This window comes from Gnatocerus cornutus, chromosome 9 (genome assembly GCF_029298725.1).
Source record: "Gnatocerus cornutus isolate USDA-ARS CGAHR chromosome 9, icGnaCorn1.1, whole genome shotgun sequence".
Classification (NCBI taxonomy): Eukaryota; Metazoa; Arthropoda; class Insecta; order Coleoptera; family Tenebrionidae; genus Gnatocerus; species Gnatocerus cornutus.
The window spans coordinates 2,879,205-3,755,656 of NC_142241.1; the positions used below are offsets into that span (position 1 = coordinate 2,879,205).

Here is an 876,452-nt window from a genome sequence, read left to right on the forward strand (position 1 = left end):
ACGCCTCACTTCCCACGTGAAGATGAGCTAAAATTGACACATACAATATCGCCCTCATTGTTAAATGCCCAATGGTAAAACCGAACGCTTTCAAGTAGAAGAACTTCTTGACTGCAAATTGACAGTTAATTTGATTTAACACTTTGACACAATTACACCTTCTAGCTTCCAAAGTTTTGGACCGGTTTTTCTTCGCCAGGAAAGAGAGTCGTTGCGCGGTTTCCCCAAACATTTCTTTTTTAAAAAACATGATGTTTTCTCCAATCAAACCTGCAACATTGGAGGTTGAGCAATTCTGAAATATTTCAAAGCTTACCATGCACTGGTAGTACCACTAAAATTATACATGTAACGACTAAAACTGTGGGCCCAATTCGCAAGTAGAGAAAGTACGAAACTACAGTTAGTTTTACGAATGTTATCCACAACTCGTTCGCAGTTTTCATGAAGTTATCGATGACGATGGCGTTTTTAGCAAAGAGGCTGACAACAGTTCCAAATAACGTGTCTGTGTGGGTCAGATTCGATGTCAATATTTTCGTGTATAGTAAAGAGCACAGTCTTGTGCGCACCTTGAAGCAGAAACCTTCCATGTAAAGAGAGTAATTCTGTGTAAAAACACTGTTTAAGAACTTGAAAAGTGTCATTACCACCAGATAAAACCCCGCAGTAAAGTAATCTCTTTTCAAATAATACAACACTTTTTCTAAAAGATGAGGTTCGCTGATACTGTAAAATCGGTCGTATTAAACGCTCAAAGCGATTTGATTCCTTACATGAAAATTGTATCGGCTAGTAGTTTCATCAGTCCAAGACTAAAAAAACAAAGTCCAAAACATTTTAGAAATGTTTTGCGAAAAGCACTGTTGTCCTCCAAGGAGATTTCGTACATATTTTCTAGTTTTTGTGATCTCAGGTTTTTGGGAACTTCGTATAAATCGTCTTCTGTAAAAGGAGTGTGACACCCTTTTTTCAACAACTTGATGGCGTAGCTAAATTAAATAATTGAAATGTGATGTTGGCAAGTTTAGTGTACTCACATAAAACATATTTGAGATAAAGTGCTGGCGGTGTCTTTGGGATGTTTGATTCTTTGGTGTTTTGGTTTGTGATCCATTGTAACATTGACAGGACTGTAATGATCTGTAACCCAATTCCGCCAAAATTCAAATGAACCGCCAAACTCAAGAACCGCGAAATTTAAAATAAATAAAATGGCCGAAAATCGTGATCGTCTGAAACGGCTAGGACCTACGTTGTGTTGTGAAGGCGGATGTTCGTTGGATACAAAGCAGTGCATCGTCTTTTGGGGAAGAGCGTACCAACACAAAGCAATAAAATACACCAGACCAAATGTGGTTTAACTTGTTTTATTCAGACTTTAAAAGTTTGAATGGTTTTGATTTAAATTTTACAGCTAATTGTTCAAGAATTACAAGCATTTGAACAGACGAACTGATCATGTTACAAAATTCTTAATAATCTTTAATGTCAAAAGAAGTCACTTTACAAAGAAACGTTTCGGTACAAAAATGCAATAAACAAATTAACGGAAAGTGAATTACATCAAAAGAACTACAAAAATCTCCCATTCGCACTGTTGTGAGTGTGATCAAACTACAAAAATTATTGAAAACAATATAACAATGAAAAACAACACACAATTTACCAAGTAAACATATACAAACAATTTATCAATAAACATTAATAATAAAAGTTAATTATTTTCAAAGGCGACACACAGAAACAGGACGGGATTAGGTTTTCGGAAGACCCGAAAATAATCCTTCCTATTCCGCAAGCATAGTACAGGCGGTGCCTTATCGAGAGTACTAACAAATTATGGCCAGATTAAGAGTAACCAACATCTCACCCGCGGAAGACCCGCTAGTTAGGTGAACCCTGACTACCCCGCGAGTCCCACGTAACAAGCTTCCAGCACTGGAGGGTTTTCGAAAGTCAAAATCAAAGTTTAATTTTGAATTGATCACACTCTGAAAAATCTACTAATATTAACGCGAGAGGCTGTTTGTTATGTTGAGTCTTTTGTGACGAAGAAAATCTGGAAAGGAGCATTGGGTTCGGACAAGTACAGAGCAGCTACGAAAACAAGGGACATACATAAAATACATAAACATATAAATTTTCAGTTTCAGTTTCAATAAAATACAATGGAAGAGAAAGTCGTGGACTTTAGGAAAAATGTACTCGTTTTTGCTCACGAATGACATAGAGCGATTCAAAAAGACATTCCCAGTTAATTTGATGTATTTCACAATTTCTTTAAAATCCTATTCTATTTTTAATCCTTCGAACTCAACAGTAAAAATTCCTTGAACAGAATCGAATAAAATTCAAGTTCCCAAAAGTATCGGGTTTCCACGAATCTAAACTGCTTCTGCACGTGTCTTATCGGACGGTGGGCGAACACTGATTGAATCCAGACGCTTACGTCATCGGAAAAACGCGTTACTTTAGAATTGTACAGAAAATAGCTACTTTACATGAATCCGGAGAAACTTCCTTCTTAAGACAACAAATGACAAAAATTATTACATACCAAAAGATGACAACACACAAGCGCTTCTACAAGAAGCCCTAAAAGAGTCACTACACGCCCGTCAAAGCCAATGGGTTTAAAAAAAAATTATTTACAAGATTTTGACAAACTACAAATTAACAAAACACAAAATGAAAAATTAAAACAAAATAGGAATTAAAATTAACACTTGGAAAAATTTGGCGAAACGCACTCGATAACACAGCACCTTGGTAACTACCAAAGTCGTACCAAGAATGAATGCCTCCGGCGTCGCCCGCCTCCTCCGCTGTGGCGGCGGTGAACTACCAAGTCCACCAACTTCTTAACGCAAAAATTCCTGCTGTCGTTGTGGCGCGAAAAGTTTGAAATTTAAATTTGAAGTGGGACACTACAGTACTGACTAGGTAAAGATTTCTGGTTTGGTATTAATTAATCTTTACACAATGACAGGTAATAAAGTACGAGATTGTCCGGACGAAAATATTTTTCTGGTAATTGCTTGATACGTTGTGGCTTATTAGCATCATAGAAAAAAACCGTAAATGAAGATAAACATCACGATAAAGGTACAATTAGGAACGTCGTTGAAGTTAGCGTCATTTTATCGGATTCATTTTCATAAATTAAACGCCGCAGTACTTCGCCTCAAATGACGCATGCATGCCGGTCGCACTTTTCACATGCGAATTTCCACCGATCGTCGTCTTTTTTTCACACAATTTTTGACCAAATGACACCGTAATGACCTTCTGCCCCATCTTCAATCAAAATTCTCCTTCTACATGAGAACAAAGTGGTAAAACTCAACCCTTAACCTAACTAGAAAATTATTATTCATTTCAACCTTCAATAGTAATGTAGCTTCATAAATACGACATCGAAAAATTACAAATAAATCACTTAGTAATTCCCCCATATCGCATATACGCCCACCACCCGTCAGAGGGTGGCAATCTCAACCCCTCAAACACCACCTCCGATTATTTTGAAAAATCCGCAATGTAGCCTTTTGAATTTGACATGGAAAAATTACAAATAAATCACTTAGTAATCTCCCATATCGCTTATACTCCCACCACCCGTCAGAGGGTGGCAATCTCAACCCCTCAAACACCTTTGAAATTTCAATTTTGCATGGACTTTGGATTTTTATTTTAACTAAATTTACTTTTTATTTATAAGGTAAATTGTACAGCTGTCTCGTTGGTATTAATTACGTTTAGGATAAAATGACCTTTGGTGTTTCCGACGATGCAGTTGGGAACGAACAACCCTGCTACTAATTCCTTTTGCACGCATAATTTAGGTTTTTTGACTGAATCGGCGTCGATCGGCACCTGCACTCTGATTTCGGATCTGGCGGGTATTTCACGCTTATTATTTGACATCTGTTTAGGGGAGCTTAGATTGACATTAGTTTTCGGCAAGATTTCCAACTGAAATCCGTGTTCAAAGTTGACCGCATCCTGATTAAAATTTATTACTGCCCCTAGTTTTGCTAATAAATCTCGGCCAAATATACCATCATGGGGTATGGGAAAGTTCGAAGGAACTATATGAAACGGGTGGATTACGACTGTGTCGCCTAATTGAATTTGTGCGTTACAAACACCAAGAGTTTTAACGTTTTCATTGGTAATGCCTTTTAATTTCATCGTCTGTGCGGTATTTACTATAAAGTCTTGATCTGCCACGTTTCGTTTAAAAATACACAGATCAGCACCGGTATCTAGAATTAAATTTGCTGTTTTAGACGCAGCTAAATCTATCGGAACAGTTACAAAATTTGGTTGTGACTTTATTGTGATGTTGAAAACTTTTGAATGAATTTCTGCGGTACCATTTAATGGGCGTTTTCGAGATTGCGCATCCGAGTTCCGTTGCCCGATGAACTCGGAGCAGGCGGATTGTTTTGAGAATTTTGTGAGTTATTCGAATTATTATAACGTGAATTATTATATTCTCTTTTTCGGCATACATCTATGGTATGACCCCTTATTTTTTTTTTACATTTTATCGACAAAAAATGTTATTATTATTTGGATTTTGAAAGAAATTATTTTGTCGATTTGAATTTGTGAAAGGTCTTTGATTCGTGTTATTAGAATTATAATTAGAGTGATTGTTGTGAGACCTTTGATTTGCATTGTTGGAATTGTGATAAGAATTAAAAGAGGATCGATTTAAATTTAAATTATTAGAGTTTTGAGAACCTTGCAGTTTAGCTGATTTTTCTTCCTCAACTGCAGCCTCTATAGCTTCATGCAATTCTTGAAATCGCGACGCTTTGATAATTAGTTTACTTGGCTCATTCAGACCGTCTACAAAGGCCTTTAACGCTGAATGTTTATTTAACTTTTTGACGTACTGAGACGCATCTGCGCCTTGTTCTTTGATGCACGCGTCGTCCAGATCGGATGTCAATTGTATGATTTTATTTGCAAATTCTCGCACCGGATCTTTATTTTGTTTAATACTCAAAAGTGCGACTGGTATCTGCGGAGTCAGGTCAGGTTCTCACATGACATCAAGTTATTCATTGTGTCTTTAAAAAATTCACTAAACTGAAATAGAAATGTTATCTATTATCTATTTTCTATGTTTTTTACTATTCGTAGGGAAGATTGAATGTATCAACTATTACAGAGTTGCCTTTTAAACGATTCCTGACTTAACCCTTCTATTCCTCGTTCTTGCGAAAGGAATAAAATTAAGCCAAATTGCACATGCTTTAAAAAGTAACACACTTGACCAAACTTGAACCGGAATCGGAAGATTGGCGATAAATCCTTGTTAAAATCAAACCTGAGGAGCGAAGTTTTCGTAAATGTTAAGTAACACCCAAGAGAAGTAACATTACCGGCATATAACAGTTAAAAAACTATCCGGCCAACTTTTGTAACGGCGGACGTCAGAAATCTAAAAAAATACACTGCTTCGTGCGATGGTTCACAAAAACAAATATTGTTATCATTATAAAAAGGCTTCTTGAAGGTTTAAATTGCAGGTTTACATGCTCTGCGACACTTGTTAGGTTAGATATTAACTTTTCAAAATACACTTGAAGTTAGCGTTTAACAAAAAGATGTGGCAACAGCGCTTGACGTGTTAGGGAGAACCAAATTACCAACCTCAATGAGATCTCTGAAAAATTACTAACAAAAATATTTATTTGTCGTTTGAGAGCCAAAACGGCATGCATTGTGTTAAGGCAGACTTAAGTCATAGAATAGTGTCGCTCTTTTGGCAAAATTTCGTCCACGGGACCGATAAAACAGAGAAATAAAATGGTCACGTGATGTAAACAAACGAAATGCTCGGTACCGATAATTATCGTTAGAGAACCAAAATCGCACCCTTAGAGTTTTAGTCGAAAACACTCGCTAATTCTTTTTTTTAACGTAACTGTGATAAAAAAGTTTTTGTTTTTATTTTAAATTTTTTGCAAATTGTGGTTTAAATTTGAGATAAAACGCTAGTTTTATATTTATATTATATTTATCATGACGAAACACTTGTAAACTACATTTAGGTATATTCCAAATTTCACAAATCACTTCATTTATTTGTCTGAAGGTATTTGAGATCATAGGGCTTTTGATCCAATCTAAAGTGAACTAAAGGATCGTTTGGTGTATGCGTAGTTCCAATTTTGACAAATTTGATAAAAACGCATTTTTCTTCAAATTTAAAAGCAATTTGAATCATATCTAAAATGACAACTGAGGAGATACAGGGTGATTTTTTTAAAACGGCAGACGTTGTAGAATTTTTATTTATGAACCGATTTTAAAAATTTAAAAAACAAATTAAATGGTTTTTAATTTACTATAAACTGATGATTTTAAAAATTTTCTAAATGTTTTAGTATCTTTTGGGCGATACTCAACTTTCTTATTTTAAATTGGAACTCATATTTTGTTTTTCATAATTTGGAAGATATTAATTCTCTTAATTCAAAAATGTATAATATTTTCTACTTTAACAAAAAAATATTTTTAAAAAAATTATCAAAATTGAAAAAAATAAGCAATAAAAGTTAATAAAATCTAGGTGCATGGTGTCAAATAAAAGAATGCCGTTATTGTAATATCAAAAAGCAGCAAATAACAGAAACCATTGGCATTTTTTTTGAAATTATTAATAACAAAAAACAATAATAATTACAAATCAGAAAAAACAACTACCTAATTTGGGGATAATGACCCTCCAAAATAGAAGGATTTATCAGTCTCTTCACTTTTTCTTTAAGTTAGTAAACGGGTTTTCGGATTGTCCAAATATTTTGGCAGATCTAAAATTTCTAGTACCTGCGTACCATGTAAGATTGAATCGTTTGATAATGGTCAATTACGCTAGAACTGATTACTATGAAAATAGTCCTTTAATTCGAATGTTAAACAATGTTAACGCATGGCATGATAAAATCGAATTTTTTGGTATGTCAAAGGGTAAAATTTAAAAAAACCGCTTCTGTTGTCCTAATCTAGTTTGTACTTGTATTGTATTTGTATTTTCTTGTTGTATTATTTTTAATCTGTTTTTGTGTTACTGTTTGTATTATTTTATTTCATGTATAAGTTCTGCGTTAATAAACATTTATTATTATTTATTAAGTAAAATGCTGTTGAAACGCCATCCCGTTTTTTTCATGACACCTACGAGAAATGCATTGTGCATTGTAAGGTGTAGCCCCATCTTGTTGAAAGAAAACTTGTTCTTTCTGTTATTTGCTGTTTTTTGAAATTACAATAACGATATTGTATTATTTGACACCACGCACCTAGATTTTACTAACATTTATTGCCTAATTTTTTTCATTTTTGATATTTTTTTTAATTTTTTTTTGTAAAAGTAGAACATATTACACATTTCTGAATCAAGAAAATTAATATCTTCCAACTTATGAAAAAAAATATAGGTGCCGATTTAAAATAAGAAAGTTGAGTATCGCCCAAAAGATATTAAGACATTTAGAAAATTTTTAAAATCATCAGTTTATAGTAAATTAAAAACCATTTAATTTGTTTTTTAAATTTTTAAAATCGGTTCATAAATAAAAATTCTACAACGCCTGCCGTTTTAAAAAAATCACCCTGTATGTTTAACACATTTATATATGTATTAAAAAAATCATTTAGCGTTTTGTTCCACTATGCCTTAAAAATGGCTAAAATTTACACATTACAATTTTAAAGCGACGCAACGACAAAATTATTGGTGATAAAAACAAATTTTTGTCTATTTTTTTCAATTTTGATAATTTTTTTTAAATATTTTTTTGTAAAAGTAGAACATATTACACATTTCTGAATCAAGAAAATTAATATTTTCCAAATTATCCAAAAAAATATGGGTGCCAATTTAAAATAAGAAAGTTGAATATCGCCCAAAAGATAATAAGGCATTTAAAAAAATTCTAAAATCATCAGTTTATAGTAAATTATAGTAAAACATTATAGTAAATTAAAAACCATTTAATTTGTTTCTTTAATTTTTGAAATCGTTTCATAAATAAAAATTCTACAAGGTCAGCCGTTTTTAAAAAATCACCCTGTATTAAATAACACTAAAAAGCAAATCAAAATTCGGACTTTTTCTCTTGGGGTTCAATTTGATAAGTACGTTTTGCTCCATAAGTTCCGGATTCAGAGATTATTTTTTTAGGTTCTAGCGCACAAACATTAATTTTTTTGACTTTTTCTTAAAACTTGCAGAGTTATGGGATTGCTCGACAGTGTTTTGGAATGCTAATTTGATTGGTTTTCCAAAGACCTATAAATTTTATTGCTGGGATAAGTATATATTTTCCATGATATTTTTGAGAAACTGATCTTGATGTTCTAAAAAAAGGCAGTTTCTACTGATTTTTATATGCAATTTTGTATATAGAATTATTATATTATATCAGTTCCTTTTTGTAATGCATTATTAAAAAGATTAAGAGCTTGTCTTTTTGGAGCATTGATAAATGTATTGCTATGTCTTATCGTTTAGAAGTTACAGGATAAAACACATCGCGAAGTTGGTTTTTTGACGAGTTCATACAAAAAATGCTATTGGTTAAAAAATCTTAATATCTAGACACATTCTATTAAGTTTTAAAATTACTTAAATGCTAACACAGCGCAGATTAATACGTTTTAGAAAACTTCTTGATGATGAAAAAGTTCTTAGTTAGAAGTGGGAATGTAGAAAATGTGAAGAATCCAGAGGATATCTAGTGAGCTTGGGTAATCTTGAGAATCTAGAGGGAATGTAGAGTCACTACAGAATTGAGAAAATTTAATGGAAATCTGGTCTAAAAAAACTAGAAAGAGTCTAGAAAGTTTACTGGGAGTCTAGAAGTTTTGGAGAATCTAGAGGATGTCTAGCACACCTTGATAAATCTAGAGCACCTAGAAAATGAACTGAGAGTCAAAAATTGCAGAATATAGCGGGTGTCTAACGAAACTGGATATCTAGAGAATCTCGAAATTCTAGTGGAAATCTAGAGTCTAAGAACAGTACAGAAAATCTAGAGAATTCAGGCAATTAAGGAACGACTCCTCACTGAAAGCGACAACGATTGATTTCTTTCTAATTAATAAAAAGCAACAAACATGTAATTGTATTTACTTTAATTCCGATTTAATTCTTATTCTTAACCCGGCCCTGTCCCAAATTCGTTCTTGACCACTTTCGGGTACCTGAAAATGATTTACAATGGGGTTGCTTGCACTTTTAAGAACCCTCATAATCTTTGCGGTAATGAGAACCGTCTGCCATAAAAACGTTAGAAGAATTGGAACAGTATAATAGCAATACACACTCTGTATTGTAGGTTTTGCGGCGCTGATGCCAAAAAATATACAGAGTGTACCCGAATAATGTGTAAAGATTTTAACCGCTGTAAATAATGATTTTGCAAAAAAATCGAAGGCAAAAATTTTTCGGATTATCCGTGGATTCGCGATAAAGACATTTTTTACCACTTTTATATTAACGTTTTTATTCCTAACTTTTCGATAGCCTGGACTGACATTGGTATTGGAACTGGCCTACCTCAACAATTCTGCAAAAAATTAATGTCGAAACGGTGACGGTTTGGAACGCAAATTTTGGCCATTACATCAAACTGCATTGTCTGATATTGGGGTTAAAATCTTTGCATTTTATTTGGGTGCACTCTGTATATGTAACAAGCAGTACTAGAAACATACCTAAAATATTACTTCAATAAAATTATTGCAGATTATGACTACAAAAAGTCGATCTTCTGTCCTTGGTAAAGCCAGTATGACCGGAAGTGACTTTTTGTCTACAGACACTGCAGGAAGTGATTCTACGGAATCGTTTCGAATGGAGGATACAAGAAAGGAGTCTAATAAAATGTTCTTTTCTGACTGAAAAATATGTGAAAATCGTTTTTGCAACTCTTTGTTAAATAAAATTTCTCAATTTTCTTTTCATTTAATTTATCCTAGCCTTGGAATTCTTATGGTCTCTTATCAGATTTTATTGTTTTTCCACACGAAATTTCATTTCAAAACTGACAAATGTCAAATTTAGGGAGGACATTAATGCCAATCTCGTCATCTCAGAATGTCGTCGCGATGCCAACCTTAAATAAAGAAATAACTATCAAAGTGTAAATTCGCGAACTTTATACAACGGTAAAGACGGAAAAGACGAGAAAAGTGGATCAAAAACTAATAATTTTCTTGGCAAACGAGACCGATTTGTCTTTTTGATATAAATCCACAAATATTAAAGCTTTTTCTAATAAATCGTTATCATTTAAATTTTGCAAAGTGGCAGCTTGCAAGACAAATCAGCGAGAAATCGTCGTTTAGCATCGAAATAAGCGGATTTCTCTAAGAATTTTGATGATTTCGTGCAGATTTTTGCTGTTTTCTTGCAATTCAGCCGTTGAATCTTGATAAAAATTCATGGTTTTGTAGATTTCGAGCTCTTCTTTACGAATTCAAGCCAGAAAACTGCAAAAATCAGCGAGAAATTGTCGTTTTGCATCGAAATAAGCGGATTTCTCTAAGAATTTTGATGATTTCGTGCAGATTTCAGCCGTTTTCTCGCGATTTAGCCGTTGAATTTTAATAAAAACTGGTGGTTTGGTGGATTTCGAGCTCTTTTTTACGAATTCAAACCAGAAAACTGCGAAAATCAGCGAGAAATTGTCGTTTTGCATCGAAATAAGCGGATTTCTCTAAGAATTTAGATGATTTCGTGCAGATTTCAGCCGTTTTCTCGCGATTTAGCCATTGAATTTTAATAAAAACTGGAGGTTTTGTAGATTTCGAGCTCTTCTTTGCAAATCCAAGCCAGAAAACAGCCAGAATCATCGAGAAATCGACGTTTAGCATCGAATTAAGTGAATTTCTCTAAGATTTTTGATGATTTTGTGCAGATTTCTGCTGTTTTCTTGCAATTCAACCGTTGAATCCTAATAAAAACTGGTGGTTTTGTAGATTTTGAGCTCTTCTTTGCCAATCCAAGCCAAAAATTGACTGTTCAGCTTTAGGATTGGCCACCGTTTTCTCGTCTTAACTCGATTATTTTTTGACTTAAATAATTTTTGTTTTGATATTTTGGTTCAAAATTGTTGCCTCCTCACGAGTTCTGGGACACTCTGTATATGTATGTACTACTTTATTTTGGCCGCCACTTGAATGAAAATTTTCACATAAACAATATCGTTTCAAATAACGAAATAGTTAACTTATTTTATCCACAACTGTTAATATAATAAATTTTAATTGAGAAGTAAAATGATAAATTATGAAAAATGGTGGAGACGCCGGGATATTTATCTATCTTTTTGATTTCTATGAAATTGTGAGCGAAATACTAAGATTTTAGAAAATTTTGTATTGAAGACTAAGCAAAGGTTGTGATAAAATTCGTAATTTTGATGATTTTTTTGCTATAGCTACGAAATTTTAAGAAATTCTTTTATTCGAATAATTTATTAATTAGATCCAATTGGAAAGAAATATATTCTTTTTTACTTTTTCTATTTTTTGGTAAAATTCGTAATTTTTGAGCCACGGGGAAATTACAATTTTTGAATCGTGTATTAACTCTGTCTAATTGCAAAATTATAGAGCAAAAGACACCAATTTTATTGTTTTTGATTTTTAACACAAATCAAAAATATCATTCACTGAAATTCGTAATTTTGGTAATTTTCATACTACAACTATGAGATTTAGAGAATTGCTATTTTTGAATTGTGTGTATCAACTCAAGCCCATTGCAAAATTGTAGAGCAAAAGACACAAATTTTATGGATTTTTATTTTTAAAACCAATCAAAAATGTTTGGTAATTTTGGTAATTTTTGTGCTGCTGCAATGAAAAAATTTGGGGAAATTGCAAAATTTTAGAGCAAAAGAGATAAATTTAGGAAAAAAAACATTTTATTTTATAGAGCACTGCTGAATACAGGGAGCTACATTTACACAACTTACAGTCACTGTTGAGAGTTCAATTCAGTTGTAAGAGAGGGCGCCACAAACAATATAAGAAAATTTGAAATGGGATAATTTATTTTTATGAGAAACTACCAAAAGTGTGCAACGTTTTTGTTTGCGATTGTAATTTATAGCGCCGCTGAAATTTTCCACCACCCAATCATAAATTAACCCGATGCGTGGTAATTCACTTGAGATTGTACTAAAAGTAGGTGAATTTCATTGAAACTGAGAGGTCTTTTGGCCCGTGGGCGTAATCACTATCCATATTCAATTACTTGCTCAATTAGTTTATAAAAGCTGCTATTACTCATCCATTGTGTCTTGTAATTAAAAAAAAGTCATTTCTCTTCTTTTTGGTGATCATCGTGGGAACGCGACTCCTCTTTTATCCAGAGGTCAAATAAAGTAACGGTTGAGCAGGTTCTATCAAAAATCCAATTTCCAAACGCACTCGTTTAATAAAGACAATAATGTGTTAACGGAAACTTAAAGAATGGGGACCATATAAGGGATACTCGCGACTCGTGACATACTTAACATTACTTAAAGAATCGATTTCTTTATGGTATCAATCACTTTGAGATGGTAAAAACTCGAATGGGAATCTTTAGGTCATGGGTGTGGGGGAAAACGGTTAAATGACGGGAGAAGATTAGAAACTAGTAATCGAAACACCTGTTTAAACTTTTGGAAAAATCAAAGAGACAGTTAGCACTGGCGGTGTTAATTAACACGCGCTTTCATTAAAATCGACTTTTTAGGCGATGGTTTAGAGGCCGTAAAACGAAACGGTTTTGCTTTCAACAACGTATTAACCCACATTTTTCCAATGTTTTAAGCAGAAAAGAAATAAATAGAAGGAAGATAATTAAGTCAAAGCACGATGACGGATGTCACGCTGTTACCGACACTTGGATGAATTCATGCATAAGATGCAAGGTGACAAAGAAGGCTTTTTTCAAAGGATGTCATCGGTCAGTGCACTTGTAAGTTTTAGGGCCGGTTTTTCAATTGCTGATTAATTAGCTGATCACGTAATTGACAATTTTTGATCAACCAAAAGTTAACTTTTGCATATCGAAAATGGCGTTTTTCAATGATTTTTTAATTCTTAATTAGCCGATTCTCAATTAATCAAAAAGTGCGATGGAAAAGCCTGGCAAACGATCCACCAACTACACTGCTAGTTGCATTAGTATACAGGGTCCGGCAACACTTGTGTCCACCCCTAAAATCGTCTTTAATTTTAAAGATAAAATTTTGAAAATTTGCATACGCTTATAGTTGACAAGGCTCTAGAAGCTGACACCAAAATTTGTTTTGATATCACGGTTTTTTTGGCGTCGCGACGCCTAAAAAGTTTAATTTTTAGCGATTTTTGGGTTTTTTGAGGTAATATTAGCGAATTCAATTTTTTTTCAACATAACTGTAATACAAATATTTGAGTTTTTATTTTAAATCTACTTCAAAAGGTGTTTAAAATTTGCGAAAAAAACGCTGTTTTATCAGGTTAGTTTTCAACATTTTGACGGTGCAGTGACAAACTACGTTTACACCAAAATTTCACAAGTCACTTCATTCACTCTTATGAAGGTCAATTTTGATTAACTCGGGCATTTTGCACTTTATGGACACCAGAAATCGTTAATTAACATCGACAAAGCGACAATTTCGCCAAGTAAGACTTTTGTTACCTTCTAAAACGAACCAAAGATTAGATGTCATTTGTGACACAAGATGTTGACAGATGGGTGTAAACGTAGTTCCCAATTTTGACGTAATAAAATTGGAAACTAACTTGATAAAACAGCATTTTTTCGTCAAATTTTGAATACAATTTACATTAAATCTAAAATGTCAACTGAGATATTTTTAACACATTTATATCGAAAAAAAATTAAATTAAAGGTTCATTTCATAAAACTTCACAATTAGCTAAAAAATACACTTTTAAGGCGTCGCGACGCCAAAACTATAAGTGATAAAAAATACATTTTTGCGTCGGCTTCTAGAGCTTTGTCAACTATGAGTGTATGCAAATTTTCAAAATTTTATCTTTAAAATTAAAGACGATTTTGGGGGTGGACACAAGTGTTGCCGGACCCTGTATATACATTATAATGATTATAATTAATTAATTAAACTTAATCGATCAGGTGGAGAACCCAGTACATCAAATGATGACCCATCTTCTGAAACAAACTGGAGTTCATATGCAACAAGAAATTTGAGAGAACCTGTGACCAAAAAACTCCAAAGTAAAAAAGTTACTTCAACACAAATTCTTAAATCTTTAATTAACATGATTACAGGTAGAAAAATTGTTAAAACAAGAGGTACCAAAAAATATATTGGCCCCGAGCATATACTTATAGAAGAACAATTAAATTTTGTGAAGTTACAGCGAGAAAAATTCTTAGAAGAACACGAACTTAGGATGAAAATTTTAGAACAAAAGCTACTAATAACATAAATGAAAAGAAAATTCAGAATCTCTGCAGTTAGTTTGGTTTTCTTTTTATTTGTTTATTAACAGATTTTGTTGTAAAAAAGACTTCATAATATTTAGTAAATTTCTTTGAATTTGGTTTAAATAAATGTTAGAATCAACAATGTAATATTGTTAATTCCTCCTCTTATCTCTTCAGCATTTTGAACGCCAACATTATTTACAATATTAACAGCGGCTTCTTGTTCTTCATTGACCACAAGTTCTGGTTCACCTTCATCACAAGCAATTGCCACTATTACGGCTTGTTTGGTATCCAATTTTAATCTTAAACCTAAGGCAAATGACGGAAATCTTCTCTTCCAAACTCCATATGAACTAATTAAATTAATTAAAGATTCATTAAACAAATTTTCCGCTTGATTTTGAACTTGGAGCAAAGGAGTCATTAAATAGCGCCTTATGGGATAGCCACTGTCCCCTACCAGAAGACTGTCTGCAAAATTTCCCATTTCAAATTTTCCACATAGTGAAGAATTTCTAAAAATATGGGAGTCGTGCGCTGAACCCGGCCATCGAACGACAATATCTTGAATTTTTAATCTTTGTTTACACTCTGTTAACTCTTCTACGTTTTGTAGCATTTTAATATAATTTTCTCTCAGACCTGCTAAAACCATGCTTACACGTCGAATTGTTTTGCAAGCAGTAGATTTGTCCCAGTAGCATAAAACAGCAACTAATTTTCGGGCGATAAACATTTCTCGACCCAAAAACTACTATAAAGATTATTCATTTTCACAATACTGACAAAATTTACCTTCTAGTGGGAAAAGAAATTGCTTCTTCTATCTCTTCTAATAAGTTATGTACCGTCCGTCCACTCTTCAAAATGATCTTACAGTTTTCGGTCTACGAATTCGTCACTGCTGTATGCGTTTATGTCGTAATCCCACATAATGAAGATTAAGATTGATGTTTTCAATATTTTCTTTGACATTAGAAAATTGGAAGTTAATTACTAGATATTTCAATGATTAAGTGAACTGCACGTTAACATAAACTTTTTGATTAATTGACACTTGAAAAACTAACAAATTTCGTTAATTACAAATTATAGGCTAACTAACAATTAATCAGCGATTGAAAAACCGGGCCTTACATGTAAGGGCGAGCACAAATTGCGACGAAAAATTCCGATCAACCTTTTCACATTTCTGTTGCAAAACAAGAAACTTAAGCAATTAAGCACTTGGCCTCCCTTTGGGCACACGTGAGTCGGGTGAAATCCACAAGTGACAGGTAGACAACAAACATTCAGGTCGACCAACTACGTCGTGCCGTTTTAATAATAAAGAATTTTTCTATTAAAACACTCGTTACTTTTCTATGGGTCACTGCTGTGGCAGTATGTTTCGAACATGATACTTAGTGGAAAAGCGCGACTTTCAGTGCTCGACGAGAAGGTTGTTGACACCAAAAATTACTATTGAAATTGTACACCGGAATGAAAGAATAATATGATAAAGGTAATTGTAAACGGAGTGAGTCACAGAAAAGCCGATAAATGTGGAAAGCACGCGAGCGATTTTTCCAAATTTGGGTTGCGGTCCCACGCTTGGACCTTGGTAAACAATGGGGCAGACAGAAAAAACAAAAATTGAGCTCGAGACAATTCTGCGGATTTTCAACTCTTTGTTTCGTTTCATATTTTTCTAATTATTCTTAATTTAACTATATTTCAGAATTATTGACATCTCGGTAGGCCATGTCTGTGTAAAACGCCTCTAACAATGTGAACGACTTTTAGGATTTTGGTTCGAAAACTGTCAATGTAACATTTTGAGGTTATGAAGTAAATTACTTTTTTAAATAATGGATTTATGCATTTTATCATAAAATTACGTTTTTCGAATTTGCCGCTTTAATAGGTCCATTAAAGTACTCAATTTGGAGTCGTTTATAAAAGAACTCAATGTAGGAAATTTTGTTTTTTAAGAATTGGCAGAACTGATTAGTCTGACTGTCACCTGTTTTCTGTCAATTTCACATTACGGATTTTACGATTCGTGTTGTGCATGCGGGTTGTGAGGTTAGGTTAGGTTAGGTGAAACTCAATGTCAAATTTTAAATTGAATTTGAAAATCAAGTGGCAAGTGGTGGTTGCAAAACCATTACCAATCGTGTAACACGAAAACTCTTAGAATTGGAAAATTTATATTTTTTATTAAAAAAAGCGTGCAAATTCGAAAAAATAGTATAAAGAACTTGTTTTATTATGGCATTGGTGCACTCGTCCCATACAAAACTCGCCTACGGCCATTATAACACACGTTCTTTAATATACTATTATATAGTTTGCACGGTGAGAGATTGAATGACAGAAAAGTCACTAAATCTACGCGCGAAATTTAAAATAACAAAATAGGCCCACTTAGTGTCAACCCAGTTTGCGTAGGAATTTAGTGTATTTTGTAGCATAATTTGCTGCCAACCTATATGTCAACTGTCAAAATCTCCCAATCTCTCACCGGATTTACTATAGCAGTCTTTCTCTTTTTGTTTTTTTATTATCCATTTGGAAACAAAGTGTTAATAAGTAGTGTCAAAGTACAACAATTTCCAAAAATTGAGGACAATTCCTGTAACTTTGACAGTCAACTTAAAAACTTTCACTTGTTCGATACATAAAAACAAACATTTTCGTTTTATTTAAAAAAACAAAGTTTCCAAAACTCTACACTAACATTTATAACTTCATTAGCTTTTACATTGTGACACTGAAACTCTTTTTCTTCTTTTTTGTTTTACTTTCAGTACGATAATTAATTACATTACATTACAAACTCAAGGAACAGAAGCTTCATTTTTTGGAAATTCAAAAAGCTTCCAAAATTCTTATTTCTGTAACTGTGATTGTACCTTTGTAATTGTGAAATATGTTAGTATTATTACTTCTAAAACACTTGAGTAAACTGTTTTAGGGCAGAATATTAAAAAATTTAATTTTGGCGAAACAAAAAACCTTGTTACCTGTAGTGTAAATAAAATTTGTAGGTGTTATTTACATCCAATGTGCTAATTGACTGTGATGAACTACAAGTTTTTATACAAGGAACAGAAATTTCTATGTTAACTTTTGAAATTCTGGCACTTTTTACTTGCTGACAATGAAACTTGAAGGTGTTATTTGATTCAACAAACTTAAATTACAAGATTTTCGAACAAGAAATTTTATTTTTAGAAAAAAAAACAAAACTTTCACAATTTTATCCAATTATTTGTTTCTCAGATAGTTTTTACTTTAATAGAGTTTAGTATAGAAACAAAATTTTTGGAAGTCCTTGTTTTTAGAAGACACAAAATATCTAAAAAAATCTACATAAACTCCTACAACTTTAATAAACCATATTTTTTATTTTCAGAAAAAAACAAAACTTTCAAAATTTTGAATTCTGAATTCGTTGGTTATATGTTTTGCAAAAGCCCCACGCTAATTCAATAGGGTTGTATTGACAGTTATAAGGTGGAACTTGTAAAATATTGCAACGAAATAGTCAGTTTTCGAGTCAGTAGCACTGAATTTTCACATTTTAAAGGAGACTTTTCAGTCTCAACCACTTATACTATGTCAGTTTTTAGACAGTATAAAAAATTACAATACTTTAGAAGAAATTACTCAAAACTTGTAAAAAAGTGCAATAAAATTGTCAGTTTTCGAGTCAGTAGCACTGAATTTGCATATTAAAAAAACAGTTCAATTTCAAGCATTACTGTAAGTTTTTAGACAGTATAAATAATTACAATAATTTAGAAAAAAGTACTAAAAACTTGTAAAATACTGGAATAAAATAGTCAGTTTTTGAGGCAGTGCCACAAAATAATAATGTATTATTTAATTGATACGCCAATGGGCTCCAACTTTGCTGTCACTGATCTGTCATCTGTCAAGTCAGGTGTTAGATTTACGGATTGCGGTTGTTACAAAACACAAATAACAAAATAGTTTTTTCTAACTTGAACAAAATCGTATGGTGTAAGAAACCACATGTCCAAAAAAGTCAACAATTGATTAATATTAATAAGTCACTCTGTATAATTGCACTGGGTCTACAAACAGGTGAGCCAAGGATATATAAAACTGGTTCAAACATTAATGACTTGGGTTGCAAGGGTACAAGTCCATCGTGTGGTAGCAAACATTCTTTTAATTTATTCCAACAGCTGCAGGGAATCGTGCGATTATTAAAACAGTCGTTCAAGTGACTCTAGAAAGCAGATACCTACAGTCCAATTAACGATAATTTCGTTGAGTGAACACTAATTGGAGCAGTTATATGACAAAGTTTCCAACCGACTTGATTGATATTGGAATTCTATCCATTAAATTTCCATTTGCAGTAGGCTCGAGAAAAAAAAACATGTCGGAAGATCACAGCTGGAATTTTGACGTGCGAAAGATATTTATATATCAAGTGCGGAAAGTGCCAAGTTTTGTACGAGTGCGCATGTAAATTCACGAGTGCGAGTTAAACACTTTCTGACAAGTTATGTACACTATTTTTCCTACAATCACATTTTCCTATGACCCCATATTGCACATGGTTAAATAGTTTGTGAGTTTGTGTTATTATGTTGCATCTATTTATGAAAGTAACAGTCACATGTGTTAAATAATATACAGTATGTCCCCGGATTGAGTTCACAAGAGAAAAAAAAACAATATTTTTCATTTTACAAAAAAATGACAAAGGGTTAATAATTTTTGCTTAATTTAAAATAAATAAATCTTTAATTAAAACTTTAATATTATCAAGCTGTGTTCTTATAATCGAAAAAAACAAAAAATAATAAAGAACTTTTTTATTTTTAATTTTTCAAAAAATGTCAAAGGAATGAAGTTTGTTCCTTAACTCAAACCAATTTCCACTATTTGATTGACCCATTACCTGTTTTAGCACATAGTTCAATTCTAACTCGCAATTCTTCAAAACAGTTTCGAATTTTCTCAATTATTGTTAAGGATGCAATTGCATTTCTTTTCCAATTTTTTAATATTTACACATTATTGGGTAAATTTTCCTTTAATCTTAACGCACTATTTGATATTGTGAATCCACAGCTTGCTATTATTTAAATTCGATTACAAAATTTAATAAATAAAAATAATGAAAAAATTAATTTTAAGAGTACAAACTACTAGTTTTGAAATTTTAATTGAGATTTATCTGTTTTGAAATAAGCAAAAAATGTTATTTCTTTGTCATTTTTTGTAAAATGGAAAATAAACTGTATAATATATCCGCACAAACCTGTCAAAATTGACTTAAATCTAAATTGGGGTTTTTTTGTCTACCAAAAATTCCACTTACTAATCAATTCACAAAAATGCAAATACTTCTACAAAATTCCACATATTATATCCACAAATAATTCTAATTTTTCCATAAAATTCCATTTTTGACGCCAATTAGAACCAATTTCATTTAAATTCCAAACAAGTATATATGTATATAACTTATTTTTCCTGCAGAGAATTTACGATTACAATTTACGACTTACAAAGCAGGAACTAAAAACTTCCTGGCTTGTTGATAAACATTCAATTTTTTAAATAGACTATAAAGTCTAATCCCAACACATCATGAAAAACAAAGTTATAATAAAATACCTAAAGTGCAGCTCATTGCTATCTAGTTCTCGAAAATTTTTGGGTGTAAATCAGGCTTTCAATTCCTTAGGGAGAAAATTAGGAGAAAATTGAATGTAGCGATTTTTGAGGTTACACGTTGTCAAAGTTGAGCGTATTAATCAATAAGTAATCAAAAATTTGTTGCAAAAGAATGATTTTAATAGAGATTTGGCAATGTTGTGAAAAACGATTAGCTTCTACGCATGCCACAGTTACGTCAAGGTCAAACACATTTGCTGCCAATTGTTACCGATTAAAATCACTAAGGGCTGCTGCCAACTTAACTTTTTAATGAGTGGACCGATAATAATGAGCTCTGGTATACTAATCTACACCGAAAATAATGAAATCAACTTCAAATGTGACAGTTCTTGTTTGAGATGCGACCAATCATTAAGCTGCATTTTATATTTAACGCCTACAAAAGAAACTACAAGAAAAAGTTCACGCAATAATTTTTTAATTACAATACAATAATTAGTTCACTTTCTTAGTCAAGTTTCTAGTGTAAATTTTCAAACTCAAAATTCTACAAAATTTCCCAGTAATTGTATAAAAATTCCAAGAGCACAGCACCATTGATTTTTTAAAAAAGCCTACAAACTATACACTAATCTAATACAGAGCTCTGCTGATTTTTTTGTAAAAATATCAAACGTTTACCAAAGTGTAATTATAAAATTAAATTATATCATAATTAATTAAATAAAAACCACCAACACCGCACTCTCCCACCACTTTACAACCGGCAACGTCGTCAATGGTGACTTTTTGGGGATAAAATCAAATAGGTTAGCTGCCTAATTGACAATTTGATTACACAAAACGGCCTTTTAGGCTGTGCCGAGTCTTTTCACCATTAAATCCTTTGATTTGCAATCCAACAGGCTGTAAAAGAAACGTTTTTAACGGAAACTCTGCCTAATTTTCAGAAATGTCAAAAATTTGACAATTAATTTCTCACCAAAAATCTCCCTAGGCAACGTTGCCGGTTGTAATGCAGGGGAAGATTGCGGTGTTGGTGGTTTAAAAAAAAACGGACTTTAACTTTGATGCACAGCAATTTTCATGTAAAAAATGGCAAATGTCAAATTCTGGGGAGTACATGGTATAGTTCGTACAGTGAGAGTTTGAATGACAGAAAAGTCACTAAATCTAGGCAATAAAAAGTGTACCATACGCGCGAAATTTAAAATAACAAAATAACCCTAGTTACTGGCAACCCTGTCAACCCATTTCGCGTAGGAATTTAGTGTTTTTAGTGAATTTTGTTGCATAATTTGCTGCCAACCTATATGTCAACTGTCGAAATCTCCCAATCTCTCACCGGATATACTATAACAACCATGTTATCTTGAAATTTCGAAAATTAATTAATTAAAATTCTAACTTTAAATAAAAAAATTACTGTCTAAAACGACTATAGTACATGCAATGCACTGTGCCTACAGCGGAAATTTAATTGAGACAAATATTTGGAGAAACTGCGCAATCCGCGGTGTTTCATCTTTGACGCCGCCACTGCATAACCAAAGAATAACGAAATTTAGAAATGGGAGAAGTTATTCGCCTACTGGATGGTTTCTAAATTATTAAAATCCGATCAAGAACGCAGTGAATGTCAGTTATGAATATTACAAAGAAAAACAACCGCCGACCTTATCACTTTCTGGTTTAATAAACTTTCTGTGGCTTTTTTTTTAGAAAAATGGGTCTGATTAATAATTAAAACGTATTTTCACTATTACGACCATAATCGGAATGGTTTCCATTCCATGTCTGTAAAAGTGCAAAAAACGCCAATCATAATTAACGATGAAAACATAATTGCTACAAAGTAAGTCTCTGTAACAACAATCTAGTTTCGAAAAATAATTGGGTCGTTAATGGCCGCCAGAGGGGAAGCAAAAACGTCGTCTCGTCGCAAATGAATCATAATCGATGACAAGCATTGCTTATCACTTGTGTAAACAATCATTACCATAACGTATCACTTTTCCGAAGATAGATAGGCATGATGGCCGCCGGAGGAGCGGCAACAAGAATTTTCATTAAACCATTGTTTTTGCTTTGCAAAATAATGGCCGCCGGAGGGGAAGCACATCTGAAACTGTATGCGCTTTTTTTGAAAGAAATGTGGACCACGTTAAGAGGTCACGCGAATTTAATTGGTATTATTTTAATTGATCGATGGGAAAGATAAATATACGATTACACTTTTGGGTATGTGTTTGATGGTTTTGCTTTCCCAATTAAATCGACTTTCTCCGAAATTCACACGATTGATCTTTCGAGTCGTGTCGAAGGTTTATGGTTATTAATACTGACAGGTGGTTATTAATTCGTATGGGCATGTTTAGCGCAATTAAGGAGGAGCTTCGGGCGAACAAAAGCAAACAAATTGTTATGGGAAGATCGTTCTTTGTTGTAATGATGGTGATTTCCCAGAAGAGGAGCTACGCTACTTGTGGCTTGAAACCTCCAACGCCGCGGAAGAGTTTTGAATTTTGCATTTCAGACTCGGCAAACGAAGCGTTTTTAACATAGCATTTTATTATTTGGACTACAGCTCAGAAAGAGTTATAGAGCGATATAGAAAAAATACCGATAAAAAATAAAAACAAAAAATATAAAAGCAACAATCAACCAATTATTTAATAAAACAAAAAAAAAACAAACATAAAATTAGCCGAAATTATTAAAACAAAGGCATTCCTTTGTCGCAACGCGAATTCACAAGTTTGGGTACCAAATTTGTTCAAGTACAGTTTAACAAACGCTCTAGTGCGGTTATGGCTTTGACTTTTTAAATATTTTTTCCCAGCTGGTCAGTCTTACAAATCAACTCCTTACAAGTCTACATTTCGACGTGATTTTGTCACTCAACTGACCCAAACTTACTCAAATTGATGATAAACGCAATTATATTAATTGGGGATACTAAAAAAAAACGTGTATAGGAACATTTGGAAATTTATGGAGTTTATAAGTCTTGACTGTCTTATTAATAGTACCAATTTAGAAAAAATTGAACCAAAAAGGAGAACTGAAAATGTCAATTTTTTCAACACTGTAATTTCGTTATTTCTAGTGCGACATGAACGAAATTTATGCATGTCGTTTCTTTTGTTTGTTTTAGTAATCACTAATTTGCAAAAATTTAGATCAAAAAGTCGAATTTTTACAAATTTTCGTTTTAAGGCTAAAAAAATGCCACCAATTTTTTTTAATCCTATAATTTCTTTATTTTTTATGCGATTTTAACGAAATTTGTGAAAATTATCACTCTCGACTGGCTTATTAAGAGCGTCGATTTAGAAAAATTTAGACCGAAAAAAAGAATTTTTAGAAATTTTTATTTGGACAACAGTGAAAATCTCAATTTTTTTCAACACTGTAATTTCGTTATTTTTTGTGCGACAGGAACGAAGTTTATGTATGTTGTTTCTTTTGTTTGTTTTAGTAATATCACTGATTTGCAAAAATTTAGATCAAAAAGTCGAATTTTTACAAATTTTCGTTTTAAAACCAAAAAAATGTCACCAATTTTTTTTTAATCCTGTAATTTCTTAGTTTTTTATGTGATTTTAACGAAATTTGTGGAGATTATCACTCTCGACTGTCTTATTAAGAGTGTCGAATTAGAAAAATTTAAACTGAAAAAGAGAATTTTTGGAAAGTTTGATTTCGAGAAGTCAAGAAAAATTTTTGTCTTTTGACCAAAAATTTTTAATGACCTGTAAGTTCTTCATTTTTAATGCCACTATAACCAAATTTGTGGAGTTTATAGGTCTTGACTGTCTTATTAAGAGTACCAATTTAGAAAAATTTAGACCAAAACGGAGAATATTTAGAAATTTTTATTTGGACAACTGTGAAAATGTCAGTTTTCTTCAACACTGTTATTTTGTTATTTTTAGTGCTACAGGAACGAAATTCATGCATGTTGGTTCTTTTGTTTGTTTTAATAATATCACTAATTTGCAAAAATTTAGATCAAAAAGTCGAATTTTTGTGGTAAGACCAAAAAAATTCCACCACTTTTTTTTTTAAATTTTGTAGTTTTTTTATTTTTTATGCGATTTTAACGACTTTTGTGGAAATCATCACTCTCGACTGTCTTATTAAGAATGTCGAATTAGAAAAATTTAGACCGAAAAAGAGAATTTTTAGAAATTTTGATTTCGAGAAGTCAAGAAAAATTTTTGTTTTTTGACCAAAAATTTTTAATGACCTGTAAGTTCTTCATTTTTAATGCCACTATAACCGAATTTGTGGAGTTTATAGGTCTTGACTGTCTTATTAAGAGTACCAATTTAGAAAAATTTAGACCAAAACGGAGAACATTTACAAATTTTTATTTGGACAACTGTGAAAATGTCAATTTTTTCAACACTGTAATTTCGTTATTTCTAGTGCGAGAGGAACGAAATTTTTGCATGTTGTTTATTTTGTTTGTTTTAGTAATCACTAATTTGCAAAATTCAGATCAAAAAATCGAATTTTTACAAATTTTCGTTTTAAGACCAAAAAAATGCCACCAATTTTTTTTTTAATCCTGCAATTTCTTTATTATATGATTTTAACGAAGTTTGTGGAGATTATCACTCTCGAATGCCTTATTAAGTGTGTCGATTTAGAAAAATTTAGACCGAAAAAGAGAATTTTTGGAAATTTTGATTTCGAGGAGCGAAGAAAAATGTTTGTTTTTTAACCAAAAAAAAAATGTGACCAAAAATTAAACGACCTGTAAGTTCTTCATTTTTAATACAACTATAACAAAATTTATGAAGTTTATAAGTCTTAACTGTCTTATTACGAGTTTTAGAAAAATTTAGACCATAAAAGGAGAATATTTAGAAATTTTTATTTGGACAACAGTGAAAATGTCAATTTTTTCAACACTGTAATTTCGTTATTTTTAATGCGACAGGAACGAAATTTATGCATGTTGTTTCTTTTGTTTGTTTTAGTAATCATTAATTTGCAAAAATTTAGATCAAAAAATCAAATTTTTACAAATTTTCGTTTTAAGACCAAAAAAATGCCACCAATTTTTTTTAATTCTGTAATTTCTTTATTTTTTATGCGATTTTAATGAAATTTGTAGAGATTATCACTCTTGACTGTCTTATTTACAGTGCCAATTTACAAAAATTTAGAGCGAAAAGGAGAATTTGTAGAAATTTTTATTTCGAGTAGCTAAAAAAAAATTACAAAAAAAACTTGAACGCGGTTTAATTTCCACATTTTTGGTGTCGCAAGAACGAAATTTGTGGGAGTTATTTTTAAGGTTAAATAGTCCATAAAAGTTGTTGAATTTGGGTTATACAGGGTGATTTTTTTAAAACGACAGGCGTTGTAGAATTTTTATTTATGAACCGATTTCAAAAATTTTAAAAACAAATTAAATGGTTTTTAATTTACTATAAACTGATAATTTTAAAAATTTTCTAAATGTCTTAGTATCTTTTGGGCGATACTCAACTTTCTTATTTTAAATTGGAACCCATATTTTTTTTTCATAATTTGGAAGATATTAATTTTTTTGATTCAGAAATGTGCAATATGTTCTACTTCTACCAAAAATATTTTTTAAAAAATTATCAAAATTGAAAAAAAAATAAGCAATAAAAGTTAATAAAATCTATTGCATGGTGTCAAATAAAAGAATGCCGTTATTGTAATGTCAAAAAGCAGCAAATAACAGAAAGGATCGGCATTTTTTTTTGAAACTATTAATAACAAAAGACAATAATAATTAAAAATCAGAAAAAACAACTACCTAATTTAATTAAAATACTGTTGAAACGCCATCCCGTTTTTTTATTGCACAATTGAAACCTACGAGAAATGCATTGTGCATTGTAAGGTGTAGCCCCATCTTGTTGAAAGAAAACTTGTTCTTTCTGTTATTTGCTGCTTTTTGACATTACAATAACGATATTGTGTTATTTGACACCACGCACCTAGATTTTATTAACTTTTATTGCCTAAATTTTTTCATTTTTGATTTTTTTTTTTTAATATTTTTTGTAAAAGTAGAACATATTACACATTTCTGAATCAAGAAAATTAATATCTTCTAAATTATGAAAAAAAAAAATGGGTGTCAATTTAAAATAAGAAAGTTGAGTATCGCCCAAAAGATACTAAGACATTTAGAAAAATTTTAAAATCATCAGTTTATAGTAAATTAAAAACCATTTAATTTGTTTTTTAAATTTTTGAAATCGGTTCATAAATAAAAATTCTACAACGCCTGCCGTTTTAAAAAAATCACCCTGTATAATATATCTTTTTCTATTTCGCGTTCATAATGAAGATATTTCGATACGCGTTTGAGTGTATTTCGGTATCGTAATGGGCCAATCCCGGCCAATATTTCCAGGACCATATATTTTTCTTAGGTTTGCAGCAGACAAACCGTCAACGTTGGCAATTTAGATTTTGGTTTTGATAACCATTATTTCTTGTTGTACTTGGCTTCATAACTCATCGGAGAAAAACTCTTTGGTTGCAAGAGAACCATCATGATCATGATCAACATCTTCGCTCTCTTGGCTCCCTTGGGCTCCGGTAACCTCAAAACGTCACACCTGTCAAACTGACTGACATTGGATTTGGCTACTTCGAATTTTTTCCCGAACATTTTGCAAATGCCAACTACCCTAAAATTCCCTAGATTTCGAAATCAAGTTTTTTCGTTTAAAATACTAAGGCGAAATAGAAAAAATAGCGTCATAATATACTATTGTTAGCCATTATCTCTAATAACGGTATTATCTTTATTTTTGTAAAACATTGTTAATTTTTTTTGAAAGTTTATATTACTAAGTGGGACTTTGGTCCAGATAATCCAATTTTTCTTAGAAGCATAAGGAACCAAGTGTAAAAATATGCCCAAAAAATATTTTTGGATCAAAAATTACGACTATTCCGCACGATTTGAAATAAATAGTCATCAATAACTCGTAATTCGCTTTTAAATTGCATATTGAGAATATTTATTGCGGTTCATTTCAAGCCAGATGAGACCCAACCACTTGATTATGGGGGTTTAAAAAGTCAAAGCCATAAGCGCACTAGAGCGTTTGATAAACTGTAATGTTCCAAACTACAGTGAAACCTGTATAAAAAGGAATTGCAATCCGATGTTTACGTTTAAGCAGTTTTCCGTTTTATGCAATTTTTTGTGAAAGCATTGTCATGTCTTCCGCAAAAAAATTCCAGATAACAATTTGAAGCTTTCAAATTTTGATGTTCAAAACGTTCGGCGATAAATTTGGTTTGCGATTATAAAAGTAGACCTGATACATATAACTAGTTTAATTACTTCTTCGTTCTTGGTAACACGAATTTTCCGTAATAATTTTTCCTTAGACTGATTTTTATTTTTTTTTATATTTAAATTAAGTTATTAATTGTTTAACACTTAAATTATCACATTCTTGAACTCGGTGTAACTCTATTTGTTCTTTTAAAGTGAACATGTTTTTCGTCGATCCATTCATTGCCCTGAATTATCGATATCTAAATTTTTATTTGGAAGTAAAATTCTTGTTACCTGTAATAAAAAAAAAATATAACCTAAAACCTCAGCTGAAGTACAATACGAGGTAAACAATATAAACAAGACAGTCGGCGTGTGACTTGTTTTTTAAACAATCCCCAATTGTTTCTAAGAAAATTTAAAAGAGTAAACAAAAAATTTCCCTTTTAAATATGCAACAGTTTTTGGCTTCCGTGTTTGCGTAAATTCTGCTGTTTTTTTTAAAGGTTTCAGGTCTTTAAAATAGCCAATTTTGTAAAAATCCAAACAGTTTTACAATAAATATTTAAAATTATAAATAAGTTATAGTAAATACAGACTTAACATAGAAACCGATCTAAGAGCCAAAAATTTGAAAAATTAGATAATGTAATAAGATAATTCTAAATAATATCGCCCATATTTGATAAAAAAAACTTGAAAATAAGAGAAAAGTAATATGTAACGAATACCGGAAAGAAGGTAAAAGAAGAAAAACTAAGTGGAATGTGCGATGTATTTGTCAAGTGCTGTATGCCCTCGTTCTAAAAAATTCATTCTGTAATTAAAAATTTGCTTCTCATCTAACTGGACAGTGAATGAACCGAACATCAAACAAAAAAACTTGATGTTGTCTAAATTCGTAGTAAATCATAAATAAAGCCAAGACAAATCATTTTTGTTGTTTCTGACACTTTGGCCAAAGGTCAACCTTCAGCAAAGACATTTTTACATCAAGTAATCTCTTCAAATTTTGACACATTTAATTTATTCTAATTGTTAAAAGTGTTATAGGTGTATTGTAAATGTGCGCTAGCATTGGCACAATTGAATATGAACAACCAATAAAAATGCAAGCAAAATAACAATCTTCAGCAGATTTTATCATTTTTTAAACCTGCCAACAAAGAGTTTTATAAATAAACTTTTAAAGAATTAGTTATTATTTTTACGATTTTTTAATAAAATTTAATAAAATTATTGATTCATTTGTATAGGTGAATATCTCATTATTTATACAAGGTGTTTATAAATGTTTCTAGCATCAAGGGTGGCTATGAAATGTCAAAGAAATTTGCCGCTCATTACAAATGTGGGTTTCGATTTGTCAACTGACATTTGCAGTTAACCTCAAACATGAAGCTAAGTAAGTTTAGAGAAATAAACTGTTCCAGTTGTGGTTTAAAACCTGAAAATCGAACAGTTGGGCACAAAACTGTAACTAAAACGTCATTGAAGTAAGTAACATTATAAATAATTTTTAAGTTAGTTATATTCACTATGAAAACAAAGCGGCAAAATAGTGTACGACAGGAATTCCATAGCCACGCTTGATGCTAGAAACATTTATAAACACCTTGTAATTAATATCAAGGCGCTTAGAACGATTTTTGAATTTCAACGTCAATAATTTTTTTCTCATTTGTCAAGAAGACAATATTTAAGAACTCTCAATATCAAACTGCATGTTTATTAACAAAGCTTAATAATATAGTTTTTGCAGTCAGGTTAATGTGACAATATCTAGTTTAAATAAATCTCAAAATATGTGACAATGTACGCAATTTATTCACAAATTGGGCGATGCAGCCTTCATGTAAATTAGATCCTACATGATTATACAACAATTAACAGTGGAACGAACATAATATCCTTTTTAGGCGACTTAAACTGAAAATGGAATTTTTAGGTCTTAAAAGCGGCCTAAAAGTGAGTCTTTTCTGGCCGCAAACATTTTCGGCCGATCTATGGTGGCGCCATCTATCCATAGTCTTGCATATTACATCAAGATACCGATATTACCCTCAATTTTATAATTATTTGGGTAAAATCAAATCGAAAAACTGCTGTAAAGTGCAACAAAGACGTGTTGAATTATTGAAAATGAATAACATGTCTAGCAGTGCTGCTGCAACAACATTAAAAAGCACAACAAACCTAATTCATACAAATTGTGAAGCTACACATGCCGAAACTACAAATGTAAATAAAAAAATATGAACTTTTCTGAAGGATTCACTTGTTATAATTGATTAAATCAATAAATCATAAATAAAAATTAATTAACTTGTAAATTTAATGATGTCGCCTAAAAAATCTTGTGTTTAACACGGCCAAAAAGACACACTTTTTGGCCTTGGTAAACAAATAACTATTTTGTTAAAGAATGGTTCTGTGTCGGGACGAAGAGCTTTTTACAAAAAGAATGTTATTTCCTGAGATATTTAGTTCTAAACTTGGCCAAATTTAACGATTTTCAAATTTTTTTTATCATACTGTCATTACTTTTTTTCGAAAAAACTCAACGTCCCGACATTAACTACAGTTTCACAAAATTTGAACTGATTTTTTGAGGTAAATCGCCGCCCTAACCAAAGCTCACGGCTGGAAGCTTCGTTGATGATAGTGAGGTCAAAAACAACAAATTACAAGAACTCGTGACTTTGACTCGAGCTGTGCGGCGGCAATCTCTTCCATGTTTTTATACAGTCTCATGCTTGGCTTGTAATTAGAGTCGCAATAGGGCCGTAAAATAGCTTATTTTATAGATATTAGCTGGGTGCGGCTCAATATAAGCTCATCAAATTTGGGTTTCAAGGTCGAAAATACCACAAAAACGAGCGCAAGGTTTTTATCTAAGAAGAATTGTTTTTTACAATACATTCTGCGCACACTTTAATCTTTTCTTAAGCCGCAAGACAATAAACGATTTTCGTTAGAAAGTTGACTCATATTTAAATTAATCTAGATGGTATATTACAAGATAAACATTTGAATTACGATTTTAATTAACTTTCATTGGGTGATTGCGATCTTGACGGCGCGCTTTTATCCATTGTCAACAAATAGCGGCCTTCGTTGAAGATCACTTCCGCAACGTTGCATTTTGTTTGGTTTCAAGATTTATAGTAGTGATAGGCGATACGTGAGAAGTAATTAGGAAGAAAAGCGACCTACATTACCAATAGTCTTGATAAGAATGGCGGCGAGAGGAGAGGTAATCCGTTATCACGGCCAGGAAAGGAAAAATGACTACGAATGACTACAGCATTACGTCAGGGAGAGTTTGACGTCAACAATGACCACGAGAGGAGAAGTTGTCGAAAGCGGAAGTTCCGTGAAAAGGGATGATCAAAATGGCGGAAAGAGGGGAGGCACGAAATAAATGGGACGGCAAAGTAAAGTATTTTAGTGCTCGGTCTTAAAATATAAAGTTAAATTTATCACCTGCTTGTTGCAACATTTTTCATAAACTAAAATTAAGTAGTTGTGCGGATCAAGTGGCATTGGTCCACCTTGACATTCAATTTGGGTTTGTAAATTAAATGAACAGAGCTGCGATTTGAATAATTGACAGAAAATGACAATAGTCGCCAAAAATGTTTTATTAATTCAAGTTTCCTACTTTAAGGAGGACGTATCGGGTGTTCCGCGCATTGCTGAAGTTCGAAATTCGAATATTATTTTTTTCCCGCTCTCCCGAATTTTAAAATTAATTAAATTTAGTTAATGGCGGATTGTGCTTTAGAGAATTCTTATTCTGACAGTTTTTTTAGAATTCGATGATAATACGGCATTAGTAAAAATGGAATTAAAAAAATTGGAAAATTTCAAATTTCCCGCTCAAAACTTCGAAGGTTTCGATGACTGTGAAATAAAAATCTGTCACGGTGAAACGCCGCTTTGTGTCTAAACTAATCTTTTTACTGCAAATATGCCTTTTCAAAGTAATTTGATGGCCCGTGTTACTTTTAGTACTATTCACGCATAAAACGTAAGGTTAGTTTAGACAATGTATTGACAGTTCTCCAAATTTCAGTAACACCAACTTTGACATTTCCAGTGGGAAAATGATTGTCAATTTTTTGACAGTTCTGAAAATTAGGCAGTGTTTCCGTTAAAAACGTTTCTTTTACAGCGTGTTGGATTGCAAATCAAAGGATTTAATAGTGAAAAGACTCGGCACAGCCTGAAAGGCCGTTTTGTGAAATCAAATTGTCAATTAGGCAACTAACCTATTTGATTTTATCACCAAAAAGTTACCATCGCCGACGTTGCCGGTTGTAAAGTGGTGGAAGAGTGCGGTGTTGGTGGTTTAAAAAAAAAAACGGACTTTACTATTCACGCACAAAAAGTAAGGTTAGTTTAGACAATGTATTGCCAGTTCTCCAAATTTCAGTAACACCAACTTTGACATTTCGAATGGGAAATTTGAAATTAAAGTCCGTTTTTTTTCAAAACCACCAACACCGCACTGCAGGGAAGCATTACAACCGACAACGTTGCCTAGGGAGATTTTTGGTGAGAAAATAATTGTCAAATTTTTGACAGTTCTGAAAATTAGGCAATGTTTCCGTTAAAAACGTTTCTTTTACAGCCTGTTGGATTGCAAATCAAAGGATTTAATAGTGAAAAGACTCGGCACAGCCTGAAAGGCCGTTTTGTGTAATCAAATTGTCAATTAGGCACCTAACCTATTTGATTTTATCACCAAAAAGTTACCATGGACGACGTTGCCGGTTGTAAAGTGGTGGGAGAGTGCGGTGTTGGTGGTTTAAAAAAAACAACAGACTTTACTATTTACGCACAAAAAGTAAGGTTAGTTTAGACAATGTATTGACAGTTCTCTAAATTTCAGTATCACCAACTTTGACATTTCGAATGGGAAATTTGAAATTAAAGTCCGTTTTTTTTCAAAACCACCAACACCGCACTGCAGGGAAGCATTACAACCGACAACGTTGCCTAGGGAGATTTTTGGTGAGAAAATAATTGTCAAATTTTTGACAGTTCTGAAAATTAGGCAATGTTTCCGTTAAAAACGTTTCTTTTACAGCCTGTTGGATTGCAAATCAAAGGATTTAATAGTGAAAAGACTCGGCACAGCCTGAAAGGCCGTTTTGTGTAATCAAATTGTCAATTAGGCACCTAACCTATTTGATTTTATCACCAAAAAGTTACCATGGACGACGTTGCCGGTTGTAAAGTGGTGGGAGAGTGCGGTGTTGGTGGTTTAAAAAAAAAAACAGACTTTACTATTTACGCACAAAAAGTAAGGTTAGTTTAGACAATGTATTGACAGTTCTCTAAATTTCAGTATCACCAACTTTGACATTTCGAATGGGAAATTTGAAATTAAAGTCCGTTTTTTTTTTAAAACCACCAACACCGCAATGCAGGGGAAGCATTACAACCGGCAACGTTGCCTAGGGAGATTTTTGGTGAGAAAATAATTGTCAAATTTTTGACAGTTCTAAAAATTAGGCAATGTTTCCGTTAAAAACGTTTCTTTTACAGCGTGTTGGATTGCAAATCAAAGGATTTAATAGTGAAAAGACTCGGCACAGCCTGAAAGGCCGTTTTGTGAAATCAAATTGTCAATTAGGCAACTAACCTATTTGATTTTATCACCAAAAAGTTACCATCGACGACGTTGCCGGTTGTAAAGTGGTGGAAGAGTGCGGTGTTGGTGGTTTAAAAAAAAACGGACTTTACTATTCACGCACAAAAAGTAAGGTTAGTTTAGACAATGTATTGCCAGTTCTCCAAATTTCAGCAACACCAACTTTGACATTTCGAATGGGAAATTTGAAATTAAAGTCCGTTTTTTTTTTAAAACCACCAACACCGCAATGCAGGGGAAGCATTACAACCGGCAACGTTGCCTAGGGAGATTTTTGGTGAGAAAATAATTGTCAAATTTTTGACAGTTCTGAAAATTAGGCAATGTTTCCGTTAAAAACGTTTCTTTTATAGCCTGTTGGATTGCAAATCAAAGGATTCAATAGTAAAAACACTTGGCACAGCCTGAAAGGCCATTTTGTGTAATCAAATTGTCAATTAGGCAGCTAACCTATTTGATTTTATCACCAAAAAGTTACCATCGACGACGTTGCCGGTTGTAAAGTGGTGGGAGAGTGCAGTGTTGGTGTTTTATTTTTTTTTAAACAGACTTTACACGTTTTTAATATTCGAATTTAATTTGGAGGTTATGGAGAGCAGAAAAAACAAATTTCCCCGTAACACCTGATGCAGGAACTGTCAATATGGGATTTGGAATGAAACCGCGACCGCCTTACCAATAGTGTGTGAAGAATTACAGTCTGCATAAAAATTAGCAACCCAACAATATAGTAATGGCGGAAAGAGGGGAAGTAAATCAGATATGACATTTTCCCCGCGACCTACATTACATCGCTTCCGGAGTGTTGCTAATCTGAAATTTTCCGACAATGTCAACGCATTCAGTGCTCGCTCTTAAAATACACCGTTAAAATTATCACTGGCGTTCGTGGCACTCGCAGAGAAAAATTTAATGGATTTAGTGCACTATCAAGTGACATCGTCTTTCCTTGACATTAAACATTTCCCACACGTTTCGAGAATATTTTACACGATAGTTTGGAAAGCACTACATGGTTTTTGCTTTTCTACGACCAGTATGCACTCAACTGTGTGGCCTAGATCAACCAAACCCGATTAGAAGTATTGTTTATTTGCCTTAATTGACAATGAAACCGTTAAAGCGACGATCAACGCAATTGAACGTGTGAAAATTTCTAGAAAGAAAATAATGCACAGTTATCAACGAACGCCCATGGAGTATGATAAGAAGCAACCTTGATGGAAACTGGAATTATCTTGCCACCTCGAGTTTGTTTGCTGAAATGAAATTTTGCCAAGTAGGACAAGTAAAATTACCTGAGTTTACGTGGAAAAATAACCGCGACACTCGATAAAGTCGTCAAATCAGAATGAAAGCCATTTATTTCAACTACAGCAATATTTCCATCCTGTTCTCAATTCGACGAAGATTGATGACTCGAGTCAAGGGCTGTGTGGTCACGTGGAGACAATCCAACTCCACTTTGGGGTGAAGAACTTTCGTTACGCAACGCGGATATGTTTAGCCACGAAAGGCCGGAGTGATTCTATATTCGGCAAGACAGCCTATTAATAAAGTGGCCACGGGCCAAAATTCAACGGGAAAAAGTACGACCGAAAATTCCTGCCAAATGCTTTTTATCCAGCAATGTTTTGACGCAAATTGTTCATATAGAGAGTTTCCGGAAACGCGTGGTAATTAATATCCTTTATTATAAACTCTCGGCTAAGGTCAACACGTTTTACGAAGATAGTTTCCAACAATCGAACAAATTAGTCACGAAAATTAGTAACGGGCGAGTATGATTAAATTATATTATTTACAGGTGCTTAGTCAGGCGGCGACGAGGTAAAAGCGCGCCCAAATGTGGACAAATGTCGAAATGTTAGAAATTGGAGAATATAAAGTAGAGAAACTACGACGGATGCTGCAAGGAGGCGTTGATTAACGATGTGACGCAACAAGCGCACATGGCCACGCGAGGGGAAGTAACCCCAGAAGGGTATTGATTGGACGCTAACAATGGCCACCGAAGGGGAGGCAATGATGCAATAACGCCATTGGTCCGAGATAACCGCCTGATAACAACTTTGACTTTTTTCTCCTTCACTTCATGAATGGCCGAAATTGTTGCTTGTAGTAAATAACTTCCCACAATATTTGGGTTAAGTCCAGAATTGTCGCGTTCCACTGGTTGTAACAAATCTCCCAAGTAAACTGCGCTTATTGTCTGAAAAAGTTTAATAAAAGATATTTGCGTCAATCTACATATAGTTTGTCATTGACCTTCGCGACAATACCTGAATCATTACCCCAGGATGTGCTAAAATAGCGCCGAGGTGACAAATTAAGTTCTTCTTCCAAAAACATTGTTGCCAACTATGAATCAAATTTATTTCAAACGTTTTTGTTATGTTGGCTGTGTGTGATGCCAAAACACCATCTTCGTGACTTTCACTTGTCAATCATTCGTGATTTATTAAATAAATCTGATCGGTTTAATTATGTCTTCGTGAAGGTAAAAAAGGAAAATCGTAATGGATGATGGCTTTCTGCAAACATGAGATATAAAGTGGAATGCGCCGCCACTGGACCGTATAGCGAACTTTAATTATTTCCTTAAAAATGGAAAATTAATGGAAAGCAGCCTGTAGAATTAGTGGACACGTGTTGAACTAACTGTTCTTTGTGACGAAATGTTGCGATAATTGTACTCTTTGTCTTGGCCGACGAAGAAAATATCGCACGTCGCCGTCCAACGGGATCTTAACGATGGCACTTTTTATGAGCTTGTGACCCATCATGCATGAAATTTACCACTTTCGGCGGATTTCCTAGCAAGGTGTAGGTTTTTATTGGCGGTTTTATGGTTGACATTATGTACTTGTATACATTTTCGGTTTATTGGCGGTTTGAACTCGGTCATAATCGATCTCAGAACATTCTGAAATTTATTTATTATCTGGGACTGTTTATTCAATTTTTTCGAATTTGCCGCTTTTAGAGTACTCAATTTGGAGTCGTTTGTAGGTAAAGTCCGTTTTTTTTTTAAACTACCAACACCGCAATCTTTCCATGCATTACAAAAGGCAACGTTGCCTAGGGAGATTTTTGGTGAGAAAATGGTTGTCAAATTTTTGACATTTCTGAAAATTAGGCAGTGTTTCCGTTAAAAACGTTTCTTTTACAGCCTGTTGGATTCCAAATCAAAGGATTTAATAGTGAAAAGACTCAGCACAGCCTGAAAGGCCGTTTTGTGTAATCAAATTGTCATTTAGGCAGCTAACCTATTTGATTTTATCACCAAAAAGTCACCATCGACGACGTTACTAGCGAATTGTGCTTTAGAGAATTGTTATTCTGACAGCTATTTTTAGAATTCGATGATATTACGGCATTAGTAAAAAATGGAATTAAAAAATGAAAAATTTCAAATTTCCCGCTCAAAACTTCGAAGGTTGTGAAATAAAAATTTGTCACGGTGAAACGCCGCTTTGTGTCTAAACTAATCTTTTTACTGCAAATATGCCTTTTCAAAGTAATTTGATGGCCCGTGTTACTTTTAGTACTATTCACTCATAAAAAGTAAGGTTAGTTTAGACAATGTATTGACAGTTCTCCAAATTTCAGTAACACCAACTTTGACATTTCCAGTGGGAAAATAATTGTCAATTTTTTGACAGTTCTGAAAATTAGGCAGTGTTTCCGTTAAAAATATTTCTTTTACAGCCTGTTGGATTGCAAATCAAAGGATTTAATATAGGCAGCTAACCTATTTGATTTTATCACCAAAAAGTCACCATCGACGACGTTGCCGGTTGTAAAGTGGGGGGAGAGTGCGGTGTTGGTGGTTTTTTCATAAAAAAACGGACTTTAGGTATCTATAGAAGAACTAAAAGTAGGAAATTTTGTTTTTTAAGAATTGGCAGAACTAATTAATCTGGCTGTCACCTGTTTTCTGTCAAGATTTTGGTCAATTTGGATTTTACGATTCGTGTTTAATAAATTGCTGCGTGAATAAAAAATGTATCAATATAATTGAATTGTCCTTTGCGGCCAACAATAATTGTATCTAAATATAATAGATGTGAATACTGGCTGTGAGGTTATGTTACGTTAAGTCAAAATTCAGTGATAGTAAAACTCAATAAAAGTCAATTTTAAATTGAATTTGAAAATCAAGTGGCAAGTCGTGGTTACAAAACTATTACCAATCGTGTAAAACGAAAACTCTTAGAAATTTTTTATTAAAAAAGGGTGCAAATTCGAAAAAATAGTATAAAGGACTTGTTTTATAATGGCATTGGCATTGCCATTGGTCATTATAAAACACGTTCTTTAATATACTATTAATTTCACAGAGGCGACTTGGATCGATAACGGTAAAGACTAAAACTGAAGATGAAAAATATTAATAAACACGAAAAAAAATAACTGATAAATGCGCCCGCCAACTAGATTAGGTCCACTAACTTTTTTTCGATCGTAAAAACGTAATTAGTACCAACTGTTGTTATTGCCAAAAGTTCCCACATATATGACATAATGACAAAGCGACAGTGCATAAAATTGAAAACTTGACACTTGTTGGTATTTCTGCACTTGGAGAATGCGACTTTAGTGGTCTGAACAGGTTAATTCAAAGATTGTTATAATAATTATAAATGTTGCATAATCTGCACTTTTAGATTTAGAATGAATAATAAAGAAAGTATTGACTAAAATTAAATTCAATGTCATTTGCCAACAGGATTCTTGGCTGAGAAAGTAAAAAATAACGCGAGTTTTGACAGCTCTAAACAACATCAATATGGTTCTATTATTGTTGTTTAAATATAGTTGAAGTGATTTAAATATACTTAAGTCGGTTGTGAAAAAACAAAGCAACCTTCACGGAACGACAATGACTGTTATTAAAGACGGTGCAGAAAAAGAGTAATTTTAGTTAACCTGAATCAACTTTTGTTTCGATTTTTGCGTCTCAATCGCAGCTTTATCTTGATATAATAAGATAAGACAGTTTGATCAATCAATAATAATCCCAAGATAAGAAAAAATATCCCCAAAGTATCGAACAGCTGGTAATAGCTCAGACATGCGCGCCTCTGGCCAATTGTTATCTCTCCCTCCTTCTCTCCCACCTCTCTCTCACTGCGTCAAAACCGTCTTTGTCCATAGACATCGCATTCGGTTGGCGTTTGGTAGTCAGTTGTTTAGTCATAGGCGACTGTGTAAACGTACATGTGGTTTTATCTTTAATCAAACTCAGTGTGAGCCAGTGTGATTGTGTGTTTATATTTCGAGTGATGGATGTTAGTGTCAAGCAGGCTGTGATATCCCTGTCGTTTTGTTAAGCAAAAGGATTTTTCCCATTCGTTGGGTAAGTTTGCACCCTGTATATTCCACGGCTCACTTGACGGTTACATTACGCATGACAAATGCATCGTTACGAAATCGAAATTATCACAAAACAATCAATACAGCGCCTACTTTTGAAAATCCCGTAGGCCGTGGTTTATTTCCATTCCAAAAAATCGACCACACGTCCCGTGTACTTGCGTCCGTATTTATTTTAGTCAGTTATTTTCGCACCTATTTTTATAAAAACGATCTCGAACCGTCATAACGGTCATTGATTTTTCCGTCGCGACGACTCGTCCACTTGTGGCCGATTCGCATTGTGGAGACGGTCAAGGACGCGACGAAAGGTCTTTCCGGCAAACGTACGTTTCGTCGATTTAACCACCCCGAGTTCAAGGTCGAAGTTTCATTTGTATAAACAAAAGCTGTTGATTATTGTGGTGACCCTCTTTTGACGTCAAAACAATGCATTCGATGCGTTTTTGTCTCATGGCAAGTGGCCATATCATGTCATCGGAGCAGAGTTATTTTTAATCATGATTGCTCGATTTGTTCGACACGCGAAAAATTCGACGAATCAGAAGATGATACGTTTTTTACATCTGTCAAATTTGACTAATTATACGTTTAGAAGCGACAAAGGACGATGTGGGCGATTTTCCCCCATTGTGAGGAAGAATATATTTTGCATTTAAATGATATTTCAAGGAACAGACGAAACTCCTACGTTGGACGGTTTAATTGTAGTTGGCCTTAATTGATTCTCATCTGTCAAAGACGAGAAATTAAAAACTCATTTGCGAATTTGGTCACCTTCTATGTTTCTTAACTTGCCGAGTTTTTCAGGTTATGGCCTTAGATTTGACAAGAAATGCCACTCGTGGACAAAAAACTTATTTACCTGGAAACTACCGTTCAAATGTTTAGAGTTTATTTTTGGATGTTGACAGTTTTACCACTCTTTTAATTGAAATATTGTTTGTCGTCAAGGCCTACTATTAAATTTTTTTATTAATTTATACTTCTATTGTTTTATAACCAACATGTATAACATAAATTTCCTAATGAACTTATTTGAGTTGGTAACAGTGAGTTTTTACTGCTAAAATCTAGGCAGTGTGACCAATCTCATTAAGTAAACAGTAAAATTTCGGCATTGATGTTTAAATGAAAATTGTCCTTCCATTGATATCGGCATTGCCAAACTTATTTTTATCCCAAGAACTGTTGTTTTTTTGCGAGAATTTATAACTACATTTACGATAACACCAAATTGTATATTTAAGCTAGGTCAGGACAAGCTATTTGTAGCATGTAATCAGTTTAGTTCTTGGTTTAACACTCATTCTTGAGTCTTAACACATTGACCACAAGTGAATTAAATGTGTTGTGTCATCATAAGAGCTTTTCTCGATTTCGAAGCCGACAAATATTTGGATACCAACCCATTCGGTGTAAAATATTTAAGTGGTGCCAAACCCACGTTTTATCCATTTTAGTTCTAACCCTTTCAACATCTGGCCACTCCTTAAATCCCGTTTCTAATCAACTAATTTGTTTACAAGCCGACACGCGATGTCTTCCAGTCATTCAACTTAACAATGCTATCTTCAATCATTTTTCGCTCCGACGCAACCACCAGCTACTGTACACAAATCTTCGTTGGGTTGTTGGGTTCATGCCCTCTTGTAACCTTGGGTTCTTCTTCACCTTCACTTCACGTGTCATTGATGATGACAAAGAACTCGTCTCGCGTTAATCAGTCGATAATAGTGCGGTTTTTCTCTTTTTTGAATACAAATAACACTTTCATCACTATTAACATTAAATACGGTTATTACGACGTTGGCCAATTATATGTCGTTTTGTTGCGATTTTAGTTTCACTTTCAAGAGAATGTGCTTTGTGGAAAAATAGTTGCGTAACGCCAGGAATGTGTGCTAGAGAAGAAATATTCAGAAGAAGATCATTCGGCACGTCCGGTTTGGTAACCATGATTCAAACTGCTAAGAACCAATAAAACGCAACAGTAAACAGTTAAAATTTATCAGTCCAAGAAACAGATCACTTGGTGCAGCGGCGATGATAACATTTCTGAGAACAAAAAAACATGTGTTTTGACATTCTAGATACATAATGCATGTGCCCACTTCCGGTCTTGGTCAACGACCAATGAAGAAATTTTGACTTTTCAAATCTCAAGCAGCAAGATAATGACCTCTGTGTTGATGCTAGTTTGAATTAGACCAATGTTTAGTACATTATGTAAATTTGCGCTGCCTTTGCTATTGAATTCAAATACATCCAACAAAGAATGTAGGTAACTGTATGTTTTTTGTCGTTGTTTACTGATTAAAAATCAAAAATGGTCGTGACTCGTTTTCCCATACTGGGTCGTGTTCGTAATTTTTCAGTTTACTTTTGAAGTGATAACTGTTGGTAGCCCTGCATTTGACGTTTTACAATTATAGAATAATCTTGTTGCATTAGTGCCAACCTAATTTATAGGACGTCAGTTGCATCGCACATGTCAAAATCTCAAATTATCCACACTTTGTGCTTTGTCATTTGTCACGTCCTTACAACATGTCATTAATTTTTCTCAACTCATTTATTGGGAAATGGCAGATGTGTGTTGCGTTTTCTGAAGAATGGGATTTTCTAGAGCGCTCGATACGGTTTTTGAGTTCAGTTTTTTGTTGATTTTGCAGGTGTGCCAACTGTATGTAATTAGACTTTCGTTTTGACAGCTGATGTGGAGAAAACGCGAAATTGCTTACTTGTGGTTCACATATCGGTTTAAACGCTGACAATTTAAAAAGTGTTGCCAACTCATAATAAAACCTTGTAATACTGTCATTGTCAAAACGACCTGACACAATCTACTGCCCAAAACAAAGAAAGTCCGTTTTTTTTACTTTTTTAAGTTTTTAAGTCTTTTTACTATTAAATCCTTTGAGTTGCAATCCAACAGGCTGTAAAAGAAACGTTTTTAACGGAAACACTGCGTAATTTTCAGAACTGTCAAAAATTTGACAATTATTTTCTCACCAAAAATCTCCCTAGGCAACGTTGCCGGTTGTAATGCAGGGGAAGTTTGCGGTGTTGGTGGTTTTTAAAAAAAAACGGACTTTAATTTCAAATTTCCCATTCGAAATGTCAAAGTTGGTGTTACTGAAATTTGGAGAACTGTCAATACATTGTCTAAACTAACCTTACTTTTTGTGCGTGAATAATAAAGTCCGTTTTTTTAAAAAACCACCAACACCGCACTCTCCCACCACTTTACAGCTGGCAACGTCGTTGATGGTAACTTTTTGGTGATAAAATCAAATAGGTTAGTTGCCTAATTGACAATTTGATTACACAAAACGACATTTCAGGCTGTGCCGAGTTTTTTCACAATTAAATCCTTTGATTTGCAATCCAACAGGCTGTAAAAGAAACGTTTTCAACGGAAACACTGCCTAATTTTCAGAACTGTCAAAAATTTGACAATTATTTTCTCACCAAAAATCTCCCTAAGCAACGTTGCCGGTTGTAATGCAGGGGAAGATTGCGGTGTTGGTGGTTTAAAAAAAAAAAGACTAGATTATAGTTCGTACAGTCAGAGTTTAAATGACAGAAATGCCACTAAATCTACGCAATAAAAAGTGTACCATACGCGCGAAATTTAAAATAACAAAATAACCCCAGTTACTGACAACCCTGTCAACCCATTTCGCGTAGGAATTTAGTGTTTTTAGTGTATTTTGTAGCATAATTTGCTGCCAACCTATATGTCAACTGTCGAAATCTCCCAATCTCTCTCCCAATAAACTATAGTAGTTCTAAACGTCAAATTCGACGAACGGGACTTGATGGATAACTTCTTATCCAGATTGACTTCAATAATTCTGGGTGAAGTTAGGTTGGTTACCAATTCAAATGTATTCAACTAAACAAATGTATCTGCCTTCAATTCTTGTTTGTTTCAAGGCCAGACTAAATATATCGACCAAGTATTCTGATTTATCAACAAAAAATAAAATATTACTTTAAAATTAACATCTGCGAGTGCAGCCTTGTTTTTTCACCACCACAAGATCTTGCATCATCGCAGTTTTTACCGGCAGTATTGCCAACTTACTAGTGCAAGTCAGTCATGTCATAAGGCAAAAATAGCACTGTAATCAGTGCATCTGGAGATAAAATATGAATAGTGGTAGCGACTGTCAATCTCGCTAGATGACCCATTGTTAATGAATTCTTTCCACTTGTTGCATAAGACCGGTCTTTGGTTCAGTGGGTGTCTCGTCGTCCTTCATCTTAAGAACCCTGATGGGTCCATCGTCTCGAAATCGAAAGCCCCAAAAGTACCATTCGACCTTGGTGAATGGACCAGTGGCAGCGAGGTCATCGATCGGCGATTTTATTGTCCCATTAAAGCACGAGTAATTAAGAAAATTGCCAATAGAAAGTGTTGATGGGCGTGTTTAAGCAAACAAAGCAAACGAGGACACGTAATATCAACAGTTATCTTCGTTTTAGGATGACTTTGCTTCATTTTCGTCACATTTCGCAAGATATTATTCATTAGGATCCGTTAGTTGATTTTTTGCATTATTCATAATACCTACACGATTAGCGAGCAAATGGCGGCAAGTTTCCAAAAACTACACCTTCGCTCTGACTCAACGATTACGTAGACCACCAATTACCGGATTTTTTCCAGTTTTGATGCACATTTTTCGAAAAGTAGCCTTAAGAGGAGACTTCAGCTAAACCGAGTTTCGAAAGCAATAAAAATTCGGACAGCTGCCAAATTTGCTTGGTCCCTCTGAAGACGTCATAAAACGTCATAAAGTGATAATCACTACAAAGTTGGGACCGAGTATGTGGCCATAAAATTTACTAGATGTATGTCAACTGGGTTTACAATACTACTTTTGACTTGTTAATCAATTGATACAAGTTATAAAATTTTAGAGAAAAAAATCGCTTCAGTGAGCCAAAAATTTTGTAATTTTGGCAATTTTGGTCTCCAGACAGTAAAATCTGGTGGGTTTACTACTTTTGACTTGCGTATCAATTGTGCCAAATTACAAAATTTTAGAAGAAAAACCGCGCTTTTTGAAATTTTTATTTTTAGGTGAACCAAAAATGTCTGCTCTCTTCGATAAAATTTTGTAACTTTGGCAGTTTTGGTATCCAGACAGTAAAATTTGGAGGCTTTACTACTCCTGACGTGTTATTAACCTATGCTAAATTACAAAATTGTAGAGCAAAAAACCGGATTGTTAAAAATTTTTATTTTTAGGTGAACCAAAAATTTTGGCCATTTTGATAAAATTTTGTAACTTTAACAGTTTTAGTCTCCGGAGAGTACAATTACAGGCTTTACTACTTTTGACTTGCTAATCACCTATGCTAAATTACAGAATTTTATAGAAAAAAATCGCGTTTTTAGAAATTTTTGGCCCGTCATGAAAATAAAAATTTCTAAAATCCGTCCCTGTTGTTCAAAAAAACTGTTCTTTAGGATAAACAGTCAACAAGTCAAAACTAGTAATCTTTCCAAATTTCGTTGTCTTAGCATCATAACTACCAAAATCACAAGCCCGAATGAAAAATATTGGAAATGGTAAAGCAGAAATTGACTTCAAATTTATGTGATTTTTCGACGAGTTTTGGGAATTTCATGCACATTTCTGCCGATTTCTTTATAAGTAACCGTTGGATCTTGATAAAAACTTTTTATTTGATGTATTTTGACATCTATGTACTTTACAAATACAGCAAGAATTCAGCCTCATTTCGATTTTGAAATTTTCATTTTTTAAGAAATAAATTTCTAACTCAAACTAGTAAAAAATCTTAATTTTTCGTTTTCTGCCTCTAACTTCGAAAATATTTGACTTGTAGACGTCAGATTTGGCCCATTTATAGATTTTTAGCTGCTCTTTCGATTGATGTATTGTAAACCCAGTTGACATACACCTAGTAAATTTTATGGCCACATTATGAGAGGACCGGGCAGTACTAATCCTTGCGGTTGTGGACCATAAATGAGCACGAAATGAGTCCGGGTCGAAATGAATAGAGTCAACAAGTTCTGATGTGTTTCCAGTTCTACGTTTACAAATTTTTGCAAAATTTGATGTTGTTCATCATCATTAACCATATTAGGGCCCGATTTCATGTTGACTTGCGGCATTCCAAATCAGAGTTGCGCCTTAGCAACCCCAATCAAAGTGATGCTACCTTAGCAACTGCGTCAACGCAATTTTGCGTCACTGACTTGAAATGGAGCTCTTAGTGCACTTCGGTAAAACTGCGATTAGACACGCCAATAGATCTTAAATCTGCTCAAAACCGAATTCTGTTAAAAAGTTACGTTTAAAAAAAAATAACACATTTTGTGGTCTAAATTGTCACTAACAGTTATTTTTATATGATTGTAATATGGCGCAAATTGTGTCAAGACTATAAAAATGATGACAGCAACGACCAAAATTACTTGTATAAAAATTTATGTTGTGCTAGTTGTAAAACTAAATGATTTTACAAATATAAATTCAAAAGTTCCGCAATTAAAATTAAAAGTTGACTTGTTTTGCATTTTTTACAATAGGATTGGTTTTTGTGAAATTACTGATTTAATACACGAAGTAATTTTCCCGGTGTGTAAAAATTTTGACTGTTAGTTGTGACTTCATCACCAATCAAGCTTTTATCAAAATCAAACTGTAGCTAAAAAGCTCTAAATATTCAGACAAGGGAATGGAGGGTTGGTAATAAACACAGGTACAGTTTAACAAAAGCTCTAGTGCGGTTATGGCTTTGACTTTTTAAATCGTTTAAACCAAGGAGTATATTTAGAAATTTTTATTTGGACAACTGAAAATGTAAATTTTTTCAACACTGTAATTTCGTTATTTCTAGTGCGAGAGGAACGAAATTTATGCATGTTGTTTTTTTTGTTTATTTTATTAATATCACTAATTTGCAAAAATTTAGATCAAAAAGTCGAATTTTTAGAAATTTTTGTTTGAAGACCAAAAAAATGCCACCAATTTTTTTTAATCCTATAATTTCTTTATTTTTTATGCGATTTTAACGAAATTTGTGGAGATTATCACTCTCGATCTCGACTGCCTTATTAAGAGCGTCAATTTAGAAAAATTTAGACCGAAAAAGAGAATTTTTAGAAATTTTTATTTGGACAACAGTGAAAATGTAAATTTTATTCAACACTGTAATTTCGTTATTTTTAGTGCGACAGGAACGAAATTCATGCATGTTGGTTCTTTTGTTTGTTTTAGTAATATAACTAATTTGCAAAAATTTAGATCAAAAATTCGAATTTTTACAAATTTTCGTTTTAAGACCAAAAAAAATGCCACCAATTTTCTTTAATCCTATAATTTCTTTATTTTTTTATGTGATTTTAACGAAATTTGAGGACATTATCACTCTCGACTGGCTTATTAAGAGTGTCGATTTAGAGAAATTTTGACCGAAAAAGAGAATTTTTAGAAATTTTGATTTCGAGGGGCCAAGAAATATTTTTGTTTTTTGACCAAAAATTTTTAATGACCTGTAAGTTCTTCATTTTTAATGCCACTATAACCAAATTTGTGGAGTTTATAGGTTTTGACTGTCTTATTAAGAGTACCAATTTAGAAAAATTTAGACCAAAACGGAGAATATTTAGAAATTTTTATTTGGACAACTGTGAAAATGTAAATTTTATTCAACACTGTAATTTCGTTATTTTTAGTGCGACAGGAACGAAATTCATGCATGTTGGTTCTTTTGTTTGTTTTAGTAATATCACTAATTTGCAAAAATTTAGATCAAAAATTCGAATTTTTACAAATTTTCGTTTTAAGACCAAAAAAAATGCCACCAATTTTCTTTAATCCTATAATTTCTTTATTTTTTTATGTGATTTTAACGAAATTTGTGGAGATTATCACTCTCGACTGGCTTATTAAGAGCGTCGATTTAGAAAAATTTAGACCGAAAAAGAGAATTTTTAGAAATTTTGATTTCGAGGGGCCAGAAATATTTTTGTTTTTTGACCAAAAATTTTTAATGACCTATAAGTTCTTCATTTTTAATGCCACTATAACCAAATTTGTGGAGTTTATAGGTTTTGACTGTCGTATTAAGAGTACCAATTTAGAAAAATTTAGACCAAAACGGAGAATATTTAGAAATTTTTATTTGGACAACTGTGAAAATGTCAATTTTCTTCAACACTGTAGTTTCGTTATTTTTAGTACTACAGGAACGAAATTTATGCATGTTGTTTCTTTTGGTTGTTTTAGTAATATATCACTAATTTGCAAAAATTTAGATCAAAAAGTCGAATTTTTCGAAATTTTTGTGGTAAGACCAAAAAAATTCCACCACTTTTTTTTAAGATTTGGTAATTTCTTTATTTTTTGTACGATTTTAACGACATTTGTGGAGATTATGACTCTCGACTGTCTTATTAAGAGTGTCGAATTAGAACAATTTAGACCGAAAAAGAGAATAAGGTTAAATAGTCCATAGAAGTTGCTGAATTTGGCTCAATTTTAATATCCATTATTTCTAATAACGTATTACCTTTTTTTTGTAAAAACATTGTTTTTTAGGTCCAGATAATCTAATTTTTCTTAGAAGCATAACGAACCAAGTGTAAAAATATGCCCAAAAAATATTTTAGATAAAAAATTACGACTATTACGCACGATTCGAAATAAATAGTCATCAATAACTCCCAATTCGCTTTTAAATTGCATATTTGAAAAGAGATTGAGAATATTTATTGCGGTTCATTTCAAGGGTTATTATGATTATGGGGGTTTGCGGTTAGGTGGCTATAAACAGTTTAAAAAGTCAAAGCCATAACCGCACTAGAGCGTTTGATAAACCGTACCTACAAAATGACCCATGGAACTTGTAAATCTTTCGACGGTTTACTGCTTCCATTACTTGCGGTTTAAGGAAATAAATCAATCTTTGCTCACAGAAAAAGACCGAACTTTTAATAATTAAATTAAAGGGAATCATATCTCCTTTATTTATAAAGCAAAATGAACCAATTTTGTAAGATGTTGTTTTGATACATAGTTCTACCCAATGCTTTTTTCAAAATAATAAAATAACGTCAAATATAGTGTGAAATGGAAAACTGTTAAATTGTGCATCAAATAACTTCAATTTCAAGAAAATTCCGAAGTTTTTTTAAAAAACTAAAAAAACAGTCTTTTAGTAATGGAAGTAACAAACCTATACTCGAAAACTGAAGTCGATATCTTTTTTAATAAAGAAGTTATTTACCCGTCAATTTACATAGGATCTCCCATAAGAGAAATGGGTGAAGACTCCTCTTAACCTCGATTGACATTGGAAGATCCACGCTCTTGTTGCATAGTTTATTTGAGGAGTTGTGAGATCATGCAGCGATTTTAGGTCTGTTACATAAAACACTGATAATCTAAACAAAGCCTTAATCGGGCTCTACAACGGGCTAAAAATAAATTATTTTATTCGAATAATTCCCTGGTAAGAGCCTGACCGCAATCATCTCCAGCAAAGTTTTTTTTTAAGACCAGCTCACACGCGATGAGCGCCCCAAACATTGTAAAAATAGACAGAATTCCTACACGGCTCTGTGTTGTGAACCCCAAAAACTCGAAAAATACGATTCCTGCTTCTTGCATCTTGGAAGTTTCCGCAACATCAGCATCCTGCTGCAGGTTATAATGTTACCGCAACTATTAATACTTTCGCTTAGTGGTTTCGCGAATTAAGTTGACGATGCAATAAAACTGATTACTACAAGATAGCAGGAAACGGGAAATTCGTAACTTCACAAGAAATCTTTTAGTCACTCGGCGGCAGGAATCCTTTTATTTCAATTTTCCTGGTCTTTATAGACTGTATCTTGCGGTTGGCATGTAAACTACGTGCATCAGAATTCCTGCGGCGGTGCAAGAGTATAAATTTCGCGAGAGAATGCAACTTCTTGCTGTTTTGAAAATTCATTTGTATTCACTGATTCCTGCAGTAGTGAGTTTAATTCCGTTCGTATTTCGCGTTACTAAGTCAGGAACTGGAAATTCCTGCTGATAAAATTTATCATTTCCAAAGTTCTTGTTTACTGATTAACATTTAAATATGGGGAATTCGAAATGACAGATTTGTATACAGGGTGTTTTTAAAATAACGATATAAAAGAAAACACCTTTAACCACTTGAACTGATGAAAATATCCACTTAAAAGAACAAACCTTGAATTGTTGCTAAGCAATCAAGACTAAATTCTTTAATCCAGTGGTGAACTCGAAATTTTGATTAAATATTTGATTAATTTTATCTCGAAAACGAAAAGACTACTTACAACATATTTTGGCAATTGATTCTACTTGCCTTCACCAATTACTGTGTTTTGTTTGGTAGTGTATTTCAAAAACACCCTGTAGAGTCGATTTGCGTTGGAAATTTTCATCGTGTAATTCAGTCCTATTGAAAATGTTGCAATGGCGGTGTTATTTGAATTGGCTTTTGGGGTACAAAAGACGATCGTGAAAGTTCTGTCAATAAGATTTATTGAAATACAATTTGATTCTTACCGTTTTTAAGCAGCAGTTGCAAATTTTACTTCAATTGGAACATATTTAAGGTCTCCCACTGATTAATTCGGTGACTTTAAAAATTATTCATTCACAAAACATAAAAGTTACTAAGGTTGGCGAAAACAAAACATCCTAAATTTGAAGTTGGTAAAAGTGGTAACTAAATGGGCAGTTGACGTTTCTAATGTCAAAAGTTCAACTTCAAAGTTTCAAATTATCAACTGGATCCTAAACACTTCCCTTAATTAACCAAAAATAACAAAAATGGCTCTGACATAAACAACAAACTTCAATAGTTATTTGTTTCACTAGGCTAGAAAATGATCGTTTGGAAATGCAAGGAAAGTATTGAAATCCGAGCATTTCCAAAACATTTTCTAGCCGTGTTAAACATTTTGTGCGCCGGCAATTTTTACTATCGCGGAATCAAAATTTCGAACATCACTTTTTGACATGACAATGTAAAGCAAGCTTTATTGTCATAGTGACTGACATACAAAGTAAATTTCTGACACTTGCTGTGCCATTTATACATTTTAAGGTTATAAAGACAAAGGACAGTTTACAATTTTAAAAATCAATCAATTTGATGTTCGAAATTTTGATTCCGCGATAGTAATAGTTATTTATTTTGACTTTTGGTTTGAATTTAAAACGTCATTCGCTTAGGGGAATTTCATCAGCTGGGAAATAGGTTGGTAGCACCCTATTCAAATCAAACGATTGCAGATTAAATTAAATTCAAATGTGTTTCAGCAAATTTTTGTGGTAACTTTACTTAATTAATTTACCTTTATTTTCGAAGGTCATTGGTCTTCAAATCGGCACACAAATTGACACAATTGACATTTGTGCAGCGATGCCAACTTGTAAAATAAAACCAACTATTCGAAATGTCACGTTTGTAAATTTCTGACACTTGCTGAGTCTTTTATAAATTTTAAGGTTATAAAGACAAAGCACAGTTTACAATTTTTAAACAACAATGAATTTGATGTTCGAAATTTTGTTTCCGCGATAGTATTTATTCACAAAACATAAAAGTTACTAAGATTGGCGAAAACAAAACATCCAAAATGTTGGTAAAAGTGGTAACTAAATGGGCAGTTGACGTTTCTAATGTCAAAAGTTCAACTTTAATGTTTCATTATCAACTGGAACCTAAACACTTCCCTTAATTAACCTAAAATAACAAAAATGGCTGACATAAACAACAAACTTCAAAGTATAGTTTCAAAGAGAATTCGATTTATGCGGATCGCCAAATACACTCTGATTTACCAAAAATGTAAGGTAACTTTGGTTTAACACCATAGTTCGTACAGTGAGAGATTGAATGACAGAAAAGTCACTAAATCTACGCGCGAAATTTAAAATAACAAAATAAGCCTACTTACTGTCAATTTGTCCACCCAGTTCGTAGGAATTTAGTGTTTTTAGTGTATTTTGTAACAAAAGTTACTGCCAACCTATATGTCAACTGTCAAAATATCCCAATCTCTCACCGCATATACTATAGCATTTGGGCCAATAGAGTTTTAGTTGAAAGTCTGACTCACTTTGCAACATTTTTCTATTTTGTTAATAATATCCATTCACAAAACATAAAATCAAATTACCTTAGATTCGATCGAGCTGCATAAATCGATCTCTCTGTGGGACTGTACTTTAATAGTATATTAAAGAACGTGTTTTATAATGGCCAATTTGGTGCACCAATGCCATTATAAAACAAGTCCTTTATACTATTTTTTCGAATTTGCACCCTTTTTTTAATAAACAATTTAAATTTTCCAATTCTAAGACTTTTTGTTTTACACGATTGGTAATGGTTTTGTAACCACGACTTGCCAGTTGATTTTCAAATTCAATTTAAAATTTGACATTTATTGAGTTTCACTATCACTGAATTTTGACTTAACGTAACCTAACCTCACAGCCAGTATTCACATCTAATATATTTAGGTACAATTATTGTTGGCCGCAAAGGACAATTCAATTATATTGATACATTTTTTATTCACGCAGCAATTCATTAAACACACGAAACAGGTGACAGCCAGATTAATTCGTTCTGCCAATTCTTAAAAAACAAAATTCCCTACTTTGAGTTCTTTTATACAAGGTGTTTATAAATGTTTCTAGCATCAACGGCGGCTCTTTGTTTTCCTAGTGAATATAACTATATTGAAATTTTTTTATAGTGTTGCTTAGGCAATGACGTTTCAGTTACGATTTTGTGTCCAAGTTTTTCATTTTCCTGTTTGAGGTTAACTGCAAATGTCAGTTGACGAATCGAAACCCACATTTGTAATGATCGGCAAATTTCTTTGACATTTCATAGCCACCCTTGATGCTAGAAACATTTATAAACACGTTGTAGATACCTATAAACGACTCCAAATTGAGTACTCTACTCAGATGCATTAATTTTATTATAGGTTACCTAAGGGAAGTGTTTTAAGGATGTATTTGATACCTCTCAATGGAGAAATTATCAATTTCTTTCATTTTTCTCGCTCAAAGTAAAATTCAAGTCGAATTTGAAACTTTGAAATTGAAATTTTGACATTAGAATTAGAAACGCCCACTCTCGCCAACTGTCACGTTTACGAAGTTTCGTATTCGCAACCTTAGTAACTTTTATGTTTTGTGAATAGATATTACATATTTGTCAGAAATCGGGCTATAAACAGAAATCAGAAGACGAAACAGCATTAAAAAGTCACGATTAATTGATCTCTTACAAATTGCAAAGCTTCTTGACATGTGTCGTAGTAGAACTGTCAAATTTATAATGTGTTGTGTAAACGGGGCCTGCCATTCGTTGGTTCGTCAAATTCAAATCGTCTTTTGTTCATGTGGGCAGAGTTAAACTAAAGTTACAGAAATCCGACAATAATTTCATGTCAAAATGGACAAACGTCAAATTCTGGGGGACAATGATGCCAACCTGGTCATATTAAAATTTCCATGAATTCCTGTTTTTGAAATGATGATTTTCTAAAATCTCTGTGCAACGATCATTGCAAATTAAATTTGCATCAATTAGCAGCGATTTTTTTCGCAACGGCGAAGGCGTCCTGTCAAATTTTACTCAATATCCATCTGTGTTGCTCAAGTCATAGCGAGCAATTTGCAATAATTACTTCATCTGAAGGTTGGCACTCTTGCACGCCCATACAGAAAAATAACAGTACCGAAACTGACAACTCATCCTGGCAAAAACGTGGTCATTGTGAGTGCGTTCCCACTTAATTTAGTTATTAATAATCTGGAAAATTTGCGAACGTAACCTTGAATTAATAGGTGCGTCATTTTTGTCTTTAATTAAGAAAAGAAGTGTCGTTGACTTTTGGTACCGCTTTAGGTTGGTCAGAGTGACTGTAATTTCCCGCGAAATGTGGAAACTGCTTGTTATGTCATTTTCTTTGTTACAGGAATCTGTCAAGGCTCAAAAATCGTCCGAAAGAGAAAGCTAGTTATGTTATAATATATCTGGATAAAGTTGCATGTAAATGCAGTGACTCATTAACGTTTTGATTATAATAAACCGCGCGAATTCTTCCACGTCAGTGGCGTTCGTCAGGGTCGCCATGCGTGACAATACTGTTACATAAAAGTAATTAAGCGTTTGAAAATAAGACGTGAAACCTTCGCGAAATAAACAAAGCAATTTAGTTTGATTATGATTACAATCGTCACCGGTGGCGTGGAACGGCGTTATGAAATATCTATTATTACGTTTGCTGAAAAAGCGGCCACTGATTGATTCTGAACGCACCCATTGCAGTGAGCTGTGCCGACAAAATTCGAAATTGAGTAACGTCAGAAAATTTTACATGATGTATTGTTCGGATGATAATCTTATCAGTTGATAACAGCGCTGATATCTTTGTTACAGTAAGGTTCCGTAAAGCTGGGGCATAAAGACGCTAGTGGCACCAATATGGTGGACTACTACAAAGTCCTCGAGGTGTCAAAAAATGCGACGACGGCGGAGATCAAAAAAGCGTAAGTCGTACATTTTTCAACAGTTCTCGAATCATTGGGGTGTTCTAGGTACCGGAAACTCGCCCTCAAGTGGCATCCTGACAAGAACCAAGATAATATAGAAGAAGCCACCAAGAAATTTAAAGAGATCTCAGAAGCGTACGAAGTTTTGTCCGATGGTAAGTTCAATTGATAATGTCTGTTTGTGAACGCAATATTTGTGATTATACGGGTGCGATTTTGGTTCTCCTAACGATAATTATCGGTACCGTTTGGTTACTTTTTCGATTTTCACCAACCGTAAAAATTGAAGCGCTGTTGCCACATAATACGGGGCACTACCGCCTGTAAAGTATGCAACCTCCCACTCTGGAGGATCAACAAACCATTTAAATACCATTGAAATCGTGGTTTAGATGCAATATTTAATAACTTTTTGTATTGTAGTTGGGTTGCAACTTCTTAAAATTTATTGCCTTAATGATAATTTTGATCAGTGAATGGTAAATGTTTAATTCCAGCCAGAATACAAGCTGGTATATCTATTAATTTTTGGCATATTAAGTTAAATGTTAATAAAATCGTAAAGTTATTTTGGAGGGACACTTATATGCAACTTTCAACTTTGCAAAATCCATGACGATACTAAAAACAGCAGATATGAATTCAATATATTACAATTTTTTAAATATAGCTATTTTCTTGTAATTTACTTCGCGTTAGGAATATCTCTAAAAGTTAGGTATTAGTTGCTTAAAATCGAATTTTAAATTCATTTATACCAAATGAGGAGTTTTTAAACGAAAAATTACCAATTTTTATTTTATCACATACATTTTTCTTTGAAGCAGTAATATATTGTATAATAAGAATAGGTGAGCCAAAATGAGCCATGAATTCTTTAGTACATACAATGTTGTCCATGCTCTCCTACACAATTTTGAGCCACTTTCAACTTTAAATTTTGAGTTCTCATTAAGTATAATTTTATACAAACAATTAAAAAATAAACAAAATCAATGGTTTTCAATGGTATTTAAATGGTTCGTTGATCCTCCAGAGTGGGAGGTTGCATACTTTACAGGCGGTAGTGCCCGCACTCCATGTCAGTTAAAAAATCGAAACCCACATTTGTAATGAGCGGCATAGCCACCCTTGATGCTAGAAACATTTATAAACACCTTGTATAAATGAAAATACAGCGTGTTTAATAAAGATTTACGTCTAGTCGCATCTATAATTTTCCGTACAAATTAAAAATTGCCGCTTTACGAAGATAATGATTGAATCGTTGGTTACATAACCTCAAAATAATTTTCTAAAATTATGAAGTAGACACTGATTTAAGACGGCTGGATCGCTGAAGGGATAAAGTTGACTCAACCTCTGCCTAATTTCTCTGTTTGTTGTTTAAATTCTTTCCCTATTGGCGATTTTGACGTTTGACAAGTGACACAATCGACATGAGTTCAAAGTGACAGAGTTATTTCAAACACAGGACAGTGCGAGCGGCACAAAAGGAATTCGATTTTCTCATCGGTCTTTGACGAATGAAGAAGGGGAAAAATAAAATTATAATGATGGAAAAATTTACACCAAACAGGTGTAAATCTGGCTTTTGAAAATTTGTGATATTTGGTGATATTTGGTTGACTTGCAATTCATTTTAGATTTGAATTTTGAACACAACACGTCAAAATAATGTCCGCCTCAATCTAAAATTCTGAGAAAAATCTGAGATTTGAAAACTTGGGAACTGAAATTACAATGTTTGTTAATTCTGAAATAATAACACATAAAAACCTTTTTGTTTTTACAAGATTGAAAACGCATTTTATTCAAAAAATGAACAACTTAACAACTTAAGCTGGCGATATACAAGGTGTTTATAAATGTTTCTAGCATCAAGGATGGCTCTGGAATTCCTGTCGTACACTATTTTGCCGCTTTGTTTTCCTAGTGAATATAACTATCTTGAAAATTATTTTTAATGTTATTTACGTCAGTGACGTTTCAGTTACAGTTTTGTGTCCAAGTTTTTCGTCGTTGTTGGACCACTAATTACGCCAAAAGTGCCCTAAAATAAACAATTACTACTCAAAGGCAGTATAGATAATACATATTAAAAGGTTTCAACCTCACCATAATAAAAACACTCTTTAGTTTTTGCCCAAATTCTCTAATAGTTTTTCTCAAAGATCTTGGGAGTTAAAAAAATCTGGAATATCAGATTTCGTAGGCTCAATATTTACATTTTCTTAATTCTCTTGACATTCATTTGAGTCTAAATTATTTTTTTATTTTTTGTGAGAAATTGTCTCAACTCCGAATTTTTAAGAATTCTTGATTTTCTGTTTTTGGATTGTATCTAAATTTAATGGGTTCTTTAGATGCTCTGTAAATTTTGTCTCCAAATTTTGTCTGAATTTGTTGAATTAAAATTATTAGTATTAGTTATAGTATATCCGGTGAGAGATTGGGAGATTTTGACAGTTGACATATAGGTTGGCAGAAAATTATGCTACAAAATACACTGAAAACACTAAATGTAAATGTAACTAAAGGGGCTTATTTTGTTTTTTTGAATTTCGCGCGTAAATTTAGTGAATAGGTTAGTTGCCTAATTGACAATTTGATTACACAAAACGGGCTTTCAGGCTGTGCCGAGTCTTTTCACTATTAAATCCTTTGATTTGCAATCCAACAGGCTGTAAAAGAAACGTTTTTAACGGAAACACTGCCTAATTTTCAGAAATGTCAAAAATTTGACAACTATTTTCTCACCAAAAATCTCCCTAGGCAACGTTGCCGGTTGTAATGCAGGGGAAGATGGCGGTGTTGGTGGTTTTAGAAAAAAAAAACGGACTTTATTTACCGTTTGAGAGCCAAAACGGCATGCAATGTGTTAAGGCAGACTCAAGTCATAGAATAGTGTCGCTCTTTTGGCAAAATTTCGTCCACGGGACCGGTAAAACAGAGAAATAAAATGGTCACGTGATGTAAACAAACGATAATTATCGTTAGGAGAACCAAAATCGCACCCTACATCTAGCGATATCTTTTTTGTTTTTCTCGAATTAGATTCGAAACGAAAAATTTACGACAACCGCATGAATAGGTCCAGCAGCACCAGATCATCGAGGTCGCACAGGAGTTACTTTGACACTCACACTCCTTTCCATCGTTTCTTCGGTAGATACAAATCCAGTGTGCTAGCGGGTCCCTCCTCCCTTAACCAACCCGCTTGTACTACTAAAATCACTAAACAAAGTTTGCCTTTTCCAACTAAACGGGTGAAAGTCATTTTTAGTTTGATTTTTTTTTTATTTTGTCGACCGACAACGACTCTGAGGACTCATCTGTTCGCTTCTTTCCCCCTCACTCTCACATTTTTCACAACTCTTTTCTTTCCAGATAAAAAGAGACGCATGTACGACCAGTACGGCAAGGAAGGTCTAATCAACGGCGGCAGTCGCAGCCGCAGTAGACACGAAGATGAGTTCGATTTCGGTGGCTTTGGGTTCTTCACTTTCAGAGACCCTGACGACGTGTTTAGGGAATTTTTCGGGGGCTCAACGCTCGCGGATCTGTTTGGAGGTAAGTTCATTCGTCTCCCAGCACCTAAAGTAACAAATACTATTGGGGGCTATTCGCGTGTCAATAGATGGCGCCACTAAACTACAAAATGGCGGTTTTAACGGTGAACAACAGTATCTAACAAGCAACAAAAATTTGCATTTTTGTTTATTTAAAATGCCCTGTGATGCAGATAATTGTCTTAAAAAAACAAGCATTCTGCGTCAGTGGCCTGATTTGTTTAGTTATGTTAACATTTCTTGCCATTTTACTCTTGAACAATGACACATTTGACCATTGAAATACTAAACAAAATGACAAATCACTTTTGTCATACGTAGGAAAGGGCCTAGAAGTATTTCAAACTGTTAATTTGCAAAATTCAACAACGAAAACGGTTCAAAAAAACTTTTCAAAGACAGACCGTTTTTGTTGTTCAGACGAACGGCGATAGATGTCGCACCCTTCGCCAATTTTTCCAATTCGCGAAAAAAATGCCCGATGGTGGGGCTGCGATCGTTGCAATGGTGGGTGAGAAGCATAATCTGTTATTGAAAAGTGTATTTTTGTGGCCGTTTATTAGAAAAAACATAAATTTATCTACAATATTCAGTGTTAATTTACATTGTTGGGTGTAATTGTTGTTATATCTGAACCTACAAACCGATGTGTACCAGATTTGAAGCGTTTTGAGACAAAATTGCAAACTACAAACATTGTATTATAAAACTTTGTTAACTCCTCTTGTTAATTTAGGATGCATTGGTTCCCCGACGCCCAAATAGTTGTCTTAAAGAGTTTGTTAATCATTCTTGAGGTATTTTATAGGTTTTAACTGGTTTTCTTTTAACATTCCTTTCAGGTTACGTTTGCACTTTGTCAATCACTTACTATGGAGTGCGGGCACTACCGCCTGTTAAGTATGCAACCTCCCACTCTGGAGGATCAACAAACTGTGCCGGTCCATTTAAATACGATTGAAATAGTGGTTTAGATGCAGTATTTAATAACTTTTTCTATTGTAGTTGGGTTGCAACTTCTTAAAATGTATTGCCTTAATGATAATTTTGATCAGTGAATGGTAAATGTTTAATTCCAGCCAGAATACAAGCTGGTATCTCTATTAATTTTTGGCATATTAAGTTAAATGTTGATAAAATCGTAAAGTTCTTTTTGAGGTATACTTAAATGCAACTTTGCAAAATCCATGACGATACTAAAAACAGCAGATATGAATTCAATATATTACAATTTTTTAAATATAGCTATTTTCTTGTAATTTACTTCGCGTTTGGAATTACTCTAAAAGCTAGGTATTATTCTAAGAGAAGTTGCTTAGAATCGAATTTTAAATTCATTTATACCAAATGAGGAGTTTTTAAACGAAAAATTACCAGTTTTTATTTTATCACATACATTGTTCTTTGAAGCAATAATATATTGTATAATAAGAATAGGTGAGCCAAAATGAGCCATGAATTCTTTAGGACATACAATGTTGTCCATGCTCTCTTTCATTATCAATAATTAACGATCGAACTTAAAGATTTTATTTAATATTTAAAAACGAAATAGAAAAAGAATTTTAAGTTGATATTTTGTAAGGAATGTATTCTGAGCAACTTTTCTTAAAAATCGAAGATGTCCAACACCAAAAGTTCACTTTATTCAAAAACTCGTGGATAATCTATCATTTCCAAATTCTTTCTTCTAAAATTAAGGAAGATAAAAGCTTATTCATTTAAACTACAAAGCACTGTATTATTTTTTCGTCTAATCTGCAGATATTTTAATTTTATTTTAATATTTATCGTCAAGCGACAAAAGCCTGTAACTTTTTTTGCGATTTATAAAATATCATATGTGGAAAGTTGTCATTCGTTGGCGTTTTTGGACCACTAATTAAAAGTGTCCTAAAATAAACAATTACTACTCAAAGGCAGTATAGATAATACATATTAAAAGGTTTCAATCTCACAATAGTAAAAACACAGTCAACAATAATTAAATACTGCATCTAAACAACGATTTCAATGGTATTTAAATGGTTTGTTGATCCTCCAGAGTGGGAGGTTGCATACTTTACAGGCGGTAGTGCCCGCACTCCATGTCAATTAAAAAATCGAAACCCACATTTGTAATGAGCGGCATAGCCACCCTTGATGCTAGAAACATTTATAAACACCTTGTATAAATAAAAATACAGCGTGTTTGATAAAGATTTACATCTAGTCGCATCTATAATTTTCCGTACAAATTAAAAATTGCCGCTTTACGAAGATAATGATTGAATCGTTGGTTACATAACCTCAAAATTATTTTCTAAAATTATGAAGTAGACAGTGATTTAAGACGGCTGGATCGCTGAAGGGATAAAGTTGACTCAACCTCTGCCTAATTTCTGTTTGTTGTTTAAATTCTTTCCCTATTGGCGATTTTGACGTTTGACAAGTGACATAATCGACATGAGTTCAAAGTGACAGAGTTATTTCAAACACAGAACAGTGCGAGCGGCACAGAAGGAATTCGATTTTCTCATCGGTCTTTGACGAATGAAGAAGGGGAAAAATAAAATTATAATGATAGAAAAATTTACACCAAACAGGTGTAAATCTGGCTTTTGAAAATTTGTAATATTTGGTGATATTTGGTTGACTTGGAATTCATTTTAGATTTGAATTTTGAACACAACACGTCAAAATAATGTCCGCCTCAATCTAAAATTCTGAGAAAAATCTGATATTTGAAAACTTGGGAACTGAAATTACAATATTTGTTAATTCTGAAATAATAACACATAAAAACCTTTTTGTTTTTACAAGATTGAAAACGCATTTTTTTCAAAAAATGAACAACTTAACAACTTAAGCTGACGATATACAAGGTGTTTATAAATGTATAAGGATGGCTCTGGAATTCCTGTCGTACACTATTTTGCCGCTTTGTTTTCATAGTGAATATAACTATCTTGAAAATTATTTATAATGTTATTTACTTCAGTGACGTTTCAGTTACAGTTTTGTGTCCAAGTTTTTCGTCGTTGTTGGACCACTAATTACGCCAAAAGTGCCCTAAAATAAACAATTACTACTCAAAGGCAGTATAGATAATACATATTAAAAGGTTTCAACCTCACCATAGTGAAAACACAGTCAACAATAATTAAATACTGCATCTAAACAACGATTTCAATGGTATTTAAATGTTTGTTGATCCTCCAGAGTGGGAGGTTGCATACTTTACAGGGGGTAGTGCCCGCACTCCATACCTCAAATCACCATGTATCCGTTCGCTATTCCTTGGTTCACTTATCTAAAAGTAGATTTATCAATAAAAACCTTCTGCAAGCACTGTTATTATTGTTTAGTTGATTTGCTGGTTTGGTTTGTAATGCGAGCCATTTCAAGTAATAACGGTAAATCATGCGTTACCAACACATGAATCTATTAAAATACATTAGAAGGAATTAAACTACTGCTTTGAAAATGTTAATACACCTGAGAAAGATGATTTTTTGGGCGACAAATGCATTATTTCTTATGCACGTTCACAACAATTATACTTCTCAACAGTGTTAAAATGCGCCACCAGAGATTTTTCTATTGCTATCTCGCTCTAGTGTTGAGGACGCTACCTCTCTCTCTACAGTGCATCTATACTATATTTCAGAATTATTGACAAATCAGGGTGCCTTGGAAATTCAAATTTATGTTGGCAGAATCTTCTAATATAAGCATATTTAGTGTTTTTAGATTTATATTTATTCCTATGTGTATGTAATGTGTGTCACGTCAACTTAGAGTCTGATTCATAAGATTCTGAAGAGGAACTGGAATCTGCAGCAGAAGAAATTAGCTTAAAAAAGTAATTTACTTCATAACCTCAAAATGTTACATTGACAGTTTTAGAACCAAAATGATAAAAGTCGTTCACATTGTTAGAGGCGTTTTACACAGACATGGCCTACCGAGATGTCAATAATTCTGAAATATAGTATATTTATTTATGACATCATTGAACAGATCTTGAATTTACTCACCATGAAACTTGCAAAAGACAATTTGTACAAGAGAAAAAGCGAAAAACTAGTAATTAGACACTATTTTACCAACAAAACTCAAGGAACAGTGCAAACAGTGGATCTTAAAAGTGGTCAAGAATGACGAATGTCAGTGAATGTCAAATCATTGACAAATTTCTAAAAAAGGCGGGAAAGCGTAGTTGCATACCAACTTAAATCGAGATTAATATCCCCAAAAAGACGGAAAATTCTAGAGTATTCCAAGTTGCCATACAATTCAAATCATCCTATTTACTCGCTGGATTTACTATAGACGCATTTCTTTCAGATTTCCACGATCATGGACATAGAGATCGGCGGAGGAACAGACATTCGCATCCACAGAACGCTCTCAGTTCAACTTTATTCAGTCCGTTTAGTATGACGCTGGGTGGTAATTTTATGGACGATTTTTTCAATGCCGGCCATGGGGGATTCAGCTCGTTCAGTACGATCAACAGTACGTTCACGAATGGAGCTGGAGCCGGTTCTGCCAACATAAAGCGAACATCGACATCGACAAGATTCAGCAACGGCAAGAAAATCACCACGAAAAAGTGAGTATTAGTGGGGAATCTAGGGAGTTTTTATCCTGTCGGTTGCAGAGTTTTTGAAAATGGGCGCGAAACTGTGATGACGTACGAAAACGACACCCTCAAATCCAAGACTGTCAACGGGGTTCCTCAAAGCTTAACCTACAGCTAAATGGCGAAAAGATGTTCTCGCAGCTAGAGGAATCTTATTTGGAAGTTTTCAATTATATACATGTGATCTAATTAATGTTGAGGTTACGGCAAAACTACGGCCAAATTGTCAGTGTGTGTATTAAAGACTTGCAACTGTTGAAATTATTTTTATTGAGTTTTTTTTTTAATGGAAATATTATAATTCTGTTTTCAGAATTTTCGCAGTATCTTAATTTTTCATAAGATCGTACGATGACGTGGAAAATAACTCAACTTTTTGCGTTGTCTTAGTTTTTAGTTTAGGCTAGAAAGAATGTTATTTAGGCTAGAAAATGACGATGCTCTTGTAAGAGAGGTGCTCAGGACGCGTTTATTTTTGTTTTGTTGTTTGTAGTCCTCTCAGTTGAGCATGAATTCCTGTTTGTTTCGTTTTGCAAGACTGCTAATTTTTGTATGGAGCTTTGAGTTGGAATTAACAGTAATTAAATTTTGTAATACGCATTACTTTTAATTTAAGATTAATATTGTATTTTAGTAGGTTTTATTACACCTGCACTCGAGGTATTTACTATTGTTAAGTACACAAGAATTATATATTTATGTGTGCTTAGGATGTACAGTCATAGTCTGTGTTAGACAAAAAAGTATAATAATATGATTAATCTTTTTTATTTCCACCCACAAATACGTTTTTACTACGATTGGTTTAGGTTTCAAATATCCACCGTCGTTACGCCGTCGTGCTTCAAACTGATTTCGCGCTGTAAAATGTAAATTACCACACGCGACTGTAAATAACTATTAATTTACTACGCAAGCTTGATGCACAGCAATTTTCTTGTCAAAATTGACAAATGTCAAATTCGGGGGAGTCAATTATGCCAACTTTGTCATCTTAAAAGTGATTCATCAAGATTGCAACCTTTAATAAAGAAATAACATAAACCGAGTGAACTCGCAGATTCTTCAAATAATTATAATTCGTACCGAGAGAGATTGAATGACAGAAAAGTCACTAAATCTGCGCGATAAAAATTGTACCAGACGCGCGAAATTTAAAATAACAAAATAAGCCCATTTACCGTCAACCCTGTCAACCCAGTTCGCGTAGGAATTTAGTGTTTTTAGTGTTTTTTGTTGCCAACTTATATGTCAACTGTCAAAATTTTCCAATTTCTCGCCGGATATACAAGGTATCTATAAATGTTTCTAACATCAAGGGTGGCTCTGGAATTCCTGTCATGCACTATTTTGCCGCTTTGTTTTCATAGTGAATATAACTATACTATATTTCAGAATTATTGACAACTCGGTAGGCCATGTCTGTGTAAAACGTCTCTAACAATGTGAACGACTTTTAGCATTTTGGTTCTAAAACTGTCAATGTAACATTTTGAGGTTATGAAGTAAATTACTTTTTTAAGCCAATGGATGAATGATGAATCAGATTCTAAGTTGACGTGACACACATTACATACACATATGGATAAATATAAATCTAAAAACACTAAATACGCTTATATTAGAAGATTTTGCCAACATAAATTTGAATTTCCAAGGCACACTGAGATGTCAATAATTCTGAAATATAGTAAGACTAGAAAATTATTGATAATGTCATTTGCGTCAACGACCTCAAAGTTCCGTTTTTGTTGTTCAGTTTATAATTTTCAGGTTTTAAACCACAATTAGAACAGTTTTTTTTCAAAACTTACTTTGCTGCTTGATTGAGGTTAACTACAAATGTCAGTTGAAAAATCTAAACCCGCATTTGTAATAAGCAGCAAATTTCTTTGACATTTCATACCACCCTTGATGCTAGAAACATTTATAAACACCTTGTACTAAAAAGCAATCAAATTTGGAGAAAATTTTACCACTAATTAATCGCACCAAATTACAAAACTATAGACCAATCAAAACTTTTGAAAGGTTTGTTCAATGTCGCCAGATCAAAATCCCTAAATTTTAACCCAAGAAATTTCTACACACCATAAAAATCTGAAAAAAAAAAACGAAGAAAACGTCTGTTTTTATTAATAATGTCCTGTAAAAAGATGTCATTATGTATAGTTCGTACAGTGAGAGTTTGAATGACAGAAAAGTAACTAAATCTACGCAATAAAACGCGCGAAATTTAAAATCACAAAATAAGCCCAGTTACTTGACAACCCTGTCAACCCATTTCGCGTAGGAATTTAGTGTTTTTAGTGTATTTTTTAGCATAATTTGCTGCCAACCTATATGTCAACTGTCGAAATCTCCCAATCGAATATACAAGCTGCATTGACTTTAACTAAATAACCTAGATGGTGCAAAGTACCCGCCATGATGTTCCTACTCACCAGCCATATTGGAAATAGTGTATTCTAATTTTTAGGCAACCCGCAATTATCAAGTGTAATGTTTTACTCTAATTTGAAATAAACCACCGAAAATAGTCTGAAGAAACATGCAAAATTTGATAAATTATGACTAAAGTTGTATACCAAACGACCAATTTAAAAAAAATCTAAAATGGTCAAATAGAACCTAGTTTTTTCTAATTATAGTTTTATACCAAACGACCAAAATAATGAAACAAAAACTTTAATTAGAAAAAACTAGGTTCTATTTGACCATTTTAAAAATTTTCAAAACTCATCACTCCTACATTTTTAATAATTTTTATACATTATAAAAACTACAGATCATTTAGTATTTACACTTATTATCATCATTGGATTGCGATAAATTAGGAACTAGTTTATCAAAAATCACTGAGAATTCTACAGCAGCAAAGAAAAGAAAACAGACTACCATTGACTTGTTAGAAATAAATTTTTATTATAAAACTTATTATTTCAATAAACAACGATGCTTGTCAACTTGTGTTAATGACATCGTTGAAAAAACATCTTAGATAAATTATAATAAAATAAAAAAAATAATAAATAAAAATTATAATAAATTTTAAAATGTAAAACAGATTTTGCAATATAGACAACATGTGATACGCCGGTGTATCAGATTTATATCATTGCATACACAATGTTTTTGAAATAAAACTACATAAAAATTTCAGTAAATTTGCTTGTGCGTCACTGATTTAAAAGTTAACAAAATCGAGTTGATGGTTGCTCAGAAAACAGGTCATTCCAGGTGCGTTTTTTGCCAGAAGTGTAAAAAGTTCTTAGATTAGGGTTAATTTTACCGTGTTAGTTTTTGGTTTAAAAATTGTTTTTTCATACTTTAATGCCACTTGACACGATTACATTTTTTCTCAAATTTTTATGAATTAAATTATTTTTAAACAAATATTCTCGTGGTAAACAGCAAAATTGGAGAGAATATGTTGTCAAAAAATTTTTAAAACGTTCTAAAAATTCATATACAGGCTGTCCGAAAAGTCGCGCTCCACCGTGATACTGATGATAAATTCAAATGTGTTTCAACAAATTTTTGTGGTATTTTTACTTAATTAATTTACCTTTATTATTTTCGAAGGTCATTGGTTTTCAAATCGGCACACAAATTGACATCATTGAATTCCAAATGTCACGTTTGAATGCCTAGACGTTCAAAAGGTGATTTTCTTGCCGCAAATGAGTATCACAAATCTCATGAAGAAAAACGGAGGCACAAAAAATATGATCGTGTCAAAGCGCTTGTACATGCATTTTAAAAACATCCTGTATATAGAGTGTAAGGAAGCAAATTATTCACTACAACAAATCAGTTATTCTCGAGATTGTAGACCATTTTATTAGTGCATTGTGGATTATTTCATATAAAAATATACTTCTATAGTATATACGGTGAGAGATTGGGAGATTTCGACAGTTGACATATAGGTTGGCAGCAAATTATGCTACAAAATACACTAAAAACACTAAATTCCTACGCGAAATGGGTTGACAGGGTTGTCAGTAACTAGGGTTATATTGTTATTTTAAATTTCGTGCGTATGGTATAGTTTATCCGGTGATAGATTGGGAGATTTTGACAGTTGACATATAGGATGGCAGCAAATTATACAACAAAAAAAACACTAAATTCCTACGCGAACTGAGTTGACAGGGTTGACAGTAAGTGGGCTTATTTTGTTATTTTAAATTTTGCGCATAAATTTAGTGATTTTTCGGTCATTCAATCTCTCACTGTACAAACTATACATTCGATTTTTCCCTAATTTTCGCCCCGTGGAATTGAAAGCCTGCTTTACACCCAAAAATTTTCGAAAGTTCACACAGGAGAGTCGACTGAGCAGAATGAGCTGCACTTTATATCCGGTGAGAGATTGGGAGATTTTGACAGTTGACATATAGGTTGGCAGCAAATTATGCTACAAAATACACTAAAAACACTAAATTCCTACGCGAACTAGGTTGACAGGGTCGACAGTAAGTGGGCTTATTTTGTTATTTTAAATTTAAATTTCGCGCGTCTGGTACATTTTTATCGCGTAGATTTAGTGACTTTTCTGTCATTCAGTCTCTCTCTGTACGAACTATAGTGACATATCTATCAACTTAATAAATGACAGTAACTAGAGTCGCTAGCAGATTTATTTTAGACGTCAAATGCTAGTAAGTCAAACTTGAAAATTCTAATTTCCTAAATTGTCAAAATTCCGGTAAAACATAGAGCACACTTAAATTTACAGTTGATGACAAAAACTACAAAAAGTTTGTTAGACAAATGTCAAATTAGGTTGAATTGTATAGTATCCGGTGCGAGATTGAGACATTTTGACAGTTGACATATAGGTTGGCAGCAAATTATGCCACAAAATACACTAAAAACACTAAATTCCTACGCAAACTGGGTTGACAGTCAGTGGGCTTATTTTGTTATTTCAAATTTCGCGCGTAAATTCAGTGACTTTTCTGTCATTCAATCTCTCTCTGTACGAACTATAGTGACATATCTATCAACTTAATAAATGACAGTAACTAGAGTCGCTAGCAGATTTATTTTGGACGTCAAATGCTAATAAGTCAAACTTGAAAATTCTAATTTCCTAAAATGTCAAAATTCCGGTAAAACATAGACCACACTTAAATTTACAGTTGATGGCAAAAACTACAAAAAGTTTGTTAAACAAATGTCAAATTAGGTTGAATTGTATAGTATCCAGTGCGAGATTGAGACATTTTGACAGTTGACATATAGGTTGGCAGCAAATTATGCCACAAAATACACTAAAAACACTAAATTCCTACGCAAACTGGGTTGGCAGTCAGTGGGCTTCTTTTGTTATTTCAAATTTCGCGCGTAAATTCAGTGACTTTTCTGTCATTCAATCTCTCTCTGTACGAACTATAGTGACATATCTATCAACTTAATAAATTACAGTAACTAGAGTCGCTAGCTGATTTATTTTAGACGTCAAATGCTAGTAAGTCAAACTTGAAAATTCTAATTTCCTAAATTGTCAAAATTCCGGTAAAACATAGAGCACACTTAAATTTACAGTTGATGACAAAAACTACAAAAAGTTTGTTAGACAAATGTCAAATAAGGTTGAATTGTATAGTATCCGGTGCGAGATTGAGACATTTTGACAGTTGACATATAGGTTGGCAGCAAATTATGCCACAAAATACACTAAAAACACTAAATTCCTACGCAAACTGGGTTGACAGTCAGTGGGCTTCTTTTGTTATTTCAAATTTCGCGCGTAAATTCAGTGACTTTTCTGTCATTCAATCTCTCTCTGTACGAACTATAGTGACATATCTATCAACTTAATAAATTACAGTAACTAGAGTCGCTAGCTGATTTATTTTAGACGTCAAATGCTAATAAGTCAAACTTGAAAATTCTAATTTCCTAAAATGTCAAAATTCCAGTAAAACATAGAGCACACTTAAATTTACAGTTGATGACAAAAACTACAAAAAGTTTGTTAGACAAATGTCAAATTAGGTTGAATTGTATAGTATCCGGTGCGAGATTGAGACATTTTGACAGTTGACATATTGGTTGGCAGCAAATTATGCCACAAAATACACTAAAAACACTAAATTCCTATGCAAACTGGGTTGACAGTCAGTGGGCTTATTTTGTTATTTCAAATTTCGCGCGTAAATTCAGTGACTTTTCTGTCATTCAATCTCTCTCTGTACGAACTATAGTGACATATCTATCAACTTAATAAATGACAGTAACTAGAGTCGCTAGCAGATTTATTTTGGACCTCAAATGCTAATAAGTCAAACTTGAAAATTCTAATTTCCTAAAATGTCAAAATTCCGGTAAAATATAGGGCACACTTAAATTTACAGTTGATGACAAAAACTACAAAAAGTTTGTTAGACAAATATCAAATTAGGTTGAATTGTATAGTATCCAGTGCGAGATTGAGACATTTTGACAGTTGACATTTAGGTTGGCAGCAAATTATGCCACAAAATACACTAAAAACACTAAATTCCTACGCAAACTGGGTTGACAGTCAGTGGGCTTCTTTTGTTATTTCAAATTTCGCGCGTAAATTCAGTGACTTTTCTGTCATTCAATCTCTCTCTGTACGAACTATAGTGACATATCTATCAACTTAATAAATGACAGTAACTAGAGTCGCTAGCAGATTTATTTTGGATGTCAAATGCTAATAAGTCAAACTTGAAAATTCTAATTTCCTAAAATGTCAAAATTCCGGTAAAACATAGAGCACACTTAAATTTACAGTTGATGACAAAAACTACAAAAAGTTTGTTAGACAAATGTCAAATTAGGTTGAATTGTATAGTATCCGGTGCGAGATTGAGACATTTTGACAGTTGACATATTGGTTGGCAGCAAATTATGCCACAAAATACACTAAAAACACTAAATTCCTATGCAAACTGGGTTGACAGTCAGTGGGCTTATTTTGTTATTTCAAATTTCGCGCGTAAATTCAGTGACTTTTCTGTCATTCAATCTCTCTCTGTACGAACTATAGTGACATATCTATCAACTTAATAAATGACAGTAACTAGAGTCGCTAGCAGATTTATTTTGGACCTCAAATGGTAATAAGTCAAACTTGAAAATTCTAATTTCCTAAAATGTCAAAATTCCGGTTAAATATAGGGCACACTTAAATTTACAGTTGATGACAAAAACTACAAAAAGTTTGTTCGACAAATGTCAAATTAGGTTGAATTGTATAGTATCCAGTGCGAGATTGAGACATTTTGACAGTTGACATTTAGGTTGGCAGCAAATTATGCCACAAAATACACTAAAAACACTAAATTCCTACGCAAACTGGGTTGAGAGTCAGTGGGCTTCTTTTGTTATTTCAAATTTCGCGCGTAAATTCAGTGACTTTTCTGTCATTCAATCTCTCTCTGTACGAACTATAGTGACATATCTATCAACTTAATAAATGACAGTAACTAGAGTCGCTAGCAGATTTATTTTGGATGTCAAATGCTAATAAGTCAAACTTGAAAATTCTAATTTCCTAAAATGTCAAAATTCCGGTAAAACATAGAGCACACTTAAATTTACAGTTGATGACAAAAACTACAACAAGTTTGTTAGACAAATGTCAAATTAGGTTGAATTGTATAGTATCCGGTGCGAGATTGAGACATTTTGACAGTTGACATATAGGCTGGCAGCAAATTATGCCACAAAATACACTAAAAACACTAAATTCCTACGCAAACTGGGTTGACAGTCAGTTGGCTTATTTCGTTATTTCAAATTTCGCGCGTAAATTTAGTGACTTTTCTGTCATTCAATCTCTCACCGTGCGAACTATAGTGACATATCTATCAACTTAATAAATGACAGTAACTAGAGTCGCTAGCAGATTTATTTTAGACGTCAAATGCTAATAAGTCAAACTTGAAAATTCTAATTTCCTAAAATGTCAAAATTCCGGTAAAACATAGAGCACACTTAAATTTACAGTTGATGGCAAAAACTACATAAAGTTTGTTAGACAAATGTCAAATTAGGTTGAATTGTATAGTATCCGGTGCGAGATTGAGACATTTTGACAGTTGACATATTGGTTGGCAGCAAATTATGCCACAAAATACACTAAAAACACTAAATTCCTATGCAAACTGGGTTGACAGTCAGTGGGCTTATTTTGTTATTTCAAATTTCGCGCGTAAATTCAGTGACTTTTCTGTCATTCAATCTCTCTCTGTACGAACTATAGTGACATATCTATCAACTTAATAAATGACAGTAACTAGAGTCGCTAGCAGATTTATTTTGGACCTCAAATGCTAATAAGTCAAACTTGAAAATTCTAATTTCCTAAAATGTCAAAATTCCGGTAAAATATAGGGCACACTTAAATTTACAGTTGATGACAAAAACTACAAAAAGTTTGTTAGACAAATGTCAAATTAGGTTGAATTGTATAGTATCCGGTGCGAGATTGAGACATTTTGACAGTTGACATATAGGTTGGCAGCAAATTATGCCACAAAATACACTAAAAACACTAAATTCCTACGCAAACTGGGTTGACAGGGTCGACAGTAAGTGGGCTTATTTTGTTATTTTAAATTTAAATTTCGCGCGTCTGGTACATTTTTATCGCGTAGATTTAGTGACTTTTCTGTCATTCAATCTCTCACCGTACGAACTATAGTGACATATCTATCAACTTAATAAATGACAGTAACTAGAGTCGCTAGCAGATTTATTTTGGACGTCAAATGCTAATAAGTAAAACTTGAAAATTCTAATTTCCTAGAATGTCAAAATTCCGGTAAAACATAGAGCACACTTAAATTTACAGTTGATGGCAAAAACTACAAAAAGTTTGTTAGACAAATGTCAAATTAGGTTGAATTGTATAGTATCCGGTGCGAGATTGAGACATTTTGACAGTTGACATATAGGTTGGCAGCAAATTATGCCACAAAATACACTAAAAACACTAAATTCCTACGCAAACTGGGTTGACAGTCAGTGGGCTTCTTTTGTTATTTCAAATTTCGCGCGTAAATTCAGTGACTTTTCTGTCATTCAATCTCTCACCGTGCGAACTATAGTGACATATCTACCAACTTAATAAGTGACAGTAACTAGAGTCGCTAGCAGATTTATTTTGGACGTCAAATGCTAATAAGTCAAACTTGAAAATTCTAATTTCCTAAAATGTCAAAATTCCGGTAAAATATAGGGCACACTTAAATTTACAGTTGATGACAAAAACTACAAAAAGTTTGTTGGACAAATGTCAAATTAGGTTGAATTGTATAGTATCCAGTGCGAGATTGAGACATTTTGACAGTTGACATTTAGGTTGGCAGCAAATTATGCCACAAAATACACTAAAAACACTAAATTCCTACGCAAACTGGGTTGACAGGGTCGACAGTAAGTGGGCTTATTTTCTTATTTTAAATTTAAATTTCGCGTGTCTGGTACACTTTTTATCGCGTAGATTTAGTGACTTTTCTGTCATTCAATCTCTCATCGTACGAACTATAGTGATATATCTATCAACTTAATAAATGACAGTAACTAGAGTCGCTAGCAGATTTATTTTAGACGTCAAATGCTAATAAGTCAAACTTGAAAATTCTAATTTCCAAAAAAGTCAAAATTCCGGTAAAATATAGGGCACTCTTAAATTTACAGTTGATGACAAAAACTACAAAAAGTTTGTTAGACAAATGTCAAATTAGGTTGAATTGTATAGTATCCGGTGCGAGATTGAGACATTTTGACAATTGACATATTGGTTGGCAGCAAATTATGCCACAAAATACACTAAAAACACTAAATTCCTACGCAAACTGGGTTGACAGTCAGTGGGCTTATTTTGTTATTTCAAATTTCGCGCGTAAATTCAGTGACTTTTCTGTCATTCAATCTCTCTCTGTACGAACTATAGTGACATATCTATCAACTTAATAAATGACAGTAACTAGAGTCGCTAGCAGATTTATTTTGGACGTCAAATGCTAATAAGTCAAACTTGAAAATTCTAATTTCCTAAAATGTCAAAATTCCGGTAAAACATAGACCACACTTAAATTTACAGTTGATGACAAAAACTACAAAAAGTTTGTTAGACAAATGTTAAATTAGGTTGAATTGTATAGTATCCGGTGCGAGATTGAGACATTTTGACAATTGACATATAGGTTGGCAGCAAATTATGCCACAAAATACACCAAAAACACTAAATTCCTGCAAACTGGGTTGACAGTCAGTGGACTTATTTCGTTATTTCAAATTTCGCGCGTAAATTCAGTGACTTTTCTGTCATTCAATCTCTCTCTGTACGAACTATAAACTTTTTATTGCGCAGATTTAGTGACTTTTCTGTCATTCAAACTCTCACTGTACGAACTATATAGTCGGAATTTTCTAACTTTGGTTTAACTCCGCCCACATGAACAAATGACGATTTAAATTTGACGAATCAAGGAATAGCTAGCCTCCTTTACCCAACATAATAAAAAATTTGACAACTCTAGTGTCATACTTGTCAAGAAGATTCGCAGTTTTGCAGAAATTCAATTAATCGTGAAACTTTCGTCGATTTTGATTGTGTTTCGTCTTCTAATGTGTGGACATTTCTATCCCGGCTTCTGCAAATACCAACGGACTATCAAAATGTTGCAGAGTAAATCAGACTTCCAGCTAAAAGGTAGGCGGAGTTAAACCAAATTTATAAAATTTTGACTATAATTAGGTTGTATTCTTCCGCCCGTATTTATATTGAAATTTCAACTGCCCCACCTTCGAAACGCCATAAATGCTCGAAACCCACTCAATCAAAAACGGATTATTCGTGTTATCACTCTCATCAACAGTTGATTGCCCCACATTTAAAAAAAAAATGAAACTCGCAGGACAAGAAACATTATCGTGATCTTCGTACTCCACATATCCCTTTTGATTATCATGAATAAATTTCTTGGAAATTTTCAGTTTCACTTCAGCCGTATCAAAAATTTCCTTCAAATGAAGAATACTCATAACACGAAAAGTCCCATCGTTCTCTTCGTAAACGGTTGGAATCCTTTTGTGAAATTCTTCGTAAAAGCTCTAAAACAAATAATTTAAAACCAGATTTACACGTGGCGAAAGAGACCTCTGGAATGGAAAAGAGTAAAGTGTTCAAAGTCCCACAGTTCTCGAAGTGCATCGTTTGATTAATTGATTCGGTGGCGTAAATCAGCCATTCTTCGAACTTCCAGCAAATTGCTCCAGGGGTGTTATTTATGTCTTCCAGAACTTTAATTTCGACGGGATAAATGTTAGGCACCAACTTCTTGTACTTTTTGTGGTGAGGTCTGATTTTGTGCGTTTTGGACCTGGGGATTCTGTCGACTTTAAGTTTGGTGGTTTGATCACGTCTCTTTAGATTCCGAGAGAGAAAAGGATCTTGATTCCTTCCAAGTTCGAGATTGATCAAGTGCATGAACTCTTGCGAGAACTTCGCGTCGCTTGCTAGAGCACAAATGCAGGCGTAGTAATGGATGCATTTAGCTGCAACACCTGAAACTAAGGTGTTAAAACAGTAGTGAGAATGCCATGTATGGGTAACTCATGAATTCGGTGCAACTGCAGTAGTATTTATCGTAAATTCCTCTCCCTTTCGTCGATCCAAAACTGAAGTGAAGATACCCCAAGGGGTGCTTAGGCGAGACTTGACATTTCACCACCATGACGGTCCGTGACACTCGCTGCACCAGCGGTCCCTCTTTCTCCGACAAAAGCACCCAAAGCTTTCTTTTCATTTCCTTCGACAACTTCAGCGAGTCCAAAACGTCCCTGTTAAACTCCAAAGGGACCGCCATGTTTTCACTCCTAACCGCTGATTCAATATGCGTGCACAACAACGACGAATTATCCTGGTCCAACTCGTGGCATTTGAGAATCGAATCGTCGAAAAGCCGTTGACACGAATCCACAAAACACAGCGCGTTTTCCGACAAAATACTCTTATCTTGGTTGGACAACAGTGGCAACTGGACGAACCCCCGATGGTCCGGCCCTCGATCTCTCACCTGGAAGCAACACCAAGAAGTAACTTGTTCAGAAAGCGAGGTTTTCTCACTCTGACGGAGTACACCTGGCGAACGATTCCACCAAGTCGCACGGCGTCCAAGTTGACTTTTCTCTTATCCGCGTATCCTTTGAAAACGGCGTCACAAAGTTTGTTCTTGCAGATTAAACCGCGCGTGCCGTTGAAGATTCCGCATTTTGGGCATTTTTTGATGCCGCGTTTCGTCGCTCTGCCTAAGTTGGAGAGGATTTTGGTGGTTTCGGGCGAAGTTGTTGGGAAAAAGGTGTAGATGTAGTGGGACGAGCGGTCGCTCATTTTCGATGGAAGACAGACTGAGTGGCTAAAAATAGGTGGAGCGGGTAGAGGGAATAAGAAGCACGAGGAGTAAAATTGGAACCGGGAAAAACGAAATCTTTTTATTTGTTGTGAAGGTATTAGCACTCATTTTACGCAAATCTATGCTTAGAATTGCCGTACATCAAGAAACAACTTATTTAGAATGGATACAGGTGTCCCAGAACTCAGACCCAGAGAAAAATAGCTTATGGAGACAACAATTTTGAACCAAAATTTCGAAACAAAAATTTGGTAGCTCAAAAGCTTTCAAATAATAGAAACTAACTTGTTCAGTTTTGGAGATTTTCTCCTTTTTTTCAGTATCTTCTTTGCAGTATCTATCTTCTGCAAATAATTTAAAATTACGCCACGAGTATGGAAGTCAGGTAAAATTTAACTATTTAATAGTATAGTCAGAATTTTATAACTTTGGTTTAACTCAGCCCACCTTTTGAGCCAGGAAGTCTGATTTACTCTGCAACATTTTGATAGTTCGTTGATATTTGCTAGAAGCCGGGATAAAAATGTCCACACATTAGACGACGAAACACGATAAAAATCCACGATTAATTGAATTCCCGCAAACCTGCGAATTTTTTTGACAAGTGTGACACTAGAGTTGTCAAATTTTTGATTATGTTGTGTAAAGGAGGCTAACTATTCCTCGATTCGACAAATTCAAGTCGTCATTGTTCATGTGGGCGGAGTTAAACCAAAGTTACAAAATTCCGACTATAGCTACATTTCAATTTCCACTCTATTTGTGTCTGGGAACTGAGCACTTTTGTGTACAGTCAGCCGTAAAAGAAATGAGCTCACGAGTAAACTGTTAACGGGTGGTGTCGATAATTTGCACTACTAGTTTGACGTTTTGATCAGAATTCTAAACAAACTGTTTGAACTAACATTCATTGTCCAAAATAAACTTTGACGATGCTTCTGATGCATAATTCCACACTTCTTTTCTTTTCTTTTCTTACCGACCTTTTCCATTTTCAGGCAGCAGGTCCGCCGTAACCTTAGGTACATTCAAAATCAGACATCACAAGTCAAGATCTGTGAAATGCTAGCCGAATATAATTTACAATTGACACTTATTAGTCACATGTCAGTTGCAGAATCTTGCCTACTTTTTTAATCATGAACTCAAGTCCGTTTTTTTTTTTAAAAACCACCAACACCGCAATCTTCCCCTGCATTACAACCGGCAACGTTGCCTAGGGAGATTTTTGGTGAGAAAATAGTTGTCAAATTTTTGACATTTCTGAAAATTAGGCAGTGTTTCCGTTAAAAACGTTTCTTTTACAGCGTGTTGGATTGCAAATCAAAGGATTTAAAAGTGAAAAGACTCGGCACAGCCTGAAAGGCTGTTTTGTGTAATCAAATTGTCAATTAGGCAGCTAACCTATTTGATTTTATCACCAAAAAGTCACCATCGACGACGTTGCCGGTTGTAAAGTGGTGGGAAAGTGCGGTGTTGGTGGTTTTTTAATAAAAAAACGGACTTTAGGTAGCTACATTTCAATTTCCACTCCATTTGTGTCTGGGAACTGAGCACTTTTGTGTACAGTCGGCCGTAAAAGAAATGAGCTCATGAGTAAACCAATCTGCACCCTCATAAAACACATTTGAAGAGACGAAGAAATACATTGTTATTGAATACCTAACTAGTGATATTTGTAAGGTTTCGTTTTATAAACGTTGTTTTCCATACTTACTTTAATTTGTAAATGCGCACTATGTGCCGTGGATTTATAATCGACGATTTTAGCAATCACAATTAACGATTGGCAAGTTTGTATTGATATTTAACTTAAAGGTAATAATATATATATACTATATTTCAGAATTATTGACATCTCAGTAGGCCATGTCTGTGTAAAACGCGTCTTTTTGGTTCTAAAACTGTCAATGTAACATTTTGAGGTTATGAAGTAAATTACTTTTTTAAGCTAGTGGATTGATATTTTAATCAGATTCTGAATCTACCATCATAATACAGATTTCTTCTGCTTCAAATTCCAGTTCCTCTTCAGAATCTGATGAATCAGATTCTAAGTTGACGCTTATATTAGAAGATTCTGCCAACATAAATTTGAATTTCCAAGGCACACTGAGATGTCAATAATTCTAAAATATAGTAAACAAGGTGATTCTTATTAATATAAATCAAAGGGTGCGTTGACATTTTTTAGACATGTGTTTTCTTACAACATACGATTTTGCTCAAGTTGAACGGTGAACGTTATTTTGTTATTTGTCACCAAGCATAACAATGAGACAAAAAGTGTTCATGTGTCTTGTAACAACCACAATCCGCAAATCTAACACTTACACCTGACTTGACAGATGACAGATCAGTGACAGCGAAGTTGGAGCCCAATTGCGTATCAAGTGGTAACATTTCGCGGTAAAACAAATTCACTTTAAATGTCCAAAACGTGCTGAAAACGAAGAAATTTCGAAGCATTGTTGTTGAAGATCTAACTAGTGATATTTGTAAGGTTTCGTTTTAATGTTATTTTCCATACTGACCTTAATTTGTAAATGCGTAGGGGAAACCGGTGTCAATTGTAACAACGGCATCTTTTTGAAATTTGAAACATTGTTCAGAAATAAAGTTTAGATACATTATCTAGCTTATTACTATGAGGTGTGCACGCATGCTCTGTACATACCATGTGTGTTAGAGCCAAATGTATAAAAAACGAGTAAAAAGTAAATAAACATTGTAACATTAATTTCATTTAACTGGGGAAAATAACCAAGAAGAACATATTGCAAGATAAGGATCATTTTTTGTATTGTCTCTTCTTTGATTTCTTGTTGATTTGTGTTTGGGTTATGGCCAAACACATTAGATAAAACCAATAATGTTTGTTTAAGTTATTCAATGTCAATTGTAACACATGGTCTGGTCTGACAGTAAAAAGTTAAAATTTGTAGAAAGTAAAATAATAATAATTATAGAATTATAGAATTATGGTAAGCTCACCAAACTGCCAAACTGGAATGCAAATCAAACGTCATTGTGATATGAATTGATCAAAGAACCTAGTTATTTGATTTTTTTTAATTAAATTAAATCCGTGTGTTGTTATTGTCAACTGAAAAACTGAAAAGTTATTGGAATTTTAAACTTCAGAATTATGTCTGTTAAGTTTTTCAGTTTTCAACTGCAATAAATTCAAAATTTTAAATAGTTAAATAATCTTATTATAAACAAATATTATATATTTTGTTACAATTGACACCGGTCTCCCTACTATCTTTTTTACACAGCCGTGGATTTATAACCGACGATTTTAGGAATCACAATTAACGATTAACACATTTAACAGATCTGGTGTTTTTTAACTCTACTGCTAAAAGTTAGCAACTATTTAACACTAGTGCTAAAATGTGATACTTTTTTAGTTGCTAAGAATACGACCAAAATGTCTACTTTTACCATAACTCGTACAAATGGCTATTTAATGGTATAAGTGAATAAAAACGAATTTTATCCAACGAAAAAACAGTTTAGCACACGAGGTGAGGTGCATAAAATTTGTTTATTCACATGTATCATACAAGATTTTTTTCAATTTTGGAGAATTTTTCAAAAAAAATATTATTTAGGTAATCCATTTTGATTTTTCTAGCAATAAATTGAATACTGCAACTGCAGCTTCATTCAGAACATCTTGTGGGATGCTTTCGTCCTGTTATTTGGAAAATTCTTCAAAATATAATCTGGTTCTGTATGCCCAATAAAGTACTATTTTCGAATTTGCCGCTTTAATACGTCCATTAGTACAAGGTGTTTATAAATGTTTCTAGCATCAAGCGTGGCTTTGGAATTTCTGTCGTACACTATTTTGACGCTTTATTTTCATGGTGAATATAACTATCTTGAAAATTATTTATAATGTTACTTACTTCAATGACGTTTTAGTTACGGTTTTGTGCCCAAGTTTTCGATTTTCGGGTTTTAAACCACAACTCGAACAGTTTATTTCTCAAAACTTACTTTGCTTCATGTTTGAGGTTAACTGCAAATGTCAGTTGACAAATCGAAACCCACATTTGTAATGAGCGGCACATTTCTTTGACATTTCATAGCCACCCTTGATGCTAGAAACATTTATAAACACGTTGTATAATCAATTTGGAGTCGTTTATAGGTAAAGTCCGTTTTTTTTTTAAACCACCAACACCGCAATCTTTCCCTGCATTACAACCGGCAACGTTGCCTAGGGAGATTTTTGGTGAGAAAATAGTTGTCAAATTTTTGACATTTCTGAAAATTAGGCAGTGTTTCCGTTAAAAACGTTTCTTTTACAGCGTGTTGGATTGCAAATCAAAGGATTTAATAGTGAAAAGACTCGGCACAGCCTGAAAGGCCGTTTTGTGTAATCAAATTGTCAATTAGGCAACTAACCTATTTGATTTTATCACCAAAAAGTCACCATCGACGACGTTGCCGGTTGTAAAGTGGTGGGAGAGTGCGGTGTTGGTGGTTTTTTAATAAAAAAACGGACTTTATCTATAAAAGAACTCAAAGTAGGAAATTTTGTTTTTTAAGAATTGGTGGAACAAATTACCCTGAATGTCATCTGTTTGCTGTCAAGTTCTTGGTTAATTTGGATTTTACGATTCGTGTTTAATAAATTGCTGTGTGAATAAAAAATGTATCAATATAATTGAATTGTCCTTTGCGGCGAACAATAATTGTACCTAAATATATGTGAATACTGGCTGTGAGGTTAGGTTACGTTATGTCAAAATTCAGTGACAGTGAAACTCAATAAATGTCAAATTTTAAATTGAATTTGAAAATCAAGTGGCAAGTCGTGGTTACAAAACCATTACCAATCGTGTAACACGAAAACTCTTAGAATTGGAAAATTTAAATTTTTTATTAAAAGAAGGGTGCAAATTCGAAAAAATAGTATAAAGGACTTGTTTTATAATGGCATACAATGGCAAATTGACCATTATAAAACACGTTTTTAATATACTATTTTATTCCTGTCGCATTTTACTCCCTCATTGTTGCTAAGAAAACACAGGTATGTTCAAACTGCTTGATGAATTTAAATTTGAGCTTTGAAGATATTTTTTCATAAGTAAAGCAACTGACAGATCGCGTGTCGCGCGAAATTTCCATAAAAAATTGCTGTGATTGGTTTATTTGAAAAAATAAATGGTTCTCATTGGTCGAAGCTATGGTGAGTTGAATTCTCATAGGTAATATAACGAGTGAGCTCAAAATTGTCTGACAAGGCTTGGCGCCATAATACCACGGTAGATCTCAAATCTGATTGGATGTTAACTTATCTTATAAGCATGGAATAGTCACGGAAATTTCACTAGTGAGATTTACAGAAAAAATTTGTTGTGATTGGTTGATTTGAAAAAATAAATGTCTCCGATTCGTCGAATGTATAGGAGAAAAATTTTGTATTATTTTCTGGAATAAACATTGAAAGTGCCCTCGCTCCCTGCGGTAGATCAGGAATCACTTACAATCTCGGGATTAGTATGAAGGTTTATTTCCTTAATGAATAAATAGCTATTATTGATTCCGAGAAAAAAAAATAAATTTATTTATATGTGTTATGTAATTCCAAAAGTGCTTAATTTAGATAGAGAACATGTAAAATTAAGTGACTTGAGAATTTTATTAAAAAAAACATTTATTATTCGTTTTCTCAAGTGCCTGGACTTAAACCAAGACAGAGAGTACTGAATAAACTCCTTTTAAAAACTAAAAAATCATGTTGCATTTTATAAAATTATATTCTCACCTTACTTACCGCAAGTGCCATTTTGTAGTTAATTGAATAATTTACCAATATCGTCTCAATTCCTCGTTGTTTAAGAAGATTTTCTGAAAATATTAGAAATATTTGTTTGTTCCGTTTGTTTAAATTGTACCATGCGATGTCAATAAGAATGTCTAATGCTCCTTCTCCCTACAAAATTTTTTATATTATTATTGAGTATCAAAATTAGTGTTGTATCCACACTGTGGAATTTTCCTCCAATGACTGACCAGTCCAAATAGAACCACAAAAAATTAACCAACTTCCAAATCCCATGAAGAATATTCTCGGGTAATTTTCCGGAGTCAGATAAATATTCTATAATCTTTCATCTTTAATTTATTGGCGAGAATTACATTACTTACGTATTCAAGAAAGTAAAAGATAATACCAATTACCATTGGCCAAGTTGTGAAAATAAAACAACTTATTAAATGACGTACTGGCCGTAGCGTTATTGAATAAAGACTGCAAAAAAAGTCATAACAATCCAAAATTTAGAAGAAAGCTAATTTACTTACTTTAAGAACTCGTCAAGTCTTTGAATGCAGAAAATTAACCTTCTGTGGATTTCTTGCTGGCAAATTTCATTATAAAACGTTTCCTTTTCTTCTATGGACTCAACAGGCTTTCCAATGTTTCTTAAGTACTCTTTAAACATCAGAATCTGGTACTTCAAATGTTTAGTGTAATACATGAACTCGAAACATAAAGCAATTACTACATAGCCCAAGATTGGAAAAGTTAATTTGTAAATAATTACGATGAAGTGACTTTTATGTTTCATACCAAAACAAGTAATAAAAAAAAGTTTTTCATCTCCACTGCAACTTACAATAAGAGTACAAGTAGCAATAAATATGGTTATACTGGTAACCACAACGTATCCAGAAAGCGCAAAAACTTCTTTCTTGATTCGCGACTCAACTTTTTTACCAGCATTGTCAATTGTCCAAATCCTAAATTCATTTTTTATATTGTCGATGAATTCACCGTGTACCAGTTTGACCAAAAGTGCTGAAAATGACTACAAATTAAGATACATTTTACAAATTAGTTAGAACTTTTTAAAAAAATTTATACTTGAAATGTGCCAAAGAAAACAGGGCAATATTGCAGAATTTCATCACCGGTTAGTTCATATATCATATAGTAGGTTGTTATAACAGTTGCAGCACTTTGCACCGATAATGTAGCCCATAATAAAATTTTAACTATTTTGTACTTGAATAAGTCCGAAGCTAAGAACTTTAAAATTTTTAAATAATCATCTGAAATGAAATTCAATAAAAAAGTGTTCATATTTCTGGAATTGTGCCTTTCATTAGAGTTTTGTCGTTGTAGTCCATCGTCGAGGAGGTTGGTACAACCGTACGTGGTAGTTCTATTGATTAAAATGGTTTGAAGGTAATCTTGAAGTTTTTTAATCACCAGTGTGCTGATAAATTATTTGTTAATTACATACGCATCTAGAAAAAAGCATCGATAATGGCTTCAATGGCTTAATTATAAAATATGCAACAACTTTCAAATCGGGATTTTTCTATTTCGGTGTCTTACATGTCTCATTAAAACATCCGCTAATACAAGGTGTTTATAATAGTATATTAAAGAACGTGTTTTATAATGGCCAATTTGGTGCACGAGTGCCCGGTGTATGGGACGAGTGCACCAATGCCATTATCAAACAAGTCCTTTATACTATTTTTTCGAATTTGCACCCTTTTTTTTTAATAAAAAATTTAAATTTTCCAATTCTAAGACTTTTCGTGTTACACGATTGATAATGGTTTTGTAACCACGACTTGCCACTTGATTTTCAAATTTAATTTAAACTTTGACATTTATTAACATAATTTATTAACGTAACCTAACTTCACAGCCAGTATTCATATCTATTATATTGAGGTACAATTATTGTTGGCCGCAAAGGACAATTCAATTATATTGATAAAATTTATTAAACACGAATTATCAAATCCGTAATGTGAAATTGACCAAGAACTTGACAGGAAACAGGTGACAGCCAGACTAGTTAGTTCTGCCAATTCTTAAAAAACAAAATTTCCTCCTACTTTGAGTTCTTTTATAGATAGTAATTAGGTAACTTTAAAAATTATTTATTCACAAAACATAAAAGTTACTAAGGTTGGCGAAAAGAAAACATCCTAAATGTTGGTAAAAGTGGTAACTAAATGGGCAGTTGACGTTTCCAATGTCAAAAGTTCAACTTAAATGTTTCATTATCAACTGGAACCTAAACACTTCCCTTAATTAACCTAAAATAACAAAAATGGCTGACATAAACAACAAACTTCAAAGTATAGTTTCAAAGAGAATTCGATTTATGCGGATCGCCAAATACACTCTGATTTACCAAAAATCTAAGATAACTTTGGTTTAACACCACCTAGCATTTGGGCCAATAGAGTTTTAGTTGAAAGTCTGATTCACATTGCAACATTTTTCTATTCTGTTAATAATATCCATTCATAAAACATAAAAATCAAATTACCTTAGATTCGATCAAGCTGCATAAATCGATCTCTCTGTGGGACTGTACTTTAATAGTATATTAAAGAACGTGTTTTATAATGGCCAATTTGGTGCACCAATGCCAGTATAAAACAAGTCCTTTATACTATTTTTTCGAATTTGCACCCTTTTTTTAATAAAAAATTTAAATTTTCCAATTCTAAGACTTTTCGTTTTACACGATTGGTAATAGTTTTGTAAATTTGACATTTATCGAGTTTCACTATCACTAAATTTTGACTTAACGTAACCTAACCTCACAGCCAGTATTCACATCTAATATATTTAGGTACAATTATTGTTGGCCGCAAAGGACAATTCAATTATATTGATACATTTTTTATTCACGCAGCAATTTATTAAACACGAATCGTAGAATCCAAATTGACCAAGATCTTGACAGAAAACAGGTGACAGCCAGATTAATTAGTTCTGCCAATTCTTAAAAAACAAAATTTCCTACTTTTAGTTCTTTTATAGATACCTATAAACGACTCCAAATTAAGTACTCTAATGGACCTATTAAAGCGGCAAATTCGAAAAACGAAATTTACAAATGTAGGTTTAGATTTTTTCACCTGACAAGTTAGTTAAAAAAACTGTTCTAGTTATGATTTGAAGCCAGAAAATTAAAAATTTTGACAAAAACAATTAACTGGAATTTTAAATGTAGTTAAACATAGTTCACTATGAGAACAAAGCGGCAAAATAATACTAGAAACAAAAAAAATGGATCAAGGCCACCTTTGATATGCTTTTGTCAGCGTAGAAGTATGTCGTTGATCTAAACTTTTTGAGAATGACATTAATGATAAGTAATTAATGTGAATTATTGAGAATATTTGAGGATAGAATTGTTGGCCGAAAGACCGTAAATCCTTGGTCTACGAGTTCACTCTTTGCTCTCAACTTTCTCATAAATTGCATGAAAAAAAAACTTCTAGTTGTGGTTCCAAACCTAAAAATCATAAACTTAGACACAAAACCGTAAATGAAATGTCGTTGGCTTAAGTGGCATTATAAATAATTTTCAGGATAGTTATATTCACTATGAAAACAAAGCGGCAAAGCAATGCATGACAGAAATTCCAGAGCCATCTTTGATTTTAGAAAAATTTATAAACAACAATATACAAGATTCTAATAGACATACATTCATTACAAATTTACCTACAGTTTACCCAACGATCTAGTGCGGTTATGGCTTTGACTTTTTAAATCGTTTACAGCCACGATAAAATTGACCGCGACTGTTCAACAATAGAATTGAAGATATTGAATAAAAAAGGAAAATATTTCATTAATTTTTTGAGTCTGTGAATAAAGAGAGGTTAGGATACAATTAGTAGCCGCAAATACCATTTCAAAATAAACCATGCGACATCCGCTACGAAAATTTTCATAGGTGACCTGATGGTCTATACAGAGTCCGGCAACACTCCCAAAATCGTGTTCAATTTTAAAGACAAAATTTTGAAAATTTCTTTTGTTGACAAAACTCTAGAAGCTGATGCAAAAATTTGTTTTTTATCACGGTTTGTTTGGCGTCGCAACGTCTAAGAAGTATAATTTTCAGCTTTTTTGAGTTTTTGCGGAAATATTCGCGAATTCAAATTTTTTTCAACACACCTGTGATGCAAATATTTAAGTTTTTATTTTAAATCTAATGCAAATTGTGTTTAAAATTTGCGCTGTTTTATCAAGTTAGAGCAGTGGCAAAGTACATTTACATCAAAAAGTCACTGCATTCACTCGTATGAAGGTGAATTTTATTTTGGTCTTACTCTTAAAATGGAGAGTGTGGATTTCTTTTTAACATTTTTTTGGTACTCCACCCAATTACCCCCTTTCAAGGTGGTGCGTCACTTCTCGGACACTCTAAAAGGGCAAAACTCGAAAATCTTGAGAAGTATAAGACTAATAAGTGTTTAAATACAAACTAATTTCAGAAAACAAATTTATTGTCCAGTTTTGGAGATATTTTCCTTTTTTATTCAATATCTTCAATTCTATTGTTGAACAGTCGCGGTCAATTTTATCGTGGCTGTAAACGATTTAAAAAGTCAAAGCCATAACCGCACTAGATCGTTGGGTAAACTGTAGGTAAATTTGTAATGAATGTCTATTAGAATATACAAGGTGTTTATAAATTTTTCTAGAATCAAAGATGGCTCTGAAATTTCTGTCATGCATTGCTTTGCCGCTTTGTTTTCATCCTGAAAATTATTTATAATGCCAACCACATTTCATTTACGGCTTTGTGTCCAAGTTTATGATTTTTAGGTTTGAAACCACAACTAGAAGTTTTTTTTTCAAAACTTACTTTCCTCCATGATTGATGATGATGATTGAGGTTAACTACAAATGTCAGTTGTAAAGTTAGACCCACATTTGTAATAAGCGGCAAATTTATTTGACATTTCAAAGCCACCCTTGATGCTAGAAACATTTATAAACACCTTGTATATGACAAAATCCGAAAACTAAGTTGTGTGAAACGATTAACAGAAACGTCGTTTTCGTACCGAACAAACACTTTAAAAATCATCCTCAATGTTATCGGCAAAATCGCAAGATCCCAATTTCCACTTTGTTTTTGAAGCAAACATGATGTGGTCGCTTTTATGAACCTTAGTTAGATAGAAATCTGTTTTTTTTTTTAAGAAAATATTTTCATCTAGTGACCTTATTCGAACCTACCGATTTATCTTAGATTTTTACATTTTTAAAAGACTATTGAAGAGATAAAACTATTGAGGAGGATGAAGGGAGCGAGAAACTAATTATTTGAGTACCACCACATAAAAACACGATTGTCCTTAAATACTTTATTGGAAAATTGTAATGTAACATTACTAACTTGACATATTTTAAAACCTTATTCTAAACCATACAATTTTAGTGTTCTATCCATGGAAGTGGACGCGATATACCTCGCATGCTTGCCAAACCTAACTCCAGTGGCCGTGGCAGTGTGGTCATTAAAAACTTTCAATTCCTGCCATTGCTTGCATAGATACACTCTGTAAAACCCAAATAAACTGACTGCCGTCAAATCTTCCTCCTTACCTAACATCGGTCCCTGCGACCGCCAAATACGTGCCACTTTGATCAAAGCACATATCTTTAATTTGATAGTCTTCATCCAACCTCAGAGTCTTGAAGTTGCTCAGTTTTCTCAAATCCCACAACTTCACGCAAGCGTCTTCGGCAGCCGTCGCCAAATAATAACCATTTTCTGAAAACGCAATCGCCGTTATAGCCCCAGAATGCCCCGTGAAGGTGGCAACGTTCAATTGTTTTTCAAGATCCCAAATTTTTATTTGCGAATTCGCCGTTCCCGTGCCGAAAATCAACCCATCGGGATGCAACTGGGCCGTGGTCAATGGTATGTTGTTTGGATCGGCGACTTTCGTCAACAGTTGACCTGATCTGATGTCGGAAAACGCCCAGTGTTGATCTTCTGACGTCGAAAGAATGTAATCTCCTGTGGGATGAAGAGAAATTCCTGTGACTGGGCCTTCGTGGACGCGTAGCAGGAAAGTTGTTTGAGACGTCGGGACGTTCCAGACGCGAATCGTGGAGTCCGGCGAAGCAGTAATGACGAGATCCTCGTCGGGATGATAGATAACTTTAGTCACTTTCTTCGTATGGCCTTTGAGGATAGCGATGACTTGTTCGGTGTCTTTATTGAAGACAGTGGCGTTGCGGTCGTTGCCGCCGGTCAGGATTTTACTGGTGTCAGAGTTGTGCACGTCGAGAGCCAAAATCCCGGGAACACTGGCAGAATGCAGACCCTAGAAAAAAACTTAAGAACTAGAAAACTCCAGAAATAACTTACAGGATGCGACGCCAGTGTCTTAAAATTCCTCAACTGCTCATAAACAGTCAATTCCTCCGGAACTGTTCTTCCCCTAGCTTTGCGCTCTTGCGTCAAAACTTTGGATTTATCCACCAACTTCTCTATGACTTCCTCAGGTAAGCCAGCGTCCTCAGTTGGTTGATTGGCAACGCCTCCAGCCTCCGCCGCCACTGCAGGCTGTGGAACTGTTGTAATGCCAGCTTGGGGCTTCAAAGTCGCCAGCGCTTCTCTCGCGGCAGTCACCTCCTTATTCAACCGCGCTATAACGCGGCAAGCGGCGTCGTGTTGATACAAAGCGTGACTCAACTCCTGTCTCGCTGTTTGTAACTGTTGTCTTTGCGTAAAACTGTATAACATGACTGCGTCCCATTCATCTTGCAACAGTTTGAGAGTCGCGGGAATGCTAGTAGCACTCGGAGGCTTCGGTTTAACGATCGGCGGAGCTAAAAAGTGAGGTTAGGTTTGAAGAGAAATTACGAGTTAATACTTTTAATTTCGATGAGGCGCTCGACGGTGAGTTCCTCGCCGCTAATTGGGTCTTTCCCGTGTTCTTGGACGTATTTTTCGATTATGCGCTTCTCGAAAATAGCCCCCGAAGATGGGGAGACCACCGGGTGCTCCGGGACTTCGTTTGACACTACAAAAAGTGAAAAGTATAACAATGGACAATTGGTTATTTCATTGGCAAAAAATTTGACCGGTTTTTTATTTTGAGATTGGTTTAATAGAAAAAAAAGTACTTACGGGCACAACACAACGCCATTTTTGTCAAACAAACTGCAAACTAGGGGAAAAGTAGTGCCAACTGAATCAGCAAAAGTCACTAACTCGATTTGAAGCCAATGAAGCCAATTCAAACAAGAAACAGTATTAAACTTTTATTGTGGCAGCGTTATCACTAAGGTAAATAAATGTAAAATGTACAAAAACCACTTTCCAAGTAAATAAACCTAAAAAAAACTTATCCTTTGTAATATTGCTTGCAAAGCCTCATTACAGTAGTCACCAACTTAAGATTTCAATCGGTGATTATCCCCACAGCTCCAAAAAATATGTAAAAAAAAGTACAAGATTACGGTACAAGGTTAAGGCTGCAAACGACGTAAATCAAATAAATTAGTAAAGAACCAACAACTACAAAACTTAGATCTAAAAAAGTCTTAACTAACTAACATTTGCGAATTTTGAAGGCTGGATAATAGAGGTTTTCCTTGCTGGCACGGTCTCTGGAGTGGGAATAGCATCGCCTGTTGCAAAACTGGGAACAGGGCAAGGTGTCTTCAGTGGTGCTTTATTAACCCCAGACTTCTGTTTCGCCATTTGGTAGTCACCAGAATCGAAAAATTTCTGGCCCTTGGCCAAACGTTTTTGTAAAAAAGCAGAATGTCCACCCATGAGCTTGGGCCCCCCTTTTGCATTGCCATACTTGGCTTTGAGTTTAGACTCCTCCAGTTTCTCCACGTCGTGGGGGCTCATTTCTGGCGGCGAGTCACTCTCTTGGTCACTCATCTTGCTGATGCTAGAAATACAAATAGTAAACACACTAATTAAGTAAAAGGATCAAAATTTCATTCAAATGTCAACAAGAAATAATTGAGGTTAAGCAACAGTTCGACTCTCTTTTTGTATTCACATCAAATAAATTCGATAAAACTTGACTCCCGATCGACTTATTACTAGAATGAGTGGAAAATTGAACGAATTTACCTCAAACAAGCGAAAACTCGAACGGATCAAAATGACAGTTTGTGAAAATCAGTTGGGTTTTCAATGGTACCAACCGCGAGATCTTAATTAAAGAGCGATAGAGATATCCTGTGTGGGTGAGTTGAACAAAGATGGAACAGGCGCCATTTTCAAATTTTCGACTTTGAATAATTTAAATCGTAAAAACCAGTTTCGCACATCTATTAATTACTAACGGCTAATTTAATAATAGGAAAATCAATAACGATTGTAAAGATAGAAACGTTATTGATCAACGAATGATCTGACGCTGTCGCGCATGATAAATAATTGAAAATCTCCTTTAAGAAATCAGTTTAAAGCTTGAAATGAGGTCGTCAAGATTGTGTTAAATGTCTTGGAATAGAGATGAAGTTTTTACACCGTATTCTCGCATCCCGCCTATTGGCAGTAAAGCCAGCAACTTTAAGAATTTCAAGACAGAAAGTAGAGCTTGTGAGGTAGGAATGCGACAATCTACGTTGCCTCAACGAAAACGGTATGTTTACAGGGAAGCACCGACGAGGCTGAAGCTTTAGATTCTGATTCTAGGAAGCTCCCTGCGAAAGAAACTGTCAAGACTCCAGACAAATTGATCAGACGGAAAACCTACATTGTTTTAGAGCCGCTAGTTTTGAAGAAAGAAGCGAAATGTGGGAAGAAATCGCTGTAGGATTTATTCAATACACACTTTATATTGTATTTTTATTTCATCACAATCCTTTAAGGCACCAACCTGAAGTTAGCCGCGTTCCAATTTGAAATTCCGCACGAGAATTCAAATCTAGTCGCACGTCATGTCTTGTCAACGTCACTTCATCTTGTTATGGCCATTGGGGTTTTCAAACTGTCCCAAACTCAGCGACAACTTTTGAGCATAATATTCTTAATCTTAAATATGATCCAAGTACTCACGGGTGTGATAATGTTAAGTTTATCTGCCTACGTCTACGTTTCTGTGGCTCCAGTTTTGTATTCGGACCGTGCAGAACTGTGCTACATCTTCGCAGTGGTCGCTTTCTGCGGGTTCAACAACATTTGCTGTTGGTTGTTTGGTCTAAAAATCCGACTGAAATGTCTCAACCAATCATACAAGTAAGTTTCTGGCAGCTCTTCGCCCCGCACTCGTTATTTTTTACAGAAAAAGCACGCGAAGTTTGATCTTTGCATGGACGTGTGTGGGGTTTTACATCATCGCGTATCTTTTCGTCCTCGCGAAACTAACAAGAAAAGTGTACAAACACGTCGTTCGTTCGATGGGTCATTCTTTCTACATCGGAATGAGAAAATATCTTCATGACGAAATCTGGAAGATTACCATCGATAAAATTCAGTACGAATTGGAATGTTGCGGCTCCCATGGGTATAAAGAATGGTACGAAGTCCCCTGGTTGGGGCAATACCAAGTGAACCACAAATCAGAGACGGTTAAACAGTGAATACCCGATCATTTTCAAACGTGATCGTCACGTTCTTCTTTCAGGTTCCACGGAAATGAAACTTGGTTGTTTCCGGCGGTTCCTTGGAGTTGTTGTCGCGTGGGGTTTCCCATGCAGTGTCTTCATGATCCTTTGCAACAGATTCGGTCACATGACGTGTGGGCGGACCAGCACTCGATAGCTGAAGACAGTTTGAACACCGATGGGTGTATCAGTAAACTTAAAGTGCCCATAAGGTGGTCTTTGACGGCGTTCATTTTGTTGGTAGTGATCAACTGTCTTGTCCAGGTGACCATCTAGTTCCGTTTTATGTAAATAACTGACAAGTTGTAGTTGGTCATTTTCGCGGTATTGAGGATATTATACACCTCCTGTCGTAACAATCAAATTTTAAACGACCCGGATGGGATTGCTCCTGGGTGGATTTTCGGACGGGGGGATTGCGGGTACAGCCGTGGGAAGACGCTAGGAGATATAATGGTGAGGGTAGTGGGCCCCCACATGCAATGATGGTTTTGTTTCAGTACCCCACTCCTGTGATTCGGAGAAAAAGCGCCACTCGGATAGAAGAAGAACAAACCGAATTCATTGTTGACTGACTTATATACTATACTGTACATTACTTAAGGTACGTTTTACATAATCTGTCTTAATTTAAGAAAATGTTTATTTTCATACAACTGCAGTATTAATACATAAAAAAAACTGGACAAAACTAAGTTCGAGTCGGAAAGTTCTTACTGATAATCCTATAAATAAATCGCACGAAATGACTACTTACAGTACACAGTAAACAATGTAAGAAGTACAAAAAGGAAAGCAAAAAAATGACAATTTACCGATAAAGTTTTTCATACTATTTTTTCTAAAGACGCTATATTACACATTGTTTTAAATCATAGGAGCACAACAAATATAATAGTACAATCTACGAGAATAATTAGTAATTAATATGTTTATCAGATTCTTTCTTACTCGGCTCTGATGCTCCTCTTCAACCTAGTGCTGCAAGAAAAACAAACATAAAAAGGTTTCATTCTTACACAAACAGCGGCGCAGATGGTGGGGTAATTAAGTACTTACCAGCAATCCCAGCGATGGCCTCCGACGCTGAATATTTCACATCGATGTCCTGGTCGACAGTCAATTTATCCAAAACGGGTTTCACCTGCGGCTGAATAACAGTCTGATCCAAATGTGGCGCTACCTTCTGCAATGTCTTCGCCACGTTGAATCTGACATTCGCAACTTTATCATTCGCCATATTCAAAACAGTTGGTAATAGCAATCTAGTCGTAATATCGCTTCCGCAAGCTTCAGCCAACACGTTAATACAAAACAAACACGTCATTCTATACAAGTAATTCTGATCTCGTGACATCGCCAAAACTTTCGGTATAATCGTAGACTCGGCCCATTCGGCGCCAAATTGATCAACCAATTTTCGTAGGTTCAAAGTGGCCGCTTCTCTTATAGCAAAAACGTGGTCCATCAACCAGGTCATACACAAAGCGTTCAGTTTCTCATCGAAAAACTCTCGACCTAATTGCCCTGCCAACAACGGCATGTATTCGATAATGGCGGAACGAACGCGCCATTTTGAATCCTCGGCCAACTCGACGATCGCAGGTAAAAGAGACTGGGAGAGTTGTTGGATTCCGATGACTTCGTTCACGCAATCGAGGTTGGAAATGATGTTCAATCGGACTTCTGGACATTCGTCTTTGAGTTGGGTTAAGAACAGAGGGAGGAGATGTTCTATGGTATTATGTCGGCCCAGGATCGGGCTCAGACCCATGATTACTGAAGCTAGAGCGGATTTCACGTGTTGGTTGGGGTCGGCAACTAGTTCCTTCACGCAAGGAAGAATGTTGTTCATTATTATGCTTTCTTGGTGGGTTTTGTCGAGATTTTGACAGAAATCTTTCACTTTATTGGCGGCAGCGGCACGGACCTCAGCTTCGGTATCTTTGAGGAGGTTCTGGAAGGCGGGAACCAAGTCAGTTCGAGTGATTTCAGGACCCACGGCCTTTTGCAAGTCGGTGAATTTGTCGGCTACCATGTAACGGACGCGCCATGACGTATCGCCTGAAAAATGATTAGTTTTATGTTCTTATCATAAAAAAACTATGGAAATTGCGTCAAGGTCTTGATATCGGACTCGGGTATCAAAGGGTAAGAAATTTACCTGTGCAGTTCCTAACTGTGGGCATAACAAACATCTCGATGTCTTCTTGTGGGAAAAGCGCCGCAAAATTGACGCACGCTTCTACAGCCAACAGTCTAACAGAATCTTGTTCGTCTTGTGTGAGACTCAAAAACATTGGAATTAAATCAGTTTTGAGATATTCCAACTCAACGACTTGCGCTAACTCGCCTAATTTCGTGGCGGCGGCTCTTCTAACCATTGGGGTGTCATCCTGGCACAGTGCGCGGAAATGCGATCGTAAATCTGCTTTCATTTGAGCAGAGACTCTTGGATAACAAACCTGAAGAATTATATTTAGTGTGTGAATATTAGGTTGATGGTTGATTACCGAAAACAGTCCACATGCTGACGTTCGCGAGGTGAACCAGTCTCCAGCTGAGAGTCTCTGAACCAAAGGTACAAAATGGTTTTCTAGATCTGCAGGGCTGTGTTGTTGTGCGACGGCACGAAGAGATTCTACAGCTTTGTCTCTTACAACAGTCTCTTCGACTGTGGAGAGACTTTCCAACGGTGGTAAAAGACAGTAGGCGTATTCAGGTCCGCCAACTAACGTGATGAAATTACCCAACTGTTCTGCTAGAGCTAACAAGACTTCATCTTCATCGTAAATCGTTTCAGTTAGGAAAGGGATCAACTCCGATCGCGTCCTTTCCACCCCTAAAGCGAGGGCTATCGTCGACAGCTTCTTGATGGAATTCAGCCGCAGCTTTAGACATAAATGACGTCATTTTCGAATGATTAAAAGGCGTGGTTTGGGCTTACCTGAACATCTTCGTTTTTAAGTTCGTCGATTAGAACTGCGATGGGGTACAAAGAGTCGTCGCCTGCTGAATCGCTGGCTGCCATTGTAGACCTGAGTCCGGTTGAGGTTGCCGATACCGTCGTCTTTGTTTTTTTCTAAATACACGCGGCTACACACTTGCTTATTCGAGAAAACGGAGGGCCTAGTCTCAAGGGGGCACTTTTTTACATAGCGTAAAAAACTGGTTTACTTAAACGCGTTGTCAAAAGCCACAAATATTAGCTTTGACGAATGACGAACCAACGTCGTCCACTGCGTACTGAAGAGGGCGCCACGGAGCAAGATGGCCACTTGACATAAGCAGAACCGCCAAATTCAAATAATGAGCAAGACTTTCGAGAAAAACGGAGCGACAAACCAAATTTTTGAGATAACTGGCTTGCGAACAGTTGTTAGACCAGAATAATAAAGTGTTTAATGTTTTTTTACAATGTTCACGTGTTGTTGGTTGCCTATCATCCACATCTTAAATTTTTATTTTTGGTGTATTACTGGTTGTTTGTTCTGTTCTCTTACTGCAGTGACAAAATAGCTATTTGTGTACCAAGGCCAAAAAGTGTTTCTTTTTGGCCGAGCCTTTATTTAAAGAAAACGTTTTAGGCGGCGACATTATTAAATTTACAAGTTAAGTAATTTTTATTTATGATTTATTGATTTAATCAATTATAACAACTGAATAATTGTAAATATTTATGAATCCTTCAGAAAAATTCAATTTTTTTTATTTACATATGTAGTTTCGGCATGTGTAGCTTCACAATTTGTATAAATTAGGTTTGATGTGCTTTTTGATGTTTTTGCAGCAGCACTGCTAGACATGTTCATTTTCAATAATTCAACACGTCTTTGTTGCACTTTACAGCAGTTTGTCCATTTGATTTTACCCAAATAATTATAAAATTGAGGGTAATATCGGTATAATATGTAATATGCAAAACTATGGATAGATGGCGCCACCATAGATCGGCCGAAAATGTTTGCGGCCAGAAAAGACTCACTTCCATTTTCAGTTTAAGTCGCCTAAAAATTAAATTTTCTTTAGGATAATTCGCGTGAATAATAAATAAACTGGCTTAATTTTTCTAAAAAAAAACAATAAAAATATTTGACGTGGAAATACGTTTCGCTTTTTTCCCGAGCATTTAGTTTTTTATTTCGTTACATTTCCATTATTTACGGATCTTGTGAAATTCTCCCAAGGCCCTGTAACTGTTGACTTTTTTCAGTAAACACTCGTCAATCTCAAATCTTTCGTCCGCTCCTCGAAAACACATTTATTTATCTTCTAGTATTTATCCTCGTTATTTGCGTCCATCCGATTAAACAAAACTTTGAAATTTAAGATTGGCAGACCTCAGCAAAAAGCGAATATTTACAAGCTCCCGAGGCTCTGTGTATTTTTGTGTCGTTGCAGGCATCTTGTAGACACAAATCCTCGCTGATGAGCCGCGCCGGGGGTGCAAAATCCGTTTCTAATTCGATGTTTCCAGTTGCTTTCCAGTTTTCCAGCTCGATTCTCCGGGTTCTAGGCCTTTGTTGTGTTCTGATCATAATTGGGTTAGTCTAAATTTGTTCACGCCAACGCTTTTCATTTCTATGAATTTATATTGGGTTGTTTTAAAATAGAAGGCGATCAAAGGGTGGGTTTTTAAAGAAAAAGGCCTATTTTAGAGGAAATCTCGGCTTTTACTCTGCAGTTGAATAGGCCGCTGTGATAGTTTCTTTGTTGGGACGCTTCAGTGAAAATGACAGCGGAGATGTTTGCACAATGCCTTTCATGCAGATGAAGAGACGTTGTCTTCGACACTTGTCGAGGAAGTGGCTGAATCGAACATTTCGGACTTTAATGTGACGTGGGAAGGGATAATTAGGTCCAAATAACTGGGAAAAAATCCCTCGGTTTCCTGCCACCAGTCATCACCTCCATGACCTCCTTCCTTCCCCAAGTCCTCAATAAGCCCATCCAATTTACTCTTCCTCCACTCCTTATGATTTATTCAGGACTTCGCCTCGCGTCGGCACTCTCATAAAAATTTAATAAGCGATGGACACGAAACCACGCTATTATCGTCTGAATCGATCCAACAAATAACCCATTGAGTTATAAATATTCCCAATAATCAAACCATTTCTCCAAGATTCGACAGTTCACCCCTTGGAAAAGCTCCTCCGCCATCGGCTTGTTTTATGCGAGCTTTCACATCTTTCGTCCTTGCTCGTTTTGGACCGTGCTTTGCCGAATGACAGGTGGTTCGCAAGTCCTGAAACGGTCCGAGCCAGTATCAGTGCCAGAATTCACCTGACGCAGTTTGGGTGCTCTTGTCTAATCGATAAGACGTGTGTTTTCGACGAATGTGTCGACGGTGCCCAATGGAAAACGACAACTTTGAGCTTTTCAACGCTTAGGAAGAGTGGAACTCAAAAAGGCATTTTTTCTGAGAACGGAGATTTCAGGACTTGCCGAGTACTTGTTTTCGGGGATCGCAGCAAGCACGTGCGTTGGCTCCACAATATTCATACAGGGTGAGCCACAAAAAGGACTTCCGGGGTCTAGAAATGGTCTGTTCATAGGTAAGAATCAAATCAGTGAAGTTTTCTTGGATCCAAAAATTGCCTTTTTAGCACCTTTTCTAAGCCATCAACCTCATGAATAAATTATCAAATTCGGAGTGCAATGGACCAATCCAAATGAGTGAAGTGTCTGTGATAGACAATAAATCTTGGAAATGCTCCGAGAGCAACAACGGCTACTTAAAACAAAAAAGTGGTCCTGAAGAGTCGCTGCTTGGCTCGACGGCGGTGACAACCGTCGTCCAAGTGTCCGGTTCGGGAGCCAAAACAATGGTTTTACCACAAAACAAACAAGCCAAAGAGAAATGCCTCGTTGCTGCCGTTTTCGCGCTGTGCATCTTCTCGATAGTTTTATTGTTTATCGCAGTTGGTAGCAGGAGTCACCAGTGCGTTGGTAAGCACCCATTTTCGTTTTCTCCAGTTGGTGGTACCGAACTTTTAGTACCAACAAATTAGATATAAATCGTCTTTAACCGTTCCGACCGTTTAATTTAACGAGATAATTGACGTGTCAATCATAATCGCAGCTAGAAACTTGTTGACACCTAATCTCGAAATTCCCCTGGTTCGTCTTGAGCACGTAATGGAGGGCGGTTGTAACGTAATTCTGTTAAACTACACTACACGGGTTTAATGACGATCGATTATTCACGAGGACGCGATCTGTGTTTTATATTAACTGTTGATTTTTTTGTTTACACCACCGCCATGTTCGTATATTTAGATTCCAGCGATCACTTTGATCGTTGTGTTAAACAAAAAAAAATGTGTCAAGTCTCGTGTGTATTCTTTCCGTGGCGTTTTATTGTTCTCTAGTTTCTCCATAACTATAAAAGATCTTTATATAGTATATCCGGTGAGAGATTGGGATTTCGACAGTTGACACATAGGTTGGCAGCAAATTATGCCACAAAATACACTAAAAACACTAAATTCCTACGCGAAATGGGTTGACAGGTTGTCAGTAACTAGGTTATTTTGTTATTTTAAATTTCGCGCGTATGGTACACTTTTTATTGCGTAGATTTAGTGACTTTTCTGTCATTCAAACTCTCACTTTACGAACTATACAGTAAAACCACCAACACCGCAATCTTCCCTTGCATTACAACCGGCAACGTTGCCTAGGGAGATTTTTGGTGAGAAAATAGTTGTCAAATTTTTGACATTTCTGAAAATTAGGCAGTGTTTCCGTTAAAAACAATGATTTAATAGTGAAAAGATTCGGCACAGCCTGAAAGGCCGTTTTGTGCAATCAAATTGTCAATTAGGCAGCTAACCTATAGTTTGTACGGTGAGAGATTGAATGACAGAAAAGTCACTAAATCTACGCGCGAAATTCAAAAAAACAAAATAAGCCCTTTTAGTTACACTTACTTTAGTGTTTTTAGTGTATTTTGTGGCATAATTTTCTGCCAACCTATATGTCAACTGTCAAAATCTCCCAATTTCTCACCGGATATACTATAACTAATACTTATAATTTTAATTCAACAAATTCAGAGAAAATTTGGAAACAAAATTTACAGAGAATCTAAAGAACCCATTAAATTTAGATACAATTCAAAAACAGAAAATCAAGAATTTTTAAAAATTCGGAGTTGAGACAATTTCTCACAAAAAATAAAAAAATTATTTAGACTCAAATGAATGTCAAGAGAATTAAGAAAATATAAATATTGAGCTTAAGAAATCTGATATTCCAGATTTTTTTAACTCCCAAGATCTTTGAGAAAAACTATTAGAGAATTTGGGCAAAAACTAAAGAGCACCTAGAAAATGCATACAAAATATAGAGAGAATTTAGAAAATTCGAAGAGAATCTGGGAGATTCAAACAAACTCGAAAGAATGAATAATGAATTCAATGAGAATTATGATTGAACATATTTAGACAAAATAAAAAAAGCCAAAAAGAATATGGAAGATCAAAAAAGTCGGTATCATTTCTAAAAAAAATATTAGAACGTATTTTAGAAGACTGTAGAATCTAAAAAAAATTGACAAAAGTAAAAAACAAAGAGAAAACAGAAAAATCTCATAAATTTCAATAATAAATATCGGAAATATCTAAACCAAGTTTTGAGAATCAAAGAAGAATCTAGAAAAAACATTAAAAGAAGAATTTATGTCCAGTCTGGCGAAAATGCAGATAATCCATATGGAATGCGCCACTAGAAAAGTTCATGAGTAAAGAATGAACTGAGCCATACTAAACCTTGCACTTGACGTCGCGTTTTTCTGTGCAACTTTGTATTGGCCATTGGCCGATTAGAAGGCAGGGCTAATTACAGGTGTTTTTAAAATACCTACATGTAAAGAAATAGCGGTAATTCTTTGTCACATTCCAGATGCGTTTTTGTGGATTTTCGATTTAAAAATTGTTTTTTCAGATTTCACACTAAATCTGGGACTTTTATATGGATTTTTTATTAATATCGATTTTGCCAAAAAAGCATCGATTTTTAATGCATATATTTTTATTTTCAATGTTTTTTAATCATTAAAAATCGATAATTGGGGTTTCGATGTATGTATTTTATTTTACACTCTTGATTTTGGTGGTATTTATAAAGAAGACTGAAATTTAATTAAGGGGAATTATATTTTAGAATTTTGTTTACTCTTATTGAATTTGTTTTTTTTTATAATTTATTTACTTAATATTTTGTTTATTACTTAAGGTTTTTATTTATTTTTGTTTTTCTCGTATTTGCTTATTATTTTGTTGCTTTATTAAGAATTTTATTTATTTTTGTTTTTCACAATAAACTAAAGTCCGTTTTAAACACCGCAATCTCCCCCTGCATTACAACCGGCAACGTTGCCTAGGGAGATTTTTGGTGAGAAAATAATTGTCAAATTTTTGACAGTTCTGAAAATTAGGCAGTGTTTCCGTTAAAAACGTTTCTTTTACACCCTGTTGGATTGCAAATCAAAGGATTTAATAGTGAAAAGACTCGGCACAGTCTGAAAGGCCGTTTTGTGTAATCAAATTGTCAATTAGGCAGCTAACCTATTTGATTTTATCACCAAAAGTCACCATCGCCGACGTTGCCGGTTGTAAAGTGGTGGGAGAGTGCGGTGTTGGTGGTTTTTTAATAAAAAAACGGACTTTACGATTGGCTTCGGTTTCAAATGTCCATCCAAAGTTACACATTTTAAAATTGTCATTGTTTAATTCGTTCCTGTTACAATGGCGGGGTTATGTGAATTCAGTTTTGTTACTGTTTTAACAGAATTCGCATCAGAGAAAATTTACTTCACTTGGAACATTTTTTTAATTCATTACGCAATCTTGGCACAGCAATTTTCATGTCAAAATTGGCAAATGTCAAATTCTGAGGAGTCAATTATGCCCACTTTGTCATCTTAAAAGTGATTCATCAAGATTGCAACCTTTAATAAAGAAATAACCTAAACCGAGTGAACTCGCAGATTCTTCAAATAATTAAAGTCCGTTTTTTTTTTTTAAACGAACCACCAACATCGCGATTTTCCCCTGCATTACAACCGGCAACGTTGCCTAGGGAGATTTTTGGTGAGAAAATAGTTGTCAAATTTTTGACATTTCTGAAAATTAGGCAGTGTTTCCGTTAAAAACGTTTCTTTTACAGGCTGTTGGATTGCAAATCAAAGAATTTAATAGTGAAAAGACTCGGCACAGTCTGAAAGGCCGTTTTGTGTAATCAAATTGTCAATTAAGCAGCTAACCTATTTGATTTTATCACCAAAAAGTCACCATCGACGACGTTGCCGGTTGTAAAGTGGTGGGAGAGTGCGGTGTTGGTGTTTTTTAATAAAAAAACGGTTTTTACATAAAAGTGCAATGGAATGTTTAGCAAGATTTCGACATTGTGGCCATATGAAACCAGTCGTTTTGCAACAGCTTCAGGGAGATTTTTAAATATTGCCGTGGCCCCAATTATGGCTGTCGTGATTAATTGCTTCACGTTTTTTTGGTTACAGATAGCCGAAGTAGTGTCTGTCTCACTGAGGAATGCGTCAGAACAGGTAAGACCGCACCTAATTCGTAAAAAAATGAAGTTGGTCCCCATTTGTTGGCACCGCCACTGGAAATTTAATCGTCATTACCGAGTTTCCGTAACTCTACACCGCACTAAAATAAATTGTAGTTGCGCTGTGCCTCTACAATTTCTCATTAGCACAAACGCAAATGAGTTCGCCGCAAATGTAATTCTATTATCCGATTTTACGGCGGATAGGAAATTAAATTCTGTCGATTTAAATTAAAACTGCACGAGGGATTTTTTGCGGGAAATTGCCAACGGGGAAGAAATTTCATCCTTCCACCCCTCGACTCCTGAGAAATTTATTTCATTTCGTGCACGACAAACACGCGACGACTGAAAGAAATACCAATCGTTAACAAATAACTAACTTCTGGCGGATCTTCAAGGTGTTATTTTAAGGTCAAGAGCGGAAAAAACAAGTTCCGGACGGTCTCGAGGGTGCAAAGTTGCAGAGGGAGACAATTTTGTCGTATTCTAGGGGGTGGAATAAAGTTCTTGATTAAAGATGAAAATTTGGATAAGGAAAACCAGGAGGGATCGCAATCCTCGGTTATGCAACCAATTTTACCCCAGTTTTGTGTGCCGAGTTAATCAAAAGAAGTCGCAAAAATAGCTCCGTCAAGTTTGACATCGCAAAAAAATTCAAACATGCCATAATTTTGTGCTAATTCTGTGCCAATTTGTACTGCAATTTTTAAATTCTGGGCTCTTTTTGTTTTCGAGTTATTCAAGAAACACAAATGATGCTCAAACTTGATGTCTGGCATCATATGTCATCAAAATGAATCAAACTAGTCTTATATAGTTTATCCGGTGAGAGATTGGGAGATTTCGACAGTTGACATATAGGTTGGTAGCAAATTATACTACAAAATACACTAAAAACACTAAATTCCTACGCGAAATGGGTTAACAGGGTTGTCAGTAACTGGGGTTATTTTGTTATTTTAAATTTCGCGCGTATGGTACACTTTTTATCGCGTAGATTTAGTGACTTTTCCGTCATTCAATCTCTCACCGTACAAACTATAATTTTGTGTTAATTCTGTGCTAATTTGTGGTGTAATTTTTAAATTTTGTGCTCTTTTGGTTTTTGAGTTATTACCAAAACAAAAATGATGCTCAAACTTGACGCCTAGCATCATGAGTCGCAAAAATTGATCAAATTGGTCTTATAATTTTGTGCTAATTCTGTGCCAATTTGTGCTGCAATTTTTAAATTCTGTGCTCTTTTCGTTTTTGAGTTATTCTAATAAACAAATTTGAACAATCGTCAAGTTTGAGCATCATACATCGCAAAACAGATTAATTGATATTCCATAACTTTTTGCCAATTTTGTGCTAGCTAATGGTACAATTTCCAAGTTCTGTGCTGTTTTCGTTTTTGAGTTATTTAAAAAAAATGTACAAAAATAGTAGGCAACCAAAAATACAGTTTTAAACGAATTTTCTTTGAACAATCGTCAAATGATTAGAGCTTTTTGATATTCATATTTAGAATTAAAAAATCTTTGTTTTGATTACCGGACATACAACGTGTTTATAAATGTTTCTAGCATCAAGGGCGGCTATGAAATGTCAAAGAAATTTGCCGATCATTACAAATGTGGGTTTCAGTTTGTCAATTGACATTTGCAGTTAACCTCAAACATGAAACAAAGTAAGTTTTGAGAAATAAGCTGTTCTAGTTGTGGTTTAAAACATAAAAAGTAAAAACTTCAAACTTAAAACGTCATTGAAGCAAGTAACATTATAAATAATTTTCCTGATAGTTATATTCACTATGAAAACAAAGCGGCATAATAGTGTACGACAGGAATTCCAAAGCCACGCTTGATGCTAGAAACATTTATAAACACCTTGTACTAAATGTACATACATAATTTAATTAACGCCCTTTATATTCTTCACAATAAAAAATCTGCTGAGTAAGAACTGTTCTGTCATTTATTTTTCTCTGAATCACGTCGTAAAATGAGTGTTCCAGGAATAGTTTTCCAAGCGCGTTAGAATGATGTCTTTAGAGAATCTTGCTCTAGTCAAACACAAATACAGTCGAATTCTATTATATATTTCAAGGAACGGAGGGATAAATAGATATATAAATATATTAATTAAGCTCTGTTGCGATGTACAGGGTGTTTATAAATGTTTCTAGCATCAAGTGTGGCTATGAAATGTCAAAAAAGTTTGCCGCTTATTAAAAATGTGGGTTTAAATTTTTCAACTGTCATTTGAAGGTAACCTCAATCACAGAGTAAAGTTAATTTTGAAACAAAAACTGTTCTAGTTATGTTTTAAAACCTGAAAAGCAAAGACACAAAACCGTAACTGAAACGTTGACGTGAGTGACGTTTTAAATGTAGTTAATCATAGTCATACTCACTATGAAAACAAAGCGGCAAAATGGTACATGGCAGAAATTCCAGAGCCACCCTTGATGCTAGAAATATTTATAAACACTTTGTAATGATGTTCAAACTTGACGATGGTTCAAGTTTGTTTATTTGAATAACTGAAAAACGAAAAGAGCACAGAATTTAGAAATTGCACGATTAGTTAGCACAAAATTATGGCATATTATTAAGCTGTTTCGTGATGCCTGATGCTCAAACTTGACGCTTCTTGAGAGAAAAATCGTTGAAATCTGTATTTTGGGTTGCCTACTATGTTTTGTACATTTTTTGGAATAACTCAAAAACCAAAAGAGCACAAAATTTAAAAATTACAGCACAAATTAGCACAAAATTATAAGGCTTCATTTTGGTGACATATGACAAGTTTGAGCATCATTTGTGTTTCTTGAATAACTCGAAAACGAAAAGAGCACAGAATTAAAAATGGCAGCTCAAACTTGCCGAACCTTTATTTTGATTCGGCCTTGAACTTGTTGGTGTTTGAACTCCACTTGATTAAAGACTAAGTAAATACACTTTATTTTCGCAATACAATCTGTTCTTTTCATGCGCCCCTAAAAATGTTATTAAACCTCGAATTCCCGCCCAGCGGCGTCGCTTCTGGGGGCAATGGACCACGCGGCCGACCCTTGCGTCGACTTTTTCCAGTATGCCTGCGGGACCTGGAACAAGAAGCACGTGATCCCCGAAGACCGCAGCTCGATTAGCACTTTCGAAGTGATGGCGGACCAACTTCAGGTCATTCTTAAGGGCGTTCTGGAGGAGCCCGTCAACTTGGAGGACAACGAGGCGACAAGAAAAGCGAAGACTTTCTACAACACTTGCATGGACATTCGTAAGTCGCCCGCGGTGGGGTTGGCGAAGTGTCAGTTGTTTTTCAGATCAGATTCGCAAGATTGGCGACGAGCCCATTCGGGAGGTTTTGGTGCAGTTGGGCGGATGGCCGGTGACCAAGCCGGTGTGGGAGCCCCCAGACTTCTCCATCGAGGTTCTTCTTGGTCGCATTCGGGGGATTTACAATGAAGGCGTTCTGATTGAGCAGTGGGTGGGCCCCGACGACAAAAACAGTTCAGTTAACATCATCCAGGTGCGCACAAAGTAAGAAGTAGGTAGGCGGAGCATGGTTTTCAGTTGACTGGTGGTTTGACAGATTTGTGGCTCATTGAGGAGTGTTTTTTGCAGATGGACCAAATGCAACTGGCGCTGCCTAGTCGAGACTACTATCTTAAAGCCAGCAGTGAAGGGGACATGACGGCTTATCACAAGTACATGACTAACATTGCCGTTTTACTAGGAGCGAATAAGACGACAGCTAAAGAAGAACTGCAAGAAGTGGTCGATTTTGAACGGAGATTAGCTAACGTGAGTGATGTTATTACGTTTAGAGGATGTGTTTAGTGATTGTCGTCGAATGGAAATTGGTTTTCCTTGCAGTGGTCGAGCGGCGCGCAACACTCGATTTCCTGTTAATGGAAGCTATTAGTCGAAATTGAAATTCAGAGTCACTTAGAAGTGATTGATTGCTTGGAGAGCAACTCGTCCCACAAATGGGATAATAACAGCTTTTATTCTAATATAGTAAACTTCCAAACTCGGGAACTTTGATCGATAAAAGTTCAGACAACCGGAAGTTAGTCGCACTTAAAAATGGTGGATAATAAGGAGAATGCAAAAAATGTAACCTATATGTTTTTGTACCAAATTTTGTTCAAATAACGCAGTGGTGCAAAAATTTTTGAAAAGTACATGACGGTTTTGCCAAAATTGGCTAAAGAAATTTAAATATTCAGGCGGGAGCTGAAACACTTTTTCATTGGTTTGACGTCACAACTCAGCTACGCGCTCCGCCTACTGATAGAATTCCGTATGCAGAACATTTGTTTAACACCAGCGTTGCAATTTATGGTTGTTTTTGCAAAAAAAATTTTATGAAGAAATCCTAATTTTGGTTAGTAAAATGGTTGGATTTTTATTATCCAAGAGAAATACAATAGGCTACCGGACACCAGAAAAATCGATGCATTTTATTGTGTTTATGAGTTACGAATACGCATGAATCAATTACCAAACAGATTTTTTGTTCTCCAAAGGTCGGAATTATTAGCTAAATATTCGTTTGAAATCCAGCTTCGCGCTGTTAGTTTAAATAAGTCTTCAGTGACTACGTCATAACTCCTTTCTATGCATATGAATTGAGAAAACGCATACGTCAATGGTTTGTTGCATTGGTGAGAGTGAGATAGAGTAATCGTTATAATTCCTAACTGGTTTCCGATTTATAGCACACTTGCGTCCACCAATCAGAAGTTTTGTTTTCATAAGTCAGCTCAGGAGTCATCTGTCCATTTTCGCTTTTCGATTATTGCAGCACTAAAGTAAGAAAGATACAAAAACTATAGTAATTCACATTCTGCACACACATTTTATGCATTCATAACCTCAATTCAAACTCAACTTCATCGTTTTCACCCAAGGTTCCTAAATTAAGCAGGTTTGCTCGTTACTAAGGCTGAAACTCCACCCCCTTTTGGTTGCTAGGTACGTGGGACAATAAATGACGTCACAAGAAAGTTCTGTCAATTTTTCTGCGGTGTAAAAACATTGTCGATCGCCATTGTTTAACAAAGTTGCTATTTTAAATAATATTAGCAATTGAAAAATTGAATCGGAATTTAAAAGAACGATGACGTGTTCGCGCCAGTTTGAGAAGCCTGCTTCTATTGGCTCAAAACTTTGTAGCAAACCTGTTAATTTTAGTAACCTTGGTTTTCACCAATGACCTCGGCATTACCTATAGCCAATAGGCGTCGACTAAGAAGTTGTTACGTCACCAAGGCGCGTGTTTGAAACTATCCATTTTTTAAATAATTTTTTTTTGACACTGATTTTTAATGTTTTCAGAGTGGACAGATTTACTTTTTGAAATAAAAAAATAACAGTCCGGTAGCCTATTATAATTATTATGTTGATGTTTCTTATTCAACCGGTATACTTTCAAACGTTTATTCACATTGCATCATTCTCGGTCGGCGGGCGCATTTATCGCATTTACCGCATTTAACGATAATTTCTACGAATACACAGTCAGATTTATTATTTCTTTCTTTCTCATGACACCTTTGAAGAAAAAATATGGTTTTTACATTTTGATCTATTCTGATTTGAATGAATTTTATTTATGTGCGATATAATAACCATTTATTTTTTTCTATATTCGGAAATGATTCGTGCTCTCCGTATTCGCAAGAAAATTTATAATTCAATAATTTGGTAGAAATTAAATAGGTGGTTTACTATATTGGATTTTTTATAATCAGACCAAATTAATAACAATAACTGATCCAAAGCTTTGGTTGTTTTTTTAATTTTTAATTTCTATACAGTATGTCACCGGATTGAGTTCACAAGAGAGAAAAAAAAAGTTATTCTACATTTTACAAAAAAATGACAACCGAATAACATTTTTGCTTAATTCAAAACAGATAATTCTGCAATTAAAATTTCAAAATTATTAGTTTGTACTCTTAAAATAAATTTTTTCATATTTTTATTTATTCAATTTTCTAATCGTAAGTACTTAATAGTAGACTGTGAATTCAAAATATCAAATAGTGCATTAAAGATTAAAGGAAAATTTACTCAATAATAGGTAAGTATTTAAAACTCGGATAATAAATGCAGTTGCATCCGACAAAATTCGAAACAGTCGAATTACGAGTTAGAATTATTGAACTATGTGCTGAAAGAGGTGAGGGTTAATCAAATATTGGTTTAAATTAAGGAATAAATTTTATTCTTTTGGCATTTGTTGCAAAATTAAAAATAAAAAAGTTCTTTGTTAGTTTTTGTTTTTTACGATTTTAGAAACACATTCTGATAAGTTTTAATTTAAGCAAAAACTATTATTCCGTGATTTATGCGTAAAATTAAAAATATAGTTTTTTTCCCTTTTGCAAACTCAATCCGAGGACATACTATTGACTATATAGAATAAAAGTCGAAACTAAATCGGTAAATTTCTTTGAATAGTTTTTTCGTTAGGCCAAAGGATTTTTTTTATTAAAACGCCCAACTCTTCAAGTCTTTAAGCAAAAAATTCATTGTTTTTAAGTTTGTAAAAAGCACTTTAATAAATAAAGTCAGTGTATGTAGCATGTGGACTAGAGTTAAAGTCAATCAAAAAATTTAATACCTGCATGTATCATGGGTAATAACATAATTAATTACAATAAATTTAAAATATTACACTGTATAGAAACGTCAGACATCGAACATCTCGCGGCCGAAAAGCATTTTTTTTCTTTTTATTGTTTTAAGGAACTGTTATAAATATTTTTTTAGGCGACTTTCACTGAAAATGAAATTTTTAGGCCTTAAAAGCGGCCTAAAAGTGAGTCTTTTCTGGCCGATCTATGGTGGCGCCATCTATCCATAGTTTTGCATATTACGTCAAGATACCGATATTACCCTCAATTTTATAATTATTTGGGTAAAATCAAATCGACAAACTGCTGTAAAGTGCAACAAAGACGTGTTGAATTATTGAAAATGAACATGTCTAGCAGGGCTCCTACAACAACATTAAAAAACACATTAAACCTAATTCATACAAATTGTGAAGCTAGACGTGCTGAAACTGCAAATGTTAATAAGGAAAATATGAACTTTTCTGAAGGATTCATAAATATTTACAATTATTCAGTTGTTACAATCGATTAAATCAATAAATCATAAATAAAAATAATTAACTTGTAAATTTTATGATGTCGCCTAAAAAATCTTGTGTGTAACACGGCCAAAAAGTGCCATTTTGCCCTCGCCTTCTTTCTTTCGGCTAGCGCCTCGGCCATTAAAAAAAGGCTCGGCCAAAAAAGAACCACTTCTTGGCCTTGGTACACAAATAGCTATTTCGGGTGCATTAATACTAGCACTTTTACATCCTGGCACAAAACACCACTGTTTTGACCCCATTTTTAATTATAAAGACGGCAATCGAATTAAACTAAAACAAACGCACGGCTCTGCTAAGAGCGAAGCTGAGATGTGACGTCACAAAGCTAGCCTCGCTGATAGGTATGTTTTCCAATCTCGCTCGAATCGGACTTTTAAAAACGCTTAAAAAATTATAAACATTTTTTTTTTGCAATTTTTCCACTAGCGACATCATATTATACGACATGAAAACTATCGATTTTCGTCAAAATTCAAAAACGTGCAATCTCACTATTTTTATTAAAAAACCACCAACACCGCACTCTCCCACCACTTTACAACGGCAACGTCGTCGATGGTGAATTTTTGGTGATAAAATCAAATAGGTTAGCTGCCTAATTGACAATTTGATTACACAAAACGGCCTTTCAGGCTGTGCCGAGTCTTTTCACTATTAAATCATTTGATTTGCATTCCAACAGGCTGTAAAAGAAACGTTTTTAACGGAAACACTGCGTAATTTTCAGAAATGTCAAAAATTTGACAACTATTTTCTCACCAAAAATCTCCCTAGGCAACGTTGCCGGTTGTAATGCAGGGGAAAATTGCGGTGTTGGTGGTTTAAAAAAAAAACGGACTTTATAACCACTAGCCTTATCTCCGCAATTCCCATTGGTATGAATTTAAAATTTCAGGCGTCGCTTCCTGAAGCGGACCGTCACGATACGAGTGCAATCTACAGGAAATTAACACTGCAGGAATTGCAAACGATCGTTCCTCAAATTAAATGGCTCGAATACTTGCGATCATTCCTAGACGCGGATATCACCGAACAAGAACCCGTTGTGGCTTACGGCCTCTCGTATTTTATTGAAATGGGTAAAATTCTAGCCGAGACCGATCGGAGGTAATTTCATCAAAAATTAAACCCCAAGTGAAAAGTCGCTTTTCTAGAGTCATCCACAATTACGTGCTGTGGCGTTTGATTATGTCGCTGTCACCTCATATGATTGACGATTATCAGAAGGAGCGAGTCGAATTCCGCAAGATTCTCCAAGGAGTGCTCAGCGAGAGACATCGGTGGTCCCAATGCGTCGAATGGACCAATAAGAAGTTGGGGATGGCTGTTGGAGCGCTTTTCATACGCGATAACTTCAACCACGACAGCAAAGTGAGATATAATTTAGTTTTTCGAATTTGCCGCTTTAATAGGTCCATTAAAGTACTCAATTTGGAGTCGTTTATAGGTATCTATAAGAGAACTCAAAGTAGGAAATTTTGTTTTTTAAGAATTGGCAGAACTAATTAGTCTGGCTGTCACCCGTTTCCTGTCAAGTTCTTGGTCAATTTGGATTTTACGATTCGTGTTTAATAAATTGCTGCGTAAACAAAAAATGTATCAATATAATTGAATTGTCCTTTGCGGCCAACAATAATTGTACCTAAATATAATTGATGTGAATACTGGCTGTGAGGTTAGGTTACGTTATGTCAAAATATAGTGACAGTGAAACTCAATAAATGTCAAATTTTAAATTGAATTCGAAAATCAAGTGGCAACCATTACCAATCGTGTAAAACGAAAAGACTTAGAATTGGAATATTTAAATTGTTTATTAAAAAAAGGGTGCAAATTCGAAAAAATAGTATAAAGGACTTGTTTTATAATGGCATTGGTGCACTCGCCCCATACAAAACTCGCCTACGGCTCGTTTTGTACACCGGAAACTCGTGCACCAAATTGGCCATTATAAAACACGTTCTTTAATATACTATTTTCGAATTTGCCGCTTTAATAGGTCCATTAGGGTACTCGATTTGGAGTTGTCTATAAGAGAACTCAAAGTAGGAAATTTTGTTTTTTAAGAATTGGCAGAACTAATTAGTCTGGCTGTCACCCGTTTCCTGTCAAGTTCTTGGTCAATTTGGATTTTACGATTCGTGTTTAATAAATTGCTGCGTAAACAAAAAATGTATCAATATAATTGAATTGTCCTTTGCGGCCAACAATAATTGTACCTAAATATAATTGATGTGAATACTGGCTGTGAGGTTAGGTTACGTTATGTCAAAATATAGTGACAGTGAAACTCAATAAATGTCAAATTTTAAATTGAATTCGAAAATCAAGTGGCAACCATTACCAATCGTGTAAAACGAAAAGACTTAGAATTGGAATATTTAAATTGTTTATTAAAAAAAGGGTGCAAATTCGAAAAAATAGTATAAAGGACTTGTTTTATAATGGCATTGGTGCACTCGCCCCATACAAAACTCGCCTACGGCTCGTTTTGTACACCGGAAACTCGTGCACCAAATTGGCCATTATAAAACACGTTCTTTAATATACTATTTTCGAATTTGCCGCTTTAATAGGTCCATTAGGGTACTCGATTTGGAGTTGTCTATAAGAGAACTCAAAGTAGGAAATTTTGTTTTTTATGAATTGGCAGAACTAATTAGTCTGACTGTCACCTGTTCCCTGTCAATTTGGATTTTACAATTCGTGTTTATAATACATGTGAATACTGGCTGTGAGGTTAGGTTACGTTATGTCAAAATTCAGTGACAGTGAAACTCAATAAATGTCAAATTTAAATTAAATTTGAAAATTAAGTGGTTACAAAACCATTACCAATCGTGTAACACGAAAACTCTTAAAATTGGAAAATTTAAATTTTTTATTAAAAAAATGGTGCAAATTCGAAAAAATGGTATAAAAGACTTGTTTTATAATGGCATGAATTTCTAAATTTTTAATTATGTAAATTAACTTTAAACTACAACTTAACTCAAACTTCATGTGTTAGTCAAATTAAATTGAGAGTTAACTCAAAACTATTAGTTTACGACAATGGAAAAACAACTTTTAGTTAATTTATAGTTACGCAACTAACAGTTAAAAATAGCTAGAAGTTAACTTCTAAGTAAAAATTTAAGTGTTTTTCCACAATATTTCAGCTTAAAGTTAGTAAACTGATAGTTAAACAAAAAAATTGTTATGTTGTCTAATTAGGTTAGTTGCCTAATTGACAATTTGATTACACAAAACGGCCTTTCAGGCTGTGCCGAGTCTTTTCACTATTAAATCATTTCATTTGCAATCCAACAGGCTGTAAAAAAACATTTTCAACGGAAACACTGCCCAATTTTCAGAAATGTCAAAAATTTGACAGTTATTTTCTCACCAAAAATCTCCCTAGGCAACGTTGCCGGTTGTAATGCAGGGGAAGATTGCGGTGTTGATGGTTTTTAAAAAAAAAACGGACTTTAGTTAACAATTAGTTAATGAAAACCGTAAGTTAACTAAAGATGGAAAAACCCAGCCTTAGGGGTCAATTCTAATTCAGTGCCACAAATCGGTTACGCAGCGGCAAAGTTGCCGCACTGTCAAATGCAAAATAAAATGAAGCACAGGGCGCTAAAGCATTGTCGAGCGTCAATATTTTTATGTCTCATCGTTTAATTATTGGCTCCTTATGGCTCGAATTTGCGGTACGTTAGAGGTACAATTACGCCCTTGGGCATTAAGGTGTCATAGCAACCTCACAACAAACAGCGACTGGCTACGAATCGACTTGCTTTCTTTTCCCGCCAGATTCAAATTGCATTTAAACTCAATTATCATCAAACACTCAAATTCAAAAGGTGCCTGAATAAATAAACTGGTTGTAATGTAATGTTTTGAGGCATTCATGCTTTGCAGTTCGCATGCTCCACTGTGTGCGCGTGTTGTTTTGAGGTTATGTCAAATGAGTTATCCATGTTGTGAATTTTTCGTATTCTTTATTGTATAAATCTTTAGATTTTGTTGGCAATAAACTTTCAGTGGCTTTTGCAACGTTTTCAACAATTTTAGATGGAATTTTACCTGCCATCTTGACACGCTTTCAATTGTTTCTCAAAGCGTTCTAAGATTAATTTCATTGACAAGACACTAGATTATTTTAATAACAGTAATAAAAATAATGCTAATAACATAGTTCCTAGTAATTAACGAATTAACTAATGATTAATAAATTATAAATCAACTGCAATAGTAATTTGTGGTTTCAATTATCGTAAATAAACAGTGTAGAAATCAGAAATTGTATATAAAGCCATTAGTTATAAAAATGATTAAATCTTTAAACTAACACAAAACGATATGTGAAGTATTTTTTATAGTCTTTATGTAGATTCAAGAACAGAAATTTGTATTTGTGGAGAAATTATTAATTTTTGAAAAATCAAAATTTATTGGTAAGACATAAAACGTTGTACCACGGCCATAACTTGATGTTTATGTATCTCGGGCAACTTACAAAGTCTCGGGCCGAAGTTGCCCTCGAACATAAACATCCACATTATGCCCTTAATACATAAATAACTATTTCAAGCATGGGGTAGACAAGTAGTTGAGGAAACGACTTGAATCATCTCATGCTTGTAGTGCTAACCAATTAAACAAGATTCAACTCCAAAATTTGGCTAAAATGAAGCCGAATGACAGATGCCGCAATGTCCATGGTAACCACGGTTTGCGTTAACGCAAAATCGAATTAGAATTAGACCGTTAGAATTGGAAAAATTTTTATTGAAAAAAGGGTGCAAATTCGAAAAAATAGTATAAAGGACTTGTTTTATAATGGCATTGGTGCACTCGTCCCACCAAAGTGGCCGTTATAAAACACGTTCTTTAATATACTTGATGGAGAATTCGTTTAGGAAACGGCTTTGACGATGATCCATACAATTCGGGAGGCTTTTAACGAGTTATTGGCCGAGAATGATTGGATGGACGACGAGACTAGGGCCGTTGCGAAGGAAAAAGCTGATGCCATGAACGAGAGAATTGGATATCCCCAGTTGATCACGAATAAGGAAGAGTTGGTGAAGGAGTACGCATCAGTGAGTATCCAGAAATATGACAGCTTAGGGACTAACATAAATTTTGACTTCTAGTTGAACATTACCACCGCGGAATTCATGACAAACGTGTTGAACATTCTAAAGTACGACGCGGAGCAGAATCTGCAAAAGTTACGACAGCCGGTGGACAAAGATAAATGGTCAACTGAACCGGCGGTGGTGAACGCGTTCTACAACCCTAACAAGAACGATATCGGTACAGTTTAACAAACGCTCTAGTGCGGTTATGGCTTTGACTTTTTAAATCGTTTACAGCCACCTTACCGCAAACCCCCATAAACATAATAACGCTCAAATGGTTGGGTCTCATCTAATAAATATTTTTCCCAGCTGGTCAGTCTTACAAAACAACTCCTTACAGGTCTACATTTCGAGGTGATTTTGTTACTCAACTGACCCAAACTTACTCAAGTTGATGATAAACGCAATTATATTAATTGGGGATACTAAAGAAAACAATACGTGTATTGGAACATTTGGAAATTTGTGGTGTTTATAAGTCTTGACTGTCTTATTAATAGTACCAATTTAGAAAAATTTAAACCAAAAAGGAGTATATTTAGAAATTTTTATTTGGACAACTGAAAATGTCAATTTTTTCAACACTGTAATTTCGTTATTTCTAGTGCGAGAGGAACGAAATTTATGCATGTCGTTTCTTTTGTTTGTTTTAGTAATCACTAATTTGCAAAAATTTAGATCAGAAAGTCGAATTTTTACAAATTTTCATTTTAAGACCAAAAAAAATGCCACCAATTTTTTTTAATCCTATAATTTCTTTATTTTTTATGCGATTTTAACGAAATTTGTGGAGATTATCACTCTCGACTGCCTTATTAAGAGCGTCGATTTAGAAAAATTTAGACCGAAAAAGAGAATTTTTAGAAATTTTTATTTGGACAACAGTGAAAATGTAAATTTTATTCAACACTGTAATTTCGTTATTTTTAGTGCGACAGGAACGAAATTTATGTATGTTGTTTCTTTTGTTTTAGTAATATAACTAATTTGCAAAAATTTAGAACAAAAAATCGAATTTTTAGAAATTTTTATTTTAAGACCAAAAAAATGCCACCAATTTTTTTTAATCCTATAATTTATTTATTTTTTATGCGATTTTAACGAAATTTGTGGAGATTATCACTCTCGACTGGCTTATTAAGAGCGTCGATTTAGAAAAATTTAGACCGAAGAAGAGAATTTTTAGAAATTTTCGTTTTAAGACCAAAAAAATGCCACCATTTTTTTTAATCCTGTAATTTCATTATTTTAAATGTGATTTTAACGAAATTTGTGGAGATTATCACTCTCGACTGCCTTATTAAGAGGGTCGATTTAGAAAAATTTAGACCGAAAAAGAGAATTTTTAGAAATTTTTATTTGGACAACAGTGAAAATGTAAATTTTATTCAACACTGTAATTTCGTTATTTTTAGTGCGACAGGAACGAAATTTATGCATGTTGTTTCTTTTGTTTGTTTTAGTAATATAACTAATTTGCAAAAATTTAGATCAAAAAATCGAATTTTTACAAATTTTCGTTTTAAGACCAAAAAAATGCCACCAATTTTTTTTAATTCTATAATTTCTTTATTTTTTATGCGATTTTAACGAAATTTGTGGAGATTATCACTCTCGACTGTCTTATTAAAAGTGTCGAATTAGAAAAATTTAGACCGAAAAAGAGAATTTTTAGAAATTTTGATTTCGAGAAGTCAAGAAAAATTTTTGTTTTTTGACCAAAAATTTTTAATGACCTGTAAGTTCTTCATTTTTAATGCCATTATAACCAAATTTGTGGAGTTTATAGGTCTTGACTGTCTTATTAAGTGTACAGATTTAGCAAAATTTAGACCAAAACGGAGAATATTTAGAAATTTTTATTTGGACAACAGTGAAAATGTCAATTTTCTTCAACACTGTAATTTCATTATTTTTAGTGCGGCAGGAACGAAATTTATGCATGTTGTTTCTTTTGTTTGTTTTAGTAATATAATTAATTTGCAAAAATTTAGATCAAAAAGTCGAATTTTTAGAAATTTTTGTTTTAATACCAAAACAATTTCACCATTTTTTTTTAAGATTATGTAATTTCTTTATTTTTTATACGATTTTAACGACATTTGTGGAGATTATCACTCTCGACTGTCTTATTAAGAGTGTCGAATTAAAAAAATTTAGACCGAAAAAGAGAATTTGTAAAAAATTTTATTTCGAGCAGCTAAAAAAATTACAAAAAAAAAACTTGAACGCGCTTTAATTTGGACATTTTTGGTGTCACAAGAACGAAATTTGTTGGAGTTTTATTTAAGGTTAAATAGTCCATAGAAGTTGTATCTTCGTTAGCCATTATTTCTAATAACGTTTAATCTTTATTTTTGTAAAAACATTGTTAATTTTTTTTTGTAAGTTTCTATTACTAAGTGGGACTTAGGTCCAGATAATCTAATTTTTCTTAGAAGCATAAGGAACCAAGTGTGCGACTTACGACTATTACGCACGATTTGAAATAAATAGTCATCAATAACTCGCAATTCGCTTTTAAATTGCATATTTGAAAAGAGATTGAGAATATTTATTGCGGTTCATTTCAAGCCAGATGAGACCCAACCACTCGAGGGTTATTATGATTATGGGAGTTTGCGGTTAGGTGGCTGTAAACGGTTTAAAAAGTCAAAGCCATAACCGCACTGGAGCGTTTGATAAACTGTAAGTTAACACGCTATAGTCCACTTTTTCCATTTCTTTGTTTAGTGTTTCCTGCGGGCATCCTGCAGCCTCTGTTCTACAGCCAACACTTTCCCAAGTCGCTGAATTACGGAGGGATAGGTGTAGTGATCGGCCACGAAATCACCCACGGTTTCGACGATAAAGGTAAACTCCATTACGACCTCTTCAATTATTAACAGTTTTTTCTCAAAGGCCGACAGTTCGACAAGGATGGAAATATGATGCAATGGTGGAACAACGCGACCATTAGAGCCTTTCGGGAGCGAACGCAGTGCATAATTGACCAGTACTCCAGATACAAAATTGATGAAGTAGGCCTGTACGTGAACGGCCGCATGACTCAAGGCGAGAACATTGCAGATAACGGCGGCTTAAAGCAGTCATTTCGGGTAAAACACCGGCGGAAAATTTCAATTTTTGATCGCGGTTTTCCAGGCTTACAGAAAATGGGTGTCGCAACATGGAGAAGAGCCTGATTTACCAGGACTCAATCTAACACACGACCAACTCTTTTTCCTCAACTACGCTCAGATTTGGTGCGGGTCGATGAGACCTGAAGACGCTCTCACTAAAGTTAGGTCAAGTGTGCACTCTCCAGGTCCCATCAGAGTTTTAGGACCTCTGTCAAATTCACGGGACTTTGCCAAAGCATATGGGTGTCCTCTAGGATCGCCCATGAATCCCACCAACAAATGTAGCGTTTGGTAGGGAGGACGGTTTTTTGTTTGGGGTTGAATGTGATTTTTTCAAGCTAACAGTTTCATTGTCATTGTCGTTGTAATTTTACAGTTAATATCTCACCTCTAGTACTAATTGTTAACATAATCGGCTGCTAGGACCGTTGCAATGTAAATAATAAATCATTGTTTTGTAAAATGTAATGCAAATTTTGATGTTGCGTATTTTAAACACGTTCTGGACTAATTACAAAATATGTATTTTCACATTATTACTTGGTGTACTATTTATTAATAAATATCATTCTTAAGGGCGTCGTATTTTCTTACCCGAAATGGTCACGGACGCCATTTTTGGTCACACGTAGCCCACTTGATTTGGTAACAACATAAACTGGAGCGTTTGTACAAGGTGTTTATAAATGTTTCTAGCATCAAGCGGGGCTTTGGAATTCCTGTCGTACACCATTTTGCCGCTTTGTTTTCATAGTGAATAGACTATCTTGAAAATTATTTATAATGTTATTTACGTCAATGGCGTTTTAGTTACGGTTTTGTGCCCAAGTTTTCGATTTTCAGGTTTTAAACCACAACTAGAACAGTTTATTTCTCAAAACTTACTTTGCTTCATGTTTGAGGTTAACTGCAAATATCAGTTGACAAATCGAAACCCACATTTGTAATGAGCGGCACATTTCTTTGACATTTCATAGTCACCCTTGATGCTAGAAACATTAATAAACACCTTATATTAATATTGTCGGAGGACAGACGGTATAGTAAAGTCGTTTGCCTCCCATTTTTCAAAATGGTTTACTCGTTGTTCTAACAGACGACGTCTTCTCATAGGCAAATAATCAAAATTTGTTAATTCTTAATTCTGTAAATTAAATCAAATTAAATTGTGAGTTAACTCAAAACTATTAGTTTAGGACAATGGAAAAACACTTATATGGTAAAGTCCGTTTTTTTTATTAAAAAACCACCAACACCGCACTCTCCCGCCACTTTACAACCGGCAACGTCGTCGATGGTGACTTTTTGGTGATAAAATCAAATAGGTTAGCTGCCTAATTGACAATTTGATTACACAAAACGGCCTTTCAGGCTGTGCCGAGTCTTTTCGCTATTAAATCATTTGATTTGCAATTCAACACGCTGTAAAAGAAACGTTTTTAACGAAAACACTGCCTAATTTTCAGAAATGTCAAAAATTTGACAACTATTTTCTCACCAAAAATCTCCCTAGGCAACGTTGCCGGTTGTAATGCAAGAGAACATTGCGGTGTTGGTGGTTTTTTTTAAAAAAAAAACGGACTTTATATCCGGTGAGAGATTATTCCTTTGTCATTTTTTTGTAAAATAAAAAATAAGTTTTTTTTTCTCTTGTGAAATCAATCCGGGGACATACTGTATACTTATACAAAAGACAGTTTACAATTTTTAAACATCAATCAATTTGATGTTCGAAATTTTGTTTCCGCGATAGTATGTGATAAGTCAAAAAGCAGTTTAAAAAAAATTAAACATGTTTTTCCCGAAATAAATATTTTGTTACATAGCACATGGTATATATTTTTTTTTGAAATTAAATTATTGTTAGGGAAGTAATCAAACAATCAATCAACATTTTTATTTTATTTACAATAGTTATTCATTTTTAAACAAAACAGTTTTTGTTTTTCTCAAAAAATACCATAATTGCAGCTGCTCCTTCTTCTGTTACAAGCTCTCTAATTCTGAGCTGTTGTAATACCTCTTGCATTGATGAAACAGTCTCTGAGAGTTTTTTATTTTCTTTTTGCAATGTCTTGATCTTTTTTCTTTGCTCTGCAACTGTTTGTTTTGTGAATTCCAAATGTCGTTTCGCTTTTCGTGGTGTTGAAAAATGTTCAGGCTGTAAATCCCCTACGTATCTTGAACAAGGTAGCACTGTAGATTCAAGATCTAAAACAAACAATAATTTGTAGTTGTTTACAGTTTATCCAATGATTGTTAACATACATCCATTTTTATTTTTGATATTTCAATTTTATAACTTACTTTGTGAAGTAGCGGCCGTGGAAAGAAAACTCTGGGGTTCGTGATGGAGTTTACTTTCATTTTCTTGTACAACCAGTCCTTGAATAGATTCAGCACATTGCGGTAATGAAGAAACTAAATTACGAGAAGGAACAGCCTCCTTATGTAATCGGCGCCTACTAAGAACTAATGAGTTGTAGTCGAGTTCTTGAAAATGTTTTGAACATATCACCATCCGGGAAACCAACTGCTCTTCGTTTAAGTTACACGCAGAAAGCCATGCACGACGACGATGTACATTTTTCGGGAAGCTATAACAAAAAATTGTAATCATTTTTTTCTACTCCTGTTATAGTAATCTATGAATTACAAAGATTGTCCTTCTAAGTAAATCCATGATGGTTACACACACTGCAATGTAATGACCAGTGGGTAATATATACAGGGTCCGGCAACACTTGTGTCCACCCCCAAAATCGTCTTTAATTTTAAAGATAAAATTTTGAAAATTTGCATACGCTCACAGTTGACAAAGCTCTAGAAGCTGACGCAAAAATTTGTTTTTTATCACTAATAGTTTTGGCGTCGCGACGCCTTAAAAATGTAATTTTTAGTTAATTGTGAGGGTTTGTAATATCAACCCCTAATTAATTTTTTTTTCATTATAAATGTGTTAAAAATATCTCAGCTGTTATTTTAGATTCAATGCAAATTGTCTTCAAAATTTGAAAAAAAAATGCTGTTTTATCAAGTTAGTTTCTAATTTCATTACGTCAAAATTGGGAACTACGTTTACACCCATCTGTCAACATCTTGTGTTACAAATGACATCTATCCTTTGGCTCGCTTTAGATTGTAACAGAAGTCTTAATTGGTGAAATTGTCGCTTTGTCGATGTTAATTAACAATTTCTGGTGTCTATAAAGTGCAACATGCCCGTGTTAATCAAAATTAACCTTTATAAGAGTGAATGAAGTGACTTGTGAAATTTTGGTGTAGACGTAGTTTGCCCCTGCGCTGTCATAATTTTGAAAACTAACTTGCTAAAACAGCGTTTTTTTCGCAAATTTTCTACACAATTTGCATTACATTCAAAATAAAAACTCAGATATTTGTATCACAGTTATGTTGGAAAAAAAATGAATTCGCGAATATTTCCGCAAAAACTCAAAAATCGTTAAAAATTATATTTTTTAGGCGTCGCGACGCCAACCAAACCGTGAAAAAAAACCAAATTTTTGCGTAAGCTTCTAGAGCTTTGTCAACTATGAGCGTATGCAAATTTTCAAAATTGTAACTTTAAAATTAAAGACGATTTTGGGGGTGGACACAAGTGTTGCCGGACCCTGTATAATTACATAATAGTACAGAGGAATAGCAGTTGCTGTGGATGTCATAAAAATTTGTCAAAATTGACATTTGCAATTTGTGTTTGTATATTTCATCATGATGAGTGACTCCGAGTGTGAATTGCAAGCTACGCCCCCCGAAATTGCAGCACAAGCAGTTAGTGCAACTGATGATCTGATTCCGAAAAAGTCAAAAGAGCGGTACGAGTCGGTGTACAGCAAATTCATCGCCTGGCGTGCGGACAACGGAGTGGCATCTTTCTCCGAGAATATTTTACTCGCGTATTTTGGCAAGTTGAAACAAGATTTCAAACCAAGCATCAAACACGACGTAAATATTGCAAACTACCAGAAATTACGGGCTTTCTTAAAGAGACAATCAGATGGATTCAAGAGTAAAAAATCAAAAATTCTAACGGCTCAAGAAATTAATACTTTTCTGAAGGATGCTCCTGATTTAGAACACCTGTTTACAAAAGCAGTCCTGATTATTGAAATTACTGGGGCTTGCAGGACACAAGAACTGAAAAAAATGAGACTCGCTGATATAGAAGATTCAGAATCAAACCTTATAGTAAAAATACCTGATAGCAAAACTAAAATATCTCGATCGTTTGTGATTTCTGGACAATTTTGTCACATTTGCAAGAAGTATATAAATCTTCGGAAACAAATACAGGATCATAATATTTCTCAATTCTTCTTAAATTATCAAAAAGGAAAAATGACTAGGCAAGTGGTAGGAATAAATAAATTGGCTGATGTCCCGAAGAAAATAGCCCAATACTTAGGTTTGCTAACACCTGAACTCTATACTGGCCACTGCCTTAGAAGAACTTCTGCTACAATTTTGGTTGACGCTGGAGGTGACTTGTTTGCATAGAAAAGACACGGAGGATGGAAATCCTCTGCGGTTGCAGAAGGATACGTCGATGAATCAATGGCAAATAAGACAGCAACTTCCAAAAAAATACTGGAATCCGTAGGACTGGCGCAAGTTCAAGACGGGTTACCTTCTACATCCATGGCTACTTGCACTACATTTGTGAATTTCAGCGAAATAGAAACTGCCACGGATGAAGCAGAAACTTCCACAAATTGTTTGCTAACCAAATCTCTTGCACCATTTATAATCAAAAATTGTTCTAACTTTACTATTAATTTTAACAAATAAAAATTTCTAAGGTTGTTCATAATTTATGAAAATTGTTCTTTGTTTTTTTTTAGTTGATACTTATTATAAATATTTCAATTGCCAATATTTAATAAAAATCATGTAAAATTCGACTTTAGTTGTAATTTATCGAAACAAAAATTAGAAGGTTGCGGCAAAGGGAGTCGTAGAAAAAGTATAGTACGCGACTCGGGGGTAAGGCCAATTACCCTCTCGTGGAATTATTGCGCTCGGCTCCGCCTCGCGCACAATTTGTCCCCTCGTGGGTAATTGGCTTCTTACCCCACACGTTGCGTAATATACTATTACCCATGTGTGTTATTTAAACAAATTATAACCAATTTTAAATACACGTGAAAATAGATTGAGGTTATGTTTACTTACTGATGAAAATTTAGCGTAAAATCGCTCGCTTTAGCTTTACACACTACACACACTAACATAGTTTTTAAAAAATAAAGTCAAATACAACACAAAACAATCAAATATTATGTTAACCACAGAACAAATGAACGCAACCTTTAAACGCAACGGAAAGACGCTGTCCTGTCACATTTCTGGCGTCAACCAGAAATAAGGCACGACTGACGTGCTCCAACGTTATTGGCTGGATCTTATAGAAAAGGAAAGGCTGAACATCGATGAAAATTTCAATGTGAAAGAAAGAGAAGTTTTATAAAAGTACGTTGTACATGTTGGAACTGAACGTATGTTCTATTTACACTGTATGCCCGAATACTCAAAGTAGGAAATTTTGTTCTTTAAGAATTGGCAGAACTGATTAATCTGGCTGTCACCTGTTTCCTGTCAAGTTCTTGGTCAATTTGGATTTTACGATTCGTGTTTAATAAATTGCTGCGTAAACAAAAAATGTATCAATATAATTGAATTGTCCTTTGCGGCCAACAATAATTGTACCTAAATATAATAGATGTGAATACTGGTTGTGAGGTTAGGTTACGTTAAGTCAAAATTCAGTGACAGTGAAACTCAATATTAAATGTCAAATTTTAAATTGAATTTGAAAATCAAGTGGCAAGTCGTGGTTACAAAACCATTACCAATCGTGTAAAATAAAAAGTCTTAGAATTGGAAAATTTAAATTTTTGTTAAAAAAAGGATGCAAATTCGAAAAAATAGTATAAAGGACTTGTTTTATAATGGCATTGGTGCACGAGTTCCCGGTGTACAAAACGAGCCGTTGGCGAGTTTTGTATGGGACGAGTGCACCAAATTGGCCATTATAAAACATGTTTTTTAATATACTAATCTTCTATTTCGCCTTCATAATGAAGATATTTCGATACGCGTTTGAGCGTATTTCGGTATCGTAATGAACCAATCCCGTGCCATATTCGCAGGAACATATATTTTTCTTAGGTTTGTAGCAGACAAACCGTCAACCTGCCGTCAACGTTGACAATTTAGATTTTGGATTTGTAAAACCTTGATAAATCGATCAATACACTATTATTTCTTGTTGTACTTGGCTTAATAATTCATCGGAGAAAAACTCTTTGGTTGCAAGAGAACCATCATGATCATGATCAACATCTTCGCTCTCTTGGCTCCCTTGCGCTCCGGTAACCTCAAAACGTCACACCTGTCAAACTGACTGAACTTGGATTTGGCTACTTCGATTTTTTTTCCCGAACATTTTGCAAATGCCAACTACCCTAAAATTCCCTAGATTTCGAAATCAAGTTTTTTCGTTTAAAATAAGGCGAAATAGAAAAAATAGCGTATGATACTTGTTCATAATGCATTTTACCGCACTTACTGTGTCTTAACAACGTGCGTGCGGCAAAATGTTCATTATGAAACTTGTTTATTAGTGTTTTTATTCCTAACTTTTCGATGGCCTGGACTGAACTTGACATTAGCATTGCAATTCATTGAAGCACCTCGAGTTCTGCAGAAAACTTTAATCATTTTTTTTTTCGGAAACGGTGACGTTTTGCTCAAAAATAAAACAATAAAACTAGATGTTGGCATAACAACTAATTTATTTGCTTGAAATTATGCAAAGACAATCGTGTTGTACAGTGTAATCAAAACCCCAACAATACCACTTCCAAAAAACGATTTTCCCCAAACTCGTCCTCCATTTCTACGCGACCTGTCCAAACAATAATTGATATTTTCATCCCGATGGACCATTTTCGCAATGTTTTCCAGTCCTTCCTCGGTATTATTTATTGCTGTCAATTGCATACGATTGTAAAATAACAAATGGACGAAACAATTATTGCAGAATCCTTTGGGAACTTGTTCGAGACGATTTTCACTCAAATCAATTAATGAAAAATTGTAATTATCGAAAACGTGGTCTGGTAAAACTTTAATTCTGTTACAATGTAAGCGTAGCGCAATCAAACCCCCATTAGTCAAGCCATAGAAGACGTCTTTGTCGACAACGGAAATAACGTTATCACTTACATCTACTCGTATTTCAGGATTCGTAGCTTGAATGAAATTAAAACTGCTTTTAGCCAGCGCGGAAATTTCATTACCATCCAAAATCAAAACATGCAATTTTGGTACTTCAATAAACGCGTGCGAGTTTATTGAAACAATGCGATTGTCACTAAATATCAACCTCAGTAAATTAGGTAACCCAAAGAACGCTCCATCTTCCAGAATCTCGATTAAATTTTCTCTCAATGATATCTCGATCACTTTTAGATTTTTGAATGTGCCAGTTTTGATCACTCTTAAAGGGTTATGTACCATTAATATAGTCTCAGTGACGTTTTGGATCGTGGCAGAGAAACATTCAACTTCTAAAAATTTAATTCCGCAACCATGAAAAGCCAAATTTTTTACTTCGTGGTCCAACTTGAATATTCTACAATGAAGTATTGGCAGATATTGGTAGACTACTCTCACCAGGTTAGATTTAGAACGAACTGAGATGGTGGGTGATGTCAATTGTCGTACTTCTGTGAGGGTGTCAACTCTGTAGTTAATGGATGATAATTGGAAAGAACTGCTAAAGAGAAGATATAGCAGGTATAAATTTAGAAACATTTTGTGGTGTGGACACGACAGTACTAGCGTTTTAAACTTAACTTGCTTAATTTAATTTTGTAATTTGAATTTCTCAACTCAGTGCTAAGAGGTTTTTTATCACAAATTTTCAACGAAAGAATTTTATTTCAAAACCAAGTGCTTTGGTTACTAATATTAATACTCTAATTACCAAATAATAGGGTACTAAAATTTCGAAATTTATCTCCAAATTTCATTGTTGTATTCCTAATATTAGCGAAAATACGGAATTTAATGCAGGATATTGAAAATTTTTGGTTCGTCCTAAAATAAAAATTTCCAAATAACATGTTTTTCGTTCCAAAATTTTGAAATTTGCCAGAATTAATAAGCGAGTTAAAAGTAGTAATGTCTCTAAATTTCATTTATGTGTTCCTAATAGTAGCGAAAATACCGAATTTAATGCAGAATTTTGAAAATTTTTGGATCGTCCTAAAATAAAAATTTCCAAATAACATGTTTTTCGTTCCTAAATTTTGAAATTTGCCAGAATTAATAAGCGAGTTAAAAGTAATAATGTCTCTAAATTTCATTTATGTGTTCCTAATAGTAGCGAAAATACGGAATTTAATACAGAATTTTGAAAATTGTTGGTTCGTCCTAAAATAAAAATTTCCAAATAACATGTTTTTCGTTCCAAAATTTTGAAATTTGCCAGAATTAATAAGCGAGTTAAAAGTAGTAATGTCTCTAAATTTCATTTATGTGTTCCTAATAGTAGCGAAAATACCGAATTTAATGCAGAATTTTGAAAATTTTTGGATCGTCCTAAAATAAAAATTTCCAAATAACATGTTTTTCGTTCCAAAATTTTGAAATTTGCCAGAATTAATAAGCGAGTTAAAAGTAATAATGTCTCTAAATTTCATTTATGTGTTCCTAATAGTAGCGAAAATACCGAATTTAATGCAGAATTTTGAAAATTTTTGGATCGTCCTAAAATAAAAATTTCCAAATAACATGTTTTTCGTTCCTAAATTTTGAAATTTGCCAGAATTAATAAGCGAGTTAAAAGTAATAATGTCTCTAAATTTCATTTATGTGTTCCTAATAGTAGCGAAAATACGGAATTTAATACAGAATTTTGAAAATTGTTGGTTCGTCCTAAAATAAAAATTTCCAAATAACATGTTTTTCGTTCCTAAATTTTGAAATTTGCCAGAATTAATAAGCGAGTTAAAAGTAATAATGTCTCTAAATTTCATTTATGTGTTCCTAATAGTAGCGAAAATACGGAATTTAATACAGAATTTTGAAAATTGTTGGTTCGTCCTAAAATAAAAATTTCCAAATAACATGTTTTTCGTTCCAAAATTTTGAAATTTGCCAGAATTAATAAGCGAGTTAAAAGTAGTAATGTCTCTAAAATTCATTTATGTGTTCCTAATAGTAGCGAAAATACCGAATTTAATGCAGAATTTTGAAAATTTTTGGTTCGTCCTAAAATAAAAATTTCCAAATAACATGTTTTTCGTTCCAAAATTTTGAAATTTGCCAGAATTAATAAGCGCGTTAAAAGTAGTAATGTCTCTAAATTTCATTTATGTGTTCCTAATAGTAGCGAAAATACGGAATTAAATGTAGAATTTTGAAAATGTTTGGTTTGTCCTAAAATAAAAATTTCTAAAAAAACTGTTTCTGGTTCTAAGAAGAACTAGATATTTTTATAGTTTTCGAGTCTTTTCGGTTTTCTCGCCTTAACTAAAAGGTTTTTTGAATAATTCAATTCGTTTAACGGCATTAATTATCTTGTTATCCCGGCTTTTATCTTATTAGTTTGTTTTTTTTTATTGGATTTCTGCCCTATTGAATTTTCTCCATTCAATTAAAATCGCCATATTTTGGCCCATTTGTATTAAATTTGGGAACATCGAGTACAAAAAATCGATGTTGAACTCAATTTCAACAAGAGCACAATTACATTGATTTCTAATACATTGGAGAAAACATCGATTTTGAAAAATAGTAAATAAAAAAACTCAATATAGCATAGTTTATTGTGAAAAACAAAAATAAATAAAATTCTTAATAAAGCAACAAAATAATAAACAAATACGAGAAAAACAAAAATAAATAAAAACCTTAAGTAATAAACAAAATAAGTAAATAAATTATAAAAAAAAACAAATTCATGATTAATAAGAAAAACAAAATTCTAAAATATAACTCCCTTAGCCCTTTAACTGTTGTAAACGTATATATACGTTTTGACATTTTTCCCATAAATTACAAATGATGAAAATTTGAAATTTTGGGAACAAAAATAAGCGAATTAGACAAATCGAGTGACAATATTCACATATTTGTGACACTTCCGGTTAGACCGGAAGTAGTAGTCAACTTGCTTATTTAAAACACCCATATATTATTGCATTTTCAGATTCTACATCCAAATTAAGGGTGACTTTATGTAAAATGTGCTACACTTAAATTGAACCATTTCAGAGATATCTTGATTTTTGTAAAAAAAATTGCACAACAGAAGTGATTTTTTTTTTGAGATAACTACGATATAATAAATTTCAAAATTGCCACGTTATTTAGAAAATAAGCACAATACAAACGTACTATTATAAATTAATGGGCCATGAAGGGATGAGATGTACAATAAAATTTTGCGTTAACTTAATGTATTGGTTTTAATGAATGGTTTTTCATTTCTTTATTCTGTGTCTTCCTTCATTTGCCATTTTACATTGTTTGATTTTTATTCCTTTTATTATCCCAACAGTTCATCTCAAGGTTTGTTTTTTCCTACTCTGTTTCTGCCCCATTTGACTCATACAAGGTGTTTATAAATGTTTCTAGCATCAAGGGTGGCTCTGAAATTCCTGCCGTGCACTATTTTGCCGCTTTGTTTTCATAGTAAATATAACTATCTTGAAAATTATTTATAATGTAACTTACATTCATGACGTTTCAGTTACGGTTTTGTGTCCAAGTTTTTTATTTTCAAGTTTTAAACCACAACTAGAACAGTTTATTTCTCAAAATTTACTTTGCTCTATGTTTGAGGTTAACTCCAAATGTCAGTTGAAAAATCGAAACCCGCATTTATAATGAGCGGCAAATTTTTTTGACATTTCATAGCCACTCTTGATACTAGAAACATTTATAAACACCTTGAATTTCCTGGATTCCATGTCTGCGCGTTTTTTCCGGCTCTCTAGTTTTATGACCTCATGCCCGTTGTTTTTCCACCCTTTTGTCTAATACGATATCTTCAGTTTCTTCTCGAAGTAACTTTTCTTCCTCCGTTTCTATGCCATTTTATATTTTTTCGTCCCTTGTTTTACCCACTTTCAGCCTCATTTCCATAGAAACTTTTCACTCCATAAGGTTTTCATTTTACCATTTATCTCTCTTTAGGTATAGTTCGTACAGAGAGAGATTGAATGACAGAAAAGTCACTAAATTTACGCGCGAAATTTAAAATAACAAAATAAGCCCACTGACTGTCAGCACAGTTTGCATAGAAATTTGGTGTTTTTAGTGTATTTTGTAGCATAATTTGCTGCCAACCTAAATGTCAAAATGTCTCAATCTCGCACGGGATACTATACAATTCAACCTAATTTGACATTTATCTAACAAAATTTTTGTAGTTTTTGTCATCAACTGTAAGTTTAAGTGTGCTCTATGTTTTCCCGGAATTTTGACATTTTAGGAAATTAGAATTTTCAAGTTTGACTTATTAGCATTTGACGTCTAAAATAAATCTGCTAGCGACTCTAGTTACTGTCATTTATTAAGTTGATAGATATGTCACTATAGTTCGTACAGAGAGAGATTAAATGACAGAAAAGTCACTGAATTTACGCGCGAAATTTGAAATAACAAAATAAACCCACTGACTGTCAGCCCAGTTTGCAGAGGAATTTGGTGTTTTTAGTGTATTTTGTAGCATAATTTGCTGCCAACCTAAATGTCAACTGTCAAAATCTCCCAATCTCTCACCGGATATGCTATACTAGATATATTATATATTTTTTCGAATTTGATGCTTTAATAGGTCCATTAAAGTACTCAATTTGGAGTCGTTTATAGGTATACTATATTTCACAATTATTGACATCTCGGTAGGCCATGTCTGTGTAAAACTCCTCTAACAATGTGAACGACTTTTAGCATTTTGGTTCTACAACTGTCAATGTAACATTTTGAGGTTATGAAGTAAATTACTTTTTTAAGCTAATGGATTGATATTTTAATCAGATTGTGAATCTACCATCATAATACAGATTTCTTCTGCTTCAGATTCCAGTTCCTCTTCAGTTCTTCTAAGTTGACGTGACACACATTACATACACATAGGGATAAATATAAATCTAAAAACACTAAATACGCTTATATTAGAAGATTCTGCCAACATAAATTTCAATTTCCAAGGCACACTGAGATGTCAATAACTCTGAAATATAATACAAGGTGTTTATAAATGTTTCTAGCATCAAGGGTGGCTATGAAATGTCAAAGAATTTTGCCGCTCATTACAAATGTGGCTTTAGATTTGTCAACTGACAGTTGTAGGTAACCTCAATCATTGAACAAGGTTAGTTTTGAAAACAAACTGTTCAAGTTGTGGTTTGAAGCCTGAAAATCAAAAATTTTGACAGAAAACCGTAACTGAAAAGTCGTAGACGTAAAGTGACATTTGAAATAATTGTGAACATAGTTATATTCACTATGAAAACAAAGCGGCAAAATAGCGCATGACAGAAATTCCAAAGCCTCCCTTGATGCTACAAACATTTATAAACACCTTGTATAATAGATGTGAAACAGGTTGTGAGGTTAGGTTACGTTAGGTTAAAATTCAATGATAGTGAAACTCAATAAATGTCAAATTTTAAAACGAATTTGAAAATCAAGTGGCAAGTCGGGGTTACAAAACCATTACCAACCGTGTAACACGAAAACTCTTAGAATTGGAAAAATTAAATTTTTTATTAAAAAAAGGGTACAAATTCGAAAAAATAGTATAAAGGACTTGTTTTATAATGGTATTGGTGCAGTCGTCCCATACAAAACTCGCCTACGGCTCGTTTTGTACACCGGGAACTCGTGCACCAAATTGGCCATTATAAAACACGTTCTTTAATAAACTATATATTTGAACCCAAATATCTTATTCTTCAATTCATAGAGCTCTTTCATTTCCCCAATTTTTTTCTCTGATTCTTCCCCAAATTTCACTTTCCTTCCCAATTTTCAGATTCTGTTTTATTTTAGAAAGCCAACCGGTCAATTAAAATGCAGATGTTGTCCAGAATAAAGATAATAAAACAACGGTGTAGTGAATCCGCCCAAAAGCAGAACTAATTCACGTAATTATTGCTATAAAAATTACATCCTAGGATTTTGCAGGAATTTGGTTAAATTGGACCAAGTAAATCATATAAGAAGCTATACCAGCCACCATCTAAAAACAAACAGTTTCAATAAAAACTTTCAAGCCTAAAATCAACTTACTGTGTAGACAAAAGTACAATTTAAAGGGAAAAGCCCACACACGTAAAAAACAGACTTTCGCCTTTTCAACCTCAGATCAAACAGCTCCATGGACTTGTAGGCCAACGCAAATTTCCCTTTTGAACTGTCTGACACTTCCTCCAACAGACCCATTGTAATAATATCCTAAAAAAATTAAATAGTCCAAGGTTCTAAAACAATTTTTGGAAAAACCTGTTCCGAAATATCTTCAAAAAGATAAGCCAAACCAAAATTCGACAACAAAACCGCCCCCAAAAAAAACGCAGTTTCCAAAATATGCCTCAAATACGACACGAGTGAATCAGCTTGCATAAGAAAAAATGTTGCCTGGAACGTTGCGCTAACTGCCATTATAAAATCTTCCAGTATTTTCAACAATATGAGCTTATCAAACGTTTTATGAACGTCTGTGGATACTCGGTTCAATAAACTGTGGATTTCGATGATCCGGCGAAAATCTGTCTCATAAACTTGTGATTTTTTTATTAAAGTCGCACTAAAGTCTTTGATAAAACTGCGGTGGAAACTTCTTAGTACCCATAGATAAAGAAATAGCACAATGGTGAAATTGTAACTGTATAAAACTAGAGTAAAATAGCATGTCATTTCGATGAAGAAATTCGATTCGAATCGTATCGCATATCTACTGACTGCAAATACCTGAAACAGGGTTATTACGTTTTGAGCAACGATGAAAATTAGCACGCTTCTAGTGGCGTTTCCTCCGGGAAATTTTCCATAATTTTTTATCAACGAATTTTCTATGAGCAGTAAGTTGGAAAATATCACTGCGATTTTCTTTTTTTGGAAATGGGTGGTGCAGATTAAGCCGAAATTTAACAAGTAGATTGTGCTAAATTGGGTAAGACTAACGTAACTATTTGTATTGTTTTTAAAGCTTCCATTGTTTACGTAGAAAACAACATTTGCCCCAATCAGAAGTAAAGGAATAATAAATCCTCTTGAGTTTTTATTCACAATGTTTCCTTGGTGAAACACGTAAACAGGTAAGCCACTGAATTTCCACAGGGTGAAAACTAATTTGAAAATTTTAGAAATGTTGGAGGATTTCATTTTTTTAATGTAATGAATCAATAAACGTTCTTTCATACAAACAAACGATTTATGTCAAAAATATTCACGTAACAAACAAGAGTGGATTAGCCACTAATGTTAAATTGCTATTTATTTACAGCAAGAAATTGTTAATCAACTTATATGGTTGTCGGAAAGTTTGATCGATTTAAGAATTGGGAATTGCGGTAGAAATAACACATTTCCAAGAAACGTTTTTTAAAATCTGTTAATTATACATATAAAAAAAGTCAATTTATGACGATTTTATTTTTATCATTAATTAACTGAGGAAATTAGAGTCCGGATTGTCTCTTCTGATGTCCAAATTGAATAAATAAAGTGGTTTTCTGTTGTTATTTCTACCGAAAAAATTCATGTCTTGTTTTATTTGCTTACTTTTGTGCCCAAATTTTCATCCTTTGTAGTTTATGAAAATTTCACTTCACTTGAAACATGTTTAAGAACTCGCATTAATTAATTACGAAACTTTGATGCACAGCGATTATGTCAATATTGACAAATGTCAAATTCTGGGGGAAACAATGTCACTTTAAAATTTCTAAAGTTAATTCATCAAGATTTCAACCTTAATAAAAAATAACTAAACCAGTTATACTCTTCATTTATTTTGAATACCGCATTTCAAGGTCATAATTTGGGAAATTTGTGGAGCTCTATGGCAAATTTGAAAAGATTTATGCATTAGATTGAACATAAACGAATATACTTGAACACCCAAAGACCCGTTTGTGATTCAATTCAATACATAAATCCTCTCAAGTTTGACGTAAAGCTCCACAATTTTCACAAATTATGACCTTGAAATGCGGTATTCAAAATAAATGAAGAGTAAAGTCCAGCTCATTTTTAGGTGTAAATCCGACTGTCAACTCTTTAGGGAGAAAATTAGGTGAAAATTGAACAACGATTTTTGAGGTTAACACGTTGTCAAAGTTTGGTGTATCCAAAAATCCCACATTAGTTAATAATTAATCAAAGGTTAGTTCCTAAAGAGAGATTTAAATAAGGATTTAACAAGTTTTGGCAGGACGATTAGCTTTTACGCATGTTACAATTGCTTCAAGGTCAAACGTTTTTCCTGCCAACTGTTTCCGATAAAAATTGCTAGGGGCTGCTGAAAACTTTACTTTTTACTAAGTGGACCGATAGTAATGAGCTCTATAGTATACAGGGTGTTAGGTAACGTTACGGCCATAGACTAATGGGTAATTAAGGAAGGCAAACTGTCTTGGAATCCGCAATTAATTTTATTTTTTTCGTTTTAGTTAAAAAGCTACAAGGCTTTAAAGTTGACCAATAGAATAGCGTCAAATAATTTTTCAATTTTACAGAAATCCAAGTAGCTTTCGGACCAAACGAATAATTTGTCACTTTCCCGTCACATTTGAAGTTTTAACTCAGTGGCGTCAATAAAAGGGAAAACAATAATGCAATTTTATTCAAAAAACAGACAATAAAGCAACACTACACTAGATGTTCAAAATGGCCACCATCTTGTTGAACACATAATTGTAAACGACGCAACAATGTTTCCTTTATTGTACCCAACACATTTTCGTTTTGACGAACTTGATTTGTGATGTCCACAAAAATCGAACAAGTACGCCACTGATAAAAAATAAGAACTGTCAGTTTGACATCAAACAAAAAATTTCCTTCAGTAACTCTGATTCAAATTTTTGTAACCTTATGCAAATTGTTCCCTGATTGGTCACATTCAAAGCCTTCCAGCTTTTAAACGGTTCAAGAAAACCCGAAAAAAACTTCAAAACATTACTTTGCACGGCTGCCTCCATCACCCCTTTTTCTATGGCCGTAACGTTACCTAACACCCTGTAGAATATTATATTAAAGAACGTGTTTTATAATGGCCAATTTGGTGCACGAGTTCCCGGTGTACAAAACGAGCCGTAGGCGAGTTTTGTATGGGGCGAGTGCACCAATGCCATTATGAAACAAGTCCTTTATACAATTTTTTCGAATTTGCGCCTTTTTTTAATAAAAAATTTTAATTTTCCAATTCTAAGACTTTTCGTTTTACACGATTTGTAATGGTTTTGTAACCACGACCATCGCGGACTCCATCTTATACCACAATATAACCAGTAATGTCACGGGCCCATAATTTGCGATACCAGTCCTTATGCGCGAGGGCCCGCCTCAACGGTTTTTTCTCGGCGCTAAATTTAAAATGGCCCACCTCTCAGCTAGCGTGACACGGCTGCCGGCCTGACGGCCCGCCTCAACCGTTTTATCTCAGCGCTTATATGACGTGTAGTTTAAAATGGCCTGCAATAACATTTCTCATCGACGTAAGCATTAATATAGTTTGGGGACTGAAATACCGTGTTTATGACTTAACTGGGGTACTCACTGCACAAAGAGACGAAACCACCACCGTTGAAGATTCCTTTATCTTGTGGTTTCGCCTCTTTGTGCAGTGAGTACCCCAATTAAGTCATAAACACGGTATTTCAGTCCCCGAACCATACAATGTTATCAGGCGTCTACATTTTATACCTTTTTTTTTAAATTTTGAATTAGATATGCAGTTTCCTTATTATTATCAGAAATACACATGTGTGCTATTAAATTTTAGTATTATATTACATACTCCCTATACTCCAATTGCCTGTAAGTTATTATTGATTTAATTGAAACTATATTTTCCCTTTATAATCAATTTATAAAAGTTCCTTTATGAATAAAAAGCTTTCCTGTAAACACTGCTGTATATAACTTAACAAATTTGTTTACTTTTTTAAAACCTTTAAATTTTGAATTAACAGCTGATTAGCGCGAACATCGTTTTCGATTTACCACTACCACAATTCTTCAAATGTCTCGAAATTTTGTATTGACAGCTTGGCTCGGTCATCGCGACAAATATCACTAACTTTTCCACTAGATTGTGCCAAGCAGTTCCAAGCGTTTGTCAAGGACTAGCCCGCCTTACTCAACGCTATTGGTCAGAATCTGGTACTCAAGGCCGTCTAATGCTTTCTTATGGAAGTTAAAAATCCGTGACATTACTGGTTATATTGTGCTTATACCAAGCTCAATAGCTTTCGAGGTCTGTTCCCGCGAAGAAGGCCATGAGTACGTGAGGAGTGCGTACGCTAGCGCCACTCATAAATCAAACACTTTAGATGAGTAAGTACGGTGTAGTAGGCGGAATGAAAACACTAGCGCCAAAGTGTTTGTGGGGAGAATTAAAATTGAATTACGATTAGTATTACTATTATTTTTATTGTAGTTTCACTTAAGATCAAATAACTCAAAAATCGCTGTTGGAATTTTTATTTCTTAGTAGTACGTACACTGCACTTTAACTGATGTTCTTGAATAGTTTTATGTATGTTGGGAACAGCCAATTTTGCAAACGATTAGTTTTCCCCCGGTGTGATCCATTCACAGATAACATTTTACAGTTTCTTCCTGTTGATTGATTATCGATTTCGTTATTCATTCTTCTTGGCGATTTTTCGCTAGAACTCTGGTCTATCCATCTATGTATAAGTCCACATCTCAAAACTTTACATTGTCCTTTATTTTGAGCGTTCATCCTTCCATTTTGTGCCTGTTCATCTGGACAAGAGAATCTCTTGTTTATTCCTAGATAATTGAATGTGTTAACTCGGTTTAGGGAATCATTATTTTAGTATACCTTTCTTTCCTGGCATATTATCTTCGATATTTTGTTAATGGAGAACTTGTTCATTCCTGATGAAAACAGTTCAGTTTGTTTATTCTTTATAGCTGATGATGGTACCTGGACCTGATGTACGTAATGTAGAAAATTGATGTCCTCTGGCTTCAATTAGTGTTAAATCAATTCTTGGGCTCGGATTTACAACTGATTTGAACGTTTTGGAGAATGATAATGTGACAACACCACACATTTGTCTGCGCAGTTTGTAAGTTTGTAACCAGGGTCCGTCAACTCAAAGTATGAGAACTCGGTGCCAGGAATCTAGTTCAATATCCAAAAATTGGCGGCGCTGCACGTTATCTAAATGTCAAATGTCGGTAATGCAGGTTTTTATTCTGGATAAAATGTCAAAAAATTAAATTAACGTCTGTTAACGACATTTTTATACGTGTGAACGCTCAAACTGCTTCAAACGCTTTAAATTAGCAAATCGGTTTCTTTTTATGTAAATTTGGTGAACTAGGTATGTAGTAAAGATAACAATTTTAAATGCTTCAAATTTAAATGACTGTCCTGCGCAGTAACATAAAACGAGTTTAAAACATTTTACGCAGACGCACTATGGGAGACACATCAATTTCAATTGCAGACATGTCTGTCCTTATTTGAAATTAAAATACCACAGTCTTCTGTAAGAAATACGGAAGTATCCATAACATATTGATAATTTCATATCCTAACCTACAAATTTACTACTCATATCCTACAATGATGTAATAAATTAAATACATTATTAATTAGAAAATTATTAAATCATTGGTATCACAATACAAGTTTCGCTCCTAAATTTTTACCGCCCTTTGTAGATTTTGATCAGATAAGTATTTAACCCATAATATTGCTCGTTCTTAAAAGATTCTTTTTTCAAATATTGTGCTTGTATTTCGCCTCCCTGCTCCATATCGCTGGAAAGTGTCTTGGACTACTTTTTCTGTGACGGAAGATGTTCCACTTCCTTACTGCGACTCTGGAGTTACTCGAACTGCTGGTATGGACTCCTGTCCTGGTAGCTTCTCCGCATTTTTTTCTTTCTTCAAATACGGCGAAGTCAACCATCACCGTACTCACCCTCCCGCACTGGAAGTCAAAGATCCAGCATACCGCCTAGAAGTCAACCATCCAGACCCCTCAATCGTGCACAACACTTATTTTTCACCTTCTCTTCCACCGGTCACTACACATTCTGGCGCATAATTCACTGAGCCAATCTAAGGGCATTTATGACTACCAGTTATGTTATAATTATTACCACATATTACTGATTGATTACTTGATCATATACAATATGTAATAAATATGTATTTGTTTTATGGTTTTTAATAAAGGCATTTTTGTGGACAGAGATGAATTAAGGAACCCAAATTATAGCTTCCATGTGTTTCAGATTCATTTAACCTGACTCACTCCTTTTCCCTGTCCTTTTGTGAATTACTCATAAGTGGAAAATTTTGGAAAAGTGATGGCTGAGGTAATTATAGCTCTTATTTAATAAGAATTTTAAATATAATTTTTCTTAATTTATAGGAACTCTCTACTCACTCGTGTTGTTTCATTGGGTGCGGAAATCGGAAAAAACCTCTATTCCGGTTTCCGAACCCGAAACGGTTTTACGAACGGTTTACAAAATGGGTGGAAAATGTGGCCAGTCCCAAGTACCAAAACCTGACTGCTCAAGAAATTTATGAAAGGGGTTTTGTGTGCTATAAGCATTTCACAAGTGATGATTTTCTTTTCGGTGGAAAACGCTTAGGACCACTAGCAATACCGCGAAATATTTCTGGTAAATTATTAATTAATGATACTTATATTTTTTTATTTGCAAATGTTTGTTTGAATATATCTAGCTCAACAACAGGACATTTCTGTTTATGAAGATGCAGGTGACAGTATTTCCGAAGGTTTTAACTCTGTTGCAACTGAAGGTATGTACCTAAGATTTGGAGTTTAGTTCTCCTGTTTTATATCAGTCATTTTATTATAAAAAGGTAATTAAAATCCTACTGTTTTATTGTCCCATTGACAATAACTGCAAATTAATTTATGATTCTTTATCTTTAGATTCCAAAAATGAGCCAACAAGTCTTCTGGAAGCGAAACGTAATTATTACATGTTGCTTCAAAATCGTGATTAATAAAATTACTTAATTTTCAGGCATTTCTCATACGCTGAAGCCACGTCGCTTATATACGGTAGAAGAAAAGCGCTTATATAAACTAAGCCAAGCGCTTAAAAAAAGAGTTAGTCGTTTAACAAATAAAATGCGATCAGTCAAGGCGGCAACAGCAATGGCTTCAAATAAGCAGTTTAAAAAAGTTATTAAGGGCATGACAAAGATGCAACAACGATTTTTTGAGAGCCAGATAAGGAATATGGGCCGCAAAACTTTTGGGAGAAGATTTACATTCGAGGACAAGGCAGATGCCATTGTCTTGTGGAAGAGCGGTCCTCGAACCTATAATCTTCTCTCAAAAATGTTTGTGTTGCCTTCAGTCAGCACATTGAAAGCAACTTTTAACAAAGTTCCAGTCCAACCAGGCATCTTAAAACCAGTTTTTGAACTTTTGGGGAAAATGGTCCAGAAGAGGGGTAATGGATTCAAATTTTGTACACTCATTTTTGACGAAATGTCCATCAAACCCCATTTGGACTATTTACCTGAAAAGGACATGGTAATCGGTTTTGAGGATGATGGTTGGACTAGAACGGAACATGTTGCTGATCATGTCACTGTTTTTATGCTTCGGGGGGTTCTCAAGAGGTGGAAGCAACCGGTTGCTTTTGCCTTTTGTAAAGCGACAATGAAAGCGGAAAAAATAATTCGTTTTTTTAAGGCAATTATAGCCGAAGCGGCAGAGATTGGTCTAGATGTCATTGCCTCAGTTTGCGATCAAGGAGCCACCAATTGTAAAGCGATTAATTCTCTTCTTGCGGATTCGAAAATTGGAAATAAAACAAACGATAATGTAATTATCATTAATGGTCATCAGATTATTCCAATTTTCGATCCACCGCATCTTTTAAAGAGTTTGAGAAACAATCTCTTAAATAAAGATTTAAAATTTAATTTCAAAAGTAATGCAATGGTGGCAACTTGGGACCATGTTCGGGAGCAATATCGTGTAGACCAACGCAGAAACTTACGGTGCATACCGAAACTGACATTTCATCACGTAGATCCTCGAGATAAAAAAAAAATGAAAGTTTCGTTATGCACCCAAGTTTTTAGCAGGACTGTAGCTTCGACTATGATTGCCGACGCGGGCGGAGAAGGCGGGAGATGTTTATTACCACCTGAAGCACAAGAAACTGCTTGTCTGTTCAACTGTTTGGACCAGATTTTTGATAGCGTCAATGGAGGGTTTGGACATTGTCGTGGAAAACCTCTACGGGAGATGGTTACAATTAAATCTCCTCATTTGCGGCAGTGGATAGAAGGGAAAAAAATGTTTAATGAGATGGAATTTGTGAAATCCAAAGCTGGAGATTTGGTCAGACCTCCAGTTTTAGATGGATGGCGTCGGACTCTGGAAGGCTTTATTTTGATCAAAAAAACTCTCAAAAAACATGGGATCAGCTCGTTTCCAGCACGCGCTTTTAATCAGGATCCCATAGAGAATTTTTTTGGTCAAATAAGGCAATACGGAGTCAGAAACACAAATCCAACTTGCAAAGCGTTTATTCCCTACTTTAAAACGCTGCTAATAAGAAATTTTAATTGTTTTCACTCTCGTGGATTTAATTGCGAGTCAGACGATGACAATCTGGTCCAAACAGTTAGACATTATCTCGAGTCAAACACAAGAAATGATGGTCAGACACGGGCTGCTGTTGATCGATGGTTTCCTCCAGAAGTCGATGATGACGGTGAAGTGAACAACATTCATGTTTTAGGTTACATAGGCGGGTTTCTCATTAATAACATTTCACCTGAAAAGTTTCATTGTGAATTATGTCTATGTAACCTAAAACATTACGGCGATCCCGATCATCTTCATCATAGACTTGTGGAACTAAGGGAATACGACAGTGATAAAAAGCATTTGCAGTACATGAATATTGACGTAATTAAAGTTCTAATAAAAATCTACAATTATGTCAAGATTCTAGTACCATCTGCTATTTACCACTATCATATTTTAGGAAGAGTTATTAGCCACATTCGTTGTTCAATTGATTTTAATTTTCAGAATTGTGAGCACAGTGAAACAATTAAGTCTCAAATTTTTAACACTTTTATAAAGATATATATTTTTCAATATATAAAAGATTTAAACAGAATTTCTTCAGGAAAAACTGCACTTCCTGAAAATTCAAATCAGTTGCAACAAGAAATGCATAATTTGTGGAACCGTTTCCAAAAATAACAAGAAAGAGGCTACACGGGAAACACATTGTATGTAAGAGCATTGAGTATAAAAATAATTTTAATACTCAAGGGTAAGAGTAACAATTACACTGCGTTTTGGTACCCTAAAAACTGTTATGTGCAATAGGTAGATCACATTTTTACGTATGCTTTTAACCCTATCATGTTGCTTTTAAAAGCTACTGGTATGTCTTTTCAATAATACCAATTTTCAAATTGGATTCTTAAATCAAATAGCTATATCTTTGTTAGTAATAAACCTTTTTTTATTTAAAACTAAAGTTTTTACATTGTTTAAATACAATTAATTCAAAATTAAGATAAAAAAGAACAAATTTTTGTGAGTGTAAAAATTCGCATCAAAGTAGACGCCTAAACATGATAAACTGCATATTATTTTTTTTGTTTTTGTCATCCTTGTTTTTCCTGATATATTTTAATATTTATATCCATAAATACGTTAATATCTTTAAATAAACCTGGAAAAGAATTTCTTTTCTATGGTTTTTAACTATTTTTTAAATTGACATAACAAAAAAAATGATACGGAATACAAAGTTTTTGAGGTAAAAATATCGTTTGGCACTTTGTTTAGGTGACAACATAGCAATTTTAAAAAAGGATACTCAAAATTAGTTTGTGCACTGTTATTATTCCAATCTGGTTCTCGTCAAATTTCTTTGTAAAAATTGGTTACTTAATTAACTCTTTGTTCATTTAATTTATCTTAGTTATATTTGCTTATTGACAGTTATTCAGAGAAGATGACCCATTTCGAAACTCTATTCTTTAGATAATAAACATTCTGTTCTAAAACCCCTCAAATAAAAGATTGTAAAAACATTTTTCTGTTTAATCGTTAGTATTTATTGCGACGTTTAAATATTGACACCTGAGCTGGACCTGCCCCTAATTAATTGTGTTAAACATTTATTATATACACATTAACTATTTTATATCTAAAATCTATTTGCACTTGTTCGTTGTTAGTTTTTACATTTAGAGTCGGTTTACAAAATAATTCAATTAAAATTAAGTTAATCCTGCTAATTTGATTATTTTTACATGATTTTAATTTTTACTTTTAACATGATTTTAAGTATAGTTTATTGAAATTTAAGTTTTAAATTTAGTTTTTGTAAACCGGACCTTAGTTTTAAAATTAATAATTTTATTTTAAAGTTTTTAAATAATTGATATTGCTGATTCAAAAACAGTAAAAAAGGCTAATAAAGACATTTCTTCTAAAATTGCTTTTACTCTTCCCGCAAAAATTATTAAGAAACTTGACGATATTTTGATCCACACCTTTTAATTTAACATGGTAAGTTTTCCGTTTTTAGATGTTCAAAACTGATCTATTGTGTTATTGTTATGCTTACCTCTTCCTATTATTGGTTCGTGCAGTATTTAATGTTATTCTACGTTAAGCAATAAAAAAAATCCAAAACGGAGATACCTAATTGATGTTCCATTGTTAAATTGTGCAATATCCAAAAAATATGTGGCGCTGCTAAAAAGGCTCCTTGATATGTTCATATTTATGGAAAAAATTGAAGCATGTTATTTTCCATGAAAATATGACTATTAGGGAGAATCGCTAATGGAGTAAGGAGGGAAGAAAGAGTTACTGAAGACAACAGCAAAAGCGCAGCACAAGTGCATCAAGTTCGAATCCCGGCGAGAGCGTACTTTTGACAGTTTTTTTTCAATTTAGTTCCATATCCAAAAATTGGATGGCGCCACATTCATAGGAGACAACGGTAACTACGAAGCTGACGTTCTATTTTATAAACAAAAACCTTTTCTATGTTTGTAACAACCATAACGACTCAATGCTCCTAGCAACCAGTTCGGCCAATCAGAATCATTAGAATCATTCACGTGGCATTTGCAGCGACCGCAGCGGTATCTCACAATTGTGGGGGAAAGTTTTAGCAAAGTTTCAAACCTTCCAAATTTAATCCCGGCCCTCTTAGGGGAACTTTCTCATCTAAAGTGTTTGATTAATGGCGCCACTCTCGACAATTTCTTGAAACACAAGTTCTGGCATTTTTTGATTTTTAATTATATATTTCTGATTAGTAGCCGTTTCCGCGAAGAGAATGATCTGTTTTCTTTATGGAAGTTCGGAGAAATCGCTTTTCTTGCATTCCAGATGCCGTAATTTTTGATGAATTTACCCGACATACCTAACCTATCATCACTTCAACTTTCAAAGTGACGGAAATGTCACCAAAATGAAAGAATTATCACCAGAATTTGATATTTGATACGTTTTTTCGTCGTTGGGGTCGCTGGCGTATGTACGGCGATGACCTTGAGGGAACTTTTTGCAAAGGGGAGAAATCAAAATTGAACAGGCTTGGTATAAGATGAAGTCGGCAATGCTGTAGCTTTTCAGCTACTTTACCGCCATCTATAAAAATCTGGCTTTAACATAAATTATTGTTTCCGGATTCTGATCTAGGTGGCGCTAGGTATTTTAATTCAATAAGGTCACTAGATCAAATTGTCTTTTTTATAAGGTACCGCTGTTAGTTTTCCAGTGCGCAATTCAAGAGAGACAGACATAGTCCATAAATCAATGGGTTAGAACGAGACGCAAGATTCTAGGGAATTGTCATAAAATTGTTGACGTAAAATTTGTCATTGACAAAATGTAAGGTTATCTTAAATTTATTTGTTTAAAATACACTTAAATAAACCGTGGGTACAAAAGAAAATTGGTTCCAACATTATAACAGACTATGTGAATACGTAAGAGGTGAGCGAACCGACATTAGAACCGATTCCATTTTAGCACGTTAAGGAGGTGCAACACTCAGAAACGGTCTCGGACTTCAAGCACTGTCTTTTCTAATCTCCAACGATTCGACTTGTATGCAGTAACGCCCTAATTAGAATATGCTATTAGCACTTATTATATTGTAGCTTCTCCCGACGATGTAGTAACAATGATGAGATGTTAAAGTAACTGAGAGAAAGCATTGCACAAATGGAAGTAGCAAGTACATGAGCAGAAAATGAAGTACATGAGATATTTTAAAGGGGCTATTAAGAAGAAAGAATTTACAAGTTTGAAGAAGTAGACATGTTTAAGATCTTGAATGAGTTTATGCAAAACAACTGCAACAAAATGAATGAATATCAAGAACAAATATTAAGGTTATGTTAAAATTATTTACTTAAATCACCCTGAAATACAAAATTACATCTATTTTTAACACTACAGGAGACCATTTGAATGCGTTTTAGGACCTTCGTACGCCACATTAAACTATAGAACCAGTTTTGCATATCTTATGTATATTTCATGTCCCATTGCATTTTCAGTTTTCACATTCATTATGAGGAGGTAGCAGTGGCTTCAAACCAACCATCTTCTGCCGCTGATGTTGAAAGCGATGGTGTGTCTTCCTCATGAGACTGTATATCTGCACTGTTCAAGTGATGAGTGCAATGACTGTGTCTTGTCCACCTGCTACTTTATGAGGCCCCGCTGTTACATTAAGGATAGCAGTCAGTTGGTCCTACAACACATTTTGAGAACGTTTACCGTTGAGGCCGATATACTTACACTTTACAATATCATTGCTTGTGTTTTAGGCATTTGAAATAATATTTCTGTCCATAACGCAGGTTTTGTGATGTACCACATGTGAGTGGCCTTCCTTCTTCCATTTTCTTGCCCATAGATTTGATTTTCAACTCATATTAACAATAAGATGAACGAGTTATTCGCCTGAATGCAAGAAGTTCATGTTGGTATTGGGGCTATTGAAACACAAAAGCGATTGAAGACAAATTGGGGGAACATTATTTAAATTTAGTTCACGGAATTCGTAAACTAACAAGTACAAAATTCCATAATCTTATAAGAAGTACTCAAGGGTTCATATGCAAAAACCAACTTTAGTATTCCTCCAATACGTACTGCTTAACCAATGTCACAATGATTGTCGGCTTCGATAGGGCTTCCATCTACCTTCTATTTGGAGTTTTCTGAAATTAGTGGAAAGTCGTCGTACATAAAACGTCAAATAGTATTAACTTACGGCGGAGGAAACAAATACACCATAACGATTCGTGTTGAGAAATCGCACATTCAAACCATTTTATTACAAACGATATTTGACAAGAATTGACAGTTCATAAAGCAATGTGTCCACACAAACAACATTTAAATTTAGTGCGCATGTAGAGATAGACAGAAGATATCGTTGTCTTTCTTTTTGTCACTAACAGCGGTACCTTACAAAACAGACAATTTGATCTAGTGACCTTATAATTCAAGCGTTGACAGATTCTTGGAATTCAAATTTGTGCAGAGTCTGCAAATTTGCACTTGCATTTTGTTTTGCGCTTTCGTTAAAAGTGTTTTCCGAATTTCCTTGTCTATTTTCTTAATTTCGTTTTAGTTTAGTGTCAAATGTAGTGATAAGGTTGTGTAGTGTAAATAATTAGTAGTTTAATTACCCAAGTTAACATTATAATGTTGTTTGTGAAAATGACTACAGGATGAACAGGGTGTTGTGTTCCTGGGTGTGGTGATAATATGTCCAAAAAGTAAGACTGAAAATCATTTTAATACATTACGATCTAATATGAACCAATATTTTCAGAGTACACACTCCATCTGACAGAAATGTTACAAATATTTGGCTTTAGCGGATTAACAATTCCAGGATCGGCGATTCCACCAAAAACTTCAAGTTTGCTTGGGACATTTTGATTTAGTGTTTTTATGGAAGCACACTGAAAAATTTTCCACTGTCTGCTTTAAATTTGCCTGTAAATAATTGTTAACTTGGGTTGATTGTGGTCAATCTTTACGAATGATTTTACACAGATAGTGTATTTGTATACATGTAATTATTGTTTAATTTATATGGAGTACCAGCGTGTACCTCCATTTTTCACATATTCTAGTTTATGCTTTTTTTTAAATGTATACGTTGGGAGATTTAATTGAATTTGATACATTTTTTCAACATACAATTTTTCCTTTAAAACATTAAGTGGATTTTATTATTCAACATTTTCTCTTAGTTGTTGAAAACGTGTTTGTTTAGTAATTAATTGATTAATCATCATATTTTGAGTTTATCATTGTATAGTTTGAACCATATGATCTTGAATTAGGTATTGAAAATTGTGATGTGTTAACACAGTTATCATAACTCTTGTTTCCAGTACTTGTTATTGCGTTTATTACTTTTTAATATACTCTTTTATTTTATATTTTGTTTTGTTTTAATTTCTATCAAATTCATAAAAAGAAAAAATAGCAAAGATAAAAACCTATTCTTAAAATAGCAAAGACAAACACCACATTTGGTGTGGTTGTTGTCTAGACTCTTCAAAATAGTACGGCCAGATTTTTATAGATTGCGCTAGATTCGGTATCAAAATGAGAGTGATAGAGTCGGCTATCTATACTCGAACTAATCTAAGATGTCGACTTAGTTTTTAGTTCCTTAATTTTCCATCCACGCGCGGTTGTCAACATTGTCGCAAAAAATTGTTTTGACATTTTTGACGTACAATAAAAATTTTCGTTGAACAATTCGCTTCCACCACCGATATCATGAATTTACCCGTCTAATTGAACGAAAAATGGAAACCCAAGAACCCCTCGAAAACACCACCGGTACGCACTCTGGCCTTCCAGGCGTCGAACTCAGACAACGAGACTCCCGTAAGTGTTGTTGGGTCTGTTTTGCTACAGAAGACGAAGACTTGGACGCCTTATGGGTGCAACCATGCAAGTGTCGTGGTACTACCAAATGGGTGAGTAACCTCAAAAATTCCCCAAAGTCTTAATTGTGGAGTCGCAGGTGCACCAGTCATGTCTTAAGCGATGGGTGGATGAAAAGGAAAAGTCGGGTCAAGCAGGCAGGGTAGTGTGCCCACAATGTCAAACCGAGTATATTATAGTCTTTCCCAACATGGGGCTGTTTGTTCTGTTATTAGATACAGTTGATGGAATTATTTTCCGAGGCTCCTTATTCCTCGCAGCGGGGATTGCGGCGAGCGCTATTTATTGGACTGGAGTCACATATGGAGCGATTACTGTGATGCAGGTGCAAAAATTGTTCAGACCTCATCAAAAAAAAGTACACATGACGAAAATCACTGTGTTTTGTAGGTGATTGGGCACAAAGAAGGAATAGACCTAATGGAACAAGCAGATCCTTTGGTGCTACTATTAGGCCTTCCCTCCATTCCAGTCGCTCTAATTTTAGGCCGTTTAATCTGTTGGGAGGACGCTTTACTCAACTTTATGCGACGTCATTTTCCAAAGATACCCATAATTCATAGTGTACTACCATTTAGGTATTACAAAATTCTCTGTGTCTTCAAATTGACATGTTATTTCTTTGTTAGAGTTGATGTTTTCCAATCTGAGACGGAATCAATTAACGAGTTGCCTCCAATAAGCAGCCCTGTGTCTGCCACTAGGATATTATGTGGGGCGCTGCTTATGCCAACGATTGCAAATTTATTTGGAAAGTTGTTTTATAATTCAGTGAAGAGTAATTTTCATAGGACCATCTTGGGGGGAGTTACATTCATCACTGTTAAAGGATTTCTGAGAATATATCACAAACAACAACAGTATATACGGCAGTGTCAACGGAAGATTTTAGATTATACAGAAGCTAATATTTCTACATATTTGCACAACAGGAGCAGTGATTGAGTTGTTAATGTTAGGACAAATTGTGTCGTTTTGTTTTTATTATAGTTTTACTAGACGTTGTTAAGTTTCCGTCTGTTTTTCTTTTGACACAAGTTACGTCGAATTTTATGTCAAAATTGACAATTCCCACATTAAACATATCACTGAACAGTTCAAACATTTATTTAATTGGCAAGTTTACAATACACGCGACTAGATAACATAAGAAAATACTCGTGGAATGATAACGTATTAACATAATTTAATTATAAACAAATCTCTAGCTAGGATTGTGTAAGTTCCGGCCCTGTATAAGGAAACGAATCTGTCCAGTACCAACCAGGCGATGCAATTTCCTGTAGTCGGAACACCGAAGGCGCGACTTCCCTTAACACTCTATAATAGCTGCACTTTCTTACTCTTCCTTCTGGCATGACAGAGTCATAAGGCGGCGATAAGATATCAATAAACGCGGCAGGTCCGCCGATACTTTCAATCTCATGGAGGTTTCGACTTTCAGGTTCAACCAAGCAGCACTCGCAATGTTCATCTAAAATACTTTCAGCTGACTTCTCAGCTGTGATGAATTTCATCACTCCAGGATTTTTATTGTCGATTTGTTGAGTTTTCTCCGTGTTTATTGAATAACTGATGACTTTTATCTTGCCTCCGAGGACTTTGATGAGGCCATACATCTTGGGGTGATTATGAAGAGGTAGTTTCATGTTTGGTTTTAAAATGAATATGCCAATAGTGAGGTTATAATCTTCATGAATGTCGACGTAAGTCACTGGGGCCTTGTTGGGGCGTTGCCATAAAGCTTCAGTCATGAATTGAGGGTGCAAATTCACGTCTTCGGCTGATATCTTGTCCAAAAGAGCCTTCAGAATCTCCATATTTTGGTAAAACATTTCTTTGTTGGTAAACGTTGTCACTGCCTGACGCAATAAAGTACCCATTGGACTGCTCAACATGACGAATTCTCTTTTTATGGTGGAAGAAAGTAAACGATCACTGGTAGATTAATCAGATTATTTGTATGGTGAAAAACTGAACTTTTCTACATCTGTAAACGTCATCTAATCGCAGTACGTGATCATCTTAACTGTCAGATATCTGATGGGCAGATTGTGGAGTACGTTCGACAAATCTTGACAGAATTACATGACAATTTCCTTCATTTATGCATATTTAAGTACAAGGTGTTTATGAACGTTTGTAGCATCAAGGGTGGCTATGAAATGTCAAAGAAATTTGCCGCTCGTTACTAATGTGGGTTTAGATTTTTCAACTGACATTTGTAGTTAAGCTCAATCATTGAATAAAGTTAGTTTTAAAAACAAACTGTTCAAGTTGTGGTTTTAAAAGCTGCACTAAATGATCTATGATTGTGCCAAAATTATTTTTTTTTTTCCAAAAATAAATGGAGATATGAGCTTATAGTCAATTAAGAGAAACAACCTGTATAAGTAAAAAACCAGACCTGATAATTTTTTTCTGTTTTCAGTTTTGAATTCTGCTTAAAAACCCTTTTAGATTCAACCCTTCCCCCTTAGACAACATAAAATTGCGGGAAATTTAAAAATGTCCGCCATTTTCTGGCAAAAATAGCCGTATCTCTCTCTAATGCATAGGTAAAGTCCGTTTTTTTTAAACCACCAACAATGCAATTTTTCCCTGCATTACAACCGGCAACGTTGCCTAAGGAGATTTTTGGTGAAAAAATTGTTGTCAAATTTTTGACATTTCAGAAAATTACGCACTGTTTCCCCGTTAAAAACGTTTCTTTTAAACCCTGTTGGTTTGCAAATCAAAGGATTAAGACTCGGCACAGCCTGAAAGGCCGTTTTGTGTAATCAAATTGTCAATTAGACAGCTAACCTATTTGATTTTATCACCAAAAAGTCACCATCGACGACGTTGCCGGTTGTAAAGTGGTGGGAGAGTGTGGTGTTGGTGGTTTTTTAATAAAAAAACGGACTTTAGGTTGCAAGTGTTCACTTTAACAGTTATTTCTTTATTTCAGGTTGGAATCTTGATTTGGAAATGACAAGTTGGCACCATTTTCCCCCAGAATTTGACATTTGTAAAGTGGTGCGAGAGTGCGGTGTTGGTGGTGTTAAAAAAAATGGACTTTACAATGGATAGCAGTCATTATTGCGGTACTTTATGAATCTAGTAACTTTAAAAAGTTAAGTTGGCAGCATCCCCTACCGATTTGATTTTTATCAGTAGCAATTGGCAGCAAAAGCATTTGACCTTGACGCAGCTGTGGTATGCGTGCATCTTGTACAACATTGCTAAAAGTTGTTAAATCTCTATTAAAATCTTTCTTTTACAATACATTTTTAATTGGATATTGATTAATACACTAAACTTTGACAACGTGTTAACCTCAAAAAACGCTACATTCAATTTTCCAACAATGAAAGCTTGATTTACACCCAAAAATTTTCGAAAGTATATACAGGAGAGTAAACATAGCAATGAGCTGCACTTTAGTGTTATAGTATAGTTCAGCCAAGTTCGTCTGAGCCACCATAAAATCATAAAAATTAGACGGCAACCGCAACCGGACAGTTTGCGGTATTTTGTCATTTATGACGAGACATCTGGCCTGTTTAGGGATGCTGTTCTTATCGCAGGGTGCAAACTTGAGGAAATAAACCCTCATTATGTGCACTTGAGAATCTTTTGAAGCTGTCCCGTTGCGGTAGCCCGCAAATTTTTATACTTTTATAGTGGCTCAGACCAACTTGGCTGAAGTATATATCCGGTGAGAGATTGAGAGATTTTGACAGTTGACATATAGGTTGGCAGCAAATTATGCTATAAAATACACTAAAAACACTAAATTCCTACGCAAACTCGGTTGACAGCATTGACTTTAACTAAATAACGTATATTATAACATGTCACTGGTTGACAGTCAGTGGGCTTATTTTATTATTTCAAATTTCGCGCGTAAATTTAGTGAATTTTCTGTCATTCAATCTCTCTCTGTACGAACTATATTACTATCGGAATCAAAATTTCGAACATCACTTTTTGACATGGCAATGTAAATCAAGCTTTATTGTCATTGTGACTGACACAAAGTAAATTTCTGACACTTGCTGAGTCTTTTATAAATTTTAAGGTTATAAAGACAAAGGACAGTTTACAATTTTTAACCATCAATCAATTTGATGTGCGAAATTTTGTTTCCGCGATAGTAATTATCAATTACCCCGCGAACGTATGTCTGGTCTTAATACATACCTATCCACCAACATCTGTCAATTACCTATTGATGTTTTATATTAAACTAAGTCACGTTTACGAGGAGCCAGCCAACTAGATAAAAACTTTACTCAGTGTGATCTCTGTTAGTTTTTGATCAAAGTAAATTTCAAAAATAACAAAATCCCTAAAATTAGATTTCCGCCGTTTCCAACCTTAACCTGTCAACGTCAACTTGACTGACGATAAACATGATAAAACCGACAGTCCCGACGTGCCCCGCTGTTCTAGACCTCAAAGCCTCCATAATTTCCCTCCAATGTCGAATTTGTTACGAAAACGAAAATAACGAAGATTTGATAGCCCCTTGTCTTTGCAAGGTTTCGATTGTGAGGTTCAACCCTTCACCCCCTAAATGTCGATTTTCCAGGGAACCGTGGGCTTTGTCCATCGTTCTTGTCTCGAACGATGGCTGGGTGAATCTAATACTACTTCGTGCGAATTGTGCCAAGTCGAATTTAAAATCGAACGTTTTCCAAGATACACGTCGACTCAAGCAATCTGGCAGTGGGTGAGAAGTCGCAGGACTCCGAGGGGCATCACTGGAGGTGTTCGCAGTGACATTGTTGCCTGTACTGTAATTACACCAGTTGTTATCATTATCACCTACGCTTGTCTGTTTTCTTCCGATTATTACAGTCAACATCATTCAGGAGTGGTGCCAGCAGCCGGATGGACTTCCGTCTCTTTGCTCATCATGATCGGAATGATGTTAATCGGATATTATTTATGGGTGTACTCGGTAATCAGGATGCATTCAAGGATGTGGTTTAGATGGTGGCAAAGAGATTTGGTCGTCAGATATATCCCTCCAAGTCACCAGAACGTCTGCTGCGAAGTTACCATAGAAGTGCCTGCGGAAAATCCAGAAGAGGCAGAAGACGAAGTGGCGCTTCAAACTAAGGAAAGCGAGGATGTAATTATTATAATGCCTGTAACCCAAGAAGCTAGTGAGAGTGGAAGTAAAGAATCTAATGTTGAGACAGTATAAATGTTTATTAGTTCATGTAACATGTTTAAGACGCGCGCCTTTTGATCGATATCTTACCGCGCGCTAAATTCGACAAATAAATCTTGACTTTGTTGCCGTCTGATCGTTTCACCCAAATCTGAAAAAGAAAAACGGTAAGTTTTTCTGAGATTTTGACAGTGATGGGGGGAAAAGTGGGGCAATATCGAGGGTTTAGTGTCAAAAACAGCTAAAATTGAGTCTAAAGATGTCTTCGCAAGTTTGTCTTTTCTTGACTTAACAATATAAAAAACTATTGTAACGATTGCTTGAACATAAGAAAGAAGTTTTCTTTACTACAATTGTCCAAATTGCTTTAAAAAAGTTCGCTGTATTTACAAAAATAGTAGATTTTGTTATACGACAGAAAAGTGGTACTTTTTGTCGAGCAATTAAATTGCAGTAGCGAGGCAAGCTTTTTCTCCAAACGTTAAAATCAGTCCCACGACCGACAATGAGTGAACGCAAATTGAACTAAAAACATGGATGGCTATGCATGTAGCTGTCATTGATGACATTTACTGTGAAAAATATTGATTTTGAAGAGTTTCAAAGTTTAGATCGTGCAAGTGCCATACAAAATGTAAGTCTCAAATAGTAACCGTCACAAAAAGTACTTTTTCTGCCTAGGCAGAGAAAGTGTTTCCTTGTCAACGAGCGTTGTTAATTACTTATAACAAAATTGCCTACTTTACTGTCAAAAAACGACTAAAAAATAGTGACTTTTTGTGACGTTTGGAGAAAAATATAATTTTAATAGTTTTGATATTAACTCGTCTACCTGGCGGGTGTTTAGTGTCAAAAAGTGCTATGTGCAAAACTTAAACGAATAATTGATTATTTTGAAAGAAATTAGATTGACTTCGGGATTACAAAAGGACGAAATATGTAATAATTAGTACTTAAAAAATAAAAAAAAAGTACAATCCATTTTGAAACCATGTAAATCTTTTTATAAAACCAAGAAATAAAAATACAAAATTCTAAATTCTCTTCTTCGACCCGTTATGCAAGGTGTTTATAAATGTTTCTAGCATCAAGGGTGGCTATGAAATGTCAAATAAATTTGCCGCTCGTTACTAATGTGGGTTTAGATTTCCGACTGACATTTGTAGTTAACCTCAACAAAGTTTTGAAAACAAACTGTTCAAGTTGTGGTTTGAAGCCTGAAAATCTAAAATTTTGCCACAAAACCGTAACCGAAAACTTGTAGACGTGACATTTGAAATAATTGTGAACATAGTTATATTCACTATGAAAACAAAGCGGTAAAATAGCGCATGACAGGAATTCCAAAGCCCCCCTTGATGCTAGAAACATTTATAAACACCTTGTACAAAGAAGTATCGAGAGACCAAATAAACTTTCATCCTCAGTTACCTTTGGATTTCCATAGCGTGTCATATTAATAGTCACTTTGACAGCTGCTAATTTTGAGGTTATTAGATGGAAATTGTCCCAAAATGCTTAAACGCTAAAGTACGTGTTGTAATTAATTTTCCATAAGAGAACTTTTATTAAAATTTTAACAAAATGTTCAGTTTGACAACATCAAATTACTTGACAGAAACAAAAGACTGTTTATTCAATCAAAGACATGACAAAAAATATCACCCAAGACTATGTTATAACGTGTGATCCACAATATTTTTATTTAGAGTGGGCGTTGAGAAAATGTAATTATGTCGAGAAAAAATTTGACAGCAGGTACTTTGACATTTAAATTGTGATTTAATTTCAAATGGTTTTCAAAATTGTTGATTCTGAGGTTACACACGAAAATTATCTTATTTGCAGTTTCGTAATGTTATTTTTATTAAAGAATTGAGGTTATATCAAAAACAAAATTTAACTCCGACATGACTTTTATGGTTGTCTCTCTCTTTCATGGCCTACAGTAAATAATAATTTTGTGGTTCACATGCTATGTAATAAATGTCGGAATTTGGTAATTTTGTTTTAACTCCGCCCACATGAACAAAAGACGATTTGTTGTCGAATCAAAGAATGGCAGGCCCCGTTTACTCAACACATCATAAATTTGACGTTTCTATTGTCAAGAAGATTTGCAATTTGCAAGAGTTTATTGTTTATTAATCGTGACATTTTCGTCCATTTTAATGCTGTTTTGTCTTCTAATGTGTGGACCTTTCTAGCCCAATGTCTGACAAATATTAACAAAAAAAAAATGGTGCAATGAGAATCAGACTTTTAAGGAATTAAACCAATGTTAGAAAAGGCCGACTTTGTACGTCATTTTTCCTGCAGAGAATTTATAAGGATAAGTTAGATACCTGTCATGGATACATGTCAATTTTGATTAATAGATGGCTTCCCAAGCAACTGACAAGTAAGGTCACTGGATAGAAAATGTGTCTTTTGTAAAAAAAACAGCAAATTTTCATCTAGTGACTTTACTGACAAGTTTTTTTATTAATCGTAAAACATAATGACGAAAATAGATATTTACATAACAAGTGCGGAAAGTGACCAATTTCGTACGAGTGTAAATGTAGATGCACGAGGCGGCAGCCGAGTGCAGATGTTACACGAGTGCAAGAAAGACACTTTCCGACGAGTTGTGTACACTATTTTTCCTACGACCTTCCATCATCAGGAAGAAACCATAAGCCTTGACAATAGTTCATTTCTTATTTATTCTAAATATAATTTTTTACGACCATGAGGTTTTATATGAATAAAAGTGACGTATTTCACATAGTCACATAGATGGTTGATGTTTTCGTACCTCCATTTCCGAAAGTAAAAGTCACTAGTGTGATATGAATATATCCGCACAGACCTGTCAAAATTGTCTTGTCAGAAACGACATAACCAATTCATTTTTACCATTATGCATGTTGTTTTACAGTGAATCGTCTAGAAATTTAAAACAAATTCAAGAATTACATTTGTTTTTCAAAATAACTGTCAATTTTGACAGGTCTGTGCGGATATATTCATATCACACTACTGACTTTTACTTTCGTAAATGGATGTACGAAAACATCAACTTTCGGAGTCATTTAACCGTGTGGAAAATGCCACTTTCATATGGGGTCGTAGGAAAACAAAATTATAATGAAATTTGTGTGCTAATCTGCACTGAAAATAACAAAAACAAGTTTCTTACTAAATGCTTCCACCATTTGGTGACAAAATGACAGAAGTGACAATTCTTTTTGATTGATATTCTGCAGAAATTGCTGGAGTTTTAAAAAAATAGAATTTGTTCAACGGCAGAAATGTGGTACTTTTTGTCGAGCAATTAAATTGCAGTAGCAAGGCGAAGCGACAGCAAAGCCACTTTTCTGCCAAATAACAAATACAAGGTGTTTATAAATCTTTCTAGCATCAAGGGAGGCTCTGGAATTCCTGTCGTGCTCTACTTTGCCGCTTTGTTTTCATAGTGAATATAACTATCTTGAAAATTATTTATAATGTTACTTGCGTCAACGGCATTTCAGTTACGGTTTTGTGTCAAAATTTTGAATTTTCAGGTTTCATACCACAATTAGAACAGTTTTCTTCTCAAAACTTACTTTGCTCTATGATTGAGGTTAACTACAAATGTCAGTTGAAAGATCTAAACCCACATTTATAATGAGCGGCAAATTTCTTTGACATTTCATGGCCACCTTTGATGCTAGAAATATTTATAAACACCTTGTACAGTCGCGGGCAAAATTATTTGGACGTCATTTTTTTGACATTTCGGAAATTTGAGTGTGGTCTATGCATTACTGTCAATTTGACATGTGAAACTCAAGCAATTTTGTCAAAAGTGACAGTAATAATGAAGTAAATAAAGGGTGCTTTACTCTTTATGACAATCATGACCGCAACTGTACTACTTTTTCTCCAAACGTTAAATTCAGTTTCACGACCGACAATGAGTGAACGCAAATTGCATTATAAACATGGATGGCTATGCATGTAGTTGTCATTCATGACATTTACTGTGAAAAATATTGATTTCAAAGAGTTTCAAAGTTCATATCGTGCAAGTTCCATACAAAATGTAAGTCTCAAATAGTAACCGGCAGAAAAAGTGTTGCCATGTCAACGAGCGCCATTCATTACTTACAACAAAATTGCCTACTTTACTGTCCAAAAACGACTAAAAAATAGTGACTTTTTGTGACGTTTGGAGAAAAACAGCATTGTGTAATGGCTGTGCTGAACGACCAATCACAGAGCCGCATTTTGAATTTAGCGCCCACAAAAATTCTCTGCGGAAAAAATGACTTTTTGTTTACAAAACACGATCCCCTGCAAGTATTGCCAACCCAATAAATTTGTGCGACAGCAAGTCACTAAATTTTGTTTTCTCTTGAAAACTCACCATATCGCTGCCAATGGCAGAGATATTCGCTGGAAACTTCGGCAGGTCTCTTCCTTCAACGAAAACGCTCTGCCCTCTATGAAACCAACGTTTCTCGTATAATAACTTCCCATCTTCAATCCTCGTCTCAATAAAAGGTCCATCATTGAATCCGGACGAAATACTTAAAGGACTGTGTAGATGAGCCTGACTTACTGAGTTATCATCTACAAAAAAAAAATCAAAATAACGCAATTTGAGAGGTATAAGGAAATACAACCAATACTGGGCTTCCGGACTGGCGTCAAGACTTTGCTTCTATTTATAACTTTCAAGTCGTTTTCAATTTCTTTTTCTTCTAAAAGGTACGTAATTTGTGCGGTTGGAGCCTTTCGCCGTTTCTCAGGAACAGGAATGGGGTCATTGGGTCTCCTTCTCAGCTTCCTGGTCATGACAGGCTTCACTTCCATGGAGTCCCCAGTTAATTCCATCGTGTACCGCTCAGCTTCGATTGTCTTCTTTTTGTCTTCCAAATCCGAGATTAAATTCTCCCTCAAATCAATTTTCTTATCCTCAAACTCTTTCACTGCCGCCTTCTTTTCCGCAATATAATCGCGCTCAACACACTCTATCTTGTAGTCTCTATAGAGAATATTAACGCGGATTCTCTCCCTATACTGACTCTCCAACTTCTTCACTTTCTTATTATAATCATAGTGAGTACCATCATTCAACTGTTGCAGCCGTTTCTTAAGACTAGCAAGTTTATCTTGGTACATCTGCTCTTTGATTTCCAGAGGCTCTTCATGGCGACCTGTATCCGTCTCACTCGCGTCTTCAGTATCTAAAGCACACGATAAATTCAAAAGAAGGAATGCCAGATGGTTACCTTCATCGCTTTCATCATGGGGGTCCTCGTTTTCTCTGTCGTCTTCATCGTCGAAATTTTCGTCTTCGTATTCGTAGTCTTGATTGTACGAGTTGGAGTACGGCGACCCCAAATATGACATCTCCGTTAGCTTAATTTTGGAGGTTTGATCGAAACTGGGGTACAAACGAAGCTGTTTACAAACAGTGAAAGTTGGGTTATGTTCAAGAACACAAACCACAGAGCTTGAAAGAAGAGAAGGTGCGGTTTTGATGCCAACATCTAAAACTAAAATGATTTTTACGAGGATTGAAGCTCCAAAAATTTGTTTTCAAGCAAACGCAATGGTTTTATTGATTTTTGTGGCGGATTTACTGGGGGAATTATAAAATAAGAATTTATTGGGGCATGAGACTCTCTATTTCTGTAATTCTATGGTCCCCAGATGGCGCTGGTGTTCCTCATTGTTGTTGTAATGTCACAGTACATCGACTTTTGAGTCGTGACTGCCGTCCATCGCGAATTTGTTTTGTTTGTGTTAATTAATTGTGTCTATATTTCTTCGATAAGTCATAAATACATGTGAAGCTGTCTTTGTGAAAACTTTAGTACCAATTTAAGTGTTTGTCTTGACGGGCCGCCTTATAAAATTGCGTTAACGTCATTAGATGAAGCTTCATTAGAATACAATAAGCATTTCTTGCTCATGCAACAAAACTCAAGTACAATGTGATACGATAAGTGTAGAATCAAAAAGTGATTGTTTTTAAAGATGAGTGATCCGGACGACCATGAACTGGACCCGCGAATACAAGTGGAACTAGAAAAATTGAACACTACCACTGATGAGATCAACAGATTAGAAATAGAATATGATGTAAGAAAGGCGGTGAATCGGTATCCAGGGGATTGTGCATTCAAAAGTCAAGTTGGCCTTGTTCTTTTGCTAGAAGAAAACAAAGGGATAAACACATGTCTGTTATTAATTCATTACATTTGATAGATGACAGATTGGGTTGTTTATGCTTTTTTTATTGAACTCTCGGTACCATTTATACCCGATCACTTAATAAACAAAGGACAGTTTTGTAAATCAAAGACGTATACTATATTTCAGAATTATTGACACCTCAGTGTGCCTTGGAAATTCAAATTTATGTTGGCAGAATCTTCTAAGATCAGCGTATTTAGTGTTTTTAGATTTATATTTATTCCAATGTGTATGTAATGTGTGTCACGTTAAATGTCAAATTTAGACAATACGTTTTTTTACGATTTCTACTGCTTTTGAGTTTTGATTGGTTCTTGTTTAATTCATTGTAATATTGAGAAAAAAACTGTCTTTTTCAAGACACCTTTGCGTTGGAACTGTTTCTAAACGGTAAATATACTGATTCGGGCAAAGCTTCTGCCAGCATTGAACGTGTCAGTTTAGTCTTTCGAGTAAGAAGTTGTATAAGCATTATTATTATATTCACATAATATTCCTTAAAAAATAGGTGTCGCCGTCAACTGTAAAGCGAATACTAACTAAAAAGGCAGCTGGTGAATCATTACAACCTAAAATAAGCAGTGAAAGGAAAACCATTTGTCATGATTATGGATTTAAAGAAGCATTAAATGACCACATTTTTGCTAAAATCAAGAGTAATGAATATATTAACCTTGATTCAATTTTTGAGTATGCCAAAGAAAATTTGGACTTCACACAAAGTAAAACCACCCTTTATAGACTGATCAAAAAAATGGATATAAGTTTAAGAAAGTTCATAGAAGGAGTATCATTATTGACAAACAACAAAATGTTCTAAGCAGAGTTCGTTTTTGCGCCAGATATTTGGAACTGAATCAAAGCAAGATGCAATTTTTGTGTTTTTGGATGAAACCTGGGTGTATGAAAATGGAAGTCAAATTCGTCAATGGGTATTAGAAAGTAATCCAAAAGGCATACCATCAACATTCAAGAGTGAAGGAAGACGCTACACCATTCTTAATGCAGGGACTGAAAACGGATTTCTACCAGGTTGTGATCTAATACTGGATAGCAAAAATAATTACCATAAAGCCATGAACGCTGAACTTTTTAAAAAATGGGCGTCTGATAATTTAATTCCTGCTTTACGGTCATTACAATCAAAATGTGTCATAATGATGAACAATGCCCCTTACCACTCAGCAAAATTAGAGAAAGTACCAACAAATTCTTCATCAAAAGATGGAATAAAGCAGTGGTTGATGAAACATAATATAACTTTTAATGATAAACTCAAGAAAAAGCAGCTTTTGGACTTAGTTCTCCCCTTCAAAGTGAATGCCAACTACACCAAATATGAAATTGATGAACTTTTGAGAGCAGAGGGTCATGAAGTTCTAAGGCTGCCACATTATAACTGCCAATACAACCCTATTGAATTGACTTGGGGCTTTTGCAAAACATATTATAACCAACGAATTCAGGGAAAATTAGGAGCGAAAGGCAGAGTAGTAAATCTTTGACGTGAAGCCCTCCAAAAGTGCACTGGCGAAAAATGGGTAAATTTTATTAAGATGTGAATGCCATTCCACCAATTATTATGAACTTAAAATCTGATTCATCAGATTCTGAAGAGGAAAATTATGCAGTGCAGGAAGGTGAACTGGAATCTGAAGCAGAAGAAATCTGTATTATGATGGTAGATTCAGAATCTGATTAAAATATCTATTATTAAATATTTGCTTTGTACTTAGAATAAAGGGAAGTACAATTAAAGTCTTCAAAGATCACGGAGACTACATTTCAAACATTTCTGATAACTCCGAACAACACTTGAAACTTGCAAAGGTCAATATATTATCCATTAACCTAAAATAATTGGGACAATAAAGAGATTCAAAAACACTACTTTAATTCAATAAACGTAATTTAATGATAAAATGCATCAATCCATTAGCTTAAAAAAGTAATTTACTTCATAACCTCAAAATGTTACATTGACAGTTTTGGAACCAAAATGCTAAAAGTCGTTCACATTGTTAGAGGCGTTTTACACAGACATGGCCTACCGAGATGTCAATAATTCTGAAATATAGATGTTTATGTTTGAAAGTTTTTTGTTTTTGCCAGGAATCCAACACAACATTTCGCATGTTACTAAATGAATCAACCAGAAGATTAAAGATTCTTTCCAAGAAACTGGGAAGTTGTATAGAACGTGCTAGACCGTACTATGAGGCATTGGAGGTGGCAAAGCGAGCTCAGCTAGAGTGCCAAAAGGCCGCAGTGCAATTCCAAAGAGCCAATGGTGACGTTTTTTTTAGTATAAAAACTTTAATAACGTTTTTTTATAGAAATTCATGCGGCAGCTAAAGAAACGGTAGCTCTGGCGGAACAACGATTTTTGAGTAATCAACATGAGTGGCAATTCGATAATGCCTGGCAGGAGATGCTTAATCATGCCACAATTAAGGTAGAGTGGTCTATAGGAGGATATTTACATATCAATTAGTCAAAATTGGTCACAAGATTACGTATTGTAATGATAGTTTTTATGCAAATAGTAGATTTTGTTATACGGCAGAAAAGTGGTACTTTTTGTCGAGCAATTGAATTTCAGTAGCGAGACAGCAAAGCCATTTTTTAATAACAAATACAACTTTTTCTCCAAACGTTAAATTCAGTTTCTCGGCCGACAATAAGGGAACGCAAATTGAACTAAAAACATAGATGGCTATGCATGTTATTGATGACATTTACTGTGAAAAATATTAATTATTAAGTCTCAAATAGTAGCCTCACAAAATTGCCTAGTTTAGTGTCTAAAAACGACTAAAAAATAGTCACTTTTTGTGACGTTTAGAGAAAAAATCTATTATTTGCATTTATTTGTTATCAAAATGAAGTGTTAACAAAATTGACACCATTGCCAAGGTCACTCCCAGCTTCATAAGTGTGAAGATTGCAGAATTAAATTATCGTTTTATCAAGAATCACTAAGATCAATATTATTGTATCATAATTCTGAGGATAAATTTTTCCAGGTGATGGAGGCCGAGAATCAGAAGGCCGAAAGCGGCAGAGAGCACCAACGCCGTGCCAACGTCTTCAAAACAGCCGAAGACTGCGTGAAGCAACTTGAAACTCGCCTCCAAAAGTTCATTATCAAGTCTCGTCCGTATTTCGACGAAAAATCTCTCTGTCAGAGCCAGCTCAACACTCAGAAGGACCGAATTGAGACGATAAAACGAGACATTGTCAGAGCAAAGATCTCGTACTCGCAAACGCTCAAGCAATTAGAGCAGATTTCGAACGAAATCCACATGAAAAGAGGCAGCGTGACTGAAGAACTGTTGCGAGGACCAAGAGAACCTGGAGTCGGAGCGGAACTAGTGCCATCTCACGAGGAATTAACGAAGGACGCGTCTTGGAGTTTTCATTTAGAGTTGGAAAAGTGTGATGTGGCGAGTTGCGGTTCTCCTGGCGGAACGTCTTCAGCTGTCAGCGAGGAAAATCTCTGCGAGGATTTAGACGATCTGAAGGTGAAACTTAGGGAGTTGGCGGTGCGGCCGGTGGATGGAGGGGAAGGGGAGAGCATGGATGGGGTGTGGGAGTCGGAGCTCAATCACGCGGTGCAAAAAATGGACCACATGATGATGATGCAGGAGTGCACGCGGGAATTGGACCAATTCAAATCGGGGAGCAAAGATGGCGCTCAGTGTTCAAGTTCAGATGCAGTTTCTTAAGTTTTGCAATGTTTACTACAACGAAGGATGAACTTGGTACCGTGTGATCATTTTTTTTTACACGACGTATGTTTTCCTCAGGAGATTTGGTTATTGGTTAAAATTGGTCACACGGTATTTCTGGTTACCTTAATAACATTGTGGTTTTATAAGGGTTACTAATTTTTATACTAAACTCTGAGTGATATTTACAAGAGTCTAATTTTTAATATCGTTAGCTGGAGAAATTTTGATATTTAAATGTTATGTGATCATTTTGAATGTTCATTCTTGTTAGTTGGAGGGTAAAGCACAAAAGTTTATGAATGTTTTCAGAGCTAACATAATAAAGAAATTTTTATCAATTGTATGATTTTTTCTACTCCTAATATAAATTATTCATTACGTATTTAACAGCAGATAAGTAATAGCCTATTTAGACTACACGTGTATTCGAAATTAATGGCGACCGAAGAAAAACCGAAAATTTAAATCGACTACGTATCTAAAATTTTAGTTGGTAATTCAGTTTTGTCAGTTCATTAAAGTGTTTCGAAGAGATATTTAAATGGAAAATCGCTTTAAATCAGCTCGATTATCGATTTAAAAAGCCAAAGATGTTTTAGTATATAGTTTATCCGGTGAGAGATTGGGATATTTCGACAGTTGACATATAGGTTGGTAGCAAATTATGCTACAAAAACACTAAATTCCTACGCGAAATAGGTTGACAGGGTTGTCAGTAACTGGGGTTATTTTGTTATTTTAAATTTCGCGCGTTTGGTACACTTTTTATCGCGTAGATTTAGTGACTTTTCTGTCATTCAATCTCTCACCGTACAAACTATAACAGATTTGTGGATGGGGTCTTAACTCTGGGCCAACATCATCGAACAATCTCAGAAAAGCATCATTGGTTTTGTCCCTTTCTAACACATTGAAAACTGACAACTAAATAAGTCTATCTTTTTCTATAGTATCTGAGAATTGATTGGTCAACAGAGTTGGCGCGTGATTTGAATTTAAAAAAAGAGAAACCTTTAAAATAAGAGATTAATGAAAATTTAGTGTGAAATTGCTCGCTTTAGCGTTACACACACTAAGATAGTTTTTAAATAAAGTCAAATCAAATGCAACACAATACAAAACAATCAAATATTAATGTTAACCGGTTTGCAAATGAACCACAGAACAAATGAACGTAACCTTTAAACGCAACGGAAAGACGCTGTCCTGTCACATTTCTGGCGTCAAACAGAAATAAGCCACGACTGATGTGCTCCAACGTTATTGGCTGGATCCACGATCTGCTGTATATCTACGGCCTGTGCATAATCTCATTTCCTCGTATCAAGAATGTTTCCAAGAAAACGTCTTTTTTTGCCGAGGAGGGCGCCACTGCTCGGGCGCTTTTGACATTGTTGACAAATTAAATTTTGGGGTTAGTAAGAGTTTTGACTTTTGAAAGCTACAAAAAACACAAAAGTGTAATAAAGTAACGATCGTAAACAGAGCACACAACGAAAACTTGAAAAAGCAACAAACAACGTGTAATAATTTGAAAATTCAAACTTCAAATTTGAAATGTCAAAAACAATGTTGGTAATAAACCCAATATGATAAAATATTCCCAAAAGTGCCCGAGCAGTGGCGCTTTCCAAAGCATGTGCGGAGAAACAGTTGAACTGCACGAATGCACAGCTCGTAAATATACAGCAGGTCGTGGCTGGATCTTATAGAAAAGGAAAGACTGAACATCGATGAAAATTTCAATGTGAAAGAAAGAGAAGTTTTATAAAAGTACGTTGTACATGTTGGAACTGAACGTATGTTATATTTACACTGTATGCCCGAATCTGTTATAGTTCGTACAGTGAGAGTTTGAATGACAGAAAAGTCACTAAATCTACGCAATAAAAAGTGTTCCATACGCGCGAATTTTAAAATAACAAAATTACCCCAGTTACTGACAACGCTGTCAACCAAGTCACTGCTGTCCTTAGATGAAGGCAGAGAGGTGATAGATTAAAGAGAAGGCATGCCTATCTCTCAACATGTAAATGTTGCGCGCAGGTTGGATTAACAAGGAGCACCGATGTTTTCTATCTCAACAAGTTTTCGTAGACCAAATGCAACCAAAATCGTTCAGAATCTTACTACGCTCCAATCATCAATATGTGCGGGTAATTTAAAAGAAGGAAAACATTTTTCTTTGATTAATACTGACATGATGTCACAATGATTTTTTAGGAGTTGCTTCAAATCCATTATCAACTAAGTGCTGATTTTTCCACCTTTAGTTACTACTGATTAGAAATTAAGTATTGATGTTCTTGTTATAGTCAAGTACTAATCTTTAATAAATACCGGGCTTAAGAGTGTTTTCACATTCTTGAGAAATAAGATGGTAAAAAACAAAGAGGAATCAAATTTTACAATTTATATTTACAAACACATTAACATATATATACAAGATTTACAAGCTTTATTTACATATTGCTTATTTACTACTATTTACATTTATTCATTTAAAAATAATACCAACTTATTAAGTTTTTGACGAATGCGACTTTTTTTCTCTTTAGTATTTGAAATGTGATGTAATCTTACTTCTAAAAAAAATGTATAATACATATAATTAATTAATAAATTTCTGTGATTGTCCACCCTATTTTGAATAAAAATGTGTTCGTTCAACTCAGGGAACAATAACACAATCTTTTAATTCGTTTCTTATTAGAACCGATTGTATGGGACCTTCTTGGGACTTGTCGTAGTTAAAAAGGGAAATCAGTGATGGGCACTCACAGAGACACTCAATGTACTTAATTAAAATGTATATTAGACAAAAATACGTTTACAGGGTAACCGCAACGTACGATGGTAAAAGCGGAATTGAATTATAACAGGGTGGTGGTGGTTTTATATGAGTTCTAACAGATAAAAATGGGTTAAAGACCAAATGTCTAATGGGGGTCGCATCCGGATCAAAGATCAAATACATTATTCTATTAGAAATTCAAATTAAGAATATCTACCCGGATCAAAGAGCAGACGTCTATATTAGGGTAGCATCAGGAGCAAAGGTTAAGCTTAGTTATCAGAGATAAACCTACCACCCACTATACTTTAAGTTATATGAATAAAAATTAATTACAAATACATGAAATCTTATAACAAAATATTGGGGTGGAAAATGTTACTAGCCTGTCTAATACATTTTTCTGCTATTTGACAAATTTTTATAACAGATTTTGAAGGCTTAATTAACCCGCCCTTGTTTTTAGGTTGATCAGCAGGTTGTTTGTAGATGTGGTTTGAAGTGACGTTAAACAAATATCACAAATAATTTTTTTTTTTAATTTTTTTTACAACCCCTGCTATGTATTCCACCACGTTGTCAACATACGTGGTGGAGGAATATACACTATGTACATAGTCATGATCTATAGGTTGGCAAATAACTGGGCCCTCAACTATACCATCAGAAGTACTGGGATTAAGCGTTGGTATGGAAACTGCTGCACTGGTATCCAAAATGGATATACATATTTCCAGTTGGTGAGGCTGAAATTTGGTTTTGTGTCAACAATCTTTTATACGCAGCTTGGAACTGTACGCAGTTGGGGTTATTGTTAAAGCCTCCCCTACTCCTAATACACCCAAAAAACATTTCTAAATGGTCCTGCGAGAGTTTGTAGGTCAAAACATATTTATTTATGTTTTTTTCTGATAAAATTGAAATATTTTAATTGAATTTTGTAACCCTATAATCATTCCTACAAAACCCGTTTGTCGTTGGGAGTTGACAACTTCTTTTCCATCGGGCATTTTTAATTCAGAAATGTACTTGTTAACTTTTTCGGTGCATTTTTTATAATAATCCACTGTCAATTGAGATATTGGTTTTTGATGAATTTGATGATTAAAATTGCTTCTACTATTCAGTATGTCAAAAGCCATATTAAAAACTTCACAAAATTCTGCTGTGGCACTTGCACCTTTAAATCTAAAAAAATTACTGTCACAGTACTTTAAAGCCTTTGCTACACTATCATGTTACGCGTAGAGCGCAAAATTTGAAAAGAAACTAAGTCGTAGCAGCGTCTACGCCAGTGTCTACGAACAGAAAACTTGTTGAGATAGAAAGCATTTCCTCTTTGTCTATTCAAACTGCGTGCAAAGTGGAACTGTGTGCTCTTTATGTGTGTTCTCTTTATCCTATCACCTCTCTGGATGAAGGAGTCTGTTGTCAACCCATTTCGCGTAGGAATTTAGTGTTTTTAGTGTATTTTGTAGCATAATTTGCTGCCAACCTATATGTCAACTGTCGAAATCTCCCAATCTCTCACAATTTGTTTGTGTTTGGTTTGTGGATTGGCATTAGATCTATATTTTATATCAAACCTTAGTGAGGTCCAAAGGTTGATCCTGGCCCGAAATTTGGGACTGTACCCAAAAACTGTGTCGAGGAATGTACTTGATAGGGATATTTTTATACACCAAAAGTTGCCGACATGCATGGCAGCATTTTGACAGGGACGTCAAAATTTGTAAACATTGATGAGACATTTATTATATACTTCATTTCAGACCTTAGCGAGGTCCAAATGTCAAACCTGGCCCGAAATTTGGGACTGTACCAAAAAATTGTGTGGAGAAGTGTACTTTATAGGGACATTTTTATAAACCAAAAGTTGCCGACCTTGTCTGCCATCACTTTGACAGCACCGTCATAATTTGTTGTTTCGTTGATGAATGCAGTTCACTTTTTGAAAACCAGCAATTCTAATTAATAGGTTAATGTAAATAAATCCCTTCGCCAAGTTCGCACCGCTCGCACAAACTGACAGATTTCTGGATTTGACAATGTCATCCCCCTCTACCTCATTACATTCCAGGTGGCACCAACTCTTCCAAAATTTCCTAGCAATGTACAATATGCTGCTCACTCATATATACTCGTTGACACTAAAATGGGGGCCTCGCTATCCATTGAAATAAGGTATACATTTCGCGTTGGAATAACATTAAAAACTATTGGATTCTTCCGAAAATATGAGGTTATTGCATTAAAAATTGGGATGTTTTTAAATAAGTGGTTTCTTTGTTTGTTATTAACAGTGAAGTAATAGAATCTCGCCGACTAGCAGTTTACTATTGTGTTTTTGAAACACGAATGTTTAATCACCTAATTAAAGGATTAAAGAGGACAAGAGAAGTGATGCAAGTGAAACTAGAATGAAATCTTAACCGAAAGCTTGGCCTACTCGTCCACAAAGAAGTAGAAAATTCAAAATTTGATAACTCTAACCTTAACCACTCTAGTTGGAAACTGTCTGATTTTACTTCATGAATGTTTGCAACTGTACTGCATTTGCGTAAATTCAGTACACATTATTAACTTTATGATCAAATGCCCTACTATGTCAAACTCTGAAGGAATCTTCAAACTCTAGCGTTGTTAAATTTTTTGCAATGAATTCTTGTCAAAGGCAAACACCACTTTTCTTGTAGTTTACAAATAATAAGCATAAAGCAAAGATGTCAATTTTATCTCTAAACCCAGCTACAAATCAGTTTTTGCTCCAAAAGTTTCTTCACACACGTTACTCTTACTGCATTGATGTGCAAAATGATATAATGAAATCTTGAAATCATTAATCTGATATAATCTTGCCCCAAAAAGCCTATGGATGAGTTTAGGGCACCTCTTCGTATTAGATGTAACGGATGTAACCTATCATTGCGAAGTCTTCAATGGCAGCTTATGCACCGGTCCAGTTTAAGAAAGGACCGGTATCTCTTTTTTAGTGTTTTGCCAACTACTTTCAATTCACAGTGCAGTTTTTAAGAGCCAGCGAAGTTCATAAATTTAAATTTGTAGGTTAGTGTAAACAAATCCATTTTGACATATTGACGTTTGACACGATATCCCCCTCTTCTTCAAAACACCCCAATTAGTACCAACTTTAATGAATTTTACCAACACAATACAATACACTGGTCATTCATGTATACTAGTTAACACTAAAATGGGGGCCACACTATCAATTGGTATGACATATAGTCACAATCCACGCACCCTTAGACCCGAAACTCCAAGAGTAAAGAGTGGGGAAAAAACACTAGCGCCAAAGTGGTTGTAGGGGAAACTAATCTGGTGAGCGCCAAATTTATTTTTTTTTTAAGTTTTGTTACGTTTATTCATCTTTCTTTTAATTTCTTACAAATTTCATTTTACTACGTTTATTCAATTTTAAAATCATTTGTCACAAATTTTATGCAATTTGCTGCTAGGCTCCGGTGACATCCACAGATTGATTCCTCTTCTCTTTAGTAGACCTACAAAATCAACAATGTTCATTGTTACATTACAGTGTAAAAAAGATACAACAACGGTTTTCCTAGAATTTTGAACCAAATTAGTTGAAATCCGTTTGAAATCCGCACCTACCTATCCATCGAACAGTTTCCGAAAAAATCGAATGCACAAGTGCAATTTGAGAACTGGGAAAATTTAAAAAATAACCGCAAAGACATTTAAAAAAAAGCAGTCGAATTACATTTGTAACATGCATGCATGCGAATTACATGCACACTCAATCTGGACATGATTTTGACCAAAGAAAAAATTTAAGAACGCTTTTTAGTCAATTTAGTCAATTTTAGTCAAATTTCGTCTTCTAAATGGCAACGTCCGCGATCTCAGTAGTGAAAATCCTACTCCTGTATTGTTCCTTTTTTCAGATTATTTTCTCGCGGACAACTTACTGACGGAGTAGTTTATCTCTTGTATTTCTGAAACGACCAACCCTTAAATTACACTTTTTTTGCGCCCCGTGTGACTTTGTAAAAATTGAGAAAGCGGTAGTTGCCACTTAGACGACGATTTGAACTTCAGTGGAGTAGATCGAGTTGAATCATCTACACTCTCTAGAAAATGGAGAAAATAATATGCTATTTACCATTTTTACGCTGGATCCGTTTTAAAAATAAAACGTGGACTTGAGATTTTGAAAACTGAAGTTTTGACGCAGTAACATGTAGGTATGATCTTAATCTTTTCTGAAACATTCGTTCCCTTCAATTTTAATATTCAATGTGACTTCGTAACTAAGCATGCATTTAGTTTAATACTTGATGGTAGACTCAATTGAAGTGTGACAGGAACAACTACAAATAAAATATTACAAATTAAATCCTTTGTCAAACGATAACTAATCTTTACCAAAATGGAGATTCTTCAGATGTAAAGCCTTCTAAAATGCAAGTTTCTAACAGGACCCACTGATTGCTCCAAAGATTTAGAATTTTTTGATAGATAACCGATGCAAGAACACAACGGAACACCACACAATATTTATTGTTTTTACGATCTTCGGTGCACCCATATCAGCCACAATATGCGAAATCACCTAGAAATCATATATTTTTCGTTCTAAAACGAATATTGCATTTATGTTAATTAAACTTACCGGGAATAAAAATAGATAGTTCTAAACAAAGCGGACGCAAAATTCCATGAAACAAATCAAAAAACCAACCGCTGAAATAAGTTTAAAAAATACTATCATAAAATGCACATGACATTTTATTTTTGAATCGATAAAACAGAATGCAAATGTTATCAACATTTTTAAATTTTTGAATTAACGGTCCTCTAACGGCTGTAAGGGAAACTTTTAGTCAGGTTTCAAACCAACAAAACACGATGTCAAGGTCATTATACCTAATCGAGTATAATACGGTGGCCGCATCTCTCTAGCCGAACAGAATGATGACGTCACAATCGCCCTGTAGACAGCGCTTGCATGAACATTTTACGATTATTTCAATTAAATTTCGCAGAAATAATGTTTAAACTTTTATTAACATATCAGAAAATTATACAGCGATTCTTTTCACTTTAGGGAAAAGCATTTTCTAACCATTTCTTAGCTATAATTTAGCAGAAATATTTTCCTAGTTTTTTAACTGTTGTTACAATTTTTGTTTCTGTAACATGTTCTATCTGTTTTTTGAATTAAAAATAACAAAAAAACACGTAATAATAAAAAAGAAAAGTATGTATATAATACTAGTGTTGGTTTTTTTGTTTTTTTAGCATTTTTAGATTTTATGTGTGTTTGTGATTTTCTTTTTGCCCTCGCATATTCTTCTTGACTCGTATTTAATCTTTATACCTTCATATATGTGCGTTAAAAAAATATATTGTCAGCTTATTAAGTCGTTAAGTTGCTAAGTCCATTTCGATTTTTTTTAACCGAGGTCGACATATCTTAATTTTTTTTTTTTGGGGGAACGAAAATAGAATGGTTCTTAATTCTGAAATCATAACACATGAAAGGATCCAATGCTGTACTATTCTGTTATTCTTTTTATAAAATTGAAAACGCATTTTGTTCAAAAATGGACTTAGCAACTTAACAACTTAAACCGACGATATGTGGCAATAATGCTTTACAGCTTACAGCAGTGAATAATTTACGGTGTACAGTACAATATTTTGTTACAAAAAATATTATTAACAATACGTCGTACGAAAATGAGGCCAAAATGCATTTTCTAACTTGATAGTTTTGTAAAATACAATGAGTACGTTTTAAATGACCAACCGTTCTGAACTCTATTGTGTTTATTATTTTATTACGCGTTGATAAAAAATGCAAGGTGGCGTTTGATCAGACACCGACATCAAAAAGTGCCGAGTGTCTTGGCTTGAGACTGCAAATAATTTTGAGAAATATTTTAAATCTTTTCACAGTAAAGCCGTAAACAAAAATAAAAATATTGTTAAATCTATTACTAATGAAATAAAAAAAAATTAAAGAATTTCCAGAGGAAATTATTACTACATATATTCTTCAACGCACATACAGGGTGATTTATAAAAAACGGCAGGCGTTGTAAAATTTTTATTTATGAACCAATTTCAAAAATTTTAAAAAGAAATTAAATAGATTTTAATTTACTATAAACTGCCGATTTTAGAATTTTTCTAAATGTCTTAGTATCTTTTGGGCGATACTCAACTTTCTTATTTTAAATTGGCACGCATATTTTTTTTTTAGATTTTTTAGATTTTATTGACTTTAATTGCCTAATTTTTTTCGTTTTTGATAATTTTTTTTAAAAATATTTTTGTAAAAATAGAACATACTACACATTTCGGAATCATGAAAATTAATATCTTCCAAATTATGAAAAAAAATGACTCCCAATTTAATAATAAATAATAAATTTAATAATTATCTTATCTTGCAAAAGTAAAAAGTTGAATATCGCCCAAAATATACTAAGACATTTAGAAGCATTCTAAAATCATCAGGTTATAGTAAATTAAAAGCCATTTAAATCAATTTTTAAATTTTTGAAATCGGTTCATACATAAAAAAAAATTCTACAACGCCTGCCGTTTTTAAAAAATCACCCTGTATATAAGAGTTGAAAGATTAAATACTAGTCAAGAAGAATCCGCGGGGGCAAAAAGAAAGTCACGTACACACATAAAATCTAAAAATGCTAAAAAAAAATGAAAAAATTATAACCTAATATTTTATCAAAACTTTTTTGTTTTCTTGTCAAAGCTGACATTTTTGGTTTAAATACTAAATAAGCTTTTGTTTGATGAATACATTAATTAACAGAAACATTTTTTATTTAAGGTTTTGGTCCACTTTTTCTCTGAACCCCACAATTATAATGTTTTGTGTATTTCTCTCTGTATTCTAGTTTTAGGTCTTATATTTATATCTTGTATAATCCTTTTAATTCATGGGTACCAACACTAGTATTAGATACATACTTTTCATTTTTATTATTATGTGTTTGTTTGTTATTTTTAATTAAAAAACATATAGAACATGTTACAGAATTAAAAATTATAATAACAGTTAAAAGTAGACTATAAAATGTTACTTCTGGACCACGGCATTTGGCGTCTTAAAAATCACGGCAAAATCCTACAAATTTAACTGTTTGCCTAAAAGCAAACAACCAAAAAAGGGCTAAAACCCTTTAAAAAGCATTAATTTTTATGCACCCCAAAAGTACCCAAATATCTGTAGACCACCAAAAATTGGGCACACGAAAAAACGGGGTAGAATTCTACAAATTTAGTGTTTTTCCAAAAGTAGACAACCAAAAACGTTCCAAAAAACTTAGAAAATGCCTTGTTTTTAAACACCCCAAAATGGCTTTCTATTTCTGGACCAGGGCATTTGGCGTGTTAAAAAACAGGACAGAATCCTACAAATTTAGCTGTTTGCTCAAAAGTCAACAACCAAAAAAGGCATTAATTTTTATCCACTCCAAAAGTACCCAAATATCAGTAGACCACCAAAAATTGGGCACACGAAAAAACCGTTAAAATCTCCCAAAATAATGCAAAATCATCTCAAGAGCACTCTGAAAAACTTTCCAAATCCGTTGTTTTTAGACATTCCAAATGGCTTTGTATTTCTGGACCAGACCAATTGGCGCATGCAAAAAAAGTAAAAACATTACCAAATCAAAGAGGTATATTTGGCGCCCTACAAAACAAGGCAGGATCCTAAAAATTTATGTTTTCCCAAAAGTTAACAACCGAAAAAGACAAAATCCTTCAAAAATCATAGTTTTTAATGTGAGCAAAAAATACTCTAAAGTTTCTTTTCTTGTAAATCAATAGCCCATCAGAAATTGGACATATGAGAAAACTGTTGTAAATCATCCAAAATCAAACCTAATTATGTTAAAAGCACCCAAAAAAAACCTTACCAGAATTCCTTGTTTTGAGTCACCCCAAAATGTATTTACTTCTAGACCAATACATTGGCGCATGCGAAAAATTCACCGGTCGGAATGGCGACTGGTAAAAATATTAGACAAATAAGAGCTCTTGTTTTTAAATACCTCAAAATAGATGAACCAAGTATTACGCTTCCCATCTACGATTATGCACATTGTTAATATTAGTTAATAAAAATCTGCCATCTAGCAGAGAAAAAGAGAATAAAGTCTTCCTGTCTGCGACTCACAGATCGTTAAACCTAGCTTAATTGTCTATGCTGTGACTAAACATAAGGCCCTTTAAAATTTTTTGGAATTTTTTGATTCGTTTTGAAATTCAGGCGAAGCCCTCATGAGCGTCCACACAGTGGACTAGTGCGTAGCATGCGGAGCGAATTTTATTTTACAACTAGAATATATTCTATCGCTATGAAAAAGATTTTGCGCTTTATCAAGATTTGAACACGCAACAAATGAGCGCACATGTTTAAAGTGCGACGCTTAAACTTCTGGGCTAACACGGTTCTGTTTTATCAGCACGCCTATAATGGATTTTATACAAACGGTTTCGGATTGAATGTATTACGTTTATGCTAATTTTCTTGTTAATTAAAAAAATTAAATTTTTTCTGTACTTTGCATTATCACATTATTCAACTTATTTACCTACGTATCGTAAGTTTTGGATATCAGAAGGGGAAGTAAGAAAAATTTTAAAAGAGAATTTAGGTTGTTTTTGTTATATCACAATTAAATTTTGTTACAATATAGGTAGTATAGTATAAAAAGTTAGAGACAAAATTTTAAACCACGGCCATTTAAACATTCACATTTCATGTGCATCAAAAGTTCAGTCTGCTCTGGATTGCCACTTTCCAGCCATTTCAAAATTTCGCTTACACTTTCGGAAAGATTCTTTCAAATCCGCCAAAGTTTTACAGCATTCCTTCACAAACATCTTTATGCTGTCTCAAGATTTCAACAAACATCCACAACTATTTTGAGAATTGATGTGAATTCAAATTGGAGCAATCGAAATAAGAATATTTCTGTATATTTGGCGTGACACTTTTAATTATGTATTATTATAATAAGTGAAATAACTGATAAATAAAATAATTGACTCGTTCTTTGAAATTTGTCAGATTAGTGACATCTGAAAACTCTAACCTTAAAAATGGCATGGTTACACTAGGAAAACAGTGGAACTAAAACGTTGGTTTCACAGTCGAAAAGTTACTAAAGTCACGTGAGTTAGTTTCCTTATAATGAAAATACATATTACATGCATGTTTCATAATGTCATAGTTACTAATCAACAAACGACAGGGTTCTTGCCTAGTTACTTACTACTATGGGAGTAGAAAAAATAAATTATTATTACACCAAAGTAACGACACGAACGAAAAATTAAGTTTGTTTGCTTTATAATTATATAATTTGTTTTTGTAACACAACTACTAACTAAAATTGATTTTCTTATTTTGTGATATTAAAAAGGTACAGATTTTCTTATCTTACTTTGTTGTAATTAAGAGAATTGTTTATATTTAGTTATAATTTTCATTGAACATATAAATAATAATAGTTTGGTTTTTTTTCAACTTATTTTCTTACCATATCAAATATTATGTACCAACTAACATAAAGTCGTAAGTCCCGGTTTAATGAAATATTAAAAAATACTCAAGTAGAAATGTATAATTTAATCAAAGATTAAGGGCAAAAAAATGAGATTATTTTCCATTACAATTTACAGATTCTCAAACTACCTTAAAATCAGCGAAATGCACATAAAATAAAACAGGGTACATAACTAACAGAGAGAATGATTTTAACATTCATAGCTATCCTCTACAATTGTTTCTATGTTTGGTTCATCTTGCAGTGTTTTTTTCTCAAAATTTTCTAAATACCTGATGCTAACTTTACGATCATCAGAGAGATGAAGACCAATTAAAATTTTCTTTAAACCCTTTCTTTCATTTCCTTCAAGTTCAAATGCTTCATAGTATTTTTTCCGTAGACACTGTTTTAGGGCCTTCTTTGCAGAATCTTGTTTATGCCGCTTTAGTTCAATTATAATTACTGCACATTTTGAAATAATAATTAAATCAAGCTCGGGTGAGCAATCCAACTTCCCACAACTAGAAATTAACATCCAAAGGTCACAGTGAAAGTGAAAATGAGCTTTTGGTAATTCTCGGTCGGTATACAAATTTTCCACAGATTTTTTAAACGCAACATATTTCATAGGTTCATGCTTCTCTCCACTTCCTAAAGACTTTAATGCATTCACAAATGACTCTTGTTGTTCTACAGTAAACAGGTTAGTTTTAAATTTTACCAAAGCCTCCTGAAGTTTGTCTGTAAATACTTGTTTCAATTCTAGATTCGGAATTTGTAATGTCCAATTGTCACCATTCTTGTCAACAACGTTAAAGTACCCACATTCTGTGAGGAACTGAAGAGCTAAGTCTACCTGCTCTAGTTCGATACAATTCGAAATTGATTCACATAATGATTTCAGATTACAAATATCGTTCAACCCTATAGTTTTTGTTTCGATGGAAATTTTCTCATTGTCTCTAACGGCAGGAAACACCTTCTCCCGCATTTTTTCGAATTTAAATAGTTGGCAGATATATTTGGTTCCAACCGATTCAATCCAATAACTTTTTCGTACGAGATTCGGTAAATAATTGGTAATAGACACAGGATTAGAAATAGTTGTATCTTTGTCTCCCACTACAGTGTAATTGTTGTACCACATAGCAATTTCATCAAGAGCTTTTTGTCGTTGACTTTCTGTGACACATCTGTTAACTAAAGCGTTTACTTCTTCCCTAGTAAATCCAAAGTATTTATGATAACCATAATCCTTGTCCAAGAATGTTCTACGTTTCACATTGTTAGCTCCTAATGAAATCATACCGCCTAATGCAGTGACAGAAAAAATTATTACTCGTTGAACAAATTGTGCTGATATCTCATCTTTACATAAAAGACGCATTAGTTCTCGTATGAAAAACATAATCTGTCGGTCTGATGAGTTTTCACTAAATAACATATTCATAAAAGGTGCGTCGAACTCGTCAATCAATATAATAATTTTCTTATGGGTTTGTTTTGTTTGATAGTGGACCGACAAAACCTCGATCAAATATTCAAAAGCCACCATTATGTATTGTTGTGCTGTGTTACGATCTACTGCCTCTTTCCAATGATCATCATCATCGGCATATTTCAAATAGCGCAAGAAACGTTCAATATCCAGTTCTCCCATATCGTTACTTGACCAGCTGAATTTTTCACCATCTTTATGAATTAAACATGTTTCATATTTTCTAAACTGCTTCCTTATCATATCTCTAAGACTCTCCAAAAATTCGCTATATGACGTTACTGATAATTGTGCAAAATCAAGAAAAATTACTGGATGCTGTCCGCAATGCTTGCGAAAAAATCTTTTACTTCCACAACCATGATTCTCTATGCATTCTTCAGTGCATTTGTAAATTCTGAGATCCTGGAAAAGTTTATATTTCTCCAACTTTTGTTGTTCACTGCTGACAATTTCAAAAAACTTCTCCAGCATTTTGCAAGCCATAGTCTTGCCAAATCTGGGCGGTGCAGTGAGAAGTATTCTATGTGCATCCTTCATAACGCATTTAATAAACATAGACTTGTCCACAAAAGTCGATGTCCAACGAAGAACTTCAAAAACCAAGTCAGGATCCTGAAAAGACATAACAAATTGTAATTTCCATGAATTCCTATTTGAACATAAAACAAATTGTACATTTGTTCGAAGCAAGTTACTTACGTATTCACTTTCATTTGAGCCTCCGCAAGTGTCCAAAGATGTTACATCATCCATTAAATTTAATCCAAGTAATTCCTATAACAAAAGTGTAATACCATGTTACCGTGTGATACAATAATATGTCTGGTCTTACTTGGTCTGAATAGACAGGTTTACTTTCGACTTTTTTGCGCTTTGATGAGGATGAGGAGCCCTCCATCAGATGTACCTGAAAAAAAATTTATATTTAACGAATTTTTTTATCTGTAATCTGTATGAGTAAAAAAATATTAACAAAGTTCCGTTCAAAATGATTTAAAAAGATTCAAAATAAATTTTTTACAATAAATAAAAAAATGACCAATACTAAAGAGAACAAAATTGTAGCAGAATATTATACACCATTAAAAACAAGACAACCATCTGAACTCCAACAATTTCAATGAAGTAACTCAAATGAGAAATCGTAATTTTGCCATTGAATATCTCAATTCGACTGTAAATAAAAAACTAACAAAGACAGAATTTTGCAAATCTAAAAATATTTCTAGAAATTCCCTAAATATGGGACTAAATTCAGTTGGAATTAAGATTGCATGTAAAACGAGAACAAATGAGAACAAACGGGAACAATCCGGGACAAAAGAGAACAAATCGGAACAATTGGGAACAAAAGAGAGAAAAAATAAAATAAAAAAATATTCGATAATGTAGAACATAAAGCAGGTAGTCGTAAAAATATAAGTTTAGATGAAGAAGCACATAAATTAATTAGTAAATCTTTAGAAACTTTTCAATCATAAATGGACAAACTAGTTTCATACATTCCCAACGATGAGAAAGAAAAATGGAAAAAAGATTTAAAACCTATTATTACTGAAATAGACAGATTAGAAGATGGAGCAAAAATAGTCGGTTTCAAACAAGAAGTAGTAGATAAATATATTGCAAGAGCTAACAGCTAATTTATTCCTTGAACAATTAATTATGACAGACTGTGAACTAGAATCCGCTAATAATAAAATCGATGAATTGGAATATAAATTAGACAACTACAATAATTATGATCCTAAGAAATTAGCAGAATTAAGAAACAAAACAGTAGTAATACCATCAAACATCGATGATGTAAAGAAAAGAACTCTTAAAATATTTGAAAGACATACTAAAAATATGAGAGCAATAAATGAAAAAACTCAAAAATTGTAAATTAAATGGAAAGTACTGTATTCAAGAATTTAAATATATTCAATGAAGAATATCCAAAATTCAGAAAAAAGTCTTATTCAACAAGTTAATAAATTAAAAATTATTATTTTTATTCTTGCGTTTATTATCGTAATTGTTATTATTGTTTTCTTAATTTATTACTTCAACGCTAATAAAAAATAGTTCAACAGTGTCCATGAACGTACCTATGATGATACTAATACGTGTCCATAAGCTAATGTATCTGTAGAATTAGGTAAAAGATATCTTTTATCATCTTTCCAACTTAGAGACTTTTTCTTTACTTCTTCAGTAAAAATATCATGTTTATGACTCCTAATCACTCTCAGTCTATGGAAGTATTCAGTTTGATTGAATAAGCAATTTTTGTAATCTTCAAAACTTATTTCTTTCTTCAATACTGCTTTCTTGATACCTTTTAATTTTTTTGAAACACACGTTTCAGTTCTGTAACTGTACATTTTTGACCTTAAACCTATGTATTCTAATATCTTAATACCATTCAATTCATCTTTGAATTTCCCTATTACTTTCTTATTTTTATCAGAATATAATGGATGGTCCTTTGGATAATCAGATGTATCAAAATAGTCGGGTTTGTTTTTCATAAATTCATAGAAATCAGCCATTTTAATCTCATATATGAAACTGTCGGTATCTCCATAAAGAAGTTTTATTTTTTCATTAAATTCTTTTTTAATTACATTGTAATGGAAGTTATACATTAATAATTTCGATAAATCTAATACGGCTTGCCCAATGTAAATTGGTTTATTAAACAATACTTTGGTTTTATAATTGTGAACTGCTGCCAGGTGTTTGCTAAATATAGTTCTGTGTTTAAAATTAGGTTTGTTTATCGCTTTTTGTAATTTTTCTTCATCACAATATAATTTAATATTTTGTTGGTTTCTAACAGATTGCATAGACTTACCATATGGTGCATTAACCATTAGTTTCCAGAAATCTTTTTCAAAATCATTTTTCGCCTTCTGTCTTTGTTCAGTATTAAATTTTACATTATACCTCTGTGAACCTTTGTTATTCTAATACCTAAACTTTTGTAAAGTTTTAATGTTTTGTAATGAATTATATAATTTTTCTTATCATAGAAATGACAAAGTAGTTTTTCTACTTTTCCGCCCGGGGGAATTCTATTTTCCGGAGCCAAAGGCAAGTCATTGAATTTGTTATGAATAGCCAAGTCTACAGGGAATGCTAAATCAACTTCTAAAACATAACCGGTATCACTATCTGATAACAGTATACCATCAACATTTTTAATTTCATCACAAGTCAACCATTTAAAGTTTTTTTCTGGTAATCTCTGAGATAAAGCCCATCCATATAGATTATTAGCATCTATATAGATAATCTGAGTATTTTCATCTGCCTGCGAATACCTGTTACTACACTGTGAAATACCTCCTCTAATTCCGTTTTCAAAAAACAAATACATTTCATAATCAGTTAATAATTCCAACTTCACTGAAGTATATTTGAGCATACAGTCCCAAGCTAACCCCGGAGTTGTATAATACCAAACAGGATCCAGTCCATAACTCTTTTCTAAACATAAATCTCTAAAATTTTCAAATACATCAGTTAATAGCAAAACATCTAGTTTTAAGTATAAATCATGCCATTCACCCAAGTTTTCAATTTTAAAATATTTCCATACTTTCACTGCATGTTTGAATTCTTCTTGAGAAATTCCTTCTTTTGTGAGCGAAGAATAAAATTTATCTATTGATGGAAGTTTTGTTTCAGAAAATTCCTTTTCTAATTATCTTGCTTTTTTCTTTCCTAAATAACACATCTAATTCATGATTTGAAAAGTATTTAATTATTTCTCTCAACTGACTTGATTCCAGATTAGATGACAAATTGTCTAGGCTACTTGCTAAAAATCTAAATGAATCGATAAATCTCAGTTCGATATATCCATTATCATCCATTCTTAAAATTTTACTGAAAGAAATATATTTCTCTTCGTTATTAGGTATTAATTTCAATTGACTTTTATCTTCTCCTAGATTTTTTATAAACAAATGACAATCGTAAGCGCTTAAATTATGAAACAAAATTGGAATAAACAATGGTTGTCTATATTTCAAATTGCATTTTCTACAAGCAGCTCCTCTATATTTTCCAGTGTAGTGATCATGATCTCTTACTTTTGGGTTTTCTATAGAAAAAAGATAACAAATTTTTGTTTTTTTATATTCTTCTAGTTCGATATCTTTTATGGGTTTATTTTCTTTTAATAACTTGTATATTGTTCTGGCATATTCAGTTATTCTTTTTATAAAACATTTATCACTTTCCTCTCCTCTGTAAATTTCCAATGGGTTACCAATATTATTATAAGCACTCTTAATGTATAATCCATAACCACAGGGAATATGAAATTGTGTTTTATGAGTATATGATGATTCAGGATTTGGTTCGCATGTATGAATAGGTTTCAGAATAGATTCAAAATCAGAATAAATTACATTCTTTGAATATTTTTAAATTTTAATATATTATCTTCAGGCATGTTCGGAACACATGGTTCATTACTAAAGCACACATTTTGATGTTTCTTTAAAGCATCTTCAGTTCTAGCGGAGTAGTTTAAACATCTTCTACAGAAATGTTTTTTGTTTCTATTTACTTCCAACTGATCATTCAACAATCGACTCAAATTCTTATATAAAAAAAAATATATAAAATATAAAAAAAAATAAAAAAAATAATAACAAAAGATATTACATATATAGGTTTCACCAAATAATTTAAAAAAAACAATAAGGATTTTATTGGGTGTTCGTAATTTTAAATCCCTAATTATATAAAAATTATTAAATACAAATACAAAAACAGCTCAAGAAATTAGAGAATACTATAATATTACTTTGGAAGAAATATTTTATTCATATTTGGAATACACTAAAGACTTTTATTTGAATATAGAAAAATCACTCCATAAAGCAAATTGAAACGATAATCTGAAATTAAGAGAGATTGTCATGTTTTTTAGTCCGCATAAATCTAAGTGTGGGAAAGACATGTTTTCATGATAATTTAATCGATGATGACAACGTAAACAGATAACTCATCTTTTGATAACAAAAATTTTTGGACTGCAGATGTAAGGATCATTTTTAATGTATTTTGACACGCTGAATTCAAATCTGTGCTCAGTTTTTCTCCATCAAGTCTAGATTTTGAAATAGCATATGATTGTTGACCCCTCGTGATTGGTCGCGGGTCTCTGTCAAACTGAAAATATATTCAGAAATGGCAAGTAGAAAGTGTATGTTGTGAGTATGTTTTGCGTGGCTGTGATAATTATAACCTAAACCTACCTACCCAGTGTCATTTCTATCCAAACATTCCCTAATGTAAATTCTGAAAATTCTTGGATGTAAGTTGCTGTAGGTACGTTCTTTTTGGGAAAATCTTGTGAGAAATTACTGGATGACAAGTGCGAAGTCAAATAATAAACGTTTTTATAAACTGAATATAGGTAGGTATGCCCCTTTAATTATTCTATTAATTGCTATCATGTTTTGGGCGTGAAAACAACGTTTCTTCTTTTGCGACATTGGAAAACGATACACTATACCACGTGGCTGTTCAGATGTTTCATTTATTTTAATTTTCGACACAACCGTTAAAAATTACCGAAAAGCAGACGACTTATATTTAACTTATAAACTTATAATACTATTAATAAATAACAAGACATTTTATTACTTACCAGCAGCTTTAACAATGAACACCAAACCAACACCAGAGATAACTTCGAGATCGTCAAGTCTTATGGCAGAGTTTATCCCATTTTAAAGCAATCTCGTGTCTCTCTCTGATGCGTATTTTTCCCACTATATCGTACTCTGCCGTTTAGGTGGACTTAATTAATAGATGGCCCTACCATCGTGTTTAGTACCAGCGGATGATATTAGATGGACACCAATCGCTAAACTGTCAAAAGTCAGTCAAACAGGAAACTGTAGTAAAAATTTGCACAAATTTGCAACTAGTTCGCATGCGTATAAAGTTTAAAGAACTAACGGAATTTACAATTAACAACACGTTCTTCAAAATTTTCAAAATGTGGACTTAACGTAAGTTTTCAATTTTAATATCGCTAGTTAGATGTTTGTTTTCCAAGTGATCTTTACGTCTTTATCCTTTTTAAGGATACCATTCTAAAATTAGAAGTCAAATTTAGCTGATTGAGGTGACCCCGTATAAAACGTTCTGATTCAGACAACTCAGATTCATTATTTCAGTTTTTATTGTTCACTTCTTGTCATATTTCTAGTTATCAAGATTTGCAAATCGCATTCTGGTTTTATGGCACTACTACTTGTACAAACGATAATTTCCTAATACTCTCCGAGGGGTTCACCGTCAGGACACAAAGCCCCTAAAAACTCTGCCCATAATTCACAGTGAAAAATGCGAATCCCCTGAGTGTTTTTACTACGTAATGAAAATTCCAACCTGCGTACTATATTATTTATGTATATTAGTCTTAAAAATGTTATTACACAATCATATTGTAGTCTTAAGATCTCTAACTGTGTAATATATGATTTTTTATCAACAAGAAAATAGTCTGTACTTCCTTTGAAATTGAAAATAATTATGTAATAAATTATTTGTTAAACCAAAGAGTTTTATTTACATTAATCTGAATGCGAAGTGGTTAGAATTGCATTAAAATTACAATTTATGTTAATTATTATCATTTAGATAATAAGCAACATAAATTGTGATTTTAATGTAATTCATAAAAATTACTTTGAATAATAAAACCCCAGTTCAGTTTTTAAATCGAGCGCCTTTTGACAAGTAGCGGCATCTACACGAACCAGGCCGCAAAGTCGACCAGACAAGTTCTCAGGAGTAGAAAGTGCCCGTACTTGAGCATCTCTAAGTTATCTCTGCCAACACTGAAACGACTGAAACTGTCAATCATCTGTCAACGCAGAACGCAGCGGAACGGACAAAACTGAATTATCGACCGAAAGAGCGTCGCGCGCCATCCTGGTCTAGATGGCGCTAACCATATATTATCGTTTTTATTATAAAAATGTGTAATCACAAAATAAAAAAACCTCAAATTTAGTAAGTTGTGTAACAAAAACAAATTATACTTATAACGTTCACACCGTTACTACGAAACAATAATGACATTATTGGTTGCCTACCGTTGAATACAACAAACAATTTCTATAACGGGAAAAACGAGTTCTAGGGTATTTTTGAGGGATGTTTATAGACCATACCAACGCTCGAGCATCGGCCGTCTTCTGTTTAATGAAAACGCTCAATTGTTATACAATTGTTATAATTTGTTATAATTAAATTTTGACAAAGACCTCATGAGCGTCCACACAGTGGACTAGTGCGTAGCATGCGAAGCAAATTTATTTTTTTTAATTAATAAGAAAATTAGCATAAACGTAATACATTCAATCCGAAACCGTTTGTATAAAATCCATTATAGGCGTGCTGATAAAACAGAACCGTGTTAGCCCAGAAGTTTAAGCGTCGCACTTTAAACATGTGCGCTCATTTGTTGCGTGTTCAAATCTTGATAAAGCGCAAAATCTTTTTCATAGCGATAGAATATATTCTAGTTGTAAAATAAAATTCGCTCCGCATGCTACGCACTAGTCCACTGTGTGGACGCTCATGAGGGCTTCGCCTGAATTTCAAAACGAATCAAAAAATTCCAAAAAATTTTAAAGGGCCTTATGTTTAGTCACAGCATAGACAATTAAGCTAGGTTTAACGATCTGTGAGTCGCAGACAGGAAGACTTTATTCTCTTTTTCTCTGCTAGATGGCAGATTTTTATTAACTAATATTAACAATGTGCATAATCGTAGATGGGAAGCGTAATACTTGGTTCAGAAAATAAAATCTATTTTGAGGTATTTAAAAACAAGAGCTCTTATTTGTCTAATATTTTTACTACTCCTAAATTATCGAATTTTCAAGTCCTTTAACTTTTAAATTAAATGTTTTTTCCAATGTTTGATACTTAGTTTTAGAAGAACATGTAAATACAAGCAGTTGAGAATAAGAACGAAACTGATACATCAAAAAATAAGCGAAATATTTAGACGATACTTTACATGGGATTCTCCATAAGAAAAATGTCTTGGCACTCGCTTTAACAGAGTTAACTTCGGAATACAGAATCATCAGAATACATTTTGGGTCCTGACCTGACCGGACCTGACCTGTAATTTCAAAAAATGCAACCCATTATACATTTTCAAAGCAACCATCGCTTTTAGTAAATTGAAATATATAAAATCGATCAACGATGCCAGCATGGTTGATGCTTGACATTTAAAAAAATCATCACACTGACATTTATTGTTCAACGATTTATTAAGATAACAAAACTGGAAGCCAAATGTATGTAACAGTAACAAATGTAACAAAAATTGGAAACAAATCATCGTAACAAGTGTTGAAAATGCTGCATTCTGTTCATAAAACATCGCCGCACACGTTCCAAAATTTCTGGTGTTACCGATCTACAAGCTGCCGTAATCTTTGCTTTTAAATCTTCCAGGTTTTAAGGTATAGATTGAAATTTGTTAGCGAAAATAATTCTTGAAACTGACTGGTTTCAACTTGACGTGCCACAAAATTTTGACTGACGTGCGGATTTTCTGTAACATCTTGAAGAACCGCAACTTCATTCTTCATACCTGTGGCTGTTCTAGTTTTAACTCGTTGCTGTTGGGGCCAGTTTTCTCTTAAATCTTTTTTCAATTTTCGGAAAATTTTGTCTATTGGGTGTGCAGCACGGTCAGGATATCTTTGTGCATATGAATCTGCAGCCGCTAAAGCATCATCGTGTCAGTTTTCTCGTCGTTAGAATACATTTTCGTGAAGACAATGATAACTAGGAGTATTAAGTTTAGCTTGTAAAAATTGACAAATCTTATGACACTGTTCGGTACCATCACGGTACTACCCTCGTATTGGTGGGCGTCTGCGCACGCCTCACCCCCACACAGAGGGGTGGACTTTACTTTTCCTGTACATAGTTTTTTGTAAGATAGTTCTGAATAAACCTCTAAAGGAAGAACAAGATTTTTTGGCAACAGGCCCTTTCCACATTTCATTTTTTCACTACGGCGACGCTTGAAAAAGCTCAAGCGTCGATTGAGAACTCCAGTTTCTCAACAGACACCACTGGTTGATATAAAGCATCTTTGATGGTATTTTTGAAATTTTAATTTAGAAAACTCAAGTCGACACTGGAAATATTTTGTTGGTTGCATTTTTTGAAATTTCAGGTCGTACAGTTACGTGAATAGGCCTGTATATGGGTACAATAATCAAATCTAACAAATATAGATAGTGGTGGAATGACTGAAGTCCACGGACAAAGGACGTCCCATTATCTACACTAATGTATGGAATGACTGAAGTCCACGGACAAAGGGCGTCTCATTATCTGCACTAATGTAACGTAACTCGGTAGCGGTTTTTTTTGTCTCGGCACTTATTTAAATCGGTTCGAGCAACGAAGGAAACATTAGCGGAGATTGATTTATTTAATCGAGTTTGACTTATTTTTAATACAGGATCTCTTTGACCATCAAGATGTGTTTTGGGTATGTATGCGTAACTTACACTTAAAAATCAGGAAGCGCGAATTCATTGTTTAATCATAGATCATCATTTGATGGACAAATATTTGTTGATACTCTGTATAAAAAATTTGCATAAATACCAAGTATCTAACAGGCTTTTTTTAAGGATACTTATGCAAAAGTACAACAGATAAATGAAATGGACGCGACGAGTATCGAATTTCATTACAACTTGGTCGATTTTGAATCAATCGTTCGACGGCAATAGATATTAGAGAGACAAAAAATGCAAGTGTGTAAGGCTTAATTGCGGGAACTCATTACACAAAAGCAGTAAAAAATAAGAAAATTTAAGAATCTGCTAATTGACAGATTTAATGCTTTTGTATAGTGAGTACTGTAATTAAGCCATAAAATCACTATTTGGTAAAGTAACCCAGAAGGTATAATAAGGCTATATTGCACTAATAAAAATTTTGACCGTCAATTATTATCTCTTTTGTACCCTTATCGGCAAGCGCGTGTCCCAACAATAAATCATGGTTTGCCTGAACTAACCAGAACCGGCTTAAAATATTTTAGTAATCATAAAATTAGGATTTACCTGCGGTCCTAAATTTACCATTTATTACATTCTTTAAGAAAAACAATAGAAATGTGGATAATCTGCGATTAATAATAATCTCTTTGTCCAAGTTTTATGTAATTCTTGCACATGTTTCCATAATTTTTAAATATTATTAAGCCGGGACTGGTCGAAGTGACCAAAGTAAGCGTTGCGGTACAACCAGATGGTTTACAACTCTGGGATGTTTTCTATTGTAGACAAGTTAACTTTTACACAATGGGATAATTTTACTGCTGCTATATAGCCTTATACCTTCTGGGTTACTTTACCTGCTGTAACTTGACAGCGGAGCTTCAAATATTGTCCGAGTGTATTTATAACCAGTATTTGTTACCTCTTTTCTTGGGATCTGAAGTGGTATCTAAACAAACTGCCCCTTCCGGGTGACGAAGACTTTATTACTTAAAGCATAATCAAAGAAACGAACGTGTAATCAATTTCGACTTTCTATATTTTAATCCATTCCCGACCTACTACAACAATAGCGTATCGAAACAATACGATTTTTCATTAATTTTTCGCATATTGCGATATTTCTCGAAATTTTATTGCAAGCGTGTGATTTTGGTACGGGGAGAAGTTACAAAAAAAAACATATCCACAAATAAATCCTAACTTATTCTGTTCTGATGATGTAAATAAAATATTCTTCATAATTTAATTATTAGTTCTAAATCGACGTCACCCCATTCCCCTTCACACAATTAAAACAACGACCATCACACAGCGATAGTCGCGATAAACAAATATGAATTTGACTAAAACAATAAATTAACAAGAGATTAAGAAATCCTGATAGTCGTTTTATTGTAGTTTAACAAAAAAAGAAAAACGAACCGTTCATCATAAATACCCCAAAACGTAGACAAGTACCATTTACGACTCGGCCAACTTATAATCGTTCTAAAGAAGTATATAAATAATAGATATTAGAGAGACTAAAAATGCAAGTGTGTATGACTTAATTAGGGTAATTATTACACAAAAGGAGTACACCATCATAGCACTTGAGTTAGTTTTGTTATTTATAAGTATTTATGAGTACCGACATCCACTCCACACTCTTTGTCACCAGAAAAAAACCGACCATCAAACAGGGATAGTCGGGTGGCACATTAGGGGCTATTCTGTATCGAGTCGGTTAAATTTAAAGGGTGGTTAAATTTTAAAGGTTCTTTAAAACGAAATTCCTATTCTGTATCAGCCAAGTCCGTTAAAATTTTAACCTAGGTACGTTAAAAAACTGCTTATTTTAAGGGCTAGTCGAAGCCATCCCTTAAATTTAACAGGGTTTCTGTTTGACAGTTCGATGCTTGATATTTTTATAAATATTGCAATTATAACATAATTCTTCCATAAATTTGTTGCAACTCAAAAATGGCATTGGATGGTTTAATACATTTGATAATTATGCATGATGAAGAAGATCGAATACGAAGGTAAAATTACAGGTTAGATTATAAATGTTTATCTAAAACTTAAATTATTTGCAGAAATGAAGTTCGTATAAAACACCGACACTTGAGAGATTCAAGCGATCCATTTACATTGCCGGATAAATTATTTATAAAATTGTTTCGACTAAACAAACCAAGCTTTAGTAAACGATTTAGAACAGTTCATGCAAGACCCTCAAAAAACGAAAAAAATTCCAGTTTCCATAAGAGTTTTAACGGCTTTACATTTTTTTGGACATGGAAATTACCAATTGGGAGTTGTCATGTATATTCATTCGCACTTAGCCAACCTAGCGTGAGTAGATGCATTTCGGAAGTGTCTGTATTTGTAAGGCATATATTGCATAGATGGATTCAATTTCCGAATGATGCTGAAAGCAGAGCAAGACATAAGGAAAATTTTCGACAGTTTGATCAGAGGTTTGAGAATTTAATTGGTATAATTGACTGCACGCAAATAAGAATTGTTGCTCCACCAGAAAATCATCCAATTCACCCAGGAGCCCCATATTTTTGTCGGAAGCATTTTTATTCAATTAATACACAAATTGTATGTGACGCAAATAAGAAAATTATTAATATAAATGCACGATTTCCGGGGTCAGTCCATGATTCTGCCATTTGGATGATGTCCCAGGCGAAACAAACACTGCATGAATTATATGTTCAAACAGGACAATCAAATTATTTGATAGGTGATAGTGGCTATCCATTAGAACCTTGGCTATTGACACCATTTAATCAAGTGGCACCTAATTCCCCAGAAGCAAATTACAACAGAGCTTTATCAAGAATCAGAACAAAAATTGAACATGTTAATGGTTTATTAAAATCAAGATTTAGGTGTATTCATGGACATAGAGCTCTGCACTACGATCCTATTCGAGCAGCAAAAATAATTTACAGTTGTGCTATGTTACATAACATGTGTCGACATTATAACGTCCCCTTACCTGAAGAAGAACAAAACCAACCAGAAATTATTGTAAACAATGAGCAAGTAAATCTAAATGATCACGACTGGTTTAACATTGGTGGTCAAGTAAGACAAGGAATTGTAAATGTACATTTTAATATTAATTAAATACATATATATATATTACATATACAAAATAACTAAAATAACTGGAAAATCATTACATAACTAAAAACTAAGTCTACCTCCTAACTAAAATAAATTTAACATTTTAATTGCAAAGCTGCACTGGGAGAAAAACGCTTTTTTTTGTCGGCTTATTTATTATTGTAGCCAATTTATTTAGGCATTCTTCATGTGCCCTGGCGATATTCTGTACATCCGGATGATTCTTCCGTTTGCGGCCTCTTTCTTGGGTTGAACTTTCCTAAAATTTGAATAAATAAATGAAAAACATTAATTTACAGAAACTTACTATTTTAGTGTTCTCCACAAAAGAATTGTTCAAATCGTCCCACGTTGGTTCTTCTTCATTGTTGGCGATTTCAACAATTGGCTAGAAATTGATCACATTAAATCTTTTTTCTTCTTGATGCCCAACTTCTGGGATCTCCGGAATGCCTGCTATAATTACTGGTGATAATAATGTCAGTAATCTCTCTTCCAATGCCTGCAACGATATTTGTGCACTGGGGCCTCCACCAGTTCTAAGCATGTCTACATTTATAGCACGCGCTTTTTTTTTAACATTTGCCTTCAAATCATTTAAGGTCTAGAAAATTTATTATTATTAACATAATTATTAAAAAAAAACAAATACTTTTTATTTAAATTGTTGTTACTTACCTCTCTCCATTGTTTATTTGTTTTTCGGGCCCCTTCAAGTTGGTTTAATTGTTGAACCAACTCTTCCCATTTGTTTTCAAATCTCTCCAATTCAACAGCATTTCTGGCTCTGCCCTCAATTAAGAAAGGATGTTGCTCCAAATATGCAATTAAACCTTCTTTTTGTTTTTTGGTAATTCTTGGAGCTCTCGACATATTTATTTAAACTTTTAAACAAAGTAAGGTAGAGGATCAACTAGACGCACCAAGCACAACCACAATAATGAACACAAATTCTAGATCAAAATAACTTACCTTCTTGTAATAAAATAAGATGGGAAGAAAATCAGCACGTTTCGATTATAAATATTTTGCATATTATTATCTTTGACCCAAACTTTGCCTGCTCATGGGTTTTTCGAAGTTCATCTTGAAGCCAGAAACAAGAAATTTTCATTTTTTGTAGCGTTTATACGTTTGTAACAACGAAACAAATATATTTATTTTTTTATTTGCTTCGTTTGAATTTAAGTCGATGTCACATAAAGCGCACGCGCACGATCACAACAGCCTACTGTCGGGTCACGGGGGCGTCACTCTATAGACCCTTGTGGTACCTTGTGGAGATTGATCGACGGTGGCGGACTCTGTGTTTAAGTCACATAAGTTTTGCAATTTTGATGATGAAAGAATACAGATTTCTAATTTACCTTAATTGAGGAGGATGCATATAATTCAAAAAGAGAAACAAATACAATGTTTATGTTTTGTTCAACGGAAAGTTTTAACATGTGTTGTGTTGAATTTTAAGTTTTTAGTTTTTTCTCGAGTTTTCTTCAGTTGTAGTGTTGAAGTTTATAAGAACGGTTAAGGTTCCACTGGTCATCTTGTTTTGTTGTTTCAATAGAACTGAATTTATTTAATAATTAGTTCAGGAATGACCATATTTAATACCAAGCCAAGATCGGTGAGTATTATTAATCTAAAATGTATATGCATATTTCAATTATTTATTAATTTGTAGAATTATTTACACTGGAGTCTAATAAAGAGACCAGCTATTTTCATTACCAGAGATGCACCAACTTGCAACACTTCAGAAAAATTATTTGGTAAATTTAACATTGTTAAACTTTAGTTAATATTACAAATAATTGTATTTTAGATACAATAGAAAAGATGCAACAACCAGAATTAAGAGTTCAACACAATTCAAGAAACCTTTATGAAGAGTATGTGGAATATTGAAAATTCAGCTCTTTTTAAGTGAAAACATTCCAACATCTTAAACATCAATGTTTGGGGACACTCTTGTGAAATTTTGCTTCTGCAATCGTTATTGAAACATACATTTTCAACGTCGCGAGTACTACAAAAAAATAGGTATGCTTATGAATCGTTGTAATATGTATTTATATGTTGGGTATTTATTGTTATTTATGTTTCTATGTATAATTGTATAATAAATATGTTACATTGAAATAGCGTTTTCAATTGAAATTAAATTATTACAACCAGTGAAAAAATGCTCACAGTGGTTCGTGTCTTATGTAAGGTAGCTGGTTTGTGTCTTCGGGAATAAGTAAAACTTCTGTGACTTTTTTATAGATGTCGCCTCCGCGCGTCATTTCCGAAAATTTACTATAGAGTGGGCTATCTATTTACTCCTTCATCTAAGTTTCGGGTCAGAAAACCTACCACCATGGCTGGTCAGTGACTTGTTAGATCGCAATAAAAATTCGGACAGCTGTCAAATTTGCTTGGTTCCTCTGAAGATATCATAAAACGTCATAAAGTGATAATCACTGCATTACCCGCAAAGTTGGGACCTTTATAAGTTTATAATTTATAAAGGGCCCCACAAACCTCGTTCTTGCACGACGGTTTCGACGGTTGGAACGAAACACGGTGAATCGAGTATATACGGTGGCCGCATCTCTCTAGCCGAACAGAATGATGACGTCACAATCGCCCTGTAGACAGCGCTTGCATGAATATTTTACGATTATTTCAATTAAATTTCACAGAAATAATGTTTAAACTTTTATTAACATATCAGAAAATTATACAACGATTCTTTTCACTTTAGGGAAAAGCATTTTCTAACCATTTCTTAGCTATAATTTAGCAGAAATATTTTCCTAGTTTTTTAACTGTTGTTACAATTTTTGTTTCTGTAACATTTCTATCTGTTTTTTGAATTAAAAATAACAAAAAACACGTAATAATAAAAAAGAAAAGTATGTATACACGGTGTCTCGCATAAGGTTAGCTTCCTTAAACATAGAGAAAGTTGATGGTTTTAGGATTACAAAACTTTAATGGCAAATTGCGTTTAGAAGACATTTATAAAAAACACTCAAAAAAGTACAACTTTTGGGAACCTCTCTGTAATAATGAAATTCATCCTTGGACATTTACTAATTTTGTTTCTATGGTTATAAGGTATTGTTGGATCTGTCAGCAAAATTTGGGTCGTTTTGTGCTTTTTCAAGCATCCACTCGCAAAATTGAACTCTTTTAGGGTAATCTTCTGGTTCCAAGCTTGCACACGAGAGTAATGAAACGGATGGAGTTGTTGCTCTCGGATAATACGCCATGCAGTTGTTCGCAAAACGTTTGCAATTCGCCTTTTGGTTTCACGAGTGCTGATCACTGCTTCTTCTTCAACAGGTTGAAGTATTGCATCTTCTGCTTCCAAAACTTCAAGCGTATGATGGCTTTCCCGATGGCGCGATGGTATAATCGTACCTGTAGTACGTAGACGATTCAATGCGTATCTCTGTGGGGAGCCACTCTTGCAGGAAAACGCTGATTGTACAGGCGGGCGGTTTTAGCAGCATTACATCTGCATTCTCCATATAACAGAAGCATATCAGAATATTTCGCAGCAAAAAACACTTTTAAATTTGTGACAAAAGTCAAAATTGACAATTTAGTGTTGCTATAGAAAATTAACGGTTTCATTGTAGTTGCTTAATTGTAGATCAATGGTCCCAAAATTTCAATTTACAAAAATGCCTTTTTTTCGCTTATTATTCAGTTTAGGCCCAGATGATATATATATTTTTTGTTCCTTATAAACTCACAAATCTCACATTTTCAGGAAGCTAACCTTATGCGAGACACCCTGTATAATACTAGTGTTGGTTTTTTTATTTTTTTAGCATTTTTAGATTTTATGTGTGTTTGTGATTTTCTTTTTGCCCTCGCATATTCTTCTTGACTCGTATTTAATCTTTATACCTTCATATATGTGCGTTAAAAAAATATATTGTCAGCTTATTAAGTCGTTAAGTTGCTAAGTCCATTTCGATTTTTTTTAACCGAGGTCGACATATCTTAATTTTTTTTTTTTGGGGGAACGAAAATAGAATGGTTCTTAATTCTGAAATCATAACACATGAAAGGATCCAATGCTGTACTATTCTGTTATTCTTTTTATAAAATTGAAAACGCATTTTGTTCAAAAATGGACTTAGCAACTTAACAACTTAAACCGACGATATGTGGCAATAATGCTTTACAGCTTACAGCAGTGAATAATTTACGGTGTACAGTACAATATTTTGTTACAAAAAATATTATTAACAATACGTCGTACGAAAATGAGGCCAAAATGCATTTTCTAACTTGATAGTTTTGTAAAATACAATGAGTACGTTTTAAATGACCAACCGTTCTGAACTCTATTGTGTTTATTATTTTATTACGCGTTGATAAAAAATGCAAGGTGGCGTTTGATCAGACACCGACATCAAAAAGTGCCGAGTGTCTTGGCTTGAGACTGCAAATAATTTTGAGAAATATTTTAAATCTTTTCACAGTAAAGCCGTAAACAAAAATAAAAATATTGTTAAATCTATTACTAATGAAATAAAAAAAAATTAAAGAATTTCCAGAGGAAATTATTACTACATATATTCTTCAACGCACATACAGGGTGATTTATAAAAAACGGCAGGCGTTGTAAAATTTTTATTTATGAACCAATTTCAAAAATTTTAAAAAGAAATTAAATAGATTTTAATTTACTATAAACTGCCGATTTTAGAATTTTTCTAAATGTCTTAGTATCTTTTGGGCGATACTCAACTTTCTTATTTTAAATTGGCACGCATATTTTTTTTTTAGATTTTTTAGATTTTATTGACTTTAATTGCCTAATTTTTTTCGTTTTTGATAATTTTTTTTAAAAATATTTTTGTAAAAATAGAACATACTACACATTTCGGAATCATGAAAATTAATATCTTCCAAATTATGAAAAAAAATGACTCCCAATTTAATAATAAATAATAAATTTAATAATTATCTTATCTTGCAAAAGTAAAAAGTTGAATATCGCCCAAAATATACTAAGACATTTAGAAGCATTCTAAAATCATCAGGTTATAGTAAATTAAAAATTCTACAACGCCTGCCGTTTTTAAAAAATCACCCTGTATATAAGAGTTGAAAGATTAAATACTAGTCAAGAAGAATCCGCGGGGGCAAAAAGAAAGTCACGTACACACATAAAATCTAAAAATGCTAAAAAAAATGAAAAAATTATAACCTAATATTTTATCAAAACTTTTTTGTTTTCTTGTCAAAGCTGACATTTTTGGTTTTAAATACTAAAGAAGCTTTTGTTTGATGAATACATTAATTAACAGAAACATTTTTTATTTAAGGTTTTGGTCCACTTTTTCTCTGAACCCCACAATTATAATGTTTTGTGTATTTCTCTCTGTATTCTAGTTTTAGGTCTTATATTTATATCTTGTATAATCCTTTTAATTCATGGGTACCAACACTAGTATTAGATACATACTTTTCATTTTTATTATTATATGTTTGTTTGTTATTTTTAATTAAAAAACATATAGAACATGTTACAGAATTAAAAATTATAATAACAGTTAAAATAATATTTCTGCTAAATTATAGCTAAGAAATGGTTAGAAAATGCTTTTCCCTAAAGTGAAAAGAATCGTTGTATAATTTTCTGATATGTTAATAAAAGTTTAAACATTATTTCTGCGAAATTTAATTGAAATAATCGTAAAATGTTCATGCAAGCGCTGTCTACAGGGCGATTGTGACGTCATCATTCTGTTCGGCTAGAGAGATGCGGCCACCGTATATACTCGATTCACCGCAGAGAGTTGAGACTATTATTACTAGAGGATGAAAAGGTGGTGGTGGGGATGTTTTAACAAGGGCGCCATGTTGGAAATAGTCTTTCTTGAAATGTATGCAACCAAATTTGATTCAATGTACTGATTAAACAATTTATTTCCATGTTTTTAAAGATACGGCTCAACCACATCAATAGACAATTTAATTTTAAATTGTCTGGGAAAAGTTTTAGACAACAATTAACCAAAATTGATTTATTTAAACACCAGTAATAATAAATTCAATCAATTTGATATCACTTTTATTCTTTCTATTGAGAGCGGTTCAAATTTTATGCAAAGTTTTGGTCTACAGCATGTACAAATTAAACAATAAACAAAAAAATAATTTTTTTTTCGTAATTTAAGAAGATCTGTGTCTCATCATAATTGTTGCGATTCATTTGTTTATGCTACCAATTTTTAAATCTTATGACTTTTTAAGCTTATGACTTTATAAGTATTAAACTTTTTTGTTTTCCAAACAAAATACTCTACACTGCTTAAATCCAATTAACTCAAAACTAATGTAAAAAGAACGAATTTTTGTGAGCGCAAAAGTTTGCATCAAAGTTGGCGGTCAGATAATTTATGATTTATGATCTGCATAATAATTTCTTTTATTTAATTGTTTTAAAATTTTCGTTTTTTTTATATACAGTAGAGCCTCGGTAATCCGGACTCCTGCTAGTTCGGTGATCGCTGTAATCCGGCCGGGCAATGGGCTTTGCGGGGGGACAGGCGAGGGCGGGTGTAGGTGCGGGCTGCCATGAGCCAATGCGTCGTCAGTCTTTTGTTTATGTAAAGTCTAATGTTTTATGTAATTTAACTTACTGTTTTTCTACATGAACATGTACATTTTTGTCTTTATGCTTTCATTTAAAAATTGATTAAAGAAACTAAAGTTAAACATATGTTTTAGTACCGTCAAATATGGCATACTATAATCCGGATGCCTCGATAATCCGGAAAGGGTCTTGTTTTTGCCTCTCCGGATTAACGAGGCCCTACTGTAGTTCAAATATTTATTACAATAAATTTAATACGTCAATATAATAAAACCTGCAAAAACAACCTCTTTTCTATATTTTTTAACTATTTTTTAAATTGACATATTATGATTGTACGTGATACGAAGGTAAAAGATAAAAAAATTGTTTTGTTCTTTGTTTAGATCACATCAACTTTCAAAAAGGGCAGATAAAATTAGTTTAAATTTATCGGGCAGTGTCATAATTAGTATAATATTTTTTTAAGTTTATTTAAGTTAAACAAAATATTGAACTGTTTATCAATTGTTGATAAAAAATAATAATGAATTTAATGACTTATAGACATGTTTTTTTTCATAAAACAACAGAGTTTTATTTACTTATCTTGTATGCACCCCCTTATTAGTAGGCAACCCCCATTTATACTATGCCCAAAACACAGCATTTGGCTATTTCCAATATGGCGCCCTTCCATAAACAGTTTTGGTTACCCCCTCTACCAGATTTTCATCCTCTAGTAATATTATATTATATTATATATTATATATTATATATTATATATTATATATTATATATTGTTATATTGTGATATTAGTTTCAACTCTCTGATTCACCGTGATAATTTGCAAGTGTCAACGATTGCTCGTGTTGCGCAGTTCGTGGCGCAGTTTAATACAATGTCTGACGCCGAAAACGAATTTACGTCTACACCTCCTGAAATTACGGCCCAAGCCAACATGGTTATTAGTAATTTGCTGCCCCCAAAGTCGAAGGAAAAGTATGAATATAATTATGAAAAATTCATGAATTGGAGAAGAATGAAAAACATAACCTCATTTTCTGAAAACGTTATGAAACTTTAGGTAAAACATTGAAACCTTCGTCATTATGGGCGACATATTCTATACTCTCAACATCAAGGAAAATGTTGACATTACCAAATATTTGAAATTACGTGCATACCTGAAACGAACCTCAGATGGATATAAAGCAAAAATCGTCAACGTTTACTTCTGAACAAATTAAACGTTTTATTGAGGAAGCTCTAGACGAAAAGTATTTGTTTTCAAAGGTAATTAATCCATGTAAACGCGACATTTTATTATAATTATCTACAAGGTTTTTATAAATGTTTCTAGCATCAAGGGTGGCTCTGGAATTCCTGTCGTACACTATTTTGCCGCTTTGTTTTCATAGTGAATATAACTATCTTGAAAATTATTTATAATGTTACTTATTTCAATGACGTTTAAGTTTAACTAGAATAGTTTATTTCTCAAAACTTACTTTGCTCCATGTTTGAGGTTAACTGCAAATGTCAGTTGAAAAATCGAAACCCACATTTGTAAAGAGCGGCAAATTTCTTTGACATGTCATAGCCACCCTTGATGTTAAAAACATTTATAAACACCTTGTATTTGTAGGTTGCACTGATTATTGCTGTTTCCGGTGCATGTCGCAAAAAGGAATTAAAAGATATGCAAGTACATCATGTGAAAGACATGGGAAACGAACTTTACATCAAAATCCCTGACAGTAAAAATAAAACAGAAAGATCTTTTATTGTTTCTGGACATTTCTATGATATTTGTAAGAAGTATATGAGCCTCCGACCTGCAAATACTGACATTAATAGTGGCATTAACAAGTTAGGTGATCAACCAAAAATCATTGCCAAATTTTTCAATTTGGAAAATCCAGAGCAATTCACAGGCCATTGCTTCAGGCGTTCTTCAGCGACAATTTTGGTTGATGGAGGAGGCGATTTAATGGCATTGAAACGCCATGGCGTATGGAAAAGTCAGGCCGTGGCTGAAGGTTATGGCAGCTAAAAGAAATACGTCAGATATTCTGTGTAACAGCATTGACAGTGACACACCAAATGTGGCCTATTCTCAATATAATCGAAACGTAGAAATGGGACCATCAACCTCGAAATGTGCGGCACCAATTGCCCTTACTAATTGCAAAAATGTTACAATAAACATCAATAATTATAACACAAATAATAAAAAAAAGCATTTTTTTGAATTTTAGTTGTAATTTTCCATCGCAATCGTAGAAAAAGTATAATACGCAACTCGAGGGTAAGACGACTTACGTACACTCGCGAATTTTGCTCGTGTGTAATACGCTTCTTACCTTACACGTTACGTAATATACTACAAAGTGTTTATAAATGTTTCTAGCATCAAGGGGGCTTCGAAATTCCTGTCATGCGCTATTTTGCCGCTTTGTTTTCATAGTGACTATAGTCATAATTGTGAACATAGTTATGTTCACAATTATTTCAAATGTCATTTACGTCTACTTTTCAGTTACGGTTTTGTGTCAAAATTTTAGATTTTCAGGGTTTAAACCACAACTTGAAGAGTTTGTTTTCAAAACTAACTTTGTTCAATGATTGAGGTTAACTACAAATGTCAGTTGAAAAATCTAAACCCACATTAGTAACGAGCGGCAAATTTATTTGATATTTCATAGTCACCCTTGATGCTAGAAACATTTATAAACACGTTGTATTAATCAAGTTGGCGTTTCTTGGCGGGTAGAAAAAAGCCCAGTTAACATAATCAATAGTTTTATTTACAGTGTCAAATTACAATATACAAATTCGACGTCAACAAACTTTTCCTTGCTTTTCAATTAGTGTCGGTATAAACAGATTTCGTTTATAAATTAATTCTAACATAACAAATAGGATTTTCCACAGCAAAGTACATCGTGGCACTAGTGAATAAGGCACGTTTTAGTATGTATTAATGTAAATTAGTCTGTAAGTCATTTAAAAAAGTTGGCAATCCTGTTGGAAACACATTTAACTACACATTCACACATCTACAATAAGTTAAAAGAAAGTCTTTTGGTTTAGAGGTTCAGCTACCCGGGGAATCACAGAGCTTCGTCGCCGTGGTGATAACCGTTGCTGTTGAGAGGCTGCCGTTCAGGGGCGCTAGAGGGCCGATTTCTCTTGAAGAAATTAAGCTGAAACGAGATTAATAAAAATTGGACTTGTTTAAACCAGCCTTACCTTGTATAAGAGGAAAATAAGGAGCAGGAGGATTATGGTGCCTGCAACCGCCGACAAGACGAAAACCCACAGAGGGACCGTTTCGGATTTGATTTCTTCGGGTATCTTGACTACGGTTTCCACTTCTTGCACCTCAATCTTGCTGTCTTCTATCGACATCAAATGAGGGACTTTGTGGACGCGGGCTAACATCATCGAGGAGAACTTCATGGTGTTGTCAAGGTTGATCTAAAAACGATTGTTACGAAGGATCGTCACACAGCCAAACTCACATTTCGGAGGACTTTGGCGTTGAGTCGCCCCCGAAGAGCGATGGTCAAGGGTTTGCCATGCTCCAAGTTCTCGATGGTGCATCGCATGTACACGCACTCCAGGTTCTTGCAAGGGTACTTCTCTTTGATTTTGGCTATGGAGGGGTCGTTGTCGCCGATGATCTGTCGCTTCCTTCGGCCGTGGTGCCAGTTTTTGGGGGATGGGGAGGAGGTGGGGACGTTATCGCCGATGTTGTTGTAATGTGGAGGAATTTCCCGGGTGTCTGACCAGTGGCTCTCGCGAGTTCCTCCTAAAGTGCCCAAGTCTAGCACCCCTGCGGTAAAACCTGAGTGTCTTCCGTACTGTTGAGGAGACTGCGTCTGGGCGTGCAAGTCGTAATCGTACGTGTTCTCGTAACTCTCTTCATTTCCTTGGGAGAAGTTGGCTCTTCGATCGTAGTAATCGTAGTCGCTTCCATAGCGTCCACGTCCAGATTGTTGGTTGTAAGTGGAGCCCTGGCTGTAGGTATCAGTGAACGAAGCCCCGGCTGGAACGTCGCTGCAATTGATAGTTTGGCGTTGGCCGTTGACAGTCTGGAAGCATTGCTCCACGAAGGTGCTGCTTCCGGTCTGGAATCTCGAATCCGATTTACAGTCCACATCATGCCATTGACCATTAACTAGTTTGAGGCACCGGCGAAGAATTTGTTGCTGCGTCTCGTACCTTCGAATCGCGAGCTGGATTTTTGGTAATCGACTACAATCTGCGCTTCTCCAGTTGCCGTACCCATCGACCTCTAAACAGAAGTACTGGATTTTCCCTTCTCGCTGAATGTTAGCTCTTCGCATCAAAACCAAAATGTTGATCCCAGCAAGGGAAAAATTCGGGCCACAATCAAGTTGTTGGAAATTCTTAAAGCACCGGCAGAGGAACTCTTGGTTATTAACCGTTTCCGATCGGTACGTTCCTGTGATTTCAGATCTCACGTTTTGGCCCCCTTGTAGTACTTGGACCGTGTCAAAGTAGTAAGTCTGAGGAAGAGTGTAAACTCCAGTGTTGTTCCAGTAGTGAGTAGTATTAGACTTCCAAAACGTCCTAATGACTTGGGGTTTAATACGAATTGCCGGAACAGCCCCACAAGACACATATCTTAACCCCCCTCTGCCATCAGGTTCTAGACAAGTGTAGCGAATTCGTTCATCCTGTTGCACCCCGAATTGGGTTAACAAACCCGCGATGTTAAGTCGCGCTAAAGAAAAGTCTTTCCCGCAATCCACTTCTTGTTCTCGTCCGTTAACACCGCGGAAGCACCGGTAAATAAAGTTTCTTCCGTCGAGGTACTGGTGGCGGTAAATCCCCCCTTCTAGCTGCTGCCGAATCTGTTCGTCTCCTTGGAAAACTTGGACTCTATCAAACTTCGCAACATCGTACAACCCACTGTTGTTCCAATAATGAGTATCGTTTTGCCCCCAAGAAGTCTGGTAGATCTCCGTCTTGACTTTAATTTTCGGTAAGTTTCGACACTCCGCTCGATGTGGTTGTCCCTGGGAATCGAGTTCTAAACACGCGTAACGGATGCCTTCCTGCTGTAATCCCGACTTTTCCAAAACCCACGGAAGATCAAGCGAAGAAAACGACAACTTCTTCCCACAGTCGATTTCCTCTTCGCGGCCATGTTGTCTTCGGAAGCAGCGGTAGATGAAGTCACCGCCACGCACGTTCTGGTGTTCGAATTTCCCACCTTCCAGTTTATTCTGCAGCGCTTGGTTCCCATGGAAGACTTGCACTGTTACCTTCTCCTGTTGCGCCGCCACCGGTACTTTCGGTGCTCCCTCGCAGAGGACTTTCCTCCAAACGCCGTTCTCTTGCTGAAGACACCAGTACAGAACGTCACCTTCTTCTTGATATTGTGCGGTGGCGACTTGCAGTAATCCTGGCGTGGTATTTAAGGAAAAGTCTCTTCCGCAGTCAACTTCGCGATCTTGGCCGTTCATTTTTCGGATACAACGATAGATGTAGTCTTTTCCATCGATCTTCAAGTATCTGTAGTTTCCACTGGCGAGAACTTCGGCGTTTGAGGATCCGCTTTCGAATATTTGTACTTTTGTGGATTCTTGCCAAGCTGAAGATTGTACCGTTTTGTTTTGGTGGCGTACATCCATGACTTTCGAACTGTCGCCCGATGTTTGAACTTCTTTGTTTAATTTTTCGTCGCCTTTGACAATTTTACCACCGATGGTGGATCCGATTTTCGATGATTCCACTGAAGTTACCTTCGCGGAACTTATGTCGTTTGAGACGTTGATGTCGTAGAGCTCCCAGATGCTTTTCCGACGGGTTGACAGCTGAAACAATGAATTCTCTTTGTATTCTAAAGTTAATTTTTTTTATTAATAAACCACCAACACCGCAATATTCCCCTACTTCTCAACCGACAACGTCGTCTGGGGAGATTTTCTGGTGAGAAAACAAATGTCAAATTAATGACATTTCTGAAAATTGGACAGTTTTTCTGTTAAAAACGTATTTTTACAAATTGTTGAATTTCAAATAAAAGAGACACGGCACGGGCTGAAAAATCGTTATGTGTAATTAGTCAATTAGACAACTAACCTAAAGTCCAGCTCATTACTATCAGTCCACTTACCTGTATAAATTTCCTAAAATTTTCGGGTGTAAATCCGGCTTTCAATTGTTTAGGGAGAAAATTAGGGGAGAATTGAATAACGATTTTTGAGGTTAACGCGATGTCAAAGTGTGGTGTATCAACATCTCACATTAGTTAAGAATTAATCGAAGGTTAGTTCGAAAAGTGAGGTTTAAATATGAATTTAACAAGTTTTGGCAAACTCAAGGTCAAACGCTTTTTCTGCCAACTGTTTCCGATAAAAATTGCTGCTGCCAACTTTAATTTTAATAAGTGGACCGATAGTAATGAGCTCTATAGTCAGACTTTTATAACTTTGGTTTAACTCCGCGAGTTGTCAAAATTTTGATTATGTTGTGTAAAGGAGGCTAGCCATTCGTTGATTCGACAAATTCAAATCGTCATTTGTCCATGTGGGCGGGGTTAAACCAAAGTTTAAAACAAAATTCCGACTATAGTATAATTCATTTTATCTCCAGAAAATCAAGTTGGCGACATTGCTGGTTGAAAAGTGGGAGGAGACTGCGGTGTTTAAGTTTTTTTTTAACGGATTTTAGAATTTAGAGCTCATAATAAAGTAAAGTTGGCAACAGCCTCTAGCAATTTTAATCGGTAGCAGTTGGTAGCGTTTGGACGTGACACAACTGTGACATGCGTAGAAGATAATCGTCTTGGGTAAGTCAAAGTTTGTTTAATTCTCATATTCCTAACTTTAATCTCCCCAAAGAACGAAAAGCCTGATTTACACTCAAAAAAATTTCGAAAATTTACACAGGAAAGTGGACTGATGGCAAAAAAACTGTAGTTTAGTTCAAATCAATCGAAAGAGCAGCACATTTTTGTTACACTGTTGAAATGAATCATTCTGTATTATAATAAGTTCAATTACAATGCGCGACAAATTCAAATTAATTTAATTTAATTACTTAATTAAAGTTGGTGTTATCTGATCTATACAAAGTGCCAAACAATATCTTCATCTCAAAAACTTTATATACAAGGTGTTTATAAATGTTTCTAGCATCAAGGGTGGCTATGAAATGTCAAAGAAATTTGCCGCTCATTACAAATGTGGGTTTCGATTTTTCAACTGACATTTTCAGTTAACCTCAAACATGAAGCAAAGTTAATTTTGAGAAATAAACTGTTCTAGTTGTGGTTTAAAACCAGAAAATCAAAAACTTGGACAGAAAACTGTAACTGAAACATCATGAATGTAAGTTTCATTATAAATAATTTTCAAGATAGTTATATTCACTATGAAAACAAAGCGGCAAAATAGTGCACGGCAGGAATTCCAGAGCCACCCTTGATGCTAGAAACATTTATAAACACCTTGTAGTTCGTACAGTGAGAGTTTGAATGACAGAAAAGTCACTAAATCTACGCGCGAAATTTAAAATAACAAAGTAACTGGGGTTTCTGTCAACCCATTTCGCGTAGGAATTTAGTGTTTTTAAGCATAATTTGCTGCCAACCTATATGTCAACTGTCGAAATCTCCCAATCTCTCACCGGATATACTATATCACGTACAATTTTTTTGTTATGTCAATTTGAAAAAGAGTTAAAAAAAAACAGAAAAGAGCTTTTTGGGTTTATTTAGGGTGTTAACGTAGTTATGGTCATAAAATTTCAAAATATATCAGAAAAAACAAGAAAAAATATGAAAATCAATGCAAATCATAACTGGTTTGAACCGCCTACTTTGATGCGAATTTTTACAAAAATTCGCGCTTTTTACCCTAGTTTTGAGTGAATTGTACTTGAGCTGTGTAATAACTTTTATTTTGATAACAAAATGGTTTAATACTTGCAATATATTCATAACCTACTTGATTTAAAAATTAAATTTAAAAATTGGTATTCTTGGAAAAACGTCCCCATAACTTCTAAACTCGACGTGATAGAGACTTGCGGTAAACGACATATGTTTTATAAAATTGTGGGCTACTCATTGCACCTAACAGTTTTGAAAGTACCAAAACTCTGTCACGCAGTGTTATTTACCTCGAAATCCCTATAATTGGCAGGAATAGAACCACATTTAAGATTCAGATTTTTGGTGAACGAGAAATGTGGAGGATCGACCAAGTACAGGAAATCTTCACCTGAAACAAAATAAAAGAATGAACAAAACCCAAATGGCCGGACAAAAAACGCCTCCAGAGAAATCCAAGAATCTCAAAAATCGAGTTTCACCGGGAACTCACCTGTTGCCGTCGCCGCGGGCCACACGAAAAATATTTCAGTGGCTTTGATGGTAGTTTTCCCCCCATTTTTCAGTTCATAGACGTGGATAACTTGCGGTCCGATCACATCCTCTGACAAACGATCTTTCGAAGGAGTAAAAGAAGTCTGATTAGAAATATCCTCAGCATACAGTAATGATGCAGGACTGAACAACACCTCGTTTGGAATGGACCACCTAAAAAACACTCTTGAAATCTCTTCTTTTCTATACCAGAGCTCATACTATCGGTCAGAGAATTGAAACTAATATTACTAGAGGATGAAAAGATGGTAGAGGGGGTAACCAAAACTGTTTATGAAAGGGCGCCATATTGGAAATAGCCAAATGCTGTGTTTTGGGCATAGTGTAAATGGGGGTTGCCTACCTATAAGGGGGTGTATACAAGATAAGTAAATAAAACTGTTGTTTTATGAAAAAAACATGTCTATAAATCATTAAATTCATTATTATTTTTTATCAACAATTGATAAACAGTTCAATATTTTGTTTAACTTAAATAAACTTAAAAAAAATATACTAATTATGACACTGCCGGATAAATTCAAACTAATTTTATCTGCCCTTTTTGAATGTGATCTAAACAAAGTACAAAACAATTTTTTTACCTTTTTACCTTCGTATCACGTAAAACCATAATATGTCAATTTGAAAAATAGTTAAAAAATATAGAAAAGAGACTGTTTTTGCAGGTTTTTTTATGATATTAACGTATTAAATTTATTATAATAAATATCAAGAAAAACGAAAATTTTAAAACAATTAAATAAAAGAAATTATTATGCAGATCATAAATCATAAATTATCTGACCGTCAACTTTGATGCAAACTTTTGCGCTCACAAAAATTAGTTCTTTTTACATTAGTTTTGAGTTAATTGGATTTAAGCAGTGTAAAGTATTTCGTTTTGAAAACAAAAAAATTTAATACTTACAAAGTCATAAGCTACTTGATTTAAAAATTGGTAGCAAAACAAATGAACCGCAACAATTATGATGATACACAGGTCTTCTTAAATTACGAAAAAAAATTTTTTTTGTTAATTGTTTAATTTGTACATGCTGTAGACCAAAACTTTGCATAAAATTTGAACCGCTCTCAATAGAAAGAATAAAAGTGATATCAAATTGATTGAATTTATTATTACTGGTGTTTAAATAAATCAGTTTTGGTTCATTTTTGTCTAAAACTTTTCCCAGACAATTTAAAATTAAACTATCTATTGATGTGGTTGAGCCGTATCTTTAAAAACATGGAAATAAATTGTTTAATCAGTACATTGAATCAAATTTGGTTGCATACATTTCAAGAAAGACTATTTCCAACATGGCGCCCTTGTTAAAACATCCCCACCACCACCTTTTCATCCTCTAGTAATATAAGTCTCAACTCTCTGCTATCGGTCCACTCATTAAAAAGTTAAGTTGGCAGCAGCCCCTAGTAATTTTGATCGGTAACAATTGGCAGTAAAAGCGTTTGACCTTGACGCAACTATGGCATGCGTAGAAGCTAATCATCTTGGACAACATTGCCAAGACTTGTTAAATCTCTATTAAAAACTTCCTGTTGCAACAATGTTTAATTGGTTATTGATCAACTTTGACAACGTGATAACCTCAAAAATCGCCACATTCAATTTTCCCCTAATTTTCTCCCCAAAGATTTGAAAGCCTGCTTTACACCCGAAAATTTACACAGCAGAGTGGACTGATAGCAATGAGCTGGACTTTACTTCTTACCCGCGTATCTCCTGTATTACATCATACAGTATTGAAATTTCCACGCGTTGTTTGTTGTTGTACCTCGTAGTCAGAGGTTCTTCGTTGGTACTGTTGACCGAAACATCGAAGAAAAGCGACGATGGTAGTTCTTTGGAATAGTCCGGCTGCCAGAAGAGCTTAAAATGGACGATTTTATTAAACGGGACGGGATTCCCGATATCACATTTGATGGTGTTGTTTTCGCCGGTACTGCACAAGACGTGCGAAACCACTTGAACGTCGGTACTCGTGGCGTAGAAGAAGCCATCGGGGTATTTCACTTCCACGGTGGATTCGTACGCGTCTTCTCCGCTGTTCGAGACTGTGATGTCTAAGAAGAAGTTGCGGCCGGAGTCAAGGTAGTACTTCTGGACGCTCCTGAAGAAAAAACAATGCAAACCTTGAAGAACCTCGGTAATAAAACAACTTACGGCTCGACTCTCAAGTCTAAATTCGGAATGCAGACATTATCATCACCGCAATTCTTCTGAATGCTAATCGAATCCTTCTTAGAAGGCGGTGAATTTAAATCCAGAACCGGAATCAGTGGAGCTCTGGGATTTCTGGGAAGTTGTTGAAGGTATGAAGGTGACAAGTCCACGTCGTTCTTCAACCAGTACTTGGCTTCCACTACTAGAGATGTTAGTTTGTCTCGAATGTCGCTCTAATAAAAAGAAATGTTACTGAAGAGCCCCCTGAAACAAAAGCAACACTTACTCTCACGTACACGTCAATCGGGGCGGCACATTTCACTTGTTCGTCCCGCGACAGCGTGATTGTTGAGTTTTTCTGGTTTTGGCCCTCGTCGTCGACGAATCCCATTCGTGGACTTATTAACTTTTTCGTGTCTAAGATGTACTCAACTCCCAAATCTGAAAGATTCGATTTAAAAATGGAATTTGAAATGGGGGTGATAAGTTACGCAAAGAATTCGGAATTCCTTTGCCGTAGTATTTGCTGCAGAACTGAATCTGCGTCTTGGTGGCGGCGCTGCCGTCACTTCTTAGCACGTGGTTGGTGTTGACGATGTTAACTGTGTTCGTTAAGAACTTCACCGAAGCCTCCACTTTGATAACAGGACGAGATCTGCGAAATTATAGAAGAGTCGAAGGTTGCACAGTGTGCTAATAGAAACAAACCTGAAGAAGAACGCCTTGTTGGACAAATACGCCCCCACTGCCATATCAGGGTACTGATTTCCATCCAAATCCAGCCCTCCAGTGATCGAAAACCCGAAAGTAGTAAGAGCTCCAGTTGGAAGCGGAATGACGTCCTCAGCGAAGATAACTTGCGAAAACTTCTTCCGCACTCCTTTTTCCGATCCGTGGTAGATATAAACAGCCCCGCGGTTTTCTTTACCGTCGTAAGGAGCCCCCACGGCAAAATCGCCAAACCCGTCCTGATTAATGTCCCCTAAAGACGCCAGTGCTTGTCCAAACCGCGACTTTGAAGCGAATCCGTCGAGGATGTCTTCAGCGAAAGTCTGTCCACTCTGATGGTAAACAATGTAAACTCGCCCCACGTCGTATTTATTCTTGTTGTTTTGCACGGTGTACATCGGGGCCCCCACGACCAAATCCAATTTACCGTCTCCATTGACATCTGCACCTACCAAAGCGTAGCCATAGTACGACCCGATTTGGTCACTCGTGAAATGGTGCCAGAAATTCGTCAAATTCCACATGAAAAGCAAAACTTTTCCCTTTAGATCGTTGCCTCTCGGCATCCCCACGGCGATGCCTTCTTCTCCGTTGCCGAGGAAATCGCCTGTGATGGTAGAGTAGCCCATGTAAGAATCGTCGTCTTTTTCGGTGCCTTCGGTGGTTGAAAATACCGCCGGTCGCGTTTCCAGACTCTGCTGATGAACTTGGCCTGGAAAGAAGCTTAAGAGTCAGACGATGGAGACGAGTTTGAAGTGAAAGTGAGTTAATGGTTTATTGGGTGTCGCGTTAATTTTACCTGATGAGTTATCTCAACCACCTCCACCTTAAAGGGGTGGTAAAGTCCGTTTTTTTTTCTTACCAACACCGCACTCTCCCATCACTTTACATCCGGCAACATCGTCGATGGTGACTTTTTGGTGATGAAATCAAATAGGTTAGTTGCCTAATTGACAATTTGATTACACAAAACGGCCTTTTAGGCTGTGCCGAGTCTTTTCACTATTAAATCATTTGATTTGCAATCCAATATATTGTAAAAGAAACGTTTTTAACGGAAACACTGCGTAATTTTCAGAAATGTCAAAAATTTGACAACAATTTTTTCACCAAAAATCTCCCTAGGCAACGTTGCCGGTTGTAATGCAGGGAAAAATTGCGGTGTTGGTGGTTAAAAAAAAACTGATTTTACGCAGATAACGTCACACTAAATTGGCTATTAATAGTGTGAAGGAACGTGGATAGATAAGCCGTGAGTTTTGGTGGTTGTGATGACGAAGTGCAGCAAAAAGAACAGAAATATGTGTAAATTTAACATTTGAAGGAGTTTTAAGCTTTGTGTGCGAATGGTGGGGAAATTTAGCGACATCTGCTAGATGGGGAACTAATAACTCAAACACCCAAAAGCTGCAGGATCCTACAGTTTATTTCGGTTGCAAGTGTTCACTTTAACAGTTATTTCTTTATTTCAGGTTGGAATCTTGATTTGGAAATGACAAGTGGGCACCATTTTCCCCCAGAATTTGATATTTGTCAATTTTGACATGAACATTGTTGGGCATCAAAGTTATGTAATTAATTAGTGCGAGCCAAGTGAAGTGAAAAGTAACAAACATACAAGGTGTTTATAAATGTTTCTAGCATCAAGGGGCGCTTTGGAATTTCTGTCATGCGCTATTTTGCCGCTTTGTTTTCATAGTGAATATAACTATACTATATTTCAGAATTATTGACATCTCGGTAGGCCATGTGTAAAACGCCTCTAACAATGTGAACGACTTTTAGCATTTTGGTTCTAAAACTGTCAATGTAACATTTTGAGGTTATGAAGTAAATTACTTTTTTAAGCTAATGGATTGATATTTTAATCACATTCTGAATCTACCATCATAACACAGATTTCTTCTGCTTCAGATTTCAGTTCCTCTTTAGAATCTGATGAATGAGATTCTAAGTTGACGTGACACACATTACATACACATAGGGATAAGTATAAATCTAAAAACACTAAATACGCTTATATTAGAAGATCCTGCCAACATAAATTTGAATTTCCAAGGCACACTGAGATGTCAATAATTCTGAAATATAGTATATGTTCACAATTATTTCAAATGTCACTTTACGTCTACGACTTTTCAGTTACGGTTTTGTGTTAAAATTTTAGATTTTCAGGCTTCAAACCTCAACCTGAACAGTTTGTTTTCAAAACTAACTTTGTTCAATGATTGAGGTTAACTACAAATGTCACTTGAAAAATCTAAACCCTATTAGTAACGAGCGGCAAATTTATTTGACATTTCATAGCCACCCTTGATGCTAGAAACATTTATAAACACCTTGTATTACATTGACAGAACTTGCACGATCCAGGACCAAATTACACGATGAAAATTTTAAAACTTGTGTGGGCATTTGCAACCTAAATCAACGATACAGGTAATTTAATTAGCTTGGAAGAAAATGTGGAAAAAAAAAGGAGAAGAGAAAGAAGAAATCTTGTAAAAAATTGCATTGTTTTTTACTTAAAAACTGAAGCTTCAAAACAACATTTAGTTTGTTTGAAAAGACAACTTATGTTAACATTATTCAAAAAAATTGAGGAAATATGTCAACAAGAACATCAGAATGCCATCAAAATGGAATAATCGAACCGCAAAATGCAATGAAACGAGAAATGCTAATTGTTTGCTTTAACCATTTTACTTCTAACAGGATTAGATATTTAATCCCATTAAGTAATTGGAATTTTAATAACATTTAATGTTTACCTTCCATTAAAGACATAAAGAGAACGTTAGTGAGCCGATAGAGCATTGAAAGAAAAGCATGAAAACTCAGAAGGCCGCTGAAAATGTGCCACTTTTCGGCGATGCTATTTTAACAGCATTAAAACAAAAAAATGAAGCTATAAAGATCCACGTTCCTCCATAATTCACATTAAGACGTGACTTAGGTCACGAGTGCAATACAAAATTTTGTCCAACTTTCCAGACCGACTCAACTGAGTGAGTTATCCGCAGTATAACTCACGGTGAGGAAGATTGAACAAAATGATTAATATGTTATAAAAGCTGTCTCAGAAGCCCCGTTCCTGGATGTAAGTTTCACCTGAAAACAGAATGAGTTTTTCTCAAGTGACATGATGGTCCCCAAAATGGTAATGAAACAACTCCATAATGTTAATTCATTTGTGCCGGCTGCTTTCGACGATTATTTTCGAATAATCTTCGATTGGTTAACACAGTTACATGAATTAATTGAAATTAATTTGAATTTAGCGTCATTAGTACAGCGACTTCCTTTTCCTGCACCGATCTGCTTCACAATTAATTTTGTTATTTGTTTAAGTGTATGTCGCAGCTTGTATGATTTGTTGATTTGATTTTGTTTTTTTTTTCAGTACCTTCATGGCCGTACGTCGCTGAGAATAACGAAGGTTTAAAGTCAAAGGTGGCACGAGCATCAACGGAATACATTTGTCCTGAAACACACCAACATAACGAAATGTAAAGAGGTTCTTAATTTTTTGCTAATTTGTAACACTTAAAGCTAAAACTGTGGTGCGCTAGTCAACTAGAAGCCTGGAAAAACAATAAAATAGCGAAAACAATATAAAATAAGGCGGGAAAAAAAAAAAGGAAAATTTACCTTGCCAGTACCAACTGCCTGGCGAACCGATGAAGAGACGGTCTCCGACCTGGAAGAGAAGAGAGTGGAGTTAATTGATGTAGAAAGAAATTCTTTGAATTGGGGCAAGCCCCTTTGGAGGAAATCGCGGAAATATGCAGATGGAATTTCGCGTACTTTATCGAGCTGTCCCTAGTAAAGAGCTACATTTCATAATCGTAATACAGAGTGAATCTTTTAAATATTAATCAAAGGTGGCTTGCTTTTTAGTACGTTGGTCTTAGCGAAATCCCACAGTAATTTAGGGGTTGACACATGAGCGTAGAATCAAATGGGGTCAGCGGGCATAATTTCATTATTTATGTGCCGGTATACAGGGTGATTGTGAAATAGAAGCGGAAAAAAGACGTTTTCGGTGATTTTTATTAATTTTAAAGTAAAGGTAAAAATTCCAAAATCCCGACCTTAGTCGGCGCCACTGATATGCATAAAATAATCTTAACAACAACGAAGAGCATTTTGTTCGTTAATAATGCACCTATGCATAGTAACCTTAATAACCTTAGTAATCATTGGCGTAGCATGAAAATTAGAACCAATTTCTTTTATTTTTTTCTTAAAACTGAGAGCAATTTCAAAAACAAAACCTGCCAAATTCCTTCATTTACACTATGCTCCAATGGATTTTTTTTCCGCCTCTATTTCAAAATCACCCTGTATAATAGAAAACACCAAACTGATATTTGCTTTTGCGTCATCAATGAACAAACCAGGCGAGCAGCATAAAATGAAGCCACATTTTGCACAATGAAAACTAATTTGTTTAATGGCGAAATGTTGCTACATGATACGCCAATGCCAATGAGACTAATATTACTAGAGGATGAAAAGGTGGTGGTGGGAATGTTTTAACAAGAGCGCCATGTTGGAAATAGTCTTTCTTGAAATGTATGCAACCAAATTTGATTTGTACTGATTAAACAATTTATTTCCATGTTTTTAAAGATACGGCTCAACCACATCAATAGACAGTTTAATTTTAAATTGTCGGGGGAAAGTTTTAGACAAAAATTAACCAAAATTGATTTATTTAAACACCAGTAATAATAAATTCAATCAATTTGATATCACTTTTATTCTTTCTATTGAGAGCGGTTCAAATTTTATGCAAAGTTTTGGTCTACAGCATGTACAAATTAAACAATAAACAAAAAAAATTTTTTTTTTCGTAATTTAAGAAGACCTGTGTATCATCATAATTGTTGCGGTTCATTTGTTTTGCTACCAATTTTTAAATCAAGTAGCTTATGACTTTGTAAGTATTAAATTTTTTTGTTTTCAAAACGAAATACTTTACACTGCTTAAATCCAATTAACTCCAAACTAATGTAAAAAGAACGAATTTTTGTGAGCGCAAAAGTTTGCATCAAAGTTGGCGCTCAGATAATTTATGATTTATGATCTGCATAATAATTTCTTTTATTTAATCGTTTTAAAATTTTCGTTTTTCTTGATATTTATTATAATAAATTTAATACGTTAATATCATAAAAAAACCTGCAAAAACAATCTCTTTTCTATATTTTTTAACTATTTTTCAAATTGACATATTATGGTTTTACGTGATACGAAGGTAAAAAGGTAAAAAAATTGTTTTGTACTTTGTTTAGATCACATTCAAAAAGGGCAGATAAAATTAGTTTGAATTTATCCGGCAGTGTCATAATTAGTATAATATTTTTTTAAGTTTATTTAAGTTAATCAAAATATTGAACTGTTTATCAATTGTTGATAAAAAATAATAATGAATTTGTTTCTTTTCATAAAACAACAGTTTTATTTACTTATCTTGTATGCACCCCCTTATTAGTAGGCAACCCCCATTTACACTATGCCCAAAACACAGCATTTGGCTATTTCCAATATGGCGCTATTTCATAAACAGTTTTGGTTACCCACTCTACCATCTTTTCATCCTCTAGTAATATTAGTTTCAACTCTCTGCTCCAAGGTAACTGTCATGAATCTGTCATCTGTCAAATTTAATTTTCATTCTTGATTAAACAGATTGCGACTATTAGAAAAAGTTTTAGCCGTATTTGGTAGAATGATCCATTATTATGGGTCAACAAGAACATCTCGATAACTTTTATTCTTGCGAAAAATTTAATTTTTTCCAACTTGTGCAAAATCGTCTATTGTACAAGGTGTTTATAAATGTTTCTAGCATCAAGGGTGGCTCTGGAATTCCTGTCGTGTACTACTTTGCCGCTTTGTTTTTATACTGAACTAACTATTTTGAAAATTATTTATAATGTTATTTACGTTAATGACGTTTCAGTTACGATTTTTTTGTCCAAGTTTTTAATTTTCAAGTTTCAAACCACAACTCGAACAGTTTTCTTCTCAAAACTTACTTTGCTTTGTGATTGAGGTTAACTACAAATGTCAGTTGAAAAAATTAAACGCACATTTATAATAAGCGGCAAATTTCTTTGAGATTTCATAGCCACCCTTGATGCTAGAAACATTTATAAACACCTTGTATGACTAGATATCCAAAGAATTACCCTGTAATAATAAATATATACATAATTGTAAAGTCGTCAAAGTTCTTTGAATCCAGTAGGTCCTTTTTAGAGTCTTCTTTCCAAACCTTTTGCTTCCTTCTAACTCATGTTTTTCTTCTCTAAATGCGTGGAGATAATTTTTCAGTGCTTGATCGCCCCCAAGTTTGCTTGGCCATAAAAATGTTTGTATTGTATATGATAGCATTACCTCCAATAACATTAACTGTTTTGCATAGAATCAAATCTCCATAAGTGAAAGGCGAGAGGACGCATTGTTGGGACTCTAAACTCGACGTATAGCGTAAAGTTAGTTACAAACAATAAATCAACAGAATAAAATGTGAAACTTTTACAGTTTCCCGTAATGAATGTCCAAACCAAGACGTAGCAGCACACCCGATCAAAACCCTTTTATAATCCAATAAAATAACTAAACAGCCGCAATCTGTTCACTTCTCTATTTGTCCATTCAGTTTAAACTTCCAGCTGGAAATACTTCCTGCATTTCATGGTAATTTGCTTTGATTGCCGACACTTTTTTTTCAACGTTTATGATGTCTGCTGACACAGAAAATGTGAGCGGCCTATAAAAACTACTTCGGCGCCTCCATTGTCTTTGACTCTGGACATATAAGAGCAGAATACTAATTCTTGCACGTTCGGAGAAACAGCACAAAAAATAGTGAAACGTCCAAACGGCTTGGAATTGATAGCAGGTAACGTGGGAGGCGTGGATACCTTTTTTGGTTCGATCGCTCATGTGTTGACTAATTCTTTGATGTCGCAACAACGTTACGTGAGTAATTTGGGCGGACTCGAGAAGCGTTTTTACACAGCGGAAAATATGCAACAAATTCAAAAAGGATATTTTTCGAATTTGCCGCTTTAATAGGTCCATTAGAGTTCTCAATTTGGAGTCGTTTATAAAATCCGTTTTTTTTTTAAACAACAACACCGCAATCTTCCCCTGGATTACAACCGGCAACGTTGCCTAGGAAGATTTTTGGTGAGAAAATAGTTGTCAAATTTTTGACATTTCTGAAAATTAGGCAGTGTTTCCGTTAAAAACGTTTCTTTTACAGCCTGTTGGATTGCAAATCAAATGATTTAATAGTGAAAAGACTCGGCACAGCCTGAAAGCCCGTTTTGTGTAATCAAATTGTCAATTAGGCAGCTAACCTATTTGATTTTATCACCAAAAAGTCACCATCGACGACGTTGCCGGTTGTAAAGTGGTGGGAGATTGCGGTGTTGGTGGTTTTTTAATAAAAAACGGACTTTATAATGCATTCACGATCTTTTTAGACCAGAGTAGGCCATGTTTTTTTTCTTTTTGTTGGCTACAATGACTGACAGAGGTGTTTTTTTTTACTGTCACATCAGACATGTGTCTTTCATGCATGCAAGTTTGCCACTTTTCTGATGCCGGAAAAATCGTGTGTTTCCTTTTAATCGTGAAAGTAACAGTTATTTAAAGGCTTTATCTTCAAAATATTGCAATAAAATGCCTAAAGTGATTTCGTTTTCGAACAAAAAATGTGCTACTTGCAGTTTCGAAAAGATCGGCCTGATCTAAGACTGGAACAAATGATCTGAGGTGTTACAAATATATTTTTGGTAAGGTACAAAGTCCCGTAGACGTTTGTTTTGAAAATATTTTTAGGTGCGGCGTGCAACCGTTTCCAAAGTTCTGGACACCAAAGATGAAAACTTTTGGCTGATAAGCGGCAACAATTAGAATTTCATGCCGAGAAAACAACACTTTTCAAAATTATTAAGTCTATGAGTTACAAACACAGAGAAGTGAACGATCACAAGACTTTATGTAAACAAAAACAATTCAAATTCTAAATTGCTGCACTTTTTAGTTAACGAAATTCGCCAAAGTTTGCTTTTAGTGTGAGATTCCATAACATATAACCCTGGGTCAAATGCTAATTCGATAAAAAATTTGTTTTTAAGGTTTTATGACTAGAATCAAGACCTGGCAGAAGTGCTTCTTGAGAATGGTAAACTTTTTGCCATTGGAATATATCAGCAGTAATGTCTTCCATTATTTGTTGCATTTGTTGAAAAATAATTTCAAAATTTTAGATAAAAATTCAATAAAATTATCAAGTTTTGAATGTTCGGTTCAAACTGGCAACAGAGGAAAGGTTTCAGACACAATTCATAACCAAAAAAAGGTGACAACTCCAATCGACAGAACGAATGTCAATCATTTTCAGGAAACTTTAGCTCACAAAGGTTGACTACCAACCAAGTTACCTTGCCGCGGTCTAAAAAGATCGTGAATGCATTATAGGTATAGTTTGTAGGGTGAGAGTATGAAGCCTGGAAACAGAAGAATAATCTAGGTCACGTGATTGGTGGCAAAATGCGTCGCGAGCTGATGGCCGCTGCGCGGTAGCTACTGCGCAGCTTTTAAAACTGCGCGCCACAGCGAGCCAATAAAAACACTCACGGTCGAAAGCCCACCAGGGAATCTGTCGATACTGTCAATGATGACTTTTTGTTTTGTTGGTTATGGTCACATTTTGTTGATGACAGAAAAGTGTTTCTTTACTTTATCTACGTTATATGTGAATATTTGTCTAAATATTCCGATTATTTTATGGTTAATTCCGCCATTAATAAAAAACTATGTTGGTAATTTTTTAAATTAATTATTTTTTGTTGTGTACAGAAGTACGGCTTACACCGAGGCTCACGCGTTTTAGGATGGCAAGAGTTGTTGCAGCCGAATAGTAATGAATTGTGCTTTAGTCACCGTTCGCAACTAAACGTTTCGAATTCAACGTCAATCAAAAAATGTGAGCGCGCTTTTACTGCGCATCTACCGCTCTCGCCATCCCAAAGCGCACGACTTGTACACATAATGTAAGAAATTAAAATGTATCGAATGGCATGTTAAAATGGCTCGAGAATTTCCATCAGCAGAAGCTTTGCTTTTGCAATTTATTAAACAGCAAAGATGAGCACGTCATGAGTTGACCATGTGATGCCCAATAGCCAATAGCAGAGAAGATGCGCAGACGCTACCGCGCAGAGCCCGGCAAGCTCGCGACGATTTCTGACTCGCGTTTTTCGACGCGCGGCATAGAAGATTGACCTTCTGTATACATATCTCCTTGGGTGAGAGATTGAATGACAGAAAAGTCACTAAATCTACGCGATAAAAAGTTTACCATACGCGCGAAATTTAAAAGAACAAAATAACCCCAGTTACTGACAACCCTGTCAACCCATTTCGCGTAGGAATTTAGTGTTTTTAGTGTATTTTGTAGCATAATTTGCTGCCAACCTATATGTCAACTGTCGAAATATCCCAATCTCTCACCGGATATGCTATACTATATTTCAGAATTATTGACATCTCGGTAGGCCATGTCTGTGTAAAACACATCTAACAATGTAAACGACTTTTTGCATTTTGGTTCTAAAACCGTCAATGTAACATTTTGAGGTTATGAAGTAAATTACTTTTTTAAGAGAATGGAAGATGCATTTTATCATTAAATTACGTTTATTGAATTTAGGTAGTATTTTTGAATCTTTTTATTGTCCCAATTATTTCAGGGTAATGGATAATACAGGGTGGGCCAACGAAAACGAAACAGAGGCGTTTTGAAGCACTTACTGGTGGAATTTCCAAAAACACTAAGACAGGTCAATTTTAGTTGTAAAGGGGACTCACAACACAGTATTTACAACTTTTTGCAGTCAACTCCCTTTGAGGGGGTGAAATTAACCCCTTCATTTTTAAAGATAGGTGTAGGACATGGCACTTTTTTTGAAAGGCCCATTGAAGACCTTTACAGTGATAATTTTTTTTTATTTGCCCTTTTTGTTAAAATGTATTTTTCAACTTTGAGGTGATTTCCACCCTGTTGATAGGGTTATTCTAAATAATACAAAATTGCTATTGTTTTTGAAATGAAATGTACGTATTTTAGTGCTATACATACCTGGTTATGTTGATAGATATGTACGTAAATTCATCGCAACTGTTTAGTTCTAATATTTTTTTATAGGGGTTAGATATAAAAAATAATAATTTTATAATTGTAAAGGTCTCCAATGGGCCTTCAAAAAAAGTGCCATGTCCTATACCTATCTTTAAAAATTAAAGGGGTCAATTTCACCCCCATCGGGAGTTGACTGCAAAAAGTTGTCATTACGTGTGTCGTATGTCCCCCTCACATCTAAACTTGACCTGTCTCAGTGTTTTTTGAAATTCCACCAGTAAGTGCCTCAAAACGCCTCTGTTTCGTTTTCGTTGGCCCACCCTGTATATTGACCTTTGCAAGTTTTGGGGGTTGTTCAGAGTTATCAGAAATGTTTGAAATGTAATCTCCGTGATCTTTGAAGACTTTAATTGTACTTCCCTTTATTCTAAGTACAAAGCAAATATTTAATAATAGATATTTTAATCAGATTCTGAATCTACCATCATAATGAATCAGATTCTAAGTTGATAATAATTGGTGGAATGGCATTCACATCCTGAGTACCCATATACAGGGTGTCCCAGAACTCATGCCTAGCCGAAAACCGGGCATATCGGGAAAAGCCGTGAATGTGTAAATTGCTGAAAAAAAAGTTCCAACTCCAACAGACACTGAGAAAAGACATGACAAAGTTGACCAATCACAAGGCCGCGTGGGAATGGTCTGGAAAATACACTCACGTGTTGCTAAGAGACCAGTTTAAATTTTCTCCTTTGAATTTTGTATAAATAATCTGGTCCACTGTAAACTTAATTGATGTTAAAATGACAGACTTCAATAAATCAGTTAACTCTTTGAACTTAGGTGCAGAAACGGCTCAGCGTACTTTAGGGATTGACTAGAGGCTTGAAGACCCCTGGTTGACGAGCGATGAATGACAAATGACAAGGCGGCAGGAGAATTGACACAGTGGAAAGCCAAGTGGAGTGTGTCAACGGCGTTTCTTTCGGTTTCCCTCACTTGCTGGTTTCCTAGTTGGTGTTTGGTATTAACAAATATCTTAACAAGGCTCAAGATGTACTCGGCGACAGAATGCCTTGAAATGTGTATTATTTTTGGAGAGTGCGATAGAAATTCGGTTTTAGTAGCAAGAACGCATCGAGAACGTTTTCCAGGTCCGGACAACAAAACGATTCTTTGTGTTATTTTTTGGGCTAGACAGACTGGTCAGATATTACCAGATTGACGCGCCGTTGGTGAAACACCAAGTCAAGCCAGAACTGCTGAAAATGAAGAAGCCGCTTTGGAAGCAGTTGATGAAGACCCCACGCAAAGAATCCGAACTGTGGAATGCTAGTTAGACATCGGAAGATCTTCTGTACAAAGAATCCTCGCGACTGATCACAGGCACCCGTACCAGAGTTTACATTTACTCCCTTAGGATTATCCGGTCAGAAGAGATTTTTGCGAATGGCTTATCAACAAAAGCCGCTGATTTCTTCGTCTGGGGTCGCTTCAAATATGTTATTTATGTAGCGCCGCTAAATACTGAAGCGGAGCTCAGACAACGCATTCAGGGAGCTGTGGATTGCATCACGCATGAAATGATTGAAAATTCATGTTAAAGTTTGGTTAGAAGAGGTCATCTGTGTGTCCAAAATAATGGTGGTTTGTTCGAGTATTTGATGTAACTGTTACACCATGTGCCTTGTTCTGTTTCTTGTTGTAATAAAAGGTTTTTTTTAGAACTGCCATTGTGTTGTTTTCATTTGTCAAATTGACATTAGACGTCAGTTAAAAAAATGTAGTGGACCAAATCAATTTATCCTGTTTAAGATTAAATTATGAAACCTAGCAACCTTAATATTATGTGTGCTTTCGCTTCTGGGATTGGTCATTTTCGTTAAGCAATTTCCCAATTTTGATGCACATCAGGACAAAACAAATTGCATTTTTGGCTAGGGCGTGAGTTCTGGGACACCCTGTATTTTTCACAATCCCGCATTATTTCGTCATGGGTGTGCTTAGTAAAATTTACCCATTTTTCGCCAGTGCATTTTTGGAGGGCTTCACGCCAAAGATTTACTACTCTGCCTTTTGCTCCAAATTTTCCCTGAATTCGTTGGTTATAATATGTTTTGCAAAAGCCCCAAGTCAATTCAATAGGGTTGTATTGGCAGTTATAAGCTGGCAGCCTTAGAACTTGATGACTCTCTGCTCTCAAAAGTTCATCAATTTCATATTTGGTGTAGTTATCATTCACTTTGAAGGGGAGAACTAAGTCCAAAAGCTGCTTTTTCTTGAGTGCTGCTTTATTCCATCTTTTGATGAAGAATTTGTTGGCACTTTTTCTAATTTTGCTGAGTGGTAAGGGGCATTGTCCATTATTATGACACATTTGGTGTACCGTCTTCCTTCGCTCTTAAATCTTGATAGTATGCCTTTTGGATTATTCTCTAATACCCATTGACGAATTTGACTTTCATTTTCAAACACCCAGGTTTCATCCAAAAACACAAAAATTGCATTTTGCTTTGATTCAGTTCCAAATATCTGGCGCAAAAACGAACTCTGCTTAGAACATTTTGTTGTTTTTCAATAATGATACTCCTTCTATCAACTTTCTTAAACTTATATCCAATTTTTTTGATCAGTCTATAAAGGGTGGTTTTACTTCCAATTCCAATAAGTCCAATTTTTCTTTGGCATACTCAAAAACTGAATCAAGGTTAATATATTCATTACTCTTGATTTTAGCAAAAATGTGGTCATTTAATGCTTCTTTAAATCCATAATCATGACAAATGGCTTTCCGTCCACTGCTTATTTTAGGTTGTAATGATTCACCAGCTGCCTTTTTAGTCAGTATTCGCTTTACAGTTGACGACGACACCTATTTTTTTAAAGAATATTATGTGAAAGTAATAATAATGCTTATACAACTTCTTACTCGAAAGACTAAACTGACACGTTCAATGCTGGCAGAAGCATTGCCCGAATCTTTGAAAAATTCTTCATAACAACGACAAATTACTCCACGTTCTCTTGCAGTTATAGTATATCCGGTGAGAGATTGGGAGATTTCGACAGTTGACATATAGGTTGGTAGCAAATTATGCTGCAAAATACACTAAAAACACTAAATTCCTACGCGAAATGGGTTGGCAGGGTTGTCAGTAACTGGGGTGTGTTCATAAAGTGAGACGTCTGTTGGAGCGCGTGACGTCAGAGTGATGGGATTAACACTGAGATTCGCCAGAGTGTTGTTGCGTTTATGAACGGTTTCTTTGGTTATTTAAATGTTCGACTAATTGGTACATCACCTACATACAAAACGCAATTTTTGCGAAAATTTATGACTAAAACTATGCCAAATTTCCGATATCGATTTCTCGCTTATTTTTTAGAGTAAACTTAAGTTATTTACATCATTGTACGCAGAATTTTACGCAGTAGTAGACAATAGTCGATTTTTCGCGAAAAAAAAATCCGACTCAAAAGATGAAAATTTTTCATTTGTTTTTATTTTTGGCCATAATTCGTAAACTATTTGTCCGATGGATCTCAAATTTCGCCAGTAGATAGATTTCGAGCTCCTCTTTCGACTGATGTATAATTCAAAGCTATTACACGTCATTTTCACAAATAACTGAGTTATGGCCGTTTGAAATTTTGGGTTGTCGCCAGAGAGCCAAATTTTTGAAGGTTCAAAAAAGTTTGTGTTCGATTTCTCGGAAACTATTTCAGATATTGAGATGTGGTTTGTGCCATCGTTTTTTTTGCGATTTTTTACATAAAAAGTTTTTAGATTTTTTTACAGTCGAAATTTGCAAATTTCCGCAAAAATTCACGGCTAAAACTATGCGAAATTTCTGATATAGAAATCTCGCTAATTTTTTAGAGTTAAGTTAATTAATTTTCCGCAGATTTCAAATCTGGGATTTAAATTCAGATCCGACAACAAATAACTGAGGTATGGCCGATCAAAGTTTCGGAAAGTTAATTTTCATTTATCCTCATTTTTTCTAATTTTTAAAAAATGTATTTTTCTTAAACAAAAAATTGAAGCACAATTTTCAACGGGGTGCGGAGACCTGTTTTCAGGTTCTAAGAGGTGTGCCTTACTTGAAAGGTTAAGAAACAATTATTTATGGCAACAAACATTTGACGTGCATTTGAAATGCAAGTCATTGTGCATGCGGAGCGTTTTTTATCGGGTTTCTGAGTCCGGCGATTTTCGAGCACTCTGTGCGTTCTTAGCGTGGTATTTATGAACGCTCAAAGTCGAGTGACAGAAAGCAATGCGTATCTTTATGAACGCTTTTGTGTCACATTTTACACACAGTGATTTTTATGAACGCAGCCCTAAGGCTATTTTGTCATTTTAAATTTCGCGCGTATGGTACACTTTCTATTGCGTAGATATAGTGACTTTTGTGTCATTCAAACTCTCACTGTACGAACTATAGTCGCGCTGAATTTCTCTCAATTTTTTTCACTTTTGTCAGACTAAAATTTTTTTAACATTATTTTAGGTTATACAAACTATCAGTCAGTATATTTACCGTTTAGAAAAACTTGCAACGAAAAGGTGTCTTGACAGTTTTTTTTTTCAATATTACAATGAATTAAACAAGAACCAACAAAATAATCAAAACTCAAAAGCAGTAGAAATCGTAAAAAAACGTATTGTCTAAATTTGACATTTGACGTGACACACATTACATACACATTTTGATAAATATAAATCTAAAAACACTAAATACGCTGATATTAGAAGATTCTGCCAACATAAATTTGAATTTCCAAGGCACACTGAGATGTCAATATTTCTGAAATATATAGTATATTCGGTGAGAGATTGGGAGATTTCGACAGTTGACATATAGGTTGGCAGCAAATTATGCTACAAAATACACTAAAAACACTAAATTCCTACGCAAAATAGGTTGACAGGGTTGTTAGTAACTAGGGTTATTTTGTTATTTTAAATTTCGCGCGTATGGTGCACTTTTTATTGCGTAGATTTAGTGACTTTTCTGTCATTCAAACGAACTATAGTACAAGGTGTTTATAAATGTTTCTAGCATCAAGGGTGGCTATGCAATATCAAAAAATTTTGCCACTCATTACAAATGTGGGTTTCCATTTTTCAACTGACATTTCCAGTTAACCTCAGATATGGAGCAAAGTAAGTTTTGAGAAATAAACTGTTTTAGTTGTGGTTTGAAACCTGAAAATCAAAAACTTGGACACAAAATTGTAACTGAAACGTCATTCACGTAAATAACGTTATAAATAATTTTCTAGATAGTTATATTCACTATGAAAACAAAGCGGCAAAATAGTGTACGACAGGAATTCCAGAGCCACCCTTGATGCTAGAAACATTTATAAACACCTTGTATATATTCACAAAACAAAAGTTACTATGGTTGGCGATAAAAAATAACCCTAAACGGAACAGTTGGTGAGATTGGTAACCAAATGGGCATTTGACAATTATAATGCCAAAATTTCAAAATAAAATCTTTAATTTTGACTCAATCTGCAAGAAACCGTAAGAAATAGATAATTTCTGCATTGGGAAGTTTCAACAAGTCACTAAGAAGTTCTCCAAGGTAAACTAAAATTAAACAAACTGAACTGACGTTGACAACAAACTTCAAACTACAGTCTTATGAAATGATGATTGAAAAGTACACTCTGATTTTACAGAAATCAAAGGTCACTTGATTTTTATGTTTTGTGAATGGATATTATAAGAGAACTCAAAGTAGGAAATTTTGTTTTTTAAGAATTGGCAGAACTAATTAGTCTGGCTGTCACCCGTTTCCTGTCAATTTCACCATTACGGATTATACGATTCGTGTTTAATAAATTGCTGCGTAAATAAAAAATGTATCAATAGAATTGAATTGTCCTTTGCGACCAACAATATATGTACCTAAATGTAATAGATGTGCATGCAGGTTGTGAGGTTACGTTAGGTGAAACTCCATAAATGTCAAATTTTAAATATAATTTGAAAATCAAGTGACAAGTCGTGGTTACAAAACCATTACCAATCGTGTAACACGAAAACTCGTAAAATTGGAAAATTTAAATTTTTTATTAAAAAAGGGTGCAAATTCGAAAAAATAGTATCGCCTACGGCTCGTTTTGTACACCGGGAACTCGTGCACCAAATTGGCCATTATAAAACACGTTCTTTAATATACTATTTTCGAATTGTAGATTTGAGATGATCGCTCTGAAAGAATCTTCTTGTATTTCTTACCGTATTTATGGCAGCACTGAACCCCGCCTGACACGATCCTTGTCGGTGGTAACCCCACTGATCTGAAACAGAAAAAATCTATTTCAACTTATTAATTTCAAGTACCGCGTTAATAATGGCAAGTGGGAACTTTAACTAGATAAGTAGAGAGTCTGGGTCCGACGATGCTTCACTTTATCTGTTTATCTATACTCTGACCGTTGCATCAAACGTCAAGAGGCTCTGGAATTCTATGTAAACATCTTGTTCCCAAGGCGGGGGCGCTCCGATTATGTACTATAAAAAACATCAAAAACATACAAGCGAAATTATTTATGGACACGGTACGGTAGCGATGGGGCGTCCATTGTTCTAGAGATGGACATAAATAACGTAAATTTGAATCGATGCAACGTCGCAATGAATAATTTGATTTTCAAGATGAGCGATTTACGACGTTTTTTGATCAGGTCGGCTGTGGAAAACAGAACGTACGTAAAAAGTTTTCCACGGCAGCCCTTGATCGCACTATTTAAGCCAACAATAATCCTGTCTCGGCGAACTCTTTCAAATTTGTGTTGATTTATTAAATATGACACGCTTCACTTAGCTTAATTAGTTACATGTGGTGTTTGTATACACAAACAAATGTGCTCAATTCCCCTGACAAATGTTGTGACTTCAGGAAGTTGTTAGTATTCGGGGTAGAGCAGAGTTTAGATTGGGGTAGGTTTAGTTGGGTCGTCATGGAATAATACGTGAGTGGCGTTCTAAAACTGACTAAAAAGCCGAGAAAATTTATGAATGAGTTGCAAAACTCTGTTGTAAAACCCAATAGAAATTTTGGTATTTTTACTACTGGACTAAAGTGTCCACTCTCCTGTGTAAATTTTCGAAAATTTTTGGGTGTAAATCAGGCTTTCAATTCCTTAAAGAGAAAATTAGGGGAAAATTGAATGTAGCGATTTTTGAGGTTAACACGTTGTCAAAGTTGAGTGTATTAATCAATAACTAATTAAAAGTTTGTTGCAACAGAATGATTTTAATAAAGATTTAACAAGTTTTGGCAATGTTGTGAAAATCGTCAAGGTCAAATGCTTTTGCTGCCAATTGTTGCCGATAAAAATCACTAAGGGCTGCTGCCAACTTAACTTTTTAATGAGTCGACCGATAGTAATGAGCTATGGTATAAATAAATCATACTACAGTTGGTTTAGGTTGCAAATGTCCACCCAAGGTCATGACCTTGGTGCACAGCAATTATCATATAAAAATTGACAAATGTCAACCTCTGGAGGGACAATGGTGCCAACAGTTGTCATCTTAAAATTTCCCTAATTTATAAAGATTTCAACTCTAAATAAAAGAAATATCTGTCAAACCAGACGTTTGCAACCTAAACTTTGGTTTAACATAAACAAAAGAAAATTTGTATTTGACGGTTCTACTGTTGCACATGTCAAGGAGGTTTGAAACAAAAATAAGCGAATAAAACAAATGAATGACAACATTCACATATTGCTTGCTTATTTAAAACATCCATATATTATTGCATTTTCAGATTCTACATCCAAATTAAGGGTGACTTTATGTGCAATGTGCTATACTTAAATTGAACCATTTTAGAGATATCTTAATTTTTGTAAAAAAAAATAGCACAACAGAAGTGAAAATTTCTTTTCGAGATACCTAAATACCTTATAATCTATAATCGCAACGTTAATTGGAAAATAAACAATAAAACAAATAATAACATACAATACATACTCCTATTAAAAATATGGAAAAAAGAAGTCTTATTACTCTTTTGTTTCCATTTTTTTAAGCATGCTTTGGAATGGTAACAATTCAGTTTTACGTAGATCTTTTATTTATCAAATTGGTAGTCTAATAGAAAATAAAAAATTCTCAAAAATTTTTGTGGAAATATTTTTTTTGTAAAGCCGGTTTGACACTATCATATTTTTTCTCAAATTTTCTTTCAAATTGACGTGAAAGATTTGTCAAAAAATTAATACAGAAAAATGTTTCCTGTTTGCTAACCTGTTTTTTTTTAGAAAATGTTTTTCATTTTTTTTTGCAATATGCAAATTTAATTTATTTTTTTTTAAATTGAGATATTTCAGAAATGATACAATTTAGTATATAGAAAGTAATCTTTAATTTGCTATGCGGAATATAACAAGTTGACTGGCACTTCCGGCATAACCGGAAGTGTCGCGTAAGTGTGAATCTATTCGATTCGTCTTATCCGCTTACTTTTGTCCCTAAAATTCCAAATTCTTATCATTTGCATTTTCTGAGAAAAAGGGCAAAACGTATACAGGTGTCCCAGAACTCCCCGAGAATAAAGGTTGAACCGAAATTTCGAAACAAAAATTTGTTAGCTTAAAATTTTCCATCTGCATCGTTCTATGGGTCATGACTTCTGGGACAGCCTCTATATACGTTTACAATAGTTAAAGGGTTAATTATGAGATTTTAAACCGTTTTAATGTTTAATGATAAATATTAAATGAATAGAAAAATGTTGCCAAGAGCTTCAACTCATTGGTCCAAAAGGTAGAGTTTGTTTAGGTTGCAAATGTCCACCTAAGGTCACAATTTTTAAAATTTACATTGTGTAATTCGTTCCTGTTGCAAATGTTGCAACGCCAGTGTTGTTTTGGGGTACTAAAGACGATCGTCTATACTAGATCTACTAAAGTCCGTTTTTTTATTAAAAAACCACCAACACCGCACTCTCCCACCAGTTTACAACCGGCAACGTCGTCGATGGTGACTTTTTGGTGATAAAATTAAATAGGTTAGCTGCCTAATTGACAATTTGATTAGACAAAACGGCCTTTCAGGCTGTGCCGAGTCTTTTCACTATTAAATCATTTGATTTGCAATCCAACAGGCTGTAAAAGAAACGTTTTTAACGGAAACACTGCCTAATTTTCAGAAATGTCAAAAATTTGACAACTATTTTCTCACCAAAAATCTCCCTAGGCAACGTTGCCGGTTGTAATGCAGAGGAAGATTGCGGTGTTGGTGGTTTTTTAAAAAAAAAACGGATTTTACTATCAGTCCACTCATTAAAAAGTTAAGTTGGCAGCAGCCCCTAGCGATTTTCATTCGTAACAGTTGGCAACAAAAGCGTTTGACCTTGACGCAACTGTGGCATGCGTAGAAGCTAATCGTCTTGCACAACATTGCCAAAACTTGTTAAATCTCTATTAAAAACTTCCTACTGCAACAAATGTTTAATTAGTTATTTATTAATACACTCAACTTTCACGTGTTAACCTCAAAAATCGCTACATTCAATTTTACCCCAATTTTCTCCCTAAAGATTTGAAAGCCTGATTTACACTCAAAAATTTTCGAAAATTTACACAGGAGAGTGGACTGATAACAATGTCATTATAATGCGTCGCAATTAAATTTGTTTTACCGTTTTTAAACAGCATTCGCATCTGAGGAAAAATTGACTTCCCTTGAAACATGTTTAAGGACTCGCACTAATGAATTATGTAACTTTGACGCACTACAACTTTCACAAATGTCAAATTCTGGGAGAGCCAATCATGTCATCTTAAAAATTAAAAAATTAATTCATCAAGATTCCAACCTTAAATAAAAAAAATACTGTCAAAGTGGACACTTTCAACCTAAACCAACTGTAAAGTTCTTTTTTTTTTTTCTAAAAACACCAACACTGCATTTTTCTACTACTTTACAACCGGCGACGTCGTCGATGGTGATTTTCTGGTGATAAAATGAAATAAGTTTGTTATCCAATTGACAATTTGATTACACATTTCGGCCTTTGAGGCTTTTCACTATTAATCCGTTGATTTGCAATCCGACAAACTGTATAAGAGAGACGTTTTTAACTAAAAAAATGCGTAATTATTAGAAATGTCATTAATTTGACATTTGTTTTCTCACCAGACAATCTCCCTAGGCGACGTTGCCGGTTGTAAATAAGAGAAAGATTGCAGTGTTGGTCTTTTTTTAATGAACTATACACCCTCATAGAGAGCTCCATTGTAATTAGTAGAGTTCCTCGTGTTCAAATTATTTATAATCACTGTAAGAACAGATTGATGCTCACCCCATCTGTTTTTCGTCGAACCGTTTTTTATGCTAAATTAGGTGCATTCACACTAAATATCATTCCCTAGTTAATAACCAGAAGCTCATATTTAGACTACGGGAAAATAAACATTGGGGTGCGTAGACGTCTAACTGCCTTAGTGCCATTGCCCTTCGATACATGAATATTTTTAGTTTCAGTTCATGTGGGGTGAAATGGAAACCGCAAAATTTAACTCAAGAATCGCATAATGCTGTTAAACGACTAAAATGACTTCATTTCTGCTCCAAAAGCAAATAAAAATGTTTCCAAAGTTAGGAATTCAGGTGCGCCTAAAATAACTATTGTCGCAGTTATGTCATTTTTACATTAATCATTCCTCGGACACCTCCGCAGTATTTAAGCAAACCGCACTGGTTACTTCATTTCCATGATTCACGTTGATTCACTAAAACGTTTGTCATCACCTACCAAATTTAATGCATGGTAATAAGAAATCCGGAAGTTTTGCTTTTAGTGCTTTCTACAGTCATCTGCTCGCCAGATGCGTCTAAAGGCACGTGCATACCGGATTTTATTTATTAATTAATTCTACGAAAGCGTGAAATGACGAGAAACACGAATTTACGTGAGCACCGGAAATTTTTTCTCTTCATATCTAGGTTTGATAAGTTTGTTTTTGTTTACTTCATTTCGTCATTAATATATCGGGTGATCAATTAAAAAGGGAAAAAGTGAGTTTAGATCGTGCAAAGATACTAATAAATTATTACGCCCCACTACCAGAAATAATAATTTTTTTTTCATAAATTTTACTTATGAGGTTTAGTTTAGATACCTGAGTGATCCTACATAAAAATTTTGAAAAAAAATGTTTGTCTTCTATTTTTTCTAAGCTATCCTATACGGACAGATTAAGGATAAAATTTTGAAAATTTTTGCATACGCTCATAGTTGACAAAGCTCTAGAAGCTGACGCAAAAATTTGTTTTTTATCACTGATGGTTTTGGCGTCGCGACGCTTCAAAAATGTAATTTTTAGTTAATTGTGAGGGTTTGTAATATCAATCCCTAATTTAATTTTTTTTCAATATAAATGTGTTAAAAATATCTCAGTTGTTATTTTAGATTCAAGGCAAATTGTCTTCAAAATTTGAGGAAAAAAATGCTGTTTTATCAAGTTAGTTTCCAATTTCATTACGTCAAAGTTGGGAACTACGTTTACACCCATCTGTCAACATCTTGTGTCACAAATGACATCTATTCTTTGGCTCGCTTTAGATTGTAACAAAAGTCTAAATTGGTGAAATTGTCACTTTGTCGATGTAAATTAACGATTTCTGGTGTCCATAAAGTGCAACATGCCCGTGTTAATCAAAAATAACTTTTATAAGAGTGAGTGAAAGGACTAGTGAAATTTTGGTGTAAACGTAGTTTGCCGATGCGCTGACATAATTTTGAAAACTAACTTGATAAAACAACGTTTTTTTCGCAAATTTTAAACAAATTTGCATTAGATTTAAAATAAAAACTCAAATATTTGTATCACAGTTATATTGAAAAAAAATTGAATTCGCGAATATTTCCGCAAAAACTTAAAAATTGCTAAAAATTATACTTCTTAGGCGTCGCGACGCCAACCAAACCATGATAAAAAACAAATTTTTGCCTCAGCTTCTAGAGCTTTGTCAACTATGAGCGTATGCAAATTTTCAAAATTGTAACTTTAAAATTAAAGACGATTTTGGGGGTGGACACAATTTTTTTTTCATAAATTTTCCCCTCACCCCTTATGTTAGGTGCAACCCTTAGAGTCTGAACTTCATAGTTTCGCAACAATTCTTCGAAAATCAAAAGCGGCAAAAATTTTGTGGAATAGATTATATAAAATTTGTGAATAGATGATTGTTATCATTATTGTGATAACCGCCCTGGCCAACTTTTCATTTTCTAATTTAAATGGATATTTATCTGGTAACCAGTCGTATTGTTCAATCCCTCTCAAAATTGGTAAGAATTTTTTTAATACATGATTTTGAGTGTCCGGCTTTTTTTCCACTACCTCTAGCCTTAAAGGCTTATTTGGAAAAATTTGAGATTGAAAACTTGCTCATTCCATCAAATGGGTGATCATAAGTACCTCTTTGCAACCCTATGGTTCTAAGTGTAATAAATTTTAAACTTTTGCGACCCATAAAGTTTTTTAAAAAATGCTACGAGTTACATTAGACATTTGGAAGTCTTTTTGATCGACCAGTGTAAGCACTAAAGTAAATTCTCACCCCCACATTTGCCCTTTTACTTTAATTTTAAACCGACATAATAAAAGAAACTGGAAACTTGGCGTCTTGGTGAGTTTATATACCTGAGATAATCAGATTATATCATCCATTTTTATCCAATGTCCAAGAAAGTCTCATCCCCTCATTAGCCCTTTCTTTGCAGTTTATGAGGGTCAAAAATCAAATATACCGAAAAAACATTGAAACTTCCGGTAATCCAGAATTCCTACACGTGTTTTGAATGTTGTGTCTTGATTATTGTTATCGGTCAACTCTATTAAGTATAGCAATCAATAAATAGACGTCTAAAATCAGATAGTTTCAAAAATTAATGATAATTTATAATCATTCATCGCTTTATATAAATTAATGTTGATAATGAATTATGATGAAAAAGAATCATTTTAAAAAAAATTTCCTGTATTCATATGATTAAAAATAATTGTAATTGTACCTAAAGTTTCAAATAACTGCTCTATCAGAATGATAAACGCTAGCTACTTTGAGGAATTTCATTGTTTCGATTTGTAAGACTGACCAGCTGGGTAAAAATATTTATTACGGTTCATTTCAAGGCAGATGAGACCCAACCACTTGAGCGTTATTATGTTTATAGGGGTTTGCGGTAAGGTGGCTGTAAACGATTTAACAAGTCAAAGCCATAACCGCACTAGAGCGTTTGGTAAACTGTACCTGCTTTTGTTACCAACGCTCCATTCCCTTGTCTGAATATTTAGAGCTTTTTCGCTACAGTTTGATTTTGATAAAAGCTTGATTGGTGATGAAGTCACAAGTAACAGTCAAAATTTTTACACACCGGGAAAATTACTTCGTGTATTAAATCAGTAATTTCACAAAAACCAATCCTAGTGTAAAAAATGCAAAACAAGTCAACTTTTAATTTTAATTGCGAAACTTTTGAATTTATATTTGTAAAATCATTTAGTTTTACAACTAGCACAACATACATTTTTATACAAGTAATTTTGGTCGTTGGTATGTCATCATTTTTATAGTCTTGACACAATTTGCGCCATATTACAATCATATAAAAATAACTGTTAGTGACAATTTAGACCACAAAATGTGTTATCTTTTTTAAAAAACGTAACTTTTTAACAGAAATCGGTTTTGAGCAGATTCAAGATCTATTGGCGTGTCTAATCAAGTCAGTGACGCAAAATTGCGTTGACGCAGTTGCTAAAGTAGCATCACTTTGATTGGGGTTGCTAAGGCGCAACTGTGATTTGGAATGCCGCAAGTCAACATGAAATCGGGCCCTAATTTGGTTAATGATGTTGAACAACATCAAATTTTGCAAAAATTTGTAAACGTAGAACTGAAAACACATCAGAACTTGTTGACTCTATTCTATTCAAGTCTTTAAATCTAAATGCCAAATCGATAAAGCATGACAAAATATTTGAAAAAATTGCGAATGCAGATTTACAAAAAAAGAAAACTTAATTTCTATACAACCATTTTATTCATAGGCAAAATTATGTGTTTTTTGGGTGCTTCAACAGACGGGCTCGTAGATAAAAACACGATTGTTGAAATAAAATGTCCATTTGCGGCTTACAATTTAAATCTTTCCCCTGAGAAAGGAATAGTACAATTATTTTTTTGTTATTTACTTAAATTATATCGTCTTTTACGGCATTTTTATGTTTGTATTTTCTATGCATGTGCTTTTAAATTGTCACTCACTATCTTTATCTTTTCAATAATAAAATAACTAAGAAAGTACAGAATCTATTTAGAATTCATAGACGCAATCGTATTTTCTCATTTATTTTACTTCGAATGCTTAGTTACCAAAAGTTCATAAGGTTAAGTAAATTTAGGCGATAGTTGTGGTCAAAGCAGAAGAATTGTTACTTGTGTTCGTATAAAAAGAAGAGTAATTAGCATTAAGATAATTGTGTTTAAAATTTGAGAAAAAAACGCTGCTTTATCAAGTTAGTTTTCAAAATTATGACGGCGCAGTGGCAAACTACGTTTACACCAAAATTTCACAAGTCACTTCATTCTCTTTTATAAAGGTTAATTTTGATTAACACGGGCATGTTGCACTTTATGGACACCAGAAATCGTTAATTAACATCGACAAAGCGACAATTTTACCAAGTAAGACTTTTGTTACAATCTAAAGCGAGCCAAAGAATAGATGTCATTTGTGACACAAGATGTTGACAGATGGGTGTAAACGTAGTTCCCAATTTTGACGTAATGAAATTGGAAACTAACTTGATAAAACAGCATTTTTTTCTCAAATTTTGAAGACAATTTGCATTAAATCTAAAATAACAACTGAGATATTTTAAACATATTTGTATGGAAAAAAAATTAAATTAGGGGTTGATATCACAAACCCTCAACAATTACCTAAAAATTACATTTTAAGGCGTCGCGACGCCAAAACTATCAGTGATAAAAAACAAAATTCTGGGTCAGCTTCTAGAGCTTTGTTAACTGTGAGCGTATGCAAATTTTGAAAATTTTATCTTTAAAATTAAAGATGATTTTGGGGGTGAACGGAACCTGTATAGGACCTATTATTATATTTACGACCTATTATTACTATGAAAAAAGCAGAAAATATGTACAAAATATGTGGCTTTGTTAAGAATGAACCTTACATGTAATAATCCATAAGTCAAATTGTATATTCAGTTTTTCATTTTACAGCAAAAAAAATAAATACGGTGAAGTGACAAATGCACTGAAATCCAAGGTTTTTCAATATTTTTTTGCTAAAAACTGAAACAACCATTTGCTTGAAAAAAAAAATGGTTATGGAAAGTCAAAAGGCAGTAGTTTATGGTAAAAATTAAAACATACAGAAAAAACAATTCTAAAGTACTTTAAAAAAAATTGTAAACTGGCTGTCCTATATATAGGACACTGGGCGGTAATGGGTTAATCAATTACAGTTATAACTTACATGTTCTGCAAGGGGAATATTCATTAAAATTAGCGAAGAATCCGTTTGATACGTAGCATGTTCCCACGGGATCTCTGCGGGCGCGACCATTGGGAAACCAGGTGTAGCGTGGGGCACAAGCCTGAAAAAAAGAACGTAATAAGAATCAATAAGAATAGAAGAACGTAATAAGAATCAAGTTACAAAGTGTCAGAACAATTTTTTAATTGTCCCATGACAGTTCATGACAGGCAGTGTCAAAATCTCCAATGTTACCAACCACTAGAGACCACTGCATTTGATTTTTATATTTAGAATTGAATGAATCAAATGTGTAAATGAAAACAGTGGAAAAAGCCGTTTTGTTTTAAGCCTAACGGTGATATAATGTTTGTACCATGTAAGACTTAAATAGTACTAACAGCTTGTCCATACCTGTAAGTTCTTCGCAATCTCGACTAAATTAGAACATACCACAAGCTCAACATTCCTTGCGGTCTTGCATTTAACTCCAAGAACTGTCCCAGCTTCAACCGCATATAATATTAGCAGTGTGAATTTGTTGATTTTAGTTTTAGTTTTAGCAGATGTTGGGTGATTTTCCCTGTCGCGAAAAATTCGCTGTCTGTTTATACAGCGGTACACGTTTAGTCTTTATTGTATGTAAAACACGCCAGAGATTTGTAAACATTGTCAAGACACGTAGAGCCAATACCAATGAAAATCAACAAAATGTCGGATGCCGATGCGAATAAATCTCGAGATCGATTTGGGCATGGTTCAAAAAATCGACAGCGACATGGCTATTCAAAAGCCCTATTTGTAAAACAATGCTATGTTGGCGGCGAATTTCGACGATCCATCTTCGGACGAGTTTCATGGTTTTTTTGAATATTTGAGATCGCGAAATGGGAATTGAGTGTACCAGGTGGCCGGAGAAGATTGAGACCACGGGCAATAGAATACGTTTTATGAAAACTTGTATTTTCCTGCTCTCCGGAAGTTTCAAATTCAATTTGGTTAGGTCATATTTTGACAGCAATTTTTAAATTTCTACAAGGTGTTTATAAATGTTTCTAGCATCAAGGGGGGCTTTGTCATGCGCTTTGTTGTCATAGTGAATATAACTATGTTCACAATTATTTAAATGTCACTTACGTCTACTACTTTTCAGTTACGGTTTTGTGTCAAAATTTTTCGATTTTCAGGCTTCAAACCACAACTTGAACAGTTTGTTTTCAAAACTAACTTTGTTCAATGATTGAGGTTAACTACAAATGTCAGTTGAAAAATCTAAACTCACATTTCTAAAGAGCGGCAAATTTATTTGACATGTCATAGCCACCCTTGATGCTAGTAACATTTATAAACACGTTGTAATGTTATTAGGATATTAGTAAAAAATTGAGCTAAAAAATTAAAATTTCAATTTCCCGCTGAAAATTTTGAAGGTTGTGAAACTGCGAAATAAAAATCTGTCACTGTGTAACGTCCCTTTGTGCCTAAACTAACCTTTTTACTGCAAATACAACACACAATTAGATTTAAAAAGTATTGTTAGTTTATTAGTCCAGTGTTCTCAGATCAACATAAATGATGTCTAGATTAAAACCTAAAAATCCCTAGAAAATTCCTAGGCAGCATGAATTTCATACGTCAAAACATTCTGGAAAATACAGTATGACCCAATAAATTTTTGTTCAGCCCTTTTGTGGAAAACAAAAAAGGCTGAAAACGTATGGCGTAGGGAACTTCGCATAATAAATTTGAGTTGTCATTTGGCTGTCATTAGTGTCATTACTGTCTTAAGTGAAAAGCAGTTCACCGTTGGAAAAGGCTTTTGCTATCGAGTCCTATTTAAGAAATGGTGCCAAAATGTAAATGAAAAAATGGGTGGACACAATGAATCACCCTAAAAACATTGAGTTGTGTTTTTGAGACTGAAAACTCATGTGCGTGTGCAACCACTTTTAACATTTTTGTATTAAATACACTTGTTTTTTGTTCGCTTATTTGTTATTTATTTGTTTAGAGAAGCAATTGCACGTTGCACTACTGGTGTTTTTTATCCATGTTGTTTTTACACTGTTTTTAGTAACATAACCTCAAACTTCGGCCTCAACATGTTAACGGTTTTCACAAGAGCGCAGACGGCCACCAAAAACTCAAATCTCTTCAATACCAGTTTGAATTATTATCAAATACTTTACAACCAATAATCAGGTTGACAGCTGCAGATTGTTTCAACTAGGACCTACGTTTTCCATGTCTTTTGTTTTTCAAAGAAGGGCCGATCAAAAAATTTTTTGGATCATACTGTACAAACGTAGCCCGGTCAAAATAGACATTTCAAATAACAAACATTCCGACAGAGTTGCCATTTTGGTAGAGACCTTGGCTACACCTATAGAAATAAAGTGTCAAAAGTCCCTATAGGTCCCATGTGTGCTAAAAAAGTTATTCAATGTGAAAGGCCAAAATTTTCGGTTTTTTGGCTTTTTCTTGAAAACGGTATGTTTTATCAAAAATTTAGCCCAAATAAAAATTGTAGATCATCACATTATCTACAAAAATGGTCGTTCTGCTTTTTTTCCTAACAATTAGCATTCCTAAGATATCGCCGTTCTAAAAGTTGAAGAATTTACATTCTATCTGGTTTCCATAAAAAGAGCAGTACCTAGGAGCAGTAAGCAGATTTTGATGAAATTTGCAGAAAGGCTTTATTTCAGCATAAAATTGAAATCATGAAAATTTCATCAAGATATTTCAACTGGTTATGTTTTCCTGAGTGCTTCTTGCTTCTTGTACTTTTAACTCTTTAACTGTTGTAAACGTGTTTGCCATTTTTCTCCGAAAAAAATATGCTATACCTAAATTGCATTATTTCTGAATTATATTAATTTTTCAAAAAAAAATTATTTCCACAAACATTTTTGAGAATTTTTTTTTTCTACAAGGCGTTTATAATATAAATGTTTCTAGCATCAAAGGTGGCTCCGGAATTCCTGTCATGCACTATTTTGCCGCTTTGTTTTCATAGTGAATATAACTATCTTAAATTTTTTTTTATAATGCTGCTTACGTCAATGACGTTTCAATTACAATTTCGTGTCCAAGTTTTTCATTTTCAGGTTTTAAACCACAACTAACAGTTTATTTCTCAAAATTTACTTTACTCCATGTTTGAGGTTAACTGCAAATGTCAGTTGAAAAATTGAAGCTCACATTTGTAATGAGCGGCAAATTTTTATAACATTTCATAGCCACCCTTGATGCTAGAAACATTTATAAACACCTTGAATTAGACTAAATTTGTTTATAAAAGATCCACATAAAATTGAATTGGAGTTTTTGTTATTTAATCACTATTTTTATGTATATTTTGACCTTACTAACGAAAAAAATGTCTTTTTTAATCAATAATAGAGCTCTACAAAAAAATTGTTCTTGTCCTAAAATTTACTTTATAATTTTTCTGTCAAACAAGAACTGTCACATTTGTCAAACTGTCACCAATTGCAGAGTATGTTTTTATTATTTTGCTTTTAAACAAGATTGACATGTGCCTCTCTACTACAGAGGTATCTAACTTATTCCTTTAAATTCCTACTGATTTTTAAAATTGCTGTTTTGTAAATCAGAAAATCTTCTACAGGAAAAATATTTTTAATAAAACCAAGGATTATGGAAAGAAATCCAAATATTTTGAGAAATTAATAAATATTTTTTTCCCTTCAAAATAGAAATTATATTTACTTAAACACTAGATTCCCTTAGATTCGTCCAAAAAATGAAAAAAAAACCCTTTTCGTCTCCAATACTTCAAAAATCCCTAGATTCGGGGAAAATTCCTAGAACTGACAACACTGTTTTGACAATATCGTGACAGCTCTCCAGTTTTCAATAACACCTACTCCAAAATTTCGAGTGAGAAATTTAAAATTTCACGGTTTTGATTCGATTTTTTTAATAATGTCGCAATAACAATCGATCCTAAAAATGGCTCTCGAATTAAGAACTCCTTAAATTATAATCCACCATTAACCGAATTTTATTTGAAGGTTCGGGAAAACAGAAAAAAAAATAAAATTCAAATTACTTTTGTTTAGCAATCCGCGAAACCATCCATTCTAACACATAAAAATCAAAAATCCCTAAATTTTTGGTAAATCAGCGTGTATTTGGCGATATGCATCAATAGAATTTTCTTTGGGACTGTACTTTGAAGTTTGTTGGTTATATCAGATCCATTTATTTTATTTTAGGTTATCTAAGAGAAGTATTAAGGATTCAGTTGATTTCTCTCAATGAATTTGAAACTTTGAACTTTTGACAATAGAAACGTCAACTGCCCATTGTTACTACTGTCGCCAGTGTCACGTTTAGTTTAGGATGTTTTGTTTTTGCCAACCTTTTTGTAATTTTTATGTTTTGCGAACGGATATTACAGTTCGTACAGGGAGAGATTGAATGACACAAAAGTCACTAAATTTACGCGCGAAATTTAAAATAACGAAATAAGCCCACTTACTACTGTCAACCCAGTTCGCGTAGGAATTTAGTGTTTTTAGTGCATTTTGTAGTATAATTTGCTGCCAACCCATATGTCAACTGTCAAAATCTTTCAATCTTTCACCGGATATACTATACCTAGATTTAATACAAACGAAAAATCATTATAAAATTCAAATTGCAATTATTATTTTTTATTTAAGATATTTAAGGTATCTTGATAAATAATTTTGGAAATTGGCGTCATTGTCTCCCCAGAATTTGACATTCAAATTTTTTTCAGATGCGACTGCTCTTTAAAAACGGCATTTGCAACAGGAATGCATATAAACGTTTTATTTTCCTTCGAAAATTCTTCCTGCCATATCACTTTCACTGTGAATATCGTCTACAGCTGTACACAATACCTGTCGAAAATTGAATATCATTGACAAAACAACCTTTGGTAATGGGTAATGGGCTTAATTAATGAATTCCCATTGATGATAGATCTTTACAGACCATCAATAACTGACATCCAAAGAAAAAATACGTTTTCAATCAGTAATGGATCCCAAGCAAACGAGTTATTCATATCTGAGTTGAATATTGCATTGTATAATATTAAATCCGAAAAAAGAAATTGATGGGTGGGACCGCGCACCTGATTCACGAAAACTGAGAAGAGCTTACGAATTTTGCTGATTCATTCGGAAAGCTGCATGAAAACAATCCAATGCATTAAACGTTAATACGGTTTTAATTGAACACCCGGTATCTCATATTGTTCAAAACTTGTTTATATTGATTTTAATAATAATAGACCAGTGTCGAAGCCTTCAAAAACAGGTAAAAAGTGCAAAAAAATCGAAGTAGAATGAAACCTATTGGAAAATGTTGAGAATATTACAAAAATGAATGGAAAAATAAATTACGGTCGATTCGAGGTCGGGAAGTGGGAGAGGGTGGGTTTTTAAGGGTTAAAATCGGTTTATGTCGATTTCCGGCAAAACTACAAGTCTTATGGAAAAAAGTTAAATGGCAAAGTTGTTGGTAATAAAAAGATCAACAACTTTTATATTTACCCTTTTTTCTCATAACCTCAAAATTCACATGAAAAACTCAAAAAACCACGTTTTTGGTTTTTTATTTTTATCTTTTACATTTTTTTTTTATGAAATTTGGTGAGAACTTACCTTTGTATATACCAAATACACAAGAATTTTTGGGATTTGAAAAATTCGTTTTTTCTCCTTATGAAATACTTTATGTAATACCGAAAAAGCACCCTAATTTTCAATCGAAAATTCACGCGTCAAAATATCAGTTTTTTTAAAAAAGTTGGTGGGCTTTTTATTCGTTGAAATCTCTACTTTCTGATAGTGTAATAAAAAATATACGTCACTATGGAAAATATTTTCAAAAAATTTAAAAAACGAAAAAAACTCGAATCCGAAAAATTATTTTTCTATCATTATGTTCAATTTTGAGCTATTTATTAATATTAACACTGTAATTACTTATTTAGCGTATGATTCTATGTTACATTGATAAACAAAAAAATTTTCAATCCATCAAACATTAAGATTGCAAAATAAAACATGGGAAAATGGTTGTTAAAAATATTCAAGATAGGATTTAAAGGGAATTTTATCTAAAAATGAGGATGTTATAATTTTTTTTTTTCAGTAAAAAAGCTGGTTTATTACAGTTTTATTATATTTTTGTCATAAAAAAAATCTCATACTATATAAATGTTCTTCGGAATATTTTTAGTTCAATAATTTGTCTCTTTGATGGTATTCCTTCGTCGTTTTCCGATTCTAGCAAATCTTGGGAATCTTCAAGACCATCACCGTCTTCGTTTCCAATATTATGTCCAGTCTGCATTATTTCTTTATCCACAATTTCATCCGAATCATTAAGTTCCTCGTAGGCTTTTTTTTCTACATTAGAGCATTTTTCAGATCCATGACAATTTGAACATAAATTTGTGCATTTTAAACCATGTTTTTCTATTTCGCGTTCATAATGAAGATATTTCGATACGCGTTTGAGCGTATTTCGGTATCGTAATGAACCAATCCCGTGTCAATATTTCCAGGAACTTATATTTTTCTTAGGTTTGCAGCAGACAAACCGTCAACCTGCCGTCAGCGTTGACAATTTAGATTTTGGTCTTGATTAACCTTGATAAATCGATCAATACACTATTATTTCTTGTTGTACTTGGCTTAATAATTCATCGGAGAAAAACTCTTTGGTTGCAAGAGAACCATCATGATCATGATCAACATCTTCGCTCTCTTGGCTCGCTTGGGCTCCGGTAACCTCAAAACGTCACACCTGTCAAACTGTCAAACTGACTGAAATTGGATTTGGCTACTTCGAATTTTTTCCCGAACATTTTGCAAATGCCAACTACCCTAAAATTCCCTAGATTTCGAAATCAAGTTTTTTCGTTTAAAATAACGCGAAATAGAAAAAATAGCGTATGATACTTGTTCATAATGCATTTTGCCGCACTTACTACTTTATGTACGTGCGTGCGGCAAAATGTTCATTATGAAACGCGTTCCATAATATACTAGTTCGGCAACCACATTTTAAACTGTTACATCCAGTTTCACAACTGCAGCAAATAGTTTTGAGCAGCATTTCCGGAATCAATTCCTTTTCTGTGAATTTAGGTATAATACCTCGTTCATGTTGTGTCCAGCCCCAATCTGTAGCTGTCAGTTTATTACCCAGCCAAGTTTGAAGCTGATAATATGCCCTGTAACAATGTTGTTCTGCTGCACCTTCTGTAGGTGGAAGATTCGCCAATATGAAAGATGATTTAATTTTTGCCAATTGATATTTTGTAAATCTTAATCGATTCAGCGTTAGATTATCATTTTTACACTTATAAATAACTATTATTAATTGTAATCCATTTTTTTGGATATCGTGTTTGTTTGCATCTTTTTTATAAAAGATATTGGCCACATTGGGCAAATTTTTAGCGTCTAATAATGCATTTACGATACTTTTTTTCCTTTTCCGGCAAACCCAGATGTATCGCAACCTAAAAAACAATGCAGAAGTGCAATGATATTTTGAAAAGATTCATATTTGAAACTCTTAGACGTGAAAAATTGATCTTTTACTGTTCCAGAACCTGGCTTGAGAAGATAAATGTCATGATTATTTAAATTTAATTGATTCAAAAGGACCAAAAGATCAATATCTTGTCCCACAACAATTACAGTTTTACTTGTATCTCTAGCAACTTCTATCGAGGTCTTAATTATATCAGCATCAGCATCTTCTTCCGCTTGTTTACAAGAAAATCCGTAAGACTGTAATGTTTCCATTAACGATTTGATAATTTTGTCTTTGTTTTTCTCGTTAGATAAAAATTTTTCCTGCAAAAATGATAATGATAGAAAAAGTATTTTTCGATTAGAGTTTTTTTCGTTTTTTAAATTTTTTGAAAATATTTTCCATAGTGACGTATATTTTTTATTACACTATCAGAAAGTAGAGATTTCAACGAATAAAAAGCCCGCCAACTTTTTTAAAAAAGCTGATATTTTGACGCGTGAATTTTCGATTGAAAATTAGGGTGCTTTTTCGGTATTAAATAAAAATAAGGAGAAAAAATGAATTTTTCAAATCCAAAAAATTCTTGTGTATTTGGTATATACAAAGGTAAGTTCTCACCAAATTTCATAAAAAAAAAAATTGTAAAAGATAAAAATAAAAAGAGTTTTTCATGTGAATTTTGAGGTTATGAGAAAAAAGTGTAAATACAAAAGTTGTAGATCTTTTTATTACCTACAACTTTGCCATTTAACTTTTTTCCATAAGACTTGTAGTTTTGCCGGAAATCGAGATAAACCGATTTTAACCCTTAAAAACCCACCCTCTCCCACTTCCCGATCTCGAATCGACAGTAATTTATTTTTCCATTCATTTTTGTAATATTCTCAACATTTTCCAATAGGTTTCATTCTACTACGATTCTTTTTGGTTTCAAGAATTATCGACCCTGGTCTATAACGTGTGATCCACAAAATTTTTATTTAGGGTAGGCTTTGACAAAATTTACCTAAGCCGAGAAAAATTTGACAGTAGTTTGACATTTGTCATTTGATTTAATTTCAATTAGTTTTCAATACATTATTGATTCTAAAGAGACACACGATACATTTTCTCTAATTTGCGCCTCGAAATTATATTTTCATCAAAAAATTGAGGTTAAGTCAAAAACAAAATTTCACTCCGACATGACTTCTATGTTTGTCTCTCTCTTTCATGGCCTACCTTAAACAAAAATTTTGTGGATCACATGATATAATAATAAAATAAACGAATCCACCTGTTAACTTGATATACTTGATGACGTAAAAAATGTCCATGAACCGGATAAAGCTCTGCTTCTTTATAATAAAAAGTAGGAAACATGTGGTATTAACAAATGCACGACAAATGGTAACATGTGTCGTTTTTCTCTAAAACGGACGAGTTTTTTGCTTCTTCTGGTACCGGGTGTTCAGTAGCTGCTGCTGAACCAATCAATATATCAATACTTACTGAAGAACACGCGGAAAATTGCCTTTCAGTGCTCGTGGTTTTAACTTTTCTTGCCGACTTTTAAATTAATATTATGCACTGTGAAAGAGCGCCGCTTCCAAATTGTCGGTTTATTGCTTTTTGACTCTCTGAACCGAAAAAATGGTGGCGGCATCCACAAAGGTTAACGACAGTTTTCAGCTGTCACAACTTGAGTGAATTCACTCATTTTGATGATCACAAACACACCCTAATCTATTTTTAATCTGACGGGAGGACAACGGAAAATGTACACACCTTTCTATTTATTGACCTTGCAAATGTGACGAGGATAAATCGCAATTATTTAAATGACAATTAAGGTGGGCCGCTTCAACCCTTTTCTGAAAAACGCGAGGCGTGCCGAGGGTTGGTGGTATTTTATTTATATTTTATAATCAAAAGATCAGAAACGTGACGATATCTTCTTCTTCACTTGACTAAGCGGTTTTAAGTATAAATTGTTATTTATATTGTGGCTCAACAATACGACCACCTCATGAAGATAAGCAACCTAATGTTGTTCTGGTTGCGTCATAGATTAATTTTCAAGAGATTTTTGAAGTGTTTCGATTGACGTTGAGTGAAAATAATGATTGGTCTAACTCGGTTAAATGAACCTATTTCCATCTCAGGTTTTATACAGAGTGTCCATACAAAAACGAAATCGGATCTCTGGAAATTCGAGTGAATAGTTATTTGTTTTACTACGCTGGAAAATGTTCTTTTGGAAATGAGAAGAAAGTGTTGAAATTTCCAAGCATTTCCAGACGTGTGAAACATCAATAATAAATTAATACAGAGTGATTCTTATTAATATTAATCATAGACGACTTTGCGAATTTTGACGTAGGGCGTAGTGCAATTCGCTACTCGTTGAACGGTTGAACATAAGCGTAGAACTGACGGGGGTTAGGGTGCATGTAATAATTAATTATTTTTCGGCAATATTGAACACGGAACTACTGCTACTTGTTATGAACCATTATTGCGAACTAAAATGATGCAAATCTAGTGTGGTCAAAGCACATTTTGGACCATTAAAATGAATTTCTTTTAGCGCAAAATGTCACCACATGATACGCCATTGGGCTCCAACATCGCTGTCACTGATCTGTCATCTGTCAAGTGAGGTGTAAATGTTAGATTTGCGGATTGTGGTTGGTTCAAGACAGATTAACACTTTTTATTAGATTATCTCTTGTTACGCTCGGTAACAAATGTCAAAATAACGTTCACCAGTGAAAAGCACGCAGTTTTTTCTAACTTGAGCAAAATCGTATGAGGTAAGAAAACACATGTCCAAAAAATGTCAACGCACCCTTTGATTAATATTAATAAGAATCACCCTGTAGTTATCTATTTTGAGTTTTGGTATGAATTTGAAACGCCATTCATACATTTAGGGAAGTTTAGCAGTAGGAAAATAGGTTGGTATTATAGCACCGCATTCAAATCGAACAATTCAAGATTAATTTAAATGCAAATGTGTTTCTGAAATTTTTGTTGTAACTTTATTTAATTAGTTTACCTTTATTATTTTATTTATGCACTGTTGCCAACTAGCAAAATAAAACCAACTATTTTAAATATCACGTTTGACTGCCTAGACTTGAAAATGACGGAGGCGCACAAAAGATTATCTCAGCTTGAGCGTCTATTGCACAGAAATTCGTGCCAATTTGAGGTGCATTTTTCAAAATCTCAGGGTTTTCTAGACCACGCTCTCGTTAATAAATCGTTGTGATGTAACTATAGATTATAATAGACTGTCCATAAAGTCAGACACCGCCTTCGTATCTGCCAAACAATTTCACGTCGTCTTCATTTTAGAGTGGTAATAAAATATGATATTATCTATAGTGACCTTGAAATGTGGAGAAGAAAGACACCATTAGATAAAGGTTATCGTGAAAGTTGACCGTAAATGCAACAAGAATGCCTTTTGGTGCCAATGACTTTTTATTAATTTGTCTTCTTAAGCTTGACAGCGAAAATATTAATCTTGTAGATAGCTAAAGATGCAGTTGCTCATGGGTACATTATAAATCTAATTGAATGGGAAGGTGAAGAAATTTATGTGCGGAGACATGAGAATATAATACCGTATGATCGAAAAAACGAACTAGTCAAAGTGCGGTAAAGTAAAAATTTGCTATTTTTTTTCCAAAAACGAGTTGGCGAATTTTGTGGATTTTCTGCACCCTATTTTACGTACAAGTCCGACAAAGTGCGGTAAAGAAAAAATTTGCTTTTTTTTTTTCCAAAAACGAGTTAACCAGTTTTGTGGATGTCAAGCACATTTGTGCCGATTTGTCAGTAATTAACCGTACGATCTTGATAAAAACTCATCATTTAATGTATTTCGACTTCTATTTTTCGAATATAATCTTCAAAACCTCGTATTTATAGCAAAAATCGTCATTCAGGCCTAAATATAGGTTGTGTTTTATTGACAATTTTTTTGGATTTCATGCACGTTTGTGCTAAAAATAAAAGAACGTCCCGTTCGGTAAAGATCTATTTTAAGTACTAATCTGCCAAGGTCCGGTAAAGTAAAAATTTGCAATTTTTTTTCTAAAAACGAGTTAACCAGTTTTGCGGATTTCACGCACATTTGTGCCGATTTGTCAATAATTAACCGTAGGATCTTGATAAAAATTCATCATTTGATGTATTTTGACTTCTATTTTTCAAATATAGCCTTCAAAACCTCGTATTTATAGCAAAAGTCGTCATTTAGGCCCAAATATAGGTTGTGTTTTATCGACAATTTTTGTGGATTTCATGCACGTTTGTGCTAAAAATAAAAGAACGACCCGTCAGGTAAATATCTATTTTGGGTACTAATCTGCCAAGGCCGGTAAAGTGAAAATTTGCAATTTTTTTTTCAAAAAACGAGTTAACCAGTTTTGTGGATTTCACGCACATTTGTGCCGATTTGTCAATAATTAACAGTAGGATCTTGGTAAAAACTCATCAATTGATGTATTTTGACTTCTATTTTTCGAATATAGCCTTCAAAACCTCGTATTTATAGCAAAAATCGTCATTTAGGCCCAAATATAGGTTGTGTTTTATTGACAATTTTTGTGAATTTCATGCACGTTTGTGCTAAAAATAAAAGAACGACCCGTCCGGTAAAGATCTATTTTGGGTACTAATCTGCCAAGGTCCGGTAAAGTAAAAATTTGCAATTTTTTTTTCAAAAAATGAGTTAACCAGTTTTGTGGATTTCACGCACATTTGTGCCGATTTGTCAATAATTAACAGTAGGATCTTGGTAAAAACTCATCATTTGATGTATTTTGACTTCTATTTTTCGAATATAGCCCTCAAAACCTCGTATTTATAGCAAAAATCGTCATTTAGGCCCAAATATAGGTTGTATTTTATTGACAATTTTTGTGGATTTCATGCACGTTTGTGCTAAAAATAAAAGAACGACCCGTCCGGTAAAGATCTATTTTGGGTACTAATCTGCTAAGGTCCGGTAAAGTAAAAATTTGCAATTTTTTTTTCTAAAAACGAGTTAACCAGGTTTATGGATTTCAAGCACATTTGTGCCGATTTGTCAATAATTAACCGTAGGATCTTGGTAAAAACTCATCATTTGATGTATTTTGACTTCTATTTTTCGAATATAGCCTTCAAAACCTCGTATTTATAGCAAAAATCGTCATTTAGGCCCAAACATAGGTTGTGTTTTATTGACAATTTTTGTGAATTTCATGCACGTTTGTGCTAAAAATAAAAGAACGACCCGTCCGGTAAAGATCTATTTTGGGTACTAATCTGCTAAGGTCCGGTAAAGTAAAAATTTGCAATTTTTTTTCTAAAAACGAGTTAACCAGTTTTGTGGATTTCACGCACATTTGTGCCGATTTGTCAATAATTAACCGTAGGATCTTGATAAAAACTCATCATTTGATATATTTTGACTTCTATTTTTCGAATATAGCCTTCAAAACCTCGTATTTACAGCAAAAATCGTCATTTAGGCCCAAATATAGGTTGTGTTTTATTGACAATTTTTGTGAATTTCATGCACGTTTGTGCTAAAAATAAAAGAACGACCCGTCCGGTAAAGATCTATTTTGGGTACTAATCTGCCAAGGTCCGGTAAAGTAAAAATTTGCAATTTTTTTTCTAAAAACGAGTTAACCAGTTTTGTGGATTTCACGCACATTTGTGCCGATTTGTCAATAATTAACCGTAGGATCTTGATAAAAACTCATCATTTGATGTATTTTGACTTCTATTTTTCGAATATAGCCTTCAAAAGCTCGTATTTATAGCAAAAATCGTCATTTAGGCCCAAATATAGGTTGTGTTTTATTGACAAGTTTTGTGGATTCCATGCACGTTTGTGCTAAAAATAAAAGAACGACCCGTCCGGTAAAGATCTATTTTGGGTACTAATCTGCCAAAGCCGGTAAAGTAGAAATTTGCTATTTTTTTCCAAAAACGTGTTAACCAGTTTTGTGGAATTCTAGCACATTTGTGCCGATTTGACAATAATTAACCGTAGGATCTTGATAAAAACTCATCATTTGATATATTTCGACTTCTATTTTTCGAATATAGTCTTCAAAACCTCCTATTTATAGCAAAAATCGTCATTTAGGCCCAAATATAGGTTGTGTTTTATTGACAATTTTTGTGAATTTCATGCACGTTTGGGCTAAAAATAAAAGAACGACCCGTCCGGTAAAGATCTATTTTCGGTACTAATCTGCCAAGGTCCGGTAAAGTAAAAATTTGCAATTTTTTTTTCAAAAAATGAGTTAACCAGTTTTGTGGATTTCACGCACATTTGTGCCGATTTGTCAATAATTAACCGTAGGATCTTGATAAAAACTCATCATTTGATGTATTTTGACTTCTATTTTTCGAATATAGCCTTCAAAACCTCGTATTTATAGCAAAAATCGTCATTTAGGCCCAAATATAGGTTGTGTTTTATTGACATTTTTTATGGATTTCACGCATGTTTGTGCCCATTTGTCAATAATTAACTGTTGAATCTTCATAAAAACTCACTATTGGATATATTTTGATCTTTATTTTTTGAATATAGCCTTCAAAACCGCGTGTTTATAGCAGAAATCGTGATTTAGCTCCAAATATAGGTGATTTATTAACGAGTTTTAAGGATTTCATGCACGTTATGTTAAACCGATGCAGTATGTTAAAAAAACGATTTGTCCGGTAAAACCATTTTGCGTCCTAGTCTGGTAAAGCGATTTTTTTTCCAAAAATTCCCTCACCGCCCTTTAATTGCATCAGTTTATTTATGACTTTATTCCCTGTCAGCTCCGTTCCATTCTTCCTACGTCATGCGAATCTCCTGTCATCTATTATCTTCCTACATTACGATCAGATTTAGTTGTCAAAAGTTAATGCATTTTTTTGTCCTGCAGACCGTGGCGTAAGAATAGACGTTCCATTATGTATAGTACGCACCTATTCATCATCATTTTCATCAGTGGCTCGTTTCATCATCACCCTCATCGACTTTATACGAGATAATTACGTAATTTTCCTGCTGGCGTCCCGTCAATTTATAAAAGCCATAAACATGGGCGTACCCGGGCGTTTCACCACAAAAAGGTCAACGGAACGAAAGGCCACAAAGGCTTAACGCATTTGTCGTCCTCATATTTTTCCGATTCTCCTTAGGTAGCCACGACAGCGAAAGGTCGGGTAGGTCGAAAATTTCCTCTTTTTGCAACATGTAACGCGCTAGGCGGCGGAAATCTGAAGAAGGCATACAGAACCACCTTACCCTGAATTAATTTCTTACAGCGCACCGGTTGGCACGTGAAGAAGTGGAGCCGCTCTTTAAGTGCTAAAGCCTAATTCACCAACTTGTCGCACATTCATTGCGGTACCACATGGGTCATGTGGACATTCCTGGTATCGAAACGGCTATTTACTGACCGTGATGAATGGGAAAGGAACAAAAATTACCGCAGCAGAACGGATAACACGCGGTATTTACAGTTTAACAAACGCTCTAGTGCGGTTATGGTTTTGACTTTTTAAATCGTTTACAGCCACCTTACCGCAAACCCCTATAAACATAATAACGCTCAAATGGTTGGGTCTCATCTAATAAATATTTCTTCCCAGCTGGTCAGTCTTGCAAACCAACTCCTTACAGGTCTACATTTCGAGGTGATTTTGTTACTCAACTGACCCAAACTCAAATTGATGATAAACGCAATTATATTAATTGGGGATACTAGAGAAAAAAACACGTGTATTGGAACATTTGGAAATTTGTGGAGTTTATAAGTTTTGACTGTCTTATTAATAGTACCAATTTAGAAAAATTTAAACCAAAAAGGAGTATATTTAGAAATTTTTATTTGGACAACTGAAAATGTCAATTTTTTCAACACTGTAATTTCTTATTTCTAGTGCGACAGGAACGAAATTTATGCATTTTTTTTCTTTTGTTTGTTTTAGTAATATCACTAATTTGCAAAAATTTAGATCAAAAAGTCGAATTTTTACAAATTTTCGTTTTAAGACCAAAAAAATGCCACCATTTTTTTTTAATCCTGTAATTTCTTTATTTTTTAGGCGATTTTAACGAAATTTGTGGAGATTGTCAATCTCCACTGCCTTATTAAGAGCGTCAATTTAAAAAAATTTAGACCGAAAAAGAGAATTTTTAGAAATTTTGATTTCGAAGAGCGAAGAAAAATTTTTGTTTTTTAACCAAAAAAAAATGTGACCAAAAATTTTAAACGACCTGTAAGTTCTTCATTTTTAATGCCACTATAACCAAATTTGTGAAAGTTTATAAGTCCTAACTGTCTTATTAAGAGTTTTAGAAAAATTTAGACCAAAAAAGGAGAATATTTAGAAGTTTTTATTTAGACAACAGTGAAAATGTCAATTTTTTCAACACTGTAATTTCGTTATTTTTAGTACGACAGGAACGAAATTTAGGCATGTTGTTTCTTTTGTTTGTTTTAGTAATATCACTAATTTACAAAAATTTTGATTAAAAAGTCGAATTTTTAAAAAATTTCGTTTTAAGACCATAAGAAGGCCACCAATTTTTTTTTGATTCTGTAATTTCTTTATTTTTTATGCGATTTTAACGAAATTTATGCATGTTGTTTCTTTTGTTTGTTTTAGTAATATCACTAATTTGCAAAAATTTAGATCAAAAAGTCCTCAAATGTTCGTTTTAAGACCAAAAAAATGCCACCAATTTTTTTTAATCCTGTAATTTCTTTATTTTTTATGCGATTTTAACGAAATTTGTGGAGATTGTCAATCTCCACTGCCTTATTAAGAGCGTCAATTTAAAAAAATTTAGACCGAAAAAGAGAATTTTTAGAAATTTTGATTTCGAAGAGCGAAGAAAAATTTTTGTTTTTTAACCAAAAAAAAATTGTGACCAAAAATTTTAAACGACCTGTAAGTTCTTCATTTTTAATGCCACTATAACCAAATTTGTGAAAGTTTATAAGTCCTAACTGTCTTATTAAGAGTTTTAGAAAAATTTAGACCAAAAAAGGAGAATATTTAGAAGTTTTTATTTGAACAACAGTGAAAATGTCAATTTTTTCAACACTGTAATTTCGTTATTTTTAGTGCGACAGGAACGAAATTTAGGCATGTTGTTTCTTTTGTTTGTTTTAGTAATATCACTAATTTGCAAAAATTTAGATCAAAAAGTCGTCAAATGTTCGTTTTAAGACAAAAAAAATGCCACCAATTTTTTTTAATCCTGTAATTTCTTTATTTTTTATGCGATTTTAACGAAATTTGTGGAGATTGTCAATCTCCACTGCCTTATTAAGAGCGTCAATTTAAAAAAATTTAGACCGAAAAAGAGAATTTTTAGAAATTTTGATTTCGAAGAGCGAAGAAAAATTTTTGTTTTTTAACCAAAAAAAAATGTGACCAAAAATTTTAAACGACCTGTAAGTTCTTCATTTTTAATGCCACTATAACCAAATTTGTGAAAGTTTATAATTCCTAACTGTCTTATTAAGAGTTTTAGAAAAATTTAGACCAAAAAAGGAGAATATTTAGAAATTTTTATTTGGACAACTGTGAAATTGTCAATTTTCATCAACACTGTAATTTCGTTATTTTTAGTGCGACATGAACGAAATTTAGGCATGTTGTTTCTTTTGTTTGTTTTAGTAATATCACTAATTTGCAAAAATTTAGATCAAAAAGTCGTCAAATGTTCGTTTTAAGACCAAAAAAATGCCACCAATTTTTTTTAATCCTGTAATTTCTTTATTTTTTATGCGATTTTAACGAAATTTGTGGAGATTGTCAATCTCCACTGCCTTATTAAGAGCGTCAATTTAAAAAAATTTAGACCGAAAAAGAGAATTTTTAGAAATTTTGATTTCGAAGAGCGAAGAAAAATTTTTGTTTTTTGACCAAAAAAAATGTGACCAAAAATTTTAAACGACCTGTAAGTTCTTCATTTTTAATGCCACTATAACCAAATTTGTGAAAGTTTATAATTCCTAACTGTCTTATTAAGAGTTTTAGAAAAATTTAGACCAAAAAAGGAGAATATTTAGAAGTTTTTATTTGGACAACAGTGAAAATGTCAATTTTTTCAACACTGTAATTTCGTTATTTTTAGTGCGACATGAACGAAATTTAGGCATGTTGTTTCTTTTGTTTGTTTTAGTAATATCACTAATTTGCAAAAATTTAGATCAAAAAGTCGTCAAATGTTCGTTTTAAGACCAAAAAAATGCCACCAATTTTTTTTAATCCTGTAATTTCTTTATTTTTTATGCGATTTTAACGAAATTTGTGGAGATTGTCAATCTCCACTGCCTTATTAAGAGCGTCAATTTAAAAAAATTTAGACCGAAAAAGAGAATTTTTAGAAATTTTGATTTCGAAGAGCGAAGAAAAATTTTTGTTTTTTAACCAAAAAAAAATTGTGACCAAAAATTTTAAACGACCTGTAAGTTCTTCATTTTTAATGCCACTATAACCAAATTTGTGAAAGTTTATAAGTCCTAACTGTCTTATTAAGAGTTTTAGAAAAATTTAGACCAAAAAAGGAGAATATTTAGAAGTTTTTATTTGAACAACAGTGAAAATGTCAATTTTTTCAACACTGTAATTTCGTTATTTTTAGTGCGACAGGAACGAAATTTAGGCATGTTGTTTCTTTTGTTTGTTTTAGTAATATCACTAATTTGCAAAAATTTAGATCAAAAAGTCGTCAAATGTTCGTTTTAAGACAAAAAAAATGCCACCAATTTTTTTTAATCCTGTAATTTCTTTATTTTTTGTGCGATTTTAACGAAATTTGTGGAGATTGTCAATCTCCACTGCCTTATTAAGAGCGTCAATTTAAAAAAATTTAGACCGAAAAAGAGAATTTTTAGAAATTTTGATTTCGAAGAGCGAAGAAAAATTTTTGTTTTTTAACCAAAAAAAATGTGACCAAAAATTTTAAACGACCTGTAAGTTCTTCATTTTTAATGCCACTATAACCAAATTTGTGAAGTTTATAAGTCCTAACTGTCTTATTAAGAGTTTTAGAAAAATTTAGACCAAAAAAGGAGAATATTTAGAAATTTTTATTTAGAGAACAGTGAAAATGTCAATTTTTTCAACACTGTAATTTCGTTATTTTTAGTGCGACAGGAACAAAATTTCTGCATGTTGTTTCTTTTGTTTGTTTTAGTAATATCACTAATTTGCAAAAATTTAGATCAAAAAGTCGTCAAATGTTCGTTTTAAGACCAAAAAAGTGCCACCAATTTTTTTTAATCCTGTAATTTCTTTGTTTTTTATGCGATTTTAACGAAATTTGTGGAGATTGTCAATCTCCACTGCCTTATTAAGAGCGTCAATTTAAAAAAATTTAGACCGAAAAAGAGAATTTTTAGAAATTTTGATTTCGAGCAGCGAAGAAAAATTTTTGTTTTTTAACCAAAAAAAAATTGTGACCAAAAATTTTAAACGACCTGTAAGTTCATTTTTAATGCCACTATAACCAAATTTGTGAAAGTTTGTATGTCCTAACTGTCTTATTAAGAGTTTTAGAAAAATTTAGACCAAAAAAGGAGAATATTTAGAAATTTTTATTTGGACAACAGTGAAAATGTCAATCTTTTCAACACTGTAATTTCGTTATTTTTAGTGCGACAGGAACGAAATTTAGGCATGTTGTTTCTTTTGTTTGTTTTAGTAATATCACTAATTTGCAAAAATTTAGATCAAAAAGTCGTCAAATCTTCGTTTTAAGACCAAAAAAATGCCACCAATTTTTTTTAATCCTGTAATTTCTATATTTTTTATGCGATTTTAACGAAATTTGTGGAGATTGTCAATCTCCACTGCCTTATTAAGAGCGTCAATTTAAAAAAATTTAGACCAAAAAAGAGAATTTTTAGAAATTTTGATTTCGAAGAGCGAAGAAAAATTTTTGTTTTTTAACCAAAAAAAAATGTGACCAAAAATTTTAAACGACCTGTAAGTTCTTCATTTTTAATACCACTATAACCAAATTTGTGAAAGTTTATAAGTCCTAACTGTCTTATTAAGAGTTTTAGAAAAATTTAGACCAAAAAAGGAGAATATTTAGAAATTTCTATTTAGACAACAGTGAAAATGTCAATTTTTTCAACAATGTAATTTCGTTATTTCTAGTGCGAGAGGAACGAAATTTAGGCATGTTGTTTCTTTTGTTTGTTTTAGTAATATCACTAATTTGCAAAAATTTAGATCAAAAAGTCCTCAAATGTTCGTTTTAAGACCAAAAAAATGCCACCAATTTTTTTTTTAATCCTGTAATTTCTTTATTTTTTGTGCGATTTTAACGAAATTTGTGGAGATTGTCAATCTCCACTGCCTTATTAAGAGCGTCAATTTAAAAAAATTTAGACCGAAAAAGAGAATTTTTAGAAATTTTGATTTCGAAGAGCGAAGAAAAATTTTTGTTTTTTAACCAAAAAAAATGTGACCAAAAATTTTAAACGACCTGTAAGTTCTTCATTTTTAATGCCACTATAACCAAATTTGTGAAAGTTTATAAGTCCTAACTGTCTTATTAAGAGTTTTAGAAAAATTTAGACCAAAAAAGGAGAATATTTAGAAATTTTTATTTAGACAACAGTGAAAATGTCAATTTTTTCAACACTGTAATTTCGTTATTTCTAGTGCGAGAGGAACGAAATTTAGGCATGTTGTTTCTTTTGTTTGTTTTAGTAATATCACTAATTTGCAAAAATTTAGATCAAAAAGTCCTCAAATGTTCGTTTTAAGACCAAAAAAATGCCACCAATTTTTTTTTTAATCCTGTAATTTCTTTATTTTTTGTGCGATTTTAACGAAATTTGTGGAGATTGTCAATCTCCACTGCCTTATTAAGAGCGTCAATTTAAAAAAAATTAGACCGAAAAAGAGAATTTTTAGAAATTTTGATTTCGAAGAGCGAAGAAAAATTTTTGTTTTTTAACCAAAAAAAAATGTGACCAAAAATTTTAAACGACCTGTAAGTTCTTCATTTTTAATGCCACTATAACCAAATTTGTGAAAGTTTATAAGTCCTAACTGTCTTATTAAGAGTTTTAGAAAAATTTAGACCAAAAAAGGAGAATATTTAGAAATTTTTATTTAGACAACAGTGAAAATGTCAATTTTTTCAACACTGTAATTTCGTTATTTCTAGTGCGAGAGGAACGAAATTTAGGCATGTTGTTTCTTTTGTTTGTTTTAGTAATATCACTAATTTGCAAAAATTTAGATCAAAAAGTCGTCAAATGTTCGTTTTAAGACCAAAAAAATGCCACCAATTTTTTTTAATCCTGTAATTTCTATATTTTTTATGCGATTTTAACGAAATTTGTGGAGATTGTCAATCTCCACTGCCTTATTAAGAGCGTCAATTTAGAAAAATTTAGACCGAAAAAGAGAATTTTTAGAAATTTTGATTTCGAAGAGCGAAGAAAAATTTTTGTTTTTTAACCAAAAAAAAATTGTGACCAAAAATTTTAAACGACCTGTAAGTTCTTCATTTTTAATGCCAGTATAACCAAATTTGTGAAAGTTTATAATTCCTAACTGTCTTATTAAGAGTTTTAGAAAAATTTAGACCAAAAAAGGAGAATATTTAGAAATTTTTATTTGGACAACAGTGAAAATGTCAATTTTTTCAACACTGTAATTTCGTTATTTTTAGTGCGACAGGAACGAAATTTAGGCATGTTGTTTCTTTTGTTTGTTTTAGTAATATCACTAATTTACAAAAATTTTGATTAAAAAGTCGAATTTTTAAAAAATTTCGTTTTAAGACCATAAGAAGGCCACCAATTTTTTTTTGATTCTGTAATTTCTTTATTTTTTATGCGATTTTAACGAAATTTATGCATGTTGTTTCTTTTGTTTGTTTTAGTAATATCACTAATTTGCAAAAATTTAGATCAAAAAGTCCTCAAATGTTCGTTTTAAGACCAAAAAAATGCCACCAATTTTTTTTAATCCTGTAATTTCTTTATTTTTTATGCGATTTTAACGAAATTTGTGGAGATTGTCAATCTCCACTGCCTTATTAAGAGCGTCAATTTAAAAAAATTTAGACCGAAAAAGAGAATTTTTAGAAATTTTGATTTCGAAGAGCGAAGAAAAATTTTTGTTTTTTAACCAAAAAAAAATGTGACCAAAAATTTTAAACGACCTGTAAGTTCTTCATTTTTAATGCCACTATAACCAAATTTGTGAAAGTTTATAAGTCCTAACTGTCTTATTAAGAGTTTTAGAAAAATTTAGACCAAAAAAGGAGAATATTTAGAAATTTTTATTTAGACAACAGTGAAAATGTCAATTTTTTCAACACTGTAATTTCGTTATTTCTAGTGCGACAGGAACGAAATTTAGGCATGTTGTTTCTTTTGTTTGTTTTAGTAATATCACTAATTTGCAAAAATTTAGATCAAAAAGTCGTCAAATGTTCGTTTTAAGACCAAAAAAATGCCACCAATTTTTTTTAATCCTGTAATTTCTATATTTTTTATGCGATTTTAACGAAATTTGTGGAGATTGTCAATCTCCACTGCCTTATTAAGAGCGTCAATTTAAAAAAATTTAAACCAAAAAAGAGAATTTTTAGAAATTTTGATTTCGAAGAGCGAAGAAAAATTTTTGTTTTTTAACCAAAAAAAAATTGTGACCAAAAATTTTAAACGACCTGTAAGTTCTTCATTTTTAATGCCACTATAACCAAATTTGTGAAAGTTTATAATTCCTAACTGTCTTATTAAGAGTTTTAGAAAAATTTAGACCAAAAAAGGAGAATATTTAGAAATTTTTATTTAGACAACAGTGAAAATGTCAATTTTTTCAACACTGTAATTTCGTTATTTCTAGTGCGAGAGGAACGAAATTTAGGCATGTTGTTTCTTTTGTTTGTTTTAGTAATATCACTAATTTACAAAAATTTTGAAAAGTCGAATTTTTAAAAAATTTCGTTTTAAGACCATAAAAAGGCCACCAATTTTTTTTAAACCTGTAATTTCTTTATTTGTTAAGTGATTTTAACTAAATTTGTGGAGATTATCACTCTTGACTGTCTTATTTACAGTGCCGATTTACAAAAATTTAGAGCGAAAAGGAGAATTTGTAGAAATTTTTATTTCGAGTAGCTAAAAAAAATTACAAAAAAACTTGAACGCGGTTTATTTCCACATTTTTGGTGTCACAAGAACGAAATTTGTGGGCGTTATTTTGAAGGTTAAATAGTCCATAAAAGTTGTTGAATTTGGGTTAATTTTAATATATCTTTGTTAGCCATTATTTCTAATATCGCATTATCTTTATTTTTGTAAAAACATTGTTAATTTTTTTTGAAAGTTTCTATTACTAAGTGGGACTTAGGTCCAGATAATCTAATTTTTCTTAGAAGCATAAGGAACCTAGTGTAAAAATATGTCCAAAAAAATATTTTTGGATCAAAAATTACGACTATTACGCACGATTTGAAATAAATAGTCATCAATAACTCGCAATGCACATTGCATATTTGAAAAGAGATTGAGAATATTTATTACGGTTCATTATGATTATGGTAAGGTGGCTCTATAAACGGTTTAAAAAGTCAAAGCCATAACCGCACTAGAGCGTTTGATAAACTGTACTCAAGCCCTGGCCATTGCAGGCGGTAAAAGAATAAAGGGACTGGAGGTGAATGAAAGCCCTCATAACTCGCGATACCGGTCCCCAGCAAATTGTTGGTACTCTTAACATTATCTCCTGGAAAAAAAGATCATTCGTGGACGTTGACCGTCGATGTCACCGCGTACGTTTCCTGAATATCGAATGTTCGTTCGATGATAAAAAAGCGCGGTCATCAGCGGCAAATACGGACATATCGCTTCTGTAATGCGGTAGAGCAAGTTTGAAGTCGATCGATCGTCCGTCAATGATGTCAATACGCCACGGCATTAAATTCAGACTTACCACGATAGGGCCTTCCTCTCGGCCTGAAGAACTGACGGTCGCGCCGAACCATTGCTCGGTCTTGTTGTCCATCAGCTGGTCGCGAGTGTCGCGATTGTGACCTGCAACAATTAACAATAAAAGAAATTAACAAATAAAAGAAAAAAAAATTCCCACCATCAGAATTTATGAAACCACCTGTCAACTTTTGACACTGAAAGCATCCAAAAGATTATCCGGAACAAAGTGGGCTCGTTTTAATTAAACCTCCCGCAGCGATACTACAAGATCTGGTTACTTCCAAAGGGCAGTGTTCAACACTTGTCGACTTTAATTCGTGTGATGAATGTATTGAAGCCCATTGAGAGATCGTGGGTTGATAAATAATGCGGCCTACCTGCCATTGCCTAACAAGGCCGCCCGGATTAAGAAGCGTTGTAATAGGCGCCAACACATGCCTTCAATTTATAATAGTTGGATGTAATTCGAGGAATTAATTGGCGGTGACAGTAAACGGGAATGATTGATTCGATGTGGGTGTGATCATGAATTTTTCGTTTTTCTTCGAGTGGTCAAGCGAGATTATCTTAGTTGCTATCGAAACGTTACTACTGATGGTGTAGGCGGACGTGGGTCAGAAAGTGGACTAAAAGTGGAATGGTTTAATTTGCATTCAGGGACAAACGCATTCATGCGATGGAGATAACTTCACCGTTGTTTTATTTTTTTTTCGATGCGTTTTTGAAAATTAGAGAGGCCATGAATCTTATTGAAATGTTGGCAACCCTGTCAAAGTGTCAAAATTGTACCAGGTGTTCCGCGAATTACTGATTATAGGGAAATAACATGGGAATTTGAATTTTATTTTTTTCCTGCTCTTTTGAGCCTCCAAATAAAATTTGGTTAATAGTGGATTGTGCTTTAAGAGGTTCTTAATTCGACAGCCATTTTTAGGATCCAATGTCATTACATTATTCAAAAAAAAACAATCAAAAACGTGAAATTTCAAATTTTCCACTCGAAATTTCGAAGTTGGTATTACTGAAAACTGAAACTAACCTTACTTTTTAAATTTTACTTATTTGCGGGTATTGCAAAGTAAAAAGGTTAGTTTAAACACAAAGCGACGTTATACAGTGACAGGTCTTCAATTCGCAGTTACACAACTTTCGCAACTTTCGAAATTTCGAGCGGTAAATTTGAAATTTTACATTTTTTAGTTCAATTTTTTACTTATTCCGTACTAATATAGAATTCTGAAACAGCTGTTAGAATAAGAATAAGAAGTACAATGCGCTATTAACCAAGTTTAATATGTAGATTTTATGCATATTTAAGTACAAGGTGTTTATAAATGTTTCTAGCATCAAGGGTGGCCATGAAATGACATTTGCAGTTAACCTCAATCATGGAGCAAAGTAACTTTAAGAGAAGAAAACTGTTCTAGTTGTGGTTTAAAACCTGAAAATCAAAAACTTGGTCACAAATTTCTAACTGAAACGTCATTGACGTATATAACATTATAAATAATTTTTAAGATAGTTATATTCACTATGCAAACAAAGCGCCAAAATAGTGTACGACAGGAATTCCAGAGCCACCCTTGATGCTAGAAACATTTATAAACACCTTGTATAAATCGAATTTTCTTTGGGGCTGTACTTTAAAGTTACTTGTTAGTGTCAGATCCATTTATTATTTTTTAGGTTACTTAAGGAAAGTGTTGAAGATCCACTTGATATCCCCCAATGTAGAAATTATCATTTTTTTTCATTCTTCTTGCACTAAATTTTTATTCGAATTTGAAACTTTGCAATTGAACTTTTGACAGGAGAAACGTCAACTGCCCGTTTAGTTATCACTCTCGCCATGTCACCTTTTGGACGTTTGAGTTTTACCAACCTTAGTATCTTTTATGTTTTGTGAATGGATGTTACGGCACCGGGATTGCTGTAATATCCATTTTCAAAACAAAAAAGTTACTAAGGTTGGGGAATACCAAACTTCCTAAACGTGACATTTGGCGAGAGTGGGAACTAAATGGGCGTTTCTAATCTCAAAAGTTCAAAGTTTCAAATTCGAATAAAATTTTACTTTGTGCGAGAAAAATGAAAGAAATTGATAATTTCGATACCAGAGGCCATTACTATCGGTCCACTGTTAAGTTGGCAGCAGCCCCTAGCAATTTTTATTGGTAACAGTTGGCAGTAGAGCGTTTGACCTTGATGCAACTGTGGCATGCGTAGAAGCTAATCGTCTTGCACAACATTGCCAAAACTTGTTAAATCTCTATTAAAAACTTCCCATTGCAACAAATGTTTAATTAATTATTTATTAATACACTCAACTTTGACAACGTGTTAACCTCAAAAATCGCTACATTCAATTTTTTCCCTAAAGATTTGAAAGCCTGATTTACACTCAAAAATTTTCGAAAATTTACACAGGAGAGTGCAATGAGCTGGATTTTACATTGAGAGGTTTCAACTGGATCCTGAACACTTTCCTTAGGTAACCTAAAATAAATGGATTAGACATTAACAACAAATTTCAAAAGACAGAGATTTATGCAGCTCGCTCAAGTACACTCTGATTTACCAAAAATCTAAAATAATTTGATTTTTATGTTTTGTGAAGCTTCAGGTTTTCGAGGTTATTTTTCTATTTAAAATTGGTATCTTGATGAATTAGCTTTGGAAATTTTGAGACGACAAGGTTGGCATCTTTGTTCTGCCAAAATTTGACATTTGCCATTTTTCACATACATTACAAGTGACAGAACTCTCGCGATCGTCTTTTGTACCCCAAAACCTAATTCAAATAACACCACCATTGCAACATTTGCAACAGGAACGAATTACACGATAAAAATTTGAAAATTTGCGACCTTGGGTGGTCATTTGCAACCTAAACCAACTGTATACAGAGTGTCCCAGAACTCGTAACCCACAGAGCAAGGGAGGGTGCCGACAGCAATGCAGATGGTAAATTTCAAAACAAAAATTAATTAGGTTTAATAGTATTCGAGAAAACATAAAAAAATAACAACCAATCCCGAAAGCTTATTTTAGAGGTGGAGTAAAAGGCCATCCCAATTTCCTAGGCAACGAGAGTCTGACCAATGAACGATAGTATGTGCCCATAGTTGCCGATTTTCAAATTCTGTTCAGCTTCCGGATTGGCTACCGTTTTTTTGTCTTAACTCGATTATTTTTTGAGGTAGAAAACTTTTGTTTCGAAATTTTTGTTCAGAAATGTTGTCTTCATCTGTCTTTTGTCTCTGGGTCACGAGTTCTGGGACACCCTGTATAATGAATACACTCATTATCCAAAGTATCGATGAAGTATCAAAACTCGTTATTAAAATATTAATTGGTAAATATTTAAGAGTTGACACTATTAATATTGTCCGTCACGTTCTATTTAACTCAAATTACATGCTGACACAATAACTAAAGTTGATAGAAGCGATGTCAATTGATTTTACTTATTAAGTAATAGTCTATTTCAGCCAAGAATTCATTTATATAATAAGTTTTTTATGAGTGCCCATCCTTGTGAAGCTAGTCGTACAAAATTGTCGTTTCTTGGCGCCGACCTTGACGTTTTACATATCAATCTTAAATCTAAACGCGCATAACGGAATACAAATCCTATTTCTCCCGGTAACAATTTCCATCGCCCAAAAACTCAACCACAACAACGCGTGTCAAGATTTTTCTCACAAGTGAAATTGACCATGTGGTACCAGACCCATCATGGAGCCTAATAACTGCCCTGATTCATTGCGGGTATGAGGCCTTTTTTATCATGTAAAATGGAAGTGAAGCTAAGTGCGATAAAAGATTGACGACTTAATAGCAGAGTGGAGAAGAAGTAATCCCATCATCGCTGACCCTTTCATAATGCGGCTAATTTCGTATGCAAACAGGCCATAAATTGGACGGATGCTTCTCTGTCATGATGGTAATACGTTTTCTATATTGGTTATGGGCAAATGATGGGTTGGGGTCATGCGATGATGATGTTTGCAAACTTGGAGAATTGAAATCGAAAAAGAAGAAAAGTTCTTGGACTTTTACCAAGACTTGGATGGTCTAAAACGGCCTGAAAGCGTGGACAAAGCCCATTGTACTTGGGCGGATGGCCCCATGGCGATCAACCCCATAACAAATCGAGGTTAATAAACTCCACGACCCAAACAGCCTCCTTTGTAAAGATTTTCGCATTAATTTCTGATTGAAAAATCTGACCAATGACACTGTCAAATGTCATAACATAACACACATGCGTTTCTTACATTTTTTTTCGAATTTGCCGCTTTAATAGGTCCATTAGAGTACTCAATTTGGAGTCGTTTATAGGTATCTATAAGAGAACTCAAAGTAGGAAATTTTGTTTTTTAAGAATTGGCAGAACTAATTAGTCTGGCTGTCACCTGTTTCCTGTCAAGTTCTTGGTCAATTTGGTTTTTACGATTTGTGTTTAATAAATTGCTGCGTGAATAAAAATGTATGAATATAATTAAACTGTCCTTTGCGGCCAACAATAATTGTACCAAATATAATAGATATGAATACTGGCTGTGAGGTTAGGTTAAGTTATGTCAAAATTCAGTGACAGTGAAACTCAATAAATGTCAAATTTTAAATTAAATTTGAAAATCAAGTGGCAAGTCGTGGTTACAAAACCATTACCAATCGTGTAACACGAAAACTCTTAGAATTCTAAAATTTAATTTTATTATTAAAAAAGGGGTGCAAATTCGAAAAAATAGTATAAAGGACTTGTTTTATAATGGCATTGGTGCACTCGTCCCATACAAAACTCGCCTACGGCTCGTTTTGTACACCGGGACCTCGTGCACCAAATTGGCCATTATAAAACACGTTCTTTAATATACTATTTGAACACTTGGTATGTAATAAAAAGATAAAATTTCAACCTTTCATAAACATACTGTCCGGTCCAGCAGTTTTACGATATTGCAAAATCGCTTTAATAAAATGCTCGTTTTTATATAGAGCAATCGTGCCGACATCTACAATCTACATACAATGGAACGTCGCAATTTCATGCGCACCGATTTTTTTTCAGATCTATCTGCATTAATCTACGACTTTTATCAGCGTGCATTACCATAAACACCAACAGCACTGCAAGAAATGGAATCATTTTAGGAGCGACAGCAGTAAATTTCGCGCTTTTACCATAAATGAGCGCAGTTTTGAAGACATGATAAACAGAACTGGCATCACAGGCAGAGAAAAATCGTGGGATACAAATTTCTGTTGGCGATTATTATCTTGACAGATACAACATTTCAATGCTTCCTACGGAACCTTTGTGTGATTCGCTATAGACTTGTTTTTGTCAGGGATTTCTTCATTAATTGCAACGTACCTTTGGTGTCGAATGGAATCTCTTCGCACCCTCCATCCCTGCTGGTCGGACACTTGAACACCGCTCCACCATGAATCACGCCCGGTTGATTAGTCTGGGCTTCCGGCGCCCCCACAATTAACCTGCAAAGTGGATGGAAAATTGTAAATTGTGAGCAACTGTTTTTAGTACCATTAGTAAGATCATTATAACCCAGTGAACTAATTTGATGGATTGAGACAGGAAGGGTGCGCCAAACTTAATATCGATTACGAAACCAAGTCTGTAACAGTCTTTGTTGGCTGATACATGGATAGATTGTGGTTTGTGTGCATGGGCAATTTCCTCGATTAATGATCATGTCAAAGGAAATATTTAGGAAACCGGAAATTTTTATCTTTAGGGCTGGCGGTACTGACCTACGCACTCTCAGCAGTATTGAACGACACAAAATTTTCAATTCTAAGAGTTTTCGTTTTACACGATTGGTAATGGTTTTGTAACCACGACTTGCCACTTGATTTTCAAATTTCAGTTAAAATTTGACATTTATTGAGTTTCACTATCACTGAATTTTGACTTACCGTAACCTAACCTCACAGCCAGTATTCACATCTATTATATTTAGGTACAATTATTGTTGGCCGCAAAGGACAATTCAATTATATTGATACATTTTTTATTCACGCAGCAATTTATTAAACACGAATCGTAAAATCCAAATTGACCAAGAACTTGACAGGAAACAGGTGACAGCCAGACTAATTAGTTCTGCCAATTCTTAAAAAACAAAATTTCCTGCTTTGAGTTCTTTTATATTAGCGATTCACGTTCGGTAGAAGTAACTAATGGATACTTTCGTGTCGTTACGTTGGATTTTTGAAATAACTAGAAATTAAACATTGGCATCACTGTCTGTCAAATAAATTTGTCATTCAAATTTGATAATAAAACGAGATGGAATCAACTATATATTACAAGACAACCAGTTTCAAAAGGTCGAAAACAGAATATTTTCGTGCAGAAATCGGAAGGAAGAAAGTCAGAAATTTATGGTTAAAATCAATTTTGCAATGCACGCCAAACAACCGGAAAAACTTTCATTCACACTGCGAAAAATTAATTAGGCAAGACTGGTCAGCACTCATGGGAGACGCAGCTGTAGACAATATTTTTTCAATCATTGTAAAACACTAACAGAGTCAGATTCAGAAGATGAAATCGATGAACTAAAGTCCGTTTTTTTATTAAAAAACCACCAACACCGCACTCTCCCACCACTTTACAACCGGCAACGTCGTCGATGGTGACTTTTTGGTGATAAAATCAAATAGGTTAGCTGCCTAATTGACAATTTGATTACACAAAACGGCCTTTCAGGCTGTGCCAAGTCTTTTCACTATTAAATCATTTGATTTGCAATCCAACAGGCTGTAAAAGAAACGTTTTTAACGGAAACATTGCCTAATTTTCAGAAATGTCAAAAATTTGACAACTATTTTCTCACCAAAAATCTCACTAGGCAACGTTGCCGGTTGTAATGCAGAGGAACATTGCGGTGTTGGTGGTTTTTTAAAAAAAAAACGGACTTTAGTTGAATCTGATTCGAAGCTCTGATGATTTTTTTCTTTTTTGTTTAGAAAATAACTATTTACCTTTAATGACAAACCAAAAACTGTCATTTTGATGACATCTGTTCTACACTAGAAAAGTTATAACCTTAGTTACACAGCTCAAAAATAAAAGTTACTAAATTTAGTTACTTCTACCGAACGTGAATCATTAATAGATATGGTATATCCGGCGAGAGATTGGGAAATTTCGACAGTTGACATATAGGTTGGTAGCAAATTATGCTACAAAATACACTAAAAACACTAAATTCCTACGCGAAATGGGTTGACAGGGTTGTCAATAACTAGGGTGGTAATTTTGTTATTTTAAATTTCGCGCGTATAGTACACTTTTTATTGCGTAGATTCAGTAACTTTTCTGTCATTCAAACTCTCACAGTTTGAACTATACCTATAAACGACTCCAAATTGAGTACTTTAGTGGACCTATTGAAGCGGCAAATTCGAAATAGTACATTATTACACGTGTTTCATAAGGCGAGTGGTCAAATAGAATGAGTGCTACAAGTCGTCTTATAAAATATACTATTTTTTCTACTTTGCATTGTAAATAAATTTAAAAATTGCATTTGAAAGAAATTATTTTCGATTAGGGATTTTTGACAAGTTAGGGTGGTGACAAAAGAGGTAATGACATTTGTCTAACAAAATTTCAATTCAAATAATTACTGACGTTTTCTGTTAAATTCACAATTTCGTGATCATGATGATGATCATCATTGAGGTTATGATTCAACGTTTAAGTGTCGGCATAATAACATAGCCAACATAACCAAAAAAAAATACTGTTTTGCGTGCTATAATAAAAACAATTGTTTCAAACGCGTTTCACAATAAAAGTATTGTTAACGCAAAGTAGAAAAAAATATTTTTTTCTATTTCGCGTTCATAATGAAGATATTTCGATACGCGTTTGAGCGTATTTCGGTATCGTAATGGACCAATCCTGTGCTAATATTTCCAGGAGCATTTATTTTTCTTAGGTTTGCAGCAGACAAACCGTCAACCTGCCGTCAACGTTGACAATTTAAATTTTGGTTTTGATAAACCATGATAAATCGATCAATACACTATTATTTCTTGTTGTACTTGGCTTAATAATTCATCGGAGAAAAACTCTTTGGATGCAAGATAACCATCATGATCATGATCAACATCTTCGCTCTCTTGGCTCCCTTGCGCTCCGATAACCTCAAAACGTCACATCTGTCAAACTGACTGACTTTTTTCCCGAACATTTTGCAAATGCCAACTACCCTAAAATTCCCTAAATTTAAATCAAGTTTTTTCTTTTAAAATAACGCGAAATAGAAAAAATAGCGTATGATACTCGCTGCGCTCGTCGTATCCTAAAAACGTGCGGGCGGCAAAATGTTCATTATGAAACGCGTTCCATAATATACTATTATCATTATGATGAATACCGAAATTTCGTTCAAATCAGAAATAATTTTTGAAAAAAAAATGATGATCACATTGAAACCACTTTTTCCAAAATTCGGATAATTGACATTGTATTCGCAATTTATTCAATTGTTGGCGTTTTAGAATGAAAAACAACTTGAAGCCATAATTTAGCAACTCTGAATAGATACAGGGTGAGAAAAAATTGCATTTTCTAAAAAAAATCGACAAGAATTAGTGATGAATTATATTTAGAACATCTAGAAATGTACACCTGTTATTTCAAAATAAACATATCAGGTTGGCGTTGCTTTTGTGATAAAAAAAATGTAGCAATAAACGCATGTCTGTTATTGTCCCATACTATCGCACCTACCAATTCACAGGTGTCCCGATTTATCACAGACATACTTCAGAAGCAACGCCAACTCGACGACATTTTTAATTGAACACCCGATATTTTTATCGGCAGAACTTAGAAGTTGTTTATTTATAAACGGCCACTTCCGACAAGTCTGTTGTAATAATTATTATCTGCCGAGATAACATTAATCAAAACAGTAATAAACATAATAATTAATTACTCTTACAACGGTGACTGAATTTTCCATTGAAAAATTGTAATCACAAACGGATGTCCAGTTGTGGATTTTTTAAGTTTTCTGGATAATATTAACAAATGTGTCAGCGGCATACGTGAGAATCTATTTTTACGTGCAGATGCGAACGAGGTTGTAAAAACAGTGTTTACTCATGTTTATAATCCTACATTATTTTACAAATATTTGAACAAAGTGCTGTGTTTCAATAATTGAAGATTGATGAAATAAAATCCTGTTGGAAATTAGTGTTTTCGGTGTGTTAATTTGATGACAAACAGTAAAGTTGCACATTTTATAAATAGCAAGGTTTGGCAATCTTTAACAGGTTAGATCAGCGTTTCGCAACGTGAAGGTGTGAAAAAAAAAAAGAAAAAAAACAGCGAGTCATTTATTAATTTAGTTTCAAACCAATTTTTTTTTTTAAATGTCTTCAGGATATTCTGTATAAGATAATATGGGAATCTTCTTTGTAGAATTAGCACAATTTTTGCAATGGTAATTCAAAGTTTTATACAGGGTGACCCAACTATGACTTTCAAGTCATCTTTGTTATTTGTAAACGAATTTTAATGAAATTTGAAACGAAGAATACTGAAAACGTGAAGCTTAATTTAATAATTTAATGTTAATTAAACTACTTCACCGTTAAGACTGCAATTTTAGTACCTTTTTAATGGGTAAATTTATTGCAAATGTTTACTATCACGTCAAGCATCTAAAATAAAATTGATTTACTAAACATTTAGGTATGTAGATCCTTGTTTCCGTTTAAAAGAATTAGAGAATTAGTCGATTTTGCCGTTAGAAACAGTAATTTTTTTAAAACGATTTAGTAATGAGATTTTTGAAATAACAAATGACAGCGTTAATGGTCAAGGCATTTTGTGCCATAAGTTCATAAATCAAATCTCATTAATTAAGGTGAGCCAAATTAAAAAATGACCACAAAAAGTTTCTATCGATGCAATTTTTGAGAAAAATAAAACTTCACATTAATAAAGTTTTTTCTAAATCTAGATACCATAGGAAAGAAATATTTTGCATTAAACTGTCTGTGACACCAATAAAATTACTTTCATTATTACAAAACAGTTCTCAGTTTAAATTCTATGAGTTAGGAATGTCACAAAATAAAATTTTAAATTAGGCAAAATGAAATAAAATCCGGAAATAAAAATGTTAAATTTGATCCATTGGTAGATGCTGCATATCAAATTAGGCTTTAAGAAAAATTTTGTCAAAGCTAACGCACTTAAACTCATTAAAGAATTTTTTTTTAGGCGACTTAAACTAAAAATGGGATTTTTAGGCCCCAAAAGCGGCCTAAAAGTAAGTCTTTTCTGGCCGCAATCATTTTTGGCCGCTCTATGGTGGCGCCATCTATCCATAGTTTTGCTTATTACATCAAGATACCGACATTACCCCCAATTTTTTAATTTTTTGGGTAAAATCAAATCGACAAACTGCTGTAAAGTGCAACAAAGACATGTTGAATTATTGAAAATGAACATGTCTAGCAGTGCTGCTGCAACAACTTCAAAAAGCACATCAAACCTATGCAAATGCAATGCAAATTAACAAGCTACACGTGCCGAAACTGCAAATGAAATAAAGAAAATATTAACTTTACAATTATTCAGTTGTTATAATTGATGAAATCAATAAATCATAAATAAAAATTAATTAACTTGTAAATTTAATGATGTCGCCTAAAAAATCTTGTGTATATCACAAGTCGCCTTCTTCAAAAAGGCTCGGTCAAAACAGAAGCACTTTTTGGCCTTGGTACACAAATAACTATTAATCCAACTTTCTTAAACTTTTAAAAGTACTATTTCTTAACTTTGTAGACATTTTTCCAATGTTGCAACATTGTAAAGCGTCTTAGGTGTTTAGTTACGGAGACTGCTGAATATAAAATTTTATTAGACAGCTTGGCCAAGTTTTCTCTTTGAAAAAATCATAATGTAAAAAAATGGATTTAAATTAATTTTGCTTTGATTTCTGAGATGGTCTAACTGAAAAGGACATGGTACTTCCTCTCATGGGCGCTTTTTTATCACCCTGTATATTGTTGATCTTCCTACTCTGAAGCCTCCTTGGTATTTTTCCATTATTTGTGCTCTACTTTCTAGTATTGGGCATATAAAATACCATTTTGGAATTCCTCTTTCTTTTCAAATTCTAAGTATAAGCTGCTGATTCTTAGAGAAGAGACAGAGAAATTAATGCGATGCGCCCAATATTTCAAGGATTTACCAAGTCAAGTCAAACAAAACCAACAAACGAGAAGAAATGAAAAAGTGGATGCAAATATTGGCAATGAACAAGAAGACACCAAAGAAACAACAGAGCAGAAAATAAGGCAAATAAGTCATCTCTTCATATTTTTTTATTTTTTTTATTGCTCTATGTTGTGTTTCCTCTTCTGTCTACATATTTGCTTTGCTTTTCTTCTATTTTCCTCAGTGTTGTTGATAGTTTTTTCCATGTTTACAACCACAGCTTCCCCATATTTTTCGCCAAACCAAAAGCTGTTTGTTCTGTTATCTCTTGTAATTACCTCTTATAATTACGGTTACATTTGTGTCCATTCTTCATTTTTTTTTTGTATGTATGAAATCTTCCACTTCTAATTTAGAACTTATTTCTGCTTCAAATTGTTGCGCTGCTTTTTCTTCTTTTAGTAACTCTTCTTACTTTTTTTGTGTGTACAGTAGAACCTCGATTATCCGGATAATAGAATATATGGAAAAAACTCAAACAATGATGCAAAACTTGGATCATTATAAAAGTTAAAAAAACACAAATATTATATACTTATTAAGTTTTTATTTTAATATCTTGTAATTGTTGTAATTTTTCCTCTTGATGGCGGCCAAGTTTCGAATTCATTTGAGGGTTATTAAAGAAACGTTCTTTAAAAATACTCCAGCAATACCAGGAAACTCTTTGGCATGCATTTTTTATTAGCGATAACAGAAAACTTTTCGCTACGTATTTTCTTTTCGAGGTTCTACTATACTTGCGTTCTAAAACATGTCAGTATTTACTTTTGGTAACTTTCTGAACAGAAGCGTAAAATTTGAGAAGGAAATTCCCTCCCCAATACTCTCTAATTGTAAGACGGGATTTGTGTAAATTCAACCACCAGCAGAGCGGTGAAAAGGGGTGATTTTCAACGGGCTTCCCAATGACTAAAAGAAGAGTTAAAACCACATTGTTGTTGCCTTTCCGATTAAAAATGTAAGAATTTGGAAGAGTTCACCCCATTTTTAAATCTTAAACACCCAACATTAATTATTCCACGAACGTCCACTCCCCCATTAAATGCATGATTAAACCAAAAACAGATGTTCTCTGTTAGGGTAGTTTCAAGTGAAGTGGGCCACCCAAAATTTTCTAACGAAACTTGAGTACGGTTTTCTGTTTCGGTCGAAATAGAATCTGTTGAAATTGATGATGGGGAAATGAAATAGCTGTAAACGCCCAAATTATAGGTCCTCGCACACCCAATCTGCATCAATATTTCCAATTATCAAGTCTCGTTTCGTAAAGATAACTCTTTTAAGTCTGTTACAAAACAATCCAAGTTTGTTTGAAACATTATGAAACTTCTGGAACCGTTAAAAAGTCATAATGCAAACACCATATAATCCGCATTCTTCTTTCTACTCGGGAAAACCCACAAATCTGCAAGTTTGGTGTTGTCTCTCAACAATGAAGTGTCTTCAGGTAAATTCACACTCATTACGACAGCTCACCAAATTTACCTTCTTAAGAGGAGTCTTCACCCATTTCTCTTATGGGAGATCCCATGTAAATTGACGGGTAAATAACTTCTTTATAAAAAAATATTGACTTCAGTTTTCGAGTATAGGTTTGTTACTTCCATTACTAAAAGACTGTTTTTTTAGTTTTTTTAATAAAACTTCGGAATTTTCTTGAAATTGAAGTTATTTGATGCACAATTTAACAGTTTTCCATTTCACACTATATTTGACGTTATTTTATTATTTTGAAAAAAGCATTACGTAGAACTATGTATCAAAACAAGATCTTACAAAATTGGTTCATTTTGCTTTATAAATAAAGGAGATATGATTCCGTTCAATTTCATTATTAAAAGTTAGGTCTTATTCTGTGAGCAAACATTGATTTATTACCCTAAACCGCAAGTAATGGAAGCAGTAAACCGTCGAAAAATTTACAAGTTCCATGGGTCATTTTGTAGGAACCTGCGTTTGTTACCAACCCTCCATTACCTTGTCTGAATATTTAGAGCTTTTTAGCCACAATTTGATTTTAATAAAAGCTTGATTGGTGATGAAGTCACAAGTAACAGTCAAAATTTTTACACACCGGGAAAATTACTTCGTGTATTAAATCAGTAAGTTCACAAAAACCAATCCTATTGTAAAAAATGCAAAACAAGTCAACTTTTAATTTTAATTGCGGAACTTTTGAATTTATATTTGTAAAATCATTTAGTTTTATACAAGTAACACAACCTAAATTTTTATACAAGTAATTTTGGTCGCTGGTATGTCATCATTTTTATAGTCTTGACACAATTTGCGCCATATTACAATCATATAAAAATAACTGTTAGTGACAATTTAGACCACAAAATGTGTTATTTTAAAAAAAAAACGTAACTTTTTAACAGAATTCGGTTTTGAGCAGATTCAAGATCTATTGGCGTGTCTAATCGCAGTTTTACCGAAGTGCACTAAGGCCCGATTGCAGAAACGCGGATTAAATTTTTAGTTCAAGACTAAAGTTTTAATCTACGATTATATGTCAAATTCGATTGCAGAATAATATTTTTGTTTGGGGTTAAATGTGGTCCGAGACTAAAATTTAGTTCTGAACTACAGCAAGGACTAAACGAAATATGGAACTTAATCTTGGATTAAACGATATAGTCTGAGACTAAATATAATCTCACAGGTTTGATGGATTATAGGACGGACTAAATTGACCGTTCTAAGAAAAATCTTTTAGGTTATGTGGTTTTGCCTTGTGCATGTTGAAATAATGGCAAAACAATCTTAATTAATGAAAAAGCTGACAGGCATTTTCTTGTTGTAGCTCTGGATGTTCAACTAAACATGATTTTTGGATGGTATTATGCGTTTTCAGGAATCAAACGTAGGTGAGTACAAGAGCTAGGCCGCCAAAATCACGTACTCATATGTGGGGTCATATTTTACTTATTTTTTTAAAATAAGCACAAATGTTGTGTGAAAACCACTGACCAAGAGGTTGATCTTTTTGATTTCAAATGAATTTAAGGCGGCGATTTACCTCCAGAAAAATGTATGTTTTCAGGCCTCACAAAATTCGATATTACTCCGTTGTCTGTGAAAAAAATCAGTTCAAATTTTGTAAAACTGCAGTTAAGATAGTAATTAATGTCGGGACGTTGAGTTTTTTTGAAAAAAAGTAATGACAGTATGATAAAAAAAATGTTGAAAATCGTTAAATTTGGCCAAGTTTAGAACTAAATATCTCAGGAAATAACATTTTTTTTGTAAAAAGCTCTTCGTCCCGACCCAGAACCATTCTTTAACAAGAAGAATATCATGTTCGTTCCACTGTTAATTCTTTTATAATCATGTAGGATCTAATTTACATGAAGCCTGCATCGCCCAAATTGTGGATAAATTGCGTACATCTTAGGTTGAAACCAACCCTCTGTGACCATAATGGTGGGGGAAAAAATAACATGTGTTCGAGAAGTGAGCTGAACGAAATTGTACGATAATAAACGACTAACTTTCTTTTTTTTGCCCATTTGGTCTCAAAATCGACTCGATGTCCATTCAAATTTAAAGACTTGACATACCTAAATAACGGGCTCAGCGGCAAGTCACATATTTTGAGAAATTATTTAAACTTGACATTGTCACATTAACCTGACTGCATAAACTATATTATTAAGTTTTGTTAATAAACTTGCAATTTGATATTGAGAGTTCTTAAAAATAATGAGATATTCACCAATACAAATTAGTCAATAATTTTATTAAATTTTATTAAAAAATCGTAAAAATAATAACTAATTTTTTAAAAGTTTATTTATAAAACTCTTTGTTGGCAGGTTTAAAAAATGGTAAAATCTGCTGAAGATTGTTATTTTGCTTGCATTTTTATTGGTTGTTTATATTCAATTGTGCTAATGCTAGCGCACATTTACAATACACCTATAACACTTTTAACAATTAGAATAAATTAAAACAGATGTGATAGGATAACTTTCACGTTGTGTTAAAATTTGAAGAGATTACTTACTAAAAATGTCTTTATTGAAGGTTGACCATTGGCCAAAGTGTCAGGAACAACAAAAATGATTTGTGTATTGGCTTTATTTATGATTTACTACGAATTTAGACAACATCAAGTTTTTCTGTTTGTTGTTCGGTTCATTCACAGTCCAGTTAGATAAGAAGCAAATTTTTATTTACAGATTGGATTCTTTAGAACGAAGGCATTCAGCACTTGACAAATACATCGCACATTCCACTTAGTTTTTGTTCTTTTTCCTTCTTTCCGATATTCGTAACATATTTTTTGCCTTGCAATTTTAATTTATTAAGGGATTGAAAGTTTTTTTTATCAAATATGGACGATATTATTTAGAATTAATTTATTACATTATCTAATTTTTCAAATTTTTGGCTCTTAGATCGGTCTCTATGTTAATTCTGTATTTACTATAACTTAATTTTATAATTTTAAATATTTATTCTAAAACTGTTTGGATTTTTACAAAATTGACTATTTTAAAGACCTGAAACCTTTAAAAAAACAGCAGAATTTACGCAAACACGGAAGCCAAAAAACGGACTATTGCATATTTAAAAGGGAAATTTTTTGTTTACTCTTTTAAATTTTCTTAGAAACAATTGGGAATTGTTTAGAAAACAAGTTACACGCCGACTGTCTTGTTTATATTGTTTACCTCGTATTGTACTTCAGCTGAGGTTTTAGGTTATATAAACATCGTAAACATCGGATTGCAATTCCTTTTTATACAGGTTTCACTGTAGTTTGCATCAAATTTGGTACCCGAGCTTGTGAATTCGCGTTGCGACAAAGGAATGCCTTGGTTTTAATAATTTCGGCTACTTTTATGTTTATTTGTTTTTTGTTTTATTAAATAATTGGTTTGTTGTTGCTTTTATATTTTTTGTTTTTATTTTTATATTATGTATTATCTTTTATCATTATTTTTGCTATATCGCTATCTTCAATGTCTACTCTTTCTGAGCTGTAGTCCAACTAATAAAATGCTATGCTAAAAACGCTTCGTTTGCCGAGTCTGAAATGGTTAGTGTACTGCCGATATGTCCGAAAGCATCACCCTGTCCTTGAATTTCGTCGAAGGGATGGATGTGTGTGTAACACTATAAGATTACAGCAGAGAAACGACACAGCAAACCTAGAATGCTCTGGGTAAATCGCCGCCTTAAGCATTTGGGGGTTGTTTAAAAATCGAAATTTATTAAGTTCCTTATTTTTTAACCGATTTCGTTCGTTTTAATAGCGTTTGAAAGAGGAAAAATCTCTAGACCAATTTTTGATCAAAGTTTTGATAGATAGTGAATGTTTCTATACATAAATCGGCTGTCCCAAGCAAAAACCCAGTATCTGCTTTAAAAAAAATTCAATGGACCTAGAATTCACTTATTTAAAACGCTTTCACAAATTATTTGAACTCTACTTTTGTCGTTTATCTGAAGATTTTTATATAACAAAAATAAATCACAAGTGTAATGTTAAGCAGATACTGTGTTTTTGCGTAGGACAGCCGAAATTGTCTGTATAATAGTCTGGATAATATTTTAGTACGACATGTTAACAATTGCAATTAGAGCTTTGTTTATAATTTTTTCCTTCATTGTAACTTTGTTATTTCTTCAACAATTTCATTAGTTTTTATAGCATTTGATATAGAGAAAAACTCTCTAAAATGGTGGTTTCCATAATAGAAGTAAGAGAGTAGTTTAAATTGATAAACCTAATTGTAAAATAATGTACAGGGTATAATTTTGAGATAGTTAATTATGAATAATTTAAAAAAAAATCCGTGATTTAAAAGTCTTGTTAAGAAATGTTAGAAATTTCCCCAATAATTCAATAATTTAATTTGGTAGTTTTAAGTAGCCCCCATAACCTCTTATTAGTCGTGCTAGAGATCTTCAAGCAAGATAAATCTTCTACTTACAGTAGTGTCACAGTTGGTAGATATCAGTTAAAACGACATTTCAAAACTTGCATTGCAATATTTACATAAGGAATCATTTTAAATTTAGATAAGTTTATAGTTTTCTAACCTGCAGTATCCATTATTTGCAAGTTTTGGATCCATTCGTGAAATACATGTCAAAAATGTGGTTCGGCCACAATCAAAAACGTTTTATCCTGGATTACGCAATCTCATCTGCAAACCACGTTTCTGCAATAGGATCAAAATACAGTTCAGGACTAAATTTAATCCAAGATTTTAGAGGCCGTTGTTTGATCAGCGTTTCTGCAATCGGCCCTAATTTGGTTAATGATGATGAACAACATCAAATTTTGCAAAAATTTGTAAACATAGAACTGGAAACACATCAGAACTTGTTGACTCTATTATACAAGTCTTTAAATTTAAATGCCAAATCGATGAATCATGACAAAATATTTGAAAAAATTGCGAAGGCAGATTTACAAAAAGAGAAAACTTAACCATGTGGTCTATTCATAGGCAAAAATATGTGTTTTTTGGGTGCTTCAACAGACGGGCTCGTAGATAAAAACACGATTGTTGAGATAAAATGTCCATTTGCGGCTTACAATTTAAATCTTTCCCCTAAGAAAGGAATAGTACAATTATTTTTTTGTTATTTTTAAATTGTCACCTACTATCTTTATCTTTTCAATAATAAAATAAGTAAGAAAGTACAGAATCTTTTTAGAATTCATAGACGAAATCGTATTTTTTCTCATTAATTTTACTTCGAATGTTTAGTTCCCAAAAGTTCATAAGGTTAAGTAAATTTAGGCGATAGTTGTGGTCAAAGCAGAAGAATTGTTATTTGTGTTCGTATAAATAGAAGACTAATTACTAATTAGCATTAAGATAATTGAGGCACCTCGATTAAGTTGCGATTAGCCACTCCAGTAGATTTTAATCAACTCCTCAAAAAACATTAAAAAAAATTGTTTGGTTTATTTAGCTTGTGATTCAAGCTCTCGGATAGAAGAATTATTGCTTGTGTTTGAACCAAAACAGTTTGATGATGTCTTCAGAGAGACCAAGCAAATTTGACCGCTGTCCGAATTTTTATTGCTTTCGAAACTTGGTTTAGGTGAAGACTCCTCTTGCTTGGTCTAGCTCAGACCAGACCAGACATCCAAGAATTTGAGAGACGTTTTTATAATTCTTTAGTCCCTTTCTGCGTAGTCAGAGGTGCAATGTTTTAAACACAGAAAGGGGCTGAAGAATTATAAAAACGTTTCTCAAATCTTGGATGTCTGGTCTGGGCTGGAAAAAAAATTATTTTAAAATTGTGAGTTCATAAGTACGTTGTTCAAAAAATAATTTAACTAAAGTCCATTTGAATAAATTTGGCCGCTAGCTCTAACGCAGTACTTTGTGAACTAAAATTGTCACTTTGACAGATTCGAGTGGTTCTAAAAAATTCTCTGCAGTGATCCTGTTTGATGCATTGGAAATTTTTGGATTTTCGGAAATTCGCTTTTCCTCTGCGTAAAATTACTTATTACTTCAACAAATGATAGTTATTTCTAACGCAAAGACAATAAACCAATAATAATGTTTGACAAATACATTTCACCCAGGTCAGCCCAAGTTTAACTACTATTTTTTGCCACTTGAATCTGTCAGTAGTTGAACCGGCCGGCGGCAAAATGAAAGAAATTGTCATCACCTAGTAAAACCCCGGTCAGTTTCTTAGATAAAACCTAATCCAATATTGCAAACATCAGGTAAATTGCATCCGGTCAGGTTGCTCCATAGAGTCTTGCCATTCAAAACAATTTTGTTTCGTTCAACATTTTTCATTCATTGATGAACTTTTAAATTCTAGTGAAATAAGAAAAAAATAAACATAAATAATAAAATATGTAATAAGAAAAATAATAATAAATTACTATTTTATTAAACATCATTTTCTAAATTTTACGTCCAAAAAACGTGAAATAGTCGAGAAATTAATTCGTGTGTCATTGAAAGACTTTAGTTGAAAACATGACTATAAATTGAATGAATGTTCATACAACATAGTTGTTTTTATAATTTCATACATCAAGCATTATGAAACTTCGTTGTGCTTGTACTTATTAGCACTTTTAATAACGCTCTTCTAATTGTAACCATTTTATTATCCTCTGTGCGAAACAGGCAGGTAAAAATTTTAGAAGAAATCCCTTGATTTACAATTTCCAAAGCTGGTCAAGAAACCGCAAATAAGGGCACGCTTATAAATCAGCCTAGTCGTAAATTATCTGCAAAGTTCAGAGCTTCGATTGAAAAATTTTTAGTTTAAGTGTTTTTGGAAGTGTTCTTTACTAATTCTAAGCTTAAAAATTCACAAAAATCGGACATAAACATCTATTCGTAAAACTACCCCTAAATTATCGAATTTTCAAGTCATTTAACTTTTAAATTAAATGTTTTTTCCAATGTTTGATACTTAGTTTTAGAAGAAAATGTGAATACAAGCAGTTGAGAATAAGAACGAAACTTATACATTAAAAAATAAGCGAAATATTTAGACGATACTTTACATGGGATTCTCCATAAGAAAAATGTTTTGGCACTCGCCTTAAGCAATAAAGGCCAACTGTTCAATTATATCAAGTGTTGTGTTGTTCTCGCATTCGCGAATTAGTTTACCATCTGCGCTAATCGAATTAATTAATCAATGGCTCCAATTCGAGCATGTACTGCATATTTATATGCCAACTCTCCTTTTCTAAGACTTTCTCTTTCGTATCACAGTTAAACTTGCTTTACGTCACGTATGTAAATGGTCATTCATTCATGCGATCCTCGCCGAATAAAGTTGCGAAGGAATGACGAAGAGTCAATCAATTTCAAAGAATTTTGTGTTGTTTTAAAGGTAAAGGGTCTGAGGAGCGCTCCGATTTTTTTCGGACGTTCCTATGGGTCGGTTTTGGATTTAGAAATTTTAAAACAAAATCAAAAATTTTGAAACCACTCGGCCGATTTTAGAGTTATACTCGCGCATTTTTGTGGATTCTTTAAAACAATAAAATTATTTAAGCTCCCAAACCAGTCCGCCCCTGCACCTGTCCCGAATCGATGCCCATAAACGACGATTTTCTCATAAACGTTCTCATTTTTATCGTCGGAAAAGTAGGTTAGCGCCGAGCCCGCAGCGCCGTTTTCCTCGTCAAATCGCTCAAACGACACCTAATCGCTATTAAACTTAGTACAGTTCCCGGCTCTAATATTAATTAATCGACCATGTGGCCGTTTCGCTGAAGAATCGGGTCAGCAACGCCAACGAAAGAACTTGCATCAATGTTGACGTCACAACCCATATAAGGAGCGACAAACCTAAAATGCCACAAGCAGTGAATGTCAAATGAAAACAGCGACAAATCGATGCGGCAAAATTCATTAATACAAGATCGCCGCTTTGGTTATGAAGACACGAAAAAAAAATTTACCATGTTGGCTTTTATGGCGAGTCGTGCCGGCGAAGAAGTTTTATAAAATGTTGGTAAGAATGTGAGAGATATTTCAACCACTTTAAATGCATTGTTGTAGTTTGTTGAATTAAATGGTAAAAAAGTATTGTGGCTGTTTAAATTTAGAGGAGTCGGCGTGATTCAGCGGGCTATTTTTGTCAAATGTTGTTATCCCCTTAGCTTGTACGATGATTTTAGACTGTGACTGAGTTCATATGAAAATAGCACTGCATACTAAATGTGGTGGTTTGGAGGCTTTGGAGTTTGAATTGGGTTGGTAACACTGCTCCGTAATTTACTAACGCCACTACCGACGATATCTTAAATCTTGTAGGCACTTGAGTAACGGCAAGTGGATTAGGTTGAATTCATGATGTAAAGATAAGACGTGGAAGAAGCAGCAAACATGTCTTTTTTGACGGCTGGTAATCTACGACAGTTCGTGCGTGGAAAGTACCGTTAGTGCATCCCTTTGGAGGAAGTGAAGAGAGCTATTATGGTAGTTTTATGGCGAAGGGGAAAACGGTGGATGGGTTTGGAAATAAACATTGGCTTACCACATGTTCATCGAGTTAAATTTAAATGGTACTCTCAGTTTTTTGGGTTTTTGGTACCATTAGATTGGCAATTTAGCAAGTCTTTGACTTTTTTTGTTGAAATTAAACAATTATACCATTAATAAGCGAGACTAAAGGTGATAACTGCTCAAGTTTCGGATTTTTTTAAGATACGGTGAAAATTTTTAGTTTGAATGAAATCAAATTTTTTTTAAATTTTCTTTTTTGGTCTAAAATTTTGAAATTTGGCACACTCAACAAGTAAGTATGAAATAGCAACCCCTCCAAATTTCACTGTTTTGGAATTAAAGTTCCCCGAGTTACGGAAGTTTATTAGAACAAGATGAAAATTTTGGGTCTGACTGCAATACAAATTTAAAAAAAAAGTCTTTTTTGCTCTAAGATTTTAAAATTTCCCACAATTAATACGCGGGTCCAAAGAAGTAACTGCTTCAAATTTCACTGATGGGAATTAAAACTATCCAAGTTACTGAACTCTATTAGGATACGGTGTAGTTTTTTTGTTTGATTGTAAATCAAAATTTCTACAAATTTTCTTTTTTGTTCTAAAATTTTGAAATTTAGCACAATTAATAAGCGGATCTAAAGTAGTAATTCCTCTAAATTTCACTGTTTTGTAATTATAACGGCCCAAGTTACGGAAATTTTTACTACACGGTGAAAATTTAGAGTTTCAATGTAAAAAAATTCCTAAAAAATTTCTTTCTTGTTCTAAAATTTTGAAATTTGTCACAAATCTTTGTTACACTAAAGAAATAACTCCTTCAAATTTCACTGTTTTGGAATTATAACGGCCCAAGTTTCAAAATGTTAAATTTTATTAGGGCACAGTGAATGTTTTCAGTCTAAATGTAAATAAAAATTTTGAAAAATCTTCATTTTTGTTCTAAATTTTTGAAATTTGCCACAATTAATAAGCAAATCTAAAGAAGTAGGTCTTCCAAATTTTACTGTTTTGGAATCAAAACTACCCAAGTTACGGTAATTTTTAGGACACGAAAAATATTTTTGGTTTGAATGTAAATAAAAATTTCTAAAAATTCTTTTGAAATTTAGTTTCAATCTAAAAAAATTCTAAAAAATTTCTTTCTTCTTCTAAAATTTTGAAATTTGTCACAAATCTTTGTTACACTAAAGAAATAACTCCTCCAAATATTACTGTTTAGAAAAATTACCAAATTACGAAATTTTAAATTTATTAGGGTATTTTTACAGTCTGAATGTAAAACAGATAAAAATTTCTAAAAATTTTCTTTCTTGTTCTAAAATTTTTAAATTTGCTACAATTAAGAAACGGATCTAAAGTAGTAATTCCTCCAAATTTCACTGTTTTGGAATTCTAGCGACCCAAGTTAGGGAAATTTTTCGAACACGGTGAAAATATTGAAATTGAATGTAAATCAAAATTTCTAAAAAGTTTCTTTCCCGTTCTAAAATTTTGAAATTTAGCATAATTAATCAACGGGTCTAAAGTAGTAATTTCTCCAAATTTCACTGTTTTGAAATTATTATGGCCCAAGTTACGGAACTTTTTAGGACACGATGAAAATTTTGGGGTTGAATAAAAATAAAATTTCTAAAAATTCTCTTTTTTGTTCTAAAGCTTTGAAGTTTAGCCCAATAAATAAGCGGATCTAAAGTAGTGATTTCATCAAATTTACTGTCTTAAAATTATAACGGCCCAAGTTACGGAAATTTTTCAAACACGGTGAAAATATTGAGATTGAATGTAAATTAAAATTTCTAAAAAGTTTCTCTCCCGTTCTAAAATTTTGAAATTTAGCATAATTAATCAACGGGTCTAAAGTAGTAATTCCTTTAAATTTCACTGTTTTGAAATAATTATGGCCCAAATTACGGAACTTTTTAGGACACGGAGAAAATTTTGAGGTGGAATGAAAATAAAATTTGTAAAAATTCTCTTTCTTGTTTTAAAGCTTTGAAATTTATCACAATAAATAAGCGGATCTAAAGTAGTAATTTCTTGAAATTTTACTGTTTTGAAATTATAACGGCCCAAGTTACGGAAATTTTTCAAACACAGTGAAAATATTGAGATTGAATGTAAATCAAAATTTCTAAAAAGTTTCTTTTCCGTTCTAAAATTTTGAAATTTAGCATAATTAATCAATGGGTCTAAAGTAGTAATTTCTCCAAATTTCACTGTTTTGAAATTATTATGGCCCAAGTTACGGAACTTTTTAGGACACGATGAAAATTTTGGGGTTGAATAAAAATAAAATTTCTAAAAATTCTCTTTTTTGTTCTAAAGCTTTGAAGTTTAGCCCAATAAATAAGCGGATCTAAAGTAGTGATTTCATCAAATTTACTGTCTTAAAATTATAACGGCCCAAGTTACGGAAAATTTTCAAACACGGTGAAAATATTGAGATTGAATGTAAATTAAAATTTCTAAAAAGTTTCTCTCCCGTTCTAAAATTTTGAAATTTAGCATAATTAATCAACGGGTCTAAAGTAGTAACTCCTTCAAATTTCACTGTTTTGAAATAATTATGGCCCAAATTACGGAACTTTTTAGGACACGGAGAAAATTTTGAGGTGGAATGAAAATAAAATTTGTAAAAATTCTCTTTCTTGTTTTAAAGCTTTGAAATTTATCACAATAAATAAGCGGATCTAAAGTAGTAATTTCTTGAAATTTTACTGTTTTGAAATTATAACGGCCCAAGTTACGGAAATTTTTCAAACACAGTGAAAATATTGAGATTGAATGTAAATCAAAATTTCTAAAAAGTTTCTTTTCCGTTCTAAAATTTTGAAATTTAGCATAATTAATCAATGGGTCTAAAGTAGTAATTTCTCCAAATTTCACTGTTTTGAAATTATTATGGCCCAAGTTACGGAACTTTTTAGGACACGATGAAAATTTTGGGGTTGAATAAAAATAAAATTTCTAAAAATTCTCTTTTTTGTTCTAAAGCTTTGAAGTTTAGCCCAATAAATAAGCGGATCTAAAGTAGTGATTTCATCAAATTTACTGTCTTAAAATTATAACGGCCCAAGTTAGGGAAAATTTTCAAACACGGTGAAAATATTGAGATTGAATGTAAATTAAAATTTCTAAAAAGTTTCTCTCCGTTCTAAAATTTTGAAATTTAGCATAATTAATCAACGGGTCTAAAGTAGTAATTTCTCTAAATTTCACTGTTTTGAAATTATTATGGCCCAAGTTACGGAACTTTTTAGGACACGGAGAAAATTTCGAGGTGGAATGAAAATAAAATTTGTAAAAATTCTCTTTCTTGTTCTAAAGCTTTGAAATTTATCACAATAAATAAGCGCGTCTAAAGTAGTAATTTCTTTAAATTTTACTGTTTTGAAATTATAACAGCCCAAGTTACGGAAATTTTTAGTACACGGTGAAAATTTTGAGATTCATTGTAAATAAAAATTTCTAAAAAAATCTCTTTCTCGTTCCAAAGTTTTGAAATTTGCCACAATTAATAAACGGGTCTAAAATAGTAATTCCTCCAAATTTAATTGTTTTGATGTTAATATGGTCCAAGTTATGGAAGTTTTTAGGACCCGGAGAAAATTTTGAGGTGGAATGAAAATAAAATTTCTAAAAATTCTTTTTCTCGTTCGAAAATTTTGAAATTTAGCACAATTAATAAGCGGGTCTAAGTAGTAATTTTTCCATATTTCACTGTTTTGAAATTATTATGGCCCAAATTACGGAACTTTTTAGGACACGGGGAAAATTTTGAGATTCATTGTAAATAAAAATTTCTAAAAAAATCTCTTTCTCGTTCTAAAGTTTTGAAATTTGCCACAATTAATAAACGGGTCTAAAATAGTAATTCCTCCAAATTTAATTGTTTTGATGTTAATATGGTCCAAGTTATGGAAGTTTTTAGGGCACGGAGAAAATTTTGGGGTGGAATGAAAATAAAATTTCTAAAAATTCCTTTTCTCGTTCGAAAATTTTGAAATTTAGCACAATTAATATGCGGGTCCAAAGTAGTAATTTCTCCAAATTTCACTGTTTTGAAATTATTATGGCCCAAATTACGGAACTTTTTAGGACACGGGGAAAATTTTGAGGTGGAATGAAAATAAAATTTCTAAAAATTCTCTTTCTTGTTCTAAAGCCTTGAAATTTAGCCCAATAAATAAGCGGATCTAAAGTAGTGATTTCATCAAATTTTACTGTCTTGAAATTATAACGGCCCAAGTTAGGGAAATTTTTCGAACACGGTGAAAATATTGAGATTGAATGTAAAATCAAAATTTCTAAAAAGTTTTTTCCCGTTCTAAAATTTTGAAATTTAGTATAATTAATCAACGGGTCTAAAGTAGTAATTCCTCCAAATTTCACTGTTTTGAAATTATTATGGTCCAAGTTACGGAACTTTTTAGGACACGAGGAAAATTTTGAGGTTGAATGAAAATAAAATTTCTAAAAATTCTCTTTCTTGTTCTAAAGCTTTGAAATTTATCACAATAAATAAGCGCGTCTAAAGTAGTAATTTCTTTAAATTTTACTGTTTTGAAATTATAACGGCCCAAGTTACGGAAATTTTTAGTACACGGTGAAAATTTTGAGATTCATTGTAAATAAAAATTTCTAAAAAAATCTCTTTCTCGTTCCAAAGTTTTGAAATTTGCCACAATTAATAAACGGGTCTAAAATAGTAATTCCTCCAAATTTAATTGTTTTGATGTTAATATGGTCCAAGTTATGGAAGTTTTTAGGACCCGGAGAAAATTTTGAGGTGGAATGAAAATAAAATTTCTAAAAATTCTTTTTCTCGTTCGAAAATTTTGAAATTTAGCACAATTAATAAGCGGGTCTAAAGTAGTAATTTTTCCATATTTCACTGTTTTGAAATTATTATGGCCCAAATTACGGAACTTTTTAGGACACGGGGAAAATTTTGAGATTCATTGTAAATAAAAATTTCTAAAAAAATCTCTTTCTCGTTCTAAAGTTTTGAAATTTGCCACAATTAATAAACGGGTCTAAAATAGTAATTCCTCCAAATTTAATTGTTTTGATGTTAATATGGTCCAAGTTATGGAAGTTTTTAGGGCACGGAGAAAATTTTGGGGTGGAATGAAAATAAAATTTCTAAAAATTCCTTTTCTCGTTCGAAAATTTTGAAATTTAGCACAATTAATATGCGGGTCTAAAGTAGTAATTTCTCCAAATTTCACTGTTTTGAAATTATTATGGCCCAAATTACGGAACTTTTTAGGACACGGGGAAAATTTTGAGGTGGAATGAAAATAAAATTTCTAAAAATTCTCTTTCTTGTTCTAAAGCCTTGAAATTTAGCCCAATAAATAAGCGGATCTAAAGTAGTGATTTCATCAAATTTTACTGTCTTGAAATTATAACGGCCCAAGTTAGGGAAATTTTTCGAACACGGTGAAAATATTGAGATTGAATGTAAAATCAAAATTTCTAAAAAGTTTTTTCCCGTTCTAAAATTTTGAAATTTAGTATAATTAATCAACGGGTCTAAAGTAGTAATTCCTCCAAATTTCACTGTTTTGAAATTATTATGGTCCAAGTTACGGAACTTTTTAGGACACGAGGAAAATTTTGAGGTTGAATGAAAATAAAATTTCTAAAAATTCTCTTTCTTGTTCTAAAGCTTTGAAATTTATCACAATAAATAAGCGCGTCTAAAGTAGTAATTTCTTTAAATTTTACTGTTTTGAAATTATAACGGCCCAAGTTACGGAAATTTTTAGTACACGGTGAAAATTTTGAGATTCATTGTAAATAAAAATTTCTAAAAAAATCTCTTTCTCGTTCCAAAGTTTTGAAATTTGCCACAATTAATAAACGGGTCTAAAATAGTAATTCCTCCAAATTTAATTGTTTTGATGTTAATATGGTCCAAGTTATGGAAGTTTTTAGGACCCGGAGAAAATTTTGAGGTGGAATGAAAATAAAATTTCTAAAAATTCTTTTTCTCGTTCGAAAATTTTGAAATTTAGCACAATTAATAAGCGGGTCTAAAGTAGTAATTTTTCCATATTTCACTGTTTTGAAATTATTATGGCCCAAATTACGGAACTTTTTAGGACACGGGGAAAATTTTGAGATTCATTGTAAATAAAAATTTCTAAAAAAATCTCTTTCTCGTTCTAAAGTTTTGAAATTTGCCACAATTAATAAACGGGTCTAAAATAGTAATTCCTCCAAATTTAATTGTTTTGATGTTAATATGGTCCAAGTTATGGAAGTTTTTAGGGCACGGAGAAAATTTTGGGGTGGAATGAAAATAAAATTTCTAAAAATTCCTTTTCTCGTTCGAAAATTTTGAAATTTAGCACAATTAATATGCGGGTCTAAAGTAGTAATTTCTCCAAATTTCACTGTTTTGAAATTATTATGGCCCAAATTACGGAACTTTTTAGGACACGGGGAAAATTTTGAGGTGGAATGAAAATAAAATTTCTAAAAATTCTCTTTCTTGTTCTAAAGCCTTGAAATTTAGCCCAATAAATAAGCGGATCTAAAGTAGTGATTTCATCAAATTTTACTGTCTTGAAATTATAACGGCCCAAGTTAGGGAAATTTTTCGAACACGGTGAAAATATTGAGATTGAATGTAAAATCAAAATTTCTAAAAAGTTTTTTCCCGTTCTAAAATTTTGAAATTTAGTATAATTAATCAACGGGTCTAAAGTAGTAATTCCTCCAAATTTCACTGTTTTGAAATTATTATGGTCCAAGTTACGGAACTTTTTAGGACATGAAGAAAATTTTGAGGTGGAATGAAAATAAAATTTCTAAAAATTCTCTTTCTTGTTTTAAAGCTTTGAAATTTATCACAATAAATAAGCGCGTCTAAAGTAGTAATTTCTTTAAATTTTACTGTTTTGAAATTATAACGGCCCAAGTTACGGAAATTTTTAGTACACGGTGAAAATTTTGAGATTCATTGTAAATAAAAATTTCTAAAAAAATCTCTTTCTCGTCTAAAGTTTTGAAATTTGCCACAGTTAATAAACGGGTGTAAAATAGTAATTCCTCCAAATTTAATTGTTTTGATGTTAATATGGTCCAAGTTATGGAAGTTTTTAGGACACAGAGAAAATTTTTAATAAATAAAATTTCTAAAAATTCTCTTTCTCGTTTGAAAATTTTGAAATTTAGCATAATTAATAACGGGTCTAAAGTAGTAATTCCTCAAAATTTTACTGTTTTGAAATTATAACACCCCAAGGTACGGAAATTTTTCAAACACGGTGAAAATGTTGAGATTGAATGTAAATCAAAATTTCTAAAGTTTATTTCTCGTTGTAAAATTTTGAAATTTAGCATAATTAAGAAACGGGTCCAAAGTAGTAATTCCTTCATTTTTCACTGTTTTGAAATTATTATGGCCCAAATTACGGAACTTTTTAGGGCACGGGTAAAATTGTGAGGTGAAATAAAACTAAAATTTCAAAAAAGTCTCTTTCTGGTCTAAAAGTTTTCTAATTCTGCACCAAAGTACATCAAATTTTATTTGTTTGACACGAAAACTGTAGGAGTTATGGAATAAAATTCTCCCCAATACAATTTTGAAAATTTTTTACTCATCCTAAAAATGTTGGTTGGTTCTAAAAATGAAAACGACTGTTCATTGTTTACAATGGCAGTTTATATGAAGGTTTCTGCACCTGTTCATTGAACAATTCTTCAAGAATGCTAAATAAAAACATGATGTTATTGCTTTTCTTAGCCAAAAATAATGAGAATAAAAAGTGAAAGTGTGTCCTCCATGAAAACTATTTATTTATCGGAAACTTGAGTGAATTTGATATTGAATCCGCAAACTGATACTTTGTCGGACTAATACGTTATTAGCTACTTTACCGGTCTTAATTATAAAAACAGAACATAAAAAGGAACATTACATGCATTATCTCGATGGAATTCTTAAGAGTGATAATAAAGATGTCATACAACTGCCCCATATGCACCGCCGAAATGCACCATTACATACCAACACACTTTAGTCCCAAACTTATAGAGTTCTGAGAAATTTTCGAAGACCAGATGGCGGTCAGATGTAAAATCTTCTTCCGACCACTTTCAGGTCCCAAAGGAAGTCATCTATTGATTTATTTAGATTGAGATTTCCAATAATAAAAATTCATAATTAAAATCGCATGAGATAACAAACGCTATCTTAACACCTCGTTCCGCCGGAGGCGGCATTGCAACATCTCGTAAATATTGGCAATAGCACAAGGTTACACATAATAAAAGCACACGTAACTTCTGACACATCGGAAAAGAATAAAGTCACTTCCCATTTTCCACCATTAAACATTGCAGCAAGTCGGAAAATTCCTTCCAGCTAAAATTTATCATTTGATTGTTGTATCCAGTCGACTTCCCGTCCTCGCGCTAAAAATACCAGCATTTGGCATGCTGCCACCGTCCCGACGCCGCTTCCGGCGCAAAATCGCCAAACACGTGTTACAGGGTGAACCAATAAATTTCGATTAGCACGTTTTAAAATGAATTAGTACGTTTCAGGTGGATTTTCTCCTTACCATCCGTTGTTTCTTTCGCGGTGAAGAGCTATACTGAATCCAAACATGGGATTGTGGCCATCAGAATATGGAGCTTCGTAAATTGCATAATTAAAACTATCCACATTAAAACTGCTCACTGCGTATACACACAGGCACAGAAAAACACACAAGTTACACTGAGACATTTTTCGTACGTTTAGCTCGGTCGTTTCGCGACGAATTTCATCATAAAGTCGTAAATTGAGTTAAACTAGAGTTGGATCGGGATGGCAGTGAACATATTTCAAATTGTACTTCGCGCTCTTTACATTACACAAGTTGATGCGCGACTGACAAACCATACTGTTTCATGCTTTCTTGGTCGTGTTACCCAACTTGGGCGCCAATCTATTTTGAAATAGATGGGCTCCGTGCTTGCAGGGACATCTGTGGACGGAAAGATAAACTTGGCGGAAACAGAGAGCTGCGAGGTGCAGTTTTCTGTATCAGAACTTATGGAAACAGATGACAGATGGTGCTGCAAATGCTGCAATTTTAAGGTCACTAGATCAAAGTTTCTGTTTTATAAGGTACCGCTATTAGTTTTCAGTGCGCAATTCAAGAGAGACAGACATAGTCCATAAAGCAATGGGTTAGAACGAGACGCAAGATTCTAGGGAATTGTCATAAAATTGTTGACGTAAAATTTGTCATTGACAAAATTTAAGGTTATCTTAAATGTATTTGTTTAAAATACACTTAAATAAACCGTAGGTACAAGAAGAAAATTGGTTATAACAGACTATGTGAATACGTAAGAGGTGAGCTAATCGACATTAGGACCGATTACATTTTGCCACGTTAAGGAAGAGCAACACTCAGTAAAGTTCTTGGACTTCAAGGACTGTCTTTGGCAATCTCCAACAATTCGACCTGTATGCAGTAACGTCCTAATTAGAATATGCTATCAGCACTTTTTATATTGTAGCTTATGCAGACAATGTGGTAATAATGATGTGATGTAAAAAGAACTGAGAGAAAGCATTGCATAAATGGAAGTAGCAAATACATGAGCAGAAAATAAAGTACATGAGATATTTTAAAGGGACTATTAAGAAGAAAGAGTTTACAAGTTTGAAGAAGTAGACATGTTTAAGATCTTGATTGAGTTTATACAGAACAACTGCAATTATCATCAACATCAACAAAACGAATATCAGGAGCAAATATTAAGGTTATGGCAAAATTATTTAACACCCTAAAATACAAAATGAAATCTATTTCTAACACTACAGGAGACCATTTGAATACGTGAGAAGTGAGTGAGCAAACCAACATTACGATCAATTCCATTTAAGTGCGGTCATGTGTTTGAGCCTCTAGCGTTGTCTTTGGCAGTGTTTCAACGATTCCACCTGTATACAGTAAGGGCATAAGTGTTATAAATTCTTTATATGTTGTGAACTGTAGCGAGAAATATAAAAATTATAAGACCTAAAGAAGAACTGAAAAAAGCATTAGGACGGACATACATGGAAAATGCAAGTGACGCGTATAGTGAGGAAATGACTAATAAGAGTATAATAGTTGAATAGTTGAGAAGTTTGAATGTGGAAAAATATTCAAGAACTTGAGGGTGCACAACACTGAAATACAGATTGTTGCAATGAAACCTTGTGATTTTCTTATGAAGTAACAAGAAACCAAATGCAAGTCTGTAAATGGATGAGACTGATATTTATTAGTCATATTTGTGAGTAAAACAATAAGATGATATAGTGTAATTGATAAGTAGGTGGGAAATATATGTATTTACTAAGAACTGAGGCAGCAGTAGTTAAGATACATCAATGATTAATTTGAAATGAATCTTGAAAAGAAGATCTCTTTTGGAGATTTGATCAATTATTCATCTGGGATAAGTATAAATTTTTCTCTCAATTGTGGGTGTTTTATCCCATTCCACAATAGTAAAATTGCATTGCAATTTTAGCCAAATTATCAGGACTCTACACGCAAGTCTTTTTTTTTCAAACTGTTTTTGAGCAGGAATTTTGCAAATTTGTGACATTCACAAGTTAAAGGAAACAAACAAAAAAACTAAACTTTATTGTAAGCAAAAATTAAATAAAACAAATTAAAATAAGGCTTCGAGGTTATTTCGCCCCCTGGCAATCCACCTCTTCACCTATTCAACGTCGTTTCCTAGAAATAAAAAAATGAATATTGAAATGGAAAAGTGAATAAATTAAAACATGTTTATTATTATTAAACTTACCGATAGATTGAACTTTTCCGATATTTTACCCGCCCGCTCGGCAACCGAGAATGAAACCCTTGGTTTCCAATGTCGAGTTGATTTTCCCAAATATTTACCACATAGTTATAGGGGTAGAAGATAATCCGACAGGTTGTGGTCAGTTGAAGTGAAAATACGTGGTATTTGCACCCAAAAACGCAAATTTTTAAACATTTTTTTAAATTTTCATAAATTATGATTTCAAAATCCCAAGAAAATATAACCAAAATACTCTCAAATATAGTTTGCTATGTAAAATTAAGATATAAAGATATCACAACTTCGTGCAGTTTCAGCACTTTTTTTTTTCATTTCATTGCTGAGTTAAATTGGTAGAGAATGCATCGTCAAAGTAGACAATAATAAAACTATAAAGATAAAAAAAGAGTTACTTCACTTGTATTAATTGTTAAGTAGGGGAATTTTATAGTAAGTTAATAGTTTACGGTAAATTTGATAACAAGATAACACTTGGAACTGCATGAGATTAATATGATTGAATATGTTGAGAAAAACTTTTACTACAAAAAATTTACTGTACCGACATGATTTTGAAAACTACCTTCATAAAACAGCGTTTTTTTTCTCAAATTTTAAACATGATTTGCAGGTTTAGAATAAAATCAGAAATTTTTATTCAGTTATGTCATAAGAATTTAAATTACCGAGTGTTTTCTCAAAAACTCCAAAATTGATAAATATTTTAATTCTTAGGTGTCACAACGCCAAACTAACACTGATAAAAAACCAATTTTTGCATCCGATTTTGGAATATGATTAACCGTAAGCGTATGCAAATTTGCAAATTTTTATCTTTTAAATTAAAGACCATTTTGGGGGTGTTTATCAGTGTTGCAAAACCCAGTATAAAAATTTGCCAAACAGCGGCAGTCGGTAACAGTCAAAGTAAAGTCATTAGGTTAGGTTAAACACAGGTAATTAAATTTCCACTAAACGGATCAATGTAATCCTAAGAATTTCAGAATAATTTGCAGCTATTTGGAATTTTTAAAAGGACGTTTGACAAAAAATTTCAAATATACTTATTCGATCTTGATTTTTTACACTTAGAAGATAAAAATTTGCAAATTTGCATAACGTTACGGTTGATCAAGCTCCAGAATCGGATGCAAAAATTTGCTTTTTACTAGTGTTAGTTTTTCGACACCTAAGAATTGGAATATTTATCGATTTTTGAGTTTTTGAGAAAACACTCGCTAATTAAAAATTTTTATGACATCTCTATTTTTATTTTAAACCTTAAATGCAAATAATGTTTAAAATTTGAGAAGAAAAAACGCTGTTTTATCAAAGTAGTTTTCAAAATCATGTCGGTACAGTAAATTTTTTTATACATTTCTGAACATTATCACATTATCGAAAATGCAATTTATTCTCAAACACCAAATTTTGTCAAAAAATGATGGTTAAACTGAGTTAATCGCTTTAATGATGGTAGCATTGCTATCGAAACGCGCGTCAGCATTTTTGACGAGATTTGGTATTTGGGAATAAATTGTATTTTTGATATTTTTTGCCAACACCAAGATTTGATCCAACAATGTTGTTCTCAACATATTCAATCATATTGATCTCATGCAGTTCCAAGCGTTTTCAAATTTACCGTAAATTATTTACTTATCATAAAATTCCTTAATTAATTAAATTAATTAAGTGAAGTATACTGTTTTTTCATCTTTACAGCTCAATTTCAATTTCAAGTCGTTTGTGACGTCGCTAAGGTTACCGTGATATGGTTGGCATTGCTACGTCGCAAACACCTTTAGCGACATCGCTAAATAACTTGAAATTGACTTCAAATTAATTTTACCCAAATTTTGGAGTTAAATCTTGCTTAATTGGTTAGCACTACAAGAATGAAATGCTGCAAGTCGTTTCGTTAACTACTTGTCTTCCCCATTTTTTAAAAAATATTGACGCTCGACCATGCTTTAGCTCCTTGTGCTTAATTTTATTTTACATTTGACAGTGCGTAACCGATTTGACCCCTTAGGGCCCGATTTCAAGTCAGTGGCGAAAATTGCGTTGACGCAGTTGCTGTTTAATTGGGGTTGCTAAGACGCAACTCTGATTTGCAATGCCGCAAGTCAACGTGAAATCGGGCCCTTATTGTCTACTTTGACGGGTTAAATGCATTCTCTGCTAATTTAGCGGCGCAATGAAATGAAAAAAAAGTGCTGAAACTGCACGAAGTTTTACTATCTCTATATCTTAATTTTCATGTAGCAAACTCTATTTGAGAGTATTTTGGTTATGTTTTCTTGGGATTTTGAAATCATAATTTATAAAAATTTAAAAAGTTTAAAAAATTGCGTTTTTGAGGGCAAATACTCACGCATCTCTACTTCAAATGACCACAGATCTGTCGGATTATCTTCCTACCTCTATAGTAACTATGTGGTAAACATTTGAAAAAAATAATTTGGCAATTTTCTCCACGAAACCACGTTTGCCAGAGCAATAAAGAACTCGACGTTGAAAACCAAGGGTTTTATTCTCGGTTGCCGAGCGGGCATATTTTAATTTATTCACTTTTTCCATTTTAATAATCTTTTTTTTTTCTTTCTAGGAAACGACGTTGAAGAGGTGAAGAGGTGGAACCTAAGCCTTATTTTAATTTGTTTTATTTAATTTTTGCTTACAATAAAGATTAATTTTTTTTGTTTTCTTTTACTTAAGTTTTTTTATTCATATTGAAGCCTTTTTTTAATTTGTCTTATTAATTTTTTGTTTACAATAAAGTTAATTTTTTTTGTTTGTCTCCTTTAACTTGTGACTTTTTTATTTACATTGATTCATTAATCATTACATTTAACCTTTTATCCACCTTAGAAAAACAAAACTAAATCGTAAGACTTTAGCAATTAAAACTTGCCGGTCGAAATTGCGAAATTCGTCGTTCATGAATTCACGACTGTGTAAATTAAAACCTCACAAATATCCATGGTCAGTTTTTCAACAACAAAGCTTCGAAATTTCTTCAGCCCCGCAAATTTGATTTATGAGGGTGCAGATTACGGACACCACCCGCTGAGAGTTTACTGCACCTCGTTACGACCCATTCCGCCCATGAGCTCAATACATTTGCTGCTGAGTGTACATACTTACCCGAAAACCAATTTTTTCCTGAAATATGCTTTAGAAAAAAATAATATTGCTTTCTGAAGTTTCCTTTCTAAGTTTAAAATAAACATTGAGTTTAACTAGAGTTTTAAAATTTGTTTCAAGTTATTTCAGTCTGGAACTAGTTCTGGTTTATTAAACAACCATTAAAGATTACGCATTCGAAAAATCTCAACCATATACAACCATATACAGGCGGTTGCACTTAAAATGGATACAAGGTCATATTTATTTCAATTATGTCAATTTTTATTTTTTCAAAATTTTCAATGAAAGTCAACATGAATGATGAAAATACAATTGGAGGGGTATTGAAACGCATAAAAATAAAAAAATTATCAATAACAAAAGTAAACAAATTAATGATCAAACTGCTGATCGAATTTAAAATATTGAAAAGTAAAAAAAATTTGAACTAAAATTTGGTCTTAAATCTAAAATATTATTCTAAGCAACTTTCCTTAATAATATTTTTAGGCGATTTAAACTGAAAATGGAATTTTTAGGCCTCAAAAGCGGCTCTTTTATGGCCGCAAACATTTTTGGCCGATCTTTGGTGGCGCTATCTATCTATAGTTTTGCATATTACATCAAGATACCGACATTACCCTAAATTTTATAATTAATTGGATAAAATAAAAAAGTGTAATAAAGACGTGTTGAATTATTGAAAATGAACACGTCTAGCATTGCTGCTGCAACAAAATCAAAAAGCACATCAAAACTAAATCATACAAATTGTGAAGCTACACATGCCGAAACTGTAAATGTAAACAAAGAAAATATGAACTTTTCTGAAGGATTCATAAATATTTACAATTATTCAGTTGTTATGAATGATTAAGTCAATAAATCATAAATACAAATTAATGAACTTGTAAATTTAATTTAATTTAAATTTCACAAGTCACTTCATTCTCTCTTATAAAGGTTAATTTTGATGAAAATACAATTGGAGGGGTATTGAACCGCATAAAAATAAAAAAATTATCAATAACAAAAGTAGACAAATTATTGATCAAACTGCTGATCGAATTTAAAATATGGAAAAGCAAAAAAAAATTTGAACTAAGCAACTTTCCTCAATAATATTTATTGATATTTTCAATGTGAAGCAAAATATTGGCCCCATTAAAAAATCGCAGTAAAGTGTACTTATAATCTAAAATGTTGCAAGTGTTATTAATAGATTTGCCTCAAAAAGTTTTATGGGGGGGGGGGGGGAATGTGGCAAATTTCAAAATTTATCTCCAAAAATTGAGTAATGATTTTTGTCCAGCTAGATTTGCGATCGGAATCACTGTGCATTCCTGACAAAAAATACGCAGCGAGCGTATAAAAAGGTTTTCAGAAATGCTGCATAAAAGACGATATAAACTGTACTTTTAAACATTTATTAAAATTTTGTATTGTTTTCGTTTTTCGAAAAAATTGCAGTATTTTTTCTTTCTCTTATTGACGCCACTGATTTTAGTGACAAATTATTCATAGACTACTTAAATTTTCACAAAAATCAAAATTGATTGAATTAATCTAATATGGAATATTTTAACTGTCAGGAGTATCTAAACAACATTTTACTTACTAAGATAAAAGAGATTATATCCTAACTACAAAAATATTCACTTTTAATCCAAAGAGCTGAAATTCTCACTTTAATCCTAGGATTAAACGTGTTGACCTAACTTTAAATAGTTGTCTCCCAGCCTTCTTTAAAGAAATTTCAATCGTAGGCTATAGTATCTCCACAGGTACACCTGAATCTTCACTAGAATCTATTTTTAGCGAGTTTTCAACAAATTGCACCACAAATGCACTAACTTAGCAATATGGCGAGTAATATGTTTGACAAAGTGTCAAATTTGTTTTGTTTTGAATAATTTTAAAGCATAAATTTATAGATAAGTCGATTTTGGTTCAAGCAAACATAGGAGCTCTTTTTGTCGTTCATACAGGTTGTATTGCTCGCCTGCAATCCGCTAGATTCATAACAAAAAGTAAGCTTTTTGTTTCTAATAATATAATCTACTATTCTTCAAGACACTATTTATAAACAGAACAATTGATTCTTTAATAGGTACGTTTGGACAATATTTGTTTGGGATTTACAAGTTAATAACGATGCTTTTGCTATTAATAGTGTTTGTTTTCAGAACATTATTGTATGTATTTATTGACTTTTTCGGCACTAATGAATATTTTTCCTAGATTTTACAAGTTTTTTCTGAGGACACTTCAAAAAGTCTATATTTTTTCAGAGCCTTGCTGAATGATTGGGGACATTATGAGTAAATTTTACTTCTTTTTTTTTGTTTTACTGTTTTTTCAGCTTCAATCGGTACATTCTGTTACGTTAAGCCGTTTTTTGTTTGGTAATTTTATACAGGGTCCGACAACACTTGTGTCCACCCTCAAAATCGTCTTTAATTTTAAAGATAAAATTTTGGAAATTTGCTTACGCTTATGGTTGACAAAGCTCTAGAAGCTGACGCAAAATTTGTTTTTTTTTTTATCACGGTTTGTTTGGCGTCGCTACGCCTAAGAAGTATAATTTTTAGCGATTTTTGAGTTTTGGCGGTAATATTCGCGAACTCAAATTTTATTCAACATAACTGTGATACAAATATTTGAGTTTTTATTTTAAATCTAAAGCAAATTGTGTTTAAAATTTGCGAAAAAAACGCTGTTTTATCAAGTTAGTTTTCAAATTTATGACAACGCAGTGGCAAACTACGTTTACACCAAAATTTCACAAGTCACTTCATTCTCTCTTATAAAGGTTAATTTTGATTAACACGGGCATGTTGCACTTTATGGACACCAGAAATCGTTAATTAACATCGACAAAGCGACAATTTCACCAATTAAGACTTTTGTTACAATCTAAAGCGAGCCAAAGGATAGATGTCATTTGTGACACAAGACGTTGACAGATGGGTGTAAACGTAGTTCCCAATTTTGACGTAATGAAATTGGGAACTAACTTGATAAAACAGCATTTTTTTCTCAAATTTTGAATACAATTTGCATTAAATCTAAAATGACAACTGGGATATTTTTAACACATTTATATTGAAAAAAAATTAAATTAGAGGTTGATTTCACAAACCCTCACAATTAGCTAAATTCCATTTTTAAGACGTCGCGACGCCAAAACTATTGGGAATAAAAAGCAAATTTTTGCGTCAGTTTCTAGAGCTTTGTCAACCATGAGCGTATACAAATTTTCAAAAAAAAACATAAAAATGTTTTAAAAATGTAAAATTATGATAACGGAAGAAACAAATTTTGAAAATTGTAATTGTTTAAACCTCATAAAAAGATGAATTTAAAGCACATTTCAGCCGATTTCTCCAGATTGATACGTTGAATCTTGATAAAACTTTATCATTTTATGCATTTCGATCAATCGAGGGTTTAGTGTCAAAAAGAGTTAACTGCAAAATGATTTATAAAATTCTGGGCAACATCTTCGGTGGTTAAATGCATTTAAATTCTAGATACATTAGGCCCAAAATTGTTAATATTGAAAACAGCACACCAAAATTTCATCAGATGTCAGAATACATATTTTGACAACAAATAGCTGTTGCCCTCGAAATAAAGCATCATAAAGCGTTTGTTTATAAAGAAAATTATACTTAGCTTAGCTTCAAATTTAGTTGATTTTTCGACGATTTTTACGGATTTCAAGCACATTTTAGCTGATTTCTCCAGATTTAACCGCTGAAACCTTAATAAAATTTCATGATTTCAAGCATGTCGATCTCTACTTTCCAGATGCAGCTTTAAAACCGTTTTTTATGGAAATGTTCATTTAGCTTCAAATTAAGACGATTTTTCGACAAATTTTGCGGATTTCAAGCACATTTCAGCCGATTTATCCAGATTTAACCGTCGTCGAAAAATCAACTAAATTTGAAGCTAAACGACGATTTTCTTTATAAACAAACGGTTTATGAGGCTTTTATGAAAAAAAAATGGTTTAAAACCAAATTCTTTTAAAAATGGAAATTGTGCTAATATTTTCAATTTTCGCGTGTTTTTGATAACAGATGGGACATCTATGCAATAGAAGCCAAAATACTTACTTTTTGTGACAAATGTTGACGCAACGGATAAAATTAATACACATTTTTATCAAACATCGAACAAAGCAGCACACACTTAAATTTGTCGAAATTTATTCCAAAAACTATTGCAAAAGTGTTTGTTACTTTTTATATACAGGGTGATTTTTTAAAAACGGCAGGCGTTGTAGAATTTAAATTAAATTTAAAAAACAAATTAAATGGTTTTTAATTTACTATAAACTGATGATTTTGAAAAATTTCTAAATGCCTTTTGGGCGATATTCAACTTTCTTATTTTAAATTGGCACCCATTTTTTTTTTTCATAAGTTGAAAGATATTAATTTTCTTGATTCAGAAATGTGTAGTATTATTCTAATTTTACAAAAAATATTTTTAAAAAAATTATCAAAAGAAAAAATTTTAAAAGTTTAGAAGAAATTTAAAAGTTAAAAAATAAAATAAAATCTAGATTTAGGTGCGTGCTGTCAAATAACACAATACCGTTATTGTAATGTCAAAAAGCAGCAAATAACAGGAAGGATTGGCAATCTTTTTTGAAATTATTGATAACAAAAGACAATAATTACAAATTAGAAAAAACATCTACCTAATTTAATTAAAATACTGTTGAAACGCCATCTCGTTTTTTTGATTGCACAATTGACACCATATATTTAGGTTTTATTAACTTTTATTGCCTATTTTTTTCAATTTTAATAATTTTTTTAAAAATATTTGTTTGTAAATGTAATAATAATATTAATAATATTAAAAATTATTGTTAATATTAATAATAATTAATAATAATATTACACATTACTGAATCAAGAAAATTAATATCTTCCAAATTATGCAAAAAAAATATGAGTGCCAATTTAAAATAAGAAAGTTGAATATCGCCCAAAAAATACTAAGACATTTAGAAAAATTCCAAAATTAGCAGTTTATAGTAAATTAAAAACCATTTAATTCATTGTTTTTTTTAATTTTTGAAATCGGTTCATAAACAATAATTCTTTTTTTTTTTTTTTTTTTTTTAAATCACCCTGTATTTTAACGCAATTATTTTACAAAATATTTGATATGAAATACAAATATGTTAAAATATAAACTACACATATTTTTAAAATCATAATGTGAAAATTTTATCACTAAAAGCTGATCTGGAACTTAAAAATTACATGTGTATTTACGTTATGACTAGTTGTCAATAAGAAAATATCCGGTTGTGCCAGTACAGATAAACACACTCATAAATTTAGGTACATGAGCAAGTAAGTACACATTTATAGAACATCTAGGGAAAAATAAGAATGAAAATAACTTATTGTACCTATTTCTATCTTTAATGACGTCATACTGTTTGTTTTGACGGTTTTCTCTAAAGAAATGAAGCCCTAAATAATAAACGATGCCAAAATTCTATGTTTTCTTCGACACATTGCGCACGTGAATAATCTCCGATTTTTATCACGCTTTATCCATCAAACCCAAATTATGCGTAAATGCGTAACTTTAGCTTCAGTTTGCTCCACAAATAAGCCCAATATCGATCGAAATTGAGTTTCATAGAGTGAGCCGGAAAATATTATTTCTCTAATAAATTGATTTTCTTATTTGGGTTATCTTACATGCAAAAACCGCATCTCTTTATCTGTCGTAGTTTTCGGATGATATAAAATTTCAATCGACGATAAATTAGCACAGTTTTGTATTCAGCGTGAAAATCTGTGTTAAATAACTTTTTGGCTTCATGAATTGTAAACGTCAAATTAACATTCAATTGACATCTTCGGATGTCGTTTTTTATACAGCGCCATCTTGTGTACTTTTTGTGCACCAACTACAAAATTGACAGAATTGACAGATGATGAAATTTACAAATGTCAGATGTGACAGTTCTCATGAATTTTGAAAAACCCAATTATTTAAATTAAAATTTTTCGGCCAAAAAGTTTAATACAACTCTTGTGCTTGTGCGTCGTGCTTCAAACTGAGTTCGCGCTGTAAAATGTAAGTTACACGCGACTGTAAATAACTATTTTGGCTTCATGAATTGTAAACGTCAAATTAACATTCAATTGACATCTTCGGAAACACTAGATTTACAAGCGCCTTGGACGTTTACACACGCCGTGCGGTAAAAATTGCCCAAATCGTCTGCTCTTCAGTTGCGTTTATAAATTAAAATCACTTTACCATAATGAAGATTGATCACCAAAGTGGAATCTACCTAATTTCGTACCTAATTTAGACAATATTTCTATTTTTAAAGTAATATTAAAACGTTTTTTATACAGCGCCATCTTGTGGCGCCATCTTGTGTACTTTTTGTGCACCAACTACAAAATTGACAGAATTGACAGATGATGAAATTTACAAATGTCAGATGTGACAGTTCTCATGAATTTTGAAAAACCCAATTATTTAAATTAAAAGTTTTTCGGCCAAAAAGTTTAATACAACTCTTGTGCGTTAACCATTTTACAGCGCTCAATCATTAAAGCACTCCGGCTACGCCGTCGTGCTTCAAACTGAGTTCGCGCTGTAAAATGTAAGTTACCACACGCGACTGTAAATAACTATTTTGGCCTCATGAATTGTAAACGTCAAATTAACATTCAATTGACATCTTCGGAAACACTAGATTTACAAGCGCCTTGGACGTTTACACACGCCGTGCGGTAAAAATTGCCCAAATCGTCTGCTCTTCAGATGCGTTTATAAATTAAAATCACTTTACCATAATGAAGATTGATCACCAAAGTGGAATCTACCTAAATTCGTACCTAATTTAGACAATATTTCTATTTTTAAAGTAATATTAAAACGTTTTTTATACAGCTCCATCTTGTGTACTTTTTGTGCACCAACTACAAAATTGACAGAATTGACAGATGATGAAATTTACAAATGTCAGATGTGACAGTTCTCATGAATTTTGAAAAACCCAATTATTTAAATTAAAAGTTTTCGGCCAAAAAGTTTAATACAACTCTTGTGCGTTAACTATTTTACAGCGCTTAATCATTAAAATTGATTTCGCGCTGTAAAATGTAAGTTACCACACGCGACTGTAAATAACGATTAATTGAATATAACTTATTGTTAGTTACTATCGCGGAAACAAAATTTTGAACATCAAATTGATTGATGTTTAAAAATTGTAAACTGTCCTTTGTCTTTATAACCTTAAAATTTATCAAAGGCTCAGCAAGTGTCAGAAATTTACTTTATATGTCAGTCACAATGACAATAAAGCTTGATTTACATTGCCATGTCAAAAAGTGATGTTTGAAATTTTGATTCCGCGATAGTATTTGTTGTCGTACGTCGATTTAGAGCTCGGATGCGGAATCTACGCGAAATTCTGAGAAAGATGAGTTCCTCATACATACTCAAGTTTTCTTTAAAAATAAGCAAGACATTGACCATGTTGTTTTAGTCATGAAATTTTTCGAATTTCGGAAAATCTGAGCGAATTCTTAGCAAACAAAACGACAACTCGAAATTTCAATCGACCACCTGTTGACGTACGGGAAAAATTGGCACAATTTCGGATCCAGCGTGAAATTCTGCGTAAAATGAGCAGCAACAACTAAAGTTTGCTTGTTTTTCTTGTGCACTATACTGTAAAAAAATCTTAATAAAATTGATCATAATGAAATTATTTGTGTCAACGACGCGAGTTCGAAAATAACGAAGCAAAACACATCAGTTGAGGAAAAATGACAAACACCAGAGCACTAGTCTAGTCGTCGCCAGTGCAAAGGCGCCTCTCTCAGAAATTAATTTCATGGTAGAAATGCAAAAATATCATTTTCGATTCCACCAGTTGCTAACGTTTTTATCGACAAGTGGGTCTGGGAATTTGTAATGAAAGAGAGCTGGCGCCGAGGAAATCGAAAAATTCATACCAAAGCTTTTTTCGTTCAGTTTGTTTTTAGTTTTTTGTGTTCTTTTCCTGTCGAAATTGCCGATGCCTGGAAGGAAGTTCAAATAAACTTGAGTTTATTTTGAATGCAAACCTTGTCACTCTAATTAAAACAACACCGTATCAAAAATTTTATTGTGTCTTATTTGAATTTTTGCAGCTGCATGTCTTGTAATGTGCCAAGAATTTCTACCCTGACCTATCACTAAATTAAATCAGATAACTGAAACAAAAGGAAAATGGCTAAAAATGGTGCTCTGTTTTAAAATGATTAATTTATTTCACTCTGATCAAGGCTATCATAATAATTTGATTGAAATCGCGTGGTTGCTTCTAAAGACGGAAAAAGTCAGTCATCATAATTTACGATGAATAAATATTATTATTGGAATTCGAATTTTATTTATAGAGATCCGGCGTCTTCTTATTTTTTCGTAGATTGAATCTACATGCGTCTATTTATAGATATTTTTAGATATTTGAGCAAGGTTATAAAATTTGGCAGTCTTTTATGTTACAAATTTATTGCAGCTATAGTTTGTAGAGTATAAATACAATGAGTTGTAAGTCTTTTTAGAATGCACATACATATAATATGAGTTGATGAAACCAAAAGAATTTCAAATTCTATTTTAAAAATAACTTCTCCGAAACCTTTTGTACAGTTTAAAAAAAAAATCATTGACTTTTATTACCACACACTGTATAAACTCAGCACGTCGAAAGCGCAGTTTTTACCTAAATATTTGTAAAATCTTTATCTCCTTCCGTCTAGTTGGTAAAATTCCAAGTTTAAGTTCACGTTGTTAATTTACGTAAATATACAAGTTGTTATCACACCATTCCGCAAACGTAACGCAAAATTTGTAAACTTTTTCAGACATATTTGCACACATTATCAAGTATAGGTAATTAAAATGACTTTGTTTTCGCTTTCTATGTTTGTGTTGATGTTTTATGCCAATATTTAATTAGGTGACGAGTTTCTGAGCACGGTAACTAAAAACAAATAATTACATAATCATAATTTTTAATTAAAATACTTAGCATAAAATTGCTAATTGTACAGTCAAATCGAACTAAAAAAGTACTACGCAGTTGAACACGGTGGCAAGAGACCTAACAACGGTAAGTCGTCAATGAATAATTATCCTTTGCCTCTAATTCGACCCTGAACTTTTAGAAGAAGATCCTGTATTGATTTTTGCAGGGGCGCATACGCATGTTGGTACGCTATTTCCTGTAGGAGGACGGAATTAGAATGGGCTGTCTCAAATCATCTTGGTCATCCTCTTAACTTCTTTTTAAAAAATTCTTAGAAGCTCCTAGAGATTCTTGAAGACTTCAGGAAGTACTTAGATATTCACAAAAATTCCTACAATCAAACTGTTTTAAAACTCTTCAGGATTTTCAGAGATGATTAGCTGCTTAGAAATTCTCAAAATTTTACAGCTTTCTAAAAATTTCTAGGATTCGTAATAATTCCAAAGATTACTTATTAGATATTTCCAAAGATTGTTGAAGGTTTCGGAAGACTTGGAAATTAAATTCCCACAAAAAAACACCAAACTGTATTAAAACTGTTTTTCGAATTTGCCGCTTTAATAGGTCCAATTTGGAATCGTTTATAGGTAAAGTCCGTTTTTTTTTAAAAAACCACCAACACCGCAATCTTCCCCTGCATTACAACCGGCAACGTTGCCTAGGGAGATTTTTGGTGAGAAAATAGTTGTCAAATTTTTGACATTTCTGAAAATTAGGCAATGTTTCCGTTAAAAACGTTTCTTTTACAGACTGTTGGATTGCAAATCAAATAATTTAATAGTGAAAAGACTCTGCACAGCCTAAAAGGCCGGTTTTGTGTAATCAAATTGTCAATTAGGCAGCTAACCTATTTGATTTTATCACCAAAAAGTCACCATCGACGACGTTGCCGGTTGTAAAGTGGTGGGAGAGTGCGGTGTTGGTGGTTTTTTAATAAAAAAACGGACTTTATCTATAAAAGAACTCAAAGTAGGAAATTTAGTTTTTTAAGAATTGGCAGAACTAATTAGTCTGACTGTCACCTGTTTCCTGTCAAGTTCTTGAACAATTTGGATTTTACGATTCGTGTTTAATAAATTGCTGCGTGAATAAAAAATGTATCAATATAATTGAATTGTTCTTTGCGGCCAACAATAATTGTACCTAAATATAATATGTAGATGTGAATACTGGCTGTGAGGTTAGGTTACGTTAAGTCAAAATTTAGTGATAGTGAAACTCAATAAATGTCAAATTTTAAATTGAATTTGAAAATCAAGTGGCAAGTCGTGGTTACAAAACCATTACCAATCGTGTAACACGAAAACTCTTAGAATTGGAAAATTTAATTTTTTATTACAAAAGGGGTGCAAATTCGAAAAAATACTATAAAGAACTTGTTTTATAATAGCATTGGTGCACTCGTCACATACAAAACTCGCCTACGGCTCGTTTTGCACACCGGGAACTCGGTGACCAAATTGGCCATTACACCTTATTTATTTTGAATACCACATTTCAAGGTCATTATTCGTCCAAATTTTGGGACTGTACACGAAATTTGACAGAATTTATGTATTGGGTTGTACTGTGAAAGGGTAGTTTTACGACTATATGTTGGCACTGGTGTTGTCATCATCTTGTCATCAGATGACAGACACTTGACAGAAATAATAACAACGATGAAGTTTATCAATTTTCGATGAATTGCATTACAAATAAAGTGGTATTGCTTTTTATTCCATTGTGATTAAAAGTTTAGGACTTTAACCTCACAACAAACTAGGTAGACGAGACATTTATTAAGGATACAAATGTAGTGGTGCTATTGTTTACAACGAACAGTTTGAAATGTGATAATGCCTGTTAATACAAATTAGGAAGTTGTGAATTTTGACAAAAACTTGAATAGTTGCATAGTTTTTTGTTAAACCTAGAAAGTGTAAAGTAGCTCGATATACGAAATGGTTATCATCATCAGCAAGTTCTTCTAGTTCGTTGTTCGTATTAATCGCATGAATCGGATGAAGATAGTACCAGCAGTACTTTGGTCGTAATTTCAAAAAACAGTCCTCGTTTTCGTAAAAGACATTGCCAAAGTCAATAGATGATGTATTCAGTACAACAATAAATGAAAAATAATGCTTTTCTTTAGGCGCACCTGCCTTGACTGTATTTTTTCTACTTGTAGTGAAATTCGGGATGTGGAATGGCTCTACCGTGGGTTGTTTTTGAACCAACTTATCAGAGTGTATACGCGAAGTCTACGTGAAATTACGTAAAATGAAACTTTTCAGGTTATAGTAAACAAATTTATTTTGACATTGCCCCACTCCACCCCACTTTAAACGTATTGCCAACGGCCGCTAATTACCCTAAAGTCTACATACACTGCGCGCTCACATACACCTTCCGCCACTAAAATTTGCACGGAGGTATAGGTTCTTAACAAGGAGTATAAAACACGTTCTTTAATATACTATTTACAGTCAAAGGGGTCGATTTCAAGTGTGACTTGCGTTACTGCAAATCCCATTTGCAACATAGCAACGCCAATCACATTGCTCATACCTTGGCAATGGTTGCAAATTTGCGTTAACGCAGTGACTTGAAATCGACCCGTTAGACCACGTTTTTTCACAAATTGAGCTGTGTAAAACAGGCTTTCAAAGCAGGCATAATAATAATTAGGGTAAAATCGGGTGAGATGGCCAAGCGAGAGAGATGACCAAACAGCCACAATTTAAACAAAATATTGTTCGATGGCGCTATGCATTTTCTCAAGCGAGAAGTATACTTCTTTTCAATTCATAGCGAGGCCCCAATTTTAATGTCAACTAGTATACATGAGTGACCAGTATATTGTACTATGTTAGTAAAATGCATGAAAGTTGGTACTAGTTGGGATGTTTTGAAGAAGAGGGGGATATCGTGTCATACGTCAATTTGTCAAAATAGATTTGTTTACTCTAACCCACAAGCTTAAATTTTTAAACTTTTCTGGCTCTTAAAAAGTGCACTGTAAGTTGAAAGTACGTATTAAAACACTAAAAAGTAAGATACCGGCCATTTCAATAACTCGACCGATGCGTAAACTGTCATTGAAGACTTCGCAATGATAGGTTACGTCCAGTACAAAAAGGTACCCCTAACTTATACAAAGGCAATTTGGGGCAAGATTATATCAAAATATATCAAAATTCTTCAATCCTTTAATTGAGTAAGCATTCTTGTTTCAAAAAAATCTGCGAGATTTTATTACTTCACTGTTAATAACCAACAAAGAAACCACTTATTAAAAACCATCTCAATTTGTAAGACAATAACTTCATATTTTTGGAAGAATTCAACAGTTTTTGATATTATTCCAACGCGAAATGTAAATGTCTCATCAATGTTTTCAATTATGACGTTCCTGTCAAAATGCTGTCATACATGTCGGCAACTTTTGGTGTTTAAAAATGTCCCTAAAAAGTACATTCCTCGACACAGTTTTTGGGTACAGTCCCAAATTTCGAGCCAGGTTCGACCTTTGGACCTCGCTAAGAACTGAAATCTAGTATACTAAGAGTCATTCAATCTAAATAAAGTCCAGCTCATTGCTATCTGTCAACTCTCCTGTGTAAATTTTCGAAAATTCTTGGGTGTAAATCAGGCTTTCAATTCTTTAGGGAGAAAATTAGGGGAAAATTGAAGGTGACGATTTTTGAGGTTAACACGTTGTCAAACTTGAGTGTATTAATCAATAAATAATTAAAAATTTGTTGCAAAAGAAAGGTTTCAGTAGAGATTTAACAAGTTTTGGCAATCTTGCGTATGACGATTAGCTTCTACGCATGCCACAGTTGCGTCAAGGTCAAACGCTTTTGTTGCCAACTGTTTCGAATGAAAACCAACTGTCACGGATAAAAATCGCTAGAAGCTGCTGCCAACTTAACTTTTCAATGAGTAGACCGATAATAATGAGCTCTGGTATATATCAAAATTAATTTAAGTCAAATAAATAAATAAATTTGTTGTAAATTATTGTTGTAAAATACTACTTTGTGTTGTGAATGTATCTCTGAAATTGTACGGCTAGTTTCTAAATATTATTTATGTTTAAGGACTGTTAACCTTTAAAAAAGTTAAAAGTATGCAGGGGCTTTATTGTACAAGGTGTTCATAAATGTTTCTAGCATCAAGGGTGGCTATGAAATGTCAAATAAATTTGCCGCTCGTTACAAATGTGGGTTTAGATTTTTCAACTGACATGGAGTGCGGGCACTACCGCCTGTAAAGTATGCAACCTTGCACTGTGGAGGATCAACAAACCGTGTCGGTCCATTTAAATACTATTAAAAGCGTTGTTTAGATGCAGTATTTAATTATTTTTTGTATTATAGTTGGGTTGCAACTTCTTAAAATGTATTGCCTTAATGATAATTTTGGTCAGTGAATGGTAAATGTTTAATTTCAGCCAGAATACAAGCTGCTATCTCTATTAATTTTTGGCATATTAAGTTGAATTTTGATAAATTCGTAAAGTTCTTTTTTAGGGATATTTATGCAACTTTGCAAAATCCATGGCGATACAAAATACAGCAGATATGGTAAATTCAATCTATTAGGATTTTTTAAATAATGCTATTTTCTTGTAATTTACTTCGCGTTAGGAATATTTCTAAAAGTTAGGTATTTTAAGAGAAGTTGCTTAGAATCGAATTTTAAATTCATTTATACCAAATGAGGAGTTTTTAAACAAAAAATTTATAATGTTTATTTTATCACATACAGTTTTAACCAATTATACATTGTATAATAAGAATTGGCAAACCAAAATGAGCCATGAATTTTTTAGTACATATGAACAATGTTGTCCATGCTCTCTTACACAATTTTGAACCATTTTCAACTTTAAATTTTGAGTTCCCATTAAGTATAATTTTATGCGAACTCAAAAATAAACAAAATCATTTATGTGAATAAACAAAATATTAATATTTCATTATCAATAATTAACGATTAAATTTAAAGATTTTAATATTTAAAAGAAATTGAAATAAGAATTTTAAGTTGAAATTAAGTAAGGAATGACTTGTGAGCAACTTTTCTTAAAAATCGAAGATGTCCAACACCAAGGAAAAGTTCATTTTATTCAAAAACTCGTGGACAATCTATTATTTCCAATTTTTTTCTTTAAAATTAAAAAAGATAAAAGCTTATTCATTTAAAGTACAAAGCACTGTATTATTTTTTTGTCTAATCTCCAGATATTCCAATTTTATTTTAATTTTCATCGTCAAGTGACAAACGTCTGTAACTTTTTTTTGTGATTTTTAAAATATCAAATTTGGAAAGTCGTCATTCGTTGGCGTTTTTGGACCACTAATTACGTCAAAAGTGTTCTAAAATAAACAATTGCTATTCAATGGCAGTATAGATAATACATATTAAAAGATTTCAACCCAACCATAGTAAAAACACAGTCAAAAATAATTAAATACTGCATCTGAACAACGCTTTCAATGGTATTTAAATGGACCGGCACGGTTTGTTGATCCTCCATAGTGCACGGTTGCATACTTTACAGGCGGTAGTGCCCGCACTCCATTTGTAGTTAACCTCAATCATTGAACAAAGTTAGTTTTAAAAACAAACTGTTCAAGTGGTGATTTGAAGGCTGAAAATCTAAAATTTTGACACAAAACCGTAACTGAAAAGTCGTAGACTTAAGTGACATTTGAAATAATTGTGAACATAGTGTTACGAGAAGATTCTGGAAGCTTCGAGCGCCAGCGCTGGAACGTTCCGCTCTGCTCTAGAGCGAGCGATTCGTGGAATAATTCTTATTCATACGCGGAACTCCCGAATATTCTCGCAGCGCTCCAGCATTAGGCTAGTGGTAGGGGAATATCTGTTTATAGGGGAGTAGTGATAGGATTGTAGATAGTCTAGTATTTGGAAATCCTGAAAAGTGTTGTAATTGTGAAGTACGAGAGTGTTCATAGTGCACAATAAAATTGTTATTGTTACAAGCGAGACTTTTGATTTTTCGGCCAACGTGACAACTGGTGTCAGAAGTGGGATCCCGTCCAGCATTGTGATCGAGAAAATTCTGGAATTTTCGATCGGAAAATTCGTGACATTACCGGACTGTGACATTGTTACTTGATTGTGGACAATTTTTATGCCTGTTCAAACCAGACAGCAAGCCGCAGAAATGGAGGCGCTGCAAGAATTGATGGCTTCGATGATGGCGAAAATGGACACACAACAAAAATTGATTACGAATTTAGAAGAAAAAAGACAAAGAGAAAAACTGGAAGAAGAAGAACGAAGACAAAATGAAAAACATGAAACAGAAGAAAGAAGACAAAGAGAGAAACTAGAAGAGGAAGAAAGAAGACAAAGAGAGAAACTAGAAGAGGAAGAAAGAAGACAAAGAGAAAAACTAGAAGAGGAAGAAAGAAGACAAAGAGAGAATGCAGAAATCTTGAACCAGCTTAAAGATATGGAACAAAACATGAACGTAACTATTATGGTTAAAGTCGACGAAATTCAAAAAGAGGTAACAGAGCGGTTAGGAGGCGTTGAGGGAGAACTACAAGGCGTCAAAGAGGAAGTGAAAGATTTGGAGCGATTCAAACAGCAGGTGGAAGACGAGTTACTGCGCTTAAGGCGTCAAGTTCCAAATAGGACCGGCCTGACCACAACGAAAGAAATGAAACCCCCGACTTACGATGGGTCGACTTCACTGGATAATTACAAGCTGCAATTCGAAGTGGCGGCCAAACAAAATGGATGGTCGGAAGAAGAAAAATCCTCATTTCTGATAGTTTCCTTGAGAGGGGCGGCTCTGGACTTGCTAGAGACAATTCCAGGTCGAGACAAAGAGCGGTACGACCAGCTGATGGCAGCGTTAGAGGCCAGATTTGGAAACCAACACCTGCAGCAAGTATACGTCTCAGAGCTCAAGACGCGGCGGCAGAGAACTGGAGAGTCTCTGCAGGAATTTGAGGCAAGCGTCAAGCGCCTTGTTTTGCTCGCCTACCCTTCGGCTCCGGCGAATTTTGTGGAACAACTAGCTGTGGATACGTTCCTGCAAGGGATTCGAGATCCAGAAATACAAAGAACGGTCCGACTGGGCAGCTATCACTCCGCAAAAGAAGCTCTGGTGCGCGCTCTAGAGGTGGAAGCCGTTTTCAAGAGCTCTGTGAACGTCCCCGATTACCGACGAATTCGAGGTGTGGGTATTGACGAAGAAGAGGCAACACCTACCGCTTTCGTCACGAAAGCCGAGCTAAACGACATCCTCAAGGAAAACAGGGAGCTACGGATGGCACTGAAGCAGCGAACTAGCCAGACCTGCTATCGTTGCGGAAAACCAGGCCATTTTAAACGTGACTGTAGGGTTGTTCTTAGGAACGACCAGAACGGTCCCCAGTCACGTCCTCAGCAGTCGGAAAACTAAAGCCCAGCAGTGTCAAGGGGCACACACTGGCTGGGGAGAGCACAAGCCCCAAAGTTATTTCCGTTATGCGTTTGAAGAGGAATTTTGAGAGTTTGATAATTGAAGGAAGTGTGAATGGGAGAAAAGTGAAGATGACGGTCGACACCGGAGCCATGGTTTCCCTTGTGAGAAAGGACATGTTGGACAACAGGACATCTCTGGAAACAACGAGTGCTATTTTAAAAACAGTCACGGGAGATGTCGCCACAGTAAGTGCCGAGGCAGAGGTCACGGTCCAGTTGGGAGGTATGAAGTTTCGGCATCGGGTGCTGGTGGCAGGAATTGAGGATGAGATGATCCTGGGAATGGATGTTATTGGACGACATGGGATTTCCTTTAATCACAACGAGAAGATCCTCAAGATTGGAACCGAAAGCTTTGTGTTATCGACCCCAGAAGTAAAAGAAGATGGAGTGAAAGCGTTCGCCTGTGAAAATACTTGTGTGGATGGGAACAGCGAGAAAGTGATAAGTGTGCGTTTAGGAAGTAACTTTGGGAGCTGCGTTGGAATGATTGAACCAACTAGAGACATGACAAAACCAATTCTTGTTGGAAAGACACTAGTAAAAGTGACGAAAGAAATACCTGTGCGGGTGGCGAATATCAACCCTACTCCAGTCACGATCAAGAAGGGCGAACTAGTTGCTGTGTGTGTTCCGATCTCCAGAATAAGTGACGCACAGCCATCAAAGAAAAACGTGAAGACCGTGAAAAAGTTAAAGCTGGAGGTAGACACGAGTGACCTTTCTGAAGAAGAGGCTCTTAAAGCGCAGGCTTTCATCAAGAAGAATAAGGACGTGTTCGCCGTTGAGAATGAACCATTAGGAAGAACGAACATCGTTCAACACAGAATCAATACGGGCGACCATCAACCCATCAGACAGGCACCGAGAAGGTTACCGTGGGCGAAGCAAGAGCAGGCCGAACAGTTGGTAAAATCCATGCAAGAAGAAGGGATTATTGAAGAATCCAACAGTCCTTGGTCTTCGCCGGTTGTGCTCGTAACCAAGAAAGACGGTAGTACAAGATTCTGTGTGGATTACCGAAAACTCAACGATGTTACCAAGAAAGACAGTTTTCCATTACCCCGGATTGACGACACTCTCACAACTCTGTCAGGGTCGACGTGGTTCTCAACCTTAGACCTGAAGAGTGGATATTGGCAAGTGGGACTTCATCCCGAAGACAAGGAAAAGACAGCGTTCTCCACGGGAAGTGGCCTGTACCACTTTACGGTTATGCCTTTTGGGCTTTGCAACGCACCCGCTACATTCGAAAGACTAATGGAATGTGTGTTGCGAGGATTGACGTGGACAACTTGTCTGGTTTATTTAGACGACGTTATGGTCATGGGTAAAAACTTCGATGAACACCTGAAGAACCTTCAAGAAGTGGTAGACCGGTTTAGGGGTGCCAATTTAAAACTTAATCCGAAAAAGTGCCATCTATTTCGGAAGAAAGTGGAGTTTCTGGGGCATACGGTGTCATCTGAAGGAATCAAGACCTGCGAAGATAAGATTCAGGCGATTAAGGAATGGCCCAGACCCAAGGACAAGCACGATGTGAGAAGTTTTATTGGACTTTGCACGTATTATCGGCGGTTTGTAGAAGGTTTCGCCAACATTGCTGCACCTCTGCACAAACTAACGGAAGCAAAGGCATCATTCAACTGGACATCAGACTGCGAAAGCAGTTTCAAGCGGCTGAAGTTAGCTTTGTGCACTAGCCCGATTTTGAGCTACCCCAGGACTCATGGAAAGTTCGTCTTGGACACAGATGCCAGTAACATCGGCATTGGAGCGGTGTTATCGCAGGTGCAGGATGGAGAAGAGAGAGTGATCGAGTATTACAGCAAAGTGTTGAGCAAGCAAGAGAGAAATTACTGCGCTACAAGAAAGGAATTGCTGGCCGTTGTAAAATCCGTAGAGCATTTCCACAAATACTTGTTTGGCCACGAGTTCTTGATAAGGACTGATCATGCTGCCCTCACGTGGTTACTACAGATGAAAGACGCCGAAGGACAAGTGGCTAGGTGGATTGAGCGGCTGCAGCAATACCACTTCAAAATCAAACATCGACCAGGAAAGCAACACAATAACGCTGACGCTCTCTCTAGAAGACCTTGCAAGGATTGCAAGCAGTGCGCGAAGATTGAAGGGCCATTGCCGATAAACAGGATGGTTATCGGTTGTGATGATGACTGGACTACGGAGAATCTTCGGAAGGATCAACAGGCGGACCAGGAAATTGGGCCACTGCTGGAGTGGAAGGAAGCGGATAATGGAAGGCCGCGTTGGGAAGATGTCTCGGAAAAGAGTCCAGGGTTGAAGGCGATGTGGGCGCAGTGGGACTCACTGCGAGTAGAAAATGGGGTACTGAAAAGGGCTTGGGAAAGCGCAGACGGGAAGAAAGTAACCTCCCAGTTACTAGTGCCCAAGAATAGAGTTCCCCAAGTACTCAAGGAGGTCCATGACGGAACATCAGGCGCTCACTTCGGAGTGAACAAAACCTTAAGTAAGATTAGGCAGCGGTATTACTGGGTTGGCTGCCGGGAAGATGTCGAACGATGGTGTAGGAGATGTTCAGTTTGTGGGGCGAGCAAGGGACCTCGAACGCGAACTAAAGGAGGCATGAAACAATACAACGTGGGAGCCCCGTTCGAGAGAATCGCTCTAGATGTGGCCGGGCCATTTCCAAAAACTGATGACGGCAACAAGTACATCTTGGTTGTGCAGGATTATTTCAGTAAATGGCCGGAAGCGTATGCCCTTCCCAACCAAGAAGCCACTACAGTAGCTCGAGTCCTAGTGGATAATTTCTTCAGCAGGTTTGGAGTTCCACTCGAAATGCATTCCGATCAAGGAAGGAATTTTGAGTCTGGCGTTTTTCAAGAGATGTGTAAGCTGCTGGGAATTAGGAAGACTCGAACCACACCCTTGCACCCGCAATCCGACGGCATGGTCGAGAGATTCAATCAGACGATGGAGGAACATCTGTCCAAGGTAGTGGAAGAGCACCAGAGGGATTGGGATCGTCGACTGCCCTTGTTTATGATGGCCTACAGAGCTGCCATTCATGAAACCACGGGAGAAACACCAGCGAAGATTGTGTTTGGAAGAGAGCTGCGTCTCCCTTGTGATCTTCTGCTTGGTTCGCCTGGGGCGGAGCGAAGGGAAGTACCGGAATTCGTCGACAACCTGAGGGAGACCCTACTGGATACACACCACCTTGTGAGGCAGAGGATCAAAATGGCTAGTGACAGAATGCGGTCCCGATATAATGTGACGGCTAATCATGAAGGATTCAACGAAGGAGACTTGGTGTGGTTATTCAACCCTCGACGAAAGAAGGGCCTATCTCCGAAGTTGACACCTACATGGGAGGGACCGTATAAGGTGATCAAGCGGATCAACGACGTGGTGTATCGGATCCAACGCAGCGCCCGTTCAAAGATGAAAGTGGTTCATCTAAATAGACTTTGTAAATATCACGGAGAATCAGGTGTTTGGTCTGATCGGGACGATCAGAACTAAGAGGGGGGCAGTGTTACGAGAAGATTCTGGAAGCTTCGAGCGCCAGCGCTGGAACGTTCCGCTCTGCTCTAGAGCGAGCGATTCGTGGAATAATTCTTATTCATACGCGGAACTCCCGAATATTCTCGCAGCGCTCCAGCATTAGGCTAGTGGTAGGGGAATATCTGTTTATAGGGGAGTAGTGATAGGATTGTAGATAGTCTAGTATTTGGAAATCCTGAAAAGTGTTGTAATTGTGAAGTACGAGAGTGTTCATAGTGCACAATAAAATTGTTATTGTTACAAGCGAGACTTTTGATTTTTCGGCCAACGTGACAATAGTTATATACACTATGAAAACAAAGCGGCAAAATAGCGCATGACAGGAATTCCAAAGCCCCCCTTGATGCTAGAAACATTTATAAACACCTTGTATATGGTGGCCAGGTATTCCTTTGGTTTTGGGATAAATGGCCACCAATGCGGTATGACCACTAATTTCCACAGTTTCCATTTCCTATAAATAATTGTGAAAACATGCCAGCAGAGTACAAAAGACGGAACACAAATCGTGGAAATAATAAGGAAGAAAGTTTGAGAAGCACTTGCGAAAATTATGGTAAAATTGCATTTAAAAAGATACAAATAAGTAGCTATTGACTGGTCATTAGTTGTTTTCTGAAAAAAATTGTGTTTTTACTTTTTTACTAGTAATAACTATTGTTTTCTCTCCCTTCTTACATTGGCCAACTCACCCAGCTCAACGAAGATAAATGGCCAAATGCAACTTATTTCTCTATGTATTAAATTTTTATTTTGCAAAAGAATTTTCAATGTTATTTTTTGTTTACCTATGAGACAATAGGTGAGCAGATGTTGAAAAATAAAAACACGAGCTTAGGCTTTACCAAAAATTTACAGGCCCTCATTTTACCTTATTGTAGGCTCAACAATGACATTAATAAGACAAAGAAAAAAATGACATTGCGTCGACTTAGATTGTTAAGTTGCTAACGATAAGTACATTTTGAATTGTTTTAACCAAGATCGAGAAATCTTAATTTTTTACATATTTGTCCTCACTCAAATCTAGGATTTGACAATTTAGGGAATGAAAACAGAATGTTTCTTAATTCTGAAATAATAACCCATAAAAGGATCCAACGCTGTAGCATTATGATATCCTTTTTATAAAATTGAAAACGTATTTTGTTCAAAAATGAACTTAACAACTTAACAACGACGATTAATGCATGTTTATACAAGGTGTTTATAAATGTTTCTAGCATCAAGGGTGGCTCTGGAATTCCTGTCGTACACTATTTTGCCGCTTTGTTTCATAGTGAATATAACTATCTTGAAAATTATTTATATTGTTATTTACATCAATGACGTTTCAGTTACAGTTTTGTGTCCAAGTTTTTGATTTTTAGGTTTAAAACCACAACTAGAACAGTTTATTTCTCAAAACTTACTTTGCTCCATGTTTGAGGTTAACTGCAAATGTCAGTTGAAAAATCTAAACCCACATTTGTAATGAGCGGCAAATTTCTTTGACATTTCATAGCCACCCTTGATGCTAGAAACATTTATAAACACCTTGTAGTTGTAGACTACTTGTATTAGGTACAGTGATTTGCTTATTTTCTTTTATTTTTATGCATCCTCATTGAAGCTCATTGCTATCAGCCCACTCATCTCCTGTGTAAATTTTTGAAAATTCTTGGTTGTAAATCAGGTTTTCATTTCTTTAGGGAGAAAATTAGGGAAAAATCGAATATAGCGATTTTTGAGGTTAATCTTCTAGGTATACTTGAACGCTTCTTGTCCCAAGAAGGGCTCATTATAAATCACTTAGGGACCAGTTTGCGGTTCACAAATAATTACTGTCCTAAATCTTAGTAGGAGTTAAACCTATTTTTAAGAATTAGTAAATACATATTTTTCTCGGTACCACATATTTTAATTCACATTCTAATATCATTTTTATGCTTGATAAAAAGAAACATTGAAGGTTGAGTTTGGTACTGTTTTCTCATGATTTTTTGCGTTTATATCACATATGGTTAACACTAGAGAAAAACTGATTACATCAATTTGTAGCGCTCCCTTTCTTCTACACACAGAAAAAAAAATTATAGCTATATGTATAATTAATAGTTTTTAAGAGCATAATGTATAAAGTTCAGCTCATTGCTATCAGGCCACTCTCCTGTGTAAATTTTCTAAAATTCTTGGGTGTAAATCCGGCTTTTAATTCTTTAGAGCGAAAATTAGGGGAAAATTGAATAACGATTTTTGAGGTTAACACGTTGTCAAAGTTTAGTGTATCAACCTCTTACATTAGTGAAGAAATAATCAAAGATAAGTTCTAAAAGAGATTTAAATAAGGAATAAACAAGTTTTGGCAAACTTGCGCAGGACGATTAGCTTCTACGCATGTGACAATTGCTCCAAGGTCAAACGCTTTTTCTGCCAACTGTTTTCGATACAAATTTCTAGGGACTACTGCCAACTTTACTTTTTAATAAGTGGACTGACAGTAATGAGCTCTAGTATAATTATAAACTTTTTTTGTTGAGGTTTCAATTAATAATATTTTATTAGACACGTTTTGCAAATGTCAAAAATTGATATTTTTTCTTATTTTTGACAGGCCTGCATAAGTACCAATAACCCAACAAAATGAAAAAATACACAATAAATTTAACGATAAAATTGACATGGCGAATTTCTGGGGTGGCGCCAATACCAACCTCGCCATATTAAAAATACTAAATCAATCTCAACAGCCTGTGGGCAAATGACCCCTCTTTGTGATCTCAATCTTCCTTGCCATGAATCTTAAAAATACCCGAAAACAGTTGGTACAGGCTGTGCATACAATAAATTTCTTTCATTATACCCGTGGTAATCAAGGAAAATTCCAGCCGTCCGCCACTGCTTCGCCCAAGCCAGACACAAAGACTTTGCGATAATCCTCTGGTCATCAACCAAAGCACCCGTGACAGGTAGAACATCATCTCCGATAACAGCATCGTGAAGTTACAACAGAAACAACCTCCTGACCGACCTTGACGATAACCAAGTAGCAAAAACAAAGTCACCACCGAAACAAAATCGAATAAAAAATCAAAACAAAACACTGCAGTTGTCATTGTCACGTGACAATCAGCTGTGTGGTGTGCTTAATTACTGCGCGTGCTGCGCATGCGCAAGTTGCGCCACGAACATTCAATAAGAAAGCGTTGTGACCTCACATTCGTGTAGTTTCCTTCTTGGTGTGTTCATAGCAAAGCGTTTGTTGAATTTTTACTTGTTATATCGGTTTTTTGTTCGATTTTAACGCTTTAATATACTGTTGCGGAAGCGCTTAATTTGTTGAGTGACAGACGTATGTTAAGCAAGAGTTGCAGTGATATTTGTTACTTTCACCGATGTTTATGATGGCGGGAGTGAACCCCGTTGATATGTGACCATTCTGGTGTATTTGCGTGTTTTTTTGTTTTGTGCAGTGGGCGTGAATCCACCCTTAGAACTGCAGGACGCAGCATAATCGACAATCGATAGTATTTGTCAACGTTGCCACGTTGCACGACCTGCCGTTACCGGAGAACAGACAACGCCGCACAGCTGACCGGAATAATCGTACCTTTGTAAGTAGACAGCTTGTTTTTACGTTCGGAGAAATGGAGTGGAAATCCGAAACGCAGTTGTGGCGTTGTTTGTGCGTGATGCGACACTTTTAACAGCTCAGTTGAGGCGTAAAAGGCAACCAGGCCAAAAATTGCTGATTTGCAGACTGCACGTCATTGCTATTGGTCGACCTTCAACTGTCACAAAGCTACCAACATAACGCCAAATTTCAAAGCCTGCTGAGGAAAACGTACGGTGAGGTTATGTTGGTTGTGTTGTATAAAAAGTAGAACTAGTCTACCGCTAGCTTTTATAAACTACTTTGGCATTCAATTATCATTCATTCATTGTAGTTTCAGCCAGAAATAATTATGGTTTATTGGGCAAATTACTAGACACTACGACGCTCTTTCCTTGTTTTTGCTGTTCATGCACCTTAAAAAACAATCGCTATAGGAATTTTCAAGTTTGCAGTCTAATTAAAGCGGAAATGATTGGAGATTGGGTTGTACGCCACTGACTTTTTTATAAGGTCAAGGAGCAACTTTCGTTTTTATCTAAAAATTCTTGGGTCAAGTCTTCTAGGAACATGTCTGGTTACATTGTAAAAGTTTCGTTTTTGATTTAGTAGTAAAAAATAGTATTTGCTCGGCAATGAAATAAAATGTTTTCGCATGGATTGTCTCCTTGATACAAGTCACCAAGGCTTCACCGTTTTGCGGCTTAAACGGGTTTTGTTCTAGCTACTCCACTTCTAGTGACAGGTGTCATACTTTCCTAGGCTTAATATTATTTTTTTACGTTGGTAATTGCTGAATTTGACATTTCAGGGGTACCAATGCTAACATTTTTTGTCCATTCATAAGCTCAAAAGTAAACCATTTCTTATCAGTTTTAAAGGCTTCACTTTCGAATTCCCGAATATTCATATTATGCACCATACATACATGTAACTAGACCTGCTTGTCATGTAAATATTCAATAGACCTTAAAATGTTTGTCCTCATGAATGCCATGCTAAGGTTGTTTTTGCGAAAGGTCTTCTTGACGGGAAGATTAAATTTCTTCAATTGCCATGAAATTTGCATGCTTTTACTGGAAAAAATTGCCAAAGCAGTGACGGAGAAAAGAGTGGGAAAGGTCTAGGAAGATATTAAATTGGCAGGTATAATGACACTGACATCAATAAAAGAAATGAAAAATCAAATTTCCCAACTCCTTGGCTTCGGTAATTATCATGCATAGATTTTTCAGCGTGTATTACAATGATTAAATCGCCCCATTTTTTTGTCCGTCACTGTACGATGTTGAAAATGCGAGTTCGTCAGTATTGATTACGTGAATGCAGTGGGGAATTCTGCTAATTTATCGCCAGAACTTTTTTGCCGCTTTTCTTGGAATATATTAGCTACATATTTGCAAAATGTCACTTCGCCAATATGTGTTTGGAACATTTTATACACCACTTATCAACATTGAAACACGTGAGTTAAATTACATAACAGTTGATATTTTACAGCGATTTATTCTGAGATTGTTTTATCTGCTTCTTACTTCATTTATTTAATCATTTCTCGCCTGGAAAATTACTTTGAATCATAGTCATGGCGTTACCGAACACCCACCGTTGTCATAAACAGGTTTAAGTGTTCAATTTAAATGACTCACATAATAAGAGTGTAATAGTGGAATTATATTAAATGCTTAATTGTATACAAATCTGTACTATTTTGCTTCAATGACGTCGGTGTAAAAGTAATTTTTGAGTTTTTATTATTCAAACTGTTGGCCCCAAAACAATCAGTTGGCTTCGGAATTTCAAGTCATGTCTTTGATTGAATAAACAGTCTTTTGTTTCTGTCAAGTAATTTGATGATGTGAAACTGAACATGTTAAAATTTTAATAAAAGTTCTCTTATGGAAAATTAATTACAACACGTACTTTAGCGTTTAAGCATTTTAGGGCAATTTCCATCTAATAACCTCAAAATTAGCCGCTGTCAAAGTGACTTAATATGACACGCTATGGAAATCCAAAGGTAACTGAGGATGAAAGTTTATTTGGTCTCTCGATACTTCTTTGTACAAGGTGTTTATAAATGTTTCTAGCATCAAGGGGGCTTTGGAATTCCTGTCATGCGCTATTTTGCCGCTTTGTTTTCATAGTGAATATAACTATGTTCACGATTATGTCAAATGTCTCTTACGTCTACGACTTTTCAGTTATGGTTTTGTGTCAAAATTTTAGATTTTCAGGCTTCAAACCACAACTTGTACAGTTTGTTTTCAAAACTAACTTTGTTCAATGATTGAGGTTAACTACAAATGTCACTTGAAAAATCTAAACCCACATTAGTAACGAACGGCAAATTTATTTGACATTTCGTAGCCATCCTTGATGCTAGAAACATTTATAAACACCTTGTATTAGCACTGTCTTAATACAAGGTGTTTATAAATGTTTCTAGCATCAAGAGTGGCTATGAAATGTTAAAGAAATTTGCCGCTCATTACAAATGTGAGTTTCAATTTTTCAACTGACATTTGCAGTTAACCTCAAACATGAAGTAAAGTAAATTTAGAGAAATAAACTGTTTTACTTGTGATTTAAAACCTGAAAATTAAAAACTTGGACACAAAACCGTAACTGAAACGTCATTGACATAACATTATAAAAAAATTTCAAGATACAGTAGAGCCTCGGTAATCCGGACCCCTGCTAGTTCGGTGATCGCTGTAATCCGGCCGGGCAATGAGCTTTGCGAGGGGACGGGCGGGGGCGGGTGTAGGTCCGGGCTGCCATGAGCCAATGTGTCGTCAGTCTTTTGTTTATGTAAAGTCTAATGTTTTATGTAATTTAACTTACTGTTTTTCTACATGAACATGTACATTTTTGTCTTTATGCTTTCATTTAAAAATTGATTAAAGAAACTAAAGTTAAACATGTGTTTTAGTACCGTCAAATGTGGCATACTATAATCCGGACGCCTCGATAATCCGGAAAGGGTCTTGTTTTTGCCTCTCCGGATTAACGAGGCCCTACTGTAGTTATATTCACTATGAAAACAAAGCGGCAAAATAGTGCACGACAAGAATTCCAGAGTCACCTTTGATGCTAGAAACATTTATAAACATCTTGTATCTCTCCACATTGCCATGAAAACTTTTTGGCGACTCCGTCAGTAGACTAACTAACACCTGTGCATTTTATCATATTTCTCTAGTTTAATCTAGTGTACATATAAAATGGTTACTTTCTGGTGTTGGACCTATTTATAACCTTTTGTTTGCCAAAACATTTAGTGTGAATAATTTGCACAGATTACTGTTTTTAGTCAATACAACTTTATTTAGTTCTAAGTACTTTTCAAATATTAGTTTTTTGGACTAAATGCGCATCGCGTTGGTTTTTGACATAAAAAACGCATGTCTGTTATTATCTCAAACAATCACCTTTGACAGACTGAGGTTAGGTTGTCCAGATTTGTTTACAAAAGCAACGCCAATTTGACGAGAGCGATTTTCTTTGACGTCAACCTTATTCTGTATCAAGTTGATCCGGATTGTATTGTTTTTCGTTGTATTTATCTTTCGATTGTTTCTAAAGTTATAGTTATTTAAAAGTCAATTGTTTAAAGATTGTTATCCTACAATAACATCGTTTGTCGTCTGAAGGCACGTTTGTTGGTTTTGCAATGCATTTTTAGATACGCTACTAATGCTCAGTACTTTTTCAACGTTGGAAAAATGTTAACCTTTTTGTGATGACCAGAGTGTTAAGTCAACGCTACAATATGATAAGATTCTATTATTTTAGGTCATTGAAGTCGTATGGAAACATTTCAGAAATAAAATCACGGCGTGATAAAGCTTTCTTTTATTTACCTCTCGCATTAGGATTTTGGGCACGATTTGTACAAATTTGCTATTTTAATAGGTTCATTCGTATTTTGGCCCAAATCCAGGTTTTTAAATAATGAATGGTTTTATTTTTTCTTATCGTCTAACCTTGGTTGGCAAAGGTAAATCAGACACACGATTTTTAAATTAAGTCTCCGATGAATGGCTCTATTTAATTGGGGACGAAAATAAAACTGAGAATGCCTGGAAGCTCAAAATACTTTTTTTTTAATTTTGCATTAAACATGATCAACTATTTGTTCGCGTAACGTGTTTTGGCTGACTTTCCGATTCGTTTTGGCTCATTATTACTTGTCAATTGCACATTCAAAAACTGTAGTTACATCATCGGAAAAACTCAAAAATATCTCATGTCGGTAATTTTTATTAAACATGTGTTCTTTGACACCTAGCGAATTTTCGCTACTTCAGCGTCCAGAAAGTGGACAAAAAGAAAAACCCTTGGAACTTGCCTGTTTTCTTGTCCATCTGTTAATTGCTATACCTTTTGTCACGCGTTGTCAGTCAACGGTTTGTCATCAGCAGGGAAAACCGTGGGGGTTCCCCTTCCTGTGACAATCGCTCAAACATAAATATGATGTTGACTCGAGTGACATTTCTTCGTTTTTCAGCGGTTCTAAAACGATAAACCTGCATCCAGTTTTATTGTTTAAAGTTCTTTTATTAACCAGTTTCACGTTTGCAGAATTCAACTCGACTTTCATTTGTTTGGTCTCAGCTTTCTAAACTTGCACCGCGACGTGTGCGGGATTGCATTTGCTTTGTTCTTTTTTTTAATGTGCAGACGTCATTTTTCCAGCTCAGAACGCAATTTGGAATTGGCTGATTACGTTCACACCATCACGAACCAGTTCAGACCAGAATTAGTGCGTATTTTTCTGATAAAAGTAATTTCGCTCAACCATAGAATGCAAGTATCAGTCGCGCGACTTTGCCTTATTAAAAAATCAGCAGTTCTAAAACGAATATGTCAGGGGTTAATACTTCTCAAAAATGGAATACACCTAACTTTCCCTGATCTTCTTGTGATTTGGTCTATCTTCCCCTGATATCCTTGTGATTTGGTCTATCTTCCCCTGATATCCTTGTGATTTGGTCTATCTTCCCCTGATATCCTTGTGATTTGGTTTATCTTCCCCTGATATCCTTGTGATTTGATCTATCTTCCCCTGATATCCTTGTGATTTGGCTCAACTTCTCCAAATTTCCAAGTGATATCTTCTGATTTCCCCTATTGATTTCCCAGGTTTCTTGACGATTTCCCCTGGTTTCTTAAGACTGATACACCTAACACGAGGTTAACCCTCGGGAATATGCATAGAATGAGTGGTTTCGGCAACCACTAAAATTTTAGGAATTTGGTCGTTGCATTCGTTTCACAAGTTTTCCAAACTGCAAAATTATTTAAAGATCTAGAGGAAAGTGCTTGATTTTGGGAAGAATGGTGTCGGTTTAGTACATACTTATCGATCTCGGTGTATTTTTAATAGTCCTTGAAACTGATAAGGATATAAAACGGTTTTTTAAGCAACGTGGGCTATCAATATTCTATAATTGGTTTATTCATAGAATTGAGATAAATTCGATTGCGTGTAGATTACAGGAAGTGGCCACTTGTTATTTCATGTTTAGGTCACTTTTGGCACGTATAGTTTAACAAACGCTCTAGTGCGGTTATGGCTTTGACTTTTTAAATCGTTTACAGCCACCTTACCGCAAGCCCCCATAAACATAGTAACGCTCAAATTGTTTTAACACTGTAATTTCGTTATTTCTAGTGCGACAGGAACGAAATTTATGCATGTTGTTTGTTTTATTTGTTTTAGTAATATGACTAATTTGCAAACATTTTGATTAAAAAGTCGATTTTTTACAAATTTTCGTTTTAAGACCAGAAAAATGCTATCCTTTTTTTTTAATCTTGTAATTTCTTTATTTTTTATGCGATTTTAACGAAATTTGTGGAGATTATCACTCTCGACTGCCTTATTAAGAGCGTCGATTTAGAAAAATTTTGATTGAAGAAGAGAGTTTTTAGAAATTTTGATTTCGAGAAGCGAAGAAAAATTTTTGTTTTTTAACCAAAAAAAAAAGTGACCAAAAATTTTAAACAACCTGTAAGTTCTTCATTTTTAATGCCACTATAACCAAATTTGTGAAGTTTATAAGTCTTAACTGTCTTATTAAGAGTTTTAGAAAAATTTAGACCAAAAAAGGAGATTATTTAAAAAAAATTATTTGGACAACAGTGAAAATGTCAATTTTTCAACACTGTAATTTCGTTATTTCTAGTGCGACAGGAACGAAATTTATGCATGTTGTTTCTTTTGTTTGTTTTAGTAATATCATTAATTTGCAAAAATTTTGATTAAAAAGTCGAATTTTTAAAAATTTCCGTTTTAAGACCATAAAAATGCCAATTTTTTTTAAGATTTTGCAATTTTTTTATTTGTTAAGTGATTTTAACTAAATTTGTGGAGATTATCACTCTTGACTGTCTTATTTACAGTGCCGATCTACAAAAATTTAGAGCGAAAAGGAGAATTTGTAGAAATTTTTATTTCGAGTAGCTAAAAAAAATTACAAAAAAAACTTGAACGCGGTTTAATTTCCACATTTTTGGTGTCACAAGAACGAAATTTGTGGGCGTTATTTTGAAGGTTAAATAGTCCATAAAAGTTGTTGAATTTGGGTTAATTTTAAGATATCTTTGTTAGCCATTATTTCTAATAACGTATTATCTTTATTTTTGTAAAACATTGTTGATTTTTTTTGAAAGTTTCTATTACAAAGTGGGACTTAGGTCCAGATAATCTAATTTTTCTTAGAAGCATAAGGAACCTAGTGTAAAAATATGTCCAAAAAAATATTTTTAGATCAAAAATTACGACTATTACGCACGATTTGAAATAAATAGTCATCAATAACTCGCAATGAGCTTTTAAATTGCATATTTGAAAAGAGATTGAGAATATTTATTACGGTTCATTTCAAGCCAGATGAGACCCAACCACTTGAGGGTTATTATGATTTATGGGGGTTTGCGGTAAGGTGGCTATAAACGGTTTAAAAAGTCAAAGCCATAACCGCACTAGAGCGTTTGATAAACTCTACCTGTGGATGTTTGGTCTAAATTTTAACTTTTGAAAAGTCTTCGTTGTTTTTCGTGTGATTTTCATCCTGACTAGATGCCCGTATTTTTACCGAAATGGTAAAAATAGTACCCATAATATTTCCTAATGATTTTATCATGTAGAATTCCGATACAAACGCGATAACAGATGGAATGACGTCTTATCAGCTTAAATCCACTCAAGTTGTTATGGATAAATTGGTCTTTTTGCGATGATGACGACCGTCATTGTAACCTGGAAGGTGAAAACGCGTAATTTATACCTACAGCTTTTTTCCCAACCTTCGCATTAGAGCCTTCAAAATTCGCTTCACCTTTTCCTTTATGGTTTTCTCAACCTTCGGTCCATCGACCTTTTGCAAGACCAAGTCAACCATAAAGGTGTTTAGAATTTTCCTTCAAAAGCCGCGCCAATCACCGACAACACTTTTTGAACTGTGAAGCTCCCGCCTAGAAACCATATTTCAATTTTAATTTTAGCCCACAAGTTGGAACGCACAAGCAAAAGTGCTCAGTGTGTTTCGCGATGAAGAGCCTATCGTCGCAAAGTTTAAGGTGACGGCTTTTGTGGTAACTGCGTCTTTCGTAAAGAGTGAATGTTTGGGAGCTGATGATGATTATTGTCGACGATGGAAGTTTCAAAGTTTACGTAAGTCAAAGAGTTTTTATTTGTGATCTGGCAGAGTTTGTGCATCTCAGGCCCAAACGTTTGGCATGTCGTCGCGTGTTATCAACAGAATTAGTTTTTTGTAGGCACGAAAGGCAGTTGATTTCAACAGTACCAATCCACGTGGTTGGTATCTCAGGCCTTAATTTTAGCACTTTTCCACGTTTTATTCTTTCCTGGGGTCAACTACCGTCAGTTTCCTTCCTCTATAATTAGGACTTTAATTTAAAATGCCAATTGTTTCGGTGCAGGCGAGTTATTTCTACATTTCGACGAATAGCTCGACACTTCTCTGGCATTTGACTTGTTTATCTTCCATCGACAAACGTTCATATTTCTTATAAATATAGCAAAGCGGTGGCTATTTTTTGACCAGGGTCGGCACGAGCTTGTGGATTTTTATTGATTCAGGTTTGAGGAAATTGCAGGCGCATTTCGGTCCAATTCGAACCACTTTCATGCGAGCAATTTGAACAACTCGTTCTAACTAGATTTCAATCATGTGCCTTCATTTGTGGTCAACAACTCTTTAATTTCTTAATTTCCGTAATTTATGAGCGGAAAACATGACGAAAAATGATCATATTTTAATTGTTTCAGTAAAACAAATGTTTCAACTCAGTTTCGCCCATTTCTATCGACGTTTAACTATTTTTTTACTTTTCTTTAATTTTTTTGTTATTTGTTTCTATTCTGTTTAGGATATTCTTTTTTTTTGTGTAGTATAGATTTTATTTATTCCTAAAAATTGATTCCATTAAAGCACTAACTCTTAAATTCTGTTAAATCAAAATGAAATAAAATTCGGAGAATTTTAGAGTAAGGTTGAAGCCTCGGAATTTAGATAATTCGAAGAGCATAAAAATTCGGAGAATCTTGAGATTACCAGTAATCCTTTCAATCGAGATAAATAAAATAATTCAAAATCATAGAATCTAAAATAATACAGGGTGATTTTTAAAAAACGGCAGGCGTCGTAGAATTTTTATTTATGAACCGATTTCAAAAATTTAAAAAACAAATTAAATGGTTTTTAATTTACGATAAACTGATGATTTTAGAATGTTTCTAAATGTCCTTAGTATCTTTTGGGCGATATTCAACTTTCTTATTTTAAATTGGCACCCATATTTTTTATCATAATTTAGAAGATATTAATTTTCTTGATTCAAAAATGTGCAATATGTTCTACTTTTACAAAAATATTTTTAAAAAAATTAACAAAAATGAAAAAATTTATGCAATAAAAGTTAATAAAATTTAGGTGCGTGTTGTTAAATAACACAATACCGTTATTGTAATGTCAAAAATTAGCAAATAACAGAAAGAATTGGCAATCTTTTTTGAAATTATTGATAACAAAAGACCTTTAATTAAATTACCTAATTTAATTAAAATACTGTTGAAACGCCATCCCGTTTTTTTCATTGCACAATTGACACCATGCACCTAGATTTTATTAACTTTTATTGCCTATTTTTTTTTCAATTTTGATAATTTTTTTAAAAATATTTTTTGTAAAAGTAGAAACATATTACACATTTCTGAATCAAGAAAATTAATATCTTCCAAATTATGCAAAAAAAAATATGGGTGCCAATTTAAAATAAGATAAGTTGAATATCGCCCAAAAGACATTTAGAAAAATTCTAAAATCATCAGTTTATAGTAAATTAAAAATCATTAAATTTGTTTTTTTAATTTTTGAAATCGGTTCATAAATAAAAATTCTACAACGCTTGTCGTTTTTTAAAAATCACCCTGTATATAATCTAAAATAAAAATAATCCAAAATCATAGAATCTAAAGAATCTACAGATAGAATTCAACCGATTTCGGTGATTCAGAAAACTCGAGGAATGTCAAGAATCTAAATAATTTATGATCTAGTAAATCTCAGGGATATTAATTTTCTAAAAAAATGATGCTCACATTGAAACCACTTTTTCAAAAATTGGTAAATAAGTACAATTTAAGATTTCTGTCACGTAATATCGACCGATATAAAGATTACTTTACGATTGCCACGTCCATAAACTTGATTGATCATTTTCATTTATAGTCCGATTAATAAATTCTCCAATTGATCTTGGCCGGATTAGTTGCACGGAAAGTCTCCAGAAATGTTTCAAACTCGACGTTTTTGGCCAAAAAACGGCAGGAACTCTCAGCGGAAAAAATATATCGCTTTTCCTTGCCAAAAATTCAGCTGGCACCCAAAAATCTTTCGTTTGATTATCTTCGCCTATGACACAATTTCAGCTACATTCAAGGTAATTCGGTTTTATGTGTCTCATGTTGGATAGGTCAGGGAGTCCACGCTTGGCAACACTCGCTTGCTAAAGACATCATTTCCTTGCGAAATTTTCTCTCTTTTCGAGCAAAGTACTGACCTGGTTTCCTTATTTTTAACAGCAGCCACAATGAAATTGGGTGACTTTTGTAACTGCGGCTCGAAATAGAGAGCAGTTAATTTGAAAATGAGTTTTATTTATTGTTTCCTGCTGGTGCGCAGTCTGATATCGTTTTTGCGATTCGAAGGATTATCTGTCATCGTCATCGTTGCGAAATGTGGACAAACAAAAACAGGTTTTGCAGTCAAGAATCCCGAAGTTTTTTTAGATTCTTTTTCGAAATTTGCGATTACTTTGCATGAAATTCATATAATGTGATGTTGTATTTTGCAAATTAGGCATTTAGGATTGACAAACAACTTGAATTTTGGAATTTTGGATAAACATAATTGTTGATTTATAAGAGATGTCTCGTTTTTTCTAAAAATTGCATCACATTGCATCATCAAGTGTGAACAATATAGACAATCTAAAGAAGCTCGAGAATCATACAGGGTGATTTTTAAAAAACGGCAGGCGTTGTAGAATTTTTATTTATGAACCGATTTCAAAAATTTTAAAAACAAATTAAATGCTTTTTAATTTACTATAAACTGATGATTTTAAATTTTTTCTAAATGTCTTAGGGGTCGATTTCAAGTGTGACTTGCGTTACTGCAAATCCCATTTGCAACATAGCAACGCCAATCACATTGCTCATACCTTGGCAACGGTTGCAAATTTGCGTTAACGCAGTGACTTGAAATCGACCTGTTAGTATCTTTTGAGCGATTCTCAACTTTCTTATTTTAATATTAATTTTCTTGATTCAGAAATGTGTAATATGTTCTATAGGGTGATTCATTAAATTTTCATTCTAGGTAAGCCGTGTATTTTGGACGTGCGTTGACTTCTTGTTCGATAACTACCAAATCTCGCAAATATTAAGTCGAAACTACTGTAATGGTGTTAGTTACGACATTAATTTTTTTCTCAAAGCCAACTGCGAATGGAAATTTAATGAACCACACAATACTTTTACAAAAAATTAAAAAAAAAAGCAATAAAAGTTGATAAAATCTAGGTGCATGGTGTCAAATAAAAGAATGCCGTTATTGTAATGTCAAAAAGCAGCAAAAAACAGAAAGGACTGGCAATTTTTTTTGAAATTATTAATAACAAAAGACAATAATAATTACAAATCAGAAAAAACATCTACCTAATTTAATTAAAATACTGTTGAAACGCCATCCCGTTTTTTTCATTGCACAATTTTCTTAATTTAATTAATTAATTTTTTTAATAATTATTTTGCAGAAATGCATTGTGCATTGTAATGTGTAGCCCCATCTTGTTGAAAGAAAACTTGTTCTTTCCGTTATTTGCTGCTTTTTGACATTACAATAACGATATTGTGTTATTTGACACCACGCACCTAGATTTTATAAACTTTTATTGCCTAATTTTTTTCATTTTTGATATTTTTTTTAAATATTTTTTGTAAAAATAGAACATATTACACATTTCTGAATCAAGAAAATTAATATCTTCCAAATTATGAAAAAAAAAAATATGGGTGCCAATTTAAAATAAGAAAGTTGAGTTTCGCCCAAAAGATACTAAGACATTTAGAAATTTTTTAAAATGATCAGTTTATGGTAAATTAAAAACCATTTAATTTGTTTTTTAAATTTTTGAAATTTTACAACGCCTCCCGTTTTTTTAAAATCACCCTGTATATTTGATGCGCCACTCGGTGTATTAACACCCTGTATACTTTGTGAGTAAACACATGACGATACTCTTTTTTTTTTTAATTATACCTGCATCATAATCCTAAATTAAAACACCCAAAAGCGTGCAAAAAGGGGTCTTTAAAACACTAAAGCTTTTAAGTTGTCTAGGTGACAAGAAATGGTAAAGTGTCAGGACCAATTTTTATTTATAATACAGGGTGATTTTTAAAAAATTGTAGGCGTTGTAGAATTTTTATTTATGAACCGATTTCAAAAATTTAAAGAACAAATTAAATGGTTTTTAATTTACTATAAGCTGATGATTTTAGAATTTTTCTAAATGTTCTGTTATTAACTTTTATTGCCTAAATTTTTTCATTTTTGATTTTTTTTTTAAATATTTTTTGTAAAAGTAGAACATTCTACACATTTCTGAATCAAGAAGATTAATATCTTCAAAATTAAAAAATATGGGTGCCAATTTAAAATAAGAAAATTGAATATCGCCCAAAACATTCTAAGACATTTAGAAATATTCTAAATTCATCAGTTTATAGTAAATTAAAAACCATTTCGGTTCATAAATAAAAATTCTGCAACGCCTGCCGTTTTTTAAAAATCACCCTGTATAAATAAACATGAAAATTACAATTACTATTTTTTGAAATTTCAAAGCTCGCCGCTTTAAGCTGTTGTTTGTAGCTTCTAATTCATAACTAGTACAAGCTTTTTCATTTTCATGCTTCTGTTGGACGTCCATAGCTCTTGATGGAGTTGATTTAGCAACCGATGTGTTCAGAACACCGGCAATGCGTTTGGAAACGACTATTTCGTTTGAAGTTGATTCCTCAATATAGCCACTAGCTACACTCAAAGATTTCTATCCTACCTGACGTTTCAACTCATCGATGCTCATACCACTGTTTGCCATAATAGTATGGAGTTCGTCGGAAAGCATAACCAGTATATTTTTCAGCGCAGTTCTGCATGTTCTGCTAGCCTTTTAATATCTTCACTCATTTTTTGCAATCAATTGTGCTAACCGTTTACGAAAACGATTCACAAAAAACCTTTGATAATTTTATTGTGTAAATTCACAATTTTTCAATGCTCCTAAAGGATTGTATTGTTTATAAACTTGTATTATAATACACTATTTTTAAGAAAACAGTGGGTGTCAGAAACACCACCGCAATAATTGCGCCAAAATATCCTCGGAAAATTTTAGTTTTTTTAAAATTTTCCAACGTCAGTGTCACTCGTTAATTGACAAGTTTTCGTTCAAAATTTTTTGTTTTCTCAATCTAATGACTGCGTGTGTTGTTTCAGATTTGCATCGGATTTTTTTGTAGAAGAAGTAACACTTCAGCAGTGCGTTCGTGCCAACAAGAAGGGGATGGTGTACTTGTTGGATGATTGGGGTATGGGAGATACTGAAACCCGCAACCGGAAATATGCGGAACCATCCCGTGATCTTCTTAGACGTGACCAGCATGTTGATGGCAGTAACGAAGTCGATTTGCACCCTCTCAGCAACCAAGTAAGTTCAATTCGGGGGCGTAGAAAAAGTGTTGTGTGTAACACGTACTATAGCGCTGTTTGGGTTTTCAGGTAGGCGGCCACACGCGTCTCATGGTGCTTAACCCTAGCACTATCTGTAAGCCGTTGAATTACAGAGAGCTTGACTTTTACCAGAACATTCAGGACCAAGATATCAAAATGTTTGTACCGAAATATAAAGGTAAGCCTTGTAGAATAAGAACCAACAATTCGAAATCGGTAAAAATGGTCGGTGGAAAGACTCTTAAGTGAACAAATACTTGATTGACATGTTGTTGATAACTTAAGATTCCGAAGGTTCGGGAACAGTTCGGCTCCGAAGTGTTGATAAAATTGTAAGTATGAACGACAACGGAGCCAACGTTCCTGAATTTGTCTTATATCTGACTGAATAGTTAAGATGTTAGGCTAGTGATTGTATTGTAAATGTACAACAAGATGAGACGAAATAAATCTTTTAAATCTGATAACTATACTGGATTTGTGGTTGCATGCTTATTGTTTGAAACATGATCACCTAACTTCATTCATGTTTTTTTATTTATGCATTAGTGTGATGTACTACGCTTGACATGTTATTTTTAACTTTTTGGAGAAATCGAAATAAACTACTGATGAATTTTTTTTTATTTTTTAATGATCTATATTGATATTTATAACGGGTAATTGTGTGGTATGAATGACGTTCCTCAGCTCTCCTTGTAGATTCTTAGTTTCCCCTCCCTTTGTCAAATGACATTGAGGGTGATTTTTTTCAATTTGTAATATAGATTTAAATACAGTAAGTAATTTGTGATATTGGAGGTAAGTATGTCATTACTCTTAATATCAGTATGAGTTGGACTTTGTCGGAGTTGGCATTGGGTACTTTCAAACATTTCTATGCCCCGTGAAATCGAGCGTCCACCGACAGCGCCGTACGCAGCATTTTGCACTTTTTCCTCGCTTCTAGCTTGGATTTCAGTTTTGGGATTTTAAGTATCAACGACGCAAAACAGAGTTTTAGCGGACTCCATTCGTTTTCATGTCCTAAGTGAGTGCTAAAGCAACGTTTTGCGGTCTCTGCATTTAAAACATTTGAATGACTTACTGTATTTGAAACAACGAAACTTGTCTAGAATCGATGGTGACGTCAGGAGTCGAAGTTGTTTTCGCACTCTTTCATGACGTCACTCTCAGGTGAACCCAAATTAACATTTCCACCATATTGTTGCTTAGAGAGTAAAATTTGGCAATTTCCATTCGTTTTTATAGTCCCCTCCATCCTTAAACTCTAAGGGTGGGTTTTTCCAACTTTTAGTTAACTTATACAAGGTGTTTATAAATGTTTCTAGCATCAAGGGGCGCTTTGAAATTTCTGTCATGCGCTGTTTTGCCGCTTTGTTTTCATAGTGAATATAACTATGTTCACAATTATTTCAAATGTCACTTTACGTCTACGACTTTTCAGTTACGGTTTTGTGTCAAAATTTTAGATTTTCAGCCTTGAAACCTCAACTTGAACAGTTTGTTTTCAAAACTAACTTTGTTCAATGATTGAGGTTAACTACAAATGTCAGTTGAAAAATCTAAACCCTATTAGTAACGAGCGGCAAATTTATTTGACATTTCATAGCCACCCTTGATGCTAGAAACATTTATAAACACCTTGTAGTTACGCAACTAACAGTTAAAAATAGCTAGAAGTTAACTTCTAAGTAAAAATTTTAGTGTTTTTCCACAATATTTCAGCTTAGAGTTAGTAAACTGATAGTTAACCAAAAAATTTGTTTTGTTGTCAAAATTTAAATGACGGTTTCTAGTTATTCTTGGCTAATTTTTGACTTTTTTCCAAACTCCATAAGATCTCTTTACAACATTTTTTGTTTTGATCTGTGATTTGTTGTATATTTCAAGTTTAGCGTAAAGAAGTAGGACTTCATAAGATAACCGCCATTTCCCAAAAGAACACAATTTTTATAATTACCAGCTGCAAACCTACGCATCAGTAAAAAATAAAAAAAATAATATATAAAATAATATTTGTGATAGTTTGCACATTGAATGAGAAATATTGTTTTTGGTTTCTGTATAAATGTATAAATTAAGGTCTAAGAGAAGCCAAGGCCTCAGTACCTTTTTTTATTGTCTTCGACGTAGTGGATTTATAAAGCCGATTTGAATGCGCAAGTATTTTTGCAAAAACTCAAAAATTTCAAAAAGTTATACTTTTTAGGCGTCGCGACGCCACAACTATCGGTGATAAAAAACAAATTTTTGCGTCAGCTTCTAGAACTTTGTCAACTATAAGCGTATGCAGATTTTTAAAATTTGATCCTTAGAATTAAAGACAATTTTAGGGTTTTTTTTATGGTTTTATGTTTTTTTATGGTTTACTCGTTGTTCTAACAGACGACGTCTTCTCATAGGCAAATAATCCTCACCATTTCTATACACATCTATATAATATCAATTATTTATTGTGACACTTGTAGTAGAATTTGTAAATTCTTAATTCTGTAAATTAACGTTAAACTACAAGTTAACTCGAACTTCATGTACTAGTCAAATTAAATTGTTAGTTAACTCAGAACTGTTTGTTAATTAAAACTGTAAGTTAACTAAAAATGGAAAACCCAGCCTAAAACACTTTTAATGGGCGAGATAAGATTGGTGCTAACTAGAAAAAAGTGTCCAGAATTGTCTATAAAACCGCGTTTGTTTTTCTGGATAATTTGCGCATTGTTGGCTTCGGTTTCCATCGCTTTGCGCGCGGCGCTGCTCCTCGGCTTCCAGATCTTACTGCCAGCTCTGTGATCATCCTGGATGAATGCGTGAATGATTGCAGTAAAGTTTATCCCAAAAATCGTTTACTTGTTTTATTGAGGGAATCGCCACCCGGTGGACCGGCTGACACAGACGGCTGCCCGCTGCCTGACCCCGCATCGAATGCCTCCAATCGTCCATTCTGCGAGGGTTTGTATGGACGTTCTTTACGGGTTGGAAGCCCTTTTCTATTATTACAAACAAAGTAGAATTCAGATTAGACCAAATCTGCATTCTATTCCTTCAATCAAGTCACAAAAGTAAACGAAGGCTCGTTTTTTTTTCGTTTCTCATCACATTCAGCACTGAGCTTTGTAGCGTCTCGTACTAATTTTTACTAAAAAATTAAACTTTAAGGAAGAGTAATTTAGGAAGGTTGGAGTGTTTTCGTTTTTAAATCCCATTGCGAATTGTTCCAGGAGTTATGCAAGCGACGCTCTGTAGCGGAGGGAAAATTGAAAAGCGCTATAGCCCCAGTTTTCGTGACGAATCTTCCAGAACCAAGACTGACCGAAAAAGGAAACGAGAAGATGTGATGAAGTAAGTTGAATGTGCGTCACCTCTTACCTGACACCACGTGCTTCCTAGAATTTTTCCAAAGTGTTTTGACGGTTTTATCGTTCTGTGTGTGGCGGGTAAACAAGCGTGTACGTAAAATGAAATTCTTTTTCCTTTCGCAGGATGAGGGTGCACCACACCGGCAACCCCAAAGACGTCCTGAAAAGCATCTCGCAATCAGACAATACTAACAAGCAATACTTCCTAATGTTAGAAAACATTACGTCTCATTACACCCATCCGTGCATTTTGGATCTTAAGATGGGCACGCGGCAACACGGAGACGACGCCTCTGCAGAGAAACGCTCCAAACAAATGGCAAAGTGCGCCGCAAGTACTTCGGCGACTTTGGGTGTACGTTTGTGCGGCATGCAGGTGTACCAAGCCGAATCAGAAATTTATTTTAAAAAGGACAAGTACTGGGGGCGTGAATTAAACGAAGAAGGATTTAAGAACGCTCTTTGTACGTTTTTTGACAATGGATTTGGACTGAGGGTGTCAGTGATTCAACAAGTGATCTCAAAACTGGAACAGTTGCGGAGCGTCATTGAGAAGCAGAGTTGTTACAGATTTTATTCGTGGTGAGTTGACACGACTGATTGTTATTTTTAATTTTATCTCAATTTTTCGCAGTTCGTTACTCGTAGTGTACGAAGGCAACGGCGGCCTCCCCATCCTAAAACCCGAGCCCTGTTTTGACCCCGTCTACAGCGACTGCACCCACGAATCGTCCGAAAGCAGTCGCGAAGTCCCGTGCTGTTACGACGCCGACACCAGTAACTCTTCCACAGACTTCAATCTAAGCCAAGACGAAGTTTCGCAAGATTCTCACCATCGAGGCTTCGGTGAAGCGGCAGCTCGTGGGGCTAAATACAGTAGTTTTTACCCCATTTCGGAAGAGACGGTGTTTATGGAATCACCTCCTTCTTCTATTCCCACTATTACCACCACCAGCCCTTTGCCCTTGGACGGGTGGATGATGTACTCGAACAGTAGCAGTGATGAATATTCGCATCTTAATGGGATTAGTTCGAATGAAGACACGTCGGACTTTGAGTCGTGTTTGCCGGCCAAGACGAGCTTACAGTTTAGACACTTGGACTTGGAGGACGATGAGGACGAGGAGATCACGCCGACAGTGTCGCATAAAGGTTTGACAAAACGGTTGAGAGTTAAGGGGCAGAGGTCGGGGGCGCCGGCTAACGTTGATGTTAGAATGATTGATTTTGCGCATACTTCGTTCGTTACAAGGAGTGACGAGAGTTCGAGTGGAGTTGTCCACCAGGGACCAGATGGGGGCTTTTTGACAGGGTTAGACAGTTTAAAGCGTTTGTTGTCGCAGATTTTAGCCGAAGGTTGACTAAGCTAAGCTGCCATGTAACGAAATGCTCTATTTAACAATAAAATTTCAAGCGTCACTTTTGATGGTTATTTTAGATTTCTGGATGGTGTAAATAGTGATGATAGTATTTGTTATTTTTTAATTTATAACAGTATTCTTGTACAAAAGTGTAGGATAAAATTGGATGGATATTTTCATATTCCTCGGAGTTGTGGAAGTGATTCATTGCTTTTTTTATTTTATTCTGTGATTTTGTTTTGTATTGGAATGGTTGCGTGGATGGGAGACAATTTCTAGACATTCCAGAATTTGTGTATAGTAAAAACTTTATATGCAATAGCTTTTTCAAGAAATCAAGTTGCTATTGTACAAAATATAGTGCGATCAAGTGAACTCTTCAACTAGTTGACTGTTATCACAAGCTAAGACGGACGTTTACAAGACGACAGCCAATTAGATCAACATTTCACTTGATCACTCTGTAGAGTTGTTATTGTTGCTCTTTATAATTCCCAGAGCGGGACCATTGGGTATATGACTGTTTTTGATGTTATGATTTTGCAAATTATGGGACATGTTTAGGAATTTGAGTGAAATGATTGTGATGTTTTGTGTTCAAACTTGTACTATTGTTAATTTAAAATACAAAAACTTTCAAAGAAAGACCAACTTTTATTTACATAACTAACCCTAACTACCTGAACTTCAAGATGATGTACAGAACAAAAAACACAAACAAAGAGAACAAGAATAAATACACTATGTAATAGTTGTGAGAGCCTTTAGATAACCTTAGCACCCGGTTCATTGTGGTCCCCAAAAACCCCCGAGTTCTGTCCATGTCATCGTCCACATCCCTCAGGAGCTTATCCTGGTATCTAACTTCATTTCCAATGTCAATTGACAGCGACTTCAAAACTCCGATCTTGTCCCTGAGCTCATTAGTCATTCGATCATTTTCATCTTCGATCTCGTTCGACGTCTGGGGCACAGGCTCGTACAGGTTACCAGCATGGGCTCTTCGCATTTTGAACGATTCCAGCTTTAAGGTTATGTGGAGACCTTACTGTAACGTTATAAACTGCGGCACATCTATTTTGACACTATTTACTTGCAATTTCACGACTTTCTCTTGACGTGTTGCACTTGAGATGACGTACATAAACATACGTCAAGTGTCAAAGTGACAGATCTAGGGAATTTTAGTTTTATTACATGACTTTTCATTTTTGAAGTTGATTCTCTCTTTTTCAACATTTGAAGCCAGAAACGCTAACTTTACGTTCAGTTACCCCAGCCACCAACTGTTACTTATACAGGGTGTTATTTTAATTAACTAATTAACTTTTTGGGTAGCTTTTAGTTGCGTTTGCGCAAGACTAATGTTTACATATTTTAAGTTGGCAATCATGGCGCCCCGCCATCTATGCAACCAGTAAAACAACGTCTTTCAGTGCAGTTGCTGAAACGTGTCCTGAAACTTGTGCAGAAGAAAAGAATGTAACCACCAATTCAGAATCCTCCAGGTGAGTCAAACCGCTTAATAAACCATCTAGCCTGCCGTTGCCTTGCGAAAATGGCGCTCCCCATTAAACCTCTTCGTCCACGCTCAGCTGTGATTTCAGAGGCCAATCATAATCCTCCAGTCCAAAAACAGCAAGTCTGTAGTTTTAAGAGATAAATATAGCTAATCCGGGGACGAAAAACAGTACTTCCGGTTTCACGTGTAATGTAAATACACCATGAGATTACGAAATGCTGCGCTTGTTTTCATGTGAGGGGGTGGCGCTACTGCGGGGGTGAGTTTTCTGTCTAGGTCGCGAATTATTGATTCACTCAGCTGCTCTTTGCAAACACTACAGTCACAACATTGCAACTAAGACCTGAAAACTCCGTGGATTTTAGTGCTGCAGCTGTGTTTGTACGCTCAGATTTCTTCCGGGAAATTAAACGAATGAGCAAATAATCCTGAGGAGATTGTTGGAGGTTCTTGATGTTTTGTTGTGGCCGTTTGTAAGTATTGCAACGCAAGCGGTTTGATTATTAACTGATTTTCAATAAATTTTTAATACATGAATAAAATAATTAAAACAAAGCGGTAAAACGATTACTCATTTATTAATTATGAATTCTAGTGGAATAACTCTGTGCTCGTTGGTAATTAACTCACGTAGCTATTTGTTGATGTGTTATTTGTTCTAACATTTAAAAATTTTAAAGAATAGTTTTACAGGAAAAAGATCCAACTAAGCTTAGTTAATACTTGCTAGTAAATTTAGTTTTTTTTTGCTTGTTTTTTCTCTCGGAGTGATAGTGATTACGCAACGTGTACTTTTAGTTTCTCCACCTTAAATTCACTTTTCAGTCTCACTGTTATTATATGATATGTAAATCTCGTAATCGTAAATCGTAATGTTTACATTTTCTTCGCGATGTTTGTAAACGCATGCGCCCACACTGTTAACAGCTGACCGAAAGCAGTCGCGCTTTGTGTCCTCTTAACGCGACTTGTTTTTTTTTCGTTCCGTTTTGCAAGAAACGTGCAAAACTCACTCAACTCCCAAAACTGAGAATGGATGCACTCCAATACACAATCCGGTAAGTCCGTCAACTGCCATCTTTCTACGTCTTAACACTCTTGAGCAATCTTTAGACAATCAAGATCACAGACCTTTCTCTGGGTTCACCAACACCGCGAATATCTTGTATTGTGTTGCGAAAACCCGTTTAGCGTCATAACTTTGTACGATTTGCGTTGTAAATTTCGATTTCCTGAATCACTTGATGCGCAATTTGTTTGGATTTTGGTTTTGTTGGATTTGCGCCAAGCGCGATTGTTGCGAGGGGTGCCGTGTTCTTCAGACGATGCGGGGATTTTCAAGGTTAATCTTGTTTGGCGCATTTGTCTGGTGACCACCTGTTGGTCGAGGGAAACAAAGAAGGTCATGAACTCTTGTCATAGCGAAATGCTGGTTTTTTGTTTTCTTTCGGTGTGAGAAAGGAGACGCAACATTGGAGATTATCAGTGGATTAGTGTCCTTGTAGCAATAAGCAATTGCATACTCGAGTCGACAACGTAAACAATAGGAAATAAGTTTATCAAGGCATGATAAATTTAAATGGTTTGTTTTGTACCAACGCAATTGCTGACCGAAACTTAAACTCTATCATTTCTAAAAGGGTGAGTTTTATATTTCAGATTAAAATTGAAGGAAAACGTTATCATCCCAAGAGGTTTCTTTTGATTTATTATTGTTGTTTAGAAACCACAGCCCCCAAGGTTGAAGTGCTGAGTTAGTTTTTATTACAGTTCCGCAATTTTGAAGGATTACAGCTCCCAGATTAGTCAGATTACCATTGAATACAAAGTCGAAATTTCCTCAAAGATAAAGCAGCAAATTTATCCGTTTAAGACATTACGAAATCTCTTATTGATGTGCGTGTTTTACCGGTTACCTCTTTCAATTTGAATATAATGGTCTTTTCATGGTAAATGGGCGTGAAACTAGCAGTGTTGTTTGATGAAGGTTCATTGACACTGTACCTACACTAGGACCTTATTGTACTTTATTGCACTATGATGACGAAACAACCATCAGTAGTAAAAGATCAATTGATTTCCGAGGTTGCGTTCAACTCTTCACGATGTTTCTTATAGGTCGTCACCTTTTTAATTGAATTAATTAATTGGATCGCTTTGATTATGTTATCTTATTAAAATAATCGGCACGTTACACTTTGACGCCAATAAACCGGATTACATGCAAATGTTGAAAAAAAGAAAACTTTACATTTACGTCAAGACGCGAAAAAATTTTACAAATTGAGCTAATCTTATTTACATATGGTAAAGTTGTTTATTTGTTGCAGAACAAGACTTGGGGAGCGGATGATCAGCATGAACTCGACTCTTGTCGAAACAGTCAGCATCAACTATGAAGATTTTAATGAAAGTTTCTTAACATGCGGGACATGCTTATGTAAGTACATATCACGGTTTTTAGTTTTATTAATTAGATAAAAAATCAAGAAATAGCGGAAATAATAACACTGTGTAACAAAAAATTTACAATGGTCGTATTTATCTGATTTTTTTGGTAATATAGTTGCAATTTGGCTTTCTTCTAAAGAATATAAATACCATTTGTGTGAGTTGTCTCCAAGAAAAATTATAATTCATTTGTTTCTCGTTTTGGAAAATGAACAATTATATTCATAAAATTAAACAAAAGTATTTAAAAACCACTAAAGTATGTAAAGAAAATGCGGTTTTACGTTAAAAATTCAAAATACAATTTTTGTTCTTTTTTTGTTAGCAAATGGGAAATAACAGCCACCCAAAATACTAGTTAGTGAAATGATCTTGAAGTTCTCCAGATACTGGGATTTATAAATGTTATTGACTTGAGTCACAGATACCATGTCTTTAGACTAGAAAGGTAATTTCCACAAAAAAAATTTGAACTCTTAACATAGCCGATTTGGAGATTTTAATGCCGAAATAGACTTTTCCTAATTTGTATCTTAAACATTCCCAAGTTGCTATGGAAACAAAGCTATTCTAACATTCCGTATCGAAATGGATATTCTAGCACTGAAAACGAATTGGAAAATAGAGAAAATAGCTCTGTTTCAAGAACAAATTAGGAAAAATAATACAAAAACCTCGTTCATAAGGCCATTTAGGCACTCATCCATTATAAAACTCGCGGCTTTGCCGCTCGTTTTATAAACTTGGATTCGTGCCTAAAAAATTGCCTTATGAAACTCGGTGTTTTAATATACTATTTCCTAATTTGTATTTTAAAGATTCCCAAGTTGCTATGGAAATAAGGCTATTATAGCATTTCGGATCGAAATGGGATATTATAGCACTGAAAACGAATGAGGAAATAGCGAAAATAGCTCTGTTACAAGAACAAATTCGGAGAAATAGTCGGTAATAAGCGGATTTCTCTAAGAATTTTGATGATTTCCTGCAGATTTCTGCTGTTTTCTCGCGATTCAGCGGTTGAATCTTCATAAAAATTGGTGGTTTTGTAGATTTCGAGCTCTTCTTTGCGAATCCAAGCCAGAAAACGGCGAGAATCAGTGAGAAATCGTCGTTTAGCATCGAAATAAGCGGATTTCTCTAAGAATTTTGATGATTTCGTGCAGATTTCACCCGTTTTCTTGCGATTCAGCCGTTGAATCTTTATAAAAATTGGTGGTTTTGTAGATTTCGAGCTCTTCTTTGCAAATTCAAGCTAGAAAACGACGAAAATCATTGAGAAATCGTCGTTTAACATCAAGAGAAGCGGATTTCTCTAAGAATTTTGATGATTTCGTGCAGATTTCTGCTGTTTTCTTGCAATTCAGCCGTTGAATCTTGAAATAAATTGGCGATTTTGTAAGTTTCGAGCTCTTCTTTGCAAATCCAAGCTAGAAAACGGCGAAAATCAGCAAGAAATCGTCGATTTGCATCAAAATAAGCGGATTTCTCTAAGAATTTTGGTGATTTCGTGCAGATTTCACCCGTTTTCTTGCAATTCAACTGTTGAATCTTGATAAAAATTGGTGGTTTTGTAGATTTCGAGCTCTTCTTTGCAAATTCAAGCTAGAAAACGACGAAAATCATTGAGAAATCGTCGTTTAACATCAAGAGAAGCGGATTTCTCTAAGAATTTTGATGATTTCGTGCAGATTTCACCCGTTTTCTTGCGATTCAGCCGTTGAATCTTTATAAAAATTGTTGGTTTTGTAGATTTCGAGCTCTTCTTTGCAAATTCAAGCTAGAAAACGACGAAAATCATTGAGAAATCGTCGTTTAACATCAAGAGAAACGGATTTCTCTAAGAATTTTGGTGATTCGTGCAGATTTCTGCAGTTTTCTTGCAATTTAGCCGTTGAATCTTGATAAAAATTGGTGGTTTTGTAGATTTCGAGCTCTTCTTTGCGAATTCAAGCTAGGAAACGACGAAAATCATTGAGAAATCGTCGTTTAACATCAAGAGAAGCGGATTTCTCTAAGAATTTTGGTGATTCGTGCAGATTTCTGCAGTTTTCTTGCAATTTAGCCGTTGAATCTTGATAAAAATTGGTGGTTTTGTAGATTTCGAGCTCTTCTTTGCGAATTTAAGCTAGGAAACGACGAAAATCATTGAGAAATCGTCGTTTAACATCAAGAGAAGCGGATTTCTCTAAGAATTTTGATGATTTCGTGCAGATTTCACCCGTTTTCTTGCGATTCAGCCGTTGAATCTTTATAAAAATTGGTGATTTTGTAGATTTCAAGGTCTTCTTTGCGAATCCAAGCCAGAAAACGGCGAGAATCAGCGAGAAATCGTCGTTTAGCATCGAAATAAGCGGATTTCTCTAAGAATTTTGATGATTTCGTGCAGATTTCACCCGTTTTCTTGCGATTCAGCCGTTGAATCTTTATAAAAATCGGTGGTTTTGTAGATTTCAAGGTCTTCTTTGCGAATCCAAGCCAGAAAACGGCGAGAATCAGCGAGAAATCGTCGTTTAGCATCGAAATAAGCGGATTTCTCTAAGAATTTTGATGATTTCGTGCAGATTTCACCCGTTTTCTTGCGATTCAGCCGTTGAATCTTTATAAAAATTGGTGGTTTTGTAGATTTCGAGCTCTTCTTTGCAAATTCAAGCTAGAAAACGACGAAAATCATTGAGAAATCGTCGTTTAACATCAAGAGAAGCGGATTTCTCTAAGAATTTTGATGATTTCGTGCAGATTTCTGCTGTTTTCTTGCAATTCAGCCGTTGAATCTTGAAATAAATTGGCGATTTTGTAAGTTTCGAGCTCTTCTTTGCAAATTCAAGCTAGAAAACGGCGAAAATCAGCAAGAAATCGTCGATTTGCATCAAAATAAGCGGATTTCTCTAAGAATTTTGGTGATTTCGTGCAGATTTCACCCGTTTTCTTGCAATTCAACTGTTGAATCTTGATAAAAATTGGTGGTTTTGTAGATTTCGAGCTCTTCTTTGCAAATTCAAGCTAGAAAACGACGAAAATCATTGAGAAATCGTCGTTTAACATCAAGAGAAGCGGATTTCTCTAAGAATTTTGGTGATTCGTGCAGATTTCTGCTGTTTTCTTAATTCAGCCGTTGAATCTTGATAAAAATTGGTGGTTTTGTAGATTTCGAACTCTTCTTTGCAAATCCAAGCTAGAAAACGCCGAAAATCAGCGAGAAATCGTCGTTTTGTATCGAAATAAGCGGATTTCTCCATGAATTTTGATGATTTCGTGCAGATTTGTGCTGTTTTCTCGCGATTCAGCGGTTGAATCTTCATAAAAATTGGTGGTTTTGTAGATTTCGAGGTCTTCTTTGCGAATCCAAGCCAGAAAACGGCGAGAATCGGCGAGAATCAGCGAGAATAATTGTATAAAGTTAAAAGGAATAATACTATAAAAACTTCGTTCATAAGGCTATTAAGGCACTCATCCGTAGATAAACAGATCCGCAAATGATTTACATTGTCATTTTGTGCCCACTTTTTAATTCGCAGTGACGGAAACAGCGAAAACAGAAATTTTGTAAAAAAAATTATCTCTTAAAATAACGACATATCGACAAAACCAATGATGACATGTTAAAAAGTACGTCAGTCTTTAACGATAAATATGAAAAAAATTAAATTATTATTATTGTTACATAGTGTAATTGAAGAAGAGATTTCTACATGTTTGTATGAGCCACTTCACTTGAAATTACTCATATTTAAACATGCTGGGTCAAACTATGCAAATTACGATTTAATTTTATGAAAGGGAAATGAGGTGTCTGGAACTGAAGTGATTTGATAACGCTGCACACAACGTGGTCGATAACATTATTATCACGCAGCGGCACGAAATTGCTGCTTGAAGCCATAAAGTAGGTCTCTGAGTATTAATTTACCATCAAGCTACTTCAAGAGTAACCAGCAAAAATTGTTGTCGTTCTCACCCTTGGAATGGACCACGTATGTCGTAAATTGTGTCGTTTTCGTGTCAGTTGACATTTGACATGATTCGGTTGCTTTTTATCGAGATTATGGGGAACTATTATTAGAGTTTATGTTGGAAAGTGTTTTTGCTCGCTTCCATTCCCATGGGCATCTCTAGTAAAGCAACATTTCCGTTGTTCCAGATGGCTTGTGGACCGGTGGGTTGTATGTCATGCTAAATGAAACAAAATCTTTGAAAAGTCGGCAGACTGAGGCAATTTTTTGGTTGCAGGCATGTACGATGGCAACGAACACACGCCCAAACTTCTTCAGTGCTCACATACAGTCTGCTTGCATTGTCTGACGAAGATCGCTGCTTCCCAAACCAGAGACACAGGATCGTTTCGATGTCCGATTTGCAGAGAATTGATAACCATACCAAGAGGCGGCGTTTCGGCGCTGCCCCCGTCTTTCCTCGTCAATCAGCTGCTGGATCTCATGTCGAGGCAAAGACGGGAAGTCATACCCAAGTGTTCGGTGCACATCAATCAAGAACTGCTTTTTTGCGAGACGTGTGATACAGTTTTTTGCACGCTGTGCACGGAAGGGTCCCATAATGATACGACGAATAGTTGCGAGCATACGATTATTCCGTTTTCGATTGCCATTAAGAGGATGTCGGAGATTTTGTTGTACAAAGCCAACGAGTGTATATCAAAGGTTTTTACCAACTAGTGCTTTAATACAGTTTTTCGAATTTGCCGCTTTAATAGGTCCATTAGAGTACCCATTTTGGAGTCAAAGAACTCAAAGTGGGAAATTTTGTTTTTTAAGAATTGTAGACCAGGGTCGATAATTTTTGAAACCAAAAAAAATCGTAGTAGAATGAAACCTATTGGAAAATGTTGAGAAAATTACAAAAATGAAAGGGAAAATAAATTACGATCGATTCGAGATCGGGAAAGTGGGAGAGGGTGGGTTTTTAAGGGTTAAAATCGGTTTATCTCGATTTCCGGCAAAACTACAAGTCTTATGGAAAAAAGTTAAATGGCAAAGTTGTAGGTAATAAAAAGATCTACAACTTTTGTATTTACACTTTTTTCTCATAACTTCAAAATTCACATGATAAACTCAAAAAATCGCTTTTTTGGTTTTTTATTTTTATCTTTTACAAAAAATTTTTTTTTATGAAATTTGGTGAGAACTTACCTTTGTATATACCAAATACACAAGAATTTTTTGGTTTTGAAAAATTCATTTTTTTTCCTTATTTTTATTTAATACCGAAAAAGCACCCTAATTTTCAATCGAAAATTCACGCGTCAAAATATCAGCTTTTTTAAAAAAGTTGGTGGGCTTTTTATTCGTTGAAATCTCTACTTTGTGATAGTGTAATAAAAAATATACGTCACTATGGAAAATATTTTCAAAAAATTAAAAAACGAAAAAAACTCGAACCGAAAAATTATTTTTCTATCATTATGTACAATTTTGAGCTATTTATTAATATTAACACTGTAATTACTTAATTAGCATATGATTCTATGTTACATTGATAAACAAAAAAAATTTCATTCCATCAAACATTAAGATTGCAAAATAAAACATGGGAAAATGGTTGTTAAAAATATTCAAAATAGGGTTTAAAGGGAATTTTATCTAAAAAATGAGGATGTTATAATTTTTTTTTCAGTAAAAATGCTTGTTTATTACAGTTTTATAATATTTTTGTCATAAAAAAATCTCATACTATATAAATGTTCTTCGGAATATTTTTTACTTCAATAATTTCTGTCTCTTTGATGGTATTCCTTCGTCGTTTTCTGATTCTAGCAATGAAATTTCGGGAGGTTTTTAATCTAGACTTATTTATTAATTGTGCCAAATTACAAAATTATCGATAAAAAGAAACGCATTTCGAAATTTTTTAAATTGATGGAACTAGAAATTTTTGAAAAAATATGTTAATGCTTGTACCTAACAATTTTAATGCCAAAGCAATCAAATTTGGCAAAGTTACTAATTTGGACTTAGTTACTAACCATACGAAACTTTAAAGTTATGCAGCAAAAGATACTGAATTTGAAATTTTTTTATAATTTTTTTGAATGGACCAAAAACTGTAAAAATTATTTATTAGGAGTTTTATCTCGGTCAGTTTTAACGCCAAACAATAAAATTTGAGGAAGTTACTAATTTAGACTTATTTATTAACTGTGCTAAACTGCAAAAATATAAACCAAAAAAGTCAAATTTTGGATTTTTTTATTTTGAAAAAACCAAAAACTTTTGGAAAAAATATATGGGTCTATTTTAATGACAAAACAATGAAATTTAGCAAGGCTATTGTTTCAGATTTAATTACTAAATATGCCAAATTTCAAAATTATACAGCAAAAGGTAGTAATTTTGGAAAATTTAATTTTTTGATTGAACCGAAATCTGAAAGAATTGTCTAATAAGGGCTGCATCTCTAACAATTTTAAAGCCAAAGCAATCAAATTTGGCAAAATTACTACTTTGAACTTAATTACTAAGTCTGCTAAATTTCAAAATTCTACAGCAAAACGTACTAATTTTGGCAAATTTAATTTTTTTTTATTAAACCGTTAACTGTTTAAATTATATATGTATTAAGGGCTGTATTTTTAACAAACGTGAAAATTGAGAAGATTACTAATTTAGACGTACAGTAATTAATATACAATTAACTGCGAAAAAAAATGCTATTACAGATCAAAAATGTCAAATTTTGGATTTTTTTATTTTGGGAATAAACTATAAATTTTTGGAAAAAATATGTTAAAACTGTAACTCTGTTAATTTAAATACCAGAACAATCAAATTGTAGATATTTTATCAAATATACACATTATTAACTTAGTTGTTTGTTAATTATAATTGGTATCTTTTGATTGAAAATTTTTTTGTTAATCAATGTAACTTAGAATCATACGCTAAATGAGTAATTACAGTGTTAATATTAATAAATAGCTCAAAATTGTACATAATGATAGAAAAATAATTTTTCGATTCGAGTTTTTTTCGTTTTTTAAATTTTTTGAAAATATTTTCCATAGTGACGTATATTTTTTATTATACTATCAGAAAGTAGAGATTTCAACGAATAAAAAGCCCACCAACTTTTTTAAAAAAGCTGATATTTTGACGCGTGAATTTTCGATTGAAAATTAGGGTGCTTTTTCGGTATTAAATAAAAATAAGGAGAAAAAATGAATTTTTCAAATTCAAAAAATTCTTGTGTATTTGGTATATACAAAGGTAAGTTCTCACCAAATTTCATAAAAAAAAAATTTTTGTAAAAGAAAAATAAAAAACCAAAAACGTGGTTTTTTGAGATTTTTATGTGAATTTTGAGGTTATGAGAAAAAAGTGTAAATACAAAAGTTGTAGATCTTTTTATTACCTACAACTTTGCCATTTAACTTTTTTCCATAAGATTTGTAGTTTTGCCGGAAATCGAGATAAACTGATTTTAACCCTTAAAAACCAACTTGCCTCTCCCACTTCCCGACCTCGAATCGACCGTAATTTATTTTTCTTTTAATTTTTGTAATATTCTCAACATTTTCCAATAGGTTTCATTCTACTACGATTTTTTTGCACTTTTTAGCTTTTTTGAAGGCTTTGACACTGGTCTATTGGCAGAACTAATTAGTTTGGCTGTCACCTGTTTGCTGTCAAGTTCTTGGTCAATTTGGATTTTACGATTCGTATTTACTAAATTGCTGCGTGAATAAAAAATGTATCAATATAATTGAATTGTCCTTTGCAGCCAACAATAATTGTACCTAAATATAATAGATGTGGATACTGACTGTGAGGTTAGGCTACGTTATGTCAAAATTCAGTGACAGTGAAACTCAATAAATGTCAAATTTTAAATTAAATTTGAAAATCAAGTGGCAAGTCGTAGTTACAAAACCATTACCAATCGTGTAACACGAAAACTCTTAGAATTGGAAAATTAAAATTTTTTATTAAAAAAAGGGTGCAAATTCGAAAAAATTGTATAAAGAACTTGTTTTATAATGGCATTGGCCTACGGTTCGTTTTGTACACCGGGAACTCGTGCACCAAATTGGCCATTATAAAACACGTTCTTTAATATACTATTAGAGATGACTGAATTATTTTTAGTTGACTCAAGCGCAGGACGGAGTCAGTTTGGAGTTACGAAGACTTGACGCTGCCAAAGAGAATTGTCTAGATCAAATTAACACAACATTCCAAAGGGTCCAAGCCTACTTGGATAACAGAAAGCAAGAAATCATCGAAAATTTGAACGCGACGTGTGCAGAAAAGCGGCGAGTTTTGGAAGAGCAACATTCGTTGATTGAATGTGAAAAGAACAAAGTAAGTTTCAAACTTCGCTGATCCTCCACTTCTAATTGTTCTTGCAGGTTGAGCAGGAATGCCAAGGCCTTCAGTACCAAGTGGAAGTCCGCAACATAACCCAACGCATCGAAAGTCTAACAGAGAAACTCGACGCTGCTTCGAATTTGGGCGAACCTCGAGAAAACGCATTCCTGACTTGCGACTTCACTCAGAATAATAGCATGGATGTGATACAAGAACAGTTGAGCGTTTTGGGGCGCATCCGGACTAGTACCACTTTTCCCAGTCTGTGTTCAGCGAAGATAGAAGGGAATGTTGTTGCTGGTATTGAAAGTACTGTGATGCTGAACACGGTGGACTACCATGGCAATCAGAGGAAGACCGGTGGTGATCCTGTCGAAGCAGATTTGGCGCCAGTGGTACCGGAGAGTACCCACGCCACCTCGTTGGAGGTGGTCGACAACGATGATGGTACTTACAAGATAAAATTCAGAGCACTCAAATCTGGACGGTACGGTGTTAAAATTACTATCTTCGACCGGCCTATCAAAGACAGTCCTTTATTCTTCGACGTGTCAGAACATAACAATCCTATACAGGTCTACGGCTCTCATGGTAGTGGCAAAGACGAATTCATACAACCCGTCGCGGTGACTTTCGACGAGACTGATCAAAGCGTCTATGTCTTGGATACTGGAAACTCGAGAATCAAAGTCTTGAATGAAGACTTGGAATTTGTTAAACACATCACGAATGAAGGTCTTTTAGGCAGGAGCTGTACAGGAATTACCTTGTCGAGTAACGGTTTGATTGTTGTCAACTGGCGGAATAAGAGCATCACTGAAATGTCCAAAGATGGAGAGACTATTAAGACGTTTACTTATAACGCTTTTCAGGAGCCAATCGACGTGGCGGTTGATAAGAATTACGGACACATTTTGGTTGCTGACAACGGGATGAACTGTTTGTTTGTCTTTGACTCGGAAGGGAAGATTTTGTTCCAAGTTGGGAAAAAAGGGACTTTTTGTCAGATTTCCTCGGTTACAGTTGGACCAAATAGCGAGATTGTCGTCGCGGACTCCAAGATACAAGTGTTTTCCGGAAAAGGAGACTTCATGGAGGTTATTAGAGATGAAGGCAAAGGTATATAGTGATCTATAGTCGGAATTTTGTAACTTTGGTTTAACTCCGCCCACATGAACAAATGACGATTAAATTTGACGAATCAAGGAATAGCTCGCCTCCTTTACTCAACATAATAAAAAATTTGACAACTCTAGTGTCATAACGAGTGATCCACAAAATTTTTATTCAGGGCAGGCTTTAACACAATTTACGTAAGTTGAGAAAAAATTTGACAATTGTTTGACATTTGCCATTTGATTTAATTTCAATTAGTTCTCAATACATTATTGATTCTGGAAACACACACGATACATTTTCTTTTATTTGCACTTCGTAATGTTATGGGAGTGCGGGCATTACAGCCTGTAAATTTAAGTAGGGGAGAGGGGGGCATAGCGGGGCAACACTGCTGCTGCTCAAATCAAACGCCCTGAAAAAAGTCGAATAGCATGTTTTGATTGGTTGTCAGTTGACAATTGACATGTGTGTTTTATAAAACAAAATGTGAAATTCAGTGTTTTCGTTAAAAAATTCGCGAAGTTAAGGAGCAAGTTTTTTTTTAAATTTAGTCATACGAATGTAGTAACTAAATATGATGAACCTACTCATTTATGTGCAATATGCATTGATGACTAAGTAATTTTAAAATGTTACTTTTTCTAAGTAAGTACACAGTTATTCAAAAATTTGATTGTCCCATAGGGTACCCCACTTTACCCCTATATGCGGGGCAAATCCCATTTTTCAAAATAATGCTCACATGTCGTAAGTTTTTTATTGTAATCAAAAAAAGTACAACAAAAATCATTCGCAATACATTAGTCTATGATATTTAGTAAAAAAATTTTGTTTATTTGTATTATTTTAGGATGCGTGACTAATTGATTGTTAAGTTCCCCACTATGCCCCCCTCTCCCCTACCATTGAAAGCGTTGTTTCGATGCAGTATTTAATTATTTTTGACTGTGTTTTTACTATGGTTGGGTTGAAACCTTTTAATATGTATTATTTATACTTATATTTATTTTAGGACACTTTTGTCGTAATTAGTGGTCCAAAAACGCCAACGAATGACAAATTTGGTATTTTAAAAATCGCAAAAAAAAGTTACAGGCGTTTGTCACTTGACGATGAAAATTATAAAAAAATTAAAATATCTGCAGATTAGACGAATAAATAATACAGTGCTTTGTACTTTAAAAGAATAAGTTTTTATCTTCGTTAATTTTAGAAGACAGAATTTGAAAATGATGGATTGTCGAAGAGTTTTTGAATAAAGTGAACATTTCCTTGGTGTTAGACATCTTAGATTTTCAAGAAAAATTGCTTAGAATACATTCTTTACCAAAATCCAACTTAATATTTCTATTTCGATTTTTTTTATAGTAAAATCTTTAAATTTGATCGTTAATTATTGGTAATAAAATATTATTATTTTGTTCATTTCTGCTAAATAAATGATTTTGTTTATTTTTTACTTCGCATAAAATTATACTTAATGGGAACTCAAAATTTAAAGTTGAAAGTGGTTCAAAATTCTGTAAGAGAGCATGGAGAACATTGTATGTACTAAAGATTCCATAGCTCATTTTGGTTCGCCAATTCTTATTACAAAGTCCATTTTTTTTATTAAAAAACCACCAACTCTCCCACCACTTTACAACCGGCAACGTCGTCGATGGTGACTTTTTGGTGATAAAATGAAATAGGTTAGCTGCCTGATTGACAATTTGATTACACAAGACGGCCTTTCAGGCTGTGCCGAGTCTTTTCACTATTAAATCATTTGATTTGCAATCCAACAGGCTGTAAAAGAAACGTTTTTAACGAAAACACTGCCTAATTTTCAGAAATGTCAAAAATTTGACAACTATTTTCTCACCAAAAATCTCCCTAGGCAACGTTGCCGGTTGTAATGCAGGGGAAAATTGCGGTGTTGGTGGTTTAAAAAAAAAAAACGGACTTTACAATGTATTTATTACTGCTTACAAGAACTAAGTATGTGATATAATAAAAAATTGAAATTTTTCGCTTAAAAACTCATAATTTAGTAGTATAAATGAATTTAAAATTCGATTCTAAGGAACTTTAGAATAATACTTAACTTTTAAAAATTTTCTAACGCGAAGTAAATTACAAGAAAATCGCTTGATTCAAAAAATCCTAATAGTTTGAATTTGCCATATCTGCTGTTTTTAGTATCGTCATGGATTTTGCAAAGTTGCAAGTTGCATGTAAATATCCCTAAAAAAGAACTTTACGATTTTATGAAAATTTAACTTAATATGCCAAAAATTAACAGACATCACTGACACTAATCAAAATTATTATTAAGGCAATACATTTTAAGAAGTTGCAACCCAACTACAATACAAAAAATAATTAAATACTGCATCTAAACAACGCTTTCAATGGTATTTAAATGGACCGGCACGGTTGTTGATCCTCCAGAGTGGGAGGTTGCATACTTTACAGGCGGTAATGCCCGCATGTTTGTCTCTCTCTTTCATGGCCTACCCTAAACAAAAATTTTGTGGCTCACTTGATACTTGTCAAGAAGATTCGCAGTTTTGCAGGAATTCAATTAATCGTGAAACTTCCGTCGATTTTGATTGTGTTTCGTCTTCTTATGTGTGGACATTTCTATCCCGGCTTCTGGCAAATATTAACTGACTATCAAAATGTTGCAGAGTAAATCAGACTTTCAGCTAAAATTCAATTGGTCCAAAAGGTAGGCGGAGTTAAACCAAAGTTAGAAAATTTTGACCAAACTCCATCTTATTACTGTCAGTTCTGTGTAAATTTTCGAAAATTTTTGGGTGTAAATCAGGCTTTCAAATCTTTAGGGGAAAATTGAATGTAACGATTTTTGAGGTTAAACATTTGTTGCAACAGGAAGTTTTTAATAGAGATTTAACAAGTTTTGGATATGTTGTGCAAGCCGATTAGCTTCTACGCATGCCACAATTGCGCCAAGGTCAAACGCTCTTACTGCCAATTGTAACCGATAAAAATTGCTAGGGGCTGTTGCCAACTTAACTTTTTAACGATAGACCGATAGTAATGAGCTCTGGTATAAAATAAAAATTTGCATCCTAAAACCCAATTTACATGCACCAATATGCAATATTACACGATGAAAATTCGAATTTTTCCACCTGTAATTTTTTTTGTAAATGTGCAGGCAAAGGTCGTTACGGCGGCATCGCCATCGACTCTGAGGGCAAAATCGTCGCCAGTCGTTCCGAACAAAAGGGCAAAAACTACATCCAAGTTCTAAGTTTGACGGATACAAATATCAACAACCATATCGATTCCCATGACAACAAATTAAAACGGCCTAGTGGTGTTACTGTCACATCAGACAATCATGTGATTGTCGTAGATTTAGGAAACAATTGCATAAAGAAATATCGATATTGGTGAACGCCGTATTTGGATAATTTCATGACAGAGAGTTCTTTATCTAGTTGGTTATGACTCTTGTATTGACATCTCGCAATTATCCGATGTTTCATGTCAAGGCGGCAGCCAACTAGATAAGGAATAAATTGGTCACCCTGTGGTCAGATGTTTGCAGTTATTGTTGTTTTTGTATTCATTTCAGTGTACCTGCATACGTCCGTATTTGAACTAACTTACATTTAAACACGACATTCATTCTTTGTCTAAAGCCCACAGCGCCCACTGGATAAAGAATTTGACTAATCACCCTACCGTGTTGTATGTAATTTCAGAATTTGCTTCTAAGCTGCCTTTTTTGAATCTTTTGTACAAAGCTTGCTGTGCGAAATTTAGTAATGTAGCACTAAAGATTTATTTATTGTTAATGACACAGAAATGCATACTTTTAAAACGATTTTTCATGAGGAGAAAATCGCGGCTGTACCGTTTGTTAGAAACCATAAGTGCTTAGGTGATTTCCTAAGATTGCTTCTCGTTTTGTACTTAATTTATAGAAAACGGTTTTAACTCTTTGTATGATTTTTGCAGTATGTTTTTTATTATTTTTTTCGAAAGTATACTTTTATTTTCTAGTCATGCATTGCGCATATTTTTATACTAGTACATTTTTTTGTACACAATAAATTTCCTAACAAGTCTTTTATTGCACATTTTTGAAGAAAAACCAGAGGAAACATCAACCAAACCTGTTGTATTTGTTTTAACACACATCTAACTACAATTCTCTTAACTATTTAAACAATTAAGTGTGAGACGTCGCTGGTATAAGCCGGTAGATACCGAGGAACCGGTTGTACTCCTCCGCTGTCTTCAATTCTCCTTTGTCTGATATCCGCGTCTCCAGGCCACGCTCGCTCCGCGCCTCCAATCCTCTGGTACTTGTCAACAGCCAAAGAGATCGTCGCCGGGTCGTTCACGCCATTCGATTTGATCCGCCTCTGTGTGGTCGCAGAAGCTCGCAAAGTTTTTCTCTTCTAAACAACAAATTAACAGTCTAACACATTTATAGAACTCACCTCGACGGCTCCACGCCATTTGTCCGCTGCGTGTCTCGCCAACTCCATGCGTTTTTGTTTCTTAATTTGATGTTTCTTGTACGCCATTTCGATGACGATTAGTCCGATGCCTCCGACAATCCCAGCGGCGACGAGGATGAAAACTCCGGCCATGTTTTTGAGGCCGAGGGTGTTGGGGGTCTTCTCGAACTGCTCGCATTGTTGGACGCTGCTTTGGAGGATCCATTTGTTGTCGAGGTTCTCCATGAAGCCACCTGGGAGAAGTGGCGGTGAATCACGAGAACGAAGATTTTACTTACTTTCGTGGAAGTCGAGGATGGCCAAGGTGATGTCGTCGGCCCATGGAGAGCCTTTCTGTAAACCGATGCCGTAGCCGGAGCGGCCGAAGAGTTCACCAGCGGTCACCAACTCGCAGTCTTGCGCTGCTTCGAACTCCAGGCGCGAACTGTCCCAGATGAACGCCATGAGTTTCCTGGAAAAAGACTCTGAGGACTCTTCTTTTTATTCAGGATGGACTCACCCCATTTTGACGTCTTCGATGGCGTCTTCGGCAGTGTTGTAGTTGTTGGCTTCCATAGTCCTGTACATGTTGGAAAGTTCGACTTGGCGCCGGAAGTACATATCCACGGCGGACCCCTTCACCGTGGCACAAGTCAAGTTCTCCATCGTGTTCCTCAGCTGTAATCTTCATTAGTTTCAAGTCTTTTTCTTCCGCTGCTAACTTACTCTAGCGTCGTTGATTCCTGTTAGTTTGGTCTTGGGGCGCTCCAAAACGAGAAACGCGGCAAGATTAGCAGTGTAGGAGGCGACGATTATCATGGCGAAGCCCGCCCAAACCATCCCTAAGACTCTTGCGGAGAAGCTTCGTGGGGTACCTTCCCCTATACCGCTGTTGAGGAGGACCCCCCATGCGAACCAAATCGCGCTGGAGAGATTCAGAGCGTCTTCTTCAGTTCCATCGGTGTTCGCCAATTTGAATCTTCCGAAGGGGGAAAAACGGTCCAAGAGGTAGAGAACCAACGCGACAACATGTACAGAAACCATCACCAAGATCCACAGCGTGTTACTAAACGGTTGCAAGAAAGACACCAACGTGGACGATCTTGAGGGTTTCTTTTCCAAGATCGTGATTCCTTGGTACTTGAAGGGCTTACTGAACTCGATGAACTCGGCTCTTTCAGGGTTGATGGTCAACGGAGCGACTATCATATCCGCTCTTTCACCAACGAGCTCGCCTATGAGACCAGTCCACTCTTTTTTGCCACTTCCGGAACTGTTTTTGATGACGTAGTTTCCAAACTGACCGTCTGGAGACAGAGCGAGGCTGTAAGTGAAGTTGATTTTGTCCGAAAGCTTCTTGAGGAGGTCCATGCAGTAGCCCTTGCAGCAATAGCTTCCGGTTTCTACAAAGACTTAAGTTAAGCACAGTTGGTTAAGTTGCTACTTATACTCTCGTGCGAGGTGTTAAAATGGGGACACGGAATCTCTTCCTGTGTGCACAAGTCTTGGGGCTCCACAAGCTTGCGCACGTAGACGAAAGGTTTCTCTTCTATCGTCAACACCATCAAGTGTGTCGGGATCATAAAACCTTCAGGTTTGACGTTTTGACGCCCCGGCCACATGATGTCCTTCTCTTCGACACTTAAATGCATGCGGTTGCTCTCCTGAAGACAAACTCGGTTCAATTTTTACCAACTACTCATAGTCACGTACTCTATTAAAAAAGAATTTCCCCACCGTGACCTGTCGTCTCTTTTTCTGAATATTGACGATGTTATACTCCGCATTGATGCGGTCGCCTTGGTCATCAAACGCAACCTTCCCTGTCTCTCCATTGAGCAAAACTTGCTTTTTAATAAAATCAAAGAGGTCGCGTCCAGTCTCCCAGATTTGCCCCGAATCGTCGCAGTCTTTCGGGGCTTCGGTGATCTCTTTCGTTTGATTGAGATCTCGAAGTGCCGATGCTAGAACATAACTAAAAGAGAAGATAATAGGGAGAATGCAAAAAATGTACAGTTTATCAAACGCTCTAGTGCGGTTATGGCTTTGACTTTTTAAAGCGTTCATAGCCACCTTACCACAAACCCCCATAATCATAATAACCCTCAAGTGGTTGGGTCTCATCTAACTTGAAATGAACCGCAATAAATATTCTCAATCTCTTTTCAAATATGCAATTTAAAAGCGCATTGCGAGTTATTGATGACTATTTATTTCAAATCGTGCGTAATAGTCGTAATTTTTACACTAGGTTCCTTATGTTTCTAAGAAAAAATAGATTATCTGGACCTAAGTCCCACTTAGTAATAGAAACTTTCAAAAAAGATTAACATGTTTTTACAAAAATAAAGATAATGCGTTATTAGAAATAATGGCTAACAAAGATATATTAAAATTAACCCAAATTCAACAACTTTTATGGACTATTTAACCTTCAAAATAACGCCCACAAATTTCGTTCTTGTGACACCAAAAATGTGGAAATTAAACCGCGTTCAAGTTTTTTTTTGTAATTTTTTTTAGCTACTCGAAATAAAAATTCCTACAAATTCTCCTTTTCGCTCTAAATTTTTGTGAATCGGCACTGTAAATAAGACAGTCAAGAGTGATAATCTCCACAAATTTAGTTAAAATCACTTAACAAATAAATAAATTGCAGGATCTTAAAAAAATTGGTGGCATTTTTATGGCCTTGAAACGAAAATTTTTAAAAATTCGACTTTTTAATCAAAATTTTTGCAAATTAGTGATATTACTAAAACAAACAAAAGAAACAGCATGCATAAATTTCGTTCCTGTCGCACTAAAAATAACGAAATTACAGTGTTGAAAAAATTGACATTTTCACTGTTGTCTAAATAAAAATTTCTAAATATTCTCCTTTTTTGGTCTAAATTTTTCTAAAACTCTTAATAAGACAGTTAAGACTTATAAACTTCACAAATTTGGTTATAGTGGCATTAAAAATGAAGAACTTACAGGTCGTTTAAAATTTTTGGCCACATTTTTTTGGTTAAAAAACAAAAATTTTTCTTTGCTCCTCGAAATCAAAATTTCTAAAAAAATTTTTTTTTGGTCTAAATTTTTCTAAATTGACGCTCTTAATAAGGCAGTCGAAAGTGATAATCTCCACAAATTTCGTTAAAATAGCATAAAAAATAAAAAAATTACAGGATTAAAAAAAATGGTGGCCTTTTTATGGTCTTAAAACTAAAATTTGTAAAAATTCGACTTTTTGATTTAAATTCTTGCAAATTAGTGATTACTAAAACAAACAAAAGAAACAACATGCATAAATTTCGTTCCTGTCGCACTAAAAATTACGAAATTACAGTGTTGAAAAAATTGACATTTTCAGTTGTCCAAATAAAAATTTCTAAATAAACTCCTTTTTTGGTTTAAATTTTTCTAAATTGGTACTATTAATAAGACAGTCAAGACTTATAAACTCCACAAATTTCCAAATGTTCCAATACACGTATTTTTTTCTTTAGTATCCCCAATTAATATAATTGCGTTTATCATCAATTTGAGTAAGTTTGGGTCAGTTGAGTAACAAAATCACCTCGAAATGTAGACATGTAAGGAGTTGGTTTGTAAGACTGACCAGCTGGGAAAAAATATTTATTAGATGAGACCCAACCATTTGAGCGTTATTATGTTTATGGGAGTTTGCGGTAAGGTGGCTGTAAACGATTTAAAAAGTCAAAGCCATAACCGCACTAGAGCGTTTGTTAAACTGTAGAAATTTGTCGGCTGCAGTTTACAACACCCAGTTTTATTTCTAAGGGTGGTTTGACTTAAGCCATAAAATGTTTACTAGGTATATGTCAACTGGGTTTACAGTACATCTTTCTTTAACTTGATACGTCAGTTTACAATGAATGGTTGGATTTTTATTATCCAAAAATAAAATTATAATTATTATGTTGAAGTTTCTTATTCAACCGGTATACTTTCAGACTGCACGTTTATTCATATTTTTGCTTTGCATCATTCTCGGACGGGGGGCGCATTTATTGCATTTACCGCATTTAACGATAATTTCTACGAATACACAAATCAGATTTATTGTTTCTTTCTCTCTCATAACAATTTTGTAGAAAAAAATTAATTTTATTTATGTACAAGGCGTTTATAAATGTTTCTAGCATCAAGGGTGGCTCTGAAATTCCTGTCGTGCACTACTTTGCCGCTTTGTTTTCATAGTGAATTTAGCTACTTTGAAAATTATTTACAATGTTACTTACGTCAACGACGTTTCAGTTACGGCTTTGTGTCAAAAGTTTAGATTTTCAGGTTTTAAACCACAACTAGAACAGTTTTATTCTCAAAATTTACTTTGGTTTATGATTGAGGTTAACTTCAAATATCAGTTGAAAATTTTAAACTCACATTTATAATGAGCGGCAAATTTCTTTAACATTTCATAGCCACCCTTGATGCTAGAAACATTTATAAACACCTTGTATAATAACCATCTATTTTTTTCTATATTCGGAAATGATTCGTATGAAGAATACGCTCTCCGTGTTCGCAAGAAAATTTATAATTCAATAATTTGGTAGAAATAGGTGGTTTACTGTATTGTATTTTTTATAATCAGACGAAATTAATAACAATAACTGATCCAAAGCCTTTGTTGTTTTTTTAATTTTTAATTTCTATACAATCTACTATACAGCATGTCCCCGGATTGAGTTCACAAGAGAGGAAAAAAAAGTTATTTTATATTTTACAAAAAAATTACAACGGAATAACATTTTTGTTTAATTCAAAAGGGGTAAATCTGCAATTAAAATTTCAAAATTATTAGTTTGTACTCTTAAAATCAATTTTTTCATATTTCTATTTATTGAATTTTCTAATCGTAAGTACATAATAGTAGGCTGTGGATTCAAAATATCAAATAGTGCATTAAAGATTAAAAGAAAATTTTTGCAGTTGCATCCGATAAAATTCGAAACAGTCGAATTACGAGTTAGAATTATTGAACTATGTGCTGATAGAGGTGTGGGTTAATCAAATATTGGTTTAAATTAAGGAATAAATTTTATTCTTTTGGCATTTATTGCAAAATTTAAAATAAAGTTAGTTTTTGTTTTTTACGATTTTAGAAACAGTCTGATAATATTAAAGTTTTAATTTAAGCAAAAACTATTATTCCGTAATTTATTATATTATATTATATTATATTTTCCTTTTGTAAACTCAATCCGAGGACATACTGCTGACTACTCTATAGAAAAAAATTGGTAAATTTCTTCGAATAGTTTTTTCGTTAGGCCAAAAGAATTTTTTTATTAAATCTACTAATAAAATTTATTAAAACTACCGACGCTTCAAGTCTTTGAGAAAATGTACAATTGACAGTTGTTTCGGATATAAAAAAAGTCTTCAGTTTTAGCAAAAAATTCAGTGTTTTTAAGTTTGTATAAATAAATAAGTCAGTGTATGTGTCATGTGAACTAGAGTTAAAGTTAATCAAAAAATGTAATACTTGCATATACCATGGGTAATAATATAATTAATTAGTTAATTATATTTAATTATATTATAATATTGTTAATTAATTAATTAACAATAAATTTAAAATATTACACTTTATAGAAACTTCAGACATCGAACATCTCGCGGCCAAAAAGCAATTTTTGTTCTTCTTATTGTCTTAAGAAACTGTTAAAATAGTTATTTGTGTACCAAAAGTGTTTCTTTTTTGGCCGTGATACATACAAAATTTTTTAGGCGACATCATTAAATTTACTAGTTAATTAATTTATTGATTTAATCATTTATAACAACTGAATAATTGGAAATATTTATGAATCCTTTTGAAAAGTTCATATTTTTTTTATTTACATTTGCAGTTTCGGCATGTGTAGCTTTACAATTTGTATGAATTAGGTTTGATGTGCTTTTTGATTGTTGCAGCAGCACTGCTATCCTTGTTCATTTTCAATAATTCAACACGTCTTTGTTGCACTTTACAGCAGTTTGTCGATTTGATTTTACCCAAATAATTACAAAATTGAGGGTAATATCGGGATCTTGATGTAATATGCAAAACTATGGATAGATGGCGCCACCATAGATCGGCCGAAAATGTTTGCGGCCAGAAAAGACTCACTTTTAGGCCGCTTTTAAGGCCTAAAAATTTCATTTTCAGTTTAAGTCGCCTAAAAATATTTTTTCGGGTGCATTTATACTAGCACTTTTACATCCTGGCACAAAACACCACTGTTTCAACCCCATTTTCAATTATAAAGACGGCAATCGAATTAAAGTAATACAAACGCACGGCTCTGCTAAGAGCGAAAATGTCAATTCTCCCTATTAAAGTGTGAGCTGACGACACTCACATGCTGTCTTTGATGTGGGCCTTCTCGTTCGTGGCGTTTACTAGTCGCAACCCCAGGATACCTTCAGGGACGTTGTTGGCTTCTAAAGCTTGTTCTGTGACAATCCAGGCGTAACCGGCGTCGGTCATGTTCAATTCCGAAGCGTCGCGAAATATGACTTGTGCGTCGGTTTTGCTACAAACTTGTTTGGTCAAAGTTATCAAAAGAAGAGGAAGAGGTACCTGGCGTACATGAGGTAGACTCTAGATTGAGCGTTCTTCATGTCGTGGAGCTGTTCTTTGAAGTTGTCTAGACCGGATTCAAACTCGATGATCGACTCCACTTGGACTTTGATCTCGACGTCATCTTCGAGGCTCTGGGAGGTGGTTTGGAAGCGACCTAGAAGCGCCCGTCCGTCGGTGTCCGAGCTGTGGATGAAGATGACTTTCTTGTAGTTGAAATGTTTGAGCATTTCCACCCAGACGTCCGCTTGGTGAGAAAACGGAGGAACCGTTCTTAGGAACGACACGTGAATGTTCTAGAAAGAGTGTTAATAAGTTAATAAGGGAGAAACGGTTATTACTTTGTCGGAAAACGCCGAATCTCTGCTAGAAATCCCAATCACCGGAATGTGGTAAAACCCGCTGGTGTACGACACCGCCGCCGGGGACAAATCGCCTGTCAAAGGGTGCGACACCACCACTGCATAAACTCGACTCGAAATGAGATATTTGCAGACATTGAGGGCTGTGCGGATGGGGTTTGGGTCCATAAGAATCGCGGTGTCGTAATAAGTGACTCCTTTTGGAACATACTGGGAGTCGAAGTTCAAGTGCTGAAAAAGAACTTGAGGATTTCGGAGATTTGGTTGTTTCGACTTACAGCGATTGTTTCTTTAAAGTAGAACTCGCTGTCGTTGCTGCTCAGGACTCCTCCGATGTTGAACACTGTGGGGTTGTTGGAGGCCCACAAATCTGCATTGATGAGGAGGAGATTTACTAGGAGAATTGCGAGTTTTAGCATTTTAATTGAGAGCGGCGGCTGCAGCGCTGGACCGCACCCGTTGCTTTGGCAACGTTTCAGATGATATCGATTGGGCATGACCCACCTCAAGGGGTTAATGTAGGAAAATGTGTCAAGGAACGGTTTATTGACCTCAAGGGAAGATAAATAAATGTGGACAGAAGAAATTATTTGATCTCGAAGACATTGAAATTGACATTCATTGAAGCGTTACAGATAATTACAATCCAACAACTGTGACCACAGTCGAGATTACCCAAAATCCCACTAATAGCAGCATTTTAGAAATCTTTCTCCACACAAAAACCGATACATTTTATTAAACCATTTGTGGTTGGCTGCTTTTTTCTTTGCTCACACTATAAATACAATTTGCGCCACTCTTCATTCAGTCATTGTCCAGCATTGCCCAAGAAACAACGATGAACCTCCTCATCGTAAGTAATTCTTCGTTTGAACCTTCCCAAGTTCGCAATTCATTGTTTAGGTGACCATCATCCTTCACATCACGTGGACCGCCGCCACCAACCTCACCCAAGAAGCAGCCAACAAAACGAAACGCACAGTCGCTGGCCAGGTTCAGAATTATGGCGAAAATCGCCCGGTTTTGTTGTACCCGGAAAATTCCGGTCAAAATTTCGCCAATCTCTACTCCCCTGCGACATTGAAACCAGTTTTTGATCCAGAGCTCCCAAAACAGGTTGCAGCTCAACAGGTTTTATATGAGTTTCAACAAACACCAACCAACGCCGTGTCTAATGTTCACGTGAACCAGTTCTACCAACCAGTGAATAAAGATAATGCAAACCCCGCCCAGTATGTCAGCGGTTCTGAATCGGTGGCAACGCCGGTGCAACATAGTTCGTTGGTCCGTCATGGGCAGAATTACGCACAAGTGCAGTACCAGCCGTACCCGCAACATGTGCAGACCCATCAGTACATCCCAGGGAGGCTCTTGTATGTTAATGGGAAGATCACGTATCCGCAGAGTGGTTTGAACTTGCAGAACCAACACGGGTTGAATGGGTTGCAAGCACAAAACGTTTTTCAAAGACCGCATTACATGTACCAGCACCCACAAACGATGACCCAGAAGTTGATTCCTCCACCTTTAGTGGTACGACCGGCGGCGTACCGCCGCTTCAGCCCTCCTGAACCTCACCAGATTCAACAAATCACTAAACCTCTCCCAGTGCCTGAAGTCAAAGAAGAACAAAACGAAGAAGAAGAGCAAGAAGACAACACCAACAGAGAGGAAGAAGTTGAAGAGGAAGATGATGAAAAAGAGAGTTACGAGGAGGACGACGAAGGAGATTTCAGTAAATATTTTGATGACGATGAGAGCTACACTGAAGATGACGAAGACAACGAGAGAGGCTCCTCCAAACCGGTACCAAAGAAACACGCGAAAAAAACAACAAAATCGAACAAACACAAGGGCGACAATTACAAATACAGAGAAAGTTACAGTTCGAGCAGTAAATACGAGAAACCGACGAAAAAGGGAAGAAAAATCACGAAAAACCCGAAAATGCACTACACAGTCAAGTCGTATTCCAAAGAGGGCACAAAACCCCGAGGCGAGAAAATCGAAGGAAAACAGTCGCAGAATGTTCCAGTAGTGCACAAACAAAAGGTCTTCGAGAAAAAATGGTATGTCACGAAGAGCATGGATGACTCGATTTTATAATAATTTTTAGTTATTTGTTTCATACTTTTATAATGTGCTATATTATTGTTTTTTATTGTTGTTATCGATACTTTATTTAATAAACACAAAAACGAACTTTCGTTTTCATTTATGCATCAGTTCATCCTGATTGAACGAACGTGACCTCGAACGAAGAAATTTCAATTACCTTTTGTCCACTTTTACTTTCTTAGGGTGCTCTTATTTACCATCAAGAGTGATAGTTGAACCTTTCTACGACGTGACGACCATTTTTAAGAATTTTACTGTCACTCTTAATTGGGTCGTTTTTGTTTAAATGATGATTTGCGTTATTTGGCTGGGAAAGTTGGAGGAAAAACTCCAAGCTGAATTATTAAAAAAATTAAGTTATTTGCCCCCTTACATCAACCGCAGAATTTTCCTTTAGACTCACCCAATAAGAGAAGTTTGAAATTTTACCATTCTACCACACGATCGCCAACATTCCGACCCGCAAAAAAAAGTGGAAATAATCAATCCATCAACCGCAAAATATCAACACCTGAAATATTAAATTATTTTTACTTTCGCCCATATTTGGTGTCATAATTAATACAGCGTCTTAAACTTTAACAATTCGGTTCACCTTTCCGTTTTAGTCGTACTTATAATTCATTCTAAATAACGCGCAATGAAAGTCGTGAATCCAAGACGGAAATAATTTCTGTCATTTAATTACAATCCGATATTTATTTGGACATTTTTACCAAACGAAAATATATATAAGCCCCGCGAAGCTCCGAAGACTCAGAATCAATTCCACAATGATCTACACATCTCTTGTAAGTTAAATCTACTCAAACCGCCACTTAATTTTTAATAATTTTTTTAGTTCGTTGCTTTTCTCGTGGTCGCCGCCGCCGGCGCCAACGTGAAACGTGGAGCTCTGTACGACTCCTACCCCCAGGACTTCTCCGCTTTCAATTCTTACTCGTTTTCCCTGCCCAAACCCCACGTTCCTTCCACCGCTGAAATCGCCTCCGCCATCCAGGCAGCTAAAGAAGCCTCCTCCAACGTCATGGCGGCTCAACACCGAGTCCAAGAGGCAAAAGACGATGTTCTTCACCAACAGCACGTCGCTAACCACAAGCAAACTCAAGCGGCTTTGGCGCTCCAGAAAACGGAAGCTGCGGCTGCTGTCCAACAACAAGAAGCGAAATCTGCAGCAAATGCGTTAATTCAAGCTCAACAGCGTTTGGCTCATGCTAAAGCTGAAGTAGCGGAATTGCAAAAGATTGCATCGGCGAAGGAAGGGCATGCTGCTGCTGTTATTCAGAAGAGCGCGGCAGCTGCCGCTGCGGAAATCCATAGGAGTGGTAAGTGGGGTTGGAGGAGGCTCTTTGGTGGAGGAGTTTTGATTTGGGGTTGTAGATGAGGCGGCGAGAAAACTGGCGGCGTTGCAGAGTTCCAATGCGGCGGTTATTAAGCAGAGTGTGGGGAAGGATGGGAGTTTGACGGCGACATCGGCGGCGGTTGCAGCGGCGGCCGACAGAGCCGGAAATGGACATCAAGTGCAATGGGTGCAAACACCGAAAGTCATTCAATTTAATCCTTGGGGTTGATGGAGGACGGTGGATTTGCAGATTTGTTTTATAAACACCAAGTTGAACCAGTATTTTCTTAAAAAATGTATTCCATAATTTACAATACAAATATAAAAATTAAGCAAATTCAAAAACCATTTAGAGACATCTCAGTCTTTGAATAAAACCCATAAAAATAACAAAATTGTCTGTCCGCCAGTCAGTGTTGGTCAAACTTCCAGGAACTGACTGCCCTAATCTCAAAATTTCTCCATAGACTTGGGGGTGAAAACCCTAACCAGGCTATCCCAGCCACAATCCGCCAATTGGCCCTTTTTGTAGGCATTCCAGTCTAGTCCATAAACAAATTCAGAGTGATGCTGAATAGTTTCTAGGGCTTCGCAGCCTTGTTTAAAATCCCACAGCCTTGTCGTAAAATCGTAACTAACTGAAGCTAAAACTGTAGCATAATGGGGTGAAAATTGCACCCTTCGTACTGCAGATTCACAACCCTTCAACTGGAAAATCGGCTGAGTATGGTTTCTGACGTCCCACCCCCGAATTAAACCATCAGAACCGCTGGTAGCCAAGATGTTTTCGTCGTATTTGCACCAATCACAGGACAAAACTTCAGCGTCGTGGACTCTGAAAGACGCCGTGGGGCTTTGGGGGCTCAAACTGTTCCATAATTTCATCGTTCCATCTCCTGACACTGACGCAAAACAGTTTGGGACGTGCGGAGAGAACATGGCACTATAAACAAGCTGCGAGTGCCCATAAAAAGTACTAATTGAGGAAATTTGGGTTGGGTCCCATAGTTTAATGGTACAGTCCCATGACGCGCTCAATATAAACTGCTCCTGGCGAGTACGTGACCAGTCCACTGAATACACTTCGTTTTTATGCTCCCAGAAAGTAACAGGGGGGTTACTGGGGGTTGTTAAATTCCACAGTTGGAGTCCTCCATCTCCAGCGGCGCTGACGACCAATGATGGGTTGTTTTCGGACCAAACCACATCAAAAAGGCCATCGGACCACTGAAAAGTCTGAGTTTCTTTCAGTTGACCCTCGGGGGTTAAATCCAAGATGAAGAGGGTGCCACCACCGGCAAGGCCGAAAAGTTGACTTGTTGCGACAACCAGACGATCAGGGTTGAAGGGGGAAAATCGGACGCTGTAGCCGTGGCGATTTGGGGTGAGATAAGTGGCCATAATATTGGAATTAAGGCATTTTTAATTTTAGTATTTAAAATTTGACGTTTCGAAGTGACAGCTGACACCTGTCAATACGGATGTGGTTAAAGCAAACAAAATTGCGGCTCCGTATGTCTTAGCCGAGCAGCCTTCGAATTCCACTGGATTTGTTAGGGATTAATTTTTTATTTTCCATGAAAATCCTTTTTGTATCAATTTGGACCCAAGAAGCTAGGATCTGAAATCAGTTTTTAGTTTTGTTTCAGACTTAAATTTCTTGCCACAAATTACAAGAAAATAGAACTTTGGTTACTAATTTGGCTCAAGGAAAATGAATCTGAAAGTCAATTAAAAATTAAGAACTTTTAATTCCTTAAATTGTTTTAGTATGTAGGCAACTAAATATACATTGATTTTTTGCGGTCGTATGTCGTAGCTCAGCAGCTAATGAGAGTCGTGTGGCTAAAAGCACAACTTATCTTGACATTTCGTGCAATTTTGAGGTTATATTCAGGTGTTTTTATTTATTATTTGTTTATAAAAAACACAGAATGTGCTAACATTAAAAACATGCCGTTTCGTCTAACACATTGTCTAAAGCATGCCCAGGGAGTCGAGGTGAGCCAAACATTTGCGAATTCAGTTTCAAGGTTATGTTGCAGTAAATGTCGCGAATGGGAAAAGGACCGCCGAAACCGCTTAAATGAGGCCTTTGCGAGCGTTTATAAGCTACTACCAAACTACGATCCTTCCGTTAACTCCAGCAAATTCGACATTCTGAAAAAGGCCGCTTCTTACATTGAGGAACTCCAAACCAAAATCAAAGACCTTCTTTCAAACAATGCTGAAGCTTCTAAAAATCTTAAAGGTGAGTCTCACTGACAAAACTGACAGGGCTTCAATGTGTTGTTACAGGCGAAGAGTACAAGAAACTGTTGGAGCGCATCAAGAAACTCCTGGGAAAAAACGAGCAACTCTGCGCTTTGTTACGTGATGCCAAAATCGCAATTCCTCAAGGTTGTTGCGTGGCGAAGAAGTTTAAAAGTCCGAAAGTTTGGTCCAATAGAATTTTACCAGAACAGGCGAAAATCCTCCAGAGAAAAGAGGCAGAAAGTGAGTTGTACTCTTGTTTTATGCATGACTCATTGATTTTCCAGAAGAGAATGACGCGGAAAAGGCAACCCGGAAGTTCCCCGAGAAGAAACAAAAAGTAGGACAAAACAGTGCCCCTAAACATAGAAAAGCAATAATAAACAGGTCTGATTCAAAGAAAGTGCGCCCCAAGAAGAAGAAGATGAAACCTTTAACACCTTCCAAGTGTGTGATTGTGTTGTCACAACCAAATATTACTCCACCGTGTTACGTCATCACGAATGCGTCTTCTAATAATGTTCTTGGTGGTACTTCCACTGGTGAGTTGGTACCATTTTCTGGTACAAACTAAGATCGTGTTTTTAGTTATTACCAACTCAGGTTTAGTTTCCAATCCTTTGGTGTCGTCTAAAGCTACGAAGACCGTTTCTTCCATTCCTCCTCTAGGTCCTGGTACTCTAATACTAGCAGATGGTACCATAATGCCGGTACTGCCGCAACAAACCGTCCTTCCCATAGCACCGCAGATCATAACTAGACCTCCTATAATCTTGGTTAAGAACTCTGTTAGTACTGCCAGTATTGTTCCCAAGATTGTCAACACCGGTACTAAAACGACACGAATTAGGCCTAAATACTGTCTGACTAAAACAACGCAAGTTAATAAAGTTCCAATTCCGGCCCTGACGTCGAGGTACTCCAATGTGGCGGTGGTACTGAAAAAATCCGAACCCAAACCGACCACGAAAGACAAGAAAGTACACAAAGAAGTGGAGAAGATTGACGCGGGTGAGAAACGAAAAGCGTCACCGGAGGAGAGTAATGAGGCGAAGAAAGCGAAAACCGTCGAAACCGAGAAAGAAGGAGAAGTACCGGAGGTTCAAGTAGAAACCGCAGAGAAAAACAAGAGTAATGAGGTTAGAGAAGGCCATAAATCAACCGAGGAACAACCCCAGAAGACTGTTGAAACAGAGAAGAAGCAAGAGGAGAATCTTGAATTAAATATCAACCATTCGGAACTCTCCAATGACATTTTCGCATCGCTGCAAGTACCTGCAGGGTGTCAAAATCCGGAGTCCACATCACCCACGGCCGCTTTTCTCCTCGCTTTTCCGTTAGTTTCGTCTTTAACCGGTGTCAAAGTCACGGAGGTGACGGAAGAAGACAACACAGAGAGCCAGAGGGGCACGCCGACACTTCTTCAGATTGGTACCATGGACAGTACCAAACCTACACAGTCGGAAAATTTAACTCCCAGTCTCTTGAATCTAGACAACTTGTCGTTCTTCTCGTCGAAAGATATAGGCGGGTTTTACAACTCTTTTGATGGTAGTATGACCACGAGCAGTACCACGACCACAGTGGTCAGTACCAGTAGTGCGGGGAGCAAAAACTGCACCACCACCACCACCACTGCAGAAAAACCAGTTTTGCAACATCAACAAAATCAACCGATTCAACAGCAGCCGCAGAAACCTCAGCAACAGCAAACGCGACCACACGCTCAACAGACGTTGCAGCAGACGATGCAGCAGCAACAGCCTCAGCAAGCATTGCAGCAGCAGCAAACGCGTCATCCACAACCTCAGCCAAAACTTCAACAACAAGCGATTCAACAGCCGCAGCAATCACTGCAACCTCAGTCTCAACAGGCACTTCCTTCTCAAAGGCATCAAGAAAAGAACCAACTGATACCATGTTTTGACCATTTTGGTACAAACGAGAATAACTCTGCAGGTTACCAGTCGAAACCGACCGAAAACAAGCAGCAAGCAGGTTGTGTTAACACTTACAACCAAAAGCACTTCCCTAGTTTCAGTACCACCTGTTCTTACAACAATAATAAGAGTTACCCGGAACCACTGTACACCAACAGTACTACTTACAGCTACAGCAATACCTCTGACACCAATTTCAACCAGAACTACTATAAAGACATCAAAAGTGACAACAGGAGCTACTACTCGCTGAACTACGAAAACTACGCCGATTACAGAAAGAACGATTCTAACACGTACTTTTCAACATCTAATTACTATTCGAATTCTTCCAAGTTCAATAACACGCAGAAGCCCAAGAATGGTGCTCAAAGTCGACCGCCGATCAACTGGATGACGACTCCTGACAACAGATTGCAGACTCCAACAGACTATGTCTTGCCACAATTCACGAAAGAAGCAGATTTCTACCCATCGAACACGTTCACCAACACCCAAACGACTTACTTCAATACCAATCCGATGTACTCCAACAGTACCGAAGTCACGACCAACAATGAGCGGCGCAAAAGTCTAGACTTATCTTTGGTACCACCTGTGAACACGTACCAACGCAACGAAGTGGAAGATAATCAGTTTTCGTGGTCTCCCACTAAAATCCCCCAGTTCTTGGATCCTCCTCACAACTTCGTGTCTTCAACTTTACCAACTCTAGTCGGGGACTTGGCACTGGGCAACAGTCTCAACTTCGAACAAAAAGGGGAGAAATGCCAGAAGAAAGACACGCGAAGATTGAAGAACTACGAGGGTGGAAACAACCAAAGTTTCTTGTCGGTGAGTCAGTTGGTTGACCACAACAAAGAGGTGGTACCGGCACGCACAACGACGAGGAGAAACAGTGGGAATCGGTCATCAGGGAAGAAAGTACCACCGAAGACGAGCCAACGAAAAGAGAGCAACAAGGTCGAGAATCCAGGGAAAGGGATGAAGCAATTGGGGTACGCGGGTGGTGGTACCGGCGATATTTTCTGTGATACCACCCAAAAGAATCGAAATGTTACTAAAAACAGTTACTCTGCTGAAGCTCTAATTGGACATCAAATGCAGAGCGATCAGAACAAGACGCGACAACAGAACTTTAACAACAAACCAATCTCAGTGTCTTCGTTCCTTCATGATAATATCATTCCGTATTTCCCTACTGTTGATCTCCCCCAAGACAACACTTATATCCAACAGAATCAAAACTACCAAACTTCTTCGTTTAGTCACAATTTTCCCAGTACTTTTCAGAACAACACGTACACTGCTAACACTTTCATTCCGAGTACTACTAGTTACAACTTCATGCACGATGTTCCCACTCATGACTACAGCGACCTGTTTCCACCAATGAACAAAGACAAGAACTGTGGAAAAGGCGTGGCTAGAAATCAACAGTGTCCGCCCACGCCCAAAAAATCAAAACGAAAACATTCAAACGACCTTCCTGGTTTCGTTGATTTTTCTCTTTTTCCCATGCCTGGGACAATCAACTCCCCCATTTTACCCGACGATTTTCATACCCATACCGGCTTTTTACAACCTCCCACTCCTCAGCTTTATCCGTGTAAAAATCCGTTCACTAAACCGAATGATTTGGGGTCGGGGGCGTTGCTACCATTGCCGCCGGTTCCAACGAGGAGTAACATTCAGCATCCTGAGATTTCACCGATTAATAGTGCAGGGACGTCGTTGACGAACTTCAATCTGAGCACGATTTTCCCGGAGATAACCAATAAGGTGAGACGAGGGAGGAGCTACAGGTGTGGCTAACGTGGTTTTTGTAGGATGGGTATACTGATGGGCGGGTCAAGGAGAATCCGCGTTATACGTCTACACAAGTAAGTAAAGGGGTGTGTAAGAAGGCGTGTTCAAAGGAGGTGTTTTAGGTGTCCTTCAATGACAAACCGACATTTAGTTTTAGTTATATCAACGGTACCACGTCACAGTCGTACAATCAATGAGGGGAGTGTGAAGACAAGTACCTGATTAATGTAATTTATTAATAAAATTATGTTAAGCCCTACCCACTTTATTATGCCCCGCCTTTGAGTTTGTTGTGACAACGTACGAGTAACATTCAGCACCCTGAGATTTCACCGATTAATAGTGCAGGGACGTCGTTGCGAACTTCAATCTGAGCACGATTTTCCCGGAGATAACCAATAAGGTGAGACGAGGGAGGAGCTACAGGTGTGGCTAACGTGGTTTTTGCAGGATGGGTATACTGATGGGCGGGTCAAGCAGAATCCGCGTTATACGTCTACACAAGTAAGTAAAGGGGTGTGTAAGAAGGCGTGTTCAAAGGAGGTGTTTCAGGTGTCCTTCAATGACAAACCGACATTTAGTTTTAGTTATATCAACGGTACCACGTCACAGTCGTACAATCAATGAGGGGAGTGTGAAGACAAGTACCTGATTAATGTAATTTATTAATAAAATTATGTTAAGCCCTACCCACTTTATTAAGCCCCGCCTTTGAGTTTGTTGTGACAACGCAGGAGTAACATTCAGCACCCTGAGATTTCACCGATTAATAGTGCAGGGACGTCGTTGCAAACTTCAATCTGAACACGATTTTCCCGGAGATAACCAATAAGGTGAGACGAGGGAGGAGCTACAGGTGTGGCTAACGTGGTTTTTGTAGCATGGGTATACTGATGGGCGGGTCAAAGAGAATCCGCGTTATACGTCTACACAAGTAAGTAAAGGGGTGTGTAAGAAGGCGTGTTCAAAGGAGGTGTTTCAGGTGTCCTTCAATGACAAACCGACATTTAGTTTTAGTTATATCAACGGTACCACGTCACAGTCGTACAATCAATGAGGGGAGTGTGAAGACAAGTACCTGATTAATGTAATTTATTAATAAAATTATGTTAAGCCCTTCCCACTTTATTATGCCCCGCCTTTGAGTTTGTTGTGACAACGCAGGAGTAACATTCAGCACCCTGAGATATCACCGATTAACAGTGCATGGACGTCGTTGCGAACTTCAATCTGAGCACGATTTTCCCGGAGATAACCAATAAGGTGAGACGAGGGAGGAGCTACAGGTGTGGCTAACGTGGTTTTTGCAGGATGGGTATACTGATGGGCGGGTCAAGGAGAATCCGCGTTATACGTCTACACAAGTAAGTAAAGGGGTGTGTAAGAAGGCGTGTTCAAAGGAGGTGTTTCAGGTGTCCTTCAATGACAAACCGACATTTAGTTTTAGTTATATCAACGGTACCACGTCACAGTCGTACAATCAATGAGGGGAGTGTGAAGACAAGTACCTGATTAATGTAATTTATTAATAAAATTATTGTTAAGCCCTACCCACTTTGTTATGCCCCGCCTTTGAGTTTGTTGTGACAACGCAGGAGTAACATTCAGCACCCTGAGATTTCACCGATTAATAGTGCTGGAACGTCGTTGCAAACTTCAATCTGAGCACGATTTTCCCGGAGATAACCAATAAGGTGAGACGAGGGAGGAGCTACAGGTGTGGCTAACGTGGTTTTTGTAGGATGGGTATACTGATGGGCGGGTCAAAGAGAATCCGCGTTATACGTCTACACAAGTAAGTAAAGGGGTCTGTAAGAAGGCGTGTTCAAAGGAGGTGTTTCAGGTGTCCTTCAATGACTACAAACCGACATTTAGTTTTAGTTATATCAACGGTACCACGTCACAGTCGTACAATCAATGAGGGGAGTGTGAAGACAAGTACCTGATTAATGTAATTTATTAATAAAATTATGTTAAGCCCTTCCCACTTTATTATGCCCCGCCTTTGAGTTTGTTGAGACAACGCAGGAATAACATTCAACACCCTGAGATTTCACCGATTAACAGTGCATGGACGTCGTTGCGAACTTCAATCTGAGCACGATTTTCCCGGAGATAACCAATAAGGTGAGACGAGGGAGGAGCTACAGGTGTGGCTAACGTGGTTTTTGCAGGATGGGTATACTGATGGGCGGGTCAAGGAGAATCCGCGTTATACGTCTACACAAGTAAGTAAAGGGGTGTGTAAGAAGGCGTGTTCAAAGGAGGTGTTTCAAGTGTCCTTCAATGACAAACCGACATTTAGTTTTAGTTATATCAACGGTACCACGTCACAGTCGTACAATCAATGAGGGGAGTGTGAAGACAAGTACCTGATTAATGTAATTTATTAATAAAATTATGTTAAGCCCTACCCACTTTATTAAGCCCCGCCTTTGAGATTGTTGTGACAACGTACGAGTAACATTCAGCACCCTGAGATTTCACCGATTAATAGTGCAGGGACGTCGTTGCGAACTTCAATCTGAGCACGATTTTCCCGGAGATAACCAATAAGGTGAGACGAGGGAGGAGCTACGGGTGTGGCTAACGTGGTTTTTGTAGGATGGGTATACTGATGGGCGGGTCAAGGAGAATCCGCGTTATACGTCTACACAAGTAAGTAAAGGGGTGTGTAAGAAGGCGTGTTCAAAGGAGGTGTTTCAGGTGTCCTTCAATGACAAACCGACATTTAGTTTTATAGTCAGAATTTTGTAACTTTGGTTTAACTCCGCCTACCTTTTGGGCCAATTGAATTTTAGCTGAAAGTCTGATTCACTCTGCAAAATTTTGATAGTTCGTCGATATTTGGTAAAAGTCGGGGTAGAAATGTCCACACATTAGAAGATGAAACACCATCAAAATCGACGAAACTCTCACGATTAATTGAATTCTGGCAAAACCGCAAATCTTCATGACATGTACGTGTGACACTTGAGCCGTCACATTTTTGATTATGTTGAGTAAAGGAGGCTAGCCATTTCTTGATTCGACAAATTCAAATCGTCATTTGTTCATGTGGGCGGGGTTAAACCAAAGTTATAAAATTCCGACTATAGTTATATCAACGGTACCACGTCACAGTCGTAGAATCAATGAGGGGAGTGTGAAGACAAGTACCTGATTAATGTAATTTATCAATAAAATTATGTTAAGCCCTACCCACTTTATTATGCCCCGCCTTTGAGTTTGTTGTGACAACGCAGTTCCCATGACGTCACGGTGACGTTCGATCTAACTTCTTTTTCAGGAAAATGAATAAACGAATTCATACACGTTTGAAACATTATTCTTTGGTGGGAGTTCCTCCTCCTCCCTCCAGGTCAGTTCTTTAAGGAGTTTGTGGAGTTGCAAGTGCGGTTTTAGATTCTCTTTGGAGGAATGGCACCTCAACAACCTCCAACGGAACCGGACGTGCTATGATCAGCAAACTCTCGCAGACCGAGTCCTCGACGAAAGCGACAGGGTAAAATTTCTTATCACCACAAAGAAAAAAAATTGTGTTGTAGCTGCGCGAACAAATCGCTGAGATAACTCTTCTGAACCGCCGGGAAGCTGATCACAAACTCGACGAGAAACTCAAAGACATCGAGTTTAACATCACCGAGATCCAGAAGCAAAGAAAAGAAGTGTGTCTAGAAATCGACAACTTGGAGACGTACGGCGAGCGCATTTTAGACGCCATGGAGTCTCTCAAAGAACAAGCAATGAAAATCTGCAAGAAGTGCGTCCTGCTGAGGGAAGGACGAATCGGAATCGATTTGGTAAAACTCCAGCTTCTGTTTTTCTTAACAGTTATCGGTTTTAGTGTCACGACGTCGTCGAAATCGAACTCCTCAAAGAAATCGACGTGATTGAAGGCGCGCAAAAGCTCCTCAAGCGAACTCTTGAACAAGCAAGCGAACAAATCCGAAGATTGAGGTCGACGATCTACTTCATGGATCGGGACCTGGAGGACAAACACAACGTGCTGAAAATCGACGAGCACAATCGCGCCTTGAAGGAAACTAGTCTCAATTTGAGTGTTTACCACGGTTTTGCTCCTTTGGACCCGGCGTAAGTACCACTCTTCTTAACTCTTCTTATTGGTATGGTTGCAGCAACATCACCGCCGAGGAGTGGCAAGAGTTTACAACTCTCAACATCGAACGAGCGGCCAAAGAAATCAACAGCGCCCGGCAATTGCGGTGCTACGTCGACACCTTACTAAAACAGGTGATTGAGGATTTGACGGATCAGTGGCACAAAGTCAACGAGGCGTTCCGACAGAGAATTGAGGAGGTCAAAGAGGCGAAAACGAAGCTCGAGACGCAACACTTCGAGGTTGTTCACAAGCTGTTGTTTCTTCTAAATTTGGTTTTAGATTGTGCGTCAGGCGAACGAGATGACTCGCAACATCACCAGATTGGAAAAGGCCATCGCGGAGAAGGAAGGCTTCATGGGTTTAGCCCACACGCGTCTTGGAAACCGAGCGCAAAGGCCAGGGATTGAACTCTGCAAAGATCTGGTTGAAGTATCCTTAGTTAGCGAGGTGGGGGAATTAAGAGAGAATGTCGCTCAACTCCAACACATGCTGGCTGAAGTAGGTCGCTCCTGAGGTTGTACAATCATCGATTGAGGGTTTCAGGCGCAGGCTTCTTTGCGATACCTTCTGAAGACGCAGATTCAGCTGGAGGAGGACATCAATGTGAAGACCAACACTCTTAAAATCGACGAGGTGGACTGTATGACGTTGCGTCAAGGCATGGATTATCACGCGTACTAATAAAAGACGGACGCTACTTCAAAAATTTGATTAGACATCACTAGACTACTTTAACATGTCACACCATACACAGCCTAATTTAAGTTAATTTTAATTCCTAGCGGAATGGATCCATCGCTTAAGTACTTGGCATTAGTGACTACCTAAAAAATTAAATAAAATGCAAGGAGAGCTAGGCAGAATGGGGTTGATTATCAGTTCTGAAACAAACGAAATTAGAACCTTCTTACACCCTCATCGAGTCCTCAACCTTCCATTTTTATTTTCCTTCTCTGGCTTACTGAGATCATGACTTTGCAGTTTGGTCACTTTGTTCGGTCTTCGCTGACTCAGCAAAGACGGCGTCCAACTGAACCCGTTAGAAGACGATGGCTGCACATTCCCATCGACATTATCACTCAAGGGTGGCGGCGTCGAAGGTTGTAAAAGGGTGGCGTACTTGGGCACTGTCCCCTTCAACCGTTTTTCTTTGGCACACTCTTTCTTCCGGTGCTGGTCGTGCTCTGGGTAACAGTTTATCGATCGCAAGAATGACTCCAAAGGGCCCATCACCGACTCCTTCGTGTTCAAAGGGACTGTTTCTGTCCACGTTGGGTTAGGGGGGATTTCGCCGGTGATGGTGGCGCCCTTGAAGCGTTTCCGAAGCTTCCGTCGGTTGGCAACATCTGGGGAAAGTTCTACCAAAATCAATGGGTAAAAATAAGACAAAAGGGCCTCACCATCGCTTTTGATTGAGAGGTTCTCTAGAAGGGCTAGATCTAGGTTTACAGGGGGTAAATCGGTTTGAGAGCGCGTCGATGCTACAAAAACGAAATAAGTTGTTTTTTTAAAAGAAGCTCACTTACAAGATGGTGTCGCCTGTGGAGAGTTCTCAATTCGATCGAAGAGTTGCAAGAGCATGAGTTTGTCCTCGAAAGACTTTGTTTCAGTGGGGGAGAGCGCCGCCGCCCCCGCGACCGCAGGGCTGGAATCGCGCATCATAAGGCGCTGGGTCATGGAAAATTCTGCATACTCCACGTCGTTTTCGCCTGTAATTACCACATGGAAACACATGAGACACGTAAAGATTTAATGGACGAAATTTACAAAAATGGGGAATTTGGTTCTAAAGAGTTGCCGAAGGTGGTGAATTACCGTCTCTTTCGGCCGCTTCGTTAGTGGGACTGTTAGAATGTGAGTAACGCACATCACCATTACCTAAATTACCAGAATTGTAACAATGTTTTAACAAAGAAGATTGCATCACCTGACATTGTCTCGTCATCCACATCGTTCTCATCGTTGGAATTGTCCCCTGTACTGATGAGGCTGGTTTCGGCCGGTTCGAACTCCTCCATCAAATTCTCAGGCTCGCTCAAATCCTGCACATTTATCTTAAAAAAAAAATCACAGTCTTATGAAACTTACGCTCTCGCTACTGCTCGTGCTACACAACGCGAACGAAGCATTGGAATTCAGAAGATTCGGCGAACTGAGAGACACTCCTAGATTCAAGAGGTGGCGAGGTGACTCCACCGGGGTCTCTCCACTTTGGCGGGTGCTTTCTTTCGACTTTTTGCTCACGACTTGGGTTTGTATCGACGCCGCCGACGAGGAGGTACTTGAATGCGGACAGTCGCCGCTCCCAGTGGTGGTCGCCATTTGCTTACTAAAACAGCGAAGTTATTCAAAGTCTTCGGAGCGCGACGTTTTACTTGGCCAGGATGGTTTTGGCCAACATCGAAATGTCGGTTTTCTCAGGAACGTTCACTTTGGAGGTGGAGGGTTGAGATTCCCCCGTTTCGGGCATGGGTGCTATGTTATACATGCTTTTAACAATCCCAATGGTGGTAATGTCAGGGATTTGAGTGGCTGCCCCCAATGTCGCCGCCACCGCGTTCCGTGAAATCTCAGCTGCCAGCCGCTCCTTGGATTCGTTAATCTGAGATATATACTGGCTTTGGACGGTTTGGAGCTGGTTGATGTACCACTGTTGATCGCGGCAGCGCTGGTAGAACGTGGGCGCGCGGACCTGGAATCTGAATCAAACCCTTAATCAAGCTCTAGAGGAGTTAACACGTACCGAAGAACCAGAGTGTCCAACGCTACATTGAGGTACCCTTCACTCGCCAGGAGGTCCAATCGGAAGAACCTGTTGTACCCCCAGCACTCCCCGACCTCGAAATCCGACGCAAACTCTCTGACGATGTTCTTGGACGAGTCGCGACTAGCCTGGTGGATCATCTCCACGCGGTACTCGTACTTGGAGGTTTCAGGGTACCCAGCGCTCAGCTCTAGGAAAACGGACAAGTAGTTCCCTCGCACGACGCCGTTACCATCAGGGTACACTTTGAGGCGCCAACACAACCCGTTGCAATGCAACGGAGTGGAGTAAACAGGATCAGCTTTGCGCTGCAGCTGCGAGAAGCAATGCATCACGAAAGTACTGCTATCATAGACTGGTACAATCTCGCTGTGGAAGTCCGCCGGCACGGGCGCCGTCACGAAACTAGTCATCGGTTTCTTGCGGATCGCATGGATCATCCTGCTCAACTCGCCGCTCTTGGCGATCATCTCCGAGCGGGTGCAAGTGTGGAGTTGGTGCTCAATCTCATGTAAAAGATGCTCTAGTTGTTCCGTTTCTTGAGTTAGAGAGTCCTTTTGTCCCATGAGGGTTAACAGTTTTGTTTTGAGTTGCGAGTCGAGACGTGCGATCATTAGTTCCACCGCGTTGCGGATCTCGCGGACGCGCTCATCTTTAGCCGAGCGCACGGACTCCACATTGCGCTCCACCTCCTGGACTATACTGATGAGTTCCATTAGACGCCGCCTCAGCTGCGTGACCTCATCCTTGATTTGCGTCACGTGTTGGTCGTAGACTTCGTCGAGCGGTTTGAAAGTGTGGCCTGAGTGAGTGCCGCCCCATAGCGCGCATTGGTGGCAAATGCAGCAGCGACACGTCCAACAATACACAGAGAGCTTCTCCGAGTGTGTTGAGCATCTAAGAACAATAAGAAAAATTACTTTGCCGCCAGTTTGGTCCAATTTACTTGTCCCTATCGTTGTCATCGCCTCTGTTGTTGTTCAAATTAACGGCTTGCAGAGTATCCAATTGTTGCGTCACCTCTTCCACCCATCGACAGTTCACCAGCTCATGAAGATGTAGAGAAGCTCGACAATGGGGGCACTGCGACCTCTGCTCCGTGAGCCACCGTCGAATGCAAACGTAACAACACAACTTGGAACAGTGCGGACACAGGTGGGCGTCTCGCAGTTTTTCCATGCAAATAAAACATCGAAAGACTTCGGCCAGAGTCTGCGGGAAAAGAGTAAACGTTATTAGGTACCGAAAGCTGTCTTACTGATTCAGAGGCGTTGTTAAAACACTCCATCTTTACAGGGACTAGCGATTTTGAAGGGGCTTTGATAGATCGAATTTAGGTTTTTTGACAAAAACCACAAATTCTAGGAGACGACGGGCTTTATTTATTACTAACCTCGACGCTTTGGTCGTCATGTTTACTTCCTGGTTTGCTTCTTGTGGCCATTTTGACTGCGGGACTTGCGAATTTGGGAAATGTCGACGACACGATGTGTTCCTAGTGCGACATTACCATCTTACAATGACGTTCTCATTAACCATTTCTTAATTCAAAATCCACGAACAAAGGAAAATACAGTTATAAAGGTACAGGGGCAATCAACTGGTTTTTGACGGCTGTCAAATGTCAAAACCACAATAACCATAATGTCAAACTTTAGAATTTTAATTTGTTTCATTTGTTAATTGTTAATCCTTCACACATAACTGTGGACGACGTGTTCACGACTTGACGAATGGTGACGAGATTTCAATTTAAAGCGAAACAACTCTAAATGAAATTACTTCAAATTGGGAGAAGAGTTTGATGAGCTTGTCGTTGTTGTTTTTTTTTAATCTATGGAAGCTCTATTTTGCTTATTGTGGCTGCAGACTGAAGTTGTTGAAAGAAGTAGTAATTTGGTGAAGTTTTGTTACCAAAGTCACAATTTGAATTTCCCTCTTGCTCTTACAAAAAATCCTTGCATATGATTGGTTGAATAAAAATGACAAACTTTAAGAAAAGAAAGTCACTAATATGTTTTAATGGTTGCCTACATTTTAAAAATGCATGCGAAATTTTATTGTAAAAAAATTATTTTTGCTGTTTATGAAGACTGTTACTAATGTCAGAAGACTAAAATTGTTTGCCTTTCGAAGCACAAATTCAGCATTGTCGCGTGGACGTGAAAGTGTCGGGGCCTAAACCAATCAGAGCAAGGCCATGTATTGTATGTCTCTGATTGGTTGTTATTTGAAGTTCGCATATCGCTCAAATGTCACACTTGTAAACAATGATTGAGGTTATGTCGTAAAACAACTCAAATCAATATCTTTTCGTGCTTCTATAATATTTGTAAGTAGACTCTTTTAAATGTTCCACGTAATTCAATAATTTCTTCAGATTATTAAAACATGTCGCTTTTGGAATATTCCCATGAAGTCATCCAACTCAATCTCAGGAGACGAAGCGTCCACCGATGTAAAGTTTGCAAATTCTGGACCACATCAATCATCTTCATGGTCAACCACGTCCGACGCCACATAGCGGGGCTCCAATCATTTGACTGCCAAAATCCTGTTGAACCCTATTTTTGCCATTACTGTGAATTTAAAACAGGTCTAAAGATGGTTTTTAAGATGCATATTCGACAAAATCACTTGCGGATTCAAGAACTCAACGTGAAATTTTTTACTTCCAAAAGTCTTCAATTTTCATCTCTAAATTCCAGAAGCACAAGTTTAAACAGCGATCAGAAAAAATTGGAGAAAAAGAACAAATATAAAAAAATACAGTGGTTTCAATGTGTCAAGTGCGATTTTAAAACGAAATATAAATCCGGTCTGCCGCGTCATAATATAAATCGACATTTAAGAGACGACGAAATTAAGTGGTTTTCATGTAACTATTGTAAATATAAAGCAAAGTTACATGATTCGCTAACCCAACATGTAAAGATACATCTAAGAGGCAAAGAACTTTCTTGGATAAGAAGGGCCAAGAGGCTCAGCAAAAGACAAAATAGGTTATGTTATAAATATTTTTTTTAGTACAGTGGCGGCCAAAGTAAAGGACAAGTCTTAAACCACATTGTTTTAAATTGAGCTAAAACAAAAGAAAACATCACATTGATGCATGCTTCCAGTTGTTTGCTTATTTTGTTTTACTTTTAAGTGCATCCGCAATCGACAAAACATATTTACATTGTAGTGTTTATTATTGGTAGTTATGATAACGTCCTATTGATACTATTGTCAACAAAACCGCAAAATTGTCTAGCGTGATTTTCACTTTAAATCATAGGCGTACTTCTGACAGTAGTTAATTAAAATGCCTAGATATTTAGCTGTAATCGAAAAAGCGAAAGCTATTACAAAATTAGAAGAACTCGTCGCTAAGAGCAGTTGCTGCTGATTGGCAAATGTTGTATAGCTAAGATAAAATGTTTAGAGAAAAATAAAAAAAAACGCCACTGCTCAAAACCTGACTTACATTATAGAAATTAAGAAAAATTTTATGATAATGAAAAAATCGGTCACATTTCGGCGTCGTCAATAGTAGTTATGATAACGTCCTATTGGTAGTTATGATAACGTCCTATTGGTAGTTGCGATAACGTCCTATTGGTAGTTATGATAACGTCCTATTGGTAGTTGTGATAACGTCCTATTGGTAGTTATGATAACGTCCTATTGGTAGTTGCGATAACGTCCTATTGGTAGTTGCGATAACGTCCTATTGGTAGTTATGATAACGTCCTATTGGTAGTTATGATAACGTCCTATTGGTAGTTATGATAACGTCCTATTGGTAGTTATGATAACGTCCTATTGGTAGTTATGATAACGTCCTATTGGTAGTTATGATAACGTCCTATTGGTAAAGTCCGTTTTTTTTTAAAAAAAAACACCAACACCGCAATTTTCCCCTGTATTACAAGCGGCAACGTTTCCGTTAAAAACGTTTCTTTTACAGCCTGTTGGATTGCAAATCAAATGATTTAATAGTAAAAAGACAGTTCTTCCATTCTCATTGTAATCTGAAATCCCTAAAAGCACCGAATATTGGATGACTGCCTAATATTGGATACCAAAGCGAGCTATTAACTACACCGCTGCATCATTGGCTGCAATTTGACAAGATTTCTGGTCATAGAGTCCTCGCACGTGTCAGCTTTTCAATATGGCGAAAATAACAACACGAAAGTCTTTTGTGTTAATTTGAATATTTTATTTGAGCGGGTAAAATACGTTTATTCATTACAAGGTGTTTATAAATGTTTCAGCACGACCTGCTGGATATCTACGGCCTGTGCAAAATTTCATTTCCCCGTATCAAGATTGTTTCCGAGAAAACGCTTTTTTTTGTCGAGGAGGGCGCTGCTGCTTGGGCGCTTTTGACATTGTTGACAAATTGAATTTTGGGGTTAATAAGATTTTTGAGTTTTGAAAGCTACAAAAAGCACAAACGTAGAACAAAGTAACAATCGCAAACAGAGCACACAACGAAAACTTGAAAAAGCAACAACGTGTAATAATTTGAAAATTCAAACTTAAAATTTGAAATGTCTAAAACAATGTTGGTAATAAACCCAATATGGTAAAATATTCCCAAAAGTGCCCGAGCAGCAGCGCTTTCCAAAGCATATGCGGAGAAACAGTCGAACTGCACGAATGCACAGGTCGTAAATATACAGCAGGTCGTGGTTTCTAGCATCAAGGATGGCTCTGGAATTCCTGTCGTACCCTATTTTGCCGCTTTGTTTTCATAGTGAATATAACTATCTTGAAAATTATTTATAATGTTATTTACGTCAACGGCGTTTCAGTTACAGTTTTGTGTCCAAGTTTTTGATTTTCAGGTTATAAACCACAACTAATACAGTTTATTTCTCAAAACTTATTTTGCTCCATGTTTGAGGTTAACTGCAAATGTCAGTTAAAAAATCGAAACCCACATTTGTAATAAGCGGCAAATTTATTTGACATTTTATAGCCACCTTGATGCTAGAATCATTTATAAACACCTTGTATAAAAATTGAGTTATTGGGTATGTAAAGTCCGGTTTTTCTTTAAAAAAAAGCACCAACACCGCAATTTTCCTCTGCATTACAACCAACGTTGCCTAGGGAGATTTTTGGTGAAAAAATTATTGTCAAATTTTTGACATTTCTGAAAATTAGGCAGTGTTTCCGTTAAAAACGTTTCTTTTACAGCCTGTCGGATTGCAAATCAAAGGATTTCACAGTGAAAAGACTCGGCACAGCCTGAAAGGCCGTTTTGTGTAATCAAATTGTCCATTAAAAAGTCACCATCGACGACGTTGCCGGTTGTAAAGTGGTGGGAAAGTGCGGTGTTGGTGGTTTTAAAAAAAAAACTGACTTTAATTAATATTTAATGTTTGTTTTATAGTAAAAATCAATAAAAATTAATAATCTGGCATAATGAATACCGATTTTTTCTCTCCGAAACAAAGTATGCTAAATCCCTAATATTGGATACTTCGGTGTCCTCAAATTAGATATCCAATATTAAATAACCATGTAATTAAATGTTATACAAGGTGTTTATAAAAGTTTCTAATATCGAAAGTAGCTATGAAATGACAAAGAAATTTGCCACTCATTATAAATGTGGGTTTAGATTTTTCAACTGACATTTGTAGTTAACCTCAATCATCAATCAATTATTATTTATTACGACTAATTTTCAATTTTTATTTTGGGATCCTATTATTGGATATCTCATATTCGGATCTTTGATACCCATTATTGGATATTCAGTGTTAGGGAACCCTTTTTAGAGCATTAAATTTATGACAAAATACATATTTGCCGATAAAATAAAAATCGTGTATTTAATTAATTATTAATTAATTTATGTAATTTAATTAATGTATTTAACTAATTTTCAATTACTTGTTCATTAAAATACAATTAAACTTTTGAAATAAATAAATAAAAACAATATTTTTATTTTGGGGTCCTATTATTGGATATCCCATATTCGGATCTTTATACTTTTATACCCCTTATTGGATATTCAGTATTAGGGAACCTTTTTTAGAGCATTAAATTTATGACAAAATACATATGTGCCGATAAAAATCGTGTATTTTTTGTAATTGAAACGTATAGAACATAAAGTAAACATTTCAAACTCAAAATGAATAATAATTTAATTGATTCAATTTAGAAGCAAGTATTTTTAATATATTTTTTTAAGCATCCAAAATTCGGTGCTCTTCTCTTATTTAAATGTCAACTTCTGGGACCTTTTAGAATAGAAAAAATGGAAAGGAAAACAAACTTCCATCTGTCACAAGAAGTAGCATAATTTATAATCTCCAAAAGAAAAAAGTCGTTACTTTACCCTTTTAGAAAACGAAAAAACAAAAAAGTTACATAAGGAGCTTATTTATTGCTATTTTTTCTACACATTTGCATCGCTGATTTCACCTCACCCCACTTGTTCGTTAATATTTATGTAATAAATCCAACAATACAAAGGTTCCTTCGTTTTACTATCAACATACATCAGTTTGAACCGAAATCGTCCGCTCCAAAACGGAATATTAAACTGATCTGTCTCAATAATAAAATTCTTGATCGACAAACTCCCCTAAAACAAACTCAAACTAAAAGGATCGACTCTATACCCTATTTTTCCTGCAGAGAATTCACCGATTAACAAAAGAACAAGAAGTAGATAAGTTAGATACCTGTAATGGACAGATATCAATTTTGATTAATAGATGGCGCCACAAGCAACTGACCGAGCGACGAATCACAGAGCCGCATTTTAAATTTGGCGCTTGCAAAAATTCTCTGCAGGAAAAACAGCTTCTTGAAATTTTTACCGCAGGAACTGGGCACCGATCCGGATGTGCAACACCGCCGTTTGCATGCATGCTCACCCAGGAATGTTTAAAATACGTCAACATACTCTTACACATGTTTGGTTGGAACCCTAAAAACGGCATAGTTTTCCATCCCCCATCTCCCCATTTCTCGATTTCCACAGTTCCGCCAACTTTTTCGTCAATAGGGCGGTCGTACGTTACATCAAAACTGAGGGCTTTTTGGGTTCTGTTATATGGGACGTATTTGACGTTTCTGATGGGCATGGCGAGTTTGTCGTTGTTGGGACAAGCTTCTACATTTTCGACGACCACAAGGTAGTTGTTTTTCATCTAAAAACTGACTTTCCACAGAAGAAAGAGTGATTTTTTTTATTTACGAAAGCTGTGGTTTGGGAGATTAGAACGATACAAAAAATGGTACTTTGGAGTCTCATTGTGGAGGAATGGACAGTTAAAATGTAATTTGCACGCTTTTGTATAAATGAGTCTCGTTAAAATGTAATTAGATTGGTATCTATTGTAATTATCCGCTAAACAGGACGTGTAATCTGATGATGAAGTTGGGGATGTAAGTGAAAAAAATCAGAACCCTCCTCGCTTGAGTAGGCAGATTGTTAATAACATGGTCTCATTATAATTTAATATGCGTTCACATCAATAATATTATGTGATAATGGGACGTATCAAAGCTACAATAATTAAAAACACGCTAATAAAAAATCGCTCGTCTGTTTCCATTTCCATTGAACGCCTTCGCATCATTGTTAAGAACTTCTAATTAATCTGAAGCTATATAAGTACCTAAGTATCTAAACATGTAATTTTCATGAAAATGAAGTTGTTAACAGTATTCGCCGTCACTTTTATTGGAGTTTTTCTCTTTGAAAGTACCAATAAGTGGGCTGTTAGATATTTCCAATCTTGTTAAATCTCATTTTAGGTTGTGGTGCATGTCAACATAAAGAAGCGAAACCTAAGGCCAACCTCAAGGCAAATCCTAAGGCAAACCCCACGGCAAATACTAAGGCAAATCCCACGGCAAATCCTAAGGCAAACCCAAGATTCTTTAATGTTATTCCGGGGGTAATCAAAGACGGAGGCGGCGCTGCATTAGGCGTACTGGAAGGACTTGTCCAAGGATTTGTTGGCGCTGTTTCAGGAGGGGCAGAAGGAGGTTCAAAGCTTGTGAAAAGTGCCGCGGACAATCAAATGGCAGCTTTAGGAAAAGGAAAAAGGAGACGAAAAGGGAGGGGGAAGTAGTTTGGTCAATCAAATGCCTCCAGGAGTTACAATGTATTTGAACTTTTAAACATTATCATTACAAAAAATGCATTTTTTAATTTTATTCCCTCTGATACAGAGTGTCCGGAAAGTGGCGCACCACCGTGAAACTGTATCATCGGACAATGCCATAGATCACCGGAAAAATATGAAAAAAATCCATGTCTTCAATTTTTCGAGGTATGATGGATTGAAGAGGCAAAATTTGATGCAAAAATTAACGATTTTTGTGCAATAATTTTACGTTCAAATAATTTTGTTACCTAAAGGACATTTTGTAACCTCAAAACGTCACCCCTGTCAAACTGACTGAAATTGGATTTGGCTACTTCGAATTTTCTTCTCAAACATTTTGCAAATGCCAAATACCCTAAAAAAAATTCCCTAGATTTCGAAATCAAGTTTTTTCGTTTAAAATATGGCGAAATAGAAAAAATCGCCGCGCTCGTCGTGTTATAAAAACGTCCGTGCGGCAAAATGTTCATTATGAAACGCGTTTCATAATATACTATTTTCGAATTTGCCGTTTTAATATCTATAAAAGAACTCAAAGTAGGAAATTTTGTTTTTTAAGAATTGACAGAACTCATTAGTCGGATTTGGATTTTACGATTCGTGTTTAATAAATTGCTGCGTGAATAAAAAATGTATCAATAGAATTGAATTGTCCTTTGCGGCCAACAATAATTGTACCTAAATATAATAGATGTGAATACTGGCTGTGAGGTTAGGTTACGTTATGTCAAAATTCAGTCATAGTGAAACTCAATAAATGTCAAATTTTAAATTGAATTTGAAAATCAAGTGGCAAGTCGTGGTTACAAAACCATTACCAATCGTGTAAAACGAAAAGTCTTAGAATTGGAAAATTTAATTTTTTTATTAAAAAAACGGTGCAAATTCGAAAAAATAGTATAAAGGACTTGTTTTATAATGGCATTGGTGCACTCGCCCCATACAAAACTCGCCTTCGGTGCGTTTTGTACACCGGGAACTCGTCCAATTATAAAACACGTTCTTTAAGATACTATTTTCTATTTCGCGTTCATAATGAAGATATTTCGATCCGCGTTGAAGCGTATTTCGGTATCGTAATGGACCAATCCTGTGCCAATATTTCCAGGAACATATATTTTTCTTATGTTTGCAGCAGACAAACCGTCAACGTTGACAATTTAGATTTTGGTTTTGATAAACCATGATAAATCGATCAATACGCTATTATTTCTTGTTGTACTTGGCTTAATAATTCATTGGAGAAAAACTCTTTGGATGCAAGAGAACCATCATGATCATGATCAACATCTTCGCTCTCTCGGCTCCCTTGCGCTCCGATAACCTCAAAACGTCACACCTGTCAAACTGACTGAAATTGGATTTGGCTACTTCGAATTTTTTTCCCGAACATTTTGCAAATGCCAACTACCCTAAAATTGCCTAGATTTCGAAATCAAGTTTTTTTCGTTTAAAATAAGGCCAAATAGAAAAAATAGCGTAGGATACTTGTTCATAATGCATTTTCCCTCACTTACTACTTTATGACACGACGAGCGCAGCGAGGCAAATGTGCGGCAAAATGTTCATTATGAAACGCGTTTCATAATATACTATTATGGGGGTACAGTTCTGCAATGTTGCCATTTTCCTTATTTTCTTTTGCTTGCTCCTCCTGCGAAAACAAAGAGCCTGGATTTTTTGTTAACATTTTTTTGGTACTCTAGAGGACCACCCAATTACCCCCTTTCAAAGTGGTGCGCCACTTTCCGGACACCTGTATATGAGGTGACACACGCTATTCTACCGTAACTAGTTCAAGGTCGTCTACCAGTTTTTTTAGTGAGCGTGTGAACGACTTTTGCTTTCCTTTGGAATCCAGTCGGCGCGTGGGCTAGCAGATGGTCGAGTAGAACTCGTTGCCACCTGCGTAATTATTATGTCACGAAGACCTCAACTTGTCAATATTTATTTTATTTATATTTATTAATTTATTGTAATTATCTGCTAATGTATAACATAATTTTTATTTTGATGGCAAATCCACCTCGAGCACTTTCTTCAGGTCTGTGTAGAGCAATTGCGTCAAGTTTTCCGCAAATAAGAAATCGACGTGACCAAATTGGTGGCTTTCTTTGTCGTCACCGATTGGAACTTTGAAGATTTCTTTTTTTGGACTTCCCAATTCCGAGTGGATTCGTTGGACTGACTGAAAACAATGAAATTAACTTCAGCGAGGCGATGGAGTTTTATTTTCATAACAAATGTAAAACAATAAAAATGAGGTAAAGATAATGACGTAACTGGGAGTTAATAAATCGGTACCTCAGAAGCATAAGGGTTTATCTCCATAAATTATAGTTTCGAGAAAATTAACAAAACAGGTATTCTAAAAAATCACGGTGGTGTTCTTAATATTTTTTTAAATATGCAATTTAAGAGCGAAATGCGAATTATTGATGACTATTTATTTCAAATCGAGCGTAATAGTCGTAACCTTTGATCCAAAAATAATTTTTTGGGCATATTTTTACACTTGGTTTCTTATGCTTCTAAGAAAAATTAGATAAAACTAGATAAATTAGACGTAAATCCTACTTAGTAGTAGAAACTTTCAAAAAAAATTAATATTATTTTTACAATAAAATAATAATGGCTAACAAAGATATATTAAAATTAACCCAAGCTTCAGCAACTTCTATGAACTATTTAAACTAAAAAAAAACTCCCACAAATTTCGTTCTTGTGACACCAAAAATGTCGAAATTAAAGCTTGTTCAAGTTTTTTTGTATTCTTTTTTAGCTACTAGAAATAAAAATTTCTACAAATTCTTCTTTTCGCTCTAAATTTTTGTAAATCGGCACTGTAAATAAGACAGTCAAGAGTGATAATCTCCACAAATCGTTAAAATCACACACAAAGTAAAGAAATTACAGAATCTTAAAAAAAATTGGTGGCATTTTTTTGGTCTCAATTTTCTAAAAATTCGACTTTTTGGTCTAAATTTTTGCAAATTAGTGATATGACTAAAACAAACAAAAGAAACAACATGCATAAATTTCGTTCCGGTCGCACTAAAAGTAACGAAATTACAGTGTTGAAAAAAATGACATTTTCACAGTTGTCAAATAAAAACTTTTAAATATTTTTCTATATGTCTAATAAGACAGTCAAGACTTATAAACTCTATAATTTTGGTTATAGTGGCATTAAAAATGAAGAACTTACAGGTCGTTGAAAATGTTTGGTCACATTTTTTTTGGTCAAAAAACAAAAATTTTTCTTTATTCCTAGAAATCAAAATTTCAAAAAATTCTTTTTTTCGGTCTAAATTTTTCTAAATCGACACTCTTAACCTTCCAGCAGTCTGTTGGGGTCTGACAGACCCAGAGGTGGAAAAAAAGCGTTGCACTATCTAAACTAATTGACTCAAAATGCCCAAATCTCTTATAGCTGCTTATTTTGACTCATTCTAACTTCCGTCTTTTTTATTCCGGCATTGTCGGTGCAAAAATATAAAATATGTAATAAAATATATTGACCGGGCCTCTCAGACCCCACCAGACTGAAGACGCGATATTATTTCTTCCTGATTTCAAAAGTTGTCTATATTGTTTTCTAACTTAAATGTATTTTTTTTTGAGTCACATGCGTATTTTTAACTCGTGGACTTTTTATAAATTGTAACCATAAAAAAATTGATTTTGGGACTATTTTTTTGAGTTTGAGTGACTCTTCATGGTTGGAGTAAAGGGGTGGAAACTCCTTTCATTACAGAAAAAGGGGTCAACACCAGTATTCCGAGCCGCTATCTAGCAATGAGGTTATTAAGGGAGACTGAGGTAAAATGATTCTTTGAGGTAAAATGATTCCTTTGATTCCCAACCTGCCCTTAGTTCCATCTATCAATGAAATGTTTAAATATGTTGCTGAACCTGCTGATATTGCAGTTCGGTGGATATTCAAAAAAATTACAGCGATATTTGTGGTTTTCCTTGGTTCGATCTAAGGTAAGGCATTTTTTAATCAAGTGTTTTACTTTTCGAATTAAAATTTTAAAATGACGACTGTGGTGTTTTAAAGGATTACCATTAAACTTTCAATTTTTTGTAGGTTTAGTTGCAACTTTGCATGTTGTAAATTTATGGATTATGTTCTTTGTTCTTATGTCTCTTGGGGTAAAAGTATCACTTAGGTACTGGGTAAAACGATCCTGGGATTATTTTACCTCTAATATAAATAATTGTATGACATTTGACAAAAGACAGTGATAAAAAAAACAAAAGCGAGAGAAAGAATCTTTTTATAATGTATTTTTTGTTGAAAAAAATATATTCACTCTTCAAAAGAAGAGCCAAAAATGGGCTCATGATCAATCTGCAAGAGTAGACAAAGAGAAACATATATTCACCTGCAATTTGTGTTTGGCTGAATTAAAAACTTCTTAAATCAGAAAAACTGTTCGTTTTTACAAAAAAATGTAATTCTTTTAATGCATTTTTATGTCTCTATTTTGTTGTTTTACTTCTTGTTATTTAAGTTTATTTTGTATTTACAACGTGTTTATAAATGTTTCTAGCAACGGTGGCTATGAAATGTCAAAGAAATGTGCCGCTTATTACAAATGTGGGTTTCGATTTGTCAACTGACATTTGCTGTTAACCTTAAACATGAAGCAAAGTAAGTTGTGAGAAATAAACTGTTCTAGTTGTGGTTTGCAATCAGAAAATGAAAAACTTGGATACAAAACTGTAACTAAAACGTCACTGAAGTAAGTAACAGTATACATAATTTTCAAAATATGTAGTTATATTCACTATGAAAACAAAGCGGCAAAATAGTGTACGACAGGAATTCCGAAGCCACGCTTGATTCTAGAAACATTTATAAACACCCTGTATTTTAATGCTTAAATACATTCACTGTTACCACTAACTTTTGCTCAACTTATAAAACGTTTTGAACATAACACATCCTTACGATGGAAAGGAATCATTTAACTTTAGTCTATGGGTAAAATGATCCTTCTGCAGTCTTGCACTTAATTGTTATTTTAATGAAAATGGTGCAAAAATTTCGGATGCATTTTTAGGCGGACTTGTAGTACATTAGTTGTCAAAGCTCCTGCCTAAGCGGTATATTTATCAATATAAAAGTTTTGTAGCTATGGTGCTAAAGACCTTAGAGGGATCATTATACCCCAGTCTCCCCTACATTGCAATATAATTCCGTGACTTCCCAATAGGCTAACAAACTGTTTTTTTTTTAATTCAAAAAATAAATCTCTATGTTAGTCTTAAAACATTAAAAATCAGTGTTCTTTTTTTGCGCAATTTATTTTTCCCAAAAAAAAGTTTAAAAAATGGATAGTTTCAAACACGCGCCTTGATGACGTAACAACTTCTTAGTCGCCGGCTATTGGCTATAGGCAATGCCGAGGTCATTGGTGAAAACGATGAAGTTGAGTTTGAATTGAGGTTATGAATGTTCAAAATGTGTGTGCAGAACGTGAATTCTGTAGTTTTTTATCTTTCTTGCTTTAGTGCTCAATAACCGAATATCGAAAAATGGACAAATGACTCCTAAGCTGACTTATGAAAACAAAACTTCTGATTGCTTGATGCAAATGTGCTACAAGGTGGTTATAAATGTTTCTAGCATCAAGCGTGGCTTTGGAATTCCTGTCGTACACTATTTTGCCGCTTTGTTTTCACGGTGAATATAACTAAAATGTTTCTAGCATCAAGGCTTTGGAATTCCTGTCGTACACTATTTTGCCGCTTTGTTTTCACGGTGAATATAACTATCAGGAAAATGATTTATAATGTTACTTACTTCAATGACGTTTAAGTTACGGTTTTATGGCCAAGTTTTCGATTTTCAGGTTTTAAACTACAACTGGAACAGTTTAATTGTCAAAACTTACTTTGCTTCATTTTTGAGGTTAACTGCAAATGTCAGTTGACAAATCGAAACCAACATTTGTAATGAGCAGCACATTTCTTTGACGTATCATAGCCACCCTTAATGCTAGAAACATTTATAAACACGTTGTATAAACCAGAAACCAGTTAGGAATCATAACGATTACTCTATCTCATTCTCACTAATGCAACATTCCGTTGACGTATGCGTTTTCTCAATTCATATGCATAGAAAGGAGTAATGACGTAGTCACTGAAGACTTATTTAAACTAACAGCGCGAAGCTGGACTTCAAACGAATATTTAGCTAATAATTCCGACTTTTGAGGAACAAAAAATTTGTTTGTTATTTGGTAATTGATTCATGCATATACGTTACTTATAGACATTAAAATGCATCGATTTTTCTGGTGTCAGGTAGCCTATTGTGCTAAATCCGGACCTGAGTTGGTAGTTAGAAGTACCCGTTCGAAATTAGTACGACCCTGTTCGTGAGGGTTGATTTCGTAAATTCAGAAATTTGGGTTTCAGCATAAAAATCGAATTACACAAATAAGGTTAAGATGTTAAAATTCTTCTCCTAGATTACCTACTCTAAAACTCTTTCATCATGCTTATACGTACGTTCTCACTGATGTAAACGTCCTTTGGTCCATAGTATATAAAAGTAGGAAGCATCACCTTCCCCAAGTCATAAAATGGCGGCTTTTCTTGTCCATAAACCCGAAAATTAGTGTCTCTTCCATAGTCAAATTTCTTGAATTCTCGAGTTTCGTAAAATTGCCCATGTTGAATTAACTCGTTTACACTGAGAGGCGCTGGAAAATGTGTGAAAAAGTTCAACAAATCGTCCTGCAATTACAGTTAAGAAGACACTCGCACTAATTTTAAGTTTTTACTGGAAGGAGCAGATCTGTTAATCCTACAATTTGGTAAGCAACCACTTGACAAACAAGCGGAAATTTTGGGCACAACACCTTCGTAAGGTTCATTATTGCCTCTGGATACTGAAACAAGGCTTCAATTCCCAGTTGTCTCAAACTTTTCTGAAAAAAAAATCATAAAATCGTGTCGTAAAAAAAGGACTTCTTACTCCAAGAACTTGCGCGATGCTAAAAAGAAGAAGCTCTCCTTGCCGCGGATCTAGATAAACAGTTGGTGCAAAAGCCACGACTCCCCGAAGAAGTGAATTGACTCTTTCAGGATTCTCTGAACAGTACATGAATAGCAACATAATTGCCCTGGAATGCCCCATGTATATTATAGAGCCTTCTTGTTTAGTCACCGCTGCAACTTTCTCCAGAAACGCGGGAATGTCGTTGGCGGCAAGTGTGTCCATGCTACGACAAATGTGCACTTTTCCCTACGGAAATTAAGAGAAAACTCACCTGTAATTCCAAAACTCGTTCTCCGAGTCTTTTAGTGTTGTGTGTCTACGCGAATAACTCGTTCCTCTTTGGTTTCCTATCCACACATCGTAACCATCGGCAGCCAGACTTAGGCCTACAATAACGAAGAAGTGGAAGACTTTTCAGTGTTTGACTTACCGATGGATCTGTCACCGACGAACACCCAAGCCGAGGAGTCAGATAAAAGTCCGTGTAGCAAAAAAACGGGTTGTTTGTTTTTTCGGTGGTCGTTGTCTTTTGGTGGGATTCTAAATAATTCTAAGATGTAGCCATCGGCTGTTGTTACAGGATGGGATTCCACTTTGTATCCACGTCTTTGGATAATTTCAATCTACGTAAAGTTTATCAAAATTACAATTTATTCCCAAACACCAAATTTTGTCAAAAAATTCTGACCAATTCTGACGCGCGTTTCGATGCGCGTTTTTTTAACGTGGTTTCCACAGTAGGCCAAGTCAGTAACGATCCTGTTTAATTGAAACTATTGTAAATAATGGATATTAGCAAAGAAAAGCGATGTTGATAAAAAAAGTTGAGACATTTATTCATCTGAGTCGTAATTTTCGAATTCTTCTTCTCAATTTTCTTCTTGTTCTTCTTCTGCTTCATCCTTTTTTCATATTCTTCATTCAAATCCTGGCCACAAAATAAGCACTGTTCTTTAAAACAAAAAGCTGATTCACTGACACGTGGTCTAGTATGTACGAGGAGGACTTGCTGTGGATGTACTGGCTTCTTGTCCTCCACGTCGTCTCTTTTTAGATGCAGCAATAGAAGACTTTCGAGTATAAGTTTTACGACACTGTTCATGTATTATCACAGATTTCTGATTTTTGAGATATTCCGAAAGTTCATCTGCTCTTTCGATACTTGCATTAATAAATGTCTTTATACCACGTTCAACAGTAACAACTTCACTTTCGGTTAAAAGTTTAGAACAAATAAAACAATATTCTGACATTTTTGTTATAAAATTCAAAACAGCACGATATAGGTTAGGATAAACACGTCTTTTCACTAAACTCACGGTATTTTATTCATTAAATGAAGGGACTGGGTTTCACTTTATACCTGATATTTTATATTTTAAGTGCACGTTACAATGATCGATAGAAAATAGTTATTAACGACATAAGGCCGATGATAAGCATTTAATAGGCAAGGAGATGTTTGTAAAGCCAAGGCGTTAGACGTTTTTCGTAATAGGTGTCCTAAGAAAAACATTTTAAAAGTGAAATTTTTGACAACGTAAATCAGCGTAAATAAATAGTATATTATGAAACGCGTTTCATAATGAACATTTTGCCGCACGCACGTTTTTAAAAAAAACATAAAGTAGTAAGTGCGGCAAAATGCATTATGAACAAGTATCATACGCTATTTTTTCTATTTCGCCTTATTTTAAACGAAAAAACTTGATTTCGAAATCTAGGGAATTTTAGGGTAGTTGGCATTTGCAAAATGTTCGGGAAAAAAATTCGAAGTAGCCAAATCCAATGTCAGTTTGACAGGTGTGACGTTTTGAGGTTACCGGAGCGCAAGGGAGCCAAGAGAGCGAAGATGTTGATTATGATCATGATGGTTCTCTTGCATCCAAAGAGTTTTTCTCCTATGAATTATTAAGGGAAGAACAACAAGAAATAATAGTGTATTGATCGATTTATCATGGTTTATCAAAACTAAAATCTAAATTGTCAACGTTGACGGCAGGTTGACGGTTTGTCTGCTGCAAACCTAAGAAAAATATAAGTTCCTGGAAATATTGGCACGGGATTGGTCTATTACGATACCAATATACGCTCAAACGCGTATCGAAATATCTTCATTATGAACGCGAAATAGAAAAAATTCATTACATCAAGTCATTACGTCCGGACTTCATGGTAACAGAATTTGTTATTTTCAAACAACGTGCCAATTTTCATCAAAAAAGTTTTCTGTGGCATAAAAATGCAAAGAAATTGATCTACGGTAAGCATTCCTGACGAAATTCTTGCACAAGCTTTAACAGCGAGTCAAGCTTTGTTACCAGCGAAGATACCAAAAGGAATATGAAGATTTTGTCTCATGGCGGAAAAGCAAGAAAGTAGAGGGCACAAACGAAGAAGTTGTATTGGCGTATTACTCAAATGTGTCTACAAAATTATCTCCAAACAGTTTGTGGTCAAAATTCTCGATGCTCAAAACTTGTTTGAAAGTAAACGAAAATCTTGATATTTCCGGGTAAGGATCAAAGTGAAAACATACGCATCACTATTTTTAGTGTTTTTGTCTAGGTATGGAAGTTATTTACCTTGCTCAAAAGAAACTCTGAAGACTAAAAACCAAAAAAAGCTGCAGTTTTGGATGCAGAGCAAGTAACTAAATTTCTACTGGAAGCTCCAGACAAAGTGTTTCTATTGGAAAAAGTTAGAATTAGAAATTGTGCAAGAAATAGTTCAATTATTTAAGTTTCTGTGTAATTTAATTTCCAATAAAATTTGATAATTTGGTGTTTTTGACACTATTTAACAGGTCCTTGGCCTGATAAATGAATTTAACGACCGTGGCTGTTAAAGCTAACTTAACAAGATAGAAAACAGTACTGATAAATCGATTTAACATACACCTATTACGAAAATATTTTAACCTATACTATATAATATTACAACTCTAGACATGGATATACGTGGCGTACTCATACATGTTATGACGATTACAACTGTTACAACTTTTTGAATCGCTATATCTCTGAAACGGTGGCTTGTAGGAAAAAAGAGTTCATATATTTTTTATAGATAATTTTATGGTCTACAATTTTAGTTTGAAGTATTTTTATGATAAAACTTACCGTTTTGCTGAAAATCGCGACAAACCGCAAATAACTCATTTTTTTGAACATTGACCTTGAATAAAAAAAATTCCATACACGAGAATGATGGGTAACTTTCAGGGTTTGTTTATAATTGTATTTTGAACAGTTGTACCAATATTCAGCTTGTTGCGAATTTATGTAACTTCACCCTAACTTATTGGTCTAATTTGGTAAATCTGGCAAATCTTATCGTTGGATAACGGTTATTTATTTTTATTAAAAAGTCATCAATATTTGACTTGTTTGTATAAAAAATGGCAAAAATGTCGTCCACGTGCAATGAAAAGAATCATTAAGTTGATGGAAGAGAAACTTACCGTAGTGCTTGCAACGTCCGGATTGTTGTAACAACTCGGAATAAAGTTTATAAATGGATAATCTTCTAGTTTCTTACAAGAATTCTTTTCTGAATTTACATTTATTACCACTAAATTTAACAGTAGTAAAAAAAGCGGCATTGTGTCTTCACTGTTATGACTTGTATAAGTTACCACAAATTTTTACTTAATGATCCACGGGTATGACACAATTAATTAATTACATGTGTTTAAATTACATCATCCTTATCATAATTTGAAGGAAAGTTTCAGAGTAAGGTGAAAGTATGTGATGAAACCAATCTTCGATATTTCAATCTGTGGAATCTGAGAACAGTTGAGAGCAATACATTTTACACAGCAATTGACAGAACTGGATACCCATTTCAAAATCGAATAAAATGTCTAAAATGTTTTCTAGACATTATCCGTGGCAAAAGTGGAAAAAAAAGTTTAATCACACACATATTAATTTTTATTTCTTTTCAGCAACACAAATTTTTCGTACAACTGGAACTATAAAAAAAAACTAAAAATCGACTTCGAATAATGTCTAAAGTCCAGCTCATTGCTATCAGTCCACTCTCCTGTGTAAATTTTCGAAAATTCTTGAGTGTAAATCAGGCTTTCAATTCTTTAGGGACAAAATTAGGGGAAAATTGAAGGTGGCGATTTTTGAGGTTAACACGTTGTCAAAGTTGAGTGTATTAATCAAAAATTTGTTGCAAAAGAAAGGTTTCAATAGAAATTTAACAAGTTTTGGCAATCTTGCGTATGACGATTAGCTTCTACGCACACCACAGTTACGTCAAGGTCAAACGCTTTTGCTGTCAACTGTCACGGATAAAAATCGCTAGGGGCTGCTGCCAACTTAACTTTTTAATGAATGGATCGATAGTAATGAGCTCTAGTATAGTTTATCCGGTGAGAGATTGGGAGATTTCAACAGTTGACATATAGGTTGGTAGCAAATTATGCTACAAAATACACTAAAAACACTAAATTCCTACGCGAAATGGGTTGACAGGGTTGTCAGTAACTGGGGTTATTTTGTTATTTTAAATTTCGCGCGTATGGTACACTTTTTATTGCGTAGATTTAGTGACTTTTCTGTCATTCAAACTCTCACTGTACGAACTATATATGTTTTCGAATTTTCAATTAAGCTAAGGCGATTTGAAAATTCTCGATTTAAATTTTGAGTGTTTTGAATTCTGGTAATTTATGGGCAGCGATTAGATGTAAACTTCACCCACTGTTTATTTATGGCATTTAGGTACTTTTCTCCATTCAAATAATGTAGAATTGAATATGTTTTTCGCCAATCAAATATACAGGGTGTTATGTAAGTAAAGTGCCAATTTCTAACACCTGAGTTATGGAGATGGCAGTAAAAATAGATTTTTTTTTTCTGCAGCGCTTCTTGAAGGCAGTGGAAGAACATAAAAAAGTAATCAATCACGACTCCGATTGGATATTTGAAAAATTTAAGATATCAAGTTATTTTGTGGATTAAAATGTCACACATGTCGCACCTGACATTTTGTAACATAGGCGTAAGTACGTCAGGTATCAGTCAAGTTGTGCTAAACAGTTTCGTAATCGATTTTGAGATAACAGTAAAGTATTTCTCGTTGAGGCGTTTATATCGTTGTCTAGATCGGAAAAAAGAACAACTTGTGTGTTTTTATAATTTCGTATATGTATGATTTATTGCTTGAATAAAAAATTCAGTTACTCTTGCTTTTATATAGATTTTATTCATGCAACAGGCTCTAGTTGGGAGGATGTAATTTGGGGTAGAGGGACCTGTTTTAACCCTTGTGTGACCTTTTTTTTCCAAATAATAGTCATTTGTGTACCAAGGCCAAAAAGTGGCGAGGGTAAAATGGCACTTTTTGGCCGTGATATACACAAGATTTTTCAGGTGACATCATTAAATTTACAAGTTAATTAATTTTTATTTATGATTTATTGATTAAATCATTTATTACAACTGAATAATTGTAAATATTTTTGAATTCTTCAGAAAAGTTTATATTTTCTTTATTTACATTTGCAGTTTCAGCATCTGTAGCTTCACAATTTGTATGAACTAGGTTTGATGTGCTTTTTGATGTTGTTGCAGCAGCACTGCTAGACATGTTCATTTTCAATAATTCAACACGTTTTTGTTGCACTTTACAGCAGTTTCTCGATTTGATTTTACCCAAATAATTATAAAATTGGGGGTAATGTCGGTATCTTTATGTAATATGCAAAATTATGGATAGATGGCGCTACCATAGATCGGTTAAAAATGTTTGCAGCCTGAAAAGACTTACTTTTAGGCCGCTTTTTAAGTCTTTTTAAGTCGCCTAAAAATCTTTTTATTTTAACATTCTAGTTTGAATTGAAAAAAGGCTTTTACTTTGGCAATACTTTTATTTATTGGTGTTATGGTCAGAATAAAAATTCAATAGTAGCTACAGCCATTTTATACAGTGGGTATAGGAATATGGAAGAAATAAGTCTAAAAGATTTTTGCATATCTCATATCATAGCATTCATTCATGAAAATGTTTCATTTTTCGTTTTTTAAATCATTATTACTTTTATTGAAATACAGTGGAACCTCGATTACCATGCCCACTTAATCTCACCTCGACGATGACTGCGACGACGAAATTTTTGACGCTACTAAAAAAAATTTTATCCTAAACAAACTAATTTGTTCAAACCTTATCAATTCCTACAAAATTTTTAGTATTTTAAGTGAGAATAAAATTTCCATTAGAAAGATTGAACTTCAAGATTGTATTAACTAATCGATCCTAGGCGTATCTCATAATCTGAAATTTAAAAATGACCACTCAAATTAAAACATTATTGATTATTTCTTGTATTAAATGCATTACTAGAAAATTTTATTGTAGTTCGTATTATCACATCATGAGATTTCTCATTAATTTCATAAATTTTTCTTGGCGGCATTTTATAGTTACTGAATATCTGTTTATGTTTATATTATGTTGTTTTTAAGTTTTAACAGCGACGATATGTGATATTTTAATTAATCTTATTTATTCAAATAAATGTTTCTTTTCAACATATCCAATTCTACATTGCTTGAATGAAGAAAAAGTACATTAAATTAAATTTGCAGCTTGTGGGTAACTTCTATTAGCTGAGGCTCTTTTGTCTAAATTACCAGAAATCAGAAAAAAATTTCAGCCAAGAATTTTTAATTTACTGTAGCTCATTTATTTATAAATAAATTAGAAGGGTGTTTACCCCTAAAATCGCTGTTAATTTTAAAGATCAAATTTTGAAACTTTGCATACGCTCATAGTTAACAAAGCTGTAGAAGCTGACGCAAAAATTTGTTTTTTATTACGGTTTGGTTGGCGTCGCGACGCCTAAGAAGTATAATTTTTAGCGATTTTTGAGTTTTTGCGAAAATATTCGCGAATTCAATTTTTTTTCAACATAACTGTGGTACAAATATCTGAGTTTTTATTTTAAATCTAATGCAAATTATGTTTAAAATTAGCGAAAAAAAAACGCTGTTCTATCAAGTTAGTTTTCAAAATTATGACAGCGCAGTGGCAAACTACGTTTACACCAAAATTTCACAAGTCATTTCATTCACTCTTATAAAGGTTAATTTTGATTAACACGGGCATGTTGCATTTTATGGACACCAGAAATCGTTAATTTACATCGACAAAGTGACAATTTCACTAAGTAAGACTTTTGTTACAATCTAAAGCGAGCCAAAGAATAGATGTCATTTGTGACACAAGATGTTGACAGATGGGTGTAAACGTAGTTCCCAATTTTGACGTAATGAAATTGGAAACTAACTTGATAAAACAGCATTTTGTTCTCAAATTTTGAAGACAATTTGCATTGAATCTAAAATGACAACTGAGATATTTTTAACACATTTGTATTGAAAAAAAAATTAAATTCGAGGTTGATTTCACAAACCCTCACAATTAACTAAAAATTACACCTTTAAGGCGTCGCGACGCCAAAACTGTCAGTGATAAAAAACAAATTTTTGCGTCAGCTTCTAGAGCTTTGTCAACTGTAAGCGTATGTAAATTTTTAAAATTGTAACTTTGAAATTAAAGACGATTTTGGGGGTGAACACAAAGTGTTGCCGGACCCTGTATAGTAAGTCAAAATTTGCTGATATTCATATTTTTGGTCTGTTGGATGTGGAAAAATTGCTATTATCATTTAGTGAAACAATAGTTTATCAATATAATGGAGATAAAAAAATCACAATATGTTTTTATTGCATTTCTGAAAACAATTGTTTTCGTAGCATGCAAGACTATGGTATCTCAAAAAAGTTGTACTTACAAAATAAAAGTAAACAATGATAAAATTCAATTGACAAAATATCTTTAATTAGTAATATATTAACCCAGCAGAGTTATAATTGTTAAAAAAATATTTCCAATTTAATTCTATTCTAATTAACGAAATTTCATATACTAAATTTTATTTCATAATAGGCTCAACTTGTGATAAGGAATTGCCAAACTTATTTTATATCATGCATTAATAACACCCTGTACATTTAGTAATTTAGTAATAGTAGCTTCTTTATTGTTATCTACATAATAAAGTTAAATTGTAAAAATTTATTAGTTTTTTATTAGTAAATCAAAAAATATTTTCACTTCTACAAGGTGTTTATAAATGTTTCTAGCATCAAGGGGGGCTTTGGAATTCCTGTCATGCGCTATTTTTCCGTTATGTTTTCATAGTGTATTTAACTATGTTCACAATTATTTCAAATGTCACTTACGTCTACGACTTTTCAGTTACGGTTTTGTGTCAAAATTTTAGATTTTCAGGCTTCAAACCACAACTTGAACAGTTTGTTTTCAAAACTAACTTTGTTCAATGATTGAGGTTAACTACAAATGTCAGTTGAAAAATCTGAACCAACATTAGTAACGAGCGGCAAATTTATTTGACATTTCATAGCCACCCTTGATGCTAGAAACATTTATAAACACCTTGTATGAATAAAATAACTTATTTTTGTAGTTTTGTAGCATCTTTTATAATATTTTTATTTATTTATAAATAAACATTTTTATTTCTTTAAAATCTAAACTAATCAAGCTTTTGATCGAGAATTGAGAATTTTGACTTCCGACAGTCGCAAAAGAGTGTCAAAAGAGCTAAATGGGTCGAACACAACGGATACATGTCATTTTTTATTAATAGATGGCTCTACAACTAAATGTCAAGTTTACTAATAATTGCAAAATATAATGATGAAAAACATAAAGTTACAATGAAATACCTGCTAATCTGGACTGAAAATGACAAAAACAAGTTTATTGCAATGCTCCTACAATTTGGTGATAATTCTTGTTTGACATTTCGCAGAAATTGCAGATTTAAAAGAATCAGAATTGTGACCAATCACAGAGCCGCATTTTAATTTTAGCGCCTACAAAAATTAGCTTTTAGTCAATTCATTTTGAGTTTTAAGTGGCGCCCAAGATTTTTCGCTTTTAAATGTAAATTATTTGTCATTGTCTTTTAACTCACAAGTGTCTTGTACCACTTAATTTCGTGGAAATCGATTAGAGGCACTTAATTTTGGAGGATTTTAAAAGTTGGCCATTGCCGGATGTTCTGTTGCCACGTTCCCTGAAGAAAGTTTTGTTTTCCATTGCATCATTACATTGCCATGGCCATAGCAACAAAATATGACATTCCAATTTATAATGGAGAAACGCGGCGATTAATAACAACCAAATAACAACCAAAAAGAGAACTTAATCATGATAATTTAATCAGTACATATGTATAAAAAAGAAATTTTCACTACCGGAAAACTTGCTCCAAATATTGTATTTTAAGTGTTCTCAATTTTACTTATCGACACATCACGATAAGATCGCACTTGCGATATAAAAAATCGAGCCAATTTCCGTCATTTCACAGTACCACCGTCGACTCAAAATGGTTCGTTTATCACCTTTGTGACTCCAATAATTTTTTTTTCTCTAGAGTAATAAATTCCTGAATTCGCTGGCCCGGAAAAAAACTTTGGATTTTGGACAAACTAGTGGACTTGCTCGAGTTTTGTCTTTATTGGATCTTTCGGCTCTTGGTGTTGGTTCGACTCTAGGATTGGGAGTTTACGTGTTGGCTGGATCTGTGGCGAGGAACAATTCCGGACCAGCTGTGTGTATTTCGTTTCTTATTGCTGCTGTTGCTTCAGCTGTTGCAGGTAAACTAAAATAAAAAGAGGTTTTTCCTGTTTGCACTAGAGTCTTTTTTGCTTTTATGTAATGATTGTTTGAAGAGTTTTCTAAGTAGAAGCGATGACATTCAAAGTCCAAAATTTATCTTTAAGTTGAATGTTCTTTTGTTCTTATCCACTTGAATTAGGAATTGCATAAATGGGGCTCAATGATAACAATCAATTGAACAGTTTATTTAGTTGTTTGTTTATCTCAAGTAACTGTGATTTTGTCTTGGATAAGCAAACAAGTCCTAGATAGATAGTAGTATATTAAAGAACGTGTTTTATAATGCCCAATTTGGTGTTGGCCATTATAAAACAAGTCCTTTATAACAATTTTTTCGAATTTGCAACCTTTTTTTAATAAAAATTTTTAATTTTCCAATTCTTAAAGAGTTTTCGTGTTACACGGTTGGTAATGGTTTTGTAACCACGACTTGCCACTTGATTTTCAAATTCAATTTAAAATTTGACATTTATTGAGTTTCTGAATTTTAACCTAACCTCACAACCTGTATTCACATCTATTATTCAAAGTTTATAAATGTTGCTAGCATCAAGGGTGGCTCTGGAATTCCTGTCGTGCTCTACTTTGCCGCTTTGTTGTCATAGTGAATACAACTATTTTGAAAATTATTTTTTGGCCTCATGAATTGTAAACGTCAAATTAACATTCAATTGACATCTTCGGAAACACTAGATTTACAAGCGCTCTGGACGTTTACACACGCCGTGCTGTAAAAATTACCCAAATCGTCTGCTCTTCACATGCGTTTATAAATTAAAATCACTTTACCATAATGAAGATTGATCACCAAAGTGGAATCTACCTAAATTATTATCTCAATTAAGACAATATTTCTATTTTTAAAGTAATATTAAAACGTTTTTTATACAGCGCCATCTTGTGTACTTTTTGTGCACCAACTACAAAATTGACAGAATTGACAGATGATGAAATTTACAAATGTCAGATGTGACAGTTCTCATAAATTTTGAAAAATCCAATTATTTAAATTAAAATTTTTCGGCCAAAAAGTTTAATACAACTCTTGTGCGTTAACCATTTTACAGCGCTCAATCATTAAAGCACTCCGGCTACGCCGTCGTGCTTTAAACTGATTTCGCGCTGTAAAATGTAAGTTACCACACGCGACTGTAAATAACTATTTCCTACGACCCCATATGAAAGTGGCATTTTCCACACGGTTAAATGACTCCGAAAGTTGATGTTTTCGTACATCAATTTACGAAAGTAAAAGTCACTAGTGTGATATGAATATATCCGCACAGACCTGTCAAAATTGACAGTTATTTTGAAATACAAATGTAATTCTTGAATTTTTGTCTTAAATATCTAGACGATTCACTGTAAAACAACATGCATAATGGTAAAATTGAATTGGTTTTTGATAAGACAATTTTGACAGGTCTGTGCAGATATATTCACATCTCACTAGTGACTTTTACTTTCGTAAATTGATGTACGAAAACATCAACCATCTAACTATGTGGAATACGTCACTTTTATTCATATAAAACCTCATGGTCGTAAAAAATGATATTTAGAAAAGATAAAAAATGAACTATTGTCAAGGCTTATGGTTTCTTCCTGATGATGGAAGGTCGTAGGAAAAATAGTGTACACAACTCGTCGGAAAGTGTCTTTCTTGCACTCGTGTAACATCTGCACTCGGCTGGCGCCTCGTGCATTTACATTTACACTCGTGCGAAATTGCTCACTTTCCGCACTTGTTATGTAAATATCTATATAATGTCACTTATGTCAACGATGTTTCTGTTACGGTTTTGTGTCAAAACAGTTTTCTTCTCAAAACTTACTTTGCTCTATGTTTGAGGTTAACTAGAAATGTCAGTTGAAAACTCTAAACTCACATTTCTAATGAGCGCCAAATTTCTTTGACATTTCATAGCCACCCTTGATGCCAGAAACATTTATAAACACCTTGTATTTAGGTACATACAATGGAATTCCTGTCGAGCACTATTTTGCCGCTTTGTTTTCATAGTGAATATAACTATCTTGAAAATTATTTAAAATGTAACTCACATTCATGATGTTTCAGTAACAGTTTTGTGTCCAAGTTTTTGATTTTTTGGTTTTAAACCACAACTAGAACAGTTTATTTCTCAAATTTAACTTTGTTTCATGTTTGAGGTTAACTGAAAATGTCAGTTGAAAAATCGAAACCCACATTTGTAATGAGCGTCAAATTTTTTTGACATTTCATAGCCACCCTTGATGCTAGAAACATTTATAAACACTTTGTATATTGTTGGCCGCAAAGAACAATTCAATTATATTGATACATTTTTTACTCACGCAGCAATTTATTAAACACGAATCGTAAAATCCGTAATGGTGAAATTGACCAAGAACTTGACAGGAAACGGGTGACAGCCAGCCTAATTAGTTCTGTCAATTTTAAAACTACAAAATTTCCTACTTTGAGTTAGATACCTATAAACGACTCCAAATTGAGTACTCTAATGGATCTATTAAAGCGGCAAATTCGAAATTGATTTTAAAGTCAAAATAAATGTTGTATTTCAGGTCTTTGCTATGCAGAATTTGCCTCCAGAGTGCCCAAAGCTGGTTCAGCATACGTTTACAGTTACGTCTCTGTCGGTGAAGTTGTCGCTTTCGTCATAGGGTGGAATCTAATTTTAGAATATGCCATCGGTATGTTGGTATTTTGTCCTTCATGGTACTATTTAGTATGCACTTTAGGCACTGCCAGTGTGGCCAGAGGACTTAGCGGCTACATAGACGCTCTGGCCAACAGTCGAATTAAAGAAGGAATGGAAAATTGGGCCAAAATGGATATCTCATTCATGGCTTCTTACCCGGACTTTCTGGCTTTTGGATTCGTTATGTTACTCACAGGTGAAGAACTCATAATTGAATTAATTTAACCGTTGGTTTCTAGTTCTTTTGTCCATCGGCGTCAAAGAATCCTCTCGTTTCAACAACATCTTCACCGCTCTCAATCTCACCACAGTAACTATCGTCATTATAACAGGCGCCATCAAATGTAACCTCCCTCTCTTCTCTTTCTAAAGCTAACAGTGAACTTTCAGCAAACCCCGCCAACTGGAAAATCGATATCAACACTGTCCCTGAAGACGTTCGCCCCGATGCCGGCGAGGGCGGCTTCATGCCATTCGGCATCTCCGGAGTCATGGCCGGTGCAGCTCAATGCTTCTACGGCTTCGTCGGTTTCGACGCTGTTGCAACAACAGGCGAAGAAGCGAAGAATCCTCAGCGCAACATTCCTCTAGCTATCGTCATCTCTTTAATTATTATTTTCTTCGCGTACTTCGGCATCTCGACGGTGTTAACGATGATGTGGCCTTATTATGACCAAAATGCAGATGCTCCTCTTCCTTACGTCTACGAGAAGTTGGACTGGCCGGCAATCAAATGGATTGTTAACATCGGCGCTATTATTGCTCTTATCGCGAGTTTGTTGGGGGCGATGTTCCCATTACCGAGAGTCATCTACGCCATGGCCAACGACGGTTTGATCTTCAAGTTCTTGGCGAAGATCCATCCTTGGACTCAGACTCCTGTGGTGGCGACAGTGTTGTCTGGACTTTTAGTGGCCGTCATGGCTGTATTATTCAACACCGATCAGTTAATCAATATGATGTCCATCGGCACCCTTCTTGCCTACACCATCGTCGCCATCTGCGTGTTGATCCTCCGGTACCAACCAGTCCACGACACTTATCCAGATCTCAAAGAAAACGCAGAGTTTACCTGTTCCGGAATGTTCAAACAGATGTTCAACTTGAATATGAACAAGAATGCCAGCACCACATCGACGAAGATCACCAACTGGAGTATCATTCTCTTCTCTATTTTTGCACTTTGTTTCGATGCTTTCATCATTTATGCTCTTGATGATCTGGTCAAACCATACATTTTACCATTGTTCATCATAGCGACTATCAGCATGTTGACTTTGGTGGTGGTGATCGCCCGGCAGCCCGCTGATGAAATTAAACTCTCTTTTAAGGTTCCTTGGGTTCCTTTTATTCCTTGTTTGAGCATCATTATCAATTTGTATCTTATGTTAGAATTGGACAAGGATACATGGATCAGATTCGCGGTTTGGCTTTTCATAGGTAAGATTAGTGTAATACTGATAAGTTTTGACGATCTTTTTTAGGTTTTCTTATTTACTTCTTCTATGGGTTGAAACACAGTGAAGAAGGGAAGCTTAACCAGAAGGGTAAAGTGATAACAGAAAAGGACTCGGGTAAAGAAGCAACGAAGTATTAAAAGGTTTTTACAAATGTGATATGATTTGATTGTTGTTTTAAACTTTTAAATATATCTATTTATTGTTGTTAAGTTTAAGATTAAATTAATGAATAAATAACAAATATTTTTAAAATATATCTCTTCTTGCTCGTTTACTTATGTTGAATTAAAATTTTTTGACGAAATTAATATTGTTTGTCAGACAAATGATAAAAATTTCGAATTTTGTTTTTGACCACCGCTTGTAAACTATTTAACCTACCGATCTGTTATTTAGACATTTTATAGATTTTGATCTGCTCATTTGATCGATGCATAATTCAAAGGTCTTAACCGTCATTTTCGCACCGAAAAAGTTTGTTAAAAATGACACGGAAAATCTGTTTTGGTCAATAGCTCATTTATTTCTAAGCAAACCAAAGATATTTATTATACAGAATGTCCCAGAACTCATAACCTAGAGATCAAGGGAAGGTGCCGACAGCAATACCAATGGTAAATTTTAAAACAAAAATTGATTAAGTTTAATAAAATTCGAGAAAGGATAAAAAATTAACTACAAATCCCAATAGCTTATTCTAGAGGTGGAGTAAAAGGCTATCCAAATTTCCTAGGCAACGAGAGTCTGACCAATTGACGATAGTAGTATGTGTCAATAGTTACTGATTTTCAAATTCTGCTTCCTGATTGGCTACCGTTTGCTAGAAAATTTTTGTTTCGGAATTTGGTTCAGAAGTCTTTTTTCTCTGTGTCACGAGTTCTGGAACATCCTGTATAAGTTAACTCTCTTAACACTTTAAAGAAAATTATGCCACATTTCCATGACAACCATGGCTTTCTAAACGCTAAAAATTTATCACTGCTGTCACTTCTGTCAATTCTTTTAATACTTTGAACACATTATTCACTCCAAAAATCTTATTCTATAAATATCTATTATTATACAGGGTCCGGCAACACTTGTGTCCACCCCCAAAATTGTTTTTAATTTTAAAGATAAAATTTTGAAAATTTGCATACGTTCACAGTTGACAAAGCTGACGCAAAAATTTATTTTTTATCACTGATAGTTTTGGCGTCGCGACGCCTTAAAAATGTAATTTTATGTAATCGTGAGGGTTTGTGATATCAACCCCTAATTTAATTTTTTTTCAATATAAAGGTGTTAAAGTATCTTAGTTGTCATTTTAAATTCAATGCAAATTGTCTTCAAAATTTAAGAAAAAAGTGCTGTTTTATCTAGTTAGTTTCCAACTTCATTACGTCAAAATTGGGAACTACGTTTACACCCATCTGTCAACATCTTATGTCACAAATGACATCTATCCTTTGGTTCGCTTTAGATCGTAACAAAAGTCTTACTTTGTAAAATTGTCGCTTTGTCGATGTTAATTAACCATTTCTAGTGTCCATAAAGTGCAACATGCCCGTGTTAATCAAAATTAACCATTATAAGAGTGAATGAAATGACTTGTGAAATTTTGGTGTAAACGTAGTTTGCCAGTGCGCTGTTATAATTTTGAAAACTAACTTGATAAAACAGCGTTTTTTCGCAAATTTTAAACACAATTTGCATTAGATTTAAAATAAAAACTCAGATATTTGTATCACAGTTATGTTGAAAAAAATTGAATTCGCGAATATTTCCGCAAAAACTCAAAAATCTCTAAAAATTATACTTCTTAGGCGCCGCGACGCCAACCAAACCGTGATAAAAAACAAATGTGTGCGTCAGCTTCTAGAGCTTTGTCAACTATAAGCGTTATGCAGATTTCTAAAATTTAGCTTTAAAATTAAAGACGATTTTAGGGGTGGACACAAGTGTTGCCCGACCCTGTATAAAAGTGTAAGAATGCAAATTATTCATGACAAAAATCAGGTATTCTCGAGATCGTAGATCGAGTTAATTTGTCCTTACACTCGAATATAATACTAGATTTTCTTATTGATTTTAAACATCGCTTTAAAAAAATTTTGACAATTTACACCAACTTAACATACTAAATTCAGTTTGATAGAGCACTTATAGGACAATCCAAAAATGCAAATTAAATTTTATTTGTAGCAGCATTCTGCAATCCTTGCAGAACTAACAGTTTCATTAATAACTGATTTAACACAAATGTGGCAAGAAATCGTTAAGTACGAATCAGAAATTTAATTGGACGAAGAATACTGATTGCTATTAGTTATTCGAGGAGGTAAAAACACTGTAAAATTTGAGGTAAAAATCACAGCGAATCTCAATTTTGATTTTGCACTTTCTTAATTTTTTGGAAAAATTTCTATTTTTTCTATTTCTATATTGTCAAAATTGTTTGATTAAAAACTTTTATTAGGGACCTGAATTGTGGCGAAATTTTTTGATAATCACTCCAAAAAGAATTCCTAAAAATCTGTTTCGGTCAATATCTCGTTTTTTTGAGAAGCAAACTCAAATTATTGTGCTCATTTAACGCAGAAGTTCACGAAGAATCAAAAATTGTGCTAATTTTTAACGTACGTACCGGAACTACGATAGATGTGCCATCTTTTTTCTCGATTTTGTTTTTCGGTTCTTTTAATATTCTTGAATTCAAGACGTTTTTTTTCGAAGAGCGGCCAATGCACTTATTTTTTAATGTCGCACTGCTAGAAAAAAAGTCGCATTGTGGGAAAAAACAAACTTTAAATGCAAGCATTAAAACATTATTCATTTGTAACTTGATTAACACATTTTCTTATCTCAGATTTTGACAATTTTTTGTAACTATTTTATCGACCAACTAACTTAATATTTTTACGACTTGTGACAAAGTAAACGTCATTTTGTAAATGAATCTTTTAAAATGGTGCCATTTTGTAATTGAATTTGTAAATAGTTATTTGTGTACCAAGGCCAAAAAGTGTTTCTTTTTTGGTCGAGCCTATTTTTAATAAATGAGTGAAGACCGAGATACACACAAGATTTTTTAGGCGACATCATTAAATTTACAAGTTAATAATTGGAAATATTTATGAATCCTTCAGAAAAGTTCATATTTTCTTTATTTACATGTGCAGTTTCGGCATGTGTAGCTTCACAATTTGTATGAATTAGGTTTGATGTGCTTTTTGATGTCGTTGCAGCAGCACTGCTAGACATGTTCAATTTCAATAATTCAACACGTCTTTGTTGCACTTTACAGCAGTTTGTCGATTTGTTTTTACCCAAATAATCATAAAATTGGGGGTAATGTCGGTATCTTGACGTAATATGCAAAACTATGGATAGATGGCGCCACCATAGATCGGTCAAAAATGTTTGCGGCCTGAAAAGATTTACTTTTAGGCCGCTTTTGAGGTCTCAAAATTCCATTTCAGTTTAAGTCGGCTAAAAAATAAATTATAATTAATTAAATCAACCAGGTTTTGCCTCAGTGAATTAATAATAATCACGTCTAGTGATAAAATGAAGTACTTCTCCATCTAGTTGCAAAAATAAATATACTTTTTTTGGAGTGCGATTTTTTTTATGGCACTGCGACTTAACAAATAAAGTGTGGTTTTTTAGGCTACCGTAAAAAAATGTATTTCGGTCTTAGTTTATTAATTGTGGAACAAAATTAAGTGACAGGGTACTTATTTTCCGCCGAATTTTACGCAGATTTAAAGTCGGTGCTCAAAATTTGTTGCTAAGCAAAAATTTTGAAATTCCGGAATCCTGACTCATTGAAAAATGGGAAAAGGGGGGTAGCACCATTGCTTTTTTCGGATCTTATTTAAAATATAAAAATCAAACAAAACTGCAAATCTGTATACCAATATAATTGATACGGAGCAATAATAAATAATAGACATAAACGTAAGGTAACAATACAAATCAAAACATATTACATATATCACATTCTTGTAAACATGTTAAAACTTTGTAATTTCTTTACCCGAGTCGTTTTCTGTTATCGCTTTAACCTTCTGGCTAAGCTTCCCTTCTTCGCTGTGTTTCAGCCCGTAGAAGAAATAAATAAGAAAACCTGAAACAAAATCGTCAAAACTTATCAGTGTTGCACGAATCTTACCTATCAGAAGCCAAACCGCGAATCTAATCCATGTATCCTTGTCCAACTCTAACATAAGGTATAAATTGATAACAATACTCAAACAAGGAATAAAAGGAACCCAAGGAACCTTAAAAGACAGTTTAATTTCATCGGCGGGCTGCCGGGCGATCACCACCACCAAACTCAACATGATGATAGTCGCTATGATGAACAATGGTAAAACGTATGGTGAAACCAAATCGTCCAGAGCGTAAATTAAGAAAGCATCGAAACAAAGCGCAAAAATGGAAAACAAGATGATGCTCCAGTTGGTGATCTTCGCCGATGAGTTGCTGGCATTCTTGTTCATATTCAAGTTGAACATCTGTTTGAACATTCCGAAAAAGGTAAATTCTGCGTTTTGTTTGAGATCTGGGTAAGTGTCGTGGACTGGTTGGTACCGGAGGATTAACACGCAGATGGCGACGATGGTGTAGGCAAGAAGGGTGCCGATGGACATCATGTTGATTAACTGATCGGTGTTGAATAATACAGCCATGATGGCCACTAAAAGTCCGGATAACACCGTCGCCACCAGAGGAGTCTTAGTCTTAGGATGGATCTTCGCCAAGAACTTGAAGATTAAACCGTCGTTGGCCATGGCGTAGATGACTCTCGGTAATGGGAACATCGCCCCCAACAGACTCGTGCAAAGAGCAATAACAGCGCCGATGGTAACAATCCATTTGATGGCCGGCCAGTCTAACTTCTCGTAGACGTAAGGAAGAGGAGCATCTGGATTTTGGTCATAATAAGGCCACATCATCGTTAACACCGTCGAGATGCCGAAGTACGCAAAGAAAATAATAATTAAAGAGATGACGATAGCTAGAGGAATGTTGCGCTGAGGATTCTTCGCCTCTTCGCCTGTTGTTGCAACAGCGTCGAAACCGACGAAGCCGTAGAAGCATTGAGCTGCGCCGGCCATGACTCCGGTGATGCCGAATGGCATGAAACCGCCCTCGCCGGCTTCGGGGCGAACGTCTTCAGGGACTGTGTTGATATCGATGTTCCAGTTGGCGGGGTTTGCTGAAAGTTCACTGTTAGCTTTAGGGAAAGAAGAGAGGGAGGTTACATTTGATGGCGCCTGAGACAATGACGATGGTCACTGTGGTGAGGTTGAGGGCGGTGAAGATGTTGTTGAGACGGGAGGATTCTTTGACGCCGATGGACAAAAGAACTGAAAATAAAATAATAAACGTAATAAAATTTGTTAAATACAGACATTTCATTTATTCAAGCGGTGCGTGACACACTTATTTGGCGTACATAAGAAGCAGCCTTGACACCACATCCTACATATTTCATCATCATTTCATATTGTAGATAAAGAGAGAAAATTGACATTTGTTCACGAAATTTGCAAGGTGAGAATAACAATCCATAAAAATGTACAAAAAGTGACCTTAATACGTCCGATATTTAGTAAACAACTTTATAAGGAACGATAATTTAAGAAAAAATCCGGTTAATAGGAGCTAAATTAAATTCCTGACACTTTGGCCAATCGTCAACCTTCAACAAAAACATTTTTACATCAAGTAATCTCTTCAAATTTTGACACAACGTGAAAGTTATCCTATCATATCTGTTTTAATTTATTATAATTGTTAAAAGTGTTATAGGTGTATTGTAAATGTGCGCTAACATTGGCACAATTGAATTATGAACAACCAATCAATGTGCAGGCAAAATTGCAAAATCTTCAGCAGATTTTACCATTTTTTAAACCTGCCAACAAAGAGTTTTATAAATAAACTTTTAAAAAATTAGTTATTTTTACGATTTTTTAATAAAATTCATACTGAATGTCTTTGATTGTTAATTATTAAACTAAAAGAAAAGAAATTATTGATTAATTTGTATTGATGAATATCTCATTATTTATAATTAATATCATGGCGCTTAGTACGATTTTGAATTTCAACGTCAATAATTTTTTTCTCATTTGTCAAAAAGACAATATTTAAAAACTCTCAATATCAAACTGCAAGTTTATTAACAAAGCTTAATAATACAATTTTTGCAGTCAGGTTAATGTGACAATGTTTAAATAAATCTCAAAATATGTGACTTGCCGCTGAGCTCGTTATTTAGGTATGTCAAGTCTTTAAGGCCATGTTCAACGTTTTTCTCTTATGGGGAATCCCATGTAAAGTTCTGGGTAGTTTTCAGACTTAGTTGTATAGGTATCAATTCCGTTCAAAAACTCATCTGTTTGTAATACAATTCTGTAACGATTGGCCGAAACAAAAAAATAATAAAAAAAAAATCGGCAAGTTCTAATAGTTTAATAATTTGGAATTTTCAGACCATTCCATAAAATAGAACCTGTTCAAAATATCAAGTTTTTTCTTCGACCAAATTGTAGAGAATAAATTTGTGATGACATTGATAAAAAAAATTCTTAAATTACATAAAAAATGATTTAGTTATCTTCCCAGAACGATTACACGTTTTTGAATCTCGTATCGAAATATGATTTACGACTTACGTCTTAAGGGTAGATTTACGACTGTACCCTCATTACCACAGATTACATTATTTGGGGACCCAACCATCTGACCATAGCACAGACAAACTGTTTGAATCGAGTATAGTAAAGTTTTGCAGATAGAAATTGGTTTTTATGGCAGCGAAATAAAAATTATCTAGTCATTACCACAGCCCTCCGAGAGCTGACCGTACCCACAATAAATCATATTGTTCCGATATTCCACAGGGCCGGGATTGTTTACACGCTGAGAGGACTACCTGCGAGCTAGGTTGTAATAGTAAGGGTGGTGCCATCATTCAACAGATAAAAGTGAAACGGCAAAAATTTGTTAGAATAAATTCTGCTACAGATTAATGACGATAATATTTAATATTTCTAAATGCATTATCAGATCATTAAGAACCAATAGTAAATATAAGTAGGTACTCTAAAGTACCTACATATCACATGTCCAAAGATCAAACTGTATGAATGATCCAAGATTACAAAAAGTTACTTATTTTTTCAAAGTAGGTGAATTTTAAAAATTTGCGTTAATATTACGCTTCACTACACATTACGGACCTGGGCAAGACCAGCAGAATATTATTTATGACAGGGAATACTTGCGGTATTGCTCCATTGTTGGCATACTTAACTGCGGGACCCTACTATAAAAACCAATTTCTATCTGCAAAACTTTAACCTCAGTTGACATATACCTAGTAAACATTTTATGGCTTAAGTCAAACCACCCATAGAAATAAAACTGGGTGTTGTAAACTGCAGCCGGCAAATTTCTAGGTAGAGGGTTGACCGATGGTTGAATAGGCCCGGACTCATTTGGTGCTCATTTATCGCAAGGATTAGTACGGCCCTCTCATAATGTGGCCATAAAATTTACTAGGTATATGTCAACTAGGTTTACTTTACAGAAATTTTATATTTTATAAATACAGGATGCGCAAATTACGGTCACCCCCCTTAACTTGAAAGATAAAAATTTGCAATATTGCATACGACCAAACCGATTTTTTTTAAAGTTAATAGTTTTTGAGAAATCGTGTTTGGAAAATTTCATATTCGAAGCATGTTATCCTTGTCTAGCAGTGACATCTCTTTTCTCTGTACCAGAGAGATCTGTCTGGTAGGTAGAAATGCGGGTACCATAAATCAATTTTGTAGCCGAAGGAATAGTTTACAACTGAAGCTTTTGCATAAACACACAAAATCTTAAATTTGCCTGAAACAAGATTTTTCTCTTTCATTCAAACTGAACGTAGCTTTGAGGACAATCATTTCAAAATTTTGAACTTTATATCTGATGAATTAGGATTTTAAATTGTTTTAGAATAGTTTAGGTGATAAATATTTGCCTTTATCTTTATTTTTTAAGATCTCGAACAAATTTCAATATAAATCAAATTCAATGTATTTTTCCAAACACGATTATTACTCGAAAACTACTTGAGTAAATTGGTTACTGTTTTTTGCATATGAATCTGTTTAACGTGCACTATGTTAAATGCTGTATACAATTTTTGTAAAGTGAATATTTAATAACTTTTTGATTAATTAAATACGAAAACTTGGCTGAAAGCGAAATAATTTTTAGCATTTCACATGCGTAGACTTTTCAAAATTCACACATACGTATTTTGAGAACAACCAGACAGTAGTATAACGTCTTGTTGTCAAAATTATGACTTTGGTGTGGTGAAAAAACTGAAAAATTTCTCGTAATTTAAAGGTTTTAAAGGATATATCAATCACTAAAACAACAGAATATAATTACATATTATTTATAATTTAATTATTTCTAATTATGTTCACTATTTTTTGTTACATTTACAAAAATCTTGGACAAAATTCGAAGATCTCAGTTCATCTATTAATTCTTCAATTTTTGCAATTACACAAATCCCACCTTTTCGGGAAAAATTTAATTTATTTATGAAGATAAACATTAAATAATAATATTGAGATATTGTAATTATTAGGTTTCATGGGTGTAATTTGTAAAGTATCTGACTCTACTGTCAAAGTATTTAAGATTTACTGGCCATGGGTAATAATAATTTGGCCATCAATGCAGTCAAAACTATTAGCTATTGTCCTGACCACAAGATGATGGGAATAATAATCTAAACTACTCGGGCTGGGGTTTTAAGAAGTAGTTTTTATTTATGGTTTTATTACCGTAGTAAGCAGACTCACCATGGGTAACTCACTAAAAGAGTGCCGTCTACAAATAATGAGGGTTGAAGCGAGATGCTACATTTGACGTTTGGATGTTTAAAATGTTTCATATAATTTTTCCTTTACGCAGAATTTTGAAGCAGAATTTACCGTTACAGTTTGTTAGATATCCCCTTAAACTGATGAGGGTAACATTGCTATCGAAACGCGCGTCAGCATTCTTAGATAAACCCTAATCCAATATTGCAAACATTAGGTAAATTGCATCCGGTCAGGTTGCTCCATAGAGTCTTACCATTCAAAACAATTTTGTTTCGTTCAACATTTTTCATTCATTGATGAACTTTTAAATTCTAGTGAAATAAGAAAGAAATAAACATAAATAATAAAATATGTAATAAGAAAAATAATAATAAATTACTATTTTATTAAATTTTATTTTCTAAATTTTACGTCCAAAAAACGTGAAATAGTCGAGAAATTAATTCGTGTGTCATTGAAAGACTTTAGTTAAAAACATGACTATAAATTGAATGAATGTTCATACTACATAGTTGTTTCTATAATTTCATACTTCAAGCATTATGAAACTTTGTTGTGCTTGTACTTATTAGCACTTTTAATAACCCTCTTCTAATTGTGACTATTTTATTATCCTATGTGCGAAACAGGCAGGTACAAATTTTAGAAGAAATCCCTTGATTTACAACTTCCAAAGCTGGTCAAGAAACAGGAAAAGAAGGTACGCTTATAAATCAGCCTAGTCGTAAATTATCTGCAAAGTTCAGAGCTTCGATTGAAATTTTTTTAGTTTATCTCTCTCATAACTAGACCAATTTTATTGATATCGATTTAAACTTAGCGGAAAAGTGTTTTTGAAAGTGTTCTTTACTAATTCTAAGTTTAAAGATTCACAAAAATCGGACATAAACATCTATTCGTAAAACTATCCCTAAATTATCGAATTTTCAAGTCATTTAACTTTTAAATTATATGTTTTTTCCAATGTTTGATACTTAGTTTTAGAAGAAAATGTGAATACAAGCTGTTGAGAATAAGATCGCCTTAAGGCGAGTGCCAAGACATTTTTCTTATGGAGAATCCCATGTAAAGTATCGTCTAAATATTTCGCTTATTTTTTAATGTATAAGTTTCGTTCTTATTCGTCTTCACCCATTTCTCTTATGGGAGATCCCATGTAAATTAACGAGTAAATAACTTCTTTATTAAAAAAGATATCGACTTCAGTTTTCGAGTATAGATTTGTTACTTCCATTACTAAAAGACTGTTTTTTTAGTTTTTTAAAAAAACTTCGAAATTTTCTTGAAATTGAAGTTATTTGATGCACAATTTAACAGTTTTCCATTTCACACTATATTTGACTTTATTTTATTATTTTGAAAAAAGCATTACGTACACCATATTTCAACTGAATCTGTGGTCCAAACTTCAACACATACCCAAATTTTGGGACTGTACACGAAATTGTGTATAGGACTGTATCACCTAGTTACATTTTTACTTTTGTTGGGTTTGCTGTTAATATCTGAAATATTGACAAACACGTCAACCTGACAGAAACCAGAAATAATTTTTTATTTTGCACAAATTTAGAGACTAATGGTCAATGTTGTTCGTTACATGAAGAGCTCTTCCTGTCTTAATATTGTGACTGTAGGTTTAGTGTAATGAAACCCCCAATGTAACAGCAAACGAGTTGTAGTTGAATCTAGTCGTGTCAGTTTTTAACACTTTAAAGCCTGGAATAGATTAGAGAGAATCTTGCGACACTTTTAACGCGAGTTCTTTACACTGTTTGCAATAAATAATGCGAGTTTCTCTCGCGAGAATCTGGTGAGTTCTGGCTTTTGAAGTTTCTCACAGACCCCCTTATTTGAAAGAACAATCAAAAATGCTTGTATACACTGGAGAGAAAATCGCTCGCGCGAGAACTTTTTACTCACCGGGAAAATTACTTCGTGTATAATCAGTAAGTTCACAAAAACCAATCCTATTGTAAAAAATGCAAAACAAGTCAACTTTTAATTTTAATTGTGAAACTTTTGAATTTATATTTGTAAAATCATTTAGTTTTATACAAGTAGCACAACCTAAATTTTTATACAAATAATTTTGGTCGTTGGTATGTTATCATTTTTATAGTCTTGACACAATTTACGCCATATTACAACCATATAAAAATAACTGTTAGTGACAATTTAGACCACAAAATGTGTTATCTTTTTTAAAAAACGTAACTTTTTAACAGAATTCGGTTTTGAGCAGATTTAAGATCTGTTGGCGTGTCTAATCGCAGTTTTACCGAAGTGCACTAAGAGCTCGATTTCAAGTCAGTGACGCAAAATTGCGTTGACGCAGTTGCTAAGGTAGCATCACTTTGATTGGGGTTGCTAAGGCGCAACTCTGATTTAGAATGCCGCAAGTCAACATGAAATCGAGCCCTAATTTGGTTAATGATGATGAACAACATCAAATTTTGCAAAAATTTGTAAACGTAGAACTGGAAACACATCAGAACTTGTTGACTCTATTTTATACAAGTCTTTAAATTTAAATGTCAAATCGATAAACTATGACAAAATATTTGAAAAAATTACGAAGGCAGATTTACAAAAAAAATTGAATTTCTATACAACCATGTGGTCTATTCATAGGCAAAAATATGTGTTTTTTGGGTGCTTCAACAGACGGGCTCGTAGATAAAAACACGATTGTTGAAATAAAATGTCCATTTGCGGCGGACAATTTAAATCTTTTCCCTGAGAAAGGAATAGTACAATCATTTTTTTGCTATTTGCTTAAATTATACCGGCATTTTTACGTTTGTATTTTCTCTGTATGTGCTTTTAAATTGTCACCTACAGTTCACCAAACGATCTAGTGCGGTTATGGCTTTGACTTTTTAAATCGTTTACAGCCATCTTACCGCAAAGCTTCATAAACATAATTATCCTCAAGTGGTTGGGTCTCAACCGCAATAAATATTTTAACCCAGCTGGTCAGTCTTAAAAATCGAAACAATGGAATTCTCCAAAATACGTCTAGCCTAGCGCTTCATTATAATACAGATAAAACCAAACCACTTGAGGATGTTAATGTTTATGGGGGTTTGCGGTAAGGTGGCTGTAAACGATTTAAAAAGTCAAAGCCATAACCGCACTAGATCGTTTGGTGAACTGTACTATCTTTATCTTTTCAATGATAAAATAAGTAAGAAAGTACAGAATATTTTTAGAATTCATAGACGAAATCGTATTTTCTCATTCATTTTATTTCGAATGCTTAGTTACCAAAAGTTCATGCTTCAAGCTCTCGGACTAGAAGAATTGTTGCTTGTATTTGAACCAAAACAGTTATTAGAGATTTTACATAAAAGAGCAGACTTTGGCAAACCTATTGTACTTTAGTGGGCTGCAGAAACCCCTTGTAAATCATATTCGGTCTCAACTTTGCGGGTAATGGAGTGATTATCACTTTAAGACGTTTTATGATGTCTTCAGAGGGACCAAGCAAATTTGACAGCTGTCCGAATTTTTATTGCTTTCGAAACTCGGTTTAGGCGAAGACTCCTCTTTTTTCACCGATCAAATGACTTTGTTGCTAAAATTGGTAGACTAAAAACAAGAGATACTTTACCTGTGAGCAGCATAACAAATCCGAATGCCATAAAGTCAGGATAAGAAGCCATGAAAGAGATGTCCATTTTGGCCCAACTTTCCATTCCTTCTTTGATTCGACTGTCCGTCAACGCGTCTATGTAGCCGCTAAGCCCTCTGGCCACACTGGCAGTACCTAAAGTGCATGGTCGTTAGAACTAAAAGTGTAGGTACATCCAACACGGGCGGTAATTGTGACACTTGGGTCATAATAGTAGTTTTTTCGACCTTGGTGGACAATATACGATTGTTGCTTACCGATGGCGTACTCTAAAATTAGATTCCATCCTATGATGAAGGCAACAATTTCACCAACGGAGACGTAACTGTAGACGTATGCTGAGCCAGCTTTGGGCACTCTGGAGGCGAATTCTGCATAGCAAAGACCTGAAATTTAACATCAGTCAAAGGACCTTAAAAAATCGAAATTAAAAATGCTAAAAAAAATCCAAAAATACTTGAGATAAAAAACGAAATAAACTATTCAACTGAGTACTATTGACCCCATTTATGGAATTCCCAACAAAATAAAATTATGCAATAGGTACTACAGTGACTGCCTCGAGTGGTTAAAAAAAGCACTCAATGGAACCTTCCAGGACTTGAATTTTAATTTACCTGCTACAGCGGAAGCAACAGCAGCAACAAGAAACGAAATACACACAGCTGGTCCAGAATTGTTCCTCGCTACAGATCCAGCCAGCACATAAACTCCCAATCCTAGCGTGGATCCAACACCAAGGGCTGAAAGATCTATCAAAGACAAAACTCGGGCAAGGCCGCTGCTTTCACCGAAATCCAAAGTTTTTTTCCGAGCTAGAGAATTCAGGAATTTGTTACTCATCTGAAAAAAAAGAAAAGAAAAATTGGAGTTACAAAGATTAGAAAGCGAACCATTTTAAAGTCCGCAGGGGTGCTGTAAAATGTTAGTAATTTTGTCGACTTTATGATCTTATCGTAATGCGTTGACAAGTAACATTGCGGACACTCTAAATATAATTTTTCCGGTAATAAAAATTTCATTATGTAGGTACAAAGTATCAATTTTTGACCAAACTTACGAGGAAGTTGTCCAAGCAATTCCAGGCACTTACATTTCAAGGAGAGTCCTCGAGGTTAATGATAGGAACGTAATAATATATGTTATTAAAGAAACCGTACATCGACGTTTGATGCAAATATACAAATGCCACAATGGCCTGTATTAAAAATTTTCAAAAAAATTTTTCTTGCTCTTACATTTTTTTTGGATTTTGAGGATTTACAAAGAAGGAATTTTGAATATCTAACTCAAGAAAGTATGTCACCGAGACAACATGAACTTTTCCAAAAGGTTGCAAGGGTTAGAACCTTGACACGTACGTGGTTAAAATATTCAAAAAATATTTACAAAACGTGATGAAAATATTTGAACAATAATAGGAGTACTTATTTATTGCAACAGTGCTTTAGAAGAAGTTTTCTTGAGCGGATAAAACGCGACTAAAGCACGAATGCAATACAACGTTTTATCCACAGGTACAAACCGACATTAAAAGTACCTTTCGGCGAAAATCAGAGAGCTATGACGTGGCGCGCTGCTTGCTAGTCATTGTTAATAAAATAGAAGTTAGAAATAGAAGTTGCGTTGATTCTAACAGAAACTCTGAAGAAGCAGCTCTATGCAGCGTTTATAACCAGACAAGTCTAAAGAACATTACAAAAAAGAATTTGATGAATTTAATAACTGAAGAGAAAAACGCCAAGTAAGAGCGATCTAAAAGCGTGCAGACATTACAACTATCAAACGGCACAGTGGGTGGCGATCTTCAGTAATAACAGAAAGATTCCATATCAAATCATCATAAATCCTATAGAAAATTCAATAGAAATCTTCGAGTTCCAGGCAAGTACACAAATTCACAAATGCTTCTAAATCTTTGCATGTTATTTCTAAAAATGTCCAGAATAAGATATAAAAATAAAATAACAAAAAGGGATCTCTGATTCAAAAAAACTAAATGATTTGTTTAAATTTGATTTTCCATTTTTGTAACAGTAGAATAAACTGGAGAAAATGTTGGTTTATGATTGCTTATAAATAGTATATTATGGGCCAAGTGGTTGAAATTAAATTTCATAGTCGAGACATTGAAATTTTATTAGCCCCGAGTTGCATATAAAATTTTTTCTACACACATTTAAAATAAACTTTAATAAACGTTGTTTTTTGGTTTTTGTATTATACATATTTTTGTCAATAAGTTAACAAGATCAGGAGTTTTAATTATAAATTTGACTATGTCTTCTTCCGAAAGGGTTTTAAATTTTTAGGGTGATACATCAGATTTCCGTTTTAAACATGCCCGTAACTTTAAATATTTTAAAATATCGACGTCATTTTTGACAAAAAAATAGTCTTCAACATCGAGTACTGAGTACTCGAGTAACTACTTCTTTAAAAAATGATTTGCTTTGCTATTAGTTCTCTAGTATGTACACACATTTTCTAACTAGTGAACTAACTCTTCAATGTGGAAGGAATTAAATTGGAATATTCATCATCAATCTGCTTTTATAGTAAGTAAATCTAAGTAAATAAATATCGATATTGAACTGAATTTCACAATAAGAGCACAATTACATCGGAGAAAACATCGATTTTGAAAAATAGTAAATAAAAAACTCAATATAGCATATTTTATTGTGAAAAACAAAAATAAATAAGATTCTTAATAAAGCAACAAAATAATAAACACATACGAGAAAAACAAAAATAAATAAAAACTTTAAGTAATAAACAAAATAATAAGTAAATAAATTGTAAAAAAATAACAAATTCGAGATTAATAAGAATAAACAAAATTCTAAAATATACGTTGACAACCAACCAAACGAAATATCACCAAAATCAAGAGTGTGAAATAAGATACATACATCGAAACCGCAATTATCAATGTTTAATGATACATCGAACATAAAAATATATGTATTAAAAATCGAAGTTTTTTGGCAAAATCGATATTAATAAAAAATCGATGTAAAAGCCCCAGATTTATTTTATAGGTAATCGTATTTAAATAATAGCAGGCTGTGGATTCGCAATATCAAATAGTGCGATAAAGATTAAAGGCAAATTTACCCAATAATGTGTAAGCATTAAAAAATTGGAAAAGAAATGCAATTGCATTCTTAACAATAATTAAGAAAATTCGAAACAGTCTTAAAAAGTTACGAGTTAGAATTGAACTATGTGCTAAAACAGGTAATGGGTCAATCAAATAGTGGAAATGGGTTAAGGAATAAATTTCATTTCTTTGACATTTTTTGCAAAATTAAAAATAAAAAAGTTCTTTGTTATTTTTTATTTTTTTCGATTTTAAGAACACAGCTTGATAATATTAAAGTTTTAATTAAAGATTTATTTATTTTAAATTAAACAAAAAATATTATTCTTTTGTCATTTTTTTGTAAAATGAAAAATAACGGTTTTTTTTCCTCTTGTGGACTCAATCCGCATACTGTAGAAAAAAATAAACATAAAGTAACATTTCTCCTGTCAATAATTGAATTATAAAATCCCAGTAGTCCGAGCATTTCAATGTCAAGTGCATATCAATCACCGAAATCAACGTCAAAATGACTGATTTCAATGTAATGAGTAGAAAATATGAATTCCACCAGTTTAGAAAAAAGAAAATCATGCGAATTAATTAGAGATTTCGGCACAGATCATTGTCCTTTTATATAGGGTAATTATTTTTAATAATAATAATCAAAGGAAGCGTTGAAATTTCTGGATGTGTCATTTCTTACACCACACGATTTTTCATAAATTGAAAAAATGCATTTTTCGGAAGGATAAAAGTTAGCAAGAAATTTCTCTTGAACGACAACAATCACACTCGCGAAAACGGCTAAAACTTCTTCCGATGGTCGCAATCCATCAAATCTAGCCAAAATTAAATTTGACAAATGTCACATTTATGACCGTTAAAGGCATTGGCGTGTTATGTGGCAACATTTTGCTACTAAACAAATTTGTTTTCGTTGTATTAAATGTGGCTTCGATTTATGTTGATCGTCTATTTTGAGTGGTCATTCATGACGCAAAAGAAAATAGCATTCGTTCGGTGTTTTCTGTTACCCACACATAAATAATAACATCCCTTGACGCTAGTTGATTCTACGCTCATGTGTCAACCCCTCAATCAGTGCGAGAATTGACTAAGACTTACGTGCTAAAATGCTAAGCCACCTTTGATTAATATTAAAAAGAATCTCTTTCTACCAGTCTTACCAAATTAGGAAAAAAAAATAATTTGAGAATTTTATATTAATGACACCTTTCACAGTTTGAAATCTAGAAGTCTATAAAGTCTATAAAGACTTGCATTTATTTATACGTTTTCTTGTACTAAAAAACCACAGCCAACTTGATAATTTTTTAAATTATATAGATGTTAATCACGTGACTGTGGAGTGTGGTAATTTGCAAAAATCATTATTCTGTTCTGTGGTCACGTTTAATAACCATGTAAACTTTAGGTACTACGATAATTATAGGTCATAAAGTACAAAAAAAGTACACATCTTTTGTACCTGATTTTAAACATGTCCGAGCTAATCAAAGATTTGCAAAAAAAATTCAGGGTTCGCTCTAATCTGAAAAATTTTCCTCATCCGTTCCCAGTCACGATTAATTAATTTTACAATAACGACCGGATATTCGTATATGGTTTGATATTTTCCGTACCTGGCAGTCATGACGTTATTTCGCTTGCAAAAAAATCAATCAGAAAAATTTCCAAGATAATGAAATGCTTTAAAAAATTCTGTACAAGCAATAAACTAAACACACGACAATTTTTAGTGTTTTCCGGCTAGTAACATAAAAATTCCCTATTATATTAGGAAATGGAATAACAATAAGCAGTTTCACGGAGATCAAGCACAATTTTTGCCACAATTGTCCTTGGACCATAAACCAATGCAATCGTGAAAAGATAAAAACCAAGATTTCGATATCATCGAAGAAGAATTAAAATCGCCCACCGAAGCCTCAATGGCTTCCGGGGAAAACAAACACGACTTTCGCCAATATTATTCAATGTCTCAAAGAACTCCGGTTACATAGATTAGCGCACATCTCGTGTCGCTTTCATTTTCATTGTAGGTTAACGACACATTTTTACTTGACATTATGGAACGAGTCGCTGATTAATTTTCCTCGGCGCGGAGAGAAATAATTCCACTGGAATTTCCAAATTAGTGTAATTGCTGATTTACGTAGGAAGGTTGATATTCAGTCAACCTCAATTTGCTTTATTTCTCATTTAATATTTATTTTGCAGCGATTATATTTTAATTTGATTACATTATTTTTTAGTATCGGGCGTTCAATTAAAAACGGTTTTGTAAAGTATGTCTGTGATTTATCAGGGGTTCTGATTTCAATACGATTTTTGAGTTCAGTGAATCAGAACACTCGATAATTAGTATAATTATTACTTATCATTTTTTATCATACAGAAAATTTTAAAAACGTTTAGTATGTAACCTTCGCATTTATTATACCTGCCTTCACTTTTTATCAACAATGTAACATTAAACTAAAATATTCTAACAATATACCTACGTGAAAAACTGAGACGTCTATTGTAATATCGCGAACAACTCAAGTAAACAATAATTACAAATGGAATGTATTTCGGTATTGTGCTAATTACCTTTGCAAATTAACTTTTACGTCCCCAAAAAAGACTTTAAATATTCATAATTATATTATACCAGTAGGTTTTATATAAATGGTCAGAGTAGAAAGTTCTTAGTGAGTGCTTGCTTTTTATTAAATAATAGCAATGATAACCTGTTTATTAATGTGCGATATTTCGCATACTTCTGAGTGGAAGTGGGGTTCACATATTATTACCTAAAATTTATCAAATATTTTTAAAATCATTCATCAAATTTTAAATAATTGGGTCTTGATGTAAAGGTAAGGAATCTGACTAAAGCTGTGATTTTTATCAGATTTTTTATTCAATTGATTTTGGATATATGAATTTTTAAAAATCAAGCCTCATGAAGAAGAAATTCGAAAAAATTAAATGTTTGTTTCAAAAAATGTTAGCACTCAGTATAGTAAAATCTAAACTGTTCACCGGTTTCGTTGAAATTGGATCAAAAATTACTCAAAATTGTCGGACTGTGTGTCGCGCTTCAACATCCCCTCAGGAGCAAAAAACCATTTTACTCCCTCGCTGCTTAATATAGCGTCATTTAATGAAAACTACTCACTCTAATTTATTGCAAAAAATCCTCAACAAACAATAAAAAAATCCTGACGTTCGCAAGTACATAAAAACTCCACAAATTAACGAACCGCAATTAAAACCGGACGCACGTTGTAAGTAATATCGACAAGGTGTCCACCTTATAACATCGCAACAGTAACAGGTAGAACTCAATTCAGCAAACTGACTCTATGTAATCATTGTTAATCACATTTTGCGTCCCCCCTTTTGCTAACATTGAAATACAAAGAGAGCAAAAAAATCCTAGGCGAAATGTTGACCAGAAATTTTAATTGTTTTCCATTTAGGAACGCCGACAAAAAACCAAACCGGACGAAACTAGAAAAAACTTTACAAACGTGCGAAATTTAAGCTAATTATTACGAGGGTCAACATTCAATACTGCCGATTCGAATTTCGCGCGCAGAGGTGAACAAATCAGTTGTTCTGGTGATAAAGTAAAAATCCCCAAGTCGGTCTTCTGGTCTGTGTTGTTTTACTGCACGTAAGTCAAACTTGAATAATTTTGCTTTATTTGGGTCATCTGCGGGGTTTTGGGGCGGAAATTCGTTTGATTTGCCCCAAATTGCTCGTTTTTTCTAAATATCCGTGTGATTTTCCAAATTGTGTCTCGTTTTAGTGAAGAAATGCGTACAATATGAAGTGAGGTTATGTCACTTATTGAAATTTTTGTTTTAGAGTGAAAATGGGTAAGATTATGAAACAAGGTAAAGTCGTGTTGGTCCTCGCGGGCCGATACGCAGGACGTAAAGCCATCGTTATCAAAAATAACGATGATGGGACGTCGGACAAACAGTATGGACATGCCGTAGTCGCAGGGATTGACAGGTACCCCAGGAAAGTCAACAAACGCATGGGCAAAGGAAAAACACACAAGAGGTCCAAAATCAAGCCTTTCGTTAAGGTAATTTTGTTTTATTGCCACGTCAATTGATTTTAAATTTAATTTAATTTTTGTTGTAGATTTTGAATTACAACCACCTGATGCCCACCCGTTACTCGGTGGACTTGACGAACGACCTGAAAATCGGTCCCAAGGACTTGAAGGACCCGATGAAGAGGAAGAGGGTTAGGTTCCAGACGCGCGTAAAATTCGAGGAGCGGTACAAGTCCGGGAAGAATAAATGGTTCTTCCAGAAGTTACGTTTCTAATTATAGCTTTTTTGAATAAATTGACATGGAAAACTATCAAGTGGTGTATGTCAGTCTGTTTATTATTAGATATGTTTGTACATACACAAATGCCTTAAATAACAAGAAGGTAACAATTTTAGGTTAGAAAATCCTACATAAAAACAATTTGATCAAATAATTTCTGCCTTAAAAAAGAATCACAGCATTTTAACAGTTCACTTTGTCCAACTGGAATGTAACTGCTGTGAACGAAATTTCAGATCGTCTGAACAAAAACAATCCATCTAAGCAAACTTTTATTTGAGAATTATCACAAATAGCAAATGCAATTTGGCAAAATACTTAAATCCGCCTCCTTCAAAGACACAGCCTTCTTTGAAAATAACCCTACAATTGAAGAGATTCTAACCTGCGTACTTGGAGATTGGACTAACTTAAAAATTGGGGTACACTGTTTAGTAACAATTTAGTCGATCTGAAAATCCCCAAAGTCAAACTAAAATTATGGGTCCTCTTGATCGGGCACTTTTGGTGAATCCTCTTCTTTGTCCGTTTTGTGAAGTGTCTCAAAAGCCGAATGACAACTTGGTTTGAGCGTGAACAGAGTGTTTGGATGCGAGGAAACGACTTCTCGAGGTATTGGTCTTAGGATAGGTACAGATTTTGATAGCACGCGTTCGCAGCCGTCGGGGGGCGCACGGGACGAAAAGCGGTTGATGTGGGGCGAAGACCCAGATATCATTCTGTCTTGATCCGGACTCGAGCCCTGGCTGTCTTCTACAAAGAAAACGACAAATTAACAACGCAAATTACCACACTTCCACGAAATTTCAAATTTCGCGCCTGGAATTTTCGACCAAAGGCGCGAAATTCGAATTGGAGTGGACAATAAGGACTACGCAAGCTTGACTCACCCCTCTAGATGAGCTACTCCGAGTGAAGTGGGCCGTTTTTGAGATCAAGAAAATGGGGCCCACTTCACTGGACTCATACAAATTGCATAAAATAACTTCCACCGACTACCATGCAGTATCAAACACTCATAACCTGTTTCACTGTGCGGTGTATCCAAAAGACTTGGAACAGGTGATACCGAGTCCCTTAATGGCGAATCTTGCACAAAACAACGTCAAATTAGAGCAAATTTCGCTATTTTCAAACAAGAAGATGATACACACCTGAGGAATTCTGATTAGCTGAGTGTAACGTTCTTGAAAATGGTCTTTCTCTGATTAATTCGGCTACTGGTGCTTTTCGCCCCTCTGGCACTGGTTCTTGCAACCTGTCGCACTGAAGAGGTTCAGCTGATGCGTAGAGTTCCAGTTCTTGGTTCAGTCCTTCCTCGGAATTCCGCGACGACTTTGGTGGGGCACTAGCTGAACTCTTGGAGAGAGGAGACGGCGCTGCGGAAAAAAATTATTACAGAACCTTTAAACCAGGGTTTGCTCACAGATTTGAATTTTTGACATCTTCAAATCAAATGTTTCAGTAGTATTTAATGTAGGAAGGGCGCAAAATGGACTCGAACGAGGCGCAAAAAACAGCTAAAACACGCAGTTCGACAGAAAAACAGACGCTCTGATAAAATGTTCAGATATCTGTCATTCGCTAATTGATGTCTCCATGTCAAGTTCAGACACACGTTCCAAGGTGCCAGCCGACTAGACAAAATCGTCGACTTAAGTTGTTAAGTTGCTAATAAGTCCGTTTTTGGGTAAAATGCGTTCTAAATTTTGTAAAAACAAGAACATGAAGGTTTAGCTAAAAACATTGTATTTTTAGTCCTCAAGTATTCAAATCCCAGATTTGACGATAAATACCAAAAAAATAAGGATTTCTCAACCTCCGTTTAAAAAAATCAAAATGGACTTGGCAACTCGAAATGCAACAAAGTGGAAAATATGAGAATAAAACAACTCCAACTTGACATAAGGAAAGGTTGCTGGCTCAATCACAGACCTGACTTGAAATTTTCGGTTTTTTTTGTATGGTATAAACCCGGCTTTCCACTTACGGTTTCGGTTCGGTGCCCCCCCATCTTTCTCTTCCCTGCTGCTGCTTTTCCTCCTGGGCCTGATGCTCAATTTGGCCACCCTTTCTTCAACCCCCTCAGTCGCCCCCAGCACTTGCAGTGAGTCCAAACTGCCTGCTCGTTCAGTCTGTGTCGCTCTGTCCCGATGCCAAAAGACACTCTCTCTGGGAAACAGCCCCCTTAAGTAGATCGCGTCCAGCGACGCCGTCCTGCGCATGGAAGCCCCCTTCGGTATAGCGGGAGCAGCACCTGTAAGCACCTCATTCTTATCCATTTCGCCGACTACAAAGTGTTTTTGTACGAAAAAAAGCGCTTTTTGCATACCTATGAAGTAGGCGCCGGGGCTGCGCAGGCCACTGCCTTGTTTTGTAACGCATGACAGAGGAACGGTGGCCCTCAGCGGCGAAGTCTTGGCGCGAGGGGCGCCGGACATTTTGACGGTTTAGCGAGGAGAATCACGTTGACATCACACCGATGCCGGTCGCTGACGATTCAAATAGTAGTCTCAATGGGTTTTTGATGGATTCTTGTTGTAGTTCATTGTTGAAGAACACGATTTAGAGCTTTTTGTCTGGAGAAGTACGCCTGCGCACTGAATTCACCACTGTTCGGAGAGAAAAACTCGGTTGCGTTGTAGCGACATTTCCTTCTGTTGCGCGGCGGAAATGTCAAACTCAGCTGTTTGCGTAGTGGGGTTCTCTTTGGATGGGGAATACTCACTTCACTATCAAGTACAGTCCACGCGAAATGGACGATTCTGATTGGTGGAAATGAATACTGAATTCATCACAAGCGTGCTGAGAGTACAATCCGGCGTTTAAAGCAGGACCGGCTCTAACAGGACCGGACACTCAAGTGTCAAAGCCCTTCATTTCGTGAATTAATTATCTAGGGGCGAACGTGTGTCTGAACTTGACATACGTTACAGCCAACTAGATAAATAATTCAATCACTCTGTAATTTGCAGGGGAAATGTTAAAAACTGTCAGGAATTGACGGGGATCTGTAGTATTCATATAAAAACTAATCGAATCAAGTTTATTACGACTTGATAAACGTGACAGTTCTTGTCGCAGGCGTACTAATCCCAGAGCTGCGTTTTAAATTTTCATCGCTTCAGGAAAAAATCGGATTTCCCTACTTTCTTCAGTGGCTTCTTTTCTTTTTCCTTCACAAAACCATCAACCATTAATTTCGTATTTAATTTGGTACACAGAATTGACAGGATGCGCGTAATCGTGATCGCTGTAATGCAACACTTGCGTCCGCGAGGTACTGCTGGTTCTTGTAATGAGTAAAACTGTCGGCGTGTCCTTCATTTCTTGCGACTTAAGAGCGGCCGACATTCCTCCAATCAGTTTCTTAAAAGCTCCCATTTCTTCAAAGCTACTTATTCTATCAATAATTTTCTCCATGGTCGTTTTCAGCTCTTCTTTCTCTGCATCGAGTTTTTGTGCTTCTGTTGAAGATGAGTCGTTACTGCAGTCCACCACAAATCCTTCCTCGTCAGGCGTCTTCAGGGCTCTTGCTCGGCGCTGCTCCAAGGTCTGTTTGATATTATGAAGATCCTTTCTTGTGATCCTCTGGATGCGCTCTGATTGAGAGTTCTTCACTTCATATAAAATCTCCGTGAAAGGAACGTTTTCGGAGATTTTCGTCGCAATTATCTCCTTATCCACTGGATTTAGCCACAGGTGGTTTAGATCGTTGTCGTGCCCCACATGAGTCTCTACAAAAGTCACTTGACATGCCCCATTTTTGCTAATCACTTTCATGGCAGCAGGGCAAAACCCATTGATCTTATTACTGCCTTGGTTCTTCAGGTGTCTTAATCCCTTGCTTTTGGAAACGAAAATCCCAGATCTGTGACACCCATAGTGGACTATCTGTTGTGTTTTTATCACGGCAGTCCCTCGAGACTTTATAAAATGCGCTTTAGTCTCATTCTCAACTTCTACCTTCCAAAGTTTAAACTCTTCCAATGTCGGAAAATCTTGAGTGGAGGTTTGAATATCAACCTTATGCTCCTGAGTAAAATGGCACAATAACTGTCTAGTCTGTTGGCCCCAGTAGTCGCAAAGCGGGCACTTCTTGTTCTTCTGAACAGGAGGGGGGTCAACCTCATGCCTCTTTTTATGGTACCTCAGATGACGCTGATGCGTAAAATTTCGGTTGCATTGGTCACACTGAAAGTTGAAAGACTTCTTGGGGGCCAAAACATCCGCTTTATCTTGAAATGAGACAAAATTAGAGGTTGTTTGGGGCGGTTTGGGGCTCACCTGAATGGAATTTTCGGATGTGTTTTCGTAAATTAAAACGTGTGCTGAAGTCTTTCTTACACTCGCTGCATTTTAGAATCTTCATTGTCTTGGTTATGTTTCAAATTTTCGGTTTTGTTCACGTGAAGTGTTTGCATATTGTGGTTTAAATGGTCTTAAATGGTCTTTTTGACTGCCGACTGATAAAAGCAAACCAAAACCAGCCAAAAATGTGATAAATCTTTGATAACAAAACTTCATCTAGTAGTCAAGTTTCAAACCAAAAGTTTAGCCCTCTGGTGAGAGAACGCGTGAACTAACAACTTTTATATTATTTCGCCAGGTGGCTTTTATTCAAAAACTTCTTGAGTGTCATTTGTCAAATTTTTCAGTAAAAATTAAAAGACTTAAAGTGATTTTGTTAGCCAATTCTGTCTATGTGAATTCTCAAGTAAAATTTAAAACGTAAGTATTTATTTATTTACGTTTAAAATTGTGTCTGATGGTAGGCAACTAATTATACACGCGATTTTGGCAGGATTCAAATCTCAAACAAATGTTTTTTTTGTATTGCATTTACTCGTAAAATATTATAGATATCGAAAAATTGTCATTAGAAATGGATTTAGGAGTGATAAATTGTTTTGTAAACAAAGTTTCGTGTCGATCTGATGATTTTTGTGTTTTACCTTGAAAATTAGTTTTGTTCAATTTCGACTAAAATTAAAAACTTTTTAATTTGGGCCTTAATAATAAAAAGTTGCAATTGGTTTTTTGATTGGGCATTTTGTTGATTTTTATACAAGGTTTTATAAATGTTTCTAGCATCAAGGGTGGCTATGAAATGTCAAAGAAATTTGCCGCTTATTACAAATGTGGGTTTAGATTTTTTAACTGACATTTGTAGTTAACCTCAATCATGGAGCAAAGTAAGTTTTGAAGAAAAAAACATTCTATAGGTTATTTTTCCTGCAGGGAACTTTTTATAGGCGCCAAATTTAAAATGCATCGCTATGATTGGTCATTTAGCAGTACGATTTACATTAGGCGAATTCTACTAAAATCCTGCAAGTTGCCAGCTACTTGACATAAAGTTGTCAAAATAATGACAAATTTTTAAAAACAATGTTGTTTGGGGCGCATTTTATTAAATTATGTGCTTTGTATTTTGTACAATGTTACGCAAGGTGCGATTTAATAAAATTAAATAAATCATATAGTTCGCACAGTGAGAGATTGAATGACCGAAAAGTCACTAAATTTACGCGCGAAATTTAAAATAACAAAGTAACCCTAGTTATTGACAACCCTGTTAACTCATTTCGCGTAGTGTTTTGTAGCATAATTTGCTGCCAACCTAAATGTCAACTGTCGAAATTTCCCAATCTCTCACCGGATATACTATAGTTGTGGTTTGAAACCTAAAATTCATAATCTTGAACACAAAACCGTAACTGAAACGTCGTTGGCGTAAGTGACATTATAAATCATTTTCAGGATAGTTATATTCACTATGAAAACAAAGCGGTAAAGTATAGTATATCCGGTGAGAGATTGGGAGATTTTGACAGTTGACATATAGGTTGGCAGCAAATTATGCTACAAAATACACTAAAAACACTAAATTCCTACCCTAACTGGGTTGACAGTAAGTGGGCCTATTTTGTTATTTTAAATTTCGCGCGTAGATTTAGTGACTTTTCTGTCATTCAATCTCTCACCGTACAAACTATAATGCATAATAGGAATTCCAGAGCAATTTTTGATGCTTGAAACTTTTATAAACACCTTGCAGTTTGAAATTCTGTATGAAAATTTGAATTTTTTGGCAAAAATAAAACTTTGCTTATTAATTTAATCTCGTCAAGAACGAATTTGAAATTTGATTTTAGATTTACCAGTTGATTATTATTTTATTAAAAATGAACGTTTTTGCCTGTGGTTATGCAACTAATTATACACCCATTGCTATTGGGTGTGTCGTAACTTACCAGGTAATGACAAACTTTGCTTTAAAGTTATCTAAATTTTTATAGACTTGCGGATTTTTTTTAATTAAATTTGTTTAAAATATTTATTTACAAGTTGTGAATGATTAATTACTTCTTTAAAAATGTTTATATTATTTTAATTCGTTAGGGTTCTCTGCTCTTTTAATTCGTTTTTGTCCAGGTTGTAGTCGTACTTTATATATTATTTGTTGCTTTTGGAAGTGAATAATATGTAAAATTTTTAAATTATCCTAGAATTAATAAAAAAAAATGCAAAAATCTTCCGCGCCATCTCTCGTCCATCGTAGTAACGACACAATTTTGTGTAAAGGAACCTGTTATTTCAAAAAAAATGAAAAAACGGTGGTACTTTTAAAGACTTTATTTATAATAACAACACATGTATGTTAACATAGATATTTGGTGTGAACAAATAATTATTTAATGATGAGAATGGCTATACTCATTCGTTTTATTTACACATTACACAACAATTTGGTAAACAGCACAGTAAAAAACATTTTCCCTTAATTGTTTTTGGAGTGAATAAATAACAAAAATATGACCGAACACGGCGAATGAGTAATCACGAGAGGGAAAAGGTAGTAAAAAACTCGTTTCGAGTTCTTTACTTCGTATTGCACATTATATTATAGTTTTACAAATAACACTAGAGCCTAGATATAAACATAACGATAATCACAGATCCTAAAAAAATGAGTAACGCTACGAATATTAAAGCGATTTATTAAAATATAGATTTCTACTAATGAAGGTTTGTACAATGGTAAGAAATGAGAAGAGTGAGACGAAACGAATGCTCGAATTCTACACTAGAAATGAAAAGACGTTTTTACAATGATAATATCGTATCTGTTTTATAATTATATGTACAGTTGTTGAAAATGTACACCGTATGCAACTAGTACTGGATCATTCTATACAAATGAGCCCTATTTACATTAGATCACAATTTATAATTACGTACAAATGACTTAATAGTGAGGATCTACGCGGCGAAGCTCGAGCCTCTCCGTACACACTTAAATCGGCGTTGGTAAAACTGTAAAGTCCTGTAACGCACATTTGACAGTCTCATACAGGGGTCTGTTCTCGTCACTACAATATCCTTCCGGAGTGCAAAGTGTCTGCAATTTGCTCAAGTACGAATCGAAATTCTCTTGGCCGATTTTTTCCGGCGCCGGCCCGCTTCCGGGCAACCGGACGTGCTCCAGTAATGTGATCACGTTGTTTCTTAAGCTTTCGTAGTATTCGTTCAGGTTGTTGGAGCGCTGGCTGAGCGCTTGAGTTTCCTGGTGGGAAAGGGTTAGTGTAGTCCTATTGCTTTTTTATGATAACGCTGGTGGATATGAAACTATGTGTTAGGTGCGGACGCCAATTGTATTCATAATCCGACTTTTTATGTCATATACACAATAGTTTGACCCCCACTGGCCGAGAAAAAGAGTGGAGAAAAGCCCGACGCTCGCACAGAAAAAGTTTAGCTTTCTTTTAAAAATATTGTGTATATTTGACAACGTTCTTAAAATTCAAAGCTAAAAATGTCTGATCGTTACCTTTTCTCCGTTGTTGAGGTGGTTCTCCATGGCGTTTATATCGGATTTGAGTTTGATCATCTGTGATTCAACTCGAGCATTCTCCCTCTGAAGCTCTGTTATTTCAGCTTCCAGAGTCATCAAATCTTCGCCGTTATTCGATTGTTCCATACCTATAAACATCTGAACGTTTAAGAACGGATCTCCCGTTACCAAGTTTTGCTTTATTTCACTTTGTAAAATTTCTTTAAACACCATTAACATACTAATTTCTCGACTTTCAGTTCCATTCCGGTTTAAACAAACGAAAGAAGAATAAAAGACTTGGACAGGGTTAACTCGCTGTTGCGTCTTCAGTAAGTGTAGCACCATTCTAGGCAAAAAGAAACTTGTTTAATCTTATTCGAATTTTACAAAGTAAAATTTTCATTACGTTTTTCTTCAACACTCTCTGGTCAGTTCTTTTATTTCTCAACAAACGTCTCTACTAATTTCCATAAAAGAACTGGCCACAGCTCATCTGTTCCTTCTGCAACTGACCTGTGTATCCTTTGGTGTAAAAAGGCATTTCTTCAGGGTATTTCGACTTTTTGATGGTTTGACCTGCTACGGGACAGCCGCTCAAGGAACGATGGGTGAGAAACGACCCGTTGATGTGGCCCGTACCGTCGCAGCCGGGGGTGGGACAATTCACTCCTTCGAATTTCATCGCCGTTGCCGCCGCCACCGCTGCTTTGTGCTGTTCCACGGAACCGCCGCTTTCCAGCACTCGCATTTTATTCCGGTTGGCGATCGGGCAACCGGAAGCGCTGCAAAGGCTGCACGTGAGAACATGCCAAACATATTTTACACATGTATCATCTCTGAATGCCGTCGAATTTCTTGAATTTCTTTTTGTTGCAAATTCTGTTTAAGAGGAGTCTTCACCTAAACCGAATAAAAATTCGGACAACTGTCAAATTTGCTTGGTCCCTCTGAAGACATCATAAAACGTCATAAAGTGATAATCACTACATTTACAAGGGGTTTCTGCAGCCCACAAAAGTACAATAGGTTTGCCAAGGTCTGCTCTTTTATGTAAAATCTCTAAAAACTGTTTTGGTTCAAATACAAGCAACAATTCTTCTAGTCCGAGAGCTTGAATCATAAGCTAAATAAACCAAACAATTTTTTTTTTAATGTTTTATGATGAGTTGATTAAAATCTACTGGAGTGGCTAATCGCAACTTAATCGAGGTGCCTCAATTATCTTAATGCTAATTAGTAATTAGTCTTTTTTTTATACAAACACAAGTAACAATTCTTCTGCTTTGACCACAACTATCGCCTAAATTTACTTATTTTTATGAACTTTTGGTAACTAAACATTCGAAGTAAAATTAATGAGAAAATACGATTTCGTCTATGAATTCTAAAAAGATTCTGTACTTTTTTACTTATTTTATTATTGAGATGATAAAGATAGTAGGTGACAATTTAAAAGCACATACAGAGAAAATACAAACGTAAAATGCCGTAAAAGACGGTATAATTTAAGTAAATAACAAAAAAATAATTGTACTATTCCTTTCTCAGGGGAAAGATTTAAATTGTAAGCCGCAAATGGACATTTTATTTAAACAATCGTGTTTTTATCTACGAGCCCATCTGTTGAAGCACCCAAAAAACACATATTTTTGCCTATGAATAGACCACATGGTTGTATAGAAATTAAGTTTTCTTTTTTTGTAAATCTGCCTTCGCAATTTTTTCAAATATTTTGTCATGATTCATCGATTTGGCATTTAAATTTAAAGACTTGTATAGAATAGAGTCACCAAGTTCTGATGTGTTTCCAGTTCTACGTTTACAAATTTTTGCAAAATTTGATGTTGTTCATCATCATTAACCAAATTATTTCATGTTGACTTGCGGCATTCCAAATCAGAGTTGCGCCTTAGCAACCCCAATCAAAGTGATGCTACCTTAGCAACTGCGTCAACGCAATTTTGCGTCACTGACTTGAAATCGAGCTCTTAGTGCACTTCGGTAAAACTGCGATTAGACACGCCAACAGATCTTAAATCTGCTCAAAACCGAATTCTGTTAAAAAGTTACGGTTTTTAAAAAAGATAACACATTTTGTGGTCTAAATTGTCACTAACAGTTATTTTTATATGATTGCAAATGGCGCAAATTGTGTCAAGACTATAAAAATGATGACATATCAACGACCAAAATTACTTGTATAAAAATTTATGTTGTGCTACTTGTAAAACTAAATAATTTTACAAATATAAATTCAAAAGTTCCGCAATTAAAATTAAAAGTTGACTTGTTTTGCAATTTTTACAATAGGATTGGTTTTTGTGAACTTACTGATTTAATACACGAAGTAATTTTCCCGGTGTATCAAAATTTTGACTGTTACTTGTGACTTTATCACCAATCAAGCTTTTATCAAAATCAAACTGTAGCTAAAAAGCTCTAAATATTCAGACAAGGGAATGGAGGGTTGGTAACAAACTCAGGTACCTACAAAATGACCCATGGAACCTGTAAATCTTCCGACGGTTTACTGCTTCCATTACTTGCGGTTTAAAGTAATAAATCAATCTTTGCTCACAGAATAAGACCGAACTTTAAATAATGAAATTGAACGGAATCATATCTCCTTTATTTATAAAGCAAAATGAACCAATTTTGTAAGATGTTGTTTTGATACATAGTTCTACGTAATGCTTTTTTCAAAATAATAAAATAACGTCAAATATAGTGTGAAATGGAAAACTGTTAAATTGTGCATCAAATAACTTCAACTTCAAGAAAATTCCGAGGTTTTTTTTTAAACTAAAAAAATAGTCTTTTAGTAACAAATTTATCTTTTTTAATAAAGAAGTTATTTACCCGTCAATTTACTTGGGATTTCCCATAAGAGAAATGAATGAAGACTCCTCTTAAAAAGAAATTTGACAGGTAAATGGGCAGTAATTCCTTCAGCCCTCGTCGTCGTTTATTTTTTCAAAAAAGTGTTCCAGTCAGACGTGCAATAAATGAAATTAGCCCTAATTTCGGAAATTATAAACATTATGTTATCTATTACCCAATCTCATACGTTAGTCACGAACACGTAAATTACCTTCTGTGCGACAAGAATTTTCCGGTTGCATGTCCAGAGCCGTCGCAACCCGGAATGGGACATCTGACAGCGTGAAATGACGACATCATGTTAACTTAACATCCAAAGTTTGAGCATTCCCCCAACTCACCTCAAGGGTTCGCTGTCCTGTCCATCGCGGGGTTTACTCTTGGGTTTATTTGCCCGCGGACACCCGGAGAGACTCCGGTGGGACGAGTAGTTTCCGGTAACATGACCAGAACCGTCGCAACCTGGAGTTGGACATTTCAATTCCTGAGAATGCGCCTGGATTTGACTACGATCGGCTCTAGGACAACCTGAGAGGCTGGAAACAGTCAGAGATGATCAGAGATTGGCGGGCGAACGATTGAACAGTAAATGGGTTTAGATTTTGTACGGAATTTAAGACAGAGCGCAGGACCTGACTCAGTTTTAGCCAATTGTTCAGACATGGTCACAGACGGCATTTTTGGATTTTGTGGGGGTCAGCGACTACCAAGCGGGAAGGGGCGCGGGCTCTGCTAATATCGAGCGTTTATGAGCATAGCCCGGACAATCCAGGAGCAGGGGGTGCGTTTTTATTTTTGGGGGGGTTTTTAAGCTTTCGCCACGTGCCATAATGATGTTGCAACCCCAAAAATGCAAACCGCCCCCCTTTTTGAAGGGCAAGACTCAAGTCAGGGTTCGACACGTATGTAGCTCTACAATGAATGCTTGCCTTCTGTGGGTGGCGTAGTTGCCAGACACGTGTCCCATGCCATCACAGCTAATGGTCGGGCACTGAATCAGCTCCTTACCGTCCCTGCCCCTAGCGCAGGGTCGTACTCCGCTGTAGATAGGCCGCCGCGAACTGCCATCAAAAACAGACCGAGCCTCCTTCAGCGCAACTCAGACTTAGCTTTAACGACTCACCTGGCGTCCTTATTGGGGGGTTTGTCGTGTTGAGACATCGAATGTTGTGGCGGCGGCATCGAGTAACACGGCCCTGGCGAGTACCCCCCCGGAGGGGCCGGGTACCCCGTCGTGACCGACCCTGGATAAGCCCCGGAGCACGAGTAGCCGCTGGTCGGGTAAGGCGTGTAGGGGTTGCTGGTGTAGTCGTTGGTGACGCTGGTCATACCGTACCCGGGATGGGGGCTCATGGGTCCGTACCCTGCAACCAACCCCCAACTAAAAACTCCCAGTTTTCATCCCCGTCTTACCTGCCGGGTCCCTGTAAGCGTCCATGTAATGCGATCCTCCGCTGTCCGGAGTGGACTCTCGACTGTAGCCCGAGCCAGGAGCCAGTACCGGACCGGCGAATGTCGCAACGGGCCGTACGCCACTGAAATTAACGGGTTCATTTGCAGTTGAAAAATCGACCGGTTCTGTTTGCTCGTCGCGGGGCCCGATGAACCCTGCCGGTACCGGAACACCCTCGCCGTGACCATTCTGGTATTGCGGACTTGTGTCGCTGCTAACAAAAATCGCGACGGTCACGACTTCCAAAAATTTTTTCAATTTCGGTGCGGGGAGGAGCGGGGCGTTGAATAAAATGGCATTTTCAAAGCGCTGTTGGACTCTAGTGAATTACTATCTCGGGCGGCGTTTCTCAACCTTTTGGAAATTGGGCAACACTCACTTTTTCGATTACCAAACATCCCAATAATTTTCCTTCTTTTTTGAGAAACGCCAATTTAAGCCAAAACTGATGCATCATTTCTTTCCTTCACCCCTTCGCTCCTCTCCAACGTCCCGTCCCACAGAACCCATTGGGTCAAGTGGCCCGCCCCGCGATTGCTGATTTTCGTCTAAGTATACCTGTGCGACAACCTGCTGACACTCAGATCCAAAGTTTGACCCTGTGGACTTGGTACTTGAGGACTTGCAGAAAGGTGTGGACTGGCGGCGGCTTGCGGACTGCCGCCCACTCGCTGCCCACCGTAATGCGGCGAACTGTACGCCACCTGTAACCACACGTTTATCATCTGTGAAGGCGAAACGTCTTGAGACGGACCTGTGGGCTGGTGGTGGTGACACTCGACGTCGACAGGTCGATGACGGTACCACCAGGGGATGTGTGGGGGCCGGCGACTTTCATTTGGGCTTGGGCCGTCGTCACGCATTTCACGGATAAGTTGATGGCGGAAAAGCCGAGAGGGAGAGGGGGGCCGCCGGAAGTATCGTATTGGTACATGGGCCTGAGAAAATCCAGTTATAATGCACAAAAAGTCTGAGTTTTAGATTAGTACCGTGGATATAAAGGTCCGGATGACTCTTGTCCTCCTTCAGTCTTTATCAATCCTTGGCCTCCACTGACTCCGATCTGGTGGTGCTGAACCACTGCTTCCTGTTGGTATCTCTGATCCTGATCCTCTATAGAAGCGTATCCATAAATTCCCTGCGGCGGTACTCGTGGAGGTGCCAAACCTTGCTGCATCGTCACACATTGACTCCCATCGTACCGTTCAAAAGCCGTGGCAGTACCAGGGTCGTACGGTCTATGACTCGCTGAGTTTACCATCGAAGAATCGTACGATCTTGACGCGATTTCATTAGAGTACGTCACCACAGGTCTCGGTAAGCCACTCATGGAATCCGTCATATCCGTGTAGGATCGATCCGACCGATGGTACATCTCCTCCGATTGATGGTACGGCGACCGCTGCGGCATTTGGTGGTCTAAAGGATACCCAGATTGCGGGTTCTGGTGCTGCGCCATATGATGAATTTGGTGCTGTGGAGCCCTCGAGTTGATCGTGTCCATACTGGACATGGACGAAGAGTTGGAATCTTGGTTCAAATATGGCTCGTAAGCCGTTCTCATACTGGAGGGTGGCGAACGACAAGTTGTCGTCATCTCTGTTTTTGGTACCAGAAGCTCCGTTTGACCGGAAACGTTGCAACAACTGCTCGGGTTCATTTCCGCTTTGGGAACTTTCATGAGGTCTGGTTTGAGGCTTGGGTTAGCTTTATTGTAGAACTGGTCGTACTGCTTTTCGTCCGGGTGCTGGTAGCCCACTAAGTAACTGGGTTTGACGTCTTCAGACGTTGGGGTGCGAGGGCCAAACTCGTTTTGGCAGGGCAAGCCTAGAAAGGTTGGTACTTGTTAGACAGGGCGATGAATATAAATGGCGTGATGCGAGTAATTCAAAGCGAATTTTATTTTTTTTAATATACTGAGTGTTCACTTGGAATTACTTAAAAAGAAACAAATACAGATTTAGAGGTAGAGACGGTTTTAGTTGATAGCACATACAAACATGATAAGGTAAGGAAAATTACACACTGAAACAAAAAGTACAGCAACCCTCCGCAGGCAAAAAAGTTTCAGTTTTTGTAATAAAAACAATGGCAAAGCTGGTGTACTTTTTGGCGTCCTTTGTCCGGCTTGGGTCTTCGGTGTCCACTCACCGAAAGCAGTCGTGTGCGGCGATCGAATACGATGCAAGGCGTTTTGGTATTTTTGTTCCCGAGCGGCCTGTTTATTCGCCGCTGCGATGGGACACCCGGAAAGACTTCGATGCGAATTCCGGTTGGAGCTAACGTGTCCTCTCCCGTTGCAGCCCGGAGTGGGACACTTGAGGATTGTTTCGTGCATGGCTAGGACTGCACCAGAATAACATTGAGTACGTCCCACAATGTGTGTGTTTACATCAAAGAACCAAAACGAACGTTTAGGGTAGAGAGTTTGAAACGAAAAATTCCGGCCGAACACACACATTTTCAATATTATACTCAATGTCGATCTGGCTGTTGGATGCGGGGGCGGAGGGATGCGCTACCAACTACACATTGCAAGAAAATAAACAAAAGTGATGCTCTCTACCCCGTTAAACAAAAAAATCAACGAGATAATGAAAAAGCAGTGGTGGCAACTTGGCAACGACCAGACTGGCATTAGATTTATCGGTTGCGTTATTTTTGCGGAACGACAAAGAGATGTTGTAAATAATAGGGAGAGGAGGAAATGGCTGTGGATGGTTTGCTCAGTTTGCACAGTCTGGTTGTTTTGTGGACGTCTACATTCATTGAAACTTACTTTCTGGAGTTACTTTATCTTTACGCGGACATCCAGATAGACTATTGATAAAAAGGAAATGTTAGTCGGACGAATGGTGAAAAGAGGAGAAAAAGTACCTGCGGTGGTGCGAGTAGAGTCCAGTCACGTGGCCCTGACCGGTGCAACCAGGCGTGGGACATTTGCTGCCTTCTGCAAAAAAATTCACAAATAATAAAAAGTTAACTTGCGAATACTTTTAAAAATTGTGGAAGAGAAATTGTAACACCCTGTGTATCAAAAACAAAAGCGTTTTGCGCAAAACCCTTGACGTGGAATGGGTAGGAGAGCGAGTAGTTGCGGATGTGAAAGTTTGGTGTAAATGGCATAAAAAGTCGTGTGTCTAATGTCGTTTATCCCGGCGCATCCACCATTTTTCCGCGCGTGTAAATGAACGCATCCGTGTCCGTCCTGCGTCCTCCGGCGCTGGCCATCTCCCGTCGCTCTTAAATTAAACGAGAAGGACGCACTCCTTGTGTACGTCTTGCAGTATAAAACTCCGCCCTGGTGGGTCGATTAGCCTATCCCGGATAACGGGTGGAGACTCGGTGTAAAAATGTTTTTTTCGGAAAAAAGAAACCGCAGCCGTGAATGGAGGGCGCTGCGGGTGCGCGCGGACTCGGTCACCGCACCTGCGAACTGCCGCCGCCAACGCACCACCCCCTGGTTGGCCGGCGGTTCTTCCGCCCGGAATCGATCAAAAACGCTCCTTAAATCAGGTGGCGAGAGAAAAAATCTCGCTTCGGCCATCATTGGCGATGTGTTGGTAATTATTTATGTTTAAAGGGTTGGGGGCGGCGACGAGACCGTTCCGAAGCGAGTCACGTCGCTGTCGCTGACATGCCAGCTTATAACTTGTATCAAGTAAACCCATAATACTATGAGCGTCTTTAGATGGCGCTAGAGAGCCAGGTGACAGCTACGTGCCAAGAGAATTTCCGGGGGTCCCAATTACAACTTTGGCCGACTTGTGGATCATTATGTATCAGGGGGTAATTTATTATTACCAGGTGGAGTCGTAAAACTCCCAAGAAACCAACGCACGAGGATTATCATCTGCCGAATCATTATCGTCACGTTTATGTCTTCACTGTTAACACTAGCGTTTCGGGGTTTCCTTCCTTTTCATGCTAATGTCGATGTCGGTCGACCGCAAGAAACTTCCGATTTTTAAAATACTATTTATGAGTTGAATTTCGCCCAGACTTTCTAATTTAAGACAACTTTCTAACTTCCCAGACGTGTAATCAAAAGTTGGTTAAACTTTCTGTCTTTGAGAATTATAAAAAAATTGCCAAATACTTTTAAGTACTTTGCTCTGGAAACTTTAGTTAGAAAACTAGGTACGTTCGGTGTCAAGGTAAAATCAAATTTTAACATCACATACCTCTTCCTATGCTGTTGGGCGACAAAGTCCCCGTCGGCGTGACCATTTTGGGTTCGTTGGCCACCGCCGCCACACTCGGCACTCCCTCTCTAGCCACCTCCTGGAGCGCATTGGCTGCTCTCGATCCCGCCGCCGCCGGCTGCAAAATCGTGTACTGTTTGCTGACCTCTTCCGGGGACTTTTCCACTTCTTTCACTTTGCTCTTCTCGTCTCCGGTAGCGGGATACCCGACAAAAGTGGCTTCAGCCGGTAAAGGACCTGACCAACACAAAATTTACTTCAGTCATTCCGCATTACCCATTTTCCCTACCTGTTTTATCATCACAGTCCCCTTTTTTCTCTTTTTTATCGTCGTTTTTCTCCGCGGCCGCTTCGGACATGTCAATTTCCAACTCGTTCGACGAGTCATCCACCAACTCGTTAAAATCCGGCGGTTCGTACTGCGACGTTTCATGCTTGATCTTCACGCGTCCTTCATCCTCCTGTTTGATCCTCAACTTCCCACGCATCTCTTCCTCTTCGTGTTGCTCCCTCAACGTGATAACATCTTTCAGCGAACACACGTCATTACTCCCATTACTCGACGACGACGGTGACAACTTCACACTCTTCTTCTCATCAAACAGATTCTCGAACGCCGGCGACTCATCTTGTTTCTTCTGGTACGAAGACCCTCGAGGTCCCGGCCAACTCCCAGAGAGATTTTTCAAAGCCGCTTCCGTTTCTCGAATTAGAGTTTCATCGGCAGCGGTCTCGTCTGATGGGACGTTCGGGAGGAGCTTTTGGCATTTTTTCACCGGACTCGCGGCGGAGGAAGTGGGCAGGACGCGCTTCTTTTGAGGTAGAATTAGTGATTTTGTTGGCTGGTCAAGGTCGTCAGTCTTTTTGCGGCGCTTTTCTTCACTGGGGTCGAGGGATTTCGGGAAGATCTTTGATACGGTGGCCATGGCGGAGGGGTCGTCAAGTTTGCGTTTTTTTAGTTGCGGGAGACCGAACGGGCGATTAGCTCTGGAGGGAAAGGAAAAGAATGATATGAAAGCAATGAACACTTTTAATCAAACAGTTCTGGTTTGAGCTGGCAACAGAATCTGTCAACAAAAAATATCAAGACTGCTCTGATTTTTTAGGGGGTTGGTAGCAGCGACATCAGTAGGCTTACGTAACATTAAAATCATTATAAATACAATTATTTAAGGCTTCCAGGACGGGACTTAAGAATTTTCTGAGAACGAAATTTTTTAAATTTATGAACCCAAAACCAACAATTTGAATAATTTTAAAAAAATCACAATTATTGTGGATAGTTTATAAATTAAAATGACGTCAACTTTATTAAAATTGGTAAGACGGTTTTAAAAATATTTGATTTTTATCGAAAGTCATCATTCGTCTTACGGTTTCAGAAGGGTAGAATTTTGAAAATTTATAAATCCAAAACCAACAATTCGAATATTTTTAAAAAATTCACAGTTAGTGTGGACAGTTTAGTCTTTAAAATGAGGCAACTGCTTAAAAATTAGCAAGTCGGTTTTAAAAATATTTGCCTTTTCTTGAGTCAACATTTTCTTTATACGTTTCGTGAGGATAGAACTTTCAAAATTCATAAAACCAAAACTAACTGCCACAAAATTTATTTATAGTAGAACCTTTTCTCTAAAACTAAGAAAAAATTTTTAAAATCGGTTGACAGGTTTTAAAAATTTTATAATTTTTAGGAAACATATCCTTTTCTGTTTACGTTTTATGCCACTAAAATTTTGAAAATTCATAAATCTAAAACCAACAAAATAATCCTAAAAAATTGGAGTTTTAGTTAGATCCTTTGCCTTTCTTCATATGAATGAATCTTCTTGCAATTCTGGTTCGTTTCCTTTCACTTAGTAGATTTGAAATTTGAACGCTCATAAATTCACAACAAATACAGAAAAACTCTAAAAAAAATAATATTCATAATAGGCTCCTTTTCCTTTAAAACGAGGCTAAATTCTTTAAAATTAGCAGGACGGCTTTAAAAATATTTGACTTTTCTCGAAAGTCATCGTTTCCCTTACCGTTTCGTGAGGATGAAATTTTCGAAATTTATAAAACCAAAACTAACAGAAAAATTTCAAAAAATTTATAACAGAACCTTTTCTCTTTAAAACGGAAAAAAACTTTAAAAACAGTTGACTGGTTTTTAATAAAAAATAATTTTGAGAAAATCCTTCACTTTCGTTTTATGACACTTCAAAATTTGAAAATTCATAATACCAAAACCAACAAAAATAATAAGTTTTAGCTTTTCTTTAAAAATGACAAGTCGGTTTTAGAATGACTTGAATCTTCTTGGTTGTGTTTCACTTTGTGGACTAGAAATTTGAACGCTCATAAATTCACAACAAGCAGAAAAAATCTGAAAAATCCACACTCATAAAACGCTAATTTTCTTTTAAAATTAAGTAAAATTCGTTAAAATCGGCCGACTAGTTTTCAAAATATTGTAATTTTGTTGTAATTTTAAAACTTCATAACTTCATATATAAAATAGTCAGATCTTAAACGATTTTAAATCTACAATTTCTACATTTACGTAGTTCGGAAAATAAGCAAAACATTTTTAATTTATTTTAGCATAAGTTTGAAGTATTTAATGTCAAGTCACATCAATGGGAGATTTTCTTTAAGCTATTAATTAATTGCACCATTTATTAATAATAAAAATTAAAATCCAAGGTGGAATTTCCCGAGAAATAGTGTAATTTTTTACTTACTTTTGGTCGAGGCAACACTTTAGCGCAGTATTTCTGTATTTTCTTGCGCCCGAAAATTGTTTGGTTGGGGCATAAAAAGCGCTCCGCTTAACAAACCCCGAAAATTCGCTGTGAAAACCTCAGAGGAAACCCCGGTAATTTCATAACAATGGTTAACATACGATTATCAGAATTCTCCCTCACCGGAATTCGCTGGCAGTTAATTAGCGCACAGAATCCGGTAAACAGTATAAAACCGGGAAATTTCAACGATGCGTTTTACATTCTCCGGCGTTCCCATAAAAATCGCTCACAATCTTTTCTCACCACCCAAACCGCCACAATTCACTTCGTTTTTCGTCCAAGTGAAATCCCAGCAAATCGAACCCTCGTCCTCTCGAATTAGTGCTTATAACAATGACCGCAAACTATCTCTAGGTGGCTTACGTCAGTCGGATGTAAGTTAGTTGTGAAATCCCTGCGCTTCTGCGAAATACAGATAGCTAAAATAAGGACTATCCAAGCTAAAGTTGGTAATCCTGGCCCGAACATCGCGATTTCTTCAGCGAGGGCTTTAAGGATTAAAGGATCGTCGGGCGGAGATACGCACCTAGCTAGCACCGACTGCATGTTGGCATCATCAAACGGCACTTCTTCGGGACACAACACGCACGCACGCGGTCCAACACGAAACTAACGTGCGTAGGCGACACGCACGCCGGTGCAACTGCAGCGACGGAGACCGTCGGTGGCGGCGGTGGCGGCTGCAGCGCGCGCAAACTGGAAGAATGCAGCCCTTGCCGAGAGGAAACCGTCCCCTAGATGGGGACCCACCGGGACATAACTTGTCGATAAGAGGGGAGGAAGATGAGCGGGAGACATTAAGAGTGAATTAAACGGGGGTGGACGATACCCTTCTTACATGGCACATATCTGGAAACTGTTAAAAAGACTTCAATTTCAGGTCGACGCTTCTTTTTGCCTGGGGGTGGAGGGAAGTTTTTCCTAATTCTGAGTTAGACCTACCTTATCAACTTGACTAACTAGTTCACTTGAGTTAGAAAGAGAAAGTACAAAGAACGTAAGTGTAATTTGTGTCGGCAAAGTTTCGGACTAAGTTAGCGTCAGTTTGAAATTAAAGTGAACTTTTTATGGACTGACATGAATTTTGTCGAATCGATATTGTTTACGTTTGACTTTGGAGCTGGGGGCGGGTCGATAACTGAGAAATCACAATTTTTTTAGCCTGGAATTATCACCACACAAATTGACGTGTCTAGACAGTTTTTACAAAAAAAATACAATCTAAGACTGACGTTTTATGAGGCACCGCCAACCCGAACATCATTTTTTCTTGTACCGATAGAGGGCGCTAGGGGCTGGAGTTTCCAAAGCTCGCTCGATAAATGCCTTCGTACAGATCGTAGTATTTCAAATAGTTTAAGTAAATTAATTTCTTCATGTCGAAAAATTAAGTTTGATTTTTAATTACTTTATCAGGAAACGGCAGGAATTTCTCGTTTGAAGTCGGGAAGACGAAAATTTAAGATAAACTGAGTGTTTATATTTCTCGAGATTTATGAGATTCTAAGGCTGAGTTTTTTCAGATTTTATCGGACATTGGTTATAAATTAAAGAATCTTCTAAATTCTAGTTTAAAAAAAAGCAAGAAAGATTAAAATAGGAGCGAAATTCTTAAAAAATCAAATCAAATCAAATCAGTAAATTTTAAAAGAATTGTTCTTGTTTAAGAGGACAAGAATCTAGCTAAAGCTCTATTTTTTTTTAGACTTTTCCATTTGTAGGTTTTACATTTACAAAACGTTTCAAATTTTAACTTCGTAAAACGAGAGGGGAAACCGTCATATGTATAAACCTCGATATCTCGCTTATTTTCAAAGCAAACTTAATCTATTGGTACTCATTTAACGCAGAATTTCGCGCGGAATCTAAAACTGGGAGATATTTTTACATACGTCAATAAATAACTAAATTAGAAGCGTTTAAATTTGCGGATTGAACATTTTTAGTTTCTATATGTATAACCCTTGATTTCTTGCCTCCAGAAAATTAAAATATTTTTTTACTTTTGTATTTAAAATGTCGTTTTAAGTTGCCATTAAGTGACAATTTAAACACAACTGCCACCCGCTGAAAATAGCGCCATCATTTTAGTCACGAGTTGAAGTTAGCTACTGATAAAATTGACAGTTGGCTGGAAATTATTCTGTGGTTTCGGTGGTTTCGAATTTGAGGTCGTAGAAAAAGTATAGTCTGTAACACGTTTATAAACTACTCTAGACACTCGCTCCGCTTGTGTTTAAATGAACAGTCGAGAGATCAAATAAAAACTCGTCCTCAGTTACCTTTGGAATTCCACAGCGTGTTCTTAATTGCCACTTTGACAACTCCCAATTTTGAGGTTATAGTTGAAAACTGTCTTGAAAAACAAATAATGGAAAGCATGGTTAGTTTTTTATAAGAAAACTTTTTGCAAAATGAATCAAACCTGACAGCGTTGGCAAAATTGTTCATTCAATTTTCACAAAATGTTCAGTTTGACAAAGTCAAATTAGTTGACAGAAACAAAAAACTGTTCCTTCAATCGAAAACATGACTGGAAATTTCAAAGCCCACTGGGGATGAATTTTTAATTGATCTCTCGATTTAAATTCAGTTAGCCGAATTGAGAGAATTTAGCCTCATTTTGAAGGAAAAAGATACCGCTATAATAATGAATTTGTTTAAACTTTTCTGCTGATTGGTTTTGGTTTTCTGAACTTTGAAAATTTTGAGAAAAGTCAAATATTTTTCAAAAATCCTCCGAAATGAGGTGCTTTAAGTGGAATAAAATGCCCTAAATAGATTTAGAAAAGTGAAAAAAGAATTTCTAAGTTTTTGTGCATTTTATAATTCATTTCAAATAAATGTTTGGCAGGTGAAATAGCGTTGTTGAATTGACAATAAGAGCAGTGGAGTTGGTAACTTTAAGCTAAACTAATAGAACATCGTCTCGTTTAATTGACGTTTTAAATAATTTGCGCAAAGTTTTAACAAATAAACGATCGCCGAATGTGCATTTGAGCTGGCAGGTCCGACTCGGTTGGTTGCCACTTCTTGGAGTAAAAAACTCGTCGAAAGCAACTTATTAGCTGTCAATTTGCAAACCGTCGTCGTGGGCCGATGCCGTTTGGCACGTTTAATTGTCATCTGATTTTAAAACGCAATTAGCATCGTCCATTCATACGTTCCTCGTCTATACTTTTAATGAAATTTTAATCAGAAGTTCGAGCTGTCAGTCCGTGAAACGTGTGTAAAAGTGTTCAGTTTTCATTTCCTCGGACGAGGGTCGCTTAAGGGTGCATCCACTCTCACACACAGCCGCACGGAAATTTCATTAAATCAAAACTATTTTTTGAGGGCGCGTTGGCGTTTCCACACAAATCAAACGGCGATGGTGGAGAATGACGCCTCCGTAATTACAAAAGTCTCTGGATTTCGTTCGGTGGCATAAATCTGGTTATATTTACAGACAGGTTCATAGATCGGTCCGAGATATCGCGTATGGTGGATTTCTTAAGGCGCCCGGGCCATATATCACTCGGTATATCACGTCGGGCCGATAAATCAGGCCGAGAGCGGACGGTGTATGCCAGGTCGCAGGCGGCACCGACGTCGCACCCCTGAACCCACCCTAGATGCCGGAGGGTGAACAATATTTTCGATAATTACACGCGCACGTCGAGGACAAAAAAAAAATTACAACGCAAAGTTGAACGCGCGCCATTTCATACCACCTAGAGCACCTCATTTTGGAGGACTGGGTGTGATAAGTAAAAACTGAAACTGTGGAGCGTCTAAATATAGAAGTGACAGTTCCGGATGTGCGATGTGCGCCCGTTGACGCGATATAATCGTAAAACGCGATTCTATTATACCTTTGGACCAATGACTTGTTGATAATAATTCAAACTACGTGGGTATAAACACACCTACAATCTGCTAATCTACTGAAATATTAACTTCATTTGTGTTTCAGCTCATTCATGATTTATCTCTTATCTCCGTTTGCCTGTCACGGTATCAATATTCGAGCGAAATCCCTTAAATAAAATTAAAATATCTGGTTAAAAGGTGCAAAAATTAAACACAATTATAACGGAAACAGCGCACTGAAAAATGACATCCTAAATGGTTCTTAATTAGCAAACTAAACCCTACCCTCTTTAAAAAAGATTAAACCGTGTGTTTGTGAAGCGTCGTAATGCCAGATGACTGACATGAGCCGTTGCGGCTTTCACCCCTTGAACAAGGGAAAAGCCGGAAAAAGTGGACCTATTAACCCGATATACGTTTCAATTTTTACGGAACGCGGCTTTCACGAGGTGTTTTATGACGTAAATCTCAGCGAGGAAATCGTCCGCTAAAACTGTTTGTTTTCTTTGGGGAAAATATTCAAAACGCCTTTTTCACCGAATTATAATTATTTTTTTAATAGTAGATTATTACACGTGTTCCATAAGGCGATTATTGTAGCACGAATGAGTGCTACAAGTCGTCTTATGAAACGGGTTTAATACACTATTTTTTCTACTTTGCATTGTAAATTTTTTAAAAAAATCAACTTTAATATTAACATACCTAGAAATGTTATGGCATTTATTATAGTCGAAGATGGCAGGTTGAAATCCGAGCCGAATGGCTAGGATTTTAAGCCATCTAAGGCTGTAATAAAGCCATAACATTCGTGGTATGTTTAAGACTTAATCGGATTCTACTGGTTTAGCCGAAATTTTAATGAAACTAAATAACTGTCAAATTGACAAATCGGTTTAGTAAGGCGACATTAATGACAAATCGGTATGGTAAAGTGGCTATAACGTTACGATTATTTAGTTGACAATTCAGTACAGTTATGAGTTTTATTTTAGGTTAGCATTTAAAGACAGAATTTGGTTGTAACTTATTATGTAACAAGTGGTATAAACTCCACTTAAGACATGAGTTTTGTAAGACACGAGTGCAGCGAGTGTTTAATAAAATGAATGTCGAGGGAAGTTTATGCACGTGTTACATACTATACTTTTCCTACGACCCCGAATTAAAACCATAATAAATGAAACTGAAAACATTCATTCAACAAGATTATTTAAAATATTTTAAAAATTACACTGGTCAACAGGCATTTTGTGCCATAAATGTTGTATATCAAATCTCACTAATTAAGGTTAGCCAAATACAAAAATGACCATAAAAAGGTTCTATTGGTCGTAGAAAAAGTATATTATGTAACAAGTGGTATAAACTCCACTTAAGACATGAGTGTTGTTAGGCACCAGTGTAGCGAGTGTTTAATAAAACGAATGTCGAAAGAAGTTTATACACGTGTTACATACTATACTTTTTCTACGACCTCGAATTAAAACTATAATAATTGGAACTGAAATATATAAGTACAAGAAATTAATAGAAACATTTATTTAACACGATTAATTGACAATGGTCAATAGGCATGTGCCATAAATGTGGTATATCAAATCTCACTAATTAAGGTTAGCCAAATACAAAGATGACCATTAAAAGTTTCTATTGGTTACAGTTTTTGAGAAAAATAAAACTGAAATTCAAGTTAGCGAAGTTGTTTTAAACAAATATTTTACATTAAACTGTTAATGACACCAGTAAAAATGTTGTAGTTATTATAAAACACAATTTCCAATTTTACTTTATAAATTAGAAGTGTTACAAAACAAAATTTTAGCTTATGCGAAATGCGATAAAACCCGGAAATAAAAATGTTAAGATTGACCCATTGAGATTGAGCAGATTTTTTACTGCAAAAAACGACCAATTGCGTATAAAAATTGTTTTGGTGGCACACATTTATCGCTGATAAATAAAATTTTGTTTTTTTTTATTTCGAAAATTTGGAATTTGGAATTTTTGTTATCATAACTGTATTAAGCAAACTGAGACCAACTATAAATGATGCAATTTACAAACGGCACAAACAAATTATTTTGGATTTGTTGCCCAGTGTTATTGAACAGAGTAGATAGATAAATATTTTAATAAGCCGCATGCCAGCATCACGTTTTAAAAAAGGATTCTATTGCTTTGCTCATTCGCCAATCCATAAAACCATTTTCAGAAGTAAATATCAATTTGACAAGCGGCGATTTCAGATCGTACTTAAAGTGAACGCGCCTAACTTCAGCCCGTACTTAAAGTCCTCCTTTAAGACACGATTCATAACAACTTAACTTACAATTAGCGTTGCTAAGATAACTTAAAATGACATTTTAAAAATGGGAGTAGAAAAATTATATTTTCGATTAGGGATTTTTGACAAGTTCGGTTGGTAACAAATGCAGTAATGACATTTGTATAACAAAATTTGAATTTGAATATTAGGTAGTTTGTCGGACGTTGTAGATTCCAAATTCTTTTCTTTCTCAAAATTAGGTATTACAAAAATTTTTGCTTTCGACTGGTTCATTAGGACATTTGGCTAGTTTTAAATGGACTCAACTTTCCAGGGACCATATAATAAAATTACCAACATAACCAAGAAAAAAGTTACTGTTTTGCGTGCTATAATAAAAATAAATTGAAAATTTACACAGTGAAAATTTAAAATTCATTTTTCTTGTGGAGTTAAAATTTTGACAAGTCATAAATCCAAAACCAAGTAACGGAAAAATCTAAAAAAAATTGTAGGTTTAGTTCCATCTTTTGCCTTTCAAACAAGACTAAGAATCGAAGAAACTAATAAGAAGTAAAGAAGAAACTGAAGAAATCGAAAAAGCAAATATCCCGCCCGCTGTTTCGCAATTAGCAAAGACCATAATGAAACCACCCGCTTAAAACCGTTTCCGCGCTCCCTCCCCCTCTTCACCACTCGGCGGTTTCGTTTTGCTTTTAGCAGTCAGGTACGAGTGTAATAACGTTTATTCGCTATCTGCTTGCTGCCTACGTGACATATTGTCGAGCGCACAATAAAAACGAAACGGAAGTTATAGGCGAATGCATAAATACGGGTGGCCACATTTGCCTGCGACGCGATAAAGAAGGACGAAGGAAAGGAAACCGGCAAAACTGATGACTAATTTGTCGAAAGTCTTGGGGGCGGGGGACGGCGATAAGAAGCGGGCTTGAACGGCGTCATGTGCACACCGACTAACGCCATGTTGGCCTGATTTACGAGAGCTGCGGTGGGATGCTCACCTGACAATTTTCTTGTGCTCTCTTTAACCGAGGGTTGGCAAAAATGAGGGGCGAGGGGCGCGGGATTGCGGTAACTTGGAACCGTGACGTCAAGTGCACGTTTTCAACCACCGACAATATGGACAGTCACACTGAAATATACGCGGCTGTAAGATAAATTTCATGTGGTGCGACTAAATAATTGTTATTCTTTCAATCTCGTCTTTATGTTTAATATTTAAGTTGTCACACCGCTTTGATGTATGACTATCTCCCCGGAAAACTTCCGAATGTTATAATATATCGCGGTTCAGATGTGTCTACGTATGCGGGCTTTAAATCATGCATGGCAGCCTCAATATAAATCGATCGTCTCCCCCTCTGAATTTTTCGCCACATATTTGTCCCACTCACCTGTTTTCGACTCTTCTAATCCCTGGTCTCCGTTCGTCCACCTGGAATCAAAGCAAAACCACATCAAGAGATTGAAATGCTTGACAAACGTTCCGCGCAAAACCGGAAAATTATACATCAAACCCCGAAACCTCCACCAGACGCAATTATCTCACAGCTGATTTCGTCCGATTTAAATTTTGAACGTTACGAGACGCCATCATCGGTAACGGACATAATTCGCGCGGCTGCTGGGAGTGCTTAAGGATGAATTGTGCGATGGGGTTTTAATTTTGGTGATTTCACTCAGCTGAATTTGATGAGTTAGGCGAGAGAGTCGAGTGATGTCGAATCGAAGGCATTTGATCTTTTTGTTGCTTCCTCTTGAAAAAATCGAACGCGGTAATTGGGCCAACATGGCGCTTGCAGTTTCCGTGGGGTCCAGACTCCGGTTCGGTGTCCCATGCGGGTGAGTTGTCTTCATCAGCTTGTCTGCTACATTAGAGACCCGGAGGATTCCGTGTTACTCGACTCCGTGCACGATACATCCCTTCTTCCCTCGCACCTACTCCATCACCATTTCCAGAGACACTCGCGCGGTGGGACAAATCGAACATTACGGGCACGCAAATGTGTACTTACAACCGGAGACATCGTTTCCTCGAAAGACAATTACAGGCTGATTTTCAAGCGATTTTTCAAAGCCCCATCCGTCTTGAGCTCGAGACACCTGGAGCCCACCTATGAAATCAATCTGGAAATTCGTTTTTTCAACGGATAAGGTAAACTCCAGGGGGTGCTTGGTCAATCGCGTTTTTGAAGGGAGGCGGTTTTTGGTAGCTCAGTAAATTTTCCAGACAATTGTCCGGAAAAAGCAAATTCCCTTCGAACGATTACACCATGTCGAACAAGACCCAACAAGATTATGCAGATGTCAGCTTCGGACCGTTTGCTTTTATGTAGGTGTTGAAGGGAAGCCACCCGCATCGATCGCCGCCAAATGACTTATGTAGCGTCAAAGAATGGTCATCCATCAGCCGCGCAATGGTTCGTCCACGTGAACAAGAACTTTATGGTTTACGCTCAAATTATGACCAGCGCCGCCATCTCGAGCGGAAAATATCGTCTTATGGTCCGTTCACACATATAAGATGCACCCGTAATAGGATGATGAGAATCCTTCTTCTTCCCTGAATTTAAATGTGAGAAAAGTTAGCGTGACGCAATGAGTTCCCGCACTTTCAAGAGCTGGCTTTCCGCCAGAACAATGGACTCGTTAATTAAGACTTCTTTTATACCGCTCCACCGACACGAGATTTCGAAATTTCATTAAAGGGAAGTCACATGTTGGATTCAATGGAGACGAGGTTTTATTTACAAGAGTTTTGACGATTCGAGGACACGCGTAACGGCCTTAATGGCGTCATTGTTATTACACGGCTATCGATTTGAGAGCTCAAAAATCTAAATGCTTGACGGCGTCATTACCGCCAACACCTGTAGCACGCGACTCGATCATTATTTCTGAAAGCAGATAGCTATTGACGCTGGAATTAATAGCTTTCGATTATTTCCTGAGTCAACACGTACATTTATGGGATCCTTTTAATTCCTACCGCCGCATTTATTCGCTCTTAAATATTTTAGTCGATCGCGTATGAAAATATCAAGAAAAAACTTGTTTATCTTTAGGTCATTATTTCGATTTAAATGCCGACGAAGACCATTAAAAGTTTCTCCTCTTTGCCTTCATATCATGGAATTGTGCAACTTTTACTCTAACGAGGAATTTCGCAGGACGCAAACAGGTAATCGCCGTAATTAGGGAATTTTACCGCCTGATTGATGGCGGAGGCGCCGGGCAAAATTTTCACGTAGCATATTTAATTTAAGGCTCTAGTAATGTTTTGATTTTTAACTCCACGCGAACAAAGCTTTTTGCGCTCCGCGAAACCCGAAAAGTGAAAAAATAAATTTAGTTACACTCATAAACACATACATATTCAAGCAGCCGGATGTCTACGTCGGTCGTCTTCGTCTTCTCATCTACATATGTTCTCGTCAGCTGCGCTTTGTTTCTGAAAAGGGCTTATTAAGGATGCAAAATTTCCCATTCATATTCAAAATTTTATATCCCAGTTTTACCACTAATTTATTCAGCCTTCCCTCTCGCACCGTCCTTTTCTTTTATTCCGCAGCCTCAAGGAAACGCCTAATTCCTATCCGTACACTTTTTAATAATATCTAATTCTAAATCTCGAGCCGACGCACATTTTAATTTAAATTGCTTATTTTCTTCCCTGATTCCGCATTTTTATTATTGTTTCGAGCGAGCGGTGTGCTGGGCGGGCTTCAGGACGTCGTCCAACAGGTGGCCAACCATCAATCATCGTTTGCAATGAATTATTATAAACTGACCACCTGTCCGGAGGCATTTCGAGGGCTTTGGAGGATTACCGCCCGAGGGGGAAAATTGTTTTTAGTCCGGGAAAAGAAACAAATAAATAAACGGAGAGTGTTGAAGCGGCCATCAAAAGCGCCCATTAAATTAGTTTTGCGGGTTCTGGCTCGTTGCGATTATTTTTCTAGGAGAATTTAAGATTCTCTTCATTGTCGTTAAATGAAATTTCGGTGGTTCTGGAAGCGGTCTTCCGCAGCATCTGGAATCCGATCTTATCGCATTTGAAGCACCTGGTCCTTTCCACAATCATCAGGTGTCGGATCTGCTCTCTATTATAAAAACAGTGCGTTGAATCCGCGGGAGAAGAGAAACACAACGCGTAATCCTCTTTGGTAATTTCGTCGATACACACAATACCGGACAAGATAATTTCCAGTCGAGCGATTCCACCGCAAAGAATTCCGTTGGCTGTTGGGCTCCGACGTTTTAAATACATTATATTCAATGGTTAATTGAAAATCCACTTTAAAGTTGCGAGCAACTCCAGAATTGCAATCAACGATACAATTTCCACATTTTTAAATCTAATTTTAATGTAATGAGAGGATGCGAATACAAGAGAAGGGCGTCTGAAAAAGGAGCACGTAAAATATAGGAAAGAATGCTAATTAATTATTCCGAGGAGTTGAGCCGCCGAGAGTGATTAGCATTCTGGGCTGAGCAGAGGTTTCCGAAACGATATGAACCCCCCTTGTCGCCGCCTCCAGGACCTTGTCGATTTTTAAACGGCGGCGCTGCATCCGATGGGGACGACGTTTTGCTCGTTTTGGCGGTGGCTTGCATTCGAATCGGGTTTCATTTGCGGCCAGATTGATTCTACAAATATTGAAATATGCACCCCCTTATTTATTATTTTTGATTGACGGGTTTGAAAGTGAAGGGGCCACTTTTGTAACGACGCAAATGTCGGAACCACACGTTTCCGGTCTTGGCAAAAATCGAACGTATTTACTTTAATATCGTATAAATAATTCCAGGATTCACGGAGTTTCCAAGTATAATTCGATCGGACTTTTCAACACTCGTAAAATGGCTATAAGTAATAATTGATTTTCAAACTTTAGCCTTTCATCTAATGTGGGCTATCAAGATAATTAATGGTGTTTACCGTTAATGTTACCTCTTCATTTAGATTCTCTTTCCAGTAATGGCCAGAGTGAGCGAATATTTTTTCAACTGCACATAAAAAACTGGATAATTGCATTTATGCATGACCGACGTGTCATTAAGAAGCATGTATCTTATTTGCCTCACTTTGTGTACAGCTATTATATGGTAATCGCAGGCATAAATAATTCTGACGGAAAGCATGATTGCTAATCAATATAAACGACATATTAATATAGGCTTTCCACACCTCCGAAACGAAGAAAACCGGCAATAAACATAATCGTTGATTTCGAAAGATTGCTCGCCACCACGAAATTTTGACAAACTGTCCGTTAAAGTGCCCTTTTATGGACGTTTTGGAAATTCTAAAAACTCCATCGCATCCGATAATCGCACCCCATGTTTTTTTAATCTCTCTTCTACCTGTTCGAAAAGTTGATGTTAATGCGGTTTTGATACTCTCTGCCGATATCTCAGCCTCGTAAATAAGTAATTCCTTTAATGTATTCCATCAAAATTTGTAATCCCACAGTTTTCGTGCTTTTCCACTCGCCACACTTTTAACGGTTGATTTTCCGGCCAATCTACGACTCGAATGACCGTCATTCATCGCAGAATATCCTCGTTATTGAGTCGGTGTTCGTGTCCACCAAACCTCTGGAGTGTCACGTTCTTGACTCGAACAAAACGTGCGGGAAATCGGATATAAAAATCAAATTCTCGAGAGGCTTCAGGGAGCTTCGCCGTGAAGTTAATTCGTCGTAATAACGGACCAACGTCGATTTTTTGTTATTAAAAACGAGGGAGAAAAAACGGAGGTGGGAATACTTGCCTTGCTCATCGCCCTCGAACTGGAGGGCCTCCCTGCGACGGTCAAATCTGGAAAGAAAAAGAGGTGTTTCAAAATAATCTTACCTAGACATATTGGTTGAATATTTTAAAGCACATTTCTTGATAGAATTTTAAATGTGCAATGACGTAAATGACGATAAACATGTAAATTGAAGAGCATTCGTCAAATGAACTCAATTTTTAGAATGTCTTCGGCAATTCTACTCGTAATAATTTATTGTCTTCTAAATGCGATTGTATCAGGCAAAAACTTATCAATAAATAGCTATTTGTTTTACTAGGCTGGCAAATGTTTTTTTGGAAATGCGAGGAAAATGTTAAACTCCGAACATTTCCAAAGCATTTTCCAGACGTGTTAAACACAAAATTTTGTGCACCGATAATAATTAATAGTTATCTATTTTGACTTTTGGTATCAATTTAAAACGTCATTCACTAATTTAGGGAAATATTATTAGTAGGGAAATAGGTTGGTAATATCCATTCACAAAACATAAAAATTACTATGGTTGGCGATAAAAAAATAACCCTAAACGGAACAGTTGGTAACCAAATGGACATTTGACAATTATAATGCCAAAATTTCAAAATGAAATCTTCAATTTCTGCATTTTGAAGTTTCAACAAGACACTAAGAAGTTCTCTAAGATAAACTAAAATTAAACAAACTAAACTGACATTGACAACAAACTTCAAAGTACAGTCCCATAAAATGATGATTGAAAAGTACACTCTGATTTTACAGAAATCAAAGGTAACTTGATTTTTATGTTTTGTGAATGGATATTAGCATCACATTCAAATCCACAAATCGATCAATTGAAGATTAATTAAAAGTCGAAAGTGTGTCAGTAAATTTTTGTGCTAACTTTACTTAATTTGTGAAGGTCATTGGTTTTCTAAACGGCAGACAAATTGAAACAACTGACATTTTTAAAGTTATGCCAACTTGAAAAATATAATCAACAACTCGAAATGTCACGTTTGACTGCCTAAACATTAAAAAAAGTGATTTTCTTGCCGTAAATAAGTATCACAAATGCCATAAAAAATAACGGAGGCTCACAAAAATTATTTTTAGGCCGCCGTCCATTTTTAAGGTTTTTGAAGACATGCAAATGGGCAGAAAAACGGCTCCAAGAGGAAACTAGTTAGTTTTTTGTTTAACGGTTGGTATTATGTTTGATGGACACAGGATTCTGTTGAAGTGTTTTAAAAAAGGTTATAATGTTTTATTTCCAAAATAGTTCTTTGGCAAGTAACCTTGAAGAGTAAAAGTCACTAGATCTGATTTTTTTTGTTTTTTTTTAATTTAGTTGATTTTAAAAATTGTGTAGATCACACGTCAGAAAATGCTTTTGGCAGTCTTTGTGTTGTCAATTTCACTCAAGCTTCCAAAAAAGCATTTTCCAGTCTTTGATCCAAGTTACTATTTTAAGCTGCTGTCCTTTTTAACGTTTTTGGAGGCATGCAAATAGGCCGGAAAACAGCATTTGTCGGTCTAGGGCTCCATAAAAACACTAGTTTTTTTTGTTTAACGGTTGGCAACGCACTGTCATGTCATAATCTGCTGCACGCCGCTGTCATTATTGAAACTTTTAAAGCTCGAAAACAGTCCTATAATTTAAAAAAATCAAGCTCATTTGAGGTATAAAAACAAATAAAAATGTAGTTACATTTCAGCTTTGAATAATAAAATGAAAACAAATTCCACAATTTTTAAACAATTGAAACAAACGTCAAAATTTGACAGAGCTGCCACTCGTACTGTAAAAATGATAATTTCCCTAAAGATTTAATTGTGGCAGCAAAGTGTAGATAATTCTTTTATTTGTAATTTTAATAAATTGGTTAATTAATAACAATTAATATTCAAATGTCTTATATTTTATTACTAGGCGAGCAACTTTGACGAGTGAATGTCACTAGATCAGAAAAAAAGAATTTTTTTGTTTGTTGATCGAAAAAATCGTGTAGATCACACGTTCAAAAAATGCTTTTTTCTCCAAACGTCACAAAAAGTCACTATTTTTTAGTCGTTTTTAGACAGTAAAGTAGGCAGTTTTGTTATCAGTAATGAAAAGCGCTCGTTGACATAGGAACACTTTTGCTGCCTAGGCAGAAAAAGTACTTTTTGTAACGGTTATTATTTGATACTCACATTTTGTATGGCACTTGCACGATCTTAACTTTAAAACTCTTTGAAACCATTATTTCTCACAGTAAATGTCATCAATGAGAACTACATGCATAGCCATCAATGTTTTTTTCAATTTGCGTTCACTCATTGTCGTTTGGAGAAAAAGTGTTATTTGTTATTTGGCCGAAAAGTGGCTTTGCTGTCTTTATTTTAATTGCTCGAAAAAAAGTACCAAGTACTATTTCCTAATTTGTATTTTAAAGATTCCCAAGTTGCTATGGAAACAAAACTATTATAGCATTCCGTATTGAAATGGGATCTTATAGCACTGAAAATAAATGCGGAAATAGCGAAAACGAATTTGGGAAAAAAAGATAAAAACCTCTTTCACAAGACCATTAAGACATTCATCCATTATAATATAATACAAGGTGTTTATAAATGTTTTTAACATCAAGAGTGGCTATGAAATGTTAAAGAAATTTGCCGCTCATTACAAATGTGAGTTTCAATTTTTCAACTGACATTTGTCGTTAACCTCAAACATGAAGTAAAGTAAGTTTAGACAAACAAATTGTTTAGTTGTGATTTAAAACCTGAAAATGAAAAACTTGGACACAAAACCGTAACTGAAACGTCATTGACATTGATAGTTATATTCACTATGAAAACAAAGCGGCAAAATAATGCACGACAAGAATTCCAGAGTCACCTTTGATGCTAGAAACATTTATAAACACCTTGTATAAACTTGGATTCGTGCCTTAAAATCTGCCTTATGAAATTTTTAATATACTATTGGAAGTCTTCGTGTTGCTACGACTCGGCTCCGCTTTGTCTTCGTAACTTCACGCAGATTTACAAAAGAACATTTTGCGGCCAGTTTGGATCACAAGGTCGGGGCCAAAAAAAAAATCTTGAGAAATCCAAAAAAATTCTTATGTAGTGACTTTTACTCTTCAAGGTTGCACGGCTAGTAACTATTTTGGAATAAAACATTCTAACCTCTAAAATACTACGGAAGACTCCGGTCTCCATTGATGTCTCCATTTTGCAATACCAACCGTTAAACTAAAAACTAACTAAATAGCTAAAAATTATTTAAGGCAATATGTGTGAACAATGTGGCCAGAATGAGACATTGAGAGATGAAGAGAAGAGCTGCAGCAATTGCTGCAATTACCAAATCGTTCTTTGTGCCCCCTAGAATGCAACAAAGTGTTATTGCAAAGACGATGAGACGCCAATAAAAAGTCTGTCCCCAGGAAGAAAAGTTCTGTGAAGTTTCCCAAAATGTCAAGTTGAGAAAAATAAATGTTTCGGTGTAAATTCTGCGGCATCACACTCTCCTCTCGTAAATGTAGTGAAAATTAGCAGCATTTTCATGAGAAAGCCTCTCGTTACGGATCAGCCGGTATGTAACTAGAGGGGTCCACCCTCGCCCCGCATTCCTGCATCAACGTGAAAGAATCCCAGGGTTCTAGTTCGTTAGTCTTCCTGCGATCTGACAGTTCCTTATTGAAAAATTGGCTGGCATTCGGGTCGATCGAAAGTAATTAATTATTTTTGGCGTTATCGAACCGGCGGCTGGGTTTCTTTGGCAATTCGCGGCAATAAAGCAGATCTTGCGAGTGGAGACTCGTCGAATTCGCTTCCTTCGCAGCGCGGCGTTAATGACTTCCCGTTAATAAACGAGATAATACACACACATCTACCCCTAATGCGTTTTTAATCAAATCTCTCATTATGGGCGTATCTTAATTTTTAATGAACGCCGGTCCAGCTCGCGTCCATCCAAGACGAAAATTCGCCCGGCTCGGACTATCTCCGTTCTTGTTCCGGGCCCGGAGTCGCGATAGCCGGAGCAGTGCTAATTTTCTCACTAGAAAGTCATGCGCATGCAAACACAGCGAACGCGGTCGCCCAAATAATAACTCGCCGCTCCTTCCTTGTCGATGGGGGCTCCTTGTCGCTCCCGCTCCCGACTTGATCAATATCCCTCCTTGGGCCCCCTACCACCAGTCTTAATTAGGAGTTGGAATCTGTGGCGGACACACATAAGGGACGCTAGACCAATATGCGCCCGACAGACCCTGCAAATTTTTACTAAATTTAATTTGCTTGCTTGCTCATTTTGGGCCTTCGGGCGAAAGAGGAGGAACCGAGACCGACATTCATAAAAATCATGTCAACTTTTTTTTTCTTTTGCTCTTTTTTATTTGCGGACAATGTCGCGTTCACTATTGTTTGCTCGGCGTGTTTGTTAGTCTGCTTTTCAATCGAAAAAACCGAAACAAGTAGGAACATGCATGTTCGTTTTGTTGCAATAAAGAGAGGATTTTACGGGAAATTTTCGAATAATAATGTAATTTCGGGCCAAGCTCAACTATTCCAGTTAGAGAAACCAAAAAAGATCTTAGTTCTGGAGAAGCATAGAAAATTCGGACAAATTTAAAACGTATGAAACTTTCCTAGAAAATCTAGCACACTGTACAGAGGCGGATTTAAAGGCCGTATATAGCAACTCTAAAGGGAAAGAATCTTAAAGAACATGAGACAACCCTCGGAAAACTAATAAACAATTTAAAAAAAAATAAGGAAAATTGAAAGATGTTACAAAGAAAAATTGAACTTAATGGTTCTAAGCAAAATTTGAAAATCTAAAAAGAGCAAAGAAAATTGCGGCTCTAAACAGAACTAAACAGATTCAACAAAAAATATACATATAAAAAAATATGCGCAATCTACAAAATGAAAATAAAATGTAAAAATAATCTAAAAAAATGTATGAATTATGTTTTAATGTATTAATGTATTAATTAATCCACGACGAACTCGATAGACTCTAAAGACAATCTAAGAAAATCTAAAGAAAATATTAAAAAATCTACAAAATCAATATACAAAAATTTTTAGACAATCCAATGAAGAATTTAGAAAATCCAGAAAACATCTGAAACATTTAAATAAATCTAAAGTGTCCCAAAACTGTTAACCACATCTTCTGTCTCGCATTCTGAGAGTAAATATACAAAACAAATTTTAAACTCTAGAGTAATTTTAAGATAACCAATTATAAACGACTTATTAATAAATTTTATCTTAGATCGTTTAAAAAGTTGGCACTTTGTGGACGTATTTTCGTTAAAAAAGTACGTGTTTACTGCACTTGTGCAATAAAAGTTTTATTGCGCGCTTTTTGCAGCAGTTAAATTGTATATGTTTTGACATTTGATGACATATGATTTCAACTTAGCTGTTTTTATAAATTAAGAATGGGAAACAGTCGTAGATAAAATGTTGTAAAATACACGTCTAAAAGGTTATTTCCTGGGATTTGTGACCTTATGCAATAATGATAAACTTTTTCAACTTGCCTCTTAATTGACTATTTTTTAAACATTCATTGTTACTTAGCAGCATAGTTTTTATCGTAAGAATTGCGATTGTGATTGGTGAACTTGAAACTGCTCTAATTTAAAATCTGATTTTATTTATTTATTAATTTGTTTTCACAGATTTCAGTCTCAAATTGCATCCATGTGGGAACAACACAACCAAAGGTACATTTTTTTTATATAATTTTGAATCTTTTGGGTTGGTCCTAATAATATATTTTTTTTAAATCTGCGTCTGTTCCTCTAGAATTTTGAAATTTGCTACAGTTAATAAATGGGGTTAAAGTAGCAATCTTCTCAAATTTAATTTGGCAGTATCGCAACCATAGATTTTTTATAAAATTGTGAATTTTTTGGGTTCTTCTTAAAAATGTTTTCTTTTTAAATCTGTGTCTATGGCTGTAGAATTTTGAAATTTGGTACAGTTAATAAATGTGTTAAGAGTAGCAACCTCCTCAAATTTCATCGTTGTGGCGCCAACACAACAAAAGATACAATTTTTTTTATAAAATTTTTAATCTTTTGGGTTGGTCCTGACGATAATTTTTTTAAAATCAGCGCCTGTTGCTCTAGAATTTTAAAATTTGGTACACTTAATAAATGAGGTAAAAATTGCAATTTCTCCAAATTTCATCGGTGTGGTAGTAACACAACCAAATATGCAATTTTTTTATATAATTTTGATTTTTTTGGGTTCGTCCTAAAAATGAAATTTTTAAATTTTGCGTTTGTTACTCTAGAATTTTGAAATTTTGTACATCTAATAAATGAGGAAAAAGTAGCAATCGCTGTAGCTCCAACACAACAAAAGATACATTTTTTTTTATTAAATTTTGAATCTTTTGGGTTGGTTCTGATAATATATTTTTTTTTAAATCAGCGTCTGTTGCTCTAGAATTTTAAAATTTGGTACCGTTAATAAATGAGGTAAAAATAGCAATCTTTCCAAATTTCATCGCTGTGGTAGTAACACAACCAATATGCAATTTTTTTATATAATTTTGAATTTTTTGGATTCGTCATAAAAATGAAATTTTTAAATTTTGCGTTTGTTACTCGAGAATTTTGAAATTTTGTACATCTAATAAATGAGTAAAGAGTAGCAATTTTTCCAAATTTCATCGCTGTAGCTCCAACACAGAAAAATATACAATTTTTTTACAAATTTTTAAACTTTTGGGTTTGTTCTAAAAATAAAACTCCTTCTAGAACAGCTTAAAATCTAAAAATAATCTAGAGAATCTAAAAGAATTCAAGGATCTTGAAAAATTTAATTTTGGAGAATTAGTGATTTCAGAGAATTTAAGGCTTGGGAATAAATTCAGACGATTTAAAAAATCGAAAGCGAAAGGAGACTATAAGAATCGCAAAAACAGTTCAGAATTTTTTGTCTAAATGAAAGCTTCGTCCAGTTTTGTCTGATTGGATCGCGATTCAAGTTATTTATCCCCGATTGCAAGGGAATTATCTTGGCAAGTTCATTATGTCAGTTGTAGCTATCTTCTCGCAACTATATCAATCTTAATTACACAATGAATTGATGTGATTGGCTGATGCCAGGTCGTGAAGATAATCCAAAGAAAATAAATTAATCTCGATCCTCCGGATTGCGGCAAGCAGCTCTCGAGACCTTTTTATATTCCAATCGTTTCCGGAATTTTTAAAGGGGAAGTGATGCCATGCGAGGAGCAGTTATCAAGAGCACTTAAACTCGCTTTTATTACTCCCTGATAGGTTGTAAAAGGGTTACTACGAGTGATAATTCACTATACTGCACCTCTGTTATAACACCGCAGCCACAATAAAAGCAAATCGGAGTTGATGCAAATATTTTGCGTTTTTTCCGCGATGATTTTAGACGTGTGGGAAAGCGTCGGGGGCGGCGCGACGCCTTATCTGTCAGAATCTCCAGACGTTGGCTTTTTACACCGCCTTAATTAAATCCCTTTCTGACATCTACCGCGCTGTTGTCACCGCTCCAAACGTACAGATTTCTACGTGATGCGGTTTCCAAAGTGCAAATTGCCCTCCAGAATTCCCGTTCCATTTGCGATTATTTATTTCATTTTAACCTACTTGTCTGTAATCCCAAGAATAGCAGGAATTAAATCCGATTGCCCTCAAGGATTTCCCGACCCCACGCAGCCGCCGCGGTTTTTTCAACATTTGCATTTCCACATGCATGCACCGGAGAAAAATTCAATCAGGGGAAATCAAACACGGAAAACAGAGACGGATAATCTAATACCTGTTGATGAGAGAAGGGCAAAATAATAAAAAAGAGCGGTTTCTTTTGAAGACGCATTAGGACGAGCGGTTTGCCTGCAGATCTGTAACACCCTCTCGAACGTCTTATAAAAAGAACCGAGAAAATCTGATTCCAAAGGGTGTCAACTACACAAACACTTGATTCACTCCAATCTTGCCGTCATTTCGTTGGATCATCATTTTAAGTCTACTGTGTTTTGATCTCGGGTTAATTTACTTTTTGAATTAAAAGCGACGCCGCGGGCGCGGAACTTCAATCATCCCGGAAAAATTCATAATTACAGGTGAAGTATCAGTTTGTAATTTCGAGGATTCGCCAAGGGTCTTCGCCCTAATTTCGTCCGGAGTGTCCGTGAAGAGAGTGGGCGGCATGGCATGGCAGAGCACTTGATGAACTAAACCCATCGATCATCCAATTAGCTCACCGATCAATCATCCGCTGCCATTTACCGCCTGCTCCCCTGCTACACGCTCATCTGTTCATCTGCATACCGCACACCCACCCCCATGTCATTCTTTAATTGTTCGATGATCTACGAATCTCCATTTCACCCATTTCTCTTATGGGAAATCCCATGTAAATTAACTTCTTTATTAAAAAAAATTTCGACTTCAGTTTTACTTCCATTACTAAAAGACTGTTTTTTAGTTTTCTAAAAAAACCTCGGAATTTTCTTGAATTGAAGTTTGATGCACAATTTAACAGTTTTCCATTTCCCAGTATATTTGACGTTATTTTATTATTTTGAAAAAAGCATTACGTAGAACTATGTATCAAAACAACATCTTACAAAATTGGTTCATTTTGCTTTATAAATAAAGGAGATATGATTTCGTTCAATTTCATTATTAAAAGTTCGGTCTTATTCTGTGAACAAAGATTGATTTATTACCTTAAACCGCAAGTAATGGAAGCAGTAAACCGTCGAAAGATTTACAAGTTCCATGGGTCATTTTGTAGGTACAGTTTAACAAACGCTCTAGTGCGGTTATGGCTTTGACTTTTTAAATCGTTTACAGCCACTTTACCGCAAATCCCATAAACATAATAACGCTCAAATGGTTGGGTCTCATTTAATAAATATTTTTTCCCAACTGGTCAGTGTTACAAATCAACTCCTTACATTTCGAGGTGATTTTGTTACTCAACTGACCCAAACTTACTCAAATTGATGATAAACGCAATTATATTAATTGGGAATACTAAAGAAAAAAATCCGTGTATTGGAGCATTTGGAAATTTGTGGAGTTTATAAGTCTTGACTGTCTTATTAATAGTACCAATTTAGAAAAATGTAAACCAAAAAGAAGTATTTTTAGAAATTTTTATTTGGACAACTGAAAATGTCAATTTTTTCAACACTGTAATTTCGTTATTTTTAGTGCGACAGGAACGAAATTAATGCATGTTGTTTCTTTTGTTTGTTTTAGTAATCACTAATTTGCAAAAATTTAGATTAAAAAGTCGAATTTTTACAAATTTTCGTTTTAAGATCAAAAAAATGCCAGCAATTTTTTTGTAATCCTGCAATTTCTTTATTTTTTATGCGATTTTAACGAAATTTGTGGAGATTATCACTCTCGACTGGCTTATTAAGGGCGTCAATTTAGAAAAATTTAGACCGAAGAAGAGAATTTTTAGAAATTTTGATTTCGAGGAGCGAAGAAAAATTTTTGTTTTTTAACCAAAAAAATGTGACCAAAAATTTTAAACAACCTGTAAGTTCTTCATTTTTAATGCCACTATAACCAAATTTGTGAAGTTTATAAGTCTTAACTGTCTTATTAAGAGTTTTAGAAAAATTTAGACCAAAAAAGGAGAATATTTAGAAATTTTTGTTTGGACAACTGAAAATGTCAATTTTTTCAACACTGTAATTTCGTTATTTCTAGTGCGACAGGAACGAAATTTATGCATGTTGTTTCTTTTGTTGGTTTTAGTAATATCACTAATTTGCAAACATTTTAATTAAAAAGTCGAATTTTTAAAAATTTTCCTTTTAAGACCATCAAAATGCCTCCAATTTTTTTTAAGATCCTGCAATTTCTTTATTTGTTAAGTGATTTTAACTAAATTTGTGAAGATTATCACTCTTGCCGATTTACAAAAATTTCGAGCGAAAAGGAGAATTTGTAGAAATTTTTATTTCGAGTAGCTAAAAAAAATTTACAAAAAAAACTTGAACGCGGTTTAATTTCCACATTTTTGGTGTCACAAGAACGAAATTTGTGGGCGTTATTTTGAAGGTTAAATAGTCCATAAAAGTTGTTGAATTTGGGTTAATTTTAATATATCTTTGTTAGCCAATATTTCTAATAACGTATTATCTTTTTTTTTGTAAAAATATTGTTAACTTTTTTTGAAAGTTTCTATTACTAAGTGGAACTTAGGTCCAGATAATCTAATTTTTCTTAGAAGCATAAGGAACCTAGTGTAAAAATATGCCCAAAAAAATATTTTTAGATCAAAAATTACGACTATTACGCACGATTTGAAATAAATAGTCATCAATAACTCGCAATGCGCTTTTAAATTGCATATTTGAAAAGAGATTGAGAATATTTATTACGGTTCATTTCAAGCCAGATGAGACCCAACCACTTGAGGGTTATTATGATTATGGGGGTTTGCGGTAAGGTAGCTAAAAACGGTTTAAAAAGTCAAAGCCATAACCGTACTAGAGCGTTTGATAAACTGTACCTGCGTTTGTTACCAACCCTCCATTCCCTTGTCTGAATATTTAGAGCTTTTTAGCTCACAACTAACAGTCACAACTAACAGTCAAAATTTTTATACACGGGAAAATTACTTCGTGTATTAAATCAGTAAGTTCACAAAAACCAATCCTATTGTAAAAAATGCAAAACAAGTCAACTTTTAATTTTAATTGCGGAACTTTTGAATTTATATTTGTAAAATCATTTAGTTTTACAACTAGCACAACATAAATTTTTATACAAGTAATTTTGGTCGTTGGTATGTCATCATTTTTATAGTCTTGACACAATTTGCGCCATATTACAATCATATAAAAATAACTGTTAGTGACAATTTAGACCACAAAATGTGTTATCTTTTTTAAAAAACGTAACTTTTTAACAGAGTTCGGTTTTGAGCAGATTCAAGTTCTATTGGCGTGTCTAATCGCAGTTTTACCGAAGTGCACTAAGAGCTCGATTTCAAGTCAGTGACGCAAAATTGCGTTGACGCAGTTGCTAAGGTTTGATTGGGGTTGCTAAGACGCAACTCTGATTTGGAATACCGCAAGTCAACATGAAATCGGGCCCTAATTTGGTTGATGATGATGAACAACATAAAATTTTGCAAAAATTTGTAAACGTAGAACTGGAAACACATCAGAATTTGTTGACTCTTTTCTATCCAAGTCTTTAAATTTAACTGCCAAATCGATAAACCATGACAAAATATTTAAAAAATTGCGAAGGCAGATTTACAAGAAAAGAAAACTTAATTTCTATACAACTATGTGGTCTATTCATAGGCAAAAATATGTGTTTTTTGAGTGCTTTAACAGACGGGCTCGTAGATAAAAACACAATTGTTGAAATAAAATGTCCATTTGCGGCTTACAATTTAAATCTTTCCCCTGAGAAAGGAATAGTACAATTATTTTTTTGTTAATTGCTTAAATTATACCGGCATTTTTACGTTTGTATTTTCTCTGCATGTGCTTTTAAATTGTCACCTACTATCTTTATCTTTTCAATAATAAAATAAGTAAGAAAGTACAGAATCTTTTTAGAATTCATAGACGAAATCGTATTTTCTCATTTATTTTACTTCGAATGCTTAGTTACCAAAAGTTCATGAGGTTAAGTAAATTTAGGCGATAGTTATGGTCAAAGCAGAAGAATTGTTACTTGTGTTCGTATAAAATTTTACTTAATTACTAATTAGCATTAAGATAATTGAGGCACCTCGATTAAGTTGCAATTAGCCACTCCAGTAGATTTTAATCAACTCATCATCAACATTAAAAAAAAATGTTTGTTTTATTTAGCTCATGATTCAAGCTCTCGGACTAGAAAAGTTGTTGCTTGTGTTTGAACCAAAACAGTTTTTAGAGATTTTACATAAAAGAGCAAGACCAAGCAAATTTGGCAGCTGTCCGAATTTTTATTGCTTTGAAACTCGGTTTAGATGAAAACTCCTCTTAAGGCCCCGCGCAATCAAAATAGCAAAAATGGTGGATGCGCCGGGATTAGCGACAAACTCCCTAAAATATTTACTAAAATAAACGGAAGAAAATTAATTGGATTCGTTTGTTTTTCTTGGTGGCGGAGCGGAAGCAAAGTCCATTAGTATGGGAAATAAAATTAAGTTTGTGCTTGTGTCCGTAATATTATTATTACACGTTGGCGAGAATCGCTGAATCCTTTTCGAGTCAATGAACATCTCCCATCATTTCCTCCTTTTTAATTTTGTCGTTGGTGATGTTTGAGATGCGTCTCAGGTTGTCGGTCCTCTTCATCCGCGCCTGAAAGCCGTAAGAGCATTAAAAGGACTCCCCTACTTTACCGATTCAGCCCTTAAAAGCTCTGCGAGAACGCACTCCATAATTTATAGTAATTTAACAATGCACGGGAGCAAGAACGTCGAGCTCAAGGATTTTTTTAACGGTGTCCGTCGTGAAAGGGGCACCGAATCATTTTTAAAGAGGATTTGCATGATTAAGAGGATTGTTTATTTTAAAAGTGGCCATGTATTTAAACATAATGGTGGATGGTTAATTTCGGAGGTCCGCGCGGATTAGACCTTCACAAAAGGACTTTTTTACATTTTCATTAAATTTATTTAATTAAGTCGGAATAGAGCTGGACCGGCTGTTGATTCGGTCCGAGCTTTATGTGGGACAGTGGACGCTTGACGGATGGAAATTATTCTTGAGGGGACGCTTTAATTGATTTCGAGTTCGGTTCATTGAAATTAATTGCGTTGTGACTTGACGTGTTTTCCCGAGGACAAAGTTAATCATAATAGTTACACAATTTTAAAGAATGTAGATTCAGTTTGTAGGTAAAATTTCTTTTCGGTTTTTTGTTAATTTATGAGCTTTCTAAATTGCTGGTTGAAATAAAAGAGGCGATGAAGTCAAAATGATGAACTTTGAGAAAAAATACAAATTTTTAAAACGATAATGTGCCTTCAAAATTCTAACTTTTAAAGAGACAAGAAACAGAGAAGAGAACCGAAATTCATTAATAAAGTAAGTTTAAAAAGGATTTGTCCATTTTATAGGCAAAGCATAGTCGTTTTAAAAGAATTGAACAACAGAGGTCAATCAATTATAAAAAATCTAGTTTCTTTTTGTAGGTAAAAAATAGCTGATGTTTTTTTAGATTTTCCTAGTAATTGGTTGTATGACGAGCCAAAAATTTACAATTTTTTTATTAAAACTTGAAACTTTGGTAGTTCTAATGCCATTGTATAAAAATTCGGGCAAGTTGTCATTTTTCGCTTCCTTATCAACTCTACCAAAAGAAACGGGTTGTATTTTTTTTAATTTTTCTATCGAATCAAAAGTGTGTGTTGACGTTTGGAACACTTGTCATTTCAGGTTTCCTTGCCAACTGCAGCTTGTAACTTTGGTAGTTCTAATGCTATTGCATATAAATTTCGGCGAGTTGTCACTTTTGATTTTTTTGTCAACTCCACCAAACTACATCTCGTGCGTTCAAGTAAAATCGTAGGCTGGGGAGGCATTGAAAACTTTCAAGTGTTTTACTTTTTTAAAGTGTACATTGACAGATGTCGTGACAACTTGTTGAAAATGTGACAACTTAAACGAAGCGCTACGCTTCGGACTTATGAGACTCAAAATATAAAGCAAATCGACTGGAATGAAAGCAAAAAAATTGGATAAATTGTCGTTAGTTCTCATGTGTTGGCGGAAAATTTAAATTTTACACTGTCACAAACGGTTTACTTTTACCAAAGCCAAGTTAGCCAAGAAATTTACTTGGACGCATGTTATAAATTGATAAAGCAAGAAAGACGATCAATGGAAATTTTCATTTTTACGTTTACTCAAAAGTCAAAATCTTATATTAAAGGCTGCAATTTTAGAAGTTTTAACGCGATCAATTCTACTTTCGTTGGCAAGTCATAAAATTATAGCACAAAAAATCAAAATTTTAGAAATTTTAGTTTCGATGACGAGTCAGAAGTGTTCAATTTTTTATTAGAACTGGTAACTTTGGTAGTTTTAATGTCATTTATTGGAAATTTGAACAATTTTATTTATTATTTTATTTATTAATTATTTTGTCAATTTTAGTTTACTTATCAACTCTACCTAACCATAAATTTATACACCAAAAAAGACGAGTTATAAAAAAATATTCATAAAATTGTACGAGTAAAAATTTGAATTTTCCAAAATTTTAATTTCTATATCGAGCCAGAAGTGTCAAATTTTTATTAAAGTTGGTAACTTTGGTAGTTCAAATGCCACTGCATTAAAATTTTGGCAAGTTGTCATTTTTGGCTTCCTTATCTACTCTACCAAACCATAAATTTAAACACTAAAAGAGACTAATTGTATTTGTCAACTAAAGCAAGATATAAAATTATAGCACAAAAAATAAATTTTTTATAGATTTTAGATTCTATGACGAGCCAGAAGTGTTCATATTTTTTATTAGAACTTGTAACTTTGGTAGTTTTAATGTCATTTAATGAAAATTTGAACAAATTGTCAATTTTAGCTTACTTGTCAACTTTACCTAACCATAAATTTATACACCAAAAGAGACGAGTTATAAAAAATATTCATAAAATTGTACGAGTAAAAATTTGAATTTTTCAAAATTTTAATTTCTATATCGAGCCAGAAGTGTCAAATTTTTATTAAAGTTGGTAACTTTGGTAGTTCAAATGCCACTGCATTGAAATTTGGGCAAGTTGTCATTTTTGGCTTTCTTATCTACTCTACCAAACCGTAAATTTATACACCAAAAGAGACTAATTGTTATTGTCAACTAAAGTAAGATATAAAATTATAGCACAAAAAATAAATTTTTTATAGATTTTAGCTTCTATGACGAGCCAGAAGTGTTCATTTTTTATTAAAACTGGTAATTTTGGTAGTTTTAATGTCATTTAATGAAAATTTGGACAAATTGTCAATTTTAGCTTACTTATCAACTTTACCTAACCATAGATTTCTACACCGAAAGCGACGAGTTATAAAAAAATATTCTTAAAATTGTAGGAGAAAAAATTTGAATTTTACAAAATTTAATTTCTATGACGAGCCAGACGTGTCAAATTTTTCAAGTTTATAACTTTGGTAGTTCAAATGCCACTGCATTGAAATTTGGCAAGGTGTCATTTTTGCCTTTCTTATCGACTCTACCAAACCATAAATTTATACACCAAAAGAGACGAATTGTATTTTTTTGATTTTATGCTTTATAAAAAATGACATTTTATATTAGAGTTTGGAAGTTCTAACATAATCGCGCTGTCTTTTAGAGATCTTGTTATTTTTGGTTTCCTTGTTAATTGTGATGAGGCATAAAAATATAGAACAAAAAATACCAATTTTAGAAATTTTGATTTCTATGACAAGCCAAAAAGCTGCAATTTTTCATAAGAGCTGATAATTTTGACAGTTCTAATGCCATTGCATAGGAATTTAGATAAGTATTGTTATTAAAGCTTGTAACTTTGGTAGTTCTAATCCAACAACATGGATATTGGAAGTATTGTCAATTTGGCTTATCGACCAATTCGGGCATTTCATAAAATTATAGAAATTATGAAATTTTAATTTTTAAGACGAATCAAAATGGTATTTCATTTTATTAAAGTCGCAATTCTGGTACTTAGTTCTAAGTCGATCGAAACAAAAATTTTGGAGTTTGTTATTTTTGGCATTCTTATCAACTCTACCAAATCATAAAATTATAAAGCAAACAAGACAAATTTTGGAAACAATTATTGTATTTTATGACCAAATAAAGTGTAGTTTGTAATTCTGGTAGTTCTAATGGATTCGCACATGTAGAAGTTTGAATGGACATTTTTATCCTCTTTCCTATTCTATCAAATCATAAAATTACAGAGGAAAAAACAAAATCGAAACAAAAAATCAGCTAAATTTAAAAAAATTGACTAAAGTTCTAAAGTTTTTTAGATGTTTATGATCATTCAAAATCTCATGAAACGGAATGAGATTTTTATAAAATTTTGCATTCTTAGGAATTGATATCTCCTGAACTAGATTCATTTTTATGAAAATTGTAAATGATAAAAATTCGACTGCATCTCGATTTTCGAAATATATAATTTTATCAACGAGTTCTGTAGGTTTTAGTTTTGGTCCACTTATAGATTGTGAGCTGTTCTTTCGAATGATGTAGAATACAAACCAAATCTCGTTTATTTGTAGGGTAAATCTAATGCGATTTGGCTTAATTTTCCGCTGAATGTCATTTAGAATCTAAATCTCTTTTTTCGATTGAAAATTGTATTTTATTAAATGGCTATTTTGGGGTAATGCATGCCTGTGGTCGGAACGGGCCAATTTTCTCCCTTTAAGTGGGTGTTAATGAGGCATGTATGCAAACGGTATCAAATGTATCACCTCCCCGCGAACTGAATAAATTCCCGCAAGAATTCGCCGCCCCCAAAATCGAACCGATTCCATAAATTGGCATCATGTTCGAGTGGCATTCGACCCCATGTTAATGATCGCCGCCACATTAACAATTATGCGCCCTAAACGTCGCCAACTCCTCCACTAGTCCTCCATAAACAACTTTATTCCTCTTTGATGTGATTGCGGCGCATAAAGGATAACGTAATGTGATGTTGATATGTGGAATCAGCGAGGGCTTTCCGAGATAAGAAGCTGCCGTCAGCGAGCGCGAAAAATGAAACAAAGAATTTATTTCAGACGGCATTTAACTTGCAAATGTTATGGTTTTATTCAGTATGTGAGTAAAGTGGGAGTCATCACCTTGGAATATTTTTATTGTCGAGGGAGTGTTTTTGGGATTTTATTGTCGAAGAGGAAAAACAGGCGCTGATGGCGGCTAATTTGCACTCTGATGGATTTTGGACTTGGAGCGCTGCTCTCGACGGATAGGAAGGTCAGCTAGACGAGGATTAGCCTCGCAGAATACCGTTGTGTACTCTTAATGGAGTCAGATTAGCGCATACGGATGTGTTTTGCATGTAAGTGGAGAATGATGTTTGGTTTAACGACCAAACGAGTTGAGAGTGTTGTTGTCGAAAAACATTAAAACTACAAGGATGCACACACAAAGATTTTCCTAATTGATTTTCCTTGCTCTTAAAATCCGAGTAAAGAAGATGATTGTACGAAATCACGTACGTGTTTTAGGTTTTCCGGTTTGTCTAACCCTTCCCGGCCATCGGTTTATCCGTTCATCTTGAGCGCGCCATTCCGCCCTAATAAAATTATTCGCCGGGTGCAGGCTCTCTCTCTCACCCTGTCGTTTATTTAATATAATGCGCGATACATAATTACATTCCCCCTTTGATTCTCCGGGCGAGTATTGACGGAGTCCGGCATGTGGTGCATTTTCATTGTAAAGGAAACCGACATATTCAAAGTTTGCAGGTGTTGCTCAATGCTTATTGGAAAGCCACTGCCGTCACCATCGCTCACACAAAGAGACCACTTGCAGGAACCAGACCAAAGGTTTCCTTGTCACTAACTGCTCGCGTCAATGGAACAAATGTCTTGGACCTGGTGAATGCATGTGCATGCCGGGCGCCGCCGACATTCACCATTATGTTTCGAGGCAAACTTGCAAGACGGACTTGGCGATTAAATTGATTTCGGTATTGCCGACGTGGAATGTTGCGAATATTGTTCGCCCAGACCGGAAACTGATTCCTGCTGACGAACATACTTGCATGAAAAACGCATTGCATCTTGCAAGTAGCGCGTATGAACTATACTAAATTATCAAATCGTTTGTGTCTGGTGCAGCCACGAGGTCGTGGATTCTCTATCCCATTAAACAGCTCTGGCTGGAAACAATCAGGCAGTGAATTGATTCGCATTGGGGGTCCATTACTCCGATTCCACCGCCTTGAGACTACTGTTTCCACATCTAATACAGTTAGCTTCAAACATTGCAATTTCTTGCCGAAATTGCAGTTAGCACATTTTAGGTAAACATTGTTTAATTCTCGGGTGCAATCGGAATCGAAAACCCTCTCCCTCATTCTCTGTTATCTTTAATTCCGCGACTCCGCCAGAATGGCTGCGTAAATGACGTAATAAATAAACAGAATATGGCACTCATTTAGGCGGTTTAGCATCAAAGAAACCGCTAATAATGAAGCTGTCTGCCATTGTCTTCGGTTCATAATTTACGAAGAGGAATGCGGCCAAAAATCGGAGATGCCGCAAACTAATTCGATTTTTGACACAAGCTCGCTTTTTATTTGGGGGAAACATTACATTTTTACGTTGCGATTTTTACAATACTATGTGTAATATTGTGCTTAAATGTTTATATTTTAACATATCGTTGGCATAAGGCCATTGTAGTATTAGTCCCCAAATTTTCAAATCTCAGATTTGAAGGCAAACATGTAAAAAATAACGATTTGTCGATCTTCGAAAATGAACTTAGCAGTTTAACAACTTAAGCTGATGATATACATGTCTTGAAATGGGCTAATTGGGTGGTCCCCTAGAGCACCAAAAAATTTAAAAAAAAAATCCACTCTTTCTGTTTTCGCATAGAGCCAAAATAAAATTAGGAAAATGGCAACATTGCTGAACGGTTTCCCCAATAATTTAAATTTCTAGTATTCAAAGCCATGGTAACATTACAATGGTTTCATGTGAACGATGCTTTACAAGATTTTTTCCGATTTTTTTGCATCATGCCTTGACGCAAAATGTCCTTTAAGTAACAAATTTATTCGAACATGAAATTTTTGCACAGAAATCATTAAGTTTGGTTTTAAACTTTTACTCTTCAACTCATCACATCTCGGAAGATTCAAAACATGGATTTTTTTTAACATTTTTTCGGTATGGCAGTGTCCGATGATACAATATCCCGGTGGTGCGCGACTTTCTGGACACCTGTATGTATTTTCACATCAAATATTTTGTATGATAAATGCGTTGAAATATGTAAAAAGTGACACTTTTGCAATAGTTTTTCAAATACATTTATTCAAATTTAAGTGTTTGCTGATTTGTTCAATGTTGACAGTGACAAAACATTGTAATATTATATTTAATTTAATGTTAAGAAGTTTATTAATTCCATCGGTTGGGTTTTTTCAAAACTGGGATTTGAAAATTTAGGGAATGAAAATAGAATGTTTCTTAATTCCGAAATAATTACACATAAAAGGATCCAATGCTGTACCTTTCTGTTATCCATTTTATAAAATTGAAAACGCATTTTATTCAAAAATGGGCTTAGCAACTTAACAACTGAAGCCGACGATATGTCCCAATGCATCTGTTAACAAAAACATGCAAAAGTTAAAAATATTAGCACAGTTTCCACTTTTAAAACATTTTGGAAAAACTTAAAGAAAAAAATGTTTCCTTGTCAAAAAATTCAATTGTTTAAAATAAAACAAATAAAAAGCAGTTCAACGTAAAAGAATGTACCAGTTGAAGGTGAAAAAAACAGCAAAACAAAAACTTATAAATGTCCTCAATCATTGGTCAAAGCTGTGAAAGAAAGTAGACTTTTTGGAAATGTGCTCAAAAACGTGCAAAATCAATAATATTCATTAGTGCCAATTAGTTAATTAGAAAAATTCACCAAAACATCGTTTTTCAACTTGTAAATACCAAACAAATATTGTTCAAACGGATTGTTAAATTTGATATTTGTTTTGTTTTTAAATAGTTTGTTGAAGAAAATAACTTTAATTTTTTGTTCTATTCGTTATGTTCTGTCCGTTATCAACACCAAGAGTTATAAAAAGATCCATCCTCAAAAGCGACCTAAAAGTAAGCCTTTTCTGGCCGATCTATGGTGACGCCATCTATCTATAGTTTTGCATATTACATCAAGGTTTATATTTTTTTGGGTAAAATCAAATCAACAAACTGCTGTAAAGTGCAACAAAGACGTGTTGAATTATTGAAAATGAACATGTCTAGCAATGCTGCTGCAACAAGATCAAAAAGCACATCAAATCTAATTCATACAAATTGTGAAGCTACACATGCCGAAACTGCCAAATGTAAATAAAGAAAAATAAATTTTTCTGAAGGATTCATAAATATTTAAAATTATTCAGTTGTTATAATTGATTAAATCAATAAATCATAAATAAAAATTAATTATCTTGGAAATTTAATGATGTCGCCTAAAAAATCTTGTGTGTATCACGGCCAAAAAGTGTCGCTTTCTTTAAAAAAAGGTTCGGCCAAAAAAGACACACTTTTTGGCCTTGGTACACAAATAACTATTTTTTAGGCGACCTGAGCAAAAAATTGAATTTTTAGTTCTCAAAAACAGACCGAAAATCACCGTTTTTTGGCTGCTTTCATTTTTGTCCGTACTAGGGTGGCGCCATTTATCGATAATTTTTTATCTTATATCAATAATACCGACATTACCCTCAATTTTATAATAATTTGGGTAAAATCAAATCGACAAACTGCTGTAATGTGCAACAAAGACATGTTGAATTATTGCAGATGAACATGTCTAGCAGTGACGAAAGTGCTGCTGCAACATCACAAATAAACATCAAACCTAGTTCATAAAAATTCTGAAGCTACACATGCTAATATTACAAATGTAAATAAAGAAAATATAAACTTTTTCGAAGGATCCATAAATATTTACAATTATTCGGTTGTTATATTAACAAATCATAAATAAAAATTAATAAACTTGGAAATTTAATGATGTCGCTTAAAAAATCTTATGTGTATCTTGACAGCTGTCGCTTCGATCATTAAAATAAGGCTCGGCCAAAAAAGAATTGGTATACAAATAGCTATCATCCGAATTCCTGTCAGTTTAAGAATAATGTAGGTTTTGAGTGCCAAATTGTTCAAGTTTGGATTATTTTGAGTTAGACTTTTATTCTTTGCCAGTGGATTCTTCAAAAGTGTTGTGATAAAAGTTATAAAAAGTGTTTTGTTTACGGATGGAACTTAATTTACTCGTGATGACATTATGGATTGTCCATTTGGTCATTTTTCGCATTAACTTCAAGTAACTTTTTCATTATTTTGTTTCCAATCAAAATTTCAGTTTGCTCCACAAAGCGAAGCGGAAAAAGTCACTTTACAAACCGGTCGAGATAAAGATTGACATTTTTGAGGGCCCCATTTATTTCAAACAAATTATTTTTTCGCAATACATTGTGTTCTATCTTTAAAGCCAGTAATTAAGTAACAGTCAAATTGATCCGATGTGAGTAGGTAAACTTTTTTGTGGTTAAATTCAGTCCCATAAGCGTCGAATAGTTTTGCCCCATTTGAATTTCAATTTTTTTTGCAGAATCATTATCTACAGCAATGTCAGATATTGTAGTTAAAATCTTTGCACTTTATTCGGGTTCACTCTGTATATCATTTTCAATGATAATGCTCACATAATTTAGCAGAAAATTTTGATTAAAATTGTGTCAATTTTCAAAAAGGATTATATTGTGTCCCGTCCACTATCATTTTTAATTTTTTTTATAGTTGATAACAGAAGTATGTGATTCATTTATAGGTCAATTTTAAAAGTTTTGGGTTTACTCAAATTTGTATATTTTGTTGTTTTTGTTATGACATTAATACTCAGAAGAGGTGCAAAATTAACAAATAATTTGTGTCTAAATGTCCTCTTTGTTATGATGGAATAGCCGCATATGTAAAAATGTTTATTCGATTTTAAGGCGCTTCCTGAATCCAGTTTACGACGAGCAAAGTTAGAACCTAACCCTCTAGTCTGACCCTTGATTCCCTGTATGGGTAGTCAACAAACACAGTAGCACAGAGGGGAGAAGGATTAGATTCTTCTGAAGTAAAACTTTTCTCCAAAATGTATACAACCTCTAAAAAATGTATTAAAACTAGAAAGTCTTCTCGTTGCTAGCATAATTAGTGAAACTGCTCGTCCTTTGTATAAAATAATGATAAAAATGCTCATCTTTTCCCGACCACTTAATTAACCCTTTTGAAGCGTCCGCCGATTTAATAACGGCACAGGAAGAAAATAATCGAGCGTTGCGCGTCCGGATGTAAAGTTGACTCTAATAGACACGTTTTTAATTAATGTCTGTAATTAGAATACTCATCGCCAATATTGGCTCTCGAAGAAATTCTCCCGGGCAAAGTCGATATCGAAGCGCACTCGACGCTTATTGTGTCTCGAACATGTCGTTACTAGTTTATGTCGTATAAAAATAACATTACCAGGGCACGGTTCAGTTATTCAGATATGTAATGAGCCGGCAGCATGTTCCTTGCGCCGCGTCTACAACATAACCGTAAAGTAACTAAAGGAAACGCGCCTTCGAAACCCACTCCAGCAATTCTGAAGCTAATAGGATACGTATATCCTTCATGGATAAGAATAACACTCTTTGAATCAAGCGGGCAAAAATTATGTGTCGCCCCAATCGTTTATGTGGCTTTTAGACGTGAAGCGCCTCCCCGAGCTCGTCACCTTCATATCATATTCTCAAGTGTTTACGTGCCAACTCCCGAGCCAACTAAGAAGATGCTACATTTTTATTTTTATCTGCCCTTCTGGCGCATGAATATTTAACAAGGAAGTCGACTTAATCTGTGTCAAGGGAACGGAGAAAGTAGCCAATATGAGTTCCTCCACACTTGTGCTCCCCGCAAGCCGACGTCGACGGCGCTGAATTAAGACGCCAAATGATTTTTGATTTATCCAAACACACGAAAACACGTAAAACATTCGTTTTACTCATACAAAATGGTCTCCTTTTTCAATTTTTTCGATTTCCAAGCCGATTTGTCGTTTTTGACTCGAGAGGGAGGAGTCTTCATCTAAACCGAGTTTCGAAAGCAATAAAAATTCGGACAGCTGTCGAATTTGCTTGGTCCCTCTGAACACATCATAAAACGTCATAAAGCAACAATTCTTTTAGTCCGAGAGCTAAATTAACCAAACATTTTTTTTTAATGATTTATGATGAGTTGATTAAAATCTACTGGAGAGCCTAATCGCAACTTAATCGAAGTGCCTCAATTATCTTAATGCTAATTAGTAATTAATTAGACTTCTTTTTATACGAACACAAGCAACAATTCTTCTGCTTTGACCACAACTATCGCCTAAATTTACTTAACCTTATGAACTTTTGGTAACTAAGCATTCGAAGTAAAATTAATGAGAAAATACGATTTCGTCCATGAATTCTAAAAAGATTCTGTACTTTCTTACTTATTTTATTATTGAAAAGATAAAGATAGTAGGTGACAATTTAAAAGCACATACTGAGAAAATACAAACGTAAAAATGCCGTAAAAGACGGTATAATTTAAGAAAATAACAAAAAAATAATTGTACTATTCCTTTCTCAGGGGAAAGATTTAAATTGTAAGCCGCAAATGGACATTTTATTTAAACAATCGTGTTTTTATCTACGAGCCCGTCTGTTGAAGCACCCAAAAAACACATATTTTTGCCCATGAATAGACCACATGGTTATATAGAAATTAAGTTTTCTTTTTTTGTAAATCAGCCTTTGCAATTTTTTCAAATATTTTGTCATGGTTTATCGATTTGGCATTTAAATTTAAAAACTTGGATAGAATAGAGTCAACAAGTTCTGATGTGTTTCCAGTTCTACGTTTACAAATTTTTGCAAAATTTGATGTTGTTCATCATCATTAACCAAATTAAGGCCCGATTTCATGTTGACTTGCGGCATTCCAAATCAGAGTTGCGCCTTAGCAACCCCAATCAAAGCAACTGCGTCAACGCAATTTTGCGTCACTGGCTTGAAATCGAGCACTTAGGTAAAACTGCGATTAGACACGCCAATAGATCTTGAATCTGCTCAAAACCGAATTCTGTTAAAAAGTTACGTTTTTTAAAAAGATAACACATTTTGTGGTCTAAATTGTCACTAACAGTTATTTTTATATGATTGTAATATGGCGCAAATTGCTCAATTCATTCGAAATTAGTGTAGAAAGCACGAATTTTTGTAAGTGTAAAAAGTCGCATCAAAGTAGGCGTTTCAAACCAATTATGATTTGCATAAATTTTCATCCTTTTTTTCAATTCTCGTTTTTTTTTCTGATATATTTTGCATCTTTATGACCATAATTACGTTAAAATCTTAAATGAACCTAAAAAACAAGCGCTTTTGTATGTTTTTTTAACTATTTATATTAAGTGACAACAAAAAAATGATAAATGATGATGAATTTGTCACGCAGTGTAATTAAAAAAAATGTGTTTTGATTTTGATCGCTTAAGTGCATTTGTATTGCGTTGTGTAAATCTAATTTTGAACTTAGGTTATAATTCCATATCAAATTGGAAAATACAAATAGCCTTAAGAATCGTATAATTTTCAAATTAAAATTCAAGTTAAACATGTATAGAAATATTGAAAAATGATGACCAAAAATCTTTTAAAACTGAAATTAGTTCACATTTTCTTTTAACTAATTTATTTGATTTATGTTCAAAAGTAACAAAATACCTTCTTGTTTGGTTATTCTTGATAAAAAATACAATTTTTTACTGAATTGCCAATTGTATTGGGCAAACGAGCGAGCGGGAATCCAAACGTGGCTCTGTGACATTACCATAATTTTGACTTCTTTTATTCCCAAACTAGACACTTTAGATTAGGTTCGTCGGGGACTTTTTTGCAGAGAATTTTATGGTCTATAAGAATGTCTTAGGTGCTTTTCTGCATTACTAACCATATTTGCTACGCAAGCAATACAAAGAAATCTTGCAACGTTTAGAGTCTCTAGTTAAAAACATGTTTTTCAAAAGAGTTATTAATAAATTTTGGTATTTACATACTAGAATGTAACTTTAATAATAGTAATAATAAGTTTGTTTGGCCCAAAAATCGTCGAAGTTCAGACCCATCCTTTGCCCCACCGCGGTTTATCGAGTCAATCGCGCAGAAGAACAATTAATGGGTCGTGAAATGTTATCGTTATGACAGTCGCTTGAAAAACATAATTTCCCGTTTTTTCTTATTGCAGGCAATTCTATTGTTGTAAATAGATCTTAAGGAGAGAATAAGTAAATTAGAAGACGTGATAACAATCTCCCCTTTTTTTAAGAGGGAATCGAGACATCCGGCGATCCTCTTAAGAAGGTCTATACGCATTACGGGAGCCTTTAAAAGGATCGCGCTGTTTTCTTTCGAGTTTTTAAAGCGAACCCTCGAGATATGAGCCATCCATTGGCACGGAAGAGCTCGATCCATCTCGACGGCAGCAAGTGTTTGGTTGGTTGATTGCTGTTTAATCAGCATGTCTTGCGGAGTAATTTTTATCCTTATTAAGTCTTTATCGAGACCTTCATTCGGCCAGATTAGATTTTTGTGTACGCAGCAGGCTTTTCACCGGAAACCCCATCTCTTGCTCGAATAGTTCTTAATTAAACTTTTTTAAACCGTCGCCGGTGATAAAACACCAGCGTGTGCAATTATCAGAGATTAATTTCCTGATGTGATTTCGGCGTGCGCGTCGTCCTAGAACATCTTATTTGCAGGTCGACCGGTTCGGGCTGCTTCTGGTCACTTTGTTCGCCCTTTGTGGGGACCCTTCTCTGTCAATATATCACGCCAGATCGCTCTATTTGCCATACATGTTCAGCCGCTTTTCACAGACAACCGTTTCCAGGATCATTTTATCAAAATAACTCCCACGATATTCTCTTCACGGCTACAAAAAACGGTTGCAACAGGTCGCAAAAATATGCTAAATTGAGAATTGAATACAACATATTCATATAGCCCGTTTACGAATTCGTAAAAAAATCCAAGAGGATACTAAAGCTTCTGGAAGAAAAAAATCAGAATTACTAATCCAAAGAGTTCTAGGGAATTTCCAAAAAAATCTAATAAATCCAAAGACTTTGTGAATTCTTAGCAAGTCGCAAAGTACTAGAGAAAAACTTTAGAAAACTTCAGGAAATCCAAAGAATCTTAGAAAATTGCAAGAAATCATTCCAAGAGAGGATTCTCATCGAGGGTTTTTCAAAATAGTCCGAAACATTCAAAGATCTTCTACAAGTCCAAGTAATAAATTTAAGATTCTTTAGAATTCTCGATGACTGAATAGGATTTTTTAAAATTTTCTAATTACTCTTTTGATGTGAAGCAAACTGAAGTTATTTGTGCTCATTTAACGCAGAATTTCTCGCAGAATACAAAACAGTATGAATTTTTCAGGTACGCCAATAAATAACCGATTTAAAAGCGGTTGAAGTTTCGTGTTGTCTCCAGAGAGCAAACATTTTGAAACTCCAGAATATTTAGTGTTGGATATGTCAGGAACTAACGATAAAAATTTTTGAATTTTTGTATTTTCACCGCCACTCGTAAACTATTTTACCTACCGATCTCATATTTGGGCAGCTAATAGATCTCAAATTGCTCTTTCGATGGATGTGTAATCCAAAAATAGTAAACGTTATTTTCACACAGAAAAAGTTTGTTAGAATTGATCCAGAATGACCTAAATAAATCGCTCAATATCTTGTTAATTAATGAAGCAAGATAAAATTATTATTGGTCATCAATTAACGCAGAATTTCACGCACAATCCAAAATATGTACTATTTTTAACCTATTCGCTCTCAAATGTTCAAAATTCGATGGCAAATTTTTTTTTGAAAACAAAAATTCCGACAGAAACGATAACATTTTTTGTAGTTTTTATTTTTTGACTGCCATTACAAAATTATTTCGATTGATTTATAACTTCGTTCGTTTTCGCTCAAAGAAGGTTTGTTGAAAAAGACTTCAAAAAGACCCTAAAATGCGGTAAATATGTCGTTTATTTGTGAAGCAAACTATAGCGCATTGGTAGGTACTCATTTAACGCAGAATTTCACGCAGAATCCAAAACTGGTCGAATTTTTAACGTACGTCAACAAATAACCGACTAAGAACTGTTTGCAATTTTGGGTTTTGAGAGCAAAAATTTTGAAGCTTCGGAAAATTTTGGTATTTTTAAGTGCACTCGAAAATTACTTGACCTATCGATCTCAGATTTGGGCAATTGATAGATTTCGAGCTGCTCTTTCAAGTAATGTATAACTCAAAACGATTAAACGTCATTTTCGTGCAGAAAATGTTCGTTGAAAATGATACCCGAAAAAATGCTCGCAAAACCTAATTCGGTCAATATCTCGTTTATGTGTGAAGCAAACTGAAGTTATTGGTACTCATTTAACGCAGAATTTCAGGCAGAATCCAAAACTGGTCGAATTTTTAACGTACGTCAACAAATAACCGATTTAGAACGGTTCGAAATTTTGGGTTATTGCCGGAGAGCAAAAATTTTAAAGCTTCGGAAAATTTTGGTATTTTTGACCGCCACTCGAAAATTACTTGACCTATCGATCTCAAATTTAGGCAGTTGATAGATTTCGAGCTGCTCTTTCAACTAATGTATAACTCAAAATGATTAAACGTCGTTTTTGTGCAGAAAATGATCGTTAAAAATGACACCCAAAAAGACTAATTAAATTTAATTCGGTCAATATCTCATTTATATGTGAAGCAAACTGAAGTTATTGGTACTCATTTAACGCAGAATTTCAGGCAGAATCCAAAACTGCTCGAGTTTTTAACGCACGTCAACAAATAACCGACTTAGAACTGTTTGAAATTTTGGGTTATTGCCGGAGAGCAAAAATTTTAAAGCTTCGGAAAATTTTGGTATTTTTCACCGCCGCTCAATAATTACTTGACCTATCGATCTCAGATTTGGGCAGTTGATAGATTTCGAGCTGCTCTTTTAACTAATGTATAACTCAAAATGATTAAACGTCGTTTTTGTGCAGAAAATGTTCGTTAAAAATGACACCCGAAAAGACTAATTAAATTAAATTGGGTCAATATCTCATTTATATGTGAAGCAAACTGAAGTTATTGGTACTCATTTAACGCAGAATTTCACGTAAAATCGAAAACTGTGCTAATTTTTCAGGAATGTCAACAAATAACTGAATTACAAGCGATTGAAGTTTGTCTCCAGAGAGCAGAAATGTTCGATATTTCCGGAACTAAATGATGAAAAATTTGGAATTTTTTGTTTTTTTTGGCAGCCAGACAATGCGGTCTTTACCATCGAATTTCATGGGCTTTGTTAGCTTAGAATTTGTTGTCAAATGTCCAAAATTCAATGGCAATTTTCTGAAAAAAAAATCCGACTGAAAATATATTCGTAAACTATTGATCTATCAGAGATTTAAGCGCTTGATGGATCTCGAGCTGCTCTTTCTTTAGATGTAAACTTAAAAGGTATTAAACTTTGTTAAAAATGACCAGAAAAAAACCCTAAAAACCGAATTCGGTCAATATTTCGTTCATTTGTGAAGCAAACTCAAGTTATTGAAGGTACTTATTTAACGAAGAATTTTATGCAGAATCCAAAACTGTGCGAATTTTTGACATATGCCAATAAATAACCGAATACGAAGCGATTAAAGTTTCGGGTTGGCGCCAACTACAGTACAATGAAAAATTTTTAATTTTTGTTATTTCTTTGACCTACCGATCTGATATTTAGCCGGTTGATAGATTTCGAGGTGTTCAATTCTTCGGATTATTTGTAAATATTTAAAATTCGCATATTTTGAATTTAGCTCTGTATAGATTGTGAATTCTGAATATTTATTATTTTCTCTAGGATACAATCTAATAAAAATACTCGATTTTCGTGAAGGTATAAAATTAATTTCCCGAAAGAAAATGTGTTTATAAACGGCGGTAGTAACAAAAGGAACAGGTGATTCGTGTGATATACAAAGATTGCCTCAAAGAAGCGCAATAAAAATACAATGAACCGGTGGGGGCTGCGGATTCTTTCGGCTTCTTTGCTTAGTCTGACATAAAGAAACGTTTGAGGGGGATTGCTTAATTAAATTATCAGCTGATATTTAAAATAGCTCTCGGTTTTCGTGCAAACACTTGATCTTCACCATTCAGATCGTTTTCGCCTGATTATATTCATTGTTTTGAAAGTTAATTTCGCCAGATTTTATTAAAATCACCCTCAATAAAAATTATACTTTCCCTCGCGGACAACCGTTAATTAGGGTGCAAGTTGGGAAAATTGAAAATTGAAAAACCAATTTACGATCAAACGAGTTTTGTTAGAAATGGTGGTGCGGGGGTGATTTTTCAAAATTTCTCCGACGTGACGTATTTTTCCATCATTTATTAAAGTTAATTTGATAAGCAGCACAAAGTGTTTGTCACCGTGGGTCTGAAGGGGCTGAAATGCGCATATCACAGATGGAAATACCCTATTTAAATGCAAATTCTATATTTGTCACCTCAAGAAGAAAAAAGTTCGATCTTTTCCTCAAGTTTGCATATTTCCCTGAAGAGAACCGGTCGCTTTAGGTATTTCGGTTCCCAGTCCCAACTTGTATTTCGGAAGACTAATTAGACTCGATTTTTCTCTCCGTGCGTGCGATTATCATCTCTCCCATAGAAGACAACACTTATTTCACCTGTCTGCAATGTCTTGACGCGTGATGGATTAATGGATATTGGAGGCGCATATTTCAAGCGTTTTATCTCCGCCCGGGAGCGAATAATTTCAAGTTTGTAAAGTTTACACATGTCAAGTGGTGTCGATACGATGATGGCGTGAATGCGCGCTTTGATGACAAAGGCGGATCTTAATATCCGTGTACGAGGAGAGTCGTTACGGCAAGGGTGTCGACTTCACAAGGGATCGGCTTTCTTAAGGAGCATAATGGGATCACGTTCATCCCTCTTAGACGGGATCAGGAAGACTTAACTTGCCAGACTTTGCCTTTTTACGCCCAGAAAAACCGCAAGTCCGGAGAGGCAAATACACAAATTTCAGCCACCGAACGTTTCATCGTGTCACACAGTGACCCCGTTGCTAATTTTCGCTGTTTGCTCGCCGACTTTCACCCCTTTCGTCCGATACTCTCCTTCGAATTATTCATCACATTGGAAAATGAACTTTTTTCCGGGCAGAGTCAGTAGCGCGCGTTACTGCTTAAATTAACGTACGCTGTGCTCTCACGCGTTACCATGGCGATGACGAGAGGGGCATTTCTGGCGGGCGGTTTTCGAGATGCTAAAAATGAAACTTGTGAAAAAGCCAAACGTCGTTTGCGACAGAAGCTTAATTAGGAAACGTTTTCAGAACGGCTTTAAATCACGAGCCGGTGAATTACAGAGAAAACGTATCAAAGACCGAATCGGCAAAGGGAGTGCGTGGCGGCGGCGGTGGGATTTTTCGAGACATTGGCTATTTCGAGCGTCTTGTGTTAATTGCTAATTGTCTATTCCTCTAAATCCCCCCGACTGTCGCATTCATCCCAAAAATCGTTAGAATAAGCTCAACTTATCATCCCTTTCGAGTTTCGGGGATACGTAGCTGCGGAGAATGCCGGCGTGCAAGGGTTGATTATGACGTCGTGATCAGATCTGTCATCCGGGACGATGCGCTAGGGGCTGAATCCGGGCAGAAGGATGTTTTATTCGGGCCGATATTACGCGCGAAAAACACCCCGGAAAAAACTAAGAGAAAAAGCGTCTTCCTCCTAATATAACTACATAAAAATCAGGCTCGTTTCGTTAGGCCGCGTGTATCGTAAAAACCAATAAGCGGGTAGGTTAAAACAAAACCGCGAGCAAGGGGAGGAGGACGCTCGAAACGGGAAATAACGCAAGAGGAAATATTCGAATATACGAGGGGAGACAAAATTCGCGTGGAATGAAAAACAGAAGCTCGTCAGGATACGGGTTTGTTGTGCGGGTAAGAATGCTTTATCAATTTCAATTTAGAGACACACACACGCACTATTTGACAACGCGCTGCTGATATGGACCTTAATTAAACGGACGCGACTGAAAGGAGTCTTAAGTTGCGACTTTTTCCCTTGATAATTAATTTTTTAGGGGCGCCGATATTGAGAGATCCACATTTCAAATATTAATTAACATTATTAACACCGGCTTTTCCCTTTCAGTGAAAAAAGTCATTACAGTAAATCATCACTTTCTAATAAAGGCGTCGGTGTTGTATGTAAAGCGCGACGCTGTAAGAAGGAGAAATAGGGTGAGTTTTGAATCAATATTTGATTGCGGGAATTAGTGCTTTATCGGGATTCAGCAGACCTCTCAGACTTGATGAAGGTTCGTTGATTGTTTGACAGTGGCCATGTATACGCGTGAAGAATTAACGAGGACGGAAGTCTCAAAGGTGGACTTCTTGGACAAGGAGCAATCAGCGCCGCTGACGCATTCCGCCGCTAATTGTGCGGTGATAAGACATGTGATAGGCCTCCGCATATTATCCACTCTTCGATTAGATGGGAGCGACAGAGATTGGGGCGGACAGAGACGACTAGCGAAGGGATGTAGTCAGTCAGCTAGCTCAGGCTAATTAGTTGATTTGTAGTGGCTCAAGGGGTCTCATTCCCTCTAATGCAATCTAAATTTTTCATTCCGGCTGCCTCTCTCGGGAAGCCAACGGAAGAATCAACGGCCGATTCCAATTTAAAAACAGCGAAAAGGTGCTCGCCAACCTCTACATATGCAACCGGATGCAACAAGTTCGTGCAATTATTTTTACGCCCCGCTTACTAAAAGGGAGCTGCACAGTTCCAAATTCGTATAAATTCCGCTCGGTCTTCACCTCTGGTGTGGAAATAACCGTAAAAAATTGAAAGTCCGACCCGTGCAGGTCGTGTAATTAGCATAATGGTCTAATTAAACCGCCAGTGGAGCATCTTAGGTGCAGGTCCCGTCACTGGCAGGTGCCTTTCCTGCGGGATAATTACTCGACTTTACTACCCTCATTTCCAGTTAAGTTTTTTACGCCCGCTCGTAATGCAACTCTTGGTCTTTAACGCCTCGCGAATTTTTCGAATCCGTCGGCTGAATCTTGAGTTCATTTGAATCTGGGAACAGGCGAAGCAGGCAGCTTGTATCAAAAGCTGACACTTAATTTCCTCTGTTGCCCCAAATTCTAAATAACCATGTGCTCACTCTTTAAACCTCGATGTTTGATATCGCATCCATTAAACCGAAGCAGCATGCGAAGAGAGGGTCGTAATTAAATGGCGGATTTGAAGGCAAATGTCGCCTCCTTTTCAGAGGAGGGAATTGTCCACTTTTCTTTTTATGGCGGAGAGAACCTGGCCGCAATCTGGCGATGACCAATGTAAATAGAGGAATCGTCGCTCGTAATTCCCATCTGTCCAAAATAAACAAGACGTAACGGCCGAATTGAGCCATTGGGGTCTGGAAAAGGCGATCGATTCCGGAGTTTTTAAAGTTTGAACTTTCCGAGGGACCGAGAGACGAAAACCGAGTGTATTAAAAGGCGAAGGAGCAGGAGCGACTTGCAGATGAGCGCTCGGAGGCCGGCAGAGATTACACGTGAATTATGGCACAAAGATATCTAATTGTAGCTTGGGGCCGCGAGGGGCGCGACTTGACCCCGGTCGGGCGTCTTGCACTCCTCACAGGCCATTTACCGGCTCACTACATTTGCCGAGGCTCATTATTAACGCCGCCGAAGCTAAGTCAACGTTTGCTGAGGTGCGCTGCTTACTAATTTCAATAGATTAACCGCGCACATTTAACCCATTCGCCTAAATCGAGTTATTTGTAATTAACTAGCTTCCAGTCGGAGGGCGCACCCAGGCCCGACCGACACCGCAGATTAATACCGACGCTCGATTATTGGATATTGCACAAAAATTATTGCCGCCTCCATGGGAGACCAACAACGCCAAGGGCCCAAAAACTGTGGGTTTGGATTCATTTAAATTCTTCGAAAAATTTCCGTCCAGTTTGCGATTTACGACGTCCGTGGCGTCGGTTCCGCCCATTTTGTAAATTACATTAAAAATTAAACCGGGATGTGGCGCGCCAACAATACAACCGCGTATGCGTTCCTTTATTAAAAGTGTGTACCCACAGCGCCGCGACAGGATGAAGTTTTAATCACCAGATAAAGGAAATCTCAGGGCGACGGTGAAAAACAAAACCGAGAGCTGTGGGAGCCCCGAGCCATTCTGGAGACGCAGATTTAAATAGAACGCCAAAACTCTCCCTCTTTCTCCCGCATTGCCATATTTTTACTTTCCGCATTAAGATGTGGCGAGCATTATGGCAAAGAAATTTTTTTTTGAAGAAATGGCTTCCCGGTCCAAGGATCTCAACGTATACCATAGGGTAAGTGCTAGAATTAAGTTAATTGGTGCAGATATTAAATTTCTAAAATAGAGAGAGAATAATTTCTCTTGCTAAACGGAAGTGGCTTTCTTCAGAAATTCAATATCTGTACTCCAAAAGAAGTATGCTTGAAATTCAAGCTTACGAACTTTGGAAAAAACTAACATTAGGTTTTAATAATTTAGAATTTCAACACTGGTCTGACTTTCAAAGGAAAATGTTCATTTCAATTGATTGTAAACTAAAAAAGAAGATCTTCTCTCATAAGAAGAAACTTCAAAAACTCAAAACACAAATTTCAAGAAAAAGTTTTCCTATGAAGGCCATTGATATTGTTGAAAATCATTCTTCTCAAGTATTTAATGAAAATGAAATCAATTTCCTGAACAAGAGTTTGAAATTTAGTTTGCCACCTGCTAGATCAAATGTCGAGGAAGTTATTGCCGGAATAGAATCATCTATCCACCGGTTTAATGAACCGACTAAACATTTTGTCAGGGAGGCGTGCAGACAAAAAATTTCTCGTAATTTAACCCAGTCAAAGTGTAGAGTCCAGAATTCAAACCTCCAAATCATCAAATCCTTGAGACAGAAAGATTGTTTTTATGTTAAGGCTGATAAAGGTTGTTATTTTAGACAAAAAGGATTATTATGAAAGGTTGAACAACCTAATCACTAATGGTCCTTACCAGTCACTAAAGAAAAATCCATTGCCCAAAATGATCAGAGAAGTCACTAACACTTTGAAAAAATGTAACAACCTTATCACCCCTCAGCTTAAGTTTAGATTAAACATTTCCAACCCGGTTGCTCCAAAATTGTATTGTTTGCCAAAAATTCATAAACCGGGGAAGTCAGTGCGACCAATTGTTTCGGCCATTAATGCACCGACTTCACAAATTTCATAATGGTTGACAAATAAATTTAATAATTTAACCAAAAAGCCTTGCAGTCAAAAAACGAACAGCTGCAAGAGGGTGAATTATTACTTTCATTCGATGTAAGTTCTCTATTTCCAAGTGTCCCCGTTCCACAAACACTTCTCTGGTTGGAAGAACTCCTAGTTGAAAACAATTTCAACCTGGAGATTGTCAAGGAATATATTCAACTCACAGACCTTTGCATGAAGCAAAACATTTTTCAATTTTCCGGGAATTTTTTTTTCCAGCATGAAGGCACGGCAATGGGTAATTCATTGTCTCCGTTCATTGCTGACCTTTTCATGAGCCGCTTTGAAAAGGAACTTGAAACTGAGCTTGAATATTTTCCAAAAATCTGGGTTAGGTATGTGGACAACATTTTTGCCATTTTTGATACAAACAAGTCAAATATTGATGACTTTTTAATCAAAATAAATAACCGTTATCCAACCATAAAATTTACTTGCGAAATAGAGAAAGACGGAAAACTTCCATTTTTAGACACAATTGTAATTAAAAATAACAACAGATTAGAGTTTGATGTTTATAGGAAGGAAACCAGTACTCTTCGCTACATCACTGCAGACTCCCATCATTGTCCTCAACATAAGATGGCAAGTCTAAATTTTCTTGTTTACAGGCTTTTGAATTTTCCATTACACAAATTCAGATTCACAAAGGAATTAAAATTAATTAAAGATGCTGCCAGGTGTAACGGTTTCGATTCCAACATTGTTGATAAAATTGTTAAAAAATTTAGATTTAAGAAATTGGTCAATGAATGTTCTACTTTTCAGAAAACACCTGAGAAGACTTCTTTTGTCACCATCCCTTACTCACCTTCAGTGACAAAGGGACTGGAAAGAATTTTCCAGGGTTTGGATCTCAAAATAGTTTTTACTTCGGGTCCAAGCCTCCAAAGTCTTCTAGGTAATCCTAAAGACCGAATAGGAACAACAGAAAAATCGGGGATTTATTTATTGTGATCAAAAATATATTGGGCAAACAAGAAGGTTAATTTTAAAAAGGTTCAAAGAGCATCAAGCTCATCTCAAATTTGGAAGGTTTGAAAAATCAAGCGTTGCCCAACATGTTTTTGACAATGATCACCACATTGATGAAGTTGTCTTCGTTTAATTAAAAAAGTAAATAATTGTAAATTTCTAGACATTTATGAAAGGAACAAAAATGTAATAATGAACTCAGACAACGGCCCCATCCCCTCCTCCTCCCTCTACTCGCTTCTACCTGCGCCAAAGGGTGCGCGTCGACAAGCTTTTAGTATATAAGTACGAATTATTTGTTAGTTTTTAGTTTAATCGCCGCTCTGATGATGATAGCATTGCTATCGAAACGCGCGTCAGCATTTTTTGTAAAAATTTGGTGTTTGGGAAAAAATGTAATTTTAATAGAGCATTATGGCAATCACTCGCCCACTCGCCACTAGCAAATAATAGAGATATTCAATCCCACAATGTAATCAGTTGGTTTAAAGTCTGGCGCGGTGGAGCGATGCAATAATATCTTCTCGAGGAGAGATTCTTATATACAAATGGCGCTAATCAAGACACATGATTATGGCTCCGGAGCCGCGACGATGAGGACATGCCCTGCCGCGTACGGAACCATAAAATCTCCTTCATCCGTTTCCGTGCCATCCCAATTGTCGCTAACTACCGCACCACTTGTGTTACTATATTATGTTTTCTGGGGAGTTTTACGTATTCAAAGTGGCAAAAATCCAAAGGGAAACTGCCGGAAAATGCAGACGAGATGATTGCGTTAGGTAAATATTTGCATTGCTTGGCATGGGAAAACATTGGCGGGGGTAAACACCGGAAAATATCTAACAATATTTATGCAGATTATGCAACAAGTGCCAAAAAATACGCATACATTGCAGCATTTTTATTCTTGAGTTGTTTTTCTTTCGACTTTCCAAATTTTATGAAACTTTTAGAAATTGCTTTTGGAGAAACGAAAAATTTGAAATTTCAACTAAAATGTAATTTTACAAGGTGTTTATAAATCTGTCTGTACCTGAAAGCGAAAACAGCTTAACTCCATTTTTGGGTAAAATAAGTTAATATCAGATTATGAATCTTAAAAACGTTTGCACTGATAGGTATGTAAAAAAACCTAAAAAACAATATATCGCAAAAATACCAATTAGAATAAATATTAAATCCATCCTACATTGAGAGCATAAAGTGATTAACTCCATTCTCACTAGTATTAAAGTAGCCGTGCAAAAGGAATGGAAATTCTGAAAACTTTGAAAACACTCATCAGCCTCGCAAAGTATGTCGCTTCTAAAATATATTTCAGAAAAGTATCAAGATGATTTTAAAAACCTTCTTCACAGCGCTGAAGCTGAAGATTTTTGAAGTTTTTTCGGTAATTGGTTCGTTATTATTTGATTTTTCAATGTTTCAAAATTTGCCAAAACTTTTACTTATGTTAGTATCGACCTAACAATTTCAAACATTAACTGTAAGCAAATTCTATTGTGAAATGTTTGATATTCACTTTACATAAAGTTACATAAAAACAATTTTGAAAAAGAGAATGAAGTTAGCTATTAGCATTTTCAAACTAAGCCACAATCGTTTAGGAGAAAAACAAACTAACTCCATTTACGCCATTTATGATATCTCTCTGTTCATTTTTTAAAAGTTTTGTCTGTAATTAAAGCTTTTATTTCGTTATTTATATTTTAAAAAAAGTTAGTTTATTACTTTTTGCATTTAACTGTAGCAGCCAAATATGTTGCAAAAATTACAATTTTTGCCGCTATCTAAAAATACTAATTTTGGAGTTAGTCTCAGGTACAGAAATGTTTGTAGCATCAAGAGTGGCTATGAAATGTAAAAGAAATTTGCCGCTCATTACTAATGTGGTTTAAATTTTTTAACTGACATTTGCAGTTAATCTCAATCATAGAGCAAATTTAATTTTGACAAAAAAACTGTTCTAGTTATGGTTTGAAACCTAAAAATCAAAGACTTGGACACAAAATCGTAACTGAAACGTCGTTAACGTGAGTGTCATTTTAAGTGTAGTTAATCATAGTTATATTCACTATAAAAACAAAGCGGCAAAATAGTGCAAAATCGTAACTGAAACGTCATTGACGTGAGTGTCATTTTAAGTGTAGTTAAACATAGTTATATTCACTATGAAAACAAAGCGGCAAAATAGTGCATGGCAGGAATTCCAGAGCCACTCTTGATGCTAGAAACAATTATAAACACCTTGTAGTTTCATTGCTACAGTAACGAAATTTGACAATGTTATTACTTGTTACTTTGTTTACTACTTGTGTCCAATTACAAACCTCTAGAGCAAAAGGGGCAAATTTTAGAAATTTGTATTCAAAGATCCACCATTTGGATAATATAATATAGATAATATTAAAAGGCAAGAAATCATTTACTTTTATTGGCTCGCAATCTTTTTATTATTGGAAAAGCGACTCGATCGTAACGTTTCATTTATTAGCTATTGGCTAGTCCAAAAGTGTTATTTATTGGTTACAGAATATCAATTTACTGGATGTTGATAGAATAATAAAACACACATAAAACAAAGAAAATCTTTTCCAAAACTGCATTGGTTTTTCACCTAAAAAAACAGTAAAATCAAATATGTAATCCCCGGATTCTAGTCGTTCGTTTTGAATCTTTAAATTTATTTCACGAATTTTTATATGCGAATGTGTAAAACTAGACGGGCTAACAATAGCAATTTATGTGATAAGGACATAATTTACAAGCACAAAGTCTATTTATACACGAATTGCATACAAGACTTTATGTTCGATTGTATTGAAGACATTTTTTTTCAAAACAATTAGATTTGACATCAAAAATGTGACGTATAAAGCAGGTGAAATTGCATTTTGGCCTTAATTTATTTTTAATCATTTAATACTGATAAGCGTCCGTTTTACTTTATCATTACGGACGCCGTCTAAAAAGAGGGACTTTATGGACGTTGAACGATACCGCAAAACTTAGATTATTATACAATCGCAATGTATGTGATAAGTTCATAATTTAGGTCCACAAAGTCTATTAATGTACGAATTGCATACAAGACTTTAAGTTCGATTGAAGTGAAGACATTTTTTTTTCAAAACAATTAGATTTGACATCAAAAATGTGACGTATAAAGCAGGTGAAATTGCATTTTGGCCTTAATTTATTTTTAATCATTTAGTACTGACAAGCGTCCGTTTTACTTTATCATTACGGACGCCGTCTAAAAAGAGGGACTTTATGGACGTTGAACGATACCGCAAAATATAGATTATTATACAATCGCAATGTTTGTGATAAGTACATAATTTAGGTCCACAAAGTCTATTTATGTACGAATTGCATACAAGACTTTATGTTCGATTGTAGTGAAGACATTTTTTTTCAAAACAATTAGATTTGACATCAAAAATGTGACGTATAAAGCAGGTGAAATTGCATTTTGGCCTTAATTTATTTTTAATCATTTAGTACTGACAAGCGTCCGTTTTACTTTATCATTACGGACGCCGTCTAAAAAGAGGGACTTTATGGACGTTGAACGATACCGCAATTATACAATCGCAATATATGTGATAAGTACAAAATTTAGGTCCACAAAGTCTATTTATGTACGAATTGCATACAAGATTTTATGTTCGATTGTAGTGAAGACATTTTTTTTTCAAAACAATTAGATTTGACATAAAAAATGTGACCTGTACAGCAGGTAAAATTGCATTTTGGCCTTAATTTATTTATAATTATTTAGTACTAACAAGCGTCCGTTTTCTTTTATCATTACGGACGCTAAACTGTAGCGTAAAACACAGATTATTATAGAATCGGGCATAAAAGAGTTGATGCATCCCCGAAAAAGCAGCCCCCTCGTTGCTTTCTCGCGTCACCAAAATGAATATTTCGAATTGTTCTTAAAGAGAGTGCTCGATCCGATTGAACCCTCCGCTGATATATTCATCCATATACAAGTGGCGGAGGCGTCGTCGTCGACGCGAATATGTAAGAGGTAGTTGAAATGCATCACATTTGGCCCGATAGTTTGTCTCGAAGTACCTTTTTAGGCCAACTTTATCCGTGGAAAAGTTGAGGTGGCGCAGCTGACGAGTATGCAAATGGCATAAGGTGCGCGCTCTTATAGAAAGCAGAGCCCCTCGACAAAATGGAAATACGATGAGCAGTGCTTGTCTCTCGACCTGATGCGAGGAATTATGAAAACGACTTGCGAAATATGGAATAGATGAATATGTAAGTGAAAGTGTGTGTGGCGGAGGAACGAAAATGCGGCGGGCGAGATTTATTGTTTGTAATTAGTCGATTTTTTTTCGTATTTAGCAACCGCCGAGTGCGACGTCAACGCTCACATCAACGCGATTTGTCTTGCTTTGATGGCGGTTGATGCGGCCTCGTTCACTGGAGCGTCTTCAATCAGGTTCACCGCATCTCAAGCCGCTGAGTTTACCTGTATACCGCTTCCTCCTTGTCACCTGTGTCGACGTGGAATCCCAGGTGCCGCATGTCGAGCACGTCCGCAATTTACTTGTTGCCTAATGGCATCGTTTGACTGCCTATACATCCAGTAATGCCCGATTAGAGGCGGTTATGTGGTGACGATCCACCTGACGACTACAAATTTTCGAATTTCGACTTCTTAATCTCAAATCAACACGACTTTTGACCGCAAACAAAAACATAAATATTTGTTTGGAATTCGGCATATTTGCAATACGAATTAGATAAGTCGAAATAATAACAATTTGACTTTTCAAGTTCAACCATTTAAACCTTCGTATCTATTAAAAGGTAATTAAAAAAAATAGTTATTAATGAAAAATTCCCAATAATTGGACTTTTAAGTCAATTTTTGTTTTTACGTCTTAATTAATTAAATTTTTTATTCTTCCGTGTAGTGGCAATCAGCAGTTTTAAAGGTCGCACTATGAAATAGCTGCCCACTCTCATTCCCAAGGTTGTCATAATTAAGGTCACATGTACCGAGCCTATAATTTATCTATCCAACATCAGCGCACAGTCGCAGACTCCTCTACCTCGCGCAACCTTCAAAATTTTATCGGGCGTGCACTTCTAATATCGTTGATAACGATTAGTCTGTTCTTAATCACCACAGAAAATGTTAACCTTCATCTTGAGCGTCTTCACGGCGCTAACAGTGGTCTTCATCGCCTGGATGAAATGGTCGCACACCTACTGGTCAAGAAAAGGTCTGTTTTCCCCAAAACCGACTTTCTTCTTCGGGAGCTGCAAGAATGTCTTCATGCAAAAACAGTCTTTTGGGGACTTCACCGCAGAACTCTACAACTCGTTTAAACGTGAAAAAAAACGGCATGGAGGGTTCTACTTCCTGTTTATGCCAACGTATGTACCGGTGGACCCTGACATCATCAAGCACATCATGCAGAACGACTTCGAGCATTTCGTGGACCGCGGAGTGTACTATAATGAAGAAGTGGATCCTCTCAGTGCTCACTTATTTTCCTTGGACGGTACAAAGTGGAGGAATCTGCGAGTTAAACTAACTCCAACTTTCACTTCCGGTAAAATGAAAATGATGTTCGATACCCTGGTGCTGTGCAGCGAGCAACTCATCGTCGAAATGGACAAAAGGGTCGGTAAGGCTCCCGTGGATATCAAGGACATTCTGGAGCGGTTCACCACCGACATCATCGGCAACTGCGGGTTTGGCTTGGACTGCAACTCGTTAAAGAACCCCGACAACGAGTACACCAAACACTTGAAGTTGTTCTTCGCGTCGGGTTTCTGGAGGAACATAAATGGCATTATTACATTTGTCACTCCCAACATCGCCTCCAAGCTTTCTCTGAAGGCCATCCACCCGCGACTGACGGAGTTTTTCATGAAAATCATCACGGAAAACGTGAATTACCGCGAGGAAAACAACATCTACAGAAAAGATTTCATGCATTTGTTGCTCCAACTGAAGAATCGGGGCAAGTTGAGTGACGATGCTAATATAGTGAAGAACAAGGAGGATTCAGAAGGACTGACTTTAAACGAACTGGCGGCTCAAGCGTTTGTGTTTTTCGCTGCAGGATTTGAGACTTCGTCGACGGCGATGACGTTCTGTCTCTTCGAGCTCGCGCAGAATCCCGAGATCCAGGAGAAGTTGAGGAAGGAAGTTGAAGCGGTTCTTGCCAAGCACGAAACACTGACGTATGACGCCATCATGGAGATGCATTACATGGAGCAGGTCATCAATGGTATTGAAATTTCCCGAGTTTTCGTTCTCTGAGCGTGCGAAATTCTTTTAGAGACTCTGAGAAAGTATCCTCCACTTCCTGGGTTGAACCGGATTTGTACCAAAGACTACAAAGTTCCAGGATCTGACGTCATTCTCGAAAAAGGAACAAAAGTCTGGATCCCAGTCCTGGGGCTCCAACGCGATCCTGAATTCTATCCAGAGCCCGAAAAGTTCGATCCTGATCGTTTTTCTGAGGAAAATAAGAGGAGTAGGCATCCGTACTCTTTCATCCCGTTTGGAGAGGGGCCTAGAATATGCATAGGTACGGACCATGAACTCGAAGGAGTGTTAGATTTTCTTTATTTTAGGTCTCAGATTCGGGATGATGCAGACAAAAGTTGGACTTACCACTCTGTTAAAGAAGTACAGATTTTCGTTGAACTCAAAGACGGTGGTACCGTTGGAATTGGAGCCTAAAAGTTTTATTATGACCACGAAGGGTGGGATTTGGTTGGATTACACTGAAGTTTAGAGGGTTGAAAGGGACGTTTTTAATGTGATAATAGATAAAAAATATATAATAATGTGATAAAAAATTAAAGAAACAGACTTGAAAACGTCAATTTCCCGTTTCCCTTTCTTCGTATTTTGACATTTTCTTTCTCCCGTCCCGTTCCTAATTAATAATTGTCAGTTTACGAGTTCGGGCAATGCAGCACGTGTTCGTGTTCTCCAACTCCCCTCGTTCATCGGTAGTAAAGCAGCGCCGGAATAAATCTGGCCGCATATAAATCCACCGTTAATAATTCGTGCTCACCTGTACATAAATACAAACTAAATTATCCGGATATAAATCCGTTTTCTAAACGGGAAAACCACGTGTTCACGATAATTTGTGGCCCCAATATTTCAGAAAAATTTCTAGTCGTGTGAGTTATGGACTAACTTTATATTTACGATATTAATTTCCTCGCGTTTCCTTGTTGCAGTCGAGTCATCATCAAGCGTATTCTTTGGAGCCACGTAAAAGATGCGTCTGGAAACGATGGCACGATAGCATTGTGCCGTACCTGGGGGCGGTGGTTCCGTTATTATCTCTACTCTCGCCACTTTAACTCAGCCAAGGACGGAAGTGGAAATACGACGCGTTATCACAACCGGACCACCGACGCCGCGACGCCCGATAATTGCCTCGATAAACCTCCAAGGAGGAGAGTTTTTGGGGGGAGGGACGTCACTCACGAGAGGAAACCAACTTCGATTTTAAATTCCCGAAAATTGCAAGCTGGAAAATTAAGGCGGGGAAAATAGCAACAGTTTTTCCCTTTAGAATTCCTGAAATTTTCCAGATAAATAGGAGTAAAAACTTTGAATGAAAGGTTTGTCAATCATAACAAACTAGAAACAATAAAGCCATGGGGTCAAGTACATGTTTTTATGTAACTCGACTGATAACGCGTCGTTTAAAAGCAAACATAACCGATCTAATGCTAACACCAACAGAATTTGCAGATCCAAAGTCTTAGGAGCTAACTTAACACTTCATCAATTGACCAGTTTGATTTCACCCAATCAATCAATTGTAATCAGTGGACACGTAGCCTTAATCCCGATCCAAATCACGAATTTAACAATTTATATCAAACCTCTTAAGATAAGCCAAATCATTATAAATATTTTGACACGCAAGCACTGTTGCAAAAATGTTTTGGTACGCTCTAGTGGTAGTTCTGTTGGCCATTCTGGCATTTTTCTGCCATGAAGATCTGAGACTGTATTTAGTGGTTGGAAAAGCCAACATGAAACTTCCAGGTCCACCAGCTTACAATACCGTGTGGGGAAACATGTGGTACCTTCTGGACACTCCTGGTGAGTAAGTTTGCGCAATGACTCTTTTAACTTCTTCGTTGAAGAAAATATCTTCAAAGTCCTGCGAAAATGGGGGCGGGAATACCACTCTGTGTATGTTCTCTGGGCGATGCATCTTTCGGTGGTAAATCTGTTAGATCCCCGGGATTTCGAGGTGAGTCCTTCGGGATAATTCTCTATATTCCCAGTTCTGTTTAGATTGTCATGTCAAGTGTTAAGCACAACAAGAAAGGGTATGTTTACGAGATGTTACACAACTGGTTGAACACCGGTCTTCTGACCAGCGAAGGAAACAAGTGGCAAGAACGTCGCAAGATCCTGACTCCAGCGTTCCATTTCAATATCCTTCAGGAGTTCACCAAGATCTTTGCCGAGGAAACCGCCAATCTCGTCGAGGTCTTCAAGAGAGAGTGTCATAATTCCTTCATTCCCGTGACCAACTACATCTCCGATTTCACTTTGAATACCATCAGCGGTGAGTTTTCCATCGTGGTACCACCACGTCTTCATCGAAATTGTAGAGACCGCCATGGGAATGAATTTAAAAGAAGAGTCAGTTACTGGTAAAGAGTACAAGAAGGCCATCCACGAAATCGTCAAAGTCTACTTATACAGGGTGTGTCGCCCATGGTTGTTGTACCCAACAGTGTACGCACTTATGCCCAAATTGAGCTTGAAGGAGCAAAAGCTCGTGGACACGCTTCACAGCTTCACGAACGATGTTATTGTCGACCGCGAGAAGAATTTTAAGTATTCGTTTAGTTACTCTAAGCGGAAACGGTTGGCAATGCTGGATTTATTGCTCAAGGCGAAGATTGAAGATGGTACCATTGACGATCTTGGAATCCGAGAAGAAGTCGACACTTTTATGTTTGAGGGCCATGATACCACTTCCGTCGCCATTTCTTATGCTTTGATGTTAATCGCGTGCCACAAAGATGTCCAGGTTAGTACCAGCTTATCATTCCAGTTTTACAATTAAATGTTAGGAGCGCATTTACGAAGAGATCCAGTTCGTGGTCAAAGACATGACAAACGTAAACTACCAAACCCTCCAGGACCTCAAGTACTTGGACAGATGCATCCGAGAAGTCCTCCGAATCTATCCCAGCGTGCCCTTCATCGCCCGGGTTCTAGGCGAAGACGTGGTCCTCCACAGTGGTGATTCTCTTAAAGCTGCGGCGATGGTTAATTTGCATATTTACGACGTCCATCACAATCCAAATATCTATCCAGAGCCGGAGAAATTTGATCCTGATAGATTTCTTCCTGAAAACTGCCAGACTCGGCATAATTTCGCTTATGTTCCGTTTAGTGCAGGCCCCAGGAATTGCATTGGACAGAAATTTGCGATGTTGGAGTTGAAGACTGTGCTGTGTGGGATCTTGATGGAGTTTGTCTTAGAGCCGGTGGACACTCCGGAGAGTATTGAGCTGATGGCCGATATTGTGTTGAGGACGAAGGAGAGCATCAAGGTTAGATTTGTTCCCAGAAGGAAGTTGTAAATTTACAAATGATTAAATTAAAATTGCTGCACCAACATCTCTTTAGTTTGTCCGCAGAGTTATTTAAGCTCAAACGAATCACTGAAAATAAAGCGAAAGGGTAATGTTTCCACAAGCCCGTTACTTCCACTTCGTCACCTCCAGCCACAACTGAATCCTGCAGTTGCAACTGTCAATTGCCAGCTCCAACACGTCCCTTCCATTCTGTTCGTGCCGCAATTAATCACGCCAAGGTTTCCTTCTTTTCCTATTCTTCAATTTGTCGTCATGTAAAACCTCACCTCTCTCTATCCATCGGCATCGTTTAGTATTCGGGGTCAAAATGATGGTCAGGTGAAGTAAAAAAAATGCGTGCGTTGGCATGAGCAACAACGAGCAGCAGGAGTAAGCCAGTGTTCAATATAATAGCGGGAGATTCCTCGGCGACCACAACCCGCGTGCGCTGGCTGCTTCTCTCCTAGGCTAGCGTCTCGAAACCGCACATTTCAACCCCCGTCCCCTTTAACCCCATCCACCCCCTCACTACACTCTTAACAGCGACGGGGGAGCGTTTTACTGTTTTATTGATTAATTGAGTTGAGCCGAATTTCTCTCGCTTTCGGATTTCGGTTTTATTACGTTTTATAGTTATCTTTATGGGGCGCTTTTTTCCGACCCCCTTCGATCGGATTTGCCGTTTTACGATTGTTTGTAATTGTCATGTCGTCATCATCGCCGACTAATTTCTTCCGATTAATTTTTATGGGACTGTCGCGTTGTTATTTTCTACTTTAATTTATGGATGGCACACATCGCGCAATATGCTGGCGTGATTTAGATAGAAAACGCGACTTTCGGTGCTATTTATATCATCATCTGGCTTGTAGATATGAATAAATACATAGAGAACAGCTACACGCTACAGGCGACGAGGGTTGCAGACGCCCGGAGTTAAAGCTACCCTGCACGTACTTCATCCCCTCATAGTTAATATATTACGATGGCCATTATGGACGGAATTGTTTCTTAAAAATACCAAACAAGCGACGAAAGCGACGGTTTAACGCGGCTAAATCATGTTTTATTGGCGCGGATACTCTTTACGAACGCATATAGGAAACACGGCCACTTGGCTCACCACTAATTCCATTTCCTGGCGCGTTACTCTTGTTAATATTTAAATTTGGACTTGACTTTTGATATCACGAAGGCCAAAAATGGATTGGAGTCGGAAGAAGATTTTCAGAATCAAAGTTTAGAAGAACGAAGAGTCTAATCTAATTTTTATTTCTAGAAATCTCTACAATCCTCTAAAGAACCTCAAAAAATCTGCAAAAATTCTGAGATACCACAAAACAAGTCTAGAACAACAATATCTAGAATTCGAGAAAACTCAAAAATCTAGAAAATTGGAAATTCTATGTATTTGAAGGTTGGAAGCGTCTGAATACGAAAAATTTGATAAATCAAGATAATTTAAACATAAAGTCAGAGATTCTAACAATTTGAATTCAAAGAACTTAGAACTAATCTAAAAGGATCTAAAATAACGAATGTAGGAAATCCAAGAATGGAGATGAGAAAGCCAAATTCAAATAGGGTAAAAAACATGAACCCTTTAACTGTTGTAAACGTATATATAGGTACACTACCGCTCAAAAGTATTTGCCCACTTAAAAACATTATTAATTCTTTTGCGATTTCGCGGTTATTTTTGCTTATTCTGTGGTAAGCGATAATCATTACATGCGTTTCCACACCCAACTTAACTTTCTTCACTATTTCTGTACAAAACTGTCACCAATTTTTAGAGAAAAACCTGAAGAACAATAAACTTCCGCAACCACAAATTAAAGAAGTTTTGTTTTCAAACACCTTCACGATATTAAAAAAACGGTAAACGTCAATTAACACTTTCGTTTTTGCATTTATGGATAGTGAAAATATGTGAAATGATAATTTTTTCAATATTTCTAAAAGTACCTACATTAAAAAATAAAAAAAAAGATCTTTTCTAAAACGTCAAAAAAAGAAGAAATTGCTGTTAGCATCAATGAAGTATATAAACATGAAAAAAAAGGACAAACAAAAGCGGAAGAAAGAAATTATTTTGGAGTTACTTAAAAAAATGTTAGTGGCAAATTCTTTTGAGCGGGAGTGTACCTTTAGGCATTTTTCTCATAAACTGCGAAAGATGAGAATTTGAAATTTTGAGAACAAAAATAAGCGAATAAAACAAATCGAATGACAAAATTCACATATTTGTTACACTTGCTTATGTAGTCAACTTGCTTATTTAAAATGGAACACCCCATATATAAGTGCATTTTCCGATTCTACATCCAAATTAAGGGTCACTTTATGTATAGTTTCAGAGATATCTTGATTTTTGTAAAAAAAATTGCACAACAGAAGTGAAATTTTCTTTCCGAAATAAGTACCCTATAATCTATTTCAAAATCGCCTCGTTAACTGGAGAATAAGCACAATTCAAACGTATAATGAAATTTTGCATTAACTTTATGTATTGGACACTAAAAATACGGAAAAAAGAGTGTTTTTACTTTTTTGTTTCTATTTTTTTAAGCTTGCTTTGGAATGGTAACACATTTGGTGGTCTAATAGAAATAAAATATTTTCAAAAATTTTTGTTGAAATATTTTTTTTTTGGTAATGCAAATTTTTTTTTTTGAAAAATTGAAATATTTCAAAAATGATACAATTTACGCTTGTGTCCCAAAATCGTCTTTCATTTTAAAGATAAAATTTTGAAAACGTGCATATGCTTATAGTTGACAAAGCTCCAAAAACTGACGCAAAAATTTGTGTTATCACCGATAGTTTAGGCGTCGCGACGCCTTAAAAATTTATTTTTTGGCTAATTATGAAGAATTTTTTGAGGAAAACATGCTGATTTATCAAGTTAGTTTAATTTCATTACATCAAAATTGGAATCTACTTTCACATTCATCTGTCAATATCTTGTGTAACAAATGATATCTATTCTTTGGTTCATTTTAGATGGTAACAAAAGTCTTACTTGGTAAAATTGTCGCTTTGTCAATGTTGATTGACAAATTTTGGTGTCCATAAAGTGCAAAATGAATGAAGTGACTTGTGAAATTTTGGTGTAAACGTAGTTTGCCACTGCGCCGTCATTATTTTGAAAACTAACTTGATAAAACAGCGTTTTTTTCGCAAATTTTAAACACAATTTGCATTAGATTTAGAATAAAATCTCAAATATTTTTATCAAAGTTATGTTGAAAAAAAATTGAATATTTCCGCAAAAACTCAAAAATCGCAAAAAATTATACTTCTTAGGCGTCGCGACGCCAAAACTATTTTTTTTCGTCAACTTCTAAAGCTTTGCAAAATTTGAGCGTATGCAAACTTTCAAAATTTTATCATTAAAATTAAAGACGATTTTAGTGTTGCCGGACCCTGTATTGATCTTCAATTTGCATATAGAATTCAAAAATGCAATAAAATATAGGATGTTCTATTTAAAATAAGCAAGTTGGCATAACCGGAAGTGTCACGTGAGTGTGAATCTATTTATTCGATTCGTTTTATCCGCTTACTTTTGTCTCAAAAATTTCAAATTCTTATTATTTGCATTTTCTGAGAAAAATGGCAAAATGTATATACAGTATGTCCCCGGATTGAGTTCACAAGAGAGAAAAAATGTTTATTTTCCATTTTACAAAAAAATGACAAAGAAATAACATTTTTTGCTTATTTCAAAACAGATAAATCTGCTATTAAAATTTCAAAATTATTAGTTTGTACTCTTAAAATTATTTTTTCATTACTTTTATTTATTAAATTTTGTAATCGTATTGAAATAATAGCAGGTTGTGGATTCACAATATCAAATAGTGCGATAAAGATTAAAGGAAAATTTAGCCAAAAACGTGTAAGTATTAAAAAATTGAATAAGAAATGCAATTGCATCTTTAACAATAATTGAGGAAATTCGAAACAGTCTTAAAGAATTAAACCAAATAGTGGAAATTAGTTTGAGTTAAGGAACAAATTTCCTTCATTTAGCAAAATTAAAAATAAAAAGTTCTTCGTTATTTTTTGTTTTTTTTTAATTAAAGATTTATTTATTTTAAATTAAGCAAAACATATTCCTTGGTCATTTTTTTGTAAAATTGTGAACTCAATCCGGGGACATACTGTATACGTTTACAACAGAATCAGCGGAATGTTAGGAGTTTAAAGAATAAATAAAATTCCAATTTCTTTCTAGTGTTTGTGCCCTTCAGAATATTGAAGCAGTTCCTCATCCCTCCGTAATTTAATAGCTCCCAGTACAGAGCCGTGCTCGTTCTGATTGTCTAAAAAGCATGTAGAAGTTGCGTGCTCGTACAGCCACGTTACATTGTTAATTAGCCGTCAGTATCCGTTAACACGAAGACTGCACCGTCGTTATTTATTGGCTAAATCACGTGTATCTCCCGGAAACGTCCGGAACTGACCCGTTACGCTCCCCATTACCAGGTTACGACGCGATAAAAGCCTCCCTTGGTAAAAAAAGAGCAAGAGCTTTTACACACTTCCTTTACAACCGGCGTGTATCGTAATCTTCATCAGCTCTAATCTTCCCCGTCGAAAAAACACCACACGCGGGGGATGCAAATAATTTCATTCATCGCCGGTTTAAACGTTTGTCGGCAAATTTGCGGCCGGGGCGAAATAAAGAATTTAACCGAGCGGTGGTCTATTCGCCCAAAGCACGTTTGCGAGCTGACAAGCATTTTTACAAATGATTCCACTCGCGTTCCCCCCACACACGCACACATCGACATTGAATATTCTATGGAGCAGACACACGGGGTTAGGAGAGCTACAGGTGGCTCAACATTGATAGCATTTTTCAGCGGCTTCTTTCACGAGAGAGCCACCCTCATGATTTCACGCCGACGACACCACAGGTGAGGGAAGAAGTGCCGACGACAAAGGACTGCGGCCCGAATTCATAGTCGTTGCTTAAGCAATTGCTTGATAGTCGATCTTATTTGCGTGCTTAAGGCGGCCAAACAAGTAATTCTTATTTGAAAAAACTTAATGAAGTAAATAATCTTATTTGGAGAGAAACTTATTATGCACATACGATTTCATAGTCACCCATAGGTCGACTTAAGAATTTCTTATTCTTTTTTTAAACAGGATGTATCAAAAATGGCGCTCAACAGTGTACGACCTGATTATGCAGACAACTCTGAATAGCAGAAAAAAATTTAAAAAAATCTTTTCCTTTTATTTTTTGATTTATTGTTCTTCGAAATCGATTAACTTAAAACTTTTCAGTCGATTGTATCGTGTGATTCATTAAATTTCCATTCTAGGTAGGCCGTGTATTTTGGACGTGCGTCGACTTCTTGTTCGATAAATAGCAAATCTGGCAAATATTAAGTCGAAACTACAGTATGGTGTTAGTTACGACATGAATTTTTTTCTCAAAGCCAGCTGCGAATGGAAATTTAATGAATCACACAATATTTATAGTTAGATGAATCGTCCACATTATCGCAAGTTGTATTATATTTCTAAATGCGGACCACAAATTTTGCAGGCACTTACGATTTTGAAATTTCCTGTAAATTTACAACCGCTGCATTAAGAAATACAAGTTATTCTTTTAGTTATAATGTCTTGTAACATGCATCAATCCTTAAGTTTTTAGATCTCTTAATCTAACGCACTTTGAAGCGATAGTACCGTCGACTCTCGATAATTCGAACTAAATACTTGACAATTTTTTCTTGGAAACGAGAAGAATTGATTGATAATAATTCAAACAGAGACTTTTACTTTACAAATCTTTATAAGTAAATCGAATTTTTCCAAACAGTTACAAAAAATTCTTGTTGTGTTTTGCCATGATTATTTGGCAAATCATTTAATTATTGTTTTATGTTTATACCTACTAATTTTGGAAAATTTAATTTTTTGATTGAACCGAAATCTGAAAGAATTGTCTAATAAGGGCTGCATATCTAACAATTTTAATGCCAAAGCTATCAAATTTGCCAAAATTACTACTTTGAACTTAATTACTAAGTCTGCTAAATTTCAAAATTCTACAGCAAAACGTACTAATTTTGGCAAATTTAATTTTTTTTTATTAAACCGTTAACTGTTTAAATTATACAGGGTCCGGCAACACTTGTGTCCACCCCCAAAATCGTCTTTAATTTTAAAGAGAAAATTTTGAAAATTTGCATACGCTCACAGTTGACAAAGCTCTAGAAGCTGACGCAAAAATTTGTTTTTTATCACTGATAGTTTTGGCGTCGCGACGCCTTAAAAATCTAATTTTTAGGTAATTGTGAGGTTTTATGATATCAACCCCTAATTTTTTTTTTTAATATAAATGTGTTAAAAATATCTCAGTTGTTATTTTAGATTTAATGCAAATTGTCTTCAAAATTTGGGAAAAAAATGCTGTTCTATCAAGTTAGTTTCCAATTTTACACCCATCTGTCAACATCTTGTGTCACAAATGACATCTATCCTTTGGCTCGCTTTAGATTGTAACAAAAGTTTTACTTGGTGAAATTGTCGCTTTGGCGATGTTAATTAACGATTTCTGGTGTCCATAAAGTGCAACATGCCAGTGTTAATCAAAATTAACTTTTATAAGAGTGAATCAAGTGACTTCTGAAATTTTGGTGTAAACGTAGTTTGCCGCTGCGCTGTCATGATTTTAAAAACTAACTTGATAAAACAACGTTTTTTGCGCAAATTTTAAACACAATTTGCATTAGGTTTAAAATAAAAACTCAGATATTTGTATCACAGTTATGTTGAAAAAAAATTGAATTTACGAATATTTCCGCAAAAACTCAAAAATCGCTAAAAATTATACTTCTTAGGCGTCGCGACGTCAAAACTGTCGGTGATAAAAAACAAATTTTTGCGTCAGCTTCTAGAGCTTTGTCAACTATGAGCGTATCCAAATTTTCAAAATTGTAACTTTAAAATTAATGACGATTTTGGTGGTGGACACAAGTGTTGCCAGACCCTGTATATGTATTAAGGGCTGTATTTTTAACAAACATGAAAATTGAAGAGATTACTAATTTAGACGTACAGTAATTAATATGCAATTAACTGCGAAAAAAAATGCTATTACACATCAAAAATGTCAAATTTTGGTTTTTTTTTTTTTGGGAATAAACTATAAACTTTTGGAAAAAATATGTTAAAACTGTAACTCTGTTAATTTAAATGCCAGAGCAATCAAATTGTAGATGTTTTATCAAATATACACATTATTAACTTAGTTGTTTGTTAATTATAGTAGTATCTTTTGATTGAAAATTTTTTTGTTAATCAATATAACTTAGAATCATACGCTAAATGAGTAATTAGTGTTAATATTAATAAATAGCTCAAAATTGTGCATAATGATAGAAAAATAATTTTTCGATTCGAGTTTTTTTCGTTTTTTAAATTTTTTGAAAATATTTTCCATAGTGACGTATATTTTTTATTATACTATCAGAAAGTAGAGATTTCAGCGAATAAAAAGCCCACCAACTTTTTTAAAAAAGCTGATATTTTGACGCGTGAATTTTCGATTGAAAATTAGGGTGCTTTTTCGGTATTAAATAAAAATAAGGAGAAAAAATGAATTTTTCAAACCCAAAAAATTCTTGTGTATTTGGTATATACAAAAGTGGGTTCTCACCAAATTTCACAAAAAAAAAAATTTTTGTAAAAGATAAAAATAAAAAACCAAAAACGTGGTTTTTTGAGTTTTTCATGTGGATTTTGAGGTTATGAGAAGAAAGTGTAAATACAAAAGTTGTAGATCTTTTTATTATCTACAACTTTGGCATTTAACTTTTTTCCATAAGACCAATTTTAACCCTTAAAAACCAACCCTCTCCCACTTCCCGACCTCGAACCGACCGTAATTTATTTTTCCTTTCATTTTTGTAATATTCTCAACATTTTCCAATAGGTTCCATTCTACTACGTTTTTTTTGCACTTTTTACCTTTTTTTGAGGCTTCGACACTGGTCTATCGTGCGAGGTTTCACAAAAACAAATATTGTTATCATTATAAAAAGGCTTCTTGAAGGTTTAAACTGCAGGTTTACATGCTCTGCGACACTTGCTAGGTTAGATACTAATTTTTCAAAATACACTTGAAGTTAGCGTTTAACAAAAATATGTGGCACCAGCGCTTGACGTGTTAGGGAGAATCAAATTACCAACCTCAATGAGATCTCTGAAAAATTACTAACAAAAATATTTATTTATCGTTTGAGAGCCAAAACGGCATGCAATGTGTTAAGGCAGACTTAAGTCACAGTCACAGTGACCCAGAAGCTAATTCTGTTTTTTGTTTGCTACCGATTTAAGCGCGGAATAAAATCAATAGCGCCGCAAATCTCCGTGTATCAATTAATTCCGTCATGTTTGAAGAATAAGTTCGTTCCCTCGAGCAAGTTGTACTTCAAACGCTACCCACAGTCATTGATTTTCTTCTTAATTACATTTTAATTATTTGATGATGTCTTGCCGAAAATTATCAAATGGAAAAATGTGCACATTGTCGGATGAAAAATAGACAAGCAGTTTTTGTTCGTCGGTACAAGAGAAAGTTGCAGGCAAAGTTCGTCTTCCTCAAACTTTCGCATAATATTATAATAATGAAATTCTTATATAAGTTAGCTTTTTACAAGAAAACATCAAATAGGTAGAGAAGCAGCGCCGTAAAACAATGGCGGACTGTATCTCTCATCAAGCTGCTTTTTAAATAACGACTCGTCGGCATTCCTCGTATTAAGATTGTTTCCGAAAGTTTTAAAAAGTTCGCAGATGAAATTTTACTGCAAAGGTACATTCTTTCTCGATTCTTCGTAATTCTTTAGTGAGAGAAAACGAGGAACCTAATGCTATTACAGGAGACTTATTGAAAAATCTGGATGTTTACCTTCGAGTTTTGCCGCCTCTGGATGCTCCACGAAGCTCGCTTTGGGACGAAAGTAAGTCTGTAACAAAGCAATGTATTGTTAAAAATTCCACCTTCAGGTGTTGGGGCGGTGAAGTTGTAACCCGAAGGCCTAAGGCGGTGGCGACGAGAGCGGCAGCGCTCCGCTTGCCTGAAGAGACGATAAGATAAGGTACCGCTAGGTTATGGAATGGCACTTTAATTACACTAATGGGAGAACCAAATGTTAATTACAATTCAAAGTCGAAAAGAGAGGAGCTAGATCGCAATTTATAGACACCGGATTTAAGGGGAAGATTGCCGCAGCTGCGGCCGCCGATATTATTAATGAAAGCGACGCTTGCGACGCTGCGTGGATGCTTCAATCTCGGCCACTGACCACGGCGCTGTGTTTTCAATTAAATAATCACGACGACACTAACTTGTGCATTCAAATTCATGGGATCCAATTAACTTTGCGCATACATTTTTAAATGACACGTACATAAAGAATGGAAAAATTACAATTTTGCTACTGAATCGCAGAACAGAAGAGGAATATGTTCGATCGCTCATTCCTCCGGCAATGTTGTAAAGACTGTTAGGAATTTAGATCAACAAATATTATCAAATTAGTTTTTCTTGTAAACTCCTTAATGGCCAATATTGTAAAATTTTTGAGTTTTTTTTGTTCAAAAAGTTCGCAATTCGACACAGTTAATAAACAGATCTAAAGTAGTAACCTCCCCAAATAACCAAAGTTACAGATAGAAATGTTAATAAAAATTTTTTTTTCTGTTTTTTCCTCCAAATAAAAAATTCTCAAATTTGTGTCTACTGCTCTATAATTTTACAATTTGTCACAGTTAATAAGTAAGTCTAAATTTTGAATCTCCACAAATTTCATTGCTGTTGCGTTAAAACTAACAGTTACAGGGTTTAATAACATTTTTTGGAAATTTTCTGTTCATTCTTTGAATAAATAACTCCAAAATTTGTCTTGTTTGGTATATAATTTTGAAATTTCTGACAGTTAGTAACATTCCTAAATTTGACGCCTGTAACGTTTAAATTACCGACTACAGACACAGCTTTCAAGAAAGAAAACTTGTCCATCAAAGAAAATAAACTTGTCCATCAAAGAAAATATTCAAAAATATGTTTTTTTTAGCTCTATAATTTTGTAATTTGCTACAGTTAATAAGTAAATATAAATTAGTAACTTTCACATATTTCACTTATGTGACCTTAAAATTACCAGTTACAGGCCGTAATAAACATTTTTTGAAAATTTTTAATTCATCCCCTGAATAAATTTCCAAAATTTGTTTTGGTTGATATATAATTTTAAAATTAGTCACAGTTAGTAGCAAGCCTCAGTTAGTAACCTTTTTAAATTTGATTGTGGTAACGTTTAAATCACTAAAGTTACAGTTACAGTTTTAACATTTTTTTGTTAATCGTGCAAATAAAAAATCTAAGATTTGTATCTTTTATTCTATAATTTTACAATTTGCCACAGTTAATAAGTAAGCCTCAGTTAGTAATATTCTCAAATTTCATTGCTGAGGCGTAAAAATTAACAGAATTACAGTCCTTAACATATTTTTTCAAAGATTTTTGGTTCATTCTCAAAATTAAAATTTTTAAAATTTGTATCTTTTGTTCTATAAATTGTAAATTTAGCAGAATTAATGAGAAAGCCCAGATTAGTAACTTCTCTAAATTACTCTAAATTATTAAGAGTTTTTGGTTTATTTGCAAAATAAAACATTAAAAAACTTGTTTCTTTTGCTATATAATTTTACATTTTTACAGAGTTTATAAACAAGTCAAAATTAGTAATGTATCTAAATTTGACTGCTGTAACGTTTAAATTACCAAAGTTACAGACACAGCTTTAAAAAAAAATCTGTTCATTCATCAAAGAAAATATTGAAAAATATGTTTTTTTAGCTCTATAATTTTGCAATTTGCCACAGTTAATAAGTAAATATAAATTAGTAACCTTCACATATTTCACTTATGTGGCCTTAAAATTACCAGCTACAGGCATTAATAAACATTTTTTAAATTTTTGGTTTATTCCTTGAATAAAATTTCCAAAATTTGTCTTGGTTGATATATAATTATTTTAAAATTAGTCACAGTTAGTAGCAAGCCTCAGTTAGTAACCTCCCTAAATTTGATTGTGGTAACGTTTAAATTACTAAAGTTGCAGTTACAGTTTTAATAACAACATTTTTTTGTTAATCGTTCAAATAAAAAATTCAAAGATTTGTATCTTTGGCTCTATAATTTTGCGATTTGCCACAGATAATAAGTAAGCGCAAATTAGTAATATTCCCAAATTTCACTGCTGAGGCGTAAAAATTAACAGAATTACAGCCCTTAACATAATTTTTTAAAGATTTTTGGTTCATTCTCAAAATTAAAATTTTTAAAATTTGTATCCTTTGTTTTATAAATTGTTAATTTAGCAGAATTAATGAGAAAGCCCATATTAGTAACCTCTCTAAATTACATTGTTTTGGCGATAAAATTACCAGAGCCACCGCCTAAAATATATTATTTAAAGAGTTTTTGGTTCATTTACAAAATAAAAAATTATAAAATTTGTCTCTTTTGCTCTATAATTTTGCATTTTTACAGAGTTTATAAACAAGTCAAAATTAGTAATTTCCCCAAATTTGATTGCTGTGGCGTTCAAATTACTAGAGTTACAGCCCTTAATATAATTTTTTAAGAGTTTTTGGTTCATCCCCAAAATAAAAAAATCCTAAATTTGTCTCTATCGCTTTATAATTTTATAACTTAACGGAGTTATAAAAAAAGTCAAAATTAATAACTTCCTGAAATTTCATTGTTGTGGCGTTAAAATATCTGAAGTTACACCGCTTAACATATTTTTTTAAAGTTATTGGTTTCATCGCCAAAATACAAAATTCCATTTGTCTCTTTTGTGCCATAATTTTAAAATTTTGTGGAGTTTATCAGCTAGCCTAAGTTAGTAACTCCTCCAAATTAGATTGCTGTAGCGTTACAATTACCAAAGTTACAAGCATAAATAATTAGTTTGTAAATTTTTGGTCTGTTCTCGAAATAAAAAAAAATCTACAGTTTGTCGTTTTTGTTCAATAACTTCGCAATTTTGCAAATTTAATAAGAAAGTCCAGATTAGTAACCTCCCTAAATGTTATTGCTGTGACGTTAAAAACGAGTTACAGGTTTTAATAAACATTGTTTCAAAATTTTCGGTTCACCCCTGAATAAATAATTCCAAAATTTGTATTGTTTGATATATAATTTTGAAATTTGTCAGAGTTAGTAACTGTCTTAATTAGTAACCTCTCAGAATTTGATTGTACTTTACAGTAACGGTTATTAATTTTTTTAATTTTGTTTTTTGTTCATTTTCTAAATAAAAATGTTTAATATTGGTATCTATTCTATAATTTAACAATTTGACACAGTTAATAAGTAAGTTGAAGTTAAAAATATCCATAAATTTTATTAATGTCGCATTAAAATTGCCAGTTACAGACCTTAATAACCCTTTTTTGAAAATTTTCGGTTCATCCCCTGAATATAAAATTCCAAAATTTGTATTAATTGCAATAGTAATAGTAATAGTAATAGTAATCTCTCTAAATTTGATTAATGCACCATTTAAATTACAAAAGTTACTGTGACAGCTTTTAATAATTTTTTTTGTTTATCCTCCCACTAAAAAAGTTCCAAAATTTGTGCCTTTCGCTATATAATTTTGTAATTTTTCACAGTGAATAAGTAAGTCTAAATTCGGAATTACAGATTTTAATAAACAATTTTTGAAAATTTTCAGTTGTATCTCCTGAATAAAAAATTCCCAAACTTGTCTTGTTGTATCCATAATTTTCAAATTTGTCACAGCTAATTACCATTGATTTTGATTGATCTTGTAACGTTTAGATTAACAAAGTGGCTTTTAATAATTTTTTTATCTTCCTCTAAATACAAAATTCCAACATTTGTGTTTTCTCTATAATTGTGTAATTTGCAAGAATTAATTAGCCAGGTTAAGTTAGTAACTTTATTGCTGCGGGGTTAAAGATTTATTGTTTTTTTTTGTAAATTTTCGGTTTCTTTTAACCTAAACCTTTATCTTATTCGATAAATTGGAATGTTTGTAACTTTAAAAAAAATCAAATTAAAATTCCAGTGCTAAGTAAGAATCAGAAATTTTAACTTTCTTCTCAAGGAGTGAACTAGCCCCCACACAAAGCAGACTTGCTCATTTAAGTTCGGGCATATTTCGCTCCAAAAACAGAGCAAAACACCTATTCGGCGTTGTTATGCTATGCTCGAAGGAATAAAATTCCAATCCGACCGGGAATGTTCAGATGGACTTGTTAATGTTGAGCTTTCCAAGTCAAGTCGGCCCTTGGCGATCTGACTCGAGTACTCGAACAGATGCTTACAACTGCATTACTTCAGGTCGGCCGAGCGCGATAACATATTATTGAGTGAAACAACGAACGCTTGCGGATATTTGTATTGTGCGATACCTTGGCCAGATTTCTCAGATCGTCCCTTATCGTTATACACGTATATACGCCTACTTTTGCCCTCTTATCCTTGTATATTCTACTGGGAGAACTGTTGAATATTAATGTTGGAAGTGGCTCCTGTAGGTTTGGTTAGTAAAGAACTACTTTAGATAGAAATTTCGATCTCTCATTTGGGCTTTATCTAGATTTAGCTCCAACATTATTTTTTGTTTGTTGTAAATTTTCCTCGTTGTCTTGACGGGTTTTATAATATGACGGACTGATTTAATGTAATCTCGTTGTCAGAACGCGCTCTCAATGCAAATTTCTTCACATACAAATATTAATTAAATGAATTTCGTTATGATAATTTATAAAAGCACACAAATAAATGTAAATCGAATGAGGGAGTTCACTCACGTGCTTTATTTCTTGTATGAAAGCAGCGAATTAAATATGAAAAGCGTCCATTATCTTGTTTGTGCGGATTTGAGGAGCGTTAATTATGCACCTCTGAAAATTTTTCAAAGCCATTATAAAGTTGTCACCCTTACGGACACACATTTCATTAGAACGAGCAAGCAGCGAACAAACAACTTCCGAGTTAATTACGATAATTGAGGGCCGATTGGAAATAGGAAAGGCGAAGCGGAAAATCGCGCAAAATCTTTCAATTTTAAAATGTGATTGCATCGACTAGTTATAAAGACTCGGGATTGAATAACACATAAAATTAAGTCTTCAGATCGCATTGTTTCCAGGTAAGCGCGTCTCGGAAAAAAGACAATAAAACAAAGCTCGTAAAAAGGACGAATAAGAAGGCGTGCGAGCGGATTTGTTGGCTATTACCAAACGAATTTTACACCTATTTAACTTTAAACGGAAGAAGTAGACGCTATGGCGTGCCTTGCTCGATCATGTTCGAGAAATTATTTCGGATCCATTTAACATGGCGCAGTCACGACAAAAAACTTTCGTCGTTTCGAAGGGAATCGGAGACTTTTTCTATTGAGATCGATTTAGGAGAGGTGGATTTGCCAACGGCGAGGAGAATAAAAACGGAGGCCAAAGAAAAATTACTCGCGGGTTTTTATTAGTGTTGAACCGGTTCTACGAGATTTGGACGCTGTTTGAATCAGACAATTCATTTTTTCTACTCCTGTGTCTAAAACGTCATTTTAAGTTGTCATCTGAGCAACGCTAAGTCAGATTTTTAATACGGACACTTTAATCACGGGCTGAAGTTAGCCGCGTTTACTTTAACAACGATCTGAAGTAGCCGCTTGTCAAATTGTCTTGATTGATATATAATTTTAAAATTAGTCACAGTTAGTAGCAAGCTTCAGTTAGTAACCTCCTTAAAGTTTCAGTTACAGTTTTAATAACATTTTTTTTGTTAATCATGCAAATAAAAAATTCCGAGATTTGTATCTTTGGCTCTATAATTTTGCAATTTGCCACAGTTAATAAGTAAGCCTGAATTAGTAATATTCCCAAATTTTATAGATGTGGCGTAAAAATTAACAGAATTACAGCCTTTAACATATTTTTTCAAAGATTTATGGTCCATTCTCAAAATTAAAAATTTTAAAATTTGTATGGTTTGTTTTATAAATTGTTAATTTAGCAAAATTAATGAGTGCAGATTAGTAACCTCTCTAAATTACATTGTTTTGGCGATAAAATTACCAGAGTCTTAAACGTATTTTTTAAAGAGTTTTTGGTTCATTTACAAAATAAAAAATAATAAAATTTGTTTCTTTTGCTTTATAATTTTGCATTTTTGCAAAGTTTATAAACAAGTCAAAATTAGTAATGTCCCCAAATTTGATTGCTGTGGCGTTAAAATTACTAGAATTACAGCCCTTAATATAACTTTTTAAGAGTTATTTGTTCATCCCCAAAATAAAAAAAAACCTAAATTTGTCTCTTTCGCTTTATAATTTTACAACTTAACGGAGTTATTAAAAAAGTCAAAATTATTAACTTCCTGAAATATCATTGTCGTGGCGTTAAAATATCTAAAGTTATACCGCTTAACATATTTTTTAAAAGTTATTGGTTTCATCGTCAAAATACAAAATTCCACAATTTGTCTCTTTTGTTCTATAATTTTGAAATTTTGTGGAGTTTATCAGCAAGCCTAAATTAGTAACTTCTCCAAATTAGATGGCTGGAGCGTTACAATTATCACAGTTACAAGCATATATAATTTGTTTGGAAATTTTTGGTGTGTTCTCAAAATAAAAAAATCTATAGTTTGTCGTTTTTGTACTATAACTTCGCAATTTTGGAAATTCAAGAAGAAAGATCAGATTAGTAACCTCCCTAAATGTCATTGCTGCAACGTTAAAAACCAGTTACAGGTTTTAATAAATCTTTTTTCGAAATTTGATTGATTCTCTGGTTGATTCTCTGATTAACAAATTCTAAAATTTGTCTTGTTTGATTTATAATTTTAAAATTTGTCACAATTAGTAACCAAGTCTGAGTTAATAATCTCTCTAAATTTGATTGGTGCACCATTTAAATTACAAAAGTTACATTGACAGCTTTCAATATATTTTTGTTGTTTATCCTCCAAATAAAATAGTTCCAAAATTTGTCTTTCGATATATAATTTTGTAATTTTTCGCTGTGAATAAGTAAGTCTAAATTCGGATTTACAGATTTTAATAAACAATTTTTGAAAATTTTCAGTTGTATCTCCTGAATAAAAAATTCCAAAACTTGTCTTGTTGTATCCATAATTTTCAAATTTGTCACTGCTAATAACCAAGCCTCAGTTAATAACCTTTTTAAATTTGATTTTGTAACGTTTAATTTAACAAAGTGACGGTTACAGCTTTTAATATATTTTTTTTATTTTCCTCTAAATATAAAATTTTCTCTATAATTTTGCAATTTGCCAAAGTTAATAAGTAAGGCTGAATTAGTAATATTCCCAAATTTCATTGCTAAGGCGTAAAAATTAACAGAATTACAGCCCTTAATATGTTTTTTTAAAGATTTTTGGTCCATTCTCAAAATTAAAAATTTTAAAATTTGTATTCTTTGTTTTATAAATTGTTAATTTAGCAGAATTAATGAGAAAGTCCAGATTAGTAACCTCTCTAAATTATATTGTTTTGGGGATAAAATTACCAGAGCCACAGCCTTAAACATATAATTTGATGAGTTTTTGGTTCATTTACAAAATAAAAAATTATAAAATTTGTTTCTTTTGCTCCTTAATTTTACATTTTTACAAAGTTTATAAATAAGTCAAAATTAGTAATGTGTAAATTTGATTGCTGTGACGTTTAAATTACTAGAATTACAGCCCTTAATATAACTTTTTAAGAGTTATTTGTTCATCCCCAAAATAAAAAAACCTAAATTTGTCTCTATCGCTTTATAATTTTACAACTTAACGGAGTTATTAAAAAAGTCAATATTATTAACTTCCTAAAATTTCATTGCTCTGGCGTTAAAATATCTAGGGTTACACCGCTTAAAAAGTTATTGGTTTCATCGCCAAAATACAAAATTTCATAATTTCTCTCTTTTGTTCTATAATTTTGAAATTTTGTGGAGTTTATCAGCAAGCCTAAGTTAGTAACAGCTTTTAATAATTTTAATAATTTTTTTTGTTTATCCTCCAAACAGAAAAGTTCCAAAATTTGTGTCTTTTGCTATATAATTTTGTAATTTTTCACATTAAATAAGTAAGTCTAAATTCGGATTTACAGATTTTAATAAACAATTTTTGGAAATTTTCAGTTGTATTTCCTGAATAAAAAATTCCCAAACTTGTCTTGTTGTATCCATAATTTTCAAATTTGTCACTGCTAATAACCAAGCCTCAGTTAATAACCTTTGTAAATTTGATTTTGTAACGTTTAATTTAACAAAGTCACAGTTACAGCATTTAATAATTTTTTTTTTTTGATCTTCCTCTAAATATAAAATTTTCTAATTTTGCAATTTGCCAAAGTTAATAAGTAAGGCTGAATTAGTAATACATATTCCCAAATTTCATTGCTGAGGCGTAAAAATTAACAGAATTACACCCCTCAATATGTTTTTTTCAAAAATTTATTCTTAAAATTTTTTTTTTTTTTTAAATTTGTATCCTTTGTTTTATAAATTGTTAGTTTAGCAGAATTAATGAGAAAGTGTAGATCAGTAACCTCTCTAAATTACATTGTTTTGGCGATAAAAATACCGGAGCCACAGCCTTAAACATATTATTTGAAGAGTTTTTGGTTCATTTACAAAATAAAAAATTATAAAATTTGTCTCTTTTGCTCTATAATTTTGCATTTTTACAAAGCTTATAAACAAGTCAAAATTAGTAATGTCCCCAAATTTGATTGCTGTGGCGTCAAAATTACTAGAGTTACAGCCCTTAATATAAATTTTTAAGAGTTATTTGTTCATACCCAAATAAAAAAAATCCTAAATTTGTCTCTATCGCTTTGTATTTTTATAACCTAACGGCGTTATTAAAAAAGTCAGAATTATTAACTTCTTAAAATTGTCAAATTGAGTTTTATAAAATAAAATCGATGATTGCGGTTTCGATGTATGAATTATATTTTACACTTGATTTTGGTGATATTTCGTTTGGTTGGTTGTCAACGTAGAAAACCAAAGCAAGCCTAGATTTACTTGTGAAGACTGGAATTTATTTTATATATTTTTGAAATTTGTTTATTCTTATTAATCTCGAATTTCTTATTTTTTTTATAATTTATTTACTTATTATTTATTACAACTATGCTATATAGTTTTTTATTTACTATTTTTTTAAATCGATGTTGGAGATCGATGTAATTGTGCCCTTGTTGAAATTGATTTTTTTACTCGATGTTCCTAGATTTGCTCCTTCGGCAAATAAAATGCTGCACTTTATGAAGCTTTCAAGCCGAAGGAATCGAGATGTTGCCTGTCTGCTGAGTAAATTATTAGAGCACAGTGCATTATAATCATAAAATAATAAAGATAGTGTACTCACCACACACAAGAGCTCCTTACAAAAACGCTCGTATCGAGGCTAAAGAGCAAGATAAAGCGTGCGATACATAAAGTAGAAGCCTAAGCGCCTGGGGCTCAGGTTTTTACTGCATTTTAACACTGCGTAAGCTTAGCAAGCCGCTTTATTGGTTGTTTAGAGTGCTGTTACATTAGTGTGGCGTCTGGCCCGCGCTACGTCAACAAAATAGTGTCTGAAACTGAAAACCCAAAACCAAAATAGATAAAAGTTGTTTTAGATATGATAAAACTTAATTCGCGTGTAATCTGACGGTCAGTCCTCCAGCATCCATTAGAGCTTTTCGAGGGCATTCCGACATGACATGATGAGAACGAAGTGTACCTGAGGCGTCCCCAGAGTGACCAGCACGTCCGTTTCGAGCGCCATCTCCAGACTCTAACGAGCTGCCTTTGTACCTCCTAATGGCGATTCGAGAACCCTCCCACAGCCCATCTGCATACGTTTTCCATATCGAATTTCATACGCGCTGCTTTATGTCCGAGAAAACGTTAACTGTTACGGATATGCCTGCAAATTTGCATACTAGCCGGCGTCAGTCTGGTCAACAACGCAAAAAGGAGGAGGAAAGAAGCGCAGATCACAACAACTGTCACCGCCTGAAGAAGCGCCCGCCATACATATGCAAACGCGTACGTGCGCCCTTATGGAAATCGGACGACGGTCACACATACCATAACTTTCAAAGTATTGGAAACGGAACGTGGCTCTATTAGGGGCGACTTTGAATTATTTACAAGGCGCTTCCGACGACCGGAATAGGTGGACGACGCCTTTTATCGTCCGGCCGACGACGATTTTTCACGGAAATGATGCGGATATGTCGACGAAAACACCACATGCAAATTTATCGGGCGGCGCTCGTAAAATCTGCCGCGGAAAAAACAACGCTCCCCCGGCGCATCCACCAAAATTTTACTTTTCCAAAATATGACCAGATTCTGGCAGCTGTCAATCACCATCGATACCCCTTAGGCTTGATTGTAAACGTCCTGATAGAATTTATGGCAGTTTTGGTCAGCGTAAGAATTTGTCCCCAAATATTTACAGCAAAGAGAAATTGTGTTTTTACCCGGCCTGATGGTTTCAGACCTTTCGTTATTGCGAAAGAAAATTTTAAACTCAGTGGATTCTACTTTTAATTTTCTTTAAATTTTGGTTCAAAAATTGATTCTACAGAAGCGAAATAAATGGTGCGCTCTCCCAAAAACGGTACCTTATCGAAAATAAAAAAAAATGTAAAAAACAAAAATTATTTGACCATAATATGGAACGTGTGGCGCTCTTAAAATACAAACTTGCAATAAGAATAAATAAAATTTTAAAATATAAGAAATAAATTCCAGTCTTCTTTATTTAGACGGCAGCACAAGCAAATCCACCAAAATCAAGAGTTTAAAATAAAATTTATACATTGAAACCGCAATCATCGATTTTATTTTATAAAAGTCAATTTGACAATAATTCAACGCTACAACAATGAAATTTCAAGAAGTTAATAATTTTGACTATTTTAATAACTCCGTTAAGTTATAAGAATATAAAGCGATAGAGACAAATTTAGGTTTTTTTTTATTTTGGGGATGAACAAATAACTCTTAAATTATTTTAAGGGCTGTAATTCTAGTAATTTTAACGCCACAGCAATCAAATTTGGGGACATTACTAATTTTGACTTGTTTATAAACTTTGTAAAAATGCAAAATTATAGAGCAAAACAGACAAATTTTATAATTTTTTATTTTCTAAATGAACCAAAAACTCTTCAAATAATATGTTTAAGGCTGTGGCTCCGGTATTTTATCGCCAAAACAATGTAATTTAGAGAGGTTACTGATCTACACTTTCTCATTAATTCTGCTCATTAAAACTGCTAAACAAGTGAGACAAATTATGGAATTTTGTATTTTGCCGATGAAACCAATAACTTTAGAAAAATATGTTAAGCGGTGTAACTTTAGATATAAAATGCAAAATTATAGAGCAAAAGAGAGAAATTTTATGATTTTTTATTTTGTAAATGAACCAAAAACTCCAAATATGTTTAAGGCTGTGGCTCTGGTAATTTTATCGCCAAAGCAATGTAGTTTAGAGAGGTTACTAATCTGGACTTTCTCATTAATTCAGCTAAATTAACAATTTATAAAACAAAGAATACAAATTTTAAAATTTTTTATTTTGAGAATGGACCAAAAATCTTTGAAAAAACATATTAAGGGTTGTAATTCTGTTAATTTTCACGCCTCAGCAATAAAATTTGGGTATATGTATTACTAATTCAGGCTTACTTATTAACTTTGGCAAATTGCAAATAGAGAAAATTTTATATTTAAAGGAAGATCAAAAAAAATATATATTAAAAGCTGTAACTGTCACTTTGCTAAATTAAACGTTACAAAATCAAATTTAGATCGATTATTAACTGAGGCTTGGTTATTAGCAGTGACAAATTTGAAAAATATGGATACAACAAGACAAGTTTGGAAATTTTTTATTCAGGAGATACAACTGAAAATTTCCAAAAATTGTTTATTAAAATCTGTAAATCCGAATTTAGATTTACTTACTTAGGTAACTAATCTGATCTTTCTTCTTGAATTTCCAAATATGCGAAAGTATAGAACAAAAAGGACAAACTGTAGATTTTTTTTATTTCGAGAACAGACCAAAAATTTCCAAACAAATTATTTATGCTTGAAACTGTGGTAATTATAACGCTCTAGCCATCTAATTTGGCGAGGTTACTAACTTAGGCTTGCTGATAAACTCCACAAAATTTCAAAATTATAGAACTAAAGAGACAAATTTTGGAATTTTGTATTTTGGCCTAAAAAATCAAATTTTGTTTGTGTTAAAAAGTTTGAGTGCTTCAACATGTAGATATTTCTGAGAAATTTAAATATAAAATTTGGGAAAAAATATCTTGAATTACACACGTAATTAATTAACAAATTTCACTCCTAAAAAACACCATTTTTTTTGTAAAGAATTAAAGACTATTTTTTAAATTTTTTGTGAAGGGCCAGTGTCAAATACTTGAACATTTGAACATTGCTGAGAACATTTCGACATAGGGTAAGTCAGTTTTTCGATTTTCACCAAATTTTCAATTTGAATTATAGACTTAATTTGGCTTTTTTAAACCGGGTCGATTTGGAATTTTATCAAAATCAATTGATCTGACAAGCTGAAATAGGAGTATTTTTGCGTCAACTTTTAGAGCTTTGTCAACTATTGAGCGTATGCAAATTTTCAAAATTTTATCTATAAAATCAAAGACGATTTTGGGGGTGGACACAAGTGTCGCCGGACCCTCAATCATCCTACATAAGCACTCAAGTAATTTGTTCAAAAGTTTGCTACAAAACCAAACGGATTTTGTATGTAAGTAAAAAAATGTTGACAGAGCGAGGATTTTTTTAGCTATTTTAGCTCACAAAAAGATAAAATTAAAGACACCTTATGATTTTTGAGTAACAAATAAAATAGAAATTAAAATCCGCTGACAGACACTATTTTGTTCAAACTCAGAGTCATGAAAATGTTAGAATCTTAAAATTTTTAATTTGCTTATGTACATTTTCTAAAGGCAATAACATAGGAATTTCCTGAAATTTCAAAATATTTGAAAAATTAGTTTAATTAAATTAGTGTATAAACCGGTCCAAAATTACATAAGTGATATTTTAATTAATTATACATATTCAAATGAATGGTCTTTTTCAACATATTCATCTCTACATTGTATGAATGGAAAAAAGTTCCGTAAACTTGGTTTATTCCGCATATTTAAAAAAAATTGAAGAAAATAAAGAATTTTAAAATTGCCATCGCTCATTTATTTACAAATAAATTAGATCGCTGTTTTTGCATATCAATTCACAATTTGGAAATTACATTATCCACATTATCCGGAGTGGATTTTTAAATTTTCTTTTAGTTACTGTACTGGAAATTTGGGTTGCTGAGAAGAAATAGGTGAATAAATAACATGTCATATCTATATCGTTCATAGTAACGAAGATATAATTTTTTGAAATTAGCATAATAGCAAAACGGGTCGCCTCCTCTAAATTCGTGCTGATATGTGGCCCCTGGCCAGCGTCCGTATTCTCCGAATAAATCGTCGAACCCCCCGACTCCGAGCCAATCGATAGCGCCACTCACCGCCCATTATTAAAAATTGCGACCATCCTCTGGACAATACGAGCGTGTTATTTATTTTATTCGTCCACAATGGTCTCGGCGAAAAACAGCGCTCCGGACAAAAATTTAATTTATATATCTCCGCGGGACACATGTGTCGGAGTGCATTTTTCAATTTTCGCGAGCCGCAAACAAGCCAAAAAACACGAAAACATGCGGCGTCAAGCTGCCAAAAGTTTCCTAACAAACAAGAAGCGGCCATTGTCCGGCCGGTGGTCAGAAGCCTCCTCGTTTTCCCCTTCAACTTGGCATTCAAAGCGCGAAATCCCGATGTTTCAGCTGTCATCTGGAAATTTCATTTTTCTGAGGGGAACACAATATCGGAAGATTTTAATAATACAACGACATGTTTTAAGTGAAGCTGTCGGATCGCAGCTGCGAATTAACGCGGGATCAATTAGCAGAAAGGGAGGAATCGCGGGATTTCAGCCTGGAAGGTCCAGATAATGCGTCGATCTTTCAAAAATTAAGGAGACGGGTGTGTGCTTTGTGCGGCGAGGCGCTCCGTTTCCAGACTATTTAAATCGTTGTGATAAGCGTGCGAGGGTCTTCGACGGACTGAAATGGGTGCTGTCTCGAGGAGGAGGAGGCTGATAAGCCGCGATGACAACTCCACTATTGTCAACATTACCAACGAAACAGGAGCAACTTTTTGGTGACTTATATTTGATAGGTTCTTTACAAGAATCCGAAAAATTCTAATAATCCTTAGAGAAAATTAGAGGAATTTATTTTAACAAATTCTGAGAAATCCCAAAGAAACCCACACGATCCTAAAAATTATAGGAAATTACGCAATTTGCGACAGTTAAAGTTGTGGTGTTAAAATTGCCGCCTACAGCCCATGATAAACATTTTTTTTTTCAAATTTTCGGTTTATACTCTAAGAAAAAATTTCAAAATTTGTCTTGTTTGACATATAATTTTGAAATTTATCGCAGTTAGTAACCAAGTCTGAATTAGTAACCTCCCCAAATTGGATTGGTGTAACCTTTAAATTACCAAAGTTACAGGTTACGATTTTTAATAATTTTTTTTTGTTCTTATTCCAAATAAAAAATTCCAAAATTGGAGTCTTTTGTTTTATAATTTTACAATTTCACACAGTTAATGGGTGAAGTGAAGTTAGTAACCTCTATAAGTTTTGTGGCGCTAAAATTACTCGTTACAAGCCCTAATCATTTTCTTTTAAAAACTTTCGGTTTATCCTCTAAAAAAATAATTTCAAAATTTTGCCTTATTCAATATATAACTTTGAAATTCGTCACAGTTACTAATTACGTCTGAGTTAGTAATTTCCCTAAATTTGATTGTTGTATAGTTTAAATTAGCAAATTTACAGTTACAATTTTTAATAAACAAAATTTTTTATTCATATTCCAAATATTTTTTTTTAAAATTGCTGTATTTTGTTCTATATTGATACAATTCGACACAGTTAATAAGTATGTTTATGTTAGTAAACTCCATAAATTTCATTGGTGTGGCGCTAAAATTACCAGTTACAGGTTTTAATAAACATTTTTTGAAAATTTTCGGTGCACCCCTGAATAAATAATTTCAAAATTTGTCTTGTTTGATACATTATTTTGAAATTTGTCACAGTTAGTAACTAGGTCGTAGTTAATAACTTCCCAAAATTTGATTGTTGTACCATTAAAATTACCAAAGTTACAGTTACAAATTTTGATAAAAAATTTTTTTGGTTCTAATTCTAAATAAAAACACTCCAAAATTAGTATCTTTTATTCTATAATTTTACAATTAGACAAAATTAATAAGTAAGTTTAAAATTTTATTGCTGTGTCGTTAACATTTTTTATAAATTTTTGGTTGACCCTTGAATAAAAAATTCCAAAATTTGTCTTGTTTAACATATAATTTTTAAATGTGTCGCAGTTAGTAACCACGTCTGGGTTAGTAACTTCCGTAAATTTGATTGTTTTGTAACGTTCAAATTACCAAAGTTACAGAAACTGTAATTGTATATAAAAAATTTTCTTTGTTTATATTATAAAATAAAAATTTCCAAATTTGTTGTTTTTTGTCCAATAATTTTACAATTTGACACAATTAATAAGTAAGTTTAAGTTAGTAATTTGGATAAATTTTGTTGATGTGGCGTTAAAATTACTATGTACACGCCTTAATAAACATTTAAAAAAAAATTGGTTTATCCCCTAAATAAAAAATTCAAAATTTGTTTTGATACATTATTTTGAAATTTGTGACAGTCGGTAACTAAGTCTTAGTAACCTGTAATTGCAGTAATTGTTGTACCATTTAAATTACCAAAGTTACAGTAACAACTTTTAATAACAATTTTTTTTGTTCATATTCTAAAAAAAATATTAAAAATTAGTGTTTTTTGTTCTATAATTTTACAATTCTACACAGCTAATAAATATGTTTAAGTTAGTTATCTTCATAAATTTCGTTGGTGTGTCGTTAAAATTACCAGTTACAGGACTTTATAAACATTTTTTGAAAATTTTTGGTTCATCCCCTGAATAAAATTTCCAAAATTTGTCTTGGTTGATAAATAATTTTAAAATTAGTCACAGTTAGTGGCAAGCCTGAGTAAGTAACCTCCCTAAATTTGATTGTGGTAACGTTTGAATTACTAAAGATGCAGTTACAGTTTTAATAACAACATTTTTTTGTTAATCGTTCAAATAAAAAAATTCCAAGACTTGTATGTTTAGCTCTATAATTTTGCAATTTGTCACAGCTAATAAGTAAGCCTAAATTAGTAATATTCCCAAATTTCATTGCTGAGGCGTAAAAATTAACAAAATTACAGCCCTTAACATATTTTTTCAAAAATTTTTAATCCAGTCTCAAAATTAAAAATTTTAAAATGTGTATCCTTTGTTTTATAAATTGTTAATTTAGCAGAATTAATAAGAAAGTCCAGATTAGTAACCTCTCTAAATTACATTGTTTTGGCGATAAAATTACCAGAGCCACAGCCTTAAACATATTTGGAGTTTTTGGTTCATTTACAAAATAAAAAATCATAAAATTTCTCTCTTTTGCTCTATAATTTTGCATTTTATATCTAAAGTTACACCGCTTAACATATTTTTCTAAAGTTATTGGTTTCATCGGCAAAATACAAAATTCCATAATTTGTCTCACTTGTTTTATAATTTTGAAATTTTGGTTCATTTACAAAATAAAAAATCATAAAATTTCTCTCTTTTGCTATATAATTTTGCATTTTTACAGAGTTTATAAACGAGTCAAAATTAGTAATGTCCCCAAATTTGATTGATATGGCGTTAAAATTACTAGAGTTACAGCCCCTAATATAATTTCTTACGAGTTTTTTTTATAATTGTATAACTTTACAGAGTAATTATAACAGTCAAAATTATTAACTTCCTGAAATATCATTGTCGTGGCGTTAAAATATCTAAAGTTACACCGCTTAACATATTTTTTTAAAGTTATTGGTTTCATCGGCAAAATACAAAATTCCATAATTTGTCTCACTTGTTTTATAATTTTGAAATTTTGTGGAGTTTATCAGCAAGCCTAAGTTAGTAACTTCTCCAAATTACATTGCTGTAACGTTACAATTACCAAAGTTACAAGCATAAATAATTTGCTTGGAAATTTTTGGTCTGTTTTCGAAATAAAAAAAATCTACAGTTCGTCGTTTTTGTACTATAACTTCGCAATTTTGCAAATTTAATAGGAAAGTCCAGGTTAGTAAACTCCCTAAATGTTATTGCTTAAATAAATAATTCCAAAATTTGTATTGTTTGATATACAGGATGTCCGGAAAGTGGCGCACCACCTTGAAAGGGGGTAATTGGGTGGTCCTCCAGAGTACCAAAAAAATTAAAAAAAAAATTCCAGACTCTCTGTTTTCACAGGAAGACCAAAAGAATATTAAGAAAATGGCAACATTGCTGAACTTTTCCTCCAATATTTAAAATTCTAGTATTCAAAGCTATAGTAACGTTGCTGTTGTATTGTTGGCGTTAGTCATGTCGGCTCATGAACGAGTAATAGTAAACTATGGTTTCAAGTGAACGATGCCACACTGATGGAGATTGTTGATTCAAAAACTTTGTTAACAGTTTTCAGGCAATTCTTGCAAGATTTTTCCGATTTTCTTTGCACCATGCCTTTGCGCAAAATGTCCTTTAGGTAACAAATTCATTTAAACGTAAAATTATTGCACAGAAATCGTTAATTTTCGTAACAAACTTTGCCTCTTCAATCCATCATACCTCGAAAAATTGAAGACATGGATTTTTTTAACATTTTTCCGGTGATCTATGGCATTGTCCGATGATACAGTTTCACGGTGAAATTTGGCAGAGTTAGTAACTACGTCTTAATTAGTAACCTCTCAAAATTTGATTGTACTAGTTACAGTTACGGTTTTTAATAAAAAAAATTTTGTTTGTTGGTGTCTATTCTATAATTTAACAATTTGACACAGTTAATAAGTAAGTTGAAGTTAAAAATATCCATAAATTTCATTGATGTCGCATTAAAACTGTCTGTTACAGACCTTAATAACCATTTTTTGAAAATTTTTGGTTCATCCCCTGAATATACAGGGTGATTTTTTGAAAACGGCAGGCGTTGTAGAATTTTTATTTATGAACCGATTTCAAAAATTAAAAAACAAATTAAATGGTTTTTAATTCCCTATAAACTGATGATTTTAAAATTTTTCTAAATGTCTTAGTATCTTTTAGGCGATACTCAACTTTCTTATTTTAAATTGACACCCATATTTTTTTTTTCATAATTTAGAAGATATAAATATTTTTGATTCAGAAATGTGCAATATGTTCTACTTTTACAAAAAATATTAAAAAAAAAATATCAAAAATGAAAAAATTTAGGCAATAAAAGTTTATAAAATCTAGGTGCGTGGTGTCAAATAACACAATATCGTTATTGTAATGTCAAAAAGCAGCAAATAACAGAAAGAACAAGTTTTCTGTCAACAAGGGGCTCACCTTACAATGCACAATGCATTTCTCGTAGGTGTCAATTGTGCAATAAAAAAAAAACGGGATGGCGTTTCAACAGTATTTTAATTAAATTAGGTAGTTGTTTTTTCTGATTTGTAATTATTATTGTCTTTTGTTATTAATAATTTCAAAAAAAAAGCCGATCCTTTCTGTTATTTGCTGCTTTTTGACATTACAATAACGGCATTCTTTTATTTGACACCATGCACCTAGATTTTATTAACTTTTATTGCTTTTTTTTTCAATTTTGATAATTTTTGAAAAATATTTTTGGTTAAAAGTAGAACATATTACACATTTCTGAATCAAGAAAATTAATATCTTTCAAATTATGAAAAAAAAAAATATGGGTTCCAATTTAAAATAGGAAAGTTGAGTATCGCCCAAAAGATACTAAGACATTTAGAAAAATTTTAAAATCATCAGTTTATAGTAAATTAAAAACCATTTAATTTGTTTTTTAAATTTTTGAAATCGGTTCATAAATAAAAATTCTACAACGCCTGTCGTTTTAAAAAAATCACCCTGTATAATCCCAAAATTTGTATGGTTTGTTATAAAATTTTCAAATTTGTTACAGTCAGTAACCTCACTAAATTTGAAATTACAGAGAATCTCAAAATCATCGTTCTGAAGAATCACAAATTATTTTTTGTTTCTTGTATTCAGAATATCGAATGCACCGAATCCACCGAAAAGTAAAAATTAATAAAAAACCCCAAAGACTTAGCGAAGTTAAGTAGCAAATGAGCGGAAAAAGTGTCCATCGTTGTCGCATTAGTCGGTTAAGCAGCGCCGTCCGCCGCAGCCTGCGGCGGCGGGCACATATTAATGAAGTAATTTAGTTATATGACAAGGTAAATACAAGAAGATCCGTGCGAGTTGATCCTGTTGTGCTCGGCGGCAGTCTCCCGGGAGCTTCGGCCTAAGAACGCCAGTCGCCTCATTTATCCCCGGATCGAAGCTAGGACACCAGTCTGCCTATGAGGCTCCATCAAAAACAAATTAATTACTCAACGGGTAAAACCTTGTCGAAATCGAGCCGCCTTGTCGACCTCACCGGGGAGTATGATTTGTGTGGCCTGTTATTGCCCTGTTCGACTACAGAGCGCGCTAAAAACTAGACAGCCATCCATTAATCAACAAGAAATTGGCACATCGGACGCCGGTTTAATCAAGAGCCGAAGAGAAAAAATCTTCCGTGGCATTTGCGTATTCCGCCCCTTCGACCCAGTTCGCTCCATCATCGCCTGGGAGGGCATTATTCACCGACACAATAACCGATATCTCTCAATTGAAAGCAACATCAGGTGTGTTGGAGGAACGCGAGGTCCTGCTCCTCCATGTATCTCCTTCTTGGACCATTATGATTTCGCACGGACAGCTAACACATGTCTGCGAATTTGGGTGTCAACTTGAGTTAGTATCGGCATATCTCTCGCGCCCAGCGCACATTATTTTGCGTCGGACTCCTCGAAAAGCTCTTTAATCTCGGCAGCTTAAGTAGCTGCGGATTACTTCATCAAAGTTATGACTGAATTCCGAGGGTGGAATATTCGAAAGCATTGATTTTTGAGGAGCGTTAATTGACTTTTCGGCACAAATATTGGTCTTCATTGTCGGTGTGGGTGACCCGAGGGACGGCTGATGTCGTGTTGAGGATCTCCGGAGACCGCCTGCCTGTCCGCCCCGATGACGTGGGCTAACTCTCCGTGACCTCCGCTGACAAGCTCTTATCGAAATGGAAAACTTCAAAATGACACACGTCTTGAAAATACGCCTTGCCCTTCCCTAATCGCAGCCATATTAAACGGTGGTTCCCCGTTTTGGGGTTTAATTAAGTTTTCAGGTTGCCCACATGTCGTTAGTGTAGGAAATAGCCGCGTGTTTGACGTAGGTTCGCGGTCTGTTTGAGAGGATGGCAATATAGTTGATGATGGCATCAGAGAACAGCAGTCGGGGGACCAATCCCGTTTACAACCGTTCGCAAATGAACCATCTATTCCTTTTGCACATCGTAAACAAGCCGGCGATTTTTTTGCGAAAAGAAATGTCATAAATGCACCGGCCACGGATAAAAGCAACATCCCCTCCAGAAAGTTACAACTTCTCTGAAAGCCCAACTTGATATTTATGTGTGTATTCATATCGCCGGGGGCGGCACATTAGTGAATCAGGATGAAAGGGATTTGCATGTGTGTCCGGTCGGACGAATTCAAGGAACCTTAAAGGCTATGAATGCCCTTGGACTTCTGCGGCTTCTTGATAACTTCGAATCAAGATTTTGGGATTAATCAAGGAGTGGATGCGAAACACCTAAAACGAAGAGCTTTTCAAAATAGTTTGGCCTAGGATGAAATGAATATAACAATCTAAAAATGCTAAATAAACTGTCGTGTAAAATCGCCAGACCATAATATTTTATTAATGAGACCGTAAAATAAAATTAGAATGCCATTTAAAATTTAGATATTACTGGTGGTGTGTCTTTCCAGTGACCAAGTCAGTCGTTACCAAAACGGTGCACTTAATTTTAGTCCATCGATGAAAGCGACATAAATCTTTTAACCACCAAATAAAATCGTAGAATAAAGCTTTAATGAGGATCGATTCTTCCGGCGAAGAGGAAACGGATAAACAAGCGGCACTTGTTTGGTGACCACCATCGATACACTACCCTCCACTCCCTCGAGTCCTTAAATATTTGATGATGAGTTAGCGGACTTTCAGCACTTTTTCTTACTTTCCTTCTTCGGCAGATTCCTCAACTTTCCGATACGTGCTGTATAATTAAAAATCCACAGTAAACAAATCGATACGACTAACATTATAAAGAAGTATCCACAATTAAGGGCGAATTTAATTCATTAGGTGACGTGGAAGACGGAAGACGGAAAGTTGACGCTTTTTCCCCATTACTGGATGCAAATCGAGCCCTAATTTTAATTTTACGTGTATTAAAATCCGGCGCAGCTGACGGACGCGTATCCCTAGATTATTCCACAACAAAAGAAGCAAGTTAATCACACTATAATGCCATACATTTAAACCTGAAATTATGGCTGGCACGCGCGCAAGAAATACTTTTTTGCGGCGGCGAGAGCACGAAAAACAGACCCGCCAAATTCGACCGGAAACTGAATGGATCACCTGTTTTTAGGCACGCAAAAAGGGGCATTTCCGGGGTATTGAAAAGACGCTCGTGTACATTAATAATCGTAATGCAGGACCATGTTACAGAAACACGTCCCCTTAGGGTCTTAAGAATTGGATTAAATGAAAGGGTGCAGGGACTGATTGCTAACTTCAATTACACTAGTCAAGAAATTTTGGAAAAAAGTTGTACTGGAGAAGTGGAAAGTCATTTCTAAAGTGAAATTGATTCCGAATACAAAGTCGGTTTTGCTCCTTCAGGTCCGGACTCAGAGATATTCTTAAAAAACTAATTTTCAATTTATTTTTTCATTTTTTTCTCAGACTTGCAAAGAATTGCTCTACAGTGTTTTGGAAAGCTTCTATCTAAACTTTACAACGACCTATAAATCTAATCGCTAGGGTAATAAAAAAATTTAATTATAATATTTAATATAATATAATATAATATTATAAATCAATTATAATTAATACATAATATTTTTGAAAAACTGATCTCATGTTCGAAAAAAACGTCGTTCTTAGTCACTTTTATACAAGGTGTTTATAATTCTTGCATATAACTCAAGAATTTATTGAAAATATTGAAATTTTGACTTTTTGATGCACTGACAAGTGTATTAATATCTCTTATTGTTTAGAAGTTGTAGACCAAGATGCTTTTAAAAAAACTAAAGCTTTTTTATTTTTTGCCGATTTCATCAATGCTATTGCTTAAAAATTTTACTTTCTAGACACATTATTGAGTTTAAAATAACACCTTTTAAAAACTTCTTAATGATGAAAAAAGTTCTTAGTTAAAAGTAGGAATGTAGAAAATTTGGAAAATCTAGAAAGTGTCTAGTGAGGTTGGGGCATATAGAGAATTAAGAGGGAATGTAGAGACTGTATAGAAACGAGAAAAATTAAAGACAATCTAGATGGTTAAAAGATAATAGAGAGAGTCTAGAAAAATTACTGAATGAAATTTTGTAGAGTCTAGAAGGTGTCTAGCAAATGTAGGTATGTAGAAAATCTAGAGAATCTAGAAAATCTGTTAAGAGTCTACAAAATTTGAAGAATTCTAGAATGATTCTAGAAATTCTAGTAAAAATCAAGAGTTTGAAAAGGTAATCCAAGGAAATTCAAAAATATAGAAGGTATCTAAAGAATCTACAGACTGAATAATATTTAGAGGACATCGAGAAAGTCTTAAAATTCTAGAGAGTGAAAAAAATTTGCTTAGAGCCTAGAAATAGAATCTAGATGATGTCTAGCTAGTTTGGAAAATCTAGAAAGTCTGGGGGAAATTTTGAATCTAGAGAATCCACAGAAAATCTGAAATACATTGACAATTTAAGGAATTCCGAAAATCTAGAAAAAATCTAAAAAGAGTTTAGAAAATGCATTTGGATTTTAAAAGTTTGGAGGATACAAAAGTAGTCTGGCAAGTCTATAGAATTTAGAAAACCTAAGGAATTGCAGAAATCTTAAGAAATCTAGAGAATAGAAAAAATCGAATCTAGTCTAAAGAATCCGAATAAAGTTCAGAAAATCCAGTTAACATTAAGAGAGTGTCTAGCCGAGACTAGATATCTAGAGTCTAGAAAATTTAGTGAAAATATAGACAATTTATCACAAATGTAGAGAATATAGTCAATCTAAACACAATCTAAAGTAAATAAAAGAAAACACAGATACTAAAGAAAAACTATGAAGAATTCAAAGAGAATTTATGCTAAATCTGAACAGAAGCTGAGAAAAATATTAAGACATTAAAAAGAATTTAAAGTTATCTAGGAAATGCAAAAAAGTTTAAAGAGGATCAAATTCTAACTTAAGCAACTTGAGTAGAGCTTATTGAAAAAATGCTAGGAAAATATCTAGAGCAGATTCTTGCCTTTTCTGAATTCTGTCTAGATCTTCCTTGGATTCGCTGAATTAGCTTTGGATTCTATTTGAATTTTGCTCAAGGAATTGTTAAGATTTGTTTGGAAAACACAGATAAATAGTAACTTCACTTGATATTTTTTCCTCATCAATTTTATGAAAATTTCATCTCGGGCAATCCTCATTGATACGAAAACTTCAAATTCGAATTTATTTAAATTATAAAAAAACTTGACTTTTACCAGTTGCTGCATAATTTTTCTATGATCTTCCATTTTGACTAGTGAAATCATTTAGCAACGTGAGATTTCTCGAAAAACTACAATTTTGTGGGTGTCCAAATAAAGTTTTTAAAATATCTTCGAAAGTTTTTAACAAAACGTGATTATTTTTCTAAAAATCGGTCCATATTCTGTGTCATGTAACTTCTAAATGGCAAGAGATAATAACACATTTATTACCGCGTTTGAAAGAAAAAATGTTAACCTTTATAAAGACGTATTATAATAAAAAATCAAAGTACTACTAATTTAGGAGTTTAGGCAAAAAAGGGCCAAGTTTTTGGTAACCAAATTTTTATCAAGTTTTCTCAAACATCTTGACAAAAACTAACTCTCTATGTGACTTCTAGTTCGTTAAGAAGCTTATTTAATTATCTTCACACTTGTGTATTGGAGAGTTTGATGACGAGTTTCATGATTTTGCAAAGCAAAAGTAAACGGGATGTACCAAAAAAAAAAGTCCTGACCTGGTGGAGTAAAACAGGTTTCGGATTTAGGATCAAGTTCTTTTTTAAAAATGACTTTCCACTTCTCCAGTACAAATAAACTATTATTGTAATTAGTATTGTTCACTTGCATACCTATTATACAAAAATTGCAAATTTAACATGATAACATGATATTTTGGCATGTATATTTTCATATTAATTAACATAAAATTTTTCCATAAATTCCTTTCTTGTTTGAGTATTTAGGCAATTACCCGCAGCTCATTTTTGGAGAATCGCCAGCAGCGCAACCGTAAAAGCTTCAAAAGAAGTTGCTAGTGTAAAACACTATCGAAACGCCTGTAAAAAGTGTAATTTGCATGAATTTGGGCCCTCGCTGAACATACACACGTTCAGAGGGATGCTCCATCGCATCAAAGTGTTACTTATAGCCGGAAGAGACGGCGGAAGTACTTAGGAAGAATAAGCCGCACCGTGTTGTTAAACGCTCGCCTTTGAATAAGTTCCGCGGTCGCTTTGAGAAAGTTAGCAATTTGTATCCTCTTGTAAAATATTATTTCTTGTTGTGCTTAAAGAATATACGGGAGTGGAGGCAAAGCCGCATCAACAACGACGACGACGACGGTGTGATTGTCTAATTACTCGACGGAACGAAGAGAAATTGCATGGCGCGACTGGAAAGCAATTAGCGGACATTTCTAATGCAGCCTTTAATCTACAGTAATCTGATTTAAATGGTAATTAAGAGATTTATCCCGTTCTGTGTACATATTTTTGCTCTATATCAGATTATCCGATTTCTTTAGACGTGTAGCATTTCGTTTCCTCCTCTGAGATGAAGTCAGCGACGTGTGACGTCACGGCTCCGGTTCGGCCGCTGTTTCCGCGAAGTCTTCCAACAATGGCAGCGAACAAAGGTCTCTGGCTCAGGCCGACTAATGGGATTAACAATGCTGCGGGCCAGGATGTGTGATAGACAACTGCGAAGAGATTTCCCTTCGTTCGTCACCAGCCCTCTACTCTTATTTCGTGGCATTGATTTCGGGGGTCCGGTGCTAAATCTGTTAGTAAATAAACCGGAGGGTTAATTGGCAGCAGTGCAGCAACGATGAGGCCTTGAATTGGCTATTAGTGCGACCAAACACACACACCGCCAACTAGTCTGACCTCTGCCCTCGTTAGGGCTCTACAAGCGACCACCTTTGCCTTCAGTGACACGCAGATCCCGGGCAAACTTCTCGAGCTCCCTCGCGACTACCTTTCACCTACATGAATAGAGTTCATCAGTTGCTGTGGTCGCTGCTGATTTATTCCTTTGCGAAGAAAGGAGCAATTAATTCAGAGGCGATTGGGACATGGACGACCAAAGACGGACCGCCAAGTCGTCATTATTCAGGGAATTATTTATGAGAAATATACTGTTCCAATTCTTCTAACGTTTTTATGCCACACAGTCCTCATTACCGCAAAGATTATGAGTTCTCAAAAGTGCCAGCAACCCCATTGTAAATTATTTTCAGGTACTCGAAAGTGGTCAAAAACGAATTTGGGACAGGGCCGGGTTTCCAATAATAATAATAATGATAATTAATAAATCGGAATTAAAGTAATAGTTATTTGTGTACAAGGCCAAAAAGTGTTTCTTTTTTGGCCGAGCCTTTTTTTAATGGCCGAGGCGATAGCAGAGGCCAGAAAGAAGGCGGGGGCAAAATGGCACTTTTTGCCCTTGATACACACAAGATTTGTTAGGCGACTTCATTAAATTTACAAGTTAATTAATTTTTGTTTGTGATTTAATCATTTATAACAACTGAATAATTGTAAATAATTTTTAAGAAAAGTTTATATTTTCTTTATTTATATTTTCCGTTTCGGCATGTGTAGCATCACAATTTGTATGAATTAGGTTTGATGTGCTTTTTGATGTTGTTGCAGCAGCACTACTAGACATGTTCAATTTTAATAATTCAACACGTTTTTGTTGCACTTTACACTAGTTTGTCAATTTGATTTTACCCAAATAATTATAAAATTGGGGATAATGCCGGTATCTTGATGTAATATGCAAAACTATGGATAGATGGCGCCACCATAGATCGGCCAAAAATGTTTGCGGTCAGAAAAGACTTACTTTTAGGCCGCTTTTGAGACATAAAAATTCCATTTTCAGTTTAAGTCGCCTAAAATAGTTATTTGTGTACCAAAGCCAAAAAGTGTTTCTTTTTTGGCCGAGTTTTTTTTTAATGGTCGAGGCGAGGGCAAAATGGCACTTTTTAGCCGTGATGCACACAAGATTTTTTAGACGACATCATTAAATTAACAAGTTAATATTTTTATTTATGATTTATTCATTAATCATTTATAACGGAATAATTGTAAATATTTATGAATCCTTCAGAAAAGTTCATATTTTCTTTATTTAAATTTGCAGTTTTGGCATTGGAGGTTCACAATTTGTATAAATTAGGTTTGATGTGCTTTTTGATGTTAGACAAGTTCATTTTCAATAATTCAACACGTCTTTGTTGCACTTTGCAGCAGTTTGTCGATTTGATAATAATTATAAAATTGGGGGTAATGTCGGTATCTTGATGTAATATGCAAAACTATGGATAGATGGCGCCACCATAGTTCGGCCAAAAATGTTTGCGGCTAGAAAAGACTTACTTTTAGACCGCTTTTGAAGCCTAAAAATTCCACTTTCAGTTTAAGCCGCCTAAAAACACAATTACATGTTTGTTCTTTTTTATTAATTAGAATGAAATCAATCGCTGTCGCTTTCAGTGAAATTTTCATCGCTGTCGCTTTCTTCCAAATCAATCACAAATTTGGGAAAATTAGGCGACACATAACTCTCCTCAACTTGTTGATCATGTTTAATACAGTTTTTCCCCAAATCGGGTCCAATTTTGGCGGCTTCTGTTCGAATCAAGTCCACCACGTTCGAGCTTAAATTTGGAAACTTGTTCATCTTCCGAATCGATCTCTTCAGAGAACTCCAAATTAATTTGATGGGGTTTAGAACACAGTAATAAGGAGGCAGTCGAAGCACTATGTGGCTCTGTTTCTTTGCCCATTCGTCATTTTTTTACATTTTTGGAACATCCAAATCTTTAATTTACTACTCAGTAAAAATCAAATGTGTAAATGTAAGTATAAATCAATCATATAGGTACCTATTAAGAGGGCTCGCTACCTAAAATCCTTATGGGTAATACAATGTAAAATTTTCCTATCAAAACTCGAAAACCATTTGACGTAGCGAATTGAAATTTTGAATATATGGTGTCCTTACAATTGTCTACAGATGTTCCATTGGATTTTTTGATATGAGTTCTGTAACATTAATTACACTGCACCAATTTTGGGTGAAAACTATAACTTCGGCTTAGGTTGTTGAATCAAAATTGTATCTGGATTAATTGTAGAATTAATTCTTCTGAATACAATCGTCCAAAGTTTAACAAAATATTCTTATAATTAAGACAGTAATTGTAGAAAAACGATTTAAACTTTAAATCTAGGCTGAAATTTTATAATTTACAACCGGCAAACCACAGAAATTAGGACTTAAAATCGAATAATAAATTAGACATAAATTCTATGGTAGGGTCAGGTTGACGAAACCAAGAGGTCCAGCTGTTTGTGAAATAATAGCTCTTTCTTCGAAATAACGATAGAAAAACGATAGAACTGTATTTTCATCTTTAACTAAGCCATGGACAAAGAAAAAATGTTTAAAAAAAACCTTCTATATTAATAAGGATTTCTGTACTAGGAACAGCTACCTATTTCACGCTCCTATGCATTTGTTATACAGAATCAGAAGCAAAAATTTGTTTTTTATCACCAATAACACTAGCCGACATTTTGAAATTTTTGGTCTCTAACATTAACTGAATAAGCTATGCGCAGTCAAATAATGTTAATAGAGATCAGATATGGCAACCAAATTTTTTCATGACGTACAGTTTTTTTGTTATAGAACTTAATAAAATTGGATATGTATAAATAAAGTAATTTACTGTAATGGTAGAAAATCAGTTAAAAATTAAAAAAAAAGTTATTTTTTTCTAATTACAACAATTATTCAACATAAAAAACAAGATACAAAAAATTTGAACATAGAAAAATTAATGTAGAGACTATTTTTTTTTCTCTTATGAGGACTATTATCTTGTCTCTAGAGGCTCCAACAAAAATCTCCAAGCATTGCAGGATCCTATCTGTCTTGATAGTGCCTCTTCATAGCACCAATGTCTTGGTCTTTGTTCATCGCTAACAGCTTCGAGGTTTTCTGGGAAAAAATCCAGGTGGGAATGGAGAAAGTAAACTTTTAGTGACATACGGCTTCCCAATTTTCTATAATTCTCCAATAAAGTTTCGATTAATGTTCTGTACTCTGGGTGCTTGTTATTCCCAAGAAATCGCGCTATAACGCTTTTTAATGAATTCCAGGCAGCTTGCTCTTTTTGGTTAAGTTTTTGGTCGAAAATTTCATCTTTAATCAGTTTCCTGATTTGCGGCCCAACAAAAATTCCTTCTCGAACTTTTGCGTCGCCGATTTTAGAGAATTAAATCGACAATTGCTTTGACATTACAATAATTGATCACGGCTTACTACGCAAAAAAATAATAATGGTAATAAAAATTTTAAAAATGAAAATAAAGCAAAATAAATGACTATTTGAAAATTTACAAAAAAAAACAAATTTTTAAAATGTGACGTGTTGGAAATATTTTATATTCATATTCGTAATTAGAATGCAATAAATGAATTATACCGCCAGGATTTATTAATGTTAGAAAAATCATGTCGCCTAGTGTAATTTTGTCGTCGCGACGTTGTAAAACTGTAAATTTTAGCCATTTTTAAAGCATAGTGAAACTAAACGCTACTTATTTTTTTGATACATATAAATGTGTTAAACATATCTCCTCAGTTGTCATTTCAGATTTGATTTAAATTAAAAGAAAAATGTGTTTTCATCAAACTAGTCAAAATTGGAAAGTACGCATACACCAAACGATCCTTTAGTTTACTTTAGATTGTAACAAAAGCCGTATGATCTCAAATGCCTTCAGACAAATAAATGAAGTGATTTGTGAAATTTGGAATAAATGTAGTTTGCAAGTGTTTCGTCATGATATTGAAAACTAGCGTTTTTTCTCAAATTTAAACCACAATTTGCATAAAATTTAAAATAAAAACAAAAACGTTTTTATCACAGTGATGTTAAAAAAAAGAGTTAGCGAGTGTTTCCACTAAAACTCTAAATTTCACTTCTTGGGCGTCGCGACGCCAAGCTGACAGTAATAAAGAAAGCGTTATTTTCTAGTACTTAATCAACCATAAGCCGTAAGCATTTGAACCTATTTATTTTCCGACTAATTTTGGATTTTTGATTATTTAAAAAATATAAATTAGGCAGTTTTGTGCTCTCATGTTACTTCAATCAGTTAGTCACAGTTTTGATCACTTTCCATTATTAAATATATAAAATACCTCGAATATATAACGCACCTCCATTTCCGCGATGTAAAAACGAGAAAAAAAATGCATCTTACTTTATAAAAAATTCCGGTATTTTTAAATGCTAAAGAAACAAACAAGAAAGTGCATAGGTTCTACAAATTGCTTTGAAAAATTTGGTAGCGACCGCTCTTAAATTATCATATTGCTCGTAAAATAAATCACAAAAAAATTAACCGGAAAATCAATAATAAATTTTTTGCTGATTATTACTGCTTGGACTGCAACAGAATTGAACAGAATTTGTCGATGCAATATTTTTAGGCTGTTAAAACCTTTCTGGACGGTCGAAACCGCAATTTATGAGGGGTATTGTGTGGGTTATTAGAGTTTCTAAGGGTGGTACTGCTATAAAAATGTTAGAATAATTGGAACAGTATACTAAATATTGGATTTCAGTATGTGGGAAAACCAGCAGAAAGAAGAAAAAAGTCTTTAATTAAGTCTCTTCCCGTACCGCCTTAATCGAGCGGTGTTATACTCCTGGTAAACAGTGCAGCATTAGCGAGTGGATTTTCTAACCAAGCATGGCATCGAGCAGGTTGTAGATGATAATAATTTGAGAGAGAATTAGTAACGTTTCACGTTAATTCAAGCAGACTCGTCTTGTGTTTGCCTTTAATTGGACGAAAACCAAAACAGAGGTCGGAAATCTAGGAGCTTGTATTTGGTTACAAACACAGACGTTTCTCTACCCTACCTGTCGGACGATTTAAGGGTCCGTTTCCTGCAGCAGACCACTATTCACCTGTTATTTATCCAGGACTAGAAATTAATATGAGCGAAACCGATAGTTGAATTTCCAGCTCGCCATGCTCCTTTTTAGTGGATTTGTTGTGTTTCGTTTTGCTTAGACGGTTATTATTTCAATTAGACTCGGTTTCAACCGAACCGACTCGCACATCTAATTGCAGCGCTTCAAAATTAATTATCCCCAGCAATAGTGCGCGAAATAGTGGCAAAAATAAGACGAATTAATTGGATTTCTGGCCTTGGGTAGAAAATCGAATTTTCTTTAAATTAATTAAGAAATTTCTAGCATTGTTATAAAAAAGATTTCCTTGCTCTTTGCATTTTGCGCCCGCCATAACTCACGTTCCCCCAATCACGTCTGCGCCGGCATTTTTCGCCGGTTTCGTGTTAATTTGTCTTGTTGTCTCCGCAATACATCGTGGTGAACATGCGAGAGCACGGATGGAGACATTCTCGGGGTGTCTGGGCAGATTTATGGCATTGTAATGGGGCCAAGTGTTTCACAAGTCGCCGGGCCATCACCATTTTGTCGCCTCGAAAGGACTTCTTGTTGCCGCATCAAATAAATTGGATTCAGCCGTGCAGGATCCTCCTCTATCCTTTCCTTCTTTATTCGAGGCGGCACTAAATGGAAACTGAGCCTGCTTTATGACATTATTACCTGTGATTGTTATGTTAAAAGAGATTTATATCGAGGGGGAAGATGCAACTGTTGTTTTATTTTATCGGTGGCGTATCGACAGGAGGAGGAATTTCCGCAGTTTTATTAGCTATGCGAGCTTCATAATCAGGCTGAAAGGTTTTACTGTAAACAGAGCCACGACGGAATTATGACAATCGTAATAATAACAGGAACAATAATGTATGGAAGTACAGACTTTCTGGCTCAGAAAAAGTTATTTTTATTAGCCGAAAAACTATTCCAAGCCAATAACAGAATTATTTTTTTTTGTATTAGAATCTCGCACACTCCCTAAAAAATGTGGGGAATTATGCCCTGAATATTCGTTAAGTTTAATTTCATTATAACAGGAATTTTAGTTATCTTCGGTAATTGCACCCAATTTTAGGTATTTTTGTTTTTTACAAGTAAAATTCCTTTAGTCAGTGTAATTTCAATCTACAGTTATGTCCCCGGATTGAGTTCACAAAAGGAAAAAAAACGTTATTTTTCATTTTACAAAAAAATTACAAAGAAATAATATTTTGCTTAATTTACAATAAATAAATCTGTAATTAAAACTATAACATTATCAAGCTGTGTTCTTAAAATCGAAAAAAACAAAAAATAACAAAGAACTTTTTTATTTTTACTTTTGCAAAAAATGTCAAAGGAATGAAATTAGTTCCTTAACTCAAACCAAATGTGTTTTAGCACATAGTTCAATTCTAACTCGTAATTCTTTAAGACCGTTTCGAATTTTCTCAATTATTGTTAAGGATGCAATTGCAGTTTTTTTCAATTTTTTAGTACTTACACATTATTGAGTAAATTTTTCTTTAATGTTTAACGCACTATTTGATATTGTGAATCCACAGCCTGCTATTATTTGAATACGATTACAAAATTTAATAAATACAAATAATTAAAAAATTAATTTTAAGAGTGCAAACAAATAATTTTGGTATTTTAATTGCAGATTTATCTGTTTTGGAATAAGCAAAAAATGTTATTCCTTTGTAATTTTTTGTAAAATGGAAAATAAACTTTTTTCCCTCTTGGAGATTTATCTATCTAGAAGATCTAGAAGATCTAGAAGATTTGTCTTGTTTGGAGATCTCCGCAAGACTAAGGGGTTATGGGGGTTACTAACAACTATTGAATTATTGTAAAAATAGCGATATTCTTAACATTTCTCCTAACAAAACTTTCAAATCATAGAAATTAGTTTTTATTTGTAAAATTATTCATTATTTACTGTCTCAAAGTTACAACCCGTACATTATTTTAGAATAAAGTTATTCTCGAGTTTACTATTTTAAAAGGCTCTGAATTGAGATGTTCAAAATACTAAATTGCACTTTCTTACTTCTATTATGAAAATCACCATTTTAGAGAGTTTTTCTATATATCAAACGCTATAAAAACTAATTAAAATGGTGAGGAAATAACAAAGTTACGATAAAAGAAAAAAGTTAGAAACATATTTCTTCGATTGCAATTAGTTATGAATTGTAGCTATTACTGAGAATTTATTATTTCAACAATTTTTATAAAACCGTAGTATGAACATTTCTTCTTATGAAATTATATATTTTATTTTGTATTATTTTAGTGTTATTCGTTACCGTTTCATGGAGATGTTTTCTTATTTCACTGATACCTCGTTTTTTTTACAAGTAAGTTATGTGCTCTTCGTCTACATCTATTAATGCGCTTTGTTTTTGAGATTTGTTACTGTTTCCTGAATTTTCGCGTCTTCATTATTTTTATATGTCCTATGATAAATAAGAAAATAATCTATATTATATAAATAATCTGCATATTTTTAATGTCATTTGTTACAATTTGAATTGTTTGACTACGTTATATTTACGTTATTTAAGTAATAACACTTAACCTGAGCAAATACTGTAATTATATTTTTAGGCGACTTAAACTGAAAATGAAATTTTTAGGCCTTAAAAGCGGCCTAAAAGTGAGTGATTTTTCTGAAGAATTCATAAATATTTACAATTATTTAGTTGTTATAATTGATTAACTCAATAAATCATAAATAAAAATTAATTAACTTGTAAATTTAATGATGTCGCCTAAAAAATCTTGTGTGTATCACGGCCAAAAAGTGCCATTTTGCCCTCGCCTTCTTTCTGGCCTCGGCGAGCGCCTCGGCCATTAAAAAAAGACTCGCCCAAAAAAGAACCACTTTTTGGCCTTGGTACACAAATAGCTATTTCTAGGTTAATGAGTTTTTCAGATTGGGTTGTTTGTGCCTCCATTGAAATGAAGATGGTTGAAAGGTTTTTCAATTATATTTTGTGTTTTGTATTTATATGTAATTAACAAAAAAAATATATTTAAAATATACTTTATTGTATTGTCTTCTTATTTAATTTACTCCTTTCAATAATTCCACCTTTACCTTTACCTTTACCTTTACCTTTAAAGGTAATTTTTATGGTTACTTTTACTTTACGTGAAGTTATTTTTCGCTATAAGAGCAAATTTACAAATTTAAAGAGTAAAAATTCGCCTCTAAGGAAACTTGCCCTTAGAATAGTTTGTAGAAAAGTTGCACCCAATTTTAAGGGTAAAATTCACCGGGATTTTTTTTGAGTGCAGTTTCGCCATTAGCATAACATTTTTATTTGCCTTTGTAACACGACGCTTAGATGTGGGTGCTGTATTTAACGAACACCGCTAATAAATCAAAGGCCCCGACGCCGCATATTTCATATTTTATTTCACGGCGTATAACTTACACCTGCATCGCGTTCGCAAGAAGTATATAAATCTGCCACCCGCTCTTTCTAATCCGACCGAAAAAGCGTCTCTGCGTTTCCTGCTCTCAGTCAATTTTCATCTGTAAATATTGGGTTAATCCATGCTCTTGCGAAACGCGGAACTGGATGAGTGTCAAGCGATTTCCTTCTTCACTCGCAGCACTTATTAAAACAAACCTGCTGCTGATGCTTAACTCATCCCGCATACACGGCAACGCTAATTAAGATGCGATGCAAGGCCCTCAAGGTGATCTGATGTTTTCCACTTTCAGGAAAGTTTTATTAAGTTGAGGGGGAAATAACAGTCGCGAGTAATTTAAACTATCAGGAAAAAGATACTCAAAACTGGAGGCGTGTCCATCCTCTCTGCATGAATGGAAATAATCGCTTGTCCGAGGAGTAATTCCAGGAGGATGGCAAACCGCAAACACCGCGTATTAGACATGAATTTTACAGCAGCATGTCCAGAACAGCCGACTGTTTTCCAAGGTAGCAATTTCGTCTAATTGTAAACTCCACTTGAGCCTTTCGAAGACATAATAGTCGTATGTTTTCCAAGTTTCAGTTAACTTATTGAACGTTGGCAGCATTGGTTATTCATACACGTCGCATACAGATAATAACGGCGGTTGTTGAAAAGTTGAACGCCCATTCTATTATTGCAAAATAATAGAAAAAATTATTCTAATTAATTGTGTTTGATGGCTTGTGATTCCTCGTGAATAATGAATGTCAACGGCGTCGATTATAACAATTACGCCATCTAAATAGCTGTAATGCTTTTTAATTAAGGTAGTTCATTACGGCAGTATCGTTTAATCGCCTGTAATGGAGAACGATATAATTAAGCGTATTTATTTATGTATTTGGAGACGTCGTGCCGTAACGGTCAATGAATTATAAATCTCAAAAGTATATTTGATCAGTCGATCTCGATAACCGCTCATTAAAAGGCATAAAGACCACAGGCAGAGTCCGCTATCTTCGGTACACGCAAGCCGAAATTACCCGCACTCGAAAATTAATTACTGAATATTAATAGAGGAAAATGACTGGTTTAGTCCTTGGCGCACTTTGTAAGGAGGTAAGTAAGTAACCGCTGAAAGGTATCGATTTATAATTAGCCGGAATATTGTCTCTTTGTGTCGTCGCTTCTCGCCATACCGTTTATTATTACAAATTCTTTGCGAATTAACCGCACAACAAATTAACCATGAACGGCTTTTTCCTACAATCGCCCGGCGCATCCACCATTTTTGAAAATCAAACTTTTCGCCAAAGTGCAATAATTCCTCCGGTGAAATTGATTCCGGGCACATTAAACCCCTCCGGATTTCGATGAACAGTTAAAGTAAGCCATTGTACAGAAGCAAGGCTTACTTAGATCACGAAACGGCTTTACCGAATTGTTATACCCAGACACGGACATTCAATTCAACCTCAATTTGCTTTTTCCGACAGATTATTAAATGTTGGAGAGTGGGCGATGTTCGCCGCCCCCAAGACGTTGAAAACTAATTTCGGGATGATGTCAAACCACAAACACCAGGTATTAAGCATGAATTTTCCAGCGGCGGAGGCCGGCTACTTTATCCAATTTTAATCGAAGGAGAGCGTAATGCTTTCTTAATAACGACAAGAAAAGACAACAGATTCGGTGGAGAAAATCGATTCTTATTACCGAGGGGGATTTCCATTTAAACGTGTGGGTGGCAGGTTGGGAAAACTTGAATGATTGCGTCGAAGGGACACAGGTCACTAATGAAGAATAATTTAAGAGGATTCCAGCCAAAAAATGACATTTTTTTATCGAATTAAATTAATGTTTTTTAGATTTTGTAATAAATTGGGCTTCAGGAGACAATTTTATTATAGAAAGGGTAATTTTCCGGAATTTCCGGAGCTTTATATCTCGTACTCGTGTTGCTAAGAATCCGGTTTTTTTTCAGAATTTTCCGGGCCCAATATTTCCGGAACTACGACAGATAGAAAGATACGGATTTCTTCTTTTATTAGGTGTTACTCATCCCAAATTCGAAACTTTAGTATTGTAAGAAAGCTTAATTTATTCACGCAGAATCCAAAATAATTCTAATTTTTGTCATAAAATTGTGTAATTTGGTCCACTCAATACGAGCTTCCAAAGGACCAAATCCACCAAATTTGGTCGCTCTACTAGTAATAAAACTATGAGAAAATTTTGAATAATGAGTCCAACAAACGAAATAAATATTCTACAATTCTGATTTCTTCTTGAGAATGTTTATGATTTGGTATATTTTATAGACTTCTATCGAAAATAATAAACTGACCAAATTTTATTGCGTCTGGGTCTTGATCTTGATCAACAGACTTTCAGAGTTTGTAATTTTTAGATCGTCGAACAAATAAAAAAATTCCACAATTCAAAAATTCTGTCATTTCAAACATAATAAACTCATTTAAACCAATAAGTTCAGCAAATTTTGTTGTTCTACCGTTAAAATCAATGGATTTTCAAAGTTGAACATAAAATTTTAAGTTTTGAGCTCATTTCCCAAATGATGAATTTTAAAATTGTAAATTTTTGACATAGAATTCTCATATTCAAGACAAGCCAAAATTTTTCAATATTTTCCATTTGGACCTGTAATTTTGGTTGTTTTGATGCCAGGGCAATGAAATTTGGAGGGATTATAATTCTTGCCTTGTTTATTATGTGTTCTAAATTGCAACCGTTTTCAGCTACAGAGACGGATTTTATAAATTTTTATTTTTAAGTCGAGCCAAAAACCTACAATATTTTTGACTCGGACCTGTAATTTTGAAAGGCTTGATGTTAAAGCAATAGAATTTTCGGAGATTACAATTTTGAATTTGTTTATTGTCTGTCTCAAATTTCAATATTTTTAAGCTGCATGGACGGGTTTTATAAATTTTCAAGACGAGTCGAAAATTTCCAATTTTTTCTATTCGGACCTCTAATTTTAGTGGTTTTAATTCATCATTAAATTTGCAACAAACTCTAGGGAAACATCATACGAGTTTTCACGCCCAAAGATTTTCATTTTTATTGATTTTCAGTATACTGAAAAGTTTTTCTTATAATTTCGGTTTTCCTGAATGTTTATAAAAATTGCAATTTAATCGTAGAGTTGCAATTTTAGGAAATCTTGAGTCAAGTCGGGTGAAAGGAAAAACGCTTGTTTTTCTCTCTTCGCATAAATCTGCATTTAAATCAGTGTTGATTGTGACGTTCCATGATAATTTTCGTCTGGGAAAATTAGAAAATCAAGACTTCTCCGAGTTCATGCGTCGGGAAAACGACTTGCATATCTTCGTGCGCCGCTTCGCACAAAATAATAGTAATAATGCGACTTTCTTAGAGATAAAGTTGTCGTGCTCTATATTTTCCATCTGGAAATTACACAAATACACGTATAGAAAAGCCATGAATTATGCACGCACGTTCCGCCAGAATTATTATACTTGAGCGTTTACCGTCGAGGTAATGTAGAACTCGATGGAAATTATCGGGAAAAGGTGCTTTTTTCTACGGTTATACGCGCTCGTTTTGGCCTAACAAGGAAATTGGAAGTTGGGAAATTACAATGGAATTGCTGCAGCGACATATGGGGGATTTCTTTAACGGATGTTGCAAAGGTAATGGCTGTGGGGAAATAGTAAACGCGTCAAAAAGCGACTTTTATTTTATTCAGTTGATAGGTGTTGCTGTTTTGAAAATTTTCTCTCAATTCCGCTGCCTAATTGCACGAAAGTTTTCCCTAATGATAACAGTTCCACCAAATCGAATATTCCCGCTCTTCCCCAAATTGCCGCCCATTACGACTGTACTAATTTGGCATAATCATCGTTTAATACCACATAAATCATTCATCTTGAAGACACTCTTATTGACATATTAACTTTGACTTTCTTAATTCATCTATTATTAGGCGAGGCGAGGGGTTAAAACATATCGAGCTTTTGAATATTACAGTGATATCGTAACGCGATGACATGCGATGAGTGTAATGATAGAACTATTAAAGAGGGTTCCTTTAGGATTTTCGGACCGATTTTGTCATTTTACAGGTCGTAAAAGGGGTCATAACTGTCGAACGATCACGGCTGAGTCGAAAAAGTAAACATAATTTACAGACGGGAAAGCGTAAAATAAATTACTGGGGTTATGGAAGTTTCTCGACAGATGGATTAACTCATCTCATTTTTATAGAGTTCACTTGACAGTTTTTAATCGGAATTAGGTGGCAATAATGTTGCCTTTACACAAAACTTTTCTTTTTAAAAACAGGGCAAATTTACGTCGACGTAGCATAAAAGCTATAACAACCCTTAGGGCTAATAAGACCCATATTTTTTGTCGTAGTTTTGGAAATATGGAAATTTACAAATTTCGGAACTGAAAATTTACTACCCAAGAGTTTCATCGCTTCTAATTCAGTTACTTTTAAACCCACGTTTACAAATAACATGTTTTGGATTCCTCGTAAAATTCTGCGTTCAATGAGTATAAATAATTCAAGTTTGATTCGCAAATAAGTGAGATATGGATCTAATTAGATTTGCTTAGGTACACTATTTTTTCGAAAAAATTAAAATCTAAATCCGGATTATGTAGCAGCGGTTTTTATAGGCCCAATGGCGACAAAAACGATAGTGAAACCCGAATTTTTTTTATTAGTTTCGGAGATATTGAACATATTTCGGAGCTTCAAAATTTTTGCTCTCTGGCAACAACCCAAAATTTAAAACGTTTGTAATTTGGTTATTCGTTGATTAAGAGTTTCTCGTTCTTTGTGAAATTCTGCAATAAATGAGCACTAATAACTTGAATTTGCGTCACAAGACAGAATAAGGTTTTCAGGTAGATTTTTTGGGGTAATTTTCAATGACCTTTTTTGGTGCGAAAACAACGTTTAATACATTAATCGAAAGAGCAGCTCTAGATCTATCAACTGCTCAAATCAGAGATCAGTTGGAAAAAATTCACATTTTTTATCATTTCAGTAATTTTTTTATCCCAAAAAAATAGACTATCGAATTTTTGACATGTCATAGCGGATTCTAAGCTGAAAAAAGCGAGAAAAACGATAGTAGAGGCCGCTTCTTATTTCTTGTCGTAGTTTTGGAGATATCCAACATTTAAATGATTCAGAGCCTCAAAATTGTTGTCTTCTGGCGACAACCCAAAATTTCAAACTTTTCTAATTCAGTTATTTGTTGATGTGCATTAAAAAATTACCACATTTTGAAGTCAAGAATTGTAATTTCTCTAAATTTCGTTGCCCTAGCATCAAATCTACCAAAATTACAGGTCCGAACAAAAATCTTAGAAAATTTTGACTCGTTGCAAAAATGAAAATTTCTAAAATCCCTTTTTTAAACGCAACTCCAAACTCCAAATAATAAGCGATGAAGCACAAATTTTACGAAGCAACAAAATTGAAACATTTGATTTTCGAGGGCCCGCAAGTGATTTTGATTTCTTCTTAGGAAGCAAGAAGGCGCCTGGGTCACACCCGGATTTTCAGCGAAAGGCATTTATTTCAACAAAGGTTTATTAGTGTGGCCTGTATTTTGTATAATTGGACTTGAAATTTACCAAAATATTCGCGAATTTTTCAGTTATCCAATTCTTTTTTTGCTAAAAACTTGACTGCCTTTCAACTAGTTGCATAATTGAAGGATGAAATGAATTCAATGAATTCCAGCACGGTGGAAAAGACACAAGCCAAAAAGAGAATTTCTAGTAACACGTCAGTCGAGTGACTCTTACTGACTCAACGATTATAAAATTGAGTTCTAAATGTGCTTTGAAATAAAATCTAAATTGCAAGATTAATTAAATGGGTGATTAATTTTAAGAAAAATGTTTCCGTCTAAATCGATTCTTACTAAGCATAAACACTCTGTATATTACGCTGCTTTAGTTAATAGTAACGAGCCGAAAAATGGACAATCAAACTTTTCTCTGAACCGAAAACTCTCCAAAATGTCTAGGAATGAATATAGGCTGGTACTTTACCTTACAAAATATTTTTTCTGAGCAGCACTCTGTAGCACAAATTTCCGAAACTACCGTTTTTATGAAAAGTTGAAACACAACTGATTGCAATAAAGAGATTAATATGTAATTTCCTAATTGCATATAACTAACTTTTTCTTGAGCAAACAAAAAATAATCAAATAATCCGGAGATATGTAGCATTGAAAATTCAGAAATAAATATCGACCAAAATTCATTTAAATTCTTATTTAAATAATCAAGTTAATACGCGACTAAAAAGTACTCACTTCCTTAAATTTCAGGAAAATTACGAGAGTTATCAATTTTAGTGAAGCATTTGGGTAATTTTTGCTTGGCATTAAAAATACAAATTTCTAAAACTTGTGTCTTTTGATATATAATGTTGCAATTTGGCAGAATTAATAAACGATTAAAAACTAGTAGTTTCCCCAAATTTCAGAGCTGTAGCACTAAAATTACCAAAATAACGAATTTTCAAGAAGGATTTTTTCTATTTCAGCTTCGTCTTGAAAATAAAAATTTCTAAAATTTCTGTCTTTTGATCTACAATTTTGCAATTTGGCAGAGTTAATAAGCGATTAAAAACTAGTAATTTCCCCAAATTTCATAGCTGTAGCACAAAAATTACCAAAATACCGAATTTTCAGGAAGGATTTTTTCCATTTCAGCTTCGTCTTGAAAATAAAATTTCTAAAATTTGTGTCTTTTGATCTACATTTTTGCAATTTGGCAGAGTCATTAAACAATTTAAAACTAGTAATTTCCCTAAATTTCATAGCTGTATCACAAAAATTACCAAAATAACGAATTTTAAGGGAGGATTTCTCATATTTCGAATTTGCCTTGAAAATGAAAATTTCTAAAATTTGTGCCTTTCGATCCACAATTTTGCAAGTTGGCAGAGTTAATAGACGATTAAAAACTAATAATTTACCCGAATTTCATAGCTATAGCACTAAAATATTGGAAATTAAAAAAAATAATAAGGGCCGAACGGAAAATATTGGAAATCTTTAATTAGTTTTGAAAGTAAAAATTTATAAACCCCGTCTCTGTAGCTTAAAAATATTAGCATTTAAGACAGACAATAAACAAATCAAAAATTGTAATCTTTCTTTCCAAATGTCATTGCCCTAGCAGCAAAACAACCAAAATTACAGGTCCATATGCAAAATATTGAAAATTTTTGGTTCGTCTTGGAAATTAAAATTTCTAAAATCCATCTCTGTAGTGACAGACATTAAACAAATCAAAAATTGTAATTTATTTTTTTTGCCGTCAAATCTATCAAAATTACATGTCCGAACAAAAATTATGAAAATTATAGCTCGTCTTGACAATAAAAACTTCTAAAATTCGTCACTTTTCAGTGATCATGACGCGACCGTGCAGCCGAGAACAAATGCTAATGATTGATTTTCGAATTGATTAAGTCTCGCTGACCTCGTTATAGGGTGCACGTAACAGATTTTAATATTTCATTCGGAAGCATGACCGATCGGGGTATTTTACACAGGAGGGTGATCAAATTTCATATTTTATTCATTTTGAGGGTAGATAGATATGACAAATCTATAAATATGCCTCTGAAATTTCGAAAAATATTCGTCTGCCACTGCAGGTCTGTTATTAGTAAAGTTTGAGCAAAAACAACATTTTAGCATGCACGCTGCAACTTCTCCCACACTCATGTAAAATCTGTTATGAATCTCATTATAATCGTGCAGCCAAAACCAGTAATATCCTTAATGAGTCGCGGGATAAAATTGATATTCTGACAGGTTTCTTAACGTGAGCCTAAAGCTATTCTGCCAGTTTAAGTATGGAGGGTAGGCAATGTATTAAATAACATTATTTAAACATGTATGTTTACATCGACTTACAAACTCCAAAATTGTTTTTCGAACGGATCTACCTTGGAACCGGGAAAAGCGGTAAAATGGTTTACACAAACAAATGCGCGTGGGGGAAATTATCTGATGTGAAGACAGACTATGAAATTTGGGTAAATTACTAGTTTTTAATCGGTTATTAACTCTGCCAACTGGCAAAATTGTAGATCGAAAGACACAAATTGTCGAAATTTTTATTTTCAAGGCGAAGCTGAAATATGAGAAATCCTCCCTAAAAATTCGTAACTTTGGTAATTTTAGTGCCATAGCTATGAAATTTGGGGAAATTACTAGTTTTTAATCGTTTATTAACTTTGCCAACTTACAAAATTGTAGATCTGAAGACACAAATTTTAGAAATTCTTATTTTCAAGGCGAAGCTGAAATATGAGAAATCCTCCCTAAAAATTCGTAACTTTGGTAATTTTTGTGCCATAGCTATGAAATTTGGGGAAATTACTAGTTTTTAATCGTTTATTAACTTTGCCAAATTGCAAAATTGTAGATCAAAAAACACAAATTTTAGAAATTTTATTTTCAAGACGAAGCTGAAATAGAAAAAATACTTCTTGAAAATTCGTTATTTTGGTAATTTTAGTGCTACAGCTATGAAATTTGGGGAAATTACTAGTTTTTAATCGTTTATTAACTTTGCCAACTTGCAAAATTGTAGATCTGAAGACACAAATTTTAAAAATTCTTATTTTCAAGGCGAAGCTGAAATATGAGAAATCCTCCCTAAAAATTCGTAACTTTGGTAATTTTTGTGCCATAGCTATGAAATTTGGGGAAATTACTAGTTTTTAATCGTTTATTAACTTTGCCAACTTGCAAAATTGTAGATCGAAAAACACAAATTTTAGAAATTCTTATTTTCAAGGCGAAGCTGAAATATGAGAAATCCTCCCTAAAAATTCATAACTTTGGTAATTTTAGTGCTACAGCTATGAAATTGGGGGAAATTACTAGTTTTTAATCGTTTATTAACTTTGCCAACTTGCAAAATTGTAGATCGAAAAACACAAATTTTAGAAATTCTTATTTTCAAGGCGAAGCTGAAATATGAGAAATCCTCCCTAAAAATTCATAACTTTGGTAATTTTAGTGCTACAGCTATGAAATTTGGGGAAATTACTAGTTTTTAATCGTTTATTAACTTTGCCAACTTGCAAAATTGTAGATCTGAAGACACAAATTTTAGAAATTCTTATTTTCAAGGCGAAGCTGAAATATGAGAAATCCTCCCTAAAATTTCGTAACTTTGGTAATTTTTGTGCCATAGCTATGAAATTTGGGGAAATTACTAGTTTTTAATCGTTTATTAACTTTGCCAACTTGCAAAATTGTAGATCGAAAAACACAAATTTTAGAAATTCTTATTTTCAAGGCGAAGCTGAAATATGAGAAATCCTCCCTAAAAATTCATAACTTTGGTAATTTTAGTGCTACAGCTATGAAATTGGGGGAAATTACTAGTTTTTAATCGTTTATTAACTCTGCCAAATTGCAAAATTGTAGATCAAAAAACACAAATTTTAGAAATTTTATTTTCAAGACGAAGCTGAAATAGAAAAAATACTTCTTGAAAATTCGTTATTTTGGTAATTTTAGTGCTACAGCTATGAAATTTGGGGAAATTACTAGTTTTTAATCGTTTATTAACTTTGCCAACTTGCAAAATTGTAGATCTGAAGACACAAATTTTAGAAATTCTTATTTTCAAGGCGAAGCTGAAATATGAGAAATCCTCCCTAAAAATTCGTAACTTTGGTAATTTTTGTGCCATAGCTATGAAATTTGGGGAAATTACTAGTTTTTAATCGTTTATTAACTTTGCCAACTTGCAAAATTGTAGATCGAAAGACACAAATTTTAGAAATTTTATTTTCAAGACGAAGCTGAAATAGAAAAAATCCTTCTTGAAAATTCGTTATTTTGGTAATTTTAGTGCTACAGCTATGAAATTTGGGGAAATTACTAGTTTTTAATCGTTTATTAACTTTGCCAACTTACAAAATTGTAGATCTGAAGACACAAATTTTAGAAATTCTTATTTTCAAGGCGAAGCTGAAATATGAGAAATCCTCCCTAAAAATTCGTAACTTTGGTAATTTTTGTGCCATAGCTATGAAATTTGGGGAAATTACTAGTTTTTAACCGGTTATTAACTCTGCCAACTTGCAAAATTGTAGATCGAAAGACACAAATTTTAGAAATTTTATTTTCAAAACGAAGCTGAAATAGAAAAAATCCTTCCTGAAAATTCGTTATTTTGGTAATTTTAGTGCTAGTTATGAAATGTGGAGAAATTACTAGTTTTAAATTGTTTATTAACTCTGCCAAATTGCAACTTTGTGAATCGAAAGATACAAATTTTAGAAATTTTTATTTTCAAGGCAAATCCGAAATATGAGAAGTTCTCTTCTAAAATTAGTAACTTTGTAACTTTTAGTGTTACCGCTATGAAATTTGGGAAAATTGCTAGTTTTCAATCGTTTATTAACTTTGCCAAATTGCAAAACATTCTATATCAAATGACACAAGTTTTAGAAATTTGTATTTTTAATGCCAAGCAAAAAATACCCAAATGCTTCACGAAAATTGATAAGCCGTAATTTTAGTGAAATTTGAGGAAGTGAGTACTTTTCTCTTGCGAATTAACTTGATTATTTCAATAAGAATGTAAATGATTTTGCTGAAAATCCGGGTGTGACCCAGGCGCCTTCTTGCTTCCTAACAAGAAATCAAAATCACTTGCGGTCCCTCGAAAATCAAATGTTTCAATTTTGTTGCTTCGTGAAATTTGTGCTTCGTCGCTTATTATTTGGAGTTGCGTTTAAAAAAGGCGTCTGTTAAAAATTCGAAATTTTGGGAATGTTACATCTAAGAAATTTGAGGACATTATTAGTTTTCGATCGTTTATTAACTCTGCAACAATGTAGATCAATAGACACAAATTTTAGAAATTTTTATTTTCAAGGCGAAACCGAAATATGAGAAATCCTTCCCTCTAAAATTCGTAATTTATAAGCTTTTATCATTTATTTTTCAATAATAAATAAAATAAAAGCTTACAAATTACGAAGGTTTATATAGTATATGTACCGGGTGTTCCAGCGATTGCTGAACATAGGGAAATAACATGGGAAAATGAATTTTATTTTTTTCCTGCTCTCTGGAACCCATAAATAAAATTCGGTCAATAGTGGATTATTCTTTGAATGATTCTTAATCAAACCGTAATTTTTTTAATTCGATGCTTTTACAACATTATTAAAAAAAAACAAATTGAAAATGGTTAATTTCAAACTTTCCGCCGAAATGTCGGTACAATTGAAATTTGATATTTGTCATTGTGACAGCAGATCACCGTGACTATAAACTAACCTCACTTTTTAAAGAATTGGAGATTTCTTTTGGAGGACTAACAACGATGTCTAACGTTTCAAAACTCTTGTTCTAAGCCCAAATTGTTGGTTTCCAACATAGGTAACTTCAGTCTGTGCAAAAATGTGGTTAAAATTTAACAAAATGTTGCGAGAACTTTGAACCTTTGAACTCTTAATAAAAACAAAAACACCAATGCTTAGCTGTGTTCTTCTATTCGACATTCCCTGCCATAATTTTTTGTCGTTTCTAAAATGCATCTGGACTCTTGGTGAAGCAAATAATCCGTTAACAGAGCATCTTGACAAATGAGATGCATTTCAGTTGTAGCATGCAATGCTACCGATTTTGTTGTGCAAAACTGCAGTAAAACTGATGTAGCACTTCCGTTGGACTATTAGCTTCTTCATCTAAAGTTAATCCTCCAAAAGAAATCTCCAAATCTTTAAAAAGTGAGGTTAGTTTTGACTTACGGTGATCTGCTGTCACAACGACAAATATCAAATTTCAATTATACCGACATTTCAGCGGGAAGTTTGAAATTAACAGTGTTTAATTTGTTTTTTTTTTTTAATAATGCCGTAAAAGCATCGAAATAAAAAATTACGGTCTGATTGAGAATCATTCAAAGAATAATTCACCATTGACCGAATTTCATTTGGGGGTTCGAGAGAGCAGGAAAAAAATAAAATTCATTTTCCCATGTTATTTCCCTATGTTCAGCAATCGCTGGAACACCCGGTATATATTATTATTATATATATTTATTATTATATTATTATTAATTTTATCTTCCTTTATTAAGCGCTAGAAAAGTTTTGTCGATTGCTTTGAAAATTAGGATAGAATGCAGATGTCGGGCGACTCGTATACAGGGTGTTAGGTAACGTTACGGCCATAGACTAATGGGTAATTAAGTAAGGCAAACTGACTCGGAATCCGCAATTAATTTAATTTTTTTCGTTTTAGTTAAAAAGCTACAAGGCTTTAAAGTTGACCAATAGAATGGCTTCAAATAATTTTTCAATTTTACAGAAATCCAAGTAGCTTTCGGACCAAACGAATAATTTGTCACTTTCCCGTCACATTTGAAGTTTTAAATCAGTGGCGTCAATAAAAGGGAAAAACAATAACGCAATTTTATTCAAAAAACAGACAATAAAGCAACACTACACTAGATGTTCAAAATGGCCACCATCTTGTTGAACACATAATTGTAAACGACGCAACAATGTTTCCTTTATTGTACCGAACACATTTTCGTTTGGACGAACTTGATTTGGGATGTCCACAAAAATGGAACAAGTACGCCACTGATAAAAAATTAGAACTGTCAGTTTGACATTAAACAAAAAATTTCCTTCAGTAACTCTGATTCAAATTTTTGTAACCTTATGCAAATTGTTCTCTGATTGGTCACATTCAAAGCCTTCCAGTTCTTAAACGGTTCAAGAAAACCCGAAAAAAACTTATTATAAAACTTACTATATATTTATATACAGGGTGTCCCAGAACTCATGCCTAGCCGAAAACCGGGCATATCAAGAAAAGCTGTGAATGTGTAAATTGCTGAAAAAAAAGTTCCAACTCCAACAGAAACAGAGAAAAGACATGACAAAGTTGACCAATCACAAGGCCGCGTGGGAATGGTCTGGAGGATACACTCGCGTGTTGCTAAGAGACCAGTTTAAATTTTCTCCTTTGAATTTTAAATAACGTAGAAGTAACGTAAAAATAAACGTGGCTAAATAATGCTTTTTTTTACTTGTGGGCTTTATAGCACTCGCCTTCGGCTCGTGTATATAAATGGCCCACGCGTAAAAAAAAGCACTATTTTAGCCACTTGTTGTATAAAATACTATTTTTTAGAACTACCATTATGTGGTTTTCATTTGTCAAATTAACATTAGACGTCAGTTAAAAAAATGTAGTAGCCCAAATCAATTTATCCTGTTTAAGATTAAATTATGAAACCTAGCAATATTAATATTATGTGTGCTTTCGCTTCTGGGATTGGTCATTTTCGTTAAGCAATTTCTCAATTTTGATGCACATCAGGATAAAACAAATTGCATTTTTGGCATCCTGATTGCTGTCGGCATCCGCCCTTTTTCGGCTAGGCGTGAGTTCTGGGATACCCTGTATATATTATTATTATAATAATATAATATAATATAATATATTATAATATAATATAATATATTATTATTATTATACATATATACAGGGTTCGGCAACACTTGTGTGCACCCTCAAAATCGCCTTTAATTTTAAAATGAAAATTTTGGAAATTTGTATACGCTCATAGTTGACAAAGCTTTAGAAGCTGACGCAAAAATTTGTTTTTTGTCACGGTTTGGTATAATTTTATAGTATAAATAAGTATAATTTTTAGCGAATTTTGAGTTTTTTTTTTTTTTTCCAACATAACTGTGATACAAATATCTGAGTTTTTATTTTAAATCTAATGCAAATTGTGTTTAAAATTTGCCAAAGAAACGTTGTTTTATCAAGTTAGTTTTCAAAATTATGACAGTGCAGCGGGAAACTACGTTTACACCAAAATTTCACAAGTTACTTCATTCACTTTTAAAAAGGTTAATTTTGATTAACACGGACATGTTGCACTTTATGGACACCAGAAATCGTTAATTAACATCGACAAAGCGACAGTTTCACCAAGTAAGACTTTTGTTACCATTTAAAACGAACCAAAGGCTAGATGTCATTTGTGACACAAGATGTTGACAGATGGGTGTAAACGTAGTTCCCAGTTTTGACGTAATGAAATTGGAAACTAACTTGATAAAACAGCATTTTTTTCTCAAATTTTGAAGTCAATTTGCATGGAATCTAAAATAACAGTTGACATATTTTTTACACATTTATATTGAAAAAAAATTAAATTAGAGGTTGCTATCACAAACCCTTTCAATTACCTAAAAATTACATATTTAAGGCGTCGCGACGCCAAAACTATCAGTGATAAAAAACAAATTTTTGCGTCAGCTTCTAGAGCTTTGTCAACTGTGGGGGTATGCAAATTTTCAAAATTTTATTTTTAAAATTAAAGACGATTTTGGGGGTGGACACAAGTGTTGCCGGAGCCTGTATATTTATTATTATATTATTATTAATTTTATCTTCCTTTATTAAGCGCTAGAAAAGTTTTCTCGACTGCTTTGAAAATTAAGCGACTCGTATAAGTAACTGTCGTTTTCACTTCTCTAAAAATTGCAAAAGAATTTATTTCAAGCATATTTTTTATTTATGACATATTTCAAGTATGCAAACATTACTATTCAAAAAGAAAAATTTTAACTCAATTTTGTTTTTGCTCTCTACATTGAGTTCAATCTCATTAAACAACACCAACCGTTACTGAAATTCCTAATTTAAGTTTTCTAACATTCGAAGCAAAATTACGAAGTTGGTCTTCGATTTGTGGGTTTTCTGTAATGCACGGATAATCGAACAAATATCCTTGCACGGATAATCCGCACTCGGATAATCGAGGTTCTACTGTATTGTAGGAAACTAACTATTTATACTAAAGATGCACGAACGGTCCGCCCGAAGCAAAAAATTCCCTCCACATTTCTTCCTGGTGCAACAGATGTCAATTCCCCATGTCAAATCAGTAAAACCTCCGGCTTTTATTCCGTAATTTTTACAGCTTAATAGACATTACGTTTCCCTTTAAACGAGCCACCGACGATGCCAGATTACATCACAAATTCACTCATTAACCGCCCAAATTACACCGTTCCGACTCCGTCCTTTTTCATAATACACTACAATTTAACGAGCCAAGCATATTCCATTAAAACCAAACCCATCATCGGTTATACGAGCGGGAAAAGCAAACTCGGGAATTATTGCAGTGGTACCAACCACACGGGAAGTGTGCAGTTTTTCGGGACGACGGCGTCGCGTGAGAGACGAAGAGGTGTGACGTATAACCGTTCAAAGGTGGATGTGGTAAAGTCGAAGGTATTGCGAGGCATAAGCAATTTCTGGATAATGAATGTAACTGAGCCTTGTAATTACCGGGGGTGCTGTGACAGCTTGTGCTTGCTGGTCACACTGTCACGCATGCCGCTGATGATATACAGAGTGATCAATGAAAAATGTTGGACTCACCAAGTGGCGGGAAGACAGAAAGCTCACCTGCAACAAAAAAGATCTGTCATCTCTAGACGTTCCAAAGTTATACCATTATAAATATTTATCTTTTCTTCAAATTAAACTCTCTGCTCGTAACGAAATCTTTCCGTTGGTAGTCTAATTACAATAATTGGGAAAATCCTCAAAAAAATAAATAAATTAGACGCATCCGTCGCTGGAATAATCAAAGAATCAGCGATTTAATTATGGTCGTAGAAAATGGAGGGACGGGACGCTTCTCTCCCTCATTCTTGGAAGTAGGTAGCTGTGCGTAGCCAAGAACGCGATCTTCCTAGTGAAGTGTGTAATTAATCCGAAAATGCAGGTAATTTATGCCAAGAATGTTTATTGCAGTCGAGGAGCTAATTTACGAGCCGTCACCGCATGGACGGACGTGTAAGGGGGCACAAATTACTGCTAGTTTCTGCACGATGTGTGCGGAATTGTTACTCTTATTGCTTCATTTTTCACTCAAATGTACCAAATTTTATTAAACTATCCACAAGAATACTATATTGTCTAGAGGTTCTTTACATTAACTCTCTATTTTCAGGTTCTCCTTAAAAGTGATATTTAAAACAACAGTAGATTTCAAGATATGAAGATAAAACTTGATTCACGTTTGATAACAAAACTGTGTTTTTTTTCTTATTTTTACCAGAAATGATTTTAATGCATAAATGTAAAGAACAGACTATTTTACTCTTCATAATCAAAATTTCCATATTTTTTAAAGAAACATTCTTTATATTTTTAGTGTAATTTCTATATTCTCGTCATTTTTTGTCTACATGGTTAAGGCGAAAATAGACTTGCGAGAAACTTGCGTGAGTTCTCGCGCGAGTTCTTGCTTACGTGTTTTCACTGTTTGCGAGAAATTCTGCAAGTTTCTCGCGCGAGAATCTGGTGAGTTTTGGCTTTTGCAATTTTTCACAGAATTCTAATTTAGAAAAAATGAGAGAACTCGCGCGAGATTGAAAATGCTTGTACAGTATGTCCCCGGATTGAATTCACAAGAGGAAAAAAAAAAGTTTATTTTCCATTTTACAAAAAAATTACAAACAGATAAATCTGCAATTAAAATTTCAAAATTATTAGTTTGAACTTTTTCATTATTTTTATTTATTAAATTTTGTAATCGTATTTAAATAATAGCAAGCTGTGGATTCACAATATCAAATAGTGCGTTAAAGATTCAAGAAAAATTTACCCAATAATTTGTAAATATTAAAAAATTGGAAAAAAAATGCAATTGCATCCATCAATTGAGAAAATTCGAAGCAGTCTAAAAGAATTACGAGTTACAATTGAACTATGTGCTAAAACAGGTAATGGGTCAATCAAATAGTGGAAATTGGTTTGAGTTAAGGAACAAATTTCATTCCTTTGACATTTTTTGCAAAATTAAAAATAAAAATGTTCTTCGTTATTTTTTGTTTTTTTCGATTTTTAGTTTTAATTAAAAATTTATTTATTTTAAATTAAGCAAAAAATATTATTCTTTTGTCATTTTTTTTTTCCTCTTGTGAACTCAATCCGGGGACATACTGTATATAACTCTTGAATTTTTGTCTCAAATATCTAGACGATTCACTGTAAAACAACATTCATAATGGTAAAAATGAATTGGTTAGATCGTTTCTCACAAGTCAATTTTGACAGGTCTGTGCGAATATATTCATATCACACTAGTGACTTTTACTTTCGTAAATAAATGTACGAAAACATCAACCATCTGACTATGTGAAATACGTCACTTTTATATGCGGTCGTAGAAAAATGACAATTAGAATAGATAAGAAATAAACTATTGTCAAGACTTATGGTTTCTTCCTGATGACAGAAGATAGTAGGAAAAATAGTGTACATAACTCGTCGAAAAGTTTTATTTTTGCACTCGTGTAGTATCAGCACTCGGCTGGCGCCTCGTGCATCTACTTTCACACTCGTGCGAAATTGGTTACTTTTCGGACTTGTTATGTAAATATCTATTTCAAAATTGCGAAACATAAATTCATTTTTCAAAAGTATTGGGATTCTGTTCATCAAGCTGGTGGCTATCTTAAGTATTTTAATTCATTTCGTTTAATAGCGTTCGTCTGTTGTATTTTTTTTAAATATACCATATGATGAAAAAAAATCAAATAATTAAACAACGCGTTTTTTCTTGATTTGACCAAAAATAAATTTTATGCTTAAGGCGGTTTGACACAATCACATTGTTGAACGTCAATTTGAAAGAAAAAATTCGTAAAAATTTGAGAATTTTTCTTTCAAATTGACGTTCAAGATCGGCATCCTTCCTTGCTCTATGGGTCATGAGTTATGGGACATCCTGTATTTATGACTCACGACTCAGAGACCAGGGAATACAGATTGCAAATTTTAATTTAAAAGTGGAACCAATTGCTAATTTAATTTTTGTTTCCAATATAAATACGTTAAAAATCCTCAATTGGGTGAAGTGACTTGTGACAATTTGATGTAAACGTACTCATTTATTTTGAATACCGCATTTCAAGGTCATAACTTGTGACAGTTGTGGAGCTCTACGACAAATTTAAGAGGATTTATGTATTGAAAACAATCACGAACAGGTCTTTGGGTGTTCCAGTACTCGTTTATGTTCAATTCAATGGATAAATCTTCTCAAATTTGAGGGAAGAGCTCCACAATTTTCACAAATTATGACCTTGAAATGCGGTATTCAAAATAAATGAAGAGTAGTTTGCAAACTGGTCATGATTTTCAAAACTTACTTAATAAAACAGCGTTTTTTGTCGCAAATTAAAATAGCTATTTACATTCGAGTCACTGTAACTAGTATTTTACAGCTCGATAGTTTTAGCGAAGGTGCCATTTTGCTAGAGAGCTATAAAATCGTTACAGTACGAGATTTGTATAACGTTTTTTGGCCGAAAAACATTAATTTAATAAAATAATTGCGTTTTTTGAAATTCATGAGAAGTGTCAATCTGACACTGCAATTTTCGTCATCTTCTTATAGATGGGGTTAGTGTCAAAATTGTATTTTAATTTGATTTTAAAGGTAGAAATATCATTTTGATAACTAAAATAACCTGTATAAATAAAATAGTACTTTGGTAGCCAATATTTATTATGGTAAAGGTTGCTTTCATCTCATTACTCCTGAACGGCTAGTGCAATCTGACTATTTTTACCGCATTATGAGTGCAACTGAAAAGTACCATTGCTCTGAATACGACTGAAAAGTCCATTAAAAAGTTCAATAGGCTAAAAAAACAATTTGCATTAGATTTAAAATAAAAACAGATTTTTATCAGAGTAGAAATATGGGCAAACCGAGAGATCGACGCGACGTGCAGCGGAAAAAATCTGAACTGTCCGTTGAAGGATAAACACGTGTTAAAATTTCGCGTTTTCGGCTGTTAAAGTGTGTTTTTTCACGTGAGGAGAGTTCTGTGGTGTTAAAAGCGGGTTTATTTGTTGATTTTTTGTGTTGTAAACGTCCGGAATACAAAATTGCATCCTTCAATGGGCCGACATATTGTTGATTCACAGCGCCACCTCTAGCTAACGGGTGTTCAAAAACGATTATATTTAGGGTTGGGGGTGAAAATTAACTTGTTTACGCCTATTTTACAGTGTCAAAATTGGCAGATGTTGAAAATGACATTTCATTCAGTTGACAGCAAATAATGTTAGGTTAGAAAAACACTTTTATTGCAAATTTGCTTATTAACGCAGATTACTGAATTAAAAAACCTTTTCGTCCAGTGCCGGATTAATCATGCACTTCCAGATTTCTTTCCCACAGAGCCAGTTTCTTCAAAATTACGTAAACAAATGTTCAGAGTTTGTCGAAACTGTGGGTAGTCAAAAGCAAACTCGGGAAATTTTTCTCGAAACTCTTCCACACATAATTCAAATGAATATTGCCAATTTCCATCGACTTTTCTTGCGTTTCGATAATAAGACAAACCATGAATATCTTATGTTCTTCAGATAAACCCATTGTGGTAACACAGTAATGAACATCAAAACGTACAATTTAGTTCTAAAAGAACTGTTTTTTATCACAGGAACAAAGCAAAAGACGAAATTAACAACAAATTGACAAAACCGTTATCAAAATGTCAAGTGTGGCGTCAAATTAGATAAGCAACCAATCGCACACAACTTACGCAGTAATTAAAAAAGTTAAGTGTCAATTCCATAGCCAACCCTAAATATAATCGTTTTTGAACACTCGTTAGTTTGCAAGCCCAATTGAGAAAAATTTAAATTAGCGGGTGTTTCCAAATAAAACTCAAAAATCGTAGTAAATTGTAGTAAACTCAAACACTTAAAACTCGAATCTGAATAACTTTTATATCCCTAACTTGACTTAGCAGATAAAACTTTGTACTCCTGAAATTTCAAAAAGCATCAAGCTACGTTCTTTCTGATTAAGAAAACGAAAGAGCAATGATATAAAGAGTACAATTTAACATAAGGATTTTCTATCCAAAATTTCCGCTTATTTTATAAAAAACAAGAACACTGTTAAAACCCAACTCTACAAGTCACACAATCCTTCCAAGTCGCCGCCTAATCCAAGAAATACAGAACAAGCCTCGAACAAACAGTCGCCGAGGTTCCGGTTGTTTAAACAAATATGTATTCTGCAAAAGAAGGAGTATCATCGCGGTTCTTGTTTTACTTCGTCAAGCGGCAGTTGGTAAGGTTGGCGGTGGAAGGTTTTGGCGTTGTCGGCAAATGACAGACAGGCTGAAGGGCGGGTTATGAAGCTCACCACAGACCACATCACAGCTCCTTCTGTTGTTTGCGAGGAATGAATGCGGCCAGAGCTTGCTTACGGCAAGGTACTATTAAAACAAAGTAGCTCGGCAGTTGCTTTATTGGGCCGTGCGGAATTAAATTACAACGCCGATGTTATATTACCTTTTATTGTTATAACGTTAAATCAAAGTCGAAGGTTTAATAACGCATCGTCCTACACTATAAATAGACCAGGGTCGATAATTTTTGAAACCAAAAAAATCGTAGTGGAATGAAACCTATTGGAAAATGTTGAGAATATTACAGAAATGAAAGGAAAAATAAATTACGGTCGATTCGAGATCGGGAAGTGGGAGAGGGTGGGTTTTTAAGGGTTAAAATAGGTTTATCTCGATTTCCGGCAAAACTACAAGTCTTATGGAAAAAAGTTAAATGGCAAAGTTGTAGGTAATAAAAAGATATACAACTTTTGTATTTACACTTTTTTCTCATAACCTCAAAATTCACATGAAAAACTCAAAAAACCACGTTTTTGGTTTTTTATTTTTATCTTTTACAATTTTTTTTTTTTTATCAAATTTGGTGAGAAGTTACCTTTGTATATACCAAATACACAAGAATTTTTTGGATTTGAAAAATTCATTTTTTCGTTAGTTAAAAGTTAGTGCGCTTTTTATTCGTTGAAATGTCTACTTTCTGATAGTGTAATAAAAAATATACGTCACTACGGAAAATATTTTCAAAAAATTTAAAAAACGAAAAAAACTCGAATCGAAAAATTATTTTTCTATTATTATGTACAATTTTGAGCTATTTATTAATATTAACACTGTAATTACTTATTTAGCGTATGATTCTATGTTACATTGATAAACAAAAAAATTTTCAATCCATCAAACATTAAGATTGCAAAATAAAACATGGGAAAATGGTTGTTAAAAATATTCAAGATAGGATTTAAAGGGAATTTTATCTAAAAAATGAGGATGTTATAATTTTTTTTTCAGTAAAAAAGCTGGTTTTATTATATTTTTGTCATAAAAAAAATCTCATACTATATAAATGTTCTTCCGAATATTTTTTAGTTCAATAATTTCTGTCTCTTTGACGGTATTCCTTCGTCGTTTTCCGATTCTAGCAATAAAATTTTGGGAGGTTTTTAATCTAGACTTATTTATTAATTGTGCCAAATTACAAAATTATCGATCAAAAGAAGCACATTTCGAAATTTTTTAAATTGATGATGGAACTAGAAATTTTTGAAAAAATATGTTAATGCTTGTAGCTCCAACAATTTTAATGCCAAAGCAATCAAATTTGACAAAGTTACTAATTTGGACTTAGTTACTAACCATACGAAACTTTAAAGTTATGCAGCAAAAGATACTGAATTTGAAATTTTTTCATAATTTTTTTGAATGGACCAAAAACTGTAAAAATTATTTATTAGGGTTTTTATCTCGGTCAGTTTTAATGCCAAACAATAAAATTTGAGGAAGTTACTAATTTAGACTTATTTATTAACTGTGCAAATTGCAAATTGCATAAACCAAGAAAGTCAAATTTTGGAATTTTTTATTTTTAAAAAGAACCAAAAACTTTTGAAAAAAATATATGGGTCTATTTTAATGACAAAACAATGAAATTTAGCAAGGCAATTTCAGATTTAATTACTAATTAGTAATTAAGTTCAAAGTAGTAATTTTGCCAAATTTGATTGCTTTGGCATTAAAATTGTTAGAGATGCAGCCCTTATTAGACAATTCTTTCAGATTTCGGTTCAATCAAAAAATTTAATTTTCCAAAATTAGTACCTTTTGCTGTATAATTTTTAAATTTGGCATATTTAGTCTGCTAAATTTCAAAATTCTACAGCAAAACGTACTAATTTTGGCAAATTTAATTTTTTTTATTAAACCGTTAACTGTTTAAATTATATATGTATTAAGGGCTGTATTTTTAACAAACATGAAAATTGAGGAGATTACTAATTTAGACGTACAGTAATTATTATAGAATTAATTATTACAGATCAAAAATGTCAAATTTTGGATTTTTTTATTTTGGGAATAAACTATAAACTTTTGGAAAAAATATGTTAAAACTGTAACTCTGTTAATTTAAATGCCAGAGCAATCAAATAGTTGTTTGTTAATTATGGTAGTACCTTTTGATTGAAAAATTTTTTGTTAATCAATGTAACTTAGAATCATACGCTAAATGAGTAATTACATAAATAGCTCAAAATTGTACATAATGATAGAAAAATAATTTTTCGATTCGAGTTTTTTTCGTTTTTTAAATTTTTTGAAAATATTTTCCATAGTGACCTATATTTTTTATTACACCATCAGAAAGTAGAGATTTCAACGAATTAAAAGCCCACCAACTTTTTTAAAAAATCTGATATTTTGACGCGTGAATTTTCGATTGAAAATTAGGGTGCTTTTTCGGTATTAAATAAAACTAAGGAGAAAAAATGAATTTTTCAAATCCAAAAAATTCTTGTGTATTTGGTATATACAAAGGTAAGTTCTCACCAAATTTCATAAAAAAAAAAAATTGTAAAAGATAAAAATAAAAAACCAAAAACGTGTTTTTTTGAGTTTTTCATGTGAATTTTGAGGTTATGAGAAAAAAGTGTAAATACAAAAGTTGTATATCTTTTTATTACCTACAACTTTGCCATATAACTTTTTTCCATAAGACTTGTAGTTTTGTCGGAAATCGAGATAAACCGATTTTAACCCTTAAAAACCAACCCTATCCCACTTCCCGACCTCGAATCGACCGTAATTTATTTTTCCTTGCATTTTTGTAATATTCTTAACATTTTCTAATAGGTTTCATTCTAGTACGATTTTTTTGCACTTTTTACCTTTTTTGAAGGCTTCGACACTGGTCTAAAAGCGGTTTGTTGGCGGAAAAAAAACCGCGAGCAAAGGCTAGTTTTCGAGCGAAAATGTCTAAAATTTCTACAAATCTCCTTCGTAATTTAAATCGAACTGAACCTTCCTTTAATTAAAGTAGTCATGAATATTTCACACTCACTAATCGATAATTCCCAATCGATTGAACCGGACCTCCCTTAAATTTCGATCGAATTTCAAAAGATTTAATAAACCAACCCCAAACCACCCTAAAAACCACCTATCCGGTCTTCGTTCTGTAAAAATCGTATCAAATAAAAGCCTCTCCATACCGAATAAGACACTGCTTGTCGCGCCATAAACGTTTTATATCTTTTTGATCGAAACAATCCGGATTTTATAAAATAATAAACCGCCATCTGTCGCACGATTGCGCTCATAAAAGTGCAGTGCTCGTCTTATTGGCGAAACATGTAATAAAGAATTTCAATAAGATCGAAAAAATCATCTCGTCCGTTAATGCGGCAAATGGCACAGAAAACACGACGGAAAACAACAAAATCTAATCTGGGGGCGGCGATAAACAATCGTGCGTCATATTAAGAAAGAGTTGATCAAACATATGGAGCGTACATCGCGCACGATTTATTCCATCCGAAGATGTCTTACGGCTTAACGCATCAAAGGACGCCAATACAATTTCCCGTGGGGGCGGAATTCGTAGTCATGTAAACATTGTCCACTTTTTTACAACATTTGGGGACATTAAAGTGCCACTAAAACGTTGAAATATTCAACGATTTCTACTGATTGTCAAAAAGTCGAAACCGGTAATAGTAAAATATTCATCTATTTTTAATGCGGAGGGTGAATTATTGAACACATTGACAGGAACGGTATTTTTGGAGACTTAATTAACACTAGATAAAGACATAATTTTGATGCGTCTGATAGTTAATTGCTTCATTAAACGGTCGTTTAGTGGATACAAAGAAATTGAAATAAAATATGTAATTTCGGCCACGTAGATGTAGTTGTTGATAAATAAATTTAGATATATCTATTCTAAAATTTATAGGTTGTTCGACAGTCGCTTTGATGTAGACAGACTGAAGTTCTTAAGAGGGTTAGGTAAAAATAGATTCCGTGTTAAAATAGTAGGGCGAAATCTACGCAAATAAAAGTTTCTACAACTTTTTGGTGACATATGAGAAAAGTTAATTTCACTAGTCAACAAATTTTGGACGAAACTTGTACTGGAGCACTCATTTCTAATAACGTAGAATAGTTTTCTGATTTTAAAATCGAAGCCCGTTTTGCTCTTTCAGGTCAGGATTAAAAGGTATTTGTAAAATAAGTTTTTCCAGTTTTGCTAAACTACACACACAAAATTTTTTTTTAAATAATTTTTTTCTCAAACTGGTCTCTAATACATGCGTATTAAAAAATGAATTAAATTTCTGACTTCTTACATAGCGATTCTTTGATGCATTTCTGTTAAATCAGTTAGTGAAACCGGATTGTCCTATAAATGCTATATTAAATTAAAGTTCTGCTAAGTTGGTGTAAATCGTCAATATATTTTTTTAAATTAGCATGTCGATTTTGCGTGGCAATATAGTTGCAGAATCATAAAAATCTATAATACATATTTCATTGGAAAGGTAATAAAAAGCTTCCCAGCAAACAATAGAACTCGCCGGATTTTTTTTTTCCAAAATGATGGAAATTGCAAAAAATGAATGATTTTTAAATACGTTTTGATACATTTTTGCATAGAACTCCCAAATTCGCACTTTGATTTGATAATACGTCATTAGAAAGATTGAGATCTCTGCTTTCTAACGCTCTGTCAAACAAATTATTATCTTTTACCATTTGGAAGCTACATAGCAAAGAATATAGAATCATTTTTGGTAAAAAACATGTTTTGGTAACTTTCGAAGATGTAAAAATTTTTAATTTGATATTTGCATCGGTTACTGCCGCCAAGTTGTCCGGAAAAAAAGTAATTCAAAAAACAATACAAAAATGAAATTTTCTGTGATATTCAGCTGCCCAATTTGTGCAAAGTTTAAAACAGATTGGTAAGTAATTGAGGTTTATAGTTACTCATTGTGTTTTTGAAAAAATCTCCTTTCAAAGACTTCTACCCTATAATTTTTTTGGTCCATAATGCTGGGAAAATATAACGAAATTCTTAAGAGAATCTAATAAGAATTTGGACAAAATCTAAAAAGAATCTGCTGATGACATACAGAGGACTTAAAGAGAAGTCGATGAACGTATACAAAATCTTGAAAATCGAGAGACAATTTAAGAAGAAGTTAAAGAAAACCTTATGCTTATTCCTGAATTCAAGAAAGATCTAGAGAGAATTTAGAAAAGGCAAGAATCTACTCTATTTTCTTGGTATTTTTTAAAAAATAATGTCTACTTTTAGGTATTTGAATTTGACAAATCCTCTTAGAAATTTTTGCATTTTCTCGATAACTTAGATTCTTTCTAATTTCTTATTTTTTTTCAGATTCTGTTCACATTTCCTAAATTTTTTCTTGATTTCTTCTAGATTTTGCAAACATTTTCTTGGAATTTTCCTAAATTCTCTTTAGTATCCGCATTTTCTTCAATTTTCTTTAGATTTTTGTTTAAATAAATAAATTCCTTACATTTCATGTAGATTGTCTATATTTCCACTAGATGTTCTAGATTCTCTATCCAGTCTCGCTAGACATCCTCTAGATAGATTTTCACTAGATTTTTTAGAATTTCTAATAAGTTTTTTATATTCTTTAGACCAGATTCTTTTTAAATTTTCTCTATTCTTTAGATTTATTAGATTAGTTAGACTCTCTACACCCCGTGTAAGTTCTCTAGGCTTTCTCTGGATTTCTGCAATTCCTTAGATTTTCTAGATTCCATAGACTTGCCAGGACACTTTTGTATCCTCCAAATTTTTTAGGTCCGAATACATTTTCTAAATTTTCTTTAATTTTATTCTAGATTCTTACAGATTTTCAAGATTTTTTCTAAATTTTCTAAATTTTTTAGATTGCTTATATTTCCTAAATTCCAAATTTCCACCTGATTTTCTAGATTTTCGCTAGTTCGCTAAATACCCTCTAGATTCTCTAAACTTTCTAGACACTTAGTAAATTTTCTAGACACTATAGAATCTTAACATTTGATTCTCTCTAAAAATATTCTTCATTATGTAGATTCTATAAATTCCTACTATATTTTCGAATTTCCTTAATTGCCTGAATTCTCTAGATTTTCTATACTATTCTTAGACTCTTTCCACTAGAATTTCGAGATTCTCTAAATATCCAGTTTCGCTAGACACCCGCTAAATTCTGCAAATTTTTTTGACTCTCAGTTCATTTTCTAGGTTTTCTAGATTTATCTAGGTTTGCTAGACTTCCTCTAGATTCTCCAAAACTTCTAGACTCCCAGTAAATTTTCTAGACTCTTTCTAGTTTTTTTAGACTATCTAGATTTCCATAAAATTTTCTCAATTCTGTAGACTCTCTATATTCCCTCTAGATTTTCAAGATTACCCAAGCTCACTAGATATCCTCTAGATTCTCCACATTTTCTACATTCCCACTTCTAAATAAGACGTTTTTCAGCATCAGGAAGTTTTCTAAAATGTATTAATCTGCGCTGTGTTAGCATTTAAGTCATTTTAAAACTTAATAAGTGTCTAGAAATTAAGATTTTTTTAACCAATAGCATTTTTTGTATGAACTAGTCAAAAAAACAACTTCGCAATGTGTTTTATCCTGTAACTTCTAAACGATAAGAGATAGCAATACATTTATCAATGCCCCAAAAATACAAGATCTTAATCTTTTCAATAATGCATTACAATAAGAAATCGATATAATAATTCTAGATACAAAATTGCATATGAAAATCAGTAGAAACTGCCTTTCTTTTAGAACATGAAGATCAGTTTTTCAAAAATATCATGGAAAATATATACTTATCCTAGCGATAAAATTTATAGGTCTTTGGAAAACTATTTAAATTAGCAAAACACTGTCGAGCAAATCCCATAACTCTGCAAGTTTTAAGAAAAAGTCAAAAAAATTAATGTTTGTGCACTAGAACCTAAAAAAATAATCACTAAATCCGGATCTTATAGAGCAAAACGTTATCAAATTGAACCCCAATAGAAAAAGTCCGAACTTTTATTTGCTTAGACGTGTGTCTTAGGCTGCCAATATTCAAATTCCACTCGACTTGGTAAATTGGTTTCCCATAAGCTTTCAACTTGTGTTTCAGGCAAGCAGACTCCAAAATACATCTTCAAAACGATTCTTGCTCGAAACCGTCCTTTTAATTTCCTCCTAATCTCGCGTAGAAACTCGTGTGTTCCCTATCTAGGTAAGGTGTCTAAATGCAGCGGGTTCAAAGTCTCGCCGGTTGTGTTTAGTACGGCGACAGTAGCGCATAATGTGCACCGTTTGCGGGTTAATTAGAGAGAGGGGCGAATAGCCGGCATGGTACAGGGTATCACCAATATTGGCGCTATGCAGCACGACTTCACGTGTGTTATGCTCGCCCGACTCGCATTAACCAGAAGCGCACTGCTTTAAATGAGGGGGAGAGGAGATCAATTAAGCCCCATCGTCTTACCCCCACAGAGACGGCATTAGGATTAAGGAGCTCGCGAAATGAGAAATCCATATGTAGATTATGGCAGGACTGGTCCGGATAAGCGAGACATCGCCACCGCGGAGTATGCATACTGAAAAATTTAAAATCTCACGCCTCCGTGGCTGAAATTAAAATTTCCAGTCGTAACAGCCAGGCGGAGAATATTAACAGAAAGTTGCCTCCGTTGTGAAAATTTAATGATTTTGGTCTTGTTAAACAATGCATGTTAGTCGAGGGCGCTCGAAAAAATGTTCCCTAATGGCTGAATACTTTATTTTGATTATTAACCAAGTTACATTATTGATTTTTGTTTGCAGAACTTCCGAGGAGAAACTTTCCACGTTCATAAATTTTTACGTCTCTTTTCTTGAAAAAGAAAATAAACGACGAATGAACCAGCGTTTACTGTCCGATTTTTAATAAAGCGATTTCAATGGGGTAGTTTCACTTACACTGCTGAAATCATTAAGACTGCCAGGAAAAAACATCCACTTCAAGGAGGAAACTACCAAGAAGTATAACGTTTCAACGAAAAACTTGGAATATAGTCGAGCTGTCCTTCGCAATTACCAACTTTGCTGCTCCTTCATTTCTTGGGGGTGTAAACGTGTAGCACTCCCTGGGATTGGGGCGGCGAAAGAAGGAACAGGGATGCGTTCATTAAAACAATATTTTTGATATGTTGGATAATGAAGGGATGCGTGTCAGGTTAGACTTCGCGAATTGGGGTGCAATTTTAATTCAGTCAGAGCGCTCAGTTTTAACTGTAGATGAATAATTTTTGCGCTAATTTCTATTTTTTATTACAGAAAAGAAAAATCCAATACTTTTTTTCATAAGTTTATTTATTTGATTTTAATAAGACGAACCAAAAATCTTTGATTTTTTAAAGTTATTTCTTGTAACTCTGACAATTTTTTCGGTATTAGAACGAGATTTGGAGAGATTGCTACCTTTGATGCATTTATTAAGACTAGCAAATAACAGTTTAGGAATAAAATAGAAAAAAAAAAACTATAAATTTTTATTTATAAGATGGACTAAAAATTTCTTTTTATTTTGTCACATCTCGGAAAATTTAAGCGCGATAAAAATGAAATTTGAAAATGTTACGTCCAGTTGATACGTCCAGTTTTACAATTTTAGAACGAGAGAAATTTTAGATTTGTTTTTTCTAGATCAAGGCAAGAATTAACAAGTAAAATAAAATTAGTAACTTCAACAATGTTATTGCAAAAAGATCGAAATTTGCAAGCAATAGAAGCTTTGAGTGGTCTATTAACGCCGCCAAGTTACACAATCGTAGAACAAAAAAGAAAATTTTTAGAGATTTTTTTGCCTTAAACTAAAAATTTCAAAAAAAAAAATAAATAAAATCTTTAACTCCGATAATTTGAATGCTAAAAGAACGGAATTGATGAGTCTAATAACACCACAAAGTTACACAAATGTAGAAAAAGAAAAAAAAATAGATTTTGAGTTTTTTTTTGTCTTAAACTAAAAATAAAAAAAAATAATAATTTAACTCCGACAATTTTATCCCAAAAAGAACAAAATTTGGAAGAAATAAAAGCTTTGATAAGTCTGTTTAGACCACCAAGTATCCCAAATGTAGAACAAGCAAGATGAACATTTTTAGAGATTTTTTTGTCTTAAATAAACTAAAAATTCTTTTAGATCCAAAAACTTTTATCAATTTTTATCATAATCATTCTCAAATTTTATCATAATAGTCGTAATTTAGCAAGTTTTCTACTGTTGATTAAAACCAATAAATCATAGTTTTAAAACAGAGAAATAATTTTTTTTAATTTTAAATGTCCGGCGCTATTAGAAGAAAATTTGGGCGCATGGGTATTTTTGATGTGTTTATAAATTATATTCAAGTCAATAAATTCAGAATAAGAGAGAAAAATTTTAGAAATCTAATTTTGGGCTCAAGAGAAATTGATGTGTCATTTAAATTTGCAAAATAAAAAAATTAATAAATTTGTGACTCCGACAATTTTATGGCTAAAAAAACAAAATTTGGAAGCAATAAAAGCCTTAAAAGTCTGTTAACATCACCAAGTTTCACAATTGTAGAACAAGGAAGAACATTTTTAGAGATTTTTTTGTCTTAAATAAACTAAAAATTCTTTTAGATCAAAAAACTCTGAAAATTTTATCGTAATAGTCGTAATTTACAAACTTTTCTACTGTTGATTAAAACCATTAAATCATAGTTTTAAAACAGAGAAATATTTTTTTAATTTTAAATGTCCGGCGTTATTAGAAGAAAATTTGAGCGCATTGCTATTTTTGATGTGTTTATAAATCCTATTCAAGTCAATAAATTCAGAATAAAAGAGAAAATTTTTAGAAATTTAATTTTGGGCTTAAGAGAAATTAATGTGTAATTTAAATTTACAAATAATACCTAAACAGAAAAACTGACAAAATTTCTATTAATTTTACTATGGCAGAAATAGAATTAGTTAATAAAAAGCAACAAAATTAAACTGAAAATTAAAAGAAACAAATAAAGTAAATTATAAATTAAACTAAAAACTTATTAAAAATGTGTTGAATAATTGTGTTCGAATGTAAAATCAGTTTGCGGCGCGGCGGTTAGTAAAGCCATCAAATGGAAATTTAGAATAAAATGAAATCTACTCCACTTGTTTTTCCTGCATAATTTTTAAATGATTAAATAATAAATTAATGAATTAGAAGAATTTTGTTAATTTAAGTAATTTGTAGTTATTAGTTATTAGTTATTTTTTATTCAGATTCTAAATAGCAGTCGTAATGTGTACCTACTAATTTCTTTTAAAGTGCTCGCATGAATTAGTTAAGCTTAGAAATCAATCAGAAATGTTTCTTTTTTCAGCATTGAAATCTACAAAACGAGTCTTGGAGGCGACGGACACGTAATCGATAGAATCTAAAGTTTGTTTAAAATAGTAGTTTAGTTTATTTTTCCCAAAAGCCATCGATTGCATTCGTAATGAATTGTCGCTTAGTTGTTTATCCGTCCAGCGACCCCCGAATTAACGAAATTAAGCTCTCGCGTCGTCGGCGTCGCAACGTCGAAAAACCCTCAATTGATACAAATGACTTCCGCGTACAAGAACACACTTTACCTCACTCGCACACAAATCGCCACAACACCAAGTTCGACTTACACTTGGAATCTTCGCAAAACAAGAAGAAAATTTTGAAGTTAGTTCTTTAGCGCGGGCACTCGGACCATCCGGAGGACAAGCACTGATTGCGTGTCTTGGGGTTGCGCAGAGGAGGCGTCGCCGAAAAACTTGGTCGGATAGTCAAGGGGAGGGTGCACACGGACACCTAACAGCAATGGCCTACCTGCGTCTCCAGGAGCTGCTGGGTGCCGACAGTAGGCGAGGGGTGGTACTGCACGTCTGGCCGCTGTAGACGCCGAGCGCACTTTGCGGCTCTCCTGAAGAGAACTTGGGGTGGACGCACGAGCGGCCCGCCCGCCGAGCGAGCGACAAGGACCATCGCCATCGACCAGATCGATCCGACGCACACGAGGATAACAGGACAAGACGCCATCTCCACGGCGGAAAAACGGGGTGACACCCGGAGGATGCTGGCGACTCTTAAATCCGCTCAAAAGGGCCTTTTTAACACCGAAAAACAGGCAGAGCGCACAGTTGCGGCCACGCAAGCGGGTGCTTTTTAGATATTCAACTGAATAAAAAAATTAAATAATACAAAAAAAAAAATAAAAAACAAAGAAAAAATTGAGGAAAATTATGGAAATATGTTCCTGAGAGATTATGAAGAATAAAAAATAAGTAGTACAATTTTTTTTAAGAAATCACAAAAATATAAGAATGATAAAGAAACCTTTAGAATAATAGACAATCCTAGAGACCTAGAGAATTCTAGAGAATCGTAGAAAAGAATTGAAAATCTCTCAAAATTACTGAGAGCTACAGAAAATCTTTTAAAATTTGTAAAATCATTGAATTTAAAAAATCGAATGAATTCAAAATTATGGAAATATGTTCCTGAGAGATTATAAAAAATAAAAAATATGTAATACAAAAATTTATTTGTGAAACCTAGAAAATCGTACAAGAATGATAAAGAAACCCATAGAAATCTAGGGAATCCTTGAATCTACTAAGAATCCTGGAGAATTCTAGAGAATCGTAGAAAAGAAATGAAAATCTCTCAAAATTACTGAGAGCTATAGAAAATCTTTTAAAATTTGTAAAATATTGAATTTAAAAATCGAAGGAATTCAAAGAATAGGTTCTCTATTTTTAATCTTCGTCCTTTAAATTTTGATTTTTAGGCATTAAAAATATTAAAGTTAAGCTGAAATTCTCATGTCTCTTGAACTTGAACTCATTAAAGTAAAGAGTTTTAGGAAATAAAGCACTTGAAGAATTCAAAGAATAAAGAGAATATTAAAAAAATAAACAAAATTGCCCGGCGCCTCCACCATTTTTATACACTTTTTTTTTAGGTCAAATAAATTAAAAATTAACGGCATTTGCATAAATATTTTTGGATTTTTCTTTGGATTTATCGTATTAGGTAATAAGAGCGACCGGAAATGGTGGAAAAATTGATTACTGCATATTTAGAAGCTACCAAAATAATTAAACAAAATTGCCCAGCGCTTCCACCATTTTTATACACCTTTTTTTTGGTTAAATAAATTAAAAATTAACGGCATTTGCATTAATTATTTTTGAATCATTTAAAGTAAATTGTAGGAAATTAAAACATTTTGAAATATTCTACAGAAACCTAGAAAATGACAAAAATTGAGGAAAATTATGGAAATATGTTCCTGAGAGATTATAAAGAATAAAAAATAAGTAGTACAATTTTTTTAAAAAACACAAAAATACAAAAATTCGTGAAACCTAGAAAATCTTAGAAGAATGATAAAGAAACCTATAGAATAATAGAGAATCCTAGAATCTACTAGAAGTCCTTGAGAATTCTATAGAATCGTAGAAAGAATTGAAAATCTCTCAAATTTACTGAGAGCTACAGAAAATCTTTTAAAATTTGTAAGATCATAGAATTTAAAAAATCGAATGAATTCAAATAGGTTCTTCATTTTTAATCTTCGTCTATTAAATTTTGATTTTTAGGCACTAAAAATATGAAAGTTAAGCTGAAATTCTCAAATCTTGAACTTGAACTCATTAAAGTAAAAGTTTTAGGAAATAAAGCATTTAAAGAATTCAAAGAATAAAGAAAATATAAAAAATAAACAAAATTGCCCGGCGCCTCCACCATTTTTATAAACTTTTTTTGTCAAATAAATTAAAAATTAACGGCATTTGTATTAAATATTTTTGGATTTTTCTTTGGATTTATCGGATTAAGAAATAAGATCGACCCTAAATGGTGGAAAAATTGATTACTGCATATTTAAAAGCCACCAAAACAAAAATAAACAAAATTTCCCGGCGCCACCATTTTTATACACATTTTTTTGTCAAATAAATTAAAAATTAACGGCATTTGCATTAAATATTTTTGGATTTTATTTTGAATTCATCGGATTAAGTAATAAGATCGACCGGAAATGGTGGAAAAATTGATTACTGCATATTTAAAAGTCACCAAAAAAAATAAACAAAATTTCCCGGCGCCTCTACCATTTTTATACACATTTTTGAGTCAAATAAATTAAAAATTAACGGCATTTGCATTAAATATTTTTGAATTTTATTTTGAATTCATCGGATTAAGTAATAAGATCGACCGGAAATGGTGGAAAAATTGATTACTGCATATTTAAAAGTCACCAAAAAAAAACACCAAAATTTCCCGGCGCCTCTACCATTTTTATACATATTTTTTTTGTCAAATAAATAAAAATTAACGCCATTTGCATTAAAAAAGTTTGGATTTTTCTTTGGATTTATCGGAATAAGTAATAAGATCGACCGGAAATAGTGGAAAAATTGATTACTGCATATTTAGAAAACACCAAAAAAATATAAACAAAATTGCCCGGCGCCTCCACCATTTTTATACATGTACTTTTTTGTAATAAATTAAAAATTAACGACATTTGCATTAAATATTTTTGGATTTTTCTTTGGATTTACCGGATTAAGTAATAATAGTAATAATAATAGTCACCAAACAAATAAACAAAATTTCCCGGCGCTTCTACCATTTTTATACACATTTTTTGGTCAAATAAATTAAAAATTAACGGCATTTGCATTAAATATTTTTGGATTTTTCTTTGGATTCATCGGATTAAGTAATAAGATCGTCTGCACATTTAGAAGTCACCAAAAGGACTTGAATTTCGGGTAATTTCGCGCGATTCATCGAAGCAGGTGTGCAGTTTTTCCCAGGCTTCGCATCATGTCCTCTGACTTATTGGATCTTGTGTTAACACCGCTAAGCTGAAAGGGTTGTGCGGATGCGCCTGGCCAGAATCTATTAAGCGGATTAAGTCCCGATGAAGCCATTCCAGAACGGTCTTCTTCATTATCTGCGGTCTGGCAGCTTTTACTTTGTCTATTAGATTAGAGTCGGGATTATGCATTTTTCGGCGTTGGTTTTTCTCCGTCCGACGCAGAACGCGGCTCCAGAGCGAATGCTCTCCACCGAGTCCACAAGAGAGCAGGGCGCACTCTCAAACCCTTCCACGTTATTCCACGCCCCGGCTACTAGGCTTACTAACTTACTTTTTTCTCCCTTTTTCGGGGCACGAAACTTTTTCGGAGTAATGTATAGATGAACGATTTTCCCTCCTATATTATACTACACATAAATCGAGGTGGAACGGCTCTACGTGAGTAATTATATTTTTCTTGTAATCTATCAAGGCGCAATTATCTTAATTGCGAGCGATTATCGCGCGGGTGGCGTGGTGAGGCGCCGGACGAAATTACGAAAATTGTTTTTCATGGATGCGACTGCTGGACCAACTAGATGGGAATGTTTAAAGTCGGAGGAAGAAGTTGGGTCAAGGACAGAAAGAAAGTTTTTCACAGAGTTTCTTTCAAGTTTCTGGTTTTGTAAAAAAAATAACTTTTGTCCGGCGCATCCACCATTTTTCAGTTTTTCAGTTCCAAATTCTTCTACTCCTGTGATTGATAAAAAATTTAGGATTTTAAGTTTCTCTCTTCTTTTAGATTCGGAACTTGCAGTTTCCCACATTTTCAGTTTATTCGATTTTTAATATAATTTTTAGATTCCCAACTCTCAAAAATAAGATTAGACTTTTCCAAAATTCGTAAAAAATATGGAATTACATACATATTTTCATATAAAATTATAAAAATTTTAAGACAAACTTAAAGAATCCGTGAAATTAATAGAGCATAGAAAATTCTAGGGAATTATAAACATTTGAAAAAATTTGAAAGAGTTTAGTGTTTATTTTTTTATTTTGACTTTTTATTGTTTTTACATTTCTTAGATTAAGTAGATTTCCAGATGTTTGTTTCAGAATCTTTCGGTTTAATCAAATTTCTCAGAATTTTTCTGTTTTTTAGTTAGTTTCTCTTTCAGATCTGTATTTCTACAATTTTTGAAATAATTTATTAAATTTAAAAGGTTAATTTTAGACGAAATTTGTAGTGAAGTAGTAGAAAGTTATTTCTAAACTAAAATTGTCTCCTGATTCTAAACCCAAAGTCCGTTTTGATTAATCAGAGAAATTTATAAAATAAAATTCTTTTATAGTGCTCAGCGTTCATTTTTGCTTTTTTCAAATTTGCTTAACAAGTTGCAAAAAAGTGAAATGCTAATAAAAACATTGGAAATATAAATTTAAGAAGGTTGCCAACGAACAATAGAAGTCCCCTAGAGGTATTTGAGACAAACTTACTAAAATTTCGAAAAACAAACGGTTTATATATTTTTTTTTGATACATTGATCTTTTTTTGTAATACGTCATTATAAAAGTTTAGGTCTCCGTTTTGTAACGCGGTATTAAACAATGTATTATTGTTTGTTATTTTGAAGTTACATGGCAAAGAATATTTTTTTGAAATATTTTTGGTCACTTTCAAAAGTTTTGTAATTTAAATACCCACAAATTGTAGTTTTTCGATTAATTTTGGATTGCTGATGGGATTGTCCCTAAGAAACATGGTCCTTTGAGCCGAATCAAACCCAACATTGGTCCTTCGAGCCGGATGCGGCTATCGTGAGTCAAGTGTATTGCTACAAGTCCAATAATTCATTGGAGGAAAAAATCATCTCTCGCTAATTTGAGAGTCCAAGTTGTTCCATTGGGAACGAAAATCACACATTTTTTACCAAAAAGTAACATGCATGCATTTGTCATCGCGTCAAAAAAGCAAGATCTCAGTCTTTTCAATGATGCATTAAACTGAAAAATCGATGTAATAAACGCCGTTTTTAGGACATGAGACAAAAAATCCGGAAATCGTATCTTTAAAGATCTTTGAAAAATGTTCAGTATTTTTAAAAACAATTTGCCAATCTCTAAGAATTTATACCTCAAAAACTTTTTCTGAAGATTTTTGAAAATCTTCTAATAATTTCAAGGGTGGCTTGAAGAATAGGTCTTTAAGATTAAAAAAATGTTTTTCTGATTTTTATTTTTTAGTTCAATTTGATCTACGAGTTCAATTTTCTTTAGGGACAAAACTGAAATTGCTTACGACGAAAAGAAAATGTAAAAAACTTTTTAGGAAGTCTTAAAAGCGTTGAAAGACTGAAAATGCTCCAAAGTAGTCTTTAAACATATTTGAAAAAAACTTTAAAATCCCTGAGAGTATAATCGACAAAAATCCCGAGAATCTTGAAAAATTCTGCGAATTTCTGAGAAGGATATTTGAAATCCTTGCAAAACGTAGAGATTGCCTGCGAATATTTGAGAATTTCTGAGAATGTAAGAAACTCTTTAAAATATCAAATCAAAATTTAAGTATCTTCAAAACTCTTTAGTATTTTTGATGAGTCTCTTTGAAACTCTGTCAATTTTTCAAAAATCTTAATTCCTTCAATTTATTTATTAATAATTAATAATTTAATTGAGATATTTAGAATTATCAAAAGAAAATTTTAAGACCGGCTGAGCAATAATAGAGGCGGATAATTTTTATAGCTTTAAGAATGAGTCTTGCAGTTTAAAGTTTATTTAATAAGTCTTAGAACAGAACTGAAGTTTAACGTCGAAAAGAAAACGTTTACAACCATTTAGAAACTCTCAGAAACTTTGAAAGGTTTTGAGAATGTGTCAAAAATGTTTCTAAACAGTTTTAATTTAAAATTTGCGAAGCCTAGAGATTGTCTGCGAATGTTTGAGAACTCATTAAAGTGTTAAGCCGATATTTAAGGATCGCCAGAAACTGTCTTTTCAAAGATCTTTGAAAATTTTTGAGTTTTTTTATAAACAATCTACGAACTTTTTCAGAAAAGAGATTTTAAAGAATTTATAGAATAAGAATACACTTCATATATTTACATTCTCTGTTCTACTTGGATTCTTATCTTGACAAGGCCAAGAATGCTAGGATTGCTTAAAAATCTTTAAATACATATGTTTGAGATTCTTTGAATTGTTAAAAATCTTTGAAAATGTTTGCATTTTAATTATTACTTATTATGCTTTCAAATTTCGATAATATTATTGCACTGTGCGAAATAAATCAGTTATCAAAAATATTCCAGCAATGACAAAAATATCATGGGAAGTAATAACCATAGCAACGAGTGTTACAAATTATTAAAAAACTTAAAAAAAATTAAAGAATTAAGTTTTTCTACAGAAGTACCTAAAAAAATCATGGAATTCAAATTCGAAATTTTTATCAAACTCTGTTGAGTAGTGATATTTTCCAGATTTCTTGGGCTATTCTCATTTCAATCTTCCAGATTTTCTCTGAATTCTTTGCATTTTTTCGATTTATTACATTTCCATTGTTTGTATTGCCGCAAGTTCTTACCATTCTTCCAGATAATAAACAAAACGAATCAACACCATTACCAGAATCCCCGATTTATCGCTCATCCAATTAATACTTTAATAAAGAAAGTGGTGAACATAACCGAAAACCTAAGTCTGTGATATAATGGCCAACAAAATAGTTTCTTTCCGTCGAAGAAAAATTCGACAGTCTTACTTGTTACTCCAGCGATTACATTAATAAATCTAACAAAGAGATTGGAGTCAGTGAGCGCTCCGGGTAGAAAAATCCCTGAACTGGGGTTGGCGTTAACCGATCACTTATTCCAGGATTTATGTAGAAAGAATTCAGAATACAAATACAAAAGACAAAGGAGGTCGATCTGCGCCTCAAGGGGACGAACATTGCGTAATTAGCACGCGAAGCAGCGAAATTGCTGCGTCCATCGGTCATTTCTTTCCCCCTCGGCCACTTCCAACTTCCGTCAATTCAATAAGATCGTCGAGGGCGCGCAAAACTGTCTGCATATTTGTTTTGATTTTTACTCGCTTTTCCCTTGAATCTATGATAAATGGAGACGTAGACGAATGGTTTATTGAAATGCCCCGGTGGATAACTTTGCGGCCGGATCTTCGAAATCACAAATAAGATGGGGGAAAAGAAGTAAAGAAATTCCCTTTTTTTTCTAGATTACTTTTCCTGCGGTGATTTAAGAGCGTGCGACAATGAGTAAGAAACACTGAGCTGGCAATTCATTATCTCGGTAGTAAGTGATCATAGTACGGCTGATAACAGGAAGTAGATGATTAGAAGAAGTCGTAGAGATGTCGCTAGAAGCACGCACAAACAACAAACAAGCGGGGACGACTGCCCTGATTTACGACGGCAATTCCTCTTTATTTCTCTCCTGGCTCGTGAATGCTTCCCAATCTACTTATTTATCGAACTCGAATCATCAGCTGTATTGATGGCGATTGCGAATTCGGCGTGTTTATGCACGCCGATGGGGCCGAGGAAGATTTCTTGTAAACAGGCGCAGGTTGGAGCTTTTGTTTGCTTGGACAACAAAATACAAAAATGGTGGATGCGCCGGGAGATTTTTTTTGTTTCTTAATACGTTTTTATTATTTTATTTTTGGATTTGTACCAATTTGTCTATTTTTATATAACACTGTATTTTTTTTACAAAAGTCATATTTATCTCTTTTTTTTGTTAATAAATTATGAGAGTTGCTCCCAAAAAAAATAATAAATTCATTTGTTTCTCGCTTTTGAAAATTAACAATTGTATTCATAAAATAAAACAAAAGTGTGAAAAAAACCAGTAAACTAGGAAAATAAAATGCAATTTTACGTTAAAAATTTAAAATACAATTTTTGTTCTTTTCCTGTTTGTTAGCAAATGGAAAATAACACCAACCCATAATTGCAGAATGATCTTGAAGTTCTCCAGATTCTGGGGTTTGTAAATGTCATTGACTTCAAAGACTCACGGATACCATGCCTTTGAACTCGAGGGGCAATTTCCACAACAAAACAATTGACATAGCCGATTTGGAGATTTTAATGCCGAAATAGGATTTATACGCTTTCCAAAATTTCGCCGTGAAAATTATTTTGAGTTTAATTTATTCAATTGTTATACTGGGTGATTAAAAAAGGCGCCCATGAGTGGAAATATAGTCTGTCCAACGAATTAGTAGATGACAGTTTTCTAACCAAATCTACACGATAAAAACTAGTAGCAACAACCGGCAAATTTAAAGTAAAAATGATTCCTATTATTTGACCCACAATTTTTTACACACTTTGAAGCTGTGCGCCAGATAGGTCCTTCCGCCAGGAAATCGAAAGGAAACTTTGGTCAAGCTGACACAGATCTTGAATCTACTAATCATGAAACTTACAAAAGACAATTTGCACAAGAAAAAAAGCGAAAAACTAATTAGACATTATTATACCAACAAAACACAAAGAACGGTGCAAACAAAGAATGACAATTGTCAGTGAATGTCAAATCATTGACACATTTTTAAAAAAGGCGAGAAGGCGTAGTTACATAACCAACTTAAATCGAGATTAATATCCCCAAAACGACGGAAAATTCTAGAGTATTTGAAGTTGCCATGTTTCATGCCATAAAATTCAAATCATCCTATTTACTCGCTGGATTTACTATACCATATATGGTCTTCTCAAAAATCAAAACAAATTACTTAAAATCAATAACATTGCAACATTGAAAAAATTTCTAAAGAGTAACGATTGCTATCAGTCCACTCTCCTGTGTAAATTTTCTAAAATTCTTTAGGGAGAAAATTAGGGGAAAATTGAATAACGATTTTTGAGGTTAACACTTTGACAAGTTTAGTGTATTAACATTTCACATTAGTTGAGAATTAATCAAAGATAAGTTCCAAAAGAGAGAGATTTAAATAAGGATTAAACAAGCTTTGTCAAACTTGTGCAGGACTAGCAGGATTAGCTTCTACGCATGTGACAATTGCTCCAAGGTCAAACGCTTTTTCTGCCAACTATTTTCGATAAAAATTTCTAGAGAATACTGCCAACTTTACTTTTTAAGAGTGGACCGATAGTAATGGGCTCTAGTATACAAAGCTAAGAAATGGCACTTTGAAGTTGAAGAAACTTGGTTTAAAGCATTTTTTGTCCGTTTTTTGATTCGGAATATCATTAACTGTAAAAAATGTGATGTCAAACAATGTAATTCTTATAAAAAATTTATCCAAACAGAGTTAGATCGTTTATAAAAGAAAGCTCAAATTTCGATTTGGTTTTCAATTTTGGGCTCTGTTAGCTGCAACATGATAGATAGCACGGACGCCTTTTGTTCATCACCCTGTATAACATCACTCTATGTAAATAAATGCAGGATGTCCGGAAAGTCGGGCGCCACTGTGATACTGTATCATCAGGCCACAGATTCCTGGAAAAATGTTAAAAAAAATCGATGTCTTCAATTTTTCGAGATTGTGGATTGAAGAGTAAAAGTTTTATGCCAAAATTAACGATTTCTGTGCAATAATTTCAGGTTCAAATGAATATTTTAAGACATGGTGCTGAAAACTGTTAACTACATTTTTGAATTAACAACGTTATTGTGGCTGGAAAACTGGAAATTTAAATTATTTGGGGAACAGTTTTGCAATGTTTCCATTTTCCTAATTTTGTTTTGGTCCTTTCCAAAAATAGAAAGTGTAAAATTTTTTTAACATTTTTTTGGTATTCTGGAGGACCACCGAATTATCCTATTTCAAGGTGGTACGTCACTTTTCGAACATCCTGTAGATCCGCAAATAATTCACATTGTCATCTTGTGCCCACTTTTAAATTCGCAATGAGGAAAACAGCGAAAATAGAAATTTTTGATTTTTTTTTCTCTTAAAATAACGACATTTCGACCAAATTCATGTTAACATGTCAAAAAGTACGTCTCTAACGATAAATATGAAAAAAGTAGCATAATTATTTTGGTGTAATCTTTTATAAAATCATCTTTTATAAAATGACTAGGTGGCCCTCGGAATTCTGTAGATCTCGCTTCTTTTGTGAACCTCGCTTTTCCGTGGCTTTGGATTATAATTTGGGATTGCTTATTTATTAGATCCACAGAATTCCTAGGACCATCTAGTTAATAGTATTTAGTCATTTAACATTTAGAAAAGGAAATTTTAAGATAACTTTATACATATTTTGTGTTTTTCGATTCTTGAAACTTTGCTAAAAATACTATAAATTTTCCTGATAATTTTAAAATGAAAAAAAGAATAGAAAGTTTAACAGAAAATAAATTAAAGAACCAACGGGCTTCGCTATTAAAAATTTATCAGTACGACGCAGAAAATTCATAACTGTCTGCGCCGTTCGTGGTTTCACAGTCCATTGCAAATTCTATTACAATGAAAGAAGAAAAAATATAAAACACACGGTGTAGTTTCTCATTTGGGCATCACGTCATAGCAAGAAAAAAAGATATAACAGAATCTTGCAAACTTATATAAATTGCTGAATTTTTAGGAATAATTTCGTTAATTCGCCAATAAGCATTGCTTTTCAAAATCCTTGATAATTAGAATTTTTATACACACAGGATGTTTGGGATTTTCTCTGCCAAATTTAAAACATGGCCGAGTCAAAAAACTTTACAACATTTTGAGATTTGAGCAATAATTTATAAATGAGCTACAATAATTTAAATTTTGGGGCCCATTGTTTGAGAACGACCTGCTTGTTTAAGTTTATTTATTTATAAATTGGTATTCACCAGGTGTTAATGCTTCTCAAAAATGACATACATTTGAGTTCACCTGAGTTCCTTGTTGATTGTCTTGTGACTTTGTCAAACTTTCCCTGATTTCCTTGTGATTTCGTCTAACTTCAGCTGATTTTATTTTGAAGTCGTCTAACTCCTGATTTTCAGGTAATATTGTCTGATTTTCTATTGATTCCCCCAGATATCTTAATTTTTCCTTATTGATATTATATTGATTTCTTATTAATGACATAATTTGTCAGAGGTTAATACTTCTCAAAAATGGTATATACTTAACTTCTTTTTACTTCCTCGCTAATTTCCCCTAATTTCCTTGTAATTTTGTCTAATTTTCCCTAACTTTCTATTGATTGCTCCTGATGTTCTAATGATTTTCCAATGATTTCGTCTAACTTTCTTTGATTTTTTTTTATTTCGTGTGATTTCCTAAGGAATTCCTCTGATTCATAGTGATTTCCTAATACTGATACAATGATTTTCCAGGAAAGTTAATCCCAAAGGTTAATATTTTTTTAAAAATAGCATACGCCCTTGAGTTCCTTGTGTTTTCGTCTAACTTCTTCGGATTGTCTTATAATTCGTCCAAATTTTCCAGTGATTTCGTTTTACTTTCTTTGATTTTTTTTATTTCGTCCAAGTTTCCCTGATTTCATAACAAATTTTTCTGATTCATAGCGATTTCCTAAGACTGATACACTGATTTCCCTTGAAGGTTAATCCCAGAAGTTAATATTTCTTTCCTTGTGTTTTCGTCTAACTTTTTTGGATTTTCTTGTAATTTCGTTTAAATTTCCCTGATTTCTTTGTGATTTCGTCTGAATTTTTTTGATTTCCTAGTAATGTCCTCTTATTTCCTATTGATTGACTCCTGATGTTCTAATATTTTTCGCTGATTTTTTAATTGATTTAAAATTAATTTTTTTTTTTTGGTAAATAAGCTAACTAAAAAGTTTTCATCATCAAGAAGTTTTCAAAAATGTGTTATGCTGGACTCAGTTAGCACTAAAATTATTTCTGTACGAAAGTCCTTTGACTTTTTATTGAAATCACCAAAAAGTAACAAAATGTTTGTACTTTTTTTAAAAAATTCTCAATATTTTTGTCCTGTAGCTTCTAAAAGATAAGAGATAGCAATGCATTTGTCATCTCAGATATCAGTTTTTTCAATGATGCATTAAACTGAAAAATCGATGTAATAAACGCCGTTTTTAGGACATGAGACAAAAAATCCGGAAATCATACCTTTAAAGATCCTTGAAAAATGAATTTATTTCTCGAAGACTTTTTGTGAAAATTTTCGACAATCTTCTAATAATGTGGCTTCAAGAATGGGTCTTTAAGATTAAAGTTGTTCTGATTTATTCAGGGTCCGGCAACACTTGTGTCCACCCCCAAAATCGTCTTTAATTTTACATACGCTTACAGTTGACAAAGCTCTAGAAGCTGACGCAAAAATTTGTTTTTTATCACTGATAGTTTTGGCGTCGCGACGCCTTAAATATGTAATTTTTAAGTAATTGAAAGGGTTTGTGATATCAACCTTTAATTTAATTTTTTTTCAATATAAATGTGTTAAAAATATCTCAGTTGTCATTTTAGATTCAGTGCAAATTGTCTTCAAAATTGGAGAACAAAATGCTGTTTTATCAAGTTAGTTTCCAATTTCATTACGTCAAAATTGGGAACTAAGTTTACACCCATCTGTCAATATCTTGTGTCACAAATGACATCTATCCTTTGGCTCGCTTTAGATTGTAACAAAAGTCTTACTTGGTAAAATTGTCGCTTTGTCGATGTTAATTAACAAATTCTGGTGTTCATAAAGTGCAGCATGCCCGTGTTAATCAAAATTAACCTTAATAAGAGTGAATGAAGTGACTTGTGAAATTTTGGTGTAATTGCTAATTTTACTTTTTCATCAAATTCATTAAAAATATTATTTACAACATTATTCCATACAGATGAAAAATTCATTGACGGTTCTGATGGTTTTATTATTGAAATTGAAGACGTAGTTATTGGTACTTCCGCTGACTGTGATAATTGTGTTGGTGGAATAAATAACGAATTTGATAATTTAATCCAATCAGAATCGAAATAAGATCGATTTTGAAAAACAAATCTTAATTTATAAAATATTGTTCGATTTGATGATGTCATCATACTCGTTATTGTTGGTGACATCGTCGTCGTCGTCTCGGTTGCCGATATCGATGAATCGTAATCGAAATTATTTTCTTCATCTTGAAAAATTGAAAGTTGAAAATCTCGCCCCATATTTTTCATCATCATCCAATTATCAGGCCATGTATCGTTAAAATTATCACTAATGGAGATATAACATTCAATTATATCCGAAGTACGTTGTACATGTAGAATGTTGTTAATTAATACAACAAATAATACATATATATTCATCATCTTCTTATTGTGTTTTATGATGTTGTTGTTGATGATGATGATGATGATGATGATGATGATGGTTTCGTTTGATGTCAATACACCTGGGGCAATTTTCTAAAGAGGGTGGTGGTCCGTCAATTACATCGACGTTCTCGTTGTAGTCGTTGTCACAATAGTAATGTTCCAAACAGGGTAAATGATTTTTGATATCGGAATCTTCTTTAAAAATTGCTGGTAACTGGTTGTAAATTTGAAATAAATCAATCGAAGATAAATTAATCAATTGAAATTTAATTTTATCCAGTAGATAAATTTTGGTTTCTTCAAAATACAAAATTTCTTGTAATAACTTTTTCTGTCTAATCACTTCACTACAACGATTACTGCTGCTGCTGCTGCTGCTGCTGCTGCTGCTACCGTTATTGCTACTACTGCTAGTATCACTACTGTTATTGTTCATAGCAACACACACACAAATAATTTGATTTAATTTGATTTATGGAAGATCATTTATATAACATTTCTCCCTCTTTTTTACTATCAGTTTTCATATAAAGATTATTATTTTTACCATTTTTGATGACAATAAATATTATACAATATGTATTTGAATAAAAATTTTGGTACAAAAAAATCTTGATCTTATTTCAAAGGTTGCAACTCTCAAATATATGAGCTGTCACACTATTTTTCATCATAAATTTTGGATCAGTCTCATTACGTATGCGAAAAAGAGATAGAGCATTGTCGAAAGAGGAAACTATATGAAAGATCATATTAAGACAAAAATCAGTCAGTGTTTCTACGTATAGAATGAATAAAGTGTCGAAGAGTGTTTCTGAAAATGGATCAATTTTGTTGTGAAGATGCAATCAAAATTTCAATAAGTAACATTGAGAATGATGCGTATTGTTCGTTTTCCGATTTTCTTCAAAAAATAATGATAACATCATCATCATCAACAACAACAACAACAACAACAACAACAACATCACCATCAACACCAACATCGAGAAAAGTGTCATCTATAAATTTTATATCGATCTTATTCTTACGTGCAACAGATACATCGATAAAAAAATTTCATTTTATAGTGTAATGAGTGAAATAAAAAAAATACATCTTTTGTATAATAAACTAAAAGTGATTATTCCCCCCATCAAATGGAGATTTAAAACCAAATGCAAAAAATGTAAAAAGAAAAAGAAGACCATCAATTTACTGCGACGACTCCCGTAAGAATGATGGTGATTAAATTAGATCTTATTAGGTATGTAGTAGGAATAAATTTAGACCAATCATAATCATTATCAATAGGTACTTTATTTGTCATCTAGAAGAAAAAGAAGTTAGTTGTTAGCTAGCTAGCTAGCTGATAATATTGATGTGTTGGTGATTTCCTCAGCTCTCTACGAAATAATTAATAATGAAGATTATCGTGTGTGACATCCAAGGATTTTGTATTCCTGAATTTATTCCGAAAGAGCTTACACTGTTCGACGGAAAACAGATCAGCCATTACTTTTTCAAGTCTCCAATACCGTACCAATCACTTGATCCAGAATCGCGTCGACAAGTCAACTATTTAGAAAAATCGCATCACATGATACGATACACTTCAGGAATAATTCCATACCAAGAAATCGACAACATTTTAGGATATCATTTCGATTCCGAACATGGTGAGCGGGTCGATGTGATCTACGTTAAAGGAAGAATGAATGTAATTTTCTTAAAAGACTACTTCAAATATCACACCGACACCATTACATGGTCTCCTGAAATTATTAATATAGAAAAAGACGTCAACACCACAATTCAATGCATCGAGAAATTTCCAAAGGCCATTCCGTTCTGCATGTATCATGAATATGCTTCAGGAAATAAAAAACTATGTATTTGTAGCGCCAATAATGCACATTATTTATATAATTGGATATGTAATAATAAAATTTATAAGAAATAAAATTTGTGTTTCGAACACTTTTGTCACCTTCTACAAGCTTAATTAATACAAATTCATAATTAAAATGATAAAATTAGAAATATCAACGTTTGCGGTGAATGCAATATGCTTTCGTATCTGCAGGAAAACCACTTGCGGCTTCAATATCAACCTTAAGAATCGATTCGAAAGTCACTAACTTGGTTGATTGCACTTTAAAAATAATATTTAAATTACTACAACTACTCTGTACCTTGGAATTCAAATCATAGAGCTCCTTTAACCCTCTGGTCCCCTTTTTGTTGTTTCTTAAACAAATTTTAAATTACGTCGTAATTAATCTGACATCTGTTATAGCCAACTGGCATTGTGATTTTGTGAAGATTTTTGTTGGAAAAGCATTCCCGAAGTATCTTTTACCTTTCTGAGGGTAAATTGAGGTCTCTCGAACCCGATTTTTTCATTCGCAGACATGCAATTTTGAATCGTCTGGAAGTGGATGGCAACTTGATTCAATTTTATTTCTAACTCTCTCAATCGACAAATTCGTTAAAATATCAGCAGGATCAAATTCATACATGCCACAGTCGAGGAAGTTGAAGCACAAAAATAGAGGTAATAATATCAATGTCTTGATTTTAACACTAACATCTATATTAACATCATTTACCGCATAAAGATTGATTTAACACAATTTATTCGTTAGATTCGAATTTAAATTCAAATTATGAAATGTAGAAAAATCGTATTCTGAACAGGCTATTTACGACGACTCCTTACCTAAAAACGCCAAACACGCTTTTCATATATGTAATTAGTTAAGTAATTCTTTATTGCTTATATTGCACGCCCTTTATTTTGAATAATAAATAAAACTTTATACTTTTATTTAATTTTATTTGTATATAATATATTTACAAAGCAATAAATTGAAAAGAAGGCTTCCTTTTCCGTGGTCTTCCACGCCTTCGAATTGTCTCAGGATACTGTGAAGATATTCAAAAATAAATTCCTTGAATTGAAAATATATGAAAAAAGGAACTCACCTTATGGTAAATATGTAGGCCCCATGTATTGTTTATACAACCTACACTGCCTAGTTCACACCCTGATATGTTGAGAATTTCAGCATCTTCAGGGAGTTTTTCAAGAGACACCAAGACTAACTGATAAAGATAGGTTAAAATAAAACATAAATATATTATATAAAGATCATAAACTTACAAATTTACGATTGGGCCATCGGTTTCTAATAATTGATTTGACTTCTTCTCTTGTTTGCGTATTCATTTTGAATACTTGTAAATTACGGAAGTTCAATTGGATTTATATTTGCACGCACCACCCACTCACACACCTCTTATCGAATTTAAAATTTGCGCTAAAAATATGACATCTACTAATGTTGATTCCTGATTCCAGATTCCTGCATACATTAGACGACCTGCAGAATTTTTTTTTTTCATTAATTTATTATTATATAGGTACTCGATCGCTATAATAGTGTCATTGCCCATACACTTTTTACATATTTCCAGAAAATTTTTTAATCGATAATACAGATTTCTACCACACCACGATGGATAGATGGCGTGCACTCCACCATTTTTAAATATCCCGCTACAGAAAATCGTACATACGACCCACCAAAAGTCTCATAAAAAATACAAGCAGCGACTGAAAATCTCAAACACCTTGTTTATACCCTGCAAACTATTTTAAATTTTTGTCTTGTTTGAAAACATCTAGTTTGGTCTGTTATCAATGTTTGCGGTTATTCCGAGAAACGCGGAAATCAGACCAAATGACCACACCCAAATAACGAACTATTTTACATGTTTTTTCCGAGAAATTATAATATTTTTTTCCGAGAAATTGCAATTTTTTCCGAGAACCGCACTCAAATTTTTTTGAATTTTTTGCTCTCTCTCTAGCGCCCTCTATGATTGTCACCCAAACCGTCACCGCCATCTTGATCCTCTACCAGCTGTCACAATTAAAGACGCCATCTTGAACGATCAAATGTCAAATTTACAGCCATCTGTCAATTCAAATTTCCCGCCGCCAGCTGTCAAATTTCCACCGCCATCTGTCAAATTTTTAAATTTCCCGTCGTTTAGCCGCGCACGCGCAAATTGAACTGTTTATCGGCTCGCGGCGCCTCCAACCGGCTACACATTTCAATTTCCCGCCACCAGCTGTCAAATTCCCACCGCCATCTGTCAAATTTTTAAATCACCCGCCACCTGATTGGCAGATGACCAGCAATACGCCGGAAGAGCCGCCGACACCATCTGTGCGCCTGATTGGTAGATGACCAGCAATACATCACCGGACGGGCGCTCGAGATTACGACTTCCGGTCTAGAACCGGCTTTGTTACACTACTAACGTAGTTTGCCACTGCGCTGTCATAATTTTGAAAACCAACTTGATAAAACAGCGTTTTTTTCGCAAATTTTAAACACAATTTGCATTAGATTTAAAATAAAAACTCAGATATTTGTATCATAGTTATGTTGAAAAAAAATTGAATTCGCGAATATTTCCGCAAAAACTCAAAAATCGCTAAAAATTATACTTCTTAGGCGTCGCGACGCCAACCAAACCGTGATAAGAAACAAATTTTTGCGTCAGCTTCTAGAGCTATGTCAACTATGAGCGTATGCAAAACTCCGAAATTTTATCTTTAAAATTAAAGACGATTTTAGGGGTAGACACAAGTGTTGCCGGACCCTGTATAATAAGAGTAAGATTTTGCCTACCTACTTTATTTTTTACGTTATCACTTCAATTGCTTACGACGAAAAAAAAAATATGTAAAAAACTCTTTAGGTAGTCTTAATAGCATTGAAAGACTGAAAATGCTCCAAAGTAGTCTTTAAACATATTTGAAAAAACTTTAAGACCCCTGAGAATATAATCGTCAAAAATCCCGAGAATCTTGAAAAATTATGCGAATTTTTGAGAAGGATATTTGAAATCCTTGCGAAACGTAAAGATTGCCTGCGAATATTTGAGAGTTTCTGAAAATGTAAGAAACTCTTTAAAATATCAAATCAAAATTTAAGTATCGTCAAAACTCTTTAGTATTTTTGTTCAGTCTTTTTGAAACTCTGACAATCTTCCAAAAATCTTAATTCCTTCAATTTATTTATTGATAATAACTAATTTTATTGAGATAGTTAGAATTCTCAAAAGAAAACTATAAGACCGACTGTGCAATAATAGAGGCGGATAATTTTTATAGCTTTAAGAATATAAGAGTCAGTTTCATAATCATCGCTTAAAAGCGGCTTTAAATAAAATTCCTTTAAAGTGTTGTTACAACAATCTGCTTCTATGGCAAAAATTTACTTTAAATTTTAAAGGAACTTTTAAATGATTATGAAACTGGCTCTGAGTCTTTCAGTTTAAAGTTTATTTAATAAGAACCACAATAAGTCTTAGAACAGAACTGAAGTTTAACGTCGAAAATAGGAACTGTCAGAAACTTTGAAAGGTTTCTCAAAATTGTTTCTAAACAGTTTTAAGCATCTTTGAAATCCCTTGAGAATTTCCTAGTAATGTCCTCTTATTTCCTATTGATTGACCCCTGATGTTCTAATATTTTTCGCTGATTTTTTAGTTATTTCGTCTAACTTCCCCTGATTTCCTAATTATTTCCTCTGATTTCCTATTGGTTGCCCCTTATGTTTTAATGATTTTAACTGATTTTCAAGTGATTCCCTGTTGATTTCCCTGATTTCCTCGTAATTTTTTAAGACTAATACACCGATTTTCCTCTCGGGTATTAATAAATAAGAAAGAAAAAATAGCATAATTATTTTTGTGTAATCATCTTTTATAAAATGATGTCTTAAGTGTTTATAAAAACTGTAAATTATAAATAAATGTTTGAATTGGCCTACTTTTTTTTTATGTCGCTAAATATCGACCGCAATCGCGTCCATCTCCGCGTCTTCGGCGAGGGCATTGCCGCCTGTCGCCTCCGCCAAAGTTGCCGATATTGTTTAATAAAAGCCCCGTGCCTTGTTGTACACATTTATTGTATTCTCGCGATTGTGTAAATTGTTGTTGGTCAAGTCGTCCGGCTGTTGCCACGCCATCCTGTGCCACTTAACGACACGCTCATTTATCTGGCCGGTTAATGAAATTATAGCTAGTGTTAGGTCATCCCACCGCAATCTTGGCAGTCTCCGAGGAAGTAGGCAGCGAAATTACAGCGATCCGTAGCCGGCGTGCGATGCTTATTTCCCGTCATTACCCAGAGCTCATTTGTTTTGCCCGGGTGTCATTTGTTAAGGAAGTGCAAAATGTGTGGAACGAAAAGCAGGCCGCGTGCAGTAATTAAAGCCCCGGATCCGCATCGATCAAAAACGGAGGCGGAGGGAGGGCGCGGATGATTGGAAATGTGGCCTTTGATAAACACATGAGAAAAAGAAAAAACTCCAAGTTTCCACGTGGATGTAAATTAATCCTCATTATTGTGCTCGCCCCCTCCGATTAGCGCTCACCTTCGACGCTCCGCAATAAATCATCTGCTTGGTTATTCACCTCATGCCTAGTCGCCAATTGTGGAGGTAACTAATTTTCAATTTGAATCTTTTCGTCCCTTATCGCGAGACAGTCTGTCGCTTACCGACCCTACATTATTCATGAAAAGAGCACCATACTCTCCACATTTATATCTCGTAAGTCTGAGGGATAATGCACGGGAAGACGGCCGACTATCAATCATGTGCCGTGTCAATGACGCTTAAACGGAATAATAGTTTCGTTGGAAAGCAATTTGGCGGGTGACTTTCGCTGGATTCGATTCCTCTCGAGATGACCGGACTCGATTGTCCTGATTTGCATCGAATAACGAGACCTGGGCCGCAATCACGAACGTCCTTATCGAGCTGGACGATCCACACATTCCTGGAAATATTCATTCGTGTCGATAACAGATAAAGAATCGAGGGGTGCGTGTCGCCCCAACGTGGGTAATTAGAAGGGAAGTTGGAGCGCGCCAAAAACCTTGTATACAGGGAAATCCAAAAAATTCTAGATTTCGAGCTCTTCTTTGCGGATTCAAGCCAGAAAACGGCGAAAATCAGCGAGAAATCGTCGTTTTGCATCGAAATAAACGGATTTCTTGGAGAAATTTAATGATTTCGAGCAGATTTCTGCTGTTTTCTTGCAATTCAGCCGTTGAATCTTGATAAAAATTGATGGTTTTGTACATTTCGAGCTCATCTTTGCGAATTCGAATCGTCGATTTGCACTACTTTTCTGAAGGATTCATAAATATGTTCAATTTTTCAGTTGTTATAAATGATTATATCAATATCATAAATAAAAATTAATTAACTTGTAAATTTAATGATGTCATTTAATGATTTCATTCTAGCCTCGAGTATCGCCTCGGCCATTAAAAAAAGGCTCGGCCTAAAAAGAAACACTTTTTGGCCTTGGTACACAAATAACTATTATAGTTCTCAAATACAGATGAAAAATAACCGTTTTCTGGACGCTTTTATTTTCGTCCGTTTTGGGGTGGCGCCATCTGTTGACAATTTTTTATCTTACATCATGGTACCGACATTTCCGCCTAATAACTAATAACTAATAACTAATAATAATAACTAATAACTAATAACTAATAACTAATAACTAATAACCATTTCAAGAATATTTCTGAATCCGGACCTTATGAAGCAAACCGACTTAAAATTTGAAATCAAGACGCCATCATGCTTTAGTAATGACTTTCCATCTCTGCAGTACAAGTTTTCATCAAAATTTGTTGAGTAATGAGTTTTGTGCGTCTCCGTCATTTTTCATAGCATTTGTGATACTCATTTGCGGCAAGAAAATCACCTTTTGAATGTCTAGGCAGTCAAAAGTGACATTTCGAATAGTTGGTTTTATTTTGCAGGTTGGCATCGCTGCATAAATGTCAATTGTGTCAATTTGTGTGCCGATTTGGAGGCCAATGACCTTCGAAAATAATAAAGGTAGACTAATTAAGCAAAGATACCACAAAAATTTGCAATCGTTTGATTTGAGTGGGATGCTACCAACCTATTTCCCAGCTGATAAAATTCCCCTAAATGAGAGAATGACGTTTCAAATTCAAATCAAAACTCAAAATAAACTATTAATAATTGCCGGCGCACAAAATTTCGTGTTCTCCGGGCTCGGATTTCAATACTTTCCTCGCATTTCCAAAAGACCATTTTCCAGCCTAGTGAAACAAATAACTATTTTTTTATTCCTGTTTTCTAGATTTATTTTACTGTACTCATTTCAATTGCCTACATCTTTCAGATTTTCTCTGGATTTTTTACATTCTTTAGTTTCTTTAAACACTTCAGATTCTCATACATTTTTCTTATTTTTAAAGCATAAAGAATAAAGAATCAAGGGATGCGTGTCGCTAGACCCCAACGTGGGTAATTAGAAGGGAAGTTGGAGCGCGCCAAAAACCTTGTATACAGGGAAATTCAAAAAATTGTAGATTTAGAGCTCTTCTTTGCGAATTCAAGACAGAAAACGGCGAAAATCAGCGAGAAATCGTCGTTTTGCATCGAAATAAACGGATTTCTTGGAGAAATTTAATGATTTCGAGCAGATTTCTGCTGTTTTCTTGCAATTCAGCCGTTGAATCTTGATAAAAATTGATGGTTTTGTAGATTTCGAGCTCTTCTTTGCGAATTCGGCGAAAATCAACGAGAAATCGTCGTTTTGCACTACTTTTCAGAAGGATTCATAAATATGTTCAATTATTCAGTTGTTATAATTGATTAAATCAATAAATCATAAATAAAAATTAATTAACTTGTAAATTTAATGATGTCATTTAATGATTTCAGTCTAGCCTCGGGTATCGCCTCGGCCATTAAAAACAGGCTCGGCCGAAAAAAAAACACTTTTTGGCCTTGGTACACAAATAACTATTTTAGTTCCCAAATACGGATGAAAAATAACCGTTTTCTGGACGCTTTCATTTTCGTCCGTTCTAAGGTGGCGCCATCTGTTGACAATTTTTTATCTTACATCATGATACCGACATCACCACCAATTTTATAATAATTTGGGTAAAATTAAATCAGCAAACTGCTGTAAAGTGCACAAAAACGTGTCGAATGTCGATGAACATGTTTAGCAGAGACAAAAATGCTAAAATAGAGAAAATACAAACTTTAATAAATAATTATGCAGTTGTTATAAATGATTTAATCAGTAAATCATAAATCAAAATTAATAAACTTGCAAAGTTAAAAAAGTCGCCTAAAAATTTTGTGTGATACTGTTAAAAAGTGCCATTTTGCTCTCGGCTAGCGCGTCGGTCAAAAAAGAAACACTGTTTGGCCTTGGTACGCTAATAACTATTTCAAGAATATTTCTGAATCCGGACCTTATGAAGCAATCCGACTTAAAATTTGAAATCAAGCCGCCATCATGCTTTAGTAATGACTTTCCATTTCTGCAGTACAAGTTTTCATCAAAATTTAATGAGTAGTGACTTTTTCCTGTTTGCCTATATCTTCCAGATTTTCTCTGGATTTTTTACTTTCTTTAGTTTCTTTAAACACTTCAGATTCTCATACATTTTTCTTATTTTTAAAGCATAAAGAATAAAGAATCAAGGGATGCGTGTCGCTAGACCCCAACATGGTTAATTAGAAGGGAAGTTGGAGCGCGCCAAAAACCTTGTATACAGGGAAATTCAAAAAATTGTAGATTTAGAGCTCTTCTTTGCGAATTCAAGCCAGAAAACGGCGAAAATCAGCGAGAAATCGTCATTTTGCATCGAAATAAGCGGATTTCTCTAAGAATTTTGATGATTTTGTGTTGATTTCTGCTGTTTTCTTGCAATGCAGCAGTTGAATCTTGATAAAAATTGATGGTTTTGTAGATTTCGAGCTCTTCTCTGCGAATTCAAGCCAGAAAACAGCGAAAATCAGCGAGAAATTGTCATTTTGCATTGAAATAAGCGGAATTCTCTAAGAATTTTGATAATTTCGTGCAGACTTCTGCTGTTTTCTGCCAATTCAGCCGTCGAATCTTGATAAACATCGATGGTTTTGTAGATTTCGAGTTCTTTTTTGCGAATTCGGCGAAAATCGATTTGTACTACTTTTCTGAAGGATTCATAAATATGTTTAATTATTCAATTGTTATAAATGATTAAATCAATAAATCATAAATAAAAGTTAACTAACTTGTAAATTTAATGGATGTCGCCTAAAAAAGCTTGTGTGTACCACGGCCAAAAAATGCCATTTTGCCCTCGCCTTCATTCTAGCCTCGGGAATCGCCTCGGCCATTAAAAAATGGCTAGGCCTAAAAGAAACACTTTTTGGCCTTGGTACACAAATAATTATTTTAGTTCCCAAATACGGATGAAAAATAACCGTTTTCTGGACGCTTTTACTTTCGTCCGTCGTAGGGTGGCGCCATCTGTTGACAATTTTTTATCTTACATCATGATACCGACATTACCCCCAATTTTATAATAATTTGGGTAAAATTAAATCAGCAAACTGCTGTAAAGTGCACAAAGACGTGTCGAATGCGGACGAACATGTTTAGCAGTGACAAAAATGCTAAAATAGAGAAAATACAAACTTTAATAAATAATTATGCAGTTGTTATAAATGATTTAATCAGTAAATCATAAATCAAAATTAATAAACTTGCAAAGTTAAAAAAGTCGCCTAAAAATTTTGTGTGATTACTGTTAAAAAGTGCCATTTTTTCCTCGGCTAGCGCGTCGGTCAAAAAAGAAACACTGTTTGGCCTTGGTACGCTAATAACTATTTCAAGAATATTTCTGAATCCGGACCTTATGAAACAATTCGACTTAAAATTTGAAATCAAAACGCCATCATGCTTTACTAATGACTTTCCATTTCTGCAGTACAAGTTTTCATCAAAATTTGTTGAGTAGTGACTTTTTTTCCTGTTTGCCTACATCTTCCAGATTTTCTCTGGATTTTTTACGTTCTCTAGTTTCTTTAAACACTTCAGATTCTCATACATTTTTCTTACTTTTCAAGCATAAAGAATAAAGAATCAAGGGGTGCGTGTCGCTAGACCCCAACGTGGGTAATTAGAAGGGAAGTTGGAGCGCGCCAAAAACCTTGTATACAGGGCAATTCAAAAAATTGTAGATTTAGAGCTCTTCTTTGCGAATTCAAGCCAGAAAACGGCGAAAATCAGCGAGAAATCGTCGTTTTGCATCGAAATAAGCGGATTTCTCTAAAAATTTTGATGATTTTGTGTTGATTTCTGCTGTTTTCTTGCAATGCAGCAGTTGAATCTTGATAAAAATTGATGGTTTTGTAGATTTCGAGCTCTTCTCTGCGAATTCAAGCCAGAAAACGGCGAAAATCAGCGAAAAATCGTCGTTTTGCATCGAAATAAGCGGATTTCTCTAAGAATTTATGATTTTGTGTTGATTTCTGCTGTTTTCTTGCAATGCAGCAGTTGAATCTTGACAAAAATTGATGGTTTTGTAGATTTCGAGCTCTTCTCTGCGAATTCAAGCCAGAAAACGGCGAAAATCAGCGAGAAATTGTCGTTTTGCATTGAAATAAGCGGAATTCTCTAAGAATTTTGATGATTTTGTGTTGATTTCTACTGTTTTATTGCAATGCAGCAGTTAAATTTTGATAAAAATTGATTATTTTGTAGATTTCGAGCTCTTTGCGAATTCAAGCCAGAAAACGGCAAAAATCAGCGAGAAATTGTCGTTTTGCATCGAAATAAGCGGAATTCTCTAAGAAATTTGATGATTTCGTGCAAATTTCTACTGTTGTCTTGCAATTCAACTGTTGAATCTTGATAAAAATTGATTGTTTGGTAGATTTCGAGCTCTTCTTTGCGAATTCAAGCTAGAAAACGGCAAAAATCAGCGAGGAATCGTCGTTTTGCATCGAAATAAGTGGATTTCTCTTAGAATTTTGATGATTTCGAGCAGATTTCTGCTGTTTTCTTGCAATTGAGTCTTGAAAAAATTGATGGTTTTGTAGATTTCGAGCTCTTTTCTGCTAATTCAAGCCAGAAAACGGCGAAAATCAGCGAGAAATTGTCGTTTTGCATTGAAATAAGCGGAATTCTCTAAGAATTTTGATGATTTTGTGCTGATTTCTGTTGTTTTCTTGCAATGCAGCCGTTGAATCTTGATAAAAATTGATTGTTTTGTAAATTTCTAGCTCTTCTCTGCGAATTCAAGCCAGAAAACGGCGAAAATCAGCGAGAAATTGTCGTTTTGCATCGAAATAAGCGGATTTCTCTAAGAAATTTGATGATTTCGTGCAAATTTCTGCTGTTGTCTTGCAATTCAGCCGTTGAATCTTGATAAAAATTGATTGTTTGGTAGATTTCGAGCTCTTCTTTGCGAATTCAAGCTAGAAAACGGCAAAAATCAGCGAGGAATCGTCGTTTTGCATCGAAATACGCGGATTTCTCTAAGAATTTTGATGCAGATTTCTGCTGTTTTCTTGCAATTGAGTCTTGAAAAAATTGATGGTTTTGTAGATTTTGAGCACTTCTTGCAAAAAATAGAGCCGCAGATGTAGAAATTTCGAGAAATTCCAAGGCTAAAGAAACGAGCTTGTGCGTGTCGCTTGTAGGTAATTAGAAGGGAAGTAGAAGGAAACAAACACGAAAAGAAAAAATGAATCCATCTCGCGTATACATAGAAAGACAATTAATAATGCGCCTGAAACAGAGTCGAGAGCAAGTTTTCTGTTATTATGTGTGAGGCGGGCGGGATACATTTCATCAGACGTGTTCTTATTTCTTAATCTATTACTTGAGACGTCTGCATGTGGCCCGAAATAATTCGCTAAGAAATTCTATATGCCCAACTTATAAACTTTCACGACTCTCTCAAAGTTTGTCATGTTTGATGTAAAAGGAGTTGACATTAAAATTGAAATCCCTGTGCTAGAAGATTTTAACGCGATCAAAGATCGTTATAATTTAATTTCTCCAGGAATCTAGACTATTTGGCCGATTGGAACACTGCAGACCTTTAAAACTTGCATCGAATTTGTTGTGGCATAATTCCGCCATGAATTCTGCTTCAAAAGGGGATTAGAATGACTCGAATCGGGCTGAAAATAACAAAAAGTTATTTTTTTTTTAACTTTTCAATATTCTTTGTCTTGAAACTTCTAAACGATTTGTCAGTGCGTTAAAATGTCAAGATCTCAATTTTTTCAATAATGCATTACAATAAAAAATCGATATAATAATTGGTGACAGATATAGGGTCCGGCAACACTTGTGTCCACCCCCAAAACCGTCTTTAATTTTAAAGATAAAATTTTGAAAATTTGCATACGCTCACAGTTGACAAAGCTCGAGAAGCTGACGCAAAAATTTGTTTTTTATCACTGATAGTTTTGGCGTCGCGACGCCTTAAAAATCTAATTTTTAGGTAATAAATAAATAAATATATCGTTAGAAAGCTTGTTAAACTGGCTGAGCCGAGTGATTCTATAACTATGAAAATTTTCAAGAAAAACTGAAGAAAATAAAATTTTCAACTGTAGAACCTAAAAAAAATATTTTTCAAAAATATCTCTAATACCGGACCTGATATAACAAAGATAGAACAAAACGGACTTCAGACCCGAAATTCGGCCAATTTATCGTGCGTTCAAGTAAAATCCTAGACTAGGGAGGCGTGGTAAACTTTTAACTGTCTTTCTTTTTAAAAGTGTACATTGACAGATGTAGTGACAACTTGTTAAAAATTTGACAACTAAACTTAAATCTGTGCCAAGACAGCGTATTTAGAAGAATCAAAAAGCAATAAATAAAATCAAAAAGCAATAAATAAAATCAAAAAGCAATAAATAAAATCAAAAAGCAAAAGGATCCAAAAAATTGGATAAAATGTAGACACTTCTCAAGCGTTGGCGGGAAATTTAAATTTTACACTGTCACAAGCGGTTTACCTTTTCCAAAGTCAACCGCGTCAAAGAATTTGCTTGAACGCACGTTATTTTGGCAGTGACTCTCCATTTCCGCAGTACAATTTTTTATCAAAATTTTTATCAAAATTTGTTGAGTAGTAATTTTTTTTAGATTCCCGTGAACGAATTCGGTAAATTTTTCCATATTTTTCAAATTTCTTGGACTGTCCTCATTCCAGTCCCCTAGATATTCCAGATTTTTTCTGAATTTTTTATATTCTTTAGTTTATTTAGCTGCCAGGTTTCTCTCACTTTTTCAATTTCTTACATTTCCATTGTTTGTATTGCTGTAGGTTCCTAAATTCTACAATTCTAAAAAAACGAGTTATAATTTAATTTCTAGAAGAATCTAGATTATTTTGCCGATTGGAACACTGCAGACCTTTAAAACTTGCATCAAACTTGTTGTGGCATAAATCCGCCATAGATTCTGCTTTCAAAAAGTCATTAGAATGATTCGATTCGGGCTGAAAATATCAAAAAGATTTCTTTCGTTTCAAAACATTTCAATATTTTGTATCCTGTAACTTCTAAACGGTAAGTGTTTGTTTCAATTATGCATTAAAATGAAAAATTGATGTAATAATTTGTGAGTTATATACAACATTTTTTTTAGGACATGAGACCAGTTTTCCAAAAATAACATGGGAAGTAATCACTCTAGCAATGAGTTTTACAGATCGTTAAACAGCTTGTTAAATTGACGTTTCAAAACACTGTCGAGCGAATCTATAACTTTGCAAGCTTTTAAAAAAAACTGAAGAAACCAAATTTTGCTACTGTAAAACCTAAAAAAAACATTTTTTATTATACCTGCATCATAATCCTAAATTAAAACACGCAAAAGCGTGCAAAAAGGGGTCTTTAAAACACTAAAGCTTTAAAGTCGTCTAGGTAACAAGAAATAGCGAAATGTCAGGACCAATTTTTATTTATAATATAAACATGAAAATTACAATTACTATTGTTTGAAATTTCAAAGCCCGCCGCTTTAAGCTGGTTACTGTTGTGTGTTGCTTCTAATTCATAACTAGTAGAAGCTTTTTCATTTTCATTCTTCTGTTGAACGTCCACAGCTCTTGATGAAGTTGATTTAGCAACCGATGTGTTCAGAACACCATTAATGCGTTTGGAAACAACTATTTTGTTTAAAGTGGATTCTTCAATATAGCCACTAGCCACACTTGAAGATTTCCATCTCACCTGACGTTTCAACTCATCGATGCCACCACTGTTTGCCATAATCGTATGAAGTTCGTCGGAAAGCATGACCAGCATACTTCTCAGCGTCGGGTTGATTCAGAATTAATCGCAGTTCTGCATGTTCTGCTAGCCATTTTCTGAACGGATTTTTACAAACGTGAAAAAATGTGCTTAACAACGTAAACAAACAATTGCTTGCTAACCGTCTCTACGAAAACGATTCACAAACAACCTTTGATAATTTTATTGGGTAAATTCACAATTTTTCAATGCTCCTTAAGGATTGTAAATGGATAGGTATAATAAAAAATAGCGTATAACACTCGTTTATAAGCGCCTTTAAAACACTTACGACGTTAAAAGCACTCCGCTGACGCGTCGTGCTCTTAATCTCGTCGTGCGTGTTTTAAAGGCTTGCTTATAAACTTGTATTATAATATACTATTTAGGCGACTTTAACAAAAAATTAAATTTTTTTTTCGAACAAAATGCATTTTCAATTTTATAAAATGGATAACAGAATGGTTCAGCGATGAATCCTTTCATGTCTTATTATGTCAGAATTAAGAAACATTTTATTTTAATTTCTCAAATTTTCAAATCCCAGATTTCAAAATGAACTTAGCAACTTAACGACCTAAGCCGACGAAATGCTGCTGCAACAACATCAAAAACCACATCAAACCTAGTTTACACAAACTGTGAAGCTAGACATGTCGAGATTACAAATGTAAATAAAAAAAATACAAACTGAAGGAAAGAATCCAATATTAATTATGCGTTTGTTATGAATGATTCGATCAATAAATCATAAATAAAAAATAATAAACTTGTAAATTTAATGAAGTCACATAAAAAGTGCCATTTTGCCCTCGGCTATCGCGTCGGTCAAAAAACACTGTTTGGCCTTGGTACACAAATAACTATTTCAAGAATATTTCTAAATCCGGACCTTATAGAGCAAAACCGACTTCAAATTCGAAATCAAAACGCCATCATGCTTTGGTAATGACTTTTCACTTCTGCATTTTTATCACAATTTGTTGAGTAGTGATTTTTTTTAATTCCTGAGCACGAATTCGGTCATTTTTTCCATATTTTTTAGATTTGTCATTTCAATGGCCAACATCTTCCAGATTTTCTCTAGATTCTTTTCATACTTTAGTTCTATTAAACACCTCATATTCTCACAAGTTCTTCCCACTTTTTCGATTTCCAAAATTCTTAAAAAGCAGTTATAATTTAATTTGAATTAAATCTAAACTACTTGGCCGATCGGAACAGTGCATGGATCTGCTTCAAAAAGTGATTAGAATGCCTGGGATCGGGCTGAGATTCTTTGAAGGCAAAGCAATTTTCCCGGTCGATTTGACAGTCTCCCAAGCGCACCTCAACGAAATTTGCTTAGTAAAAAGCGCGTGTAAGTTTATAAAGAAGCGTCTGGTGATTAGAGTGAATCTCGTTAAAAACAAACACCCTCTTAGTTCAGTTGTTCTGTAAATCGGTCTTTTCCCCTGCCTTTTTAAGCAGGTTCTTTAGTAGGTGTCGGAGCGTCGCTCATTGCCTCCGCCTCTCATGTCCTCATAATGCAGCAATCAACGCAGACTAGATGTTGTTCGCCTTGATCTCCTTTTGTTTTACACCCCAATCCGCTCTTTTTTTATTCCCTCATCTTCGTTTCGCTAATAACCACCTCGCTAAAACCTGTACGTGTATATAGAAGGGAGGAATTTTAAAAAGCCACTCGCGTTTGTCATTTAAAGTGGCCTCTTGTGCAACCAAGTCGTAAAAATGCAAGGAGGATGTCTAATCAAATTCATTAGGGCGGACAAGAGGTCAGATTTTAATATACTTCTGTCTAATTTCGGGAAACGCGGCAATCTGCCCAACTATTCGGACTAAGAATTTTAACAGCTCGATGGCCGCACACAACGTCGGACATTCCACTGACATCACTCGAGAGTCTTGCCAGATTCATGACCACAACATATTAGTCCTGCAGACGGCCGGGTGCCAGAGGATTTTAGAATAACATGAAACTCCAACTTGCGAAAACTCTTCTCTTGATCTCCAAATGAGAAAAAATCCTTTTTTCGGCACGCGCTGAATTTAATACGTCTTTGAGTAGGGTAATGTAATATGGCAGTTGTTTACTATAGGTCTCCGCTAACATCCCCCACGTCCTCGTTGGTCCACGCAGGGTAGCATGGCGCCGGTAGGACGTGGAGGTGTTCAGTCCAAGGGTTGGAGCAACATGTAAACATTGCGATATATCTGGTAGTGTTTGCAGAGAGAGCCGGGCGATGACAAATTGCAAGTCAAGGTGGCCGGTGATAAACGGTCAGCGTTTAGCGCCGACCAGCGGCTAGCTAATGATACCCCTGTCCGCCCCTTAATGCCCTTATTGCGCCTTTGATCTAGTGCCGACACCTCGCTGCCCCCACAACGAGATAAGACAGATTACAATCGGATCGCCGGCCAGTGGATTTGAATTACTAATCGCTCCCAAATGAGAAAGAGGTCGCAGGAAAAATCATCACCGCAGAGCTGGCGGTTCCCAGAACGTAAATGCGAAATTGAGTGATTCTCTTTGGAATAACATCGAGTGAGCAACGAACCATCTCTGAAATCTTTTTTCTAATATAATTTAATAATTTCCCCTCGGCTCCGCGAACGGCAGCCGCGGTTCCACACCGGAGGGCTTCGACTTTCCGTCTCTGTTCTAAGAGATGTCGCCGAGATCGGCCCAAAAGAGAGACAGAGTAGAAAGATTTATGCTGGCGAAGTACATTATCTTGTAGTCTCAGTCGGCTAATTACAGCCTATGATACCACATTAGCCCGGGGGCGGTGCGCGGATGATAACCGGCCCGGATTGGAGATGTATCGCCTCCAGCGAGGCTGAGCGGTTTGCATCCGATCTACTACAAGACGAAGAACCGCACTTGTGATGCTGTACCGCAGCCACTCATCCGCGGCTCGGATTACCAACACAAAGACATTCGCTGCGAAAGACAAAAAAGAACCAGAAAGTTGACAAAAGTATTCATTTTTTAATTCTCTAAAACATCAAACTTACAAACTTTTGTATTCCGCAACTTTTTTAGATTCTCTTTGAGTTTCTATTCCACTTATTATTGCATTTATTAACTCCAAGAATCTCTAGGAATCTTTAAGAATCTAACACAATTTTACCGCAAAAACCTCCAGAAGCAATCAGAAATATTAAAATGTTTCCAGTAATTCTAAGCAATCTTCAAACAATCTTGGATGAAAGAGTACTCAGAATCTTTATGAAGCTAAATAATTTGTCGAATTTTTAAAAAATTCCAGAAACTTCAGGATTCAATAAAAAACCAAAAAAAAATTCAGACGTCTACAAGATTGTCCGGGAATTTAGAAGAATCGTCTAAGATTATCTAGGAATTTCTAAGAATATTTAAAAGTAGTCTTGTAAGAAACATGTGAGAATAAAGTGTCAGGAGTTTAACCTCAAAAAATCTCCAAAAATTCCTAAATTCGAACGAACTCTAAGAGTTTTACCGCCACAGCAATCAAATTACTAATTTCCACTTACTAATTGTGCAAAAATCTATTTTTTAGATGAGCTAAAAAGTTCGAACAAATTTTTATAAGGGGTGTAACTCTGGTTATTCTGTCGCCAAAGAAACTAATTTTAAAAGAATTATGAATTTAGATTCGTTAATTATGCATAGACCATAACAAAATTTGAAATTTTTTATTTTGAAGATGAGCTAAAAATTTCTAGAAAAATACATAAAAAGCTGTAACTCTGTCAATTTTGACGAAACAGCAACTAAATTTAAGGAACTTAGAAATTTGGAGACGCTTATTAAGTGTACCAAATTGCAAAATTGTAAGTCAAATGAAATAAATTTTGAAAATTTTTATTCTTGGAATAAGCCAGAAAATTTCAAATGTTTTTATTAAAGCCTGTAAGTCTGGTAATTTTAACGCAACAGCAATAAAAGTTGGCAATAATACTAATTGAGACTTGTTTATAAATTGGGGCAAATTGCAAAATTACACATCAAAACAAACAAATTTTGAAATTGAGCATCCAGGAGTTAACACAAGTAAAAATGGCTTATCAAAAATGTTGTCACTCAAAATTTTCACCTGACCTACAGTATCTCCCCGGATGAATTCACAAGAGGAAAAAATTTTGCTTTTCCATTTTACAAAAAAAATGACAAAGGAATAACATTTTTAGCTCAATTCTAAACAGTAAAAAATGCAATTAAAATTTTATATTATTAATTTGTACCTACTCTTAAAATTAATAAATTATTTTTCGGCTAATTCGGGCTAGTTTGAACCAATTCGAGTTCTTCTGGTTCTTTAGGTTTATTACGTTCTCCACGTTCTTCGGGTTGTTTGTGTTAATTCGGGCTAATTCGGGCAATTTCCGCTAAATTCGGGTATAATTCGAACTAATTCGCATTAATTTCCACTAATTCGAGCTAATTCGGAGTAATTCTGGCCAATTCGGGTCAATATGCGCCAATATGAACCAATTAGAGCTAATTTTGGCTAACCCGGAATAATCCAAGCTAATTCTGGCTAATTCGTTTTTTTTTTGGTTCTATGGATTCTCTACATTCTTTGGATTTTTTGGATTCTTTGGAGTCTTTCGATCTACGGATTCTTTGGATTCTTTAGATTCTTTGAATTTTTTGGATTCTTTGGAGTCTTTCGATTCTACGGATTCTTTGGATTCTTTAGATTCTTTAGATTCTATAGATTCTTTGGATTTTTTGGATTCTTTAGATTCTTTAGATTCTTTAGATTCGATTCTTTAGATTCTTTAGATTCTTTAGATTCTTTAGATTCTTTAGATTCTTTAGATTCTTTAGATTCTTTAGATTCTTTAGATTCTTTAGATTCTTTAGATTCTTTAGATTCTTTAGATTCTTTAGATTCTTTAGATTCTTTAGATTCTTTAGATTCTTTAGATTCTTTAGATTCTTTAGATTCTTTAGATTCTTTAGATTCTTTAGATTCTTTAGATTCTTTAGATTCTTTAGATTCTTTAGATTCTTTAGATTCTTTAGATTCTTTAGATTCTTTAGATTCTTTAGATTCTTTAGATTCTTTGGATTCTTTGGATTCTTTGGATTCTTTGGATTCTTTGGAATCTTTGGATTCTTTGGAATCTTTGGATTCTTTTGATTTTTTGGATTCTTTTAAGTCTTTGGAGTTTTTGGAGTCTTTGGAGTCTTTGGTGTCTTTGGAGTCTTTGGAGTCTTTAGAGTCTTTAGTGGCTTGAATGTCTTTGGATTTTTTGGGTTCTTTACGTTCCTTATGTTCTGCAAGTTGTTTGTATTAACCCGGATTAATTCGGGTTAATTTATGCTAATTCGCGCTAATTCGGGCTATTGAAAATAAAAAAAACCTTCGTCACTTTTTCGATTTTAAGAACAAAGCCTGATATTATTAAAGTTTTATTTAAAGATTTAATTATTTTGAATGAAGCAAAAAAATCATTCCTTTGTCCGCCACCCCGTTTTTCCTATAATAGAAATTTTTTTTCTGCTGTGATCCGGAAACATTCTTTATACAAGGTGATGAAAAAAGGTGTTTTTTTCGGATAAACCATCTTAGAAATCAATGCAAAATTAATTTAAACCTATTTCTTTTTACAATATGGATTATTTTCAAAGGAAAAACTTGGCAATCCTGCTTAACCCTTTCTAATAAAATTTTACAATCGGCAGTTTCCGTAACTAAGCAACTAATACTAAGAGCTTTACAATGTTGCAACATCGAAAAATTTTCTACAAAGCCAAGAAATGGTGCTTTTAAAAGTTTAAGAAATTTGATTTTAGCATCACTTTTTGTTCTTTTTTTGAATAAGTGTAAAAAAATATGATGTGTAACAATAAAATTGTTATGAAAAAATTATCCAAGTTTGATCATTTATAAAAAAAACTTCCATCTTAGTTAAAAAAACACAAATTTTGGGCTCAGGATAGAATTAGCTGCAACATGAAAGGTATGAGCATGAGTGCTTTCTTTCTTTCATCACCCTGTATAAAAGAATTTAAAAATCTAAACATCTTGAAAAATCCACGCTTCCATTATACACATTTAAAAAAAATTCGTTGCACATTTCCCGCTTTTTAATGATGGGAACCTCGCGAGTCCTTTGAAGCTATTTAGCTTTTATTGAATCATGCAAGAGCTCCTCAACATTACTTATAATCAGCAAAGTCTGCTTCGTTTACTTCCACGTCTGTATTAAATGCTGCGTGAAAGATATGAAGCAAAGGTGTTTACTCGCATGGATTTCCTTAACTTTCCTATCAAACTTAGATATACTCCATCTCTCATCAGCTTAAACTCGAGACGACGGAATTACAGAGTTGATTTTTGCTCGTATTTTTAATGAAAACGATGCGAAACCAATAACATGTTGTTAGTCATCTCTGAGACTGGCAAAACTTCCTCTCTTCGATTCTTACTTGCGCCAGATATTTGTCAAAATATTTGCCATTAATCAAGATAATCTTGCCGCGTTCACTCAGACTTTGTACAAGAAAACAAATAAAGTTTCAAACTCCTAGGTAACTACTTATAATGATTAAAACATCACACGAGCTGCGTAATTAAATATGGCCGGTGGAATAGAAAAATCATAAAACCGCGTCTTCATTAACGAAATGGAGCAACACTGCGAGGCTTTGGAATTTGTCTTGTGCTGGTAACTCTGCAAACTTATGAGATAATTAAAATAAAAGTATTTATTTGTATTGGTAGCATGTTCGTTTGGGTGCAATCAGTCTAAATTCGACGCAAGTTTCAATAATCACCTTCAAGCAAACAAAAGCCTCCATCGTCGGTCTGGCACACGGAAGCATGGAATCCACGAAACGAATCAAACAATATGGTCGCATTATTGCAGATGGCATAATAGATTCAGCTTTACGCGTTACACGTAATGTGTTGTGAGTGTAACTCGAAGCGAACGGCTGTTTTATTCGTCTCCGACTAATTTCGGCTTTGTTAATAGTTTGAGGATGAAGTTTATGCCTTAATTATTGCTGGGATTTATTAAATTGATCTTCACATAGCGCGGCGGGCGTGAAAAGAACGACGCTTGCCGTCATCAATTATCGTTAGGCCGCAACGTGTTCTTGTCAAATTTTCATAATTAGGTTCCCGACACCGTCGAGTGCCATTGTGTTGGCGTCGGGAGGCTTAACGAAGAGCTGCTAGTTGTTAAAATATATTCGTTTTCAATGTACGAGCGAGAATTACATGGCTGCCCGTGAATCGGCCTGACGGTGCTAATTATTTCGCACCTCGTTCTCTAACTTCGCTATTTAACAATCTGTTGCAGGTATAAAGCCTATTGTCTGCCGATGCCGGATTTATTTGATAACATTTCATACGTATCTATGGGAATTTTCAAACTTGACATTCATGTTAGAATCGACGCTTTTCAAATTACTCCAAAGTACGATTATGAGGGTTCTCAAAAGTGCCAGTTACCCCATTGGAAATCATTTTCAGGTACCCGAAAGTGGTCAAGAACGAATTTGGGACAGGGCCGGGTTTAGAATAAGAATTAAATCGGATTTAAAGTTAACGCAATTTCATGTTTGTTTTTTCTTATTAATTAGAATGAAATCAATCGCTGTCGCTTTCAGTGAAATTCAGTGAAATCAATCACAAATTTGGGAAAATTGGCGACACATAATTGTCCTCAACTTGTTGAACATGTTTAATACAGATTTTCCACAAATCGGGTCCAAATTTGGCGGCTTTTGTTCGAATCATGTCCACCCCGTTCGAGCTCAAATTTGAAAACTTGTTCATCTTCCGAATCGATCTCTTCAGAGAACTCCAAATTAATTAGATGGGGTTCAGAACACAGTAGTAAGGAGGCAGTCGAAGCACTATGTGGCTCTGTTTCTTTGCCCATTCGTCATTTTTTTTAATTTTTGGAACATCCAAATCTTTACTTTACTACTCAGTAAGAATCAAATATGTAAATGTAGGTATAAATCAATCATATAGGTACATGTAGGTACATATAGGTACTTGTAGGTAAAAAATTTTTGGGAATCTCAAAATTCAAGATTTAGTTAGGCTCTAGGAAGATCAGAATTTTAGTTTAAATAAAAATTGATAATCGAAAGGCCAAATGAGTTGTCTGGTAATCCAACTTATAAAATTTGAAAACGAGAAAAAACGATATATTTTTAAAATTTAAATACCTGTAAGATTTGTCGCGTAAACATTACAAAATTTTTATAAAAACCAAACAAACACTGATTTTAAAACTCATTTGAACTACTAACGCTTGTCTGTCAATAAGAATAGTCACCAGAATGAACTAAATAAAAGGAGATTTTACGTTTTATTACAGAAACTAGTAACAATCTCGTTTCTTCTCCATTCAATTGTGTGTTCGGATTAAGAGAAGTCGCTACCTAAAATCCTTATGGGCAACGCAATGGAAAATTGCAAAGTTATACAGCAAAATAAACAAATTTTGAAATTGAGCATCCAGTAGTTAACACAAGCAAAAATTTTGACCTGACCTAGAGTAGGTATGTCCCCGGATTGAGTTCGTTCACAAGAAGAAAAAAAATTTAATTTTCTATTTTACAAAAAAAAATGACAAAGGAATAACATTTTTAGCTTAATTCTAAACAGTAAAAAATGCAATTAAAATTTTATATTATTATTGGTTTGTACCTACTCTTGAAATTAATAAATTATTTTTCGGCTAATTCGGGCTAGTTTGAATCAATTCTTTGTTCAGGTTCTTTAGATTCTTTGGGTTCTTTAGGTTTATTACGTTCTCTACGTTCTTCGGGTTGTTTGTGTTAATTCGGGCTAATTCTGGCAATTTTGGGTATAATTCGAACTAATTCGCACTAATTTCCACTAATTCGAGATAATTCGGAGTAATTCTGGCCAATTCGGGTCAATCTGGGCCAATTGGAGCTAATTTGGGCTAATCCGGGATAATCCAAGCTTATTCTGGCTAATTCGGGTTTTTCATTCTTTGGATTCTTTAGATTCTTTGGATTCTTTGGATTCTTTGGATTTTTTGGATTCTTTGGATTCTTTGAAGTCTTTGGAGTCTTTGAAGTCTTTGGAGTCTTTAGTATCTTGAGTGTCTTTGGATTATTTAAGTTCTTTACGATCTTCATGTTCCGCAAGTTGTTTGGATTAACTCGAGTTAATTTGGGTTAATTTATGCTAATTCGCGCTAATTCGTGCTATTGAAAATAAAAAAGACCTTCGTCACTTTTTCGATTTTAAAAAGAAAGCCAGATATTATTAAAGTGAAATTCAGTGAAATCAATCACAAATTTGGGAAAATTAGGCGACGTCCTCAACTTGTTGAACATGTTTAATACAGTTTTTCCAGTAATCGGGTTCAATTTTGGCGGCTTCTGTTCGAATCATGTCCACCCCGTTCGAGCTCAATTTTGAAAACTTGTTCATCTTCCGAATCGATCTCTTCAGAGAACTCCAAATTAATTAGATGGGGTTCAGAACACAGTAATAAGGAGGCAGTCGAAGCACTATGTGGCTCTGTTTCTTTGCCCATTCGTCATTTTTTTAAATTTATGGAACATCCAAATCTTTAATTTACTACTCAGTAAGAATCAAATGTGTAAATGTAGGTATAAATCAATCCTATAGGTATTAAGAGGGGTCGCTACCTAAAATCCTTATGGGCAATACATTTTCTAAACTTTCTTTAATTTTATTCTAGATTCTTACAGATTTTCAAGATTTTCTCTAAATTTTCTAAATTTTTTGGATTGCTTGTATTTCCTAGGTTCCAAATTTCCACCTGATTTTCTAGATTTTCCAAGTTCGCTAAATACACTTTAGATTCTCCAAACTTTCTAGACTTTTAGTAAATTTTCTAGACACTCTAGGATCTTTACACTTGATTCTCTCTAAAAATATTCTTCATTTTGTAGATTCTATAAATTCTCACTATATTTTCGAATTTCCTTAATTGCCTGAATTCTCTAGATTTTCTGTACTATTCTTAGACTCTAGATTTCCACTAGAATTTCGAGATTCTCTAGATATCCAGTTTCACTAGACACCCGCTATATTCTGCAATTTTTTTTCACTCTCAGTTCATTTTCTAGGTTCTCTAGATTTTTCTCGGTTTGCTAGACACCCTCTAGATTCTCCAAAACTTCTAGGCTACCAGTAAATTTTCTAGACTCTTTCTAGTTTCTTTAGAGCATCTAGATTTCCATTAAATTTTCTCAATTCTGTAAACTCTCTACATTCCCTCTAGATTCTCAAGATTACCCAAGCTCTCTAGATATCCTCTGGATTCTCCACATTTTCTACATTTCCACTTCTAACTAAGAACTTTTTCAGCATCAAGAAGTTTTCCAAAACGTATTAATCTGCGCTGTGTTAGCATTTAAGTCATTTTAAAACTTAATAATATGTGTCTAGATATTATGATTTTTTAACCAATAGCATTTTTTGTATGAACTTGTCAAAAAAACAACTTTGCAATGTGTTTTATCCGGTAACTTCTAAACGATAAGAGATAGCAATACATTGATCAATGCCCCAAAAAGACAAGGTCTTAATCTTTTCAATAATGCATTACGAAAGGAAATTGATATAATAATTCTAGATACAAAATTGCATATGAAAATCAGTAGAAACTGCCTATTTTTTTAAAACATCAAGATCAGTTTTTCAAAAATATCATGGAAAATATATACTTATCCCAGCGATAAAATTTATAGGTCTTTGGAAAACCAATCAAATTAGCATTCCAAAACACTGTCGAGCAATCCCATAACTCTGCAAGTTTTAAGAAAAAGTCAAAAAAATTAATGTTTGTGCACTAGAACCTAAAAAAATAATTTCTGAACCCGGATCATATACAGGGTGATTCACGAAGTTATGTAAATATTTAAACCAGTAATGGTCCCTAAAATGGGGAGGCCTAAAATAATAAAAAAAAAAAATTACTGCCAAAAAGGACCCAAGATATAACGCTTCAAAGTTTTGGCCAAAACCGTTTGAGAACCGCTAGCGAGAGTGAAAGTCTTAATGTAAACAAACCCTTATCTCTTAGCTTCAACAAAAACTGACTTTTTGCGGCTATTACTCAGGTGGGACGATAGTTTTTTTAATTGCTTCAGTGTTAGTTTGACTCTGTGACGGGAATTGTTAAAATGTTTTCCAATAGTGAAATGACCGATATGATCATGATCTACGGAGAATCTCGTGGAAATGCTCTTGCGGCTCGCGAGTTGTACAGTTTGCATTTTCCAAATCGACACGTTCCTGATTCTCGTGTGTTTGTAAGAATCATGGAAAGATTACGAGAACATGGTTCTTTTAAAATGAACACAACAAACATAGGCCCCACCGAAAGTGATCACAGATTAGAAGTTGAAGAGGAAGTGTTAGATGCCGTTGAAGAAACTCCAGGTACCAGCACCAGACGATTAGCCTCACGTTTTGGATTATCCCAGAGCATGACTTGGCGAATTATTCATGACCAAGGTTTGCATCCTTATCATGTGAGAAAAGTGCAAGCCTTAAGGCCAGCCGCAGACGAGCGACTTTTGTGGTCCGACAGTCGTGACGCCCAAAATGAAACGCATTGTTTTAAATGCTATCATGCAGACGAGCGACTTTCTGACGCGGCGACCGTCGACTACCAGCGACCGGTCGCTCTAGATGCAACGTGTTCCATTTTTCCGCGTTCAAATAGTCGCCGAGCGACTATCGCCCAATATCGGACACACGCATTGTAACATGTTTATGCAGACGGGCGCCAAAAAATCGCACGTCGGAAAAGACTACACAGAATTTCACCCTTCTTTATAATCATTGGGCCAACTAAGTTTAGCAAATTATCAAATGAAGTCACTGACATTCAAAAATAATTGAAAAATTTGTCAGGATGTTTACGTAAATCTTCGTATAAAGTGTGAAATTGGCCTTTTAATAGTAGTTGGCTTACAATGGCATGGACCCAATATAGCCTATGCCGTTGATTTTTCTTTCTACGTCGCCCAATAATAAGAGCAATAACTGCTAACTCAGAGAAATCCATTTTGAAACTAGGAAAACGCACCACAAAACTGTGGTTCGTATGCGCAATGCCTCGGCTACTCCTGAGCGACACGATTGTCGATCTACAAAAAAGTCGCTCGTCTGCGGCTGGCCTAAAACCGGAAGACTTTCCTCGAAGAGTGCACTTTTGTGAATGGTTACTTAATCAGCTGAATGACAACAATCTTTTTCTTACCACCGTTTTGTGCACTGATGAGGCCGGATTCACGCGAGATGGTGTTCATAATGCTCATAATACCCACATTTGGAGTGACGAGAACCCCCACGCTATCGTCGAGAAAAATTTTCAAGAAAGATTTTCTGTTAATCTTTGGATTGGAATCGTCAACAACTGTAGGTGCACAGTATTTGGAGTTTCTCGAAAATGATCTAGAAGATTTGTTAGACGACGTTCCTTTAAACATAAGGGCTCAAATGTGGTTTTTACAAGACGGAGCTCCTTCCCATAGTGCGCGCATAGTGTCCGAGTGGTTGAATAATAATTTCCACGAGCGGTGGATAGGAAGAACTGGACCAGTGTTGTGGCCCCCACGTTCTCCAGATTTAAATCCGTGCGACTTTTTCGTGTGGGGTCATATGAAACAACTTGTGTATGCGGAGCCTGTGGATACAGTGGAAGAACTTCAGGTGCGGGTTGCAAATGCGGCAACAACAATTCACGAAATGCCGGGTATTTTTGAACGCATACGTGAATCCTGGATACGTCGAGCTCGAGCCTGCATTGACAACGGAGGGCGGCATTTTGAGCAATTTTTGTGATTTCAAGGTAAGATTTCCATGCGTAAACACCAAGGTTTTGTTGAAATCGCAAAAAACCACATTCGTTTTTTGTTCGGTCGTCGTTCCAGTGACCACCAAAAGTTCTTTCCCGTGCACATTTTTTTCAACTTGATGGGAAACTTGATGCCAAGTAAATGTATTTAACGTATACTATCCCCAGTTTAAATATTTACATAACTTCGTGAATCACCCTGTAGAGAAAAACGTACTTATCAAACTAAACCCCAAGAGAAAAAGTCCAAATTCTGATTTGCTTTTTAGTGTTATTTAATATATTAAATTGTGTCTTAGCCGGCCAATATTCAAATTCCACTCGTCTTGGTAAATTAGTTTCTTATAAGCTTTCAACTTATGTTGCTCCAAAATACATCTTCAAAACGAATCTTGCTCGAAACCGTCCTTTTAAGAGGGGTCGCTACCTAAAATCCTTATGGGCAATGCAATGTAAAATTTTCCTATCATAACTCGAAAACCATTTGACATAAAGAATTTATGGTGTCCTTACAATTGTCTGCAGATTTACCATTGGATTTTTTGATATGAGTTCTGTAACATTAATAAAACTGCACCAATTTTGGGTGAAAACTGTAACTTCGGCTTAGGTGGTTGAATCAAAATTGTATCTGTATTAATTGTAGAATAAATTATTCTGAATACAATCGTCCAAAGTTTAACAAAATATTCTTATAATTAAGGGAGTAATTTTAGAAAAACGATTTAGACTTTAAATCTAAACTGAAATTTTATAATTTACAACCAGCAATTGCCGGCAAGCCACAGAAATTCGGACTAGTTTGATTTGACGAAACCAAGAAGTCCAGCTGTTTGTGAAATAATATCTCTTTCTTGGAAATAACGATAGGAAAATAATAGAACTTCATTTTCATTATTGGACTAAGCCATGGACCACAGGAAAAATGTTTTAAAAAAAGCTCCTATATTAATAAGGATTTCTGTACTAGGAACAGCTACCTATTTCACGTTCCTTGCATTTGTTATCAAAATCGGAAGCAAAAATTTGTTTTTTATCACCAATAATTTTGTCGTGGCGACGCTTTAAAATTGTAATCTGTAAATTTTAGGCATTTTTGAGGCATAGTGGAATCAAACGCTAATTGATTTTTTTAATACATATAAATGTAGATATTAAACATAACTCCTCAGTTGTCATTTCAGATTTGATTCAAATTGTTTTTAAAATTCAAAGAAAAATGCGTTTTTATCAAATTTGTCAAAATTGGAAATTACGCATACACCAAACGATCCTTTAGTTTACTTTAGATTGTAACAAAAGCCCTATAATCTCAAATGCCTGCAGACAAATAAATGAAGTGATTTGTGAAATTTGGAATAAATGTAATTTGCAAGTGTTTCGTCATGATGTTGAAAACTAGCGTTTTTTCTCAAATTTAAACCACAATTTGCAAAAAAAGTTAAAATAAAAACAAGAATCACAGTTTTTATCACAGTTATGTTTGCGAGTGTTTCCACTAAAACTCTAAATTTCACTTCTTGGGCGTCGCGACGCCAAGCTGACACTAATAAAAAAGCGTTATTTTCTAGAACTTAATAAGCCGTAAGCATTTGAACAAAAATCGCATATTTGTTTTCCAACTAATTTTGGAATTTTGATTATTTAAAAAATATAAATTAGGCAATTTTGTGCTCTCATGTTACTTCAATCAGTTAGTCACGATTTTGATCACTTTTTCCATTATTAAATATATAATATACCTCGAATATATGACGAACCTCCATTTCCGCGATGTAAAAACGTGAAAAAAATGCATCTTACTTTATAAAAAATTCCAGTATTTTTAAATGCTAAAGAAACAAATAAGAAAGTGCGTCCCTAGGTTCTACAATTTGCTTTGAAAATTTTGTTCTGTTAAGCTGATTGTTTTATGGCGGTTATTAGACCCAAGCACTGGCCTGGTCATTTTTGTGACAGCTCTTAAATTATCATATTTCTCGTAAAATGAATCACAAAACAAATTAAACGGAAAAGCAATAATAAATTTGTTGCATATTATTACTGCTTGGATTGCAAAAGAATTGAACAGAATTTGTCGATGCAATATTTTTATGCTGTTAAAACCTTTCTGGACGGTCGAAACCGCAATTATTATTTAAGTTATTAGCGTTTCTAAGGGTGGTACTGTTAGAAGAATTGGAACAGTATACTGTAAACCCAGTTGACATATACCTAGTAAACTTTTTATGGCTTAAGTCAAACCACCCTAGAAATAAAACTGGGTGTTGTAAACTGCAGCCGACAAATTTCTAGGTAGAGGGTTGACCGATGGTTGAACAGGCCCGGACTCAATTCGTGCTCATTTATGGTCCCCAACCGCAAGGATTAGTACTACCCGGTCCTCTCATAATGTGGCCATAAAATTTACTAGGTGTATGTCAACTGGGTTTACAATATCTAGTTTAGAGTCTGACGACAATAATAAATATTTTACATTTTTCGGTGTTGGAATAGAAGGGGCTTTTGCGTACATTCAAACAGGAGTCTAAAGGCAGTATCAATTAGGCCTCATCCCCTTCACCCATTCGCCCTGTAGATAATAACAGCGGCGTCTTACTTGTAAATCGCGAATTAGGCAAATGGTCGATTCCTGCTCCAATACCTATCCCAAGAAATAATAGCAATGTGTAGCATTAGTATGTAATGGAGTATGTCTGAGGATCAGCTTTGTCGGACTTGATCCCGGGGCCTACGCACGCCTTGAGTTAATGTGCTGCACCCTAATGACTAGGGATGGACTCCCATCCACCCGCAGACGGCTTACTGGCCGTCTTAACGTGCCCTGCACCACGCGCAATTATCACACGGTTTATTGTTGTTGCTACGGTTTAGCTTCGGGCTAGAATATTTAGCCCTCTTTAGTGGCTTGATTTGACTTTGAAATTACCTTCGACGCTGTTTATGCTTGGCTGAAATGAGTTAATCTTATCCGGGAAAAAGTCCGATCAGAAGTGCCTTTTCCAAAATTTTCCTGCACGCCCTAGGCGTGTACATATTGATCATGTAATGCAATACTTTCGTCTGAGCAGCCCTTGTTCCTCCTCTCGGTTATTTGATGTATTTCTGCTGTTCTTCCATTGTGTCTAGAACGGTAATTAGTAAGTCAGTGCCGATTAACCACGACGGACTCATTCGTCTAATGCTATTATGATTATCCCTGACAGCAAGAAGGAACAGTATAAAGGGGATGGATGCTCTTATTATTAGTTACGTGGCCATTGTACCATCTATCGATCAACCCCAAGACATACAAAAATCTAACGATTTCAATTAGAGCCGTTTTTCCCTCGGCTTCGACACGGTGTCCTCATTAAGACGACTTTGATAATAATTGAAAGAAAGGTTATAGGAGAAAAAATTATCAAGAAATTTCCTTTAGGTATGTTTATTTACTGATCTAGAATAAGTATTCGGTGGGGTTTTATTCTGGCAGAAATTTCATCTAAAATTATTCATTTTCTCTACATTCAGGTGATTCTACTGTACAAAAGTTTGTTTTCTTCAGACTTTCTTGAAATTTAGCAAAGTAGATTGCGTGACAGTATTTTGGAAAGCTAATGTAATAAACTTTCCAAAGATCAATTAAACTTATTTGTAGGGTAAATACTTTCCATGATATTTTTGAAAAACTGGTCTCCAATTCCAAAAAAACACTGTTTTTAGGGATTTTGACATAACTCAAGAATTATTTCTTCGCTTACTTATTGTAATACATTATTTAAAAGATTGAGATTTTGACTTTTTGACTTACTAACAAATGTATTGGTTTTTTTTATCGTTCAGAAGTGACAGGACAAAAAACATTGAAAATGTTTCAAAAAATTAAAGTTTTTTTGATTTTTTGGCGATTTCATAAAAAAATCAATGTCATTGCGTAAAAATCTTAATTTCTAAACACATATTAGGTTTTAAAATGACATTTATCTACAAAAGTGGATACTTTTTATACGTATTTTCGTTCAAAAGTAGGCGTTTAGTGTGCCCTGTGCAATAGAAGTTATATTACATGCATTTTGCATAAATACGACAAATCAGCAGTCAAATTGTATTTATTTTAATAACATTTGATGACAATTTCTAGTTCTTTATCTGTTTTTTTACAAAATACAAATAGAGAAACAATCGTAGATAAAATGTTGTAAAATACACCTTAAAAAAGTTTCTCCTTAGCATTCGTGGCCACTTAGGCAATAAACTCTGACTTTTTCAACTTGTTTCTTAATATTTTTATAACTATAATGCTATCGCAAAGCAGAATAACACATTGTAGAAAAGTATTGATGATAAAACGAGTCCTTAGTTAAAAGCGAGAATGTAGAAAATTTGGAGACTCTAGAAAATCATAGTGAAAATAGACAATCTACAAAATAATGTAAAATACTGTAAAACAGATCTTGATGGTCTTAAGATAGAAAAAATTTACTGCGAGCCTAAAAGGGTGTCTAGCAAACCTAGATAATCTAGAAAATCTAGAAAATTTGTTGAGAGTTTAAAAAGTTTGAAGAAAATAACGGGTGTCTAGCAAAGCTAGATATCTAAAAAGTCTCGAAATTCTAGAGGGAAAATAGTCTAGACGATTCAGGCAATCTACGGAAATTCGAAAATAGTATTCTAAAGAATCTACAAAATTAAGAATATTTAGAGGAAGTCTGGAGGGTCTAAAAATTCTAGAGTCTAGAAAATTTACTAAGAGCCTAGAAAGTTTAGATAATCTAAATTGTCTAACGAGCTTGGAAAATGTAGAAAATCTGGTGGAAATTTAAAATCTAGTGAAGCCACAAGAATTCTAGAAAATATAGACAATCTAAAAAATTACGAAAATCTAGAGGAAATTTTGAGAATCTGTAAGAACCTAGAAAGAACCTCAATACAGCCTAGAAAAAGTATTTGGACCTAGAAAGTTTGGAGGATACAAAAATAGCCTGGCAAGACTATAGAATCTAGAAAATTTAAGGAATCGCAGAAATCCTAAGAAAACGTAAAAACGTGTTAAGAGTCTACATTTATAATCCAATGAATCTAAGAAATAGAGACAATTTAAAAAGAATCTAGTCTAAGGAATCTAAAAAAAAATATTAGTAAGTCTAGAAAATCTAGTGAAAATCTAGAGGGTGTCTAGAGGATATCTGGAACTGTATATCTAGAGACTCTAGAAAATCTAGTGGAAAATGTCAGAATCTAGCCAATCTAAATAGAATGTAAGAAAAATGTAACAAAATACATATACTAAAAAAAAACTAAGAAGAATTCAAAAGGAACTTATTCAAAATCAAAAGAAAATAAAGGAAAAATTTAATTGTAAGAAATTTGAACATAATCTGAAATTAGAAAAAATCTAAAGTTATCTCGATAATGGAAAAAAGATCAAAAAGGATCTACCAAATTTAAATTCTCAAAAGTAGAGATTATTATAAAAACATCTAGAGTAGATTCTTGCCTTTTCTAAATTTTGTCTAAATCTTCTTTAGATTCGCTGAATTAACTTTAGTTTCTCTTTGGCTTTTCCTCAAATTGTCTCCCGATCTTAAAAATCTTGAATAAGTTCATTATCATCGAATTCTCTTTAAGTTTCCAGTATGCCTTCATCAAATTCGTTTTAGATGCCTTCTAAATTTTAATTGGATTCTTTTTAGAGTTTTGTTATATTTTGTTGACATGGACCAAAAAAATTAGACAGTGGAAATATTTTAAAAGAATAGGAAAAATTATTTGAAAAACGCAAAAAGGGGAAGTGGATGTCACTGGTAATGTATTTTTTGTATCTTTACTAGAACTTTTTCCAAAAAATTTGGTGGCATTAATCAATGAAAATCACCAATTTTACTAAAATTTTATCTGGGGCAAAAAAATGATCGAGTTTAATACGAAAACGTTTTCAAATTGATTTAAATTATAAAAAAATTCAACCGGCAGTTGCTGCCTAATTTTTATCTGTGATCTTCTATTCTGACCAGTGAAATCATTTAGGAATGCAAGATTTATCAAAAAACTACAATTTTGTGGGCATTTAAATTAAAACTTTTACAAAATCTTCGAAATTCTTTGTCATGTGAATTTTAAATGGCAAGCGACGTCTAATAACTTGTTTAGAAAGAAGAGATTTTAACCTTTATAATGACGTATTACAATAAAAATTTTGAAATTCTATCCAAAAAAGTGTTCGTTTATCACATTTTTCATCAGTTTTTCTTAAATATCTTGGCAAAAACTAACTCTCCCAGCGACTTCTATAGATCATTGGGAAACTTATTATTTAATTTCCTTTCCAATAATATAATAGAGTTTCATGATTGAAAAAAAACTGAAAAAAAAGTAAACGCGGGATACTCAAAGAAAACTTATTTCACAAATATTTTTGAGTCCGGACCTGGTGGAGCAAAACGGGGTTTGTATTTAGAATCTGAAGGCAATTTCTTCTGCTCCAGTAGAAATTTCGTTGCAGGCCCGGCTGCAGAAAAATGCATCTTTCATCCCGACATTCCTTTGATTTGATTCTTATAAATAACCCCTTTCTGCCAATCTGCAATAATTCCCGCCGTAATAGAGCCCGCTAACCCCCAGATATTATTTCCGGCATCGAGCCCGTCCATTTTTCTCGTCTCATGCAAGGGTTGAACCAAATCCGCTCTCCAAGGTTCATCGTTATTACGTGGCGGTGGCTGGATTTTAATTTTAATTAGCATCGTTCCTTTGTGTATCAGCTACATTTGAGGCAATTTCCTCGGCTCCTTGCGAAATAGGAGCGACTCACGCTTGGCCGCTTCTCGGTCCGAAACAAAGAACACCGTATTGGACACAATGCAGCTCCTCGCGCTTCCGTTGCATTGTGGCGGTGCGTTAAAGGGTGGATAATGTGCAGGATAAAGGGTGTGCTATGTCTTAAGGACGAAGCAACTTAAGAAATTACGCCCGACGACGCCATGTCAAAATGAAATGCAAATTCGCCCGGAGAGAAAAGAGGAGCAGGCGGGAGGGAATTATGAAGGACACGGGAAATGTGCAAGTAAATCAAAGAATTTTTTAGTTTTCCCGATTGCGAAATCACAGCCCTGAGGATGTTTACCTGGGAGCGATATTAAATTGAAATAACAACTTGAACTTAATCGTGGTAACTCGGATTAAAAAGCTTTTTGACTCTGTAAAGTAATAAGTAAAGTTCTGTGAGTTTTAACGATTACCTGATGAGGAATTTGGGAAAGTGGTACAAGTCGCGCGCCCCCAATCTTTCTAGCTTTGTATAGATGGAAGGAAAAGTCCCCTCGATCAGAAATAATTTCTTTCGGGTCCACACAACATCATAAATTTCTATCTCCTCCTATATTAGGGCCATAAAGCAAGATATTTTTAAGCAATCGTCCGTCCATGTGAGCTTTTTGCCTCTCTCAGGAAGGTAATAAATCAGTTATCGGCTGTTTGAAACAATTTCCCCGGGATCAAAACTTATTTTAATATCAGCACGGAAAAGTTGAATAATTGATTCCGGAAGGCGGAATTCGCAAAACAATGGCAGGATGATTTTATCTCTCGTATTATCAATTCGTCCTCCAGGTGTCGATGAAATCCGCAAAGTGGAGTTGACTGGAGGCGAAGGACTCGAGTTGAAGAGTCTCGCTCTCAGTCACGTGTTTGCCCAACTTTTGTCCTGGAGACACATACTTGGGATTCTCGGTTTCTGCGACTTGTTGTTGTAATTGCGGCAGTGTAGTGTCGTTTTTCCCGGGCAAAGCAAATTTCGCCTTGCAATCAGGACATTCTAATTGAACTAGTCGGGCATCAAAGGCCCCGTCGACGAAAATGAAGTTTCAGTGCCGTCAATTTTCCGTAGTGACCGATAACTTTGTGTATCGACTTCCTGTTAGTATACTTCAATAACACGTCATTAACGTAGATCACATTAGAGTGTTTGTTGTTGGAAACTTGGAACGTTGGTCACTCGGGTCCCTCTAATGGGTTGGGATTTTTCCTTCGGACACCTCTCTCCTCCATGCATATTTAACGAGGGACCGAAGACGGGACAAGCGCGCGTACGCAATTTCCCAATTGGGCCAACTTGGCCGAACCTCTTAAGATAATGGCTCTGTTATGACTTGGCCTTGCACCTGCGGCGTCCTGCACACACATTATGATTGCACCAACGTAAAAAACGTCTCGAACGAAGGGAACCGCCACTACGTGCTTTATTATCATCAGTCTGCGCGAATATTAGGTTCACATGCAAAAGTCCGTCCGCCGACCAAACTATCCTTTGTGGAGATAACAAGGCGGCGAATGAAGAACTCAAATCGAATTTCAGTTATTCACAATTCCGGTGCCGCCTCGAGTCGAATCTACATATATTTGCGAAGGTGATAAGGTGGTCGGACGACGTGGACCGAGTGCGTTTTATATTTGATCAAGTTAGAGAAACCGAAATTTTAGGGAGAGATGCATACTTTGTAGCCCAACGTCGCCGATATTTCCCTATAAAATTTATTGTGCACTTAAAAAGACGATTTCCGATTTTACGGCGGCCTTTGCACGTTATTTCTGTAAATAACTCGCATGTCAACAAATTTATGGATGTCATATGAACTTGGGATTTATTCCGATGCACCCATGTTACCAACAGGTAATAAAACAGTTAGTGAATCGAGAAATGTTACGACAACAGGATGACACCCTTCGGAGGATGATAAAAGTCGAAATAATGGCAATATTATGACCTCACAGCAAACATGTTTATTCTGAGGTGCATTGTGGGATTATGGGAGTTTTCAAAAATTTACTTTCGTCCTGGAAAGAGGAGGATTTCGCTCTTTAATCCGGGCGTTGGTTTAGTGCATTTTCTATTAGATATGAAGAATTTACAGGGTGAATAGGAAAGTTGCTCCTTCAGGATAAATAAATTGTGAACACGATTGGGATAAATTATGAACGCCTTCATGGCTAATCAAAAGTTTGTGTCATTCTTTTTTACCACAATGTTTTGGTTTGGAGGATTTCTTAGAAAATTCGTTTTAGAATTTAAATATAAAAATATTATAAAAATAAAAATATATAATTTAAATATCCATATTTAGTGTGAAAATTGAAAAAGTGTATTCTCGACGTTCTGTGAACATTTCGGTACCTCAGAAGCATAAGGGTTCATCTCCATAAATTATAGTTTCGAGAAAAATAACAAAACAGGTGTTCTAAAAAATCACGGTGGTGTTATTAATCTCTTTTCAAATATGCAATTTAAGAGCGAATTAAGAGTTATTGATGACTATTTATTTCAAATCGTGCGTAATAATCGTAACCTTTGATCCAAAAATAATTTTTTGAGCATATTTTTACACTTGGTTCCTTATGCTTCTAAGAAAAATTAGATTATCTACGTAAGACCCACTTAGTAATAGAAACTTAAAAAAAAAAGTGATATGTTATTAGAAATAATTGCTAACAAAGATATATTAAAATTAATCCAAATTCTTCAACTTCTATAGAATATTTAACCTTAAAAAACTCCCACAAATTTTGTTCTTGTGACATCAAAAATGTCGAAAAAAAAGTTTTTTTGTATTTTTTTTAGCTGCTGGAAATAAAAATGTCTACAAATTCTCCTTTTTGCTTTAAATTTTTGTAAATCGGCACTGTAAATAAGACAGTCAAGAGTGATAATCTCCACAAATTTCGTTAAAATCACATAAAAAAAGGAAATTACAGAAACTTAAAAAATATTGGTGGCATTTTTTTGGTCTTAAAACCAAAATTTCTAAAAATTCCACTTTTTGATCTAAATGTTTGCAAATTAGTGTTACTAAAACAAACAAAAGAAACAACATGCATAAATTTCGTTCCTGTCGCACTAAAAATAACGAAATTACAGTGTTGAAAAAAATTGACATTTTCACAGTTGTCCAAATAAATATTTCTAAATATTCGGTAAAAATTTTTCTAAATCGGTACTCTTAATAAGACTTATAAACTCCTCAAATTTGGTTATAGTGGCATTAAAAATGAAGAACTTATAGGTCGTTAAAAAATTTTGGTCACATTTTTTTTGGTCAAAAAACAAAAATTTTTCTTTGCTCCTCGAAATCAAAATTTCTAAAAATCTCTTTTTCGGTGTAAATTGTTCTAAATCGACACTCTTGATAAGGCAGTTAGTTAGCAATTAGTGGCATTTTTTGGTCTTACAACAAAAATTTTAATGGAATGTTCCAATACACGGATTTTTTTCTTTAGTAACCCCAAATAGTATACATTAGGGCCTCGTTAATCCGGAGAGGCAAAAACAAGACCCTTTCCGGATTATCGAGGCGTCCGGATTATAGTATGCCATATTTGACGGTACTAAAACATATGTTTAACTTCAGTTTCTTTAATCAATTTTTAAATGAATTCATGTAGAAAAACAGTAAGTTAAATTACATAAAACATTAGACTTTACATCAACAAAAGACTGACCGCATTGGCACATGGCAACCCGCACCTACACCCGCCCTCGCCCGTCCCCCCGCAAAGCTCATTGCCCCGCCGGATTACAGCGATCACCGAACTAGCAGGAGTCCGGATTACCGAGGCTCTACTGTACTTGCGTTTATCATCAATTTGAACAAGTTTGGATCAGTTGAGTAACAAAATCATCTCGAAATGTAGACCTGCAAGGAGTTAGTTTATGCTTCTAACATGAATTGGTACTTAGTTTCTTATAGAAACCTAAAATCGTTTGTTTTTCATCTAATGGGGATTATTTTTCTATGTCTTACAGAAGATGTAAAGAGTAATAAAAAACATTATTTTTCACAAAAATTGGAGATAGACCCTTATGCTTCTGAGGTACCGATTTAGTGTATTGAATTTTCAATAGTAATACCATGAGTAGGTGAATATTCGTGATAATTTAGACGATTTATTAGCTAAACGAAATTTATGTTGCTATGAAAATACCACGAGTTGCGTAGCAACGAGTGGTATTTTCTAAGAGCAACATAAATTGAATTTGCTAATAAAAGTCTAAATTATCACAGAATATTCATCCTACGAATTGTATTTTGCACGACTATTCCATGCATACAGTAGTAATAATAATAATAATTTCGTCAGCGGAATTATTAGCAAAACGACTCATTTTTAAACGTCAAAAAATTAATTTGCTTATGTAACCATGGTTGACAACACCAGCATCGTGCTAAGGCTTGCCGCGATAATACCATGGTAAATCTCAAATCTGATTGGATGTTAACTTATAAGCATGGAATAGTCAGTATAAAATTATTAGTGTGGTCGATAATAGACTAAATTGCATGTTAATTTATTTAGATTGTCAAAATTTTTGATAAAGTAATGAAATTAGATGAAGAATCTAGACGAAGGTCTTAACTTAGATGTAGCAGTAGCAAATTTACATGAAACCAAAATATATAAAAAATTCCTTAAAAATGTGGGAGATAGAAAAGTCCGTCAAACTTTTCGATTTACTGAAGAGACATTTAATTTCAAGACCATGCAAATCCTACACCAAAAATTGCGGTGGTTTTAATATTATCATGATATTCTTCTTCAGCAACACCACTGATTGGAAAAATACTATTTCTTTAAAATCTAACACATTCTGTTTGACTGGATCATTTCGTTCTGTTGTCTGTTGGTGTTTAATTATGTCTTATTTTAAATTTTGAGCTAAGTTTTGCCACGCCTGATGTATTTTTATGTTTTTTCTTTTCTCCAAAGTTTTTGGGCACTTTTTCTTGTAAAGATACAAGAACCAAAAGTTGTTCAGAAAGTTTAGATGATAGCATAGTTTATTGTGAAAAACAAAAATAAATAAAAACGTTAAGTAATAAATAAAATAATAAGTAAATAAATTATAAAAAAAATAACAAATTCGAGATTAATAAGAATAAACAAAATTCTAAAATATATAAAATAAATTCCAGTCTTCTTTTTTTAAACCGCAGCACAAGTAAATCCCGCCTTGCTTTGACAGCCAACCAAACGAAATAACACCAAAATCAAGAGTGTAAAATAAAATACATACCTGCATCGAAACCGCCATCATCGATTTTGATTTATACATTAAAAATCGATGTATTTTTGGTGAAATCGAAATTAATAAAAAATCAAAGTAAAAGTCTCAGATTTAAATTAAACCTATTTTTTACGCTGCGCTAAAGGTTTGGATCCACGATGAGATATTCTAATGAGATTATGATTTTACGAGTCAAAAATCGTATCAAAAACTAGCAAAAACTATAAAATTTGACTGGAAAAGTTAATTTTTTGAGATTAGTCAACCTGACAAACTGTTTTTGCGATGTTGCCAAGATAATTTTCAGACCGCACTAAAATATTCGTGCACTTTTTAGTTTGATGATGGAGAAAACACTATTCTTGAGTTTCTCGTACTAAAAATTTCGTTAATTTTGCGAATCGCACTCCTGGTCAGAATTTGGACGTGTGGTGTATAGTTTATCCAAAAACGAATCCCCCGGCGATATTGGCGGCAGCGTTTGCATGAATAATAATTCCCATGGATCAGGGCGAGATGTATTTGAGCGTAATTTAAGTTTCGCTAAATATGTCATGTGCCGGAGTTAGTCGAAAGTTTAGATTCCATCAAAAATTTAAGGTGACGCGGGTTGCCCGTCGACTTCATTATACTTTCAACGAAACCGGTCCAAAGTAGTGGGTTGACTCTACCAACGGGCAAAACTACACCGAGAACACATTAGTGCAGTAATTTGTCGTCCGATATACTCTAACATCATTAGGCGCTTAGGCCGAAAGTACTGGCGAAGTGTGGGCCGTGCCGGACAAGACATTAGCGACCCTAATTGCTTTACGCGGGAACCTCAGGTTCCTTCAGGACTCCCTCTTCACGTCGCTGACACGGGTCTGACCACCGACCCCTTTTGTTAATAATAAAATGCATCCAATGTTGGATCGAACAAGAACAACCAACAGACAAATTGCCTCGGGATGTTGGCTGACCATTGTTGCTGAGCTATTATGTGCTTTCGGTTGACATCGTTGGGGTTCTTTGTCAATCATGCGCTTTTTAGGGGGATATTAATAACTGAATGCGTTTTCAATTCCCGGACGTGACCTTAAAATATCGACACCAAGACTTGTGTAAAGAGGAGGCGACCCGTTTTGCTCTTATGGAGATTCAATACTAATTTCAAAAAATGATATCTTTGTTACAATGAAACAAAATATTTTCTAGACCTTATCCGGGGCAAAAATCCCAAAAAGATGCTTATTCACCTATAAATTAATTTGATGTTCCTTCTCAGCAACCCAAATTTCCAGTACAGTTGTAACTAAAAGAAATATTAAAAATCGACTCCGGATAATGTCTAGATTTCCAAATTGTGAATTGATATAAAAACAGCGATCTAATTTATATATAAATAAATGAGCTAAGGCAATTTTAAAATTCTTGATTAAAATTTTGTCTGAATTCTGGTTATTTATGAACAACTATTAGAAGTTAACCACAAGCTGTAAACTTAATCCATTGTTCATTTATAGCGGTCGCCCCTTGCAAGTAGACCGGACCTTTCTTCAATTCTTTTCAAATGTGTACGGCAAATTGTCTATTTATGACAATTAATGACAGTAGTTAGTTAAAATCGGCTAAACGTTGAACCGAAGTCGAAGAAACAAGATGCAAAATTTGAAGATAACCAGTCGTCAAGAGCAGTGGCTGCTGATTAGTAAGGGTTGTATAGCTAATACAAAATGTTTAGAGAAATAGAAAAAAAAAGTCACTGCTCAAACCCTCATTTATATTATGGAAATTAAGAAAAGAATAAAAAAATAAGAAAAAAATACAAATTAAAACTAAGTTTCTTATAGGATAAATCAGAACAAAATACATCGTCCGGCAACACTTATGGACACCCCCAAAATCGCCTTTAATTTCAAAGATAAAAATGTGCAAGTTTACATAAAATCTGACGCAAAAAATTGTTTTTTATCACCGTTAGTTTGGTGTCGCGACGTTTGAGTTGAGTTGAATAATTCAAATTCTTTTCAGCATAACTGCGATAAAAATATTATATCAATTTTTATTTTAAATCTAATACAAATAGTGTGTAAAATTTGAAAAAAACCTATCAAATCAGTTTTGAAAATTGCAAACTACATTTATTGTACATTTATTGTAAGAAGGTCAATTTCTAGTAACGCAGGCGTGTTTAATTTTTCTGAACCCTACAAATTGTTAATTAACATTAAAAAAAAACAATTTAATTTTACGATTTAAAGTGAACTAAAGGGTAGATGACATTTGTCATACAAGATGTTGACATTTGGTATAAAAGTAGTTTCCAATTTTGACTATAAATTTGAAAACTAACTTGATAAAACAGAATTTTTGTTTCTCATTAAACGTTGAAAACAATTTGCATAAATTACAACTAAGATATTGAAAAAAATCAAAGATTGGTTCCACAAACTCTCACAAATCGCTAAAAATTACATTTTTAAAGCGAGCGTCGCAGCCGCCAAAACTATTAGCTAGATTTTTCTGCATCTTGCACAATATTATGAACAAACAGTAGCAACTTTAAGTAAGTTTTTGTCTCTGTCAACACATGCATCTTTGGTCTAAAAATAAACCTCCAGTCGAACATATAATTTTTTCTGCATTTCGTAAGAACAAGCCTTATAGAGTATTTTAATGGGCAATTGTATGAATCACACAGCGTGTTTGATGCAGTTTTTTGCCCGTAAGATAATCTATTCAACAAGGCGACGAAACGCATTCTATTATAAGATGAAAAAAATAATTTGAATTATTTCTAGGCCGTTTGGGGACACCACTTCCTATAGCATAGTTTTTGATCGAAATGTGTCATAGTATCCCAGCATTAATTATTTTTTTCCGACTATTCTGTGCTACAAAGTGTATTTGATTAATCCTAATTTATTGTAAATATATGAGAGAAATATTTAAATAACTTGTATATTGAAAAAAAAACAATTATAGTAGATATTAACGAAAGTTATCAAAAAATACACATATCGTAAAAACTGTAAATTCAAAAATTATAAAAAAATTCCCACATTTTTCTGAGTCTACAAGGCAAATCATGTTAAAATTTAAAGTGAATCTAACCACCAGTTTAAAAGAAAACAGCTAAAAAGTACCTAAAAACTAAGTTTTTTGAAATTATCTTGAAAACCGCAGGACAGATTTTTTTTTTAAATTTTATTTTAACTTCAGGATTTTTTTCAAAATTTTTGAATTTACCGTTTTTGAGATAGGGGGTACACTTAAACCTTAAATATGCGGAAATAACCAAGTTTAGGTAATTTTTTCCATTCAAACAATGTAGAGATGGATATGTTGAAAAAAACCATTCATTTGAATAAGTATAATTAATTAAAATATCACTTATGTAATTATGGACCGGTTTATACAATAATTTAATTAAACTAATTTTTCAAATATTTTGAAGATTTAATTTACCTTTAGGAAATTCCTACGTTATTGCCTTTAGAAAATGTACATAAGCAAATTAAAAATTTTAAGATTCTAACATTTTCAGGATTCTGAGTTTGAACAAAATTTGTTACTCAAAAATCAAAAGAAGTCTTTAATTTTATCTTTTTGCGAGCTAAAATAGCTAAAAAAAATCCTAGCTCTGTCAACATTCTTTTACTTAGAATACGCATACAAAATCCGTTTGGTTTTGTGGTAAACTTTTGAATAAATTACCTGAGTGCTTATGTAGGACGACTGAGATTAGCTTTACAGGATCCGGCAACAGTTGTGTCCACCCCCAAAATCGTCTCTAATTTTATAGATAAAATTTTGAGAATTTGTATACTCTAGTTGACAAAGCTCTAGAAGCTGACGCAAAAATTCTTTTTCTATCACTGATAGTTTTGGCGTCGCGACGCCTTAAAAATGCAATTTTTAGCTAATCGTGAGTGTTTGTGAAATCAACTCGTAATTTATTTATTTTTCAATATAAATGTGGTAAAAATATCTCAGTTGTCATTTCAGATTTAATGTAAATTGTATTCAAAATTTGAGGAAAAAATGCTGTTTTATCAACTTAGTTTTCAATTTCATTAAGTCAAAAATGGGAAGTACGTTTACACCTATCTGTCAACATTTTGTGTCACAAATGACATCTATCCATTGGTTTGCTTTAGATTGTAACAAAAGTTTTACTTGATGAAATTGTCGTTTTGTCGATGTTAATTAACGATTTCTGGTGTCCATAAAGTGTAATAGGCCCGAGTTAATCAAATTTGACATTCATACGAGTGAATAAAGTCACTTGTGAAATTTTGGTGTAAACGTAGCAAACTAACTTGATGAAACAGCGTTTTTTGGCAAATTTTACACACAATTTGCATTAGATTTAAAATAAAAATTCAAAGATTTGTATCACAGTTATGTTGAAAAAATTTGAACTCGCGAATATTTCCGCAAAATCTCAAAAATCGCTAAAAATTATATTTCTTAGGCGGCGCGACGCCAAACAAACTGTGATAAAAAAACAAATTTTTTCGTCAGCTTCTAGAGCTTTGTCAACTATGAGCGTACGCAAATTTTCAAAAATTTATCTTTGAAATTAAAGACGATTTTGGGGGTAGACCTGTATACCTGTAAATCGGATACAAAATGATTCTTTTAAAACCAGGAAAAACCATCTCTTTGTTCGACACTATTGGGATTGAATATTTCTAGAAAATTGCTTATATCTGAGATTATTTAGATCTAAGGAATATTTGCCGACAAATCAAACATGAAAAATTTATATGTATATTGTTAATAAAAAAATACAACTCGTGATGTAAAAATTAAAAAAATATACTCCTATTTTAGCTTGTCAGATCAATTGATTTCGATAAAATTTGGTAAAAATCGAAAAACTATGTCGAAATGTTCTGAGCAATGTTCAAATGTTCAAGCATTCGCAATTGCAAATTTTTATATTGTATCAGCAGACACTGGTCCTTCACAAAAAATTAAAAAAGTAGTTTTTAATTCTAACTCTTTTAATTCAAAAAGGAAAATGGTGTTTTTTTTTAGAAGTGAAATTTGCTAATTAATTACGGATGTGTGTAATTCAAGATATTTTTCCCCAAATTTTATATTCAAATTTCTTAGAAATATCTACATGTTGAAGCACTCCAACTTTTTAACAAAAACAAAATTTGATTTTTTAGGCGATTTGTATCGTTAATATACACCGCTTAACATATTTTTTAAAAGTTATTGGTTTCATCGCCAAAATACAAAATTCCATAATTTGTCTTTTTTGTTCAATAATTTTGAAATTTTGTGGAGTTTATTAGGAAGCCTACGTTAGTAACTTCTCCAAATTAGTTGGCTGGAGCGTTACAATTACCACAGTTACAAGCATAAATAATTTGTTTGGAAATTTTTGGTCTGTTCTCGAAATAAAAAAAATCCACAGTTGGTCGTTTTTGTTCTATACCTTCGCAATTTTGGAAATTCAAGAAGAAAAATCAGATTAGTAACGTTTCTAAATGTTATTGCTGTTTTGCTAAGCTTTAATAAAAATTTTTTCGAAATTTTCGGTTCATTCCCTGATTAACAAATTCTAAAATTTGTCTTGTTTGATTTAAAATTTTTAAATTTTTCACAATTAGTAACCAAGTCTGAGTTAGTAATCTTTCTTAATTTGATTGGTGCACCATTTAAATTACAAAAGTTACAGTGACAGCTTTTAATAATTTTTTTTTCTTTATCCTCCAAATAAAAAAGTTCTAAAATTTGTGCCTTTCGCTACATAATTTTGTAATTTTTCGCAGTGAATAAGTAAGTCTAAATTCGGATTTACAGATTTTAATAAACAATTTTTGGAAATTTTCAGTTGTATCGCCTGAGTAAAAAAATTTCCAAACTTGTCTTGTATCCATAATTTTCAAATTTGTCACTGCTAATAACCAAGCCTCAGTTAATAATCGTTCTAAATCTGATTTAGTAACGTTTAATTTAACAAAGTGACAGTTACAGCATTTAATATAATTTTTTTTTTGATCTTTCTTTAAATATAAAATTTTCTTTATAATTTTGCAATTTGCCAAAGTTAATAAGTAAGGCTGAATTAGTAATATTCCCAAATTTTATTGCTGTGGCGTATAAATTAACAGAATTACAGCCCTTAAATATGTTTTTTCAAAGATTTTTGGTCCATTCTCAAAATTAAAAATTTTAAAATTTGTATCTTTTGTTTTTTTATAAATTGTTAATTTATCAGAATTAATAAGAAAGTCCAGATTCGCAACCTCTCTAAACCACATTGTTTGGGCGATAACGTTACCAGAGCCACAGCCTTAAACGTATTTTTTAAAGAGTTTTTGGTTCATTTACAAAATAAAAAATTATAAAACTTGTTTTTTTTGCTCCATAATTTTACATTTTTGCAGTTTATAAACAAGTCAAAATTAGTAATGTGTAAATTTGATTGCTGTGGCGTTAAAATTACTAGAATTACAGCCCTTTTTTAAGAGTTATTTGTTCATCCTCAACATAAAATAAACCTAAATTTGTGTCTATCGCTTTATATTTTTATAACTTAACGGAGTTATTAAAACAGTCAAAATTATTAACTTCTTGAAATTTCATTGTTGTAGCGTTGAATTATTGTCAAATTGACTTTTATAAAATAAAATCGATGATTGCGGTTTCGATGTATGAATTTTATTTTACCACTCTTGATTTTGGTGATATTTGCTTGTGCTGCGGTCTAAATAAAGAAGACTGGATTTTAAGAGCAATATAAAGGGTGAGTTCTTATGCACCATAGAAACAGTATAACATATTAGTGTTAGAAAATAGTATATTAAAGAACGTGTTTTATAATGGCCAATTTGGTGCACGAGGTCCCGGTGTACAAAACGAGCCGCAGGCGAGTTTTGTATGGGACGAGTGCACCAATGCCATTATAAAACAAGTCCTTTATATTTTTTCGAATTTGCACCCCTTTTTTAATAATAAAATTAAATTTTAGAATTCTAAGAGTTTTCGTGTTACACGATTGGTAATGGTTTTGTAACCACGACTTGCCACTTGATTTTCAAATTTAATTTAAAATTTGACATTTATTGAGTTTCACTGTCACTGAATTTTGACATAACGTAACATAACCTCACAGCCAGTATTCGTATCTATTATATTTAGGTACAATTATTGTTGGCCGCAAAGGACAGTTTAATTATATTCATACATTTTTATTCACGCAGCAATTTATTAAACACAAATCGTAAAAACCAAATTGACCATGAACTTGACAGGAAACAGGTGACAGCCAGACTAATTAGTTCTGCCAATTCTTAAAAAACAAAATTTCCTACTTTGAGTTCTTTTATAGATACCTATAAACGACTCCAAATTGAGTACTCTAATGGACCTATTAAAGCGGCAAATTCGAAAAAGAAAATTAAAAGTTGAATTTTAAATTTGGCGTCGTAATTTTAGCGCAATCCACTGAGTTTAAAATTTTCTTTCGTAATAACTTATCATAACGAAAGGTCTGAAATTATCAAGTCGGGTAAAAATACAATTTCTCTTTGCTGTAAATATTTGGGGACAAATTCTTACGCCGATCAAAACTGCCATAAATTATATCTGGTCGTTTACAATCTAGCCTAAGGGGTATCGATGGTGATATCTGGTGGATTCTGATGAAGATCATATTTTGGGTCGGTCATAGAGACTTAAGGCGCGATTCCACTTGCTTGTTCTACCCCAGACCAGACCAGACATCCAAGATTTGAGAGACGTCTTTATAATTCTTCAGCCCCTTTATGTGTTTAAAACATAAGATAAAACATTAAGATGCAATTGCACCTCTGACTACGCAGAAAGGGACTAAAGAATTGTGAAAACGTCTTTCAAAATCTTGAATCTTGAAGTGGAATCGCGTCTTAACATTCCGCCATCTTTTGCATGCCATTGAATAGAATATTTGATAAAATTCGTCTGTAAGAATGTGTCTTCATACATATTCCAAAGTTTCGAAAGACGTGTACCATCGGGAGGTGTTTGTGTTGTGCTTCTAAGTTGTACAAAAGTCTTCCGAATTCGCGTTCGGTTTAACAATCAGCTCGGACGTGCCGGGGATGTGAAACGCAATTCGCCGTCTCATTGGAAATTCGTTTCTCGCTCAAAGAAACAATAAAATAAATCATCTGTTAAACGTTCCTCCTAATAAAAACACCGAATTGAATAAATTAGAGATATTGGCCATCGCGATTTCACGCCAATGATAATTTCCATCGTTCCCTCCGCTTTTCAAATTATCAATCTACCGCGGCATCATTTGTTTTATATTTTCATTTGTTCTTTCACAGCCCACTTGACGCTCGTAATTATTCTTCGTTTTATAACTGGAAACTTCCCGCCGAGTTTTTATTTTATAAAAGTCTTAATTGAAGGTGCACTACACCATGTTTCACTCCTTCTTCATTGTCTTGATAATTTTTCATTTCCCGAGACTTTTCTCGAGACAATATTTAATGAAAATTAAGGACGGTATCAATTCGCGTAACGTGGTTAACACGATTCACTCGACTGGAAGGCGGTAATTATTTTTACAAGTTGTCGACAACTTTTAAACGAACAATGACGCGCTAAATATAAACAAACAACACGAGGAATTGTTCAACTTTTCATTCAAATTGCGAAACATATTGTTGGGGCCATCAATAAAACGAGATATTAATGATTCTCAGAGACATTTTTCCCCCTTTCAGTTTTAATATATGACAATAAAGACGTCTAAACGAGCGTTTCAAAATGTTAATCGATGTTTTATTGGTTTTCGATAAAGAAATTGGAACATGAATTATGAGCACCGCGTGTTGCTTTCAAAAAATCCTTCTCCATGTAGCTCTTCATATGATAATAATATTTTATTTATTTGATGCAAATTGACCATACTTTACAAAGATTTTCATGTAGAATCCAAATCGATTTTTGCATTTTTCCTGTGACAAGAAATAACTGAATATGAAGCTATTGACGTTTTAAACTTATTGGATCTTCAAATAAAGAGTATAGAATCAAAGTCAGCAATCTCCATTTTTTACAAATGGATATTATTACTTTTAATCTTATGCTCGAGCTACAGCCATTATTGTAGTACTAATAAAAACCAGTTGATTAAAAAAAATAAAAATATGATATTAATATCCATTTTAAAAACATAAAAGTTACTCAGGTTGGCATAAACAAAACATCCTAAACGTGACAGTTGGCAAGAGTGATAACTAAATAGGCAGTTGACGTTTCTATTGTCAGAAGTTCAATTTTAAAGTTTCAAATTCGACTAGAGAAAAATGAAAAAATTGATATTTTATACATAGATAGGTATCAACTGGATCCTCAACACTTCCCTTAGGTAACCTAAAATAAAATAAATAGACGTGTGTTCCAAATGTCTTGAAATGTCCGAACAAATTAAACGTGAGACAAATCAGCAAGTTAAAAACAATTTAATGTCTCAGAAAAGAGTGCATAAATGGCGAACTAAATACTTATCACTCAGAAAAGACAGATAGGACTTCAAGGAATTATGACTCAAATAATAATTAATCCAGACACAGTTTTTGAAAATTTTTGCTTTAGCACTACAACTGTCGGGCCCGTAAAATAAAATGAATATTAAAGAAAATATTAAATTTTGAGTCCATCATTTAAATATAAATTCTAAAATCTTTGTTTCCTGCTTTAAAATTCTTTGATTTAGTACACCTAATAAACACCCCTAAAGTAATAAGTTCACCAAATTTCACTGCTTTAGCACCGCAACTGCCTAAAATATCAAAAAAATCTTTAATTTTGAGTCTATGCGAATAAAAAATTTTGGTTTCCTGGTTTAAAATTCTTTGATTTAATACATCCAGTAAACACTCCTAAAGTCGTAAGTTCACCTATTTAACTGCCTTAATTTAATATCCTTTAATAATCTTTAATTTTGATTTTACCTGTTGTTCAAATAAAAAATTTTTGTTCTTTACTCTGAAATTCTTTAATTTAGTACACCCGATAAACACCCCTAAATTACTAACTACACCGAATTTTATTGCTTTAGCGCCACAACTGTTGGACTCATAAAATATCATAAAAAATCTTGAACTTTGAGTCTATCATTCGAATAAAAATTCCTAAAAACTATGTTTCCTAGTCTAAAATTCTTTAATTTAATACACCTAATAAACACCCCCCCAAAAATAATAAGTTCACCAAATTTCATTGCTTTAATTTAATATGCTTAATTAATCTTTAATTTTGAGTTTACCTGTCGTTCAAATAAAAAATTCTAAAATTTTTGTTCCTTGCTCTAAAATTCTTTAATTTAGTACACCAAATAAACACCCCTAAAGTAATAGTTACACCGAATTTCACTGCTTTAGCGCCACTGTCGGACCCATAAAATGTCATAGAAAATCTTGAATTTTGAATTCATATCATTCGAATAAAAAAAATCTAAAATGTTTGTTTCTTGTTTTAAAATTCTTTAATTTAGTACATCCAGTAAAGTAATAAGTTTACTAAATTTGACTGCTTCAGCGCTACAACTGTCGGGCCCCTAAAATATCATAGAAAATCTTGAATTGAATCATTTGAATAAAAAATTCTAAACATTTTGTTTCTTGTTCTAAAATTCTTTATTTCAGTACACTCAATAAACACTACTAAGGTAATAAGTTCACAGAATTTTATTGCAATAGCACAAAGACTGTTGGGCTCATAAAATATTATAAAAAAAATTTGAATTTTGAATCCATCATTCGAATAAAAAATTCTAAAACTTTTGTTTATAGTTCTAAAATTTATTAATTTAGTACACTCAATAAACACCCCCAATGTTTACCAAATTTCACCGATTTAAAGTTAAAATTGTCAGACTTAATAAATATATTTACTAAAATATTTGAAATTCGACTTCCAACTGCAAAAGAAAAAGTCTTAAAAGGTATATTTTTTGTCAATAGAAATTTTATGTTTTAAGCCATTTCTTTTTATTTATTTTTTTTTAATTTTAAGTTTCATTTTTAAATCAGGCAATGTCCACATAAACATATGTATACACACTAAAATATGAATTTTAATAAAAATATTGAAACACTGAAAGGCGAAATTTTGGCGTACTATTTAAAATGTAATTTATTCAAAATAAGGCAATTGGTAAATTATTATTATTGCTTTGACAAATTTCTAATTTCCAAAATTCTTAAATGTGGAAGATTGTTGACTTTCCTTTAAATTCAAATTATTTCAAGTTGTATAAATTTGATTATCCTTTAGTTTACAAATGATGGGATAATTCGCCGCTATCTCTGCTAATTTGAAACAGTTTTGTTGACAGATAAAACCCCCTTTTAGTAAAAATAAGTCTTTTCCGTCGTCTTCCTTTTTGCTTACGTGTCTCCCACAAATAGAATGATTAATTTTAAAAGTTTTCTTTTCACCGGAGTTTACCAATAGATAAAACCGGAATAGATCTGTTTTTACAAACAGATAGGAAAAAACTAAAAGCAAGTAAATGTTTTTCAACCTTGCGGGCCAAACAACCGTTTTATGCCCACATTTTGAAGATTGATGCCTGCATTTTGGAATTTTTCCCGTGCGGATTAAAGTGCGTAACGGGCAATTTAGAGAGCGATTAGGGACATACCAACAATGAAACAATACGTGCCGTTAATCCTCGATATTGGCAGGTAATATTGCAGTGATTACTTTTAATCGCATATCAGAAATTGTTCTCTTGTGCCATTATGGCGCGGATGATTAGTGCCTTCTAAGCCGTTGAATCGTTGAACAGTCACGCCAAGACCCGTGTCCGTTCGTTCGCCGGCTGAAATCCACTCGTTCGGACTGTGGCGGCACTGTTTGCTTTGGGATTGCTAATTACGAAGTCTTAAGAGCTGGGGTGGTCTTAATATGCAACGGAAAACACGCCAAGCGGAAGCACCAACGGTTCGCTGATTCCTTAAGCGATACGAAGAGTGGATGTTTGTCTTAATTACGGCCTTTTTCGCTTTCAAAAATTATCTATTACCACTGACGGGGGAGTCAAACTAAATTGCAACTTTTCACTATTTCAACACTTTTTCATTCGTGCGATATGGTGGAGGCGCCGGGCAACATTTATGGGTAAGATTCAAATAAAGCAAAGTTAAAACACTATTTAAAACTAGGATCTTTCCAAACTTTCATAGATATAGCACCAAAATTCGTAATTTTCTTAAGTAATTTTGGTTCAAAATTTTTGCTTCGTTTTAAAAACTAAAATTTCTAAAATTTTTGTCTTTTAATCTACAATTTTGCAATTTAGCAAAGTTAGTACACGACTCAAAAATATTAACTTTTCTAAATTTCATAGCTCTAGCACTAAAATTACTTAATAAAATTAGAAATTTTGGTATATTTGGTATAAATGACGGAAATTTTTACTTCGTCTGGACAATAAAAAATTCTAAAATTTTTATCTTTTGCTCTCAAAATTACTTAATAAAATTGCAATTTAGCAATGGTAGTACACGTCTCAAAAATAGTATTCTGTTCAAATTTCACTAAATCTAAAACAACAACTTGATAAAATTACGAATTTTGGTGAAAAATGTCGGAAATTTTGGCTTCGTCTTTACTTTACAATTTTGCAATTTGGCTGATATAATACACGACTAAAAAGTAGTAACTTCCTTAACTTTCATAGTTCTAGCGCTAAAATTACTTAATAAAATTGAGAATATTGGTGTTTAATGTCGGAAAATTTTGCTTCGTCTTAAACGGCCTTTTTCGCTTTCAAAGATTATCTATTACCACTGACGGGGAGTCAAACTAAATTGCAACTTTTCACTATTTCAACACTTTTTCATTCGTGCGAAATGGTGGAGGCGCCGGGCAACAATTATGTGTGAGATTCAAATAGAGCGAAATGTCAATCCAGATGCGTTTTTTCAGTGTTATAACCGCCATAAAACAAATAGCTTAACAGAACAAAATTTTCAAAGCAAATTGTAGAACCAAGAGATGCACTTTCATATTTGTTTCTTTAGCATTTAAAAATACCGGGATTCTTTATAAAGTAAGAAGCATTTTTTTCTCGTTTTTACATCGCGGAAATGGAGGTGCGTTATATAGTCGAGGTATATTATATATTTAATAATGGAAAAATTGATTGAAGTAAAATGAGAGCACAAAATTGCCTAATTTATATTTTTAAATTAAAAAAAAATCAAAATTAGTTGGAAAACAAATATGCGCTTTTTGTTTTAATGCTTACGGGTTATGGTTTATTGAGTTCTAGAAAATAACGCGACACCCAAGAAGTGAAATTTAGAGTTTTAGCGGAAACGCTCGCGAACTCTTTTTTTTAACATGACTGTGATAAAAAAGTTTTTGTTTTCAATATCATGACGAAACACTTGCAAACTACATTTATTTCAAATTTCACAAATTACTACATCTATTTGTCTGAAGGCATTAGAGATCGTACGACTTTTGTTACAATCTAAAGTGAACTAAAGGATCGTTTGGTGTATGCGTAGTTTCCAATTTTGACAAATTTGATAAAAACGCATTTTTCTTTAAATTTTAAAAACAATTTGAATCAAATCTGAAATGACAACTGAGGAGATTTGTTTATCACATTTATATTTATTAAAAAAATCAATTAGCGTTTGGTTCCACTATGCCTCAAAATGGCTAAAGTTTACAGATTACAATTTTAAAGCGTCACGACGACAAAATTATTGGTAATAAAAAACAAATTTTTGGTTCCGATTCTGTATAACAAATTCATAGGAACGTGAAATAGGTAATATAAGAGGTTTTTTTTAAACATTTTACCTGTGGTCCATGGCTTAGTCCAATAATGCTGTGCAAGATGAAAATAAAGTTCTATCGTTTTCCTATCGTTATTTCCAAGAAAAAACAGCTGGACCTCTTGGTTTCGTCAAACTACCTGACCCCACCATAAATTTTATGTCTAATTTATTATTCGATTTTAAGTCCTAATTTCTGTGGTTTGCCAGCAATTGCTGGTTGTAAATTATAAAATTTCAGCTTAGATTTAAAGTCTAAATCGTTTTTCTACAATTACTCCCTTAGTTATAAGAATATTTTGATAAACTTTGGAGGATTATATTCAGAAGAATTTATTCTTCAATTAATCCAGATACAATTTTGATTCAACAACCTAAGCCGAAGTTACAGTTTTCACCCAAAATTGGTACAGTGTAATTAATGTTACAGAACTCATATCAAAAAATCTAATGAAAAATTTGTAGACAATTGTAAGGACACCATATATCCAAATTTCAATTTTTTATGTCAAATGGTTTTCGAGTTATGATAAAAAAAAATTACATTGCATTGCCCATAAGGATTTTAGGTAGCGCCCCCTCTTAAAAGAACGGTTTTGAGCAAGATTCGATTTGAAGATGTATTTTGGAATCTGGTTGCCTGCAACATAAGTTGAAAGCCTATGAGAAACCAATTTACCAAGACGAGTGGAATTTGAATATTGGCAGGCTAAGACACACGTCTAGGCCCTATCTTCAGACGCAATTTTATATATTAAATAACACTAAAAAGCAAATCAAAATTCGGACTTTTTTTCTTGGGGTTCAATTTGATGAGTACGTTTTGCTCCATAAGATCCAGATTCAGAAATTATTTTTTTAGGTTCTAGTACACAAACATTTTTTTTTACTTTTTCTTAAAACTGGCGTTATGGAATTGCTCGACAGTGTTTTGGAATGCTAATTTGATTAGTTTTCCAAAAACCTTTAAATTTTATCGCTTCCATGATATTTTTGAAAAACTGATCTTGATGTTCTAAAAGAAAGGCAGTTTCTACTGATTTTCATATGCAATTTTGTATCTAGAATTATTATATCGATTTCTTATTGTAATGCATTATTGAAAAGATTAAGATCTTGTCTTTTTGGGGCATTGATGAATGTATTGCTAATTCTTATCGTTCAGGAGAAAACACATTGCGAAGTTGGTTTTTTGACGAGTTCATACAAAAACTGCTAGAGGTTAAAAAATCTTAATTTCTAGACACATATTATTAAGTTTTAATTAAAATGACTTAAATGCTAACACAGCGTAGATTAATACGTTTTAGAAAACTCCTTGATGCTGAAAAAGTTCTTAGTTAGAAGTGGGAATGTAGAAAATGTGGAGAATCTACAGGATATCTAGTGAGCTTGGGTAATCTTAAGAATCTTGAGGGAATGTTGAAAGTCTAGAGAATTGAGAAAATTTAATGGAAATCTAAATGGTCTAAAGAAGCTAGAAAGTGCCTAGAAAATTTACTGGGAGCCTAGAAGTTTTGGAGAATTTATAGGTTGTCTAGCAAACCTAGATTAATTTAGAGAACCTAGAAAATGAACTGAGAGTCAAAAAAATGTGCGATTATAGCGGGTGTCTAGCAAAACTGGATATCTAGAGAATCTCTAGTGGAAATCTAGAGTCTAAGAATAGTACAGAAAATCTGTAGAATTCAGGCAACTAAGGAAATTCAAAAATATAGTGGGAATTTATAGAATCTACGGAATGAGAATATTTTTAGAAAGAATCAAGTGTAAAGATTCTAGAGTGTCTAAAAAATTTACTAAGAGTCTAGAAAGTTTGGAGAATCTAGCGAACTTGGAAAATCTAGAAAATCAGGTATAAATTTGGAATCTAAAAAATTTAAGCAATCTAAGAAATTTGAAAAATTTAGAGAAAATCTTGAAAATCTGTAAGAATTTAGAATAAAATTAAAGAAAGTTTAGAAAATGTATTGCTTATAAGAATTTTAGGTAGCGACCTCTCTTAATAGGTGATGATTGATTTATACCTACATTGACACATTTGATTCTTACTGAGAAGTAAATTAAAGATTTAGATGTTCCAAAAATTTTGCAAAATGACGAATGGGCAAAGAAACTGAGCCACATAGTGCTTCGACTGTCTCGTTATTACTGTGATCTAAACCCCATCAAATCAATTTGGAGTTTTCTGAAGAGATCGATTCGGAAGATGAACACGTTTCCAGATTTAAGCTCGTACGTGGTGAACATTGAACCGCCAAAATTGAACCCGATTTGTAGAAAAACTGTATTAAACAAGTTGAGGAGTTTTTTGATTGATTTGGAGGAAAGCGACGGCGATGAAAATTTCAATGAAAGCGACAGCGATTCATTTCATTCTAATTAATAAAAATGAAAAACATGTAATTGTGTTTACTTTAATTCCGATTTAATTCTTATTCACTTTTAGGTACCTGAAAATAATTTACAATGAGGTCATAATGAGGACTGTGTGCCATAAGAACGTTAGAAGAATTGGAAGAATATACCAACCCGAAGCCGCGGAACATGCAGTTTTCTCCCTTCTTCTCCCCAGAAGGTCTTTAGCGCCTTCCACTTTTCGATTCATCCCGACTCAATCTCCTCCAAAATTACCCCTAAACTCGCATCGCCATCTTTCGTTATGATTAATGTAATCCGTCTGATTACAACGGTGATGCAGTCAGCCCATGTTGCGAGTTATTCCAATACCCATAATACTTTCTGGTCACGCTTCGAGCTGTCGCCACAGATTACTCTCCCAGACGTGCTAATGTGCCAAATCTGCTTTCCTTCACTCAGCTTATGAATGTCGCGACTAATCCGTTTGATATTGCAGACATCAAGAAGGTGTCGTTGGTTGTATTTTTTTTCCAGACGAGGGTCTGGACCGGGATCGCAGTTTAACAGTTCCACAAGTGCGGGAACAGCTGGAACGGACAGATTCATTTCGGATTGCGCCATTTCCATTCCGCGCTCCTTGCTTCTGACCGCGAAACTTTCCAGGTGCACCTCCAGTCTAGACTAATCACCTCCGCCACACAAATAAACTGGCAATGCCTGCGGGGCTCGCCTGTCAATTCCCGGAAAAGGACTGAACGGGGGCGGGAAATCATAATTTGATTACGGCTCGCACGGGTTGAAAATTTCGTGAATTACAAGTAAAGACGTGGTGGCCGCGGGGCTTTTGAATCCGCCCCTGATCATAAGAGAAAAAGATGCTATTGATGACGAAAAACAATGTCAGTGGAGCGAAAAAGTCCGCCGGCTCTCCTGCACACAATTAAATCATCTTGATAATAGTAGAACAAACATGTTGGTCGGTGTTTCCCTCCACTTCCGGTCCGACCACTACAATATTTCTATCCAGAATGGGCATTTTGTTTTTGCCGTAATATCTAGCTGTTATCTTTCGCGTTCACAGCAAAACCCACAACTTGTGTCTGATCAGACGGGAGATATTAAATAACGGACTAACCAAACAATAACAGGACGAGTGGTGTTCGAGCACTTATCCTCTAGGACACTCAAATAAAAACTCCGATGTGGGTGGAGGATAATGAAATTTGATGTAATTCGTTGATTTCGACAAGAGGAGATGAGGCCGATACTGCAATGACTTTATCGGATGATTTATTAATAAAGCGAGAATGTTCTTTCAGATGGGTTTAGATGCTTTACTTTAAATTTTGGATTCTTTTGCTTTATTCTTATTTAGTTGTTTCTATTTTTTTGATACCCACTTTTATCTAAGTGGTAAATAGTTAATCGAATAAATTAAATTTATGCGAAAATATGTGGCAGATTTGATCCATTAATACATACAATTTTATTTTTTAAATTTGTTGATGTCAATATTTTATACAGGGTGTTAAAAAAAGGCGCCCATGCTACCTATCATGTTGCAGATAATTCTTTTCTGAGCCCAAAATTGAAAACTAAATCGAAATTTGTGCCTTTTTAACTAAGATAGAAGATTTCTTCTATATACGATCAAACTCTGTTTGGATAAATTTTTAATATAACAATTTCATTGTTAGACATTACATTTTTTACAGCTAATGATATTCAAAAAAAGCACAAAAAGTGGTTTAATCTTTAGACTGCTCTGCCCGGAAAAAACCGCACAAACTTTTTTTTTCATACTACAAAAGATGGAAATTTGAAATTTTGACATTGAATTGTAGTCGAAAAACCAAGAGCTATTGCAAACTTTCAAGAAAACCAGTCACTAAATGCAATGACTGCTGATTAGTAAGAGTTGAATAGCTAAGTTAAAATTTCTGAAATTTCTGTCTTTTGCTCTACAATTTTGCAATTTGGCTAAACTAATAGACGACTCACAAATGCGGAGTTATTTTGACTGACATTGAGTTTGATGTAAAATTGAGATTTTTTTTGGGTAAATCTAACAATGTGTATTTTTATTCAGTGAAAAACCTCTTGCTAAAACATGATGTTACACCCTCTTATGCCAAAATAGTTGAAGTAAATTTGAAAGAAATTGAACAAATTATCGTTTTTTCTAAGCCCTTGTAAAAATTTATGAAATGGATTTATTGAGTTTTGAAAAATAACTTCTCAAAAAGTAAACTCTCAAAATTTTATAACTATAGCACTAAAATTACTTCAAAAAGGAAAAAATTTTGATGAGGAATGTCAGAAATTTTTGCTTCGTCTTTAAAATAAAAATTTATAAAATTTCTGCCTTTTGCTCTACAGTTTTGCAATTTTGCCGAGTGAATACACGACTCACAAATGGTACAAAATTATGAATTTTTTTGAAGAATGTCAGAAATTTTTACAATTTCTGTGTTTTGCTCTAGCCGACTCAAAAATAGAAATTTTCCCAATTTTCATATCTATAGCACTAAAATTACTGATTAAAATTTCGAATTTTGATGAAGGATGTTGAACATTTTTGCTTTGTCTTAGAAATAAAACTAAAATTTTTGTATTTCGCTCTACAATTTCGCAGTTTAGAGAAATTAATACACAACGAAAGAAAACATCGACATATTTCATAGCTGTAGCACTAAAATTACGAATTTTGGTCAAAAATGTGAGAAATGTTTGTTTGGTTCGTCTAAAAGAATAAAAAATTTAAAATTTTCAGTATTTAGCTCTAGAATGTTGCAATTTGACAGAGGTAATACACGACTCAAAACTAAACTTCCCTAACTTTTATGTCTACAGCACCAAAATTACTTAAATAAAAATGTCGGAAACTTTTGCTTAGTCTTAAAAAAAGTTTCTATTTTTCGCTATTCAATTTTTCAATTTGGCAGAGTTAATACACCACTCAAAAACAGTAACTTCCACAAATTTCATAGCTCTAGCACTAAAATAATAAAAAAAATTAATTTTTAATTTTTTTTAATTAAGGAATGTCAAAAACTTTTGCCTCGTCTTGAAAATAAAAATTTCTAAAATTTCTGTCTTTTGGTCTACAATTTTGCAATTTAGCAAAGTTAATACACGAATCAAAAATAATAACTTTTCTACATTTCATAGCTCTAGCACTAAAATTACTTAATAAAATTAGAAATTTTGGTCTAAATGACGGAAATTTTTACTTCGTCTGGTAAATAAAAAATTCAAAAATTAGTATTAATTCACGAGTCAAAAATTGTAGCTTCCCCAAATTTCGTAGATCTAGCCTCAAAATTACTATAAATAAAAATTTCTAAAATTTGTGTCTTTTGCTCTACAATTTTGCAATTTAGCAATGATAATACACGTCTTAAAAATAGTAGTCTAATCAAATTTCATAGCTATGATACAAAAACAACTTGATAAAATATTACGAATTTTGTTAAAAAATGTCGGAAATTTTGGTTTCGTTTTACAAATTAAAATTTCTAAAACTTCTGCCTATTACTTAACAATTTTGCAATTTAGCCGATATAATAATCGACTCAAAAATAGTAACTTCCTCAAATTTCATAGCTCTAGCGCTAAAATTACTTAAAAAAATTGAGAATATTGGTGTACAATGTCGAAAACTTTAGCTTTGTCTTAAAAAAAATCTAAAATTTCTGTTTTTTGGTTTATAATTTTGAAATTTAAACTAGGAACTTTTTAACTTTTATAGATATAGCACCAAAATTCGTATTTTTTTAAGTAATTTTGGTGCAAAATGTCGGACATTTTTGCTTCGTTTTAAAAACAAAAATTTCTAAAATTTTTGTCTGTTCATCTACAATTTTGCAATTTAGTAAAGTTAATACACGACTCAAAAATATTAACTTTTCTACATTTCATGGCTCCAGCATTAAAATTACCTAATACAATTAGAAATTTTGGTGTAGAATGTCGAAAATTTTTGCTTTTCCTTATAAATAAAAATTTCTAAAATTTCTGTCATTTGCTCTACAATTTTGCAATTTAGCAATGATAATACACGTCTCAAAAATAATAACCTGTTCAAATTTCATAGCTAGCTGACACGAAAACAACAACTTGATAAAATTACGAATTTTGGTGAAAAATTTAAAACACTAAAATTACTTGCTAAAATTACGAAGAATGTGGAAAAATTTTGCTTCGTTTCAAAAATAAAAATTTCTAAAATTTCGGACTCTAGAATTTTGCAATTTGGTATAGTTAATACACGAGTCTAAAATACTGCCCCGCAAAATTAACACAAAATCGACTCACTAATTTAAAAAATTCGATTTACAGCAACTTACCAGGACTTTAATTTGAGAGAGCATTTGTAAAACCATCTAAAAATTCAATCTAAGCTTTTACAGTAGCATTCTGCAATCCTTTCAGAACTAACCATCCCATTAACTGATTTAACACAAATAAAGTAAAAAATCGCTAAGTAAGAAGTCAGTGATTTAATTGGTTATATGACAAGAAAAATACTGACTGTTATCAATATTCGAGGAGGTAAAACAACTGTAAAACTCGGGATAAAAATCACAGCGATATCTACTTCTTGTTTCTTGCAATTTTAGAAAAAATTCCATTTTAAATTGTCAAAATTGCTTTGATAAGCAAATATTAAAAACCAGTTTAGGGGAAAAACTAAATTTTCTATAAAAAATTGGATTTTTAAATTTTGTGTCAATTTTTTTTGTGTAACTTCTTTAAATTTTATGGCAGCAACGCACTAAATTTACAAAAATTTGGGAACAACATGAAGAATTCGAAGAAAAAGTAAACCTTAAGAAAACCGGAATAAAAGCAGAGAATCCGCGAGAATCGACAAAACAGAATAAACTTGATAAAATGATAGCTTTTTTGTAAATATTGCGAATTGCTCAAAAGCGCCCCTGTATCCCGAATAATGCAAGTGTCGCGATCCGCGCGAAAAAACTCGTCTCCGCGGTGGCAGAAAGGAAGAAGCAAAAGGGGTGAGGGCTGCTAATGTCTGTGCGCGCAGTGAGATTAAAGACGCGTTATTTAGCCTTTAGCTTAGTGCTCGGCTGCGGATGGAATAATTAGATCAACCGGAGCCGACTCGGGTTAATTCACATACGATGGACCGCCAGAAGAGCAAAGTTAAGGGGTAATTATGTAAAAGAAAAGAACGATTTAATTTGCCACCGGACGTACAGCTACGTCACTTTGGACAGTTAACTCGATTAAGCCGTTTTAACCGACTGAAATCTGAAAACCTCAGCGGACTTGCATAAGTTACGAGGATCAAACGCCAACTAACGAAGTTCGTTCGTATTGGAATTTTTCGCTTCGAGGAACATTAATTTCGCATATGTGTTGCTAATGCACTTCGACTATCGACAAGTTTCGGAGTTGCCAACTTAAAATTGTAATAAGACGGGAAAAAATCCGAGCATAAATCAGCCGAATTGTTCATGCAGCATTATTAAAGTTCTCATTAATTAGCTCGGTACTTGAACGAAATTCGCATTTTAAAAGTAGAGAAGGTGCCTGACGCCGGCTGCTTCTGGGGGGTTAGGACAAGAAACTCCTTCAAGTTTTCAAGTTTAATGAATGACCGCACACTGCAAACTTTAGTGATGCTGATTTAGTAATTAGACGGTGCAGGTAAGTAGCTCGAGGCTGCTGAGATCACTAACTCAAAAATAAACTAGACAAGGAGTTAACTGTTCCAATTCTTCTAACGTTTTTATGGCACACAGTCCTCATTACAGCAAACATTATTAGGGTTCTCAAAAGTGCCAGCAACCCCATTGTAAATCATTTTCAAATACCCGAAAGTGAATAAGAATTAAATCCGGGTTAAAGTAAACACAATTACATGTTTGTTCTTTTTTATTAATTAGAATGAAATGAATCGCTGTCGCTTTCAGTGAAATTTTCATCGCCGTCGCTTTCTTCCAAATCAATCACAAATTTGAGAAAATTAGGCGACACATAACTCTCCTAAACTTGTTTAATACAGTTTTTTCACAAATCGGATCCAATTTTATCGGCTTCTGTTCGAATCATGTCCACCACGATCGAGCTTAAATCTGGAAACTTGTTCATCTTCCAAATCGATCTCTTCAGAGAACTCCAAATTAATTTGATGGGATTTAGAACACAGTAATAAGGAGGCAGTCGAAGCACTATGTGGCTGTTTCTTTGCCCATTCGTCAATTTTTTAAATTTTTGGAACATCTAAATCTTTAATTTACTACTCAGTAAGAATCAAATGTGTAAATGTAGGTATAAATCAATCATATCGGTACCTATTAAGAGAGGTCGCTACCTAAAATTCTTATAAGCAATACATTTTCTAAACTTTTTTTAATTTCATTCTAGATTCTTACAGATTTTCAAGATTTTCTCTAAATTTTTTAAATTTCTTAGATTGCTTAAATTTTTTAGATTCCAAATTTCCACCTGATTTTCTAGATTTTCCAAGTTCGCTACATTCTCCAAACTTTCTAGACTCTTAGAAAATTTTCTAGGCACTCTATAATCTTTACACTTGATTCTCTCCAAAAATATCCTCATTCTGTAGATTCTATAAATTCCCACTATATTTTCGAATTTCCTTAGTTGCCTGAATTCTACAGATTTTCTGTACTATTCTTAGACTCTAGATTTCCACTAGAGATTCTCTAGATATCCAGTTTTGCTAGACACCCGCTATATTCTGCAAATTTTTTTGACTCTCAGTTCATTTTCTAGGTTCTCTAAATTTATCTAGGTTTGCTAGACACTCTAGATTCTCCAAAACTTCTAGGCTCCCAGAAAATTTTCTAGGCACTTTCTAGTTTCTTTAGACCATTTAGATTTCCATTAAATTTTCTCAATTCTCTAGATTTTCAACATTCCCTCAAGATTCTTAAGATTACCCAAGCTCACTAGATATCCTGTAGATTCTCCACATTTTCTATATTTCCACTTCTCACTAAGAACTTTTGCAGTATTAAGAAGTTTTCTAAAACGTATTAATCCGCGCTATGTTAGTATTAAAGTCATTTTAAAACTTAATAATATGTGTCTAGAAATTAAGATTTTTTTAACCAATATCAGTTTGTATAAACTCGTCAAAAAACTAACTTCGCAATGTGTTTTATCCTGTACCTTCTAAACGATAAGAATTAGCAATACATTTATCAATGCCCCAAAAAGACAAAATCTTAACCTTTTCAATAATGCATTACAATAAGAAATCGATATAATAATTCTAGATACAAAATTGCATATGAAAATCAGTAGAAACTGCCTTTCTTTTAGAACATCAAGATCAGTTTTTCAAAAATATCATAGAATATATATATAATTATCCCAGCGATAAAATTTATAGGTCTTTGGAAAACCAATCAAATTAGCATTTCAAAACACTGTCGAGCAATCCCATAACTCTGCAAGTTTTAAGAAAAAATAAATAAAAAATGTTTGTGCACTAGAACCTAAAAAAATAATCTCTGAATCCGGATCTTATGGAGCAAAACGTACTTATCAAAATGAACCCCAAGAAAAAAAAGTCCGAATTCTGATTTGCTTTTTAGTGTTATTTAATATATAAAATTGCGTCTGAAGATAGGGCTTAGACGTGTGTCTTAGCCTGCCAATATTTCAATTTCACTCGTCTTGGAAAATTGGTTTTTTATAAGCTTTCAACTTATGTTTCTCCAAAATACATTTTCGAAACGAATCTTGCTCGAAACCGTCCTTTTAAGAGGGGGCGCTACCTAAAATCCTTATGGGCAATGTAATGTAAAATTTTCCTATCATAACTCGAAAACCATTTGACATAGAGAATTGAAATTTTGAATATATGGTGTCCTTACAATTGTCTACAGATTTACCATTGGATTTTTTGATGAGTTCTGTAACATTAATAAAACTGCACCAATTTTGGGTGAAAACTGTAACTTCGGCTTAGGTGGTTGAATCAAAATTGTATCTGGATTAATTGTAGAATAAATTATTCTGAATACAATCGTCCAAAGTTTAACAAAATATTCTTATAATTAAGGGAGTAATTGTAGAAAAACGATTTAGACTTTAAATCTAAGCTGAAATTTTATAATTTACAACCAGCAATTGCTGGCAATCCACAGAAATTAGGACTTAAAATCGAATAATAAATTAGACATAAAATTTATGGTAGGGTCAGGTAGTTTGACGAAACCAAGAGGTCCAGCTGTTTTTTCTTGGAAATAACGATAGAAAAACGATAGAACTGTATTTTCATCTTTGCACTGCATTATTGGACTAAGCCAAGGACCACAGGAAAAATGTTTAAAAAAAAACTCCTATATTACGTATTTCACGTTCCTATGAATTTGTTATACAGAATCGGAAGCAAAAATATTTTTTTTATCATCAATAGTTTTGTCGCCGTGACGCTTTAAAATTGTAATCAGTAAATTATAGCCATTTTTGAGTCATAGTGGAACCAAACGCTAATTGATTCTTTTAATACATATAAATGTGTTAAACATATCTCCTCAGTTGTCATTTCAGATTTGATTCAAATTGTTTTTAAAATTTAAAGAAAAATGCGTCTATATCAAATTTGTCAAAATGGAAAACTACGCATACGCCAAACGATCCTTTAGTTCGCTTTAGATTGTAACAAAAGCCCTACGATCTCAAATGCCTTCATACAAATAAATGAAGTGATTTGTGAAATTTGGAATAAATGTAGTTTGCAAGGGTTTTGTCATGATATTGAAAACTAGCGTTTTTCTCAAATTTAAACCACAATTTGCATAAAATTTAACATAAAAACATAAACTTTTTTATCACAGTTATGTTAAAAAAAGAGTTAGCGAGTGTTTCCACTAAAACTCTAAATTTCACTTCTTGGGCGTTGCGACGCCAAGCTGACAGTAATAAAAAAAGCGTTATTTTCTAGAACTAAATCAACCATAAGCCGTAAGCATTTGAACAAAACGCGCATATTTGTTTTCCAACTAATTTTGGATTTTTGATTATTTAAAAATATAAATTAGGCAATTTTGTGCTCACATGTTACTTTAATTAGTTAGTCACGATTTTGATCACTTTTTCCATTATTAAATATATAATATACCTTTGCTATATAACGCAACTCCATTTCCGCGATGTAAAAACAAAAAAAAATGCATCTTACATTATAAAAAATCCCGGTATTTTTAAATGCTAAAGAAACAAATAAGAAAGTGTCTCTCTAGGTTCTACAATTTGCTATGAAAAATTTGTTCTGTTAAACTGATTGTTTTATGGCGGTTATTAGACCCAAGCCTGGTCATTTTTGTGACAGCTCACTGCCAAAACCGAAATCTGCAGAGCGGGCTAGGTAGCGACCGCTTTTAAATGATCATATTGCTCGTAAAATGAATCACAAAACAAATTAATCCAAAAATCAATAATAAATTTGTTGCATATTATTACTGCTTGGACTGCAACAGAATTGAACAGAATTTGCCGATGCAATATTTTTATGCATCCGGTCCTGTTAAAACCTTTCTGGACGGTTGAAACCGTAATTTATGAGGGGTATTGTGTGTTCGAAGAATTTGAACAGTATATTTATAATGTAAAGCTTCGCTATCAACTCTTTTTTAACAATTTCTGGTTGCGTCTTCTCCTGGACGGCGGCGTTTAATATGGGCAGTCCTTAAAGGTCCAATATCCCGGATTCGCCGGCTGCCCGGACAATAGGACTGTCCGTGTAGTTGAAATCGTACTTATCGATGCGGAAATGAACAGATTGACAAACGCTGTTCCCGTTTGTCAAGCGAGACATCTATTGTCACATAGTAATGTATTTCGGCGGGCCGCCAAGGGCCAGTTCCTTTTTATTCGATCAAAAGCTTTCACGGACGAATCAACCGGAAAGACAGTTAATAAATATAAAAAGGCCAAGGAAAATATAAAATATCCGGCAGGAAATTTAGAGGCGGATATGAGCTTACAAATTTACAGATTCCCTGGTGGGTTTACTTTTTCGTGTCCCAATTTCAAACCCCTAGAAATTTTATTATTGTTGGATTAAAGTTTCCCTCCTCGTCAAAAATTGCTTCGCCTCATTCGGCAAAAATAATAATTGCCCGGTAATTAATAAACAACGAAACCGAAGTTAATCGACGATAACTTTAATCAAATAGAAAGTAAGTTGAGTGTGGAAGTTATGGTCCGCGTGAAACTTTTAAACTGTTGCTGAAAGTATAACAAGTAGGGTTAAAGTCGTCGGCAACTATGCCGGAATTATTCTTACTTTCTGGCGGTTATTATGGCGGCGGCCTTGGCGGTGACAATCGATAATTGCTATAAATAAAACTTTTTGGCGACCCAATTTAAAAAAGTTCCACGGCAAGTTTTGCCTGCAACGAGTTTTGTTTTGCCCCAGTTTGACGACGAAAATTTTGTTCGACTCTCGCCGAACTAAACGTAGTTTAGTTTGTTGCTTACTAAACAACAAGGATGAGCTAGACTTGACTGCAAACTAGAGTTTCAAGTTCAGGAGAATTGTTTTCAAGTCACTCGCTGGCAAAAGTTGAAACGACTTATTAATGAGTCTATCGAGATTTATCGGAATTGTTCATCACCAAAGAGCGGAAAATAGGCTCTACAATCGCGAAATTCTTCATATCGTCGATTAAAAACTTAATAATTTTATTAAAAATAGGTTTATAAAAGAACTCAAATTACGAAAGGGTTAATACTATTCGGCTACGAATTATACATAGTAATCATTTAAAAATAACTCCCAAATGAATACTTTATAGCACTGTATATTTGGAGGTAACAGGCGAACTTTCTATGATTTTTTTTTTAATTTTGGAGTTAGCAGGTTTTCTGGATATAAAAATGATAAATAAAATTAACTTCAAATATTTACTGAGCAACGTTTTATCGGAAATTTTAATAATAGGAGTAGTAATAATAACAAAATTTAAAATAAATCTCTTGTTGTAATAATTATTATTAACCGTTACAGAAAAAATTGAAAAAATTATTCATGTCACGTCATTAAAAAATCAATATTAAGACATTGAGGTCCTCAACAGTAATAAAACATTTTTGTGATTCTTATTTAGATAAATATTAGAAAAACAAACTGCTATAGCCATCCAAAATTAATTTTTTAGGCGACTTAAACTGAAAATGGAATTTTTAGGCTTCAAAAACGGTCTAAAAGTAAGTCTTTTCTAGCCGCAAACATTTTTGGCCGATCTATGGTGGCGCCATCTATCCATAGTTTTGCATATTACATCAAGATACCGACATTACCCCCAATTTTATAATTATTATCAAATCGACAAACTGCTGTAAAGTGCAACAAAGGCGTGTTGAATTATTGAAAACGAACTTGTCTAGCAGTGCTGCTGTAACCACATCAAACCTAATTTATACAAATTGTGAACCTCCAATGTCAAAACTGCAAATGTAAATAAAGAAAATATGAACTTTTCTGAAGGATTCATAAATATTTACAATTATTCAGATTAAATCAATAAATCATAAATAAAAATATTAGCTTGTAATTTAATGATGTCGCCTAAAAAATCTTGTGTGCATCACGGCTAAAAAGTGCCATTTTGCCCTCGCCTTGACCATTAAAAAAAGACTCGGCCAAAAAAGAAACACTTTTTGGCCTTGGTTCACAAATAACTATTTTAGGCGACTTAAACTAAGAATGGAATTTTTAGTACATCTTTTCTGGCCGCAAACATTTTTGGCCGATCTATGGTGGCGCCATCTAGCCATAGTTTTGCATATTACATCAAGATACCGATATTACCCCCAATTTTATAATTTTTTGGGTAAAATCAAATTGACAAACTCCTGTAAAATGCAACAAAGACGTGTTGAATTACTGAACACATTAAACCTAAATCATACAAATTGTGATGCCACACATGCCGAAATGGCAAATATAAATGAAGAAAATATGAACTTTTCTAAAGAATTCAGAAATATTTACAATTATTCAGTTGTCATAAATGATTAAATCAATAAATCCCAAATAAAAATTAATTAACTTGTAAATTTAATGATGCTATCGTCTCGGCCATTAAAAAAAGGCTCGGCCAAAAAAGAAACACTTTTTGGCCTTGGTCCACAAACCACTATTTCGCATCATTTAAAATTAGAATATATAAAAATTCTTAAAATGACCAGAAGTGGAGTTAGCGTTTCCAAATTTCTTCGGCATGCTCAGTTTTAGCCTGCAAGTGAAAGTCTACGCCTATATTTTCTTCAATTACAAAAATTCGCTTTTCTACGGTCGAATTTCGCCCAGCACGTTTTTGCCCAAACTCTTATCTCGCCTTTTTCACCTCGACCATCCAGTCGATGTTAAAATGGAGAAAAGTGCAGATCGGTGAGTCCATCCTCATACAGACTTCTCTTAGTTTTAATTAATATTCTTAGTAAAACCGACGGAAACGCCAATTACAAGGGTGCCGGTTCATCCCTTGCCAAGAAGAGGTTTCGGTCGCAGCACCCCCAAAGTCCGATCTGTTGTCAAAAATGCGGATCAATCGTTTTTCCATCGATGGACACTTTTAAGCAGGGAGCTTCCGGTTACGTGGATAAAGATATCGACTACTCTTATCAAGTTTTACGTTTTGCTGTGGAGGAAATTCGTGAAGCGAAGAAGGACATCGAGAAAATGTACGAGAAGTTGGCGGTGATCTACAAGAGAAAGTCGTGAAGGTCGTTTTAACTTGTAATTTTATGGTTTTATGAATACAAATTTGGCAGTTTTTTACTTATTTTTTGATGTTTTAGTTTTTGTCATTTTTTGTGTTTCTTCTTCACGTAAAGTTCGCGAAATTGTAAGTAGAGTTCTCGCAAGAGTCTTTTAAAGTTTCATCTGAAAGAGGTCGATGACAGGCTCGGAAGAAACTTTTAAGGTCTCACCTTAATGAATTAAAGTTGTGTCGTAGTTAGCAATAGCTCGCGGCCACTTCTCCTTTTTTCCCCATTACCCAGCTCATACACCAATTTCCCCATATTCCCCGAAATCCCGATCCAATCCCCCGAAAAAATGTCGTGTAAAAATCCCGCCGACGTTTCATTTGGCCAACTTTCCCTACAAATTTCAATGGTGAAAAAGTTTGCGAAACTTTCCGAGGGGTCGATTAACTTCGAGCTAACCAAACAGAAAGTGTTCCAAACTGTTTCTGGCTGGAATTTTCGCCTCGTTCGAAATGAATCTCGTCGAAACCGACGTCCACCGGGTCGGATGTGCACCGGCCACGTAGAAAAATAGTTAAAAACGCGTGTTTAGCAATAGAAGAGGCGTTATCTCGACGAGATTCCACCCACGGTTAGTGTGAAAGTGGCTCGGCGTCCCGGAGGCGGGCCTCGCGACGCCAATGGCGCTCTTCTGGTTCTCAATCTGGGGCGGTTCACGTCGACGCACGCGACGCTTTTCGAAAAAAACACGCGCTGACCCCGATTTCGTACAGGTGGAAACTGCATCGGGGTGTCCAGGAGGCGACGCTCCTCGGAGATGACGTCCAGCGAGTCGGATATTCAAGAAAGTTGAATAAATGCGATAGCGAAACGAAATGAAAACTGAAGCAAACTTTCGATCGATTGGGGGCGAGTTCGGACTTGCTTTGCAAAACTGACGCAATTCGCTTTGTTTAGATGGAAAACACAACTTACCGCATGACAGGAAAGAGAGCAGCTTACCTGAAACAAGAAAAATCTGTTAGATTTGACACAAGAGATTAGACAACTCTAGTTTGCTTTGATTATTCGAACTATTTATCTAGTCGGCTGCCACCGCACCCTGGACGTTTAAACATCAAATAATTGACGTTTAAAAATGACAGCTGTCAAAACATACGTCAACTAGATAAATAGAACTAGTTTACAATAGCTATTTACGTAAGTACATAATTTAGGTATTTGAGTACGAGCCCTAGTTTATGACAAAGCGAACATGCAAGAAAGTCTACAAAGTCTAATTATGTACGAATTACATACCACGCTTTATTTTTGATTGTAGTGACAGCTTAAAAGTGCGCTGCTTTGTTTACATTTAAAGTGGAAAAACTTAAATCGTGCATAAAATTGAAGAAATAGCAGGATTAGCGTCAAAAGATAAACAATATCTTCTTGCCACTAAGTGCAAAAGTGTGTATGAAAAAATTTACAACGTTATTTACAGGAGGTTAAATTGTATTGTGACAATAATTTATTTATAATTATTTGACACTCCCAAGCGTCCGTTTTACATTATCATTACGGACGCTGTCCATAGAAAACCACTTTATGGACGCTAAACGATATCGTAAAGCGTAGATTTATTGTACAATCGGACATAAAAATTATTTGTCATCGACCGCCTAGAAAGTGGTTACCATTGTGATATGCGGAAGTAAAGATTCGCTTTATTTTACTTATACAATAAAAATTATTATCTGCCGCAAATTCAAAATTTTGATGTAAACAGAAAAATGTAAGTTTTATGTTCGAACGAGGTAAAAATTTAACATCTTAAATAAAAGTAGGTGCATTCAGTGCATAATGAAATAATTATCTATACTTATAAGTGTACTTTATACTAATTTCGGTTCGTGCCGATTGTAATTATAGTAATAGAAAATAATAAGTGCAGAATTAAAAGCTCCTTGTAATATCATTCGCTTTTTTATTTTAATTGTAATTAATAACGAAGGAATTTTCGCTGTTGATAAAAGTTTGTATGCACCATGTCAGTAAAGTGTCATTATCGAACTCGCTTTGCTCGCTCGGCTCGTAATCTCAGACTCGTTCCATAAAGATTTACTTTGCTGACATAAATAACTACATATTGGTTTAATTTGGAGATTCGGAATTCATATTCGCTCAAAAATACTAAGTTTTGTGATGTAGTTTTGTGGCATTATAACATTTAGTTTAACAGTTCAATAAAAATTTGAATTTTTTGGAAAATTCTGTATATTATTTGAAACTTGCGGGAAAAAATACAGAGATACGATTTTTCTCAAGACTTAAATTAGAATAAATTACCGAACTTATCTCAATTTCAAAATTTTATTTTTTTAAAAAAAAATTTTCTGACTCAAAAAGCTACAACTGATAATTTTTCGTTTTTTGCTCTAACTTTTCTAAAATACTTCCTTGAAAGAATAGAAATCAAATTTAGTTGGTTATGCACTGTGATGAAAAAATCATGTTGCAGCTAATTCTTTCCTGACCCCAAAATTAAAAACTAAAACAAAATGTGTGCATTTTTTACTAAGATAAAAGCTTTCTTTTATAAACTTTTTATAACAATTTCATTGTTAGACATCACATTTTCACAGTTAATAATATTCTGTATCAAAGAAAGAACAAAAAGTGCTTTAAAAGTTTAAAAAAGCTTCTTAAACTTTTAAAATTACTATTTCTTGGCTTTGTCGAAAATTTTTCAATGTTGCAACATTGTAAAGCTCTTAATATTTGTTGCTTAGTTACGGAGATTGCCGAGTGTAAAATTTCATTAGAAAGTGTTAAGCAGCATTGTCAAGTTTTTACTTTGAAAAAATCCATATTGTGAAATGAATTAGGTTTAAATTCATTTTGCTTTGATTTCTGAGATTTAACCGAAAAAAACACGGTACTTTTACTTGTGGGCGCCTTTTTTCATCACCTTGTATACAGAATGTTCCCGGATCACAGAAGAAAAAAAAAGGTTTTCTATTATAGAAAAAAAAAATTAATAATTAAATCTTTAAATAACACTTTAATAATATCAGGCTTTGTTCTTAAAATCGAAAAAGTGACGAAGGTTGTTTATTTTTAATAACCCGAATTAGCGCAAATTAGCATAAATTAACCCGAATTAACCCGAGTTAATCCAAACAACTTCCAGAACACGAAAAGCGTAAAGAACCTAAAGGCACTCAACACACTAAAGACTCCAAACCCTCCAAAGAAACTAAAAACTCCAAAGACTCCAAAGACTTAAAAGAATCCAAAAAATCAAAGAATCCAAAGAATCCAAAGAATTCAAAGAATCCATAGAATCCAAAGAATCTAAAGAATCCATAGAACCAAAAAAACCCGAATTAGCCAGAATTAGCTTGGATTAACCCGGATTAGACCAAAAGACTCCAAAACCTTAAAAGAATCTAAAGAATCCAAAAAATCCAAAGAATTCAAAGAATCCAAAAAAAATCGAAAAATCCAAAAAATTCAAAGAATCCAAAAAATCCAATGAATCGAAAGACTCCAAAAATCCAACAATTCTAAAGAATCGAAAGAATCCAAAGAACCAAAAAAACCCAAATTATCCAAAATTACCTTGGATTATCCCGGATTAGCCCAAAAAAGAAAAAACTCCAAAGACACCAAAGACTCCAAAAACTTAAAAGAATCCAAAGAATCCAAAAAGTCCAATGAATTCAAAGAATCCAAAAAACAGACGAGGGCATGGTACTTCCACTCATGGGCGCCTTTTTTTCATCACCCTGTACATATGAATGTGGACTTTGAACTGTTTTTTGTTTGATACTGTTTGCCGAGAAAATTACCTCCAATTTTAATTCCTAAAGTTTTTATTAATGCCAAATCTCTGGTTCATTTATGGGGTAATTCTAGGGCACTTTTTTTATTCTCGAATGACAACAAATAATTTAATTAACAGCAATTTTTCTTGCAGAGAATTTTTGCAGGCGCCAGATTTGAGATGCAGCTGTGTGATTGGTTGTTCAGCAAAGCGAATTACATAATGCAGATTATTTAAACTCCTGCGGATTGTCAAACAAGAATTATCACTTTTATCAGATTGTCACCAAATTGTCACAATCAACTTGGTTTTGTTATTTTCAGTACGGTTTGCAGGTACAAGTCTTGACCACATTTTTGCAAAAATTGTGCTAAATAAAACATACTTTCAAAGTAGATATAATGATAATTGTTTTATTAGCAATTCAGTTAAATTTTTGGCCTGGATTACAATGTAGTTCAACAGCTGTACTATTTTCTTTCTACTATCTCTTTCAAAATTCTGCAAAATTCTTTCCTTTGTAAATCGGTAAATTGCAGTGGTAGAACAGTTTTGAACAGTTTAAAACAGAACAATGAAATTTCAGAAAATTTTCTGTTGTACCCGCTACATTTCTGTTAAATTCGCAGTCCTGGGAGTTTTTTACCACCCTCTTTTTCAGACCTTGAAATTAGACAAGCACTTAGTCAAATTGATGAAGTATCATCAAACTGTCGCTAACTCCATGCACGTTCCAACATCGCTTTATTTACCATCTCTCAAAATAAGAGTAACAGAAAAATCGTAAACGAAGCAAACTTATTCAAGAACACACGAGAGCTTATAACGGCAGCAATCGATCCGGCGCTGCCAACTCGAGAAACTTTCGATTGGATAAAATGAACAGGAAACGGCATGAAGTATGTGTTTAATGTAGCGGAAAATAATGACGAATCGACGCTGTCTGTTGCTTATAACAGCTAATATGGAGTCGTTTATTAATTTGGAGAACTCGGAAGTTCCCGCCAGAGTTCATTAATAACCGTCTCACCTTCCTTTCGTATTTCAAAAACAGACCACCGTAAATAACCGGTACTGATGATGCGCTTTTTACGCCGTTCCGGGGGATTTACCGGAAGGACGGCGCGTTCATTTGTCTTAACACATGAGGGACAAAAAGCAACACGTTGGTTAGAAAAATCGGGGAGTTATTGGGAGCGGGTTGGGTTGTTTAGATGGGTCGTATTTACGTAAACATCAACTTTGGCGACATCAGGGGCTATTTAAAGTTAGATGCGGGAAAGTTGGAGACATGTGTGAAGAATTAGGGCGAGTTATGCAGAACAAGGGACGAGCAGGATTAAAACTTTGGATCGAGTAATCGTTATTAGTTAATAGGCTAATTCATGGCTGTAGCGCCGACAACAAAAACGAAATTCTTAGATTCGGTTACAATATTAATCACCACTGTTCCAATTCTTCTAACATTTTTATGGCAGAAACGCTAATAACCCACACAATACCCCTCATAAATTGCGGTTTCGACTGTCCAGAAAGGTTTTAATAGGACCGGACGCATAAAAATACAGGAATTTTTCTCTTGGGGTTTAATTTGATAAGTACGTTTTGCTCCATAAGATTCGGATTCAGAAATTATTTTTTTAGGTTCTAATGCACAAACATTAATTTTTTTGACTTTTTCTTAAAACTTGCAGAGTTATGGGATTGCTCGGCAGTTTTTTGAATTGAAATGCTAATTTGATTGGTTTTCCAAAACCCTATACATTTTATCGCTGGGAAAAGTATATATTGTCCATGATATTTTTGAAAAACTGATCTTGATGTTCTAAAAAAGAGGCAGTTGCTACTGATTTTCATATGCAATTTTGTATCTAGAATTATATCGATTTCTTATTGTAATGCATTATTGAAAAGGTTAAGATCTTGTCTTTTTAGGGCATTAATAAATGTATTCCTATCTCTTATCCTTTAGAAGTTACAGGATAAAACCCATTGCAAAGTTGTTTTTTTGACGAGTTCATACAAAAAATGCTATTAGTTAAAAAAATCTCAATTTCTAGACACATATATTATTAAGTTTTAAATTAAAATGACTTAAATACTAACACAGCGCAGATTAATACGTTTTAGAAAACTTCTTGATGCTGAAAAAGTTCTTAGTTAGAAGTGGAAATGTAAAAAATGTGAAAAATCTAGAGGATATCTAGTGAGCTTGGGTAATCTTGAGAATCTAGAGGGAATGTAGAGAGTCTACAAAATTGAGAAAATTTAATGGAAATCTAGATGGTCTAAAGAAACTTGAAAGAGTATAGAAAATTTACTGGAAGTTTAGAAGTTTTAGAGAATCTAGAGGGTGTCTAGCAAACCTAGATAAATCTAGAGAACCTAGAAAATGAACTGAGAGTCAAAAAAATTTGCAGAATATTGCGGGTGTCTAGCGAAAATGGATATCTAGAGAATCTCGAAGTTCTAGTGGAAATCTAGAGTCTAAGAATAGTACAGAAAATCAAGAGAATTCAGGCAATTAAGGAAATTCGAAAATATAGTGGGAATTTATAGAATCTACAGAATGAAGAATATTTTTAGAGAGAATCAAATGTTAAGATTCTAGAGTGTCTAGAAAGTTTGGAGAATCTAGAGGGTATTTAGCGAACTTGGAAAATCTAGAAAATCAGGTAGAAATTTGGAATTTGGGAAATATAATCAATCTAAGAAATTTAAAAAATTTAGAGAAAATCTTGAAAATCTGTGAGAATCTAGAATAAAATTAAAGAAAGTTTAGAAAATTTATTTGGACCTAGAAAATTTGGAGGATACAAAAGTATCCTGGCAAGTCTATGGAATCTAGAAAATCTAAGGAATTGCAGAAATCTAGAGAAAGCCTAGAGAACTTACACGGGGTGTAGAGAGTCTAAATAATCTAATAAATCTAAAGAATAGAGAAAATTTAAAAAGAATCTGGTCTAAAGAATATAAAAACTTATTAGAAATTCTAAAAAATCTAGTGAAAATCTATCTAGAGAATGTCTAGCGAGACTGGATATCTAGAAAATCTAGAACATCTAGTGGAAATATAGACAATCTACATGAAATGTAGAGAATTTATTAATTTAAACAAAATCTAAGGAAACTGGAAGAAAATACGAATACTAAAGAGAATTTAAGGAAAATTCAAAGAAAATCTAGAGAAAATCAAGAAAAAATTTAGGAAATGTGAACAAAATCTGAAAAAAATTAAAAAATTAGAAAGAATCTAAAGTTATCGAGAAAATGCAAAAATTTCTAAGAGGATTTGTCAACTTCAAATACCTAAAAGTAGACATTATTTTTTAAAAAATAGCAAGAAAATATCTATAGAGTAGATTCTTGTCTTTTCTAAATTCTCTATAGATCTTCCTTGAATTCACTGAATAAACAAAAGGTTTTCTTTAACTTTTTCTTAAATTGTTTCTCGATTTCCAAGATTTTACGTTCATCGACTTCTCTTTAAGTCCTCTGTATGTCATCAGCAGATCCTTTTTATATTTTGTCCAAATTCTTATTAGATTCTCCTAAGAATTTCGTCCTAGCATTATGGACTAAAAAAATTATAGGGTAGAAATCTTTGAAAGGAGATTTTTTAAAAACACAATGAGTAACTATTAACCACAACTACTTACCAATCTGTTTGAAACTCGAATCTCGAAATTCTAGCGAAAATCTAGAGTCTAAGAATAGTACAAAAAATCTAAAGGATTCAGGCAATTAAGGAAATTCGAAAATATAGTGGGAATTTATAGAATCTACCGAATGAAAAATATTTTAGTTAGAATAGCTTTGTTTCCATCTTGGGAATGTTTAAAATACAAATTAGGAAAAATGATTTACAATGGGGTTGCTAGCACTTTTTTATCTTTGCGGTAATGAGGACTGTGTGCCATAAAAACGTTAGAAGAATTCGAGCAGTATATGCAGATGTTCTTAGACAAAGAAAAACAATCCTGTCTGTGTGTGTTCAGCGAGGCGAGTTCGGAGTAGGTGAGCCGAGGACAGCTGAATCTGACCCGCGGGTGCTGTATAGAGCTCCAGTCTGAGATTTATTCCTGCGACCCGTATGTCCACCTCCTCTCTAATGAAATATTGTATTCATAGGGAGAGAGTCCTTAGGGAACACCTGCTGGCGCTCGTATGCGACCGAGTGCACCTGCATGGTAATCAACGGACCAAGATGTTACCGAGTGCCATTGTCAACAGATGACCCCAAAAACAAATAGAACAACCGTTTCAAGACGTATGTATACAGGGTGTTTGCACCGTTCGCGTTTCTGTGAAACATAACCGAAAGATTCGCCCGCGCACGCAATAAATTAAAGTCGTTTTTCATCATTTTATTTCCCAGATAAAAATCTCGTATCGGAAAACATAATTCAGAGCAGTATAAAAATCCGGTTCGTGATTGTCGTCGCCTGAGGGAGTATAACAACCTGCTAAGCTATCAGAATAACCCCACAAGCACTGCTTCGTTTTATAATTACCGGAGACTATTCAATGGCAAAAAAGGGCGACTAAGTGCCTTTTAAACCTCTTGCATTTCCCACGTGACGTTAATTCGATCGTTACAACCTGACCTTGGGATCGCGTGACACTGAGGCGGTTTCCCCTCGTGTTTATTTTTCAGTTTTACCACTTCTGTCAAGTGACATTTTCCTCTACATTTTTCTAATTTCTTTCGATGCTCCCTAGACGTTCCGAGGGGTTTATGCGGACTGGAAGCACGTTCATGCAAATTGGGTTACTGAGGTTTGATATGATGTTTGCTAACCTGTCAAAACATTGAAAAGTTACGATAATAAAAGACTTTGGCGGACGAAAAAGTGGTTTATTCATGTCCACCGACTCCCAATAAATAAGATCTGCTAATTTGAACGAATTTTGTTTTTCCCCCGCCAGTGAAAAATGGCGGAGGCGCCGGGATACCTCAATCGCCCCCATAAAAATTAGTTGCTTTAGTTAAGCTAACGATCAGCAAACTCTATGAAATTTAGCCTAAACCATCTTATAAATAGGCATGAAACAACCCCTCTTGCAACTTTCCATCGTTAAATTAATTTGCTTCTCCATCTATTTATAGACGTTCCGAAGAAATAAATGGGTGAAACTCGATATTAAATTTATAGTTTTATGACTCGAACTCGAGTCGATAGTATTACACTCCATAATAACTTAAAAGTTATTTAATAAGCTAGGAAAAATTCCGCTTTAATCTCAAGAAGGCCTCGCGTAATTGTGCTGCACTTGCAAATGCAAAAAGAGAAAGATAAAAATCCAATATGCCACCAACAATGAAATGCGAAATAAAACGAGGCAAATAATAAAGCCACAGAATCAATCGCAACTTGTGGACACAGCAAACAGATATTAATATTTAAGCGGGGGAGAGAATGGCCAATATCAGGCCCTCCACTTTGGTAAACATTCTGCATTTTACACAACTGTTTTTTTTCAAACAGGAAGAGTACAGAGGTGAAGACCGGACTAGTATTAATCTGAGATTAGGACTGCTTGTGGTTTTAACAACAATTAAACAAACATTCTGTTTATTTAAAGACGTGCTAATTGTAAAGTTTGGATTCGGCGAAATAGCAACACATTGTTTGATTATTAAATATAAATCTGCACGCTTCGAATGGAAAGTTTTCAAATTGTCAGCTGTTTCGAACGGGTTCGCACAACTAATTAATTCGGCTGACCGGGACGTGATGGCTGAGGAAGTTAAACATCAATAGTACAAACTACTACATGACGTCTAATTTATTTTTGATTGGATAAGGGAGAAATTTGGAAGGGGGGCGCTTTTCCTTTTGGAAATGAGTCTTAAATAAAGAGAAACATTACCCATTAAAGTCTCTAAAACTAACAAAATTTATTTTTTTCATTTCTGTGGGATTTTTACGATTGCTCTGTAGGGAGTGTTACAGCACCGATATCATTTACATCTACTAAAATGTAAAATAAATAATGATAAAAGAAATTTATTGGATCAAATCTTGATGTTGACAAAAATTATCAAAAATACAATTTATTCCCAAACACCAAATTTCGTCAAAAATGCTGACGCGCGATGATTTAACTCAATAAAATTTGGTGTTGGAAATAAATTGTATTTTTGATAAATAATGTTAAAAAATCACATAGCTAACAGAAAAAGCATACCATTTACTTGTATCACAAAAAAAAGAATTGCTATAAGAAAGACACACGTCTTAGTATTCAACATTATAAATGACAACTTCGTTCCGATTTTTAAACACACTAAATTTTGTCAAATATGCGAAATTAATTTTAATGTGAAATTTATACCAAAACTTTAAATAATAATTCTTAAACCATAGTTTAAAGAATTTAACATTTAAATTACTTTTATCATTGATGAGAAAAATATAAAATTTTAGTTGTTCAGTCACCGTAACTAAATTATTTGTAAAAAGTGCTGCAACACTGAAAACCGACAGATTCACGCGCCGCTTTTTCAAAATTCTAATTAGTTCAGTAGACGAGTGATTTTATGGCGTCAAATTGTACTATATTATGTATTATCTGCAACTAAACAAGCAACGTCAAAAACTCGAAATGTACCTGAGGAGTTTAGAAAAAATGTTTTTTATGTACTCAATAGAAAAGTGTCGTTTTTATAGAAAAGTGCCACTTTTCTTGTTAGCAATCAGCCGGCATCACTATCTTTTCGTATCATTTGTACATATAAATAAAATCACGTTTTATTTTATAACTTTATTATTTACAGAAAATTAAAAGTACAATTATTGACACTTCAAAGCGAAATTCCAGGAAATAATGACTAAATCCTTAGAGTTGTTCACATTTAGAACTATAATTTAGTAAATTTAGTAAATTTTTGTGTATACTATTAAAATTAAAAAAAAGAGTTAAAACAGTTATTTGTGTACCAAGACCAAAAAGTGTGTCTTTTTTGGCCGAGCCTTTTTTTAATGGCCGAGGCGATAGCTGAGATTTTACTCAAATAATTATAAAATTGGGGGTAATTTCGGTATCGATGTAATATGCAAAACTATGGATAGATGGCGCCATCATAGATCGGCCAGAAAAGACTTACTTTTAAGGCTTTTGAGGCCTAAAAATTTCATTACTACGGGTGGAAAAACGCAAAAACAACTGGCAAATTTGCACGCACTGTCACATTAAATATGGATAAAACTGTCAGTTTTCAAACCTTCGTTAACAAAACTTTACTTCAAAAGAAAAATCAAAATCGGACACTTATTTAGGAACAGAGGGAGTATTTATTAATAATATTATTGTTACTTGAATGAGTAACTATCACATTCATAAAACTACGCCAGCATCACTATTTCATCCGATTCTTCTCAATTTTTTTCTTCTCCAATCAATAAAGTATTTGTAACATTTTTCATACTTTTTTGCAAGTACTAAATTCGCAATTGCTTCTGCAGATTCGTTGAAAGTGCCGGAATCTTCAAAATTATGCATTTTTTGCTATTTATTTTAAGTTGTTTACGTAGTATATATGAACAGACTTGTTATTGTAAAAATTATGCAATTTTATGTAAACATGATTATCAAAAATTAAAATTTGTTTTTGAAATTCTGTTTTAAACATTAAAAACTTAGTACCCGAAAAAATAATGTCTGCTCGTAAAAACAGTGTATTTCCCAGCTTCAGTAGAGTTAATTAATCAAATTAATTCATAAATTAATTAAATCAAACCCCTTTGCACTCACTGAAAAACCAGCATTTATCTTTACTCGTAGAACAGCCTAGTATTATCTGCGACCACTGTCAAAAAAACAATTTTCTGGGCACAAAATTCCTTTCGAAAGTAACAAATTTCGTTACCTCTGACTTTTATTAATGTATTCCGATTGGTTCTTGCCTGTGACTTTGAAATTTTTGTCACACAACCAAGTTTACAATAATTCAAAAAGTTGTTTCAAGATACTAAATAAGGTAAAAAAATTCTAGTCATAAGAAATATAAATCCAGCAATTTGTAACTACATATATATAATTTTTATCTACAAATTTATTGAAAAAAGTAGAAATAGAAGCACTATTGGCATTTGGATATTAATAAATAAACAATGATACAACCTAATATTTAGTATCATGCCCCATCTAGCATGTTGTTGTCAACAAGACATTTTCAGCTACCAAGTCAAATTTCATCATTTCATAAACTTATAATGTTTTAAAATGAAATTAGAAATTGATTCAGACTCCCACCGAATAGGTATAGTACAAGGTGTTTATAAATGATTCTAACATGAAAGAGGGTTTTGGAATTTCTGTCATGTACGTACTATTCTACCTCTTTTTTCTCATAGTAAATATAACTATGTTCAAAATTATTTAAAATTTCACTTACGTCAACGACTTTTCAGTTCCGGTTTCGAGTCAAAGTTTTAGGCTTTCAAGCTTCAAACCCCAACTTAAACAGTTTTTTCTATAATTGAGGTTGACTACAAATGTCAGTTGAAAAATTTAAACTCACATTTGTAATGAGCAGCAAATTTATTTGACATTTTATAGCCACCCATTTATAAATACCTTGTACAAGGAAAAAATTTAACCTCAAATACTTTGTCAACTTTAACATGCAAGTTCCATGGAAACGACTGGCACGCCCTCAGTGGTTAATATTATAAACTGTCAAAATGTGACCGTTCAATTTTAAATTAAATTAATTAAACCAAAATGATTTGAAACATGCCTTTGGGTATTCTACTGTGTAATCGTAGATAAAGTATTGTGTGCAACACGTGTCAAAAGCGTATGCAACAGTGCTGTTTTCCACACTAGTTGCACAATGTAAAGTCGTCCGTTTTTTTCTTTTAAAAACCACCAACACCGCACTCTTCCACCGGTTTACTCTTTGTGACATTTTGGTGATAAAATCAAATAGGTTAGTTGCCTAATTGACAATTTGATTACACAAAACGGTCTTTCAGATTCTGTCAAGTCTTTTCACTATTTTAATCTTTTGATTTGCAATCCAACAGTTGCTGTTAGTGGTTTAAAAAAAAAACGGACTTTATCTACTAAAAAGTGTTTATAAATGTGCCTAGCTTCAAGAGTGACTATGCAATGTCAAATAAATTTGCCGCTTATTACAAATGCGGGTTTAGATTTTTCAATTGACATTTGTAGTTAACCATAGAACAAAGTTAGTTTTGAAAAAACAATTTATGGTTTTAAGCCTGAAAATCTATAACTTAAACAAAAAACCGTAACTAAGAAGTCGTTGACGTGAGTGACAATTTTAATTATTTTGAATGTACGTAGCTGTATTCACTATGAGATCAAAGCGGCAAAATAGTGCATGACAGGAATTTCAAAGCCCCCCTTGATGCTAGAAACAATTATAAACACTTTGTATTATAGCATTAATTAGTAAGGTGAATTGGGGCAAGTTCGAACGTAAGTTAGACTAGTTGAAATTTCTCAGTCTCAGTGAAAATTTTATTTTAAAGCATTTGCTGTATCTACTGTGTTTTTGCTTGAGGCAGCCGAAGTCTGTGGCTGTGGCTGCAACTAGCCTCGTTTAGTCTTACCCCACGTTCGAACTTACCCCAAGTCACCTTACTATATTATGTGTTTTTCGTGAGATTTTTTGTTCAATACGCATTTTTTTTCTCTTGCATGAGCAAAATTCATTTACATTTCGTCTTAGTGAATTTTCAATGACAATATTTACCGTGTAAGATCCACAAATTTTGATTTGGAGCAGGCCGTGACAAGAACGACAGATATTTTTGTGTTTACGTAACCTCAATTATTCTCTGATAAAATAATATTACAAAGACATGAATAAGAAAAAGATATGTTGAAACAAAATCTAGATTTAATAATTTATTGGAAATCAATTGAAAATAAATCAAATGACAAATTTCCATAGTCCTGTCATTTTTTTTTCCAACATACGTGATATTTTTCAAAGCCTACCCTAAATAAAAATTTAGTGAATTTGTGAACCATTTAGCCTGGAAATGCACTTGTTTCTTTAAATATGTTTTGAGTGACATTTTGATTGCAGGTGTCTCAAAAGTTGTAGTCATTTGGCTGATTTATATTATCTAATCTGAGTTTTGGAGATCTTATAGGTTCTATCCTAGAAATTTAGATACTGCAGAGTAAATCTGGGACTTTTACATCGATTTTTTATTAATATCGATTTCGCCAAACAAACATCGATTTTTAATACATATATTTTATTTTCAATGTATCATTAAAAATCGATGATTGCGGTTTCGATGTAGGTATGTATTTTATTTTACACTCTTGATTTTGGTGTTATTTCGTTTGGTTGGCTGTCAAAGCAAGGCGGAATTTACTTATTCTGCGGTCTAAATAAAGAAGACTGGAATTTATTTTAAGGGAGTTATATTATAGAATTGTGTTTATTCTTATTAATCTCGAATTTGTTATTTTTTTTTATAATTTATTTACTTATTATTTTGTTTATTACTTAAGGTTTTTATTTATTTTTTTCTCGTATTTGTTTATTATTTTGTTGCTTTATTAAGAGTTTTATTTATTTTTGTTTTTCAGAATAAACTATGCTATATTGAGTTTTTTATTTACTATTTTTTAAAATCGATGTTTTTTCCGATATATTCGATGTAATTGTGCTCTTGTTGAAATTGAGTTCAACATCGATTTTTTTTACTTCCCAAAACAAATAAAACTGAATAAATTCCCTATAATTTTCATTATAACCGCATGAAACTAAATAAGCTACCTGCATTTGTGGTGCTGTATAAAAATCTTTTCGCTCCATGAAATTTCGTGTTTTTGTTTGAGAAATATTTAAGCCATCCAAACGACCACCCCAATTACGAAAAACGCCACAGCCATTAAATAAATCCACCGAAAACCTTATCGCACTTTATAATCTTAATTCGTAAATAAAGTAAAGGTAATAACACAATTCGTGTTCGAAAGCATCACCTAATTTAACTTTCCGGCTTATAAATTACAGTTTTTTTTGTCGGTTTGCAGAACATGATTCCTCTTTCTATTTTGAGGAAATCCGCGCAGATCGAGTTATGATAATTCGGCTAATCCCGAGAAGGGTGAAAGAAAATAAAACAGCGAAATAAAATTACAGTGGAGGACATAACAACTGTATACATCGGCCATGAATTAAAATAGCTTTGTACATTCTATTAGGCGATGGAATTAAGTGACGAAAGGAAAAAACGGCCTTAACTTGATTAAATCGGAAACAATAAAGGAAAGTTTAACAACTTTCGTCACGCCTAAGCAGACGACGGAAGAAGACATAATCAAAGTTTACATAAAAACATGACTGAGATGCGTGATTGCTGTATATTTGTTCACGACTAAACGGCTTAGTTTTGAGAACTCTATTACTATAATGCACAAAAATCTGAGTGGGTTTAAAAAATAAACACGTTATGGACGCGTTTACTGCATCGTAAAATGTGACAAGAGCTGGGGCAAGCACGCGAAGGCGGCGACGACAAATCTACAATCTTCACGAAATTAGAGCTGGCGCAATGAAACAAATCTGTCAAATTTAAGTCTCTGAAGAGTTTTAAAGCCCTCCAAATTAAAATATGCGAATTTTCAAAATATCTTCAAAAATTAAAACGATTTAAGGGGTGTGATGAACTATTTTGAGTTTTTGGTTTTTTTACCGCCACTTGTAAATTATTTGAACCACGGATATGAGTTTCGGCCACTTGATAAATCTCGAGCTTCCTCAAAGGTTTTTGACCTAAAAATGATCCTTGAAAATCACCCCAATATGACTCAATTTCAACAAGAGCACAATTACATCGATCTCCAATACATCGGAAAAACATCGATTTTAAAAAATAGAAAGTAAAAAATTCAATATCATAGTTTATTGTGAAAAACAAAAATAAATAAAATTCTTAATAAAGCAACAAAATCATAAACAAATACGAAAAAAACAAAAATAAATAAAAACCTAATAATAAACAAAATAATAAGTAAATAAATTATAAAAAAAATAACAAATTCGAGATTAATAATAATAAACAAAATTTAAAAATATAACTCCCTTAAATTAAATTCCAGTCTTCTTTATTTGAACCGCAGCACAAGTAAATCCCGCTTTGCTTTGGTTCTACACGTTGGCAACCAACCAAACAAAATATCACAAAAATCAAGAGTGTAAAATAAAATACTTACATCGAAACCGCGATTATCGATTATTATTAATGATACATTGAAAATAAAAATATATGTATTAAAAATCGATGTTTTTTTGGCGAAATCGATATTAATAAAAAATCGATGTAAAAGTCCCAGATTTTCTAAGATTGAACCTATAAGATCTCCAAAACTAAGGTTAGATAATCTAAATCTGCCAAATGACTACAACTTTTAAGACGCCTGCATATCAAAATGTCACTCAAAACATATTTAAAGAAACAAGTGCATTTCCAGGCTAAATGGTTTACAAATTCACTAAATTTTTATTTAGGGTTGGCTTTGAAAAATATCACGTATGTTGGAAAAAAATGACAGGACTTTGGACATTTGTCATTTGATTTATTTTCAATTGATTTCCAATAAATTATTAAATCTGGAGATTGTTTGAACATATTTTTTTTATTCATGTTTTTGTGATATTATTTTTATCAGAGAATAATTAAGGTTACGTAAAAACAAAAATATCTGTCTTTCTTGTCACGGCCTGCTGCAAATCAAAATTTTGTGGATCTTACGGTAAATATTGTCATTGAAAATTCACTAAGACGAAATGTAAATGAATTTTGCTCATGCAAGAGAAAAAAAAATGCGTATTGAACAAAAAATCTCACGAAAAATACATAATATAGTAAGGTGAGTTGGGGTAAGTTCGAACGTGGGGTAAGACTAAACGAGGCTAGTTGCAGCCACAGCAACAGACTTCGGCTGCCTCAAGCAAAAACACAGTAGATACAGCAGATGCTTTTCAATAAAATTTTCACTGAGACTGAGAAATTTCAACTAGTCTAAATTACGTTCGAATTTGCCCCAATTCACCTTACTAATTAATGCTATAATACAAAGTGTTTATAATTGTTTCTAGCATCAAGGGGGGCTTTGAAATTCCTGTCACGCACTATTTTGCCGCTTTGATCTCATAGTGAATACAGCTACGTATATTCAAAATAATTAAAATTGTCACTCACGTCAACGACTTCTTAGTTACGGTTTTTTGTCTAAGTTATAGATTTTCAGGCTTAAAACCATAAACTGAACAATTTTTTTCAAAACTTACTTTGTTCTATGGTTAACTACAATTGTCAATTGAAAAATCTAAACCCACATTGGTAATAAGCGGCAAATTTATTTGACATTTCATAGTCACCCTTGAAGCTAGGCACATTTATAAACACTTTTTAGTAGATAAAGTCCGTAAAGAATAAACAAAATTCAAAAATACAACTCCCTTAAATTAAATTCCAGTCTTTTTTATTTAGACCGCAGCACAAGTAAATCCCGCCTTGCTTTGGTTCTAGACGTTGATAACCAACCAAACGAAATGTCACCAAAATCAAGATTGCAAAATAAAATACATACATCGAAACCGCAATCATCGATTTTTAATGATACATTGAAAATAAAAATATATGTATTAAAAATCGATGTTTTTTTGGCGAAATCGATATTAATAAAAAATTGATCGAATTGAAGTCCCAGATTTAATATGACTGTAAAAAAACAGTTTTTGGTGAATTTCTCGTTTATTTGTGAAGTAAGCTTAAGTTATTGGTGTTAATTTAACGCAGAATTTCACGAAGAATCCAAAACTGTAAGAATTTTTAACGTACGCTAACTAATAATCGAATTAAAAGCGATTGAAATTTAGGGTTATCGCTAAAGAGCAAACAAGCTTCGTAATAAAGCGTTGTCTACTTTGCTAGATATCTAGTTTATTTGTAAAACAAAGTTAAAATTAAGGTACTCGTTTTACGCAGAATCTCATGCAGAATCCAAAATTAATTTAATATTTAGTGTTTGATATCTCGGAAAACAACGACAAATAGAAAGACGCGGTTTGCATCATCGTTTTTCCCGTATTTTTTTGCTAAGAATTAGAAAATTACGAATAAAAAGACTCTCAATTTTTAAAACTTTATATCTCCGAAACAAAGTATGAAAGATAGAATGGTGCTATTTGGCACTATCGTTTTGGACCGATAAAACTGATAAAAATCAAACGAAACAACGTTTTTTTTTGCACTTTTTTTGCTTAGAATCCGCTCTTAAATGTTTAAAATTCGAGGCACGACTTTTTTGGGAAAAAAAATCCGACTGAAAATGAAAAATGTTGTATGTTTCGTTTTTTAACCGCTACTCGTAAACTATTTGACCTACCGATCTGAGATTTGGTCTGTTGATAGATCTTGAGCTGCCCTTTTAATTGATGTAGATTCAAAAGTATAAAACGTCGTTTTTGCTCCGCAACTATTTTTTTAAAATTACCCTAAAAAATTCTTAGCAAACTCAAGTTATTATTGCTCATTTAACGCAGAATTTCACGCAAAATCCAAAACTGTGCTTATAATTATAATTATAATTATAATAAATAACCGAGTTGTCGCCACAGGGCAACATATCCTGAATTCTAAAGTTCAAATTTTTCTAATAAAAAACCTAAAGTTTGAAAATTAAAAAATGCGTATAGGCTTAAAAACAAGCATTCGAGTACCAACTTGAGGGATAACCGTCAAGAAAAAAGTCACATTTTGACTAAAAAAACAGTATTTTAAAGACAAAAAAAATATTAATTTGACGTCTCATTGGGTTAAATTAAAATAATAAACATAGAAGAGAAGAATAAATAATAAAAAATATAGAAGAGAAGAAAGCATTTTCCAATCAATATCTCAAAAAAATCCTAATAATATTTTTTCAAAAATTCCTTGAAAACATTCCCAGAAGAAAGAAGATGAAACCTCTAAGTAATTCTAAAAACAATTGTCTAAAGCACCAAAAAATCCGACCGTAATCTAAAGCAACTTACGCGTAATTTCAAATCTGTTTTTGAAATTTTTCCAAGACAAAAAATATCTGTATTATAAGCAATTGAAGTTTCAGGGTGCTACCTAATTCTAAAAGTGTGATTTATTTTAAAATCCAACACTTAAGTATATAAAATATAGAAAGAAGTTCGCTCATGTTTATTTTGAAAAATTCATTTAAGAAAAAAATTTGTATCGAGCTGAAAATGACAATTTTTCGTTTATTGCCTATAACTTCTAAAATACATTAGTTATACCTGTTAAATTTAGTCCATTTGTAGATTCTAAGTTGCTCTTTCGATTGATATACAACTCAAAAGAATTAAATTTTGTTTTCCTGTAAATGACACAAAATCAAATTTTGAACATTTATTTGGCTCGATATCCTGCTTATTTGTGAAACAGACTTAAAATGAAGGCAATCGTTTAACGCAGAATTTCATGCAGAATCCAAAACTGTGCAGTTTTTTCCCATTGGTCAGCAAATAACCGAATTAAATGCGTTTGCAATTTTAGGTTGGCGCAAGAAAGCCAAAATTTTGAAGCTCCTGAGTATTTAATGTTCGATATCTCCGGAACTACGACAGATAGGAAAACGCGGTTTTCTTCATCGATTTTCTCGCATTTATTTTGTCAAACATCCAGTCTTACACATTCCGAACTCAAAAATGCGATTTTTTCCAAATAAAAATTTTGAAATTGGAACTATGTAAATTAAAGGTAAATGTAAAGGTTATTGTATGCAGAAAAATGGGCTTAAAAACATGCATGCAAGAAGAAAGTAACCAAACAAACTTTTGTGTAAAAAAAATTCAAAGAGGATCTAAAACCTCATTGTGTCAGATAAAAATGTCAGGTCTTAGGGTACGATATGTTATTATTTTTGGTTTTATTTCAGTCATTTATTTTAATCACTCTTTCAGCATAGCAAAATTAGAAAAACAGACGAGAAGAAAGAAGTTTTCAAGAAATATCTCAAAGAAATCCTGAAATTGCTTGAAAACAGTCCAACTAAGAAAGAAGAATCCTCCAATAAATTCTAAAAACAATCGTTCAAAGCACCAAAAAATCAACAACAAATAACTGAATTAAAAGCAATTAAAGTTTCGAGGTGTGAAAAAAGTGTGAATTTTTAAAAAATCTGGGAATTTTGAGAATTTCCTTTCGTTTGTTTGCCTTTAACTTCTAAAATAGTTTAAGTATAGATATCAAATTTGACCCATTGATAGATTTTGAGTTGCTCTTTCGATTGATATCCAATACAAGCGGATATGGCGAAATTTTCTTGCCGATAAAAACTTTTGAAAATAATCTATAAATGAATGTTTTTTTGACGTGAAAAACCTTGTAAATGAGCCTAAAATTTGGTGCGTCCCAATGATCGTTTCCCTTATTCAATGCCCATTTGGCCGGATCCTCGTGCAGCATAATCACGGCGAAGAGTCTCACTTTCGGAGATTTAGTAGTCGGCCAACCTGGGCAGGAGGTAATTATCATCATAAAGTGGACTTTACGAGCTCTCAGGGCCGTAAAGGAATGCTTCATTTCGCTGCCCCCAGAACAAACATACGCCCTTTGCCGCCCTTTCCTACCCTGGACAAACGCGCCGCACTGCACCCTTAAGAACCGGAGACCCCAAGGACCACTCCGAGCACCTAAAGTAATTATGGATGTGATGAATTCGCGTTCCTTTTTAACTTTAATACAGTTAAAGCCTCTGCTCTTGTTCTCCTGTTAAATGCTTAAAGCAGGCTTTAATTAACATTTACAAATAAAAAAAAATGAGAAAAGGAGCACCGAGCGGCGGCGAGATAATCAAATTACGACAAAATAATTTGAACCACTTAAGAATAAATTCATGTTTCCCTTTATCCTGCTATGAAAGAAGTACTTCATCTGGGAACCTGCGCCGAGATAAAACGCATTATAAAGAAAACCAAAACAAAGAGATGCCATCAGCTTGCGGAAAGAGTGTAAGGATGGGGCGGCCTTGCGCGCTCTCGCCACAGGAAATTTAAGTGGAAAGTTGAGTAAAACGAAAATGCAGGACCTCTACTTAGCTGCAAACTTTAATTGCTTGCAAAAATAGCACAAAGAACATACGATTTATTATATTAAATGTTTACTGCGAGAACAAACGTCTAATTCTAATTCTCCTTGGTCTGAGTTTTTACATTTTCAGATTCCCCCCGTTCTGTCGCAAAGTTGTGACATTTTTGACGCATTCCACCGACGAAGACCTATTGGTGACGGCGCCGCTCCCCGATTATCACAATCCATTACCTCCACTTTTCAGTAATACTTTCAGCAAACTGCCATAATTCTCCCTCATACGTGTCACTGTTGATTCCCTTCGTCTCGGATCGAATCCATCCGATGGGCACCTAAATACCTCACTAACTAGAAACACCTCCATCTCTTCACTTTTACGACAGTTGCCAACACGCATTACACCCAACTTTCGATCTGCATCCGATGAAAACCTCTTCACGCCCTTAATTGCACCAATGTTGCAGGTGGAGGGACAGAGACGCCCTATCATGGACATTGGCGAAGAATTTATTACACGTGTGCGGAAGATTGAAAATGCAATTGTAAAGTTCGTTGCCGAAAGAGTTAAATTTGCATGTTCCCTGAAGACTGGAATGAGTTAATCCAGAGGACAGCATTTTCTTACCTTCGTTTATTTAGCAGTAAACCTCCGCCATTTCGTCTAGATCCGTCTCGGAGGCCCCCAAGGAGAAAACTGCCAGAACTTTTCAAGATAAAATTGAATATGGATAAAACTAGAAGGAGAAATCCTCCAGAGTACGCGCGGTGTGTGCGTTCCGCTGCCAAACGTTACACTTAATAACTATGATAACGGAAATTCCGATATTCCAATACATCACAAGAGTTTGTTGTGTTTTTTTGGGAAAGTTTCTTAGTTGTGATGACGAAGTTGTATTCGTTGATTGGACGAAACAACGAAAAGTGTCTGATATGGCTGACGTCTCAAGGCTCACCCGCATATACAACGCGTGAAGCGATGCGCAAATTCAAACACTGCCAAGTTTCCAAGAAGTTTTGCAACTTGTGCCCATATCAGCAGGGAGCACAGGGTCCGGCTTAACTCCCCGAAGAAGAAACTGCTCACCTTCCGGTCCCTCGGACGGGGGCTGCGCCGCCACACTGCATTTTCAGCGGAATCAACTAAATTTATCATAACATTCTTTATTTAGAGGCCTGCCAGGCTCTTAAAACCGGAAAATCCTCACACTTTCGCTTTTCGGAATTTTTTATGCTTTAGTTCCTTTAAAAAAACTCGATTCTCGAATTAAAAATGTCGACCTTTTAGTCACACGTGAAGTTAGCCACTGATGAAATTGACAGTTGGTTGGAAATTTATTTGTGGTTTCGATAGTTCTTGGCATTTAAAATGTAAGATAACAACTCTTAAAGTATAATCTCACAAAAGTTGTTAGTCTCAGTATTTATTATGATAGAAATTTAAAGTCGAAGAAAAGTATAGTATGTAGCTCGTTTTAAAAAAACTACTTTAGACACTCGTCTAAATGGTTAGGTATATAATGAAGAGGTTACAAAGCAAATTGTTAAATCAAATCTTGGTGTCGACGACAAATTGTTAAATCAAATCTTGGTGTCGACGAAAATATTTAGGAACAAAAATGTAATAATGAACTTTGACAATGACTCCATCCCCTCCTCCCCCCTCTACTCTCTTCTACCTGCTCCAATAGGAAGAGGTGGACACGCTTTTAGTATATAAGGACGAGATATTTGATAGTTTTTAGTTTAATCATCGCTCTGATGCTGGTAGCATTGTTATCGAAACGCGCGTCAACATTTTTGACAAAATTTCGTGTTTGGGAATAAACTGTATTTTTGAAGACATCTCAGTCTCTGCCTAATTTTGCTGTTTGTTAGTTAATTTCTTCCCAATTGACGATTTTGACGTCTGACAAGTGACAAGTAATTAATATGACGTTTCTAAATCGGTTAATAATTAGACTATAATCCTAAAATTTGTGTGTATTGAAAACTTAGCGTTGCTTATTAAGTATGACAAATTTTGAAATTTTTGGAAAAACGGGACAGATTTTAAAAAATTTTAGAGTTTAGAACAAAAAATAAGAAATTTCAACAGATCTTTCTAAATTTGTTATTAATTGAACTATGTCCTTGAAATTTGTGAAAATAGTTAAATTAGTTTTGTTTATTCAGTCATCCAAATTATAAGATTGTTGAAAAAGCGAGACAAATTATAGAATTTTTTATAATTTAAGGCGGTTTAACACGATCACTTTTTCCTCAAATTTTTACGAATAAAAATTCTTTCAAGTTAACGTTCAGGATTTGTCACAAAATTAATGCAGAAAAATGTTTCCTGTTTGCTAACCTCCAAAGTCAGCAGTTTTTTTGCTCTTCACTTGGCACATTGTTACTGCGCAGAATTGTGAAATTATTTGTGAATTTTTAAAATGTTTTAAAATTTTTTGCAAATATTTTTGCAAAAATATTTTCTCCAATTTCGCTGTTTGTCACGAGAATATTTGTTTGAAAATAAATTTTCAAATATTTATTTGTAAAAATTTGAGAAAAAATGTGTTCGTGTCAAACCGACTTTAGAACAAAAAATATTATAAATTTTACACACGCTTCTTAATAGGTTATTAATTGAACTATGATTTTATACATTGTTTACTTTACTCCTTTAGTTTTGATTATTAAATCTTCCAAATTGCAAATTTTTTGGAAACACGAGACAGATTTTAGAAATTTTTATAATTTAGAACAAAAAATGTTTTGAATTTTAAATTTTTGTTTTTAAATTTTCTAATAATAGTTGGACTATGACCTTGAAAGATTTGGATATACTTTAGTTTTAAGTGTTGTTTATTAAGTCATCTAAATAACAAGATTGTTGAAAAAACGACACAAATTTTAAAAATCTTTATAATTTAGAACAAAAAATGTTTTGAATTTTAAACAAACGTTCCTAAATCAGTTATTAATAAGACTATAACCTTGAAAATTGTAGATATTATTACTTTAAACTTGTGCATTAATTCATCAAAATTGCAAAATTTTTGAACACAGGAGCCAGATTTTAGAAATTTGTATGATTTAGAACAAAACAAATTTTGAATTTTAAACAGACGTTCTTAAATCGGTTCTTAATTGAACTATGACCTTGAAAATGGTGGATATTGTTACTTTAGACATGTTTATTATTTCTTCCAAATTGCAAAATTTTTGAAAACACAAAACATATTTTAGAAATTTTTATAATTTAAAACAAAAAATATTTTGAATTTTAAACAAATGTTTTTAAATCGGTTAATAATAATTGAACTATGACCTTGAAAGATTTGGATATACATAGTTAAGTTTTACGTCTTGTTTATGAAGTCATTTAAATTACAAGTTTGTTGAAAAAACAGGACAAATTTTAGAAATTTTTATCAATTAGAACAAAAAACATTTTAAATTTTAAACAAACGTTCCGAAATCAGTTATTAATAAGACTATAACTTTGAAAACTGTGGATATTATTATTTAAAACTTGTGTATTAATTCTTCCAAATTGCAAAATTTTTGAAAACACGAGACAGATTTTAGAAATTTTTATGATTTAGAACAAAAAATATTTTGTACTTTAAACAGACGTTTCTAAATTGGTTACTAATAGGACTACGACCTGGAAATTTGTAGAGTATTTGTTTAATTTTGGTTATTAAATCCTCAAATTTGCAAAATTTTCGCAAAAAAAGGGACACATTTTACAATTTTTTTATAATTAATTAAACTGACATTAATAAAACTTGTTACATAATGTACTATTTTTTATTCCCGTATTTAAAATGCCGTTTTAATTTGCCATTTTCGTGATGTTAAGTGACATTGCGTCACCTGTGACTAAAGTGGCGGGCTGAAAATCGCACAGTTATTTTAACCACTGATCAAATTGACAGTTCGTTGAAAATTTCTAGACTAAATAAACTCGTGGTTAAAACGACCTTTTAACAAACTTACCTAATATTTTATTATCAACAATCAACTTATAATTGGATTTTTAACCACACTTATATTAACCATTATCCACCGTATTATCCACTAGTGGAATAAAGTTAGTTTATTTCACTGATACAAAAAATATGAAAAATTAAAACAAATCATCAAATTTTGTTTTTATAATATTATTTTTCGTAATATTCTTTTGACTTGACTGGTAGGAAACGCAGAATACTAAGCAACCACATTTGATGTGACGTTTAATGTCGATTTAATTTTCCATTCAGTTCGAATAATTTAGGCTTGTTGTGGACGAAATTGTGAAAAAAACGTGGTATTGCATTCATGCCTTAGTCGCGGTCTATAAGATGCTGTCTTACAATAAATAACTATGTATTAGATTCAGACACGGAATCAACAAGATTTTTTCTAAAAATAAAAAAGATCACAAAAAATAGAGAATCTAAGAAATCTAAAGAATTCTTCCAATTTTGACTTTCCACGTTCGCAGTTCATCAAATCCCAGAAAAAGTCACGGGATTCTAGGAAATTGCGTATTTTTAAATATTAGTCAAGACACAAGAGCAGTGGCGGAAAGAAGTGTTGGAAAAGGCCAAGTTTGAAGTTGTATCGTTTCCGGCATTGTGTAAATAGTGTCGGCAGCCTCCGTCTGGTAATTAGCATTCGAGTGTAGTAAAGTGCATTTCTGACGGAAGGGAGAGTTGCCGTAATGAAATCTGGGCGAAAACCATAAAGTGCGCCGGAATCTCGGACATATTTGCGAGAGGCTCGGGTTCGTTTCTCTTAATAATGTTAGCAAATTGCAGAGACTAACCGTAAAGAACAGCAACCCTTCCACTTTTAACTTATTAATTAATTAACAATCATGGCGAGTGAGAAGAAAACGTTGTGCGAAAATGAAAATTAAAACGCCAAGCGACGAGATATACATTGTACGGGTCGAGTTTTTCACTTGCGGATAGTTGGAGGAAAAGTTGGGCAACTTGCTAACGGTGATTTAGAGGGATGCACCTTTGTTGATCCTAGCTGAAGGGGACTTAGTGAAGACTCTCGGAGGTATCATAATCGGGAGAGGTCCACTAATGTATGCAAATGTCCTGTGAGGTGTTCATTACGACAACGCGGATGCAAATAGTTTCGCTGCATTTCGCTAACAAGGAAATTATGCACGAAGACGCTCTCCGTTTTTTCTCTCCTGGCAGGATAGCAGCGTGCGGTCCCGTGGGAAATAGCCTATTAGCCGGCATCGGACACGTCCCAATCGCCCCTTGAACATGGAAAACACGTAAGTGGACATGGGACCGATCTATCGCCTCGCCAGGGGCCTACTACTAAACATCTATCGAATCAAGAGTGCCATGCGATGTCTTTCCGGGAGGCCGCACGCCCTCACCGGACCGAAACTTTCCCGGACTTATCGACTGAAACAGACAGATGACCACGAGAACTGACGAGCATATATGATCAGAGCATTTGTGAATGTCGCAACTCATGCATATGGAAATGTAGGTATACACCGGACACACCTCCACCGGAGTCGTAATCACGGATTTTCTCCGGAGAAATATACAAATTTGATTGGATCGTGGGCTCCCGAGGCGAAACCACTTCGAGAAATGTTGTGATGGAAACTCTCTTCTCGTGGTTTGGATAGCAACGGACATTAAAATCTGATTATTAAAATAAATTAGCCTGCGAGCTACAATACGCGCGGGGTTCAAGTCGGTAATGAAGGGATTCGACCGAGGGTAACGTCAGTTACAGGGCGCACTTCGCCGGCCTGTCAAACTACGCCGGAGGCGAACTCACCTGCACGAACCCCAATATGGACATTCCCATGCAACTAATACAAATACAACATGGAAAATCTACTTCTTTCGCCGCCACTTCAATCTTGCCAGGAAGTTTACTCGTGTAGTTTTCAGGCTGAGACTGACATTCTGATTTGTGCTTTTGATGGCTTCATGCCATTTATTTTTTCATTTTGCTCCTGCTAAGTTTAGGTACCCAAAATCTTGAAAAACATGAGAATTTAAATTTTATTGTTTTCTGCTCCCCTGAATCTCCAAATTTGGTTAATAGTAAATTGTGCTTTAAGACGTTTTTTAATTTTAAGATGCAATTGTAAAATTTCAAATTTCCCACTAAATTTCGAAGTTGGTAGTACTGAAAATTTGAAAACACGCGAAATTACCGAATTTTAGCTGCAGTGGAAGAAATTTTCAGTTTCAAGAAATTTCTGTTTTTTTTAGTTGAATTGCAATCAATTTCTTAAGAAAACTTACAGATTTTGTTCATTTTTGGTTTTAAGGGCATGAAATTTTCAGGATTTGTTACTTTTGATTTCTTTATTAAACGCACTAAATTGCACAATCTTGACTGTAAAGGAAAAAATATAAGAAATTTTTGTTTACAAATGAACGAGAAACTGCAATTTCTACCAAGAAAACCTATTTATCCCTAGAATTGGTCATTTTTTGAGTTATCAACTTAAAATTTTCAGAATTTGTCCCTTTTGGTTTCATTATAGAACACGTGAAATTACAGACTTTTAATTGCAGTGGGAGAATTTTAAGTATTTTCTGTTTTGAGTTGGACAAGAAGTTGCAGTTTTGATGAGGAAAATTAAAAAATTTATCATTTTGACTTGAAATTTTTAGAATTTGTTAAGTACTTTTTGTTCCTTTTTTAAAGACACTAAAAAAGTAATAAAAGGGAAATAAAATGTGTAACTAGCCCTGCCGAACGACCAATCATAGAGCAGCATTTTACATCCGCCGCCAACAAGATTCTTCTCAAGAAAAATAAAGTTTAGAGTCTGTCTACCATCTAAGTGAAGGTTTCCGTGAAAGATCGACAAATTAATTCTTTGAACGAAATCGGTACTAGTCTACATAATCATACCTATTTACAGTAGTCTAGGGATTTTTTAGGGATTTTTTAAGTTAGAATCAAAAGATTATTAAAATTTATTTCTGGGAACACTAATTAGTGTAATTTTTAAAATCAGCAAGCAATTTTGTTTAATAGATGGCTCCACACACAACTGTCAGATTTTTTACCAAACGCAAAATATATATGATAATAAAAAACATAATCCAGGTTAAGGAATCAAATTTACTATTTTTTATTTTTTTTTGTAACGATTAAAAAACCCCTTTTACCACTTGCTTGAACCACCACTGATGAAAATATCAACCTAAAAGAACAAACCTTGGATTATTGCTAAGCAGGCAAGATTACAATATTTAATCCAATGGCAAACTGGAAATTTTGACCAAATATTCGAATACAAAAAAGCTTTTACGTTACAAAAACGTCTTTTCAGACTGTGGCGAGTCTTCATTATTTAATCCTTCGATTTGCAATCTAATAATTAATTTTTTAGTGATGCTCTCATCATTTGGTGACAATTTGACAAATATGACAGTTTTTATTTGACGTTTTGCAGGAATTTCAGGAGTTTTAAAAATCAGCATCGCGGAACTCGCTTTGCTGAACGACCAATCACCGAGCCGCATTTTAAATTTGGCGCCCACCTAAAATCTGCAGAAAAAATAGCCTTTAGTTTAGGCTTAAAGTGACGTTTTTTACTAATGCCTTAATAACATAGGATTCTAAAAATTGCTTTCAGAATAAGAATTTTCTAGAAAACAATCCACCATTAATCAAATTTAATTTGAAGATTCGAAAGAACAGGAATAAAATAAAATTCAAATTTCCCTATATGTATTTTCCTAGGTTTAGCAATCCGAAAAACACCCGGTACATCATAATCTCACTTTCTTTTGCCCTGAATGTTAGGAAATTAACTGTATTGTAGAAGTAAATTCAATTAGTAACAGTTTTTTTAGTAAATTGTCTATCCAATCTGATTCGTAAAGAAATCAGGATACATAAGTAATTCGAAACTTTTTGTGGTCTTCTTTTTAGATTAATTAATATGCCATAATTTTGTGCTAATTCTGTGCTTCAGATTTGTTTATTTGACGCTCGTTCAAATTTGTTTTTTGAAATAACTCAAAAACGAAAAGAGCACAGAATTTGGAAATTGTCCTACCAATTAGCACAGAATTAGCACAAAATTAGGGCATATCGATTATTCTGTTTCGCGATGCTCAAACTTGACGCTTCTTCAAAAAGAATTCGTTGAAATCTGTATTTTGGATTGCCTTCTATTTTCTGTGTGTTTTTTTAAATAACTCAAAATCGAAAAGAGTACAAAATTTGGAAACTGCACCACTAATTAGCACATAATTAGCACAAAATTATGACGTATCGATTAATCTGTTTTTCGTGGCATGATACTCAAACTTGACAATCGTTCTAATTTGTTTATAACAACAACTTAAAAACCAAAAGAGCACAGAATTTAGAAACTGCAGCACTAATTAGCACAGAATTAGCACCAAATTATGGCATATCACTTAAGCTGTTTTGTGTGGTGCATGATGCTCAAACTTGACGCTTCTTCAAAAAGAATTCGTTGAAATCTGTATTTTGGGTTGCCTTCTATTTTCTGTATGTTTTTTAAATAACTCAAAATCAAAAAGAGCACAAAATTTGGAAATTGCACTACTAATTAGCACAAAATTATGGCAGATCAATTAATCTGTTTCGCAATGTATGATGCTCAAACTTGACGCTCACCCATTTTTGTTTTTGAAATAACTTAAAGACGAAAAAAGCACAAAATTTAAGAATTGCAGCACCAATTAGCACAGAATCAGCACAAAATTATGACATATGTTTGATTTTTTTTGGGATTTATGATGCTCAAACTTTACGCACCTAGGTTTATGTAGATTTCACATACAGGGTGTGCAAAGTTCTAGAGTTATGAATTACATATATTTTTTTTCCATGTAAATTTTGTTAAATTTTCTTGGAAATCTAATAATTTGTTTTTCACAATGCATCAACTCTGCACCGAATTTAGACGTTAAATACGTCTACTCCTTCAGGATATTTTTTTTTGATCCGTTACACTTTCCTTGTTAAATTAAGATTTTATCGCTTTCTTTAGTTTTTCCCAGAACCATATTACAAAATATCTTCAAGATAAGCCTTATCAAATGTTGCAGAAAACAATTCTTAGAAACCAAGCTTCAAAACGTAATTGTGATAAGATTTGAAAGATACTGCTATCAAATTTGAATCTTGGTATTTCCCAGATATAGAGCTGCACTTAGATTTCGGTCATTCCCCAGTTAATTTTTCAACAAAATGGTAAATCTTCTAGAACCTTCAGCTCAACAGATCGTTGAGGTACACCAAGAGTTCAAGATTACCTGCAATGAGGAGACTCTGCGAAAAATTTTTCTAAATCCCGAATTCAAAGACAAACAGGTCTGTGTTGTCTCAATTACCGGAATTCTTCGGCAAGGAAAGTCATTTTTTCTCAACTTATTACTTCAATACTTAAAATCAGAGGTAAGTATCGAATATGTTTCAATGATTTATTTCACTGATCCACATTAGTACCAAGCAAAGAAGATACTGCCTCTAAAATGTTTGGAACAAGAAGACCCAACTCCCGGTTTTCCCTGGAAATCTGGACGTGACAGACACACAAATGGAATTGTAGTTTGGCCGGAAATTTTCGTAGCAAAAGTACCATCAGGCGAAGAAGTACCTTACTCAAAACTGTAATCATGCAGGAATTAATGGTTTTCTTCCATAGATAGCAATCGTACTTTGGGACACCCAAGGAATGTCACACTCCAAGAAGACTCCAGAGGACCCGGTACCAGTTTTTACCATAGCAACACTGCTCAGCTCCTTTCAGATCCTCAACGTGGCGGAGAATTTGCATGAATATGATTTAGCTCTTTTTGAAGCTATTTCTACCAAGCCTAGTCTTCAACATCTTTGCTTGTTGATCCGTGACTGGCCATTTCAATTCGAGTACGATTTTGGGCTGCAAGGGGGTAAAGAACTGCTGGAACGCCTCCACCAGTCAAAGAATGTCACCAAGAAACAAGAAATATTGAGAGAGAGAATTTTCAAACTTTTTGAGAATATTTCTTGTTATTTGCTGCCTCCACCCGGAGAACGAGTTAGTCCAAAATTTTTGCAGTACGTGAAAGAGTTTGTTGCAAATTCTCTGACACCTGAGAATTTAGCACCAAAGAAAATAGACGGGAAAGCTATAACGGTTTCTGACTTGTACTATTTGATCCAAACGTTTTGTCAAAATTTCCAAGAAGGGAAAGCTCCGTCCATTGATGAGGCTCTATTGAAGGCCGCCTATTATGAATCGTTGGAAAAGTACACAAATGCTATGACTGCTTTTTCTGAAGACATTGAAAACAAGCTTTTGGAGGAGCATCACTCACTAGAAAAATTAAAGGTGCTTTACATGTTTGACGATCAAACGAAAGAATCAGAACTAAAGAAAACCCTTAAAAAGAAACTAAAAAAAGTAAGTACTTTACTATACGTTCCAGCCATCTAATCTTCTTCTTTTCAGGCAATAGAAGAAACCTTTTTGAAATATCGACAAACGAAAAGAATAATGAAGCAAGAAAAAGAACGAGAGTTTGCGTACCATGAGCAGGAGAAACTCCTCGAGAAGTTTGAGTCTATCCAGACAAAACACGACCATATGGAGCGCGGGTTTGAAAAAAAACTAGCGCATCAAAAAGAACAATACGAGCGGACGATTAACGAAAAATTAAAAATGTTAGAAGATGAGATAAAGAAGGTGGAAAACAAAAATGAAGAATTACGAGTTACGGCCGAGCGTCTTACAGACGAACGAAAGAAAATCGACGAAGAGAACTGCCACAAGGAAGAAAGGCAAAAAAAATACGAAGAGAAACTAGGGCATCAAAAAGAACAATACGAGCGGACGATTAACGAAAAATTAAAAATGTTAGAAGATGAGATAAAGAAGGTGGAAAACAAAAATGAAGAATTACGAGTTACGGCCGAGCGTCTTACAGACGAACGAAAGAAAATCGACGAAGAGAACCGCCACAAGGAAGAAAGGCAAAAAAAATACGAAGAGAAACTAGCGCATCAAAAAGAACAATACGAGCGGACTTTTAACGAAAAATTAAAAATGTTGGAAGATGAGATAAAAAAGATGGAAAACGAAAATGAAAAATTACGGCTTGCAAACAAACACCTTGAAACTGTTCAAAATGAACTAAAGAAGGAAGTTGAGGAGTTGAGTAAGACGATTGAAGAAGCAAACGATGAAGGAGAATCCAATGAAGAAACCGAGCGTTGTATAATTGTATAATATTCTTCTATTTTTTCAAACTTGTCTTACAATTTTGTTTGTTAAAAAATAAATATAATAGAAATGAGAGTAAAACAAATATCGTGCAATAAAAAAAAATCATTCGTAGTTGGTTTTGAAATTTTCAGTCAAGTCTTTGATTGAAGAAATAATCTTTTTTTTGTCAAGCAATTTGACGTCAAACTGAGAATTTTAATGAAACATTTTCATTGTATTGCAAAAAGTTCTCTTATGAAAAAATAATCACAACACGTACTTTTGCTTTCCTTTTGTTTGTATTTCAGGGCAGTTTCCATGTAATGGAAAAATAGGTTCGACCGCAACTATTTTTGTGCCCAGTCAATTCGTCTTCAGGGTAATTTGTCCTCAGTGATTTCGTTTCTTTAAAAATTTGTCATCTCCAAACTGGTCCCTGAAAGCTTTGCTTGTATGCACTGTATACAGGGTGAACCCGAATCAAGTGCAAAGATTCTAACCACAATATCAGACATCACTGTAGATAACGACTTTGTAAAAAAATCTTAAAAGAGTCAATTAAGCCAACATTTTCAAAAGCTACAAAATCATCTCTGGCTAGAAATAGTAGAAATAATAATTTTCATAAAACTTTTTTTGTATATTTCTACAAGTTGAAAATTCAGTTGCAATTGAAAGACATCGAAAATTATTGAAATTTTTAATCATCAAAAATTATTTAGAATCATTCAAATTTAATTTTCTATCAGACCCTTATTAATATGCAATGCGTATTTATCGGATGATAATATTGCAAATTTGTAGATGTCTAAAGATTCTCCATGACTGTTTTTATCTACCAGTGCCAATTTTACATCTTTTAAACTGAAAAAAAAAACAAATTTTATTAATGCATGTATACTCACCTTGTTGCAAATGTCAATTTTATTTAAAAATACAAGGTGATTTTGAAATAAAAACGAAAAAAAACACGGATTTACGGAAAGACGATTTCGGTGGTTTTTATTAATTTTAAGGTAAAAGAGAAAAATTCCAAAATACTGACCTTACTTAGCGCCACTGATAACGTAGAGATACATTTTGTTGATTAATAATGTGGTACCTATGTAACCTTAGTAATTATTGGCCTAGCATGAAAATTGCAATTATTTTTTTTTATTATTTTGTTTAAACTGAGGCTTCGATTTAAAAAACGAAACCTGCCAACTTCCATCATTTACAACAAGCTGTAACGTTTTTTTTCCGCTTCTATTTCCAAATCTACCTGTATATCGGTACCTCAGAAGCATAAGAGTTTATCTCCAATTTTTGTGAAAAATGAGTTACATTTTTTTTATTACTCTTTACATCTTCTTTAAGACAGATAAAAATATTCCCCATTAGATCAAAAACAAACGATTTTAGGTTTCTCTAAGGAACTAAGTACCACATAATGTTAGAAGCATAAAGAACCAACTCCTTATAGGTCTACATTTCAAGGTGATTTTGTTACTCAACTGATCCAAACTTACTCAAATTGATGATAAACGCAAGTATATTATTTGGGGATACTAAAGAAAAAAATCCGTGTATTGGAACATTCCATTAAAATTTTTGTTGTAAGACCAAAAATGCCACCATTTTTTTTTTTAAATCCAGTAACATTTTTATTTTTTTATGCGATTTTAACGACATTTGTAGAGATTATCACTCTTGACAGCCTTATTAAGAGTGTCGATTTAGAAAAATTTAGACCGAAAAGCGAATTTTTAGAAATTTTGATTTCGAGGAGCAAAGAAACATTTTTGTTTTTTAATAAAAAAATTGACTATAAAAATTAGACCTGTAAGTTTTTCATTTTTGATGCCACTACATACAGAGTGTCCGGAAAGTCGCGCACCACCGTGAAACTGTATCATCGGACAATGACATAGATCACCGGAAAAATGTTAAAAAAAAAATCCATGTCTTCAATTTTTCGAGATATGATGGATTGAAGAGACAAAGTTTGATGCAAAAATTCACAATTTCTGAGCAATCCTTTTACGTTCAAATGAATTTGTTACCTAAAGGACATTTTGCGCAAAGGCATGGTGCAAAGAAAATCGGAAAAATCTTGTAAGAAATGCCTAAAAACTGTTAACAAGATTTTTTAATCAACAATCTCGATCAGCATCGTTCACATGAAACCATAGATACAATACTCGTTCAACAGTCCAGCAATGTTGCCATTTTCCAAATTTTTTTTTGGTCCTGCGAAAACAGTCTGGATTTTTTTTTAACATTTTTTTGGTACTCGGGGGGACCACCCAATTACCCTCTATCAAAGTGGTGCGCCACTTTCCGGACACCTGTATAACCAAATTTGTGGCGTTTATAAGTCTTGTCTGTCTTATTAATAGTACCAATTTAGAAAAGTTTAGACCAAAAAGAAAAATATTTAGAACTTTTTATTTGGACAACTGTAAAAATGTCAATTTTTTTCAGCACTGTAATTTCGTTATTTTTAGTGGGACAGGAACGAAATTTATACTTGTTGTTTCTTTTGTTTTTTTTTAGTAAAATCACTAATTTGCAAAAATTTAGATCAAAAAGTCAAATTTTTAGAAATTAGAATAGAATGCCGATTTACAAAATTTTAGAGCGAAAGGGAGAATTTGTAGAAATTTTTATTTTGAGCAGCTAAAAAACTTTACAAAAAAAACTTGAACGCGCTTTAATTTCGACATTTTTGGTGTCACCAGAACAAACTGTGGGAGTTTTTTTTTAAGTTAAAATAGTCCATAGAAGTTGCTGAATTTGGGTTAATTTTAATATATCTTTGTTAGCCATTATTTCTAATAACGTATTACCTTTTTTTTGTAAAAACATTGTTAATTTTTTTTGAAAATTTCTATTACTGACTGTGACTTAAGTCCAGATAATCTAATTTTTCTTAGAAGCATAAGGAACCAAGTATAAAAATATGCCCAAAAAATTATTTTTGGATCAAAGGTAACGACTATTACGCACGATTTGAAATAAATAGTCATCAATAACTCGCAATTTGGTCTTAAATTGCATATTTGAAAAGAGATTAATAACACCATTGTGACTTTTTAGAATACCTGGTTTGTTAATTTTCTCGAAACTCTAATTTATGGAGATAAACCCTTATGCTTCTGAGGTACCAATATTATAATTCACATTCTTTAATTTATTATCACATATCACCGAGACAAATTGAACTGGGGGCAATTTGCTTTGGGGACGAATTGGTGAGGAACGAATTGTCGGACACCAATTCTCACGTGTATCCTTGAAATGCCAGTTGTCAAATGGCAATAAAGGACGCGGCTATGAGATTCCAAATGTTTGTAATTGAGAGTGATTATTGGATTGCTCTGTATTTGATAAATAATCCAAAAGACATAATGTTGACAGGTCCGAGTTTATCGAAAGCCCCGTAAAAAAGATAAATCAGTCGTGCATGGTGTGGTCGCTGTAAAAAGCGGCAATAAAAAACATAAACTGCCTTCAAATAGACGCAGACGACATTATTATGTAGTTATTATAATAATAAATCTCGAGTTGAACAACTAAAAAAAGGATAATACGCTTCACGAAACATTTGACCTTCCCTAGCATGTTATCCACTTTTATATCGAGTTTTATCCAGACTTCCTCCGAGTCGTCCATAAATTTCCCGCTTCCCAGAGCCCTTCTCAGATTTTTAAGTGTACAAGGATATAACTTTACTTTTCACGACATATCATTTCGGGCAGTAAGATTTCCAAGTGATGCTCTATCGGACCGATTTTGAAAGAAATTTATAACAGGAAAAATATACAGTATGTCCCGGGATTGAGTTCACAAGAGAGGAAAAAAAGTTTATTTTTCATTTTACAAAAAAATGATAAAGGAATAACATTTTTTGCTTAATTCAAAACAGATAAATCTGAAATTAAAATTTCAAAATTATTAGTTTGTACTCTTAAAATTAATTTTTTCTTTATTTTTATTTATAAAATTTTGTAATCGTATTTAAATAATAGCAGTCTGTGGATTCGTAGTATCAAATAGTGCGTTAAATATTAAAGAAAAAATTACCCAATAATGTGTAAGTATTACAAAATTGGAAAAGAAATGCAATTGCATCCTTAACAATAATTGAGAAAATTTGTCTTAAACAAACAGAGAAAACAGTCTTAAAACTTTGTGCTAAAACAGGTAATGAGTTAATCAAATAGTGGAAATTGGTTTGAGTTAAAAAACAAATTTCATTCCTTTGACATTTTTTGCAAAATTAAAAATAAAAAAGTCCTTCGTTATTTTTTGTTTTTTTTTCGATTTTAAGAACACAGCTTGATAATATTAAAGTTTTAATTGAAGTTTTATTTATTTTAAATTAAGCAAAAATATTATTCCTTTGTAATATTTTTGTAAAATGAAAAATAACGTTTTTTTTCCTCTTGTGAACTCAATCCGGGGACATACTGGAGGTCCGTCAAGTTTGAGCATCATACATCGCAAAAAAAATCAAACATATGCCATAATTTTGTGCTAATTCTGTCTCAATTTGTGCTGCAATTTTTAAATGCTTTAGTCTTTTCGTTTTCGAGTTATTTAAGAAACAAAAATGATGCTCAAACTTGACGCCTAGCATCACGAGTCACAAAAATTGATCAAATTGGTCTTATAATTTTGTGCTAATTCTGTGCTAATTTGTGCTGCAAGTTTTAAATTCTGTGCTCTTTTCGTTTTTGAGATATTTCAAAAAAACGTACAAAAAATAGTAGGCAACCTAAAATACAGATTTCAACGAATTTTCTTTCAAGAAGCGTCAAGTTTGAGCATTATGCATCACGAAACAGCTCAAATAATATGCCATAATTTTGTACTAATTCTGTGCTGATTAATGGTGCAATTTTCAAATTCTGCGCTCTTTTCGTTTTTGAGTTATTCTGATAAACAAAATCGTCAAGTTTGAGCATCATGCATCGTAAAACAGATTAATTGATAGGTCAAATTTCTTTATTAGATTATCTCAAAAACGAAAAAAATACAGAATTTGAAAATTGCACCATCAATCAGCACAGAATTAGCACAAAATTATCGCATATTACTTAAGGCGAGTGCCAAGACATTTTTCTTATGGAGAATCCCATGTAAAGTATCGTCTAAATATTTATTTATTATAATATTCTCAACTGCTTCTATTCATATTTTCTTCTAAAACTAAGAATCAAACATTGGAAAAAACATTTAATTTAAAAGTTAAAGGACTTGAAAATTCGATAATTTAGGGGTAGTTTTACGAATAGAAGTTTATGTCCGATTTTTGTGAATTTTTAAACTTAGAATTAGTAAAGAATACTTTCAAAATCACTTTCCCGCTAAATTCAAATCGATATCATTAAAATTGGTCTAGTTATGAGAGAGATAAACTAAAAATTTTTCAATCGAAGATCTGAACTTTGCAGATAATTTACGACTAGGTTGATTTATAAGCGTACCCTCATTTGCGGTTTCTTGACCAGCTTTGGAAGTTGTAAATCAAGGGATTTCTTCTAAAATTTTTACCTGCTTGTTTCGCACAGCGGATAATAAAATGGTTACAATTAGAAGAGCGTTATTAAAAGTGCTAATAAGTACAAGCACAAGGAAGTTTCATAATGCTTGATGGATGAAATTATAGAAACAACTATGTAGTATGAACATTCATTCAATTTATAGTCATGTTTTCAACTAAAGTCTTTCAATGACACACGAATTAATTTCTCGACTATTTCACGGTGTTGAACGTAAAATTTAGCAAATGAAATTTAATAAAATAGTAATTTATTATTATTTTTCTTATTACATATTTTATTATTTATGTTTATTTTTTTCTTTTTTCACTAAAATTTAAAAGTTCATCAATGAATGAAAAATGTTGAACGAAACAAAATTGTTTTGAATGGTAAGACTCTATGGAGCAACCTGACCGGATGCAATTTACCTGATGTTTGCAATATTGGATTAGGGGTTATCTAAGAAGCTGACCGGGGTTGACTAGGTAATGCCAATTTCTTTCATTTTGCCGCCGGCCGGTTCAACTTTTACTGAAAAACCCACTAAATCTTGTTCCTTTGAGAACAATATAAATTGCCACACCTGACGATCATTTTGAGGAAAACGGAATTATTGAAATAAAATGCCCGTATAAAGCTTTTAATTCAAACTTTAAAGATGCGGTGGAGAATAAAAAGGTTGACTTCTGGTAACTAGAAAAAAATGCAACTTACATTGTAAATTCAAATCAAAATTGGTATTACCAAATCCAAGGGCAGTTAACAATGACACGAAAAAAAATGTGTATTCTGGGTGTTTGGTTTGGACAAGAAAGTGATATGAAATATGAATATATTTTTGAAGACACAACTTTTTGGAAAAAAAATGGAACCAAAATTGATTAAATTTTATTTTGATCACATGTTGCTGGAATTAATTGACTCTAAGAGACAAAGATTGTCTATTCCGATCCGCCGTCATTGAGTTTGTATTACCTATGTATTAGTTAATTGTCAATATTGTAAACAAGTACCTATTATGTAAATATCACATTTCTTATAAATACTTACTAACATGTACATATTCACATTATTATACTATGTATTTTGTATCTTCATACGAAATACCTGTCTATTTGAAAATAAATAAAATTAAACATAAAACAGATAAGTATAGTTTTTTTTAGAAAATTTCTATTTGGCATTCTAATATTAAATAATACTTTAATCTATTTATTATTTGACTAGTTAAATTATTTTTTGAACTTACAATTTTAAAATAAAATTTTTTGATTCATATTATTTTACCCATTAAAAAGTATTTCTACCAGACAGATGCAAAATAAGCATTTATCATTTTACAATCACTTTACGATAGCACAGTATGGGGTGTTGTAAACAGAGGTACCGCTTGACACCCTTCCCGATGTGACAGCTCAGCTCGAATTCTGACCAGCGACGAGTCGAGATGCATAATGCTCAAACTACACGCTTCTTTAAAGAAAATTTGATAAATTCTGTATTTTGGGTTGCCTACTATTTTTGTACATTTTAAAAAATAACTCAAAAGGGATAAGAGCACAGAATTTGGAAATTGCACCATTAGCTAGCACAGAATTAGCACAAAATGGTGGCATATTATTTAAGCTGTTTCGTGCTCAAACTTGACGCTTCTTGAAAGAAACTTTGTTGAAATCTGCATTTTGGGTGGCCTACTATTTTTTGTGACTCATGATGCTAGGGCAAGGTTGAGCATCACTTTTGTTTTAGTAATAACTCAAAAACCAAAACAGCACAAACTTTAAAAATTACAGCACAAATTAGCACAGAATTTGCACAAAATTATAAGACTAGTTTGATTCATTTTGATGACATATGATGCTAGGCGTCAAGTTTGAGCATCATTTATTTGTGATTCTTGAATAACTCGAAAACGAAAAGAGCACAGAATTTAAAAATTGCAGCACAAATTGGCACAGAACTAGCACAAAATTATGGCATAAGTTTGAATTTTTTTTGCGATGTATGATGCTCAAACTTGAACCTGAAAAATATTTCCGCTCTTTAGAAATGGATATTAGCAGCAGTCCGTGTTACAACCGCCAACCCCTTTCTTATAATTAATGAATGACCCCGCTAGGACATCGCAGGGTTAACACTGACTTACAAAAATTTGCCAAATTCACGAAAGCGCCCTTCACGTTTGATATTTCCGTCCTTTTCGTTCGTCTGTTGGCGGAGGGACGGTGTGGACATTACGTTCCTGGAGAAAACAGAAGCGGCGCGGAACGCGCACCCCTTTGAATTTAGCTATTGCAATGCAGACTATGTTATATAAGAAAGGCACCCTACGGAACCCCTTTATGTGCGGGCGTACAATAGCAAATGGGCTTCTCCTGCGTTACGACGTATAAGGCTAAGTTAAATGGCGATTCCAATAAATACACTCTTCTTGAAGGATGTCCGCAACCCTTCTCTGACTTATTATCCCCAAACATTTGCATTTTAAAGAAACCACTTACCAACTCTATGAATACTAACAGAAAAAACGCACGTCGCTCGCAATTTAATAAGTACCACTTTGCGATTCTAAACTCTTGTCCCGTGAATAAGTCATTCGGCAGTGTTCTTATGAACAAGTTGTTAATGCCTGTTGCGGCCCGAAGGGTTGCGAGAACAGAAGGGGGTCTTTGGCCGCATCGCACATCCCGAATGTATTTATGCAGTATGTCGGGGCACGTCTTGCGCGGCCTCCGCAACCGCCGCAAACCGCCGTCTTAGCGAGTTAAGACGGCGGCCAAAGGAGCTGCGGTTGGAATTGTGATCAGGTAACGTCTTCTACTAAGTAAAACTCTCCCTTTGAACAAGTTGCTTGCCACGCGGTCTTAACCAAGTTTGTGTATTTCGACGGCCCCTGATTTCTTATACGTGGACACCGTCAACGCATGCCGAGAATATGAGACGGCTTGCGGTTAAGCTGATAATATCCAGAGGTGGCGTGAGGAGAATTCCAACGGGGGAGAGGGAATAGTTTTTCGATCTCTAGATTCGATTCAATGGAATCTTATTTGTTTCTTAAGGAAATTAATGCTGGTTGGGGGTGGACGAGGAATCAAAGAGAATAAAAAAGAAGCCAGGAGGAAAACGAATTTATTACATCTTAAATTCATAAATTCCCAAAAATATTTTTTTCAAAAAGTGGCATATTGTCATAAAAAAGTCGAAATGCCAAAAAAACAAACTTTAAATGCAACCAATGACTTTCTTAACCATTCTTAAACAATTTTTGGTGGCCTTCATTCTAACATCAAAAATCGTGCTGAAATGAGGAGTCAAAAAAAAATAAAAAATGAAAATTTCTAAAATTTACACCTGTGTTAATTTTTTTTTGTGCATTTGCAATTAGAGGTTAACATCGATTTCTTCGTTCGTTGAGTTTGTTTACACTTTTTGTTTGTCAACACAACAACTCACGAGGAAACTATGATTTTCACCTCTTGTTGCCAAATATAGTATTTTTTTTTTCTACTGCACAAAAATTTTCTTCACTTTTTCTTGAAAACTGGCAAGGTTATGAAATTGCGACATGAAATTCATCGCTAGTATTAGTACTTCCCATTAAATCTGCGATTTTTACATCGATTTTTTATTAATATCGATTTTGCCAAAAAAACATCGATTTTTAATACATATATTTTTATTTTCGATGTATCATTAAAAATCGATAATTGCGGTTTCGATGTGTGTATTTTATTTTACACTCTTGATTTTGGTGATATTTATAACAAAGACTGGAATTTAATTTAAGGTTATATTTTGGAATTTTGTTTATTCTTATTAATCTTGAATTTGTTATTTTTTTATAATTTAATTTCTTATTATTTTGTTTATTACTTAAGCTTTTTATTTATTTTTGTTCTTCTTGTTTTTTCGTGTTATTTTGTTGCTTTATTAAAAATTGTATTTATTTTTGTTTTTTACAATAAACTATGCTATATTAAGTTTTTTTATTTACTATTTTTCAAAATCGATGTTTTCTCCGATTTATTGGAGATCGATGTAATTGTGCTCTTGTTGAAATTGAGTTCAACATCGATTTTTTTTACTCGATGTTCCCAGATTTACTTCACATAAAGTAAAACTGGTCTTGTCTTAAAAAAAATGTTTTCATATGCAATTTTCTATATAACTCAAGAATTATTATATTGATTTTTCGTTAAAGTAAATCGTTGAAAAAAGTGAAATCATGCCTTTTTGACGCGTCGACAAGTGCATTGCTATCTCTTATCGTTTAGAAGTTAACATAAAATTAAAAAAAATTAAAACTTTCTGTTATATTTTGAGTGTGTTTCTACACTATTTCAGAATGGATCAAGTTGATTTCAGAAAATATCTATTGCAGTTCAGATTAGTCGAGTTAATATCAGAAAATATCAATTGTAATTCAGATTAATAAATTGTATTTCTGAAAAGATCATTTGTAAATTCAGATTTGATCAAATGAATTTCAATTTACTTGAAATTTTTCAATTTTTGAATATGTACCACGTAGGTTAAAATAAAATTTGTTATTCAACATGAAATTTCGGTACTGCGTCTGTACATTTAACAATTAATTTACAAGACAATTGTGCCGTCTGCAGGATTTCAATGACTCTTTTTCCAAAAACCTCAGTATAAAATCTTAAATAATCTTAAAAATTACACGTTTTTCTATAGTGAGATTTCAATGCAATATTTTGTGGTAGACCGGCATCTTTGGCATGAGGTTGAAATTCATTATATCAAATCGGAATTACAAGTGATCTCTTCTGAAATACAATTTATTAATTTGAATTACAATTAATATTATCTGAAATTAACTTGACTAATCTACACTACAATTAACGCTTTCTGAAATTAAACTTACTAATCTGAATTACAATTGACGCTTTCTGAAATACACTTGGAAATTGTGTAGTTTTATTTTATTTTTTCCCCAATTCATCGTGCTTCATGTTTTTAAGCTGTTTTTATTTTTCAATTTTAATTCTTTTTTTATTTACTTATTTTTTTGTCCATTGGTTGTTTTCTTTTTCAGTCTTGTCTTTCTATATTTCTAATGTTTTCATTTTCTGAGGTTTTCCTTAATTAGATCCTCAGTTTTTTTTGTTGTTTCTTCTTTTAAGCTTGACAATTTTCATTTTTTGTTATTATGTTTATTGTTGGTTTTAAACCATACAGAAGTTAAAAACAATGTTTTTAAAACTATAAAATTCATCTAATAATAAACGTCATTTAGTGACAGTTGACACTTGACGGATGTTTTACCAACCGTTCTAGCAAAATATTCCTACATGGCAACTTCAAAAAACTTAAAAAAATGCCTCAACAAAAAAGTTTTGTAATATTCGTAAGTGCTAAAAGGACGAGTGTCTTCTATATTAAATACAATTTGTTTTATTTCCCCCGTTGCTATGGTAACGAATCTATTAACGCATCCGATGTGGAAATGGTCTACTAACGCATTCAAAACAAATGCGAAAATACCTCTATTGCAACAGCAAATTAGAAAAATTAATTTTCTTTACAAAGTTGACATTCTGATTGCCATTTTAAATTGGAAATGACATTCTTCTAAACCCCAATGGACGACTGCAACGAGTAATAAACGTCATTTAATGACAGTTGACACTAAAATGTGGTTTTTCCAACTGTCCTAGGAAAATGTCCCTAAAAAAAATTCAAAATGTTTTTCCACAAAAAAACTTAAAAAAAACGCCTTAACAGAAAAGACTAAGAAAGCTATTAATGTATTCGATGTAAAAATGGTCTATTATCGCATTTAAAACAAATGCGGAAATAGCTTTTGCAACAATCGCAGAGTGATGAAAAAAAAACGCCCATGCTACCATGTTGCAGCAAATCTGTGTTTTTTTAACTAAGATAGAAGCTTTCTTTTATAAACTTTTTATAACAATTTCATTGTTAGACTTCACACTTTTTACAATTAATAATATTCTGTATCAAAGAAAAGACAAAAAGTGCATTTCTTGGCTTTGCAGAAAAATTTTCAATGTTGCAACATTGTAAAACTCTTAGTATTAGTTGCTTAGTTACGGAGACTGCTGAATGTATAAATTTTATTAGAAAGGGTTGAGCAGCAGTGCCAAGTTTTTCCTTTGAAAAAATCCATATTGTGAAAAGGAATGGGTTTCAATTAATTTTGCTTTGATTTCTGAGATGGTTTACCTGAAAAAGACATGGTTTTTTCATCACCCTGTATAAAGTTGATATTTTGATTGTCATCAATAATCACTTGATTGTCATTAATAATCACTATACAAAGTTGACATTTTAATTGTTAAATTAAGTTCGAACTGACATTTTTTTAGACAGTTCATAAAAGCGATAAAAGAGTACTTTGACAGAAATTGAAGTTCTAAATAAGCAATCGTAATAATAATATAAATACACAGATTTCTTAAATTCCTACCGTTGAATCTGCATAAAACTCAGGATTTGAGTAATTGAACCCGCACCCCAAAATAGTGTGGAAATGTTCAAGTAAAGTGTCACTTTTAAAATAATCGTCAGAATTGTCACTTGAAGTATTTAACGTTAAATTTTGAATTTTGATTGCGATTGTAGAAAAAATCTTGTACCTACTCGTGCAAAATGGATGTTAGACGGTATGCAATTCGTAACTTATTGCAAAAATTGATTTGGTGCTTTAAGAGTGTCATTATAACATTGTTTTTCAATTGTCGTAAAAAAGTCCATAAAGCACTGTTTAAGTCTGTCAATTGCTTGTCAATATTATGAGATGCAACAAGTAATAAACGTCATTTGATGACAGTTGTCACTTGAATGATGTTATACCAACATTCTGACAAAATGTCCCTAAATAGAAACTTATAAATTTTCTTAAAAAACGTTAAATCAATGCCTCAATAAAAAATAGCATCACATACTAAAACGCATTCTTCTAAAACGAGTTTTATAATATTCGTATTCAAACACTTGTGCTAATTTTAGGCATATACAGGGTCCGGCAACACTTGTGTCCACCCCTAAAATCGTCTTTAATTTTAAAGATAAAATTTTCAAAATTTACATACGCTTACAGTTGACAAAGCTCTAGAAGCTGGCGCAAAATTTGTTTTTTATAACCGATAGTTTTGGCGTCGCGACGCCTTAAAAACGTAATTTTTAGTTAATTGTGAGGGTTTGTGATATCAAACTCTAATTTAATTTTTTTTCAATATAAATGTGTTAAAAATATCTCAGTTGTTATTTTAGATTCAATGCAAATTGTCTTCAAAATTTGAGAAAAAATGCTGTTTTATCAAGTTAGTTTCCAATTTCATTACGTGAAAATTGGGAACTACGTTTACACCCATCTGTCACGATCTTGTGTCACTAATGACATCTATCCTTTGGCTCGCTTTAGACTGTAACAAAAGTCTTACTTGGTAAAATTGTCGCTTTGTCGATGTTAATTAACGATTTCTGGTGTCCATAAAGTGCAACATGCCCGTGTTAATCAAAATTAACCTTTATAAGAGTGAATGAAGTGACTTGTGAAATTTTGCTGTAAACGTAGTTTGCCGCTGCGCTGTCATAATTTTGAAAACTAACTTGATAAAACAGCGTTTTTTTCGCAAATTTTAGACACAAGTTGCAGTAGATTTAAAATAAAAACTCAGATATTGGGATCACAGTTATGTTGAAACAAAATCGAATTCGCGAATATTTGTGCAAAAACTCAAAAATCGCTAAAAATTATACTTCTTAGGCGTCGCGACGCCAACCAAACTGTGATAAAAAACAAATTTTTGCGTCAATTTCTAGAGCTTCGTCAACTATGAGCGTATGCCAATTTTCAAAATTGTAACTTTAAAATTAAAGACGATTTTGAGGGTAGACACAACTGTTGCCGGACCCTGTATAGTATTTTTTCCTAATTTGGATTTTTTTTTAATTTCCCACGTTGCTGTGGTAAGGAAGCTATTAACGCATTCAATGTCGAAATGGTTTATTAACAAATGCGGAAACAGCTCTGCTGCTACAGCAAATTCGGAAAAATTATGGTTTAAGAGGTGCATTATAGCATTGTTTTTCAATTCTTTAAAAAAATACCTTAAAACACTGTTTTTAAATTAGAACTTCTGCCAGTTGCTTGTCAAAATTATGAGATTTAGGCTGGGTTCTTCCATTTTTAGTTAACTCACAGTTTTAATTAACTAATAGTTCTGAGTTAACTCACAATTAAATTTGACTAGTACATGAAGTTCGGGTTAACTTGTTAACTTACGTTAATTTAGAGAATTAAGAATTTACAAATTTTACTACAAGTGTCACAATAGATAAATGGTATTATATAAATGTGTACAGTAATAGTGAGGATTATTTGCCTATGAGAAGACGTCGTCTGTTAGAACAACGAGTAAACCATTTTGAAAAATTAGAAGCAAACGAATTTTTCAATGCTTTCGCTTGTCGGCTACATAGGGGGTCCGACCCTAAAATTTTAATTCTCTAATTTTAAATCAAGTCTTTAATTTTAAGGATCAAATTTTAAAAATCTGCATACGCTTATAGTTGACAAAGCTTTAGAAACTGACGCAAATTTTTTTTTTACGATTTTTGAGTTTTTGCAAAAATACTTGCGAATTCAAACGGGCTTCATAAATTCACTACGTCGAAGACAATAAAAAAAGGTACTGAGGCCTTGGCTTCCCTTAGACCTTAATTTATACATTTATACAGAAACCAAAAACAATATTTTTCTTTCAATGTGCAAACTATCACAAATATTTTAGATATTGTTGCTCGCTGGCCAGGATCTTATGATGTGCATATTTTTTGTTATTTTTTACTGATGCGTGGGTTTGCAGCTGGTAATTATAAAAATTGTGTTCTTTTGGGAAATGGCGATTATCTTGTGAAGTCCTACTTGTTTACGCTAAACTTGAAATATGGCAGAAAACTTATACAACGAATCAAAGATCAAAACAAAAAATGTTGCAAAGAGATCTTATGGAGTTTGGAAAAAAGTCAAAAATTAGTCAAGAATAACTAGAAACCGTCATTTAAATTTTGACAACATAACAATTTTTTTGGTTAACTATCAGTTTACTAACTCTAAGCTGAAATATTGTGGAAAAACACTTGAATTTTTTCTTATAAGTTAACTTCTAGCTATTTTTAACTGTTGCGTAACTATAAGTTAACTAAAAGTTGGAAAAACCTTAAAGAGTAACAAACGTCGTTTGATGACAATTGGCACGTTTTACCAACTTAACCTCGTCATGTATCTAACTTCAATGACTAGAACTTCCATAAGAACCCACATTGCAGTAAAAATCAGTACCAATTTAGGAGTTCTTTGCAAAAAAGTAAGAAAAAGTTTTAAAAACCGTTCGTTTTTCGAAATTTTCATGTTTTTCTCAAATATACATATTGGCAAAAACTAACTCTTTGATAGTTCGTTCAAAAGCTTAATTATTTAATTACCTTTTTAATGATGTATTATAGAGTTTTGTTAAGCAAAACTAAAAAAAAAAGTGAACGCGAATGACTTTCCAGTGCTCTAGATCACAAGCGTTTGTAGGTTCTCAAGATTGTTGAAAAATCCCAAAGAAATAAAAAATTGCCGAGATTTCTCAAAGAGAGTAAAATGAGTGAAAGTGTGGTTCTTGAGCAGTTGATAATATTTCTGGGAATGATGTTAATTATGTCCCCGCGACTGGGAATTAAGGCAATAATAAGTGGGTCCAACGTCCATTAATCACAAACGGGATCCAAATGGCTTACTTGAAGGTATAAATCTCAAGATGTCCGTAACAGGATGTAAACAATAGAGGTGAAGAACCCAGGCCACCGAGACTATCATAAATATCTTGAATTTGTAATCTGGCACTTTGCTTAGTTCGCCTTCCGCTCGAGCGCCTACATTCCTTCTATTATCATCTCTTGCTCGAAACTTTACACTGATTCAATAACGGTGATCATTGGCATCGAAAGGTATGCACAGACACTGAACCCTTTCCGCCTCGATGGAGATTTCCATTTGGAGATTTTTGGGGGGCAAACACGTATAAATCAAAAGACGGGCAAAAATCTTAATACAATTCGTTACGATTGACTAATGCACCTTCAGTTTTCGAGTTAAGATCCATCGATTCCCGAGCCCCGAAACTTTTAATCTGACGTGCAACTCGCAAACCTCGGCGGCGCGGTTAAACAAAAACAAAAGTAAAGTATGCCGCTTCCTCTGAATATAGATGCCCTACATTATTAAGATATTGATGGCCCCGCGAATATCTATACATAATTAAATATGCGCGCGGAATAAGTAAAGAGTGTGCTTAGAGCGGTAAAAGGAATTTCTGAGCTCCAACCGCAGATTTCTTAATTAGACCACTGGATGCTTATTGAACTTTCCAAGCCGAAAACGGCGATTACGTTGCGCTTGCGGGATTCATCAAAAATTGCTTGAATATTGATAGGGTTGCGTAAGGTGAATCCTAACGCCGGCACTGTCTTTTCATCTTACAAAGGTTGACAATTTTCGTCCAAAAAAAATTATTGCCGGCCATCCAAAAAGTGATTCGCGGAAGTAAACATTCACTTTATTGTACTTTTTTACCTGCCGCAAATTCTAAATTTTTATGTAACAAACTGCAAATCTGTACTGTTCTCATCAATCAAGTTTACTATCTAAACCTACTTTGATCGATTTCCCGTTTATTTTTGAAGCACACCTGCGTTATTGAAGCTCAATTTACGCAGAATTTTATGAAAATTTCAAAATTCAGGCACTGCAACAAATATTTGAAATTTTTATCAAGATTCAACGGTTGAATTGCAAGAAAACAGCAGAAATCTGCACGAAATCATCAAAATTCTTAGAGAAATCCGCTTATTTCGATGCAAAACGACGATTTCTCGCTGATTTTCGATGTTTTATAGCTTTAATTTGCAAAGAAGAGCTCGAAATCTTCAAAACCATCACTTTTCATCAAGATTTAACGTCTGAATTGCAAGAAAACAGCAGAAATCTGCACGAAATCATCAAAATTCTTGAAGAAATCCGCTTATTTCGATGCAAAACGACGATTTCTCGCTGGTTTTCGCCGTTTTATAGTTTGAATTCGCAAAGAAGAGCTCGAAATCTACCAAACCACCAATTTTTATCAAAATTGAACGGCTGAATTGCAAAAAAACAGCAGAAATCTGCACGAAATCATCAAAATTCTTAGATAAATCCGTTTATTTCGATGCAAAACGACGATTTCTCGCTGATTTTCGATGTTTTCTTTCTTGAATTTGCAAAGAAGAGCTCAAAATCTACCGAACCACCAATTTTTATCAAAATTGAACGACTGAATTGCAAGAAAACAGCAGAAATTTTCACGAAATCATCAAAATTCTTAAAGAAATCCGCTTAATTTGATGCAAAACGACGATTTCTCCATGATTTTCGATGTTTTCTGGCTTGAATTCGCAAAGAAGAGCTCGAAATCTACCAAACCACCAATTTTTATCCAAATTCAACGGTTGAATTCCAAGAAAACAGCAGAAATCTGCACGAAATCATCAAAATTCTTAAAGAAATCAGTTCTAAAAATTTTAATGCTCAATATCTTCGAAACTACAACAGGTAACAGTTTTTCTCGCTTATTTCTTTTATAATTTAAAAACAATTATGCAAAATTTCATGGTCGATTTTTTCGCATTTTTTTTAATTATTCTTTTTTTGCCCGCGACTTTTTATTTTCAAATCCCAAAAACAACCTCTGAAAATCTATTTTGCTCAACATACAGGTTATTTGTGGAGCAACCTTAAGATAATCGTTTAACGCAGAATTTCATGTAGAATCCAAAACTGTGCAATTTTTTCCCGTACGTCAACAAATAACCAAATTAGAAGCGTTTGAAATGGAAATTGTCACTGGAGAACCAAAATTTTGAAAGTTCGAAAATATCGTTGTTCCATATCTTGAAAACTAGAACAGGTAGAAGAAGTGGCTTTCGGCATGGATTTTCTCGCATTTTGTTTATTTTGTTAAATTCGTTCTTAAATTTTGCGGTCAAAATTTGACTTTTTCGAAAAAAACTTTAATGATTAAAACTATGTAAACCTTTTTCGGTCGATTTCTCACTTAAGTATTTCGTGCAAATTCCAAATCCGGGCTCAAAATCCAGGTTTGACAACAAAAAACTGAGTTGGAGTCGTTTAAAATTTCGGAAAATAAATTTTTAGTTCCAAAATTTTTAATGCTCAATATTTTTGAGACTACGACAGATAGAAAGAAACGGTTTGCACAATAGATTTTTTCATATTGTTTTCTATTAGAATTCGCTCTTAAATACGTAAAATTTGATGGTCGTTCTTTTTACAAAAAAATTGACTTAATCGATATTTTTTTTGCATTTTTTTGTTTGTTGACCGCCACTACTAAACTATTTGACCCAACAATCTAAGATTTGGCCAGTTGATCAATCTCAACCTGCTCTTTCGATTGGTGTATAACTCAAAGATATTTATCGTCGTTTTTGCCCTGAAACCAATTCTTAAAAATCATTCCAAAAAATCTCATAAAACAGTTTTTAATCAATGCCTAGTTTACTTGATGTTTAACGCAGAATCTCACACTAAATTAACAACTGTCTGACTTTTTTTGTCAACAAATAAGTTTAGTTATAGTTATAGTATAGTTATAGTAGTTATACTATAAACTTAAACTTAAACTATAAACTTAAACTATTATACTAGTTATAGTAGTCGCTAGAGCACCAAATTTTTTAAAAATTCAAAAATATCGATGTTTCATATTTAGGAAACTACAACAGATAAGAGATGTGATTTTTGCCAACAATTTTCTCGCTTATTGTTTGCTAAGAATTCGCTCTTAATTTTTCCAGGAGCTAAAATTTTAATTTTTCCGAAAAAATTTTATGACTAATAAAACTAGACAAAATCCTTCAGTCAATTTATCTCTTTTGCAGCAAACTAATGTTGTTGGGACTCCTTTTACGTAGAATTTCTTGCATATTCCAAATCCAAATCCTCAAAATACAGGTAGGTACAATTATAAACTAAGTTTAGATAGTGAATTTTTTGTTGTAACTTCCTTACTATCAAACTGCATTTAAAAAAGCTTTTGCTTATTTTTTTTATATTTTGAAGTAAAAATTTATTATAACTTCATAAATTGTTGTAATTTTTTTATTTTATATACTGCATCTTTTTGAATTTTTAATGTGATTTCTAATTTTATATTTTTGCTTACAATAAAACTTTGTTTTTTTTTATTTGTCTCCTTTAACTTGTGACTTTTTGTTTATATTGGTTCATCATTACGACTTTACATTCAACATTTTATCCACTCAAGAAAAACAAAAGTGATTTCTAAAATTTACGGCTGTGTTAAAGAACATAGTGCGCATTAACAAATTAAGGTAGATATGTAAAACATCATTAAAACAACAAAGCTTCGAAATTGTTTTATGAGGGTTCAGATTATCCATACATATTTAAGATAATATCAGTACATTATTATTTATAATGTTGAATAATATTTAATTTTTTCACTACTAGCTTAAAAATGTATCATTATCTATGTTGCTTTTGACCAAAGAAGTTGATTTTCTCTCCTACTGGTCACTAATAAATTCATTATCTACTGCTAGTTAATAATGAAAAATGGTATTGTTGGTTGCCTACATGCACCTGTTGGATGTACAAAGAGCAAAAATTCTCAAAGAACGAAAGCGAGCTGAAAGGCAAAACTAAGAAGAACGATTGTTGGGCAGCCATAAGGCAAAGACATCTTTAAAAAAAAACGTTAAATTATTCTCAACTGATAATTTGACAGTTTCTAATGTCAAATGTCAAGTTCAAATTTTGACAGATTCGCAAAGAGCACCACACATTTTAAATTAGAAAACTTGTATTTACCAAGAAATTACAACAACGTTTTAGTAGTGAAAAAAATGCGATATTAACCACGGTGGAGAAAACTATTTCTAATAAAATAGTCCAGTTTGAAAAGTGTCTTCTCTTACCTTGGTTAATAATAACTATTAATATTTAAATATTCGTTATTATAGTTCCCAACATTAATTTTTGTATTGCCATTAATAAAACACTCAATGTAATATCATTTGATTTTTATTGTAATTCTAATTGTTTGCAATTAGAACTGTTGACGGTTGGAGATAAAAGTGTCCGTCTGTCAGTCGTTCAATAAAGAATGACTTTACTGACTTTGTACATAAATAACTATTATTTTGATTCCTCCAACTTTCGCACAAAACTGCTGTAAAGTGTAAAGCAAAATTCTTGTCTCTTGAAGACTTTTTATTTTCACAAGCTCTCGGAGGATCTATTTTCTGCATTGAAAGCCAAGCATCCGCGATCCTCGAAATTCACTTTTAATTTGCGTATTGGCAGTCTGGACAACTGTCGCCCCTTTCCAGCAAGTCGTTTTAATTTCTAAAGATGTCGAGGTGGCATAAAAGAGAAAATGTCTGTTTGGAGCTGATAAATACACAATACCTCGGGTTAAAACGTTTAATTATTGGAAGTAATGGAAGTCGTCTAGCTGCATTGAATCAGTCTGACTTGTTCAGTTATTTCGTCCAATTATTTTTAAACGTTCCATCCGAAGCGTTTCGGGTGCTGGAATCATAAAAAACCTCCACAAATAAATTATCTTCGGCAAATTACGCAAGGGATGATTTACAGCGAAACTTTCTCATAGAGTAGTGTAGGTGGGCGGTAATAAATATTTATGGTGGACCGCGTGGAAAGGATTTTTTGAGGCATTGTTTGGCTGTGTCGGTGAGGGCATAATAAGATGTTTTGATCGTTCGGTAAGCGGATGGCATTGTTTTTGCCCCATTTGTCCTGATGTCTGACTGCGTCTTTATGGACTGATTATTAACGCAATCTTATTCATGACTGAGTCCTAAATGAATTTGCTACCAGCAATACATTATGGCGTTATTTCCATGTCATTTGAATGCGGAATGGGGCGGAGACGTGCTAAAAAACACGTCAAAATGAATTATTGAAATTAGCTAATGAAGAAATTTCGCTTCTCCGAACGAGCTAATGAAGTAAATTTGCAAAGTCTCCAGGTAAACACACATGGCTATTCAGCCGATTGTTATTATGAGTGTTTATTTTGTCGGTCTTTCACGTCCGTTGCGTTATTAAATCCCGTCCGAGTTTGAATTATGACTTTCCATTGAAAGCGTCGGTCTCCTTAGAGATGCACAAAACGCTCCACGTACGGTCGAGGGGTCCTCGAACAGACGGAGGGCCACCCGGAGCCGCATATGCTTTCGTTTGCTTCGCATTTAATCACTCCGGACTCCGGCGAGTGCCCGGAAGTCAAGTAGCCATTGTCGGACCGGCACAAAGCCGCTATTTGTCACCAAAGCCACGGCTGTTCGATGAAGAGGGATGACGGATGAGGTTTCTACACCCTCAACCCTTTTCCAACATTACAACTTTTTCGTTATCATTTAACGGCGATAAAGAGGCAAGTCAGGTGTTTGCGAGCAATTGGAATGTCACCTGCGATGCCATAACTCCAAGCCGATGGACGAAATGGCTCTATATATTACCTTTGTTTCTCCATAAATCCAGAAAATGATCGCATTCTTACCAACTGCAAAGTGAAACTTCCAAGCAATTTGCGGGGATGCTTTCATTCGCAGGCGTCTCTGGGGGGCCAAGAGTACGTGAGATTGCGTCACTTTCGAACGAAAATTATTATTTTCACAATGAAGATCCTTTTTACCAAACTCAGAATGTTCCATATTATCCATCTTTTTATGCCACACAGTCCTCATTACCGCAAAGATTATAAGGGTTCTCAAAGGTGCCAGCAACCCCATTGCAAATCATTTTCAGTGGTCAAGAACGAATTTAGGACAGGGGCGGGTTTAGAATAAGAATTAAATCGGAATAAAAGTAAACACATTTACATGTTTGTTCTTTTTTATTAATTAGAATGAAATCAATCGCTGTCGCTTTCAGTGAAATTTTCATCGCCGTCGCTTTCTTCCAAATCAATCACAAATTTGGGAAAATTAGGCGACACATAACTCTCATCAACTTGTTTAATACAGTTTTTCCACAAATCGGGTCCAATTTTGGCGGCTTCTGTTTGAATCATGTCCACCACGTTCGAGCTTAAATTTGGAAACTTGTTCAAATTAATTAGATGGGGTTCAGAACACAGTAATAAGGAGGCAGTCGAAGCAATATGTGACTCTGTTTCTTTGCCCATTCGTCATTTTTTTAAATTTTTGGAACATCCAAATCTTTAATTTACTACACAGTAAGAATCAAATGTGTAAACATTTTCTAAACTTTCTTTAATTTTATTCTAGATTCTTACAGATTTTCAAGATTTTCTCTAAATTTTCTAAATTTCTTAGATTGCTTAGATTTCCTTGATTTTAAATTTCCACCTGATTTTCTAGATTTTCCAAGTTCACTAAATACCCTTTAGATTCTCCAAACTTTCTAGACTCATAAGGCCCGATTGCAGAAACGCGGATTATATTTTTAGTTCAAGACTAAAGCTTTAATCTACGATTATACGTCAAATTCGATTGCAGAATAATATTTTTTGTTTGGGATTAAATGTAGTCCGTGACTAAAATTTAGTTCTGAACTATAGCAAGGACTAAACGAAATTTGGATTGCACAAACGTCTTAATCCTGGATTAAACGATTTAGTCTGGGACTAAACATAATCCCACAAGTTTGACGGATTATAGGACGAACTAAATTGACACTTCTAAGTAAAATCTTTTAGGTTATGTGTTTTGCGACTTGTGGATGTTAAATAATGGGAAAACAATCTTAATTAATGGAAAAGGTGACAGGCACTTTCTTATTATAGCTTTGGATGTTCAACTAAACATGATTTTTGGATGTGCGCGTATTAGGCATTTTCAGGAATCAGGCATAATAGGTCGACCACAACGCTTATGAGCTAAGTCGCCCAAATCAAGTAGATGTGAGCTTATATTTTATAATTTTTTGAATCTAAGCAAAAATGTAGGGTGAAAACCACTAACCAAAAGAATGTTTTTTTCGATTACAAATCAATTTAAGCATTTTGTTTAAAAACTAAAAATTTATACGTACATACATATACTATATGTAGCCCCATTCATTAACTTAATTCAGTAACTTCGTTATTTTTTAACCGATTTCGTTTGTTTTAATAGCTTTTGAAAGAAAAAAAATCTCTAGACCACTTTTTGACCAAAGTTTTGATAAACGTATTATACAAGACCCTACACTGGAAAACTTATACAAGGTAAAAAATCGAAAAACTAACTAATTACATCAAATTCTAGGCATAAATTCTCTGTAATAGTCTGGATACAATTTTAATACGAAATGTACAATTCATCCTAATTGCAATAAGAGGACGCTTCGAAGAAATATGTTTCTAACTTTTTTCCTTTATCATAACTTTTTCCTCACCGTTTTAATTAGTTTTAAGAGCGTTTGATATAGAGAAAAACTTTCTAAAATGGTGGTTTACATAATAGAAGTAAGAGAGTGCAATTTAGTATTTGAAACATCTCAATTCAGAGCCTTTTAAAATGACAAACTCGAGAATAACCTTATTCTAAAATAATGTACAGGTTGAGATAGTAAATTATGAGTAATTTTACAAATAAAAATTCATTTCTATGATTTGAAAGTCTTGTTATGAGAAATGTTAGAAATATCGCTATTTTTCCAATAATTCGGTAGTTCTTAGTAACCCCCATAACCCCTTAGTCATGCGGAGATCTTCAAGCAATATAAATCTTCTACTTACAGTAGTGTCACAGTTGGTACATGTCCAGTTAAAACGACATTTCAAAACTTGCATTGCAATATTCACGTTAGGAATAATTTTAAATTTAGATCAGTTTTTAGTTTTCTAACTTGCAGTATCCATTATTTGGTTTAATCCGTGAAGTTACATGTCAAAATGTGGTTCGTTCACAATCAAAAACGGTTTATTTTGGATTACGTAATCCCATCTATTAACCACGATTCTGCAATAGGATCAAAATATAGTTCAGGACTAAATTTAATCCAGGATTTTATAGTCCGTTGTTTAATCAGCGTTTCTGCAATCGGACCTTTAGTAAATTTTCTAGACAATCTAGAATCTTTACACTTGATTCTCTCTATAAATATTCTTCATTCTGTAGATTCTATAAATTCCCACTATATTTTCGAATTTCCTTAATTGCCTGAATTCTCTAGATTTTCTGTACTATTCTTAGACTCTAGACTTCCACTAGAATTTCGAGATTCTCTAGATATCCAGTTTCGCTAGACACTCGCTATATTCTACAGATTTGTTTGACTCTCAGTTCATTTTCTAGGTTTTCTAGATTTATCTCGGTTTGCTAGACACCCTCTAGATTCTCCAAAACTTCTAGGCTCCCAGTAAACTTTCTAGACTCTTTCTAGTTTTTTTAGACCATCTAGATTTCCATTAAATTTTCTCAATTCTGTAGACTCTCTACATTCCCTCTAGATTCTCTACATTTTCTACATTCCCACTTCTAACTAAGAACTTTTTCAGCATCAAGAAATTCTCTAGAACGTATTAATCTGCGCTGTCTTAGCATTTAAGTCATTTTAAAACTCAATAATATGTGTCTAGAAATTAAGATGTTTTACCCAATAGCATTTTTTAGTAGTAGTAGAAACTGCCTTTCTTTTAGAACATCAAGATCAGTTTTTCAAAAATATCATGGAAAATATATACTTATCCCGGCGATAAAATTTATAGGTTTTTGGAAAAATAATCAAATTAGCATTCCAAAACACTGTCGAGCAATCACATAACTCTGCAAGTTTTAAGAAAAAGTAAAAAAAAATAATGTTTGTGCACTAGAACCTAAAAAAATAATCTCTGATTCCGGATCTTATGGAGCAAAACGTACTTATCAAATTGAACCCCAAAAGAAAAAGTCCGAATTCTGATTTGCATTTTAGTGTTATTTAATATATAAAATTGCGTCTGAAGATAGGGCTTAGACGTGTGTCTTAGACTGCCAATATTCAAATTCCACTCGTCTTGGTAAATTGGTTTCTCATAAGATTTCAACTTATGTTGCTCCAAAACGAATCTTGCTCGAAACCGTCCATTTAAGAGAGGTCGCTACCTAAAATCCTTATGGGCAATACAATATAAAATTTACCTATCATAACTCGAAAACCATTTGACATAGAGAATTGAAATTTTGAATATATGGTGTCCTTACAATTGTCTACAGATTTTTCATTTTTTTTGATATGAGTTCTGTAACATTAATTACACTGCACCAATTTTGAGTGAAAACTTCGGCTTAGGTTGTTGAATCAAAATTGTATCTGGATTAATTGAAGAATAAATTCTTCTGAATACAATCGTCCTAAGTTCAACAAAATATTCTTATAATTAAGGGAGTAATTGTAGAAAAACGAATTAGACTTTAAATCTAGGCTAAACTTTTATAATTTACAACCAGCAATTGTCCAGTTGTTTGTGAAATAATAGCTCTTTCTTAGAAATAACGATAGGAAAACAATAAAACTGTATTTTCATCTTTGATATGATTGCACTGCATTATTGGACTAAGCCATGGACTACAGGAAAAATGTTTAAAAAAAACCTCCTATATTAATAAAGATTTCTGTACTAGGAGCAGTTACCTTTTTCACGTTCCTATGCATTTGTTATACAGAATCGGAAGCAAAAGTTTTTTTTTATCACCAATAATTTTGTCGTTGCGTCGCTTGAAAATTGTAATCTGTAAATTTTAGCCATTTTTAAGGCATAGTAAAACCTAAATGATTTTTTTTAATACATATAAATGTGTTAAACATATCTCCTCAGTTGTCATTTTAGATTTGATTCAAATTGTTTTTAAGATTTAAAGAAAAATCCGTTTTTATCAAATTTGTCAAAACTGGAAACTACGCATACACCAAACGATCCTTTAGCACACTTTAGATTGTAACAAAAGCCCTACGATCTCAAATGCCTTCAGACAAATAAATGAAGTGATTTGTGAAATTTGGAATAAATGTAATTTGCAAGTGTTTCGTCATGATGTTGAAACTAGCGTTTTTTCTCAAATTTAAACCACAATTTGCATAAAATTTAAAATAAAAACAAAAACTTTTTTATCACAGTTATGTTAAAAAAAAGAGTTAGCGAGTGTTTCCACTAAAACTCTAAATTTCAGTTCTTGGGCGTCGCGACGCCAAGCTGACAGTAATAAAGAAAGCGTTATTTTCTAGAACTTAATCAACTATAAGCCGTAAGCATTTGACCAAAAATATATATAAATATATATAAATTAGACAATTTTGTGCTCTCATGTTACTTCAATCAGTTAGTCACGATTTTGATCATTTTTTCCATTATTAAATATACAGGGTCCGGCAACACTTGCGTCCACCACCAAAATCGTCTTTAATTTTAAAGTTACAATTTTGAAAATTTGCATACGCTTATAGTTGACAAAGCTCTAGAAGCTGACGCAAAAATTTGTTTTTTATCACCGTTTGGTTAGCGTCACGACGTCTAAGAAATATAATTTTTAGCGATTTTCGAGTTTTTGCGGAAATATTCGCGAATTTAATTTTTTTCCAACATAATTGCGATACAAATATCTGAGTTTTTATTTTAAATCTAATGCAAATTGTGTTTAATATTTGCGAAAAAACGCTGTTTTATCAAGTTGGTTTTTAAAATTCTGACAGCGCAGCGGCAAACTACGTTTACACCAAAATTTCACAAGTCACTTCATTCCGTCTTATAAAGATTAATTTTGATTAACACAGGCATGTTGCACTTTATGGACACCAGAAATCGTTAATTAACATCGACAAAGCGACAATTTCACCAATTAAGACTTTTGTTACAATCTAAAGCGAACCAAAGGATAGATGTCATTTGTGACACAAGATGTTGACAGATGGGTGTAAACGTAGTTACCAATTTTGACGTAATGAAATTGGAAACTAACTTGATAAAACAGCTTTTTTTTCTCAAATTTTGAAGACCATTTGCATTGAATCTAAAATAACAGCTGACATATTTTTAACACATTTATATTGAAAAAAAATTAAATTAAATTTGGGGTTGATATCACAAACTCTCACAATTAACTAAAAATTACATTTTTAAGGCGTCGCGACACCAAAACTATCAGTGATACAAAACAAATTTTTGCGTCAGCTTCTAGAGCTTTGCCAACTGTGAGCGTATGCAAATTTTCAAAATTTTATCTTTAAAATTAAAGACGATTTTGGGGGTGGACACAAGTGTTGCCGAACCCTGTATAATGTAACGCGATGTAAAAACGAGAAAAAAATGCATCTTACTTTATAAAAAATTCCAGTATTTTTAAATGCTAAAGAAACAAATAAGAAAGTGCAACTCTAGGTTCTACAAATTGTTATGAAAAATTTAGTAGCGACCGCTCTTAAATTATCATATTGCTCGTAAAATGAATCACAAAAAAAATTAATCGAAAAATCAATAATAAATTTGTTGCATATTATTACTACTTAGACTGCAACAGAATTGAACAGAATTTGTTGATGCAATATTTTTATGCAATTTATGAGAGGTGTTGTGTGGGTTATTAGCGTTTCTAAGGGTGGTACTGCCATAAAAATGTTAGAACAATTTGAATAGATATCCAGTTTTCAAATTAAAGAGCGTCTTTCATTATCCCGTGCACCGATCTTTTCCCCCTTTGAATTTTTAATCTAAAGAGATCAATTCGAGAATCGAATCCGGATGAATAAACATAAATTTAGCATTGACACAATCATTTCAAGAGCGCCAGTTCCACCTCCACATCCATGGGGGGCGGTGGATGCGAACGCGCCGTAAAAAACGTCAGAATCCTCCCTTAATTAATCGCAGGTTTAATTAATTTTGTGACACACGCTAACATGTCGTCGGACGTTGTTTAAAACTTTGGATTCTGCATCTCACTCAATCCGAAGACCAAGACAACAAATGTTTAATTAATTTCTCGTTCTTTTAGGCGAATCCGCCGATCATCCTGGCCTCTCCAGTGTGAATTGCTAGGTAATTCCCGTTGACTTATTATCCTGGTCGGCTCCTGGCACCAAGCAGCACTCGTGTCTTCAGTCAAGCTTGCATTTTATACCGCCCTCCAGCGATGCTAACTAACCCTTACTTTACTTCCCTGCTGCTGCTACGGCTCCTCCACGCCACGGTGGCCACTCTAATGAACAAGCCACCGGAAACACTATGAGGTAGCCGTGACGGGAATTAAATTATTAAATATTTACCCCGTTAAAAACTACTTAATTAACGGGCTTTTGTTCCGGGAAAATTGCCTTTTAATATTCATTTTATTATAGAATAGACGCGGAGAGCATTTTCAAAATAAGAGCGGAAAGAGGTGGCTGGTGGAAGGGTTTCTCCTTGTGTAGTTTCAAGGGCTCTCGGGGGTGCTGATGACTTCTCAGCGGATTGCAGAGAATTATATGCGAACTTCTGGCTGTGTTTTAGATGTGTTGATGACTACAATCTTATTATTCAAGAATCTTAAGGAATTGACGAATTTAGCTTTGTTTCTTCTGGTCTACAATCATTTAATTTAGCATCGCGAGAAAATTGCAAATTTTTAGTCGTCTCCAGAATTATAAATGCTAAAAATTGTCTCTTTTGCTTTTCAATTTTATTATTTCAAAGCAGACCTAAATTTTATTGTCATAGCGGTAAAATTACCAAAAATATAAATTTTTATTCATGATAATAAAAAATGCAAAATAATTTTTTTTTAAATACTGTGGCTTACACACTATAATTTTCTAATTTGGTGAATTTGATAAACATTATCAGACTAGTAAAATTCCCAAATTTTATTACCATAGCGTTAAAATAACAAGAAATATAAATTTTTATTTTAAAAAGTACAAATTTTTTGTTTGGACTTTAAAATAAAAATTTCTGAAAACTATCCATTACACACTACAATTTTCTAATTTGGTAGATTTAACAAACGTGTTCAGACTAGTAAATTCTCCAAATATTTTGTTTCCATAGCGTTACAATTACCAGAAATATAACTTTTTATTTATGAAAATTAAAAATTTTCAGTTCATCTTCAAAATAAAATTTTTAAAAACTGTTTCTTTTGCTCTAGAACATTCTAATTTAGTGGAGGTATGTAACATATTAAAGACAATAAACTCTCCAAATTGTATTGCCGTAGCATTAAAATTACTTTAATTACAAATTTTTATTTTAAAAAGTGGAAATTTTTGGTTCGCCATTGAAATACAAATTACTAAAAACTATCCCTTACACACTACAGTTTTCTAATTTAATGGATTTGAAAAATGTGTTGATGCTAGCTAAACCCCCAAATGTTATTGCCATAGTGGTTGAATTACCAAAAATATAAATTTTTATTTATAAAAATTTAAAAATTTCAATTCGTTTGCATAATAAAATTTCTAAAAACTGTTTCTTTTACTTTGGAACACTCTAATTTAGTGGAGTTAATAAACATGTTAAAGACAATAAACTCCAGAAACTTTATTGCCATAGAGTCAAAATTGCTGGAATTACAAATTTTTATTTTAAAAATTTTTGGATCTTCAAAATAAAAATTTGTTAAGTCAGTCTCCTAGACTCTATTTTATTCAAATTGGTAGAACTGTTAAACCTGTCCAAAACAGTAAAATCACTAAATTTTATTGTCATGGCGTTAAAATTACCAGACATAAATTTTTATTTATCAAAATTGGAAATTTGTAATTTGTCTGCTAAATCAAATTTTCTGAAAACTGTTTCTTTTACTCTAGAATATTCTAATTTAGTAAAGTTAATAAACACGTTAAAAATTATAAACTTCACAAATTTTATTTCCATAGCGTTAAAATTACCAAAAATATAAATTTCCAATTTTTAAACCTTTTCCAAAATAAAAATTTCTAAAAGCAATTCCTTTTGTTCTAGAACATTCTAATTCTATAGAGATTATAACCATGTTAAAGATAATAAACACCCCAAGTTTTATTGGCATAGCGTTAAAATTACCAAAAATAATAAAAACATTTATTTGAAAAATGGAAATTTTTTGTTCGTCTTCAAAATAAAACTTTCTGAGATCAGTCTTTTATGCTATTTTATTAAAATTTGTAAGAGTTTTTAAACTTATTTAAACTAGTAAACTCCAGAAATCATAGCATAAAAATTACAAGAATTACAAATGTTGATTTAAAAAAAATTTTTAGTTCGTTTGCAAAATATTTCTATAAACTGTTTTCCTCCGTTCTACAATCTTCTAATCTGGTAGAGTTTATAAAGACGGTCAAACTAATGAACTCCCGTAATTATATTGCCATAGCGCACTAATTACCGAAATTACAATTTTTTATTTAAAGTGCAATTTTTTGTTCGTCTTTAAATAGTATATTTTATATAACAAATTGCTAAAATAGTGCTTTTTTCACGCGAGGGCCATTTATATGCACGAGCCAAAGGTGGGACAATAATTTGAAGAATTCGCTGGATTGCTTTATTATTTGTACATATTGAAGCTGTAATTATATTTTGTTTAAAGAGAACAAAGGCGGTTATAATACTTTTCCTGTGGGCGGCGAAAAATTCAATTATACCATTCATATTTAATCGAGTTTGACCGCAACAAAATAAAAACAATCACAAAGTACAAATATTATAAATAAATAACGTCCGAAATCCCAATGTGTAAAAGAGTGGCTCATGCATAAAAGATGGTATTTTATGTGTAGATCGTATTTTTCTCTTGGGCGGAATAAAGTAATGACGAAGAGAGTATATAATTTAGTTATTTGGTGTCCGGAACACTGTAATATTGACGAAGTGGCAGAATTTTTATCGTCGATGACACTATAATCAGGGTCCCGGAAACATCCGATTTTTCCATCAGCAGTGTCACGCGATTAGAGCGTGAGAATGTTAGCATCCCTTGCGAGGGTTGTTTGCTTTTCTTGGGCCACACATCGCATAAGCCTTTCCGGGTAAAATATGCAGCGCTTCAGATGGAATGTTGTCTGAAAGAGCAGAAGTCCGAGGTATGTGCGTCCATGTCAAACGGATCGTTTCGCAATCATTCTTCGGTGTAATTGAATTGATTGCTTAGACAAACGCTCTCAAAGGCAGAAAGCAGCGGCCACTGGGCACAAAGCATTCCTCCTCAAAACGTCATTAATTAAATTCAGGGATTTGTTTTTGCCTCTGAGAGAGATTTGATTCCCTTTTTGTTCTTCAGATGTGTGCACAGTTAATAAGGTTAAAACGTGTGAGGCGAGAGCTCGACTTTATGTTTTTCTCTGGTTTCGCCTTTAAGCCTTCACAGGGGATCAAGTTGATATTAAACCAGGACGAGCTCTTTTACTTAATACGTGTACTCGCCGCCGAGGTTTGGATTTTTCTTTGATCTACGGCGACATTTTCGCGGAATCGCTAACGTTATTTTAATTAAATTTACTCGCAACTACCGGCTGATGCGAATTTCGGAGCCTGCAGATTAGCGAAAGCCACCGCAAACATACATATTATGTTCAACAAACAACTCTTTCTGCCACCAAAAAGTTTGATACGAATTATCATTAACAACTCAAGTTTTAACAAAATATAAAAAATAATTTCATAAACTTTATTTATTCATTAACAGTGAATGTGTACAAATAAGCGACCGCAACCGCATTTCTTTGAGGGGCAATAGCAGCTAATCCCTTGCCACATTCGACGCCCCTGGGAGAACGACAACGTGAGCGCTGAACAAAACGACAAAAACCTTATCGTTCTCTACCGCCAGAAAGGCCGAACTTATTGCTCGCCACTGTAACTGTACCAATGGGACATTACATTAAAAAAAAATCTAAAAAAAAAAGTGGTAAAACGGTTAATTTATTTCTGAACGAGCGAGATTTTCTCAAAATTTTCTGTTCCATTCAATGGGTGTTAGAATTTTCTGAAATCAGATCGAAAATATTTTCAGGAATCGATGCAACGAGAGCCACCTATCGTTCGATAGCGTAACCGCGCCTCCTAGAGTATCACATTCTGCTTGCGCCACCGCGAAACAAATCATCCCCGTCCAAAAGTGTCTAAACAAAGAAAAATTCCACGTACCTTTTTCGGGGGTCCTATTAGCGTCCTCCTGGAAGTCGTTTTCGACGTGGACGGAATCTCCAGAAGGTTTTCGATCGAGTGACTCTGTCTTTTCTGTCTGCCGGCCATATTTTCACTGCAAGAAACAAGTAAAGTGTCTACAAGTCTGCGTCAAGATAGAACTTTGTACAGTGTGTTGGACAAAATCGATATCTTATTACGAAACTTTGAGAGTAGTTGGGAAACTTTTATAAACAATGGGAGTTTGATATCACAGTAAACAACTGAATACTGATCAGAGGAAACGTGCTTGCGGCCAAAACAAGCAGCCGCAGATTGGGTTTAACTTGAGGGTTTTTTACTTGAGGCAAATATAATTTAGTTTTGTTTTAATTGCTTTCATTAAGTTTGAGTCGCATTTTTGAAAAAAAAACTAAAATAAACCCGTTTAAGCTAGATGGCGGCACCACCGAGGCGAGGCGAGGCAAACTAAAGAATTGATTTTTAATTATACTTTCAAAATTAGGACAGACAGGTCGAGGTGACATAAGAAATAGAAATATGGGTCTAAATAATTCGCGTATTGATCGAATTAAAATCCGCCTTTTAGTATCTCTGAGTATTTTCTCGTAAAGTTTGAAAGTTTCCCGTCAGTGCGGCTCCGTCGAACTTTTTGCAGTCGTGTTTACCTTCGAACGAGGTAAATCGCCCTCATTGTACAATCTCCCCATTAATAATTTTTTTGGCGACTTAATTAAAGCCCCCGGAAAAACTTGTCAAAGTTTTCCCATCGTAAAAGTCGCACAATAAAACGAAAAGCGTCGCTCTCTGTCCCGTCCGCTTTAACAGGTGTCTGGAGCGAGACGGACGAAGAGTTTCGGCTTTTATTGCTGTGGAACACTTGTTTCGATCCGGACGCAGCAGTCGTAAAAAGATCAGTTTTGATCGGAGCCCGGAGTTTCCGTCCGGTGAATTATGCAAAAAGAAAGAGAGAGGCGTCGCGACGCTCTCTACGTCGGTGCACATAACCTAACCTAACTTGTAAACAACAAACACACGCATGCAATTCGGAAGTTTAAAAGTCGGACTGACCTGGAGTTTCGGGCTTGCGACGCTTGGAAAAAGCTCCGGGGATCGCGTGGGGGCGACTCCGGCTCGGAATCCGGACTTTTCATAAGTTGCTAAAGTTCTTGGGGGTAGTTAAAGCGTGTAAAAAACTTTTAGTCCCGGACTCTTACGGGCATGATCCAATATGGTAGTACCAACTTATAAAACTGCCAGTGCGCAGCGCGCAGGGAAATCAATAATCCACCACTTGCTTATAATATTCTTCATACTTACGTTGCACTGTTTATTTCTTGCATCCCGCGGTTCTCTCTTTCGACGTGTTCATCCCCTAAACTCTGCATTTGCACTGGTAATTGAAAAACGGACGACTTTTGCGATTTGCACGTCGCGCGCCAACAAACTTTCAAACTCGCTCGCCGCTTCGGGGAGGATTTAGGGGTGGAATAGCCGCAATCATGCAACTTTTTTCATGTTGAGTGGCACATTATAAGGGAAAATCGGCCGAGAAATGCCAGGAAGTAAAACTTTTCACGCGTGCGCATCGCCGGCCGGACAAAATAGATTTCACTTATTTATATCTTCTTATTCGGTTCACTAATTTAAGAATCTGATTATCTCGACGCTTCGGTTGATGAATCAATTCAACGTTTGACGCTTGTTTAACACGTGAGATTCGAAGACTACTCAGCGAGCAACTGTTTTGTTTACCGCCGTGATCGCAAGAAACTCTTGGCAAAGTTTGCGGTATTTTTCTGCGGAAAATATGAACCAAAATAAACGATTTTTGTATGTTTGCTGAATGAACAACTCCTGCAATTGTCGTCCCGATCCGCGTCAGCGAAATAAGTAATTACGCGCCCATTGAGCCGAAATTTTCCAGAGGCTCTAAAATAAATGGTACTGTGAGGCGGAAGTGATGGGGGGGTCGCAGCAGAATTCCTTCAAGGATATGCTGATGCGGAATTCAAGGCAATTATCCCTTTCGGCGGACGGGCTGTATTAGCATTAAGGAATGCAATTACCAAGTGTCTATTCTACTTAACCCTTCACCCTTAACGGGAATGTGTTTCAAGTCGCTTTTCAATATCGCCCGGAAAAATCGCAAGACGCGGAACACGTATTATCAGCGACTCAAAAGGGAAACGGCGCTTTCAAATCATGTGGCGGATGAATTATTGATGATTGCTTTAATCTGGCGTTTAACGAGCGACGGAGTCACAAAGCGAAGACTCAAAATTATCAAATTCAAAAAAGAATTATTATTTTAATTTTCTTCTCAGATTTTCTAGTTTTTTTAATTGTCTAGATTTCTTTTCATTTAGTTTGTTTGAAAAGACATTTTAAATTTGAAAACACTCTTTAGCTCTCATAAATTCACGAGATTTTTCAGGAAAAAAAAAATAAAACTAAAAAACAAGAAAAGGGGAATTAAAGAGACAATTAACAATATGAAGATAAATCGGTGCCGATTATTTGTAATTAAAACTCTATTTTTACTTCAAACGCCTTTATTTTCCATTTATTATTTAACATCTTAACACATTGCACACCGCTAAAGTAAAAACAATAAACAATCTCAAATACAGGATCCAAATTCAAAAGAGCCTCCAATTTGAGCAAACGTTAAAAGACAAAGGCACAGGATAGTCTCTCATTGTAACAAAAATAAATTAATTAACAGTCTCACATTGCAATAAACGAGTTTAATTGCTTAATTCTATGTCATTTGACGGGAAGATGCCGATTAGAGCAGTTTCTGAGGTAGTCGCTGACGGTGCTGTGTTTATGTCTCTGAGCGACCTCTGCAGGTGTGAAACCTTCCTGGTTCTTCAGATTGGCGTCCGCACCGGCAGCTACGAGTTGCTTACAGACCGGAAGACAGCCGGATAACGACGCGGCGTGGAGGGCACTTTCACCGTTCTGGAAATGAAGAAGTGGGTTAATTAGATGGCGAAGATTTACAAATTTGCATTTGTTCCAAAAGTTACCGATAAAAGTCCCAACGAAGGTCTGTATTTTATCAGTTCCCCTACAACGGCGGAGTGCCCTTTGTGCGACGCTTTGAAAATTGCGGTGGCGCCGTCCTGCAAAATTCCGCAATTACAAAAATCGTCAATTGCATAATAAAAAATTTACATATCGAGCTGCGTCCACTCGGGCTCCTGCTTTCAGTAATTGTGCTACTATGTGATCGTGGCCCATTTGAGCGGAAATCCATAAAGGAGTGGCTCCATCCGTTCTACTGGCATCCACAATCGCCCCCTGGGCCAATAAAAAAACCAGCACTTTGTAATGACCATTTTGGGCGGCGATGAACAGCGGAGTCGCTTTATCCTGAAAAAGGAAGGTGAAATGTGAAATAGAATTTAAGAAAAAGTGATTTTCGCTGACCTTCATGTGCGTGTTGACTTTGGCTCCCCTGTTGACCAGCTCCTTGACCACATCCATGTGTCCGCATTGGCAGGCCACAAATAACGGGCTTCCTCCATCCTGTACAAGCACACATCTCTTAATTGCATGCATTTATCTGTCGATTTAGGTTAATTTCATCTCTGCAACAACTGTCTTTTTGGTACAGTTATAGCGGTACACTTACGACACTCGCAGAATCCAATGGCGCCCCTTTGTCTAAGAGGATGTTGACGATGTCCAGGTGACCTCCTTGAGCGGCGAAGAAGAGAGGCGTCGTTCCTGTCTGGAAATATTCACATCAAAGATTGTTTCTAATGACAGAGAGTGAACTCACTATTCTTTTGGCCTTTGGATCGGCACCTTGCTCAAGCAGCTCTTGAACGCAGTCGAAATGTCCATTGGCGGCTGCTAAGATGAGAGGAGTCGTGCCTTCCTAAAATTATCGAAAAGTTGTTATTACGTTTTATTACTACTAAATAAACAGGTTTGGACATTCCAAACATTACAACTAATAACTCGTAACCCAAAGGTAATAAAATGCGTAAGAAATTTGTTATTATGTACTCACTTACGCAACTGAATTTATTAGCACGTTCTCACCTCGTTATTCTGAAAGAACTTTTGCTAATCTAACAGTCTAACATAAGTAGCTTAGCATTTTTCATGCTAGTCACATATTTCACTGCTATAAATAGAAAAAATAATTGTTTCATAATTAATACTTCATTAAATCTGTTTTGTATTACTTTTGCTCTTTTATTATTTAAAGGAATTCTATATTATTAGAAATGACAGCTACAACTACAAAAGAAACAACAATGAGCTACTTAAACTCATAAATGCTATTTATATTCTACTTGTGTTATTATTAACTCTTCCTTTGTTTTATTGCATTATTATTTTAATACAAATAAATGTAAACGAAACTCCAAAAAAAGTAGATTTGAATTACACGATGAATCAAATGTTGATCAAATTCGTAATCTCTGAGTTTTTAAACTAAAAGCTATTGAATTCGAGTCGTAAGATTTGGAAAGAGCTTGCAAATATTACGCAAGTCAGTATCTTATCTATTAAAAGTGATAATTAAAATAAACAAGTTTTAGAAACGAAGGACATGCGAAAAATGCAAGCAGCTTATGTACCGGGTGTTCGCGGATTCGGGGGTCAACAGATGGCGCAACTAAACTAGAAAATGGCGACTAAAAATGTCTAACAAGCAACAAAAATTTGCGTTTCTGTTTATTTGAAATATGACGCAGATAACTGTTTTAAAGAAACAAGCATTCTTTAGACTTTTACTTGCAAACTTATTGACGTTTCAAACAAATATTTTTTGCGATTTTAAACCGTTAATTTCCAAATTTCAACAACGAAAGCGGTGCAAAATGGTTATTTGTTTCACTGGGCTGTGTTGAAATTTGAGCCCGGAAGGTGACGATTTTAGTCTCTGAGCATTTTCAAAGCATTTTTCAGACGTGTTAAACACAAAATTTTGTTCGCCAAGATTACACTATAATTAATAGTTATCTATTTTGTTTTTTGATATAAATTTAAAACGTCATTCGCTAATTTAGGGAAATTTTATTAGTAGGGAAATCGAAAAATTGAAGATTAATTAAAATTCAAATGTGTTTCAGCAAATTTTTGTGATAACTTTACTTAATTAGTTCACTTTTATTATTTTCGAAGGTCATTGGCTTTAAAAACGGCACCCACATTGACTCAATTGACATTTATGCAGTGATGCCTACTAGCAAAATATAACCAACTAGGTATTCTAAATGTCACGTTCGACTGACTAGACATTCAAAAGGTGATTTTCTTGTCGCAATTGAGTATAGCAAATGCTATAAAAAATGAAAATTTCTATTACGCGTCTTTTTTACTTTATAAGTTTATACAGGAGTTTTTGAAATGCATGTAGAAAACAAAAGGAGTATGAAGTAAATCTGGGACTTTTACATCGATTTTTTATTAATATCGATTTTGCCAAAAAAACATCGATTTTTAATACAAATATTTTTACTTTCGATGTATCATTAAAAATCGATAATTGCGGTTTCAATGTATGTATTTTATTTTACACTCTTGATTTTGGTGATATTTATAAAGAAGACTGGAATTTAATTTAAGGGAGTAATATTTTTGTTTTTTTATATTTTGTTTATTCTTATTAATCTCGAATTTGTTATTTTTTTATAATTTATTTACTTATTATTTTGTTTATTACTTAAAGTTTTCATTTATTTTTGTTTTACTCGTATTTGCTTATTATTTTGTTGCTTTATTAAGAATTTTATTAATTTCTGTTTTTCTCAACAAACTATGCTATTTTTTATTACTATTTTTCAAAATCGATGTTTTCTCCGATGTATTGGAGATCGATGTTATTGTGTTCTTGTTGAAATTGAGTTCAACATCGATTTTTTTTACTCGATGTTCCCAGATTTAGTGTGAAGTATGAAAAACGTATTTTTAAATCAAAAACTGACAAGATAAAATTAACCCCAATCCACATACTTTCTACACCACTGGCAAAAAACGCACCTGGAATAACTTGTTACCTAAGCAACCAGCAACTCGATTTTTTGTTCATTTTTAAATCAGTGGCGCCCAAACAAAGACGTTTACTAAAACTTTTTACTCTTAATAGGCTGAACTTGTGATAAAGAATTTTCACTCTCTTTATGTACATGTATTTCAAAAACACCCTGTATGTAGTTTCGTAGAGTTGACAAAAAAAAACAAAAGTGACAACTTGCCCAAATTTCTGTGCAAAATTATTGGAACTACCAAAATTACCAGCTTTTCATAACATGAGAATTAGAATTTAATTTTTTTCCTACTCTGCCGTACCTTCGAATAAAATTTTGTTAATGACGGATTGTGCTGTAGATAATTTTTATTCTAAGAATTGTTTTTAAAATTGTATGTTATTACGGCATTAATAATAAAATTGGATTAAAAAATGTAAAATTTCCCGCTCAAAATTTCGAAGGTTTGTGAGACTACAAAATAAAGCTGTGTCGCTTTATGCCTAAACGAACCTTTTTACTGCAAATTTTCATTTCCTTGGTTGGTGTATACCTTTGGTACTATCCAGTACAAGTAAATTTAAAAAGAAACTTTAGGCTTAGTGGGAAATTTGAAATTTTACGTTTTTGATTCTTTTTTTTTAATAATGCTGCAATAACATTGAATCTTAAAAATTTCTATCAATTAAGAACCTCTTATTAAAGCACGATCCACCATTAACCGAATTTAATTCGTAGGTTCGAACGAGCAAAAAAAATAAATAAAATCCTATGTTTTTTCCCTATGTTCAGTAATTCGCGGAACACCCGGTATATTCCAATGATTCTTTCCAAAAAGGTCAATTCAGCTGAATAGATGAAGCAAAGATAAATGTCCAAGGTCGAACCATGACCGAATTATTATACTACCTCGTTATTGAAAAATTACGAAAAAAAATTCTAGAAATGCATTAAAAACGTTTGGAAAAATAAGCTGCAATTCAAAATACGTCAAAAACAATTAAAATTCTTACACTGGCTTTTATTAAACGTTTTTCAAATTAGAGATTAAATGTATCACACTTTTATCGCTAAGGAACATCATTAGTTGTAGCCACTTTTTATTTGAGTGAAGAAAAAAAAGTACGATTTATTCAAATTTTATAAAAAGTGGTTTCAATGTGATCATTACTTTTTATGAATAATAATAATTCTCCATAATTTTGGTATTATTATATGTGGTATTATTTTTTCGAGTACAAAACGAATAAATTTGTAGAATTTACGTTTATTGCCACTTTATGACAATAATTTGTCCTTTCCTGTCTGTTTAAATTATACAGAAACTGCACTAGCTCTATAATAATATTTTATCTTATCACTGAGATCAACTTCGGCCTTCAAGAAAATAAAAACTGATCCAGTTCTCTATTAACTAATTTTTTTCGTTCTGAAACATTAAACAATCTAGCACAATGACCAGACAAAACCACACAATTTGTATTTGCATATGATCGATGCCCGCTATAAAATTTACGACTTGTAAATATTAATTTAACTGCACAGTGCTTCGAAACTTTTTAATTTAACTTTATAGCTCCATCCTGTACAATTGTTACTACTTCTCTATTGAGAAATAAACAATAAATAATTCAGATCTCACAACTTTCTTCGACGATTTTATGCAGACTGACCCGGTTATGTGCTCCACTTGACTTCTATTTTTACTAGTCGAAACGAAAAAGTGACACCTTTCGCAGTTTTTATCTTTAATTTACCTTATCTCTGGAATCCACATGCACTTTTCCGCTATCGAGAATCCTCTTAAGAAGCGGCAAGTCTCCGTTCAATGCAGCCAAGTGTAATTGAACATCCGACAGAGATTCTTTCTGAAAACGAGAAAAAAAACGTGGGAATGAACAGTACAGTGGAGCGGCGAGAAAAACTGTTTATTATTTGAGCTAAAGTTCAAGTTTTTAGAAAAGTTCTTACCTTCAGCGACATCCTAACAACGCCGAAATCGTGACCGAAATCCCACCGCACCAGGTGAAGCAAGAGAGCGTCAGGCCGCTCCAACTTTCGAATGCTGACTGTCTCGGAATGCTTCCAACTGTGGTTTCCTCGTGTTACGGTTACATAACCATTCAGGTGAGAATGAGCGGTGTTTTCAACTGTACGCGATGTGTTTGGTGCACTTGGAGGTTTGCTCGAGACCACGGTCGCGAATATTGAGCCCCGTGGAAATCAATCGGCGCACGCGCCATTTTTCAGTGGCTCGGGCTTCAGGGGCGCAGCAGGAAAGCCAGGCAGAATTTGGATAAAATCTGCAGGCGGAAATGCATTAAAATTTCACAATTGTAGAGCGATATATACAAATTTTAGAAATTTTTATTTTTAGAGCGAAGCAAAAATTTTTGGCTTGTTCCTCCAAACCTCATAATTTGGGTAATTTTAGAGCTACCACTATAAAATTTGGGAAAGTTATTATTTTTTAGTGATGTGATAACGCTACTAAACTGCAAAATTGTAGATCAAGAAACAAATTTTAGAATTTTTTTTTTAACACAAAGCAAAAATTTTCTATTCTTTAACAAAATTAGTAATTTTATTTAGTAATTTTAGTTTTAGAGCTTTGAACTTTGGGGAAGCTACACTATTTTTGAGTCGGGTACTAACTCTGTCAAAATGCAAAATTTTACCTAAAGTAAAAAACAAAAATTTCATTTTTTTTTTAAGGCAAAGCATAAATTTCTGATAAAATGCGTAATTTTGGTAATTTTAGTACTAGAGCTATAAAATTGGGGAAAGTTACTAATTTTTAATCGTGTATTAACTCTACCAAATTACAGAATTGTAGAATTGTAGAGAACAAGACACACATTTTAAAGGCTTTTAGTTTTAAGGAGAAGCAAATTTTTTTGACATTTTCCTCCAAAACTCTAATTTTGGGAATTCAAGTGCTAGAGCTATGAAATTTGAGGAAAGCACTATTTTTTAATCGTGCATTAACTCTACTAAATTACAAAATTGTAGAGCAAAAGAAACACAATTTAGAAATTTTTATTTTTAAGACGAAGCAAAAATTTCCGTCATCCTCCTCCAAAACTCGTAATTTTAGGAATTTAAGTGTTAGTGCTATGAAATGTAGGGAAAGTACTGTTTTTGAGTCGTGTATTAATTCTACCAAATTGCAATATTTTAGAGCAAAAGACACATTTTATAAATTAGTATTTTAAAAGCGAAACAAAAATTTCCAGGGTCCTTCACTAAAACTTGTAATTTTAGTACTACTAGAATGCTTTAGTACTACTAGAATTTCTATGCTAGTGCTATGAAATTTAGGAAAGTTGCTATTGATGAGTTGTCTATTAGCTTTGCCAAATTGCTAAAATGTAGAGCAAAAAACAAAAATTTTAAAAATTTGTATTTTTTTTAAATTTTCGGCGTTCTTCTATAAAACTCGTCATTTTAGTAAATATAGTGCTAGAGCTATAAAATTTGGAGAAATTACTATTTTTGAGTCGTGTATTAACTATGTCAAATTACAGAATTGTAGAGTAAAAGACACACATTTTAAAAAAATATATTTTTAAGGAGACACCACAATTTTTGGCATTCTCTTCCAAAACTCGTAGTTTTGGTAATTTTAGTGCTAGAGCAATAAAATTTGGAAAAAGTACTATTTCTTAGTCGTGTATTAACTCTAACATATTGCAAAAATGTAGAGCAAAAAACGCAAATTTTACAAATTTTTATTTGTACTTAAAACGAAGCAAAAATTTCCGACATTCTTCAACAAAATTCGTAATTTTAAATTTGATAACGTTACTCTTCTTGAGTCGTGTGTATTAACTCTGCTAAATTGCAATAATTTAGAGCAAACGGCAGATATTTTAGAAATTTTTGTTTTTAAGACGAATTTCCGATTCTTCAACAAAATTCATAATTTCATTAAGTAATTTTAGGGCTAAAGCTATAACATTTAGGGAACCTAGTATTTTTGAGTCACTGCCGAATTGAAAAATTGTAGAGCAAAAGAAAAACCACATTTTATAAATTTTTATTTTTAAGCCAAAACAAAAATTTCCAGCATCATTCTCCAATAAAACCCTTAATATTGGTATTCTTAGTGCTAGAGCTATAAAATTTCATAAAGTGGCAATTTTTGAGTCGTGTATTAACTCTACTAAATTGCAAAATTGAGGAACAAAAGACATAAATTTTAGAAACTTTTATTTTTAGGACGAGCAAAAATTTCCGGTATATTTCAACAAAATTCGTAATTTTGATAATTTCATAGCTAAAGCTATGAGATTTAGGGAAATTACTATTTTTAGGTCGTGTATTAACATTATCAAATTACAAATATGTAGAGCGAAAGACACATTTTAGAAATTTTTAGCTTTAAGAAGCCTAAAATTTGCGATATCCACATAAAGCAATGAGAGCTGTCGAAAGAACAAATTGTCAAACAGATATCATCTATATAATTCCACAATAAATCACAAAGAATTCTAAAATGAAATAAAATTAAATTATTAAAAATTATTAATATTAAATTCCTACAGAATTCCACAAAAAATTTAAATAAAAACTTTGACGCATTTATCGGATTGTATTTATAAATTATTACTGATTGTTACTGATCTGATGACCTTTTATGACCGCAGACAAATAGTTTTCCCCAAAATTCTTTCAAATTTTCAAACCTCCCGCCACAATCAAACGTCAACCGTCATCAACGCCCTCACCGACAGTTCCTCCAACTACCTTTCTGTTTTAGCTGCTTTTCTCATCAGCGACATTTTGTTCGTTTTCCGCTTTTCTAGTGATCTTCCCCACTAATTCACCTTTTTTGTAGACCCTAAGCAATGGAAAACGACGCAGGAGAATTCGTTGACTTGTACTGCCCCAGAAAATGGTAAGTTTGCTTCCACCACGTGTCCATTGTTTTGAGGTTAGCTTTGTTGCAGTTCTGCCAGTAACAGAATCATCCATGCTAAAGATCACGCTTCCATTCAGTTGAGCATAGCCGAGGTTGACCCTCAAACTGGAAGAATGACCGACACCTCCAAGAGTTACGCTCTGTGTGGGGCCATCAGGAGGATGGGAGAGTCTGATGATTGCATAGTTCGTTTGACAAAGAAGGATGGAATTATTGCCAAGTAGGTTTTGGGGATCACTGAGAAATTTCAATGTAGTTGGAATCCCTGATACGTCAAGTTTAACTTAGTCTTTTTTAATCAAAGACGCTTTAGAATTGCAAAGGTCACTGGATGTTTTTTATTTGATCGCTCGGTATTTAAATTTAACTTTTTGAAGTGGTGCAATTCTTTGACCACTTATTTTTAAATCGAGCTGTGTAAAATAGGCGTAATGATATTTATTGTAGGCTTGATTGAGCTTCTATGATACCACAATCAAGCTGGCGATGAGCTTAACAATGGTATTAGTAAAACATAAGAAAAAATGACGTTAATGCATGCTTATTACAATTGTAGACTACTTATTTAGTATTTTGCTTATTTTCTTTTACTTTTGAATGCATTGTAGGCACAGCTTACCCCTTGTAGGTTAATAATTATTAAGTGCCTATTGTAATCAATAATAATTATTGGTAGTTATGATAACGTCCTATTAGTAGTTCAAAAGTTTAATTTTTGGCCGTGATTACAATGTCGTTGAAGAGCTGTACGACTTTATTTTGGCCGTCACTGTATAATTAGGAAAGATGAGTTTGACCAATAAAAAGGGTGGAAATTGAATTTGAAATAGGTACTAAATTCCAGAGCCCTTTATACAGGGATGGCCAAAATAAAGTAATACAGCTTTCAAACGACATTCAAATCCTGGTCAAAAATTAAACTGTTGAACTACTAAAAATACGTTATCGTAACTACCTGAATAATTATTAACCTAAAGTCCGTTTTTTATGAAAAAAACCACCAACACCGCACTCTCCTAGCACTTTACAACCGGCAACATCGTCGATGGTGACTTTTTGGTGATAAAATCAAATAGGTTAGCTGCCTAATTGACAATTCGATTACACAAAACGGCCTTTCAGGCTGTGCCGAGTCTTTTCACTATTAAATCCTTTGATTTGCAATCCAACAGGCTGTAAAAGAAACGTTTTTAACGGAAACACTGCTTAATTTTCAGAAATGTCAAAAATTTGACAACTATTTTCTCACCAAAAATGGCACTAGGCAACGTTGCCGGTTGTAATACAGGGGAAGATTGCGGTGTTGTTTATACATGTTTCTAGCATCAAGGGGGGCTTTGGAATTCTTGTCATGCGCTATTTTGCCGCTTTGTTTTCATAGTGAATATAACTATCTTGAGAATTGTTTATAATGTAACTTACATTCATGACGTTTCAGTTACAGTTTTGTGTCCAAGTTTTTATTTTTTAGGTTTTAAACCACAACTATAGTTGAAATTTTATAACTTTGGTTTAACCCCGCCCACATGAACAAATGACGATTTGAATTTGTCGAATCAAGAAATGGCTAGCCTCCTTTACTCAACATAACCAAAATTTGAGGGCTCAAGTGTCACACATGTTAAGAAGATTTGCCGTTTTGCGAAAATTCAATTAATCGTGAAACTTTCGTCGATTTTGATGGTTTTTCTTCTTCTAATGTGTGGACATTTCTACCCCGACTTTTAGCAAATATCGACGAACTATTAAAATTTTGCAGAGTGAATCAGACTTCCAGCTAAAATTCAATTGGCCCGAAAGGTAGGCGGAGTTAAACCAAAGTTACAAAATTCTGACTATAGAACAGTTTATTTCTCAAAATTTACTTTGCTCTGTGTTTGAGGTTAACTGCAAATGTCAGTTGAAAAATCGAGACCCGCATTTGTAATGAGCGGCAAATTTTTTTGACATTTCATAGCCACCCTTGATGCTAGAAACATTTATAAACACCTTGTACAATGCAGAGGTGTTTTGAAGATTGCAAATATATGTGAAAGTAAAAGAAAATAAGCAATCCACTGTATAAGTCGTCATTTTTTTTGTTAAGCCTACAAAAATAACGTCTACTTTGAAAGCCAGTTTTACACACTTCAATTTTTGAAAAAATGTGATTGATGACTTGTACCACTTTATTTTGGCCCTCACTGTATATGGTGTACGTAAAAAAAATGTAACGGCCCATTTTCTTTGCCTGTTACTGTATAAAATGTGTGCTAACAATTTTGTTTGTTACAGAAACTTCTAATGGACTTATTCAGACATGCCCACATTCACCAATCTTGTAAACCTGTTTGAATAAATCTTTATTTATAAAACGCATTTTTCCTATTCCCACGATTGAATATGTCCGTGCCAAATAATCTATAATTACGCCTGCACGCACAAAGTTATTCGAGTGGTACCTCTGTAAACCTGTTGGTCCAGTTTTTGTTGGTGCTGGTGAGCCGACAAGTGCTGCACCCTACCAGTCCCAAACAAACCCATTGCAACATGGGGCAAATAGTACCCAAATAAGGAAGTTTTGAATAAGATGGCTGAAAGTGGTTGCGGTGTTATGTCAAACAGTGTAAATACGCAAAACCAACACAGTGCAGTGCAAAGAAACGGACAAACTGAAGAAAGCGATAAGACTGACCAAGGTAGGCAAACATAACCTCAAAAGCGCACCAAACAGATGCTCACTTTTGGGGGCTGTCTCGGCGCGCGGGACTGGAAATGCGCATTTTTGAAGCCAACCACGTGGTTAGACGTGTCGTTTCGCCAGGTTTTCTATCATTTCCGTCGTTTATTGTTGTGACAGTTGTGAAAGTTGGGTTAGGTGTGAGTCATTGGGGCCCTTTGTGACGACAACGTTGGACGTTTCGTCTTGTTTACAGTCATAACAGTTGATATTCCAGTGAAGCGGACCGCAACCTGTTGCTCTCCCCCGAATACGCAGGTCATGGTCCTCATGCTTTTACAGGAATCTACCTACAGGGAAACTCCACAGAGTGTCCGCAATGTTCTCCAAGCCCTCAAATCAACGTATCCGACCCCCTGCAAAAACGACATCATCGCGAGCCTTCTCTACGTGCTCATGTTGGAGACGGGATTCGTCCCGAAGGACTGCACCGACCTAGTGGAGGACTCCGACTTCAACCATCGCCGACTCCTCCGCCTCTCATCGTCGCTCCCGGAAGCCTGGAAAACCCCCACGTGCTACCACATGGACTTCTTCTTAAAATCAGCCCCTGAAACGGGATGTACCATCACTGGCGTCTCCACCGCCGACGACCTCCTGGTAAACTGCCGGGTTGGAAACTCCGCCTACAGTCTCCTGGTGGATCCCCTGATGTACTTCACCCGCGCTGACGTTACTTGGGACAGGTTGAATTTCCAAAACCTGGACCGTTTGGGGATCAACTTCAAAAACTCGATCGCTTTTCCCGCGAAGGTTACCATCGTGAATTTGAACGGCGGGATCTGCGGGTGTCTCCAGCACTTGCCTTATGAACTAATCGTGAAAATTATGAGCTACTTGACCCCTGAGACTGCGCTAAATTTGGCGCGGACTTGTCGCGACATGTGTGAAGCTGCCCTAGACGCCTCTTTATGGATCAAACTATTAAGCTCAGATTTCCGGAAGAGAAACATGGTGAAGACCTACGCACAATTGAAATCTTTATACGAGATTAAATACGCCACGGAGCTCCAGAAGATGTTGGATCGTTGAATTTGAGTGTTTTGATTAGTCTAGACTTGTACTGTTATCGAAACCAGTTTCTGGTAAAAGAGAAACTGACGGTGGTAAATTATGGGAAAGTCATTAAGTTACAATCGTTAGGTATATTGTAGTTACATTAGGAGCGAGGAATGTCAATTCCGATATTTCGGACATTTGTGAAAGCTTGACGGTGTTGAAATGTATCAGTGATAAGATCTAAATGCACCAGTTTAAAAATATGAGCGTTTCAATGGTTTTTGATCTATATAATCAATAAAAAATGTACAGCTATTAATTCTAGTTATTTTCAGAGTTACATACTTAATTTTCTGCTCTGCAGAACCTTCGAATTAAGTTTGGATAATGGGTAATTCTTGTTATTACGTCTTTAGTAAAAAAATGAAATTACAAAATGTAAAATTTCGAATTTCCCGCTCGAAATTTCGAAGGTTATGCGACTACGAAATGAAGATCGTCACTGGAGTGCGGGCACTACCGCCTGTAAAGTATGCAACCTTGCACTGTGGAGGATCAACAAACCGTGTCGGTCCATTTAAATACTATTAAAAGCGTTGTTTAGATGCAGTATTTAATTATTTTTTGTATTATAGTTGGGTTGCAACTTCTTAAAATGTATTGCCTTAATGATAATTTTGGTCAGTGAATGGTAAATGTTTAATTTCAGCCAGAATACAAGCTGCTATCTCTATTAATTTTTGGCATATTAAGTTGAATTTTGATAAATTCGTAAAGTTCTTTTTTAGGGATATTTATGCAACTTTGCAAAATCCATGGCGATACAAAATACAGCAGATATGGTAAATTCAATCTATTAGGATTTTTTAAATAATGCTATTTTCTTGTAATTTACTTCGCGTTAGGAATATTTCTAAAAGTTAGGTATTTTAAGAGAAGTTGCTTAGAATCGAATTTTAAATTCATTTATACCAAATGAGGAGTTTTTAAACAAAAAATTTATAATGTTTATTTTATCACATACAGTTTTAAACAATAATACATTGTAAAATAAGAATTGGCAAACCAAAATGAGCCATGAATTTTTTAGTACATATGAACAATGTTGTCCATTCTCTCTTACACAATTTTGAACCACTTTCAACTTTTTAATTTTGAGTTCCCATTAAGTATAATTTTATGCGAACTCAAAAATAAACAAAATCATTTATGTGAATAAACAAAATATTAATATTTCATTATCAATAATTAACGATTAAATTTAAAGATTTTAATATTTAAAAGAAATTGAAATAAGAATTTTAAGTTGAAATTAAGTAAGGAATGACTTGTGAGCAACTTTTCTTAAAAATCGAAGATGTCCAACACCAAGGAAAAGTTCATTTTATTCAAAAACTCGTGGACAATCTATTATTTCCAATTTTTTTCTTTAAAATTAAGAAAGATAAAAGCTTATTTATTTAAAGTACAAAGCACTGTATTATTTTTTTGTCTAATCTCCAGATATTTCAATTTTATTTTAATTTTCATCGTCAAGTGACAAACGCCTGTAACTTTTTTTTGCGATTTTTAAAATATCAAATTTGGAAAGTCGTCATTCGTTGGCGTTTTTGGACCACTAATTACGTTAAAAGTGTTCTAAAATAAACAATTACTATTCAATGGCAGTATAGATAATACATATTAAAAGATTTCAACCCAACCATAGTAAAAACACAGTCAAAAATAATTAAATACTGCATTTGAACAACGCTTTCAATGGTATTTAAATGGACCGGCACGGTTTGTTGATCCTCCATAGTGCACGGTTGCATACTTTACAGACGGTAGTGCCCGCACTCCCTGTGTGTTTATGCCTAAACTAACCTTTTTTCTGCAAATATGCCTTTCCAGAGCAATTCTATGGTACGTGTTTACTTTTTGAACTATCCACACACAAGTAAATTTAAAAAGTAAGGTTAGTTTAGACAAGGCCCTGACAGTTTTTCACTTTTCAGTACTACCAACTTCGAAATTTCAAGTGGGAAATTTGAAATTTCACATTTTTTATTCGATTTTTTTATTAATGCTGCGATAAGATTGGATCCTGAAAATATCAAATTAAGAAACTCTTAAAGCACGATATATTGTACCATTAACTGAAGTTAATTTGGAGGTTTGGGCGAGCAGAAACAAAATAAAATTCTCCAATGTTATTTCAACAATTCACGGAACACCCGGTACACGAAGAGTCTGGTATACAGGGTGATTTTGAAATAGAACAAAAAATTACGGCCTTGCGGAAATATGTAGAAGGCGTTTTCGGTGATTTTTATTAATTTTAAGGTAAAGGTAAAAATTCCAAAATCCTGACCTTACTCGGCGCCACTGGTATGCACGAAATTTCTTCAACAACAAGTATTTTGTTCGTTAATAATGTACCTATGCATAGTAACCTTAGTAATCATTGGCGTAATATAATAATTGGAAGTTATTTCAAAATCGTTTTCAAAATGTTTCAAATCGTGTTTTAAAATTATGTTCATCTAGTGCCGCTCGCACTCTTTTGTATTTGAATTAGTTCTGTCACTTCGGACTTATGTCACGTGACAAGCGTCAAAATCGCCAACAGAGAAGAAATTTAGGCCGAGATTGAGTATCGTCTACATCATTAAATATCAAAGAATTTTTGAGTATTTTGAAGTTATGTAACCAACGTTCTAATCATTATCTTCGCAAAGCGGCACTTTTTAATTTGCATGGAAAAGCACAAGGCGACTTGACGAAAATCATTTTGAAACGCGGCGTACTATCAACCAAATAGTTTTGTAAACTTTGAATACAATATTCTGTTTATTGATTGATTTGTTATATTTTGTTCAAAAATTAGTTATCACATTGAAACCACTGTCTGAAATTCGTATATAATTTATGTTTTTACTGAAAATATTTTTTATGACTTTGATAAAGTTATCAGAATGAAAACTCTTTGTCTAGAATACATCAAGTGAGTTATTTCTTTGTGTACTTTTTTTTATAAAAATTGATGTTCACACTGAAACCATTTATCCTCTAAATCCCGTTGAGTAAAAAACATTTCAACAAATCTGGAACATTTAGATACATACACTACCGCTCAAAAGTAATTGCCCACTTAAAAATATTATTAATTCTTTTGCGATTTCGCGGTTATTTCTGCTGATTCTGTGGTAAGCGATAATCATTGCACGCGTTTCCACACCTAACTTAACTTTCTTCACCATTTCTGTACAAAACTGTCACTATTTTTTTGAGAAAATCTTGAAGAACAATAAACTTCTGCAACCAAAAATTAAAGAAGTTTTGTTGTCAAACACCTACTCGATATTAAAAAAACGGTAAACGTCAATCAACACTTTCGTTTTTGCATTTATAGACTGATGGATTGTGAAAATATGTGAAACTTTTTCAAAATTTCTAAAAGTACATTAAAAAACAAAAAAATTGATATTTTCTAAAAAATCAAAAAAGAGAAAAAAATTGCTGTTAGCATCGATGGAGTATATAAACATGAAAATAAAAAACGCCAAACAAAAACGGAAGAAAGAAATTATTTTGGAGTTACTTAAAAAAATGTTAGTGGGCAAATACTTTTGAACGGGAGTGTAGTTTCAGAATCAAGAGTGTCGAAACAATTTAATCGAACAATTAAAGATTAATGTAAATTAAAATGTCAGAAAAATTTAACTATGATTTTACTTAATCAGTTTACCTTTATTACAACTTTAGAGGTCTTCATTGGTCTTCGCAACGGCTCATGAATTGACACAATTGACATTAATGCAGGGATTATTAATTAATGCCAACTACCAAAATTAAAACTACCAAAATTAAACCAACTATGTCACGTTTGACTGCCTAGACTTTCAAAAGGTGATTTCAAAAGGCCATAAAAGATGATGAATGCGCACAATAGTTATTTGTGTACCAAGGCCAAAAAATGTTTTTTTTTTGGTCGAGCCTTTTTTAAATGGCCGAGGCCAGAAAGAAGGCGAAGGCAAAATGGCACTTTTTGGCCGTGATACACACAAGATTTTTTAGGCGACATCATTAAATTCAAAAGTTGATTAATTTTTATTTTTGATTTATTGATTTAATCATTTATAGCAACTGAACAATTGTTAATATTTATAAATTCTTTAGAAAAGTTCATATTTTTTTTATTTAGACATGTTTATTTTCAATAATGAACACGTCTTTGTTGCAAAGCAGTTTGTCGATTTGATTTTACCCAAATAATTATAAAATTGGGGGTAATGTAGGTATCTTGATGTCATATGCAAAACTATGGATAGATGGCGCCACCATAGATCGGCCAGAAAAGACTTACTTTTAACCGCTTTTAAGGCTTTTCAGTTTAAGTCGCCTACAATTTTTTTTTATTGCATCAAATTTTTTCATATTTTAAATTTACCTGATTTAAAGCAAAAAGGAAAACCAAATAATAAACCGAGAGAATGAGAAAACATAGACAAAATAAAATCGTTGCATCCGTGGTACATAAGACAAACAACATTAGTCGTCGCCTTAATGAAGAAATAAAGTTTTCTTTGTAAATTCCATAAATCAACTGTTTAAACAATGAAAAAAATGGGTGCTTTGTTTGAACATTGATACCGAACTGTTTGGTGCTCTAATTATGTAAAAGAACAAAGAACTATATTTGTTTCTTATCAGTAGAAACTAATAAAATAAATAAATGTTGACGCCGAACATTTCGAGTTTTTCTTCATTGCGAAGGAAATCAGTGCAGAATGACAGATTATACGAGTTCACGACGATAAATCACCATTTTTTACGTTGAAGAGAAGATTCTTAGAGGTTTTATCATCTTGGATTCATAAGTTTTTATGTATCCTGTGGATTTTTTTGTGGAGTTGGCAACACTTTGAACTTTTATTTTATGCTATTTATAGCATCGCGGGTTTTTTCTCACCTGTTTCGTCTTCCACTTTAGTTAACAACGACAATTAAAATAGCATCAGAATCTAAAAATACCATAGAAAAAACGGAACTTTTCGTAATTAATCTTCTCACTAATTGACACAAGCAATTAATTAATTTCACGACCTAGCGAACTTATAGACCGCATTTGATTAGAATTGATGGCGTTCCTCCGTGTGAAATCGACATTATTTTATTTTGTATCTTTTCAGTTGTAGAAAATGGACCTTTGGAACCGCTCCCAACACCGGAAGCAACCAATTCCGGGACCACGGGAAAAATTCCAGATCTCAAGTGCAATGGCGACACTAGTAAGTATCTAAAATTTGAATTCCCGCGCTAATTCAATATAATTCAACTCCATCCTAAAGATGGCAGTGTATGAATTCTCCTGTTCGAAATTTGCCGTATCGATCCTACAGGACGAGTTCAAACGAAACGGGAAACTGGTGACTGGACCAATCCGACAGAGAATTCAATAAACTCAATGTTAGAGAGGTCGAGGTTCGATTTTGTTGTCCTGCTAATTTTAGATCGGGACAAAAAGGGAAAGGGTGGGCACAATTGGTTCTTCCTTCGGGATTTTCGGGACGCTTGCGGGAGATTTATTGCCAGAGAGCGAAAGTGACTTTGGTCCAAGGCAGCGACAAATAATAATTATTTCTGTTTGTTTAATTTTACTCTCTTCTTGGTCTTTTTTCATGCTTTTGATTCTTTCGTTGTCTCCACTTCTTCACTTTTTTTTCCATTGATTTCCTTTCTTTTCTCCTCAAAAGCCATCAGCTGATCTCCTCGCGGGGTTGCGCGTTTCCGACCGCCACGAAATCTGGGGCGCAAGGGGTTCCTGGCAGCATCTCACAATTCCAACCCTTCTCAGTGCGTTGTGTGACGTCGCGACGCCTTCTCATTGTTCGACGCCACATCACGAAACCGCGATGTCCTAGTGAAAATTAAAGATCTGATGTTGACACACAGTCACAGCGATGGGGAGTTTCCTATTTTTAGCCAAGGTGAGTGCGGGGGATGTTTTTTTTATGTCGATCCAGGAGCAGCTGACCGTGAGAGATGGGGGTTGGAACCGTTAATTTTGCATAGTTAAGGGGCTGTTTACAGCGTGTTCGGTTCAAGTTAGAGTGGTTGGAAATTTCTGCATTATTAATTGGATCTTGGGGCGGATTCGGGCAGCTGTGAAGATATTAGGTAAAGTTTTGTGGAAATTTGGAGATGTGCCAAAATTTTCGGGCAATCGATATGACGGGAACTTCATTTTTGAAGGTCCTCAGGTGTTAAATGTGGATAATTTATTCAATTTCGGTGTTTAGGGGATGTTGTTAAACCCCTTTAACGTTTAATGTTTTTAAAGTGGGGATAAGTGTGCGTTTTTCTCTTCTTCCTATGGCTTATTTTCTGTCCAAACAACATAAAAGAATCTGATTCCATTTTTCCCAGCAACGATAAATTATTCCCTCGTTTTGAATCACATGAAAACACGTGTCCACTGCAATACTCCTCCATCAGCTTTAAAGAAGACGTACAAACTCCCAATGCATTGATCTGTGCAGTAGTCATACTGCAAACTTATCAAATATTTTAAATCGAAGTTAAATTTGTAACATATAAGATAAGATAAGATTGTGGAGGCAAAAGTTTCTACGTAAGGCACGCGATAGTGATAGTAGTGGCGGTGTTTTTTTTGTGCGAGAATGTCTTTTATGAGGAAGTTGTCCAAAAATAGTCAAAGACACAAGAGGAGTAAGTCCGCGTTGACGGAGCAAAGCAGCAAAGAAGAAGCAGATGACGCCGGTAATGAGTTTGCTTATCACTTTTAGGTGTTCCCACGACATGTTGACGAATTTGTTATCTGGCGATCGCTAAAAGTTCAAAATTCCTGTAGAAACGGCGAAATGTTGTAGCGCGTGGCAACGCTGGGAAATGGGAGTTCTTGTTTCCGGTCGTGTTAGTTTCATTTGTATTGAAAGCAATTGACATTCCCAAAATATCTGTAATTTGATCATTTTTTGTTAGAATTTATCGGACGATAACTTTGCAATTGGAGATTATTACTATACTCTATGGTTAAGCTCGCCAATTTCCAAAATTTTTTAAAGAACGATATAGAGTTTGAATTTTTTAAATTAAATTGACTTTTATTTCGACTATAAGTTTGAAATTTGGGGAGGTCCTATCTTTACCTCTTTTCTTCAACATATTAAGTTACGAAAAATGTACCGGGTGTTCCGCGGATGGCCGATCCTAGCGAAATGACATAGGAATTTGAATTATTTTGTTTCTGTCCTGCCGAATCTTTGAATTAAATTTTGTTAATGGCAGATTGAGCTCTCACTGTTAGCAATTTTTACAAATCTATGTTATTACGGCATTAGTAAGAAAATGGAATTTAAAAATGTAAAATTTTGAATTTCCCGCTCGAAATTTCGAAAGTCGTGCTACTGCGAAATCCAGATCTGTCATTGTGAAACGTCTCTTTATGCCTAAAGTATCCTTTTTTCTGCAAATATGCCTATTTTACACAGTGATTAAAGAAGACCAAAATAGCAAGCTTCGCAATTCCCAAATCTATAGACTTAAAAATAGCTGATTTACAAATTTTGTAAAAATGTAAATGATAAGTAGATGATAACTTGCTAAATTTTATTATGCACCTAAACTCAAAAAAAATTACTTTTTGAACTATGTATTTCGCGCACAGTATTGTAATTTTGTAAAGTTGCTAAAAAAATCAAAGACAATAAACTCTAGAAATATCAACCTTAGTCCCTCAAAAATAGCCGGTTAATTTTATTATAACGTGGTGGCAAATTCAAAATTTATGTTTGTTTCAATGTTTACAATTTTCCCAATTTTAACTTTATTTATGTATGTTCAATTTTGTAATTTCACACATGTAATTGAAAAAAGTCAAAATAACAAGCTTCGAAAATCCTAAATTTATTGATCCAAAAATCGCGACCTGAGAACTACAAGGTTCTAACTAACATTTGCATTAAATTAATCAGTGTTTACGTTATCATTGATATCTCTTCAATTTATTAAGTATTTATTAAAAAAAATGATAGGATGTATTAATATCATTTTGGCTTGTTAAAATATTAAATTACTTCATTTTTATACTTGATAGAAAATCGTAAAACAAACAATTTGAATTTTCACCAAAATCACTTAGAACCTTATAATTCTCACGTCGCGAAATAGTAGATTTAATTTTTTTTTTTAAATTTGTAGCTATTTGCTAAATTATACATACCTACGATACATACTTACACCAATTTTTTTTTGTTATTTTTTGACTCATTTGGCGTACAAAATTGTAATTTTGAATGGTTGCTAAAAAGTTCAAAGACAATAAGCTCCAGAAATCTCACTTTTATTGTCTTAGATTTAGGGGTTAATACCTCTAAAAATGGCATACACTTGAATTCCCCTGATTTTTTTGATGATTGTCTTGGTTGATTGTCTTTTCCTGATTTTCTTGGTATTTCGTTTAAGTTGCCCTGATTTCCTTGTAATTTGGTTGGACTTCTCCTGATTTCCTAATGATTTTTCCTGATTTTCTAGTGATTTTCTATTGATGACATGATTTGTCAGGGATTAATACTTCTCAAAAATTTCATACACCTAATTTCCCCTAATTTTCTCGCTGATTTCCTTGTGATTTCGTCCAACTTCCCCTGATTTTCTTGCAATTTCGTCTAAATTCCCCTAAATTCCTTGTGTTTTCGTAAAACTTCCTCTGATTTCCATGTGATTTCGTCCAACCTCGTCTTATATTCTTGTGTTTTCGTCTCACTTCTTCTGATTTCCTTATGATTTCGTCCGACCTATCCTTATTTTATTGTGATTTCATCAAAATTCCTCTGATTTTCTTCTGATTTTATCTAACTTCCTCAGTTCTCCTATTGATTGCCCCAGATTTTCTAGTGATTTTCTATTGATGACATGATTTGTCAGGGATTAATACTTCTCAAAAATTTCATACACCAAATTTTCCCTGATTTTTTCGCTGATGTCTTTATGATTTCGTCTAACTTTTCCTGATTTTCTTGAGATTCAGTCTAACTTCTCCTGATTTCCTTAGAATTTCTTCTGAATTCCTGTAATTTCGTCTAACTTCAACTGATTTTCTTGGGATTTCGTCCAACTTCCCCAAATTTTCTTGGGATTTCGTCTAACTTTCCTTGATTTCCTAGTGATATCCTCTGATTTTCTATTGATTGCCCCTGATGTCTTAATAATTTCCTATTGATTTCCATGATTTCTTAAACTCTCGTCCTATATAATCGAGTTACAAATTTTATTAGAACGTATTAGCAAATTAAAATTAACGTTTGTTTTCAAGCTCAGAAGTTTCAAAATTTTTACTCTACTCATGCATAGATAATTTTGTAATTTCGCACAATGTTTGAAAAAGAACAAATTAACATGCTCCGGAAATTTACAGATTCAAAAATAACCGATTTGCAAATTTTTAAAAGTATAGTAAGATTTTTCTTTTGCCCGAAAATTAAAAAAAATTGAACTATTTTACGTACAGCATTGTAATTTTGAAGGACTAATAAGACAATAAACTCCAGAAATCTCAACCTTATTCCTTCAAAAATAGCCGGGTTACAAATTTTATTGTGTTGGCAAATTCAAAATTTAAGTTTGTTTCTAATGTTTAATTTTTTTTAAATTTTGACTCTATCTATGTGCAATTTTGTAATTTCACACATTGAATGAAAAAGGTCAAAATAACAATCTCTGGAAATCCTAAATTTATAGATCCAAAAATAGCCTTTTTACAAATTTTAAAAAATTGTGACAAAAATGCAAAATTTTATTATACACCAAAACTTAATAATTTTTATTTGTTGATCCATTTGGCGTACATCATTGTAATTTTGTATGGTTACTAAAAAAGTCTTAAGATCTTAAGCTTCAGAAATCTCAACTTTATTGTTTTAGAAATAGCCGAGATTTAAATTTTATTAGAACGTCTTGGCAAATTCAAAATTTACTTTTGTTTCCAATGTTCAAAATGTTCTAAATTTTGACTCCATCAATGAACAATTTGGTAATTTCACACAGTTATTAAAAAAGGTCAAAGTGACAAGTTCCAGGAATCTTAAGAAGCAATTTTATTAATCCGAATAAACAGAAAAGATTGAAGATTGAAGAAATTTGAGTTTTAAAGAAAACATAATCTGTCGCCCCTCAAGTTGAGAACCGCTGACTTAACGACTCTCATTAGCCTGAAAATTGACTCACAAGAGCTTAATTACTGTAGGTTTTACTTATTGCTTCCACCTTGGACATTAGTAGTAACCTACACTCAGTGTTTCCACGTGGAATTGAGATAATTTCGTGTTTGTTTGTTGATAGCAGTGTTGGCAGTGAAAAACTCCAAGATAAAGCAGAGAAATGCTGCGAGCCCGACTGATTTTCAAAGGTAACGGAAAATCGCACGATTTTCCCGCGTTGACGAAAATCTGATTGTTTTGTTTTACATCCGGCTGATAATGATAACTGTAATTAAATGTTGGTATGAAGTGGTGCTCCAACTGCGTGAATTATCTTGCGTGTGAATGTTGCGCTCACCTTTGCTGCTCTAGATATCGCTAATTTCACTGCGAATGGGAAAAATTCGATCTGATTTTTATAATAGCCATAATAATTAATTAAAAGACCTGAAAGGTTTTCCTCATTTTTTTACTCTTGACTAACTGAAGCGATTATAGTCAAGAATCGTAAACAATAACTTCTTAGACCGAAGAAGTCTCGACATTCACCTCGTCGCTTTTGTTTTCTGATTAGATTAGTTATCGAAGTTTTGTCACGTGACAGAATGGTAAGGGCTTTATGAAGAACAATGGAGGACTTTGTCGGAAATTGGAGGTGCAAGAACAAAGAGCGCTGTGTAATCGAAGAGGCCGTAATCTGGTGGCAACGCCTCATCGAGGGTCCTCTTCAACGCCCAAGTTGACGTTGGCTTTGTAATTATTATGTATGGGCCGTCGATGACTTTCATTGTCGAGATTTTTATTTGAAAGGAGTGAAATTAGCCGGCTGCTGCTAAAAAAACGTGATTCTCGAGGTCGAGGTTTTTTAAGATCCTGTCTTTGATTCTTCAGGTTTTTCACAAAATTACTTCTTCCTAATATTGGTACTGATAAATTCTTAGCTGATCGATCATGGATGAAAATTCTAAACCTCTCAAAAAATGTTCGTCTTTATTTTAGTAGTCCCAAATATAAAAATATTTTAGTAGTCCCAAATATAAAAATTTCTAAAATTGGGCACACTTAAGGAACCTGCCGAAAATAACAACGTCTACAAATTTTATAGTTTTAGCACTAAGAGTGTAAAAAGCTATGACTTTTCGAAAAAATTCTAAAATTTGTTTCTCTTGCCCCAAAATTTTGTAATTTGGCTCAAATAATAAGCGAACTGAAAGAAGTAATGCAATCAAAGTTCGCTTTTCTAATTATAAAACTGCTAGAATTAAACGATTCATTAGAGATATCTGAATTTTTAATTCGTCCCAAAAATACAAATTTGTAATTTTTTTTTCCCGCACGTTCTAAAATTTTGCAATTTGGTATACTTAATTAACCAACTGAAAGTAACAAGGTCTCTAAATTTTATAGTTTTAGCATTAAAAGTGTCAAAGTTAAGACATTTCGTAAAAATTCGGAAATTTTTGGATTATCCGTAAAATAAAAATTTCCAAAATTTATTTCTCATGCCGTAAAATTTTGTAATTTGGCTCAATTAATTAGCTAACTGAAGTAAGTAATGCAACAACAGTTTACTTTTTGAAATATAAAACTGCCAGAGTTATGCCATTTATAAAATATCTGAATTTTTAATGTATCCAAAAATACAAATTTTAAGTTTTTTCCGCTCGTTCTAAAATTTTGAAATTTAGCACACTTAATTAACCTGCCGAAAGTAACAAGATCTCGAAATTTTATTGTTTTAGCATTAAAAGTGTCAAAGTTATGATATTTCTTAAAAATTGGTTATTTTTGGATGATTGGTAAAACTAAAATTTCTAAAATTTGTTTCTCTTGCTCCAAAATTTTGTAATTTGGCTCAATTAATAAGCGAACTGAAAGAAGTAATGCAACCAAAGTTCACTTTTCTAACTATAAAACTAAAACTATAAAACGGCTAGAATTATACCATTTATTAAAAATATCTGAATTTTAAATTGGTCCCAAAAATACAAATTTCTAATTTTTTTTTCCGCGCGTTCTAAAATTTTGCAATTTGGTATACTTAATTAACTAACTGAAACTAACAAGGTCTCTAAATTTTATAGTTTTAGCATTAAAAGTGTCAAAGTTAAGACATTTCGTAAAAATTCGGAAATTTCTGGATTGTCCGTAAAATAAAAATTTGTTTCTCGTGCCCTAAAATTTTGTAATTTGGCTCAATTAATTAGCGAACTGGAGTAAGTAAGTAATGCAGCAACAGTTCACTTTTCTAACTATAAAACTGCCAGAGTAATGTCATTTATGAGATCTCTGAATTTTTAATGCGTCCCAAAAATACAAATTTTTAAATTTTTTTCCACACGTTCTAAAATTTTGCAATTTGGCACACTTACTTAACCTGCCGAAGGTAACAAGATCTTGAAATTTTATTGTTTTAGCATTAAAAGTGTCAAAGTTATGACATTTCGTAAAAATTCGGAAAATTTTGGATTATCCGTAAAATAAAAATTTCTAAAATGTGTTTCTCTTGCCCTAAAATTTTGTAATTTGGCTCAATGAATTAGCGACCTAGAGTAAGTAAGTAATGCAACAACAGTTTACTTTTGGAACTATAAAACTGCCAGAGTTATGCCATTTATGAATTATCTGAATTTTTAATGTATCTCAAAAATACAAATTTTAATTTTTTTCGCACGTTCTAAAATTTTGCAATTTGGCACACTTAAATAACCTGCCGAAAGTAACAATATCTTGAAATTTTATTGTTTTAGCATTAAAAGTGTCGAAAGTTATGACATTTCGTAAAAATTTGGTTATTTTTGGAAGATTCGTAAAATAAAAATTTTTAAAATTTGTTTCTCTTGGTCTAAAAATTTATCCGAAAATTTTGTAATTTGGCTTGTACGAAAATAAGAAATGTAGCCAAAGATTGCTTGTTTAACTATAAAACTGTCAGAGTTGTACCATTTATTATTATTAATTAAAAACATATTTCTAAGATTTTTTCTTAGCGTTCTAAAATTTTTCAATTTGACATTCTCCAAATTTTATTGTTTTAGCGTTAGAAGTGTAAAGATTTTGAAATTTGATTAAAGATCGAAATTTTTTGGTCCATTCTAAAAATGAAAATGAATATTTTTTTTTCAACTCTTAGGTCAAATTAGGGAACAGATAAAAATATAATCGGAAGGTGCTAAATCTGGTGAGTAAGGGGGATGGTCAAGTAATTGAAAGCCAATTTCGTCAATTTTCTGTAATGATTATCAAGGACTTGTGAGCCGGTGCGTTGTCTTGTAGAAAGAGCACGCCTTTTGAGATTTTTGCTTGACGTTTTTCAATTATCTTTGTTCGGAGTTTAATCAATAATGGGGCATAATATGCTCTTGTTGCAGCTTCCAAGTAATCTGCAAAAATTATACTCTTACCATTTTTGTCCCAAAAACTAATGGAGAAACTAAACTAAACTAGAAACTGAGTTTTAGTTCCTTGATTTTTCCTTGATTCGTTAGAATTTCGTATACCTAATGGCTCTAAGATTCTTCAGAATTTTAATCTTTAGATCCTCTCTATTGATTTGATACTTAATAATGATTTGTTTCAGGTACGTACGCTGAAGAGCCACAGAATAGCGACGGTGAGTAAAAATCTTACATAGTCGGTGTGTCTTCGAAGCCTGAATGAACTGCGAATGGAAATAAATTAGGAAATATTAGCCTTAAAAAACACGATTTTAAACGAGCAAAGCAAACGACCACTAAACGACTCTAATTTGTAGTCATGAGTTGTGCGGCAATCTGTTTTTTCTTTCTATTTTTCTGCCAATCCAGTTCGTAATCATGCGAAGTGTAAGAATGCAGTGCAGTTACCATACCGTATAATTTATTATTCATTGAATCATTTATTATGTCTGTTCAGAAATGAAATAATTCATGAACTTCGAACAAACAACGCCACTTTCTGCGAAAATTGGACATCAAATAATATTGATTTTATTCATGTGCAAGAAGAGTTTTTCCGCTTCGTCCGTGAATGTTTTATTTTGCGCGCTTGATACATAAAATGCGATTTTTCTTTGGGGTAATTTCCCACCGATTTTAGCCGGAATTTATAACGAGGATTTTAAATTTAGGCATGTTCGGTTTCGCTCATCCTGGCTTAATTTGGATTAGATGAAATTGGAAATTAATGCGCCCGATGGAGTGGTTTTATTCGATTGTGTTTTGACTCTAATTGCGATAACATTTATGTTCTTCAGGACGATCTTATAATTTTTAATTAAACAGATATAGAGCAATAACCTGCCCTCCCCAATTTCGCTCATTGCGTTGCATCAGGTGCATCAAAACCTGTCCGACTCGCACGAGGGTTTCTCCTATCACCATAGTTACCCGCTCCCCCAAATTCAAACTGTTCCCCCAGCTCTCTCTAACCCCACCAACCAGACAGAGCGCGAAGTCATCGGAGTTTGGGGGGCGACTGCGTCGTCCACGCTCAGTACGAAGCAACTTCGCGGTTGGCACGCACGAGTGCCGAGTTAAGACCGAAAGATGAGGGGTTAAGTATACATGTCCTTGAATCGTGAAACCACCTGTCTCGGGGTGCCCATGATGATTCTACCTGGTGCGTTTAGTTGTTGTGGTGATGTCTGTGAGTGAAGTGGTGTTGGCGCCGTCGCAAATCATGCACGAGAAGAACGGAAACGCGACGACGAAGATGAAGAGCGTCGCCATAGTGGCGCCCCAGAGGAGTAACAGTCTGGATTACCTCAATTTCGAGGAGAAGAGGAGGCTGATCGCGTCGTCGCTTTCCCTTTCGGATTTTATTAGTGCTGGGAATAACGCGACGAAGGAAATTAGAGAAGTTGCCGGTGAGAAGACACTTTTACTGTAACGGTTACGTCAGATTTACCTATATAAGTACATAATTCTTCAATCGAAGAGGTTTGTTTGGTAATTTGCGAGCTGTTTTGACCCATCGTTGAAAGTGGCTCTACCTGTTTGCTGTCTTCCAGGGTCAAATTCGATGGTTGTTGCGTGCGTGTGCTGCTGAGGATCATCTCGAAAAGATTCTGTTTTTGTTTTGAAAGACGGTTGAGGTGTGTCGGCGATTAATTCGTACGCAACGGTCATTTTACTCTCACTACTGTCAAAATGGAAATTGGGCGCTTTGATAAAATAAATTGTTGATTTACTTGTTTCCACGGAAGAGTATAAAGCGACAATTTACGGATCCAAATGAGTCCGCTAAGATTTTTGCGCGAATGTTTACACAATAATTTATTCCAGACCGGGATAATTTAGACTCCAACCAGCCGGAAATGGCGTTATATAATAGTAACATTTATTGTAAATATCTAAATTAATTTGTCCCAAAAATACAAATTTCTACATTTTCTTCCCGCACGTTCTAAAATCTTGCACTTTGACACACTTAATTAACCTGCCGAAGGTGACAAGGTCTCCAAATTTTATTGTTTTAGCATTAAAAATGTCAAAGTTATGCCATTTCGGACAAATTCGGTAATTTTAGGATGATCCGTAAAATAAAATTTTCTAAAATTTGTTTTTCTTATCCCAAAATTTTGTAATTTGGTTTCATTAATTAGCGAACTCAAATAAGTAATGGACTAAAGTTCATTTTTCTTACTATAAAATTGCAAGAATTATACCATTTATAAGAGATATCTGAATTTTTAATTAGTCCCAAAAATACAAATTTCTATTTTTTTCCCGCACGTTTTAAAATTTTGCAATTTGGAATACTTAATTAACCAACTGAAAGTAATAAGGTCTCCAAATTTTATAGTTTTAGCATTAAAAGTGTCAAAGTTAAGACATTTCGTAAAATTCGGAAATGTTTGGATTGTCCATAAAATAAAAATTTACAAAATTTATTTCTCATGCCGTAAAATTTTGTAATGTGGCTCAATTAATTAGCTAACTGAAGTAAGTAATGCAACAACAGTTTACTTTTCGAAATATAAAACTGCCAGAGTTATGCATTTATAAAATATCTGAATTTTTAATGTATCCAAAAATACAAATTTTAAGTTTTTTCCGCTCGTTCTAAAATTTTGAAATTTAGCACACTTAATTAACCTGCCGAAAGTAACAAGATCTCGAAATTTTATTGTTTTAGCATTAAAAGTGTCAAAGTTATGATATTTCTTAAAAATTGGTTATTTTTGGATTATTGGTAAAACTAAAATTTCTAAAATTTGTTTCTCTTGCTCCAAAATTTTGTAATTTGGCTCAATTAATAAGCGAACTGAAAGAAGTAATGCAACCAAAGTTCACTTTTCTAACTATAAAACTGCTAGAATTATACCATTTATTAGAAATATCCGAATTTTAAATTGGTCCCAAAAATACAAATTTCTATTTTTTTTCCGTGCGTTCTAAAATTTTGCAATTTGGTATACTTAATTGACTAACTGAAACTAACAAGGTCTCTAAATTTTATAGTTTTAGCATTAAAAGTGTCAAAGTTAAGACATTTCGTAAAAATTCGGAAATTTCTGGATCATCCGTAAAATAAAAATTTCAAAAAATTTGTTTCTCTTGCCCTAAAATTTTGTAATTTGACTCAATTAATTAGCGAACTGGAGTAAGTAAGTAATGCAACAACAGTTCACTTTTGGAACTATAAAACTGCCAGAGTTATGCCATTTATGAAATTTTTGAATTTTTAATGTATCTCAAAAATACAAATTTTATTTTTTCCGCACGTTCTAAAATTTTGCAATTTGGCACACTTAATTAACCTGCCGAAAGTAACAAGATCTCGAAATTTTATTGTTTTAGCATTAAAAGGATCAAAGTTATGACATTTCGTAAAAATTTGGTTATTTTTGGATGATTCGTAAAATAAAAATTTCTAAAATTTGTTTCTCTTGCTCTAAAAATTTATCCGAAAATTTTGTAATTTGTCTTGTACGGAAATAAGAAATGTAGCCAAAGATTACGTGTTGTTATGGGACCTTCTTGGGACTTGTCGTCGTCAAAAAGGGAAATCAGTGATGGGCACTCACAGAGACACTCAATGTACTTAATTAAAATGTATATTCGACAAAAATACGTTTACAGGGTAACCGCAACGTACGATGGTAAAAACGGAATTTAATTATAACAGGGTGGTGGTGGTTTTATATGAGTTCTAACAGATAAAAATGGGTTAAAGACCAAATGTCTAATGGGGGTCGCATCCGGATCAAAGATCAAATACATAATTTCTATTAGAAATACAAATTAAGAATATCTACCCGGATCAAAGGGCAGACGTCTATATTAGGGTAGTATCAGGAGCAAAGGTTAAGCTTAGTTATCAGAGATAAACCTACCACCCACTATACTTTAAGTAATATGAATAAAAATTAATTACAAATACATGAAATATTATTAGTGATTATAACACTCTTCCTCCCTAAGAGTTTTGATATACCTACAAAATTTACAATTTAGATAAACTACTATTTCTTGATCGCAAATTATAAGGATTACTAATAACAGGAGTTTGTTCATTGTTTTCTTCCATTGGAACCGCTGGACTTGTAGTTGTTTCGAAACGTTCTCCAGTGTGGACAGACAGTGCAATGGAGTCACGTCTATTTCGAGGTACCCAAAAGTTGGACAGAAGTTTTCCAGAACATTTCTTTGGGAGAAACCGTCCGACACAAGGGATCCAGGTGCAATCGCAGCAGTATCTCGATATGCAGCAGCAGATAGAGAATATGACAACGAGAACGAAAACCACTGCGATCGAGAATCCGAAAAAGTTGAAATAATGATGATTGCCAAAGGAGTTGTTCATCTCGGTTTCCAGGACGTCGTCGAACTTTTGAAGTTTGAGGTTCGCATGCCGAAGTTCGTCCAAATTATTGCTGTCGATGTGAATAGGATCCATTTGCGAAGCTACCAAAATCTTCTGATTTTCTACACAGCAATCGTCGGAATTGATGTCGACATGTGGAATGTAGTTCGTGAAGTTGTGGGAAATATTGGATGAAGCAACCAAGTTTGTAGTCATCGTGTAGCAGTGACAGTGAGGTGCCAATTCCAAAATTCCAACATCTTTGAACGTAATTTCGATGGCGTTTTCGAAATCAGAGTCGCATGAGATCGTAGCTGATGTTGCATGGCTCATAGCATATAACCATTGATTACTGGATAATTGATGCCAAACTTCGATGTTTGCTTTGATGGTTCTTGTCATACAATCTTCAGGTATGGACTGGACATCTTCAACTCTAAGTTTCACTTCGCAGATTGGTTGTTGTGACGTTAGACGTATGACAGGTCTTGGACAAAGATATTCGGAATTCAGCAGTTCCAAGCATACAGAGAGATCTTCCAACTGTCCGTAGTGCGTCCTTGTAATGCTCATCATTAGGAAGGAAAAACTAGGATTGATATAGGAATAGACAGTCGAATGATTTGATGGTGAAGGGAGAGGAATTAATTTATATAAAAAGTATCTAATGTTATCTATTAAAGGAATTCTGATAACATAAATTAGAACATCATTATCATAAATTACTGAAATTTTACTTAATGCAAAATAATTGTGAATTTTAAATTCTTGATCTAGAGGAATTGGAAGTTGAGTATTCGATTTAAGTTTGATGTTACTTAGTTCATTCTTAAAATCGGTCGGAGTGACAATGAATGGATGTAGAATATTTTGCTTTGCAAATAATATTGAAGATATTATTGTGTCGCATTCTTCATTTAGCTCGACAATTAGTTCTTCCAATAAAGTTAGATGATTAAGAACAGCTTGAGCTGATACGATATTGTTAATATTTTCCGATACTGATTTACTAAACGAGTTGAATTTATTAATGTTATCATTGAGCTTATTTTCATTTGATTTAAGAGACTGAACAGAGCTGTTATAATTTACTATGGCAGAAGTCAAAACATGAACCTGTTGTCGCATTAAATTTATTGTTTCGCGATGCTTGTCTTGTAAAGCCGTAATGGATTCTGAATAGAATTTTGCATCATTTGCGTCTGGTGTGCCAAACAGCCATTTCATACCGGTAGATATACCGTCAATGAGACCTCGACGCTTACGTGTGACTTTAAGTGTGTGGTCAGTTAAATGCAAAATAGTTTCGAATTTCTTGTAAACCTGGGAAATTTGAATTTTTAAAAAGGCTAAAGATTTTCTACATGTAATCCTTTGTCCATTATGGTTTTCGCACCGGTCGCATAAATCTAGACTATCAACATAAACTTTTTCAATTAAAGTAAGCTTTTCATGTGAAAATGTGAGATTTGTATAAGACAATAACGATAGAAAGCTGTTATATGTTTTGACATGTCCCAAGTTTTGGTAATATATTCCGGCATTTTTAGGAAGCTGCGTGACTTTATGGGAATTAAGACAAAAAATAGATATTGGAAAATGGTTAAAAAGGATAATGATGATGAGATATTTGAGCATATTAGTACTGGTTGTTTTGTTCCTAATCTGAAACAAATGGTTTCAATAGATTTTTGTGATATGTTTTCCGTTGTTTCTTAATAATTACGACGACTGTTTGGTTTGGATTAATTTTTTCTATTTTATAGGGACCTTTATAAGTCGGTGATAGTTTTTTACTATATCCTGGCTTATTTGCTCTATCTTGGATAAGTACCAAATCATCTTTCTTAAAATTATAGTCGTGCGAATTTCTGTCATATCTAATTTTGGATTTTTCTTTGCTTTTTCCTGAATTTTCGCGGGCAATTTCGAATGTTTTGTTTAGTCGGAGTTTTAATTGTTGATGGTAGTCATCATAACTATATCTGAATTCTGGTGAAGAAGTTACTGTTTGTGGTAAAATAGCTTTATTTCCGAAAACTAGCTCAAATGGAGTAAATTTAGTTGTTGTGTGAATTGATGTGTTATACGAAAACATGGCACTTGATACAAACTTATCCCAATCGGTTTGTGTTTTGTTAATAAAGTGTTTGAGGTAATCTTTAAGTGTGGAATGTGAACGTTCTAGAGCTCCATTGCTTTGTGGATGATATGGTGAAGTAGTAATGTGACGGATCTTGAAAAGTTTATTAACTTCTTTAATCAAATTAGAGGTAAAATCAGTGGAGTTATCGGTTACAATCGATTTAGGTATGCCGAAAATCATGATGAATTCGCATAATTTTTCAGCAATCTGCTGAGCTTCATGATTTGGAATTGGATATGCGTATGAAAATTTTGTTAAATCGTCTTGAAGAGTTAGGATGAATCGATTATTACTTTCGGTGATAGGTAATGGACCTACGATATCGAGAAATAATTTTTCAAATGGTTGAGTTGCGGTGGAAGTTATTTCCATCGGTGCTTTAAGAGGGTGACGATTTGTTTTGTTTAACTGACAATCTTTACAACTTTTTATAAATTTTCGTATGTCCTTTTTCATGTTTTTCCATTTGTATATTTCTTTGATTATCTGATACGTTTTGAAAAATCCCCGATGTCCTGCGATGGCAGTACAATGATTTTCTTTCAAAATGTTGTTAATTTCTTCTTCGTCTTTTGGCTCTAATTTGCAACGGTCAGTTATGGAAACTTCAACATCAGTCTGATTGAAAATATAATGAATCATTTCGTGTATTAAATCTATTTTAAATTTCTTATTTAGTAATCGTGGATTTTCAATGAAAATTTTTCTTAAGTTAGCTTCCCGAATTTTCTTTCTCAAATTGAGCAAACTATAAAAGACATCTTTATAGGATGGTACGTCAAAGTGGTTAAGATGTGATATCATTAAAAATGTAGTTTGTTGCGTCTGATCATTCTTCAAAGTTATTGTATCATAACTGTCGATTTCGTGAGGAATTAAGTTTAAATCATAACGTTCAGAGATTGAATTAAAATATTTGTTATTTTGATTAAGGTCTTTTGAAATGAAGAAAGCGTTTGGAAATTTGGAAAATGGTTTTTCGCGAATGTGATTGATTTCGATTAAATCTTGATTTTGATAATGAAAACGAATAAAATCATCATATGATTCGTTGTTTATCATCATTATGGGGTTTCTTGAAAGAGCGTCAGCATTTGAATTTATACGACCCGGTTTGTAATGAATTTCGTAGTCGTATTCCTCTAATTTTAAGCGCCAACGTATGAGTCGCGAAGACGGATCTTTACAATTGAATAACCAAGTTAATGGTCGATGATCAGTGATGATTACAAATTTTTGGCCATAGAGGTATGGTCGAAAGTGTTTTGTAGCCCAAACAATCGCAAGTAATTCTTTTTCTGTTGTACTGTAGTTAGTTTCAGCCTTATTGAGTGTACGAGACGCGAATGAGATTGGTAAGTCTTTACCTAGCTCACCTTGTGATAAAACAGCGCCTATCGCGTAATTTGAAGCGTCCGTAGTTAAAATAAAAGGTTTCGTGTAATCAGGATATTGCAAAATTGGTTCATTTATTAAGGCATTTTTGAAATGCTGGAAAGCGTTTTCTTGTTCTGTATTCCAAACAAATTTTACACCCTTTTTTAACAAAGTTGTTAATGGTTTTGCAATAGACGAAAAGTCTTTAACAAATTTTCTATAATATCCCATTAAACCGAGAAATTGTTTAATCGATTTTTGATCGACAGGTGTAGGATAGTCGACAATTGCACGAATCTTTTCAGGATTTGGTTTTACGCCATTATCAGTAATAACATGACCCAAATATGAGATTTCCTTATGTAAAAATTCGCATTTGTCGGGTTGTAATTTTAAATTGTTTGTTCTTAACCGTTCGAAAACGTTTTGCAATTTGTCGTTATGTTCCTGTAATGAAGAGGCATATATTATGATGTCGTCTAAATATGTGAAGCATTGACTTCCTTCAAGACCAGTTAATACTGATTTCATTAATCTACTAAAAGTTGCAGGTGCATTTTTTAGTCCGAAAGGCATGCGAAGATATTCGTAATGCCCATTAGGTGTTGAAAAAGCTGTTTTATTGACGTCTTCAGGTCTTACTAATATTTGATTAAATCCCATTGCTAAGTCCAGAGTAGTGAAATATTTACTATGTCCCAACTGATCCAAAATATGGTCTATATTTGGAATTGGAAAGGAATCGCCTCCTGTGAAATTATTAAGTTGACGATAATCTGTTACAATGCGCCATTTACGTTTACCTGAAGTGTCTGTTCTAGTTTTAGGCACAACCCAAAGTGGGCTGTTGTATGGACTCTTTGATGGTCTGATTATATTGTCTTTTAGCATTTGATTTATCTGATTTTCAACTTCGATTTCGTGAACTTTTGGATAACGATAGATTTTGGATGAAATCGGTTTTACATTTGTTGTTATTATTTCGTGTTGAACCGTTTCCGTATGTGTTAAATTATCACCCGGAAGATAAAAGATATCGTCATATGATTTACAGAGATCCATGAGTGTAAATTTCTCTTCTGGATTTAAATGTTCCAATCGTAAATTGGTTTGTAATAGATCCGATCTATTTTTTAAATTTTGGCTTTTGTTTACAGAGTCTTTGTTTATCGTGAAACATGCATGACTGTCGAATTCCTCTAATACTAAGTCGATTTTCTCGATTTTGATTATTTTATTAGAAGAATTAAGAATTGTGGTTAATGCTTTTCCGTTTTCATTAACTTTCAGAATTGCCTTAGCAAGATAGACATCGTCAAGAATTTTGATTTCAGGAGTTAGACCTTCTGAAATATTTTTATTTAGAATGTTAGCTTCAACTATTGTCTCAGAACGAGGTGGAAGATAATAGCAGTTATTGTTGACAACATTTGAATTAAAACTGAGTTTTAAAGGAAATGGCAGATCTTTAAGTTTTAATTCAGATTTTTCGTAATTGATTTCGGCTTTTTGTTGAGTTAGTAGAAAATCGTTGCCAATTAAACCGTCGAATGGAATATTCGTATTGTCTTTAACAATGTAAAATTTAATCGTTATCTTGTGATTAAAGAAATTTAAATCTAAAGATACGCTACCGACTGTGTCAACTAAACCGTTTGCACTCAAACCGTTCAGCGAAACTTTATCTTGAGGATTATAAAAAACACCTTTTAGTTTTCGTAATTTATCCACTTTAATTAGACTTACACTTGCCCCTGTGTCTACAAGAAATTTGAAATCCAAATTCTGGTGATTAACCGATAAATAACAGGCACTATCATTATGAGATAAAAAGACGTTTTCTATTTTTAGTTTATGATTATTGGGGTTCTCGACTCGATTATTTTTAGACTCATGATGATTATTATTATTATTAATAATGCATTTACAAACATTTAGATTTTCGTTTTGACTTCTTGCCGATTTAAGATTTAGAGTAAGTCCACAGGTACGGCAGTTACCTGGGACTGTACGGAGTTTAAATGTACATCGGCTTGGGAAGTTGTAGTTTGATTTTGTCGTTTTTTGTTATTGTTATATTCGCGTTTTCGACATTCGTGAATCAAATGTCCAGATTTTTTGCAATAATTACATGTTTTATTTTGATTTGAATTTTGATTGCTCGCGCTGGATGCGTTTTGATTATTGAAATTCACGTTATTATCGTTGCCTTTTTTTCTCGTTCGACAATCTTTAAGTAAATGACCAGGTTTTTTGCAGAAGTTACAAATTTTTACAGAGTTAAAATTGTTAATTTTTCGAACTTGCAAATGTTTTTCTTCTAATAAAGCTTCCGAAAGTGCAGATGCTAATGTAGATGGTTTACTACGACGAAGAGCTGTAGAAATTTCGTCTGATGAATGAAGAATGAATCGTTGTAAAGCCATCTCGCGAATTGAATCTAATCTACCTTGTAAATTTATATCACCTCTATGTTTAAGAGAAATTGCATTTAAAACACGAGTTCGAATCTGGTCTAACCTAGTGTGAAATGAATGTACTGATTCCGTTCTGTTTTGTCTAATATTATTTAAATCTTCAAGCAACTGAGTTAAGTCTCTATTATCAGAAAAAGCTTCGGTTAAAACATTTTTTAAGTCATCCCAATTAGTAAATTCTTTTTCCTGAATTTGAGCTCTAGCTGATCCCTTTAGTTTTGACACAATATAAACAAGCATTAAACTTTTTTGTGTACCTTCACACAACTTATAAGCGTTCTCACAGTTTTGAAGAAACTCATAAAAATCTCGTCGATCTCCCGAAAATGAATCAGGTATTAAAGACCTTATATCAGAGAAATTATGGACTGGAGTTGCTGGAGTTGTTGGAGTTTCAGGCATGATTATAACAAGCAATAACAAGTAGCACAAAAAACAGCAAGAAAAATAAATCTCTGCTTACCGCGAAAGAATCCTGCGTTTTCTTTGGAATGTTGATCCCGATGGTTTCAATCTTCCAATGCTCCCAATCGAATGCTTCTAATCTTCCAATTAAATGTTCCCAATCCCACTTCTGACACCAATTTTTTGTTATGGGACCTTCTTGGGACTTGTCGTCGTCAAAAAGGGAAATCAGTGATGGGCACTCACAGAGACACTCAATGTACTTAATTAAAATGTATATTCGACAAAAATACGTTTACAGGGTAACCGCAACGTACGATGGTAAAAACGGAATTTAATTATAACAGGGTGGTGGTGGTTTTATATGAGTTCTAACAGATAAAAATGGGTTAAAGACCAAATGTCTAATGGGGGTCGCATCCGGATCAAAGATCAAATACATAATTTCTATTAGAAATACAAATTAAGAATATCTACCCGGATCAAAGGGCAGACGTCTATATTAGGGTAGTATCAGGAGCAAAGGTTAAGCTTAGTTATCAGAGATAAACCTACCACCCACTATACTTTAAGTAATATGAATAAAAATTAATTACAAATACATGAAATATTATTAGTGATTATAACAGTGTTTAATTTTAAAACTGCCAGAGTTATACCATTTATTATTGTTTAATTAACACATAAAATTTCTAAGATTTTTTTTAGCGTTCTAAAATGTTCCAATGGCATTCTTAAGAAACTCACCAAAAGTAACAACGTCTCCAAATTTTATTGTTTTATCGTTTAAAGTGTAAAGATTTTAAAATTTTATTAAAGGTCAAAATTTTTCGTTCTAATCTAAAAATAAAAATCTGTAAAAAAAATTTTTTTTTGTTCTAAAATATTTGTCTAAAATGAAAATGAATATCTTTTTCTTTTCAACTGTTTTTTCAAACTAGGGAACAGATAAAAATATAATCGGAAGGTGCTAAATCTGGTGAGGAAGGTAATTTCGTCAATTTTCTGTAATTATTACACTGGTCAACAATGATTTTGATGAATATAAAGCGACAATTTACGGATCCAAATGAGTGCTAAGATTTTTTCGCGATTGTTTACACAATAATTTATTCCAGACCGGGATGATTCAGATTCGTCGCGACGTGTGCATTCCCAACCAGCCGGAAATGGCGGTTTAAATCCCGAATCCTAATTCGGGATAAGCGCAGAAAATAAAAAGGAGAAAACTGTGATCTCCAACAAAATACTGCATAAATATCCAACACGCTACATCGAACACGTCCGAAAAATAAATGTTTTTGGCACGTTAAAACAAGTAAAAATAACTCGAAACTTGAGCTTTTGTCCAGAAATATGCAAACATTTGAATTATGTCGGGACGCTCACTCAGAAAAAAAATTCCATTCGATCGTGGACAGGATAATAAACCCGATCGTAAAAATAAATGACCGCGTTGTAGCGATCGAAATGACTGGAAGAAAATCGTTTTAATTTTCAATTCTGTAAATACTCCCCTGGAAATCGAGTCAAATAACGTGACTAATAATAGTTGAAATCATCAGAGTTTATCGATCTGCGATTTGGTTGCTCAAATCTGAATAATCTTCAGTTCGCCGCCACAAACTTCTTTCTTTGAATATTCAATATTCATTGCTTTTCCATCACTGCGGCGTCATTAAGAGCACCCACAAGCGGAAGCTTCATCTCCATATCGAATGTCGCAACTCACTAAAGTTCACATCTTCAATTAATGGTAAAGTCGTGTATTGAAGAGGGAGAGCTAATGTGGTCTTTGAGTTTTTCCAAATGATTGGGTGAGGATAACGGGTATTCAAATGAGACAAGAGTGGACCTTTAAACAAAACCATCAGCAAAATGTAAATTTCACGGTCTTTGGCTTCTTGAGATGCAGCGAGCACGGCGGAGGAAGAAAAGTGTGTCTAGGACGGGCTCGGAAAAAGTTATTTTGGAGAGGCAATTAGGCGCGGTGATTAAGGATTTGTGTTTAATTAAGAAGGCTCTTGAACTTTGTAAAAATGCAAGCAATTTTTCACCTTGTTCATTGATATTTGGGAGCCAAGAAAAACAAACACGTGTAAACAAAATGCCGAGACAGTAATCTCACATCCGGCTTCTTCTTCCCCTCTCCTCCAGGTCAAAGTGTGCAAGAAACGATTACAATGTGCAATGAAATGAGCGAAATGACATGTGAACCACACATCTTCTGCAAAAACAATAGAGAGGTTGGTAGAAAGCGCAGAAAATCGTTCCAAAAAACGCGGCCCTGATACCCGCTGGAGCGCATCAGCTGCTTGCTCTCTTCCTAATTAACTTTAATAACATAACTGGCTGTTTTAAAGCTGGGGATTTGTTCGAAGAGAGCGGTTTGAAACGAACAGAAAATTCAAGTTCAAGTTCGGCGGGACAGAGTTGAGGGGAACTCAAAGGTCACGCAAGTGACCATCAAAAGGGCACCTGAAGGACTGGCAGGTAGAAGGGATTTTAATCTCTTTTAGGAGTGGGATTGAGGTAGAATCCACCCACAGATATCCCAAATTGGGCGAATAGAAAGTTCTCGAAGGATAGATTAGGCAGAGTAACAACACATCATTTTAATAAAAAAAGGATGAAATTTTATCTGTCTATTTACATACAGAGACACTGAGATTTCGTAATGAAAATCCAACTTGTAAACAATCCAAAGTGAGAATTAATCTCTAAATTTTTACTCAAACGAGAAGAGAACAATTTGACGTCAAAGAACTGTTAAAAACGCAAAAACAACGCGAATCAAATGATCCATAAAAGTTCCTTTTCAAGAACTCAACATCACATTTTTCATTAATTACTGTTTAGGAATTCCGTCTCTTATCAGCAGTGTACTTACAATTAAGATAAGCTTACATTTAGAAACATGTTGATAAGTTTATGTCATGTTTATAAACATGTCTATAGTCCAGTGCAAATGACGTTCCGATCGGTGTTAAAAAGTAATCGCGTGCGGATAAGAAGTTACAAACAAATCGCTTGGATTCTTGGATGGCTGGAATTATTCAAATGATTTTGATGCAATTTTTTTATTCAATTTTAGCACATTAATTTGCGCAATACTTTCTAAAAGCGTGTTAATGGCTTTTTTGGCATTTCGTCTAGTTGGTAAAGCTTGAGCAACATGATTTATCAGAGTGTCTACATTATTCTACAAGGTCAATTCTATCGAGTTTGCAAAGGTCAAATTACCCACACTCTCCTAGTATTTGCACAAGAATTTCATTTCCACGATGATTTTTCTCAGTTTTTTCCACCTTGGTCTCATTGTTCTTACTCCTGACTTAATTAGTTTTACATTATCTCAAAAACGGAAGTGTTTCAGATTAGGCGGAATTCTCAGGACTCGGTGAATTTAATTACTCGACGTGAATTCCCTACTAGAATTGAATAATTGTTTGCTTCGCTCTGTTTATGATGTTCTCTCAGTGATGACGAGACGTTTAAAAATTAATAGAAATTAGCAATGATTCATTATTTTCCGTATTTCCGTGTTGAGCTCATACATCCCATCACAAGTACCTCAATTACGCAATTTGGACGAGACCTCAAAGCAATGCCATTGTTATTCATTTCTCTTTGAACCAAATCGATTTGTTCCTTGACACGAAACCTCCGGCGTCGTCTGCCAAACCCGAAACGAATTCATGTCCGACGCCGACGAGATGAGTTGCAGTGAATATTTCAGATGTAATTTCACGGGAAGTGCGCCTCACACTCGTATAACAATTTCCAATGACCCTGAAGATCAACGCAAAACACGCGAAACGCGCATATTTTGTTAAAACGACTCGTAAATCCAACACTAAGAAAGGTATGTGGTTTGGCTTTGATTTTAATTGTGGCTTATATAACATGAATATTTATTATGATGGGTTTGTCATGAGTCATGTGAAAATCGGAGGCGCATTTTTCTGATTCTATTGTTTACGCAATGTTGGCGCTTGTAACGTGACATAATGGATTAATTATAAAATTATGATTTAACTTTTTCGGGCGGTAGAATTTAAATTGGTTTCCTGATTTTGTGTAACCGGGTTAGATTGTGTTACACATTTGTGTCAGCGAACTGTTCATTTTCTGTACACACGAATTTTCGCATAGTCCTACATCTGTACCGGGTGTTCCGCCAATTGCTGAATAACATGGGAATTTTATTTTTCCCTGCTTCTCCAAATCTTAAATTTTTAATTTGGTTTATAGCGCATTGTGGTAGAAAATACTTATTTTGAGAATTATTTTTAGAATTATTACGGCATTAGTAATAAAATGCAATTAAAAAATGTAAAACGACAATTTTTTCGTTCAAAATTTCGAAGGTCGTATCACTGTGTAACATTGCTTTGTGCCTAAACTAACCTTTTTACTGCAAATAACCTTTCCAAAGCAATTTTATTGTTTTGTTTTTACCGAGGGGTTAACCTCCCTGGGAAATCGGTGTATTAGTCTTTGGCAATTAGGGGGAAATCGTTAGGATATCACTAGAAAATCAGGGGCAATCAATAGGAGATCTGAGGAAGTTAGATAAAATCAGACGAAAATCAGAGGAATTTTAATGAAATCACAATGAAATAAGGAATGGTCGGACGAAATCATAAGGAAATCAGAAAAAGTGAGACGAAAACACAAGAACATAAGACAAGGTTGGACGAAATCAGATGGAAATCAGAGGAAGTTTTACGAAAACACAAGAAATTTAGGGGAATTTGGACGAAATTTCCAGGAAATCAGGGGAAGTTGGACGAAATCACAAGGAAATCAGCGAGAAAATCAGGGGAAATTAGGTGTATGAAATTTTTGAGAAGTGTTAATCCCTGACAAATCATGTCGTCAATAGAAAATCACTAGAAAATCAGGGGCAATCAATAGGAGAACTGAGAAAGTTAGATAAAATCAGAAGAAAATCAAAAGAATTTTGATGAAATCACAATGAAATAAGGAAAGGTCGGACGATATCATAAGGAAATTAGATGAAGTGAGACGAAAACACAGGAACATAAGACAAGGTTGGACGAAATCAGATGGAAATCAGAGGAAGTTTTACGAAAACACAAGAAATTTAGGGGAATTTGGACGAAATTTCCAGGAAATCAGGGGAAGTTGGACGAAATCACAAGGAAATCAGCGAGAAAATCAGGGGAAATTAGGTGTATGAAATTTTTGAGAAGTGTTAATCCCTGACAAATCATGTCGTCAATAGAAAATCACTAGAAAATCAGGGGCAATCAATAGGAGAACTGAGAAAGTTAGATAAAATCAGAAGAAAATCAAAAGAATTTTGATGAAATCACAATGAAATAAGGAAAGGTCGGACGATATCATAAGGAAATCAGAAAAAGTGAGACGAAAACACAAGAACATAAGACAAGGTTGGACGAAATCAGATGGAAATCAGAGGAAGTTTTACGAAAACACAAGAAATTTAGGGGAATTTGGACGAAATTTCCAGGAAATCAGGGGAAGTTGGACGAAATCACAAGGAAATCAGCGAGAAAATCAGGGGAAATTAGGTGTATGAAATTTTTGAGAAGTGTTAATCCCTGACAAATCATGTCATCAATAGAAAATCACTAGAAAATCAGGGGCAATCAATAGGAGAACTGAGGAAGTTAGATAAAATCAGAAGAAAATCAAAAGAATTTTGATGAAATCACAATGAAATAAGGAAAGGTCGGACGATATCATAAGGAAATTAGATGAAGTGAGACGAAAACACAGGAACATAAGACAAGGTTGGACGAAATCAGATGGAAATCAGAGGAAGTTTTACGAAAACACAAGAAATTTAGGGGAATTTGGACGAAATTTCCAGGAAATCAGGGGAAGTTGGACGAAATCACAAGGAAATCAGCGAGAAAATCAGGGGAAATTAGGTGTATGAAATTTTTGAGAAGTGTTAATCCCTGACAAATCATGTCATCAATAGAAAATCACTAGAAAATCAGGGGCAATCAATAGGAGAACTGAGAAAGTTAGATAAAATCAGAAGAAAATCAAAAGAATTTTGATGAAATCACAATGAAATAAGGAAAGGTCGGACGATATCATAAGGAAATCAGAAAAAGTGAGACGAAAACACAAGAACATAAGACAAGGTTGGACGAAATCAGATGGAAATCAGAGGAAGTTTTACGAAAACACAAGAAATTTAGGGGAATTTGGACGAAATTTCCAGGAAATCAGGGGAAGTTGGACGAAATCACAAGGAAATCAGCGAGAAAATCAGGGGAAATTAGGTGTATGAAATTTTTGAGAAGTGTTAATCCCTGACAAATCATGTCATCAATAGAAAATCACTAGAAAATCAGGGGCAATCAATAGGAGAACTGAGGAAGTTAGATAAAATCAGAAGAAAATCAAAAGAATTTTGATGAAATCACAATGAAATAAGGAAAGGTCGGACGATATCATAAGGAAATTAGATGAAGTGAGACGAAAACACAGGAACATAAGACAAGGTTGGACGAAATCAGATGGAAATCAGAGGAAGTTTTACGAAAACACAAGAAATTTAGGGGAATTTGGACGAAATTTCCAGGAAATCAGGGGAAGTTGGACGAAATCACAAGGAAATCAGCGAGAAAATCAGGGGAAATTAGGTGTATGAAATTTTTGAGAAGTGTTAATCCCTGACAAATCATGTCGTCAATAGAAAATCACTAGAAAATCAGGGGCAATCAATAGGAGAACTGAGAAAGTTAGATAAAATCAGAAGAAAATCAAAAGAATTTTGATGAAATCACAATGAAATAAGGAAAGGTCGGACGATATCATAAGGAAATTAGAAGAAGTGAGACGAAAACACAGGAACATAAGACAAGGTTGGAGGAAATCAGATGGAAATCAGAGGAAGTTTTACGAAAACACAAGGAATTTAGGGGAATTTGGACGAAATTTCCAGGAAATCAGGGGAAGTTGGACGAAATCACAAGGAAATCAGCGAGAAAATCAGGGGAAATTAGGTGTATGAAATATTTGAGAAGTGTTAATCCCTGACAAATCATGTCATCAATAGAAAATCACTAGAAAATCAGGGGCAATCAATAGGAGAATTGAGGAAGTTAGATAAAATCAGAAGAAAATCAGAAAAATTTTGATGAAATCACAATGAAATAAGGAAAGGTCGGACGATATCATAAGGAAATTAGAAGAAGTGAGACGAAAACACAGGAACATAAGACAAGGTTGGAGGAAATCAGATGGAAATCAGAGGAAGTTTTACGAAAACACAAGGAATTTAGGGGAATTTGGACGAAATTTCCAGGAAATCAGGGGAAGTTGGACGAAATCACAAGGAAATCAGCGAGAAAATCAGGGGAAATTAGGTGTATGAAATTTTTGAGAAGTGTTAATCCCTGACAAATCATGTCATCAATAGAAAATCACTAGAAAATCAGGGGCAATCAATAGGAGAACTGAGGAAGTTAGATAAAATCAGAAGAAAATCAAAAGAATTTTGATGAAATCACAATGAAATAAGGAAAGGTCGGACGATATCATAAGGAAATTAGATGAAGTGAGACGAAAACACAGGAACATAAGACAAGGTTGGACGAAATCAGATGGAAATCAGAGGAAGTTTTACGAAAACACAAGAAATTTAGGGGAATTTGGACGAAATTTCCAGGAAATCAGGGGAAGTTGGACGAAATCACAAGGAAATCAGCGAGAAAATCAGGGGAAATTAGGTGTATGAAATTTTTGAGAAGTGTTAATCCCTGACAAATCATGTCGTCAATAGAAAATCACTAGAAAATCAGGGGCAATCAATAGGAGAACTGAGAAAGTTAGATAAAATCAGAAGAAAATCAAAAGAATTTTGATGAAATCACAATGAAATAAGGAAAGGTCGGACGATATCATAAGGAAATTAGAAGAAGTGAGACGAAAACACAGGAACATAAGACAAGGTTGGAGGAAATCAGATGGAAATCAGAGGAAGTTTTACGAAAACACAAGGAATTTAGGGGAATTTGGACGAAATTTCCAGGAAATCAGGGGAAGTTGGACGAAATCACAAGGAAATCAGCGAGAAAATCAGGGGAAATTAGGTGTATAAAATTTTTGAGAAGTGTTAATCCCTGACAAATCATGTCGTCAATAGAAAATCACTAGAAAATCAGGGGCAATCAATAGGAGAACTGAGGAAGTTAGATAAAGAGAAGAAAATCAAAAGAATTTTGATGAAATCACAATGAAATAAGGAAAGGTCGGACGATATCATAAGGAAATTAGAAGAAGTGAGACGAAAACACAGGAACATAAGACAAGGTTGGACGAAATCAGATGGAAATCAGAGGAAGTTTTACGAAAACACAAGGAATTTAGGGGAATTTAGACGAAATTACCAGGAAATCAGGGGAAGTTGGACGAAATCACAAGGAAATCAGCGAGAAAATCAGGGGAAATTAGGTGTATGAAATTTTTGAGAAGTGTTAATCCCTGACAAATCATGTCATCAATAGAAAATCACTAGAAAATCAGGGGCAATCAATAGGAGAACTGAGGAAGTTAGATAAAATCAGAAGAAAATCAGAAGAATTTTGATGAAATCACAATGAAATTAGGAAGGTCGGACGAAATCATAAGGAAATCAGAAGAAGTGAGACGAAAACACAAGAATATAAGACCAGGTTGGACGAAATCAGAGGAAGTTTTACGAAAACACAAGAAATTTAGGGGAATTTGGACGAAATTGCCAGGAAATCAGGGGAAGTAGGACGAAATCACAAGAAAATTAGCGAGAAAATCAGGGGAAATTAAGTGTACGAAATTTTTGAGAAGTATTAATCCCTAACAAATCATGTCATCAATAGAAAATCACTAGAAAATCAGGGGCAATCAATAGGAGAACTGAGGAAGTTAGATAAAATCAGAAGAAAATCAGAAGAATTTTGATGAAATCACAATGAAATAAGGAAAGGTCGGACGAAATTATAAGGAAATCAGAAGAAGTGAGACGAAAACACAAGAATATAAGACGAGGTTGGACGAAATCAGATGGAAATCAGAGGAAGTTTTACAAAAACACAAGAAATTTAGGGGAATTTGGACGAAATTGCCAGGTAATCAGGGGAAGTTGGACGAAGACTGAGGAAGTTAGATAAAATCAGAATAAAATCAGAGGAATTTTAATGAAATCACAATGAAATAAGGATAGATTGGACGAAATCATAAGGAAATCAGAAGAAGTGAGACGAAAACACATGAACATAAGACGAGGTTGGACGAAATCACATGGAAATCAGAGGAAGTTTTACGAAAACACAAGAAATTTAGGGGAATTTAGACGAAATTGCAAGAAAATCAGAGGAAGTTGGACGAAATCACAAGGAAATCAGCGAGAAAATAAGGGGAATGTAGGTGTATGAAATTTTTGAGAAGTATTAATGCCTGACAAATCATGTCATCAATAGAAAATCACTAGAAAATAAGGAGAAATCACTATAAAATCAGGAGAAGTCAAACTTGCAAGGAAATAAGGAGAAGTTGGACGAAATCACAAGGAAATCAGGGGAAGTTTTACGAAATAACAAGGAAATCAAGGGAATTTAGACAAAATTACGAAAAATAAGGAGAGGTGAGACGAAATCATAAGGAAATCAGGGAAAGTTTTACGAAATCACAAGAAAATAAGGGGAAGTCAGGTGTAGGCCATTGTTGAGAAGCACAATTGTCGTGACAGCTCCTCAATTATCAGTATCACCAACTTCGAAATTTTGAGTGGGAAATTTGAAATCCCACGTTTTTGATTCGATTTTGTTAATAATGCCGCAATACCATTGCATCATAAAAATGACTCTTTAATTAAGAACCTCTTAAAGCACAATCCACCATTAGCCGAATTTAATTTGGACGTTTTGGAGGGCAGGAAAAAATATAATTTAAATTTCCCTTAGCAACTCGCGGAACACTTGGTACACACAATCTGCATACTCTGTTATTCTGTATGTTTTTCGAGACACGCTGAAATTTTGAAAAAATTGATGATCATATTGAAATCACTTTGCCTAAAATTGGGGTAAAGTGGCTCTAATAGTTTATTAATTATGAACAAAACATGGAAATAAAGAACTCATAAAAAGCTGGAAGCAAAATTTGTACTGGCGAAATTATTTCTCAAGTAAAATGGCCTCCGGATTCTGAGATATTCTTGTGAAATTATTTTTTTACGTTGTACTGTACATACAAACATTTATTTTCGTTACTTTTTTTATAAACTTACAACGTTATGGGAGTGCTTGACAGTGTTTAAGAAAGCTAAGTTAATAAGCTTTCCAACGACCTATAAAGCTCACCGTTAGCGTAAATACTGAATGTATTTATGCTAACTAATGAATCTATGTTTTTAGTGATTTTTATGTAATTTTTCATATTACTCGAGAATTATTATAACGATTTTTTATTGTGATTGTGATTGAAATGATTGAGATCTTATATCTTATCGTTTTGAAGTTACAAGACAAGAAACATCTTTTTTTTATTTTTTGACAATTTAAAAAAAATCAATGCAATTGCTTAAAAAATCTTAATTTCTAGACACATACCATATTGAGTTTTGAAATGACTAACGCAGCCCTGAATAATGAAGTTTAGAAAACTTTTTGATAAAAGAGTTCTTAATATGGACCAAAAAATTGGAATTATTTTTTTTATTATTCTATTTATTTAGAATCAGGAAGCAATTATACTTTAGAAATTACTTTCCTCTGCTCCAGTACAAATTTCGTTCAAAATTAGGAATTAGATCAACAGGACTTAATTTATGTACTGCAAAATTAGAAAGGCTTGCACTTTAATTGTCTCTTAAATTTCTGCATAAAACCGTTATGTTAAAACGTATAACCATTAAAACGGTCGTTGTTTTAATAGTCGACATAAAACCAATAATTGAATATTCATGTTTTTATTGATACCTTAAACTAAATACATGTTTCTTTAACCACACTAACACCACGTCAACATTTATTTATAACATTTATTAGTTCTTCTAGATTTAGTCCTAGTTTTACTAGTTTTTTCGAAAATTTCTGCAAGATTGGACTAAGTTATAATTGAACTCTATTTTTACTTATAATTATTATCCAAGCTCTTCTTTGCGAATTCAAGCCAGAAAACGGTGAGAAATCGTCGTTTAGCATCGAAATATGTGGATTTTTCTAAGAATTTTGATGATTTCGTGCATTCAGCCGTTGAATCTTGATAAAAATTGGTGGTTTACAACCATTATGTCGTTTTCGTCTAATCCATCCAATGAACAAAAGCCAATGAAAAAGTTGCAAAGCAAATCTAGAGTTCGGTATCTTTTGTTTTTTTATTATTTTTATTCTTTATTAGCTCATTTATTATCCAATAAATAACAATTTTGGACATCTAACCAATGAGGAAAAAGTTACGGTAAATAAAGACAATGGTAGCCAATAGAATTAATTCATTTTTGTAATTTAATCCGATTGCAATCTCATTCTCTTTTTTTCGATGAAGAAATAAAATAAAAAAGGGTTTCTGTGTGGAAACGCTACTCATTTTTTGTTCAACGTTCTGAAATGCCGAGCTCTTTTATGTCCCCCGCTAAACTTCTTAATCTTTCTTAAATTTTCGCTGGTCTTATAATTTAAGCTGATTTCCGCACTTCTGGACAAATTGTGCCGAAAGTATTGCGGCTAACAAGCTTTCTCGGCGTTTCGTTTAATAAAGCAAAAACGATTAGAGGGCAACGACCATGTCAAGAAGCCTTACAATATTTTTTTAGTAAAAATTGCTATTTTACGGACTCAATTTAGTTCCTCCAATGAGTCTTTTTCGGATTGAATACAATAACAACTACAAAACTTTATTTGATCCATATGAATTAATAATTCAATACTATTTTCTTCGTGTTTTTGGTAATTTCTGCTTCTTCTTCTACTTTGCATGTAAGAAACAGTCATTTTTTTGTGTTTATTTTAAACAAACTGATGATTGCTATGTAAGCACGGTAACTAACATCCGAAGCGCAATATTTTAGAGAAATTTTAGTAAATAAAAAATGTTGTTTGTAACACATACCTAAAATGTTTTTGCGGACTCTTCTACGATTAGTCCGCAAAACCAGTACTTTATTTACTTGTAACAAAAATAGCTATTAACGTTTTGCTTTCTATAATAAAATTGCTTAGAATTAAGTAAATATCTAGAATAACAGTTTCTTATTTAACATTTCCGTTCAATGAAGTCAGCGCTGTCTGTCATGTCTGATGGCTTTTTTATTTGAACACCCGACATTTGGTTAAAATGGTTTGGATTTTCCCTAACGATGACAATTAGAAACGTAGAGAAGACACTCAAACAAAGAGTTTGTCAACAGCTCTATTGACTTCCGAAATCGATTCCAACTGAATTGAAGTCGAAGGACATAAAAGTGGTAAATCGGATTTCAGCTAACTCTGCAAAAAGGAACAAAGACGTAGATTTTATATGGTCACTGTAGCAAAGTTGGTATTCTGTGCGCATAATTGCAGACTACCACCCCCACAAATTCGAACTCATGAATATTTAAACTCAAGTTTCTTAAATTCTGCGGTCCATTATTGGAATGAAATGATCGCATTTTGAATATTTGATGCTTGGGGTGGAGTTTCCGAACTTTTTCATGAATTCTTAAAACGTTGGTTTCTTGGACTATTTTCGAATTTAGTGACCAATTCAGAACGTTTAAAAATATTTTTACAACTACGAACCCATATTCTCACATCTTTGAAATTTGCGCTTTTTCTGGGTCATTAGTAAACACTGCTACAATCTATTGTTTTTGGGTTATGATAGAACATGGGAATATTTTGCCAATGTGCACAATAAAAGTTACATAAAGTTTTGTTTCGAAAGTGAAAATCTGTGAAAATTTTCATACAACGCCAAGACCTAAAACGTTCTCTTTGGCTTCCTGCCCTGGAGCACTGTTATAATTGTCGTTGTGGGTTTCACATTTCGAACTGTGGCGGAAACGAACGTCAAACGACGCATTTCATCAAAATCAATTATTAACGAGGCACAGGAAGCCATTGATTCATGGGGCAATTATCTGGGTAAAAAATTCCACTCCTTTTTGCCATAAATCGCGACAAATTCATGAGCAGCAATCTCTGTTCTGCTCTGATCTTAACTGTTTAAATAAACCTATAGGAATTTTAGACATCAGCAGGATTTGAAGGGGATAAGTTAGATACCTGTAATGAATACATGCTAATTTTGATTAATAGATGGCTCCACAAGCAACTGACGAATTTTATTGATTTTTTTGATTAGTTTATTCTAAAATTTCTTCTTTGTCTAGTTTAATTCTTCTGCATGTTTCGAGACTTTCGGACTATGTCAAGGCCCTCAGGAGGCGTCGCTAACTTCTCGCCAAACACGCATTTCGGGCGTTTATCGTGTCCTTTATTGCCGTCTAGAAACCTCATAACGAAGTTTAACGAGATGTCGGCTTTAATTGTAGCAAATTGGTTGGGTGGGCGAAGAATTCGGCTCTGTAGAGGTGCGATAAAACCAACAATTCCCACACAAATCTGATTTCCCCCTCGATTCTTAAGATAACATTGAAAATCCATGTCACACGATGTTTGCGCAAAACTCCGATCCACCTGATAACCACCAAGTGAATGAAGGATTGCGTAAAAGCGTGCAGTTAACTGTACATTTTCAGTTCATTCGGTATTTAGTTCACCTCCAAGTTGGAACTTTCAATGTTTTTATTTATACAATCGATAAGAGTTCAACGGCCGTCTCCTCTTCCTGTCGTTTCGAGCTTTTAGTGCGCCTTCCGTATTACTTGAAACAAAGCTGACATGTCCTTGCGAGGATGACGTAGCGCATTCCTCAAGAGGGCGCATCGCCGAAGACTGGTTTGGAGTGACCTGAACGCTGGAATAGACGCGAGCGCAGGCCTTTAAAAAGTAAGAGTGCGAAAAGGAGCGATGGTGTACTGTTAGGCGGTTTTCTTCACTGCCATTACTGGCGGTGTTTCTTCACTAAAGGATGGATTTTCCGATTGATAACATCTAAACGTTAAATTTAAAGAGGCATGTGAGCCTTCGAGATAAAAATTTTTGTTGAGGAGCAAGCGGAAGCGCCATTAAATTCAGTTTTTTTTTTCGACATAAAATGAATTCGTTCTGACTGACATTCAGGTCTAAAATGATCACTACAATGAAAGCGTACTTTATTTTATTATCTCAAAGAGAAAGTCATAATTATTGTTAACGCCCAACCCGAGCAACTAATTGTTCGAAATAGCAACACAGTCCTAATTTAAGCGGAAAAGTATTAAATCCAAGGACTGGCGATTACTGGGTCCGTTCCAAGTTCGTCCTAACCTAACACTTTTAACGTTCAGTCCCACTATAAATTTAGCCGTCTGTTGGCCTAATTCTCGGAAATTGGCCGTCAAAACTTGATGAATAGTTTTCACCAGCCCAAATTATCTAGTTTCCTTAATGAGGAAAGATAAAAATTGACATTAATTATGCACGTTTCTCTGTTAAAAAATGTTTGCGATTGGAATGTTTTGCTTGGGATAATTTATGAAATTGGTTTCTAGTTCCGACGGGGCAACACATTTTTGGCACGGTTTGGACAAGTGTCATGATAATTGATAGTCGAGTGATTTACACGAAAGTGTAGCAAAAGTTGAAAGAGAATTTGAAGTTGCGCGGTATGAATAATCCAAATGCTTTTAGTGTGAAGTCAGCTACGAAATCGGAATCAGTTTTCGGCAGCTGCTGAACAAAATTGGCGCTCTGGCATGGCATCGATTTTGAATTACTACTTATGTAATGTGCTTAGCAAATGAGAAATAATTATACGTCATTTTTCCTGCAGAGAATTTACCGAATTACAAAGGAGCAATTTTCTAAATCAGCAGGATTTGAAAGGGATAAAATAGATACCTGTAGTGGATAAATGTCTGTTTTCTCCCCTAGATGGCTCCCTAAGCAACTGTCAAGTTTTTTCTAATCCCAAAATATAATGAAAACATAAAGTTATAATTAAATACCTGTTAATCTGAACTGAATATTACAAAAACTATTTTTTTACTGACACTGAGGGCGCTTTTGGAAATATTTAGTGGCGTTAGGTTTACTGCCAACTGTATTTTTAATTGCTTTTTGACATTTTACATTGAAAGTTTGAATCTATACGTACGTTAATGCGTTTTTAATGTTTTTGTTAAAACTAACTTACCACAACAATACAGCTAATAAAAATTTAAACGCGTATTATCCGCACATCAAGAAGATATACAACTACTTTTAGTATTCACACCGCACATGGGAACATTGTTAACAAATGTTTTAAGCGTTGCGCGAGTAGCGGCATTCTCGGTAAAAAACTGCGTTTTCTCGAAATTCTTTTTTGATACGGTAAAATACGATTATAGGCATATTGGAGAGATATGACAGTTCTTGTTGGCTGTGTAACTCCCTACCTGATCGACCAATCACAGAGTAGCATTTTAAATTTGCCGCCGACAAAAAAATCTCTGCAGGAAAAATTAGGTTTAGACAACAAATTGTGGAAAATAATTGTACTGGAAAAGTTTAAAGTCATTTCTAAAGGGGAAAGGCTTTCTGATTCCGAATGTGAAGTCTGTTTTGCTCCATCAGGTCCGGATTCAGAGATTTTCTTGAATAGTTTTTTATTTTTTTTTATTTATTTTTTTTTTTTGAAAACTTGCAAAGTCATGGTCGACTGTGTTTTAAGAAGCTAATTCAAATAGCTTTCCAACGGCCTATAAAACTTATAAGGAAGGTAGGGTAGGTTCATGGTGTTTGAGAACAACTTCTCATGTCTCAAACAAAAACGCAGTTTGCAATTTTGCATATAACTTAATATATTACACCGATTTTTTATTGTGATGGATTATTGCAAAGACTGAAAACTTGCTTTTTTGCGCTGAATATGCAGGACAAAAAACATTGAGATATTTTTCAAAAAAATTTCAAGTTTTTAGAATCTAAAAAATTCTAAGAAATTGCAGAAATCTATAAAAAATCTAAAGCACTTTTACAGGGTGGGTAAAGAGAGTCGATATAATCTAGAGAATCTAGAGAATTAGTTTACAAAATCTTGTATAAATTTAGAAGGTGTCTACCGAGACTACATATATCTAAAGAATCTCGAAAATCTAGTAGAAATACAGTAGAGCCTCGATTATCCGGGTGCGGATTATCCGTGCAAGGGTGTTCGTTCGATTATCCGTGCATTGCAAAAAAACACGTAAATCGAAGACCAACTACTTCGTACTTTTGCATCTATTGTTAGAAATCTTAAAATTTGGAATTTCGAGTATTGGTTGGGGTAGTTTAATGAGAATGAGATTTAGCTTAAAGCGGAGAACAAAAACAAAATTATGAGTTTCATTTTTTGTTTTTGAGTAGTAGTGTTCGCAAACATTAACAAAAATGCTTAAAATCATTTTTTTGTAGTGAAAACCTTCATAATTAAAAAAAACTGAAAACTCAAGTTGCAGAGAAAAATGAGAAAAAAAAAAGAAATTACCAGATTTTTTTACTACAGAATAGTTACTTTTTTGTATATGTTTGATAAGAATTGATTGTTTCAATTTCTTTCAATATTTAAAATTGTTATTGTTAAAGTGTTGATAGGTTTTGTTAAAATTTTTATAAATTTTGAATTAAAAAAACGTTCCAAATAATAACGTTCTGTAGCCTTAAACGTATGTTTATTTAACAACTCGATTATCCGTGCAGGCTTCGGTCCCGAGAAGCACGGATAATCGAGGTTGTACTGTAGAGACATTCTATCAGAAATGTAGAGAATCTAGTCAATCTAAACAGAATCTAAGGAAAATGTAAGAAAGTACAGATACTAAAGAGAATTTAAGGAAAATTCAAAGAAATTAAGAAATTAAAAGGAGTCTAAAGTTACCAAGAAAATCCAGAAAAGTTCAAAAAAGATCTGTCGAAAGTAGAGATTATTTAATAAATGCCAGAAAAATGTCTAGATAGATTTTTGCCTTTTATAAATTCTGTCTAATTCTCTTTGGATTTTCCTCAAATTGTCTCCTGATTTTCAAGATCTTGTATAAATTCATTAGAGTCATCCAATTCTCTTTGTATGCTTTCATCACATTCTTTTTAGCTTCTGTCTAAATTCTTATTAGATTGTTTATAGAAATTCGTTGGCATTATGGACCAAAACAATTAGAGGGTGGAAATCTGTTAAAGGAATTGATTAATTTTTTTTGAAAGTTAACATAAAATGGATGGGTGGATATCACTGAAAATTAATTTTTTGTATCTTTATTTGAACTTTTTCCGGGCAAACTAGGGGCAGTAATCGATGAAGATACGAAAATGCCTTTAAAATTATTAAAATTATAAAAAAACTCGACCAAGAACTTTTTTACAGTTCCTGCATAATTTTTATCTATGATCTTCCATTATGCCCAGTGAAATTGTTTAGAAACGTGAAATTTATTAAAAGGCTATGATTAAAATTTTTACAAAATCTTTGAAAGTTAACAAAATACGAATTTTCTCTAAAAATCACTCCAAATTCTTTCTCATGTAACTTCTACAAGCTTCTACAAGAGTGGCTATGAAATGTCAAAGAAATTTGCCGCTCATTACAAATGTGGGTTTCGATTTTTCAACTGACATTTGCAGATAACCTCAAACATGGAACACAGTAAGTTTAGAGAAATAAACTGTTCTAGTTGTGGTTTAAAACCTGAAAATCAAAAACTTGGACACAAAACTGTTACTGAAACTTCGTTGACGTAAGTAACATTGTAAATAATTTTCAAGACAGTTATATTCACTATGAAAACAATGCGGCAAAATAGTGCATGACAGGAATTCCAGAGCCACCCTTGATGCTAGAAACATTTGTAAACACCGCGCTAGAAAGCAGAGATCTCATCCTTTATAATGACGTATTTTAATAAAAAATCATGAATCAATTTTGGAGTTCTATGCAAAAAAGTGGCAAGTTTTTAAAAACAGTTTGTTTTTCTTTTTTTTTAGTTTTTCTCTAATATCTTGACCTGCGACTTATTTAAGTACCTTTCCAATGCTATATTATAGAGTTTCATGATTTTGCAAGTACTAAAAAAACTGAATTAACAAATATCTCTGAGCCCTGACCTAATGGAGGAAAACTGAGTTCAGATTTAGAATCAGGAGGCAATTCTACTTTAGAAACAACTTCGCACGGCTCCAGTACAAATTTCGTCCAAAATGTATTACATTCATTTTTATATTGACTGAAAACTTCGTTTTTGCTCGCTTTGGTCTTTGGTGTCGGAGCTTCGACGGGTGAGCACAGCCCCGCTAACAACTCTCGTATCTTTATAGACATAAAAATAATTTCACAGAGAGTATTAATAGAATCGAGGACATTCGATACAACCGTTCGCTTTATCACGCATTGTCTATGTTCGTTAGCCGTTCCGTCTCATTGTTGCAGCAAAATCGTTTTATCTGTTCCGGTAATCGAGTTGTCAAAGTTGACGAGCGCAAGTATGAAATGACATCGGAAAATGGAGAAAGGCGGTATTATTCATTGTCATCCAAGAGGAATCTGCACCTCAAATAACTTTCCAAGATGGCGCTAACTTTGGTTATTTATTACCCGCTCTTTGCGGACCAAGAAAATCATAAATTAGAAGGTAATCGCCACTCATTTGTCGTCAAGAAGTTGCATAGGTTATCACGCGTTTTTGCGTTTGAGTTATAAATAGAGCTTTGTTGTAACAATTAGAAGAATCCCCTGCCCTTGGTAATAAAAGAGATTACGTTAAGTAGGAAGTACATGATGGCGGCAATAACAGGCAGGAGATGACACCCCGTCTAAATTAGCGCCGTTTGTAGTAAAGCACATGGGAACGGCCCCTGCAAGGTCAAAAAACTTTCAACGGTGGGCGGTGGTAGAAACAACCAGTCTATAGCCAATTAATTACATCTATTAACAATAAACAAAGAAACAATATCTTATAAGGATATGACACAACAAAACTGGTTACAGTTACAAATTGTACTGAGAGTTTCTTGGAACCGGACGAAATTTACAAGGAAAACGCACCAAGAACAAAGACGATATTTCATTCTAACCAGATAACCTTTTTTCCTCAGATATTGATCAAATTAAAACTCGCCTCCGTTCACTTTCTTTCGTGGAAAAGTTATGACAGTGGTCCAGAAACACAAAAAGACTCGCCTTTACTGTTATAAATGTTAAGAGGAGTCTTCACCTAAACCGAGTTTCGAAAGCAATAAAAATTCGGACAGCTGTCAAATTTGCTTGGTCCCTCTGAAGACATCATAAAACGTCATAAAGTGATAATCACTTTACCCGCAAAGTTGAGACCGAATATGATTTACAAGGGGTTTCTGCAGCCCACAAAAGTACAATAGGTTTGCTCTTTTATGTAAAATCTCTAATAAAAACTGTTTTGGTTCAAACACAAGCAACAATTCTTCTAGTTCGAGAGCTTAAATCATAAGCTAAATAAACCAAACAATTTTTTTTTATGTTTTATGAGGAGTTGATTAAAATCTACTGGAGTGGCTAATCGCAACTTAATCGAGGTGCCTCAATTATCTTAATGCTAATTAGTAATTAGTCTTCTTTTTATACGAACACAAGTAACAATTCTTCTGCTTTCACAACTATCGCCTAAATTTACTTAACCTTATAAGCTTTTGGTAACTCAGCATTCGAAGTAAAATAAATGAGAAAATACGATTTCGTCGATGAATTCTAAAAAGATTCTGTGCTTTCTTACTTATTTTATTATTGAAAAGATAAAGATAGTAGGTGACAATTTAAAAGCACATACAGAGAAAATACAAACGTAAAAATGCCGCAAAAGACGGTATAATTTAAGTAAATAACAAAAAAATAATTGTACTATTCCTTTGTTAGGTGCAATTGCGGACTGTATGGTGTTTTGAAAGTAAAACGTATTTTAAGTAGTTGCTCGAAGGACCAGAAATTATAGAAAATTTCAAATGTGTGAATAGAGTTTATTTGTTGGCATCTGATACAGGACTGATTTTAGAAGCTGTGGTCTCCAGAAAAGCCACCTGCACCGACACCCTCACAGGGCGGGGTGGCGGTGAAGGATGACTGATGTGGGACCACACCAAAAAAAAAGGTTGGGACATTTGGTTTACTGGGTGCTCCAGTAAACATGCCGCCCCCTTGAAGTATTGGACTTCAACATTACCAAATGAATTAAATATTAAACTAAAATACTACACTACATACAAGATACAACAAAAAGAGATAAAAATAAACAATCCATATAAAATAAAAGAAAATGCAATCATGAATTGTCTAATTGATTGGAAGGGCGCACACTTTCTTCACTGCTCGTTTAGTTACACCACTCGCGGTTTTAATTGTCACAACGCGCACTAAGCCGTCGGCTCCTGCATGGGTTTCAACGATTCGCCCTAACTTCCAGCGAAGCGGTGGTAGATTGTCATCCACCAGGACGACGAGGGTTCCGACGGTGATGCTGTGGGTGGTTTGCTGGCTCTTAGGACGTGTTTGAAGTTGCGACAAATACTCCTTTTGCCAGCGGCTCCAAAAATGTTGGTGCAGTTGTTGAACCCTTTGCCACCTTGATAGACGGGTTGGTTGGAGTTCGCCCAAGTCGGGTTCGATTGGAGCAGTGATGGGGCCCCCAATCAAAAAGTGACCAGGAGTCAAGGCTTCCAGATCATTAGGATCGTGGGAAAGAGGGGTTAAGGGACGCGAGTTTAAACATGCTTCTACCCGAGTTAAAAAGGTATAAAATTCTTCGAAGGTTAGAGACGCGTCGCCCACGACTCGACGCAAATGGTGCTTGACACTTCTTACCGCACGCTCCCAGAGACCTCCAAAATGCGGCGAATTTGGCGCTATGAAGGTAAATTTGGTTTTAATCGATGTCATCGAATTCAAAATTTCGTTTTGAAACTGTGCGGACCTAAACATTTCTCTTTCGGCACCTACAAAATTTGTGCCGTTATCCGAAAACAGTTCCTTCACATGTCCGCGCCTCGAAGTGAATCTTTTTAGAGCCCCTAAGAAACTCTCCGTTGTTAAATCGCCCACAAGTTCCAAATGGACGGCTTTAGTGGAGAAGCAGACAAACAACGCTACGTAAGATTTGACTTTGATCGACCTTCTGGTTTTATTTGTTTTAATATAAAATGGACCGGCATAGTCCACTCCTGAGATAAAAAACGGACGTAAAGGTTGTACACGTGGTTTAGGTAAATCGCCCATTTTTTGATTGAGCCGCTGAGGATTAGCTCTTGCACATTTTACGCAAGATCGAATTACCGACCTCACCATCGTTCGACCTGACACCGGCCAATATTTCTGGCGAACCATGGCTAAAGTGCCCTCATGCCCGGCATGAAGTACCGCTTCGTGTGATTCTCGGATTATAAGCTTTGTGAAATAATGATTTCGCGGAAGGAGTACCGGGAATTTATTGTCGTACGCTAGAGGAGAGTTTTTTAAAAGACCACCTACTCGGAGGAGGCCGTCTTGGTCTACGAAGGGATCGAGATTTGACAAATTATGGCGCTTGGTTCCGCCCATTTTTACAGCCCCCAGCTGTTCCGCAAAGGCACTTTCTTGAATGGATTTTAAAATAATTTTCTCAGCCTGATTGATTTCGGATATTGAAAGGTTGAGAGAATTTGACTTGGATTTTTCCCGCGTGGCCTTAATAAACCGTAAAACATAGGCCATAACTCTTATCAATTTAGAGGTGGACGAGAATTTTTTTATAATCGGTAGTTCTGGCGGAGGCTCCGTAACATTTAGCACAATGGCGGTTTTTCTTTCTGCGCCAACTGAATTTCGGGTGTCGCGTGTTTCGGGACTTTTAGGTGTCCAGGATTCGGGCCACTCATTTGGATTGTTAACCAACCAATTCGGACCGTGCCACCACAAGCTGCACGTGCTTAAGTATTGTGGCGTGCAACCTCTGGATACGACGTCGGCGGGGTTGTCTCCGGATCTGACATGACGCCATTCCTCTCGAGTACTCCTTTCTTGTATTTGACCGACCCGGTTGGCGATGTACACCTTCCAGTTTTCAGCGGGTTCACTTAACCACGACAAAACGATTGTTGAATCGGTCCAAAGGTATCTTTTAGTGATTTTTAAATTGAGAATTTCGGTTACCTTGCAAACCAAGTGGATTAATAATACCGCCGCATTAAGTTCGAGTCGCGGTAACGTTACCGTTTTGATAGGAGCAACTCGCGATTTGGCGCATAATAAATTGACGGACGTGTTTCCTTCAACGTCCGTGCTCTTTATGTAAATTGCGGCACCGTACGCTTTTGACGAAGCGTCGGCAAATCCGTGCAGTTCTACCGCACGCGCGGGTACTGTTTGGACACTTGACAATTTCCGCGGTATGTTTTGTAAGTCATCAGATATCGCAAGTTTTCAAAGAATTTGACAAACGCGGTTTCGATAAGCGGCGGAACCTGCTGGTCCCAGCTTAACTGGAGATTCCAGAGTCCTTGCAGAAGGATTTTTGCAGTGACCACAACGGGATTTATTAATCCGAGTGGATCAAAGATTCTGGCTACCGTGGATAGAATGAACCGTTTACTGACGACGGTTTTTGAATCTATAACTGGCAGATTGATATTATATTTTAATTGATCTCGGCTACAGTTCCAGTAAAAACCGAGCACTTTGACATCGTTGCTTTCCTCGAATTCGATGTCTCGATTTTTTGTATCATCGACTTCAATGTTTGAGGCCCATTTTGTTAGGTTAAAACCTCCTGACTCTAAAATCTTGGTAAGTTCGTTTTTAATTGATATGACTTGCTGTTTAGTATCCGCCCCCGTTAACAGATCATCCATGTAAAAGTCACGATCGATGATTTTACTCGCGTATGGATTTGAATTTAATGTCTCCAATGCTAATTGATGCAATGTTCGCACCGCTAAAAAAGGTGCACAGGTGGTACCGTATGTAACCGTTTTCAGCTGAAACGTCTGGAGTGGCTGATTAGGATTATCACGCCAAATAATTCTTTGAAATTTATGATCCTCCGGATGGACCAAAATCATGCGGTAACACATTTTGTGGTCTAAATTGTCACTAACAATTATTTTTATATGATTGTAATATGGCGCAAATTGTGTCAAGACTATAAAAATGATGACATATCAACGACCAAAATTAATTTTATAAAATTTATGTTGTGCTACTTGTAAAACTAAATGATTTTACAAATATGAATTCAAAAGTTCCGCAATTAATTAAAAGTTGACTTGTTTTGCATTTTTTACAATAGGATTGGTTTTTGTGAAATTACTGATTTAATACACGAAGTAATTTTCCCGGTGTGTAAAAATTTTGACTGTTACTTGTGACTTCATCACCAATCAAGCTTTTATCAAAATCAAACTGTAGCTAAGAAGCTTTAAATATTCAGACAAGGGAATGGAGGTTTGGTAACAAACGCAGGTACCTGCAAAATGACCCATGGAACTTGTAAATCTTTCGACGGTTTACTGCTTCCATTACTTGCGGTTTAGGGTAATACGAGGATAAATTGAAAAGTCTCCGGCCTTACTCAGATAGAGTACAAATTTGCCCGATGTTTTTATGGCGTTATTTTGTTTCAACATTTATCTGTCTGGCTGTGGATTAACAAAAATTTCTATCAAATAATAACTGTTTGACAGGCTGTCAAAGTTGCTAAAGTTTTGCAAGTTGCAACAATGGAACCAGTTGAAATTCGAGCGGTTATTAAATATTTTCATATTAAGGGTTTATGCCCGAAAGAAATTAAAACTGAGCTTGATGGTACATTACGTGAATCTTCTCCTTCGTACTCCACGGTTAAAACTTGGGTTGCGGACTTTAAACGTGGTCGCAAAAGCACAGAAGATGCGCCGCGGTCAGGAAGACCAAAAACAGCCATTACGACAGAAATTGTTGAAAAAGTCCATAAATTTGTATTGAATGCCCGGCGATTGAAGTTGATAGAGATAGCGGATACTGTGGGTATTTCATCAGAGCGGACATATTATATCCTAACCGAGGTTTTGGAGATGAAAAAATTATCCGCGCGATGGGTGCCGCGACTGCTCACACTGGAGCAAAAGCTGACGCGCAAAACTGTTTCAGAAGAGTGTTTGGACTTGTTTAAACGCAATAGAGTGGATTTTTTGCGACGATTTGTCACAATGGATGAGACGTAGATTCACCACTATATACCAGAAACGAAGTAGCAATCGAAAGAATGGACTGCTAAAGGAGAACCTGCTCAAAAAAAGGCCAAAACAGTTCCATCGGCTGGAAAAGTTTTAGCTTCAGTTTTTTGGGATGCCAAAGGCATTCTCTTAGTGGATTATCTTGAAAAAGGTAAAACAATAAACGGAGCATACTATGCTACCCTACTTGATAAGCTAAAAGAGCAAATTCAAGAAAAACAACCCGGATTAGCAAAGAAAAAAATTTTGTTTCACCAGGATAATGCTCCCTGCTACAAATCAGTTATCGCCATGGCAAAAATCAATGAGTTGCGGTTTGAACTGGTACCCCATGCCCCCTATTCGCCTGATTTAGCCCCCTCGGATTTTAGTTTGTTTCCAAACTTAAAAAAATTTCATGCTGGAAAGAAATACAAGTCCAATGAAGATGTGATTGCTGCCACAAACGAATATTTTGACCAGTTGGACAAAAAGCTTATAATGATGGAATAAAAGCACTTGAACGTAGGTGGACCAAGTGCATTGAACTTGACGGAGATTACATTGAAAAATAAAATTATTGTTTACGCGATATTCTTTTGTTTTCTTGACTAGGCCGGAAACTTTCAATTTACCCTCGTAAATCAATCTTTGCTCACAGAATAAGACCAAACTTTTAATAATGAAATTGAACGGAATCATATCTCCTTTATTTATAAAGCAAAATGAACCAATTTTGTAAGATGTTGTTTTGCTACATAGTTCTACGTAATGCTTTTTTCAAAATAATAAAATAACGTCAAATATAGTGTGAAATGGAAAACTGTTAAATTGTGCATCAAATAACTCCAATTTCAAGAAAATTCCGAAGTTTTTCTAAAAAACCAAAAAAACAGTCTTTTAGTAATGGAAGTAACAAACCTATACTCGAAAACTGAAGTCGATATCTTTTTTAATAAAGAAGTTATTTACCCGTCAATTTACATGGGATCTCCCATAAGAGAAATGGGTGAAGACTCTTAAACGAGGCTTGGGCAAATTAGAATACAACAATTACGAGTTTAGGAAATCAAGTTCAAACGGAGGATTAAGGTTAATGAAAATAATTAGCGCACAATGATAATAACCAACGTGCGCTTCTTTGAAGTGTGTCTAACTATAGACAGGTAAGAATTATACTGCCATAAGATGATTCTTGTTTTAATTACGTGCTTGAGTTGAAGACTGCGAAGCCTCATTATTCTCGGTTTGATAGAATTTGCTGCAATGGCGATGTGGTAAAAAAAAAGTGGTTTTAATGTGATCATAAGTCCGCGAAATGGAAATCACTCTCGACTAGCAACGATTTTTAGCGTCTAGAAACACGAGACAAGAGCAGTGTTGCCTAGACGACGCCCAGTAGTCACCACCTGACAGAGGGCTTACAAATTCCAATTAAATCCCCTGCTGGAGTCTCCTCCTTCCAAAGGAAACGGTCGGTTTATTCCAATTGACCTCTGTGATTAAATCAATTAACCGCCACTGTAAATAAACGTCTGCTTATCGTAAATTTCGTGAGACTTAATGAGCTCTCGTATTGAAAGAATGACTCACTGTTTAGACTCGGCGTCGAGACGCTGAAAATAACGCCGCCAGAGCTCTGTTCAACATTTCGCGACAAGTTTATACAATTCGCGTCCGCGTATCCATCGCGGATAGCTATGGAAGTACATGTTAAAGTTTGTGGTGTTTTGGTGTTGATTGTTCTTCTTGTTGCAGCCAAAAAGCAGAACGGTTCTGCATTCCGAACGAACAGTTTGGGGAGCGGCACGAGGACGCCGCCGCTGGAAAGGAAGAGCAAATTCTCGATAGGGAAGCTCTTGAGGCCGTGGAAATGGAAAAGAAAAAAGAAATCGGATAAACTCGAAGCCGTTTCGCGGAGTGAGTATCACATTCGTCGCGTTTTCACTTGACTTTCCTCCGTTTTCAGCGCTAGAAAGGAAAATATCAGTCCGAGCCAACAGGGATGAACTGGTCCAGAAAGGCATCCTTCTACCAGAGAGCCCTTTAACTACACCCATTTCCGAGCCAGGTAGTTTTTCCGGCGCCATCTGTGCTCCGACGCGAGAAGTTTGTACAGAAATCTATAGTTACTTATTACAGGTGAAACCGTACCGTCGCCATTCCCTCCGAGCGGATATCCGGAGAAAACGCCCCAAGGACCACCACCCGCTTATCCTTCTTTACCGCAGATGCAGCACATGCCCATCAACCTGCTGCAGCAGCAACTCCTCCAAAATCCACACTTCGCACAAGCGAACGCCAATAATAACATTACCGGTAAGTGCTTTAGTTCTACGAGTTGGGCTAGGTGGCGCGGGGTTGGTACAATTGAACACGGATAGATGGCGCTGATAAATTTGTTCAGTCAACATGTTTTGTCTGTTTTTCGCCTTTGACGTACAAAAATAATTTTCTTATTAAATGAAGTCATAAACAGAATTTTGCTCTAATAAAAATACGAGCCTCCCGGGGAGTGTTTTTAATAATTTTACTGAGAAATTTCTTAGGCTGTTTGTTTTCTCGTTTTTCTTGGCGAGATTTTAAAACGGACATTATTTACATAAAACTGGTAATATTACAAATATTATTCGCGTATTATTTTGGTTCAATTGCAGAAATCATAACTGAGATTTCCGGAAATGATTTGTATACCGTTTTATTCACAACTAGGTCGTAATAAACATCGACCCAAATTAAAAGTGACAAAATTGTTTGTCGTCTTGTCTTAATTCGCAATTAAGTGGTAAAGATCTGTCAGTGGAAGAATAATGTTGTTGATCCTTAATTGCCTTGAAGGATAATGAATAATTGAGGCCTGTTTACTATCGCGTTAACTATATTGATCCTCGTAAAACCGTCATAAAACTGTGGATAAATACAATTCAATTATTTTTATACGTTTTTTCGTGGCAAACTTTTTACTGTTCCAACTAACAGATTGTACTCTTTCTTTGACTTTTGTTCGCAAACTTATTCCAGTTTTTAACTTTTTTATCATCCAACTTTTTTTTTGTGAAAACACTCGTTCAGTGTTTTGTCAACAAATCCGCGCTGCGGGTATTTACTTATCCCTTTCTCGAAATTGATTATTAATTTCGATTATATTACTTCACCCACCTGTAGTCGGACTGAATACATATTTAATTCGTTTGGATCCGCTTCCCGATTATTAAATGGCGATTAATAGATTAGCAAATGTAAAGTTTCCTCGTTCCATTTTGAAATTGTTTCGTCAATTTTAATGATGTTAGAGCGCCGCTCCGACAGATTACATTCGCAATTCGCTTAGAATGTCAGGTGTGCTTGTTTTTTTTTGTCGCTTTTGTTATCGAAATGGAGGGTAATGTACCTATCTACAAAATTCTAAAGCAAAAAACACAGATTTTAAAAATTTTCATTTTTGAGTTCAAACAAAAATTGTAGACAACTTTTTCAAAAATTCGTAATTTTGGTAATTTTTGAGCTACACCTATGAAATTTGGGGAAATTACTATATTTGATTTGTTTCTTAGCTTTGCGAAATTGCAAAATTTTAGAGCAAAAAACACAGATTTTAGAAATTTTCATTTTTGAGACCAAACAAAAATTGTAGTCAACTTTCTCAAAAATTCGTAATTTTGGTAATTTTTGAGCTACACCTTTGAAATTTGGGGAAATTATAGTATTTGAGTTGTTTATTAACTTTGCGAAATTGCAAAATTCTAGAGCAAAAAAGACAGATTTTAGAAATTTTCATTTTTGAGACCAAGCAAAAATTGTAGTCAACTTTCTCAAAAATTCGTAATTTTGGTAATTTTTGAGCTACACCTTTGAAATTTGGGGAAATTATAGTATTTGAGTTGTTTATTAACTTTGCGAAATTGCAAAATTCTAGAGCAAAAAAGACAGATTTTAGAAATTTTCATTTTTGAGACCAAGCAAAAATTGTAGTCAACTTTCTCAAAAATTCGTAATTTTGGTAATTTTTGAGCTACACCTTTGAAATTTGGGGAAATTACTATGTATATTTGAGTTGTTTCTTAACTTTGCGAAATTGCAAAATTTTAAAGCAAAAAATACAGAATTTAGAAATTTTCATTTTTGAGACCAAGCAAAAATTGTAGACAACTTTTTCAAAAATTTGTAATTTTGGTAATTTTTGAGCTACACCTATGAAATTTGAGAAAATTATTATATTTGAGTTGTTTATTAACTTTGCGAAATTGCAAAATTCTAGAGCAAAAAAGACAGACTTTAGAAATTTTCATTTTTGAGGCCAAGCAAAAATTGTAGACAACTTTCTCAAAAATTCGTAATTTTGGTGATTTTTGAGCTACACCTTTGAAATATGGGGAAATTACTATATTTGAGTTGTTTATTAACTTTGCGAAATTGCAAAATTCTAGAGCAAAAAAGACAGATTTTAGAAATTTTCATTTTTGAGACCAAGCAAAAATTGTAGTCAACTTTCTCAAAAATTCGTAATTTTGGTAATTTTTGAGCTACACCTTTGAAATTTGGGGAAATTATAGTATTTGAGTTGTTTATTAACTTTGCGAAATTGCAAAATTCTAGAGCAAAAAAGACAGATTTTAGAAATTTTCATTTTTGAGACCAAGCAAAAATTGTAGTCAACTTTCTCAAAAATTCGTAATTTTGGTAATTTTTGAGCTACACCTTTGAAATTTGGGGAAATTACTATATTTGAGTTGTTTCTTAACTTTGCGAAATTGCAAAATTTTAAAGCAAAAAACACAGATTTTAGAAATTTTCATTTTTGAGACCAAACAAAAATTGTAGTCAACTTTCACAAAAATTCGTAATTTTGGTAATTTTTGAGCTACACCTTTGAAATTTGGGAAAATTATAGTATTTGAGTTGTTTATTAACTTTGCGAAATTGCAAAATTCTAGAGCAAAAAAGACAGATTTTAGAAATTTTCATTTTTGAGACCAAGCAAAAATTGTAGTCAACTTTCTCAAAAATTCGTAATTTTGGTAATTTTTGAGCTACACCTTTGAAATTTGGGAAAATTACTATATTTGAGTTGTTTCTTAACTTTGCGAAATTGCAAAATTTTAAAGCAAAAAATACAGAATTTAGAAATTTTCATTTTTGAGACCAAGCAAAAATTGTAGACAACTTTTTCAAAAATTCGTAATTTTGGTAATTTTTGAGCTACACCTATGAAATTTGAGAAAATTATTATATTTGAGTTGTTTATTAACTTTGCGAAATTGCAAAATTCTAGAGCAAAAAAGACAGATTTTAGAAATTTTCATTTTTGAGGCCAAGCAAAAATTGTAGACAACTTTCTCAAAAATTCGTAATTTTGGTGATTTTTGAGCTACACCTTTGAAATATGGGGAAATTACTATATTTGAGTTGTTTATTAACTTTGCGAAATTGCAAAATTCTAGAGCAAAAAAGACAGATTTTAGAAATTTTCATTTTTGAGACCAAACAAAAATTGTAGTCAACTTTCTCAAAAATTCGTAATTTTGGTAATTTTTGAGCTACACCTTTGAAATTTGGGAAAATTACTATATTTGAGTTGTTTCTTAACTTTGCGAAATTGCAAAATTTTAAAGCAAAAAATACAGAATTTAGAAATTTTCATTTTTGAGACCAAGCAAAAATTGTAGTCAACTTTCTCAAAAATTCGTAATTTTGGTAATTTTTGAGCTACACCTTTGAAATTTGGGGAAATTACTATATTTGAGTTGTTTCTTAACTTTGCGAAATTGCAAAATTTTAAAGCAAAAAATACAGAATCTAGAAATTTTCATTTTTGAGACCAAGCAAAAATTGTAGTCAACTTTCTCAAAAATTCGTAATTTTGGTAATTTTTGAGCTACACCTTTGAAATTTGGGGAAATTACTATATTTGATTTGTTTCTTAGCTTTGCGAATTTGCAAAATTTTAGAGCAAAAAACACAGATTTTAGAAATTTTCATTTTTGAGACCAAACAAAAATTGTAGACAACTTTCTCAAAAATTCGTAATTTTGGTAATTTTTGAGCTACACCTTTGAAATTTGGGGAAATTATAGTATTTGAGTTGTTTATTAACTTTGCGAAATTGCAAAATTCTAGAGCAAAAAAGACAGATTTTAGAAATTTTCATTTTTGAGACCAAGCAAAAATTGTAGTCAACTTTCTCAAAAATTCGTAATTTTGGTAATTTTTGAGCTACACCTTTGAAATTTGGGGAAATTATAGTATTTGAGTTGTTTATTAACTTTGCGAAATTGCAAAATTTTAAAGCAAAAAATACAGAATTTAGAAATTTTCATTTTTGAGACCAAGCAAAAATTGTAGTCAACTTTCTCAAAAATTCGTAATTTTGGTAATTTTTGAGCTACACCTTTGAAATTTGGGGAAATTACTATATTTGAGTTGTTTCTTAACTTTGCGAAATTGCAAAATTTTAAAGCAAAAAATACAGAATCTAGAAATTTTCATTTTTGAGACCAAGCAAAAATTGTAGTCAACTTTCTCAAAAATTCGTAATTTTGGTAATTTTTGAGCTACACCTTTGAAATTTGGGGAAATTACTATATTTGAGTTGTTTCTTAACTTTGCGAAATTGCAAAATTTTAAAGCAAAAAACACAGATTTTAGAAATTTTCATTTTTGAGACCAAACAAAAATTGTAGTCAACTTTCACAAAAATTCGTAATTTTGGTAATTTTTGAGCTACACCTATGAAATTTGGGGAAATTACTATATTTGATTTGTTTCTTAGCTTTGCGAAATTGCAAAATTTTAGAGCAAAAAACACAGATTTTAGAAATTTTCATTTTTGAGACCAAACAAAAATTGTAGTCAACTTTCTCAAAAATTCGTAATTTTGGTAATTTTTGAGCTACACCTATGAAAATGAAGTTAGAGCGCCGCTCCAACAGATTACATTCGCATTTCGCTTAGAATGTCAGGTGTGCTTGTTTTTTGCCGCTTTCGTTATCGAAATGGAGGGTAATGTTGTTATGGGCGACGCCTTTAAACCGGAATCTGGGGGTGTTTCCGGTTTGTTGCGAGTTTTGCTAGTTATAACTGCAATCTTTAACGTACGCTTACGAAAGCACAGCCTTCGGCTGTGCTTTCGCTTATGACAATAACAGTATCGGAAAACTTTTTCTAATTTCCCAAAACGTTTGCTGCGCTTTTGTCCTTTTTGCCACGAAACACATTGTTTTCTCTAGACCGGAAGGAAGATTGTTCCGTTGAAATGAAACCAATTACGGAGCGCCTTGGCAATGGTTTAGTTTAGCACGTGATCGTAATGGGAATTCTGCTGCTCGCTGGAAAGTAGCTCTGTTGGATGTGTGTCTAAGAATTATTTAATGATTTGGCGCGAAATTTGAACGGCCCCTCCAGCGCCTCGCCGATTTCCGGCCCCCGATTAGAATTCCGTCCACTTCCCCGTGTTCCTAACGGAGTGTCCGCGCTAATGCAGGAACCATAGGTCAGTACCTCGTTTCCTCCCGTCCAGCGCACTAAACTCCCGTGTCTTCGTTCACCTTGAAAAACGGTTTCCATATTACGCAAGTTTGGTATGAGGAAACGAAACGGGGACGTAGACGCCAGGCGCCGAACGCCGCCGTCGTCTCACTCATTCGTGTGATAGCCTTCGGTGGCGGCGTGTCGCAAGCTCGAACGAGCTTATTTTTCTGAATTTTCCTGATTGACGGTGTTCGAGTGCATCAACAACACTCCGGTCGTGTCGTGTATGTGGCGGCGCTCTTGTACCTTTGACCCCCGCCAGGGGCGCAGCTCCGGACCTGCGAAAGTGGCGCGGCTGCGGCGGGGCCGCCCGACTATCAATGATGGGCTACATCATGGGCTGTACTTGCTTTAAAGGTAAAAAATTGCGGGGAAATTGTAGCGGACGTGGCTTGAATGTTTGATTGAGTGGCACGGCGATGCATTGTTAAATTTTTTTTTGTTTTGTGCATCAGGTATCGCTGACGCTATCATGGACTATATCGTGAGGTATACTTGCTTTAAAGGTATGAATTGTACCCCTGCGTGTACTACCCTTACTAACCCCGGTTCTGGTTTTGTAACTAATTCTACTGGATTTTTCCACCCGGCGCATCCACCATTTGTACCCTCATCTATACCATGAGATTTCGATGGGATTTTTTCACAGTAATTGTGTGGTCCCTGTAGTTAACATTTCCCTTTGACAATTCTATTGAATTATATTCTTGATTAGAGACAAGTCAGTCATAATTGCATATTTTTGTGAAATGCAGATAGCATCGAACGCTGCGATTGACACGATACAATTTGTAAATAAATAAACGCGTTCAGATGAATGCTTGGATATTAATAATTCGTAATGAATATAGTTCCGCAGAATTTCTATTGATTTATCGATTGAAGCTGTCTATGCACCTTAAAAATAGAATCTATTACTTACGCTGATACCGACTGGAGACACGTGTATTGCAGTTTGTCTTTCCACATAAGCTTAAATTTATTTCTCAGGATTTCTTTTTTCTTCAACTTATTCCTCGGGCGTGCCAAATTTTTCACAGTTTTTCTCCGTTTTTACTAGATTTTTTGGCTTTTTCAACGTTGGAATTTTAAGTTTTCAGGTTCCTTGTGCTTCACTCATTTTCAACTTTCCCATTCTTGGACCTGCAATTCGTTAATTTTTATATCCAACTTTCAAAGGTTTTGGAGTTACAAGTTTTCTAGTGTTACAATTTGAGGATGAAATTACTATATTTGAGTTGTTTATTAACTTTGCGAAATTGCAAAATTTTGAGGCAAAAAACACAGATTTTAGAAATTTTCATTTTTGAGACCAAGCAAAAATTGTAGACAAGTTTCTCAAAAATTTGTAATTTTGATAATTTTAATGCTACAACTATGAAATTTGGAGTAATTACTGTTTTTGAATCATTTATTGAATCTACAAAATTGCAAAATCCTAAGGCAAAAAACACAGATTTTAGAAATTTTTATTTTTGAGACCAAACAAAAATTGTAGACAACTTTTTCAAAAATTCGTAATTTTGATAATTTTTGAGCTACACCTATGAAATTTTGGGAAATTACTATATTTGAGTTGTTTATTAACTTTGCGAAATTGCAAAATTCTAGAGCTAAAAACACAAATTTAAAAAAAAAATATTTTTGAGACCAAGCAAAAATTGTAAACAACTTTCTCAAAACTTTGTAATTTCGGTAATTTTAATACTACAACTATGAAATTTGAGGTAATTACTATTTTTGAATCATTTATTGAATCTACAAAATTGCAAAATTCTAGAGCAAAAAACACAGATTTTAAAAATTTTTATTTTTGAGACCAAGCAAAAATTGTAGACAACTTTTTCAAAAATTCGTAATTTCGGTAATTTTTATGCTACAACTATGAAATTTGGGGTAATTACTATTTTTGAATCATTTATTAAATTTACGAAATTGCAAAATTCTAAAGCAAAAAACACAGATTTTAGAAATTTTCATTTTTGAGACCAAGCAAAAATTGTAGACAAGTTTCTCAAAAATTTGTAATTTTGATATTTTTAATGCTACAACTATGAAATTTGGGGTAATTACTGTTTTTGAATCATTTATTGAATCTACAGAATTGTAAAATTCTGAGGCAAAAAACACAGATTTTACAAATTTTTATTTTTGAAACCAAGCAAAAATTGTAGAAAACTTTTTCAAAAATTCGTAATTTTGATAATACTTGAGCTACACCTATGAAATTTGGGGAAATTATTATATTTGAGTTGTTTATTAACTTTGCGAAATTGCAAAATTCTAGAGCAAAAAAGACAGATTTTAGAAATTTTCATTTTTGAGGCCAAGCAAAAATTGTAGACAACTTTCTCAAAAATTTGTAATTTTGGTAATTTTTATGCTACAACTATGAAATTTAAGGTAATTACTATTTTTGAATCATTTATTGAATCTACAAAATTGCAAAATCCTAAGGCAAAAAACACAGATTTTAGAAATTTTTATTTTTGAAACCAAGCAAAAATTGTAGACAACTTTCTCAAAAATTCGTAATTTTGGTGATTTTTAAGCTACACCTATAAAATTTGGGGAAATTACTATATTTGAGTTGTTTATTAACTTTGCGAAATTGCAAAATTCTAGAGCTAAAAACACAAATTTAAAAAAAATATATTTTTGAGACCAAGCAAAAATGTAAACAACTTTCTCAAAACTTTGTAATTTCGGTAATTTTAATACTACAACTATGAAATTTGAGGTAATTACTATTTTTGAATCATTTATTGAATCTACAAAATTGTAAAATTCTGAGGCAAAAAACACAGATTTTAGAAATTTTTATTTTTGAGATCAAGCAAAAATTGTAGACAACTTTCTCAAAAATTTGTAATTTTGGTAATTTTTATACTACAACTATGAAATTTGAGGTAATTACTATTTTTGAATCATTTATTGAATCTACAAAATTGCAAAATCCCAAGGCAAAAAACACAGATTTTAGAAATTTTTATTTTTGAAACCAAGCAAAAATTGTAGACAACTTTTTCAAAAATTCGTAATTTTGATAATACTTGAGCTACACCTATGAAATTTGGGGAAATTATTATATTTGAGTTGTTTATTAACTTTGCGAAATTGCAAAATTCTAGAGCAAAAAAGACAGATTTTAGAAATTTTCATTTTTGAGGCCAAGCAAAAATTGTAGACAACTTTCTCAAAAATTTGTAATTTTGGTAATTTTTATGCTACAACTATGAAATTTAAGGTAATTACTATTTTTGAATCATTTATTGAATCTACAAAATTGCAAAATCCTAAGGCAAAAAACACAGATTTTAGAAATTTTTATTTTTGAAACCAAGCAAAAATTGTAGACAACTTTCTCAAAAATTCGTAATTTTGGTGATTTTTAAGCTACACCTATAAAATTTGGGGAAATTACTATATTTGAGTTGTTTATTAACTTTGCGAAATTGCAAAATTCTAGAGCTAAAAACACAAATTTAAAAAAAATATATTTTTGAGACCAAGCAAAAATGTAAACAACTTTCTCAAAACTTTGTAATTTCGGTAATTTTAATACTACAACTATGAAATTTGAGGTAATTACTATTTTTGAATCATTTATTGAATCTACAAAATTGTAAAATTCTGAGGCAAAAAACACAGATTTTAGAAATTTTTATTTTTGAGATCAAGCAAAAATTGTAGACAACTTTCTCAAAAATTTGTAATTTTGGTAATTTTTATACTACAACTATGAAATTTGAGGTAATTACTATTTTTGAATCATTTATTGAATCTACAAAATTGCAAAATCCTAAGGTAAAAAACACAGATTTTACAAATTTTTATTTTTGAAACCAAGCAAAAATTGTAGACAACTTTTTCAAAAATTCGTAATTTTGATAATATTTGAGCTACACCTATGAAATTTGGGGAAATTATTATATTTGAGTTGATTATTAACTTTGCGAAATTGCAAAATTCTAGAGCAAAAAAGACAGATTTTAGAAATTTTCATTTTTGAGGCCAAGCAAAAATTGTAGACAACTTTCTCAAAAATTTGTAATTTTGGTAATTTTTATGCTACAACTATGAAATTTAAGGTAATTACTATTTTTGAATCATTTATTGAATCTACAAAATTGCAAAATCTTAAGGCAAAAAACACAGATTTTAGAAATTTTTATTTTTGAAACCAAGCAAAAATTGTAAACAACTTTCTCAAAACTTCGTAATTTCGGTAATTTTAATGCTACAACTATGAAATTTGGGGTAATTACTATTTTTGAATCATTTATTAAATCTACGAAATTGCAAAATTCTAAAGCAAAAAACACAGATTTTAGAAATTTTTATTTTTGAGATCAAGCAAAAATTCTAAACAACTTTCTCAAAAATTTGTAATTTTGGTAATTTTAATGCTACAAGTATAAAATTTGAGGTAATTACAGTTTTTAAATCATTTATTAAATCTACAAAATTGCAAAATTCTAAAGCAAAAAACATATTTTGGAAATTTTAATTTTTTGAATTTTCAACATTCAACCAATTTCAACCTCCATTTTTCGACCTTTTTAGGCTTTAAATTTTAGGAGCTTTCAAACTCGCAAGCCCTTAGGCTTTTCAGGTTTTACTTTTAACTTTTCGTCAGGTTTCCCAATTTCACAAAACACATTCTGTCAGAGTTCAATTTTCATGAGAGCTCTTCAGTTTGCAGTTTTTAATTCGTTGCGAAGAAAAACTAAAATTTCGTTTTCCCGCCGCCACAACAACTTGTGTTTTACGGCCAACCAGTTAACGAATTCCAGAAGTATTGATCGATCTCACCCGCAAAAAACACATTTTTTTTGTTTTCAATTCACCGAAGAACGCGCCAAACATTTTATTTCTTTCCAAATGATTCAATAATCCTGTTAGAAGGAGCGACTCGTGTAGGATTCCAATTGGAATGAAAGAATATTTCGGCGCTGAAAATTGAAACTAATGTGAGTCACCCTCGGTATAAATCTGCGCGCATACATGGTCGTTACCTTCTTCGCTTTTCTTCTGATCGATATTTAAGTTTGCACAGGTACTGGTCTTGTGACAAACACTCCAGACGAGGGCTCTTGGAGGTAAAACGGTTCAATTTGGGGGAAAGTGATGAATTATCGTGTCGCGGAGTCGTTTTTGTTTCGGATCGGAGAGGAATTGAGTCGTTATGGGGCATAAATTTGGCGATTGGGGTGGAGGTGGCGGTTTACAAGGCATCGATTAGGTGGCTGAGCAGGTGGCAGACCATCTGTTATGTCTAAGGAGCGGCGATAAAATGAACACAACTAATCTTTAATCTAATAAAAAAATTTCAGATGTTTTCACGCGACAGAGCAAAAGCTGGATTTGTTATTCCAATTTCGCGTTTTTGCATTTTTGTATGAATTTTTCCTCCGGGGGTGAAAACTCCAAACACTACGAAACGAATCGAAAATTATAAATATTTGATGCGCTGTCATAAATTGTCGCCAGGTCGGTCACGGAAGTGGAATCCATTAGACGGAAAAATGAACGTGACAGAAGTTAATCGTCGCCAATGCGATTCTTTTAGTTCGAGCCAAAGATTAAAAGAAGGTTTAGGACTGAATAAATTATGTGGTGTTGACCGTGAACTTTTCGTGTTCGAATGGTATGCAAAATTTAGTTAAAATCCTCCGATTTTGTTCAAAAATTAATGCCTAATTTGTATTGATGGAAAAAATACGGCGAAGATATAAACAGGAGGTTCTAATTTTTACTAAAAGCTCGAACTCTCGCTTTAATTTTTAGAAATTTCTTTTAACCCCGTGTAAAAACGAAATGCGATCCTTCCAAACCAAACAACCCCGTTTTTCCAAGTGTTATCCTCTTTTCCATCCAAATTATTGGTCAAAGAGATTCTTCGGGTCCACGCTTTGGAGCAACATAAACTTTTATTTTCACTTTCCCGCGAACGAAACACCAAAAACATTTGGACAAGCCTCTACAAACACTAAAAGCCCCCTCTAAAAAACGATCGGACTAGATCTAATTTACTGGTACAACTTGTGCTTTGAAACTGCGCAAACCTCTCCACCTAATTGAGATGAGAAGTAATTTAAAGTGTGAATGATAAAAATAAGTTTGAAAATGGCGAGATTCAAGTTTTTTGTTTCCCATCGACTTATCATATCCTAACGCGATTACACGGGAACTTAATTTTTAATTAACCTCCCTTGTACCTTGGATCGATCCGTCCCTGTTGCTCTGTTCACGTTTGCGAGCGCGAATAAATCAAAAGGGCTTGAATTAAGCGCCGTTTGGAGGCAGCGACTTATTTCGCATCGCTGTAATGAATTTGCGATGATTTTTTACCATTTTCCATGCACCAGACAGAAAAGTTCTCTTTATTGAGAGGCGAGGGCGGGGGATCGATCGCTGGGGCTGCATAACAACAAAATGCGTCAATAATACCGGTAAATATGATGGAGACAAATAACGTTTTTTCCATTTTTTTCTATCTTGTATTCTTAATTCTGTGGATTGTTCGAACCAGCAACCAAAAAACTGCTTCCACATCAGGATTGTCAACTCTGAGGAAATTTTCCTAGTTTAGGGGATTTTGAGGGGTAAAGGAACATGGAGATTTTTTTCTATTGTCCACTCATTAAACAGTTAAGTTGGCAGCACTCCTAGCAATTTTTATTGGTAACAGTTGGCACTAAGAGCGTTTGACCTTGACGCAACTCTGGCGTGCGAAGAACCTAATTGTCTTGCCAAAACTTGTTTAATCTCTATTATAAACTTCCTGTTGCAACAAATGTTTAATTAGTTATTTATTAATACACTCAACTTTGACAACGTGTTAACCTCAAAAATCACTACATTCAATTTTGCCCTAATTTTTTCCCTAAAGATTTGAAAGTCTGATTTACACCCAAAAATTTTTGAAAATTTACACAGGAGAGTGGACTGATAGCAATGAGCTGGACTTTAGCAGTTTTTAGCTTGCAAATGTGCACTTTGAGAGTTATTTTTGTATTTTTTTCTATCTTGTGTTCTTAATTCTGTGGATTATTCGAACCAGCAACCAAAAAACTGCTTCCACATCAGGATTGCCAACTCAGGGGAAATTTTCCTAGTTTAGGGGATTTTGAGGGGTAAAGGAACATGGAGATTTTTTTCTATTGTGCGGAAAATTTAGCAATTTATACAGCGTGTTTTAAAAAGATTTTTATCTAGTCGCCTATGATTTTCCGTACAAATTGAAAAATGCCGCTTTACAAAGATAATGTTACATAACCTCATAATACTTTTCAAAAATTATTAGGTGGACACTGATTTAAGACAATTGGATCGGTAAAGGGATAAAACTGACTCACCCTCTGCTTAATTTTTCCTTATTGACGATATATGACGTTTGACAAGTGACACTCTTGACAAAAGTTCAAAGTAGTTCAACAGTACAATGTGAGCGGCACAAAAGAAATTACTATCGCTTAATTAAAATTTTAAATATCAAATCAACTGACGGCTCAAAATGGTGAATTGTCCTTAATCCTTTTATGACCCTATAAATCTACAAACGGTAAAGAAAATGACAATAAAGCTTGAGGCACATTTTAAAATGTCATAAAAGTGATGTTTAAAATTTTAATTCCGCGTAATTTCATGGACTAGATGAAAACCATTTTGAAACAAGTACTAAACCTGAATACTGAATAATATTTCTAGAATATTTGCTTCTTTTTTCGTAGAATTACAAAAATAGTTTGAAAGTTATTATTTTAAACATTAAAAAACGTGCATCCTTTCACTAAACATAAAAGTTACCAAGATTGATAAAAACAACAAAACAAATCTGACAGGTGGCGAGAGTGGTAACTAAATGGACAGATGAGGTTTCTAATGTCAAAAGTTTATTTCAAACTTTCAAATTCGAGTAGAATTTTACTTTGTGCGCCAAATTTAAAATGCGGCTATATGATTGGTCGTTCAGGAAAGCGAGTTACACAATGCTGAGTTGTTAAAATTTCTGCATTTCTTGCGGAACGTAATGCAAGAACTGTCATATTTGTCAAATTGTCCCAAATTGATGGGAGCACCAATAAAAATTTAGTTTTTATTTTAAGAGCAGATTAACAGGTTGGTATTTAATTATAGCTATTATATTTTTTATCTGATTCCTAAAAAAACTGACAGTTTCTTGTGAAGCAATCTTCTAAATTCCTTTTTTTATTAGTACCAACACTACAATCGTCCCCTACTTTACAACTGTCTAGGGAGATTTCTGGTGAGAAATCAAATGTCAAATTAGTGACATTTATGAAAATTACGCAGTTTTTCTGTTAAAAACGTCTTTTTGACAGCCAGTTGGATTGCAAATCAAAGGATTAACGCTGATAAGACTTAGCACAGCCTAGAAGGCCGTTATGTGTAATCAAATTGTCAATTAGACAACTAACTTATTTTATTTATCACCAGAAAATCAACTTGGGCAACATTGCCGGTCACACGAACTTTAACTAATTATTTTTAAAGCCAACTGATTATTAAAATTGCTTATTTGTAAATCGAAAAATTTTCTACTGGAAAAATGATGTATAGAGTTGCGACCGAATTATTTTGGACATCATTTTATTGACATTTTGAAAATTTGAGTGTAGTCAATGCATTACTGTTAATTTGACGGGTAATTTTCAATCAATTTTGTCAATTTCAAAAGTGACAATTATAATAAAATTTATGTATAACACTTTGTAGCGTTCAAAACGACTATAGGTAAAAGCAGTATTTTCAATAAAACCAAAGATTATGGAAGGAAATCTAAATACTTTGAGAAATATTATTCTTGGAATCAATTAATATACAGGCTGTCCCAGAACTCACGCTCCAGAGAAAAAGAGGTTATGGAGGCAACAATTTGAAACCAAAATTTCGAAACTAAAAAAAAGATTTTAGCTGAAAAAATAATCGAGTTAAGACGAAAAAACGGCAGCCAATCTCGAAGCTGAACGTAATTTGAAAATCGGTAACTATGGACACATACGTATCATTCATTGGTTAGATTGGGATGTAGTTATAGAAAAGCTATCGGGATTGGTTGTTAATTTTTTATTTTTTCTGGAATTCTATTAAACTTAATCAATTTTTGTTTTGAAATTTACCATCTGTATTGCTGACGGCACCTTTCCTTGCTGTCTGGAGCGCGACTTCTGGGAGACCCAAGTCCGGACTAAGGGGGGGGGGGGGGGGGGGGGCTAAGGGTGCTGTAGCACCGGGCCCCACTTTCCCAGGGGCCCCTTGCCACGTAAAAATTTGATATAGAAATTGAAAAAATACAAATCAAGTACGTAAGGCTTTCTTTGCATAATTTTATCGATGGGCCCCTTTTTACGATTTAGCCCCGGGCCTCAAATTTTCTTAATCCGGGCTTGGGGAGACCTATATGTTTAAAAATCAAACCTTCGAAATTAAGTTATCGTTAAACACTATAGATAGATTTCTCTAGATTCGTCCAAAAATTGAAAAAAAATTCTATCGTGAAATCAAATACAAATATAATTAGTGCCGGCCATGATTTTTGCTCTTGTTGGTGACACTGGAAGCGAAATGACATGATGCGAATTTGAGGTTAAAGTGATGTTTTTCTACTTCAATGCATTTTCTGACCCGTTTTATACTGTCAAATCCATTTACAATTCCTAGGGTGCGAACATCATAACCTTAAATTTACATTTTGTCAGTTTGGTTCCCGTGTCGCTTGGTGGAAAACAAAAATCATGGCCTGCTCTAATTATATTTTTATTTGATCTCATGGTATATTTATTCCCTTAACACAAAAAAACCTGGCCGCTCTCGGCAACAAACATCGAAGACACTTGTAGCAAGTGTATTGAGAATTAATATTTTTTTATCTCTGATACAGGGTCCAGCAACATTTGTGGTCACCCCCAAAATTGTCTTAGAGATAAAATTAAAATTAAAAATTTACATACGCTAATAGATAGTCGAAGAAGCTCTAGAAGATGACGCAACAACTTGTTCTTTATTACCGATAGTTTTGGCGTCGCGACGCCTTAAAAGTGTAATTTTATCTATTTGTGAGGGTGTTTGGAACCATTCAATATATATATTTTTTAATATAAATGTGTTAAAAATATTTCAATTGTCTTTTTTTATTGTACGCAATTTGTGTTTAAAATTGTGGAAAAAATGCTGTTTTATCAGTAAGGATAGTAAGAAGTTATTTTTTAAAACTCAATAACGTGAAATTGTTTTTTTTTTTTTTTGGGTAAACCTAATAATGTGTAAATTATTGTATTGTGTAAAATTATTGTTTATTCATTGAAAAAGCTCTTGCGAAAACACTGTGTCCGAATAGTTGAGCTAAAGTTGAGCTAAGTTGAACAAAGTATCGGTTTTTTTTAATTCCCTGTACAAAATAATAATAGTTATTAAGGCAGTAAACCTTCATATTAATCCTGACATTGTAAATGATTCGCGATGGCAGGGAGCAAGAGTATCTTTAATCGAGAGATGTATTTATTCCCGAAATGAATACAATTTTTTTTAGAGGAAAAGTGGATTTAAAGTTCTTAAAAATAACTCCCCAAGTTGGATTTTTAATTTATTACGTCAAAACTGGAAACTAATGGCCTAATTTCATGTTGACTTGCGGCATTGCAAATCAGAATTGCGTCTTAGCAATCCCAATCAAACTGTTGCTACCTTAGCAACTGCGTCAACGCAATTTTGCGCCACTGATTTGAAATCGGGCCCTAAGTTATTTTTCAATGTAAATAATTGACTATTTCTATTTGGTATCCAAAAGGTGCAACAATCAACGTTAATCAAAAGTGACCTTTATACCATAGAATGAAGTGACTTGTAAAAATTTGATGTTAAACGTAGTTGCCACTGCCCGTCATAGTTTTGAAAACAAACTTGTTAAAACAGCAATTTATGCTCAAATTTTAAACACAATTTGCATTAAATTTAAAGTGAAACTGGTCACAGTTATGTTAAAAAAAAGCAATTCGCGAGTATTTACGCAAAAACTCAAACATCGCTAAAAATTACTTTTCTAATGCATCGCGAATTTTTGCTTTAGCTTATGCAAAATTGCAAATATTTCTAAACTAAAAGACCATTTTTCCGCAAGTATAAAATATGTATTATTGGGAACATTTTCTATTTAATAAACTTTATCCGATAACTCTGACTTAAAACCGGTATTTACATTTTCACTTTTGGAACTATTCCTAATATTTTTCATAACCAAATCTTGGTGTTGACAAAAATTATCAAAAACACAATTTATTCCCAAACACCAAATTTCGTCAAAAACTGCTGACGCCCATTTGGATAGTAATGCTTACCATCATCAAAACGATGATTAAACTGCATTTTTTGACGAAATTTGTTGTTTGAGAATACAATCTATTTTATCAAGAACCGTTTTGCAATTTGTTTCCTACTTTTTTGGTTAACTGATGTACTTACATGATTTTTTGAACTGTTTGCCATTGTAAATTAAAATAATTAAAAGCAAATAATAATCTAATCTAAAGAACAAAAATTGGCCATCAACGATAAACACTCTCTTTCTGTAATAAACAGCAAGTTTGATAAAAGCTATTGACCAACTTTAATCGACAAAACTCTAGAAATTTAAAAAAGTACATTGATTTACAAGTCGAGGACAGTCAAAAACAAGTATCCAAAGATTGCAAGAATTTAAATATTTTTTTCAAGATATTTATTTATAAGTTTTCCAAACACATTTTTAATTGCTTTTGGATGATTTGAAGGTCTTATTGGTAACGTATAAAATCCACCAGTAGCAAGTAATGATTAGCTTATTAGAGACGAGGATTTTTATGTAAAATTCGTACAATTAAAGACACAAATAGAGGTTTTTAAAAAATAGTTTTTTGCATAATAACATTAAACGCCAATTTTGCTTTTCCCGAGTGGTTCTGGCTTAAAAAATATTAACTAAATATTAACCAATATAGAAATATAGAAACGTTAATTTAAAATGTTAAAATTGTTAAAAATCAATTAGGGAAGTATTTCTATTGACTAGCGGGGTGTATTATTATGAAGAGTTAATTTTTAAATCACAGAAAACAACAGAGTAAAAAAGACCCTCATGTGTCAGGTAAAAGGTTTGGTTAAAAAAAATTAAATGCGTTTTTCTCAAATAAAAATAATAAAATAATAAGTAATTTTAAAATTTCCCGGGCGACCAGTGAGGAAAAATTTCGGACCACATTTACGAAAATTACATTTTTCAATTATAAAAACTTTCTTCCATTACGTACTATGGGAACTGCAATTTTGCGGATTTTATACATACATTTTTCCTTAATTGAAAAAAAAATTACGCCCGTAAAATTTTTGCCTACTTGAACCAGAAATTTGACGGACTCAAAACGCAGAGAAACTCAAATCCTAATATTTTTAACTCATTTTTGGTCCAACACGAATTTATTGTTTCAACCGCTGGGTTTCTTAGGAAATGTGCAGGTCAAGCGACCGTTTCCATAAAGTTTATGATCCGCTCATTACCAAATCCTCGGCAATCCCTTTTGGCAGCTGTCAATCAAAGGTGTTGTTAGCGTTGCATACTTTTCAAACACGAAATTTTCCGGCAGGCTCGTAGACCCTCAAATAACAGTGTTTTCAACAGAATAACAGGGACGCTCTGTATTAATTTTGGAATTAAATAAATTGTTTTAAATTATTATCGAGGTGATTATTATTATCGGAAAAAAGAGATACATTTCCATGAAACTTTGGACTTAAGAGACAAAAATTTTATGAAAATATCTCATCATGGATTAGAATGGAGAATAATGTAGAAATCTGTCCGGTCTAAAGTAAAATACAAAACTAAAGTTGGCAACATTGTTCCACATGCAAATGCTGTATTAACTGAACCAGTGACAGGCTCCAACTTCGTACTTGAATTATTATAAGTAATAAATATTCCCCAGCACGCTTGCCTTGCATTTGCTTCCAAAGATAAATGTTGAGTAGTTAACTGCTCCGTTAATTTGTTTACAAAAATGCCTGCAATTAATATAATAAATTCTTCACTTCACTCATTTCCTGAGGGTCACACAAAAACGTACAAAAATTGTTTTTTACATGCAAACACGACATTAAAAACGGTGAAATATTAAAATAATTATTTGCATTGATCAATTGACTCGGATGCCAATATTGGTGTTAAATTGCATAACAACACGTCTGCAGGTAATTGATTATGCGCGATGTTAAGTGCTGAATCATTCAATTACATAGTTTTTCGATTTAGGTTTTCTCCAGTTGCGTCGGCGCGAAATTTTCCAAAATTTGCTCTCTGTCGTCGTCGTTCACGTGATTTACGAGCATTTCAAGCGGGGACGGGTATATTGCTTTAGATCAGCGTCTCTCAAACTTTTAAACTTGATTTTAAAATTGTGGAATCTTACGCGAAATTTCATGAAAAAATTTTCATTTATATAACTGATTTAACTGATATAACTGATAATTTTGTTTCAATTCTAAATTTCGAAAAAAGGCGAGCTAAGGATTTCAGGAATATTTTTTTGGGGCCCCACAAGTTGAGAACCGCAGCACGAGCCTACAAAATCCATAGCACCGTTCCAACAGTACCAACACAAAACACAAATACAAAACAACGTCCGTTCGATAAGTTCAAACTGTTGTGAGTCGGATCATTTTTAAGTATTTACCTACACGAATCCCAAACAAATCAAACTGATTCCGTTTATCCCAATCCAGACTCAGCGTCGTTTTTGGATTCATGAATGAGATTTATTTCGGGAGTACGCAGAGCTTTTTGTTGGATTTGCAGCGGAAAATAAATAAAACGTTTGATTTAAAATTAGACGTTGGGCGGTTTAGTGAACGATGAATGGATCGATAGAAAGTTGCAAGTTGTTGTTCGCTTTCTGTGGTATGTAGAAATGTTTGCTGGAATTTCGTGGAATTTATTTAAAAATTGGCAGGCCAAGACTGTTTCATAATTTGGCAACACTGAACAAACTATTAAAAGTGACATATTGTCAATCATCGATTGACAGTCAGTGTTACCAAACTCTCGTCGAAAGTCACGGCCTGTCCGATTTTTTTAATTGCTCGCTGTTAAATGTTAACATCTCTGTTTTTGGTTGTAATAAATTACTGACGAATTGGATTCATGTTTCTAGAGAAACTCAATTCCGTACTCATTTGCCAACTTCGATAAATGATCAAATTCGACATCTAATTTCATGTCAACTTAACAAATGGAATATTGAGTTTGTGATTTGGATTATTTAATAGTCACGCGAAATACAGCCAGTTTAGGTTGCACGTGTCCACTTTGACAGTTCAATTTCCCACTCAAACGATACAAAATTTTGAATTTTGTTTTTTTGACCGCCACTTGTAAATAACTGACCTGCTCTTTCGATTGATGTCTACATGACGTTTTCGTCCAGAAAAAGTTTCTTAAAAATTACCTTATGACCTTCTGAAAACCTAGTTTGGTTAATAACTCGTTTAGTTGCACAGCAAACTCAAGTTGTTGATGCTCATTTAACGCAGAATTTCACGCTGAATCCAAAACTGTGTTAATTTTTAACGTACGTCAACAAATAACTAAATTAGAAGTGTTTGAATTTGGAAGCTCAATTTTTCTAAAAAAAATTGTTGCAGTTTAAAATGTCCGCTTTGACAGTTCTTTTTTTATCAAAGATTGAAATCTAAATATATAATTAATTAAAAATAATAAATTTTACATTTTTTAATATACTAGAGCACATTACTATCGGTCCAGTCATTAAACAGTTAAGTTGGCAGCACCCCTAGCAATTTTTATCGATAACAATTGGCAGTAAGAGCGTTTGACCTTGACGCAACTGTGGCAAGAAATGTTTAATTAGTTATTTATTAATACACTCAACTTTGACAACGTGTTAACCTCAAAAATCGCTACATTCAATTTTGCCCTAATTTTCGTCCTTACGATTTGAAAGTTTGATTTACATCCACAAATTTTCGAAAATTTACACAGGAGAGTGGACTGATAGCAATGAGCTGGACTTTATCAGTTTTTAGGTTGGAATCTTGATGAATTCAGTTTGGAAATTTTAAAATGACAAAGTTGGCATCATTATCCCCCCAGAATTTGACATTTGTCAATTTTGACATGGAAATTGTGTCTCTAGGTTGCGTAATTATTTAGTGCAAATGGTGCGAACCCTTAAAAACATGTTTCAAGTGGAGTGAAATCTTCTTTAGAAGCGACTGCTGTTTAAAAACGGTAATAAATTTAATTTGGACACATTAGATTGACAGAACTTACACCCCAAAACCCAACTCACACAACACCTCCATTGCAACAGGAACAAATTACTCTATGAAAATTTTAGATGTGACCTTGGGTGGACATTAGCAACGTAAACCAACTGTACCGGGTGTTCCGCGAATTGCTGAGAGCCATTTTACGCTCCAATGTTATTACGGCATTATTTAAAAAATCGAATCATAAACGTGAAATTTAAAATTTCCAACTCGAAATTTCAAAGTTGGTGTTACTGAAAAGTAGAGAACTGACATTGTCTAAACTAACCTTATTTTTTAAATTTACTTGTGCGCGGATATTAAAGGTAATCACGGACCATAAAATTGCTTTAGAAAGGCTATTTGCAGTAAAAGGGCATAAAGCGGCGTTACAGTGACAGATCTTCAATTCGCAGTTACACAACCTTTAAAATTTCGAGCGGGAAATTTGAAATTTTACATTTTTTAATACAATTTTTTTACTAATGACGTAATATCATAGAATTTTAAAAATTGCTCTTAGAATAAGAATTCTCTTGAGCACAATCCGCCATTAGCCAAATTTAATTTGAAGGTTCGACAGAACAGGAAAAAAATTACATTAAAATTCCCAGATTGTTTCTCTGTTCAGCAATCCGCGGAACACCCGGTACATACAGTAAAAGTATAGTTTTGATTTTCTTAGATTCTTCACGCTTTTTACATTGTCTTTTACTGTTTCCTGTCCCACCTAAAGAAATTTCCCTGAAAAATGAGTGACATTTGGCCAACTTCCGTTGCATTTTTCTCTCTGCCAAAAAGTCGCGCTTGTTTTAAAAGACAAATGACGGTGACTAAGCCAAGGTTTTCGTGCTAATTTTGTTAAATAAACAAAAAAAAATAAAAAGATGATCTTTGAATAAACAATTCTCTTTTGCTGTAGACGAGTTGCTGCAGTATCAGTAAATAAAAAATTCTAAAACGTTTTTTTGGCTATAGAACATTGTATCTCTTTAAGCACGAAACTGGAGTAAACTAGCCTTATTAATTACTCATTGGAAGAACAGAAAGTTTGCGAAAACCGTAAAACCCGATACCTGAGTAAATGAATTTCCGTGCGCACATCTCGCGCTCGCTTCGCTCGCTCAACAATGTCGAGTCAAGGCTATCCCGGCCAAAATCTCCCGATGTTGATGTAAGGCGTCGTGACGTCACTGATGCTGCAGGACGGTAACGATCCGACCGGGCGTTCCGACGCCCACGCACACTAGTCTGAACGACGGCGCGTCGCGTCGCCAGTCAAAGCCGACTCTCCGCCGAGACCTGTTGGTCCGGATGACAGACAAACACAAAAAACGTAAATAAATAGCAAACGGTGTAATGGTTCCGTGACGTCATGAGTGGCGTCGGGTTCTTGGTGAAGACGTTCACACCGAGCGGGCGGAGGAGGAAACGCTGCGAGAAACAACAGCACAGGTTGGAACTACCCGGATATGGAGGACAATGTCAACCGGATGTTGTCCCGTATTGGGACACGGCGGTGCCCATCACTCCGCCCGCGGCTTTCCTTCCTCCGGGATACAAGAGGTCCTCGTTTCGGGGTGAGGGACGAGTTATTTGGGGGAATTTGATTATTTTTCTTCGTGGTTTGTTTAGCGCTGTTTACATTCCCAGTTTAATTATAAATGAGCGTGGAGTCGCACCTCGAAATAGACAATTTTTCAAAAGAAAAAAAACAAAATTTGAAATTCGAGTTCAGCGGTGACGACTTCTCCGCCCATAAAACCTTGCGAAACTCCCGATGGAGTCGTTTCCACTACGTTTCCAAATCGGGAATCGCCGGGGGGAGGCTGTGACGAAATGATTGATGGCGGGGTGGCGGTTTAATGATTTTTTTTGGGCGATTTCGGGTCGCCCAACTTTACGAAAATGACACCATCGGGATGATTCATTTGGAATTTTTGGATATTTTCCAAGGTTCTTTCGTCACGTGTGGAATTTCAAGCAAAGCGAAATTTTTGATACTTTTCCTACTCATTCTTTTGGCAGTTGAAAGCGTTAATTCCACAATTCGAGGGAGATTTAAGGAATTTAAAGTCAACAAAATGTATTTAAAGAGACAATTTTAATTAAAAGTTTAGGAAGTTTTAAGAACGCAAAATATGATATGTTGACAGCTTCGCAATCCTCGGATTTTTAATTTTTAGACGCTCGAAAATTCAGAGTCGGAGTTATCAATTTTCACTAATTGGGTTTTCGAAGTTTTGGTTTCTAAGATTTTCTAAAAATTTGTTCCACTCTTAATTTCTCCGACTTTTATTAATTTTGTAGATTTCGAGCTCTTTTTTGCAAATTCAAGCCAGAAACCGGCGAAAATCAGCGAGAAATCGTCGTTTTGCATCGAAATAAGCGAATTTCTCTAAGAATTTTGATGATTTCGTACAGATTTCTGCTGTTTTCTTGCAATTCAGCCGTTGAATTTTGATGAAAATTGATTTCGCAATCCTCGGATTTTTAATTTTAAGACACTCGAAATATTCAGGGCCGGAGTTATCAATTTTCACTAATTCTCGGGTTTTCGAAGTTTTGCTTTCTAAGATTTTCTAAGAATTTGTTCCACTCTTAATTTCTCAGACTTTTATTAATTTTGTAGATTTCGAGCTCTTCTTTGCAAATTCAAGCCAGAAAACGGCGAAAATCAGCGAGAAATCGTCGTTTTGCATCGAAATAAGCGGATTTCTCTAAGAAATTTGATGATTTCGTGCAGATTTCTGCTGTTTTCTTGCAATTCAGCCGTTGAATCTTGCTAAAATTGATGGTTTTGTAGATTTCGAGCTTTTCTTTGCGAATTCAAGCCAGAAAACGGCGAAAATCAGCGAGAAATCGTCGTTTTGCATCGAAATAAGCGGATTTCTCTAAGAAATTTGATGATTTCGTGCAGATTTCTGCTGTTTTCTTGCAATTCAGCCGTTGAATTTTGATGAAAATTGATTTCGCAATCGTCGGATTTTTAATTTTTAGACACTCAAAATATTCAGGGCCGGAGTTATCAATTTTCACTAATTCTTGGGTTTTCGAAGTTTTGCTTTCTAAGATTTTCTAAGAATTTGTTCCACTCTTAATTTCTCAGACTTTTATTAATTTTGTAGATTTCGAGCTCTTCTTTGCAAATTCAAGCCAGAAAACGGCGAAAATCAGCGAGAAATCGTCGTTTTGCATCGAAATAAGCGGATTTCTCTAAGAAATTTGATGATTTCGTGCAGATTTCTGCTGTTTTCTTGCAATTCAGCCGTTGAATTTTGATGAAAATTGATTTCGCAATCGTCGGATTTTTAATTTTTAGACACTCAAAATATTCAGGGCCGGAATTATCAATTTTCACTAATTCTTGTTTTTTTGAAGTTTTACTTTCTAAGATTTTCTAGGAATTTGTTTCACTCTTAATTTCTCATTATTAATTTTCTTGAACTTTGATATATCCTTCAATTCCCTCAATTCTTGGATTCTTGAAATGATGAAAATAAGCTTAGATTTTCTTGAATTTCAAGAATCTTGTGGATTTTTTATTTTGGTTCTTGCAAGAGATCTTCCACTCTTGCAACATTATAAATAGATTAGGTGTGTGACTAGAAATTTATAATTAGAATGAACGGTTTTTTGTCGCCTATTGTTCGGCCGACCCAATTTTCTTTACATGACTCACACTGTAAAGTCCAGCTCATTGCTATGAGTCCCCCCTCCTGTGTAAATTTTCCAAAATTTTTGAGTGTAAATCAGGCTTTGAAATCTTTAGGGAGAAAATTAGGGGAAAATTGAATGTAGCGATTTTTGAGGTTAACACGTTGTCAACATGGCGTGTATTAATCAATAACTATATAATTAGATATTTATTGCAACAGGAAGTTTTTAATTGAGATTTAACAAGTTTTGGCAATGTGGTGCAAGACGATTAGCTTCTACGCATGTCACAGTTGCGTCAAGGTCAAATAAAAATTGCTAGGGGCTGCTGCCAACTTAACTTTTTAATGAGTGGACCGATAGTAATGTACTGTTGGCAGCACTGAAATTTCTCCAGCTGACGTCGTTTTTTGTTTCCAGAGCCGAAGAAAGAAAAGACTGATGGAACGGCACATAACGGCGCTTTATCCCCCAATGGAGACACGCCGTCTCAAGTTACCCACCCTCCAGGAATGGAGGCAACTCCGGGTAAACCGGAGCGCCCCAACACCTTAGGACACGGGCGGCTGACGAGGCGACTCTTGTGCTACCACAGTGAACATTGTGAGTAAACAAAATGGCCGTGAAAATGGCGGTTTCAACAGCTTGTTTCCAGTCAACGACGGTCAACAAGGTCCCCCCGGCAGCACGCCGCCCCCTCATGAGAAACAGCCCCACAACATACCTCCGCCCCACATGTCGGATCCCGGCTTGATGCTCTCTGACTTGCCAGAGCCGCCCATTCCTGTATCAGAAATTGGGCCCATCCCACCACCGCCGATGTTCAGTTCGCCGAGTCCGGTGCCGAATCGGCTGTCGCCGCCGCCGCCACAAATGGGCGACTACGACTACGAAGGTAATTAGATTTGGTGGAGGCGACGAGAGGCAGCTGCGTTTTAAAATTGAAACGTCAGTTGGGAGACGTGTAATTGGTTGAAAAAAACTTTGAAGACAGAGCCGGATTTGATGGAATTTTTTCTTGCAGAGAACGACGACGACGATGACGGCGAGATTGACTACGACAACCTCGACGACCCCTACAGGATCCGCATGTCCCAACCAGACCCCTCCATCGACACGAGTCGAATCGACGAGATCCCAGCCAAAGAACCAAAATTCAACGCGATGCCCCTCAAGTCGGCCCTGAAGAAAAAAAGCAGTGGCGGGAGCGGACCGGGAACGCCGCAAAACACACCAACGCAAGAAAACCGACCTCTGACGATGCGACAGGCGCAAAGCGATCACCACGCGAGCTTCAAGTAAGTTGCTGAACCCCACTAAGCCTCCATTAAGTGTCTTGCGGAAACTAATTTTCTATATTTTGCTTTGTTGGTCCAGAAGGCCGCCTATGAGGCCTCGGATAAGAATATGGTAATTATTAAATGTAGTGTGCACACTGTCATTCTTCTCTTGATCATCGTCATGTTTTATTCTTCTTGTAAAATTGTTTTATTTGATTTTGAATTTTACTACTGTGTCATATAGTTGATAAGACGACACAAGAATGGTGAGAAGTGGGTTTACAGATCGTGGGGTCGTTCTTTGACCTAAAATGCGCGGAAATTGGATTAGAAACCTAAACATGTATGAAGTTGGAACGTCAGACTAAAATTATCAAAACGCCACAGAAACGGACTAAAACGTCTTAAAAGAAGAAGTTTTCTTTCTGAGAAATTTTTAATGCGTTTTTTCTGAGGCGTTTGGGCAATTTTGACTTAGGATCTTTAGTGATCTTCAACAATTCTGCGGCTCAGTGCAAGAAAGGCCAATCTCAAACTTTTGAGATTTTTTGTTCTATAGCGGAAATAAACTGTCATTACAATGCTGTTTTATTGCTTTAAGGTCAAAACTAAAAATTTACATATTTTGAAAGTTACAAAACCACTAATTTTTATCAAGATTCAAAATTCTTAGAGAAATCCGCTTGTTTCGATGCTAAACGACGATTTCTCGCTGATTCTCGCTGTTTTCTGGCTTGAATCTGGAATGAAGAGCTCGAAATCTACAAATACACCAATTTTTATCAAGATTCAACGGCTGAATCGCGAGGAAAACGGGTGAAATCTGCACGAAATCGTCAAAATTCTTAGAGAAATCCGCTTATTATGATGCTAAACGACGATTTCTCGCTGATTCTCGCCGTTTTATGGCTTGAATTCGCAAAGAGAAGCTCGAAGTCTACAAAACCATCAATTTTTATCAAGATTCAACGGCTGAATTGCAAGAAAACAGCAGAAATCTGCACGAAATCATCAAAATTCTTAGAGAAATCCGCTTATTTCGATGCAAAACGACGATTTCTCGCTAATTTTGCCGTTTTCTGGCTTAAATTTGCAAAGAAAAGCTCGAAATCTTCAAAACCACTAATTTTTATCAAGATTCAACGGCTGAATTGCAAGAAAACAGCAGAAATCTGCACGAAATCAAATTTCTGAAAGAAATCCGCTTATTTCGATGCTAAACGACGATTTCTCGCTGATTCTCGCCGTTTTATGGCTTGAATTCGCAAAGAGAAGCTCGAAATCTACAAAACCATCAATTTTTATCAAGATTCAACGGCTGAATTGCAAGAAAACAGTGGAAATCTGCACGAAATCTTCAAAATTCTTAGAGAAATCCGCTTATTTCGATGCAAAACGACGATTTCTCGCTGATTCTCTCGCCGTTTTCTGGCTTGAATTCGCAAAGAGCTCGAAATCTACAAAACCATTAATTTTTATCAAGATTCAACGGCTGAATTGCAAGAAAACAGCAGAAATCTGCACGAAATCGTCAAAATTCTTAGAAAAATCCGCTTATTATGATGCTAAACGACGATTTCTCGCTGATTCTCGCTGTTTTCTGACTTGAATTCGCAAAGAAGAGCTCGAAATCTACAAAACCATCAATTTTTATCAAGATTCAACGGCTGAATTGCAAGAAAACAGTGGAAATCTGCAGGAAATCTTCAAAATTCTTAGAGAAATCCGCGTATTTCGATGCAAAACGACGATTTCTCGCTGATTCTCGCTGTTTTCTGACTTGAATTCGCAAAGAAGAGCTCGAAATCTACAAAACCATCAATTTTTATCAAGATTCAACGGCTGAATTGCAAGAAAACAGCAGAAATCTGCACGAAATCGTCAAAATTCTTAGAAAAATCCGCTTATTATGATGCTAAACGACGATTTCTCGCTGATTCTCGCTGTTTTCTGACTTGAATTCGCAAAGAAGAGCTCGAAATCTACAAAACCATCAATTTTTATCAAGATTCAACGGCTGAATTGCAAGAAAACAGTGGAAATCTGCAGGAAATCTTCAAAATTCTTAGAGAAATCCGCGTATTTCGATGCAAAACGACGATTTCTCGCTGATTCTCGCCGTTTTCTGGCTTGAATTCGCAAAGAAGAGCTCGAAATCTACAAAACCATCAATTTTTATCAAGATTCAACGGCTGAATTGCAAGAAAACAGTAGAAATCTGCAGGAAATCTTCAAAATTCTTATAGAAATCCGCTTATTTCGATGCAAAACGACGATTTCTCGCTGATTCTCGCCGTTTTATGGCTTGAATTCGCAAAGAGAAGCTCGAAATCTACAAAACCATCAATTTTTATCAAGATTCAACGGCTGAATTGCAAGAAAACAGCAGAAATCTGCACGAAATCGTCAAAATTCTTAGAGAAATCCGCTTACTTTGATGCAAAACGACGATTTCACGCTGATTCTCGCCGTTTTCTGGCTTGAATTCGCAAAGAAGAGCTCGAAATCTACAAAACCATCAATTTTTATCAAGATTCAACGGCTGAATTGCAAGAAAACAGCAGAAATCTGCAGGAAATCATCAAAATTCTTAGAGAAATCCGCTTATTTTGATGCTAAACTAAATAAAATAATTTCTCGCTGATTTTCGCAGTTTTCTGGCTTGGATTCACAAAGAAGAGCTCGAAATCTACAAAACCACCAATTTTTTGAGATTTTTTGAGGAGCCAATCTAATAATATGATATGATTTCTTTTAAGCAAGAAGGGGTTTTCTTATGCATGTTGCAGTGTTAATGCGCCTTACCGTTAAATGAATTGCCTGAAAACTAATTTAGTTTAATTAGGAGCATCAACAGAATATATCCCATAAATAATAAACAAAAAGATCTTTTTTAAATTTAAAAAAATGCTGTTTATTGCCTTCTTATTAAATGGCTTCAATTTCATACTGCAAGTCTGGGCAAAATAAATTATAAAGTATCTATTCATAAGGAAGAAACTTCTAAAATTCTAGATTCACAAAGATTACGTTGAAAAAAAACTTGCCTCAAATTATTACAATAAAAACTTTACATACACACCGATGCCACTAAATTCTAAAAAAGTGACTGATTTGAAGAGTGTTGCCGTTTCTTACCTCAGTAAGTCAACTCTATTATAAAAGGTGGTTTAATGTATCTTCCTCTGCATAAGATGCTTTAGATTTTTTTTAATATTTTATATAAAATTAAAATAGCCCCTAATATAAATTTTGTAGTCAAAATTGATTATATTAGAATTTAATAAGTTTTTTACTTTAAACAAAACGAAAAAGAAGTTCTAAAATTACCGTTTTTAGGTTGCACTATTCCATCAGATATGCAGTTTTGAAAGCGCCAATCTGACTATTTTAGCAAATATTTTTTAAACAAAAAGGGCCAATCTAATTATTTTTTTTATCTTTTAGAGTTCATTGGTTCAATATGTAGTTATAAATAAATGTGAATATAAAAGTAGAAAAGATATAATTTTTCCAACGTCAAATGCGCTGCTCAGCACTATTCGACGACAGTTATTGAATCCATAATTATTCTCTCAATACCATGTTTTTTGAGATTGGCCTTTCTTGCACTAAACCACAGAATTAATCGCCATAAAACCTAAGTACTTGTTGCTTCCCCGGTCTCTAAACTCCAACTCCACATCTTCAGTTGCACAAGACTGAACCGGCAAGCTTCCATCTAGAGTTTAACTAACGCTGCTATCTTCTTTACAGTTCGAAGCCCGTCAAGTTCGGCATAGGTTTGCCATGCACGTTAGAGAACAAAGAAAACGCGAGACCGTACGTAATCAAGGAGGACAGTAGTGACAGCGACTCTAATGACGGTCCTATCAATTACAGAGATGAAGACAGGGATTCGAACGATGATAACCAATTGGCGATAAAAATCGCCCGGAAAGAGAGCCTGTCATTGAAACTGTCTTTACGGCCGGACCGTCAAGAGTTGATCAATAGGAACATCTTGCAAATTCAGTCGGAAAATGAGCGACAAGAGGCGAAGGAGGCGATCGGCGCGAGGCTGATCAGGAGGTTGAGCATGAGGCCGACTCAGGAGGAGCTGGAGGAGAGGAACATTCTAAAAAGTGAGTTCCACATCGCATTTTTTCCAACGCGAAACTCAAATTTCTTGTTTCAGAACAAAGTCCAGCAGAGGAGAAGAAACAGAAAGAAGAAAAGAAGCGCTTCTTGCTGCGGAAGTTGAGCTTCCGTCCCACAGTGGAAGAGCTGAAAGAGAAGAAGATCATCCGGTTCAACGACTACATCGAGGTGACGCAAGCGCACGATTATGATCGACGGGCGGACAAACCTTGGACTCGACTCACTCCGAAAGACAAAGCCGCCATTAGGAAAGAACTGAACGAGTTTAAAAGTTCGGAAATGGCAGTGCATGAAGGCAGTCGACACCTGACAAGGTTTCATTTACAAAGGAAGTAGACTTTTGACTTACACCGCCTGTTGTAGGTTTCATAGGCCTTGACAATTCCGGAGTTGGTTAGAAAAAAAGCTAAATACTGTGATGGGCATAGCCGTAGAAATCAACTTTCCCATGTTCGCTTTCAGAGTCCTGACCTGATTCGGTCTACGCACCGTTGCGTAGACTCTGTGTAATTGTTTTGTACATAAGTGATTTTTAATACACAAAGTTTTTATTGATTATTATAAATAGTGAATGTAAATTTTGCGTTCGAGGCACTTGCAAGTTACTGTAAATATTTAGTGTAATTTAGTGCATTTTTTACGTTTAAGAGCATCACTGATGTGCTATGCACTTGGTGTCTTTGTTGAAATAGAATGTTTAATTTTAAAACGTAGTCGTAACTATTTTAAGTGTTTTGTTTGAAATCGAACAAAAATTGTAATTATTGACCGATCAAGTACCTTTTATTTATACTACATGCAATCAAATGTGCAGAAAACAACCGCGCGCTCATGTCAAACTAAGCAGGCCTTCAAGTTGGTAGCACTGAGAAACTATCATACAAGCCAAGCTTAGTTTTTTGTGATCGCCCGGTCAGAGATCTAAGCGTGGAGCGATGCTGGAAATTTATTTTGATTAGACGTGAACTTTGTAGCGAATTGAAGCTGTAAAATTAGAAGTCTTGTATATGAACCTTATGCAAAAATATTGTTGATCCATGCTTGTAAAATAGAATCCTTCGCTTCTAAAGGCAATATGCTCTATGTATACTATACTTTAACAAATTGTATTCATACTCAATCAATTTATACTGGTTTTAATAACAAGAAATGTCTTCCAAATAAACGAGACATTAAAATTTTGATTTTATTCTTCCCGAGGGGTGAAAGGGGTGAGTTTACAATACTTTTTCGAAGATGAGAAGATGAGTTTACTGAATCACAAAGGAGCAATTTTAGAAGATAGCAGGATTTGAAAATGATAAATTAGGTACCTGTTATGGATACTTGATGGCTCCACAACTAATTGTCAAGTTTATTAATAATCGCAAAATACATACAGGGTATACCCGAAAAAAGTGCAAAGATTTTAACCCGAATAGCTGACAGTAGAAAATGATTCTGCAAAAAAAATCGAAATTCGAATGGGGCAAAACCCTCTTAAAATAAATTGAGAGTCAATCTTTATTTTGATTGGTGACTTTTCCCAATTCGCTTTGTGGATCAAACTGAAATTTCAACTAAAAACGAAAAAATGAAAAAGTTACTTAAAGTAATTAAGAAAATTGATCAAGTGCCTTCCATTGGGCGATCCAATTCAGTTTCACCCGTAAAGAAATCAGTGTTTAAAACTCTGTGTTTATGTTTTGAAGAAACCACTTACAAAGAATAAAAACACATCTAACTCAAAATAATTCAATTTTTAGCAATTTGGCACTGTAAAAAACGCATTTCTCTACCTCAATTAATGTTAAACTGACTGAAACTGACTGATATCGATATTTACATAACAAGTACCAAAAGTGACCAATTTCGCACGAGTGTAAAAGTAGATGTACGAGGCGCCAGCCGAGTGTAGATATTACACGAGTGCAAGAAAGACACTTTCCGACGAGTTATGCACACTATTTTTCCTACGACCTTACATCATCAGGAAGAAACCAACAGGTCTGTGCGGATATATTCATATCACACTAGGGACTTTTACTTTCGGAAATGGATGTACGAAATCATCAACTTTCCGTGTCATTTAACCGTGTGGAAAATGCCACTTTCATATGAGGTCGTAGGAAAAAGATCTTTTTCTCCAAACGTCACAAAAAGTCACTATTTTTAGTGCTTTTTAGACAGTAAAGTAGGCAATTTAATATAAGTAATGAAAAGCGCTCGTTGACATGGGAACACTTTTGCGGCCTAGGCAGAAAAAGTACTTTTGGTGACTGCTACTATTTGAGACTTACATTTTGTATGGCACTTGCACGATCTACACTTTGAAACTCTTTGAAACCAATATTTTTCACAGTAAATGTCATCAATGACAACTACATGCATAGCCATCCATGTTTTTAGTTCAATTTGTGTTCACTCATTGTCGGTCGTAGAATTGAATTTAACGTTTGGAGAAAAAGTAGTATTTGTTATTTGGCCAAAAAGCGACTTTGCTGTCTCACAATTTAATTGCTCGACTAAAAGTACCACTTTTCTGTCGTATAACAAAATCTAATATTTTTGCCATTTGTTTATAAGCGTTTTTATTCCCAATCTTTAGATGACTTGAACTGATCATATTTTTGTAAGGTTACTATATAGAAAATTTGTCTTTTATAAAACAGAAATTTGAATCTAGTGACCTTATATTTTTCTCGAAAACGGTGACGTTTCTGAACGCGAAATTTGGCCATTATGTCAAACTGATATTAGGGTTAAAATCTTTGCACTTTATTCGGATACACCTGTATAATGATGAAAAACTTAAAGCTATACATACAGGTGTTCAAAAAATGGCGGACCAACTATTCACTACGTGAATCTTCAGATAATAACTAGTAGCTAAATTAAGTTTTTTCAATTATTGAGTGCTTCGTTGGAAATCTACAGCCACTTAAATGGGCGCTAATTATGGCACAAATTTTTCCTTATAATGAACTCAAGGTTTACAAAATTCAACTAGAGTTCATGTTTTGGGTGACATTTACATACTTACAGTCTTTAAATGCCTTAAATGTTGATGCAAAACGTTATTTTGCACTTTTAAAATTAAACTCAAACGCGCAAAATTAATCTGGTAACATTTCACTTCAAGAATTCAGTAATTAATTGTTGCTTAGTGCCTGACAATGACCATTTTTTTAGAAAAGTCAAACATTTTTTAGGTGTCACAAACTAGAGGAGTTTATTTCTCTAAAGATGTTAATTTTGCTGAATATACCGACACGTGAAGGAAACAGTCGAGAAGCAGTAAGGGGCAGTAGGGCTTGTGAATTTCCTAACTGGCAAATTCCCTCCAAGAATACTTTTCAACGAGTTTATCAACCGGTACGTGAGACGGGCCGATTGGAACCAAATTTATCAGGATCATGGAGGACCCAAAACTATTCGCACCACCAAGAAGAGAACAAATGGTTCTTGATCTACTTTGTGACTTTTACTGGTCAGGTGTTATCAAAATTAATTGCAAACCATAGTAACCAATTACATGATTAATTAATAATTGTAACTACCAAAGTGTTGCTCTGGTCTCAAAATTATACTCCTAATAATTACCGAAAGAATTGAACACTGTTGCCGTTTTTCGCAATATTTAAAGTTATTTTGCTCCTTTACAAAGCTTCAAATAAAAATTTTAAACAGCATTTTCAATTCACAGCGTCTTAGAGTTTGACGTTCTTATCAGTTGGTCCGCTATTTTTTGAACATCCTGTATACACCAAAAATAACTGCATTGAAAGTAAGAAAAACAAGTTTATTGCTGATGCTCCTGCCATTTGACATTTCTTGGACCAAAAAAATTAGCATCGCGTAACTCACTCTGGTGAACAAGCAATCATAAAGCCGCATTTTAAATTTGGCGCGTACAAAAAAATCTCTGCAGGAAAAAAGAGGCTTATGCGAAACTGCAAAAATGAATATTTTTTGCAATCCTGAGTATAATCCAAACTTTTAAAAAAATACCTAAGATCTCGGTACCACATATGTAATTAACATTTTAATAATATCTTCATCCTTTTGGCGGAAAATGGAACAAGACACGTCGGATTTCCCACTAGTTTCTTCATTTTGATTTTTGAAAAACGTAGTTTTTTGCGTTTATTTCACATATGATTAACACTAGAGTAAAACTGATTTGAAGCGCTCCGTTTTCTCTTCATGTACAAAAAAATAGTTATTTTATAGTTTCATAATTAATAGCGATTTTGGACCAGGACACTAGTGTTGGCGAACCCTGTATATAAGTACAAAAGAGTCGATATCATTTTGATTTATGGTAAGTGCAAGAAGAATGCAGCAGCGGTGGAAGTGTTGTACTGCTGTTGTTATCCAGGCTTCCAACGGACAAAATTTGTAATCGGTTAGAGAAAGAACTTCGTAAAAACTGGCAAACATAAAGGAAATAGAGAACAGATGACCACCAATTCCAAAATCGAAATTATAGTTATTGAAGCTGGCGATAATAAGAATCATATTATCTGACTTTTTCAAAGAAAGTCCAAAAAAGATTAGTTTATGGATCAAGTGACATATGAGAAACGTATTACTGGTTGCATCTTCCCTTTGTCAAGGTCGTAAAGTCACGTGAATCAGTCTGTTTTATAAATTTGGAAATCGTTATTTGTTTCACTAGGCTAAAAAATGGTCCTTTGGAAATGCCCGGAAGGCGAGGATTTCAATTTCCGAGCATTTCCAAAACATTTTCTAGTCGTGTCAAACACGAAATTTTGTGCGCCGACAATTATTAATTAGTATATTAAAACACCGAGTTTTATAATGGATGAGTGTCTTAATGGCCTTATGAACGAGGTTTTTATACTAGTTTTCCTAATTTGTTTTTGTAACAGAGCTATTTTCGCTATTTTCGCATTCGTTTTCAGTGCTAAAATATCCATTTCGATATGGAGTGGTAGAATAGCAACTTGGGAATGTTTAAAATACAAATTAGGAAATAGTATATTAAAACACCGAGTTTCATAAGGCAATTTTTTAGGCACGAATCCAAGTTTATAAAACGAGCGGCTAAATAGCCTTATAAACGAGTTTTTTTTAATTATTATTCCTAATTTGTTCTTGTAACAGAGTTATTTTCGCTATTTTCCAATTCGTTTTCAGTGCTAGAATATCCATTTCGATACAGAATGTTAGAATAGCTTTGTTTCCATAGCAACTTGGGAATGTTTAAGATACAAATTAGGAAAAGTTATTTATTTTGACTTTTGGTTTAAATTTGAAACGTCATTCCCTCATTTAGGGAAATTTCATCAGCTGGGAAATAGGTTGGTAGCACCCCATTCAAATCAAACAATTGCAGATTAATTTAAATTCAAATGTGTTTCAGCAAATTTTTGTGGTATATTTGCTTAATTAATCGACCTTAAATTACTTTTGAAGGTCATTGGCCTCCAAATCTGCACACAAATTGACATTTATGCAGCGATGCCAACTTGGAAAATAAAAGCAACTATTCGAAATGTCACGTTTGACTGCCTAGACATTCAAAAGGTGATTTTCTTGCCGCAAATGAGTATCACAAATCTCATGAAAAGTGACGGAGGCACAAAAAATATTTTTAGGCGACTGAAACTAAAAATGAGATTTTTAAGACCTTAAAAGCGGCCTAAATGTCATCAATGACATTTTTGGCCGATCTATGGTGGCGCCATCTATCCATAGTTTTGCATATTACATCAAGATACCGACATTACCCCCAATTTTAAAATAATTTGGGTAAAATCAAATTGACAAACTGCTGTAAAGTGCAACAAAGACGTGTTGAATTAGGGGAGAGGGGGGCATAGTGGGGTACTTAACAATCAATTAGCCACGCATGTTAAAATAATAGAAATTAACAAATTTTTTTTACTAAATATCATAGACTAATGTATTGCGGATGATTTTTGCTGTACTTTTTTTGATTACCATAAAAAACTTACGACATGTGAGCATTATTTTGAAAAATGGGATTTGCTCCGCTTTGCCCCGCACATAGGGGTAAAGTGGGGTATCCTATGGGGAAATCAAATTTTTGAATAACTACTTAGAAAAAGTAACATTTTAAAATTACTTAGGCATCAATGCATATTGCACATAAATGAGCAGGTTCATCATATTTAGCCACTACATTTGTATGACTAGATTTGAAAAAAACTTGCTCCCTAACTTCGCGAATTTTTTAACGAAAACACTGAATTTCACATTTTGTTTTATAAAACATATAGGTTTTCACATTTTGTTTTATAAAACACAGATGGTTAACTGTCAACTAACAACTAATCAAAACACGCTATTCGACTTTTTTCACGGCGTTTGATTTGAGCAGCAGGAGTGTTACCCCGCTATGCCCCGGTACCCCACTATGCCCCCCTCTCCCCTATTGAAAATGAATGGTTAGCAGTGCTGTCGCAACAATATCAAAAAGCACATCAAACCTAATTCTAAAGTGAAGCTTACATGCCGAAACTGCAAATGTAAATAAAGAAAATATGAACTTTTCTGTAGGATTCATAAACATTTGCAATTATTCAGTTGTTATAAATGATTAAATCAATAAATCATAAATAAAAATTAATTAACTTGCAAATTTAATGATGTCGCCTAAAAAATCTTGGGTGTATCACGGCCAAAAAGTACCATTTTGCCCTCGCTTTTTGGCCTTGGTACACAAATAACCATTGTTCGGAAAAAACACAGACTCAAAATTTTTTCAACCGATATATCTATTTTATTTTTCGAGCAAACTTAAGCTATTCGTTTTCATTTTACACAGATTGAGTCCTAACCTGTACATTTTGGTACGTCAACAAATAACAGAATTATAAGTGATCGCATTTTGCTTTACTCTAATGAATGATTCATAAAATTTAATAATAGTACTATGGTAATATTTGTCCAGTCATTTCGGCACAGCACCTTCCTGCAAGTGAAAACAAATGTAAGTATTTTAAATTTTGCATTTTCTTCCTTAAATTGGCATGCAGGATAAACAATAAAAAATCAATAATTTTGTTAGTTTTTTCAACAAACATGATTAGATAGCTTTTAGTTCATGTGCAAATCTAATCAAATTTCACACATTGATTCTAGTTTTTTTTCTTTTTGCTACCACATAAATTCTCTTGAACCTTGAAAAAAATTTCCAGTTACCAAGAATTTTCTGAATTATTACATCATGTTTGAACTTTTTCGGTTGAGAACCCCTCGAGTTAATCTAAACCAACAAATCTTATCAAATCAGAACCCCAATCTTATTTAGCCTAGCCAAACGCAACATTTTCCGTGTCGCCGCGACTCCTCCTTTCCATTCACCTTGAAAAGATGTTTAGGACAGATGCGTAAATTATCTTGTTTACATTTACCGTAAATATTTGGAGCCGACGAACAGGTAGCATGTCATTACATTACTCACATCAGTTGATAACACAGATTTTTCAAAGTGGTTTTATCTAATCTCATTAAGTGATTTTTGCGTTATTCAAAAAATGCCATTCTCTAAAAACCAACGATGAAATTTACACCAAACGAAAACATCTTAAGAGTCGCGTTGATCGCCTTCAGTGTCTTATTCGGGGTAAGTTCAAATTCCGGTTGTTTGCAAGGTGTCACTTTCATTTTTAGATCTTGAGCGTTTCGCTCATTGCTCTTGGAATTGTCTACATCGACGAGTTATGGTGGCCGAGGCGGTACATCGGGTTGGACTTTATTGAACTGCCGACTTTGCTGATCGTCTTGGGATGCGCGAGTCTTGCTATGTCCATCGCGGGCTGTTTTTGCGCGAAGACGTACAGCAGGACTCTTCTTCTTGTGGTAACAATTTTTCAGATAATGCGGAAAAAATGTGGTAAAATTTCATCAGTTTGCAGCGGTTTTGTTCACAATTCTTTGTCTGGAGCTGTCCATCTCCGTCATCGCCTTTATCAACTTTGACGAGCACGAGGGCGAGTCAAAAACTCACAGGAAAATGTTCGAGCAGTACAACAGCCCCAACGAAGACACGCGCTTGTTTTTCGAAAAACTCGAGGAACATGTGAGTTACCAGTGATGTATATTTACTCTACCAATGTACATACTGTATATAATTAATAGATGTTTATTATTTTTGTAAACGTTTCTTTATTTTGCACTTTTGGTTATTTTATGTCTTACCGTTTAATTATTGGCTCTTTATGGCTCGGATTTGCGGTACGTTAGAGGTACAATTACGCCCTAGGGCATTAAGGTGTCATAGCAACCTCACAACAAACAGCGACTGGCTACGAATCGACTTGCTTTATTTGCCCGCCATATTCAAATTGCATTTAATTTTAATTATCATCAAACAGTCACATTCAAAAGGTACCTGAATAAATAAACTGGTTGTTATGTTTTTTTTGTCTTTAATTCTCCGTTTTGCGGCTGTAACACATTCAGGCTTTGCAGTTCGCTGCGTTGCATAGCCATGCTCCACTGTGCGCGCGTTTTTTTTTGAGGTTATGTCAAATGGGTTATCCACTTTGTGACTTTTTCGTAATCTTTATCGTATAAATCTTTAGATTTTGTTGGCAATAAACTTTCAGTGGCTTTTGCAGCGTTTTCAACAATTTTAGATGGAATTTTACCACCCATCTTGATGCTTTCAATTGTTTTGTAAAGCGTTCTAAGATTAATTTCATTGACATGACACTAGATTATTTTAATAACAATAATAAAATTAATGCTAATAATATAGTTCCTAGTAATTAACGAATTAACTAATAATTAATAAATTACAAATCAACTGCAATAGTATTTTGTGGTTTCAATTAACGCAAATAAACAGTGTAGAAATCAGAAATTGTATATAAAGCCATTAGTAATTAAAATGATTAAATCTTTAAACTAACACAAAACGACATGTAAAGTATTTTTTATAAAGTCTTTATATAGATTCAAGAACAGAAATTGGTATTTGTGGAGAAATTATTTATTTTTGAAAAATCAAAATTTATTGGTAAGACATAAAACGTTGTATGTACCACGGGCATAACTTGATGTTTATGTATCTCGGGCAACTTACAAAGTCTCCGACCTCGAGCATAAACATCCACATTATGCCCTTAACACATAAATAACTATTACAGCACCGCAAGGATCTATTGTAAGACCGATTTTATTAGGGCGTGTGATCCAAAAAAATGGCCATGAGAAATTGGCATTTTTCAAAAACAAAATTCCCTAACTTTGGATCAAACGCCCAGATAACCATAATCATAGATAATTTTAGTACCACTGCTGTGGAGTGACTGGAGACGAAGTTAACTGTACAAATACAGATACAGATTCTATCGATTCGTCTGTAAGTCCAAGCGACGCGACTTTTTCTCAGGTCGGATGTGCTGCTGCTGTAGATGAGCAATTGCAGCTAATTGCCACCGAGATTGGGTACTTTAATATTGTGTTGGCTGTACTGCAGGTTTGGTCATTGACAGTTTAGGGATTTTCACGATATTTTTGTTGCAGATGATTGAAATTGGCTACGTTTTCTTGATTCGACGGTCTCTTCTAGGATATTGCAGTGCTTAGTAGAACAGATTTCAGATTGACTTATTTATAAAGTATACTGCATTTTGATCTCATTCAGTAGTTTTTGTGTTTTTTATGCTAAACCCATGTCACGTGTTTTATGAGTTGGTGATAATGAAAACAACAAACTCACCACGCTAAGGTTGGTAATGCTAAGTCCCTGCCTTTTCTTTCACTTGTTTTGCGTGATGCCTACGAACTCGAAATTAGTGTTGCCAGGTCTAGGGATTTTTTCCGAATTTAGAGATTTCCCCCAAATCTAGGGATTTTTGGATGAATCTAGTAGGGAAATCTATAAAAATTTAGCTTTTTGACTTGAATTACGAAGGCATGATTTATAAAAAAAACTGTTTTACAGAATGTTTTTTAATTCTGAAAATATTTGGATTTGCTTCCGTAACTTTAGGTTTTACTGAAAATACTGTTTTCACAAGGCAATTTTATACGTCAGCAGAATTTGAAAGGAATAAATTAGATACACCTGGCAGTTTTGTTCAATAGATGGCTCCCTAGGCAATTGTCAAGTTTTTTATTATTAGGGTTTTTATTTTTAAATATTAGGGTGTTTTTGAAATGCTTGTAGGTACTTACAAAAGGGGTGTGGCATTTCCTTGTCACAAGTTGAGCCTATTAAGAGAAAAAGTTTTATTTTATTATCAAAAATACAATTTATTCCCAAACACCAAATTTCGTCAAAAAGTGCTTACGCGGGTTTCGATAGCAATGCTACTATCATCAGAGCTCCAAATTACTATAGTAAAAGTCTCTTTCTGTTTTCTGTTTTCGAGATAAAATTACACAAAAATTTCAATAAATTAGCTTGTGCGCCACTGATTTAAAAGTTAACAAAATAGAGTTGTTGGTTGCTTAGGAAACAAGTCATTCCAGGTGGGTTTTTGGCCAGTGGTGTAGAAAGTTCGTGGAATGGGGTAAATTTCACTTTGTCAGTTTTTTAATTAAAAATTGGTTTTTCATACTTTATACTCTTTCTGGAACGCAGAACTGTTTTGTACATGGATTTCAATAAAAAACACTCTGTATTTAAAGTCCAGCTCATAGCTGGATTTAACTTTATTTAAATTCTGTAAATTTTTAAAAATTCTTGGGTAAATCAGGCTTTCAATTCTTTAGGGAGAAAATTAGGGGAAAATTGAAGGTGCCGATTTTTGAGGTTAACACGTTGTCATAGTAGATTATATTAATCAATAATTATTTAAAAATTTGTTGCAAAAGAAAGATTTCAACAGAGATTTAACAAGTTTTGTTAATTAGCTTCTACGCATGCCACTGTTGTGTCAAGGTCAAATGCTTTCGCTGTCAACTGTTACGGATAAAAATCACTAGGGGCTGCTGCCAACTTAACTTTTTAATGAGTGGACCGATAGTAATGAGCTCTGGTATAAATACCTGTTAATCCGCACTGAGAATATAAAAACTTTTTTTTTTCTGAAGCTCCCACCATTTGGTGACAATTTGAGAAATATGATAGTTTTTATTTGACGTTCAGCAGGCATTCTAGGAGTTTAATTCAATCACACAGCTGCATTTTAAATTTGGCGCTTACAAAAATTCTCTGCAGGAAAAATAGTCTGCTAAGCGAAGATTTTCGTGAAAGATCTACAAAATGATGCTTGCTTGAAATCAGTACTAGTCTAAAGTCCAACTGATTGCTATCAGTCCACTCTCTTGTGTGAATTTTTTAAAATGCTTAGGTGTAAATCCGGTTTTCAATTCTTTAGGGAGAAAATTAGGGAAAAATTGAATAACGATTTTTGAGGTTACATTGTCAAAGTTGGGTGTATCATCATCTTACATCAGTTAAGAATTAATCAAAGGCTAGTTTCAAACGATAGATTAACGAAATAAGGATTTAACAAGTTTTGGCAAACTTGCGCAGGACGATTAGCTTCTACGCATGTCACAATTGCTTCAAGGTCAGGCGCTTTTTCGGCCAACTGGTACTGATAAAAATTACTAGGGGCTGCTGCCAACTTTACTTTTTAACTAGTAGACCAATAGTAATGAATGAGCTCTAGTACAAAATGTTTCTAGCATCAAGGGTGGCTGTGGAATTCCTGCCGTGCACTATTTTGCCGCTTTGATTTTATAGTGAATATAACTATCTTGAAAATTATTTATAATGTTACTTACGTCCATGACGTTTCAGTTACAGATCTGTGTTCAATGTTTTTGATTTTTAGGTTTTAAACCAAAACTAGAACAGTTTATTTCTCAAAATTTACTTTACTCCATGTTTGAGGTTAACTGAAAATGTCAGTTGAAAAATCGAAACCCACATTTGTAAGGAGTGGCAAATTTCTTTGACATTTCATAGCCACCCTTGATGCTAGACACTTTAAAACAGCTTATATAATGATTATTTACTATTATAGTCTAGGGATTTTCTAAATTAGAATCTAGGGATCATTGAAATTTTGATCTGGCAACACGAAATGACAAAAATGACCTCTTTTGGGCCTTGAAAGACAAAAGACAAAAAACTTTGCAATTGCACGTTAACGATTTGTCCCAGAAGTGGGCTAATTTTTTTAAATTTGTGTGAAAAGGATCAATAGAGGTTAAGTTGCCAATAAGAAACCTCTGTCAACATCAAATACACCTCGCTTTTTGCTATCGGATTCTTCGCAAGAACAAACTGCTGAAAGAAACCTTATGCTTGACAATGTCGTCTTCTACAAGGTGTTAATAAATGTTTCTAGCATCAAGCGTGGCTTTGGAATTCCTGTCGTACACTATTTTGCCGCTTTGTTTTCGTGGTGAATATAACTATCTTGAAAATTATTTATAATGTTCTTACTTCAATGGCGTTTTAGTTACGGTTTTGTGCCCAAGTTTTCGATTTTTAGGTTTAAAACCACAACTGGAGCAGTTTATTTCTCAAAACTTACTTTACTTCATGTTTGAGGTTAACTGCAAATGTCAGTTGACAAATCGAAACCCATATTTGTAATGAGCGGCAAATTTCTTTGACATTTCAAATCTTAAACTTGGACACAAAACTGTACCTGAAACGTCGTTGGCGCAAGTGACATTAAAAATCATTTTCAGGATAGTTATATTCACTATGAAAACAAAGCGGCAGAGTAATGCACAGTACTGGTGATGCATGACAGGAATTCCAGAGCCACCCTTGATGCTAGAAACATTTATAAACACCTTGTATACTGTAATCTGAGATATTTTTTTTACATTATTAATGCCGTCAGTCTAAAGATAAACTTTCTACCCAATATTCGGTAGTTACTATTCCGGCCAAAAAAGGCATTGATTTGTAAACAAAGCTTTAAGAAAAGTTAATCTTATTATTCATAACTACTGTCAACGTTGTCATCATGCATTCTAAACTAATACTGTCATACTTTTGGATATCCTTAGTAAATAATTGTTCTGTTATTTGCTCTAAAGACAATAATCTCTCACAGACCAGAAGACTTTCTTTCATTTATCAAGAACAGATGAAAAATGTAATGTCAAACTGTGATTTTTTGACATTAACGCTAAAGCTTGATTTAGAGTTAGATTTTTTTTGAACTGACAGAAATGACAACCAAAGACTTTTGTCCGGAATAGTACACCTCTCTGTTAAGACCGCCCAGCAAAGTAAGAAGTCTATACACTGTTTTGCACAAGGAAAGAATGGGAGATAGGAAGACAAATAACGATGAAAGAAGAACAAGGTCATTAAAATGCTCTAAAAATGAAGAAATTGAACACTACCCATTTGTTTCTTTATTTTCCGTTTCCTGTGCATCATCACAGACCTCTTCAGCTACTTCTTCGCCATCAGGCACCTCAATAATAACAAACCCACTGTCTTGACTTCCTTCTTCCTCCTCCACGACGTTTTGACTCATCCCATCCTCATCCTCAGTCACCGGTGTGTTGTTCGGAATGTTCATATTGTTGTTTTCCACTAAAGCACAACAAATGTGTGCACTACTTGGCGGTATATACGTCACCACACACTCCCTCTGCCACCAGTTGTACCACATCCTCGAGTGTAACCGAATCACAGAGTACACCCACAAGTAGTACCCAATCAACATAATCCCGATCATAATAAGCAACGACACGGACGTCCAGCGAGCCGCTGGAACCATCATAAACTTCTTCTGGTTGTAATAATCGGACGAAAAGAGACACACGTACGTTATCACGATGGCTACTGGTGTTATGATGGTACATGCGATGACATCACTACGGACACCGCGTCCGAGGCCTCCTGAAGGATGACTCGTGAACCACCGCCAAACTGACTGTGCTGAGGTGTACTTTGGGGAGCGTTCGGTGCGGAAGACGACGTGGCAGAGCTCGCACATGGTGGTGTTGGATTCTGCGAGCCATCGCTCGAGGCAGCTTCGATGGACGAAGGCGACAGAGCCCTGGAAGATTCAGTTAAGGGGGCTAAAGGAGGTGGTGGAGAGGAACCTTGCAATGGCAGGGGGCTATCAAGGGTTCGTCTTTGTCGTTGTCGTAACAGATCCGACATAGCATCGAGATCAAGGAGAGGCGTGGGTGCAGACAAGTATTGCATGGCGAAGAAGAGGATTTCATGGTGGAATTGAGTCATAGTAAAACAGACGGAAGTGTCATAGTGCTCATGACTTTAAATGTCAAACGTCAACACGAATAGAAGCGTTGGCGTTGATGTGAAAATCAGTGGGTTTATTAATAGGTTGCAAATGTCCACTTTGACAGTGTTATTTTTTTATTAGCGAAAATAGCTCTGTTATAGTATATCCGGTGAGAGATTGGGAGATTTTGACAGTTGACATATAGGTTGGCAGAAAATTATGCTACAAAATACACTAAAAACACTAAATTCCTACGCGAACTCGGTTGTTAGGGTTGACAGTAAGTGGGCTTATTTTGTTATTTTAAATTTCGCGCGTCTGGTACACTTTTTATCGCGTAGATTTAGTGACTTTTCTATCTTTCAATCTCTCACCGTACGAACTATACATGAAATTAGGAAAAATAATATAAAAACCTCGTTCATAAGGCCATTAGGCACTCATACATTAGAAAACTGGCGGCTTTGCCGCTCGTTTTATAATCTTGGATTCGTGCCTAAAAATTTGCCTTATGAAACTCGGTGTTTTAATATACTATTTTTTCAAAACTTACTTGGGCCATGATTGAGGTTAACTACAAACGTCAGTTGAAAAATCTAAACCCACATTTGTAATAAACGGCCAATTTCTTTGACATTTCATAGCCACCCTTGATGCTAGAAACATTTATAAACACCTTGTACTAAATAAAAACTTACTTAAGTTAAGAAAAATCTTAAGAAGAAGTAATTCTTAAAATAAAATTCAAAATAATATCTTAAGTATGACGTCATCAATTTGAGGAACACACGCACGTTTCTTTTAGGGACAACAGAAATCCCCTAACATTCTTTTAGGGATTTTGTGGACTTTGTGTGACCATGTGAGAAACTGGAGATTTGAAAATGTTTGTGTTGGTTTCTAATTAATAAGAGAATCAGTTTTAGTTTGCGTTTGTGTCAGATCCGCAAATTAACACAATTATTATACAAGGTGTTTATAAATGTTTCTAGCATCAAGCGTGGCTATGGAATTCCTGTCGTACACTATTTTGCCGCTTTGTTTACATAATGAATATAACTATCTTGAAAATTATTTATAATGTTACTTACTGCAATGACTTTTTAGTTATGGTTTTGTGCCCAAGTTTTTAATTTTCAGGTTTTAAACCACAACTGGAATAGTTTTTTCTCAAAATTTACTTTGCTTCATGTTTGAGATTAACTGCAAATGTCAGTTGACAAATCGAAACTCACATTTGTAATGAGCGGCAAATTTCTTTGACATTTCATAGCCACCCTTGATGCTAGAAACATTTATAAACACCTTGTAGATGCTAATAAGAGTTCCTTTTCATTGAAAAAGAAAAAATTGCTTTGGAACAACTTGTTAAAAAATTTAGAATTTAGATTGTTTAATTACTAATATTTATAACAGGATATTGAAATCATAAATGTTTTCAAAAGAATCGTTGGTCAACGTCCACCAAGTCTTAAAAAAGAATTTATTGAAAAACGCGACCTATTTTTTTATCTGACTGGTCATTTAATCGAACTAATCTTCAAATCAAATAGAAATTAATATAATTAATTAATAAAAAATCCTCTCTATATAAAAAATATTGTTTTTATCAAAAAAAAAAATTTGAATCAAATCATAGTGTTGACAAAAATTATCAAAAATATACAATTTATTCCCAAATACCAAATTAATTTATTTCCAAATACCAAATTATTAATTATATTTTACAAATTTTCGAAAAACAATGTTAAGGGCTGTAATTGTGACAATTTTAACGCCACAGCAATCAAATTTAAGGAAGTTGTTTACTTGAAAATGCTTATTAACTGTATAAATTGCAAAATTGTAGGTCAAACACAACAAATTTTGAAAACATTTTAATCTGAAGATGAACAAAAAATTATCAAAAAAAATACTAAAATTTCTATCTTTGGTAATTTTTACACCACGTCCACTAAATTTAGGTAAGTTACTAATTCATACTTTCTTATTAATTGTACTATATTTCAAAATTATAGACTGAAAAAGACAAATTTTGGATTTTTTTATTTTAGGGATGAACCAAAAACTTTTGAAAAAAAATGTTAAGGGCTGTAATTTTTTAGCGCCACTTTAATCAAATTTAGAGAGGTTACTCATTGAGGGTTGCTTATTAACTGTGTTAAATTGCAGAATTGTAGGTCGAAAGAAACAAATTTTAGAAATTTTTAATATCAAAATGAACAGAAAAGTACCAAAAACATATTAAAACTTGCAATTCTGGTAATTTCTACGCCACGTCAACTAAATTTGGGGAGGTCACTGATTCAGACTAGCTTATTAATTGTGCAAAATTGCAAAATTGTAGATCAAAAAAGACAAGTTTTGGAAGTTTTTATTTTGGGAATAAACCAAAAATTTTTGTAAAAATATGTTAAAAACTGTAACTCTGGCAATTTTAGTGCAACAACAATAAAATTTGGAGAGGTTAGTCATTCGGAGTTGCTTATTAATTGTCTTAAATTGCAAAATTGTAGGTCAAACAACACAAATTTTAGAAATTTTAAATTTGAAGATGAACAGAAAATTACCAAAAAAATATATAAAAACTTCTAACTTTGGTAACTTTTACGCCACGTCAACTAAATTTAGGTAGGATACTAATTCATACTTTCTTATTAATTATACTATATTTCATAATTAAAGACTAAAAAAGACAAATTTTGGAATTTTTTATTTTAGAGATGAACCAAAAACTTTTCAATGTTAATTGCAGGTCGAAAGAAACAAATTTTAGAAATTTTTAATATCAAACAACTGAATTTGGGGAGGTCACTAATTCAGACTATCTTATTAAGTGCTACATTGCAAAAATATAGACCCAAAATGACAAGTTTTGGAATTTTTTATTTTAGGGATGAACCAAAAATTTTTGAAAAACAATGTTGCAAAACAATGGCTGTAACTGTGTTTTCAATTTTTTTTTTACTTAGCGATCTGGTATGAATTCCAAACGGTCAAGTTAGCATAAGGTTTTCTTAAGTGACGACTATGTTCTAAGTGAAGTGAAATTCCCCTAGGATGCGACTGCTATTTAAAATCGGTAAGAAACGAATTGAATTTCGACACATTACATTGATAGAAACTAAAACCCAATTTACCTGACACCGCCATTTGCAACAGGAACGAATTAAACGAAATTTTAAAATTTGTGACCTTGGGTAGACAATAATTATTGCAACCTAACCCAACTAAGTTTTTTATTTTTATCATCCTACATCACACCACTCAAATATTTATCGAAACTCCGCTCACCACCAGACTTAAATAATAAAATACCCCAAAACATATACTTCGACTTTTATAACTTTTCCACATATGCATTTTTAATCAAATGAACTACTTCGGTCGGCGGCGTGAGCTAAGAACAGTTTCTTATTCCTCCCCAATGGAACCCCAGCGTGAGATAAAAATCTGCCGCACAACCCTAAAAATCCTAAAATACAGCCTAATCTGGCCCAACGAAGATGAAGAAATGAACCCAACGAAATGGTATTACATCCGCGTGGCAACTTTCCTCTTGGTGACGAGTCTCTGGGTGGGCTCAGTCGTCATGCACATCGTCATGACTCTCAAAAGTAATTCACAAATTTTCCCGTTTCACTCATTTTCCTTTCTTATAGACGACGTGGAGTTGCCTCTCATCGAAGACATCGCTCTGATGGTTGCTTTCATCGGTCTTTACTACATGACCATCATCTACATGAAGAACCAGCCGATGGTAGCTCGTCTCCTGCGGGACTTGTCCAACTTCGACAAATTCGGAAAACCTCCTGGTTTCGACGACGAGGAGAAGAGATTGAGCTTCTGGTCGAAATTTTGTTTCATCTACACGATTGTGGGGATTTTTGGTTATAATCTGATTAAGTTGATGCAGAAGTCGGATTGCGAGAAAGTTAACTTGGAAAAGGGTTTGAAGGAAAACTGCGGGATTTTGTCGCCGACGTGGCTTCCGTTCAAAATTGACTATTTTCCGGCTTTTGAACTTGTTTTTTTGTATGTTTTTGTCTCCACACAGATTCTTATGAAACTTGCTCTGATGATCTCTTTCAATTCCCTGGAAATGGTGCATCATATCATATTAAGAATTGAACACTTGAATGCGATGATTGAAGAGTGTTTCAACGTGGAAGACTACCAACTGTGCAAGAAAAAACTCAGAAGATGCATTTCGTACCACTTGGAAATTGTAAAGTAGGTTGATCAATCTACTTTACAAAAATTTCTATATTTTTTGGGCAGGTTTTCGTCAAGATTGAATGACTGCTTTTCCAATGGTATGTTTGCCCATCTTACCATAACAGCGGCGATTTGTGGGTGTATTGAAAAACAGTTCGTTGATGTATTTTTTTCTTTTTTTTTGTATTTTGTCTGATTCTGTTTGATTAAGGGGGCTAATCGAATTGGGGCAGTTATTCATGTAGCTGGCTGGATTATGGCTTTAGGGCTTGCTTGTCTTGGAGGGCAACATTTAATTGATGCTGTAAGTTTCATGCGAAAGAAATGCTAAATCTTGATAAATTATTTCCTCTATTAAGGGCGATTCTATACCCAAAGCCATATGGTCGTCCAAATGGTACAAAATTGACACAAAGCTCAAGAAAGACGTATTGTTTATGCTTGCAAGGAGCCAAAAAGGTCTTCATATAAGTGCCGGTTCCTTCAGCTTTCTCTCTTTTGCCTTATTAGTTTCGGTAAGTTTAAAACTGTTATATCTATTTTTTATTTCTTTTTTTAGGTATTGAAAATGTCCTATTCTATACTCGCTATGTTGACATCGTAAGTGCAAATTCGAAAAAAGACAATTTAGAAACACGTGCACTTTTAATTTAGTCCTCAATAAATGTTATGATAGTTGATTCAGCACAAGATGTTTAATTTTTTTGTGTTAACCCGGCGCATCCACCATTTAATTAGAATTATTTAAAACAATTCATTTATTGATTGCTGTTTCTTTCTGGTAAAATTTCATCAAAACTCTAATTTTCGATCAATGACATTCCTATCTAGTTGGCTGTCAGATTATGAACGTGAGTTTTAATGTTCATTATTGACAGATGTCAGTGCATGACGCATACCAGAAGTCCAAAGTGACAGAACTAGTTCAAACACAGTACAATACGAGCGGCACAAATGGAACTGCATTTCAAAGGTAACTAGATGAAAATATTTTTAAAACGCGGTGTTTTATATACAAGTGTTTATAAATGTTTCTAGCATCAAGGGTGACTCTGGAATTCCTGTCGTACACTATTTTGCCGCTTTGTTTTTATAGTGAATATAACTATCTTGAAAATTATTTATAATGTTATTCACGTCAATAACGTTTCAGTTACAGTTTCGTGTCCAAGTTTTTGATTTCCAGGTTTTAAACCACAACGATAACAGTTTATTTCTCAAAACATTTATAAACACCTTGTACCAGACAGAGCTCATTACTATCGGTCCACTCAATAAAAAGTTAAGTTGGCAGCAGCCCTTAGTGATTTTAATCGGTAACAATTGGCAGAAGTTAATCGTTTTTCACAACATTGCCAAAATTTGTTAAATCTCTATTAAAATCATTCTTTTGCAACAAATTTTTAATTAGTTATTGATTAATACACTCAACTTTGACAGCGTGTTAACCTCAAAAATCGCGACATTCAATTTCCCCTAATTTTCACCCTAACGAATTGAAAGCCTGATTTACACCTAAAAATTTTCGAAAATTTACACTAGAGAGTGGACTGATAACAATGAACTGCACTTTATTTTTTAAATGGGGTAAAACAAACAATAATTTAAATGAACAATTTGAATAATGTAAATACTAATAAACCCAAACAAACCCAAAAAACTATGATGGCAATAACGTGCAGAAAAAACAACTTTTTAACATGGCTTCGTCCTTTTGAAATAGTGTGCAGAGGATCTTTCAGTAAATAAATTCGAAGTCCTTGAAATGAGTTATGCAAATATTCCTTAACGTCCATGCTGTCAGAATTAAATTTAAAGATTTTTTTGTCATCCTCGCCCATTTCTGTCCATAAATTCCAAAAGTTGGTTTCTTCATATTCCCAGTTTCTAAGAGCAAAATAAGAAAGATGGTCCAGTTTGACACTGAGACATTGGAGTCGTTTACCATAGCTAAAAATCAAACGAATAATACAAAAAAAGTTAAAACAAAAAAATACCTAGAGCGTCTCCCTAGACCTTGATTTATAAAATCAATAAAATAACCCAAAAGAATACTGCAGATTGTCCAAAACTTGTGCGTTAACAAATGATAACAGCGAACGTTGGTATGGTACCATTGGTACTTTTCAGAAGCAAACTCGACGTAGCATTGACGCGAAAATTCATATGCTTCTCCTGCAATCAACAGAATCAAATTATTAAATATTCATACGTTTATTCATTCAGTTTTTGCGGACTTATCTGCTGTTTCGATTAGGCAACAAAAACTGCATTTTAGGTACTTGTAACAAAAATTATTATTTGCAGACTTTACCAAAAAATCAAATGTCATTACCAATTTTCGTTGGTCTTCCGATGCAGTGATAAATTTTTGCGGTACTAGAAGTGTCTTGTGCTGTCTTCCATGTTACAGCCAGGATGAAGTTAGTCAGATAGTCCACAGGAATAAGACAAACTGCACAGTCCTCCTCGAAACGAAAACTTCTGACGACACCCATGTTGACACCAGTGAGGACACCCATGAGACCGAAATCGTTGTTGACCCATCCTTTCAGAGGTTCTTCGACAGTATTAGAAACTAAAATAATATGCCACTTTAGGGACTAATATCGTAATAGCTTCTTTTTCGAATTTGCCGCTTTAATAGGTCCATTAGAGTACTCAATTTGGAGTCGTTTATAGGTATCTATCTATACCAGAGCTCAGTACTATCGGTCCACTCATTAAAAAGTTAAGTTGACAGCAGCCCCTAGCAATTTTCATCTGTAACAGTTGGCAACAAAAACGTTTGACCTTGACGCAACTGTGGCATGCGTAGAAGCTAATCGTCTTGCACAACATTGCCAAAACTTGTTAAATCTCTATTAAAAACTTTCTGTTGCAACAAATGTTTAATTAGTTATTGATTAATACACTCAACTTTGACAACGCGTTAACCTCAAAATTCGCTACATTCAATTTTCCCCTAATTTTCTCCCTAAAGATTTGAAAGCCTGATTTACACCTAAAAATTTTCGGATTTTTACACAGGAGAGTGAACTGATAGCAATGAGCTGGACTTTAGAATTGGCAGAACTAATTAGTCTGGCTGTCACCCATTTCCTGTCAAGTTCTTGGTTAATTTCCATTACGGATTTTACGATTCGTGTTTAATAAATTGCTGCGTGAATAACAAATGTATCAATATAATAGAATTGTCCTTTGCGGCCAACAATATTATGTACCTAAATATAATAGATGTGAATACAGGTTGTGAGGTTAGCCATTAAAAAACAAGTTCTTTAATATTGGGGGGTATTCGGGTGTCAATAGATGGCGCCACTAAACTACAAAATGGCGGTTTTAACGGTGAACAACAATATCTAACAAGCAACAAAAATTTTGCATTTTTGTTTATTTAAAATGCCCTTCGATGCAGATAATTGTCTTAAAGAAACAAGCATTCTTCGGACATTTAAACGAAGATTCAGATTAATAGTTCTTAACGATTTTATTCTGTAATTCGGCTCTAAAAGAAAGTTACATATTTATATAATAGTCACGGAAATGATACACCTGTGGCTATTGAATGTGTTCCAACAATTTTTTTGCAAGTAAAATCCATAAACTAACATCAACGTAGCTGTATTTGGCTTTTTTCAATTTTATATTTTTAGTGCCTGCGTTGCTGCCAATTTTCAACATCTCATGAAACAAATTGTTACTACAAGACTTCTTCCAACATTTAACAGCGTCAGTGAGCCTGATTTGTTTAGTTATGTTAACATTTCTTGCCATTTTACTCTTGAACAATGACCCATTTGACCATTGAAATACTAAAATCTATAAAACTTACTATTTCCAGGACGTACGATTGCTATTGGAACTGTTAAACCACAACTTCTGAGGAAGTCTTCTGTGATGTTTTTGATGTAAAGGTAAGTATTGGGGAACTCATCACCTAGCAAACTAAAAAACGTACCATTTTACTGTTGTTTTTATACGAACCTGGGAGCCATCTTTTCAAGCGCAGTGTCATCAACTGAAGACACTAACTGCAAAAGAGTTTCTGCTTTGACAGGAGGATCCCAAAACTGTTCTTTAATAACTGGAGACGTACACTTCGTATAGATTGAAGAAATATAAACGAAAGTCTAAAAGAGTCGGCATTTAAGTCCCCCAGAAGTTTGTACGAAGCTCTCACCTTTAAATTCGTCATTTCTTTGGCCAAATCCACCAAATCTTGAGTCGACTTCAGATGAAAACTCGCTTCTTTGAGAGTTTGGTCGAATTTGACATTTGCAGCGACGTGGATAACACAAGTTGTTTCTGTTCTCAATGTTTCTCGGTCTTGAAAACTCAATCCCAAGTCTGGCTGATTGCAGTCTCCATTAATAAGAAAGACTTTTTCTGACAGATTCTTGCTTTTAACAAGATCAAAACACTACGAAAATTAATAAATTTACTATGTTATTATATTATCACACTTACAGGGTCATCGAAGAGTTCTTTGAATCGTTCTTGGGCACTTTTTCCATTTTTTGGTCGAATTAAAAGATATATTTTGTTCAAAGTCCAACAAGACCGAAGCAGTTTTTCGACGAGAATCAAACCCACGAGACCTGTTGCGCCAGTTACAAAAATCGTTTGATTTTTGAAAAAGTTTCTAATTTTACTGGCGTCTTCACTCATCGTGACTTCTAGAACTTTTGAGTTCGGAAACGGTGCTTTTATATAATGTATGAAACAAACAAAGTTTAATGAAAATATGCAATATACGTATTTGGTAATTATTTATTGTTGTTCTTATAACGTCATTTGCATTCATTTTATTTGAGGTCAAGTTCGAAAACAAACCCACCGTGAAATATGAATACATAATTCAATAAAACCTTAATCTGATTAAAGAGAAATTTACAATATTTTTCATAGTTTTTAGTCCTTTTACGCGTAAATTTACATATAAATTATTAAATAATAGCCCCCTCATTTCTTTATGTAGTTTTATTGATACTCATTGGTCATTATTGATCCACGACAAAAACTAAATAAATAAAGAAACCGGGGACTCCTGAGTTTTGCAAAACCCGCCATTTTTTAAACGTATTTACACTTGTAAATAACTAAAATGGTTTATTGAAAAAAGGAGATAAAAAACCGTTTTCATGTTGTCCCTACCATCTAAAAGATTCCAGTTATTCCCACATTACAGGCTAATAAGAAAGAAAAACATGTTTTTTAAGAAATTTGTAGCGCGCCATCTGTTGGTGGTTCTGTAAACGAACCAAGATCATGTGTGATATGGATTGGTCAGGATTGGTCACGTGGTGACATTTTGACAGTTGCATCACAGACAATTTTTTCTCCAAATGTCAACAGAACACTCAGACTCAAATGTGAAACGCCAAAAGTAGTGATTACAGAAGATGTATTTAAATGTGTTCGAAATCTAATAAAACTAGTGCACTCCAGTTATAACCAGTGTGGTAGTTTTAAAGGGCTCTGAGAAGTGAGAAAAATGTAAGTATGTACAGAAAGCATTTCCTTGTTTCCTATTGTATTGTTAATTTTCCTACGAAACTGTTATTTTTAAATGTTTTAATTTTGAGCTTGCGTTTAAAATAGCTTGTTTGATTAGTTGATCGTGTTGGCTTTGTCCCATTGAAAGCATGAAGGAATGATTCGTAACCTAACCTCCCAAACTAATCGAATTTTAACGCCTTTGCAGGCAATGTTATTCAATAACGTAATGCTCATTCTATGGACCAAAGTAGAATCTTAGAATTAAATCAAGTGATAACTGAGAAGCAAAAGTTGGCACGCAGACGCTGGGCCATCCTTGCGAAGGCTCTGAAGGTATACAAACTCCTCCAGTTTGGCTTGTCCCCCTAACCAATCGCTGCTAAACTTGTTTTTGTATGCAGAGTCCGGTGAGAAGCGAACCGTTGAGTCCAACCGAAGAATTCTCAGTTAGACGAATTTCTTCTTTCATGCTCTTGCGGACACAGCAACTCCCACAAGACCCCGACCAAATAAGCAAACGCACATGGTACAAATACTCGATCCAAATCGATAACTTTGAATTTCACGTAAAAATCGGTCACCGCAAGCGAACCTTTTCCGCTGAGGATCTCATGGGCTTTAATAACACAGGCAACATTTGCATTTGGCCGTCCGAAGAAACGCTCACTTATTATGTCTGTGCTAACTTGCCTCTGTTCAAATCGAAACGCGTTTTGGAATTGGGGGGCGGCATGTCGTGTCTCGCTGGCCTCTTCGCAGCGAAATTCGCCGCTCCCGCCTCAGTTACCGTCACAGACGGTAATAAAGTCTCCGTGGAAAACGTTCAGGCGGCCCTTTGTCATAACAACTTTGACTGTCCTGTCGAATGTAAAGTACTGAAATGGGGGCCAATGCATGACGAAGTGTACGACATTATTCTGTGTGCTGATTGTTTATTCTTTGATGATGCTAGAGCTGATTTAATTGAATGTTTGTGGAGTTGTTTGCATCCCTGCGGTGTCGCTCTAGTGATGGCCCCCAGACGGGGCGACACTTTGGAGGGTTTTATTGCTCAATCGGAACAGAAAGGGTTCTTGTGCAAAATGGTACTTAATTATAATCCCGTTGTTTGGGAGAAGAGATTAAAATTGTTAGACAACTGCGATTACGTTGATGATATACATTATCCCATTCTCATAGAAGTGACCAAAGTATAAGTGACCTTAGTCCTGTTGATCTACATGGCTGGCACCTTGCGAACGTATGTCTTCACTTGACAAAAACATAGATACATACCTTTTTAAAGTATCAGCCAACTAGATGATTGATATTGTTACCTCTTTATTATCTAGTCTGTTAACCTTATCTGTGATAATTAATACCAATTTCCTTCTAATATGAACACGATTGTCAATAACAGGTATTTCAGTCAAACAGTAGTGTTCCATTTTTTCCAACCCGTAGAACTTATACTCAAATATTGTTAATTTCTGTGTAGTTACAGCAATAAACTATTGAAAAAAACAAAAGCTTGTAATTCCCCTAAACAACATCACCGTTAGTTTGGCGTACACGTTTTTTTCCGCGGTGCTAGAATCCCCAGATTTTTTTATTTAAATCTAAAAGTTTCCGCTACTTTTTTATGTCACTCCGATCAATAAAAGGACGTAATTATGTCCACTGAAAATAGGTAAGACTGCTTCATTGCGTGTCATCTCATTAAAAGCTGGTAGTAAAAGCTAGTAATGCTTTAGATTGTATTTAATAGTTCATTTTAACATCTGCTTGGTATAAATTTCCATGCGCTATTGGCTTTGAAAATAAATTCATGAAGGTCCATATATTTAAATGCGGACTTGAAAGGTTGACTGGTGAATTTGCATTGTTCTCAAGGCGATTTTGGCATGATTTTGGAGCATTAAAATCGCTTTATAAATAGCGAAACTGTGGCCTCGCCAAGAATACAATTTAAATTTTCCGCCAATTAAGACACTTTTTGATCCGTACTAACGCGCCAATGACAATTTCAGTTATTTTAATTTTATTACCCAACAGCGAAATTTGAAAATGCTACAGTAAAACCTGTGTAAAACGGAACCTGTAAAAGCCGGAAACCTGTTCATTACGCAAAATTTTTAATGGTCCCAGTAAATGTACTTCATATCAAGTGAGCCACAAAATTTTTGTTTAGGGTAGGCCATGAAAGAGAAAGAAACAAACAAAGAAGTCATGTCGGAGTGAAATTTTGTTTTTGATGCAACCTCCCACTCTGGAGGATCAACAAACCGTGTCGGTCCATTTAAGTACCATTGAAAGAGTTGTTTAGATGCAGTATTTAATAATTTTTTGTGTTGTAGTTGGGTTGCAACTTCTTAAAATGTATTGCCTTAATGATAATTTTGATCAGAGAACGGTAAATGTTTAATTTCAGCCAGAATACAAGCTGGTATCTCTATTAATTTTTGGCATATTGAGTTAAATTTTGATAAAATCGTAAAGTTCTTTTTTAGAGATATTTATATGCAACTTTGCAAAATCCATTACGATACTAAATACAGCAGATATGGAAAATTCAATCTATTAGGATTTTTTTAATAAAGCTATTTTCTTGTAATTTACTTCGCAAATATCTCGAAAAGTTAGGTATTATTCTAAGAGAAGTTGCTTAGAATCGAATTTTAAATTCATTTATATTAAATGAGGAGTTTTTAAACAAATAATTTATTATTTTATCACATACACATGCAGTAATACATTGTATAATAAGAATTGGCGAACCAAAATGAGCCATGAATTCTTTAGTACATGCAATGTTGTCCATGCTCTCTTACACAATTTTAAACCACTTTCAAATTTAAATTTTGAGTTCCCATTAAAAATTAACAAAATCATTTATTTAGCAGAAATGAACAAAATAATAATATTTTATTATCAATAATTAATGATCGAATTTAAAGATTTTAATATTTAAAAGAAATCGAAATAAGAATTTTAAGTTGAAATTATGTAAGGAATGTCTTCTGAGCAACTTTTCTTAAAAATCGAAGATGTAAAACACCAAGGAAAGTTCACTTTATATAAAAACTCGTGGACAATCTGTCATTTTCAAATTCTTTCTTCTAAAATTAAAAAAAATAAAAGCTTATTCATTTAAAGTACAAAGCACCGTATTATTTTTTCGTCTAATCTGCAGATATTTCAATTTTATATTAATTTTTAAAACTTTTTTTGCGATTTTTAAAATATCAAATTTGGAAAGTCGTCATTCGTTGGCGTTTTTGGACCACTAATGACGCCAAAAGTGTCTTAAAATAAACAATTAATACTCAATGGCAGTATAGATAATACATATTAAAAGATTTCAACCCAACCAAAGTAAAAACACAGTAAAAAATAATTAAATACTGCATCTAAACAACGCTTCAATGGACCGGCACGGTTTGTTGATCCTCCAGAGTGGGAGGTTGCATACCTTACAGGCGGTAGTGCCCGCACTCCATATGTAACATTACGAACTGCAAATAAGAGAAAATGTATCGTGTCTCTCCATAATCAGTAATGTATTGAGAACTAATTGAAAATTGAATCAAATGAAAAATGTCAAACTACTGTCAAATTTTTTTCTCGACTTACGTAAATTTTGTCAAAGCCTACCCTAAATAAAAATTTTGTGGATCACACGTTATATTTTTAAGACGGAAATTTTTTATTTACTGCTTTAAATTTTCTTAGAAAAAATTAGTAATTCTTCGAAAAAATGTCATCCGAGGACTGTTTTGTTTATTTTGTTTGCCTCATATTGTATTACACCTAATATTTTGCGTATTTTTTATTATGGCAACCAAGAATTTTGCTTCCGAATAAAAGTTTAGATATCGAGAACTCAGGGAGGAAAATGAGGAAAATCACATTGACTTTAAAAGAATAAAAAGAGTTAAGAATGTGATAATGTAAGTGTTAAACAATTAATAACTCAATTTAAATATGGAACAACGCAAGTTTATCATTTGTTAAAAAATAAAAATCGGATTAACAAAAAATTGGTTAATGGATAGAAAATCTAAGTTGTAAACGGACAATTCGTGTTACCAAGAACAAAGAAGTAAAGAAACTAGTGAATAAGCTAATTTTATACGTCATAAACATCAAAATTTCAAAGCTTCAAATTGTTGGTTGAAAAAAAAAAGTGTGTGGAGAAGCCGACAAATAATTAGCATCTGATATTAGAATTAAAAAATAAAAATTGCCTAAAACGGAAAACTGTCTAAAGCGGAAACATCGGACGGTCCCTTCCGATTCCGTTTTATACAGGTTTTACTGTATAATATTAATAATAAACGAAATATTGTCGTAGGGCGGATTACTGGGTTTCCCAAACCCGAAAATACTGCGAGTTCTGCAAATGCTGGATAACAGACAACAAACCCGTGAGTATAAAACCCTCCTTTTCGCGTAAGAAAGTAACGTTCGATCCTCCAGAGCGTCGACTTTCACGAAAAAGGCCGAAGACACCAAGAAAACGTCAAGAAGAGGCTCAGAAATATCACCAAGCACAGCACGCAAACCCAAAAACATGCAGACAAAGTCGACGTCGCCATCCAACAGATGGAGTCGGCGGCCCTCGAGGCGTACCGAAAAGACATCGAAGTCAACGGCGACTTGACCTCCATGCTGATGAAGGAGAAGCTGCCGGAAGGAAAGCAAGTGAGGAAGTTATGGAACGAAGCCAAGTCGAGGGATGGCAAGAGTTACTACGTCAATATAATGACGAAAGGTAATAAAAACTTTGCGTTTTACATTGAATTAAATTTGACGTTGTAGAAGTCGTATGGAAGGCCCCAGCGGAGGGCTATTTAAGTCTCGCCGAACAAAGAGCGCAAGCTGATGGTGAAGCAGCCAAACAATTGAAGGCTCTGGATAATTTCAACAAAAGAGAAGCGATGATGACGTGGGTATTCCATCGCGTCTCTTCTCTTTACTCTTGAATTTCTTTCTAGGATGCACAAGGTCCAGCAAGAGGAAATGGAGGAATCCTCAAGGAGAGCCAGGGAGGAGTTGAAGAAACGAAGAGTCGTTGATGACACCCCCGCCACCACGTGCGGGCCTTTACTAGAACCCGGGAAAACCGATCCTTATGGAAAATGGCAAACTATCAAAGAAAGGTACAATTCCCATTGTTTCATATTGGTAACACTGAAAAATCTGTTTTTATAGGCCTGTTGTCGACTTGCAACTTCCAGCGCAGGAGTTTTACGAGGTGGTTCCTACTGTACAGTTTGAGCCAGAGCCAATGGTGAGGGAGTTCGAAGAGAAGACAGTCACCAGTTTAAATGAGGGAAAAGTCAAAGAAGAAACAGCGCCGATTAGTTTTAAGAAGAGGAAACTGAACAGGGGGGCTAAATTTAATTCGAGACAGAGGCTCGACGACTAGAGCAACGCCAATCGGCTATCGGCCAAACTGTTAAAATATGCATTTATTGCAGAATAATTTTATTTTGTACATTTAGTTTTATTTTATTATAGTCGGAATTTTGTAACTTTGGTTTAACCCCGCCCACATGGACAAATGACGATTCGAATTTGTCGAATCAAGGAATGGCTAGCCTCCTTTACACAACATAATCAAAAATTTGACAATTCAATTGGCCCAAAAGGTAGGCGGAGTTAAACCAAAGTTATAAAATTCGGACTATAGCAATTGTTTTTAACAATTGAGAATATGAAGCTTCTGAAATTAAAGAATCAGGAAATTTCAAGAGATTCAAAGTTAAAGACAGCAGTGCTTTAAAAACGTAAATTTATTACTTAAAACAAACTATCAGTAAAAGAACAATCGCTGACCTCCTCGCGGAGTGATGTAAATGCAACTCCGGACCAAAAGCGTAAGATAATAAAGCCGTCATTTCCAGAGCACACAACTTAAACTAGACATTAATCATTATCAATAAAGAAAAAGTAAAAAAAAGAAACCTAATGAATTGCAATAAGTCCAGACTCGAGTAACTTCTGTATCTTGGCGGCTATATTAGGATTCTTCAAATGATCTTGTAAAGCTCTCGGATCGTTCTGCATTTGCTCTAGAATCATCCTCATGGCAGGATCTCTAAGTATAGACTGTACTTCAGGATCAGCCATGGCACGTTGTCGAATCTTCTCAGGATCGCCAGAACCAGTGGCGTTCTCTATACTACAAGCTCGATAGCCATTTATCGCTTCGGAGTTGTTCGGGTCGATTTCTAGAGCTCTTTGAAAAGCAGAGATGGCCTTGCTAGGTTGCTGCATTCCTTGTAAGATGTGGCCTTTTCGAATCCAGCCTTTGATGAATTTGGGCTCCAATTCTACGCATTTTTCGCAGTCTTTTAAGCCGAGATCGAAAGCGGCGAGCTTCGTGTAACATGCGGCGCGGTTGCTGTAGATTTTTGCGTCGTCTGGATTGCGTTTGATGGCTTCAGTGTAGTGTTTTACGGCAGTGGCGTAGTCACCTTTCTTGAATAATTCGTTACCTTAAAAAAAGATATGTATTTTCAAAACAAGAAGCTTAGATTAGATGAGTATATTTACCTATTTCCTTCTCCTTCTCGGACAATTCGGGATTAATATAAGCCTTCCTCTCTTCCTCCCGGATAAACTTCTCAATTTCAGACAACAGCGTCTTAATTTCCGGAGTTCTGTGCTCAGACATTGACTTTTCATAATTGATTTTTGCATTGTGGTAATCTTTAAGTTTCTTGTAAGCATTTCCAATTCTAAGGAACGACTTGGCGATCAACTTGAAGTCAGCTCTGTTTTCCCTTCCAATTTCTATAGCTTTTTCGCACTCCTTAATGCACTTGTTGTAGTCTTTTTGCTCAAAGTATACAGCAGCTAAATTATTATAAAACGTGATATCCGTAGGATCATGCTCGATAGCCTTAGTATAGTGCTCAATAGCCTGCTCAAAGCTTTTCTTTTTGTAAAACTCGTTGCCTTGCTCCTTCTCGGCCTTCGCAAGCCTTTTATGCTCAGGCAGGTCTGGCTCTGGTTGCTTGGGTTCGGGTTTTTTAGGTGGTGGGGTGTAGACAGGCTCCGTGTCCATAGCTTCCTCCCCTGGATCAACCCCCATAAGTACACTCAAAGTGGTCAAAATATTAGGATCCTGCAACTTCTGCCCCAGGAGATTAGGATTGGCTTGGAGCAAATGCAAAGTGGCGACGTAGGAAGGATCTTCCAACAGCGGCTTGGTCCTGGGATCGTTCCTCAGTTTATCCATAAGATCCGGTCGATTGAAAGGGTTCGGGAACCCCCTGGACTGCATTTTCTGTGCGCGGACTTCCCGCAGCCCTTCCAGGAGCTGTGCATTGTTGGGGTCCTGTTGAAGACCTTGCTCATACACCCCAATCGCTTCATCCAACCGTCCTAAGTACGCCAGAGCTGTGCCTTTCCGCGAGTACCCCTTTGACCAGTCAGGCTTGATTTCGACGGTTTTATTCGCATCTTCAAGGGCCAAATCGTACTTGTTGGCTTTCGCGTACGCTGCAGATCTATTTGAGTACAAAACGTGGTTTTTCGAATCGAGTTTGATGGCTTCCGTGTATTGTCTGATAGCTTCTTCGTAGTTGTTAGCGGCTAATGCGGCATTGCCTTTATCCTTCAGCACTGTAACCTGTGACCACGCGGTTTTTGGGACTTTCGAGATTGATAAAGCAGGATTTGGACTTACCTGATCCATTTTTACCGGCACGTTTTCTGGAGGAAATTTCACGCTTTATGTTCAATGACTCAAGACTTCTCTAGAAATCGAACTTATTCGAGAAGTTTCCAGCCATTGAAACTACCCCCACTCCAAAATGTCAAATGTCAAAAAACGGTCATTTTTATTGTTTTTTATAATTTTCACGAGGAAAATAACGGAAAAGCGAGGCCGTAATTATTACAACGACGAATAGTTCTCAAATTATGCGTTACAATGACTATTATAAGTTTTTTTTTAATTCTTTAGTAGCGCCACCTGTTGTCGACACGATTTAATACGCCATGTATTGTTGGTTGCATAACAAATCAAAACCGAATTAATTAATTTATAATCAAGCTTATATTAATTGCCCAATTAACTAATTCAATTATAAGGAATCAATCAATTAATTAGTACTCAATCGTCAAATAATGTAAGAAAATCCGAGAAACTTCTGGATTTGGATGTTTTATTCTTTTAAAACTTGTTTGGATATTTATTAAAAAAACAGAAAAAAAAGGGATTTTTAGCTACTTTAAATATTCAGATCATAGTGGAGGATTTAATATTGACTGTCATCCTCTAAAAACTTGCACAAAAAACAAATCCTAGCATAATAAAACCATTTTGCACTTGGTTTTAGTGTTAATAAATCATCTCATTGGTATTCAAGTCACATTTACGCTATATTTTTTTTGTAGTTTTTCCCGCATTGTAATTTCATGCAAATTTGAGTTTTCTTTAAATAAACTATTATTTTTATTAGGTAATTACCTTAAATACAACTTAATGAACTATTTTGTAGAATATCTTTACTTTTAATATCCTTGAAAATAAAATTTCCAAATTAGTACTGCAGTGCAAACAGTCACGTACGCTTTTCGACTTAAACGTTGGGATTTACACCTAAATTCAGCAAATTTTGAACTTTACCCTCCTCAGAGTTAGTCTTGGCTTTTGTAATTTATAATGAACCGTTAGTTTCTCATGTGATCGTATATTGACCTAGGGGAAATCCGCCAATATTTCTCTCTTGCCTCGAAGGAAATCTCTGACTGTGGTTACAAAAACCCACGGAGATATTTTATAGTATTTCTGCGAATGCTTTATGGCACAAATTATGGTTTTATCGTTCAAATACTTTCGTCATTTCAGAACAATCGATTGTAATGAGAGCATGTGCACGATTCTGTTATTCTTATCGCAGTGGAAAATTCAACAATCTGTGTTTGTTATTTTATGTAAATAGTTTTGGAAAAACCTATCAGGTGTTGGAGATAAGGGCCAAGTTTAATCACGATGTTTGATCAGAGCGATAAGATCAGTTGGTTGAAAGGAGAAATGAGGAAATTGGGGAATTTCAAAGGCTGGAGCGTAATTAACTGATTAACTTAATCTTCATTTCAAGTACATAAAGGGGGAATTAATTTGACAATTGCTGACATTTGATTGGCGGAAAAATGATCACATGTCACTTTACCATGTTCTAAGTATTTAATCGTATTTAATCGTTAGTAAAAATTTAATTTAGCTTCTATAAACCGGACCAAAATAAGATTAGATTTAGATTAACAAGTTTTGAAAAATCACAAATTTATTGTGTCAATTTTCACACATCTCGCCATAAAAACAGTCTCCGTATTTAACTTCATAATATAATGACAAAATGTTTATTTGAAGACAATCTGTTTGCCAGAGCTTTGTGGTTTTCCCCATTTTTTCTGATAATGAAACTATAAACGTCGATGCAGGGCTATTTAGCCGATGACTGAAACCTACCATAAATTCAACAGTTTTCAAAATCATCATGGAATTCCCGATCTGAAGACTTATTAGACGCGTACTACAGTCGAAAACACTCGGTAAAAGGTTTTTCCAATTTTTACAATTGGATTATTAGAAGTACATTCCTCAAGATCAAAGTACTTGAGATTGCAAAATGTCAGAGTGTCTCAATTATTTGCGAGACACCACAAATATTTTACAGCTGGAATGCCCCACAAGTTCCTTGAGAAATCGTGAACATTCAGCATGCTTATCTGGAGTGCCAATTTGTTTTTATGACTCTGTTGACAATATTTGAAAAGCTGTGGGAAAACACATTTTGTAGAATCTCAAATAAAAACTCTATCAGTGATGGAAAACAATAACTAATGGTTTGCATGTTTTACAAATTGTGGCGCAATCTTTTATTAATCACATCAAAATGACTTGTACAATTCTCCTATTAAACATAGCAAATTTTAACACTCGATATTTATACTTTCAAATTAGTACTCTTAAGTACTACTAGTTTAATCTACATATTAATGTAAACAATCATTGCAAACTTGAATGTGTTTAACTTGTAGAACAAAGCGGCCCATGGAGTTTTACAACCTATTGGCACCCCTGTATGTTTTAATGTTTGAGAGAAAATAAAAAATTTCGAAACTTTGTTGTTGAAGACCGATATTTGTAAGGTTTCGTTTTAATTTTGGTTTACATATTTGCCTTAATTTGTAAATGCGCATTTTACACAATCGTGGATTCATAAACTCAGTTATTTGTTGTTGTAGGTGCAAATAACGCAACTTTGTTCCAAAAATAAGCGAGATGTCGACCGCCAAAAAACAAAAATTCTAAAATTTTCATCGATTGAATGAGATTTTTTTGCAAAAAAACCCTTGAATTTTGGATATTTGAGGGCAAACTCGAAAAAAAAGCGCGAGAAACACGATGGCGCAAACACTTTCTTTCTATCTATCGTAGTTTCGAAGATATTGAGCTTTAAAAATTTCGGATCTCAAAATTCATTTTCTGAAACTATTATCGGCTGTAACTCAGTTATCTGCTGTTGTACGTGAATTTTGAGATTTGAAATCTGCATAAAATTCTGCGTGAAATGAGCTCCAACAACACAAATTTGCCAAAAAAAGTCATTTTAGTCATGATTTTTTTTCGAAAAAATCAAATTTTTGACTTCCCGAAAATCCAAGCACGAATTCTTAACTAAACAATAGCGGGAAAACCGATGGTGAAAATTACATCTCTCTATCTGTCGTAGTTTTTTGAACTTTCACAAATTTGGCCCTCTGGCAACTACCCAAAAATCCAGTTATTTGGTGACGTACGTTAAAAAATCGCACGGTTTTGAATTCCGCGTGAAGTTTGGCGTTAAATGGGCACAAATACGTTGAGTTTGCTTCACAAACAAATAAGACATTGATCAAAATTTATTTTCGGTGATTTTTCAATGAATTTTTTTGAGACGAAAACAGCGGTTAGCATGTTTGTGTTATACATCAATCGAAAGAGCAGCTCAAAGTTCATCAACAAGCCAAATCTCAGATCGGTAGGACAAATAGTTTATGAGTGGCAGCCAAAAAACCAAAAATTTCTAAAATTTTCATCGATTGAGTCAAAAAGTTTTTTTGGCGAAAAAATCGGCCATAGAATTTTTGAGAATTTGAGAACGAATTCTCAAAGAACAAAGTGCGAGATAAACAAAGACGCAAACAATTCCTTTCTATCTGTCATAGTTTCGAAGATATTAAGCATTAAAAATTTCGGAACTGGAAATTCTCTGTAATCGGCCTTAACTCAGTTATTTTTTATCGTACGTGGATTTCGAGCCCAGATTTGGAATCTACGTGAAATTCTGCGTAAAGTGAGCCCCAATAACGCAAGTTTATTCCAAAAATGCGCGAGATATTGACCGCAGAAGTCATGAAATCGTCGCTCACAAATCCACGGCTGTGTAAAAAACATAGTGCGCATTTACAAATTAAATTAGGTATGTAAAACAGCATTAGAACGAAACCTTTGTCACATTTGTCTCATTGTCACCAAATTGTAAAAGCATCAGCAACAAACTTGCTTTTATGATTTTCAATGCAGATTGGCAGGCATTTAATTATAACTTTTTGTTATAATATTTTTAGTTTTTATTTATGTCATTAGATTTTGCGATTTTTAATAAACTTGACATTGAGATGTGGACTATCTATTAATTAGAATTAACATGTATCAACTAGAGATAACTAACTTATCCCTTTCAAATTCTGCTGATGTCTTCTAAATAGGTAAATTCTCTGCAGAAAAAATTACGCATATACATTTGGACCAAATTATTTTCGACGTCAAAGTCATTTGATTGTCGTAAAATACAAATTTATTTCATTATTACAGTCACTTTTGACAACATTGCTGAAGTTTCAAAAATCGACAGTACTGCATAGACTACTTTCAAATTTTCGAAATGTCAAAAAAATTACGTCCAAAACAATTTCACCTGTGGTTCTGGTGGTATCTAGTATGAGATTTACAAAAATTTCTTGACCACACTTTGGGGTCATTATAACGCTAACCGCAATTTGGGTTTACCACCCTGGAAAACACGTCAATCAACCTCAAACAGACTGAAATCTTCTACTTCTAATTTTATACTCAAAGGTGCTCAATTTTTGAGGAATGTCCTGAAGATGATTCATAGCCGTGGGAAGAGAATGAGAATCATTACCGGATCAATTTCTCGTTAAAAAATAATTTCGCAGTATGGTGAAAATTTCCAAATTTCAAAATAAGGTAAATACTTGACTTTAGAGATCTAAAAATGGATTTTCCAGGTGAAATTAGCTAAGATAAGGATAAGTACCCGAGATAAAAATACCGAATTTTTAAATACGTACCATTTTTCTGGAAAACGGTTGAGTAAACACAGGTGCCGATAAAAAGTATGTAATACAGTTTTTGAAAATCATGGTGACTTTCAGGTTTTTGTGTTGTTCGTGGAATTTTTTTTTTTTTTTGAACTTTGGAATAAAAATGGTTTACCTCTAATAAAAACAGGATATAATGGGGGGTATTTAAAATTTAGTTGCAATCATGATATAACAACAGATAGCGAGAGCGCCTGTTATGATTCACAACTTCCAGGGATTTTTACGCAAAATTAGCTACATTTTTCCTGTAATACAATGACTACATTTTTGCGTCAGATAATAAAAGATTACACGGTGCAAAATCATTTTGTGTACAAATTTTCAAAAATTATCTCCCGTGTCTCCTGAAGAATCAGTTTATTTTATTGATGACAACAAAACATGCGCCATCTGTTGTTGACCACCGGATCTTCTGTCAGAGAGTAAATGTCAAATAATAGTGAAAACAATCGTTTTTATACTACTGTCACCGAAAATGAGAAGTTTTTTTCAAAGATTTAGTGCGGCAAAGTGTAAACTGCAATTATAAAATACGTGAATATGCGAACATTGATTTATTATTGATACATAAAACAGAGTCATTCTTATTAATATTAATCATAGACGGCTTTGCAAATTTTGAGGTAGGGCGTAGGGCAATTCGCTACTAGTTGAACGTGTTACACATAAGCGTAGAATTGACGGGGGTTAGGGTGCATGTATTAATTAATTATTTTTCAGCAATATTGAACATTGAACTATTGCTACTTGTTATGCACCATTAATGCGAACTGAAATGATGCAAATCTAGTGAAGTCAAAGCACATTTTGGACATTTAAAATGAATTTGTTTTACCGCGAAATGTTACCACATGATACGCCATTGGGCTCCAACTTCGCTGTCACTGATCTGTCATCTGTCAAGTTAGGTGTGAGTGTTAGATTTACGGATTGCGGTTGTTACAAAACACAAATAACAAAATAACGTCCACCGCTGTAGAGCACTCAGTTTCTAACTTGAGCAAAATCGTATGGTGTAAGAAAACACACGTCCAAAACATGTGAACGCACCCTTTGATTAATATTAATAAGAACCACCCTGTAGTTATTTACAGTCGCGTGCGGTAACTTATATTTTACAGCGCGAAATCAGTTTAATGATTGAGTGCTGTAAAATGGTTAACGCACAAGAGTTTTGACCGAAAAACTTTTAATTGAAATAATTGGGTTTTTCAAAATTCATGAGAACTGTCATATCTGACATTTATAAATTTCGTCATCTGTCAATTCTGTCAGTTTTGTGGTTGATGCACAAAAAGTACACCAGATGGCGCTGTATAAAAAATGTTTTAATATGACTTAAAAATTGAAATATTGTCTTAATTGAGATAATAATTTAGGTAGATTCCATTTTGGTGATCAATCTTCATTATGTAAAGTGATATTAATTTATAAACGCATCTGAAGAGCAGACGATTTGGGCAATTTTTACCGCACGGCGTGTGTAAACGTCCAGGGCGCTTGTAAATATAATGTTTCTGAAGATGTCAGTTGAATGTTAATTTGACGTTTACAATTCATGAGACCAAAAACGTAGTTTCCAATTTTGACGTTATGAATTAACAAACTAACTTGCTAAAATAGCATTTTTCCCTCGAATTTTAAACACAATTTGCATAAAATCTAATATGACAACTCAGATATTTTTGACACATTGACATTAAATAAAAACAAATTACTGATTGGTTGCAGGAATCCTCAAAATAGCTAAACATTAAAAGCGTCGCGACGCCAAAACAATCTGTCATAAAATACAAATTGTTGTGTTAGGTTTTATCTTCAAAATTAAAATGTTGAATGTTGAAGTGAATAAGGTTCTAACATGTGAGTGTAATACTATGTTTACAACCATTTTTAATAACATAATAATATTTTTTTTAACTATAGACATATTAGACATACAAGGTGTTTATAAATGTTTCTAGCATCAAGGGTGGCTATGAAATGTCAAAGAAATTTGCCGCTCATTACAAATGTGGGTTTCGATTTGTCAACTGACATTTGCAGCTAACCTCAAACATGAAGCAAAGTAAGTTTTGAGAAATAAACTGTTTCAGTTGTGGCTGAAAACCTAAACATCGAAAACTTGGGCACAAAACCGTAACTAAAACGTCATTGAAGTAAGTAACATTATAAATAATTTTCATGATAGTAATATTCACTATGAAAACAAAGCGGCAAAATAGTGTACGGCAGGAATTCCAAAGCCACGCTTGATGCTAGAAACATTTATAAACACCTTGTAGAACAAATAACAAGACACAGTGATTATAAAATATTTTTATCTTCTTTACTTACAAAATTTTAATACATAAATTGTTCACAAATTATGATTTTACACAAAAATTTACTGAGTGAAATGATTGTCAAAAAAAATTGACATTTCTTTTCATGGGTCACTTCGCCCCTTTTGAAAGGTGGAATGTTTAGCGATTTTTGAGTTTTTGTGGAAACACTCGTTAATTCAAGTTTTTTCAACGTAACTGTGACTAAAATATCTAAGTTTTTATTTTAAAGCTTACTGAATTGTGTTTAAAATTTGAGAAAAAAAAACACTGTTTTATCAAGTCAGTTTTCAAAATCACTACGGAACAGTTGCAAACTACTTTTTGGATGAAAAATTTTAATTTAAATAATTGGGTTTTTCAAAATTCATGAGAACTGTCACATCTGTCAATTCTGTCAATTTTGTAGTTGGTGCACAAAAAGTACACAAGATGGCGCTGTATAAAAAAATGTTTTAATATAATTTAAAAAATAGAAATATTGTCTTAATTGAGATAATAATTTAGGTAGATACCACTTTGGTGATCAATCTTCAATATGGTAAAGTGATTTTAATTTATAAACGCATTTGAAGAGCAGACGATTTGGCAATTTTTACCGCAATGCGTGTGTAAACGTTTCTGAAGACGTCAATTGAATGTTAATTTGACGTTTACAATTCATAGGGCCAAAAAAGTCATATTCTTAAAGGCATTGATCGATATTTTCTGTTTAAAATTTTAAAAATGCGTTTTTGGGTGAGTTTGAACTTACACTTTCACTTTCGGCAAAGCAGTTTAATATATGTCACACACTTTTAACATTTCTTAATTTATTTATTTTTAATAGAATCACAGAATTAATAGAAAAAGCAGTATAAAAAATTATTATTTTTAATAGAATCACAGATTTAATAGAAAAAGCAGTATAACAAATCATGTACAGTTTTCGCCCGAAAAGCTCATAGCGAAGTCCCGCTCACATTACCGCTCGTTTTGCTATGATGTCTTTTCGGCGCTTGTTCTATAAAACACTATTACACAAGACTTTTTTCCCAAGAAGACGTTTATTTATGTTTCTAATTACATTTCGCCTCGGTCTGCGGTTAATTTTATGTACTTATGTATATACAAAAGCTTCACTTTTCATCGTTCATCTCCAAAAATCCTCTCCAATGATGTCAACAATTTTCCCAAGCCCATCAGCATCTACAGTTTCCGGAAGGCTTCATCATTCGAAATCCCTAAAATCAATCGACTAAAAATATTCGTCAATGTCGTGACCCAGATCGTCTTTTCACTTCACTACCATTCGTGTCGTCGAACAATAGTCCAAAACAACAATAAACCAAATATTACATAGAAGTGTATACCGCGATTGGTTAAAAAGTAATCGCGGGATTCCCGACTTGTGCGTTTGTCCAGCCCTCCATGTCAGCTGTTACACATCTTTCATCATTCGGGTCCAGACTTCCACTGGGGAGTGCAGTCAGAGAGTTCTTCGACGTCTTCGGGTGATGTGCTAAGGGTTGATTTACAAAGTGTGTGACAAATCCGTGCTTCCAAATGTCGCGTTTGGCTCTGTGGAGATCCCCACATTTCAAAGGTAAAATCAACTCTATTATCATTATTATTAAAACGAGTGTTTGTGTATTTCAAAGTTTTGAATGTTTTCCTCCAAACTCCCGTAACCACCGGGGAAAACACGAGCGGTTTCACGGCTTCTTTGAACTTTCAAGTCCGCACTAATTAGTAATTACCCGATTTTATGATGCAATCTAATAAGGAATTTGGCGTAAAAAACGGGCAATTTTGGTTTCGGTCATTTTTTTGCCACGATGGAAAGTCCGCCGTTACACATCGATAATTTTCCTTAAAGTATGTATGTCAACCTTTAGGGAAAACCTACAATTCGTTATTCAAATAACAATGCGTAGATTATCTACCTGCATATTTGCAAAGTGATAAGCGGACGTAATAAATATTCCGATAAAACAAAATGAAAAAATTGAGGTGGAAAGGAAGCGAACCGAGAACACGTGCAATCGTGTCATTAGTCAGGAATGGTGGGTTTCTCAGTTGGATTTCCTTTTTATCATTAAAATTGCTAATTTCTGTAAAGTTAAGCGAAATTTTTTTAATTTCATTTCAATGCATTTTTGTTGAATGCATTATTAATTTAATTTATATCTACAACTATCAAATAATTCGCTTTTAGATTATATTAGATCCAATGCAATTATTAAATACGTCGGATTTAATTGACTAAAATCCATTTAATAACGACCACAGCAAAAGTTTTTCAAAAGGGGCGAAGTGACCCATGAAAAGAAATGTCAATTTATATTTTGACAATGCCATTCAGTAAATTTTTGTGTAAAATCATAATTTGTGAACAATTTATGTATTAAAATTTCGTAAGTAAAGAAGATAAAAATATTTCATATTCACTGTCTTGTTACTTGTACTATGTCTAATAATGTCTCTAGTTAAAAAAAAATAGTATGGTCGTAGATAAAACATAGTATTACACTAACATGTTATGAACCTTATTCACTTATTCAGCATATTAAATTTGAAGATAAAACTTTGAAAATTTGCCTACGCTTAAAAAAACAGTTGACAAAATGCTCTAAAATCTTTATGACAGATTGTTTTGGCGTCGCGGCGCTTTTAATACGCAATTTTTAGCTATTGTCGAGGGTTTCTGGAACCAATCAATAATTCGATTTTTTTCAATATAAATGTGTCAAAAATATTTCAGTTGTCATTTTAGATTTTATGCAAATTGTGTTTAAAATTCGAGGAAAAAATGCTGTTTTATCAAGTTAGTTTCCAATTTCATTACGTCAAATTGGAAATTACGTTTACACCAAACTGTCACTATCTTATGTCACAAATGTCATCTATTCTTTATAGTTTGCTTTGGATAGTAACAAGAGTCTTCCGTGGTGAAAATGTCTCTTTTTTGACATTATTTAACGATTTAACTTAATAAAACTGTGTTTTTTTTCTCGAATTTTAAACACAATTTCCATAAAATTTAAAATAAAAACTAAGAAATTTTAGTTACGCTGAAAAAAACTTGAATTAGCTAGTTTTTCCACAAAAACTCAAAAAGCGCTAAACATTCCACTTCTTAGGCGTCGCAACGCCAAACTAACGGTGATAAAAAATACATTTTTACGTCAGATTCTGAAGCTTAATCAATTATAAGCGTAAGCAAATTTGCAAATTTTTATTTTTTAATTAAAACGCGATTATGGAGATTTCATAATTGTTGCCAGACCCTGTGTGTATAATAATACATATACAGTAAATCTGGGAATATCGAGAAAAAAAAAACTCAATTTCAACAAGAGCACAATTATATCGATTTCCAATACATCGGAGAAAACATCGATTTTGAAAAATAGTAAATAAAAAAACTTAATATAGCATAGTTTATTGTGAAAAACAAAAATAAATAAAAACTTTAAGTAAGAAACAAAATAATAAGCAAATAAATTATAAAAAAATAACAAATTCAAGATTATTAAAAATAAACAAAATTCTAAAATATAACTCCCTTAAGTTAAATTCCAGTCTTCTTTATAAATAGCACCAAAATCAAGAGTTTCAAATAAAATACACACATGGAAATCGCAATCATTGTTTTTTAATGATACATCGAAAATAAAAATATATGTATTAAAAATCGATGTAAAAGTCCCAGATTTAATATACAGTGACGGCCAAAATAAAGTTGTACAGCTCTTGAACGACACTGTAATCCAGACCAATAATAAAGATGTTTTGTAGATTGTGAATGAAGTAAATCCCAGAGTAAGTAGTCTAAAGGCTATTTTTCCTGTAAAGTTTTTTTGTAGACGCCAAATTTAAAATGCAGTTATGTGATTGGTCGTTTAGCAGAGCGTATTACACAATGCGTATTTTTAAACTCCTGCAATTCTTGCAATTTTTGTCAGATACCAAATTGCGATTAATATGAATCGAAATTGACATGTATTCACTACAGGTATATAACTTATCCCTTTCAAATCCTGCTGATATCTAAACCTTCGCTCCTTTGTGAATCAATAAAATTTCTGCAGGAAAAATAATCTATACAACTGTAAGCATGCATCAATGTCTTTTTTTTTCTTAAAAAAAAATAAAAAAATGTTGTAAAAAAAGCTTGAAAATTAAGGTGCGTTTTGGGAAATTTATGACTGATCGTGCAAAAGGAAATTTTTAAATTATGTAATACAAGGTGTTTATAAACGTTTCTAGCATCAAGGGGGGCTTTGGAATTCCTAACATGCGCTGTTTTGCCGCTTTGTTTTCATAGTGAATATACCTAACTATGTTTACAATTATTAAATGTCACTTACGTCTACGACTTTTCAGTTACGGTTTTGTGTCAAAATTTTAGATTTTCAGGCTTCAAACCACAACTTGAACAGTTTGTTTTCAAAACTAACTTTGTTCAATGATTGCGGTTAACTACAAATGTCAGTTGAAAAATCTAAACTCACATTAGTAACAAGCGGCAAATTTATTTGACATTTCATAACCACCCTTGATGCTAAAAACATTTATAAACACCTTGTACATATGTAATTTTGAATTCTTGAGTTATTTGGAATTCTTCACATTATATGCTTTCTCTAGAAGAAGTGGTTCTGCCATCGTTCTTCTCGCGCTTTTGTTGCCAAGAATTTTCGAAAAAAAAAAATCTGGCTCAAATATACAAAATGTTTTGGAAATAAAGCAGCAACTCTTATCTGGAAAATCAGTTGCTTAAAGAAAGAAAGAAAGAAAATTTTCTCTTTTTTGCTTTTTTTGTACACTTTTGGTCATTGAATTTTCAACAATTATCAAATGAAATTACTTTTAGATTCTATAGGAGAAGTCAACTTAGAAATTTTGAAACATCAATCATAATGACATTAAAGTATGATTCACAAAATCCAGTCCAAAATTCAATGACCAAAAGTGTAAAAATGACCAATCAGGACTAGAAAATTTCATGCAAATTACTGAATAATATTCACAAATATAAATACATGTATAGTTTCGAAGTTTTTTTTCGGGTTTTCTTGAACGGTTTAAGAGCTGTAAGACTTTGTTCGTAACCCATCAGCAATCAATTTGCAAAGGACCACTGAATTTTGAATCAAAGTTATGCTAGGAAATTTTTTGATTAATGTCAGACTGACAGTTATAATTTTATACCAGTGGTGTAGTTGGTTTGTAACTGTGAAAATCAACTTATTTGCTGCACAATACAGCTAGCGTTATTACGGCATTTTGAACATTTATTAAAAATTAGTTTTCTCTTCATTATTTAAACAAAACTTGCAGTACTTTTTCTTCCTATTATTGACGCCACTGATTTCAGCGACAAATTATTCATTATTTGGTCGAAAAACTTCGATTTTCATACAATCCAAAATTGAATTGAATGAATCTAATTGCAGGATTGTAAAGTTTTTTATCTTTTTTAATTAAATGAAAAAAAAATATGTGCGGATTCCAAGATAGTTTACCTTTATTGATTAGCCATTGCTCTATGGTCGTAACGTTACGTTACGTTACGTTACGTTACGTTACGTTAACTCTGTATAAGCTCCGCAACAAAGAATGATCTACTTACTGTTATCTCAGAACCATTGTGAAAAAGTCCATTTTGAAATTATTTGATTTGGAATTTGGAAAATGAAAATATATTGTTTTTTAATTCCGAAATTATAACGTACAAAATTATCTAACGACATTTCTTTTTGATATCTTTTTTATAAAATAGAAAATTCATTTCAGCTCAAAATAAACTTCGCACTTTAACAACTTAAGCCGACGAAATATCCAAATTTAGACGTGATTGGTTACTTTAATGTTCTTTCATCGCTTACAAGAAGCTGTAACCACCGTTACAGTTTGGTGCTTTGCTGACATAACACCCTGTATATTTCGGTCGATTCTAGTTTATTTGTGAAACAATTTTAAGTTGCTGGTCGTCATTTTACGCAGAATCTAAAACTGGACGTACTTATTATTATTACATTACGTGGATAAATGGGCTACGTGCATTTTCGCGTAAATACAAAACCCCTGACTGTAATAAAAATTTTCATATGACGTCCCGAGTTAATATTTGTCATCGCCATGATTCGCAATTCTAGAAATTTTCACTGTAATCTTGGCGCCACTTGTCTTTTCAAACACTTTTTGTTGCCGAAATTCTCGATTTGTTTACACTACCAAATCCCAGTTGACGTAGATGAGACGAATTCCAAAAATTTTCACTGTTATCTAAGCGCCACTAGTTTTTCTAGGGACTTTTAATTGGCGTTCAATTCGGCTAGACTACTGTTATTGAGTGACGTATAATTTGCCGAACATTGACGTACATCAATTTGTAGTTTACGTTTACACTTCAAAGTAAACATATTTTTACGACTACTATACGTTCTTCTTTAGCTCGATTCAAGTTGCCAAAAAAGGAAAATTGTTACGATTTTTTTTCTACATATTCCAAAAGCGAGTTCAAGTGTCAATTACTATCAGTTTGTTTTCTTTTACGAATTTACGTCAATTGTTTATCACCGTTACACATTAAGAACAAATTATCATTTAAACTTACGTTCATTTTTATTTGTGGTTTAAATTTTTTTCAAGATTTTATAGTATTTATTAGTTGCTAATAACCAATTATGTAATTACTATGTAATAACTAATAACATAACTTTAAATGGCTCGTGCTGAAAATCTCCCCCTGTTAGAAGTGACAACTTTTTGCACTCGTGCCACAATGTACTGTTTTTTTATCGGTATAAAAAGTTGCATTTATCGACAGAGTTTCGTGGCTTTTTAAAGTTTCATATGGAGTAGATGGGAACCTTCAGATTATGCTAATTGGTGTTTAAACAACATAGTTGTAATGTAATGTAAATACGTAGTTGGGTATTAATTACCAATTGGTTGTAAATAGAATATTTTATAAACATTTACTTAGTCACTTTTTATTTATCGGGAAAATTGTCTGGTCAAAAGAACGAATCAATCTAACCTTCTAGAAAAAATCTTTTTATCTTGTAGCCCGCATAAATTCCAATTTTTTTCATTTGACACGCTTGCTCTACAAAGAACAAATTTTAAAGTTTTCATCGTGTGAATCGTTCTTGTTGCAAATGTTGCAATGGCGGTGTTATGTGAATGAGGTTTTGGAGTACAAAAGACGATCGTGCAAGTTTTGTCAATGTAATGCATCGGAATTAAATTTGTTTCTTACCGTTTTTAAAGAGAAATTGCTTCTGAGGAAGATTTCATTTCATCTGGGACATGTTTAAGGGCTCGCACTAATTAATTTCGTAACCTAAAAGCACAAAATTGTCAAATTCCAAATTCTGGGGGATAATGAATGCCAACCCTGTCATCTTAAATTTTCCAAAGTTAATTATTCATCAAGATTCCAACTCTAAATAACTGTTAAAGTGGGCTCTAAAGGAATTCAAAGCTGCGTATGCACAGCAAATTTAGTAAAAAAGAAAAAGGGTTGCCAACCCCGTTCGGTGAAAATCACCATGTATCTGTCAAATTGTGTTTTTGCAAATGACCTCATTAAGATTTCAAGTGAAAAGTAACAGAAAACTCCCATGATTAAAGTTCGCGAACAGAAATCCCATAGTGATTCGTGCGTCCGTTTATTACTGATGAAAGTTTTCGTCAGAAGATAATGAAAACGTGTGCAAAAAACCCGCCTAAAGTGTGGCACAATTTGAATCGACGCCAAGTTAGTGCGCATGTCTGGGGAATCCCGAGCTGGCGACGATCGTTGTGCACTTGTTCAGTTTGACGAGAAACCTCGTGAGAAGTGAAACGAATTTAACGACCCTAAATAATCGAAAAAAATAGTCTCGAACGCCCTTGTAACCCCCACAAGCACTCGCAATCACCCTTGAGCCCCCCAGTGAGCGTGCCTGTAAAAGTAGTGCGTGCGATTTGTAGCCATTTTGTGCAGTGCGTGTACCAACTGCGAAAAAATGTCCGGGATGCGGGATAAGAGCGTTCCTTCGGTTCCAGATGCCAAATTGACAGAAGAGAAATACTACCAATCGTCGACCATCGACAGTGGGTTCATTTCCGGTGGGAACTTGACGATTTCCGGGGAGATTCAAGCCGAAGAACCCTCAAACTACATGCGTCTAGATAGTGGGCTTGACCTGTCGGAAAGCTTTTCGGGGCTTAATCTCAAGAGTCGGGACTTGAACGACTTTTCCAAGACGACATTACCGCCAGAACCACCTGTTGAAGACAACGACGATTGGAAGGAGTACTTTCAACAGGACGAGGATGGCGATACGTAAGTATCTACTTTAATAGCTCGGAAAAACCGATTTTTTTCGTCAGCGCTGGGTTTATCATGAGACCTTTAGCCTTGATAATTCCAACTATCTATTACAGAGGCCTTTAAGAACTGCGTGCAGTGCCAGTATGACATCACAAGGTCATGCTATATTTTTTTACTCAAAATTGTAAACACTTTCATCAATTACGTAATAACACCTTTCTTTGCACTTTCATTGAGGATCGGTAAAGCAGTTATCTATCTACCCTACATCCTTGAGTACCACTGGGAAAACCCTTTGCCAAGAACGGAGGCAACATTCCTCTATTTTTATTTGAGACAACGCTAAACCAGTATCAAACTTCACTCCTTAATTTGGAAATTCCAGCGTAAACAAAAGGGTTTTACCTGAGTGTCTTGGCCACATCTGGTCACTTCTCTGAAACTATTCGTCACGTCCTTTTCAATCACGGAATGTGTCAGAGATAAGGAGAAATTAGAAAGCCGCAGATTTTCCATTAATTTCCTTCTGAAATTCGCTCATGCTCCTGCGTTGGGTTTTGGGCGGTACAAAATTGACAAATCAAAGAGGATCATGTAATATAAAACATTAGATAAAGCTTTGACATAGAGATAACATAGAATTATTATCAAATGAGCGTTGAAGTAGTGGAGTCATATCAATTCTTAATTAACACAACAGTGCTTTGACAGTGTCATAATTTTTCTGCACTTGAGTCATGCGGCTGTACTAATTGGTTCTAAACTTCCTTGCATACAATTCCAGAAGAATTAGAATTATACAGGTTGTTCCAACTGTTGGAAAGTAAATTTCATCATCATTCTTGCAATTGTTCAATCTTCCTGTAATTTAAAGACATTTGAGCATTGTTTCTTGCTTTCCACATGTGATTTTGACACAATAGTATGAGTTTATAACAAACCAATTTGACATAGCTAAAACCTGACAAAATGCACTGCAAACAATGAATACTAGGTGTTTTAAATAAACTAATTCAAATTTACATCTTAAAAATGCTAATATCGGAAAACTTTTACTAAAAGGTGGTACTGTTTTCTAGTGAAAGTTTTGGGGAAACCCTCAATTCAGGGGCGTGGGCGAAACGCCCCCAAATGAACAACCAAACTTAAAAAATCATCCCAACGTCGCGGCTTTTACATTGATATATGGCGTGTTTGTACGAGTTGTGATAAATCATGAAATTAGCATTTTTGTGAATGTACTTGCAGATGTTTTCACCATAGAGTAAACAAAAGTGCGTTAATATGTGCAAGAATGCAGTTGGCATTCTTAATTTCATTGATTGCATTGGCGATTTAAATGAAGATTTCCCGCCATTTCTCATTAAATATATACTGTGTGATGGAAAAAACAGAAGCACTGCCCACTTGTGACCTCGATGTTCATTATATTGCTGGGTACAAGTTGATTACTTCACCGAATGAAAAATTCGTCATTGTTATTAGTACCACCGTGACCACATTTTCTCTGGTACTACTGTTGACCCATCATCCATCTTACCATCAAGGTCTTGTTTACTACGGTGCAAAAAGAAATGTTGAAATCGACAGCTTTCTTTCGTGCGTAGAGGGGCATTGCCCACACGGTACGTTATTGTACCTTGACTAACACTGCTGGTGGGGATACAGGAAACTGTTTACGGAATTCCCCATGTAACAAAAGCTAATGTTTTGGTTCTTTTGCAGGTTCCTCCACTTAGCCATTGCCGAGGGTTACGATCCGGCCGTTCTGGCGTTGATCAGAAAAGCGCCGCACCCTCAGTATTTGGATACTCCTAACGACAGCGCACAGACTCCCATTCATCTTGCCACCTCCACCGGAAATTCGAGGGTGGTCAGGTGGTTGGTGGTGGCCGGCGTCAAACCATCCCCAAGGAACATTCGGGGAGATTCACCTTTGCATATTGCCGCAAGGATGGGGGATGTCAACTGTTGCAAGGCTTTAACTGAACCGGTCAAAGAATACGAACGAGTGGCTTTAGGGTTGAACTATCCTAAAGAGCAGTACCAAGATGTTAATCTCGACCAGTGGAACTATGAAGGTAAATTGAATTGCGGATTTTAATTCGGGTTTTCCGATGATGTCAATGAGTTGAGTGTGTGAAGTCAACTAGTAACGGAACTTCAAAGTGCGTGCTGTTACTAGAAGTTGGCTGGACCACAACACCCGCGACCACAAGTGTCTTTCCTTGGTAAATATTGATCACGGCCGCCTCCAAGAACTGTTTATTCAAAAACATCTGCGGACGGGAAAACTCGTCGGCTGGGGATTCCCGCGGTGATTGGAAAGTTGGAAAAAATCGAGCACAACTTTCGTTTTTGTTTACACATTCGACAACGCTGACCAATTGTTCGAAGGAGATGAATAAAATTAGGAATTTCCATTTTTGTCCGGTCCGTGTGAACGGCGCTTAACCCCAATTAAAGGTGGATTTCCCTGAGCATAGCGATGCCATGAGTGTGTCGTTCATTCTGAAAGGCACTTCTATTAATAATTAACCATGGATTCTTGTGATGTCGGGGAAAACCAGACGCGTCTGTCGCGGCCGGCATTGAATTCCGCATATTTTGCCACGATCCCAAAATAAATCCGCGGCTATTTCGAGCGACAGACGACGGAATGCTTTTTTGGAAATGTAGCGTTGCGGGCGTTTTTACTATTCGTAGACAATCGCCGCGACTTCCTAGGAAAACTCTGTTTTGACGTTCGAAAATAAACAGAAGCGCACCATTTTTGGATCGGCGCAAAAATTCGGAATTTCCCGCGCAATTGTCCGTCCTAAACAATGTCGCTCTAAATTTAACACGAAAAATCAGAGCGCGTGATTTGGTGGGCGATTTTGCACTCGGTTCGGTTTATTTTTGATCAGTGGAAATTGTGGCGGACTCCATATTAAATCACAGGAAAATATTGCCGAATTGCCATGACCTATCAAACAGTAAACTGATAATTGTTGTTTTCAACAAACACGAAACAATGAAAGAACTTTACTATAAAAAGTGCTAGGATTTGATGTCGCTGCTGTATTAAACTGTGATTAAATCGTGCCTACGTGACCGAAGTCGAGCTTTTTTTTTCGAGAATTAATGATGGGACAATTACGCTAATGTCTTGCGTGATAGAGTACGATGCCAGGGGGTCATCGAATGTTCGAAAGGAAGAAACTTCTGGATTCGGCGTTATCAAACGCTCTGCCTGCGGTTGTTTATCCAGGCAATACGCGCGAAGTTATCAACCGACGCGCGGCACGATAAGAAAAAGACGTAAAGCGTGTTTGAGCCAAAAACTGATGGTCTTTTTTTTTCAGGGCAAACCAGCGTGCACGTGGCGGCCCTCGGCGGCCACATCGAAGTCCTCCGCCACCTCGACTACTGCGGCGCCAACATGAACGCCCGAGAAGGTCGCCAGGGCTACACCGCCCTCCACTACTCAATCGAACGGGGCGATGAACGTCTGGCGCACTTTTTACTCTCCGAATGCCGCAAATTGAACGCCGAGGCGGTGACATACGGCGGAAATAGCGCCTTCCAGTTGGGTTTCCCGGTGCCTTCGACTATCGCGGAGGCGCTGAGATCCAGAGGCGTGCCGTCACCGTACAGCAGCGAAGACGAATTTTCAGACAGCGAAAGTGAGGAATTGTACGACAACGCGATGTTTGCCCACAATTTGATCGATGCAAGCGCGTAAGAGTGGATCGAAGAAGACGATGAAAAGGAACAAGCGATCAGCCGTCGAAGCGGTGAAGAAGAAAAAGAGAAAGTTGCCAAAGTTGAGAAATGGCGTGTCGAGTCGAAGAAGCGGAGGTTTGGGCTTCCGTGTCGGTGACTTGGGACGTCGTTTCTCAGTTAACTGTGATCCGTATTGTTACGTCATCAGTATATCATAGATATTTCTGGCAAATTATGTCGAGATGATCGTGTTTTTGTTTTTTCCTGTACATCTTAAGCGACTATTTCGCGCTACGTGTGATGGAAATCCCCAAATATATTTTTCTAATTTATAATTTTGTACATACGACGAGGTGTTGAATTTCTTTCACATGTAGTAAGAAATGATTTTATATTTACTCGTGACGTTCTATCACGACTTAACACTTAAGACTAAAACTTATATGAAATCTTGTGTTCTCGTATAAATTATTTAGTTGGAAATTACCAGATGTTATATTTATTTGTTGTTGTATCAGTTCCCGATTTTGTATATAGCCTACTTTAGATAACTCTTCTATTTTTAGTTAACCTTTAGCCCAAATAAAAAATCAAAAACAGGGAAAGTGGATTTTATTCCATACCATGACCAGTTTCGGCGACTCAAGGTCGTTCGCATTCAATCATCTCTAAAACGAATTTTTATACAAATTGTGCAAGAAGCCTTCATTGTAACAACAACAAGAATACAGTGTTTATTCGTAATGATGTACAATAAATATTCCTTTATTAGCAACGCATCGAATATGGTTTGCAAATTACAGTTTTAATAAGTCTAGGGATTCCCGAGTTATTCAGACACCACCGACATCGTTGGAATTTCCTAAGTGATGCCGTGTGCTACATTGAACAGCTTGTAGCGTTTCGCTCCAACACAACAACTACAGAGTGAACAATGCATTCTTAATCCGGTGGCTGTTCTTCTGAACGTATGTCTTAATATCTGTCATTTATGAATCATTTAACGTTAAAGAATCAAGTTCAGACACACGTTGGCGAGGTGCCTCTGCTCAGGTAAAGAAATCAAATTATGACATTGTATTTGCAGAGGCGGATTAAAATCGGTTATAACTACAGTAGAACCGATCAGAACTACAGATTGAGTAATTGAATTCTTAATATCTGTCGTTTCCTAACATTTATGGTTCATTTAATGTAAAAACATCAAGTTCGGACACTCGTTGGCAAGGTGTTTCTGCTTATTAGAAAAAAAATTAAATTGATCACCCTGTATATGCGAAGGCGGATTAAGATCGGTTGGAACTACAGTAGAACCTATCAGAAGTGACCGTTGGCAGATAAAAAAGTGGTAATCATTGAATCAACAGGAATCCGTTTTTTTATCCAGCACCGGCATAAATATTGATACTAGGAATGCGACGGGATGTGGCGATTTAGGTAGTTTGATGATAAATACCAACGTCGATCAAATTCCACACCGACGAAGTCATCACCAAACATAGAAAACATATTCAAGAATTAGAAGACCGCAAAGAAAAGCAAAATTTGCAGATGAAACTTTGGCTTTTATGTTTTTAGAATTGTTTCAGATTGCGTCGAATACAGAAAAAACTCCTAATTTAATATCACTCTATTATCCTTAAACTTGATTCAATTTAAACTTCCCAGCACACGGGCGAACATCGTTTTTATGCAAACTACTCAATAGCTTTTCCTCCAACAACTCCACAGCGGCTTTAGTCAACACTAGAGTATCATGCTTTAGCATTGAATAAACATTTAAGCCATAAACAGGCATCAGATTGAAGTGTTTGATTTGATCAGTGGCTGCTGTAACATTTCTTGGCATGATATCCACACTACAAATCAAAACTGTAAGAAAGTGGGTTCAATCGTCACACTCACTCATCAATAAGTAGAACTGAGGGCCCCCAATTCCTACTCTTCACCAACTCCTCCATAAACTTGGGGTCATCTGTGGGAATTTCCAAGTCTGTGATAATGTGGAGGTCATCTTGGGCTAGCTTTACTGAGAGGGTGGAGGTTAGACCAATTACTCGAGAGTAATAGGGAAGCATGTAGAAGTAAGGGTTTGGGGATTTGGGGCCGTGTACGACACCGCCCCCTCGAAATAAGGGGCTTCTTATTGAGCCCTGGCGTGCCCTTCCAAGACCTGCAACACGGGGTTATCATACCTACCAATCTTGGGAATAAAAAACGTACCTTTCTGGGGCCACGGTTTGCGCCCACCTCCCCTAACCTCGAATTGTGATTTAGTATGTGCATAACTCACGAATCTGTACAGACTTTGCCACCGGACATTTTCCTGAATAATATCGATACGAGGATTCACCGCAAAAACTTCAGGGTGGAGTTCAATTATTGCCAACTTCTTTTCTTCGATTGTATCGAAATTTTCTAACCACACTTGTCGAGGTTTCCGGTATTTCGAGGGAAAAGGCGAGTGGGGCGCATCGGTAGCGTTTGTAACGACAGAAGAGAAGTTTCGGACTGCTGAGACGTATTTTTGGAGTTTAGGAACAGCGTTGGTTAACATTTTGGGGCAAAAATACATAACCTAAAAATTAAGAAGTGACATTTCTCCCACTCATAAGTAGGCAACCAAAAATACACAACCTCAGTAATTCGAATTTAATTACATACATTAGTTAATTAGCAATACAAAAATATCTTGTTTGATTTGTCCCACGCCTATCTTTGAGTTCCCAGCATTTTCTCTCTCACTGCCCATCTCAACTCCGTTCTTTGATTCTCCCCGGGAATTTTGTGCCGGTCCCACTCCGCTTTATACTGATGGTACAGCGCTACCGGATCACTCTTGCTATTCGTTCGGATTGGAGGTCTAATAACTAAAAAACGGAATTTATGTGAAGTTGTACCAAAGGGCAGTACTTACAAGATTTCGCTTTAGGAGCTTTTTTCTCCTCAGATTGTCGCGTCTTTTCTGTGTCTTCCATACGTTTCTCGTCATTTTCTCGCGTGTCTTCCACACGTTCGTCGCTTTGATTTCCAGCGGGTTCCCCCACAGTGTGGTGATCACATTTATGGCAAGATTTCGTTTTCTTGATTTGTAAAGAAATGACACTTTCCTTTTTAGGGACAATCTTGGCTACTGAGGCACACGTGCCCTGTAAAAACAAGGTGTTGAAAATGTCAGGTTCCTCTTCAACAGAATTAGAAGTGGAGGAACTATTTTTGTGGTTTTCAGTGTTTTTTCCCAGGGGGGCGTACTCTGTGGTTTCAGTCACATTGAATTGACTTTGAGATGTTCTCAACTTCTTCTGCTCTTCATATTTGATCAGTTTCTTTAAATCTGAAATGAAAGGGGCTAATTGAGTTTATTTGGTTGTGGGAAATACTCACCGCGAATGAACTCTTTCAGTTGTTGAGCATTGATGTTGTTGTAACCGAGGTAGTTCAAATAGATTAAAACATCTTTTGATGAAATTTGTGTAGGCATAATAGACACTCAAAAATCCTAACCTATATTTGATAAATGGATTGAAACGAACAAAACTTTAAAATAAAGATACTATCTGCTATAACTTAAAAAGTTCTTCTGTAAAACCTAAAACGACCGTTGGAGCAAAAAAATAAAGATTAAAACAAAAACCACAAAAACATCAACAAATACCAATGCTTGAGAGTAAAAGTCACTAAATTTTTTTTAGTGTTATTACGGTATGCAACCAAATATACGCTAATGCGTTTTTTTATATGTTGAATATTTTAATTTGATTTTTTTTTAATTGCTAATTACACTTTGAAGTCTGTTAAAGCTCTGGATATAGAAGAAAATATTGGGGTTCGTAAAAAATGTTTTTTATTCTTTTTAGATTCTTTTTATTATATTATATTCGCTTTAGTTATCTTTCACATTTTCTCTAAGCTGTAAGACTTGTTCCGATTCTTTTTAACATGTTGTAGTGTCCCACTTCAAATTCAAATTTCAAACTCTTCGCGCCACAACGACCGCAGGAATTTTTGCGTTAAGAAGTTGGTGGACTTGGTAGTTCACCGCCGCCACAGCGGAGGAGGCGGGCGACGCCGGGGCCGGAGGCGAATCATTCTTGGTACGACTTCGGAACTACAAAGGTGCTGTGTTATCGAGTGCGTTTCGCCAAATTTTTCCAAGTGTTAATTTTAATTCCTATTTTGTTTTAATTTTTCATTTTGTGTTTTGTTCATTGGTAGTTTGTCAAAATCTTGTAAATAATTTTCTTTTTTTTTAAAACCCATTGACTTTGACGGGAGTGTAGTGACTCTTTTAGGGCTTCTTGTCGAGGCGCTTGTGTGTTGTCACCTTTTGGTATGTAATAATTTTTGTCATTTGTTGTTTTAAGAAGGAAGTCACTCCGGAATCATTAATGTAAAGTAGCTATTTTCTGTATAATTCTAAAGGTACGCGTTTTTCCGGTGACGTAAGCGTCTGGATTCAACCAGTGTTCGCCCGCCGTCCGATAAGACACGTGCAGAAGCAGTTTAGATTCGTGGAAACCCGATAGTTTTGGGAACTTGAATTTTATTCGATTCAGTTCAAGGAATTTTTACTGTTGAGTTCGAAGGATTAAAAATAGAATAGGATTTTAAAGAAATTGTGAAATACATCAAATTAACTGGGAATGTCTTTTTGAATCGCTCTGTGTCATTCGTGAGTAAAAACGAGTACATTTTTCCTAAAGTCCACGACTTTCTCTTCCATTGTATTTTATTGAAACTGAAACCGAAAATTTATATGTTTATGTATTTTAAGTATGTCCCTTGTTTTCTTAGCTGCTCTGTACTTGTCCGAACCCAATTCTCCTTTCTAGATTTTCTTCGTCACAAAAGACTCAACATAACAAACAGCCTCTCGCGTTAATATTAGTAGATTTTTCAGAGTGTGATCAATTCAAAATTAAACTTTGATTCTGACTTCTGAAAACCCTCCAGTGCTGGAAGCTTGTTACGTAGGACTCGTGAGGTAGTCAGGGTTCACCTAACTAGCGGGTCTTCCGCGGGTGAGATGTTGGTTACTCTTAATCTGGCCATAATTTGTTAGTACTCACGATAAGACACCGCCTGTACTATGCTTGCGGAATAGGAAAGATTGTCTTCGGGTCTTCCGAAAACATAATCTCGTCCTGTTTCTGTGTGTCGCCTTTGAAAATAATTATCTTTTATAAATGTTTATTGATAAATTGTTTGTATATGTTTACTTGGTAAATTGTGTGTTGTTTTTCATTGTTATTTTGTTTAAATAATTTTTGTAGTTTGATCACACTCACAACAGAGCGAATGGGAGATTTTTGTAGTTCTTTTGATGTAATTCACTTTCCGTTAATTTGTTTATTGCATTTTTGTACCGAAACGTTTCTTTGTAAAGTGACTTCTTTTGACATTAAAGATTATTAAGAATTTTGTAACATGATCAGTTCGTCTGTTCAAATGCTTGTAATTCTTGAACAATTAGCTGTAAAATTTAAATCAAAACCATTCAAACTTTTAAAGTCTGAATAAAACAAGTTAAACCACATTTGGTCTGGTGTATTTTTATTTCTTTGTATTGGTACGCTCTTCCCAAAAGACGATGCACTGCTTTGTATCAACGAACATCCGCCTTCACAACACAACGTAGGTCCTAGCCGTTTCAGACGATCACGATTTTTGGCCATTTTATTTATTTTAAAGTTCGCGGTTCTTGAGTTTGGCGGTTCATTTGAATTTTGGCGGAATTGGGTTACAGATCATTACACTATATTTTCAGTTTTATAAAATTCTTTCTATTGAAGTCTTTAGTCTGTCTAATTTATATATTCTTCCCAAATTCTTTCGATTCTATGCTGTTTTATTCAGATTCTTTAAATAGCTTCCAACCCAAAAAAGATTTCTTAAAATTGTTTGCTTAAAACCATATTTTTTATTTCAACAACAGACTACCCTTCGGTCCTTATTTAAATGTTGAAAAATATTCCGCATTTTTGCTGTTGAATTGGCGTCACGACCACAAAAATTCAATTTTCGCGCGTCCAGCTGCAGGCGCCATCATGGTTTTCGCTACGGCTGTGCACTAAATCGGTAGCTCCATTTGTCGGAGCCTCAGCGTCTTGAAATTTGTGTTGTTAAATAGAGATAATTTACAACAACTTCTTTATCTGCTGGTATTTAACATAACACGTAAGTGAAGCTCGAAACTAGAAACACTAGCGCGCCTTGTCTTCACCATTAACCTGAAGCATGTCTGCTTTATTTTTGTTGATCTGCAACTAAAAATGCATATTGCATTTATGGAGATAAATAGAACTCGCAACAGTTAGAAGCTGTTAGTTCTTGAACTTTGTCGCTTCGAGTTCGCGGTCTTGTTTCCGTTTATCCATAATATGGCTGCAGATTATCAATATTATATGACTCATGTTAATAATTTGTGAGTCATGTTACCCTCAAATTCGCGCTTTTTGTACATTTGTTTTTTTTTTTTTAGTACCATCATGGATACGGACGAGGGAGAATCGTCCAGTGGGGGGCCCTTGTCGAGTTTCAACAGTCTCTTCTCCTTCACGAGCCCCGCAGTGAAGAAGCTCCTCGGCTGGAAACAAGGCGATGAAGAAGAGAAATGGGCGGAAAAAGCCGTTGATAGTTTGGTGAAAAAACTAAAAAAACGCAAGGGGGCTATTGAAGAACTCGAGCGTGCCCTGTCCTGCCCCGGCACTCAAAGCAACTGCGTGACAATTCCCCGTAGTTTAGACGGACGTTTGCAAGTTTCCCACCGGAAGGGGCTGCCTCACGTTATATACTGCCGCGTGTGGCGGTGGCCAGACCTACAAAGCCATCACGAGCTCAAACCTCTGGAGCACTGCAAATTCCCATTCTCCGCCAAACAAAAAGAAGTCTGCATCAATCCTTACCATTATAAACGCGTGGAGAGCCAAGTGTTGCCCCCTGTGTTGGTGCCTCGCCACAGCGATTTCGTCCCGGGACATTCTTTGTTACCTTTCCAACAGTTGGTGGAGCCCAACATGCCCCATAATGTTAGCTACTCAGGGAATGGGTTTAATAGTAATCACTTGAGCCCCATGTCGCCGGTGTCGAGTGTCTCCAGTCCGGGGAGTGTGTCGTCGAATCCGAACCTCGCGGAGACGCCCCCGCCGGCCTACAGCCCCACCGACGAGACAACAAACAACAACATGAGCCCCCAAACCGACGTCCAACCGGTGGCCTACCAAGAGCAACCCTACTGGGCCTCAATCGCTTACTACGAACTCAACTGCCGCGTCGGGGAAGTCTTTCATTGCCACTCAACTTCCGTCATCGTCGACGGTTTTACCAACCCCAGTAATAACAGTGACAGGTTTTGTTTAGGGCAGCTGAGCAACGTGAACAGGAACTCGACGATTGAAAACACCAGACGCCACATTGGGAAAGGCGTCCACTTGTATTACGTCAACGGCGAGGTTTATGCAGAGTGCCTTTCCGACTCTGCAATTTTCGTCCAGTCGCGGAATTGCAACCACCACCACGGGTTCCACCCTTCCACAGTCTGTAAAATTCCCGCTGGGTGCTCCTTGAGGATCTTCAACAACGCGGAGTTTGCGCAACTCCTTACAGAATGCGTCAATCACGGCTTCGAGGCCGTTTATGAACTCACAAAGATGTGTACGATAAGAATGAGCTTTGTGAAGGGCTGGGGCGCCGAGTACCACCGCCAGGACGTCACAAGCACCCCCTGCTGGATAGAAGTGCATCTCCATGGCCCGCTCCAATGGCTAGACAAAGTTTTAACGCAAATGGGGGCTCCTCACAACGCTATAAGTTCAGTGTCATAATGTAAGTAATGTGATCTTTTCTCGGTGCAATTAAGACTCGATTTAGTGCCATTTTACACTGATTGCACTAAGTGGGAAAATTATTACACGTTGCCTTACGGTAAAGTGCATTTTTATGACGTTGCAACGTAATTTATTTATACAGGAAGTTCAGAAATGCAGTAACAGTTACGAGTCTGTTTTTATTGATCTCCAGTTAACTTAATTTTCTTTCAAATGGATATTTTAATTATGATGCAGCTTGGAGTTGCGTAACGCATTTGCATTTATTTTCGATCTAATATACTTGACTTGAGTACCACTGATTACGGTAAATGTAAATGGCGTGGAAAGTGTAAACAGTAGCCGCCAAACAGGAAACGTATTAAGAGCAGCAATTCAATATATAAGCTGCGTTGGCTGTGGAATCAGACAATGCTATCAATTTTAAACAAACGACATATTTTCTACAATTTATGGCGGTAAATTAGTTTAGGTACTTTTTGTAATTTCAATTTGTGATTACGATAAGCAACTTGTGCATGACGGTAAATTAGCGATTCTTCTATATCATTATATAAAATCCGGAAAGGCAAACGTGCGCTTTGTAGGGTTATCACTCCGAGCTGCATCGTCCAAATAAAGGAAACTGTATTTTAGAGCAACATGAATGTATTCGCGTAGTGAACGTGCGCTGTTTTAGATGTGTTGTTCCATATATTATGCCTTAAAACTGTGCTTGCATATATTTTTGGACGACTTTTGGCTTTTTATTGTTACTGATAAAATAGCCTTGTACAAGATTAAATGTTAAATGAATAGGAATCGTACAAATTAAATGATATATTCTGAATGAATTAATATTTATCTACTTAAGGTGTTTCAGAAATTTATAATACTCGAGTATGAAAAAGAAGTAGCTAAATATAGGTTATAAGTAGATGTGTTTCGTTTCTGTTGCATTATGTATGCCTCCAAATTTGGATTAGTGATTTTTTATGTTGCCATTGTTCTGTTGCTTTTAAGAGAATTTAGTTGTAAAAAATTGTCAAGTATACATTTTGCCCCTTGTTCTTATTTAAATCGCGACAAATGGGAATTCCATTGTAGTTTGTTTTTTATTGTGCATGGTGTGTACTTGGTATTTGTATAGGCTGATCTAGTAGGATATAAGTTGCAATATTAATTTGTTACAAATATGAATATGTTTTATAAATTTTTCTTAAAGTATATTTAATGAATAAATATGAATTTATATTACCACGATTTTCTTTATTTTCTCTATCCACCCAAATTTCTTTAACTGTGTAAAAATTGTGCACAATCGGTTTAAATTGCAAATGTTCACTTTGATGGTTATTTTTTGGATTTATAGTTGGAATTATTGTCCCCCAGAATTTGACATTTGCCAATTTTGACATTAAAATAGCTAATAAAATAAATAAAGATGGTCCTGGTGAAGTGAAATTCCCCTCATTCCCCCAATTGACATAACGCCACTATTTCAACATTTGCAATAGGACCGAATTACACGATGAAAACTTCAATTTTTGGGACCTTGGGTGGACATTTGCAACCTAAACCAACTGTGCAATGAAAATGACGTAAATCCGTTTTTGTTTTCCACAGCAGTCCTTGATAAAAATATACGGTGTGTTCTACAATCGCACGTAATTTACTGTCGTGTACAGGAAGTTCAGAAAACATAATTTATTAACATCATCAATTTGCTTTTATTCATCCGCAGATAACGTAATTGATCGGGGAAAACGATTCGATTTTGTTTCACATGATTACCTTCAAGCTTCTTGATTAATTATAACGCAGTTGACAGTTGCGATCATTTAAAATCTCGTTCATTCAAGTACCGCTAATTACGGAAAGTGTTAATGATATTTTTAGTATATTATTATACGAGCCTGTTATGAGGGTCGATATTCATAAAGTTGATGTTGCGACTCGAGCGAGCTGTGTAATATGTTCTATGCTTTACTCTTCATTTATTTTGAATACATTTCAAGGTCATAATTTGTGAAAATTGTGGTAAAGCTCGACGGTTAATTAAGAAGACCTATGCATTGGATAGAACATAAACGAATACTTTAACAGCCAAAGACCCGTTTGTGTTTAATTCAATACATAAATCCTCTAAAATTTGCCGTAGAGCTCCACAGTTTTCACAAATTTATGATCTTGAAATGGGGTATTCAAAATAAATGAGGTATATTTAAGACGATTTACTGAAAAAGTAGGTACGAGTATAACAAATTTGTATTAATGAAAAATGTGTTAAATAATTAGAAACCTGACAGTGATCATAATGATTAATTATGATTATGTCGGAGTTTTTGTGCAGAATTTACAAAATTAAGCAAATGCAAAAATCAAAATTACTAAATTTAATATTTTGAGAGCGGTACACGTGAAAATTCATGAGTGTAAATTAGGCTTTTAATTCTTTAGTGAGAAAATAAGAGGAACATTGAATTTAGCGACTTTTGAAGTTTGCCGCTGGGAAACCGATTTGCGGCACTGAATTAGGATTATTGCAACATTTGCAATAGGAACGATTTACATGACGAAAATTTTAAAATTTGTGAAGAAAAAAATATACTCATTACTAAAATCGCTCCACTTATTAAAAAGTAAAGTTGGCAGTAATCAATCCCTAGAAATTTTTATTGAAAACAGTTGGCAGAAAAAGCGTTTGACCTTGGAGCAATTGTCACATGCGTAGAAGCTAATCGTCTTGCACAACATTGCCAAAACTTGTTAAATCTCTATTGAAATCTTTCTTTTGCAACACATTTTTAATTAGTCATTGATTAATACACTCAACTTTGACAACGTGTTAACCTCAAAAATCGCTACATTCAACTTTCCCCTAATTTTCTCCCTAAAGAATTGAAAGCCTGATTTACACCCAAAAATTTACACTGATGGACACTTTAGTGCGTAAATTTTGCCCATGAGTTTCTGTTATTTACAAAAACTAACTGCCTGGAATTATTGTCAAAATATATATTGACATTTCTTTTCACGACTTCCTTTGCCCCTTTTAAAAAACCGTTGGGACTATGGTCATAAGTAAACGGATTTTGGCCAATCAGAGCAGGCAAAATTCATGATTGTGTTGGTCCTAACTATAGCCTTTATTTTTTATCTAAAAGCAAAAATGTTATAAGCGAATTATTTGCCCGTAGATAAAATTTTACTTTTTTTGAAAATTTGAAAATTCTAGTGACTTTTGATTTCCCCCAGATCAGCGTCATCTGCCGCCGGCGTGAGGTGTCGCTACTTGTCAACCATTTTGTTGTCAGTTCGTTTTCAAATGCGTTTTCTATTTCTCCTCGTATCCGTTAAATAGATGCAAACGCAGTAAACTGCACATAAACAAACATAATTCGTGATCGCAACAAAGCAGAAGTCATTTGCGATTTTCGAAGAGTGTATTTGCGTTTTGAAATCTAACCTGTGATGTGCTTGGTCTGTATAAAAACACTCGTAAACTCGTTGCTCACTGATTCTGTTACAGGAAGGAATTCTGAGTTTGCTATAACCATGGGGGAGAATCAACAAAGTCGCTTTGAGAAGTCTCTGGGGCTGCTGACAACGAAATTCGTGAATTTATTGCAAAAATCTACAGGAGGTGTATTGGATCTAAAAGTGGTAAGAAACACACATTGTTTGCTTGTCTCCAGGACTGATTGTTTAATTAGGCCGCAGATTTATTGGCTGTCAGACAAAAACGGAGAATTTACGACATCACAAATGTGCTTGAAGGGATTGGGCTAATTGAGAAAAAGAGCAAAAATAGCATCCAGTGGAAGTAAGATTAAGCTATAGTGATTCAGGTTACTTAAGTAACTATTGAAGTGGACTATTGCAACCTGATATAACTTTTAAGTCTATGCCAAACTGTTTTACTTTTTAGACCCTACACCTATAAAGATGCTATGCCTGGCTGCAACACGCAAGAATTTGCCGTCAAAGTCACCAATCTCAAAAAAGAAATTTCCAAGCTTGATGAGTTAGAACAAGATTTAGATAAACATAAACTGTGGATAGAACAAAGTATAAAAAACACAACTGAAGACATGCAGACTAGGAGGTACCTTTATGTAAATAACGACGATTTATCCAAAATAGTTGTTGAAGATGACACTGTTCTGGTTCTGAATGCTCCCATTGATGTTACCACAGTTTGTTATCAAGTATGTATGTTAACCATTTATTGGTGTTGTAATGAAAGTCGTCTTTTAGAGTGCTAATAATTATAATTTCCTGAAAATCCAATCACATGGGAATCCGGTGGTGGTGAACATTTTGAACATGTTGGAGAACCAGGAAACGAGGCTTCAGCGGAAACGAACAAATGTGGTAAGTCGAATTTTTTATCCAGTTGGCTCCCATGTGAGGTTTTAATTTCTGACTTTTTTCTAGAGTTCAACAAAAAGTGAATTTCCTAGTCCCAAAAAGAGACACTTTGAAGACGATGAAAACAATGACTTAATAGCGGCCGAAATTTTGTTTAAAAAGTTTTCAGACGATGTGATGTTGCCGACGATAGATGGTGAGACAGGTAAAATTATTGTGGCTCTAGAATACAAATTTTGTAATTTTTTTTTAGATTTTCATCCGTCATTTAATTTGGCTCCTTTGGGCTTTGATCAGGATTATACTTTTGATTTAATGGAAAATGAGGGCGTGAGCGATTTGTTTGATGTTGCGTCAATCTCTGTTCAATAGTAGTTGGGTTTTTTAGTTTGTTTCAGTATTTAATGAATAAATTTGGTTTATTTTCTATTAATTATCGACCAGTTATTAATCCTGTCTTGGCTGGCCAAGACTTGTAAATTCAAGTTTCCCTATTTTTCATTTTTGACAATTATAGGTAATTTTACCGCATGCGGTTGGTGTTGCCGTGTTACCAAGACCACGTGCCACTTTTGACAGCTGTCAAAACAGTCATTTAAAATTTTGTTTTTACAGAGGTAGAACATGTCCCGTCCGTTCACCGCAGTTGAACAAAAGTTAATAGTAGATTACATTGTTGAAAAGGATGCTATGCATAGGGTTAAGGGCGACCAGTTATGGAAAGAGATGGAGGAGGATAAAGTCACCGATCGTACCTGGCAGTCTTTAAAGCAACACTTTAGAAAAACCATCCAACTTCAATTACATTATCCGCGTTATGAACTGGATCCTGCAATAGTCCAGAGGTTTCGTGGGACGTTCTCTCAAGTGGATTTGAAGGCGAAGAAAAAGAAGCTTGAGGCTTCTTCATCTGAAGAAAATGGAAGTGTGGAACATAGTGAAGAAGCTTCGTCTTCCCGTGATTCTGATGTAGTTGTCAGCTCTAATACAGTCAGCCCTGATGATGATGAAGATGCTGAATACATGGTGATACTTGAATAGAAGGTATTATGCATTCTTTGTTAAAAACAAATTGCGAAATTGGAAATTCTACCTCAGACTCCTGTTATGTTATTCAATAATATTTGTTGATTTTAAATTGTTGTGAAATGCCCAGTTCAGAAAAAGAGTTATAAATGATGGTTTCTACAGGAAAAGGTAAAATTATTGTGGCTCTAAAAGTACAAATTTTATATTAATTATTTTTTAGAAATCCCATATCCTTTATTTAATTTGGCTCCCCTGGGTTTTGCTCAACATTATATGTTTGATTTAATGAAAAATGGGGGTATGGGGGATTTATTTAATATTGCATCAATCTTTATACAATATTTTTTGTAGTTTGTAATTTTCTTTCAGTATTTATTGAATAAATTTAGACTATTTTCTATAAATTATCGACCAGTTATTATCCTGTTGTACAAATATCCAATAGAATCTTGAAATCGCCTTGCTTTCCGAATCAACTGATAAACGCTCCATAGATCATTTCTCGTCAGTAATTTTTTATCCTTTCTCGAATGCTATTAAACTTAATCGATTTTTGTTTTGAAATGTACCTTATATTTCGCTAAAATTTTGGAGCTTTGCGATAATTTTAAGAGAATTTATGTGTGGAATTGTACCACGAACAGGTCCTTGTGTGTTAAAATACCTTTCAACTCTCAAATTTGTCTTAACGTTTCAAAACTTTGACGAATTATGATCTTAAAGTTAATGGCATTTACCTATGTACAGCCAGTAGCAAAAGTAATGAGCTTATGAGCGAGATGGTTCGTAATGATGTGTATAGTTTTGCAACTGAGCTAAGGTAAGATTGCACCTATAAAACTTGGTAACCGCAAATAACCATCTGCATTGTTGTGAGTAGTTTGGGGTTTTTCGGCGACACGGGCCCCTAATAAATCATTTTTGCCCGATTCCTAAATTCCGAATCCTAAATTAAAACACGCAAAAGCGTGCAAAAAGGGGTCTTTAAAACACTATAGTACAAGGTGTTTATAAATGTTTCTAGCATCAAAAGTGGCTATGAAATGTTAAAGAAATTTGCCGCTCATTACAAATGTGATTTTCAATTTTTCAACTGACATTTGCAGTTAACCTCAAACATGAAGTAAAGTAAGTTTAGAGAAATAAACTGTTTTAGTTGTGATTTAAAACCTGAAAATAAAATGCTTGGACACAAAACCGTAACTGAAACGTCATTGACGTAAGTAACATTATAAAAAAAATTCAAGATAGTTATATTCACTAGGAAAACAAAGCGGCAAAATAGTGCACGACAAGAATTCCAGAGTCATCTTTGATGCTGGAAATATATATAAACACCTTGTATATTAAGTATTAAGCGAAGCGCAGCGACTCTAATTATTGTCTGAGATCGGTATAGTCCTTAACGTTTGTGATGCTTATAATATTTTTGCACGATAGAGAAATTTCGATTATTTTTATAAAACTAAAAATGTTACAAATAATTGACATTAATTGTTCTTCAATAGCTCCTGAAAAGTCAAAATTTCGGTATGAGAATGAATATAAATTCTTTTTTTTTAATGACTATTTTTAAATTTTTACTTCTAAGTACTAGAACCGTCCTAGAACGGTAAGTAAATTTTGTACTGTTTATCTTGGTAACCAGTAAACCCAACATACTGTTCCAACAGCAAGCGCCGTAACTAAGCAAAATTGTTCTGTCGTGCAAAATAGTATATTATGAAACGCGTTTCATAATAAACATTTTGTCGCTCGCACGTTTTTAGTGTATAAATAAAGTAGTAAGTGCGGCAAAATGCATTATGAACAAGTATCATACGCTATTTTTTCTATTTCGCCTTATTTTAAACGAAAAAACTTGATTTCGAAATCTAGGGAATTTTAGGGTGGTTGGCATTTGCAAAATGTTCGGGAAAAAAATTCGAAGTAGCCAAATCCAATTTCAGTCAGTTTGACAGGTGTGACGTTTTGAGGTTCCCGGAGCGCAAGGGAGCCAAGAGAGCGAAGATGTTGATTATGATCATGATGGTTCTCTTACATCCAAAGAGTTTTTCTCCAAGTAAGCCAAGTACAACAAGAAATAATAGTGTATTGATCGATTTATCATGGTTTGTCAAAACCAAAATCTAAATTGTCAACGTTGACGGCAGGTTGACGGTTTGTGTGCTGCAAACCTAAGAAAAATATAAGTTCCTGGAAATATTGGCACGGGATTGGTCCATTACGATACCGAAATACGCTCAAACGCGTATCGAAATATCTTTATTATGAACGCGAAATAGAAAAAATAAGTTGCGAGATTAATTAGATTATTAAACTTCAATTTAAGTTTTTGCTTTTTGTTTTTAATAGTATATTATGTCATTAAGAGCAAAAATGAAGCTTGAAGCACACAAAGTCATTTTTGATCTGAATGGCATATACGATTTTTTTTGAAAACGATAGAAAATTAGTCTATTTTACTTTAAAAACATTAAATTCATGCAAAATCATGGCTCAATGGAAAAATTTCTATGGTTACGGTGGAGCCCAAGCATTTAAAGTGCGGCTCATTGCTATCAGTCCACTCTCCTGTGTAAATTTTCAAAAATTCTTAGGTGTAAATCAGACTTTCAATTCTTTAGGGAGAAAATTAGGGGAAAGTTGAATGTAGCGATTTTTAAGGTTAAAACGTTGTCAAAGTTGAGTGCATTAATCAATATTTAATTAACAATTTGCTGCAAAAGAAAGATTTCAATAGAGATTTAACAAGTTCTGGCAATCTTGCGCAAGACGATTAGCTTCTACGCA

General features: G+C 34.3%; 54 protein-coding genes and 6 long non-coding RNA genes across 100 annotated transcripts in view; 32 read left to right on the forward strand and 28 right to left on the reverse strand.

Moving 5' to 3' along the window:
• The window catches only part of LOC148167794 (ATP-binding cassette sub-family C member 4-like), a 1,654-nt gene extending 84 nt beyond the window's left edge, over nucleotides 1–1,570 (reverse strand). Inside the window, exons 1-5 of the mRNA XM_088045593.1 lie at nucleotides 1,041–1,570; nucleotides 777–992; nucleotides 317–729; nucleotides 159–270; nucleotides 1–111 (exon numbers count right to left, since the gene is read on the reverse strand). The exon at nucleotides 1–111 is cut by the window's left edge and continues 84 nt beyond it. Of these exons, the coding sequence (XP_087901719.1) occupies nucleotides 6–111; nucleotides 159–270; nucleotides 317–729; nucleotides 777–992; nucleotides 1,041–1,300 (1,107 nt within the window). The 5' untranslated portion in view covers nucleotides 1,301–1,570 and the 3' untranslated portion in view covers nucleotides 1–5. The remainder of the gene's footprint in view (nucleotides 112–158; nucleotides 271–316; nucleotides 730–776; nucleotides 993–1,040) is intronic.
• A 36,651-nt stretch (nucleotides 1,571–38,221) lies between these two features.
• mrj (DnaJ heat shock protein family (Hsp40) member B6 mrj) lies at nucleotides 38,222–62,023 on the forward strand. Of its 2 annotated transcripts, XM_088044753.1 has the most exons (7): nucleotides 38,222–38,456; nucleotides 52,955–53,064; nucleotides 53,113–53,222; nucleotides 56,125–56,235; nucleotides 56,458–56,640; nucleotides 60,969–61,236; nucleotides 61,285–62,023. In XM_088044753.1, exons 2-7 carry the CDS (start codon nucleotides 53,000–53,002, stop codon nucleotides 61,382–61,384), a joined length of 837 nt encoding a protein of 278 aa, XP_087900879.1. In that variant the 5' UTR covers nucleotides 38,222–38,456; nucleotides 52,955–52,999; the 3' UTR covers nucleotides 61,385–62,023. The 2 variants fall into 2 exon arrangements, with proteins under 2 accessions (XP_087900879.1, XP_087900880.1); XM_088044754.1 differs by lacking the exon at nucleotides 56,125–56,235.
• Nucleotides 62,024–69,640: 7,617 nt separating this feature from the next.
• LOC148167796 (uncharacterized protein C2orf42) lies at nucleotides 69,641–73,657 on the reverse strand. The gene is made up of 4 exons (XM_088045178.1): nucleotides 73,388–73,657; nucleotides 72,875–73,337; nucleotides 72,419–72,825; nucleotides 69,641–72,372 (listed from the first exon to the last, which is right to left on the reverse strand). Exons 1-4 carry the CDS (start codon nucleotides 73,649–73,651, stop codon nucleotides 72,013–72,015), a joined length of 1,494 nt encoding a protein of 497 aa, XP_087901304.1. The 5' UTR covers nucleotides 73,652–73,657; the 3' UTR covers nucleotides 69,641–72,012.
• Nucleotides 73,658–84,830: 11,173 nt separating this feature from the next.
• On the reverse strand, nucleotides 84,831–86,706 carry Prp19 (pre-mRNA processing factor 19). Its single transcript, XM_088045984.1, has 5 exons — nucleotides 86,624–86,706; nucleotides 86,367–86,516; nucleotides 85,859–86,322; nucleotides 85,087–85,814; nucleotides 84,831–85,040 (listed from the first exon to the last, which is right to left on the reverse strand). Exons 1-5 carry the CDS (start codon nucleotides 86,640–86,642, stop codon nucleotides 84,896–84,898), a joined length of 1,506 nt encoding a protein of 501 aa, XP_087902110.1. The 5' UTR covers nucleotides 86,643–86,706; the 3' UTR covers nucleotides 84,831–84,895.
• Nucleotides 86,707–86,744: 38 nt separating this feature from the next.
• endos (endosulfine alpha) lies at nucleotides 86,745–87,685 on the reverse strand. The gene is made up of 2 exons (XM_088045985.1): nucleotides 87,587–87,685; nucleotides 86,745–87,398 (listed from the first exon to the last, which is right to left on the reverse strand). The coding sequence occupies exon 2, from the start codon at nucleotides 87,386–87,388 to the stop codon at nucleotides 87,044–87,046; it is 345 nt and encodes a 114-aa protein (XP_087902111.1). The 5' UTR covers nucleotides 87,389–87,398; nucleotides 87,587–87,685; the 3' UTR covers nucleotides 86,745–87,043.
• Nucleotides 87,686–87,914: 229 nt separating this feature from the next.
• LOC148167799 (uncharacterized) lies at nucleotides 87,915–88,306 on the forward strand. The gene is made up of 2 exons (XR_015770718.1): nucleotides 87,915–88,065; nucleotides 88,116–88,306. It is a non-coding gene; the product is annotated as an uncharacterized LOC148167799 (long non-coding RNA).
• A 25-nt stretch (nucleotides 88,307–88,331) lies between these two features.
• LOC148167800 (peripherin-2-like) lies at nucleotides 88,332–89,642 on the forward strand. The gene is made up of 5 exons (XM_088046116.1): nucleotides 88,332–88,699; nucleotides 88,746–89,039; nucleotides 89,088–89,331; nucleotides 89,377–89,523; nucleotides 89,568–89,642. Exons 1-5 carry the CDS (start codon nucleotides 88,431–88,433, stop codon nucleotides 89,640–89,642), a joined length of 1,029 nt encoding a protein of 342 aa, XP_087902242.1. The 5' UTR covers nucleotides 88,332–88,430.
• A 50-nt stretch (nucleotides 89,643–89,692) lies between these two features.
• On the reverse strand, nucleotides 89,693–92,337 carry LOC148167801 (serine/threonine-protein phosphatase PP2A 65 kDa regulatory subunit-like). Of its 2 annotated transcripts, none has more exons than XM_088045212.1 (5): nucleotides 92,015–92,337; nucleotides 91,581–91,958; nucleotides 91,232–91,532; nucleotides 90,127–91,131; nucleotides 89,693–90,042 (listed from the first exon to the last, which is right to left on the reverse strand). In XM_088045212.1, exons 1-5 carry the CDS (start codon nucleotides 92,096–92,098, stop codon nucleotides 90,038–90,040), a joined length of 1,773 nt encoding a protein of 590 aa, XP_087901338.1. In that variant the 5' UTR covers nucleotides 92,099–92,337; the 3' UTR covers nucleotides 89,693–90,037. The 2 variants fall into 2 exon arrangements, with proteins under 2 accessions (XP_087901338.1, XP_087901337.1); XM_088045211.1 differs by having other exon boundaries at nucleotides 89,693–90,048.
• A 1,979-nt stretch (nucleotides 92,338–94,316) lies between these two features.
• Nucleotides 94,317–114,637, forward strand: LOC148167802 (neprilysin-1-like). The gene is made up of 13 exons (XM_088045433.1): nucleotides 94,317–94,625; nucleotides 94,677–95,019; nucleotides 98,594–98,638; nucleotides 101,665–101,910; nucleotides 101,957–102,162; nucleotides 102,258–102,437; nucleotides 106,703–106,914; nucleotides 106,962–107,178; nucleotides 110,715–110,897; nucleotides 110,952–111,114; nucleotides 113,673–113,792; nucleotides 113,841–114,037; nucleotides 114,084–114,637. The coding sequence occupies exons 2-13, from the start codon at nucleotides 94,701–94,703 to the stop codon at nucleotides 114,354–114,356; spliced, it is 2,361 nt and encodes a 786-aa protein (XP_087901559.1). The 5' UTR covers nucleotides 94,317–94,625; nucleotides 94,677–94,700; the 3' UTR covers nucleotides 114,357–114,637.
• A 1,311-nt stretch (nucleotides 114,638–115,948) lies between these two features.
• On the reverse strand, nucleotides 115,949–119,433 carry LOC148167803 (uncharacterized). Its single transcript, XM_088045876.1, has 3 exons — nucleotides 119,255–119,433; nucleotides 116,369–116,658; nucleotides 115,949–116,272 (listed from the first exon to the last, which is right to left on the reverse strand). The coding sequence occupies exons 1-3, from the start codon at nucleotides 119,311–119,313 to the stop codon at nucleotides 115,986–115,988; spliced, it is 636 nt and encodes a 211-aa protein (XP_087902002.1). The 5' UTR covers nucleotides 119,314–119,433; the 3' UTR covers nucleotides 115,949–115,985.
• Nucleotides 119,434–139,259: 19,826 nt separating this feature from the next.
• On the forward strand, nucleotides 139,260–141,549 carry LOC148167804 (uncharacterized). 2 transcript variants are annotated; one of them, XR_015770809.1, is made up of 4 exons: nucleotides 139,260–139,472; nucleotides 139,526–139,759; nucleotides 139,928–141,160; nucleotides 141,217–141,549. It is a non-coding gene; the product is annotated as an uncharacterized LOC148167804 (long non-coding RNA). The 2 variants fall into 2 exon arrangements; XR_015770808.1 differs by having other exon boundaries at nucleotides 139,526–141,160.
• A 475-nt stretch (nucleotides 141,550–142,024) lies between these two features.
• Nucleotides 142,025–143,454, forward strand: LOC148167805 (E3 ubiquitin-protein ligase MARCHF5). The gene is made up of 4 exons (XM_088046016.1): nucleotides 142,025–142,384; nucleotides 142,432–142,677; nucleotides 142,743–142,930; nucleotides 142,982–143,454. Exons 1-4 carry the CDS (start codon nucleotides 142,211–142,213, stop codon nucleotides 143,295–143,297), a joined length of 924 nt encoding a protein of 307 aa, XP_087902142.1. The 5' UTR covers nucleotides 142,025–142,210; the 3' UTR covers nucleotides 143,298–143,454.
• LOC148167806 (2-aminoethanethiol dioxygenase) lies at nucleotides 143,442–144,447 on the reverse strand. Its single transcript, XM_088046017.1, has one exon. It carries the CDS (start codon nucleotides 144,248–144,250, stop codon nucleotides 143,561–143,563), a length of 690 nt encoding a protein of 229 aa, XP_087902143.1. The 5' UTR covers nucleotides 144,251–144,447; the 3' UTR covers nucleotides 143,442–143,560.
• Nucleotides 144,448–146,245: 1,798 nt separating this feature from the next.
• On the forward strand, nucleotides 146,246–147,642 carry LOC148167807 (E3 ubiquitin-protein ligase MARCHF2-like). The gene is made up of 2 exons (XM_088045883.1): nucleotides 146,246–146,878; nucleotides 146,929–147,642. Exons 1-2 carry the CDS (start codon nucleotides 146,750–146,752, stop codon nucleotides 147,547–147,549), a joined length of 750 nt encoding a protein of 249 aa, XP_087902009.1. The 5' UTR covers nucleotides 146,246–146,749; the 3' UTR covers nucleotides 147,550–147,642.
• LOC148167808 (sin3 histone deacetylase corepressor complex component SDS3) lies at nucleotides 147,536–153,022 on the reverse strand. The gene is made up of 4 exons (XM_088045882.1): nucleotides 152,781–153,022; nucleotides 152,172–152,735; nucleotides 151,913–152,118; nucleotides 147,536–147,667 (listed from the first exon to the last, which is right to left on the reverse strand). The coding sequence occupies exons 1-4, from the start codon at nucleotides 152,899–152,901 to the stop codon at nucleotides 147,575–147,577; spliced, it is 984 nt and encodes a 327-aa protein (XP_087902008.1). The 5' UTR covers nucleotides 152,902–153,022; the 3' UTR covers nucleotides 147,536–147,574.
• Nucleotides 153,023–153,201: 179 nt separating this feature from the next.
• Nucleotides 153,202–157,823, forward strand: pcs (SH3 domain-binding protein parcas). The gene is made up of 4 exons (XM_088045772.1): nucleotides 153,202–153,636; nucleotides 155,863–156,040; nucleotides 156,087–156,205; nucleotides 156,777–157,823. Exons 1-4 carry the CDS (start codon nucleotides 153,532–153,534, stop codon nucleotides 157,476–157,478), a joined length of 1,104 nt encoding a protein of 367 aa, XP_087901898.1. The 5' UTR covers nucleotides 153,202–153,531; the 3' UTR covers nucleotides 157,479–157,823.
• Nucleotides 157,824–163,632: 5,809 nt separating this feature from the next.
• Nucleotides 163,633–169,427, reverse strand: LOC148167810 (uncharacterized). Of its 2 annotated transcripts, XR_015770696.1 has the most exons (5): nucleotides 169,401–169,427; nucleotides 164,936–165,006; nucleotides 164,689–164,875; nucleotides 164,426–164,633; nucleotides 163,633–163,802 (listed from the first exon to the last, which is right to left on the reverse strand). It is a non-coding gene; the product is annotated as an uncharacterized LOC148167810 (long non-coding RNA). The 2 variants fall into 2 exon arrangements; XR_015770695.1 differs by lacking the exon at nucleotides 169,401–169,427 and having other exon boundaries at nucleotides 164,936–165,386.
• A 494-nt stretch (nucleotides 169,428–169,921) lies between these two features.
• LOC148167811 (uncharacterized) lies at nucleotides 169,922–177,101 on the reverse strand. Its single transcript, XM_088044652.1, has 4 exons — nucleotides 177,014–177,101; nucleotides 172,190–172,264; nucleotides 172,057–172,131; nucleotides 169,922–171,969 (listed from the first exon to the last, which is right to left on the reverse strand). The coding sequence occupies exons 2-4, from the start codon at nucleotides 172,253–172,255 to the stop codon at nucleotides 170,065–170,067; spliced, it is 2,046 nt and encodes a 681-aa protein (XP_087900778.1). The 5' UTR covers nucleotides 172,256–172,264; nucleotides 177,014–177,101; the 3' UTR covers nucleotides 169,922–170,064.
• Nucleotides 177,102–184,464: 7,363 nt separating this feature from the next.
• Nucleotides 184,465–185,257, reverse strand: LOC148167812 (uncharacterized; the record flags this gene model as incomplete). The annotated part of the gene is made up of 2 exons (XM_088046431.1): nucleotides 184,734–185,257; nucleotides 184,465–184,659 (listed from the first exon to the last, which is right to left on the reverse strand). Coding segments are annotated over exons 1-2 (390 nt in total), but the record flags the coding sequence as incomplete, so codon positions are not given.
• Nucleotides 185,258–185,306: 49 nt separating this feature from the next.
• On the forward strand, nucleotides 185,307–186,200 carry LOC148167813 (uncharacterized). Its single transcript, XR_015770769.1, has 3 exons — nucleotides 185,307–185,679; nucleotides 185,737–185,824; nucleotides 185,878–186,200. It is a non-coding gene; the product is annotated as an uncharacterized LOC148167813 (long non-coding RNA).
• A 7,230-nt stretch (nucleotides 186,201–193,430) lies between these two features.
• Nucleotides 193,431–281,406, reverse strand: if (integrin subunit alpha inflated). 2 transcript variants are annotated; one of them, XM_088044795.1, is made up of 17 exons: nucleotides 281,062–281,406; nucleotides 256,609–256,730; nucleotides 251,227–251,327; nucleotides 227,689–227,809; nucleotides 218,397–218,458; nucleotides 205,618–205,666; nucleotides 205,373–205,450; nucleotides 201,946–202,678; nucleotides 201,729–201,892; nucleotides 201,524–201,678; nucleotides 201,238–201,470; nucleotides 200,786–201,184; nucleotides 199,009–199,223; nucleotides 198,806–198,906; nucleotides 194,170–196,494; nucleotides 193,898–194,125; nucleotides 193,431–193,851 (listed from the first exon to the last, which is right to left on the reverse strand). In XM_088044795.1, the coding sequence occupies exons 1-17, from the start codon at nucleotides 281,226–281,228 to the stop codon at nucleotides 193,759–193,761; spliced, it is 5,346 nt and encodes a 1,781-aa protein (XP_087900921.1). In that variant the 5' UTR covers nucleotides 281,229–281,406; the 3' UTR covers nucleotides 193,431–193,758. The 2 variants fall into 2 exon arrangements, with proteins under 2 accessions (XP_087900921.1, XP_087900922.1); XM_088044796.1 differs by lacking the exon at nucleotides 205,373–205,450.
• A 28,294-nt stretch (nucleotides 281,407–309,700) lies between these two features.
• On the forward strand, nucleotides 309,701–328,854 carry Ip6k (Inositol hexakisphosphate kinase). 3 transcript variants are annotated; one of them, XM_088045654.1, is made up of 6 exons: nucleotides 309,701–310,156; nucleotides 323,256–323,466; nucleotides 323,538–323,667; nucleotides 326,711–326,831; nucleotides 326,972–327,430; nucleotides 327,483–328,854. In XM_088045654.1, exons 2-6 carry the CDS (start codon nucleotides 323,323–323,325, stop codon nucleotides 328,207–328,209), a joined length of 1,581 nt encoding a protein of 526 aa, XP_087901780.1. In that variant the 5' UTR covers nucleotides 309,701–310,156; nucleotides 323,256–323,322; the 3' UTR covers nucleotides 328,210–328,854. The 3 variants fall into 3 exon arrangements, with proteins under 3 accessions (XP_087901780.1, XP_087901781.1, XP_087901779.1); XM_088045655.1 differs by lacking the exon at nucleotides 309,701–310,156 and adding an exon at nucleotides 310,195–310,391; XM_088045653.1 differs by lacking the exon at nucleotides 309,701–310,156 and adding an exon at nucleotides 317,681–317,839.
• Bet1 (blocked early in transport 1) lies at nucleotides 328,844–329,379 on the reverse strand. The gene has a single exon (XM_088045657.1). It carries the CDS (start codon nucleotides 329,216–329,218, stop codon nucleotides 328,886–328,888), a length of 333 nt encoding a protein of 110 aa, XP_087901783.1. The 5' UTR covers nucleotides 329,219–329,379; the 3' UTR covers nucleotides 328,844–328,885.
• A 449-nt stretch (nucleotides 329,380–329,828) lies between these two features.
• On the forward strand, nucleotides 329,829–345,345 carry LOC148167817 (tripartite motif-containing protein 2-like). Of its 4 annotated transcripts, none has more exons than XM_088045649.1 (7): nucleotides 329,829–329,990; nucleotides 332,062–332,171; nucleotides 336,324–336,338; nucleotides 336,413–336,840; nucleotides 340,282–340,497; nucleotides 340,545–341,622; nucleotides 344,789–345,345. In XM_088045649.1, the coding sequence occupies exons 1-7, from the start codon at nucleotides 329,947–329,949 to the stop codon at nucleotides 345,028–345,030; spliced, it is 2,133 nt and encodes a 710-aa protein (XP_087901775.1). In that variant the 5' UTR covers nucleotides 329,829–329,946; the 3' UTR covers nucleotides 345,031–345,345. The 4 variants fall into 4 exon arrangements, with proteins under 4 accessions (XP_087901775.1, XP_087901776.1, XP_087901778.1 ...); XM_088045652.1 differs by lacking the exon at nucleotides 329,829–329,990 and adding an exon at nucleotides 330,029–330,204; XM_088045651.1 differs by lacking the exon at nucleotides 329,829–329,990 and adding an exon at nucleotides 330,616–330,789.
• Nucleotides 345,346–345,741: 396 nt separating this feature from the next.
• Nmdar1 (glutamate ionotropic receptor NMDA type subunit 1) lies at nucleotides 345,742–353,515 on the reverse strand. The gene is made up of 11 exons (XM_088045658.1): nucleotides 353,306–353,515; nucleotides 353,007–353,258; nucleotides 352,666–352,961; nucleotides 352,445–352,618; nucleotides 347,799–348,060; nucleotides 347,536–347,749; nucleotides 346,812–347,488; nucleotides 346,606–346,763; nucleotides 346,385–346,557; nucleotides 346,086–346,339; nucleotides 345,742–346,043 (listed from the first exon to the last, which is right to left on the reverse strand). The coding sequence occupies exons 1-11, from the start codon at nucleotides 353,444–353,446 to the stop codon at nucleotides 345,804–345,806; spliced, it is 2,841 nt and encodes a 946-aa protein (XP_087901784.1). The 5' UTR covers nucleotides 353,447–353,515; the 3' UTR covers nucleotides 345,742–345,803.
• Nucleotides 353,516–353,817: 302 nt separating this feature from the next.
• LOC148167819 (uncharacterized) lies at nucleotides 353,818–355,136 on the forward strand. Its single transcript, XM_088045659.1, has 2 exons — nucleotides 353,818–353,883; nucleotides 353,934–355,136. Exons 1-2 carry the CDS (start codon nucleotides 353,869–353,871, stop codon nucleotides 355,134–355,136), a joined length of 1,218 nt encoding a protein of 405 aa, XP_087901785.1. The 5' UTR covers nucleotides 353,818–353,868.
• A 569-nt stretch (nucleotides 355,137–355,705) lies between these two features.
• LOC148167820 (uncharacterized) lies at nucleotides 355,706–356,727 on the forward strand. Its single transcript, XM_088045195.1, has 3 exons — nucleotides 355,706–355,939; nucleotides 355,990–356,473; nucleotides 356,529–356,727. The coding sequence occupies exons 1-3, from the start codon at nucleotides 355,922–355,924 to the stop codon at nucleotides 356,717–356,719; spliced, it is 693 nt and encodes a 230-aa protein (XP_087901321.1). The 5' UTR covers nucleotides 355,706–355,921; the 3' UTR covers nucleotides 356,720–356,727.
• Nucleotides 356,728–356,772: 45 nt separating this feature from the next.
• Nucleotides 356,773–357,986, reverse strand: Pex7 (peroxisomal biogenesis factor 7). Its single transcript, XM_088045194.1, has one exon. It carries the CDS (start codon nucleotides 357,889–357,891, stop codon nucleotides 356,941–356,943), a length of 951 nt encoding a protein of 316 aa, XP_087901320.1. The 5' UTR covers nucleotides 357,892–357,986; the 3' UTR covers nucleotides 356,773–356,940.
• Nucleotides 357,987–358,325: 339 nt separating this feature from the next.
• LOC148167822 (uncharacterized) lies at nucleotides 358,326–364,009 on the forward strand. 2 transcript variants are annotated; one of them, XM_088045841.1, is made up of 7 exons: nucleotides 358,326–358,491; nucleotides 358,536–358,741; nucleotides 358,789–358,986; nucleotides 359,031–359,285; nucleotides 359,332–362,465; nucleotides 362,513–362,566; nucleotides 362,615–362,751. In XM_088045841.1, the coding sequence occupies exons 1-7, from the start codon at nucleotides 358,475–358,477 to the stop codon at nucleotides 362,687–362,689; spliced, it is 3,939 nt and encodes a 1,312-aa protein (XP_087901967.1). In that variant the 5' UTR covers nucleotides 358,326–358,474; the 3' UTR covers nucleotides 362,690–362,751. The 2 variants fall into 2 exon arrangements, with proteins under 2 accessions (XP_087901967.1, XP_087901968.1); XM_088045842.1 differs by lacking the exons at nucleotides 362,513–362,566; nucleotides 362,615–362,751 and adding an exon at nucleotides 363,792–364,009 and having other exon boundaries at nucleotides 359,332–362,466.
• A 925-nt stretch (nucleotides 364,010–364,934) lies between these two features.
• LOC148167823 (uncharacterized) lies at nucleotides 364,935–365,639 on the forward strand. Its single transcript, XR_015770792.1, has 3 exons — nucleotides 364,935–365,049; nucleotides 365,097–365,150; nucleotides 365,199–365,639. It is a non-coding gene; the product is annotated as an uncharacterized LOC148167823 (long non-coding RNA).
• Nucleotides 365,640–365,747: 108 nt separating this feature from the next.
• Nucleotides 365,748–367,319, forward strand: Tektin-C (Tektin C). Its single transcript, XM_088045537.1, has 7 exons — nucleotides 365,748–365,853; nucleotides 365,898–365,997; nucleotides 366,041–366,295; nucleotides 366,340–366,587; nucleotides 366,632–366,854; nucleotides 366,895–367,113; nucleotides 367,159–367,319. The coding sequence occupies exons 1-7, from the start codon at nucleotides 365,786–365,788 to the stop codon at nucleotides 367,294–367,296; spliced, it is 1,251 nt and encodes a 416-aa protein (XP_087901663.1). The 5' UTR covers nucleotides 365,748–365,785; the 3' UTR covers nucleotides 367,297–367,319.
• On the reverse strand, nucleotides 367,310–371,042 carry LOC148167825 (E3 ubiquitin-protein ligase TRIM37-like). Of its 2 annotated transcripts, none has more exons than XM_088045536.1 (10): nucleotides 370,773–371,042; nucleotides 370,326–370,591; nucleotides 369,359–370,276; nucleotides 368,991–369,314; nucleotides 368,704–368,944; nucleotides 368,543–368,657; nucleotides 368,142–368,324; nucleotides 368,016–368,096; nucleotides 367,547–367,961; nucleotides 367,310–367,496 (listed from the first exon to the last, which is right to left on the reverse strand). In XM_088045536.1, the coding sequence occupies exons 1-10, from the start codon at nucleotides 370,821–370,823 to the stop codon at nucleotides 367,469–367,471; spliced, it is 2,622 nt and encodes an 873-aa protein (XP_087901662.1). In that variant the 5' UTR covers nucleotides 370,824–371,042; the 3' UTR covers nucleotides 367,310–367,468. The 2 variants fall into 2 exon arrangements, with proteins under 2 accessions (XP_087901662.1, XP_087901661.1); XM_088045535.1 differs by having other exon boundaries at nucleotides 367,547–367,973.
• Nucleotides 371,043–371,513: 471 nt separating this feature from the next.
• Nucleotides 371,514–373,506, forward strand: LOC148167826 (uncharacterized). Its single transcript, XM_088046383.1, has 2 exons — nucleotides 371,514–371,711; nucleotides 371,760–373,506. Exon 2 carries the CDS (start codon nucleotides 371,771–371,773, stop codon nucleotides 372,404–372,406), a length of 636 nt encoding a protein of 211 aa, XP_087902509.1. The 5' UTR covers nucleotides 371,514–371,711; nucleotides 371,760–371,770; the 3' UTR covers nucleotides 372,407–373,506.
• Nucleotides 373,507–375,797: 2,291 nt separating this feature from the next.
• LOC148167827 (uncharacterized) lies at nucleotides 375,798–376,724 on the reverse strand. The gene is made up of 3 exons (XM_088046360.1): nucleotides 376,596–376,724; nucleotides 376,216–376,548; nucleotides 375,798–375,977 (listed from the first exon to the last, which is right to left on the reverse strand). Exons 1-3 carry the CDS (start codon nucleotides 376,650–376,652, stop codon nucleotides 375,816–375,818), a joined length of 552 nt encoding a protein of 183 aa, XP_087902486.1. The 5' UTR covers nucleotides 376,653–376,724; the 3' UTR covers nucleotides 375,798–375,815.
• Nucleotides 376,725–393,940: 17,216 nt separating this feature from the next.
• On the forward strand, nucleotides 393,941–398,687 carry LOC148167828 (cationic amino acid transporter 2-like). Its single transcript, XM_088046784.1, has 7 exons — nucleotides 393,941–393,980; nucleotides 394,026–394,248; nucleotides 396,839–396,967; nucleotides 397,016–397,171; nucleotides 397,215–397,319; nucleotides 397,366–398,415; nucleotides 398,460–398,687. Exons 1-7 carry the CDS (start codon nucleotides 393,978–393,980, stop codon nucleotides 398,570–398,572), a joined length of 1,779 nt encoding a protein of 592 aa, XP_087902910.1. The 5' UTR covers nucleotides 393,941–393,977; the 3' UTR covers nucleotides 398,573–398,687.
• Nucleotides 398,688–402,322: 3,635 nt separating this feature from the next.
• LOC148167829 (cationic amino acid transporter 2-like) lies at nucleotides 402,323–417,410 on the reverse strand. Of its 3 annotated transcripts, none has more exons than XM_088046787.1 (7): nucleotides 417,351–417,410; nucleotides 411,584–411,809; nucleotides 411,224–411,352; nucleotides 410,946–411,101; nucleotides 403,688–403,792; nucleotides 402,592–403,641; nucleotides 402,323–402,546 (listed from the first exon to the last, which is right to left on the reverse strand). In XM_088046787.1, the coding sequence occupies exons 2-7, from the start codon at nucleotides 411,807–411,809 to the stop codon at nucleotides 402,434–402,436; spliced, it is 1,779 nt and encodes a 592-aa protein (XP_087902913.1). In that variant the 5' UTR covers nucleotides 417,351–417,410; the 3' UTR covers nucleotides 402,323–402,433. The 3 variants fall into 3 exon arrangements, with proteins under 3 accessions (XP_087902913.1, XP_087902911.1, XP_087902912.1); XM_088046785.1 differs by lacking the exon at nucleotides 417,351–417,410 and adding an exon at nucleotides 417,245–417,335; XM_088046786.1 differs by lacking the exon at nucleotides 417,351–417,410 and adding an exon at nucleotides 412,027–412,059.
• A 226-nt stretch (nucleotides 417,411–417,636) lies between these two features.
• On the forward strand, nucleotides 417,637–418,449 carry RpL27 (ribosomal protein L27). Its single transcript, XM_088046791.1, has 3 exons — nucleotides 417,637–417,745; nucleotides 417,940–418,165; nucleotides 418,225–418,449. The coding sequence occupies exons 2-3, from the start codon at nucleotides 417,947–417,949 to the stop codon at nucleotides 418,411–418,413; spliced, it is 408 nt and encodes a 135-aa protein (XP_087902917.1). The 5' UTR covers nucleotides 417,637–417,745; nucleotides 417,940–417,946; the 3' UTR covers nucleotides 418,414–418,449.
• A 229-nt stretch (nucleotides 418,450–418,678) lies between these two features.
• LOC148167831 (protein FAM117B-like) lies at nucleotides 418,679–421,079 on the reverse strand. 2 transcript variants are annotated; one of them, XM_088046789.1, is made up of 5 exons: nucleotides 420,752–421,079; nucleotides 420,410–420,676; nucleotides 419,574–419,798; nucleotides 419,443–419,508; nucleotides 418,679–419,172 (listed from the first exon to the last, which is right to left on the reverse strand). In XM_088046789.1, the coding sequence occupies exons 1-5, from the start codon at nucleotides 420,858–420,860 to the stop codon at nucleotides 418,898–418,900; spliced, it is 942 nt and encodes a 313-aa protein (XP_087902915.1). In that variant the 5' UTR covers nucleotides 420,861–421,079; the 3' UTR covers nucleotides 418,679–418,897. The 2 variants fall into 2 exon arrangements, with proteins under 2 accessions (XP_087902915.1, XP_087902916.1); XM_088046790.1 differs by lacking the exon at nucleotides 419,443–419,508 and having other exon boundaries at nucleotides 420,752–421,078.
• A 372-nt stretch (nucleotides 421,080–421,451) lies between these two features.
• On the reverse strand, nucleotides 421,452–422,997 carry LOC148167832 (uncharacterized). Its single transcript, XM_088046788.1, has 2 exons — nucleotides 422,707–422,997; nucleotides 421,452–422,657 (listed from the first exon to the last, which is right to left on the reverse strand). The coding sequence occupies exons 1-2, from the start codon at nucleotides 422,789–422,791 to the stop codon at nucleotides 421,609–421,611; spliced, it is 1,134 nt and encodes a 377-aa protein (XP_087902914.1). The 5' UTR covers nucleotides 422,792–422,997; the 3' UTR covers nucleotides 421,452–421,608.
• Nucleotides 422,998–425,079: 2,082 nt separating this feature from the next.
• LOC148167833 (uncharacterized) lies at nucleotides 425,080–716,332 on the reverse strand. Of its 13 annotated transcripts, none has more exons than XM_088046389.1 (21): nucleotides 715,915–716,332; nucleotides 715,666–715,847; nucleotides 714,595–714,709; nucleotides 503,231–503,288; nucleotides 449,508–449,554; nucleotides 445,126–445,166; nucleotides 435,087–435,784; nucleotides 434,777–435,034; nucleotides 433,470–433,542; nucleotides 433,372–433,412; nucleotides 432,744–432,938; nucleotides 431,582–432,419; nucleotides 431,347–431,530; nucleotides 431,151–431,296; nucleotides 430,553–430,674; nucleotides 430,263–430,503; nucleotides 429,481–429,675; nucleotides 429,351–429,413; nucleotides 426,773–427,041; nucleotides 426,254–426,405; nucleotides 425,080–425,989 (listed from the first exon to the last, which is right to left on the reverse strand). In XM_088046389.1, exons 2-21 carry the CDS (start codon nucleotides 715,746–715,748, stop codon nucleotides 425,720–425,722), a joined length of 4,089 nt encoding a protein of 1,362 aa, XP_087902515.1. In that variant the 5' UTR covers nucleotides 715,749–715,847; nucleotides 715,915–716,332; the 3' UTR covers nucleotides 425,080–425,719. The 13 variants fall into 13 exon arrangements, with proteins under 13 accessions (XP_087902515.1, XP_087902512.1, XP_087902511.1 ...); XM_088046386.1 differs by having other exon boundaries at nucleotides 430,553–430,803; XM_088046385.1 differs by having other exon boundaries at nucleotides 430,553–430,806.
• Nucleotides 489,624–491,535, forward strand: LOC148167834 (putative cytochrome P450 6a13). Its single transcript, XM_088046399.1, has 3 exons — nucleotides 489,624–490,937; nucleotides 490,989–491,240; nucleotides 491,287–491,535. Exons 1-3 carry the CDS (start codon nucleotides 489,830–489,832, stop codon nucleotides 491,448–491,450), a joined length of 1,524 nt encoding a protein of 507 aa, XP_087902525.1. The 5' UTR covers nucleotides 489,624–489,829; the 3' UTR covers nucleotides 491,451–491,535.
• LOC148167835 (cytochrome P450 4C1-like) lies at nucleotides 492,511–494,329 on the forward strand. The gene is made up of 5 exons (XM_088046400.1): nucleotides 492,511–492,787; nucleotides 492,832–492,941; nucleotides 492,986–493,262; nucleotides 493,309–493,733; nucleotides 493,777–494,329. Exons 1-5 carry the CDS (start codon nucleotides 492,622–492,624, stop codon nucleotides 494,290–494,292), a joined length of 1,494 nt encoding a protein of 497 aa, XP_087902526.1. The 5' UTR covers nucleotides 492,511–492,621; the 3' UTR covers nucleotides 494,293–494,329.
• LOC148167836 (atlastin-like) lies at nucleotides 680,856–682,996 on the forward strand. Its single transcript, XM_088045683.1, has 4 exons — nucleotides 680,856–681,100; nucleotides 681,149–681,298; nucleotides 681,351–682,091; nucleotides 682,140–682,996. The coding sequence occupies exons 1-4, from the start codon at nucleotides 680,894–680,896 to the stop codon at nucleotides 682,914–682,916; spliced, it is 1,875 nt and encodes a 624-aa protein (XP_087901809.1). The 5' UTR covers nucleotides 680,856–680,893; the 3' UTR covers nucleotides 682,917–682,996.
• An 810-nt stretch (nucleotides 716,333–717,142) lies between the features above and the next one.
• On the reverse strand, nucleotides 717,143–722,809 carry LOC148167837 (uncharacterized). The gene is made up of 8 exons (XM_088045267.1): nucleotides 722,562–722,809; nucleotides 722,348–722,458; nucleotides 718,388–718,486; nucleotides 718,238–718,336; nucleotides 718,033–718,131; nucleotides 717,778–717,975; nucleotides 717,630–717,725; nucleotides 717,143–717,561 (listed from the first exon to the last, which is right to left on the reverse strand). The coding sequence occupies exons 1-8, from the start codon at nucleotides 722,571–722,573 to the stop codon at nucleotides 717,364–717,366; spliced, it is 912 nt and encodes a 303-aa protein (XP_087901393.1). The 5' UTR covers nucleotides 722,574–722,809; the 3' UTR covers nucleotides 717,143–717,363.
• A 2,477-nt stretch (nucleotides 722,810–725,286) lies between these two features.
• On the forward strand, nucleotides 725,287–727,868 carry RpS21 (ribosomal protein S21). Of its 2 annotated transcripts, XM_088044853.1 has the most exons (4): nucleotides 725,287–725,377; nucleotides 725,431–725,490; nucleotides 725,543–725,734; nucleotides 727,789–727,868. In XM_088044853.1, the coding sequence occupies exons 2-4, from the start codon at nucleotides 725,441–725,443 to the stop codon at nucleotides 727,796–727,798; spliced, it is 252 nt and encodes an 83-aa protein (XP_087900979.1). In that variant the 5' UTR covers nucleotides 725,287–725,377; nucleotides 725,431–725,440; the 3' UTR covers nucleotides 727,799–727,868. The 2 variants fall into 2 exon arrangements, with proteins under 2 accessions (XP_087900979.1, XP_087900980.1); XM_088044854.1 differs by lacking the exon at nucleotides 727,789–727,868 and having other exon boundaries at nucleotides 725,543–725,738.
• Nucleotides 727,869–727,969: 101 nt separating this feature from the next.
• Nucleotides 727,970–811,011, forward strand: LOC148167839 (phosphatase and actin regulator 2). Of its 9 annotated transcripts, none has more exons than XM_088044848.1 (14): nucleotides 727,970–728,192; nucleotides 734,407–734,505; nucleotides 743,015–743,047; nucleotides 779,667–779,828; nucleotides 779,878–779,979; nucleotides 780,051–780,227; nucleotides 785,891–785,941; nucleotides 804,834–805,016; nucleotides 805,069–805,308; nucleotides 805,438–805,711; nucleotides 805,791–805,823; nucleotides 809,450–809,515; nucleotides 809,576–809,817; nucleotides 809,871–811,011. In XM_088044848.1, the coding sequence occupies exons 1-14, from the start codon at nucleotides 728,084–728,086 to the stop codon at nucleotides 810,167–810,169; spliced, it is 2,070 nt and encodes a 689-aa protein (XP_087900974.1). In that variant the 5' UTR covers nucleotides 727,970–728,083; the 3' UTR covers nucleotides 810,170–811,011. The 9 variants fall into 9 exon arrangements, with proteins under 9 accessions (XP_087900974.1, XP_087900969.1, XP_087900970.1 ...); XM_088044844.1 differs by having other exon boundaries at nucleotides 727,971–728,192; nucleotides 809,450–809,817; nucleotides 809,871–810,147; nucleotides 810,197–811,011; XM_088044843.1 differs by having other exon boundaries at nucleotides 809,450–809,817.
• On the forward strand, nucleotides 728,202–729,551 carry LOC148167840 (F-box only protein 7-like). Its single transcript, XM_088044852.1, has one exon. It carries the CDS (start codon nucleotides 728,495–728,497, stop codon nucleotides 729,263–729,265), a length of 771 nt encoding a protein of 256 aa, XP_087900978.1. The 5' UTR covers nucleotides 728,202–728,494; the 3' UTR covers nucleotides 729,266–729,551.
• A 6,149-nt stretch (nucleotides 811,012–817,160) lies between the features above and the next one.
• LOC148167841 (tetraspanin-6-like) lies at nucleotides 817,161–819,453 on the forward strand. Of its 2 annotated transcripts, XM_088045679.1 has the most exons (6): nucleotides 817,161–817,244; nucleotides 817,297–817,430; nucleotides 817,478–817,666; nucleotides 817,716–817,886; nucleotides 819,102–819,290; nucleotides 819,338–819,453. In XM_088045679.1, exons 2-6 carry the CDS (start codon nucleotides 817,365–817,367, stop codon nucleotides 819,398–819,400), a joined length of 678 nt encoding a protein of 225 aa, XP_087901805.1. In that variant the 5' UTR covers nucleotides 817,161–817,244; nucleotides 817,297–817,364; the 3' UTR covers nucleotides 819,401–819,453. The 2 variants fall into 2 exon arrangements, with proteins under 2 accessions (XP_087901805.1, XP_087901804.1); XM_088045678.1 differs by having other exon boundaries at nucleotides 817,161–817,430.
• A 3,423-nt stretch (nucleotides 819,454–822,876) lies between these two features.
• On the forward strand, nucleotides 822,877–829,420 carry LOC148167842 (putative odorant receptor 85d). Its single transcript, XM_088045700.1, has 7 exons — nucleotides 822,877–822,885; nucleotides 827,435–827,612; nucleotides 827,658–828,228; nucleotides 828,277–828,376; nucleotides 828,425–828,517; nucleotides 828,573–828,728; nucleotides 828,773–829,420. The coding sequence occupies exons 1-7, from the start codon at nucleotides 822,877–822,879 to the stop codon at nucleotides 828,815–828,817; spliced, it is 1,152 nt and encodes a 383-aa protein (XP_087901826.1). The 3' UTR covers nucleotides 828,818–829,420.
• LOC148167843 (E3 ubiquitin-protein ligase MARCHF3-like) lies at nucleotides 822,937–823,975 on the reverse strand. The gene is made up of 3 exons (XM_088044949.1): nucleotides 823,850–823,975; nucleotides 823,183–823,803; nucleotides 822,937–823,134 (listed from the first exon to the last, which is right to left on the reverse strand). The coding sequence occupies exons 1-3, from the start codon at nucleotides 823,973–823,975 to the stop codon at nucleotides 822,937–822,939; spliced, it is 945 nt and encodes a 314-aa protein (XP_087901075.1).
• Nucleotides 829,421–829,484: 64 nt separating the features above from the next.
• LOC148167844 (fatty acyl-CoA reductase wat-like) lies at nucleotides 829,485–833,020 on the reverse strand. The gene is made up of 8 exons (XM_088046117.1): nucleotides 832,972–833,020; nucleotides 832,684–832,919; nucleotides 832,397–832,636; nucleotides 832,201–832,346; nucleotides 832,049–832,161; nucleotides 830,549–830,791; nucleotides 830,211–830,388; nucleotides 829,485–830,163 (listed from the first exon to the last, which is right to left on the reverse strand). Exons 1-8 carry the CDS (start codon nucleotides 833,018–833,020, stop codon nucleotides 829,818–829,820), a joined length of 1,551 nt encoding a protein of 516 aa, XP_087902243.1. The 3' UTR covers nucleotides 829,485–829,817.
• Nucleotides 833,021–833,490: 470 nt separating this feature from the next.
• LOC148167845 (calmodulin-lysine N-methyltransferase-like) lies at nucleotides 833,491–839,450 on the forward strand. Of its 2 annotated transcripts, XM_088045177.1 has the most exons (6): nucleotides 833,495–833,712; nucleotides 838,049–838,121; nucleotides 838,174–838,468; nucleotides 838,516–838,642; nucleotides 838,692–838,856; nucleotides 838,909–839,450. In XM_088045177.1, coding segments are annotated over exons 1-6 (879 nt in total). In that variant the 5' UTR covers nucleotides 833,495–833,710; the 3' UTR covers nucleotides 839,126–839,450. The 2 variants fall into 2 exon arrangements, with proteins under 2 accessions (XP_087901302.1, XP_087901303.1); XM_088045176.1 differs by lacking the exons at nucleotides 838,049–838,121; nucleotides 838,174–838,468; nucleotides 838,516–838,642; nucleotides 838,692–838,856; nucleotides 838,909–839,450 and adding exons at nucleotides 833,921–834,048; nucleotides 834,117–835,232 and having other exon boundaries at nucleotides 833,491–833,712.
• Nucleotides 839,451–839,474: 24 nt separating this feature from the next.
• On the reverse strand, nucleotides 839,475–841,557 carry Stip1 (Stress-induced phosphoprotein 1). Its single transcript, XM_088045175.1, has 3 exons — nucleotides 841,394–841,557; nucleotides 840,256–841,336; nucleotides 839,475–840,197 (listed from the first exon to the last, which is right to left on the reverse strand). The coding sequence occupies exons 1-3, from the start codon at nucleotides 841,400–841,402 to the stop codon at nucleotides 839,665–839,667; spliced, it is 1,623 nt and encodes a 540-aa protein (XP_087901301.1). The 5' UTR covers nucleotides 841,403–841,557; the 3' UTR covers nucleotides 839,475–839,664.
• Nucleotides 841,558–849,510: 7,953 nt separating this feature from the next.
• On the reverse strand, nucleotides 849,511–855,991 carry LOC148167847 (uncharacterized). The gene is made up of 3 exons (XR_015770699.1): nucleotides 855,822–855,991; nucleotides 855,685–855,768; nucleotides 849,511–849,655 (listed from the first exon to the last, which is right to left on the reverse strand). It is a non-coding gene; the product is annotated as an uncharacterized LOC148167847 (long non-coding RNA).
• A 192-nt stretch (nucleotides 855,992–856,183) lies between these two features.
• Nucleotides 856,184–860,577, forward strand: cact (NF-kappa-B inhibitor cactus). The gene is made up of 3 exons (XM_088044810.1): nucleotides 856,184–856,755; nucleotides 858,469–858,824; nucleotides 860,091–860,577. Exons 1-3 carry the CDS (start codon nucleotides 856,436–856,438, stop codon nucleotides 860,468–860,470), a joined length of 1,056 nt encoding a protein of 351 aa, XP_087900936.1. The 5' UTR covers nucleotides 856,184–856,435; the 3' UTR covers nucleotides 860,471–860,577.
• A 1,418-nt stretch (nucleotides 860,578–861,995) lies between these two features.
• Nucleotides 861,996–863,083, reverse strand: mRpL4 (mitochondrial ribosomal protein L4). The gene is made up of 3 exons (XM_088044811.1): nucleotides 862,675–863,083; nucleotides 862,357–862,624; nucleotides 861,996–862,310 (listed from the first exon to the last, which is right to left on the reverse strand). Exons 1-3 carry the CDS (start codon nucleotides 863,024–863,026, stop codon nucleotides 862,091–862,093), a joined length of 840 nt encoding a protein of 279 aa, XP_087900937.1. The 5' UTR covers nucleotides 863,027–863,083; the 3' UTR covers nucleotides 861,996–862,090.
• A 5-nt stretch (nucleotides 863,084–863,088) lies between these two features.
• Hyls1 (Hyls1 centriolar and ciliogenesis associated) lies at nucleotides 863,089–864,153 on the reverse strand. Its single transcript, XM_088044812.1, has 3 exons — nucleotides 863,836–864,153; nucleotides 863,369–863,785; nucleotides 863,089–863,321 (listed from the first exon to the last, which is right to left on the reverse strand). Exons 1-3 carry the CDS (start codon nucleotides 863,930–863,932, stop codon nucleotides 863,164–863,166), a joined length of 672 nt encoding a protein of 223 aa, XP_087900938.1. The 5' UTR covers nucleotides 863,933–864,153; the 3' UTR covers nucleotides 863,089–863,163.
• Nucleotides 864,154–866,473: 2,320 nt separating this feature from the next.
• Nucleotides 866,474–869,513, forward strand: Mad (mothers against decapentaplegic homolog 1). The gene is made up of 2 exons (XM_088045851.1): nucleotides 866,474–866,628; nucleotides 866,933–869,513. The coding sequence occupies exon 2, from the start codon at nucleotides 866,940–866,942 to the stop codon at nucleotides 868,272–868,274; it is 1,335 nt and encodes a 444-aa protein (XP_087901977.1). The 5' UTR covers nucleotides 866,474–866,628; nucleotides 866,933–866,939; the 3' UTR covers nucleotides 868,275–869,513.
• Nucleotides 869,514–871,518: 2,005 nt separating this feature from the next.
• E2f2 (E2F transcription factor 2) lies at nucleotides 871,519–873,064 on the forward strand. Of its 3 annotated transcripts, none has more exons than XM_088046348.1 (7): nucleotides 871,519–871,739; nucleotides 871,789–871,922; nucleotides 871,973–872,082; nucleotides 872,188–872,467; nucleotides 872,517–872,633; nucleotides 872,697–872,835; nucleotides 872,884–873,064. In XM_088046348.1, the coding sequence occupies exons 2-7, from the start codon at nucleotides 871,815–871,817 to the stop codon at nucleotides 873,000–873,002; spliced, it is 873 nt and encodes a 290-aa protein (XP_087902474.1). In that variant the 5' UTR covers nucleotides 871,519–871,739; nucleotides 871,789–871,814; the 3' UTR covers nucleotides 873,003–873,064. The 3 variants fall into 3 exon arrangements, with proteins under 3 accessions (XP_087902474.1, XP_087902475.1, XP_087902473.1); XM_088046349.1 differs by having other exon boundaries at nucleotides 872,697–872,826; XM_088046347.1 differs by having other exon boundaries at nucleotides 872,697–873,064.
• A 54-nt stretch (nucleotides 873,065–873,118) lies between these two features.
• LOC148167853 (uncharacterized) lies at nucleotides 873,119–874,064 on the forward strand. The gene is made up of 2 exons (XM_088046350.1): nucleotides 873,119–873,827; nucleotides 873,880–874,064. The coding sequence occupies exon 1, from the start codon at nucleotides 873,255–873,257 to the stop codon at nucleotides 873,669–873,671; it is 417 nt and encodes a 138-aa protein (XP_087902476.1). The 5' UTR covers nucleotides 873,119–873,254; the 3' UTR covers nucleotides 873,672–873,827; nucleotides 873,880–874,064.
• Nucleotides 874,065–876,452: the final 2,388 nt, after the last annotated feature.

Bases quoted from the DNA above. Each gene is read 5' to 3' on its own strand.
- mrj (XM_088044753.1), top strand. From the start codon at position 53,000: ATGGTGGACTACTACAAAGTCCTCGAGGTGTCAAAAAATGCGACGACG. The intron at 56,236-56,457 runs GTAGATACAAAT...TTTTCTTTCCAG, and splicing joins TCCTTTCCATCGTTTCTTCG to ATAAAAAGAGACGCATGTAC. The intron at 61,237-61,284 runs GTGAGTATTAGT...TGTCGGTTGCAG, and splicing joins AAGAAAATCACCACGAAAAA to AGTTTTTGAAAATGGGCGCG.
- LOC148167796 (XM_088045178.1), bottom strand. From the start codon at position 73,651: ATGAGCGACCGCTCGTCCCACTACATCTACACCTTTTTCCCAACAACT. The intron at 72,826-72,874 runs GTTACCCATACA...CCTTAGTTTCAG, and splicing joins CAGTTGCACCGAATTCATGA to GTGTTGCAGCTAAATGCATC. The intron at 72,373-72,418 runs GTCTCTTTCGCC...TATTTGTTTTAG, and splicing joins TACTCTTTTCCATTCCAGAG to AGCTTTTACGAAGAATTTCA.
- Prp19 (XM_088045984.1), bottom strand. The intron at 86,323-86,366 runs GTATTAACTCGT...CTCACTTTTTAG, and splicing joins GCGCCTCATCGAAATTAAAA to CTCCGCCGATCGTTAAACCG. The intron at 85,041-85,086 runs GTAAGGAGGAAG...TGGGTTTTACAG, and splicing joins GTCGCAGGGACCGATGTTAG to AGTGTATCTATGCAAGCAAT.
- endos (XM_088045985.1), bottom strand. From the start codon at position 87,388: ATGAGTGACCAAGAGAGTGACTCGCCGCCAGAAATGAGCCCCCACGAC.
- LOC148167800 (XM_088046116.1), top strand. From the start codon at position 88,431: ATGGCCATTGGGGTTTTCAAACTGTCCCAAACTCAGCGACAACTTTTG. The intron at 88,700-88,745 runs GTAAGTTTCTGG...TATTTTTTACAG, and splicing joins TGTCTCAACCAATCATACAA to AAAAAGCACGCGAAGTTTGA. The intron at 89,040-89,087 runs GTGAATACCCGA...TTCTTCTTTCAG, and splicing joins AAATCAGAGACGGTTAAACA to GTTCCACGGAAATGAAACTT.
- LOC148167801 (XM_088045211.1), bottom strand. From the start codon at position 92,098: ATGGCAGCCAGCGATTCAGCAGGCGACGACTCTTTGTACCCCATCGCA. The intron at 91,959-92,014 runs GTAAGCCCAAAC...TTATGTCTAAAG, and splicing joins TTAAAAACGAAGATGTTCAG to CTGCGGCTGAATTCCATCAA. The intron at 91,132-91,231 runs GTAAATTTCTTA...ATCATTTTTCAG, and splicing joins CACAGTTAGGAACTGCACAG to GCGATACGTCATGGCGCGTC.
- LOC148167802 (XM_088045433.1), top strand. From the start codon at position 94,701: ATGAATAAATTATCAAATTCGGAGTGCAATGGACCAATCCAAATGAGT. The intron at 95,020-98,593 runs GTAAGCACCCAT...TTTTGGTTACAG, and splicing joins CAGGAGTCACCAGTGCGTTG to ATAGCCGAAGTAGTGTCTGT. The intron at 101,911-101,956 runs GTAAGTCGCCCG...GTTGTTTTTCAG, and splicing joins CAACACTTGCATGGACATTC to ATCAGATTCGCAAGATTGGC.
- LOC148167803 (XM_088045876.1), bottom strand. From the start codon at position 119,313: ATGTTAGTGTGTGTAGTGTGTAAAGCTAAAGCGAGCGATTTTACGCTA. The intron at 116,659-119,254 runs GTAAGTAAACAT...TTTTTGTTATAG, and splicing joins TTTACGCTAAATTTTCATCA to CTTCCCGAAAAATGTACATC. The intron at 116,273-116,368 runs GTAAGTTATAAA...TGTTTGTTTTAG, and splicing joins CACGGCCGCTACTTCACAAA to ATCTTGAATCTACAGTGCTA.
- LOC148167805 (XM_088046016.1), top strand. From the start codon at position 142,211: ATGGAAACCCAAGAACCCCTCGAAAACACCACCGGTACGCACTCTGGC. The intron at 142,385-142,431 runs GTGAGTAACCTC...GTGGAGTCGCAG, and splicing joins GTCGTGGTACTACCAAATGG to GTGCACCAGTCATGTCTTAA. The intron at 142,678-142,742 runs GTGCAAAAATTG...TGTGTTTTGTAG, and splicing joins GAGCGATTACTGTGATGCAG to GTGATTGGGCACAAAGAAGG.
- LOC148167806 (XM_088046017.1), bottom strand. From the start codon at position 144,250: ATGTTGAGCAGTCCAATGGGTACTTTATTGCGTCAGGCAGTGACAACG.
- LOC148167807 (XM_088045883.1), top strand. From the start codon at position 146,750: ATGATAAAACCGACAGTCCCGACGTGCCCCGCTGTTCTAGACCTCAAA. The intron at 146,879-146,928 runs GTTTCGATTGTG...TCGATTTTCCAG, and splicing joins TAGCCCCTTGTCTTTGCAAG to GGAACCGTGGGCTTTGTCCA.
- LOC148167808 (XM_088045882.1), bottom strand. From the start codon at position 152,901: ATGTCATATTTGGGGTCGCCGTACTCCAACTCGTACAATCAAGACTAC. The intron at 152,119-152,171 runs GTTGTATTTCCT...TTTTTTTTGTAG, and splicing joins AGTCCGGAAGCCCAGTATTG to ATGATAACTCAGTAAGTCAG. The intron at 147,668-151,912 runs GTGAGTTTTCAA...TTTCTTTTTCAG, and splicing joins CTGCCATTGGCAGCGATATG to ATTTGGGTGAAACGATCAGA.
- pcs (XM_088045772.1), top strand. From the start codon at position 153,532: ATGAGTGATCCGGACGACCATGAACTGGACCCGCGAATACAAGTGGAA. The intron at 156,041-156,086 runs GTGACGTTTTTT...GTTTTTTTATAG, and splicing joins GCAATTCCAAAGAGCCAATG to AAATTCATGCGGCAGCTAAA. The intron at 156,206-156,776 runs GTAGAGTGGTCT...AAATTTTTCCAG, and splicing joins TTAATCATGCCACAATTAAG to GTGATGGAGGCCGAGAATCA.
- LOC148167811 (XM_088044652.1), bottom strand. From the start codon at position 172,255: ATGGAGGGCTCCTCATCCTCATCAAAGCGCAAAAAAGTCGAAAGTAAA. The intron at 172,132-172,189 runs GTAAGACCAGAC...CTTTTGTTATAG, and splicing joins AACCTGTCTATTCAGACCAA to GAATTACTTGGATTAAATTT. The intron at 171,970-172,056 runs GTAAGTAACTTG...ATGTCTTTTCAG, and splicing joins GCTCAAATGAAAGTGAATAC to GATCCTGACTTGGTTTTTGA.
- if (XM_088044795.1), bottom strand. From the start codon at position 281,228: ATGTCTCAGTGTAACTTGTGTGTTTTTCTGTGCCTGTGTGTATACGCA. The intron at 251,328-256,608 runs GTACGTTGCAAT...TAATTGTTGCAG, and splicing joins GATTCCATTCGACACCAAAG to GTCACAATCGCGACACTCGC. The intron at 227,810-251,226 runs GTAAGTCTGAAT...TCTTTTTTTCAG, and splicing joins GAGAGGAAGGCCCTATCGTG to GCTTGTGCCCCACGCTACAC.
- Ip6k (XM_088045653.1), top strand. From the start codon at position 317,820: ATGGAAGTTTCAAAGTTTAC. The intron at 317,840-323,255 runs GTAAGTCAAAGA...GTGTTGTTTCAG, and splicing joins ATGGAAGTTTCAAAGTTTAC to ATTTGCATCGGATTTTTTTG. The intron at 323,668-326,710 runs GTAAGCCTTGTA...GAATTGTTCCAG, and splicing joins GTTTGTACCGAAATATAAAG to GAGTTATGCAAGCGACGCTC.
- Bet1 (XM_088045657.1), bottom strand. From the start codon at position 329,218: ATGCGAAGAGCCCATGCTGGTAACCTGTACGAGCCTGTGCCCCAGACG.
- LOC148167817 (XM_088045649.1), top strand. From the start codon at position 329,947: ATGCTGCGCTTGTTTTCATGTGAGGGGGTGGCGCTACTGCGGGG. The intron at 336,841-340,281 runs GTTTTTACCAAC...AATTATTTTTAG, and splicing joins CCAACGAGTGTATATCAAAG to TTGACTCAAGCGCAGGACGG. The intron at 340,498-340,544 runs GTAAGTTTCAAA...TTGTTCTTGCAG, and splicing joins TTGAATGTGAAAAGAACAAA to GTTGAGCAGGAATGCCAAGG.
- Nmdar1 (XM_088045658.1), bottom strand. From the start codon at position 353,446: ATGCTAAAACTCGCAATTCTCCTAGTAAATCTCCTCCTCATCAATGCA. The intron at 348,061-352,444 runs GTGAGTGTCGTC...CTTCTCTTTTAG, and splicing joins GCCCACATCAAAGACAGCAT to TTATGTTCTAGCATCGGCAC. The intron at 347,750-347,798 runs GTACGTGACTAT...GTTTGTCTTCAG, and splicing joins GGAAATTCTTTTTTAATAGA to GAGAGCAACCGCATGCATTT.
- LOC148167820 (XM_088045195.1), top strand. The intron at 356,474-356,528 runs GTAAGTGGGGTT...TTGGGGTTGTAG, and splicing joins TGCGGAAATCCATAGGAGTG to ATGAGGCGGCGAGAAAACTG.
- Pex7 (XM_088045194.1), bottom strand. From the start codon at position 357,891: ATGGCCACTTATCTCACCCCAAATCGCCACGGCTACAGCGTCCGATTT.
- LOC148167822 (XM_088045842.1), top strand. The intron at 358,742-358,788 runs GTGAGTCTCACT...GTGTTGTTACAG, and splicing joins AGCTTCTAAAAATCTTAAAG to GCGAAGAGTACAAGAAACTG. The intron at 358,987-359,030 runs GTGAGTTGTACT...TTGATTTTCCAG, and splicing joins CCAGAGAAAAGAGGCAGAAA to AAGAGAATGACGCGGAAAAG.
- Tektin-C (XM_088045537.1), top strand. From the start codon at position 365,786: ATGAATAAACGAATTCATACACGTTTGAAACATTATTCTTTGGTGGGA. The intron at 365,998-366,040 runs GTAAAATTTCTT...ATTGTGTTGTAG, and splicing joins TCCTCGACGAAAGCGACAGG to CTGCGCGAACAAATCGCTGA. The intron at 366,296-366,339 runs GTAAAACTCCAG...TATCGGTTTTAG, and splicing joins GACGAATCGGAATCGATTTG to TGTCACGACGTCGTCGAAAT.
- LOC148167825 (XM_088045535.1), bottom strand. From the start codon at position 370,823: ATGGCCACAAGAAGCAAACCAGGAAGTAAACATGACGACCAAAGCGTC. The intron at 368,325-368,542 runs GTGATGCAATCT...TGGTAATTACAG, and splicing joins GGATGACGAGACAATGTCAG to GCGAAAACGACGTGGAGTAT. The intron at 368,097-368,141 runs GTAAGTGAGCTT...TCGTTTTTGTAG, and splicing joins TCCACAGGCGACACCATCTT to CATCGACGCGCTCTCAAACC.
- LOC148167826 (XM_088046383.1), top strand. From the start codon at position 371,771: ATGTCGCTTTTGGAATATTCCCATGAAGTCATCCAACTCAATCTCAGG.
- LOC148167827 (XM_088046360.1), bottom strand. From the start codon at position 376,652: ATGAGACTCCAAAGTACCATTTTTTGTATCGTTCTAATCTCCCAAACC. The intron at 376,549-376,595 runs GTAAATAAAAAA...GTCAGTTTTTAG, and splicing joins TCTCCCAAACCACAGCTTTC to ATGAAAAACAACTACCTTGT. The intron at 375,978-376,215 runs GTAAAAATTTCA...AGTTTGTTTTAG, and splicing joins ATCGGTGCCCAGTTCCTGCG to GGGAGTTTGTCGATCAAGAA.
- LOC148167828 (XM_088046784.1), top strand. The intron at 397,172-397,214 runs GTGAAGAACTCA...GTTGGTTTCTAG, and splicing joins ATTCGTTATGTTACTCACAG to TTCTTTTGTCCATCGGCGTC. The intron at 397,320-397,365 runs GTAACCTCCCTC...GTGAACTTTCAG, and splicing joins TATAACAGGCGCCATCAAAT to CAAACCCCGCCAACTGGAAA.
- LOC148167829 (XM_088046787.1), bottom strand. From the start codon at position 411,809: ATGAGTAACAAATTCCTGAATTCTCTAGCTCGGAAAAAAACTTTGGAT. The intron at 411,102-411,223 runs GTAAGCAACAAT...CATGCACTTTAG, and splicing joins AATTTTAGAGTACGCCATCG to GTACTGCCAGTGTGGCCAGA. The intron at 403,642-403,687 runs GTAACCTCCCTC...GTGAACTTTCAG, and splicing joins TGTCTCAGGCGCCATCAAAT to CAAACCCCGCCAACTGGAAC.
- RpL27 (XM_088046791.1), top strand. From the start codon at position 417,947: ATGGGTAAGATTATGAAACAAGGTAAAGTCGTGTTGGTCCTCGCGGGC. The intron at 418,166-418,224 runs GTAATTTTGTTT...TTTTTGTTGTAG, and splicing joins AAATCAAGCCTTTCGTTAAG to ATTTTGAATTACAACCACCT.
- LOC148167831 (XM_088046789.1), bottom strand. From the start codon at position 420,860: ATGTCCGGCGCCCCTCGCGCCAAGACTTCGCCGCTGAGGGCCACCGTT. The intron at 420,677-420,751 runs GTATGCAAAAAG...AGGTGCTTACAG, and splicing joins CCCCGGCGCCTACTTCATAG to GTGCTGCTCCCGCTATACCG. The intron at 419,173-419,442 runs GTTATGAGTGTT...TTTTCTTTGTAG, and splicing joins TACACCGCACAGTGAAACAG to AAGACAGCCAGGGCTCGAGT.
- LOC148167832 (XM_088046788.1), bottom strand. From the start codon at position 422,791: ATGAAGATTCTAAAATGCAGCGAGTGTAAGAAAGACTTCAGCACACGT. The intron at 422,658-422,706 runs GTGAGCCCCAAA...TCTCATTTCAAG, and splicing joins CATCCGAAAATTCCATTCAG to ATAAAGCGGATGTTTTGGCC.
- LOC148167834 (XM_088046399.1), top strand. From the start codon at position 489,830: ATGTTAACCTTCATCTTGAGCGTCTTCACGGCGCTAACAGTGGTCTTC. The intron at 490,938-490,988 runs GTATTGAAATTT...AAATTCTTTTAG, and splicing joins CATGGAGCAGGTCATCAATG to AGACTCTGAGAAAGTATCCT. The intron at 491,241-491,286 runs GTACGGACCATG...TCTTTATTTTAG, and splicing joins GGGGCCTAGAATATGCATAG to GTCTCAGATTCGGGATGATG.
- LOC148167835 (XM_088046400.1), top strand. From the start codon at position 492,622: ATGTTTTGGTACGCTCTAGTGGTAGTTCTGTTGGCCATTCTGGCATTT. The intron at 492,942-492,985 runs GTGAGTCCTTCG...AGTTCTGTTTAG, and splicing joins TAGATCCCCGGGATTTCGAG to ATTGTCATGTCAAGTGTTAA. The intron at 493,734-493,776 runs GTTAGTACCAGC...ATTAAATGTTAG, and splicing joins CGTGCCACAAAGATGTCCAG to GAGCGCATTTACGAAGAGAT.
- LOC148167836 (XM_088045683.1), top strand. From the start codon at position 680,894: ATGGTAAATCTTCTAGAACCTTCAGCTCAACAGATCGTTGAGGTACAC. The intron at 681,101-681,148 runs GTAAGTATCGAA...GATCCACATTAG, and splicing joins TTCAATACTTAAAATCAGAG to TACCAAGCAAAGAAGATACT. The intron at 681,299-681,350 runs GTACCTTACTCA...TTTCTTCCATAG, and splicing joins AAGTACCATCAGGCGAAGAA to ATAGCAATCGTACTTTGGGA.
- LOC148167833 (XM_088046385.1), bottom strand. From the start codon at position 715,748: ATGAAAAGTCCGGATTCCGAGCCGGAGTCGCCCCCACGCGATCCCCGG. The intron at 435,785-445,125 runs GTGAGTGGGACA...CTTTCCCTCCAG, and splicing joins ATTAGAAGAGTCGAAAACAG to AGCTAATCGCCCGTTCGGTC. The intron at 431,297-431,346 runs GTCCGTCTCAAG...GTGTGGTTACAG, and splicing joins TCACCACCACCAGCCCACAG to GTGGCGTACAGTTCGCCGCA.
- LOC148167837 (XM_088045267.1), bottom strand. The intron at 718,132-718,237 runs GTAAGTGTACCG...GTGCTTGTACAG, and splicing joins CATTGGATTCTGCGAGTGTC to GATGGAGGAAGCCCGTTATT. The intron at 717,976-718,032 runs GTCAGCGAAAAT...TTCCTTTTTCAG, and splicing joins AAGTCAACACGCACATGAAG to GATAAAGCGACTCCGCTGTT.
- RpS21 (XM_088044853.1), top strand. From the start codon at position 725,441: ATGGAAAACGACGCAGGAGAATTCGTTGACTTGTACTGCCCCAGAAAA. The intron at 725,491-725,542 runs GTAAGTTTGCTT...GCTTTGTTGCAG, and splicing joins TTGTACTGCCCCAGAAAATG to TTCTGCCAGTAACAGAATCA.
- LOC148167839 (XM_088044843.1), top strand. From the start codon at position 728,084: ATGGCTGAAAGTGGTTGCGGTGTTATGTCAAACAGTGTAAATACGCAA. The intron at 728,193-734,406 runs GTAGGCAAACAT...GTATCTTTTCAG, and splicing joins AAGCGATAAGACTGACCAAG to TTGTAGAAAATGGACCTTTG. The intron at 734,506-743,014 runs GTAAGTATCTAA...GATTTGTTTCAG, and splicing joins CAAGTGCAATGGCGACACTA to GTACGTACGCTGAAGAGCCA.
- LOC148167840 (XM_088044852.1), top strand. From the start codon at position 728,495: ATGGTCCTCATGCTTTTACAGGAATCTACCTACAGGGAAACTCCACAG.
- LOC148167841 (XM_088045678.1), top strand. From the start codon at position 817,365: ATGAAATTTACACCAAACGAAAACATCTTAAGAGTCGCGTTGATCGCC. The intron at 817,667-817,715 runs GTAACAATTTTT...AAATTTCATCAG, and splicing joins GCAGGACTCTTCTTCTTGTG to TTTGCAGCGGTTTTGTTCAC. The intron at 817,887-819,101 runs GTGAGTTACCAG...AGATAATTTTAG, and splicing joins TCGAAAAACTCGAGGAACAT to TACCACTGCTGTGGAGTGAC.
- LOC148167842 (XM_088045700.1), top strand. The intron at 828,518-828,572 runs GTAAGTTTCATG...TCCTCTATTAAG, and splicing joins GGCAACATTTAATTGATGCT to GGCGATTCTATACCCAAAGC. The intron at 828,729-828,772 runs GTAAGTTTAAAA...TTCTTTTTTTAG, and splicing joins CTTTTGCCTTATTAGTTTCG to GTATTGAAAATGTCCTATTC.
- LOC148167843 (XM_088044949.1), bottom strand. From the start codon at position 823,975: ATGAAATCCTCTTCTTCGCCATGCAATACTTGTCTGCACCCACGCCTC. The intron at 823,804-823,849 runs GTTCCTCTCCAC...TGAATCTTCCAG, and splicing joins TAGCCCCCTGCCATTGCAAG to GGCTCTGTCGCCTTCGTCCA. The intron at 823,135-823,182 runs GTCTGTGATGAT...ACAAATGGGTAG, and splicing joins GCGAAGAAGTAGCTGAAGAG to TGTTCAATTTCTTCATTTTT.
- LOC148167844 (XM_088046117.1), bottom strand. From the start codon at position 833,020: ATGAATGCAAATGACGTTATAAGAACAACAATAAATAATTACCAAATA. The intron at 832,920-832,971 runs GTATATTGCATA...ATTATATAAAAG, and splicing joins AATAAATAATTACCAAATAC to CACCGTTTCCGAACTCAAAA. The intron at 832,637-832,683 runs GTAAGTGTGATA...TAATTTTCGTAG, and splicing joins AAGAACTCTTCGATGACCCT to TGTTTTGATCTTGTTAAAAG.
- LOC148167845 (XM_088045176.1), top strand. From the start codon at position 833,953: ATGGACCAAAGTAGAATCTTAGAATTAAATCAAGTGATAACTGAGAAG. The intron at 834,049-834,116 runs GTATACAAACTC...TTTTGTATGCAG, and splicing joins TCCTTGCGAAGGCTCTGAAG to AGTCCGGTGAGAAGCGAACC.
- Stip1 (XM_088045175.1), bottom strand. The intron at 840,198-840,255 runs GTAAATATACTC...TCTTTTTTTAAG, and splicing joins CGAGAAGGAGAAGGAAATAG to GTAACGAATTATTCAAGAAA.
- cact (XM_088044810.1), top strand. From the start codon at position 856,436: ATGTCCGGGATGCGGGATAAGAGCGTTCCTTCGGTTCCAGATGCCAAA. The intron at 856,756-858,468 runs GTAAGTATCTAC...GTTCTTTTGCAG, and splicing joins CAGGACGAGGATGGCGATAC to GTTCCTCCACTTAGCCATTG. The intron at 858,825-860,090 runs GTAAATTGAATT...TTTTTTTTTCAG, and splicing joins CGACCAGTGGAACTATGAAG to GGCAAACCAGCGTGCACGTG.
- mRpL4 (XM_088044811.1), bottom strand. From the start codon at position 863,026: ATGTATTTTTGCCCCAAAATGTTAACCAACGCTGTTCCTAAACTCCAA. The intron at 862,625-862,674 runs GTACGTTTTTTA...CCCGTGTTGCAG, and splicing joins CAAACCGTGGCCCCAGAAAG to GTCTTGGAAGGGCACGCCAG. The intron at 862,311-862,356 runs GTGAGTGTGACG...TTTGATTTGTAG, and splicing joins TCAGTTCTACTTATTGATGA to TGTGGATATCATGCCAAGAA.
- Hyls1 (XM_088044812.1), bottom strand. From the start codon at position 863,932: ATGCCTACACAAATTTCATCAAAAGATGTTTTAATCTATTTGAACTAC. The intron at 863,786-863,835 runs GTGAGTATTTCC...CTTTCATTTCAG, and splicing joins ACTGAAAGAGTTCATTCGCG to ATTTAAAGAAACTGATCAAA. The intron at 863,322-863,368 runs GTAAGTACTGCC...TCCGTTTTTTAG, and splicing joins AGCTCCTAAAGCGAAATCTT to TTATTAGACCTCCAATCCGA.
- Mad (XM_088045851.1), top strand. From the start codon at position 866,940: ATGGATACGGACGAGGGAGAATCGTCCAGTGGGGGGCCCTTGTCGAGT.
- E2f2 (XM_088046347.1), top strand. From the start codon at position 871,815: ATGGGGGAGAATCAACAAAGTCGCTTTGAGAAGTCTCTGGGGCTGCTG. The intron at 872,083-872,187 runs GTAAGATTAAGC...TTTACTTTTTAG, and splicing joins AAAAATAGCATCCAGTGGAA to ACCCTACACCTATAAAGATG. The intron at 872,468-872,516 runs GTATGTATGTTA...GTCGTCTTTTAG, and splicing joins TTACCACAGTTTGTTATCAA to AGTGCTAATAATTATAATTT.
- LOC148167853 (XM_088046350.1), top strand. From the start codon at position 873,255: ATGTCCCGTCCGTTCACCGCAGTTGAACAAAAGTTAATAGTAGATTAC.